The sequence below is a fragment of the Lissotriton helveticus genome, chromosome 3_2, assembly GCF_964261635.1.
Source record: "Lissotriton helveticus chromosome 3_2, aLisHel1.1, whole genome shotgun sequence".
Lineage (NCBI taxonomy): Eukaryota > Metazoa > Chordata > Amphibia > Caudata > Salamandridae > Lissotriton > Lissotriton helveticus.
The window spans coordinates 252,868,191-253,942,448 of record NC_136062.1 but is presented as its reverse complement, the minus strand read 5'-3'; the positions used below and the strand labels follow the sequence as shown (position 1 = coordinate 253,942,448).

Here is a 1,074,258-nt window from a genome sequence, read left to right as displayed (position 1 = left end):
TCTCTTTAGATAAGCCCGACTGCTTTGTGCCAAGCTTCCAGAGGGTGAGCACAGGTTATATTTTAGTGTGTATCTAGCTTACCCTGACTAGAATGGTGGTTCCTGCCTGTCCTGGGTGCATATCTCAGCCAACCAGGAATCCAATTTCTAACAATCATCATATGCACTAAGACTAAATGATGGCCATGACTGTTCACTCTATGGGCCTGATTACGACCACCCCCATTATGACTTGAGTGGTCAGTCTGCCATGGGACCGCTGACGCTGCCAGGGAACCGAATTCCCAGAAGAGGGCGCAGTGGTCCTGAGGCCGCAATATGTTTCGCTGGAACACCCTGGTCCCACCAAAGACATTATGAGTTTCTTCTCTGACACAGTTTTCAAGGCAGTTCCACCACCATGAAAAGCGTGATGGAAAGGAAACTGGTGCCTCACGTCATGTGGATGCACACAGAGGGGCACAAAATGTGCCCCCTGTGTGCATGTACACCAGTTCCTGCACAGCATGGACATTACAATCCGTGCCATGCAGGAATCTTGTGTGGCGTTCCCATTGCAGTGCCTTTTTCATTGGCACCACTGCCTTAGAAAGAGGCACCGCCGCGGGAACCGCCCCGGCACCCACCCACCAGACCACTTTAAAGTTGTAATCTGGCGGGCAGGCGGCAGCAACTCTTGGCAGTGCAGGGGCACGGCAGTGGTGTGCTGCCCGCCTCGCACCTCCAAAAAGTTGTAATAGGGCCCTAAGTGTCTATAAGAGTTGTACTTGCTGAACTGTTTGTTACAAGCTTGGAGGCCCAAGTGACTCTGAGGAACCTGAATTCCAAGATGGAAGAGATGCGCAATAAGGAAGTCAGATACGTGTCGCAACAAGAAAGTCAGATATGTGTTTAAAACCACAGACCTCAACTTACATCCTTTGAAGTCTTCTTCACACAAGTATCTTTACTGTTACCCCAGGAGTTTGAGGCAGCAGGAGACAGCATGTTGACAGTATGAAGAAACCCAAACATGGCTGCGGATTCTGCAAATTGTGTGGTATTTGCAGTGGACTCTGCCTGAGGACTGAGGTACACTTAATTTCTGGGGAGAGCTACACACCAGGGAGACACACACATTGCTAGCAGCGGGCCTGGCTCCCTAGGGAACAGAGCACTGGCCCCCCAGCAGACACAAATAACTGTAAAGATCAAAGACCATGAGGGTCACAGGTGCCATGACAGGGGCACTCGTGTGGTTGCAGGGACTGGGGCCCTGACAGGGTCTGCCATCCAAGGAGTCGTGGACAAGATCCAGCTTGTGGGTCCCGTGTTCAGATGATGTGTTCTGAGTTCTGACTGGTGGGTCTTAGCCTATATATGCTCAGTCCTGACCTCTGACTGATGGAATTTGAGCTCTAGCAGGTGTGCCTTGATTCCAATAGGTTCTAAGATCTGGCTCTTTCTGTTGTATTTTATGAGAAACAGAGGAACCCACACTCAAAATCTTTCACACCATTTTGATTCAGGATGAAAAAAATAAACAAAACTTAATATGTTTATCTCGGCAATTACTTGCGCCGTTTTATTCAAGAATTCTATCAGAAGTAAAAAGCAATTTATATCAAGAGAAGTATCAATGTCTTGAACTTACTGACCAAACACGTAAAACTATACAAAATCAAAAAATTACGTGAATGCACAAACATGTGGAGGGATACATATGAATTAAAGACTCAAATCAAAAGTGGCATAATTGCGCAAAAATTTGACAAAAACAAACATTTAAATTATGCAGAACATAAGACTAATATGCATTACAAAAATAAGTGCAAAGGGAATATTCATTACATCATCATACGGTATTCAAAAATATTTGACCAAAATGAAGCCTTTTGGTGTGCTTCCATATAACAAAACAACCTCTCGGTAGCAATGTTAACAGGCGTAATGTTCCTAACAGTCTTAACTATTTCTAAACTGGCTAGGATTTAATCCTGCACGCCTACGCGTTTCGAGTTTGGGAGGGGTCTTCTCAAACTCTCTTCAGGGCCAAATGTATTCCATTCCCCATTTGATGACCTATTGATAAAAACACAAAAATTGAAGGTACTTATTACTGAAAGCTCCCCTCAACCTGCTCAACCTTTCTCGTTTGTACAACAGTAAAATAGACGTACCTCTAGGGATTTGAGGTAATTCAAATCGTCCAGAAAAATCTTGAAATTCAATACGGTCTGTGCGGTACTCTAAAAAGATTTGCACAAAATTTTATGAAACTTGTGAAAATGTATATACATTTTAGTATTGAATTCAATGTGAAACCGGCGTATAATTCATACCTGCTTAACAGGTACAAGAGAAACCAAGTTCGGCTGTAGTTCTCATGAATGTAGATATCCGTTTTACGCCTGGCGCGCTGTGAACAAATTGGGCGCATTACTTATATTTTCAATGTGGTTCATAATTGAGCTGTCCAGAAAATTGTGCGTGTTAGGGTCATGACTTACTAGTAGCGCTCCCACTGTTTCAAAGTTCAAGGGTCTCTTGGTCCGCGGTGGAATCAGTTATTATTCTGGGTCCCTTCTTGGTAGTTTTCTCACTTCCGCGGTTCTGTTTAAACAAACGCGGGTAATTGTTTAGAGAGCACATTACGTGTTATACACGGTTGAACGCGTGCTGGCTATTTGCTAAAACAAAGCCGCGGTGAGGCTTAAGATAAATATAATCGGCTGACATTTCCGAAAATAACATGATTAAATAAGCAAAAACAAGGGGGCAAGCGCTGCAAGGAACAGCGTGGCTGCTGGCCCTGCTGTTTGCAGTTTGTCGTACCCGTCAGCGCCGCAACCAGCGTTACTACCGCATTCCATCACACAGTGGATGCACGTCGATTCTCTCAGGAGCATGAAGGGACCCACCTCTTCTGGCTAAGCCAATCAGAGAGGGATTGGTTTTGCGGTACCATAGTGGGGCATTATGGGACATGTAGTGAAACAAGCTAGGTGACCAATTCATGTCACCTGAAACTATCACAGCATTCCCGGGCTTGGAGTCAAATCCGCTGTGGTGCGGGGTTCAAAGCCTAGACAGCTCACTCATTGAATTGAGGCCGGTATTGATGGTATCAAACCGCATTATTAGATATGCCTCTTTGCGCAGCAAGGCTTGCTCTACGTTAGGCGATTTGTGCTGTGGATCCATTCCAGCCAGAACGGTCCATTTAAAATCAGTTTCTTTATGATTTGCGTTAGCAAAGTGCTCAACCATTGGTGCATTGTGAACTTTTTTCTTAAGCCGTGAGCGATGTTGGGTTATCCGGACATTCACCTGTTGGCATGTTTTGCCTATATACAGTTTATTGCAAGTGCACAGGATCCCGTAGATTACATTTTTACTCTTACAGTTTGTATGTAAACTGTGTCTCCATTTTGTGCCATTGTGGCAAAATTCATCTCCTTCTACAACACTGGCGCAGGCCACACAAGTCCCACATTTATGGTGGCCTGTAATGGGGTTGAGGTTCCATTTGGAAATTAGATCACTTTTAGGTTTCTGTATGAAACTGTCGGCTCTTATGATTTGTTGGCCAACGCTCAAATTTTTCTTCATGGCAAAAATCGGTTTTTGTAGAGGGAAACCCATTCCCTCCAACAAATGCCAATTGCGCAGAATAATCTGGCGAAACTTATTCGTGTGTATTCCATATGTGGTGACACATACGAGTTTGTCCAATTCTTTTTTGGTTTTTGTTTTGAGAAGTTCCTCTCTCGGGGTGAAGCGTGCTCGTTTTTTAGAGTGTTTCAAAAGTTTTTTGGGGTAACCTCTTTTGCTTAGTTCATCACAAAAGATGTCAGCATGTGTGTTGAATCCATCAAGGTCAGAGCAATTGCGCCTGATCCTGAGTAGCTGCCCATACGGGAGGTTATCCTTCAAACATTGGGGATGGGCACTCTTATAGTGTAGAATAGTGTTTTTATCCGTGGCCTTCTTAAACAAAGTGGTGGTAAACTTACCCCCTGCTGTACCGACAGCAACATCAAGGAATGTCATTCTTTGATTACTACTATCAATAGAGAATTTGATGTCAGGGTGTCTCAAATTTAGCCATTCATAAAAAGCCATTAGTTCGGTCTGGCTCCCCTGCCACAGGAGCCAGACATCATCAATGTAACGCAGCCATTGCTTGATGTTTGCACCATAGGGATTATCATTATGAATGAATTTCTCCTCGTACTGTGACATGTACAGCACCGCCATCTCTGGAGCATAGGGACAACCCATGGCTGTCCCCTTGATTTGGACAAAATACTCATTTTCAAATTTGAAATAATTGTTTTTGAGTGTGATTTGAGCCAAGGCCATAATGAAGGCAGTTGGAACTCTGTGTGGCCTTTCACGTTGTTCAAGATAAATTTCCATAACCTCAAGAGCCTCATCTTGGGGAATTTGAGTGTACAGTGAGGTAACGTCTAGCGTTACCATCAGCTGCGTCTCAGAGTCAAACGTCATTTCTTGGAGTTTGTTAATGAAGTCAATGGTATCCCGTAGGTACGATTTGACCCCCTCCAAGAGCGGTTTCAAGAAAAAATCAATGTATTTTGAAGCCGGCTCTAATGCTGAATCACAGCCAGAGACGATAGGCCTCCCAGGGGGTGTTGTGCTATTTTTGTGTATCTTCGGTAGGAAGTAGAGAACAGGTGTTCTCGGTGATTTTTTATTTGGAAATTCATATTCTTTAGGACCCAAAAAGCCATTCTCCAATGCCTCTTTGGTGATACAGGAAATTTTATTTTGAATTTCTCTCACAGGGTCATCTTTTACCGCTCGGTACCATTCCGGATTGTCCACATGTGTCCTACCTTCCGAAAGATACATTGTGCGTGGCCATACCACCACTGCACCACCCTTATCGGCCTGCTTAATAATGATGGAAGGGTCTGATTTCAGATCTTTTATAGCTTTGAGCTGACCCTTGCTGATATTGTGGCTGATGAATGATTTTTCTTTTTCAAACGCGTACACTTGTTTGGGAATATTCCCAAACAAGTGTACGCGTTTGAGCAAGCAGTCTTGTCAGCACTTACAAAATTAGAAAAAGAAAAATCATTCATCAGCCACAATATCAGCAAGGGTCAGCTCAAAGCTAGAGAAATTCAAAATAAAATTTCCTGTATCACCAAAGAGGCATTGGAGAATGGCTTTTTGGGTCCTAAAGAATATCAATTTCTAAATAAAAAATCACCGAGAACACCTGTTCTCTACTTCCTACCGAAGATACACAAAAATAGCACAACACCCCCTGGGAGGCCTATCGTCTCTGGCTGTGATTCAGCATTAGAGCCGGCTTCAAAATACATCGATTTTTTCTTGAAACCGCTCTTGGAGGGGGTCAAATCGTACCTAAGGGATACTATTGACTTCATTAACAAACTCCAAGAAATGACGTTTGACTCTGAGACGCAGCTGATGGTAACGCTAGACGTTACCTCACTGTACACTCAAATTCCCCAAGATGAGGCTCTTGAGGTTATGGAAATTTATCTTGAACAACGTGAAAGGCCACACAGAGTTCCAACTGCCTTCATTCTGGCCTTGGCTCAAATCACACTCAAAAACAATTATTTCAAATTTGAAAACGAGTATTTTGTCCAAATCAAGGGGACAGCCATGGGTTGTCCCTATGCTCCAGAGATGGCGGTGCTGTACATGTCACAGTACGAGGAGAAATTCATTCATAATGATAATCCCTATGGTGCAAACATCAAGCAATGGCTGCGTTACATTTTTTTTTTTTTTTTTTTTAAAAACCTTTATTGAAAGACACGTAGAAGTACAAGCGCTGGCCTACAACCACAGGGGCCGGCCGCAAAGTCAGGAGAATCAAAATAACAAAACAATGTATACGATAGGTTAAATACAGGATGGATGCAAATAAAGTCGTTACATCGCCAGCGCCAGGATAAAGAGGTTTCATTTTACATTATATAAAGGAGGCAGCGACCATATCTACCCGCGCGTCATGCAACATATACAGAAAAGAAGGGGGGGGCGGGAGGGAAATAGCCCCCCACGCAAGCAGACGACCACAGTAGGGCAAAGCCCAAAGACCTCACACGCCCATACCAGGTGCAGAATAGAGGAAGAATACCAGCAAACAAATAAAGTGGACGCCACACGTACAGCCCACCCGCCCCGAAAAGGAGAAAGTGCAGACGCTAGCGAAACAGAGGAGTAAACACCAAGGGACATTGCCCAACCCCTGGAAAAGGCAAAAAAGGGACCATAGAATAAAACAAACTAAAATAACAAACACCCCCCCCACCCTACATCACTGTAATGGCTACGGCCTACCCCACTAAACAGCGTGCCGGTCGCCCAGAGTCACCCGAAATATAGAAAAAGAGAAAGGGAATTATAACAAAGAAAGAGAGGGGAATAAGAAAAAGAAGGAGAGGAAAAGGGAAGAAAGAGAGAGGAGAGGAGCCAGCGATCGAGACATAAAACACCACCCCCCCGCGACAATAATTCACTAAACGAGGTCGAAAAGGAGAGTCAAGAAAAGCCTACACCAGGATGTAAACAGGAACCATCCAGAATAACGAGGCCCGGAGATGCCATGTAAAAAGGGTCCCCCAATCATCCGGGCACGATCACCCCTGTCCACTTTTATGAAGAGTCGAGCTTCCCAACCCCGCCACAGCCAAAAAACAACAGAACACAGTGGGTCCATACCAGTCAGGAAAAGCCGGTGGGATCTCTGCAAAACAACGTCCCGGCAAACTAGAAGCAACCAGGAGAACTCGGCAACAGTCAGAATGCAAAAGTTCCTCAAAGATCCACGTGGTCAAGCACAGTATCTGGGCCATCCAGCACGAAGCAAAGAAAACAGGACGTAGAAAGCACTGCAGCATCGGCACCGGGTCCGCTAGATCCCATAGAATCGAGCACCCAGCCGGAGATCCCAGCACAGCCGCCGGCGAAGTTTCAGGCAGTACAATTCGGGGAGACGACACTTCGTCACAAAATGGCGGAGCCACCATGGCAGCTATCCGCAACTCCAAGGCTCGACATTTCAAGGACAGGTCGATCCGCAGAGCAGACAGGGCAAACCAGATAGCACTCCGAGTAGGGGCCGCCCAAACCAAACGAGGGCTGGAGAAAGCAAATGCGGCAACCTCCCTGTCTCCAGGAGAAAGACACCCCGAGGGGCCATCCGCCATCTTAAGTACAGCACCCTCCGCCATCGCCGCAGGTTCTTCCAAGTCCATCAGGAGCACCGGCGGCCCCAGGGCTCACCGCCAAACCGCGGCGGATGGCGCTCGGCGGAGAAAGGAGAGTCACCAGAAGAACGGGCGTGCTCCCCACAGCACTCGGGGGGAGCCCAGCACCGGATCCCGGGCGGGACTAACAACAGGAGTGGGTCTCTCACTCGAGGGGTGCCGGACAGCGCGGCTTCTCTTCTTCGGGCCGGTAGGCGAACGGACATGCGGGGTGGCCCACCAGCGGGGGCGGGTCTGCCCCGGGAGTCCCGGCCCGCGGCTCTCAGGCTCCCACCATCGGGTCTCTCCACCGGTTCCGGACCGCCGGCACTCCGATCATCTCCGGGCAGGCACAGCACTCGAGGCCCCGGCGTCAGGGCCGGGAAGGCCAACAATGCGACCAGGGCAGAACGCCGGAATCACTGCACGCCAGAGCCCCGGAAAAGAATGGTAAGTGACGGCTCTTCCTCAGTGACCAAGTTCGGAACACCCCGAGCAGGATAAAATACAGGATAGGTGGCGGGGAGGAAGAGATCACGGAGCGAGGCGGTTATGCGACCGTTCCGATCGCCATCTTGGCTCCTCCCCCATGGCTGCGTTACATTGATGATGTCTGGCTCCTGTGGCAGGGGAGCCAGACCGAACTAATGGCTTTTTATGAATGGCTAAATTTGAGACACCCTGACATCAAATTCTCTATTGATAGTAGTAATCAAAGAATGACATTCCTTGATGTTGCTGTCGGTACAGCAGGGGGTAAGTTTACCACCACTTTGTTTAAGAAGGCCACGGATAAAAACACTATTCTACACTATAAGAGTGCCCATCCCCAATGTTTGAAGGATAACCTCCCGTATGGGCAGCTACTCAGGATCAGGCGCAATTGCTCTGACCTTGATGGATTCAACACACATGCTGACATCTTTTGTGATGAACTAAGCAAAAGAGGTTACCCCAAAAAACTTTTGAAACACTCTAAAAAACGAGCACGCTTCACCCCGAGAGAGGAACTTCTCAAAACAAAAACCAAAAAAGAATTGGACAAACTCGTATGTGTCACCACATATGGAATACACACGAATAAGTTTCGCCAGATTATTCTGCGCAATTGGCATTTGTTGGAGGGAATGGGTTTCCCTCTACAAAAAACGATTTTTGCCATGAAGAAAAATTTGAGCGTTGGCCAACAAATCATAAGAGCCGACAGTTTCATACAGAAACCTAAAAGTGATCTAATTTCCAAATGGAACCTCAAACCCATTACAGGCCACCATAAATGTGGGACTTGTGTGGCCTGCGCCAGTGTTGTAGAAGGAGATGAATTTTGCCACAATGGCACAAAATGGAGACACAGTTTACATACAAACTGTAAGAGTAAAAATGTAATCTACGGGATCCTGTGCACTTGCAATAAACTGTATATAGGCAAAACATGCCAACAGGTGAATGTCCGGATAACCCAACATCGCTCACGGCTTAAGAAAAAAGTTCAAAATGCACCAATGGTTGAGCACTTTGCTAACGCAAATCATAAAGAAACTGATTTTAAATGGACCGTTCTGGCTGGAATGGATCCACAGCACAAATCGCCTAACGTAGAGCAAGCCTTGCTGCGCAAAGAGGCATATCTAATAATGCGGTTTGATACCATCAATACCGGCCTCAATTCAATGAGTGAGCTGTCTAGGCTTTGAACCCCGCACCACAGCGGATTTGACTCCAAGCCCGGGAATGCTGTGATAGTTTCAGGTGACATGAATTGGTCACCTAGCTTGTTTCACTACATGTCCCATAATGCCCCACTATGGTACCGCAAAACCAATCCCTCTCTGATTGGCTTAGCCAGAAGAGGTGGGTCCCTTCATGCTCCTGAGAGAATCGACGTGCATCCACTGTGTGATGGAATGCGGTAGTAACGCTGGTTGCGGCGCTGACAGGTACGACAAACTGCAAACAGCAGGGCCAGCAGCCACGCTGTTCCTTGCAGCGCTTGCCCCCTTGTTTTTGCTTATTTAATCATGTTATTTTCGGAAATGTCAGCCGATTATATTTATCTTAAGCCTCACCGCAGCTTTGTTTTAGCAAATAGCCAGCACGCGTTCAACCGTGTATAACACGTAATGTGCTCTCTAAACAATTACCCGCGTTTGTTTAAACAGAACCGCGGAAGTGAGAAAACTACCAAGAAGGGACCCAGAATAATAACTGATTCCACCGCGGACCAAGAGACCCTTGAACTTTGAAACAGTGGGAGCGCTACTAGTAAGTCATGACCCTAACACGCACAATTTTCTGGACAGCTCAATTATGAACCACATTGAAAATATAAGTAATGCGCCCAATTTGTTCACAGCGCGCCAGGCGTAAAACGGATATCTACATTCATGAGAACTACAGCCGAACTTGGTTTCTCTTGTACCTGTTAAGCAGGTATGAATTATACGCCGGTTTCACATTGAATTCAATACTAAAATGTATATACATTTTCACAAGTTTCATAAAATTTTGTGCAAATCTTTTTAGAGTACCGCACAGACCGTATTGAATTTCAAGATTTTTCTGGACGATTTGAATTACCTCAAATCCCTAGAGGTACGTCTATTTTACTGTTGTACAAACGAGAAAGGTTGAGCAGGTTGAGGGGAGCTTTCAGTAATAAGTACCTTCAATTTTTGTGTTTTTATCAATAGGTCATCAAATGGGGAATGGAATACATTTGGCCCTGAAGAGAGTTTGAGAAGACCCCTCCCAAACTCGAAACGCGTAGGCGTGCAGGATTAAATCCTAGCCAGTTTAGAAATAGTTAAGACTGTTAGGAACATTACGCCTGTTAACATTGCTACCGAGAGGTTGTTTTGTTATATGGAAGCACACCAAAAGGCTTCATTTTGGTCAAATATTTTTGAATACCGTATGATGATGTAATGAATATTCCCTTTGCACTTATTTTTGTAATGCATATTAGTCTTATGTTCTGCATAATTTAAATGTTTGTTTTTGTCAAATTTTTGCGCAATTATGCCACTTTTGATTTGAGTCTTTAATTCATATGTATCCCTCCACATGTTTGTGCATTCACGTAATTTTTTGATTTTGTATAGTTTTACGTGTTTGGTCAGTAAGTTCAAGACATTGATACTTCTCTTGATATAAATTGCTTTTTACTTCTGATAGAATTCTTGAATAAAACGGCGCAAGTAATTGCCGAGATAAACATATTAAGTTTTGTTTATCTTTTTCATCCTGAATCAAAATGGTGTGAAAGATTTTGAGTGTGGGTTCCTCTGTTTCTCATAAAGTCTATGGGCCCGTACCCCACTTATGTCCGAATGGGCCACACTCCCCCCTTTTTTATAAAAATCTTTCTGTTGTATAGCATTATATATTTAGGTTCTAAATATATCTTCTATGAATAGTCTACTGATGCCATCCGAATCCACTTTGCAATAAACTCCTAAATAAATGTCAGACGGGTTGGAGGGGCAGTTAAGAATCTGTTTTAATACGTTGGTGTTTCATTTACACGACAACATGAAATAGGCTGCTACGGTTGATTTTGTTGGGCTGTTTTCTGCCTCACTGCTTTGTGCAGAGGGAACCTGTAAGGGAATAGAGAAGTTGGTGTGACAGAGGAAAGACTGTAATGCCCTGTGCATGTAGCAGCTGTTAACATCCATGAACCAATCAGCCTACCTCTGCAATTTTTCATTGGTCAACTGGCTTTTATGGTTATTCATAAGAACAGGCAAGCATTGATGTACAGTGCCTGCAACCTTGGGGTCGAGAGGGTCGGATACATCTTGTATGACATCCCACCAGTGCTTAATTTGTGCCGGTGCTTTCCGGTGCTTAGCACCGGCACCTAATTATCAGGGCCGGGTCTACACGCGCTAGTGCACTGCACGTAATTAATTTAAGAATACTCGTAATTTACTTGCTTGCAGTGACTCCGGAGACACTGTCTGCAGTATTGTCACTCTCACTTCACTAACTTCTTTCAGCTCTCTGATCAGATTTTTTATGCCGGGCCCCGGGGGAAGCACAGTCGCAGACTAGTCTTCCCCCGGGGTCTTTCGCGCAGGATAGGACAGGCAGGGGAAGGGGAGGAGTTAAGGGGTGGGTATATAGGCGCAGGGGAGGAAGGGAACTTCCTCTTCCTGCGCCTGGCACCATCGGGAGGGTAGAAAGAAAGGGAGTTTTAGTTTAGGGCCTGTGTTTCACAGTTTTGCGAGTTAGTGTACTTTCTGGGTTAGTGTCTCTTCGTCAGGGGCTGTTTACACGGCAGCCGTTTTTTCGTTGCACGCCGGAAGCGTGAGTTGTGTCACGATGTCGGAGGTGACGTCCGAGGAGGTCCGGGTAGCCTTGCTGCTGCTGGCGCGGGCCGGTAGCGAGGATCTGCTTCAGCCAGGTGTGTTGTGCCAAGCATGGGTGGGGGCCACTAGGGGCACGCGCGCGGCCTCGGCCGGGGTCAAAGCCGCGGTTGTGGCTAGTCTGGAGGACGAACCTGACACACACGGCCAGGCGGGCGAGCGGAGGGGGGGCGGAGCGCCCAGGGACCCGGCGAGGGACGGGAAACGTAAGAGCCTGCCCCCGCGTGCCTACCCTCCTCTCGAGTTCTTCCCTGGGGCCTCCGGGGCTGCTGTGGGGGGCGCGGCCCCCCCGCCCCAGCTGCTGGGGCCTGTCCACGCGCCGGCCGGTGCGGGGGAGGGAGTGGGGCAGGGGGACAGCCTTCGCCGGCCCCCTTTGCCGGCTGTGGGTCCTGTGGGGGAGTCCAATGCCACGGATGTAGAGGGGCAGGCCGATGCCCACGCCATGGGGGAGGGTCTGTCTGGGGAGACTGTGCCTGTGGATGAGCTCCAGGGCAGGATTTTGCAGATCGGGTGGGGTCGGCTGTCCTGGTTCCCATGGGTGGGGTGCACGGGTGGCCCCCCGGGTTTGGTCATGGTGGTTTCTTCCCCCCGGGGACTGAGTTTATGGGTTACTGCCCGCCCCCACAGGTCTGGGGCGCATTATCCTGGGAGGACAGGGCCAGGGAGGAGAGGATACTCTAACAGATCCGGGAGGCAAGGTGGGCAGAACAGACCAGGGCCAGAGTAGGTGCTGTGTGGGGTCATGAGGTCGATGGCCCCCCACCCCGACCTCTGAGGAGGAACGGGAGGCGGAACGGGAGGAAGAGCTGAGGAGAGTCAGGGCCAGAAAGACTGTGGAGGACCCCCCCCAGAGAGTTATGGCGGGAGTAGGGACAGCCAAGACGGCTCTGAGACCCGGTGGTGCTGGGGCCCGCTCAGGTTGGAGCGACCTGAGGGGCGGGAGGGGATCCAAGCCGGCGGCTGTCGGCAGAGCCCGGGGGTGCCTGGCGGGGCGCAAGACGGCTCCAAAACGCAGGACAGAAGCAACAGGGCAGTCTGCGGCGGCTGTCCCTCCACCGAGGGCTCGGGCTCCTGCGGCGCGTGTGGAGACTGGAATGCGTGGCCATGGGGGTTTGCAGAAAGGTGTGAAGAGAGCGGTGAAAGAGGTGGAGAGTGCGCGTCTGGATCCGGAACCGGTGCTTGAGTTGGATTATGGTGATGAGAGTGATGAGCTGGAAGAAGGGGAGGTGCGGGATGACGCAGAAGGCTTTGGGGGCGCTGCGGACAACGGCGACATTTGTGTTTTGCAGGCCCCGGCGGTGACAAAGACCAAGGCTGGGACGGCGGCGGTCCAAGTGGCGGCGCCCAGAGGACGGCCCAGGGAACGGACCTCGGCACTCACAGGTGAGGGTTCCTGGTGGGCAGCCTGGGAGGACGGTCCCCGGGGGGGGGAGGGGCGTAAGAGGACTTGCAGGTCGGTAGGAGTGGGGGACGAGTCAGTCCGGGAGCCGGAGAAGCCATCGGGCAGTCTACTTGAGGATGGTGAGAAGGTGGACGGTAAGTCGGTGACTACGGGGGTGCAGACGGACAAAGGGGATGGTAAAGAGGAGAAAGGGGTGAAGATCCCGAAGAAACTGCCGTATATGGGTTTGGCAATGCCGTTGGGCTCGCATCTCTCTGAGAAAGTCAGGGCTCGGATTTGGAGGCACGAATTCGTGGATGTGTTTAAGTTGCTGCATAGAGAGGTGCAGGCTAAGGAGGGTTCGAAGGAGGAAGAGTGGGAGCTGACGAGGCGCCCCAGGGTGCCAAAGACAATGGAGAACTGGACATCAGCGTTCTTGATTTATGCCAGTATCTACTGTGAGAAGTATTTGGACAGGGCGATTGCGCTGTTCAAGTACATGGACATCATTCGCAAGGCTCAGATGCAGTTTGGGGGATTTGCCTGGCTGAGTTATGACAAGGAGTTTAGGGCCAGGGTCAGTGTGAATCCGGAGAAGAGCTGGGGGGAGGTGGATCAGGAACTCTGGGTGCAGTGGATGGCGTCCACGCACTCCACCGCATCCACACACACAGCTAGCGGCTTGCCGGTAGTGTATCAGTCCTTTCCGCCGCGTCCCGCCCAAAGCGGGGCGGGAGGAGGTGCAGTGCCCAACACCATCATATCGGGTCAACAGATTAAGCCAGGGGGATATTCCACAGGGGCCTGTTGGAGCTACAATAGGGGGTACTGTTCCTGGTACCCCTGTAAGTTCCAACATGAGTGCTCGAAATGCGGAGGGAAACATGCACTCACTCAGTGCCTCACACTTGCCAGGCCATCTGAACAGTGGAGGAACGCCCGAGGGCGGGGCCACCCTGGACAGAAGGGCGCCTACACCGGTTAGGGTAGAGGCGATGGCCCCGTGGCTCTCGTGCTACCCGGATCAGGAGGCGGCGGCGCGGCTTTTCTGGGGTTTCACAGAGGGTTTTAGAGTGGGCTATCAGGGCCCCAGGGAGCGCCGATGGGCCGACAACTTGCGATCTGCTAAGGAATTGCCTAGTGTGGTGGCCGCTAAGTTGAGGAAGGAGGTTGAGGAAGGAAGGGTGGCTGGCCCGTTTACTGACGGGCCTTTGGACGATCTGATCATCTCTCCATTGGGGGTGGTGCCGAAGAAGGAGGAAGGGGAGTTTAGGATGATACACCATCTATTGTGGCCGGAGGGCCAGTCAGTGAACGATTTTATTGCAGAGGAAGATTCTAGGGTGCTCTATGCGATCCGTCTGGTGAGGGTGTGTGGGGCGGGGGCTGAATTGGCGAAATGTGACATCAAGTCAGCTTTCCGATTACTGCCCATTCATCCGGCAGATTTCTCGCTCTTGGGAATGCAGTTTGGGGGGGCCATCTACGTGGACAAGGTTTTGCCCATGGGGTGCGCCATCTCCTGTGCTCTGTTTGAGCTATTTAGCACCTTCCTGCAGTGGGTCATGGTGCGAGTCAGTGGGTGCCGTGAGGTCACCCACTACTTGGATGATTTCCTCTTCCTGGGGAGGGCGGATTCCGGGGATTGCGGCAGGGCCCTGTCGCGATTCCAAGGGTTGGCCTTTCAGTTTGGTGTGCCTCTGGCGCCGGAGAATACGGCTGGTCCCAGCTGTTGCCGGACGTTCCTGGGGATCGAGCTGGACTCGGTGCAGTGGCTGGGGCGCCTCCCTGCGGCCAAAGTGGCGAAGATACTGGCATGTTTGGAATGGGCGGTGGAAGAGAAGCGGATTCCTTTGCGAGCGGTTCAGAAACTCCTGGGATTCCTGAACTTTGCGTGTAGGGTAGTGCGTGCAGGGCGGACGTTCTGTAGGCGGCTCGGCATGGCCATGTCGGGGGGCAGTGCTTCCACATCACAGAGTCAGGATTTCCATGGGGGTGAGGGCAGACTTGAGGACCTGGATTGCCTTCCTGACAGACTTTAACGGTGTGTCCCTGGAGTTTGATGAGGAGAGGGCGGTCTGGCAATGCCAAATTTACTCTGATGCAGCAGGGTCAGCGGGGTTTGGTGTTTTCTGGGACGGAAGGTGGTGTGCTGAGAGCTGGCCGGCTCAATGGCTCAAACAGGGGAGGAGCATTGCTTTTTTGGAATTTTTCCCTCTACTGGTGGCACTGGAGGTGTGGGAGGAGGAATTTTGTAACAGGTCAGTGCTTTTCCATGTGGACAACATGACGGTGGTGGAGCTGGTGAATCATCAGGGGGCAAGGGACCTGAGAGTGCTGCGGCTGTTGCGGAGGTTCATGTTGGCTTGTCTGCGGCTGAATGTGGTGTTTCGGGCAAAGCATGTCCCTGGGTCGAATAATGACATTGCGGATGCTTTGTCTCGTTCGCAGTGGCAGCGGTTCCGGCACCTGGCACCGGGAGCAGATACATGCAAGACCGAGCTGCCGGCCGGCATCTGGGCCTTGGGGGAGTGAGGATGATTGGCCTGGTGGAAGGTTCTGTTGCAGAGACCACGAGGAGGACGTATCGTTTGGCATGGTCTGAATTTAGTGGTTTCATGGGTTGGAATCTGGATTGTGTCGTGGGTGTTGAGTCTGTGGTGGAACAGGGGCTGAGACATTTTGTGCTGGATTGTATTGACAGGGGTTTGACTGCGGCTACGATTTCTGGTAAATTGGCAGGGATATCCTTTTACTGTGCTTTGTTTCTGGGTTTTGATCCAACTAAAGATGGGATCGTGAGCAGGATGTTGCGGGGTTGGGGCAGGGAATGCAGGAATGGGGGGGTAGGCTGCGGGAAGCGGTTACTTTTAAGTTATTGGTCCGGCTGGTTGAGGTGTTGCCGGAATGTTGCTACGACCTTGTTGAGGTTGGCCTTTTCCGTTTGTGTATGGTGTGGAGTTTTTCGGGGCGTTCAGGGTGTCTGAGTTGCTGGGTACTAGGAGAATGGCTGGCAGGTTGTTTGAGGAGATTCGGGAAGATGGAGGTCGCCTGGGTATTTGGTTGCGGTGCTCGAAGACTGATTAGTTGGGCAGGGGTAAGTGGGTGTGGCTGAATGAGACGGAGGGCGGGCCGGTGTGCCCTGTGGTTGAATGGCGGACTTTCCTGGGGACGGCGAGTGTGGAGCGTGGGGAAATTTTTTGTCACGCTTCAGGTGCGAGAATGACGGCGGGCCAATTATTGGCGGTGTTGCGCAAGGCTTTGCAACGATTGGGTCTGGTTTGGGGTCTCACTCCTTCAGAATTGGGGCTGCGACAGCTGCGGCCAGGTTGGGGTGGTCCTGGGACAGGATTAGGCGGATTGGGCGGGGGAAGTCCCGTTGTTGTGAGAGGTATGTGAGGAAATTAGATGGTCCCAGGTAGGCTGTTGGTTGATTCATGGTTTTGCTGTTTCTGGTTCTAACATCTTTTTCTTCGTAGGTTGCGTGGGTGGACCGGGAAATAAGACGATGACATGGATTGTTGGGCACTCCTTCGTGCATTGGGCGACCAAATATGCGGAGCAACAGGTTTACGCCCGTAAACTTGGGACTGAAAGGACACTTGCACGAGGTACAATGGTGGGGCAAAGGTGGCATGCGATGGGGGGCACTACTGCCATGGATGCCCTGATTTGTTAATAATACATCTGGGAGAAAATGACTTGGTGCAGCTGTCAGGTTTGGCGCTTTTACAGCTCATGCAGAGGGACGTGGAGGTGCTGAAATCTAGGCTTGCAGGGACCTGCATTGCCTGGACAGAGTTGGTCCCCGGGAAAGTGTGGAGAGGGGCAATGAAGCATGGGGCGATAGAAAAGGCACGAAGGAAGCTCAATAGGGCAATGAGACTATACTGTGGTGACAAGGACATCAAAGTGATTGCACACGGAGGGATTCGACTGGAGGAACCTTTAGTTTTTAGGGACGACGGAGTACACTTGTCGCAGCTGGGCAATGCTTATTACATGATGGAGATGAGAGATGTTGTGAGCAAGTTATGGAATGAGGCTATATGGTGTTGCAGGGAGTGATTGCGGGTGTGCTTGGTGCGGACGGACGGACCTGGGTAGGAGGGGTGGGGCAGGGAACCGCCCTACAGGGGGTTCCCTGGTTGGCGGTACTTTGAAGGGACAGGGGGGTCAAGAGCGGGCACACCCATCCCTTGGGGGGGGAGTTCGAATGGCGGATAGAGGCATGACTGGAAGGACGCAAGGAGCGGGCTGGATGACAAGTGATTGATGGGCAGGAATAAGGTATGGGATGGAGCTTGTAGGGGTTTGTGATGAGGTGGAACGGGTGAAACGAATGAGAGGGGAGTGTGAGTGGGGGTTTGATGTTATTTACCTGTTGATGTTTATTGTTATGTATAGATTACGCAGCCTGGTCTAATAAAATGGCCTTTTACGCTGACACACTGCGTGGTCTGTTTATTGTGCGATTTCTGATCTTGCTCGGCTGAGTCAGCTCGTGGCTCAAATGTTGATGCAACTGGTGTCGCCGCCGGCCCAGTGGGCGGGACACTGTAGGGCAGGGCTGGATTTTGATTCTCGGCGCTGGGGCTGTGCACGGCAGCGTGCACCCCGCGCACGCATTTTCCTAGTCCACGCCACACCTTAGCATCCCCACGCCATGTTCTCCATCGTGCAGGTTCTTTTAACGGCCGTTGACTGCACTCACTACTACTGAGTGAGTGACCCGGCCGGACGACGTTGGATGGGAGACTTCAGCCTTGAGTTAGCCTGCTGCACCAGGTGAGACAGGGCCTCCTTACAGGCCTAAGTAAACACTAATCAATGAAAAAGTTAATAAAGCTGCACCGCAGCCGGCAGTGCACAGAGTCCCAGTCCCGCTCCCACGGCCTGGCCACCCACGTCCGGTCCCACTGAACCGGTCTCCAATGAGTGCATCTAGGAAAGAGGGGCCGCGAGCGCATTGTGTTTTGGTGTACTGATTGATTGATTGTCTACAGCTCTTCCCACCCCGATGCACTTGCTCGTGTTGGCCTTTCGCTGCCCTTATGCTGTGCTTCTCACGCCTTTTCACGTGATGCCCTGCTTGTGTGCTTATACCACTGAGTTGTTGTGAACCTGTGCGCTTCTGCACCCCAGCTCCACCCTGCGCTCTCTTGCCTGTTGCTGCCCCCATGTAACCACGTTCCTCTCTCCCAAGTTCACTACCTCCACCTTCGCCCCGCGTGTTTCTTCCCAATCTTCTGTGCTGCTTCCCTGCTCACCCGTATTGCTTTCCCCAGCCCTCCGTGATTCCGCTTCCCATCCCTCTCGCCTTTCTTCCCCTTACCCATGCTATTTTTTATTATTCATTTTTGTTTACCAATCCAACTAGGATCGGAAAACAAAGCGTCTTTTTAAGCCATGCTGTAAAGGCTAGAGCAGAGCATCGGGAGTGCTTTACAGCACGGCTAGAACAATTGGCACCATCTAGATTTCCATTCTTAGTGGAGAAACTTTGAAGACACGGTGGGGTAGGGACCTCGCTCACTCTATTTATTGCTTAGTAAGTGCTGGGCACCGGCAGAACCCAGCCCACTTAAAGCGCTCATGCACCTTTCCAAGGGCGACATGACAAACATGCGCTGTAGATGGCTCGCCTTCTCTGACATCACATGAGATCTATTGTGTACGGTACGCCACAGTCGCAATCACTACACACAATCTCATCTTTCTGTCGCTCCCTGTCTTTCTCTGCCTCTCTTCTTGTCTTTGGCTGCCTTTGCCATCGCTCCTTATCTCTCGCTCTCTCTGTCCCCCAGATTCTGTCTCCCTTCCTTCCTGTCTCTCTCCCACCTCAGTCTTTTTGTAAATGCGTGTCTTCCCCTTGCTGCGTGCACACCAATCAGGCACTGAAAGCGCTACAAAGTCCATACAAATAATAGAAGTGCACCACGCAAAAGTTGGTAACCTATGTAACATTTTCCAATAAAAGCTGTCCCTCTTTTTATTAATTCCGCCTAGTTTCCAACCTTCCCGGGTTTCCACTGATATTCCGCTTTAAATCTGCAGGGATTTGGGCTAGTCTCTAGTTCAAGATGACCCCTTATTACAACAAGTTAAACGCATCACTTTGGTCACTGTTAAGAAGGCACAACAGTCACTCACTTACAACACCAAAACACTTCCCGCAGAGCCACACTACAACTTGACACTCTCCCAACCAAGCACTCCCCAAAAATGACATTGGCACATCATCAGAGGAATGAAATGCTGTATAATTCAGCTTTAACATTCATCATTCTTTATACAGCTCCCAGCCTGCCCTGCACCAGAACCACGCCCACTTCCGGCGGAGCGCGCCCGGAGGCGCTGAAAAGCAGAGAGCTTCCTCCGCGTCGCGGACGCGCGCGGGCGTCGCCGGGCTGAGCCCGGGCAGAGGGCGGGCCGTCTGTGGCCGTCAGGGGCAGACAGAGGCTGGGCTGGGCCACGTCTCTTACATCCAGCTCCGGGCACCGGTGGGTCGCGCTACATCGTCCAAGGTCCAAAGGCACTCCTTCTATCATGTCAACCCGTTCTGGCAAATTACTTAGGTCTGAGGGCGAAAGGGGTGGTGCTGTTGGGAGCCCAGTGATTGGATCTATGGACCGCTTTATTACGAGAGTGGCGGCGGTCATTGAAAATGAGATCGCCATTTCCGAACGGCGACTCTCTGAGATTTATCTCCCTGCCAGACGTTCCTCTCTGGGGGCTGTTGCCCAGGTCTTATCACCTGCTGGCGAGAACACTCATTCTGTTCCCCCTGATGTCCCGGATGCTTCTGTAGATCTTCCCCAAATGGTAGAAACTGGGAGCATTATAGATAGGCCGGAACACCCATCTGGGCTTCTATCTAGTGGTGTTATGGAAGTCTGTGGCGCAGATACAGCACCTCCACCTGTTCCCCTAATCACAAGCTCTACTCAAATAATATTGCCAACCTCACCTGTTCATAACATAGTAAACTTAGTGGGGGCGCAATCTGTGCCTGACCCGAGTGGGCAAAATAAAAGGGCCAAAATTAAAAGGGCAGTATGCTCTAGTAAGGGTAGGCCGGTGAAACAGGCCGCGCTATATAAGCAACCGAGAAAAACTCTTGAGCAGGGTGTGAGGGACGTAAGGGGGTTGGTCCCAGCAGATAAGGTGGTAGCGGTGGAGGGGGGCTCTGTGGACGCACCCACGGGTAGAGATTACTGTTCACCCTCTACTAGTAGTGCTGCTAATGTTTCTTCAGTTTTTGAACAAAACATGATTGATAGGATTATGGAGAGGGTAAACACTCTCTTTGTGCCGTTGCTGACCCAGGTTAAGGGTTTGGGGACTAGAATAGACAAATTAGAGCAATCAACCCTTGACGGCTTCTTCTCACTTAAATCTATATTTAAACAGCATAAAAGAGTGAGTGAGAACCAGGCCATGGATCTAAACGAGAGTGCGCTCTCAGTAGTCCCCGCGCAAACTCAGGCGGATCCTAATCAGCCAACTAGGGCAAAGAAGATAAACACTGGCAACATACAAGCACCTGTACCTGTAGTTCCTCCCCCAACAAAAGTAGGGCTCCAACACAAGGGAATGGAAACATCTTCTGAGGTCGCCAAAAGTACACCTAAATTAACATCCCATCCGCAGCCCTTGGTAAGCAGAGGGATGGTAAAGGTTAGCCAAGCCTCTGGCTCACAAGACAAAGGCAAGGGAGTAGCGACAGAGAAGGTCACTAAAACTGCCCCTCATCCTGTAGCCCTGGTTACAACTACAACGGTCCCCCGTAAATTTCCACGGCGGACTCCCCCAATAAATTTACCACCAGATTGTCACCCCTTTGTTGGTGTCCTAGTAAACGTTCCCCCACTGAAGGAAGATCAAGTGGAGAATCACCAGTCCCTCAAGAATAAGTGTATTCATTGGCTAAAATTAAATAAGCCAATCCCGAATGGTCTAGATGGGCTAATTTTAAGTGTCCGCAGAGTAGGGTGGATAGGCCAAGGAAAAAAAATACAGGAGGGGGATTGTGTAATTATAAACTTTCAAGATCCCAGAGTGGTGAGTTCCATCTGTGGCCCTATAAAAAATATGGATGTGGTAGGGGTTAAACTAGTGGACCTAACCTTTTTTTATCCAAGGACAATTGTAATGCCATTCCGGGTGGGCCCTAGCACAATCGAATCCGGCCAAAACTGGGACCCATGTGTGGTAGGGGGTCTGGGATACAACGGGTCGAATCCTCTGTGGGGGCCAAGGAGGAGTTGTTGACTGAAGGAGGATGACATGAGGGTGGTTGTAGTGCCTGACCCCAGTATGGTAACTGCCATTAGAATGGGCTCAACGACAGTACTATCACTTCGAATATCCTCTCCTATAAGTACAGGCGACAGTGGATTGCTAGACTCTCTCTCCATTCCCGTGGATAGTAGTTTGCCTGTTCCCCGTGCGAGGCCTATGGACAGGAGTGTTCTCGCGGTCTGCGATGCACCAGCTGTGACGGACCGTAATTGTAAGGTTCTCAGTTGGAATGTCGCAGGGATCGCAAGAAAACTGGCCCTTCCAGACTGGAATGCTTTGGTTGATGACCACGCCATATGCATCTTCCAGGAGACCTGGAGTTTGGTCCCATTACACAGGGTGGGATTTTCCTCCTATTATGTGCCCGCTCAAATTTCAGAATCGGGGAGAGGACGCCCCTCAGGAGGCTTGCTTATATGGGTGGCAGCTTCCCTAGACTGTAGAATCGAGGACCTTCAGACAGGATGTCCAGATATCCAAAATATTATTTTAAGAGACTCTAGGGGTCGCATAATATTGAATATCTATAACGTATATGCTAGAGGGACTAAGGGTGGGAGGAAGTCGACTGTATTATCTCTCCTGGAAAGCTACCTTAGTACATCTTCACACAAGTCGTGTACCCTGGTAGCGGGTGACATGAACTGTACGTTCGAGCCCTTGGGCTCGGATGTTGCCTTAGAGCAAGATGAGGAGAATGCGAAGATAGGGATCCCAATCTTGGAGATTCCTCCCATTAGGAAATGGTCACAGGTGGCGCTTCAGTTATACACCTTGAGCACTGAATTTAATCTAAGGGCAGTGAATGGGAGGACGACTTCAGATAGGGGGGGGGGGCACATACTTATAACAGACCAGGACATACTTCTAGAATTGATTACATTCTATTAGATATATGTCTGTGGAGCCAGGTGAGGGATATGGTTGTGGTACCGACGATCGAAAGCGATCACAACCCGCTTTCCTTGACCATGGTTCAGTGGTGGTGTCATTCCATGAAGGGGTATAATATCCCCATACCAACTCCCCCAGATGAGTCCGTAGTCTCATTATGTGGAAGGCGCCTAAAATGGGCCAAATTGGTCATGTCGGAGGAAAAAGTTCGAGAAATATCAACCCTTTTAAATCATGCACAGACAAATTTGGGGACCATCCCGGAAGGGGTGGGCAGGGCTTGCGAGGTCTTTGCCTCACTAACAGAGGCGCTGACTAATGTGTTTTCTATCCCCCCGAGTAAGCTAGGGAGGAAAGGAGGTGTAAAGAAAGCTAGCGGGTGGTACACACAACTGTGCAGGCTAAACAAATCAAGACTTGTTGAGGCAGTGAAATCCAAATCCCACCCTGACATATTGGAAGCAAGGAAGGCATATAATAGATCCCTTAAATTTGCTAAAAAGGAGTGGGAAGAGAATTTTTGGGAGGACCTACTTGTCGCGAGTAAAAGCAAAGACCCTAGGAGTTTTTGGAACCTTGTAGGCTCCCGGAATAGGCCGGATGAAGCCATGAGACCCTGTAATATCCCCCCACAAAGCTGGGTCAAACACTTTGGGGCCCTATACCTTCCGGTGGATGGGGCACTAAATGTTAGGATGCTTCCCCTACTAGTATCTGAACCCCATGGCTACAATCTCTTTTCAGCTCTAGAGATTGAATGGGTGATTGGGTGTGTAGCCCCCCGAAAGGCAGCAGGCCCAGATGGCTTACCGGGGGATCTCATGCGGGCATATCCAGCGGCCTGGGGAGGGGTTATAGCGGCACTCCTTAATGATATTATGAAGGGGGGGCCAGTGCCCGATTCCTGGAAAGGGGCGGTGGTGGTCCCAATCTATAAAAAAGATTCCAGAGAAATCCCAGGGAACTACCGCCCCATAAGCCTCATTGACTCCACCCAAAAGATAGCAGGTAAAGCTATCCTGGGTAGGATTCTTCATTGGGTGGAGGAAAACAAAATACTAACAGACTTCCAGGCCGGGTTTCGGGCAGGTACAGGGACGATTGAGCAGGTGTTTAGGTTGGCACTCCTTGGATGGAAGGTGGTGGAACTAGGCAAGGGCAGTCTATATTTGGCATTTATAGATCTAAGGACTGCTTTTGACCTAGTTCCCCGGGAGGAGTTATGGAGGGTGCTCCATGGGTTGGGGTTACCTCCCTACATTTTGTCCCTCCTTATTAGCCTACACGAACATACCTTCGCTCAGGTTCGTTGGGGGAGAAATGGAGAGATAACTGAGAAGATCCCAGTGTCTCGGGGTGTGAGACAGGGATGCGTCCTAGCGCCCACCCTCTTTTCATTATATGTCAATGGGGTGGTGGACTATCTCCAGCAAGAACCAGCCGATGCTCCTTGTCTAGGGGGAGTGCGGATCCCAACTTTACTTTTTGCGGACGATACGCTTTTGATTTCTAAGACTCCGCAAGGCCTCCAGAAGTTGCTCGACCGCTTCCAGAACTTTTGTGCTTTAAGGGGCTTGGTAATCAACATAGATAAAACCAAGTCCCTTATTCTAAACCCTCCAAGGAAACTGGGCCGCCCACCCACTCTTAACTCTGTTCCTTTAGAAAAAGTATCCAAATTCGACTATCTCGGAATACGGATTACGGATACCATGAATTGGTCACCCCATATTGCTAAGATGGTCTTGAATCACAAAAGAGTAGGAGGGGCCCTCCTGAGGGAATTTCGGGCTTCACCAAGGAGGTCGCTTGCCCCAGCAATTGACATCTACAAGGCCAAGGGAGTAACATCAGCCCTATATGGAGCAGAACTGTGGGGGCATTGCTGCCTGGATTCCCTGGTAACATCAGAGAGCAAGCTCCTGAAATCTCTAATCGCCCTGCCTCCAAGCACCCCTACAGTGCCTGTGCTGTTGGACACTGGGTGTAAGAATATCAAAGATCAAGCCCGGCTTCGCCCACTCCTTCTATGGGCACGTATTTGGAGGGGTGAAGAGTTAAAATCATATGCTGAAGGGCTGGCAGAGATAATGAGCTTGGGCGGTTGGACAAAGATCAAGTGGTTGAGAGACACGAAAAAACTTTTGGAGGTTATTGGGCTTGGGGACTGCTGGTTATCAAGAACGGCTCCACCTAAAGATGTTTTGAAAAGGCTTTACTGGAAATGGGTTGCGGAACAGCTAGTGATAAATTCTAGACACTGTAAATCTACAGCTGCCTTTTTAATAATTAAAGATGTTGTAGTCTACGAACCTTATCTAGACTTAATTACCCTGGCAACTGACCGAGCACTTTATTTTAAATTTAGAGTGGGCTCCCTTCCAGTTGGTGCCCTGGTGTCTAAGTGGAAATCGGGAGTCCACAAGTCCCACTTTTGCGCCCGTTGCACCACGAGGATAGAGTCTATACCGCACATATTGTTTGAATGCCCGGACTATGCTAAACCCAGGGGCTTTTGGCTCAAACCCCTGTGTCGCAATATGGGCACGCGTAGTCATCTGGTAGCTCTTCGCATCCTTATGACGGACACTTCCACTCCTATTGTTTGTGGTGTAGCCAAATTTTTAAAACATTTTTGGTTGATTCGCTGCAAGAGATTGTCATTAGCGGTTTAATTGGTTTTTTAGTTAATTTATTTCGACATCACATGTCTTTTTATCCTTTTTAACTGTACATTTAATACTGCTTTTAAAATGTCTTTTTCTAGTTTTCTTAAAAATGCTGTATTTGTGTACGCTTTCAAGATATCTTGCATATCGAATAAAAGCTTCAACCAAAAAAAAACCATTCTTTATAATGTAGTTTTTGTATTGGTGTTTTCTATTTTGGGGCAAATGTTGATGCAAAAATAGCCTGGCACCTGCGCAAATTAGGTAACCTGGCTCATTGTGTATTTTCGTACTTCACAGAATGTCTTGGACGGCACATTTTTCCTGCTAGCCTCTCGAGAGCTGTTAGGACAGTTCAGATGAGTAGAATCATGCTTGTTCTTTTCCTTTTTACTGTATGCCTGGTCGGGCACATTTAATCGTTAATAAAAGCTTTAACAAACAAGAAAAACACACGAGGCATGCCTTTGTTCTGGGGGTTGAGAGTGGCCTCGTGGATCAGAGAATGTCATCTGTTTATAATTCAAAAGTGGTTTAATTGACAGACCCCCACAAGTGACTACAGTGAGCGCTACATCAAATATGTGCCTACTCAGACTTTTTTTTTAATGAAACAACGTGGTTGATTATCAGGTGGGCTGGCCTGCAAGCAAAGCATAGATAAAAAAATAAAAAAGGCTTTCGTTGCTTCAAAACCAAAAGGCAATCATGTGAGGCCTTCGAGCTTATCATTAGAGGCCGGGGGTGTGGTCTCTGACAAAGATTTGAGCACCTGCACTTCAAATTTTACAAATTTGGTTTGGACATGTGTGCTATCGATTCCATTGCAGCTGGTGTTGACAGCCACTAATTATTATTGGTTGGAAATATAAAGCCGATGGTCTCTTCTTATTGTACAACTGATACATATGTTTCCTAGTGCTGCATGGCGTTCTTGTGTTGCATTAGTGGCTCTGCATTTTCTGAGGCTAGATAGCCACCAAACCCATCCCTATTCTATGCGAGACCTCTGGGTCTAGCATGGGGATCTTCCCAGTGCAGCAAGTTCACTGCTTTGGAAGTCAAGGCACTGCCTCTTCAGTTATCCTTCCATTGTGCCCAAGCCCTCAGGGGGGTTTCAGGTGTGGATCGGCATGCAGAAAGGATGAGCAGGACCAATTGTGACCTCGTATAGGTGACTTTGTATCTTTTGTTTGATCTGTTTATTCGCTTTTTTAAAGCATAACCTTCGTATTACAAGCTTACATATTTCTTACAAAAGCATACATTGCATGTAAGAGGAAAACATTAATTAAGGTGGTACACGTGACTGCTTAACGGACAGTAAAATTGAAAATCTCATGTACATACAGCATTAGATCTAAAAACCAATGGAGCCCACGCATAAAATATAATCTGTACTGATAGCACACCTGTTCACATACATGCATGAGCTGCCCGACTGTATGTGTATGTACATGAAGCAAACTATACTATTACCTCCTTACAGCTGTGGTATATTGTCATGGTGAGTGATCAAAAGCCAATTATTCCAATCCTAAATTTGTAACAACAACCTGTGAGGGAGAAGGGGGAGGGAGAGGTGGGAATGGGGTGGGCTAAAGTAAAGAGGGGAGACACACATGTCCATAATTACCATCGCATTGCAATAGATTAAATCTGTAAATTTAATAACATGGTCCTGAAGTGGAATCAAGGGCACATAATATGCATTAAACACTCCATCCCTCGCTATATGCTGGTTATAATGTAGGCCTGCAAGTGGGCTCAGATCAATCAACATTAGAGTTATCGGTAGGGTCCTCCGTTGTCATCTCCAGTTGGAGTGTCGTTAGAATTGCATTCCAAGCAGTAGCAAGAAGGCATTTGCGCAATCCTAAAGTATCTTCCCTCTGCAGGGAAGCACCCTCAGCTTTAGCCCAGTTTAGCATGGATTGGGACCAGGCTTTCAGTGTCGGTGGGTCATCCAATTTCCAGCGGCGTGTGATGAGGCTCTTTGCCACCGCCAGCTCCAAGTCTAAAAATCTGGAGTTGACTCTATACTTCCTGCCCCTGACAAATATCCCTGTGATACATGCCTTCCACATATTTGGGAACATCCTGGAAGTGCTTGTATCACCCTACCCAGGAGGAGCTGTATCACTCTACCCAGAAACTGTGTAGATTGGGGCAAGACCATAAAATATGTTAAAGTCCGGGATCTAACAGTTTACAACATGGGCAACAAGCATCTGTTCTATTAAATTACCTATTGATTTTATCTGGTGACAGATATGCCCAATGGACTATGTAAAACTGAATCAAGTGAAACCGAACATTCCTAGGGACCCGTTTGAGGCTTTCCAGTATCATGGACTACTCTTTTAGGTGTGCATTGACGGGTCAAGTCCTCTTCCTATCGATTCCGAAGAGGCCCCAGATCCATCATGGTGTGTTCACGAATCGAGCCCACAAACCATTTTTATAAGGTGCTGCTCCGTGCACATTACATGTATACATTGCATCAGTATGTGCGTCTGCGGTTCCTGTGAGATGTTACCCCAGTGATGCCCCAATGTGGTTGTCCAAGAAGCATGATTTAAAAAAAGTCCAGGAGGGACCCCTCTTCGTCTGCCAGATCCACAAATGCCCATAGAATGCGGTCTGCATACAGGTCCCCCAGTGTGTAGGTCCCTGCCTCATGCCAAGGCGCAAGCTCCAACAACCCTGCCTTGCTCCCACCTCTTGGTATGCCCAGCAGTGGTATGGGCAGTGCATAAGGAATGATGTGTCTAGTGAGGTAAAGCGCCCGACGGAAACACCTCTAAGTCACCTGTACCAATAAGGGGAGCAATCTGTGCTGGCCAGAGCACAGGTGAAAAGTATATAAAAGTCTATCCACCGTGTATGGATCCCGCGGTGTCAGTCAGATGTAATTCCCCCACCCATCCAGCCACCCACATGTGAGGCTAGATAGTAATGTTCCAGGTTCGGTAGGGCAAGACCCCAGCGCCTGAGGCAGATATAACTTTGCGAGCGCCACCCTGCATCGTGCATTACACCATATAAGGTCTCTGAGTATACCTTCCAAAGATCAAAAGAAGAGCGGGAGGTTGGCAAAATAATACAACAGGCGAGGGAGCATCACCATCCTTACAAGCGCTATTCTGCCTGCGACTGATAGATTGAGAGTTTTCCGGAACTCTATTTGGGACCTCAGAGCTGTCACTGCTCTGGTTAAATTACCATCCAGAATTTCCCAATCTGCACAATATATTCTTATGCCTAGATAGCGAAACATTAGTGGTTGCCAAGTCACAGGTACACCAGCAATAGCCAGATGGGGAACTGCTGCATCTGGGGCAAAGGAAAACCGACAAGATTTCCCCCAGTTGACTCCAAATCCTGACAGTTTTGCAAATAATTGTAGCGTGTCTGGTATGATCTGCGGTATTGCCAGCAGATTTCTAATATATAACAACATTTTGTCTGCATATAGTGAATTAGAATGTCTTTCCTTACCTAGTTGAATACCCCAGGTTTCTGCCGAATAGCACATAGCTACCGCCTGAGGCTAACTAGGGAAAAGATTAGCAGTGATATGGGGCATCCCTGCCTAGTACCTCCTCCAATCTTTATGGGTCCTGAAAATAGAGTTCCTAAGCGGACCTGTATTGTAGGGGCCCCATATAACAGTTTGATCACACCAAAAAAGTAGGGTCCAAAACCAAATTTCTGCAACACTGTGAACATATAGGGCCATTCAACAATATTGAAGGCTTTTTCTAAGTCCAATACTAAACAGCCCGCTGCTGGCCAGCTCTCTGCGGCAGTACGCATGACCCTAAAGAGCCTGCGAATAATTAAGGGAGGTGATTCGAACAGGGACAAAGCCGTTTTGGTCCGCATGGACAAGGCGTGGGATGATAATTGCCAAGCGCCCTGCCAGAATACCAGCTAGTATTTTATAATCCCCATTCAGCAATGCCAGGGGTCGATAAGCCCCTGTTTGCGTAGGATCTCTGTCTGGCTTTGAAAGTGTAAACAGTGTGGCATCCATCAGGGAAGCTGAAAGACATGTACTTTCCAAAGCTTCAGTATACACCTTAAGTAACTGTGGCCCCAGGAGATCGGCATAGGTTTTATAGCATCTGGACCTGGTACTTTGCCAGACGGCAAGGCTCTCATTGTGCCCCTCTAGTGTAAGCAGAGCATCAAGTTCCCTGCGTTGTTCGGGCATGAGAATAGGCACAGTGAGCCCATCAAGGAAGGTATGTATGCCTGCTTCAGTTGCATTCAGTGCCGATCGGTATAATTGTGTGAAATGCGTGTTTGATTGGCTATGGATTTCGTGTTGTGTGTATTTGAGCCTGCCATCGCAAGCTCTAAGGGCCGTGATGGATCCTGACATCTGACCCTCCTTGATCAACCAGGCCAATAGGGGCCTGGATCGATCCGCCATGGCATGGCTTCTTGCCGAGAGCGCCGCAAAGTTCAAGCAACATAGGCACTCTAGGAGGGGAAACGACCTAAACAACGCTGTCAAAACATCGCAGTACATTTAGATCGCTGCTTTTACAACGCAAGTCGTTACCACGACTTGCATTGGAGGGCACTCTAGACTAAGGAATAGTGTAATTTACTATTCCAACACTTTCCCTACTGTACGTAGGCTGGAGTTGTAATAGTAAATCATACTATTCCTAAATCCAGCACAAGTCGTTGTAACAACTTGCGTTGTGAAAACAGCGATGTAATGTACCGCAATCTTGTTACATCATACCTCCCTCTAGGAGTGCTGCGTGATTAGTGCGTGCTTCCCACAGCGGGGTGGAGTCAGATTCTCCCGTTGCCACTTGCGATTCCAGGCCAATAGTTCTTTTTCCACCTAACTCAAGTCCAATTCTATTTGTTTCCTCATACCACAGCCCAACCCCAGGCACGTACCTCGAATCGTGACTTTCAGGGCTTCCCATTCCATCATGATGGATGAGGCAGTGCCTGCATTATGTGTGGAGTATTCCCTAATTGCCTCCCCCAACGAATAACGGAAGGCCAATCCTCCTCATTGCCGGTTGCAGCCTCCATGTAGCAACACTGGGGGTTCCCTGCTCCCAAGCAAATGTGACATAGTGTGGGTTATGATCGGAATGTGTACGTCCATGATAATCTGAGTCTGTCACATAGGGGATTAGGGTGGGCGAGCTCAAGAATCTGTCCAGTCGAACATGCAGGTCGTGGGGTGTGGAATAAAATGATTATACCCTCTCTAGGGGATTACGATGCCTCCAGACATCAACCAGGTCACAGCCACCTACCCACTCGCTCAATACTGTTGCATTGGTTGAGGCAGTAGTACCTCACAAAGCGGGGAAAGATCTGTCAAGCCCGTGTCCATGACACTGTTAAAGTCTCCTCCTATCAACCACGATATGTCACACCATTTCGTCAATATTTGCGACAGTGATCTCAGGAATTGTCCCTGTTCCCTGTCCCTGAATCACCTCCCTTTCTGTATTTGGTGCATATACAGTCCCCGGCAAAATATACCACTCATCCAGCCTTCCCTTTAGGAACACATATCTGCCTTCCCTGTCTGTGAGGGCCTCTTCCATCAGGAAAGGTGTGCCTGGGGGCGTACCCAGATAACAGCCCCTCGAGCATACAAGGAAAAATCAGTAGCAAAGATCCTACCTCTCCATTTTCTCTGCAGCCTAACAGCCTCAGTCTGAGTCAAATATGTCTCTTGTAGATGGGCGATACGGACATTGTGCCTCTTAAGATACGAGTACACCGCATCTGTACGAGAAGGTGAGCGGCCTTGCACATTCCAAGTGAGGATGTTGTGATCTGTCATGGCACCTCTATTGGGAAGTGACTAAGCCCAACCAGAACCATGTTTGCAGCTACGTGTGTAGGACAGCTATCTTTAGTGCCATCTCCCATACCTCCCATAAAAGCCCAGTGAACAGGGATTAAAACAAAACAGCCAACATGGCAACATATGAATACGTACTGAGCGGCTACCATTAACCAAAGGTACTGCCCACACTTTAGCGGGAAAAGAACTACCCAGTTACCACCTAATTCCCTATATTAGGGAGAAGTAATAAGGGGATGTTGGGCTTTAGGGGTCAAGCCACGATAAAATACCCCCTGTTTATACAGTGTTGTGCATAGTAAGAATAACATCACAGGTATCCTGCTTAGTCCTCATAATATTAGCAGCTAAATAACACCCCTATGCAAATAAGCAATAGGTAAAGAATACAATACCGACTAATGCCAGAGTGTAGTCCAATACAAGAATTAAAGCGCTTAACTGGCGTTTTCACATCATATAATGCCGTCAGCAGTCTGTGGCATTATGTCTGGCAACCACAGTGATGCAGTGTCTGACGGGCCAGCCAGTGATGAGCCTCCGTCTTCCAAAGTGTGATTTGGTGCCCCTTCTTTACTGATTGTCTCTAAAGCCACCGCTATGTATTCTGCCACTCGGACTGCCACTTGTCTTTCCTTTCTGATCTGGTGCAGCCGAGAGATTAGGAGATCGTCTCCGTACTCGTCAACCGTGGTTCTTAGGCCCTGTTGCCTTACCATTCCTGCCACCTGGCATGCTTGATGGATGAGGACCCGAGAACAGGCCCATGGTTTCCAGCCAGTCCCATGTGTCTTGCGGAGTGTCAAAGAATCTCGCTTGACCGTCGGACATTACACGGAGCCACGCTGGGTACATCAATGAGTAAGAAATATCCAACTGACGGATCTTCTGTTTAAGTGGAAGGAAGGATCCCTGCTGTCGCTGCACTCTTATGGTATAGTCCGGCTTGGCAGTTCAGGGTGGACTGTTCCCATGAGGCACAGGGTCAGACTGATTTGCATATGGCCATGTCTGAACTGGGGTGGTGGAGTGAGCTAAAGAATGATGATGGATTAAACCAAAATCAGTTGACTGGGGAGACTGCTTGCAATGTTCAACACTCAGTCCATCATCCCCTTTGGTTTTGCTTTGTTCGCCCTAAGTTAGCAGGGTATGCCCAGATGTGGGTCCCTTGCTCACTTTGCCACTGGATTCAAGCTAGCCTGGCTGATGACGGCTGATTAACCAGAAACCAGTCCCAGGATGCTTGCTTCCTGGCTTGGCAGTTCGGGCTGGACTGTTCTCATGAGGCACAGGGTCAGACTGATTTGCATATGGCCATGTCTGAACTGGGGAGGTGGAGTGAGTTAAAGAATGATTATGGATTAAACCCAGATCATTTGACTGGGGGTGAGTGCTTGCAGTGTTCAACACTCCGTCCATAATCCCGTTTGGTTTTGCATTTTGGCGTGGGTTTTCTAGCAGGGATGCAGTGTGCCCGCTCTATGGTAAGGAATGAAGACAGTGAGGAGACAGGCGGAATATCTTTAAAAATCCACGAGGGAACCCAATTTGATTCCACCAGGCTGCACAGCCACAACTGTAGTTTCCATCCAATGAATCAATTTCATATGCTTTACTCTCATTTTTTCATTATTCAACCATTCATTGTTTTCCATTACTCTTGAATTGTATTCAATTCATTTTACTCAATCTTAATCTAGACATTGCTATTTCACAAAAGCTCAGGAGTTTAAGGTGGGTTCCACATGCCATGACTTTTATTGCGCCAACCCAATGCATTTCGGGAAGTGAATTTCCTTCTTCAGGGGCATCATGACCTGCTAATCGCCCCGATCTTTTAAAACAAACCATTCCATCTTTCTATTTTCCTAGCGTGCAAAGACACTTGTAATGTGAGCTGACTCTTTAAGCCATTGTTCCATAAAAGCAACTGCATCTTAGGCCTCAGCTCCTTCCGGCAAGCCAATCAGGCGGACATTGTTCCTTCTAGAGTGGCCCTCCGCATCCTCCACTCGATCCTCACGGTAACGTATCCTAGCCTCATGTGAATTTTGTTGTTTCTCTATGAAGTCTGTGGCCGGCTTGAGATCAGTAATGTCCTGTTCCACAGTTGCGACTCGGTCCTTCAACTTCCGATGATCCACATACAATAACGTTAGAACCACTGCCACTTTATCAATTTTGGATTTTACCGATTCTTTAGACCTCTCTGTGGCATTCAGAATGGCATCCAATCTCTCTTCAGGTTGGTCCCGCTGTGTCACAGAATGCGCGCTAGCCGCATCCACTCGACCCCCAACCTGGAAAGAGGTCTGAAAGCCGGTGCCCTCAGTGAGTCCTATCCCTGCAGATAAGTGTTCCCACTTCTTCACAACTGCTGCTCTGCACGTGACTGGGCCAGATACTATGGCTGAAGGCATCTGTATTAGTCAATACGGTTACTTCCATCTCCCCAAAGTCAAATTTGTATCTGCACCAGCAATAGTTCAAAAAACCCATTCTTTACTTCCGAGTCCCTACAGGCCCTTAACTCGCCTCTGCTACTCGGGGGAGATCTCAACTTAGTGATGGACTCACACATAGATAGATCTGGCCACCGATATGGGGTTACAGGCGCTATCTCGGCTGCGGGCAAGAACTGGCTACAGGAAGAGGGCTTGGTAGATCTGTGGAGGTCTCGTCACCCCACCACATCTCAATACACGTTTTACTCCCACGTTCACCACACATACGCCAGATTAGATCACTTTTTGGGCTCCTCGGAACTGCTCCCTACTCTTCAAGATATCACTATCACGCCAGCGGCACTCTCTGACCACGATGCGGTGGAACTCACCCTAAGGGTCCCTAGGTCCACCCACCCACCTGGCTCTTGGCGGCTCCGCGAGACCATGCTACACCGCCCAGAGGTCACCGCTCAATTGCACGCACGCCTTACCGACTATGTAGCCACTAACGACATTCCGGGGACACGTGTCACTGCCTTATGGGGAGCCTAGAAAGCGGCGGCCAGAGGAGAACTCATAGCTATCGCGGCAGCTGAGGCCAAGGACCGCAAAGAGAAAAGACATGACCTCACGGCTCGAGTCTCTGAACTCGAGAGGGCTCATAGCCGAACTGGCGCCCCGAGGATCTGGAAACAACTGAAATCCGCCAGGGCCCAACTGGCCAGCCTAGATACTGACCGGGCGGAATTTGCCGCCCTGCGCCTCCGTCATTCTTACTATGTAGGGGGAAATAAAACAGGCCGCTTGCTCGCCAACGCCCTGAGGGCGAAAACCCAACGATCCAAGATCTCTAGCTTGACAGATGACTCCGGCCAGGAAATCACTGGCGAGCCCCAAATAGCGGAGGCATTCAGAACATTCTATGCCACCCTGTACAGCGCGGACTCTGTCTCGTCGATCAGGGTTAGGGAATATCTCGAGACCGCGAACATTACGGAACTGTCGCAAACCAATGCAGACTCTTTGGATGCCCCCATCCGCCTAGATGAAGTTCTAGCCTCTATCTCTCGCCTCCGTCCTCTTAAATCCCCGGGACCGGATGGGTTCTCTTCCGGGTTTTACAAAACCTTCAGACAATTGCTGGCCCCGATTCTCACCCGGCTCTTCAATTCTTTCGAAGGACCGAGCTCTATTCCCCCAGACATGCTAGCGGCCGAAATCGTGGTGTTGCCCAAGCCAGGCAAAAAGCCTACGAGCTGCTCCGCGTTTCGCCCCATATCTCTACTTAACCTAGACCTGAAGATTTTTACAGGGTTCCTAGCCGCGCGCCTAGGCCCGTGCCTGCCGGGCATTCTGGAGCCAGACCAGTCAGGCTTTGTCCCCAATCGCCAATGCAGCGATAACACTAAACGCATTCTACACCTAATAAAAGCCCACTATCAGCAATCGGACTCTGTGTTACTGGCTATCGACGCGGAGAAAGCATTTGATCGTGTAGACTGGTCCTACCTACAACAAGTCTTGCGTCGCTATCGGATGGGGGACCGCTTTCAGGCATGGATCGCGAGTTGTTATCACCACCCGCAGGCCCGTGTCCGCATTGGTGGCCTACGATCTGACCCCTTTGAAATTCAACGGGGCATGAGGCAGGGGTGCCGACTTTCACCCCTCCTATTTGCCCTTTATGTAGAACCCCTGGCGCAAAAAGTCCGTGATAACCCCGACATACTCGGAATGACCTTCGGGCGGGAACCCTACACTATAGGGTTATACGCAGATGACATCATCGCAGCCCTGGACAACCCGGCCCGCTCCGTCCCGGCCTTCTTGGGCGAACTGGAGACCTTCGGAGCCAACTCTGGCCAAAATCAATAGAGGGAAATCCCTTATCTTGCCTCTCGGCGTGAACGCTCGGGGGCATGATAACCCGCCCACATACAGTGGCGGACTTCAATCAACGGCACAGCTTCCATCACCCTTACGGCTTCCACGGCCTCAACGCTGACCCTCAATTACATGACTTTGTCCTCCCGGATTCGCTCCGAACTCGCACGTTGGACTAAACAACCCCTTCCCTTATTGGGCCGCGTTGCGGCTATTAAGATGACGACCCTACCTAAAATCCTATTCCTTTTTCAGACACTCCCGGTATCCCCCCCGGCAGGCACCATTCAGACTCTACAATCTGATATCCAACATTTCATATGGGGCGGCAAACAAGCGCGTATACACAAACAACTAGCATATAGGAACCCGGACGAGGGAGGGCTGGGCAATCTTATGCAACATTTCCAGGCAGCGCAACTCCACTATCTGGTGGAGTGGTTCAGGCCAGAATCTGAAAAACGCTGGCTATTCCAAGACAGAGCCATGGCGGGTACCTCCCTTTGGAAAATCCTGTTCCTCCTTCGACAACACTGGCCACGTTATCTCTTGAGGTCTCCCATTACCCGTACTGCCCTGCAGGTTTGGAACAAGGTAGCGACCGAGAGAGGACTCACCACCTTCCCATCCCCTCTGACACCCGTTCTGGACAACCCGGAATTCCCGCCGGGTAATGCTCCCGGGGCCTTCCCGCAGTGGCGCACCATCAGTAACTTTACAGCAGGTCATCTCTTCGACCTAAAAGGCTTCCTCACCCTTGCAGACATTACCCAGGGCTATGATGTCGTCTCCCCGCACCTATTTCAATACTTCCAGCTTCGACACTGGCTCACCCACACAGACATCGTGTCTCTGGTTGGCAGACCCATGACTGCCTTTGAGAAATGGCTGGTGACGAAAGACTCTGACAAACACCTCATCACTGACCTCTACAAAATGCTCACTCCACTTTCTCTCCAGGGTAAATCAGCGGGCCAGAGGAGATGGGAGGCAGAACTGGGAAGGGCCCTCTCGCCACAGGAATGGAAATCAATATACTATAGGGCGGCCCATACCACACGCAACACGGCCTCTAGAGAAGCAGCAACAAAAATTGCTATATATTGGCATCTCACACCAGTCCGGCTCCACAGGGGTAATCCCGCGCGAAGCGCGCTGTGCTGGAGAGGGTGTGGAGAACAGGGTACCCTGGCACACCTCCTCTGGGAGTGCCGCGAGGTCCAGGACTACTGGCAGTCCGTTTTGGACGAGATCGACTCCACATTCGATACAGAAATCCCCAGGTTCCCTGCATACGCACTTTTAGGCCTACCCAACGCACTCACCTTTCCCCTAAAATCCCAGAGAGGTCGCCAGATGGGGATCGCCATGCAAGCCGCTACACAACACATCCTGTCCCTGTGGGGCTCCACCACCAAACCCTCACACACAGGTTGGCTACACAAAATCTGGTTTGTCCTCGGCATGGAGCGCATCCATGCCACGCTCACACACTCCACTGCTGCTTTTCAGAAACTGTGGCTTCCATTGCTCTCCCTTCTTTCCAAAGAATTTAATGAGATCACGTGCCCCAAATACCTGCGCATTCTCCGCCTCACTGAGCCCGCGAAGGATCCTGCAACTTCACCTGGCTAACGATACCGACCAACGCACACTTATGACTATATATGTCCCTTTTGTTCGGCACACTGGGTGGGGTGGGGGAGGGAACGGGAGTTGGGGGGTGGGATCGGGGCTTACATTGGGAGTTTTTCTAACAATGATTTCCTCCTTACGCCTTTTGGAGTGCTTCAACTCCCTGCTCTGCACTATGAACTCATTATCTGCAGACACTCGTGCACAACATAACTGTACATCGCAGAACTTCTCGCCAGATGGATGTTTTTTCCTGACATGTACTCCATGCAATGTTGTATATCTTACTGCTATTGAAATCAATAAAACAAATTTAAAATTAAAAAACCCATTCTTCCACCCACAGGTTCAGTACAGGTGGCCATCCGTGTCTTTTAGCGCGCTGGGCGGTCAATGGAGGGTCCGCACAGAGGCTCCGCTTGGCAGTTGCCCCCTGTAATCCCATAATGCAGCCTGTTTTATCTATGGTGCCACACCCATCTGGGAGCAACGCTCGCAGCAGGTCTCACCACCACTTCACGTCCCCCACTCTTCAGCGATCTTGTCTCTTCATCACCCCGGGACGCCTATACTGCTGCTCCCTCCGGCTCACCTCCACAGCGGCGGCCGCCCTCTATATGTAGCTCTGCCCGCATCCCCTCGCTTACGTTCTGGGCTCCAATCCACTCAGGTCCTCACAGGCACTGACCCACACACGGCGGCTGTTAGAAAGGCGAACCCGGGGGAGGCAGAAGGTGTCTGACTGACCACCCCTAGGTCTACCCCTCCTTCAGAGAAGGGACCGAGCGATGTCGAGAGGCCTCCGACGGGAGGACCCTCTCCTAGAATCGTACAGCAGAGTAACCACACCACTACAAATATACACCACACGTAGATAGAGTTTTCAATCTTTATCGGGCAATAAGTATCGTTTCAATATATACAGCAGATCCAGAGATCTGGAAAGTCACGTGGCAAGGGGCAAGGTAGCGGGACAGTCTTATAGATGGTCGGTTGCAATGGGACCCTACGCACAGCTCTCACTCCTCGAGCTGGGGAGTTCCAGAAGGTTGGGCCGTGGCAGCGCCAGCAGGCTCCAGGATGATTCAGCGAGTGTGGACCGCGGCAGCGCCAGCAGGCTCCAAGATGATTCAGCGAGTGTGGACCGCGGCAGCGCCAGCAGGTTCCCAGATGGTTCAGCGAGTGTGGACCGCGGCAGCGCCAGCAGGTTCCGAGATGGTTCAGCGAGTGTGGACCGCGGCAGCGCCAGCAGGTTCCGAGAATGGTTCAGCGAGTGTGGACCGCGGCAGCGCCAGCAGGTTCCAAGAGGGTCACAGCAAAGATGGACCGCGGCAGCGCCAGCAGGCTCCAAGGTGGTTACAGCGAAGATGGACAGCGGCAGCGCCAGCAGGTTCCAGGTAGAACAGCAAGGGGAGTTCGTCTCAGGGTCAGCCGCGACAGCGTCAGCAGGGCTTCTCGACTCCGGGATACAACTGCCGTCCTACTCCGGGGCTGGCCCAGATATAGGTCTGGAGTCCTTTGATGTCCGGACCCTCTCGCCTGGGGGTCAGAGGGGCCGGGATGATGGTGTCCAGACACCCAGCAGGGGGGTGGAGCCGGAGCCCAGGGAGGCCGGAGGGTGATCGAAACCAGGCATCCGGGGATGGTTGGAGAGCCATCGAAACTCCCCACTCCTTGTCTCTGGTGGAGTGGCCACTCTACCACCCGGAGGGTTCTTGGTGCCTCGATGGCGGGCTCGCTGGGGTCATGGCAGCGGCTGGTCCGGGACCACGTGTCTGTGACGTGATGGGCCCAAGATGGCGTCGGGCCTGGAATGAGGGTCCGGGGTGGGCACCGGACCGGTAATGCTGGGGCGGCCCGAGGGTGCCGTGTCAGTGGTTGTGGGCCGCCGGGTGGCGGATCTGGTGGTTTGGAGGGCGTGCAGAGGTGTGCCCGAGGCCGACCCGGGCTGGATGGAGGGCCGATGTCGTCCGGGGCCCGCCATGCGGGAGGGGTAGGACCACGCCACGAGGCCGGGTCCAACACGCGTCCCCCCCAGCTGAAGGCAGGGGAGAGTCACCCATCTTCTTGGGGATTCTCCTCGCCAAGGCGGAAGAATCTGGAGAGGCCGTCAGCGTTGTCGTTGCCAGGGCAATGTTCCACGGTGAAGTTCATCCCTTGGAGGGAGATGGACCAACGTAGCAACTTCGAGTTCTCGCCCCGCATCTGCATCAACCACCGCAGGGGCCGGTGGTCGGTCTGTACTCGGAAGTGGGTGCCGAAGAGGTAGGGCCGGAGCTTCTTTAGGGCCCATACGACGGCGAATGCTTCCCTCTCGATGGTGCTCCATCGTTGTTCTCGGGCCAGCAGGCGCCGGCTGATGAAGGCCACAGGAAGGTCAACTCCGTCAGAGTACATTTGGGACAGTACGGCCCCAATGCCGTGTTCCAAGGCGTCAGTTTGGACGATGAACTCTCGGCTGTAGTCGGGGGCCTGGAGCACCGGGGCGGAGCACATGGCAGTCTTTAGTGTCTCAAAGGCTACTTGGCACTCGGGGGTAGTCTCTTGGAGGTTAGTTCTGTGAGGGGCCCCACAATGCTCCCATAGTCCTTTATGAACCGTCGATGGTATCCAGTGAGCCCCAGGAAGGCTCGGACGGCGGTCTGGGTCAGGGGGGGCTCCCAGGCCTGGATGGCGTCGATCTTGGGTTGAAGGGGAGCCACTTGGCCGCTCCCCACTTGGTGTTCCAGATAGGTCACGGACCCTTGACCGATCTGGCACTTGCTGGCTTTTATTGTTAGCCCGGCCCGTTGGAGGGCCGTCAGGACCTTCCAGAGGTGGGTCAGGTGCTCGTCCCAACAGAGGCTGTACACCGCAATATCGTCCATATAGGCGGCACTGAACTCTTCCAGCCCTGCCAGCACCCGATTCACTAGTCTCTGGAAGGTGGCCGGAGCATTCTTCATGCCGAAGGGCATCACGTTGAAGTGGAAGTGGCCATCGGGGGTCGAGAAAGCGGATCGTTCTTGTGCCCCTGGCGTGAGGCCGATTTGCCAGTATCCGGCCGTGAGGTCGAAGGTGCTGAGGTACCTGGCGGCTCCCAGGCGATCGATCAGTTCATCCGCTCGGGGAATGGGATGGGCGTCGGTCCTGGTGACGGCATTCAGTCCCCGGTAGTCGACACAGAACCGCAGCTCCGGGGGCACCCCGGGGGCGGCGGCCTTAGGGACCAGGACGACGGGACTGGCCCATGGACTGTCTGAAGGTTCGACTACCCTTAGGGCTAGCATCTTGGAAACTTCGGCTTGGATGCAGGCCCGGACTCGGTCGGGAACTCGGTAGGCTCGGTGCCGCACGGGCGGACTGTCCCCGTTGTCGACGTCGTGAACACACCACTGGGTGACTCCGGGGGTGAGGGAAAATAAGTTTGCAAATTGACCCAGCAGTTCCTGGCAGTCCTGGCGCTGTTTGGGTGTCAGCGCGGGAGAGAGGGAGACTCCCTCGACGGAGCCATCTTTCTCGGAGGTGCTCAGGAGGTCTGGTAGAGGCTCGGAGTCGTCCTCTGCTCCGTCATCGGTAGCCAACAACAGGCTCAGTTCGGTGCGGACAAAGTGGGGCTTGAGCCGGTTGGCGTGTAGGACCCGGAGGGGGTTCCGGGGGGACTCCATGTCCACTAGGTAGGTGACGGGGCTCTTGCGCTTCACCACTTTGAAGGGCCCCGTCCATCTGTCCTGGAGGGCGCCGGGGTCGACCGGGGACATGACCCAGACCTGCTGGCCCGGCTCGAATTCAATGGACGAGGCATTTTCATCGTACCAGCGCTTCATCTCCTCTTGACTGGCCTTCAGGTTGGTTTCGGCCAGTTCCCGGAACTTCCGAGTCTGGTTGCGGAGAGTCAAGAGGTATCGGAAAACATCGGGCGAAGTATCGGAGGCGGCCAGCTCCCAGCCTTCCTTGACCAGGCTGAGGGGGCCTCGCACCGGGTGTCCATATAATAGTTCAAAGGGGCTGAACCCCAGGGACTTCTGGGGTACCTCCCGGTAGGCGAACAGGAGGCATGGCAGCAGAACGTCCCATTTGCGCCGGAGGGGCTCTTCTAGGCCCTTGATCATTCCTTTCAGGGTCCTATTAAATCGCTCCACTAGTCCATTCCCTTGAGGATGATACGGGGTGGTGAACTTATACGCGACCCCGCACTGTTGCCACAGGGACCGCATATATTTCGATATAAAGTTTGTGCCCCGATCACTGACGACCTCTCGGGGGAAGCCGACTCGGGAGAAGATCCCCATTAGCGCCCGACCCACTACGGGGGCTGTGATAGTCCGGAGGGGGATAGCTTCTGGGTAGCGGGTGGCATGGTCCACCAGGACGAGGATGAAGCGGTGCCTCTGGGAGGTTGGAGGATCCAGGGGCCCCACGATGTCAATCCCTACTCGCTCGAAGGGAGTGGTCACCACGGGAAACGGTTGGAGTGGGGCCTTGATTTTCCCCCCACTCTTTCCGCTGGCTTGGCAGGTCGGACAGGTTCGGCAGTGGTTGTACACATCGCGGCGCATCTTCGGCCAATAAAAGTGGGTCACCAGGCGGCTGTAGGTTTTGTCCTGCCCCAGGTGTCCGGCGAGGGGCACATCATGTGCCAGGTTTAAGAGAAAGTCTCTGAAGTGGAGGGGGACGACTAGCACTCGGCCGGCCCCCAGCTCGGCGATCTTTTGTTCACTGTACAGGAGGTCCTGGTCCCAATAGACACAGTGGGACCCCGAGGAGTCTCCTGTGGCTTGCGTGGCGGCTTGTTGTCGGAGTCCCTCAAGGGAAGGACATGTCTTTTGTTCCCGACGGAACTGCTCGCGGGTGGGGCCCCCTTCTTGGCGCCACGGGGCTAGTTCGGGAAGGGGCCCGAGCTCGGGAAGTTCTTCATGGCTGGGGCCCTGCGGCCCCAGTTCGGGTTCGGCCGTGGCAGTGGCGGGTGGCGGAGGTGCCGGCCATTCAGGTTCTTCGGGCAGATTGGCTTCGGTTGGGACGGCGTCCCGGGTGGACATGGATCGGGTCGTTACGCAAACCCATTCAGGAAGGCCTAGCATCCCCAGATGCTCTCTTCGCTCGATCTGTGCCCAGGGGGAACTTTCCAGGTCATTCCCTAGGAGGCAGTCCACCGGGGCATCGTCTCGGACGGTGACTTTCAGCAGGCCGGACACTCCTCCCCACTCAAAGGGGATGCAGGCCATCTGGAACAGGCTCTCGGAATTGTCCGCTGACCGGACAGGGCACAGAACGTGGGGCAAGATTTGTTCTGGGGTCACCAGATGGCAGCGGACGGCGGTTATGCTGGCCCCCGTGTCACGGAGAGCCTCGGCCCGGCGTCCGTTGATGGTGACCCACTGGCGGTACTTCTGGGTGTTGACCGGGATCTGGTCTCGAGGGATCATGTCTTTGTCGCCCAGGGAGGCGAGGCACATGGCCGCGGACTCCCATTCTTCTGGTTCTTCATCCTTTTCTGCGCTCAGGGCAGCTGCAGTGATTTGTCGACCGGGGGGCCCGGTGGTGCCGGGTCGCTGGTTCATGGGGCAGAGAGGATCATTGGCATAGTGACCCAGCCGTTGGCATCTGTGGCACGTAACGTTGGGGCGTGGCCCCGGTCGGGCTGGATGGGCCCCCCTCGGGCTGGCGGCTGGTGTAGAGGAGGCGGGTGAAGACCCCGGCGGAAGGTCTCGACCTCGGCTGATGCCAGACCCGCCCCCTCGCGGCCGGTGGTTCCCCGGGGACCCTCGTCTGTATTCTCCAGTGGTGTTTCGGTGGACGCGGTTGCTCGCCCACCGATCTGCTTCGACCGCTAGCTTCCGCGGCTCGGTCAACTTGCTGTCGAGGAGGTGCTGTCGTAGTTCAATGAAGCAGTTGTTGGAGAGGTGCTCCCATAACATCAGGTCGACCAACTGCTGGTCCGTAGCGCGTGAGTAGGGCTGTTTTCATGTGTTCATAGGAGGTCATTTCGGTGTCAGGGAGTTCCAGCAGGGCGTCTCTCCCTTCGTTGACGAACTTTCCCCACAGGCCGGCGCCCCAATCCTTCAGGGGCACCCGATGGGCGGTCATGGCCACCTCGTAGGCAACCATTGTTGGATATCATCGTTCTTGTAGTATTCTTTGACTACATCTTTCGGTAGGTGAACCTTGGTGTCCACGGGAGGGGCCGCGGTCTTGGCCCCGGCCGCGCTATCTTCGTTGATCTTGGCTTTGATTTCTAGTTCTCTCAGGCCTCGTTCGTGTTCATAGGCTAGTCGTTTTTCTTCGAGGTCACGTTGTCTCCGTTTCTCTTCTAGATCCCCCTCCAGCCGTAGTTGCTCGAGGGCTATCTTTTTCTCCGCTAGCTGGAGTTCTCCGTCTAGCCGGAGTCGTGCAAGTTCCACTTCGTGTAGCCGGTTGCGCTCTCGTTCTCGAGCGTCTTCATAGATGAGGTCCGCGTTTAGTGTTGCGGTTCTTTCCCCCGTCGGGGGTGCGCTGGTTTCCTGTTGCCTGTTCGGGCCATTCTCCTCTTGGGGTGGTCTGTCTCGGTTTTCCACCCAGGCTTGTAGGGCCGATTTGAAGTCCTCTTTTGTGCTCAGGCCAGTGGTGGCGATACCCATGTCTTTACAGAATTGTTTTAGTTCTTTGTGGCTGTATTCTTCTATCTTCTCTTTCTGGAATTCGGCAGGTAGGTTGGTTCCTTGGGTCGTCATGGTCTCTGTGTGTTTTTCCGTCGTAGCGGGTCGATCACTCTCTGTACGATTTTGCGTTGGCTCGGATCGCAGCGCCTGCCACCAATGTTAGAAAGGCGAACCCGGGGGAGGCAGAAGGTGTCTGACTGACCACCCCTAGGTCTACCCCTCCTTCAGAGAAGGGACCGAGCGATGTCGAGAGGCCTCCGACGGGAGGGCCCTCTCCTAGAATCGTACAGCAGAGTAACCACACCACTACAAATATACACCACACGTAGATAGAGTTTTTAATCTTTATCAGGCAATAAGTATCATTTAAATATATACAGCAGATCCAGAGATCTGGAAAGTCTTGTGGCAAGGGGCAAGGTAGCGGGACAGTCTTATAGATGGTCGGTTGCAATGGGACCCTACGCACAGCTCTCAATCCTCGAGCTGGGGGGTTCCGGAAGGTTGGGCCGCGGCAGCGCCAGCAGGCTCCAGGATGATTCAGCGAGTGTGGACCGCGGCAGCAGGCTCCAAGATGATTCAGCGAGTGTGGACCGCGGCAGCGCCAGCAGGTTCCCAGATGGTTCAGCGAGTGTGGACCGCGGCAGCGCCAGCAGGTTCCGAGATGGTTCAGCGAGTGTGGACCGCGGCAGCGCCAGCAGGTTCCAAGAGGGTCACAGCAAAGATGGACCGCGGCAGCGCCAGCAGGCTCCAAGGTGGTTACAGCGAAGATGGACTGCGGCAGCGCCAGCAGGTTCCAGGTAGAACAGCAAGGGGAGTTCGTCTCAGGGTCAGCCGCGACAGCATCAGCAGGGCTTCTCGACTCCGGGATACAACTGCCGTCCTACTCCGGGGCTGGCCCAGATATAGGTCTGGAGTCCTTTGATGTCCGGACCCTCTCGCCTGGGGGTCAGAGGGGCCGGGATGATGGTGTCCAGACACCCAGCAGGGAGGTGGAGCCGGAGCCCAGGGAGGCCAGAGGGTGATCGAAACCAGGCATCCGTGGATGGTTGGATAGCCATCGAAACTCCCCTCTCCTTGTCTCTGGTGGAGTGGCCACTCTACCACCCGGAGGGTTCTTGGTGCCTCGATGGCGGGCTCGCTGGGGTCGTGGCCGCGGCTGGTCCGGGACCACGTGTCTGACGTGATGGGCCCAAGATGGCGTCGGGCCTGGAATGAGGGTCCGGGGTGGGCACCGGACCGGTAATGCTGGGGCGGCCCAAAGAGTGCCGTGTCAGTGGTTGTGGGCCGCCGGGTGGCGGATCTGGTGGTTTGGAGGGCGTGCAGAGGTGTGCCCGAGGCCGACCCGGGCTGGATGGAGGGCTGATGTCGTCCGGGGCCCGCCATGCGGGAGGGGTAGGACCACGCCACGAGGCCGGGTCCAACAGCGGCTGCTGTGCATCCCTCCGCAGGAGTTTGAGTCCCCAGAGGCAGGGAGGACTCTTCTCCGCCATTCGCTGACTGCCAGAAACCCCTCACCTATTCCTACATGGTGGGAATCACGATCCCCTTCTGGCTCAGGCCTGAGCTTCGCCCTCCGCCTGCCGTGCGCAGCGTCATTCTTCACACCTCTTGACTAGGGTGACCAACTGGCATTGGTGCAAATTCAGGACGGTGAGTGTAAAAATTCAGGACAAAGGGTCAAAATTCAGGACACAAATTCAGGACAGGAGGTCAAAATTCAGGACAAAACTTCAGGACAATAGGTAAGTTTTACAGACACATCAGAGGTTGCGCAATAGTATATAATTAAGCCCAGCCATTTCCAAACATATTCAACCATTTGCAAACCTATCCATCATGTATCCTTCCATCTATCATTTCACTCATCCATCCCTTCATCCATCCCTTCATCCATCCTTTCACTCATCCATCCATTATCCATCCATCCACCCTTTCACCCTATCCATCTGTACACTTATCCATCCACTCTTCATCCCATCCATCCATTCACTCATCCATCCAGCCATTTACCCTTTCACCAATCCAGCCATCCTTTCACTTACTAATCCTTCCACCCATCCACTCTTTTAGTCATCCATCCTCCCTTTCTCTCTCCATCGACCCTTTCTCTTAGCCATCCTTCCTTCCATCCATCCATCCATCCACCCACCCACCCATCTACTCATCCACTCATGAATCCATCCATTGACCCTATCACTCATCCATCTATCATTTCACTCCTTCACACATCTATTCATCCTTTTGTCCATCTACCCTCCCTTTCACTCACTCATCCATCCTTACATCCACCCTTTCACTCATACGTACATTCATTCACCCTTGCACTTATCAATCCATCAATCCATCCATCATTTCACTTATCCACCCACCCATCATCCACCCAACCATCCACCCACCCACTCATCCATCCTTTCACCCACCCACCATCCACCCACCCACTCATCCATCCTTTCACCCACCCACTCATCATCCATCCATCCATCCTTTCACCCACTCTCCATCCATCCACCCTTTCACCCACCCACTCATCATCCATCCATCCTTCCCCTCATCATCCATCCATCCTTCCCCTCATCATCCTTCCAAACATCCTTTCACCCACCCCCTCATCATCCATCCATCCCCTCATCATTCATCCATCCTTCCCCTCATCATCCATCATTTCACCCACCCCCTCATCATCCATCCATCCACCCTTCTCCTCATCATCCATCCTTTCACCCACCCCCTCATCATCCATCCATCCATCCTTCCCCCTCATCGTCCATCCATCCTCCCCCCTCATCATCCAACCATCTATCCTTTCACCCACCCCCTCATCATCCATCCTTCCCCTCATCATCCATCCATCCTCCCCCTCATCATCCATCCATCCATCCTTTCACCCACCCCCTCATCATCCATCCATCCATCTTTCCCCTCATCATCCATCCTTTCACCCACCCCCTCATCATCCATCCATCCATCCTTTCACCCACCCCCTCATCATCCATCCATCCCCTCATCATCCATCCATCCTTCCCCTTATCATCCATCCTTTCACCCACTCTCCATTCTTTCACCCACCCACTCATCATCCATCCATCCATCCATCCTTCCCCTCATCATCCATCCATCCTTTCCCTCATCATCCATCCATCCATCCATCCTTTCACCCACCCCCTCATCATCCATCCATCCTTCCCCTCATCATCCATCCTTTCACCCACCCCCTCATCATCCATCCATCCATCCTTCCCCTCATCATCCATCCATCCTTTCACCCACCCACCCATCCATCCTTCCCATCCATCCTTCCCCTCATCCATCCATCTTTCCTTCCACTCATCCATCCATCCTTCCCCTCACCCATCCATCCTTCCCCTTATCCATCCTTCCTTTCATCCATCATTCATCCTTCCCCTCACCCATCTATCCATCCATCCTTCCCCTCCATCTATCCTTCCCCTCCATCCATCCCCTCATCCATCCATCCATCATTCCCCACATCCATCCTTCCCCTCATCCATCCATCCTTCCTTCCCCTCATCCATCCATCCATCCTTCCCCTCCATCCATCCATCCCCTCATCCATCCATCCCCTCATCATCCATCCTTCCACTCATCCATCCTTCCCCTAATCCTTCCTTTCATCCATCATTCATCCTTCCCCTCACCCATCTATCCATCCATCCTTCCCCTCCATCTATCCTTCCCCTCCATCCATCCCCTCATCCATCCATCATTCCCCACATCCATCCTTCCCCTCATCCATCCATCCTTCCTTCCCCTCATCCATCCATCCTTCCCCTCCATCCATCCTTCCCCTCCATCCATCCATCCCCTCATCCATCCATCCATCCCCTCATCATCCATCCTTCCACTCATCCATCCTTCCCCTAATCCATCGTTCTCCTCATCCATCATCCAGCTACCCTTCCACCCATACATCCAGCTATTTACATTTTCTCTCATCCATCCTTCCCCTCACTCATCAATCCTCTCATTATCCATTTATTCAATCTTTCATTCATCCATTCACCCTTTCACTAATTCATCCAGCCATCCACCCATCCCTTCACTTACTTACTCGCCCACCTTTCCATATTAATTTGAGCTGAGCCCTTTTGAGAAGAGGCCCATCAGGAACTTCACCCTCGCTGCAGGGGCTGTTCCAGGACTGGGACAGAAGCCACCCAGGGCAGAGACAGGATCCACCACAGGGGGGGGACAGGAGCCATTACAGGCAGGGGCGGGGGAGGGGGACAGGATCCACCACAGTGGGGGGTCAGAAGCATTCACAGGGGGGGGGGACAGGAGCCATCACAGGCGGCGGGGAGGGGGAACAGGATCCACCAGGGTGGACACAGGGGTGGGCATGCAGTATTCTAGTATCATCTTGGGCTCCTCGTCCCCTCCTGCACAAGACAACGAGATGACAGGCTCTCTGTCCAAAATGCCATCCCCCACTTTGATGTACAGTACTTACAGGAGATACTCTAAGAGAACTGGTTTAACTGATTGTCCTTTGTTAATCAGTGTGGGTGCGATTGTGCCATTTCTTAATTTTATTGCATTATAGACTGCATGTTTGAAGAACCGAGATTCGCTTACAATTTAGTGACAGTAATTAAGCCTTGTGACGAGAGAGAACCACGTGCTGCCGCTGTGTAATCTGGCTAGGATGTTTGGGGCCCTGGGTAGAAATGGAATGTGTGAGCCCCCCTCTAAATAACAGAGACAGGACGCATTCAGGGCTGTTTGCATCTGAATAGATGCCCCTACTCCTGAAGCTGCAGCCCCTCCTCAGTCACCTTCAAGCACCTCTTAACAGCTCATCAAGGGCTGAAGTCAAGGGCTGAATGTGTGATGGTTGCCATCCCGCTGTGCCTCTCCAATGCTGCGGGGTATCTGAGCTTTGGAACAGCATCGGTGTCAAGAAGGGAGGTGGGTGGAAGCTGTGCCTGGTTAAAATTACGGACAAATGGCGTCCGTTAAAGAATCCTTCACGGACAACGGACAGACGGCCAAAATGACCTACTGTCCGTGAAATTTTAGGACGGTTGGTCACCCTACTCTTGACCCCGTGACCAGCAGGACCGTACACTGGCCTCCCAGCTCCAGTCACATCAGTCGTTGCACTGATGTTCCAGGACTCCAGCCTCCTGACTCCTGCCAGTGATTCCACGAGCACCAATCTTCTCCTTCTGTTCATTGCACTCATGGGACATCGTCCAGCCTGGAGCAGAGAACTCATAGGCTCACACTTGCAGACAGCCAGGCTCGGGGCCACGCCGGTGAACAAAGTCCTCTGCAGCAGGGTCCCACATCGAGACACACCAGTAAGCCTATAAATGTAGCGGATTATGGGGATATGGTGTTGGAGCGAGCCTAACACGTGTCTCCATGTTGCCCCTGCTAACTACACCTCCCGTGTAGGTGACTTTGTATAGATGTACTCCCGCACCGTTGTTCCCTGTGTGCCTCTCACAGATTCATGGTGCCTCATTCTCTCAGTGGGAAAGTCATGGTTGGTTAGATTGTCCATTGCACTTCTTATGGGGTTCAGCAATCACAGAGGGCTTCAATCAATCAGGATCTGTAAGAAGCTGCTAATCTCCCGGTATCCAGGCACTCGCAGGCCACGTAGGCTTATTCAAACAGCCAGGTCTTACGGGCCATTCGGAATTCTGGAAGTGAGGTGATGGTCCGGAGGTGCGTGGGGAGGCTGACCCAAGTCTTTGCTGCGATGCGGGAGAAGGAGCACCCTTCACTTCTTCTGTAGATGCGGGGAGTATGGGCAAGTGAAAGGGAGGTGGAGAACAGTCTTCTTGATGGTTGGTGGAAGTTCAGGCGGTGGTTAATGTAGGCAGGTCTTGGTTGTGTGGCGCCTTGTATGCCTGGGCCAGCAGCTTGAATTGGCATCTCTTCTGTAAGAGGAGCCAGTGAAGTTTCCTGAGGTGGGGTGTGATGTGGGTTCGTTGAGGAAGGCAGAGGAGGAGTGTGGATGTGGCCTTCTATGTGTTCTGAAGTCTATGTAGAAGGTGTGCGCCAATTCCTACGTAGAGGGCATTGCCGTAGTCCAGTCGGCTGGTGATGAGGGCTTGTGTCACGGTACATCTTTTATGTAGGGGTAGCCACTTGAAGATCTTATGTAGCATGCGCAGAGTGAGGAAGCAGGCAGAGGAGGAGATGGAGTTGATCTGTGTTTTCATGGTGAGCGTGTTGTAAATGATGCTTCTGAGGATTCTGGCGTGGTCGGAGGGACTGGGTGCGGGTCCTAAATCTGATGGCCACCAGGAGTCATTCCATGTGTTGTTGCGGATGCCAAAGATCAGAACTTCCATCTTGTCTGTGTTCAGCTGCAGGCAGTTGTTCTACGTTTGTCATGCATCTGTGGAAGTTGGTTCTGGTGGTTGTGGGGGTTGTCTGTGAGTGAGAGGATGAGTTGGGTGGTGTCTGTGTAGAAAATTATGTTGAGAACGTGGGATCTTACAATGTTGGCCACCGGGGTCATATATGCGTTGAAAGCATGAGGCTGAGGGATGAGCCCTAGGGACACTGCAGGTGACTTCCTTGGGTTCAGAGGTGCAATGTGAGAGGTGGCCTCTGGGTTGCCGATGAGGTGGAATCTTTCGATCAGTGTGTTGTGGGATACAGTGTTGAAGGCTGCTGAGAGATTGAGAGGATTAAAACAGATGTTTCTCCTTGGTCGAGGAGGGTTCGATTGTCATTGCTGTCTGCGTTCAGGGCAGTTTCCATGCTGTGATTGCTGCAGAATCCAGATTGGGAGGCGTGGAGTAGCTGGTTCTGCTCCAAGTGAGTCATGAGCAGATTGTTGTTGATCTTCGTTGGAGAGGATGTAGCCTTAAGGCTAGAGCGGTCGACCTCGAAGCTGGGGTACCAGGTTCAAATCTCAGCAACGATACTCAACTTCTTGTGATTCTGGGCAAATCCCTTAATCTCCCCGTGCCTAACAAAAATGAACGTGTCCTTCTGTAACGAAACTGGTGCTCATGTAAAGAGCTCTAATACCCGATGTCTCGGGTCTAGGTTGTGAGATATATAAAAACTTAAAAAAAAATATTAATCTTTTCCAGTTCCGTCGCTGGAAATAGGAGCTGGGAGATTGGCCGGTAGTTTATGAGTTTGCTGGAGTCAGCTGAGGTTTTTTGAGTAGTGTTCTAACTTCAGTGTGTTTCAAGGCATCGGAAAACTTTGCAGTGGTGATGAGTAGGGTGGTGAGTTTGTTGTCGATCTTTTGGTTTACGAGCTTGAAGATGTGGTGAGAGCATGGGTCTGTGGGAGCTCCTGAGTGGATTGATTTCATGGTGTAGGTGGTGTGCTGGGTGGAGAGGATGATCTGCAGTTGGCAGGAAGAGAGCACTATGTGCTTTTAAAATACCCCTCACACACTATGAATGCCATAGTGTCATGCTTCATCATAGGGGTCTTCCCGTCCCTCTACGGGGCGGGGCGTGCTACGAACTACGCGTGAGCACTTTAGATTAATGACGATAGGCTATGTGTAGTGTAATGACAGTGATAAGTGATAGGGGTGTAGGGACCTATGTACGTGAATGTTGTGAAGAAAAGTAAAAATTAAAAATTTCCTGGCTAGTTGAAAAAATTAATTTTAATGGTTTCGCTGGCTGGAAAAATTAAAAAGGGGTAGATAAGCAGAACAAAACGTATTGTCTACTTGGTCGACATGACATGTTTTGTAGGCAGACCCCTCCTGCCTACCCCTCAGGACCTCTGTTAGTCCCTACTAAAAATACTCAATTCTTGAATATATGTTGTATGCCTGTAGTCCTAAAACCTGGTAGCAAAAATCCGCTGCCTGGTTTATTCCTCGGGGCTTGAGTGGGCCCAAATGAGGTATGAAAAAGCAACAATATGACCTTTTGTGGTCCACTTTATTAATAGTTGCGTGCCCCATGAGCTTGCGTCTTAGGGTTTTGGTCTGCGGGGAGCGTGTTTTGAGAAGGGCGCATGTGAGTTGGTGTTTTTATTCAGGTGGTGTCTGTGGTGTGTTTGGGGTGGGGCTAGTCAGGATTTGGGATGGTGTTTGTGCAGTTGATGGTGAAGTGGCAGTGGGTGCAGGTGAAAGGTCCTACTGTGGTGCTTTGGTTGGCGCTGTGGCAGTGTTCGTTGTAGTGTCCGGGGTAGAGGGTGTAGAGTTTAGCGATGGTGTATCTTCAGGGGTGAGAGGGCCAGGGGTTGTGTCGCTGAGTGCGGTTCAGGTGCGACATCTCAGCACGAGGCGGGCGGTGGCATTCTGGACCATCTGTAGTCTATGCAGAACTGCTTTACTGGAGCCTGCATATAGACTATTACAGTAGTCCAGACGTGATGTAATAAGAGCCACCGCCACCGTCTTTCTGGCTGTCAACGGGAGAAGGTCGAAGAATCTTCTGAGGCCTTTGATTAAGCTAAAGCAGGACCCTGCCACAGCACCTGCTTGTTGCCTAAACGACAGGGCTTCGTCAAACCTAATCCCGAGGTTGCGGGCCGTAGTGATGGTGTTTGGAGGGACTTCTGCATCCTGTGGCCACCATACTTTGGGGGGAAAAAGGTTTTGTTGTCCGAAAGGTAAAATCTCGGTCTTGCCCGAGTTACATTTAAGATGGTGATTTCTCATCCAGTCGAATGTGGCGGTAAGACAATCTCTCAGATTTTCCTCTGCCTTTGTTGTGTTGCTGTCTAGCACGAGGATAAGCTGAGTATCATCAGCATAAGATATAGTGCTGATGTGGAAGGATGTAATAAGCTCTATCAGGGGGGTCATGTACAGATTAAATGGTACTGGGCTCACACTAGAGCCCTGTGGTACCCCTGCTTTTATTGCTTTCTCCTCTGAGCGTTAATTCCCTAGCACCATGACTTGCTTCCTATGGCTGAGAAAGTTTTCCAGCCATTCAAGGGCAATTCCTGCTATTCCTGATTCTGCTAGGCAGCCAATTAATACGGGGTGTGAGACCATATCAAAGGCCGCCGATAAATCTAGCAGCACCAGAACAGCCTTTTTTCCTTGGTCCATGGCAGTCTTCAGGGTCTCCACAGTGTACAGTAGTGCTGACTCCGTGGAGTGTTTAGCCCTGAACCCCGCCTGGTTGGGATGCAGGATGTCATTTTCCTCTAGATACTTAGTCAGTTGCTTATTCACTGCTGCTTCCGTAAGTTTAAGGAGAATTGGGAGCAGCGATATGGGACGGAGGTTTGAAAGCATGGTGGGATCTGCTAGGGGTTTCTTTTGCAGAGGTTTGACCGCAGCTAATTTCCAGTCAGGTAGAATGACGGCAGTGGCCAAGGATGAATTTATGATGGCATTTATGCTCGGGTTTACTGTGTCCACTAAAGCATGTAGCAGCAAGGGAGGGCAGGGATCAAATGGGGAATCGGATTTGCTGGATAGAATGGCCTGGCGGGTTTCTTCCAGACTAACCTGAGTGAATTTGGTAAACTGGGTTTTCTTAATGTCAAATCTTATGGACTCTACAAGGGGGAGAACTGGTGGATCTGGGAAGTCTTTAGTGAGGTCAGATATTTTCTGTTCAAGTAGTTAGCAATTGAATTACATAATGGAAGCGAAGGGGGGATCTCTTGTCTAAGGATCTTAGGATTCATGAAGTCGTTAACGATTTTAAAGATTTCTTTTTGTTTGTTATCGGAAGAGTTAATGGCTTCTAAAAAGTAGTTTTTTTTTGGCACTTTTAATCATTGCATGGTACTGTCTTCTAGAAGTTTTATAGATGATGAGTTCTTTGTTTCCGTATTCACGACGCCATTTCCTTTCCATGAGTCTAACCTCCTTTTGTTTTCCTTTTAGGGGGAGGGAAAACCAGGGAGCGGACCTTTTATTCTGCTTTTTGCTCACTTTGTTAGAAACCTCTGGCCCCCAGAATCTTGTGACCCATTTACAGAAGCTGTTATAATCGGTCTCCGTGTTTCCAGTCAGAAGAGGTTTACTATCCTCGGCGAGTTGGGAGTATCCCTAATCTTTTTCCAGTCTTTCTTTGTGTAGACTTCAGGTTTCATATGGTCCGTTTTAACCCCTTTCTTTTCTACAATCAGTTTAAAGGGGACCAGCGAATGGTCAGTCCAGGTCTGGATGCGGGGGGAATCACTATCATAGATTTAGTATTGGTACAGATACAGTCTAAGATATGGCCCGCTTTATGGGTGGGTTCTTCAGTCAGTATTGTGAGTCCCAAGACACTAGTTAGATCCCTCAGCCATACTGTGTTAGGGTCTTCTGCCTCATCAAGGTGGAGATTTAGGTCGCCTAATAAAGTAAAATTAGCAAATTTGAGAGTGAGGTTGCTGAGTGCATCCCCAAGACTTTCCAGGAAGTCGTTCTGCGATCCTGGTGGGCGATAAAGTAAAGCTCCTGAAAAGGTAGTCTCCTCATTTATCTGGATGCAGAAGCCCATGCTTTCTGCCCCCTTAATGTCCGAGAGTTCAAACATGGTGCATTTAATAGAATCTCGGTAAATGATGGCGAGACCACCCCCTCTCTGTTCCTGTCTATCCACCCTCTGAATAAGATAGCCTTGAAGAACTGTTAGGGTGATTACCGGGTTACACCAGGCTTTAAGCCATGTTTCTGTCACGAAAAGCATATCAAGGTGGGTCTCCGTGATTAAGTCGTGAATATGCGCCCCATTCTTGCACACAGATCTGGCATTGATCAGTCCTCCCTGAAGAAGGATGTGTTTTCCCGTGTTAGGTGGCCACGGCTCTGGGGTGAGATAAGTTCTACATTTGCAACAGCAGATTGGTCCTAGCCAGTTATCAACATTTATAAATTTGTGACAGTGTTTAGTCTGGTAATTTAGGGAGAGAATCTCTTCCCTGGTAAGAGTCAATATTAGATTATCGCATGGCGGTGGGCGTGTCCTAAAAAAGGGGCGTGGCCGTGGTTCGCGCCGGTAATGGCGGAAATGAGTTTTGTTATTTGCGTTCCCGCGGCAGCGCTAATATCCGCTGCGCGGGTGATGAGAGGAGCGTGAGTGTGGGTAAGGAAGTCTCAGCTTTTAAAATTACACACAAGTAAAGTGACACTCAAATATTAAAAATGCGGCAAACAAGCTCCCGGCTTCCGCCTCAGGAGACACAAAGATCCTAAGTGTCGCTCGTATTCAGCGTCACTTAAGTAGAGAAGTGGCGGTGGGCGTGTCCTAAAAAAGGGGCGTGGCCGTGGTTCGCGCCGGTAATGGCGGAAATGAGTTTTGTTATATGCGTTCCCGCGGCAGCGCTAATATCCACTGCGCGGGTGATGAGAGGAGCGTGAGTGTGGGTAAGGAAGTCTCAGCTTTTAAAATTACACACAAGTAAAGTGACACTCAAATATTAAAAATGCGGCAAACAAGCTCCCGGCTTCCGCCTCTGGAGACACAAAGATCCTAAGTGTCTAGGGCTTCCCACATGTCATTCTTGGCGTTGTGTTCCTTTGAGAATTTGCCGGTGATGTTGTCTGCGCCTCTAAGGAAGGTGACCCAGTTCATCCAATTTTTGAATGTTGCCTTGGCCGTATTTTTCCAGTTTGTTAGTATGATTTTCACTGCCGCTGTTAATAGGATGTCCACTAGGTCTCTTTCCTCCTTATTCTCTAGACAGTCTGACATGAAACCTGTGGCGAGACTAACGAAGCTTATTGGTATGTTTTTCCCCATGATATCGTTGATGAAGTTGTTCACTTTCTTCCAGAAGTTTTTAACCTTGTGGCACTCGAAAATGAGGTGTTCTAGGCTGCCGTTCTCTTTATCGCAGTTCCAGCATGTTCCTGTGTCTCTTATACCTGCTTTGTGGAGACTTACCGGGGTCCAGTAGGCTCTGTGAAGGAGCCAAAATTTCGTTTGCGCCAATTGTGGCGTGACTTTATTGGTTGTGGCTGATTTCCACAGTTTGCTTTTTTCTTCCTCACTAAGTTGTCTTGATGTCGGTGCTTCCCATGCGCTTATCACTTTCTTGTTCAGTGTTGATGTGTTTGGGCTCAGTAATCTGTAGATTTGTGCTGTTTGGTGGCCTATGGCGTTAAGGTTGTTGGTGGTGTTTTGCTTAGATTTGCCTTTGTAGTGGCCGTTTTGATTTTCAGGAATGTGTATAGTTCTATGTCAGGGAGGCTGTATACCTGTTTCAGATTCTGGAAGGTGATCGGGGAGTTTTTTGTTTCCAGCTGGGTTGGCGTGGTGATCCCTCTCTCCATCCATGTTCCGTTGTGACGCCCTAATGAAAGTAGACAAACTTATGGGACAGAGGATCAAGGGGACAAACTGGGAATCGATCTGGCTCAACACAAAAATAGGGCACCTTTAAAAACCCTTGAACACATCTCTGCATAAAAGAACTTGGCACCGGGTCACTGAATTTAAGTTTAATCAGGCGTTGGTTAAATCTCAGCCCTTATTATCGGGAAACATTGATGAGAACATTATCTTCTATCAGAGCTGGACAGCATCAGCTTTGAAGGATATTGCTCTATTTAAAAAGGTCAAATGGCCCCATTGTGGCATTTCGGCCCCCTGGTTCATTGACAAGTTAATAACAAGCATTTAAAATGAAATAGGTCTCGCAACTGCAAGTTTTGGAGCTATTGGCATTAAAGCGCTTTACATGAGCACCAGTTACATTACACAAGGACACATTGATTTTTGTAAGCACAGGGAAATTGAGTGCTTTGCCCAGATTCACACAGGATGTTGAGCCAACGCCAAGACTCAAGCAAGGTTCCCCAGTTCTAAGTCAGCCATTACGCCACACCCTTTGGCTTCATAAGTGTTTGGGGAAATTACAAAAAAGTAGAAGTAATATACAGCTCTCGCTCGGATGGTTGGGGAAAGGTGCCTATGTGGCTGTGCTGCTGCCTTCCAGGCCCAGCGGTCATGATTTATTTATCTCATCCTAGGGCATGAGGTCTCTGGCACTGCAGTAATAAAGCAAACAACATGATGTTTTTTCACTGCAGATTAGTTCAAATAACGCGGGCATTGGTTAAATTACACGGGAATGTTGTAATTCGCAAAATGGAGAAAAGGTGGTGGTTTCTGGTTATTGCGGACTCCTTCAGGAACTGCAGAACCCGCGGGGTTGCACTTCCAGGGACTGTCTACCATTTGCAGTTCCCTGCTGTTAACACCCCCCTCCTCCGGCGATTTATCCTGCTGAATGAATCCATTGGCGAGACAAGATGAAATCTGTTAGCTTTCTTCCGGTTGTATGCTAGTCACATACACTGCCAGGGACGGAATCTCCTTTAAATATGTTATAACTTAATAAAGAACTTCCTTTCTTGACTTTATGTGAAGGACTAAAACTAATGCCCACGAGGAATTAACTGGCAAGCGGGTGATGGCGGCGCGGGGGGACAGCTTTCTCTCCTTGTGAGAGATAAAGGGGGTTGTTAATTGCCGGATGATAAGCTGGATCACGTACTAGCGGCTTGAAGTCAAATCAAAGTCAGAAGATTGAAAGAGCGCCTCTGCTGTTGTTGTTTCCTCTCTCTCCACATGTGAGCGCTGCTCTGCTGCCTGTGGATGCACAGAAGCGAAGGCTGCACCTGCTGTTGGGGTGCTGCGGGGGTGCAGTGAGGCGATAGGGGGGAACAGAGGTTGGGGGGAGTGTGGCAGAGGGAACGTCGGTGAGGGAAGGGGGCAGGCAGATTACTAGCGGAAAGGGGCAGTGTTACTGTTACCAAGGAGAGTGTGACAGGGGCCAGCGTGGAAAGGGGTGACAGGTGGAAAGGAAAGTGTGACAAGACTTTTGGACAAGGAGCGCCGTAGCGGAGAAGAAAAAGAGTGATGGAGAAAGATAAGAAACTGAGAAAGAAAAGGAGAGAGAGAGATAAAGAGGGGAGAGCAGAAGGTAGTGGGAGTGTGACAAAGGCGAGAGAGAGAGAAAGTAAGAGAGAGAGCCCGTGGCAGAGGAGAAGGAGACAGAGGGTATCGGAAACAAATGAGGATGCATGAGACAGGTGGGGAGGAGAGAGTGTGAGCATCATTGAAACGAATGGTAATGACAGCTTTAGGTGCCGATTAGAATGTCTAGACCTGGAAATCTGAAATCAAAAAGATACTCCCCAGTGCAAGCTGAACATGAGTTGACCGCAAAAGTGAAAGCGGCCCGTGTGCAAATCGTTCGGCTAATTAATTAAATAAATAAACAGGCCGAGACAGGAGGGCACACGCACGGCCCCGTGTTGCCCCCTGGAGACCCCCTCGCATGGCGCTGCCTCACTGCTGCTGCAGCAGGGAGGAGGAACAGGCTTTTGGACAGAGAGCGCCTTAGTGGAGAAGAAAAAGAGTGATGGAGAAAGATAAGAAACTGAGAAGGAAAAGGAGAGAGAGAGATTAAGAGGGGAGGGCAGAAGGTAGTGGGAGTGTGACAAAGGCGGGAGAGTGAGAAAGTAAGAGAGAGAGCCCGTGACAGAGGAGAAGGAGACAGAGGGTATCGGAAACAAATGAGGATGCATGAGACAGGTGGGGAGGAGAGAGTGTGACCATCATTGAAACAAATGGTAATGACAGCTTTAGATGCCGATTAGAATGTCTAGACCAGGAAATCTGAAATCAAAAAGATACTCCCCAGTGCAAGCTGAACATGAGATGACCGCAAAAGTGAAAGCGGCCCGTGTGCAAATCGTTCGGCAAATTAATTAAATAAATAAACAGGCCGAGACAGGAGGGCACACGCACGGTCCCGTGTCCCCCGGGAGTCCCCCTCGCATGGCGCTGCCTCACTGCTGCTGCAGCAGGGAGGAGGAACAGTAACGTCAGCGTAAAGGCAGCGTGATTGTAATAGATGCCCAATCAGAGAGCCGGACTGGCGCGTGCAAGGCAGCGTGACAAAACTTCTGATAAGAAACTTCGTCACAACAGCCGTAATGCAGACGAGCCAGTCTGAGTGGGCTGGCTAAAAAAGCAAAAAGGAGGCACCCTGAAAACCTTATTTTCCAATGACTGCCCATCTTTTAACATAAACGGTTACGCAAGCCAATGGGAATAGAGGCCGGGGCTTCAAGCCCTTTCAGAAAGTACTCATATTCAACAAATCTCACTGAGCGAGCTGCGCATGTGCGCAACAACACTAGGCGAGACCTAAAAAAGAAACGACTCTGTCGTCAACTTGAAAGGAAATAGAAATTCTTGTAGAGTTTGGTCGATCAAAGTACTCTACCACGAAGATCTATATTAAAAAGATAAAACAGGCCAAAATAAATTTTTACAGATTTAAGATTGAATTTGCAAAAAAATCAAAATACAAAGCTGCCACTAATCAGAGTTGAGACCACTCTCACAATCTGGCCACCTTTTTTCCTTTTGTTTAACTGTGATATTTATAAGACTTTAATTTCACCCATTGTTAATTGCCAACCCAAGTCTTCTTACAATGGCCAATCTGAGCTACTGTCCTCTAATTTATCTCAACAGACTCCTTCTAGCTTGAATACGCTGCTACAGGATACGTCTGAGCTTATCATTACTGCCAAATCAGGAACCCCTCTAGACCCTTGTCCTCCAGCTATTCTGGTTGTGTGGATTTTAAACAATATTCTTAACACCTCTATTTCCAACGTGACTATTTCTGCTGATTGGAAGCAAACTCAGGTTATTCCACTCTTAAAAAGCCTGATTCAGACCCTTCAATCTTTGATAATTACTGTCCTACTTCAATGCTTCCAGCCTCAGTTAAGATGCTAGAAAGACAGATCAACCAGAAATTGTGTCAGTACTTAAGGTGCAGTAACATCATTCATCCTTCTCTATTCCGTGCAGGTCACAGCCCCGAATCCACCCTTCTTACGGTATCTAATCATGTAAAATCGATTTTGGATGATGGTGGAACTGTTGCCCTTATTTTTCTTGATCTGTCGGCAGTATTCAACACCATTGCCCATTTGACTTTGATTCACAGATTCCAGGAGATTGGGGTCCAGGGACTACTGCTGGAATGCCAACGTCCTTGCTAACAGGACCCACACTATTTGGCGTTCTTCCTTCTCCTCCGAACCCATGACTCTGGCCATGGAGTACCACAGGGGTCTGCTTTGAGCCCAACACTAATATTTATATAATCCTTCTGGCAGTCCTGATCAAAAGCGTTGTCTCTAGCGTATTTTCCTGTGCCAATTATACACAGATCATCCTAATACTTGCAAACAATATTCACACAGATTTAGAAGCTCCTGGTGTCAGTTTCCAGGCTGGATGAACGAGAACGGCTGGAAGCTGAACTCAAAACAACAACCGAGATGCCAATACTGATGAACAATTTAAATCACCTTGATTAACCATTGCTTTGTTGAGAGAGGGAGGATTGGCCTCCCTGATTTATTCCTCTACTTTCAGGCAGCCCAACTGCGCCTTCTTGTGGAGCGGAGCAGATGGGAGTCCGAAAAGCATTGGCTTTTTCAAGATCAGGCGGTGGCGGACCGTCTGCTTCAGGAGATTCCCTTCCTTCGCAGGCAGCACAGACCCCCCCCCCAATTTATATGCCTCGCATATCACCAGGGTTCCCATGGAAGTCTGGGACCGCATCAATGCCAAACATGAGCTTACCACCTTCCTGTCCCCACTCACACCCTTAATGGATAACCCTAACTTCACCCCGGGAATGGATTCAGTGGCCTACGCGAGATGGAGGCCAGCTGGGTGTTGGTTCCTCTTCCACTTGTATGCTGAGGAGGATGTCATATCCTTTCCTCTTTTCTGACAGGAGTATGGACTGCCGGAATCGGAGAGACTTCGATACCTACAGGTGTGTCCGTTCTACGGCTGATAGGCGGATGCTACCATACGAGCACTGGTTGATCACATGCACATCGGACAAAAAACTCATCTCAGACTTATACAAGATGTTACAAACTAAGTACACTCATGTTTATAGCGCAGGGAAGCCGCGCTGGGAGAGAAAACTGGGGAGGGTGCTCAGCCATAAGGAATGGGAGGGCGTGTTTCATAGAGCACGACACTCTGCGTATCACATGGGCCTTACAGACACATTCACTAAGGTTGCAACCTACTGGTACTACACTCCTGAGTGGCTGCATGCGATGGATCATTCTAGAGAGGCGATGTGCTGGCGAGGTTGTGGCCAGATAGGCACACTGGTACACTTGCTTTGGGATTGCGTCCATTTTCAAGGGTACTGGAAACAAATTCTGGACAAGGTCGATGCACACTTTGATACAGAGATCCTGCGCTTTCCCTCATACGTACTGTTAGGATTGCCAAACCCAGTCACTTATCCACTTATTCTACCTGTTATGGTCAATTTGTTCGAATTTAAAGTTCTGGCGTTCGGCCATTAAGAACTTGGCGGAACGTTTTGGCCTACTTTCAGGGTATAAACTTAGGCCTAGATGTATCAAGCCTTTTGCGATTCGTTAAGGCCGAAATTCGCAGAATTTCGGCCTTAATGAATCGCAAACGGACATTTTGCATCTTTTGAGATGTATGAGAAATTAGCAAAATAAGGAATCGCAAAACAATTGCGATTCCTTATTTTGCTTAAGCATTTAAGGAATCGCAATTTTGCGATTCCTTAAATGCCATGTATGAAGCTTTTTCAAATTGCGAATTCTGGTTAAGAAATCGCAAATTAACACGAACTTGAGGTTGGTGTTAATTTGCAAATACCTTTCAAAATTCACAATTTAGCAATTTTGAAGGTGGCATGTGACACACATACATGCCCATAGGGCATGTATGTGCGCCATATGCACACACATGTAAGTTTCAGGGGTGCAGCAGGGTGTCCATGAGACACCCCTGCACCCTTGAAATAATTCTCAAATTGTGATTAGCAAATTGCGAATTCGCAATTTGAGAATTATTTCGCAATCATTCCTATGGGCCTCCTGGCCCATAGGAATGAATGGGAAATTATTCCTTATTTGCGAATTCGCAACTTGCGAATTCGCAAATAAAGAATAATAAGGAATCGCAAAAAAATAGCGATTTTAAACATACATCTCATTTTGCGATTTCTAAATAGCGATTCGGTAAAAATCGCTATTAAGAAATCGCAAATAGGAACGATGATACATCTAGGCCTTAATGTTCAGAAAACTCAGGTTATCCAATCGTCTACTATGGGTCCTTCGGATGCACCAGTTGTCCAAAGCACAACTTATTTGGGGGTCAAAATTACGGCTGCGGTAGAGCACCTACCTGAAATGAACATTCTACCTATTATAGATACAGTTAATTCCACTCTGCGTAGGTTGGATACCTTACATCTGTCTTTATTTGGTAGGAGGAATGTATTAAAAATGTTGATTTTGCTAACATTTTTGTATATTTTTAGGACCATCCCTTTGGAATTTGCTCAGTCTAGTCTTAGTAGAGCAGAAAGATGTTGTAACAGGTTTTTGTGGAGTTACCGCCTTCCACGCAGGGCTGCTAAATGGATGCACTTGCCATTGGGCAGGGGCGGGCGGGCGGTCAGTCCCTAATTTGCTGTTGTATAATTGGGCTGCTCTACTTCAACATCTAGCTCAGCCACTCTTTGATCTGAGAGCCTCACTCCCACCATCATGTAGTCCTATTTTTGAGATTGGCTTAGGGGAGGAGGCTAAGGGGATTCTTTTGTCGGATTTAGAACCCAGTTATTACAAAAAAAAACTAAGTTTAAGGTTATTTTAGCAATACATTCAGTCTGGAGGAAGGTGCGTTGGAAATGGCTAATTCCCAATATTAACTTTTACACACCTTTGGCTGCTGCTAAGCTACTACCCTCTATTTTCCAAGATTTGGTTACAATCAGGTGGAAATCCCATGGTATTTTTACTTTGGGGGACCTAGTTTATGAGGGCAATATAGCTTCTTTTTTATTTCTAAAAGATACGTTTGGTTTGGACACAAATTAATTCTTTAAATACCTACAGATACGCAGCTATATAGACAAACTTCTTCACAATTCCCCTACCGCGCTTGTTAAAAACACACTCATGGATTTGATCCTGAGGAAGGCTCGAATCGGGGCCCTTTATCAAAACCTATTATCGAGCCTTTCCGATGATCTTTCCTCTCAGAATATAAAATTAGACGTTAAATTCAGCAAGGTCGGTATAGATATTACCTTGGCACTGGACCTTTCTAACTCGGTTTTAATCTCTGGGAGCTTACACTCCCAAAGCTATATGGCCCTGTTTGATCTGTACTATACTCCCGCCAAAATATCTAAATGGGGAGGTAGTGGGGTTCAGGGCTGTCCAAGATGTGGCCTACCGGCAGCCAATGATGTACACATGTTCTTTTCTTGTGTCAAATTAGACGTATTCCTTCAAGATGTCCAAGCATTTATTAACAGTTCTCTAAAGATCCCGGTGGTACTCTCCTCCGAGTTAGTAATAACGGGCTCCGAAATTGAAATTGATAGATCATCCCACAAATCCGCCATTCTGTGCATTGCAATGTCGTTAATCCGATTGTGCATAACTTCTGAATGAATTAATCCGGTTCCCCCTACCTTTGTGAATTGGAGAGCAAGGATTCTAGCTCTCCATAATTTGGAATCCGCTGTGTTTTTAAGAGGCGGTAGGAGGAGGCGTGAGAGGGGCTTGAAAATATGGGCGCCATTTAGGAATTGGCTGAGCAATTAAATCTATGTGTGCCTGACCTACAGTTTTCTTTTTCAAACTACAGGACACATTATTTTCCGTTATGTATAATTTACCTGACCTATGCCTCTGTCTTTCTTTTCATACTTTCTATTGTAAATGGATTATGTATTCTCTTTTCAGTTTTATTTCCACTCATGATTTCCACTGTTTAATGATACTTAGCCTTTTGCATTTCACTTTTTATATTTTTTCTAAGTTTAATATTTTTAAATGTTTACTCTGCAATAAGTTTGTTCGATGAGTGGTTTGCGCATTATTTCTTGGAATGTTAAGGGGATTCGTAACCCAATTAAAAGCAACGTATTTTATCCCACCTTGCCAAATTGAAATGCCAGGTAGCGTTATTGCAAGAAACGCATCTCAAAGAACAGGATTTGTCTTCTTTAAGTAAACTATGGGTTGGAGATGTTTCCTTTTCCCCAGCAGTCATTAACAAAAATGGTGTTGTAATATTATTTCATAAATAATTAACAGTTTGAGCAAAACGAGGTCAAAGATATCAATGGTAGATGGCTTTTACCAAATATTAAAGTTAATGATACTCCATTCTTTATTACGTATATGGTCCCAATGGTATTGATTTAGTATTTTGGAATTACTTTTCTGCTCTTTCTTCTCATGCCTCTGAAACCCTGATTTTGGGTGGTGATTGCAATCAACTTATGGACCCTTTTTTAGATTGTAAATCCCTAAAAAAATATATCCCTAATACTATGCAGAAGATTTTTCACAAAATGGTCACAGCTAGAGGGTTGGTGGATGTGTGAAGAATGTCCCATCCTGATGTCCTGGAATTTTCCTTTTTTTCTCCAGTTCATAGATCCCAATCCCGAATTGACTACAATTTTCTCACCCAATCATCTCTTCAATTTATGACGAATGCTGAGATTGGCTCTATTCTCATCTCTGATCACGCCCCTATCATATTAGATATGGAGTATCCCTCACATCCACCTACCTCACGCAGAGGGCATTTTAATAATGCCCTTTTGTTGGACACTCAATTTGTTGAACAATTCACACAGTTTATGCAGGAGTTTTTTAATAATAATCTTTCCTCTGTCTCACAATTCCACCTTATCTGGGATGCTTTTAAACCTACGGCTAGAGGATTTATAATAGACTTTGTCTCCCGGAAAAAAAAGAAGTCACTTACAGCGGCTACACTAATTTTAAAACAAATTAAAGCCCTAGAGCATGCTTACTTTACCACGAACTGTCTGAATATTTTATCTAATCTCTTAAGGCTAAAATGCAATATAACAAACAATCCTGGGATAATGCCTGCAACAATCTTCTTAAATTCAATGCAAAAATGTACGGTGGCCGGAACAAAGCTGGCAAATCCCTGGCCAATTACCTCAAAATTAAAAAACAAAAATCCAAGATCGTTGCCATTACAGATAGCAAAGGAGTTCAACATATTACAGATACTAAAATCCTCAAATGTTTTACCGAATACTATACCTCTCTCTACACTCCGGAATTAATTCCTACTACTGATCAAATTGATTCTTTCTTTCAAACCATTCCTAAATCCTCTGATAATCACGTGAACCTCACATCTCTTGATAGTCCTACATTAGAACACGAATCATGAATTCTATTATTCAGCTCCCCAAGGACAAAACACCCGGTCCAGATGGTTTTACTGTACATTTTTATCTTTATTTCAAACAATTCTTAGTTCCTCAGTTGTTAACCCTCATAAATCATTTCTTAGCCTCCGGTGCTTCTCAGGGTTCCTTTACTCAAGGGATGCTGTGTCCGATTCCTGAAAAAGATCCCTCTTTGTGCAAAAACTACAGACCCATTTCCTTAATTAATACGGACTGTAAGATTTTTGCCAAACTATTAGCCCTTTGTATTAATTTTATAATCCCGGGCCTAACTAATATATATCAATCAGGGTTTGTTAAAGGACGGTCCATTACAGATGATTCTCGGACTCTTCTCAATATCATTCATTTAGCCTCCAAGATGAACTCACCGATTGCTACAATTGCATTGGATGCTGAAAAAGCATTCCACAGGGTAAATTGTGATTAAATCTTTGGAGCTTTGAAATGGCACGGCTTCAGACGTCCCATTCTCAGACACATCCAGCTCCTATAGTCCGCACCCTCTACTTCCATTTGGGTTAACGGTTGTCAATCCAAATACTTTCACTTCACAGAGGAACCAGACAAGGATGCCCCTTATCCCCTCCTTTATTTATTCTCACCCTAGAACCTTTTTTTGAAAAAATTCATAGCTCCCCACACTACACAGGTTTTCAATTTAAACACACAGATATTAACCTTACTGCTTATGCGGATGACGTTTTATTGTACCTCTCTAACCCCAATGCCTCTTTGCCTACATGTTTCTCCTTGCTAAAGGAATATTCTCTAGTCTCTGGTTATAAACTTAATCTTGACAAATCTGAGGTGATGCCACTGAACAAACATTGCTTATCTCATGTTTTTCAAGATACAGGGTTTAAGTGGAACCCCAAGAGCATTAAATGCTTAGGCATAGTGGCCCGTGTCTTCAACTTCCGAGACCGAGATGTCATCCTCCAAACAGCGCGTGCGGGACCACCTTTGCGAATAGACTATGCACACATCATGATCTTTCCAGATTTCACCGTGAAGGTGCAGGCCCGACGACGCAGCTTCCTTGAAGTGAAGAAGGCACTCCGGGCACAATCCATCAAGTACGCTATGTTATTCCCCGCAAAACTCCGCGTTGCGGCGGAGGGTAAGACCTGGTTTTTCGAATCTCCTGCTGATGTCTGGGACTGGCTCGAGGGATGGAGACAATCGAACTCCGCTCATCACCAGCACAGGGGGTCCTCTGATGGCTCCAACGAAGAGGCGCCACCGGAAAGTCAAGACCTGTTCGCGGACAATGTGCAGGAAGAGTAACGCCGAACAACTCAAATTGGATTGAACAGTGCAGCCGCTCCTCTACGCGCTGCTATGCTCTCCACTTTGGCGGTCTGACTCCGCTATCAGACAGACGGTATGAATCAGACCATCTTCCTCAGAATCTCACTGGCCTGAAGAACAATCCACTTCCTACCTCATCCACGTTCTGACTTCTATGTATCCTTTATGGTTTTTCCTCCACTGGGTCCCCATACCCGTTGTTGTTGCTTGACCTAGTCATATCGCTGTTGAACTCCTCCTGCTTGTGAGGGGGTCACCCTCTCGGAGCCCACAATGAGGGAGGGCGCTTGGCCCTGGGGGTCGTTCCGCAGGTGCTGTGGAGTACTGGTCGGTGAGCCTGCAGTCTTCGGAACTGGTTCTATATATATTGCTTCCCCCTATCAAGTGGTTTGCTGAATGCTCAATGATAGACTGAGCGGCGCTCTCTGGTGTGGTACCTCCGCTCACACTAGTCACCATGAGACCCCGGGCACAGGCCAGCTCCCGTCTAAATCTTATCAATGACTTCTACCATGTGAATGCTTTTGTTTATGGTAGTTGTTTACTTGCACTAGATAACTTCATCCTACTATTGGCCGATGAGGGCACCCTTGGCTCTCCACACTCCTCTCTAATGTTCGGGGGGGCGACAGGCACTCTGCCTAGTTCGGGAGTGGATAGTTCTAAGTCCGCGGGCAGGGACGCAGGGTGGGGGGTTGTTGGGGGGTAACAGCAGGGGGGAGGGACTGGGAGGGATGGGAAATGTTGCGAAGTTGAAGTCGAGACTCCTATGGTCTCTGTTCTTGTTCTTGCTTATTCATTGCAGAGGATTCTGGATCGTAGAGCGCGACGCGCCGCGACCCCACATGCTACTACCGGCGAGTTTTCGCAGTTGGACTCGCTTCTATGCTACCTTACACCATCACGGTCTACCTATTACTCACACTTCGGCCCTGCTGGGCCCCTAACAGACTCTAGGGTGACCCACTCCCCTGGAACTCCTGTCTCTGGTCGATATCCTATCCACCACACACTGTTCATCCGTGCACATTCTCACTTGTTTAGACCGCCATGATGCCCTCATCTATAACGTCCCTGACCATTATGACGTGGAACGTTAATGGTCTTGGCAATAAGATAAAAAGGGGGGTGGTAATGCAATATCTTAAACGCTGCTCTCCAGACCTGGTCCACCTTCAGAAGACGCATCTCATGGGTAATGCATGCCATGCGCTGAACCGAGGCGGCTATAAATTGCTTGTGCATGCCGGTTTCACCTCCGGATCTAGGGGCACCGGTATTCTGGTGCGTAAGAGTGTGGCGCTGACATGCACAAAAACGCGGGCTGATCCCCTCGGTCGGTATGCAGCGATAGAGGCCACCTGGGAAGGCAAACCACTGAATATTGTTTCAGTCTACATCCCTTCAGCTCTAGGTATGGCTGCACTCCAGGCCGTACAACACCTAATGCTCGATCTTCCACAGGGACCCCTGCTCATTGGGGGGGATTTCAATATGACAATGAACGATGCCGTAGACAGACACCCCCACCGTCCCTCACACAAGTCCTGTTCAGACCTATCTAACTTTGCACACTTGATGGGGCTCGAGGACCTTTGGCGCCGCTCTCACCCTCACACGTCCTACTATACGCACTACTCCAACAATCACAATAGCAGCTCTCGTATAGACTATTTATTCTCACCCACTACTGATTTACAATTCTTCCGCCATCCGGAGGGGCTCCCCAGAGGGATCTCCGACCACTCCCCCCTCACGATACAATTAACACATCACCGTCCGAGGGTGCGCGGTCCCATTATAATCGCGCCCTGGCTCTTAAAAATCCCTGACATACACGATAGCCTGCTTGCACACACCGAGTACTACTTCGCCGAAAATGTGGGGTCTGTACCTTCGGCCACAACAATATGGCAGGCATACAAAGCAGTAATCAAAGGTTCAGCGCTAGCCCTTAAGAACGGTTACCTCCGTAAACAAAATGAACAATTGTTACATATAGAAGCAGACTTGCTTAACCTGGAATCCCTCCACAACGCGCACCCCACAGACGAGATATCGGCCCACCTGCAAGCGAAACAAATAGAGTATAGGGCACTGGCCCTTGAAAAAGCGCAAGCCAAACTCCTCAAAACCCGCCAACGGGTGTATGAGCTGGGGGACAGAGCGGGTTAGATGATTGCCTGGCTTGAGAAACGAGAGCAAGGCTCCCGTTGGATCCCGGAATTAACCCTTCCAGACCGCTCTATTGTCACAGACCCGAGCGATATAGCAGAGGCTTTGCCACCCACTTGGAGGGGATCTATACCGCCAGAGCCCACTATGGTGAGGAGGAATCCAAATTACTCTTAGCCGAAATGAGTCTCCCCACTCTCTCTGAGTCCGAGATGCAGGAGCTCGCGGGTGACCTCACAACGGAGGAAGTTCGAAGTGCCTTATTCTCTGTTAACTCCGGCAAGGCAATGGGCCCCAATGGCGTCCCTATTGAGTTCCTGAAGGGCATGGCGAGCGAGATCCTTCCGCATCTCAAAGCGATGTTCGAGGACAGCTGCGACGTAGGCTGTTTGCCGCAAGACCAGCGATTGGCCTCGATCGTGGTTATCCGTAAGCCTAATAAGCCAGCTGCTGACTGCAGCTCTCACCGACCTATCTCTCTCATTAACGCTGAAGTAAAGGTCCTTGCCACGCTCCTAGCCACTAGACTCATGACCGTTCTCCCCGCCCTGATACACGAAGATCAGTCGGGCTTCCTCCCAGGTCGCAACACTGCGCTCAATCTCCACCGTGTCCATAATGTCATGAGTAGGATACCACACCTCCGGGAAGATGCAGTTATCCTTTCCCTAGACGCTACACTTGCCTTCGATTCTATCGAATGGTCCTACCTCTTTGAAGTACTCCCTCGTTTTGGTTTTGGCCCTAAATTTATACGGTGGGTTCGGCTACTCTACACCGATCTCTGGGGGCAGGTCTATGTAAACGGTCATACATCCAGGCGCTTTCCCCTTCACAGAGGTACAAGGCAGGGGTGCCCGCTGTCCCCTTTGTTGTTCACCCTCACTCTGGAACTCCTAGCTCATTGGATTAGAACCAATAATTCTATCCGAGGCCTCCGATGGAGTGCTGACATAGTCGATAAGATTTCGCTATACGCAGACTACATCCTAGTATACCTCTCCTCCCACAGGTCCTCCCTTAACAGTCTGCTGCACGTGATTACTAACTTTGGCAAATACTCGGGCTTCTCCATTAACTGGTTGAAATCAGTACTATATGTTCTTCATGGTCCCCCCCCTCTCCCGAGAGGCTACTCAGTCGAAATTGCCCAAGATGGTTTTAAATATTTGGGGATTTTTGTCACCCCGGACCCCCACCTGTTCCATGACCGCAACCTTAAAGGCCCACTCCAGAAACTCCATACAGACGTCTCATATTGGAGGTCGCTTCCTCTTTCTCTCCTCGGCAGAGCCGCCCTATTTAAAATGCTTGCGCTCCCTCGGTTCCTCTATGCTCTACAAAACTGTCCGTTTCCGATACCAGACTCCTACTTTAATTTGATCGAAGGCGACCTTCGCCTCCTTCTGTGGGATGGTGGCTCCCCCCGCATTGCCCTCATCTCTCTTACGCAAGGATGGTATGACGGGGGTATCGCCCTCCCTAACATCCGTCTCTACTATTGGGCAACCCAATTGGTCGCCACCAATTCATGGATCTACAGCACACCTACAAACCCTGCCTTCCACCTGGAGAAATACCAGACAAGCTGTGGCGGTTACCTCGAAGCTCTATACGGCAAACACTCCCGTACTCGTTATATAGGCCCAATGTCCCACACGCTATCCATATGGCACCGCGCAAACAAGCGGCTCGGGTGGGCTAACACCTTCACGCTATCCACCCCACTCTGGATCTCGTACAGACTAGGCACCCTTTGTCATTATAGTGGCTTTGATAAATGGGACACAATAGGCATATCCACTATTGGCGACTTACTCCACAAGGGCACACTACTGACATTCAAAGACCTCCAAAACACATACAACCTGGCGACTTCTGAGACCTTCCGCTACCTCCAAATTAAACACGCCATACTCACCAACATCCCAGACCTCGCCTCCCTTCCACAGTCCTCACCCCTCGAGGATAGACTCTGGTCCGAACCCCTTCAAGCTAAGGCGATTTCTTGCACATACCGTAAATTGTGCAACAACATGCCAAATTCTTTTCACCTCCTCCGGGCCAAGTGGCAGACTGACATTGGCAATATGGAGGATGCGGAATGGCAGTCAGCATTAATGTCCCCGCGAGAGTCAGCCATTAATCATAGATTTCGCTTGATACAATTGAAAATACTACACAGGACTTACATGTCGGGTCCCCTCTTAGCCAAAATAGGCCGACGTCCATCTGACCTTTGCCTCCGTCAATGTGGCTCTACGGGCACTTTCTATCATATCCTGTGGGAATGCCCGGCAATCCAAGACCTTTGGAACCGCGCTGCCCTGAAAATGACTGATGCCCTCGGGAAACCGGTCCCTCTGTCTCCCAAATGCGCGCTTCTTACTATATGGTACCCCACAGACCTAACAGCGATAGAACAGCGCTGGGTGAACCTCAGCTTCCTTCTCATAAAGCGTGAGATAGCCATGAAGTGGGGTTCACCACGCAAGCCACTCCTGATTCGGTGGGTGGCTGCAATGGATGTGTGCATGTTGTCAGAAAAATCAGTTTACAAAACTAGGGGTTGTCCCGGAGTCTGGGATAAGAAGTGGGGGCGATGGAATACCTATAGGGGCGACTTATGTACCTCCCCGACGACAGATATGGCTATGACCAGGCAGGTCATCCCTCGGTGAGTGTGGAAATGGTTGCTACCGTGCCGTGCGTGCTCTGTGGCGATGAATGCTGACTGCAATATACATGTTTCCTCTGTTTTGATTTGTTATGTGTGTTTACAATGAAAATACCATAGACCTCTGGACTATCCTATACACGGTTTTGACTATTCTGTGCACACCTAGCTACCACGCCGTCGAACCTCCGGGTTGTCGGCTGAATGGCTGTGTTGCTCAGGGAATCTTACTAAGTGCCTGTATGTACCGCAGCCGGCCCTCGGGGTTGTAGGCTCTATGCTGTGTCACTTTGAACTGTGCAATAAAGGTCTTGGGAAAAAAGAAAAAAAAATGCTTAGGCATCCTTTACACCAATAGTATAAAAGAAACTATTAAAATTAATCTTACTGACATACTGAAAAAACTATCTGCTCTCCTAGATAGTTGGTCTCCACTATTCTTGTCCTGGTAGGGTAGACTTGCTACAATTAAAATGATGCTACTCCCGATCATCAATTTTTCTCTTTCTATGCTTCCCCATCACTTTCCCACTCTCCTTTTTTAATACCATCAATCGCTCCCACACTGATTTTTATGGAATAACTGTAAAACTAGGATCTCACTCACTCGACTTCAGCAACCCAAGGAACTCAGAGGGATTAATTTTCCTTACATTAGGCGCTATCATTTTGCATTTACCCTGAAACAAGTTTGGACTTTATCTGACTCCTCACATACACCTTTAACGGCCTGGAGTTCTTTGGAACAATCCAAATACGCACCATTCTCCCTTGCTGTGGCCACCCGACTATCCCAGCCCCCTAGACGTTTCTCATCGCCCACACTCAGCAGCAGTTGCTACCTCTTTGTTTAAAGCTCACTCCTCTCATTCCAATAACTTTATGCTTACCCCTGTCTGGTATAACAAACACTTAAAGGGTTGGAAAGAATGGACTGATAAAGGCATTATCGTATTGGATCACTTGATGATCAATGGGTCTCTTATGGATTTTACGGTGATCCAAGATAAATATGATATATCTCCTTTACATGCTCTCCAGTATCCTCACCTTAGATCATCTATCATTCACTTCCAATACCAAAACTCTTCATTAGCTTCTTACAATCAGACATCCACCCTCTCACTAGATTTTTCAACTCTGCTCAAAGCCTCTCATATATATAAGATATTATCTCATCCCTCTGTTCCTAGAGCCAAATCCAGTATTGAACTCCTTTGGGAACAAGATCTGGCACATGAATTCTCACTTCAAACCTGAGGCTCCATTTGGACAAAAATTCATACCTCTTCACGATCTGCGAGCACTACGCAGACTCTTTACTATTTTTATAATAGGCTCTTCCTTACCCCCACAGACCTCCAAAAGTTCAGATTAATGGATGATTCGCAATGCTGGTCTTGTTCCCATGGTAATAGTGACTTAACGCCATATGTTTTTTTCTGCCCTTTGGTCAAGAATTTTTGGTTACTTATTTGGAAGAAGTTGAATGACATTTTATCTACTAGTGTTCCCTTTGATATTGTACACGTTTTTCTGGGCAGTTCCTCTTCCACATGGAGTGCCCAAGGAAGTGTGGGTAAATTTATCGATTTGTTTATAGCTATTACTTTTCAGATTATCACCTCCAATTGGAAGGATACTACCAAAATCTCGTATCAAGCTTGGTGGAACCTGTTGTCATCATCACAGACTAGATCATGCATATGCCACCTCCACATGCCTACTGATCAAAAAGGACTTGCTTTGGTTACCACTTACCACATTTCTTTCCAGGTTACGAGTGTGATTAATCTTGTATGTATTTTGCCATGACCCTTTTTGACAACTTTTTTTTCTCTTTTGCTAATACTTTCTTTTTCTTTCTTATCGTTATCTCTACATTTTTATCTTGCTCCCACTTATTCCCATTATCTCTCCTTTCTCCCCCTGCTTTCTTTATTCCTTCTTTCTTTCCCTCTCCCCTCCTTCTCAAATACTAAATCACACATGTCTAAGTATAGGTTCAGAAGGTTCAAATTAGTTTTAAATGCATATTTTCTATTATAGTCCCAATTTGTTATTCCTTTTTCTAGTAATGTTACTTTTTGACCTCTGCTTGTACAATGTATACTGATGTTCTACTTAGTATTTCATCTCAATAAAGCATTCTAAACTTTAAAAAAAGAACAGATACACAAGCAATACCTCTCCAAAGGATGGGCTGCGAAATTATTTCACACTAGAAAGTCCTGCAGGACCGAGCAGGCAAAGTGCCCGTCCCTACGGACCTGACTGTCCAGGCAGTAATGCTTGGAAAACATGTGCAGAGATGCTCACTTCTGCCTGGCATATATCTACGACCTGAACTGTGTGTGCTAACACAGAGGTTGCAGCCTTGGCTCTAATGGAATGAGCACATTGGCTATTGCATAGCACATTTTGATATAGAGCATGATTTGAGAGATGCTCCATTTCTGCACTGCCTTCCCTTCCCTTTCCAGGCTCCAACATATCCCATAAAGAGATGTACGTCCTTCTGGAACTCTTTTTTGCAGTCAATGTGAAACAACAACGTTCTTTTTGGGTACATCCAGTGGAGTAATTTATTTTCCTTTGAGGGAAGAGGCAGAGCGTAAAAGGTAGGCAGAGTGATGGACTGGTCTACATGAAAGAGAGTGATCAATTTCGGAAGGAAGGCAGCAAAGCACCAGCTTGTCGGGAATGATGTTGAGGTACAAAGGCTTCGATAATAAAGCCTAGAGCTCACTACCCTGCGGGCAGGTGCTTATGCAATTAGAAAGGCTATCTTGATAGAAAGGAGCCTGATGGGACAGTTGTCAAGTGGTTTAAAAGGAGTGCACATCAGAAATGTCAAAACTAAATTCAGGTCTCACTGAAACGTTACGCAGAGTGAAGGAGGGAACATGTGTTGGAGACCTTTCCGAAACCTATTTACAATAGGGAACTTGAAAAGCTTTGCTTGATCTGGCAGCCGCAGAAATGCTGAAATGGCAGAATGATAGACTTTAAATATATATATATATATATATCTTTATTGATCTACTTGTAAGCAGCACAATAGAGGTCACCCCAACACGAGGTGTAGTATTTCGGTATCATTTCACCCAACAAAGGATATCAATACAAGGCGTTTTCCTGTTATAAAACACAATCCAACATAGACAAACCCTCCTCCCATCACCCTCCTCCCCTCCACGGCACTTCACATAGCATAAGTTCTGAATAGCCTTTCAAAATGACATGCGCCATAAGTTTTAACAGTCTCTTCGCCCTCCACATACAACCTAGCATTGTGTACAGTAACTTAACATAGGGCTGGCCTGCTTAGTAAATACCCTGTAAGGGGAGCCCAGAAATCCTTGGGGTGAGATGCCTCCGGCAGTTCCTCCGCATAGGTGCCCAACTGGTCTCTACAGTACAACAAGTCACGGATCCACTGTTTCACTGTGGGAACAGCTTTAGCCCCCCATCTCTGCGCAACCGCTCGTTTAGCAAACAATGTGGAGATGGCAACCAATCTCCTGTTACAAGGTTTAAGCTTATGAACCCACCCCAACAGACACACAACAGGTTCCATTACAACTGCCGTAAGCACTTGCGGTACCCTCGTCCAAAATTCAGTGATTCCTGCGCAGTGCCGGGCTTGGTGTAGGAAATCTGCATCATCAGGTCCACAACGCACACAGTGCGCACTTTCTCTAAGCCCAAAACGTCGTAGCTGAAGAGGGGTATAATAGAGTTAGTGCAAATATTTGAAATGGATGATTCGGAGATTACCATTCGCCTTTAGCCATCCTGTCAATTCACAACAGAATTTCCATTCAACCAGTGCCATAGAGGTACCCACTACCGCCGCCCATCTGATATACGATGGGGACTCCGCTAGCTCAGTCTTCCTAAGACAGGCGGTGTATAACTTCGTGATCAGGCCCCCTCGTTCCTCCCCCGCCAGCACCGCCTGCAGTGCTCGGTAAAACGGGAATTCTGGGTAAATATCACGGATTGCTTGTCGCACCCGTACATAGGGAAATCCCAGCATTAGGCCTGCACCATGACGGCTCTACAAAATCAAAAGTGCCCGAAACTGGCATTGTACATATCTCCTAGACATTTGATCCCTACCTTACCCAGCGCTTGCAAGGCAGTTTGTTCTCGTGTAGCCAATATAGCCAGATGTGCCGCAATTTTCAGTTTGGGGGCATATAGATAGTCCACCCCCGCTCTTTTAGCTAGTGCATGCCACTCCCATGCTGTACAATGGACCGGGCTAATTTCACCCCATGGTCCACCCCCTACCTCCCCCACCAATCAGGGTAGCTGCAGCCAGGGGTACAGGAAGGATCAAGTCTGCCTCGATTGTCGTGTGTGGCTGAAACCTCTGTGGAAAGTAGCAGAAGTGCGCCTGTTGCGCCTGAGCACATAAATAATGTAAACGGAAATCGGGGGCCTCAAAGCCACCAAACTCAAATAGCAGTGTCATGACCTTCCAGCTGCGCCGGGGTTTTCCACCCCCTCAAGTGGACGCGAGCAGGATCGACTGCAACGTACAAAAGAGCGTAACAATCAATCAGATAGGGATGTTTATAAACAAGTATAACAGCTTGGGCAGAAATGTCATTTTGATTATCTCAATGCGATCCGCAAGTGAGAGAGGTAGCTTAGCCCATTGTGTAGCTTAGTCCATGATCTTATCAATGGCACAACCGTAATTAGCGGAGATGACCACTGCAGGGTCTCTATGTAGCCATATGCCCAAATATTTCACTGGGTCATTTGACTATTGCAAGGGAAAGTCCATCTTGATCTTCTGAGTGCCGGCCATCGGAGGGAACACAGTGGATTTAGCCCCGGTTAATGGCCAGCCCCGAAAAGAGCTCAAACTGGACATATTCTCTCAATAGTTCCGGCAAATATGTGGCATGCTTGCGCACATATATCATATCGTCAGCATATAAGGACACCATTACGGGTCGCTGACGGAACCGCAGCGCCGCTGTGGCGTGACACTGCCGCAACTTACAGGCCAACGGCTCCAATGCCAACGCAAAAAGCATTGGCAACAGCAGGCATCCCAGTCGAGTGCCGCGTCTGATGGGAAATGCTTCAGAGACCCAGCCATTGACCTGGACTCGCGCCACCGGTGCATCATATAGGAGGTGTACCCATTTTAGGAAGAACAGAGGTATGCCCATGCACAGCAAGATGGTAAATATGTACTCCCATTGGAGGGAGTCAAATGCCTTCGCTGCATCAAGCAGCACAGCCACCACCTGAAAATCCCGGTCGAAATAGTGCAAAGAAGAACAAATAGTGCGGAGGTTGTGTGTCATGGATCTAGAAGGTACAAAGCCTGACTGGTCCGGAAGGACCAATTTGGGGACCAGGGGCTGGAGCCTAGTGGCGATCATTTTTGACAAAATGTTGGCATCTATAATAATAATAATTGTGAGAGGGGTTGATAGGAATTACAGGCATTCACCACTTTATCGTTCTTCAAGAGCATTACAATTAAGGCTTCCGTAGGGGATGGAGGCAGCTTGCCAGAATCATACGTCTCCGCAAAGACCTCCAACAGCTGCGGTGCCAGATCATCGGCACAAGCCTTATTGAACTCACCAGGAAGGCCCGAATAGTCACCTGCAAAGTTGGAAGGGACACAATTGCCTGTTTGACGTCTTCCACGTCAAATCGCAATGTGAGATACTCCAGTTGATTGAGGGATAGCCAGCCCAATGCGACATCATCAAGTTAACCATTTATCTCAGAAGGAGATGGCTGAACACGTTCCCCATATAAATGAGTAGAAATCTAAGACCACCCCACTGATATCAGAGTTACCGAAGTGCGCCTCACCTGCCTCGTCCACTAACTTGGTAATGTAAGCCTGACTGCGAGGCGCTGCCAATTTCTGCGCTAGTGAATTAACCTCCCTGTATGCAAATAAAAGGCAGGGTAGCAGGATATCCCATCTCCGCCTGAGCTTTTCTGGGAGACCCTTGATCATACCCTTTAAGGTCTTGTTGAACCTTTCAACTAGACCATTGCATTGTGGGTGAGAGGGTGTGGTGAATTTGTAGTTCACTCCACACTCCTTCCACATTGCAATCAAGTAACTAGACATAAAGTTTGCACCTCTGTCTGATACAACCTACTTAGGGAAACCCACTCTTGAGAAAACTCCCAAGAGGTCTCTGGCCACAACAGGTTCTGTACTGGTCCTAAGTGGTATAGCTTCTGGGTATCTGGTGGCATGATCCACTACCACCAGAATAAACATGTGCCCAGAGGCTGTTTGGGGATTCATGTCTATCCCAACTTTTTCAAAGGGAACCCCCACCACAGGTAGTGGTATAAGGGGGGCCTTTGTAGTGGCACCTGCTTTGCCACTGGCTTGGCAGGTTACACAGGAGTGACAAAACTCCTTTGTGTCTTCTGACACGTGGGGCCAGTGAAAGTGAGGGACAAGCCTGTCCCAAGTCTTGTTCTGGCCAAGATGTCCTGCTAAGGGAATATCATGGGCTAGTGTCAAAAGGAAGCCCCTGAATGCCAAAGGTGTGACCAACCTCCTGGAAGCACCAGGCTTGGGGTCTCTAGCCTCTGAATACAAGAGCCCTTCATCCCAATATACTTTATGGGTTGCACTAGCATTCCTTGCAGCCTCAGCAGTAGCTTGCTGTCTGTGGAGTTCAAGAGAAGGGCAGTCCAACTGCGCCTGCCTCAGATCTGCCCTGGAAGGTCCCCCTGTCCCAAGAAACTCAACCTGATCAGGTTCAAGCTCTTCTAGGACAGTTCCTTCTTCAGACTCACAATCAGCTTCCTCAGAAGGCTGATACCCATCCTGTGGCAGGGGGGAAGGCACAGCCTTAACCCTATTGCTCCTTTTCCTGGTAGGCAACAGGTCCATTATTCCAGAATCCAGTGCCTGTTCAGTGTTGCAATTTTTGACCTGTGACCTAGTCACTGCAAGAACATGTGCTGAGATACCTAACATTTCTGCATGTGTCCTAAACTCCACTTCAGACCAGGCTGAAGTCTCTAGGTCATTGCCAAGCAAACATTCCTCAGGGAGGTCTGAACTAACAACAACCTTCTTAAGGCCAGTTACCCCTCCCCAGGAGAGATTAACAACTGCCATACTATGTGGGGTAGTGACATTGCTAGCATTGGTCACTAGGTAGGTTTCACCTAGTATGATCTGTCCAGGGTTCACAAAGTCAGGTATCACTATTGTGACACTAGCCCCTGTAGGCCTGAGCCTCTTTCTCATTGACTAAAGGAGTTTGTCTGTACTTGCCCAAGTTATTCGGACTCAATGGGAAGGACATATCCATGCCTCCATCACAGATCAAAACAATTTGAGTTGGTACTCTGACTAGGCCAGAATCCATCTCAGTTCCCTGGGTTAACCCTACTACACCCTTCGGTTGAGAACCACCACTTGGAGCTGAACTAGGGGGAACAGTTGCCTTAGGCGCAATGGAGGCTGGAGCTGTCTCCTTTTTGGTGCAATCACTGGTCCAGTGAGAATTAACTTTACAAATCTTGCACCAGGGTTTCTTTGGACCTTCTTTCTTTTTGGATTGTTGGGGACCCCATCATTAGAAGCTTTTTGGGGACCTTGAGAAGACTTCTGGTCTTTTGCTTTCTCCCCACCCTTTTGGTCTTGCTTCTTCTGCTCACCACCTTGGTTCTGTCCCTTCTGCTTCACCCTGGTTCTGACCCATTTGTCGGCCCTCTTACCCAATTCTTGTGGAGAGGTCAAATCAGAGTCAACCAGGTGCTGATGCAATAACTGGTTCTGACAATTATTAAGAATCTGTTCTCTCATTATAAGGTTATACAATCCTGTATAGTCACTTATTTTACTGCCCAGTAACCAGCCTCCCAGAGCCTTAGTAGCACAATCTTCAAAGTCTGTCCAATCCTGAGTCTGTCTCTTCTGGGTGTCTCTGAACAGCAACCTATACTGCTCAGTGGTTAGGCGAAACCCATCTATTAGATCACTCTTCAGGACATTGTAATTGTCAGCACCCTCTTCTCTGACAGTGAGGAGCTTGTCTCTACCTTCGTCTGCAAAGGAGAGCCACAAGATCGCTGCACACTGACTCTAGGATACCTGCTGTACTTTGCAGGCCCTCTCCAAAGAAGTTATCCATTTGTGGATGTCATCCCCACTCTGGTAGGGAAGGACAATCTTGCTTAGGTTTCTATGATCATACGACCTATCCCTACCACTAGGGATTCTGCTGCCGCCAGAGGGCCCTAGCCCTGCTAATTTTCTCCCTCAAGAGCTAGGGTCTCTTTTTCAAGGGCAACTTCTTGCCTCTTGATCATAAGCTTGACTTCTCTCATTCTAGCTTCATGCTCTCTTCTCTCAGGGGATGTTCTCCTCCTGTGAGATGAGGCAGAGGACCCTATTGATGTAACAGAATGGTAAGATTCTCCTGAGAGAGATCTGTCTTCTAGGTACACCAGTAGGCCTACTTGGGGGGATAAAGGAAGGCCCACTGTGGCCATCTCCAGGTAGCCCTGTGTCTTCCAGATTGGGTTCAGAAACCACATTCTCGTCTTTATCATCATCATCTTCAGAGTCCTGGTGGGGAGCCCCACTAGGATCCTCTTCTGATGATGGACAGCCCCATCCCTATTACTCTGAGTATCTGGATCTGATGCTTTTGCTAAGTCATCTGCCACTAAGATATCTATCAGGCATTGGGTGGTGGGACTCTGTCCTTGCTTTAATTTTCTTATAGCACACAATCTTCTCAATTCTTGGAAAGTGAATGTGTCATATTTAGATGTCTGCTCTTTGCTGACATCTGGCAGAGAGGCACTAGCTCCTGCCCTTAAAGCCATGACTAGTGAGGTGTGGTGTGTGCACCTACCTACACTACTTGTTACCTACTAGAACCTCTCTAGAAGTTGTAGTCAGGGTGTGCTAAGCCCTTACCACCTACACCTGCTAAGTTCAGTAGAACGTATGTATTAAAAGTCTTGATTTATATGTACCTACAGGTACCTTAATGTGATTTTTCAAATGATATTCTCAAGATTATTTGGTAAAACAAGTGCAAGCTCTTTTCCCATCTGCTGCACACCAATGTGAGAAGTTGGCCTGCTATATGATGTCCACTATTCTAGTGGCCACCTTGCACCAGTCCAATCGACCCTTATTGATGGTAGGTTATAAAGTCAACCTTATAGAAAGATAACCTAGTGGTAGCTGTGGAGAGCAGCCTACAGGCTAAGACTTGGAGATGAGTTAAGCAAGTTGTTTTACCATTTATTATCTCTTGAGTACCAAATGAAAGCACACCACACAAGGTATATATCAAATATATATTCTAAACACAACCCCTCTGCACTCTTTATGAGGTCAGAGGTAAAAGTACAATACAAGGAACTTAATTAGCATACGATAAGTTGCACAGTATACGTTTTGCCCTAGGGGTCTCACAAACGATATACTAAAATAGTGGTATAAGAATCACGTGAGGAATAGAAAGCAGGCCTAGGGCCTGGGGAATCGCTGGGGCTTCTAGGACCAACCAAGGGTTGGGATGCAGGAGGCCCAAGGGAGACGCGTGCAGTCTAAACACAGCCACGGGTTACCATTGACTTTGTATGGGAAACGAACAAGCTACAATTTTAAAGATAAAGGGTACAAGGAGGTGAACTGCGCTGGAAACCTTTTAGACTAGGGCACTTGGAGAGTCAATACCCATGGGAGCACCGGAGTACTCGTGTTACCTCACCCAGGGAAGCCGGGTGCATAGGTGTGTTTTCGTCTCAGGTTTCGTCGTCGATTCCAATGGAGAGCTGCGAAGAAGTGCTGCAGGCGACCAAAGGAAAAGTGTCTGGGTGGATCCAAGGGTGGATCGGTGATGTGAAGAACCTGAAAGCAGAGGAGACAGAGTCTGGGCCACTAGCCAGTGACCAGGGCAGCGATAGGAAGATGCCACCAGATGTTGGGTGATTTTAGGTGAAAAGGTGAAGTTTGTCTCTTCAGCTAGGAGGACTAGGAGGCGATGACGACGAACAGGAGCTGGATTCGAGCTGTCCGACAAAGGATCTAGTTGACTGCGGTGTCGGTATCCGGATTGGACCCAACAAGCCTTGACAAACGCAATCCACGCAAGATGTCGAGATTGGCTTTGGTGCAGACCAGCAAGGTCTGAGGAACTTCTCTTTTGGGGAGAAGTTGGAGCAAGCCGGGAGCAACCAGGAAAGCAAAGTAATTCAAGGATTGGTCTTCTTGGGGGCTCCCTAGCCAATGGACTAGGAACCGCGTAGACGCATCGAGCTGAAATGCACAAAGCGGGCCCACGGGGCACTCGTGGAGTGTGGGCCTCTGAGCTTCGGTGCAAAAGGTGCTCTGGGCTGGGGATTCAAGCACCCCAATGCACAACTTTGGGATATCTCGGGAAGTCGATGCAGGTAGCAAAATGCAGGATGTCCAGGAGTTCCGGTCTCACGTCTCTCATGTCTGCCAAGGGTCTCAGCTTTGCTGGGAGCGAAGGTCGGGTCAGAGATGTCTGGAAGTCCATGTCCTGTGTCGCAGATTCTTCAGGGTCCGGCGGGAGATTTGAAAATGCAGACTGGCAAAGATGCTGTTGGTGCCTGTTTGAACAGGGTGGTCACTCTTTGACCACAAGGGAGATTTCTTCCTTCTTCCAGTCGAAATGGAATGTCGAAGGTCCAGGACATATATTGCAGAGTTTTGTCCAGGGTAATCTAAAGTCCTAGGGACTGGGGTTCTATACTTATAGCAAGTTTAGGGGTTGGACTAACTCTAAGGTCCCTCCTATGGGTGGAACTGGGGAGGGGGTGGTTACACCCCTTTCCCTTTGTCCAGTTTCGCGCCAGAGCTGGGGCTGAGTGCCCCAGCAACCGGTTTGAACTGGGAAATGCATGGAGCACCTTGTGTGTCTGGAAAGCATTCACTTAATGCAGCCCTCCCTGCCCCAATATAATATATTGGGGCAGCCTCTAGACGCCCTATAAGTCTTACGGCTGATATCCTAGAGTCCCATTGCCTTGAGATGACTCATTCTTTTCATATACTTTTCTGTCTGGCTATATCTATGTAGGTACTGCTGGTTATCAGGAGATATTGATTTTCTTGGACTTCGAATTAAGGAAGAGCTTTGTCGCCCCAGACCCCGAAGGTGTGCATTGCATGATATTGGTGTCGGATAACACACCTCTTTCTGATTCTGAGACAGCGATTTGGGGTATATGGTATGGTTGTTTGATGAATGAGTTGTTTATATGATATCTTTTTTGACACTATGTTTTTCTTTATTGTTCCTCACTTTGTATGTATGTATAAATGTTTTTTGCGTCGGTCTTGCTCAATGGTTGACCGCAATTTATGCTGTTTTTAACACGTTTATATCTTCTTAGATATTCTTCCCCCACAGACAGTCTCTCCAGCTTTGCTGTTCACACTTTTCTTACATTTCAATTCTATGATGACCAATCCTGGGTCACAAATCATTTTCGAAGCATAACATATGCGCCATGATGAAGGAATTTTTATGACGTCCTTGGTACTTTCCGAAACGTGCGTCGGCGCTTTTTCCGTCTTAATTCACTGCTCGAGCGTCACACCAACAGCAGTCCGGCAACGGGGAAGTTATCGGACTGCTGTTGGTGTGACGCTTGAGCCGTGAATTAAGACGGACGACCTTACCCTACAAGAATCACTCTCTATTGTAGCTGAATTGACGGCCTGAATTAATTAACATTGCCGCCTTGAAACTTGCAGATTTGCTCAGCCATGTTTCATCACCAATAAGTACCTGAATCGAATAAATTTGCCTTCCATCGCCATTTATCTAAGGGGCTTCCTCTGCATTATTTATCTGGCCTGATGATGGTCTTATAGACATCTGCAACAAAGACCGAAACGTCGACCTTTTCATCATCTCCCAAAGACATTTATGTTCTCAAGAGCTCCTTTCTAACATTTATTGGTTTGAGTTGCCCTTGTATTATTTAAAGGAGTTGATGTTTGTGATGAACTGCTTTGCTCCATACATCTGTTCATAACATTTTTGTTTGTGATCAAATCATTTGTTTCTTTCCCCTTGAATTGATTTCTGAAATATAAAATACTATATATTTTTATATAACTAGGATTTTCCGTGTGTTCTTTTACTTTCCCTCGATTGATGTCGATGTATTGTAGTTGTCCTGTGGACACGCTTGAGTTAGACTGGTGACAACATACTCAATAACTTATGCCAAAAAATAAGTTGAATCATTGGATAAACGAAATCCCTTGTAGACACCTTTTACCTTTTACTGTTACTGCCCAAGCCTACAAGGGTATATTGGGTCACCCGTACTTTCTCATGTCTTCCTTACAAGAGTCATCACCCCCGGGGAATAGGGTGAGTTTGAAGATGTCATTCTAACTTCTGCCCATCGGGTACCTACATTTTTCTCAGTTAGCGAAGTAAGGTGCATCTCCTGTAGTAAGGCCACTTGAACATTCCACCTATCCAGAGGCGCTAACACAGTACGTTTTTTCTTTGGACTGATGAGGCAGCGTACATTACACCCATGTTGCATGCGGACCAGCCAATCAACAGCAAGGTGAGATCCAACCCCTAAAATATGTCTTCCAGGCTTACATAGAATATATTGCACAAGTGCACCACCCCCCACCTTGAGCCCCCCACCCACTTCGGAACCCCCAACTTTCCAAAGCCATCCCTGTCGAAACTAATCAAACCCCAGAAAACACAACTAACAAATAGCAATGTGTGGGGAACTCCCATACTGAGGGCGTCAGAATGCTACTGTCCTCCCACTTCGTAGGTGGCTGATCAGGTCTATTACCTGTGTTACGATCCAAAAGCAAATACTGAGCTTAAGGCATCCAATCTATTATGCACATAACATAGAAACATTCGTCCTGAGCATATAAGTAGAAGCAGGGAACAGAGAGTCTTGTCGCAGACCATGAAGCCCATCAACATTAGGGCTCACTTAGCAAACCCAAACCCAACACTTCCTTAACATCATCAGTCCTCCTCTCCATGTTCAGTTTCGGTCTCACGCCGGTGTCTCTTCAATTTCTTCGCATTCTCCATCGCCTTAGGGGTCGAGAAGATTTTGAAATTCTCCTCCGCTCCCACACGGAGGCACGTGGGATACAACATGGCGTAGGGTATGTTTTCAGATTGAAAGAATTTTTTGACTGCCCCAAACTCGCCGCAAAAACAACAGTTGATGGAAAGAATGCAAAACAATGTCATACATTCACCCCAGTACAGAGATCTGGGCCTAAATCCATCGTTTTTTTGCTTACCATGCCGTTCCAGTTTGAACCCGGCCATATGCAAATCAGTCCCTGTGCCTCATGGGTACAGTCCAGCCCAAACTGCCAAGCCTGGTCCTCCCTGGACTGGAAACAAGCATCCTAGGACCGGTTTTGGGGTTTCACCCCTCTTCAGCCAGGATAGCTTGATTCCAGTGGCATGGAGAGCACGGGACCCACGTCTGGGCATTGCGTTCCCACTCGGGTGACAAATGCAAAAACAACAGTTGATGGACAGAAGGCAGAACAATGTCATACATTCACCCCAGTACAGAGATCTGGGCCTAAATCCATAGTTTTTTTGCTCACCATGATGTTCCAGTTTGAACCCGGCCATATGCAAATCAGTCTTGACCCTGTGCCTCATGGGTACAGTCCAGCCCGAACTGCCAAGCCAGGTCCTCCCTGGACTGGAAACAAGCATCATAGGACCAGTTTCGGGGTTTCACCCCTCTTCAGCCAGGATAGCTTGATTCCAGTGGCATGGAGAGCACGGGACCCACGTCTGGGCATTGCGTTCCCACTCGGGTGACAAATGCAAAAACAACAGTTGATTGGCAGAAGGCAGAACAATGTCATACATTCACCCCAGTACAGAGATCTGGACCTAAATCCTTCGTTTTTTGGCTCACCATGCCGTTCCAGTTTGAACCCGGCCATATGCAAATCAGTCCCTGTGCCTCATGGGTACAGTCCAGCCCAAACTACCAAGCCTGGTCCTCCCTGGACTGGAAACAAGCATCCTAGGACCTGTTTTGGGGTTTCACCCCTCTTCAGCGAGGATAGCTTGATTACAGTGGCATGGAGAGCACGGGACCCACGTCTGGGCATTGCGTTCCCACTCGGGTGACAAATGCAAAAACAACAGTTGATGGACAGAAGGCAGAACAATGTCATACATTCACCCCAGTACAGAGATCTGGACCTAAATCCATCGTTTTTTGGCTCACCATGCCGTTCCAGTTTGAACCCAGCCATATGCAAATCAGTCTTGACCCGGTACATTCCAGCCCGAACTGCCAAGCCAGGTTCTCCCTGCACTGGAAACAAGCATCCTAGGACCGGATAAACTGCGACATTAAAGTCAGGGAAGAAGAACAATGTGTTGCCCTGATGACTTATGTTGCCCTTCTCCCTGACCAGCCGCAAGATGACATCACGGTCCCGGTAGTTCAGTAGCAGAGCAATGATTGGACGAGGCAGAGCACCAAGGACCAGTCGCGCTGCTAAACAGCGATTGGCCCGCTCCACTGCGAATATAGAGGACAATTGCTTGGGGTCAAATATTTCCTTAATGAGAGACTCAATGAAGTGCTCCATTTTGCCAGTATTTGTTGATTCGGAAAGGCCCATAATTTGGATGTTATTCTTTCTAGACCTGGCCTCCAAGTCTTCTTTCTTGCCCTGTATGAGGGCGAAGACCTTTTCCATATTGAGGGTCTTGCTAGTAACGTTGTTGAGTCCATATTCCGTTGTTGGAGACCCTCTGTTCTACTTCCCCCATTTCCGCATTCTGCTTTTCTAATTGCAAAGACATATGGTCCAGCCTATGATTTATAGTAGACATACTACCCTCAATAGCCTGGAGACTCTTTTGCATTGCCATCAGCGTAGACTCCAGATTAGGCGGGCCCTCTCCCTGTCCATCAGCCTCAAAATCAGAAGCCGCTTTTTGGTGAACTCTGCCTGATTTTCGCGCCTTAAATGTGAGGTCGGGCTGTGACTTGTACGTCTTAACCCATGGGTAGTGACGGAGATTGCAGGTACTGAACAACCACCCCAGCAGTATAGCAGCTTCCTCCAGACACAATACCCAGCAATAGGCGTGATGTAAAGTTCAAACAGTACAGCAGGCATTCCTTACAATACGGGGAACATATGCCTTCCCAGACACGCCGTCAATCAGGACCAAGCCAGTGCTGAAAATCGTGAAAAATGTGACTCCCAGCAAACACTAGTACTCGTGTAATGGACACCCCCCTCCCCACTGTCCAGAGGCTCAAAAATGACTGCTAAACGGTAACTGTTCCGGTGGTGCTCCTGCCAGAAATCAACTTCTCCCTGGAGCCTCTGATTGCCAAAAAATGAGCATGGGGTAAATAGCAAGGTATGAACAAAGTGAGCTCCCCTGGCACTCTCAAACAGTGTTCAGCCCATGTGTTCCCTCAGACAAAGCCAGGCCAGGTCCAATCATGTAGGTTGAGGGAGCGGGGGCATGCAAGGGGGTAGCGTAGCCACAGAGCTAGGTCCCAACTACAGGCCGCTAATTGTCACCACAGGGCCTACCCTCCTTCCCACAGCGGCACCAAGGGGTGGTAGGGCCTCCGCAGCTCTAGGTACTCCACTCCTGGGGCAAAATGTGATCAAGTAGTCAGTCCCTCCCCACAGGCCATACAGGTGCACTCAGCGCAGAAGGAGGTTGTAGCCAGGACCCATGAAGAAAAGCGCCGGATCCGGTATCTCCCGCTTACCCCAGCGAGGAGAGGGAGCGCGCACCCACCAGCCGCTCAATAACGAGCTTCACGCGGCTCCGTCGCGATGTCGCAGGCCAGGGGAGCATCTCGAGAAGCGGAGTGGCCAATCCACAAAGCCAAGGACCCCCAGGATATAATGGCATATGGGAGTTACCGAGCAGGAGGTCTCTCTCCACCACTTGACCAGTGCCAGCAGAGAGCCCGAGGCGGCCAAGTCTGTGCGTGCCACAAACGCACACCGGCAGGCTGCCGCCCACAGCTCAGGCCCAGTGCTACCTCCCTGGTCACAGGCCAAGGACTGGACCGCCCTCCACCTACCACAACCTGCGACAGGTGTTGATGATGCACCACAGCCGCAGACAAGAACCGCAGGTGGGCTCCGCAGGATCCTCCCGATTCCTCGCCGGGTATAGATACACCACTGCCAATCCGCAGGCAGCCGGCAACAGGAGCGAGTCGCAGGGTCGTTCAGGAGCAATAGGCCAGGTCGGACCACCGCAGGCAGCTCACAGGAGAAGTAGGTACCAGCAGCTGCCGGAGGCACAGTATCAGGGGGTAGAGGCTGCTGCACTGTGTACTCTTGTCACCACAGATCCCCGGCCGGAACTCAGCCCCCACTCGCCGCCTCATCGACCGCCATCTTGGCCTCAAGGTGATCGGAACAGCTTCCGCCAAAATATCCCAATACAGAGCTCTCCGGCCGCTCCAATGGCCCGTAAGTACAGCAGGGGTGTCTTGCCATGCAGGAGGGCAGTGCAGGAACTTGGATGCCCGATATGCAGCTGATTTTGGGCGGATGGGAGATCAGCCGGGCGGAGCTGCACTAGAGTGCGGCCATCTTGCCTGGCGCCCTCTAGCACCCCCATGATAGACTTTTTAAGGTGCCCAAAAAAATCCTCGGTGCCCAGTTGGGCAGAGAAAGGATAAATAGAAAGACCTGGGAAAAGGGAGCAGAAAGGGGGTCGACCTGTTTCTCTGCATACCATGCTACAAACTGGCCCCAATGACAGGCTTGTACCTTCTTGTTGAAGGGATACCTGGCTGTCAAGATGACATTACAGACTTTGGGTGGAAGGTCAAAAGCTGTCAACTGTTGCCGCTCAATCTTCATGCATGAAGGTGGAGCATTGACTGGTTCAGGAGAAGACCCTCCCCTGCTGTTGCGAAAGAAGATCCTCCCAAAGAGGCCACCTGATTAAGGACTGATGGCCATGCTCAACAGCTCGGGATACCAGACTCTCCGAGCCCAGTCCGGAATCACAAGGATGACTTAGGCCCTGTCATTCCCGATCTTCGTGAGAAATTCAGGCAGATGTATATGGGCAGAATAGTGTACAGTGGGCCGGAGCTCCACTTCAGACATAAAGCGTCTCAGAGCGAGGGTCGCCTTGGACTGCTGACACTGCACGTTCTCAGTGGTGGCGAATAGATCGAACCAAGGTTCGCTATTCGTGATCTGATAGGCATTTTCGTCTGAGTGTATCTGCTGTAGCATTCAGAAATCGCGCCAGGTGTTGAAGCACCAGGGAAATGCGCGGACATTACAGCCATATGCAGAGTTGCAGGGCCTCTGAACAGAGGGTCCATGACCCCACCTTGCCCTGTTTGTCGCAGTGATTCATGGCTGCAGGTGGTGTTGTCCATGAACACCTGCACTAGCCTTCCCTTGATAGACAGTAGAAAGGCGTTCAATGCCAGTCGAATAGCTCAGTGCTCCAACAGGTTGATGTGGAATCCGGATTATTCCGGAAATCAGTGGCCTCTGATCTCCACCTCTCCCTAATGGCCAGCCCAGGATTGACGCATCGGTCACTACTGCCAGATCTGGTAGGAGAAGGGAGAGGGATCTGCCGCTGACCCAATCACATTTTTTTAACCACCACTGCAGATCTTTTACAGTGCCGTCAGAGATCTGGACTATGTCGGCAAGACTACCCTGATGCTGCGCCCACTGAAACTTCAGGTACCACTGCATATGCCAGCGGGCAAATGTCACAAGCAAGATGCCATGCGGCCCAGCAGCCTCAGAGTGAGTCTCACCAAAATACAGGATAGAGGCTGAAACATCAGTTTCATAGCCTGAATATCCGGGACTCGCCGTTCGAGATGATAACCCAGAAACTGCATGGTGTCCAGAACAGATCCGTCAAAAGGGAGCATCTGAGAAGGGGTCAGGTGTGACTTCGGCACATTGATAGTGAACCCCAGTGAGTGCAGGAGGTCCACCGTAGTCTGGAGGTGGGAGACGACTGCCTGTGATGTACCCGCCTTCAACAGTCAGTCGTCGAGATAGGGGATGACTGCCACCCATGATCTCCACAAATGAGCTGCAACCACTGCCATTACCAAGGGGCACTAGTAAAACCAAGGGGGAGCACGGTGAACCTGAAAGTGCTTGTGACCTATTGTGAACCGCAGGAAACTTTTGTGGGCAGGCAGGACAGGGATGTGGTAGTCCTGCAAGTTCAACACTACCATCCAGTCTCCTGGGTCCAGGGAAGACAGGATTGAGCGAGTGTGAGCATTTTGAAATTCTCTTTTTTCAGAAAGAAATTGAGAAGAAAAGGTGAAGGCCTCCATCCTTCTTGGGCACTAGAAGGTATACAATCTACTTCTGATGCCGGCACCCTCTCCATGGCTCCCTTGGCCAAGAGAGCTGCCACTTCCTGGTTGACTAAAGCGATATGGTCCTCTGTCAGCTTGGCTCAAGTGCATGGGTGGAGGGGTAGTCATGAAGGGGAGGGGGTAGTCACAAAGGTGAGGGTGTACCCCCTTCATATAATCTGGAGAACCTAGCAGTCGGATGTTATCGACCTCAGTGGTGCAGGTGATTGCGCATCCTGCCTCCCACTGAGTGTCCATGTTGGTTGGAGGGCAAACTAAAGAGGCTTGGAGGGTGCGACTGCCGGGGAGTGGTGGACTGGCCCAACCTCTAGCTACTTGAACCACAGGGTCTGTGGATACTGCGTCCTCAGACCCTTGAGGGCAAGGAAGCTTGTGTGCTGTGGTGACTGGGTGGGTGGAGATGAGGTTTGAAGCCCCTTCTGTGGCTACAAAAGGTGAAATGAGGTTGGCGAGGGGCAATGGCAAGGCCCAAGGGCCTGGCCATAGCTCTGCTGTACTTGAAGTGCTCTGGCGCTAAGTCAGCCTTGTCTCAGAAAAGATGGGAGTCATCAAAGGGCATGTTCATGAGCAAGGCCTGGACTGCCCCTGAAAAGCCAGTGGATCTCAAGCTGGCTGGGCGCCAACGGGCACCGATGAGGAGTCGACCATATCCAGCCAACAGTCTATGGCGAACGTAGCTGTGTCCTTCCCATCAGCAATAGCTTAGGAGAGTATGGTCAGACCTCCTCCGAGACAGTAGGCAGCACATGCGCAACAGAGTCCTAGAACCAGTGACAGTATCGACCCAAAAGGCACTGTCCGTGGAGTGGTAGGGAATGCAACAGGATTTAGTTTGGAAGTGGAGGCTTGACCACCGAGCTCTCCAAGGTGGGTGTTGCTTGAGGAAGTTAGAGACATCTAGGGTGGAGCAGGGAGATGGCTGCGGGCACTGTCCTATTCACAAGAGCCCCTTTGTGGGCTTAGCTAAGCCCTAAGTAGAATGTTTGTGGGGGCTTCCTTGAAAGGGAGAAGTGGTTTGGAAGGGATGACTCCCAGTTGAAGCTCCTCAGTCAAGACATTCCTCTTGACAGCCATGGAGCCACAGGTGGAAGCTGAAGGTCCAGGACCTCAGCCGCCCTCATGACCACCACTGTAAATAAGTCTCCCTCCTCCATAGCTACAATACAGGCCAGGCCAGTATCTGGGGAGGTGTCCAGTCCACTGGTGTCTGCCAAATCCTCACACCTGTTGTCCTCATTGGGGTCTAGGGACTGGTATTTATAATGGTCCAGTGGCTCCAACCAAGTAGGAGTAGGGCTCAGGCCTTGATGGAATGCCTCCAGTCAGCATCAGACGATGCTCATCCAGCTCCGTTTCGGAGGATGGTGGTGGGCACCGGGGACATCGGCAGTGAGACTGGTGCTGGGAAAGTTGGAGATAGCTCGACCATCATCAGTCTGGATCTGCTCATGGATCCAAGGGGACTGACTGTTGCCGGGGGCGAACCCGCAGGTAGAAACCCAGTTGGTACCCCTCCCAACTCTGCGGGTCTCATAAAAATGTATGGAGTAGTGTAGAAGATGCTCCAGGTACCGGAAACTCTGGGAGGCATGGAGATGGCCCAGGCGCATGCTCAACGGCAGAGCCAGGCCTAGAATGCAAATGATCCCTTGTCTCTTCAGATGACTTTGAAAGACGGGAGCGTAGTCAAAGTCCTCGACGTCTTTTAGTTTTTCTTCTTTTTATTGTTCTCACCCGAATATCCAGATGACTTCGACGAAGATCGATGTTTCCGTGACCAATCTCGGGACCTTCCTCTCGACAAGGATTGAGACATTTGCAGCATCGAGCGGCAAGGAGATTGAGGGAGCACTCTCTCAAGGCCTTGGTGTTCATGGCAACGACAATCGACGAAGGTCTTGGTGTCATAGTCGCGCTCGAGACACCAAAGGCAGACGAGGTGCAAGTCCGTCACTGACATCTGCTGGTGACAGGTGCCACAGGGCTTAACACCAGTTTTCCTCATAGACATCACTGCCATACTAGAAGACAATGTCTCAAAAAATCTTCAACAAAAGGCCAGTCAAAAAGTGACTCGGGTTAGCTCTTCTCTGGACCTCTGCTGAAAGAAGAGAACTGACGTCAGTGCACTGGGGTGGAGCCTATATATGCACCATGTATGACACTTTTGGTTCAGATGCCGCCCCCATGCCACACACAGCTGAATGACGCCACCTACCAGTGTGCAGGTGTACTGCTCACTAATACATTTCCACATCCAGTCTGACGCCTGGGGACAATTCTAAGGTAAGGAATCTGGGGCTAGAAGTCTCTACCAGATTGTGCAGTCACTTTGGTGGGAAAGGGAAGCAAACAGAATGTCTGAGTGATGCATTAACCCATATGAAAACAAGGTAACAGTTTGGCAGAAAATAAGCCTTAATTTGGAGGGCCAGTTTGTTTGGGGAACAAATGATGAAACAAGGGTTATCAGGCAGAGCCTGCAACCTGAGAATACGCTGAGCTAGGTTACTGGAAAAAGGAAAGTGCATCATACAACAAATCAGGTATGTGTGCCTCGAGGAGGAGCAAATTTCTTCTTGGCGCACCAAAAAACAAAATGGGAGCAATGTCTACAATAAACAGATTTGATAGAGGGGCAACAGGCTAACAAAACCACATCCATCACCTCAACTAGCAGTTCAAAGTAACATCGTTTTACACACAGAATCTCTAGGTATGAATGTGGAAGATCTATAGCCGAGGTCTCTAACAATTTCTTTAGTGAGAGCTACTTCTGATAGGTGAAAATCATGAGCTTCCGAAGGCCAAACAACTCACGCATTGTTAACAGACTGCCCCCCACACCCAGTTCATTGAATTTAAGCCTAATGTCCATAGAGTCAGATACTGTGGTTTGTAGAACATACAGTGGCAGGGCTGCCATGTGTCAGTAAGAGCGTGGTCTGCAGGGCTGTATGGACATGTGTGCGTATGAATGTGATATATGTGTATGGGTGACAGAGCTTGTGTTGTATGTACTTCTAGCACCGGACATGCCTTTTGCTTTATGTGGCACTGTTACATGTATAACACAAACAGAACATTTAAAAAAAATGGGGTACAGTTGCAGAAAAATGTTAATGTTTCAAACTTTTCTGCACTTAAAATGTACCCCATTTTTAAAAAAAATGGCTGTATTTTTCACTTACTAGTATGACACTGTGCTCTACCAGTCCCTGGGAGCAAGATACCTGCTGTGTGTAGATGCAACACTTTGAAGTGAAAGAAAATTAAACTGAAGTTAACTTTATTTATACGGATTCCAAAAAAACAAATCATTTACATTTTCTCCCATTTCACAGTGTCACATTTACAAACAGCAGGCATCCTGCTTCCAGTGGCTTATAGACATGGTGCTATATATATATATTGTTCATAATTCTTTTTATTGAAAACAGGTAAGACAATTTACAAGAATATTCAAAACCACGTAAATTAACAGTGATATTAGTGTTACATTCAGAGAGGGTACAGTATAGGAGAAAAAACACAGTAATACGATTCTCCCAGTTCTGGCGTGTTCAAACATTAGGTAACAGTTTCGTCCCTTGTCAACGGGGGTTCACATATCGCTCCTCTGTCGGTGTTCCATACTCCCCAGACATGTGACCTTTTTTTAGGGCAACCCCTAGCTTCATATATGTTTTTTTCTGTGACCATGCAAGAGTCCATATCCTTGCTCCATTCTCTAGCGTTTGGCGGCGCTTGGTCCTTCCACGATCTCACAATATTTCGCTTCGCTATCATCAGCCCTAAGGTTACCCACAAGCGCTCTTTAGCAGTTAGGTCAATCGGCCCCCAGACATTTAGTATGGGCAGTTTTATGTTACCATCTATCCGTTGCCCCAGAACCTCCTCCATAAGTCTGATGACCCACGCTAAATATCCCTGGATAACCATGCACTCCTAGAGTGTATGAATGAAGGTGCCCTCTTGCCCACATTGCCTAGAGCAACCCCCATCGGAGCTATTACCCATTCGGACCAACACTGAGCCTGACGGGTAGGACCTGTGTAGGAGTTTGAGCTGCACGAAGCGCAGCCTAGAGGAGATGGCCACCTCACGAGGAGAAGCCACTACCGCCAACCATTTGTCGTCGCCAAGACCGGCTACGTCATGGTCCCATCTTGCACGCAGCTGGACCAAGGGATTCGGCAAGTTATTGATCAGTTTTCTATAAATGAGCGATAGGGCCTTCTCCAGGAGGTCCCCATCTAGGACTCGGTCCTCAATCGGAGACGACTCAGGGAGTGGTTGTCCTTTAGGGAGTACCGCAAGCATGGCTTGCCGTATTTGGAGGTATCTAAAATGTTCGGTCTGCGCCATTCCATACTCCTGTTGCAGCTGCGCAAACGGGACTACATCCCCTGACTTCCACAAATCGCCCACTCTGGAAATGCCAATCTCCCTGCTCCCCTTTTCAGCCAAAGTCATCGAGAAAGCCATCAACATCACTAGACCTCTTGAGAACCACAACCTTCTTGACCCCTCGCAATCCGGCTTCAGAGCAAATCACAGTACAGAGATAGCTCTAGTCGCAGCCACGGATGACATCCGAATGCTGCTAAACAACAGAGCAACAGCAGCCCTCATCCTCCTTGACATCTCAGCCACTTTAGACACCGTATCAACAAACTTCACTAGATAGGAATCCAAGGAGCAGCCCTCAAATGGATGTCATCCTACCTCACCTTAGGTATGCAAAAGATCATCCTCCCACTCTACTCCTCGCTTCCTAAGAACATCACTTGCGGTATACCTCAAGACTCATCCCTCAGTCCAACACTCTTCAACATATGCATGACACCCCTTGCCAAATTCGTCAAGAGCCATGGACTTAACATCATCTGGTACGCCGACAACACCCAACTCATCCTCTCTGACAAATGACCCAACGACCATCAAGGGCAAGTTCCAAAGTTGCATGAAAGACATGGCTGTCTGGATGAACAACAACTCTCAACACAACAGAAGTACTCTTCTTCAGGTAAGGTAAAGACACCCTCTGGAATAAACAACAGTGCCCCCCTGAACTGGGCCAAACCCCCACACCCACAAAACACACCCGCAACCTCGACATCATCCGCAACAGCCAGCTATCAGTGAAGAAGCAGGTCAGCACTGTCTCCTCCGCCTACTTCCTCACCTTCCAAATGCTCAGGAAGGTCTTCAGATGACTCCCAACCAACACCAGGCAAATACTTGCGCAAGCGTTTGTCAAAAGCAGATTCTATTACGGAAACTCCCTTTAAGTAGGAATCACTGTCCAACTCATGAGGAAACTCCAGACTATCTGGAACACAGTAACCAGATTCATCCTCGAACACCCCAGACAGACACATATCACCCCTCACCTCAGGAAACTCCACGGACTACCATTTGTGAAGAGATGCCAGTTCAATCTGCTCACCCACGCCTACAAGGCACTACACAACGAAGGACCGGCGCACCTCAACAAACAACTGAATTTCCACCAACCTCTGTGGTCGATTAGGATGGCGGACGGACTTGCGTCCGTCCGCCACCCCAGAGGTGAAGGGACTGTCCGCAAGGGCAGCAGCGTTCCCTCCATGCCAATTAGGATGTGACCGCCATCCTGGCGGTCACATCCTGCATCTTTAACATTGTGGTGGGTGCTGCTCCAGGCAGCACCCGCCGCAAGGTTAAAAATGCATGCATTGCATTTGCATGCACCAAGCGGCAGGCACCGCGCGGTGCCTGCCGCTTCGTGCATGCAAATGCAGGGGGGTACCATAGGTACCCCCCATGTGCAACCCCACCCTCCCTTCACCCTGGGGGCCCGCAAGGGCCCCCCAGAAGCAAAGGTCCACATGCTTTTCCACAGCGGAAAAAACCGCAGCGGAAAAGCATGTTTCCACACGCTTCCTAATTTGGCTGGCGGTGTCTTGCAGACACCGCCTCCAAATAGCGGTCTACACCCCGCGGATCAGCAGCGGACGGACTTGCCATCCGCCGCTGATCACACCGCCATCCTAATCTGGCGGGTGGTGTTGTCAGGGACCGCCGCGGTGAATCCGCATCCTCCGGGCTGGCGGTGGCGGATGTGAAAAGGCATAAGCAAATTTGCCTAACCAGTTTGACAAGGCATTCCCTCTGATCAGTGGTGTGGAAGACTGGTAGCGAAGTGTTGGCATGTTGCGTTCTTTGCTGTTGCGAACAGGTTTATTTCTGGTCTCCTCAGGTTCTGAAGATTGTTTCCTGTGTCTGTTGTTTTTGTTCCCATATGTGGGAGCTGCTTTCTTTTCGGCTTAGTCTGTCTGCTTCTGTGTTTTCTTTTCCTGGTAGGTGGACTGTTTGAAGTGTGATCTCCCTTGGTATTGCCCATTGCCATATCTCCTTGGCTAGTTTGCTCAGGGTAATTGATTTCAATCCTCCCTATTTGTTGAGATAAAACACCATTGTTATGTTGTCTGTATCAGTACAGTGTGACCTGTGATGTGTGTTTGGAATATCTTTAGGGTTAGGAAAACTATTTTCATCCCCAACTAGTTATTGTGCTTTAATGCCTATCTATTGTTTCATTGTCCGCGAACCTTCAGGTTGCCTGTGTGAGCTCCCCAACCGAAGCATCCATTTAGATTGTCACCTTTGGAATTGGTGTCTTGAATGGACTGTTACGGTCATGTCCTTGGATTTCCACCATTGTGCTTTCTCCTGTACTCTTGGTGTGACACTCACTAGATCCTCCCAACTCCCGTTCGCTTGTGACCATTTGCTGCAGCTCCATTCTTGGAACAGTCGCATGTGCAGTCTTGCATGTATGCATGATGCCATTAGGCCCATTAGTTTCGTGACTGACCTCACTGTCCCTTCTGGTATAGGTGAACTTGCTCTGTGATTGCCTTTGCCTTTTTTGAGACCAGGAAGCCCGGGCTGTCCATGAATTTAGGGTCTCTACAGGAACACTTTTTCCCGTTCCAGATGAGGTGGTGACTTTTTGTGGTTTAATGAGAAACCCAGACGTTCTAATGTGTTTACAGTTTGAATGCCTTTTTTGGCATTTTGGTCTTGATTTTGCCTCTGCTAGCCAGTTGTATATGTATGGGTATACATTCTTAGGTGTGCCTCAACTGCTGCAAAGCACTTTGTGATGACCCTTTGTCCTGATTTTATCCCACATGGTAGCAGTGTAAACTGGTATTCACCTTGTCTAATATAAATATGAAATAATTTTTATTGCCTTCATTCACTGTGATGTGTTCAGATAGGCGTCTTTTAGGTCTACGGTTGCCATATGGTTTCCTTTGTTTAGGAGTAGTGTAACTCCTTAAGAGTGCTGTAATTTCGAAGTGTTGAGAATAAATTAATTGGTTTAAGAATCTGAGGGCTAGGATTATTCTTCGAGTTAGATATTGCTTTGTGACCGGGAAATACGGTGAATAGTTTCCATTATTGGTACCCTGGCGATGGCATTCTTTTGTAAGAGTTCTTTCACCTCTTTTCTTAGTTCTAGGATCTATTCCCCATGAAATCTTATTTGGTTAGGAGGGAATTTGAGGTGGTTCTTTGATTAGTTCTATGCAGCACCCTTGATGTATCACGTTCAAAATCCATTTGTCTAAGGTGATTTTTTCCCCACTCCTGTGGGAAATTTCTTATTCTGCCCACCACCGGTGATAGGTGGGGGCAGGCATTATTGGGCAAGTCACTTGCCTGTTGGTCATCCTCCTTATGGGTGTTTGCCCACTAGCACAAAAGAGCTACCTAGCGACGTGTTGCCACTGTTGGTAAGTGGTCTGCTGTGTAAAATGGTGTGAGCTGCCGTGTGGTAGCTGCTCCGATGTGAAAGGGGTTGCATTTCCTCCCCTTCTAAATGAGCCTCAATATTGTAGAGCCCCCATTGCTTTGGCTGTTACGTTGTACTTTAGCGGTTATAAAGACTTATTGACCGCTTGACGGAACAGGGTGTCTTCTGTGAAGGGCATATTGATTATAGAGGGTTGTAACTCTGGCTTGAATCCGAACACTCTGAGCCAAGCATGTCTTCCTTAGTATTGTGCCTGCTGGCAGTGTCTGCAGGATCCAAGGCTGATTTTAGGTATGTGTTACTTAGGTTTTGCCTTGAAGATATGGGGTGCGATGATTAATAGACCAAATCAGACAAAAGATACGTGTCAATACTGTGAATAAAACAAAGAGTTCCGCCATCTTGTTGGGACACGTTATATACACATACATATAAAAGATTATAACAATCGAGCGTACCCCTCCGATGCTAACCCTAACACACGTGTCTAGGGTGTGATTGTATGCTCTGCCAAGAAACCCCCCGTCTGGATGATCTAACCCGATTACTCGGTGGGTAAGAGTGTATGACCCTGTCTTGGTCATGAACCGGACACCCCTCACGGAGATGTCAGTCAGCTGCTAGGCGAAAGCTTCAGCATGCAGGGACTCCTCAAAGTCAGCCAAAGTGTCCCCTCTGATTATGATAGAAAACAAAAGGCTATATATAGCAAAGGGCATCCTTGCCTCGGGTCGAGATTGTGATCAGGAAACCATTTTTTGTGTTCTACAGATAGCTGTATCACCATATGGATGCAATAGTAAACACATTTGCATTACGCATGCAAGAGGCCTTGCACCGAATGCTAAGGCAATGTAATAGTCTTCTCACAAAGTGTTCTGTAGGTCAGTGTTTCTATGGAACTAGTCCGGCCGTCACAAATGCAAATGTGAATCAAACATCAATGTGGCAAAGAGAAGGCAATTTTAGTAAAAAGATTGTGTATATTTAAGAATGGCACTAATGTTTACCGGGCCTTACTTGTGTACATGACATCCGCTACTCATACATATGTCAGTGTGAGAAGCTATCAAAAGCAAACTAATAATATATTAGCATATATAAAGGAAAATGCAAAAATTGTATATAGTAAAATCACTTTAAAATAATACACTCATGCTATTTGGAGCCCCAAAGCATAAAGAAACCTAAACATATAAAAATATAAAAGCACTTAAAATGAAGGCAATTTTGAAACAAATTTGGAAGCAAAAACAGGCCGGATAAAAAGTTTCCACCACACGGAAAGCCGGATGTTTACGTGTTCAGAGTGGCAGATGAAAATGCTGTTCCCAGCTATGAAGACCTCGGAGCAAGTAGAAAGAGCAGGTATGCTCCCATCCAGTTCCCACAGCAGCCGCTGAGGGGAAAAAACACAACCACCTGATGTTACTTTGACACAGAGCTTAGATTCAAGCCACTAGGTGCGGCGGCAACCTAGGGGAGCTCATGGAACACAGTCAGGAGCAGCGGCATATGTACCAATGGGACTTTAAGCGGGTTCACCAGCACCTATATATATATTCCAAGGTTCACCCAACTGCGATCCCAAGCACTGGTCCAGGGCACACTCTTAAGTGCACCAGAGACAACGGAAAACAGGCTGTACGCAATGAAGCCATACAGGTTGGAAAGACAGAAAACAATGCTCATCCTGTTCTTGAAGCAAAAGCATGCCAAAGAAATCACCATATGTTCACAGCACAAGAGGATGTGAGGCAGTGCCAACTCCATTTGATCTTGAAGTGGGACATCCACTGCGGAGCAAAGATTATAAAATCAGTATACCTGCAACTAGATTCAGGACTAGCGGAAGTCTCCCAAAGATACTTAAAAAGGACGGAGTGGATGAAGGATGGAATTACTCCAAACGCCATCTGGAATGTACTGACCAACCCAGAGCCTATGTGCTTGAAAAACCCCAAATTCGTCATATAAGACATATTAAAAAAGCAATGGAGCAGCTCCCCAAAATATCGTGGTAAGTTCGTGCAGAGAAGCGCCTGTATCTCCGAAGAGGAACGTGCCACCTGGAGATCAAGCTTCTCCTTAGCCAAAATTAAGGCCACATCTTTCTGAAACAATAGTCTTTCAGTTTGCTCAGGGCATCAAAGCACAGGTTGGTAAGATTAATCGAAGGCCACAGTGTATCCTCCCTAAGTACATGGGCAGGCAGAAACAGGACTTGTGTGTAACATGTTACAATGGAAGATATGGTCACCAGATAGGCAACACTGGCTTCATTCCACAGCAACACTGATCGTTCAACATTAGGTAACTCCCACTCTAGAGCAATATGAAAGTCTTTCGTACCATGGAAGCCGGAGGCCCTTCTAAGAAGCAAGAAAGATTTGCCCCGGATGCTTTGCATGCCCCGTGCAACCAAATGTCCTTCTCACAGTCCAAACTGCAGAGAAAAACTTCAGTGTCCTGATTCCTACAACGGAACGTGAAAGGAAGTTCCCATTGCTCACGTATAAACCCTTCACCCAACGCTTCATACCTGCCCACTTTAAGGTGTTGTAGACAGTACAGAAAATAAAAAGTGGAGATTGGCGTAATGTACCTATGGATTATCCAATCCGAGGATGCTATTTTTGCAACGGTAAAAGGCAATCTCTCTAGTTTCCCAATGCGTAACACTGTGTATTTAGCATCTTTCAGTGCCATAGCTATCTGTTGTCCTGAAAGATGGCATGGTGAAAACAGATCTGTTATAATAATATATCGCCATGGCGTGTGGCCAGAATGCACTGCTTGTAGTGTCCAGCTCAACAACAGAATAGACCTAAGCTGGGACTGCCCATGTTGTAATGGAGAAGCCTTGCTGAAGCATGTCTAATGGAGATGAGACAATGTTACCCATGGAATATATTCTAGATGATTAATTATTCATACCGTTGTCTACTACTGCCAGCGCTTGTTGTAAGTTGGCCCTCTCAATCTCACGTAACCTTCCAGCAACTTCTTGTGGAGATATTTTCCCTATCTAGTTATAGACAGCGTATAGGAAGAGTTTTTGACGTGGTTTCCAAGGACCTAATAGAAAGTCTTGTACTTCCAGGTCATCAGATAAAAGGGACAAATACTGTTTTACCTGGGACAGTATTGATGTTTTTAGCAAATCAAGGCACAACTTCCCTACACTGTAAGTTGTTACCATCCCTGAATGTTCACTTTGCACATAACGCATGTCAGGCCTATTGGCAGTAAATCCCCCAATGTTACCTAGGACTCTGTCTAGACATTTGTTAGTGTCTAGTGGCCATACTAACCATCCCCTCCAATTGGGATCTGATGAGTTATGTCTACTCTTGAGCAGCATAGTATCAATAGTGTATTCATCATATGGTGTAATTTGCTGCCAGTTGTCAAATCGTGTAAGTGTGGGAACCTTTGGTGTGTTCAAGTCTTATCTTGGCAAGCCCAGGACACGTAGACTGTTGGACCATTTTGTTCATGAAAATCATCTGCTGTGGTATTAAGCAGGCCCTAAATAAATCCTCAATTCCATGAATCCGCCAATCCGTAGTCCCCCAGATAGATTTAACATCTTCCATATCCCTCCAATAATCAAACACAAGTACAGAGAGCTGGGAATGAAAGAAAACTGAATATCAGTTTACTGTCAGTTACATTTTTCTTTGCAGGTGGTGGAGCAAGCCAATGATAAAATGAGGCTGGGTCAAATGTGTCAAAACCAGAAAAGGTTGTGTAAACTCTTTCGAACTACCATTCCTTGCTGTAAGGCAATGATCTCATTGAGTAAAGTTAAAGTCATCACAAGGTGTACAAGCTGTGTGTAGGAAAGGATGACTGTAATGTTGATAACATCCTTACAAATTTAGTTGTACCATCATATTATTCATGAGAAGAAAACACAGTAGAATGTTCTAGATCTTCTAACATTTCATATTCAGTATTAACGTCGCAATTGTCAGAAATGGGGTTAGGGGTGATCATTTCATTTAAGGAATGTTAGAAATGAGGGTCTCTAGTGGCACTGGTTTGCACGTTAGTCCAAGTACGGACCCTTGCTTCTAGATAGGGTAAGGGAGTTACGCCCTTAGACAACCCCTGATCACCCCCTTGGTAGCTTGGCCCGAGCAGACAGGCTTTTCTCAGAGGCAGAGTGTAAAGCATTTGTGCACACATATGGTAACAGTGAAAACACTACAAATAGGCACCACACCAGTTTAGAAAAATAGGAAATCTTTATCTAAACAAAACAAGACTAAAACAACGAAAATCCATCATACATATATCAAAATACCATCAAAAATAAGTTACTTATAAAAATAAAGCTTGAAGCAAAAAATAGCTGCACTTGTGTCTTTTGCGACGACGTGATAGCTGAAAATCCCAAAGTACGGCACCGACTGTGAGGTGCATGGCGTCTCACTCGGAGTCACATGGACCCCAAAGAACAGTATCTTGGTAAAAGATAAAAACAAAGAGTGCACAGCATCGGGGAGGTGATGCTTAGTTGGCGCTGGTTCCTTACAACAACGGGGGAAGTGATGCATAGGAGGTGAGGTGTTGGTTCCTTACTGCTGCTGGGGAGGTGACGTCGCTGTAGCGTTGAGGCGTCTGTTCCTTACGATGATGCAGGGTCGATGGAGTCGGGAGGTCACCCACGTAGAGTATCGACTCCGTGATGATGAAGCACCGGCTTTGGTGAGGTCGGGCTTCGGTGCGAGTAGGAGCAGTGCATTGTGAGCAGCATGAGCGATGCCTTCGGCTCCGGTGCCGGCAGCGACCTCAGTGATGGCGTCAAAGTTAGTACAGAGCAGCGTTGGGACTGTGGTGTAAGTCGGGGGGTGTCATGCACTTCATGTTTTGTTGCAGGTCGCAGCGTCGCTCATCAGTGTTGGTGTTGCTATTTCCCTCTGTGGCAGCTGAAACAGCAGTTCCAGGTGCAGGAGGACAGAGGAAATGAAGTCTGTGTTCCTGAGACTTTAAAACAGGAGGTACGCTCTACATCAAGCCCTTGGAGATCTTCTTCAAGCAGGATACACAGCACACAGCAACGTCTTGGTCCTCTCCTTGGCAGAAACCACCACTGCAGGCAAACCCCACACAGCACAGGGCAGTATTTCTCCTTCAGCTTTTCAAGCTCTTCTCCTTGGCAGAGTCCAAACCAGTTCTGTCCTTTCGAGCTCAGTTTCCTGGCAGAAGGTGGAGACAGCATTGTCTAATGCAGCCAGGTCTATTCAGCCCAGCCCTGACTCATCCAGGAAAGGCAGGACACACCTCAACCCTACCAGGGGTGGTCTGAAGAGAATGCAAATAGCCAGCCCCGGTCACTCCAAAGCTAAACATTCAATCCATAAACCAGCTGAGGCACATAGTCTGGCTAAGCAAGAAAATACCCACTTTCTAAAAGTGGTATTTTCAAACACCAAATATAAAAATTAACTTTACGAAAAGATGCATTTTATATTCGGAGTTCAGGCATACTAAACCCTATTCTATCCTATTGGACAGATAGCCTTTCCATAGTGAACAAGCATTTACAATACAATAGGTCTCGCTTTTACGCAAGTTTAAGCTATTGGCATTGTAAATGACAATGCCTTTTATTTATGTTTTAGAAAGCAAAACATAAATAAAATTGCCATTTACAATGCAAATAGCTTAATCTCGTGTACATGCAAGACCTATTGCATTGCAAATGCTTGTTACAAGTGGTTAGGTTTTCCTGGCTGATGACAGAGCTGTGCTAAAGTAGTAACGCATGACATCGGTTAGTACTTATTCTCTTTTCCTGGTAACTATAAAATGTAGCAAGTACACTGCTGGTTGCCTTAACAGCCTATTATTGCATTTTCAAGCTAGGTGGGTTTGCGTTTCGATTTCGGTCTCAATGTGTACTGTTGTAATGCAAGGTACTTTAGCAAAAAAACTAAATAATTATACCGCCGTCTTTCAATAACTTTAGATTCTCTTAGTATTTCTCTGGGCAAGATGGGCGCCGGGTAGGAGCTCCCCGGCTTTGGAATTCCTTTGGACCTAATTACGGGGAGTTTGCCCATCTTTTGAGAGGGCGAGCTGGGAGGCAGGTTGGCGGCAGGTGAAGCAGGACCGCCGTATCTCAGAATGACCGGACCCTGCTCAGAGGGATCGGCAGGAGAGAAGGACCTGGGTCCGACCAACACCTGGAATAAGACCGGCGGTGCTGAGGAACTCCGTGACCGCAGGTGGAGAGAAGGGGAGCGGACGGACAAGCCATCGAGAACGCCTGAAGGAGATAAGAAAGACTCGGCTGCCTCGAGCGGTGTGTCTGTATTGTGAGGTCACAGATGAGTTGAGCGGAGCTAGGGGGGAGTGAGTGGATCACCGCTCCTGTATGTGCCCCAAGTTGATGCATGCAGGCGCAGCGGACTGGTGAGCGGTGCCTGCGGTGAAGGCGACCTACAATACCGAGGTGCGAAATGGGTGAAGGCGTGGCTGCCATTTCCCCTTGATGCCGCACAGGGATCACTGACAGACTATCGAGGAGCAAAGTATCAACCTGCCAAAATATCGATGAAAAAATATAGAATGACAGAATATCGACTGCCGATCTACAAAGAGGTAAGTACAAAAATATCGAATCCAAAATATTGTTGTAAATAATAGTTTGTTAAAATATCGAATTTTTAAAATGTCTTTAAAGTAATGTTAAATAATGAATATAATTACGTAAAACATACTTAACCTTGAAAATAATAAATAATTAATGTAAATAAAAAAACATGCATTTTTAATTTTTAATATTATGACTGTCGATATTACTAACTTCTAGATGATAAAAATCGATATTTCTTATCGGAATTTCGATATGCTGCACCACTATATTTTTGTAACTCGATATTATGTCCATTCGATATTTAAAACTCAATATTTTGGCATTTCGATATTAAAAATTAGATATTGTGACTGTTCACCGCCGCACAGCATGGGGAGAAGAGCAAACCGCACAGAAAGGCATTGAAACAGCTATCTGGGGGCGGCGGCAGGCAAAAAAACTGGAGACATGCAGGGCAATGTTTATATACCAACTCCCCCAAACTCGGAGTCAAACTGGAATCGGCGCTGCCAGACTTCCAAATGGCGCCTGCCGAGGACATAATGCCTTGTGATAACTCTGGGCCATCTCAACAGCCAGTCCCTACTCAATGGAATCCTGCTCTCTGTGTTCTTCTGGATTCTTGACTTTGGTGACTTTTGTGCATCCCGACATTTTTTTGAAGATGGTCCACTCCCCATCTATACCAGGACCCGCCATTTTGTCAGAACTTTGTTCCGTTCCTTCTTCCCTCGCGACGACTCCTGATGACCCTTTACCGTTTTTTCTCTTTTTGCTGGACTGCTATATATATAGATTTTGAACTTACCGGACGCTGCTGTGTGCCCGTCACTGCCACACATGCTCCCGCCGTGAGGGAAACGGCTGTGGGGGTTGTAAGAGCAGCCATTCCATTGCCGCGAGGGAAACGGCGGAAAACTCCAACTCCCAGGTGCCCCAGCTCTCACAGGCGCACCCGTGACGACAAAGCCTGCGCCCGACGGCGCTACAGCGTTGTGGAGCGCCGAAAGCTCTGGGGGGCATTTGAACTTACCGGACGCTGCTGTGTGCCAGTCACTGCCGCACACGCTCCCGCCGTGAGGGAAACGGCTGTGGGGGTTGTAAGAGCAGCCATTCCATAGCGGTGAGGGAAACGGTGGAAAACTCCAACTCCCAGGTGCCCCAGCACTCACAGGTGCAACTGTAACGACGAAGCCTGCGCCCGACGGCGCTACAAAGTTGTGGAATACCTCCCGCCCCGCGGGACGCGCGTGGGCTAAGCCCGGGCAAAGGGCGGGCCGTCTGTGGTAGTCAGGGGCAGGAGGAAGCAGGGCTGGGCCACCCCCCTTTACATTACCATCGGAGGGTATTTTGTGTTCAACTGCACCCACGTTTCGTTCTTGTAGCTGCTTCCTTCGGAATAATGGGGAAAAGGAAAACAACTGAGGATGCTAGCGATGCCCCGGGTGTGGAGCTTAAGGGTGGAAAAAAAGCTAAGCAGCCAAAAGTCAAGCCCCCCAAGAAACGTTTGTCCCATGCGGCCGGAAACTGTGTCATGGACTGCATTGATGGGTTGATCCAGGACTGTGAAGACTTACTTACTATCTCTCCTAAAGCAATAGAGAGGGTCCAAGCGGGTGCGAGTTCCATGCACGGTAAAGAAGGGAAGGGACAAAACCAGAGTAGAGCTGTTATTCCGGAAATGTTTATGAGTAAAACTAAAACAGAGGGTGGGGAAAAATCTGTGGTTCTTGTGAGGGGGGAATCCCACTTAGAACAAGCTCAACCCCCTCCTTCTCCCGCACACTGCCCTATTGTCTGTTGCCTTGCCCTGTAGCAATAGGTTTGCCGTTTTGGCTCAAATAGAAGGCAGTCACCCCAAAAATGGCCCCGAAGTACCCATGTTAGATGCACTTCGCAGTGAAGGCGCACTTCACGTGCCTGGAATTCATGAGAACGCTTTGCCAACTTTGCCAACAGAATCAAATGGCAACCCAATTTTTGAAGTAGTCAAGCATCTGTGCAATTTGGTAGAAGGTATGCAAGCCAAAATTGACCAGCTTACTGCTGTCGTGAATAGCATTAGGAGGGATCCAGGCTATTGTATAACTGGCCCTGTATCACTGAAACCTATTGATACAAGTAAAACCCAGGTGGTGAAGCCAACTAAGCCCGCCAATAACACCCACACCACGCTAGGACCTTCGTTATCTATAGGTCCTTTTAGTGAGTTGGTTAGGACAGGGAGGGGAGTATCACATATCACATGCTAAACCTGACCGACCTGCCTGTGGCAAAGCGACCTCAAACACAGCATTAAACCATGCAGAGAATGTGGGTGGCGATTTTACAGTTAGAGTTAGATCACATGGCCAGAAAATTGTAAGTAGTAACCAACAAATAAGAACAACTACTCTGAGCAGGAACCCCCCTCATACCAATCCCTACCGAAGTAAACCAACAAAGGTATACATGGTTAACACTCCTAAGTTGTGTCCTGGCAGAGATCACAAATCCATTGAATCCCTAACTAATAAAGCAACCCACTGGATTAGGCACGTCAGGGGCTGCAGGTCTGTTATCAGAGATGATATCCTCAGAGCTGAGAGGCTCACTTTTCAAGGGGATATATCTGACTGCATTGAATTGACCTTTCAAAGCTCCAAGATGGTGGAAGAGCTAATAAATTTAGAATATAGAACTTGTTCTCAGGACCATTCCAGGATCCAAATGAGACCCCACCCTCCCCCAGAACTGGCTAGCTAAAAATGGAACAGGTTTTAGGGACAGCATAAAGGCAAGCTCAGGGCTAGATTCTAATTATTGACCACTAAGTGAGAAAGCCCATACAGTATGTAGTGAACCAAGCATTGGTGTAAATCCAGTGCATGGTCCAACCTCTATGCAGGAAAATATTGTTTTTGCAACACCACTGATGCCCCCAATGGCTCCCTTAATTGTTTGCCAGCTGGCATCCTTGACATATTTTTTTTTTTGTAAAAACAATTTTTATTGGCAAGTAAATGCAAAAAGCAGAATATAATTGGAAATAGCATAGCTCAGTCATCACTATTCCAGAATGAAATTACATCTTGCTTTTGTGCCTTTTATAGAACAAACCCCCGAAGGACCCACCCTCCACCCCTCCCTCCCCTGTCAGTGCGCCCTAGACCACTTTGACATATACATAACATTAATACTAACTCTTCTTCCCTTGTTGCTTGGAAACACAGTTAGTCCTAATGGGCCTACCATCATTTCACATTCCACGCTGTGGAGGCGCCTGCTACGTGTCCCTTGGAAACGGGTCACCCTCCCGCTCGCCAGCCCTACACTGCGTCCCCCTCGTTTGAATTGTCCTCCGAGCGCTGAAGCGCCACTACTAAGGCCTCCCATGCTCTGGCTACATCGAACGCCCTGTCATTGTCTAGTCGCCTAGCCTGCTGCATTCTAAGCATGGATTCAGCCCTCGCCCAGCGCTGGAGAGTTGCCTTCCAACGGAAGTAGCTGGGGCTCTGGCTGGATTTCCAGTGCATGGTGATCTCCCGTTTAGCCAAAATCAATCCCAAATCATAGAATTTGCTAGTGACCTTTGTTCGGGGACTGTGAGGGAACCATAATAACAAGCAAGTACCAATATCTAACGCTATCTGCCGGTCTGTGACAGCATTCAGGCAAGTCAGCACCGCTCCCCAGTATCCAGTTAACCCAGCACAAGACCAGAACATATGGGCGAAGTCAGCCTCGGCCGTTCCGCAACGCGGACACAGCGACAATGCATCCGCAAAGTATTGTGAAATCTTGACGGGCGTCAAGTACGCGCGGTGGAGTGTAAAGAACTGGACCATCTGGAACCTGGCATTTCTAGTGCCCGTCCAGGCGCGGTGGACCAACTGTGGCCAGGTCACCTCAGGTATCGGTCGCCCAATGTCGTGTTCCCATTTGGTTCGTAATCCATCCATGGGCCGCAGAGTGGCGGTCGACAGCCTCCGATAGAGGCAAGTGCCGGCCTTGAACGTACCAGCCGCCATGACCACATATTGGCATCCCGCAGACGTCGGAGGCTCAGTGAGCCCTTCCCTCCAGTGTTTCTAAATACTGGCCACCAGAGCGGCATGCAGCAAATAATATCCCCTCGGGAGATCATAAGTGTCTTGCAACTCTTGGAACGTAAGTAGCGCACCGTCATTGTAAAGGTCTCCGATAACGTGCAGTCCCAGTTCCACCCAGGTTGCCAGCGCCGACCAATCACCCCAATGTGGGAGGGCCGTTCACATCCCCAGTGGAATTTCAGGGGCATACGGGCGAGTGGCACCCGAGCGTCTGTGGCAACGAAGCCAACAACTACGAAATGTCCGCTCCTCAAGTGTGAGCTGAGTGAGATCCAACTTCTGGCCCAAGATTATAAAAGAGATAATATGCCTGGGAACCAGCCGGCCCTGTGGCCCCTCCGGTCCCCGGAATTCCCGAGCCGCCACTGCAACTGTGCCGCAAGGTAATACCATTCGAAATCCGGGGCCGCAAGCCCCCCATCCCCTCTAGGGCGCATCAAAGTAGTCAGAGCAACGCGACGCCTGCCCGACCCCCAGATAAACCCCGACATGAGAGATCGGAGTCTGCGAAAAACCACCGCTGGAACCCAGATTGGCAGGGTGCGGAACAAATACAATAAACGGGGGAGCGTCACCATCTTCAGCAGTGCCACCCGGCCCGCGACCGACAGGGGCAACGTACGCCAGAATCCCATGGATCCCTGCAAGGCTCTGATCGCCCTATTGATGTTGCCCTCTAAGAGACCCATTGAGGAATGATAGATATACGTGCCCAAGTAGGGGAGGCAACGGCACTCCCATCGCATAATGATGACACTGTATCTAATCTCGGTAAACCCAGGTCAATCTTATCATGGAATATAGCTGGGCTGAAATCAAAAATAGAATCCCCGGATTGGGCAGCATTTATTAGCCAGCACGAAATATGTTTATTCCAGGAAACGTGGTTGTTGGAATCATTGCATTTTCCTGGGTATCTAAATTATAGTATTCCAGCTGAAAAGGGAGGGAGAGGTCGTCCATCTGGAGGCCTATCGATATGGGTTAGACAGGATCTTGATGTTACAATTAAGTCCATAACCACTAACCATAGGGATTTACAGATTTTGACGTTAAAATTCACAGATGAAGAGCCCATTCACATTTACAATTTATATGCCCGAAGTACTGGGGGTAAGAGATCTGAAGTCTTAGTCCTCTTGGAGGATTTGATAGAATGTCACTCCCAGCATTCTCATGTAATTTTAGGGGGAGATTTTAATGTAACTTTTGAACCCCTGCAATGTGGCGAGTGGAACATAGCGGATGAGGAAGATAAGGAATGGGGCATACCCAAACTTGAACTTGAGCCTGTTAATAGGTGGACAGAAATAGTGATCCAACTTAATTCAATCTGTCTCAATAAAGGCTTGAGACCGACAAACGGCCGGACGGCTGGTGATAAGACAGGGGCCACCACGTTTAGGAGTGTGCCCCGTGAGAGTAGAATAGACTACATCTTGATTAGTTTGGGGCTATGGAAACACCTTAATGATATCACTATTGTTGACAGGCTAGAGAGTGACCTCAATCCCCTGTCTATGTTACTTACTTACTGGAACGAATCTGTGGCTGAAGGGGGGTTGGCTATTAACTCTACCCCTGACATCGCCATCTCAAATGACATGCGCCATGTTCGTTGGGCTAAAGTTTCGAACATCCAAGAGAATGTCGATTTTATATCAAGCAAGCTAGTACAAGCAACATGTGAACTCCAAGAACTAGTCAGTGTAAGAACATCGGCCCAGACATTAGAAAAGGGAACAAGGATTCACGAAGCATTTTTTGGTGACTTAAGAAGCTTATTTGTCAGGCCATGTAACCCAAATAGATCCAGCACCTACCAACCTCCGCGTTGGTTCAAGGGGGAAAGTAGACAAGCCCGATCTGGGCAGAGCTATTAAAGGCGGCGTAGGCGGGAATATCCGACTCGCTAGGGCTGCGTACAAGAGTGCTGTCTCTAGATCCAAGTGAGCATGGAATGAGCAGAGGTGGCAGGAATTAAAAGAGGCAGGATCTCAAAAAGACTCGAGAAGGTTCTGGAATGTTTTTAAATGGGGTAGTCAGGGTAACCCAGATAAACCTCAGAACTGGGTCCCAGAGGATGAATGGGTAGCCTATTTCAAACCACAATATGCCAGGCGCGAGGATATAGAATCAACTACGGAGGTACCTAATGTACCTTTTTTGGATGATCCATTTACCTTAGGCGATGTGCATTGCGCCCTAGAGGTCCCCGGAAGAGCACCTGGCATAGATGGTGTACCCGCGGACCTATTCTTGCAGGACAAAAATTCTTGGGCCAGCTATATACTCCTTTTGGCAAACGCGGTTGCAAAGGGAGCTCCCATACCCCAATCCTGGATTGGGGCCGAAATCATTCCTGTATTTAAGAAAGGGGACAAATCACTACCGGGTAATTATCGCCCAATCAGCCTGATCGATACTACCCAAAACAATTTTGGCAGGCTGGTTCTCAATAAGGTATTGGTGTGGGAACAGGACCAGAATATTCTATCCCATCTGCAGGCTGGTTTTAGAACCTCAATTAGCACAGTCGACCAGGTGTTGCATTTTGCTATGCTGTACTGGAAGACAGTGGTAATTGGTCGCGGTAGCCTATATGCAGCCTTTATCGATCTTAGGGCTGCATTTGACCTGGTCCCCCGCCCTACCTTGTGGAGTGTGCTTAACGATATGGGCATGCCCAGGTCCCTTCTTTCACTAATCAAAAAACTTCACGAGCAGAATTTTGCCCAAATTAGATGGGGTCGTCCTGGTAATGTCACTACCCAGTTCCCAGTAGAAACAGGGGTGCGCCAAGGCTGCGTCTTGGCGCCAACTTTGTTTTCAATGTACATCAATGACATGGCCAAAATGTTGATTGATTCTAATGTTGACGCCCCAATTCTTGCAGGAGCCAAAGTCCCTATTTTAATGTTTGCCGACGACTGTCTGATAATAGCTAAAACCCCGAGCGGGTTACAGAAGGCTTTGATGATTTTTGAAGACTTTTGTGCCGCTCGGGGTTTGGAAGTGAACGTTTTAAAATCAAAGTTTATGAGTTTTAATGAACCTAAATCTTATAAGGGTACTGTATGCATGCTTGTCAGTGAGTGGCAGCCAGCCTACCGGTCAGCGGCCAATGCCAGTAGAAGAGCCAAGCCGGCCCCGCCCTGGTGCTCCCCCGGACCGCGACCGTCCTGGGTGGTGTGACTGTCCTGAGCACGCCGGGAGTGTTTTTGTGGGGGACCACCACGGACTGGTGCCTTGACCGATCCCTCCCATTTGCTGTCCCCAGTGTTGGGACACTCATTTCCTGATGGCATCTGTTCACATTAATTAATTACCATCTGCTTAAAACCCTTTAGATTACTGCCCCAACTGCACAGACCCCACGGGAGCAGCTTTGGGGCCTTTACGACCACCATTGAGGGTAAGTCCCTCGATTTTCCGTTGATTCTAATAGTCTTGTCCTAATGTACCCTGAGGCACTGCCATCTCAACGTGCAGGGGCACGCCGGCTGGCGTGATATCCTGTCACTTTTGTATTTTGTACTTTGTATTCTTTATTAATGTTTTAACGTCATGTGTACCCCTATACCTTTTAACACCTACTTGGCTTGTGGATACACTTTATGTTTGCTGGAAACCTTTACCCAGCAACGTTGTTTAGTGAGACCCACTATCCCCCCGATGCGTAGTGTCCTGACCCTGTCTTCCGCACCCCATCATGCATTACTTCACGGTAGGGAAGTAATATACACCCCCCTGATATTTCTACTGGGGGGCTTGATCCACGAGCTGAAGTCTACTTCTCTTCCTACAGGGTATCCCGTTGACACAGGAACCCCTCTCCGGCTGGATTCAACAACCCAACAGGTTGTATACTACTGATGCCTCAGCCTTATGCGGGGCTCCAAGTTAAATCACTAAGTTTATGAGCACCTTCTGTTTGGTCCTGAAGAATTGCCAACAAAGGCATGAAACATGTTGACCGCTTCACTGTTGAGGGTTGTACGGGACTGACTCCTCGTAGCTTCTGCAGTTCCACTGCCCCTCACACGTTTTTACTTCAGGTGGTGTACTACATGAATAAACCACAGCCGTAGATCATACCAACCTGTTTTAATTCACCTCACTCACGCTCACTACTTCACCTACTAGGGCCCTCACACCCTTACACCTATCGGCACAGGAACAAAAGAACTCCACAAGAGTGTAGCACCCAGTGCTACCCGTCAGGCATTGCAGCGCCGGCTTGACGCTGGAGCAGGGAGCCGATGATGTTACGATACGACTAACTGGTGACATGACAACAGCCGTAAAACCAGTCTGTTGTGTGAGGCATCCCTAGTTCCGACAAGGGATACCCTTCCCTGCTGAATGTAGGCACGTTAACATCTTATACATGAGGTAGAGAGGAAGACAGCTCACCGCACTACGCCATCACCCATCCTCAGGGGAACCGTGTGCAATCTTTTGTTGCTCTACTGTATGCATGAACAAGCTACCTCTTGAGAAGGTTCAAGCTTTTAATTATCTAGGAGTTTGTATCCAACATGATTTGTCATGGAATAAGCAGGTCGAACTGGCCACTCTCAAACATCGCCAGCTCGCAGGAGCACTGAGCCTAGAACACTCAAGGTCCCTTACTAAGCCAATAGCCCCGGTATTAGCAGTATATAATGGTAAGGTGGTTAGTTCCTCCTTATATGGAGTAGAAATTTGGGGGTTCAAGAACCTAAAGGGAATGTCAGTTTCAGAAAATGGTTTCCTTAGGAACCTAACAAAACTACCCCAGAGCACCCCCATGAGTCCTCTATTCCTTGACTTGGGATTGTGCCCAATAGCACTCATTGCATCCTTGCGTCCAGTTTTATACTGGAGGAGGATATGGACCTCACTTGAATTGGAATATACACCAGGGGGTTGCTGGATGTAATCAGGTGTGACACTTCCCATAAGATCAAGTGGCTAGCTAATATTCGGGGACTATTAAGGGATCTAGGCCTTGGGGAATTGTGGGAAAATCCTGTGAATGCTACATTTCCCCCCAAGAAGGTCCTAAAAGATCTGTACTGGAAGTCTATGGCCTCTAAAACTTCTAGGAACATTGCTCCCTTGTCCTTGACTGGCAGGTTTCTGGACTTTAAAGATGTGACCGGCTTTGAAGCATTTTGGGATGACATTACCAAACCCCTAGATCGCAAGCTCTACTTCCAAATGAGAATTGGGAGCTTGCCAGTAAGAGCATTTACCAAAAGATGGTCCAGTGGGGAGAAGGTCAGCTGTCCGGCCAGCCCAGCCCCCATTGAAACCATTAATCATCTACTCTTTGAATGTCCTGTGTATGCAGCTCCACGCCGGATCTGGTTACGCCCTATGTGGAGATTGCTGGGTACTAGGAGTGGGCGGGTGGCTGTCAGAATAATTTGTACTTGTACCAACCCGCCTGTGTTCATTGCCGTAGCCAAATTTTTAGGTTGGGCCTGGACAATTAGAAATAGACTGATGGTAGCATAACCTCCTCATTCGGGTGTTAAAGCTTTTGGTTATGTAACATGTGTACTAAGTCCCTTCTATGGTTGTATAATTAATGAATTTTAAGAAATTTGTATTTTAATAATATTTATTACCTTTTCACTGATGTATTTTTAACTTGCATTATATGCTTTTATGACAATCGTCGAATAAAGCTTGTTTGACTTTATATATATATCTATATATATATATATATATATATATATATATATATATATATATATGCATTATATAACTGGCCAAGCCTAATTGCTGTTAAAATGTAATCCTATGTGAAAATCCTGTATTTGTATATATAGAACTCTAACCACTAGTATATATAGACCTTTGTACTTGCTACCATTCCTATGTGATTTTAGAGTTTATCTGTTTGTATCTCGTCCTTCAGTGACTTTACAACTTGTACATGTTCAATTTTTTCCTGTTTTTATCTCTTCCTTGAGTGACTTTACACCTTGTTCATTTGCAATTTTTTTTTCTGTTTGTATCCCTTATGTAACTCATGTTATCCAAAGTCCTTATGTAACACAACAGGTTCTTTTGTAAAGCGCTCCGACACTTTCGGGTAATGTTTGCGCTATATAAAATCGCATTAAATAAATAAAAAATTAAAAATTAATAAGTATAATTTAAATTACTGAATGTTTGCCATCTCAGGTCACGAGAATAAAATGGACACACTTTTTTAAGAAGGTACACTTTCAAGCTACACTCGTCAAACATGGTAGCAAAGGTTTACTGTTGTGGAAAGTAGAAAATAAAGCTGTGAATCACTCCTCATCAACATCACACAAGCTGAGTGGCACAGTATATTAATACCGATGTAGCCAAAAAAGTAAGTATTTCCTTTTCGCAGCATGGGAGCTATCGGCAACACTGTCTTGAAAACTCTTCTACAGACCTGGTTGGTGCCCAGCAGACATTCCCGCTTGAACATGCACGAGATGGGGGGAGGAGGTAGGACAATCCCTTCCTTAAACATACCTACTCCTCCCCCTCTTCAAAGGTGCCAATGCCGACAAAGAACACAATTCCCTGAACACAGCAGTGAATTCGGATTTTATTTATTTATGAGTTTTTATATAGCGTGGACTTTACCCGAAGGTGTCAGAGCGCTTCACAATAGGAACGTTAAGGATACATGAGGAGAAAATTACAAGTGAACAAATTACAAAAGCAAACTTTAAGTTACATGAGGTAAAAGTGACAATTGTGACCAAACAAAATACAAGAGGTCGCAAACGGTACATTAACACGTTTCACAGACACGACAGACCCTGGCTCCAAAGGACAGCCGTTTGTTCAATGAAACTCTGTGCACACCTTCCCACCCCCAACGGCCCTCCGGTGGGATCCATCTTGGCAAAAAGGATGTGGTGTTTGCGAAAACATCCAGAGCACAGGGAAGTGCAGCAGCACTCAGATGTTTCCAGGGAGCAAATGTACTCTGGACATGGCACGCCACTCTGGCTTTCTACAGCTCGTTGGAGTAGAAAAGAGTAAACTCTTCCTCATTTCGTCATGGCTGGTATTTTGTAGAGGATGAAATAAAATCACCCATAGGCGCATAGTCGCTCTTTAAGATAGCCCAAACAATTTTTTAGTTCACAATCTTTACCCTGACCAGATCCCCGATCTTTGGGATCCAGCATATGCAGTTGGCACATTACATTTCGACTAGGGTCCAGCATTTAGCTCCCTGGTTACAAAGAGGCCATGGAAAGTTTGGGTGTGACCCTGCGTTTCTTATCTCGATACCATCCAGAAGGAAACACTGTTGTGAAAGACTGCTTTAAGTCCTAGTTTTTCCTCTCTACGACCAAGGTGTTAGACTCGGATAGCAGCTGGGTCCAACACCTATATCAAAGGTCTTCAAACTTTAGGATGCCGAGCCTCCCCCCCCCCCCCTCCCCATCCCCCCATTCAACATTTTCAAGCATAAGTACCCCCTCCTGACAAAAATGTTTAAACCTGTAGGCAGGGCTACTGGAATTATGAGGCAGGTGAGGACCAAATTACACAACAGGCTTGACCAAATTGTGTGGGAAGAAAATGTAAGGAATATGCTACTTACCAGTATGCATCTGTTCTTGGCATAGAGGGCTGCAGAGTGGTACATTTATGAATAGATCGCCATCTGGTGTTGGGCTCGGATGATTGCACTTTGTTTTTCTTCTGGAGAAGTCTTTGTCGTCATAGGTGACTCCTCCTCTCGGTGTTAGTGCGCATGGGCATCGGCTCCATCCTTAGATTGTTTTGCCATAGTAGGGTTAGATGGAGTAGTGTAGTGTAGTACATAAAGATATGCCCATGTAAATGTATCTAAATAGGATAATGTTGGGACAGACACAGGTTTCCGGGGAGGCAGGGAGGGCATGTACCACTCTGCAGCCCTCTATGCCAAGAACAGATGCATACTGGTAAGTAGCATATTCCGTTCGAGGCATATGGGCTGCAGATGGTACATTTATGAATAGATTGTACAGCAGTTACCTCCCTAGCGGTGGTCACCAGTGTCTGTCGCAACTGTCTGAAATAGAGTTTTTAATACAGCTTGGCCCACTCTGGCTTGTTGTGCAGCCTGTACATCAACACAGTAGTGCTTTGTGAATGTATGTGGTGTAGACCAAGTTGCTGCTCTACATATGTCATCTAGGGGAATGTTCCCTAAGAATGCCATAGATGCTCCTAGTTTTCTTGTGGAATGAGCTCTAGGAGGAACAGTTAATGTTCTCTTTGCTTTAATGTAACATATTTGTATGCATCTTACAATCCATCTTGCGATGCCTGCTTTAGAGATAGGATTGCCCTTATGTGTTGGGGAAAATGCTACAAATAGTTGTTTAGTTTTCCTGAAACCTTGTGTTCTTTCTATGTAGTATGAAATGGCTCTTTTAACATCTAGTGTATGTAGAGCCCTTTCTGCCACCGTCTGTGGCTTTGGAAAGAAGACTGGTAATTCCACTGGCTGATTGATGTGGAATGCTGAAATTACTTTAGGCAAGAACTTTGGGTTTGTTCTAAGAACCACTTTATTCTGGTGTATCTGTAGGAATGGTTCTTGTATTGTTAATGCCTGTAACTCGCTTACTCTTCTGAGTGAGGTAATGGCTATAAGGAATGCCACCTTCCATGTAAGGAATTGTATTTCGCACCTATGCATAGGTTCGAAGGGTGGCCCCATTAGTCTGGTGAGTACTACGTTGAGGTTCCAGACTGGGGTAGGTGGTAATCTTGGTGGAATGACTCTTTTAAGACCTTCCATGAATGCTTTTATCGCTGGTACTCTGAACAGTGATATGCGCTGCCTGTTTTGTAGGTATGCTGCTATAGCTGCTAGATGTACTCTGATAGATGTGTACGCTAGCTTACATTGCTGTAAGTGTAACAAGTAGCAAATAATCTCCCTTGTTGATACGTCTAGAGGGTTGATATTGTTATTAGTGCAGTGTATAGCAAACCTCTTCCACTTAGCTGCATAGCATGCTCTGGTGGTTGGACGTCTCTCTTGTTTAATTATTTCCATGCAATTTGGGGGGAGATCTAAGTACCCAAATTCTAGGATTTCAGGAGCCAGATCGCTAAGTTCAATTGAGTTGGATCTGGGTGCATTATCTCTCCATGGTTCTGTGTAAGGTGCATGGGTAGAATTCGTAGCTTTTGATGTGGCACTTGTGAGAGTTGCAGGAGCGTGGTGAACCACGGCTGTCTTGCCCACGTGGGTGCTACTAGTATCATGGTCATTGAATGTTGTTGCAGTTTCCTGACCACTAATGGGATTAGTGGGAGAGGGAGAAAAGCGTATGCAAATTTGTTGGACCAATTTATCCATAACGCATTGCCCTGCGACAGGTGATGTGGGTACCTGGACGCGAAGCTTTGGCATTTTGCGTTCTGATGAGTGGCAAATAGGTCTATCTCTGGTTGTCCCCATCTTTGGAAGAATGGCTGCAGTATTTGTTGGTGCAGTTCCCATTCGTGTATTTGTTCCGACTGTCTGCTTAAGATGTCTGCTATCTGGTTTTGAACTCCTGGTAGGTGTTCGGCTAACAGATAGATGTTTTGAGGAATGGCCCATCTCCAAATCTCCTGTGCCAGTCTGGATAATTGGAGAGAGTGCGTCCCCCCCTGTTTTTGAATATAATACATTGCTGTCATGTTGTCTGTTCTGATCAGGACTGCTTTGTGGATAACATGTATCTGAAAGGCTTTCAATGCTAGAAACACTGCCAGTAGTTCTAGATAGTTGATGTGCAGTGTTTTTTCCTGCACACTCCACCTTCCTTGTACTGTGTATTTGTCCATATGTGCTCCCCATCCGGTGAGCGATGCGTCTGCTGTTATTGTCACCTGTGGAATTGGCTCTAGGAACGACCGCCCCTTGGTAATGTTTGTTCTGTTCCACCACTTCAGAGAGCGGTGTGTGCGGTCGTCTACCAACACCAGATCCGTAATCTGTCCTTGAGCCTGATTCCACTGTGTCGCTAAGCATTCTTGTAGCGGACGCATTTGTAGTTTTGCATATGGTATTAGCAGTATGCAGGATGACATCATGCCTAGTAGCTGCATGAACACTCTTGCTGTTAGTGAGTGTTGTGGCTGAAATCTCTGAATGATTGTAAGCATTGCTTGGACTCTTATTGCGTTGGGGTACACTTTGGCTTTTTCTGTGTCTATGGTAGCCCCCAGATATTGTTGAACTTTGTTTGGTTGTAGGTGTGACTTTGTGTAGTTCACCGTGAACCCTAGCTGGTGTAGTAGCTGAATTGTCTTTTGTGTGTGTTGCAGACACTCCTCTTGCGACCTGGCTTTTATTAGCCAGTCGTCCAAGTATGGGAAGACATGAATTTGTTGTCTTCTTAGGTGAGCTGCTACCACTGCCAGGCATTTTGTGAACACTCTTGGTGCCGTCGTGACACCAAATGGGAGGACTTTGAACTGATAATGTTGTCCTTCTACCACAAACCTGAGGTATTTCCTGTGGGCTTTGTGAATAGGGATATGAAAGTAAGCGTCTTTTAGATCCAGTGTAGAAAGAAAGTCCCCTTTCTTCAGTAAAGGAAGTACTTGTTGGAGCGTGACCATGTGGAAATGTTCCGAATTTATGTATGCGTTGAGAGGTCTTAGGTCCAGTATTGGCCTTAGAGACCCATCCTTTTTGGGGATTAGGAAGTATAGTGAGTATACTCCTGTTCCCTGTTGGTGCTGTGGAACCTTCTCTATGGCATGCTTTTCTAGCAGTGATATTACTTCCTGTTTTAACAGTGTCAGGTGATCTTGTTTCATTGGACGCTGTTTGGGGGGGATGTTTGGTGGGGTAGCTGTGAGTTCTAGGCAATAACCATGTTGGATAATTTGTCTTACCCACTTGTCTGATGTGATGTTTTCCCAGACAGGTAGGAACTGTGATAGGCGTCCCCCTACCGGTGTTATATGGTCTGGGGGAAGCTCTATGAAGTCACTGTTTTGGGGTTGGAGAGTTGCGGTTGTTATTGTTTCCGCGACCTCTACCCTTGTTGTTGTTACCCCTGTATCCACCTCTAGAATTACCTCTGGGTGATGTAGGTGTAAAAGAGGTTTGCTGTTGGTTTGTACCTGTACTTTTGGATCCTCCTCTATAGGTGGATCTACGAAAGGAACCTCTTTGTGTCGGCTGCTGCAATGCTCCCATTGATTTAGCCGTTTCTTTATCTTTTTTCATTTTTTCTAGGGCCTCATCTGTCCCTGTGCCAAAAAGTGTTTTCCCATCAAAAGGTTGATGAAGTAACGAGGTTTGTACCTCTTGTTTGAATCCTGACACTCTGAGCCATGCATGTCTCCTTAGCATGATGCTTGTATTTGTCGACCTTGCCGCAGTTTCTGCCGCGTCTAGGGCGCACTTTATTGAAGTGTTAGTAATTAACTTCCCTTCTTGTATAAGTTGATCAGCTCTCTTTTGATGTTCTTTAGGGAGATGTTTGATGAGTGTTTCTAACTCATCATAATGCGCTCTGTCATACCTTGCAAGTAGTGCTTGCGTATTAGCTATGCGCCAACTGTTTGCCGCTTGAGATGCTACTCTCTTGCCAGAGGCATCTATTAGTTTAGACTCCTTATCAGGAGGTGGCGCTTCTCCCGTAGATAAAGAGTTTGCTCTCTTGCGAGCGTTTGTGACCACTAGTGAGTCTAGAGGAATTTGTCCCTTAATGTATATTGGGTCTTTTGGAGCTGCCCTATATTTTTTATCAATTCTTGGGTTCAATACCCTAGCCCTCACTGGGTCTTTGAATATCTCTGATGTATGACTGAGAAGGCCTTTTAGCATTGGTAGTGTTCCTGATGTTCTTTGTGCAGTAGGTAGTGTCTCTAATAAGAAGTCTTGTACTAGAGGTTCTGTATGTAGGTCTACCTTATGAAATGTTGCTGCTCTAGTAATGAGTTGTGCAAACCCAGTATTGTCATCAGGAGGTGAAGGTTTTGAGGGATATGACTCAAGGTCGGTATCATTACCTGATCCCACATTATACTCCTCCCATGGGTCTGCCTCCTCTGGGATTGTGTCCTCATCATCCCCAGGGTGTCCCCCCTCCCCTGTGTCACTTTCTCCATCTGTTGTAGGTGTAGATGGACGTGTGGGAGGAATATCTGGCCTATTGTGAGGAATAGGCGGAGATGGTGTGTGAGGTTTGGGAGAAGGGGGAGGAGTTGTATTCGTCCCCATTGTTCTCTTCTTTGGATGAGCCTTGTCGTCCAAATGTTCATGTTTCCTCTTTTTAGGTAGCTCTGTGACTACCTTGCCAGTCTTTGGGTCAATAAACAAAGTCTTTTGTTTAGGATCCGTTCCGTGTTCCTGTGTCGGTACCGCAGTTTTCGGTTCCGAAAGGTGTCTTTTCTTTGAAATGTCCATTTGTATTTTCGGTGCCGAAGTTTTGTTCGGATCCGACTTCTTCGGTATCGAAGATGTCCCCGGTGTCGAGGGTGTTTTCGGCGCCGAAGCGTGCTTCGGTGTCGACATGGACTGCTTCGAGTTCGAGCTTTCCTTTACTTGGTGCTTCGGTGTCGATGTGGTTGGTTTATCGGAACCGGAACCACTATGATGGGGGACCGAGTGTTTCGGTTTCTGTTTCGTTGCCGGGCTCGAAGGCGGGGCGCTGGAAACTTTTTTCGGTTGTCTGACCGGGCTCGAGGGCGGGGTCGACACCGTGCGGGGTCTGTTTTTCGGTAAAGGGACGTCGTCACTCACGGTTTGTTGGACGTCGAATTCCTCGACGTCGGACTCGTCCGCTTCTGACCCCGCCTCGTCGGCCTCTTCTTCCTCCTCTTCTGGTTGCTGGTCCTCGAACAGCTCCGGGATTGCTTGTGACTGCATTCTCGATACCTCGTGTCTTCGGGCTCGACGGTTTCTAATCGTCGACTTTGACGAGAACGCTGCACAGGCCTCACAGTCCCTGGATTCGTGTTCAGGGGACAAGCAGAGGTTGCACACTTCGTGTAGGTCCTTGTGTGGGAACTTAGCACCACACGTTGGACATTTTTTGAATGGAGTCCTTTCCATGGACCCCGGGCTGGACTACGTCGAGTTTCTCGTAGTCGTCGTCCTTCGAATCGCGTCGGTATGGGGTGCAGTCGCGTTCGATAACGATACCGTCGATTTGGAAAGGAATACGCGCCGGTTATAACCTTCTTTGTTGAAGTCGGTCCGGAGCGCTTCGATCCTCATCCGAACCCGATGGCGGAAAAAAACAATCTAAGGATGGAGCCGATGCCCATGCGCACTAACACCGAGAGGAGGAGTCACCTATGACGACAAAGACTTCTCCAGAAGAAAAACAAAGTGCAATCATCCGAGCCCAACACCAGATGGCGATCTATTCATAAATGTACCATCTGCAGCCCATATGCCTCGAACATAACGTTATGTGATGCCGCCTATTTTGGGTTAGCATTGCTTCATTATTTTTACACACAGTAACACTGAAAAACGATTTCACCCTATCAGGACCAGTTTATAACCAAAATACAGCAATTAACACCAGAAAGATGTCTATTTAACCTTTGTGATGGGCCTTCCACTCCACAGGAATACATGCTGCCACATTAGAAGCTCACCTGGCCCTGGCCAGGACTGCAGGGGTCTCTTAAAACCCTGGCGGTCTTGTGCAGTTAAGCAGTTTACCTATACCGCTTTCCTCTCACCCCTCTCCTCTCCTAATCCAGGATCCCTCTCTCAATTTGCAGTCTACTTCTATCACCCCTTTTTACAATTTTTAACTCTCCCCATTCAACCTCTCACTTCACCTTTAACCACCTTCTGCCATTCTGTCTTTTCACTGCCCTCATCTCTAACAGTCTCTCGCATTTATCTCATGGCCTCTCTGGCCCCATCACCTCCTGTGCCCCTCAGTCTATTTGTATCTTACACCTGTTTTGTCCCCCCATTCATCTTTCACACCTTTGTTCTTCCACACTTTCTTGAACCAACGTCCCTCTCCCCTGTTACCTCCGCACCAATGCCTAATTTGAGCAGATGTTTTCCGGTGCTTGGCACTGGCACTTAATTGGGCACACTGGCACTATGAGAGTCTACCACATGGTGGCTCTGTCTAATCTGTGTAATTTAGAGATGAGCAGAACAGCTGTTTATTAATTCAATATATATTAAAAATGATAAACTCCTGACACCCATGCCATTCTTATAGCTTTGGAGGCTTGACATAGTCTGAATAGTCACACTTGTACAAGTGTTATGGTTCGTAGTTGCATAGGTATGGTCTCTGGCCAGGCAAGCAAGGCAATTGGTGGGTGATTAAAGTTGCAGTGGCCTACTGGTGAGGGCCCTGACATGTTTTATTACAAATTAATGACTGCTCACCACCCACCCCAGAACTCCCTCTATTCCCCTATCACTGCTATCCCGCACCCAGTCCTATGATTAGGGTTGTCAGCTCATTATTTTGATGTCCCAGATGGTACAAAAATAAGCAGTCACCTAAAGCTGTATGTTTCAGCACTTATCTGTGCATACTTAGAAAAGCAAATATAAATAGAAAGCACTTTTAATTGTGTTCTAGGGATGCCTCAATGACTGATAATTATAATTAAAGGGAACAAAGACAGAAAAGTCACATAATACTACATGCACCCCTCTCCCAGACTCCTCTCCTCTGAAGGACAGGTTATTGCTGGACCCAATGTACTGCAGGGCCATCTCCCTAACGTACAAGAAATTGGTCAATAACCGGGCTGACCCAATGCAGAAGCTGCAAGTTTGTTGGGAGGTGCATCTGGGGGCAATGACTGACGAGGACTGGAAAGAAGCGCTGGCTTCCCCCCCCCGAGAGGTAGCAGTCCCGATGTGACTCCAGCTTGTCCAGCTTAAGATTCTCCATTGTGTGTACTTTAATGCTAAACTGTTATTTAAACTAGGTAGGAGACCAGATACACTCCGTCTTCGACACTGCAATCAAATAGGTACATTCATACACATCCTATGGGAATGCCCCCACATACAACAATACTGGACAGACCTCACCCGCCAAATGGCGAGGACTTGTGATATACCCATACATCCATCTCCCCAACTATGCCTCCTTAATATCTGGGAAGCAACAGACCTCACCCAAGCCGAACAATCGTGGGCCACCATGGGGTGGAGCATAGTGAAAAGAAACATTGCCCAGAAGTGGGGGTTGGACCCTATACCACATTTTCGAGATTGGGCTAAGGACATGGACCACGCTATGGTAGTGGGGAAAACTGTATATAAAGGTAGAGGTTGGCCAGGAAAATGGGATCAAAAGTGGGGATGCTGGAATAAATACAGGGGGCACATTTGTATTTCTCACAGGGTGGAACTTAGACGGGATAGACATGCAATATTGGAGGACGCAAGTGCAGACAGGACGATATTAACCTCCGGGCCAACAAGAATTGTGTGTACAAGTGGTGATCCCAGACCTGGAGACGCAATTGTAACCCTCATTATACTGACAGCCTTTCGCTCTGTTATTTCTGGTGCTCCCGATGGATTGTAGGTTATATTGTAATACTAAAATGCTTGTATCTCCAGCTAAGATGTCTATGTAATGTCATTACCGCTGCTGTTCTGTTTCTAATAAAAATTGTTAGAAAAAAAAAAAAGAAGTCACAACAAATGAATACATATTTTCTTATTTATAACTATATTTAGTGTCAAGAGGACGTCTTTGCAGGCTCTTTAAACAACACAGGGCTGGCATTTTCTTTTGGCAACCATACTTTATATTCTTTTTCATGAAATGCATTCTCACCCTACCCCAGTAAATGTAAAATGCAAATGTATGGAATAGGCAGAGTGGGGGCCCAGGGGGTACTGGAACTAGAAAAAAACTGAAGCCTCTGTACCCAGTTTACAAAAGGTATGTAAATATGCTAATGGTCTTTAATGACCTTTGAAAAACTCTGGGCTGTGCCGGACATATGAGTCCAGACACTGCCCTGCCGAGCCCCCAGCAGCTTCAGCTGCACTGCCGCAGCCCAGGCTGAGACACACGACAGGGGAGGAGGGGGGCTGAAGCTATGGGCAGAAGTGTGAAGGGAATGCGCAACCCCCTTTCTATCACTCCATGGCCCCCCAGGGGGTCGTGCCCCACAGTTTGAATACCCCTGATCTTTATGTATATGTATAAATAAGGTAGAGAGCTAAACGCCGGACCCTAGTCAGAATGTAAAGTGTCAACTGCGTATGTCCCAATAAAGACTTGCAGATCCTTTATTACAATTCGGGCATCAGCTGATTACTCAGGTCATACCCACAGGAATACAGAGCAGTAATCCACTGCCACCAAGATGTATTTGTAAGTCCCATCCGATGATAGGGGGCTGCAATGGGCCAAATATGCGCAATCCAGAGGCTTGCTTGAAATCAAAAGAGGTGTCTGGGGTGGGTGTGCTGCTGTGGAACCTTTAATCTGTTGACAGATGTCACATCTCAGGACAAAGTCCTTGTCTGTTTGTAAAGACCCGCCTACCAATAGAATTGTTGCAATAGAGAAATTATAGCAGCCACTGCCACATGTGCCAGACCCTCATGTGCAATCAGTATTAGCCCTAGTCTGCGATCACTGTTTAGTATTAACACTATCCCCCCACTCCTGGAATCTGATCATGTGGTATGTTTTGTGCATCTAATTTTTAGGAGTACTTGAGTGGAAAACCTTTCAAATAAGTGTGTGTCTTGGCGCACAGCATTGACGGCCATCATGATGTCTCATATGACCTTCTACGACTGCGCGTGCGGCTGAATAATGCGGGTTTGTCCCTACGGCAGGTTGTGCAGAACCATCCATGTATATGATGTAGTCATAGCGATCTAGAGGAATTATTTCATTAGGTAGAGGATCAGCTCATGCTGGAGAAATGCTTGTGTTTGTAATGTAGAGTCAAATCTGTAATTCATGTCTGTTGCAGTGAGGGAGTTTCCCCATTGTATCCATATTGGATGTAGAGTTTTTGCGTTTGAAACACTAGCTCTGGTAACCACCTCTAAGGTCGGTTGTGGGGTCACGACAATAGTTTTCCTTGAGCCAGGGTACGCTCTCTCACTGCAGCAGTCTGAACCACTGTCAGAATCTTTTCAGTCGGTGAAAAACTCATTTCAGCATTTGTATAGTGATGCAATTTATATGCAATTGGTCCTGTGTCGCCTTCATTCAACGTGATATATGTGTAACCCGATGTACCCGCGGATCACCAGGTTTTTAGTATTTACACATGTCTGTAAGTGTTTGGAAGCTATCATGTAAGCTTGTACGGAACATAGAATTTCAGTATGTTCTTGTGTCCAATGTGTACCTGAAAAGTCTGCAAGTATAAGGCCATAGAATGATTTTACCCATTCTGCGTTATCAGGAATGTATGTTCTGCCAAAATGTAGAAATACTAATATGGATTGTAATCTTTTCTGAGTCGTTGGAGGTTGGAGAAACACACATTTATCCCCCAAAAAATATGCATTGCCAAGCTCTTACCCTCACTTGACCGCTGGTGTCCCAGTAACAGGACACCGAGGTGGACAATTTTTGATTTTTTTAATTGAATCTGTAGCCCATGTGAGCGAACCCCAAGATTACACTGTCCAGTCTGATCAAGTGCTAAATCAGGTCATCATCTGTAAGTATCTATCATAACATAGGACAAGGTCTGATCATCAAAATTCCATAGTCATGGCTTCCTAGTGCTATATTTTGGCAGAAGAATCCATTTGAGATATCAAGTGTTTTGAATTTTTTCTGCACAATTTTATTCATTAGTGCAGCACTGTGTGCCTTTTGTACTGCGAATGTGCGAGTAGCTGTGTTCAAATGTCTGTAATCTAATAGTACGATACACTTGATCTGGTTTTATTACCGGTAACATAGGATTATTCATTGGAGAGGTGCAGCTTTCAATTCCACCTTGATATTCAAGTTGTCTTAGGATTTCCCCAACTTGTTGTTTTGCTTTATTTTTTATAGGGTATTGTCTTTGAGGTTGTGAGGTTGCCCTCAAGGGTATGTCATGATAAGGTGAGCCATCGTACCACCCTACATGGTTATGCTATAGTGCAGGAGCTAGCGCTGAAGCACACGTCCTGGCGTATGAATGTTTAATTGATTCTGTGATGAGGTCAGAGAAAGCCGCAAAATTACTGTTTCTCACTATGGTCAATCCATTATGAAGTCCGGTGGCCAATTTTATTTCGGCCAGCAAAATGTCATAACCCCGAGTGAGTTCTTCTCAAAAGAGGACATTATTAAACCTGGGTACGTCCCCTTCCAACTGTAGCTGTACTTCGTAAAACCAATGCGGGCGCTTACCCTGCTATCCGGTGTTTCCACCATGATATACTCACTCAGCGCTACTCCCACCAGACAGTCCATTAGGTGCTGGTAAACTATTGTGACTTCTGCCGCACTGTTCAGCATTGTCAATGTCCACTTAGCATTCAGAAGCAGAGTTCTCAAAATCGGGGGCATGCTTGACTTAGTCCAGCTACCTCCGTTTTGAATTGAGGTTTTTATATTTTAGGCTCATCTTCCTGTTTATGTATTCAGATGATTGAGTCTTTCTTTGTTACACGTGCTCTTCTGACCTCCGTTCTGACTGTCCTCCTCGCATCTGCATCTGTCAGATGTGTTCTGAAAAGGAACGAGTAGAACGTGTATCCGGATACCTGTCAGGTGACTTAACTTTATCATGGTTATGTAAGTAGTAATGTTTTTCAGTTGATTCCGGCATAGGAGACCCACCCCATGATTGAGCTTTTTCTGTATTTTACTTGTCCCACTTGTTCTTTGTGGGTGCTTGCTTAGAGTTATCCTTTTCAGAAGTACTCCTTGCGCAGCATAGCACAGGTTTCTTCGATAGTTTTAGGCAATTTGCTCTCCTGTTGTGTATGCGGGAGGCAAATCCCTCAGCCGTCGGCATATAGCTTTTATGTCATTCAACATTGTGTCGAATACTGTGGCAAAATTGTCCATCAGTTTCAACCCCAAGTCCAGGACCGGTGCTGCTCCTTGCACATCCTGTACCAGTTTTAAGACTTCTGGTAAAACCGCCAGAGAAGGGGTACCATGTGTTAGGTATATACTGCAGCAAAGTGGCATAATCTTCTACCGGGGGAGTCATCCCTATTGGCAAGCAAACTGTTAATATCCTATGCTTTTCCCGCACACCCGTATGGGGAAATACTGCTTCTAGCTGGATTGTTTTTTGTGCAATCCAAAATCGAATTTCTTCCTTTTTGGTGGGTATGTTTCCCATCACTGTATTCAATGTTTGAGGCCTAATACTAGTCCCTGCAGCAGCAAGTTCTAATGTTTACATTACAAATTGTGTAAGACTTCTGAACATTGTTACTAATTAATATATAATCCCTGTATCTGGCCTGCAGTCAGACGATCAGCATTGGTATGTGGTGTATATCCTGCTTGGACTGGCCATGTCGCCCCCCCTCATTGCTGAGTGGGCCCAGTCTCGCGTTGTATATACTATGCGGAAGAGCGCCTTTAAACCAATTGGTAAGTTCTTGGTAAGTTAGAGGAATTTCTAACTCCTTGTAAGGAGTGTATTTGTCCGGTATTTCACCTACATCATATTCGTGAAATAACCGTGTAGCATCATCTACAATGGGGAATTTAACCGACAAGTAAAATACCTCCATCCTAAATGATTTGTGTGCCTCTATCACAAAGTTACATTACTGAGAACAAAGGTCCTTAGCACTTTGAAAGGATCACGCAAAAAATACAATATAGGCCATAATAGGTAGCTATAATCCTCCTGTGTCCAGCCGGACATGGGTTTTATTTTGTAGTAAATCACAAAAATGGGAAAAGGAGTAACAGTAGGGCACAGTCCTGTACCGTACTTAGGAGGGGAGTGTTTGGAAAGAAACATATACAACGTGCAAAGGGTTACAGGCAAAGACTGAGCAAAATTGGCCACTTTTAAATCAGTGTATCAAATAGAAGTATTGCCAACGTGTTGAACACAACAAAATTATACACAATGGTAAGTTGTGACAACACTAAAAGAAGTCGACGGACGTTTCGATCACTTACTCTCAATAATTGGGGATCATCATCAGGACTGACAATATACACATTTGCCTGGCATATGAAAATTAGAACCGCCTGTTGGGGGGGGGGGGGGGGGGGGTAAGGGAAGGAACAGACAAACAATGGTTGTAATGAAAACACTAACTGACAATAATGCGCAAGTTTTAGGCAACCATTCGGAACCGGCATACCGTGCTGTACATTCAGTGGTTTCAGACATCCTGAACGTGAGGGGTCAACCAGCTTGTGCCGTTGTGGAGTGCTAACCTGAGACATGTGGTACGATGGCAGTAGACTCATACAGACTGCTTTTTGGAGCATGCGTGCAAAGTGCAGAGATCTGGGCAGCATGCTCGCGTTTGATTTTTATAAAAGTCACTTCGGCAGGTGTCAGGTGACGGCAATATTTATACTGGTGATTTGGTGGCGTACATGCACTCAGCCGATATAGTCTAATGAAAACCGGGGTGCTCAAGTGACCATCGGGTTTAGAGTATAAGGGCTTACCCATGGTGGTTGTGTTCCGGCTAGGGCAGAGATTGTTAGGAGCCGGGCATCTTCTGTGGGCAAAAGAGGCTTAATGAGGGACAGTTTTAAAGGCTAGCCATGCTTTCAGGGTGGTACTGGGTGCTTCGTGTTGTACCTGTATAGCCAAGAATGGTCTTGGATGTGTAAATGCCTCGGTACTTCTAGGCGGCCTGGGCGGATCCGGGGCAACCGGAGGGTTTCCGATCGAGGTGCTCTGGGTATAAGAGTCACTGTTGGGAGAAGTGATAGTTTAGGAGAGATTCCCATGGTGCTATTACGCTAGGGGTTAGCATGGGCTCGGGCGAGTCTTACCTGGCTCCGAAGTAGGCGATAAGCAACGATCTGCTTCGTTCTCTGTTGGGCCAAGGGTCCCACGTGTGCTCTGCAGGATCGCAGTCACAAGGAGCACTGTTGGGTAGTTGCTTATATCTCCCAAGTGATTGCCGGCTAATCACATGGTGATAGCCGAGGAGTGGAGTGGCCGCCATCTTGGAGTGGTGAGAGTGGCTACCTAGTCCATATCCACTGGGCTACCTAGTCCATACCCTTGTGGAAATAGACAAGGGGTGAGCTAAGGGCTCAGTTTGGGCGCCATCTTGGGGTGGTGATAGATGACGCTATACAATCTCACACTTGGCGCCAATGTGCGCAGGTATAGGAACTTCTGGTTCCAGTTTATTTCCAGGTTCAAACATGTGAGGCATGTCCATTGAATTCTGGAAGGGTGAATTTAATCGCGCTGTGGTTACGTCGGTATTTGTGCATCCAGTGAATTGTGAAATTATAATTCTTGGCTATACAGGTACAACACGAACCACCCAGTACCACCCTGAAAGCATGGTTAGCCTTTAAAACTGTCCCTCATTAAGCCTCTTTTGCCCACAGCAGATGCCCGGCTCCTAACAATCTCTGCCCTAGCCGGAACACAACCACCATGGGTAAGCCCTTATACTCTAAACCCGATGGTTACTTGAACACCCCGGTTTGCGTTCGACGATATCAGCTGAGTGCATGTACGCCACCAAATCACCAGTACAAATATTGCCGTCACCTGACACCTGCCGAAGTAACTTTTATAAATATCAAACGCGAGCATACTGCCCAGATCTCTGCACTTTGCACGCATGCTCCAAAAAGCAGTCTGTATGAGTCTACTGCCATCGTACCACATGTCTCAGGTTAGCACTCCACAACGGCACAAGCTGGTTGACCCCTCACGTTCAGGCTGTCTGAAACCACTGAATGTACAGCACGGTATGCCGGTTCCGAATTAAACTGGTTGCCTAAAACTTGCGCATTATTGTCAGTTAGTGTTTTCATTACAACCATTGTTTGTCTGTTCCTTCCCCCCCCCCCCCCCCCCAAACAGGCGGTTCTAATTTTCATATGCCAGGCAAATGTGTATATTGTCAGTCCTGATGATGATCCCCAATTATTGAGAGCAAGTGATCGAAACGTCCGCCGACTTCTTTTAGTGTTGTCACAACTAACCATTGTGTATAATTTTGTTGTGTTCAACACGTTGGCAATACTTCTATTTGATACACGTTGTATATGTTTCTTTCCAAACACTCCCCTCCTAAGTACGGTACAGGACTGTGCCCTACTGTTACTCCTTTTCCCATTTTTGTGATTTACTACAAAATAAAACCCATGTCCGGTTGGGCACAGGAGGAATATAGCTACCTATTATGGCCTATATTGTATTTTTTGCATGATCCTTTCAAAGTGCTAAGGACATTTGTTCTCAGTAATATATAATTGATACCCACGGTCCTAAGCAAACTGTTCGGGTTCCCTTGTTGTATTTAAAAGTCTATCACAAAGTTAACATCTCCACAGCCTAGTGTGAGGCAATACTGAAGTACTTTTTGAGTGACTGCATGTCTGCAGTTCTCGAAAATATTATGTGCCATGTTTTATAAGAAATGTATTACAGAGTTTGCTAACACAGTGGGAGCAATGTCCTTTCAAACTAGAATTTACCAACGGCCAATACCTAGGAGAGACCTACTCAGCTGAGGACTATGTTCTCTACCACCACGGTTTTAAAAGGTCTATAGGGATCTCAGAGGAAGCACAACTGAACTACTCAGTTGATCCATACACAATAAGACACCAACCAATGTTGGTGGCGCAATGTTGTGTAGTTTCCACTAATCAGTAGGAATTGTCTGTGGACAACAAACTTAGGACGGTGTCAGACTGATTCTATGCACTCGCGTTGGATATATTGTCCCTTGGACCAGCTAGTTTGCAGCGCTAACATTAGCCTCCCCCCCCCAAACCTGAACAGTAAGTGAAAAATTCTGGCAATCACTATACATGGCAAATCTGGTTCCAAAGGAACCATGGTGACAGACTTCAAACTTTCGCTCAGTCACTCGTGCTTTCTTCTGCTCAGAGAAATATACAACAAATACACAAAGGGGAGTTTTCAATGTTTACTGAACCGTAGTGATTCTTGTGTAGAAGATATGGGCTGCAATGATTAATAGACAGAAGCATACAAAAGATAACATATGTTTAAAAAAAGTGAATAAAACAAAGAGTTCCCCCCATCTTGTTGAGACAGATTATAAATAACAATCGAGCATAGCAATACAATGCTAAACCTAACCTATGTGTCTATGGTGGGAATGTATGATCTGCCAAGAAAACCCCATCTGGATGATATAACCCCTTTACCTGGTGAGTAAGACTGGTCTTGGTCACAAACTGGACACCCCAGAAGGAGATGTCAGTCAGCTGCTAGGTGAAAGCTTCAGCATGCAGGGACCACTCGTAGTCAGCAGAAGTGTCTCATTCGATTGTATTTGGAAACAAAAGGATAAATATAGAAAATGGCATTCTTGCCTCGGGCCGAGATTGTGATCAGGCAACCATTGCTGGTGTTCTAGATAGCTGTTTAATAATAAACACATTTGTGAGAGGGCTTGCACCTAATGCCAAGGCAGTGTGATAATATTCAGTGTTCTGTGTCAGCAAGGTCAGTGTTTCTAGGAAACTTGTCCAAGCTTCAAATGGGTGTCAAACGAAGTGGCAAAGAGAGGGCAACTTTAGGAAAAGGGTCATGTACATGTAAGAATGGTTGTAATTTTTACTGGGCCTAACTCGGTCACACAACAGTATCTGTTCACCACTGTGTCTAAGTTGGCAGTACGCTACTATGTTGCGGCTTCTCTCTCCATCTACCTTCCCCACCATGTCAATCGTCTTGCTCTCCTTTTCTGGAGGTGCGCCTGTAGTGGAGTGGGCGTTCCGCTTTAGTGCCATTGTGAGAATGATGGAATCAGCCGGAGCATTTCCTTGTATGTATTTTGGATCTTAAGTCGGTGGTTTGCACTTCTTTTCGACTCTGGGGGTCACTGCCTTTGCAGTGGCAGGTTCCCTAAATGCCTCTTTTCACGGATCCATTATAGTCTGTAATATGGAGCAGTAGACATTTCCCTTGTTGGCTGATATTAGGGTCGCAAGGAGAAAACAAGAGTCTCCCTTTACTTCTTCCAGTTAGACTTCATTTGTTTCAGCCGCCCTTTGATGAGGTCATTATACATGGAGAGGTCGTCTGGTGGTGATGGCCTCAAAGGGTAGTTGTCCAATTTTTTGGGGGATTTGGCGCCGAGATATTGCCAAAACTCTTCATTGCACCCTGTTGCCTTTTCAGTGTCCTTGAGTTCATAGAACTCTTCTTCCTCATCTTGGGGCTCTGGTGTTGTAGGAGCCTCTAAGATAGACTGATCGTCAATGTTCTTGGGGGATGTTGAAGGCTTGGGTGGGACCTGAAATTTCTTTAAGGGGTCGTTGAACTCCTTTCTTTGCAAGAGTGCTTCCATTACTGCCTCAAGCCTTCATTTCTTTTGTTCTACTCTGAGCGCCTTTTCTTTTGCTTTGTGCATCCGCTAAGGTCTTTTGTTTGGCGTGGATATTTCAATAATCTCCAAAAGATTGGTTTTCTCTCGCACTCCCTCTCTCGCAGACTGAATCGAAGGTTTTGAAGGAGGCTTGCTGACTCAGTATCCCTCACTCGGGATCCGTGCGGGTCCTTTGTCCTTGTCTGACCTTTGGTCCACAATTGTTTTGGCGCGGAGGACACCTTGTAGGGCTAATTATCTGAATGTTTAGGTTCAGGGCCTTTTGGCGTCTTGATTACCTTATATTGTTTCTTCTTGGAGTCCTTCACCAGTTTCTTCGATGCCTATTTCCTTTTGGCATCGGTCGCATATGTTTTGGAGTCAGACCCTTCGCCATGAGCCGTTTCGGCATTCTTGACATTCAAAAGGGGGATATCCTTTGTTGGAATCTGCGTTCTCTCCATGGTGCTGTAGTGTTCCAGCCTCTGTCTTCGGTGTGCCCTAAGTGTCTTTGGTACGAAAGCTGCACAGGCCTCGTGTCGGTGGTCTTTCAGGAGGCAGATGTTACAGACCTCGTGGGGGTCTAGTGCAGATTTGTGGTGGCAGCTGGGGCAACATTTAAAGGGTATTTTCCAAGTCCCCTACCTGCCCTCAATCTCTGACCACATCGGAAGGTTGAGAGAAGGGCCCCCATCTCTCCCGTTGTCGTGGTCTCTTTTGTGGTCTTTGGCAAAAGGTTTGGATTTCTTCCAAAAACTCGATTAAAAAACAATCAATCCACTTTTAGAGCTCCTCCATTGCTTCCAGATGCAATGTTGGAAAAAAGGATCTGAAAACGGGGACTACGCATAGGAACATTCGGGGCACTGTCGGGCATTGCACAGGTGACGGGCATACCACCATATGGTTGTTGATGCCCTTAATTCTTTTTTTTTTTTTTTTTTACAAAAGGCAAGTCCAGATCCATCCACTAGATGAGGGAATAATGCACAGCATGTGAATCCAGAAAAGGATCCATGCTGCACAAGAACATTAAGGTTGCGGTCAGGGATCGAGTGATGTCAAGAAGTCGATAAATCTCTCCTGGGTGGATTCTTCGACATGGTCCTTGAAAGCAGTTCTCTGCAAAGACTCGCTGATCAAAGGCACTGTTAGGCCTTGGTCTGGACAGTTAAGGACTCCAACGTTCACCTTCAGTCTGAACTATGAAGAATTTATCTGGTATTCCCCTCCTCGACGGTCTTGGCATGCACTAGGCTGCACACTGTAAATTGTATTTATATAGCCCCACCACCCCATATGAGGTGGGGAAGCCCTTTGCGGCAAGTAGCATGCTACTCTAGAACCCAAGATTAGAGATTAATAGTTAATAGATTAGTAATTAATGTTTTTTTTTGCCTTTGCACATTAGATGTGTTTGATCGGTGCTCTTGATTTCTTGTGTGTTTAGTAGAGTTTAGAGTAGGGATAGAATGATGAGACTGGATTTGAAAGGGGAAGTAGTAAGCTGGTTTTGTAAATAGTAGGCGTGTGTGCCAATTAGTAGGGTGACTTGGCTAAAAAAGGAGAGCACAGTTTGAGAAGGATGTTTGGGAGTTGATAGAAATGTTTAGGATGTCAGAGAGGAAAATGGGACAAAGGTTGAAGGTTTTTATTTCTAAAAACTGAAATTAACATTATACACAATACTGGCAAATGTTTTACTGGCTGGAGTAAAGCTCTCTATATAAATACCACTATGTACAACGAAGCAGCAATATTTACATGGTCTGATGTACACATTTATCTTGTGGTGAAGTATACCATTGTTTGTTTCAAATAACTAATTAACTTATAATACATATTTACACAATACTTCTAAAATGTTTAGTAAGCAGCATAAACGCCTCTTTATATTTACTTTTATGTACTAGAATCAGTTTTCAACTTTTGAAATGGTCTGATATATACATATATTGTGTGATTTAATATACTTTTTCCCTTATATAAATATATCTGCTTATGAAAGAAAGCATAGTGCAATGTACAGCAATGCTTGTATAACAACACTCATCTCCATCTTGTGAGAAGCAGTTTGTCATGTTGGAGTATACTGTTGTGAGTGCAGTTGAGCGTAGGTGCCCTTGCTGTATTTGTTGATGTAGAGTGGTCTTTTGCCATGTATTAATTTGTGTGCGATACAAAAGTTTGAAGGTCGATCTTCTGGTAACCAGTTTACAGCCCTCAGGGGAGATGGGTGATAGTTGCTTTATGTTGGAAAATGAGGCAGTATCTGTGAGGCCTGCACAAATAACATGACAACATTTGTCCTTCACTGGGAACCAAACACCCAATTGTAGCGCCTGACTCTCAGAGGGTAGCATTGCAGAGCAGTCTGAGGCTTACTCAAGGGAGGTGGTGTGGGCTAGTAATCACCATTACAGGTGCGCAGCAATAACACTCAATAATTGATTGTCTGTACTTTGCTTTATAAAAGTAAGAGTACATTTATTAAACACACACACTACTCAATACTATGCACCAATTTACAAATATACATAAGCTGTTGGAATTACTTTGTGACATTGCATAACATCTACACCCCTCCCATGGGGACGGGCGGGGTCCAGTACCACCACTACCATGTATGCATATCATCTTGCCTCCAAATGCAGTTAGCTGAACATAACCTGGAGCGAGGGCCCTACGCACTGGCATCATCCCAGTAGCGACCCACCCCATTACCTCAACAAGCATTTAAAATAGGCACACCTGACCTGGTGACACACATCCTGACCGAGCATTTCCTACTGACCATGAAGTATACACCTCTACGTCTTAAGGGCTAACAGTCTGGGTTCTTCACCTAAGCACAGCAGCAAGAACACATGTTTAAGCATCACTTTAGAAAGACAGTACTCCGCACCTTTGTGGGTCATTAGAATGCATTGCAATTACATCCCCTAAAGGCATCACAGATGAAATCACAGGATAAGCATATACAGCCAGACATCCTTGCAGGAATGTCTAGCAACCTAACCCACTTTGCTTATGACATCTCCTTACACCGGTACTTCACATTACACATGTGACCTTCAGTCCCTCTAAAAGAAATTACCTTAATAAATGCAGTTCTGGTGCAAGTACACCTCTTCACCTCCAGGGGATGCCCTTCTCCAGACATTCCCCACTCAGCCCTTCACTTCTGTGGTGCACTTCTCCATTCACCCCCAGCTGTAGAACAAAAGTTCCAGCCCAGGAGATGTTAAATGCTGGCTGAGCCCTTGAGGGGTTATAAGTCCTCATGAGACTTAGGGAGGGACTTCCATTTTTTGGCTAAGGGAGACTGTGCTTCTCCAGCAGCTCCTCCTGCATCTTGGCACACACCTCGTGGTGACCCCGTCCTCCTGGGGCCACCACACGCAGAAACAAGCATTTGCAATGCAATAGGTCTCGCATTAGGAAAGTTTGAGCTATTGGTATTGTAAATGACACATTTTTTATTTATGTGTTGGTTTTGAAAATAGCGAAATTAATAGCTTTGTCATTTACAATGCCAATAGTTTTAACTTTCGCAAATGTGACACCTATAGCATTTGTAATGAAATGTGTTGTATTTACGTGACTTAGATGTATTGATATTACAAATAACAATGGCTTTTAATTTTTTTAATAATTAATACTTAAATAAAAATTATTGTAATTTATAATGGCAATAGCTGAAAGTTTTATAAATAACTTTTGTGAAGATTATGTTCAGTGTATTTTATTGCGACAAAAATCCAAGAACAGAAGTGAAATATTAACATCTTTTTGTGACATTTGAAATAAAGCTTGAAACATTGAGAGAACATATTTGAACCAGTTGTCCTCGAATGGTGGCGACGAGTGATGTTGTGGTGGCGACGAGTGATGCTGTAGCGTTCAGTGATGCTGTGGTAGCGCATAGTGATGTTGTGGTGCCCCTGAGTGATGCTGTGGTGGTGCTGAGTGATGCTGTGGTGATGCGAAAGATAGATAGAGTGAGTGCGATAGATAGAGGGAGGGCGATAGATAGAGGGAGGGAGGGCGATAGATAAAGTGAGGGCGATAGATAGATAGAAGGTGGGCGATAGATAAATAGAGGGAGGGCGATAGATAGAGTGAATGAGGGCGATAGATGGAGTGAGGGCGATAGATAGATAGATGGATAGATAGAGTGAGGGCGATAGACAGATAGAGTGAGGGCAATAGATTGAGGGCGATAGAGTGAGGGAGATAGATAGCTAGATAGATACATAGATAGAGGGCAAGCTCAGAATTATGTATGTAGAAATTAGGAAAAATGACAGTGTAGGCTGTGAGAGAAGATAAAAACATTAGCTAAGTAAAAGAAGAAGGCTAGATAACCACTAAAGTACAAGGCAGATGAAAATTCTCTGTTTAGAGAAGGCAGCAACTAAACACACGGTGATAGATTTGTTTCCTAATTCAGGAGTATTTCCAAGCATTTCAAACTCTTACAGGACAAGCAAGAAGAACAGAAGGCGAGAAGGAGTATTTAAGTAAGCAAAACAAGTTCAACTGAGAAAAAAACTCCATAAACGCATGTGTTGTCATTGCTTGCACGAAGTTGAGAGCATGAGTCACTAAGACAACATTAAAATGTTCTGCCTTTCCCAAGATACAACAGAAGTTTCTTTCCCAAGGTCTGTAGTTGGCACAGCAAAGTAATTTGTGCTGTAGCACTGATTAACAACTCGCCTTTACAACGCAAAGCAGGAAGGAAGAACAATCTAGAGGTAAAATGCAGAGCATACCACCACTCCTGTTGAGCCAGTGACGTTTTCATGCACTCCCAAGCCACGCGCTATGTTTTGTTGTAAGCTGCAGGCGGGTGTGACTCTGTACTGCAGTGAACATAATATCAGTTTGCTGCGCAGAGCGCTACTTCACCCATTGAGGAGCTGGCTCCATGCTTAATTAACCACTTCAGCGCTAATGACAAGGGTAACTCGTCATGGACTTTCCATTGATTTCAATGGAAAGTCAATGGAAGATCATCAGGTGCCTTAGCAGCCAAGTGGTTAATATTAATAATGGCAGGAATGGTCTGTGCGCCTCAGTGCACACAGCAGCAAGCGCTATGACATCCGTCTGCAAAGGACAGCTGCGCTCCACCTCTGCAGTAAAGTTTCTCCTTTTAAAATGGTAGGCGAGGAATAATTGGTTAAGTGAGGTTAGGGGAATTTGTGCCATGCACTCTCCCGTGCCTAAAAATGAATCCGCAGTCTGTACTGCAACCAGTGCTCACGGAACGCTAGGCAAATTGCTCACTCTCCCCGTGTCTAAAAATGATTGCGTCCTTCTGTAATACCACTAGTGCTCCCAAAAAGCTAGGCAAATCGCTCACTCACCCTGTGCCTAAAAATGAATGCACACGTCTGTACTGCAACCAGTGCTCAATGGAAAGCTAAGCAAATTGCTCACTCTCCTCGAGCCTATAAATTAATGCGTCTGTCTGAAATGCACCGCTTATGTAAAGCGGTCCGATAACTTTGTGCTATATACAACAGCAAAAAAAAAAACAAGCATGAAGGGCACCTACTATCCTCAGGTGGCTCTCTTTGTCCACCATGCTACAGAGTGGTGTGGACGACAGTGGATCAGCTGCTGAAGGGGAGGTGGGCAGGTCTGAGGCCGGCAGCGGCTGTAGAAGTGATCCCGGGAGAGGCTCAGACCAGCAGATTACAGAAGGCGTAGTCTCCTTAAACCGGCAGCTTGGGTGGGAGGAGCTGCAATAGGCAGACTGATTTGGTCACGGGGAAAAGAGAAAGCATGGCTCTTGTGAAATGAGCTGCGTGCTGAGAAGTGTTATTTAAACGAGCCGACTGAAAAGTAAACCTGGGCAGATGTAAACCGAGGGAGGCCAGAGAACACACGAGTATTACCCTTGTTCCACTTGCGCCACTACACATCTAACTCCATAAATGTAAATAAAACTAGGGAGGCGGGTGAGCGCGGAGCGGATCCCTTTGAAGCACGGCCTCGCGGCCGTGAAAGTGAGTGAAACAGCAGGGATGTAATTAGGGGGGAGGAGAAGTGAGGTCGAGCGCGCGCTGGGTTGAATGCCTGAGGCCGCTGAGGAATCTTCAGATGCCTGTGGGAGGGAGGCTGATGGGTTTGATGTGGACGCGCATTCCGCACGAGTGCACCACACGAACTGTCCGAAATCCGCGATGGTTTCAGACCTTGGTTTGGCCTCTATACTCTCGCCTATAATCCCTTGCGGGATTAATAGGCGAGACCTAAAAACAGCGGTTCTCCCTTGCAGGCCAATCCGGACCTGCAAGGCATTATGGGACGAGGCTCTCCTGCCTTGTGACTATTATAACAGCGGCTCTCCCGCTGCGTTCGGGGAGAGCCGTGATGTTGGCCTCCGACTGCTGCTCCTCTTGTTGGAGGGTCCGGTCCCACCCGGACCCCCAGGTGAGCGCTGCAGCTCAGGGAGCCAGCCCCGACTCCTTATGCCAATTTTCAGGAGCCCGGTCCCACCCAGGCCCCTGTTTGCATGCTCGGTGGAGAGCCACCTGGGGGGCCCACCCCCGGTGGCTCCTTGCCCGGTCAGCACCCTTGGAGCGGCACTCGTCTTCTGGTCTGCCCACTCCTGCGGGCAGACAGGGAGATTCACGCCGGTCCAGGCGGACTGCTGGGGCGTGCCATGGCACGCCCAGCCTCCCTCCAGCAGAAGGGCCCGGAGATGGGGTACCCGGCCCCTCCTCTTCGCGGGGAGCGCAACAGCGCTCCCCGTCTTGCTCTTCTTCGGGGCCCGGAGATGGGGTCCTCTTCCTCCTTCATGGGGAGCGCGCTGGTGCTCCCAGTCTTGTCACTCTTTGCCGTGGGCCAGGGTGGGTTCCTGGCACCCTGTGGGGGGAAATCTTCACAGCTTTACTTTGGCCGCAAGTGGGGACCCGCTACCCACCCTCCTCTGATTCTCCAGCACCATTGGCCCGGAGTTGGAATCCTGGGCCCCTCCGCTCTCTTCAAGGGTGGCGCGATTGGGCTCCCCCTCCACCGATGTCTTTGGGGGGCCAGGGTGGGCTCCTGGCACCTTTCATGGGCCAGTTCACAGGGAGCGTAATGGCGTTCCCCGACTTTACTTCTTTCTGGGGCAGCCCCGGGACCTGACCCACCCCGAGAGCATATCCAAGACCGGCGGTGGAGCCTCACGTGCATCGTCGTCGGTCTGTCAGAGGTCAAAGGTCGCCTACCTTCTAAGGGGCATTTCTCAGCCCCCTGGGGACCGATCTTCGCGATTCTGGCCTCTTCTCGCTCCTGGTGGCGCACCCCAGCCACTGGGAGCACTCCTCTGCGCTCCTGGTCACCTGGAGGGTGAATTCAGCAGGGAGCGGTCTTCACTGGCTCCCTGTACCAGCCTTTCGCCTGGCTCTCCTCCTGGGCCTCTCTTCTCCCTGCACAGAGGCCCCTGCTTCTGCGCACTAGTCCTGGACTCTTCTCCTGGCACTGTTCAGGATCCTGGGACAGTCAGGGGATTCCTCCTTCCAACTGCCCATTGCGCCAGGCTCCAGCACCCTCTGCCTCAGCAGACCACACCCCAGAGAGAGCTCCTCTTCCTGTGCAAGTTCTTTTTTAAAGATTTGGGGAGGGGGCTGGCAGGAAGTCTGTCTGCCCGATCACACAGCAACACATCACTTCACTGCTTCTGCTCCCTCCTTCCTGCCCAAACCTCTGGGTTGGTTTAAGATGGCATCGTCCAGGGTCTCCTGCCACATGGTCTCGGAGAGCCCCTTCCCTGCTCGCTGCCTTCCCTCCAGAGGGGCCTGGTACCAGGTGTCAGCGACTGATGGATGAACCTGTAGCTCCACCCATCTTCTCCTCTTGGAGTGGAGGCCCTCGCCCTTGGAATGCTTGTTGTGCTGGGCTGGGGCTCTGAGGCCACGGCTTGGAGAGGAAGGACATTAAATTAGCCTGGCAGAGTTAGCCCCCAGCCAGGCCCTGGTTATGAGCTGACTCAGAGAAATATAACATTTCTGGATGACCCAAAAGCAGTACAAATATGACTTTGGACTCTGCAGAATACTTCTTCTCAAACAAGTGGACTTTAGTGCTTGTCTGGAATTTGTAGTCCTTAAGTGTCACTAGCCCATGGGCTCCACATCCCCACAGGAGAATAATGAAGTGAAAACAGTAAAACACACCGACTTTCCCTGGCATGTTTCTTCCCAGTGTTTAAAACCTATACCATGTCACCACCCAATTCTGCATGAGTCCTGCCACACCATTCACTTTGTAGCTGCTCCTGGGCTGCGCACGCCAGGAATCTCCCCTGCGCCCCTTTACTCCAGCTGCTGCGCAGCGGCCTAGTCAAGCTAGGGGGACACCAGTAAATTCCACATGCAGTCTCTTTCATCATGAGTTCACTGTGGGTGAGTCCCAACTTATGAGGCTCTCCCACAGTAAAAGCTCAACAAATAGGTGCTCAAAAAGTCAAAAATCCGGGCGACCCAGAGTGTCAGAACCACCTTCTAACATTTTACAAATAGGAGGAGTCTTGCAGCAGCGTTCTGAATTATCTGGGATCTACTCCTAGTTAACAAAGGTGAGCCATGATACAGACCATTAGTGTTGTCCAATTTGGACAAGGGAGATGTTAGCTTGAACCTTGTGGGTGAATCCTAGCTACAGTTAGATATGTTCTAGTATTTTCATTGTGAGAAAGCTTGATTTGGCTACTTTATGTACTTGTGAATTCAGTGACAACTTGATATGCATGACAATTCCAAGGTTTCTTACCATCTTAGATATTTTAGTGGTGCTCATAGATAGTCAGGCCAGGCACAGAATGTGTTTTAGAGTTTCCAATCACCACAGATTGGAGATTTTGGAGGCATTCGATTTGAGGGGGCTCCATGTCCAACAGCCCAGAGGCAACTGAAGATTTTTGATGTTCCAATGTCCTTTGGGATTTCTAATTTCAGAAAATGATTGAGTCACATGTAAAGTTATAGCAGGTGAAGACAAAACCATTAATCAGATCTTGTAATGCTTTCATGTAGATGTTGAAAAACAGGGGTGAGATGATTGAGCCTTGAGGGACTCCTGCTTTAAAGTTATATGGTATAAAAAAAAATGGAGGAGTATGGATATTTTTATTAATGTGCAAGAGTGATGTGATAAAAGTGAGAGGCATGCCTTCTAGTCTGCCTTCCTCAAGACTTAGTATTAGTATGCCATGTTCCGCTGGGCAAGGGGGCCGCTAAGACGTTCATGAAAAGAAGGGCAGCAACCTCTTTTCGGTCTACTCTGTTTTTAAGGTGATCCCGAATAGAGACGAGGGCCGATTTAGAGCCTCTTCATTGACGGAATCCAGTTTGGAAGTTAGAAAGTATGGAATAGCGCACAATGAGTTGTGACATCTGAGAGAAAGCTGCTTGTCTGACTACGAGCTATCTTTGGCCCCAGGCAACAAATTAGAGACTAGCACTATGGGGGTCCAAGAGCAAAATCTTGTTCCAACAGGAACAAAAAGACTATAGGCCAGATGTACGACTGGAGCATTTAGCGACTCAAAAATTGCTCTCAGTCGCGAGTCGCAATTAGCAAGTCACTAAATGCCATGTACAAAAGTGCAAAAGAAACAATTAATGGACGGAATGCTGGATAAAGCAAATATTCACCCCCAGTCACAAGGATCTGGGTTAAATACATCATTCTTTTTCTCACTACACCACCCCAGTTGGACCTAGCCATATGCAAATCAGTCTTGACCCTGTTCCTTGTGGAAACAAGCATCCTGGGACCGGTTTCAGGGTATAATCCTTCATCAGCCAGGCTACATTTAATCCAGTGGTGTTGTGAGCACGGGACCCACGTCTGGGCATACCCTTCCCACATAGGGTGACATAAGCGAAAGAAACAATTGATGGACGGAATGCTGGACAATGCAAACATTCACCCCCAGTCACAAGGATGTGGGTTAAATTTATCATTCTTTTGATCACTACACCACCCCAGTTTAGACCCAGCCATATGCAAATCAGTCTTGACCCTGTTCCTTGTGGGAACAGTCCAGCCCGAACTGCCAAGCCAGATCCTCCCTGTACTGGAAACAAGCATCCTGGTACCGGTTTCTGGCTAATCAGCCGTCATCAGCCAGGCTAGCTTGAATCCAGTGGTGTTGGCATGGTGAGCAAATGAATGATGGATTTAACCCAGATCTCTTGACTGGGGATGAATGTTTTGATTTGCTCTGCATTCTGTCTATCAATTGTGTGTCTTTTGCTTTCTCGCTCCAAGTGCACCAGGTATGCCCAGACGCGGGTCCCGGGCTCACTGTGCCACTGGAATCAAGCTATCCTGGCTGATGAGGGGTGAAACCCCGAAACCGGTCCAGGTATACGGGTGTGACAGCTACCAGATACCAAGGGAATGAAAGCACGCACACACCCAAAACACCATGTACACACATGCTCATTTCATTCACTACACCCCCTACCCCCCACCAGCAATCCTTGCTCACAAAGGAAGTTACTGGCTTGGTCACATGGTCAGGCCGCCAGAGTTGCCTTCTCTTCCCCCTATACCTTAGATACCACAAGACCTTGAGGGTCTGAGTCACGTTATTTTCCAGAAGCAGCTGCATCTATCTTCCCCTGTGTACACAAAAGGCTGCTAGAGGAGGAAATGCTGAGCACTTACAAGGGTGGTATAGGTAGATATCAGTTCGAGCAGGAAAACAAGCCCAATCACTTTAAAAATAAACTATCTCATGTGCCTTTCTTACCCTCACAGAGAGATGAGATGGTCAGCAGGGAAGTCAGGCCATTGTGATGCACTTCCAACCCTTAGGGGGAAGCCCGGCTTGAGGAACGGACTGGCCCCACATTTCATACATTTTTAATGAAAAAATCCTTTTTGACGCTCCTATCCCTGGTGTGTGTATGGTGGTGGTGGCGGAGTGGACGTGATGGGGGAGAGGGAGGGTGGTGTACAGAAAACTCAAGCACAAGTGTGGAAGAGGTAGCCCCGATGTTAGGATAGCCCATCCACCAGGCCATTCTTTTTGGCTGAAATTAAGTCTAATAGAGATTCCAATACTCTCCCCGTCACCGAGGTGGCAGATTAGCGTAATTGACTTTTTACCCCACTCAGTTGGGTGAACTTGGAGACTCTGACAATCTGCCCAATCCTAAGAGTCAGAAGTGCTGTACCATCAATTTATTTGATTACAAAACTCTAGTCTGGGGGTGAGAATGAGGGGGGAAGGGGAGTATTTCTTTTGGGGCTAGGCGACTCCCCCTCCCAAAAGGGATATGGAAAATAAACCGAGGAGAGTTATTGCTGGAAAGCAGAGACTCTCCCCTTTCTAATAGTACCTCTTAAGTCACAATCGGTGCTCTGGGGTGAAGAAGACTGGGCTTTACCCCCAAGCACTATCACACAAATGCATTTGCAAAAACAAAAATAAAAAAATGTAATATATAGATCTATCTATCTTGTCTAGGGTAAGCTCTTTCCCAGCAACCAGGGGCATGTGCCTGAAAAAGGAGGACACTGGTAGGTGCACCAGTAATTTTCCCCATTGTTGATGCATGGACGTAATGCACTAGCACCTTACAAGTAGTGCAGAAGTTTCACTTCTACAGCAGGTTAAAGGAATAATAGCATAAACATAAACAAACAAGTTACTTACCTTTATTAATGCATAATCTGGTAGAGACAATATCAAGCTGCAGATTCATTACCTTTAAATTTCCCAGATATCAGACTGGATCCAGAAACTTTTGCGTGAGCAATACCCATGAGCGCCGTCGGGTGGCTCCGTGTGGCGTCGTCTGCACCGGATGTGCCATCGCGGTCACCTGTACAGAAGTCACACAGGCACGTGGATGTCAGTTACTTTTCATGTTTTTCATGCCGAAAGAGCGGTGCCATGAAGTGAACCAACTAGTGTGCATCAAAACTAGGGCCTCTGAAAATGGAGAAACCCTAACCCTACAAATGAGTCAGCAGAACGGAGAGGCACGGGTGGGTCTGTAAGGAATCTGCAGTTAGTATTCTCTATCAAATGAATAGATTACTTACCTTCGTAATGCATTATCTGGTAGAGAATACTAACAACAGATTCCTTACCTCTGAATAGATACCCAAGACATACCATCTGACGTGGACTGCGGGCAAATTACTTGACTAGAAAGTCTTGCAGGACCGAGCGGCAGAAATGCCCATCCCTATGGACCAGGCAGTAGTATTTAGAAGTGAGGCCTACATTGCAGCCTGCCAGACTGCACTCCACAAGCAAACGCTGTGGTCGCAGCCTCCCACCTGGTGGAATGGGCTAGTAAGTCTTGAGGAAGCAGATTCTTTACCAGGGTGTGGCAAATATTAAAACAGATCAGGTCCTCGCGCAAAATGGTTAGTTTCTGCACTGCCCGACCTTTTTTAGCTCCCACATAACCCATGAAGCGTTGGTCGTCCACCCAGAATGACAATGCTCTTGTTGAGTCTAGACGTTTAAGATGCTCCTCTTCGTTTGAAGGATGCGGAAATAAAAGGTGGGCAGTGTGACTGACTGACCCAGAAGGAATGGGTAAATGCAAAAACAGTTGATGGACAGAATGCAGAACAATGTCATACATTCACCCCAGTACAGAGATCTGGGCCTAAATCCATTGTTTTTTTGCTCACCATGCCATTCCAGTTTGAACCCAGCCATATGCAAATCAGTCTTGACTCTGTGCCCAATGGGGACACAGTCCAGCCCGAACTGCCAAGCCAGGTCCTCCCTGGACCTGAAACAAGCATCCAAGGACTGAGGTCACCACCATAGGCAGGAAAGAGACTCAGGTGCGAAGCACAACCTTTTCCAGAAATATTTTGAGATAGGGAGGCTTGGATGATCAAGCTTTCAGCTCACTCGCCCTCAGGGCAGATGAAACTGCCACTAGAAATGCTGTTTTGATGGTGAGTACCCTGAGGGGGCAATTATGTAGCAGCTCAAAGGTAGCCACAATAGGTAAGTGAGAATTAGCTTCAGAACCCACGGAGGCATAATTAAGGGCATAGGAGGAAACATATGCACAAGCCTTTTCAGGGACCTATTTACGATAGGGGACTTTAATAAAGCGGGTCTGTCAGGTAGCCGCAGGAAAGCGGACAGGACAGAAAGATAACCCTTGAGAGTGCCCAGAGCAGAGTCCTAATGGGCAAGAGTAAGACTAAAGAGAATAATATCATTAAGAGGGTAAATGGACTTTTTTGTACAATAATTTACAACTTTTTGCTAACAGCAGGTGTATACGGTCTTTGTGAAGGGCTGCTAAGATAACCTTAAATACTTCGGGAGGAAGGTCAAAAGCAACTGTCACCGCTTAATCTCCACGCAGAGTTGACAGGTTTGGGTGGAGGACCTTCCCTGCTGCTGTTGGATGATTGACACTCATTCGAAGAAGCTCGGTTACCCAGACTTTCAGTGCAGAGTCCAGAGCCCCAAGAATAACTTGGGCCCGGTCTTTCTTGTGAACTCTGGGCAGAAGTAGTATGAGCGGAAAAGTGTACAGGAGGCCTGAGCTCCACTCGCGACGAGAAGAGTCGCTGAGCCATAGCTGCCTTGGATACTCCAACGTGCAAAACTGACGACAATGCACATTCTCTTTGGAGGTGAACAGATCTAACCAAGTATCTCCCACCTGTTAAAAGAAATCATGGCCACCTCTGGCTGGAGATGCCATTCGAGATCTGCTAGGCATTGACGGCTGAGTTAGTCTGCCCTGGAGTTCAGAGAGCCTGCCAGGTACTCAACCACCAGGAACAAGTCCTGCTGTTCCAGTCATGTCCAGAGGAAGGGCCTTTTGACAAAGTCCATGACCCCACACCACCCTGCTTGTTGCAGTACCACATAGTGGTCATGTTGTCTGTGAATACTTGCACCAATCTCCACTTGACAGAGAGAATAAATACTTTCAAAGCCAATTTGATTGCCCAGAGCTCCAACAAGTTGATGTGGAGCCCCAACTCGGCCGGAGAACTAAGTCTCCTGATCTCCACCTCTTCCAGATGACCGGCCCATCCCAGGAGTGATGCATCTGTCACTACTGTGAGATGTGGTCTGAGGAGGGAGAGGGGTCTGCCTCGGACCCAATCGTGGTTCGTTAGCCACCACTGCCGGTCCTTTGATGTTCACTCAGATTTGGACCATGTCGGAGAGATTCTCCTGATGCTGCGTCCACTAGAAGTGTAGGACCCACTGCAGAGCCCGCATACACCATCTGGCACGATTTACCAACAGGATGCATGAGGCTATAAGTCCCAGCACCCTCGGAGTCATTCCCAACAAAATCCAGGATGGAGGTTGAAACATCGGTTATAAGAACCTGTATATTCTGGACTCACTACATGGGAGGATAAGCTCGAAACTGCACTGTGTCCGGAACAGCTCCTATGAAACGGATCGTCTGCGAACGAGTCAGGTGTGACTTCGGCACGTTGATAGTTAACCCTACTCCAAAGGCAAGAGGTTCTCCGTAGTCTGGAGGTGGGAAAACAACAGCCTGGGACAAGGACACCTTTAATAGCCAGTCATCGAGGTAGGGGCAGACTGGACCCTCTAGCCTGCGCAGATGAGCTGCAACCACCATCATCACCTTGGTGAACACCTATGGGACGCTGGTAAGGCCAAAGTGTAGCACAATGAACTGAAAGTGTTCGTGCCCTACCTTAAACCGCAGATAACGCCTGTGGGATGGCAGGATGAGGATGTGATATGTAATAATACGCATACTGCAAGCCCAACGCTATCCAGCCAATCTCCTTGGTTTAGGGCAGACAAGACCCGAGCCAACGTGAGCATCTTGAATTTCTCCTCTTAGAGGAAGAGATTGACGGTCCGAAGGTCTAGAATAGGACGAAGACATTTGTTGTTTTTGGGTATCAGAAAGTAGCAGGAATAACAACCACTGCCTACTTCTGAAATTGAAACACTCTTAGCCAGGAGAGCTGTAACTTTCTCTCTGAGCAAAACAAGATGACCCTCTGCCCGCCATTCTTGAGATGGCAGTAAAGGTGGAGGAAAAGTAAAAAAAGAGAGGGAGTAACCATCCTGAATGATCTGCAAAACCCATTTGTCCGATGTTATGGACTGCCAGTGGAGGAGATGATGTTAGATACTCCCACCAACTGTAGGTCTAGCATAACTAAATTAGGAAGGCTTAGAGCCTGCAGCTGACGTGGGTGGGTGGCGGATTACTTCTGGCTACCATTCCCACGAGGTGGGAATGCACTGCGTCCACACCCTCGCACAACTTGGGAAGTCTGCGTAATGCAGTGGCTGGGGTATGGCTGATACATTTTAGACCCCTTCCATAGCCACAAAAGGGGCGAAAGACAGACTGGGGACGAGGTTTTTCTGGGAGCCCCAAAAACCTGGCCGTAGCCCACAGATTCTTTAAGCGCTCCAGCAGCTAGCCTGCCTTCTTTCCGAAGAGACCAGTTCCATCGCAGGACATGTCCATAAGGTTGGCCTGGACATCCCCCGAGCAGCCAGAAGTTCTTAGCCACGCCAGGCATGGTGCCGCAAGACCACCGTCGACAAAATTGCTCTACCCAGCGAGTCATTCATAGCCAAACCACATCTAATATGAACTTTGCTGCATATCTCCCTTCTATCACTGGCAAAGCAGGGCCCGACCGAGCCTCCTCTGGAACCTGTGGCAGCACTTGAGCATCAGTTTCTAAATGGGTGAGCGAGAAACAGCCATAAGGCATGTCAGGCTGGTGGAAGAAAACATCTTCCCAAGTACATCCAGCCCTCATTGAGGCTCGGACCACCAAGGTCTCAGAGGTAGAATTTTGGCTGAAGACACTTGGATCGCCTCGGGCAGGGCGATGGCAGTGTGCTATAGTCCCGTTCACAGGAGCCCCTGTGCTAGGCTTGGACTACCAACCTGTAAGGACATCCGTTAGTGCCTCAATAAAGGGCAAAAGGGGTTCAAAAGAGGAAGCCCCAGGCTGAACCACTGCAGGCAGGAGATTAGACCGGACTTGCACCCAAGGCGGTTCCAGGCCAAGGACCACTGCTGCCCTCCTGACCACCATATCACAAGAAGCTCCCTCCTCTGTACCCATAGTAAGGGGGGAGCATACCAGCATCTGGAGAGGTGTCCAGACCACTGGCCTCTGCACACTCCTTAGAACAGTCCAAATCCTCACAAGGAGTGTCTGTTTTAAGGGGTCCAGAAACCATTCCCATTCCTCTCTCATGCCGGAAACCTCTTGAAAATGTACATGCACCGGCCTAGAGCCTCTGGGCTCTGACGGCGCCGGAATCATTGTCAACCAACGTTGTCGGGAATTAGAATGGGGCTGGTGCCAGGTGCAGACTCTGGGGCCAGGGAATGTCACATTGGCACGATCCGGGCCGATCCGCAATCAAATCCATGAGACCCCACCGGAGCCAAGGCCTGAGCTATTGGCGCGGAACCTGATGGGGCCTTCTCCAAACCCACGGGCCTGAATGTGCACCAGACTGGTCGACCCGCTCAAATACTCAGCGCAAGGCCTCGTAAAACTATTTGAGCAGGGGTCGCTTCAGCTCCTGGAAACGGAAGGAGGTGCGGAGTTAAACCAGGCTCTGTAGAACTGTGCCTAGAATGTCAATGTTCCTCAATCGTCTCGTCAAATGTCAACGGACGAAGTGAAGTCAAAGTCCACTTAGACTACTTCTGCTTGTGCCTCTTCCCTGAGTTTCCAGAGGACCTCAAGTGCGATGAAGAGGCCTTGACCTTCTCTTCCTCAAATCGGGACCTCCGAAGAGTCACAGTCTTTGGCGTCGACTGCTGGGATGCAAGCAGCTTTAGTGATCGAGCCTTCGAAGCCATGGTCCGGTAGTCCGAGCATGACCGAGTCGTGGTTGGACTCTAGACAACATAAGCACACAAGGTGTGGGTAGGTAACGGACAGGCGCCACATGGTTTAAACCCTACCTTCCTAAATGTCATTTATTGACACACAATAAAAAAATCATCAACAAAATATTTTAAAAAAGTATGTCTGAAGGAGACAGAGGGGTAGCTCTTCTCCAGCTCAGCGCAAACTGGGCAGCAAAGAAAAGAACTGATGTCATATGCTTGGGTGCCACTTATATAGGTGAACGAGAAGTCACATCCGGTGACAAAGACGCCATGCGAAGCCGAACGGAGCCACCCGTCAGTGCGAAGGAGTACTGCTCATGCAAATGTTTCCAGATCCAATTGGATGCCTAGAAAACACAAAGGTAAGTAATCTGCAGCTAGAATCTATCAGATAAACATTGTTTGTAGCTCTTGGGGATTGCAGGGACACTTGATGAGGTGGTTAAGTTTGTTGCCTGGGAATATCTAGTCAATGAAATAGTGACTGACGAAGTAATTGACAAGGGAAAGCAAATGTTCCACACCAGAGATGCGGGCGAAAGCAGGGACTTCTTCCTTTCACCCACTTTTATAATCTATCTACAGCTGTTTCAGCGAATAAGTGAAGGAACACTTCTCACCAACTCGTCTCCAGGAGAGAGATCCTTTGAGGGCAAATACACATCTCCTTTCACTCTTTTTTTTGGTGGAAAACGTTTTACAAATAAGCCACACTGATTTAGATGCAAACAATTAATACATGCCACATGAGGGCCACCTCCAAATATATTTTTTTTACTTCATATGTTTGGCATGACTTGAACAGAGATTTAATCTTATTACGAGTTTCAGCCACTGTGAAAAAACGAAATCAGAAAATCCAGAAACAAGTGTTTATAAGCAGCTTTCTTTGGGAATTACTGTTTAGACCTTGCAGACTGCTTTTTTTTGCAGCTTGATGTCACCTGCTTCCCTATACGGGCAATTGAAATAAAAAATTAAATGAGTAATGCTTGAAATTGCACCGGGTATCTGGGTACCCGCCCCTACCTCTAGATACAATTTAAAAACTAAATAGATGTATGGGGTATCCCTTGCTCAGCATTAGACAGCTCTTTGCAGATCTTATTTAGAGTGTTTCAGAGAGTGTAGGCATGCGCCAGACTGTTGTACCTGATGCAGGAGACTGCTTTAATATTGACCGTTTCAACAGTCTACCAAAGTCGAACAAAGAAATAAGCAACAAAAAGGAACACGTTATTAATCCTTTGGTGCAGAATAAAAGTGTGAAAAAATTGGTAACTGGCAAAAGGATAAAGAGTGTGTGTATATATATATATATATATATATATATATGTATATATGTATATATATATGTATATATATATATATATATATATATATATATATATATATATATATATTTACACACACACACACACACACACACATATACACATATACATGCAAGCACACTCCATTCAGGCCCTACCACTTAACGCATTACTGTGTCAGACGATAGGAGTGCACAAAAGGGAAAAGTAGTCAGTAAAACATAAATAGCTTATTGTACTTTTGTACAGTCACTTTGTGCTCCGTTAAGCTTCAGAGGGAATTTGGTGGCTAATGCATGCAAAAGGGGAATATGTTTGTCTCCTAATACATATTTTTCTTGTGTATGAACCCGGGTAGAGCCGTGTCAAATTAGGCGTCAGTTCCAAATTAGAAATTCCTCTAAAAATGTACTGTACACAAGTCAATTGTAACACAAGGTTATTCTTAAAATGCTTCTTTATTCATAAACTTGATGCAAGTTTACAAATTACTGTACATTGCTAAATATTTTGCAATGAAAAATGAAATCCAAAACAAAGCATGCCAAATGTGCATTGGTCAGACTGGTAATCCATCAGAATATTAAAGAATTCAAGAATGTATTCAAGATTTTAGCCTTATGTTTTAAGGAACTTTAATACGCAAAAGGGCCCTTGCCTTTCTGTTAAGGCCGCTATCCCATCAATTGGCTAACAGGAATTTATACAAATATATGTACAACCCACCCCCACCCCCTTAAGAGCAGAAAAGTTGGGGAATGATCATTCGCCAAGCTCCCTAAAAAAAGACCGATTTTGAAACAATACAAATAAGGAGTAGTGCCAGGTCGCACCCATTCCATTTTCCACACTGCAGCTACAAAAATGTATTACAGCCCTCGACTGGTAGGCAAAAGGAGCACAGTTTTATAGATTATATTGAATAGACATGCTTCCGGGATCTGAACAAAGTGCTTAATCCATTGTGCACATCTTAATACCCAGACCTTGGGCATAAAAATCTGTTCTCACTAACAAACTAAACAACAAATTTAGGTAAGGCAATAAAGTAAAGCAATTACACAGATTTGCATTCATTTTAGAAGACCGAGGGGAGAGGAAACATTACCAACAGTTTGTTAGGATTCATATCTTGCAAAGATCGTGGCTATAGTGCCACAATTTTGATTTTACGAAGATCCAGATGACATGCCCTCTTCTTCTCTTGATTTCCTTAATCTTTTTTACGTTTAAATATAATTAAGGATTTATTCTTGATTTTTTGCCAATTTCTTTATAAGTTTACTAGTTTACAAATGATTGCAACAACCCGTTAATAAAATGGAACACCTAAAAAGGTTTAGTATTTTAAATAACTTCAAGCTTTATACCGTGGCTCCATTTGTAGGTACACTGAGCCAAGCCCAGGAAGTACTGCTGCCCCAGTCGAAATTACTAGCTACACAATTTAACTGGAACAGCCCCACTCACTCTCCGTAGAAATATATGTATTATCCAACGCAAGGACCTTCCCAAAAACAGCTCACCTTTACAGTCATAAACACAAAAATATTTTATAACTTAGCTAGCACATGTGGTGTTCACCACATTGTTAATTTGGCAATACTACAGTTTAATTTCTCTTAGTCCTGATAACTACCGTGATCTAATGGCATTGAAATATCTTGAACAGTAAACAATATTTTTTTATTTTAGATTTAGACCTGAAACCTTGTTGGCTTTTAAGGAACCTAAAATGCAACACACAGCAGTTGAGATCCTACAAAGAAGGCCAGCCACAAAAAGTAGTCTATGACACCATCAAACCCTCTGATTATACTGATTCTAAACTGCTTCTTTTAAAGACTTTGTAAATACAGGGATCAATGGCCAACACTGCACAAGGCCCAGATCTGCTTTGAGACACCTTGTTAAGATCATCATTTTAGAAAGCTGACATACTGCCATTCAGTAAACGGATTATCCACTAAATTAATTAGTAGCTAGGTATGCAGTGCAGCTGTTATGGGGAGCTCATATCTTGTGACTGTGTTGGAAATATATACACATATGTATTTATATTTATATCCACATTGGTCCGTATTCAAGAAGGTTCCAATTAACCATCTTCTTTTGGAGGAGTGTACCAGCCTAAAAAGAGAAAAATATAATTTAGCATCTAATATCTGCTACGAACATAGAGTAAAAGACTTACTAACAATCATAAGGAAAACAATATACAAGACAAACAAGCTTTATTCGACGATTGTCATAAAAGCATACAGTACATATAAATGTATATATAAAATGAATAAATACAATATACATCAGTCAAAGTGAGTGCTCACATCAGTTCTCGCTTGAGAACTGAACTCCGCAAGCATTAATAGAACTGCTGTGCACTGATCTCATTACACTATAGTCAAGACCCTTCCCGTTTTTCCTACCAGAGCACACTGTTCATGTTCGCTAAACTGCATCGCTTACCATACTCCCTTGGTTAAAGTATTCGTTTTTCTTTTTCCCCTCACTCTGCATTCGCTCGAATCAATGATGGAAATGATTACTTACCTCTGACTAATTTCCAGTCACCAGGCTAGGAAAACCAGTAACATGTAACTCACAGCCGTTATAAAACAGATTTAAAACAAATGTGGTTGTAGCTTAGTCACCTTATAGTTCGGGTGTGCCACGGAATCAAAGGTGTGGAGACGCTTAGAACAGCTATCATTTCACTCTGATTTTTGAAAACCCATCGCCGGGGAAGTGCTGCTGCATGTGACAACTGTTCTATATTCATATGTTCAGGGCAGCTACTCCGCTATGGCAGAGGAGTGAAGCCCCACTGCTTTTCGCAGTGGAAAAAAGGAAAACTAAAATAATACCAACTATACGTTATTATCATTTTATTTTGCCTGCTGCGGCGTCTCGGGGGTGGGGCAGATCTGCTCTGCTCTCAGTGTACGGGGACAAGTGGTTGGCACTATGTAAGTGCGCATGAATGTTTGACCGGCCCTCTGGGGCTAGCCAAACATTCATGTGCACTTTGCAAGTTCTCCATGCAGGTTTCATTACAGCCTGCATGGGGAGCATGCCCAGCCCCTTATTCTCTGGCTGAGCTCAATCACAATGCTTCATTGTAGCGTTGTGATTGGCTATCGGGAGGCTGGGAGCCGGGTGCTTCCTGCGTCCTTTGCTGAGAAGCCAGGAATAGGACGCGGGAGAGGTGGTTGCCAACCAGCAGGCTGGCCGTCAGATAAATGTTTTTTTTTTTTTTAAACCTCTCATCCCCCGCTCCTCCCCTCCCCACTGCTGCTTACCGGGAGCAATCACTACTAAATATGCTTCAATCTTCAGCCGCCCTGCAACTCTGCTGAAGAACAATTTTCTTGTCTCATTTGTTGCAAATCGCATGGCAGTCCCACACATTGACTTTGAATACAACTCCGCTAAATGCGGCCTGTCTGGAATTTTTATTTTCACAATAATGTAACTGAAGATCATTACACGAACATCTTGTAAGCGTCAATACAATTCATAAAAACCACAATCAGAAACTTTTTTTAGTCTTTCTTCTTTAACCTCTTCAGTTCATTTAAGAACGAAGTGGACTGAGAAGCATGCAGCCTAAAACCATGCATAGATCCTACACATAGAAGACAACATGAAACAGTAGTCTCTTCCTGATTCAGATGAAGTGGGGGTGTATAGGCATGTCCTTGTTTGTATTACTTACGAGGAGAGTTGGCAGCAGTTACATGAGTTTTAAAAGGGTGCAAGAGAAAAAAAACAACCACTGGCAAGGCCAATAACACCTACGAGAGCTACTGGCTTGGCCAATGATTTGTAGCCAGGTTTTTCAGTAATTATACCCCATCATGGATGGCCGCCTTTTTCTTTTAAACATAATTTATTGATTTTGTTGATATAAACAATCCAAACGGTAATGACAAAGTTTTACATTTCAGAAGTCATTGCACATTATACAGTGTACTGTGTGAATATATTCATTAACATACTAATCCTTCCATTATATTTATCACATGCATAAATATTTTTATTCTCAGATGTTGTGCGCCTTTACGCATTTTTATGACTCTGTAATCGAGCCTACCGACCTAGAACATAACCTTCCCAACTCCACATGATCCCACCACCCCTCACTCCCTATCTGGCTCACTGCCTTGCTCGTCGTCGTATAGTGCAATTGTACAGTTATTCTTTGGGTGTCTAGTCATACATAATCTCATTTTAGAGTGTGTTATATAGGGGGGACTGTGTTACATAGGTTTAGCAACTTGTGGACAAGGGGGCGAATCTTGCTAAGACCCAGTGGATTCCGCCAGGTCCTTAGCCTTTAATGCCTCCAACATCTGGTCCCACTCCATGGATATGGGAATTTGGTGTATCCTGCGTAATTCCTCTCTTCCGACGATGGCACTTTCCGCCCCACCCCATCGGACCATCTGTGTGTGCCAGGTGTGTGTTGAGGGGGAAGAAGCTGATTTCCACCTCATTGTGATGGCTCATTTCGCTATGAGGATCGCCATATCTGCAATTGTGTGCTGCATTCTCCGATTTTTCAGGCGGGGGGTGTAGCCCCAATAGGAAGCTATCTGCTGTATCCCAGACGGAAGTATCTGTCTTGTCTTGAATTACGCCTCCTATTCTTGACCACAAACCCCACAAACGTGGACATTCTCATAACATATGGAGTATATCAGCATCCATCGTCTTACATCTAGGGCAGCAGATTTGTGCATCTGGATATATACAGTTGAGGCGATGTGGGGTAAGGTATGCCCTATGTAAGGTCATATATTGAATATACTTGAATTTAGCATTGTGGGACACGTTTCTGGGGAATTCTAGAGCATACTCCCGTAAATTCTCTACCAAGATCCCCGACCCATTTTTCCCGTAAGTGCATCAGAGATGTCGCAACGTGTGTTCTAAAGTCCCTGTACAACCAGCGGATTAGGTGACGCCCCTCCCCCATCAGATATATTGCATGCACCAGTCTGTGTGTGGGGGGTTCATCCCGTTCGGGGACCAGTGTTTCTTTGAATAATAAACTATAGTAGCGTGCATCATAAATAGTGTGTGGGGAACTCCCTGGTTGCGGATGAAATGGTTATGGTCCGCCAATGTGCCATCTATAAATAAGGTTCCTACTGTTGTCACTCCCTCATGTGCCCATTGGGAAATCCTTTGTCTTGTAATTAATCCTGTTGCAGTAGGTATTCCAAATACTGGAACATTAGGCGAGTATGGGCCAGTTCGTTTGGTATATTGCAATGACAGCCTCCAGTATAGGAGGGCTGTCTTGAGCAAAGAGGGAGTCTCTGGTGGTATTTTGGAGTCCAGCAATAGTAGTGTGTGTAATGTACCTCGCTCTAATTTTTGCGTTGTGTACCCAATTTTATTTAGATTGCGTCCTCCAGCCAATACGACAGCCATTGCAATACGCTCGGAAGACAGGAGCCCCCAGTCCTCCCTCATCCGGTTTCAGTTGTAGTTTTGCCAGGCTCACCCTCCTTCGGCCCTTACCCCATATCAATTCCATGAGAAGGGTATCCAGTGTGCGAAAAATCCTAGCCGGGATCGAAATCGGTATATTAGTAAAGTAATATAATAATCTGGGGAGTAACATCATCTTGGAGATGGCTATTCTACCCATAACCAAGAACGGTCCAGATGTCTAGGAGACCAGGGCGCGTTGTAATTTAAGTGTTTTCAGTAGGTTCCCTACTAGTGTAGTGTAGTTCCTATATTCCCAATAGGCTCTGCGCATTGGAATAATATAAACAGCAGTGTAGACATAGGACTGAGGTCATTTAGGTCTCTACTGACTATATTAGACTTAATTAGTGTTGCCAGCTAGCTCAGAGGTCACTAGAAACTTTCTTGAATGTTCAGGAAAGAGTTAACTCTCCTGATTTAGACAAGAAGGGATTCGCTTCCGACAACCACATAAACATGACAACTTTGCTCCCTCAGACTCAGAATAAAGAGTGTATCTCTAGAGTCGTGTGAAAACAATAGACAACTATTTCACTCAGTCAATGGTGCATGCTTAATTTCACCAGAGTGCAGAGAAATCGAGAGACGGGCGTTTTCAATAAAAGGTGTTATTTATTGAGCAGTCTTCTTTCTCATGCAAGAGAAATAAATTGCCACAATTGCAATACTTAACATGAAGTGCGTACAGTAAAAGGAGTATTATGAAATAATACTGTAAAAGCATTGATATGGTTTCTTAGCCATATGATACTTTAAAACGGATAAAATACATACATACATATAAACATTGACTAACGTACTCAACTGGTGCTTCTAATCTACGCCTACCCCGGTGTACCTGACCTAAGCCTAATACGTGGGAAGGAGTAAGTAAGTTGCAGTTTAAGTTAAGTTGGTTTTTTGCCAAGAATCTTAATCAAGAAATCTCTTAAGGGTTTAGTCAGCTCCGTACCTTGGTTCTAGAATGAAGGAGGTCTATTATCTCGTGTCTCAGGACTCGATCTCCAAGCAAGCCGCAAGGGTGACTGGAAACACAGGCGCTGGATTTCTCGGCAAGAGAAAAGACAGCGTCTCAGTGCGTCAATGGGAGGGTCGGCTTCCTTCGGCTCTCGCATCAGCTGGGCGTCGGGCAAGTAGATAGCCGCTCTGCTCCAAACCACCGTGTGCTTGCTTAAGGCAACGTTGGTATATTTATACCTGAAAGGTGCCGTGTTTGACGTAAGGTTGGACAAAAGACGTCACTAAGAACTAACAGTTCTTTCTGGACTCCAGGAGTTCTTTTGCAAATCAAAACAAAAGCAGGGCGAATTCCCGGGCTCCTGGAGGCTTGGTTTGTTTAAAGAACGTGTTGTACTTTCTATGAGTATATGGGAGCAGCCTTGCCGTATTTGGACTGCATGGGCTATGACTAGATATGGACATGATTCCAATGCCTTTATAAGGATATGCTTTGTTATAACCACATAAGGGCATGAATCGGGGATATCTAATTAGTGTCCTAGATAGATTCACAACACCCACTCCACGTATTAATGTCCATCATTACTAATTACTAAGCAATATTAAACATAACGATGCATGTGTTTTCCAACCCACCCCAAAATACATAAATTGCATTTGAAATGTTGTATGGTATATACACGAAAAATGAGTATTGGTACTGTACGTTTTTTATGCAGTGGTATCATTCAGTTAAATGCATATATAAATGGCTGAATGATTTGGGAAAATTACACATGAAATGGCTCTAAATACAGAAAAGAAGGTCGAGACCATTTCATCACATATTTATACAATAGGTGCTAGAGGCTGAGGTAAAATATTGTCTCTAGTATCTCTAAAAATAGAAGCTCTGTTCTCTAAGAATAGTTCTACTTTAAGCAGAGTACCATGTGCCAAAAAAAAGGTAAATATTTTGAAAATGGAAAAATAATAATTTCGCTTTCAGGGGAAAAAATAGTTCCAATTGTTTTCAGTAGTTTTGTTTATCAAAATTGAAGGCCGAATTCAGAGTTCAGGGAACCCTGTGTGCTCGTTATTATAAAAGTTATTCTTTTTGTTCAGGGGAGAACATCATATCAGACAGGCTTGCGAAAAATTGGTCTACAACATCAGGTGAAAGTTCGACCAAGTTCGAAAATGCTGAAATTGTGCATATGTGAGAATGATTGCTATCATCGATGTCGGGATCAGCAATGCTCACAGAAGGTTGTACCTGTTTGGTGCTGCTTTCCTCTCTTACTTTACCCCCACCTACTCGTAGTGGTGAAGTCTCAACGAATGCCGTCATCAGAATAGGTAGCCGCTGGGGACAACACGTTGCATGAGTCGTTACTGGACCTAGCAAAGTATCGATATCCATTGGTACTGCTGATGGTAGTGTCAGACAGACGTCTAACACACATTCTTTTCCGCATAGCAGACATCGAAGCATAGATAAGATGCAATCTTGCCAGATTGGTCTGAAAGAAAGATACCATGTTGCACTCAGATCTCTTAGGGCTAATCCGAGGACTCTAGTGATTTGGTCTCGGTAGCGTATTGCTGAGATCGTCTCTTCCATTGTAGCTGGAGTTCTGTCTGGTGCTTGGCTTGCCATATCGGAGCAGAAGGATCAAAAATAAAATTCCTGCTACAAGTCCCAAAAGAAGAGGCAGGCCGCCGAAAAAGGAATGGACAAAATTCGGGAAAATTTCCCAGAACTGTATCAAAGGGTGCTAACAGTCCCGAAAAAATGGTCTTCAATACATGTGCGATGCCACTGGTATCTGACATGTTTAAGATTTGACCTAACATTTCTACGAAATGTACGGGGCAATTTGTTAATAATAGGGTATGTATCTCTGCCGCTGTCCTTGCAACTTGCAGATCATACGTCTGTTTGGACGAGGTTAAAGGCACAGTTGTCTGTAAAAGAATGGACTTCATTCTGCTTAAAGTATCAATTCGAATAAAAGATATATTCAAAGAAGGCCATATTGCCGCCTCCATGTCTGGATTGCTATTTGGATACAATACTTGCATACAGCAAGTGACCATGGAACGAACGCTCACGAGATAGGCTTTTCCTGGCACCATGCCACAACAGCTGTGGTCACTTATTAGAACATAACTGCCGTTGGAAAGTTGTCTGAAAAATGGCTCTATCTGTGTTGCAGGAGTGCCGTGCAGGTGACATGAAAGGTTATTTGATGAACCTTCGCAGGCTCCATGCAAATTAATACCCTGGCACAGGAGTGTACTACTTAGTGATTTTTTACAATTGTTACCACTAAGAAATACCTCTTTTTTCCCTTCACTATAACATTTGTGTGTATAAGGTAAATTCCATGTTGACTTGATGTATCCCTTACCCAACCTTTCATACAGGCCTGCTGGTATATATTTTTGGCAATACTTAAACTGGAAAGCTGTTATTGGGGGTTGTAATCGTTCCATGTATTATCCATTCAATGACATCTCTCTGACATTGTCAATGGTAATCTCTCAAGTTTTCAATGCTTAGAATCGTATAGTCTTCTCCTTTTTGTGCCAAACTGATTTGTTTATCAGTAAGGTTAAAGATAGAAAATAATGACGTTATGTTGATTAGACGCCATGGCACGTAGCCTGAACGCAGGTTTTGCAACGTCCAGCCTAGCTGTACAATAGAACGTAATTGGGACTGACCATGTTGTAACATTAGCAAGTCCTGCTCTATTATATCAATAGCAGATGATACAATGCTGTCCAGTGAATATATTCTGGAGGACAGAGTCGTTAACCCATTGTCCACTACAGAAAGGGATTTTTCCAAATTTATACGATCAATTTCTCGTATTTTTTCTGCTGTTTCAATTTGTGTTACTTTCCAAGCTTCGTTGGAAGCAGCGTATATACCAGCGTATATGAAACGTTTGACGCTGTTTGCGTGGTCCCAGTATGAAATCACGCAAGTCAGCACCGTCTTTAAGTAAAGTCAAGTGTTGCTTAATTTCAGCCAGTGTGGATTTCTGTAGCCATTCAAGGCAGAGTTTCCCTACACTGTATGTTGTAACTATCCCTGGATGTTGTCTCTGGGAATATCTTGGGTCTGGCCTGTTCTGTTTTAACCCCTGTGTTTTGTTCAGGAATCTATCTTGACAGTTATTTGTGTCTGTGGGCCAGATCAACCATTTTCTCCAATCAGGATTTGTTCTGTTTTGGTGTAAAACATGGGATACGTCTATTTCCACCTCTGTAGTGCTATTACTATCAGGTATGGGCTTTGGAATAGACGGTTTGTTTATGTCTTTTATCTTGGCTAAACCAAGACAGGTTGTTTGTAGAATGGTGCCATTCAAGAATATTATTTGTTCTGGGATCATGCAGGCTCTAAATAATGCTTCTAGACCTTGTACCTGCCAGTCTTTTGAACCCCCAGATGATTTTTGTTTCAATGTTGTTTTTCCAAAATTCAAAACCAAATGTAGACATTTTGTCATAAAATTTTTCCGAATAAATCAATTTAGTATTTGTCAACATTGTTTTCATTCCGGTCTTATTAAACATTCTAAAATAAAACATTTCTGCATCACTTGTGTTAAACCCTGAGAAGTATGTGAATTTCTCATAAAATGTTTTCGAACTGCCTTTTGGCGGTGTAGGACAATGTTCCCATTGATTATAATTTAAAACATTTCTAGGTTGAGCAGATGTATGCAAATAGTGATGACCATAATGATTATAACAGTACATTTCTTCATAGTTTGATGAACCCTGCAAATAATCATGTTCTGTGAATTTGGCTGACATTACTAAATCTGACATCATATTATTAATATTTTCTAAGTCCCAATCATCAGAGAAACTACTTGGTGTCACAAAGTCACTTAAGGAAACCTTAAATTGGTGTGGATATTTCAAGAGCTCAAATCGGGCCATAGATTTCATAATCCGTTTTGTCCCATGCTACCCCACTGGGTATTGGATTGGCTGTTATGTTCACTGATGACAGTTCTCGTTTCTCGATGTGAGAGGATCTGTGAGGCTTTAGGACCAAGTTGATGTTCTGACTTGCTGTGTCCATTGTACTATATTTTCCATCAATGAATCTACCTAAACATAAAACCATGATGAGCCAAAGCAGGAGGAAAAGTACACCTTTTCACGTTGATGACTCAGTGTATGTATCACATGAGTCTTTTGTAGTTCTTTCTGTAAAAGAACTACTTGTTCCCAAAGCTTTTTATGCTTTATTGTGGCACTTGTGTCATCTTTGTAACCGTTTTTGATCCATGTCTGCATGTCATTATTGTAAGACTTGACGCAGTAATGCGAATCGCACACTATTAGTGTGGGGAATTCGCGATCTGCATTTTCAAGCGACATCTTTAAAGATCTTATTTCAGCTCGCTGAGCTGTACAGTTTGAGTGATTCAGTTTTTGTAATTGTCGGTCTGAATTTACCTAAGTGCCAGCGACCTTTAACAATCGCGCACACAGCATTGTAAAGTGGTTTACCCACAACGTAGTGTTGTGCAAATCTGTCTGTGTAAATCACACAGGTGTATTGTTCGAGAGGCAGAATTTCGATTGACAGAGGATATTCATTTTCGTATTCTAGATCTTCTAGTGTTTTCATTTTTGGATCAAACGCGTGTTTCACGTCTTCTGCAGCAAGAGAATTTTCCCATTGTATCCATTTTGGATCTAATACCACTGCATTTGGAATGCGTTGTCTTGTCACTGCCTCAAGGGATGATTCTGCTGTCAAAACAGATATGTTTCTCCCTTGGATTACGGCTCTTTCTTTTGCTACAGCAGTTTGAACCGCAGTTAGAATTTTTTCAGTAGAACTGAATTTCATTTCAGCTTGTGTGTACAAGTGTGATTTATAAGCTATTGGTACCGTTTCTCCCTCATTAGAGGTCAGGTACGTGAATCCGCATCTTCCTGGGATGACTCGGATTGCAAGGTTGCGTTCATTTGCGCGTGTTTGTAGTTTGTTTTAGCTAACATGTCTGTTTGTAATGATCTTAAAATTTCTGTGCGTTTCTGAGTCCAATTAATTGGTTTGAAATCAGGTTTTATTAATTCATAGAGAGGTTTAACCCTCTCTGCATAATTTACAATGTATGTTCTTCCGAAATTCAGGAAACCTAGTATTGATTGTAAGTTCTTCAGCGTTTTTGGTGCTTGGAGTACAGCACATTTCTCTAAGAAGTTGTCTGCTAGGCTTTTGCCTTTACTTGATAATTCATATCCTAAAAACAGGACAGTTAGATGGGCAATTCGTGACTTTTTAAAGTTAAATTTGTACCCTTCGTCTACGAACCCAAGTATTATGGTGTTCACTCTTTTCAAGTGTGTCTCCAGGTCGTCGTCTGTAAGATAGATGTCATAGACATATGATAATGCCTCATCATCATACATTTGTAGTAACTCTTACCCTTGCTGAGAATAATCCTGGGCTATTCTTGAATCCCTGTGGGAGTCGACAGAATTGTTTTTGCGACCCCATTGTTGAGAAAGCGGTCAAATATCTGCTTTCAGGTGCAATGTTTTGACAAAAGAAACCATTTGAGATATCTAATGTTGTTTTATATTTTTTGCGCACGATGTTATTCATTAGTGCTGCACTGTGTCAGTTTTGTACTGCAAATGTTTTGCAGCAGGAGTTTAGGTGTCTGTAGTCCAAAACTAGACGATATGAATCGTCTGGCTTGGAGACAGGAAACAAAGGATTGTTCAATTGTGAGGTGCATGTTTCAATCACCCCCTGGTATTCAAGTTGATCTAAGATCTCCCCGACTTGCTTTTTAGCTTCTTGCTTAACTGGGTACTGCCTTTGTGCAGTTGGTTGATTTTTAAACTGAATTTTATGGTGAGGAGAATCCTCATCTCATTCTACATGATTTTTATATAATGCAGGAGCTTGGGCCACTGCCCATTTTCTTGTAAATGTGTATTTTTTATGAATTGGAATTTGATTTGAGAAGGCAGGCATAATCCTTTCTTCACCCTGAGGGCACTCCCTGACAAACTCTGGTGGCCAGTCTTTCTCAGCTAACAGGATTAGAAAGGTTATTCCAAAAGAGACCCTTCATTTTCCTAGTTTTGTCCCCCTCTATACGCAATGTAATTTCGTATAATTTATGGGGTTTGCTAACTCTGGTGTCTGCAGTTTCTACTTGAATGTATTCATTCGTGTCCACTGTCTCCAGAAGATTCACCAGGCTCTTGCGAGCTATGGTGACTTCTGCTGAGCTGTCTAGCACTGTCTGGGCCCACTCTCCGTTTTTCAGTTGTGTCCTCAGAATCCTCGGCATGTGTTATTTTAATACTAGCTACCTTCTTTGGAAATTGTAATTTTTTACTTTGATGAGCAGGTTCCTTGTCTTTGGACTTGACGTGCTCTTCCTTGTGTTCTGACCGTCCTCTTCTTTCCGATTTCTGTGAGGAAGTCTGAAAAGATCGAGAGGGACGTGTATCAATATCTTGATATCTGTCAGGTTTTCTCAATTTATCCCTATCTCTAAGGTTGTATCTTTTCTCAGAGGGCTCCCTCTGGGGAGACTTGCCACCTCGTTCTGGAGATCTATCTCTCCGTTGAGGAGACCTTCCTCTGGACTGGAATCGTTTTTTCTCTGGGAGTGGATTGTTTATTACCCTCCTATCTCTTTTTTGGAGTGTTGAGATTATTTTTAATAAAGGTTTTTTCAGGATTTTCAATTAGTTGAGGTTTTATTGGTTTCCCACCCAAACTATCTCTACCTAGTTCTTCATAGGATTTGTCTATGATTCTGGCAAGTTCAAAAGGTTGTTCTGCTATATCTGTTTCTTTCAATTTCTGGCGGATCGCCACAGATGCTGCTTCTCCTTCTATGTTGGCTAGTAGTATAGCCGAGACTTGCTTAAAATCTGTCAGTAATTTCATACCTAGAGTTAAAGCAGGTTCTGGACCATATTCATTTTGAATCTGTCTTAGTACGTCTGATATAACCGCCATAGATGGAACACCATGTGTTTTTGTGTATATCGAAGCAAAGACTGTGCCCCAAGTGTCACAGTCCTCCACATGCGGTGTGATCCGCATTGGAAGACAGATAGTCAGAATTCTGTGTTTCTCATGAGGTGTAGTATCAGGAAATACCGCCTCTATTTGAGTGATTTTCTGGGTTAACCAGAATGGAATTTGTTCCCGTTTTGCGGGTATTTTGCCAATGGCTGATTATATATTCTGTGGTGTGATTTTATTTGTGTTCCCCTGGTGAGGAGTGGTCTGTGGAATTATTATTGCTGGTTGGACTGTTGAAGTCCGCATGACATATTGGACCAATTGTCTATGTATTTTAATTAGTAGTTTTAGCTGAGCTAATAGTTCTCGGTCTGACATTTTTTCAATGTCGGGATGTGGTGTGTAGCTGGCTAGAACCGGCCACGTGGCTCCTGGTCTACCTAGTGAACCGAGCCTGGTGATGTGATTTTGTTGTTTTAGGGCGCCTTTAAACCAGAGCAGGTGCTCTTGGTAAGTTAGTGGGATTTCAACATCCTCGAAAGGAGCGTATTCATCCGGAGGTTCCTCTATTTTGTAATAGTGGAATTTGTGTGTTACAGCGTGTGCTGCTGGAAAATGTATCCATGAGTAGAATACGTCTGTCTGCCGAGATTCATGGGCCTCTACCACGAATATTACTGTACCACCTCGTGATGATACTCCCTTTTCTATAAGTTTTTAGTTATAGTTTTTTTTACATTTACCGGAATGAATATAGCATTCGGGTCATTTTCTTGGAGACTTGTGTCATCCGCTAGGAGTTGAGCTGCTAATCTAGCTTCCTCCCTTTCGTCTTCACTTTCCGTCATTTTTACTAACAGAAAGTTTTTGTTGCAGATAAAGTTTCAAGGGAAACAAAGATTAGGTGCACAATATTTTGGAACACTGTATCCTTCAACGTTGACTAAACCAAAAACTAATGCATAGGAATCTCTTCCTACTAAGTTCCGGCGGATATTAACCATTTACCCACTCCAGACGTCTTTTGGAGTATTTACGGGGAAAAAGGGGTCTGTGTGAAAGGCACGACTGAGTTACTCTAATGTTTTGCGTTAGATTATCGCCTTAACAAACGTTGGACGCCATGTAGTGTAGTTCCTATATTCCAGATAGGCTCTGCGCATTAGAATAATATAAACAGCAGTGTAGACGTAGGACTGAGGTCATCTAGGTCTCTACTGACTATATTAGACTTAATTAGTTTTGCCAGCTAGCTCAGAGGTCACTAGAAACTTTCTCGAATGTTCAGGAAAGAGTTAACTCTCCTGATTTAGACAAGAAGGGATTATCTTCTGACAACCGCAGAAACATGACAACTTTGCTCCCTCAGAATAAAGAGTGTATCTCTAGAGTCGTGTGAAAACAATAGACAACTATTTCACTCAGTCAATGGTGCATGCTTAATTTCACCAGAGTGCAGAGAAATCGAGAGACGGGCGTTTTCAATAAAAGGTGTTATTTATTGAGCAGTCTTCTTTCTCATGCAAGAGAAATGAATTGCCACAACTGCAATACTTAACATGAAGTGCGTACAGTAAAAGGAGTATTATGAAATAATACTGTAAAAGCATTGATATGGTTTCTTAGCCATATGATACTTTAAAACGGATAAAATACATACATACATATAAACATTGACTAACGTCCTCAACTGGTGCTTCTAATCTACGCCTACCCCGGTGTACCTGACCTAAGCCTAATACGTGGGAAGGAGTAAGTAAGTTGCAGTTTAAGTTAAGTTGGTTTTTGGCCAAGAATCTGAATCAAGAAATCTCTTAAGGGTTTAGTCAGCTCCGTACCTTGGTTCTAGAATGAAGGAGGTCTATTATCTCGTGTCTCAGGACTCGATCTCCAAGCAAGCCGCAAGGGTGACTGGAAACACCGGAGCTGGATTTCTCGGCAAGAGAAAAGACAGCGTCTCAGTGCGTCAATGGGAGGGTCGGCTTCCTTCGGCTCTCGCATCAGCTGGGCGTCGGGCAAGTAGATAGCCGCTCTGCTCCAAACCACCGTGTGCTTGCTTAAGGCAACGTTGGTATATTTATACCTGAAAGGTGCCGTGTTTGACGTAAGGTTGGACAAAAGACGTCACTAAGAACTAACAGTTCTTTCTGGACTCCAGGAGTTCTTTTGCAAATCAAAACAAAAGCAGGGCGAATTCCCGGGCTCCTGGAGGCTTGGTTTGTTTAAAGAACGTGTTGTACTTTCTAGGAGTATATGGGAGTAGCCTTGCCGTATTTGGACTGCATGGGCTATGACTAGATATGGACATGATTCCTATGCCTTTATAAGGATATGCTTTGTTATAACCACATAAGGGCATGAATCGGGGATATCTAATTAGGGTCCTAGATAGATTCACAACACTAGAACGTCTTGGGATGTCCTATAGATTTGTATACCTAAATATTTGAAGGTTTGTGGTGCAACCATCAGGTCAACTGGACCAAAATGGACGGGTTCTGGATCTTCCCTATATTGCATATAGAAGGCTTGTGATTTTGTAGCATTAATTGCTAACCTTGAGACAGCTTCAAATTGCTGGAATATAGTAGGGATGGGCTCCAGATCTGCAGTTAGATCTTTGATATATAGTGTAAGGTAACCAGCATATGCTGACACTATATGTGTTGTCTCACCTAGTGGGATCCCTTTAGTCATCACATCCCTTTGAAGTTTAATGAGCAGAGGTTCTAAAGCCAGTACAAATAAATATTGGTGACAGGGGACAGCCTTGTCTTGTTCGTCTTGCCACCGAGTAAGAGCGAGATATGTGGGATCTAACCCGGGCAGTAGGTGCCGGGTATAGGTGTTTAACCCACTTCATGTATCCAGGAGTTATCCCGAATTTTCCCATAATTGAAAACATATAGTCCCAGTGTAGTGTATCAAACGCCTGCTGGAGGTTAAGAGAGATACAGCCAGTCTTACAAGGAAATCTTGACTGAGGATTCCACGACATAGTGCAGACGTCTTATGTTCAGGGACGTATTACGACCCGGAACAAATCCACACTGATCTGTGTGTATAAGTTTGGGAAGACAGGGGAGAAGCCGTTGGGCCAGTATTTTGCGGAGTATCTTATATTCGGTAGATAGGGAAAGAGGGCGATATCCTAACACGTCACGCGGGTCTCTGTTTGGCTTGGGAAGGGATATGACTAGTGCCTGCATGGTAGTTCGTGGGAAGATGCGGGTCTCCTGCGCCAAATTATATAAGCATGCAAGTTGCGGAGTTAAAGTATCTGCAAAGGTGGAGTAAAATTCCACTGGCAGGCCGTCTAGGCCTGGGGCCTTATTATGCGGTAGTTCCTTAATGGCCTCCTTCATTTCAGCCCTTGTGATTGGGTCATCTAACTCTTCCTGTGCATTTTCTGACAGTGTAGGGTAAGTCAGGCCGTCTAGAAGGTCTTCTATATGGTCCGGCAGTGTATTATTTGGGGAACTGTACAGTAGAAATGCGTTACTTACCTGTAACAGCAGTTATCCAGTATTGGTATCTTTCATAGATTCACATGCCTGAATCATTCCCCGTCGTCGGGGTGGGAGTCCCCGGTAAATAATTATAGTAATGTCACATGGACATATACTTAGTACTAGGCCAGAGGCCTCACATTAGTAGCCTATCTAGGTCCTTATGTAAAAAGGACCAAACTTTGGCCAGTAGCCAATCAGCCCTTATCACCCTCCTGACCTTCCTGAAAGGAGCCCTTGTCCCTCAGATTTTCGTAAGCACCGTGCCAAGTAGTACCTACTGAGAAGACTTAGGTGAGCCCTTCCAGGGGAGGCGGGTGGGTTGCATGTGAATCTATGAAAGATACCAATACTGGATAACTGCTGTTACAGGTAAGTAACGCATTTCTTATCCAGTATTATGGGTATCTTTCATAGATTCACATGCCTGAATCAGAATAGCAAGCAATAATGAGCACATTTCTCACATACATCTTGAAAGACATAATAAACTTATCATAAGTTGTTACACAGTTTACATGATACTCACAACCTGATAAGAAATGTGCGGTAAATTACCTGGAAGGTGGGATGATAGGAAGAAGGCTCACCTCTAATGAAATAGATGACGTAGGACAGCCTGTCCTACTGCTGCATCCTTCATAAGTTCAGAATCCAAGCAGTAGTGCTTGGTGAACGTATACGGCGTCTTCCATGTCGCCGCTCTGCAGATGTCGACAATGGGTACCCCAGCAAAGAGCGCCATGGAGGTGGCTACCGCTCTAGTGGAGTGTGCTCGAACCTTTGAAGGCAGAGGATGGCCCGCCTGTTGGTGACAGAATGCGATGGCCGCTGAAATCCATCTGGAAATGCTCTGTTTTGTCAATGCTAGGCCTTTCCTGGGCCTGCTAAATGCAACAAACAATTGGTTAGACTTCCGAAATTGCTCAGTCCTGTGTATGTAGAATTTGAGACATCGCTTGAGGTCCAATGAGTGCAGAGATCTTTCAGCCGCAGATGATGGATTTGGGAAGAACGATCTCAGGACAATAGGTTCATTGTGATGGAAAGAGGACGGAACCTTTGGTATAAATTTTGGATTAGTCCTTAAAATGACCCTGTCATTCTTAAACTGGATAAAAGGGTCTTGCACAGAAAAAGCCTGCAGTTCACTCACTCTCCTTGCTGACGTGAGCGCCAGTAGTAGAGCCGTTTTCCATGACAAATATTTAAGATCTGTTTTGTGAATTGGCTCGAACGGGTGTTTCATTAGTTGAGCTAGTACCACGTTTAGTTGCCATGTAGGTGGTGACGCTCGTACTGGAGGGAAAGTTCTGAATAATCCCTTCAGAAACTGCTTGACCAGTCTGTTGGTCCATAGTGAAGCGCCACACGAAGAACGTCTAAACCTGGAGATGGCCGCCAGATGGACTTTTATTGAAGCGTGTGCCAGCCCTGAATTGGCTAGGTGGAGCAAATAGGGCAGAATTTGTGCTGGAGTAGAAGTGAACGGATGCAATTTCTGAGCCCTACACCACAAACAGAACCTTTTCCACTTAAGGGAATATGTCTTATTAGTACTTTCAGCCTGGGCCCGGGCTAGAACGACTCTGCATTCCTGTGGAAGATCTGGATTCTGGAACTCTCTGAACTCAGGAGCCAAGCCGATAATTTGAGAGATGTTGGATCCGGATGTTGGACTTGTCCCTGGTTCATTGTAAGGAGATGTGGGCATGTCCTGAATAGAATTGGAGGTTCCAGCGATAGAAGGTGTAGTTCTGTATACCAGTGCTGGCGCGGCCACGCTGGGGCTATCAGGATCATGGTACAACTCTCTGCTTTCAATTTCCGGAGAACCCTTGGGATTAGGGGAAACGGTGGAAAGGCGTAAGCAAAGGTCTTGCACCATGTCATCGAAAAAGCATTCCCTAGGGATCTTTTCTGGGGAAGCCAGCTTGCGTAACGTTGGCATTTCGCATTCATTTCCGTCGCAAAGAGATCCAGGTGAGGCTTGCCCCAATGGGAGAACACTGAGTCGAGCGTCTTCTGGTCGAGCTCCCACTCGTGGCAAATTGAGCGCTGTCTGCTTAGCGAGTCTGCCAGGATGTTGTCTACTCCTGGGACATACTCTGCCCGCAGAGAAATGTTGTGCTGGAGTAGCCACCTCCAAATTTGCTGAGATTCGCGAGACAACGTCTTGGATCGAGTACCTCCCTGTTTGTTTAGGTAGTGCATTGTGGTGGTGTTGTCCGTCCTCACAAGCACTGGGAAGCTCCTGATTCGGGGTAGAAATGCCCGAAGAGCTAAGCGTACTGCTCGTAACTCTAGCAAATTGATGTGGAGTCGTTTTTCTGCCACTGACCACTGACCTTGTACTTGCAATTCCTGAAGGAACGCTCCCTATCCTTCCAGTGATGCGTCCGTGGTTATGACATAAGGGGAGACTGGGAGTAAAAAAGGAAGGCCTTTGTTCAAGTTGTCGCCCAGAAGCCACCATCTCAGAGCCTTTTTCATGACCTGAGTGATCTTGACCCAGAAGTCGAAAGATCCTGTACTTTGGATCCACTGATTTGTTAAAGCTTCCTGTAGAGGTCGCATGTGGAGACGACAATGCGGAATGAGAAATATGTTGGAAGACATCATTCCTAGCAACGACTTGAATAGTCGAACCCTGACTCTCTTTTTGGTCTGAATTTGGACGGCCAGGTTTCTCAGCTTGACCTGACGTTCCCTGGAAGGGAAGGCTTTCTCCTGTTGTGTATCCAATGTCGCTCCTAGGAAATTGAGACGTTGTGATGGACGTAGATTTGACTTTTCCTGGTTGAGCGTTAGGCCTAAGTTCTCGAAGAGACGAAGGCAGGCGGTAGAGGACTTGGCCACGCCTGTTCGAGTAGGAGCCTTGACAAGCCAGTCGTCCAGGTAGGGAAAGACTTGATGATGATGCTGGCGAAGGTATGCTGCTACCGGAGACAGACACTTTGTAAAGATGCGCGGAGCTGACTTCAGGCCGAATGGTAAGACTCTGAACTGGTAGTGCCTGCCTGCCACTGTAAACCTCAGGAATTGTCGATGACTCTTGTGAATGAGGATATGAAAATAGGCATCCTGGAGGTCCAAGGATACCATATAGTCTTTTGAATTGAGCAGGTGTAATACCTCCTGAAGGGTAACCATACGAAAAGACTGCTTCTTGAGGTATTTGTTTAGGTTTCTCAAATCCAGTATCGGTCTCCACTGCTTCTTCTCCTTTTTTCTGATCAGGAAGAATCGGGAGTAGAATCCTCTCCCCTTTTGTTCTCGAGGAACTCTTTCCACTGCTTTTTTCTGAAGCATTAGCAAGAGTTCCTGTTGAAGTATGTTTAGATTTTTGTGTTGCGCCGGACATGGTGGATTTGGAGGAGGATGCTCGAGAAACTCCAGAGTGTGTCCGAAGCGGACTAACTGCAACACCCAACGATCTGTAGTAATTTTCTTCCAATTGTGAAGGAAGTTGGTAATTTTTCCTCCAACTACGAACTGTGGAGAAGAGGTGGAGGCCAGCTGGAGAAAGCAGTCATTGACGTCTGTTATTGTCTTTCTTTCCTCCTCTTCCTCGAAAGGACGACTTGTTATATGAGGATTGTCCTTGTTGTTGTTGCCTCTGCTGATATTGAGGTTTGTACTGCTGGGAAGAATTATAAGAGGACTTGTAACCTTGATAGTTGCCACGAGACTGTTGTCCTCGACCTCTGGAGCCTCGAAAGGAATTCTGCTTGAATTGTAGAGTGCCTAGGGCTTTCGCCGTTTCGGTATCCTTCTTAATGCCTTGCAGCATGTCATCAATATGTTCACCGAAAAGGCGCTCCCCATCAAAAGGCATGTCGAGGACTTTGGCTTGCACTTCAGGCCGGAATGCTGTGGCTTTAAGCCAGCCCTGGCGCCTTAAAACTGCTGCTCCCGCCAATTGACGGAACTCTGTGGAAGCAATATCCAGGGCCACCTCTATCATCTCTGAAGCAGAGCGTTCACCCTCCAGCAAAATCTTTTTAACCTCGTCTTTCTGGTCTTCTGGAATCGCCCCCAGATATGGGGCTATATCTGCCCATATCTGTCGATTATAGCGACCTAGTAAAGCCAGAGAATTTGCAGCCCTGATTGATAGGGCGGACATGGAGGAAAATCTCTTGCCAATGGCATCAAGCTTTCTTCCTTCTTTATCAGGAGGAGCGGTCATGGTCGCTGACGGATTGCTGGACTTCCGCTGAGCGGCCTGAGATATAACTGAATCAGGTTTAGTTTGACCAGTCAAACATGCGGGTGCAGTGTCTGGGGCTTTGTATTTCTTTTCAAGTCTAGCCGGCACTGGAATGAGAGAGAGAGAGGAGTTTTCATTATTTTTTGTCCTTGCTCCCATATATAATCGATTACTGGAATGGCGCGAGCTGATCTCTTGAAGGGTTCTTTGAAATCATGAAGAAAACAGTCCTTCGTTTCCGATGCTATTTGGATGTTGAATCTTGCAGCCGCTCTTCCTACGATATTATGGAATCCCCCTAAGTCCTCAGGGGTTGAATCGTCCTGTACTTGGTCTGGGGATATTGGATCTGGGTTAGCATTATAATCAGAATCCATATCATCGTCATCATGTATTTCGCCTTCTTCATCCTGGGCCTCATCAATTCCCACTTCTTCCTCATATTCTTCCTCATCCGTAGAATTTTGAGGAGGAAATGTCTCTTGTTCCTGATGCACATCCCTCGGGAGAGGCCGCTGTCGATGTTTAGGAGTTGGTGTTTCCTGTGGTACCTGTACTCCAGAGGCAGGAGCAGATGATGGAAATCTTTGTTTATAATCTGAAATTAGAAATTGTAGGTCAGAAACAATTGAAGCTGGAAGGCACACCATAGGCTGAACAGTGGTATGCTCTTGAACGGATTCTTGAATTGTAATTTCCTCAAAATCTTCACAGTCCGAACTCTCATGAATTTTGATGTTGAGATGAGAGGGACTGGATGCTATGGGAAACATGGACTGATCTTCTGGATCTTCCGTGTCTAAAAACTGCGTTGGCAACAACTGTTGGACCTTGCTGGGTGAGGTCATCTCTGGTGTGACCAAACATGACGACATTTTAAAGTGTGTATATGTATACTTCAATGAGGGAGAGCCCTTGGAGTGTAAATCCTTTGACGCGGTGTCTGTTGATGGTGTAGCGTCTACTATTTTTGATGTTTCAGGTGTTTTCATTGTCATTGATGTTTTCGTCGACGACGACGACGTCCTCGTCGACGGCGGCGTCGACACTGTAGCATTCGACGACGACGATGCCACCGTCGATGGCGACGTCGACGGTCTCGTCGTCCACAGTCTCGTCGTCGACAGTCTTGTCGTCGACAGGCCCGTCGACGGTGGCGTCGACGACCTCGTCGACGACGGTGTCCTCGCCGACGAGGAACTCGTCGACGGCTGTATCTTCGTCGACGGTTGTGTCTTCGTCGACGATGGGATCTTCGTCGACGATGGGATCTTCGTCGACGAGGAAGTCCTCGTCGACGATGGGATTTTCCTCGACGCTGGAAGCTTTGCCTTCGTCGATGATGAAGCAGACGTCGACGGGAGCGCTGTCAAAGGCGACGACGACGATTTTGTGACAGGAATGACAGAAGATATTGACCTACCCATCGTAGACGACGTGGTAGAAGTCGATGCCATGGAGAAAGTAGACGCCGTGGATGTCGAAATGGAGACTGTCGACAACGTCACAGGCAGGCTAGACGACATTATAGCAGGCTTTTTTAATTCTGTCATCTGAAGAGAAGGCTTGACCTTAGGATGACTCTCAAAAGACTTTGGCTTCTTGTGAGGAGGCGCCACAGACTGATCTGGAGATGACTGCCCAGGCCTTTTTGAAGCGGAGTGGAAGCTCCTGAAGGAACACTCGCTCTCACCTGAGGAGACTACCTGCTCTTTGTTCTTTAGTCTCTGGAGCCACAGAAGCAGTCGCCCTTCCCTGTCCTTCAACGTCTTGACCGGGAGAGTGCGACAAATCAATACATTCCTTGGCAGAATGCGGAGGATAGAGGCAATACAGGCAATCTTCATGTTTGTCCTCTATATGTAACCTCATTTTACTACAAGAGGCACAGGGTCTAAAAAGCCCTTTTTTAGGAGTAGTAGCCATATTTACTACCAAAACTTGAAGAATAAAAGGATAAAATCCAAAGATATAGGAAAAAACCTGAGCAGAGCTCAGTGGAGACTCCCTTCAGCACGACGTGCGGTAGAAAATCTGAGGGACAAGGGCTCCTTCCAGGAAGGTCAGGAGGGTGATAAGGGCTGATTGGCTACTGGCCAAAGTTTGGTCCTTTTTACATAAGGACCTAGATAGGCTACTAATGTGAGGCCTCTGGCCTAGTACTAAGTATATGTCCATGTGACATTACTATAATTATTTACCGGGGACTCCCACCCCGACGACGGGGAATGATTCAGGCATGTGAATCTATGAAAGATACCCATAATACTGGATAAGTTCATAATTACTGAACGCGGTAATGATATCTGCCTGAGTATGTAATAAAGTGCCATCTTGTAATGCCACTTGTGGTATTGATATAGGGTGAGTCGGGGTGCATCTCGTCAAAGACGGGCCAGTAGTGTACCCGACTTGTCTGCTTCAGCATGTGCATGTTGTGTGAGTGCTCGGTAATCGACAAGGCGTAAATCCTCAAGGAGTTCGGCATGCCTAATCCTTCCCTCTTGTAATTGTTTTTGATTGGAGGTATCAGTATTCGCTTTCCTCTCCAATTTATGTAGGGAGTCTTCGAGTGCCGTGCGGGTCTTATTGATTTCCTGATGGGCCCTCACTGTAGCTCCTATGGATGCGCACCTTATCACTGAATTAAAGGCATCCCATTCTATTAGGTGAGAAGAGGCTGAGTTCGTATTTTCATTTAAATATGTGGTAATAGTCGCGTCTAATTTATCACTGCAGACAGCATCTTCCAGCATCTGTGGCCATGACCTCCAAGTCGGAACCGGGGTGGGTACTTTTCCCCAATCTTGAAGAAGTTCAAGTGGATCAGAAAGTTTTGCATAGGTATGTACCCTGGGAAATTTGAGGTGTGATGGATGAAGAACAGAATATTCTGTCCAGTCTAGTGTGTAGCTATTGTGTTGTAGAATGGAAAGAGTATTCACGATTTGTAGGATTTCAGAGACGCCATACTTCTTTATGTGCCCAACCTTCCGCCCAGGGCCTCAGGAATTCTGCGTGATTAGTGGAGGCAGTTCACGAATCGGAGGGTGGGAGCGGTCAAGGTGTATATCAAGGGTAGAATTATAGTCCCCGTCCAGTGCCCTTGGGATATCAGCCCAGTCCGCTAACACTGTGTTCAGGTTGGTGAGGAATTTATACTGTTCATAATTTGGAGCATATACGCTACCTATAACTATGCGTATACCGTCAAGGGTCCCACGCACCACCGTGTATCTTCCCTGTACGTCTATTCGCTGTTCTATATTCACGAACGGTACCCCGTGTCTGACCCATATGAGTGATCCTCTTGCAAATGCAGAATATGACATATTGTATATTTGGCGCCTCCATTTCTTACGCAATTTTATTACCTCAGTCAGTAAGATGGGTTTCTTGGAGGCAGGCTATCGGTATTTACCATCTGTTTAACTGGGCATGGATCCGATGACGTTTGTGTACTGAACCTATCCCTCTAACATTCCATGGTAACATTTTATAATTGCCCAACACAGCCATACATTTGTCTGTCCAGTAATCTTGTAACTGCCCCGGTATGGACAACGTACATTGTGTCTTACACAACTTTGAGTGAGCCAACAATTTATTAAACAATCCCAATACTAGGACCAGCACTAAAACTACGCTGGTCCAATCAATAAGCAAAACAGTTGGAAGGTCCAATCGGCTAAGATATTGAGTATCTGGGAGGCGCGATATCTACACGGAACATAGTACCTTCGGTCAGGATGGAGCTGCTCACGTCAGGACACTTGTTACATGTAATAGAGAAATAAGACAACTGAGTGAAAAAGAACAACACAGGGTACATTGACGAAACCTTACTTCCCTCCATCGTGGATTCTCGTTAAATTGAGCTAGTTATCGCCTACTGGTTCTGTATAGCACCAGCCAAACAATGTCTGCACAATTTGTGGTGTGATTGATGGGAACAGCTCGCCATTGCTGTCAGAGTGCACCATATCATCTGAATGTTCTGAAGAAGATGGCGGGTTAGTATCTTGCGTGGCGGCAGCAGCAGCCAAGGCCTACTCCTGACCCAGCAGGGCCTGTTCTGGGGACGGGTTCTTCGCTGCAGTTCTGCAGGATGTTCTAGTCCGTCATGGTCTCTGCCCGGATGGTCGTTGTTGTGCTTGTTGTGTCGTCAGGTCTAGATTGGCAGGCGCTTGGGTAGAAAGGGTGATTTCCAGCCAGTCGTTTGCATGCTGCCGCCATGCAAGATACTAACCCGCTCCCGGGCTTTAAAAAAAAGTGAGACTTTTGTTCATGAAGAATTTTCAAAATGGGAGGAAACAATAGTGCGTACTTTAGGTTTAATGTTTGGAGCTTCTTTTTCAGAGTCAGAGGTAAATAGGAAGCACGTTGCCGTTGAACTGAAACTTTATAATCAGGGTACAGGGAAATTCAATAGTTTTCTAATTGGATGGGCACCTTCTCCCTAGCCCGCCGGAGGAGATTGCAGTCCTTATAGTTTAGAATGCAGGAAATCATCGTTCTTGGTTGTGCTCAAGCTATTGGTCACCCCAATAGTATCCGATGGGCCCTCTCCACACAGAAGAGGAGCAACAACCCTTCCAGGGCCATCTGGTCTCCTACCCACTGCCCCATGAATTGCATTGCATTCGGGCCCTCCGATCAGTCTGGCCAACCCAGCACACAAATAATATTGCATCGAGCCCTACCTTCAGCGTCCTCTGCCCTTTCCTGTAATCCAATCAGCTGTTTTTGTATTTGGATTATGTGCTTAGAATGTTCCTTGTGCTATGTCAGCAGTTTCGTCAAATTTTGTTTATTGTTTTTGACTATATCGGCTAGTTTCTCATGATCTGCCTTCAGAAGGGTAAAACCAGTTAACAGCGAGCCAATTTGTTGTTCAACAGGTTTACGGGTGTCACAATAGGTGTATAGTGTGTTTTATGCTGTCAGGTTACTTGGAGGGAGTGAACAATAATTCAGAATGGGGCCTGTCGTTCAGCAACGGTATCGGGGTAGTAGTTCTGTTAAATCCTCTATTTTCTTTTCCATAAACATTTTTATTTGGATTTCAATCTTAGATACGTCATAAATTAGTCAGACCATATGCGACTGTTACAACATTACAATCAGTGTTATCAGTGTCACAATAAATAGTAGCATGGGAATCCCCCAAGTAGGTATGGATATACTCTATCATTGGATTGCAATCTCCCACCCTTTCCATGGAGGATGCTGAGAGTTACCGAGGGGGTGGTTGTTGGCTTAGTTGCCGGTGTTTCCCACCTGTATGACAGTCTCTAGTTCATAGTCCCCTGTAAAGGGTGTCTGTAAGTGGAAATCCATAACCATAACTGAACATAGGGATTTGGAACCAAGGTAATAACGGGATCAAGGGGGGGGCGCATACGGTGGGGGGCAATGTAGTGTAGCTCCGTAGCTTGCCACCAGTGTATGCAGACTGTGCTACCCTGATCATTGGTGCATGGTCCAGGATAGTGGGGCCGGGGTGCGCTGGTGGAGTCGGGGAGGGGAGACTGCACAGGCGGTTCAGTGTGCGCCTGGACCGGGCATCACTTGTGTGTCCAGCTGGGGTTCCGCGCCATCTGAGTGTGGTTGCTTAAATACGTGTAGGATCATCGCCCATTCTAATAAGATAGGTCGCTTGCGTGTGCCTCGAGCTTTGACCAGTAATGGGTGAGTCGGATTGGGAGTGGGAGTGGTTGTGGTGCCCGGAAGCAGCATTCGCATTAGCTCCGGGACTGTTACCTGTCCATCAGGGGTCTCTGTTTCCCTGAGGTTCCGATGCGCCGTCCAGCATGACATCCACTGCAGCTGCGCCGCTAAGAAATAGGCCTCAAAGGATGGGGCACCCATTCCTCCTTTATCACGAGGCAGCTGTAAGGTCGATAGGGCTGTCCTGCAACGGCCCTTACCCCAGATCAGGGAGATTAGTAATGAATCCAACTCTTGGAAGAAGGACCGCGGCGGTTTAACCGGAATATTAGCAAAGTAATAAAGCAGTCGGGGCACCATTATCATTTTTGATAATGCTACCCTCCCGATGTGGGCTAAAGGTAGGGTCCACCAAAAGCTTGCTGGACTTTTAAGCCCACGGAGGGCTCTGTAGTGATGGCCTTCCAGGAGGTCCCGGGAGTCATGGTAGAGTAATACCCCGGTAACGCGGGCGTCACCCGTCCATGCCAGTGAGGACTACCCTATTCGAATTTCAAGTTGTGAGGTATTCGGGTGCAGGGGAAAGATAAGAGGATTTCTCCCAATTTACACGTAACCCTACAGCCCTCTCGAAATCTGTGAGCATGGACCAGAGGGAGGAGAGGTCTGCCGTGATGTCCTTAACGTAGATAAGGAGATCATCTGCATAAAGGGAGACGCAATGGGTGCGACCTCCCAGCGGGATGCCCCAATGTGTGGCCACTTCCCGTAGCCTCACCGCCAGCGGTTACATGGCGATGGCAAAGATAACTGGGACAGGGGGCATCCCTGGCGCGTGCCGCGCATGATCTGGATTGGGGAGGACATATAGCGGCCTATTCTAACCCTTGTGGTTACGTTGGTGTATAATAGCCGCGTATATGTTATAAATCGGGGTCCAATGCCCACCCGTTGCAGCGTCTCAAAGAGGTACTGCCACGCCAGGGTGTCGAATGTCTTCTCCAGATCCATAACGAGGCACGCCGTGTGGAAGAATCTGTCCCGGACCCCGTCCTGGACCTGAAACAGGCGACATATTTTGGGAGGTGTTTCTCCCGGGTACAAACCCGCTCTGGTCTATGTGTACTAGTCTAGGGAGCATCTCCGTGAGTCTATCTGCCAGAACCCTTCCCAGAATTTTGCAATCCGACATCAGGAGGGTAATAGGGCGGTAAGAGGATCGGAGTAGAGGATCCCGATCGGGCTTTTCTATTAAATCCTCTATTTGCACCGCAGAGGATCCTCAAACAGACTTGTAGTGGAGTTGGACTTGGGGAGTCTCGATCAGTGCTTATAATTCAAGGCTCAGTTTCTCTGGTGGCCAGCGCTATAGTATTGTTACAGGCAGGGTGTTTGTGACTGTGCAAAAAGGTATTTGGGGCCAACAAGTAGAAGGCGCTTTCCAATATCTAGGCATCCATGTTTCTCGAGGTCAGAAGACAGCTTGACAGCTCTAAACATTACTTCTACTTACAGACCAAGTTTCACTACCCCTTAAAATGATGGGATGAGGTGGTCTTTATAAAGTGGTGGTACGCCCTCGCTTTCCTTGTGAGCGTCAGTACTACCCAGTACTCATTTCACTCACGTTCTTTTTGGAGTTGCGGGCACTGGTTTCTCGATTTGTTTGGGCTGATAAAATCCAGAGAATGTTCTATCTAAATCCATGGTGCTTGTGCATATGGGTGGCTTTGGATCTCCCACTCAACAGTTGTAATACTGAGTGGCACAGGTTGTTCCGATAGGAGGCGGACTGTGGAGGGGACTGGCATGATTCCTCTTGGAGAGGTCACTTTAGAGAAATTAGGGACTCTAGGTCTTCTCTAATGGGACACCCCCGGATGCTCACTACAGCAGGTCACTAGACTCCTCCTGCTCTGCTGGCTTAGGGCCCTCACCCACATTATATGACCAGGGAAGCTCAAGACCAAGACACCTTAGGGGTAGGGACCTGCCTCAAACAGGTATCACGATTGCAGGGCTTTTGTAAATGGGACTCCATTGGTACTTCTTGACTGGGAAGTACATGCTACCAGGACCATCTCCTTTCATTCAAACAATTAGGAGAAGAGTTTGAATTGAGTAAGTCACAGGTTTCGTTTGGTATGTTTTAATATTTGCAATACTAACCTGCCTTTAAACCCTGCCTGAATACAACCGGTCAGAAATAAAAGTACTATGGCTCCCTCTTGTTGAATGTGCCTGACCGCCTAAAAGGTGTTCGAGAGGCAGGGGAGCGAGATAGATGATTATGATGAGTGGTAGGAGGCCACTATGGAAGACAGTATTGGCCATAACTTCGAAGTTACGTTTGGCAAAATGTCACTTTTTTTTTTTAAATCGGATTTACTGCAGCCCCAGTACACTTTGAAAAAGAGTAGGATTCGTACTAAGTTTGTGGGGCCATGGGCATGTACTTTCATCGCATGGTTTGGGGTTGTCCTCATGTAATGCCAGGAAATCCATCACACCTCAGCGTACATTTCAAACACTCCTACAGTTCAGGATCCTAAAGTAGTTTAGTTGAGAAAAATGAAGGGGTGGAGGAATTCCTGGGCGCAGAGAACCTTGGCAGGAATTGGCCTCAACTGGCTTCATTGTGGCAAAGAAAGAAATTGCTAAGCACTGCTAGTATACTCGCCCTCACGCCCAATGAGAGTGGTCCAGGGGGATGGCTATTGTGCCAGGGCAGAGAAGAGGATTTATAAATGGAGGGGTTGAGAAAGAAAGCACAAAAAGGTGTGGGGTCCTTGAGCCTCCAGACATTTGAGCAACCAAATTACTGCTTTATCACCGGTATTTCTTCTATTCTTGTTCTGTGTATTTCGGGCATGGGATGCTGTTTATACATAACTCTAGTTGTGTTTGGTGCCACAGATACGATGTACAGTTAGTTTTTGTTATGAACACAAATAGATGGATACAAAATTGGAGCCTCTGCAAAGGAGTAAGGTGTGAAATAGGCACATTGAACATGAAGGAGTAGTTTCTTACCGGTAACTCCAGTTCTGTAGTAGGAGATTTCTGTGTATAGTCCTAATCTGTGAATATTCCCGCCCAAGTGCGGGAACCCCGGAGCAATCAAAATAGTCTCCTAAGTTGTCTTCTTCTGCAGTCCTGCATAGACACTTAAGAGAAAATGGAAGACAAATAATGCAGCCTGACATTAACAAGGCTACACTGGCCAGCACTTTATCCTGAAGTGAAAAAAGGATAGCCAAATAATATATAAATTTACACATTTTACAGAGTTTCACACAGAGAAACTCCCCTTCACAAAAATCCTTTGTCATCATAGAGAGGAAAGATTGGACAGACAAGCCCCATAGGCTGCCATTATGTATCTGGAAAAGGGATACCGTGCCTTTAAGGAACCCTCCAGAGACCCTCGGTATCCCTTGATGCACAGCCAAAGGCAAGTTAGTTTCAATTCTTTTTTAAGGTTTCTTAAAGCCGAGCCTGTAGCATCCAGGAAAAAAAAACGTTTCTTCCACCGGGGAGGAGGGTGGGTCTCTTATGACTATCACAGAGATACCCCTACTACAGAACTGGAGTTACAGGTAAGAAACTACTTCTTCTGTAGTAGGGGATCTCTGTGTATAGTCATAATCTTTGAACAGAATGACAAGCCCATCCCTAACAACAAAACCGAGCGGTGGAAGAAACCTATAGGAAAAATCCTTACTGAGCAAATAAATTCCTCAGCGAAGCCTACCCAACTTGCGCATCTGTCTTGGCATCAGAATCCAGGCAGTAATGTATAGCAAAGGTGTGGACATATTTCCACGTAGCTGCCCTACAGCTGTCAGCAATGGGAATGTTACATAACAAAGCAGCTGTTGCCGCTTTGCCATTAGTCGAATGTGCCCTAGTTTACACCCTAGAGTCGTGTTAGCCTTCTGGTAACATAGCTGTAATACAGGACACAATCCATCTAGATATGGACTGTTTGGAGGTGGCAAGACCAGTCCTGACTGGACTGTAATTAACAAACAACTGATCTGACCTATGAATGTCTTTGGTCTTATCCAAGTAGAATTTCAACACTCGTCTCACATCAAGTGAATGAAGGGAATTCTCCGCCGGAGAGGAAGGATGTTGAAAAAACGTAGGTAAAGTGATTGTCTGATTGACATGGAAATCGAATATCACTTTAGGGAGATACTTAGAGCGAGTCCTCATGACAACCTTGAAAGCATGAAATACAGTATAGGGCTCCTGACAACACAGAGAATGAATCTCACTCACCCTGCGAGCCGATGTTATAGCCACAAGGAAAGCCGCCTTCCAGGACAAATGCTGTAAAGCAGCCTTATGAATAGGCTCAAAAGGCTCCTTCATCAACCTTGACAGCACCACATTCAGCTCCCACAAAGGTGAAGGACGCCTAACAGGGGGAAATACCTTCTTCAAACCCTCCAAAAAATCTTTAATTATAGGTATCTTGAAAAAGGATGTTAGTGAAAAGGCATTTTCCATACGCAGTTAAAGCTGCGATGTGAACCTTAATAGAATAGAAGTTAAGGCCAGATTTAGCTAAATGCAGCAGGTATGGAAGGGTGACCTCTTCCTTGCAGGAGGTAGGGTCAGCATTCTTGGACGTGCACCAAATGCAAAACCTCTACCACTTGTAGGCGTAGGAGGTCCTGGTGGACGGTCTCTTAGCCTCCTTGAGTATTTCCATGCAGTTGTCAGGCAGGTTTAAGTATCCATTTCAAAAAGGGGGTGGTGATGGACAGAGTATCTGAGTTAATCAGAACACTCCTACCCAGTCAACAGATCAGCGCTTGATCATCACCGTTTTTTAGCTCACTGCACCATCCCAGTTCAGAACCTGGCTATATGCAAATTAGTCTGTCCCTGGCCCAGTGCATCATGGGAACAGGGCAGACCAAACTACCAAGCCAATTCTTCACTGGAAAGGAAACAAGCTTCCGGGGACCGGTTTCTGGCATTACAGCCGTCTTCGGCCCGGCTTGCTTGAATCCTGATGGTGCAGTGAGCAAGGGACTCATGTCTGAGCATACCCTTCCACACTCATGGTGGCCAAAATAATTTCAAAAAGGGGGTGGTGATGGACAGAGTATCTGAGTTAATCAGAACACTCCTACCCAGTCAACAGACCAGGGCTTGATCCATCACCGTTTTTTAGCTCACTGCACCATCCCAGTTCAGAACCTGGCTACATGCAAATTAGTCTGACCCTGGCTCAATGCATCATGGGAACAGGGCAGACCAAACTACCAAGCCAATTCTTTACTGGAAAGGAAACAAGCTTCCGGGGACCGGTTTCTGGCATTACAGCCGTCTTCGGCCCGGCTTGCTTGAATCCTGATGGTGCAGTGAGCAAGGGACTCATGTCTGAGCATACCCTTCCACACTCATGGTGGCCAAAATAATTTCAACAAGGGGGTGGTGATGGACAGAGTATCTGAGTTAATCAGAACACTCCTACCCAGTCAACAGATCAGGGCCGAAGACGGCTGTAATGCCAGAAACCGGTCCCCGGAAGCTTGTTTCCTTTCCAGTAAAGAATTGGCTTGGTAGTTTGGTCCGCCCTGTTCCCATGATGCATTGGGCCAGGGTCAGACTAATTTGCATGTAGCCAGGTTCTGAGCTGGGATGGTGCAGTGAGCTAAAAAACAGTGATGGATCAAGCCCTGATCTTTTGACTGGGTGGGAGTGTTCTGCTTAATTCAGATACTCTGTCCATCACCACCCCCTTTATGAATCGTTTTGGCCACCACAAGTGTGGAAGGGTATGCTCAGATGTGAGTCCCTTGCTCACTGCACCATCAGGATTCAAGCAAGCCGGGCCGAAGACGGCTGTAATGCCAGAAACCGGTCCCCGGAAGCTTGTTTCCTTTCCAGTAAAGAATTGGCTTGGTAGTTTGGTCTGCCCTGTTCCCATGATGCATTGGGCCAGGGTCAGACTAATTTGCATGTAGCCAGGTTCTGAGCTGGGATGGTGCAGTGAGCTAAAAAATGGTGATGGATCAAGCCCTGATCTTTTGACTGGGTGGGAGTGTTCTGCTAAATTCAGATACTCTGTCCATCACCACCCCCTTTATGAATCGTTTTGGCCACCACAAGTGTGGAAGGGTATGCTCAGATGTGAGTCCCTTGCTCACTGCACCATCAGGATTCAAGCAAGCCGGGCCGAAGACGGCTGTAATGCCAGAAACCGGTCCCCGGAAGCTTGTTTCCTTTCCAGTAAAGAATTGGCTTGGTAGTTTGGTCTGCCCTGTTCCCATGATGCATTGGGCCAGGGTCAGACTAATTTGCATGTAGCCAGGTTCTGAGCTGGGATGGTGCAGTGAGCTAAAAAACGGTGATGGATCAAGCCCTGATCTTTTGACTGGGTGGGAGTGTTCTGCTTAATTCAGATACTCTGTCCATCACCACCCCCTTTATGAATCGTTTTGGCCACCACAAGTGTGGAAGGGTATGCTCAGATGTGAGTCCCTTGCTCACTGCACCATCAGGATTCAAGCAAGCCGGGCCGAAGACGGCTGTAATGCCAGAAACCGGTCCCCGGAAGCTTGTTTCCTTTCCAGTAAAGAATTGGCTTGGTAGTTTGGTCTGCCCTGTTCCCATGATGCATTGGGCCAGGGTCAGACTAATTTGCATGTAGCCAGGTTCTGAGCTGGGATGGTGCAGTGAGCTAAAAAACGGTGATGGATCAAGCCCTGATCTTTTGACTGGGTGGGAGTGTTCTGCTTAATTCAGATACTCTGTCGATGAGAGGTTGGTGTGCAACATCTGCCCCCCGAACTTCGTGAGAAGGTCCGGCCGACATGGAAGCCGCAGATGGGGATGGAGAGACCGGTGTAGCAGGTCGGTGAACCACTGTCGAGGCCACTCCGGGGCAATGAGGATCACCCGAGCCCTGGATTGGGACAGCTTGATCAGCACTGCTGGAATCAGGGGAATGGGCGGAAAAGCGTACAGAAAGCTGTTCGACCAGCTGATCCACAGTGCATTCACCAGAGTCCCCGGTTGGTAAAACCTAGAGGCAAAGTCTCGGCATTTGCGGTTGTCGGCGGTGGCGAACAGATCTATGTCTGGAGTGCCCCATCTAACACCTCGTCGTTTAAGACCAACTTGTGGTTTTCCTGAACGAGCCTGCTGAGTGCGTCTGCCGGAGCATTCTGCACAACTGGTAGATGGGTAGCCGTTATAGTCAGTCCCCTGGCTAGCAGCCAGTGCCAGATCGCTTGCGCTTCCTGAGACAGTGTGCGCAATCTCGATCCCCCCTTCTTGTTGAGGTAATACATTGTGGTCGTGTTGTTCGTCTGTACAAGCAGGGAGCTGGTCCGGAAGGACGGATGAAAGGCTTTCAGCGCCAAATGAACAGCTCTGAGTTCCAGAAAATTGATGTGATACGTGGCCTCCGCCTGGGACCACGTTCCTTGGATCTATAAATGGTCGGAATGCGCTCCCCAGCCCTGGAGAGAAGCATCCGTCACAATGGTCTGTATGGGAATGTCCTTGTGGAATGGAACCCCCTTGAGGAGATTCTCTGCTGAACACCACCACTTCAGGGACTGCTGAGCATGTTGAGACAGTCAGATCCTGTCCTCCCAGCTCCCTCGTTTCAGGTCCCATTGATCCTCCAGACATTCCTGCAGCGGTCTCATGTGGAGGCGTGCATGTGGTGTGAGAAAGATGCAAGAAGCCATCGACCCCAGGAGAGAAGACACCGTTGATGGTATGGAGTCTGAGCCTTCTGAAGGATCGATTAGAATCGCTCATCCGATGGACACACGCTTGCTCTGAGAGTATCCATGGAGGCTCCCAAGTACTGCAGACACTGAACAGGAGTCGGGACAGACTTGGACATGTTGATGTGCAGACCCAGTTGGTTCAACAGAACAGCCGTCCTGTTGAAATGCAATTGCGCTTCCTGGAAGGTGGATGCTTTAATCAACCAGTCGTCCAGGTACGGGTAGACAAACACCTTGTTCTTCCTCCGGTGCGCTGTCACCACTGCCATGCATTTCGAAAACGTCCTAGGTGCAGACTTCAGACAAAACGGATGTACGGTGTACTGATCGTGATTTGTGCTGACTAGGAAGCGCAGGAACTTCCGATGCTTCTGTGCAATGGGCACGTGGAAGTACGCATCCTGCAGTTCTATTGCGCATAGCCAGTCTCCTCGATGCAGCGGAGGATAAATCTGGTGCTAGGACAGCATGCAAAATTTTTCTCTGCGACTCCGTTTGTTTGCTTGTCGCAAATCCAGAATGGGCCTGAACTCGTTTTTGTCCTTTTTGCGCACAACAAAGAACCTTGAGTATAGACCCTTTCCCCTTTGAAACGGAGGGACGTCTTCTATCACCCTTTTTCTTAACAGGGTATCGGCCTCCGCCTGGAGTTCACGCAGCAGGTATTGTGAGCGAACCGGTGAAATAGCTGGAGGGATCAGAAAACGTAGACTGTATCCATTGCAAACAATATTAAGCACCCACTTGTCCTGAGTAATTTATCTCCACTCTGCCAGGTAATTCTGAATGCTTCCCCCCACCGGAGTGGGTAACAGAAGAGGGGGAAGTAATCCCTCAGGGCTTAGACCCAGCCGGGCCCTTATTCCCCGATGTGGACTGCTGGTTACCTCTGCCGCTTCTGGAAGGGCTGCATCTGATATTGCTAGTGCCCAGCTTGGCGACCCTGCCCGCGCTGGAACCGCTGGGAGGAGTAGGGACGGACCGCTGTTCCTTTGGCTTCTCCAAGCCCACAGCCTTGAGTGTCTCAACTTCTGCCTTCATGCGGGCTATTTCCTCGTCCGCATGGGTCCCGAAGAGCATGGAACCCGAAAAGGGCAGGTTGGCAATCCGCTTGTGTACCTCCGGCTTCAGGGAGGTAAGTCGCAAGCAGGAATGGCGTCTCAAATTCACCCCGTGACAGTACCCATGAGCCGCCAGGAGAGAGGTGTCTGCAGCCGCACTGATTATTTGATTGGAAACCATCCTGCCTTCATTTAAGATCTCTTGTAAATCTTCCCGTCTGTCCCTTGGGAGGAGTTCAATGAAATGCTGGAGAGACTCCCATAACGAACGGTCATATCAGCCCAGCAGCGCAGTTGAACTTGCTGCTTTAATGGAAGTGGCTGCTGTACTGCAGACCTTCCTTCCCGCCGAGTCCATCTTGTGGCTCTCCTTGTCCGGAGGAACCGTGGATGACGGGGCCATAGAATGTTGTTTCTTGGCCGCTACCACAATGACCGAATCAGGGGTAGGATCCGTTCTCAGGAATGCAGGATCTGAATCTGGGGGCCTGTACTTCTTCTGAAGCCTGGATGGAGCAGACTTCACTGAGGCAGGCGTTAGTTCCATGGCCGGTTCCTCCAAACCTGGCTCCAAAGGCAGCAACAGGCGAGAGGTGCTTCCATTGCAGTGTTTAAAAAATGACAGAGGTGGACGGGGTAGGCACAGTCAGTGCGATCCCCAGTTTCGCTGCCCCCTACAACAGCACGTCCTGAAACTTAGCTATGTCATCACCTGGCGAAACCCTCATAGGCGGAGAGTCCGACAATGTAGGTGAGTACCTCCTGCCACTAGAAGAGACCGTGTCCCTTGTGTACCTGGACCACGACCTCTCTCTGCGGCAACGATGTCGTGATCTAGTAGAAGTTCTGCGCCCACTGCGAGAGCGGTGTCTCGCCCAGGATCGGGACCATGGTCTTCTGGGCCCTGCCGGGACCACCGGCACAGGCGGAAGAGGCGGCAGCTGAGCCGGAATCAGAGGCCTTGGCGGAGGAGGAGGTGGCGGAGGAGGATGCGGTGGAGGAGGAGGGGGATAAGGAGGAGGTGGGAGGAGGCGGCGTAGGTGTTCTAGGCCGTGAGGGTGAGTAGGTCCTGGAGTATTCCGAATCTGGAGACAGGCCTCGAGGAGGGTGCTCTGGAAGTCTAATCCCTCGAAGAGTGCCGGCGCCGCAGCAACCGGGGACTCTCCGATGTGGAAACGCTAATCACAGAGGACGAACATCCACTTGACGCTGTCCTGGACGTCGACTTTCACCTCAACGTCGACTTTCGCCTCGACGTCTACCTTCGCCTCGACGTTGATCATGTCGAACTTCTCTTAGACGCCGACCTCCATGTCGACGCTGACGGCGAACGGCGGTGTCGCCTCGTCGGCGAGCACCGATGTCTTCGGGACTCAGCTCGACGACGATGGTGTGTCAATGTCGTCTATGAAGTCCTCGATGTCGACTTCGTCCGAGGTCTCTATGTCCTTCCCCTCGACGCCGAACGTCGCGTCGCTTCGACCCAGAGCCCTGGGACGACGGGGAGCATATCGTCGTCATACCTCTAGACGCCGTAGCCATCGACCAGTACCGGTGCTGTTTCTGGGCCTTCTCTTGACTGGGGAGCCCCCCAGAGGCCGATGCATGGGCAGAGGACGAAGAAAGAGTCCCTCCATGCCCAGAGGTCCCACCTGCATCCTGATGTCTTCCCTGCTCCAGGCCTTGAAGACGGATCTTCTCCCTGTCACACAGGGTCCTCCTGGAGAAAGAATGGCAAATATCACAGGAGTCCGGCACATGTGTTGATGGAAGACAGAGTATTCATACTCTGTGATGGTCTGACTTGGCCTTCTTCCTACCACACTCAGCGCACTTGTCGAATAAAGCTGGCATTTCGACAAGAAAGAGGTGGTTTGGCTGCCCAAAAAAGACATCAAATGGGAGAGAAAGGCCCCAGAAGTCGAGTGAAACACTAAATATCACAAAAAAGCAAAAAAAATTGAAGTTATACCAATAAGGGTAGAGCTCAATGCTCCAGGGTCCTGCTAGCAGGAGCCGGAAAAAAGAACTGAAAGTAACTTGCCTTTGGCTGTGCATCATGGGATACCGAGGGTCTCTGGAGGGTTCCTTAAAGGCACGGTATCCCTTTTCCAGACACATATTGGCAGCCTATGGGGCTTGTCTGTCCAACCCTTCCTCTCTATCATGACAAAGGATTTTTGTGAAGGGGAGTTTCTCTATGTGTGAAACTCTGTAAAATGTGTAAATGTATATATTTATGGCCAATGTATCCTTGTTAATGTTAGGCTGCATTATTTGTCTTTCATTTTCTCTTAAGTGTCTATGCAGGACTGCAGAAGAAGACAACTTAAGAGACTATTTTGATTGCTACGGGGTCCCCGCACATGGGAGGGACTATTCACAAATTAGGACTATACACAGAGATCCCCTACTACAGAAACTCAATGATAACATGAGGCATACCATAGTCGGAAGGTGGTCTACCACTGCCTCGATGAGCTCACCTTCAAAAGCCAGTCTAGGTAAAGGGAAAACTGGAATCCTCAACCTCTGAGAGTGTGCTGCAATCATGGCCATCACCTATTTGAACACCTAAATGTGCTGTGGCCCAGTTTCCTTTCAAGCATTCTAACACTGAATCAGCCTTTTTGCCAAACATGTGAGATCCACCAAATGGCATGCTTATCAGAGAGGGTAGCATGTCCTCAGAGAAGCCAGAGGATGTCATCCAAACATGCTGCCGAAAAACCATGCAAGTGCCAACTGTCCTATCCAAGCAGTCAGTAGTGTCTAGTCCAGAACAGGTGTCTAGTCCAGAACAGGTAATGTATTGTGCGGCATCTTGGACAGTGTGAACCAGAAATGCCTCCGAGACTGCCCGTAAGAACTTGCCAACCATGTCCTATAAAGCATGGGTTTATCTTCTCAGGAAACAGCTTGCACTGATTGACTCGAGCTCTAGTCCGGTGAGGAAAACATCTGCTTCCTAAGTGTTTTAATTTGTTTGAATTGCCTCCCTGGGGGAATATTAAGGAAAGAACGGAGGTTCACCCTACTGGTGAAAGCATGAGCCATCAAACTTTCTGGCATAGAGTGTTACGTCAAGAAGTTAGGAATGACTGGCACCAGCCTGTGGTCTCTTGCTACCTGCAAGTTCACTGATGGCCCTAACGAGGCTTAGACCAGGTGTCCATGAAGGTGTCGCAGTCAGGGCTTCGTTAAATGGAAGTAAGGGTTCAGATGAAGTTTGTAAAGGTTGAAAAACTTACTATGCTGGATTTATCTACACAGCTGGAATTTGGAACTTGCAAATCAAGTACCTCCACTGCTCATCGTATTAGCACAGCAAATAAGGTACTCTCTTCCGGTGATGACACAGGGAGAGAACCTAATCCAGTATCCAAGGAAGTGTCCACCCTACTGGCCTCCTGCAAGTCCATGTATAAATAATCCTCATAGTTCTGGAGAAAATAAACCTCTCCCCCCCCCTCCCCCCCCCCCCCCCCCACAGTCTAAACCGAAAAGTTGCTGGAGCACTGGTGTAAGGCTAAGAGACACAGGCATGTTTCTAAGTCTAATGCATCGGGTGTGGCGTCTGGACTCAACCTTGGTCGGGCCCAAGATGATTTAGCTTGGAGATGGATAGGACTATATAAACAGGGTCTTCTTCTAGGGGCGTTGGGCCCAGATTGAATAGCGAAGAAGCAAGCATGGATATCAAAGGGACTGGTATGTATTTTGGTGCCAGAGTGATTGTCTGCTTCAGAGTGAGTGGGACCTAAAGCAGGTTCAGGTGGCACAGACTGCGCAGAGGAAGGATTCACCAGAGGTAGTTTGATTGGAGGTCTCCGTGGATCCTTGGGGTCCAAAGGCAGGCCAGAGTGATCTGGAAGAGTGCCAAAAATGTCCAATATGAACTCTCTAAAGCCCGCAATCTGCTGTGGTGTTGCTGATAGACCTGGAAACTTGGGGTGCTTTGGGATCAGTTGTGGAATCAACTAACTGAAACGGACTGGGAGTGAGGCCAAGTTGCACCCTGACATCCTCAAGACTTCTCAGGCTAAAAGTAGCGTGTCTGGGACAAACTGTGCTTGCCCTTCTTGTGCTCAGCTTCAACTTATCAGAAGACTGGGGCAGCAACAAGGATCTGTTGCAGCCTCAAGATTTGGAACAGGTCCATGCATTTAACTTTGAGTGAGAGCAGAACTGCTGAGACTTCTTTAGGTGTCCGGTAACATACAACTTGGCATTCGCACAAGAACTGAGGGAAAGGATGCAACTTGCAGTGGAGGAGGTCCTGAAAGAAACACCATCTCCATCTCTGGCGAGATATCCAGGCCACTGGCTGAAGCCAGACCACAATTGGATCAATGGGACCATCGTCCAGCCCCTCTCGAGGCTCATAAGGGTCCACACGCGATAATAAAAAACAAGGCCATAAGAGACGCTTGTAGATCTGTGCTCTCTACAGGATGCCCTGACTCCAATTATGTAGGTATGTATCAAAGAGAACAATGATAGGCAGTAGTAATATTAGCAATACAAAGAACCAAACTGCAGTTTTTAATGAGTCAAAAACGCATAGCGGCGCAGTGAGTATAGTGCTGTCTTTCAAGGTGATACACAAGTGATTAAAAGTGATTGTCACGTGTATTAGCAAATGAATAACAGTATAAGCTGTCAAGAAAATCATATATAAAATAAACTAGGGTCCTTTTGTTTGTTTTTTGTGGTTTACGACATTTGAATCCCATTGTGAATGGTGGGATCATCATCAGGACTCAATGCAATTTAGTGAGCTCGAAACAGAGCTTGAGACAATAATGGAATAATAATGTCATAAGAGAGGCAATAAAAAAAGGCGTTGGTAGGGAAGGATAAATTGTATCTTGTCACAGAATCTGAATTAAATGATGATAGATGCACTGGTAGGAAGGAGAATAAGGGGAGAGGGGTTGGCCTAACGGCTAAGGCGCTCGACCTCGGACCTGGGGATCTGGGTTTGAGTCTCGGTAACGACGCCCAAAAACCCCTGTGATTATGGGCAAATCACTTAATCTCCCCGTGCCTAAAAAATGAAAGTGTGTCCTCATGTAACGTAACTGGTGCTATGTAAAGCGCTCTGATAACTGATTCGGTTCGGTTCTAGTTCGCGCTATATAGAACTCCGAAAAAATAAATAAATAAATAAATAGTGTGTGATTATTATTGCTATGACCGAGAAGCGATGGTCACAAAATATAGGAGAGCGCCCACCTCGTGGAGATGTCAAATACCCTGAGAGGTACACTGCATCCTATAAGGGATGGACTAAGTATAATAAAAACTGCAGTTGAGTGATGCACTCTAACAAGAAGTGCAGAAAAAATGCAGAGAAAAAAACCCAGTGAGGTAAGAATTAAATAGGTCAAACTAACCTGGGGGAGAAAGTGTCACCATGGTGGAAAGCACGCCATATTGCAGGTGACGCACGGAAGGCAGATACAACAGGGGAAGCCTTCGATCAGCCTGTCACAGTCCGTTTCAGTTAGAGTGGTGGGCAGAAATTACAGAGGACCACAATTGGTTCTAGCAATAAAGTTTTGAGACACCCAGCAAATAGCTCAACGATCAGTGATACGGTTAATGGTTGCTGTAGGAACACAACCAGTTCTGGCAATAGAGTGCAGAAACACCCAGAGAGTTGCTCTGTATGGGCACACCGGCCTATAAAAACAGAGCCAGGACTAAGGCTTCCATGAGGAGTCTCAAAATAGAGGAAGGACGACGTCTACATAAAAGATGGGCTGCTGCCTCCAAGGAGAAAACTATGAATAAATAAAAGACTCCACTATAGTAAACTAAGGGGCCATATTGGAAAGGAATAAAAACATGGATATGCCATATAAGGGCTATTAGAAAAATAAGTCTGAAAGAACAGAAATGAAAATTAGAATACAAGTGTGAAAGAGGAATAAGAAAAGAATAATGCATCATCGGGAGTATGTGCTACACAATGGAATGGAATGGAATAGAAAGGTACTTGTAAAGCGCATGGCTACCACTAGGACTCCCAGCGCTGAGAGTCTGAACTGTGCGTACATACTTTAGCTGGATGGGAATAACAATGTTTTCAGCAGTTTACAAAAGACCAGATGGTCATCTTCCAGACGGATCTGATCCGGAAGAGTGTTCCATCTTCTGGAGGCAACATAGGAGAATCGCTGTCCTCCGCTTCTGGTTTTGCGAATTCTCGGAATGGTCGCCAGGCGTTTGTTTCCAGAGCGAAGAGCTCTATTCAGATAATAGGGGACAATGATTGACTGAAGTATTGGCGGAGTGTCACAGAGGGCTTTGAACAGAATACTCTCTGCGACGGGAAGCCAGTGAAGTGAGGCTATGGCTCCTCGAGCTGATTCTCGGCGAGGGATGCTTAGGACCAGTCTAGCTGCACAATTCTGAACTGCCTGAAGTCTCATTATTGTGGATCGTGGTGATCCGGCATAAAGAGCATTGCCATAGTCCAAGCGAGAGAGAATTGGCGCTTGGACCACTAGTTTTTTAGTCCCTCCCCCCGGATAAAATTGGGAAGACTTTCCTCATCATCTTTAGTAATCCAAAGCAGCATCCTGCCACTTTCTGTGCTTGGACTTTCATATTTAGTTTGTTGTCCAGCCAGACTACCAGGCTTTTTATTTGATCTTTGGTGGGGGGAGGAGCATTTCCTAAACAGTTTCGCCACCAGGGGATAGCCCCCTCTGGATGCGGTTTACCCAGAAGCATCAGTTCAGTTTTTGCTCCATTAATTTGGAGGAAGGAGCCTTCCATCCTCCAGGCTGAATTGTTTTAAGACAATTGGCTAGATTTTCGGAGCTATGTCCTGGTTGGGTGCGGGATACTATTAGTTGGGTATCGTCAGCATAGGTAACAATTCGGATTCCAAAGGGTTCAACTATTTTGGCCAAGGGGCTCATAAAAATGTTAAAAAGGGTGGGGCTCAGGGATGAGCCCTGTGGCACCCCAAATTTCAAAGGCATGCTCCTGGAGGTGCAGTTTTCCTCGAATACTTGGAATGACCGGCCCTCAAGGAAGGACTTCAGCCATCTCAGTGCAACCCCTGCCTCTCTAATCCTGGAGATAAGCAGATGATGGTTAACGGTATCGAAGGCTGCACTCAGGTCCAGGAGGAGAATGGCCACGATCTTAGTTTAGTAGTATTTAGCTTGGGTTTTGCAAACTTCCAATTTGTATATTTTTACAGCTTCTCTGTAGATTTGCTTTTTTTCTTTTGAAAAATCTTTCCTCCAATATCTCTGTTTGTTTACACTTAAGTTTAAGTTCTCGAAGACCTGGGGTATACCATGCTATTTTTTTCAAGCCTTTATCTTTCCTAAGTTTCTTAGGGGCCACCAAATCTAGGGAGGCTTCAAGCCAGCCATTAAATTCCAGATTGGCTGATTCTGGATCCCCTTTTAACAATGGTCGAGTGTTATTCAGGATTTCTGCCCAGGGCTCCACAGGAATCCTAGCCCAATTCCGACCAAGTTTTTTTTACGGATGGTTCAGATTGCTTCTTAGTCGGTGTTGACCAAGTAAAGGATATTAGATAGTGGTCACTCCAAGGTAAAGGAATTGGGCTGTCAGCTATTAGGTTAGTACAAGTAAAAATGGGGTCTAGTAAGTGCCCTTTAAGATGGGTAGGGCCATTCACTATTAGGTCAAGGGCTAAGGCCCCTAGATTATCCACCAAATCCTTAGTGCTGGATGAGGAGGCGTCATCAAAATGAATATTTGTGATGGTCATGTTCCAATCATTTTTGGGTTAGAATCTCTACCTCAGTGAAAAAATCATTCTTGTATTTACGGTTGAGTCGGAGTGTAACAAATTGGCTTTATGGAAGTGAGTGCCTCAGTTAGAGGGGATGAGAGCTATTGTAAGCAAAAAGATTATTTCTCTCCTTGGGTTTCTTGGGCAGAGTGGTATACAAATGTTAATTCCCATTACGGATAGTAAGTTCCAGAAAGGATATTTCAGACAAATGACTGAAGAGTAAATTTAAGCTCATTATAATGTTGGTTAAGTCAATCTTGAAAAAGTACAAGTGTAGGAAAAGTCAGCATTCTAAATCTCGAACATATCATTGATGTATTGCTTCTAGAGAACAATCTGTGATCTGAAGAGGTTTGTGGTTGTAAAGATTATTTTCGTTTGAAGATCGTCCATGTACAGTTTGGCAACATTGAAGACAATAACTGCCCTCATTGAAGTCCCCTTAACCTGAAGATAAAAGTCATTGTCGAATTTAAAGAAATTAGACCTGAGGGCCAACTCTAGAAGGGACACAAACCTGATCTGGGCTAGGTCTGGAACTGAGAGTATTGTGTATGACACTCAAACCAGTCATTTGTATTACATTAGTGTAGAGGGATTCTATGTCAAAGTTGACCAATATGAACCCAGGAATAGGTAAGTGAAAATCTTTTATGAGAGTGACAAAGTCAGTGCTGTTTGGTGTATAGCATTCAGTAAGTGGTGCAAAGGATTTAATGAAAACGTCTATGTATTGACCAAAAAAGAGCCACAGCCCAAGACAATTAGTCTGGCTAGTGGGCTTTTCAAATTTGTATGAACCTTAGGAAGAGTATAAACCATTGGAGTGTGTTGGTTTTTCACAATGAAGTATGAAAATGTATTGCTGCTTAAGAAACCCAATTTTTTGGCTTCACCGGTAAGACTTAATATGTCATTTTGTATCTCCACTGTGGGGTACTTAGTAAGTTGTTTTTTAGTGATCAGTATTATCACATTGCCAGAGGATCTGCAATGTATACATATCAATGTCGTGGAGGATAATTTTGCCACCTTTCCAGCTGGTTTTACAATGATAGGACCGTCCTTATTTAGGGCATCGAGGGCCTCTCGTATTGTCATGAAATATTTTATTGAGTGAAAGTTTTTGGTGTTTTAAGGTCATTAAGATCCTTGAATACAAGTTTTTCAAAAGTGAGAATCTCAACTGGTAGGCAGGATAGTTGTGGTGAAAAAATACAGGGAGGACGTAAGCCAGGCAAATCAGAACTAGGATAAGAGCATTCACAAACAAGTCCTTTAAGCACATTTCCCTAAAAAACCTCTGAAGCACAGTAAAAAGTTAGTTCTCTCCACCGGGGCAAAGATAAGTCTTTATTTCATAGGGTATGTTCTGTCCTCATGAGGGAAGGTGATGATAAATTAAATACAGGAATAGGTTTCATATTTACTATTCTCTATTTTTCGCCTATAACCTCTCAGTCATAGCTATAATAATCACACGCTATTCCTTCTCCTTTCTTCTAGTACCTCTATGATCATTTAAATCTGATTCTGTGAGTACGTGACAATTTATCCTTCAATACCCATGTCTTGTATTTCCTTTCTTGTGACATTATTTCAGCTGTGTCGGGCTCGCTAAATTGCTTTGATTCCGGATGATGATCCCACCATTCACAATGGCATTTACACACCGTCAATTATAAAAAAACAGACACAGCCTAGTTGATTGTACATATGATTTTCTTGACGGGCCGTGCTATTTTTGATTTACTTATACACATGTTGCTCACCTGTGTGCAGCCCTTTGAAAGAGAGCACACAGTACGCTTGTTTGCACCCATACTCACTGTGCTGCTATGTGTCTTTAAATTGGTTGTTCTTTTTTGGACTCATTAAAAACTGCATTTGGTTCTCTGTATTGCTAATATTACTACTATGGATAATTGTTCTCTTTGATACAGTAATTACCTCTGGTCCTCAGTAATCCTTCAGTCTACCTTGTTTAAACACTAACTCCAATTTTGTAGGAGCAGTAGGCGCCGGCGAGTCTAAGAAGGTGTGAGAGGTGGCATAGGTAGCCTCGTAGATGAATCTATTTGAGGTGGGGTGGTGACACGTATCACTGGACCAGAGTAAAGAGGTGATTTAGGGTGGTACTGGAGGTTGACGGGTCGGCACTAAAAAATACCTGCACCGAGACGAATGGCATAAACATGGGCATAGCAAAACTGACAACCTTCAAGTCGTTTCAATGCTTGTAAAGATTAGTTAAACATGTTGGCTGTTAACAAAATCCACACAATATTTACCATATGTAACACGATTCTTTTATCTGTACATTTTAAATGAAAAGAATTCAAAAAGTTCAGTGCATGTGAATTACATGCTATAATCACAATAATGCAGTGACATATCAACGAGATATTAACTACAATACTTGTTTAGAAAACGCAATTCAGTGAATATCTGCAAAAAAACGTGGAAACAAACGAGAATAAAGGAAAATCCCAATGCATTTCGGGTTCTAACATATGAACCCTTCTTCAGGGGAAACAAGTATAGTTCAGAATCCAGCAGTGTGTTAACGGTTTGTTCCACAGGAAAAACTTACAACACAAAAATCAATGTCTATCACCTCAGCTAAGCTGAGATATGAGCATTGAACATTCAACTTTTCTACTTCCAACTGGCAAGAACATACAGTAGCATTTTTCAGATACATAGGTGACATCCTAGTCATCTGGAAAGGCACACAATTGCAATTGGAAGAGTGCATCTCAATTTTGAATACCCAAAATCCAAGAATACAATTTACGTTTGACATACAAAGACAATGTATCCATTTTCTGGACATAGAAATCACAAAAATGGATGCAGGATTGGTGACTTCTGTTTACCGAAAACCCACGGATGTCAACAATGCCCTACATTTTACGAGTGCACATCCTATGACACTAAAACAACATCTTCCCTTATCCCAATTCATGAGGATTAAGAGAATAACATCTGATAACAAGTATGACAAAGAAATACAAGCTCAATGCCTTCGATTCAAGGAAAGAGGGTATCCTTCATCTATTTTGGAAGAAGCGGTCACAAATATAGCAGCTAAACCACGGAATGAACTACTAAAGCCTCAGTCAAGAGTGACTCAGAAACGTGAAGTGTTTGTACTAAAGTACTCAACTGAAGCTTGCAAAATTAAGAACATTATAAGAAACAGATGGGACATCATTGACCAGGAACCTGACTTGAAAGATATATTTCAAGGTCCTCCTCTGTTTGCTCACACAAGACCCAGAAATCTAAGGGAACTACTCAAGCCAAAGACAAACCCAACAGTCAAACATTTGGGGATGAGGAAATGCTACAATTGTGCACAATGTGGCAATGTGATATTGGGAGATACGTTCACACATCCACAAACGGGTAAACTGTTAAAATTGCACCACACATCAGACTGCAATACGGATCAAGTGATATACGCCATTAAATGCCCTTGTGGTTTAGCATACGTTGGTAGAACCAGCCGGAAGATTAAGACCAGTATAGTAGAGCACAAAAGCCGCATCCGAAATCACAACACAACCTCACCACTAGCAGTCCATTGGTCACAAGCATCTCATTCTATACCACAACTTCGCTTCACAGTACTAGAACGCATTTTTCCACAGTCAGGAATAGACATCCACAGTACCCTAGCACGCAGAGAAACACCCTGGATCAAATTATTGGGCACAATAGCACCAGCAGGTTTGAATGACCATTATGAGATGTCATGTTTTTTGTGAGGCGAATATATTGATCTGCTTTTAAACAAGTATCTTTGTACAGACTTTGCACTCGCACAGTTTCATTCACTTTATCCATTCACAACTTTCACCGGTCTATTTTCCTGCTCACATTTAATTTCATTGACTTTCATGAATCAGTTGCACATACATTAGCACCCTGTTATTCAATTCTTCTTTTTCCAAATTCATTCATTCATCTTTATTTTCTCTTAATCACGTAGAATACTGTTATTTGCATATGCATTTATAGCAGACCATTCACATTCGCACTGGTTGATCCTCGTGCGCCCATTTTGACTAATAAAGTTTTCGTTTGAAGGTTGAGGTCTTCACAATTAGACATCCTCATTACATTTCCGTGTCACTTTTACACGGTCGGTAAATAGCTTATTTTATTGCACTAGTGTGACGATGACAAGTCCATGGTGTGTCCTTTAGTATTTTTTCTCTATTACATAGTATAACATTTTCTAGCATAGGGTCTCGAACCCTTTCATTTGTGGAGTAATAGCTGTCATGCGCCTTTAAGTACGCAGTGCATGCTGGGATAGCTTGTGAGTGAACGCGGCGGAGAAGTTTACACGGAATGGAGGGTACTTTGCTGAAAGACATACAGTAAACTTAATTCATCGGAATCACACTTAGCAACTCGCATGCCAGTTATTTTTTCCTTCTACTTAGTTTCTCAAACGCGACCTTTTACTTTGACTTTTATCTCGAGTTAGGACGGTGATTCATCTTCATCTCTAGCGTTTCACTCAAGATTACCAAACACGAGCGGTTGATTCAGACCCATTTAAGACATCTAGCGCAAGCCTCATATGGTTCATAAGCGGTAAGCGTTCTGTATCACTTTTCTAGAATTTCAGTCATGGCTAAAATTTATAGGTTTTGAGTGTGCATCTCATTTCGGAATTACACAACACAAACTGTTTTCAGCCCTTTGAACATTATCCATTCGGGACGTTTTTATAGTGTCTTAACTGCACTACAGAGGTTTCATTTAGACATCGGTCTACCAATCGTCAAGATTGGTAAGCACGTTTTTCATCTAATGGTTTTCCAGGGGACCATCTTGGTGGCGAGTACTTGGGTCACAGTTTATCTGGAATAGATCACCATTAAACAGCATGCTTTCTGTAGATGCTAGTCACGAACATACTCACACTGTTTTGGCTTTTCCCTAAAATCTTTGACTCTTTTTCTGTTTCTCTTCTCTTCAGTTTTTCATTAGTTCTTTTGTCGCGAGTGCAAATTCTATCTCTAAATGGTGTAAATAGCAATTGTTTCAGTTAATTGTATGTTTGTAGTACTTAAAGTTATGAGGTGATAGACATTGATTTTTGTGTTGTAGGTTTTTCCTGTGGAACAAACAGTTAACACACTGCTGGATTCTGAACTATACTGGTTTCCCCTGAAGAAGGGTTCATATGTTAGAACTCGAAATGCATTGGGATTTTCCTTTATTCTCGTTTGTTTCCACGTTTTTTTGCAGATATTCACTGAATTGCGTTTTCTAAACAAGTACTGTAGTTAATATCTCGTTGATATGTCACTGCATTATTGTGATTATAGCATGTAATTCACATGCACTGAACTTTTTGAATTCTTTTCATTTAAAATGTACATATAAAAGAATCGGTTTACATATGGTAAATATTGTGTGGATTTTGTTAACAGCTAACATGTTTAACTAATCTTTACAAGCACTGAAACGACTTGAAGGTCGTCAGTTTTGCTGTGCACCGTTTTTAGGCTGTGGTCACCCAGAGCCTTCTTTATGTTTTATATGCTTGAGTGACAGGGGTCTAATCACTCATTAGAGTGGTAGCAGGCACACACATCCAAACTTAAGTTTATTGAAATACAATAGGGTTTACATTGAAAAACATAGGTGTGCAGTTTTACTTACTCTTTAATGCATAAACATGGGCCTGCCATGAGGCCCCATGAAGGACTTAGGTGCACCGGAGATGGGGGCCATTCTGGAAAAGATGCAAACATGGAGTTATTGAACTCCACCGGGTCAGAGTTGGAAGTCAGGACACAGCGGTATGGCTGCTTGAGGCTGCTCTGCAGACCAGTTCGGCCACAGGCTCATTGGGCGACAATAGGGAAGAATATGCTGGCAGGACCAGCTCAGATGGTTTCAGAGGCACCAAATCCAGCTCAGAGGTGGAAGATCTTAAGGGAGTCGGGGACTCCAGGGTGACCTACCTCTTGAGGAATGCTACTTCTGATTACTTTGCCTGAGCCACAAGTACAAAGTCTGATCAGATTGGGCATGGTAAGGGCACCAGCCTAGATCATCGCTATGATCCCATGCCCTAAAACGTTTTGTTTCTATGTCCTTAATTGCCTTGGGGTGCATACTGAGGCAGGCATCGCATGACTTGGAGTCATGGTACAACCCAGGCACCACACTAAGTGTCAGGGATGGATATCTGTCCTTTGCAGTCCCTACCGAGCTTAAAGCCTGAATTATTCAGGTGAGACATTCTAGCACTGCACTTAGAAAAGAATTTGTAAAAAAAATGTTAAGCATCAAGCTCCGTATCCATCCCTGTCCAAGGCACATAATAACAGACGTAGTGGTGCTAGATAGCTTTGGTGACGTCCCAAGACGTCTCTTCCAGCACCAAGCCAGCTCCCCTTACAAACCTCAAAGAGCTTTGACGTTTCTGGAACCAGTCTGATGCCCAGGATTATCCAACGGGTGAGGAACCTGCAGTTAAATAAGAAACACAGTTCCAAAGGCAAAGCAGGGGACCAATTTGGCAGCTAGTACCTTATAAAGATTTTGTTTGATTTTAAGAGAAAAGATGTATAGTGATATAGTTGTTATTTACTTATGCATTATGCTTGTATCTGAGCCAAGGGCTGGATTTCTGACACAAGCTATTTGCCATTAAGCTTACTAGTTTCAATTTGTGAACATAGTTAACCGCAGGTACAGTGGGCTCAAATTCCTGTTGGATCTGCACTACAGCCATGGAATCCAATATAAAAATAAGGCTATTCTTCACCTGCAGACTTTAAGCACCTCTCAGGGAAATACTTACAGATTCTCTACTCATTTATGTATTTCAGTCTCTAATAATGACATTGAGCAACTTCTGTGGCATAAGGTTGCCATTACTATGCATCAAATGGTTCCAGATGGACCTCCTGCCAAATGTAGCACAAACAGCACATGCAACCTAAAAAGACAAATCTGAGGCAATAATGGTCAGCTGATGCAACCTGCTGGTGAACGCTCATATTTTAAAACCAAACCACTGTGGTATAAGCAATTTGGGGTGAAGAAAGAGGAGCATAAAGATTGAAAAGTGGTCTTTGATTAAAAAAATAAAATAATGCAGATCAAAATTAACAGTCAAGATTTGCTCCCGATTGTGACTCACGCAGAGTAAAACATGAACGAACTATATTGAAACCAATATATTAAAATATGTAATAAAAAAAACATGGTACACAGCCCATCGGTAAGGCATAAAACAATTTATTAACATACCGTTTTTCTCATGTATCTGTACTAGAGATTTGTATGATTGTTGTGCTCGTGTTAGATTATACTGGTTCTGTAAAAATAGAGAAAGATTAACAATTACAAATCAATGTAGCAACTATAGCCTTTAATCGTGCAGTAAAGATGCATTTGCCAGTAGAATTAAAAACAGTTATGGGTTATATAAACCCTCACATGCACATAAAAAGGCAAGAAGCTTTTTGCCCATGCCAACCCCCCCCAAAAAGAAGACATTTATGAGTCACCACTCACAAGCGTGTGCGCGGAATGGCGGAATTTTTTAATTTACTGATTAAAGATAACAGGAGCATTTTTGATTGGTAAATAAAAAGAGAAATAAAGAAAACTTAGTGCAACAGTGTTTTTGGCAATGTGGAGTGTTCTGGTAGCAAATGGCAGCTAATAGGCCCTCCAAAAAATAATATATATATATATTTTTTTAGAGGACTGCAAGGGAGAAGCAGGTTGGATGAAGAGCAAAGGAGGCGAGCAAAAGCACTTTTGCCCTACAGAGTGGCTTAATAGCGAATACCAGCTGCCGGGTCCACCAAAAGCGTTTAATTGAGGACTACGAGGTGTAGGGAAGCGATGGAGGAGAGGATGGAGAGCAGGTGAATGGTAAGCAACGGGGGTGCAGGGCATTTGCGCAGAGGGGATGCAGCACAAGGGAGAAAATGCACACTCATTGAGTGGTTAATGAAAGGAAAAAAGTTGTACCATAAACAAGAGCAGTGGAAGGATACAAGCCAGCCAATCAAACGAATGGTAAGGGGCAGGACAAACACAAGGAGTGTAAGGCAAGTGACCGAATAAGACGCAAGCAAATGAGAGTGATAATAAAGTCAATGTTAAACAATGTGCATCCGATGAGTCCATTAAGTTTTTATTATTGTCTAAGAGGCCTTCATCTATTGACAGCTAAAAGCTGTCTGGTAGGCGAGACCTAATAATGCACTGCATAATTAGTGAAATGTACAAATTACTTCCCTTCGGCAACAGTGTTTCTAGCAGATGCTTTATTTAAACTGCAGATTATCCCCTGCCGTCAGACTGGATGTGTAAGATTTTTCTGCGCCTGCTTGCCGAAAGGTAGCATTGTGCAGCTCTGCGTCAACTTATGTACCACCTAGGACGTGATGGTTGGAGCTGCATATAACCGCCACCCAAGCATGCTGTCAGTTTCTTTTTGACACAGTCTGCACCAAATCAATTACTCTGCCAGTGTGCAGATCTCTAATTTTGAAACTGTTTAGATGGAAAAGAAGCCATTACAGAGAACAAGGAGGAGGAAGTACAGTACCCAACACCGGACAACATGACTGCCCTCAAGCTCGCCACCCGAAAACACCACCAGCTGATCCGCGCCACCAAGAAAACCGCATTCAAGGAACGACTGGACAACAACGCACACAACTGCAAGGAACTCTTCAACATCGTGAAAGAGCTCTCCAACCCCAACGCCGGAAACAACGACATCACCCCTTCGCAAGACCTCTGCAACTCCCTCGCCTCCTACTTCCACAACAAGATCGCGGACATACACAACAGCTTCAGCACTCAACCAACGCACGCCACGACCGAACCACCGCCCCCCACCACCACCCTCTGCGCCTGGACCCCGATCAGCACCGATGACACCATCCGCACGATGAACTCCATCCACTCCGGATCTCCAACAGACCCCTGCCCTCACCACGTCTTCAACAAGGCCGACGCTGTCATCGCACCCCACCTGCGGGACATCATCAACACCTCCTTCGACAGCGCCACCTTCCCGGAGAGCTGGAAGCACGCCGAACTCAGCGCTCTACTCAAGAAACCATCAGCAGACCCTACCGACCTCAAGAACTACCGCCCCATCTTGCTGCTCCCGTTTCCAGCCAAAGTCATCGAGAAGACCGTCAACAAGCAACTGGCCGCCTTCCTCGAGACGAACGGCTCCCTCGACCTCTCGCAGTCTGGCTTCCGGGCCAACCACAGCACCGAGACCGCCCTGATCGCAGCTACAGATGACATCCGAGCCCTGCTCGACAACGGAGAAACAGCGGCCCTCATCCTCCTGGACCTCTCCGCGGCCTTCGACACTGTCTGCCACCGCACCCTAGTACAGCGCCTCAGCAACGTCGGAATCCAGGAGAAGGCACTGGAGTGGATCACCTCCTTCCTCGCCGGAAGGACACAGAGTCCGCCTCCCCCCGTTCAGATCGGAAGCCACCGAAGTCATCTGCGGCGTCCCTCAAGGCTCCTCGCTCAGCCCAACCCTCTTCAACGTCTACATGAGCCCCCTCGCAGCCATCGCACGCCAGCACAACCTGAACATCATCTCCTACGCAGACGACACCCAGCTGATCCTCTCCCTCACCAACGACCCCGCCACCGCCAGAGCCAACCTGCACGAAGGGATGACAGACGTAGCCAAATGGATGTTGAACAGCCGCCTGAAACTGAACTCGGACAAGACGGAAGTCCTCATCCTGGGATCCTCACCCTCCGCCTGGGACGACTCCTGGTGGCCCCCCGCCCTGGGCAGCGCACCCAAACCAACTGACCACGCACGCAACCTGGGCTTCATCCTGGACTCCTCCCTATCCATGACCAGACAAGTCAACGCCGTCTCCTCGTCGTGCTTCAACATCCTGCGAATGCTACGCAAGATCTTCCGATGGATCCCTACCGAAACCAGGAAGACGGTCACCCAGGCCCTCGTCACCAGCCGGCTGGACTACGGCAACTCCCTCTACGCCGGCACCACCGCCAAACTCCAGAAGAGACTCCAGCGGATCCAGAACACCTCAGCACGACTCATCCTGGACATCCCCCGCCGCAGCCACATCTCCGGACACCTGAGAGACCTGCACTGGCTCCCGGTCAACAAGAGAATCACCTTCCGGCTCCTCACCCACGCACACAAAGCCCTACACAACCAAGGACCAGGATACCTCAACAGCCGCCTCAACTTCTACGCTCCCACGCGCCAGCTTCGATCGACCAGCCACGCCCTCGCCGCCGTCCCCCGCATCCGAAGAGCCACCACAGGAGGAAGGGCCTTCTCCTACCTGGCCGCCAAGACTTGGAACTCCCTCCCGACCCACCTCCGCCTGACCCAGGACCACCTCGCCTTCAGGAAGCAGCTCAAGACCTGGCTGTTCGAGCAGTAGCGGACCCCCCCCACCCCCCTGAGACCCTCCGGGTGAGTAGTGCGCTATACAAATGTTCTGATTGATTGATTGAATATGCCACCAGAAAGAGCATGGCCGAAGGTAAGTAACTCGCGGTTCAGACAGATACTTCTAACCAGAGACTCCTCACCTTTTGAATAGATACCAAAGCAGTCCCACCCACTGTGGTGATCTGTGGAATGCCTAAAAAAAAGCCCTGGTGGTCCAAACTGTCAAAATGGCCTTACTGTCAGACGAGGTTAAGGCAGTAAAGCTTAATGAAAGGGTGCACTAATACCCACAATGTAGTCCGACTCCCCGTTCCAGCGTTCTGGTGGAATGGGACCTCAACCTTTCTGGAGTCTGCTCCTTAGCCAATGCGCAGCAGAACTTAAGTCAGAGGACTATCCACCGTGACCAAGTTCTTTTCTGCACTACTTTGTCTTTCCTCGCCCCAGAGAACACCACAAAGAGCTGTTAGTCTACCCAATGGCCTTTAGTGCAATCTAGATAAAATCTCAGCACCCTTTAGTGCATCAAACAATAAAGCCTCTCCTTCTCCTTTGACAGGTGTTGCAAAGAACATCAGGGAGTTACAACGTTCAGTGCAAAGGTCCATTTAGACATTAGCATCTGTGTCATGAAAGTTGGTGGTGTAGGTCGGCTGGACTGAAGAGCCTAATGCTCACTCACGCAACAAGTTGAAGTTATCATGATGAGAAAGACGGTCTTCAGATTTAGGAGGGGTAGAGGGCAGCTGTGCGTCGCCTCAAAAGGGATACACATAAGAAAAGGCCAAATTAAGATCCCACAATGGCATCATGAAGGGTTTAGGAGAAAATATATGAAAAAGGACTTTAGGAAATTGCTTCACAAAAGGTGACTTCATCCACGACGTCTGGTCCAGTAAAAGCAAAAAGGCTTCGGAAGGGCGACTGAATACAGTCAACTGCTGCAGCTCAATCTAAGCATGGAGGTGTAGATTGCCCAACTCTGGGTACAAGATTCTGCCTGCTGCGATAGAAGATGCTTTCGAAGTCGCAGCCGGATAGGACAGATGCTAATACCCAGATATTCCAGGTAGGAAACTCTCCTGCCCTATCTAGAGCCACAAGGATGACTTGGGTCCAGTTCTTCAGATCAGAACTCTGAACTGGAGAGGTAGTGGTGTCCCATGCTCCACTCTAGGTAGAATGAGTTTCAGACAGAGCTGTCTGGGGAACTCCTGTACACAAAAAAGAGCAGACATTGCGTGTTCTCTGCAGTGGCAAAGGGATCAAGTCAATGTTATACGCACTGTTGGAAGATGCCCTCCCTCACCTCCAGGTGTAACTGTCATTCATGTACCACTAGGTGTCCCCAGTTGAGTTAGTCTGCACTGGTGTTTAAAGGTCCTGCCAGGTGGTGAACCATCCGGGAAATACCCGGACGATCAATCCAGCTACAGAGGTGCATGGCCTCCAGACAGGCACAGGGCCCATAACCCACCTCACCCTCTTTGGTGGAATACCACATGGAGGTGGGGTTGTCCGTGAGGACCTGAACCAGCTTCCCCTTGATGGATTGTAAGAAGGCTTTAAACAGCAAGCGAATGACCCCAAACTCCAATAGGGTGATGTTCATGAGCTCCCCACCCAGCAGTGATGAGTCCATCACCACTGCCAGCTATGGAACTTGACAGAGCCCTTGGTGCTGGACCCACTGAGACTTCAGATCCCACCGCAGAGCCTAAAATGCAATCTGGCATGGACATCAAGCAGGATGCAGAAGGCCAATAAGCCATGATGACCCCCCAGGTCCCCAGAACCACCCCAGGCTTAGGCAGAAACATCAGGATCATATCCAAAGTGTCGCTGCTCCGGAGGGAATGCCAAATAACATCATATCTAGGTTAACTCAGATAAAAAGGAGCTTCTGCAAAGGAGTCAAATGGCAGGCGGTTCGTCGTCAGCTGGAGGTGGGTCATGAGTGTGGGAGCCCACTTTCAACTGCTAGTCATCTAGGGTAAGAGAAGAATGGTTTACTGAACCTCTGAAGGTGTGCTGTGATCCCTACTATTGCATTTGTCAACACCCGAGGAGCACTGGTGAGGCCAAAGAGAAACAGCATACTGAGGAAGCTCCTGGCCTACCTTGAACTTAAAGAAGCGCCAGTGGGCCAAGTAGGACGGGAACATGGAAATAGGTGTCCTGTAGGTACAATGTTACCATCCAATGTCTTGGATCCAGGGCAGAAAGAACCTGGACGAACAAAAGCATTTTGAATGTGTCCTCCCGTAGTAATAAACTGAGAGGCCAGAGATCTTAATTAGGAAGAAGATCCCAGCTTTTTTGGCACTAGGCAATAGCCAGAGTAACAAACATCTAGTAACATTTTTTGATCACCAGAATTCCCTCTCTCTATTGTTCCTTTTGCTAAAAAGTCTGAGGAGGCTGCTGATGGAGGGGCAAGACACTAAGAGGTTTGCTATTCCTGTGAGTCTGGAAGTCGTCTGTTGGATCTCTGATCCCGAAAGGAATGGAGTGGCTGTGGCGATGTGTTGGGGTGCTGCCTTTAAGCAAATCCCTTGGTGATGCAATTAAAGGGTTGAAACTGATGAGGATAAGGCTTGGTGGGTGTGAAGAGAGAGGAAGCACACTGTGGCATAGCTTTTTTTAAGGGCTCCAGTGCGCAATTAGCCTTCTCGCCAAATAGGCGAGGGCCATCAAAAGAAACATCCATGAGTGACACCTGAATGCAATTCTAGGAGCCCGTGGATCTTATGCACCATGCTAGACCCAACTGCTCTGCCTAAGCAGTCAGTTATGTCCAATCCTGATTGGATAACGTATTTGACTGCCTAGGCCATCCTGAATAGTGTTTGCCAGGCTGATAAGGAATTCCTATGGGACTGCTGGCAAGATCTCTGCGATCAAGTTACATAATGCGTGGGATTACCCAACGCTGGCATTGACTGATTGAAGGGCAGGGTTAGCTGATGAGAACATTTGTTTCCCAAATGCCTCTATTGTAATAGGAAGAAGAATTGGAATTGATCCTCTAGTAGATTCCAGGGCTACCAGGCTCCAGGGAGTAGAGTGCTGCAACAGAACACAGATTCACACTGAGCAGGTCTGTGGCGTAGTGCTACCAATCGGTTCACAGGTGGGCAGGAAAAAGGTTTAGCCCAATAACCCATGACCATGTTAGTCAGGGATTTGCTGAATGATAGCAATTGCTCTGATACGCTCTGCTCAGGCTGTAAGACTTCAAAAAGGACGTTAATTTTCACTTTAACAGAATGTAAATGTAAGTTCAGCTACTTGTCCGACGACTACGCCGTGCCAGGGGAAGTGTCTAGTCCATTGGCTTCTTGTAGATCAAAATAAAGTTATCACCATATTGTGGGACGAATTCTTACCCATCACCAAAAGCTTGTTGAATTTGTTCACAGTCCGATCTGAAAAGTTGTTGCAGTACTTGAGGGCGGATCCTAGATAAAGGTGCTGTTTTGTCAGAGTTACAATAAACCCGGGCAGGGTGCATCAGAACTGTTCCGGGCGTGACCTCAGTCAAGGTCAAAACTAATTCTTTTTAGAGTCAGACAGTGATATAGGATGACCATCCTCCTTTGACATCAGCGGCTTCAACATGGTAGGAAGAAAAACGGATTATGGTGCAAGACGTGGAGTCGGCTCCAGAGTGGGAGTAAAGGTGATAAGTCCCTGATGGGTTAACTGCATTCATGGTAAGACTTGACTCTCTTCGACTTAACAGTGGGCGGCTACTTTAAAGTAAAAATGGGACCTGGCGCAGGAACCGCACCGAGACTTGGAGCTAAAGTGGGTCTGATGCCTGGAATGGGATCTGTCCAGTTTCTTATGCTTGATATTGGACAACTTCGCCTCTCGCACCATGAGGGTCTTATGAGTGAATCAGGGAGCATTTCTTGAAAGATGGAGTTGTGCCTAGACCCCACAGGTAGACATTCGGTGAATTTGTTTGTGACATCAGCTTCATGCAGTCAAGGCTCAATTTGAAGCCTGTAGTCTTCAGGTGGGGGTGGCGGTGAAGGGGGGAATATTTGTTAGTACACTATCAAACACTCAAGTAAAGAAGCTTTTTGAATCAGTAAACACCAAAGAAAAGCTGGGAGCAGAGCTCCAGAACTGTGTCAAAAGACAAAGAAAACTGATGTCAGTATGCAGGGATGTTGCCCTTCTACAGCTCCATGTCATCACTTCCTGGGATGGCACCAAGTCATTAAAGAACCACTAGCGCTTGGCAGCAGTTGCTTTGCAGAGTTCAGGATCCAGTCTGGCACTTAAAGGAAGTTCAAAAGGTCAGGAATGTGCTGTTGCAAGTATCCATCATAATGAATGTTATTTGGTCTACTCTATAGGCTTAAGACAAATATGCTGTGAAGCATTTGGAGACGAATCGGTGCACTATTCAATATAAAACATGGTTGACAGGTGCTAATTAAACCACAAACTATAAGGTCGGCAGGTAGGAGCATCCTGGACTATAGTGTAGTTGTACACTGCACGGTTACTTGTCACTAGAAATGATTCAATAAAAACTGTGTGTAAGCTGTTCCTTTCTCTTGGTGCCTTCTATATCTATTTCCTGATTTTCTGTCACCCAGATTGCAATCCTGCTATGTCATATGCTAAACTTACTACAGAGTTTCGTTCAGACTTGCAAGTTTTGAGAATAAAAATTAGGGCGAAGACATAGAAGGCAGAGACGGGGAGAGATGTAGGGAGCCCATTTGTGCACACCTGTGGATGCATGTGTACAACATTTACGTCAGACTCAACCGCTTAGCCAGTTCCTTTTACACATCCTTGCTGTCACAACATCACATTTGACATATCAGAGGGACAGCCTTTGTTTTTCTTAGTGTTAAGAAGAGGAGTCTGAAAGGCGAGTGAAGCAAGGAGCTGGATTTAAAACCGAGCTGGAATTATGCTGGAAGCTGTTTTGCAATAAGCCATGTTCACATGAATATTAAGGGGATCGAGTGTTTGGGTAGTATTAAACTTGTTTAAATCATAGTGTGTAAAGTCATAAAGTATGTGTTTTTGCAATAGTATATATATATATATATATATATATATATATATATATATATATATATATATATATATATATATATATATATATATATATAAATAAAAAGAAAAGTTGAAGATGATATCAATACTTATGTGGATAAGGAGATTGCCAAACATTTCTTGCAGAAACAAACCGAATATTAAAAAAGTAAAAGGATGAAATTAAACAGAACAACCAATGTTTGTGAGGTACAAATGGGACTATGGGACTATGCTGAGGGACGGATTCTAACTTTTGCAAGTTCCCAGATAACAAAAAAGAGAGTCGACCAAAAGGAAAAGACGGAAACCAAGAAAATGCACAATAAGAAGAGGATGGAGAGGATGCTAAATATGCCCAGTGGGAGGAATCGGGGGCCGAATTCCTTTATAATGCTTTGGAGCTGTCCGGCGCTGGGATACTTTTCGGGGGCAGTGACGGATCTCTTGGCTGAAGTGATCGAGAGGGAGGTTCACTGTACACTGGGGCATTGTTTGCTAAACTGGTTCCCACACACCACTAAGAATAAAGTGACCAGCAGATTCCAGGACCTGCTGCGCCTCCTGGCCAAGAGGGAGATTACCAGACACTGGAAGTCCCCGAGGGGACCCACCGTGGAGGGATGAAAAAGGGAGGTCAAACGCTGGATGGACAATGAGGGGGCTATACGCCGGAGAGAGGCCGGACGAGGATCCTTGGAGGTCACCAGGACCTGGGAGGCATTAGTAGAAGAGCCAACACACCCAGATTCCTCCTGCCTTCGAGAAGGCACTAGATACCTCCTGATTATATAGGTATCACGCTCAAACACCACGTGGAAATACCATTCTGAGGGCATGTAGTCTTTCTTAGTATGAGGAACTGGATGGGGAACACAAGGACTAGAAGGCACATAACGACATGGGATGCTATCCTACACCCTCTTATCACTGTACCCGCAACAATAATAGATTCCTTCATAGTTGGTCACTGACCGAGCCATGGCACAACGCGGGGGGGAGGGGACCTGGGAAGAGGGGGAGGAGGTAGGTGGGTTTAAACTGTTTAATATAGTTAGATTTGCAGTATAAAACCCAGGCAACCTTTGCTTCGATATTGCTGGAGTATACTCAGGATAACAAATGCTTCCAACCATGTACTTTAAATACAGATTGCTGGGCTAGTATTATCCTGTACCGGGCCTAACCAGGGGGGAGATTGTCTTGGCACTCAACTCGACTGGATTGATAAATATGTAATAGTCTATTTGCTTCCTATTTTGCTAAAGACCTGGTTCTCGTTTGGAAAACAATGAAATTTGTTTAGAAGAAAAAAAAAAAGGAGGGAGGAAATATAAAGACACGAAAAGCTGGGCGCTAGGTGGCGCAACTGCGGAACGGCCGACGCTTAGCGAGGCTCCAGGGGTCCGGTAGATTATAATTCATTTATCCTGTCAGTATGGCACTGAAATATACCAGAATTGGTGGGAGAAACTGGCGGAACTGCAGTGGTTGTGACTGCCGAGGTCTTGAAGTGAGGTGACCGCGATTGCAGCCTCGTTCTGTGGCTGGGACTGCAGCCGCGGTGATCACCTGCAGACAACCTGGAACCCGGCACGGGAGGAGGCGGCTACGAGAGAACCGGGGAGACCACGCGGTGTGCAGGCCGCGAAAAGTCCGGCGGAGCCTGCAAAGTGATCAAGACCGTGTATGGTGGCGGAGCTGCACGGGTCTAGAAACAGAAGACTGCCTTGGCCTGTCAGATGCCTGGTGCCTAAAGTATGAGGTGAGGCGAACGGACATTGCTACATCGGCGGGAGACAAGGCGCGTCAACTGCGGCCATACTGTCACCGTGATTGTGGAGCTTCACAAGTGGGACATTATCAATGTGGGCTCTGAATTTGAATGCCATCGCAGCGCATTCACCAGGATATGTTGATACCGGAGTGTGCTGGTCTGAGTGCGGACCCTGAATTAAGAGCTTACCGCTAGACAGTTCCCTATATTACAAGAGTGCACTTCAGGGCGGCCATTTTGCAGGAGCAGAGAGGCTCGGTTGGGCGGTGGACGGAATTGTTCCCTGCGCTAGGAGAGACTGGCGGTTTTAGAAGAAGCTGCAGGTGCTCAGGGATTTACTGGAGCGATCTCAGGAACGCTTCTCCCTGCGGCAGGTAGAGCTGTGCATTAGGCTTTGGACGCCTGCGGCGACAGGAGGCCTGCACACCCGAAATTGTTTATTTAAAGCTGGTAGATATACTGGCCGCCATTTCAGATCACTCACACGGACCCAACAGGAACCGCACGCAATTGTACTTCCCCGCCCAGACGGAGTCCCAGCCCCAGAGGCCGGTGGCTAGGCGTGGCAGATACTATATCCTTTTGTGACCCCTCGCTTGGCGGGGCTGGATGAGATGTAGGAAAGGAGATGCGCTACCGGCAGTAACAAATCCCCCGATCTTGGGCTGCGGCGATTGCACACATTTCTGCGCCGGAGTGCGGTCCATACCCCAGCATTTGCTGTGCGTCCCACGGTTTGTATAAGTGGCTGACTGCTGCGGATCTTTGGCCGTGCTGTTGGTGCCCCATTTCAGGATTGTCACTCAATCTCTACCCGTTACAGGGGGGCTACTAAAAGTTCTCGAATTGGACATACAAAGCGAGGTTACGAGGCTTCTTCTAGCGCGATTTTGCTCCAACATACAGATACTCAGCTGCGACCAGTGCGCCTGAAGACATAATGGGCCACCCCGATTCCCGCCAATCACGCTTTACGTTTGAGACCAAGTGGACTCTCCCCAAAAAAACACCGGCAGAAGAGGGACCTGCTGAAGAAGAAACTCTGCCACAGAAAAGTACTGGTACTGCCTGTACTATGGCCCCCGCCGAGCATTTAGTGGTGCGCTCATCTACCTTCTCACCCCCGCTTACTTGCTTGTTAATGTATCGCCCGCCCCAGTATACTCCATTGTTTTACCAGCCTTTCAGGACATATTGGCCACGCTAGCGGTCAACCATGCCTTAGTCTTAGTCTTAGGCGATTTTAACTATTGGCCCACTGATCCCCATGAATGCACATCCTCCAAGCAGTTCACAGAGTCACTTCAATCCTTGAACTTTATCCCCCACATTCAAGTCCCAACACACAGACACGGACATGTGTTAGACCAAATTTGGTCTCTTAATTATTCCATTTCATCCATATCTGTGTCTCCATGCCCATGGTCTGACCATGCTCTTATCTCTTTTTGTCTTCACCTTAACCCTGTCACTAAGGTTCCGCTTGCAAAAAACATCTGGGCACGGAACTGGTGTTGACCTCCCCTCATTATCTTCTTCTCTCCTGAATTCTTCACCTAACCTGGGGGGCTTATCTTCTTCACTGCAAGCCACTGCCATTGATACCTGGCTCGATACAGAAAAGGGGGTGGTGATGAACAGAGTGTCTGAATTAAGCAGACCACTCTTACCCAGTCCAAAGATCAGGGTTTGATCCATCACCGTTATTTATCTCACTGCCCCATCCCAGCTCAGAACCTGGCTATATGCAAATTAGTCTGTCCCTGGCCCAGTGCATCATGGGAACAGGGCAGACCAAACTACCAAGCCAATTCTTCACCAGAAAGGAGACAAGCTAGATGTGAGTCCCTTGCTCATTGCACCATCAGGATTCAAGCAAGCCGGGCCGAAGACGCCTGAAATGGCAGAAACCGGTCCCCGGAAGCTTGTTTCCTTCCCAGTGTAAGAATTGGCTTTTGTAGTCTGGTCTGCCCTGTTCCCATGATGCACTGGGCCAGGGACAGACTAATTTGCATACAGCCAGGTTCTGAAACTGGGATGGTGCAATGAGCTAAAAAACGGTGTTGGATCTAGCCCTGATCTCTTGACTGGGTGAGAGTACTCTGCTTAATTCAGAGACTCTGTCCATCACCACCCTTTGTTGTAAATTATTTTGTCCACCCTAAGCGTGGAAGGGTATACTCAGATGTGAGTCCCTTGCTCATTGCACCATCAGGATTCAAGCAAGCCGGGCCGAAGACGCCTGAAATGGCAGAAACCGGTCCCCGGAAGCTTGTTTCCTTCCCAGTGTAAGAATTGGCTTTTGTAGTCTGGTCTGCCCTGTTCCCATGATGCACTGGGCCAGGGACAGACTAATTTGCATACAGCCAGGTTCTGAAACTGGGATGGTGCAATGAGCTAAAAAACGGTGTTGGATCTAGCCCTGATCTCTTGACTGGGTGAGAGTACTCTGCTTAATTCAGAGACTCTGTCCATCACCACCCCTTGTTGTAAATTATTTTGTCCACCCTAAGCGTGGAAGGGTATACTCAGATGTGAGTCCCTTGCTCATTGCACCATCAGGATTCAAGCAAGCCGGGCCGAAGACGCCTGAAATGGCAGAAACCGGTCCCCGGAAGCTTGTTTCCTTCCCAGTGTAAGAATTGGCTTTTGTAGTCTGGTCTGCCCTGTTCCCATGATGCACTGGGCCAGGGACAGACTAATTTGCATACAGCCAGGTTCTGAAACTGGGATGGTGCAATGAGCTAAAAAACGGTGTTGGATCTAGCCCTGATCTCTTGACTGGGTGAGAGTACTCTGCTTAATTCAGAGACTCTGTCCATCACCACCCCTTGTTGTAAATTATTTTGTCCACCCTAAGCGTGGAAGGGTATACTCAGATGTGAGTCCCTTGCTCATTGCACCATCAGGATTCAAGCAAGCCGGGCCGAAGACGCCTGAAATGGCAGAAACCGGTCCCCGGAAGCTTGTTTCCTTCCCAGTGTAAGAATTGGCTTTTGTAGTCTGGTCTGCCCTGTTCCCATGATGCACTGGGCCAGGGACAGACTAATTTGCATACAGCCAGGTTCTGAAACTGGGATGGTGCAATGAGCTAAAAAACGGTGTTGGATCTAGCCCTGATCTCTTGACTGGGTGAGAGTACTCTGCTTAATTCAGAGACTCTGTCCATCACCACCCCTTGTTGTAAATTATTTTGTCCACCCTAAGCGTGGAAGGGTATACTCAGATGTGAGTCCCTTGCTCATTGCACCATCAGGATTCAAGCAAGCCGGGCCGAAGACGCCTGAAATGGCAGAAACCGGTCCCCGGAAGCTTGTTTCCTTCCCAGTGTAAGAATTGGCTTTTGTAGTCTGGTCTGCCCTGTTCCCATGATGCACTGGGCCAGGGACAGACTAATTTGCATACAGCCAGGTTCTTAAACTGGGATGGTGCAATGAGCTAAAAAACGGTGTTGGATCTAGCCCTGATCTCTTGACTGGGTGAGAGTACTCTGCTTAATTCAGAGACTCTGTCCATCACCACCCCTTGTTGTAAATTATTGATACCTGGCTCGCCGGAGGTTGCGATTTAGTAGCTCCTTTACGTCGGATCTCAACCAAAAGACCTAAGGAGTCTAATCGGTGGTTCAGCGAAGACTTAAAGGATAAAAAGCTGATCCTCCGGCGAGCCGAGAGGCAATGGAGAAGGGACTATTGTCCCCTATTGAAAACCCAGTACCTTTCACTATTACAGGACTATAAACAAGCTATTCTAGGAGCCAAAACGGCCTATTTTTCATTAAAAATCCTGGCGGCAGAGACTAAATCTAGGGAGATTTTTACCATCGTCCATGATTTAGCCTTCTCCCCAAACTCCCTCCTACCCAGCCCTTATGCGACTTACTGAAATATTATTTTCTGGACAAAATCACCAATATTAAGACTAATATCCCTCCCCCTTCTTCTACTTTTATCGATCCCTCTCCTCCCATAGTCCAGAGTCACCTGTCCTCAATCCCCCCCCTCACTGAAGAAGCATTCTTGGAAATTCTGCCTAAAGTAAAGTCAGGCTCCCCGGCTGATATCTGCCCAGCCCGCATTCTTCAACAGATTTATTCTGTTTGCACTCAGCCCCCGATTACTTTTCTTAATAGCTCCCTTGCGCAAGGGGTTGTGATTCCAGTTTTTAAAGCGGCTACAATAGTGCCTATCCTGAAGAAGCCAGGCGCAGATCCATCCGCCCCAGTCAATTATCGCCCCATCTCTCTGTTGCCCTACTTGGGTAAAGTGCTCGAGCGCCATGTTGCTTCGATACTCAGTGCCCACGTGGAAGCAGCGGGGGGCCTGGCGTCCTGTCAAGCGGGCTTCCGGCCTAGGCACTCTACTGAGTCCGTAGTGGTGTCGGTCCTGGACAACCTCAGGGAGGGCATGGACCAAAACAAACACCAGGCCCTGGTGCTCCTTGATCTCTCCGCCGCTTTTGATACAGTGGACCACTCCATCCTCCTCTCACGTATCAGAGCGGCGGGAATCGGAGGCACAGCCCTGGTTTGGCTATCGTCCTTCCTGAGGGATCGCACCCAGGCTGTCAGGTTGGGGGATTTCACGGCAACTCCACTTAAGATTACTTGCGGTGTTCCCCAGGATTCCTCTCTTTTGTTCAATCTTTATATCTATCCTCTGATTTTCGCACTCCAGCAGCTGGAGGTCACCGTATACAATTACGCGGATGACCTCCAGCTTGTCTTTAACCTTTCTTCTTCTCCCCATTCTATTTCCAACTTTCAGACTATTATGATTTTCATCAGCGACTGGATGAGCCACAACCATATGAAGTTGAACCCGGATAAAACCGAGTTGGTTCTCACTGGTGGCTCTTCCAGTCCCTGGAACTCTTCATTTTGGCCTTTTTCTTTGGGTTCCCCTCCCACCCCCTCCCTTACAGTTAAGACTTTAGGCATCAAAATGAATAATCACCTCACCCTTCACTCACAAATTAGTTCTGTTGTTTCTTCTTGCTTCTTTTCTCTTCGTACTATTCGCACAGTCTCCCGCTTTTTTCCCCCCCTGGCACTTAAGTTGATTATGTCTGCCTTAGTGATCTCCCGGCTGGATTATGCCAATGCCCTATACAACGGCATTCCAGCCTACAGCTTACGTAAGCTCCAGCTGGTGCAAAACCAGGCAGCCCGGCTAGTGTACGGCCTCCCCCGATCCCACCACTCAACTCCGCTATTGAAGGCGCTCCACTGGTTGCCTGTCAGGGAACGTTCCCTTTTTAAAACTGGCTGCATGGCGTTTCAGGCACGCCAGGGAAAGCCCCTGCCTTTATCATCTCTTTGATAAAGGAATATGTTCCTGCTAGAGAGCTTCGCTCTTCCTCTCAATCCCTGTTACAGGGTCCACGCTATAAGCGGAAAAAGTGGGGAGGGACCAATTTTTCTTTTTTGGCACCCACCTTCTGGAATTCCCTCCCCGACCACCTGCGGTCGACCGAACACTACTCCCTCTTCCGTAAAGGCTTGAAAACTTTCTTGTTCAATCAGACCTTCCCGCACTAACCCACTCTATGCTTCGCTCCTGCCTACTCGCTCCTGTTTACTGTGCCTCTAAAGCGCCAAGAAACCGTCTGGTGAACGTTGCCCTCTACAAATATTTTAAATTCAAATTCAAATTCATACTGCTGGGGATTTGCAGACCATACTCACAGAAATGAGGCAAGGGTTCGCAACAATCGCCTCTAAGGTCGATACGCTGACGACCCGCATTGATGGCATCTCCCATAAGCTGGCCGGTCATGAAGCCAGGCTTAAAGAAGCGGAGCAGCGGATATCCGACTCCGAGGATGTTGCAGAACAACTGAAAACAGCCATGACCCAAATGGACAAGCTCCTGCAAATAATTGACACCAAGAATGAGGATATTGAAGCCAGGAGTCGCCGCAATAGTGTGCACATTTTGGAATACCAAAAAGTACCAGCACGGGGCGCCTTGAACAGTATGTGGAAAAGCTACTTATGGCCGTCACGGAAGAAGGAGCCTTGTCCGCACAATTCATAGTGGAGAGGGCGCACAGATCGCTGGGACCCTGAACGCCTCCTGGAGTTTCTCCTCGCCCTATAATAGCTTGCCTACTCAACTATCGGGACCGCAATGTGGTCTTGAAGGTGGCAAGAGACCGAAAACAGCGGACCTACTCCGGGATTCAGTTCACCATCTTCCCGGACTTTACAGCCTGGGTACAAGAGGAACGCAGAAATTCAACGGCGTGAAACAAAAGCTTCGCCAGGAACAGGTAGATTAAGCTCTTTTGTATCCAGCGCGGCTCCGGATTACTCACCAGGGTAAGCAGAGCATCCCCATGACACCACAATCGGCAGAGAAATTCCTGAAAGAGTTGAAAAGACGGAAGGCCGCCTCTGCGGAGGACGATGACCCCACGCAACGACCACTATCGGATGTGGAATGACTTATTGATACTTTACAGATTTTCCCGTGCTGAGAAGACGGTGGTGAGGCGAACAGATATCATGGACTTGAATTAAATTGGCCTACGGAAACTGTAATGTATATTCTTGGTGGTTAAATGGTTTATTTCTTTCAGGTATATAACTATGGGCTCCAGGCTCCTATATGGCAATATGGGGCTGTACGAGGTCTGATCTTTCACCAGACACCCTTGCTGGCATGGGGGGCTGCTAGATATAGTCGACCCCCTTGGTTAATAGCAGGTTTCACGTGCGCCACCTGGAGTGCGATCCCCATGGGTATGCCCCTACTACTTTGTGACTTGGTTCTGGTGAGGGGTGGGTGGAGGGAGGGATGGACAATGTCTGGCATGTTTGGGATGCTTCAGTGGGAGGGGGGGGGATTGGCTGATGATGGTTTCTATCGGTTAACTACATTGTTAGGGGGCAATAGGCAGGGGAGGGAACTGTTGGCATGTTGGGGGAGCCTCAGAGCGAGAGGGGGACGGAGGCAAATGTTTCAAGCTGACGTGAAGTTTTTGGATGCACGAGGAGGAATATTGGGTAGTAGTGAATTATGGAGGATGGTGGTACCAGTACGGACATTGTGGTTATATGTCGTATATCTCATGCCTAATCCTGATGGGTAAACCACCTACAAGCACTTATACGGTCCTATCCTGGAATATAAGAGGACTTAAGGATGCTCGAAAGTGTAGACAGGTATTAGCCTACTTAGATAGACAAAGTAAACATGGTGTTACAGGAGACGCATATGCCCCCTCAAACTAATCCCTCTTTTGCTGGCAAGTGGGCGGGTATCAGTTTTTTCTAATTATTCGTCTTATGCTAGAGGCACTGCCATATTGATACAACGGACGGTTCCCTTCACACTTCTGGGGCAATTAGTGGATAAGGCTGGACGCTAGGTGATGTTGTGGGGGAGATTGGGAGGTGATATGGTTACCATTGTTAACTGTTATGCTCCAAATACAGACACTCCAGAGTTTTTCACACTACTATGGGGAAAGGTATTAGATATCGGCTCTAGATACATTATTTGGGGGGGGCGACTTCAATGTGGCAGTGACACCCGCTTTAGATAGAGCGGATGGCCAGGCACAATATCATCCCACGATGAGAGAGACACTACAGGGCATTGTGGAGGAGGGCAGCCTGGTGGACAGTTGGAGATACTTGTACCCCACGCGTCAGGAGGGTACACACTTCACCTCTTACACAGGCACATGGGCACGGCTTGATTACTGCTTTTTATCCAGAGACCTGGCTCTTGGCGTCACAGCTGCCAGACATTTGGCTAGGACCCAGTCTGATCATTGTCCTGTGTTGGTTACCATGGCTATACCCGGATATGACCGTCCTAGGCGCACTTGGCGACTCCAACCAACTACCCTCCTAGATGCTGTCTTTCGCGAGGAACTAGGAGAAGACATAAAGGACTTTTCCCCTCGTAATAAAGACACGGTAGACAGCGTTGAGACGGTGTGGGAGGCCTTCAAGGTCACAGTTCAGGGGTGGTGTATTGCCAAAAGCTTTGGGGTACTACGTGATATTAAACGTGCACTGCATAAATTAGAAGGAGAACTGAAGGGATTGGAGAGACAGATGCTGGGAGGGGATGGAGGGATTGCACACCAACAGTTTAGAACTAAATTGTCAGAACATGAGGAGGAGGTGATGCGTGAAAAGAAATTTAGGAGCAAGTATTGGGTTGCCCGCAAATATAGTGAGGGAGAAAGGCCTGGGAGAGCATTGTCTGAAATAGTACGGACTATCAGGGGCACTAACACCATCTTAGAACTTACTGATGGGAGAGGAGAGGAGAGGCCTGTAGGGACAACGACCGAATTCTGACTGCCCTTCAAACACATTATGCGCACTTATATACTACACAATCCACGGGGGAGATACATCTAGACGGATTCTTAGGGGAGGTAGCATTGTGTTGGCTGAGTGACGTGCACAGAACATTTTTAAGTGCCCCATTAGCACTGGATGAAATTAAGGAGGCCATAATGTCTCTGGGCAACGGTAAGGCACCAGGATTAGACGGGATTCATGCTGAATTCTATAAATGTTACATAGACATTATGGCGCCAGTTTTAAGTGTATGAGGACTCCCTTGAAGTGGGGATACTGCCCCAGTCTATGCGCGAAGGGGTGATAACATCCCTCCTGAAGCCAGGCAAAGATCCTACGCAATGTGACTCCTACCGGCCATTAACATTGATAAATTGTGATGCAAAAATTCTGGCCAAAGTATTGGCCACCCGGTTGTCTGGTTTTCCCTCCTTATGACCAGAATAATACTCCCAGATCAATCGGGTTTTGTTCCGACAAGAGCTACTTCTCATAACCTGCGTACTCTTTTCACTCATACAAACAGTGGGCCCAGAGTTTCCGCTTTCTGCGGTGTTTTTAGATGCCTCTAAGGCGTTTGATTGCGTGGAGTGGCGATCTCTTTTTACTGTCTTACGGAAAATGGGTTTCCCCTGTGTCTCTCTGGCATGGGTGCAGTTACTGTACACCGAGCCCACGGCGTAAGTACTTGCAAACGGCCACCTATCGGCGCCACTGATGATAACTATGTTTTGTTATATATTGTCTTGTATAGCGCACGGCTACTCAAACAGAGTGTCCCGGCGCGTTTATTGAGAACCTGTAGCAGAGTAACACAACACAGTGATAAAAAAACAAATAAGAAACAGATAAACAGGGAAAATAGCCTAAAGGGCAAACAGCCAGGTTTTAAGGCCCTTTCTAAAAGTCAGCAAATTAGTGGCCCCACGCAGCGCCAACGGCAGAGTGTTCCACAACTGTGGCGCCAACAACCCAAAGGAGCGGCCTCCAATGCCGGCCCTTTTCACTCGCGGGACCACCGCAAGAAACAAAGATTCAGATCTTAAAGATCGAGCCGGGTGGTAGAAAGCAAGTCTCCTTTGGAGATACTGTGCTCCCACAGCATGAAAAGCTTTGTAGGCCAAAGTCAAGGCCTTGAAGGCAATCCGCTTCCGGATAGGCAGCCAGTGGAGCGACTGCAAGAGGCCAGCGGCACTGGCTCGCCTATTTAGGCCATAAATGGCCCTCGCGGCCGCGTTCTGGACCACCTGCAGCCGCTGCAATAGATATTCCGGCAGGCCCAGAGAGAGGACGTTGGAGTAATCCAATCTCGAGCCAATCAAGGCCTGCACTGTCATCTTCCTATGCTCCTCCGAGAGTAGAGGCAGAAACTTCCGGAGCATCTTAAGACCAAAACATGTTCCCGTTAAACCCAGGATCTGAGATCTCAACGTCAGACCCTTGTCCATCTTGACTCCCAGGTTCTTAGCCAGCTGGGACGAACAGGACGGAGAGAACATATTAACAGGCCACCATGCCTGCCAATCCGGATCCGATGGACAGCACCAGTCAGGGATGCCCACTATCCCCCCTTTTATTCGCTATCGCGATAGAACTGTTGGCGTGTCGTGTACGACAGCTGCACCAGGACAGCGCTTTCCGCTGCTTTCAACGTCAGTTATCCATATCATTGTACGCTGATGATGTCACACTCTATATCAAGGACCCTCAAAATAAATTGAATGCCCTGTTACGTGAATTTGTTGTATTTGGACGATTATCCGGAGTTGCCATAAACTGGGGAAAGTCTCAGTTCTTCCCGTTAACTCCCGCAGTGACGGAATTTCCATTGGATTTCCGCCTGGAGTGGTGCCACACTGACTTGCGTTATTTAGGAATTCAGATTTCCAAAGACAGGGAAGAGACATTACGACTAAATTATGGAACGGCCATTACGAAATTGATTGACAATCACACAATGGATTGGTCTTCCTTTATCGCTGGCTCGCAGAGTTTCACTTATTAAAATGGTCATATTACCCCGCTTCTTATATTATTTTCTTAACATCCCTTACTACCCAGGAACTTTTTTTTAAGACGTTGAAATCTGAATTGATTCGGCTAGTATGGGGGGGGGGGGGCGACAACCGAGGCTCAAATGGGCTGTTATGGCGCAACCATATAACAAGGGGGGCTTTGATATACCAGATTTTGAGGCGTACTACATTAGCGCGCAAGCCCACTATTTGTATCACTGGGTCAAACCCGCTCGGTATATGCCCCAGATTGCTGTTGAGGACTGGATTGCTCATCCCATGCCTCTAAATGGCATTGTCTACGGGCCTATCAGTGCACTGGACACTCCACTGACCACGGTCTCATGCACGATTGATGCCTGGCAGAGAATACTGCGTAGGTTACAGGCGCCCATGCTATATGCGCCACAATTGCCCCTTACATATCATCCCCGGGTAGAATTGCTACAAGAAGTGGTGTTTCAGAAAATGTGCCAAACACTTAACATAGTTACATGGGGAGACTTGTTTATTGGAGGTGAAATCCGCTCTTGAGACGGTTTCTTTGGCGACTACGCCCCTAACCCGCCGGAGGTTTTTTACTATGTACGACTGAGAGAAAGTATGATGGCCCTCCTCCCAGAGTACCCGAAGGAGCCGATCAGCGTTGCACCCTTAAATGCTGTTTTAAGTAATGGTGATGGCGCACACCTGGTCTCACACATTTATGGTAGTCTTCGCACCCACACCCAGGCAGTGACAGGCACGGCTAGGAGGCCCTGGGATGAAGATCTTGATAGGGAAGTGACTGATGAGCAATGGGAATATTGCTGTGGAGTTACGGGGAACATAACATCCAGCTGTCGATTCAAAATCATTCACTATAAGTTTCTGCATAGAATATATTACACCCCTGCGCGTAAATACAGGTTTCACCTAGCTGACTCGGACTGTTGTGAACGTTGTAGGCAACCCGGGGCTGGCTTCTTGCACATGGCGTGGGAATGCCTTTAAGTGTGGCGGTACTGGTAACAGGTGCACCACGCCCTAGAACCAATGCTTGATACTAGTACTGCCAAAGACCCCTTGATATTGTTATTAGGCTACACGGCACAGATGCCGAAAAGCAGTTGGAAATTCTTGGATGTGTCGTTACTGTTGGCCAAACGACGTCTCGCCTGTAGATGGGGGAGAGGAAGTGCCCCTAAATTCAAGGAATGGGTTCAGGATATGGTATACTGCCAAGAACAAAATAGGATATATGAAGAGACTCAACCCATGACCTCTAGGCCGGAAGATATCTGGGGCCCATTACAAACCTACATGCTACAACAGGGGACAACACCAGTAGAAGTACACACCCCTGACACGAGAGGGCAAGAGGAGGCTACTGAGAGCAACATAACCTGTTAAGGATACCATGGGTAGACATCACTGTACTAATAAGAGGCTACGGACATACATCGGAAAAGGGGTAACATCCACACATTCTGCTATGCCACAAATTATGTTGGTTATGGTATTGTTGAGAGAGGGTGTTTCTTCTGTCTACACCGCCCCGAAAACTGTGTTTCTAACTATATATGTGTTTGTAGGCATCATCTCTGTATTATTCGTAACATACTGGTTCCTGCTTCATTTGATGTAATTCAACCTCGTGCTGGACGACTTGTCAGAATGTATGTTATTCTGAAATTTCCAAAAATAAAGTTTAAAAAAAAAAAAGACACGAAAAGCTGCATTGGCGGAAAATGAGGCAAGTGAACAAGAAATAAGAATAGGTGAGAAAAATGTTATACTTGTGAACTTATAAACCACGTTTTGAACGAGGCAGTAATCTTTATTAGGGTCTTTTTCTGACGTATTTAAGACTTTGGCTACAGCACTACAAGTGTTGACTGGTTACTGTATGATGAGAAACTGAAAATGTTAAAATATGTTGACCTTTCATCCATAAATGCAATTGAGGCAGAACCATAAGTAGAAGACACTGTACGTAGATTGTGTGTATGACATTTTGATACCCTGATTAAAATGGGTCTACCGGAAAGTGAAGATTTTCTTGCCTCAAGCAAGAGGCATTGGTAGAATTACACATTTAAACACTGACAAACCGAGTAAGAGCCGTTTCAAAGCTAAATCAACCTACACTCTCACATTACCTTATGACAATACTGACTCCTATTGTGATGTGGAGGTGAGAGATTTGGTTAAACTATGGTCTATTAAAAGTGAAAACAGATTTACAAATATGATCACAGATTAGAGGGAAGCTAAACAGGCCTGAAGAAATGACCGAGGCATTGCCTTTAAACTCGGATAAGGGTGGCAGTGTAATACTGCATGTTTTAAAAATACCATAAGGAAGCAAAGAGACAGTTGAAAAACCCAGTCTGCTATGCACCCGTCTCTGCCAGTGTTTACAGAACAGTAGTCAATACTTGATATCATATGCTGTGGAACTGAGAAGAAAAGGGTTTGAATAGTCATGATGAATTTTGGTTTTTGAGAAAAGAGAAGCATACAGCCTTGTTTCTACTTACCTCCTAAGATGCAAAAGGACTCCAGGAATCTACCAAGTAGACCTATAGTACCTTCCAAAACGGCTTATTGGAAAATAACAGCCATTTATGTAGAGCGCTTCTTTTTGCCCTTTGTATTACGTTTACCGTCCCTACTGCAGAGACAGCACAGACAGACGACAAACATTATTTAAAAAATCAATGATATACACCGAAAACCCTCATTTTTCATGATCACAATTTATATAACATCTTTGTACACCTGCATACAACAAGAACAACGTATTCAGACCTGCTAAGCTTTAACTGCTTTTAGCTGCTAAGTAGAACTGAGTCACAAGAAAACAAAAAAAAATACAAAGGTGAAAAAAAAAGAAAAGGGGGCAGGGCAGAAAAACCCATACCCCCATAGGCCTGCTCAGGGGGTCCCTCAAAGAACCCCAGGGCCAAAAAAAGCATTTTTTTAATAAAAAAAAATATAAATCAGCAAAATTTGTGCTGGAGTTACGAATCCGGACGAAATAATTTTTTTTAAAAAAAAGCACGGTCTCCCGTGCTTCATTTAATTGAGGCGCCTGGGTGGGCCAGGTCCCGGGGTTCGCTTAATATGTGCAGGAGGGCGTTCGGCCCTCCCGCAGCCCCAGGGACCGCTTCCTTTTTAATGTGTGAGGGGGCCGTCAAGGACCCCCAAGCCTCGGGGATTTTCAAATAAATAAAATGAACCTGTGTGGGGGATGAGGGGGGCTCAAGCCACCTCCCCTCCATAAAAAAAATGTGGACATTGCCACAGGAGGGGGGCCTATGCGGCCCCCTTCCTGATCAGATTTTTTTGTTTTTTTTAAAAAAGGGGTCATGCCCTGGGGGATGGGGTCCCCAAGGGCCAAAAATGCAAAAAGAAGGGGGCATTGTGCCGGAGGCCCCTCCCAGCAACACTCAGCAAACGCGCCCTGTGGTGCATTTTAAGTTGGGGAATTAATTCCCCGTAAATACTGGGGGTCCCTGGGGGTCAACTAGCCCACCAGGTACCTCCAGTATGCGCCGCAAGGCTGCCTTGGAGAGAAGTGGTCCAAGGCCACGCCCCTTTTTACACCTCTCTGCAACGCAGCTCAATGGCGCTTACTGGAGGTACATGGTGGGCTATTTGGACCCCCGGGACCCTCAAGACTGAAGGGGATTCAATCCCTTAATTTACAATGCACCAGGGGGCGAGTTTGCACAGTGGTGCTGGGAGGGGGTGTGGCCTGATTTGACAAGTGTGCAAACGTGCCCTGTGGCCCTTTTTAAGTTGGAGGATTAAGTCCCCTTGGATCCTAAGGGTCCTTGGGGGCCAACTAGTTCACCAGGCACCTCAAGTAAGTGCCTGGGAGCTGCGTTGCATAGTGGTGGTTGAAGGCCACGGCCCCTTTTAAACCACTCTGCAACACAGCTCTGTGGCGCTTACTGGAGGTAGCTTGTGGGTAGTTGGCCCTCAGGGACCCTCAGGATTCAAGGAGGCTTAATCACCCAACTTAAAACGTGCCACAGTACGTGTTTGCACACTTGTCACATTAGGCCCGCCCCCCTCCCTGCACCACAGTGCAAACACGCCCTGTGACACATTTTAAGTTGGGGGACTAATTCCCCTTTGTTGAAAGTTAGGCTGAAACCGTCAACATTATCGGCGCCCTCTTGCTCTCCTTAACCTTTTTGTGCGCGTAAAACAGCCGCCATTTTTGAACACCATGGCTTCCCTGCTCCCGCCGAGAGCCAGCGCGCCTCTCTCCCATTCCTAACTTCGCCGGCATCCCCCGCATACTGACAACCCCCCTGCCTGCACCTGCCGCGAATCATAAAACCCCTCTTCAGCGCTGCTCTGCCCCAGACCCTCGTCCTGTTCCCAGCGCGACACCTCCCTTCTTCCCATTTATGATCCCCGGCCCTTTGATGCAAACCCCATTTCCCCGTGTGCCCGTTTGTCTTCCCCGTTCCCAGGCCGACACCCAGCTCTGCCGATACCAATCCCTTGCCCCTCCCCGTACAATAGAAAGCTTTCCTCCTCTAAGGACCCCCGAGATGATCAAAGCCCCCCCCATCCCACGAGATCCGATCGAAACCCACACACACTGTGGATCGGCGGAATACCCAGCTGCGCGATGATCATCACCTGTTGTGAACGGGGCGGGGACTTCCACTGTAACCTTGCGTGGGAACGGGCTGGGAAAGGGGGGATTCTGAGGATGTCTTTCCGTACTTCAAAGTATCAACGAGAATGTGTTACATGCAATAAACAGATAAACGTGTGTATAAGAGGCCAGGCCTCAGGGATGCAGTTAGAGCACCTCAGAACGATACCTTCTGTCCGTTTCGTTGTGTTCTCCTCCGGAGAGAATAAAAACCTTGTTTCCTGCCTTCCAGTCTCCAGCGCCTGCCTCTTCAATAGTTTAACTTCTTTGTGGGTTCAAGAGGCGACACCGCCGGGCAATAATTAAGGATCTTATATTCTGGTTGGTAGTGCCCCCCAGTTAGTTTCCACAATTGGCGTCCCAAGCGTGGGGCCCATCAGCGACCCATGGATCCAGTGGGAGAGGTCCTGACGACAAAGTGAACGACTGCAACGATCGGGAACGCGTCTGTCCGATAGACCCTCGTCTGACAGCCGATCATCCGAACTTCACTGGGTCCGAACAGACCTCTCTCGAGTGATCTACGGTCCTGACTGGGAACCATCAGGAGTGCCGCGAGGATAACGGAGAAGAGAGGACGATCGGGCGCTGGATTCGGAAGACAGGAAACTGTCCATGCGGTCCGGGTAAGGTCGTGTAACCACGACAAGTCGCGAAATTTGTTTGATTGCCTGTTTGTTAAAAAATACTAGTATTGCTCTTTTTTGTTTATTTGGAGATTCACTGTCTGCAAACGGAGAAGCAACGGTCTCTCTCTTTGCAAGCAGTGGAGGATAGGTAGGCCAGCAGCCGTGCTTATTTTCTCCCCCACTCAATAATCACCTGAAACTGAACTGTTGTTCACAAACTATTGTTTCCTGGAGATTCCCTGTCTGCAAACAGGGAAGAGACCACCCTTTTTGCAGATAGTGAAAAAGGTAGGTAACGCAAATCTTTGCGGACCTACTCATTCTCCCCATTGTTATTTATCGGTCTTTTGTTATCTTGATCTATGAGGGATTCACTGTCTGCAAACGGAGAAACAACGGGCTCTCTCTTTGCAAACAGTGGAGGATAGGTAGGGCAGCAGCCGTGCTTATTTTTTCCCTCCCACTCAATAATCTCTTGAAATTGAACTGTTGTTCGCAAACTATTGTTTCCTGGAGATTCCCTGTCTGCAAACAGGGAAGAGACCACCCTTTTTGCAGATAGTGAAAAGGGTAGGTAACGCAAATCTTTGCGGACCTGCTCATTCTCCCCATTGTTATTTATTGGTCTTTGGTTTTTTGATCCATGAGGTATTCACTGCCTGCAAACAACGTAGAATAGAAATATTCTGTCCAGTCTTTGCACCTAGTGATAAGATAGGCAGTGCTGACTTTTTAGTCCCTCGTTACGAGCCGTCATGTCTGTCTTCTCCCCACTGATTAGTAGCCTGTTTAGCCCGGACCGCTTATTAGAGATGGACCATCCAGCCCCACTGGAAGGCACCCCTAATAAGGACATGTTCATGAAGCATGGATTGACCGCTATTGCCTATAGTAAACTATGGCATAAATATACAAAACAGGGTCAAGAAAGTCAATGGCCCCTGATAGGATCCTTCGATGATGATAAAATAAAAACGCTAGAAACTGCCCTGGGTAAAAACAAGACAACACCTACTATGCTTGATAGCTTCGGCATGTGGCGAAAAGAAACTGAACAGCGTAAAAAGAAAACTGAGAGTAGGTTGGAAAAAGAGCTGCAAAAAGCAGCCCACCTAGCTGCTCAGAAACTAAAAAAGGAGATAGAGGAAAGAGAGAAAGCTAAACAGAAACTAGAAAGGGAAACGCCAAGCCAGTGTCCGGTTAGAACCCCCTCCATGCTCTACCCTGATTTACCCTCGAAACGACAAGCCAATGAGGACCTGCTGTTAGGTCCTCCTATCATCTACATGCCCCCTCCATATGCCCCTTCTCAACCCTTGGCGCAGCACGCGCCACCCCCAGGTACAAACAAAGGTACCGCCACAGCGTCGGCCCCAATGGCCTCTGTGCCGGCCGAACCCCTTGTATTAAAACCCGCATCAACAACGACGTTAGACGACCATGAGACTCGAGGGGCTGGCCCTGCAAGAACAAACAGGCTAGACAAAGATGAGCGAGCGGGGATCGACAAAATAGCAAGGACACTGGTAGAAAGGAAGGATGATGAAGAGTACATCACAGATATGTTCAGCTCGTATACAGGGAGTCACAGACGACATTTTACCGTACGACTGTGTTATCATGTCTTGAATGCATACGAGGACCGATATCGAGAAAAAGGTCCCGAGAGCCTAAGGACTCTGTACCGGAAGGTCGATATCGGGGATGAGGGCGAGTGTGATGTGTCGGACCTCCTTACGCGTACGCTTGAGGTTTTCCGCCACCTCACTGAACGAAAGCCGGGAGCTAAATCCGCAGCCCCCGTAGTGACCGAACCACCAACCGAGCAATCTAACACCATGATGCCGATACGTGAGGCTGCCCCTTACTGGGTTCCTCCTCGGGGTACAGGGACTCACGATGATGCAAACAACCAAGATGCGAAGGGAAGGGTAGTATACAACTGGGTCTACCAGCCATGGGACCGGCAAGAGATACTGACATTCCGGAAATCTCTACCCGACCTACGTAAAAACCCCACTGCCTTCTATACTGAATTGGGTACAGCCCTGGGTTCAACTATCATGACCCTGGCTGACATCGACTTGTTCTTCGGGTTATGTCTACCAGCTGATGTGTGGAAGCAAATCCGGAAAGTCGACCACCTTGAGCTGTTCGGACATACCTGGTCACAACTCGATGAACTGGACAAACAACGGGGACCAGGACAAAAGCCGTTGAAATCCATTCTAGACCTCCCAGATAAAATCGTAGAGAAATTAAAAACCCAAATCCCAGAAAAGAAAGTGGACTGGTCGATAGTAACAGCCTGTCGCCAAAAACCCCAGGAGGACGTATCGGAGTACTTCTCCCGGTTTGAAACGGTGTTCTCCGATTACAGCGGCCAGGACATGACCACTGCAACCGGACACCATCTGTTTGTCCAGAATTATGTTAAGGGCCTATCATTGGAAATCTCCCAGAAACTACAGGCCAGCGAGAGTAGTTGGGCAGCCTCCAAACCTACAGCGATTCTCCAAATGGCCCAATATTATGAGCATCAGAAAAATGAAAACGATAGGGCGACAGAGAGAAAGAAGAAAGACTTAAAAGAGAGGGTGATGATTGCCAAACTGCAAGGGGTGACTATAGGACGAGACCAATACCGGGGAAACTACCAGACAAACGTCCCTAAGACTACATTTCCCCAGGACCGCACTCTGACTCCCTACAGTGGACGCACAGACCTTAGAGAAGACCAGTGCGCTTTCTGCAAAGGGACTGGCCATTGGAAATCCCAGTGCCCAGTTCTTCTGGAAATGATCAGAAACAGAGACCCCCGGGATGTAGCAAACGGACCGAGACCTAAGGGACCACCACGAGGGCCCCCAAATGACGCAACGAACGACAGATCAAGCAGACCAAATACGTTCGATCGACCCAGACAGAACCAATATCAACAATCTGACTATGACGACACTCACACCTTTGCATAGGACAGCCAAGGGCGAGGGAGGGATCCAGTCGAGCTCTATGTTGACCAGCAGGGCCCTTATGTCACTGCTAAGGTCCTGGGTACCAAGTCTCCATTTCTGGTAGACACTGGCGCAACACGTAGTGCGTTATCTAAACGACTGATTCCAAGGGCACCCTTGTCTGGCTCACTCATAACATCGACAGGTTTCGATGGAACGCCCTCCACCAACCCTTTGTCTGCCCCGATTCTCTTTGACGTAGAAAACACCACCGACACCACGTTCTTGCTTTCCTCCAATAGCCCTGACGCCATTATGGGACTTGACTTACTGAAACACTTCCGAGCGACGATTAGGTGTTCTCAAGATGGAGTTCGAGTGTTTCTTTACGACAACCCCGTTCTGCTTAGACATTGTTCCCCCCGGCACATGTTTTCCATCACCGACGTTGACGCGTCCCTGCTTGACACTCTACCTCCGTATCTGTGGGCCAAAGCGGATTCGGACGTAGGGCGTATGTTAATTGACCCAGTGCACATTACTGTCCGACCAGACGCAACACTCCCAAAACTCCCACAATATCGGATATCGCCAGAGGGCGAGAAGGCATTGGTAATGATTATCCAGTCACTGATAGACGCAGGAGTGGTAGAGGAAGTGGTTAGCAACGTTTGCAACAGCCCTATCTTGCCCATTATCAAGAAGCAGGGAGAGGGAGATGAGAAAGCATACCGTTTCATCATCGACCTCCGAGAGATCAACAAAGTGGTGGTACCCCAGTACCCTGTGGTCTCAGACATCACCACCATCCTGACCTTGATTCCATCCACTGCCACCACCTTTTCCGTCATCGACCTCAAGAACGCATTCTTCTCCATCCCCATCCACCCAGACAGCCGATATCTCTTCGGCTTTACCCTAAAATCCCGCTCATATAGGTTTTGCCGAGCTCCTCAAGGCTACACGGAGAGCCCTAGCATCTACAGCCAGGCCCTCAAAAGACAACTAGACCAAGTCCGGTTACCCGACGGGGTGGTGTTGGTACAATATGTCGATGACATCCTTTTGGCAGCCGACACCACCCCTCTAGCGGTTACCGCCACCATTCAACTCTTGCACTTCCTGGCGGAAAATGGCCACAAGGTCTCCAAGAAGAAGTTGCAATTCTGCCTACCCCAGGTCACTTACCTGGGCCACCTTCTGTCCAAAGATGGAAGGAAACTCACCCCTGATCGAATCCAAACCATTCTAGATACCCCTGTCCCTAAAACCCAGAAGCAGGTTCGCTCCCTATTAGGCCTCACCTCCTTCTGCCGACAATGGTTACCAAACTTCAGTCTCGTTGTAAAACCACTGCTCTCTCTGCTAAACAAAGACGTCCCTTTCCCACTCCCTTGGACTCCTGAGTGTCAAACTTCCTTCACAGAACTACGAGATGCCCTTTGCTCAGCCCCTGTCCTGGGTACCCCTGATTACAAAAAGCCCTTCTCCCTTTACACTCACGAAAGGGAGGGGTGCGCTTTATCTGTCCTGACCCAGGCCATCGGCCCTAAGCAACGACCGTGCGCTTACTTCTCTGCCACTCTTGACCCTGTCGCCAGAGCCTTGCCTGCCTGCCTTCGAGCTGTAGCTGCTGCTGCAGTCTCTATCCGACAGAGTGAGGGGATTGTACTCTCGAATTCCCTCACGGTACTGGTACCCCATGCAGTCGACACCCTCCTGAACCAAACCAAGACGCAACATCTGACGAGTGCACGACTGACTGGATACGAACTAACCTTGCTTGCCCCCCATATCACCCTGAAAAGATGCACCACACTGAACCCAGCAACTCTGTTACCCTTGCCAGAGAACGATCCCACTGTGCACCCCGTACATGACTGCGTGACTCTTACGGACGAACAGACCAGGAGTAGGGTCGATCTCAGAGACACAGCTTTCCCTGACCCCGACGGGGAGTTGTGGGTGGACGGTTCTTGCATCAAACTCTCCGATGGTACCACTTCCGCTGCCTATGCAGTCACCACGGCTCGAACTGTAGTAGAAACAGCCCGCATCACCCAGCGATCTGCCCAGGCAGCGGAACTGATTGCTTTGACGCGAGCCTGCATCCTGGCAACAGGAACCACAGCGAACATTTACACCGACAGCCAGTATGCCTTCGGGGTGGTTCACCATTTTGGGCTCCTCTGGAGGGAGAGAGGATACTTGACCTCACATGGCACACCCATTTTGCACGGAGATTTAGTCTCCGCCTTAATCGAAGCTGTCCTCCTCCCCAACAGACTTGCCGTTATCAAATGCCAGGCACACAAGAAAGTGACAGACATTATTGGACAGGGAAATGCACTAGCTGACATCACCGCCCGAACGACAGCTGAAAATAGAACAACAACACATATGTACGTGACCAGGTCACAAGCAGAAAACTGGACTGACGCCAAGGACACAATTAGAGACATACAAACGACTAGCACACAACACGAATTGACTGAATGGACACGGGTAGGATTGAAAGACGATGAAGGCTGCTGGCGGACAAAAGACACGAACAGATGGTTGCTACCTGATTCGTACTTGATTCCCATATTAACCATGGCACACTCCCCTGCCCACATAGGATCAGCCCCCATGATTGAACTTGTCTCCAGGGTTTGGCACAATGACAAGATCCCAGATTCCGCCAAACGCCTGGTCCAACAATGCTTAATATGCCTGCAACACAACCCCGGGAAAGGAACTGTAGTACCCCGGGGGGGATTTGGGGTCCCAAACCACCCATTTGAAGTCCTGCAGATGGACTACATCCAGCTAGACAGATGCCAAGGCCTGAAATATGTACTTGTCGTGGTGTGCGCATTTAGCAAATGGGTGGAAGCATATCCAACCCGTGACAACACCGCTATGGCCACTGCAAAGGTCCTGTTAAAGGAGTTTTTCCCCCGTTATGGCCTCTGTCGTGTTTTATGGAGTGATAATGGCCCCCACTTTGTAGCCAACGTTATCCAGCTCATCCTAAATGGGCTGGGTATTAAACAGAAATTCCACGCAGTCTTCCACCCTCAATTTGCTGGGCTTGTCGAACGACACAATGCCACACTCAAGCTTAAACTGGCCAAAATAGTGGCTACGACGGGCCTGAAATGGCCAGACGCCCTCCCACTGGCATTGCTATCGATGCGCTCCACCCCCACCCGACATCACTTAACCCCTTATGAAGTTGTCTTCGGTCGACCCATGAGCGTCTGGTCTGCCCCGAAACCAACTTCCATTCATGACGTTCCGGATGTCCTAATGTCTGATTATCTGTACAAATTGACTGAAACTTTGTCTGTCCTTCATCAGCAGGTGCAGCAGGCCATCCCCGATGCTTCCAGGGGTCCGGGTCACGCCATCCAGCCGGGGGACTTCGTGCTGATCCGAAATTTTCAGCGATCAAAGAGTTTGGAACCCCGGTGGACGGGCCCCTGGCAAGTGCTGATCACCACTCGGACCGCACTTCGAGTGGAGGGGAAGAAACATTGGCTGCACGCCCATCACTGCAAAAAGGTCTCCCCAGCCCTGGCCACGACAGACACCGTCAACACCCAAGAAGAGCTCCTGAACCAGGACCGACCATCGTTGAACTGCTATCCTGACATAGAGACACTTGAACTTTCAAAACATCCTGACCCCACTGTGCCATCTCGAGAAGGGTATTTCCTGCGGCGAAAGGAGGGAGCTTCGGCTAAGTAGGCCACGGACTAGGTTAAAGAATCTCAGAACGGTGACCCGAACTACCAAGGGTTACCTGGAGAGAAGCTAAAACTAAGTCTGTGGTCCTGCCCACTACCGAGCACCTTGAAGACGAAGATGATGGAAGCGCCAGATAAGAAGATGATGGAAGCGCCAAACAAGAAGCCGACTGAGACAACAGGAAATACCCACTACAGAAATCCGAGAACAGACAGACTTCATAGCTCAAAGACAATTGCACTCTTCATCGTAATCCTCCTCTGTTTTCTCCTCATGACTACGCTCTGGATTATGGAAGAACACGCACCTGCTCACGAAACATTCCTAACCACTGCTCAGCCTACCACCATGAAGGAACATTATCTAATTTCGCTCTCTCCCCAACTAAGAGAGAGGCGAAAGGAGTTTTGGAACAACTCCTTCGTGCAGCTACTTCACCAGCACAATCTTGCCACCAACGCCACCAACTGCTGGATCTGTGGGTTGCTACCCCATGCCACTGGACATTCAATACCATTCATCCCTTCACCCTTCTCCGTCCACGGCTCCTGCCTTGCCTGGCTGATCCTCCTGCAAGAGAGCTATACGGGAAATGCCACCTCCAGCAGAACTGCAGCACATTCTTCTCATGGGGCCGGGCGAAACAAGACAAAGACACACTTCTGCCCGCTGACCCCCAGCGACTCGATCCAAATGGACATCCCGGCCAAAGAACGAATCGAAATGCAGGTGTTCAACAATCCGACCAGACCCACCTTCTCCTATCTGCGGAAACGAACGGCTGCCACTCTGACTGTGGCCCTGACGGTCATCAACGTCACAGGCCACATGTGTGTAGAAGGACTTGGGACACAGCTGGTGGGTCGCAGCGCTTGCCGCTTTACCAGCACTCTGGATTCCACGGATCCGCCTTCCTTTGTGTCATCTCCAAACATGTATTTCATCTGCGGCACGAAGGCCTACACCTGGCTCCCCAAAGGCTGGGGGGGCACTTGCTACATCTCCTTCGTCCTTCCTCCAACTTATGTGGCTCCAGCGAATCACCACAGGCAAAAACGAGCCAAAGACGTTGAGCAAGCCGACTCAACAGGGGCACAGTTCCTCGATGCTATGAAAGGACTCGTCCCCCTCTGGGGCCCGATGGCAAACAGCCGTGCCATCCGACATTTGACTCAGGCAGTCGAGACAACCATGAACATCACAGCGGGCATCTTTGCCAACAACACTGCCGAGCTCCAAGCGGTCCGTTTGGTGGCTCTGCAGAACCGCCTCGTTCTAGATGTGGTTCTGGCGGACCGTGGAGGAGCATGCCGCATTATTGGGGCCAGCTGTTGTACATACATACCGGACAACTCACCCTCAGTGTACAAAGCCATCGAACATCTTCACAGACTCTCATCGGAAGTTCACCAAGAGCAAGAAGAATGGTCGCTTGGTGGTTGGTTCTGGGACACCGTCAAAAGCTGGGGCTGGAGACTGCTCACCATTATCCTGATTCCCGTAGTTGTAATATGTGGCCTATGCTTAGGAATTCAATGTTTGCCACCTATGTGTTCTTTATGTGCGAGTTGCATTTTTCCCAAAACTGTGGACATTGGAAGCGAACATATGAGAGCATTGTATGATACCGAAGTTAGGAATTTGATGAAAATTGACATTGAGTAAGCAAGTTGGCTAGATATGTTGAAAAGGGAGGACTGTTGAAAGTTAGGCTGAAACCGTCAACATTATCGGCGCCCTCTTGCTCTCCTTAACCTTTTTGTGCGCGTAAAACAGCCGCCATTTTTGAACACCATGGCTTCCCTGCTCCCGCCGAGAGCCAGCGCGCCTCTCTCCCATTCCTAACTTCGCCGGCATCCCCCGCATACTGACAACCCCCCTGCCTGCACCTGCCGCGAATCATAAAACCCCTCTTCAGCGCTGCTCTGCCCCAGACCCTCGTCCTGTTCCCAGCGCGACACCTCCCTTCTTCCCATTTATGATCCCCGGCCCTTTGATGCAAACCCCATTTCCCCGTGTGCCCGTTTGTCTTCCCCGTTCCCAGGCCGACACCCAGCTCTGCCGATACCAATCCCTTGCCCCTCCCCGTACAATAGAAAGCTTTCCTCCTCTAAGGACCCCCGAGATGATCAAAGCCCCCCCCATCCCACGAGATCCGATCGAAACCCACACACACTGTGGATCGGCGGAATACCCAGCTGCGCGATGATCATCACCTGTTGTGAACGGGGCGGGGACTTCCACTGTAACCTTGCGTGGGAACGGGCTGGGAAAGGGGGGATTCTGAGGATGTCTTTCCGTACTTCAAAGTATCAACGAGAATGTGTTACATGCAATAAACAGATAAACGTGTGTATAAGAGGCCAGGCCTCAGGGATGCAGTTAGAGCACCTCAGAACGATACCTTCTGTCCGTTTCGTTGTGTTCTCCTCCGGAGAGAATAAAAACCTTGTTTCCTGCCTTCCAGTCTCCAGCGCCTGCCTCTTCAATAGTTTAACTTCTTTGTGGGTTCAAGAGGCGACACCGCCGGGCAATAATTAAGGATCTTATATTCTGGTTGGTAGTGCCCCCCAGTTAGTTTCCACACCTTCAATCCTGAGGGTCCCTGGGGGGCCAACTAGTCCACCAGGTTCCTCTTGTAAACGCCACAGGGGTGCGTTGCCAAGAGATGCCCAGAGGCCACGCCCCTTTTTACACCACTCCGCAAACGCGGCTTTTGGTGTGCAGTTGGTGGTGCGATGAGGTCCTCTTGTGTACTGAGGACCTTAAGACACAAGTGGACTTCATCCTCGGAGCAGCAGTGTGCCAGAAGCCGCGTTTGCAGCGTGGTGTAAAAAAGGGCGTGGCTTCAGAACACCTCTCTGAAACGCAGGTCTGTGGCACTTACTGAATGTACCTGGTAGGCTACTTGGCCACCAGGAGCCTTCAGGATTCAAGGGGACTAAATAGGGATGTTCTAGTTACAAATTAGCATTTAAAAAACCATTGAAATTCACAGAAAAAACCATAGGTATCAGGTACTTTATAGTTAGAAATTAGCATTTAAAAAACCATTGAAATTCACTGAAAAAACAAAAGGTTTCAGGGACGTTCTACTTAGTTGGACATTTTACTCATACAAAACCATAGAAATTTCACCGTTCTAGTTAGTTCAGCTAACTATAACTCGCGCCTCCGCAATGCACTACTGATGACGTCACATATAACCTTATTCATGACATGTCAGTGACATCAATGATGACATCTCAAATGACATCACTGATGACATCACTGATTACATCATCCACGTGATAATCTGATGCACCTCCTCATTCCCTAATATAACCTTTCATACACCTACTCTAAAGTACGAGTTACTTACCTGCGGAAACAATGTATCTGGTAGAGACGTTGTCAAGCCGCAGATTCCTTAACTTAGAATATCCACAGGCATCAGACTGGATCTGGCAATTTTTTGCAGCAGCACCTCTGCGTGCCGGAGGACTGCACCACACGACGACGCCCTGACGTCGTCCATGTACGCTACGTCAGCGGGGTCATATAAGTACCTCCCGGCGTGCTGACATCAGTTTTCTTCGGAGAAACTTTTCCGCGGCACAACGCGTAGCCACCAACAAAAAACGGAAAGTATGAGAGCAGTGTGCGAGGATTAAAAAAAAATTGTGAACACAAAGGAGCATTGTGGAGACACCATCATAAAAGACGGATTAGACACTGCCTACATATAAGTGAAAAGCTGTGAGAAAAAGCCCGCAAGCTAAGCGAAGTCCCTTCCCTGAGTGCAACAAGGGAAGAACATCTCTACAGACCAAAAGAGACCGATATTGCCATGTAGAACTGTGTCGTTTATTAAGAACGGAGCACAGAAGAACAACATTGCACCGTAGGAAGGATGAAAAGACTGGCCCATTCCCTATAATAATGGAGGTTGAAACAGAGCACAACCGACCCCAAAAGAGGATGACCAAGAGGAGACCAGAGCCCAGAGTCAATAGAGAAGACGGAAGGAAGGGAAGGTAACTGGAGAGGAAAACAAATCTCCTCGTGCCACATTACTGGAAAGAAGCCCCTGAGCAGAGGTTAACTGTATATGCAAACACTCAGAGGGGAGTCACAAACTGAACTCCTGTGAGTGCTAACCCAATGGCAACTGAAGAGGCCAGTGGAGAACACCACTCGGCAATGTTCTCGCAGAACGGGGAGGCTGGGTGGGCGTTAAGGAATCTGCGGCTAGACGTCTCTACCAGATACATCGTTACTGAAGGTAAGTAACTCGTACATCTGATAGAGACATCTAGCCACAGATTCATTACCTTAGAATAGATACCACAGCCATACCCCAAATGGTAGGTGGGTCTGCGACAGAACAGAAAGCGCGAAGTATCCGATACGGCAACAGAGTGACAGATAAAGGGGGAAAGCTGTAGCGGAACAGCCAGACATCAATTCAAGCAGCTCGAAAGACCAGAAATAACGGGATAGTAGATATCCTAAAAACACCAGAATGGCGCTACGCCATACCCGTATAAAAATGACAGCTAGAACAGCATGAGCCCTATAAAGGAACTTGAAGAGATGCAACCAGAGCCTAACAGACTAGCCTATAGAAGGAAGCCGTAGGAGCCGGTGTCAAGAGCCCAAAGGCAAGAGCTAGAACCTGAGCAATGCGTTGGGAATAGCCGGCGGGACAAGAAACACGGCAAGTGCACACTCAATCCCAAAAAGGGTAATTAGGGGCAATTACCATCAATGCTAAACCCGCTGAAGCAGGTTGAAATATGCAGCAGGTAAACGGCCATAGAGACCTTAAAGTGGCTTACACAAGAGTGCCCGGCCGGGCAGTATGAAGCCAAAGTGAGAAACAACCACAATATAGACTTGCAGGCAGTAGTCAAGGACCACTGCCATCAGAAGAGCTGTCCCGCAGGTGTAGCTTTAACAATAGTATGTGATCATTTGGAAAAAAGACATATCCGAAGGAAGTGGCCAAAAACACCAAGTTAACGAATGGTGGGAAGAGTTTCAGAATCCGAGACCAACCCTCCAGAGAAGAAACGTACAGCGTTGAAGACCAAAAAGGGAGCATATGTCAAATTGGGAAATCACCCCAGTAAGCGGAACCAAAGAGGAACCTATGGGCTACTTGCAACAACTCAGAAAAGCTCCCCCACACATGGAGATATTGGTCCAGACCTCGCAGGCTCGAAAAGAAGAGGCAACGTAGGAAGAGGACTACCAAGGCAACCGGCATGTATAAATAAATGTATAAAAGGAAAATGCTACTTACCAGTATGCATCTGTTTTTGGCATGTAGAGCTGCAGAGTTGTACACTTTGCATAGATCGTCATCTGGTGTTGGGCTCGGATGATTGCATGTTGGTTTTGTCTTCGAAGAAGTGTTGTAGTCATGAGACCGGTGACTCCTCCTTCGGTGCAGAGTGCGCATGGGCTTCGGCTCCATCGTTAGATTGTTTTGCCAGTAGGGTTAGATGGAGTAGTAAGCAATAGAGAAGTGCCCATGCCTGATGTATCTAATTAAGATAATACTGGATCAGATAGAGGTATCTGGGGAGGAGGGTGGGCGTGTACAACTCTGCAGCTCTACATGCCAAGAACAGATGCATACTGGTAAGTAGCATTTTCCGTTCGAGGCATATGAGCTGCAGATTGTACACTTTGCATAGACTATATAGTAGTATCCTCCTTAGCGGTGGCTACCTCTATCTGTTGCAGTAGCTTGAAAAAGTGTTTTTAATACAGCCTGGCCCACACTAGCTTGTTGTTTTGCTTGCACATCTACACAATAGTGTTTTGTGAAGGTGTGTGCCGTGGCCCAAGTTGCTGCTTTGCATATGTCATCTAGAGGAATATTTCCTAAGAATGCCATAGATGCCCCTAGCTTGCGTGTGGAATGAGCTCTAGGGAGAATTGTTAATGTGCGTTTAGCTTTAAGGTAGCATATTCGTATACATTTTACAATCCATCTTGCAATTCCTGTTTTAGTTATAGGATTGCCTTTATGCGGTGGGGAGAAAGCTACGAAAAGTTGTTTGGTTTTCCTAAATGGTTTCCTTCTTTCCATGTAATAGAGCAATGCTCTTTTGACATCAAGAGTATGTAGCGCTCTTTCTGCTACTGAGTCTGGTTGAGGAAAGAATACTGGTAGTTCAACTGACTGGTTTAGATGGAAGGCAGAGACTGGGTAGAAAAATAGGATTTGTTCTAAGAACCACTTTGTTGTGATGAATTTGCAAGAATGGTTCTTGTATGGTTAATGCCTGGAGTTCGCTCACTCTTCTCAGAGATATGATAGTGACTAAAAATGTTATTTTCCAAGTAAGGTATTTTAATTTACACGTGTGTCAAGGTTCAAATGGAGGGCCCATTAGTCTGGTAAGGACTATATTGAGATTCCACACTGGGGAGGGTGGAGCTCTTGGTAGAATTATTCTTTTAAGCCCTTTCATAAAAGCTTTTATTGGTTGAACTTTAAAAAGCGACAGATGTCTGTTTTTCAGGTAAGCTGCTATGGCAGCTAGATGTAATTTTATGGATGTATACGCTAGATTATAACGTTGCAGATGCAAAAGGTAACAAATTATGTTTTGAATAGAAGCATCTAGTGGGTCAATTGTATTGTTAGAACAATAAATGACAAATCTTTTCCACTTAGCAGCATAGCACGCTCTTGTTGTAGGGCGTCTAGCTTCTTTTATAGCGTTCATACATTCCTGTGGAAGGTTGAGATATCCAAACTCTAGGACTTCAGGTGCCAGATTGCTAGATTGAGCTGGCTGGGATCATGTGCCTTATCTCTCCATTGTTCTGAGTGAGAAACTTGGGAGAGAGGTGCAGCTTTTGATGTGGCATTACTGATAGCTGCAGCAGGGTTGTGAACCATGGTTGTCTTGCCCATGTTGAAGCAACTAGGATCATTGTAAGGGAATGCTGTTGAAGTTTCCTCACCACTGATGGAATGAGTGGGAGAGGCGGAAAAGCGTAAGCAAATTTTCATCCATAGCGCATTGCCTTTGGACAATGGGTGTGGATACCTGAATGCAAAGTTTTGGCATTTTGTGTTTTTGTGTGTGGCGAACAGATCTATGTCTGTTGTTCCCACATATGAAAGAATGGAAGAAGAACTTGAGGAATGAAGTTCCCATTCGTGGATCTGTTGTGTTTGACGACTGAGCAGATCCGCTATCTGATTGTGTACTCCTGGTAGATGTTCTGCTAGGAGGTATATGTTTCGCGGAATGGCCCACCTCCAGATGCTCTGTGCTAGACAGGTTAACTGGTTAGACAGGTTAACTGGAGAGTGTGTCCCCCCCCCTGTTTTTGTATGTAATACATTGCCGTCATGTTGTCTGTACGGATTAAGACAACTTTGTTGAGGAGCTGTGGTTGAAATGATTCCAGCACTAGAGAGATCGCTAACAATTCCAGATAGTTGATGTGGAACTGTTTTTGTTGAGAGGTCCATAACCCTTGAGTGGTATGGTCTTTGAGATGTGCTTCCCATCCGATGAGCGACGCATCTGTTAGCACTATTTGTGGAAGTGGCTCGAGGAACGACCGTCCTTTGGCAAGGTTTTTTGTGCTCCACCACTGCAGAGAGCGATGGGTGCGGTCGTCTACCAACACCAGATCTGTTAGTTGACCTTGAGCTTGGTTCCACTGTTGTGCTAGACATTACTGTAATGGACGCATTTGTAGTTTCGCATGAGGGACGAGAAAAATGCATTATGCCATCATTCCTATTAGTTGTATGAACACTCTTGCTGGTAGAGTGCGCTGTGGTTGAAATTTTTGAACTAGTGTTCGTATAGCGTTTATCCTGATGGGATTGGGATAAGCTTTGGCTTACTGTTGCCCTCAGATATTGCTGCATTGTAGACGGTTGGAGGTGGGATTTGGTTAGAGTTACTGTGAATCCTAGTTCGTGAAGCAACTGTATTGTGCGAAGCGTGTGTTGCACACAGCTGTTTTGGGAGTTTGCTTTTATAAGCCAATCGTCTAGGTTGGGGAAGACATGAATTTGTTGTCTTCTGAGATGAGCTGCAACTACTGCGAGGCATTTTGTAAAGACTCTGGGTGCTGTGGTGACTCAGAATGGAAGCACCTTGAACTGGTAATGTTGGCCATCTACCACGAATCTGAGATATTTCTTGTGAGAGGGATGCATTGGAATTTGGAAGTAGGCGTCTTTTAGATCTATAGTGGAGAGAAAGTCGCCTTGCTGAAGTAATGGAAGCACTTGTTGTAAAGGGACTATGTGGAAGTGGTCTGAAAGAATGTACCAGTTTAACAGTCTGAGATCCAATATTGGTCTTAGAGAGCCGTCCTTTTTTGGGATCAGGAAGTAAAGGGAGTAAACTCCTGTCCCTTGATGGATTAGAGGAACTGGCTCTATTGCATCCTTTTGTAACATTTCCAAGACTTCTTGTTTGAGGAGCACTAATGTCTAATGACATTGGGCGCTGTCTTGGAGGAATGTTGGGAGGTGTAGAAGTGAGTTCCAGGCAATAACCATACTGGATCATTTGTCTTACCCACTTGTCTGTTGTGATGGAATTCCAGACAGGTAGGAACTGTAAGATGCGTCCTCCGACAGGAGTGGGATGATCCGGGGGAAGCGTAGGGAAGTCACTGTTTGTTGTTAGGGGAGTTGCGGGTGTTGTTACCTCTGCCTCTACCCTTGTTAACTTTGTAACCTCCTTTATTGTATCCCCTAGAACAGTAGCCTTGGTTTGGACTTTTATAGGAGGATGTAGGGTGTTCTGATGTGGTAGTTTTGGACCCTGCTATGTAAAAGCAGCACCAAAAGTTACCTCTGGCAGATGGTGACTGCAGGGCCCCCAAAGATTTAGCTGTTTCTGTATCTTTTTACATTTTTTCTAAAGATGCATCAACTGCAGTTCCAAAAAGGTGCTGTTGATCACATGGTTGATTTAGAATTGTATTTTGCACCTCTTGTTTAAAACCAGACACTCTAAGCCATGCGTGTCTACATAGTAGCACACTAGTGTTTATGGCACGTGTCGCGGTGTCTGCTGCATCTAGTGCACATTTTATTGAAGTATTGGTAATTAGTTTGCCTTCTTGTACAAGCTCATTAGCTTTGTGTCTTTGTACTCTGGTGGAAGGTGTTGAATGAGTTTTTCTAGCTCATCATAGTGAGCCCTGTCATATCTTGCTAGCAGGGCTTGTGTGTTTGCAATTTTCCATGAATTAGCCGCCTGAGACGCCATACGTTTTCCTGATGCGTCTAATAGCTTAGATTCTTTGTCAGGAGGTGGTGCATCACCTGATGCCTGGAAGTTTGCCGTTTTACGTGCATTGGCTACCACTAAAGAATCTAAGGGAAGTTGGCCCTTAATATAGATAGGGTCACTAGGGGCTGCTTTATATTTTTGATCAATTCTGGGGTTAAGAACCCTAGCTCCGACTGGGTCTTAAAAAACCTCAGGAGCATGTCTAATAAGGCCTTGTAGCATAGGCAATACATGTGTAGATTTTTGTGGTTGCGCGAAAGTTTCTAGCAAAAAGTCCTCTTGCACAGGGTCTGAATGGAGTTTGACTTTGTGGTATGTAGCTGCCCCATTAATTAGTTGTGCAAACCCCACATTATCATCTGGTGGGGATGGCTTTATGGCGTAGAAATCTGGATCATTAGTTATATCAGGATCCGTGTTATAATTATGCCATGGGTCTAACTCCTGTGGTGAATTGACAGGACCTAATGGCATTACATCATCATCTACATCTCCATGCCCTTGTGAATCATCACTATGCTCTAAATGTGGAGAGTGTGGTGGTGAAATTATTAAGTTAGGGTTATCAGGTGGTGGGGGTGAAGGAGAAGTGTTAGTAGACATGTGAATCTTTTTTGGAGGAACTGGAACTTGTTGTAAATGTTCTGGTTTCCTCTTTGCAGGCAGCTTGGTGACTATAGTACCAGTCTTTGGGTGGATAAATATATAGTTTGCTTTGGATCTGGGAAGAAAAGGTCTTCAGACTCCGCAGACTTGCTTGGCGTCGAAGAATTGTCCTTAGAACTTGATTTTGGGTGTTTTGGGACATTGTCCGGTACCACAGCCTTAGTCGGTTCTGAAGTTTTCGGTGCCTTGTATTTTGATGGCACGAAGGTTTTTTCTATATGCTTCGGAGCCGAAGGTTTTTCAGTTTGTTTCGGACCCGAAACTTTATCTGTTTTTTCCCGGTTCCGGGGGTTTATCCGGCTTTTTCGGTGTCTATGCTTTATCGATTTGCTTTGGCGCCGACTTTTTATTGGAGTCTTTTGGAGCAGAGGGGTCTTATGTTGGTTTCGGCAACAAGTGTTTTGTCGGTGTGGACATAAGAGGGCATGGCAACTCTAATGGTTGCGCCTTTAGGGCCGAGGGTGGTTTTTCAGCGCCGAGTGGTTGGCTCGAGCTGGATGGCTTTTATCTGACCTTCGGTGCCGAGCCCGAGGGCGGGGCGTTCGAAGTCTTGGTACGGTGTAAACCTTAGCCTGAAGGCGAAGGTGTTACCGGTGCAATTGTCTTGGGCTGGGTCGGGGTTTCAGTACATCCCTTTTGCCCGGAGTGATGTCATCATCGACCTCGGCGTTGTCTACTTCGGAGTCCATGATCTCTTTTGGCACTGGAAGGTCGGGACCTGGATTGAAGATGTCCGGAATGGAGCCTGTGCCTTGCTGCATGTCTCGGCGTCTAGCTAGACGATCCCGGACATTCTTTTTCGATTTGAATGAAAGGCAGGCTTCACAGTTGTCCTCTCGATGTTCTGGGGAGAGGCACAAATTGCAGCCAGGCACTGTGGACATTTTTTAAATGGAGTCCGTTCCATCAACGTCCGTCTAGATCGGCGCGGGCAGGCCCAACAGCCCGCGTCGACGTTTGCAGGCGTCGAAGAGTGATGGAAGCTTTCAAGGTGCGCGTCGAAGGCAAGCGATCAAAACAATACCGTCGGTAAATGTAATTGCGCGTCGAAGAGGTCTGGAAAAGGTGCCAAACCGGAGCGCAGCAAGTTTCATCCGAACCCGATGGCGGAAAAAAACAATCTAACGATGGAGCTGAAGCCCACGCGCACTCTGCACCGAAGGAGGAGTCACCGGTCTCGTGACTACAACACTTCTTCGAAGACAAAAACAACATGCAATCATCCGAGCCCAACACCAGATGGCGTTCTATGCAAAGTGTACAATCTGCAGCTCATATGCCTCGAACATATAATTATGTAGAGACAGAACTAGCCAGGATCTTGAACATGTCCGTACCGGATCATACCTAGTACAGTAAGGGCAGGTAGGATTGGTTTTTGAAGAGGAGACCATGAAACCTCCCAAGGAGGTGGATGACCAAGGCACCAGGGAAAAACATAGAACACCGTACGACGGACCACCAAGCGACGCATGAAGCCCACAGGATCTCCAGGCCCAGGTGAGATAAGCAAAGCTATATAATAGCATACAAGTATCCCACATGGTGTATGCATACCCCAAACAACGGGGAACATCTCTCAGGGAAATAAGCCAAGCCAAAAGAGCGCAGTAACAAACCGAACCCGTGAACATGAGTTCTGAGCCGTATGACATTACCGAGCGGAGCCACCGGCTCAATACCACAGTCAGAAGACACAGCAACCTGTGGAACACGGCCACAGCAGTAGAACAGGCAGATCAAAGCAGAACACATTCAAGGGATGCCAATAAAAGGGTAATCACCCTTGACCACAGAGAGCATCGAAAAGGTGCGAAATGAAAGAGTAAAACCACGGAAGACAGGCCTAAGAAGACCGAAGTGGGAGGGCAAAAGCCTGCAAGGCCGGTGAACCGCCAATTCGGCGTGAGCATTAAACAGAAACACCCCATCAAAGGGTAAGTCAACCAGTCACTCCTGGATATTTTCAGGGAAGACGCTTTCTCGCAACCAAGGGTGATGCCTTAAGGCAACAGAACCCGCCATAGCTCAACCCAAAGAATCCACAGTATCTAAGGCTAACCGGATTGTAAATTCGGCCAGGTCGCGGCCATCCCGGAGGATGTGAAGGAGATTAACGCGAGCACCTTCAGAGGTGGCAGAAAGCAAAGACTCTGCAGAGTGCCACAGGGCAGAGGTAGCCCGAGCCAAAACACACACTGTATTTAAGGACCGTAGGGCTGCACTAGTGGATGCAAAGATGTTCCTATCCCATGACTCAAGGAATCTGGACTCCCGAGAGGGAGGAAGAGTTAGAGGGGCAGGGAAGGAAAGGGAGTCTGCAACACAAACCCCTGCGCATCAGGGTGCACAAAAAGACAAACAGGATCATGTGGAGATGGACAGTGGCGGTGCAAAACTGAACGAGCCACCGGGTCACCTGAAGCAGGCCGGACCCAGGTACCCAAGAGGTCATCATAAAGAGAAGCCTCAAAGGGCAGAAGCGGCTCCACATTCGGGGACCCACGAGGAAGGACCTCAAGCAAGGGGTCCATAGACAAGGGGGCATAAGGGGGTTGCATGTTTAAAATGCGAGTAGCCAATGAGACCACTCTGAAAAAAGCAGCACCAGCCTCGGTAGCCCTCCGCGGAGTGGACAACAGCTCATCAGCGGGGAGGGGTGTAAGCTGACCCTCCCAAGACACTGAGGGTGCGACCAATGCCCCACAGAAGGAAGCCCCATTGAAGAATGAGGATCCTGATGGGGCTCCTGGGGAGATGAAGAGCCTGCCGGATCTGGGAGCTCCTGAGGAGGCTCCACAAATTCCAAGGGGGGCACTGGCAACAATACCTCCGGCGATGTCGGGCGTCAGGGTGGCGCCAAACTCTCTCCAGAGGCCTCTAGAGAAGAGTCCTCAACCCACGTTTAATTACTCACTTATACAGTCAGTCACGCACCTACTAAATCCTCCATCGAGACACTTATACACCCGCTCATTCTTCAATACAATTTGGCATAGATATATAAAACATATTTAAACTTTATAGAAACACACAGTCACTGGATGTTATCATCAGTGATGTCACGGACCATGTCATGAATGATGTAATATGTGACATCATCAGCAGTGCATTGCAGGAGCGTGAGTTCTAGTTAGCTGAACTAACTAGAACGGTGGAATTTCTATGGTTTTGTACGAGTGAAATGTCCAACTAAGTATAACGTCCCTGAAACCTATGTTTTTTTCAGGAATATATATATATATATATATATATATATATATATATATATATATATATATATATTCACTGAAAAAACCATAGGTTTCAGGAGTTATATAGTTAGGAATTAGTTTTTAAAAAACCTTTGAAATTCACTCAAAAAATTATAAGTTTTAGTGGTGTTATAGTTAGCTGCAACAAGGGGTGGTGATGGACAGAGTCTCTGAATTAAGCAGAGTACTCTCACCCAGTCAAGAGATCAGGGCTAGATCCAACACCGTTTTTTAGCTCATTGCACCATCCCAGTTTCAGAACCTGGCTGTATGCAAATTAGTCTGTCCCTGGCCCAGTGCATCATGGGAACAGGGCAGACCAGACTACAAAAGCCAATTCTTACACTGGGAAGGAAACAAGCTTCCGGGGACCGGTTTCTGGCATTACAGCCGTCTTCGGCCCGGCTTGCTTGAATCCTGATGGTGCAATGAGCAAGGGACTCACATCTGAGTATACCCTTCCACGCTTAGGGTGGACAAAATTAATTACAACAAGGGGTGGTGATGGACAGAGTCTCTGAATTAAGCAGAGTACTCTCACCCAGTCAAGAGATCAGGGCTAGATCCAACACCGTTTTTTAGCTCATTGCACCATCCCAGTTTCAGAACCTGGCTGTATGCAAATTAGTCTGTCCCTGGCCCAGTGCATCATGGGAACAGGGCAGACCAGACTACAAAAGCCAATTCTTACACTGGGAAGGAAACAAGCTTCCGGGTACCGGTTTCTGGCATCGTTTTTGGCCACTTAGGTGTGGCAGGGTATACTCAGACATGAGTCCCTTGCTCACTGCTCCATTAGGATTCAAGCAAGCCGGGCCGACGAGGCTGAAATGCCAGAAACCGGTCCCCGGTAGCTTGTATCCTTTCTGGTGAAGAATTGGCTTGGTAGTTTGGTCTGCCCTGTTCCCATGATGCACTGGGCCAGGGACAGACTAATTTGCATATAGCCAGGTTCTGAGCTGGGATGGGGCAGTGAGCTAAATAACGGTGATGGATCAAGCCCTGATCTTTGGACTGGGTAAAAGTGGTCTGCTTAATTCAGACACTCTGGTCATCACCACCCCCTTTTCTGAATCGTTTTTGGCCACTTAGGTGTGGCAGGGTATACTCAGACATGAGTCCCTTGCTCACTGCTCCATCAGGATTCAAGCAAGCCGGGCCGACGAGGCTGAAATGCCAGAAACCGGTCCCCGGTAGCTTGTATCCTTTCTGGTGAAGAATTGGCTTGGTAGTTTGGTCTGCCCTGTTCCCATGATGCACTGGGCCAGGGACAGACTAATTTGCATATAGCCAGGTTCTGAGCTGGGATGGGGCAGTGAGCTAAATAACGGTGATGGATCAAGCCCTGATCTTTGGACTGGGTAAAAGTGGTCTGCTTAATTCCGGCACTCTGGTCATCACCACCCCCTTTTCTGAATCGTTATAGTTAGCTGGACATTTTACTCATACAAAACCAATGAAATTGCTCCTATATAGTTAGTTGTACTAACTATATTTCGCGCACCCGCAATCCACTGCTGATGATGTCACATATTAGATCATTCATGACATGGTCAGTGACATCACTGATGACATCACTGATGACATCACTGATGACATCATCCAGTGAATGTGGTTTGCTTCATTATTTAAATATGCATTATATATATATAGCAATTTACATTGAAGAATGAGTGGATATATATAAATAAATATTTGGATGGAGAATTTAGTAGCAGTGTAATTGATTGTTTACTTGACCAATTTATAATGTCTCACTAAATATAGTGGATAGTGACTAAACTGTGTGAATATCTGTATCACTTTGTCAGTTGTTGTGTAAACTGATTCTACAGTTGGTTACTAGCTATGTGAAAGTCTATATTAGTTATTGATTAGTTAACTGAGTATTTGTATGGGAGTGTAAAAGTGTGTGTGGTTCGGTGGGGGGTGTGTGACTGTCCAAAGATGTGTGAATAGTTGATTCAGTAGATACATGAAGTTAAAACTACATGTTCTAACAGTTTGGGTGAGGGAATCTCTTCATGGGTGTGGTGATGAGCAAATTTATTTCTCAAAGGTACAGGTCCAACAAACTAGAAAAATAAAAGGCAGTGTATGTGTCAGTTGTTGTATGTAAATAAGTATACATAAGACACAATGATTGTGTGAGTGACTGTATGGATAACTGTATACTTGTAATAATGATTTTATAATTCACTAAGTATGACTTACTATCTAAATGAATAGAAGAAGTGGTGTTTGTATAAGTGTTTTGCTAAGTAAATATGTAAGTATGATCCATTGTTTGCATACGTGAGTAGGATGACTTCATATGTGAATAGGATGCGTGCTGTTGTTTAATGTCGATATAGATGTATAAGTATTTTTGATAGTGTTCTATTGTTCATTGACAGCATGTATGAGTGAATCCATAGGTAAGTGATTAGATGTGTGTATACATCTATGAATCACTGAGTGGATTTTTAGATACTTGTATTGCTGTGACAATGGATTTAAATATGATACTCTGTATTTTACAAACAGTGATGAAAAATTGTAATAGTGTATGAAAAGGTGTATGTGATTGTCACGTGGATGATGTCATCAGTGATGTCATCAGTGATGTCATTTGAGATGTCATCAGTGATGTCACTGACCATGTCATGAATGATCTAATATGTGACATCATCAGCAGTGGATTGCGGGTGCGCGAAATATAGTTAGTACAACTAACTATATAGGAGCAATTTCATTGGTTTTGTATGAGTAAAATGTCCAGCTAACTATAGCACCACTAAAACTTATAATTTTTTGAGTGAATTTCAAAGGTTTTTTAAAAACTAATTCCTAACTATATAACTCCTGAAACCTATGTTTTTTTCAGTGAATTTCAAAGGTTTTTTAAAAACTAATTCCTAACTATATAACTCCTGAAACCTATGTTTTTTTCAGTGAATTTCAAAGGTTTTTTAAATGCTGATTCCTAACTATATAAGGCCTGAAACCTATGTTTTTTTCAGTGAATTTCAAAGGTTTTTTAAATGCTAATTCTTAACTTTATAAGGCCTGAAACCTATGGTTTTTTCAGGGTTTTTAAAAAAAAAAAGTGATTGGTTAACTGGCTTATTAAGTGTATCTTAGTGAATACATATATTAGCGAGTAATGTTTAAATATTTAAATATATGCATGAGTGATGTAATATGTGACGTCATCAGCAGTGCATTGCAGACGTGCAAGTTATAGTGAGTCCAACTAACTATAACGTGGGAATTTCAATGGTTTTATGCGAGTACAATTTCTAGCTAACTATAACTGGTGTGAAACCTATGGTTTTTTCAGTGAATTTCAAAGTTTTTTTTAAATGCTAATACCTAACTATAACTGGTGTGTAACCTATGATTTTTTCAGTGAATATATATATATATATAAAATTTCTATGGCAAAATGAAAGCCCTCATTTTGTTCCTTTTCAAATTAAATGTATTAAGTGTTACCACTTTATTCCAATTAAGATGACTTCAGGTGTGCCATACTTTTGTCATAAGTAAGACTGTTAGCGTTCTAGTTGTTCTTTAGAACACTCTGGGACATTCTGTCATTGGGCTATAGTTGGGCTACATCTGGCTGATATTTGGGCTACATGTGGGCTCTTTTGTCTCTGGTGGCCATCTTGGGAGACGGCATATCAGAATTTTTTTAATGAAATATAAGAGGATTTGAGAAGTCACTCAAAATGTGCCCTAATTTTTCTTTCTTCAGCACTAATCATAATTTCTATGGCAAAATGAACCCCCTCATTTTGTTCCTTTGCAAATTAAATGTTTTAAATGTTAACACTTTATTCCAATCAAGATGACTTCAGGTGTGCCATACTTTTGTCATAAGTAAGACTGTTAGCGCTCTATTTGTTCTTTAGAACACTCTGGGACATTCTGTCATTGGGCTATAGTTGGGCTACATCTGGCTGATATTTGGGCTACATTTGGTTTTTCTTGTCTCTGGTGGCCATCTTTGGGCTACATTGGGCTACATTTGGCCTCTAACATATATATAGCCCAATGTAGCCCAATATATATTTTTTCAAAGTTAATTTTTGTAAAAACCACTGGAGCACATATCTTGAGAAATAGCAAAGGCACATCGGGCTACCAGTCCCTACAATTTTGCCAAGTTTGGTGGAAAACCATTCAGGAAGATTCCTCAACCGGCGCCAAAGTTATTCCCAATAGAATGTTCGATTTCCCTATGGAAAACAATCCTAACTATATATACCTACTGGCTATCGCCAGTAGGTAATATATCTCTCTCTCTCTCTCTCTCTCTATCTATCTATATACATAGATATATATACACACACACACACACACACACACACACACAGCAAACTAGCCTTGGCACTGAACTGTCACTGTGCACATACATATGAATGCCATCACTCACAGTGAAACACAGCTAATGGTTAAAGCTGGCTAACCTGCTGCCCCAATCTGTACGATGGAAGCAAAATGTGTTGAACACTGGAACATGCCAAGTCCGTCGGTAGGACTACATATGTGTATTTTGATTGATGTTTGAGAAAAAAAATTAAGTAGAAGACATTCTCAAAATACGATTATATATGGAGACTTGTAGAGTTACCGGCTAAAAATAATTCAGTAAAGACAATTGGAAGCTACAAATCAAAAAACAGCATTGCAAAAGAGCAAACTGCTTAAATATACTTAATATTTGTTGCTACTTGACACTGCTGCATTGGTTCACAATACATTTTAAAACGTCCCGTCCAAAAATAAGAGTCAATGTTAGCGCATTTTAAGTATCTAGTTAGCTGCCACATACATTAAAAAACAGAATGTGCTATACATCCTTACCACATTTTACACCTGGGAACATTGTAACAGATTATAGAATAGAGGGAAAAGAACAAAGCCACAGGAGCAGGAACAAACTGCAGGAGTGAGGAGAGTTTCACAAACGACTGCATTTATTTCTTGCATCCTTACAAAGTTCTAGGGCTCCCTGTGAGTTGGGTTAATACTGCTATATGGGGTTCTTGATACATGGGAAGGAAGTTCAATATCTAAGGTTATGTTTGTTAATACACACACACACACACCCCATCACAGCAAATCTCAAACCAAAATATTTAAAAATAGTTTTACCTTATTGGCTCCAAACTGTACTCTGGCTTTTCCTTTAACTAAAGTGGCATTGATTTGCATGATCACTGATTCGATTGAATAGGCACTACTCCAGCCCTAAAATTAAAATGAACGATTACACAAGAGACATTAATATTCAAAATATGTGGTTACATTATATGTGTACTTGGTATATCGCATTTCACAGAGCTAACACTCGAACAAGTATATATATATATAGTGATTGTAGTTACGGTGCAGATGTACTTTTCATTGAAAATGCATTTTTTGATGTGCCTATATCTTTTTGGATTCTCATAAAATTTGGCAGTTTACTAGATAATCAGCTACACTTCTGCATGCAAAGGTTTGTGATGTTTCGTCCAAAGTGGGGGTGGGGGGGGGGGGGGGGGTGCGCGGGTGAGAAAGAGTTAAGGAATTATGGGTTGAGAAGCGGTTTCCCATTATTTTGCTCACACCTACAGTCCAAACTGCTGAATGGATTTACACCAAGCTTGGCATTAAAGTATAACTTTACTTGAACTGTGCTTTTGTCGTTTTAGTGTAAATCAGTTCATTTGTTTTTGAGATATTAATGTTTAAAGCAGAGCAGGGTTTAAAGAGCTAACACTTTAATAAGTCTTCACTGTTTAGGACTCACAAATAATTTGCACATGTGAGCATTTAAGAAAAAATGCAATTCTGATTAGACAAATTAATTAACTATTGTTGCTACTTCCGGTTTGGACGGCAGTCCAGAAAGGGTGCTGCTGCACATCGGTATCATGTACAGCCGTAGATCACATGCTTTGCATAGACTGTAAAGCAGTGAGCGGATGTGCAAAACAAGGTTCTAAGGACTGTTTGGCTAACTTGTAATACTTGATGGGCTTGAATATCCATGCTCTAGTGTTTAGCAAAGGTGTGAGCATTCATGAAGTAGCTGCTTTGCGTATGCATGCTAATGGCATTTTACCCAAGAAAGCCAATGCAGCCCCTCTCTTTCTCGTGGTGCGTACCCTCGAGGCATTTGCATAAGGCCAGGTCTAAACTGGGGTGGCATGGTGAGCAAAAGAATGATGGATTTAACCCAGATCTCTTGGCTGGGGGTTAATGTTTTGATTTGTTCTGCATTCCATCCATCAATTGTGTGTCTTTTGCTTTCTCGCACTAAGGGCGCCAGGTATGCCCAAGCGTGGGTCCTGGGCTCAATGTGCCACTGGAATCAAGCTATCCTGGCTGAAGGGAGGTGAAACCCTGAAACCGGTCCTAGGATGCTTGTTTCCGGTCCAGGGAGGACCTGGCTTGGCAGTTCGGGCTGGACTATTCCCATGAGGCACAGGGTCAAGACTGATTTGCATATGGCTGGGTCTAAACTGGGGTGGCATGGTGAGCAAAAGAACAATGGATTTAACCCAGATCTCTTGACTGGGGGTAAGGAATATGCTACTTACAAGTATGCATCTGTTCTTGGCATGTAGGGCTGCTGACAATCATATCTGTGCATAGATCGCCGCCTAGTGTTGGGTCCGGATGATTGCACATTGCTGTCCTGGAAGAGTCTTCGAAGTATCACGAGATAGGTGGCTCCTCCCTTGGACTACATTGCGCATGGGCATCCTCTCCATCCTCAGATTGTTTTTCGCCATTGTGGCAGAGATGGAGTATAGTACAGTAAGAGATGTCCATGCAAAGAGTGAATGCTGCAGCTACGACAGGCACCGGGGAGGTGGGTGGGCGATATGAATGTCAGCAGCCCTACATGCCAAGAACAGATGCATACTGGTAAGAAGCATATTCCGTTCGAGGCATGTGGGCTGCTGAATTCATATCTGTGCATAAAATGTATAGCAGTATCTCCCTTAGCGGTGGCTACCTGTGTCAGCTGCAGCAGTCTGGAAAAGAGTTTTGAGAACAGCCTGTCCTACAGCAGCTTGCTGTTTTGAATGTACATCTACACAATAGTGTTTTGTAAATGTATGTGTGGTTGACCATGTGGCTGCTCTACAAATTTCGTGTAAAGGAATATTTCCCAGGAAAGCCATGGATGCCCCTAGCTTACGTGTGGAATGCGCTCTAGGGGGGACTGTTAAGGTGCGTTTTGCCTTCAAACAACATATTTGGATGCACTTAACTATCCATCTGGCTATACCTGATTTTGAAATAGGATTACCCTTGTGTTGTGGGGAGAAGGCAACAAACAATTGTTTTGTTTTCCGAAATGTTATGTAATATAGCAGAGCTCTTTTGACATCAAGGGTATGCAAGGCCCTTTCAGCTACTGTTTGTGGGTTCTGAAAGAACACTGGCAGTTCTATAGTTTGATTTATATGGAAATGGGATACCACCTTTGGCATGAATTTAGGGTTTGTTCTAAGAACTACTCTATTTGCATGTACTTGAATGAATGGCTCTTGAATAGTTAGGGCTTGCAGCTCACTAACTCTTCGAAGCGAAGTAATGGCAATAAGGAAAGCCACTTTCCAAGTAAGAAATTGTAGTTCGCATGAGTGCAGTGGTTCAAAGAGTGGTGCCATTAGTCTGGTGAACACAACGTTTAGATTCCAGACTTGTGAAGGTGGGTGTCTTGGAGGGATTATGCGTTTAAGTCCTTCCATAAACGCTTTGATTGCTGGCACCCTAAATAGTGAAAGGTGTTGCCTGTTTTGCAGATATGCTGCTAACGCAGCTAGGTGTATTCTGATGGAAGAAAATGCTAAATTGCACAGTTGGAGGTGCAATAGGTAGCAAATGATGTTTTGAGTGGAAGCATCAAGTGGGTTAATGTTATTGTTATTACAGTAAATGACTAAACGTTTCCACTTTGCTGCATAGCATGCTCTGGTAGTGGGTTTCCTTGCCTCTTTGATAATATTCATGCAGTCTGGAGGCAAGTTGAGGTATCCAAATTCTAGGATTTAAGGAGCCAGATCGCTAGGTTCAGCTGTTGGGGATCTGGGTGTTGGATTTCGCCATGGTTCTGCGTTAGAAGACTGGGTGTTAGTCGCAGTCTTTGATGAGGCACTACTGACAGTTCTAGGAACGTTGTGTACCATGGTTGCCTCGCCCACGTGGGAGCAACTAGAATTAGCGTCAGAGAATGTTGGCGCATTTTGCGTGCCAGCAGCGGTATTAATGGAGCTGGGGGAAAAGCGTACGCAAATTTGCCTGACCAGTTCATCCATATCGCATTGCCCTGCGACTGCGGATGTGGGAACCTGGCGGCAAAGTACTGGCATTTTGCGTTTTCGCTTGTGGCAAACAGATCTATTTCCGGGTGTCCCCATTTCCGGAAGAATGGTTGGAGCACTTTGGGGTGAATTTCCCATTCGTGCATCTGTTGGCTGTGCCTGCTTAACAGGTCGGCAAACTGGTTGTCCTTGCCTGGGAGGTGTTCTGCCATGAGAAAAATGTTCCTCTGAATGGCCCATTTCCACATTGCTTGAGCTAGGTGCAACAGCTGTGGCGAGTGTGTTCCTTCTTGTTTTTGAATGTAATACATAGCTGTCATGTTGTCCGACCAGATCAACACAGCTTTGTTGCGTAAGTGTGTCGCGAAAGCTTTTAGGGCTAGAAAGATGGCCATCAACTCCAGAAGGTTGATATGCATTTTCTTTTGCTGTACAGTCCAGAGTCCCTGTACTGTATAGTGTAGGACATGGGCTCCCCATCCTAGTAGGGATGCGTCCACTGTTAGAACTATTTGTGGGACAGGCTCTTGGAACAGTCGTCCCTTGCAAAGATTTTGTGGATTCCACCAATGCAGAGAGTTGTATGCCCGACTGGTCACCAACACTAGGTCTTTTAATTGCTCGTGAGCCTGGTTCCACTGCCTTGCAAGGCATTCTTGTAGCGGATGCATATGAAGTCTGGCGTGAGGGACTATGAAGATGCACGAGGCCATCATGCCTATTAGCTGCATAAACACTCAAGCTGGTAGTGAGTCTGAACTTTTGTATTATCGTTTGCATTCCCTGGACACGTGCTGTGTTGGGATATGCTTTTGCTGCCAGTGTATCTATTGTGGCTCCCAGGTACTGTTGGACGTGGGAGGGTTGTAGATGTGACTTTGGGTAGTTTAGTGAGAATCCTAAACTGTGCAGTAGGTGTATGGTCTTTGACATGTGGTAGGCACATTGCTGGGCTGTTGGCGCGTGTATTAGCCAGTCGTCCAGATAAGGGTACACATGGATGTGTTGCCTTCTGAGATGTGCTGCCACTGTGGCTAGACATTTGGTGACCACTCTTGGAGCTGTTGTCACCCCAAATGGTAGGACCTTGAACTGGTAGTGTTGTCCTTGGATGGTGAACCTCAAATACTTTCTGTGAGCAGGGTGTATTGGTATATGAAAGTATGCATCTTTGAGGTCTAAGGTTGCTAGGAAGTCTCCCTGGCGAAGCAATGGTAAGACTTGCTGGAGAGTGAGCATGTGAAAATGTTCTGACAAAATGTACAGGTTGAGGGGCCTGAGGTCCAATATTGGTCTGAGAGACCCGTCTTTCTTTGGAATAAGGAAGTATAGGGAGTATACTCCTGTTCCCTGCTGTTGCAGTGGGACTGGTTCTATGGCCCCCTTTTGCAGCATACTGATGACCTCTTGCTGAAGGAGCGTTATATGCTCCTGTGACATGGGACGGTGCACGGGTGGGATGTTGGGTGGTGTTGAGGTGAGTTCTAGGCAATAGCCATGTTGGATAATTTGCCTGACCCACTTGTATGTGGCGATATTTAACCAGACATGCAGACATTGTTGTATTCTTCCCTCGACTGGTGTTATGTGGTCTGGGGGTAGTGTGAAGAAGTCACTGCTTTGTGTTAGTGGAGGATCTATTGGCATTGCCTCCACGATCTCTTCCTTTGGTATTGTTTCGTCTATAAACACCCCTATTGGTGTTTTTGTTATATGTGGATTGTGTATTAGTCTTGTAGTTGGAGGACTGCTGTGATGTTCCTCGTGCTCCTCCTCTATAATTGGAGCGACGAAAGGAGCCCCGGTGTTGTTGGGACTGAAGAGCTCCCATAGACTTTGCAGTGTCCGCATCCTTTTTCATTTTGTCCAGGATAGAATCAACCGCTGGACCAAATAAAAAGTCTGGGTTAATTGGCTGATTAAGAATTGTAGATTGTACTTCATTCTTAAAGCCCGATATACGAAGCGCCTTAGTAGTACGCTTGTATTGATGGACCTGGCAGCTGTGTCTGCCGCGTCCAGGGCACATTTAATGGATGCATTGCTGATGAGCTTTCCCTCCTGTATGAGTTCATCTGCCTGCTGTTTGTATGGATCAGGTAAGTGTTGGAGAATTTCTTCCAACCCGTCGTAGTGCGCCCTATGATATCTGGCTAGCAAGGCCTGTGTATTGGCTATCCTCCAGGAGTTTGCTGCCTGAGCTCTACCCTTTTGCCTGATGCTTCAAATATTTTAGACTTCTTGTCTGGTGGTGCAGCCTCACCAGTAGTCTGAGTTTGCACGCTTACGTGCGTTGGATACAACCAAGGAATCTAGGGGTAGCTGCCCTTTGATGTATGTGGGATCTGTAGGTGCAGCCCTGTTTTTCTCAATTCTTGGGTTTATGACCCGTGCCCTAGCCGTGTCTTTAAAAATGTCACTTGCATGTTTCAATACCCCTTTTAACATTGGGAGTGTTTTAACGTGTCTCTCAGATGTTGTTAGTGTATCAAAGAGGAAGTCTTCCTCAACAGCATCAGAGTGCATCTCTACTTTGTGGTAGGTTGCTGCTCTATCCAGTAGTGAATTGAACGCTACTGAATCCTCTGTGGGTGATGGCTTAGTAGGGTATACTGTAGGGTCTGTAATGGGTAGAGTCCCTTCAGTGTCTGGTTCCCCTCCTCCACCTGTGTGTTTGGCTCCTGCAGAGGGTTTTGTGGATAGCCAAACCCTACATCCGCGTCCTGATCTTCATCAGGGATGTAGTCAGAGCGTGCTGGTGATGTTGGGGTATAAGGAGTAGTAGGCATAGCAGGAGTGATAGGTTCAAAGAAAATGGGAGAGGTAGCACAGTCCCTTTTTTTCTTTAGGGGGATCCTCGAAAGATCTTCAGTTGGTAGAGGTCTTTTCTTTTTGGTGTAGACAGACACCTTTCCAGTTTGTGGGTCAATGTATAGTTTGGACTGCTCTTCTGTGGAGGGATCTGGGAGAAGAAGTTCCTCTTCCACAGTCTTTGGTTTTTGCGTTGTGACCTTTGGTCTTTGTGGTTTTGGGTCGAGGCTTTTTGTGCTATCGACTGGTTTCGGTGGTTGGATTGCTTTTGGGCGTTTTTCAACAGGTTTTGTTGGTTGAACGTCCTTGACTGGCTTCACAACCTGTTTCGGACCGAGCGGTTTTGTCGGTTCGACAGTGTCTTTATGTTGTTTTGGAGCCTGCTGTTTCGGCTCGATGCCCTTTTACGGTTCGATGGGTTTCGGCTCGACCGTTTGTCGTCCACCTTCGGTTTCGTTTTTGGGTCGACGGTAGATTTGGGCGTAGGCCTTGACCTGTCGTCGACCAGTTTCTTCCCCTTGTCGATACCTGAGGATGTTCTGCTCCAATCGACGTGCTTTTTGGGGGTCGACTCGATGTGCTTTTGTTTTTGTGTCGGATCGACGTGTTTCGGCTTCGAGGTTGACTCGACGGCCTTTGACTTTGAGCTCGACTCGACTGCTTTGCTCTTCGATGTCGACTCGACGGTCTTTGTTTTCGAAGGTTGTAGTGGTATTATGGCCTTCGGTTCGACGCCCTTTGGTGTCGACACTTTCGGTTCGACGTAATTTGGTCCGAAAACGGTATTGTCGACCGGTTTCGATGGAACCGATGTTTTGTGATGTGTCTGAGGTCTCTTTTGAAATGTTCTTAGCCGGGCCGTATAGCGGGACTGTAGAACGAGGCGGTTGATCTCGGCTAAGGCCTGCTGGCGATGCCTTGACCTGAGTCTCTGATAGAGGTGTAGTGTCTATATGGGGCGGTGTACTCACGGTTCGCCCAATGTCGTCATCGGAGTCGTCTTCAACTGCTACGATGTCCTGATCATAGGCCTCGAGATCGACGATCAGTTCTCCCTCCTCGGGGTAATAATCGGAGTCGGGCTCCGAGTATTGTCTGTCGCCTTGATCCGAGTCCTCGGCGCTTGCTAGATCTTCGTCATCAAAGATGTTATCGGGTTCTGGCGCCGACCGTTGCATTTCTTGCCTCGACGCCTGTCGATTCCGAATAGTCTTTTTCGATCTGAACTGGGCGCAGGCTAGGCAACTATCTTCATTGTGATCTGGAGATAGGCATTTGTTGCACACTGGATGTTTGTCTGTGTGCGGGAACTTCGAGTTGCACTGAGGGCAGTACTTGAATGGACTTCGTTCCATCGACGGTCGGTCCACGTGGCGTCGAGAAGGCCTCACGGCCCGATTCGACGACCGGAGTGCAACAAAGTTTGAAGAGTGTATCGGCACCGAGCGCTGAACAATATCGACGGATCCAAAGGCCTTTTGGCCCTTAGAAAAGTTTTTCTTGATTCCGAACTTGGAAAGTAGGAAAATACATCCGAACCCAATGGCGGAGAAAAACAATCTGAGGATGGAGAGGATGCCCATGTGCACTGTAGTCTAAGGGAGGAGCCACCTATCTCGTGATACTTCGAAGACTCTTCCAGGACAACAATGTGCAATCATCCGGACCCAACACTAGGCGGCAATCTATGCACAGATATGAATTCAGTAGCCCACATGCCTCGAACAGTATTACGTTAGAATATCCCCAGGCATCAGACTGGATCCGGAAACTTTTGCGTAGCAGTACCCTTGCGCGTCGGTAGGCGTCGGCGGCGGCTCCGCGTCAGTCGTCGGAATGACGTCGCCGGAGTACTTGGACGCCGCCTTCGCGCGCTGACGTCCGTTCTTATACACAGCTTTTCCGTGCCTGAAACGCAGAGCCTTGATAAAAACCAAACACTGGTGCCATGAAAACTAGGGCCCTGAGAGGGGATGACCTTAAAACTAGATATCGCTTCGCAGAACGTGGAGGATGGGTGGGGCGGTAAGGAATCTAATACTAACTACTGTTTCTTACAGATACATCGTTACCTAAGGTAAGTAACTTGTGCATCTGAAATAAATAGGTTAGTATTAGATTCCTTACCTTAGAATAGATACCCCAGCAATACCAACCTCGGTGGTGGGTCTGCGAACCAATGATCACACCCGAAAGTCCTGGAGAACAGAACGGCCGAAGAAGCCATCTCTCCGGACTTGGCTGTCCAGGCAGTAATGTCTTGCGAACGTGTGCAGCGAGGCCCACGTAGATGCCTGACAGATGTCCTTCAAGAGGACTCCCCGGCCCAGGGCAGTAGCAGCCGCCGTGGCCTGTGTGGAATGGGCACCAAGCCCCACAGGAGGCTCCTTTCGAGCCAGAGAGTAACAAGCCTTGCTGCACAAGACGACCCATCGGGAAATGGTTCGTTTGTGCACCGCCCATCCCTTCTTAGCGCCCACGTAGCCAACAAAGAGCTGGTCATCCACCCGGAACTGGCATGTGCGATCCAGATAATATGAGTGCACGTTATAGGTCCAGACGGTGGAGCGCCTCTTCCTATTTCGAGGGAGGCGGAAAGAAGGTGGGCAAGGTGATGGACTGCCCGATGTGGAAGGCTGTGACTACCTTGGGCAGGAAAGAGGGTCGCGTCCGCAACACAACTTTGTCCAGATGGACAGAAAGAAAAGGAGGTTTAGAAGAAAGGGCCTGGAGCTCACTCACTCTCCTGGCAGAGTTGATGGCAACCAGGAATGCAGTCTTAAGGAGGCGAAGAGGACAGTTATGAAGTGGCTAGAAGGGAGCGTACATCAGATAGGTCAGAACAAGGTTCAAGTCCCACTGAGGCATCACGAAAGGAACAGGAGGGAACATATGAGTGATGCCCTTCAAAAACCTATTTACAACAACCTATTTACAACTGGGGACTTGAACAAAGTGGGCTGATCAGGGAGCCTTAAGAAGGCGGAAATGGCAGAGAGGTAGCCCTTTAGAGTGCCCAGAGCAAGAAGGAAGAGGAGAACCTCTGAAAGGGGGGCAGAAAGTGGATCCACAGACTTTGCTGTGCACCATGCCACAAACTTGTTCCACCTGCAGGCATATACCGATTTTGTGGAGGGACGCCTGGCTGCCAGAATCACATTACAGACTTCAGGAGGCAAGTCAAATGGCCTCAACTGCCGCCTCTCAATCTCCACGCATGTAAGTGGAGACTTGACAGGTTCCGGTGGAGGACCGTCCCCTGCTGCTGCAACAGAAGGTCCTCCTGAAGGGGCAGACGAATCGGGGGGTTGGACAGACATGCTGAGTAGTTCGGGATACCAGAATCTTCGTACCCAGTCCGGAGCCACAAGGATGACTTGGGCTCGGTCGCGCCTGATCTTCAGCACTCTGGGCAGAAGTGGTAGAGGCGGAAAGGCGTACAACAGACCACAACTCCACTCGCGACGAAAAGCGTCTCCGAGCGAGTGCCGCCTAGGAAATTCCAACGCGCAGAACTGATGACATTGCGCGTTCTCTTCTGTGGCGAATAGATCTAACCAAGGCTCTCTCCACTGCTGAAAGAGGCCTTGCGCCACGTCCAAGTTCAGACGCCATTTGTGATCCATCATGCACCGACAGCTGAGTTTGTCCGCCGTGGCGTTCAGGGAACCTGCCAGGTGTTGAACCACCAGGGTCACGCCCTGATGTTTCAGCCACTGCCAGAGGCGCAGAGGCGCAGAGCCTCCTGGCATAGGGTCCACGACCCCACCCCGCCCTGTTTGTTGCAGTACCACATGGCGGTGGGGTTATCCGTGAACACCTGCACTACACTCCCCCGGACAGAGGGGAGGAATGCCTTCAGTGCAAGCCTGATCGCCCGCAGCTCCAGAAGGTTGATGTGGAGCCGGGACTCCGCCGGAGACCAGAGGCCTCTGTTCTCCGCCTCTCCCATGTGGCCCCCCCAGCCCTGGAGGGACGCGTCAGTCACAACCACGTGCTCCGGTTGGGAGAGGGATCTGCCGCTGACCCAATCGCGGTCCGTGAGCCACCACTGCAACTGTCTTGCAGTGCCCTCCAAGATCAAGACATGGTCAGACATGTTGCCCTGATGCTGGGCCCACTGAAACTTCAGGTCCCACTGCAGAGCCCGCATCCGCCACCTGGCGTAATGCACCAGAAGGATGCAGGAGGCCATCAGCCCCAGAAGCTGCAGCGTCAACCTTACCGAGACTCGGGATAACGGCTGAAAGATCAGAATCAGAGCTTGAATATCCTGAACCCGCTGTTCGGGAGGATAAACCCGAAACTGCGCTGAGTCTAGAACCGCTCCGATGAAGAGGAGCTCCTGAGAGGGACACAGGTGGGACTTCGGCACATTGATGGAGAACCCCAGCAGGTGCAGGAGGTCGGCCGTAGTCTGGAGGTGGCTGACGACTGTCTGGGGCGAGCCCGCCTTCAACAACCAGTCGTCGAGGTAGGGGAAGACTGAAACCCCTAACCTGCGCAGATGAGCTGCGACCACCGCCATCACTTTCGTGAACACCCGTGGGGCGCTGGTAAGGACGAAGGGGAGCACGGTAAACTGAAAGTGCTCGTGGCCTACCGTGAACCGCAGGTAGCACTGGTGGGCCGGCAGGACGGGGATGTGGAAATAAGCTTCCTGCAAGTCCAACGCTTCCATCCAGTCTCCCGGGTCCAAGACCTGAGCCAGTGTCAGCATCTTGAACCTCTCCTTCCGGAGGAAGCCGTTGACGTTCTGCAGGTCCAAGATAGGGCGTAGGCCCCCTTTGCCCTTCTTGGGAACCAGAAAGTAGTGGTAGTAACAACCACACCCTACTTCTGGCCCAGGTACGCGCTCGATGGCCCCCTTGGCCAAGAGGGCCGTAACTTCCTCTCGCAGAAGATTCAAGTGATCGCCGACACGTGGTGGTACTGCGGTGGCATGGCTGGAGGGGTCGCCTCGAAGGGGAGGGAGTAGCCCCTTCGGACGATTTGCAGCACTTACCTGTCCGATGTGATGTCGCGCCAGTGGAGGAGGTGATGGCGAACCCTGCCCGCCACTGGCGTCACGTGGGCCTGAAAGCTCGGACTAGGAGGGCTTCGATGCAGATGCTACGGGGGAGGATGTGGACTGGCCTTGCCGTTGTCCCCGGGCACCGCCACGGCGGTTACCACGTCCGCCACCGTGCTGGATGTTAGTCTGCGGCCCGTGGCTGGCAGGACGTGTAGGGGCGCCCCTTCCTTGGCCACGAAAGGAGCGAAAGGCAGCAGTCTGCTGGCACGGGGCCGACTGGCCCAAGGACTTGGCCTTAGCCCTGGAGTCCTTAAAGCGTTCAAGCGCACTGTCTGCCTTGTCGCCAAAAAGGCGACAGCCATCAAACGGGTGTTTTGGACATCAGCCGAAAAGTTGGCGGACCTCAGCCAGGCGTGGCGACGCGTCGCCACCGTCGTTGTCATCCCACTGCCCAGCAAGTCCGTTCTATCCAGCCCACATCGGATGGAATACCGTGCCGCATCTCGACGCTCCGCAAGGGCTTGGGCGAGTTTAGTCCGGGCCTCCTGCAGACATTGTGGCAGCACGTCCGCGACCGTGTCCCACAGAGAGTGGCTATAACTGCCCAAGAGGCACGCGGTTTTAACTGACCGCAACCCCAAAATCAGTGAGAACATCTTCTTAACATACTGTTCGTACCTCTTGGATTCCCGATCGGGGGGGGAGCCGTCGGGAATGCGGATTGGGAGTTAGAGGCCTGTATGACCAGGCTCTCGGGAGTGGGGTGGGTGGACAGGAAGCAAGGGTCGCCCGGAGCCGGGCGGTGGCGTCTGGCCACGTTCCTATCTACAGGGCGACATGTAGCGGGCCTGGAACAGGTGCCCAGAAGAATGTCAGACAAAGCCTCATTAAACGGCAAAAGAGGCTCCGAAGAGCTTGCTTGCGGTTTAAGTACCTCAGTGAGGAGGTTAGTCCTCACGGCCGTGACGAGGAGATCACGGGATAAGGCCTTGGCCGCCCACGTCAATACCACACTATAGGCAGCCCCCTCCTCCGAAGCCACGGTAGGAGGGGAGACAAAACCAGTGTCTGGTGAAGTGTCCAAACCACTGGCATCCCCTAGCTCACCTGCCCAGTCCTCAAAAGACTGGCACTCACGTGCCAGAGGTTCCTTAGACCCTTCCCAATCCGCCTCGCCACCAGTCTCCTGGTACTCAGGGTCAAATGATGGGGCCGGATCATAGAAGAAAAAATCTCCCATCGGCGTCGAAAGAGCTCCGGCGTCGGAACCGGGTCGAGTGGGGGACCGGGACGACGTCATCCGTGGACAGCGCCGGAGGCGACACCCTAGCGGCTGGCGAGGTCGTAAGGTCGACCGGCGACGACCCGGAACCGGATCAACGTGGGGCCCTGCTGCGCTGGGACCAAAGTCGCTGACGGCGCCGGGGCCGAAGCACCCGGCCCGCTTGGGCTCCCAGTCGGGGCCGCTTGGCCCGAAGGCGCCGCGGAACCCGACGGAGGAGTGAGCGACCTCATGGGCGTGAGGAAGGTGCCGATCTCCTCCGGTGTCGCGTTCTGCCCAGGGACCGGCAGGTATGGAGCAGGCCGCAATGCCAGTGGCTCCGATGTAGCCGCGTGGGCGGTGTCACACGAACCCCCGGCCGCGTTGCGCGAGCGTCTGGGGAGTCGGAAGAGCGATGTCACTTCTTCGACTTCTTTTGCCTCATACCTGAGGACTTGGAGCTCGAGGAGTGGTGACGATCCTCCGAGCCGTGATGACTCCAGCCCCGCGACTGGTCCCTCGACCTCCTTCCGGACCGGGACCTCGAACGGCGCGGGCCGACTGCCGGAGCTCGAGGCGCTTGCGGGACCGCTCCCACCTAGCCTTCGACGTCAAGGTCCGGCAGTCGGGGCACGACTTGTCATCGTGGTCGGGCCCCAGGCAATGAAGACACCGGCGATGGGGGTCGGTAACCGACAGTCGTTTGCAGTCGACGCAGGGCTTGAACCCGGGCATCCCTACCGGCACCGTCGGAGTCGTTCGACTTCGAAGAAAGATCAAAAATGATCGGAAAAGTTTAATCAAAAATTGACTAAGGATACCACTTTTTCCGGATCGGCGCTTGCTGGCGCGGAAAAAATAGGAACTGACCTCAGCGCGCGAGGGCGGCGTCTAAGTACTCCGGGGACGTCATTCCGGCGCCAACGACGCCGATGATGGACGCGGAGCCGCAGACGACGCCTACCGACACACAAGGGTACTGCTACGCAAAAGTTTCCGGATCCAGACTGACGCCTGGGGATATTCTAAGGTAAGGAATCTAATACTAACCTGTTTCTTTCAGATATTACTTTTCAGGGTCAGCACTGGGCTAAAAGATGCAGTACTGAGGTCTCTCCTGAAATCAGGTGAGTACATCAGAATTCGTTGTTCGGCTGATTTTAAATGAATATTTTAAAGTCCAAAACTCCACACTTAGAAGAATTTCCAAGTGAAACCAGTCAATGTTACCCTATGGAAGAAAAGTGAGTTATCTGCTTTTAGGCAAGTACTCGACTAGCAGAGTTAAGGTTCTGGGCATAGACTCAGGGGTCTCCCAGGGTCAGGTAAGTACAGTTAGTACACCCTCAGCGGCACAGGGCAGCCGGGTGCAGAGGTGGTTAGGCCCAATGTTATCCAATGAGAGGCAGGGGGCCTTCGGTTGGTGGCTGCTGGCTAGCAGGCCACGTGGCTGTGGGAGCTGGGCTCCCGGTTACTTGCTCAGGGCAAATGGAGAAGTAAGAAAGGACAAAGGTTGCACTGCCAGGGGTACTTGGGCGGCGGGGTGCAGGATACTTTTGAGCCGTTGGGCGCTCAATGTTATTCAATGGAGATCTTGAAAAGGAACAAAGGCTGCAGGCTCGGGTTACGGAGATTCTTCCGGAGCGACTAACACTTCGAGAGATAAGTTGGGATCTTGGAGGATAGGTAGGCACCCCGGAGTTGGGCGCAGAGTGCAGGGGTGTCTTTGGACGTCAGGAAATCTTACCCTCTGCTGGTCGCGGTTGGAGGGGTCCCTGGTTCTGAGGCTGCAGGCGTCGTCTGGGTCGCTCAGGAGGGTCCTTGGGCACTGGATTCCAGGTCATAAATGCCAGGGGGACGTCCTCAGGGTCTTTGTCCACTCAGGCACAGGTCGGGCTCGGCGGGTGCAGTGTGCGCTGGATTCGCGGTTCCTGGCTGGCACCAGGGGTACTGCTGTTTGAGCAGAACCACTGCTCATGGGAGTCCCAGTCTCTAAGAGGGTCAAGGCAGGCAAGTCCCCGGGGTTCACGAGGTAGCTGTCCGCAGGTCACGCCGGGATTTAGCAGGAGCAGGTTCAAGGATCAACAGGCCAGTAGGGCTGGGGCCAAGTCAGTTGGTGTCGTCCTCTTGTTAGCAGCTGCACGGCAGGTCTTCTTTCTTGTTTCGAAATCAGGATCTGAGGAAGGAAGGTTCAGGGTGCCCCATAATACTAAATTTAGGGGTGTTACAGGTAGGGGAAGGGCAGGGACCAATAGGTCACTGTCCTGGGGTGAGTACACCCCCTATCCTGCTCCTCTCCTGTGGAAGGGGTGCAGGAGCCTATCTCTGGTTGGGCAGGGCACCCCATCCTCAAGATTGCTGGAGCCCGGAGTTGTGCTTCACCTCGCCTCTCCCACCTGAGGGGTGGAGTTGGCACAGGCTGGCACACCCCATTCCCTCACCTAGGGTTTCCCGCCAGTCTTTCCGTCAGAGTGGGGGTCAGAACCGGTGGGGGCCAGTTGCTGAGTACAGCAAGTGGTCTGGAGAAGCTCACAAAGGCGGTATGCCTTTGAAGCTTCCCCCCCCCCTGCCCATCCTGGGATAGGAGGCCTAGCACCTCACCCAGGATGTGCATTGCTGCAGGCACAGGAGAACGGAGGCTCTCCACCCATGGGTCCAGCAACATGTCTGCTGTGTGGCAGCCTAGGCAGTCTCTCAGACAAGACGTGGATTGTAGGTTAGGTTTCAGGGGACATCTCTAAGATGCCCCTCTGTAGTGCATTTTACATTAAATCCCACACTGGCATCAGTGTGGGTTTAATGTGCTGAGAAGTTTGATATCAAACTTGTCAGTCTTCAGTGTAGCCATTATGGTGCTGTGGAGTTTGTAATGACAACCTCCCAGCACCATATACTCTTAATGGCATCACTGCACTTACAGTTCCCAGGAATGGCCCTGGGTACTGTAGGGCCACAGGATTCATGCACCTGTGCCCACACCACTGGCATAGGGAACCCAGCTGGAGGGGTGACTGATGCATGCCAGGGCAGTGAGCTTGTGGGCATGGCACACAGGGATGTGTGCCATGTCGACTGTTTAGTTCTGCACCAGGACACTCAGCCTGCAAAGGCAGTGTGTGTCAGGGTGCAGGGCCCCTAAGGGTGGCACAATAAGTGCTGCAGCCCTTAGGGGTCTTCTCTGGTCACAATGCCCTAGGTACCTAGGGTACCATTTACCAGGGGCTGACATGTGGCCTGAGATGCCAATTGGGTTTTATCTTCAACACAGTTTTAGGGAAGTAACACAGGCCCTGGGCACCTGATTGGCAGGAGCCCAGGGCACACTTAGTCAAGGTACATCAGCACTTCAGCAAAAAGTGGGGGCATACCATGCAAGAAAGATGGCACTTTCTCACAGTGGGGGAGATGGTGGCAGCTGAGAGTCGCTGGTGCGGCGCAGCAATTTGGGAGTAGGGACTCCCGGGAGGGCAGTGGGGCCCTGCAGGTCGGCGAAGAGGAGGCCTATCTCAGTTGAATAATCACAGGCTGGACAGCGAGGCCTCCAGTGCACTCTGGGGTTGGCCGGGCGGTGAAGCGCTGCATGCAGGCACCCCCAAGGAAGCAGGGCCGCCGGCAGGGAGGAGAGAGGAGCAGTCCCCAATGTCAACAGGGTGGAGCGCCACAGGGGATAAGCACGCAGGGCAGCAGAACCGGAGGAGTGGGCTGATGCGGTGTTATAGATGAACTCAGCAGAACCGAATGGGGCCGTGAACGAGGTGGCCCCACAGCAGTGAGCGATACAGCCAAGGCACGCTGGAGCGCTGAAGAGACAGGAGGCAGTCAGCGGCCGGGAGCAGTTAGCGACTGGAGGCAGCTAGCAGCGGGGAGGTGCGGAGGCTTACCGCCCACGTCGCGGGGTCCGGGGCCTGTCGATGAGGTCTGCAAAACAAATGGAGCGCAAGGGGGTGCTTACCATCAAAGCATGCAGCCCGGGCCAGCCGCAAACCGCCTCACACACAGCGCTCTCTCACCGGGGTCATAGGTGGCAGCAGGGCCGATAAGGATCCATCGCCGACTACTTCAGGCTCCGTCGCGGCTCAGCAGGAGGCGATTGTGCTCCACAGCGGCCCGGTGCCACCCACGACAGCGCGCCGCCGATTAGGCCAGGCGTCATGCATAGGGTCAGGACACACCAGGCAGTTTCTTGACGCCGCCGTGAGGGAGAGCGCCCACAGGGGGATCAACCTATGCCCCGCAGTGCAGGGAGCCAGGATCGCTGTGCGTGGAGGGTCGAATCCATGCAGGTCCGCAGGATATTGGCCGATAAAAGGCTTGGCCGGCAGACCCCACTTAGGGTGCGGCCATCTTGCAGCCGGATAAGCCACGCCCCCCCGTATCATAAGGTTCAGATCTTGAGTTCATGGGGTACTATGGCTATACACAATGCAATCAACCCTGATAGTTTCATTATTGTTCTAGTTAGTGGTCGCACTGCCTGAAAAAAAGTTAGAATCTTTTTCAATGCCATCATCCTCTCTCGGTTTGGGTAGGCTTTCCCTTTGATTGAATTTTTAACCACTCAAGTAAATGGTTGAACTTGTTTTTTCCTCAGCATGGAGTCAACCTGAGGGCTGGATATATGTTCCCAACCAAAGGAGAAATTTATAAGATGCTCTTGCACTTCAGGGCAGATACCAGATGCCATGCATGCCTGCGCAGGATCATGCTTGTATTGACTTAGTTGGAGGCAGAATCTGCTACAACTAGGGGACACATGATGCAGGCATTGAAGATGGTCTTGCTGTCTGCACAAACTCCCTACGATCCTCCCTGTAGGTTTCTAGGAGTTAAGTCAGTTGTTTCATCTCCTCCCAATGGCATCTATTTTATCTTTACAGAAGACTCATTGAGTTTGCTATGTACAATAGTATTGCAGCCCCAACTGCCACTAGTTTCCCGGCAGTGTCACTATTCTGGCTCTGTTTGTTCAGCGGCAGAGTCTCACCTTTGCCCTGCGCAAAAGCTCTCTTCTGAGACATATACATTGCCACTGAATCAGAAGGCACATGACCACTGTTGTATATGTGGGCCCTGGATTTTTTTTCTATACTAAGAAAGACAACCCTGAACTTCACTGGTTTCTTGAAATTCTCAGCAGTACACAGGTATGTATGCTCTGAATCATGAACAAGAACTGGACTTAAAGTTCTCGAAGATCAAGTCCTTTTCTTCTTCTACCACGGGGAGCTTGACTTGATGGTGTGCAGCTGCCGGTTGAATGTCGACAATATTTTAAAGAGTCAGGCTCTAAGCCAGCATCGTCCTTGGGGTCAGCAGTGTGGTCCTCCCTCAGGTCATCCCCGTCAAGTGGTTGCAGTGGCTGTTCAAAGGGGTTCTGAATGTCATACGCAAGATCAAAGTCAAAGAATGTGGGGGGATCCCTGTGGGGAAGGAGAGCTATGTTGTGACTGTGGCAGCTGAGACCCTGGTATATGCTCCGATTGTTAGGGCTTCTTTGGTATTGGGAATCTTTCATGGTCCTCGGAAATTGCCTCCTCTTCTTCAAGGGAGTGGAGGCTAGCTCCTGAGGTGCAGGAGGTCGGCCCAGAAATTGTTTGAAGGTGGAGTGGATGTAGCACCTCCTTTATTTCACATCTGGTATATTTGGCAGCTCTATGGGCACAAATGATTTATGCCGCACAGAGCCTAAGTTTGTTTTTGGAACCAACTTTGGTGCCCCAAAGCTTGGTGGGTGTTTTTTTTCAGTCTAAGGCCTTTTCGGCGCGGAGGATGGCTCGCAGCGCCAAGGCATCTCCGGCTGGGTGGCAGAGCCTTTTGGCAAGGTTTCGGGGCTTGATGCGCTACTACCTCAGGCATTATATGTTTGAGGCTGAACACTACATGGTCAGTCCTTTGATGTAAAAGGTGGTTTGGGATTGTCACGCTGGCTGCCCTTGAGTGTTCTTCCCTGGCCAAGTTCCAGTCATGAAGGCCTTTCCCCTTTTGAGTCTTGTTCCCATTGACCCACTGAGTCAGAAATTAGGCTCCGTTCCTGTCGCTGCACCTTGTAGAGCGCTCAGCAATGTTCTCTTGCGTACCGAATTATCTTTTTGTTCTTTAACACCTTGCACACAAAAAAAGGATTTTTCTCGTGGTATCGAGGAAGACAATGGCAGTCTGACCAGAGGAATTTTGAATTATGTCTTGGACAGAATTAGCAGGGTGTGTTCTTCATTCCTCACCCTTTATACAGTCATTCACATATGACTTGAAGAGCTATGGATCCTTGAGATCCTGATGGGATCCAAAGAACGGACAGTGACTAGGAGTTCTTCAATGCCCTTCCCCAGAGATTCTGATAACTGGTGTTGAACTTTGTCCAGTTGTTATTCGGCGATCCCAGAGCTTGTGAAGAAACATGAGGATTCCTCAATTAGCGATCGGAAGCAAGATTGACTGCCAACCTTATGCCCTTGCGAGTTCTGTTTTGATGGACAGTGGCCGGAAGGGGCCATGTCCTGCTTTGTTTTCTTATGCTTCCACTGGGACCTTGACTTACTGGAGAACTTTGATTGCAAAGACTACTACTCACAAGAGCGGTCTCGGAGCAGGTATGAGCCCTTGACTTGGAGTAAGACTTATGTGAGGCCTGGGATTTTTTCCTGTGTTGGCTACATACAACTTTGCAGTTCTAGATCACCTCCGGGGTGCTTAAGGACGGGCTTATTGTATGACTTGAAGTCATGACCCGAACCCAAGCGCTGGGGCTATGACTCAAGAGAGGCAAAGCCTCCAGTAAGTTAGAACAGCCCCCTGCCCCCAAGCACCTTGAATGGCTAATTGAGATCATCAGAACAGGTAGGATTCAATGAATAAGATACATGCTTGTGGACTAGGTGTTAAAGAGGTGCCTTAACCAACCAGTTGATAGTTTGTTAAATGTATATTCCTAAAAATCTTTGGTTATACTTTAAGGCTGCAAGTGATGGTTTTGTACAGGAACTAGTAAGATCAAATGCCAACTCCTAGATACCGACAGGGGTTATGGAAGGGGAGAATACAGCAGAATGCACTCAAAGATCCCAAAATCCTGCTGCAAGGCCACAACAACTTTAAAAAGCGTCATGTGCTTTTTGTCCAAATTCATCATTATTTTATGCTCTCTTTTTTATGAACACTTCTAGGCACTGGAATGTTAGAGCAGTAAAACATGTACGGTCTGTAGCTACCCCCAGATGAAGAGCAATCCATCTACAAGCAGCTGGAGCCTATATCAGCCAACTAAGTTTAATCTTTTTGATAAACTTTTAGAGTAAGATCTGCGTAGATCTTGTTTCACAATTCAAGAACATGTTTCATCACTTGAGACTTTCAAGAATGTCGGCTTGGAGCGAACGGCTGATAATTCCACAAGGGCAAAATTACCTTAACTGAACCAAAAGAATCGATCAAGTTCAGATTTGTAAACTGTCCCCAGGAAACAATTCCAGGTGAGGACTTGGGAACTCAGCAAGACGAGGAATTAACTGTCATTAGACTTATTGAAACAAAATCCAGATGATCTTTGAGGTAGGAATGAACAAAGGAGATTTGGCTGTTGAAGTCCATCATTGAAGAAAGTGCACATAATGCTATTAATCAGAATTACAACTCTGAATGAGTGCGCTTGTTTTAGTCCACACTACGACCACGTTAAGAGGTATCAGCATTGGTATGCTGATGAGAGGAAATATAAGGATTTAATTTAATTAACTATCATCATAGGAAGTTGATGGAAGGAGGTTTATGGCTTTTAGACTTGGTGATTACAATTCGAAGGACCTGGTCCCCTCCTAGAAAAATAAACAGCAAACAAAGGCATGTTGTTTATGCGGGTACCACACAGAGTCCTTAAGCCAGCTATTGTGCGTTTGTACATCAGTAAACGCTGAAAGAAGGACCTTGTTGAAATCTGTCTTTATTGGCTTAAACATTCGTACCTGTAGACACGCGGTAACAAGTTGGATGGGCGCTTCATCGAACATTTTAACATGTCGAGGGGTAAAATTCATGACATTAGTAGAAAATGTGCTCATGAAAGCTGGGAAAGATTAAAGGCTAGGAAAAGAAAATACCCCTTTTTACAGAAAGTGTAAATATTTTAACGGACTTGAAAAACGCTTCGCTTTTAATTTTTATAATAAATAATGGGTGATGTATATGCTTTATGGTTATGATAAACCAAATAAAGTTATTTTTTGACTGACTGACTGACTGACATCATAGGAATAGTAGAAGAGATGCCTAAACGGCTAAAGGTGCTTGATAACTTTACAAAGGGATTACACCAATGACCTTGATCCTAGGGATTTGTGGGAGCACAGTTCAAACTTAGAGGCATGGAATGAAGGGGGAACCTACTGTAGTGTTTGATGGGCTAAATGGCAAACCAACCAGCACAGGGTGATGGATGGGAGAGTAGGGAAAAAGGGGGCAATGTTAGAAGTGGTGGTGCAATAATGCCAAATTAAGGGCGCCATATATGTGTCCAGTGCAAGACTAAAGTTAGATGCCAAGGTACAATTATTTATAGGTTTTATATAGCGCTAGTTAGACTCATGGGTATCAGAGCGCTTTACATACACGAAAGAAATAGCATGGAGTAACATGGAATAAGGATGCATAAAGGAATAGACATAACATTAAGACAGAATACATTAAAGAGGTGAGTGATAGCTTAGGTAGATGAAATAACATGACCACTAATCCTTGATGGTGTAGATTGTGAGTTGAGTCAGCAAAGCTATTGGAGCCTGGATCGGTTGGCTTTGTTGAGGAGATGGAGTCTCAAGTTCCTTTTGAAGCAGGAGAAGGAGGGGTTGCATCTGAGATCTATCGGTTTTCATTTTCAATTTCAGAGGGATGATAAGAAGTGAGTTAGAGCTTCTCAGAGTTCTGGATCTTCCTGCTTTCACAAGTTTGCTGTTTAGGTAGTTGTGGGAATGTGAGTGAAGGGTTTTGCGTGTGATCATGCAGACTTGTAAATACATCAACCTTCATTTGGAAGCCAGTTGAGGGATTTGAGGGTTGATGTTATATGTTCAAACAATGGATTCTCCCACAACGGACTGTTTTCCCAGATGGGCCCTCAGGTCACGCCGGTTTTTAAATACCATCTCTGTAGCATGAGAGTATTCAGAAATGTGGCAGCAAGAATCTGGAACATGGGGCATATTGCCTACTGTCTAGACCAGGGGTACTCAAAGTACGGCCCGCGGGCCAGTAGCGGCCCGTCAAGCCTTCAGTGGCGGCCCGCGGAGCTTTAGACATCGCACCTGTGTGTGGTTTTTTTTTATCTTCAGCAAACACCTCGGGGAGCAGCAGTGCGAGTCAGAGACACTGCTCTGTGGGGGCCCGGGCGATTCCAGCCACAGTCAAGAGTGGAGTTGCAGGGGCGCTAAGAGGTGAACAAAGCCTCATTAACAAACAAATGGTCGTTTAAAGACCTGTTAAGTACTGGGGTGCCCGGGAGGCTGTGTCAGCCAGGCTGACTAACAGGGGAGAGGGGGTGGGAGGGGGGGAGGACAGCAGGAACTGAGAGCGTGGTGAGGTGCGGGGACAGAGCAGGGAATGAGAGCCAGGTTAGGGAGGTGGAGGGCAGAGCAGGGAGTGAGAGCTGGGTGAGGGATGTGGAGGGCAGAGCAGGGAGTGAGAGCCGGGTGAGGGAGGTGGAGGGCAGCAGGAACTGAGAGCCCGGGTGAGGTGGGAGGGCAGAGCAGGGAGTGAGAGCCGGGTTAGGTGGGAGGGCAGAGCAGGGAGTGAGAGCCAGGTGAGGGAGGTGGAGGGCAGCAGGGAGTGAGAGCCCGGGTGAGGGAGGTGGAGGGCAGAGCAGGGCGTGAGAGCCCGGGTGAGGAAGGTGGAGGACAGAGCAGGGAGTGAGAGCCGGGTGAGGGAGGTGGAGGGCAGAGCACGGAGTGAGAGCCCGGGTGAGGGAGGTGGAGGGCAGAGCAGGGAGTGAGAGCCCGGGTGAGGGAGGTGGGGGGCAGCAGGGAGTGAGAGCCTGGGGGAGGGAGGTGGAGGGCAGAGCAGGAATTGAGAGCCGGGTTAGGTGGGAGGGCAGAGCAGGGAGTGAGAGCCGGGTGAGGGAGGTGGAGGGCAGCAGGGAGTGAGAGCCTGGGTGAGGGAGGTGGAGGGCAGAGCAGGGCGTGAGAGCCCGGGTGAGGGAGGTGGAGGGCAGAGCAGGGAGTGAGAGCCCAGGTGAGGGAGGTGGAGGGCAGAGCACAGAGTGAGAGCCCGGGTGAGGGAGGTGGAGGGCAGAGCATGGAGTGAGAGCCCGGGTGAGGGAGGTGGAGGGCAGAGCAGGGAGTGAGAGCCCGGGTGAAGGAGGTGGAGGGCAGCAGGGAGTGAGAGCCTGGGTGAGGGAGGTGGAGGGCAGCAGGGAGTGAGAGCCTGGGTGTGGGAGGGCAGCAGGGAGTGAGAGCTGGGTGAGGGAGGTGGAGGGCAGAGCAGGGAGTGAGAGCCCGGGTGAAGGAGGTGGAGGGCAGAGCAGGGAGTGAGAGCCCGGGTGAGGGAGGTGGAGGGCAGAGCAGGGAGTGAGAGCCCGGGTGAGTGAGGTGGAGGGCAGCAGGGAGTGAGAGCCTGGGTGAGGGAGGTGGGAGGGCAGCAGGGAGTGAGAGCCAGGTGAGGTGGGAGGGCAGAGCAGGGAGTGAGAGCCCTGTGAGGTGGGAGGGCAGAGCAGGGAGTGAGAGCCGGGTGAGGGAGGTGGAGGGCAGAGCAGGGAGTGAGCCGGGTGTGAGAGGTTGGAGGGCAGAGCAGGGAGTGAGAGCCCGGGTGAGGGAGGTGGAGGGCAGAGGAGGGAGGTGGAGGGCAGAGCAGGGAGTGAGAGCCCGGGTGAGGGAGGTGGGGGCAGCAGGGAGTGAGAGCCTGGGTGAGGGAGGTGGAGGGCAGAGCAGGAACTGAGAGCCGGGTGAGGGAGGTGGAGGGCAGAGCAGGGAGTGAGAGCCGGGTGAGGGAGGTGGAGGGCAGAGCAGGGAGTGAGAGCCCGGGTGAGGGAGGTGGAGGGCAGCAGGCAGTGAGAGCCTGGGTGAGGGAGGTGGGAGGGCAGCAGGGAGTGAGAGCCAGGTGAGGTGGGAGGGTAGAGCAGGGAGTGAGAGCCCTGTGAGGTGGGAGGGCAGAGCAGGGAGTGAGAGCCGGGTGAGGGAGGTGGAGGGCAAAGCAGGGAGTGAGAGCCGGGTGAGGGAGGTGGAGGGCAGAGCAGGGAGTGAGAGGCGGGTGAGGGAGGTGGAGGGCAGAGCAGGGAGTGAGAGCCTGGGTGAGGGAGGTGGAGGGCAGAGCAGGGAGTGAGAGCCAGGTGAGGTGGGAGGGCAGAGCAGGAAATGAGAGCCCGGGTGAGGGAGGTGGGAGGGCAGAGCAGGGAGTGAGAGCCCGGGTGAGGTGGGAGGGCAGCAGAGAATGAGAGCTGGATGAGGTGAGACAGATAGAGATAGAGACAGATAAAGACATATAGAGACAGATAGAGGCAGAGACAGATAGAGACAGGGACAGGCGGAGACAGGGACAGGCGGAGACAGGGACAGCCAGAGACAGGGACAGCCAGAGACAGGGACAGCCAGAGACAGGGACAGCCAGAGACAGGGACAGCCAGAGACAGGGACAGCCAGAGACAGGGACAGCCAGAGACAGGGACAGCCAGAGACAGGGACAGCCAGAGACAGGGACAGCCAGAGACAGGGACAGCCAGAGACAGGGACAGCCAGAGACAGGGACAGCCAGAGACAGGGACAGCCAGAGACAGGGACAGCCAGAGACAGGGACAGCCAGAGACAGGGACAGCCAGAGACAGGGACAGCCAGGGACAGGGACAGCCAGAGACAGGGACAGCCAGAGACAGGGACAGCCAGAGACAGGGACAGCCAGAGACAGGGACAGCCAGAGACAGGGACAGCCAGAGACAGGGACAGCCAGAGACAGGGACAGCCAGAGACAGGGACAGCCAGAGACAGGGACAGCCAGAGACAGGGACAGCCAGAGACAGGGACAGCCAGAGACAGGGACAGCCAGAGACAGGGACAGCCAGAGACAGGGACAGCCAGAGACAGAAAGAGGCAGAGACAGACAGCGATAGAGACAGACAGCGATAGAGACAGACAGCGATAGAGACAGACAGCGATAGAGACAGACAGCGATAGAGACAGACAGCGATAGAGACAGACAGCGATAGAGACAGACAGCGATAGAGACAGACAGCGATAGAGACAGACAGCGATAGAGACAGACAGAGAGAGACAGAGGGAGAGAGGGAGATAGACATAGGAAGGGATGGAGACAGACAGAGAGACTGACAGAGGGAGACAGACAGAGGGAGAGAGGAAGACGGACAGAGGGAGACAGACAGACAGAGAGGGAGACAGACAAAGGGAGGGAGACAGACAGAGGGAGGGAGACAGACAGAGGGAGGGAGACAGACAGAGGGAGGGAGACAGACAGAGGGAGGGAGACAGACAGAGGGAGGGAGACAGACAGAGGGAGGGAGACAGACAGAGGGAGGGAGACAGACAGAGGGAGGGAGACAGACAGAGGGAGGGAGACAGACAGAGGGAGGGAGGGAGGGAGACAGACAGAGGGAGGGAGACAGACAGAGGGAGGGAGACAGACAGAGGGAGGGAGACAGACAGAGGGAGGGAGACAGACAGAGGGAGGGAGACAGACAGAGGGAGGGAGACAGACAGAGGGAGACAGAGGGAGGGAGACAGACAGAGGGAGGGAGACAGACAGTGGGAGGGAGACAGACAGTGGGAGGGAGACAGACAGTGGGAGGGAGACAGACGGAGGGAGGGAGACAGACAGAGGGAGGGAGACAGACAGAGGGAGGGAGACAGACAGACAGAGGGAGGGTGGGAGACAGAAAGACAGAGGGAGACGGAGGGAGGGAGACAGAGGGAAGGAGGGAGGGAGACAGACAGAGGGAAGGAGGGAGGGAGACAGAGGGAGGGAGGGAGACAGAGAGAGGAAGACGGAGGGAGGGAGACAAGGAGGCAGAGGGATAGAGGGAGACAGACAGAGGGAGATAGACAGACAGAGGGAGATAGACAGACAGAGGGAGATAGACAGAGGGAGGGAGATAGACAGAGGGAGGGAGAGAGACAGAAAGACAGAGGGAGACAGACAGAGGGAGGGAGACAGAGAGGGAGGGAGGGAGACAGAGGGAGGGAGGGAGACAGAAAGACAGAGTGAGACAGAGGAAGGGAGACAGAGGGAGGGAGGAAGGGAGACAGAGGGAGGGAGGGAGCGAAACGGAGGGAGGGAGGGAGACAGAGGGAGGGAGGGAGGGAGGGAGACAAACAGAGGGAGGGAGACAGACAGAGGGAGACTGAGACAGACAGACAGACAGAGACAGACAGACAGAGGGAGGGAGGGAGACAGAGGGAGGGAGACAGAGGGAGGGAGACAGACAGAGGGAGACGGACAGACAGAGGGAGACCGACAGAGGGAGGGAGGGAGACAGACAGAGGGAGGTAGACAGAAAGACAGAGTGAGACAGACAGAGGGAGGGAGACAGACAGAGGGAGGGAGGGAGACAGACAGAGGGAGGAAGGGAGATGGAGGGAGGGAGACAGAGGGAGGGATGGAGACAAACAGAGGGAGGGAGACAGACAGAGGGCAGACGGAGGGAGGGAGACAGAGGGAGATGGACAGTGGGACACAGATAGAGGGAGACAGATGGAGGGAGACGGAGAGAGGGAAGGAAAGAGAGGGAGGGAGACAGAGAGAGAAAGAGGTAAGACAGAGAGACAGAGGCAGAGAGACAGAGGGAAACAGAGAGAGAAAGGGAAGGAGGGAGAGAGAAAGAGAGATGTGTGTGTATGCTGGTCTGTTGGCTCAGTGAATGAATGCGTCAGCTTCAGGGGCCTGTGTTCAACTTCATGGTCACAGTTTTTTTCTTTCTAGCCCCTTCCCCCTCCCCCACTGACCCCGCCTCCACCGGTGCGGCCCTCGGCCCAAACCACACTGTAAATTTGGCCCCCGAGAGAAAGTTTGTGAGTACCCATGGTCTAGACCAACTATGTGGATCTGGCTGAACAAATCAAACTACTCCTAGTGAAGATGGTTACATGCCACTTTCTTTCAAATTCCGACATGCACTGGTATCAAGATTCAGGTAGATAACACTGGGAGGGAGGAGGGTCCTGGAGTTGGGTGGAAACTTTTCTGAAATCTGCTGATGGGCTTTGAGTATTCCTGGTCACGTAATTAAGGGGGTCTAATACTTCAGAATTCTTCCAAAGAAAAATAAAGTAGCTTGTTTTCAAATGGAAGCAAATCTAGGGTTTAAGTTCCAAAGAAAGTGAGAAAAGGTTTAGTGAGTAAAGAAACATGCAAAAAGCGAAAACAAGAAGTGAGAAAAACAACATTGCTTTACCCTAGTTCTAAAGGCAACCACTAGTGAGCACCCCTACTCCTACCAATTATATGTTAATCTACGATTAGTGAAGGGGATTTTATCTTTACTAATACTGAAACTATATGAAGCCATTACTTCTGACCTCACTTGTTTACTTCAACTAATCCTTTGCCTAACCTTAAACATAATTGTAATCTGTGTTCTGTACCTTACCATTCCCTCTAGCTTAAGGATTTTCCCTTAGAGTATACCTAACCAGTTCCCAGCTCTTATCCTACTCCTTCCTCTTTTTTCGAACTTTTTTCGAACTACTTTATTTATCGCAATAAAAATTCCTACTTTTTCACACTTTTTTATTTTCTCAATTAATTCTTTATAACTTTCAACCTAAAACCCAAAGCCACATCTGAAGTAGCCTGTCGGTGAATGTCCTCAAATATTGATTCAGGATGTTTGTTTTCCAAACAGGATAGACAGTCAGCTGTGAAAAACTGCCAGTGGTACAAAAAACATAATTTAATATTACACATGTATGCCTTCTGTTATCTGAGGCAGAAAACAAATCAATAAGGTGTGTGGAAACTAAAAGGAGAAAAACATCTCGCAAAATATAGCACTAACAAGCATTTGCAATGCACTAGGTCTCACGTTTTTTAGAGTTAGAGCTATTGGCATTGTAAATGACAATGTTTTTTACCTATGTGTTTTGGTTTGAAGTGGAGTGCATGTATGGGGTTTGGAGTTGAATTATGTGGGTTGAATAAAACTTGTCAGTTGTGGAATTATGTGGTGTGTAGTGTATTTGTATACTAGAATTATGTGACATGGTGAATAGATAGGGGTGCGAGCTGCACAGAATAGATAAAAAGGAAGATAGAGAGGGATAGGTAGTTTGCGCAGGAAGTGATGAATGAACTCTAGATCGAGGTGGTGCTCAGGTGGTGCTGAGTAATCCTGAGGTGGTTCTGAGTGATGCTTTGGTGCTGGAAGGAGAAGGCGAGTTGTGAGCATGTCCTCCTGCTTTCGCCAGGAGAGCTGCCAGATGTCCATGAGCTTTGCTGCTTTTGTCTTCGGTTATTAAGAAGAAAATGAAAACAAGTTACTTACCTGTAACTTTAGTTCTCGAGTATTAGAAACTTTCATAGATTCCCATGCTTGTATCATTCCCCGTCGTCGGAATGGGAGTCCGCGGTATACATAAAAAAGCAATAGAAACCATCAATAAAACAGAACCCAAGGCTAGGGCCATTCCTGTGTTGCATAAAAGAGACCCAAAAAAATGAACAGCCAATTAGCTTGGCCTCACCCCATGGAACCCTCCTGAGAGAAGCTCAGAACCTCAGATTGTTCGTAGCCGTTGTGTAACCAAACCACTGAGAATGGAGAGGCTGAGCTTTCACAGGGGTGGTGGGTGGCTACGCAAGCGAATGTATGAAAGTTTCCAATACTGGAGAACCAAAGTTACAGGTAAGTAACTTGTTTTCTTACTCTAGTTTTGGAACTTTCATAGATTCCCATGCTTGCATCAGAGTAGCTAGCAGTTATCAGCACATTTTTGGAACCATGACCATTATAAAATGAAGAACAAATCAATAGCATCATCACCATAAACACATTATTAATAGTTAACATACTTAGAAAACTTAAGAAAACACAACATATGAGGTTCAAAAATGTGCAAAAGCTGGTAAAACAGTAACATGGAAGGAGGGATGAAAGGGAAAGCTCACCACTACTGAAAGTGGTTCCTCAGGACTGCTTGGCCGACTGCTGTGTGACTCTGCGTCGCCGCATCCAGGCAGTAATGTCTTGTAAACGTATGTGCACTGCTCCAGGTCGCTGCATGGCAGATCTCTTGGAGAGGAACACCCGCAAAGAGGGCTGTAGAAGAGGAAATCGCCCTTGTGGAATGAGCACAGACTCGACCTTGCAGGGGTTTGCCCGCTGCCTTGTGACAATATTGGATAGCATTAGTAATCCCATGTGCGATCCCCTGTTTGGATAGGGGAAAACCCTTACGAGGGTCGCTTAAAGATACAAATAGTTGAGAAGACTTTCTGTAGTCTTTAGTTCTTTGGAGATAGAATTTTAAGCACCTTTGTACATCCAGAGAGTGAAGTGCTTTCTCTGCAGGATGAGCCGGTTGAGGGGAAAAAAGTCTTGAGAATTAACGGCTCATTCAAATGAAAGTCCAAAGGAACTTTAGGTATGAATTTTGGGTTCGTTTGTAAAATTACTGTACCTTTTTTGAACTGGAGAAAAGATTCTTGGATGGTGAGAGCCTGCAATTCACCCACACGCCTCGCATAAGTCAAGGCCAAAAGAAGCGCTACCTTCCAGGAGAGAAATTTCAGCTCTGCCTTGTGAATAGGTTCAAAATGAGGCTTCATAAGCTGGGCCAGAACCAAGTACAGATGCTACAGGAGAGGAGGAGGCATGACCGGATGGAAGACTCTGAAAAGTCCCTTGAGAAATTGTTGAACAATTCTTGCGGACCAGAGTGAGGGGCCTGAAGACGTGCGTCAGAGACGAGAAATAGTCACCAGGTGAACCTTGATAGAAGAATAGTGAGCCAGACCCGCTTTTGCTAATGACAGAATGTACAGAAGAACTTCATGTGGCTCCGAATCAAAAGGATGGAGTCCATTGCGCTGGCACCAAACGCAGAAACGCTTCCATTTTAATTTGTAAGTCTTGTTTGTACTTGAGGCTCTTGCTTGAGAGAGAACTTCCCTGCATTCCGCAGAGAGATTCAGCCCATGAAATTCTTGCTGCTCAGGAGCCATGCTGAGAGCTGAAGAGACTGAGGATCCGGATGCAAGACCTAGCCCTGGGACATCGTCAGCAGCGAAGGAATCGGCTGCAAATGAAGCGGAAGGTCCAGGAAGAGAAGGTGAAGTTCTGTGAACCAAAACTGTCCTGCCCACGCTGGAGCTATCAGAATCATCTTGCACGGTTCTGCTTTGAGCTTTCTGAGAATCAGAGGAATAGGGGGAAAAGCATAAACAAATGCGCCTGACCAGGCCATCGAAAGCGCATTCCCCAACGATCCCGGATGGTGAACCCTGCTTGCATAGAACCAGCATTTCTTGTTCTGTGGAGTGGCAAAGAGATCTATTGCCGGTGTGCCCACCTGCGAAACACTTCCTGTAGAGTAAAGTTGTCCAGTTCCTACTCGTGGCTGACAGACTTCAGTCTGCCTAGCTTGTCCGCTGCATTGTTGAGGACACCTGGAAGATGATCCACTCAGAGTGAAACCTCTTGCTGAATTGCCCATTCCCAGATTGTTTGGGCTTCTTGTGACAACAGACGAGATCTGGTACCTCCTTCATGGTTTATATAATGCATGGCCGTCGTGTTGTCCGTACGTATAAGGACTGAAGAACGTCGTATTCTTGGAAGAAAAGCTTGTAACGCTAGGCGAATCGCCCTGAGTTCTAGCAGATTGATATGCAATATCTGATGCTGAGGTCTCCATCGGCCGCTTACGTGAAGGTCCTGTAACACTGCTCCGCAGCCTTCGAGAGAGGCATCTGTAGTTATAATGTGCAGAGCCGGGGATAGTCTGAAAGACAGCCCTTTAGAAATGTTTTCCTTGGTCATCCACCAAGATGCAGCGTCTCGCATAGTCTTGTTAACTCAGATCTGTTGTTGAAAGATCCGTCAACTTGGCGCCACTGCAAATCCAACTCCTCCTGAAGAGGACGCATTCTTAGCCTGCAATGCGGATTCAGGGGTATGCATGAAGAGATGGAACCCTGCAGGGACTTGTAGAGGCGAACTGAAAAGTGACTTTCTTTTTAACAATGGGGAAGGCATTGACATTAGTTTCTCTGGTCTCTCTAAGGACGTAAAAGCCTTGTTTATTGAAGTGTCCAGAATGGCCCCTAGGAACCTGGCTGTCCTTGACGGAAGAAGAGAAGACTTCTGTTCGCTGAGCGTCAGGCCGAGACTGGAAAACGGACGTGTACACCTTATGACTGATTCTTGGAGATGCACCTGTGTGCCTGTGAGTGGTACTGTGACCTGAGAGAAACTTGGCAGCATTTCCAGCAACCCCAGATGATTTTTCTTTGCTCTCTAATACTGCTGCTCTCTAATGAAGACGGGGTAAACCCAGAAACACGTGTCTAGAGATCTACAGCAATGTCTGCACTAACTTTGGTGAAAAACTCCAGCTAACTTTGAAGTAAGTTTGAACTGTGTACTGCATTTACCAGGATGCAAAGGGGCGAACTGTGCTGGGACTGTGAGGCAGTGTGCTCCCAACCCCTATTCTACCTTATGACTGATTCTTTTGCTGCCTGCTTGGTAGGAGCTTTTATCAACTAGTCATCCAGATAAGGGAAGACCTGGAGTTTCTGTCTTAGAAGAAAGGCTGCTACCGGAGCCAACACCTTCGTGAAGATCCGTGGAGATGAGCACAGACCAAAAGTAAGAACCTTGAATTGAAAATGGCTCTTGGCTACTGTAAAGCGAAGATACTTCCTGTGAGCTGGATGGATGGGTATGAGGAAATAAGCATCCTCTAAATCCACAGTGGCGATGAAATCCCCTGAGTTGAGAAGACGAAGGATGTCTTGTAGAGAAACCATCCAAAAAGATTATTTGATGAGATAGGTGTTGAGCTCCCTCAGATCTAGTATAGAGCACCACTTTTCTAACGTCTTCCGAATTAGGAAGAACCGGGAGTAAAATCCCTTTACCCTTTGAGAGATAGGGACGGGTTCTATAGCTCCCTTGACGAGCATTTGATGGACCTCTAATCGTAGCAGACTGAGATGTTTCGATACCAGGGCGTGAGGGGGCTTGTATGGTGGTGGTTGTACAAACTCCAGGGTATGGCCATAAAGAATGATGTTCTATACCCACCAATCCGATGTTATTTGTTGCCAATTCTGGAGGAAATGAGAAACTCTGCCTCCCACTGATGATACAGGAGGAGAAGGGGCAGTAGTCAGAGCCAGCAAGCCGCTATTGGAGCTTAGAGTTTTCTCTGCCCTGGCGACCTTGTCTTCCTTTGTTGTTCGACTGAGAGAAAGACGACAAAGATTGGTTTTGCCGTTGAATGTAGTTAGGGCTGTATTATTGCGTTTTGGAACCATATGAGGAGTAACGTTGTTGTTGATAACTTCCTCTCTATATCGAGTTACCTCTTCCTCTCGCTCCTTGGAATGGGAACTTGCAGTATTGCAAATTCCCGAAGGATTTTGCGGTTTCCGTATCCTTTTTGATATCTCGAAGCGCAACGTCAATATGTTTGCCAAATAGCGCTTCCCAATCAAAAGCCATATCCAAGATTTTGTTTTGGACTTCTGGGCGGAACCACGTGGCCCGTAACCAGCCCAGTCGCCGCAGAACTGCGGCTCCAGCTAAGGATCGAAAAGCCGTTGTTGCAATATCCATTGCACAATCTATGATTTCCGCTGATGTAATCTTTCCTTCCTGAAGAATCCGCTTAGCCTCTTTCTTCTCTTCCTCTGGCAGCTGATCTAGATAAGGGAAAAGTCGCGCCACATCTGGCGATTATATCATTTAAGAATAGCCAGGAGGAACAGAGCTGGATTTCCTCTCAAGCCTTACTTCCTTTGAAAGTCCTTCCCTCTCCTTTACACCTCGGTGAGGAGATTCGACAGGACTAGGCCCTTCAGACCTATCAGAGGTATTTTTCAAGGCCTTACCAGGGCATTTCTCAGAAGGTGAAGGAGAAGCTCTACCCCTTTTTACAGACCTTCTGGAAGAGGACGCAGAAGATGAGTCATCACTGTCACTAGACACTGATTGAGATTCTGGAGCCAGGTCAAAAAACGCCTTTCTCGATCCCGTCAAGTCTTTGTTGAAAAATTGCGGCAAATCTTAGTCTGCAGCCTTGTGATCTGGGTACAGACAGTAAATGCAGTCCTTATGCTTATCCTCAATATACGCCTTTTTAGAACAGGTAGCACAAGCCTTAAAAAGGGCCTTCTTCTCCTTATCTGACATCCTGAAGGAATTGAAGCAAAAGCTGTAGAACTAGGTTCTAGAACAAAACTGAGCAGAGCACAGTGGAGACTCCCTAGCACAACGTGCGGTAGAAAAATCTGAGGTTCTGAGCTTCTCTCAGGAGGGTTCCAAGGGGTGAGTCCAAGCTGATTGGCTGTTCTTTTCGTAAAAGAGTAAAAAAAATGAGGTAGATAGGATGCAAAACAGGAATAGGCCTAGGCCTGGGTTCTGTTTTAGTGATGGTTTCTATTGCTTTTTTATTTATGCCAGGGACTCCCATTCCGACGACGGGAATGATACAAGCATGGGAATCTATGAAAGTTCCAATACTGGAGTAACCTTATTGCTCATGGCCATAGCAATTCTGAGTGTGGATGAGCTTCTCAATACCTTAAAATAACCAACACGTGCCCCAAACTGAATGAGAGCCCACTTAATCAAAGAGGAAAAGGCTTAGCACAATAATATAAACAAGCAGTCAGTCATTAGTGAATATGTTTTAGGAGTAAAGATCCGTATACTACAGCTGATAATAAGTTGCACTCTGGTGAACTCTGTTAGAATGCGCTTAAAAAAAGAAATAAAAAGATCATGCAACCAACTGCAAGGACTGGCTGAAGGTGTCACACGTGCATTGCTGGTGTGCTTTAACAAGTTCCCAACTTATTACATTGAACATTCGTAAACATTGAGATTTTACATAGCAAGGTTAAAGCGAAACTATAAGTCCCAGGGTGCAACTGGTTGTTGGTTAAAAAGCTAGCATTAGTTGAAGTTGTCAACAATATGGGGCATTTGCTATCTATATCTATTTCGACACATTAACAACACATCCACTTTCAAACCCAGTTGGTGTCAGTGCTCGTTTACTTAGATGATATTTCAGACTGGGTTTCGTAATCTTTAAAGAATTTTATGATTGTTTAACAGGTATATGTATTTAAGCATTTTCTGTCTAGTATAGAGAAGAAAGATCTGAGGTTTAATCCCAGCATCACTAGTTGATCCTGGGTGAAGCGCACTTTTTCTATGCCACAACAGTTATCTAGAAATGTGGGCTTCACCTGTACCCTAGGTGAGCGCTGATTTTAAGTGTTATCTAAAACACACAGCAGTAAAAATTCAAGACCACATTAATACAAAATACATTTTATCTGTGAGAGCCAGGAGAAAAGCAGGTACCAATAGTATGCTAAGCTAGTTCCAGTGAGCTTTGGAAGCCATAGAGACCAGGAGGATGAAAGGAGGAGTGGATTTTAGCAGAGCGGGAGCAGTGATGCTCCTGTGCCTGGGCAGCACGTGCGCTCACTGCCTGTATTATCCTGGGCTCCCACGGCTGTGCATGTTGCTGCAGCAGCAGGAGATGTCGAGGGAACTGCAGCCAGGCAGAGGCTTCCCCTCTCTCCCCGTCACCATTCCTGTGAGATGCAGCGGACCGGTTAACCGCTGGAGTGCTAGTCCTGTGCCTAGCGCCCTGCAACCATGCTGTGTCGTAACACGAACAATCATTTGCAATGTAATAGAAAGAATGTACAGCAAATATACACTGTACACAAGTGAGTGTAAATCAGTGTATTGTGATTACCAGGAAGTAATCTAAGCATTACATCCTTTTCACTTCTTCCTCCTAGTCTTTATCCCATGGTGTAAGACTGGGAAGAGGGAGTAGAATTCGAGTCTTGGTTTTACCAGTAAGTAATTGAAGCATTCCAGACCATTGCTGTGAATTTTAAATACACTGACATACAGAGTCCACGCACGGGCCTTCTATGGTGGGATTGGTGCACAGGGATGATCTGTTCTGCTGGCTCCTGACACTTTGTCAAGCGTCATCACTTCACGTGGAGGGGCAGCTGCTACCAAGCGGATGGGGGACCCAAAGCAGGCAATGAAAATGCCCACCCAGGACGACCAGTTGAGTATTACAAGACAACCCTAACCGAGGTGCAATACGATCTCCTCCATGCCCACGCCTGGTGCCACTGCACCAGCTGCACAAATGATTAGTAGTAACCTTCAGAAGGCAGAGATTACATTTCTCTCAGCCTAGGTGCGACCCTTTGTAAGTCACGTGCCTTAGACAAGGCTCGTGATGTGCTCAAAGTGCCTCCTGCCAGTAATCTATTTGCACAGAATCTCCTGACTGAACGGAACACAATGTGACAGCGTCAGCATGTCATGAGTCACGACAGCCTTTGACACGTGCCCACATACATAGCCTTTTAACAAGTCATTGTTTTGGATGATTAACAAAAAAAAACGCCATCAATGTCAGGCTAACAACCAAAGAGCCAAGCCTGATTTGCAATCACAAACTTGTACCTTAGAGTGTGGGCAGTTCGTCTTCTGAGGACATGACGTCTCCAGTGATAAGGTGATGGGGCTGTTGTTTTTTAATATTAAAACCATGTACACATTAACACGGCACGCTTGGGAAAAAAACAATGCCTGTACTGCACACCTTCAACTATTGTGCACTTTAAAAACACTGGCAAAATGCACAGCTAACACATTCAAACACGATGTGTGCATGTGTTCATGAAATACACTGGTATTATGCACAGCAAACACATGGAAATAAAACACAATAAATACACTGGGTAGGAGTACAATGGTGTAAATTTGGCACATAAAACAGAGCTCTGCTGCTGGGCAACACGCGTGCAAAGCTGGTGTTTACACCACATACAGGCTCTGCTGGGAGACCAAGCCACGGCACAGGGGATGCGACTATTAACCCATTGAACTTGCCAGTCCTCGGACAAGGCACACATCGGATCTTTTCCTGTTGTTCCCAAGGTGGGGCGCCCTTAGCACACGATTTCACCAACAAGTTTGGGTTGTGATAGGTTCCCCAAAATTAAAATGGCCCCCCTCAATTCCAGAGAATATTTGATATTACTTACGAACATCCATGAAAACAATGTACTGGATATGCAAAAAAAAACCTTTGCCGAGAGCATTGTGTGGCTCCACCGCAACACCGCTGTTCTCTCGGGAGAGGGGGCGGAATTACACTCAGACACTGGGCTCAAGCAGAACACCTCGGGCTAGCACTCACACCAGGCTCCAGCACAACAACTCAGAGCTGCACTCAGACGCCCCCTCCAGCACACCCCCTCCAATAGGACACCTCGCAGCTGCACTCGGACTCCCTGACTGGAGCAGAACACCTTTACCGCCTCAAGAGCACAGCGCAGAGAGAGTCCTCAGAAAGCCCAAGTGATCTCATAACCCGAACAGAAGAATCTGCCGGTCAGTCCCCTGCCGGGTAAAAAGAGCATCTACAGCCAGCAGTGACTGCAGCTGTGGTAAAGACCCAAGGAACCACTCTGAGGGACCACAGGCTGAAGAACAACCCTGCTGGAAGGACTGTGCCTGCTACGACCAGTGCCAGAGGCAACTGGCCAGTCGAAAGGGGTTACTTACCGGAGGACTGTGCCCACAGTAAGGGATGTTGTAAACTGGGATTTGAACCCACAGTAAGCTGAGACCTAAACGGGAAACTGAGCCCGCTGACTGCAAGGGCAGCTCTAAAGGGGAGAATGTGCCCACTTGTAACTGCAGCTCGAACTGGGAGTCTGGTGTCAACAGAAAGTGCAGCCCTACATACGAGTCTGTGCCTGCTCTAAACAAGCACGCACACCTTTTATTAAGCCTGCAGTGCTAAGATACGAACAGAGGCAGCAGGGAAACTAAAACTAGACGGGAAGATGGGCCGTCGCACGCCCTTTCTTGAAGAGGCAGAAAACTGGCACGCTTAGAGAGTTATTGAAATTTGGCAGCTCCTCCTCACGGCTGTGTTAACCTCCGAATCGGGAAAGCTCCTAATCGGCCTTGCGGGGACAGGCATGACAATTAAGCTTATTTAAATTGAGGGGGTAGTCCTATTAGCAGTGCCAACACGTCAGGAAGTATCTCCAAATAGGTAAACAAAAAGTAATGTCCAACAGCTAGCGCGTTTTTTTGCCAGTGACAGTGAAGTCTCTATGGAGAGAAGGCGGCGTGAAGGCAGCGTGATTTGAAATACATGCCCTATCACAGAGCCGGACTAGCGCGTGCAGGCAGCATGATGGAGCCGTCGTGAAGACTTTACTTATCTGCTTGATAAATAAACAAGCAGATAAGAAAAGTCTTCACAACAGCCGTGAATCAAGCGAGCCAGTCCGGCAAAAAGCCAAAGGGAGGCAACGAAAATCCCTCCTTTCCAATGGGAAGCCAGCGTTTACCATAAAAGCTGATGCTACCCAAATGAGGGGCGGGGCTCAAGTTCCCTTCTCGCAACTGACTTGTTTACTATAGCTCTCCCAGGCGAGGAGCGCATGCTCGCTCATATGCCAGGCGACACCTAAAAAGGTTTGCAGCATGCCCAAGGGGCAAGATATGCCCACATGCCTGACAAATGCGCAGAGCTGCAAGCCTTTCGTTGGATGTCAAGAAGAACACCAAGAAACACATTTTGAACAAAAGGGTATGCCCCCAAAAAGATTAGCAAGAAATCAGTTTTACAAAAAACGGAAGAAATAAAAAATGACCAGTTAAAAATGTTAACCTTTTTACTTACTTCTATTTCCATTCAAACAGAGACCACCACTCATAGGTTCACATCATTTGAGCCTGTCAGTTGTACCCAGTCAGTATCTACATAAGCCAAGTGCTTTTTTTTTTTTAACGCATAGTGAAAGTTGTTGCTTCCTCTGTTCTAACATCTCACTGTTTATGTGAAAGAGGCTATATAAACCTGACGGGGAGCAAGTCAGCTTCCCATTTCTTTGGCAAGAATGCAGTGCCACTTAGGGAAACCAATGTGCTAATAACAGTTACTCTAAAAAGCCCACAGTAAGATGTCTCTTCTAAGTCACTACCTAGGGCAAGTTTAAGTGCCAGCATACAGGTTTCCCTAGCTTTCCTCAAAACTAAATGAACAAGTAACTTGCCTTCAGTAACGCTCTCCGAGGTTACTCTAACTGCAGATTCCTCACCTTGTGAATATTCCCGGAGGTGCCAGACTAGATCCGGAAAGCTCGAAAGCATTGTTCCTGTGCACTGGTAGATGGCACAGTGTAACTACATTAATTCTATTTTGCTGAGGAGATCATGATGGAGCTGCACATAAGCACCACTCATGAGCACGGACATCCATTTCTTAAATGATCCGCTTCCTCAGACACGGAGCCCACCAGCAAAGACAAGAAACCAGTGTGCAGATTCCTCAATAGGGGTCATTTAAAAAAATATATTATAGACCATACCACAGAATGGAGAGGTAGGAGCGTGGTGATGATTCTGCGATTGGATTGTGTTACCAAAATTAAATAACGTGTTCTTTTGATGAATGCTGCTAACTGAAGATTCCTTACCTTGTGAACAGATACCAAAGCAGTACCTGCCAAGGTGGTGGGTTTGTGGAATGACTCAAATTAATACGTCTTGAAGGACAGTGAGGGCAAAATGCCCATCTCGACAAACCTGACCGTTGAGGCAATAGCATTTTGTCAACGTGTGCCCTAGTTGCCATTAATCTGCCTGGCAAATATCCACTGCAGGTACTCCACATGCCAATGCAGCAGTAGCAGATTTAGTCCTAGTGCAGTTGGCCGTTAGGCCTTATCTTGTGGAGGCTGCTTCTTAGCCACTGCGCAACAGATCTTAATGGAGCAGACTATCCATCGGGAGGTGGCCTTTTTCTGCACTGCCTCGCCTTTCTTTGCCCCAGGCAACCCTACAAAGTGATGTTTTCAAAAAAGGCAAAGGGCAGCAGGGTATTCAGCAACTGCACTACCTAGGCTAGTCACTAAAGGTACTCTCAAATTGTATTGCTCACCTCAAATGGCCAGCTGCCACATGAACATAAATAATTTCAAGAGAAAGGCTGATGAGAGGCAATACACAAAATCATCAAAATACAGTAAACATAAAGCAAAGTTAATTCTGCAGGTGTAGTTCGTTTAGCAGCTAATCTTTATTTTTCCAAAAGGTCTTTTGTATACATGTAAAAAACAGCCAAAGCATTTCACCCTTCACATGGTCTCCAAACAAGAGACCTAATGCCAATAGTGAGTATTCAAATGTCATCAATCCAATGCAGTGTCCGGCAGCAGCAGCAATATGTATTGCTTCTGCTGCCGGACACGGAATCTTCAACACACACATGCAGACTGAATAAAGCACTCTACCTGATTGCACTGGAGGCTTAAGAATGCCATAAGACATATTTCTCCGCTATCTGAGACAACTTACAGTCTTTTTGGATTGATGACATTAGAATACTCACTATTGGCATTAGGCTTCTTGTTTGGAGACGACATCCATATAACAGGGACGGTCCGCAATAACATTACTGGACTATATAAATGGATACGCAAGTCTGGTCATCTTACCAATGCCCTGAAGAAGCCCTTGTCAAGGGTGAAACGCGCTCGCTGTTTTCTACATGTATGCAAAGGACCTTTTGGAAAAATAAAGATTTGCTGAAAAACGAACTACACCTGCTGAATGAACTTTGCTTTATGTGTATGGTATTTTGTGTATTGCCTCATCAGCATTTCTCTTGAAAGTGCTGATGTTCACTGGTACGAGCAATGTAAAAACGGAGTTCCCTCATGGGGTGCAAATAATGGAGTCTATTCCTCTTTCAAGGGATGAAGTAGAGCAAGGAAGGTAAGGAGTGTGATGGCTTGCCCAATATGAAACTGTGTCACACTATCTTTGGTAGGTAAGCTGCTTGAGTTCTTAACATCAGTTTGTTTGAAAAACAAAATGGTACAGGGATGCTGGACCGAAAGGGCCTCCCGCAACCATCATGCAGATGTTACTGCAACCAGGAAAACTGTTTTAAGGTAAGTAGGTGCAATGGACAACTGTGTATTGGTTCAAATGGGGTGAACATTAAAAACATGATAACCAGATTTAAATCATACTGTGGGATCAAAAAGGACTTAGATGGAAACATGTTGTAAACCTTTTAGGAAAGGCACCACAATCAGTGATTTGAATAAGTAAGTTTGGTCCGGCAAAAGTAAAACGGCAGTCAGGTAACACCTAAATGCGTCCAGAGAAAGTCCTTGTCAGGCTAAAAACAAAGCAAACAATAACGTATCCAACAGTTTTGTCTGCAACAGGTCCACCAGACTCGCACTGCACCAAGCCACAAATATGTCCCAGTGTTCACCATACACCGATTTTGCAGAAGGAAACCTTGCTGTCAAAATCACTACAACTACCTCCGGAGGAGGATCAAATCAACATGCATGGAGGTGCAAGCTGCTTTGGTTCCAGCCCTACTTATTAGACAGATCAAAACTAATACACAAATGCAGAACAAATCAAATATTCACCTCCAGTCACAGATCTGTGTTAAATCTATTGGTTTGCTCACCATGCCACTCCCGTTTGGACCCAGCCATATGCAAATCAGACCTAACCCTGCTCCCCATGGGAACAGTCCAGACAAAACTACCAGGCCAGGTTCTCCCTGTACCGGAAAACAACCATCCTTGGACCGATTTCGGAGTATCAGCCCTCATCAGCCAGGCTAGCTCGAATCCAGTGGTATAGCGAGCACAGGACCGACGTCTGGGCGGGGTTGGGGGAACTATAATTAGCTAGCTTCTAATCATGTTGTGGCACAGTCTACAGTCTGACATCAGAGAAAAATCCATGTTCTCAAATGAAAGTAAGCCAATACTTTATCAAAAAACAGTGCACTTATATGAACGTTGATGAAAGCAGATTAGCTATAAAAATAGCTATGCATCACACACAAAATATTTTATTTGTTTACCATTTCACATAGTCTAGTACCTGTTTTGTAAGAAGTTCCATGCACAGAGCACCTCCTCCCAGGACATAACTAGAAGAAACGGAGAGTGTAAATCAATATTTGTTTTCTAAATTCACTGAAGTAAACCATGTGTTATTACATATACATGAAATTATAGATAATATTCTGGATGTCCACATTGAAACAGGAATTCCTCCAGATGTAGCCTTTTCACATAGGTATCAAAATTAACACAAGAGGAGAAAAGAAGTTTATTGGCTTCTATGTTTACCCTTTGTCTAATCGTTGAATGTAAAAGGTACGCTGCAGACCTCAAAGGTAGCTGTAAAAACATAGTACTTTAGGTGTTAGATTATAATGATTTTGAGAAATTATTTTAATTAGGTGACTAAAGAAATAGTTTTTAGAAGCTGCTGTGTTTTAAAGTTTGTACTATCTGAGGCAATGTTTATGTAATGTATCTGCAATTTCTAACATGGCTGGTGTAATTGAAAAATAAGATTAGTTATACAATCAAGACTTCTGAACACAGAACTACTCAGTAGGATAACAAGTCAGTTTTGTCCTCTGCAAGATCCTAACACATACACTAACTTGATCACTATCAAGAAACCAAAGCTAGGGGGGCGTGGCTAGCAGCCGACTGGAATGGCTGCCTAGCAGAGGAGCTCCGTGGTAAAACGAGACCCCATCTCTGAATCCGCTCATTGATCCGTGATCTCTGCTGTTCTGGCGATCGATTCCACGAGATGACTCCAAGCGGCGTCCCCTGCCGAAACCCCGGTGTTCCTCCGACACCGGCATCAGCCCGTGCTGGAGTGCCTGCCTGCGGCCTGTTACCATCGTGGCTGCACCGGCCTGGCCTGGAGCACTATCCGGCCGGAAGTGGAAGACTGCCGGGAGACCAGACCGGAAGTCCCGCGCTGATACTCTGACCGTCGCCCGGAGGAAACTTCCAGCATCAAACGACGGACGAAAACACCGGTGACGGTGCGCTCCTGAGGTGGGTCGGCGACCCCCCACACCCCCCCCTCCCTTGGTTTGGTTGGGAACGAGGGGGCCGGCGGAGAACTCCCAGAGACCGGGGAACCGAAGACGTCATTGGCAGCGGGTGAGACCGCCGCTGTGGCTTCAGGCCAGCATACGACCCACCCCTCACCACTCCTGCCATCGCCTGTGCTACCGGAGGGAGGGGAGAGCCCCATTGCCACGGAGTCAGGGCGGCCCTGACCATTTGCTGCCAGGCGTGTCATCCATCCTGCGGCTCAGACCCCGCCTGCATAGCGGCTGCTCACGGGACCGCACCGGTGAGGTGACGACTTCCTGGGCCTCCACCTGGGATCGAGCAGGTACCGTTCCGCCCCGGACGGGGGCCGCCGACGTATAGGCTCTGTGGCGCAGTCGCCTACCTATACTGCGGACTTGTTGCAGCTTGGAGGGGGTGCATTGGACCAGCGAGAATTTCACGCAACGTGGGTAGCGAGTACTCACCACTGTGTGCACCCTCATCCCCCCAGGACTTGGATCGCCCAAGGTAACAGTGGGGCCACTGTGGCATAAAGGCCTGAACACCGCCAGACGCTCTGCATTGGGGTTCCCGTCTGCCAGAGCCTCATCTCGCCCCGGTCTGGCTCTACTCACTGCATTGGACAGCCTCGGATTTGGGGATCCCACCCACTGAGCCATTCTCGGAGCCTACCCCAGACGCCTGATCGGAACGGCCTCCTCGACGGCCCGTCCTACTTGTGCGGCCGAACCCTAGGGGATCAAGACGCATTGGGACTCTGGCCGGAGCTGACGCATCTGACGGCCCACGAGGGGACGGCGGAATGGCGGGAAAAGGAACGTGACACAACGCTGCTCAGTCGCGACTTGAAAAATTCGCGTTCGAGAAGAACCCCTCGCAACACCCTGAAGGCCGCGCGTCCGTAGGCAAAAGCCCCGAAGGTGACGGAGGAAAAAAGGTGACACTCGAGGATTTAATGAGGACGCTCACTAATGTCCAAACTACAGTGGGGGCCATCTCCTCGGATGTCGGCTTACTGAGGGCGGACCTTCACAAAATGACCGAGAGGGTGGCGCAGGTTGAAGTGGTCACGAAGTCCCTGGTTGAGGACACCTCCGAACTGCAGCTGGCCATGGAACGGATGGAAGCGGTCACTAAGAAATTGCAGGACAAGCTGGACGATCAGGAGGGGCGGGCTAGGCGTAACAATGTCCGAATCCTAGGAATTCCAGAATCGGAGGGCAAACGGGCGATGGACCTTTACGTAGAAGACCTTATCAAGACCGAACTGAGAGCAAAAGGTCTATCAAACTTCTTCTCAGTGGAGAGAGCGCACAGGGTCCCAGGTGGAACACCGAAACCTGGAGCAGCACCAAGACCTGTATTGGCCAGGCTGTTTAACTTCCGTGACAGGGATGTCATACTCCAAGCGGCCCGAAATGCCCCGCCCATCAAAATACAAAACTCTACGTTGGCCTTCTTTCCTGACTATACGGCCGAGGTGGCCCGGCGCCGCAAAACCTTCATTGAGGTCAAAAAGGCCTTACGAGCAAAGGAATTGCCCTACTCGATGCTGTTCCCGGCGAAACTTAGGGTCGTGGATAATCATAAAGCTTGGTTTTTTGATACCCCGGAGGCGGCGTGGGACTGGCTGGACGGTTGGCGTCGGGTGGAGGGGTCTGGACGCACGGGCAAAGGCCAACGAAACCGACGGTTCGAGAGTACAGAAACTTCACCAGCGGCGGCCGGAGAAAATCATGACAAGGAGCTGGAGGAGGGACCGGAAGCCGACGAACGATGTCCTGAAATATGAGTTCCTTATTGGCACAGTCTTATCCACAGGTGACCACGAGAGGTGAAAGGGCTGCCGTTGAACTATGAACAGGAAGAGCAGACTGTGACTGATGGGGTCACTAGTACCACGGAACACTTACCCCGCAAGCAAGTACATTGGGGGGGAATGGGAGCAGGCACTCTGCTAAGTTGGGGGAGCGGGCGGTTCTATGTCCGTATAGCAGGGAGGGGGGGATGGACGGGGGGGGGGGTTGTTTGCCAAGTTATATTGTTCTCTCTTAAGTCTCATGTTTTTCCTAGGGTTATATGTACACACGACCACAGGACACTTACTCTGGAACCAGTGCACGCTGCTGGGTCTTCCACGCCAGCGCGGGCGGGGCTACCTGGTACGCCTGGTATTCTCTATAGGCCACCTAGCTCGACAGGGGGAGGGTTTTGTATCCGCTCTGAGCACTACTCGGTACGATAGTTGGTATTGGACCCCTGACCGAGTTTCATATTCAGGGACACTACCGCCCCTGCACTTAGTGAACGGTGTTTATTCGTTAGTCAGGTCCCGAAGTTCCAATAGTCACAGGTTCCTGTATAGGCTGACTCTGCACACTGGCGCGGGACACTCTCAGTATTGCCTCTGCACAGGGCCAGGCACTCATCACCACAGTCAAGGCTTCCCATACTTAATGTTGCTGGACCCCGGTCCGAATGCTATATCCAAAGTTCCTGACACACAAGAGCACCTACAATCATGGCTGACCAAGACCTTTTAACGCCTCGCCCACACTCACCCCCGCTGGTAACTGCCCCGCTTACTATCATCTCCTGGAATGTCAATGGGCTGGGCCACAAAATTAAACGGGGTTTGGTCCTACAATTCCTTAAGAGAAAGGCCCCGACAATAGTATTGCTCCAGGAGACACATCTGGTGGGAACAACCTGTCAGGCCCTTAACCGCTGGGGGTTTAAAATGGTCACACACGCAGAATTCTCCTCGGGTTCACGTGGAGTTGGTATCCTGGTTTCCAAAAATGCACCCCTACTTATCAAACACACATGGGCTGACGACCAGGGACGCTTTGCAGCGATCAGTTGCCAATGGGAGGGACGGCCATATAATATACTAACAGTATACATCCCCCCTGCGTTACATCAAGGAGCCTTCCAAGACCTGGGTAACTTACTGCTTGGACTCCCAGAGGGGGAACTAATTATTGGTGGCGACTTCAATGCGGTGCCAGATGATGCTGCTCCCCGAGAGGCTACCAGAGCAGACCACCTGGTCCGAGAATTCTTAGATGCGTTGGGACTGTTAGATGTATGGAGACTCAAGCATCCCCGGGATCGACATTACACATTTATCTCGGGAGTCCATGGTAGTCTTTCCCGGCTGGACTACTTACTGACACTAGCCGTTCCCCCAGAAAAGATTGCGTCCATAGAACATCTACCGCGAGGGATCTCTGACCATTCCCCAGTGCTACTCACCTACACAATGCACCCCACCAGACGACAGCGAATTTATCCAATCTATCCTGGGTATCTTAAAAATCGTACCATTGCTAAAGCGCTCAAAACAGCTACCACGAATTACTTCGAAGATAATGTGGGCTCGGTCGAATCACCGTCGATACTATGGGAGGCGTACAAAACGGTGGTCAGGGGGCACGCCATCTCCACTATCACCAGGCATAAAAGGGCACAGAGGGCAACCATAGATTCGCTCGAAACAGCGGTCCAGACCGCGGAGTTAGCACACGCCTCTGACCCCACAGAGGACACAGCACACACGCTGACATTGGCCTCCCAGGAATTCAGATTGTACGCAGAGGACATGACAAAGACAAGGTTAGCTGACACGCTACACAGGGTCTATGAATTAGGAGATAAGACTGGGAGAATGCTTGCATGGATTGAAAGGAAGGAAAGGGCGAGTAGGTAGATAGCCGCATTGACACTCTCAGACGGTACTTGCACAACCTCTCCCCCTGACATAGTGGAGGAACTGGCTTCCTACTATGAATCAGTGTATACAGCACGTGCGGAAGTGTCAGAAGACGACTGCACACAATTCCTACATGACATTCCTCTCTCCACACTCTCGCAGGACGAGGCGCAATCCCTAGAGGCTGACCTGACGGGGGAAGAGTTGGGGGTGGCCCTGGCAGCCCTAAACACTGGAAAGGCGATGGGACCCAACGGTTTACCGATCGAACTGTATAAGACAATGTCATCGACCCTTTGCCACCATATGCTTCCCATGTACGCTGACTGCTTGGACCGGGGCTCCCTCTCGCCGGATCAGAGGTTGGCCACTATTGTCACTATACACAAGCCTGGTAAGCCACCTGACCTGACATCCTCATACCGGCCGATCTCACTAATGAACGCAGATGCTAAGGTGCTAGCGAAACTCCTGGCTCTGCGTCTACAACCTCACCTCACAACTCTGGTACACCCAGACCAATCAGGCTTTATGCCTGGGCGTAATACCTCCCTTAATTTGCGGAGACTAAACGGAATACTACATCGCATTCCCTCACTACGGGAAGATGCCGCAATTCTCTCATTAGACGCTACCATGGCGTTCGATCTTGTGGAGTGGCCGTTCCTTTTTGCGGTGCTCAAGAGGATGGGCTTTGGCCCTAACTTCTGTGGCTGGGTTAGGCTCCTCTATACCGCACCCTTGGCACAGGTCATTGCGAATGGGCACACGTCACGCGTGATTACATTGGGTCGCGGCACCCGCCAGGGCTGCCCCCTGTCCCCACTATTATTCGCCCTCATACTTGAGCCACTAGCGGTGAAAATCTGTATGGATCCACAGATACGAGGCATCTCGTGGGGAGAGGGCTGGGAAGACCGCATCTCCCTCTATGCTGATGACGTACTGCTATATTTGACGTCTCCGACCCCGTCCCTAGCGACGCTAATGGCCATACTTAAGGCCTATGGTGACGTCTCGGGATATACCATTAACTGGGCCAAGTCGCTCTTGTATGTATTGCGCGGTTCGGCGCCCATGCTACTCCATGACTGCACCTTGCAAACGGTAGCCAGAGGGTTTAAATATCTCGGGATATACGTCACCCCACAGGCGACAGTTTTTATGGAAGAAAACCTACTGAAACCTCTACAGAGGCTAAGGTCGGATGTGAAGCACTGGCGTTCCCTTCCTTTGACTTTACTGGGCAGGGCGGCCCTCTTTAAAATGCTCTCACTCCCAAGACTCCTTTATGCATTACAAAACACCCCATTTCCGGTCCCTCTCCCATATCTGAAGTCGATCGATGCTGAGATCACCGCGCTCTTATGGGACGGTAAACCGGCCCGTATAGCACAGGCTAAATTGTCACGTAGTTTGTATGACGGGGGCATTGCCTTGCCGAACGTCAAGCTATACTACTGGGCAGCTCAACTAATGGTGGTGAACCAATGGCTGCATGCCCCGCAACAGGATCCGGCCTACGCTCTTGACAGGACCGTTCTCCCCCCAGACAAACTTATGAAAGCACTATACTCAGACAAACGCCGGCACACACTCACGGGCCCTACGGCCCACACAATCAAGATCTGGCACACTGCACAGAGAGCGCTAGGATGGGAGGGAGTCCTTACGCTAGCCACACCACTCTGGGATACCCCCAAACTTGGCACGCTGTCGAATTCGAAAGGTTTCAGGCAATGGGATTTAATTGGCATCTCGACAATCGGAGACCTATGGATAAGGGGGGAGGTTATTTCATTCCCAGCCCTACGAGAGAAGTATGGAATGGGGGAAAATGAACACTATAGATATGCACAAATCAAACATGCCTTGCAGGGAGCCATCCCATCTGACTCAATCCTTGCCGCATCCTCCCCCCTGGAGGATAGACTCCTCACTGACCACTTAGATAAGAAGGCGATCTCCCTCACATATCGGAAGCTCGTCAATAATCTCCCTGACCCCACGGTAGTCCTCCGCAGTAGATGGGAGGTAGATCTGGGAGACATAGCTGATGAGGACTGGTTACATGCACTGGCCTCGCCCAGAGAGACCACCATACCTTCACGACTGAAACTGGTACAATTAAAAATACTACATAGAGTATACTACTCACGTACTCTACTGCACAAACTGGGGCGCACCCCGGAACCTACCTGCCTCAGAGGTTGTGGATCCCCTGGGACTTTTTATCATATATTATGGGATTGCCCTAAAATACAATCATATTGGGAGGAGGTGTTGTTTGAGATATCGGAGGCGACGGGGGTTGTGCTGCAGAATGAACCCAAGTGTTGTATACTGAACATTTGGTCACCTACTGATATGAACAAGGGATTGCAACTCTGGGCGACACTGGGTATGGCCATTGCAAAGCGTAACATTGCTAGGAGATGGGGATCTGGTGTGAAACCCTCATGCACTTGGTGGTGTAATGATATGGACTCAGCAATGGTGGCAGAAAGGGCAGTATATGTGCATAGGGGGTGCCCTAAGAAATGGTCGAGAATATGGAATAATTGGAACGAGTATCGAGGGAACCTATGTGAGCCCCCGGAGGAACTGCTGGAACCTGATGATGACCCGTAGAGGGTGTGATACAGTGTCTTTGCTCTATGATAGCCTTCTGTGTGTGTTTGGGGCACGGAGGAGATGTCTTTCGAATAGGTGTGCTGCGTGGTGGTCTAAGCCGCTGCGATATAGACTGTGTGACTTGAAATACATCTAGGGGGGGGTCGTAGTCACAATTACGAGATGCGCCGTGCTAGACGGGGGGGGGCGCAGAGAGTGCCAGGCAAGACTAGGGATATGGCTTGTGAAGGGGGCTGTCTCCATAATGTGATGATGTACTTAGGACCCGATTGAAAATGCTTGTATTATGTAACCCTGTAGGATGCTGATAATGACTGATTTAATCCTGTTTTTCGTAGAGACAAGTTATGGTTGTTTATTATAAAATGAGACGGAATAGATCTGTGAACACTACTATCCGAAGGTATTCAGATGTTATTTACACGAATTACAACTTGGCGAGGATGGCCGTTACCATTGCATTGATGTTGCGATACTTTACACATGATAAATAGCGGCCAGCCTCCGGGTTGTGTGCAAGACGCTGTGTATAACTGAAACTTTAATAAACGTCTTTAAAAAAAAAAAAAAAAAAAAAGAAACCAAAGCTATGAGAGGTAGAGGCTGCTTGTTCTACAAAAAATTACTTGTAGGCACTTACTGCACCTATGTTGGTTCTTCCCCCCCTAAAGAACAAGTGACTTACCTTCAGTAACTACAGTAACTATCTTCTTGGTGAACACCCTATCTAACCGCAAACTCATCACTTTGTGAATACTACATTCATGTGCCAGACTGGATACAGAAGCCTTTTAGCAGTATCTCATCAGACAATTAGGTGATTTAGTGCAGCTCCTCACCAAAGTACTTCCGATATGGAAGGGACGAGCGGTGCTTCATACAAACACCACTCGTGCGCACAGACATCAGTTGCTTTCTAGGCTGTCTGAACCCTCAGATGCAGAGTCCATCCGCAAAATGGTATACCAGTGTGCGGATCTCTAGATTAGGACCTTTGTAAGTGAGAGCCCAACTCCCAGAAATAAGAGGTGGGAAATGGAGTTACGGTTAGATAGAATATCCACCAGAAATATCACTCTAGAAAGTACGCAACTTGTGCTTCTGATGGATACTTTAAACCACAGATTCCTCCCCTTCTGAATAGCTACCGTAGTGGTAACTAACCAGACGGTGGCTCTATGAACAGGTTCCGACCAAAAAGTCCAGCAGGATCGAGCTGGCCCCTCTCGAAGGAAACAGTGCTTTGTGAACGTGTGTTTCCAAAGACCACGTGGCTGTCTGTCTTTTTTTCTGTTTCATTTGTAGAGCGCATAGATACCCATGGGCATCTCAGCGCAGTAGAAAAGTGGCGGCGCACCAGCAAGGAAATAAAGGACTGCACAATTTCAAAACAGTACCACCACCTCCTTTCAGAAACAAAAAAGAAGGTCCTAGAAGATCGCATTAGGGCCAAGCAAGAACTCTTCACCATTGTGAGTGAGTTTTCCAACCCCATAGCAGCGTTAACAACATCCCACCCTCTCAGGAACTATGAGACTCCCTGAGGGACTTCTTCCACAAGAAGATAGACATCTATGAAAATGTCATAATCCCAATTCCACGCCATTGACATCAGAATACTTACACCCACGTACATAAACCGGAGCACCTGCCCAGTTAGTGGCCCCCCTCACAACTCAAATGACCATCACCATTATGAACTTAATACACTCAGGGGGCACCCACCAATCCCTGCCCGCCTCGTGTCTTCAAGCTAGGGTGCAAGTAAATCGCTGCAAACTCAAGAAAGTCCTGAACACCTTCATCGCCATGGCCTCCTTCCCAGGAATCTGGTGTTGTATAAGTTGAAGTTATACATGAGATGTTTGAAATCCTTTGTGTGCCACACAAGCAATTGGAAAAGATTGCTGGATTACCTCTTAGTCAATGTTTCATTTAGCAGTAAACACCTCCTTTCACTAAAGCAAAAAGCCTCCTTTCTCTTTGGTTAGAGTATTGCTGTCCACTAGGAGAGTGTTCGAACACCCCAATGTAGTTTCCATGGGATCGTTTTTGCAGTGCTCCTTATTTCTGTTCTTTGGAAAGGACCCCACGATGTTCATAATGGATTTTCTTTTCTTTTCCAAGATTCACTGGATATTACTTGGAGATTGAGATAGTAATATGCTGTCTATTGTTTTTCTTTGATCCACAGTGTTGCAAAGGAGAACTTGAAATTAATTTGAAAAAGTTCTTTCTAGGCCCAGTCGACCAAGTTATTATGAGATACCTTTAGTCTTTTTATCCTGTACTATTTAGGGACCATCTGACAGCAGTCTTCTACAGAGGTGTAGCCCACATCAGATTCCAAGACAGCTGTAAAAAAACATGATGGCAGATTGAGGACTGCTTTCCGAAATTTCCTCTTAAAATGCCCAATACAGCATTTAGTCTTATCCAGGCCAGATAGTTCTGCACCATGAAAGATTTAGCTTCTTTCCTTTGCTTGAAAAACGTTGGCAATGTAATTGGAAAATTGATGTCAATGTTTTCTAACCATCCTAGCGATGGAGTTTGCTAGTGCCTCCCCTTTTTCAAGAGTTCTGGATCGGAGTAGATCAATGGAGGTTTCTGTTGACTATCCCCCCCTCCAACCCAAGTATTTGAATAATTCCTCTTCTTCCACTTTGGTACCATGTATGCAGAGGATGGATTTGTTCTTTAGGTTTGTCTTAAAAGTCATGATTTTGGTTTTGCTTTTATAAATTGTTAGTTGATTTACTTAATATTTTTGGTGCCTGACATTTGAGCCTGAAGGCCCTTAGCGGTCTTGGACATCAAGAATAAAATGTTGGCACATAAAAGAGCAGGTATTTTAAAGTAATTTATTACAAGATGTCATATGTGGCCATTTTTACCTTCCCGTATAGGTTGTTTATAAATGGGGAAAACAAAAGGGAAGCCAGTAAGTACCCTTGCCCTACCCCATTTCTGATATATTTATATATTTTTTTTAATAAACTGAATAGCCATTTCTGGTTTAGTCTAACTTGGGAAGTAGTGTTAGAATACAATAGTTGTATTAGGGACTAGAGGGCTGTGCCCATGCCCATAGTGCTTAGCTTTTCCAAAAAGGTGATGTCTTGAAACCAGGTCGAAAGCCAAAGTGAGGTTTAAGAATGCTACAAAAAGGCATTGTTTGGACTGTGATGAATCTTTGTAGGAATGTGAATATCTTTTCAGTAGTTAAGGGTCCTTCCCTGAACCTACCTCGAATGGGTGAAAGGATGTTTTCTTTGGTGACCGGCTGTCCAGTGCCCAGACAGTCAATCTTGAGATTTTTAGAATTGATGTTTATTTGGGTAATTGGTTTATAGGTCTTCGGGACATTTCTCAGGCTTTTTTGTAGATTAGGATTATTATACTATTTCGCCAAGAAGATGGACGCTGGATCTGCCAAGATCAATGAAGATTTTTGTCAAATTGTCTGCCCACTAGTCCGGGTCTTCTGAGCGGAACGCCTCGGTGGTATTCTGTTGGGGTCAGTGTGCTTTCACCTTTTTCAGATCCACTATTGCTTCTCTCACTTTTCTTTAATAATGAATTTGGACACCAGGATCTTATTCTGAGGGTCAATCCGTCCATGTTTTCCATCATGAAGGTAATTATGGACAGCATGGTGTAGGGTTAAAGATTGAGGAGAAATGAGTTAACCAAGCTTGTTTACTAATCTAAGATTTCAGATACTTTTTTCTGGCTCCTAGGCCTTCTCCTAAGTGTACCTAGAAGGCCCTTGAGTCTTTTTTCATGGCAGCCTTTTCGATTTCTAGCTACTTCATGTTAATGGAATCAGACCGTTTCTGTTTACTTATATAGCCTTATAGCTGGATCTTGCCTCCCTAATTTTGTCTCTTACTGAGTTGCTGCACACAAGTGACTGAAGCTCAGTTTTTTCAAGTTTTCAAAACTATGCCAGTCTGTTGCCTTCAGGAAATAGTCAATGAAAGATTTGGCCGTTCAGGCATTGTATGTCACAACAGTCTGGATGTCATTTTAAGCATTTCGACCTCTAAGAAGCAGCTCATACGAACAGAGTTGAGCCAGGCACTTTCCTCTTGCAACAGTTTTTGGGAAGGTATGGGGTGTAGTCAGGATCCCATGTGCTCATTCGAGTTCAATTATTAATATGTCTTGGGCTCCTCATTTGCCCACTTTGCAGTTGAAGTTACCACATACAAGAATATGTACATCGGGCTAGTTTTCTTTTGACACCACTTCCTTAAAAGAGGCTAAGAGTTTTTGGAATCCCTCCATTTTATTCTGCAGTACATACAGATTTGTTATCCATTTGTGGAATTATCTAACAGTTTAATGTCACATATTTGCCGCTTTTAATGGAATATGTTCCATTCTTTGGTTGCAAAGCATATGTTGATCCTGCATGATATCTTTAGGCTGACACTATTCCTTGTTTTAGCCAATTCCAACGCGTATTTTGAATGATTGATGAACTCAGGTAGTATCCACGGTGTTGACATCCATGCTTCTTGCAAAATTATAATATTGTCAGAAGTCAATAAGTTAAAAAAGTAGGGGTCGCCAGCTTTTTGGAGGCTACCAGACATTCCAAGAAATGACAGAGGTATTTATTTTCCACCAGGTGGGTTGATTTGCCTATCTTCTTAGATTTGTTTTACTAGTCAATCAGTTTATCTCTTGTTGCATTCATATAGGTATTTCTTCTTCCGCACCAATACAGATAACATCTAGCGCAGGCCTATTAAACCTTTTCCGCTGATAACATGCTGTAAATGCATTTACTTTCTTTTGCTTGAGTCACTTTTGGGTCCATCTGTCAGTCTGTCGCACAGATTGTTGATCTGTGTTTTCCGTTCACTGCACTTATTAAAGGGCTTTTCCAGTGTTTGGATTGAATGGGTAAGATTACTTCATTCTGTAAAACACTTCTCTCCAGTAGGTTTTGTTTGTTAAACTTTTTAGCTCAACCCTGGGTAGCTGTGGCTCTGAGCAGCAAGGCATACACAAAGGAACAAGTATAAAACATTAAAACAGTGCCAAAACAATTGAAAAAATACACATGACACTCAAGAAATATGACATCAAGTTATAAAAAGAGACTATTTTTATGTATGTTTAGACACCATAACGAAAAAGATCCACCGGAGGGTTTCGGAGATATAGATTTTAAAAGCTACAGGAAATATGCCCTTTTTACTCCACTGTGAACAAGCACTGGCAAATTCAACAAATATGCCCATTGGCTGTTGGCTAGTTTTAATGCGGTCAGTCAGGGGGACCAGTTAGGCCCTTGTAACAGTTACCTGAGCAGGTGAAGCAATCTTCAGTAAGTTCCAGGCACTTTTATTGTTTGCTGTAGGTTCCTATGGAAGTGGTTACAGGATGCTGAATATGCTCACGCATGTTGTAAATGCTATCGATGGGGGTCTTTCTGCCGCTACTCCTCGGTCCATAGAGGGGGTGAGGTGGTCCTACCCATGAGGTTGACGTCCCTCGAGGTCCTGACAGAGGTCCAGTAGCCACTGGACTGCTGGTCACCCAGTATTGCAGTCAAATTGTCTGTGTGTGATAACTTGCCTTGTGGGCGAACTTCTGGGCATCCAAGCTGCACTCCCATGACTCTCCTGGGTCCAGCAGACCCAGGAGTCTGCTGGACTCAGCAGGCAAGGTTCTGGTCTCTGGTGCTGCTAGGTGGCGGGTGGAGGTGGGCTGAAGATTCTGGGCTACAAACTTGCCCCAACAGGCATCTTCAGACTTTGTGGCCCTGGGCGGCCAACAGGAGGTCAGCCAACTGACCCTTGGTGTCTATTGCTTTGGCTGGGCTCTGGAAGCTTCTCCATGAGCAGGACTTGGCAGGCAGTGTCTCTTCTCCAGGTTCAGCAGGTGTAGTCCACGCTGGGGCAGCCTTTCTTTGCTGTTTCCACGGCGCAGCAAGGCAGTTGGGTTTTCTTTCAGTCCAGTTGAGCTATAAGTTCTAGGTGCCAGGGGTGCCTTATTTATGCTCAGGAAATGTCCTTAGGGTAGGATGTAGTTGGTAGCCAAGGAGTTACTAGGTTCCCTCCCTCCAAATCACCATTTCCTGTCAAGTGCGGCCTCTGGCAATCCCAAGATTGAACACTCTGCCCATTTCCAACATGGCAGAACCCCACTTTCTGCATCCAGAGCTCCCTAGCCCAATCCAGAGGTGTGGCTATCAAGGGGGCTACCCGCCCATGAAACAACAGTTTAGCATCTGGTTCCCCTTTCCCTGTCCCTAGTGCCAGTCTGCCTACCTAGACAATCGAGCAGCTCATCTCTCACACGTTACCAATTTGCCTTTCAAAAGCAGCTTCTCTTTTGAAGATCGTCTTTTGGGCCAACACTCATGTTGCTTCCTGCAAGAGGGAGGAAACACCAATCTCCAGTGCAGGTTTCTATTGTCTTCCTTCCTGGGAGTCGTCAGCATATCTCCCCAGGGGGGCAGAAAGCAGTCTCAGGGATAGGCTCCTTGTGCCACTGTCAAGGGCACAGGAGATTTAAAGGCAACATAGTGGCAACTTGAAAAGTTGCACACTGCCACATATTATGGTGGACTGGGAGGCTCGTTTTACTTGTGTCACAACCAGGGTGGCACACACAGTGCTGCAATTCCTAGGGTGACCTAACTTGCATGCCCTGGGTACCATATAATAGGGACTGATAAGTTAGTAAGCATATGCAAATTGGTTATAGCCAAATTAACATACAAGGTTTGGGGTCAGGGCAGTGAGGCCCGATTAGCAGGTCTCAGGGCACACTCACAAGCTGAAAAACCAGCAGCATCAGTCCCAAAACGTAGGGGTGACCATACTAAAAGAAGCATTTCCTTACACATACATTCTACTAGGTTTTAGGATCTAGTACCAACCAAGATACAACAGCTCTGGTCTGGCATTCTGTTGGTCATCAGTGTTATGATCTGGAGATCCTCTATATTTACAGTAGAAACCCTAAGTTTGTCATTTAGCAATCTATATACTTTGTTTCTCAGAGAGGTACTTCCCTCCTTTTTTGTGGTTGGTGGCAGAATACAGAAAGCAAAGTTTCTATTATCTTTGACCTACTTCATGATTTCAGGCTCTAGGACTATGTTGCTTACGCTTGTAATAACATGATTCTCTCTGGGTGATGTCCATTATCGACATCAGGTCAATCTGTGTGACCACGTTCGTCCTTCATTAAGTATGGTGCTGATTCTGACAAATCAATAGGATCTCTTGGTAGTGGCCTTCATTTGCCTTTGGATACATTTGGACTACTGATTCCCTTTTGTTGGATTAGGCCGGTGTGATTTTCTTCCTGCCTTTTATGTATAATGAAAAATTACTATCAGCTGTAATATCAGACCAGTCAGCCTGAATTGAGCCCCCTCTAGATCTGTGCGATAGTTTTGGCAGATGGATTTATTTCCAAATATGCGACACTTCACTACGCAATTCATGCAATTATGTGTTTAGCATGGTTATCAGAGGTATTGTTCCTGCACATTTGCAATCCTGCATGACATTGCTAGTAACCTGGTTGGAACCAACCTTGCTGCGTTCACAGGCTTGGCTGAGTGCAGGCCCCAAACGTGCCATTTTCTGCAGACAGTTTAGCCTGGTGCAACCTCAAAATGACTATTAGTTGTAATCTTTGATTAACCTGATTTGCCTCTATAGGGCTCAAATAAGGATCCTCTTGCAGGTCCTAGCACTCTCGAGTTTTCTGCCATCGTAGGAACCTTGAGGTCTCCTGGCCGATACTTAGACCTGAATGTGGCAGTGGGTTTGTGTCATTTTCCTTGACCACTTACTTGGTCTTTCAAAGTATTACATGGTGGATTATTATTGCCTCTGTGGGGTATCTTTAGAGCCTTCTAGCAATGGGCCACATCCATATATTTCCAGGGGTGGAACATTGCCTCTTGATCAAAGCAGGGTACCTATGGTGGGTATTGACAGGATATGACAAGATTTTGGAGGTTGTCTTTATTGCTTTTATTTTTCCTACTGTTTACTTTTTTTTTTCTTTTAATGCTGAAGGCCATCACTATTCAGCGCATTGGTCCGGTTTGTCAGTGTTTCCTGCACAACAGTTACTGTAAACAGTGGGGCCTCACTGTCACTGGAAATGAAATGAAAAATTACACTTGTATAGCGCGTAACTACCCGGAGGCCTCGCAGCGCTTTAGACTGATTACTGTGGCGGGGTACCGGGTACGTCAACACGCTTTTGCAAACAAGTGAGTTTTTAGAGCTTTCCTGAATAACATTCGGTTGTTGTTCTCTCTCAAGGCTAGGGGTTGAGAGTTCCAGAGCCTCGCAGCCGTGTGGGCAAAGGAGCGGCCGCCCCATCGGGCTTTGTTGATTTTGATTGTGGTTGCCAAATGCAGTGTACCAGAGCGAAGAGCTCTAGATGGTGCATAAGGCACCACTAGAGGAAACAGAACGGCAGGGCCAGTTCGGTGGAAAGATTTGTGTAGAATGCACATGGCCTTAAACTGCGCTCTGGCAACCACTGGGAGCCAGTGGAGTTCTTTTAAAGCATTCCTCGCTGACTGCCAGCGAGGAATGTTGAACAGTAGTTGGGCAGCGCAATTCTGCGTGACTTGGAGCCTATTAGTCACTGCCGCCGGGGCTCCTAAGTATAGGGCATTTCCATAGTCCAGGCGGGAGAGTATCAGGGCCTGCACCATGACCCTTCTCGCCTGGAATGGAAGCAGAGGGAGCACTTTGCGGAGCATTTTCATTAGCCCAACACATATGGAGGCGGTTTTAGTGGCATTGGACCGAGAAGTCCAGCGCTTTATCAAGCCAAATTCCCAGGCTCTTTATCTGAGGTTTGGGGGAGGGGGAGAGCCGAGACAAGTGGGCCAGATGGAAGCCAGGGTGGTCAAGGAGGGGTTGCCCAATAACAATCTCGGTTTTCTCCCCATTGAGTTTAAGGTGGGAGAATTGCATCCACTCAGCAACCGCCTCTAGACAGGGGCCCAGGGTGTTCGACGACCCCTCATTGTGGTCCAAAGAGACCACCAATTGGGTGTCGTCGGCGTAGGTGACAATACGCACACCAAAAGGGTGGACTATCTCCTCTAGAGGTTGCATATAAACATTAAAACGGGTGGGGCTCAGGGAGGAGCCCTGAGGAACCCCACAGCTAAGTGGATGCCTGGAAGATACCACCTCGCCCTCAAACACCTGGAAGAATCGCTCGTCCAGGAAGGAGGTCAGCCATGCCAGGGCCGCGCCCGACACACCCATGCCCTTCAAACGATGTAATAATGTGGCATGGTTAACAGTGTCGAACGCGGCACTGTGGGCATCTTCTTTTTTCTTAAATGTGGTTCACTTCGTGCCATAGCCGAGCGGAAAGGCCCTAGAGAGGATTCAATCTGGAGGCTTCAATGCTAATGGTGGAATGGAAGAGTAAGCAGAATTAATGGCCAACAGAATACTGCTTGGATGTTAAACTCCAGAGGCTGTTTCTGATACTAGTGAAGTTTGGTTTTGTTGCTGCCTCTGAACCATCCATTACTGTGTCTTTTATCCTGCATAGTAGCAGTAGAAACGCGTCTGTTGGGGATCTGCTCAGATGTTCTACATCGTACACAGTTAAAAGATTCACTAAAGACCTCTTGAGGGGCCTGATCGACAGGGAATCTCTTGGTTTTAGCGCCCGGATTGTCTATCATAGGTTTCTACCAGACGATTCTCATGTCTTCATTCAAATTCTTTAGATTCATTAGGTTTGCTAACTTCAATTTGCAATACTGCAGCTGGGTCATTTAAATTAGAAAAAAGGGGCGGGCTTAATGAAACTGGAGCACACCATAATGACAACAGTTGATAACATGGCTTGCATGGTCGGCTTTTGAGGGGCTTCCTTGCAGACTCCTTGGCTAGCAACCAAAATACATGACTCTGAACAATCTCCACCCCACATCCAGCTGTTTCACTTTTCTATGTGCATTTCTTTCATCCAAGTCCCCCACCATGGATGACAACACCCAAAGTTTTGCTTAGTTCGATGAATTTCGGCATGGGTGATAATTTGTATGTGACTCGGTTCTTGAGCAGGGTGGGTACCCCACCTCCTCGGTTTGTACACAACTTGCGGGACTACTGCTTTATTTGGCATCTTTTTCCAGTCAACTGTCGACATATCTGGCATCACTGGTGTCTCATTTCCGGACCAAAGCTGTGCAAACCTCAGTCTGATGCTTGCACTGTTGAGAGCATATGCTATTTTGGGGATATTACTCTCTACCAATCGTGCTAGGGCGGATGATACACAAATTGTTGATTCAATCTCCAATCAGGATACAAAATACTAACAACCACTTCAATGACTGCATGCTTGCGATCAGTGCCTGGATGGGTTAGAGCGGTTTACAATGACATTCCCCAGATTCAAAAAAGCTAACTGGGGAGGCCGAAGTTTCATCCTGGGCACTGTCGAGACCTGGAATGATATACCTTTTTCCATTTGTTCCTCCTCTAGTCTCCTGGCTTTCACGAAGGGCTTGAAGACTTTTTTCCCCATTTGGCTGACCATGCTCTGGTACTAGGAGTTTGCGCCGGGATGCCTTTGCGTAGCTATGCGCGCTATAAAAACCCAGTAGTGTGTGTGTTGTAGTCTGCGTGTATGGCGTGTTCTCCGTATCTCCCTTTTACATCATCTCCACCTGCTTGCCTCGCGCTCTTCACTGCTTCAGCCCAGTGTTATTCCTCTGGATTTAGCACCTACATCTCCTGCAACAGGTCCCTTGCAGAAATCTTCCTTGTCCTTTTTTGCCCCCTCTCTCTGTCGACCTTGGACCAACAAAGCTTTCATCTCCCAGCTTTTTCCACTACTCAAGATGCTGGTGGTGCTGAGATTCCTGGGGAAAAGTGTATTAAGAGAGACAGATGTAGGAGTACCAGATGACATGTATAAAATTAGGAAAAGGGTGAGCCCCCCTACAAGCCCAATGTCAACTAGGCTGAAAAATAAGCACGCTTAAGGGGTGTATAGTGTAGGAAATTCAACATAGGCATTGCAATGCAGGCAGTACGAGCAGTATGACCTGCAGGTGCAACAGAAGCCTAAGACTCACTAATTGCTGAATATAACTGACTGCAACTACAACCACATGACTTTGGCACAGAGGACTGCCCCCTAGCATCCAGCTACAACGCAGGACTGGTCGCACTACTTGTGGTAGGGCTAGCGGTTGTACTAACTATCATCTGTGGATTATGAGCACTATCTGTGATCAATTAAAGTAGTGCCAAAGAGCGCTGGCGATGAGGCTATGCCAGAACACTCTAAACACACATAGCAACAAGCATTAAAGAGGACCATGCAGCCTCATTTGACCCCTTTTACATGACACCTCCATACCATACGAGGCATACAGGATATGTAGAAAGCAGGAAGGCCTTCCCCTTTTCTGCTGACCGATCTGTCTTCCGGCAGGCCAGACCAGCAACCCCTGCAAACTCTACGTGCTGAGGGCAGAAGTCAATTTGCAGAGGTGAGTACAAAAAGGTCCAATTTGCCTAGTATGGTGTAGGGGGGGAGGGGGTGGGGGAGGGTTGGAGGAAGAGGAGAACATGCCTTACTGCCTCTTTGATCCAGAAGAGGTCCAGGCAAATGGATGATTTGGGCGGTGCCTCGCCATGCCTTGGAAGATGATGGCCAGCTGCCCGCCAAGGCAAAGCAGAGCTTGGACTATTGCCACAGAGGAAGCACAAGACCAAACGTCGGCTGCTGTGCCGACTACTTCCACATCAGACTGGTGTCGCCCTGTCACATCAGATGACTCATGCACTGAAGCCCCTTGCAACAGGAAGAGACCCAAGGTGGAATGAGTCCGCTTTTTGCCAGAACAGATCTTTATGTAGCGAACAATCCATCAGGAGATTGTCTGTTTTTCCCCCCACTTATTTACCATTTTTTGCTTCGAAAACCCTTTCAAAGAGCTTATCATCCACTTGGTATCCCTAGATACGATTGACAGAGACTCAATGCTTTCTATCGATCCAAACAATGGAGTCTCTATTCCTCCTAAGAAGGATGAGATGGAGAAAAGAATGCAGGAAAGAGGATGATATGAAATGGAGTAACAACTTTTGGTAGAAAGGAATCTTGGGTCCTCAGAACCAACTTATCAGGAAAAAGGTAGTGCAATGTGGATTTACACAAAGTCTGAGGTTCGCTAACATGTATGAGCCAATGTTGCGATGGTGGGAAAGACTGTCTTTAAGGTCAGAAATTTCAATGGACAGCTGTGCAATTGCTCAAAAGGTGTGCACAGAAAGAGTGTGAGGACTAAGCTCAAGTCCATCTGGGGGATTACAAAGGGCTTTCAGCGGGAACAAATATTACAGAAAAAACCTCATGATAACTCGTGAATTAAATAAGGAAGGCTGTAATGGCAACTAAACTGAAAGAGCCGATAAGCAGCCCTTAACAAGGCAAGTCTTTACCGGACTAGGGAGTTCAGTCACCTTTGCCTGTAAAGAGTCGATTTTTCAGGATGCTGTACCAATCCACAAATTATACATACACTTATTTAATAGGGGGACACCTTGCCACCAAGTTGACATCAATGACCTCTAGGTGCAGGCCAAAATAGTACAACTGTTAATTCTCAATCTCCAATAATGGAAATGCAAAGTGTGCAGGCCCGGCTGAAATACCCTGCCCTGCTGTTGTGACCAAAGATGCTCCCAAAGAGGCAGCTTGACTGGAGGTAAGATGCTCATGCCCAGGAGGTCCTGATAACCAATTTTTACCTTGACACAAGCTCCATAACAAATAGAACTATTAACCTCCATTTGATATGTACACTGAACACCTGTACAGCCAATATCCAGGTATTCCTAGTGACAAGACCTTCAGATGAGTCTGTCCACATGAACTCAGTCCACAATAAATAACAAATGTTACTTATACATTGCTTCAGTGTCCCGCTAGTAGTGCGGCACAAGATTGTACTCCTGGCAAGCAATCCACTTTAATTAATTAGGAGCAAATATTACTTCAATACTCCAAACCTTCAACTGCCTCTCCATCATTCCCCAAACCACACAGTCTAGAGAGAAAGAGAGACCCATCACACTTGACCAGGTCTCTAAGAAAACTGGACAATTCATGTGATCTCCAAGTACCCATACATTACAGAGGAGCACACAGACTTGTGAAGGATCAGAATGACTAGAAAAGTTGTAATTCGCCATCAATATAATTCATATTAGAACATCATTGTCTAATAACTCTTGCAACTTTACTTTCATATTAAACTTACATTGTGATTTCAAGCCACATCCCAATAAAAATTCACGTCATTGCATATTTTTATATATTTTTGGGCGAATGAAAGCAGCTGCGTTCCCTTCAAAACTACCAAGGGAAGTTTACGTGTTCATCTGAACACACTTAATATACCAAAACCTCGGTGCTACAAGCCAACTACTACTCCCAGTGGCAACAACCTGGATATCTGAGAACCATCTCACAAAATGGTAGGGAAAGCATGCATCTTCCATGAACTCACAGACAACGCCTTATCTAGTAGAGACTTTATCTAGCCACAGGTTCCTTACATCCGAATTATCCTCAGGCGTCAGACTGGATCTGCAAAACCTTTGTGAGCAGTACCCTTGCATGCGGGTAGGTGGCACTGATCGGCTTCACGTGGTGGGGGTGCCGCCGAATGAGACGCGTGCATTGCCCATATAGACGCCACCCCAGGCTGTGGCCGTCAGTTACTTTTTGAGACTTTCCACGCCAGGAGGGAGGAACCACGAAGAACCGGGAAACTAGGGCCTTAAAAGGGAAAAGTCATATGCCTAGAAACCTGTTCACAGAGCTCGGAGTACTGGTGGGTTATTAAGGAATCTGCTTCTAGATAAAGCCTCTTTCAGATAAGGTATTACCAAAGGTAAGTAACTTGTCCATCTGACAGATAGCCACCGATTCCTTACCTTAGAATAGATACCCAAGCAATACCTCCCGGTAGTGGGGCTGCAAAACAATTTCCTACCACAAAGTCCTGTAGGACTGAGTGGGCAAAATGCGCATCCCGATGGGCCAGACTGTCCAGCCACTAATGTTTTGTGAACTTGTGCAAGGAAGCCCACGTAGCAGCCTGGCAGATGCCAGAACTGGGACTCAGAGTGCCAACGCAGTGGTCGCAGCCATGGCCCTGGTGGAATGAGCATGCAAACCCTCAGGGAGATGCTTCTTGGCCAATGCGTAGCAGATTTTATTGCGGAGCACTATCTATTGAGATGGTTGGTTTCTGCACAGCTTTACCCTTCTTTGCTCTGAAACACCACACAAAGAATTGGTCTTTCACCAGGAACTTTTTGTGCGGTCAAGTTAGAACAACAATGCTCATTTTGGGTCTAGAAGGTGGAGTTGCTACTCTTCGTTAGAGGGATGCGGCGGAGCCTAAAAAGTAGGCACCATGATGGATTGGCCTACATGAAAGGGAGTGATGACGTGTCAGAAAGGAACCGCTAGTTCGTAGGACCAGCTTGTCTGGGTAGATGTTCAGATATGAGAGCTTGGATGACAAGGCCTGAAGTTCACTAATCCTCCGGACAGATATTTTTGCCATCAGGAAAGGCGTTTTGATGGGAAGGAGCCTGTGAGGAGAGTTGATGGAAGGGCTTACAGGGAGCGCACATCAAAAATGTCAGGACAAGATTAAGGTCCCACTGAGGCATGAAAAAGGAGGAAACATATGCTGCAAACCTTTCAAGAATCTATGTACAATAGGGGGATTTTGAAGAGGGACAGCTTGTCAGGCAACTGCATAAAGGCTGAAAAAGCATAAAGATTATGGTGTCCACAGCAGAGCCCTGCTGGGCAACGGAAGGAATAAAGAGAAGAACCTGATAAAAGGGAGCAGAAAGGGAGTCAACCTGCTTTTTTGCACACAAAGCCAAAAACTTGCACCAACAGCAGGTGTACACCGTTTTGACAGAGGGGTGCCTGGCTGCCACAACATCGCAGGCTTCGGGCGGAATGTCAAAGGCTGTAAACTATTGCCGTTCAATCTCAACCCCAGAATGCGGTGCGTTGACAGGATCGGATTGAGAACCTTCCCCTGCTGTTGCCACAAAATATCCTCCCTAAGGGGCAGCCTGATCGGAAGACCAATGGCCATGTTCAACAGCTCAGGATACCAAAGTCTCCGAGCCCAGTACGGAGCCATAATTATAACTTGGGGGCCCAGTTGTTTCTGATCTTCTTAAGAATCCTGGGCAGGAGTGGTATGGGCAAAAAGGAATACAGGAGGTCGGAGCTCCACTCGAGACGAAAAGCATCTCAGAGCGAGAGCCGCATTGGAAACTCCAGAGTGCTGAAAGTGCTTGTGGCCCGCTGTGAACCACAAGTAACGCCTGTGGGCAAGCAGAACAGGAATGTAGAAACATGTGTCCTGCAAGTCCAATGCTATCATTCAATCTCTCGGGTCAGGTTTAGATAAATCTTGAGCGAGTATGAGCATATTGAACTTCTCCTGCATGAGGAAGAAATTGAGAGGTAGCAGATCTAGGATAGGAAAAAGGCCTCCGCCCTTCTTGGGCACCTGAAAGTAGCAGGCGTAGCAACCACGACCTGCTTGTAGCACCTGCACCCATTCTATGGTTCTCTTGGCCAAGAGCCGCCACAGCTTGGTGAAGCAAAGAAAGATGGTCCTCCGTCAAACTGTCGCAAGCAGGTGGCATAGGTTGTGGGGAAATCTTGAAGGGGAGGTAGTAGCCCCTCCAGACAATCTGCAGAACCCATTGGTCCAATGTAATAGACCACAAGTGGTGCAGGTGATAGTGGGTGCAGGATCCACTGAGTGCCCATGATAAGGGGGCAGACTAGAAGGCTGTGGAGGCTGCAGCAGTCGGAGGGGTGGTGTTCGGCCCGCCTGCTGGCGGTCCGACCCAAAAGGTCTGTGGGTACAGAGTACTCGACTTCGCAAAGATTGTGAAGCTTGCGAGTCCCGGTGGTTGGGCGGGTACAGATGCGGCTGGAATATAATTCCGTGGCCACGAAAGGAGTGAGAGGCAGATTGGGGGAGGCGAGGGTGCATGGAAAGGCCCAAGGATCAAGCCATAGCCCTGCTGACCCTAAAGCACTCCAGCGCTGAATCCACCTGGTCTCCAAAGAGTTGGAAGTCAGCAGAGGGCATGTCTAAGTGACACTTGGACATCACCAAAAAGCCAGTCATCCTCAAAAAGGCGTAGCTCCATAAGGTCACAGTTGATGAAACAGTTCTGCCCAGCGAGTCAGTGGTGACCAGTCCATATCGGATTGTGAACTTAGCTGTGCCTCTACCGTTGGCAACTGCCTGGAAGAGAACAGCAAGGGCCTCCTCCACAACAGTTGTCAGCACCTGCGCAACCGTATCACACAGATGGGAACAGCGGCCTAAAAGGCAAGCAGTGTTTACGGACTGCAGTGCCAGGATGGTAGAACAAAAACATCTTGCTTAAGTTGTGCAGCCTCTTGGACTACTGATCCATTATTGCGGTTGGAAATGAGCCAAGAAACACGTGGGAAGTGGAGGCTTGGACCGCCAAGCTCTCTGAGGTAGGTTGTTGCATGAGGAAGTTCGGGTCCCCTGGGGTGGGACGGTGGCTGCGGGCAATAGTCCTGTTCACAGGAACCCCTGTGTTGGACTTGCACCAGGTTCCAAGAAGGATATCAGTAAGAGCCTCATTAAATGGGATAAGCGGTTCAGAAGGGGACACTCGTGATTGAAGCACTTCGGTCAAGACGTTTTTCTTGACTACCATAGAGGGCAAGCTAAGGTCCAAGACCTCTGCTGCCCTCCTCACCACCGTTGGAAATGATGCAAATGACACTCCCTCCTCTGTAGCCAAAGTAGGGTAGGAAAGCATGCCAGTTTCTGAAGAAGTACCCAAACGGCTGGCATCCACTAAAACCTAACACCAGTCCATATTAGGGGTCGTAATGCTGGTATTTTTTCAGGATCCAGCGACCTCGCTACTCTTCTAATTAGAATAGGGCTCATGCTCTGGCCTGGAAGGCATGACTCCAGTCTGCGTCAGGCGAAGGTCATCCAGTTCAGTGTCAGAGTCTGGATTAGAATGGGGACAGTGCCACGCGTGGCATTGGAGAAGGTCGAGGTGGTATGACCAGCGCAGATCAGGATTTATCTGTGGATCCGAACCACTCGACTGGCAGCAGAGCCGCTGGTATGGATCAAATAGGGCCCCACCCGAATCTGCAGAGCCCGTAGGTACACCAGAGGGATTAAGCCACCCAAATAGGAGGTGCACAGCTTCATAAACTTCTCTTCATTGGGCCAGAATTGCTCAGGGAGGCGTGGACACGGCCCAGAAGCTGGCTCAACCACGGAGCCGGCTCAACCACAAATTTATTATTTATTTTATTTATTTAAGAAGCTTATAAAGCGCGCAGCTACCCCCGGAGGGGGTGTCCCGGCGCTACAGAATACATGCCAGCAGAGAAGGAGAAAACAGGAAAATTGCTTTAAGAGGTGGTGAACATCCAAGTCTTAAGTTTGCGACGGAACACTAGCTCCGACTCAGCAAACCTGAGATCCAGTGGGAGGCCGTTCCACAGTTTGGCAGCCGCCACACCAATCGTTCTGCCTCCGCTCCGGACTAGGCGAAATCTAGGTACCACCAAGAGACGTAGGCTGTTTGATCTCAACGCTCACAGATACGGATAATTTGAGTCTTTTGCTCAGATAGACCGGGCCTGATCCGTTAAGAGCACGAAAGGCAAGGATCAAAACTTTAAACTGGATGCGGCGGGAGATGGGAAGCCAATGCAGTTCTTTCCGATAAGCTGCAGCCGAGTGGCGGAAAGGGATATTTCCAATTAGTCTTGCGGCAGCATTTTGTACAACTTGTAGCCTTTCAATGAGGTAGAGAGGGGCACCGGCATAAAGACTGTTGGCATAATCTAGATGCGACGTGATCAGGGCATGGACAATAGTCTTACGGGAGTCCAAAGGGAGGTAAGGAAAAATCTTCCTGCTCATACGTAGTTTGCCAAAGCAGGCAGATGTAACCTTGTTGATCTGGGCCTTGCAAGACATGGTATTATCAAATTGGAAGCCCAGGTTACGAGCTGATTGAACTGGGGTCGGGGGGGGATTCAGAACAGTAGGCCACCACAGAGTAGCAGATGGAACGATTTTTTGATTAAAAAATAGAACCTCAGTTTTGTCAGTGTTCAGGACCAGATGGTTAGCGGCCATCCAAGAGCAGATGTTGGCAAGGCAGTTGCGAAAGTTGGAAAAATGGGTGTCAGAGTGATCACTAAAAGAAAACACAAGCTGTGTATCATCAGCATAAGAGATCACCCTGACACCCCACGACTCAACCACCCTAGCCAGCGGTCCTAGATAGATATTGAACAGAAGAGGGCTCAAGGCCGAGCCCTGCGGCACTCCACACAGGAGAGGTTTAGCCTCTGATTCAAAGGGCCGAAGAAATACCCTCTGTGTCCGCCCTGTAAGAAATGATCTGATCCAGGTCAGCACAGTGCCTCCAATTCCCAACTGCTGCAACCGGTCCAGTAGGATATCGTGGGACATTGTTTAAGGTGCCTCATCTTGCCGGCCAGCAGACTAGAAGTCGATGACCTCTTTGACGACTACTACTTGTGGGACTTACCCAAATAACCAGACAACTTTGAGTGCTACGAGGATCTAAAACTCTGCGACCACTCCCGGGACCTTCCTCTCCACTGGGACATAGATTGTCGTGGCGTCGCACGTCGAGCTGCCATCAGCTTGTGGGATAACTCCCACAAGGCTTTGGGGTCCCTAGCACGACAATCATAGCAGGCCTTCTGATTGTGGTGGCGCTCGAGACACCAAAGACATACAAAGTGTGGGTCTGTCACACACATCAAGCGGTGACAGGCGCTGTAGGGCTTGAAGTCAGACTTCTGAGAGAACATCCCTGCCACACCAGGAGTAAAAGCTCAAAAAGACTCAGCAAAAAATTTAAAACCGTTTGTTAAAAATTCCCTAAGGGGTCCCTCTCCCTGGATCTATGCTCACTGGCATGGAAAGAAAATAATAGACGTCCGCGTGCTAGGGTGGCACCTATAGAGGCACCACACGTCCCATTTGGTGCCGGATGACGCCATGCTGAGCTGCTCGAGGTCACCTACCCGCACGTAGGGGTACTGCTCACTAAATCTTTTTACAAATCTAGTTGGACACCTGGGAATAATTCTAAGCTAAGGAATCTGCGGCTAGAAGTCTATATCAGAAGATAACAATTTCAGCCTTTCCTTGTTATTTAGACTACAATATGCTTTACTCTAGGACTTCTAGGTCAGATTTTAAAAATGTGGGTTAAAACTCCCAGTAAAGTGCTTTTGGCATAGAAGCAGCTGAAGTAACAAATATGACACAGGGCGACATGTCAGCAGTAGCTGGAGTTGAAAATAAACATCTATATATTAAAATGAAGACACACAACATATATCATAAGCTACAGCAATTTCAGCTGGATCCCGGAGGGTCTGTTCCATGCCAGATTTTTAATACAAAAACAACAGTTGATGGACAGAATGCAGAACAATGTCATACATTCACCCCAGTACAGAGATCTGGGCCTAAATCCATCGTTTTGTCACCCCGAGTGGGATGGGTATGCTCAGACGTGAGTCCCATGCTCTCCACACCACTGGAGTCAAGCTATCCTGGCAGAAGACGGATGATAGCCAGAAACCGGTCCTAGGATGCTTGATTCCGGTCCAGGAAAGACATGGCTTGGCAGTTTGGGCTGGACTGTTCCCATGAGGCACAGGGTCAAGGCTAATTTGCATATGGCCATGTCTGAACTGGGGTGGTGTGGAGTGCAAAAAAACGATGGATTTAGGCCCAGATCTCTGTACTGGGGTGAATGTATGACATTGTTCTGCATTCTGTCCATCAACTGTTGTTTTTGCAGATTTTTAATACACGCATATAAGCTACAAGGACACAAAATGAATATAAATAGAATAATTTGCATAATTTGTGGCTATTATGAAAGCCTAGCATGGAATCGACCGTCATGTAGTTAGGCTCAACACACGTCATAAGGATCACTCAAAGCAAGGTACTTTGAAGTTACCTCGGAGATCTGCAGTCTAAAAATACTGTCTGGCTTCTGGTGTCTCTAAGCAGCAACAAAAATTATTAGCGACTAGCAATAATCCAGGCCCCTATGATTGTAGGTACTTTATCACACATACAGCCGCACTCGTCTGGTTATAATTGCTCCCTTCTTTTTTTAAATGGCGATAATAAACCCAAGTCTTTTTGGGCGGTTTGGACGAAAGTGTACATTAGGCAATACTTAGCCTGGGGTCACATATATCCTAACCTTTCTTCATAGCTGTTTATTCATGCTCCACCCTGTGGCTATTCCCTTTACCAGTGGGGCTAATTTCCATCTATTATCTCTTTACAGAGCAAATAAAACTACAAATATCACATCCTAAAGCTATCCTCTCCAACTCTTTTGCTGCATATTTCAGGACGCCTACTCCCCAGAGTCATTATCCTTCAAGAGGACGACTGGGAGAGCTCCTACTAACCGCTGCATTTAGTATTGAATAAACGCTTGCTGGCTCAAGTAAACCCCGAGCCTGATTATCACTCCTCCTGTGTTATGTATTTAATAAAATGTGACAGTTTTTAAACATGATTTGAGAAACATTCCTGCCCCCGTCTCAGTGAATTAAAATACCTGTCCACCATCACAATTTTAAACCAGTTTAGGGGTCAAGAGCATTATAATTAGGTCGAGTGGATTATTTAAGTCACTAGACCTGCAGGTCTAGTAACATTTGTAGGATTTTTCAAGGACTGGAGGGTTTGTTAAAACCTCTACCTCTAAGATACTTTCTTCTATAGGATACCCTATAGTATCCTCTAAGAGTGGATGCCTGATTCTGTGTTTTATTACAAGAGGTGGATGTCCCAGTGGAGGTTGTTTTCGATCTTTCACAATATGTGGAGCCTCAAAGGAGCCATGTTGTGATTATGTTTGGAGTGCTTCCATTGCTTTTACGGTTATGTTAACTTTAAAAAAAAAAAAAAAGCTTTTCTAGGAGAGTATCCACCTGTGGCTCAAAAAGATGTCCTCCTTCGAAGGGAAGTGCTAATAAAGCTCTGCTGAATTCTTGCTTGAAGCTAAATACCCGTAGCCAGGCATGTCGTCTTAATAGAAGGCTGGAATTGATACCCCGCGCATTTGTGTCATCTGCATTTAGGCTACTTCTAATATTTGTATTAGAGACAAGTTCCCCTCAAATGCAAATACGTTTTTTTAAAAATGTTTTTTGGGGAGGTGCTGTATAATCTCCTACATTTCGTCCCAGTGTGCCCAGTCATAGCGTGAAAAGAGACCAATGGTTTGGCAATTCTCCAATAGTTGGCAGATTGAGCCGTCACTTCTTTACCAGCAGCACCTTTACGCTTACGCTCTTTTTCTGGTGGGGGAGCTTCACCACTTATTTGAAAGTTTGCCTGCTTAAAAGCAGTGGCCACCACTGGAGAAACTGGCATGAGCTGACTTTTAATCTATGTAGAGTCTGCTGGAGAGGGTTTACATTTCTTATCAAACCTGGGAATAATTCTAGATCTAACAGGGTCGTTAAAAAGGTCTGCGGTGTGTGAGCATGTGAAGATATTACGTGGAACACAGAGTAGAAGAGAGTTTTGAAAAGAAAGGCAGTCTCTATTGTCAGTGTGTAGTGGCACTTTATGAAAATTAGCCTCCCTATTTATGAGTGGAGGTAGGGGTTTTGATGGATACAGATCGGGATCAGGATTAAATGGTGGCTTTGTGTCATATGCCCCGTCCTTTTGTGGTGGTAACGAGTGCTGGCCACCGCCCCCCACCACCACCACCGCAGGGATTTGAGGAGGGCTAATGCGAAATGGGCTATTAGCCTTGTCCCCATTCCTCTTTTTTTTTTGTAACAATAGGTAGATTTATTGCCTCTTCAAAGGAAAGCTGTCTTTTTTCTGACTGTACATGTTCATGAGAGGGTCCAGTGTGGATTCTTCCTGTGTTAGAGAGAATTAGTAAATGTTTTGTTGAGAATCCAGCTGCTGATGTAATTTCTCAATTACTGGTTGTACAGTCCCTGGAGAATTTGGCACAACTGTTAGTTTTGTTCGGCTCCAACCCGGTTCTATCCCCATTTAATTTCAGTGGCGAGAGTTTTGATTCTGTGGCCGCCCTTTTCGGTGCCTAATCTAAAGGGTGTCTGTTTCATCACCACTTGGCCAATTTTCTGAAGAAACATCGAAGCAAATTTCCACCCGGGAGGGCAAAAGCCCCAAAGGGTGTAATTGAATCGAGTCCCCAGGATGAATTTGGTGTTAATAGAATAATTTTGAAATATAATGATCGAGTCGTGATATAAACAATACCAGCAGTACTAGAAAATGCCCTAATGACGCTGTCAAACCAGAGGAGAGAAGCACACAACCAAACCAGACAGCGGGAAAAAACACAATGAAGTCCAGGACCATGCCCATTCCAAGCAAGTGGAGGACTCACTGCACCTTGTGACTCGAAAGACTTCTTTGAAGAAAAACAACTTGCACACTTCCGAGCCCAACACTACATGGCGGACTTATGCAAAGCATGTGTATCTACAACTACACGTGCTAGACAGAGGGTAGCTTCCCATGCCCAAATCGCCTTAGGGTGCATGAAAGAACACTTGCCTAATACTTTAGAGTTGTGGACTGGCCTGTGCATTATAGGCAACCCTTGTGCAGGTCTGTAACAGACACCTGCTTTCTGCAGTAACTGTTGGATAATCATGTTATTTACAGTGGGGACATCTTACCCTAGCCCACTGAAAAGGTTTTGGGAAACTGAAAGCAGAGCTACGGATCCATGACTAGGGGTGTGGAAATAAAGAATTGATGTCAGCATTCAGGCTTGGCACTTATACTTGGCTCTACTCTGTCATTTTCACCTGCAGTAAGGAGTCATCATCGAAACATAGGGTGCTACCTACTGGCACACTGGATCATTGCTGGAGGAATTCTCCAGACCTACCCTGGGGATGTTCGAAAGGTGTGGAATTTGCTGTTGAAGTATACATCAGGACAAGGTGCATGCATAAATACCAGGCTATTGTTATCTAAAGTGCTGAGTGATGATTGAATATGTTGCTGAATTCTGGTTCAGTTTGTAAAAGTTTCCAACATTTTAAAATTGCCTAGTTACTGCAATCAAGCCATAAAACAGTTCGATCAAATTGGGAGAGCATGAGCAAATGCCATAACTGCATATTGAAGTTTAAGCATGATTTGGAGAATCATTTTGTTTACTTTTCTTTTTTCTTTAACATAGTGGCCCCTGAGGAAGGGATAGTGAGTCCCGAAATGCATAGGGCAACGGCAAATCGCAATGGGGAATTCACAGATGAAGCAATGTGCATTTATCATCATTAACAGAATGTTGTCACAACTGTAAAATTAACGTTTGAAAGATTGTTTGATGTTATCCGAAAAAATATACACACATGAACAATTCAAGAAATAGTGACGGATCATTATTTTTTTGTAACACTTGTGGTAAAGTGTTGAATAATTGGTAAACGCAGTTTTATGTTCTTTTATACACAAGTCGCAGAGCACACAGGTTTTTAGGCAAACTTTGACCTGAAAAATCTTCAACATTCTCATTATATCAAACCTCTGATAATAGCCTCTTTGATTATGTTAGGGCTTGTATTATATTAGGGTTTTGCATTCTGGCAAGACTCTTTGCCACTTTTCAGTCAATCTACATACAGGGGTTGGAAATGGGCAGCTCAACAATAGGAATTCTCTAACCCCTGGATGAGGGAAGAAGAAATAATGGAGTATCGGACACTGTGAGGATGCTCGTTGCTTGCTTGTTGACCAGGTGTAAGTCTGACCCTAGGATTGCTCTAACCGTTTTGAATGTTAGTTACAGGCGTTCTGATAAGGACATTCCCCTTAACATAATGATTATGATTTTGCTCTGACACCGTAACAGCATAGAGTATGAAAGGTTGCAAGAAACCATTCAGCTTTGATGGCATACAGGTCATCATCCATATGTTTTCAAAGGGAACCTCCCTGTCAAATGACAGATAAGTGATCTTTGATTACACTTCTCATTGTAAATTATATTCCACAGAAAGCTGTGTTACTTCACAATAATTAGATTGGCCAATTGTCAAAACTAAAGGCAGATTTCTACTGCTATTTCAACATGTGCTGTTGAAGCCATCTGTTTTATATAAAGAACACCTTCAGGATTTTGCTTCCCACCTCCAAGGAACTGTCTGGAGGAAGGGGGAGCTATTGTGCCACACCAGTCGACCAAAAAGGTCTAATATAGTCAGGCAGTTACAGGCTACAACTGATGTGAATTTCTTGCAAGTTAGCATCGAGTAGTAGTCCCTCATTTCATGTGTTTTCCACAAGATGATGAAGAGTTATTTGAATGGCTCTGCACTGCAGAAGCATTGCCAAGTAACACAGTCTAGTAGTAGATACCCCTTCTCTTTCTGGCTAACACATCATACCAGTCTTTATCAGCGGAAGACGGTCAGCCCACAAGTGATCCAGCATCACTATCACCTCAACTGATCTCTCAAGGTGCTGCCTATAATCATAAAATAAAAAATGTTCCTCTTGTAAACTGCATACATTTTCACATCGGGTGGGGGGTCTACTATTTGGGAATGAACCTACGATGCCTCACTAATTGCAGGCCTGCATGCTAAGTCTTCTTCAGGAACAATGTAATCTTCCCAATTCTCACCAAACAAGCGTTTGGCCTTCCAGTTATCCCTTTTCCGCCCATCCTACCATTTCAGCCATAGTCTTCGTCCCTAGTAATGCCTTTCAAGGGCATGGCGGCTAGAGAAAATATGAAAGATTGTCCTCGCTGCGACTGTGCCTCAAAACGCTTGTGGGATACTGAAGAGTTGGTGCGAGCTGAACAATATTTGGACGAATCGATCTTTTACAGATGTCAACCCTTATTTGTAGAAAATAAAACTGGTCCACTAGGACCTGTGCCATAGGATGGTGATGGAACATTTTTGGTACAGTGGGTCATGAAACGCAAGTTGGGGGAAAGGATCCACCTTTTCTAAGCACTTTTCACCTCCTTCCTCATCAAATACGAAATCTCTTCAGATACATCTACCTTGTTTCTTGCAAGGTTTCTATGTTACTAAGGTTCTATGTTGCTTAAATATTTATAACGCTCTTCACTACCATTGTGGCTAGGGCCATCCTATTGAAATACTTTATATAATCTTGCAGGATAGCCTAGGGCTCTTCTAAAACAATTGTTCATGGTCTCTGAGTAGTTCCCCTACTTCCAAGCATTTCTTCTAAGTTAAGCAGCCCCGTTTTTATGGGTGTAATTCACTTTCAATCCCAAGTTCTTTGAAAGTTCATTCTTTAGTTCAATTTGAGGTTGAAAAATGGGAAATCTTGACTAATTAGAGGAGCCAAAATACAATTAGCTTTACTCACAGTAGGATCACGTGGTACAGCCAGATTGCACTCAGGTTGGAAAAAATGTGACCACATCACACTTACATTGACCTCATTTAAGTGGCTTATTTTAGAGACAGTCTGTGAAGAAGTAGTTTGTTTAGTTCCCATATGGACCTGGCACCTGGATGGTTCGAGCACCTTTCATACACCTTAACATTCAGATGTAAGTGCACATGTTATTCGATAACAGCCAAACATGGTTCTTCAACAAGGTAATTTTCATCATCCCAGGTGGTACTCTAGCCACATAGCACAAGTGACAGTGACCTACATATGTGACAGAGAAGAGCCTCTAGATGGGCTGCCTCACATACATACTATTTGAAAGGGTGCATGGTAATTTACCCAGTGACAAAGCCTCCATTGTCACCACTAGACTCTCTTTCCCAATCACTTGCAGGCTATGGTTGACGTTATTCTGCAAGCATAGCCGATAGATTTGGAGATACAAGAACACAGGTACGCCGCACAGGCTGAATGTAGTGTATCATAGAGATGTCTAGGCTAGTGCTAGATGCTCATTACTCAACGCCAATTTTGATCACATGGTACTGTCATGTCCTGGGGTTCAGGTTTCCTCGACCAGGATGGTAGATACCCTCAACAGAGTTTTGGAGCGCAACTTGGTACGCTCACCAGAGGTATGCCTTCTGGGCTTATGCCCGAGACCCAAACCCAAAAAAATGGGGCATAGGCTTATAGATCTGGCTTTCCTCTTGGCTGAGAGAAGAATAGCACTTAAGTGGGAGACAAAACAGAGATCCTCTGTAGTAGATTGGGAAAATTATGTTTCGTGTTGGGCCAGAGGAGAAAGCCTTGCTCAGGGAGGACAAGATTACAAAGAGGCGCAAACCTTTGGCAGAGCCATGGGTGGACATACTGAGAGCATGGGACACACGTAATACGCCCGACTCAGAATCACGAAGCAGCACGTCTGACTCTGAGGTACCAAACCTCTGATTGATAGATTATTGTAGTTTTGATGTGTGATCGGGAGCCCTGGGGAACTGGGTGGATTAACCCCCCTATATTAGGCCAATATTTGGATATCTCACTGGAGGTGTTCATTGCTGGTCACTGCCTCGGTTTGTTTGGGGCTCTCTGCGTGCTCCCACTTCATCCCCCCCTCCCTCTGGGGGCCGGTACTCACATAATAGCGCCAATTATATTGTCTTGGATACTGGTATTGACTCTGGACCTCTGGTAGTTTTGCAGTTATCTGTGCACTAAGTTTAAGGATGCACTGAGTTGCTTGTTTTTCTTTGTCCCTTGTGTTCCCTTATTCCTATTCATTTCTTCTTTATTCTGAATTGGGGTACGGCAATCATGTATGCATTCTAAATACATGTAGCTCCGTGAAAGAAAGTGTTACTAACAGATCCAGCCACTTCCCCCCACGCACTTTACCATGGCGATAATGTAATGTCTCCCGAACATAGCATAGAGACAATGTACATATTGGGCAAATAATTGTAGTCTCAATGACAGATGAACGATATATTGATGCAGCTATATGTAAAGGATGAGTAACTTACCTTCGGTAATGATGTATCAAGGGAGGAGGTGTGGCGCCGCGGCCAGGGCGACTGACGCTGGAATCTGGGGACCACGGTTTGATCCCCGGCTCCGGCGGAAGGTTAGCCCAGCACCATGTGACTCTGGGCAATAGCTCGCTTAATCTTCCCGACGGCCCCCAGCGCCTAGAGACCCTTACGGGTGATTGTGCGCTTTACAAATGTGGACTTTACTTTATCTGGTAGAGACATAGTTTATCCGCAGATTCCTTAACTTAGAATATCCCCAGACGTCAGACTGGATTCGGAAAACTTTCCGCAGCAGCACCTCTGCGCGCCAGGAGGCAGCGGGGCCCGGACTTCGTCCACGGATATGACGTCAGCTGAGCCATATATGCCCCTCTTGGCGCGCTGACGTCAATTTTCGTCGGAGAAACTTTTCCGCGTTAGAAGGCGGAGCCACCACCAAAAAACTGTGAGAATATGGTAACTGTGTGCAAAAATGATTAAAAATTAGAAAGAAAATGACAGGTGAGACAGAGCAGCACTCTGAAAAACAACCCTGCAAGAGCGAAGGCTAAGTCAACGTTAAGGGAGACAAGGATGTGGAAAAACAACCTGGCAGAGGACAGAAAGTCTGCATCCAGAAAGTAAAACCGTGAAGGAAAATAAGCCTGGAACACAAGATTTAAGGATAGCTCACCACAAGACGTCACCAGAAAGGGATGTCGCAACCCCAATAAAAGACCCATAAATGTACCGAGTCAATAGATCTGAAGCAAAAGGCTAAAAGGCTGCAGGGGTGGCAAAAAACACAAGGCAATGGGGAGGGAGGGGGGTGGGGGGAGTTCGAAAGGGGGGGGGGGGAGCAGGACGGTGGAAAAAAACGTGAATTGATGTCACAGCGTACAATCTAGGCCGAGGACGGGAAAGAACACATGATCTATTAACATATCGCCTAATCTTGAGAATAGGTGAAATGGAACAGAGAAACAGAACAAAGCAGTCTGTGTTGGAGAGAAGAGAGAATGTCACCCCGAAAAAGGGCAAGCCACCCTGAGGGAGGTGAGTATAGAAAGCTCCAACCTGAAAAGGTCCTCGCAGAACGGGGAGGACGGGCGGCCGTTAAGCAATCTGCGGCTAGACTATGTCTCTACCAGATACATCGTTACCGAAGGTAAGTAACTCGTCCATCTGGTAGAGAAGTCTAGCCGCAGATTCCTAAACTTAGAATAGATACCAAAGCCATACCCATGGTTTAGGCGGGTCTGCGATGGAACCCCACAAGTTCCCAAGAGAACTTAGTCGTCCAGAAGGTGAGTAAAACAGCACTGTCAAACAGGGGACGAACCATAGTGAGGACGGTAATGTTAGCGTAGTTAACCATCAGACCATGAAGCTCTAAAGAGAGCGGAAAACAATGGGACCAGCAAAGGCACCAGAAGCTGTCAAGAACAGCGCAAAAAAAAAAACTTTGTGTGTATATGGCATTTGTAAAAGGAAAACACAGAGCCAGAATGCCTGTGGCGAAGTGAGAGTCCATAACTTTGGAAAAAAGAAGATGAACCATGGAAAAAGCACTTTGGCGCCTGCAAGGCAGGTGGAGCAGCAGAGGCAAGAGGCTGACCCTCACCCAGGAAACGTCAGCATGTAGATGAATCCATACACTATATATGCTGGAGTAAAAAGGGAGGATAGGAGTTCGCAAGTAGAGGAGCTGAACCGAAGGTTTGATAGATCCGCCGAATGCAGCGTGCCGACTGCAGCAAAGCCTCGAGAGACGGCAACTGGTATGACAGAGACATCACACATCGGCCCAATATGTACAACAGCGAAAAGGAACCCTGTTGAAACATTTACCAGCAAGACCCAAGAGAAGGTATTAGCAGGATGCCAATCTTCGGCCAGAAGGCGTTAGTAGTACAAAAGCACAAGAACACACCAGGACTTAAACGGTCTGTCACAACATGTGTAAGATCCGATGACCAGTAGTCAAGCACCAAAAACAACCACAAGAGCGAAGACCGGAATGCCCTCAAGCATACCGGAAGGTACCTATGCACACCGTGTGGACACTGGAAGCACACGAAATAAGCACATACCTCATATAGACCAGTATAAACAGTTCAGGTGTGCACAACAGCAAGAAGGCTACAGCCCAAAAAGGGCACCAATAAAGTCAGGCACCAAATAAGAGCCGGTGGCACAAGCAGACCGGGCCACAGACCATGAACACCGCATTAAGGAACAGCCTGCACGGATCCGCTGGGCAAGAACCCAGGACAGACACCGAGCAGGAAGAAAAAAGCTGAAATAGGAAGCGGAACACAAGAGTCTAGGGTACGCTAAAATTACCTGCAGACACTTAGAAACTGGATAGGACAACACCTAGGGCAGTAAGTAACAATTGCCCCTTGCCTGGGAGGAACGATGACCCCCTGCAAGCTAGAAGAACTAGAAACAATAGTGGAAATAGTAAGGACAAATGGAAATGTCCCGGACCCCAAGAAGCAAGTATTGTAAAGAAAACACACCCCTTGAGAGTGCACCATGTGAATGTAAGGCAAGGCACGTAAACACCCGTACGGAAACAGCTGGGAATATAGAAATTGTGGTAGGATAACCGGCCAGAAAGTGGCTACAACCACACACAGCAGAGAACACCTGCTAGACCACTGCCTTGGAGGATAAACCCAGAAAGGGCAGCACGTGCAAATCTGTATCAATAAAAAAACAATAATAAGCAAGCCGCACAGCGGCAAATATGGTGTCAGTTGTGAAGCAACTTGCGACAAGGTGTTTTGCCAGACCTGCTGGATAGACATGGCACGGAACCCATGCTAGACTCCGATGCAGTGCAGATAGACCAACCCAAACAGGCAATAGAGCAACGATAGCAACGCCACACAAGGAGCATTGTAGAATCAGACAAGTAGGTACCAGCAGGATGTCCGCAGAAAAAAACTCCATAGGAGCATACCAAGGCAAAGTCAGAATCCAATGCCAGCAAATACCCCACATAGGGTAAGGCCAATCCCCTTGTAGGGGTGTCCTCTTGGGCTAAGCACACAGTCAGAGGACTGAAAAACAAGAGAATCAGCCAAACGGCAGTACTGAACGAACATAGAGATGGCTAACCAGCCATGAACACTAACCAGGCACTATAAGCAAACTGTGTAGAGGTTGGCGCCATAAAATAAGGCACCAAAATTCACTGCAGCCCGGACAATGGACGGGAGACCGCCGAATCCGCGTGGTGGTCAAAAAGATCCACCCCATTGAACGACAGATCTCTGAGGGCATCCTGAATATGATCTGGGAAGCGACTGTCACGCCCAAGCATGGCGGCGTAAAGCCAGAGTGCGAGCAAGAACCCGTCCGATAGAGTCAGTTGCATCAAGGGAAGACCTAAGGGAGAATTGTGCCATTCCCCTGCCATGCAGCAGAAGACCAAGCAATTCTGCCAGAGGTCATTCTGGAACATAAGGGAGAAGGTTCTTAAATGAGTCCCAAAGAGCTGAGGCTGCACGTACAAAAACACAGGCCGTATTTAATGCCCGGATGCCTGCGCTGGCAGAGGCGAAAAGCCGGCAACCACAATCGTCCAGCCACCTAGACTCCCTGGTGGGAGGTAACAACGGCAATGTGGGTGAAGACTGTAAATTAAAAGCCACCTGAACAACTAGGCCCTGAGCTGTTGGGTAAAGAGACAGGCAAAGAGGATCAACTGGAGCAGGGCGGTGCCTACAAGCAATAGCCTGATCAACAGGCTCACCAGAAGAGTGTCTTGACCAAGTGCCACGCAGGATATCAAATAAAAAGCGCCCAAAGGGCAACAAAGTCTCTACCTCGATAGGCTCCAAGTGGAGCAGATCCATTAATGGATCGGAAAGTAGAGGCATTACAGGAGGCTGAACGGCGAGTACAGCAGCCGCCCCATGTAAAGCACGCCCGAAGGCAGCACTATATTCAGTCGCCATCCGTGTAAGAGATAACAAGCGTCAGTAGGAGACGGTTGAATACTAATACGCCCACTAGACATTAGGAGTGGAGGAGCCAGAGACTGACCAGAAGGCCAGGCATCACTGGGTACTTGGACCATGGGCCCTTGATCTGGGGAGTCCAGGGAAGCATCATGTTGTAAAGGAGGAGGTGTAATCGCTAGTACCGGTGTTGACTGATGCCGCGTAGGAGACCTATAGCCGCCGAGGAGTCGGAGGAGCAACAACCTCAACCAAGGGAAGAGGAATCAACGTTGGTACCGGCGTCGATCGACACCGCGTCGGAGTCGCCTGGACATTGATGACCTCCACAGGGGACTTGACCGGGACGCTTACCTACGTTGATCCCACTGTAAACTGCCTGGAGGAAAGCATGAGGTGCCGGGCTGGCGTCAGGCCTGGGGCAGTACCGGGCGTCGCCTCCGACGTCGGCGCAGGAAGCCGCTCAAGGCTATGCGGAGAATGACTGGGTGGGCTGTGCTCTGGGCCCTGGCTCGTTGGCATCACGATTGCTCCGGAATCGGAGTCGACACACACACAGCCGGTGCCGGGGAAACGTCTGCAGACGAGGACCCGGCATGAGTGCCTGCTACCTCTGTGGGACACGAAGGCGCACCAGGAGAGGGGGCGACTTAAAGCAAGCCTGGAGTGCCTTAGAATAAGCCTCCATTTGGGCACGTGTTGCTCCAACTCCCGGTAAGGGAGGGTACAGAGGATGGGGCTGCCGTGCGCCCTTACCTGGCACAGCGCAAGAGGAATGGGCGGCACGGACATCGGAGGAAGACCTCCGCAGGCGACGCTTACCTGTTTTCGCATGGTGGTCGCTGGAGTGACCGCTGGAACGAGCCTGATTCCGAGAGGAAGAGCGGTGACGGGAGGGAGCTTGGCCGGACATCCGTGCGGCCAGCAGTTTCATCAGCGCTCTCTCAGGGCCTTGAGCTTCATCCGCTGACTGGCGTCGCACTCTGTGGAGTCGTGGTGCACACTGAGGCGCCACACACAGATGAGGTGACGCGCACAGCGTTCACAAGATTTAAAGCCGGAAGGCATTACACATTGTTCCCACGACACCGAGGGTGTCGAGAAGGCCCAAAAACTAGGCCAAGGAACTGCTGGTGTTTCCAGGAAGCGCGCTCGGACGCGGAAGAAGAAGAAAACTGACGTCAGCATGCCGGAAGGGGTATATATGGCTCTGCTGACGTCGTATCCATGGACGACGTCAGGGCAGAGCCGCCTCCCGGCGTGCAGAGGTGCTGTTGCAGAAAGTTTTCCGGGTCCAGTCTGATGCCTGGGGATATTCTAATTCAATGAATCTGCGGCTAGACGTCTCTATCAGATTATTGTATCAGTGAGGGAATTGTTAAGAAATGATTTAACTATGATGTTCTTGCTGTGGACATGGAACTGTATTGCACATGCTAATGCTATATTTTACAAATGCCAATAAAAAAGATATTTAAAAAAAACAATACACAAGAAAACAGTCAAGCAACTGTGAAATATTCTGCAAATAGGCGAAGCTGTTAGGCTGAAAAGTGCTATTAACAAGCAGTCATGTCAAGTACGTATTCAAACTGGAGCATACTGCATTCAGGCTGGAGAAGAATAGAGAGCAAAATGAAAAACAAATGAATGAAGCATGATTCTCAGACTCAGTGGAAGAGAAGCAGGGTACAATCCACACTAACTGGTAGAAAAAAAAGAACTAAGTGTCCACTAAAGCAGAAGAAACAAGCAAGACAACACACGATGTAAGCCAACAAATGGTCCAGGTGAACAAAGTGCTTAACAGCCAAACAGACATAGAAGTACTAACACTATATCCCACCACACAGGCAGAGAATGAGTGTCCGTGTGTTTGAGTTTTCATTTCCTTTTAGTTTTAAACTAAAATAGCATTTTACAGTAAAATGAAAGAAGTAGAGAAACATACCCCCCTGATAGGACAGGAGACACCACTCTCACAAAAGGTGGATCAAATGGAAAATTGTCCTGAAAAACAAATAACAGAATGCACCATTACAATATAAAGTCAATCTACATCCATGAAGGAACTGAAAAGTAGAACTTACTTACCTATAACATTACTTGTGTGACCGCAAAGCAGAGTTTACCATCAAATCAGCCCCTTGGACTTTAATGGCTTTATCATTGAGACCACTGTATTATCAACCCTCCTAACAACTAACTATGGGAATACACCCAGTAAAAATCAGTATAACTATCTGTAAAAAAAACATGTCCGCACTAAATTACAGAAGAAATGGGTATTATTTATTTTGGTTTAGAACATAATTAAGTCACATCAAAGCAGGACTGCCATTAGGCATGACATTATTTAAACCAATCCTCTAGAACACTCTGCCAAACTGGATATCTGCTTTGTTGTCGGAATCCATACACTTAATAGCCTTGAATTTGCATGTTCAACTTGTAAATACAATGAAAGCTTTGTGGGATTTCTTTAAAAGTAAAGGATCCTTGCTTCGATTACAAAATGAAATGCACTTAACTAGAAATATTTAAAGGGACGCCTTAACAAGAGAGTTCAGCCAATAACACTGATCACATGCCACAAGAAGTACTGTTTTTTAAATTTGGCCATGTTGAGGCAACCATTTTGTCCTGCCTGTATCTGGACGCTTTGTGCAGGTTTAAGTGACCAACTGCAGAAGGCATTAATTCTCATCAGTTTTTCATCAATATCCCATGAAACAAGATTTTAACTTGGTGACAAACTATGCTCATACATGACAAAAGGATGGTCAAACAGAAATAGGCACGGTTAAACTTGCCACTCGGTAGGACTTCATCCAAATATATATTTTTTTGTACCTTTAGTGAACAAAAACTAATCTAAATGGCACAACTTTCCACTGTATATAACCTAAGAAAGCAGGCCCACAATTTGAAAGGTGAGGGCTGTCCCCTCAAAAACACACATTACGGGCTCTTGTGAAACAGTTAAAGTTATAAATACAGGGGAGAAGGATATGTCAAGGTTGGGGAAGGTCATAACAAGGCAGACATAAGCCACTATGAACATTGGGGTAGGAGAGATAGCATACAGGAAAACATGTCTGTCCTCACTGGAGGATGACCTCTCAAAAGGCCTGGTCCTAGTAGTATCGTAGTATGCGAGGGAAAACATGAATGGCTTAACTTTACAGCTGCTCTTCCTCTGAAGACTGTTACTTAAAGTTTGTGCACAAATTATTCTAAATGCTAATCATGTTCAGTTAATTGAATAATTTTATTTAATTTAATAATAAAATATGGTACAAACAATCAAATGGAGTGTAATTGAGCATCAGAGTACATTTACTGAGGACAGGCCTTTAGGAGTAAGTGAATCGGGAGGACGTGAATTCAAGTTTTGTAGTCAAAAAGAGAATGATCAAGAGCAATGCAAGGCACAATGAGGTTGAAGAGAAACAACACGAAAATGAAAGGCAGAACGATCAGAGGAAGAAAAAAAATAGAAGAAACAGCAGGGCATGAATATTTTAAAACGAAAACCTCACGAACGTACGGTGTCATCTGTGCTTTTGGATTTGAAAGCATGCATCCTTCAGACGAATACGTTACTTGCCTGTAAAAGTGGGTCACCAGCACTGGTATCTTTAACCGATGCACGTGATTTAAACATGTAAATACTCCCTTAGGCAAGCTGGGAATCATCCCAAAGAGGTTGTTTTCTACAGCCAACTAATTTTACATATATACCTTCCTGCTCTGCGTGTGATCCCAGTCTCTAGTACCCCATTGCTTTTGGAAATCAGATTGAGTAGTTTAATATCTCCCAAGGTTGCACTGCTTCCTAGAGACAAGAGGACTCTGAATCGGCTACTCTTTCCCCCACATACCTCTTTCTTTAAAGCAGATGTGTGAGGAATTAGCTTTGCTGTATTATAGGTGTATAAGGAGATGGCACTGGTGATAACGAATCTTAAACAGCTACTGACACGAAGAACACACCTCTGCGACTACAGCAGAAGTGGTTGGATAAATAGCAAATTTCAGCCACAAGGACCTGATGGAATTGTTAAGGAGGAAATATAATGGTAGGGAGCAAGAAGGAGACATTGTTAATCTTGCATCCAGCTAAATAATGTATAACTTGATAAATGAGAAAAAGACTAGGACACACAAATGTGGTACAGTTCTATATCAGCTGCTCAGTAAATGATGCACATACCGTCTAGCATTTAGTGAATGGAGGATTAATGCACAAGATGCCACTCCATTTGGTAGGTGCAATAGCAGTTCGGGCTGAACATTTTTCATTATTACAGGAGGATATCAGTTTCAGCATATGGGATTGGCAATGGAAACGTTGGTGTGAGACCTATCACATTTCTCATGAGACTCATTTTTCATGACCTGGTTGTTCAATTATCTATTACAGTGGAAGAGTTTGACCTAATAATATTAAAAACACATGAAGGAAATAAAGCTCAGAGCCCCATGATGCAATAAATGTATGTTGAATACATATATATGTCAGGCTTTTTTGGCACAATGTTTCCGTGCACTGAAAGATTGTAACAATCACAGATAGCTGGAGCATTGCTATACTTTTTCCAAATTCACAAAAAGGGCCCTTTTACATTTCAACAATCTGTCACCTGATAGCATCGATAGGTATTATCGGCAAAAATTTGTCTATTTGTTAATTAATAGAACACTTCCCTCCAAGTTCGGCTTAAAATTCCTTTTATAATTAATTATATGGTTCAGAGCAATCGCATATTGTTTATTTTGCAAAGGCAACATTTAATTAGATGTCTCACCATAATTTATTGGCACTTTACGTGAAACAGGCATGGATCTCATGAAAGTACAGTTTCATCTAAAAAATATAGCTTAGCACTATGATATGGCAGAGAACTGAATGAGCCATTCCCCATTACTAAGAGACTGATGAAAGGAGTTTTCTTGCCCTGACATGCTTTCTTCTAAGCAATAATTTTGAATCTAAAAGCACTAATTCATAAAAATTATGTGCCCACTCTTAGTGGGCAGCAAATCACAGTGCTGCGATTCATGGATGATGCAGTACTGCTGGCATGTACAGAACAACATTCTAAGAATGCGAAGGCAGTTTTCGAATTAGAAAAAGCTGGTGATTAATGCATCAAAAACTGAAGTGATGATGGTCACGAGCATAGCACGTTCTTTAGTAGCCCACCCCCAGGCGATGCCCTTTCTTAAGATGGAGTTAAACATTTTGAGTTTTTGAGTTTAAGGATTGCTGATAGCATAAGAATGACAGTACACAATGAAAACGCCAGGAATTAATCATTCATCGAAAGCTATTCACTGATTTAATAAGAAGTTGGTTAAGGCCTTAAATGCTCATACTGCCTCTGTTTGGAAAAGAAACATACGATTTTGCTTCTAGCATTGGATCTAGAAGAATTGGAATAACTGAAAACCCTAGTTGCCATTTTCATAGATATGTCAATTGTATTGCATAAGATTGGAAAAATTGGAAACATATGGAAAGATTATTTGACTTAAATGTGCATTAGGGATTCCTTACCTAAAATATGCGAAAGTGATTCTGCATTAAATAAATATTTCTCTCCTTGCTGTCTCCCCCGCCTTCCGGTGCCATGGTTTCCTGGGAGGTGCCTCTCCGTGAGTGGTGGGGGGTGCTGGCCCTCTTGCCTCCTCGGCCTCGGCAACCTCCGTCCTGGGTCAGAGTCCAGCCTGCCTGTTGGTGTCTAGCCGTCCTCTCGACAGTCCTGGGCTGCGGCCCTGGGTGAAGGGTCAGTTCGGGCCTTAACAAAGGGCGCCCGGACCCGAGTGACGACGGTCTGGGTGCCGGTCTCCTCCTGCAGCTGGATCCCCGGCCGTACCTCATCCCCTGGCCTGCACCGATGACTTTCCCCACTAGTGAGGATGGGTAGAGTCTGTAACAGCAGACGCCGCCCCGCCAACCCAAACCCCGATGGACTGTTATACTACTAGCGACCGGGACTCCGGCTTCCCCGACTCCCGCTGGGGGTGACCTGGACACCATTCTGCAGGCCATTGGAGCCTCCCAGGCCTCAGTCGAAAGCAAGATTGGTGAGGAGAGGGTTGACGTGGCCCTCATTCGTCAAGCTCTCCGCAATGCCACGGCCCGGATTACAGAAGCTGAATCGCGTATTTCCACAGCGGAGGACGACAAAACCTAGCTCAAGACCCAGGTGGCTCAGCTTCAGAATCGGACTTCCCAACTCCATCGCCGGGCTGAGGATGCCGAAAATAGATCACGGAGGAACAACTTGCGCCTGGTCAGATTTCCGGAAGGGGCCGAACAGATACATTCATGGAGACCTGGGTGCGATCCTGGATGCCCAAGGAACTTCTCTCCCCTTGGTTTGCGGTTGAACGCGCCCACCGCTCCCTGGCTCCTCGTCCCCCTCCTGGGGCCCCGCCGCAGTTCACCATGAGGATCTTCAATTTTCGAGATCGAGACGCTATCATTAAGGCGGCGAGGTTGCAGGGGCACTGATCTTCCAAAGTAACAAAATTATGGTGTTCCCTGCCTATACCAGGGAGGTGCAGGCCCAAAGGCGCACCTATGACTATGTTAAACAGAAACTTCGTGGCCTGGTCTCCGGTATGGTCTCCTCTTCCCGGTCCGCCTCCGGGTCGTCTTTCCAGGACAAGACCTTCTTCGATACCCCCCTGGAGGCCTGGACCTGGCTCACGGAAGAGCGCCCTCTTCATGCACGTCCGGCCTCCCCTCCCGGCCGCGGTGGCCCAATGCACTCCCAGCCAACCCTTCCTAAACCTCAGAAACGCCGCAATCGCTCCCGCAGGAAGAATGGCGAGCGAGGAGGGGCCTCGCTATCCCCGGTGGCGAGGTCTCAGATGCCCCCTCCTTCTACTCCTCCTCGGAGCCTGAACCCTCTTAGCCTATCTGGTTCGTTGGGGTCCTGGGTCCAATTCCGATCCCATCTGCAACGCTGCGGCCCTCCCTGTCTGACTCACACCTATCCCGGAGCCCCGTGCTTCACAGATCTGCTAAAGATGATGCTGACTGACTCCTGCGGCCTAACTGAGTGGGGCTTCTGTTTGTTACCTACTGTTTCCCTTGATGTATCCGTATGTATGGAGAGGTCCACCTTCGCCAAGATTCTGCTTGACTTGCTGGGTACCATGAGTAACTTCTGTTAGCTTCTCGGGCCCTCAATGATATGCTCACGTCCTGCTAAGAGTTTTAGCTTAATATCTTGAGTTTTGTATTGTTGATTTAGGTGCTTGTTTCAGGGCGACAGAGGCTTCATGTTTGGAAGTGTAGGGTGGGGGAGTTGGTGGGCGAGGGAAGGTGGGGAGACAGTTGTCTCCCGTTGGTTTATTATTTTTGGCTGCTCATGAGCCGCTGTTGTTTTCCTTGGTAGCTTATTATGCACACACGCCACCGACACTTGACAAGCTTTGGTAGGCCATGCGGCCCTCACTCTCAGACCCTGCCTACAGAGGGTGGTGGGAGAGTTTGTGGGTGGAAGGACACCATTTTGTTTTTTGCATGTTTATTGTTTTCGGCCGCCTACGGGCCGCCATCACTTGTTCTTCTTGGCGCCTTCCAGAGTACCCGGGAGTCCGGTGGGAGCATGGGCCTTGCCCGTCCGGGTGGTTCTCCTCCCCCTGCGCTTCAACCTGGGATTGCTCACTCAGCGTCCTGGAACGTCAATGGCCTCTTAGACCGCATAAAGCGCACTGCTGTTTTCCGTAGCGCCCACCGTCAAGCCCCTGATATCCTCTTCCTGCAAGAGACGCACCTGCTGGGTACCCACTGTAACTTCCTCGCCCGCTATGGGTTCGACAGGGTCTGGCACTCAGGTTTCTCGCAGGGCTCCAAGGGGGTGGCCATACTGATCCGTAAAGGCCTTCCCTTTTCTTTGACACGGGCCAAGACGGACATGCAAGGCCGCTACGTGGCCCTGTCCGGCAAGATCGAGGGGCACCTTATTAATCTACTGAGTGTATATGTTCCTCCCACCACGTTGCCATCCACCCTCTGACACCTCACAAGCGTATTTTCCTCCTTCCCACCTGGATTGGTAGTTGTCGGGGGCAATTTAAACACTGTCATGCATCCACCGCGTGACGCATCCGGTGTTCCCTCTGCGTACCGTCTATCCTCTGCTAAGCGACTATCTGATTGGTCCTGGGTCTCAGACGCTTGGAGGATGTGGAATCCGCTTCGGGTCCAATATACCCACACCGTGGCAGCTCATCGCCCCCCACTCCCGTATTGATCTGTTCTTGGTGCCGGCCACTCCACGGGGCATCTCTGATCATTCCCCGTTCTCCCTTAGACTCGGGATTCAACCTGGGGGTGTCCGTACGACCTGGCGTATGAACGCTTGGTTCTTGCAGGAAGAGGACTTTGTTGAATCCCTCGAGCAGGAGCTGCGACAATACTTCCCGATTAACATGGGATCGGTCGCCTCACCGGCCACGTTGTGGGAGGCAGGCAAGGCAACGATGCGGGAGTGGCTAGAGGCTTGGTTCATGCACAACGCGCGGATCAGGCCGCCCGCCTTTTAACAACTGGAGGCCCGGGTTGCACTGATGGAGGTGGCCCAGGCCACTGCCGCTACTCCGGACTCTTCCCGGCAACTTGCTTTATTACGCGAGGAAATTGGTCCTGTTTCCTTGGACCAAAATGATTTGGCGCTCCTCGGTTGCGCGCGTGTACGGCTGGGGTGATAAAAACGGCAAATTGCTACATAACTTAATCTCGTACCCCAGGGCGGACAGCGTCATTCTGGAGGTCTGCGATGCAGCCGGCCGTCACCATTCCACCTCGAGGGCCATTGCTCAGGCCTTTGTAGGGTACTATGCCAAGCTGTATGTTGCAGGGCCTCCCACGGACTCCCTGGCTGCAGTGCTGTCGGAGACCAGCACCCAGCTGCCCCGCCTCCCCCAGAACATCTACGAGACCCTAGATCTTCCACTTTCCCCAGAGGAAATCCAAGGGGCCATCTCACTCCTATACTCTGGCAGGACACCTCGGCCGTATGGATACCCGCTGGAATACTACGCAAACTATCGAGACCCACTGATCCCACACCTGATAGTGCAGTTACAGCACATGGTGGACACGGGGTCCTTTCCCCCCGAAACGGATGTGGCCACCATAGTGGTTGTCACGAAGGCACAGCCGTCCTCCCTTGCCTGTGCGGACTACCGCCTCATTTCCCTCATCAATACCGAGGTGAAACTCTTTGCTACTGTTCTGGCCCAGCGGATCCGCCCCCACTTACACCTACTGGTCCACCCAGATCAGAGTGGTTTTATGCCCGCCCGAGGCACTCGGCACTGCATACGTCGCCTCCATCTCGCCCTTGCGCACCACCACCTCCTCCCCCCATACCTGGCCTTGCTTCTCACCGATTTTGAGAAAACGTTTGGCTTGGGGATATTTGGAGGACGTGCTGGAATTGATGGGGCTCGGCCTTCCGTTCCGGCGCCTCATCTGCGTCCTTTATTCTAGTTGCTCGGCGAGGGTCCTAATCAACTGGGTGCTCTCGGAGAATTTCCCATCCAGAGGGACACTCCCCAGGGATGCCCACTCTCACAGCTCTTGTTCGCGCTGGCGATGGAGCCCATGGCATCTCTTGTACGCCATGACTCAGGCATCCGTGGGTGGGAATGGGACCCGGGTCGACAAGATCGCTCTCTACACCGACGACGTTCTCCTTTTTCTGGCAGAGCCAGAGATCTCTGGCCCGCATTGTCTGGCGGTCCTCTCCGCATTTGAGCGGGTCTCGGGCCTGCGGCATAATCCGGCGAAGTCCACCCAGGTGCCTCTCCACCCATCGCGGTACTGCTTTGATTGGCAGTCTAACATTCGTCTGCGAAAAGCAGTCCTTCAAATATTTGGGTGTGTGGATCGCCCTACTCCTGGAACTCGAATGCGTCTTGAACATTACGACCCTGGTCAACAAGACAAAAGCAGACCTTCAGAAGTGGCAGTCCCTCCCGCTCAACCCCATGGGCAGGAGTGCCCTCTTCAAAATGATGGTACTCCCCCGGTTCTTGTATATTTTACAAAATGTCTCCCTACATCTTCCGGGGAGCTGGTTACGTGAAATTGTCAGCATCCTCACCCGGTTTCTCTGGGGGGGGTGGGAGACCGCGAATGTCCCTGGTGCATTGCCGTTTACCTCCCTATGATGGGGGCATGGAAGTAACCAATCTCCGCTTATACTATCTGGCCACAAGACTCATCATGATCCAGGATTGGTTCGCGGGCCGCTGGTCCGACCCGGCATACCAGGTGGAACTTCACTCAATGTAGTTCCCTCAACTCCAGGCTTACTTATATGGAGCCCCCATAACCCAAGACCACCCCCCAGTCACCAGAACTGTTTTCTTGGCTTGGCGCACGGCGTTGCGCCACACGAAATGGGACCGTAAAATCACTAAGCAGACACCGTTGTGGTGTGGTACGTGGCTGAGGGAGGCCTCATCTCTTTCAGACTTTAACTGATGGGACAGCATCGGGATCTCGCTTCTAGGAGATCTCTGGGTGGGGGACCACATCAGATCCTTTGCTGACTTGCAGCAGTGCTTCTCCCTCCGCCCCTCTCAATTCTACAAATACTTGCAACTCAGACATACGCTCAGCGTACACCTTCCATCTCCCACCTCCCGCCCAGGATTCAGTCCTCTAGAAGCCCAGGTGATGATGGGGAATTTGGGTAGAGGAGGGGTGTCTCGGATCTACCGCACCCTGGTGAACCAATGGTCCCGCATCTTTAGACTCGCTGCGTGCTCGCTGGGAGGGGTGGCTGGGCCCATTGGAGGACACGGACAGGAGGGACGCCCTCCTCATGTATAAATGAAAAATAATTGTCTTCTTACAAATGTGAATAATCTTTAATTCCAGATTTTTATTGTGTTTTATTTAAGAGTTTATAAATGGCTTAGAGAATTTCAAATCACCTAATTTGATTGACACTAGCATCCTGGTGAGAGTGTATGTAATGCTCTTTGCGCTGTATAATGTGGCAACTTAAAGAATACCAACAAGGACAATGCTTGATTGAGATGAAATTCTGAATACTGAAGCCAAACTATTGGAGTGGTGCACCACTCGATATTGGGACGAATAGTAGTCAATTAATCAATTGGTCATATGGTATTAAGGTCTTGAATAATCCTTTATCATCACAAAATTGCCACCCAACGCGTTTCGTTCATTAGGATGAACTTCTTCAGGGCATGTATCCACGTACCCAGGTGGGGAAATGGAGGTAGAAGTAGTAACTGCGGGCTGCATGGGCCACCTTGGTAAGAGTCGGTGTGCGCTGAATCTGAGAGCAATGTGTAGAGATGAGCCTTCCGCTTCTATGATAAGAGTGGTCTGGCAATTTTGTGAAAATAAAGGATTATTCAAGACATTAATACCATATGACCAATTTATTCATTGTCTACTATTCGTCCCAATATCGAGTGGTGCACCACTCCAATAGTTTGGCTTCTTCATTTGTCTGCGCAGCAGTTGGACCCTACGACGGCAAGTGCTGGAGTAGCTTGTGCACACTCAACCAGATTGACTATAGCAATACACAACCAGGGAACTGCACAGGGTAGTGCGGTCACCGTGTCCGCCGTTGTTTGGAACTGTATCTCAAATTCTGAATTCTGCTTCAGCTTACATACAGATGTCTGCATTGTAACTTTTTCAGCGCGAAACGTGATTGTGGTTTGTCAGGGAGCCCCTGAGTTTATCCTACCCTTGTTGCCAAGGTGAGACCCTCTAGGAAGGATGTCTTCCCTGTGAACTGGAGGAACTCCAGTTGAACTAGAAATCAACTTCCTGCACTGGTTTTGAATTGACAAATTTCACAATGAAGCATGCCCACACCATTTTATTTCTTATAAATTTTTTTTATTTGCATTTTTATCATAAAACAACCAAAATGAAATAACAGACATTGCAGTGCTATGTTATAATGATTAAGCTGACATGGCTAGTGTGAGAAGTTGGCCTGATGTGCAGTGCTCACTATTCTAGTGATCACTATATATCAGTCCAAACAACCCTTATTGATGATTGGTTGTAAGTCAACCTTATAGACCAGCTATCCTAGTAGCATGGATACGAGCAGTCTAAGGCTAAGACTCTAGAGGGCGTGTTAAGCCAGCTGTTTTACCATCACATTACCCCTTGAACACCCAGTGAAAGGACACCACACAAGTGTTATGAAAATAAACAGTGTATTTATTAGAATCACAACAACCCTGTACTCTTTATGAGGACAGGGTGCTAGGCACACAACAAAACTCTTACGAAAATACTTAAGTTAGCACGTTATACACAAATGCCCGAGGGGCACGAAAAACCATATATTCTAAAAGTGGAATGCGAAATTACTAGCAGGTAAGTACAGTACTAATAGGCTTTGGAATCGCTAGGACTTGACTATAGAATCGTTAGATTACTTCTAGGAGACCTAGGGGACTCGGGTGCAGAGTGTGCACTCTCACGCGGGATGCGGGACAAAGTCTATGGAAGCTAGTAAAGGCAAAGTTAGTGTTCACGGGCGAACCCGACCTGGTAGGAAGAAAACGACAGTGGATCCTGACCCTAGGATAGTGAGGCTATGCTGGGACACCGAAGTGCCGAAGTTACCTAGCCCAGGGGCTGCAGCTGCATAGGTCTGAAAAGACGTCGGGGATCTCGTTGCCGGACCAGGAGCCTGGAAGAAGGAAGTTGCTGGCAGGCGACCAGTGAAGGAAAGTTCGTGGATCCAAGCCGGGATCGAGGAAGAAGAAACCTGAAAGCAGAGGGGACCAAGTTCTTGAATCACTAGCCAGTGATTAAGTGGGCACCAGGATGGCACCGGGCGAAGTCACCTCGACTAGGTGAGTGGGCGACGCTGGCTCTGCAGATCTCACGGACCAGGAGGCGTTGTCGGCGACCAGGATGGAGAGGCGAGCTGTCCCACGATGGATGAAGCTGTCGGCGTCGAAGTTACCCAGGATTGGGCAACAAGCCTTGGCTAATTCAAGCCCACGCGGTGGACTCAAAATGGCGTCTTGAGTGGACCAGGAGGGTCCGGGGTGCTCCTCTTTTGGAAGGGAGCAAGGGCCAGCCTGGAGCAACCAGACCAGCAGCAGAAATGTCGTCGGGCGTCGTTCAGGAGGCCACAAGCCAGCGGGCTAGTGGCCAAACAACGCGGTGAGCAGCAAAAAGCAGAAGGGCCCCACGCAGATCGTGGAGATGCTGGGAGGCTGCACTTCGGTGCTGGAGCTGCTCAGGGTCGGGGCTTCTCGGACCCCAAAGCACTCACCAGGAAATTACTCGGCGGGCTTGCTGGAAAGAAGTCGTGCAGTCTTGAAGATGGCCGGTCCCTCGAGGTCTCGTCACACCCACGAATCTCAGCGTGACTGATGATGCAGGTAGAGGTCAGAGGTGCCAGGGAAGCCGGTTCTCGTCGAGCTGGGCAGTCTTGATCCGGAGGACAGACTTGCAGCAGACCGCAGTGTTCTTAAGATGGTGCCTGCGGATGCAGGGTGACTACTCCTTAGTCACAAGGGAGAAATCTTAGGAAGAAGTCTTGAGTTCCTTTCGTGGAAAGTAGTTTCAGGATTCAAAGATGATCTGATCTGGAAGGGGGCCAGTTCCTACCTTTATCCTGTAAAAGGGGGCTGGCACGCGACTAAGTCCTGCCCTAGGGGTGGGACTAGGAGGGGGGTGGTTACACCCACTTCCTTGGCGGGCTTTTCCCCAGCACAGGGTCTGGAGTGACCCTGGAACTGGTTCCAGCCAGCCTATGCACAGTGAGCACTGGGGTGCCACGTGCAGTCACCTTCCTCTAAAGCCCTGCCTACCTACAATACACAAAACCCTGTCTGGGACGGTGCTGGCACCGCCCCTGGCAGGAAACCCTTTGTCCTTATCTCCTGCTCTGGGAGGACTCCCAGCAGCAGGAGGGCAGACTTGTGTCTCGGTGGCAGCATCCATTTTGTGGAGCTGAGGCTCTGTTTGACTTTAACCAGGGTTAGGGGTTACATACATGTCGTGTCCCTCTAGAAGGGTGGAATGCTAACCCCGTCGCCAGAATTGGCGAGGGGTTAGTATTCCAATTCGTATGACACCTTACTCGACATGTTTTGATAAAGCGATACCAGAGTTGGCATATAATCGCGAGGATTATAATGCACTTAAGAGTATATGGTATGCGATATCATGGAAACGGCTAAGGGATGGATCCCGAAAGCCGCAGACAGGCTCAGCTCATGCCAGAGCACCATCTCACACGATTCCAAGCACTCTGCCTTCAGGATTGTTAAGGCCTGCCATAGGAGTGACTGATAGGAGATCTGTGTGTCCATTTTAGGGTTAGATATAGGTATACTATATCTAAAGCAAAGGGTGAGTACACCACCTTGCCCCAGCTGTCGTGCAGCCAGTTGTGTCAGATTTGGATGGCCAGCCAGGGGTGGCATAATACATGCTGCAGCCCCTGGTAGGCCCTGGGTACACCTATGCCCTGGGTACCTAAGGTACACTGTACAGGGACTGATAAGGTGACTCAGTATCCAATTAGATATGTACCTATGGTACATGGAATCCATTTTACAGAGAGAGCAGTAGGCCTGGGGTCCTGAATAGCAGGGCCCCAGGTCAACTAAGTCAGAAAACCAGCAAAACACCAGGCAAAAAGTTGGGGGCAACCATAGTCAGGGATCTACCTTCCTACAGCTAGGTTTCGCTTACATCCAGGGGTCCCGGGGTCCCTACAGTTCCATCTGTAATATTATATAACAGTAGATACAAAGAAATTAGAAAACATTTCAGCACCTCTACTCCACATCCACACATCACAATACCATTCCGTAGTGTTGTCAGTGGACACATCGTGCATGCAATTGATACATTAAACCTCTGCGTTTCTAGCGTTCAGCCAAGTTAAGTATGGTTCCCATATATCTTTGGGTCGGGATCTGAGTGGCTGAAGTTCCCAGTATGTGGAGAGTTGTGTGCTGCAGTAAGCGACTTGTGCAATCCAGTCTTTGGCTAGCGGGGCGCGCGTTGCGCCCCAATTAAGAGCAACCTATCTTTTTGCCATCAGTAGGAGCAGGGAGGGCAACTTACGCAATTTAGGAGGCACAGTCTCCAACACTCCGAGCAGGAACGCGAGTGGCGTGAGGGGGAGGTCCTGGCCGGTTATGGCTTCAATATGCTCATACACCTCCAACCAGAATTGTGCAATAGGCCTGCAGCTACAGGCTAGGTGTGAAAAGTTAGCACAGGGAGATCTGTATCTCCAACAACAATCATCCTCTCGCAATCCCAGTTTATGCAAGTGTATGGGAGTGCGGTCAAAACGATGTAAGAATTTGAAGTATATAAGCTGGAGGCGATAATTTGGTGACAAGCGCTCTAGCTGTTGGCAACTCAGCTTCTATTGTGTGTCTGTGAGGGGGATCTACAGTTCCATATCCCAAGCAGCACGGGAGGGAGGCACTATTAGTGGGGAAGCGCTTTTTGCTTGTTTTTATAGATTCTTGATATGAGTTTCTGTCCTGATGTTACCATCAATACGTTTTCTAGCGACGGCAGGGGGGGGGGGGGGGGGGGGGGTGGAAGCTCTGGAAACCTGGGGAATTTGCTTCTGCAGGACGCATGGAGCTGGTAATAAGGCAACGTGTCTAGTGCTGTCGGCTCCGCTGGGGAGCACATTTGTTAAAGTGTTAAGAATGTGTTCTTAGGGTAAAGGTCACCACCCGTTGCTAGGTTGTGTGTTCTTGTGCCTTCTTGAGCTTTCCGCTCCTGTAGTGGAGGAAAAATGGGATTGTTGAAAAGTGGTACAGATGGTGCCTATAATATCTCCAAGTGAGCTCTTTTGCAGATTCCGTCCCATGCCCATCGCATAACTTGTATAGTATATATTTCTCCCCGTGGGAGCTTGTATGGTTGATAAAGCGCTGTAGATATTGGTAGGGGAGCTGCTTGATCGATTTCTATAGCTACGTGTGGCTGGTAGGGTGTGGGATGTGCCCAGAAGTGCAGGAAGTGTGCCTGCGTGCTGAAAGCGCATAACGCGAAATCCGGAGCTGCGATCCCACTTTGGTTCTGCGGTAGTGTCAAAATTTCCCATGCGATACATGGTTGACCCCCAGCCCAAACCAGTTCAATCATGAATGAGCGTAATCTTCCAAAGAAATGCAGTGGGAGCGGCAGATTCACAAAAAGATATAACAATTTAGGCAATACGATCATTTTTGCTATCGCTATTCGGCACGCCAGTGAGAGTAGGAGCGTCTTCCACCTCTTGATTCTATCTTCAATCCATGCAACCACCTTCCCGTAATTAGCAATCCAAAGGTCCTGGAGGTCCGTGGTTAGCCATACTCCCAAATAACGGACTGGTTCTGAAGCCCACGTCACCGAATATTCAGTATCGAATTTCTGTGTGCCAGATGTGAGCAGGAGTATCACAGATTTATTCCAATTAATGTGTACTCCTGATAGCACACCAAAAAGTATCACCTCCCTCATCATGGGGGCTAGGTTATCTTCGGGGCGTACCATGAACAGCGTGATGTCATCCGCGTACATGGACACGGTAAGAGCTCTAGTAGAGAAGCCTATTCCCCTGTTGGCATGGTGTTGTCGTAGATGCGCAGCCAGGGGTTCAGTCGCAATCGCGAATAGTAGGGGCGACAAAGGGCACCCCTGCCTGGTGCCAAGGGTTATGGAGATTGGTTCCGAAATTAACCAGTTTACCCTTAATCGCGCTGTGGGCTGTGTGTAAAGGAGCTGAATCTGTTTTATAAAGGTCGGGCTGAGTCCTACTCTGCGAAGCTGGGGAAAAAGGAACCCCCATTCCAAACAATCAATTGCCTTTGAGGCATCTAGTAGCGCAGCGGCAGTGGGTAGGCTTGGCGGTAAATAGTGAAACAACCCAAATAAGATTCTTATGTTATGTGAAGTGGCTCTTCCCAGCACAAAACTGGATAGGTCCGACAAGACTATTGTTGGAAGCAGTGGTCCGAGTCTAGTAGCCAAGAGTTTCGCAAAGAACTTGGCGTGCAGATTGATCAACGAAAGGGGACAGTAAGATTCACAACTCTCGGGGTCCTTGTCGGGTTTGAGGAGGGCGATGATGATCGCCTCCCTCATCAATGCTTCCTGGTGCACCTCCAAAAGGCGGGAGGCTAGGTCTTCAGCATATTCTTTGCGCAGTGAGACCGTCTATCCCTGGCGCCTTGTCCGCTCTCATTTCGCCAATTGATCGCCGCACATCTTCCACAGTGAATGGTATATCAAGGTACTCTCGGTAGGTATTGTTGAACCATACCAGCCCTATTGAATTAAAGTATTCTTCTAAGTCCCGGGTGTTGCTTGTGAACTGTAAAGTTGGGAATAAAAGTCACGTATAGTATTTAAAATGTCAGGGGTCGGGGGGGCGGTACTATTTTGTTTGTTGTAGTAGTAAGTGCAGAAATAAAAGTGCCCCCCCCCCCGTGGTGGTGTCAACAGATTCGCTAGCGTTTTTCCCGGCCTGTCACCTTCACCATATTTCCTCGCAATCTTGTGTAAAAACTTCACTTTCCTATCTGCCTCCTACTGATAAGCTGTCAATTTCCCGCGGATCTGACCCAATAGGCCCGCCGATGGTGTTGTGCAATATTGTTTTTCAAGCGTGTGCAGTTCCGATTCTAGGCGTTGAAGGCTTACTCTAATGTCTCCGAGTACTCTATGCTGCCCCGCTATGCAATACCCACGTATAACCACTTTAAAGGCCTCCCACAATGTGCCTACTAAATCTACGGATCCAGAATGCTGCATCGAGTAACGCATTAGGGGGCAAGCACCAGAAAAATGGCTGTCTATATGGCTGGGGTACTTGTAGGGTCAGGGTAACTGGAAATTGGTCAGACAGCATACAAGCGTGATGGGAGGCATCTAATACCCAGGAGTTTAAGTCAGGGGAAGTAAGCCAAAAATCCAGCCTCGACAAGGCATGATGGTACGTGATACAGGTACCCTCCCGGACCTGTGGGTGGAGGCTCTGCCAGGTGTCCACTAGGCTCTAGGCCTCCACTAGTTGATGTAGAACCGCTGCTGCTTGCGGGTGATGCGTGCGTGAGGGTCCCACCCTGTCACACTTGATGGACATTACTGTGTTAAAGTCCCCCCTCCCTCCCCCAGAGCAGTGCTGCGTCTCCCATGGACTGTATGGCATGCCACACCTTCTGAGAGAAGGAGGGATCGTCCACGTTTGGCTCATATACATATGCAATTATAACCTGCTTATGAAACAGCGTCCCCAACGCCAGCACATATCTCCCTTCAGTGTCACTTACTACTTTCGGGGTTTGCCATGGGGTGCCCCTTTTAATTAACGTCGTCACTCCGCGGGAGTAGCTAGAGTAGCGTGAGGTAAACACCTCACTCCATCTATTAGATCGCAGCCTGTCACTAATGGTGGATGTAAGGTGTGTCTCTTGGAGAAGGCATATCGCAGCCGAATGTCTCAACAGATGGGACTGTTTTAGACGTGCCATCCTATGGTCATTTAGACTGCGCACGTTCCATGTTAGACATGTTACTTTAGACATAAGGATATTTAAGAGTGATTATCCCTGGTCATAGTCTGTATCTCCACATATCGTAGTGGTCTACAGTATGGTTAAAGGCCTCTAGCGGGATGTGTGCCATGTCCAGTCAGAATTTGTACAGTACTAAAAGCTAGAGCACAATGCAATGAACAACAAACTATCCCCCCCCCCGCCCACTCCAAACCCTAAATCAGGTTGAGTCTCAAAGTTGCCAGCCCCCCAAATTAGAACATCTTCAGAATTAGTCAAATAGGGGAATCATCCCAGAGGGGCGTGAGGTTGCCGCCATACTACCCCGTCACAACGTAACAGGGTGGCAGAGCATCATGAACTACTATCAAAATTAGTTTCCCACTCATATTCAATTTAACTAGTTAAACATGTTAGATGTGCCCATCACACAAACAAATGTCAAGTCTCCTCCGCATATGGAGCTATGTTGTGATAAAGACATTAGTCATTGTCACTTAGCTGGCTCTGTGCCTGAGGGTCCAAGTCCCGCTGCTGGTCTCGTTTCTGTCTTGATTGTGGGGGGATCTCCACTTGCATCAAGGATTGATTTCTAATTATTCAACATATTTGTTCATATAGGAGTCTCAATTACAATAGACATGTACGTTTTGACATTCGGCCCTTTGTGACGAAAGAACTTTGATACCACAACATACTAGTAGAGAAAGGGTCTGAGGGTATTTAAAGACCTGGCCTAGGTTTACACCCCCTAAACAATATGTAAAAACACCGAAAACCTAGGGGTCTAGGTGAGGCACTATCTCAGTCTGTCATAGTCGTCCAAACTATACCTGAATGACTACAAATTAATTTAAAAAAAGTGGGACAAAAAAGCAAATAAAGTGTCTGTAGTGATTAATGAGAAGAACCCAAAAGGTATTCAGAGGATTCCCATCAACAAATTGCGATGATCAATATTATCATTTGGTCATCCTTCATAGGCAAAGAGGTCTCTTGATCATTGAGAACTATGTTCTTACCTAGTACCATGGCTGGGTACTTCCCATAAACACGTTTTGAGCCAAATAGTATCAAAATGATGGGTTATAGTGCAGTGCAAAAAATTAAAGGTGGTGAATGATAAAAGAGGATAGAAGACAGGAGAGAAAACTTTAATGAGAATCAGCCATCTTCCTGATTAAAAACAAGAACAGTGCAAGATAGCAGTGTTAAACAAATAACTGCATAAAAGCCAACATGTTTCAGCCTCAATGGGGAAGACCCAAGGCTTTCTTCAGGGCTTCTGTTTACAACGTTGCTACTGCAAAGTGAAAATGTCAAAGGAGAGAAATCAGTTGACCAAAGGAATAATAAAGTGCTTCCGTATCCCAGACGTCATTGGCGGGTAGTGAACTGTACTAACGATAAGATTGAACAACCCCTGTTTGCTTTCAAGCGTTCTAAGAATCTTCGTGACTGCTTGGTACATACCCGCCCAAAAGAAATATCGACGGAGACAAGTGGCACCCACTGGGATCTTCCAGCGATACAAGGACACCATCCTTGTGGTGGGTGTTCTGTTTGTGCCCAGACCTGTAGAACTACCAACTGGACATAGGAACCAATCGCCCTTGGCTACTAAAACGGTTTTCTAATTGCAACAGCTCACATGTCATCTACCAGTTGGTCTGTCCCTGCAATGAGAGATATATAGGGATGACTACACGCAAGGGGCGTACACGTATGCTGGAACATAAGAGCGCCTTTAGGTGCAAGAAGAGCGTATCTAAACTCACTAAACACTTCTTGGAACATGGTCATAAGGAAACTGATTTGAGATGGACGGTTTTGGAAAAACCTTTCATTCCCTCGCATATTTCGGATGTTTCGAAATTTTTGCTGATGAAAGAACAGAGGGGGATATATAAGTTGCGTTCTGATTGCCAGGGTCTAAATGATGAAATCCCCTGGACAACACTCTGATATGGCAACCTCTGTACTCTATGAATGAATACTGTGTTAGATGCCAATCCTAGATTTTTTTGATACACACTGACTGAGCTGGTACATACATTTACAATTGGCCTGAGGCTCTTTTTTTCACAGTGGTCACATATATTGGTTTTATTGTTAATGCGACTGAAGGGAGTGTATTAGAGATCTAGTCGTTAAATGACCATGTTTATACTGGTGCACGCGTCCTTTTTCACTTAAAAGACGGCACAGAAATACTATTACATCTTAACCAGACAGCATTACAGCCACTGCAGGGCTAGTTGACCGAATATGACACCATGCCGAGGAGGGTATCGCTAAGGCACATCTTGAAATACCCGTTTGGAATAAGTGACATTGAGCATGCCTGTTACTTTCTATACAAGCGCAGTTGACTAGTCTGAGCATGCGCATAGCTAAAGAACTACACGAGTCAATCGAAAGACATCACTTTGTGGTCCTGCGGGTCTCGCGGTACTACGCGCCTTACACGACCTTCCGTCTCAGCACTAACAGAGACGCTTTTTGGAACAGGGGGAGTTTTTGAAAAACGTGCCGTTTTTCCCTGCTGCAATTACTACATCTTGCTAAATTAAGGTCGAGACAATAATGAGAACGTTCTAATATTAAGAGGAGGCGAAGCGTTCTGTTTTTTTCTCGGTTGTGAATAGCGCGATGCTCATTGGCCACGGCGCTACGTGTGCACTCTATTTGACATCACGTACCTGTCCGGTTCGTTGCCTCCCCCTGAACTCGGGCCCTGCCAGAGGCAACGACGGACAGGTACGTTTTAGTGCTACTCTGACGATTTTGTAGTTGTTGAACAGCCTTGGGAGGCACTTAATCGAGTGGTTTTTCTTGGTGGACACTTCACTTTCATATACAACAGATTGTGTAGTTTACAAATCTTTGTGGATTGCAAGGCTTGCATAGTCATGAAGTGTAATATGGGAGACCACAAGAGGTTTGAGCCCTTAGATGCTGAGATTTATTGATTTGGTATTTTTTTAACATTAAGCTGAGGATAATGCTAGGAATGCTCATACTGATGCAGATTAGAGTGTAACTAAGTCATTTCACCTACCTGCACTATGCACCCGTATCCTTACTTTTTCTAGAGAGTATGTGTCCAGACGAGGTGAGGCTAAATCCCCGGTCATGCTGGGTGAGTGTTATATTCAATTTTCATTTTTTCTCACTTGAGTTCTAAAAGTGGTACATTGCAAATATTTTGTTTGTTTTGTGTTTTGTGAGTATAGATGCATTAAATCATCCACAGACACGGAGGACATGCTACTGATTTAGGTATCCTTTTGATTTTTCACTTTATTATTCCTTTGGTCAACTGAGTTCTCTCCTTTGACATTTTCACTTTGCAGTAGCAACGTTGTGAACAGAAGCCCTGAAGAAAGCCTTGGGTCTTCCCCATTGAGGCTGAAATGCATGGTAAACGGGCTGCATTTTTTTAAACTGCTTTATTTAAAAGCAGTCCGAGACATGGTGGCCTGCAGAGCCAAGCAGGCCACCATCCCTGGGAGGGCTGGCATTCCCAATGGGCTCGCAAATTGCGAGAGGCTCATTAATATTAATGAACCTCGCAATTTGCGACCCCATTGGGAATCCCAAACAGTGTTAAACACACTGTTGTACATTTCATTTTATTTAGCGACTCGCAATTTGCCACTCGCAATGTGTCGCCAATTGCGATGCGCTAAATGAAATGGTCATACATCTGGCCCCAAAATCCTTAGTACTTTGAGTATTTGTTTTGTGTGCACACGTGTGTATTTTTTTCAAATTAAGATTTTAATTTTGAAATTTAACTCATGCAAATTGCTTGGGGGTCCACTTCTAGTGGTGACTCAATGGGGGTCCTCAAGAGTCAAAAGTTTGGGAATCTCTGCACTACAGCATCAATGGCGGGCTGCCTCGCAGGCAAATGAAGACGACCCGCCCATCTCCCTTTAATATATTAACACCCAGGCGCGTTGCGTCCATTGGGGCATAGGGGCGTAGCCCCACTAAGCCTGGGACGCACAGTCGTCAAGCACTGCAGTGCACACTAAGAAATGGCGCAGCAGCGCTACTGTATCTCCGGGAATCGGGACACACCTGGAGCATTCAGGAGTGATCAGGGGGTGAGGCTGGGCTGCTGCAGCTTGAGTGACAGTCCAGTCCACACTCAGCTGCAGCAGTCTGCGCAGGTGAACATTTGGGCTTTGACTAGCCCAAGCATGCGCGGTTCAGCCTCCCCCTTTAGAGTTGCCCCAAGGGGGGTGCCGTTTCTTACAGCAGCCGTGCCGCTGCCTGCCGCAGCCCCCGGGGTCTCAAAGGGCGAGTAGTGACTGTGCCCCCCTAGCCAATCCTGGCGCTGCATGCAGCGCCAGGATTGGCTGTTCCACCGCGCAGAAGTGCAGGCAACCCATCATTGGATGCCGCGCGTGGGTGGTAGCACACACTGCCTCAGCCGCACTTAATGGCCAATCACTGTGTGACTTCATGGGAAGCCATGCAGTGATTGGCCATTTGGGGATGCGCGCGCTGCCAGCTGGCTGCTGAGTGTGTGTAGCCAGTGTTGTGTCGTCGTTACTAGGGCTCGAGTCGTGTCGTGTGCTGTGCAGTCCGACTGTCCGACTCACCACGTGGCTGCAGACATAACTGTCTGTCTCTCCGTTCGTTCCCTGGCAGAATTGGTCGGACACCGTTTTTTGGAAGTACTGTAGTGTACAGTACACAGCAGCTAGAAGTTCAAGTGAACAGGTGTCTGACTCAACTCTGTGGCACTGGTAGGCAGCATAGGTAGGTAGCCTTCTTATCTTTTCAATTTGGGCGGGGGCGGGCATGAATCGATTGGAGGCAGACTCCGAGGCTTTAGTTTACCAATGTTTGTTACCATGATGGCTAAGGGACAGGAGGATCCCGAAGAGGGGCCGGGGGCTGGATGGGAAGGCAGCTGGGGGGGAATAGACACCACCAGGCAGAAGCTGATTGTGCGCGGTCAGGGGGTGTCCCGGCCTGGCTGAAAAAGGCGAGTGTTTGTTTGTACCATGTCAATGCCCCCTGCTGCTGGCTGGGGCAGGCCCAGTGTTGTGGTGTCGTTAGGGCTCATGTGCTGCGCAGTTCGACTCACCACGTGGCTGCCTGCAGACAGACACTAACTCTCCGTCTCCGTTTATTCCCTGCCTGGCAGAACTCGACACATGCCTATCATTTTTTAGAAGTACTACTGTACTATAGTGTGAAGTTCAAGTACTTTGTATTATACCTTTGTAACAAACCTGCACAGATGTCACTTTTTTCCTCCTATAATTGCACCGTTTGCTACCTCTTGTATTTTGTTTGCTCACATTTATCACTTTTCGCCTCATGTAACTTAACGTTTGCTGTTGTACGTTGTTTGTTCACTTGTAATTTTCTCCTCATGTGTAGTATCATTACTGTTCCTATTGTTGTGAAGCACTCTGACAACATCGGGTAAAGTCCGCGCAGCGCGCTATGTAAAAATGCATAAGTGAACAGCAAGGTGTCTGACTCGACTGTAGGCTGCATAGGTAGCTTTCTTTTCAATTTGACCTAACATGATTTTGGTTCAGATTGGCAATACAATGCGTCAAAGCGCTGAGTGTCCCCAGCCCAGGCTGCTTATGTACTGGAGCCAAGGGGGGGAATTGTTGACTTGGAATGAGGACGTGTAGCGCCTTGAATCCTAGTTTGAGGGGCACAGTGGTGGGATTCGAGATCCCCGGGGCCAGTTGTTGAGTGCATTCAGCTTGGGCCTTGGTTGCTCTGTCAGCCTCCTGTGTATTTCAGCTCACTGTGAGACTGAGACATCCTGGTCTCCGAGTCATTCTGTTCAAACTATGATAAATACATTCACTTCACTCACTGTGCTGCCGAAGCTGAACGATGTTTTTCAGCCTTAAAGCGCATTAAGACATTCAGGAACACCATGCTAGAGGAAAGACTCAAAGGTTGGCAATGCTCTCTGTAGAGAGCAAGCTAGTCCAAAAAATACCGGACTTCAAAAAAAAGTTAGACACGTTTGCTACAATGAAACGAGAGACGTGCTGATTTACTTTACAATAAGTGATTGCTGCTACTGGTTTGTTAAATAAAAAAAATACTGTGAGTGAGGTACTGAGAAATGCATGGTTATGTCTGTTATTAAAAGTTTTCTAGTGTTTGTTCTACTTGGGGACAAAACAGATTTTACTGATCAAATGGCATATTATTAAGTACATTCTGTAGCACCTAAACACTATAAACTGTGTGGAAAGACTAGCATGATAAAGTCACATGCTGGTTGTAATGGAACCGTGGTAAAGGTAATGCGTGGTTCCCAATGCTTTGTAAAGGCTGTTTCCCAACTGCTGTGCAACTTCTGCTACTCTTAGAGCTGAGATTTTCATGAAAGTCTTATAGTCTGAATTCAGCAGCGTAATAGGACGGAATGTATGAAGCTCTGTGGTTATACTGAATAAGCAGCTACCTATGTTATAACATCTATTAATGTAATAACTGCACTTTCACAATTGCTTTATTAACCTTCCGGCTTTCTCAAATTTGCTTGAAAATGCACCATTTGTCCATGCTTTTTTAAAAATTTTCTCGGGGGGGAAATCCCCCCCAAACCCTCCTTAGGGGGTTCGGGCTGGCAAGCTGCGCGCGCTCGCTACGGTGCAGTATGATTATCATTTTACGCCCCACCACTTTCAAATGTCACCAGCCGCCCCTGTTAACACCCAGGGCGAGATGATATGACCGGCAGCCATGGGGGGCGTAAGAACAATAGTTACTTACCTGTAATCTGTGGTTCTCCAGTATTGGTGTCTTTCATAGATTCACATGCCTGAATCATTCCCCGTCGTCGGAGTGGGAGTCCCACGGTACATAAAAAAGCAATAATATGCAATACATATGTAGTAAATACCAATAAAAACAAACCAGGAAGTAAAGTAGCCCAGCTACAGTAAGAAAAACTTCCACATCTATGACAATCCTAGTCATTTTGTATAGTCCAAACTACAGCCAATCAGGCGCCAGCACCCACCAGAATGTTCTCCCCAGAGGCTCAGGCTCTCAGATTTTCTCGCAAGGAGTGTAGGTAAACCCAAAAAAGCCTAAAAGCCTCTGAGGGGAGGTGGGCGGGTTGCCTGTGAATCTATGAAAGACACCAATACTGGAGAACCACAGATTACAGGAAAGTAACTATTGTTCTTCTCCAGTATTAGGGGTGTCTTTCATAGATTCACATGCCTGAATCAGAGTAGCTAGCAGTACAAATCCGTGCTAGGCAGACGCCAATGGCTGTAAAGCTTGTCAGCATAAGTCATAAAGCAGTGTAAACTGAAAATACACATTTCAGTAAAGCACAGGATAATGCAATCATGTAAACATGTGTAAAAAATAGATATAAACCGTCTGACAGCAGTAATGGAGGTGGGAAACAGAGGCTCACCTTATTTGAAAAGATTTCGTAGAACTGCACGACCCACAGAAGTATCAGCTGGTTGCGTCCAGACAGTAATGCTTGGTAAATGTATGGCGACTGGCCCAAGTAGCCGCTCTGCAGATCTGCTGAATAGGAACTCCAGCAAATAAAGCCGTAGACGATGACATTGCTCTTGTGGAATGAGCTCTAGGAGCTGCTTGCAACGGTTGTCCTGCTTGCATATGGCAAAAGGCAATGGCAGAAGATATCCATCTTGCAATAGTCTGTTTTGAAACTGCCTGCCCCTTATGAATAGCACCGTAGGTGATAAACAATTGGTCAGAAGAGCGTAAGGCGGATGTCCTCTGCAGATAGAATTTAAGACATCTCTTAACATCCAGCGTATGCAATGCCCTTTCCGCCGGTGATTGCGGGTTAGGAAAAAATGACTTCAGAATTATAGGTTCGTTAAGGTGAAAATCCAAAGGTACTTTGGGAATGTACTTCGGATTAGTGCGGAGTATTACGGAGTCACTTGTAAACTGCAGGAAAGGATGATGAACTGTAAAAGCCTGAAGATCACTGACTCTTCTGGAGGATGTTAAAGCCAGCAACAGTGCTACCTTCCACGAGAGATATTTGAGATCGGCCTTGTGGATGGGTTCGAAAGGATGACGCATGAGTTGTGCCAGGACAACGTTAAGATGCCACATCGGAGGTGGTCGTCGTACTGGAGGGAACATCCTAAAGAGTCCTTTAAAGAATTGCTGTATAATCCTCGCAGAGTATAAGGAATTAGTACCATCCTGCCGATATCTCGAGATCGCCGCCAGGAAAACTTTCAGGGTTGCGTGAGACAGGCCTGATTTTGCTAAATGTAGGAAGAAAGGTAGAATCTCTTCCGGCGTTGCTGAAAAAGGATGAACACCGTGTGCGTGACACCAGATGCAGAAACGCTTCCACTTCAGACTGTATGTCTTTATGGTAGCAGGTGCCCTTACCCTGGCCAGAACCTCCTTGCATTCCTCTGGGATGTTTAGGTGGGCGAACTCACGGTACTCAGGCGCCAAGCCGCTAATCTCAGTGATGTTGGATCTGGATGATAGACCTGACCGTTCTGCATGCTGAGCAAGTACGGGATTGGATTCAACTGAATTGGTTCGCACTCTGACAGAAGAAGAAGTTCTGTAAACCAATACTGGCGCGGCCATCTGGGGGCAATCAGGATCAATCTACACGGTTCCTTTTTCATTTTCCGCAGAACCCTGGGGACTAGTGGAATCGGCGGAAAAGCGTACGCATATGTCCGAGACCAATCTATCGAAAACGCATTCCCCTGAGAGTCCTTGTGGGGATGCCAGCTTGCAAAGAATTGGCATTTGATGTTGGTCTTTGTGGCAAATAGATCTAGGTCTGGACGACCCCACAGGCAAAAGATGCGTTCCACTGTCTGCTGATGTAACTCCCACTCGTGAGTGGAGACTGTCGTCCTGGTGAGTGTGTCTGCCAAGACATTCTCTATTCCTGGAACATGCACTGCTTGAAGTTTTACATTGTGCTGTAAGGCCCATGCCCATAATTCTTGGGCTTCCTGGGAGAGGAGAAGAGATCGAGTTCCTCCCTGCTTCTTGACGTAATGCATGCTTGTTGTGTTGTCTGTTCTTATCAACACATTGGAATCCTGAATGATTGCATGAAACGCCTTGAGTGCTAGAAATATGGCTCTGAGCTCCAGACGGTTGATGCGCCATCGCTTTTGTGGAGCAGTCCACCTGCCGCTGATTGTGAGACCTTGAAGATGCGCTCCCCAGCCCTCGAGAGACGCATCCGTCGTGATGGTGAGGCTTGGTGACTCGAAGAAATGCCCACCCCTGCTGGAGATGTCGTTTTTGTGTCCACCAGCGTAGAGAGTTTTGCATTAGCGGTGTGATCTTGATAAGATCTTCGAACGTCCCGGAGACTTGTAACAACTGCAGGGTTAGCTTTTTCTGGAGAGGTCTCATTCTGAGACGACAGTTTGGCAGTAATGGGATGCAAGAAGATACCATCCCCAGAAAGGACTTGTATAGCCGAACAGAAACTGACTTCTTTGATAACAGATTCTGCGCCATGTTTTTTTATCTTCATTTGTCTCTCCTCCGAGACAAAGGCTTGCAGATTCTGAGTGTCCAATGTGGCTCCCAAGAAAGCTTGTCTTTGAGAAGGTCTCAATTGGGATTTTTCGAGATTGATGGACAGGCCCAGAGATTGGAACAGGTGTAGACACTGTTGTAGATGAGATTGCACGACTGCTCGAGAATTGGCCTTTATAAGGCAGTCGTCTAAGTATGGGAAAATTTGGATTCCCTCCAGCCGGAGGTGCGCCGCTACCGGAGCTAGAACCTTGGTAAAAACTCTTGGCGCTGACCGTAGTCCAAAAGGAAGAACTTTGAATTGGTAATCCCTGCCAGCCACCCTGAAGCGCAGGAATTTCCTGTGGCGAGGTAGAATGGGAATATGGAAATATGCATCTTGGAGATCTAAGATGGCCATGTAATCTCCCGCTGCCAAAAGATGCAATATTTCCTGGAGCGATAACATCCTGAAAGTTAATTTTCTTAAGTACTTGTTTAGAGCGCGAAGATCTAGAATCGGGCGCCACTCCCCGTTTTTCTTCCTTATTAGAAAAAATCTGGAGTAAAACCCCATTCCCCTCATCTTCTGAGGTACGCTCTCGATCGCTCCTTTTTACATCATCAATTTGATTTGGGCAAATAGCTCCTTCAGGTGAGCTGGGGTGGTCCTTTAGGGGAAACATTTGGAGGAAATTTCTCGAATTCTAGGGCATGACCCCTGGCCACAATATCCAGGACCCATTTGTCTGATGTCATTGACTGCCAACTTGAGTAAAATTTGGATATTCGTCCTCCAATTCGTTCTTGAGAGCAGGGCAGTGGTGGTGGCAGGTGAAAAGTCTCATTGGCGCTTATCTTTTCCACGATAATTCGCCTTTCCCCTGTTCTGGGCATAAGTGGGCTTTCTCTGGCCGTAAGATTGATATCGTTGAGTATGGTATCGTTGATTGTTTTGTCTGTAAGAGGATTGTTGGTTATATCCACCTCTGGTAGAGGACGATCCTCGTCCTCTCGCTCCTCGAAAGGGCGGCTTGTGGAATTGGAGGGTACCTAAGGATTTTGCTGTTCAGTATCCTTCTTTATTGTCTGTAAGGCATCCTCCACCTGAGGGCCAAACAGATATTCGCCATCATATGGCAAGTCCAGCACCTTATTTTGTACTTCTTGTCTAAAGGAAGTAGACCGTAGCCAACCCTGTCTGCGAAGAACCGCAGCTCCCGCTATCTGCCGAAAGCCCGTTGAGGCTACATCCACTGCTGAATCAATAATCTCTTCTGAGCTTCTTTGGCCTTCCTGTAGTATCTTGAGCGCTTCAGCCTTAGAAGGTTCAGGTAGGAGATCAATAAATGGTGCAATGTCCGACCACATCTGTCGGTCATACCTTCCTAAGATGGCCCATGAATTTGCCGCTCGAACTGTCGTAGCCGCCATAGTGGAAACACGTTTCCCTATTGAATCTAGGCGTTTGCCATCTCTGTCTGGCGGGACTGTAAGTGGAAAAGAAGGGTTCCGAGCCCTCTTTTGAGCTGCCTGGACAATCACAGAGTCAAGTTTCGGCTGTCCGATAAGGCACGCCGGAGATTTGTCCGGTGCTCTGTATTTCTTTTCCAAACGTGGCAGGACTGGAGGAATGGATGCCGGGGTTGCCATGACTTTTATACCCTCCTGCCAAATGAAGTCAATGATGGGTATAGACTTAATCTGTTTCCTGGGCTGATCTTTAAAATCATATAGGAAACAGTTCCTTATGCTCCATATTGATATGAAAACGTCTAGTTGCACGTTCCATTAAAAGGTGGAAGCTAACCACGTCCACTGGTGGTGAAATTGAGACTGCTTGATGCGAAGGGGAAGGTGTTTTAACCTGGCATTCATCCCACTCAGACTCATCCTGTACTTCTCCTTCTCTTTGCTCCTCCTCATCCGAAGACTGAGGATCTAATTCCTCCACCTGAGGCTGCGAAGTAGGTGAAACAAGAGTTGTTGGTTGTAAAACTGGCACCGGTACTTCAGTGGCCGGAGAAGCAGGCACTGAGCCCGTAGTTTCAGAAGGTGGAAACCTTCTATAATAATCGTCCAACATGTATTGAAGGTTGGTCAGTAAGGCAACTGGTACCTGCGCGACATGTAAACTGTCCATCTGAGGCTCCATCTGTACAGGTGGTTGTTCATCCTCAAGTTCGTCTTCTTGCAACTTAATATTCAACTCAGAAGGACTAGTGGCCGCTCCGAAAGTATGAACCACATCATCCTCACTGTCTGAGTCTAAAAGTCGGTCAGGCACCTGCGATGATGGCTTTGGAGTAAAGAACACCGTCGACGGTGACCATACCTGTAGCGCAGTGCAAGATGACAATTGCGGCGTGGACGGTGCGTTTTTCGCTGCTTCAGTAGCAGATATCAAAGGCTCCGTCGACGGTGTCGTCGCTGGGATGGATTTCGTCAACGGTGCCGTCGACGGGACGGACTTCGTCGACGGGACGGACTTCGTCGACGGGACGGACTTCGTCGACGGATCGGACTTCGTCGACGGATCGGGCTTCGTCGACGGATCGGGCTTCGTCGACGGATCGGGCTTCGTCGACGGATCGGGCTTCGTCGACGGATCGGGCTTCGTCGACGGATCGGGCTTCGTCGACGGATCGGGCTTCGTCGACGGATCGGGCTTCGTCGACGGGATGTTAGTCGTCGACGGTGCAACCTTCGTTGACGACTTCGTCGACGGTGGCAACTTCGTCGGCGGAATGGAGCTCGCCGGCGAAGCCGTCGATGGCATCTTCTTAGTCGACGGTAGAGCCTTCAGAGGAGCAGACGACGAGGAGTCGACAATGGCCGTCGTCGACGACATTGGTATTACCGTAACATAGACCATGGTAGGGGAAGAAGCTGTCGTAGTCATAATCATCGATGGTTTAGGAGATGAGAAGGTTATCGTCGACGTGGATGATGATTCGACGGAGGTCTTCGTCGACGAGAGAACAGAAGAAGGCGTCGTCGACGAGAAAGAAGTGTCCTGGGTGAAATTTTGTCAGATGTCTGAGGCAAGCTCTTGGTGGACCGTTTGTAAGGTATCGAAGGAACCTCCAAACCCTTGCCTGAGGGGGCAGCCTTAGAAGTAGAAGGCCTGTCAGAACCTTTAGATGGTTGATGCTTCTTAACAACCTTAGCCCCAGGGGATGGCAATACCTCAGACGCAGGCCTCTTCTTAGACGCTGAAGTGGTACCAGAGGCAATACTGTCAACCTCAGAAACAGGATTATCAGAATCCTTAAGCCTTTGTAGCCACAAAAGCAACCGGCCCTCTCTGTCTCTGAGAGTCTTTTGAGGAAAGGTTCTGCAGATCTTACAGTCCTTGACCTGATGATCAGTAAATACATTTCTTGTGGGGGTCCTCTTTAAAAAGCCGGAGCTTACCACAAGAGTCACAGGCTCTAAACAGAGACTTCTTTGAAGACATTCTAGAAGAAATGATCCAAAAGGAAGATAAGTTGAAAGAACTGAGAAGAGCTCAGGGAGACTCCCTTCACACGACGTGCGGTAGAAAATCTGAGAGCCTGAGCCTCTGGAGAGAACATTCTGGTGGGTGTTGGCGCCTGATTGGCTGTAGTTTGGACTATACAAAATGACTAGGATTGTCATAGATGTGGAAGTTTTTCTTACTGTAGCTGGGCTACTTTACTTCCTGGTTTGTTTTTATTGGTATTTACTACATATGTATTGCATATTATTGCTTTTTTATGTACCGTGGGACTCCCACTCCGACGACGGGGAATGATTCAGGAATGTGAATCTATGAAAGACACCCCTAATACTGGAGAATATCAGTGCTACGTGCGCGGCAATAAACGGCAAGTTTCCCAGCAAGTCCTTGATCTTCGCCTCGCGAGCTTAGTGCTCGGGCCTTTACTATGTTCCTCCCTCTGCAGGCCTTTACTTCAACGTGGGTGCCACAGAAGCAACAGAGCCAGCCGTGTACCCTCTCACCGTGATTTCTTCAGCGCCGCCGCCATGCTAGCTTTACTGTCACTGCGGGCCCGCGGCCCGGCCGTAGGCGTATTCCCACAGCCGCCGATCACACTCCGGTCCGGCCTTTAAACTGTGCTCAATCCAGCCGCTTTCCACCCTCGTCCTGGCCGTCAGCGTCAGCAATGATTTCCACATCAGGAAATAGGTATTAGTGTGCCGCTTGGTGTGTAGGGCACGTTTTCAGCACAGCATTCTCAGGATATGTGGGTGTAAGCAGGATAAATGCCGGATTTTGTGCTCGGCCGGCAGAGCCTCTTATCTAAGCGGCCATTGTGCAGCTCGACTTGGCCATGCCGCCCTGCCCGAAACCCCTGTCGAAACCGCAGAAAACAGCTTTTAAATGCACCATGTCCTTGATGCTGCAGTTAGGATTAGGCAGATCGTACAGGGGCCAGATATTTCAAACTGGCGCTGACCAGAAGTCAAAGGCCAGAACTCTATACTCACTAGGTCTATGGTGCTCTCAAGAAGCCTCCAATACTTTCTGAGGATGTAAATGTAAAGTAGAGATCCTCAAGAAATATTAGGACATTCAATCACAATATTACCAATAGGGGACCACCTCTGCTAGCGTTACTGTCTGGAAACACTGCTCTGGAATGAACTTGCTTCAAACCTTCAAGTGTGTGATTTTATTTGTTTGCCAGCATAATTGGTGCATAAATCTCCCCCTTCGGTCCTTGAAAGGGAGACGGGTGCCTTATTAACAGTGATCCCAATGCTTTCACAACGTTGATGTTGGCTTGGATGCATTGGAGGGTCCTGACGACCCCCTTACTGAACAATTGTTTCGTTTGAAAGAACCCTCACAGATCTGAGCCTGCACCTAACAAACTGGTCACTTCAGCCAAACCTGGTACTAGGCAATTTGCAAATAGCATCAACAAGTAAGCTATTTACCTTCAATAAGTAACCTGTTAGTACTTTTGGTGGCACCAGACAGGATCAGAGAATTTTTCTGCAATGCTTCTGCAGTGGTAGGTGGTGTCGTGGGGCTCCACACTGACTCCATCCTGTCTCAGAAGTGACAAAGCTGGGATGCATGTAGGCACCAGCTCTGTACGCTGTCAATTTAATTTTTGCTCCCTTAAATTCAAAGTGCAAAACAAATGCCGGTGAAAGTGTGCTGATCTAACTTGGGATCTTGTTAGATGCCACAAAGAGGCCATTCCACAGAATGGGGACATGGGCTCTGGGAGGGCTCTGTGGAATCTGTGATGAAAGAGAACATCCACCAGATAGTGGTACGGATGGAGTAGGTTTGCAGCTTTAAGAATTTTCTGGATTCACATGCTGAGCATTATACCGGAACACATATTAGCCTCTTGTTTTTGGAGCGTGGGCGTCCTCTGGTACCATTTGGTGCCATGTCCCTTCCCCTTGTAAAATCAGACGTGCGACCCAGAAGCCGCTGTGCTGAAAAACACTAGAGAAATAGCCAAAAATAACCAGCAAAGTGAGTGGACTGTTTAAGTCGATTGGTCACACTGTTAAGACAATACACAGAAGGGGAGAGAGACCACTTGTCGGAAATGAAAAATACTCCCTTTGGATTCTGTCCTGGGAGCCAGGGAAAGTTTGCCCAGAAGGACAACCACAAAGTCTGCAACCTCTGCTTGCCAAGAGACCATGGCACAACCCATTTTCAGCTGCCAGTCGTCTTACAGGAATACTGGAACTCCTGAACACTGAAGATAGGCAGTGCCCACTGCTACTATTTTAGTGAACACCTGAGGACTGGAGGGGAGGCCAAAGCAGAGGATGGAAAATATGAACTGCTGTTACCATCCTATCGGACTGCAGGACAGCTATATAAAACTAGGAATCGTGCAAGCCCAATAACATCATCCAGTTTACTAGGTTCTAAGCCAACATAAGCATTATAAATGCGTCCTTCTGTAGGAAGACATTTAGGGGTTGATGGTCCAGGAGAGACGGAGGACCCCAACATTTTTCTAGAGGAAGCAGTACGTGAATAACAACCCTCTCCTTTCTCGGAATTCATACCCATTTAGAGGCAGCCTTGAAGAGTGAGTGATGGACCTCTTGCAGCTCCTCTGAAATTTGTATGATGCTGAAATACTGAATGCTGTTTACCAACAGTGGCTGTGGATAAATTAAGGTGACTTGGTGAAATTCTAGCATCGGAGGAGTAGTTAGACAATGGTGCCCATCTGGGGTGAGTAGAGCCAGCTGGTGCAGAGTCTGTGGCCTGAGAAGCACTATGTAGTACGCTGCATCAATGGCTGGAAAGGCTGCTGTTGTCTATGGGCTAACTGCCTAGAGTAGCCCTAAAGTTGCGTAACTGATGGGGGAATTGTTCTGCAGGAGTCAAAAGCCAAAAGTAACATGCTGTGGTCCGATCATCTTTAAACCATTTAAGCGTGGAGTCAGGCTTCTCTTAATGAAATGTGACAACCCATCACAGCACATGTCTATCAGCACAGTCTGCATATCCCCAGAAAGTTAATCGGCCTCATCTAGGTTTGTTTGCAGAGCATAGCACTGGTATCAACTACTCTGCTAAAGCAGTCTGATATCTAAGCTTGTGAGGATGACTTATTTCACTGCATCCTGCCCATCGTGGCTCGTCTGAGCCATGGAGGGCCTGATCGTCAAGGACTGCCAGCAAGATCTCACAGGCCACTGGTCAAGGTCCATAAAAGATATGCATAACAACCTAATATACAGGCAGCATTTATGGACAGCAGTGCTAAACTAGCGGACTTGCTTGCCAAAAGCATAAATATATTTGGAATCTCTATCCAGTGGATAGTTAGGAATTCAGTTATCCTACTTGCTGAAGCCTGCTCAATGATATTTCTGAAGTAGACTACTTGGTGAATAATTCTGGATTACCGGCCACAAACATGTGTCATTGGACATGAACAGGCAGGAACAAGATTTCGCGCACGCAGCCATCAAGGCATCAGCTAGGAAGTCACTGAATGGGAGCTGTGGCTCCAATGTCACCGGTACAGGTTGGAGGATACAGAATATTTGTCTTAGTACGAATGGAGAGCAGCAGGAAATGCAGTATCTCAGCAAGCCTCCAAACCGCCACTGTGAATGAGTCACTTTCCTCCGTTGGTGGCCCATGTGGCATCAGTACAATGAATGGGAAAGCAAGCCGCCCCCCTGACCATCCAGTGGTGCTCCATGTTCTGGCACAGAATCAGAGCCAAAAAGACAGTGGAGCCTCTGCTGTTATTAAATCATGGCTTACAATCAGGATGTAGAATAACTGGTTGCACCTTTGGCATCTCATTGCAAGTGATTGGTCCAGCTTTGGCAGGTGTCAGTTCGGGGTTCAGCATGTAGGTTGGCACAGTATTGGCATCAGGGTGACAGGAACTAGCGTGAAAGTCTGTTCCCGGAGTCAGTTCAGTCTTGGTAACTAGTCCAGCAGGGACAGAATGCATCAGCAGAGTCCTGCCAGAGCTAATCCAATCGAAGGTCCCTGGGGTTCCACAGGGCACGAAGGCGCGTAAAAGGATGCCAGAAACAGGCCAAAGATTTGCAGCGTGCCCTCCTTGAAGGCCTCATATTTACTGCATGGTCAACAATGGCCACAGAATTCGGGGCATGTAGGGACCAGAGGGATATTGGTTTTGTGTCCAGTGACCTCGAAGAGCGTGCTTTGAATGTTGACACCCTCGCACATTCTCTATGGAACCAGTGTGGAGGGATGGGGTTGAGTCCTGCTTTGTGTTTGCTCTTTGATTACCCAAAGATTTACAGCGAGAAGGGGAGAAGTTGCTGGAATGGCCAGTAAAGACCGCTACTACTACCTATGCTCTGTGAAGTACAGCTTCGCCTCCCAGTCTCAAATCGCCTTGGAGTTGATTAGAGCCTATTGCTTACATGACCTCAGAGGCTAGGCACACCTAATGCAGGTTTGTGACTGGCATCTGCTTCTCATACTCTCGGCATAGCTTCATAGTTTTGATGCTTTTAATGGTAATAAATCTGACAGACTGTCATGCAGACAGACCTGTTCTGTATATATCCACAATTACAAGCCGTGTAGTGGAGATGAAAAGTGGAATTGGCAGTCAGCCACTGTGCTAAAAGGACATTGCTCCATCGGTTTTCAAACAGCTCCAGAAAAGATCAAGGCAATTAAAGGAGTCCTAAACGCATTCCCAGTTAGTTACTTCAAGTGTAAAACAAAAATTCCAATCTCACTTATTGCAACAACGTAGAGGGGATACATCGGTAGATGTAAAATGTGATCCAAAAATAAGCCATCAATAAGTTTCAGATGGTTTTATACAACTGCCATGATGTCTGAACTTATGACTGATACGTAGACTATGTGGACCATAAGTGGACTCTGGCAGCCACCTTGGGTGTTCCACACGCATTCAACCACATGCTATCACTTGATCAGCATAGCCCTCCTTTCAGTACAGTGGCTGCTTTTTGTGTGTCTGTACCCAGATTCCTGCAGGAATACTGAGTTGCTCTTTCATATTTGTTATATTAGAGCATGCTGGCACTGAGGCTGTATTTGTGAAGAGTTTCCCCAAGCAAGGTTGAACAGAGGTTGAGTCAATGATGTGTTTTCCAGCTTCTACTCTAGAATTAGGAGGAAGGCTGGAACATTTGCCTCAGATTGCATAGTTAGGTTAAACTCAGATGACACTTTGCCCATTAGTGATATATAAGAGATTGTTCCTCAGATGGGGGACCATGCCTGAGGGAAAAGATAGGCATGTTTTAAGCACCCCTCACCTGCATCCTAATGCAGTCAGGCAGTGTACTACCGTTCATACTCATGCCCCTCGTAGCTTTCTTGTAACGGGCTGAAGGACTGAAACTAACAGCAGGTTGGCTCAGCCCTTGCCCAATCTCCAGAGCACCTGGAGCGTTCTTCACACACTTTGAAGATCTTTAATAACCTGAAATAACCCTCTACCACGGCGGGTTCCTCTGGAAGTGTATGCTCTCTTCCTCAGAGGAACATCTCTCCAAGGAGCTCTCTACATCCTTGAGTCTTGCCCTTTATTTTTTCTCTTTTCATCATTCCTTTTCTATGGTCTTCATGTATTTTCTGTGTCTTTCACCCTCTTCCCCTTTTCTTGGCTGGAATTATCAGAATTCCTCTCTTTGGATCTTGGGATCTGAATTTTTTGAAGAGAGAAAAGTTTTTTAGTTTTACACAGGGCCTTTTCCTCAATTTTTTCAGACTCCTGTTCAGATTCATAATAAACTACCCTTGTAGCCTTTTCATTCCTTGTCCGAGGAAACTCAAGTAAATCTTTTTTTACTGTGACATCAAACAAACACATTCGAGGTATGGGTCATCTTCAGAGATGTTTCTCTAACTGTAGTGCCCTTGTGCTTTAACAATGCATCTTTCTTCTTTTTAGGTTCCATGTAGAAAGCTTTATGAAATGGACCGTTGTTAACACTACTTCTAGTGGATTAATATTCTTCCTACAGAGTTCTAATTTTTTTAATCCTTTTGCCAAGTTTAAGATGTGTCTGGAAAACATTCTCCAGCACTGCCAGATGTTGCCAAATGGCTCCTGCTGTTATAAAAGACAAGGGAAAACCCAAAAGGAATTACACTAGGGTCCTTGGGCAGTAGTATATTTCACAGAACAGGGGACCCTAGTTATTTAGGATCATGCAAATGATACATACACTAAATAGTACGTATTGACAGGGATTTATTAGTTTCAGTGCTTTGTACTAGTTCATGTTGTAAACATTTATACACAAGTGGGCACAACCCGTGACCCACAGAAAACAAGACAAAACAGGTGGAAACATGTTATGTAAGAGCGCACAAGGCGGTCTGTACTAGTATTCAGTTTTACAGACTTGGATTCGTTTTAACACACCATTGTAAGTGACGTTTTGTGACTTTATAGAAAACATATGGTGCTCTTTGGTCGACGTTTCGATGCCTTTAGAAAATGTAAGCATCATCATCAGGACAGAAATAACATGTTTGTCTTGAGAAAATTTTTAAAGGAAATCAGCCTATATGACATTTTACCTAACATAAGAGGGAGTGATAGGAAGGAAAATGGGGAGAAAAAAACAAGCAAAATTTGCGTTAAAATTGCTAGGCATGAATTGAGTGCATGTTGTAATTGCCGCGAGAAACTAACACTGTGTAGCACTACTGCGGAAGGAAAAAGTTGGGGTGACTCAACTATAACTGGTGTGAATAATAGTAGGTAGGTGGACCTGGTTTCGTTTAGCATTTGTAATTCGGAAGGCATGCTTATCAAAACGAGAGACAAATTCTATTAAAAGATATTCCAGTGATAAAAATCGTGACTATATTCATTCATGAGGATACTTAAAAACTTTTCAGCGCAGTGAATCAAGTGCAGTGCCATTTGAAAAGAAGATTAAGGATCAGAGGTATACCTGCGTGGGAACCGCGCGTATTTCCAGAATGGGCTGAAGTGTAATGGTCATTATTCGTTGTACACTGAAGCAGTTCTGTTTATGGTGGGTGAGAGAAGGAAGAGTTATGGATGTTCTAGTTGGGAGCTATGCTGTGTACAGCTATAAATTAACGCGGATACTCACTTAGCCGGCCATTCCGAGCGATGGGCGGCACGGCGGGTTAGTAATGTAGATGGCTGTGGGGGAAGAGATGGGGATAATCAGTTGGATGCAAAGTACGGGCAACTACATAAGTAACGGGGAAGCCTGGCAGTACTTACTTCATAATGCGATTTTCAGGGTCGCTAGCACGGCAGCACGTTGCTCTGGCGTAAGGGTTTCTGAGGAATAAAGAACGGGATCATGAGCACGGGGGGGGTCTAATGGCGACAATGGATTGCACGGGGTTAGGGAGATGCAGCATGCAGGTACTTACTCAATGTGGTCTTGCTCGATAGCAGGACGGATGAGGTACTGGCGGTGATCGCTGTTTGTGTGTAGTCGGGGCAGTGTTTTAGGAAGAACCATGGGAATGGAAGAAGGACTTGGATGGATGAAGGGAGTCCTGAAGGGGAGGGAAGAGGGGCGGCCATCTTGGAGTGGGGCTAAGGAGCCCAAGAGTAAAAGAATAGTGACAAGTGAAAAAAGCTTGGAGTGACTTGTATATGCATATATAACAAAAATAGTTAACCAATAGTTAAAATATAATCTAAAGCTTTTGGAGCAAATGTCTTTTTCTGGGGAGGTTCTTTAGTAAAGTCACATTACAACAATGATGTCCAGTCCTCAACCCGGTTAAGGCCTTTTCGTATGCTGTCCGTTCTCAGGATCCAGTGTAGCTCCTCTTTGTTCAGAAGTTGGGAAATGTCTGCTCCCCGAGGCGGGGCTTTTATCTGTGTAATCACAGTCCATGTGAAATCATTCTCTGTGTGACCTTTTTCCATGAAATGTTCAACAAGGGGCGCATTAGCTGTTTGACAACGGATCCTACTTCGGTGTTGTCCCAGCCGGAGTTTAATCTTCTGGCTTGTTTGTCCTACATATATCAACATGCATGGACAAAAAATTGCATAAACTACATTTGAGGAATTGCAATTGGTGAAGAAGTGTCTTTCATATTTAATTGTGCCGAAAGAGAAAGTCTTGCCTTCAATAGTTGAATCACAAGAGACACACTGGCCACATTTAGCATGGCCCATGAGGGCTGGTAAGTTGCACACATCATTGAGAGTAGTTCTGACAATTGATTGTGGTAGTGAAGCACATACTAAGTGATCTTTTATATTCTTTGCTCTTTTGAAGGCAAACAATGGTCGTTCCAAGTTAAGAACACCGGCATTCAGTACTGGCCAGTGCTTTAAAACACTTTTCTTTATGGCATTAGATGCAGGGGAAAATGTGGTCACACAGGTGATTCTGTCATGATTTTTCTTGATTTTTGGTTCTAGTAACGTCTCTCTAGGACAGTACCATGCCCTCTTTAACGAGCGGGGTACCAATTTACGTGGGTAACCCCTTTGTCTGAGTTTGGCACTGAGCGTTTTTGCCTCTGTGAAGTAATCTTGTTTGAAGTAACAGTTTCTACGGATACGTAGAAACTGTGAATAGGGCAAAGAGTCTCTAAGGGCACGGGGGTGGTGGCTCCTGTAGTTAAATAGGGTGCTTCGCTCTGTGGGCTTGCGATGAAGACTTGTCGTTAGTCGACCTTAAATATGCTTTATTTCTATGTCAAGGAAAGGTATAGAGTCCTTGCTGGTGGCCAAAGTGTACTTTAGTCCTCCACTGTTGTTATTCAACCAGTGTAGGAATTGGTTGAGTGAAGCCTCTGAATCAGTCCATAACATAAAAATGTCGTCAATATACCTTTTCCACAGGGCAATGCCACTGTGGAAAGAGTTTGATACATCTAGAATATTTGAGTTTTCCAGGTGATCCATATACAGAATAGCTAGGTTGGGGGGAAAAATAGCCCCCATCGAAGTACCACGGACTTGGCCGTAAAGTTGTCCCTCAAAAAGAAAGACATTTTTGGTCAGGCATATTTTGAGCAGTTGGAGGATGAAGTTGGATGGGACGTTGTGAGGGCGAGGACGTGTGTCAAGGATCTTCTCAATCACACGTAGAGACTCAAATTGGGGTATGTTAGTATAAAGTGATTCCGCATCCAGAGTGCACATGGTGCTGGATGTGGGATCAAAAGGGTGTTCTTCAATGAGATTAGCGGTACAAAAGGGGGTGGTAATGGACGGAGCATCTGAATCAATCAAACACTCAAACCCAGTCAAAAGATCTGGGTTTAATACATCACCGTTCTTTAGCCCAATCTGCCACCCCAGTTCAGACATGGCTATATGCAAATCAGTCTGACCCTGTGCCTCATGGGAACAGTCCAGCCCGAAATGCCAAGCCATTTCTTCCCTGGACCGGAAACAAGCTTCCGAGGACCGGTTTCTGGCATTCCAGCCTTCTTCAGCCCGGCTTGCTTGAATCCAGTGGCAAAGTGAGCAAGTGAGATTAATCATTGCCATCGTATCCTTGATATAGCATGTGGTGGCAGGGACAAATGGCTTGATGAAATGATCGATGTAAAGTCCCAGAGGCTCCAGAATGGAACCACACCCTGAGACTATTGGACGCCCTGGGGGGTGTTCTGAGTTTTTGTGGACCTTGTGTAGGCAATATATGACCGGGGTTCTGGGAGCCTTAGTGTTAAGAAACTCAAATTCCTTATTAGAAATGAACCCTGAATCTAAACCGTCATTGGTGACTTCCAATATTAGTTTTTGTATTTCAGCAGTGGGGTTGCGCGGCAATTTGCAATAATGCTCATGATTGCAGAGTTGTCATAAGATTTCATTCTTATATTGGTCGATTTCTTGAATTACAATCCTCCCGCCTTTGTCAGCCGGTTTGATGACTAATGTCTGGTTGTTCTTTAGAGTGGACAGGGCATTTTTCTCCTGGATGGTAATATTGTACGGGATAAAGGATTTTTTGTTCTCTAAGGGCCCGATGTAGGTAATTCTTATTTACCACTTTTTAAATACCGAATTTTACCGATTCGGTATTTAAGAAGTGGTAAATATGAAGGGGGGAGATGTAGGTATTTCCAGATGTGTAAATACCGAATCTTTAAGATTCGGTATTTACCGAATCTGGAAATACCGAATCGGTATTTCCTATTGATTCCTATGGGCTGTGAAGCCCATAGGAATCAATGGGCAATACCGATTCTGTAATTACAGAATCGGTAAATACCGATTTGCACAAGGGTGCAGGGGGTGTCACTTTGACACCCTCTGGCACCCCCAAAACAGGCTTGGGTGCCATGTGGCAGGCATACATGCCCTAAGGGCAGGTCTGCCTGTCACATGGCATAGGTGTGCATGCACACATGTGCATGCACACCGGAATCGGTATTTTACCATCAAATTGGATTTGATGGTAAAATACCGATTCTGTAAGGCCTCTGGGACTCTGAAGAGTCCCACCTACATCTCGGTGCCTCAGAATCGGTAAATTTACCGAATTTTTATTTTACCGAATCGGTAAAATTACCGAATCGGTAATTTTACCGATTCGTTAAAAAAAATGCCCCCTACATACCTGTCACCCATATACCGGTCGGTAACGGCCGAAAATACCGATTTTCGGCCGTTACCGACCGACCTACATCTGGCCCTAAGATGGCTAAGTCATTGAGAACTAATTTCTCGAAAGTTAGAATTTCTGGGGGGACCATGCCACCCGTGGGTGAGAATTTTGACGGAGGTTTAAAAGGTGTATTAGCATGTTTCTCTGGACAGTGATTCAAAATGAAGTAACCATGCAACCTTACCTTCCCGAAAAACCTTAAAGGTTCAGTCTGGGCGTCAAAATAGTTGGGGCGTACAGTAGGAACAAATGAAAGTCCCTTGCTTAGCAACAACATTTCACTGCTGGATAGTGTGTGTTTAGTCAGATTGAAAATGGGGAGGAGGGTGTTATTTTCCTCCACGTTTAGGGCATTGTTGGACAGGGTATCAGTGTCACTCACCAACGGTAATGTTGGTGACGGGTGAACCGTTCGCCCGGGGGGTTGGGTGGATTCGGCCATCTCTGCGCTTGTTTCACCTCTGCCTACCCCAGGGGGTTCTGTTTGTCCTCGGCCCCTTGATAAAAAATTCCTATTAGAAGGACCTGGGCTCTCACTTTGGTCAGAGCTTCCTGAAGATTCGGCCGAGCTGTCTGAGAATCCTACAAAGTTTTGTCGTCTAGTAAACCTTCCCCAGGGTCTCTGGTTTTGGGGACCGCTATAAGAGCGAAGACAAACATGTTATTTCTGTCCTGATGATGATGCTTGCATTTTCTAAAGGCATCGAAACGTCGTTGACCAAAGAGCACCATATGTTTTCTATAAAGTCACAAAACGTCACTTACAATGGTGTGTTAAAACGAATCCAAGTTTGTAAAACTGAATACTAGTACAGACCGCCTTGTGCGCTCTTACATAACTTGTTTCCACCTGTTTTGTCTTGTTTTCTGTGGGTCACGGGTTGTGCCCACTTGTGTATAAATGTTTACAATATGAACCAGTACAAAACACTGAAACTAATAAATCCCTGTCCGACTGGACAAAGGACATACGTACTATTTAGTGTATGTCTATCATTTGCATGATCCTAAATAACTAGGGTCCCCTGTTCTGTGAAATATAAATGGCTCCTGCAGCCACTCCACATATGGATATATCACCAGCGCATATTGGGTGTGGAGACCAGACATGGTCCTGGGAATGGACTGCTTCCGGAAGAAGTCTTCTCCTTCCAATGGGGACTTTCCTGTTTCTGTGGGAATATCTCTTAAGATATTGATTCTTGCAAACTACTTACTTTCCTCAGAGAGAGTTCGCTTGGGAGGCTCCCAGCAGCCTTGTACCAGATAACAGTCTCTTGCTCCCTAGTGACCTTCGGACGAAAATAGGTAGTGCAAGAGTCATAGAGGCTCATTAACAAAAATACAATTACATGTGCATATCTGCTCATGTGCAAACCTACTCTTGCAACCAAATGTTTACATTTACATTTTTTCACCATTCATTACAGAAGAGTATAAATTTGCACCCACAAGTATAAATTTGCACCCAAGTCTCCATCGCCTCAGTTCAGGAGATGGAGATAACCAAGATTGAATATACTGGTGTGAAGTTACCCATAGTAACTTTTCATGCACAGGTGGAGATTTCAGGCGGACCTCTGCCTATGGTGAAGAATTGGGATAGTAATTAATGTTATACATTTTCTAAAAAAATATAGAAAATAGTTTCATGTACAATCAAAAAGCAAAATACATTATAATATTTACTCTAGAACTAATAAAATAAAATGTTAAGATCACAAGCACTTCAAATTAAATCTTTATTAAATAATTAGAAAATTAATATCTAGCAATTCATAATTTTTTTTTTAAATAAACCTCAAAACATTATAATTTTCAATGTTTAGTAAATTTAATAAACATTGATGTGCGAATTAATTATAATTTCTGCACTTTTGTATTATAAGTTGTGCTGTCTTGTTTGTATGAATTGCAAGGTGAAAAGATTGTGAATAATAAGTATTTTGAATAATGACGTGATTTGGTTGCAATGCTAATGTGAGTAATTACATTAGGTAAAAAATACATCCCAGCTTTTGCCGCGCGCCTTTTTGCCTACACTATTCTCCCTGTGTCTGGACGTATAAACAGTTTCTTCTATTATTGATCAAGAACATTGGCCAGTCTAATATTGAGCCATCTGAATTCTGCAATTTTGGTGGTGACAGAGGCTTTGATTTTGGTTTCGCAGTGTTCTTTTGCTACTCTTCTTTGCTGTTTGAGCATGATGAGGGTCCAATGCCTTTATTTTGCTTGACGTTACACCCATTTCGGAGTGAGCATGCATCAAGGTTTTGGCTCTGGGCCCAACACACCAATCCCTCAGGAGCAGAGCAATGCCTGAGCAGGCGATCTTTTCAGGGGTCAACATTGACCTGATTGTTACGTCAAAGGGCAAGGCGTTCTCTTGGTTTTTGGTGCACGCTGCTGCTGTTCGGTTTTGACATTTTCTACCTTTGCTTCGGCATCTGAGGCGAGAATGAAATAATTCCCTGGCTGACTGTCCAGACTCCTCCTGCACCTCGATGTACCCGTGGGCTTCCAATGTCATTAATGTCCTCGACACTGAAGATGTCAGGTGTCGACAAGAGACGCTCCTGTTGCATTTTGTAATGAGTCCATCGTCCATCTCCTCAATGTTTTAGTGTCTTTTTAAAGTGAAATTGGAGTCATGCCTCATAATTAGAGTCCTAGTACTCAGGGAAAAAGTACAAGTAACATACACTGTGCTGGTCGGCTCACACATATTTTGTACTAGACGGAGGACAGAAGTTAAAAGGGCGCTTTTCCATACTTGAGTCCCTGTAGCATTCAGCGTTGGTTGCAAGATCTTGGACAACATTTTAAAGGCAAGGACGACCCTGTCAAGTGGCCTAGACTGTTTGTTGCAAGTGCTCTTAGCTCTTGTACTGAGCGGCCTAACTCGAAAAAAACATTAAGGAATATCAGATTCTCTTCTTCAATGCTTTGACTTCGGAGCACCTTCTGAGCCTTGTGGCAGAAGAAAATCTAAGGTGGAGTCATTGTGCTGATCCATTCTGAGATACGGGAGGAGTCTCAGCAGCTCTTGTTCTAAAGACAAACTATGTGCAAACATCTGAGCCAACACTAGATGGAAAGAGTATGCAGGTCATGTTTATCTATTAATGTGTATGTGTGTGTGTATATATATATATATATATATATATATATATATATATATATATATATATATATATATATATATATATATATATATATATATATATATATATATATATATATATATATATATATATATATATATATATATATATATATATATTCACGCTCCAAGGTTGTCCACAAGCGGATCCCCGTCCTCACCTACACATAAATAAAGCTGCTGCTCGCGTGCTACTCACATGGTGGACAACCTTGGAGCGTGAATATATATATATATATATATATATATATATATATATATATATATATATATATATATATATATATATATATATATATATATATATAACACCAGTCCCGGTCACTTTCGAGGATGTCTCATGGACGGTCAGAGTTTGGGCTACCGGGTAACCCTCAAAATCAATCAGTCTTCTCCACTGTTAGCAGAAAAATCCTCAGATTTTTCTAACAGTGGAGGAGAAGGCTTGATTATATATATATATCCAAATTTGCCGCTTTGAAATGCCTTTTGGTAGGCAAAAAGATGAGAAGTGGACCCAGAAGTCTGTGCCAATCAGAATTTCTTTATTTAATCGACCAGCCCGCCATGACGCGTTTCGACCCTCAATCGGGTATTGATCACATGACGCATTGTCATAGAAGGGGAGGCTACTTAAAGTGCATACACAGGAAATGACACCTTGCCCAATCCATCAGAAACAGTAAAAAAGTTACTATATACAGCGTAATGCAATGGAAATGTGCAAAATAAGCTCGAATCAGTGCAGAATTTGTTAAACAATAATAACAATTTTCTTTCTAGCAGCAAACATTTATAGCAGCATAATATATACTGAATGTGCAAAATATGGCCAATATGATGTAAAAATAATATGCATATAGTCACCCATTTAAAATGACGATAAAAACACAAGATTTACAATTAAATATATAAATACATATATAAATATTACAAGCTTTATAATTTTTAACCAAACTTGTTGTGCAAAAAATTCCTCCTTTTGTTATGATGAATTGCGGGATACTATAATATATACATATATATATATATCGGCTTAATTTCTAATAATCATACTGACTGCAATATGGCTGCTATCAAAGTTATTCTGTGAGTCAAATACAGCCCCAGTGGGCATTCATAACTCGTATACAGATCCAGGTCTATTCTGCTGTCAATTTCCAATGTGTAAAAGCACATGTGCAATATACTCTACTATAACTAAGATTATGTAATGGCCCAACATAATTATTCCTATTACCATGATGTTTTAATGCATCAACTAAAACTATAGCCAAAGCTATTTTTTATTTTTTTATTGCGATTTTATATAGTGCGAACATTACCCGAAGGTGTCAGAGCGCTTTACATAAGAACCAGTTGCGATACATAAGGATTTAAGATTACATGAGTTACATAAAAGATACAAACAGAAAAAATTGCAAATGTACAAGTTGTAAAGTCACACAAGGAAGAGATACAAACAGAAAAATTGCAAGTTGTAAAGTCACTCAAGGAAGAGATACAAATGGATAAACTCTAAGAATCACATAGGAATGGTAGTGAGTACACGGGTCTACTACATATACTAGTGGTTAGAGTTATCTCTATATACATATATATACAAATAGATTTGCTCAGGATTACATTTTACCAGCGATTAGGCTTGGACAAATATATATCACATATTTACAGAGTGAAGAGAGAAATAAAAAGAAAAAGGGGTAGAGAGCAGTAGGTGGGGGAGAAGAGTCGGAGGCTGAGATTGGTGAGAGGAGGGAGGAGGACCTGAGGGGGAGAAAGAGAGAAGGCAGTCCAGCAAAAGAGAAATGACTGAAGGTCAGCAGGATGGAATCCAATGGACCAAATTAAAGCAGAAGAATCAACAAGATGGCGGACCCTCTGGCTCCGAATCAAATCCTGCTAATATCCTGTTCCTCCTTGCTTCTTCATAACAGTGCCGATGATCGGAAGGCGTGAGTAAGCTATGGTGTGCCTGGTGGGGAGTCCAGAGGTGTTTTTCCGGCCGAGACTGAGACTTTTCCGGTGCAGCGGTAGGCGAGCGGTCTCCCAAGATGGCGGCCGGGGCGGACTGATCAAAGCTGAGGGCCGGTGCTGCGGGACCTTTGTCTGGCGTGCCGGTGGTGGGTCCGGGTAGGTGCCCATTGCAGTGAGGAGGAGCAGTGCCGGGATCCGACTGGGCCCTCCCCTGTGCTGGTGTAATCGGAGGTTTGTGGCTGCCCTGAGAGATCTGGTGGCTGACACAGCGGCGGCGGGACACTGAAAGAGTGGGAGGCTCGCCTCATTGAAAAGCGATGGAGGATTGAGCCGGGGCACCAGATATTGAGATCTGCGGGTGAAGATAGTGGAGAAGAGGGAGCCATGTGGAGCTTTTATTCGGCGAGTCCGTGGGGGGGTCTGAGCAAGTGTCGGTTGCGGTGAGAGCGATCCAATCGGGCCCTCTGCTGTGATGGTGTACCGTAGATTTGTTCCAGTTCTAGGCCCTGCCCTCGCCGGCTTCAGTCCCACATTGACTTTTGTATATAAAATTCCTATTCATATTCGGTCAGTTAATGGATTCCTACTCAATATGAGCCCATATTGATAAAGAGAACTTCAGTAAATCAGTCAAAAAACAACACAATGATCGTGCTAAGCAGACAGAACCCAAAAAATTCAGAAAGTTTCTTATTCAAAGGTTGCTTAGTTAAAGACAGGTGTAAAAATCTTCGCTAGAATGGAGCCCTACTGGATGTTTGGTATCGAGTTTGATTATATATCGCGTCTCAAGGAGACGGAGCTTAGCTTTCCGATTGCCACCCCGTTTCATAGGACAAACAGTATCAATTACATAATATTGTAACAAGTTGGGATTACTATTATGTGACTGTTCAAAATGCCTAGCCACGGGATAGGTTTGATCCTTTCCAGTAATTGCTCTGATGTGCTGGGGTATCCGTTAGTGGGCTGGCAGTTTTGTACTGCCGATGTACCTGAGCCCACATGGACACTCCAGCACATAAATGGCAAAGTCTGTCCTACAAGTCAATCTTTTATTAATTGCAATAGGTTCTGCATGAAAAGGACTGGTGTATTGGGTTCTATTACTACCAAATTGGCAAGCCTTGCAACTAGGACATTTTCTAAAACCCTTAATCTGTGACATCCATGTTCCTTGAGTAACTACTTCAGGATTGATCTTGACCAAACTATTGCCCATTGATTGAGATTTTCTGAAAGTAAGAGCAGGTTTATTTGATACCAACCCCCAAAACACGGAGCCCCTTGTACCAAATTCCAATTACGAGTAAAGATCCTCCGCAATTCCTGATGTTTTCTATTAAAGGTGAGGATTATTCTAGTTTGGACATTAGATGTATTCGTAACTAGATTCTTACTCTGTGATTTAGGTAACAGTGCCTCGCTCCTGGTTAAGCGTTTGGGCTTATCTATTGCTTCTTCTAGAACACCAAGGGCATAGCCTCTTGCCAAGAAGCGTCTCTTACTGGCCTGTTGGGCAATCTGGCACTCCACGTCCGAGCTGTAAATGCATCTGATACGCAGCATCTTCCCAAACGGGATGCTGCGGATGGTGACTCGACGCGTGTAGTACCATGTTGCCCCCTGTGGACTTTCTGGACAATCGGGTTGCCAAAGTGTTACTCTCCACGTACACCTCTACATCCAGAAAGCAAACTGTCTGTGTACTAACTGTAGATGTAAAATTCAAATTTAGACAGAGTTTTACTTTTCGACAAATTGCCTGGCACTTATCTCTGATCCTCTCCAAATAAAGAATAGATCATCAATGTATCTTGAATAGATCACAACGTGATCCTCCATCATTTTCCTGTGCTCTCCCCTAAGGACCTGCTCCTCCCACAGTCCCGTGTGAAGACAAGAGTAACTGGGGGAGAAGCAGGCCCCCATTGCCACACCTCTCACCTGATGATAAATCTGATTATTGAACAGAAAATAATTCTGTTCAAGGCATTCTTTTAACATGGCCAATAGCATTTTGTTGTGGGGCGCACAATTCATGGGTCTCAGGTTAAGAAAATGCTCTACTGCTCTTGTGCCATCATTGTGTCTTATCAAGGTGTACAGTGACGTCACATCCAATGTCATTAATAACATGTCTGATCACCAATCTATTTCTTCAATTTTTCTAAAAAAATCGGAGGTATCTTAGACAAAAGAATTTAAGCCTTGAACCCATTCCTGCAAGAAATAATCAATATATTTTGCAGTGTTCTCCATGATGCTATTGATGGCTGATATTATCGGTCTGCCCGGTGGATTGGCAGTGCATTTATGAACTTTTGGAATCAAATAGAAGGTGGGGGAACACTGGATTTTCTTTTTTCAAGAATCGATACTCCGCATCACTCAATAATCCTCCACTCTTCCAAGCCAGGAGTTTTGAATAGTGTTCATTCCATGCTGTTTTAACTACATGTATGTTACTTTTCCTGTAACAAGCTTGATCCGATAATTGAATTTCTGCCTCTGACATGTAAAGCTGCCGTGGCCATAGGACCACGTTGCCCCCTCACCACAATGTTAGCATCCGCTCCCAATCTCTTCATCAAATTCTTGTAGCATACGTTGAGTTTACTCGTCACAAAGTGCGATAACGTTTTTTCAAATCTTGTGTCACCAGTTCATGATACACATCTAAATTATCATGCAGCATAATAGGGTTAAAAACCGATTTAGGTTTGAATGTTGTTTGCCAAGCTTTTCCATCTTCAATTTGCATCATACTGTCACAGTAGCTACACAGTCATCTTGTTCAATGCGTAATGCCCATGCATCCTCAAACAAATCGAAATCACCTGCATTGAGGAGAGGAGGACTGTTCATATGTGCCATATTGGAGGCAATCATTTTCTTTTTCTCCTTCGGTTGCATTTGATGAAATTTCGGGAGTTTGAATTTTCTGACAAAGCGGTAAGTTTCTAATGTGACATCTGCATAATTGAAGTTACGTGGAGGACAGTATGAGAATCCCAGTTCTAAAACCTTTATTTCAGCTGCTGTTAACTTCTTGTCTGTTAAGTTAATCACTGAACTGGAGACTACGGTTGTGCCCGATTCCTGTTCTGCAATCGATTCAAACGACCTCAGCCCGCCTTTTTGCCCGTGCTTCTGCTTTCTTTTGCGGCATTTTCTGCTTTGTTGTCACTTAAAATTGAGCCTTTGGTTTTGGCTCCACGGGGTACTCGCGGTCTCAGTGTTTCCCGCCTGTCTCTGCAAAGGCAGTCTACTTCCTCGGCCAAAGAGAGTTTGGTAAACCCCAATTGCTGAGCTCTGGGTCACTTTCAGCAGCTGAGCTTAATTCTGAAGCAGAGGTTGATGCAACCGTTACTTCACTTTGTCTGCGTTGTACTTGATTATTTGTTTGTGTTTTCACTGTATCATAACGTTTGGCATATGTGAATACCTGGCCATTTAAATAATCAATTCGATCTCTTTCAAACTTGAAGGCTTTTCTACGTTTAATCACCTCCTCATCTTTACAGAGACGAATCTGCATGTCACCTCTGATTTTATTCGTGCTTTCGGTCTCCTCCAATTTATCTATTTCCGATTCTAATTCCTCAATTTGGGTCTGTAGCTTGCCCGATCCCTCTCTGCGTATTTAATGAGGATCTTCAAAAGTTTACTTGAAGATTCCAGATTTGACTCCGCCCATTCTAATAGCATGGCCGGGTCTGGATTCTTGTAGCTAGGTGCAAGTGTTATCCTCAATCCTCTAGGCACCCTTCCTACTTCCAAATAGCGGGATAGAGATTTATGTTCCCACCATTTTGATTGTTCAGAACGTTTATACTTTTCCAGTTTTTTTAAAAAGTTCTCTGGTATTCAGACTTCCTGTGTTACTGGGATTATTGACAGCCGTGGACCCCCCCAGCCGGGGAATCGAAGAACATAGAATTGGCTGCTTTCTCTCTGCTACGCAATAAATTGGCAGACATCTAGGGTTATGTTGTGGTCGTTACTTTTACTTGTATTAATTCCGATAAGGACGGTCGTTGGGCAAACGAAAACAATGTCCCGCCCTGACGCCGCGGACACTCCCCACTAGGAATTCTGCCGTATCCTACCTCTGCAGAGTACCCGGCGTTCTCCTCCGGTCAGCCGACACGGGGTCCACCAGTTTCCACAATCCGGGCAGGTGAATGTGCAGCTCCTAAGGGCTTCCGCAGCTTCCTCCCTTCTGGGGTAACCAAATAACAGTTCCGGGTCACCGGAACCAATGACTTCCTGCTGCTGTGCCTAAAGGAGCGGAGGAATTCCACTTTTACCGCTGAAGTCGCTCAGTAAGTTAAACATTTCCAAATTCGCCGCTTTGAAATGCCGTTTGGTAGGCACAAAGACGAGAAGTGGACCCAGAAGTCTGTGCCAATCCGAATTTCTTTATTTAATCGACCAGCCTGTCCGCCATGATGCGTTTCAACCCTCAATCGGGTCTTGATAACATGACGCATTGTCATAGAAGGGGAGGCTACTTAAAGTGCATACACAGGAAATGACGCCTTGCTATATACTATATACAGCGTAGTGCAATGGAAATGTGCAAAATCAGCTCAAATCAGTGCAGAATTTGTTAAACAATAATAACAATTATCTTTCTAGCAGCAAATATTTATAGCAGTATAATATATACCTAATGTGCAAAATATGGCCAATATGATGTAAACATAATATGCATATAGCCACCCATTTAAAATGATGATAAAAACACAAGATTTACAATTAAATTTATAAACAAATATTACAAGCTTTATAATTCTTAACCAAACTTGTTGTGCAATAAATTCCTCCTTCTGTTATGATGAATTGCGGGATAATATAATATATCCGCTTAATTTCTAATAATCATACAGACTACAATATTGCTGCTATCAAAGTTATTCAGTGTGTGTATATGTATATATATATATATATATATATATATATATATATATATATATATATATATATATATATATATATATATATATATATATATATATATATATATATATATATATATATCCCAACAAACAACCTCCTTCCAGGGCACATTACGAGTCTCACACTGGTGGTTACTTACAAATCTCTTTATTTTCCATTCGACAACAAAACTGACAGATGCGTTTTGGCTACACCCCTTTGTCAATGTACATTTAAAAAAAAAATATATATAGAGAGTAATCAAAGCGGCATAAATCAAGATGTGAGACAACTTTTAAAATCGCTAAAAAAAGAAAACGAAGAGTGAAAGCACGAAATGGCAGGAGCACAAGTCCCTTACAAAATATGAGGAAGTCGGACGGACGGTCTAAGGATTCTGCTGGCGGCAAGCTTTGAGGAACCAAACCCTGCCATGTTAAGAGAGTGGGGGAAAGCAACCTGTTGGCCTCTATGAATTTAGTCAGAATTTTGATTAAATATGTATTAATAGATCGCCAAACCCTGCTGGAAGAAATTGGTAAAATCAATGAAGAATTGGATAAAGTGGTCCAAAGTGAGCAAAAAGATTTAATAATCAAAACGCGCAAAGAAATAAGTGAAAGACTGAGTAAACAGGAGGAAAGGATCAAAATCCGTAAAGCTCATAAGTGTGCCCGGGATTAAATGGATTATGAACAAGGGCAAATATATACTTTCTCACGCAAATTCGAACATGCAAAAAAGCACAAATTAAATGGCAGAAACATCGCCAACAAACCATCACAACAGCAAGGCCACAATGAAGTTACATCAGAGACTGAGGGAGATGCAATATGGCTATCAAGCGCGTCAGGCTCTGAATTCAGTAGCAATGAGGGGCTGAATTCCAAATTAGTGCTGGATGTGGTGGAAGAAATAGATTTTTTAGTAGAGAATCGGAGACAAACGCTCCGCCCCAGAACCCGGAACAACACAACAGAAAAAGAAGGAATGCGAGGAGAAGAGCAAGGAGAAAAAAAGCACAAACAGCAAACCGCAGCATAAGAAAAAACAATGGTACAGGAAGAAGCGGTAGAAGACTTAACTATCACAAATCTGTCAGACATTACTCTAACGGCAGCAGAAAAACAGCTACTCTCTTTGTGCCTCAATTTTTGCCCCAAAAGCACATTTAATTATGCCAGCACAAGGGTAGACATTTTTTGCTTCATTGGAAAGCTAAAATTAAAGAAATGTTTCACAATCAAAGCAGGCAGCACTAATTCTAATGAATCCACGGAACATTGCAGAGATGAGAGTATAATTCCAGCAGTTTCAGCTTCGGATGCTAAAATGCTTTTAACTCTTCACGATTTAGGGACAATATCTAGCAGTGCACCACAAACAGATGATGCAAATGAGACAAGTACACAAAACTGCCTACAGAGAATAAACATATCCCAAAAGGGAGCAGGAGAGAATCCTTTTAGACCAAAAAGTACTTTTATTCCTATGATGCCAAAGGACGCCATAGACAGACGAAATTAAATCGGAAAGTAAAAAAGAAACAACATCAGCAAAGGTCTTACAATGAACTACAATATATGAACTTGATGATGAAGCTCAGTGAAATTCAAGAAGTAATAATCAATAAATCCGATAAGGGAGGGAACATTGTTCTGTGGCCGAAAAAAGAATACATCAAGGAAGCTATGAAACAACTCACTAATGATGTATGCTACAAAAGATCCAATGGGACTGAATACAAAAAAGCCAAGAAAGAGTTGAAAAAACTACTGTTCAAGTGTAAGAGAGAAGGTTCCTCTACAGAATTTAACTTCCTACACACAGAGAATCCAGTAATTCCAATTTTGTATTTAATTTCGAAAGTGCATAAGATGATCTCTCCAACACCTGGTAGACCAATCATTTCGGCAATCAACAGTGTGAGTAAACATATCTCCCAATATATAGATTTTTACTTGCAAGATTTTGTAAAGAATCTTTCCAGCTATGTAAAAGATACTAGGTACCTTTTGTATAAGTTGAATGCCGTGAATTGGCAGGATGGCTGGTGTCTCATAACATTAGACATTGAGTCATTATACACCAGCATAAGTCACGAAACAGATCTCAAAGCAATCCAGTATTTTTTTTAGACAAAAGATCATGTCAATACTATGGCCATAACAAAGTGTTATGTGAACTGATTAGTTGGTGTCTGAATAACAACTTTATGTTTGGAAAAGAAATTTGGAGACAAATGAGGGGTGTAGCTATGCGATCCTGTTTCTCCCCCAGCTATGCATGCTTGCATGTTGGCCTGTGGCAGGAACAGGTCCTGAAAACTACTCCAAATATAAATCTTGTACGTCATTGGTCAAGATTTATTGATGATGTTTTTTGTGCGTGGGATGGGGATGAAGACAGTGCACAGGAATTTGTAAGGTCATTAAATAACACATGTAACCTCGTCTTTACATCCAATATAAGTAGAGTGAAAATAGATTTTTGGGATGTACAAGTGTCAGTGACAAACCACACATTAGAAACAACTTTATTCAGGAAAGCCACTGCTAGCAATACTATTTTACATGCAAGCAGTAGCCATCCAAGACACCTCATTGAGAGCATTCCATATGGCGAGTTTTTGAGATTAAAACAGATATGTAGCTCACCAAAAGAATTTGAAAAATGTTCCAAAGAGAAGGTAGTGAGACTTAAAGAATGAGGATACAGCAAAATAGTTCTTTCTAAGGCACTCAACAGAGCACACGAAAGGTCTAGAGAGTCTCTATTATTACCCAGAAACCACACTGAGACAGGTGAGGAGGGCACTCCCCGTCTCATCACGACGTTCAGTAAACAGGAGAGAAAGATCAAATAAATCATCAGGAATAACTGGCCTATTGTTCTCACTGATGGTGTACTGGGAAGTAGACTGCATTAAATATGCCTACCATCACATACAGGAAGGCCAGATCCAATGCGAAGTAAAATGGTGGAAATGAGCTCAGAATTGGGCATAGGCAGCACATGGCTTAAATCAAAAGATGTTTTTTTCAAATGCTCATCTTGCAGAGCGTGCAAGTTTGGCATTAATACAACCCATTACAGCACTCCATTTTCAGACAATAGTGTAGCAATTAAGGGAAACTATTGCTGTAGGACTGAGTATGCTGTGTATGTTCGGGCGTGCACCTGTGGCTTGCGTTGTGGGTAGCACGTCAGAATTTTGCAGCATCTCAGGGTCATCGTGAATAATGATAATGTGTATCCGGTCGCGAGTCATTTCAGAACTGTACATGGTAACGAACTGAGATGCCTCTTTTACTTTGTGATTGATGCTGTGGCCCCCTTCAGAAGGGGTGGAAATCAAGAAAAAGTTTTAAGAAAATTGGAGACACGCTTTATTTTAGAACTTGACAGCAAGAGTCCCAATGGGTTGAACACGACTGAAGACTTGCATAATTTCCTATGAATAGCAGCCATTAGTGCGGTCCACCATGTATGACAGTTCAATCACAACACAATACAGAATCTAGTTGACATATAGTGGATGCAGAGTACTTGCCCCTTTTTAGGAATGTGTACTGGGAGTATATTTAATTAGGTGATTTCATTAAAATTTACTGAGGCTGCTTTTGTATGAGCGGTTTTTCGCTTTTAATACTATTTTACAGTTTGGGGTTTTATAGAAGTATAGGCTTATGGGATTTTATATTTTGTACATATTTAAGAACACAGTTTGTTATAAATGTCGTACTGTAAAGCACTTTCAGCACTTTTATATTAACCGCTTTTTTGCACCTAGAGTCTTCCTGTGAACAGTCTGAAGTAGGAGCATATGCTCGTGAACTAGGGTTGGAGATCAAGGCAAATGGAGAGGAGGAGAAAGAAAAATATTTTTTCCTGTTATGCATTTATGCAGCTTAAAAACTATTCAGATATTACATATTTGATGGAACATAGACAGATTCTTAGGTGGATTCATGAAATACATCCATGACCCTTTTTGCAGAAATTTGCACAGATAGCTAAATATTTGCACAAATGGCTTTATTTATGCACAACTGTTTACATATTTATTGAAAATGTACATATTTATGTATTAGGGTCTTAACATTTTATCCATTAATAAGTTGGGAACTTGAGTCACGACATGTTTTAATATTTGTGAAACATGCAAAAATTATATATTTTTAAGATTATATATATTTATATTTTTATAAATTATTGCATTTGCCACTTTCCAACTTAAAGCATTTACACTGTTTGAAAATATAAAAGTTTACAATCTTTGTAAAATGTTGTGAAAAAAGAGACTATGCATTTCACAAATGAAGTATTTCCTCTATGTCAACTAAGGTGATCATGTGACCCACAGGGGGGTTGGACACCAAGCAATTTAAAAATAATGGCAGACGTTGCATTCTCTGTGTGAGCAAGGGCACTGGGTGCTCCAAACGCGTAACAGAGGAAAAGGTTAAAGAAATAAACATCTACCTGCCTGAGCCGTTGGGTCCGTTTTCTCTCATTTTGCCTGTGTGGAAGTGGTGAGGGTTTGCTTTTCTGAGATATATATATATATATATATATATGTGTATATATATATGATCAAGGATGCTGCCCTGCAGCCGAAATGCGTCATGCTGGCTAAATTGCAAATAAAGATTATGCACTAAAAAACTTCATTGTCTGGAGCACGCTGTTCGAAGGTCTGTACCTGATTTTGGACACGGAGTTCCGAGGTTTCCGGACTGTTGATATATATATATATATATATATATATATATACACATACACATATACACATACACATATACACATACATAATATATAATACTTACCACCTTGCCTGCAGGTAAAGCACCCCCACGTAACACACCGTGACGCAACGGTACTCCCTATATAACTATTCCTGATGTAAACATAAGTGAAGTAACAACTGACATTCATCACAGGAAATCTAGTTTAAGATGAGATTTTTCATGAGAGGACCAACAATAATCAAAACACATTCCGTGCTTTTAAATATACTTTAATGTGCTTTTAGATTCCTCCATTAACCTCGATAATCCAAGTTCAGACAAGAGAACTCAATTCATATTTTACGAATGAGCCATTAGCACCTGCAAAGTCCCTTACCTTAAAAGAGAAGTTTAATAAAATACACTCCACACCTTCTTTTTCTTTTAAAACCAGGAGGTCACTATGCAAAGGGCTGTCAGGATCAACCCTAATGGGGAGAACGTTCAAGAAATTAAAGATGGCCTTTGCACTCACATTATAAGTAGACTTGCCAAAAAAGTTTCTACACCAGACACAAAAACAGTGCCTAGTCAATGACAATTTGAATTGTTGGTTAAAACATTATACATACATATAAACCTACACATATAATAAATTGCATGGTTGCCAAAACAATCTAGATTAAGCTCCTTTCCAATAACAAACTTTAAAATCAAAAACGAAAAATTCAATGATAAATAAAATCATATGTATAGAGTATTGCTTGTGTGTAACATTTGTTGTTAAAAATTTGAACCCCTAAACTTCATCTTTCAATGCCCACTTGAACTTTCAAATCCTTCACCCCGAGGTTTGGCCTCGTCCGTCTACTACAGATAATCAACTCACTTTGCTACCCTACTTCAAACTGAACCTGTCTTAATCGGTGCAGTTCGGAATGGTGAATGCGGACACAGACCCTTATTTTCATGTTCCTTTAGCATTTTCGTTATGATACCAATAAATCTGAATATTGTTCCACAGACATGACTATGTGCTCATGCTCCTGAGGCACAATGTTGCTTGTTCAGCCCTCACTGCGCTTCACATTGAGTTAAAAAAAAATCCTCCAGGTATTTTCTTGTTCTCATTTAATAACAGGACATAACAGTAAAATACTGTAGGGGATTCAACTACATACATAAAAACAAACTGCTCTAGCGCCAGACAAATAGTTAAATATTCAAGCGAGTCCTTTTATAATCTACATCATGGATGTGTCATAACATTTTGAAAGTTATAACATTTCATTTCTGTGAACTTTCCACAGACACTGGAGGGCGTTTTGTTTTGTTAACTGTGCGTTCATGCCCCTTTAAACTGTTTCGAGAAAAAAAAGATTTGCAACATCCACCTAGGTTCAAAGTTTTGAGGATAGCGGATTTAAAGTCAGTTACTGAGAAAATGGCACATCCAATGTAAGTGCCAACTGGAATGCGCATGCCAATATTGTCAGTTTTAAGTGAAAAAAGTATGCTAGAAGTAGGAAAATATTACCAGGAGCTACGCAAAACTCTGCTTGAATAAAAAACACAAGTTACTTACCTGTACACATTAGGGTTCTCCAGTTTAGAAGTATTTCACAGATTCACATGTTTGAATCTTCCTTGGGGTTGGAGGCCCATGGTAATAATAATGAGCAGTAAAGCATGGTCTGCAAAGCTTAAACAAGTAGCACTTCTACCAATTCTTATCATTTCTTAAAGAACCAATGCTTAACCAATCAGAAAAACAGTTCCTGAAGCACTCTTTCCTGTCTAGGGCCACCTCACCTGATTTTTAAGCGCGAGTGTGCAGGCATTATAATAGAGGTATTTAATGAGGTGAGGACTAATCAGAGAGGAGGAAGTGTTGCATGTGAATCTATAACATGTGTCAATACTGGAGAGTTGCAAATCATTAGTAATAAGCACAGATATTACTGTAATTATCAGATGAAAAGCCTCACCTCACTGAATGAGATGGTAAAGGATTTCTTTACCACAGCTGCGTCCTCATTTGATGTTGTTTCCAGACAGTAATATCTGGTAAAAGTGCCTATGTTGGTCCTTATAGTGGCCCTGCATATGTCTGATAAGGTTCGCCATAAGTGTGGCAGGGTATGCTCAGACGTGAGTCCCTTGCTCACTTTGCCACTGGATTCAAGCAAGCCGGGCTGAAGACGGCTGTAATGCCAGAAACCGGTCCTCGGAAGCTTGTTTCCGGTCCAGGGAAGGCATGGCTTGGCAGTTCGGGCTGGACTGTTCCCATGAGGCACAGGGTCAGACTGATTTGCATATGGCCATGTCTGAACTGGGGTGGCAGAGTGGGCTAAAGAACGGTGATGGATCAAACCCAGATCAGTTGACTGGGGGTGAGTGCTTGTATCGTCAACGCTCTGTCCATCACCACCTTTGATAAGGATATGCCAGGATACGTCAGCAAACCGGGCAGTAGATGTAACGCCTCTTGTAGAGTGTGCTCTGACTATTTGTGAGTAAGTGCCATCATTCTTGAATGGTATGCCCCCAGTTCTTGCTGAATTGCTGATATACTTTGACTGAGTCTGCCCTGGGCTCCTGCCAATCAGGTGCCCAAGGCCTGTGTTCCTTCCCTAAAACTGTGTTTTGGCATCTCTGGCCACATGTCAGCCCCTGGTAAGTGGTACAATAGGTACCCAGGGCATTGTGACCAGAGAAGACCCCTAAGGGCTGCAGCCCTTATTGTGCCACCCTTAGGGGCCCTGCACCCTGACACACACACACTACCTTTGCAGGCTGAGTGTCCTGGTGCAGAACTAAACTAAGAGTTGATATGGCACCCATCCCTGTGTGCCATGCCCACAAACCCACTGCCCTGGTATACAGTCACCCCTCTAGCTGGGTGCCCTATGCCAGTGGTGTGGGCACAGGTGAATGAGCCCTGTGCCCCTACAGTACCCAGAGCCATTCCTCTGCACTGTAAGTGCAGTGATGCCATGAAGAGTATATAGTGCTAGGAGGTTATCATTACGAACTCCACAGCACAATAATGACTACACTGAAGACTGACAAGTTTGATATCAAAGTTCTCAGCACATTAAACCCACACTGATGCCAGTGTGGGACTTAATGTAAAATGCACTAGAGGGCATCTTAGAGATGCCCCCTGAAACCTAACCTACAATCCAAGTCTTATCTTTTGTCCCCCTCAGCGAACTTTGATAAGTTCGAGTTTACCAAGGACCTTCATCTGTTCTTTAGAAAAATCTGGGCGAAAAAATATTTCTTTGACCGTCCTCCAGTCCAAGATCTAGACAATAAATCCGGTCTGAGACCCCCATCCTCCTTCACGCCCTTGCTTGAAATGGTTGGCCCAGAGGTCGACATGTTTGAAAAGGTGGTGACTGGAAAAGTTGAAAAGATGATCAAATATGTACCCGTCCCCGACCCCAATCTGTCCAAACATGAAGACATTGCCCTCAGGGAACTGAAGGACGATAAAAATATCACTATTAAACCTTGTGATAAGGGGGGAGGGATTGTCATCTTTGACACCTCTGATTACATCGACAAAATGAATGATCTTCTCTCCTCCTCGGGCCATTACCAGAAAATCACCCATAATCCCGAAAACTCACTTAAACAACAGATTTTAGCCCAAGTAAAAAGAGCAGTTGAAATGGATTTAATTTGTGAACAAGAAGCGGAATTCCTGACCCCCAGTAACACTAGAATACCCATCATATATGGGGTTCCCAAAACGCACAAAAACTGCGTAGATCCTCCGCTCCGACCCATAGTTTCGACTATAGGGTCGGCGACTGAACCACTGTCCAAGTACATAGACAGATTCCTTCAACTGCTCGTAGTCGAACTGGAATCCTATGTCAAGGACACAGGACATTTTATTAGTAAGGTAGGAGGCACCCCTTACTTCGAAAATCGCGAGTTGTTAGTTACCTTAGACGTCGAATCTCTTTACTCTAACATCCCCCAGAGGGGTGCTTATACCACCATTGAGAAAATATTGTCCAGCAGAACCGACGCCACCAACTCCGAATTTATTTTGCAGTGCCTGGAAATGGTACTGTATGAAAACTACTTCGAGTTCCATAACTCCATATACAGACAGACGAAAGGTGTCAGCATGGGGGCCAGCTGTGCCCCCAGCATGGCTTGTCTGTATATGGGCGAATTTGAAAGAATTAACGTCTTTAATGAAATGGCCCCCTTCCATGAAAATGTAAAGGGATGGTGCCGTTTTATCGACGACATCTTTTTCATTTGGAAGGGGGACCAGTTTTCCCTAGACGAATTTATAGCCTGGCTGAATGCGGCTGACCCAAATTTACATTTTACGTGCCACTCCAGCAATACCAGAATTGAATTACTGGATATTTGGGTGGAGCATTTTGAACATGCCTTAAGGGTTTCTATATACACTAAACCCACCGCCAGGAATACCCTGCTCCAATACGCCAGTTTCCATCCGAGGAGCCAAAAGGATAGTATCCCTTACAGCCAATTCCTCCGAATTCAAAGGAATTGTACTGATATCCGGGATTTTCGGACTCAATCTGATATCCTTAAAGAGAAACTACTACATCGAGGCTACCCTCGGAAATTGGTCAAAGACTCGTTCAAACGAGCTAGGTACTCGAATCGGGACCTTATGTTTCAACCTAAACAAACAGACCCTTCTGACCAACTGGTGTGTATAACCTGCCATTCCATTCTGAACCATAAGATACGCCAGATAATTAACTCTAGTTGGCATCTCTTGAATTTGGAAAGACAAAAAACCCCCTATCGCAGACCCATATTCGCCTTTAAAAGGAACAAAAACCTAAAGAACCACCTGGTAAGAGGTAAGATGCCTGAGACTCCCCCCCAGTGTCCAAACTGCAGTCACCAGCTTAAGCCCTATCTTTGGTAACCATCGGTGTGGCACCTGCCATGCATGTCCTCATGCTATGATTGGTGACTCTGAGTACCACTGAGCGCACTATATCAATGGCACGCAACAAGAAAATGAACAATTGCCGCACCGCCAATATTATCTATGTACTCCTATGCCCATGTAATTTACCCTATGTAGGGGAAACTGGACGGGAATGTCGCACAAGGAAGGTGAGCACAAGTCCAACATTAGGACCAAAAAAGTCTCTGCCCCCATTGTTTCTCACTGGATGGAGAAGTCACATACAGAGAGAGATCTCCGGTGGTTTATTCTGGAGAAAATATCGGCCAAACCTTGAGTGGACCCCACCGGCTTGCGTAAGAGAGAGGTCTTCTGGATTTTCATGTTCAATTCGGTCAAAAATGGCCTCAATGAAGAATGCCCTTGGCCTAATGCGCTTTTATAATGGGATATCTGGATAATATCTGAAATGGATCCTCCTCCCCTCCCCTAATGATTCTCTGTTCTCATATAGCCATTATATAATTATTGGGCACCATTAGTGTCATCCGGCATTCATGGCCACTTGTTCGGGTCCCCGCTGCACTTAATACTTGAGAATGCAATATCTGACCTTGTGTTTTCATAACACATATATATATATATATATATATATATATACACATATATATATAAAAAAAACACCTTTGTAGTCAGAAAATGTGCGTTTATCTACAGTGCGTATCCACATAACTAAAAGGACAGTTATCTTTACATATTGGCTCCCCTTATCAACATCAAATCTCAAGATTGCTCAGTAATTTATTCAAGCCCCCCCGCAGGTGCCCCAACAACAACATTGGCAGCTAGATAAACTGTGTTTATTTATTGCATGCATTCATATAATCAAAGTACAATTATGCCTTTAAATCCGTGCCCCCCCCAATGCCATATTTTAAGATCACTCACAGTTTACTTTAATCAGCAGTTATGAGGCGTAATACACGCTGGGAGGTGCGCTAATATGAAAGACCAGCTCTCTGAATGCATTGCATTGAATATATACTTTTTATCGCCTACTCTGCTAAAATTAACATCTTCCAAGATGGCGGCCGATACGGATTCGTATCGGAATCAGTCCGCTTTCCACCTTTATTGTTGAAAGTATCTGACACACCTGAGCTGATTTACCCGCGGGGACTCGGAGCCTTTAATATCTGTGCTGACCATGTGAGTTTTGCCAGTACTACCTGAGAACCGTTTTGCCGCCCCGCGGTCCGTTTGGAGCTCGCCTCTCTATCGGTAAGCTAGCCTTTACACGGATATCTTTATGACCATCTTTGCTCACTCGAGACATTGCATTCTAGATGCCGTACGTTCCTTGTGAAGTACGGTGCAACAAACGGGGGTTTTTATATTTATGTTTATTTTCATTTTTATTTTTCTATTCTTGTCCCAGGGGACCTGCCTTTTACCCAAGATAGATGCCCTATGCTGGATTCCGTATGCTGTTTACTTGATCTTATCTTCTACTAGAGACGGAACCCGCTATTTGCGGTGAGCTGCCTTTTGTTGATCAGTAAAGAAAAGTTTTTGATTGAGATAACTGCATATGTGTATGCCTGTTTTCCCCTTTTTTTATATCCTCGAGAGAAACCGATATCTCACGGTTGACTTAGTGCACCTATCTGTCTTTCAGGAAACCACGCCATTCTTTACTGTTATCAACGATAATCTATCCGACTTTTGAGAAACCTTCTTCGCCGTTTCTTCAAATTTAGCTAAAGGTAAATGTGAACCAATAATAACATTTGAACAGCCCTCTATGTTGTTAGTTTGGGAGGGCCTTTATTTGGAACTACTATGAGAACTATCCTGATCCATATATGTATCCTTTTCTCTTCATCTGCAGGCCCCCACTGAGTGAATATATTTTGCCCGGACCCTACAGGACCTCCGACTGGAGTTTTCTGAATCTTTATGAATGCATATTGAGTTTAGCACATACAAGATCGCGATATATTAAGGTACTTATATATCGTTTCTATTCCTTTAGACCCTACTATAAAATGCCCTAAGAGACTCACCGGTCAGGAAAAGCAATTATGTATATGCAACGGTTGACGCGGCTATTTGTCAGTGGGTATCCACCTGAAGCCCTGAACAGAATATCCCTGACTGGTCTAAATATTCCCGCATTTGTCCAACAGGCATCCTTCGTGCTATTCTATCTTTGACCTGACGAATCGGAGCTCCGGCTGGAGCTACCCTATATCTGACGCATCATTATTGAACGTGCTCCTTGGTACATGGAAGAGTACCATAATTACAGGTACAGACTATTTTATACATCCATATGACAAAATGCCTCCAAAGCTCTTGCCCTAGAACATGCATCATATAGGAATTAAATGCATCGATTTTCTCCCTAGAAAAGAAACCCCTGAATTAAGTTATATGAGCGGCCCCCCTGTCATCGCTATACTCCCTTCGTTAATGTATTCTTGGTGAGTAATACTCCCCTGACCCTGCGTAGTATATACCTCTGACGTGCTATGAATAAGAGTTGCCCATAGATAAGTTTCCCGCTTAAAACTCGTTGTCGCCATTTTGATTGAATGTATGAATGTGCTATGATGGATGGATCTTAAATGAAATGTTTAAACACTGAGTTGTTAACCCTCGCTGTTTGGTCTATCATAATTGGCCGCCGGTGCTATCCCATTGAGGATAGACCTCTATCATTTCGAGTGACTCCTTAATATCAGAGCCTTGACACATAAATTAAGTAAATGTGATAGATATGATAAGATCAAATGTATGCCTTTCTGTATTTTGCATATTTTAATGTCCATAAAAAATATCTTTATTTGCAGTTTGTGAGTCCCTAACCCCATGGTACATCTTCGCCCTGAAGAAGGTGTGGCCTGAATAGGCCTTACACCGAAACGCGCGTTGGCGTGGTGGCTGTGGATGGCAGAAGCTTAGCCTTTGTTAACCATCTTCTCCAACGATTCTTGCCTCCACAGTCTCATTTGTGCTCATGCAGTAAATTTTCATCTTCACTGCAGGCCTGGCTGTACCAGTATGAGTGTAATATATAAATGCTTATGGATGTGATTGGTTTTATCAGTGTGAAAGTGAGTGTGACTCTAGTATGGTTGCCTGGGAGTGTATGGGACATGTGTATATAGATTGTAAATTTATCTTATGAGAGGTTGCTTTTTCCTCTTTTTGTTTAATATAGCATAGGGATCAGATCGTGACCCATGCTACTTGAAAATATTTAAACAGATCAATAAATAAACAAGAAATAACAAAATGAAAATTGTGTGGTGTGTACTTGGCTCTGATGTTTATTTTTGTCACTTTTATTTAAAACAAAGGATCCCTTGTGGGGCTGCAATATACATTCTGGCAGGGTTGTTGTTTATTCTATTTTGCTACAATCCAAGTCTTGTCTGAGAGGCTGCCTAGGCTGCCACAGAGCAGACATGTTGCTGGACCCCTGGGTGGAGAGCCCCCGCTCTCCTGGGCCTGCAACAATGCACATCCTGGGCGAGGTGCTAGGTCTCCTCCCCCAGGATGGGCAGGGGGAAGCTTCAAAGGCATACCGCCTTTGTGAGCTTCTCCAGGCCACTTGCTGTACTCAGCAACTGGCCCCCAACGGTAATGATCTGCACTCTGGCATGAAGACTAACTGGAAACCCTACGTGAGGAAAGGGGGTGTGCCAGCCTGTGCCAACTTCACCCCTCTGGTGTGAGAGGCGGGGTGAAGCGCAACTCCAGGCTTCGGCCATCTCTGGGAGCCCTGCCCAATCAGAGATAGGCTCCTGCCCCCCTCCCACCCACAGGAGAGGAGCAGGATAGGGGGTGTACTCACCCCAGGACAGGGACCTATTGGTCCCTGCCCTTCCCCTACCTATAATGCCCCTAAATTTAGTATTTAGGGGCACCCTGAAACTTCCTTCCTCAGATCCCGATTTCAAAACAAAACCAAGAAGAAGACCTGCCGTGCAGCTGCTAACAAGAGGACAACACCAACTGACTTGGCCCCAGCCCTACCGGCCTGTTGAACCTTGAACCTGCTCCTGTTAAATCCCGGCTTCTCCTGCGGACAGCAACCTCGAGAACCCCAGAGGACCTGCCTGCCTTGACCCTCTTAGAGACTGGGACTCCCATGAGCAGTGGTTCCGCTCAAACAGCAATACCGCTGGTGCCACCCAGGAACCGCGAATCCAGCACACTCTGCACACGCTGAGCCCTGCCTCTGCCTGAGTGGACAAAGACCCTGAGGTCGTTCCTCCGGCGATTCTGACCTAGAATCCAGTGCCCAAGGACCCTCCTCGACGACCCAGACGACGCCTGCAGCCTCAGAACCAGGGATCCCGCCAACCGCGACCAGCAGAGGGTAAGATTTCCTGTCGTCAAAAGACACCCCTGCACCCGGCGGCCCCGGCCTCCTGTGCACAACTCTGGGGTGCCTACCTATCCTCCAAGATCCAAACTTACCCCTCGAAGTGTTGGTCGCGCCTGAAGAATCTCCGTCTCCGAGCCTGCAGCCTTTGTTCCCTTTTAAAGATCTCCATTGAATAACATTGAGCGCCCGACGGCTCAAAAGTACCCTGCACCCAGCCACCTGAGTGCCCCTGGCAGTGCAACCTTTGTCCTATCCTACTTCCCCATTTGCCCTGAACAAGTAACCACGAGCCCAGCTCCCACAGCCGCGTGGCCTTAGTCAGCAGCCCCCTTCCTCTCAGGGGATAACATTGGGCCTAGCTACCTCTGCACCCGGCTACCCCTGTGCTGCTGAGCGTGTACAAACTGTACCTACCTGACCCTGGGAGACCCCCCCCCCCCCGAGTCTATGCTCAGAACCTTAACTCTGCCAGTCGAGTACTTACCTAAAAGCCGATAATTCACTTTTCTTCCATAGGCTAACCTTGACGGGTTTCACTTGGAAATTCTTTTAAGTGTGGAGTTTTGGAACTTTAAAATATTCATCTAAAATCAGCCTAACAACGAATTCCGATTTACTCACCTGTTATCAGGCGAGACCTCAGTGCCGAATCTTTTAGCCCAGTGCTGACACTGAAAAGTAATTTTAACCGTACTTACCAGTAACTTGAATTTCTTTCCATAGGATATCATTGCCTGCTTTTTGCTGAAAGAGTTTCGAAGTGTGGATTTTTGAAACTTACAAATATTCTTTAAAAATCATGCCAACGATAAAAACGCAATTACTTGCCTGTTTTAGATAGATGTCCCAGTGCTGAACCTAGGAGCCCAGCACTGGATTACAAAAGGAACCTGAATATACTTTACCTGCAAATTGAATTTCCTTCCATACGATAACATTGGTAATTTCACCTGGAAAAGTTTCTAAGTGTCAACTTTTAAAATAGAATAATATTCCTTAAAAATCACTACTGTAACCAAAACGCTTTTACTCCCTGGTTTACAGGAAATATCCCGGGACTGAATCCAGGATCCAGTCCTGTGGTTAGCAAAGTAATCTAAAAAGTAATCAATTGCATTTAACTAGAAATTCCCATTGAGCTCAATGCTATATTGTGTTTGAAATTGTGCTGCCCATTGCAACAATTATCTATTGCATTCAAAAGTCTATTGCCTATTTGAAAAGTATTTAACTAAAGTATCTCAGAAAAGAAAGTATATTTTGATACCTTGTTAGTTCTAAAATAAAACTATATCTTTTGATACAAAACAATTGGCCTAGAGTTCAGTTCTTGAGTGTGTGAGACCATTTGCTGACTGAGTGTGCACAACAAATGCTATACATTGTCCTCTGATACTGCCTTACTGCTCGACCAAGCTACCACTTTAGAGAGTAAGGTTATATCTAACTTTAGCCTCTGCCAAACCACTGTGGACTCTGTGCACACTGTACCTTACTTTGGTCCAGTATATAAAGAGCCACTTTCCTACGCTATTCCAGTCAATTGACGTTCCGCTTTTTCATGACAGAAAACAGTAGCCACAGAGACCCAACGGTCTACACTGCTGATTGATAAAGCAAACCCTTTCCTCAGAGGTGTGATTGCTATAAGAAGCTGGTCTTATTTTGCAAACATTGTAAATCTTTCTATTTAGAACGTCAGATATTTCTTGATATCCAAATTATGATGTGCTCTTTCAGCTGAATTTTAGAATTTAAAAAAAGCCTTTAAGATTATAAGCTCATTGAGATGAAAGCTAGATGGGACTTTAAGGGACAAAGCGAGGTTTGGTTCTCAAAATAACCATCATACTTTAATTGCATGTAGTGCTAATTAACTATAGAAGCCTGGATTTCACTGATCCTCCTGGCAGAAGGGAGGGTTAGTAATAAAGCTATTTTCTAAGTTACATCTTTCAATTCTATGTCAGGAGCGGAGGCTTCTGATTAGGCTGTCACTTTCTCCGTTTATTGTACTCCAGCAGCCCTTAAAACATTAACATATATCACCAAACTACATTTCCCATGAACACCAGGGAAATGGAAACAAAAAATGTCCCATCAGCGACTGTCCAATCCCAGGTCAGGGCTCCTGTTATCCTCCTCTGTTGGCACTCTATCCTCCTCTTTCTTCGCTGCTCCAGCAGCATTCAGATGAGTGTTTTTCCTTTCTTACTTTGACTGACTTTTTGTGGTGTATGAACTGTATTGTTTTCTAATCAGTGCGGGGTCGCGCAGGTTAGCGCGTGTGCTTGTCCCCTTGTGGGGTATTGCTGATCTGTGCGTTGTTGCCGCGGGAGCGCTTTCCGACCCTTCGCGGTTCTCGTTCTGTGAGGCTCTGTGCGTGGGCGGCCTCCCGCCGCTAGGGGACCGCGCGCCCTTTCGCTGCTTCTCCTAGGAGCCTTCACCCCCCCGGTGGGCGCGAATCGTTGAGTTTCGCTTGGTCTGTCGGGAGAAGCGGCTCAATTTGACTCGCGCGCCACGGGGGAAGATTTACGGTGCATATTTCGATGTCTGGGCAGCGTTAAGGTTATTTTTTTGACAGAGCCCCTGCCTGGAGCATAAACACCCGCGCGGCGGGTAAGACTGTTTAGTGTGACTTCAGGGACCGCCCCAGGCAGGTTTGTCTTCACGGTGCCTCATAAGTGGGAGGCTGTCTGGTCCCAATATAGCTATTGAACCACGCTGTGTGGGCTGAGTTTATAAGGGTTCTGCCCTTCCAAAACCCCTACTTGTGTTAGCTGGCTGCTATTCCAGTGCTTATGGAATAGGACGAATATTACCAGGAAGAGGAGGAGGAGCAGGTCATGTACCTGCCGGTTGATGACCAGTTTTGCCAAGTTATGGACTCTTCCATTGTGAAGGCCGTGACGCGGGTGGTTGCGCCACTGGAGAAGAAGATAGACCAACTTCAGGCTCAATGCCAACCCCTCGGGCAGAGGGAAGACCTTTTGAGGCAGACACCCCCCCTACCTCCAAGCCAACCATCCACGAGCAGTGTAGATCCCAAGAGGAAGCGTTCGGCTGATGCGGGAATGGACTCGGACGCGTTTTCGCATTTAAAAAAGGCGTTCTTAGATGCTAAGACCTCGGAGTCTCATTCAGACCCAAAGGAGGCGCCGTCTGGAGTCGTGGGGGGTCCGGATGATGCCACCTCGGTCGATCCGGATGAGTCCCCCCCAAACCTCGGATGGGGACAGGGAACCAGAGCGCTCGTGGCTTCCCTCTCATTCTGATCAGACGCCCTCAGAGCCCAGTACTGACATGCTTAATCCGGACGAGTTGCTTCACCTGCGCTCGTCGCTATGGGTTCCCCCTCCCAAGGTGGCGGCCTACATGGCGGCCAGGCTTCGTAAGCCTTTAGACCAGGAGGTTCGGAGCTGCCTACGGGCAGAGTGCCCGCGCCCCACATTGGAGGGCAAGGTCACGGCTACTCCAGAAATTGACCCCAAAATGTCTACCTTTCTAACCAAGTTCGTGAAGGACCCCAAGAAGGGCATAGATAGATCTTGGAGGGCGTGCCAAGATAAACTCTTGGACGTGGCGGGGCCTTTGGCTAAGATTTTAGACATGGCCGAGGATGCCAAGGCCTCGGGCTCTCTAATTTCCCCTGAGACGCTTTCAGGTTGGGCGCAAAGGGCAATTATTTTCCTGGGGAATGCTAATGTGGCGATTTCCACCGAGCGCAGGAGGTCCATTCTAATTAAAATCGACCCGAAGTTAGGGGAGCTGGCCACATCCGAAGCAGGCATGATGGCAGAAGGTAACCTCTTCGGGGACCCGTTCGTTAAAGAACTGGGTAAATTTGTGAATACATTCAATTCCCTTGATAAGGCCCAGACGTCTGTAAAGCGTATTTTTACCCCCCGTGTTTTGGCGCAGCCGGTCGTGGAAGGGGGCGCTCGACCGGCAGACCCTATAACAGAGGCTCCTATAAGCAGGGTGACTCCCACAGGGGTCAGTACCAAGATCCCGACAAGTTCGGCAACTTTTACCAGACCAGAGGTTACCCCCGCCGTCGTGGTTTAAGAGGTAGAGGACACGGCGGCTACAATAATCAAAGAGGTGAGGATTCAGAATGCGAGTGGTTTGCGAGTGGGGGGCAGGCTTCGGTGTTTTCTTCCAGCCTGGTCTTTGCTTACCTCCGATGCCTGGGTCTTGCAGACAGTCGGAGGGCTCCGCATAGAGTATTCGGGTCTTCTCAGGCAACCTGTTCCCCCCGACCTATAACCTTCACGCCGGCCCAATGTTCTCTGATAGACAAAGAGGTCAAGGACCTTCTCCAGAAAGGGGCCATTGTGCGGTCGGAGCTACACCCGCGGGGTTTCGTCAGCAATATCTTTTTCGTGGAAAAACAGGACGAAGGCTATCGCCCTGTGATAAACCTCAGAGTTAAACGGTTGGCTTATATACCGCCATTTCAAGATGGAGGGTATTCACCTCCTACGGGACCTACTTCAGGAAGGGGATTGGATGGTCCGGTTGGACCTGAAAGATGCTTATCTCACGATCCCCATTTTCTCCCCACACAGGCGTTTTCTTCAGTTCCAGTGGGGCCGGCAGGTTTACGAGTTTGTCTCCTTGCCTTTCGGCCTGTCTTCCGCTCCGTGGTGTTTTACCAAGGTGCTGAAACCAGTGGTGGAGCCCCTCCGTTCGGAGGGCATCCGCTTAATAATTTATCTGGACGACATGCTCCTCTTAGATCAGTGTCCTCAGAGGTTGCTGGTCCATCTTCAGAGGGCTGGGTGCCTTCTAGAGTCCTTGGGGTTCATCATCAACGAGGACAAGTCGGAACTTCTCCTATCACGGAAGATGCAGTTCTTAGGGTTCCTCATAGACTCGGTGGAGGCCACCTTGTCCCTACCTTCTCGGAAGCTCTCCAAGATCCGGCACGAGTTGAGGCGCACTCTGGCACGTCCTACGATCTTGTTACGGCATCTGGCCAGGGTTGTAGGTCTCTTGTCAGCCTCCATTCAGGCGATATTCCCAGGCCCCTTGCACTACCGGGCCCTTCAACGCCTCAATGCTTATCACCTGCGCAAGGGTCTCACCTACTCCCAGGTCGTTCCCCTCACGGAGGAGGTGAGGACGGAGTTACGGTGGTGGATCGAGCATATGGATGCTTGGAATGGTCGGGCGATCTTCGGATTCAAGCCGGACTTGGTAATAGAATCAGACGCCAGTAGCGTGGGCTGGGGAGCGCGTTGCGGCGCAGCCGGAGTATGGTCATCTGCAGAAAAGTCCCTGTACATCACCTGTTTGGAGTTGATGGCGGGCTCGTTCGCGGTGAAGTGCTGGATGAAGGACAGGATCCAATGCTGTGTCCTGCTGAAGATGGACAATGTGGCAGCGGTGCGCTACATCAACCATCTTGGGGGAACCCGGTCCAGAGCATTATCGGACCTAGCCCGCAGTTTGTGGAAGTATTGCCTGTCCAACGGGATATCCCTGTCGGCGGAGCACCTTCCCGGGTCCTCCAACCAAGTGGCGGACTGGTGGTCCCGGCACTGGAAGGACACCAGCCTATGGCAGCTTCGTCCCGATGTGTTCGAGGCGATCAGGGCCAGATGGGGTCCGTTCTCAGTGGACCTTTTTGCATCTCGTCTGGATGCCCAGCTGGAACGCTATTTCAGTTGGCGCCCAGACCCGAAGGCAGCGGCAGTAGATGCTTTCCTGCAGGATTGGAGCAAGGAGGAGGTTATGCGTTTCCCCCTTTGCGATGATTATGAGAGTGTCGACCCAGGTAAGGAGGCAGCAGGCGGATCTGGTGGTGGTCACTGTGAGAAGTTGGCCTGATGTGCAGTGTTCACTATTCTAGTGATCACTATATATCAGTCCAAACAACCCTTATTGATGATTGGTTGTAAGTCAACCTTATAGACCAGCTATCCTAGTAGCATGGATACGAGCAGTCTAAGGCTAAGACTCTAGAGGGCGTGTTAAGCCAGCTGTTTTACCATCACATTACCCCTTGAACACCCAGTGAAAGGACACCACACAAGTGTTATGAAAATAACCAGTGTATTTATTAGAATCACAACAACCCTGTACTCTTTATGAGGACAGGGTGCTAGGCACACAACAAAACTCTTATGAAAATACTTAAGTTCGCACAATATATACAAATGCCCGAGGGGCACGAAAAACCATATACTCTAAAAGTGGAATGCGAAATTACTAGCAGGTAAGTACAGTACTAATAGGCTTTGGACTCGCTAGGACTTGACTATAGAATCGTTAGATTACTTCTAGGAGACCTAGGGGACTCGGGTGCAGAGTGTGCACTCTCACGCGGGATGCGGGACAAAGTCTATGGAAGCTAGTAAAGGTAAAGTTAGTGTTCACAGGCGAACCCGACCTGGTAGGGAGAAAACGACAGTGGATCCTGACCCTTGGATAGTGAGGCTATGCTGGGACACCGAAGTGCCGAAGTTACCTAGCCCAGGGGCTGCAGCTGCATAGGTCCCAAAAGACGTCGGGAATCCTCGTTGCCGGACCAGGAGCCTGGAAGAAAGATGCTGGCAGGCGACCAGTGAAGATTGTTCGAGTTGATCCAAGCCTGGATCTGGAAGAAGGATGACACCTGAAAGCAGAGGGGACCAAGTTCGTGACTACTAGCCAGTAGTCAGGGGGCACCAGGAGGGCACCGGATGGTAGTCACCTCGACTAGGTGAGTGGGCGACGCTGGCTCTGCAGATCTCACGGACCAGGAGGCGTTGTCGGCGACCAGGATGGAGAGGCGAGCTGTCCCACGATGGATGAAGCTGTCGGCGTCGAAGTTACCCAGGATTGGGCAACAAGCCTTGGCTAATTCAAGCCCACGCGGTGGACTCAAAATGGCGTCTTGAGTGGACCAGGAGGGTCCTGGGTGCTCCTCTTCTGGAAGGGAGCAAGGGCCAGTCTGGAGCAACCAGACCAGCAGCAGTGATGTCGTCGGGCGTCGTTCAGAAGGCCACAAGCCAGCGGGCTAGTAGCCAAACAACGCGGTGAGCAGCAAAAAGCAGAAGGGCCCCACGCCGATCGTGGAGATGCTGGGGGGCTTCTCTTCGGTGCTGGAGCTGCTCAGGGTCGGGGCTTCTCTTACCCCAAAGCACTCAGTCGAGGGTCACTCGGGAGTCGTGCTGGGCAAGCGTCGTGCAGTCTTGAAGATGGCCGGTCCCTCGAGGTCTCGTCACACCCACGAATCTCAGCGTGACTGATGATGTAGGTAGAGGTGAGAGGTGCCAGGGAAGCCGGTTCTCGTCGAGCTGGGCAGTCTTGATCCGGAGGAGAGACTTGCAGCAGACCGCAGTGTTCTTAAGATGGTGCCTGCGGATGCAGGGTGACTACTCCTTAGTCACAAGGGAGAAATCTTAGGAAGAAGTCTTGAGTTCATTTCGTGGAAAGTAGTTTCAGGATTCAAAGATGATCTGATTTGGAAGGGGGCCAGTCCCTACCTTTATCTGGGAAAAGGGGGCTGGCACGCGACTAAGTCCTGCCCTAGGGGTGGGACCAGGAGGGGGGTGGTTACACCCACTTCCTTGGCGGGCTTTTCCCCAGCACAGGGTCTGGAGTGTCCCTGGAACTGGTTCAAGCCAGCCTATGCACAGTGAGCACCGGGGTGCCACGTGCAGTCACCTTCCTCTGAAGCCCTGCCTACCTACAATACACAAAATCCTGTCTGGTACGGTGCTGGCACCGCCCCTGGCAGGAAACCCTTTGTCCTTATCTCCTGCTCTGGGAGGACTCCCAGCAGCAGGAGGGCAGACTTGTGTCTCGGTGGCAGCATCCATTTTGTGGATGCTAAGGCTCTGTCTGACTTTAACCGGGGTTAGGGGTTACATACATGTCGTGTCCCTCTAGAAGGGTGGAATGCTAACCCCGTCGCCAGAATTGGCGAGGGGTTAGTATTCCAATTCGTATGACACCTTACTCGACATGTTTTGATAAAGCGATACCAGAGTTGGCATATAACCGCGAGGATTATAATGCACTTAAGAGTATATGGTATGCGATATCATGGAAACGGCTAAGGGATAGATCCCGAAAGCCGCAGACAGGCTCAGCTCATGCCAGAGCACCATCTCACACGATTCCAAGCACTCTGCCTTCAGGATTGTTAAGGCCTGCCATAGGAGTGACTGATAGGAGATCTGTGTGTCCATTTTAGGGTTAGATATAGGTATACTATATCTAAAGCAAAGGGTGAGTACACCACCTTGCCCCAGCTGTCGTGCAGCCAGTTGTGTCAGTTTAGTTAGTCAGCCCAGGGGTGGCATAATACATGCTTCAGCCCCTGGGAGACTTCTGGGTACACCTCAGCCCTGGGTACAGGGACTTGGAGAGGGCCCAGTGCCAATTCAGTACCTGAGTGCAATTTGGATAGAGAGAACAGCTAGGCTGTGGGTCTGATTAGCAGGCCCACAGCCAGGGAAAGTCGTAAACCAGTGCAGCAAAAAGCAAAAATCTGGGTGATCATAGGATTGCAGACCCTACTCTCCTACAGTCACCCAGACGTGGAGATCGCAAGCCTGGTTTCCAGTTCTGATGGAACTTTCCTGGGATTTTCCAATCCCTCTACCCCCCGTTCCCAATCTCCTCAGGGATCTTCAGGGGGAGCCTCACCACCTTCTGGCCACGGGCACTCTGAGTCTGATGGCCTGGCGGGTTACAGGCAACGCTGGCAGGTTCCGGGACTTTCGGAGGACGCTGCCAGGCTGCTGGCCAAATCCTGGGCGGACAGTACCAACAAGAGGTACCGATCAGCCTGGTCTCGATGGAGTAGTTGGTGTCTGTGACAACAGATTGATCCTATGGGGGCAGACGTTGTCCATGTCCTAAACTTCTTAGCCTCGCTGGCAAAAGAAGGTTTGCCGTACAGGTCAATAAATACCTTTAGGTCGGCGATCTCGGTGGGCCATGCCCCTCTGGATAATCATCCGGTAGGGGAACATCCTCTGGTTTGCAAATTGTTGCGGGGAATTAGGTTATCAGTCCCTCCGGAGCCCCGCTATACAGTATTGTGGGATGTGCACAAAGTCCTTAACTTGTTCCGAGAGTGGCCCTCTAATAAATACTTATCGAGGAAACAGATCTCGGCTAAGCTGGCGATGTTGCTCTGTTTAATTTCTTGTCGCAGGGTCTCGGATGTGAGGGCTTTAGACCTTACAGGTCGCGTCTTTACTCCAGACGGGGTTACCTTCCACATATCTAGGCGTACCAAGGGTGATTCACGTTCTATTTCATATCCTCCATTTCCGGATGTTCCGAAGCTATGTGTGGTTAGAGCGCTTAAGGCCTATAAAGTGGCGACAATCGATATACGCCCACAGGGTGTCAAGCAGTTGTTCATTGCTCTTACAAAACCACACGGGGCGGTTTCATCCCCCACTATAGCGAGACGGGTACGCTGGGTCATGCAGGAAGCTGGCATTGATATCTCCCGTTTCGGGGCGCATTCTGTGAGGGGTGCGATGGCGTCTAAGGCTTTTGCTCTGGGGGCGCGTCTGGAGGACATTCTGAAAGCCGCAGACTGGTCCTCAGACTCCACCTTTAAAAGATTTTACTTCAAGCCAGTGGTGTCGCTGGCTTCCTTTGTGGTGGATAAGCTTTAAACTAGCCTAATCAGAAGCCTCCGCTCCCGACAATGAATATAAAATTTCCTAGCTAACGTGCAGGAAAGTTTCAATTCTATTAAAGAGGCGGAGGCGAGGATTAGCCCACCCGATCTTCTTCGAACCCTCCCAGAATCTCTGCGTTGTGGCGGTAAGTAAAATGTTTATGATGAAGTGTTCATATGTATTCTGTGGCAGGCTATGTTGCTTCTTATGTCAGTTGCTTTACCCAGTGTTGCTACTTGACCAGAAGTTATTTTCCGTGTGGCTCACCTAGTTTACTTGTACCGTAGGTTCTGATGCTGGCAAGCAAGAATAACGGACCAGGGACTATGGAGGTGTCGCAGGAAGAAAGAGGAGGATAGAGTGCCAACAGAGGAGGATAAGAGGAGCCCTGACCTGGGATTGGCAGTCGCTGATGGGACTTTTTTGTTTCCATTTCCCTGGTGTTCATGGGAAATGTAGTTTGGTGATATATGTTAATGTTTTAAGGGCTGCTGGAGTACAATAAACAGAGAAAGTGACAGCCTAATCCTCGCCTCCTTAATAGAATTGAAACTTTCTTACATGTTAGCTAGGAAATTTTATATTCTGCCTTGCGAACGAGTTCAAACGCACTTAATTGTGACAGTACTGTGTTCAACTGCCAAGTGATAGGGTTTTTTTTAATTGGTGGAAAAGCCCTTTAGAGTCCTCTTAAAAATTCTTTGATTAATCTGTTCGGCCACAGAGATGCTGACCTACAGAATCCGGAGATTGCTGCAAGATGGACCATCACTGAAATATGTGAAAGACCTGAACGTGCCAGATGTAGTAAGTAAGGTTGAATTTATTCTGGAACAGATAAGAAGGTATGAGTATTCTTATTAAAGCACTGCTGGACTTGGCCCTTTTTGCAGGGTCATCCCTAAACTGTTTGCCTTTCTCCTAGCCTTTTTTCTGACATGGTGTTGGTGGTTCTAGGACTCTGGGCACTTTAGCACTGCTGTTCAGTGTAATGTGTGTGTGCTCTCTGTGTTGAATATGTAAGATTGGTGTACAACTGTTTGACGTATTTAATTTACCGGTCAGTCCCTTTTAAAGTGGTATCTCATATACTATGGGCTGGTAAATTAAATGCTACTGGTGGGCTTGCAGTGCTGATTGCGCCACCCACCAAAGTAGCCTTTCAAAACTATCTCACGCTTCTGACATTGCAGGGCCTGTACGCGCAGTGTTACTGCCGCGCTGTGACGTAGCACCTAAAGTGTGTGCCATGTCTGAGACCCCCCTTTTACTACCTGTCAGTCAACCCTAAGGTAGGCCCTAGCTAGCCCAATGGGCAGGGTGTGCTGTAGGTAAAAGGTAGGACATGTACCTTAAGTGTGTGACATGTCCTGGTAGTGACAAACAGCCATTTTGGTTTCCCACTACTGTGAGGCTGTGAGGATTCCCTGATAAGTGCTTCAGTGGTAATTCCTGATATGAGAGGAGCAGCGTGGTCAAGTTTGGCATGTTTGGAATAGTAATAATAAATGCTATGCAATGGTGTGCGCAGATTTATTATAACTATTTTAGTAATGCCACTTTTAGAAGTTGGCATTTCTGTGTGCTATGTGTCTGCCAGCCTGATGTGAATTGCATGTCTGGCTTTTGAGTGACAGGGGCTGGTGAGGTGTGTGTGGCTCCAGGAGGGGCAGGGTTTGTCAGCACTAGGCTAAATGGGACATCTGCATTTGGAGTAGTGGGAGGAGAAGTCCCTGGTCCCTGAATAGGTCTGTGCCTAGCTTGTACAATGCTGGCTCCGCCCCCCTGTCTGATGACGAGACCCCACCTAACAATGGAGAAGAGGAACCTTGTAAACAAAGTGCTCCAATTCCCCGCTGAACCAGTTTTGGCTGGTTCCCCCAAGCCCTGTGCCAGGGTAGACAAAGCCAAGATGTAATATACATGTAGGGGCTGTGTCCCCATGAAATGTTGTGCTTTTCCTGTGCTTAGGAGGGACCTGCTGCTGCTGGGCTCCAGGAGGTACCGCCACGAGGGACTGCCTCCCTGCTGGAGGGCCCTGTGTGCTGGCCTACCTGGGCCCAGCTTTGTCCCTGGAACTCTGGAGCCCTAACACCTCGTGAGCGCTATATTTTAATAGTGCCAGGTGAAGGAAGAAGCTGGCGGCTACAGCGCGAGGCTGTGAGGGAACCCCGGCATGTGGGATTCCCCCAACGTGGTTTGTTGGTGCGGGAGCCCACCCAGTGTTTTGCTTCAGTGCCGCGGGTGCCCACCCCGCATTGTGTGCTCGAGTGGGAGCCCACCACGATTTATGCATATTTTGAAAGGCGGGTGTCCACCCCACCCTTGAACCTTATTTTAAAGTGGGTGCCCACCCCGCATTGCACCACCGAGTGAAGTTGCTGCCGGGCTGCTGCCAGCGCAACCTGGAGGCCAAGAGGCCTTGCCTAGTTGTGGGCGGGGCCAAGGAGCTCCAACGCACCCAACCGCGGCACGGAAGAGACAGAGCCTCGTGATGGCTCTTCCTGCCGTAGGACGGTGTGCTGGCCTTGCCGAGGGAACAGTAGCAGTCTGTGAGGAGACGCCCCAGAGTCCCCCAGAGAGCCCGGTGAATTGGGCCTAGTTGCCTGGTGGGGGAGGTGTGTCGAGGCACATTGTCGGTGCTTGAGCGGTCCCACGGGAGAGCGGGCCGCTCCAACGTGGGGCATGTTGTTTTCAGGGCCCCAGTGGGGGTGCAGAGGGCACAGAAGTGCCAGGCCTCTGTTTTTCCTCACAGCTGTACCGCCGTAGCAGCAGCTGCAATGTTGGGCTCAGTTCTACAGAGTCCCAGTGGGAGACTCGGGGAACAGAAGCGCCAGTGCCTGTTTTGTTTTACAGCTGCGCCTCTGTAGCAGGCAACGTGGGTGCCATTTGCTTGAAAAATCCCAGGGGGGACCCAGGAGGCACAGTAGTGCCAGCGCCATTCCTTTCTCGGGGGGGCATTTCGGTTTATTGTGATGAGAAAGGAGATACACTCCTGCCTTGCCCCAAATGCAGATATGGTCTTATTTAAAACCACTGTTATAAAAAAGTGTAACTTGCAATCCTCAACATTCCACTTGTTTGGTCTGACCTCTCCACAATAAAGTGGTCACATACCAATTCTCATAACTCCAAGCCACACATGATTATTAGTAACAGAACTGACCCACTCGGATTAGCTCTTACACAACACATTTCAAAGTTTATAAGACACCATAGACCTCTTACTTGGCACAGTCATAATGTTCATCTTTTTCAACTACTTCGGAGATTTTAACAACTGCTAGCACATCAACTAAGAAATGCGTTACTTACCTGTAACTACAGTTATCCAGTATTGGTGTCTTTCATAGATTCACATGCCTGAATCATTCCCCTTCGTCGAGACGGGAGTCTCCGGTACATAGAAAAGCAATGTCCTATAGACATATATAGAGAAAAATAGGCCTATGGGCCTCACCTTAGTAGCCTATCTATGTCCTTTTGTAAAAAGGACCAAACTCCAGAAGGTAGCCAATCAGCTATCACCTCCCTCTAGAACCTTCCTGTCAGGAACCTCTGTCTCTCAGATTTTCGTACGCACCAAGCTAGGTAGGCGTAATACTGTTAGAGAAATAAGTGAGTCCTTCCAGGGGAGGCGGGAGGGTTGCATGTGAATCTATGAAAGACACCAATACTGGATAACTGCAGTTACAGGTAAGTAACGCATTTCTTATCCAGTATTATGGGTGTCTTTCATAGATTCACATGCCTGAATCAGAGTAGCAAGCAATACATTATGCACATTTCTGATGGAACAGCATATACCAGTCTGTAGATAATACATATCATGCGACTATGAGCCATCAATAAATAACAAGAAATAAGTAAATAAATGTGCATACCAGTGAAGGATGGCGGGAAGGAGGAAGGCTCACATCATTGGAATAGATGGCGAAGCACAGCCTGGCCCACTGCTGCATCCTGCATCAGTTCCGTATCCAGGCAGTAGTGCCTGGTGAAGGTATGCGGCGACTTCCATGTCGCTGCTCTGCAAATGTCCAGTATTGGCACCCCAGCGAACAGTGCAGCCGATGTGGACATAGCTCTTGTAGAATGAGCTCTTACTTTGGAGTGCAATGGCCGTCCGGCTCTGTCGTGGCAAAAGGCAATTGCAGAAGATATCCATCTTGAAATACTTTGGAAAGCGGAATGCCTTTCCTTGGTCTACTAAAAGCGATGAATAGCTAATTTGTTTTCCTGAACTGTTTTGTCTTGTCCAGGTAAAATTTAAGACACCTCTTCAGGTCCAAAGAGTGCAGGGTTCTTTCAGCTGCAGTTCTGGGATTTGGGAAGAATGATCGGAGGACTATAGGCTCATTTAAATGGAAGTCCGATGGGACCTTAGGAATAAACCGAGGATTAGTTCTTAAAACCACTCTGTCTTCCTTAAACTGCATGAAGGGATTTTGCATGGAAAAATCCTGTAGTTCACTGACCCTTCTTGCTGAGGTCAGTGCCAGTAGGAGGGCTGTTTTCCAGGAGATGTATTTGACGTTTGCCCTGTGAATGGGTTCGAAAGGGTGTTTCATCAATGGGTTGAGGACCACATTGAGATGCCATGTTGGTGGAACCCTCCGTGGCCGTGAAAGGATCTGTAGAGTCCTTTAAGGAACTGTTTTATTAACCTGTGTGACCAGAGGGAGGGTCCTTTTGAAGTTCTTGTATACCGTGAAATCGCCACCAAATGAACTCTGATGGAGGCGTGCGCAAGGCCCGACTGTGCCAGGTGTAGCAGGTATGGTAGTAGCTGCTCCGGAGTAGCCTGAAAGGGATGTAGACCTTTGTCCTTACTCTAGATGCAAAAGCGTTTCCACTTTAAGGAATAGGTTTTGTTTGTGCTCTCCGCTCTTGCCTTCGTGAGGACATCTTTGCACTCCTGCGGGATGTCTAGCTGGCAGACCTCTCGGTACTCAGGAGCCAAGCCGATAATCTGAGTGATTTCAGATTCGGGTGCTGTACTTGGCCGTTGAACATCGTGAGCAGGGATGGATGTTGACACAGACGGATTGGCGGGTGAACTGATAGGCGATGGAGGTCCGTGAACCAATGTTGCCTCGGCCAGAACGGGGCAATCAGAATCAGAGTGCAGTGCTCTGTCTTCATCTTTCTGAGGACTCTTGGTATCAGAGGGAACGGTGGAAAGGCGTAAGCAAATACGTTGCGCCAGGCGATGGAAAATGCATTTCCGAGGGACCTTAACTGGGGATGCCAACTTGCGAAGTTGCGGCATTTGGCGTTCTCCCTGGTGGCAAAAAGGTCGATCTGCGGTATCCCCCATTCCGAGAAGATGTGATCTAGCACCTCTTGGTCGAGCTCCCATTCGTGGGACATAGATCTCTGTCTGCTTAGAGCATCTGCTATGACGTTGTCCTTGCCTGGGACATACTCCGCTTTTAACGTGATACTGTGGAGCACAAGCCAGTTCCAGATTTTCTGCGATTCTGGAGATAGTGTGAGCGAACGCGTTCCTCCCTGCTTGTTCAAGTAGTGCATCGTCGTAGGGTTGTCGGTCCTGACGAGCACTGGGGAGTTCTTGATGCGCGGTAGGAAAGCCTGCAGAGCTAGAAAAACTGCCCTCAGCTCTAGGAGATTGATATGGAGCTGCTTCTCCTGGTCCGTCCACTTTCCGCTGATCTGCAATTCCAGGAGGACAGCTCCCCATCCCTCTAGAGAGGCGTCCGTTGTTACCACATGTGGGGCTGCAGGAAGCAAGAATGGCAGCCCTTGTGAGAGGTTCTTGAGCGACCTCCACCAGAGTAAGGCCTTGGTCATTTGTTGAGTTATCACAATGCGATCCTCGAAAGAACCTGTGCTTTGAGTCCGTTGTCTGGTCAAGGCCTCCTGCAATGGGCGCATTCTGAGCCGACAGAGGGGAATAAGTAGGATACACGAGGACATCATCCCCAAGAGGGACTTGAAAGTACGGACCAGTAAATTTTTCTTCGAGGCTACTGCGGTGGCCAGAGTGATAAGCTTGTGCTTTCTCTCCCGAGATGGGAATGCTTTTGAACATTCCGTATCCAATGTCGCCCCGAGAAAGGTAATAACTCGGGAGGGCTGTAGAGTAGACTTCTCGTGATTGAGCGTCAGGCCCAGGTGCTGGAAAAGATTGAGACAGGCGCTGGAGGACTTGGCTGCGCCTTTCATAGATGGAGCTTTCACCAGCCAGTCGTCCAGATATGGGAAGACCTGGTGTCCATGCTGTCGTAGGAAAGCCGCCACTGGAGAGAGACACTTGTTGAATATCCGAGGTGCCGACTTGAGGCCAAATGGGAGGACACAGAATCAATAGTTTTGACCCGCCACTGCGAATCTGAGGAATTTCCTGTGGCCTTTGTGAATAGGGATGTGGTAATATGCGTCTTGCAGATCTAAAGACGTCATAAAGTCCCCTTCCTCTAGTAACCCCAAAATCTCCTGGATCGTAACTATGCGGAACGATTTACTCTTCAAGAATGCGTTGAGTGCCCTGAGATCTAAGATGGGCCTCCATTTCTTCCCTTTCTTTTGTATCAGAAAGAAGCGGGAATAAAATCCCTTTCCTCTGTGAGCTGATGGTACTCGCTCTATTGCTCCTTTCTTCAGCATAGAAGAGACCTCGTGAAGGAGTAATCGTAAATTCCTGTGTTGCATTTTGCGAGGAGGAGTTGTCGGGGGGAATTGATTTGAATTCCAACGAATGTCCAAATTGGATCAATTGGAGCACCCACCGATCTGTTGTAATTGATCTCCAATTGGCGAGGAAGTGTGTCAGTTTTCCTCCAACTTTGAAAAAATGAGATTGCGGACGGACTGGCTGCTGGAAAAGGTCATTGGCGTCCGCAAGTGGGTTTCCTTTGGTTTTTGCCCCTGTAGTTGGAAGACTTTCCATACGAGGTCTGGCGACCTTGTTGCTGCTATCGCTGTTGGTATTGCGATCGGCCTTGATTATAGGAGTATGTGGATTTGTTTTGGTAAGATCCTCTGTAAGAGGATTGACCTCTACCCCTGCTCCCTCGAAAGGACTGGCACCTAAACTGTAGTGTGCCAAGCGCCCTTGCCGTGTCCGTATCTTTCTTGATCGTTTGTAAGGCCTCGTCGATTTTCTCCCCAAAGAGGTGTTGGCCATCGTAAGGCATGTCCAGTACCTTAGTTTGGACCTCCTGGCGAAAAGATGTAGCCTTAAGCCACCCCTGCCTTCGCAAGACCACAGCCCCTGCCAGCTGTCTGAAGCCGGTCATTGCAACATCCATCGCACAATCAATAAGTTCCGATGCTGATGTTTGGCCCTCTCTAAGGAGTGATTGAACCTCCTCTTTCACGTGTCTGGTAGCTCTGCCAGATAAGGAGCAATATCCTCCCACAATTGCCTGTTGTAGCGGCCCAGTAGCGCAATGGAATTAGCTACTTTAACAGTCATGGCCGACGTGGTGGAAAAGCGTTTGCCAATACTGTCTAGTTTTCTGCCCTCCTTGTCCGGTGAGCCGACAATGGAGATGACTGATTCCTAGAATTTTTCTGTGCCGCCTGGGTAACCACATAATCTGGCTTGGGATGACCAGTAAGGCAGGCTGGCGCTGTAGTTGGTGCCTTATACTTTTTGTCCAGCCGTGGTACCACTGCTGAGACTGAGGCTGGTGTCTGCATCAGCTGTTTTCCCTGCTCCCATATGTGGTCAATGATAGGAATTGATCTGGTTGTTCTCTTAACCGGGTCTTTAAAATCATACAGGAAACAGTCTGTTTCATGAGATTCCATCGTCATATGTAATCTTTTGGCCGCTCTCTCCACTAAGTTGTGAAATCCGCCTATGTCCACTGGCGGTGAGTCTGAGGTAGTGGGCTCGGTGTGGCAGGAGAAGGAGCGATATAGTCCTCATCATCTCCATGGTCAGACTGGTTATCTTCGACCTTTCCATCCTCCGGTTCTTCAACTTCCTCGTCAGAAGACGGGACATCCTGCACTGGCTCTCTTTCCTGACGGATCACTAATGGTGACGGCCTAGGCCGTGAAGATGGTGTCGGTCCAGATGTAGCTGGATTTGTCCCCGTTGTTGGAGCAGAGGACGATTCAGGAAATCGCTGCTTGTAGTCTTGAATCAAGAACTGCAAGTCTGAAACTATAGACACTGGAAGGCATACCATTGGCGTGACTTGCGTCTGGACTTGTGAATGCTCAGTCTCTTCTGTAAATTCCACTTCATCCCCCACATCATCAGTGCTTTGGCACTTCACTATTAGGTCTGAAGGACTGGTGGCCTGTCCGTACGGATCCACGCCTGAGTCCTCGTCTTGCAGTAGGCAAGTTGGGGGCAACCTTTGCACCCTACTGGGAGACGTTAAGTCTGGTGTTATTGACTTTTTTGTGCCCTTTTTTCCTAGAGGGGTTTGATGCAAACCGTCTGCTGGTGTTAAAGGCCCAGTCGTCGATGGTGGGACCGTAGACGGCGGAATGGCAGTTGACGACGGAGAAATCAGCCCCGATTGCTTCCATAGTGTCGACTATGGCGTCGTCGACGGTGTCGTCGTCGACTGAATATCAATCGTCGTCGACAGAACCTTCGTCGACGGTGCACTCGTCGACTGTGTCCTCATCGTCTTCGGCGACGGCACGCTCGTCGATGGGAGTGTCTTTGTCGACGGCGTAGGCGACGACGGTTTTGGCTTCGTCGTCGACACGGATGTCGTCGTTGACGTCGTCGACGAAATCTTTATCGTCGTCGATGGCTTTTTAATGAGGATAATCGACGACACAGGCTTACCCGCCGTCGACGATGGAGTAGTCGTCGAAGAGAAGGCTGACGACGCCGTCGTCGTCGAAACAGACTGGAGACACAGTCTTCTTCTGCGCTGAGGAAAGCGTCGACGAAGTCGTCGACGACGACTGCGCAGGCTTCCTGAAGGCAGGAACCTCCTTGTCAGACGTTGTGGATTTGCCTCTGAAGACTTTTTGACAGTATTTTTAGGAGGAACGTCTGTAGGGCTAGGGGAAGCAACCCTTGGCCTCTTCAAGGATAATTTAGAGGAAACAGAAGCTATCTCACCGTCCTCTGAAGACTCCAGGTTATCTCTGGTGTTCAGCCTGTTCAACCAGAGTAATAGTCGTCCTTCTCTGTCTTTTAGAGTTTTTGTAGAGAATGTTCTACAAATTCTACATTCTTTTGGAGTATGGTCCGGATAAAGACAGTATAAGCAGGTTTCATGCTTATCATCGACATGGAGCCTCTTCTTACCACAAGAAGAGCAAGCTCTGAAGAGACCCTTCTTCTGTTGATCAGCCATGGTATAACTATGAAGAAAATATCCAATTTCTGTGAAGAAAAGAGTTTAAACAAGGAAAACCTGAGGAGAACTCAGTTGGAGACTCCCTAGCACAACGTGCGGTAGAAAATCTGAGAGACTGAGGCTCCTGACAGGAAGGTTCTAGAGGGAGGTGATAGCTGATTGGCTACCTTCTGGAGTTTGGTCCTTTTTACAAAAGGACATAGATAGGCTACTAAGGCGAGGCCCTTAGGCCTATTTTTCTCTATATATGTCTATAGGATATTGCTTTTCTATGTACCGGAGACTCCCGTCTCGACGACGGGGAATGATTCAGGCATGTGAATCTATGAAAGACACCCATAATACTGGATAAATTCAGAATACAATCTCATCAGGTCCCATGGTTACTTTATATTTTAAACACATGAAGCAAGTTAACCGTAGAGTCTAAGTGGGAGGAATGGCAATTTCACACTGAATAAAAACGGTTTGCACAAAACTTGAGAGAATTCAAATAACGATTAAGGAATCTAAAAAAAAAAAGGTTCTGGGCTGAACGTATTACCAAAGCCAACAATAAATCTGAAGTGCTCTCTGAATTGAGACATACAAAACATTCATGTAGCTTCTCAAATCTGAGCACTGAGGTCACCTGTGTTGTAAAGTAACTGCTTAAGAAACAGCTGTAATTAATACGCTGGTGATTAAGCAAATGCCGTAGAACTGTCACCTGCTGAGTGCATGCAACAAGATCAGTTCAGGAGGCAGTCGCTTTAATGTCTTTTGGAGTGATATGAATAGGTCAAATGCATGTCGCAGTCGTTCTGCTAAAGAATGACCGCTGAGAAGTGTCCATGGTGGACACTATGCTGATGTGGGGCAGCGATGAGATAGGGCCACCTAGGCATGAGATTGACAGGCACTTTGTCCTTCTGCCCCACTTTGTTTTTTTTACACTACTGTAAACAGACTAGATGCAATCAAGGGATCATTGATACCTACCCTGCTCTCTATTTTCTCATAAAAGCAAAAATATTGGTCATTATCTGACCCAGAGCATTATTCACTCAGAATTTCAGTAACCGAATAAAGCCCTATCTAGCTAGATCTAAGGTAACGCTTTTAGGTGATTTTAATTTCGACTTGAAGAAAACATTGTGCCCTGAAACCCAGGTCGTCTTGGAAGTTGTGAACTCCTGTGGTTTCCCTCAGATAGTGAGGAGCCCTACGCATACAGCAGGACACATTTTGGATGGGATCTTCTCTAATGATCCTAGGATAGAGGTGAACGATCCCATTCCAATCTCCTGGTCTGATCATTTTGACCTCCCATTCATCTTGGAAATGCCAGTCTCCCACCTTGACCCTAATTTTAAGAACAGGGTGGAGTTGAAGAGAAACCTCAGACGGGTCAGTAAGGACGATCTTCTTAATAAATTCAGCAACTGTTGCTGCCTCCCTCATGCAGATGTCAATTCCATCTATGACGATTTCTCGTTGGCGGCAGCCTTGGACTCTCTTGCCTCTCTCAAGAAGCACTACGTTGCCAGAAAGCGCCCCATGGTTCTCTGAGAGGCTGAGAAAGCTCAGACAGGTCTGCCGACATCAGGAAAGAAAGTGGCGCAGTGATCCTACCAACGTCGAAAGGGATCTGCATAAACTTAGGTTAAGGGAATATAAGCAGGCTATTAATGATGAAAAGGTCACTTATTATTGCAAGATGACGGCAGCTATTAGATCCCCCTACTTTTTACTCCCTTTTAGCTCCCACGGATAATGTTCACACCGAGGTTTCTCAGGGCCTCTGTGATAAAATGGCAGGTTTTTTCTATGCCAAAATCAAGGACATATACTACTCTCTGGAGAAGTCCAATTCTGCAGGAGCAAAATTAGATCCCCTATTGGATCCTCTGGTAGTACCTCTGAAGGATTGCCGCCTGTGCTCCTTTCCTCATACTGCAAGAGGATACGGAGTTGATATCAGGGGGAATTAGATCTGGCTCTCCCCTCGAACCTTGTCCCCTTAAGATCTTGAAAGTGGGACAAGAGGCCATTGTTCCACCTCTGACCGCCATCCTTAATACCGTCATCTCCTCTGGCCAATTCCCCACCGCATGGAAAAAGGCAGTGGTTAAACCTCTTTTAAAGAAGGCTGCTCTGGACCCGACAGAATTAAAAAAACTATTGGCCTATCTCCCGGTTATCCGTCCCAGCTAGAATCCTGGAAAAACATTTTAACCGTCACCTCAGTACCTACCTGGAGGAATACCAACTGCTCGATGGCTCGCAGCATGGGTTCAGAAGTAAACAGTACGGAGACGGCGTTAACCATTGTTTTTGACAATATTCGACAACAGGTTGATGCTGGTCATACCACCCTACTGATCCTTCTGGACCAGACGGCAGCTTTCAATACGATTTCTCCTCTTAGATTGGTTGGGAGGCTCCAGGAAATAGGGATAGAGAGTTCTGCACTCAATCGGCTTTTGTCTTTCCTCTTGAATCGTTCACAAAGAGTCAAGATGGGCCAATTTCTTTCTGCCCCATATAAATTGTTTTGTGGAGTTCCCCAGGGATCCTCATTGAGTCCTACTCTTTTTAATATTGATGCAGCCCCGCTTGCCAGCGTGGTAAGGTCCTTTGGCCTAGAAGTGTTATCTTTCGGTGATGAAACTCAGATCATGATCTCCGTCACTGAGAGTGTCACAGCCTCAGCAGTAAATTTTAAAAACTGCATGCGCGCGGTGGCTTCATGGATGGTCGAGGACTACCTAAGACTCAATGGGGATAAAACGGAGGTCTTAATTTAGGGAGACAAGAAGGACATCTGGTCGGAGGCTTGGTGGCCTGACACGCTTGGATCCTGCCCTTGCGCCAAAAATCTAGGCATCATCGTTTACTCTTCCCTTTCCTTGGGCCCGCAAAAAATTAGAACGGTCTACCTGTTTTGGGATTATACGAATTCTCAGGTAGATCTTCCGCCTCTCCCTACCCTCACGGAAGAAGGCAGTGGTGGCCCTTGTGGTGTCTAGATTAGACTACCTGTAATACAAGGGGCTCCTACACCGACTTCCAACATGTGCAGAATGCCGCTGGTGATGGGCCTCCCTAAATTCCACTCTGTCTCAGCCACCATCAGAAGTCTGCACTGGTTCCCTTTGGGCAGGAGAATTGTTTTTAAAGCATTATGCCTGGTTCACAAAGCCGTCCACAATATGGGGTCAGAAGGCATCAATAAAATGTTTTGAAGATATCTCCCCAGCAAGGAGTGGAGATCTGCAAGCAAGATCCGGTGACAGTTCCCAGGATTAGGAAAGCTACGTGGTGGTGGTGGGGCGGTGGGGTTTAGGAAGGGGGGGGTTGGGAGGGGTAGGGTAGAGAGCCTTTTCGCTGACCGGAGCTAATTTGTGGAACTCCCTTCCGTCCCCAATTTCCACCTTGGAAATTCACTCCTCATTCTTAAAGACCTGGATTTTCACCTGTCCTAACCTGTAAGCCCTGGTAACTATTTACTTCTCTGACTCTGATCTATCTCCGCAGCGCCTTGATGCCCCTGGGCTAAGTTTGCGCTTTACAAAATTTATATTCATTCATTCATCCGTGACACTCCTCGTACCCTACCAAAAACAAACAAGTGAAAACTTCTACCTACACTACCTCATCTTAGAGATGTGCGTGGTACAATCAAGATATAAACTGTTGTATGCTGCTTCTTGGGTACAGGTTTGCGCTAATTATATCCCTAATATCGGCTGCGGAAATCCGTGTTCCCATCCTCCCACAGCAGAAGCAGAGCCAATGTCAAACTATAGTTGCTGGAACTGACAAACCAAAACAGGACACGTAATTTCACTGAAGGCAAGTTTCTAAATTCTGAAAGCAATGAACATTGATAAATACTATCCACCGAATTCAAATAAACGGAAATAGAGCAGTGTCCTGGATTGTGGTGCTAAATATCAAGTGTGTGTGTCCGCTAGTGAACACAGAGGCTCGCACCGCCAATGCTGTCTGTTCAGCATGCAGATGTGTCAACCCAGGAAATCAATGCTGCAAAACGATGGTAAGCCCTAACAACTAAAATGTGCTTCGCTTGTGAAGTTTGTGAGAACCAGATAAAAGATTCCACTGGAGATATTCACATACAAGAGTCACTCAAAAATATGCAAAAAGTTTTAATGCAAAATATTGCTATCAGCGTGAAAATTTTCTGATTTTCATTGATGAAGGCGTAAAGATTTCTGGCACAGTGAAGGAAACTAGAAATGTACAGAAATCAAGGAAGTTTCTGTGCTGATCACATTTTAGGATACAGGAAACAAGGGGTACTATCATGGCTGATCGGGAAGTGGTAGAAACTTATAACTCAATGTCCACTGCAGATTGTCCTAGAGGATTGCTGTTGGTTTCACATGAAACAGAGCATTGTAAACATTTGCTGTATTTATGCTAGTCACATAAAAAAATTGGCCTGGCTCAAAGGTTTCTCAGAGACCCCTACCACCTATTAGACAGTATTAAAAGCAACACCAGTTAAAAAGTCTTTGCTGTACATTGTGACAAACAATTTACACACATATCCCACGTATGCTGAAAACTTCCAATTTTTAATTTTTTAAGGCATGAGGGAGAATATACAATCTCAATGCAGCAGCTAGTGGTTTTCGGTGATGAAGGCAGCAAATACAGTAATCCATGAAATCCAAAGTCAGTTAAGTGCGGACGCCATGGGCAACAAATGAAAATGTTACTTACCCTGTAAGCATCTGTTCGTGGCATGTAGTGCGGTAGATTCACATGACGTGTATACTTGCACCATCTAGTGTTGGGCTTGGACGTGTACAACTTGTTTTTCTTCTAAGGAAGTCTTTGAGTCATGAGACCCAGTGACTCCACCTATTAGTTGTATTGGGCATGAGCATCGGCTCCATTGTTAAGAATGTTTTTTCCCCACACATACAGCAAGATTGGAAATGGAGCACACAAAATACAGAAAATATATGACTGTGCAAAGCAGAGAAATAAAGTTAACAAAAGAAAGGAGATATCTGCCACAACCTTAGGTAACCGGGGAGGTTGGTGAGTGCATGTGAATCTACAGCGCTACATGCCACAGATAGATGCTTTCAGGGTAAGCAACATTTTCCATTCATGGCATGTGTAGCTGTAAGTACACATCCTCTGCATAGACTGTAAAGCAGTCCTTCCAAAAGCAGTGGCTTAGCCTGAGGACGCTGTAGAAGTCTGAAAGAATGTGGGTAAGACTGTACGGTCAAATCTAGCTTGTTGTCTGGCCAGGACATCCACGCAGAAGTGCTTGGTAAAAGTATGAAGGGTAGACCATGCAGTCGCTTTACAGAGGTCAGCTAATGGTATATTACCTAAGAAAATCTTAGAAGCTCCTTTCTTACACATGGAATGAGGTCTGGGAGGGACAGGTAGAGTTCTTTTTGCTTTGGCATAAAAAGTCTACATAAACTTGAACCACCATCATGCAACACCTGCATTAGAAAGAGCATTCTTTTTGGGGCGTGCAGTAATAAATAGCTGTCAATATAGCGCTCTTGACGTGTGCAGAGTGCATTGTACTACAGTCTCTGGGTGTGGAAAGAAGAGCTTGGACAGCTCATTTGGTTAAGGTGGAAACTGGAGACCACGTTAGGCAGAAATTTTGAATTCGTTTTGGGAGCTACTCTATCTTGATGTACTGAGAAATACAGCTCTTTTAAGGTAAGAGTGTGCATTTCCCTGAATCTTCTGAGAGAGGGGATGGCTACAAGGAACACCACCTTCCAGGACAAGAATTGAAGTGGACAAGAATGACTTGGATCAAAAGGGGGCCCCCTCAGTCTTGTGAGGATGATGTTAAGGTTCCAAAAGGGGGCATGGGCCATCCATGGTGAAATAACCCTTTTGAGGCCTTCTATGAACGCCCTAATGACTGCAATCCTGAATAGTGAAATATGTTGCCTATTCTGCAAATAGGCAGTTACAGCAACCAGATAAAAAGATGTACAGGCAAGTGCTGACTTCTGCAGCTGAAAGAGGGAGGATGCAATATGTTGCACAGACGCGCTGAGTGGGTTGATGTGTTAGCTAAGACAGTAGTGGACGAAGTGTTTCCATTTGGCTTCGTAACAGGCCCTGGTAGTAGGTCGTCGTGCCTCTTTAAAAATGAACACACCATTTTCTTGTAGATTAAGATAACCACAGTCTAAGACCTCAGGAGCTAGATTGCAGGGTTGAGCTGCTGAGAGATGAGGTGTCAGAGTGTTGTTGCTTTGTGTGAGAGGGTCTGGCCTGTTTGGCAGTTTCTCTTGTGAGACTAAAGAGTTCTAGTAGCGTGGAGTACCATGGTTGATGTGCCCAGATCGGAGCAACCAAGATGAGTGGGAGAAATGTCTCTCTCAGCCTCCTGACCACAAACAGTAGATGAGGAGAGGCGGAAAAGTATATGCAAATATGCTGGTCCAATTTATACATAGTTGATTGCCCAGGGACTGTAGGTGTGGTCGTCTGGAGCTCAAGTTAAGGCATTTAACATTTTCAGCTGTGGCAAACAGATCTATATGTGGAAAACCCCAACAGTGAAAGTACATGTATAGGACCTGGGGCTGTAGTTCCCATTTGTGGATTTGTTGATGCATTGTTCGGAGCAGCTCTGCTACATCGTTGTCAATCCCGGGAATGTGCTCGATGAATAGATGAACTTTGTGATAGATTGCCCAACTCCAGATGTTTTGGCCAACACTAGACAGCTGCCCTGAATGCGTGCCCCCTTGTTTCTTCAAGTAATACTTAGCAGTCGTGTTGTCTGTGCATGTTAGGAAGGTCTTATGCTGAGTGGATGGGTATTTGGAAGTAGGCGTCTTTCAGATCCAGGATAGTCAGGAAGTCACATTTCTGCAAGAGTCGTATGAAGTCCTGAAGAGTCACCATGTGGAAGTGCTCCAACAGAACATATTTTTTGAGCAGCCTGAGATCAAGGATGGGCTCTTACGGAGCGATCTTTCTTTGGGATAAGAAAGAAAAGCGAGTAAACACCCTTTCCCGTGGTGTTGAAGCGAAATGGGCTCTATGGCCCCCTTGTCCAGGAGTGCCTTTAACTCCTCGTGAAGAAGGTGCAGATGTTCTGCCGACAATCTGTGATGGTGGAGGGTGAGGGAGGGGGTTGTTTTGTGCTGTTTTTGTCAGTTCTGTATGATATCTAGAACCCAACTGTCTGAGGAGAGTTCTGACTAGTAGGGCAGAAATCCCTGCAATCACCCTCCGACAGGTGTTTTGTGATTTGGGTGGGGTGGGGCTGGAATGGTGAGTTAGTTAAAGTGGAAGAGAGTAGTGGCAAGGGTGTCCTAGTTGTGCTATGAAACTCTGTATCAAAAGGAACATTGAGTGGGCAGAGTTTGAAGGGCCCCTATAGCTTTTGCTGTATCTGTCTTTCTTTATTTTTTAAAGCATCTCACCAATCTGAGGGCCAAAGAGATGCTGACCATCGAAAAGCACATTTAGTAGATATTGCTGTACCCCCCCGGTTTAAAACCAGAAATCCTGAGCCAGGATTGGCACCGCAAGAGATTTCTGGAATTAACGGTGCAAGTGACTGTATCCGCCACATCCAGAGCACAGCAAATGGATGCTTTGGAGATAATTTTCCCCGTTGCCACAAACTGCTGCCCTTTCTCGACGTATTGTTCTGGGAGATTTTTCATCACACCCACCATTTGATCCCAGTGCCTGCAGTCGTTTAGGGAGAGCAAGCGGATGGAATTGGAATTTGCCAATGAGTAGCAGACTGTGATGCCAACCTCTTGCCTCCCCAGTGTCTATCTTCTTGCTCTTCTAATCAGGAGGGGGTGCATCAACGGTGCTCTGGGACTTTGCGCACTTTCGGGCGGTTTTACCACCAGGGAGTCAAGGAGTAACTGGTTATGAATGTATAGATGGATATAGATAGATTGAGGACCTCTTTTAGCATCGGCAAGTATTGTAAGGAGTGCTGGGTGGAGGAGAGGGTTTCCACAAGAAACTCATTCTCTTCTGGCTGCACATGAAGTTTGACATTGTGGAAAGTGGCAACCCTGTGTAGAACTTTATGATATGCAGTGAATTAATCTGGAGGGGAATGCTTAGCAAGGTACAAGTCTGGGTCTGTGTCTGCCAAGGGTTCAATAACCTAATCGTTCCAAGGGTAAGGCCCTGTGGGTCATGAATGGGGCTGTAAGAGTCTCTAGGAATGTCCCTGCCCCCAGAGTGTTAGAAACCCGAAGGTGAGAGCTGTGGAGACTCTATAGGCAACACAGGAGGTGAATAGGAGGAGGAGTAGGGCGAAGGAGGGTTGATGGTCTTCTCAAAAGTAAACTTCCTTTTAGGAGGAACAGAATCCTTCTGCATCTGTTGAGGCTTCGTTAGGATCCGACCAGTGTCTGGCTCAATATGGATCCGCTGTTGACGAGCATCCAGATGTTCAAGTAGTGTATTCCGCCTCTCGTCTATGTGTCTATGTGTCATGGTGGCAGACGCAAGACAATGCGCATGCCATAGTTTTTTGTTATGAAATGCAAAACAGGAGTCCTCTGGCAGTTGGGAGAGAAACAGAGATTGCAGACTTCTTGGAGGTTGGACCTTGGGTACTTGGCGTGACAAGTAGCACAGAATGGAAATGGAGTCCATTTCCATCACAGGGACATTCTCAAACTTGACAGTGGGATTCATGAGGTATATAACATACACAGAGTCAAATGGTTTGCAACGAGGGGACGGATTCGAGGGTCCAGCAAGAACACTACTGGTGTCGAAACAGGGCTCACAAAAATGGCAGAGAAAAAACTATTTAACAATGGAGCCCTTGCGCAATATTACAAATAGGTAGAGTCACTTGGTCCCGTAACCTGAAAAAACACGTTGTATATGTCCGAACCCAATACTCAATGGCAGATGTGTGCACAGCATGTGTATCTATAGCTACACATGCCACTGACATACAGCATCCTTCCCACACAGATTTCTGCAGGAGAAATGACTGCTTTAGTTACCACAGTTGGAAACATTTATCAAGGCAAATATGACCGCCAAAAATTGAGGGCCAAGGCTGCATAATGCTTTTTGCTGATGAATGTTATAAATAATTAACAAACAATCAGTATAAACATATCTAACGGAAAATAGGATACCAAGGTGCTAAAATCCATTATAATAATATTAGTTGTGGTAACAGATGCTAAAGTTAAACTAATAATTCATGAGCTTTTCTTTAAACATAATTCACAAAAATATTTTGGGGGAAAAAAAAAACAGCCATGAAATTGAAAAAATACTTACTTGACAAGTCTTACGTGCCATTCATACAGACTGTCATTTACAAGTTCCACTGAATAAATACCTGTAAAGTAAACAAACAATGTGTTCAAATGCTAATTATCAAGACTCATGGCAAAGACAGAGTAGTACGTAACAAGCATTCCTATAATGACTCCCTAAGGAAGAGTTATTTGTTTATAATCCTAGTTCTGCATTGTAGGAATCATCATTGAGGTCTTAAGAAGTAGAACATTCTAGTGCAAGATCCTGAAACACTTTTGTCCATCTAGAAATCAATTTCTATAGCTGCTTTGATGCGGCGCACATTTTCCCGTTGTGCGGGCGAATTCCACACATGCACACATCGGACGTCTCCCAGCCGCCCGTCGCACACGCCCACCGTGACGCCAGACAGCCGGGGGGGCATCTGACGCATGGAAGAGGTTATAAGGAATTCTGGCACTTTTCAAATATATACATTAAATAAATTATCTGCTGTCAAATTCTCAAATAAACAGTAATAAATTACATAAACACTGCAGCAGAACCCCTAACCTCGCTGCATAAGGAAACTGAATAAATAATGCAGGATTGAAGTAAAATGCAGCCATACTAGCAGCATCCATAAAGAAGTGAAAAACAGACCCAACTCTTAAAAAGACGTCTCCATCCCAGACTGCCTCCTAAGTAAAAAGTTAGGACCATGCTGAAAATCCAGATTATGAAGAGCTATCTATGCTGGTGCCGTTGGATTACAAGCATCAGCGAAAACAGATGGTCCCACACTGTTGGGTGATGATGTAAAGGGTTAATCTGGCACTCACTAATTCCAGGTTTGAGTATAACTCTGTCTACTTAAATGGTAGTGCTCCCAAGGAAAAGGGGAATCACACTACCCCCCTGATTGAGACCACAAATGACCTCTCTGTATCAACAACACACAGCCCATGCACATACTCAAATCCGTTAAACAAATCAAACTGACACGTTTCGTGTATTTCTCCTGATCTTTACTTTTTCTTTTTTTTGCCCAGCCAGCCAACACGTCTTTCATCGTCTAGGGTGTTCCCAAAGACTTCCTATGAGCTGGAAGAGAACATAAGTAAAATTGTAGTGTAATGAGCACCACACATCTATTACATGTGTTTCTCTTTGTCGAAACCCAAACTTTCCTTGGCGACAGTGTAATGTGAAAAATCACTATTTGACATCATTCATAGATATGAAGAACAAAAGTTACTTACCTTTATTCTGTGGTTCCCCAGTATTGGTATCTTTCCTAGATTCACATGACTGAATCATTCCCCGTCGTCGGAGTGGGAGTCCCACGGTACATAAAAACAGCAATAATTATGCATAACGTAGGTACATCATAGTTAGATAGAACCAGGAAGTGAAAAAGCTAGAAATCAATAGGAAAAAATTCCCACTAGCAGGACTCGTCCAAGTCATTATATATAGTCCAAACTACAGCAAATCAGGCGACAGCACCCTCCAGAATGTTCTCCTCAGAGGCTCAGTCGCTCAGATTTTCTAGCACAAGTGTGATCTAGAGTGACAATAAAAAAGCATAAAAGAGCCTCTGAGGGGAGGAGGGTGGGTTGCATGTGAACCTATAAAAGATACCAATACTGGAGAACCACAGATTACAGGTTAGTAACTTTTGTTCTTCTCCAGTATTGGGGTATCTTTCATAGATTCACATGCCTGAATCAGAGCATAGAGCAGTAAATCCATAATGATATTTGTAATATTCTGAACATGACAAACACATGTATATTAGAGGCAATATGTAATCACAGATATAGATCTCTATTATATATACATATATAAAAAATATATATATAAATATATTTAGATATATTTATCCATAAACCATCATATAAGATATGTATGTAAGAAAGTATCAGAAAAGGAGGAGGGAAGAAACAGAGGCTCACCTTTATTTAAAAAGATTACGGAGAACTGCCTGTCCCACAGATGTGTCTGCATTACTGGCAGCCTCCAGACAGTAGTGCTTAGTAATGGTGTGCCTACTGAACCACGTAGCAGCTCTGCCGATTTGATGAAGTGGCACACCAGCAAAGAGAGCAGTAGAGTAGAGTGCGCTCTCGGAGTTGCTTGTAGTGGTCTGCTTGCATGCTGATGGCAGAAATAAATTGCAGCAGAAATCCAACGAGCAATGGATTGTTTGGATATTGGATGTCCTGTACACATCCTTCCATAAGCTATAAATAGCTGATCAGATTAACAAATTGAGGCTGTCCTCTGTAAATAAAATTTGAGACACCTCTTAACATCAAGAGTATGCAAAGTCTTTTCTGCAGGGGATTGAGGATTAGGAAAGAAAGTCTTTAAAATGACCGGTTCGTTGAGATGGAAGTCCGAAAGTACTTTAGGCATAAAAGTGGGGTTTGTGCGAAGCACTACAGAATCACTGGTGAATTGGAGGTAAGGCGGTTGTATAGTGAAGGCTTGAATGTCACTGACCCGCCTAGCAGTAGAGCTACCTTCCATGAAAGAAACTTCAAATCTGTCTTATGAATAGGTTGAAAGGATGGCGCATGAGTTGTGAAAGCACTACGTTCAGATGCCAGGATGGAGGTGGACGGTGGATGGGAGGAAACATGTGAAACAATGCCTTGAAGAACTGCTGAATGATCCTGGAAGAGTAAAGACAATTAGAACCATCCTGTCGGAATCTGGAGACAGCCGCTTTTAAGAATACTTAAAGGGTAGAATGTGAAAGGCCTGATCTTGCCAGATGCAAAAAGAAAGGCAAAGTTTGTTCCGGTTTTGCCTGAATTGGATGGATGTTAGCGGCTTGGCACCAAGGGCAAAATCCTTTCCATTTGAGCCCGTGTGTCTTTATTGTGGAAGGTGCCCTAGCATTGGCTACGACTTCCCTGCAGTCAGAGGGAATGTCTAAGTGAGCAAATTCAAAGTGCTCAGGCGCCAGGCCGCTAAGTGCAGGGATGCAGGATCCGGGTGGCAGATCAGTCAGTTCTGAATGGATAGAAGGTTCGGTATTGGTCGCAACCGAATGGGATCGCATTCGGAGAGGAGGAGGAGTTTGGTGAACCAGAACTGGCGAGGCCACCTGGGAGCTATGAGTATCAGACGACAAGGCTCCTTCATTTCCCGGAGAACCCTGGGAACCAACGGTATCGGTGGAAAAGCGTAGGCATAGATCCTCGACCAGTTCATCGAAAACTCATTCCTGCGCGATCCCTTGTGTGGAAGCCAACTTGCCAAGAATGGGCATTTGCGGTTCAGACTGGTTGCGAACAGGTCCAGATCGTGCCGACCCCACTCCTGGAAGATATGAACCAAAATTGGTTGATGGAGCTCCCTTTCGTGATTGGATATTGTCGATCTGCTGAGGGAATCAGCGAGAACGTTGTTAACTCCCGGGACATATATTGTTGTCATTCTTATGCGATGTTTGATCACCCAATCCCACATTTCCTAGGCTAGTTGAGACAATAGAGCAGATCTTGTCCCTCCCGGTTTGTTCAAGTAGTGCATACTTGTTGTGTTGTCCGTCCAGATCAGCAATGATGCCCCAAGAATGATCGCCGGCAATTCCATGTGGTTGATATGCCAAGTTCATTGTTGAGCATCCCATCTCCCGCAGACTGTTAGTCCTTGTAGGTGAGCTAACCCATCCTTCGAGGGAGGTGTCTGTGGTGACAACGAAGCTTGGGGCTTCTATTAGGAATGAGCTGCCTGCTGTTACATTTCTCTTGCAAGTCCACCATCGTAGAGCATCCTTTATCCGAGGAGTGATGTGGATGAGATCGCCGAAGGATCCAAAGACTTGTAGCCACTGTCTGTGGAGGTCCTCTGGCAGAGGTCTTATCCTGAGACAGCAGTTTGGGATCAGGGGAATGCCAGATGACAGCATCTCTAGAAGCGACTTGAAAAGCCCGACTGAAAAGCACCATCTTGATCGCAGCAGCTGGGCGAGTCTGCAAAGTTTCAGTTGCCTTTCGTTTGAATACAAACATGCACTGGATCCTGAGCTAAAAAGAGTTCAAGTAAGTTCGAAGTATCAAGTCCCAATATTTTAGGTGCTCTTCATTTTATTCTTCATAAAAAATTTCTTTCTTTTATTCAAATGATAGGCTCCAATCTTCATACATTAGGAAGAAAAACAACCGCTGCCAACACGTGTTTCGTCTAGGTCGTTAAGACCACTAGACTTCATCAGGGCTGTAAATACAATATTACAATAAACATAATCACAATCACATTCCACTAGACAGACACTGTTATAAGAAAAGGAAAACTTATCCTATTTACAGTTATATATATCAAAGTGGCAAACGTACAAAGACATCGGTGACCGATTTGTTATAACATTAGCACACACAGTTGTAATTAGTTTACACTAAAATGTCATCCACAATGAAAAGGATATATTGTGATATACGCACAATAAAGTAATAAAACCACCAAGACACCAGTGAGTGATAATTCAATTACTGCACATTGAGGATAACAACCAAAATGTGAAGGGAAAGAACAGTCGAAGAAAATGGTAACCACCAAAAAGGAACCCAAATCAGGATAGTAACTAAAAGAATAGACCCAAATTGCACCCGAAGTCAATGAAAAACCTATCTATAAACCAATAAGTGCCTGCCAACCAACATGCGATAAGAAAGGTCAAATGTATGCTCACCAAATATTATCTAAAAACTGTAGTTCGTCATCAAAGTTCAAACCCCGCTCCACTGCATGGACCCGCATTATCCAACGCGCTTCCTGCTGTCGTAACCTGAGTTCGCGATTCCCACCCCTAATATCAGTGGGCATCGTCTCTATGCCATGGAAGGACATAGTCAGGTGTTCAGTTTGGGCTGAGCATTCCATGGCATGTGCAGCTATCGGAACTCTGTTGTCCCTATTCTTAAGACCCCTGAAATGTTCACTAACACGGTCTTTAAGTTTCCTAATGGTACTCCCAATATAGACTTTACCACATTTACAGAGAATAGCATATATAACATATGTGGTTGTGCAGTCAATGTGGGTTTTGATGTGGTAAGTATCCGAGTCGTTATAATTAAAATATTTAATCCCATGTAGTGACATTCTGCACATACTACAGTTCCCACACCTATAAGAGCCCTTATTGTGAGAGTGTAGCCAAGATATTTTACGAGCAATCCTGGGATAGCTGGGACTAATCATATTTCCAATCGTCACCCCTCTCCGAAAGGTCATAGATGGGTGTGGCAACATATGATCTTTTAAGACGGGATCTGCAGTGAGCATAAACCAGTATTTCCTTAGGATACCATAGATGTTAGTCGACCATAAGTTATAGCTGGTCACAAATCTCACCAGTTTCTTTGTCACAGTATTTTTAGGTCTAGTTTGCAATGTTACGTTAAAGTTTAAACGCCCTGTTTTTAGCTCTACTAATAACATCCTTGTTGTAACCCCTGGATAGAAATCTGTTCTCTATATCATTGGCACATGTAGTAAAATCAGTCTCTTCACTACAATTCCGGCGAGCTCTGTAGAACTCGCCAAAAGGAATTGAGTTAACCTGCGATTTAGGATGTGCACTACTTCCGTGTAACACAGCGTTACACGAGGTCTCTTTTCTGAAAAGTGTGCTGCATAGTTTCCCATTTTGTACATAAAATTTCAGATCCAGAAAAGTTATTTCCGTACAACTGTAATTCATAGTAAAGGTCATGTTGTATACATTGTTGTTCATGTACTTAAAGAAGTTCAAGAGTTGAGTCTCGGTACCCATCCAGATAAACAACAGGTCATCAATATACCTGCCATAGTAATTGATGCAATCGTGCCATTCTGTACCACCAGGGCCCCAGATGTGCTTCGTCTCCATCCACCCCATGTAGAGGCAGGCAAAGGACGGCGCAAATCTGGAACCCATGGCTACTCCGCATTTCTGGCGGTACCAAGTGTCCTTAAAAAGGAAAACGTTATTTTCCAAAATGATTTTAGACATAGCTAGAAGCATATTGGTGTGGTCCAATAATTCTATTGGTCTCTTGAATAAAAAGTATTCCAAACCCAAAATACCCTTGTCATGTGTGATGTTAGTGTATAATTGGGAAACATCCATAGTAACCATTATCATTTCAGACTCCCAGTTAAAGTCATTAAAGACGTTAAGTACGTCCTTGGTATCTCTAATATACGAGGCAAGGCTGGTAACATAGGGTCGTAAGAAAACGTCTACAAATTCCGACAGTTTCTCGGTAGGCCCCCCAATGCCAGACACTATTGGCCTACCAGGTGGACAAGTAATGTCCTTATGAACCTTTGGCAAGGTATATAGGCATGGGAAGCGAGGACGGTCTACTAGTAAGTATTTATACTCTTTGTCTGATAGAATTGTTTCCTGATGACAAGATTTCAAAAACTCATTAATTTTGGCCACTATTCCAAAAATAGGGTTAGAGGGAGATATTACGCGCACTTTATGGACAGGGTGCATATTCACTAACGACTGCAAGGACTGGATGTCCTTCCTCCTTGATAATGATTTGGAGCAAGACGCTTTCTTTTGGAAATTGAGTGAGTGTACATAATGTCACTGATTTGGATTGTCTTTAATGAAACTGTTATTAGGAGATATAGGCAGGCTGGCTAATTGAGCATGTGTGTGCTCACGTTGTTCTATGTTTGTTATAGATCTATAGTTTGAACAATACGCCAATGCTTACTTATTGGAACTTTGCAGTAGATAATATTTGGTGAGCATACATTTGACCTTTCTTATCGCATGTTGGTTGGCAGGCACTTATTGGTTTATAGATAGGTTTTTCATTGACTTCGGGTGCAATTTGGGTCTATTCTTTTAGTTACTATCCTGATTTGGGTTCCTTTTTGGTGGTTACCATTTTCTTCGACTGTTCTTTCCCTTCACATTTTGGTTGTTATCCTCAATGTGCAGTAATTGAATTATCACTCACTGGTGTCTTGGTGGTTTTATTACTTTATTGTGCGTATATCACAATATATCCTTTTCATTGTGGATGACATTTTAGTGTAAACTAATTACAACTGTGTGTGCTAATGTTATAACAAATCGGTCACCGATGTCTTTGTACGTTTGCCACTTTGATATATATATAACTGTAAATAGGATAAGTTTTCCTTTTCTTATAACAGTGTCTGTCTAGTGGAATGTGATTGTGATTATGTTTATTGTAATATTGTATTTACAGCCCTGATGAAGTCTAGTGGTCTTAACGACCTAGACGAAACACGTGTTGGCAGCGGTTGTTTTTCTTCCTAATGTATGAAGATTGGAGCCTATCATTTGAATAAAAGAAAGAAATTTTTTATGAAGAATAAAATGAAGAGCACCTAAAATATTGGGACTTGATACTTCGAACTTACTTGAACTCTTTTTAGCTCAGGATCCAGTGCATGTTTGTATTGACTAACTGTGCCCCCTCGGTGTCGCAGGCTTTGACTCTGGTGGGGTGACCAGAATCTGATCCTTGGAGCTTACAAAATATTGTATCTGTACTTACTTTCTCTCTTCCCAACGCAAATCATCCTCTCTCACCTCTTTCTGTTGTTGTTGCCTTTCGTTTGAAACAAAGGCTTGTGTTCGCAAAGTGTCTATGGTGGCTCCCAAGAACGTTCTTTTTTGCGATGGGACAAGGTGTAATTTGTCGAAATTGATGGAGAGACCCAGAGATTGGAGAAGGGACAAACATCTGAGTGTGGATATTTGCGATTTTGAAAGAATTCGCCTTGATAAGGTAGTCGTCTAGATAAGGAAAAATCTGAATTCCTTCCAGCCAAAGGTGTGCAGCCACCGGTGCTAAGACCTTGGTAAAGACCCGTGGTGGGGACCGTAGTCCGCAAGGCAGGAGCCTGAACTGAAAATCCCGACCAGCCACTCTGAACCTAAAGAACTTTCTGTGTCTGGGTAAAATTGGTATATGAAAATAAGCGTCTTGGAGGTCGAGGATGATCATATGATCCCCGGCGTGAGGAGTTGAAGGATCTCTTGAACAGTTAACATCCGAAAGGACAATTCTTTGAGATATTTGTTGAGGGAGCAAAGATCTAGAATGGGATGCCATTCTCCTGATTTCTTTTTTATCAGAAAGAATCTGGAATAAAAAACGGTTCCTGTTTGCAATCGGGGAGGTACTTCGATCGCTCCTTTTCGCAACATCAAATTTATTTGGGGAAAAAAAGCTCCGAGAGGTGAGCTGGAAGTGGTCCTTTGGGAGGAGAATTCGGAGTGAATTTTACGAACTCTAAAGCATGGCCTCTGGCTACAATTTCCAAGACCCATTTGTCTGTTATGTGTGACCAATTTGAGTAGAAACGGGAGATTCTTCCTCCAACTTTTAAAGGGGTAAGCGGTAGAGCAGGTGGCAGGTATCACTGCTTCTTGGGCGTATCACGCCCGCGGTAAGTCGACTTTCTTCTTTTTTGTGAGTAGGAGGTAGATGGTTGCTGTCTGAAAGATTGTTGGCATTGGGAAGAGTAACGGTTACTCTGATAAGACAGGTATTGTCTTTGCTGGTTATAGCCTCCTCGATTAGGGAAGGATCCGCGGCCTCTGGCCCCACGAAAGGGCGGCTTACGAAACTGAAGCGTTGCGAGAGATCTTGCTGTTTCGGTATCCTTTTTAATAGCCTGTAGGGCCTCGTCGAACATTCTGACCAAAAAGAGATTCGCCATCAAACGACATATCGAATATTTTAGCTTGAACCTCTTGGCGAAACTATGTTTATTTCAACCAACCCTGCCTCCGCCGGACCGCGAAACCTGCCAGTTGTCGAAAACCTGTAGATGCAAAATTCCACTGATGAATCAATAATCTCAGCCGAGATTCGTGCCCCTTCCTGAAGGATCTTAAGTACCTCCGACTTAGCAGGCTCAGGCAACATGTTGATGTAGGGAGAAATGTCCGACCACATCTGTCTATCATATCGTCCTATGATAGCCAGTGAGTTAGCTGCACGGACGGTCGTTGCTGCCATTGACGACACCTTCTTCCCAATAGCGTCCAAACGTCTCCCATCCCAATCAGGAGGAGCTGACAGCGCAGAGGAGGGATTCCACGCTAGTCGTTGAGCTGCTTGAGTGATAACAGAGTCTGCCTTTGGTTGACCAACGAGACATGCAGACGGATTGTCCGGTGCCTTATATTTTTTATCAAGACGGGGCAGGACCGCATGAACAGAAGCAGGAGCTTTTATGACTTTTAGTCCTTCCTGCCAAATGAAATCAATAATCGGAATAGACCGTATTTGTTTTCGCGGTTGATCCTTAAAATCGTAAAGGAAACAATCATCCTTCTTTGTTTCCATAGGAAGAAGAAAATGTGTAGCTCTCTCCATAAGAATGTGAAAACCTCCAATGTCAATAGGAGGAGAGTCGGCAGATGCAGAAATTGAATGAGACGGAGTTTGTATTTGGTGATCATCCCATCCCGTAAGGAGTGATCTGTCGTCCAATTCTCCTTCCTCCCTATAGTCAGAGGTGTGAACGTCCTGCGAGCGGTGCAAAGGAACTGGAGAATGTGGCCTAGGTGACCTCACGGCTGATGAGGATTGAGGAACAGGTGTGGGCGGTAAAGAAGCAGCCGATTCAGATGGGGGAAACGGCGATAATAATCGTCCAACATATACTGCAGATTATTTAGAAGGTCCAAAGGCATTTGGGCCGTAGGGATTGGATCCTTGTATTTGTATTTTTGTATATGTATTTGTATGTTGGATTCATATCACGCCAATCACCTACAGGTCTCTAGGCGCGCGGAAATCGATGGAATTTATAGCATAACCACATCCTGAGCTGGAGTAACCGTTTCCGGGTAAAAGTCATCCTCTTGATCCACATCCTGATATTTAATGAAAAGTTCTGAAGGGCTTCTGGCAGTAGGAAATCTATCCCCTTCATCTGATTCATCTTCATCCTCTCCAGAGTCTAGCAATTGTTTGGTAATCTGAGAGAAACTTTAGCTGGAGAAATGGTAATTGGAGAAAGGACCTCCAACGAAGAACCACGTCTATGTAGCAGAGAAGAAGTCGCAATCGAGGGAGGTAACTGCATAGACGGTGTCGTAGATTGCGTAGAGGTCGCTGCCGGCGTAGATGAAGACCAAACTTGAAGAGCTGTACATGAAGACAATAGTAGCGTCGACTATGCGGGCGTCGACGGAATCATCGTCGACGGGGCGACCTTCGTCAACGAGACATTAGGCGACTTAGCAGTCGTCGACGACACTCTTTTGCTCTTCGTCGAAGAAACGTCAACGGTAGATTTGACCTCCTTAGTCGACAGAACTGGTCTTATGGAGACAGACACCAGCGTCGACGGCAAGCCTGCTAACGACATTATCATCTGTGGCTTTGGCGACGAGAAAGTAGTAGTCGACGTTGTCACCGCGGCGACGAAATACTTAGTCGAAGCAGTTGTCCTTGTCAAGCTCATCAACGAGGGACCCAGTTTCAGAGGTAAATCCTTGTCAGAAACTTGTTTGGAAGCTTGAAATTTCGTACTTTTTCTCGGGGTCTCATAGTCTTACTCTTAGAAGGCGGCACAACCTTTTTTGAAGTAGAAGGCATCTCAGCACTCTTGGAGGAGTGTTGTTTCTTAGCCACCTTAGCCCCAGGAGAAGAAACTTCCACATCAGCAGTCCTCTTCCTAGAGGTAGTCTGAAGAGAGGCAATACTCCCAACCTCAGATAAGGGATTGTCCTGGTCTTTAATCTTCTGTAGCCGCAGAAGCAGACGTCCCTCTCTGTCCCTCCGAGACTTTTGAGTGAAGGTTCTACAGATCTTGCAGTCTCTCACCTGATGGTCAGGATATAAGCAGTAAATGCACTTCTTGTGAGGATCTTCTGAAAACAGCCGGCGCTTGCCACAAGATTCACAAGGTTGGAAGAGAGATTTCTTAGAAGAAGACATCATAGATGAAGAAATTCCAAGGAAGAACTGAGAAAAACTGAGCAGCGCTCAGGGAAACTCACTTCACACGACATGCGGTAGAAAATCTGAGAGCCTGAGCCTCCGGGGAGAACATTCTGGAGGGTGCTGTTGCCTGTTTGACTGTAGTTTGGACTATATATAATGACTTGGACAAGTCATCCTAGTGGGAATTTTTTCCTATTTATTTCTAGCTTTTTCACTTCCTGGTTCTATCTAACTATGATGTACCTACGTTATGCATAATTATTGCTGTTTTTATGTACCGTTGGACTCCCACTCCGACGACGGGGAATGATTCAGTCATGTGAATCTAGGAAAGATACCAATACTGGGGAACCACAGAATAAAGGTAAGTAACTTTTGTTCTTCATATCTATGAATGATGTCAAATAGTGAATTTTTCACATTACACTGTCGCCAAGGAAGGTTTGGGTTTCGACAAAGAGAAACATGATGTACCGATGTTAAGCATAATTATTGCTATTTATATGTACCGTGGGACTCACTCTCCGACGATGGGGAATGATTCAGGCATGTGAATCTATGAAAGATACCCCAATACTGGAGAATAGAAATTCTGCAAGGCTGACAGGACTCAATGGCGCTCTGGATCCGCATCCGAAGGGACGAGGGGATATAAAAAGGAACGGACATCAGTGCACCAAGGTGTCACAGATATAGTAAGCCCCAACGTCAAAACACGAACAGATCTTATGCAGAGGCACAGAACACCAGCTGCCAGAGTGCAAAGGAATTGCTACTGAAAATTCTCTGGATCTAGTCTGGCATCTGGGGGTATTCACAAAGTTAGGAATCTGTGATAAATACAAAGATGAGCGAACAGGTTGTCTTACCGGTTTTAAAACTCTGTGATCTGTATATATCCCTGAGTTCTTTCATGAGACGATCAGAGGCCTGCACGGATCCAGAAACTGCACCCTGAAAAGAAACATTAATTTGTTTGTTATTGGTTCATATTCATAACTAGGTGGATCAACAATTTTTTTATTTAAACGTAGGGAAAGAAAACTGACATATTAAATGCTAGAGATTTATTTTTAGTGAAACCTACTATATATCACATTTCTACCTGGACACGAAGCAAACCTAAGGAGATGAGAAGTCCCCAATTAGATTCCAAATCCAAGTAACTATGGCGGCATTGTAAGTTGTGGATACATGCCACCAATCTCAAGAATGGACCTACTCAAGATATTAATTTGCAGAACATTTCTAAAAACAGTCAAATGTCCACCCCAACGAAAACTGCACATCAACATCCTGTAACTGCAGGCCATTTAAATGACTATAAAATGTTTCCCACCCATGTGACAGGTAGATTTGTAAGGACAAACCATGACCTTTATAATTTCAGAACGTAGGGCTTTGGATTTTCAATATTAGCAGGGTCCCAGCTGCTTTTGCCTTAAGTAATCACAAATTACACTGATCACTTTAACATTCCTATTCCTACACCACAGGTTGAAGCAGATCTAGAAAGTGCTAACTAGACAACGTGTACACCTCTACAACCACATTACTCCAACTCTCCAAGATTTCAGTGGCTGCCATTCATGGTGCTCTCTATTACCAACAGGGCCATGAACAGTAGTATAAAGATAATCGGACACCTTGTTAACTTGGCAACTAGTGCCATGTAGGAAACCCATATGCAGACTGGCCATGCTTCTTATCCCTATGTTGCAAAAAACTCACTTTGGTTGTCATCTACTTTCAAACTCTAGAACTCTCTCACAGCAAAAATAAGGAACAGTATTTTAAAATGAGTTAAGGCCAGGCTGTTCCCAAATATACAACCCATTAACCAAGCGCCTCCATAAGGTGAAACAAATCACCCATCCAGAGGACAGTTAGAAGAATTGGAGTATCTACAAGTGCAGCCAAAGTTTCCTCAAACCCTTCTGCTTAATCACATGGCTGCTAAACGTATTTAGCAACATGCTGCACTTCTGGCCTCAAATATCACCTAGTGCTTCCAACGTACCCCAGAATACAACACACCACAAAAATATAAAACCTACTAGGTAGCTCCATATTTGACCATCCAGGAGAAAATGTCAGGGTTAATATAGTGATGTCCAACATTACAAATACAACAATACATTATTAGTTATACTGAAGAATAATTTTCACAACAAGAATGCTAAAAATCATAGTATGTACAAGTATGAACAGCTTTAATAAAAATATGGTTTGAACAGATTGTAGTGTCATAAGGCACTATCCTGACTTGGCAATTGCTTCCCTCTTGTTCTCAATGACTGAGAAACTGTAATATCTCTGCTGCACACTCACCACTAGGTGAGAAACAATGTTGCCTGTGCTTTTTATTGACCAGATACTAAAGGAAATATATTGATAAACCCAATAAACTGTCCCATATAAGGCTGGTACACCTAGACATGGAAAACTGTAAGAAAACAGATACCAGTCAGAGCCATACTCCGTTCATTTACTTCTTTCACATCCGGGGTGAATCAGTGACTTATTTCTTTTTTCTCCAAGCGCATCAGTTAATTCAAGCAAATGTACCGCTTTGTTTTCTTGTTTTGTTAACACCAATACAAGCTATAGATTTTTTTTCCTTCAACTGTTTGGTAGTAGGTCTTCCCCTAGAAACACCCAACATAAGTGCTGGTGGCCCCTATGTGTGATGGCATTTCCAGATTTTGTTATGGCAACTTCTTCCTTTGCCTGCCTACTGTTTAAGTCCCTCCTATCTGTAATCCTAAGAACAACTAATTTCTAAGAATGTAGGAAGGATGCATGTGAATACTAAAAATTCCTCGAGTTCAAAGACTAATCCTACAAGCTAGTAACCACCTTGTTTTGCAGCATGAATTTGTTCTGGATTCACAGGCTGTGCACTGGTTTGGTAGCAGTATCCTTCTCTATTCTCTCTGGTTGGAGAACAGATGCTCATGCTTAGGAGTTCAGTATATCAGAACCTCCTTGCCCAGTCCAGAGCCACATGGATGACTTGGGCACAGTCCATACTGATCTTATTCAGAACTCAAGGCAGAAGTGGTATCGGCAGAAAGGCATTCAGGAGTCCCAGGTTGGAGTCTAAACGGAACGAGTCTCCGAGTGTAAGTCGTTGGAAACCTCAACATGCAGAAGCACTGTCATTGCACATTCTCATCAATAGCAAATAAATCGAACCAAGGTTCTCCCCATTCTCAGAAGAGACTTTGTGCCACCTCCGGGTGGCAACCATTCGTGATCCACAAGGCATCGGTTTGTCTGCTCTGATGTTTAAAGATCCTGCCAAGTGATACATGACTAGGAAAATGTCGCTCCAGCCAGGTTCAGAGGCACAGGATCTCCTGCCACAGACACCAAGACCCCATTCCACCCTGTTTGTTTGAATACAGCATGTCGGTAGTACTATCCGTGAACACCTGAACCAGGAAGGAAGTCTGGCTTACAATGACCAGCAAATTGCTTTCTGCTCCAGAAGAATGATGTGGAGCTGGAAAAATGCCCAAGACCAGAGTTCTCTTATCGCCAACTCTCCCAGGTGGCCACCCCAACCCAGAAGCAATTAGTTGGTCACCATCGGCTGGTAAGGGTGGAGGGCTCTGCCGCTGGTCCAGTCATTGTTTGTTATCCATCACTGCATACCTTTTGTAGTCTTCTTTGAAATCTCGACCGGGTCGGAGAGATTCAATTGATGCTGCGCCCATTGGGACTTCCAGTCCCACGGCAGAGCTGCTTGTGCCATCAGGCATGCCTCATCAGCAGGATGCTGGAGGCCCTCAGACCCAGCAGCCTCAAAGTCGGGCTTACTGAAACGACAGGTTGAAAAACGGGGATCATGTTGCCCCGATTGCCCTGGACTATCTGCTCTGGAGGGTGGGCGCAGAACTGCACGGTGTCCAGAATAGATCAAATGAAAGGAAGAGCCAGAGAAGGAGTCAGGTGTAACATTAACATGTTGATAGTGAACCCCAGTGAATTCAGGAGATTTGCTGTAGTTTAGAGTTGAGTGACGACTGCTTGGAATGAGCCTGCCTTCAGCCCCTGAACTCTGAAGGTAAGCTGCAACCACCGCCATCACTTTCATGAACTGGTGAGGTCGTAGGGGAGCATAGGAACTGGAAATGCTTGCGGCCTACTATGAACCACAGGTAACACGTGGGCTTGCAGGACGGGGATGAAAATAAGCGTCCTGCAATCTCAGTGAAATTAAGTGTCCACTAAGTTCAAGGTTTTCATCCAGTCTACAGGGTCCAGGGCAGACAGGACTTGAGCCAACTTGAGCATTCTGAATTTCTCCTTTTTCAGGAATTAGTTAAAGGGGTACAGATCTAGTATAGGATGGAGGCCTCCGTCTTCCTTTGGGACCAGGAAGTAGAGGGACTAGCAACCACGTCCTACTTCTAGCACTGGCCCACTCTCTCGATGGCTCCTTTGGCCAAAAAAGCCTGCCCTTTCAGAGGAAGCATGAAGAGATGGTCCTCAGTCAGTCTTTCTGGGGATGGTGGCAAAGATGGATAGGTTTCCACGAAGAAAGAGTGTAACCCTTCTGGATCTTTTGATGCATCCACTGGTCTGATGTTATTGACTGCTATTGGGGCAGATGGTTCTTGATTCTGTCACCAGCATGGCTGCGATGTGTGGAGGGCATACTAAAGGAGGATTTGACAGCACGCTGGCTTTGTTTCCCAGATCCTTTGTGGCCAAGGAAGGGGAGAAAGGAGGAGTGAGGCTGGCTCAACACCAGTGAAGAATCCAAAGACATGGCAGTAGCCCAGCTCACCTTAAAATGTTCAAGCGCTGAATTAGCCTCATCACTCAACAGGCGAGAGCCATTGAAGGGCATATCCATCGAAGCCAACTGGCCATCCCTCGAGAGCAGACTGGCCATCCCTCAAGAAGCCAGTTGTTTAGAGCCAGGTGTGGTGGAGTAGTGCCACTGTGGGAGGGACAGCTCTACTGTACAGTAAGGGAAAATTCCCTCATGGCCTAAATACTTTGCATCTTTTCACATAGTTCACATATTTTCCAAAGAGTCCTTCAAAACATGGCAATAACACTTTCTTTATTTGTATTTAAACTGATTTATTAGTTTTTTTCATTTAGATCAAAAATTTCTTTTATACTTTTTTTGAGTTCATTGTATTCTTTTCCAGTCAATAAATAGTAAAATTTAGATCATCATGTATATACTTTTCAAATTACATATACAAGTTCAAAAACAAAGGACACCCTACAGAGCACACACCTAAACATACTCACACACTAATCATACGTACACTAACACACACATCACTTCCTATGCAGTACATTTTCTTTCTTCTGTGGCTAAGGTATCACAGATTGTTATGTGAACTAACACGCCAGGTCGACGCACGTTTCGGTGGATTTGTACCACCTTCCTCAGGACCTCAACAGAGAAAAGCTTGCTTCCTTATTGTGTGGACACAGGGTATCCTTTTGAAACTGCAGAGGAGTGTTTTAGTAAGGGCTGAGGGATCGCTTGAATTGATGATCAGTCCTATTAAAAGCCTGAGTTTTATGGCTGATATTTTTATATGTGGTTCCTATTTTCTTATTTCAAACATTTCCGGACACAATTCCCAACGAAGATATCTTATTTTCATGAAGAGGCTCGGTTTTATACTTGGTACTTTGTAATCCAGCAATTTATTTTCTTTAATTCGATTTGAAAATGATTTTCACAAAGCCGAGTCATACGTGCCGTATCTCCCGATCCGATCCATATCCAAAAGTCCCATGGGACAGCTCTACTGAGCAGATCAGTAGTGACCAACCCACACCAGATGGAGAACTTTTCCTTGCCATTAATAATGGCCTGGTTCAGAATTGCTCGAACCTCTTACGAGACCATGGGCAGAACAAGGAGTGAGAATATCAGCATTGCCCTGCTGCTCGTGCCAGTTGTCGTCTTGAAAGAGATCAGAGAGGTCAAAGAACTGGAAGGTTTTGTCATCGCCTCCCTAAAGTCCAAGTGTACTCTTGGCCTGTCTAGGGCAGCGTATCTGAGCCAGACGGGCAATATGTTTCAGGCGGCGCTGGGGTCGACATCGAGCGACGCCATCTCTGAGGCAGACAGGACAATGGGGTCTGCATCATCGGGTGGCGCCAGTGACATCAGGTGTAGTGGGAGCAGGCTCACCAACGGTATCCTGATTGAGGCACTTTATTGCTCCATGGGGTCCACAAACGTGCCATAGGGAGCCGGTACCAGAAAATGGAGCACATAGCCATATAGAACTTCTTAAAGTGGGCAGGGGTCACTCTGGCTACAGAAAGTCGGGGAGGTGCAGAGTGGACCTGGCAGGAGCAGGGCCTAGAAACATGAGATTAAGGGGGAGACGAAGTGCCCTTGGACTACTACTTCTTGTGCTTCTTTGACTTATCAGACTTCAATGACCACATCTTGGTTTACAAAGACGACCGATGGCAAGGCAGACTTCGCGACCAGGCCATCTAGCAATTCTCGTCATAGGGACAGTGCCTTCTCTTGCCGCAACACAAGGAGCTCATGGCTTGGTTCTAATCACCTTCGGGTGCATCCACAGACAGTCAGCACAGGCCCGGTCGTTGTGATCTGACCCAAATATCATTGACAAACCAAGTGAGGGGAATCAGAAACACTATTCGAACTAACAAAAGCTTCAGTGTACCCGTACATTGGCACGAAGCAAGACACACCATTTCTCAAATACGAGGCCAGATAGTTGAGGTGGTTAAAAACCTAGAAGGGTTAGATATTCGCAAACGATTATTACAGAGAGAGATCCATTGGATAGAGGCCTTGGGGACAATCACCCCAAAAGGGTTGAATGACCGAATAGATTACAGTTGTTATCTATGACACACAGGGCTTATTTTCATTTTTTATAATAATTTACTATGCACTAGAATAATTCATATTGTGGTGCCTTAAATATGCACACGGTGCATAAATGATGTAATGACATGTATTTACATATGAGAATTATGATTTACAACACAGTACTGTTGGTTTCAATTGCATATGTGTTACAGGATCAGCTGCAGCATTATTCATGATACACATACACACTTATCCTCAACAAGTTGGGTCGTTTTTTCTTTTATACATTACTCTTATAATTTAAAACGCCAACATGCCACTCCTTGCAGGAAGGTTTTCATTTGCACAAATTGTTTCTTTCATGACGATCTACCCTTTTCGATTCAGTATTTACTACGAGTCCTCTTTCTATTTCTATTTACTCACGCGGCCTATTTCTAGGTCTACTGTTACCAATCACAGTGACTCACTTTTCAAACCAGTCGAGTATCCAACAAGCCGAGCATCAACTCCAAGTTAGGCGTTTCCACACATACAACCGGTAAGCCAGAGCGTAACTACAAACAGGATAAGGAACTCCACGGGGTTCTTTAGAACGATTATGGCTCACACACTTATCATTGTTACAGAGCTTACGCGGGACCACCAGCTCGGACCACTGAACGCGACCATATACGTTTTGGTAAGTGACGGTTCGTCACGGCAACTCACTCTCTCTTGTCATTCCGCGCATATTATAATAAAACTATTATCTCTACAGGAAATAGCCACCTGTATTTTCGAATAACATCACATTGGGTAAGATTTATTACTTTGGGCACACAAGACTCATGTTGAACAAACCTCATCATTTTTCGGCATCCTATATCACTTGTTTCTAATCACAGGTTTCGTATCACGCTGACCTTACTATGAAGGGAACTTGCGTTATATATCGCAGCTCAACAGGTGAGCTTTTTGACCACAACTTCACGAGAAGCACAGCATTCGTAACTCTTTTTTATATTGTTCACCTGGTTAACATTAAGGGCACCCCATCACCCTTTAAATCACCCGCTCAATATGTAATTGATACATTTGCACAAACATAATTCACATTCTGACAGTATCTGCTGTTGAATTAGGTTCCTCCAAATGCATACAAATAACAAATGCTTTATTTATCTGTTTGTTTCAGATTTTCCCCTGATGAAGGGACAGTTTGGTCCCGAAATGCATTGGGCTAACTTACAATTTGTTTGTTGAGCTTACAAAAACGTTTTCACCTGCTTGTAATTAATGAGGGTTGTTTATTGTTGAAAGCACAACTGTGAAGCATGATCTATTGAAATTATCCTGTTCCATTTTCAGTTGTTTAAAGCCTGAACGGTCATGGCAGACAGTGGGCCGGCACCCCTGTAGAAGCACGATTAAAAATAAAATACCTAGATAAGATAGAACACAACCCAGTTCATCTCCTACCTCCAAAAAGTATGGGAATCAAAAACGCACATCTGTCTGAGACATTCCCCACAAGGCTTAAACCCTGTTAGTTTGTTAGGGGATCCTGTCCCTAGCACACTGGAGGTAATTTGCTCAAAGAGAATCAACACAAAGTAGGAAAAACAATTGGTCGAATATTGAGCAACAAGGCTCTCAGAATGTGCGCTGTTGGTGCAGAAGGAAAGGAACTAAGATCTGCATGCTGGAGAGGCAGCACGCACATAACTTCCGAGGGTGAGCCCATCAACACCACATACTGGTGCGTTGAGGTACAGTTCAAGATTTTTCAGATCCAGTCTGACGTCTAGGGAGTATTCCTAGGCGAGAAATCTGAAGTTAGAAGTCTCTATCAGAATGTACAGACTAAAGTGAAGTGTGCAATGGCAAGGAACTGTGCATTTGGACACAAACACCTTGTCCTTGTGTATATTTAAGTAGAGTTCCTGTGTGTTGGTAGTGGTTGCAGTTTGCTGATCCTGCCTAGCAATGGGATGGGTATTACAAGGGCTGTCTTTAGCAGTATTTCAGTTTTGCATTATGGATTGGCTCAAACTGTCCCTTCCTTAGTTGTGTGAAGCACCCTGTTTAGATTCCACATGGGTGTGGGTATGACCCTACAGGAATGACCCTTCAGGATGCTATCCTTTTTGCTTCCTCTAGGAATCTCTTTATGACAGGTCTAATGAAGAAACTGCTCCCCATATACTGTGTGGACCTTTCATGTACTCTTTCTACTGGCTTCCCTTGGGATCTCTGTGCTTCCACGTGTGAGGGTCAGGTATCCCAATTTAAAGTACACAGGTGCCAAGCCTCTAGGTTCAGCCCAGGGCCGGCGCTACGCATGGGCAGCTGCCCAGGGCCTCGCACTCAGCCCACCAGCATGGAGCCACGCACTGGTGATGTGTCCTGTTGGTTCCCTGGCGATCCATTTCAAAGGGAGGGGCCCCACTCACCGAGCCTCTCAGGGATGGTATCTTGATACATAAGGGAGGGAGACGCTCCCTTCAATTGCAAGGAGACACATTCACAGACACTGTGGTAGGCCCATTGTCCATCATTTTGGCGGCCCCATTGTTTTAACTTTGAGCCCACAAGCAATTCTCACACCTATCGGACTGAAGGTGTGGGAAATGCTTGTGGGCTCAAAGTTAAAAATGTGGGGGGGCGACAAAATGCTGGACAATAGGCCTCCCACAGTGTCTGTGAATGGTTTCCTTGCAAGGGGCCACTTATCTACATTAGAGGGGCCTCGCACATTCCCTTTTAGCCCAGGGCCTCGGAAATCCTAGAACCGGCCTTGGTTCAATCAGGCAGGCTGGCTGCGGGTGGCAGACTTGTTTCTCCTGCATTGTCAGGAGGTCTTGCGACGGTTGCAGTTTTGAATTTATCAATGGTATTAAACATATTGGGGAAAAGTGTATGCAAGTGTTCCTTACCAGTCTATTGATGAGGCATTCCCCATGACAGGCAGTGTGGAAAGCTGGACACAAGGTTTTGCCATTTAACGTTTTCTGTCTGTTCCCTATTTTCAAAACACCTCTTTTAGTACTTCTGTTCAAGGTTGGATTAATGTGAGGCACTTTTTTGCCTGCTCAGTCCGTCTGTCTGCAACTGCGTTTTGTAATCATGGCAGATGCACTGTCACTAGGATTACGTGCCTCTCTATGGGCAATCTCCAGATGTCCTGGGCCAGTTTGGACAGCACATGATTTTGTCCCTCTCTGAGATAGAGCATGACAGTTGTGTTGTCTGTCTGCATCTGAAATATTTTCCCCTTTACCTGGCGTTAAAGACCTTTTGTGCGATGAAGGGAGACTTGAATTCCAACACATTTATGTGCTTAACCACTTGTCAGTCTCCATATCCCCCTGATGGTCAGGATTTCCCTGTGCGATCCCCATCCTGTGTGAGAAGCATCCGTAATGGTTATTGAGGGAGCTGCAAATTTGAATGGTCTACCTATAGTGAGGTTTTACATGTTTTCAGTCCCATATCGGAATGGGGCACATGTGGAAAGAGTGGTATGTACAGGGCACCATCATGCCCCTCAATTTCTTTACACTTCTCACTGTCAAAGACCATCACTTCTGGTAGAGGAGAGTTTACTCTCTCAATGCCATGGTCCTCCTGTGCACTGGGAATGTGTTCACCTCTTTCAAGCTCAGCCTGCATCCAGATACCTTTCCATGCTCACATTCCAGGAAGACCTTTTCATGTTCAGAGACTGGGAAGGATTTTTTCACATTTATGATGAACCTCAATCTGTGAAGTGGTAGCTTCATAGCCTGAATGCTGTTTTCTCTTTTACCACAAGTTGTCCAGGTAGGGGTATATATGTAGTTCATTCTCCTTTAGAGGGTGGCCAATACAGCTAGAAATGTTGTGAAGACCCTAGGTGCAGGCTTATCCCAAAAGGTAATAATTTGAACTTATAAAGTACCTTGTCCACAACGAAGCTGTTGAATCTGAAAAACTCATTCTGCCTGCTAAGGACCGATCTGATTGTCATACTAGCAAGTACCTTTAGAATACCCTTGGTTGATCCCCTTTTTGGGATTTTATATCTTTTGCTTTAACAGGAGTTCTTGTACTCCTTGCTGAAAGTGAGATAATCCCTCCATACTGCGATTCTTTGCTCTTAGTGGCACTGTTAGTGGATTTTGTGTAACTCGATGCAATATCCGTTTTGTATAATGCTCAGTGTCAACGTGGAAAAGATGGCCTCCCATTCACTGAGGAATACTTCGCAATTCAGCCCCCAACCTCCGGTAATGTGTTTTGGGGGTGGAAGTTGAGTGAGTCACTTTACTCCGAACCCCTTGACCTTCAAGGTCTGTCCTCTGCCACTAAAAGGGAGTTGCAGGAGATGGGGTCATCAGGACTTTGAGTCCGGTGTTTGCTTGGCCACAGTGCATGCATGAGCTTTTATTTGCTTTTCTTAGGGTCTGAATCTATCAACACCTTCCTTGCCATTTCCAATAGATGGATGTGGATGATCCTATCTTCGGCATCAGAACATCGCTAAAGAGGCCGACGTCTTTGACTGAAGTCTGATTCTACAGCATCATTGCATAGTGTACCCACCTTTGTTTTTCCCTGCCATTCAAAATGTTTGTCTGGACCTTGGTACAGGCTTCACAACCCTTGGTGCTGTGGTCTTTTGTTAGGCATGTTGCAGATTTTGTGGGAATCCGTTTGTTCAAACTTGAGATGTCATCTTGGACAAAACCTAAAGGGAATGTTCTCCATTTCCCCAATGCTCCTGATTCCCTGGCTGCACATTCCTCCTAACGTGTGGTTACGTTTCTGGTCGTGTTTTCTCGAACGAACAGTCACGTTTGTATTTTTCCTTGATTCTTCCGTAACCTTCTGGGTTCCAATAGTTTCTTTGCCCCCTCAAGCTTTTCCCTCTGAGATCTGATTATTCAACTCTTTGGTTCTCCTACTAGACTGAGCCATACGAGAGGGGCTGCTTTTTGTAAGAAGTATGGGAACACCAGTTATTTGGAATTTTGGACTCCCATGGATGTCTAGTATTAAAAAATGTCTGGGTTTGGTAGGGTTCCCTGAATGACGGCCGAGCCCTGGTCCAAATACCGTAGCCACTTCCTTCACCAAAACAGGTAATCTTTTTACTGCAAATGCAGATTTCTCTAGGTTATGTTTTTGCGCCTTCTGTGTTGGGGCACAAGTCCTAGCCACATAAATGGCATAGCATTTTTATTGGAAGAAGTGTGGTAATACATACTAGTATAATATTTGCTAATATGAATTGCATTTCGCTCTATTATTGCCTTCCACATGTAAGTCAGTGTGTAAGAAAGATAAAATGTTTGTACACTGACCTTTAATTCATATTTTCTGAATCCCCAAACTTAGAAGTGTACGAATACCCACTATTCATAAACTCAGTACATTGTGCACATTAAAAAAAATACATAGGTTTCCTTCATACACATTTTTGGACAAGCAATAAACACTATATATCCCTGTGACCAGACGGGTTTCATGAACATCCCGCTATGATATTTTTGGTAAGTTAGTCAACGGGGCAAAATATAACAGATGAAAATATTGCTAACAATTGCTTTTTATTTCCTATTTATTTTCATTAGGTTTTGATTTCAACAATTAGTTTCTTTTGGAAAACAATGAGCAACCTACACAAATGACCCTTTGGTAAATTCGAAATTCACACCAATTTTCATCACAAACTTAAAATAGGCTGACTTTGCACATAAATAGGAAAAATGGAGTGCCACTTAAAAAATTGAACTTTCATATTTTTTCTTCTACAACTGCGCTTGTTCCTGAAAATTGGGTAGATGATCTTAGCGTATCAAAACTTTTCTTGATGCCATTTTTATGGGGGGGAAAATGCTTTCTTCCAAAGCATTTTTTTTCAATAAAAAAAACTAAATTTCTATGTTTTGGCAATTTCCGTGTTCCCTCCAGGGAGTCTACAAACGTTGGGTGCCTTTTGGCACCCTAAGCTATGGAAAAAAAGGACACACAGATTTCCTGGACACTTTTTGTACACAACATGTTATGAAGGTGTAGACGATAGTTGCCAAAAACATTTTTTAAAAACCAAGCATTTGCAATGCAATAGGTCTCCCATTTGCGAGAGTTTGAGCTATTGGCATTGTAAATGACAATGCCTTTTATTTAGGTTTTGGAAACCTGCAAGCAGTACGTGAACACGCACTTTGTACTTATAGTCATTGCTTATGAGAAGAAAGGCTGGCAGTAAAAGGGGTGCAGTTACTGACAACCTTGCTTCTCATAAGCAACAACTATATATCAGTGTATTGAGTTACCTCAAAGGTAGCAAAATATCCTCTAGCCCAAGTAGAGAGTTATTCGCCGAACAACTAAAGTAAAACATATACTATGATTATTTCTTTCTGGCAGCAGTACAGAATGCAGCCTGGCCAGGGTTCACATACATGCCAAATTTCCACACTACATACTTTGCACAGATTTAAGTTTTTTTTTTTTTACTGTGTATGGCAGAGTTCCCCTGTGCAACTAGTCTCTGATGTCAGCACCTTGAAAAAGTGACAGATTTTCCCACATGACTAGTGTTGTAGCCAAAATATATATCTCGTATAACATACACACTCCAGAAACTATAGAACTGTCCAGACACCTACTGTATATTGGTTATTATGGCACTACACTGCCCCAGCATATGTACCCCAGGCGTGTTGCACTATTTTAAGGCAGTTTTATACTATTAACACTGCAGTAATTAATATGTGAAATACGGGTGTCCTCTTTTGAAAGAAATCGACACACAAGGCATTTGGAATGTTACATATAAGCACACTGTACCCACGGAAATGCAGACATAAGTAATCTCAAAACTTTGTAACTATGCCTTCACAGGCATAAAGGTTAGATTTATGCCTGTTGTCGAGTCATACATGTATGCTATCCCTTCATTTGTCACACATTGTCACTGTTTGGTGAAAGGGATTGGACTTGAAATGAGAGGGGACAGAGGTAAGCATTGTAGAAATAATGCTAGACATCGGTAAAAAAATGTCTGCAAAGTAATTGATTTCAATTGTAACACAGAACAGCTGCATACAGTGTAAGAAAGTGGCTCTGTATATACTGCACCAAAGTAAGGTACAGTGTGCACAGAGTCCATTGTCCCCCCAGAGGTTAAAGTTAGATATAACCTTACTCTCTAAAGTGGTAGCTTGGTCGAGCAGTAAGGCAGTATCTGAGGACAGATGTTAAGCATTTGTTTTACACACTCAGTCAGCAAATGGTCTCACACACTCAAGAAATGAACTCTAGGCCAATTGTTTTGTATATAAAAATATATTGTTGTTTTATTTTAGAACCACAAGTAGGTATAAAAATACTTTCTCAGAATGAGGTTGAATACTTTCAAATAGTGATAGACTTTTCAATGCAATAGATACAGTTGTTGCAATATGCAACACAATCCGAACACAATAATAACATTGAGCTCAATGGGAATTTTAAGTAAATGCAATATCAATTACTTTGCATAGGTTTTTCTTACTCGGGCTGGATCCTGGATTCAGCCTTGGTGCATCTCCTGTAAACAGTTGAAAGAAATCGTTTTTGTTACACAGGTGATTTTTAAGGAATATTTGTATGTTTCAAAAATCGACACTTAGAAGAATTTCTGGTAAAAACCAGGCAATGTTATCCTAAGGAGGAAAATCAGGTTATCGGAAAATCACAGTTCTAATAACTTCTTAGGGTCAGTGCTGGGCACAAAGATCCAGCACTGGGATCTCTCCTGGGAACAGGTGAGTAGTTTCGTTTATCGGATGATTTTTTTGTGAATATTTTAAAGTTTCAAAACTCGACACTTAGAAGAATTTCCAAGTGAAAACCAGCCAGTGTTACCCTATGGAGAAAATGCAAGTTATCGGTTTTCAGGTAAGTACTCGACTGGCAGAGTTGAGGGTTCTGGGTTAAGACTCGGGGGTCTCCCAGGGTCAGGTAAGTACAGTAGTTACACCCTCAGCAGCACAGAGGCAGCCGGGTGCAGAGAGAGTAGGCCCAATGTTAGCCTACGGCGGGTAGGGGGCCTTTGGTTGGTGGCTGCAAGCAGGCAGGCCACGCGGCTGTGGGAGCTGAGCTCCTAGTCACGTACACAGGGCAAGTGGGGAAGTAGAATAGAACAGATGCTGCACTTCCAGTGGCACTCGGGCAGCTGGTTGCAGGGTGCTTTTGGGCCGGCGGGCGCCCAATGTATTTCAATGGGAAAGCTGCAAGATGAATAAAGGCTGCAAGTTCAGGGACGGAGATTCTTCAGGTCTGACCACCGCAACGAGAGGTAAGTTGGGAAGCTGTAGGTTAAGTAGACACCCTGGAGTTGGGCATAGGAGGCCGTGGGGCACTGGGTGCAGGGGTGTCTTTTGGTGTCGGGAAATCTCACCCTCAGCTGGTCGCGGTTGGAGGGGTCCATGGTTGTGAGGCGGCAGGCGTCGTCAGGAGAGTCGAGGAGGGTCCTTAGGTGCTGGGTTCTTGGTCACAGTCGCCGGGGGGATGTCCTCATGGTCTTTGTTCGCCCAGGCCGGGCTCGGCGGGTGCAGAGTGTGCTGGTGTTTGCGGTTCCTAGCTGGCACCAGGGGTTGTAGATCTTTGAGCAGAACCCACTGCTCGTGGGAGTTCCAGTCTTTGGATATGCAAGGCAGTCAGGTACTCCGGGGTTTTCGAGGTTGCTGACCACAGGAGTCGCCGGGATTTAGCGGGAGCGGATTTGAGGATCGACAGGCCGGTAGGGCTGGGGCCAAGTCAGTTGGTGTTGTCCTCTTGTTAGCAGCTGCACGGCAGGTCTTCTTTCTTCTTGTTCTTCTGGTAGTATCGGAGGTCTGAGGAAGGAAGGTTCAGGGTGTATCTAAACACTAAATGTAGGGGCGTTACAGGTAGGGGAAGGTCAGGGACCAATAAGTCCCTTCCCTGGGGTGAGTACACCCCCTATCCTGCCACTCTCCAATGGGAGGGGGCAGGAGCCGATCTCCGATTGGGCAGGGCTCTCCATCCTCAAGATGGCGAGAGCCTGGAGTTGTGCTTCACCTCGCCTCCCCCACATGAGGGTTGAGGTTGCCAGAGGCTGGCACCACTCCCTTTCCTCACTTAGGTTTTCCCGCCTGACTGCCAGCCAGAGTGGGGGTCAGAACCGGTGGGGACCAGTTGCTGAGTAAAGCAAGTGGCCTGGAGAAGCTCATAAAGGCGGCATGCCTTTGAAGCTCCCCCAGCCCATCTTGGGGGCGGGGCCTAGCACCTCGCCCCAGGTTTTGCATTGTTGCAGGCCCACGAGAGCGGATGGCTCTCTACCCAGGGGTCCAGCAACATGTCTGCTGGGTGGCAGGCTCTCCGTCGGGACACGGGTTGTGGGTTAGTTTCAGGGGCTGGGAGCGGTCTGCCAGCTCCCAGCCTCTGGATCTCCCAGCGAGGGAAAGTGAAAGCGTGCCATGCGCACGCTGTGCTGAAAAGCCAGGAGCACTACGCGTGCACATCGCCTGGATCTCACTTACCCGCCTGAGAGAGGTAATTGCAACAAGGAAAGCTACTTTCCACGTGAGGAACTGCAGTTCACATTTGTGTAGAGGTTCAAATGGGGGACCCATGAGCCAGGTTAGGACAATGTTTATATTCCACACAGGTGAGGGTGGCAGTCTGGGAGGAATTATCCTTTGAAAGCCCTCCATAAAGGCTTTAATTGCAGGTACTCTTAATAGTGACAAGTGTTGTCTGTTTTGTAAATAAGCAGCAAGTGCAGCTAGATGTAATCTTATGGATAAATATGCTAGATTACACCTTTTTAAGTGTAACAAATAGCCAATGATGTCCTGGATTGAAGCATCCAGTGGATCGATTTTATTGTTATTGCAGTAGATGACAAATGTTTTCCATTTTACTGCATAGCAAACTCTGCTAGCAGGGCATCTGGCTTCTTTAATGATGTTCATACAGTCCAGTGGAAGGTTAAGGTAACCTAACTCTAGGACTTCAGGAGCCAGATTTCTAGATTCAGTTGCCTTGGATTGGGGTGCTTTATTTCTCCATGTTTCTGTGTTAGCAAAGTTGGAGAGAGACATAGTTTTTGGTGTGGAACTTCTGAGAGTTCCAGGAGTGATGTGAACCATGGTTGCCGTGCCCATTAGGGAGCCACCAGGATAATTTTGAGAGACTGTTGTCTGAGCTTGCGTACCACTAGGGGAATTAGTGGGTGTGGCGGAAAAGCATACACAAATCTGCCTGACCAGTTCATCCATATCGCATTGCCTTTGGACAACGGGTGTGGGACCTGGCGGTGTAGGTTGGGCATTTTATGTTTGCGTGTGTGGCGAACAGATCCATGTCAGGGTGACCCCACATTAGGAAAAATGGTTGAAGAACTTGAGGATGTAGTTCCCATTTGTGTATCTGCTGTGTCTGTTGACTTAAAAGATCCACAATCTGATTGTGAACTCCTGGAAGGTGTTCTGCCAGAAGGTATATGTTTAGTGGAATGGCCCATCTCCATATGCTTTGCACCAGCTGAGACAGCTGTAAAGAATGTGTGCCTCCTTGTTTTTGTATGTAATACATGGCTCTCATATTGTCCGTCCGAACTAGGACACTTTTATGGTGTAGATGTGCTTGGAATGATTTTAGTGCTAGAACTATTGCTGGTAATTCTAGGTGATTTATGTGGAGCACTGTTTGTTGAGTGGTCCACTTGCCTTGAATTGTGTGGTTTAGGAGATGGGCTCCCCATCCGGTGAGTGATGAGTCTGCTGTTAGCACTATCTGTGGAACCGGCTCTAGGCAAAGCCTCCCTCTGGAAAGGTTTTGTGTGTTCCACCACTGCAGCGAGCGATGTGTGCGGCTGTCAACCAACACCAGATCAGTAAGTTGTCCCTGAGCCTGGTTCCACTAACGTGCTAGACATTCTTGTAAGGGGCGCATATGGAGTCTTTCGTGAGGTATGATGAAAATGCAAGAGTCCATCATTCTTATGAGCTGCATGAACACCGGCGCTGGTAGGGAATGCTGTGGCTGAAATTTAGTGATTAGGGTTTGTATACTGGCTATCCTGGCTGGATTTGGATATTCCAGAGCTTTGGAGATATCTAATGTGGCCCGTGGGAGGGCTGAAGATGTGACTTGATGTAGTTTACTGTGAATCTCAAGTTGTGTAGTTGCTGGATGGTTTGATAAATGTGATGAACACACTGGTTGTGTGAGTTGGCTTTTATCATCCAGTCGTCGAGGTATGGAAAGACATGGATTTGTGGTCTTCTCAAGTGTGCAGCTACTACCACAAGGCACTTTGTGAACACCCTGGGAGCGGTGGTCACCCCGAATGGAAGGACTTTGAACGGATAGTCTTGTCCGTCGAACATGAATCTTAGGCATTTCCTGTGAGCTGAGTGTATGGGGATGTGGAAGTAGGCGTCCTTGAGATCTAGTGAGGCAAGGAAGTTGTTTTGTTGAAGTAGTGGGAGGACCTGTTGAAGAGTGATCATGTGAAAACGATCTGACTGTATGTAGAAATTGCGAGGTCTGAGGTAGAGTATTGGCCTTAGGGTGCCGTCCTCTTTGGGGATTAGGAAATACAGCGAGTAAATCCCTGTTCCTTGATGCTGTAAGGGAACTAGTTCTATTGCATGCTTTTGAAGCAGTGAGAGAATTTCCTGTTTTAAGAGCGTGAGATGTTCTGCGGACATTGGAAGCGGTTTGGGTGGTATGGTGGGTGGGGTTGCTGTAAGTTCCAGGCAGTAACCATACTGGATAATTTGTCTTATCCACTTGTCTGTAGTGATGGAATTCCAGACAGGTAGGAACTGTGATAGTCTCCCTCCGACCGGAGTGGAATGGTCTGGAGGGAAGTCACTGCTTATTAGCGAGGGAAGTGCGAGTGTTGTTATCTCGGCCTCTCCCTTTGTTGTTATTTCCCCGATAGCCTCCTCTAAAATATCCTCTTTAGGGGGATGTTTGTGTGGTGTTTTTATAGGAAGAGGAAGAAGTATCTGCTCCAATATTTTTGTATGCTCCTCTATAGAAGGAGCGTCGAAAGGAACCACGCATGGATGGAGACTATAATGCCCCCATGGATTTAGCGGTCACTGTGTCTTTTTTCATCTTTGCTAGAGTGGTGTCTACAGCCGGTCCAAAACGTTGTTCTTGGTTGAATGGCTGATTGAGGATAGTTGTTTGTACCGCCTGTTTGAAGCCAAAGATGCGTAATCAGGCATGTCGTCTGAGTAACGACCTAGAGGCGGTGTCTGCTGCATCAATTGCACACTTGATTGATGCATTAGTTATTAATTTACCCTCTTGAATCAAATCACCGGCCATGGTCTTATATTGATCAGTAAGTGTTGCAATAGGGTTTCCAGATGGTCAAAGTGAGCCCTATCATACCTAGTAAGTAATGCCTGTGTGTTGGCTATTCACCAGTAATTAGCTGCTTGGGCAGCAACTCGCTTGCCAGAAGCATCTAACAATTTAGACTCTTTGTCTGGAGATGGCGCATTACTGAAGGTCTCAGAGAAGGCATGTTTTCTAGCGTTAGTTATCAATAGGGAATCTATGGGTAGTTGCTCTTTAATGTAGGTGAGATCATTGGATGCGGGTTTATATTTTTTGTCCATTCTTGGATAGGGAATCCTAGTCCTAACATGGTCCTTGTCGGGGGCATGTCTAAGGACTACTTTTAACATTGGTAGGGTTTGTACAGTTTTTAGTGACTGTTCAAAGGTGTCCACGAGAAAATCCTCCTCTGTGGGGAGCGGAATGCATCTGAACACCATGGTACAGAACAGCCCTATTTACAAGTTGACTAAAACCAATATCGTCATCTGGGGGAGATAGCTTTGTTGGGTATGCATGGAGATCAGGGAGGTCTGGAGGACCTACTGGGTCATCATAATAGTCCCAAACGTCCTGTGGTACGTCTGTCGTTATCAAGATCATTGTTCCCTCCCCTGTCCCCTAAATCATCCTCAACCTGTGGTAGTGGTGAGTTTGGTGGAAGTATAGGAGGAACAGGAGAAGAGGGTCATATGGGTGAAGTAGCACATTCTTTTCTCTTTACAGGCACTGCAGGAAAGCCTGGGGTGTCAAATTTCCTCTTCTTTAGAACAGTAGCCACATGTCCTGTTTTGGGGTCTATGTGGAGAGTTTTTTGCTTGGGATCGATAGCATCTGGTAAAAAAAGTTCTTCCTCTTCGGTAAACGCTTTCGGCACCGATTTCTTCGGGTCCGAACAAGGTTTGGATTTCTGTTCCAGAGCCCTGGAAGGTGGTTTTCGGTCTATCGGCTTCGGTGTGGTCGCAGGAATCTTTTTCGATTCCGAATGTTTTGGATCCGAGGCATTTTGTTTTGGCGCCGAGTTGTTCGGTGCAGACGTCTTTTTGGGAGTAGGCTGCGCGCAAGTCTTCGGTGCCGATGGTGCCTGTGGAACACTGACATGCGGCTTGCTTGGTCCCGAGCCGCCGGAAGGCTTGTCCTTGATCTTCAGAGACGGGCCCGGGGGTGAGGCTTTAGAAGCTTGATTTTGGCTGCGACTTGGGCCAGCAGGCGAAGTCTTGACCAGGGCATTCTTTCTTGGATGTGGGGTTGGGGAAATTGTACTCACTCGTTGACCTGGAGTTATGTGGTGGTCTGAGTCGTCTGCTTTGGACACGATTTCCAGATCTTCAGAATCCTTCTCCGGGACACCGGGGCCTTCATTTAAGATGTCCAACGGTACCAGAGCTGTGCCATGATGTGTCGTCGGTCCCGGCGTTCACAGATGGTCTTTTTGGATCGAAAAGAGGCGCAGGCATGGCAATTATTCTCGTCGTGCTCAGGCGAGAGACACAGGTTACAGACCTTGTGGTGATTACTGTGTGGGAATTTAGCTCCACACTGGGGGCATTTTTTAAATGGAGTCATTTCCATGAGCCGTAGGCTCAAAAAGCATCGATAGGCCCAGCCGCCTGCGTCGACGACCGGAATAGAGTATTTGAGGAGCGAGTCGAAGATCACGCGATCAAAAACAATACAGTCAAGTTTAAGATAGTTTGCTCGTCGAAAAGGTTTGGAGAATATGGTGCCAAACCAGAGCGCAGAAGTTACATCCGAACCAGATTGCGGAAAAAAACAACCTAAGGATGGAGTTGATGCCCCTGCGCACTATCGTCAAAGGGAGGAGTCACCTATCTCGTGACTACAAAAGACTCTTCCAACACAACAACAAGGTGCAAGCATCCAAGCTCAACACCAGATGGCGATCTATTCGCACAGTGTACCATCTGCAGCTCATATGCCTCGAACGCATCTTTATTCAGAAAGCTTCTAATTTTATTTAATCTTTTTTTAGATACCGTGAAAGCGGGGTAGACCGGAATGCCATTTGCGAAAGCTTTGAAGGGCACGTAGCTTGAACTATCAAGCTCTGCCGATAAGTGCCTGCAAAATGGATCAATAGCCAGGAGCATGCCTATAATACCTCGCTACAAGTCTACCAACTGCCACAAGTAGTTTCTTGGGCAATACTAGGACTAGAAACACCATTTTAAAAAGTAGAAGGCTCTCTGAAGTCACAGGTTGAAGGACTTCTGTCAAGATATTAGCCTTGACTTCAGCTGAGAGTAGAGGAAGTTCTAAAACCTGTGCAGGTTTTTGCAAAACCAAGTGATAAGATATGACTTCTGGTGGAGCATCCTTCAGGGCTTTAAAATTAGGATCAGGTTTAATGAATTGCACATCACCACCTCCACAGTGTCTTGTATAACGTCCTCAAAGGAATTTGAGTCATTACCGCTATCTATTGTGGAGCCTTTACTGCTGTTCCTCTATCACCCCCACCTAGCTACAGTGTGGATCCAACTGTGCCACAGGTGTCCCAAACATCTGTCGGTAAAATCGCCAACTCTGGATCTGGGAACAATCCTGTTGTAGGGGGCTGATCCAGTCCAGATAACCAACAGCCACAATCACACTATCGCCTTATATATCAATTCTGCATTTTCTAGCTCCTAGTTATTAATAGGTAAGTAATCCTGAATATATTGTTATGCAACAGCTATGCATGACTTGCAGTTCTCAGTGCAATTTTACTCCTTCAAGATTTGCAATGCCTAACAAGAAGGCATTCAATCATTTCTGAAAGTCTATCTTTCTCTATACATTGACTTGAAATAATCTCTGCCAGTCTCCACTCCTTAATTTGCAACCCCTGCACCCTTTTCGCCTCCAACAAACAAGTTTTAATTGCTTTCGGTAACGCTCTTTCTGGTGGATATTCCATCTCACCGCAGATTTCTCTCCTTATGAACATGCCCCAGGTGTCAAACTGGACCCAGAAAATTCAATAGCAGTACTCCTGGAAACCGGAAGGTCACATCGTGCATCTCCATGTGGGTGACGTTCCACTCTGGAACGGACATACAGAGCCACATATATGCACCACAATGTGCTTTGACATCAGTTTCTTACACAGGCTTGACTGTGCCCTTAGATGCACAGCCCACCAGTGAATTGGAACGCCCAGATGTAGCTCGTTTATCCACTGAATCTGGTTGAGGAAAGACTACAGGTAACTCAACTGATTGATTGATGTGAAATGCAGAAACTACCTCCGGTAGAAACTTGGGGTTGGCACGAAGAACCACGGTCTCTGAAGTTGGAAAAAAGGTTCTTCTATGGTTAGCGCCTGTAGTTCACCCCCCTGTCCTCAGTGAAGTAATTGCAATGAAGAAAGCGATTTTCCAGGAGAGAAATTGCAGTTCACATTTATGCATGGGTTCAAAAGGTGGGTCCATTAATCGTGTGAGGACTATGTTAAATTTCCACACTGGGGCAGGTGGAAGTCCTGGTGGGATAACTCAAGTCCTTTCAGAAAAGCTTTGCTTACTGGCACTCTAAAGAGAGATAAGTGCAGCGAGATGTAGGCAGATAGAAGTGTAAGCTAACTCGAACCGCTGGAAGTGTAACAGATAACACATGATATTTTGTATTGAAGCATCAAGAAGATTGATATTATTGCAATAGATAACAAAACATTTCCATTTAGCTGCATAGCAGGCTGTTGTTGTAGGCCTTCGGGCCGCTCTGATGATGTTCATACCGTCTGGTTGGAGATTTAGATAACCAAACTCTATGACTTCAGGAGCCTGATCGAGAGGTTGAGTTGATTGGGATCGGAGTGTCTGATTTCTTCATGGTTCTGTGTGAGGAGACTGGCTGTGAGGTGCAGCTTTTGATGTGGAACTAGTGACAGCTCCAACAGGGTTGTGAACTAAGGTTGACAGGTCCATGTGGGAGCTACTAGGATCAGGGTGAGGGATGTTTACCCGAATTTCCGAACCACTAATGGAATGAGTGGGAGAGGCAGAAAAGCGTAGGCAAATATCCCTGACCAGTTCATCCATAGTGCATTGCCTTTGGAGAGAGGGTGTGGATCCTGGAGGTGACGTTTAGGCATTTTGGTGTGTGGCAGAAAGATCTATTTTAGGGAAACCCCAACTTTGAAACCATGGGAGGAGAACTTGAGGATGAAGTATCCATTTGTGGATTTGCCATCTGTCTGGTGAGAAGATCGGCAATCTGATTGTTTACTCCTGAGAGGTGTTCTGCTAGGAGATAGATTTTGTGGTGCATGGCCCACTTCCAAATGTCTTGAGCCAGGAATGACAGTTGGAGAGTGTGTGTGCCCCCCCCGTTTTTGTATATATTACCTAGCTGTCATGTTGTCGGTAAGAACTAGGACAGCTTTACCGACCAGGTGAGTCTGAAATGCTTTGAGTGCTAGAAACACTGCTAGCAGCTCTAGATGATTCATGTGGAGAGTTTTTGTGCAGTTGACTCCATAGGCCTTGCACTGTGTGATCTTGGAGATGACCTCCCCAACCAGTGAGGGACGCGTTCGCTATTAGCATGGTCTGTGGAACTGGGTCTATGAAGGGCCGTCCTTTTGATAAATTTTGTGAGTTCCACCACTGCAGAGACTGAGGAGTATGGCAGTTTACCAACACTAGATCAGTTTAAAGTCCCATTGATTGGTTCCACTGACTTGCCAAGCATTCCTGAAGGGGACGCATGTGAAGCCTGGCATGGGGAACAATCATGATACAAAAGGCCATCATTCCCAGCAGTTGCACATACACTCGAGCTGGTAGTGAGTGAGTGGGCTGAAACTGAAGAACTAGAGCCTGAATACTGCAAATTAAGGATGCATTGGGGAAGGCTAGAGCTCTGAGTATCTAAAGTGGCTCCTAGATGGTTTTGAGTGTTGGAAGGTTGAAGAAGCGATTTCAACACATTGACTGTGAAGCCCAGTTTGTGCAGTAACTGCAGTGTTTTGTGAGTGTGTTGGAGGCACTTTGGATACGAAATGGCTTTGATGAGCCAGTCGTCCAAGTAAGGGAAGACATGAATGTGCCGTCTCCTCAGGTGAGCAGACACTTTGTAAAGACTCTGGGAGAAGTGGCGACTCCAAATGGGAGTACTCTGAACTAGTAATGATGCCCCGCTACTACAAATCTGAGAAATTTGCAACAAGCAGGATGTATTGGAATGTGGAAGTACGCGTCCTTTCACTCTAGAGTAGACAGAACATTTCCCTGTTGTAGGAGTGGGAGCACTTGCTGAAGCGTTACCATGTGAAAATGGTCTAATTGTATGTAAAGATTCAATTCTCTGAGGTCCAAGGTCGGTCTGAGAGAACCGTCCTTTTTGGGTTCGAGTAAGTATTCTGAGTATACAACCGAACCATGGTATTGTAGTGGTACAGGCTCTATAACTCATTTTAAAAGGAGAGACTGAACCTCTTGGTTGAGGAGGTGTAAGTGGTCTGGTGACAGTTTATGTGAACGTGGAGTAATGTTTGGACTCCAGGCAATAACCAGAACAGAACATTTCCAATACCCATTGTTTAGTATTGGAGGGGGAGGCACATGTGTTGGAACCTCTACCTCTGCCATTGTTGCCTCTGTAACCCCCTCTGAAGAAACCCTTGGAAGCAGAGGGCTGATTGCTGCCTTTGTAGGTTGTAGAAGCAGTGTCTGCAGAGGTATTCTTGGTTGGTCCCTCCAGGATAGAAGGAGAGCCGTAAGGAACCACAGCCGGAAGGTGACTGAAGGGCTCCCATAGATTATGCCACCGCTGTGTCCTTTTTAATCTTTTCCAAGGAAGAGTGTACTAAAGGGCCAAAGAGATGTTGCTTGTCAAATGGCGTATTCCCCGCACTTGGCCTTGAGCTTTGGACTTGTGCTCATGAGGCAGAAATTGGAGCAATTGCTCCATTTCATCTCAATAAGCCCTATCGTACCTGGCTAAAAGTGCTTGGGTATTGGAAATGCACCAACATTTTTCAGCTTAGGAGGGTACTCTTTTCCCAGAGGCGTCTATCAACTTAGACTGTCTGGTGGTGAAGCATCTCTTGACGTTTGGGAATTTTCTCTTTTACATGCATTAGAAACTACCAAATAATCTATGGGTTACTGTTCCCTGATGTAAGCTGAATCTGATGGTGCAGATTTATATTTTTGTCTACCCGTGAGGTGTGGATACGTACCCTAACAGGATCATTAAAAATGTCATCCACATGTCTTAGCATACCCTTAAGCATAGGGAGTGTGTGAGCGGATCTTTGGGAACTACTAAGTGTTTCGAAAAGGAAATGGTCTTCTAGGCATGCCTTTTGTAATTCCACCCCATGGTAATTAGCAGCTCTGCTTAATAAGTCTATGCAGCCTACATAGCTTAGTAGGGTAAAGATCAGGATTGTTACCTGTGGGAGAGTTAGTGTTGTAATCTCTCCAGGGGTCTGTAGGTGTTGGATCATTGTCCCAAGCCCCATCCCCATCATCCTGATCATCAAGTGTATATGGTGGTAGTGAGTCAGAAGGAGAAATTAGCAATGGTTGTGACTCAGGGGAAGGAGGTGATGGTGGAGGAGGAGGAGGAGAATGGTTAGTACCCACATTCTTCCTCCTTAAAGGAATGTGGTAAGCCTCTTCAAGTTCGCGTCTGAGTGGCAATTTGGTCGCAATATGTCCAGTTTTTGGATGAATGTAGAGTTTCTTCTGTTTCGGGTCCGGTTTTGATGGCGGCTCTTCGAAACGATACTCTTTTGATGGAATAGGCACATCTGTTTGTTTCGGCGCTAAGGTTTTGTTGCCAGTGTTTTGGATGGCGAGAATATCGGATCCGAAGAAGTTTTCGGCGTGTAAGCTGGGGTTGAGTCTGATTTGGAATTTAACCCTAAGGTTTTGGCTCAGTGTCTGAATGTGGACAACTCAATTCAGAGCCGGAAGGGTTTGGGGTGGGTGTCAGTGCAGAGCCAGAAGGCGGGGCGTCGGAAACATGTTCTCGGGTTGACTGTGGCCCGAAAGCAGGGCTGGGACCGATGCCTTTTCTTGGGCTGAGTTGTACTATGAGGCAAGGGAGGATCGGTACTCACGATGAGCTACCCTTGCAGGATGTCTTCGTCCACATCGGAGCCTGATCCAGAGACGAAGATAGGCTCCTGTTCTTCCTCGGCTCCTATGGCATCGCCGGTCTCTTGTTCGGAATCTTCTCCAAAAAGGTCCGGAATGGAACCGGTGCACAAGTTACTACTTGTGTAACGATATATCTGTAAGAGACATTAGTTAGTGACAGATTCCCTACCTTAGAATATCCCCAGGCGTCAGATTGGATCCGGAAAATTTTGCGTAGCAATACCCCTGCGCGCCGGCAGGCGTCGTCCGCGGCTCCGCGTCCGCCATCGGCGTTGTTAGCGCCGGTATGACGTCGGAGGACTTAAACGCCACCCTCGCGCGCTGACGTCAGTTCTGATACACAGCTTTTCTGCGCCAGATATTCTAAGGTAGGGAATCTATAACTAACGTGTCTCTTTCAGATGTGTTTGCTCTACATGTCCAACGTCGAGTCTGGCGGTCACAAAGTGTCTTGTTAGATCAGAAATACTTACATGCGTCGCAGTCCTGGTCGTTGTACTCCGGAGATAAGCACAAGTTGCACACCTCGTGTGAGTCGGTGCGCGGGATCTTCAAGTGGCACCGAGGACAGAATTTGAATGGAGTCCGTTCCAACGACTGCGAGGAGAACCAACACCGGTAGGCCCAACGGCCTTCCACGAGCTACCCGATCAAAAGAGGGATTTTGTAGTAAATACGATATGAGGAGAATGGAAATACCCAATTGAAAACAATACAGTTGAGGGTAAGTGGATTGAGCACCGAGGGGAACCAGAGAAATGATGTCGAACTGGAGCGCAGCAATTCACATCTGCACCAGATGGCAGAAAACAATCTGACAATGGAGTCGATGCCCATGCGCACTATCACCGAAAGGAGGGACCCAACACTAGATCGCAGGATTAGGCTGATCCAGCAACCACAAATAAAAAAATGCTGACAAATAGCATTTAACAATGACCAGTGCAAATACTTGCTAGGCCAAAGATAAAACAAAGAAAGCATCTGACAGTTTGGCCTGTAATGGCTATTTGGCTGTTGCCACATGAAGCCACAAACTTGTCCCAGTGCCCGGAGTACACTAACTTAATGGAATGGCAACTAGCTGCCAGGATAACGTTAACTTCAGGCGGGAGATCAAATGGAATCAACTGCCACTGTTCAATCTCCACAATGGAGGTGCAGGTTACTCAGACCGAGGGGAAAGACCCTGCCCTGCTGCTGTGAGAGACGATTCTCCCAAAGCAGCAGCTTGATTTGAAGACTTCTGCTCATACACCGGAGTTCCTAGCCCAATCCAGAGCCACTAAAATGACTTGAACCCAGTAGGTCCTGACCATTTTCATAACTTGAACCAGAAGAGGCTGGAGCATAGAAGAGTTCTGAGCTACAGCCTAGATGGACTGTGTTTCTGAGAGTAAGCCTTCTTAGGAACTCCAGCATGCCAAAGTATTGACACTGTGGCGAACAGATTGAGTCAGGAATTTCCCCATTACTGAAAGACTCCCTGCACCTCCTCAGGGGTAACTGTCATTCACGATCCACTAAGCACCAGTGACCAAGTTTATCCTCCCTGGCATTTATACATCCCAACAGGTAGATCACAAACAGAGAAATGATCTTGTGATCCAGCCACTTCCAGTTGATAGTGAAACCTAACGATGTTAGAAGGTTCGCCGTTTTCTAGAGTTGGTCTACAATTGTCTGGGGTGAGCCCATCTTCAACAGCTAGTTGTCATAGTAGGGAAAGACAGGAACACCCGACAACCAAAGCAGAGTTGCGAACACAGTCATCAGTTTCGTGAAACCAGAAGGGCACTGGTGAGGTTAAAACAGAGCACTGCAATCTGAAAATGCTACTGGCCCACTGTGAACCTTAGATCAAGCTTGTGGGCTTAATATGGAAATGCGAGTCCTGGCAGTTTCATTCAGTCTCCAGTAACTAGGTCAAACAGAACCGTGGCTAGTTTGAGCATCTTGAAGGTGTCCTTTAGCGGGTAAGCATTGAGAGGGCAAAGATCTAAACTAGGACAGAGAAAGGACAGAGATCTCAATCCTTCTTGGGCACACAGAAGTAGCAGGATAACACCTTCTGAGGCCGGACCCTATGGCTCCTTTACTGCTGCAAACAGGCATGCAGTCCTCCATCAGCAGTCCTGATGGGGGTGGAATGTGCGGTGGGGTGGAAAGAAATTGGAGAGCATAAAGACTTGCCACCCGCAGGAGGAAATGACAGATCCTGCCTCCTACAGGGAGGATGTGTGCCGGAAAGGACACACTAAAGCAGTTTTGGGGTTGTGGTTGCCAGAGGGGTGGGGACCGAGCTGTGTGTTGTCCTTGATGTACTGTAGTGTTGTATCTGGGAGATGCAGCCTCGACCTCAAAAGGCCTGGGACGTTTGCTGTGCCAGCAACAGGATCTGGTGTAACACCGAAATATGTGAAATTGTTGAGGAAACAGTCTAGCAGTTGTGAATCAACTGGGAACTAGCTCTGACATGACGCCAAGTACTGGAACGTAGGAGTGCTGCTTTTGAGTCTTCTGAATCCAGCCTGATGCCTGGGGAATATTCACAAGGCAAAGAAATCTGTGGTTAGAAGTATACATCAGAAACACATGCACTGTAAAATCATGAGTTAAGCTCAAATAAGTCTTGGACTTTTAAATGAAGTTTCTGACAGCTGTCCTTCTAAGGACCATATACAGTTTCTTTTTAACACTATCACACACGTTGCCAGCATGATCAGGGGCATGAAATGGTTTGTCAATTTGGGAATTATATTTTGTAGTGCAAAACGAAAACATTCAGGTCTATTCCAAAACATTCTCTATGTCCATAAAACAAAAGTACATTTTGTTTAAATAAAAGGTAAATTTTCTATTGTAAACCTGCCTAACTACTCAGCATTCAGTCATTTTTTCTCAATTTTCTTAGACACACAAACAACCCTGAATTTGGCTATGCCATGTATCAATATTGCTGCATATTTTCACAAACTAGAAACAACTAATCAATGCATCCTGAATAGATTCCTCTTTTACAAGGAAAGTCTATTTTAGCAGGTCAACTGAGAATGTTCTCATGTCAGGAAGTTACGCTATATTTACTGCTGTACAGCAGACAATTTGCATACCACCTCAAATGTTTAGCGTGTTAATGATCGAAAAGTTTTTTTTTAATAAACTACAATCACCTGAAAAGAGCAAATATCATGAAAGCAATATCCTTAGTGCACACCAGTATAAGGATTATGTTATTTAGCCTGTAAGCAACTGTTTGTAGCATGAAGTGCTGTAGATTCCTGCCATCTAGAGTAGTTTCCAGTCATGAGGTCTCATGGACTCTTCCTCTGGTCGTCAACATGTATGGTCGCCAACTCCATTGTTAGATTATTTATCTCCGCCATCGAGTTTGGCTGGATATCGACAATGCTCCCAGTATCCTAGTGTTTGCCGTGGACTACAGTTGCCTTGGAGCTCAATCCCATCCCAGCGAAGATTTTTCGATCCATCCATCGTTTCTTTGACCCCTTGACTCGAACTGCACTGGACATTGTCAAATAATTGGGCCTTCCGGCTCTAAGAGCACCCCGTCATTCGGGGTCATGCATCCTTCTTACCGACTCCAGAGAATGAGGACACATTGAGGTAAAGGAATGGATGCCTTTCAAGAAATGCCCTCATTACCACTCAAAGTACCCTGGTCCACCTTCACGCCGTCTCTAATCTGTGTCTCTCTCAGGAGCACAAGACCCACTGTGACTCTTGCTCGCCTTCAGGAGCAAAAGAAAAACCTTCCACAGCGGAGAGACAGGCAGTGGGCACACAACAAAATGTACCAGTCATCCTTGGAGGGGCCAGGCACACCCCATTCGTCACAGAAGAGGAATTTATGAATCATCCAACATTCTGGCTCATCAACCCAGCCCTGACTAATCGGATCAGACTCCTTGGAGCCTGAGTAAGAGGACGTTCAAGGGAAGGAAGAGGCACCCGAGGAATTCCCTTCTACCTCCATCTGAACACATAGGAAGACCATACCAAGACAGACAAGTACGGTTGACAGCCAAATCTCTTCCAAGACCTATGCAGCTGCACGTCGAAGCCAAGCACCGCCCCCTGGGTATCAGGGGTCAAGTCCCATGCTTAAGCCACCGACACTCTCAAATGAGCCACCACCCTCGAGTTCTGGTTGGCACTGAAGCAGGGTGTCAGAGCTGAAATGGGATCCAGGCAGAAGCCTCGATCTCTCGTGGCCATGAGTCCAAGACCACGTGTTGACGCTTAAGACTCTAAGCAGGTGCCTCCATTGAAGCCGAACACACGGTCAGCTACTAAGCCATAGACAGCCAACTCTGATAAGAGGCCTATGTCTGATATGTTACAACAGGAGCTGGATCAAAGGCAGCAGCGCATTACCATCCACCCACACACACGCAATATCTCTGCTTCAGAAAATACTTTGCCTAAAAAGTGCAGACTTCAATGACACTCCAGCTCCGGACATTCCTAAACAATCGCTGTTCCCCAAAAGGCCCACGGATAAAGCTGTTGGCCTTGCTCCTACACCTCTTACTCCTCCTCCACCAATATCTCCCTCACTCCCTCAGTTCCTGAATCCTGAAAGAAGACGACTGACAGAGGACAAGCGGACTCTGTTCCGGTCACGTGAGACGAGACGCGAGCAGGCAGAGCGAGGAGTAAGCAGAGCCACGGAGCGAGCCGCGAGTCGTGAACCGAGCTGCCCCCCCTCACCCCTAAGGTACCGAACACCGGGCAGATCACCGGGCGGCATCCAGCGAGTACCAGCACCGTTCTCTGTGCGGACTCTGGTGGCGGCGCGGGGTTGCTCACGGGCACTGCTCTGCGTGCTCTGTGTGAGGAGGAGCAACACGCCGGGGCCAGTTGGGAAGTGAGGAGAGAGGGACGAGAGAGGAGCGAGGTGCCAGCAGGAGGGGCGGCTGTGCCCGGGAAATCGGGAATCTGTGGCAGCAGCACAAGAGCAGAGGTACTGGAGTGGGGGCACTGCCGGTGCCCGGATTTGGAGCCAAGGTGGAGCCGAGTCTCTGCAAGCCCGGTAAGCCCGCTCCCACCTGCCCACTCCGTTAAAACCAAGCTAAGTCAAGCTCGTGTGGCTTACCCGAGCACCGAAGTAGTACCGAGGCAACCAACGCAGAGTGCCTCTTGACCCGGGGGACCCCCCACGGGCCCCGTTGAGCTCATACGCTGTGGCGAGGGATGTGAGCAGCTCCCTAACGGATCAGAGCACCCTACAGCGCGGCAGGACCCGTGAACTGCGGTGCGGCGCAGCGCTGCAGTGTCGACAGCGGTGCTGACAGTTGGAGCTGTTGAAAGGTTGGAAAGAGCCTGGAAAGCCCGTAGGCGGTGAATTCGCCTTTCCCTTGAGCATTCGGGGTGCTTGGGTTGCCTGGTGCTAAGGAATTTCCAGGAGATTTTCCAGGTGGCTCTTCCACCTCAGCCAGCTTACCTGCCCTATCCTGCTCCCGCCTCTGATAGTGTCGCCAGACGGGGGTCGGCGTACGGTTGCTGAACCGCCCAGGCGTCCAGGCGGGGGTGAGGCAGTGAGGAGAGAGCAAAGCGGCAGGCCAGCAAGATCAGAGAAGGCCTGGGTTGGGAAGGACCAGGCAGTGCCCAGAAAAAACGTCCGGGACCTAAGCACAGAGAGCAGCGAGTTAGGGAGCAAGGGAGCAAGAGGGGGATGCTGCAAGTATTGGTCGGCTCTTACTACCCCCGAAAATCAGGCCCAGGACGAATTACAAAGATGAGACAAGAAACTCAAACCTTCTACAGCGGCAAGAGAATCCTCGGCCCCATAAGTCAGCAAGACGTCAAAAGGAAAAAATGCTCTACCCTCCTGGTAGAGGGGCCTCAAACATCGGGGCATGCCATAAGGACGGACCCGTGGAGGTGGAGGCAGAGGTGGAAGTGGCCCAAACAGGAGACTTGCCCTCAATCCCGATTCGGGCGCCCAACCTCCAACAAGGACAGGATGTTTTTTTCACATGTGTCAACGCTTAACAAGTGCTCAATTTCCAGTAGTAACAGGAGAACATCAACAAACATTGCCAGCAACAGAGACATTAGAGACTTCTTGCTCAACACAACGCCGAATTCCGCGTGCCATGGCACAGGTCAAGCGACCGGTATAACTAGCCCGATCACAGTTGTCTCGACTACACCATCAGGAAATAACTCCCCTAGGAGTCCGGCTATTCCACTTCCGCCAAAAATAATTAAGGTGCCGGGTGGCTCATTAGTTCAAGCAACAACTGCACCAAATTTGCAGATCTACAACACCTGTAAAAAAACAGCCCTTTAGAATTAGCTACCCAAAAACCACATGATGAAGCTTAAATGGGCGCTCAGACCGACGGAGAGAATGAAGACCCTTGGGTTACGGTGCAGATCAATACTAGGGGGGCCAGCGCAATCAGTGCCCCAGCACTTAGTGCACATACAGATCCTTTTGTAGCAACACCAACTGCCTCTCCAAACCTAGGCAGCCCCGCACCTGACAACACAAGTGCAAAACTTAGCCTACAAGGACAGGGGGTGGAAAATGCAACGAAACAGCAGCCGGCCATATTGAATCATCATCTAGTGCTAATTAATGACGTCCTGTCATCAATGGTAAACGCTGCAATAATGCACACCGACAAATTGGGCGTTCAGATAAGCCTTCTTCATACAGTTGCTGGACTGATCTCAGGCATAGACTCCAAATTAGAAGTCTAGAACTCGTTGATCCTACGAGCTCAGGAAAATACAAAAGTCACGCTCAAGCCGCAGGATTGCGGATGCAGCCCTGTGTTGCGCAACTTGGAAAAGCTCCCAGGGATAATGAGCACACTAATTGAAGACCTAAAGATAGAAACCAGCAGGCACCGGAACACTGCACCTCCTCAACTGAACATCAAAGACCCCATTTTGCTTGGAACCCCGCAGTTCCCCCAATCAAACAGCAAAGAACTCCAGCAATACACCACAAGGACGGCGGAAATGCACCCACCCAGGGTGTCGGAAACAACAACAGATGCGTGCAGCCCTATAGTTAAAGAACAAGAAATTCAAAACACTCCGCCCGTGACATCCCTAGACAACGGCTATCTCTCCCGGAAAAATAAGAAAAAACTAAAGAAGCTGAATAAACAAAGGAAAAACAACTCCAACCAAAATGGCTCAATTAGGCAGTGGTTATTGCCGGAAACCAAAGAGCTTGTGACCCACAGCAACAACGATTCCGAGGCCAACATCCCTCTAAAACCGCATGCCTCAGATGAAAAAGCCACCAGGTCAGCCAACTCAGGTAAAACTAACCTTGAATTAACCCTCGGAACAACATGGATGCGTGCACAAGCCAATGGCCCAAACCTGTGGGCACAAGCAAGGTAAAAGCCGGCGGATGCTCGAACCACCAACACGAACAAATACCCTGCGACGGCGGGCACGTCTCGCTAGGATCCCAGGCACCCTACTTAGGGCGCCTCACGCGGACGCAAGCGGTGAACGAAGTCTCTTGCAGAACGAGGAATACACTGCCCCCGCCAGTAAAACCGGACAAGATAGATCAGCAGACGCTAGCCATCATAAACCATGCAAAGAGCAACGCCGAAGCCTTGACACAGAAATTTTCAAACGATTCAACTTGCCAAGACTCGCATGGAGCCACAACACATGAGAATTTGAACCACCTCACACAGGACGACCTGAAACTATGTCTTCAACCGGAATATGTCTCTGAGGGCAAGTGGGACATTCTCAATCGTGGCAATATATTAAAACTCTGCGCCAATATCCCAGGTCTGGAAACCATAAAATCAGCAGACATTGAAAGAGTTTCGTTTCTTACCCAAGGACCAGGCGACAGCAATGAAATTACAGAATTGCTTTTCTCTAATCCAGATATGGCTTGTGCATTAAAAAGAAATGGGAAACAACTGGAAGATTGGGGCATAAAAATCACGAGCTGTCCGGCAGTAAAATACCCTATGCCCCTGAAACATTGCCATTTGAACCAACTAAATCCCTCTCGGACCCCGGCCACACAAAAGATTACCTCATCGTTGGAACTACCTCAGCCACTTCCAAAAACTCTGTCCATTCTTCACAGGAGTAACAGCGGCACAAACACGAAATTAACAAGTGATGGTTTAATTAAAGTCACCACAAACCCGGGCAAAGGCACCCGGTGCTGCTCAATACATAACACTTCCAGCGAAGACTGGTCTTGGGTGCAGAGGGCCTTAAACCACAACTCCTAACTCCAGCTCTTTTGTAACTAAGAATCGCTTACCGTATTGGGAAGTGGAGCCATCAGCCAGAAACAAAATCGAGAAAATCGGTAGCCACAGCACGATTATTTTGTCCTGGAACATGGCTGGGATCGCGAAGTTACTAAAACATCCGGCCATACCCCCGTTTCTTGAAGGGGTGGACGTAATTTGCATCCAAGAAACGTGGGCTATTAAATCAGTTCCAATAAGGGGATTCGCGGGCTACCATAATCCAGCCGTTAAGGAAAACATGTTCGGCAGACCTTCAGGAGGCATCTCAATATACATCAGGCTTTCTCGCAAAATACAATTTAGTGAAATAAAAACATCATCAAATATGTACATGGCAGGCATACTGAAAGGCTTCGCAACAAGCAAGGGCCAACTTACAATACTATTAATTAACATTTACTATAATCCGCATGGTTTGGGAGAAAAGGACAAACTCTCCCAGCTAATAGGCCACATAGAAAATCTTCTCCTAGAGTTCGCTCACATGGAATCAATAATCCTTGGGGACTTCAATACTCACAACATTGGGGTTAGGTCACCCGAATGTAACAACTCTTTAGCCACAGAGGCCTTCAATTCCCTTATGCTCTCTTATCAGCGGACATCAGCCCACTCCCTATTCTTAAGGGACAACTCAGGTAGCCCATGCCCGCCCACATATAACAATCATACCACTATTGATTATATCCTAGTAAGCAGTCATCTACAGAAGCTAATGATAGGCTACAAAGTTGAACAACGCAAGGAAAGTGACCATGCTGCATTATCAATTTAAACTCTACAGCAGATAATCACTACACGTTAAAACACGTAGGGTCACCAAACGGTGCTGAACTGTTTACGCTGGTGAGGAGGATTAAATGGGGCACAGTGCCTGTCAACAAGTTGGAGGAATGGAAAAATGAATGGGCTGATGAGCCATTATATGAAACAAAAAGGGGCACAATAGAAGAATGGGATCAGTTGGCCCACAACCTAGTACTACATCTACAAGGAGAAATAACACTCAAAACTTATGCAAATCCCAGGCACAACTTCGGCCACATCCCTGCAATTAAAGAAAGTGCGAGACAAGTAAGAACTAAACCAAGGGCCTATCTGAAAACTGGCTCATCTTATGATAAAAGTCAACTCCATGAAACCCCAAAATCACACTCGAAGAAAGTTTGGGCCACATAACGGGGCTACATTGAGGAGAAATGGCTAAAGATCTTTGGTCTATTGAGTCCCAGCAAATCGCAAGAGTTCTGGCAATACCTTAATACCTTAAATCAAGATGGCATCCAGAGGGAGAACACAATTGACTCCGATACCTGGGCAGCTCACGTGAAAACCTTGTATAAAGAGGAAGACAGCTCATCTCCACTAAATATAGACCTGGACAATGCTACTCCACTAACCAATTTTATTAATCGAACAAAAACTGTGAATCATCTGAACCTCCAGGAAAAAAAGACAGTTAACACAATCTTAAAAAAAATCAGACCAAATGGAGCGCCTGGACTTAATGGTCTGCCAGGTTCTCTCTTCCGGCAAGATATAGACTTCTGGACTGATAATCTGGTCTTGCTATATGCGATTGTTGGGGGAACGTTCCTGACTCTTGGAGAGGGTCGCTACTTCATCCGATTTATAAGAAATGTCCAAAATCTAATCCTCAAAATTATCGCATGATCGCCCTGCTCGATATCGAGGGTAAGGTCTATGCGAGCACTCTACTAATGGAACTCACAAAGTGGGTTAGCGAGGAGGACCTGCTGCCCTTTTACCAAACAGGGTTCAGACCAGGAGCCTCAACAGTGGACAATATTATAGTTCTCTCATATCTATCGCAGAAGGCCGTAGCGCGAAAAACCCTCCCGATTTTTGCCTGCTTCATTGACAACACGGCGGCCTTCGATGGCGTCGACCGCTCCATCCTTTGGCAGAAATTGGAAAGCTGGAATATTGACTCCCCTTCACTAAAAGCCATTCAATCGTTATACACAAGAACCTGGGTTAGAATCAAACTTTCAAACACGGCAGCCTTGGAGAAAATAGACACCAACCGCGGACTGAAGCAAGGTTGCGTCTTGGCGCCGATGCTGTTTAATCTATACACAGCAGACCTGGCAAAAGCCCTGTCTGGAGCATCATTAGCCACACCTTGGCTCGGGCATACCAAGATCCAACTATTGCAATATGCCGACGACCTGGTGCTTTTAGACCATACTAAAATCGGCCTCCAAAAAGCACTAACGTCCCTGGGTAATTACAACGCCAAGAACAAACTGATCGTAAATCCATCCAAATCAAAAATAATTTTTGGGCCTTACCCGAAAAAAAAAACTGACAAAATGGAGGATTGGAAAGCTGTCCTTGGACTGCACACAATTTTATAACTATCTGGGAGTCTGGCTTAGCGAGACAGGGCGCCCAGGAGTACACCTTGACAAAATACAGGCAAAAGGGAAAAGCATTACATATGCCCTCTGCAAGTTGCATGCTACCCTACACAGCCCTACAACAACAGCAATTCAAAGAGCGCTAAGGGCGAAGCTAATACCATCTTTGAACTACGCACAGCAGGCCCTCCCTGGCAAATTACCCAGTGTGCTAGAAAAAATCCACTGCTCGGCATATAAAAAGTTGTTCCACCTACCCGCTTGCACCAGAAACACCTTAGTGCGTCTTGAATTCAACTTGACCCAACAAAAATATGAAGAGCTGGCCTCAATGAGCAAATACTTTTTCCTTGCCACTGTGGCACTAGAAAACACCCTGAAATCTGCCATAAAAAGTATCTTTCTGGAACCAGACAACCTGTGGTCAAACAGCCTCTCTGCTGCCAAAGAAACCCTTAAGCTCGCCGTGGAAAACTGGGACCATGAGTCGATAAAGTACGGCGCCATTAAAAGCGCGATAGTTCGCCTTTGCTCGCGCATCTCGGATCTGGAATCATTGGAAACAAGAGGCTTCCATAAGTCTTTAAAACTCCCACATACTGTACAGAATCCCAAACTCCACCTTACTCAGGCGGTGGGGAAACAAGCGTTAAATAGGATCTTAGAGCTCAGACTACATCCTCTTCCCCTTAAAGAACTTTACCCCTCGAGGTCATCCTGGACAAGGCACTCGGAGTGTCAGCTATGTAAATACAAACATGAGAGCTTTGCACACATATTATTTTGCTGTCCGGCGCTGTCCTCTGAGCGTAACCTCTACCTAAAGCCAAACTTACTCACATGCGGGATTAGATCAATAAAGGAGGCCGTCCATTACCTATTCACAATGGAAACAGTGAAAGATATGGCAATGTTCAGCAAATTCATCCAACAGTCTCGGTGGAAATTGATGGCCACCTACAGCTAGGCCATCGACTCGCATACCATCAAACCTCACCAGCCCTTCTGAGTGTGACCAGGCAAGACTGACGGACAAGCATAAATGGTCCAATGAACTCCAGATTTTAAATAAGTCTACGTCTTACCCATTTTAACCCTCCTTTTATTTTATAATACTGCACTTTTGTAGTTTGTTGTTTTATTTTAATGGTTTTGAGTAACCACAAATAAAATTGTATTCATTCCTGAATCTTCCAGACTGAAGTCAAAGGATTTATACTCTGGATCCATCAGAAGTGCCCCAGTCTACCCGCACCCCCGATGATCCTTGGGGGGAGTATAAGGTGGATCCTCAAGGGGATCCTGACCTTGATCATATCCCTGTTAGGGCATTCCCTTCAGACGACACCACTGCACTCCATGGCATCATCCAATGTGCTGCCTCCTACCACAGGGTAGATATGTAAATCACCACGGAGGATGATGACTTTCTGGTGGAGATGCTCTACAGAATAGAGCGCTCACTTTGAGCCAATGGAAAAGGGAATAGTAAAATCTGCTCCAAAGGTCTTTAAGAAGTCTGAAATCCCAGGTAGTAACAACCTGGATTGAAAAGGAGTTCAAGCAAACACCCTCAGATCGACTCTAAATCAGTGTTAATACCCTACCAAAAGACTTCCTTGCTGTTCCACCACCCAGGAAAGGGTGCCAACCCAGGCCACAGGTGATGCGTCCTCTCCGGACAAGGAGAGTAAGCAAATTGACACAGCTGGTGAGATGGTCGCAGTTGGTACTACCATGCACAGGCACACCACCCATTTATTAGGCCTCCTGTCTCGTTACCACAAGGGCACAGTGGAAAAAGAGGGATGCCTTATTCCAACATTTTCCTGACCAATAACGCAAAAGGGGGTAGGAAATCATAGCAGAATGGAAAGTCATATTCCAATGCTACCATTAGGTGTGCCTTGTATTCAGATTAAAGCTGCCAGCGGATTTAATGCCTCTGTCATCGTCCACCATCACTCTCTGATGTATGGTTTCAAGCCGGAGGTCCAACATCTTATTAATCTGCTCTTCGTCAGTAAACACCTGTTCGGCCCGCAGGTTGCTGAGATGCTGAAAAAATAAAGGACCCCACTATGCTCACAAGTGACCTTCAAGCCCCTTTTGCTAGAGGCAACAAATGACAGGTGGGTCCAAGGCCACTTCCCTAGAACCAAACCAGTTCTATCAACACAACAGCAACGGGGGTATTACCAACAGGGAGGTAGAGATTACACACGGGGCACTTTCAGAGGTAACAGTTACAAGGGTAAGGGCAGAGCCTCTACCTCCAAAAACTGACTTGCCCGACAACCACCCAGCTTACTCTACACCTGTTGGATGGAGACTGCCGGGATTTCATCCCAGCTGGAAGGAGATCATCACAGAGCGGTCTGTTCTATCCATCATCGAGCACAGCTAGTGCCTCATTTAAACCTCAAACATTTCACCTTGCGCACACACACACATACCCTCAGCTCAGAACACCTTGTGCTACTGCAAGAGGAGGTTCAGGTGCACCTTCTCAAAGGGGTAATGGAGCCACTACCAACCTCAACACTGGGCAAAAGCATCTACTCTCTGTACTTGCTCATCCCCAAAAAAGGACCACTCCCCCAAGGCCAATCCTTGATCTCAGACCTCTCAACAACAGAGTATATGGTTACCCCTTTGCCTTTTTTTTTATAGCTCCAAACAGGTTACCAGAGAAGAGATAATCATCAACTCTGTACTGAAGCATGCAGGCAATGACAGTCTACATAGCCTGTACAGGCATTCCTCGTCCTTGGGTGGATGCAGAGGATGGGCAAAAAAAGGAGAGTGAGAGGGGGCTGTGAGGAAGAAGGGCAGATAAGACTGTGTTAGGATGGAAAGGTATGAAGGACCAACTTATCCAGCGAGAAAACGGACGAGTGTGGGAAATGAGAGGGCCTTAAGTTCCCCAATCCTAGGAGTAGGAGTTCTCATAAGGGAGGCAAAACGGGATACTGCACAACATTCATACGTACAGCCACAGCATCTGGGGAGTGGTGACGAGGCCCAACCAGCCAGCTGTGGGAGCAGTTTCACTCTGTACACAAGCAGATGAAGTAGCCAAGTGATGAGCAACCGCAGATTGGCATACCAGCTCCTCCTCACGCTGTCTATCAGAATCAATTTCACCTGATCCTCCCTCACTTTCTGCAATATTTTTGACATAAGTGGAATCAGCAGTAATATGGAAACAAAGCCCTATACGACCAGCTGAACCTGATGGTATCCCCAAGGGAACCATCTGACGTGAACATTACACAAAACCAAGGACACTGTGTTTAGTGCTGTGGCCCAATCTGGAAAATCTCACCTCTACCCATTTGGGGTGAACCTCTCATTCGTGGTATTTCAGGTACAGGCTCACATTAAGATATCCATTTAGGTGCAGCACTACCAGAAGATTTCTTATAACTGTGCTAATTTCACAGGAGTATTGCTTCCCAACCAAAGGTCTGTGACCCCACACTGCTGTTTGTTGATCTAGAGGATGGGGGCGGCATCTGACGTGCCTACCTGCTGAGTTAAGGCCCCACCAAGTCCTACTGCTCAGAGGAGTACCTCAGCACACCAATGGGGCAACTGTGACCGTGGAAGGTTCAGCATACAAGGAAAACCACTCAGAAGGTTGAAAGGGTCCATCCACTAGTGCAGATTCTGATAGTCCGAATGGAAAATCTGCAATTGAACTGAGACTGTTGGTTGTTGCAGCGAAAGCATCCTGAACTTATCCTAACAAATTAACAGGTTCAGAAGGTGGTGATCCAAGATCTGACTGAGGCCTCTGTCCCTACTGGGAAACAAGCCAGTAAAGGAAATAACCCACAATTCCCTCTCTTACGGAGACATCACTTCTATACAAAGCAAGGATCTCTACCTAAAAAGACAGAGGCATGAGCTGGAGTGTATCCTCTGACTCAAATGGTATGAAGGCCATGTGTTAAGAACAGATAGGGAAAGGGGAAACCCCAGCTCATCAGTGGAATCACCAAACAGTGAACAATGATCACTGTCAGGCAACGTGGTTCTTAACACCCAGCATCCAATTTTCTTTTGTAGCCCGTGGACAACTGAGACAGCATACCACTTTTTGCATTATACTAGCTGTAATTAAGATTTGACCTTTTTGTTTGATCCTTTTGAAGCCAAATACACAGCACACGAACTTGTGAATATAGTCTGTACATATATCTTTCGTGGACTGAAGCGACTCCAATAGTTTCTTTGAAAAATGATTTGATCTACTTATTACTTTCTTTTTTGATGTGTCCTTTGATGTTTCTTTGTTTCAAGTTCTCTGAACTAGCTTTTGCACGGCCACAAAGCAATTTCATACATATAGTAACCTGCAGGTAGTAACTTGTGTTCTTATCTTCCTGTGTCTGTTTTCTTTTCTCTTTGGAAAAGGCTGGTTCCAGGTGCAGAAGTGGGAAATTCTGAATAGTGAACTCACACTAGGCACAACAGCAACAGGTGGGTTCTCATCCCAGGGATCAAGGAAGTCAAGTAACAAGGCAGTTCTTTTACACGTTTCAAATAGGACCACTGCCAAGTTGGCTGTCAAACGTAGGGAGATTTAACTCTACACACTTCCATGGAGTTTGCCAGAAGCTGAAAGCTCACACTGGACCCAGTTTACAGCCAGGACGACAGAAGGGGGTTGACAGCATTTACAGGAGAGAAGGTAAACCACAGGACAATGTAGCAGTGGGCCTACCTTATACAAGAGACCAGGGCTGGGCTTGTAATGATTGCATGTGAGCATGCTTCCCGCTGCTTGCCACAGTATTGGGGCAGCTGCTCATAACAATCACCACCCACTGACTGGTAAAATAAGAGGCCAACACCCTCCCTTCTACCAACACCAGACAATGATGTGCTAAGTTGAAGGGCGATTCAGAGGGCTTTGCAGACGGGAAAGCCCACAGAAGAAGGGAAGGTCTGAATCTCTCGATGCTGGTGACTTCTCGCAAATCCACAACTTGCTCTAAAGTATCTGCACATTTACCTGCCACCTGGATGGACTGAGACAGGTATCGCTGCCAGAATTACCAGCCCTGGATTAACCCTGGAATTCCCAGCACTATTACTGGAGCAGTCATGGAAGGGGGATCAGGCCGAAGGCATGAGTCATAGACTTGCTGTACTTGAAATATCCGAATGTGAGCAGCTGCTTATGTGAAAGAGCATGTCCATGAGCGTACCCTTGACATCTTGAATCATGTTGATGTACTGAGTCAAACCTACACTTTAGTCTCTGTTGATGCATCTAGGCCATTACTCACTAGGTCAAAATATGACCTTTTCTTATTTTTCTGGCAGGCCGACAATCGTAGGTTTTGGCTGTTCCCATAAGACATGGACTTATTGGCCAAAAAGGCAGGTGATATTAGCAGTGAGGAGCTGCAATCGGCTGGAGGAGAAAGAGTGTGACCCATTGTAAGCTTTTTGGGGTTCCTATCCGAAGGAGGCCAGGGAAAACATTAGGTTTCTGCCTACAGGAAGATGCCTGAACAATCAGTCTCTCCTTAACTGGGAGAGACTAAAACTGGAAGTCACCAAGAGCAGGGTATAGAGCCTGTGTAATGCTGGGCATGGAAAGTGTTTCTCCCATCCAGTCACTTTAGAATCTAGAGGTCCTCATTTAACTTAAGCAAGGGCTCAACAGAACCTGTGGATGATTGAAGGATTTTAATCAGAATATTAGACTTCTCTTCCGCAGACATCAGTTTCAAGTACTCCATCATCCTTCCGAACAAGTGTAAGTAAAGAATGAAAACTCCTCCAAAGCAGGACCAGAGGGTTTAGGAAACATCCTCTTCTGGTGACATATCAAGGTTGCTGGCATTTTGTGAATCTGGCATCAGTATTGTAAGGTAGTAGAAAATGATTAGCCTATGGTTCACCCCTTGGGCGGGTATAATCTTTATCATCCATAGCTATGGCATCTCAATCAGATTTGAAAATCTTCTCCAAGCGGGCAGCCCTTTGATCCCGGGTGGGTGGTCACATAATGGTTGTTAAAGAGCTTTAAAATTTACCCTGACGCTTTCCTTTGTCGCACAAATGACTAATTCTTGGCCAATACCGGAATTCGCTCCATGGGTGGATCGGTCACAGGAGAGGGTGTGAACAAAATGTGCCCTAATAGTTTTGGACTCTGCCTTTAGTGCCCGGCCAGAACTCATGGAGGCAAGGCATTTGGATGAGTCTGTAGTGGAGGAGACACAAGGTATTCCCCATGTAAAGAAAAAGGCAGGCATCAAAGAACAGTACAGAGCGAAGGACCGTTTCATCAAAGAAGAGGACGTTTTCTGGATCTTTGTGTTTTTTGTTGAAACATCATCCTCGAAAGTGACTTACCTTTAGGCAAGTGAGTCCAACTGGCAGTCTCCTTGCAGACCTTACTAAAAACGACTTGGCCTCATACCTCACAATGGCCTTAGGTCAAATGAAGCCCCAAGAGTCGCAGCCCAAGGGTTCATGTATTGGCCTAAGACATCACCTTTCTTGAAGCACTGTTAGCAAGTTATAAAGACCGAGCTTCTTGGAGGAGACATTTAAACTAGTCCATGTCAAAAGTTAAGAAACTTGTCAGTAAGACACCAACCAGACGTTAAATTTACTACGATGAAAACATGTACGGAGGTGAAGCCGCAGCTAATCTCGAATAATGCCACCAAGCGGCGCTCGGGAGTGACTGCTGGGAAAAAATGTTCCATTACAGTCAGATGCCTAGAAGGAGTATTCATAAGATGATGAATCTGCGAGAAGATGTATTCATCAGAAACCACCTCTATTGCATTAGGATGGGCACATGTATATTCTTAATCAGAAGAAAAGAAGAATGAGAATTTAAATAAAACGTGAAGTAATATGAAGAAAGTGATGTCAATCAATTTTATAACTACTTTGTTGCATAGTATTTGTTGTTATGCTCAAATTAAATTAACTGAATTAATAATGATGTTAACTACCTGAGGACAGGGATGTTTAGGGCTGTTTAAAACAGCACAGATATAAATCAGACTGGCCACTTGTCATGCTGTAATAGATTTCGTGTTCAGCTCATACTTTCAATTTGCTAGCTCCTCCCTATACACAATTTACACTAAATCCTAGAACTCCATCAAATATTATTTTTTCAAATTTACATTGTTTACCAAAAGGTTCTATATTGTGAAATCTTATACACAGGTATCTTAAAAAAGAAGGAATAGTTTCTTACCTGTAACTCCAGTTCTCTCGTAGGTGAATTTCCATAATAGTCATGAGCACTTAATAGTCCCGCCAACGTGCGGGGACACCAGAGCACTTTTTCACAATATATCTTCTCAAGTGTAGATGTTCGCCTTTCTTCAGGAAGGCCTGAAGAGTCACTTAAGAAACAAAATATTATACAGCCTATAGGACAAGGCTACAATGGCCCAAATCTTCATCTTGTACTTAAAAAGGGCCAGGAGAATTATCTATCTGTATAATTTCATGATGCTTCAGTACAACAGCATAAATATCTTTCACAACCCCTTTTTTGTTAGAGCATAGAGAAGGACAGCAGAACAGTGTATCCCCATAGGCTGTCATTATATGGGTAAAAATTAGACTGTGCCTTTAAGAAACCAGGGACCACCAGTATCCCATCATGCTGAGCAGGTGGCAGTTGCCTCTGTTCCTTTTTTTCTGGCACTTGCTCACAGGACCCTGGAGCATTGAGCTCAGCAAAAGTTTGGCTTTTTTCCTCAAAATTCTCAAATGAATTTTGGTGACAACCATTTCATTTGACATCTTTGGTCTCTCACTGGCCTTTTCTGTTCTCTCCTGACAGAGGTTTTTATGAAAGAAAAATGGCATCTCTTTTTGACAAATGCCCAGCCTGTCGGAGAAAGAAGTCCAAGACAGACCCTCATGAGGTGTGTATACTCTCCCTCCCAGAAAATCATATTCACACAAAACGGCGTAGGGTTTGATGAGAACACTCACACCAAAAAATCCTATGGAAGAAAGAGCAAAATGGTCATTTGTGAGGACATGATGGGCAGGAGTGGTTGTTGAATGTAGGCAGGATAACCATGGCAAAACCGAGCAGATGTCTAGGTCAAGAACTTCCCCTGCCAAAGTCAGAGGTGGCTGAGGTAGAAATTAGCCTGTAGGTCTCGTGGTTCCTTCTTAGTCAGGGCATAGCATGGCTTTATGCACAAGATGAACCACCAGGACCGGGCCAGTTTCTGAACAGCCTCCCTTTCTTGACACTGACGAAGCCAACAAAGAATTAGTCCTCTAAATTGGTATTCTTTGCTGTGCACGATATATCAGAGCTTCCCCTAGGTTAAAGCCGCTGGAGACCTCTACTCCACTTCCCTGTGGAACAACACCTGGTGGCCTGCCCAACTCCAACAGACCACGTGCACAACCGTGGCATCATCCTGGACAGCAAGTACACCATGAAACGGAAGATCAACGCAGTCATCTCTGCTTGCTTCCACACTAAAGTATGCTTCGGAGAATCTTCAAATGGCTCCTCATCAGCACAAGGAAAACCGTCACTCAACCTCTAGTCTCCAGTCGGCCGGACTACAGCAATGCACTGACCGCAGGCACCACCACTGACCTCATGAAGAGACTAAAGACAATACAGAACTCAAATACATGACTCATCCTGGACCTGCCAAAATAGACCCACATCTCCACACACCTCAGAAACCTCCATTGGCTCCCACTCCAGAGAGATTTAGACACATGCTTTCAAAGCCCTCCGCAACCTAAGATCAGCATACATCAACCATTGTTAAAACTTCATACAACAAATATATAGCACAAAGAAGCTTATACAGCAGATTACATTTCTGTCCAATTGTTTTGGTCGTTATCACAGACCTGAGCGCAAACAGAATCTGTGATTTGAAATACAATATATTCAATAGGGTGATCTGTGTTACCATCTGCTAACATGTAGGTTACATTTTGTACTCAAAATACATGGGGGGGGGGGGGGGGGGGCGTGGCCTTGAGGGCGAAGATGGTGGACGCGGCTCTTTAGAGCTCCCGCCAGCCCGTACCTGATCCGTCGCATTATCCTTGCCCCCGAGTCCGACTCCCGACCCAAACTTGCAGCGGAGGTGGAGTCCAGCGAGGGGTGCCCTCCGGTGCAAGAACCGGAGCACTGGCTACATCGGTGGCGGAGTTCGTGGTGGCGACGACCTGGGGCCTACACTAGCCGAGTGACGCCGGGGCCTCAATTTTGGTGATCCCCGGCCGGGGGCTCCGGGCTCGGCGGGCGGGGCCGGCGGTGCAGCCCGCGACCAGAGGCTTGATCCTGCAAGAGGAGCGGAGGTGCCAGAGGCTGCCATATCCTGCATCTGGGGGGTGAGTGCAGCCCCCCAGACCCTGAGGGCGGACAGTACCTGCTGCGGGGCCCCGAGACCGGGGCCTCGATTTTGGTGCCTTGCGCATTGCGGCGCAGGGGCGGCTGGTGCTGCGGCCCCCCGGAGTGCGATCCTGCCTGCTCCTTGGCCTGAAGCCTTGGCGATTGTCTGCCTTCTGGTTGGCTGGGGGCCCCCCCTCTGTCCCAGACTTCTCTGGAGGTGGTGCCCGGCCTTGGAGTTGCTGGAGGGCCCTGGTTGCGTCGACGAGGTGCGCTGTTGGCCCGCTGCCGGGGGCTTGGACCTGCCTCGGGGCGAAGGTACCGGGGGTGGCCTTATCCTGCGACTGGGGGTGAGTGTGGCCTCCCGGACCCCTGGGGTGCCCCGGATTTGCCTGGAGGTGGTGCCTGACTTCGGGGTGGCTGGCGATCCCTCGGCTGAGACGACGGGGTGTACAGTCGGCCCGCTGGACGGTGGCCTAGCCCTGGGAGCTTTGCGTGTGCCCCCCCCCCCCCCCCCCGCGGACGGTCTGTGGCGGTCTGCTGGCCTGAGATTGGGTGCCACACTTGGTGGCGAATTGCGGCGCGGACGGCCCGGCTGTGAGGACAGGTGCCTGCCCTGGGGCTCCGGTCACCTGAGGAGAGTTTCACCATGACCCGAGGGGGGGGAGGGCCCGCCAAACAGGGCCCAATTGACAAATTTACTGGCCCGAGTGGGAGTCAGGGGGCGTCCGGTGGCCAGGGTTCGGGCCCCGACAACGCGGCGCTCATGGCGGCGATCACCCAGTCCAGGGACATGCTCGATGCCAAGATTGGGGCTGTTGGAGCGGACGTCACCCTGCTGCGCCAAGATCTGCGCAACGCCGTGGCTAGAATTACTGAGACCGAATCGAGGATCTCTGTCGTGGAGGACGATGTTGGGACCCTGAAGCGGAAAGTGGCGGCGATGGAAAACATTCAACGTGGTCTGGCGCTTAGGGTCGAGGATGCCGAAGGGCGGGCGCGCAGAAACAACCTACGCTTCGTGGGTTTTCCGGAGGGGTGCGAGAAGGGCAATATGGAACGGTTCCTGACTCAGTGGCTGGAGAGTTGGCTCCCCCCGGAGGCCCTGTCCCGCTGTTTCGTGATCGAACGCGCCCACAGGGCTCTGACGCAGAAGCCGCCGGAGGGTGAGAGGCCCAGACCTGTGATCGCCAAACTCTTGAACTTTCATGACAAGGACACCATTCTGCGGGAAGCGAGGGCCAAAGACTCTCTTCTGTTTGAAAATCAAAAAATTATGATCTTCCCGGACTATACTAGGCTCGTGCAACAACAGCGGCACTCCTTTCTAGCCGCTAAGGCGAAACTCCGGGGCCTAAAGATCCAGTACTCCTTACTCTATCCGGCTCGCCTACGGGTGATCTTTCAATCTCGTACTCATTTCTTCGACACCCCGGAGGCCGTGTTCAAATGGACGGATGAGACGGTGAGAATCAGACCGCACGATCAGCCTGGATTGAACCCGGGACGTTCACGGGAGCCGTCGCAAGATCGGGGGGACCAGGCTGCCAGGCCCCGAAGGGATAGGAAGTCACGATCGCGGAAACGGACCGCTTCCCGAGGTGGATCTCCTTCTGCTGCGCCTACTGACTCTGATCACTCTGGAAGAGGCCGCTGACAGCCAGTGGGGACATAGGCCCGTATTGGTCTACCATGATTCCCGGCTGAGTGGACATGCTCCGCAGGGTCCCATTTTACCGCCTGGCTTTGCAACTGTTCGTTGATCATGAGGGGGTACTGGGAGTGGGGGCTCGGGGGTTGCATGTTAGGGGCTGTTGTTCTCCTACGACTGTAGGAGGTTTGGGGGGGGAGGGGTGTGATTACTGTTCTGGGGGAGTTGGGATCCATTGGTATGGATGGCTCGGGGCTCTCTGTTCTGGACCCTGGGTCACCCATGCCGCGACAGGTACTTCATGGTTCCTTGAGGTATAGGGTGGGGGGCGGTGGGGTGTGGGTGGCTGGAGACAAGGCCACTAAGTTGGGACTGTACTTTGATCTGGACTATGCTGACGTTCTATTGTTGGTTGGCCCTGAGGTTTGGGGTGAGACGAGGGTTGCTCGTTGGGTTTTGTTGGGGTTCTGGGACGGGAGGGTGGGACTGCACGTGTGTTTTGCTGTATTGTTCTTTGCTGTGTGTGATGGGTGGCAATGGCGAGGACGCCCTGTTGATCTAGTCCCGCTGGATTATGGCTGATGGGACTCATAGACTCCCCGGGGAGTCATTGCGGGTGGTCACGTGGAATGTCAGGGGGTTGCTTGACAAGATCAAGCGTGGTGCTGTGTTGCGTTGGGGGAAGCGTGAGAGTGCTGACATATTATTGCTCCAGGAAACGCACATGATGGGCTCGAAAGTGTTGGGCCTGCAGAGGTTTGGCTACCACCAGGTGTTCCATGCTGGTTTTTCCCGGGGATCTAGGGGTGTGGCTATTTTGATTCATCGCAGGGTGGCATACGTCCATGAGGAACAGTGGGTTGACCCGCAGGGTCGGTTTATCTTTGTCAAGGGCATGGTGGGTGCTGAAACTGTGGTCTTTGGGAGTGTCTATGCCCCCCCCCCCTGCAGTGGGCCCTGGCTGAGCGACTCTTCACTGTGTGGGAGGACATCCCTGATTCCTTGGCGATGGTTGGTGGTGATTGGAACGATGTGATGGATGCGAGTGTGGACCGCTGGCGGCGCCGGGATGTGCTGGACGTTGCCCCTCCCTCTGCTCGCACTAGATTGCATGCTATGGCTGAGGGACTGGGTTGGTCGGATACCTGGAGGCATATGCATCCTGCAGCTCGTGAATATACCTATGTCTCTGCTGTACATGGCTCCTACTCGAGGTTGGACTGTGTGTTTGTGCCCAGGGGCTGCTTGTGTAGAGTGAAAAGTGCTGATATTCTGCCTAGGGGTCTGTCCGATCACTCCCCGGTCTCGGTTAGGGTGGAACTCTGCCGAACGCGCCAACCGTTTCGATGGCGGATGTCCTCATGGCATCTGCAGCAGCCGGCCTACGTGACGCACTTACGGGAGGCGCTGGACTTCTACTGGCGGGAGAACCTTGTGGGGGACGTGGATGCTGGGGTGGTGTGGGAGGCCATGAAGCCCACTATCCGTGGAGTGGACATTGCGTGGTGCGCCGCGGCGCGTCGGAAACGGCGGGAACTGATCATAGACGCGGCTACAAGGGTGGAAACGTTGGCAGGGCAGAACCGCGCGGGGGGAGACGACGCCGGGTTGCGATTGCTTCTCCAGGCTCAACAGTCCTATGCGTCTGTCCTGCTTGATGAGGCTAGACAGGCGTGGCTGGCCACACGTAGTAGAATATACCAGTGGGGGGACAAGTCGTGCACGATGCTTCATAGACTCTGCCAACGCCATCTTCAGCCGCTTGTGCTGCCGGGGCTCACGTCTGCCGACGGTGAGGTCATTACCGATCCAATTGAACTGGCGGCGAGTTTTGCCGCTTACTATGCTGCCCAATACGCCCCATGCGACCGCCTGTCCGCTGATGAGGTGGTTAAATTTATTGAGGACCTGCCCCCCAAGGCAGTGTCTGACGAAACCAGGACAGCCCTGGATGTGCCCCTTTCAGCTGAGGAACTGGGCGATGCCCTGGGACAGCTTAATACTGGGAAAGCCCCTGGCCCAAGTGGTTACCCGAGTGAGTTCTTCAAAAAGTTTCATGTACAGCTGGGGCCCCATTATCACCGTGCGCTTGAGACTGCACGTGAGCAGGGCACTCTGCCCCGGGACTGGAGGCACGCCGAAATAGTGGTCTTTCAGAAGACGGGTAGACCCCCGGAGAGACACGACTCCTACCGCCCCATTTCGTTGCTCAATATTGAGGCTAAAGTGCTGGCTAAGGCTCTAGCGAATCGCTTGTCCCCACATATAACAAATCTTGTGCATCCGGATCAGGCCGGGTTCATGCCTCATAGGGCGACGCGGCACAACATCAGACGCGCGCAGGCGGCGATTGACGCAATGGGAGCCACAGGGGAGCAGGCGGCCTTATTGCTGGCTGACAATAATAGGGCCTTTGACTCTGTCAGCTGGATGTACCTGTTTGCACTCTTGCCCCGGCTCAATCTCGGCCCGGTCTTCCTGTCCTATATTAAACTATTGTACACCGACAATACGGCCTCGGTGCGGGTTGCAGGGGCGGTATCGGAGACGTTTCCAATTGGTCGAGGGACCAGGCAGGGATGCCCACTCTCCCCCTATTTGTTTGCTCTCCTTATGGAGCCGCTGGCTGCCTGGGTCCGTATAGATGCGCAAATGCGGGGGTTTGTGTGGAGCGACAGTTTAACTGATAGAATTGCGCTTTACGCGGACGATGTCCTTTTCTTTCTTACCGACCTGCGGCGATCGGGACCGCGCGTCCTGGAAATCATGCAAGTCTTTGGAGAGGTCTCCGGTCTCTATTTGAATCTGCGTAAATCCACCCTTTGGGTGCTGGATGGCGGTGATGTGACAGATCCCTGGACGCTGGGGCTTCAGGTGGCTACCCGTGGCCTGAAATACTTGGGAGTGTTCCTGTCGAGCTCGGCGGACGTTGCGTGGGAGCGCAATGTAGTGCCGGTTTGGGATCGGGTGCAGTCGGATGTCAAGACTTGGTCTCGAATGCCGCTCTCTATATTTGGCAGGTCCGCTATTTTTAAGATGGTGGCCCTCCCGCGTCTCCTCTACCAGTTGCAGAATCATCCCTATCCAATTGCACCCCGGTGGTTCCGACGAGTCAACTCGGTTTTAGGCCGTTTTCTATGGGCGGGGGGGACGGCCAGAGTGGCTCTCCGTACATGCTTCTTGTCCACCTATTGCGGGGGCCTAGCCACCTCGGATCTCTTATCCTATTACCAAGCCGCTCATCTGCTTATCCTGAACGACTGGTGGTATGGTGACAGAGCGGATCCGGCCTATGCCCTGGAGCGCTCCTTGATGGGTGACAACACGCTCCACGCGGTTCTCTACTCGGCCCGCGTGCGGCGGGATCTGCAGAGGGTGACGTGCCTTGTTTTTGCGGTGTGGAGGCAGGCCTTGCGCCGCATGGGCTGGTGGGGTCGCCTGACCGCTGAGACGCCGCTTTGGCATAATGGCCTCTTGCCCGAGCTTTCGGCCCTGACAGGATTCGACGGATGGGATGCGATCGGGATTTCGCGACTGGGTAATGTGATGTCCGGTACGACTCTCAAGTCCTTTCAGGCACTTAGCGCTGAGTTTGATATGCCCCAGTCCCAATTTTTCCGATATTTGCAACTTCGCCATGCGCTGATGCCCAGCATTGTCACCTTAGCTTCCCTTCCAGAGTTTAGTCCCATTGAGGCAAAGGTCTTTATGGGTGATTTGGGTGATAAGAAAGTCTCTCGCATCTATCAGACTTTGGTCACTCATTGCTCCTCCACCCTTCTTTCGTTGAAGACGGCTTGGGAAGCTGACGTTGGCCCCCTTGACGAGGATGACTGGAGGGAGGCTCTGGAGTCCCCTAGAGGTGCGGCCATTGCCATGCGGCTTAGGCTAATCCAGTTCAAGATTCTCCATAGGGCCTACTTCACCCGTGAACGACTGTGGAAGGCTGGCTTGATTGAGTCCCCTGAATGTTTGCGCTGCGGGAATGCAGTGGGCGATTTGCTTCATACGATGTGGTCGTGCCCGAGGCTGGTGGGGTTCTGGAGGGGTGTGTGGGGCTGTTTGTCGGAAGTTTTGTGTTGGACTCTTCCTCGTACCCATCGCCTAGGCCTCCTACACGTCTTGGAGGGGGTTGGTGGAAACGTATACAAACGGCATCTCCTGCTCCTGGGTCTAGTGGTGGCCAAGAGGGACCTGGCCCGAGCGTGGAAGGATGTGAGGGCTCCCCCCCTGTGTGCGTGGAGGGCCGGATTGGACTTTTGCATGGGCCTGGAACGGCCGGTATTTGAGGCGCGCGGTTGCCCCCGCAAACATTTCAAGATCTGGAAGAGGTGGGCTGAGTATAGGGGGCTGACGCTTGACCCTCCAGAGGAACTGGAGGAAGATCCCTAGACGTCTGTTATTGGCGAGTCCTTGCATTTTGCCACGAATCCTATCTCATGTTGAAACGTGCAGCAGTTGTTACACGCGTGCGAGGGGTGGGGTGGGGTGGGACACAGGGGTGGGGTTGGGAGGAGTGGGTAGTTGGGGTTTTTGAGGATGGGGGAAGGCATCGTGCTGTTAATGTTTATCTATCTTTCATGACTGACTGGTTGGTCACTTGGTCCTGTGCTGTCATGCTATCATGATGTTTGGTGGTGTTCTCCTAACTGTGGGGAGCCACGCATTTTACTTGCCCGATCCTGTCAATAAATAAAATAAAATTTGTTGTGAAAAAAAAAAAATATACAAGGGGGGACACAGAAAGGAAGTAGCTAACACTTTAAATTACAGAGAGTCCTATAAAAGCAACAGCCGTGGTTTTCCTAAAAAAACTACAGTCGAAATTGTGATATTGGCAAGATCTCAAACAAGTCTAGAGCAAAAAGGCAACGGCAAAGTTTTAAGCAGGTGTAACGCCGAGTACAAACCAGCCATATCATTCTGTGACGATCTTGTACGAACCATACACAGGATAACTGGAATTTAGAGGTCAGTACTGGGTCATCCAGGATTGCAACTAAACACACAAAAGGGTGCATGGTATAAGAGTGGGCGCCACTTTAGTTTGCCCTTCTATATTTAGCCCAGTCATATCAACATTAAGGTACCAACAAATGAGTACTTTTCTCCCTAACCATTAAATTCGATTGATAGGGCTCCAGAAATTGCCAGTAGACTTGCATCTTAAATCCCAGATGATTATTGTGAAAACAGCAAGGACGTCTAAGACATGATTATTCCCAGCCAGCAAACAATCCGCGATCCGAAACATTTGGGTGGTTTTCTACACCAAATTAAATGAACTGGCATAAAAAGGCATCCCACGGCACCCAACCAATGGCTGGCACATACATATGCAATGAGGCGCTAATGGTCAAGTGCCTGGGAGACACAACAGGTACTTATTGCCTGAGAAACTATCCCCAAGCTAAGATACAGGGGAAGGAAGATCGAAATATGTTCACAGCCGGGACAAGATCTTTGATGAAGTACGTGAGGCGCCAGTGGAGACTTTGATAGGTACTCTAATTGGGAGAATTTGTACTTTGGCATTCTCATGGGTGATTTTTTAACTCTAGGTTAACAGAGTTTGACTACAACGTCCGCCTGCCTGTTTACCACCAAGGTGCTATAAATAGATACCACTGAGAAAGGAGAATCAGTAAATCACAATATATGTAGGTTGAGTGAAGTACACATGGCATCTTAGTTAATTTTTAGGATAATATTCACATACACATTCATATCTATGTAGTGTTTGTAGAAGTATATACATATACTTCAGAATGGTTTGGATGGAGACTGACACTTTGAATTGCTTACACAAGGGTCCTACTTGATAGTCAATGATCAAACTGATTGCATGAAGACATGTATAAGGATGCACATAGATATGCAATGGTGCTGTTCTTGAATGATTATCTGTCTCTCTGATAACAGAGAAATTAAAAAAACCAAAGGGGTGTAAGGTATGTTTATGGAGACAGAGTTTTACAATCAAATACACACAAATAAAATTCAACACACTCACAGGATACTTGGGAGGTCTGAAAGAAAGCAAATTACCCCAATGAGGGAATGGTGTCATGGCCATGTAGAACCAAGAATATAGAGGAGACTAATTTCCCCTCGGGGTGTCCCCATCTGTTTGCAACCTTGTTAGGGTGTTCTGAACCCTCCGCAAACCCTAGACAACTAAATTTAGGATCCCACTCTCCCTAATCAAAGAGCTCCCTTGGTTACCAAGGTTCAGCCCATCCACACACACACACACACACACACTAGGGATCTATGTGAGGACTCTGATGAAGAATGCCACTGGGAATCCCAGTGGATTAGAGCACTTTTATCATAAGGTGATCCCCTTGGTTTATTAGATAACTTAAATCTATAGTTAAAGCCCCTAGTGGGGGTAGTCGTAGTCTTCCAGAAGACTAGTCTATATCAAGCTATTGCTCAGGAAAGATAACCCCACACAGCATGGCATTTATTAAATGCAATGTTTTCCACAAATGATAGTGTAAATAATGAGGATCCGATACTTAATATCTCGTCATATCATTCATTAATCGGTGGTTTGCCTCACTCTTTCCAGAGAGAAGAGGTGAGTGGCAAGAAGAAACCAAGTGATTTGGCACGAATAATTCTTGATGTAACCCATCACAGACAGAAAATCTTTGAATAGTGACTTTCTGAGCTATTCTAGATGGTTTACTACTGATCAAACAACTCTATGTCAGAGGCTATAAATGGAGAGATCATGGAGGGAGATTATTCCTCCCCAAAAGACCTATAACGATCAAATTAAGAAGCATACCATAGGTTTTATGAGGCAAAAACAAGATAATTTAGAGATTATTCCTCCCCAAAAGACCTATAACGATCAAATTAAGAAGCATACCATAGGTTTTATGAGGCAAAAACAAGATAATTTAGTGTGATTGGACTATCAAGGCAGAAATTTATACTCATTCCATTAATGGCTGGGGAGGACCGTAATAACTTTACTGCATCCCAATCTCTTCTCTTCATAGGTGCCATGTAATGATCTATATATTTTGGCGGAAGAGGAAGAGAATGACTGTTCACTTCAGCAGGAATTCGAGGCTTTAACCAACGTCCTTGCTTAATTCCTTCTCTCATTTTCTAAGGCGGTCTAAAAGGTTGACAAGCATAAGGCTTTGGGCCTAATGAACCATGTCCAGTACACTTCCTGAAACAGGTTGCATCTGATTGGGTAGGATGCATAACTGTTCTATAAAATATAGGGCAGTGCAAACAGTGTGGAAAGCAGTGCATGTGCTCAAGAAGCCAACCTTAGAATTAAAAGGTCTAAACAATTTTTGTTCCATTTTACAGCCAAGTCACTAACAAAATATGCAGTTTTACAGCTGTATGTGAAGGGGAAAAACATACTGAACAACCTACATGCCAGGTTCAGACTAGGCAGTAGTACTGAGCTGATGGTAATGTTGACTCTGGATGACAGTCATTGGGAGATAGATATCAGTGGTGTTGGAACTCATAATTTATTAGAACCATCTGCTACCTTACATATCAACCACCACTCATGAATATCGTATCAGGCCAGGTGGTAGATTATCTTAAAAAGTGGAAGTGAAATTTCCCCCTTCATCCCTCTTGATCTTAATTGCAGTGTTTTGCAAGGCACTGTAGTGCCCTTCCATGCTTTGAGATCCTCCTTTGTATATGTACATGGATGTTGATGACATAGAACTGATGTTTGTTCTATTTATAGAAGGGGAGACTGCCTTATGAAACCTGACAATCTTCCCATTTGAAGCATATTTGGCACTGTGTAGAATGTCATCCATTTTTATAAAACATAATCCTTCCGAGATGAGGTGCTCTGGAAAATGTTGCCTTTTTATCAGCCTTTCCAGCTCCATATTAACAAAACATAGCCCATGCCATAGGCTAGGTTTAGCTCTGGAAACAGCGTCTACTAAGGAACATAATTTAAAAAGAAAAACCATAAGGAAATCTATTCCGAATACTACCACATGATTGCTTGCTAGGATATACACATTTAAAATGGTCTGAATTTCCTCAAATCAAAACTGGCAATCGGTCCCCCAGCTATGGTGGAGATCCCGAGGGGGGATGACATTTAAGTTTCCCCTTCCCTGAGGTGGCTGAGGGGCACACGGTGCAAATGGCTAACTTCATTATGATACAAAAGGGGATGATGGACGGAGCGTTTGAACAAATCAAACACTCACCCCCAGTCAACTGATCTGGGTTTAATCCATCACCATTCTTTAGTTCACTCAGCCACCCCAGTTCAGACATGGCTATATGCAAATCAGTCTGACCCTGTGCCTTGTGGGAACAGTCCAGCCCGAACTGCCAAGCCATGTCTTCCCTGGACCGGAAACAAGCATCCTCAGACTGATTTGCACATAGCCATGTCTGAACTGGGGTGGCAGAGTGGGCTAAAGAACGGTGATGGATTATACCCAGATCTTTTGACTGGGTGTGAGTGTTTGATTGGTTCAGATGCTCCGTCCATCACCACCCCCTTTTGTACCGCTAACTTCATTATGAGTCACCCACATTTGGCTCTTTTACAAGGAGCACATCTTTCTCCAGACATCGGAGATAAATGTAGCATAATTTGCTTTTGTCTTATTGTGTGTGCTGCAACATGAACTATTTTTTTTGTATCTTTCTTTTAGCTTCGTTGGAGAAGATTTTGGCAGCATTGGATCTTTGGAGAAGTTCTTTGTGTCAGATAATTGAGAGTTTGAGACTGTTGCTGTGATCACAGTTTATTACGCCCTCACAGCATAACATTCTTTCACTTCATGACATACTCTTTCTCCCCCCACCGCCCCACACTGCAATAATGTCTACAACTATCTCTGCATTCAACCTAGGCCTGAAAGTTTCAGTTTGAAAATAGAGGACATCTCGTTGCCTCCAAGGCTCTTACTTGTATAATGGATAAGAGCATTTGAGGCAGAGTCTGATACGGCGACAGAAGCAGAGTGAGAGGGTCAAGGAGCAGGATATGGAGGTCGAATTTTCAGTCAGCCCAACCCTCTTCAACGTCTACATGAGCCCCCTCGCAGCCATCGCACGCCAACACAACCTCAACATCATCTCCTACGCCGACGACACAAAGCTGATCCTCTCCCTCACCAACGACCCCGCCACCGCCAGAGCCAACCTACACGAAGGGATGACAGACGTAGCCAAGTGGATGATAAGCAGCCGCCTGAAACTGAACTCGGACAAGACGGAAGTCCTCATCCTGGGATCCTCACCCTCCACCTGGGACGACTCCTGGTGGCCCCCCGCCCTGGGCAGTGCACCCAAACCAACAGACCACGCACGCAACCTGGGCTTCATCCTGGACTCCTCCCTCTCCATGACCAGACAAGTCAACGCCGTCTCCTCGTCATGCTTCAACATCCTGCGCATGCTACGTAAGATCTTCCGGTGGATCCCCACCGAGACCAAGAAGACGGTCACCCAGGCCCTCGTCACCAGCCGCCTGGACTACGGCAACTCCCTCTACGCCGGAACCACCGCCAAACTCCAGAAGAGACTCCAGCGGATCCAGAACGCATCAGCACGACTCAAACTGGACATCCCCCGTCGCAGCCACATCTCCGGACACCTGAGAGATCTGCACTGGCTACCGGTCAACAAGAGAATCACCTTCCGTCTCCTCACCCACGCACACAAGGCCCTACACAACCAAGGCCCAGGATACCTCAACAGCCGCCTCAACTTCTACGCTCCCACACGCCAACTTCGATCGACCGGCCACGCCCTCGCCGCCGTCCCCCGCATCCGAAGAGCCACCACAGGAGGAAGGTCCTTCTCCTACCTGGCCGCCAAGACTTGGAACTCTCTCCCGAACCACCTCCGCCGGACCCAGGACCACCTCGCCTTCAGGAAACAGCTCAAGACCTGGCTGTTCGAGCAGTAGCGGACCCCCCCTCCCCTAGCGCCTTGAGACCCTCCGGGTGAGTAGTGCGCTATATAAATGCTGTGATTGATTGATTGATTGAGTCATAATTCCTCACAATGACAACTCACCTTCCAGGGATTCAGAGGAACATGGCCCTGGTAGTCATGATGTCCCTTTACAAGCAATAACTGTGCAGCGAAGAGCTTGTGATGGTATAGACCAGTGTAGAATGCAGGCAGATACGGCGCCAAGCAGAGTACTCACTTGGCAGACTAATTTAGTCCTGCCAGTAATTCCCCCATTCACGGCAAATGCTGGACGTAAGATTAATACAGCAAACGTTTTGCCTATCTACTACTTCCATCTTTTTTGGATGAAGACTTCCTTAAGAAAATAGCGCAGCTAACAACTTTGTAAGCTGAACGGTTTCTGAGGGAGCATGGAGGCACTCTGGCGCTTCACTCAAGGGCACGGCTATGAACTCCCACTTCACTAGGGAGCCTTAAAAAATGATTGGCATAACACTAAAGATAGAAAAAGTCCACAATACAACCACACAGTCCATGACAGGTTATTCAAAATTCAGCAGTCAAATCTTTTTTTGCCAAGTTTCCAAAGATTTATGCTCCTGGAAAGAATGTAGCAATTGAGGAGTCCTTGATATTGTAACAAGCATTGGCATAACCAATAGGTCTCGCCTTTGGGACCTTACAAGTGTTTAGCTATGCAACAGTTGATGTTGTTGCACCAAGGATATTGTGCTGCATAACTAAATGCTTAAAAGGTCCCAAAGGCGAGACCTATTGGCTATGCCAATGCTTGTTTAATTTAAGCCTATCAGGCTGCATTTTACCTTCATGCACATAGTGTTGGAAGACATTTTACATGCCAGGTGATGAAACTGTTAAAAGTTAACCATCCCATTAACACATTTCTCCCATTCAGGACGAAATTACATTTCTGACAGACTAACATTGGACTATTTTCACGGCATTAACATAGCCCAGGAAGAAGATTGTTAAAAGGGTGTTTGAGGATCCACTCAGACTGGGGAATTATTCAGCGTTTTTGACTTCCATGAAGATTCTTATGATGCATGACTAGGACAATAGGTCTGTAACCTTTCCTTCTTTAATCTCATTGGTAGAGAACACATCCTCGAGCATATTTAATCCTATTGCTGTTCATTCTCTTTGAAGATTTCTCATCCTGAGAATCTTTCTTACTACCTTTATTTCAGCATCTTCACCCATAAATAAAAACTCGGGAGATTTTTCTCTACTTTTCCTTTGTGTTTTGTAGGCATGAATACGTTTTCAGAGGTAGCTATCTTATTAGACATACAAATAAATATTCTTTCTGAACCTCTTCTCTAGAATTCTGTCACTGAAAGGAAAACTTTGAACAGCAGTCTGATGTATGAAAATCACTCTCCATTCAGGGCCTTCTACCTTCGAGCACATTAGACTGGTACTACAGTATTAAAAGAAATAAAATATTAAGACATGTCGAAGGAGTCGTAATTGGTAGACCATTGTATACCTATAACAACTTTTTGCATAGCTCTGCACTTCTCAACAAAAAATCTTTTATAGTCACATACAGGTTGGATGTCTTCGCAGAGAAATCTACAACAAGAGGCCACTAGTATAAGTTATCGGGTGCTATGGAAAAGTTGAGAGGAAACTATGAAGAAAAGGACCCGTTCTACCTGTGAAGTCCTCTTTAGTTATTTTTAAGCAAGGAAGTTTTATTTTGCCAACAAGCTGAGTAATTGAAAGAAAAAAATAATAGGGTTCATAGAGATGTTAATAGACAACATATAATTGAGACTTGTGCAGTTTTTCTTTTAGATCAGTGGGTTTTAAAGAAGCCCCCTCTTATTAATTAGAAAAGCACACTTTCGTAAAATCGAGTAAGACAGTGATTTGTTAATCCAATTAAGATTTACTTATTTACTTTAGTAGTTTTTGAAGTACAACAACCCTCGTGCATAATCCCAAATTAACCTTTTTGTCCTGTTAAATTGGCCCTTTTTATTTGCTGGCAATACAAAACGTGAGGTCAAAATCACTCAAGGGGATATGGCAGATTTCATGGGAAATCATATCAACGTGCCAAATATGGTTCGTAGAGAAGTGTTCCTCATTTTGTTTAATTTTCAATAAACCCACAATTAAATAAAGACTTGTGGATGGCAGTGAATCACAAGAATTGCCTATCGATCTTCACAGCATTAGTCTCTTCACCCATCTCCCTCAGTGGACGTTTCAGTAGCAAAAAGCAGCTCTTTGCACCCTCTGCGAATCACTTTAAAGTGCCAGGCAATGCCCGAGGATGGAATTGAAAGCAAAAGTTTGAAAACCGAAAGCATATATAGACTTTAAAATTGCACAGGGAATCTCATGCTGGTTCCCTTTTCATGCACATATTAAAGGCTAGAGAGGTCCTTTTCTTACTGGCGTAAAAGGGTGAAAGATTTGGTTTATCCAGTGGTTTGGCAGGCGGGGTTTACTGCATTTAAACAGTTCCCCACATGGGGAAGTCCGCGGCCCTTGATTTCTCACTTACCGCGGCCACTAGAACTGATCTCCAGAGGCTCTTCCCCCATGCACTGGTCTTCAGCTGTGGTGCCCTACCTAGGCATTCTTTTGGCGCCCACCCTGCCTGCCATGGTTACTGCTAACTACGCGACATTGGGTAAGAAAATTAAGGAAGAACTGCGCCGCTGGGACAAAGGCACCCTGTCCTGGCTGGGCAGAGTAGCGGCTGTTAAAATGACAATCTTACCACAAGTCCTGTATCTATTCCGAGCCCTACCGCTCCACCCTCCTAAAGGGTGGCTTCACCAGACGCAAGCTGACCTTGCTCGATTCATCTGGCAGGGGCGCAAACCCCGGATAAAGAGAGCACTCAATACACTGGCCCCAGAAGCGGGAGGTCTAGGTATGCCGGACTTACGCAAGTATTTCGAAGCGGCGCAATTGCGCTATCTAGTTGAATAGAGCAGACGGGAGTCAGATAAACACTGGCTTTTTCAGGACCAGGCAGTAGCGGGCAGGCCATTACAGGAGATACCCTTCTTGCGCAGACCTCACCGCCCACCCAACTTGTACGCGTCTTTTATCACGGGACTCCCGCTGCAAACATGGGACGCCACTAGCGTTGCTCATGGTCTCACCTCGTTCCCCTCCCCGTTTACGCCACTGGTTTGGAACCCGGATTTCACCCCCGGGATGGACCTTGGTGCCTTTCGGCGTTGGCGAGAGGAGAGGTGTACAGCACTGTACCACATGTATACTCCAGAGGGCATTATCCCGTTTGAGGATTTTAAGCGCGAACACCATATGCCTGAATCGGAGAGGTTGCGATATTTGCAGGTGCGACACTGGGCGCTGCAACCACAGGTGCGTGACTCGGCAGATAGGCAGCTTACATCCTACGAGAAATGGCTAGTGACACGTACCTCGGACACTAAGCTAATCTCGGATCTTTACCGATTACTGCAACCTCCCTCCTATCATATTCATAACACGGGTAGGGAACGGTGGGAACGGGAAATGGGGAGGACACTGGATCATAAAGAGTGGGACCAGATCTCATACCGGGCACGACACTCTGCATACCACACAGGCCTTACAGAAACATTCACTAAGGTGACAACTTAAAGGTACTACACTCCGGAAAGGTTGCACGAAATGAATCGCAATATTGAGAACACGTGTTGAGGGCTTGTAGGCAGGTGGGTACACTTACACATGTGTTATGGGATTGCCCTTTGGTGCGCTCCTACTGGACGGAGGTATTAGATGAAATAGACGCACACTTTGACATTGAACTCCCACGCTTCCCTGCCTATGTGCTGCTGGGCTTGCCCAACCGATTAATGTACCCGCTGAAGTCCAGAAGAGGCCGGCAAATTGCGATTGCACTGGGCTCAGCTGTGCAAAACATTCTCATACACTGGCGCACCACTACACTCCCCTCGCTCACAAGTTGGCTACATAGATTATGGCATGTCTTGGGCATGGGGAAGTTGTCGCTCGCAGTAGCGGGTGACGTGGACCAATTTGATGACTTATGGCAACCGTTCCACTCGCTGTTGGTTAAGGAATTCAGAGAACTTACGTGCCCAAGGTATCTTAGACTCTTGAGACTGTCATCACCTACGGGCTCATCTACTTGAAGGATTCGGGGTGGGGGTGCCGGGGAGTGGGGCAGGAGTTGAGGAGTAGCAAGTGACTTAAATCAGGCACTGGACGAGGGAGGGGGGAGGGATGGGGAAGGTGGGAGGGTTCGGGGAGTTGGTGTGGGATTGTTCATTAGTGTGTTCAGGTCGCGGTATGCGCACCGACACCAATGCTGACTAATCGCTTTCTTTGCAAAGATTTTCCATGCCACGCTCCCTGGGGTGGCGATATTATGTCTTGACTTTGATGCGACCATTGTAATTTTTGTTTTGTCAGTGGATAAATCAATAAAATGCTTTAAACCTAAACAGTTCCCCAAGCATTATGAATAACTTTCTTATTTAGTTGTCCCGAGCCAAGGCATCTCTTACCTTTTCCTGTTTGAAAATGCATCGATATGTATTTGAGTAAAAAAGGTTTACAGTACATGAATATAGTCTGTTTATAGCTGGCCAAGACAAGTTTTTTTTTATCAAATGAAGGCGAAATTGATGTAACTGATAATATGAACATATGTATATTTCTCCCAAGGGACTCGGTGGACCTGGAAAATGCACAAGAAAGTATTAAAGTCACGCAGCTACTGGAAGGCTTAATACAGGTGCTACAGAAACAGGGGTGGGAGGAGGATTGGTGGAAAGGACGGAGGAGGGGGGGGGAGGAGGGGTGAGGGGGAATGGGGGGGGGAGGAGGACGGGGGAGGGAGGGAGGTGGAAGGGGGGAGCCTGCACGATTCCCTTGCGGGAACGTGCAGCAAGGCGCAATGATTGCGACCATAGGACGCCGTGCGCTCCTGCAAGAGAATAGCCTGACGTGTAGGCGTTGCCCCCAAAGCTGTGTCAATGGCTAGAGGTCTCTCTCCTATGCAGCACATGTGCGCTGCGTAGGCGAGACCTAAAAAGGGCAACAGCTGTTCAGACGATAAATACGTAGTCACAGAACTCGTTATGGCATCAAGAAGTACATGTTGTGTGAGTGTTTTACTGGTTATGTGTACAGCCTGAGAGTATACACATGGAAGGCTCAGCAATAAATCTTGCAGGTTGTTCCTCCCCGTTAGAAGTTAGTGAAAAGATCATATTAGAGCTTGCTCAACCTCTCCTTCATAAAGGTCATAGCCTTTATGTAAATAACGGCAATACAGTAGTCCAGCTATTTAGTGAACTATGCTAGGCTGGCAGTATGACGTGCAGTACCATTAGAAAGCATCTCAAAAGATTCCCTCATGAGCTTATTTGCAAGAAGCTCCATAAAGGTCCAAGCATTGTGTTCCATTTCAAGGAACTGCTCGCTGTCAAATACACAGACAAATGGGAAGTATATGTGCTCAATACACTTAACTTTGAGAACGTCTCACATCACAGTTTGGGTACAGTTGGCAGAAGTCCACAAGCCTGCCTGTATACATGAAGTATAGGGGTGGAGAGGATAAAAATTACCAAGTTCTGCAACCATATAATTCGAGTCGTAAAACTTGCACATTGTATAAGAAGTTGGCTACTCGACTGATCCAGTTGGAAACATACGTAATGACATTGGACACTGTTTGGGTTGTATGTTTGGGGGGTAGATGTTAGTTCGAGTCAGTAATCTGCTTAAATTATTTGTCACACCCACCTGTCTCATGTGATGTTGGTCCAGACAGGAAGGAATTGTTGCAGTCTTCCCCCAACTGGAGCGGAATGGTGTAGGGGGAAGTGGAGGGAAGTCATTGGGTAGGGGTGGAGGCAGATCGGGAGTTGTTAGTTTTAACTCTGCCTTTGGTATTGTTACCCCTGTAACCACCTCTTTGATAGCCCCTAGTGAAGATGGATTGGCTAGGGGTTTTGTAAGAAGTGGAGGGGCTATCTGAGGAGTAGCCTTTGGTGGTGCCTCTGTAGGATGAGAAACGAAAGGAGCTTTTTCATTTTCTCAAGGGATATGTCAATATTAGGGCCAAATAGGTGTTGCTCATCAATGGTTGATTGAGGATTGAACTCTGAACTTCAGGTTTGAAACCTGAAATACGTAGCCAGGCATGCCTATGCAAAAGGACACTGGTGTTAATTGTCCTTGAAGCAGTATCTGCCACATCTAGGGCACAAAGGATGGTGATATTGGTGATAGTTTTACCTTCCTGTATGAGTTAATTGCCCCTATTTTTATATTTGTCTGGGAGATGCTGCATTCTGGATTCCAGCTCATCATAATATGCCCTGTCATACCTTGCTAACAGCGTTTGAGTATGGGCGATGCGCCATATATTTGCTGCCTGTGACGCCGTTCGTTTGCCTGAGGCGTCAATGAGTTTAGACTCCTAAGCTGGTGTGGGGGCCTCACCTGATGTTTGGGAATTGGCCCTTTTTCGCGCATTGGAGACTGCAAGGGAGTCTAGTGGTGCAGGGCCTCTAATGTAGACTGGATCTGTAGGGGCAGCCGTATACTATTGTTCTATCTGGAGGTTGAGTACTCGAGCCCTGACTGGATCGTTAAATACTTCTAGTGCATGCTTAATGACCCCCTTAAGCATGGGTAGAATTGAAGTGGACCTTTGTGTGGTGTCAAAAGTGTCCATGAGAAAATCTTCCTCCACTGGGTCTGTGTGTAGGTCAACCCCATGGTATTGGTCAGCCCTATGGACAAGTTGGTTAAAGCCCATAGTGTCCTCAGGGGTGAAGGCCTGGAGGGGTATATATCATCCTGAGCCACATTAGGGACATCTGGGGTGCTATAATCCTCCAGGGTTTAGGGGAGTCAGGAGGACTAGGGTTCCCTAGTGGTTCATCAGCACCTCCCATTTTAACATCAGAGGTGTTATCCACATCATCATCATCATCTTCTACTGGAGTAGGGGATGGTGTAGGTGAGTGATGTGGTGGGGAGGAGGAGGAGGTGGTGGGGGTGGGGGAGGTGGCGGGAGGAGGAGGTGGTGTGGGAAGAGGAGGAGGTGGTGTGGGAAGAGGAGGAGGTGGTGTGGGAGTAGGAGGAGGAGGTTGCAATGTCTCTTTTTAGGATGAGGAGCCGGTGCAGGCGCATCTAGTGGTCGCTTTTTGGAGCGAAGAGCCAATTGACCAGTTGAAGGATCTTTCACACGAGTCTTTTGGGTAGGATCTGGCCGAAATAGTTCTTCTGTATAAGGCAGATCCTTTGGTGTCGAGGTCTTTGGCTCTGGAGTTTTTTTCGGCACTGACTCGGTAGCTGTTTTAGGTTCTTTTGGCTTCGAATCATGACCTTTTGCAGTGTCTTTGGCTGGTGGAACGTGTTTTTTCGGTTCGGAGGCTTTTTTCGGCTCCGAGGCATGGGAGTTAGGGCCCTTTGGTGGCAGTTTTTTGCTAGTCTCAGAGTGTGTCTTCGGTGTCGAGGAGCCGGTGCAAGTCTTCGGCGCTGAGTGCTTGGATGTTGAAGCAGCGGTCGGCGTGGATGAGGTAGAGGACGGCTTCTTTTTCGGTGCCGGTAGGTGTGTGTCGGCACTGGGGGTAGGCTGATTCGAGCCTGAGTCGCCTGAAGGCTTAGTAGGCTTCTTTACCGAGCTAGAAGGCGGGCCATAAGAAGCAGTCTCTCGGTGTGCACCCGGGCCCGAAGGCGAAGGTGTGACTGAAGCCTTTTTAGAGGGTGTTGACGTGTGTACTCGTCTGAGTCGCTGACGCCTTCTTTGGTCCGCTCCTGTTCTTGGACGTCGACGCCCTCTTGAAAGATGTCATCTGGGATCGAAGATGACGAGCGAGCCATGGTTCGTCGAGCTCGTCGGTCCCAAATTGTCTTTTTGGAGCGGAAGGAGACACAAGCTGAACAGTCCCTGGTCTTGTGCTCCGGTGAGAGGCAAAGGTTGCACACCTCATGGAAATCGGTGTGGGGAAACTTCGACCCACATTGAGGAAACTTCTTAATTGGCATCCTTTTCATGAGCTAGAAGATAAGGCCTAGGTAGGCCCGAAGGCATTGGTCGACGCCCGGAATCGAAGACGGTGAAGTTGTTGACTTGCGTCGATAGGGGAACGCGTTCGAGACAATACCGTTGAAACGGGTGAAGGATTGCACGCCGAAAGTATAATCGGTTCCACAGAGCGCAGGAAACACATCCAAGCCAGATGGCGGAAAAAACTATCTGAGGATGGAGTCGATGCCCTTGCGCAATGTGATCCAAAGGAGGAGTCACTTATCTCGTGACTTCCAAAGAACTTTTCAGGACAAAAACAAGTGCAAACATTCGGGCCCAACACTCTATAGCTGTCTATGCAACAGTGTGTAATCTGCAGCTAATATGCCTCGAACATAATTTTTTCCGATTCTCCTTTGCACGTTCATGGAAGTTGGGAAGATGGTGACTTTAGCACAGCAAACGTCTAAATGATTCCATTTTAATGAAGAAAAAATAAAATTTCCTACTTTTACTTCAAAAACTCAAAATGTAATCCCCATGTTGGGGAAAAAAAAGAGCTTACATTTGGCGTGGATGCTTTATGTGGAAAAAAGTTAGGGAGACCTGAGCCCAAACGACCCCTAAAAGGTTCAGTACTGGGGGTGGAAAAGCCTCAGTGGCCAAGGAGACTGATTGGCTTTATGCATCATAATCAGCAGGATTGTAGAGTTTTGTTGGGTAGTTAGTATTTAACACCACATACAGTTTACAAATGATCACAACATCTGTCTGTACTGGACACAGTAATGTAAATGCTAAATCCAACTTGTTGGTTATGCCAAATCCATATCAATGGTGTACATGTCATTATACATAAAACTCAAAACTAGAAATATAACATTGAAGATTTATTTGATCCCAATGGAGTGGGTTGTTTGTGCAAGTTAAGCCAGGTTCAAGTTACCAATTATTAACTCGGAACATTGCTAAACTGATATTGAAGTCTTATGTTTCAATTACTTTAAATAACTTCCATTGGGTTGATTACAAAACTTACATTTAGGTGGTCTTGCCTTTGATTTTTTCTTATTTTTTCTAATATTGCAAGATTTTCCTTCTCAATGCCTTCATCTTCAGACTTTTTGCCATCCACGGGTTCTTCTTCCTTCATGTCATAATGATCCAAGTCTTCAATGTCCTGAGAGAGAAAGCAGCAGTTGAAACAGCTTAAAATAACTTCTTCACCTACACCTATGTAGACCCGGTTTTAATCACCAAAACAGGCCTTTACATCTTCATCACTTTTTCTCTCTCAGAGGGTTAAAGGAACATCACTGTTCAATGTAGGGCCTAGTGAAATGTAAACTATCTTGCCTGGAGATGCTGTGATGTGTAGCTGCGTTATTTTTTTTGATTTGGTATACAGTTACTTAACACTGCTAGGCCATCCATTATAGCTTTTCTGTTTTCCCTCATTTGTACAATTTCTATTCTATGCCCATTTTCAGACTCCACATCTTTCATAGAAAGTGTCAAGTGTCTTAGACAGGCATTAGGTGTACCTACTGTCCAAGATTATGTTTTTTTATTTACAACGCTAGTTAACTGTAATCAATAAGATATTGAAGAGGACACATTTGTTTCCATGAGGGTTTAGTGTTGCTGATGCTTTAATGTCTGCAACGTGCAACAATTGTTTTCATAATACTCAATACAATCAGCAATCAAATAGTAGAAAAACCTCAGCTATCGAATCTTGATCAGAGAAGGAGCTATGACTGTCACGTGGTTTTTCCCACTTCCTTTGGGCCACTATACGGCGGCCATTTTAGAGGTGAGACTCTCTAGTCTTCCTCCGACTACCATTAGGGATTCCGGGTATAAACTCATCCTGGCGCTGACGCGCTCAGAATAAGCTCAGAGAAGGTAGTGCACACAGTGCTGCTGGTGTCATTCGCTCCGATTTTTAACGCGCTCAAAACTTGTTTTTACCCTCCTTTTTTTAAAAACAATTACTGTGAGTAACTTTTAGATTTGTTTAAATTGTATCTGTTTTTTCCCTGCCACATGCACTTTAACCTGTTCACCTCTCTCATCGGTCCCCTGCGGCTCCGCTCCTCGGTGCAACGCAGCAGCTAGGCTGCGGTCTGAGTGGAGGGAGTTCTTTCTTTCCTTCCAGGAAGTGGGGTTTTCCCTCTTATTTTGGTGCACTATACGGCGGCCATTTTAGAGGTGAGATGCTCTAGTCTTCCTCCTACTCCCATTAGGGATTCCGGGAATAAACTTAACCGATGGCGCTGTCGCACAGCGGCCACGCCAAAGGCAAGCCCGTCTGCATCCGGCCGGGGCCAGGGGGCACCTCCCCTGCCGGTTTCAGTCCTTACCGCCACATATACTCCCCAGAGTTACTCATGAGATTGAGGACATCTCCCAGTAAGAATTGCCTTCACTCCATTTGTCCACTCATGGACATTTTGACTTGTCCTCAATGTTCTTACACTTTACCTCCTCCACCTAAACCCCGCCGGGTCCCTGCCTCCTCCTCAGTCCACAAAATGATGTCTATTAACTGCAGATCCTTATCCAAGCACGCCATACAAATTTCTAACTTGCTCCAAGAGGAATGCCCTGACGTGCTATTTCTCACAGAAACCTGGCTCAATGCTGAGTCAGAAACTGACCTAGTCCAATGTCTACTACCGGGTTACTATATCTAGAGGAAAGATCGGGAACAGGGGAGGAGGCATTGCCATTATTCTAAAAGAAGGTTTTAAATGCTGCATTATCCTTCCCGACTGTGAGAACTTCTTCTCAATCTTACTTTCTTCAACATATACCTGCTCAGGCAACCTTATATACAGCCCCCTGATCCCCATGGACAACGTTTTAAAATTCTGCCAGAAGCTGTGGCTAACTTGGCAAGCTCCCCTTCTAACTTTACTATGCTAGGGGATCTAAATTTGAATTTCGATGACCCCTCAGACCCAGCAGCGCCAGAGCAGACCCAAAATCTTTTGGCTCTTTGGATAAAGCAAAATATTACAAGCCCCACTTACGAAAAAGGACATCTTCTAGATCCAATTTTCTCCAACTGCAATGAACTTTCAGTCGGAGACCCAGTCCCAGTACCATGGTCTGACCACTTCCTGGTCCCCTTCTCTTGTGATCTACCAAACCCCCCTTAATACTGGCACGACCAGTAGCTGGAAACGCTCCTGGTCCAACCTTCAGTTGTACTCCAGGAATGCAGCTCTGATAAATTACACACCTACCCTAGATCCCTGCCCCACGATCACGAAAGACCAATTTTACCAATGGATCAACTCTTACTTTGACCTTGTTATACCTAAGAAACTAATCCATTAAAAAACCAGGAACAACCCCTCTCCATGGTACTCCTCTACAATGCATGAGTATAGACAAATCTGTAAAAGACTTGAGAGGAAATGGAGAAGAAATTACGATACAACAGGCAAACAGATCTACAGGGACTCTATTAAAATGTACCAATCCAAAGTGAAGGAGGCACAATAACTATACTATGAGAAAAGAATCAACTCCGCCTCACACGCCCCTCGTGGAATTTTTAAGATCGCCAAGCACCTCCTAAAATTAACAGTCAGGGATGTTCCACTGGACTGCTCAAACGCACGCTGTGACGAACTTGCAGAGTTCTTCTCCAATAAGATCAAGGATACCTACAACTCCTTTCCCCTGCCCCCAGCCCATCCATCAATCAGCGGCTTACGGAGCACTCCATGTCCGGTGAACACTTTCTCAGGGGAATTCCCTTGATAGACATGGAAACCCTAGTGAATATATGTTCCTCAGTAAAATCTGCCTCTCCCAATGACCCAGCACCGTGCCAATTTTTTAGTAAGGCCGGGGATACATCTTCCCAGTGCTGCTGAAGCTGAGAAACACCTCCATTTCAACTAGACTAGTACCCCCACCCTGGAAACATGCCATGGTGAGGGCATTATTGAAGAAACCCAGTCTTGACCCTGATACACTTGGGAATTATCGCCCTATTTCCCTACTCCCCGGGATCAGCAAAATGCTAGAAAAGTACGTTAACTCCGTTATCTCTGCTTCTCTTGAATCCAATAATATACTCCACCCGTCTCAAACTGGATTTCGCCCCAACACGGGACTGAAACTGTATTACTCGCAGTGGTTGAAAAGGCCAAAATGATCCTAGACAAAGAAGGATCGACTGCCATCATCCTGTTGGATATCAGTGCCGCCTTCGACACTTGACTACGACTTCCTGATCCACAGATTGAGGAATGTTGGTCTATCAGGTAGTGTCATCACCTGGCTACTGTCCTTCCTCAAGGACAGAAGCTTTCAAGTATTTGAAAGGGATAATTTATAAGATCAAATCCCCTTTGACTGCGGCGTCCCTCAGGGCTCATACCTGAGCTCGACGTTGTTCAATGTCTACATGAGCCCACTGGCACAGATTGTCCTCCCCTTCGGGATAGACAATGTTATGCACGCTGAGGACACCGAGTTAGTAGTGGCCCTAAATCACCCAGGATCCACGTCGTCCAGTCTAGGCCCCTGCCTGGAGAGAGTCACCAAATGGATGGAACTCTCCTTCCTCAAACCAAACGGAGATAAAACAGAGCTCATGATGTTAGCCAATTCACCCATTTCTGGCATTGGCCTAGCTTGGCCAAGCTCTCTCGGCTTCCCACCCACACCAAAATATCGGATCAAAAGTCTAGGTTTGTGGCTAGATCAGTCCCTCACTTTTTATCATCAGGTAACTATACTGGCAGCATCCTGCTATGACATCCTTCGGATGCTCTGTAAAGTTCTTCTGTTACTCCCTTTTTCAGCAAGAAGACTCATGGTCCAGGCTTCAATCCTCTCTAGTCACAACTATGGAAATGTTATGTATTTAGGAGCTCCTAGGGCTACCACAAATAAACTGCAAGTCCTCCAGAACTGTGCAGCAAGGATGCTTTCTATGATTCCTAACAGGCACTCTGCAAAGCCTGCTCTGAAAACCCTGCACTGGCTCCTGGTTGCGGACAGAATACAATGCAAGTCTCTATGTATTGCCCTCAAATCTTCTGGAAGAATGGCCCCCCATTCTCCAAGCCATCATCTTCTCTTACCATCCTAATAGACTCCTTTGTTCATCCAGTATCTACCTTTCTGCGGTCCCTAAAATAAACAAGATGAGAAGAGGTGGTCATTCCTTCAGCTTTACTTCTGCCAAGCTTTGGGACACACTTCCCCTCCACCTATGATCGGAACCAATTCTCCTTCCCTTCCACAAACTTCTGAAAAACTGTTTTTTTCAAAACCCCTCCTACTAAGCTGTTGTGACCTGCCTCTCTTTCAACTAGCGCTGGGACGCCTTCGGGTAGCCATGCGCTCTAAAAATATCCATAACATAACGTTGGAGGTCACTCCGATTTGAGGCTCATTTAAGAATTCACCAAACCCCCCTAGCGAGGCCAGATACATCACCTCCTCCCAGGACCTCTGCAACAAGCTCAGCTCCTACTTTCATCGGAAAATTAAGTCCCTCTATGACGGCTTCAACGAACGCACACCAGACTCCGAAACCACTCCATCCTTCAACAACGACAGCCAAATCACCATTTCTACCCGGACCCTAGCCACCACTGAAGACACTGAATCAACCATGAAAGGCATCCACTCAGGACACCCACAGACCCCTGCCCTCCACACATCTTCCACATAGCCGCCGCCATCGCACCGGAACTATGATGCACCATCAACACCACCTTCAAAACTGGCATTTTTGCCCCGAAAACTGGAAGCGTGCAGAAGTCAAGACGCTGCTTAAGAAGCCAACGGCAGATCCTTCGGACCTCAAAAACTACCGACCCATCTCCCTCCTCCCCTTCGTGGCAAACATCACCGAGAAGACTGTGAACGCCCAACTAACAAAATTCATTGAAGAGAACTCCATCCGAATTCCGCAGCAACCACAGCACCGAGACCACTCTACTCACCGACAAAGACGACATCCGCACCCTCCTTGACCAAGGCCACACCATGGCCCTGATTCTACCCGACCTCTCCACAGCCTTCAACACCGCACACTTACCGCCAGCCTCCACGACCCAGCAGACATGGACCCACCTTCAAATGGCTCCGCTCCTTCCTCACCGGCAGAACCTAAAGATTCAGATTGCCACCATTCTTCTCCGAACCCACAGAGATGAACCGCAGAGTACCACTAGGATCGTCACTCAGCCCTACGCTCATCAACATCTACATGGCCCTCTCGCCATCATCGTCAGACAGAACAGACTCAACATAGTCTCCTACGCTGACTGCACCAAGCTCATCCTCTCCCTCACCAAGGGTCCCGTCACCACCAGACTCTGCTTCCATGAAGGAAGTTGCATCCTGGATGAGCAGCAGCTGCCTGAAGCTCAACTCAGAGAAGACAGAGGTCCTCGTCCTCGGACGCCCCACCTCCCCCACCGCATGAGACAACACCTGGTGTCCAACCGCCCTCTGCAGCCCGCTAACCCCCACGGACTGTGCCCAGAACCTGTGCATCGTTCTAGACTCCTCCCTCTCCATGACCTGACAGGTTAAAGCTGTCGCCTTCACCTGCTTCAAAACCCTCTGCATCCTTTGCAAGACCTTCAAATGGATCCCCCCGAATCTAGAAAGACCGGCACCAACGCACCCAACCAGCAGACTGGACTATGGAAACCTCCTCTACGCCGGAATCAACTAGTCTCTGCTCTGCAAACTCCAGAACATACAGAACACCGCCAGCCAGACTCGTCCTCGGCATCACTCAACAAGAACAAATCACCCAAACACTTGCAAGACCTCCACTGGCTCCCCGTCGAGTAGAGTGTAAACTTCAAGACACTCACCCATGCCTACAAATGCCTCCAGGACACTGGACCCCAATACCTCAACGAGAGAGTCTCCTTTCACATACCCAAGAGAAACCTCAGATCCCCCGACCTCACCAAAACGTCACGCACTTGTAGGGCCAGAACAGGTGGATGGGCCTCCTCCTACATCGCGGCCCAGGCCTGGATGCACCCCCTCTCTGCACATCTTCACCTGACCTGGCTGTTCGACTGAGCTGAGCTGCTCCCCCCCCCCCGCGCCTTGAGACCCTCATGCGAGAGTAGCGTGCTTGACAATTCCTTCCTTGATTGATTGATTGAGACAACGTTCGGCTGCTGGATACAACGCATTAGGTTCTGTATTGAATGGCTATCCCTAAATATTGTACTTCTTGATTTAATATTTGATAAAATTGCCATCAATGTCCTCTAAAAGTACGTACTACTAAGTACTGTCATAGATTCAGTTTCAGAGTACTGATGTGAGATAAACGATTGCCTTTGTAATTTATTTGCAACTGATCTTTGGCTCATGTAGCCAGCTTCATATTTAGGTATTGCTTTCATCTTTAATAATCTGTTTGAGAGATCTCCCTGGGTTCTGGTTTGGGTACCAGGAAAGTGTTATATGTGGCTTCTTCTGACGAAGGCACTTCCGTGCCAAAACGCACGTAGAGAAAGACTGATATTTGACTGTACCATATTTCATGGGGATAAATCAGTTTTCTGGATGAAATATGTATTATATATGAAAATATACGCGACATTATCAGTTGATGAGTACTAATCTGTTCATGTAATTTGATGTCCATGTATTTTTGTCTCCATCGTATAGTTTGATTTCAGAGTGACTGTATTTATGACTGAAGTAGGATTGTGATTTTTTTCTTATTGTCAATATTTATTATATCTTCTTAATAAATTAACATTTGTATTTGTTTATAATATGGTGTTTCTGTCCCTATATGTCTAGTTATGTTACTTGTCTTAGAATATATTTGAGTTGCCCTTGGTGTCTGCACTCCTAGTTAACCCTGCCTAGAGGAACTCGCACCAATTAGCAGGGGGCCATTGTTATTTACGTTACATCACGTTGGAGATCACACCAATTTGAAGCACCAAACAGCTTCAGCAAGAGAATACATCGCAGAAGGTGAGTATTAGTATTTGAGGGTTTGAGATGAGAGGTATCAGGACTGCAAGAACCCTAGAATCTTTTGCGATGTCTATAACGCACCTTTACCAGTGGAGAACCTTATCAGCAGATCATTATGGCAGGTAAAATACATGCACGTTTATTTGTAGACTTGAAAGAAAAAAGAAACCCATTTGAAGAGAAAGCATATTATGCCGCTTGGATTCAGAATGGAGGGAGATGTGCTACAGCTGATCTATATTGTGTGTAGCAACACAGAAATTAGAAGACTTCGAGCAAAAATATAGTTGTTACAAAAACAACCAATATGATGTTGAAAATTAATCATGAAGCAGTATAGTGTTAATCTCTGCGGAAAATTGATTAAGGTTTGTATATAGTTAGCCATAGATGACTCGCACAGTTTCCTTAGTTTTTACTAACAAATGTATGGAAGCAAATGTAGTGATGAGGGGAGTACAGCTATGAAAACGTATATTGCAGAGGCAGGATTCCCATCCACTAGTCAAGAGGATCTCTTGAAGAATTAACCTTCCTGAAAATAAATCTGTAATCTCCTATAAATGAGCCACTCAGTAGGGGTGCCTTTCGTGTATTAGTCCAAGTTTGCTTAAGGAGTAATGACATTATCGGTAGTATTTGTAGAACAAAAAATACAACATTGTCAGAGAAAGAGAGAAGATCCAAAAGGAAGTAGCAAGTTTGGAGTGGCGTCAGAATATAAGGAAGAGTTAAACAGTCCAAGTGGGCAGAATCAGAGTTGGCAGGATATCCAAGAGGCTGACTAAAATTAGGTATTCAGAAATAACGAAAACAAATAGGTAAAATTGGTACAAGCAGTTTAATTGATTTACAGTATCCAATCAGAGGGAAACGGACTTCCACATGGCTGTAAAATTCCACGATTGAAATCGTAAATTTTGGCTCGAAATATTAACAAGCATTGGCATAGCCAATAGGTCTCGCTTTTGGGGTATTTAGTTATGCAGCACAATATCCTTGGTGCAACAACATTAACGGTTGCAAGGTTAAACAGTTATAAGGTCCCAAAGGCGAGACCTATTGGCTATGCCAATGCTGGTCTTCTTAGCTCTGGGGACAAGTATTTTCTTCTTTAATTTCAGCTCCTGATGGATTTTCTTCACTCCTGCAGGGTATTTTCTTTTTATAAATTTAAGCTCCCATTAACTTTTTAACGCGGTTACTGATGCCCGTTTCCAACTTTTTTTTTATTGCCACTGTTTATTTTAAAGATTACGGGGGTCAGAAGTTTAGGCGGTTAATCATCTTGCCATACTGCTCATCAACATAACTGCAGGAGGCATACAGAGGGCATATCAGGGGTTGACACTTTCCCAGATAACAAACCCAAAGCTTATCGAGGACCAGAGCTAGGAGGGTTCTAGTGTAAAAGCTGAATTGAAGAAGTCTCCAAAGAATGGAGGAGTCAGTCATGGGGAATCTCCAGTATCATTTATTGGACATCCAGCAGTGGGGTCTCAGAGCATTCGTAATGTAGCTGGTGCTCCTAGGCATATCACACTAAATTAAAATTTATTAAATTATTGTGAACTTGGGTAATGTAACTGATGCTGATTGGGATCAAGGGGGCGAGCGAGTGAAAAGCAGCCAGCAGAGCCGTCCTCGCCTATTGCATTAGGTGCGGAAGCGTCAGAAAGCAGCCAGGAAGCCAAGTGGAAAAGGAGTAGGTGAGAGGGGTAAGCAGGATGTGGCACTATGGCCAGAGCTGCCCACTTCAGAACTGGAGAACCAAATTTGACTCTGGTCATCGGATCAACGTCTGTGATCATGGGGAAATCACTTAAAATGAAAATAAATGAACATTAACTTGTGTAATGTATTCAGTTGCGCCTCCCCGTTGGGAAGTGTCCCTCTGAGTGCACTGCCTGATACCAATTCAGACGAATTTAATCCATGAAATCCAAATTTCAAATACAGGTGTTCAAGCACATCGTTTATTGTAAACGGTATGGATGTAATCTCATTGAATTCAGGAGTTCTTCAACTGCTTTGTTAAAGGATAAATCCATAATCAATTAAACAAGTGTGTATAGGCCCCAATGCATTTCGGGCAAATAACCGCCCTTTGTCAGGGGGGTTTCCTAAAACAAAACCAAGGTTGGGCGAGGGAGACAACAAAATTCAAAAAAGGGGAATATTGTTCCCATAATATATCATGCGTTACATGCAAGGTGGAATAGTCTCCCTCTGTCTTTAAATGTCCATATGGTGACATGCTGATAGGAAACTATGGACTGTTCAAAAGAATACGACGCCACCTCCGTGAGAATGTGCAGTGATTAATCAAGGTAAAAAAAGTTGTGCACAGAACGAACACATGGATATACCGAGTGTTAATATAACGTGTGCCACACGTTGAATTAGCAGGATGACTGTTAACATTCATGCGTTATATGTGAATAAATCAATGTCCATACCTAGCTACAACAATGTAAATGTTGCACATTCATACAAGGCTGTGATGATATCTGTGTTCATGCCATGCTCGAGGTCTGCTTTAAAATTGTGAAGCCTTCATTGGCGCTGTCAGCGTTTGATCAGGCAAAGTTCCGGATTTCATGCATACTCTCACACGTTTATGAAAACAGCGTGTTTGCAAGACAAAGGCTAGGTATAAGTGGCTTTACCTCATGGCGCTCGAATGCATGGCATTCCGCAGTTATAAAATCAACCTGTTGTGCTTCCAACGCAGTTTAGGCTAGTGAAACGAAGACACCCGAAGCTACCGCCATATTAATGAAAGTGTAGGGTGAAAAAAGGCGCTGCCTTCATTATCCCGAGAGACAAATAGTGGCCATCTTAAAGTGGTGTTAATGCGTGCAGATGGAGAAATAACATGACTGAAAGCCTATAGCATGGTATACTAATTTCACTGGTATGTTAAAGTGATAGAAATTGAGGGATTAATGAGACTGAAAGGTAAAAAAAAAAAAACAAGCATTGGCCGCGCAGCAGTAATAGTAACGCCGCGCGGCCGTGAAAGAGAAAGTCATCGCGATCACGATCGCTGTGAAAGCGAATGACGCAGTAAAGCATGCAAGGGGTGCGTGCGCAGCAGAGTGTGTGCTTGTGCGCATGAGCGCAAGCTGGTGGCCGCTTTGGGAGCAGTTCCAAAAACTGCTACTAAATGTCTCTCCGAGCATCGCATGCGCGCTGACTCAGCGAGACCTAACAAAAAGAGGAGGGGATGGGGAACAAAGGCCGTCCAATAAAATTATTTCTACAACGATTGATCAAGATACTGTAATTAATGCTTCATTTATTGTAACCCGATCACTTTCCAGACGAATGGACTCAAATTGTACAAAGAGGATTGACTTACAGACACCCCTCTGGGCTACCTGCACAGATTGTGATTGAGCATTTTAAAAAGGGAATTGAATGTTGGTTTAGAATCCGTATATTATATTATATCCTTGGATATTGTAAATGATCCTTTATTGTGAGAAATAGCCAATGGCTAAACCAATACATACACCTGCTATTCTGTTGGGAGGCTTTCTTTAAATATTATAAAAGATTTATAAACTTGACCCTGGTTACGTCCACAAGCAGTTTCACAATCTTTTACATTCTCAAAACTTAGTTCGTTGACCACAGAGATGCGTAGGCTGCATGTTAGACCTGACACCTTTTGGCGTGATTCTTCCCCCATATTTTGCCTCTGACTCATGTGTTTTGATGCTGTGCTGGATTTCGTTTTTGCTGATTTAGATGCTTTGGACACTCTGCCACTGCTGATCAGTGTCAGAGTGTAAGGGCTCCTTCTGTAAATTGTGATATTGATTGAGTATACCTAATTGGCATATTTGTATCACCACGAAGTCCCTAGTAGAGGGCACTGTGTGTGCCAGGGCTGGTGATGACAAATGCTACTAGTGGGCCTGCAGCGCAGATTGCGCCACCCACATGGGTAGCTTTAAAAGGGCGACTCAGGCCTGCCAGCGCAGGGCCTGTGTGCAGTCAGTGACTGCCATGTCAGCCTGGCCAGTGTCCCCACTGGCTAGGCCTAACCCTTCCCTGTCTGTGCACATCAGTCACCCCTATGGAAGGCTCAAGGTACCCCCCCTGGGCAGGGTGCAGTGTATGGATAAGGTAGAGCATGTGCTAGTGCAGGTAATATGCTCTGGTAGTGGGCTGCAGCCATTTTGTGTGCTCACTGCTGTAAGGCTATCTTGCTCCATAGAGTAACATGGAGGGGGCTGGGCCCATGTGATACCAGCCTATCTTCCCCTAGGAACAAGATGGGACATAAGTGAAAGATATCCCTGGACTCAGAATTTAATGACACATCTTTTAGTGAAGGGTGTTTTTAAATCCTGTGTTGGAGAATAGCACTTTTAGAAAGTGGCTGTTCTCTTGTCTAAACCTTTATGTGTGCCTGGGTTTGTGGAATGCCTGCCTGGTCTGGATGTGACAGGGAGGGGCTGCAGAGCCCCAGAGGAGAGGGTCGGAGCCATCCCGGGGATGAAAGGGCACATCTGCCTGCCTGGGAGGAGGGAGGAAGGAATGCCTGATAAGTGCTGAGCTGCGCCTGCCTACCTCCCCCACGTTAGCTCTCTCCTGGTGGTCAACTGACCCCCCTGGCCCTGAAGCTGACAGGAAGAAGAAAACCAGAGACAAGTCAGTGCTCCGCAACCCCCAGAACTGGTTTAGACTGGACCCAGGGCCTCCATGCACAAAGACTTCAAAGACATTGAGGGGTATAAGGAAGGGACCCCTGACTACAGAAGTCAGATTCTGAAATTCTGCAAGCAAGAAGGAACCTTCGCTGGAAGGAGGACAGCTAGAGAACTGAAGGAAGACTGCCTTGCTGTGTGCTCTAAGGGCTGACTTGTTCTACTGTCCAACGGGAAGCTAAGGAGAAGAAAGGGACTTTGCTGTGTGCTGTGACCCTGCCTACTTGAAACTGCCAAGACTCTGCTGTGTGCTGTGTCTACAACTGAATCTCCAAGGGCCTGAGAAGAGCTGGCCTCCTGTTGGGAACCCAGGACTAAAGGTTCCTAAAGCTATCCCAGAAAACGGCTGAAAAATCGTGCTGTTGGGACCCGAGACGCGTGGTGCTGGACTGCGGAGCCTGAGGACGGGATCGGTGTGCTCATCGGCACATTAATCGTGAGGGTCGGAGGCTTGTGGAGCCTCCCCTCGTGAAATCTGCTCCCAGGTGGTGGCAAGGTCGAGAGGGGGGTCTAGTCGAGACCAGCGCCCTTGAAAACCCTTTGCCGCCAAATCACCACCGCGGCCCGGGGCCAGGAAACCCCCCCGCAATCTGCTCCGAGGTCCAGGAGCTGCCGCGGCGAAGAACGAAGCCGCCGTGACCCCATTGGCTGAGGGAGCCGAGCCCCCTCACTAACGCCGCGACGGGATTGGCCCGCGCAGCGTCATCAGCTGTGGTGTGCCGTGATTGGCTGAGCCTGCGGAGCGTCATCGGCGAGGCCGCGCTGCCATTGGTTGGCGGCCTCGCGCTCAGAGGGGCTCGACTAGAGGGCCGCGACAGGATAGGCTGCCTCCGCTGAAGCTGCGGGAGGTGCCGAAGAATTGCCGTAATCACCGCCGGGACCGGGGAAGAGCTCTGACCCCGCCGAGGGACCTGGAAGCGTCCCGCACCCCTGGCCAGCCGCCCCCCATCAGGTGAGCCTCACCGCCTCCCCCGCCGCTCGTTGGATTGTCGAGAGCGGGCGGGAGAGGAAAGGGGACCGGCCGGGGCGGGGACGCGTGCAATCTGCACGGCTGGTGCTCCTTGGTGCGCCTGAGTCCCAGGAAGACGCGAGGCTGCCCCGGGGACGAGAAAGAGTCCCTGGGCCTCGCGAGGGAGTGGAATCAGCGCCTGAAGCCCATAGTTATAAGTACACGTGGGCCTTGTGGTTACTGCTCGTCTTGAGAGCGGTGGGAATAGAAATCAGGGGCATATTTTTAGGCCTGATTTAAGAGACTAGAGACTATTTTTGGTTTGGAACCTGAGACTATTGTTTTGAATGACCAGAACTGCCTATTTACAAGTACCATCCTAGAAATTAAGTGCAACCTTTAAGCTAAAATGCTATGTGTTCTAAAGAAGTGATTATCATTCAACTGCTTCATTTACCTGCTGAAACTAGATAAAGTTATATTTTATATATACTTACCTGTGTGGTCTCAGTTTGTGGTGGATTGGGGATTGTTGCTGTGTTAAGTGCAAATGTTATCCACATTGCCTCCGAGTTTAGCCTAGACTGCTCGCGCCATGCTACCTAGAGGGTGAGCAGGGGTTATCTCAGAGGGTTATTCCGTCGCCCTGACCGGAACTAGGGGTCCCTACTTGGGCCAAGGTACTTACCTTTGCCAACCAGAGACTCCCGGTTCTAACACTGGGGGATTTAATTAGGTTGATGTGCATAGTTTTAAGAATCCATTGTTATATTGCATAGTTCCCCCATTTTTCCGAAATTCCTGGGATTCTAGGACTCTAAAAACTTAACTTGAAGTGCATGCACTCTTAGCCCCTTGATCATAGCAACAATGATTAATTTGATTAGCCTACCTGACCCTTTAAGGGCACAGTCATATGGTACAGAAAATGGACTTGTCAGAGGCCAAATGTCACATGTAGGCTGCATTATACATTTACACCACCCAGAGGAATGACTTTAAAAGCACGGTCTGCCACTGAAGCCTAGAATGGTAGAAGTCACAAACTGAAGCCAGCATATGTCCAACATGCAAACTTCTTTAGGTATCGTCTCGGAAGGCACGGTAGCCTTCAACGTACACTCTAGCATTTAAAGCTTGTTATGAAACCATAGGTCCTTTATTATCTTCTTGATCCTCCAGTTGGGAATTTTTGTTCTATTTATGATACACCTGTGATTTCAGGGGAGGACACGTATTTATAGGTTAATAATTGTGCCCCAATAGACTGAACCTTGCCGTATTAAGAATGTTTTTCTCTGTGTAGTGATTTAACGGGGTGGCAATCCTCAATTTGGCCATTAAATACGACAATCTATCAATTCTAGAATGTTGATTAACATAGCACATTCCAGAGTGTGAGGACATGCACACATACAGTTCAAATCATATTCTAATGTATATAATTTAAGCTGGTTGGATTGAACACTAACTTGGCCTTACATTAGAAAGTATTTCCTTTATTTCTCCATTTGTGTAGTCAATAGCCACCAAGAATGAGAACCTATTGAGGTGGGGCCTTTAAAGACAGGTTTTTGTGTGGAGAAATGTATAAAATCCATTCCAGAATCGTAAAACATTTCGCCGCGAAGTAAAGCGTGGGGCCAGGAATTAGCTATACCTGTCTAAATTTAAAGGTGAGCATATATTCCCTTTTATTTTTGAGAGAGTTAGACCGAATACTTAAATAGTTCCAAACAGGAAAAAGTCATTTCTGTTTTTGTCTCCTCTTATGTCCTTAATAGCCACCTAGATTGGGGACCTTTAAAGGAGGTGGACACTCATGATAGGTGAGGGTGTGGAGAAATTGACGAATCTCATCCCTGAACCACAAATCCCTAAGAAGAGTATATTTCTAAGACATGTTGTGTGACACAGGAATTATTACGTTGCTTCCTAAACATAGGGTGAGCATACATAGTGGCCAGATATTTCCTGGGATAATATGTTTTTCCTTCTAGTCTGTTAATCAATAACATAATATTTCAGATAATCGGAGGCACAGGAAGCAATAACCTCGAGCGATTAATTTAATTGTGGCGATAAGATCCATGTGAGACAAACATAATTGATTATACCTGAATAACATTTTCTTTCAAAGTAACTGTCCAGTACGATAGTTGGTGTGTGAAAGAATGACTATGAGTATGTGTAATGGCTCCAAGAAAGTCTTTGCTTTATATATATATATATATATATATATATATATATATATATATATATATATATATATATATATATATATATATATATATATATATATATATATATATAGATATATAGGATAGGGTCTACCAGCGCTGGGATACCTCTTGGTGACTACGCGCTTTACAAAAATAAATAATAATAATTATTATTATTAGCATTAGGGTATGTTGGCCCTTTCTTTTTCCTTCTCCCACTTTTACACCTGTGATCTCTCTTCATATGAAAGAGACGTGCAGTAATAACTCTAGAGTCTAGTTTTTAAGAAGGTAGAATACCTCCTTCATTGAATATTTATACATGCATTGTTTCTATTTGTGTTTATAGATTCAACAATACTGTTTTTAAACTCATGAGTTTGTCCTGAAGATGATCGTGGCAACCAATCCTATTCCAACGAAACGTCGCGTCGACAACGGTTTTCTCTTAGAGTATTGTTTTTTATTATATTGTGTAATTTGGTGATATCTATAATCACATACTTTATCTATATATGATCATCAACTGTGTTGAAGCAATAGTAACTATTTGTGTGACTTTGATCATAAGGAAATGTGCTTCTCTCTAAATTGTTAGACAGACAGATATAGCTAGATAATCCCCAAGTGCTGTCAAAATGCAGATAGCCTGCCCGTAAAGTGTTGGTGCCTGCCTAGGTTGACAGCACCCCCGAGAATATGCAAAGATCCATTCCGGCAGGAAGGATACACCAATTCAGTGTCAATAATTTTATTCCAAGTGAATAAAAGAAACCGAACTACACGTTTCAGCCAAAACGGCCTTTGTCAAGTTCCTTGACAAAGGCCGTTTCGGCTGAAACGCGGTGTTCGGTTTTGTTTTGTTAACTTGGCATGGCGTTTGGCGGGTGTGGCGTGTGTGCGGGTGTGGCGTGTGTGTGTGTGTGGCGTGTGTGGCGTGTGTGGTGTGTGTGTGTGTGTGTGTGGCGGGTGTGTGTGTGTGTGTGTGTGTGAGAGGTGTGTGTGCGTGTGTGTGTGTGTGTGTGTGCGTGTGAGAGGTGTGTGCGTGAGAGGTGTGTGCGTGAGAGGTGTGTGCGTGAGAGGTGTGTGTGTGCTTGAGAGGTGTGTGTGTGCGTGAGAGGTGTGTGTGTGTGTGCGTGAGAGGTGTGTGTGTGTGCGTGAGAGGTGTGTGTGTGTGTGCGTGAGAGGTGTGTGTGTGCGTGCGTGAGAGGTGTGTGTGTGTGCGTGAGAGGTGTGTGTGCGCGTGAGAGGTGTGTGTGTGTGCGTGAGAGGTGTGTGTGTGTGCGTGAGAGGTGTGTGCGTGAGAGGTGTGTGGGTGCGTGAGAGGTGTGTGGGTGCGTGAGAGGTGTGTGGGTGCGTGAGAGGTGTGTGGGTGCGTGAGAGGTGTGTGGGTGCGTGAGAGGTGTGTGGGTGCGTGAGAGGTGTGTGGGTGCGTGAGAGGTGTGTGGGTGCGTGAGAGGTGTGTGGGTGCGTGAGAGGTGTGTGGGTGCGTGAGAGGTGTGTGGGTGCGTGAGAGGTGTGTGGGTGCGTGAGAGGTGTGTGGGTGCGTGAGAGGTGTGTGGGTGCGTGAGAGGTGTGAAGGTGTGGTAGGTGTGTGTGAGGTGTGTGTGTGTGTGTGAGGTGTGTGTGTGTGAGGTGTGTGTGTGTGAGGTGTGTGTGCGTGAGGTGTGTGTGCGTGAGGTGTGTGTGCGTGAGGTGTGTGTGCGTGAGGTGTGTGTGCGTGAGGTGTGTGTGCGTGAGGTGTGTGTGCGCGTGAGGTGTGTGCGCGTGAGGTGTGTGCGCGTGAGGTGTGCGCGTGAGGTGTGCGCGTGAGGTGTGCGCGTGAGGTGTGCGCGTGAGGTGTGCGCGTGAGGTGTGCGCGTGAGGTGTGCGCGTGAGGTGTGCGCGTGAGGTGTGCGCGTGAGGTGTGCGCGTGAGGTGTGCGCGTGAGGTGTGCGCGTGAGGTGTGCGCGTGAGGTGTGCGCGTGAGGTGTGCGCGTGAGGTGTGCGCGTGAGGTGTGCGCGTGAGGTGTGCGCGTGAGGTGTGCGCGCGTGAGGTGAGTGTGCGTGAGGTGAGTGTGCGTGAGGTGAGTGTGCGTGAGGTGAGTGTGCGTGAGGTGAGTGTGCGTGAGGTGAGTGTGCGTGAGGTGAGTGTGCGTGAGGTGAGTGTGCGTGAGGTGAGTGTGCGTGAGGTGAGTGTGTGAGGTGAGTGTGTGTGAGGTGAGTGTGTGTGAGGTGAGTGTGTGAGGTGAGTGTGTGAGGTGAGTGTGTGAGGTGAGTGTGTGTGAGGTGAGTGTGTGTGAGGTGAGTGTGTGTGAGGTGAGTGTGTGTGAGGTGAGTGTGTGTGAGGTGAGTGTGTGTGAGGTGAGTGTGTGTGAGGTGAGTGTGTGTGAGGTGAGTGTGTGTGAGGTGAGTGTGTGTGAGGTGAGTGTGTGTGAGGTGAGTGTGTGTGAGGTGAGGTGAGTGTGTGTGAGGTGAGTGTGTGTGAGGTGAGTGTGTGTGAGGTGAGTGTGTGTGAGGTGTGGTCTGTCTGTCTGTCCTATATGTGAATGAGACACTGGAACCGAATTTTGTTCTTTTATTAAACTATATGTATTTTTAATGAAATTGAAACTATGCATTGATCTTGGGTTTTATGGTGTACAAGAAAACAATTTCAATAAAGGAGGAGATACTTTTTACTAAAACAAGGCATTTAGTTTGTATGTTGCGATATGTATGACTGGGCATGTATGCAGAAGACCGTATAACTAGATAGACCGTATAACTAGATAGAACGTCACAGGGAACATTTTATGGTTTTACTTGTTTAACCCCAGTTCCCTTTGTGCGAGAAGGGTCATTCTCTCTTGTTTTTAGACATGCACTGTTGCTCGCAATACATTTTTTTAACTTTAACTTAAAGGGGGCTTGGAACACACCTGCTAAGGAATTTGAAGCCCCTCCAACTACTTCAAGGGAAGATAGAAACCTAGTAGCAACCAGGATTCAGACCTAGCCTAGATACTCCATGTAAATAACAGAAAGAGTGCCTCCTACACAATGAAAACACAATGTTTTATCTTCCCATACTTTGCATGCGAGCATAAACAGCAAGCCATCCTCACACCTGTACACTCCAAACTGTAGTATACCAACAGTCAATATGCAAAACACAACACATTCAAGGTTTTGCTGGAAGGCTTCTTTTCTGTCTTAACCCAAGATAACGCAGGATTCCAGTCCATAAATCGTGTCACTGGCTACCTAGATTTCGAAGACAATGTTCATGCCACTCTTCATTGTCCATAGAGCCTCCCAAGAACAAGCACTGGCATAGCCAATAGGTCTCGTCTGTGGGACCTTATAAGTGATTAGCCATGCAACAGTTGTTGTTGCACCAAGGATATTGTGCTGCAGAACTAAATACTTATAAGGTCCCAAAAGCTAGACCGATTGGCTATGCCAATGCTTGCTTGTTCTGGGCTTCATTGGAAATACTTTTGTCTGCTAGCTCCGGCGAAGCCATATATTTCAAAATAAAAAAATAGCTTCCTTTAAACAAAAGAGAATAGCATAGATACCTTTTAAGTCATTTAATTTCCTAGATTGGCTGGTATGATACAAATATTCAATGTCTTTAATGCTTTACTCTTTTTACATGAAACCGTACTTTTCCTAGCAGAATTTTCTGCACAGTGTCACATTCATTTAACATAGTGTACTTATTTAGAAAACATTGTGCATTAGTGTTAAACTGACGGGAAAAGGTCCTACGTCCAATAATTGAATTTCAGACTGTGTGTCATGGGAAAAATTGGCTCAAATCATGGCTTCTCCACTTCACCAAATGGTGTGATCCGAGGAAAATCACTTCATATCTTTGTACCTCATTTTCATTGGCTGACAAATCTGGAAGCATCTTTAAGTAATTAAGTTGAAAATCTGAGCATTGCAAAAACATGACTTCCATATTTATTATCAAACATGGTTGCTTCATTAACAATATTGGCTTCCAATACAATGTGCGCTTCAAAATGAATTGTGTTACTGTTCGTCTACAACACTTGTACATCGCAATTTCGCCAGGGCATGGGTAAGGGTTATTAAAACTTAAGTTCATGTTTATAAAGTGGGTATTTTATCAAATATCACTGAATGCAAAAATATATTAAAATATATTTTAAAGAGCCTTCTCTCATGTGTACATTACATTTGTAGAACAAATATTTTGATGGATCGACTTCTTTTTTGGCTCTAAGGAGCCAGCCAGACCACAGACTAGGCTGTGGATCAACTCATCTTATGAATAGAATGTCTTGCCCACCTCTCGACATTAAGGTTCAGTGCCGACAGTGCGAGAGGTCAGTGAGTCCAGCCCTCACCACCTTGCTCATCCATAGTGGCATTGCCGCCATTTGAAATGGGAACTTTTGCCGTATAATATTACCTTAGTTTTTGAGGAGGGGTTTACATAGTGCGAACTCGACCTTAAGTTATCAGAGCGCTTTACATGAGCAACAGTTGAGTTACAGATTGACATTACTTTGTCTTGTTAGACACAGTAAGATTCAGTGATTTGCCCAAAATCACATGATGTTGAGCATCCCCTGCCGGGGATAAGAGCTTTATAAATAATGCCATCTAGCCACCCAGAAAGTGCTTTGGCTTGACGAGGGTTATGGCAAGAGCTATATAAATACAATGGCAATACTATGCATAGCATAAATAGGTGTGTATACATAAATAGGTGTGTATACATGTATTAACATATGTTTACATATATTTATATGTTTACATGTATCTATACCTGTAAAAACGAATATATTGATTACAAATACATATTTTTATTTATTTTAAGTATTCCACCTCTACCTTTCCCTCCCCTCTTGAATCATCTCAAACCTTTTGGACTACAGTGAACTTCCAAATCTTCTTTCACAACTTTTCTCTATGCCTATCCAATTCATCCAACTAACAGGTGCACAAGTGTGTGTGCAGTGTCTAGCTGCTTGGATACAAAGGTCTGTGTGTGGGAAAGCTGGGAGGCGTATGACAACTACTCAGACTTTACCTGATGCCTACTGTGGGAAAGTAGAGAGGTGTGAAAGCACGGATTGAAGGGAGAGTTTGGGGAAGGGAGAGGGTCTGGTCCGGAAAGCAAGTGCTCTGCAGGTGAGAGTGAGCTGCTGAGTGTAGGTGAGTGGTGTGACAGAACAGGTTGGGGAGTTTAAGGCAAAGAGGAGGGTCTGATCAGCAAAGTCTGTGCCCTGCAGCCGAGAAGGTGTTTGTTGCGGGGTTGTGTAGGGGTGGGAGAGCACAGTTTTGAAGAGTGAGGGGCCTGGAGGAAAAGGGGGGGGGGGAAGGTGCTCAGGAAAGCCAGTGTCCTGCAGGTGAGAACGGGCTAGCTAGCACACACTGCAGGATGTTTGCTGTGGGGGTGAGGAGAGGTGGGAGTGCACAGGCTTGGAGGGAAGGGGGAGGGCCTGCTCTGGAAAGCAGTGCTCTAGGCGCAAGAGTGGACCGGTGCCCACTGCAGGCCCAGGTGTTTGCCGAGGGAATGAGCTGGTCAGGCTTGGAGGGAGGTTCGGCGCTCTGACAGCCGGGCTCAGGAAAGCCAGTGTTCTGCAGGTGAAAACTGGCTGGCACACCCTGCAGGCCCTGGGTGTTTGCTGTGGGGATGTGGAGAGGTGGGATTGCACAGGCTTGGAGGAAAGATGAGGGACTGCTCTGGAAAGCAGTGCTGTGAAGGTGAGAGTGGGCCGGCGCCCCCTGCAGGCTTGAGTGTTTGTGCTGTGGGGATGTGGAGAGGAGGGAAAGCACAGATTTGAAGTGGGAGGGGCCTGGAGGAAAGAGGGTGGGGGGCAGCTCAGGAAAACCCTTGCCCTGCAGATGAGAACGGTCAGGCACAGCCTGCTTGCCCGGGTGTTTGCTGTGGGGATGTGGTGATACAGTGCAGTACATACATTTTAACTACAATGCCTCCGCTGGCATCTGAGGCCTGCTTGGCAATTGTAGTTTTAATCTCAAGGCCTCCTGTGAAGAGCCATGGTGTCCTGTGCGCAGGAGATATACACTGCTGCGCTTTATGTTCCTGCCAAACTGGAAATAATAATTTTAAAAGCGGGCTTCCGAGATGCATATACCTCAACAGTAAACAAAAAAACTTGATGAAAAGCAGATCTGGTAAAGAAAAATCCGGCAGAAGGAGTGCAGAAATGGCTGTCAGCACCTACAGGGCTGGCCCTCCTCCCAGAGGAAACTGCGCTCCCAGGCTGCCCCCTCTTTCCCGTCATTTCTCCGCGGAAGCGGAGGTTTACCTCACCATTACCAAAGACGCAATAATAAGAAGCAGACAGTTTACAGGAAAGCATAGGCCATGACGACAAGGAATCCAACATCAAAACTCACTGCTCCCATTTGCTCTGTTTGTATGTACTGTCCATGATGCTCGTCTATGGTCATATTAATACCAAATAAACAGATTTTGACAAAAAAACTCACTGCTCCATTCAACGACTATAAATTGGGAATCTTGAGTCGTATTTTAAACGCATTTTTTTTTACACTCACACAGCTTTTAAATGGAACCCCCTTTTTGGTCTTTTCATTAGAGTAGTATCCAACTACTTATACAAAAGAGACGATTTTTGTATTTAAGGCCACACCCGTGCATCAGTGAATGAACCTGCGCGGTGGCGTTAGTTGTAGCAAGGCACCAAAAGTGTTTTCAAGGCAGCCGACAATCTATTTATGCTTTTTCACCGCAGGTCTCTCAGACCATAAACCAAAGCACTACTCCACAAGGCACTATTTCAAAGAAGGAGACACCCCACGACCCACAATGAGATGCAGTAAAATCGCCATACACCACAAACTGGCCTTTAGCTGGTAAATTATTCCTTTGCTTGATTTTGGAAAGTAACAGCAAGTGATTTACAAAAGCAATATTGTTCATCTCTGTAAACTCAAAGCCAATATTTGCTTATATTGGGTCTAAAATTAGGAGCAAGTAATAACAGTTGAAACAGGCAGCAGTTATAAAGATAGGTATATGGGTGGCAATATACAACAAGCATTGGCAGTGCGGCCGTAAAAGTAACACGGCCGCGAAAATACTGGCTCACTGCAAAGCGGGCAAGAAACTTCAAGTGATCGCGATCAAGCGCGGCGAGCGATGCACTTAATGATCATGACGTGGGAAGCCATATGGCCCCTCTGCTTGTAAGCGCGCGCCCGTGTACATGCACGCAAGCTGTAGGCCATCCATGGTAGCATTTTTTTAAGCCCTTACGAAAAGTCTTGCCAGACTAGCGCATGAGCTGGGTCAGGCGAGACCTAAAAAGGACCACAAGTTAAATTAAAACAATACAAACCAGGCCTGCAACACTTATCATCTGACCTTACTCTAAGAATACCATAGGAGGCATTGCTTTCTCAGTACAAGTCACAATGTTCTGGAACTCACTACCAGCCAGCATCAGAGGCACCTAGGACCATACACACTTCAGAAGACAGTTGAACACATGGCTATTTCCTATATAAAAGCTCCACTCCATATCCCAGCAACAGAGCCCAGAAAATAGTCGCACTTTAAAGTGCAATCCTCAGCTTACAACCCACAGATTGCTAACAACCTAACCAACATACTGCTTTCAATATGCAGGTAAGTTAAGAAGTGTTGACCTATGGTTCATCATTACATTATATAGTTATGTACTTGCACATATAACAGTTATGGCTCACAATAATACTACACAATGGTTAGCAGCAGACTATAAATTATACCTCTTACATTCAGATAAGACAAATCTGCTATTGGGATTGTCCATCTCCTGCACTGTACAGCAAAAAAACAGAAAACAAAATGAACAAGCACGGAAAAAATTAAAAGATCTGTCAGACAGAGTTGAACAATTTGGAGAGCTTTAATATAGCCCACCACTTCAGGATCATATATCTATACACGGACTGCTTCCTTACATCTAACAAAGACATTCCGATATGGGATGATAACAATACCAGCCCAACAGATCTCTCCAATTCTCTCTTTCTCCAACCATGCCAGCTCCGGACCTCTATTAAACACAAAACCTTATTTGGACAACCCTGTGCATTAACCAGCTAAGCAGACTATAATGATAACAAATATTATAAACTGACCTGCAGAGCTGTTTAAAGCTACCAGCATACTGAAAACCATAAAACTGTGCACCTGCCCCTCTCACTTCATAACCCACCACACTGCTACGCTTTGCAGCCCTTAACACAATAACCACACCTCAGTAGTTATCAATCACAACATAGAGACTTTTTCCTCACGGGATCAAAACAAAGACAACATCCTTTAACCACACATCCTTCACAGAATAACGTGCTAACTATGTATGTAAGCGCTTCAGACCCTCACAATATGATAGTAAGCATTATATAAATGCTGCAATACAATACAATCTATTGTCATGGTTGAAAGATTGCCTTTCATGAATCATGGCCCCACTATCAACTATAGTAATAAACAGCATATTGCGCTCTGAGCAACTGCGCACACACACATATATATATACACACTGACGAAGGCTCACGCCGAAACGCGTCTGTGCTTTTTTGTTCCCTCTAATTAAACTCTGGTTTACTCTTGGTCCGCGAGTGCTGCCTCTTTCCTAAAGGATCTTAAGGAGAGTTCGAGCGACAATATATATATATATATATATATATATATATATATTCATTTTTGTTAGGCACAAGGAGATTAAGTGATTTGCCCTGAATCACAGGATGTTCAGCGTCATTACCGAGACTCGAACCCAGGTCCCCAGATTCGAGGTCGACCGTCCTAGCCGTTCGTTAGGCCAACTCCTCTCCCCAATATATTCATGCCATTTAAGTACTAGTAAATGTGACTGTTGAAAGAGGGTTCTTTCGATGAAATGATGGTTCTTCAGCAGGATTAGGTTTAAACACCTTTATTAGCTACATGCGTGATGTATAGCACAACACAACCCACAACCGCTCATCCTGGTATCCCCGCAGTAACTGCCACTTACAGAGCAGCAGAGTTCGAACGAGAACTCCAGGATAAGTGACGTGTCACATGTCACATAATAGCGCATGAGGACAAGCGTGAAGGCACGCTCAACTCCAACAGTGACCCAAGTTATTTGTAACAAGTGCACCAATTGATACAGACATTTATTACTACAATGCAGCAGATATATTCGCAATACAGCATACCCGACTTAACAAAACCGCTAAACTCTTCACAGATTACATTCTGAAGGAACTTTATAAAAGAAAACAATTTCAGCTATGCTCACAAGACCTAGTTATTGTGTTTTTGTCTCAATGTATGGATTTATGGACTGAACCTTTTGAGTTAGGTTTAAATTTAATTGCCTCTAGAAAATGCGCATTATAACAACAGCTAAGCCTTAGCCACACACTCACATCAGCTGAATGTAATATGCTATTTATTATTATCGGTAAATCGTATAATGACCTACAGTAGGGTCTGCATCTTGTGGATCATGCCCACTACCTTATTTTTCAATGGTAATAAATACATGAAAACTCTGCACATCTGCCTTTCTACTATTTATGACATATGCGTGAATTTGTATGTTATTTGGAGCAAGTGTAGTAAAAAACACATTCGGCCATTTATTATTATAGTGCAAAGGATAAATGTAATGTTTGTGCAATAGTTGAGCTGCTTCTCGACCAGAACTTCAACGTGCGCCGCACTGTGGGCCAAAGCAATGGGACTGTAAACCAAGTCTGTTTAAATAACTATGCTTCTACCTAATGCAAATGAAAGAACAGCTTGGCATTAACCATACGGGCGGCTGCGCAGATGTAATAGGATATTCCTGACTATAGCTAAATGTAGTGAGTAGCAGCATGACACACGCGAGGCTTCACCTTTACCTACAATCAACAGTAATAACAGCCATATTACTCTCAAAACAGTTTTAATGGTACTAGTGTAATAAATACATTTATATACATATATATCCATTCAATAAAAACTTTATGTAGATGCTGAAAAATACTCAAAGTACAATACAACAATTAAAACCGTAACTCACAGGTCCACAGTAGAATATAAATGTAGTAAACCGACGATAAAACTGCTAAATTCATTAAATCTAAAACTTGATATTAAAAGCTGTTCAGCCTAAAAAGAAAAGTTTGCTCCTGTATCTTACAGGGTATCAATCAAAAGACACGCTACTTCTTGAACAAACAGCTAACTTCAACAAGCACTGGCAAAGCCAATAGGTCTCGTCTATGCAAGAGTTCTTGGCTTTCCGAATAGGTTTTACCCATGTGCAAACCAAAGTGGCATGAAGTGGAGTGTCGTAAAGTGAAGAAGAGTGGAGTAAAGAGTTGTAAAGTAGAGGAGTTTTGTGAAGTGGCGTAGAGTTGAGTGGCGCGAAGTGAAGGTAAGGGACGCAGAGTGGCACGGCACAAAGAAGCAGGGTGAAGTGGCGCAGCGAGCTGCAGAGGAGAGTGGAGTAGCCATGTGTAAACCAGCGTGGCATGAAGTGGAGTGCCGTAAAGTGAAGTAGAGTGGAGTAAAGAGTTATAAAGTAGAAGAGTGTTGTGAAGTGGCGTGCAGTGGCATGGGGTGGCGTAGAGTTGAGTGGCGCGAAGAGAAGTGAAGGTAAGGGCCGCAGAGTGGCACAGCACCAAGACGCAGGGTGGAGTGGCGCACCGCGTGCAGCGAGCCGCAGAGGAGAGTGGAGTGACTTAGAAGAGTGTAGTGGTGTAGAGTAGAGCAAAGCCGAGTGGCATAGGGCAGAGCCGAGTGTTGTAGAGTGGAGTGGCACAGAATGAAGTAGTGTCAGAGTGGAGTGTCGTAGGGTGGAGTGTCGTAGAGTGGAGTAAAGTGGAGTAAAGTGGCCTGGAGCAGTGTAGAGGGAGTTGCATAGACTCACTTTGTGGCACAGAGTGGAGTACAGTGTCAGAGTGGTGTAGAGTTGACTGGAGAGTCGTAGAGTAGAGTGTCGCAGAGTGGGGTTTCTTAGAGTGGAGCCTAGAGATTAGAGGCCTAGAGCCTAGCATGAAGTGGCATTAAGTACAGAGTACATTGGGGTACAGTGCAGTGGCATACAGTGCACTGGTTTTGAGTAAAGTGGTGTAGAGTGCAGAGGCGTAGAGCAGAGTAGTACAGATTGCAGTGGTGTAGAGCAGAAGGGCATAGAGTGCAGAGGTCTAGTGCAGGGGGTAGAGCAGAGTGGTACAGAGTGCAGTGTCATAGAGCAGACTTCTACAGAGTGCAGTGGGCATTGAGCAGACTTCTACAGAGTGCAGTGGCATAGAACAGAGTGCAATGGCGTAGAGAAGAGTGGCAAGGAGTACAGTGGCAGAGTGGTGTAGAGTGGCGCAGAGTAGATTGCTTCAGAGTAGAGTGTAGTGGGGCAAGATGCGCAGAGTAGCAATGGGGTGCAGTTGTGCAGAGTAGATTAGAGTGATGCAGAGCAAAGTGTTGCAAAGTGCACTGACAGATTGAAGTCATGCAGAGAAAAGTGGCACAGAATGCATCGACAGTGCAATGGTGTAGAGTGTCGAGGAGTAGTAGCGTAGAGTAGTGGTGCAGAGTAGTTGGCACAAAGTGCAGGTGCGTAGAGTGTTGGTTTTGAATAAGGGGTGAAGAGTGAAGGGGCAAAGAGAGAGGAGGGGCAAAGAGAGTGAAGGGGCAAAGAGAGAGGAGGGGCAAAGAGAGAGGAGGGGCAAAGAGAGAGGAGGGGCAAAGAGAGAGGAGGGGCAAAGAGAGAGGAGGGGCAAAGAGAGAGGAGGGGCAAAGAGAGAGGAGGGGCAAAGAGAGAGGAGGGGCAAAGAGAGAGGAGGGGCAAAGAGAGAGGAGGGGCAAAGAGAGAGGAGGGGCAAAGAGAGAGGAGGGGCAAAGAGAGAGGAGGGGCAAAGAGAGAGGAGGGGCAAAGAGAGAGGAGGGGCAAAGAGAGAGGAGGGGCAAAGAGAGAGGAGGGGGCAAAGAGAGAGGAGGGGGCAAAGAGAGAGGAGGGGGCAAAGAGAGAGGAGGGGGCAAAGAGAGGAGGGGGCAAAGAGAGAGGAGGGGGCAAAGAGAGAGGAGGGGGCAAAGAGAGAGGAGGGGGCAAAGAGAGAGGAGGGGGCAAAGAGAGAGGAGGGGGCAAAGAGAGAGGAGGGGGCAAAGAGAGAGGAGGGGGCAAAGAGAGGAGGGGCAAAGAGAGAGGAGGGGGCAAAGAGAGAGGAGGGGGCAAAGAGAGAGGAGGGGGCAAAGAGAGAGGAGGGGGCAAAGAGAGAGGAGGGGCCAAAGAAAGAGGAGGGGCCAAGAAAGAGGAGGGGCCAAGAAAGAGGAGGGGCAAAGAAAGAGGAGGGGCAAAGAAAGAGGAGGGGCAAAGAAAGAGGCGGGGCAAAGAAAGAGGAGGGGCAAAGAAAGAGGCGGGGCAAAGAAAGAGGAGGGGCAAAGAAAGAGGAGGGGCAAAGAAAGAGGAGGGGCAAAGAAAGAGGAGGGGGCAAAGAAAGAGGAGGGGGCAAAGAAAGAGGAGGGGGCAAAGAAAGAGGAGGGGCAAAGAAAGAGGAGGGGGCAAAGAAAGAGGAGGGGGCAAAGAAAGAGGAGGGGGGTGAAGAGTCAAAGGAGAGCATTAAACAGAGGGTGGAATGCATTTCCAGGGAAGTTTTTCCAATTTCCCCAGATATCGTTCACAAACCAGACAGCTGCGCTGTCTGGTATGCTTCGACCTAAAAAGAACCCCACATGCTAACAGCAATTGGCATCTGGCGACTGTTGAAAATATTTCAAAGCTACTCTGCACTCCCGATTGTTAAATTTCCTTATCAACGGAATAAAAATGTGTTTGGTATAAGGCATGTTAAATTTACAAAATAGAAAAAAGTGCTGCAAGGACGGAGGGGAAATGTCACACGAGTAGAGATGTGCTAAAGCTTCTTTGGAATATTCAAGTGGGGAAAAAAGTAAATAAATGACTGTTCCTGCCCTAAGTAAGTAAGTAAATTAAATATCGCTCTGGTACGCATCAACACTTCAGATACAAATAAGCCAGGATGAATGATTTCTCTCGTTCCTCAACAATCCATTCCGAGGGTACTCGTTTTAAAAATCTCTCTTTAAATAACTTTTTATCAGTCCTTTGGCTGGTCATCTAAGAGTGGTAACAATCCTAGCTCGTTAGAGGTTTTTCTGAGAATATGCGAGCCAGGGGATGCAGAGACCCTTATTGCATGTTAGACAGTCTTTAATGATAAGCTGGCTTAAACTCGCTTCCTGATTCTGCCATATAGAAATTGCTAAACATATGTGGCTTATTTAATGCGGTTCTCAATATAACCAAGTCCTACTTCTTCATGGCAGATATAATATGGAGTTGTCAAAGGGGTGGACCGCAGTCTTCTGCAAAAACGAAATGTTTCCACCTGGATAGATGCACTGCTTGTCAAGCTCCAAATCCCAGTTCCATAGGTTGAAACGGGTACACACTGTTTAATAAATTTGTTTAAACAGTGTTAAAAAGCCACCCTCACTGAGGTAGGGTATATTGAAAAGGACCCCCACCGTTCCAGAGCGCTTTATATGGCGATGCAAAAGGTTAGGCACCTATGAGCAAGAGTAAGAAAAGATGTTGGTCCTTTCCAAGCCTTTGTTATCCACTACAAGAGTGGGAACAATCAGATGTTTGCGGTCAGAGGCCACAATAAATGATTCAGAAAAGTTAGTAAGTAAATCTAGATTGGCCATTAAGTCCACATCATTAGCATGGAACAAAGTTGGAACAGGGGCTACTCCAATACTAGGGACATCTGAACAAACACTACAAAGAAATCGGCATAACTTATTGATGTGAAGTATGAATAAAAGCAGACCAAGATACAACCCAGCCTGACACCACAGAATATTGCAATTAGTAATGTCTTCATTGATTCCAAATCTAATTCCTGCGCTCATATTTGAGAAAGACTGGTCGGAGGTGCACGAGAGCTTTGACCGCCTATGCTCAAAAGGATCATCCAGACCATGGATCGGTGACCACAGTCAAAAGCTGTGGACAGATCTATGCATGCAGGATACAGTGGGCATTGCTTTACGATGGTATACCTGCCTATTATTAGGGTCACATTCAGACATTGTTTTGCCGTCCCCACACGTTACCTTAAGCCACACGGACAGCTGCTTATGACAGTTTTTAGAAGCCCAATCACAGATCCTAATATAAATGACCCTACCAAGAATTTTGACAGAGGTTTCAAATCGATAAGAGGGTTTGGGCAATAACAGCTGGGGTCTGAACGGCCACCTTTTTTGAACATAGGAATAATCACCAATGAGGACCAAGATTTAGGCAGATGAAGTTAAGTTAAGTTTTTAAGATCATTTGTCAACAGCACCCACAGATCAGAATTACATTTAACTAAATCTTTTGAGACTCTGTGTGGCCCAGGTGCTTTCGTATTTGAGCTCTGCTGAATGGCCTCAATTACCTCACTTAGGGAGAGGGATAAACGCAACAGTTGTTTACACAGTGTTTACACAGTAGCAGACGCTCTTGAATAAGTATACCAAAGATTTCAGATAAATAAATTAGCCACCCATGCTACACTAGAAACATGATAGCTATCTGGAATAACAGAACTTCTTAGGATCCTGATGGAAGTCACAGTAGTCTAAAAGGTCTTGGTTTCTTTTGTGGACGGTGCAACGACCAAATTATCCTAGTTAGTCACATTAATCTCTATGCACCTACTTTACACAGCCTACGAGATCCTGCTGCTACTTTGGAGTCTCTTGGTTTTACTCTGAGAGCTTTTCATAGCTGCCTATTTGCTGTGTAGCAAGCTTTAGTAAACCACCCGAGTCGGACAGATTGATTCCGGACAGGTTTAAGAGGGTGTGTTTCGTGTCAATACACAAATCTTCAAAATCAAAATAATAAACAACTAAATCTCACTCCCTCATACTCTTAAAAAGATCTCCCTGTTCTCCTCATTAGAAGGTCTAAAAGTGGGAAGGATTTTGTGTCTCTAAATGAGCCTAAGTCCAATAGGGAAGGGTTGGGAACATGGAACTGCACACACAGGACTTTGTACCATAGTAATCGGGAGAGTCAAGGTTGACACAAGAGGGTTGTGATTACTGTACTTCGATTCAAAAGTTGTACCTTGTTCTAGGTAGTTAGTTAATCAGGCCTCTGGATATAAAAATTTAGAAAATTACAGAGGCTGAGCCTCTTCCTAGAAATACTGGTGTGAGATTAACACTACTTCCCATATAGTGCAGTATGTTACACAAGTCATGAGCTGCTATGTAACCCCAAAATTCAATTAATCTCGGGTCAGTATTAGCCGACAGGGGTTGCAAAACCTATGCTAGACTCCACCATTACACCATTTACCAATCTAACATTAAAGTCACCTGGGATCAAATGGGGGTTGTATCCCAGAGTGCTGTACATGTCCTTTATAGTTTGAGTAAATACAATTTGGGACCTTAATATTCGGCGGGTTCACAAAATCATTGTTATAAAAATAAATCAAGTGCACACAGTGCTAAAATTCCCCTTAACAGCCACTGCTTGAAAGTCACCACTGTCCGCTTCAATTACCTGTGTACTGATTTTTAGAAACATAATAATCTATATTGACAAATCCAGGAAGCAATTTTGTGCTTGGATGGTGTTGCTGGGATAGTAAAACATTCGCGGTCATTCTAATCCATCAATTGAGAGGCTCAGGTGCCTTGGAAAAGTAGGTTAAAAACCCCTAACAAAGAGCTAACATAGCTGGCTCAGTCTAGAGCGCATACCGGCCATGTTCCAAATAAGGATTCTAAGTCTGGGTGGTGAAGTAATTGGCTTAGTTACAGATTCCATGTATGGAACAGAAGGGACGGATTGCCTCAGGCACCATAGAAAACAACCAGTGAGTGGTGAATTCAGTCATTCAACACAAAGTGAGATAGGAATTCAAAACTGTTCTTAAGGGCCAAACACGGGTGCCACCCCAGCGTTGTGTGTGTCATAGATTGCTTATAAAAGAACCCAACGGGCACTGTGACAACCTTGCTGCATTGAGACTCAGGGCTTCCCTGGTATGACAACACGTTTCTTGCTTAAACCAAGTTCTTCAAGTTTAGCACGAACATGAAGCTCTTTTTTGTGCTTGGATAACAGTGTGCAGCGAAACAAAGGTTTTGGTGTATTTGATAGGACAATGGAGCTGCACACGTCACCAGTTAATCCATCACAGTAAATCGCCAACAGGCCGTTCTCCGCAAACCCCTTTAACTGCTCGGGCATTGTTACATAAAGCGCTAGAAGGTGCAGGCCTCGGCTCGATCGAGTCTATGCTCAATTAGATCGATTTCATTTGATATGAACTCAAACTCTTTCCAACATGCTGTCAATCGACTATAATGTGCCTGTAACCTTTGGTTTTTCAGTGATTTTGTAAGATTTTTAAAATGCTAATTCCAAACTAGATCGTCCCTGTAACCTTTGTTTTTTTACTGAATATAAGTTTGCTTTCAATTACCCTATATGTTTCTTCTTGCACTGTGAACTCGAACTCTAGGGTGAAGAGGAAGTGATACTTTGAACTTCTTGATAAAGTCTAACCATAAACTTCAGAACATTCAATGTTTAGAGGAGGTCAATCATAAGCAATAAATTGAACCTATTTTGACTCAAAGTCATATTTTACTTTGTACGTATTCACTGTTTTGCAGACCGGAGGTAAAATAATTGAATTCCTCCACAAAAACCGTTGCACTTCTTGTACTACAAAAGAAGGCACAAAATGACACTCGCCTAAAACATTCCCCACCCCTCACTTCCACTTCGCAGCTCCTGTTGATGTAATTTTTGGTGCACAGAAATGTGTGTGGGGGGGAAGCATGGTGATACATAAATGAGATACTAACGCCAATTAAAATAAGTTGGGAGATTCCACCATAGGGTCATTTTCTATTTTTCCCAGCAGACATAACGTTCTGTTAATGTGAACTCCAATTGGCTGAAACCATAATAAATCTTGCAACATGTGTCAATTTTCATAGGCATAATGCTGCAACTACTTGAATTCTCGGTTGCATAGATTACCACCTGTACAGCGTACCAAGCACTGTAATTAATGTCAAACAGTAAGCCAAAATGTGTGTTATTGCATCTCCAAGGCCTAGTCCTCCTCACGGATAGAGATATTTTGTTAAAATTTAAAATCGGATTCTTTCGTTTGTTGATTAAGCTATGCCTCATCCATTTTTCACCCCTGCCCTACTCCAATCCTGGCTCTATCATTGACACCGCATCTTTATAAACAGGAGTAAATAATCTAGATTGGGGCATTGTAGGCTGTGTATACATGCAGAGTCAGCGCAAAAGAACAGCTGGCGTCTGCTCGGGGTTTCTCAGACAATGGTAAGGCCTAAAGTAAGGTTTACTCAGATAGCATATCTTGTAGTGCAGTCTTAGGACGCGACAATTGCACAAGACACCAAGGATGTCAATTCTTGCCGTTACCTCTTTTGTGTGTTCTTCCAAAAGCTCTATTTACCTCTGGGCAACCCTTGTTTGTGATCTTTTGCTATAAAAACCCATGTAATCATCGTTCGGTGTGCTTCCTCCTAGAGTATCTCTATGGAGCTTGTCGGATGAGCCCCCATTCATTAATGCTAATAAATGACCCTTGGTTTGTACTACACTCCAGTGTCGAATCCTCCTTACTTGTTAAGAACACATGGACGGAGGGTGACCCCTGCACCAGTGGGTTTTAAATAATCTGCTTCCACAAACTGGCGCCCAAATGTGGGGCCTCATCAAAGGCTTGCAGTCGGACCGGGGAAGGAGATCGTGCCGGTAAGACTAACTTCACTGAGGAGCGCACCACCTGAAGAGACTAGTTCTCTTGTCCAAGGTGATTTTTCAGCTCTCCGACTCTGATCTTCCTGTGGCTGCTCAGGGAGGATCGACAGGTGGGAGTTGAAGACTACGAATAAGGTAGATTTGTATTGAAACAGTTCTTTTGCTTATTTGGAATTTGTTTGGAACTTGTTTTGAATTTTGTTTGGAATCTGTTTGAATCTTCTTTGGAACTTGTTATTCGATATTGATTAACATTTTTTCTTACACGTAATGTGAGAATATTTTTTTCATTTCTCTCTGTTTATAAGTTTTTTATATCTCGTATAACATGCCTGTATTTAGCACACTTTGGAAGTTTTGTTGTTTCTGCTGCGATAAGCAGAGCATTTTGGAAGCAAGTCAGCGGACGCCACCAGAAGGTATGCCGAATTTTGAGACTGACATTAAATATGGTATTTGTCCCATCATGTATAATGCATTGTGGAACAAATATACAAAAGGGGATATCTAGTTGCAATGGCCATTAGAGGGGACAATGGACTCTTACAAACTAGAGTATTTAGAGAAACTATTGTTTTTAAAGAAAGCTAGGCCAGCTATGTTTGACAGCTTGCGCATGTGGAGGAAAGAAGTAAAGGAGCGGCAGCTCAAGGCGGAGAAAGTACAAAGGAAACAAGAAAGGAAGACAGTATCAGGAGTATAAGGAATTGAAGGATAAGGTAGTTCAGGAGAAGAAGGAATGTTTAGATCGAGAGCATAGATTGCTAATATCTAAAGAATATATAGTCAGACCGACAGCAACAGCACTAATCCACCAAGAAGATGTGGATTCAGATATTGCTGGATTATTGATTGAACAACTCCTACCCCCATATGTACCTTTAACACCTCGTCCCCCTGGACCACCAAATTTTGTTCCCCCTGTACCTCTGGTTCCACCTCTTTTGCCCGCGGTTGTCCAGCTCCCTATTTTCAACCCAGTACCAGTACATCCCTTTCCCCATCCAACCTAGGCAACTGCGCCTCCATCCCAGGCCACTGCACCTGAAATGACCTATGATCCTGTACTTTATGTATCTGTCTCGACCCCTCGAATTCTTCGTTCTACTGTACCTCAGTTGCGTCAGGACGCAATAAGGTTGATAGTATTAAAATGGTTTAATGATTTAGAAATGGAGGTAGGAGAAATGATAGAACAGATACAGGATTTTTCAGAGGGCGCGCATCTTTGTCTGTAAATAAGCTTTCTCATCAACTTATAGTTCAATTCGAGAGGACTACAGGACAGAATGGTTCCGATGAAGTTAGAGCTATTAATCGACAGTGTCAGATAAGAGCCTTTCCTGCGAGTAGAGTTAACACTGCCATAGCAACAATAATTGGATATCGTAATAAACTTTCTTCCTCTCCTTGAATAAGACGCATGAGGGAAGCCGCGCCACAGTTCATTCCTGGAAGAGGGAATGCAGATAATGATGACCCTAATAGTCCCAACACTACAGCCCATTTTTTGTACAATTGGATATATACGCCCTGGGAAAGGACGGATGTACTCACTTTAAAAGCCTCCTTACCAGACATACGGAAAAACCCTAGAGGATTTTATGATGATGTACAGGCAGCCATTGATTCCTGTGTCATGACCTTAGCTGATATTGATATGTTTTTTTTTGGTATGATCCTGCCACCGGATATGTGGCGACTTACTCGGAAACACGATCATGCGGCTGATTTAGGAGGAGATTGGACTGCCATCATAGCAGCCTACAGGGATAGGAAACCTGGTCAGAAACCTAGTCAGCTCATACTGGATCTTCCTGGTAACATACTTACTTATATAAAAAGGATGGTTCCGGCAAAGAAATTAGATTGGGTGCTTCTCACTGCTTGTAAACAAAAACAGAGAGGCCGTCTCTGATTATTACTCGCTAAGTGTTCCACGATTTTAGTGGGCAAGATACTTCTACACCTACGGGTGTACATTTATTTGTGGGAAACTTACTTCCCAAGGTATCAGTTTGCTTAAAAAATTCTGAGAGTACCTGGGCTTCGGTAACTCCGAAAGCTATATTAGATATGGCTCAGTATTATCAGGTGACCACTGAGCAAGAACGGAAAGAAGTACAACTAAAAGAATTGAAAACTAAGGTAATGATGGTCCAAACCTATGGACCCCGAGGTCGTGGTCAAACCTATGGTCAGAATTTCAGACAAACACCTCCAGTAGGGCCACCGCGTAGACAAACTCCACTAGGGCCGGATCAATGTGCTCATTGTGAGGAGAAAGGACATTGGCGTTCCGAATGTCCTGTTTTAGCTGCAGGTGGGAGGAGAAGAAGGGGATAAGTGTATGGTAGCCGGGGGACACCAGTTCCCCGGCAGCAGCTACAACAAGCTCAAGCTCTAGAGAAAAATAGGTGAGAAAATTATTTTGATCAATGAAATAATCAATATTCCATGGAGGATTGGGATTCAGAGGAAACTGTGGAAACACACTTTGCCTAGGACAGCGTAGGACAAGGAGGACTAGCTGAGATCCCTGTAGAACAGTCAGGACCCTATATAACAGCCACCATACTTGGGCAGGATCAGAAACTTTTTGTGGCTACAGGGGCGACATGCAGCGAAACTGGTCCCTGGGACACACTGCCTGGCCAAGCAATTACATTGATACGGTTTGATGGAACACCAACTCCTAGCCCTGTGTCCCAAAAACTGCCTCTGCAGGTTGAGCATTTTATTGCTTCAGCCCCCTTTTTACTTCCCCCATACGCTCCTGATAATTTGATGGGACTTGATCTTTTGAAATATTTCCATGCTACTATACATTGTTCCCCGTCTCGAGTACGTGTCATTTTTGGGGAAAAGACATTGCAAAAACAATATAATTTCTCTTTATGTTTGGATCTTGATTCTGTTCTTCCATGTGCTTGGGCTACTGCTGACAGATGTGGGAAGAATGGACATTTTCCCAGTACACATACAGGTTCGGGAGGGTGCTTCCTTACCAAGGGTCCCGCATTATAACATATTGAAAGAAGGTGAGGATGCGCTAGTATCTATCATTGATGACATGATGCATACGAGTTGTTGAGGAAGTTTCCTCTAATGTATGCAATAGCCCTATTGCCCCCATCCTAAAACGGGGCGATGGAACAGGGGACAAGATTTACTGATTCGTGATTGATTTAAGAGAAGTAAACAAAATAGTGATTCCTAAGTATCCTGTTTCAGATATTACGACCTTGTTGACATTAATCCCATCTACAGCCACTGTTTTTTCGGTTATAGACCTAAAGAAGGCTTTTTAGGTCACGCTGAGCCAGCGCATGCGCTGTTCTGCGAGACATTTAGTGTGTGCCTCCAGAAAACGCTACCACACACTTGCTTGTGGCGGCTTGGAGCTTGCGGTTACATGCTTGTTTCTGCTTACATTTCACATGCTTTACTTAATATTGCACTCCCTATGAGTGTTTGCTTTTACTTTTTGCTTTTCAGGCAGCATATTAATCTTATCAAATGCATCATTTGAATTAAGTTGCATCCTGGTGTTTATAGCGGGGCACAATTGGGTTGTAGCTGAAGGCAGTGTGAGTTTTTCTCAGTGGGGCAGTATGGTGTTCATTGGGGGAGAGGATGTGGCACTATGGCCAGAGCTGTCGAATTTGGAACCGGGGAGCCGGGTTCAGCCTTCATGACTAGTCCTCCAGTCCACTCTCCTGAGGGAGCACATTCCCATGCTAGACCTTAGAAATCCCCACTAAACCTTAGAAGCCCAGGTGTCTTAGCACCAGCAGGTGGACCTTTGCAGTGGCAAGTATGGGTTAACATTGAAGGCCTGTCCACCACAATCCATACTGAAGTTCACCTCCAGCCTTGCGGGCAGGCCTACGAAGTAGCACACCCTAGAACAAGAGCGATCCAGTCACTGTGACTCTGTCACTGAGGTCACATGAACCTTGAGCAGGTTAGGGCGGTGCGAACAGTGTGACCGCACTGGGTACCTATTTCGAGAGGGTGCCTAGTGTTTGCAAGTATATTATGGTTTTTAAAAAACTTGCTGCCTCCTTTCTGGCCACCAGCTACTTTCAGCAACAATAAAAATGTCATGATAACTTCGGTGATTAATGTTCTTCCTAGAGAGAGATCGGAGTTCTATCTAGTGGAAGGGTTGACTCCTGGAAAGGTGGCACAGAGGATTAATGTGCCTGCTGCAAAGATAATGTACCATGCAGGTAACAAAGTGCACATAATGTTAACTAGGTTAGTAGGTTACTGCTTGTGTCAAAAAGATCCTTTTTGCAACTTGCATTTTATAAGTTAAAATCTTAACATAAAACAGTGAGCTATTAATCTATACTGCCTACTAGTATGGTTGTCATGTGGCATCTACACCTTGTAGTCCTTTGTCTTATGTAACATTTCTTATACAATGATTTACACACGTATAAATGATTGTCTCTATGTAGTGTCCGAGGCATAGGTGATCTTTAGGAGCACCAACAAACATGATTGCACACAGCGCCACCAGCAATAAAGCCGACCCTGCTATCGAGGTCAGTCTGCCTCACCCATTGGTACCTCCATTGGCTTTGTTTCAGCAATAGTAGCTGCATCTCACCGAGGATCGGCAATGCAGGATTTGCACACACACCAAACTAAGTTTGCAAACTTCACACTCTCTGCTTCATGCACAAGCACTTTTAAAATGTTCTACCTGCTCTGGAGCCACTGGAATTATGCAGCAGTGGGGGATAACATGATGCTGCAGTGTTGACTAAATTATGCAACAAAAAAAAGGCTGCAGCGTAATGCAATATATTTTCTTATACTTTATCACTTTGGTATTTTTATATAGCCAATAGGTCTCGCCTTTGGGCCCTTTTAAGTGTTTAGCCATGCAACCGTTGTTGTTGCACCAAGAATATTGTGCTGCATAACTAAATACTTAGAAGGTCCCAAAAGCGAGACCTATTGGCTATGCCAATGCTTGTTTCTCTATTCCTATACCTAAGGATAGTAGATATTTGTTCGGATTCTCATTAAGGGGCCGTTCATTTAGATTTTGTAGAGCACCACAAGGTTATACAGAAAGTCTTAGCATTTACAGTCAGGCACTTAAACAGCAGTTGGATGAACTTTTTCCACAAGGAGTTACACTTGTGCAATATGTCGATGACATTTTGCTGGCAGCAGACACAGTTGAGCATTGTAAAGAGGCCACTCTTTCCCTAGTGCATCATCTTGCTGTTGAGGGGCTGTACTGCATTTGAGATTTTACACGTGCTAAATCACATGTTGACCTCGATTCCATACAATGCTCTGATCTTCCATTTTGTTGCATCACACTTCCATTTTGTGCTGCCGTGACCTGGAGTTACATTTCAGCAGGAACATAAACATGTTTTTCAGGTAAACCAGTACAAGCAGGTGCGAGGCATCTCGTGAGGATGCCTTGTGAGGTTATGTCGTACCTTCAGAGTGTTTTTATGCATTCCATACTTATCTCTAGGACAGAGGGAGGATGGCCGTGCCAGTCTCCAAGGCCGGAGAGTGGGAAAGGAATGTCTTTTGCCTCGGCACCGCCCAAACAGAATCTGGCCAGGTCTGTCTGGGTGGGTCTGATGCAGAGATGGGGCCAGCACCTTCAAATCGATGGGCGAGAGCGCCTGCTAGAGGCTTCTCAAACATATTGATTTAAACTATAAAAAGCGGTGTCTGTGGGGTGGAGCTCAGGAACTCAGTCTTGGAGTGGACGCACTCGCGGGACAACTTTGGTGCCCGAAGAGATTACTCCCTGAGCTGCCGGTCTACGGGGTTCCCGACTTGGTGTTCAGTGCTTGGCCAGGGATGTTGAAGTCTCCGGTGCTGCAAATGAATCTGGTGAGGTGCTTTGTACATTAACTGTTTATATACCTGTATTCACAGTTTCATATTTATGTATATAGTGTGGTGTATTCATTGTCTATTGCCTTTCACTCGGTGCTTAAGAATTCATTGGCTTCAGTGATTTATTGCCTTTGCCTACAATATTAATAAAAGCTAATTTTTACCTCCAGTGGAGTGTTGGAGTTTCTATGTGAGTAAGTGGTGTGCGTAAGTTCAGATTACGCAAGTGGGCAAAGCAATACAGGGGCATAAAGTCTCTAAGAATAAGTTGCAATATTGTCAGTCTGAGGTCACTTATTTGGGTCACCTCTTGTATAAGGAAGGCCACACTCTGACTAAAGACAGGATTCAAACCATCTAAAAATTCCCATTCCAAGTACTCAAAAAGAAGTCAGGACACTTATTGGTATTACTTCCTATTGCAGACAGTGGATCCCCAACTTTTCCCTTATCAAATCTTTTTTGTCCCTGGTTACTAAAGGCACTCCCTTTACTCTACCATGGACATCTGAATGTCAACAAGCATATCAGCAGCTTTGTGCATCCCTTTGTTCTGCTCCAATGTTAGGCACTCCAGACTATGCTCATATTATATATACATGAGAGAGAAGAATGTTCATTGTCCATTTTGACACAACCGTATGGTAGTAAACATCGTCCATGTGCTTATTTTTAGGCGGTTTTAAACCCAGTGGCCAGAGGACTTCCAAGCTGTCTTAGAGCAGTTGTTGTCACAGCCATCTCTATACGACAATCTGAGGGAATAGTGTTGAGTAACAAGCTTATGGTACCACATTCTGTAGATGCACTCCTTAATCAGACCAAGACACAAACCTGACTAGCGCTAGACTCACAGGATACGAACGTACGCTCTTGGCACCTCATATCACACTCAAGAGATGTTTGACATTAAACCCAGCTACATGGTTACCTCTGCCAGCTGAACAAACTCATGATTTGCACAACTGTATTTTTCTGACAGAAGAACAAACTAAGAGAAGAATATATCTTAACCCCTTCAGTGCTAATGACAAGGGTAACTCGTCATGGAGTTTCCATTGATTTCAATGGAAATTGCATGCGGAGCCATAAAACACCTTAGCATCCAAGTGGTTAAAGATACACCTTTGTTAGATCCTGAAGGGGAATGATGGGTGGGTGGCTCCTGCTTGAAATTACCCGACGGCACCACTGCTGCATCCTATGCCATAATCACATTACAAACCGTGGTAGAAAAAGCCCGTATTCCACAAAAATCTGCCCAAGCAGCTGAACTCATTGCGCTTTTATGGGTATGTGAACTTAGTGAAGGATTATTAGTGAACATTTACACAGATAGTCAGTATGCATTTGGTGTGGCACACGATTTTGGCAAGCCTTGGAAGGAAGGAGGATTCCTAACCTCCCATGGTTAAAAAATACAGCACTGTAAATTTGTAAACAGTCTGACTGTCTTGACATTGCCAAAGAGCGTAGCCGTTATCAAATGTTGTGCCCACAAGAAAATTGCAGACAAAGTTGGACAAGGAAATTCCTTCACAGACAAAGTAGCAAGAAATACTCACGAGTAGGATGTATGTGATACGATCCCAAGCTGAAAGATGGGAAAAAATGTATACAGGGGAACAAAGAAATACAGCAGTTAGCTACGGAACAAGAAAAGGCAGAACGGAAAAAGGAAGGAAAACTGGATGATGAGGGATATTGGAGGTCCAAAGATATGCTGAAATGGAAGTTGCCTTATGCTTATTTACTGCCCTTTGTAACCATGGCTCATGGGCCTGCTCACGTTAGTGCCAAAAACTCTATCACCCAACTAGAACAAGTTTGGGTTATCAGCACATTCAGAAAACAGCTGAGCATTTAGTTAAACATTGCATGATATGTCTACAGCACAATCCCGGGAAGGGGGTATCAACCCCTACCAGTGGATTTTCTCCACCCCAGGCTCCCTTCGAAGAACTTCAAATGTATTATATTCAGTTAGAGCGCTGTAATAATTTGAAGTATGTATTAGTAGTGGTTTGTTCCTTTACTAAGTGGGTTGAAGCTTATCCAACTAAGGACAACACAGCCTTGACAACAGCTAAAATTCTGTTAAAGGAGTTCTCCCACCGTTTTGGGGTTTGCAGAGTCCTGTGGAGTGACAATGGCACCACTTTACAGGCCAGATAATAGAGTACTTAATAAAGGGTTTAGGGGTAAAACACAAGTTTCATGCTGCTAATTACCCCCAGGCAGCCGGTCCTGTAGAGAGGTACAATGCCACATTGAAGTTGAAACTAGCGAAGATACAGGCAACAACGGGCCTTAATTGAGCCAGAAGCTTTGCCCCTAGCGTTGTTTTATGTTTGTTCCATCCCACATAGTAAGTTTGGACTTTCTCCCTACGAAATAGTTTTTGGCATGCCTATGAATGTATGGGGACCCCCCAAGGCCAAATGTGATAAAGGAAATACAGTACCCTATTTTGAGTGATTACCTGAAAAATGTGACTGAAAAGTTGTCTCTGATTTACCAGCAGGTGCATGAAGCTATACCAGAAATCAGAGGGTCTGGCTAATGGGCTCCAACCTGGTGATTTCGTCTTAATAAAGAACTTTCAACGGTCTAAGAATCTGGAACCTCGTTGGAAGAACGCAGAGCAAGTTGTTTGGCAACCCGAACTGCTGTCCGTGTCACCAATGTGATACGTGTTCAGTGGTGCCTGGGTCTCTCTCCGACCTGTGGTTGTATCGATACCAAGAAGGAGAAATGCAGAAATTGGGATCTAAGTTGCAAAGCAATGACAAGACTGTGTATGGTGACTCTGATCATATTATTGATAATATTGGCAGCAGTTTTTTGGACAATGGAGAAAATGATTCCGGCTCGAAACATATTGCCCGCTACTACCCCTGTCCCCGCGGAACATTATTACTTCACCCTTCCCTACCATGAGAAAAAACACAGAATGTCATAATTCAATAACACTTTCATACAAATGTTACATCATACTCATAATGCTACGAATACTACCAACTGCTGGGTATGTGGAATGTTGCCAGCCCATCAGAAGAAGGAAGGTACGCCTCTAATTCCCCTGCCATTTTCACATATTGGCTCTTATGGAGCCTGGTTCGCACTTTTGTGGGCCTCTGAAATTAGTAATATTACTCTAGCTGATGTAAGGTTTGTTACCCCGATGATGAAGGTCTCCCGCAGGCCACAGGAACTGTATGGGAAATGGAGGAGTATCGCAGAGGAAATTCCTCCACAAGATATGTTTTTCCTAACACTGGAACAGCGAGTAACCAGAGCCCAAGCAGATCTTTGTGTGAGCAGTATGGTAGTATTCCTGTGGGGAAAAGTGACTGTACTACAGTATTGAATATCACTGGAACGAACAATAGTAGTTTTCTATCTTCACATAGCACTTAATTCATTTGTTGAAACAAGGGTTATTATCATCTACCAGTCAGATGGTCTGGAATAGGTTATGTGTCCTTTTTGCTTCCTCCCGTGTTCTTAGCACCTGCATCTTATAACAAAGACCAAAAATTGTTTAATGAAGTTCCCTTGAATCGATGCAGAAGAACTATAACTAATGATGAAGTAGATCAAACTGATACTGCATTACAGAAATATGTTGACTTTAACTTGGGATTCTTTTTCTTTGTGTGTGCAGCACTAAATAGTAGAACGATTAAGACGCTTGACCCGAGTGGTAGCAAGGTTTCACAGAATGTAAGTAAGAGAAAGGGTGCCGGGCTCTTTCTGCTAATTGTTTATTCTAAAAAGCTTCAGCAATGATCCAATAGAATATGTAAATTAAGAACAGAGGGTAATAAGTGGAACTTAGTACCAGATACTGAACACGTGAGTCAAAGCCCACGGAGAACCGTAAGCACTTTTCTGTCTTGAAGGCTACTGGGTGCTCATCTAGTCTTCGTTCAGTGGGCCTTTCTGCACGGCTGCCAAAGCAGACAAGAATGGCAGACACTGGTACTTTGCTAAACATTGGTTTGCTTGTTCAGAAGAGGTATGTCTGTGTGAACAATCTTTGAAACTTGAAATAGGGCTCTTTTTTTTGTGCCAAAGATTAGATTAGTTAGCCAATTGAAATGCAGGTGTAATGTAAAGAATGCTTTATGATATCACTGCAATATTACAGAATTTTGTTTTTATTTCTCCCCTTAAGAATCGTTAGTCACTATTTTGTTGATTTTCATAAGTTATGATCCATAGTGTATGCACTAGGGTAGAATTTTGATTTTACAATCAATCTTTAAAGTGTATTCCTGGTTTCCAAGTGTTCGCGAGTGTACCTTTCTATAATTTAAAATGTAAAGCCTTGGGTTCCACGAACTATCCCTACGATATCTCACATTGTAACTTAAAGTGAACCTCCCTCAAGTAAGGCTTAGTGGGTAGTGGGGTGGTTGTGGTACTTCTGGTTTTCAGTATTGGGTTGGTACACTGACCAGGGGGCCTAGAAAGCCTTGTTTTTCATGTTCATAATGCACATATTTGTATAACTATATGCTATTAATAGAGTACCTTCATGGATAATAGCGGTCTAATCCTTGCGCGTTAACTCCTTACAACTTCATATCTACCCCTGTGACTGCTTCACATCTGTATTACTCGGTATTATTTTGTACTATTATGTATTATTTGCTATTATTCTGTATTTTGCATTTTATAATTAGTTTTTTGAATTTTATATTCTTTGTATTAATTTGTATTATTTGCTACTGAAACTACCAATAAAATTCTTTTGAAATAAAAAAAAAAAAAAATAGAGTGGTTTCTATATGGAACTGTCCTGCAAACTTCATGCTGCTACAGTCTGGGTCACATCCTTTTGGTGTCACACGATAACGGTTTTTCTTTACACGATAACACCAAAACATTATAATCAATGAGGATGTGGCCTGACGGCTAGATCGGTCGACCTCAAAGATGAGGAACCAGGCTGGAGTCTCGGCAGGGACGCCACCATCCTGTGATTTGGGCAAATCACTTAATTTCCCAGTGCCTAAAAAAATTAATGTGTCCATCTGTAACATAACTGGTGCCCGAGTTCGCAACATTAAAAAAAAAAAAAAGGCAAATCTTCCAACCATATATGACAAATATAGAACCCGTTTATTCTAACATCCAGAGAGTGCTCTGGGGCATCATCAATGTCTACTAATGTGCTTCAAAACTGTAACATTACAACTCAATAGTTAGACTTTGAGGCTCAAGGAGATTAACTGACTTGTCCAGAGTAATCAAGTGAGCTTTGATGACGTCTGTGGAATCAGAGAAGATCTCTGGGATGGCTGCAGTGCTGTTTAGACCTGGGTTATTTGCTTCAAGATCTCAGGGACTCTGGTGGCGGGCAATGTTGGATCTGTTGGGACAAGTGAAGAGTCGCTCTGACTGTATGTTGAGAATTTGTGAGGGAATGGAAGAGACATGTTAGGACTACCCTGGTTATGGAAGAAACGGTCCTATAGATTTATTGATGTACAGTTCAACATCATGCAGCAAAACTGAGTTGTATCAGTAGGCTTTATACATAAAGAACAATTTGAGAACGTCTTTTACAATAATATAAATTGCGATTCTCCTATTACCATGACCAGAGAATCTTGATTTCATTAAAGATACGGAGGCTAACATTATGCGTGTTAGTTTGCGCCTTATCTAATGCAGTGAATGTTGCCACGTATTTGCCTAGTCCCTTGATCATCTCCTCCTGAAAAAAGTTCTTTTGGGTTGACAGAGGGTTCCTTTTCGGCCCTGTCACAGAGTTTAGGGTCAATTTTTGATAGAAACAACTTTCATTCTTTCGCTGTTAATTTCTTGCGTTAGTTCAGGTTTGGAGTGAAACAAATTTTATCTTGGACCATAGGTCTTGGGCATTCGGCTTTGAGGATATTCCTTGTGTCTCTTTCAAGGGGGTTTCTTATCCACCTCTTAATAAACTTGCCACGTGGTTTTTAGGCCACCATTCAGAACTCCTAGGGTGTTGAATGTTATAAGGGGAGAAAATTTCCTCACCCAAGGGATCAATGACTATTTCCTTAGAGGAAGAGGGCAGTTCGTCCTCAGAGCACAAAATTGGTTTCATTATCATCCTGGTCCAGGTCAAGGATGTATTCGTCCAGGGATTCTGTTGTTCCTTGATCATCGTCAATTAAGTGGGGGTCAGACAGAGCACTAGGATAAAGTGAGCTGCTTAGGGCGTCCAGATAGGTTGTGCCGCTATGGACACCATGATATTTTTGAGGCTCGTTGGTCTACCTTAGTATTTGAGGAGCTTAGTCCTCCTTTAGGGAATGAGGTGCATAAGCCTCCCAATAAGTTTGAGGTGCTTGGACCTCCCAGTGTGCTCAATGTGCTCTCCCTATCTAAATGGTTGCTTTTCCTTGATCTTTTACTCCCACATTTAGTTAAATCGTCAATGTGAACGCCATGGGGTGCAGTGGGGTTGGTAGATTGAGGTAGGTATTTTTCCCAACAAAAATTTGAATTATAGTCTCCCTCTTGCATGAGCGCATTTCTTTTTGTTTAATTTTTTACTAACTTCCTTATTAGAGTTGGGAGAAGGGGCCTGGGCTTGTGAATAGTCTGATTTAACTTCAGACAGTAAAAAATTGATTCACAGGGGGTTTAGTCCTTGAAAAGGGTGTTAACACCGATTATCATCATTATAGGTATTGGGAAAATAGTAGAATAAAATGTATGCCTCAAGCGTTTAGTCGCTTGATTAGATAATATAGACTGCTTAATAAAGGTTAATAGGTAATTCTATTAAAGCAGTCTTCAAAATAGAAGTCCTCAAAATAGTATTAACCCCTTGGGCGCGGCCGCGATTCTGCACCTGTGCGGCCGTTTTTAAGAGTGGCAGGGATCATGACGGCCCCCAGCCGTCATCAGCACACGCCCACCGTGATGCATGACGGACGGGGGCCATCATCAGCATAGAAGGGGTTAAAGAAATTCTATTAAAAGAATAGTATTAAATCTATTAATGCAGTAGAATTCATTGTTTTATGCCTAATCTCTTTCCAAACGATGAAAATCTGACTTAGCTGATCGCTAGCGTCTCAACCATCAAGAGACCGCGCAAGCGATCAGCTGTATGCAATAGGCATATCCATTGGTAGGCAACGCGGTATAAATATTGAAGCAGGATGACTTCAGGGCATATCCCCTACGCGCGAAGAATCCCAAAAAAAAAAAAAAGGATGATTGAGTATAAACTCAAATTTATACAAAATTCCATTATTACACAAACAAAATAGTAGAAGCCTGTCGGACCCAGACAGAGTCACGGAGAATGTGGTCACCTCTCAAAAATAATGCGACAAACACAAAACAAATTAAACACAGCATCCCTCCCAATGAAGACCGTAAATTACCCTATTAGATAGGAATGTTTTTATTCTATATTCCTTCCCTTCAATTAATGAAAAAAGCTCCATATCCTGATGTTTAAAGTAAAATCTAGATCTTCACTTGACCATTGTCTCCCACATATTTTGAAATTAATGATTTCTAAAATTAAGAAAACAATGCTTACACTACTGAATAAATCCCTCCTGCAAGAGATAGTGTGAAATCCTTTAAAGATGCAGTTGTAATCCCTCTTCCAAAAAAAAGAAAGGGTGGGGGAGGGGGAGATGTGACAGTTTTGAAGAGTTATCAACCAATATATCTTTTACCATTCCTATCTAAAATCTAAGCCCATGTGACCAGTCATCATCTACAGGAGACTAACTACCTTGTACACCTCCAAGCAGGATTTTGGCCAGCGCTTAGTACTGAATCTGTCATACTAATAGGACTAGATGATATGCACTAGGATGGAGACAGGACAGACATCAGCACTGGTCCTATTTGATCTGTCAGCAGCCTACCATGCAGTTGATTACAAAATTCTAATCAACAGCGTGGAGGACACTGGCCTGCTGGGATCTGCCCTTAGTTGGATTAAGTAATTCCTTGGAAACCGCACTGAGGCAGTCCATCTCGCTCCCTATAAAACTACAGCATTTCAAGTGAATTGTGGGATTCCCCAAAGATCATCATAATCACCTCACCCGGTTAACGCATACATCGAGTTGGAAAACCAAGAACTGAAGATTTTATAAAAGCACAGGTGGTTCCCAACTCCTTCTTCGATAAGAAAGAACCACCACCTCGCCAACCAAATCTTGTAGACACCATGCAATATAACTGGGAGTAGATGGGCAATAACTTAAAACTAAAGTCAGATAAAACAGAAATAGTGATATTGAACAATTAAGAAAACCTATGGAATTAGTTATACTGACCTACTGAGATGAGCCCTGCCCATTTCCAAGACACAAGGCAAATGTTTAGGGGGTACCAATAGATGGAGCTAACATTAAAACCCCAAATTGGAGCAAACACCTTAAAAACAGTAATAATAGCATTAGTCTCATCAAGATTGGCTTATGGGAATTCAATCTACATTGGCTTGCTTAACGCGCTTACAAAGCCTTCAGGTTATTCAAAATCCAGCAGCACTTTAAATATATAACTTTCCACAGGGCTCACATGCAAGTCTAGTCCTGAAAGCCCTACACTGACTCCCCACACAGTGCAATTCAAAGTCTGCTTTCTTACTTACAAGGCTATTAAGCACAATGGCCCCAAATTTATAGACAAACGTTTAAGAATACACCCCTGTTCGGGAGCTCTGCTTTTCACCATCTAATCTCCTGAGTGCACCAAGATTTAGAGGGGAAAAAACTAATGGAAGGATGCAGTATCTTAGTTCCAGCACTTGCCTTCTGCAATTCCTTGCCTTTACACAAAAGCATATCACAACATTCAGGAGAAATGTTAAATATAGCATTTCAAAAAAGCCAATTATTGATCTTGCTTCTTTGTCTGGTTTTGCTCGAGCTCAAAGAAACAAAAGTTGAAGGTGCGCTAAACAAAACTGATTAAAATAGCAAATGCAAAGCTAAATGCATATAGATACAGTAGCCCACGTAAGAAATATCTACATAGTGGATATATCATAATAAATAAACTGATCACTACTTGATGAGTCAAGGAGCAATGAGAATAGAGTATAAAGTGTACTTTTCCCAACAACTTCTTCACATCTATTGCACTTCATTTGAATGTCACATGACATTCCATTTCGCTCCAAATCTGATGGAATTTACAGTCACAAATGTTTTGAGGGAAAAAAAGAAAATGTCTATGTAAAACTGACGGATTTCTAACTTCACAGAGATAATGATTGTAAACTTTTGCCTTACAGTTGCTTGTGAATATGCAAAATAATCTGAACTTATTAATTATGTTGCCTACATTCACAAAGATCATTACATTGACATTCACGGAGATTCACACACAGGTGTAGGAGGATGTATCTGCAATACCTCATCCAAAATGACATCTGCTCCTTTTATGGGAACACGTTGCTTCTTTCTATTGATACGGAAATGCATCTCGCTCTATTGCAAGCACTAAATGAACTGATGGTCTGTAGCCTTCTTGATTAAAGAAAGCTTCTGTGCTTAATGTGTTTTTCCATTTCCCTTTACAAAATTTACAAAGACTGGATTGCACAATTTAGTATTTCTACCTTCGATTCTTTTCTCAGTATAGATAACTGATTAATGTTTATTCTGTTTACAATCAGAATGCATCGCTTTCTATCAAGACAAAGTATGGTCCACCAGACTTCCAAGAAACTGTAAATCTAGCTACTACCGTCATAATTGGTTTAATAGATTATCAGATTTGTAATTATTTGAAGTATGAAGAACAAAACTCCTGGTGAGGTTCTGCCATCTTTTGTTGCCCTCCCGCTACCTTATTCTTTTGAAGTAGTTCATGCTTTTCTGCTGCTGTTTTTCTGTTCTTTAAAAGAGAATTTATCTGGTTTTCTTGTATTAATTTACTTTTTTTCGATGCAAAATGTGATTTGAAGTAATTGGCAGTTGAGCATCTGATGTCAGCAATTGTTTCATTTTCCTTTGAAATCTCACCTTTCTTTTCATGTTGTTCTTGAAGAGGTTTTTCTTTGTTATTCGTTTTAAAGACATTCTTCATTAAAAACAAGTTGTCACTCCAATATTAAAAGAAAGGATTGATTGATTTATTGTTAACCGTTCGATTATTTAAAATCATTACAGTAAAAATCTAAAATTAATGCCCACCCACCCATGCCGCCCCCGTCACCCGCCGTCCCTTCAGCTTTAAAACCCTGTTTCCGATCTTGTGTTGCAAAGTCCATTTTGCCTTTGATCGGAGATTAAATTCATGTTGCGACAATGTTCAAATCAAAACACATGGAGTGACGGGCTGACTCTTCTTTGTCCATGGATGTTATGCCAGCCCCTTATTGGCCCATTAATCAGTCTCTGAAATTCAAGAGCTTGTGGAAAGTAATTTATACACTTGCGTCTTTTGCCTGTCTGATCTGGTGAATAAATGTTGCCGCTCTTGCGAGGTAGTGGACTTTTGTTTCTGAAAGGCACCAATCTGATACCCCCTTGCACCTTCTGATGGGGAGGTCTCTTAAAATGGGGTGGAGCAGCCTTTGTCATTCGCTGGTCAATTTGGGGCAGCAACATAATAGGTGGAGCCAGGATTCCCTTTGGTAGTTGCATAGACAACAAGAAACGGCTCCGTTTGCTCGCGCCCTTGCAGGATTAAAGTCTGCAGTTCTAACGGCTGTTAGCCTCATAAAGAGGCTTTTCCTGCGAGCCTGGGCCCCTAGTGCTTCCTGTAGGTATTTTTGAGCTTTCCCCATGGTGTAAGATTCGTCCAATGCCATTGTGAGGGTGTTTTGGCGCAGTGCGGTTAGATCCTTTTAATGCGAAACAGAGCAGACTTGCCGCTTGATGATATTTGACCACGCCTTATACGGGTTGTCTGGTAGAGACAGACTGTTGAATTCGATGTTTAGGGTCCCGATTGCTTTGTCCAGCTTGATATGCCAGGGGGAGTCCTCTTCTCTGAATATTGTTACCAAATGAAGTTTGAGAGAGTTATACAGGGCTTTAAGGACTCTGATATAATACTTAATTAGGTCCCCCTGGAGGGCCAGTTCAGGTCTACAGAGCCAGAGTTCCAAACGTAACCTGCCTGGTGCTCCTTACGTGCCTGGGTACATGCAGCACAAACTTGTGGGCTTTGACCTGAGCTGCTGCTGTAAGTTTGTCTAAGGTTCCCGGAAATGCCAAATGGCTGGGATTAATTTTGCCTTAAGGACCCTCCACATGGGGTCTGCTGATGGTTTTGGCAATGAAGTGTTTTATATGAGTTGCCGGTGTTGCCCTCTCTTGTAGCCAAACCCCAAGATAATTATAGGCTGTGGTGGTTTTTTGGGGGATATGTGCCAAATATCATTGTTTTACCCTGGCTGACTGTCAAGTGATTTTATGGCAGAACACGGGAGACCACATTATGCAAATCTCCTTTATTGCCACAGCTCAGCAGCAACAATTGAAGAACATAGAACTTCAATGAACATTCTAAAGAAGTATAAAGTCCTTTCGTAACCAGCTATCTTTCTTCTTTGTTGCTCCTGCTCAGAAAGATAAGTACTACTCTCCAGCTTATCGCTTCATAACCTTTATACTTGTATATAATTGTTTGTACTCGCTATTTTTTAGTATACTGAGTTTTATGTTCACCTATTTAGCAGGATTATTTATTGTTCCTGCCAGTTTCAGGGCTTATATTTATCAGCACTTTTCATGTGTATCAATATCGTGATTCCCTCGCTTTCTTTCCTCTAATCCTTTTTAAGGCTCCCCCTTCACAGCCTTCAGACCTTAGTTCGCACCCTCCCCCCCCTCCCTCCAGTTTTACGTTGAACCGGATTAGGTCTTTTCTTTGCTTGTATACGCTTAAATTCAACTCATGACGCGTGCAAATACCGTTGTGTTTTTTTTCCCCGGCTATGCGCCTACTTCTTTGCAGGCACGCATATCTGGGCTCTTCCACCATGGGAACCCTTCCTTACAACAGAGCAACCCGCGTTACCAACTCCGTTCTCCGTCTGCACGTCCCTCGTGACCAAGGGGGGCCGGATTAGGTATTTGAGGAAAATACCTTAGCTGGCAACCAGGCATGCTACTACGTGTATGGCGGCCATTTTAGCAAGTTGGGCATTACTTATTGCATTTAATGCGGCCACCATTTTACCCAATCAGGACCAAACAGCTGTCCTGTGTTTGATTTTTGGACAGTTTGAATCAACTGTCTGCTTCGGTCAGCTGTTTAGACGCTTCTCTCCCCGGTATTGTGCATTTCTTTTCAAACGATTCTTCTTTTCAATTACATTGCCTATTTAGAGATTAATTTTTCAACAATTACTGCCAATTAGCACTAATTAGAACAATTTCAAGTGAACTATTATTGCTAATTAGTACGGATTATTATCTCTTACTCATAATTGATAAACTAATTAAAACTAATTAAAATGTCGGCACCTCAAATTAATATTGAAGACAAACTGGAGGAGCTAGCAAACAAGGCTCTGGAAAAAGTACTTTGGTTAATTGACAATACAATAAATAAGAAATACGAATCCTTCTCTCAGACATCCCCACGCCCTAAAAGGCAGGAGCAGTTAAGACTCCAAAGAACAGGGCCCTTGGAGGCAAAGAGCGAAAGGACTCAAAAAAAGCTAAAACCTCCGCCCCTCTTACACGCTCTCAAGGCAGTGACATAAATGGTGCCTCGGGCACCCCATATGGGCAGGAACAAGGCCCTGAGCTCCCTATTGATACTATTAGCTAAAACAGTTTTGACCCAGAAATAGATCTGTCGTGCTCTTCCGGCTTTAATCAAGATGTGGACGAGGCACAACCTAGGGGAACGGGAGGCTCTGAACCTAACATTCGGAGATGTGATGTTTAACCCATTACTGATAAAACATCCCTTATACCCAGAATGGACCCTTCCCAGCACGTAGCGGACTACCTCTGCTTCCTGTGGTTAGATCCAGATTCCGTTCTGAATGGCCGCAACCCTCCTTCACCTACAAAAGTATCTGCAACACCAGAATTGGATTCCAAAGTGGTAGCTTTCATAGCTAAAACCTCCAGGGATCCCAGGAAAGGCAAGGATAAAGGATTAAAACCCTGTCAGGACCGCCTTCTTCACACCATAGGCCCCCTTACTAAAAAAATTTAAATGGCTGAATCAGCCTATCTGGGGGACTCCCCGATTGACCCTAACGAACTCAGGGAGTGGGTCCAGAGGGCTATATGCCTTACCGGAAATGCCAACACTGCTATCTCTATGAGAGAAGAAAAGGGGTGTTAATAAAGATTGACCCCAAGCTATTCGATCTAGCCAAGAATGATGGAGGCCCTAATTCTCAGTGTTTCCTCTTTGGCGAGGATTTTATTAAAGACATGGCTAAGTACGTCGGTGCTTTTAGTTCAATACAAAAGTCCCAAAAGGAGATCAAGAAAGTATTTCAAGATCGGGTTTTTACCCGGGCCGGGAGAATACAGGGTCGTTTCCCAGGGCCAAGGAAACTCCACTTCAAGACCCTTCATGGCCCGTGGTGGCAGATTTAATAACATCATCGGCTCTCAACAATTCTACCCACAGAGGCAGAGGAATCGCGGACATCCCTTCGGAGACAATGTTCCATTTGCAATGTTTCCTCGCCTGTTCCTTCATGCTTGACGTTACCAACAGAGCATGGTCGTAATAACCCCTCTTTGGAGATCTCAGGCCTGGTTCCCTATCATTCTAGAAATGGAGCATAGACTTCCCTATTCTGATTTCTTCATTCAAGGAAATACTCCTAGGTCCAGAGGGAGACATCATCTTATAGAGCAGGGTCTTCTGGTACTGACGACATGGAAGATTTCAGGAGACAATGGCGAATCCCTGGGCTTTCGTCAAATGCTTTCAGACACATTTCTGAGTCATGGGCCTTTGGTACAAGAAAGGCTTATTGACTGACATGGAACAAATGGGTTCGCTGGTGCCTTCACCGACGTTATGATCCCATTTCAACTGATCTAGTCCACGTTGTTAACCATCTTTCAGAATTTGTTTACATCAGGTTTATCTTATAGAACAGTTCATGTTTATAGATCCGCTATTTCCTTAATTAACGGAGTCTCCATTGGTCAGACTCTATTAACTAAAAAGATAATGAGAAGCATGAGAGTTCTGAACCCTCCTTCTGCTAAATATACCGCCCTCTGGGATGTTACCCTCGTTCATCGAACTCTATCTTCTTGGGGAGAAAATGCTTCTCTTTCTCTTAAACGCATCTCATATAAACTTACCGTTTTATTAGGGCTAGTATCTTTTAGAAGAACTTCAGATGTCAAGGTATTAGATATCTCTAGCAGAGCCTTCCAACCCGAAGGGGTTTGCTTTTACCTCAAGAAAAGAACCAAGACGATATCTTCCTCTATCTTTTACCCCTTTTTTCCTCAGAATGAAAGACTTTGTGTGGTTAAATATTTGAAAGAGTACGAGAAAAGAACTAACAATTTCAGAATGAATGAATGTCAATTATTAATTTCCTATAGATCTCCTCATAAAGGAGTCTCTTCTCCAACCTTAGCAAGATGGGTGAAAGAGGTCATGCATGAAAGCGGTGTAGATAGATCTATTTTTGGTGCTCACTCCCTCAGAGGTGCCTCTGCCTCAAAGGCCTTTTTTCTGGGAAGTGGACTGCAAGATATCCTCAGGGCAAGCAGATTGGTCGCATGATAGTATGTTTAAGGATTGTTATTTCAGACCAATCTCTAATGTGATTGATAATGTTCTTAATGCACTTTAAATTTGCATAATATAGCCTCCATGTCGTACCATAAAATTTAGATTTTTCACAGACTGCAGGGCAGAAAATCTGAATTTTCCTTATTATACTTCCCCCGCTCTTTTAATGCTCTTTGGAGGCCTACCCTTGTGTGATCCATCATTACAGTATCATCTGCGTACTGTGGAACTAGACTTGCCTCTTTCAGAGCTCCCCCCCCCCCCCGAAGTCTGCTGTACAGAGGTTAAATAATAGGGGAGCCAAGACACGGCCCTGCTTCAGGCCGTTGTTAGTTTAAACTCTTTCTAATAACGCTGTAGGGCTTATCTTGACTTATACCCAGGTCCCCTCATGAAGGGATATGATGGCTTTCAGGAGCTTTGATAGAATCCTCCAGGCTGACAGTTTCCCCCTGAGTTTACCCCCATAAACTATCAAAAGCTGTGCTCTGATCTATAAAACAGCGGCAAGTGCCTGTCTTTCACAGCTCGTTTTGAGAGGTAGGCCAGGGCCCTGATGTTATCCGTTGTTGAGCTATTTGCCCTGTAGCCGGTCTGGTAGAATGGAAGCATATTGTCGTTATTAGCCCAAACCTCCAGTTCTCTCAATAATAGTTTAGCATAGGCTTTGGCTTCTACATCGAGCAGGGCCACAAGCCTATAGTTCGCGAGGTTGGAGTGATAGCCTTTCTTATGAATGGGAAAAAGGACTGATCCTTTCCATGATTGGGATATTATTGCCGTTGTGTAAGCAAAATTGAATAAAGGGGTGAGGATTGAGGCAGAGAAGGGTTGGACGGATTTAAATGCCATGCCGTTAGGACCTGGCACCCTATCATTCCTCATTTTCCTGATCTCCCTTGGTATTGCTGCTTCTGTGAAGCCATTACCCTCAATCGTCATTGGTCCTGCTTCATATATTTGCTTGGGGAGAATGTCTGTATGAGTGCCTATTTCCGAGGTGTCCTTAGGAAGGGCATACTCTGCAGCTGGTATTCCTCTGGTGTATAAGCCCCTTAAGTACACTTCCCACTCATTACTTGCAATGTTATTTTCCTTGCTCCTAGACTGGAAGCTCAGGCTTTTGGTATACCCCCATAATTCGGCATTCTTTTCCTTTAACAAGGCGGCGAATACTGTGAGCCATTTTTGTTCCATTTCTTTCATCTTGTACTCTCCGACTTTACTCCTATAGGCGGATCTCAACTCCGCTATGGAGGCCCCCTCTGCCGATGATCCTCTTTTCTTCCTTCCTTTGAGTGCCTTCAAAGGAGCACCTTTGCATTGACTCAGGCTCTTCGGTGTCTTTAGCTTCTTTGAGGAGGGGTCCTTGTGGGAAAGCAATTTTTTACAATGATTTTTGCCCAGCTTCCGCCAAAGGTAATCTGTCTGAGCTTCCCAGAGACCTATAGCCTCTGAATGGATCTCCAGCAGTCCACAAGCTTGCCACATTAGTCCCCACTCCAGGATTTTTCCTTCGAGTTCGGTTGTCTATTTTATTCTTTTAAGGGCTCTAAAACGTTCATCCCCGGTGGATTCTCCCATCACTTTCTGGAGGTCTGCTGATTCCATTCCTAGGTTAAATGTTGCGCATAGAGGCCTATGATCGCTTTCCCCTCTATCGTCGACCGCAAAGTCTCAGATTATCGACCAATTTCTCGTTGATTAAAATATAGTCAATAGTGGATATATTCCTTAATGATGGGTTGGGGTACCACGAGGGTGATCATAGTTTCTTCATGAAGTGAGTTGAGCAAAGTTTAACATTTATAAAAAAAGAGCAATGTGCCCTTTGTTTTGCTTGACAGGAGCCCTTTCTAAACCTCTCAAATTAAAAAAATCAGCTGCAATTATTACATTATAATGCTCGTGTTTAATTAATATTTCCTCCAATGTGGTGGTGAGTAATTCTATACTGGCTACAGTCAGCGCCGGATTGATATAGCAATTTAAACGGCTGGCGGCCCTCCCTTAACCCAGCAATTATCATTACTTGCAGGTCTGAAGAGTTTACTCTCATTTTTCTCCCTGGGTCTGTAACTGTTCAGCATTGCCGGCAGGATTGATCTTTTCATTTTTTATCTCTTCAGCTGTTTCTTCAGCTTTCTCTTCGCCCTCCTTGTTGGGAATCTACTGAGCGGACTCCTACTTCCCTCTCCACTGTCACTTTCTGCTCTTCGGCTTCCTTTGCGTCTGGGCTTCCCGGAGTGTCCTTGGTGTCGCTCTTTGTCGGGTGTGCCAGGGTCTCTAGGCCATTGGGCTCATTTTCTCTGGCTTTTGATTCCGAATTACTCGCTCGGCTGGGTTCTTCATTGGTCACCACTGTGTGATTTCCTTTGCCAGCGGCTCAATGGTTTCAGATGTCTTTGATGAGTCGCTTCTACTTTTAGTTAGTGCTACTATGTCCCCTAGTATTTCCGGCATCTCAGCCCACTTATCTACTATATCGGCACATGAGCTTGTCAGAGTTATCATTGCTTGATTGTAGTTGATTGTTGCCTCCAATTCTTCCAGCTTGTGGGCCTGGTTCACTAGGCTTTGGGCTATTGATTGAAGGTCAACTTGGACCTCCATTTTGGTTGATTGCCATATCAGAGCCTTGGCTATTGACTTTTGTGCTTCTCTGATGGTTGTCAAATGGGGGGTATCTTCTTGCTCATCTTGATCTTTCTAGCCTGTTGCTGCGGACAACCCTGCTCGATCTTTTGCCTGGTTTTTTACCACGTCCCCTCTGCCAATGAGATTGGGGGTGAGGTCCAAAGTCCTTTCTATTGTTTGTTCTAGTTTTTGTAGAAAGGAAATCGGGGAGATCTCCTATCTCTAGCGAATAGGGTTGTCGGCATCCTATTGGTGAGGCCTTTATAATTTAATGTGAGATAGCTCGTGGGCTGGTACGCCCCAGATCTATGCCCTCAATAACCTCGGGCACGTCCTCCTCCGGATGCCAATAAATCAAGGCTTTGATTGGTAAGAGGTTGTCTATCACGTCGGGAGGCTTTCTAATGGTACCTACGACTGTTATGTGGCTCCCGAGGTCAGTATCACTGATCCTTTCATTATGTAGTTTACTGTTCTCCCCTACAACCCCCACTTTACACCCGCTAGAAAGGGGCAGATTTGGTCCTTCCTGTACCCATGCTTCCTGCGCCCGGTCCTGGCTCCCTTCCTTGGGCAGCAGGCGGCTCCCTCCCCCAAGAGGGGAATTTTCGCTGTGGGGTAGCTCAATGTGTGCCTGGCCAGGCCCCATTGTTTGGGCACTGCTCACTGTGGTCTCATCAGCCCTTTCGAGGGACATACCCGGGGGTGGCGGGCTGCCCGGTGCATGAAAATAATGAGTAATAAGCCCTTGTTGGGGGGGGCTCGCTGGGTTTGACTCCTGTCTTAAGTTCTGAGCCGTAATTCTTGTGACCCTTGTTGTATGATATTTGTGGGCGTTTGTCAGGATCCATCCTCTTTAGATTAGTCGGGTTTTCCTTGAGCATTTTCCTTTCGCACCAAGGAGAGGGTGTTTGGAAATTAACAAATTGGGGAATTGACTCCCTTTGCTTTTTAGTCTGTCCGTGTGCACTCTCGTCTGTGTGTGTGCCTTGGGCCATGCTTCTCGCCGCACAGTGCTATGCCAAATAGCAATGCGCCTCAAATTGCCCCCCTGCAGCCGCCCTCCGTTATCTCACTGTATTCACGCTGAAATCACCCAGGGAAGCCAGATGTCCTATAGCAGCCTTTTTGTGGTGCCACCTGCTGGGTCGGGCTGCTGCCGGAACGGACTCTCCTTCTGCCACAGACTACTTGAAATACCAATCACAATAGTAGCGGCCTCCTTGTGCTCCTTGTAGGTCTTGTGGGTCTTTGGGAGTCTTTAAGTCAAGTCAAATGATCATTATTCGGACATATAAAACATCCATAAAAGTACAGGGTAACACACAATCCAATAATAAATGATTAAAAACAGTATAGAATAATTAAAATACAATTGATTGTGAAAGTGCAAAGTGCAAAAAGAGTTAAAATACATGTGTGAGCCACTGACAAATCATCACAGGGAAAGAAAGAATCAAATTTCAAGGCATGTTCATAGTTGTGCGGGAACGAGTAGCTGATAACAGGAAGCAACTTACTCTAAAAAAAATTTCATCACAATTTAAAAGTAATATTTCTTTAAATGCTAGATTGAAGTCCGTTATAGCATGTTTTTTAAAATAAGGGATTAAGTAGAATTTTGAATATCTAGCATAGAAACCGCAGAAGAACAAGAAATGCAACAAGATTTGCTTACTACCATGGCTACAGGGGCATTGCATAGACTCGATTTTTATTAAAGCCCAGTGGAAAAGATAAGAAAAATCTGATGCTACCATCCCTAAGACGGAAGAGCAAACGTCTGTTCCATCTCCCCAAGTTCTTTGTCAGGTATCTCTGCTGCAAGTTGTTAGGCCTGCTATCCTGGACCAAAAGAGGAATGTATCTTATGATGGTAGATTTGTTTAACTCAGATAATTCTCGCTCTTTTTGGTATAGATTAAACAGCGCCCCTCTTACCATTTTATGTTGCATTTTTTCAGTGGCCTGACAGGAAATGAATAGGTGCCCCATACCCACACTTAATAAACAGTTTTTTACCGCCCTGAGCCAGGGTATGTCATGTGCCCTGTCGCACTGTAGGCAATCTAGGATTATTTCTTGGGTCAAGGAGGCGGCCTGGTTCCGCCATATTTTTAGCCAGAATAATGCTGGTCTCGACCTGATGAAATCCTCCACATAAAAAAGGTTCATCTCCCTATGACATATATAAGTTGGAGCTGAGATTGAAGCCCCCAAGATCTTCCGGCAAAATCTATTTTATTCAGTCTGAATATTGGCGCTATTAGAGTATCCCCATACCTCTGCGCCATAAGTAGCCGTTGGGAGGCATTGGGTTCTATAGATTTGCAGTCTTTAAATGTAGATGAGCAAGCGGGCCGCTGGCTGCACTAGGGCTAACCAGGCCACCTCTACGTCTCTCTGGGTGCTCTCTTAGCAGCTGCCGTATGACGGCAGCTGCGCTCGCGCTTGGATGCGCACAAACTCGCGCTTGGATGCGCACAAACTCTTTGCCTCGCTTTTTTGCCCTCCCCTGCCGGCGTCCTAAAAGTGGCTAGTGGGTTCTGCTGCCGCTGCGTCTCTGCCAAGGCTGTCGTACAACGGTACAACAGTACAGCTCGGTACAGTGCGGAGCTCCAGCTCTAATTACGCCCCGTCCTCTGCTCTCAGCGAGCTCAGCGTTACGGAAGTCAGTCTCACTTCCCTTTTGTTCCATTTCTTTCCTCTTGTACTCGCCTCATTTCCTCCTGGAGGCGGATCTCAACCCCGCTATGGAGGCCCTCTCTGCTGATGTTCCTCTTTTCTTCCTTCCTGGGAGTGCCTTCATAAGAGCACCTTTGCATTGACTCAGACTCTTCGGTTTCTTTAGCTTCTTTGAGGAGGGGTTCTTTGAGTATTTTTTTACAATGATTGTTGCCCAGTTTCCGCCAAAGGTCATCTGTCAGAGCTTCCCAGATACCTATAGCCTCTGAATGATCTCCTGCAGTCCACAAGCTTGCCACATGAGTGCCCACTAAAAAGAAAGTATTTGATAGTTTGAGGACAAGCAGAGGGTAACATATTGTGAGCAGAAGACAAGTTGAAAATATCTACAGAAAGGCAAGACAGATTGACAGACTTCAGTTGAGTGGATCTAACCATTGATTGAGTGGTGGAGGCTTACCCCATCTAACATTTACATATACTGAAAACTTCTGCCTTGAGAACCCCTAGGCAAAATATGTGCTGGCTTTATTGCTACATTAAACAACGATGAGATGAAATGTCACTATGCCTAAAAAGTAAAAGAACAACATTGATGCTTCTGAAGACATTTTTACATAGTGATTTTTTAGGGATTGTTTGGTATGGCCCCTAAGGAGGATCCTGAAGTTCCAGAATTGTCAGAAACCATCATATTGTCTTGGCTTACAAATTAACTCACAGCTCTCTTTAGAAGAGGTAGTGCCAAATAGGAATTATTATTATTATTTGAAAGGCTGGAGTCAAGAAGTCCCTCTAAGAGCTTAACCATTTTGGTGGGGGCCATGAGTGAGGAAATTGACATGAAAAAGCTATTTCATGTACTGCTTATGTGGCTTTCCTGAGTGACAAAGAGGTTCTTCCTGAGTTCCTTCAGGACGGGTCCATGATGGCCAGAAGAGGTTGGGAAAGCTGGCTGATGTAATGCCCTCAATAGCTGGATGAGGGGCTGCCAGTGGGTAGTCACAAACTATAAGGGCTGGATATTCCACAGAAGGGCTCTCAACATGACAAGTGTCCTGCAGGATGACAAAATAGATATTGCTAATGAGAGGTCAGTAAGTCGCTGTTCCTCACTAAAGCGTAGTCAGAACTGCATTAATACTGGGTTCTAGGGGAGGATGTCTTGGCACCTGCAGAAAGTTCCAAATAGAACTTGATTTTGAAAGGTCAGTTCCTTAGGAACCAAGCACTCAAGCTGAGCAATAGTAGGGAAGGTTGTAACTCTCCTTCACTCAACGGTCAGATCTCTCCTCTGGGAGAGAATCAATTGTGGCTTATCTGCATAAGGTGGAACAGATCAGAGTACCAAACCTGGTGAGGCCAGGCCAGAAACGCTTGGGCCGTCCCGATTTTCCAGAAATATCCGAGTCTGAAGTTCAAGCCAAAGGTGTGCAGAAAGGATCCTGATGCCAGCTTAGGATGTTCACTTTATTAAGTTGATGTAAGAGACCAGCCTCCTTACAGAGCCATATACCAAAGAACTACACCCAAATGGCCAGATTGCAGGGAACTTGTGACTGGTGCCTATTGCTTACTGATGTAAAAGAGGGCAGTGGTGATGTTTGTGCGGACAATCGCTAACCTGGGTATTAGCACCAAGAGGAATCCTTTAATATCAATAGGAATGCATTCAGCCCCTAACATTGGGTGCAGGGGAATTTATTACTAGGACAAAAAGGGCCTGTTGTAGTTTTCCTCAAGGTGCCCAATGTGGAAAATGAGGAAAACATTTTCTACAAGCTATGGATCAGCCAAGTGAAGGACAACCACTGACAGTTAGGGAGCATAACTCCACTCATCAAAGGTTGTAACCAAGCATGTGTGTAACTGGGATGAGCTCCAACTGAGATTTTTGCAGCTGCTCGCTGTGATCTGCCAGGAGTCGTGAGGACCTTAGCCAAAGAGCCACACCTGTGCAGGACACTGGAGTCCCAGAATTGCCAGATACCACCATATTGTCTTGACTTACAAATTAACACACAGTTCTCCTCTTTAGAAGAGGGAGAGCTTTTGATAGGCTGAGAAAAGTGCCTCTATGAGCTTTTTGGGGGACTGGGTGCACACATTGAGACCGAAAAGCTTTTTCCTGTACTGCTAATGTGCATTTCCTGAGTGACCGCTCCTTCAGGTCAGGCACATGAAGTAGGTGCCCTGAAGGGAAAGGGAGGACGCCCAGTTTGTAAATGTCATGACCTGAGAAGTGCCACCCCCATTCTACTTTGCAAGGAGCTAGTGGGTGCTGTACATCCTGTCATTTTCTGGTGAAAAAAACAACAAATGCTCCAAGGAGACTAATCTTTTCGAACTCCTGCAGAGCTTCTTTGAAATCTAGCTGGTGCAGAGAAAGTCTGGATGTGGAGAAATTACTGTAGAGCACATTAATTCTTTACCACTTGAAGGCCCCTTAAGTCCTTCGCTATCTGGGTTCGATGAAGGTACTATTATAGAAAAAACCTTCTGATTGATGTTGAGGGGTTCACACCAATGATGAGGCAGAGGTGGGTGGCTAATCAAAGGAGAAGCCAATGGGACTGAATGGCCTACTATGAGGCCAGAAAGTTGGTTTGTTATTCCAGCATGAATTGTTCCTTTTCACCTGCCAGCTCCTCCAGTAAGTGAACCAGCAGATAATGGAGTTAGGTACAAAGGGACAAGCATGGAAGCTTGCAAAATCGCACAGCCACCAAAGCTGTGTACACCAACTACTAAGATCGAAGATGAAAAATGTCATCAAAAATAGATCCTACCTGTTGCTGTCACCCCGTCTTGACTAATAGCCAGCTTAATTGTGTACAAGCCCTTATCCTAGAGCCTGGTGGAACCAACAAGTGACCACAACAACTTTTCTAAAAACTATTTCAGGTTTCAATTTGACTGGCTGTGTATGAAGGAGGATCAGGGTTCCAATGGAAACCCTCTCACATAAGTCACTCAAGACTCCTCCTTTTGCAATCCTCCCACATAAAAATCCTCATACTGGAGTCCCCGACTCTGTGTTGACGGCACACAGCCCACCTCACCCCTTTTAAAGTCCAGAGCAAAGAGCAACTAACAGTGCTGTGACACACAGGCCCCTCCCACTGGAGAGATGGAGCCTACTCCGATACAGTATGGTGCCACCACGGCAGATCCGCCCACAATAGGGAAAATATGAAAACTCTTTATCTAGACTTTGTTGAATTTACTTTAGAAAACTATTTTGGTCCTCTATGCACCTCCAAGACAACCCTCCAAGTCCATTCCATAGAAATCACACTTAACAGATGGATGCAGAAACTTGATCTCACTTTAAGCCACTAATCCAGATGCATATTGTACAAAAATTAGAAATACAGAACAAAATAGGAGATGAGAAAAGAAGTGGGATTGCCATATCCTGAATACCAAAAATTGTTGTTTACTGCTATTTTTGAAAGATTGCTTTTATAACCCACTCCTGCCACGTTCACTCTTTTCTACAACACATACACACCCTTAGCATATCTATGAAATTCCTCCTTCTATGAAAATGTCATATTTCATTAAGGTTTTCCTTATTGCAAATTAAAATGTAATATGAGTTGGTGTTTATGCAAACAAAACCATGTTAGTGGTCATGCCATCAAATTTCGCTTCCCTTACACATGTAGCACAAATTTACTTCATATGCATTTAACAATGGATTCTGAGTGAGCTCCAAATTGAGCAAGCTCAACTTAAATGCTATATCCAATCAATTTGGTGGGGTTCAATAAATGTAATATAGGATAGCCTACATGTGTTACCTCTCCCATATCTTCCTCCTCTTCCTCTTCTGATGTCACCTCTTCCGTCGTTCCATTCTAAAATAAAAACAAAATTCCAAATTCACATTTGGCAAAGTAAAGCCTGAACATGAGAAGCTGTCACAAACACTAAATAAAAAATGATGGCCCAACTTCTTAACAGATTTTTTAATGTTTGTGAATCCTGGAAGGTTAAGCAGTACAATTTTGTGATTCCACATCAGTCAATGGATTGGTCATATTTCATCATAATGCCATGAAAACTGACACAAAATGTCCCCGCCCAAAATTATAAAAATCATCAAAAGTTGTACCAGTGCCACAGTATTCACTGTTACAATCATTGTTTTTTTTTTTTTTTTAAAGTCCTACTGTAAAACAAACCGAGGTAGGCAGCATTTGTAGATATAAAAACGTGAGTTTAGAATTGCTTGAGTTTTTAAACATTTCCAAAAAACAACAAGCATTGACTAAGTCAATAGGTCTCGCCTATGCAAGAGCTATTAACTTTGGCAAGGTCTTTAACCCCTTCCACGCTCATGACGAGCTGGGCTCGTCATGGTGTAGCCTCCTCGCACGCTCATGACGAGCCCAGCTCGTCATGAATAATGGAAAATGGGCGATCCCAGCACCGGGGGGGAAAACGCATAGCAGCCAAGTGGTTAAGTCATGTTGTACACCAGTGTAGCTTTGGTTTAACATGGCTAAATGTTAGTGACGTGGAGTAGATTGGAGTAGAGTGGAATGGGGTAGGCTGGCTTAGAGTAGTGTGTTCATTTGGGTTACAGTAGAGTGGGGTAGATTGGGGCAACGTGGAGTGGGGCGAATTGGTTTACAGCGGAGTGGGTTATGTTATAGCAGGGTATGTTGGGGTAGAGAAGTAGAATAGAGTGGGGTAGATTGTAGTGGTATGCAGGGAGCAGATGGGAGTGGAGAAGAATGGGGTGGAGTGGGGTAGACTAGAGTGGGATGGGGCAGGTAGATTGGAGTCGAGTGGGGCGATTTAGGTGGCTAGGCAAAGGTTTGGGTGGATTGCAGTAGATAGGAGTAGAGTGGAGTGAGGTATATTGGGGTAGATTGGAATGGGCTACACTGGGGAAGAAGGAAGTGGGGAGGATTGGGTTAGACTAGCAGAGTGGAGTGGGGTATATTGGGTGAATTAAAATAGGGTTAATTGGAATGGAGTGGGGAAGAGTGGAATCGGGTAGACTAGAGTGGGTTAGTTTGAAGTGAAGGAGCCTAGGTTGGAGGGGAGCATATTGAAGTGTGTAGATTGTAGTGTATTAGATTGTGTTAGACTGTAGTGGTGTAGAACTGGGGTGGAATGGGTTAGAGTGGAATGTTGTGGAGTGGGACAAATTGGAGTGAAGTGGGGTAGAGTGGTGAAAGGTAGAGGGGATATGGGTAGATAGTAGTAAACCAGGTCAATTAGAGTAAGGTAGAGTACGTTCATTGGGGTAGAGTGGAGCAGGGTAGATTGGGCTGGAGTAGAGTTGGGTATATTGGAGAAAACTCGGAAACTACAGACTTCCATGACCGCTTTAGGCCTGGTACAATTAGTGGAAGCCCCAACTCACATAAAGGGCCACATTCTCGACCTCATCTGGTCTTCTATGCCAAAAGTGGCTCTTACAAATATCACACCATGTATATGGTCGGACCATCACCTAATCATGTGTGATATACCGCAAAACAACCCTCAGGTAAAACTTCCGTTAAAAACCAAAAAAGTGCGCCAATGGAAAAAAGTTGACCCAGGAACTCTAACCGATGCCCTGTCCAAACGTATACTGAAACCTATGGTTCTATCAGACGGCATGGACCTAGATTTAAAATATGATACTATAGTAACCACCCTTAGGCAATCAATTGATGAAATAGCCCCAGAAAAGACACAAAAAGTAAAGGGTGTGGAAAAAGGAGCCCCCTGGTTTACTCAAAACCTGAGAGATCAAAAAAGAAAGCTCCGTCATCTTGAAAGATGCTGGAGGAAATCTAAAAAGGATATTGACCGAGAACTATATAGAACGTCCTTTCAACTATATAAAAAGCTTATTGTATCAACCAAAAAGGACTATTATGAAACCCGCATGAACAACGCCATAAATGTCCAGAAAGAAACCTTCCAAATTCTGAAAGAACTAAGCAAAAATGAAGGAAAGGCAGATACATTGATTGACTGCAACATCTTCCAAGGATACTTTCTTGAAAAAGTAGCGACTATCCTGTCAGACATCAAGAAAGACAGCTCAACTATACATACCACGTCATTGCCCCTTCATAACCCTTCGACCCCTATTATTACTAGATTTCCTAATATTGACTCCACTACCCTCAGACAATTAGCAGCATCAACCAAGTCAGGCTCTCCCGCTGACCCCTGCCCTCCCGAAACCTTTCGGCTAGCAATTCCTATTCTGGAGGACCAGATCCTAGACCTCCTAAACAATTCACTAGCCACTGGATCATTACCAACTACCTTTAAAGAAGCACGCGTCAGACCCCTGATAAAAAAACCTGGGGCGGATCGAACTAGCCTGAAGAACTACAGGCCAATCTCCCAGCTGCCGTTTTTGTCAAAAAGTTTAAAACAGCATGTGTTAAAATCATTGTCACCCCTCCTGGACTCACACCATCTACTCCAGGAGCGGAAAGCTGGTTTTCGTGCCCACCATAGCACGGAACTAGTAATGCTGTCGGTATTGGATGAGCTCAGATGCATGGCTGACAGTAAAAAGCCTAGCGCCCTGATATTATTAGATCTCTCAGCGGCGTTTGATACTGTCAGCCATGCACTGCTCCTGGACAGACTAGCCATGTCCGGGATAAAAGACCAAGCTCTCCAATGGCTAACGGCCTTTCTGCTGGGGAGGACGCAAAGAATCCAGTTAGCAGACCAGGTTTCCGACGTGGGCACCTTGGTATGTGGGGTCCCACAAGGGTCCGCACTTTCACCACTTTTATTTAATTTATATTTGCAGCCACTAATAGACTCTTTGGCAAACATGGGCTGTAAAGTCTTTAATTACGCCGATGATACTCAGCTACTGCTGAGTATCGATAACACAACATCGGCTCAGTCCATGGCCCAAAAGATACTACGGTTCACAGTAAATTGGATGACGTCCAACCTATTAAAAATGAATCCAGACAAAACGGAGGTCCTTGTAGTTTCAACCTCTGCTTCCCCCTGGAACGATCTGTTCTGGCCCCAAGAACTTGGACCTACCCCAAAGCCATGTCCTAGTGTAAAGAGTCTTGGTATGAAAATCGATCAGGAACTCTCGATGACCAACCAAGTATCCGCTGTGGTTGGTTCATGTACCAACCTGATCAGGCAATTACGAAAGCTTGTCCCTTTACTATCAACGAATATGCTTCGAACCATCGTTTCAGCCACAATAGTTTCCAGAATTGACTACGGGAACGCACTATACCTAGGTCTCCCAAAAAATTCTATTAATCGTCTACAAGTCATCTTGAATGACGCAGCACGGCTAATTTTTGGACTCCCCAGGCGGACCCATGCTTCCCCTCTGCTTTATAGGTTACACTGGCTCCCTATAAAGCAAAGGGTTGAATTTAAGAGCCTGTGCATCTGCCATAAAGCAATTTACGGACAGGCACCAGCCTATATAAAAGACAGGCTTGAAGTGTATGAACCCAAGCGCGCTCTGCGTTCCTCCGATTCCTTTCTACTATCCTGCCCACGTTTTAAAATGGCAACGAAAGGTGGTAGATCTTTTTCAGTCCAAGCCCCCATCATTTGGAACAAGCTACCGGAGGTGCTTCGTAGAGAATCTAATCTCCTCTGTTTTACGAAATCCCTGAAGACTTTACTCTTCAGGGACGCGTTTACACTCCCGTAAGACAGGCCGAGTTTTCTGCATTTCTTCTACCTTTTTCCTGTTGTTGTACTTGGTCAGAAGCGCTTTGAGACCTGTCGGTGAGTTGGCGCGATATAAAACCCAGATACAATACAATACAATACAAAAGGGGTTGGCGTGGAGTAGAGTGGGGGTAGAGTTAGGGGAGAACACTGGAATGCAATATATTGGAATGGTAGATTGTAGTGGAGTATAGTATTTTGGATTGGGGTAGAGTGGCGTGGCGTGGGTTAGAATGCAGGGCTTAGAGAGGAGGGGAGTGGAGAGCCATGTCAAGAGTGTCTTACAGGGGATTGCCGTAGAGTGGCATGGCACAGAGTGGAGCAGAGTGGTGTAGAGTGAAGCGGTGTGGTGTTGTACAGAGGAGTAGTATAAAATGGAGTGGTGTAGCGTGGACTATGCATGGCGTGATAGTGCATTGCTATTACAGACAACATATTTCTCATTAAAAATGGCCATTACATTTTGATCAAATTGAAAGGATGATGTTACTTACACAGTAAGCATCTGTTCTTGGCATGTAGAGCTGTAGATTCACATGCGTTGCATACTTCTGCCATCTAGTGTTGGGACCGGATGTTTGCAAGTTGTTTTCTTCAAAGAAGTCTTTTCAGTCACGAGGTAAGGGGATTCCTCCTTTTGGCGAGACTGCGCATGGGCATCGACTCCACTGTTAAGATAGTTTTCCCGCAAGAGGGTGAGAATAGAGTAATGGAGTGTATAATATAGATGTCCATGCCTATGAATGTGAATAGTAAGAACTGCAACAACTATAGGTGTCCGGGGAGGCGGGTGGGACCATATGAATCTAAAGCTCTACATGCAAAGAACAGATGCTTACTGGGTAAGTAACAATCCATTCGAGGTATGTGGGCTGTAGATACACATGCTTTGGACAGACAATAAAGACGTATGCTCCCCAAGCGGTGGCTAACCTGTAGGTGCAAAAAGAACATTTGATGGACAGAATGCAGAACAATGTCATACATTCACCCCAGTACAGAGATCTGGCCCAAATCCATCATTTTCTTGCTCACCATGCCATTCCAGTTTGGACCCAGCCAGTCTTGACCCTGCGCCCAATGGGGACACAGTCCAGCCCAAACTGTCAGGCCAGGTCCTTCCTGGACTGGAAACAAGCAAATTAGGACCGGTTTCCGGCTTTCAGCCAGAATAGCTTGACTCCAGTGACATGGAGAGCACGGAACCCACGTCTGGGCATACAATTCCCACTCGGGGTGACAAATGCAAAAGAAACAATTGATGGACAGAATGCAGAATAATGTCATACATTCACCCCAGTACAGAGATCTGGGCCTAAATCCATCGTTTTTTTGCTCGCCATTCTAGTCCAAACTGGGGTGGCGTAGAGGGCAACATAACAATGGATTTAACCCAGATCTTTTGACTGGGGGAGAATGTTTGCATTGTCAGCATTCCGTCCATCAATTGTTTGCTGTAACACTTTTCGCCCTAAGTGCGAAAAAGTCCAGACGTGGGTCCCTTGCTCACTGTGCCACTGGACTCAAGCTAGCCTGGCTGAAGGGTGACGTACCCTGAAACCGGTCCCAGAATGCTTGTTTCCGGTCCAGGGAGGACCTGGCCTGGCAGTTCAGTCTGGACTGTTCCCATGAGGCACAGGGTCAGGACTGATTTGCATATGGCTGGGTCCAAACTGGGGTGGCGTAGTGGACAAAATAACGATGGATTTAACCCAGATCTTTTGACTGGGGGAGAATGTTTGCATTATCAGCATTCTGTTCATCATTTGTTTGCTGTAACCTGTAGATGTTGCAGTTGTCTGAAAAAGTGTCTTAAGCACTGCTTGGCCTACATTAGCTTGTTGGCGTGCTAACACATCTACACAATAGTGTTTGGTAAATGTGTGTAATGTAGACCATGTTGCGACCTTACATATGTCAGCTCGAGGGATGTTACCTAAAAAAGCCATAGTAGCCCCTATTTTGCGAATTAATAGGGGGTATAGATAAAGTTCTTTTAGCTTTCACATAGCATGTTTGAATGCACTTAACAATCAATATTGAAAGGCCAGATTTAGAGATGGATTGCCTCTGTGAGGTGGAGCAAATGCAACAAAAGGTTTTGTTTTGCGAAAATCTTTGGTCCTTTCTATGTAGTACAATAAGGCTTGAATACGGTTGAGGGAAAAAAACTGGTAACTCAACTGATTGGTTAATATGAAAAGCAGAAACTACTTTGGGAAGGAGCTGAAAGAAGGGTTCTTCTAAGGGTAATGCCTGATCGCAATGAGGAAAGCAATTTTCCATGAAAGAAACTGTAAAGGACAATTATGCAAGGGTTCAAAAGGTGGACCCATAAGCCTTATAAGGACAATGTTAAGATTCAACACTGGTGCAGGGTGAATCCTTGGTGATTTTGATCTGAAAACCCTGTCAAATGTCGAACTAAGATCCATGAAAAACAGATGTAAAGATCCTTGCTCCACATATGCATATTTGCTAATTATCAAATGTAAATTAAAACACTATCCAGCCCGCCTCTAAAAAATATTGATAATCTGACACAATCTCATTTAGCTGGGCCCAGGTCTGGATTCTGGTCAACAATACACTACCAACCACTTTCACTATGAAATCTTTTAGGGATAATAAGTTAGATTCCCTTTTGCACCCTTTTTAAAAACAGCAATTATGATGGAACATGATAACGAGGCTGATAAACTGAATCCTCCGCAGGTGACATTAAGTGCATTAGTTAATATTATTAGGAGAACAAAAAGATCTATATTGTGCTCATATACGACTATGGGAATCCTATCCAGTCTTTGAGCCTTCTCTACAGGACTACCCCTAATTGCAGATGTTACTGCCTCTAAACCATAATACAAACCCTGATTAGTAACAGACTACTATGAGTCCATCACTTACACATTTTGCGTGCCATCAAGAAGGGTAAAATGCTTGATCTACGCATCTTCAGTTTGGTCTTTCTAGTCTTAATTAACTTAAAGGTGCATCAGCTGTAGTGCAATTCACAACTTTCCAAAACTTGGATCTATCTTTATACCTGCGTGCAGATGTTAAATCATTCAAATCCTCATTTCTGAAGGTTGACTTCCGCTTAAAGATGACCATTTTAAAGGCAGCTCTACGCTACATAACATCCCCAAAGTAACATGATTACTCCTTTCGGCTCTGTAGATTGCTCCAGGCCACACTACAATGTCTTTTAAACCACTTATCTACTCCTATAGTTGGTTTATTAGCAAGAGCCGCAAACAATGTTGGGAATCTTCTCTACAGTTAGGTTGTCAGTAACTAACATCTTGAGGCTGTGTCGTAACCAACAAATGAGAACAGTTAAAAAAGCATAAAGGATCCATTGAGACATGATCTCATGATCTAACATCCAACATATGCTAATCCCGCTTTCTTTTACAGTCTTTTCCAGAGAGATTGCAACCAAGGAAGTTTTAATAGAACTCTGAATGGTAACAAAATGCCGGAGATCGTTAAGAGCATCAGAACACTGTCTAGCACGATATAATCTACTAACAGACCCTACATATGTCTAGAGACCAGAAATCATCAATAGTACCTGAACAGCCATTGTTGAAAATAGTTGGTACATGGCGAAGGGTAGTCAAAAATTTTTTAATTTGCATTACACACGTTCTATTTATATAACAACTTGTCAAGAAAAAAACAGTTGATTACAATAGGAGGAGCTGGATTGATGGTCCTTTCCTAGGTCTGATAAGATTAGGTTCATGGAATGTCAGGCAATTATATCTTTAAATTGAAATCACCTACGAACAGGACTGTTTTTTAAGAATCAAAAAGGCTTTATTAAAACTAGAAACTAAGTAATTGTTATCAGAACAGTAGAAAATATATGACAATACAAAAAACAATACACTGCAAATCAAGCTATACAATAATAAAGAGATACTACTAACTGATATTAAATAAATATATAAAAAGCCAATTTTTTAAAAACATTTTAAATTATTAAATATGGAAAAGGAAACGAGGAGGAGAGTGAGCGGGAAAAAAGGAGGGGTGATGGGCTCAAGGATTCAGTTCCATAGATCCATATAAATAGATAATAAACTGCAAAACTATACTAGTAATTGATCATCCCAGATAGAGTATCCCACTAGGAGGAGCATTACCAAAGGTAAGGAATATGCTACTTACCAGTATGCATCTGTTCTTGGCATGTAGGGCTGCTGACATTCATATCTGTGCATAGATCTCCGCCTAGTGTTGGGTCCGGATGATTGCACTTTGTTGTCCTGGAAGAGTCTTCTAAGTATCACGAGGTAGGTGACTCCGCCCCTGGACTACAGTGCGCATGGGCATCCTTTCCATGCTCAGATTGTTTTTCGCGTTGTGGCAGAGGTAGAGATAGGAAAGTAAGAGATGTCCATGCTAGAGATAATGCTGCAGCTGCGACAGGCGCCGGGGAGGAGGGCGGGCGATATGAATGTCAGCAGCCCTACATGCCAAGAACAGATGCATACTGGTAAGTAGCATATTCCGTTCGAGGCATGTGGGCTGCTGAATTCATATCTGTGCATAGACTGAATAGCAGTATCTCCTCTAGCGGTGGCCACCTGTGCCAGCTGCAGCGGTTTGGAAAAGAGTTTTGAGGACAGCCTGGCCTACAGCAGCTTGCTGTTTTGCTTGCACGTCTACACAGTAGTGTTTAGCGGAAGTGTGTATGGTGGACCATGTGGCTGCCTTACAGATGTCTTCGAGGGGAATATTTCCTAGGAAAGCCATGGATGCCCCCATTTTCCGTGTAGAGTGTGCTGTAGGGGGGACTGTTAAAGTGCGTTTAGCTTTTAGATAACATATTTGAATGCACTTAACTATCCATCTGGCTATTCCTGACTTTGAAATAGGATTTCCCTTGTGTTGTGGGGCAAAAGCAACAAACAGTTGTTTTGTCTTCTTAAATGATTTAGTTCTGTCCACATAGTATAGTAGAGCTCTCCGGACGTCTAGCGTGTGCAGGGCTCTTTCAGCTACTGATTGTGGATTCTGAAAGAATACTGGCAGTTCAATTGCTTGCTTAATATGGAAGTTGGATACGATTTTAGGCATGAATTTAGGGTTTGTTCGAAGAACTACCCTGTTAGCATGTACCTGCATGAATGGCTCATCGATTGTCAGTGCTTGCAATTCGCTCACTCTTCTGAGTGAGGTGATGGCAACTAAGAATGCGACTTTCCACGTTAGGAATTGCAATTCGCATGAGTGTAGAGGTTCGAAAGGGGGTCCCATGAGTCTGGTAAGCACTATATTTAGATTCCAGACTGGGGAGGGACCACTCTTTTCAAGCCCTCCATAAATGCTTTAATAGCTGGTACCCTGAGGAGTGAAATTTGTTGCCTGTTCTGAAGGTACGCTGCAATAGCAGCGAGGTGTAGTCGTATGGAAGAGTATGCCAAGTTACATCTTTGTAAATGCAACAGGTAGCATATAATGTTTTGTATGGAAGCGTCTTAATGGGTTGATTTGGTTATTTTTGCATTAAATAACAAATATTTTCCATTTGGATGCATAGCACGCGCGCGTGGTAGGTTTCCTTGCCTCCCGAATGATGTGCATGCAGTCTGGGGGCAAGTTAAGGTATCGAACTCTAGGACCTCAGGAGCCAGATCGCTAGGTTCATCTGATTAGAATCTGGGTGTCTTATTTCTCCATGGTTCGGAGTCAGAAGATGGGGTGCTAGGCACAGTCTTTGATGAGGAACTACAGAAAGTTCTAGGAACGTTGTGTACCATGGTTGTCTCGCCCATGTGGGAGCAACTAGGATTAGGGTGAGCGAGTTTCCGTGCCACCAGCGGAATCAGCGGTGCTGGGGGAAAAGCGTACGCAAATCTGCCTGACCAGTTCATCCATATCGCATTGCCCAGTGACTGCGGATGTGGGAACCTGGTGGCAAAGTACTGGCATTTGGAGTTTTCTTTTGTGGCAAACAGGTCTACCTCTGGGTGACCCCATTCCTCGAAGAATGGCTGGAGAACCTGGGGGTGAATCTCCCATTCGTGTATTTGTTGGCTGTGCCTGCTGAGCAGGTTGGCAATCTGATTGTCCTTCCCTGGAAGGTGTTCTGCTAGGAGAAATATGTTCTTTGGGATCCCCCACTTCCATATGCTCTGCGCCAGCTGGGACAGCTGTGGAGAGTGCGCCCCCCCTGTTTTTGGATATAGTACATTGTGGTCATGTTGTCCGTCCGGATCAACACCGTCTTGTTGTACACGTATTTTTGAAAGGCTTTTAGGGCTAGGAATATCGCTAGCAACTCTAGTTGGTTGATATGCCATTTTTTCTGTTTGGTTGTCCAGAGCCCTTGTACTGTGTATTGGAGGAGATGGGCTCCCCAGCCCGTCAGTGATGCGTCCGCTGTTAGTACTAGTTGTGGAACAGGCTCTTGGAACAGTCGCCCTTTGGAAAGATTTTGTGGGTTCCACCACTGCGGAGAGTTGTGAGCGCGACTGTCCACCAACACTAGGTCTTTTAGTTGTCCACAAGCCTGGTTCCATTGCCTTGCTAGGCATTCCTGTAGTGGGCGCATCTGAAGTCTGGCATGGGGGACAATGAATATGCAGGAGGCCATCATGCCTAAGAGCTGCATGAAGACTTGGGCTGGCAGGGAGTGTTCTGGCTGGAATTTGCGAATGAGTGTCTGCATGCTGGCTATCCTTGCTGTGTTTGGATATGCCTTTGCCACTGAGGTATTTATAGTGGCTCCCAGGTATTGATGTACGTGGGAAGGTTGCAGATGCAATTTTGTGTAGTTGACTGAAAAGCCTAGGCTGTGCAGCAACTGGATAGTTTGGGACGTGTGTGTTGCACACTCTTGGTACGACTTTGCTTGTATTAACCAATCGTCCAGATAAGGGTACGCATGGACGTTTTGCCTTCTGAGATGCGCTGCTACTGTGGCTAAGCATTTCGTAAAAGACTCTTGGAGCCGTGGTAACCCCGAAGGGCAAAACCTTGAATTGGTAGTGTTGCCCTTCTCTTGTGAACCTGAGGTATTTTCTGTGGGCTGGATGGATGAGTATGTGGAAGTACGCATCCTTGAGGTCCAGTGTTGCTAGGAAGTCTCCTTGTTGTAGCAACGGGAGCACTTGTTGTAGTGTGATCATATGGAAGTGCTCCGACAGTATGTATTAATTTAGGGGGTCTGAGGTCCAGTATTGGTCTGAGGGAACCGTCCTTCTTGGGAATAAGGAAGTATAGGGAGTATACTCCTGTCCCTTGTTGGTGGAAAGGGACTGGCTCTATGGCCCCCTTCTCCAGCATGCTTTTGATCTCCTGTTGAAGTAGGGCGATGTGTTCTATGGACATAGGACGATGTCTGGGTGGTATGTTTGGTGGCGTAGAAGTCAGTTCTAGGCAATAACCAGACTGGATAATTTCTCTCACCCACCTGTCTGTGGTGATAGTGTGCCAGACAGGTAGGAACTGTTCTAGTCTGCCTCCGACTGGTGTTAAGTGTTCCGGAGGCAGCGTAATGAAGTCACTGTTTTGTGGAGGCGGAGGCTCTGGTGTTATTGCCTCCCCGCCCCCTTCCCTTAGGATTGTTACCTCTGTAACCACCCCTGTTAGTGTTCTTTGTGAAGGAACCTTGTGTGTTATTCTTGTAGGAGGTAGATATTTGTGAGGCATTTCCTCGTGTATTTGCTCTGTATGAGGAGCGCCGAAAGGAGCCCCTATGTTGCAGAAATTACAGTGCACCCATGGATTTTGCCGTTTGTGTCCTTTTTCATTTTGTCCAAGATGGTGTCTACCGCAGGACCAAATAAAAAGTCTGGGTTAACTGGTTGGTTTAGAATGGTGGACTGGACTTCATTTTTTAAGCCGCAAACCCTCAGCCATGCATGTCTGCGGAGGAGGACACTAGTATTAATGGACCTAGCTGCGGTGTCTGCAGCGTCCAGTGCACATTTAATGGAGGCGTTGGAGATGAACTTTCCCTCCTGGATGAGATCATTTGCTTGTGCTTTAAACGGCTCGGGCAAATGTTGCATAAGGCTTTCGAGCTGATCGTAATGTGCCCTATCGTAACGAGCCAGTAGTGCCTCTGTGTTAGCGATTCTCCAAGAATTGGATGACTGTGCTGCTACCCTTTTGCCCGAAGCCTCTAGGATTTTGGACTCCTTATCAGGGGGAGGTGCTTCCCCTGTAGTCTGGGAGTTGGCTCTCTGTCGTGCGTTGGCAACAACTAGGGAGTCTAGTGGCAGCTGACCCTTGATATAGGTGGGGTCTGTAGGAGCCGGTCTATACTTTTTTCCTATTCTGGGATTGATTACCCGTGCCCTGGCTGTGTCCTTGAATATGTCAGGTGCATGTTTGAGAACACCCTCGAGCATTGGAAGTGTTTTGACACTCTTCTCTGCCGTAGTGAAAGTGTCAAAGAGGAAGTCCTCTTCTACAGGGTCACTGTGCATGTCCACGTTGTGGAACTGTGCTGCCCTGTCTATGTGTTGGTTAAATACTACTGTGTCATCAGTGGGGGATGGTTTCGTAGGGTAAGTGGGCACATCAGGGATAGGCTGTCTATCATAAGGGTCTGTTGGCTCCTCCCAGGGTTCCTCTTGATCTGGATTTTGAGGAAAGTCATATAAGGGCTGTGGTTCATACCCTGTGTCCCCCTCATCGTCATCGTGGTTAGAAGGTGAGGTAGGTGCAAGTGGTGTGGAGGGCATGATAGGCTGAAAGGGAGTGAGGGCCTAGTGGGGGGGAAGTGCCAAAGTCCTTTTTCTTGAGTAGGATAGGTGATTCAAGTGCAAAGTCCAAAGGTCTCTTTTTCCTATGCAGGATGGTAACTTTACCAGTGTCTGGGTTAATGTAAATCTTTGCTTGGTCCTTGCATGGATCTGGGTGGAATAGTTCTCCCTCTACCTGGGCTTAGGCTTGGGTCTTTTCGGGTCGACAAGAGGCAGGTTTGTCGACGACATTTGGTGTTTTGCTCGATTTTTTCGTCTCAGGCCCTGATTTGGGCTCAACTTGTTGTTTCGGGTCGACGGGAACGTTCGGGTCAACACGTTGTTTGTGCTCCGTAGGCTTTTTTGGGTGCGAGTCTTTCACCGGATCGACTGTGTTTTTCGGATCGACCGGTGTCTTTGGAGCTGTTACTTTTGGGTCGACAGGTTTGTCCGACTCGGATGGCTTCGGTACGGCACCGGATGCCGGGTCGACGGTTTTTGGAACCGCAGGCTTGGTCAGGTCGGCGACCTTCCTCGGTTCGACGCCCTTTGGTTGCGTGCCCTTGTTCGGGTCGACGGCTTTTGGCTGAGCGGCCTTTGCGGGGTCGACGGTCTTTTTTGGCTCGACAGTCTTTACCTGTGCGGCCTTTTTTGGATCGACGCCCTTTGGGTCGGTAACCTTCTTTGGCTCTGGAACTTTCTTCGGGGCGATGGTACTGGGCCCTGGGGTTTCTGAAGGTTTTGGTTTTGTTTTTGGAGCCGAGCCGGAAGGCGGGGCTGTCTAAAGTCTTTTTTGCTCTTGGCTAAGGCCTGTTGGCGATGCCTCGACCGGAGCCTGTGGCGAGGGGTCAATTGGTGTCAGGGGCAGTGTACTCACGATTTGGCCCGACGGTAGTTCGTCGTCGGAGTCGGAGTAGACCTTGACTGTGATGATCTCTAGGTCCGAGTCTTGAGCGTCCGGTAGATCCTGGTCATCATCGAAGATGTTGTCGGGTTCCGGTGCCTGTCGCTGCATTTCTTGCCTAGCGGCCCTTCGGATCGTATAGTTTTTTTCGATCGGAACTGGGCGCAGGCCGTGCAGGTTTCTTCCCAATGGTCTGGGGAAAGGCACTTGTTGCATACTGAGTGTCTGTCAGTATGGGGGAACTTTGAGTTGCATTGTGGGCACCTTTTGAAGGGGCTTCTTTCCATCGACGGTCGGCTCACGTGGCGTCGAAAAGGCCCAACGGCCCGCGTCGACGACCGATTCGAGATGGAAGGTTGTATAGAGTAGAGAGGTTCCGAACGAAATACCGACGAAGTCGAAGGCCTTTTGGCCTTTAGAAAAGTTTTGTTTCGATTCAGAGTTGGAGTATAGGAGTTTGCATCCGAACCCAATGGCCGAAAAAAACAATCTGAGCATGGAAAGGATGCCCATGCTCACTGTAGTCCAGGGGAGGGAGTCACCTACCTTGTGATACTTCGTAGACTCTTTTAAGACAACAAAGTGCAATCATCCGGACCCAACACTAGGCGGCGATCTATGCACAGATATGAATTCAGCAGCCCACATGCCTCGAACGTAACATTTTTTCCAATGGATATTTCGAACCACAGTTTCATCACCTTCTGAAAAGAGACCAAAGCAGTACCTCCCCAGTTGGTAGGTCTATGGAATGGCTCAGACCAGGAAATACTACAGGACAGACTGGCAAACTTCCCCTCCTGCCGAACTTGGCTACCCAGGCAAAAGAGTTTTGTGAAAGTGTGAACAAACACCAATGTAGGTATCTGGAAAATGTCCAAGACCGGCACACTGTGTGCCAGTGCAGTGGTAGCAGCCTTTGCTCTGCAGACGCTGTTTCTTCGCCAGCCTGTAACAGATCTTAATCCATAAGACAATCCATCTGGATACAGTTCTTTTGCACAGCTTTACCCTTTGTTGCCCCAAAGAGAATCCTACAAAGAGATGATTGTCCACCCGATGCTCATTTCGTAATCGATGTAGCAGCTAAGGGCTCTCTTGGGCTCAAAGAGTCTTCCTCTTTAGATGGATAAGATGTGGAATACAAAGTTGGCAGGGTCACAAACTGCTCTATGCGGAAGAATGTGACAGTCTATGGAAAGAATGCTGCTTTGGTCCAGAGTACCAGCTTTTCTGAGAAGGTGGTATACGACAGCTGGATAGAAAGCACCTGCAGCTCACTCATGCAACAAGTTGACATGAGTGCTATGAGGAATGTCTCCTGGCACAGAACCCATGACTCAACTCAGTCTTGTTGCTTTAAGTACCACACTGTGGTAGTGTTGTCTGAAAGGATTTGTACCTGTTGCCCCATGACGGTCAGCAGGAATGCTTTCATTGCCGAGTGAATCACCCGCAACTCGAGTAAGTAGATGTGGCAGCGAGCTGCCGTCGGAGAACAGAGTCCATCATGACCATTAGCTCTGGGTGGGGCAGGGAGAGGGGTCTGCCACCAGTCTCGCTGCAGTCTAGCAGCCACCACTAAAGGTCTTTCGAGGTTTACTCCAAAACCTGAATGGAATCCAAAAGGTTACTTTGGCACTGAACCCACTGAAACTTCAGATCCCACTGCAGAGCCATGTGCCACCCGGCATGGTCCACCAGCAGGATGCCAAGACGCCAAATAGCAGTAGAACCACGATGAGACCCCGGTCAAAGTTAAAACGTATGAAATGATAATAGCCCGAATGTCCTAGACTCGTTGAGGTGGAGCATAGGCTTGAAAGAGCACTATGTCCCGATGTCCAATGAAGGGAAGCCATTGTGAAGGAGTCGGGTGTGAATTTGGAACATTGATGAAAAGATCCAATGGTGTCTACAGGTTGGTTGTTGTCTGGAGGTGGTATCTACCTGTATGAGGTGATCCCGCCTTCAGCAGCCAGTCACTGAGGTATGGGAAGTGTGGCATTTACAACCTCCACTGTTGGGGGCAGTGACCACCACCAACACCTTTGTGGACAACCGAGAGGAGTATTTGCTCTGTATGATTTGGAGTACCCACTGATTGGATGTGATGCTCTTCCCCCTGTGGAGGTAAAAAGTGATGCAGCCTCCCACTGGACAACTGCACACTGCAGATGGTGCCTTAAATCTGTTTTGCAACAGGAGTGAAGTGCGGTTGGAGGTTGAACAGGATTGGGTAGATAGTTTCCCCTTGAGGTCAGAACCCTGGCGACAGGACCCACTGCCTTGAAAGGCTTGGGAGGCCTGTTGCTGTAAAGACCTGGTTTGAAGTTGCCTATGCTGATACCCCCTTTCAAAGCCTTGAAAGGGGCGTGACTGCTAGGGAAACTGAAACAAAGGCTGTGCCAGCCCAAGAGAGCACACCGTTTCAGTTTCTTTGCGGTCTTCATAATGCTGTAGGGCTGAGTCAGCTTTATCTCCAAATAAGAGTGCCATCAAATTGCATGCTTTTGAGTGACATTATTTGAAAATCCAGTGGAGCGGATTCAAGCTTCCGAAGCACCAAACTGGTTCCGACTGCTCTAGCCAGGCAGATGGTAGTGACTAGGCCTGATCTTATGGAGTACTTCGCAATGTCTTGGCCATCGTGTATAAAGCACTGAAGATTTGGTCGATCATCATCAGGGTCAGCAGGTATGATGACTGCTACCATGTCCCAAAATACATACAAGCATCTCCCCAGGAGACAGCTAGTATTAAATGATCTAAGAGCAGACAGGAAAAACATTCTCTTTGAGAAAGTCTCCATGCTTTTCAACTCTCAATATGGGGGTGTAGTCTGGAACATAGAGTTCAGTCAGCTGGAAGAGGCCTATACCACCCTGTGCTGCCTTGCCAAGCCAATAATTTGAGAGATGCTGGATCCGGATGTTGGACTTGTTCCTGGTCCATTGTGAGGAGAGAGGGAAACGGCTTCAAAGGAATCGGCGGTTCCAGAGAGAGAAGATGGAGCTCTGTGAACCAATGCTGGCGAGGCCACGCTGGAGCTATCAGCTTGCAGGGTTCTGCCTTCAACTTCCTGAAAACACTGGGAATCAGGGGAAATCGGTGGAAAAGCGTGAGCAAAGACGTTGAAGCATGCTATCGAAAATGCATTCCCTAGAGTTCCCCGTTGAGGATGGCAGCTTGCGAAATTTTGGCATTTGGCGCGGTGCTGGGTGGCAAATAGATCCAAGAGAGGGGCGCCCCATTGAGAGAATAGGCTGTTGAGAGTCCACTGGTTCAACTTCCATTTGTGACATGTTTGTTGCCTGCTTAGCGAATTGGCCAGCACATTGTCTGTTCCTGGAACATATTCCGCTCGTAGGGAAATGTTGTGACAAACTAATCAGTTCCACATCTTTTGAGATTCGTGAGAGTGTGGCAGTGAACAAGTACCCCCCCTGCTTGTTCAGGTAGTGCATTGTTATAGTATTGTCCGTCCGGACAAGCACTAGAGAACCTTTGATGCTGGGAAAGAACGCCAGGAGGGCTAGATAAACAGCTCATAACTTGAGGAGGTTTATGTGAAGCTTCCGTTCAGAAGGAGACCGCTTTCTGCTGATCCGGAGTTCTTGGTTGAAAGCTCCCCAACCCTCCAGGGACGCATCCGTTGTGATTATTTGTGGAGCGGCTTGGAGTAAGAAGGGCAGGCCTTCAGAAAGATTCTGTGGCGAGCCCACCACTGTAGAGCAGTGACCATCTGACGGGTCACTTGAACGACATCAAAGGATCCTTCGGCTTGAATCCACTGAGTGGAGAGTGATTCCCGGAGAGGACGCATGTGGAGGCGACAGTAGGGAAACAACAGAATACCGGATGACATCATCCAGAGAAGGGATTTGAACAGGCAGACGGAGAGGCCCTTCCTGGATCGTTTGCAGTTCGCCAAGTGAAGAAGTTTGCATTGTCACTCTTGTGATGGGAAAGCCTTCTTCTGGTGTGTATCAATCAATCAATCAATCAATCAATCAAAGCATTTCTATAGCGCGCTACTCACCCGGAGGGTCTCAAGGCGCTTGGGGAGGGGGGGGTCCGCTACTGCTCGAACAGCCAGGTCTTGAGCTGTTTCCTGAAGGCGAGGTGGTCCTGGGTCAGGCGGAGGTGGGTCGGGAGGGAGTTCCAGGTCTTGGCGGCGAGGTAGGAGAAGGACCTTCCCCCTGTGGTAGCTCTTCGGATGCGGGGGACGGCGGCGAGGGCGTGGCCGGTCGATCGAAGCTGGCGTTTGGGAGCGTAGAAATTGAGGCGGCTGTTGAGGTATCCTGGTCCTTGGTTGTGCAGGGCTTTGTGTGCGTGGGTGAGGAGACTGAAGGTGATTCTCTTATTGACCGGGAGCCAGTGCAGGTCCCGCAGGTGTCCGGAGATGTGGTTGCGACGGGGGATGTCCAGGATGAGTCTTGCTGAGGCGTTCTGGATCCGCTGGAGTCTCTTCTTGAGTTTGGCGGTGATTCCGGCGTAGAGAGAGTTGCCGTAGTCCAGTTGGCTGGTGACGAGGGCCTGGGTGACCATCTTCCTGGTCTCGGTGGGGATCCACCGGAAGATCTTGCGTAGCATGCGTAGGATGTTGAAGCACGACGAGGAGACGGCGTTGACTTGACTGGTCATGGAGAGGGATGAGTCCAGGATGAAGCCCAGGTTGCGTGCGTGGTCTGTTGGTTTGGGTGCGCTGCCGAGGGCGGGAGGCCACCAGGAGTCGTCCCAGGCGGAGGGTGAGGATCCCAGGATGAGGACTTCCGTCTTGTCTGAGTTCAGTTGCAGGCGGCTGTTCTTCATCCAATCGGCTACCTCCTTCATCCCTTCGTGTAGGTTGGCTCTGGCGGTGGCGGGGTCGTTAGTGAGGGAGAGGATCAGCTGGGTGTCGTCGGAGTAGGAGATGATGTTGAGGTTGTGCTGTCGTGCGATGGCTGCGAGGGGACTCATGTAGACGTTGAAGAGGGTTGGGCTGAGCGAGGAGCCTTGAGGAACGCCGCAGATGACTTCGGTGGCTTCTGATCTGAACGGTGGGAGGCGGACTCTCTGTGTCCTTCCGGCAAGGAAGGAGATGGTCCACTGCAGCGCCTTCTCCCGGATTCCGACGTTGCTGAGGCGCTGTACTAGGGTACGGTGGCAGACGGTGTCGAAGGCCGCGGAGAGGTCTAGGAGGATGAGGGCCGCTGTTTCTCCGTTGTCGAGCAGAGCTCGGATGTCATCGGTGGCTGCGATCAGGGCGGTCTCGGTGCTGTGGTTGGCTCGGAAACCGGACTGCGAGTGGTCGAGGGATCCGTTCGTCTCGAGGAAGGCGGCCAGCTGCTTGTTGACGGTCTTCTCGATGACTTTAGCGGGGAACGGGAGCAGCGAGATGGGTCGGTAGTTCTTGAGGTCGGAGGGGTCGGCTGATGGCTTCTTTAGTAGGGCGCGGAGTTCGGCGTGCTTCCAGTTCTCCGGGAAGGTGGCGGTGTCGAAGGAGGAGTTGATGATGTCCCGGAGGTGGGGTGCGATGACAGCGTCGGCCTTGTTGAAGACGTGGTGAGGGCAAGGGTCGGTCGGAGATCCGGAGTGGATGGTGTTCATCGTGCGGATGGTGTCTTCGGTGCTGATCGGGGTCCAGGCGCGGAGGGTGGTGGTGGGGGGCGGTGGTTCGGTCGTGGCGTGCGTCGGTTGAGTGCTGAAGCTGTTGTGTATGTCCGCGATCTTGTTGTGGAAGTAGGAGGCGAGGGAGTTGCAGAGGTCTTGCGAAGGGGTGATGTCGTTGTTTCCGGCGTTGGGGTTGGAGAGCTCTTTAACGATATTGAAGAGTTCCTTGCTGTTGTGTGCGTTGTTGTCCAGTCGCTCCTTGAAAGCAGTTTTCTTAGTGGCGTGGATCAGTTGGTGGTGTTTTCGGGTGGCGAGCTTGAGGGCAGTCATGCTGTCCGGTGTTGGGTCTCTGCGCCAGGCTCTCTCGAGGGCTCTGCAGTTCTTCTTCGAGTTCTTGAGTTCGTCTGTGAACCATGGGGCTTTCTTGCTGCCGGGTCTGCTAGGCGGGGTCCTCAGAGGGGTGAGGTCGTCTGCGCAGTCGCTGATGCACTTCGTGAGGTTGGTGGCCGCTTGGCTGGGGTTCGATGCGCTGGTGGGTGGGTTCTTGTTCAGGGAAGTTGCGAGCTGGTCGGCTGTGATCTTGTTCCAGCTTCTGCATGCAACCTGTTGCTGGTGGTGGTGGATCGTGGTCCTTTTGAAGCTGAAGTGGACGCAGCTGTGGTCCGTCCAGTGGAGTCCGGTGGCGTGGCTGAAGGCGATGTCCTTGCTGGAGGAGAAGACGGGGTCGAGAGTGTGTCCGGCGTAGTGGGTGGGGCTGGTCACCAGTTGCTTGAGTCCGAGGTTGGCGAGGTTGTCCAGCAGGGTGGTGGTGTTGCGGTCGTTGTTGTTCTCCAGGTGGAAGTTGAGGTCCCCGAGGAGGATGTAGTCAGCGGAGGGGAGGGCATGCGAGCTGACGAAGTCTGCGATGTCCTCGCTGAATTGTGTGCGTGGTCCCGGGGGTCTGTAGACGAGGGTGCCTCTGAGGGTGGTCCTGGGGTTGATGTGGATCTGGAAGTGCAGGTGCTCGGCGGGTGCGAGGGTGTCGTCGGTGTTGGTCGTGATGCGGATGGTGTTCCTGTGGATGATGGCAATGCCTCCCCCTGTCTGGTTGATGCGGTCCTTCCCGATGATCTTGTAGCCGTCCGGGATGGCGATGGCGATGTCGGGCACTGAGGAGGCGTTCATCCAGGTTTCCGTGAGGAAGGCGACGTCTGGGGCTGTGGTGTCGAGCAGGTTCCAGAGCTCGACGGCGTGTCTGTGGACCGAGCGGGTGTTGAGCAGGATGCAATTCAGGTGGCTGTTGCTGATGCTCGTCGAGGTCTTGGGCACTGCTGGAGTGGTGCAGGTCCGGATGCAGGTGAACTTGCAGGCGTTGCAGCAGAAGGGTCCGTGGGTGCATCTCGGGGTGGCTCGGTAGCAGCCCGGGGGTCTGCCGGTGTTGAGTGCATAGAGATCGGTGGCGGCGTAGGTCCGGCGGGAGGGCTGGTGACTGCGGGAGCCAGGGGTCCTGGTGCTGGGCGCGGTCCAGGCGCGGACGGGCACACAGACGGGCTTACCTTTGGCGCACCTTCGGCGCTCAATCGGTGCTCCCGCTGCGCGTGGTCGCTCTGGGGGCGTCATAAGAAGGGAGCCGGTAGGGAGGGTCTGCGGGGAGGCGGGAGCGGGTTAGCCAATCGGCTGGCGGGGGGGCGGGGCCGCGGGCTGGCAGCGGCGGGAAAATTGAGTGAGGGCTTGGTGGGCGGCCCTGCGGCGGCTGGGGCGCTGGCGGAGAGAGGAGGGAGCAGGCGGCGTCGGCGGCAGGCAGGCACAGGAGCAGGTAGGCACAGGAGCGGGAACAGGCGGAGCGTGGGGGCGACCAGGCCGGTAGAGGCGCAGTGGTCGCTCCCTAGTTGGGGTCTGGGTCCCCTTAAGAAGGGAGCCGGTAGGGAGGGTCTGCGGGGAGGCGGGAGCGGGTTAGCCAATCGGCTGGCGGGGGGGGCGGGGCCGCGGGCTGGCAGCGGCGGGAAAATGGAGTGAGGGCTTGGTGGGCGGCCCTGCGGCGGCTGGGGCGCTGGCGGAGGGAGGAGGGAGCAGGCGGCGTCGGCGGCTGCGGCGGCAGGCAGGCTCAGGTAGGCACAGGAGCGGGAACAGGCGGAGCGTGGGGGCGACCAGGCTGGTAGAGGCGCAGTGGTCGAGAATAGCCCTCAGAAAAGTTATTCTTTGAGATGGTTGGAGAATGGACTTGTCCTGATTGAGAGTAAGCCCTAGGCGACTGAAGAGCTGTAGACAAGCGTTGGAAGATCTGTTCGCGCCGTCTAGAGAAGGTGCCTTGAATAGCCAGTCTTCGGGATAGGGATAACATGATGATGATGTTGCCTGAGGTATGGAGCCACTGAAGAAAGGCATTTTGTGAAAATGCGAGGGGCTGACTTGAGTCCGAAAGGAAGGACTCTGAATTGGTAATGTCTGCCTGCCACGGCGAACCTCAAACTTTCTGTGATTCCTGTGGATCGGGATATAAAATTAGGCATCTTGAAGATCCAAAGACACCATGTAGTCGTTTGGATTGAGAAGTTTTAGCACTTCTTGAATGGTGACCATGCGAAACGATTGTTTCTTTAAAAACTTGTTAAGACTTCTCAAATCTAGGATTGGTCTCCATTTCTTCTCCTTTTTGCGCACCAGGAAAATACTGGAGTAAAAAGTCTTCCCCCGCTGACAAAGAAGAACCCTCTCTATAGCTCCTTTCTGGATCATTATTGAGATTTTCAGCAGTAAAAGGCGCAGATTTTTGTGAAGCATAAGCCGAGGCGGGGTCTGCGGAGGAGTCTGAACGAACTCCAGTGAGTGTCCAAATTGCACCAGTTGAAGGACCCAACGGTCTGCTGTTATCGGTTTCCAATTGTGCAGAAAATGGGAAATTCTTCCTCCTACTTTGGAGTGTGGAGAGGAAATGGAGACCGGCGGTAGAGAAAAGTCATTGACGCAGGGTGGAATCCTTCTGTTGTCCACCCTTTCCGTGAAAGGAGGTCTTATTGAATGAAGATAGCTGCTGTTGGAATTGTGGCTGATATTGCTGGTTGGAGGAAGAGTATGAAGACTGATATTGTTGGTAGTCCACTCTAGTGGAAGATTAACCTCTACCCCTGGAGCCTCGAACAGGGGGGGGGGTTTAAATTGAAGGGTACCCAAAGCCCTGGCCGTGTCCGTATCCTTTTTTTATGCCTTGAAGAGCTTCGTCAATAGGAGTGCCAAAAAGACGCTGGCCATCATAAGGCATGTCCAGAATTTTCGTCTGGATTTCCGGTCGGAAAGTAGTCGCCTTAAGCCAACCTTGGCGTCGGAGGACAGCAGGGCCAGCCAGTTGGCGGAAACCAGTAGAAGCGATGTCCATCGCACAATCGATGATTCCGGAAGCCGAACGTTCGCCCTCTAATAAGATCTTCTTTGCTTCCTCTTTCGAATCGTCTGGCAAGGCCCCCAAGTAAGGTGCAATGTCCGCCCATATTTGCCTGTTGTAGCGGCCCAGTAACGCTAAAGAATTCGACGCGCGTACAGTCAGTTCAGACATTGAAGAAAAGCGCTTTCCTATATTGTCTAGGCGTCTGTCTCCCTTATCCGGAGGGGCAGAAAGCGGAGAAGGTTTTTTAGACCTCTGCTGAGCTGCCTGAGTGATGACGGAATCAGGCTCAGGATGTCCGGTCAGTCAGCTGGAGCGGTGTCTGGCGCTCTGTACCTTTTGTCCCGACGAGGCAACACTGGGGGAACCGAAGATGGATTGTGCATGATTTTAACGCCTTGATCTCAGATGTAGTCTATAATAGGCACAGATCTCACTGATTTCTTAAAAGTTCCTTAAAGTCGTAAAGGAAACAGTCCTGCTGGTGAGAAGGCATAGGAATCTGGAAACGCTGTGCAGCCCTTTCCAAGACATTATGAAAAACCCCAATATCCTCAGGAGGTGAATCTGCTTCAGGAGGCACTGGAGACGCTGGCTAAAGGGTAACAATCATCCCACTCATCATGGGTTGATTGGGAATCATGGAGCTTTCCCTCCTCCTGTTGATCAGCCTCATCATCATCCGTGGAAGGTTGAGGTGGTATTGTGACAGGCACCGCCTGTGGAGGTGGAAGTGGAACCTGTAGCCTTGGCGGTGGAGAGACAACTGGGAAATCAAAAATTGGAGATCAGAAACCAAGACGCTGGCAGACAAACCATGGGTGGTTGGCTAGGCTGGCTGTCGTCTGGATAATATGCCTGGTCTTCAGCGTCTTGTTCGTCATAGTCCGAACTCTCCTGGTACTTGACATGAAGTTCAGAAGGACTTTTTACAGCCCAGAACATACTGTCGTCGTCTGAATCCTCCTCCTCATCCAAAATGTGAGACGGAGGTAATTGCTGGATCCTGCTAGGTGAAGTAAGAGAAGGTGTCAGTGTGCGTTTCGTGATTTTGAGGTGAACATACGCACTTTCCACTTTTGACTGTGGTGTCGTCGACGAGCCCATCGTCTGTGTAGTTGTTGTCGACGGTGAAACACTGGACACATATGAAGGCAACGTCGACGAAGCTCCTCTTTACCATGCAGTCGACGACAAAGTAGTCATCGTCGAACCCTCTTCGTCGACGTACTTGTCGTCATCAACGAGGTTGGCGCCGATGGGAAAGATGTCGATCGCTGGCTTGGACGTTGACGACGATTTCTTAATCTTGATTGTCGACGACAATGGTAGAACAGCCGCTGACGATGACGTCGTCGATGTGGACGATGCGGAGGACACCAAGGATGTGGACGATGCGGAGGACACCAAGGATGTAGAGACTGTCGTCGTCGACTAGGTTACTCCCACAGCTACAGAAGGAGATTTAGTCGTCGAGGCCACAGTCGACGAGGTGGTCGTTGACGAGGCTGAAGTAGGCTTTTTAAAGGTGTGTAAAATCCTCGGTGGCGAAACCTTGGGTGGTAAAGTCTTGAATTTTGCCTCTGAAGACTTTTTCTGCGTCTTCTTTTGAGGGGGCTGCGACAAAGGACCTGGAGAAGCATCTATTGGCCTTTTCTGAGAGCTTTTTGAAGACATTGTAGAGCCCTCCTCAGAGGACAAGGCATGGTCTTTGTCTTTAAGCCTCTGCAGCCAAATTAAAAGACGTCCCTCCCGGTCTTTTAGAGTTCTTGATGAAAAGGTATGACATACCTTACAGTCCTTTGATGAATAATCCGGATAAAGACAGTATAGGCAGTCTTTATGTTGGTTATCAACATGAAGCCTCTTCTTGTTGCAAGAAGCACAGGCCCTAAAAAGGCCTTTTTAGGAGTATCTGACATGAAGATAGAGATAACTTCACTCAGAAGACGAAATTCTGAAGAAAAAAAACACTAGAATTCCAGAAAGAAGGAAAAACTGAGCAGAGCTCAGTGGAGACTCCCTAAGCACGACATGTGGTAGAAAATCTGAGGGACAAGAGCTCCTTCCAGGAAGGTCCCAGAGGGTGGTGATAGCTGATTGGGTTGTTCTCTAGAGTTTGGTCCTCATAACAAAAGGACCTGGATATGTTACTAATGTGAGGCCTTTCTTTATATGTAAACCGAGTACTTAAATAGCGCACAAAATCACCCCCAAAGTGGTATCTCGGCGCTGGGGGCCGTTGGGAAGATTAAGCGAGCTATTGCCCAGAGTCGCATGGTGCTGGGCAGACCCCTGCCGCCAGAGCTGGGGATCGAACCGTGATCCCCAGCGTCCAGTGTCAGTCGCCCTGGCCGCGGCGCCACACCTCTCCCCAGTGAGACATTGATTTTCTTATATACCGGGGACTCCCATCCCGACGACAGGGAATGATTCAGGCATGTGAATCTATGAAAGATACCCTAATACTGGATAGTTGATAGGTATTTCTAAAGTTGGGGACATGTGGGCGAGAGGCAGGGAGATTCCCTTTATTGACCTACAAAGTGACTATCAATTGCATGATCGAGAAACATTCCGTTACCTGCAGGCCAGAAACGCGTTGTATAAAACCATTCCTAAAGATTCGGAGGTGCCGGTTTCCTCGCGTCTGGAGGATAGATGTTGGATTATCTCCCAGGGAAAACAATCTCCCTGATTTACTGCAAACTCCTCAATCATACTCCAGACGCCCAGGAAAAACTGCGGGCTAGGAGGGCTGACGAGGTTGGAGATCTGGACGATGGCTATTGGAGGGGGGCGCTGGCCTCCCCTCACGAGGTAGGGATACGATCACGATTCAAACCTAAATTCTTACATTAGACGTACTATACCAGCACTTTACTGGGCAAGATGGGTGTGTTGAGTTCCCCTGCCTGCCCTCGTGGATGTGGCTTGGATGGTACTTACATACACCAATGGTGGTACTGCCCTGTCATTCGAGAGTATTGGAGAAAAATTATTGCCAGCATGACTCATGTTTGTAATTCCAAAATTGCCGACTCTTCCCCCCTATAGGATTTGGGTTACTCTGGGATGTATGGTGGTAAAGCGTAACATCGCTAAAACTTGGAGGGGTGGAGTTCAGCTCTGTGTTATAAGGACAGGGAGTCAGACATGGATTGGTGCATTCAGGCGGAGAGGGTGGTTTATGAAGGTAGAAGTTGCCCACAAAAGTGGACCAAAATATGGGGCCCATGGAACTAAAGTAGGGGTCTACATTCACTCCCTCCCTCCCTAGTGGTAGAGGAGGAGGATATTTAATTGCTTTAAATGTGGAAAGATAATTGATTTTTTCTTTTGTATTCTACCTGAACGCCTAATTTTATATTTCCATATTGTATCGAGCATCTTGAATCATTGATTATTGTCCTATACTGCCTTTTTGTTTGATTGCATTTTTTTTATGTTTAGTTTTGAATAAAAAGATTTTTCAAACAAAATAATTATCTAAGTGCAGAAATTGAACAAATGATCTTTAAGGGAAGAGGTGTGGCGCCGCGGCCAGGGCGACTGACGCTGGAATCTGGGGACCACGGTTCGATCCCCGGCTCCGGCGGCAGGTTAGCCCAGCACCATGTGACTCTGGGCAATAGCTCGCTTAATCTTCCCGACGGCCCCCAGCGCCTAGAGACCCTTACGGGTGATTGTGCGCTTTACAAAATGTGGACTTTAACCTACATCCAAAACCAATGATCCGAGTAGGTGGAGTACATAGCTTTCAATAAGATACATTTACATACGCACAGGGTACAAGAAAGGAATGCCCCCCTCTCACTGCTCCTGTTTCAAAGGAATCAAACCACTTCAAGCAGCAATACATTCAAACTCTAATATGAAAGGAATACTATTTGCCTCTTGGACTCCAAAGGTAGCGGCTTACGCAGACAAAGTCATAATATTATGGCACATGCAGGGATGGCAATCCCTGAAATTCTTACTACAAATAGGTCTAGGCATAAATTCGGGGATACTAAACTGATCAAACCTAAGTATTTCTCCAAATGATTTATTCATCAAGCAAATAATCGGACAATCAGGCTTAAAACAGCAAACTAAGCACTTCAAATACCTAGGAATTTGGTGCTGCAGCAAACAGAAAGAATTGCGAAATGTTACGCAAAAAAGTCTTATTAAAACAAGATGTAAGAAACGTAACTCAGAGAGGCAGAATTGTATGCATCAATATGAGGGGTCATCAACATGTGAATTTACCAAAGGGATGGTCTCCCAAAATATTTTGAACATCTTATTTAAAACACTAGACAAACTCACCAATTGAAAACAGCTAGGATCCCATTGCCAAAACTTAGGCTCAATAAGATTCTTGGGGGCATCAACCTACCAGACTTCCACACATATCAATTAGCTTCTCTGGTAAGACAATAAACACGTTAATCTGGGCTAAAAGCAACTCAACACCACTATAGCTACAAACAGAAAAAGAGATTATAGCCACTAATGCTAATGTTCATTTTACTCTTCAAAATTATAAACGTCTTTCAATACAAGAAACGTAGTTAGGGGCTGAAAACTTATTTTTAAATAAAGGTTAATGCAAATTTGTGAATTACGCCCTTGGGCTTGCTTTCCCTGGGGCCAAACCCTGTTTTTTTTTGTTTTTTTAACTGTGGTAGGGGTGTGCGCCCACCCAACTCAAATTACAAGCCCAGAGACCCAAACCCCCAGAGCTAGAGTTTGGTTCTCACATGGAGAAAGTAAGCATTTACTTTTTTCCCTGCCTGGAAGTGCAGAAAGGGAAATTGTTTGCACTCACGGCAAGCAGAGACGAAATCTGCTCCCACAGGGTGGGAACATACCGGTTGCCATCTACTGCTGCAACCCAGGATGGGTGCTGGCCAGGAAGCCAGGGGGTCCCCCGGGGCACCCACAACAACAATAAGTGGCAAGCTACCATCAGGGGAACACCCAGGGGCCGCTGGGACACTGGGCTCCATTTCGCAGTCCCCCCACCCCCAAAATATTGCAAAAATGTGGGTACTCCGGGTGGGCACCGTGGCACTTACAAGGGGAGTCAGATGGGGATGCGGTAACCAGGGGCTCCCTCCACAGGACCCAATGTATTCCTAAGAAGTAGGTGCCTCATGAGGCACCAGGGAACTCACTGAACAGAAAATAATAGCGAGAAAGAGCTGCCTGGGCCTAAAAGCTTCCCCTGCAGCTTCCTATGTTTGGCATACTGTGGGTGGCCTGTATGGGCACACATAAAAATAATAAATGAGCCGCTTCTTTATTATTCGCTGCTCTGTGCAAGGCTAGGGTTTTTATTTTTATATTTTTCTTCTTTTCTATCACTTATTTTTTTTTATGCTGCTGTCAATGTCTGTGGTATTTATGCCCATTCTACGCTCTCACAGATGAAGTGTCAATATTATGTGGAAAAACAAACTGCAGGGGGGGGGCGTAAGTGGTGGAGATGCTGGATAAAGGATGGACATACCATGTATATTGAGCATGCTCCACTATAAGATGGCTAACGCCATTAATTGGACGTTCAACTGATTACGAGGTGACAGACACAGCTTGCTGGTACAGAAAAGTTGGAGGTACGCGGGCGAGCACCTACTATTCAGACCATTTCCATGTGTCAGTGTTCTAGAATCCTTGTTAAGTGTTCGCGTTGCGGATTGGGGCTGCAATATCATCATTTTACTTAAACGTCTGTGGAGGAGTTAGAGTTTGGAGCTTATTGCGACTCGGGGGCTTATTGCTTTTTCGTGGACTGCTGGCTAGCAGTATTTTAGCACGTTGCGCGTGGAGACTAACGTATATTTCTCGTGTTAGACCTGCACTAGCAGCAGACTGTGTCTCTGGGTGCAGGCTACACTTAAACAGAGTTTAATTTCCAGCATGGACAATTTCTTGGATGTTCATTATTGGGGTCATTTGTTTGTGGCACAAAAGCGCAGGCTGAAATTCAAGTCCGATGAAAATTGCACATATGGGCTGGGTTCTAAGTTAGTTCAGCGCTCAGTGCATCATCTCACTGTGTTTGCTATGCTCGCCCTAAGTTGGCACGATACGCCCAAATATGGGTACCTTGCTCACTTTGCCACTGGATTCAAGCAAGCCTGGCTGATGAGGGATGTTACCCTGAAACCTGTCTGAGGATACTAGTTTCCGGTTCAGGGAAGAATTGGCTTGGCAGTTAGGGGTTGGACTGTTCCCATGAGGAACACTGTCAAGACAGATTTGCATATGGCTGGTTCTGAACTGGGGTGGTGAAGTGAACTAAAGAACGATGATGGAATCAATGCAGATCTGTGACTGAAAAGTTTCAGTGCTCAGTCCATTATCTCGTTGTATTTAGCCATTTTAAGTTCACATAAAGTTTGGACCTGTGCCGACCAAGTGTGTAGAAGTGAGTGCTAGCAGTCAAAATCGAATTCAGTGTCTAATCACCCAGGAGCTGTGACATCTTTATATTATGTTGTGTTTATACTGCTATTCTAGGATAATAAAATAATGTATTGTATCAAATTTGATCGAAAATCACTAAGGTTGTGGCTTTATAATTGCAGAATATAGCTTACATTGATCTTACATAAGAACGAGCTGTGGTTGGCTGCTTTTTGTTTTGCAGAAGTCATTCCCTGGCATACCTTCCCCAAATCCCAGTCTAGCCACTCTGACCCTCTGTTACTGTTTTATAATAATAATAATAATAAAGAGTTTTATAGAGCGCGAACAGTTGCCTCACAAGGAGGTATCCCGGCGCTATAAGAACAGAACGGCCGTAGAAGTCATGTGGCATACTTAACGTTGTGGAGTGAAAAGCCAGGTTTTCAGCAGTCGTTTAAAACAGGCTTCTGAGGGGGCCTGTTGGAGAGCGGAAGGAAGAGAGTTCCATAGCCCCGCCACATTGGCCGAGAACGTTCTTCCGCCCAGCCGTGCCCTTCGCACTCGTGGGATCACAATCTTCACCTGCCCGTTGGAGCGGAGGGACCGAGACTGGTGATACCTGGGGAGTCTAACTTTCAGGTAGTTAGGGCAAGTGCCAAACAGGGACCTAAAGGCCAGCGTCAGGGTTTTGAACTTGACCCGGCTGGCCACTGGGAGCCAGTGCATTGCCCGTAGATGCGGAGAGACAGAGTGTTTGAAAGGAATGCACCTCAGCAGTCTCGCAGCCGCATTCTGTACCGTCTGAAGGCGCTGGATTAGATACCGTGGGAGGCCGAGATAGAGTCCGTTTGCGTAGTCCAGCCTCGATGTTATTGTAGCATGGACCACCATTTTACGGCACTCTACTGGTAGTAGTCTCAAGATCTTGCGTAGATTTCTCAACTTGGTGAGACAGCAACCAGCAACCTGCTGAATATGGGAAGCGAAGGAGAGGTTGCTATCCCATCGGACTCCCAAATTTTTCGCGCTCTGGCTCGGTGACGGAGGTGTTCCCATTTCCACCGGCCACCAAAGTTCTGCAGGGGGGGGCAACCCCTTGCCAAAGAAGATAACCTCGGTCTTCTCAGTATTCAATTTAAGTTTATTGGCGTTCATCCATCTGGCCACATCTCGGAGGCATCCCTTAAAAGTCGCAAAGGCCTCTTCCGACACCTCCGAGTATGGAAACACCAGCTGGGTGTCATCAGCATATGAGATTGCTTTGACCCCCCAGTTTGAAATAAGTGTGAACAGAGGAGCCAAATAAACATTAAATAGTAGCGGGCTTAGTGCCGACCCCTGGGGAACACCACATTTCAACTTGGAGGGTTTTGAGACAATCTGATCTAATGCCACCTTCTGTGTTCTTAGTGATAGGTACGACTGAATCCAGCTCAATGCTTGATCTTTTATCCCTATCTCAGCCAGCCGCTGGATGAGCCTAACATGATCTACCGAATCAAAGGCGGCCGATAGATCCAGGAGAACCAGCATAGCTGATTCCCCGGCATCCATTGACCACCTCACTGATTCCGCTACTTCAATCAGAGCCGTCTCCGTGCTAAAGCCCGGTCTAAAGCCCGATTGCGTCTCATGTAGGACAGCATTTTCTTCTATGAACGTATTCAACTGACGCTGTATTAACTTCTCCAGCATTTTCCCGGGGGCTGCTAGGAGAGAGATTGGCCGTAGGTTGCTCAAATCCAGCGGGTCTCCATTTGCTTTTTTTTTCAGTGGAAGGAGAGTGGCATGCTTCCAGGCGTCCGGGAATGATCCCGAGGTGATGGATCCATTCCAAATAGACTGCAGAGTGGGGGCCACGAAATCAGTGATAGATTTCCAGAGTTTTGGCGGGCAGGGGTCATCAGGAGCCCCCGATTTACATTTTTGGAGCTCCTTAATGACTGCGTCAAGGTCAATCAGATGGAACTGCTCAAACACTACTACTGGCCCAGTTTTTACTACAGTGTCCGATCTCTCCGTCCTGACCTCCGGGCCAAAGGAGTCGTACACTTTTTGTATCTTGCACTCAAAGAACTCCGAAATGCTGGTACACAGTGCCAAGGATGGGGAAACCTCTCTTTCTATACAAGTGGGTTTAAAAAAAGATTGCACCACTTTAAAAACTTCCTTGCTTGAGTGCTCTGCTTCTCGGATACTGGTAGCGAAGTAGGCTTTCTTAGCCTTTCTCACTGCCTTTTGTAGATTTTTTAGTGCAGCTTTATACAGGTCCCTTTCTGCGTCTTCATATCTTACTCTCCATAACCTCTCTAGTTTTTTGCATGCCTTCTTTTCAGCTCTGAGATCACCCGAGAACCAAGGGGCCGATGGAGACTCCCTATGTGAAATTACGCGTTTAGCGGGGGCTACTGAGTCCATCATGTTCTTAATCCAGTTGTTAAATATTAGCACGTTAGTATTGCTATCCGTAGTTAACACAGGTTTATTCAGGTCCAGAACCGGGCCCATGGCTGAAGGGGTTAGCTTACTCCAATGCCTTTTAATATAAGTGCATTTGGACCTAGCTGGCCTGGGCGTATCTATTTCCACCGAGAAAGGCACAAGAAAATGATCTGACCAAGTCAGTGGAATAGCCGGTTTTGCTTTTACAGTGTTCCCATTGCTGAAGATTAGATCTAGCGTATGGCCTGCTCTATGAGTAGGACCCTCATTACACAACGTCAGACTAGCAGTCAACAGTGTGGACCGTAATGTTTCCGCTAGAGAGCATTTATCCTTATCCACGTGAACATTAAAGTCCCCTAGTAGGAGGAAGTGAGGGTGTAAGAGTGAACTCTGCACAACCGTGTCCAGTAAAGATTCCAAGCTGGCAGTGGAGCCACCCGGGGGACGATAAACTAGTAACCCAGCCAGTGTGACCTGAGGACCTAGCTGGATACCAAAATGTATTCCTTCCGCTCCTGCTATCTGGAAAGGGGTTGATGAGGTAAGCGTGAAAGCTGCCTTAACTATCACCGCTACACCTCCCCCTGTCTTGCCCTCACCTCGATTAGCAAAACACATTTTGTACCCCTTAGGGACGGCTAATGCAATAGCCGTCAAGTTATCCTCCCGAAGCCAGGTCTCTGTTAGGAACAGAGCGTCCCACTCGTGATCCTCTAGGAGCGACCAGATGTCATCCGCGTGCTTAGGCAATGATCTGCAGTTTAAAAGGGCTGCTTTAAAACACACTGTCCTAAGCACTGCTGTTTTTCCAGGTAACACATCGCCATAGGCCCCTAATGAAAACCCGCAGCGCTCACAAGTCTTCGGTGAAGACCTAGACCCCAGCATCATCATGTGATCCTTGCAGCTTACATCCGTATTAAGCGCCCACAGTTCTGAGGGTGACCAAGTAATCCGGCCCATCTTCCTAACCTCCCGGGCAGCATGGCCGGCCGCGGTCGCAGTCTGGTCGCAGACGGGCGCAGACGGGCTTGCCTTAGGCGCGCCTTCGGCGCGCAAACGGCGCGCCCGCTGCGCCCGTCCGCTGCGCCTCCGGGGTACGCACATGTTTATATTGTGAGAGATGGGGGGTGTGGCCTAAGGGTGGTGGGCGTGGCCGCAATCAACCCCTCGCAGTGGCAGCAAGTGAAGATAGATTGCTCGTGAGCGCTTAAATCCGCTTCACGAAGAGAGCAGCACGTGAGAATGGCAGGTAATAGTTAAAAACACAGTATTACACCACACGTTTAAAAAGAAATATCACAATGACTTCTCCCGGCTATTTTGCCTCAGGAGCCTTCTGAACTCTGCTCGCGCTCGCGTTTCAGCGCGTTTAAGAGTCAGTGTTGGGGGCGTGGCCTAAGGGTGGTGGGCGTGGCCGCAATCAACCCCTCGCAGTGGCAGCAAGTGAAGATAGATTGCTCGTGAGCGCTTAAATCCGCTTCACGAAGAGAGCAGCACGTGAGAATGGCAGGTAATAGTTAAAAACACAGTATTACACCACACGTTTAAAAAGAAATATCACAATGACTTCTCCCGGCTATTTTGCCTCAGGAGCCTTCTGAACTCTGCTCGCGCTCGCGTTTCAGCGCGTTTAAGAGTCAGTGTTGGGGGCGTGGCCTAAGGGTGGTGGGCGTGGCCGCAATCAACCCCTCGCAGTTGCAGCAAGTGAAGATAGATTGCTCGTGAGCGCTTAAATCCGCTTCACGAAGAGAGCAGCACGTGAGAATGGCAGGTAATAGTTAAAAACACAGTATTACACCACACGTTTAAAAAGAAATATCACAATGACTTCTCCCGGCTATTTTGCCTCAGGAGCCTTCTGAACTCTGCTCGCGCTCCCGTTTCAGCGCGTTTAAGAGTCAGTGTTGGGGGCGTGGCCTAAGGGTGGTGGGCGTGGCCGCAATCAACCCCTCGCAGTGGCAGCAAGTGAAGATAGATTGCTCGTGAGCGCTTAAATCCGCTTCACGAAGAGAGCAGCACGTGAGAATGGCAGGTAATAGTTAAAAACACAGTATTACACCACACGTTTAAAAAGAAATATCACAATGACTTCTCCCGGCTATTTTGCCTCAGGAGCCTTCTGAACTCTGCTCGCGCTCGCGTTTCAGCGCGTTTAAGAGTCAGTGTTGGGGGCGTGGCCTAAGGGTGGTGGGCGTGGCCGCAATCAACCCCTCGCAGTGGCAGCAAGTGAAGATAGATTGCTCGTGAGCGCTTAAATCCGCTTCACGAAGAGAGCAGCACGTGAGAATGGCAGGTAATAGTTAAAAACACAGTATTACACCACACGTTTAAAAAGAAATATCACAATGACTTCTCCCGGCTATTTTGCCTCAGGAGCCTTCTGAACTCCAGAGCCGGAGCTGCTGCAAGGTAGGCCGCCTGGGGGTACTGTATACCAGAGTATCTCCAGGTGTGACAGATGTAGGGTGCTGCACCAGGGCTGCAACCCCCACAGAGTAAGACCCCTTGGTCATTAAAACCATGACGCACAGGAGAGCTTACCATATTTAAGGCACTACTCGCTGGAGCTGCATGTTCTTTAGCTGTTTTGCAGGGACCCCTTGTGGTGGGTTCAACGGCTCCACTTTGAGCCTTTCTTATAACATTTTTCAGGCCACAGACAAGTAAATGTTTTTTAATGAAGATTTATTTAAAAAATGTATAACAATCACTTTTATTATACATTGCTATGTGAATTATAAAATGTGCATTTGATTATAATTAGTGACTTTTCACATAAACAATAGAGTGCTTTATATAAGTTGATGTGCTTACCCCTTCATAACAGTTATAGGTCCACTTTTTATATTTTGGTGGTCTCACCCTTTGTCAAAGTCAGCAAGTCTGCCTTACTTAAAATGACACCCTTTATATTGTGACATCACATAGTAAGCTGTTTACGCCTGGAGTGGTTTGGGCTCAAGGACTAGCCGCAGGACAGGCACTGCGCCCAACCCCAGGGCGCACACCGACAAAGGCTGTGTACACCGGGAGATTGGGCACCAGCAGAGGGTTGTTTGCAGGGCCTGGCCACATGATAGACTGGCAAGGAGGGAGGTCAAAAGAAGAAAAGAGAAGACCTGGTTACAATTCATTTTACAGGTACACAAACAACCTACAACACCTTAGAACAATAAGAAATAATGTCTCTTGTTGCTCAGTGGCCAGACACTTTCCAAAATATCACAATGGATATGAGAAATTATTAAATATAGTGCGAGTGATAATTTGGCTAGATTGGCCAAAGGAAGGGATAGGGAAAGAGCTGTGAAGACTAGAGTCCAGCTATATTTCAGAAATAGATTCAAAGGAACGTCAGGGACTCAATATAGATAAGGAAATACAAGTTCAGCTACTACTCTTCTAATCCATTTAAAATGCTGGAGTAGGGTTTATGTTTTTCAAAATGATGTTCTAAGAGGTGCATATTTTGGACGCAAGAATAAGAATATGTGAGATTTTGGATTCTTAAACTGAATATGATCATACCATGGACGATATGGATTTGTGCCCACTGGTTGGGATTTTGAATATATAAGTGTATACATTTACAGAGATTAATACATCTTTTTGGCGTTTTGATTTACAATGAGGAACCCACTAGGGTAGAATAAATTGTTCACTAACAAGGCGCCATTGTAATTCAGAGTATTGAACTGGATTTTGCAACATATTGGTATGTCAGTGGCAGGAGTGCTAAATTGATTGGGAGCAGCTGTTATGTGCTTACAAGCTTATGACTAATGTCTACCTGTACAGTCTAAGATGGCACCCATTTCGTAACAAGAAGAAGTGTGTGGTTATTGTTTCTATGTCCATTTCAAGAGCTGTATATGAAGGGTAAACAATATGGCGGTCGGCGTTTTGATCAAGGCTAGTTTAGCCTAAATGTGTTGACACTATAATTCTCAGCACTGCACAATTAAAAACTGTATTTGCAATCATCGGAGTACCATTCCCTTTTCTTCAAAATACAAGTGGGACAGATTGGCAGGAGGCGGTCACATCTCCCAGAGAGGTACCGATCACATCCAAACTGCGTTTAATACAACTTAAAATTCTTCATAGAATTTACTACACTATAACTACCCTCTGCAAAATTGGTAAAATCGACAACCCGCTATGTTTGAGATACTGTGGGGAGGTCGGCACATTCTTCCATACTATCTGGGTGTGTCCGGTGGTGGTAGTGTACTGGGAGTCAGTCATGTCCCTGATCACTAGAGTGAGGGAAAACTTAGTTCCCAGGGAGCCCAAATGCGGTCTACTTAATATTTGGGACGCAACAGAATTAAATTTAATACTACAGACCTGGGCCGCTTTGGATATCATGATTGCTAAGAGAAACATCTGCAGCCACTGGGGTGGAACAGCCACCCATACCCTAGCAGGATGGTGTAAAGATATGGATACAGTTATGGTGGCGGAGAAGATGGTATATGTGCATAGGGGATGCCCCAAAAAGTGGATAAAAAAATTGGGAAAATTGAATACCTATAGGGGAGATATTTGCGAACTGCCATCAATACCTCGAGAATGTGAATCATTAGAGGGGGATCAATATGGCTGAAGGTAATGCTGTATAAATCAAAACTCGAGCGGAATGTTTTTTTGTGCTGTGTATGTAAGATTGCCAACAGTGTATAAGTATAAATGGAACAGATCATTCATCTGTAATGTGTATTGAGATAAATTGATTGTGCCTTTATTTTTCTAAACAAAAATAATTTTAAAAAATACAAAGGGGAGGAGTGAAGATTGAGGCGTTGTGGCGGCAGCACTACTTTACGTGCACCACTGGCGATCAGGTGCCCAATGGCAGCAGCTGGCTGTTTTGGATATGACATATTTAATGATTATTTTAATAAAAGTATAAACAGAATTCTGTGATGATGGGGCCTCCAAAGGACTTAGAGTTAAAGAAGATATGGGCACTCAGAAGAGCCTTTTGCCTCTAGAAGAGTTACAAAAAAAATAAAAACTGTCCAATCTAGACATCTACACTTTGATTACCTTTCAAGTTGCACTAAATACATTCTCACACTTCTGGTATTTTTTTACTAATTCATGAAGCTTATAAAACTACAAGGCCATCTCACACTGCGAAATTGCGAGGGAAAAAAATTAGATCTACCAACAAAAAAAACCCACCTTATACTACAAAACAAATTGAACAAACCATGATCTATGCTTAATAACTGTCAAGGGACTATTTCCATAACCATTCAAGCCACTTCATCGTGTAACTGCAATACAAATAACTTATGACACATGCAGACAGGCCCAAGTGCCCTCCTCCTTTCTCTTTGTTTTAAAACCCTTAATTTTGTGCTTTCCTACGACTATGCCTCAGCATAATACACATTATATCAACTATGAAGCGTCGCATTTCAACTGGTCATTGTGTTCTCTCCAATCCACAAAGTATAGTTAACCTGATGCGTGCGGGCGGAATTCCGCCCGTACGCTGGGAATCTGTAAAGTGCATGTTACATGACGAGCTGGGCTCGTCATGAGCGTGCGAGGAGGCTACCTCATGACGAGCCCAGCTCGTCATGAGCGTCGAAGGGGTTAACTAGCAAAAATAGGGTCTTATGTCAAATTATTGGCTCACATAGCCAATCCTCCCATCTAAGACCTACTAAATGGTTCAATTGTGCTCATACCAATACATGAAACTGCCTTTTATGTCAGCAATGTATGGAATATGTTTATGATGCTTTCTTTTCTGTACTCATCTTGGAGAAAAACATCTAGGATACAAAAACGTTATCTAATAACTAGGAGCACTGTTCCCAAATCCTAGCTCCGGCAGCTGAATATTTGTGTAGAAAGGCTACAGCATTTGGACGATTCAGTTTGCAGTTACAGAAATTCAGATTAACATACCATCCTTAGCCTGCCATGGAGAAAGGCAGGCACAGAAAAGACATATGAAACAAAACCCTCTTAAAAAAACAACCAAAAAAAATAAGCACGTCACCTACGTCTCCAGTAAAATAATGATATAGTGATAGGATAGTGAAGAGGGAGCCAGCTCTTAAGTGGATCACCTCTTTCTTGAAGGCCCGCTCTCAGTCGGTCCGCCTAACTCAGTTTACTTCTTCCCATCTATATTTAGACAGTGGAGCCTGCAACGGATCTTCCCTATTACCCCCGCCCCCACCACCCCCATTTTATCAACATCTCCCTTCGCCCACTGATCCATAACAAGCATTTACAAAGCAACAGTCTAGCCTTTGCAAAAGTTAGAGCTATTGGCATTGTAAATGACAATTTTTTTATTTATGTGTTGGTTTTGAACACAGATAAATAAATGGCATTGTCATTTACAATGCCAATAGCTTAATCTCTCGCAAATGCAAGACCTATTGCATTTGCACCTACACACAGAGCCACGCACACACACAAACACAGAGACACACACAGAGCCACACACACACACACACACACACAGAGCCACACACACACACACAGAGCCACACACACACACGCAGAGCCACACACACACACACACAGAGCCACACACACACACACACAGAGCCACACACAGAGCCACACACACACAGAGCCACACACACACACACAGAGCCACACACACACACACACAGAGCCACACACACAGAGCCACACACACACAGAGCCACACACACACAGAGCCACACACACACAGAGCCACACACACAAAGAGCCACACACACACAGAGCCACACACACACAGAGCCACACACACACAGAGCCACACACACACACAGAGCCACACACACACACAGAGCCACACACACACAGAGCCACACACACACAGAGCCACACACACACAGAGCCACACACACACAGAGCCACACACACACAGAGCCACACACACACAGAGCCACACACACACAGAGCCACACACACACAGAGCCACACACACACAGAGCCACACACACACAGAGCCACACACACACACACACACACACACAGATTGGGAGAATTAGGCATGGCATTATTGTGTTATAGAAAGCAGAAACAAATTAGGGTCAACATTTTTAGAAAACCTGTAAAAATAATTGCAAAAGTTAGAGCTATTGGCATTGTAAATGACAATTTTTTTATTTATGTGTTGGTTTTGAACACAGATAAATAAATGGCATTGTCAATTACAATGCCAATAGCTTAATCTCTCGCAAATGCAAGACCTATTGCATTTGCACCCACACACACACACACACACACACACAGAGAGCCACACACACACACACACACACACACACACACACACACAGAGCCACACACACACACACACACAGAGCCACACACACACACACACACACACACACACACACACACACAGATTGGGAGAATTAGGCATGGCATTATTGTGTTATAGAAAGCAGAAACAAATTAGGGTCAACATTTTTAGAAAACCTGTAAAAATAATTGCAAAAGTTAGAGCTATTGGCATTGTAAATGACAATTTTTTTATTTATGTGTTGGTTTTGAACACAGATAAATAAATGGCATTGTCATTTACAATGCCAATACCTTAATCTCTCGCAAATGCAAGACCTATTGCATTTGCACCCACACACACACACACACACACAGAGCCACACACACACACACAGAGCCACACACACAAACACAGAGCCACACACACACACAAACACAGAGCCACACACACACACAAACACAGAGCCACACACACACACAAACACAGAGCCACACACACACACAAACACAGAGCCACACACACACAAACACAGAGCCACACACACACAAACACAGAGCCACACACACAAACACAGAGCCACACACACAAACACAGAGCCACACACACAAACACAGAGCCACACACACAAACACAGAGCCACACACAAACACAGAGCCACACACAAACACAGAGCCACACACACAGAGCCACACACAAACACAGAGCCACACACACAGAGCCACACACACAGAGCCACACACACAGAGCCACACACACAGAGCCACACACACAGAGCCACACACACAGAGCCACACACACAGAGCCACACACACAGAGCCACACACACAGAGCCACACACACAGAGCCACACACACAGAGCCACACACACAGAGCCACACACACAGAGCCACACACACAGAGCCACACACACAGAGCCACACACACAGAGCCACACACACAGAAATTGGGAGAATTAGGCATGGCATTATTGTGTTATAGAAAGCAGAAACAAATTAGGGTCAACATTTTTAGAAAACCTGTAAAAATATCCTAACAGTACTGCTCTAACGCCTGTAGAGGAATGAACTCCAAAAGAGATGGCTGAGCAAGCCAACCACCAAACTAGGTCTCTTAAAACAGAACACCACAATAAGGGGCTGAGGTTTATGCTGAAGGTCCTACCCATTTAAGCATATTGAGATCATTAAAACCTATGTATTTTATGTTAATTATGAATTTACCAAATGTACAGTCTTCTATTACTCATAATCTTTACATTACTGGGCCATTGGGGGTAGGAACATGTGTTAGTCATACCATATGGTGGGGTGTAAAGAGGCAAATGTGGAACATATGTAGAATCAATCGTGGGTAAACTAAACAAGCAGTGGGACTAATGTCTCACCAGCCGAAATTAGTCGTATTGCAGGCCACCTTAAAATGTGAAGTAGTTTATAGTCTGCCACAGGGAAGAGTAAATACTTGGGGACCAGATAGGTGCAGCAGTATTGTATTTGCATTTATTTAGCGCTTACTACCCCTGATGAGGTATCAAAAAGCTTTTTCGACCATAGAGGATAATGGTTGAATTAGTACAGTGAAATATTAAAGTAATTTTAAGTGGTGGATAGATTAGTAAGTTATTTGGATTCGGAAGGATAGCAGAAGGATAGAAGAGTAAAAAAAGGTTTGTATTTATTTAGCACTTGTTAACCATGATGGGGTGTTTAAAGCGCTTTTTTTTTGCCATTAGCACGCTACTCCGAAAACCCATACAGGATTAGTAGTGAATTAGTATGGTGAAATATGAAAGTAATTTGAGTGGGGGATTTTAGTCAGTTATTTGGAGTGAGAAGGTTATCGGAGGGATATAAGGGGAAGAAAGGTTTGCATTCATATAGCACCGGTTACTCCTGACGGGTGTTGAAGCGTTTTCTGGCGAGTAGCACGCTACTCCGGAACCCATAAAGCACAGCTTTCCAAACTGTGTGGCGCGACACGTTACTGTCGCGCCCCATGCGTAGGTGTGTCGCGCGATCAGCATGCTGTTTATATCACCCCGTGGCCTTCCAGCAACAGGCAGAGTGGCGCTGCAGGGGCTCTAATATGAACAACAACAAAGCCTTATTGGTGGCCACGGCGGCGATCGTAATGGCCGCCTCTCCGTGAAGCTCCTCCATGCGGGCTCCTGACGGCGGCGACTGTGATGTGAACCGCCGCTCCTGCCTGCCACGTCCTTGCGGATCCGAAAGCTGATGTTGCCCCGATCATCTGGGTGACTTGGGAGACCGCGGGGGCGGCCTACGGAGAGCGTACGGCGTGAGAGAAGCATGGCCCTCGGACCTCGCCGCCATCTTCTCACTCCACGCCGGATCGCGGGTGAGTGCCGCGCGGAGCCTGGTAGCCGGGCCCTTGCCCCCCTGGCGTCTCTTGCGGGGTTAACTGCGCGCTGCCCGTCCGCTTCGGGCTCCCGGGTGGGGGCTGTCGGATCCCGGTACAATCCCGGCCCTCGGGCCTGAGAAGTGCCGGGACCGGGGCCTCGATTTGCGGGCCCGGGCTGGTTACTGGGCGGCGGGCGGGGACTCTTGCGGGGGGTTGTCGGGGGTGTTCGAGCTCGGCGGCTGGGCGGCCGGGGGGCGCCACTTCGCGATTCTTGGCAGCCCCGCCTCTGAAACACTCGTGGGGCTCTCCAACTCCTCCATTCCTCCTGCTTTAAGCGACGGGAGAGGGCCGCCCCCTACCCCACTACATACTTAAGGTGCATACTGCGCATTGAACCAGCACTTGGACTCAAGAGTCCTACTGACGCTAGCCTGAACATCATCCACCTGCGCAATTTGGTCGCTGACTTCCTACTTGTGGTGGAACTTTCTGGAGCCTGGTGTCACGCTTTCTCCAATTGCCGAGCTATCCACGCTGCCTCTCCTGACCTACTTTCGCCCTCTGGGCTACCGCGGAAATGGGGAAGAGAGACCCCAATCAGAGGAAGCTTAGCTTCGACAAGACTCCCCTGCTTGCTACAGACCCCCCACCTGGTTCGGCTGCCGGGACCTCCACCTCCACGGAAATGGGCGACGCAGCGGCTATGGTCGCCACCATGATGGGGGAAATGCGCGCAGCCTTCAAAGCGCTAGACACCAGCTTCGACAATCTGGAGCAGAAACTGGCGGACATGGGCTCCAAGGTGCAGGCCCATGACAGACGGCTCGATGTGGCTGAATCGCGCATATCTGACATAGAAGATGGCGCTTCGAAATCACTTAAGAGACTGGAGCGGGTTGAGAAGATACTTAAAGATGTAGCCATTAAAAACGAGGATTTGGAAGCGCGCAGCAGGCGCAACAACATTCGTATCCTTGGCGTGGCGGAAACAACGGCCACGGGTCGCTTTGACACTTTTGTCGAAGCTCTTCTGATCGAACTCTTTGGCAGAGACACCTTCACTGTGGGCTTCGTGGTTGAGCATGCACATAGGTCTCTAGGGCCTAGACCTCGCTCTGGCCAACTCCCAAGCCCCATCATCGCTAGGATCATGAACTTCCGAGACCGCGACGCTGTGCTGCGTGCGGCACGCGAAGCTGGTGAAATACAGTGGGAGGGCAACAAGCTGTCCTTCTTCCCTGATTTTACATTGATGGTCCAGGAGGCACGTCGCAAATATACCGGAGTCAAATCCACCCTCCGCAACTTAGGCCTGAAATATAGTATGCTGTACCCAGCCAGGTTGAGGGTGGATGTGAATGGCCGATTCCGCATCTTTGACCCGCCCGCGGAAGTGCAAGATTTCTGCTATGACTACAAGAAACGGGGCTCTTCGGCTGCTGCCGGTTCACCACAGAACTCTCCACCTCGTAACGACACCCAATCCAGCGCTGACCTCTTTGCTGAAACAGGCCTGGGCTGACACCTCAGCACTGATCGCAGCTGCACCCTTCTCATAACACTTATCTGGACGTGGATAATTCAAAGTTTATTAACTGGTTTCCGGGTCGGAGACCGCTTGTTGGGATGCCCGCCTGGAGTGGCGTTGCTACCCCTGATGGCACGGGCCGAACTGTTTCTGGGGTTTTATTCAATTTTTCCTTGCTGTACTATTATTTCTCTGATTGGTTATTGTCTTTGGTAATTTGCACTATTGTTCAGCAATGGTCCGGGGATTGCCTCTCTTGGGAACCTGGGAGGCTGGGTGGTGGGTGGGGGGTGGGGGCTGGGGAATGTTTTGTTTATGTGGTCAGGTATGTTAGAACTTAGCTGCGAGTATCGTTGGAACAGACTGTCGTATGCACACTTGTTACTGATTATTTTGATGACGTTGACATGGCCAGGTTAGGCCTACAGGCTGGTCCTTCCAGACTGACTTTGATGTCTTGGAACGTGCGAGGCTTGAACACCACTAAGAAGTGCAAACAGGTGCTGGCGTACGCGGCGCGACATGGGGTAGAAGTCCTCTTTCTACAAGAAACTCACTTGGTGCAGTCGGATGTTGCCTCGATAGCCAAAGGGTGGGGATCACACAAAGTGTTCTCCTGCTATAGTAGATATGCTAGAGGTGCAGCGATTCTGGTGCACAAGCGTGTCCCGCTTGTGATGACCGGCAGTAGGACTGATGGGGAGGGCAGATATGTGCTTATAATGGGGGTGCTGTTTGGATTCAAGATCGCACTGGTGGGAATCTACGGCCCCAATGTGGACTCCCCTGCTTTCTTCCAGGACCTACAACTGACGCTGCTTCACTCCGACATTGATTTGTTGATATTGGGGGGTGACTTTAACATATTGATGAATCCTGACAGAGACAGCACTTCTCCCTCTCCTGATTGCAAACCGAATTCCCGCGCCATACTGGCAGAAATTTGCTCCCACTTTTCCCTAGTAGACAGAGGCTAGACAGCACCACCACACACCTGCCTACACGCATCATTCGGGCTTCCACAACACTAGCACTAGAATTGATTATTGGCTCCTCTCCCCGGGCGTTGCGGGTTGGGTGGAAGGCCTTTCCACGTTACCTCGCACCTTGTCAGACCACTCTCCTGTTTTGACTCTAGCAGTCCCCAGGTTAGGGGGGTACGAAAGGCAGTGGAGATTTCCTAGTAGGGCTCTGCTAGATCCGACTTTTAAGGAGGAATTACGCACCGCCATTGACGACTACTTCGACACCAACACAGGTTCTGTTAACTCCTGGTCCACGCTATTGGAGGGCTTCAAAGCCACATTACGCGGGGTTTGCATCACCAAGAGGGTGGGGACACTGCGCGAGATTCGCTCCACCTTGACCCGCATTGAAACTGATATAGCTACGATGGAACAGGAGATCCTAATGGATCCGTCAGCAATTTCGGGACGCAGCGGATAGAGAAGTGAAGTTCATGGGTAAACACTACACCGCGCGGCAATACGGCGAGGGCGACAGGCCAGGCAAACTAATAGCGCAAATGCTCCGACCGCCACACCAAGCTGCTTACATTACTGAGGTGATTGACGCCCAGGGCACACGACACCATTCCACTCCCGACATCTCCAACACCTTTCTAACGTATTACAAGACCCTTTACACTTCCACACTCACGGGGACTCACCGCCACCCTGGACCGAATTTGAATGAAATAGCCATGGTGTACCTAGAGAAAAACATGCAGGAGTTTTTGGCCATACCCATCACACCGGATTTTATAATTGAGGCTATTGACTCCTTGTGGAGCTCTTCTGCTCCCAGCCTTGACGGCTACACAGCCGACTTTTGCAAGGAGTACAAGGAGGAACTAGTCCCTAAACTTGTCGAGGTATACGCGGAGGCACTAGAGACGGGCATTCTTCCGCCTACGCTCCGGGAAGCGGTTATTGTTTTGCTGCCCAAGCCGGGCCGTGACCCCGCGATGTGCAGTTCCTACAGACCCCTATCACTCTTAAACTTAGACTATAAAATTCTGGCCAAAGTCCTGGCAATTCGTTTAGCGCTTCTTGTGGAAACTATAATCTCTCCGGCTCAGTCCGGGTTTGTCCCGCATCGATCCACTTCTCTAAACCTCCGGACACGGTTTTCAGTTTTACACAGAGTGGAGCCCTCCACTCCGGCTGCAGCGGTGTTCCTGGACGTGAAGAAGGCGTTCGACACCCTGGAGTGGCCCTTTTTTTTTGTCAACAATGAGGAGAATGGGGATGCCTGCTATGTTTATGGCTACGGTGGAGTTGCTATACTCGGCTCCCACCGCTCGGATACGACTAAACGGCACTATTACTGACAGCTTCACACTTTCACGCGGCACCCGCCAGGGATGTCCGCTATCCCCGCTCCTATTCATAATAGCGATGGACCCCCTGGTGCGACACTTTCAAGAGAGGCATCTCCGCCGTGGGCTCCAGTTCCGCACTGGGCCACTGCTGATCTCTCTATACGCCGATGACACGGTTTTATATGTCCGCACTCCCCAGACCCACCTAGAACCTCTATTGACTGAGATTTCCCATTTTGGAGACTACTCAGGCCTTAAAATAAATTGGCATAAATCAGTGATTTTCCCGCTCACCCCTTCCACCGTGCAGTGGACCTGCTCGTTCCCTCTGGAATGGAGCACTGACTCGGTGAAATATATGGGAGTGCACATTCACCTTGACACGGTGTCCATTGTCCGCTTGAATTACGGGCGCGCCCTTGATTTTTTGGAAGACAATACGGAGCGTTGGATACGCCTTCCGCTATCTATGGCTGGCCGGATTGCCATCATAAAAATGATTGTACTCCCCCGGTTCGTATATTTAACAATATTCCGATCCCCCTCACCAAGATTTTTTTTTCCCAACTCCGCTCCTCCCTTCTGTGACTGCTATGGGGAGGCAAAAACCCACGTGTGTCCTGGCGGACTTTAACTCTTCCTTACGAGCGGGGCGGCTTCGGAGTGCCGGACTTTTTTCTGTATTACTTGGTCGCGCAGAGCTCGTACGCATACCCTTGGTTTCACCCGGATGCCAGAATTCCCCATTTGAAACCAGAGGCTGACATGGCGCTCCCCGTGGCCCTCTTCAGTCCTTCCTAGGGGTCTGCCCCGCGACCCACAAGACATTCAGCCACTGTCTACTACCTGTTGGGCCTGGGACAAGCTTCGGCGCCTCTTACTCCTCGAGAAGTTATACTCGCCTGCACTGCCGTTACCGAACCCCCACTGGCTCCCCATTACAGGCGAATCGGTGGTCAGCGCACACTATCCGAATATCAAATACACACTGTCGGAGACCTTTTCCCGGACGGCCATGTTTTTTCCCTCACAGAAGATTGCCGTTTCACGGACAGGTCTTTCATGGACTCATTCACGCTGACCAGCCTTCGCGCAATGCTCAGGGCTGAACTCCCCACATTCCCACTCCCCCCTGATGACACCCCCGCACTCTCATTCATAATTCAGAACCAAACAGGGGCGCATGTCGTATCTAAGCTGTATAAGCTGTGTCTGGACTCAGGCCCCGCACTCGACACTAAGGTGCGCGCTGATTGGGAGAACGACCTGGGTACACAAATCACTGACGACCAATGGGCTGCATGCTGTGCCACTACGCGAGATGTTTCCATTAACTCCAGACATAAACGTATACATTTTAAGTTCCTGAGGAGGGCATACCACACTCCCGCACTTGCCCATAGGATTGACCCCAACAGACCTCACACTTGCCCCAAATGCAAAGGCCCGCAGGCTGATTTTGCCATCTTTCCTGGACTTGTCCCAAATTACACGCCTACTGGCTGCAAGTGCATCAAGTTTTGGGGGAAATACTTGGCATAGTCCTGCAACCCACCCCTGAAATCGCGTTGCTTGGTTATGTAGTCAACTTCCCGCGTCCCCTCCGTAAACTGGCGTCCATTGGCCTCCTTTTAGCCAAACGAGAAGTGGCGCTGCTCTGGTGCGCTGGGAGGGCTCCAACAGCTCGCGCCTGGCTGCGTAGTATGGCCTACTGTAATATGAATAGCGCTGAATATTCCGAGATGGTTCCTACCTCCTCCAGACCGCTGGATATCTGGGGGCCATACCGGACATATATTGTGAAAATAGCTCAGGAGACACAATCCCAATCGATTACCTCCTTTGTTCTTACGGGGGTGGGATAGGATGAACCGTGCTTGGTTATGTAGTCAACTTCCCGCGTCCCCTCCGTAAACTGGCGTCCATTGGCCTCCTTTTAGCCAAACGAGAAGTGGCGCTGCTCTGGTGCGCTGGGAGGGCTCCAACAGCTCGCGCCTGGCTGCGTAGTATGGCCTACTGTAATATGAATAGCGCTGAATATTCCGAGATGGTTCCTACCTCCTCCAGACCGCTGGATATCTGGGGGCCATACCGGACATATATTGCGAAAATAGCTCAGGAGACACAATCCCAATCGATTACCTCCTTCGTCCCTACGGGGGTGGGATAGGATGAACCGTGCTGCCGCTGGGGAGCTACCTCTGGTGCTGTTAGTTACTCTTTCACTTGGTGCATGCTTGGCCGCCGTTACTAGATCACGAAATTGGTTGCCCTAGCGAATTGCTGTGGCTCTGTGTGGCCGCTTGGAGTGCTACCTTCTCCCCGTGGGGTTCCGAGTTCACCTTTGTGTAGCTCGGCGTATTCCTGGTCTGTGCCTGCAAGTCTTAATGTTCCTTTCTCAATGTGCTCAGCTGTGGATAGAACGGACATTGTGCTGACTAGCCTGTTCGCATGTGCTCGCCACACTATTGTTTTGTATCGCTCTCTGTACGTAGGTAACCACTTTTTCTTCAGTTGCATTATGATTTCCCTCTTTCTTTCTAGTTTTGAAAAAAAGGACAAAAATGTACCATCGTAATAAGCCATGCAGGTTGTTTGCAGTCCCACTGTGATATTCTCGTATATCGTTTGTTTAACTGATCAATGCTTCTCCGTGCTCACAATGTCATATTTGTATGTTCTAATTGGATTGCTTTCCTTCGCAATAAACAGATAAAAAAAAACAAAGCCTTATTAGCACGTTAAATGGTCTTTTAAAGACCTGTGAAGTGCTCGGGTGCGGCTGTGTGTGTGCCCGGGAGCCGTCTGAGCCGGGGCTAACAGACACACACAACGGAGGGGGGCTGGGGGGGGGGGGGGGGGGAGGAAGGGATTCATTTGTGGATAGTCCATTTGGCAAAGGGCCCTTCAATGGGTGAATACGGTGAGTTATTGGGTCCAGGCGGTTGGCCTCGGGTTTGGGGCAGCCCGGGGATCGCGGTGCATTGGAAAGAAAAGCTGCCAAGAAGCCCTATAGTAGCATTCACATTTACATCATTCTGCATGCTGCGGCTTGTAACCTACCGAAAGCAAAAAAACAATTCAGTTCAATGGAGAATGCCATTATGAACCATGGGCATGGAGGAGTGCGGGGAGGGATTGGGGAGGGGCGCTGCGCACCTGCGCACCACCATTACAGGAAAATATTAAAACGATTGAAGAATGAAAGCAACATTTTTTCCTCTTTGTCACAGACCCTTATGGAACCCACAGAATATGTTGGTCAGGGGGAGAGGGAGGGAGTGAGACAGAGAGGGAGGAAGACAGAGAGAGAGAGAGAGGGAGACAGACAGGGAGGGAGACAGAGAGAATGAGACAGTAAGACAGAGAGGGAATGAGACAGAGAGGGAATGAGACAGAGAGGGAATGAGAGAGAGAGAGAGAGAGTGAGAGAGAGAGAGAGAGAGAGACGGACAGAGTGAGAGAGAGAGAGCGAGACGGACAGAGCGAGACGGACAGAGCGAGACGGACAGAGCGAGACGGACAGAGCGAGACGGACAGAGCGAGACGGACAGAGCGAGACGGACAGAGCGAGACGGACAGAGCGAGACGGACAGAGCGAGACGGACAGAGCGAGACGGACAGAGCGAGACGGACAGAGCGAGACGGACAGAGCGAGACGGACAGAGCGAGACGGACAGAGGGAGACGGACAGAGGGAGACGGAGGGAGACAGAGAGGGAGGGAGGGAGACAGAGAAGGAGGAAGACAGTGAGTGAGACAGAGAGAGTGAGACAGACAGACAGGGAGACGGAGGGAGACAGTCAGAGGGAGAGGGAGTGAGACTGAGAGGGAGGGAGGGAGACAGCCGGGAGACAGATGGAGGGAAAGGCCACCTCCGCCACTGATTCCCTCACTAGTACCCTTTAACAGTGCCCCTCAAGTCTCTATAACCACTGTCTCTCAGATTTCTATGTCTGACAGCTGTCGAATAGTCCTACTTTTATGTCGATGGTTAGTGCAAACCGTAGTCCTACTTCAAATGTGGCAAGAATTGGCTTGAGTGTTGTGTGGAAAAGCGAACCCAGCTGAAGCCAGGATACTAGATCAAAAGTGTGGCCATAAAGAGCAGAGTTTTACGAGACCGAATTCCTCCAAGAGCATGCATCATTTTGGGATTCTAGACCAAGGAGATTTAGTCTTGTGCCGAAACTGGTGACCTAGTGATCTGGAACTTTTGGTGTTAATTCCAGCTCTGGCACTTAACTTTAAAATGTGTGATTATTGGCAAATTAGTTGACCTCTCTGTGCATAAAATTGTAAATATGTGTGGAATGTAACGTAATTGTAAATATATAAAATGTAATATCACAAATGTGCAAATCTCCTGTTCATGCTCTGTTACCAACCATGTGGGTTTTCTTCAGATCCATACAAACATACGTACATTATCTGGAGGTGGATTTGTGTGGGGGTGGGGGTGTGTGGGGGCTGGGGGTGTGTGGGGGCTGGGGGTGTGTGGGGGCTGGGGGTGTGTGGGCGCTGGGGGTGTGTGGGCGCTGGGGGTGTGTGGGGGCTGGGGGTGTGTGGGGGCTGGGGGTGTGTGGGGGCTGGGGGTGTGTGGGGGCTGGGGGTGTGTGTGTGTGGGGTTGTGTGTGTGTGGGTTGTGTGTGTGTAGGTTGTGTGTGGGGTTGTGGGTGGTTCGGGCTAGCTCGCTGAGCTTGCTCACGTTACCGTGTCCCTGAAAACAATTTCACAAAGATGTGCGTCACCAACGTGAATGGTTTGGAAAGCTGTGCCCTAAAGGTTTAGTGTTGAAAATTAGTATAGCAAAATATGAAGTAATTGGAGTGGTGGATATGTTATTCAGTTATTTGGATAGAGAAGGGCAGGCGGCGGGAAGGAAGAGACAAAGAGGTTTGTATTTATATAGCTCTTGCTACCCCTGATGGGGTTTCTGCAGCGCTTTTTTGGCAAGTAGCATGCTACTCTGGAACCTATAAGGATTACTGTTGAATTAGTATGTTGAAACATGAAAGTAATTTGAGTAGTGGATATGTTAGTCAATTATTTGGATTGAGAAGGGGTAGAAAAGGGAAAAAGGTTTGCATTTATATAGCGCTTGTAACCCTGAGCAGGCGTTGAAAACGATTTATTGGCGAGTAGCATGCTACTCTGGAAGCCATAAAGGATTAGTGGTGAATTAGTATAGTGGGATATGGAATTTGAAAAGTGAACATGTTAGTCTGTTATTTTGATTGAAAGGGATAGTAGAAGTAAACTGAAACACTGAAGAGGGTTGAGGGCAGAAAAAGCCCATTCAATCAAAATAGAACTTCGTCTCAAAGTAAGTTAATGTAGGTAAAAAGATTTATTTAGTTGGTCTAAAAAGATAAGTCTAAGAGATGTATTATAGCCACAGTTACATTTTGGATTACATAGAGTAGGCCCTGAAGAGAGGCTATTGCTGTAATTTACTGGTACTGACTGTGAAAAAGATAGTGGAATGTTCTTCATTTGATGACCCTCAGAGCAATGTGCTTCAGTTCTGACTAGCAATATTATTTTGACTGACAACAGGGATGGTTAATTGCACTGTATCAGCTGAAATTGTATTACTTACAATGTCAGAAGTAGTAGCCGAAGTGATGCGGGACTCCGTTAACAATCTCTTTGTGAAAGGAACCCACCACCCTTGCTAGAAATCTCTCAATAATAAGCATGGATGGTCTGTTCCTATCTAGAGCACCCTAAAGATGGACCCAAAAATATACAATATGTGATTGCAAAGAAAGGGCCCAGCCTCTGCCGAGCCCCGGATGGGCCTGTCCCTTGCCATGGGTGTATCTCGAGCTGCATGATTAAGAGCTGAAATATATGGGCCCATGTAGAGTAGTACGTAGATCGAGTCAGTAGCAGAGGAGACTTAAGTTTTGTGATCCCCAAAGGGTACCCTCTCACTGACAGCTGAAGACCCTCCAGCAACACCCTGGAAAGAGTAAATCACATATAGATCAACATTAAAAGCCTCTGTTATACCCTTCAATGTTTAGCACAGATTCAATGAGAGGGAAGGTGGGAGGGAAAGGGCAATACTGACAACGAGAGGGAGGGTGGGAGGGAAAGGGCAACACTGACAACGAGAGGGAGGGTGGGAGGGAAAGGGCAACACTGACAACGAGAGGGAGGGTGGGAGGGAAAGGGCAACACTGACAAGAGGGAGGTTCACAGGGAAAAGGGCAACACTGGCAACAAGAGGGAGAGTCACAGGGAAAGGGTAACACTGACAACAAGAGGAAGAGTACCAGTAAAACATTGACGAGGAAGGGTAGGAGGGAAATGGCAATGGGACAAAAAAAAAAAACATTGCCCGCGTCATAGAGTTTTGTTTTCTAATGGGGGTGGATAACCCGAGAGGATGGGGGGTAGGAGGAGAAAGAGCAACATAGGTAAGCGGTAGTTGGTAAGAGTTAGTAGCAACAGTAGGATTGGGAGGGGAAAAAAACTGGACAACAGGGAGAAAAATAAAAAATAAAAATGGTACCACAATCACAGCGTTATTAGCTGAAGGATCGCAATCAAGATGAAGCGATCAGTACTTGGTCAGTGCTACAGCCTAACGAAAAGGGAAGACGGCACATTTAGAAGGACGCAAATAGAGTGGCAATGAAGCCAACAAATGGTGGGCAATGGGCGGGCTGCAAGTCCCTTGTTGTATACAATATCTCGCAAGTGAACGTGCATGCAGTGCAGGCGTGGTCATAGTCAAGACCTAAAAAAATAAGCATTGGCAGAGCCAATAGGTCTCGCTTTTGGGACCTTACAAGTATTTAGCCATGCAACACTTGATGTTGTTGCACCAAGGATATTGTGCTGGATAACTAAACACTTATAAGGTCCCAATGGCGAGACCTATTGGCTAGGCCAATGCTTGTTTACATTTCTTCTGGCAACCTTGCCTGATTCACTGTGGTGTCTGCTGCTTGTATTCTAGCCTAGAAAGGTAAAAATCAGTTTGATATAATTAAGATGTAAATAGGAGGGCTGCATCCTATCTCCATAAACCAGCAAATCGCTGCTTCGCGTGTCAGCTAAGCATTTTATCTGGTAGAGCTTCATATGTTCAGTACCATGAAGATGGGTAATATATTTGTCAAGTGTCTCATTAAAACATTGGATGTCCCAGTAAGGCACCTGCATCAACGAGTTTTGTTCCAGCTAGGGAATGCATAATTGAATAAATAAATAAACTATCCCATCTATGGCTGGGCGTTTACAAAGTAAGAAGGATGGTTATTTATTTGGCCTGCCCTAAATGGTTGGACTGAAAGCTGTGGAACCGTGAGACCTGATTTCTGCCCCTGCGTCCTCTCTCGAACCGGCACCACACATGGCAAAATTGGAAGCACATATTCTCAAAACGAGAATATAGCGCTATACAGGGCACTCTGCTCCTGTTTTACAATAGTTAAGCACTGCATGCTATGGGAAATATCCCTCTTCTCCGGTGATGCCATGTGATTTGAGGGACGGAGTTGTGGGGGCAGGTTGAAGTTAGGGAGAAGAGGTTGCAGGGAAATGAGATGTAACGAAGAGACAGAATGTGAACAATGCATAGACAATGGAAGGATGGAGGGAAAAAGATGCCAGATGAGAGTGTCAGATAGATATGGGAGAAGTGATGGAAACAGGGGAGGAGCGGCCAATGCACAGGAGACAGAAGATGGACAAGAGGAACCTGGTCAGAGTGGAAGAAATAAAGAAAACAATACAGAGGGTGCAGGAGAGAGAGCGGAAGGAGAAGTAACAAGTGGGATATACAGAGAGAGGTGGCAATGCGGAGTGATGGGGAGAAGAGGCCGACAGAGTAGAATCGAAAGAGAAAGGGATAGAGAAGGTGCGAAGACACTGCGGAGAGCGTGGACATGGTGAGAGAGGGGCAAAATGAAAAGGGGAGGGCAAAGCCACGAAGATATCAAGGCAGAGCATGATATGGGGAGAGTGCGAAGACATTGACAGAGAATAAGGCAGAAGAAAGAGGGAGCAACGCAGGTGTAATATGCGAGACACACGGATGAGAAGCACAGGAGCAGGCAAAATAAAAGGTAGGAAGAGACAAAGACGGCGAGTGATGAGTGGACATCCGTACGAGAAAAGAATATGCAGAACTAGCAGGAAGGACAGGCAGAAAAGAGGACGCGGAGAAGGGAAATAAAGATAGAGAGAGCACGGACACTATGGCCGTAGCAAAACTGTAATGCATGTTAGGGGTGGAAGGCTGGAAGCAAACCTAGAGTTATAGATCTGTCTTATCAATCACATTTATAGGGGCAATGATCATCAGCCGTTTTGCTTACCTCCTTCAGAACGTGATGCCAATGCACTTTGCCGATGCTTTTATATTTTTTTTTAAGGGGCAATGACGCGGCAGTGCTATATCGTAGGCATGTGCATGTGAAATAACCTATGAGCACACATGCATCACCATGCATGCGCACAACACTATAATGATGTGGGCGGCAGCCTTTTTTAAGGTACCGAATATCCCAGATGGTGGAGGCCACCTGGATTGGTAAAGAAAAAAATCTGAATTTGACTTGTGTGAAAGTGCTTTTTCGTTAGGTAGGAGAGCCAGGCAGCAAATGGCTCCTCCCCAAAAAAACAAAAAAAAACTATAGAAGCAAAGGGGCCACGGAGATGTGGGTGGAGGATGAGGCATCAACGAGGAGAGGGTGAGGAAGCAAATGGGGGCAACGAAGTACGGAAGGAGCTTGAGCTGAGCTCTGGAGGAGAAATAAAAAGTATTAAATAGAAGGCCAGGGAAGGGGTAGAAAAAACAATGACAAGCTTGGAGAGGGTGCAAGATCGAACGCATGTGGGGCCAGGTATTTGGAGAGGAAGATGCAGCACACATGAGGGCGCGAGCTAGGAAACACAATCACTCAGACAGAGTGGTGCGCGGCCGTGAAAGTGACACGGCCGCCCGTGAAATTGAAACTGATCGTGATCAAGTGAACATGAACAAGGGGGGTGGGAAGAAGGGGAACACGAACAGGAAAGATCAAAGAGCAAGGGTGTGTAGGAGAATGAAAAGGAAAATTAAGCTGACGAGGAGGGAGTGGGAGAAGGGAGGGTTTAGGGGAGGGAATTCATGCGCTGTAAGGCTTAATGAGCCATTACAGAAAGTCTGCTGGCAGCTGCACGCGTAACAGCACGCTGGTGGCCAGCAAAAGCCTTTGGCAGCACTTTGAAAACCCAGTTACTAAATGTCTCGCCAGGGCAACGCAAGCGCTGGCTCAGGCGAGACCTAAAGACCAGTGTACTTTTAGAGCTCCCCACAGCTTTCAATACAATCTCACATTCTGTGCTTCATTCAAGGCTAGTTGGAATTGGTATCTGCAACCAGGCTCTTGGCTGTCTCCGCTCTCTAGGCTATCTCTGCTCCTTCCTCTCCCATATGTCTCAGGCACCTTTCACTCTTTTCAGGCATCTATATTTACTCTTCCTTATAGAGTACCTCAAGGCGTGTACCGCAGTGCAACCTTTTTAAAAAATATATATTTATGCATCACCACTATCTGTAAATGATACTATTGGGAATGATACATTGACCATCGAATACATCTTGTGTAACTGGTTCCATTTTCTGTGTGCCCAAGCAGTTGCAGGGTGGGATGGGGAGGGAATGTTTTCGCTCTTCACTTGTTTTCTCTCCTCATCATGCAGAGTAAGCTGGAACATGTTGTGTGGGATGCGTGCTTGGTACCTTTCACAGGGCAGAGATTTTTGTTGCCAAAGAAATGTGTACAGCTCTGTCGCAGAGTCAAATTACAGGGGCCTGGCCAGCTACTGTCTTGACCCAGATACAGACCAGTACGGTCAGCTTGGTTTTCCTAACAGAAGAAAGGGGGCGAGGTTTCTGGGAACTTCTCCTTAGGTTGAGTAAAAGTTATTAAAGGCGGAAAATCTTAGTGCTGAATCAGTAGCTCGCCCATTATGGTGAACCCACCATCACGGAGAAACTCTTCAGCAGTTCCCGATCGAGGACTTCTGCCGTCAAGGGCTTTCCAGCTGAACTGGTCAGAATGATGAATGAATATCGCTCAGTGAGGTGTTCTCTTATTATACTTACTGAGTTTCTGTGCTCTATGTACATATTTTATGTTTCCTTGTTTTATGTACATGTTATTTGCATTTGACTCCTTTTGGCGGATATTTGTGGATCTGCATTAACCAATATTTTACCTTCCTCTTAAAAGTGTTAGAGGTCCTTTTGTACGTGTGTCATTTAAAGGTGCAGCATTACATTGGCCTCATCTTGAAAGTGCTGAGTATAATTGTGTCCTATTGTTTCAAATCGGAAGCAATATACAGCACTATTTAGATCTTTCACTTTCAACACTGTCTCCTATGCTGATGACTAAATCGATTATCATGTTAGTCTTTGCGAATTACGATCCCACCTACTTAATTTTCAATAGTGCATTGTCCACCATGGCCAACTGAATGAGTCCAAATTACTTAAAACTCAAAGACAAAACAGATTCTTAACTTTTGAAAACCATTCCAGGTCTTGACACCCCAAAGGTGAGATGAAGAACTGGCATCTCCTCCTGAAATGGTTAGTGCTGTAAAAATCTTAGCATTACTTGTGATAATCAACTACTTTTCCACTAAATTAATCATGCAACAACTATTTTTCATACACTATGGATGTTGTACAACCAATTTCACAAACTGTGCAAAAATATCCTCTCAACAAGACTATGAGAACTAACTTTAACCCCCATTTGTGCATGCGCCAGCCAATAGCTAACAAGCGCACTACCACCCTGGTTCAGGGAAGGTCCATTGGCCGACACCAGTGAGGGCCGCCTAAAATCCCTTTGCACCAGAGGATTTTTTGTGTGGTTTTATTTTAATCCCTGTGGGAAACGCAGAATTGGTATCGATTCTTTCACCGCCCCCTATCACCCATCTGTGACATCGGCGCGCTGTGAGGTGCGATGACATCACAGTATTTCCTGCACCGGAGCCGATTAAGCAGCAGGTAAGGACACGCTCTACTCCGATGGAGAAAAAATAAAAAGGTTGAAAAAGGCCTCCCCCAGCTTTCAGGGAGACCTCGTTTGAAAGGGGAGAGTCACCCCTTTCAAACAAGGCCTTTCTGAAAGGGCTTTTCTGGCGATTGATTGTGGCCGTGCTGTGATCCACCGGCAGGACACCCCACTAGACATCAGGGAAGGCTTCTTGGGGGGGAAGTGAGGTGGCGTCAGGTCTCACGGAAATTACCTCCCACCCTCCATCGTTGGGAGATCCATGCAAGCAATACCTCTCTGGACTGCCCTGGATGTCTACTTTTCAGAATGGGCTGGTTTAGTAGGTTTCCATAGAAGAGTTGAGTCTGGGACAAAAAACATTGTGGTGACTCCCTCACAAAACCAGGTCTCTTTGTGATCAATAATATTTAAGTCTCCACAATAGGTTTTGCCCTGTTTCCTGTCGTGGGCACTAGGCCTACACACACAAGGTACCATTTTTATCGGGAGACTTAGGGGATTACAGAATAGTACAACAAGTATTATTAAAAATTGACTTTCTATGTGTTTCTACCTTCCAAATGTAAGACAGCGTGTAAAGAAAAGTAATTTAGAAAAATGGCCTCTAATTCACATGCTAGTGTGGGTACCCACAAATTGGGACAAGTGCAAATAACCACTGTTTCTAAACTACATATGTTGCTCCCATTTTGGAAATATATAGGTTTCTTTTACACCTATTTTTCACTCTATATTTTACCAAATGAATTGATGTATATCCGCAACACAATGAAAAAACATTGCAAGGCACAGATCAGTCTACCACGAGTTCTTGGTGAACCTACAAGTCCTATATATCCCCACAACCAGAAGGGTACAGAGGACGTAATAGTTTATTGTTTTCAGAAATCTGCCATACTTAGAAGTTACAGGTGAAAACATAGGCATAAATAGCTATTTTTCAACTCAATTTCAGTTTGTTTTTTATATTTCAACTGTTACTTTCTATAGGAAAACCTTGAAAGATCTACATAAATGACCTTTTGCTGAATTGAGAATTATTTCTTCTTTCCAGGATCCATTATTAGTTTCTCACCCATTTCTTCGACTACCTGAACAAGGAACATGTTGACCTCTAAACTCTAGACGATACTGAACATAACATCAGTAGAGTGCCACTATTATCGTTTTTAACTGAGATTAGTGGACTAAATTTAGCTGTATTTTGGAAAATGTCTTGGTCCCCTCCAGGGGAATCCACAAACCCTGGGTACCTTTAGAATCCAGAGGATTTTGGGGAAAAAGGACACAAATATGGCATGGATACCTTATGAAAAAAAAAAGTTGTCCCCAATATCTTATTCAGCACTTGCAGCTAGCTCAAAATGCCACAGGCTTGCTCATTCTCAAAATTCCTGAGCTCTTCCACCAAAAGCCCATCTGGGTGCGCTACAAAGGCTTCCAGTCCTAAGCTCAAAGCGATCGGAGTTACTCTTCGAAGCTCAACATAACATGGGTCCACTTTCATATCAGAAAGAAATGTATACTGGACTTGCCTACCCACGCCCTCTGCTCTAGTTCACTTTGCCCTTAATATCAAACTATATAAACATGGAGACAATTTTTTTTTTTTTGTCAGCCACACTTTGGAATTCTCTTTCATTATATATTTGAAACACTTCACTCTACAGTCATTTAGGAAAAAACTTTCAAATGTCAACTACCTTAAAGTATCTTCTGCCCTAACTCTCCAGATTTGACTTAAGTCTGGCGGAACCAATATGTCATTTTGGTATCAGGTGTCCTACATAAATATCAAGTCATTCGCTCATTCATTGTGTTGAGAAATGAACCATATGGATATTGGAGGTGCTAACTAAAAAGAAGACGTGGTGAAAATATGACAAAAGGAAGAAATATGTGCACAAAAACAAGAGGTTGCCCAGGAGGATGCAGTTAACAAATAAATGTGGAAATGGCAACTGGCAACAAAACTTCCTTTAGAGCAGCTTCTCCCACACAAATAAGGATGTAATAAGGTCGAGAAAGGAAACTAGAACTGGCACAACCAATAGGTTTCGTCTAAGTTAGATCTATTGTCTTTGCCGATTAGTGCGGTCTTAGGCTCAAACACCAATGAAAAATAGAGGACCGGCCACTGGAAGTGTTAACAAGCATTTGCAATGCAATAGGTCTCGCATTTTAGAAAATTGGACCTATTGGTATTGTAAATGACAATGCCTTCTATTATTGTAGGCTGTTTAAACCTAGAAATAAAAGGCATTGTCATTTACAATGTCAATAGCTAAAAATCTCGCAATTGCGAGACCTATTGCATTGCAAATGCTTGTTTAACATCAGATAGCCTTTAAATAAAATCTTGTTTATAAATTTAACATCTTTTTAACGTTTAGTGCCAAGTCGAATAAATAGCAGTCTAGTGCTGCTGTTGACCCGGGGGCTGCATGTAAAGATCAAGAGGGCTGTATTTTGAGTATCAATGCTTTATACCTTTACTCCAAGTTAAGCCTAACTGCTTTTTGAGCGAAGCTATTGGACGGTTAAACTCAAGTTAATCTAGTGACTTTTTGTGGTTCACCCGGACTAGTATTTTGGCTGTTGCTAGAGTAGGGTTTCACCCACCCCTCAACCAACAACCCAATTTCACTCATTGTTTGTCCCTCCCCTAGTGCATGGACTAAGTACTGCTTCCTTGCCCAGTGTGTCCTTCCCCTTCTTGTGCTTTCTGCGGTACTCTTTTCTTTTACTTGCACCCTACATGCCCACTTCTGCGTTGTTGATTTGCCATGTACGGCGTTGTTGCTTTGCTCCGTTCCTCCTGCCAGAAAAAAAAGCTCTGACGCAGCCAGAGTCATAGAATTTTTTTCCTAACTGAATAGAGCCTATTTCAAAGCCATTAGTCCTAATCCCATACCTAAGGTACAGTGTGGTAAACATAGATGGCTGACGGTGATGAGGAGCGGGATTGCTGTCAACCGTCTTCACACGAGTCACTTTTGTCTACTCCTCAATGATACCCCAAGTGCACTATGAATTCTGGGCTTGCTGTCCCTTGTGGTTAAGGATTGAAACACTCTGTGACATCGACATTTAGTATCTCTTATCAGTTAACCATGTCCCCTCCAATCCTCATGTTCTGCAGTGTGGGTGAAGTGAATACAGCAGCTGGCGCCGATTCTGTTTCAGATGCGTCTGGTGCCATTGCTTGATCAAGGTACCATGTGACATCCTAGTTCAGGGGTCTCCGTCCAGCATGCTCTGCTGCATGTTGTTGATCTGTGGAAAGTATTTGTTGATAAATACTGCTTTCGGAGAGCCCTTCCACATGTCTACTAGTGACTTCACATAACTGCTTCTCTCCGCGGATTAACAAAGATGCCACGGGCCTACATGCAGGTGATGAAGGTTCCCCTTCCCCATCCTCAATGAGCAATAAAAAGCACTCCTTGTTTACTTGTAGTAGCCGCATAACACCCATGGGCCCTGGTGCTACTGCTTTTTATGCACTACTGATAGCATTGCTATGTTCTGGCATCTCCATAGCTCCCATGGTGAGAGTCCAATAATATAAAGGTGCTCCTGTGAGAATGAATGGGTGGTTACCGAAGGTGGCTAAATGCGGTGTTCAAGGCTGTCACAAGAGCATCCACTACTTGAACATCTCTTAACTATAATTATACCTGCGCCACGCATACCTTGCAACTGTTTGGAAACGGGACTCCATGTTGTTGCGAAACCGGAAGAGCCACACATTTGTGTCTGCTTATGGACATGTGAAAAGGGCCAGAACACGGTCTCTGTGCCCAGTAAAAGATATCTTCACCTTAAAAATACCACATATGGTCCTGTGCCCAGGCTTCCAGATCATGTAAACCTTCGGAGCATTAGGGTCCCATTGCACAAGCAGTCTAAAAAGCATTTGTTTTAAAGCACAAAATTAAGTTCTGTTTGAATTGTTAGTGTTTTATCGGTCTTAACCAAATACATAACAAGAGTCTTGATCTTTCTCAACTGTGCACTTTTAACTGTACTCTGCCCTGTCTTCAACCAGCAGTGAGAAAAAAAAAATCGGTCCCATTGTCTGCCTGTGTGTATGCTTCTCTGTCCTATTCTATGTCGATTGGGTGGAACAGATTGGATGGAATAACAAGCGTTGACCTAGGAAACGCCATAAAGAAATTGAAAGCGCCGTGCCCACACAGCAAACGCGTGCACATCTCTTGTCCGGGCGCGTGAAGGCATGGCAGAGAGGAAATGCCAGAGAGGAGACGCCATGCGCGTGCACATCGCCTGTCCGTGCGCGCACGTTTTGTCCCCTTTGTGCACCAAACCGACAACAATAGTCTCGCCAAGGCGAAGCAGGCGAGATCTAAACAAGCACTGCCGTTGCCAATAGGTTTCGCATTTGGAAAGTTGGAGCTATTGGTTTTGTAAATTACATTTTATATTTATAGATTGTTATTGACAATGCCAATAACGATATATAAATATAAAATGTCATTTACAAAACCAATAGCTCCAACTTTCCTACTGCGAGACCTATTGGCAACGCCAGTGCTTGTTTTCTTGCCTGCTATCCTTACAGATCTTTCGCTTATTTATCACTTTTGATGTACCACCTTAAACCGCAGATGTCTAGTTTCTTTTCACTGTACACTTTTGGTGCTGTTAAGCAACGCCTCAGTGAATGCTATTTCTAGACGTCCAAAGAATGAATGGCTACGCGACTGGGTCATTTTTGCCAGCAATCACTCATTTGCCTCACAGGGGACTCGGTTTTCAGTGGTGTGTGCTTCCTCCTGTCTTTCTTGTGCACTTTGTTTTTCCACTCTGCGTCGTTCTTTTACCAGTCACTTTGTCACAACAATTCTTCAATTTAAGAACCGTTTTAATGCCGCACATCGAAGTAGAGCCTGTATGGTCAGTTAATAACCAAACCACATTAGCATTTGAGCAAGTTTAAAATCGCCGCAGGCTTTTTGTTTGCCCCACTTCACTCCCGTCATGACGCCTGTTTTATCTCTCTTTAGCGCTGCTTAAGTGCCTCCGCTGTTGCACGTATCAGAGCTTAACCCGGCACTCACAGTTCACTCCTCAAACAGTAACATTAAACTCGATTCAAATATTACTCACAGCTCGACTGGAAGAAAAATGCTGCAGTTTATTTTAATCAAACTTTACCGGCACGCAGGCGGTCACAAACAAAGGCACATTGCTAAGCCATTCAACGCCTAGCGTGCTAATCGCCCCAAACAACGTTACATTTATTTATTTATACACACACTTATAAATAGCGCAGCAACCCAACAGGGTTTCCTGGCGCTTAACATGTGGAGGCAGAAACAACTTAGAAGACGAAAGAAAGCAAATGTTGTGATGTACACAATAATAAACTGTAGGAAACTGAAATGAATGACAAGTTGTGAATGAAAGAAGGGCCAGAGAGAAGGAAAGGTGGGAGGGAACACGGCCTGGGGGAAGCTGGCTGGGGAGGGGGAGGAGAAATCCAAGTAAGGCTGTGTGCGGGGAGAGAGAGGGGAGGTGCTGGAGCTGGGGAACAGATGGCCGTGAAAGTTTATGGCCCAAAAGCGCGTGCCTGTGGCCATTGTATTGTATATTTTTAAAGAAAAAATTACCAAAACGATGTGCTTGTAATTGTCATACGCCTGTTGTGTTGTTAGTGCTTACAGTTACGTAGTCAGGAGTTTAAGCAGTGCAATGCTAATTAGTTTACTTCTCTGTCTAGTTCCGTGGGAGACTTGACTCCATAGCTTATCTTGAAACCGATACCAGTGTTGTGCTGCAGGCAGTGTCTTTTATTATCTGTGCACCCTCTAGCGCCCACCTTCTAAAAAATGCATCGCAGAATCGATGAAAGTGAAGTACAAAATGAGTATCAGCAGCAGACCGGGAGGTTATCGGCGCTTGGTTCGGTCTCTCTCGCTGACAGCACAGACATTGTGACCTTAAGTGCCCGGTGAAAATCCTGATTTGGTTTACCGAAAGCGGAAGCAAAAACACGGGTGTTTCTAGATACACAACAGATCAGTGACTCAGGGGCAGGAAGTCACCTCGAAACCAACGCCGAAACAAAACCGAGTGCACGCGGTCGGCTTCTGCGTACTCATGCAGACCTCTCGCACCGGCCTGCCTGAGTCATCAATTATTCAGTGCCCTCAGATCCGAAGACATTCAACCCGAGTGCCGCCGCCGTGGCCGACAGAATGAGAAGTGGCGTGACTGAGCGCGGAGAGACGACTGACTCATTTGATGTTTACCTTTAAAAAGCCAAAACGAAAATTGCTTCCATAATGTAATTCCTGCGTTTGATCCATTCCCTTCAGCAACTCCTGTTTTTTTCTTGCCTGCTATCCTTACAGATCTTTCGCTTATTTATCACTTTTGATGTACCACCTTAAACCGCAGATGTCTAGTTTCTTTTCACTGTACACTTTTGGTGCTGTTAAGCAACACCTCAGTGAATGCTATTTCTAGACGTCCAAAGAATGAATGGCTACGCGACTGGGTCATTTTTGCCAGCAATCACTCATTTGCCTCCCAGGGGACTCGGTTTTCAGTGGTGTGTGCTTCCTCCTGTCTTTCTTGTGCACTTTGTTTTTCCACTCTGCGTCGTTCTTTTACCAGTCACTTTGTCACAACAATTCTTAAATTTAAGAATCGTTTTAATGCCGCACATCGAAGTAGAGCCTGGGTGGTCAGTTAATAACCAAACCACATTAGCATTTGAGCAAGTTTAAAATCGCCGCAGGTTTTTTGTTTGCCCCACTTCACTCCTGTCATGACGCCTGTTTTATCTCTCTTTAGCGCTGCTTAAGTGCCTCCGCTGTTGCACGTATCAGAGCTTAACCCGGCACTCACAGTTCACTCCTCAAACAGTAACATTAAACTCGATTCAAATATTACTCGCAGCTCGACTGGAAGAAACATGCTGCAGTTTATTTTAATCAAACTTTACCGGCACGCAGGCTGTCACAAACCTCACATCACGTACTGTAGTGTTTGTAAGAGTGTTGATATGCTGGCAAATGGCCGGAGGGAAGCCGGATGGGGGCGGGAGAGCCTGGTGGGGGGGGGGGGGGGGCGGGAATGCCAGCGAGGGGAGGAGAAGTGTGGCAGGCGGATTAGGGAGATGCGCGTGCTTGTGTGGTCACGTGACCCGCTTTTGTGGTCACGTGACTCACATGCACTGTGAAAAAAACGCAGTGGTTTGACGAGTCGAATGGAGCACTTGAATTTTCGCCTATTATATTCGCAAGCGAATGATAATAGGCGAAACATAAAAAGCAGCCCTTTGGCATCAGCAGTCTAGCAGAACGGCACAGAGGAAACTGAACGCTGTAACAGTTTTCTTTAAACTTTATCAATTATGATTTTGGGGTAAATGACGGGTGGGGCACGGCATCCCGTTTGTATTTGGAAATGTAGACACTTGCCTTTCAAACCCGGAATTATTTGTTTACGTGATCTTAATACAAGGTCTTTAGAGTTCTGCAGCTGCTCCCACAGTATTCATTTTTCAGGTAAGAAAAGGCCGCCACTTATTGACTGGTTCCATTTAATGCCTTTTCTGTCTTGTTCAGCAATAAACGTTGGTGTGCCTGCGCACACAGTGCTTGGCATTATTATGCAAGTATTTGATTTAGCACCGCTTCTAAAGTATTTTTTTATTTTTAAATAAATGTCTAATTAGGCATTTTCCTCCTTCAAAACTAAGCACTGATTTTAGGGAACTGTTAGCCAGGGTGAAAATGGCTGTCAAAAGCTCATTGCGGTCACAAAAGGACCACAACTCGTTTGGCAGAGGAGACAACCTTCAGTAATTCAGTTCCACTACGTTCAAGACTGGCCAAATTAGTTGCAGCAGTAAAGGGGTTGGGGTTTAGGCCTTATTTACTTAGGCCTTACGTTACATTTCCATGTAACGTTTGGTGTTAGCCTCTGTTTGCTACTGCTAGTTGCAGGGATCCCTCCTGCATCAAATATAGCTATAAATCAGCTCCGCTAGCATACACTGTTCTCTGGACATACAAAATAATAAAACAAGTCAGAACTTCAGGACATGTAAATGTGACAGCTAACATTGCATCAACAAGCATTTGTAATGCAATAGGTCTTGCATTTGCAAGAGTTAGAGTTATTGGCATTGTAAATTACAATGTCTTATCTATGTGTTTTGGTTTGTAGAGGATGTATGCGTTTGGAGTGGAATTGTGGGTTGAATTGGAATTGTTCGTTGTGGAATTGTGTGGGGTGGGATTGTGTGGTGAGCAGGGTATTTGCATAGTGAAACTAAGTGACATGGTGAGTAGATTGGGGTGAGAGCTGCACAGAATAGACATAAAGGAAGATAGAGAGGTATAGGTAGTTCATGCAGAAAGTGGTGTATTAACTCCAGATAGAGGTGGTGCTCAGGTGGTGTGAGTGATACTGAGGTGGTGCGGAGTCTTTCTTTGGTGGTGCTGTGCAGGTGGCGAGTGATGCTGAGGTGATGCTGTGCTGATGCGCAAGATGGCTTATAGGTCATGGGCAGCAGTCAAGGAGGAGATGTTGTCCAGCTGGAGGGCATTGGATAACATCTACCAAGCTCTCAGACGTTTTGCTCTGTTACTGAGGGTTTAGGCAGTGGTGCATAAAGGCAACTTGGTGGAAAAATCAAGCGTCAATTTGTCGCTTATGCCTTTAGCAATGTATTTCATTAAGACCACCCAAGCTATATGGACTTCTACCATATACATTCCTAGTGACATTGTATACCAACATTGGTCTCCCTCGACTCGCCCAACAATCGATAAAAGACAAACTATTGTATCTTACTGCCCTACTGGTTTATACGAATGCCATGAGTCAAAGATTATCCTTCAGAAAGTAAATCTATTTTAATAAATCTAAACGTGGCTAACATTAAATATGCTGTAAACATATAGCTAGTATTAAAATACTTAATTGCAAATAAAACCAGACTGTTTTTCCAGATCACTATAATGCTTTCATTACATTTATTTGATGCCAATACATTTTTTTGAAGCCCACATTATGGTGGTGAATGAGGATTTTGTATAATGGTGATGAAGAGGCACTGCTTATAGGTTATTACTGGGGTAGCAGACCTGTGATCCTGTGTGAGACTACCTATTCACTTATTTTGTACCTTCACATTCTGGCATTTCTACTGCATAGGATCTGTCCACTGATACTTCTACTATCAAGCACTTGGGAAATCTCACCTCCAAGAGGAAATCTATGGGAACTTGGGGGATGTAAGAGAGCACTATCCTACTCATCACTTTCAAGCAAATTAGTACGCTGATGTAAATATGTATACATCATATCTGCATGCTCAGGTAACTGTGAAACCATATATATTATAGACCTGCGTACGTCTTCGACAGGGTTATTCTTACTACTGGCTCAATTAATCCAAATCTTTTTCTTTTTAGACTTAATGCTAACTACTGCTTCTATGCACTGAGAGTGCTACTAATGTATAATCCTTTTGATCGAACTGATGCTTTTGCCAAAATATGATAAAAAATAAAATGAGTGCACTGGGATATTGGCACTGGTTGAACTGTGGGTGCTGGTTTTGCTGAGGAAAAGGGGCACAACACTTTCAGCGTGTGGTGGCTATGACACTGGCAGTGACTAAGATGGTACTGTGATTGCATCTCCTGACATGGTTAGTGATTCTGAGAACTAATTTGAATGCTGCTGTGGCACTGGGGATACTGGCACTGCTAGGTAATAAGCATTTGCAATGCAATAGGTCTCGCATTAGGAAAGTTGGAGCTATTGGTATTGTAAATGACATTTTTTTTATTTATGGGTTGGTTTTGAAAATCGCGAAATTAATAGCTTTGTCATTTACAATGCCAATAGTTATAACTTTTGCAAATGTGACACCTATAGCATTTGTAATGCAATATGTGTTGCATTTTACGTGACTTAGATGTATTGATATTACAAATAACAATTGCTTTTAATTTTTTTAAATAATTAATACTTAAATAAAAGTTATTGTAATTTATAATGGCAATAGCTTAAACTTTTGTAAATAACTTTTGTGAAGATTATGTTCAGTGTATTTTATTGTGACGAAAATCCTAGAACAGAAGTGAAATATTAACATCTTTTTGTGACATTTGTAATAAAGCTTGAAACATTGAGAGAACATATTTGAACCAGTTCTTGAATGGTTGCACAGATTGATGCTGTGGTGGCGCTGAGTTATTTGGGGTTGCGACGAGTGATGCTGTGGCGTTCAGTGATGCTGTGGTAGCGCATAGTGATGTTGTGGTGCCCCTGAGTGATGCTGTGGTGATGTGATAGATAGTGTAATTATGTGTCGTGTAACTATGTGGCACTGAGTGGTATTGTTTGTAGTGTATGTTGCATTGAGTGCATTGTAATTATGTAGTATATAATTATGTGGCACTGAGTGAGATTGTGTGGAGTGTGTGTTGCATTTAGTACAGTGTAATTAAGTGGTGTGTAATTATGTGGCACTGAGTGGTATTTGGAGTGTATGTTGCGTTGAGAGCAGTGTAATTATGTGGCGTGTAATTATGTGGTACTGAGTGGTATTTGGAGTGTATGTTGCGTTGAGTGAAGTGTAAATATGTAGCATATAATTAAGTGGCACTGAGTGGTATTTGGAGTGTATGTTGCATTGAGTGCAGTGTAATTATGTGGCACTGAGTGGTATTTGGAGTGTATGTTGCATTGAGGGCAGTGTAATTATGTGGCATGTAATTATGTGGCACTGAGTGGTATTTGGAGTGTATGTTGCATTGAGTGCAGTGTTATTATGTGGCGTGTAACTATGTGGCACTGAGTGGTATTTGGAGTGAATGTTGTATGGAGTGCAGTGTAATTAGGTGACATGTAATTATGTGGCACTGAATGGTATTTGGAGTGTAAGTTGCATTGAGTGCAGTGTAATTATGTGGCTTATAATTATGTGGCACTGAGTGGTATTTGGAGTGTATGTTGCGTTGAGTGAAGTGTAAATATGTAGCATATAATTAAGTGGCACTGAGTGGTATTTGGAGTGTATGTTGCGTTGAGCGCAGTGTAATTTTGCAGCATATAATTGTGTGGCACTGAGTGGTATGAGGAGTGTATGTTGAATTCAGTAGAGTGTAATTGTGTGGCGTGTAATTATGTGGCACTGAGTGGTATTTGGAGTGTATGTTTCATTGAGTGCAGTGTAATTATGTGGCATGTAATTATGTGGCACTGAGTGGTATTTCTAGTGTATGTTGCGTTAATCGCAGTGTAATTTTTTAGCATATAATTATGTGGCACTGAGTGGTATTATGAAGAGTGTTTGTTGTATTCAGTAGAGTGTAATTGTGTGATGTGTAATTATGTGGCACTGAGTGGTATTTGGAGTGTATTTTGCATTGATTGCAGTGTAATTATGTGGTGTGTAATTATGTGGCACGGAGTGGTATTTGGAGTGTATGTCGCATTGAGTGCAGTGTAATTATGTGGCACTGAGTGGTATTTGGAGTGTATGTTGCGTTGAGTGCAGTGTAATTATGTTGCGTGTAATTATGTGGCACTGAGTGGTATTTGGAGTGTATGTTGCATTGAGTGCAGTGTAAATATGTAGCATATAATTATGTGGAACTGAGTGGTATTGTCTGGAGTGTATGTTGTATTCAGTAGAGTGTAATTATGTGGCGTGTAATTATGTGGCACTGATTTGTATTTGGAGTGTATGTTGCATTGAGTGCAGTGTAATTATGTGGTGTGTAACTATGTGGCACTGAGTGGTATTTGGAGTGTATGTTGCATGGAGTGCAGTGTAATTATGGGGACTGGGTGGTATTGAGAGTGCTAAGGAAGTGCAAGACTTTCGTGCCGGTAAACTGAGGAGAGCGTGACTGGGGACTGCGCGTATATGGGGCATGGGGATGAAAGGAGGAAATCCCATGGGTACTGTCTGTGTGCGTGGAAAGGACAAGGGTCTCATACCAGGGTGGGAGAGGACACACAGTGCAAGAGACAAACATGTTTGCACACCTAGTCAGGAATAAGTGAGGGTGGGACACAGGGAATAGTCCCAGACTCGAGATAATGACAAGCGAATAATGGTCTGAAGTTCTGCCAGCTCTCCCCCTACCCTGCCACGCTCAGCACACAGGCCCCCCCCCCATTTTGCATATCCTTTTTTTGCATAACATTTTGTGATCCAGCCCTTGAGGCTTTGCATTTCACGTTATGTGCGCACAGGCCCGCTGTTCTCTCACCCAGTCTCGCTCGACGCACAGGCCCTTTCAAGGAGCAGAATTTCATGTTTGGATGTCTTCTGCAATTGTTTGAGTGAACAGGTAAGGTTGATTTCTGTGACTGCACCACACTATACAAGTACAGTGTTTTTACCTCTGGAAAAAAAAACGCCTAAAAGACTCGATTCTACAAACAGTTAATGAATTGACGAGTCTCACTAGGAAATCACTTCCAACGCTGCTCTTATGCTCCAGAGCCTTGAATCCTTAAGTGTACAAATCCAATCGTTTGGTATTTCATAAACAAGGAAAAATGACCAGAATGTTTCAGCTTCGAGTATAATTAACTCTGATCCTGTGCGTTGAATAAACAGTCTTGGCAATTGTGCGTGAACTTAATGTTACCTTACTCCAGATATTCTGTGCGCATATTCATTGTCTTTTGCCTCAAACGCGCTTCGTATTTCTAATAGAACTCGTTATTCATCACTTGTTTCTGCTAATATGCGCTGTTCGTACTGTAATTAAATTAAACTAGTTGCGAGTCTGCAATATTGTAGAAAGCTGTTCTCCTACCTGGAAAGAGGCTTCCGACACCCAAAATAAATGCTCCGATCTCTGACTATTATTGTGGAGCCACCAGGGACATGGACCTCTCCCGATCGCTGCCAGGAACATGGACCACTCCCGATCGCTGCCAGGAGTAATCTGCCGTGAAAGCATGGGTGCTGTTGCTTTTATTTGCGGCCTCACATAGTATGGCAGCCACAGGTTGACAAAAAAAGTCAATCAAAGAGTACGATGGGCTGAAAAGAAAAATAAAGTAAAAGACAAAACAAAACAAGCTCCTGCTGATGAAACCAACCTGCGTCAGTTGTTCATTTCTCGGGAGGAGGCTGAGCGCGTGCCAGATGAGTCCTCGGGTGGTCCCATGCTGGGCAGAGAACGGACACGGGGAGGCCTTAGGAGGCAGCGCTCGCGCTTGGTCAGTCAAACCCCAGAAAGCGCTGCTGTGAGCCACGCGCCAGTAATGAAGCACTAATTATGGTTCCGGTTTTAGACTCGTGCCAGGGTCGGCTGCCTTCAAAAGCACTGTGTGACTCAAACCGCAAGTTAAGGGAAAGTATTTCAGAAGCAAAAAAGTACTAAAAACAAGTGACGTCAGGCGGGCGCACGCACTTCTGCGCAGGCGCAGAGTGTTCTTGGCCGCGTCTCCGGCTCCGACAAGTGACGTCAGGCGGGCGCACGCACTTCTGCGCAGGCGCAGAGTGTTCTTGGCCGCGTCTCTGGCTCCAACAAGTGACGTCAGGCGGGCGCACGCACTTCTGCGCAGGCGCACAGTGTTCTTGGCCGCGTCTCCGGCTCCGCCTGCTAATGGCGTACAAGAGGTGATGGACGGCACTGGAGTCCCTGGCCGTTCCTTGCCGCGTCGCCCCAACCCGGCGTAGCAGCACTGGAGCCCCTGGCCGCATCGCACCCGCCCATCCACTGGGAGCCAGGCAGAAGGAGCCCGCAAGAAAAGAGCCTGGTGAGGTAAGGGGGGGGGCGTGTGTGTATGCAGTGTGTGTGCGCGTGGGTCTGCGTGTGTGTATGCAGTGTGTGTGTGTGTGCGCGCGTGGGTCTGCGTGTGTGTATGCAGTGTGTGTGTGCCTGTGTATGCCTGTGTATGTGCGCATGCGTGAGTGTGGAGTGTGTTTGCACAAGGGAATGTGGACACAAGAGGGGCACGGCGCCGTGCGCGCTCACGAGGTCAAATCTGAGCAAATCTGCGCTCGTGCACCCTCTTGTGTCCACATTCCCAGAAACGGGTAGCAATAGATGTCTTCGCTGACGTCAGCAATGCTTCGCATTGCTTACGTCTAGCTCGACCTAAAAAACCCTCTTTGTTATGTTGAAATAGGGCCCTATTAGTGGAACTGAACGTCTGTAAGTGACACCGTCAGTAGTGATGATGTCATAGGTGGGGGAATATGTGGCTTGAAGGAAAGACCTACTGGAATGCACACTTGGTAAAACCACAGGTATGATGTGCTGCAATAACAGCTGATAACTGGATGTCCATTTTTGATACAGCACAGACCTGGCTTCAAGGAAGACCGGAGCGTTGTACAGACAACAGTTTATTGTAGCAGGATCGTCACACTATGTTCAATTTAAATATAAGAGTAGAGAGCGAGTGGAATGGTTGAGGTGTGAATATGGTTGCAATGTGGACATGGGTGGGAGCATTTAAAGGATCCCGCGAGAGATAAACATGCACTTTACTTTACATGGTTTTTACTTAATTACATCATACCATTACACATACCCACAAGTACAGAGATGAAGCTATTATTAGGGTCCAATACATACAAGATTTAAATTTAGCAACTAAAGCACTTTTTATAGTGGTGTTCACTAGAAATTTATTTATTTTCAGAATATTTTGATGACAGAAGCAAAATCCAATACCTGTACACCTGTGACATTTTAAAGGTTACCATTTATTAAACATTGTGCGGTATTCTAAGGGAATTTCTGCTTCGTGAGGATACTCCCCTTTATAATAGCAGATATGCCACCAATCCCAGTGAAGAGACGCAACTCCCTTGTGAACTGGATTTTCCTAATAGACTACCTTTCAGAAGAGTGGTACATGAAATAGCTTAAGAAGAGTGGTACATGAAATAGAATAATAATCACTTGTTTTAGATAGCGCTGCATACTGCACTTGCAAAATTACTAAGCATTCTGAATAACAGGTGTTACCGTTATCCAATGTATTAGTCCTTCATTTCCTATCCACAGAACAATGGTAGGCTGAGTTAGCCTTTCAGGAAATTGAACTGGTGACCTTCAGATCACCCCATATGTTGACCTGAAGTGGCAAGTGCTGAATTTAATAGGCCATCCTGTGAATGAAACCTCATCATTCCCTATCCTGTAAGAAAAGTGTCAAATGCTTGTAATGCTGCAAGGGGGACCGAGGAGGGGTCAAGACCATGCACCGATCTCACCAATAAACTAGAGCTACGCTGCCACGAAGCAAAACGAGCAGTGTTGTGAGGGTGCAATACCACCGGCTGTCACTAGATGTCCCTTGGGACCTCTTTTGGCCACATATGGTACTGCACCTTGCAACATGGCTATGGAAAGAATATGGCGCAGCTGTGAGCTGCCGACTGGTGAGCTGGGGATCAGTTTACAAGTCTGGTGTTGGATCAACATGCTGTTATAATGATAGTTTAATTTCCCTAACTAAAAACGATTAATGCAAAATAACATAAGAATGTGTGCTGTATAAATAAAAGTACTAATGAAACATAACATAGGAATTTAATGTAGCGATCTCGGGTGCGGGCAAGAAGCGTCATGCGGGGGTGTCACGGGTGGAAGACAAGCTAGGGAAATTAAACGAGGGCATTGCACTGCAAATTATGTGTAAAGTAACACAACATAAAAATGTGCAAATCGGCAGTGGCCTCGGAGGGGTGGTGGGGGCAAGGCAGGGGAGATATAGGGACATAAAGCAACTGAAGCAGTGTTGTGGGAGGGATGAGGGTAAGGCAGGGGAGATAAATGGACAGTAAGCAAATGAAGCGACCACAGTTTCATTGCACAAGTAAACAGAACATTTAACGAGCAGTGAGGCAGAACAACAAAAAAAGTTCTTGCTAAGTATAAACAACCCAAATAGTAAGACCACATGTAAGAGGGGCAGCCCTCATGGGAGAATAAAACATTCCAAAAGGGACTACTAAGTGTATTCACCAATGAAAAGCCAGCCTTTCTAAAGGACAGCAAAAGGAACCATTAAAAAGGATGGTCATTTTTTTCAAGCCCTTATCCTAGTTACTTGCCTTCGGTAACGTGCTATCTAGTAGAGACGCAGTCTAGCCGCAGATACATTAACTTTTGAATTCTCCTCAGGCGCCAGTCTGAATCCTGAAAGTTTTCAGCGGTCCCTCTGCGCGCCAGAGGACAGTGTTGTACGGCTTTGCGGTGACGTCATCTCCGGCTACAACGTCAGTGGAGCCATATACACCCCCTCCGGCGCACAGACGTCAGTTTCTTCTGTGAAACCTTCCACGCCAGAACGTGGAGCCACTACAGAAACAGGATGTGGAAACAGTGTGCCAAAAAAGATACAAATCTTTTACACATTAATAACGAAGGAAGATCAAATGGTATCTTAATACCAGACATGGATTTTAAAGAAACCCCAACAAAAGCAACAAAACACAGGGTACATGACATGGATTTTAAAGAAACCCCAACAAAAGCAACAAAACACAGGCTACATGAAACCCTGTGCCCTGATGAATAACCCCTATGTAAGTGAAAAAAACCACACTTTATAGACCATTCATTAATAGTATATAATGGCATGGCAATATTAAAGTCTATAGACCATTCATCAATAGAAATGAATGGCAAGACAATAACAAAACAAAACCTACAAAAACCCCACCAAACTGTTCGTTGAAACACACCACTATGTGACATATTGATAGTGCCAATCCAAGGTATAATGATACCAAAGAAAGACTTTCAACAAAAAGAACAAATCAATCAATACTGCCCACTGGGGCCTAATTCAGTGTGATAGTGAAAACACAGACACAACCATCGACAAGTAACTTTTACATCTGATAGAGATAATCTAGCCACAGATTCCTTAACTTTTGAATTAAATACCATAGGTATACCCCACTGGAGGAGGGTCTGCAAACTAATTTTACAAACTTACTCGAAGAGAACCAGCCGGTCATAGGTCATAATCAACAATGGACCGAATGTACGTAGGAATAGCAGAACAAGAGCTTGACTTTTAAAAAAATTTGTGACCACTGTCGCAGAACATATAAATAAAAAACAACCTTATAGGTCCGAGAGAATCGACCCTTGAGAGAAAAGGGGGAAAACCCCCTAAAGAACCATCTTTCAGAAAACAGATCTCTTCCATCCCACAAAGGAGAAAAATAAAACTCGATGATCAAAAAGGGCCCAACACATGACAAAAGCCATGTAATCTAAATTTGCTCACAACAAAGGAAAGATACACAACACCTCCTTGGTATAAATAGTTTAGTTTGGACAAAATAAACATTCACATTCATCAAATGCACCAATTGTATAACATTTTGCCACAAAGCTTTATATATGGGCATAAATATATATACAAACAAATGTGTCAACTAACGCTAGACCACAAGGATATCTAAAACTTGCCCTCGTACGGCCTTCAGTGCCATAGTCTGAAAGACTGAACGCTACCTCGAGCTGCAGTAAGCTCGAAACACCAAGGCAAGCGAGAAAAAAAGAATCACAACATCTTTGATTGAAACTCCTTTCTTTTCCCTTTTTTTAAATTTTTGGGGGAACAAACAAGTATAACACTCTGTATACCTAATAACTAACTAGAACCGAGAGACAGTTCCAGAAAGTGTTTTACAATAATTTACAAAGTGGTAACAAACCTATTAGTGCACTTCTCAACAACAAGCACATATGTCTGTGATACCAGACAAAGACCACCGTGAGACAACTATTTTAAAACACAACAGCACATTATATCATTTTTACACCATATACTAAAAGCCACCGTGAAAGAGAGTTTTGGCAAAAATACACAACCCAGTGAAAAAAAAGGGGGTAGTACGCCACCACACCTTAGATGACTGGTCTTAAGAAGAAGCTGCCTGTCAAATGGTATCACAAGAAACAACAATCATGATTCCTCACAAACTAAAGAATACAGAAAACAGGCATTACCTGTCTTTGGGAGAGATCGTATTTCTTATCAGACAGAACCACATATATCAAGAATATCATAGGAGGAAGAAAAGTTTACTATAGAGTGTTTCCCAAGACTTTTCCAGTCGATTGGCGGCCTTGTTGGCGACCAAAAAGGCCCAACCCCTAAGAATATATTGTATGATGTCAAGGACAACAAGCCATCCAGATTGCATTGGTCTTGGGACAAATTGGCCCAAACCAAGCATCAAACATTAGGCTGCCAATTTACAGCATCACAATATGGAGCAGGGATAGGAATTGCCTGCAGTTGGTTATATTTATGCCTTTACTAGACTCTGTTCCTTTAACCTAAAGGAAGAACTTGCAAGCAAAGTAGCATTCAAACCATGCACACCTATACTCTGAGTCAGAGCAACGCTTCAACTCTCCCACCCGTCTTGCAGAAATTTACCAGATCGCTACTCCACTAATAAGTGACATGGGGAGCTCTACCTCTCATGGGCAGATTATAGAGATCCACAGAAAGTTAGTTGTGAGTCTAGGGGATGTATTCTATCCAGTTAGTGGGACTAAGTTGCGTAGGACTGAAACACACCCCTGGCATGACCACGCCTGTAAAAAAATCAAAGAAAGATCTTCTTACAGCAATTAAATCTAAGGACACCCTAAAAATTCGAGCATCAAGACTGATGTACAAGAAGGAACTCATCAGGAGTTAGAGTGAGTGGGAGGAATCCAGATGGGATGAGCTGAGACAGGCACTCCTCTTAAAAGATTTTAAGACCTTCTGGGCCATTGCTACCTCCTCGGCGGGAGGTGAGAGACGTGTTGGGGTCTCGAATATCGCTCCCATAGTGTGGGAGGCGCATTTTAAGTCACTTTATACAAGTCCTGAGTTGGAGGCACCTGTGTGCCAAGGTCGGGACAAGTTGTCCAAGGTGGCTTTGGTCCCTTGGACCTGTATGGCCCAGGACCTCCCACACGAGCATCGACTGCCGGGGGTCCTGGGGCCCGGGGTTTTGGTCCCCGGGACCTGTATGGCCCAGGACCTCCCACACGAGCATCGACTGCCGGGGTTCCCGGGGCCAGGGGCTTCCTCCTGTCAAAATCAGGACACCATGTCAGTTCCCGGGATTTCCACGGCCCCAGACCCCCCGCACGAGTATAGACTGCCGGAGGCCTTGGGCCCTGGATACCAGTTAGAGCAACTGGATGCCTAAGAGACCATCGCAACTAATAATCTGGACTCCGTCTCCCTCAAGGAAGTTGAATCGGCAATTGAGAGACTGCTTCCGAATAAAGCCCCCGGCCTTGACAAGCTCCCGGGAGACCTTTTTCGTTCCCAACCAAAAATCTGGGCTCCATACCTGGTGGTCTTGTTTAATGCGGTCTTTCAGGGTTCCGTATTACCGGAGACCTGGCTGGGAGCCGAGATTGTTCCGATTTTTAAAAAGGGCTGCCCGCTTGTCCCATCCAACTACAGACCAATCAGCTTACGTGACACCACCCAGAAGCTGATGGGCCGAATCCTACTCGATAGATTATTGGGCTGGATGGAGGAGAATAAAACTTTGACCACCCTCCAAGCCGGATTTAGATCAGGGGTCTCGCCCATGGACCAGATCTTCCGGCTCCAGGTCCTATACTGGAAAACTGCAAGAGTAGAGGGTGGCAGCCTCTACCTTGTCTTTGTGGACCTGCGGGCCGCATTCAATCTGGTTCCCAGGAAGAGGCTCTGGACGGTGTTGGAGGAACTTGGTATCCCTCCCTACTTATTAGATGCCCTAATCAGACTTCACACTGGGAATTATGCACAGGTGAGGTGTGGGAGGAACGGGGAATTATCTGCTCGCTTCCCTGTTACCCGGGGCGTTCGCCAGGGCTGCGTACTGGCCCCCACTCTTTTCAGCCTGTATGTCAATGGTCTGATAGATGAACTTAATGGCGTTAGGGATAACGATGCTCCACGCCTGGCCACTGGTAGGGTGCCCGCTCTGATGTTCGCGGACGACACTTTGTTGTTGTCGCGGACATCGGGCATCCAGCGGGTCCTGGACGGGTTTGTGTCCTTTTGTGCCTCGCGGGGATTGGAGGTCAACTTGGAGAAAAACAAGTTTATGATTTTAAATCCCCCGAGGCACACCCGCCCAAATCCCGCACTGAATGGAACTCCCCTAGAGCGAGTTAAGACTTTTATATACCTGGGGGTCACGTTGACTGAGCACTTTGGATGGGACCACCAAGTTTCTAAATCTTCCCTGAGACTGGCGCAGATTATGGGAGGCATAGGCAGATTTCACAGAGCCTTAACTTTTAAACCAGTTACCCCTGTCCTTGAGATATATAAAACACAGGTCAGGTCTGCAGCTTTGTACGCTGCAGAACTTTGGGGACACACGAACATATACAACTTATTGAAGGTTGAACAGGCCTTCATGCGACACCTGGTTGTCCTTCTCCAAAGCATGCCTCTCATACCACTACGCTTGGATCTGGGCTTGGAACCCATTAACGAATTGGCAGCTGCACGACCTCTACTCTACTGGAGAAGGCTCTGGTCTGTGCCGGAGCTTGTATCCTTTAGAGCAGAGTTCATTGCAATTTGGGGGCAGCTAAAGAATAAGAGCGTACCCTGGTTGGTTTATGTAAAGGCTCTCCTCTACCAAATTGGTCTGCCCCAACTATGGGACACACCAGAGGACAGCTGCGCGAGGACGCAAAGGTCTGTATTAGTGGCGGCTGTAAGGTCATATAAAACCTCAAAATACTATATTGCTCGACTTCCCTGGGTAGGCTGTCTACTGAGTTCCTACTGATGAAAGTTGAATCCAGGACGGAGGTGTTCTTGGACTTAGTGCAGCCTCCACTTGCAAGAAAATTATACATCCAACTGAGGCATGGCTCTATACCGATTGGGGCATTGACATCCAGATGGGCAAAATCGATGGAGGCCAACTGCCCTGCTTGTAACTACTGCAGGGAAGACATTGTACATATCTTCTTTTTCTGCCCGGCATATAGTGAAATTCGGAAATGCTGGATTATTCCATTGTGTAAAAACCTGGGTTTCAGACAATGTGCACAAGCTTGCAGAGTTTTAAACTACGATACCGCCCCTCCCATTGTTTTTGCCGTCTCCCGATTTTTACACGGCATGTGGCGGAGAAGAACTGTTTTTATTAACAATAAATAACGGCCCACTGCTTTTCATTTTATCTCATCTTTGATAACTTAACATTTAATAACTTTTTTAATTGTTTGTACTTATGGTTTTATTTCTGTGCCTGTACATATTTTATTGCACTTTTATGGTCATTGACCGAAATAAAGTTATCAAATGAATGAACTTGCTGAAGCACCCAACAACTCCAAAAATAAATCAAAGAGTCAATATACACCAGTCAACAACTGACATAACCATATGCTTCTAAAGAAGCATTGAAAAAGAAAGCCATACAACTTGCATACTGAACTGCTTCGAAGAAGCATATAACAGATACACTGCCATACAGGAAGTCAAGTCAAGTCATAACATTTATATAGCGCACTACATACCCAGAGGGTTTCAAGGCGCTTAGGAAGGGGAGTAGGATTATTTGTCAAATATCCACGTTTTAAGCTGCTTTCTGAACGCTAGGTGATTCTGGGTGAGGCGAAGGTAAGCGGGGAGTGAGTTCCATGTTTTGGCAGCCAGGTAAGAGAAGGATCTGCCTCCCATGGTGGTCTTGTTGATGCGAGGTACAGTGGCCAAGGCTTGGCTGGAAGAGCGAAGTTGGCGGGAGGGGGTGTAAAAGGACAGTCGAGAGTTGAGGCACTCTGGTCCGATGTTGTAGAGTGATTTGTGTGCGTGGGTAAGCAGTCGGAAAGTAATCCTCTTATTGACGGGTAGCCAATGGAGGTCTTTAAGGTGACCAGAGATGTGTTCGTTGCGTGGGATGTCTAATATGAGCCTGGCTGAGGCGTTTTGGATTCGTTGTAGTTTCTTCTGGAGTTTTGCGGTAGTACCTGCGTAGAGGGTGTTTCCGTAGTCCAGTCGGCTCGTGACCAGAGCGTGGGTGACTGTTTTCCTTGTTTCGGAGGGGATCCAGCGAAATGTTTTTCTGAGCATGCGAAGAATGTTAAAGCAGGAAGAGGATACGGCGCTGACTTGTCTGTTCATTGAGAGTGAAGAATCCAGGATGACGCCTAGGTTCCGTGCGTGGTCTGTCGGGATGGGTGCTTTCCCGAGGGCTTCCGGCCACCAAGAGTCGTCCCATGCAGAGGGGGATTTACCTAGGATGAGGACTTCTGTTTTGTCTGAGTTCAGTTTCAGACGGCTTTGTTTCATCCATTCGGCGACTTCTTTCATTCCCTCGTGTAGGTTAGTTTTGGCGGTGCTGGGGTCCTTGGTGAGAGATAGGATCAGTTGAGTGTCATCCGCGTAAGAGATGATGTTGAGGTTGTGTTGGCGGGCGATGGCCGCGAGGGGGCTCATGTATACGTTGAAGAGGGTGGGACTGAGTGAGGATCCTTGTGGTACGCCGCAGATGATTTCTGAGGCCTCGGACTTGAATGGTGGGAGGCGGACTCTCTGGGTTCTTCCGGTGAGGAACGAGGTGATCCATTCCAGTGCCTTTCCTTGGATTCCGATGTTTCTGAGGCGTTGTAAAAGGGTGCTGTGGCAGACTGTGTCGAAGGCTGCAGAGAGGTCGAGGAGGATGAGGGCGACTGTGTCTCCATTGTCCAGTAGAGTTCGAATGTCGTCTGTTGCTGCGATGAGGGCGGTCTCAGTGCTGTGTTTGGCTCGGAAGCCAGATTGTGAGGGGTCGAGTGATTTGTTGGCTTCGAGGAAGGCGGCGAGCTGGTTGTTGACAGCTTTCTCGATGACTTTGGCCGGGAATGGAAGAAGCGAGATGGGGCGGTAGTTTTTGAGTTCGGTGGGGTCTGCTGTTGGTTTTTTCAGAAGGGCGGTGAGTTCAGCGTGTTTCCAGTCTTCTGGGAAGGTAGCGGAGTTGAGGGAGCAGTTGATGACGTCTCGGAGGTGCGGAGCTATGACGGAGTCTGCTTTGTTGAAGATGTGGTGAGGGCATGGGTCAGTGGGGGATCCAGAGTGGATAGAATTCATCAGGCGGATGGTGTCCTCAGTGGAGATTGGGTTCCAGGCGTTAAGGGTGTTAACGGGGGGAAGAAGGTCAGCTGATGGTGGGGTGGGTTGGCTTCCGGGTTGGTTGTCAAAGCTGTTGTGGATGTCAGCAATCTTGTTGTGGAAAAAAGAGGCTAGGGAATCGCAGAGGGTTTGAGAGGGGGTGATGTCGTTGGAGTTGGCCGAGGGGTTGGAGAATTCCTTGACGATGTTGAAAAGTTCCTTGCTGTTGTGGGCGTTGTTGTCAAGTCGATCTTTGAATGCTGTTTTCTTGGCTTTTCGGATCAGTTGGTGGTGAGTACGGATGGCGCTTTTGAAGGCGTCCTTGTTGCTGGTGGATGGGTCTTTTTTCCAGGCCTTTTCAAGGGAGCGGCACAGTTTCTTGGACTTCTTGAGGTCGTCGTTGAACCATGAGGCCTTCTTGATGCCAAGTTTGTGTTGACGTTTTTTCAGTGGTGCTAAGTTGTCGGCGGTGTTGGATAACCAAAGGGTGAGGTTGGAGGCGGCTTCGTTGGCGTTAGAAGAGAGGGCTGGGGAGGTTTGAAGGAGCGATGTGGAGATCTGTTCTGTGGTGATTTTGTTCCAGTTTCTTTGTAGAGTTGGTTGGAGGAGGATGGTGGGTTTCGGCTTGTTGTAGGTGAAGTGAACGCAGCTGTGGTCAGTCCAGAGGAGATCCGTAGTGTGGCTGAAGGAGACATGGTTGCTGGAGGTGAAGATGGGGTCGAGAGTGTGACCTGCGATGTGGGTGGGGGAAGTGACCAGTTGTTTAAGTCCGAGGTTGGCGAGGTTGTCCAAAAGGGTGGCGGTGTTGCGGTTGTTGATCTTTTCAAGGTGGAAGTTGAGGTCTCCCAGAAGGATGTAGTCTTTGGAGGGGAGTGCGTGTGGGGTGATGAAGTCCGTGATGTCTTCACTGAATTTTGCGCGGGGTCCTGGTGGTCTGTAGAGGAGAGTGCCTCGGAGTGTGGATTTGGGGTCGATGTGGATCTGGAAGTGAAGGTGTTCGGAGTTAGCGAGGTTGGCGTCAGAGCTGGTTGAGATGCGGATTGATTTCTTATGGACGATAGCGATTCCTCCTCCTGTATGGTCGGTGCGGTCCTTGCGTGTGATCTTATAGTCATCAGGGATAGCGATGGCGATGTCAGGGGCGGAGGAAGCGTTCATCCATGTTTCCGTTAGGAAGGCGACGTCCGGAGAGATGGTGTCTAGTAGGTTCCAAAGGTCAATGGCGTGCCTGTGGACCGAGCGGGTGTTGAGAAGGATGCATTCTAGGTGGTTGGGGTCGGGAATCTGTGGTGTGGTCGTAGCGGAGATGTTGTCGGTGCCGCTAAATTTGCAGGAGAGGCAGGAGAACGGTCCATGGGTGCGTCCAGGAGCGGCTTGGACGCAGTTGGGGGCGCGACCGGGGTTAAGGGCTAGGAGGGTGGCGGCATCGTAGGTAATGCGGGGGGGCTGGGAGGGACGGGGGCCAGGGGGTATGGCGCTGGGCGCGATCCAGGCGCGGACGGGCGTAGACGGGCTTACCTTTGGCGCACCTTCGGCCCGGGTTGGGCGCGGTCGCTGCGCGTGGACGCTGCGCGCGGGAACTACTGACATATATGGATGGTGGGGGGGAGGGGCGAGGGAGGGGCAGCGGGAGGCGGGTGCGTGCTGGGGAGCCTCGCTACGAGGCACAACAAACAAAATGGCCGGAAAAAGTAAACAAAGTCGGCAAATGCGAGCGCACTATGTAACTGCTAAGCGCTATGATTATTTAGCAGATGCGAGCGTTTTGGAAGCTGAAAATCAATTAATTAGTCACAGGTGAGGCAGTTGCGGGGAAATACCAGATATCCAGGCGGAGATCGGTCAGGGAGCGACCACTGGTCACGAGGATCAGGAGGTCACAGAGCAGTGGGCAGCGAAGCAGCCTGAAGGCAGTCCGTGGGAGGGAGGGGCAGCGGGAGGCGGGTGCGTGCTGGGGAGCCTCGCTACGAGGCACAACAAACAAAATGGCCGGAAAAAGTAAACAAAGTCGGCAAATGCGAGCGCACTATGTAACTGCTAAGCGCTATGATTATTTAGCAGATGCGAGCGTTTTGGAAGCTGAAAATCAATTAATTAGTCACAGGTGAGGCAGTTGCGGGGAAATACCAGATATCCAGGCGGAGATCGGTCAGGGAGCGACCACTGGTCACGAGGATCAGGAGGTCAGGAAGACCCTCTTAATAATAACCTCTTGAAAATAAAGTCCGTCCTCAGAGGCCAGGCAACAAAGGGAAACTCCCTTAGGATTTTAAATCATAACACAAAATAAAAAAAGAATGGTACGGAGGTTATAACCCCTACTCCTCACCAGAGTGCACGTGGTAGTACTGGAACTGAATTGGACATATCCCACGTCCTTATAAGGCTATTATTTGATCAACAAAAACATACCCAGCCTAACTATAAGCTAAGCACACAGACAGAAAATGTAGGACGAAGACTCTGTAGTTCTCCATCTTTCATGCAAACGTCTTAACGGCGCATCTGTCTGATCGCCAAAGACAAGCGCCATCAAATGGTATTTCGGCCAAAGCCGACTGGACAGCCTCTGAGAATCCAGAAGAGGCCAACCAAGCCCAACGCCTTAGCGCCACAGCAGATGCCATGGCCCGACTCACAGAATTAGTCGCGTCCATGCCACACCTTATGGTAAGCCTAGCAGCCTGCTGGCCATCTTTAATCAAGATGCCACCTCAGCATGGAGGTTATCCGAAAGAGATGGGAGCATGTTCTGTAAAGAATCTCATAAGGCATAGGAAAAGCGCCCCAGCACACAAGACGTGTTGGTGGCTCTCAACGCTGAGCTGGATGAAGCAAATATATACTTACCACAAGCATCACGACCCCTAGCATCCTTAGCCACAGGAGTCTTAGGAATAGAATCTACATCCTTTGAAGACGTTGCAGTCTGAGTCACCAAGCCACTAGTGGAAGGATGTCTGTGCAAACAAACTGGGTCCCCAGGTGCAGGCAAATGCCTACATGCAACGTAACGGTCCACTGAGACTCCTGACTCGGGCATGGCCCATGCAACTAACAAAACATCAAATAGGGCCTCACCATACGGAAGAACAGGCTCTTCTCCAGTCTGACCCTGGCAAAATGTTTCAAACAATGGGTCTGTAAACCTCTGCACAGTGGGGAGTGACAAAGTCTAAAACTGCTGCCACTTTCCTCAGCATGTCTGCAAATGAGGAACTTGCCTCCGTGGCAAGACTAGGGGAGAGAGCAACCCCGAGGCTGGTGAAGAATCCAGCACACAAGCATCACCTAGAGCTGTAAGCCAACTCTCCTCCACCTGAAACACATTGTCATCAGAAATGGGCTGAAGTCAAGTACAAGTCAATACAGGTTGATCTCCAAATGCCTCTTCCTGCAAAGGGGCCGAAAAATGAACAATTCTCTCAGTTTGCAAAGCAAAATCCGCATCAGATGCTGTATGATGACAAAGCGGCGCCATCACAACGTCAAATAGGGGTGAAAAGGCTACTTCCACTAGCACCGCCGACTACAATGTCGGAGTCAGTTGATCAAAGACCGGCGTCGTAGGCAAAGATACCGAAGGACTGTGAGCCTGCGCAAAGCGATGGCCCAACCGTCACCGAGGACAAATCCTCTGATGTTGCCCCACTCACCTCCTTTGGGCTAGAGGCACTCCAGAGGGAGATGGGGTTCCAAAGAGGAGGTGTAAAGAATCATAATATTCCCTCATCTGACCCATCGACGCACCAGAGCAGAACAAAACAGACGCATCATACGGATTTCTCAGCCGACGAGCAGGAGGAGCCTAGGGAGATGTAGTCTCCACGCAGTGAAGTACGAAAATGCTGCGGCTTCCACCGCCCCTTACCTTTGGACTTCCCTGGAGAATGACGTCCCCCTAGACCTGCTTCGGTTCCTAGATTGACCCCGCAACTGTTCTTCTCAGGACGACGAAGACCAAGGCTGGAAGCCTCCAAAGATCGCTATGCACGCGCTGCTGTCAATTTCAAACGCCGCTTCTTCAGCGACATCGGTTTTAGCTTCTGGCAGGAACCACAGTCCTAACCGTTGTGGTGCTCACCTAAGCACCACATACAAATTTTAAGTGGGTCTGTCACCAACATATGTCTGCTACAAGATCCACAAGGTTTGAAACCGGTCAACATTTGACAAAGGCACACTGTTCCACCAACACCAGGTGTCGAAGTAGGTTTAGAGAAACCAACCTAAGGAACCGCTTCTCCGGATCCACGTTACAGCCCGGAAACAAAGAAACTGATGTCCGAACGCTAGATGTGACTTGTATGGCTCCACTGACGTCATATCCGGAGACTGCATTACCGCAGAGCCGTACAACACTGTCCCCCGGCATGCAGAGGTAGTGCTGAAAAATTTCCCGAACCAGACTGGCACCTAGGGAGAATTCAAAAGTTAAGGAATCTGTGGCTAGATGTCTATCAGATACAGCATGTCTCGAAAAGACAGCACAAGCTCTGCCAAGGCAAGACCTAAAAATGTAAATGATAGGTGTGCGGTTACATTGATTTTTACATGAAAACCCTATTAACATTAAACAAACTCGCATTTAAGTTTCACATATTTAGAACAATTCTCAAAAGTATGTATTTGGAAACATTGATTTGCCTGTTGTGTGAGTATTCGGAGTTTTCTGTGTGAAGCAAAAGCCATTTGTTCTGCTCCGGCCAGAGCTTTAAGAGGGATGTCAATGAGAGAACAAGCTGGGGGTGTGGATGTTGGCAGTTAAAGGGACAGCAGCTTTGTCGGATGGGCCTTCAGTAAAAGATCTGAGCATTCTTTATTCGCGGCATATGCTCAATAAAACAGATTTACAGTGCCCACCTGCCTCCCTACACTCCCACATGACAGCCTTACACCCTTTCAGGAATTGCTTATGATGATTTTTCATGCCATAAGTAACCTGTATCATGAGACCACTCCAATTTACTGGCTCCCAAAAAGCTTTATTTTACCACGGGCCGCGGGGGCAGTTGCTCCTTGTGCTCCCCAGTCTTATTATTAGAACCCAGTGCGTGTTGTGCTGCTGAAAGCACGTCTTCATGCCCACCAAAAACAGAAAAATTGTATGAACCAGATTTGTATTTCAGCAATAATTCACTCAGCGGGAACGAGCACTTCATCACGCACTGAAAGTGGAAGCAATACAAGCACTTCCAGCCACAGTTTAAAAGACCGAAAAAGCATCAAGTTTAAAGGAACAACGATTCGGGAGAACAGTGGGGTGCAAATTGAAATGACAGGTAAGGGAGGCAAGTGGGCAGGTGCAAGAACGGCAGGGGTGGAGGATGGCAGGTGCAAGCAATGACCGGACTGGGGGCCGATGCAAGTAACGTTGGGGATGTGGGGAGAAGGTCTGCAAAAACATGCACTGTTATTGACTGCTACAGCACATGATAAAAAGTACCTTCACAGAAGCAACAACTAGTGGAAGGACATTGGCCAGTACAGAACTCTGTCCTGGGTCCATGCGTCACACACAGACTAACGCAGGAAGATAACTGAAACCGGAACACACCAATAAGGAAATGAGTGACTTCGAAGTCAAACAATGGTAAGTATTGGGCGGGCTCTAAGCAATTTTTTACGTTTTGTTTTATTCACAAGATATTTCATAAGCACAGGGCAAGCAAAACCTAAATTAAAAAAAAAATTGTCTGGCATACAAAATGAAAACTAGCAATGGCAAAGCAAATAACTCTGGGTTTAATGTGCTAGCACGATGTCTGCATACTGAGGCCAGACAAATTGAAGTAACTAATTACATAATATATTAATAGCTCCTTTGTTTTTATTCCAGTCCTTTTTTTTGTTTCTATGTGAAATTGAGGCAAATGACAAGAAAGCCTTCAATATAGTCCTTGTGCTTCAATGACATAGAATTAAATGATAGGCTATAGTGAAAGGTTGTCGTGTATTTCTATAGGTTCTGAATCGATCCCCCTATTCCTGACCCTATTCTGGTTAAACTACCTAGCTAGTTAACTAACAGTCAGCCCATGAGGCAAGAAATCCCCCATGATGCAGATACCGTTATCTGACGCAGTCACACTACGGCACAGGAACGTGTTATCTGATTAGGTCATAACGCTTGAGATCTAATTAGACAAGCGACATTCCTCCAGCCCCTGATAAGGCATACGACGTTCTCATAACAAATCAAACCTATGACAACCTGGATAATCCGTGCGGCCATTGTTTTGATTTCACAGAGAACTTTAGTAAAGAATGTGCTAACGAGCAAGTCGTATGACATCTTTATTGACGTACCTATGTCCATCCTTACGTCAATCCCGGCACCTTTAAGGTATAAATATTGCCGACCTTGCCCTATGCAAAACACACGCGTGGTGACAAGACGGAGCAGCCATACTTGCCGAAGCCGAGAGCAGAAGCAGACCCCGCAGGCAGCAGCCCCGCCTTCCTGACGCGCTGAGAGACGCGCTGCTATCTCAAACCGAGAGACCCAGCACCGGCGCTTCCGGGTAGCCCTCGCAGGCAGCCTGGAATATCGAGAGCAGAGAAAGAGATACCATTCCTCATTCATCCTAAATTCCAGGTACAGAACTGAATAACCCCTCCTAGAGAATTCTTTAGTTATTCACTTGGCAAAAACAAACTTAACTTAAACTGTAACTTTCTATTCCCGCCCACGCATTAGACTTAGGTCAGGTACACGGGGTAGGCGTATTTAGAAACACCAGTTGAGTACGTTTAGTCAAATGTATATGTGTATGTAAATATATTTTAATCATTTTAAACATCATATGGCTCAGAAACCATATCAATGTTTTTACAGTATTATTTTATACTATTGCTTCTAATGTATGCACTTTACTTAACTATAAGTATTGCAATAATATCGATCCATTTCTCTTGTACGAGAAAAGAGACTGATCAATAAATAACATCTTTTATTGAACACGCCCGTCTCTTCCTTTTCTCTACATTCTGATGAGACTAAGAATGCACGTACTGACTGAGTAAAATAATTGCCTTGTGCTCACACGACTCTCGAGATTGACTCTTGATTAGGGGAGAGCAAAGTTGTCATGTTCTATGGTTGTCAGAAACTAAATCCCTTCTTGTCTAATCAGGGGAGTTAATTCCTTCCTTGAACATTCGAGAAAGTTTCTAGCGAACTCTGAGCTTAGCTGGCAAACCCAAAAATTAAGTTTAGTATCGACAGTAGTAGACCTAGTTAACGTCTGGCCTAGGCCTTTACTGCTGTAGGTACTATTCCAATGCGCAGAGCCTATTGGGAAAATAGGAGCTACACTACAAGGTCGCTTGTCAACTGCCCTTTCTTTCCCATAGAAACGAAATCAGTACTGCAATAATGTGAAGGGGATCTTCAATATAGATCAGTTTTCATTTCTAAGAAAAACTAATACGGGATAGTTAGGGAGCAATCAGTATATTCTGGTGTTTCTTTCTAGGGCACAGAAATAAAACACAGAACATTACAATGGCTCCTTTGCCTTTTAATTGAAATAAAGTAAAAAATCTGGCATTGATAAAAAGGAGCCAACTAGAGCTTCTATAAATAGATAAATCGAAGAGGGAGGGACAGGAGGTAACAATGAGAGATGGGTGGCGAGGAGAAGTGAGCAGCAGACATACAGAGGAAAGTGAACGAAATGAGGGAGTAAGGAGAGAGTGGCCAGTTAGGCAGAACAAGGAGATAAGATGCATAGAAGTACAGACAAGAGCACTGGACCACCATCGAGGTGGCACGGAAAAAACAAACTTATACTGGTGCACCAGTCAGCACCTTAAATGCTCGGATTTTGTCACATCCTCAGGAAGAGGGGTTACGCATGAGGCTGCATGGCAATACCAAGTGACGCTATAGAGCTATTCCTGGAACTTTCAGGAACAGTGTGGCGCCTAGAGGCCATTCACAATGTGAGAAATCTGCGAGAAGACGTATCGATGAGAAACATGTTTAGCTCCTCCTGAATTAGCTTAATTTGAAGCCTGAAATGAACGATCAACTAGATTCAGGAAGAAATGTAAGGTAGTACACTGAACTTTTTGATTGTCGTCATATCGTTGGACTTACGCAAGTCAGGCTAAGGCCACGAGGTTTAAAGCTTTCTCTATATGGGTAGGCATTCCATCTGCTTGTGAAAATTCAGGCTCCTCGGAAGACTATGTTCGTAACAGATGAAATAAAAGAATACCTTCTGTCCATAGCCAGCTCAAGTACTATGAGAAACCGTTTCTGAACTGTTCATTAAAAATTGGAAGAATAGCATGCCTTGATTTCCCTATTGCCTAGTATGACATACTGTAAAACCCTGCTTAATAACAGAGTAACTTTCACTAGCGAGGTTAAGCCCCGCCCCTCTTTTCCACTGGCTGGCGTCATCGTTCATGCTAAAACGGTGGCCAGCCATTGGAGAAGAGGTCCTAGTGACGTTCTTCTTTCTATTTTAGCCCCGTCCCTTTCAGACTGGGTTACTTGACTTCCTGCTGGCATAAAAGCTTTCTTTTCTTTATGGGTCCAGATGGCCCCATATAGAAGATAAGGAACCTTTTACTCAGCAGGAAGTCCAGCCGAGTCACGGACTACAAAGAGAAAAGTCTGTCATGGCCAGCGCTTGCAGTCGTCAGGACAAACCATTGGCAGCAAGTCGCAGGGAAACACATGACATCCCCCTCCCTAGAGCATCCCACATGGTGTTGGTTGCACTCTGGCGCAACACTACATTCCTACTTCACCACAGAATTGAACAAGCATTAAGGGGCCGGCAGACCGAGCAGAAGCGAACATGCTTTGCTGACCGATGTCAGACAGGTAACAAGCTTCTGGAGGTGGCAGATGTCAGAGAAGAAAGGGATCGCGTTCCGTCGGCCTCTCACTCACTGTAGCCGGTTGAACAGTGGCAGTCATCTGATATGTTTGCACATTACTCAAACCCCTCTAGACCCTTCGAGAATTCCTCCAGCCCCCAACTCTTTCCACCCTGCAGAGTGTAAGCCCTGTCGTGCCACCTCCATTCTCCTCCGTTGTACCCGGCCCCGTCCAGGGAATGCGCCCTTCCTTTAGGAACCGGTTTCTCTGCGGTGCAGGCTCCTTCCGTGTGGAGACTGTGGTGTGACGTGCAGTGCAATGTTTAATCTCCGGTAGATCACCAGTTAAGCTGATGTTTACTTATAACAGTGTCTTGTAAATGCAGTGATGGATACCTGTCCATTTGTTGCAAACTGCATACATTTTCCTTGAGAGCTTCGATTGTTTTCAGGATATCATCAGCCCACATGGAACACTCTCTGAAGTTATACGAGGCCTAGATTACAGGAACATGACTGTTTTAAGGAGGCCAGGGGATGGCTGTCCACGAAGCACCAAGTTCTGCTGAAAAGTAGAAATCTGACACAAGGCCAGCAGAAAGAAATACCCATCGGACGTGCTAACCCAGGGTTTGCTTTTATAGGCACAAGCTCTTGGCGCGCTCTTATTCTAGAGCGCGCACTTGCAGGATTAAACTTGAAACTGCAAGTCCCACAATGCAACGGGCTGGTGGCATACAGGCGAAAGGCAATGCTCAACACTTAAGCGGCTGTGCTGTCTCAATATCTAAAAAGAGTCACGGCTAACTTTTTTCAGCATCACCCTTTAGAGCACACATTGAGGGGCAGTGAATAGTCCCTCAGCGCAATTTCATATTTAAAATTGGAACAGGGTGTTCGCCTTTCGTGGTTGTGTTTTTCTTTCTTTTTGTGGACACGGACCAGCTTCCTTGTGTGCAGCAGGCAGGGACTGATTGCACAGAAGTGACAGAAGAGATATTACCAAATCTGCTCTGTGTGCTGCCCGAAAATAATACAGCGCAGTGTCACTGCACCTGCTACACCATCAATATATACGCCTATATCTATTCAGCCCCTGGGGCGGGCGGTCCGGGGCGTCACTGTAGGGGCGCGCTGCTGTCATTAGGGTGTCCACCACACTCCATGTCCTGGTGATCACTGTTAACTTTCCTTTGCTTTCAAGACACCGTGATACATTCTGGTGTACGCCATGGTGTTGGTTGCACTCTGGCACAACACTACATTCCTCAGATTACCGGAACATAACTGTATTAACAAGGCCAGAGGATGGCTGTCCAGGAAGCACCGAGTTCTGCTGAAAAACAGAAATCTGAAACAAGGCCAGAAGAAAGAAATACCCTTCACACCCCAGGGCTGTCAATGTCAGCCTCTACTGTCTCCTCACACTCGGGTTGCCAGTGTTGTTCGTTCACATCCAAAGCGGATTGTGATTTCCGCTGACAGTCACTGTTCAGTTCAGTCACTGCATCCTGCTCACTGTGGGGTTTTACAACACAATGGTTCAGCACTCTCCACAAAAAACAATAATAAACAAATGAAGTTTTTTTTGAATCCGTTCAGTAGGGCTTTAAAAGTTCTTTATTCTTTTTCTTCATACAAAACGTAGCCAACGCGTTTCGTCCAAAAGGGCTTCTTCTAGGCAAGAAGTGGTGAATCTGACTATGATGATTATTCTTTCAATCTCCACTTCCAACAATAAGACGTTCATTGATGGCAGCACCTTTAAGTTTGCATATGGATTTTCTCCTATGTTGATAATTAATTTATACAAGATGATAATTTTATTCTTGGAATATGTTATCCAATGATCCAGTAGATACCCGGAGATGGCCACCTTACTATTTATTGAATATCCTCCATATATTTGCTTCTGTATTGATAAGGAAAAAAGTTTTCACAGTGAGGTCGAATTTCACGTCTAGTCTCTGTGGCATATACGATCCCCTTCGATATTGAGCCGTCACGTCACACCGCGTCGCCGTTTTTGAAAGGAGTGGAAGTTCTGTCTACTATATATATATATGCTTTCTTAATTTGGAGTTGCCACTACTGTCAGTTCACACGTGGGCAGTGGCTGCTGTGTTTCACATGTAGGTGGTTGAATCGTGTTGTATTGCAGCATTTATATAGCGCTTACTACCCTTACATGGGACACTAAAATACTTCCCTACATGGGTAGCATGCTACACAGTGCAGGTTGTGTGGTTGGAAGTATAAAATTGGAATTTTTTCTGATGTTATTGTATTTTATTTACGACTGTATAACACCATAGACTGTGCAGGTTGATGGAGGAGTTGCTCTCATATAAACAGTGTAACAGGAAATAGCTTTGCATCAAAGAATACTTGTTTTTCTTTCTTTTATTTTTACTTTAATAGCACGGCCCTGTCTTCACGGACACCGCGCTATACAAAGCAATGGTGTTGCTTTTGGTATTGTAAATAACAATGGCAAAATGCATTGCCATTTACAATACCAATAACTTAAAAAACTAGCAGTTGTGAGACCTATTGCATTGCACTCTACTACTCACTACTACCCACTACTATACTCACTACTACTCACCTCACCACTACTCTATACTACCCACTACTCTATACTACTCACTCTATACTACTCTATACTACTCACTCTATACTACTCTATACTACTCACTCTATACTACTCTATACTACTCACTCTATACTACTCTATACTACTCACTCTATACTACTCACTCTATACTACTCTATACTACTCACTCTATACTACTCACTCTATACTACTCACTCTATACTACTCTATACTACTCTATACTACTCACTCTATACTACTCACTCTATACTACTCACTCTATACTACTCACTCTATACTACTCACTCTATACTACTCACTCTATACTACTCACTCTATACTACTCACTCTATACTACTCACTCTATACTACTCACTCTATACTATTCACTCTATACTACTCACTCTATACTACTCACTCACTACTACTCTCTAGTACACTGAACTAACTTTACTACTCACTCTCTGCTACTCACTCTAATACTCACTTGCGAGAGATTAAGCTATTGGCATCGTAAATGACAATGCCATTTATCTATTTTCAAAACCAACACAAATAAAAATGTTGTAATTTACAATGCCTATTGCTCTAACTTTTGCAAAGGCAAGACCTTTGCATTGTAAATGCTTGTTTTCACAACGCTCTCAGCGCTGTGAGGTCATCCGGCCGCTGGGGGCGGGGGGGTGTCTGCGCAAGTTTCACTTACGTGCTCAAAGTGTTCCACCGCTCCCCTTTTTCCCCCATGAATGGCCGGTACATCCGGTGAAGCATGCTACTCGCCCGCCATCTCTATCGCATTGAGTGTATATAATTAGCGTGTATCAGTGCACTCAAAAGAGCCACTGCCTGTAGCTGAACACCCGTTCGACAGTTAAGAGTGGTTTTGTGCTTATAAGTGGGATTGCATGGGCAGTTAGCCAGTTCCCTGCATATATACAAAGGGAATACAAGGCCTGTGTGGCCCTCCGAGTTAACCCTGGCTGGGATTATATATACATGGAGGACTGCCTCAATCCAGGTATTCCCCACATCAAGCCTGCAAGTGGGCATCCTGCCTGTTACTAATATGGAAGAGTTTGAGGATTACTTTGAGGAGGAGGATATTATTTACCGCCCGATAGATGACCATTTTTTTCAAGTTATAAAGCTGTGCCAAATGGTGGCACCCTTGGAAAAGATGATCCAGCAACTTCAGGCTCAGTGCCAGAGCCCTCACAGCGTGGGAAGATACTACTGGGTCCCAGGCCCCTATACCTGTAGGGCAGCCTTCCACGTCTGTCCAAGATAAAAAGCAAAACGTGCAGATGAGAAAGGGGTTGATGTAAAAGCTTTCATGCGCCTGAAAAGGGCGTTCATGGATTCCGACCCCCTTCCTCAGGGTTCCAAGACCCAGGTACACCAGGAAGGCCCTCCTTTGCCCCGGACTCTGAGCCCTGGGGATCTAGATGACTCGCCCCAGACTTCGGACAGTGATGGGAATTCCAGCAGACCTTGGCGTCCATCTGGTGAGCCCTTACCCACAGGGAATGATAGCAAAGAGACCGAACCCCAAGTTTCAAGTTCAGACATGCTAAACCCAAACGAGCTTTTACATCCACGTTCAGCGGAATAGGTTCTAAAGTGACATCTAATATTGCTGGCCATCTGCCAAGAAAATCAGAAGTTGCCTTAGGGCAGAAAGTCCCAGACCTGCTTTAGAAGGGAAAGTGACATTACCCCTGAGGTGGATGCCATACATTCTTAGTGAAGTTTGTTAGAGATCCGCAAAAAAAACTGATCGCTCTTGGCGATCATGCCAAGATAAACTATTAGATGTGAGGGGAGCCCCTAGCCAAAATCCTTGATATGGCTAAAGACATCAAAGCTTTTGTCTACTTGGTCTATCCTAATGCTCTTTTTTTTTGGACACAAAGGCCCATCACATTTTTTAGGGATTCCGAACTGCACAATATCCACTGAAAGTTTTAGGTCCCTCTTTAAAAAGTAAAAAATAAATATATCGACCCTCAGTAAGGGGACCCCTCTACTTCTTAGGCAGGGACTATAGCAGAAGGCAGTATATTTAATGACCCATTCGTAAGAAGTAGGAACGTTTGTGAACAAATTAACTCTTGATAAAGCACAATTGTCTATTAAGCTCTCTTCAGGCCCGTGTTTTTGCCAGAACTGGTTGTGGCAAGGGACACTTATCATGCCTCCTACAAAGGTGCAGAAATCTGCAGATGATAGTGGAAAGACCCAGCCAAATTCAGAACTTTTTACCCAGCAAGAACCTATCGCTGTCACTAGGTAGGAAGAGGAAGAGGCAACGATTCCTAAAATACCCCACAAGGTGATTGTACATAGCTCAGACGGGATCAAACTTGGGGGAGGCTGGGGATTTTCTACCACAACTGGGTGACTCAGACCATAGACGTGTGGGCTCTTCAAACCATCAGATGTTTTCAAATAGAGCTCTACGACCCGCCATACCAACCATCCCAGACCCTTGGTTTTCCCTCCCGACTAGTTGGCATTAATGGATGGTGAGATCATCCAGCTTTTGAAGAAAGGGGCGAATGTGCTAACAACCCTACATCCCAATGGATTCCTCAGCATTTTTTTTCTGGAAAAAAGGGATGAGGCAATCGACCCATCATCAATTTGAGAAAATTCAACTAGTGTCTGTTATATCAACACTAAGACAGAAGATTTCCCATCTTCGCAGGGACTTGCTACAAGCTCAGAATTGGATGGTCCGACTGGACCTCAAAGATGCCTACCTTATGGGCCCCACTTTCCCTCCTCACAGGCGATTCCTGCAGTTCCAGTGGAGGTCTCAGATATATGCATTTACCTCCCTCCCTTTCGACTCAGACTTCCGCTTCATATGGGCGACCTGGACGACATTCTAAATATGAATCTATGTCCAAGGCGTCTGTCTTCTCATCTACAGATGACGATCGACTTGCTGGAATCTATTGGCTTCTTGATCAAAGAGAAGAAACCAGTCCTTACACCTATAGAGTACACAGTTCATGAGATTTGTAGTGGATTGACAAAAACTACCCTAAACCTTCCATCTCGCAAGCTTTCAAATCTAAAGCACAAACTCAGACCAGACCAATGATTTGCTTACATCACTTAGCCCAGGTAGTGGGCCTCCTGTCATTGTCAATACAGGCCATTTTTCCAGGACCCTTGCACTACCATGCACTGCAGTGCCTCAAGATCTTTTATATGTGACAGGGTCTCACATATTTCCCAGTCTATTTCCCATTCGGAGGGAGCAAAAATGGAACTTCAATGGGGAATCTTCCATACGGAGACATGGAAAGGTTAAGCAATCTTTGACTGCCAACCTGATCTGGTGATGGAATCAGATGCGCCAGCAACTCGGTTGAAAAGTATGCTACAGGGAATTCTCTACAGGAGGAAAATGATAATCCGCAGAGCAGGCTCTTCATATAAAGTGCTTGGAACTGATGGCAGGGTCTTTTATGGTGAGATGCCGGACCAAAGACAAAGCCCAATGTTGTGTGCTTCTCAAGATGGACAATGTCGCGGCAGTCCGCTACATCAACCATATCTTGGCCACGCTTTTTGGGACTGACCACTCTGGTTCAGCAACAGAGTAATTACCCTGATTTGGAGATCTCAAGTATGCTTTCTAGTTCTGATGAACTTTCATGGGATTTTACAATTCCTCTATCCCCGTTTCAGGATATCCTTTGGAATCTCCAAGGGAATCCACATCACCTGGTACCTACAGGTTCACTTAGGAGAAGTGTGGCTCACTGGTTAGAGGAGGCAGACCCTGAAGCAGAGGTCAGACCCGGGACCAGGGTTCAATTCCCGACGCGGCAGGGTCTTGAGCCCAAATATCCACGGACTCGATAATTCTCGTTTCGGTGCCTACTCGAATCACGGGTTCACACTCTGCAGCTCTGGGCATTAGCCTGCTTAATCTCCACTACAGCCCCCCCGCGGCGGGATGCCTGGCTTTCACCTTGGGGAAGCCAGGACGGGTTCCCAAGGCAAGCGCCGAGATGCCTACGGGTAATCGAGCGCTATATAAGAACGCATAATAATAATAATAATAATAATAATAACTTCGTCTTATGGCAGCTTACAGGGAACGCTGAAAAGTCGCTAGAATTTCTGCAGAAGCTGCTATGTTACTTGCGAGAGCCTGGGCAGATAGCACAAATAAGAGATACTGCTCTGCTAGGTCACGATGGTGAGACAGATGTCATCAATGGCAAATGGATCTACATCTTGAATTTCTTGGCTGTCTTGGCTTTGAAAGGCTTAGCTTATAGGTTAATACCTTTAGATCAGCCATTTCGGCCAGACATATTACAATTGATGGACATCCGGTTGGGGAACATCCTCTTGTGTATAAACTCCTCAGGGGCATCCATTTGTCTATTCACGCAGAATCCCAATATTCTACCCTATGGGATGAATACAAGGTTTAAACCTATTTAAATCGTGGCCATCACCAAATAACTATCTAGGAAACAAATGTCAGCAAAATTGGCCACTCTGTTAAGCTTGATTACCTGTCGCAGAGTATCAGATGTGCCAGCCCTGTATTTGACAGGTAGAGTATTTACTCCAGATGGAGTGATTTAATATTTCCACACGAACTAAATATAATTTGAAAACTGTGCCATGCCTATCTTTCCCTGCTGTTCCAAAACTATGTGTTGTTAGAGCATTGAAGACTTATGAATCTATGACCAATTATATATGTCCTCACAGCGAACAACAATTAAGTGCTCTCACTATAAACTGCACAAAGCGGTATCTTCCCCTACCATTGCAAGGTGGGTCTGATGGGCCATGCAAGAGGCGGGAATTGATATTTGCCATTTTGTAGCTCATTCAGTAAGAGGGGATTTGGAATCTAAAGCCTTTTCACTAGGAGCTCACTTAGAGGAGATACTAAAAGCTGCGGCCTGGTTATCAGATTCTACCTTCAAAAGGTTTTATTTAAAACCAGTTACGAATCTGGCATCTCTGGTGGTGGAGAAGCCTCAAACTAGCCTAATCCTTGCATCTGGTGCCCATATAGAATACAAAATTTCCAAGCTATCAAAAGTTTCAATTCAATTAAGGACTTTGAGGCGAGGATTAGCCCACCACCCTCTTCTAGAATATTTGATTCTCCCTCCCAATAGAAATTGCTGTTGAAGGATTATAATGTTAATAAAGATGTATATTTGTCATGTCGATGATTTGAATACGATATCTTGTTTGGTATATTGGCATAATATTTTATCAACTGTGTTCTCATATGAGTGTATGGAGTATTGAGATCATATAGATCCTTAAATCACATTTGTTTTCATAGGAACGGATTTGAATAAATAGGACTGATACTGGAAGTGATCAGTTGTGTTGGCAGGAAGAAAGGAGGCAGATATAGCGTCCCTGAAGTATGTTGAGATGACGGGCTCTGCACTGATTGGTTGAACTGTTGTGACTTTGCTTTATTTCACAAGGAATCATGGGAAATGTAGTTTTAATGCTATAGCAAGCTTTTAATGGCTGCTGGTTAATAAAGTGAAGGAAGTTATTAAAGCCTAATCCTCACCTCCAAGTCCTTAATAGAACTTAAACGTTCCATAAGCACAGCTAGGAAAGTTTTCATTACAAACAGTAGGGCCTTCTATTGATAGTGTTGGCCGCTCACCAGGTTGCATTAAGGCCCTTTGATTGAAATAATGTATCTTAATGTATCTTCTAGGCCAGTAGATGGCAGGAATTGTATGACTGGCATAATTACCTGGAGAGTAACCATTCCGACCCTATTTATCAGGCATTTGTTGCGGTTGCAAAGATAGAGGGTGTGTCGCCAACCCTTTTCAATACAGGAAAGAACCTGAAGTAGAACCCTTGGTTTCTTAATAAATTAAAATTTCCTTGGCATGCATTCTTTAGTAGCTTTACAATCTTGTTCTAGAAGATGTTTGTGAACTTCTTTTCTTTCTGGATTTTGGGGGAGGTTTGTTCATAAACTCTAAAGTACGAGGGCAGAGGGCAATTTCTAGAACCCTGCTGTCCAATGTTAACTTTAGCTATTTGTGGTTATAAAAGAAGAAAAAAAACAACAGTGGCAGGAATATGCAGGAAAGGTAGTCAAGCATGATCATTTTAATGCAGTGTGAAGGTTAATTTGTTATCTCTCTCTCTTTGTCCAGATCTTCACTGGCACCACTGTTGCCTCCCTGGCTGCTAATAGGCCCCATATCTGTAAACAAGCTCTTTGAGGAATTCCATTTTGTCCCTTGATAGCCATATTCCTTGAATAGAACTGCCTATACTTGGAATCAGGGTCTGTTTGGGTCCGTTTTATTCACTTGCTTGCCAACACTCTAGAGCAGAGCCAGCTTTTTATCCAAAAGGTCTGGAACCATCAAAAGACATGACCAAAAGGGATACAAGTACGTCGCTGGAAAACCTGTGGCAGACATCCTAAAAAGACAGGAACAATGATTTGTGTTCCTGCTGGACTCTGATTTTAACAAGAAACATTGGGCACTGTATTAGCAGCCTTCAAGACCTGTGTCGGTTTGTAAACTAGGAGATGCAGCAAACTGTCAGAACCACGCCGAACAGACAGGTTATTAAAATTGTCACTTTCAGGAGCAATTTATGGACTGGTGAGATCTGCACTATCATAGTGGCAGTCTTGTTCAGGGCAGGAAAGGAACATTAGACATGCCATTGTTGGTGTGCCCTTGTGAAATTTGAGCAGTAGGCTTTCAAATAAAGTCTCAAATATTAGTTTTTTTTATCTCACTGGGAAAGAAACAGACTGTTTGTAGTATTATGGGTGAAGGACAATAAAAGCAAGGCACCTTCCATACACTGGTTTTAATTCAGTTATTTGTCCTGAAGAAGGTGAGAAAGGTCAAGTAGCCACCAAACACTGCATCAACACAATAACCTTTTTAGTACTTTGATTGTATACAGTAGTTATCTATGTTATTTTTTGACCAAAAGTTTAAGATGATGTATCTGGTCCAATGAATGATGAACTATATTAACAAATGCCACAAGTATTTTATGTGTCATTTATTAAACATTAATGAGATTCTAAATATTGTGGTTGGAACATAATTGGTTATTTATTTTTTTTACATCAAAATTATATCGGCTGTTCTCAGGTCGATAATTAAGCATCAACATAACAAAAGATTGGATTTTAACAACAAATCTAGGGGAAAAACATTTTGTGTGGACTTTTATAAAAGGGGTTACTATATAAATTGTTTAAGACATCCCGGTCGACACGGTTGACCATGGCACGGTCCACACAGTTAGTTGTGTCAAGGTCAGTCCTCAAGACCTATTTTGCAAAGTCTTTTTGACCAAGGGTGTTTATGAATTCATCAGACGACCAGCAAGAGATCACTGCCCATATCGCTATGGGGGTGTGTGCCCAGAAGACAGACAATGTTCAGGTGACCTAAAGAGCAAATATACTTTGATTGCTTATTTTGCGGCAAGGAAGGAAACAAATTAATGTTAATCGTAGTTGTAAAAGAAAGGAAACTAAGCTCTCAGGAGTTGAGAACTGGGTTAAAAAAGCCAGGTTGTCCAGGGGCTGGCCTATGTCCCCTAGCAAATGGGCAGCTAACTAGCAGAGCAGAACTCTTCTTTCTCCACGATACTATCAGGATGCCTCAGTAAATGGTAAAAAGGCACTGGAAGTAGCATGGCTTTAAGATATTCATCAATAGGTTGTTTTTTTTGTTTGAAGAGGAATGGAAAAGATCTTGTATTAAAACACCAAAGAGGCACTCCTCTATGGGGGGGATCAAACCCAAGCTAAACTGGGCCTCTCACTGTAATGTAGCAGAGGACGAGGCTGGCAAACATCTAAGGATGGATGTTGGGACCCATTGTGGCCTCTCGGGCAGAAGTGAAAGCATAGAGTCAGGATGAGGCCCAATGTGTTTGTCAGGGCCATGAAGTGGAACCAGGGGGCCCAGAGGCATCATGGGGGCCAAAGGCATTCGACAGCAGGCGAGCCTTACTCCAAAAATTTACAGCAGGTCCTCTTTAAAGTCTTCCATCTGCTTTGGAGGTCGCAGACAGCCCAGGACTCAGAAGGCATCTGCAGAGTCAAATGTTTGGAGTGCCCACTGCGTGACATCTTTCCAGTGCGGGAGTGGAGAGTCCCAGATGAGACCTGCTTGGCCTTGGACTTACCTGAAGACTTAACACTGGAGCAGCACCATGACCTTGAGCAGGACCATTGTTTTGAGTGCGATATGCCCCGCTTTTTATGTTCTGCAACAGAGTTTTGCTTCCGGCTCTGATAAGCATCAGGAAGCATTTCCTGTAAGATTTTTTTTAAAAACTTTATTAAACAGTTGTTTCAGACACTGTTCAGTACAATACATAGATAGGATGAAACATGGCAAGCAGTGGTTCGAAGTGCTCAGTTTCTCCGCTTACAATGCAACATGCAGCCATTGCGTAAGGCTATCCGATTCTACCCTCTACATCTCAGCACTATAACCTCCCTCTCATCCCCTCCCAATTTGTCCGTCCCAGAATTAATTCCTATCCAGGTGTCCCAGATCCTTTCCCACTTGTAATGGCAGCCCCTACTCTGATAGATGGTTTTTGTCTTCCTGTTGGCACCAGTCTCCAATCTTTGGAGCCCCAACAACTCCCCATGCTCATGCAATATTACTCTTTGCCACTCCATCTGCCAGCCTGAGCAATATTTCCGCGTATTTCGGCAAGACTATTTTTCCCGTCACTCTTAGTATGTGCCATTGTGCGTCAACAGGGACCTGTGGGTCCACTACTGTTGTCATTACTCGGGCAACACCTCTTCAATACTGTTGAATTTTGGAGCAGGACAATAAAATGTGAAATGAAAGGAGGTGCCCGTCTCCCCACACCCTCTAACATACTTGTCTGAGTTGCAACGACACATGCGATGTTGCAATGTCCTAGGGGCATATGATCTATGCAGGTTCCGATGTTGAATCAGTCTGAACGGCGCCCGTATGACAATTTCCCTGGGGTTCTGTATGGCTTTCGCCCAATAATCGCCCTCTAGAAGCCCTACATAGGATTCCCATATAGTCTGGGAGTTATTAATGATTTGGTTGCAACCTAGACACCACAGGCAAACTTTGGCGGGTCCATGACAGACATCTGCTTTCTGTAGTCGTGACCATAGAAAAATGTAGAGGGCAGGACTCAATTTATGCCACTGACTTGCATGTGTAAAACAAAGCGCATTTGTTTGCAACTCACCAAAATTATTTGTGTGAGACTAAGTATATGACTGTGTAAGGAAACCAGCTTTTGTGGATGCCACCCCCGCCATCATCCACCACCAACACATACACACGTTTTGTCCCATGTGGGCAATTAGCTGCTGGTTTATTGACTTTGAAAGTGCACTGAGGCTTACTGTCCATACCTCAGTGCCAGTGTTCTGACCTATTGCAAATGAATTGGTTTCTCGAATTTGGCAAGTACTGAATTACTTATACGTCCCAAGTATATTGTACTTAGAGTGTCCACCCAGGGTTGCAGCACTGTTTTTACAACCCTGCATGTGACATCAATCAATCAATCAATCAATCAATCAATCAAACAATCAATGCATTTGTATAGCGCGCTACTCACCCGGAAGGGTCTCAAGGCACTGGGGGAGAGGGGTACGTCACTGCTCGAACAGCCAGGTCTTGAGCTGCTTCCTGAAGGAGAGATGGTCTTGGGTCAGTCGAAGGTGGATGGGGAGGGAGTTCCAAGTCTTGGCTGCCAGGTAGGAGAAGGATCTTCCTCCGGCGGTGGCTCTGCGGATGCGTGGTACGGGGGCGAGGGCGTGGCTGGTCGATCGTAGCTGGCGGGTGGGCGTGTATAAGGTCAGGCGGTCGTTGCGGTACTTGGGGCCCAGGTCGTGGAAAGCCTTGTGTGCGTGGGGGAGGAGCCTGAACGTGATTCTCTTGCGGACGGGGAGCCAGTGCAGGTCTCTCAGGTGGCCGGAGATGTGGCTGTGTCGGGGGATGTCCAGGATGAGTCGTGCAGAGGCGTTCTGGATGCGTTGGAGTGTTTTTGAAAGTTTGGCTGTGATTCCGGCGTAGAGGGTGTTCCCGTAGTCTAGTCGGCTGGTGACGAGTGCCTGGGCGACGGTCTTCCTGGTGTCGGTGGGGATCCATCGGAAGATCTTGCGGAGCATGCGCAGGGTGTTGAAGCACGATGAGGAGACGGCGTTGACTTGTCTGGTCATCGAGAGGGAGGAGTCCAGGATGAAGCCCAGGTTGCGTGCGTGGTCCGTTGGCTTGGGAGTGGTGCCCAGGGCAGGGGGCCACCAGGAGTCGTCCCAGGCGGAGGGCGATGATCCCAGGATGAGGACTTCCGTCTTGTCCGAGTTCAGTTTCAGGCGGCTGTTCATCCACTCGGCGACGTCTTTCATCCCTTCGCGTAGGCTGGCTCTGGCGGGGTCGTTGGTGAGGGAGAGAATCAGCTGGGTATCGTCGGCGTAGGAGATTATGTTGAGGTTATGCTGGCGTGCGATGGCTGCGAGGGGGCTCATGTAGACGTTGAAGAGGGTTGGGCTGAGTGATGATCCTTGTGGTACGCCACAGATGACTTCGGTGGCCTCGGATCTGAACGGGGGGAGGCGGACTCTCTGGGTTCTTCCGGCGAGGAACGAGATGATCCACTACAGTGCCTTCTCTTGGATTCCGATGTTGCTGAGGCGCTGCACTAGGGTGCGGTGACAGACAGTGTCGAACGCTGCAGAGAGGTCCAGGAGGATGAGGGCCGCTGTTTCCCCGTTGACGAGCAGGGATCTGATGTCATCGGTGGCTGCGATCAGGGCGGTCTCGGTGCTGTGGTTGGCTCGAAAACCGGACTGCGAGGGGTCGAGGGATCCGTTCGTCTCGAGGAAGGCGGCGAGCTGTCTGTTGACTGTCTTCTCGATGACTTTGGCAGGAAAAGGGAGGAGCGAGATGGGGTGGAAGTACTTGAGGTCGGTGGGGTCCGCTGTTGGTTTTTTCAGGAGGGTGCTGAGCTCGGCGTGCTTCCAGCTCTCCAGGAAGGTGGCGGTGTGGAAGGAGGTGTTGATGATGTCCCGGAGATGGGGTGCGATGATTGAGTCGGCCTTGTTGAAGATGTGGTGGGGGCAGGGGTCGGTTGGGGATCCGGAGTGGATGGTGTTCATCGTGCGGGTGGTGTCTTCGGTGCTGACCGGAGTCCAGTTGCAGAGGGTGGTGGTGGCGGGCGTTGGTTCGGTGGTTGGGTGCGTGGTCTGTGCCCGAAGCTGTTGTGTATGTCGGCGATCTTGCGGTGGAAGAACGAGGCGAGTGAGTCGCAGAGGTCTTGCGAGGGAGTGATGTCGTTGTTTCCGGCGCTGGGGTTGGAGAACTCTTTGACGATGCTGAAGTCCTTGCTGTCGTGGGCGTTGTTGTCCAGTCGTTCTGTGAGTGCTGTCTTCTTGGTGGCGCGGATCAGCTGGTGGTGCTTGCGGGTGGCGTGCTTGAGGGCGGTCCTGTTGTCTGTGGTCTGGTCGTGGCGCCAGGCTTTCTCAAGGGTGCGGCAGTTCTTCTTGGAGTCCTTGAGTTCGTCGGTGAACCAGGGGGTTTTCTTGCTGCCGGGTCTGCTGGGAGGGTTCTTTAGTGGTGCGAGGTCATCGGCGCAGGCGGTCAGCCACTGTGTGCGGTTGCTGGCAGCTTCGTTGGGGTCCGTTGTGCTGGCTGAGGGAGGCGGTGATCTTGCTCGGCGGTGATCTTGCTCCAGCACCGGCGAGGAACCTGTTGCGGGTGGTGGTGGGTCGTGGTTCTTCTGAAGCTGAAGTGGACGCAGCTGTGGTCAGTCCAATGAAGTCCGGTGGAGTGGCTGAATGAGATGTGCTTGCTGGATGAGAAGACTGGGTCAAGCGTGTGGCCGGCGTAGTGGGTGGGGGTGTTCACCAGTTGCTTGAGTCTGAGGTTGTCCAGCAGGGTGGTGGTGTTGCTGTCATTGTTCTTCTCCAGGTGGAAGTTGAGGTCTCCTAGGAGGATGTAGTCAGCGGAGGGGAGGGCGTGCGGGCTGATTAAGTCTGCGATGTCTTCGCTGAATTGTGTGCGTGGTCCCGGGGGTCTGTAGATGAGGGTGCCTCTGAGGCAAAATAAACCACAGCCAACAATCGCAGACTAATAGATTAGTGGTTTACCATGCTAGTTCGACTTTGGCATTATACAGAATGGCAAACCCACCAATTCCCCTAGGGATATATGCAAGTCTCCCTAAGGAAGACCTATGGCAACGATAGGGATAGATATAGGGATATATATATATAGATATCTCTATCTATATATCTATCTATCTCTATATATATATATAGATATATATCTATATATAGATATATATCTATATATAGATATCTATAGATATATATCTATATATATATCTCAAAATCCTTTAGCAAACCACACTCGTACGCTCTCAGGAAAGGAGTCCAATGACACAAATGCTGGAACAGGTTTATTCCAATATATATATATCTATATATATATTATGGCAGGGAGCTATTTAGTAGGAAAAATTTTTTAATAGGTCTTAGAAGCAACCCTTGCAGTGGAAAGATTAGGAGCTCCACAGCTCCACTGGCTAACACAGGGTTACCGGCTGGCACCTCAGTCCGGCTAACCTCTGAATGGGACTGCCTAACTGGGTCATGCAAGGTATCGAGGCCCATGCCAGATTTGAGGTCATTGTTAAAGTTAATCAACTTTTAGAAAATTACCACACTGCACTCCAGCTTGTTAAGTGGCCTCACAAAGGCACTGACACTTCAGAGGTCTGACCACCTGGGGAGACGAGACGTGTGAAGGACCCCCAGGCTCAGGAAGAAAGGCAGCTGCCGGAGCGCGAGGTATTCACCTCCTCCCCCAGGATGGCCACTCAGGGTGTTAGCCAAAAGGAAGGCTTCAAACGTGAAGCCACCTTTGAAGGGCAGCCTGTGACACTATCCTAGCAGGATGCCATTTTGTTTTTTCAGACAATTAGGAGGTAGAACCAATGAAGGGAAACCTGTGTCCAAAGCAGTTTTGCGGACTGTTGCCCACTGGTAACCATGCCTCTGGTGTGTGCTACCCTGGCCTTGGCAACCAAGGAAGGGTTGTGCCATTTTGGGAGGCGCTAGAATAGGATATTTTGGGATAGCCAGATGCCACACATCATAGGAACATCATCACAAGAATACAGGACCCAGTAGCCGTTGGATAGTGACTGGGCAGTTTCTTCTGGCCACGTTCCTGGGATAAGTAGAGCACCCTGCCCCTGAGTTTACTTTGGAGAAGAAGAAAGGACTGAAGGAGGACTGCACTGCTGCCTTTAGTTCACACAAAGAGAGGTTGCACCGTCGAGAAGACCGCACCTTGCCTTTTGGGCTAGTGAGATTGGGAGTGTGACTGCGGCTTCTGACCAGGGGAAAACTTTTTTTTTTGCATTCCCCAACTATAGTGAGTCCGAGGAACAGTCTGTTGATCTCCTAGAACCAGCTCCAGGAACACAACAGCGGAAGGTGCCAAGTCAACAAAGTGGTAGCCACCGCCATTGCCGTGCCGCTGCAGTCGCCAGAAACACCAAGGTACAAATCCGAGATAGCCACAAGTTGCACCAGTGTCTACTGGACTCAGGAGTGCTATTGGTGACCAGATTCATTGCACCTAAGGGACACAAGCTCATCAAGGATAGTCGTGTTGCAAGACCAAGTGCCTAGCCGCAGCTGGCATTCTACGGTCACAAAGAGGACACCATGGAACCCTAAGTGCCGTGGTCAAAGTCACCTCAACCCACCTGTGAACCGAGGCATCAACCGCACTTCACCCATCGTTGACCGTACAGCATCAAGAGCATCCTGCCTGCGTCTCTCAGCATCAGGACCACTCCATTTAGGTCTATGGCAGTCAACCTGTAAAGTTGGGAACTTGCTTCAAAAATGCTCTGGTGGCCTGGTAAATGACCAACGTATTCATACTAGACGCCTAGAACTATGCTTTGTTGGAATTGGTCGTCCAACCCAGGTCAGAGTCAATTCAACTTATCAAAAGTTTGCAACGTTTTTGTTGGCCACTGCTTGTTTGTGGTTGCATTTACAAGTATTTATTTCTTCTAAAATCTGTATCTAAGGAACCCTCCGGTCAATTCGGAGGATCAAGGAATATACTTTAATCCAATATAATTTGTATAAACCGTTGTGTCTATTTCTTGTTGGTTGAGTTTCTTATTCTGTGGTTTGGTGCTGTTGAATGCTTTATATCAAGCCGTACTGCTGGCAGCCACAGCTACCTAGTGTTGAGTTAAGGGTAAGTAAACGATACTGACTTGACTCAGGAAGGCACCCGAGAGTGTACTTTATAAGTCCCCCACACCCATATTATATAGTACACCCAGATACTCACACAATGTCACAGCAAACTGCTATATATATATATATATATATTACCTACTGGCGATAGCCAGTAGGTATACATAGTTAGGATTTTTTTCCTATGGGATTTTTGAAAATTCTAATGTCGAATAACTTTGGCGTTTGAGGACAGAATTGGCTGAAATTTTCAGGAAAATGTAACATTTTGTTTCTGAGCAGCCCCTGAAAATTTGGGGGGGGGGTTCGTCAAGGGGGGGCCGAGAAAAAAGGGGGGTCCCAAAACGTGTTTTTCCCATGCAATTTTCCATAGGGCGGTTGGCCTCACTTTTAGCCTGAACGGCTGAATGGATTTACACCAAACTTGGCAAAATTGTAGGGACTGGTAGCCCGATGTGCCTTTGCTATGTCTCAAGATATAGGCTCCAGTGGTTTTTACGAAAATTAACTTTGAAAAATATATATTGGGCTACATTGGGCTATATATATGTTGGAGCCCAAATGTAGCCCAATGTAGCCCAAAGATGGCCACCAGAGACAAAAAAAACAAATGTAGCCCAAATATCAGCCAGATGTAGCCCAACTATAGCCCAATGACAGAATGTCCCAGAGTGTTCTAAAGAACAACTAGAGTGCTAACAGTCCTACTTATTACAAAGGTATGGCACACCTGAAGCCATCTTGATTGGAATAAAGTGGTAACTCTTAAAACATTTAATTTAAAAAGGAACAAAATGAGGGGGTTCATTTTGCCATAGAAAGTATGATTAGCGAATATATGACGAAATCCCGCATGTACTATTAGGCCGCAAATTAAAATAACGAAAACTTTTAGAACGAATATGCCTTTAGCATACACTAAACAACTAAACTACCCTAAACCCTAAAACACTACACCCCAGCATGACCCTACACTACAACACTACCCTAAACCCTAAAACACTACCCCCAGCATGACCCTACACTACGCAAACACTACAACACTACCCTAAACCCTAAAACACTACCCCCAGCATGACCCTACACTACGCAAACACTACAACACTACCCTAAACCCTAAAACACTACCCCCAGCATGACCCTACACTACGCAAACACTACAACACTACCCTAAACCCTAAAACACTACCCCCAGCATGACCCTACACTACGCAAACACTACAACACTACCCAAAACCCTAAAACACTACCCCCAGCATGACCCTACACTACGCAAACACTACAACACTACCCAAAACCCTAAAACACTACCCCCCAGCATGACCCTACACTACGCAAACACTACAACACTACCCAAAACCCTAAAACACTACCCCCAGCATGACCCTACACTACGCAAACACTACAACACTACCCAACAACACTACCCAAAACCCTAAAACACTACCCCCAGCATGACCCTACACTACGCAAACACTACAACACTACCCAAAACCCTAAAACACTACCCCCAGCATGACCCTACACTACGCAAACACTACAACACTACCCAAAACCCTAAAATACTACACCCCAGCATGACCCTACACTACGCAAACACTACAACACTACCCAAAACCCTAAAACACTACCCCCAGCATGACCCTACACTACACAAACACTACAACACTATCCTAAACCCTAAAACACTACGCCCAGCATGACCCTACACTACGCAAACACTACAACACTACCCTAAACCCTAAAACACTAGCCCCAGCATGACCCTACACTACGCAAACACTACAACACAACCCTAAACCCTAAAACACTACCCCCAGCATGACCCTACACTACGCAAACACTACAACACTACCCTAAACCCTAAAACACTACCCCCAGCATGACCCTACACTACGCAAACACTACAACACAACCCTAAACCCTAAAACACTACCCCCAGCATGACCCTACACTAAACAACCACCACAACTCTACACTACACTAACACAACACTACACTACACAACACTACACTACACTACACAATCACTAACCCACGAAAAAATTAACACAAACCCACTTACCTCTCTCGTCATCGTGGTTTTCACAACGCAAATGCATTTACCATACATGCCTTTAAAACGTAATTCTTTGTAAAGGCATGCGCGATAAATGCACATGCGTTTTGAAACAATGCGGGATAATGGTATGCGAGGTCAATGACCTTGCGGGATAATGGTATGCGGACTGAAAGTCTGCGGGATAAAAAATGCGGGAAAATGGCTGCAAACCATGATTAGCAGCAGACTTCCCTGGTGAGCACTAGCTTTACTACAGTGATCTAATGAGCAACTAGAGTGCTAACATTCAGAATTTATGGCAAATGTGTGACACATCTGAATGCCTTCTTGGTAGAACCAAAGTAAACAAGCATTGAAAATGCAATAGATCTCGCCCTCGTTTAAGTTAAAGCCATTCTGTTTGTAATGAGGTGGCTTTTTAGCTTTGCTTTTATTAGTGTTTTTAAAACTTTCATGTAAATAACATGCATATGTATGCATATATGTATGCATGCATTTATATTTATATAGATATGCAGATTATATATGTTTATATATGTATATTACCTACTGGCGATAGCCAGTGGGTATATATAGTTAGGATTTTTTCTCTATGGGATTTCTGAAAATTCTATGTCTAATAACTTTGGAGTTTGTGGACGGAATTGGCTGAACTTTTCAGGAAAATGGCACATTTTGTTTCTGAGCAGCCCCTGGAATTTGGGGGGGGTTTCGTCAAGGGGGGCCGAGAAAAAAGGGGGGTTCCAAAACGCGTTTTTCCCATTCATTTTTCCATAGGGCGGTTGGACTCACTTTTAGCTCGAACGGCTGAATAGATTTACATGAAACTTGGCAAAATTGTAGATATGGTTTGCCCGACGTGCCTTTGCTATGTCTCAATATATGTGCTCCAGTGGATTTTGAGAAATTAACGTTTAAAAAAATATATATATCTATGACAGCGCTCCGGTTAGCACCCCGGTTCGCGTACCCGACGCGTAACGGAACTTCGCGAAACGAAGCTGATTGGTTCTCCGGTGTCTGTCAACATTCTAAACAGTCCGGAGCGGCCGCCATCTTGTCTCTCGGTACGATCGAGAGACAAGATGTGGTGAAAAACGAAGGGGGAAATGAAGGAAAGGGGGCAAGGTAGACCACTCCTGACCCCCTAGGATTGATGAGGGGGATATTAAAGTGCCCCGCGGGGCAAAAAATAAAAAGAATTTTTTTTTGCGATTTTACGCCGTAGAGGCGCGTCCCGGTACGCGAACTGGGCAGCTCACCGGGCAGCTCACCGGGCAGCTCACCGGGCAGCTCACCGGGCAGCTCACCGGGCAGCGTAGCTGTCAACATTGTAAACAGTCCGGAGCGGCCGCCATCTTGTCTCTCGGTAGGTTCGAGAGACAAGATGTGGTGAAAAAAGAAGGGGAAAATGAAGGAAAGGGGGCAAGGTAAACCCCTCCTGACCCCCTAGGATTGATGAGGGGGATATTAAAGTCCCCCGCGATTTTTCGCGGTAGAGGCGCTTCCCGGTACGCGAACCGGGCAGCTAACCGGCAGCGTAACGGGAGTCCGCCATCTTGTGTTTTTGGAGCGTCCGGTTCGCGTACCGGGTAGCGTCCCGGTAAGCGTAACAAGGGGAAAACCAAGAGAAACAGTAAAAAAAATAATTAAGGGAATAGATTTCCAGCAAACTTGGCAAAATTGTAGGGACTGTTTGTTTGATGTGCCTTTGCAAGGCCTCAAGATATGTGCACGTGTGGATTTTGTCTAATTAAGGTTAAAAAATATATATATATCTGTAAGCGTGCTCCGGCACGCTTACGTTACGGGTTTTGTTTGCGCTGCAGAGCCGATACATCACGGTTATGCGACGCGCCATGAGGCGTCTCACGTGGCTACGTGATACGTCACGTAATAAAGAATATATTTTACAGCTATAGATATTAGCTTTTAAAAAACCAATGAAATTCACTGAAAAAACCATAGGTTATAGACCATATATAGTTAGGAATTTGCATTTACAAAACCTTGAAAATTCACTGAAAAAACCATAGGTTAGAGACCATATATAGTTAGCTGGACATTTTATTGACATAAAACCAATGAAATTCCATATATAGTTAGTTGCACTAACTATATATCGCGCACCCGCAATCCACTGCTGATGATGTCACATATTACATCATTCATGACATGGTCAGTGACATCACTGATGACATCACTGATGACATCTCAAATGACATCACTGATGACATCTCAAATGACATCACTGATGACATCATGACACACCAATACCAGTTACTACATACGCACTCACTGATTCCTAAGTCTACACACACATTCACTCATTCACCCATACAATCACTCATACATACAGTCACTCATTATTACAACACTTCATATGCACTCATACACCTAGTCAGTCCTGTGAAGAATCAATCACACTTCGATTTCCTCATCTATACAGTTAAACACAGAACACCATACTTTTCACACATATACTAACACATACTTACTCTTATACAATCACTGATACAAGTACACATTGATATGCACAGAGTCACACACCTGCCAGCCAGCCACACACACACTCAGTCTTCCATACATCCACTCATTCTTCAATATGTAAAACATATTTAAACTTTACAAAAACACACAGACACTAGATGATGTCATCAGTGATGTCATTTGAGATGTCATCAGTGATGTCATCAGTGATGTCATTTGAGATGTCATCAGTGATGTCATCAGTGATGTCACTGACCATGTCATGAATGATGTAATATGTGACATCATCAGCAGTGGATTGCGGGTGCGCGATATATAGTTAGTGCAACTAACTATATATGGAATTTCATTGGTTTTATGTCAATAAAATGTCCAGCTAACTATATATGGTCTCTAACCTATGGTTTTTTCAGTGAATTTTCAAGGTTTTGTAAATGCAAACTCCTAACTATATATGGTCTATAACCTATGGTTTTTTCAGTGAATATATATATATATATATATATATATATATATATATATATATATATATATATATATATATATATATATATATATATATATATATATATATATATATATAACCTTGTGAGCGTTTATTTTTTGGCATAATGCATTCTGGGGTGTATAGTAGTACAAATTATAACAAGCATTTGCAATGCAATAGGTCTCGCATTATCAAAGTTTGATCTATTGGTGTTGCATTATTTAGCAATGCTAATAGCTCAAACTTTAATAATGCGAGACCTATTGCATTGCAAATGCTTGTTTTTTTTGCCTTGGTGGTGTTGCTCTATCAGACTGTTTGCAAGACATGCACATTTGGCTAGCCATTTTCTGGGATAGATCTCCTGAAACAATTAATGAGCATTATTTTATCCAGTGACCAGGTATTCTTATGCTTGAATGTGAAATATTTTCTCTGTATGAGTAGGTAATGAGGGTTATTGTTTCACACGTTCTGTCTGGTGTTATCCTGACTTCTCTCCTAAGTTTCTTTCCTTGACCAGATCTTCTAGCAATAATGGCTAGATTGTCTTGCATTCATCCATTGATCCCCCTGCAGAGGTATGGTTTGTTCTTCCGGGTGTATGGTTTTGCTTTTGCATTTCTATCTGGCTTCTTTTTCTTCTTGAGAAGGAGGGTGAGAAGCAGACATCAAGGGAGAAAAGAGTAAAAAACATTTCATGCTCAAATAAACTGATGAGTGCAGACGTCAGACTCCCAAATCGTTCAGTAGAGCAGATTTACGAGCCTTTAAATGTCTGCACATTTACATGATTAGAATTCTTTCACGTCTTGTGTTATAAAGTGGTAACTTTTGCGGAGATAATTGAATAATTTTTACAAATGCTATTATATATGTGTCACCGCTGTGCGTAGTCTGTCGGCGGAGTATGATGCGCAACACCATTAAGGTTTTGGAGTCATTGTGCCCTGAAGATATATTTTATTTTACTGCATTTGCTCACTTAATTCCATGCTCAATATATTGCTCTCTGAAATGTAATTGGTTGCTAAAAAGAAAAAAATGATTACCCTTCTTAAATCATCATAATACTGATATTTCTTAGAGTGGTATTTTTTGACTTACAATTAAAAAAATGCGGACAGTTGGAAGATTGGTGGAATAGGTTAGGGTACTTAATTCAAATTTGAGGTTTTTTAGGAGGGCAATAAATGCTATTAACAAGCATCGCGGCACCAACGCTTTACTTTTAATGTGAAAAGTAAAGCGCGGGTGCCGCGATTATAGCAAAAGTAAAGAAATAGAAAAAAACATCCATTTCTTTACTTTTGCTATAATCGCGGCACCTGCGCTTTACTTTTAATGTTAAAAGTAAAGCGCGGGTGCCTCAATTTATAGCAAAAGTAAAGAAATAGATGTTTTTTTCTTTGGGAGAGAATTCCCTCGCGGGTGCTGCTGAAGATAGCTGAGACGCCGGCTGTGCTCCTGGATGTAGCAAGGCCCGGCAAGAAGGCTGCATTATAACTTGCACCCAGACTGCAGCCACAGAGCGGCATTAATACATTTGTGGCCTAGGTAGGAGGTGTCGACCAGTCCAGAAACTTGCATGCAATGTATTTGGTGTTACACACTTTGCCATCCCGGAGATGAAGCGCAACGCGGGCTGACTACCGGCTCCACGAGCCCAGTAAGAAACGTGATGTGAACTACCTGGCAGACTTTCACAAACTGGGCCTGGCAGTCGCAGTGGGCGGCATCTGGATCGGCTTTAGGGGCATCGTCTCAGTAGCATCGTGAATATAGCACCTCATTGATTCACACTGGGACTACGGCCCCCCTCAGGGAACACAGCAGAGCTGGGGCTCATTTAGGCGAGTCACGGAGCGACTCTTGGCCTGCGAGATCAAGTCAGAGCCGGGCGAGGCCGCTACTAACACTACCTGCCACCCCCGTATCCCAGTCGTACCGCAGGGATACCCGGAACTGCTCACATGGTCTGTACAAGCGAATGATTTACTGGCACCTCGCAGCAGGGAATTGTGTCACCCCACAAAATACTGTCTATGCTGGACAATGAGACGGACCTACCATGCGAACGCTGATACTGCAGTGTGTTTGAGGTTGCTCTAGAATTGTACCCTTTGCAATTGGTACGGAGCACGTCGAAGTAAGCATCTGGACTGTTACCTGTTGTGCAACTTTTTCCTGACTCTCAGTAACTTACAGCGGACAGGCTTGAAGATGGGAAAATCGGAGCAGAATCAGCCCTGCTTGACATTCGAGCCATGCAAATCTAGCAAATCACCACAACAAGCTACTTCGGATTCAGAAGTTGATGCTCCTTCAGACACCCTAGCTGCAATCGAAAAGACACTTCTCAGCGTACAGAACTGTCTGCACTCTATCGATGGCAAAATAGAAAATCTGAACCTAAGAATGGATCACAGGTCCACAAAATTAGACAAGCGCGTGGTGCGCTTGGGAGAAGCGGAAACCCACATATCTGATGCAGAGGATAGACTACAACAAACAGTAAAAAAAAAAAAAAAAACGCCATGGAGAAGGCGCTGGCTGTGATACAGGCCAAGAACGAGGATTTGAAAGCTAGTTCCAGGCGTAACATCTGCATCGCTGAATTGCCGGAAACCACCAACACTGGCCGTCTCGAAGCATACGTGGAGTCTTTGCTGCAGATGATCTTTGGAGCGGAGAATTTATCACGTGCCCCTTCATTGCGCGGCTGCTGAATTACAGAGATCGGGATACCATCTTACGCTTGGCTAGGGAGAAAGGTAGCATAACTCACAAAGGAAACTCTCTGGCTTCTACCCGGATTTTACAGCGACAGTGCAGGCAGCAAGGAAGGAATATCAACCGGCCAAAAAACTTCTTATTGCCGAAAACATCCCATATGCAATGCTTTATTCTGCGTGACTTCGCATAGACATTGATGGCAAATCAAAGATTTTCACCACCCCAAATTTGTCGCTGGACTACGCGAAGACCCTCAAGCGGAAAAATCGTGAGGCCTCTAGCCCATCAAATGACAAGGATGGGTACTCGCAGCAAGGCCTGGAATGACAACCGGATCAAATCTGATTGGGACGTGGCATCTGGTGCTGAGGCTTGGGTATTCTTTATTCCCGAACTGAGCACTGGTGATACAGACTTCACTACAATTGCAGCGGCCCTCTGATCTGCTGACCTGGACTCTGACTATGCAGATAAGATTTGATATTATTCTTGAGAATGCCCCGACATGCCTGTTGATTATTGTTACGATTGATTGGGCGGGAACAAGGTCTTTTAATGCTCTCCGTCCACCTTCTGTTCAATCTGGGAGGGTACTGGTGCCTCAGCGTTGCTCGATGGGTGTTCCCCACAACTGTTTCCCAGATACATTGTACCTTTGGGTGTTGTTTTGGGGGTTCGGGATGGCTTTACCAGTTTGGGGTTGCTGAAGTGGGTGGGGTGTGTGGGGAAGGGGGGTTTTAAGGGTTGTTTCCTGTGGCTAAAATGTAATCAGACTTGCTATTACAAGATGGGCAAGAGTGCACAAATAAAGCCACTATAGATGCCTTAAGTATGTCATGCGTAGAAGTGAAAAAGTTTCATGTTTGACCTGGAATGTGTGGGGGCATAATTCGCCCAAAAAAATACGTCAAGTGATGGCATATTTGGACCGTCATGAGATAAAAATCGCCTTTATACAAGAAATGCACCAAACACATTCTAATGAAGGGAGCATAGCATCACACTGGGCCAATTATAGACTGGCCTCTTCATATTCATCTTATGCCAGGGGTGTACTCACACTTGTTAAACTATTTCTTTCACCATGACCAAGAGCTGCATAGATGCTGTAGGTCGATATGCCATAACTCATGGCAAATTAGCGGGGAAACTAGTCACCCTGGTGAATGTTAATGGCCCCAACTCGGAAGATCCCGAATTCTATGAAGAGATATTAGCCATATTGCACACCTGGCCAGATGTGACGATAATATTGGGGGGTGAGGGGGGTTGGTGGGGTGACTTTAATACACACCTGGACCCCAGCAAGGACAAGTCAAGTGGGAAGGGGGGACAATCGCCGAAAGCGGCCAAAGTCATCAATAGTGGGATGTCAGAGTTAGGTCTAACAGATATCTGGCGTCTCCACAATTCAGACAAACTAGAGGGTACACACATCCCCACCGCACATGGTAGTTGGTCACGCCTAGACTACTGTTTAATGAGTGACTATGCAACGACCTGGGTGTCGGAGGATGCATGCTTACCCAGAACGCTCTCTGACCACAATCCAGTCAAACTTACACTGCTAACCCCACAGTCTGAGAGTCTGCAATTCACCTGGCGCTTCCATTCTGAGGCATTACTAGACCTATTATACACGTACACCATCCATCAGGCCATCCTCCAGTATTTCGCCCATAACAAGGGTTAGGTAGACAGCTCTCCAACTCTTTGGGAGGCGTTCAAAGTCACGATTCGGGGTCAATGCATTCACACGACAGCAGGGATACTGAAGGACATTAGAGGTCAATTATCTAAGGTTGAGAACACCCTCTCTAATCTTGAAAGGCAATACGAGACATTACCCAGCATGTCTCTTCTTACGCAAATTAAGGAGTCAATATTAGAATATTTCGTACTGGCAGAAAAAGAGATTCAATACCGCTCACAGAGACATGTTGTGCGAGTATGCGGGGATGGAGGACACCCGGGCCACACCTTAGCTATGAAAATAAAGACAAGGGAAGATAGACACACCATCACAAAAATAACGGACGCTTCGGGCGTGGACTATTACACCACACGTGACTTAGTCTCACAGTTTAGAACAACCTATGCAACCATGTACACGTGTACATGTCGGACGTTGCCCTGGCGTGGTTATCGGAGGGACAGAGACTATTTAAGCAAACCTATATCCGTGGAAGACATTCGACATGCTATAAAAACTCTTCCCAATAAAAAAGACTCGGGCCCCGGTGGCCTCACTGGCGAGCTTTACCAAGAATACTCAGAAGAATTGTCACCTTATTCACTTGAGGTCTATGCCGAGGCTTATGAGGTGCGAAAACAACAGTTGAAGGACAGAATGCAAAACAATGTCATACATTCACCCCAGTACAGAGATCTGGGCCTAAATACATACTTTTTTTGCTCACCATGCCATTCCAGTTTGAACCCAGCCATATGCAAATCAGTCTTGACCCTGTGCCCCATGGGAACAGTCCAGCCGGAACTGCCAAGCCAGGTCTTCCCTGGACTGGAAACAAGCATCCTAGGACCGGTTTCGAGCTTATGAGGTGGGCACCTTACCAGCAACTCTAAGGGAGGCTCTGATAATCACATTGCTCAAAAAAGATAAACAATCTACTTGCTGCGACTCATATCGCCCACTTTCGCTAATAAAAATTGACGCGAAAAATACTCGCTAAAATATTAGCGACTAGACTACAGCCATTAATGCCTACGCTGGTCTTGCTGGATCAATCTGGATTTATTCCCGAACGATCTACCTCACATAATTTAGGCACCCTTTCTGCCATGTATCATATTCTTGACCCGAAGTTAAAGGCAGCAAGCGTGATGCTTGACGCGGCTAAAGCCTTCGACTCCATAGAATGGGGCCATCTTTTTTACATACTCTGCCGTATGGGATTCCCTCATTTTTTATTAACTGGATACAATTACTGTACACCGACCCCGTCGCAAGGATACGGGTGGAAGGCATCACCTCAGACCCTATACAGATCGGTAGGTCAACTAGATAGGGATGTCCCCTATCACCACCATTATTTGCGAACAGGGCTGGAATCACTTGCCTGTATTATCAGACAACGACCGAGAGGCAGCGCTGCGCTTTGCTCACCGTCCAGTGAGCATATCACTTTACGAAGATGACATGGTGCTGTTTATAAGAGAACCGCATGTCTTCATGGACCCAATATTAAGGTAATATATACGATTTGGGAGGTTTTCAGGTCTTACCACCAATTGGTCCAAATCAGTGGTGGTGCCGCTCACTGAAGTCCCTTCTCCATACGAGCTTGAATTCCCTCTGGTGTGGTCGGTGGAGCCAGTTAAATACCTTGGGGTGTGGGTTCATCGCGACCCTGAGATAGTTACTTGTGAGAATTATGGAACAGCCTGCGTCCTTGTAGAACAGCAAGTGGAACAATGGACACAGGTACCACTGTCCTTGGCCGACCGCATAGCACTAATAAAAATGGTAGTACTACCAAAGTTCCTTCATCTCTTCATCATTATTCCAATACAGTTGTCCACTACCTTTTTTTAAAACGGTCCACTGTTATTAGTCAGGCTGATCTGGGGAGGCAAACGGGCCCGAGTGAGCTTGACAATGTTCATGTTGGATTATAAAGACTGAGGGTTCAATGTACCGGACCTATACTCATACTATCTATGCGCTCAAGCTCAATATGTGTACTATTGGTATAATACACACAACTTTATCTTGCATGTGGCCGTAGAAGACGGAGATGTGCATCATATCCCTCTACGTTCCATATTGACTCACACACAGAGGTACGCCCAGGATAGAAATTAATTAAATGTATTCCACGATTGAGTCTTGGCAAGCACTGGGCCAAAGAGTGACGAAGCTGCCCCTATACTCCCCACTTTTACCCCTGTCGCATCACGCAGCTGCCTCGGTCACACATGAACTTGGTGCTCTGAGCTTAATGGCGCTAGCAGGGATTGAAAAAAATGCAGGACGTCTTCCCTAACGGAACCTTTATATGGACAGAAGATCTTACTTTTGTGCAAAATCAAACACCACTATTCATCTTTGCTATCCACAGGCTGAAAAAAGCTTTGCAAACACATTATCCCACATTCCCATCTGAACCCCCCACATTAAGCTCCTTGCGTGCCTTACTCATTAGCCCCACGATACACTAAATGATAACTAAGGTTGCGAAAGACGAAACACCGTTACCACACAATAGAGCCATGGAAGAATGGAACTTGAAACTAGATCCGCAGCTAGCGCAACAAGACTGGGAATATTGCGGCCAAATAAATTCACTCACACCCAACGGAAACCTACGCATCATACATTTCAAGTATCTACATCAAATGTATCACACACCACATAGGTTACTTAAATATGGCTTAAGAGAACATGAAAATTGTAAACTATGTGGACGCGTAGGTGCGGACTTTTGCCACTTGACGTGGGAATGTGGAAAGGTGAGGGCATACCGGGAAGGGATCATCAACACTTTGCAAAAAAGGACCACTTTACAGCTCCATTGCACTCCTCAAGTATGCCTGTTACGCCTGGTGCCATTTCTGAAGGGCAATCTGGGTAGACTTGTGAAAATTGCATTACTTCTAGCCATAAGGAGGGGGCCATGGTATGGGACAGCAAACTTAGCCCTACTTCCGAGCTATGGTTAAAAGACATGGTATATTGTCATGACACCAACGCTGTATTCTGGGGAGCTCCCTGCTACCTCCAGGCTCAAAGACATTTGGGAAGCCCTGCTGCAACATCTACGTACGAAAGAGCACAACACGCTGGCTGACTGACTCTGCTTCATCAGACTGACACACTACACCTGCCCAATATATGAACATGTATCGCACTCTCAATCCGAGCTAGTCGGAAATGTAAGCACCACTGTACAAAATGGCCACGGGTTGTATGTATGTTTTATATGCAAGTTGACATTCGATTGTGTCTATGCTATTTGATACTATGTATGTAATCGGTATAATCAACAATAAAAATTTGTAAAAAAAAAGTCCAACAACCGCAACCTCGAGATTTGAAACAAACACCGGGCTAAAGCAAGGCTGTGTCCTAGCGCCACTATTATTCAACCTGTTATTCAACCTGTGTACTGTAGACGTGGAGCAAGCTCTGAAAGACGCCAGTCTAGTACCTCTAAGATTAGGCAAGATGACCCCCGCAACCCTTCAGTATGCAGACGATACAGCGGTCATGGATCACACCAGGGTGGGGCTCCAAAGAGCTCTAAAGAGGCTAGCAGCGTATAACAAGGAAAACAGCCTGCAAATTAATGAGAACAAGACAAGATAATAATCTTTGGCAAATATCCTCACATAAAAGCAAGCATTCTGGTCTCTGGCGACCACCGAATTAGAACAGCTACATCCTATAATTACTTGGAGGTATGGTTAATAGAGAGGGCAACAGCAGCTAAACATATAAAGGAGTTAATTCCGAAAATCAACAGAATCATTCTCTCACCTAGATGTTTAAGTCATCGCCTAGCAAGTCCATCCGCAGAGCCCATGTTGACAGTACTCAGGGCAAAATTAATTCCAGCAATTAATTATGGCCACCTAGCCTTCCCAGACGTATTAGAGAAATCCATCACCACAGCCCAGATAGAACCTTAGAAGACCGTAAGATTGTGCTGCAGGCACCCAGCAGGCAAGGAACACCAGGCTAAGGCTGGAAATAGGACTAAACAGATCGGATTTGGCACCAAAGGAGGACCTAATAAAATATTATATTGCGGTGGCTTTGATGAGTGGGCAGGGTCGCGTCAGCCAACGGACGTGCGCAGCACTATGGAGGTAATGCGCGCGACGACTGTTGGCCGACAGAAGCACACAACGGGTTAAAGCCCCCAAAACTACCATCAAACATTTTCTGAAACCATTTTTAGGGCAGCGGGATCCCGATGGCAATCGAAGCTGGATCAAGCAATAGAATCACTGAAAATAGAGGCAGAGAGCATGCCCCTACATGAAATACCACATACTGCCTGAGCTAACGCTGTGATGCGCCAGGTCCAGGCCATCTCGTTCGAACTGGAATGCTCCTCACTCCGGTACCACTCCCTCACACTGGCACTTGACCCTTTGTACATCCCTGGGAAAGCTCAACCTTACATGCGAGATCCACTCAGCCCAAGCTGGAAGGAAAATCCTGTTTCTGCGTCTCATTGCCCTTAAGATCCTGGATTTCAACCCAACATGGGCTTAAAAAAAAAAAAAAAAAGACACCGTCTCCAGCCGCCTATGCAACTACCATAGAGAATCCTGGTTACATCTTTCATGCTGCTGCCCTATTGAGGCCAGTGATCGCCATCGTTTGCTACGCCCTGTTTTAAGAGACAAGGGCTTTAGAACCTGCAGGGACGCTTTGGATTGGTGCTTTTCAGAAACTACCTGCTTACTTGCCAGAGCAGGCAAGTTTATTCATCAAATTAGAATCACACCTGACTTCTAGCAGCAAGTAGCAGAATCTAGGGTCGCAATTATTCAGTAACTAAACCAGTCAGGGCCCTAGCTCTGACAGACGTCATTCAATCCAGGGGCTTTCTCACAAGTACAATCGGATTACAAAGAGACGTGGGGCCCAGTAGGAAGCACACCAAGAACTTTCATTAAAGACAACCTATACAGCTTAGGCAACAACCCTGACGGATCCTATAAAACTACTGAACTTTAACAGGACTAAGCAAAAATTGCAGTGAACTGCCATTATGAAGGAGTTGATATCACTTTTCAATACATTTTTAATTTGCAGTCTTAGAAGGACACAAAGTAGTAAACAGGGCACATGCACGCATGGTGCATTTTACTTTGAGTGCTGGGAATCTCTATGGGGAAGGGCAGATGGGAGGAGAAATGTTGCTTACGTGTTTTATACTGTAAAGATGTTAAGTAATCGTACGGTTAATACATTTACTTACTTGTTGAATAACCCTATTAATATATAGAAAATATAAAACTGCTCATATAAACAGTATTAATTATCAAATGTATACCTTTTAAAAAAGTAAAACTTTTACCTAATCTCCAATTTACATAATCTCCAATGTAATTAACTATTGATTTTTTTTAAATGTTGCTACTTAATTCATTGTTCACCCTATACCCCTACAAACCTGGCAGCCTACACCTAAAACATAGCTAAAATAAGTATTAAACAATTTACATAATTATTAATCAATTAAATATTGATGCAAAATTAGTAACTAGTAATTACTTAACTTCCCACCCTATACCCCTAACGCGCACTTAAAATAGATCAGTATTACATATCAATCACATACTTAAAAATGATTAATAATTATCTAACTTTCCACACTACCCTCCTATAAAGACATCAATCCACTCAAACACTATAAATTATTATTAGCAATTAAATTGAAAGATCACTTATAATTACAAACTATATTTTACAAAATTACAATTATACATAGAATAACAAAATTACTGTATAAACTACACACATTAAAATATTTTAAAACAATATATTTTACAACTATATTATTGAAAACAATATTGACTACAATATTCTTAATAGTAAGACCTAAAAAAACAACATTGACAACAATATTTCTGCATCACGGTATTTTTACCCCGATATTTCGGTCTCCCGAAACAGAAAATTCTATAATTTGTTCAAACACTGAAAAACTTTTCAAAAGAGTACCTACTGCCAAACCTGCCAATGATGAGTGACAGGACACCAAAGGGAGGGACCTACAAATCTGCATAAACAAAACTAAGAAAAGTCTGTCCCTCTAAGTTTTAGGACTAGTCCATGGTACAACTAGAAGTAATTTACCTACAGTAAGGAAAATGCTACTTACCAGTATGCATCTGTTCTTGGCATGTAGAGCTGCAGAGTTGTACACTTAGCATTAGATCGCCACCTGGTGTTGGGCTCGGATGATTGTAGGTTGTTGTTGTCTTGGAAGAAGTCTTTGTAGTCACGAGATAGGTGACTCCTCCCTTGGAAAATACTGCACATGAGCATCGGCTCCATCCTTAGATTGTTTTTCGCCATGATGGGAAATAATGGAGTTAGTATAAGTAAAGAAAAAAGGATGTCCATGCGTGTGCATCTAAGTAAGATGAAAACTGGAACGGATACAAGTCCCGGAGAGGCGGGAGGGTGTGTACAACTCTGCAGCTCTACATGCCAAGAACAGATGCATACTGGTAAGTAGCATTTTCTGTTCGAGGCATATGAGTTGCAGATTGTACACTTAGCATTGATTGTACAGCTGAGTCTCCCCTAGCGGTGGTCGCTTGTATCCGTTGCAGTGGTTTGAAAGAGAGTTTTAAGGACAGCCTGGCCTACTGCAGCTTGCTGCTTGGCTTGCACATCAACACAATAGTGTTTAGTGAAGGTGTGTGGTGTAGACCATGTTGCTGCCTTGCATATGTCCTCTAGGGTTATGTTTCCTAAGAAAGCCATAGAGGCTCCTAGCTTGCGAGTGGAGTGTGATCTTGGAGGAACTGTTAATGTACATTTAGCCTTTAGATAGCATATTTGTACACACTTTACAATCCACCTTGCGACCCCACCTTTAGAGATGGGGTTGCCTTTGTGTGGGGGGACAGAAAGATACAAACAGTTGTTTTGTTTTCCTAAAATATTTAGTTCTATCTATATAGTATAGAAGAGCTCTTTTAACATCTAGAGTGTGTAAAGCCCTTTCCTGCTACAGAGTCTGGGTTTTGGAAAAAAACACAGGTAACTCTACGGATTGATTGAAGTGTAAAGGAGTGATGACCTTTGGAAGAAATTTTGGATTAGATCTAAGAACCACTTTGTTAGGATGTATTTGAAAAAAATGGTTCTTGTATAGTTAAAGCTTGTATCTCACTTACTCTTCTAAGAGAGGTAATGGCAACAAGGAAAGGGGGTCCCATGAGTCTTGTAAGGACAATGTTAAGGTTCCACACAGGAGAAGGTGGCAACCTGGGTGGGATTACTCTTTTTAATCCTTCCATGAATGCTTTGATTGCAGGCACTCTGAAGAGAGACAGATGTTGTCTGTTTTGTAAATACGCTGCAATTGCTGCAAGGTGCAGGCGTATGGAAGAATATGCTAAATTAGACCTTTGTAGATGTAAAAGGTAACAAATGATATCCTGGATGGAAGCATTCAGGGGATCAATTTGATTATTTCTGCAATATATTACGAATCTTTTCCATTTAGCGGCATAACACGCTCTGGTAGTGGGTTTCCTAGCCTTTTTAATGATGTTCATACAGTCTGGTGGTAGGTTTAGATAACCACACTCTAAGACTTCAGGAGCCTGATCGCTAAATTCATTTGTTTTGGGCCTGGGTGTCTGATTTCTCCATGGTTCTGTGTTAACAGGGAGGGTGTGAGCTGTAACTTTTGATGTGGAACCAGAGAGAGATCCAGCAGTGGGGTGAACCACGGTTGGCGTGCCCATGTGGGAGCTACCAGGCTCAGTTTGAGAGACTGTTGTCTGAGCTTGCGCACTACTAATGGAATCAGTGGGAGAGGCGGAAAAGCGTATGCAAATCTGCCTGACCAGTTCATCCAGATCGCATTGCCCTTGGACAATGGGTGGGGAAACCTGGCGGCGAAGGTTGGGCATTTTTGCATTTTCGTGGATGGCAAACAGATCTATGTGTGGATGACCCCACCTCTGGAAGAATGGCTGAAGAACTTGTGGATGTAGTTCCCAGTCGTGAATCTGTTGTGACTGCCAACTTAACAGATCTGCTATCTGATTGTGAACTCCTGGAAGATGTTCTGCCAACAGATGTATATTTTGAGGAATGGCCCATCTCCAAATGTTCTGTGCAAGCTGGAACAGTTGCAGAGTGTGTGTCCCCCCCTGGTTTTTGTATATAGTACATGGCTGTCATATTGTCCGTCCGGATTAAGACAGCTTTGTTTTGTACTTGTAGTTGAAAAGTCTTGAGTGCTAAGAATATGGCTAGCAGCTCTAGATGGTTGATATGGAACAGTTTTTGTTGATTGTTCCATTGACCTCGAGTTGTATGATGTAAGAGATGGGCTTCCCATCCTGTGAGATGCGTCTGTTGTGAGCACTAACGGTGGAACAGGTTCGAGGAACGGCCGCCCCTTTGTCAAGTTTTTGGTGTTCCACCATTACAGAGAGTGATGCGTGTGGCTGTCCACCAACACCAGGTCTGTTAGTTGACCTTGAGTCTGATTCCATTGTTGTGCTAGGCACTCTTGTAACGGGCGCATTTGCAATCTTTCGTATGGTACTATGAAGATGCAAGATGCCATCATGCCTATTAGTCTCATGAACACTCTGGCTTGCAGAGATTGTTGTTGTTGGAAGACTGTGACTAAGGCTTGAATGCTCTGTATCCTTGCTGGACTGAGATACGCTAGAGCTGTAGATGTGTCTATTGTAGCCCGTAGATACTGGTGTACATGAGAAGGCTGCAGGTGCGACTTGGTGTTGTTGATCGTGAAACCCAAGTTGTGCAACATTTGAATTGTTTGATGTGTGTGTTGGACACATTGATTAAATGACTTGGCTTTTATGAGCCAATCGTCTAGATAAGGGAAGACATGTATCTGCTGCCTACTGAGATGTGCTGCTACTACTCCTAAGCTCTTTGTGAACACGGGTGGTGCGGTTGTTACCCCAAATGGAAGGACTTTGAACGGATAGTGCTGTCCTTGTATTACAAACCTTAGGTACTTCCTGTGAGCAGGGTGCATAGGAATATGAAAGTAGGCGTCCTTTAGGTCTAGTGTTGAAAGGAAATCGCCTTGTTGCAGTAGTGGGAGCACTTGTTGCAGAGTGATCATATGAAAATGATCTGATTGTATGTACTGACTGAGGGGCCTGAGGTTGAGAATTGGTCTTTGTTGGACCCGGCCTCGTGGCGTGGTTCACCTCTGTCCCTCCAAACCCTGTGAGCGTAAGCCTGCACCCCGAGCCTGGTCGTCCCCCTCCAAGTAAACCTAGATCCCCCGAGAACCTCGACCAGGCCTGCCTTTTCCGCTCCACGCCCGGCTCCGAGCGCCTAACCTTGCATGCCCCACAAGGCCCGGACGCCATCTTCCCTTCCCGACATCCCTGTCTCCCTGGGCCTAGCGTGACCCCGGCGCCAGCAAACCCCAGACTCCAAAGGCGCGCCAGTCCCGGCTGGGGGGTAAAGGGCTCCCCGAGTGAGATAAGCCAGGGAGTTTCGATGGCACCTTCGGCCTTCCCTGAGGGGCTGGTTTCTGTCACACCTTTGGCCCTCCCCTGTGAGCCAGTTTCAATCGCACCTCTGGCCTCCCCGAGTGCTAGCTCCAGACCCGCTGGGCGTCTGGGAATTCCCGGACCCATCTTTCAAAGGGATCAAAGACCAACCGCCGGACCTCGCCAACGACCAGCCCCCCGGGCAGGAGACCTCTGCCTGCGAGGGTCCGGAGATCAAAGAGCAAAAGGACTATAACTGGGACGGCCCGACAACTAGCGGGCAGTTGTATCTTGGACCTGAAGCCTGCTGATCTGATCGCGGCTGACCCTAAGAAGACTCATCCTGAACCTCTGAGCCCTGCTGACGCTGTCGCGGCTCCTTCTCCGCCTTAAGGAACGGAACCACCTGAGCCCTGCTGACGCTGTCGCGGCTCAAGCTGAACTTGTAACCATCGGAGCCCTGCTGACGCTGTCGCGGCTCGTCCTCTCTAAGACCTCGGAGCCCTGCTGACGCTGTCGCGGCTCGATCTCTCAGACCACCGGAGCCCTGCTGACGCTGTCGCGGCTCAAGCTGAACTTGTAACCATCGGAGCCCTGCTGACGCTGTCGCGGCTCCTCACGAACTTCTCCAGATCAAGCCCTGCTGACCTCGTCGCGGCTCGAGGAGTACTCTGGTCCGGCTGGACCATCGAGACCACCATCACGACCGAGTCAACTCGACGGAGGTGAGGCAGCCAGTACGACCATCATCCCGTATCCCCCGGCTCGAGGATTGAGAGCTGTGCGTAGGGTACGCCTCATACTGACCCAGAGACTAAAAAAACTGTCCCGCTTCCCCCTTCCTGAACCCTCCAAGACTTTGTGGTCCCTCGACCACTGTGTATATAAGAGTGCTTCCTTCGTTTATTGCTTATATAAAGAACTTGTTACTAGAATCCAACGGTGTGGTGTCTGTTCATAGTGTGGTGTGAGCCCGTGTGTACGATCCTGGACTCGAAGTCCTCCCCGGTGGGGACCTCACAACCAAGACTCGGCAAGTTCTGTGGAAGAGGTGGGTCTTGGGGTGTCCGGGGGAGCACAACCTGGCCCTCTGAGATCGCCCCTTCTAACATTGGTGGCAGCGTCGCGATAAGAACCTACGTCTAGGGATCGTACAGCACTGACACACTACCCGAACGAAGAGCAACCATGAGCATCACCAACGACGAAACCACCTTCCAGATGGAACTTCTGGGAGATTATACACACCGGCAGCTGAAGCAGTTTTGCATAAATCGCCAAATCCCGACAACGGGACTAAACCCCAAAGAGGACTTTCAACAAGCTCTAACAGCCTGGATGGAGACCGGAGCCCCACCTCCAGCACCGACAGAAGCCGATGGAGGGGGAGCCCCTCGGATCTAAACCCACGCCCCAGAGCAAGAAAGAGCAGAGTCCCCGACGCGGACTCACAGCACCGAGAGAGGTCTATCTCGAGAAGAGATGACCGACCGAGAACGCAACCGAAGCCACGAGCTAGAACCAGCCCATTTGAAGATGGAGGTAGAACTCAAGCTGGCCGAGAAAAAGCTAGCCATCGAGCAGCTGCGGCTGCAAGGAGAACTGGAGGAGAAGAAACTCCAGCGAGAACATGACGGAAAGAAGCTCCAGCTGGAGCACGAGCGCAGCATATTGGAAATAGAACTAAAGGCCCGGAACGAAGACAACCGAACAGCAGCGACCCAAGAGTCCGTTCACCCGGTAGAACCCAAGGTCCACATCCTTGGTGGTCAAAGAATATTACAAAAACGATGACATCCAGCAATGGTTCAAGGCCTACGAGGTCGCCATGACCTCCCACAGAGTTTCGCAGAAAGATTGGGGAGCAGGGCTGTGGGGTCGATTCCTGAGTGAGGGGAGAGACACCCTACTCGACCTACCGTCTGCCGAACAGACCTCCTACAGCCACATGAAAGAGGCCCTCCTCACAAGGTACGGGCTCACCCCAGAAATGTACCGCCAACGCTTCCGAGAATGCAAGAAGATATCCGGCACCACATGGGTAGAATATGTCAATTTCTACAGCCGGGCCCTGGAAGGGTGGATCAAGGGCAGCAAAGTATCCACCTTCGAGGGACTCATCGACCTCATTGCGTATGAACATTTGTCCCTGAATTGCTTTGTGGAACTCCGACAGCACCTCCTGGACAGCAAGTTGGCTGACCCCCGGAAGCTGGCCGTCGAGGCCGATCGCTGGGTGAGCACCAGAGTACCCCGGGTGCCCGGGGGAGACTCTGGCCGAAACGAACAAGGACCATCCCGCCCGAGGGGAGGAGGGGGTCAGAATAGACAGAGGGGATTCCAGGTAGGGTCCCCGCGCAGTCCCCCCAGAAACCAGCCCAGCACTTCGCCTCCCACAGCGCGCGCAGGGTTCCCCCCAGCTAAGCCAGGGCCCCGAGTCAGCCAAGCCTGCTTCCATTGCCAGCAACCAGGGCACTATGCCAATGACCCCCGCTGCCCTTTGTTCAAGAAGCCTGCCGCTGCAGGGCCCCCAGTGCGCCACATCACCTCAGTAGCCCTAGAAGAGGAGGGGGAGGAAGAGTTCGAGGGAGCGGACCCCGCAGCGATGATGTTAGTCTCCCTGGGTGATAGGGAGATGGTCCCAGGAGCCCCCCTACCCGACAACACAGAGAAATACCGACAGCAGGTGACTGTCAATGGCCATCACATAGAGGCGCTCCGAGACACGGGGGCCAGTATCACCGCCGTCAAACGGCACCTCGTCACCGAAGCCCAGATTGTTCCCCACATCTCCTGCAGGATGATCGCAGCCGATAACTCCGTCCGCACCTGCCGGATAGCTCAAGTCCAGTTTGAATGGGGGGGTGTCTCAGGAGAGTTACGAGTGGCGGTTCGCTCAGACATGCCCGTGGACTGCCTGCTCGGCAACGATCTAGAGAGCTCCCCATGGCAGCGGGTTGAGAAAAGGACCCACTTGGAGATGGTGGGCCTGCCCGAGTGGGCCTGTGTGAGTACCCGGTCGATGACCGCCCGAAGGACCACCCCCGAAGGGGCGACCGTAGGGGCGGCACAGGCGACCCCCGAGGACCCCGAGGTCCCTGAACTCTGAGACCCCTGAGCTGTTCCCCGGAGGGAGCTTCCCCCCCGACGCAGGTCCCCTCGGCCCTGGCGTCGAACCGACCCCGAGCCTGGACGACCTTCCTGAGCTGGCCCAGTGGCGCCAGGAAGGAGGACCGTCCCGAGAAGAATTCTGCCTAGAACAGACCTCCTGTCCATCCTTGGTTGGGCCACGGCAGCAGGCCTCCGCCCAGGCCGCCGGTGACCAGTCCGGCTCCCACTTTGTCTATTGGGAAAACGGCCTCTTGTATAGCGAACAAAAGTCCGCTGAGCTAGGGTCAGGCCGAGTGCTGGTGGTACCCCTACGCTTCCGCGGCTTTCTCCTGAACCTGGCCCACGATGTGCCCCTGGCGGGACACTTGGGTCAAGACAAAACATATCACCGCCTAGTCACCCACTTTTACTGGCCGGGCATGCGCTCCGATGTGGAGGCCCACTGTAAGTCCTGCCCCACGTGTCAGTCCAGCGGAAAGAGCGGGGGGAAGCGCAAGGCTCCCCTCCAACCCTTCCCCGTGGTCAGTACCCCCTTTGAAAGGGTGGGAATCGACATCGTGGGCCCCCTCGACCCCCGGACCTCCTTGGGGCACCGCTTTATCCTTGTCTTGGTTCACCATGCCACCCGATACCCCGAAGCCATTCCCCTCCGAACGGTGACCGCCCCCGTAGTGGGGCGGGCCCTCATGGCCATCTTCTCCCGGGTGGGATTCCCCCGAGAGGTCGTCAGCGACCGAGGGACCAACTTCATCTCGAAATACATGAAGTCCCTGTGGCAACAATGTGGGGTGACGTACAAATTTACCACCCCATATCACCCCCAGGGTAACGGTCTGGTGGAGCGATTCAACCGGACCCTCAAGGGAATGATCATGGTCTCGAAGAGCCCCTGAGGCGTAAGTGGGACGTCCTCCTACCCTGTCTCCTCTTCGCATACCGCGAAGTCCCCCAGAAGTCCCTGGGGTTCAGCCCCTTCGAGCTCCTCTACGGGCACCCCGTCAGGGGACCTCTCACCCTGGTCAAGGAAGGGTGGGAGACGGCGGCCCCAGAGCCCCCTCCCGATGTGTTTCGATACATTCTGGCCCTCCGGAACCAGACGAGGAAGTTCAGAGACCTGGCCGAGGCAAACCTCGAGGCCAGTCAAGAAGAAATGAAACGGTGGTATGACCAGAATGCCACTCTGGTCGAGTTTCAGCCCGGACAACAGGTCTGGGTGATGGCCCCCGTGGAGCCCTGTGCCCTGCAAGACAAGTGGACAGGGCCCTTCAAGGTGGTGGAACGTAAGAGCCAGGTGACCTACCTCATTGACGTAGAGTCCCCCAGGAACCCCTTGAGGGTCCTCCACGTGAACCGCCTCAAGCCCCACTTCGCCCGGTCCGAGTTGAGCTTGCTCCTCGCCACGGACGATGGAGAAGAAGAAGAAACGGAGCCTCTCCCCGATCTCCTGTGCGTGAAAGAAAAAGATGGCTCCGTAGAGGGGGTGAGTCTCTCCTCCTCCCTCTCTCCCGAGCAGCGCGAGGACTGTCGCCAGTTGTTGGGACAGTTCTCGGACCTCTTCTCCCTCACCCCCGGCATCACCAACTGGTGCGTCCACGACGTGGACACGGGGGACAGCCCCCCGGTACGGCACAGAGCCTACCGCGTCCCTGACAGAGTCCGGGCCTGCATCAAGGCCGAGGTATCAAAGATGTTAGCTCTCGGGGTGGTCGAAGCCTCTGACAGCCCATGGGCTAGCCCTGTGGTCCTGGTTCCGAAGGCAGCCGCCCCCGGTGCTGTTCCCGAGCTAAGGTTCTGCGTTGACTACCGCGGGCTCAACGCAGTCACCAGAACTGATGCGCATCCCATCCCCCGAGCCGACGAGCTTATCGATCGCCTCGGGGCTGCTCGCTTCCTTAGCACGTTCGACCTGACCAGTGGATACTGGCAGATCGCCCTCACCGAGGGAGCTAAGGAAAGATCCGCTTTTTCCACCCCGGATGGTCACTACCATTTCCGGGTGATGCCCTTCGGGATGAAGAACGCCCCCGCCACCTTCCAGAGGCTGGTGAACCAGGTACTGGCGGGGTTGGAGGAGTTCACGCTGCGTATCTGGACGATATCGCAGTGTACAGTTCCCACTGGCCCGAGCACCTCCAGCACCTCCGGGCAGTGCTGACGGCCCTGAGGAGGGCCGGCCTCACCATTAAAGCGAGCAAGTGCCAGATCGGACAAGGGTCCGTAGTCTACCTCGGGCACCAGGTCGGAAGCGGCCTCGTAGCCCCCCTCCAGCCCAAGATCGATGTAATTGTGGCCTGGGAGGCCCCCGTGACCCAGACGGAAGTGCGGGCATTCCTAGGGCTCACGGGGTACTACCGACGGTTCATCAAGGGGTACGGCAGCATCGTAGCCCCCCTCACGGAGTTAAACTCCAAAAACCAGCCGAAGAAAGTCAGCTGGACCTCCGCCTGCCAAGAGGCGTTCGAAACTTTAAAAAGACGCCATGTGCACTGCCCCCCTCCTACAGGCCCCCGACTACTCACGAGAGTTTGTAGTCCAGACGGATGCATCCGAGCATGGCATCGGAGCAGTCCTGTCCCAGGTGAACGAGAGCGGCCTAGACCAACCAGTGGCATTCATTAGCCGGAGGCTACTCCCTCGAGAACGAAGGTGGAGCACCATCGAGCGGGAGGCCTTCGCGGTGGTTTGGGCCCTGAAGAAGCTGAGGCCCTACCTGTTCGGTACTCACTTCCGGGTCCAGACCGACCACCGACCTCTCCGGTGGCTAATGCAAATGAGAGGGGAAAATCCCAAATTGCTGCGCTGGTCCATCTCCCTCCAGGGGATGGACTTCACTGTGGAGCACCGGCCTGGTTCAGACCACGCCAACGCAGACGGCCTGTCCCGATTCTTCCGCCTCAGCGAAGAGAACCCCCAAGAGGATGGGTAGTTCTTCCCGCCTTCAGCTGTGTTGGACCCGGCCTCGTGGCGTGGTTCACCTCTGTCCCTCCAAACCCTGTGAGCGTAAGCCTGCACCCCGAGCCTGGTCGTCCCCCTCCAAGTAAACCTAGATCCCCCGAGAACCTCGACCAGGCCTGCCTTTTCCGCTCCACGCCCGGCTCCGAGCGCCTAACCTTGCATGCCCCACAAGGCCCGGACGCCATCTTCCCTTCCCGACATCCCTGTCTCCGAGGGCCTAGCGTGACCCCGGCCCAAGCAAACCCTAGACTCCAAAGGCGCGCCAGTCCCGGCTGGGGGGTAAAGGGCTCCCCGAGTGAGATAAGCCAGGGAGTTTCGATGGCACCTCCGGCCTCCCCTGAGGGGCTGGTTTCTGTCACACCTTTGGCCCTCCCCTGTGAGCCAGTTTCGATCGCACCTCTGGCCTCCCAGAGTGCTAGCTCCAGACCCGCTGGGCGTCTGGGAATTCCCGGACCCATCTTTCAAAGGGATCAAAGAGCCAACCGCCGGACCTCGCCAACGACCAGCCCCCCGGGCAGGAGACCTCTGCCTGCGAGGGTCCGGAGATCAAAGAACAAAAGGACTATAACTGGGACGGCCCGACAACTAGCGGGCAGTTGTATCTTGGACCTGAAGCCTGCTGATCTGATCGCGGCTGACCCTAAGAAGACTCATCCTGAACCTCTGAGCCCTGCTGACGCTGTCGCGGCTCCTTCTCCGCCTTAAGGAACTGAACCACCTGAGCCCTGCTGACGCTGTCGCGGCTCAAGCTGAACTTGTAACCATCGGAGCACTGCTGACGCTGTCGCGGCTCCTCACGAACTTTTACAGATCGAGCCCTGCTGACCTCGTCGCGGCTCGAGGAGTACTCTGGTCCGGCTGGACCATCGAGACCACCATCACGACCGAGCCAACTCGACGGAGGTGAGGCAGCCAGTACGACCATCATCCCGTATCCCCCGGCTCGAGGATTGAGAGCTGTGCGTAGGGTACGCCTCATACTGACCCAGAGACTAAAAAAACTGTCCTGCTTCCCCCTTCCTGAACCCTCCAAGACTTTGTGGTCCCTCGACCACTGTGTATATAAGAGTGCTTCCTTCGTTTATTGCTTATATAAAGAACTTGTTACTAGAATCCAACGGTGTGGTGTCTGTTCATAGTGTGGTGTGAGCCCGTGTGTACGATCCTGGACTCGAAGTCCTCGCCCGGTGGGGACCTCACAACCAAGACTCGGCAAGTTCTGTGGAAGAGGTGGGTCTTGGGGTGTCCGGGGGAGCACAACCTGGCCCTCTGAGATCGCCCCTTCTAACAGTCTTAGGGTCCTGTCCTTTTTGGGAATTAGAAAATACAGAGAGTAAACCCCTGTTCCCTGTTCTTCTAAAGGAACTAATTGAATGGCATCCTTTTGTAAAAGTGACATAACTTCTTGTTGGAGCAGAGTCAGAGGGTCTGTAGACATTGGACGCTGCCTGCGAGGTATGTGTGGAGGGGTTGCTGTAAGTTCTAGGCAGTAGCCATGTTGGATGTCTGTTGTAATGGAGTTCCAGACAGGCTCCATGTCCGTATCTTTTTTCATCGTTTCTAGTGCAGTGTCCACTTCTGGGCCAAATAATTGGTTCTGATTAAATGGTTGGTTTAAAATGGTAGTTTGCACTTCCTGTTTAAACCCGGAAATGCGTAGCCACGTATGTCTCCCTAGTATGACACTGGTATTCACAGCTCTAGATGCGGTGTCTGCCGCATCTAGTGCACATTTTATTGAGGCATTTGAAATTAACTTGCCTTCCGGTATGAGGTCAGTTACCTGAGCTTTATATTGATCTGGTAGGTGCTCAAGTAGTTTTTCTAATTGATCATAATGAGCCCTATCGTAACGAGAGAGGAGGGCTTGTGTATTAGCTATACGCCATATGTTAATGGCTTGTGCAGCTATTCTTTTACCTGACGCATCAATTACTTTGGATTATTTGTCCGGTGGGGGTGCATCGCCAGAAGTTTGAGAATTTGCCCTTTTCCTACAATTGGACACAACTAAAGTATCTAATGGCAGGTGTCCTTTAATGTGGACTGGGTCCGAGTGCAGGCCTATATTTTTTCTCAATTCTGGGGTTCAAAATTCTAGTGCGTGCAGGGTCTTTAAATACCTCTGGAGCATGTTTGGTGACCCCTTTAATCATGGGAAGAATGTGAACAGACCGTTGAGACTGTTCAAAGGTATCTAAGAGAAAATCCTCCTCGGCCTCATCAGAATGCATAGTGACTTTATGGTAAGCAGCAGCTCTGTTTAACAAATGACCAAAACCAATGTTATCTTCTGGAGGGGAAGGTTTTGAAGGGTATAACTGCGGGTCAGGAATATCAGGCGCATTTTGTGGATTTGGCAAGTCCCATATAACGTCATCCACGGGGTATGGGACAGGCTCATCTATATCATCCCCTCCACCCAGACTATATTCATCAGCATCATGTTGAGGTGAATGTGATGATAAAAGTGGAAAATGTGCAGGAGAGATTTGAGGTGATATGTGAAGAGGAAGAGGAGAAGGAGGAAGAGGTATAGGAAAGGAAAAGTGCATAGGGAATGTTGCATAGTCCTTTTTTGGGGGCAGGAACCACAGGTGTGGGCGGTGCATCTGCTGGTCTCTTTTTGTGAGGTGTAGCTTCTACATGACCTGTTCTTGGGTCGATGTAGATCATATTTTGTCAAGGATTAAGCAAGAAAAGTTCCTCCTCATGTACAACCTTCTTGGGCGTCGATTTTTTCGGTTCCAGCTGAGGTTGTTTGGTGTGTTTAGCCTTGGGAGGTGCTAGAACGTCCTTTGGCGTAGTTTTCAGGTGCCGAAGGTGTTGTTTTTGGCTTGGTAGGCAGTTTTGAGGGCTCGGGCACATCGGAATCAGGCCATGTGGTCTTCGGCACTGAAGAAGGTGTTTTCGGTGTGGGAGCTGGTGTCGTCGGCTTCGAGGCGTCGGACGATGGCTTCACACTTTTATGTTTAGAAGTGGTAACGGCTTCGGAGCCGGTACTTCTTACGGTTTCGGTGCCGATACTTCTTTAGGCTTCTGTGCCGAGAGGTCTTTCTGTTTCGGTGCCGAGCCATCCTTTGGTTTCGGTGCCGAGCTAGCTTTGGGTTTTGGTGCCGATGGAAGAGGTGGAATTGGCACGTGCGGCTTGCTCGGTGCCGAGGAACTAGAAGGCTTAGTTGTTTTCTTCGGAGCCATCTGAGTCGTCTGCCTCTGATACGATCTAGAGATCAGGTGAGTCTTCTTCGGGAACGAGCGGAACCTCTTCATCGAAGATATCTTCCGGTTCCGGAGCGGATCTCCTCATTTCGTGTCTGTTCTGGTGATAGACAGAGGTTGCAGACCTCGTGGTGATCGCTATCTGGAAACTTTGCTCGACATACCGGGCATCTTTTGAACAGAGTACTGTCCATGAGGTGTAGGCCGCACAGCGTCGATAGGCCCAACGGCCCGCATCGATGACCGGAATGGAACTGATGGCGTCGAAACTATTGTAGTCTATGTCGAAGGTAGTTTTTAGAAGTTTGAGGACATTTTGCACTTCGAGGTGCTTGAAAAGTGTTTTTCTAGCCGGAGACTTAAAAACTTTCATCCAAACCCAGTGGCGGAAAAAAAACAATCTAAGGATAGAGCTGATGCCCATGCGCAGTATTGTCCAAGGGAGGAGTCATTTATCTTGTGACTACAAAGACTTCTTCCAAGACAACAACAACCTGCAATCATCCGAGCCCAACACCAGGTGGCGATCTAATGCTAAGAGTACAATCTGCAGCTCATATGCCTCGAACCGCTTTTTTTAGTGGATACAGTATCTGCCTGTGGATTCCTCACCTTATGAATATCCCCTGTGCCAGCATTCCGTGGAATTTTTTCCCTAGATCTCCACGCCGACGAGGACTTCACAATGCCACGGCTAAGCTCGCGACTCCGCATGACGTCACCGGAGCCATAAGAGAGCCTAGTCAGCGTGATGACATCCGTTCCACTCATTTTTTTCCGTGCCACTTAGGCGAACAGGTGGACAGACAACAGATTCAAACAATACACAGTACACAATATTCAAACAAATGCACAGTGTGAAATCAAAAGGAAAGCCACAATATATAAGCATTGCCCATAAACATACAAGACAGATAAAAGAGACAAGGCAAAACAACATGTCAAACAAGGTCACCTTTAAGGTATACAAGGGTAGACATCGGGGAGGAGGGTGAGTCAGTGAGGAATCCAAAGGCAGATACTGTAGCCACCAGAAAAAAAGCGTTACCGAAGGTAAGTAACTTGTTCTTCTGATGGATACATCTGCCTGTGGATTCCTACCCTTATGAATAGATTTCCACAGCAGTTCCACTCCTGGAGGAGGGTGTCCACCCTTCTATACCAAAAAGTCCTTGACGCAAAGTGGCCCTCCCTCCTCATTTCGTAGTCCAAACAATAATGCTTTGCGAAAGTGTGGAGGGAGGCCCAAGTCGCTGCCCTACAAATGTCCACTACAGGTACACCTCTGGCCAAAGCAGAAGTTAACAACTTGGCTCTGGTAGAATGAGCTCTAATACCTTCAGTAGGCTCCTTACCAGCCAGGGTCTAGCAGATCTTGATGCACAAGATGAGCCATCTGGATAGAGTGCGCTTGTGCACAGCCTTGCCCTTCATGCGTCCAACGTAGCCCACAAAGAGCTGATCATCCAATTGAAAGTCCTTAGTCCTGTCCAAATAAAAGCTCACCCCTCTTTTAGGATCCAGGCAGTGAAACCTCTCCTCCTCCTTGGAAGGTGAGGGGGAGGGTAGAAAACAGGGTGAGTAATGGATTGCCCTAGATGGAAGGGAGTAACAACCTTATGCAGAAAAGCAGACCTGGTCCGGAGGACCATCCTTTCAGCACGTATGGTCAAAAATGGAGGTTTTGAACTAAGAGCCTGAAGCTCGCTCACCCTCCTTGCAGAGGTCATAGCCACAAGAAAGACCGTTTTAAAAGACAGGAGTCTCAAAGGAAAACTATGTAAGGGTTCAAACGGGGAACCCATCAAGAAAGTCAAAATAAGATTTAAATACCATTGGGGCATAAAAAATGGAGTAAGTGGAAACATATTGATAAGGCCCTTAATAAATCTCAAAACAATGGGAGATTTAAATAAAGACAGCTGATCCGGCAAACACAGAAACGCCGACAAAGCCAACAAATAGCCCTTAACAGTGGCCAAAGATCAACCCTGCTGAGCGAAGAAAAGTGAAAACTGAAGAACATCTGACAAGTGGGCCTTTAAAGGATCAATGGATCTCTCTCCACACTAACAAATCTAGACCACCTTAAGGAGTAAATAGACTTAGTGGAGTGTCGCCTGGATGATAAAATAACATCCACCACATCTGGTGGGAGAGAGAAGGAACTCAGGTTGCCCCGCTCAATCTCCAGGGATAAAGGTGCAGGCTCTGGAGGTGGCGGTGTAGAACCTGCCCCTGCGACTGCGAGAGGAGGTCGGCCCTGAGAGGCAGACAGAGCGGAGGGTGCGAAGAGAGGTGAAGTAGATCTGTGTACCACGCCCTTCTTGGCCATTCCGGGGTGATCAATATGACTTGGGTCCGGTCTTGGCGAATCTTCCTTAGAACCAGAGGAATCAAGGGTATGGAAGGAAACGCGTAAAGGAGCCGAGAGCTCCAATCCAATTGAAATGAGTTCCCCAGCGCTCCCTGCATCGGATACTGGAGACTGCAGAACAACAGACAGTGCGCGTTCTAATGAGTGGCAAACAGGTCCAACCAAGGAGACCCTAACATCTGGAAGATGTGATGGACACACTCCGGATGAAGCCGCCACTCGTGATCGGCCAAGTAATGCCGACTGACACTGTCCGCACGAACATTCAGCGCAACGGCTAGATGACTTGCAAACACACAAATCTGATAGTCCTAAGCCCAGGACCAGAGCCGCAGAGCCTCTCGACAGACAATACGTCCCTACAACTCCATGTTTGTTGACACCACATCGACGTAGCGTGAACCGACTGACAGCGAAGGGAAGGAAGGAAAGCCGTTAGTGCCAAACGTATCGCCTGCAATTCCAGAAGGTTGATGTGAAGCAACCTTTCCTCTGGCGACCAAAGACTTTTGACCTCCAGAAACCCCTCAGATGAGCAACCCACGCTACAGTGGAGGCATCCGTGCTCACTGTGGCCACCGGTGGAGGAATTTGAAAGGGCTTGCCTTGAGACAGGATGCCCTGCACACTCCACCCAAGTCAGTGCAGAGTTTCTGGAGATTCTGACTGACTCTGAGATCTCCGTTGTGTTGAAACCAATGCCTGCGGAGGCACCACTGGAGTGCCCTCATGTGCCAGCGTGCATGACCGGCCAACAGTATGCAGGAAGCGAACAGACCGAGCAGGCGAAGGACCTTCTGGACCGGATAAACCACTCCATTGTGAAACAAAGGAATCATCTCCTGAATGTCGAGAATTCTTCGTGGAGTTGGGAAAGTTCGACCCACAGTAATATCCAGTAGCACCACTATGAACAGATAGCGCTGTGAGGGCACCAGGTTAGATTTGGGCACATTTATTGAAAAGCCCAAGGTAAACAACAGCTGAGTTGTTACTCGCAGATGATGAAGCACCATCTCCGGCAACCCCGCTTTGAGCAGCCAGTCGTCCATATAAGGGAAAACTGCAATCCCCGACCTTCTGAGATGAGCCGCCATCACTGCCATCACCTTTGTGAAGACTCGAGGTGCAGTTGTAAGACCAAACGCAAGGACCGCAAACTGGTAGTGCTGCGACCCTACCGTAAAACAGAGATACTTCCTGTGCGACTTTAGGATGGGGATGTGAAAATACACATCCTGCAAATCGATCGACCCCATCCAGTCCTCTTGCTGCAGCGCCAAAAGAACCCGAGCAAGGATTGGCATCTTAAATTTCTCCTGCTTCAGGTAAAAATTCAAGACCCTGAGGTCCACAATCGGACGCAACCAGCCATCCTTCTTGGGAATCAGAAATACCGGGAGTAGCAGCCCTGACCCCTTTCCTGCTCTGGAACCACCTCTATCGCACCTTTTTGTAATAAAGCAATAACCTACTTCTGCAGAAGAAGTAAATGGTCCTCCGAACAAAAACCTTGGCAAGGAGGGTAAGGAGGAGGGAATTCCCGAAAGGAAAGGGTGTACCTATTCTCTACAAGGTTTAAAACCCAAAGGTCTGACGTGACCGACTTCTAACCCTGTAGAAAGTGGGACATCCGACCCCCTACAAGAACCACATAATCCAGGGTAGGGGACCTAGGGCTGCTTTCATGCGTTACCAGGGGAGCAGGGGAGACAGAAGAGGAGGAGGAGAGATTGCAGGCAGACCCACACTGGTGACCTCTGGTTCTCCCTCTATAGGACTTATAGAGTGGATTTTGCTGCTGCTGCTCGGGTTGCCGTAAGCTGAGAAAGGAAGGCCTTCTAAAACCACAACACTTCCTATAACCAAACCCCCTTGACTGGGTTTGCAATCCTAATGATTTTGTTGTGGCTTTGCTATCCTTAAACCTTTGAAGTACAGAATCCGCCTTCTCACCAAAAAGTTTTCAACCATCTGTTTTGAATGTGGCTTCTCACCAATAAGCCACACCCAATCCCTGCACTCCCACCTGGGAGACAAATATACCACTGCACCTTTGAATAATAGACACTTTTAAGCAGGTCTTACCACCCCTGGCACAGCACGACTTCAATACAAAACAAACAGCACCTTTTGAAAAGGAGTTTTATTTAACAAAATGCAAAGACTATCACTTTTAGAATAAGGCTTGGGGTTTATTACATAATACACTCTAAACAAAGGCTGTCTCAGATACCAAATGCATAAGATTAGCATACTTCTAATCTAAAGGCATGAATCAATAACTGAGCAAACTATAATACGGATTGATAAACAAGCAATAACTGATATAAAATACACTGAACGTCCTGCAAGAGATCAGAAAGATATATACACACACACACACACACACACACGTATACATACATATATATATATATATATATATATATATATACACACACATATATATACATACATACATGTATATACCCATATATATATACACACATATATACATATACACAAACACACACACACACACACACACACACACACACACACACACACACACACAGTAGAGGATCACTATGGATGTGCACCTCCCACACCACAAAGAAAACACCTCAAATGATCACAACCACTGGCTCACATCACAATGGCAACCACAAAACTCAATACGTCACCTGATGCATACACTGCCCACTTCTGGCCGGGGGAAGTCTTCACACAGCCGGGGATCAGAGTTCAGAAATCATGGTTCAATCCGAGATAGTTACGTCTGCCCTCGGTCGGAATCCAAACTCCCACCAGACCAGTGGAGGCTCCCCTTCTTAATACAAATCCGAACATAACTAAGCTTCTAGCAAGCCTCGGCTCCTCGTCCTCATGATAGCCCGTACCAGTCTCCAAGGCCACGGCATCAGTTGATCAGGCCTTTGCTATGGCTTCGCGACGGACCATGTATATTCCTCCGATAAGAACCGTTTTTCTCTAGTCAGTAAAGTGTGAAAAACAGGAGGAAGAGCAAAACATGCCCTCCCCACTTTGCAGCTACGTGCAAGCACAGAAAATAGCTTCAGTCATGAAAATAGAGTTAGTTGGGCCATGCACACAGAAAGCGCAAAGCAAGATGGAAATGAAAAGTAAGATGACATAAAAGCATGTCAAGCACTGCCATTAAGCAAGGTAAAGTCAGAAAACAGAATGACATTAAACCATGTCAAAGCCAATAGTAAGAACTCAATTCTCACCAATGCACAATACAATACACATTCCTGCACAACTGCACACCTTCAAATGCACATACCACGCGCTCTGCTCTTGGCAAGACTGTTCCACTCCGTAACAGCTCCCATTGAAAGACAGAAATATTACAGGACAGAAGAGAAGCAGCCATATGCAAGGTCATCCTACATTAAGGCTTGGGTAAAATAACACACTAAAGTCAGTTAAAATGGTGGTGGTTGAGGGTCATCATAGGGTGCCAAAAGTACAAGAGTGGCTCTTTTATTACACCATCAAAGGGCAAATCAAGAAGGGTAGCCTGAACATCCGGGGAAAATCCAGAGGATCTAAACCAAGCCTGTCTCCTGGTGACAATGGAGGTACTCATAACTTTGGCCACTGAATCTGCAGTATCCAAGCCAGATTGAATAACCTGCAGCCTGAGAATCCAACAGAACCTCCATAAAATGTTCCCGCTCTTCATCAGGCAACATGGGCATCAATTACTTCGCCGAATCCATCAAAGCATGTATATAACGGCCAACAAACAGGTAGCATTGGTTGATTTTCGTGCCATGCTAAATGATGAAAAGACCTTTTTAGCCGACTGCTCCAACTTCTTAAGAGTCCCTGTCGGCAGGAGCCTGAGGAAATGTGCATGAAGATTGTTTAGACAAAAGACACACAATTGATGGACGGAATGCAGAACAAATCAAAACATTTACCCCCAGTCAAGAGATCTGGGTTAAATCCATCATTCTTTTGCTCACCATGCCACCCCAGTTTAGACCTGGCCATATGCAAATCAGTCTTGACCCTGTGCCTCATGGGAACAGTTCAGCCCGAAATGCCAAACCAGGTCCCCCCCTGGACCGGAAACAAGCATCCTAGGACTGGTTTCGGGGTTTCACCCCTCTTCAGCCAGGATAGCTTGATTCCAGTGGCACAGTGAGCCCAGCACTCACGTCGGGGCATACCTGGCGCACTGAGGGCGAGAACACAAAAGACACAATTGATGGACGAAATGCAGAACAAATCAAAATATTCACCCCCAGTCAAGAGATCTGGGTTAAATCCATCATTCTTTTGCGGAACAGCCGGATCCACTGGCGCAGCCACAGGTTCAATCTTGTGTGCAGGAGAAAGAACATCCTGTACAGATAAGCCCTCCGAATCCGGTGTACCCATTGGCGCCGGAGACTGCGCCAGAGTGCCCTTTGGAGAAGGAGATATCTTCGGAGTCACCCGAGGAGATGGCGAAGGCAAAGGAGACACCAAGTCTTTCTGACTACGTCTAGGAGCCGGCGAAGGTGATCTCGAAGCCTTACCCTTCGATGAACGGCCCAGAGAACCAGGTCTCCTCTTCTTCTTGTGTTTCCTCGACTTCGACGAACGCAAAGTCGATGACTAAGACTATGATCTTTTACGTCCTCTTCTTTCCTTGCCTTTGCCATAAAAAGCTTGGCCACCCGTTCCTTTAGAGCCTTTGGGTTCATCTTTTGACAACTGAAACAGTCTTCCACGTCGTGATCAGACGAAAAACACCATAAACAAACTTGATGGGGGCCAGTAATAGACATGTGACCCCCACACTCCTTCGAAGACGCCATCTCAACAGCAACAGTTAAAGATGAAGGAACAAACAAGCATTTGCAATGCAATAGGTCTCGCATTTACGCAAGTTTAAACTATTGGCATTGTAAATGACAATGCCTTTTATTTATGTTTTGGTATGTACAACATAAATTAAAGGCATTGTCATTTACAATACCATTTACAATACCAATAGCTCCAAAACTCGCAGTTGCAAGACATATTGCATTGCAAATGCTTGTGCATTGAGCAATGGCCAGGCATACCGCGGCCTGCAGTCCTGCTGCACGACCACCAATGCGCCCCTGCTCGGGTCGCTGCTTGCCGTCCTGCTGCTTTGCTTCTGAACGCAGGTACTGCTGGTAGGTTAAATCATATCCCCTTCTCTGGAGCGCTTGTTGAACTGGCTTGGCAGACGCCACTAGCATCGGTGACCGCTGCTCCTGGGCCTCCAACGTTTGCTTAAGCTACACTGCGCACGTCTGGATTTCAGCCCCAGTGTTGCCAATTAGTACAAGGTAGTACTCCTGACAAGCGCGCGGAACAGCTGTTATTTAATTGGGGTCACGAGATGCTCTGATCTGTGCGAGGAGGAGGCGCCCTCCCTGCCTGCCAGCGGCTGCGAGTAATGCCTCGAGTCACTGATTATGCAAGCAGCATTTGTTTATTTAATTTAACAGAAACCACATGATTGCACATGGAGATGCGAGGAAGGGGTGTTGGAGATACATTTAAATACGAAGAGCAGCTGTGAAGTATAAGAACCGTGTGCCAGTTTAAACAAGGAAGAGGGAAAGAAAGGATGGAGGCTGACGGGCCAAAAGAAGGAAAGGAAAGAACGAAGGAAAAAAGGGAGCAGGGTGAACAACAGAAGGAAGAGAAACGTAGCCGCAGACTCTTTGGACATTAGGAAAAGGCACGCTGAAGGACGAGGGAGGCGAGGGAGGGAGGAGAAATGCGAGAAACGTGTGAAGCAGGGGGCGGGGGTAGAGGATACCTTTGAAGTGAAGCTAAGCATCACTTCAAAGGCTTGTTGGCACAGCGCACGCTGGGGAATGCCTGTGGGAGGGAGGCTGGTGTCTGTGCACGCGCTTCTTATGGCAATGCACATGCGCATTGAGCGAGCTTTTCACGGGCACTGCATGGAATCGCCCGATCTCGGTAAGCTGTTTAATTTAAGCCCCTTTATATCTAGCTCCGCTCAATGCGCATGCGCATTGATAGGTCACGAGACCTAAAAAGTAACTCAACACAATATGGAGTCCAAGAAAACTTGCGCGTCGACGGCGGAAAAAAGGCAACTGACGTCATCATACCTACAAGGCTCTCGTGTGACTCCGGTGACGTCATTCGGAGTCGCAAGCGGAGCCGTGGCATTGTGACGTCCTCGTAGGCGTGGAGAGCTAGAGAAAACATTCTGCGGAATGCTGGCACAGGGAATATTCATGAGGTGAGTAATTCACAGGAAGATGTATCCATCAGAATGTTCACTATTTTTATGCCAGATGCAGACGACTGAGGGTTGAAATTGTTATGGGGGCTATTCTGCACCAGCATTTGTAGGCCAGACAAGCTATTTTAAACCACACCAGTTCCTTGGCAGAGACAGTCCTGTATATGGCATGCTGAGGAGACCTGGTCATGTTTACAAAGGGCTACAGACAGTTGGACAGGGTTATCTGGCAAATTGAAGTTTGCTAACATTTAGGTTTGGAGGGCTCGCATTCAGTGCATACCAGTAGTTGCAGGTAGATGTGCTGATGAGGGATAATCACTCAAGTAAAGTCGAATGTCTACTTTAACAAAAAAGGTATTGATACCTAGCATTAAAAGTAGTGGCAATTACCTCTGTGATGGCATGAAAGTTTAATAACCTACATGGTATGGATCCAGTCTGTTCGATTAAAGCAGCACCACTGTCTAGTCAAGTTGGAAACTATGCCTCCAATGAGTACAGAAAAGTTAAAGAGCAGCATGGGTTCTAAGCATCCAGGTAGTTTGAGCATAGTGGGTCAGCCATACATTTAGTGGGTTTAAGTCACTAAACACAGGAAGAGAGTGCAACAAGTGAGCTTATAACTGAAAGAGAACACCAACATGTGAACTGATCAAAGGGCAGCAGGAGGAGGGGTGTATAAGGATGATCTCTTGGATGTCAAAGGTGCTACTCGTTAGATATTCGAAATGGTATTGTAGAAAAAGTCTTAATAAAGTTACAGTAGGCTTGAGACTCCAATATTGCTGGCAAACTAGCCAAAGTGTGAGTGGCATTAGTTCAGACTAATTTAAACAGCCCATTCGGCAATTGATTCTGACCAGTAGAATTTTTTTCAGCGAAGAGAACAGCTCTCTCGCAACTCCGTAGATGGATGTTTTAAACTACTTTATCAAGAAGACACTGGAGAGCTCTCTATTTTTGTTCAACCCAGCTATCTTGTTTTTTAGTGATTTTTAAAGAGTAAAGTAGAAAACTGAATGTTTGACTCATTTTATGGTTTATGAACACAGCATTTACAGGGATCTAGATGATGCAGTGTGATGTTAGGCATGCTCCAGATGTAAAGGACATTTGACCTTCAATAATGACAAAGGTCTCAAAGTCATAGCATTCTATGATCAAAACCTTCCTGAATGTCAAAATGGGGATCAATACTCAAGACTTGGAGGGCTCTTCGACATCCACGTTATGAACGTTAAGCAATAATGGTGATATTGCCAAACTGTGACGGACCATTGGCGACAGCAGTAAGGGTGCCAGTGAGTTTCAAGGTAATGGCACGACCACACTTGGACCACTTGCTATGTTAGTATTTTAAGTCGGAAAAAAGAGTGCTTTTTCCTTTCAAGCAAGCCCAGTTTATCCTATGAGCTGAACAAACGTGTATCCTGGCAGATGTCATACTCCAACACCTACACTATACGGACAGGAAACAATGCAAACCATTCCCCAACTAAAGGAAAGGAGCAAACCATGCATGCATCATGTGTGAAATAACTCACTGACATTTTTCTGGCAAAAAACTAAGATGGCAAAATATACAACATCATCTTCACAAAAACATGTGGGTAGTGGAAGATGTACAAAAACATCAAAGGAGGCAAGAAACGGATTTAATGAGAGATATTTAGAAACACAAGATGCTAAAAGGCTCAAATGTGTTTTGAGTGTGCTTTTTGCAAAACACAAACTGACACTCCGCTTGAGTGCACACTGGGCCAGTAGTTGGACATACACTGGCAGCGTGACTTTTCTCTATAGGGAGCAAGCTACCTATGTTACCCAATTTGAATTTTTCCCCTAAAAGGAAAATATTTTTTTAAATCAAGCATTAGCAAAGCAAATATGCCTCGCCTCTGTACATATTGGCTTTGCCAATGGTTTTTAGCCATGTTGCATGGTATGCCTGGGTGGCAGCAACTACATTGTGAGCACAGGTGAGCGAGGTGGAAGGCGGATCCTGACAGAGCCAATTGCAACACTAGCAAGAGAGGGCAAACAGGCAATGTGGAGCTGGCAAGGAAAAAGCACTGCAGGACGGTTGGGGAGAGATGCACATGGGCGACAGAAAGGAACGCTGACGCACAGGGGAAGAGAAGTATATGAGAGAGATAACTGGAAAACACATTCACTCTTGTAGAGTGCTTAAACAAAAGAAATAAACAGCACCTGAAGCCTGAGCAATTAAAGGTCACACGTAGTGTCTATGCTCGAGAGTAGATGATGGAAAGTCTACACTCGGGTGCTAGAATGTGATACCTAAAAACAAGCTTGCTAGCCCTGCTATTGTATTAAACTAAATTATTATAACTGGATTTATTTCAAAAGCTCATAGAAATGGATTATGGGCAGGCATGGGGTGTAAAAACATTTTCAGTGACAAATTTAGCAAAAAAACATTTAAAATAACTCAATGACTCCATATGTGGCTGGAAATACTCCAAGTTTATGAAAATTAAAGAATACTCATTGTTTGATTTCAAGATGGATAATACTATCCATGTGCTCATGCAAGCTATAAACCTTATTAGGACAGTGTTAATAACAAACCAACCTGGCCAGTTGGTAGGGGCTGATCTAGCATCTCAACATCTGGGTGCTGCGGAAGATTGTATAACCTGCACAGGTCACATATCAATCGCTTCAGTTGCTGCAGAAGCTGTCAAAACAAAAGTATTGCTTTACATTGAATTTGAAACAGCTGTGTATCTTTAACTCTCATATAGCAAGTACCTCAATTACAATGGCCTTAAGTTATCAACTACTATATATGCAGTTTTAAAGGAAACATCAACTTCAAGCAAAAGCAAACGAAACCATTTAGATGCCCTAAATGAAAACGCAAAAAAATACTTCCCTGTAAGCATGGCTCTCCATTATGAGCATTGTAAAAAAAAACGTATAAGCTATTGTCTTTCAGAAACATTTATGTCAAAGAGAAATCTTTTTAAAAATCAAAGACGAAGTTTATATTTGTGAAGACATTTCCAATCCTTTCTGTAACAAGAGTTAAACTACGACCTCTTTAAAAAAAAAACTTCAAGTTCTATCCTAAAATGAAAAACAATTCAGAAAAAAAGTAAGTCAGGGCAGAAGCCTCTTAAAGGAGATTTAATTTGACAATGTAAAGAATTTTAAGGCAGCATGCTACAACAGCGCCATCACATATTGACGCACGGCAAAATCAAAAATTAGTTCACCGGGACAGAATGAAATCAATCACTATTTCATATGTAGTACATGATTTGCAAATGACTAGGCCCAAACTTAGGTGGCATGTGTGCAAATAACGATGGACTGGGATGCTGCCCAGTGTGATTACTACCAGCTCAGATTAATTCAAGCATTCCACCCATCACTCATAATGCTGCCGGACACAGACGGCTCAGTCTACCCATACGGATCACACATGTACCATTCCTGACCACACTGGAGGCTGAATTTGCATTAAGACTCGGTTCTTCACCATTAGATATTGAGTAGGACCATATTGGATCTTGGAAATCAGGATATCCTTTACTGGCATTTGGCCACGTGCATGAAGACTACATCCATTACCGAGGACGTGTTGTTATCCAACTAACTGCTGGACCTTACAAACTGGTGTATTTTTCTGGTCATCTTACCGTTGCCCTGAAGAAGTCCTTGTGAAGGGTGAAACGCATTGGCTGTTCTCTTCATATGTACAAAGGACATTTGGAGAATAAAAGATTTGCAATAAAACTAACTAAATCTATGGAATGAACTTTGCTTTTTGTGCACTACTGTCTTGTTGATCTCATGTATTGCCTTTCATTAGCTGTCCTGTTTTGGAAACACTGGTGCAACTACATTCCTAGCAGATATATATATATATATACACTTTTTTTTTAAGTACTGTTGACATTTGCACTTCACTCATGCCATGTGATCTGGCACTGCCTAAAACACAAGAAAACATTGCGAACCGATCTGTTGCTTTTGTCGGAATACACTGGTAATCCTTCATTTGTGACACCTTGCTGCCCAGATTCAGTTGTTCTGATTGCTACCCAGAGATGTTACCATCACAGACACAGCTCTTTAATTGTTAAGAATCTGGTGTCATCTGTAGGTCCACCATCAACTTGGAATAATCATAAAACATTGTTGCATGCAAATTAATAGTCCATACGAAATATGCAATCGACTTTTACGGCTGATATTAGCTGTAGAATACTTTCCACCTTCTTATTATGGAGATCTGCAGTTTGTCATGGTGCCCAGAGTAGATTTCTAATGATCAAAACAGGGAACCCAGACCACCCCACGTCGTGTGCCCTCCCATGCGTGAGAGATCTACCTGAATGTCTGCTGTGTGGAAGGATGGACTGTGAGACTATCTCCTACTATGTCCTACCCTTGGATGACTGCACTGGAGATCCATGGAGGAATTGCTATCCAGCATTAACGACTCCTGCTGAGGGGTTGCGATACAGCCAGCTTACGGAATATTGTTAGACACCTAACTGGTGATGACCCTACCAAGTGCTGATTCCTACCTCCTGTTCCACACAGCACATGAAGAGAAGAGGAGAGATGGGAGGGGCAGTGCTTACATTTTGACCTGACTGGGTTTCACTTTCACCATCCGCCCCAGGTCTTCTTTAAAACCTCAGAGATATCTACTCTTCTCAGAGATGCTTGCTGTAAATTGGCATTCACCTCCGAGCATTCCACGTGAAGCTGCCGGAGGTCACTTTTGTAATTATGCTCGTTACATTACATTAACAGGCATTGGCATAGCAGATAGGTCTCGCCTTTGGGAACTTATAAGTGTTTAGTTATCCAGCACAATATCCTTGTTGCAACAACATCAAGTGTTGCATGGATAAACACCTATAAGGTCCCAAAGGCGAGACCTATTGGCTATGCCAATGCTTATTTTGCGTGAGTGGCCCGAGCAGGTATGTGAGGTAGAGATGCTGCGAGTGCTTTTACAGGAGCACCTGTGGCATTGCGCATCTTCAAAATGTATCTTGGGTCAGGTGTAATACTTCTAGCCCCTATATAGGAATGACACTCCTACTACCCCTGCCCTCCAGTGACACTTTACCAGTCACGGGTGGTGGTGGTGGACTAGGTGGTGGACTAGGTGGTGGAAGACGTGGTGGTGGTGGAAGACGTGGTGGTGGTGGAAGACATGGTGGTGGTGGAAGACATGATGGTGGTGGTGGAAGACGTGATGGTGGTGGTGGAAGACGTGATGGTGGTGGTGGTGGACGTGGTGGTGGTGGTGGTGGACGTAGTGGTGGTGGTGGAAGACGTGGTGGTGGTGGTGGTGGACGTGGTGGTGGTGGTGGTGGACGTGGTGGTGGTGGTGGTGGACGTGGTGGTGGTGGACGTGGTGGTGGTGGTGGTGGACGTGGTGGTGGTGGACGTGGTGGACGTGGACGTGGTGGACGTGGTGGAAGTCGACGTGGTGGACGTGGACGTGGACGTGGTGGACGTGGACGTGGTGGACGTGGACGTGGTGGTGGTGGACGTGGTGGTGGTGGACGTGGTGGTGGTGGACGTGGTGGTGGTGGACGTGGTGAGGGTGGACGTGGTGAGGGTGGACGTGGTGGTGGTGGACGTGGTGAGGGTGGACGTGGTGGTGGTGGTGGACGTGGTGGTGGTGGTGGACGTGGTGGTGGTGGTGGACGTGGTGGTGGTGGTGGACGTGGTGGTGGTGGTGGACGTGGTGGTGGTGGTGGACGTGGTGGTGGTGGTGGACGTGGTGGTGGTGGTGGACGTGGTGGTGGTGGTGGACGTGGTGGACGTGGTGGTGGTGGACGTGGTGGTGGTGGACGTGGTGGTGGTGGACGTGGTGGTGGTGGTGGACGTGGTGGTGGTGGACGTGGTGGTGGTGGACGTGGTGGTGGTGGACGTGGTGGTGGTGGTGGTGGATGTGGTGGTGGTGGTGGATGTGGTGGTGGTGGTGGATGTGGTGGTGGATGTGGTGGTGGATGTGGTGGTGGACGTGGTGGTGGTGGACGTGGTGGTGGTGGTGGTGGTGGACGTGGTGGTGGACGTGGTGGTGGACGTGGTGGTGGACGTGGTGGTGGTAGACGTGGTGGTGGTGGTAAACGTGGTGGTGGTGGTGGTAAACGTGGTGGTGGTGGAGTAAACGTGGTGGTGGTGGAGTAAACGTGGTGGTGGTAAACGTGGTGGTGGTGGTGGTGGTGGTGGGAAACGTGGTGGTGGTGGACGACTATTGGGTAGGAGGGTGCTGGCAGAATGAGGAAGGAGAGGAGGATCTCGAAGGGGGCACATGGACGATCAGAAAGAGGCCGAATATTAGAAACAAAAAACGGCGAGTAGATAGAACATGAAACAGATTTAACGGGGTGGTCCATTCTTATAGCACATGCGAGTGTTCCTTAGCACCCCGTTTTTAGTAAACAGGGGGGACCATGTGGCGATTAATTGATTAATCACGCATGATGATCGCGTGCGGAACCTGGTGTTACAACATTTAGTAATCTAAATGTCAACAAATTAGGTACAAGGCAACATCTTACGGGAGGGGAGGGAAGACCACTGCTCGTGCTTGTTGCGGTATCCGCCTTGCAGGAGCGAGTAGCGGCGCGGCCACGTTAATTACAAACAGCGCGCCACTGCTCGCTCCTTCAAGGTGGATACCCCCACAAGCACGAGTGCTTCAAAAGAGAAGACCGATTGCTAAAGGCCCTCCCCTAGAGCATCGCAAGCACGCTGCCTAGGCGAGACCTAAAAAGGAAGAAGATTTTGTACAATCTTAAACATTCAAAAATTTTAATAATGCGCTCATAAAACAAATACATTTGTCAGAATCGAAGCTCAAAAGTCACTTAGTGCGATGGGTAATCAGCAGTAGACAAACGCACATACTAAACTACAAGGAATACAGGCAAGCAGCTCTAAAAGATGCGGAGTCACAATCTTAATTAGGAAATCTCTGCTACACAAAGTCCTTAAGATGTGGTAAGAGGCAGAAGGTAGATCAGTATTTGAAAAGCGAAATACTGCTGATCTGATGAGGACCGTTGGGTAGATCCAAGCCCAGAACTCTTGTAAAGACATCTTTCTTTGACAACTACCTAGACCAATATTGAAATTATCACAGACCGCACAGTAACAGGAGAAGACTGAAATCTTTTGCTAGATCCATTTTAGACCAGGCAGAGACTCCTGACAAATGTAATAACGGGGAGATAGTCATGCTCCAGGATATTATAGGAATCATGGTCTTGTAGACATTTGGTAGCTTACTCATCCGGGGCATAGATCACCTGCGACTTTGTAGTGCATTCTTTGCTGTAACTTATTATTGTAGATGGCATTACATTATCTCCTCTCCTTTAGTCTATCCTTTTTTCATTCCTCCCCTTAATCCTGTGTTGATGGTACGTTCCATCTTTGAAGGCTGTTTAGAATGTTGACGTTTTTACTTCAGATTACCTTATGAGAGCTTGGCAACACGAAAGAATAAATGTTTTGTCACGTTATCTTTTGCGCATGAATTATTTTAGCACTGGCTACAAGATTACCTGAGGTATGCAGTGGGCAACCTACGATTTACCATCCCCTTCAGAAGCTGTACAAACCTGTACCATTTCAAGTTCGCTGTCCACCTAATGTTGTACACTTCCACCTCGGCATCTGAGAATCTTCTAACAATTATGAGTGTACACTGGTACTTATCACTGGGGGTCCGTGAAACTTCTAGGTGAATTCTGTTGTGGAATAGTGGAGAAGCAGGAGCCTTTTAAAGCGAGTTTCTGCCCAGTGCCACGGAGTGTCGGGCAAGATTTGAGGGCTCTAGAGCGTACATGAGCCACAGTGCTATTCTGGCAGGAGTTCTTGCTTTGCTCTGCCTGTTACAGCACCATGCTAAAATCAGATCGCAGCGGGGTGGTCCTCCCTTACAACTTGTGGGTTGGATTTATTTCGTGGGAGCCTCCCAGGTCTCCTACTCACACATGCCTTCTCATGGCCAACTGCTTGCCACTTATGAAATTTGGGGTCAGGTTTGGTCAGCAGGCTACTCCCAGTGTCTTTAGACAGACACTCCAGAGGGCCAGTACTGAATGTTACCTAAGTGAGGTCTTCATCTTTATATGTGGTATGTGTGGCGGCACTCACACCATATCCTGTTAGTGTGGCACTTATAATTCAGTGAGTCTTACCACTGATACTCACACATTCTCTGGTTCATGTATATTTTTTAAGACATCTAGATTACAGTTCTTAATGGAGATATCACCACTTTCCCGGTAGTGTGTAGTTCTTTAATTATAATTTGCACACCATTCGTCCATGAGCTGTGCAGTTATTCCCTAGTACAAACAAAGTTCATAAGTCCGTCTTCAGTCTCTAACCAGGTCCCAATATAGCTGACTGTTGTTGTTCCTTTCCTTTTTTTTGCTGATCAGCTGCCAGTAAAATAGTCCTTTGGATTTCCATCGATTTCACCGTGACATTGTTTGGGATACTCTGTCCCACTTGTTATTAACGATCTGCAGTGCTTCCATGCTCACAGTTAATGCCGCCAGTAGCAGTTGGCTTTGTTGTACCGCGGCACCACTATTGCGCATTTTCTTTCAGATTCCCCATTCGCTGAACACTTCAGTACTCCTTACGCGACCTAAGCCCTGCTTGTATGCGAACCGCGGTGGGGTCCTAAGGCCCCTAGAGGGAACTTTGTTTACAGGCAACACCCTGGTTCAGAGTACTGCGTGTCTCCCGGATCTCGGGAGTGCAGTGCGCAAAGGTGACGCCTCGAGATCATCAGGGTCTGTAATATTCCCACAATATTAATTTGGAAGCCCCGTTTGGGGTCTCTGTTCAGAGGCTATAAAATCTGATGCACTTTTAAGTGAGGCCTATCAGAGACCACTGTGGGGACACAGTCCAGAACAGCCTTTTACCAAATCACATATAAGGGTGTTGATGTCCCCCTAATTGTGTGCCTTCGGCAACCCACATAGCCTGGGTGCACTCCCAGCAGAAATTGCATACACACCTGAGTGTGTTCGTTCAGGGCTGACCCATCCGCAGTCATTAAGGCCTCAGGCCCTATCTGTCACCATGCAATCACCTCAAGCCACGTATGAGCAGGAGGAATCTCTCCTTCCTACAGTGGGAGGTGGACTTCTTTGAAGCCATAGATTCCTCCATTTACAGGGTGGTTAGCAACCTTATGAGCCCTATAGAACAGTGCCTCTCTGAGCAGACAGCGAGAGAATGAGCAATGATTGTCTAGGGTCAGGCATTGTCCCCAGTTAAGTCCCCGCAAGAAGCCCAACATGGAAGGTCCCCTCCACCTTAGAAGCATGAGGAGGAGGTGGACAAGGATGCTGTTGAAAGCCTAAAGCATGCAGTCTTATCCCACACCTCTCTACAGGATGACCCATCAGGGTCAGTGGACCCCTGCCCAGATCCTCCCCGCCTGGGTACTCCTGACCTGGTGACACTCGTGATAAAGATGATGAAGCCGACCCATCTAGGCCCCGATGCCCAGCTTCGGGTCCTTTCATTATGTCCCAGGGGGGGCTACGGACATGCTGGATCCTAATGAGATTATTCACCCTAGGTCCGCTGAATGGGTACCGGTCGACAAGGTTGCCAACTGTGTAGCCCAGTGGGTCGGTTAGCCTTTGGAAGAAGAGGGCCGCAATCGCCTTAGGGCAGAGTGCCCTCGCCCCCTCCCCTTCCAGTGAAAGGTCACCCTTAACACGGACATTGACCCAAAAATGCCAACATTACTTGCAAAATTAATCAAGGACCCTAAAGAAGGGGATTGATCGGTCCTGCGTTCGTGCCAGGACAAGTTGCTAGATGTGGCTGGCCTTATCACTGAGATTTTGGATATAGCCTAAGAGGCCAAGGCCTCTAGTTCCCCGATCGCCCCAAATGTTCTTTTTAAGTAGGCCCAGTGAGCAATCATGTTCATTCATAGGGAATGCGAGTTGTGCGCTGTTCACTGAGCAGCGCCGCTCCCTTTTAATTAAGATGCACCCCAAGTTGGGGGACCTGGCTTCCTCGGAGGCAGTAACTGTCACCCAAGGGTGCTTATTTGGGGACCCTTTCTTTAAATAATTGGGTACATTTGTTGAGACATTCACATCACTTGACAAAGATTAGTCCAACAACAAAAGAGTATTTGCTCCTTGTGTTTTTTCTGGGCCCATCCTCCACCACCTAAAGGGCAAGGCTCCGGGCTCAGCCAGTATCACACCAACCCACACTACTCCTACACTATCAGAGGACAGTGATTCTGCGGACGCTGAGGATTCTAAAGAGAAAATGCCAATGCCGGAATGGGTACGTGTTTTTTTTTTTTTTACATCTAATCTTACAAAGGTAGGAGGGCTTTTGCCACTTTTCCTTCCAGCATGGGCTGCCATTGCTTTAGGCGTTTTGGTATTGCAAACAGTGCAGGGATTCCATATAGAGTTTTACGGTCTCCACCCTCCCCTCTCACCCCCCCATCAACAAATAACGGGTCAGCTGACCTAGCTACTATTGATCATGGAACGTATGGAGACCTTAGTGATCCGGGATACGCCATGGACTGATGGCTCCACCCGGGGGAGGGGGAGGCAAGGGGGAGGGCGCTATACTCCAAACCTGGTAAATACCATTTGACTGGTCCAACCTCTCACTCAATCCATATTTGGCACACAGCGCATAAGTATTTGGGGTGGAACGGTAGACTTAAGTTAACAACCCCCTTGTGGAATTCCCAAAAACTCTAGATCCCATATATCAAATCCTTTAGTTTGCCACAAGTTCCAATCAGCATCTCCCAAATCAAAGACTTGTGGGACAGGGGTGGAGTAATTCCCTTTGCCTCTCTTCAGAAACAGTATAGTCTTGCGGACTCTGAATACTTTAGATACCTCCAGGTAGGGCACGCTCTTCGGACCCCCCTTCCCTCGGGCTCTACCCCGCCTTCCTCTCCGCTATAAGATGGAATTCTTGACGGTCACTTGCCCGAAAAAGCTATTTCCCTGATATGTAAAAAGTTAATCAACAACATGGAAGACCCACTCCAAGCTCTTAAAAACAAATGAGGGATGGCCTCGAATTGGATGAAGAGGACTGGCAAGAGGCGGTTTCCTCTCGGAGGGTGGTGGCGATCCAGGCGCGGCTGCGATTGGTGCAACTTTAAATTATACATAGGACTTACGTAACACGTCCCAGATTGGTACAGATGGGTAAAGCCGTAAACTGAGACTGTAGACGTCAGTGCGGGGGGTGGGAGGGTACCTTCATCCACAATCTGTGGGAATGCAACCTCATACAGGTCTACTGGACCGCCATACATAGTGAGATGAGTGAGGTCCTTGCGATTGAATTGCGGCCTGAGGCACGGAGATGTTTATTAAATAAATGGGAACCGTCAGACCTCACCTCATACACCAAGCAGTGGGCTACATTAGCAGTCATGATCGCTAAAAGAAACATCGCACAGAACTGGAGTGCACAACAGCCGCCTCGGATTGGGAAATGTTGGGAAGATCTCGATTAGTGCATGTTCAGTGAAAAGTCGATTTAAGTTGCCAAAGGGTGTCCGGGAAAGTGGAATAAGGTCTGGGGTCCTTGGAACACACATAGGGGAGACATTTGCGCCCTGCCGGCACCATTACACGAGGACAACCAACTCACGCCCCCTTAAAATACCTTACGTTTGTCACTGTGTATTTGACCTTTGAAATTATGTACAACTCTTTGCTTTGTAAATTGGCTCCCAATTATGATGTGGAATTGTGAAGATGTTTGATAATAAAAAAGATTTATAAAAAAAAAGAAAAAGATTGTTCAACTTCTTTAATACACCTTTAGAAACATCCAGATTCGATAGGATGCCATTTGGTTGGAAATCTGCAGCATTTAAGAGAAATGAGTATTTACTACATTGTTATGGGGAAACAGTGAGTAAACATGAGTTAGCATTAAGAAAAGTAAAGTGTAAATTTAATGAGTCAGGGTTAACAAAGAAGGGAAAGTTTGAAACTGGACTTGGTCCAATCGATGATCTAGGGAATACCATTTCTAAAGATGAAAAGATTGGTCTGTAAGCCAGTCAGGGATGCCCAGTGTCTTGCTAACAAAAATTAACTGAAATCATTCCTTTTTTTTTATTTGAATAGATGTAAAAAATATACGTTAAAAATTGCTAATGTAAATGACACCTGAAGGTCATGGTTTATAAAGGGTGCTCCATTGACTTGGGATTCCAAATGTCAAGGAACATCTGATCAAATGAATAGTGCGCATAATTAGAGCAACTTCATTAAGAATTGTTGATGTCAAGTGTTAAACCATTTAACAACAGATGCTAGCACAAAAGGAATAGGAGCTAGTTTGTTGCAAATGGCACATAGAAAAGAGAAAAAAAATGTCTATTGCCTCTCGTTCTGTGAAAAATTCAGAAAATAATTATTCTACTATATAGGTAAAAGCCCTGGCTTGTTTTTGGGACATTGGACGCTTTTTCCTTCAGAGACTACATTTCATTCCTGGGACTGACAAGAAGCCCTTTACATTTGTTCATACCTCCAAAAGGTGCATAATACACCACCTTACGGATTGTCAGGTAGGACCCAGAATTAGAGGGGTACAATTTTAATTTGGGATTTGTTTCTTGGGTGCGCTACCTGTCAGCTGAGTTCCTTTCTCAAATACCTTAAAAAAAATTGTATGATGAAGAACAAAAAGATGTGTATACTACTGTCCTGTACTAATTGTGTTTCCGGCCGTTGTGAAGGATGAGTGGGATGATTCAAGGAAGGAAGACAATCTTTAGCAATGGTCAAGGAAATGAAAATAAAGCATGCATGGTCTCCCAAATGTGGAATTTGTAGAATTATCTCAAATGTTTTTGAGAAGTGAAAAAAGGAGTTGAGTATTTCCCACATTGAAGTCTTCTGTGGTGATATACTGGTCCCACCAAAGGAACTGTGGAAAAGAATTCCAGAATTGGCCCAGGAAAGTCATTTAGGCAGACATCCCCTCCAAAACCGAAAGCCAGATCAGATTATTGGCATCCAGGTATGGACAGAATAATTGAAGACATAGTGAGGGATTGCAGCAGATATTCACATAGTGATAAGCCGACGATTACCCAGAGAACACCACTTTCTCCTGTAGAAGGTCCCAAAAGACCATGGGGAAAAATAGGCTTTGGATATCATTGGACTATCAGTCACAAAAGTATGAATAAAGTTTACATGCCGGTTCTAGTATATTACCATTCCCAATGGATTGGGACTCATTTGATGCATAACCTCAAGACCGCTATGGTGATAACATTTTTACATGATGAACTCTTTGCAGAAAATATACCTAAGGTTTTCACAGCGGAAAATGGAGTACAATTTACCTCTGATGAAATGAGGAAACAAATTTATCAATTTGTCATAGGACAACCACTTTTCCTGCCCTACAAAAAGATAAAAGAATGCATCCAAACGTTTACTACTGGTAAAGAGGTTAGAGAAGAACAAGTTACTTACCTTCGGTAACGATATATCTGTAAGAGACATAGATTAGTTATAAACTCCTTACCTTAGAATTACCCCAGGCGTAAGGCTTGATCTGTAGAATTTTTTCCATAGCAGTACCCCTGCGCGTCGGTAGGCGGCGTCGGTCGACTCCACGTTCATCTTTGGCATCGTGCTCGCCGAGATAACCTTGCGGTAAATACTTAGCTGCCGCCCTCGCACGCGGATGTCAGTTCTTTACACAACATTCCATGCTAGAAGCGCAGAGCCATGCAAGACACTGACCACTGGTGCACAGAACTAGGGCCCTGAAAGGAGTCCCTTACACTATAACTAATATACGTCTCTTACAGATATATTATTACCGAAGGTAAGTAACTTGTTCATCTGAGAGACTATTAGTTATAGATTACTTACCTTAGAATAGATACCCCAGCAATACTAACCCCGGAGGTGGGTTTGTGAACCAAGTTCACACCAGACCGTCCCGGAGAACTGAACGGCCGAAGAAGCAGCCCCTCCAGACTTGGCTGGCCAGTCAGTAGTGTATTGTGAACGTGTGCAGGGATGCCCAAGTGGCTGCCTGACAGATTTCACCATGGGGGACTCCACTTCCAAAGCAGCAGTGGTTGCCACTGCCCCAGCAGAATAGGCGCATAGTCCTGCTGGAGGGTCCTTCTTTACCAAGGAATAACACATTTTTATGCAAAGAACGACCCATCGAGAGATGGTCCATTTTTTGTACGGCCCCGCCTTTTTTGGCGCCCACATAGCCAACAAAGAGCTGGTCATCCACCCGGAATTGTTTTGTGCGATCCAGATAGAAAGATAGCACACATTTTGGATCCTGATGGCGGAGTCATGCTTCCTCCTTTGAAGGATGCGGGGGCGGGAAGAAGGTGGGCAAAGTGATGGTCTGTCCAATGTGGAAAGAGGTAACCACTTTGGGGAGAAAATAAGGTAGAGTGCGAAGGACAACCTTGTCCGGACGAACAGCAAGGACAGGAGGCTTAGAAGACAGAGCCTGAAGCTCACTCACCCTGCGAGCAGATCTGCTGGTAACCAGAAAAGCAGTTTTCAAGTCAAGAGTCTTCGAGAACAATTATGTAGTGGCTCGAAAGTAGCGCACATAAGTTAAATCAAGACCAGAGTCAAGTCCCACAGTGGCATTATGAAAGTATGAAAGGAATAGGAGGAAAGAGGGGAGTAATGACATTAAGAAATATATTTACAATAGGGAATTCGAAAACAGAAGGCTGATCAGGAAGGTGAAGAAAGGCTGAAATGGCTGATAGATAGCTCTTAAGGGTGTCCATAGAAGAATTCTGCTGGGCCAAGAAAGGAGGAACATAAGAATGTCAGAAAGAAGAGCAGAAAGGGGATCCAAAGCCTTTGCTGTGCACCATGCCACAAATTTGTTCCATTTACAGGCGAATACCGTTTTGGTGGAGGGATGCCTGGCTGCCAAGATAACATGACAGCTTTAGACCCTCCTTCCAAAGTCTGTAAACTGTTGCCGCTCAATCTCGACTCAAGGAAGTGGAGGCTGGACAGGTTTGGGTGGAGGACCGTCCCCTGTTGCTGCGACAGAAGATCCTCCAGAAGAGGTAGTCTAATCGGAGGATCGATGGCCATGTGCAAGAGGTCAGGCTATCAGACTCTTCGTGCCCAATCCGAAGCCACAAGAATGACTTGGGCCCGGTCACGCTTGATCTTCTCACTCCTTCCCTTCCAAGCGGGAAGGATCGTGGTCCAAGCTCTTATTCTTTCTCGCCAGGACTATGGAAACGCCCTCTGCTAGGGAGCTCCACAATTCATAAACTCCAGACGATCCAGAATTGTGCTGCCCGCCTGCTTCTCCAGATTCCTCGTAGGCAATCTGCGAAACCAGCACTAAGGAGCCTTCACTGGCTCCCTATCACGGCCAGGATACAGAGCCTTCTGGAAGAACGGCCCGGTCATTACCCACTCCATCACCCCCTACCATCCTCCCACAGTCCTTCGCTCCAGTGTTTCCTATCTTACTACCCCAAAGAAAACACAAAGAAATAGATGGGGCAAGCGCATTTTTTATTTCTAGAACACCCTTCCTCTCAATCTGCGGAAGGAGTCTAATCTGTTGGTGTTTCGAAAACTCCTGAAAACCTGTCTCTTCAAGGATTTGCTTTTACTCTCTATCTGCGTCTGTCCTCAAGCGCTGGGAGGCCTCAGGGTAACCATGAGCTATATAAATATTTTTTTTTAAATTGACAGAAATGGTATAGGTCGGAAAGGCGCATAGAAGACAGCAACTCCACTCGCAACGAAAAGCGTCACTGAGCGAGTGCTGCCTTGGAAATTCCAGTGCGCAGAACTGCTGACATTGCACATTCACTTCAGTGGCAAATAGATCTAACGAAGGCTCTTCCCACTGCTGAAAGATCTTGCACCACCTTCGATTGAAGACGCCATACGTGATCCATCATGAACCTGCGGTTAAGTTCGTCCGCCCTCGCATTCAGTGAACCTGCCAGGTATTGAACCATCAGAGATATGCCCTGATGTTCCAGCCATGTCCAAATGGCGGAGAGCCTCTTGACATAGGGTCCACGACTCAACGCCGCCCTGTTTGTTGCAGTACCACATGGCAGTGGTGTTGTCCGTGAACACCTGCACTACTCTTCCGCGGACAGAGGGAAGGAATGCCTTCAGTGCAAGGCAAATCGCCAGAAGCACCAGAAGTGTAGTGTAGTTCCTATATTCCCAATATGCTCTGCGCATTGGAATAATATATCCTACAGATTTGACGTAGGACGTATGTCGACTAGGTCTCTATCGAATATATTAAACTTAATTGTGAGAACCAGCTAGCTCAGAGGCCACTAGAAACTTTCTCGAATACACAAGAAGCGATTAGTTTCTGACAACCTCATAAACATGACAACTTTGTTTCCCCAAGAATAAAGTTATCTTCAGAGTCGTGGAAACAATAGATAGATATTTCACTCAGTCAATCGTGCATGCTTCGTTTCATCAGAGATGCAGAGAAATAGAGAGGCGGGCGTTTTCAATAAAAGGATTTATTTAACAGTCTTTCTCATGCAAAAGAAATGAACTGCTACAATCGTAATACTGGCTGTAAAGTATAATGCATACAGCAAGAAGAGTATTATAAAATACGCCTACTCCAATGTACCTAACCTAAGTCTAGTACGAGGGAAGAAATAAGTGTGGTGTAGCATACATTTTGTTTCTTTGCCAAGAATCTACCCAGGATTTCTCTTAGGGTCTAATCAGCTCCATTCCCTGGTTTTAGAATGAAGGAGGTCTGGTATCTGTCTCAAACTCGATTATCCAACTCCCCGCGAGGAGAGCTTGGAAACACTGGAGCTGGATTCTCAGTGAGAGAAAGGCAGACTCTCGATCAGTGCGTCAACTGGAGGGTCGGCTTCATTCGGCACTTGCTGTAGCGAGCTGCGTCGGGCAAGTAGATAGTCGAGCTGCTCCAAACCACCGTGTGTTTACTAGGGCAAGTGTAGGCATATTTATACCTTGAAGGTGCCTAGTTTGACATAAAATCGGACATAATAACGTCATCAAAGAACCCCAAGGGAATGGTAGTTCCTTGAATAACTTCAGGATTTCTAGGACAAATAAATATTCAAGCAAGGGGATGTCTCTGACAGCTGAAGCTGAGTTTTTCAAGAAATCGTTGTGGCTTTTTGGAGCAAGTGGAAGTAGCCATGCCTGTATTTGGACTGCATGGGCTATGTCTAAATATGGGTATGGTTTCTATGCCTATATAAGGGCAATGTGAATTGTACCTATATAAGGGCATGAATCTGTAAATTTCACTTGTATCCGAAAACGCTATACAACACCCACTCCACTTTATTATGTTCGATATTACTAAGTCCTAAGTATTTTAAACATATCTAAAGCATGATGTGTAAAAATCCCTCCCAAAATACATAAAATGCATTCAAAATGGTTGTATCGAAGAAGAGCACTTGTGCTGTACGTATTTTAAAAGCAATATTTTCATTCAAAGCATTAGTATGACATTGGAAATGCTATCCGAATGAATCATGAAAGTACATTTATGAAATGGCTCTTAAGTACAGAAGAAAAAAAGGTCGAGACCATTCCATGACAGAATATATAAATTGTTTTGTTTGTGAACAAGGTCAAATATTGTCTCTTAGAAGTGTTCAAAGAATTCTTGTTCTATAAGAATGGTTCTACTTTAAGCAGATTACTTTGTGCCCAAAAAAAATGTAATTTGGAAAGAGTCAAATCGAAGAAAATAGAGTTCTAAAGTTGTACGTTTTTGTTTTGAAAAGTGAAGGTCGAATACAGAGTCCCATAGAACGCTGTGTGCTAACTTCAAACATCAGTCTCATTGTTGGAGAAAACATCTTCTAAGCTGGTAAAGAATTAGTCTACCACAGTAGGTGAAAGTTGGACCACTTCGTTAAGTAGACCGATTGCACAAAAATGTGAAGCTTCGCCGTCAGTGTTAGCCGCATTAGCAATGTTCGAAGGAGATGGAGATGGTACCTGTGTGCCCGTCGAACCACGTATCTCACCGTCAGCAGAATGCGTCTGTGAGACCTCAATGAATGCAGCAATCAGGATTGGTAGCCCCTGGGGACAACACAATGCATGAGCCGTTACCGAACCAAGCAAAGTATCAACATCCTATGGCAGTGCTGATGGAAGTGTTAGACAGATGTCCAACACGCATTCTTCTCCACATAGCAGGCATCGTAGAACAGGTAAGATGCAATCTTGCCAGATTGGTCGGAATGATAGAAACCACGTGGTATTTAGATCTCTCAAACGAGCCAGGCCCAAAATCTGTATCATGCGCTCACGACACTTCATTGCCAGGAGAGTGCTCTCTATGGTAATCTGGGTGTTGCTGGTGATCGGACTTGCTATATCGGAGCAGAAGGAACAAGAATAGTATTCCTGCTACGAGACCCAAAATGAGAGGCAGGCCGAACACAGCGTGCACGAAGGTTAGAAAAATGCCTAGGACTGCTTCAAAGGGTGCTAACAGTCCCAAAAAAACTGTCTTAAATACATGCACAATACCACTGGTATCAGACATGTTCAAGATACAACCTAACATTTCTACGAAATGTACAGGGCAGTTTGCGGATAAAAGGGCGTGTATCTCTGCAGAGGACCTTGCAACTTGTAGTTCATATGTCTCTTTGGACAAGGTCAGTTGCACAATTTTTTGTAAAAGAATAGCTTTCATTCTGCTTAAAGTATCAATTCGAATAGAAGAGATGTTCAGTGAAGGTCATAACGGCGACTACCCGTCTGTCTTAGTTTCAGGAAACAATACTTGCATACAACAAGTGACCCTGGCGGACACAGTTACGAGATAAGCTATTCCTGGTAACATGCCACAGGAGCTGTGATCATTCAACATAATATAGCTTCCGTTAGAAAGCTGCCTAAAAATTTTATCTATCACTGCAGCTGGAGAACCTTGCAGGTGACAGGATAAGTTGGTCGAAGAACTGTCACACGCTCCATGTAAATTAATACCCTGACATAAAAGTGTACCGCTTAGTGTGCTTTTGCAGTTTGTACCGCTAAGAAATACTTATTTCCCCCCACTCCAACATCTGTGTGTGTATGGTAATTCCCAGGTTGACTTGATGTATTCATTACCCAACCATTCATACACGCCAGCTGGTACATGTTTCAAACTATATTGAAAGTGGAAAATTGTGACAGGCAAAGTGATTGTCCCATGTATTAGCCATTCTGTTGCCGGTTTTTCTGAAACAGTTAATGGTAATCTTTCCAATTTTTCAATGCTCAGCACCGTTTAGTCTGCTCCTCTTTGCGCCAGAGTAATTTGTTTATCTTTAAGGTTAAATACAGAAAACAATGATGTGGTGTTGATTAGACGCCGTGGCACGTATCTAGAACGAAAATTTTGTATGTCCAGCCTAAAAGCATTATAGAACGCAATTGTGACTGTCAATGCTGTAGCAGGAGTAGGTCCTGTTCCATTATGTCTATGGCAGAGGATACTATGCTGTCCAAAGAATAAATTCTGGATGACAGAGTCGTTAACCCATTGTCAACTACAGAGAGAGCTTTCTCTAAATTAATACGATCAATTTCTCGTATTCGTTATGCAGTCTGTGTCACTTTCCAAGCTTCAGTATAAATGGCGTATATACCTGCGTATATGAAACGTTTATGACGCTGTTTCGCAGGACCTTGTAAGAAGTACCTTAAATCAACGCCATCTTTAAGTAAAGATAGGTGTTGTTTAACCTCTGCAAGTGTAGATTTTTGTAGCCACTCAAGGCACAGTTTTCAACACTGTATGTTGTTACTATCCCTGGATGTTGTCTCTAACCATATCTTGGATCTGGCCTATTACTGTAAACCCCTGTGTCTTGTTCAGGAATCTATTTTGACAGTTGTTTCCGTCTGTGGGCCAGATTAACCATTTTTTCCAATCAGGATCAATTCTGTTTTTAAGTAAAATTGTTTTTACAGCGACCCCTCCCTCTGTAGTGTTCTTACTATCAGGTGTAGGTGTAGGTATGGACTGTTTGTTTAAATCTTTTATCTGGGCCAGGCCAAGGCAGGATGTCTGCTGAACAGTGTTATTTAAAGATATTATAGGTTTAGGAATAATGCAGGCTCGAAATAAAGCTTCTTTTCCCTTCACTTGCCAGTCTTTTGAGCCCCAGACAGTTTTCGTTTCTATGTTGTCACTCCAAAAGTCGAAAACTAATGAGGACAGCTGGGCATAAAAGGCTGCTGAATAAATTTGCTTTGTATTTGTTAACATACTTTTCATTCCTGTCTTATTAAATTTTTTAAAGAAAAACGTTTCTGGATTTGAGACATTAAAACCTGAGAAGTATGGATATTTTTCATAGAATGTCTTTGAGCTACCCTTCGATGGCGTTGGACAATGTTCCCATTGATAATAAGTATAAACATTTCTAGGCCTTGCAGATTTGTGACGACACCCAATTGGTCCTCGCCGTCAAAAATGATGGGCTTCAGAAAGCGAACATATTTAATCAAGGCATGTCGGCTATCGGTGATTGGATGTCTCATAATTGTCTGAAGCTGAACTCCGACAAATCGGAGGTCGTAATTTTTGGCAACCTTTCTCCGGAGTGGTCCCCCCTCTGGTGGCCGTCATCCATGGGCCAACTCCCAGTCCCGGTTGACAAAGTGAGGAACCTGGGAGTCATGTTCGACAATCGTCTGAACTTCCTTCCACACGCCAACCAGATATCCTCTTCAGCCTTTTATAAACTCAGGCTCATCAAAAAAATTCTGCCCTTCTTACCTGAAAACATGGCAAAAACGCTGGTAAGCTCCCTGGTGCTTTCCACCCTAGACTATTGCAATGCGCTGTTTCTAGGGGCCCAGGAGAGAGTGCTAACAAAAATGCAGTCCATTCAGAACGCGGCCGCCAGGCTCCTTGGGCGAATCCCCAAATTCCACCCGGTCTCACCCACCATGAAACAACTCCACTGGTTACCGGTGAGGAAGAGGATTGAGTTCAAGACCTTGTGCCTGGTTTATAAGGCCTTGCATAACACTGCCCCAGCTTTCTTTACTCAGAACCTTACTCCTTACTGTCCATCTAGAGCATTGCGCTCCTCCAGCTCTCTGGATCTGGTGCTCCCCCGAACCAAATCTGTCAACTGGGGTGACAGAAGATTTCTTGTGGCTGCTCCAAAACTTTGGAACTTACTGCCTCACTCGATCAAGACCAGCACGTCTCTCTGGTCTTTCCGAAAAAGCCTCAAGACTTGGCTTTTTAATCAATGATCTCCCGGTCCCCTTGTTGGTTAAAACATTGCAGTTACTCAGCGCAGAGATGCCCACGGGCCTTCGTTTCGCGCTTTACAAATGCTTAAATAAATAAATAAATAAATAAATAAATAATGATGACCATAGTAATTATAACAGTACATTTGTTCATAATCTGATGAACCTTCTAAGTATTCATGTTTTGTAAATTTTGCAGACATCTCTAAATCAGACACCATATTGTTAACAGTCTCAAAGTCCCAATCATCAGAAAATGTGCTGGGTGAAACAAAGTCACTCAAGGAAACCTTGAATTGATGTAGAATCTTCAACAGCTCTGCAGGGCCAAAGATGTCATAATCAGTTCTGTCCCATGCTATACCACCAGATATAGGAACGGCTGTGATGTTCACTGATGTCAAGTCTCTTAGTTCACGATGAGATGATGTGTGGCTTGAGGAGTAAGTTGATGCTCTTACGTGCTGTGTCCATTTTACAATATCTCCATTTATCAGCATTCCCAAAGTTAATACAAGAATTATCCAAAGTAGGAGAAAACATACGCCTAGCACAATCCAAAGTTCAACCCATGATGAAACCAGACACGTTTTTTTCAATTTGCTGAAAAATTTCTGTTACTTGTTCTTTAAAGGTTTATTTGCTGGCGTTGTTTCGGGCTCACTGGGATCCTCGGAAAATGTATCAAAGTTGATGAAATAGCCAGAAGCAGTTCTGTCAATTGTAGGTATTGCATCAGGATTACTTGAAATCGCTTGAGCAACTTGATCCCTTTTCACATTAGTATAGTCAGATGATATTTTATTGTAGACAAGAGTTTCTTGACTAACTGTTATTTGGTTTTCAAGAGGTACAAGTTCAATGGCTATGTTGATCTAATCCATCTTTTCGCACTGCAGATTATTCAAAGGTCTTGAGTCCTTCAGTTTGAACCTCTTGGATAGTAGCAAGATTTGGTCTTCTGCTACATCTTTGGAGTCCACTGGGCCTACTATTTATGATTGGCCACATTATGTGGTTTTACCAGGTCGATGGACACGAACAGGTTCTCCTTTCTTCCAGCAAAGGGCGGCAGTAACACGGTTTTTGATCCGTGGATTGCTAGCACAGATACTGGTTTTCTATAAGAAGGCCCAAATTCCTTCTTATCCGTGATCTTTTCTCTGACTAGATCCCCAATCTTAGGAATCCAGACAGGCCTTGCTGGGACGGGTGGTTTCTCTTCAGTGGTCGTTGGCTTCTGCAAGGTGTTGCTTAGACTTCTCCTTTTTTCATTTAAGTCCTGCAAAACAGCCAAACGGTCTTTGATATTAAAGGGTTTTTGTTCTACCACTGAAGTGTGACGATCAAGGTCCTGGACAAGCATTCTAGTACCAAAAAGGATTTCATATGGAGTGATTCCACCCAGAGAATTTTTGGGCAGATTATTTAAACTACGTTGGACACTTAGCAGATGTTTTACCCACCCTTCACCCGAGCCTAATACCCTAGCTGTTATAGATTGCTTAATGTCCCGGTTTTTTCTTTCCACTACAGAATTTCCCTCAGGATGGAATGGACTCTAATACCGCAATGCAACGCCCAGATTGGCCTTGGCATCTTTGTAAGCCAGAGCGCTAAATGCAGGACCCTGGTCAGAATGTAGCGTGCCGACTGTGGATGTGCCGATAAAGAATAGCAAATCTTTTATAACAGTTCGGGCGTCAGCCGAGCGCTGAGGCCACATCCAAATGAAATGCGTTACTTACCTGTAACAGCAGTTATCCAGTATTGGTGTCTTTCATAGATTCACATGCCTGAATCATTCCCCGTCGTCGAGACGGGAGCCTCCGGTATATATAAAAGTAATGTCCTATAGACATACATAGAGAAAAAATAGGCCTAAGGGCCTCACCTTAGTAGCCTATCCTTGTCCTTATGCAAAAAGGACCAAACTCTTAGAGCCAGCCAATCAGCTAGCACCTCCCTCTAGAACCTTCCCTGCTGGAGCCTCAGTCTCTCAGATTTTCGTACGCACCAAGCTAGGTAGGCGTAAAGCAGGGAGAGAGAACGTGAGTCCTTCCAGGGGAGGCGGGAGGGTTGCATGTGAATCTATGAAAGACACCAATACTGGATAACTGCTGTTACAGGTAAGTAACGCATTTCTTATCCAGTATTAGGGGTGTCTTTCATAGATTCACATGCCTGAATCAGAGTAGTTAGCAATACATTATGCACATGTCCGATGTAATGATGCTATATAATCAGTTAGGCAAAACAGTTAGAATCATGTGACTGTAGCATCAGCAGACATCAACATAACCAAATAGAAGAGATGTGCATACCAGGATGGCGGGATGAAGGAAGGCTCACCTCACTGGAATAGATGTCGAAGCACCGCCTGACCCACTGCTGCGTCCTGCAGAAGTTCAACATCCAGGCAATAGTGTCTGGCGAACGTATGCGGTGACTTCCACGTCGCTGCTCTGCATATGTCCAGAATCGGCACTCCAGCGAACAGCGCTGCTGATGTGGACATTGCTCTTGTGGAGTGTGCATGCACCGTGGCATTCAACGGCCGGCCGGCCTTTTCATGGCAGAATGCTATTGCCGAAGAGATCCACCTTGAGATACTCTGTTTCGTGAGAGGAAGGCCAAACCTTGGTCTACTGTAGGCCACAAAAAGTTGTGACGACTTTCTGAAGTCTTTTGTCTTGTCCAAGTAAAACTTTATACACCTTTTGAGGTCTAAGGAGTGTAACGTCCTCTCTGCTGCAGTGGTAGGGTTTGCAAAGAAGGAACGTAGAACCACCGGTTCATTAAGGTGAAAGTCTGAAGGCACTTTTGGTATGAATTTGGGATTCATCCTCAGCACCACTCTGTCCTGTTTAAATTGCATAAATGGTTCCTGAATGGACAGGGCTTGTAACTCGTTGACTCTCCTGGCAGATGTTAGAGCGAGCAGAAGAGCTACCTTCCATGAGATGTATTTGATGGGTGCTCGATGAATGGGCTCAAAAGGATGGCGCATAAGTTGGGTGAGTACCAAGTTTAAATGCCAAGTGGGCGGAATCCTTCGAGGTCTTGGATACGATCTATACAAGCCTTTGAGGAACTGTTTAATTAGCCTGCTGGACCAAAGCGAAGGGGCCTTCGAGGATCTGCTGTAGCGTGAAATCGAAGCCAAATGAACCTTTATAGATGCATGTGCCAACCCTGACTCTGCCAAATGTAGAAGGTATGGCAACATCTGCACAGGGGTAATCTGGAGAGGTGACAACTGGTGTTCCACGCACCATAAGCAAAACCGTTTCCACTTGAGGGAGTACGTTCTGTTGGTACTGTCCGCTCGCGCTTTCGCTAGGACCTCCCTGCAATCTTGTGGGATGTCTAGATGACAGAATTCTCTGTGCTCAGGAGCCAGGCTGATAATCTGAGCGATGGTAGGTTCGGGTGTTGGATCTGTCCGTTGGACATAGTCAGCAGGTTCGGGTGCTGTTGCAGGCGAATCGGAGTTCTGATGGAGAGGCGATGAAGGTCCGAGAACCAGTGCTGCCTCGGCCAGAACGGGGCAATTAGGATCAGGGTACAAGGCTCGGCTTTCATCTTCCTGAGGACTCTGGGAATCATCGGGAAGGGGGGAAAAGCGTACGCAAAGACGCTGAACCAACTGATGGAAAGGGCATTTCCGAGTGACCTTGGCTGGGGACGCCAACTTGCGTAGTGTGGGCATTTGGTGTTCTCCCTGGTGGCAAAGAGGTCGATCCGTGGGATTCCCCATTCTGAGAATACTTGATCCAGTGTACCTTGGTTGAGTTCCCATTCGTGAGTGAGAGACGTCCGTCTGCTGAGGGCGTCTGCGATGGTATTGTCCTTGCCCGGGATATATTCCGCTTTGAGCGTGATCCCTTGGAGCACTAGCCAGTTCCAGATTTCTTGCGATTCGTGTGATAGAGTGAGCGAACGCGTCCCTCCCTGCTTGTTCAGGTAGTGCATCGTCGTGGTGTTGTCCGTCCTGACGAGCACCTGGGATTTCTGGATACGTGGTAAAAAGGCCTTCAGTGCCAGGAAGACCGCTCGCAGTTCCAGAAGGTTTATGTGGAATTTCTTCTCCTGCTCCGTCCATTTGCCGCTGACCTGGAGGTCCTGGAGGACCGCTCCCCAACCTTCCAGGGAGGCATCCGTGGTGATCACCAAAGGCACCGCTGGAAGGAGGAAGGGTAGGCCTGTCGACAGATTCCTGTGGTTCATCCACCAGTGCAGGGTCTTGGAAATTTGTGGTGTGATTCTCACTGTGTCGTCGAAAGAGCCTGTACTTTGAGTCCATTGGTATGCTAAGGCTTCTTGCAATGGGCGCATCCTGAGGCGGCAGTGCGGGATGAGGAGGATACAGGACGACATCATGCCCAGTAGTGATTTGAAAGTCCGAACTCTTATGGTCTTTCTCGAAGCCACAGCCGTGGCCAGAGATACGATCTTGTGTTTCCTTTCCTTTGAAGGAAATGCCTTTACGCATTCCGTGTTCAAGGTTGCCCCCAGGAAGGAGATGCTTCTGGTTGGGGTTATGCAGGATTTGTCGAGATTGAGAGTTAGTCCCAGGTGCAGAAAGAGATTGGTGCAGGCGTTCACCAGCCAGTCGTCGAGATAAGGGAAGACCTGGTGACCCATTTGATGTAGGAAGGCTGCCACAGGGAAAAGGCACTTCGTGAAAATCCGCGGCGCGGATTTGAGGCCGAACGGCAGCACTTTGAATTGGTAGTGGCGTCCTGCCACCTCGAATCTTAGGAATTTTCTGTGCCCCTTGAGTATTGGGATGTGGTAGTAGGCGTCCTGGAGATCTAGGGAGGTCATGAAATCTCCTCTTTCTAGGATGCCTAGTATTTCTTGGATCGTCACCATCCTGAACGACTGATTCTTCAGGAAAGAGTTGAGGGCTCTGAGATCCAATATGGGCCTCCACTTTTTCCCCTTCTTGCGGATGAGAAAGAAGCGGGAATAGAATCCCTGTCCTGTTTGAGACGATGGGACCATCTCGATCGCTCCCTTGTGTAACATCGCAGATATTTCCAGGAGCAAAGGCCGCAGATGTTTGTGTGGCCGTAGGCGTGGCGGCGTTGGAGGTGGGATGGTGATGAATTCCAGGGAATGGCCGAATCTTATTAGTTGTAGCACCCACCGGTCTGTGGTTATGAGATGCCAATTGTGTAGGAAATGGGTCAACTTTCCTCCAATTTTGAATGAGGTAGATTGTGGCGGGACTGGCTGGAGTAATCGGTCACTGGCGTCTGCCAGTGCCCCTCCTCTGGTTCCTTCCACGGAAGTTCGATCTTCCGTACGAAGTTTGGCGACTCTGCTGTTGTTTTTGCGGATACTGCGATTTATTTTGGTAGGAATAGGAGGATCTATTCTGGAAGGACCCCCTGTAGGAGGGTTGACCTCTGGACCTGTTGCCTCGAAAGGACTGGTTTCTCGCCTGCAGCGTACCCAGTGCTCTAGCCGTATCGGTGTCTTTTTTGATGTTCTGGAGCGCGTCATCAATTGTGGCTCCAAAAAGATGTTGGCCGTCGAAGGGCATGTCTAGCACTTTTGTTTGAAGTTCTTGTCTAAATGAAGTAGCCTTAAGCCAGCCCTGGCGCCGCAGGACTGCCGCCCCGGCTAATTGGCGGAAGCCAGTCATGGCTCCATCAATGGCACAGTCAATGATTTCCGCTGCCGAGGCTTGTCCTTCTGAGAGCAGTGCCTTGACCTCTTCCTGCATCGTATCTGGCAGCTCCGCTAGATAAGGGACTATGTCCTCCCACAGTTGGCGATTATAACGTCCCAACAGTGCTATTGAGTTGGCGACTTTGATAGTCATGGCTGACGTGGTGGTGAATCGTTTCCCGATGGTATCCAACTTTCTTCCCTCTTTGTCCGGTGGTGCTGACAAGGGAGCGGAAGGGTTGCGGGAATTCTTCTGAGCTGCCTGGGTCACTACTGAGTCAGGTTTTGGGTGCCCATTGAAACAAACTGCCGCCTTGGTGGGTGCTTTGTATTTTTTGTCCAGGTGTGGGATCACCGCCGGTATGGAGGCCGGCGTAGCCATCAGTTTCTTTCCCTGTTCCCAGAGAAATTCTATAATCGGGATTGATTTGGTGGTCTTCTTCGTTTGTTCTTTAAAATCATATAAGAAACATTCTGTTTCCGTTGTTTCCATTTCCATGTGGAAACGCTTTGCTGCCCGTTCCACTAACTTATGGAACCCGCCAATGTCCACTGGCGGAGAATCCGACTGGCGTGGTTGGGGTGAAGCTGGGGAGGGCGCGACATACTCGTCGTCTTCGTCCTGATCCGTGCGATCCTCAGGGACTTCGCCTTCTTCCATCTCCTCAGCTTCCTCATCTGAGGACTCCACTACTTGCGGCGAGACTGCCTCATGGGAGGCCTGCGGAGGTGGTCGCGTTGGCCGTGGGGCTGCCGGTGGAGCAGACGCAGTCGGCGTTGGGCCCCTATCCTCAGGAGCCTGTGCCTCCGGGAAACGCTGCTTATAGTCCTGGATGAGATGTTTAAAGGTCATCCACGATGGACGCAGGAAGGCAGGAAGGCACACCATTGGGGTCACTTCCGTCCGTACCTCCGCCTGGAAAGAGTGTTCCTGGTAGGTAAATTCCTCCTGTTCCTCGTCAGTGCTTTGGCATTTGACGTGGAGGTCCGAGATGGACATAGCCGGAGTTGTCACTTCCTCTTCCGATTCTTCACTCTGGAGAAAGTCAGAAGGTAAGTTGCTTTGAACTTTGCTCGGGGATGTAGTTTCAGGCGTGATCAACTTCTTTGGCAATTTGCGCGGTGGCGTCGGCGGTGGCAGCGTCCATGACGACGTTTCCACTAGCTTGGACTTTTTCCATGGTTCCTCTGTGTCCCTGGTCGTAGACGACCCTCCCGTCGACGGCATGTCCTCCGTCGTCGGTGGTTGAAGCGACGAGATTTTAGTCGTCGTCGATGATTTCGTCGACGATGCGTTTCTCGTCGACGATTCATTCCTCGTCGACGTCTTCTTCGTCGACGGTCTCGGCGACGAGTCTTCCGTCACCGGCGGGCTTCTCGTCGTCGACGTCCCTGGCCTCGTCGACGATGGGGTCCTCGTCGACGGTGTCGTCGTCGTCGACGATGGGTTCCTCGTCGACGGTGGCATTGTCGACGGCCCCGATTTTGTCGATGAGCTCTTCGTCGACGGGGTCGTCGTCGACGGCCCCAATTTCGTCGTCGGTGTGGTTTTAGTCGACGACGGTTTCGGCAGTATAACAGATGGGATGGGCCTACCTGCCGATGACGATGATGGAGTGGTCGTCGTCGATGCGAGGACTGACGACGCCGTCGTCGTCGACACCGTCGTCGTTGTTGTGGAGACGGCGAGTGGCGTCACAGCTCTTTTTTGCGTTGAAGATGGCGTAGGCTTGGTGGATGAGTGCGCAGGCTTCTTAAAGGCGTGAGAGCCTGTGTCAGACACCGAGGAAGTTGTAGATTTTGCCTCTGAAGATTTCTTTTGTATCTTCATAGGAGGAGTGACTGAGGGGCCAGGGGGGTCCCCCCTTGGCCTCTTGAGGGAGACGTCCGAAGCCATGGAGAAGCTGCCCTCTGAGGACTCCATATTATCCCTCTGTTTAAGCCTGTCCAGCCAAATGAGAAGTCGACCCTCTCTATCCCTCAAGGTCTTATTAGGGAAAGAGCGACAGATTTTACAGTCCTTGGGGACGTGGTCCGGATAAAGGCAGTATAAGCACAGGTCGTGCTTGTCCTCCACATGGAGCCTTTTCTTCCCACATGAAGAGCAGGCCCTGAAAAGGGCTTTCTTCTGGGATCCAGACATTCCTTAAGAATGGTAAGGAAAGACAGCACTTACTGCAGAGAAGAGTCTGAAGTATCCCTGATGAAGAATCTGAGAAGATAATCCTTTTCCAAAGTGAAAAAAGTAGTTTTAGAAGATATCCTGAGGAGAGCTCAGGCTGGAGACTCCCTAGCACAACGTGCGGTAGAAAATCTGAGAGACTGAGGCTCCAGCAGGGAAGGTTCTAGAGGGAGGTGCTAGCTGATTGGCTGGCTCTAAGAGTTTGGTCCTTTTTGCATAAGGACAAGGATAGGCTACTAAGGTGAGGCCCTTAGGCCTATTTTTTCTCTATGTATGTCTATAGGACATTACTTTTATATATACCGGAGGCTCCCGTCTCGACGACGGGGAATGATTCAGGCATGTGAATCTATGAAAGACACCCCTAATACTGGATAAGAATCTTGAGCATGAATCCACTGCGACCATGATATATTTATAGTTACCATCCCTCTGTAAGGGACCACAGTGGCCCAGGTAAACACATGCTAATGGTTTATCTGAAATTAGAAGGGGCATCTGTGCCGGGCGTTTCACTGTTGAAACCTTCATTTTTTGGCAGATTTCACATTCCAAAACATAATTTCTGATTTGTTTCCCCATGCGTGGCCACCAGTATCTTTGTTTTAATAACGACACTGTGGCGGAAACACCTGCGTGTGCAGAGGCGAGCCCTTCATGTGCTGCTAAGGTTAGTCCTAATCTGTGTTCCAGGTCTGGAATTACTCTATCCCCTACTCTGGGGATTCGAGCAAAAGGAACATTATTTGCATCAGCTATATAGGAGTACTTGAGTGGAAAGCCTTTTGGTAATGTTTTACCGCTGTCTTTATTGGAAGCGGCGACAGCCTGCATTATTTCGCTGTCTATTTTTGTTTTTGAACGAGTGATTGCTGCTAGGGAAGCCATTTGCACAGCTGCTTTCGTAGTTTCATCAGCCAATGAATTCCCTGCAAAGTGAACGCCATCACGCTGATGGCTCAGTGTATGGATCACGTGAGTCTTTTGTAGTGCTTTCTGTAATTGAACTACTTTGTCCCAAAGCAACTTATGCTTGATTGTGCCACCTTTTGCATCTTTGAAACCGTTTTGAATCCAGTTCTGCAAGTATTCATTGTAGGATTTAACGCAGTAATAAGAATCGCACACTATGAGTGTGGGGAATTCACGATCGGTATTTTCAAGCGCCATCTTGAATGCCTGTAGTTCAGTTCGCTGAGCTGTACAGTCTGAGAGATTATGTTTTTGTGACCATAGGTCAGAATTTACCATCGCGCCAGCGACCTTTAACAATTGCGCACGCAGCACTATAGGCTTGTTTACCCCCAATTGCGGGCTGTGCTGATCAGTCTGTATAAATTATACATTTGTATTGTTCTGGAGGCAGAATCTCAGTGGGCAGAGGACATTCTTGTTCGTATTGTAGAATTTCTTGAGTTTTCAAGTAGGGGTCAAAAACGTATTCAACGTCTGTTGCAACAAGAGAGTTAACCCATTGTATCCATCTTGGATGTAATGCCTTTGCATTCGGAATGCTTGCTTTTGTCACTGCTTCTAGAGCAGGTACAGGAGTAATGGCCATTATGCGTTTACCCTGTGGGAGAGTAATCTCTTTTGCTACTGCAGTTCGATCAGATGTAAGAATTTTTTCTGTTGAAGTGAATTTCATTTCCGCTTGTGTGTACAAGTGTGATTTATAACCAATTGGTACTTTTTCTCCCTCATTAAAGGTTAAGCACGTAAATCCGCATCTTCCTGGGATGATTCGGATTACAAGGTTGCGTACGTTTACGTGTGTCTATAAATGGGTTGTTGCTAACATGTCTGTTTGCACTGAACGCAAACTTTCTGTGTGTTTTTGAGTCCAATTAGTTGTTTTGAAATCAGGTTTGATTAATTCATAGAGAGGTTTAACCCTTTATGCGTAATTTAGAATATATGTTCGTCCGAAATTCAGGAAACCTAGAATGGACTACGTTTTTCAGCATTTTTGGAAGTTGGAGCAGCGCACACTTTTCTAAAAAGTTGGCTGCCACACTTTTGCCTTCACTTGATAACTCGTATCTGAGAAAAAGCACGTTGAGGTGGGCAATTCTCGATTTCTTAAAATTTAATTTGTACCCTCTAGAGACGAAGCCAAGTATTATGGTGTTCACCCTGTTCAAGTGCCTGTCCAAGTTATCGTCTTTTAGATAGATGTCATCGACATAAGATAATGCCTCCTCATCATACGTTTGTAGTAACTCTGTTACTCTAGCTGAAAATAACCCCGGACTATTCTTGAATCCCTGGGGGAGACGACAGAAGTGACACTGTATCCCCATAATTGAGGAAGTGGTCAAGTACCTGCTTTCAGGTGCAATATTTTGACAGAAGAAACCGTTAGAAATATCGAATGTGGTTTTATATTTTTTACAACAATGTTTTTCATTAGTGTGCACTGTGTGCATTTTGTATTTCAAAGGTTTTGCAACAAGAGTTTAAATGTCTGTAGTCCAAAACTAGACGATTTGTATTGTCTGGTTTGGAGACAGGAAACAAAGGATTGTTCATTGACGAGGAGCATGTTTTAATCACCCTTTGGTATTCAAATTGATCTCATATCTCCCTCACCTATTTTTTAGCTTCTTGCTTAACTGGGTACTGTCTTTGTGCAATTGGTTGAGTTTTCAATAGGATTTTATGGTGAGGAGAATCCTCATCCCAACCTACATGATTTTTATATAATGCTGGAGCCTGGGCTAAAGCCCATTTTCAGGCATAGGTGTATTTTAAGTGAATTGGAATATGATTGGAGAAGGCTGGCATAATGATGTCTTTGCCATGTGGGCACTCCCCGACACATTTTGGTGGCCAGACTTTTTCAGCTAGAAGAATGTCATACCCCTTAGAGAGCTTTTCCCAAAAGAGTGCTCTCATTTTCCTAGTTATGACCCCTCCATCCGGAGAGTTACTTCATATAACTTATGGGGTACACTAACCCTGGTATCAGCTGTTTCAACTTGAATGTACTCATTCAAGTCCACTGTCTCCAGATGATCCTTCAAGATCTTGCGAGCTATGGTGACTTCTGCTGCGCTGTCCAGCATTGTCTGGGCCCACTCCCTGTTCTTGAGTGGTGTCCTCAAGATCCTCGGCATGTCTGATTTTTAGACCGGCTACTAAAATTTGGTGAATTGGGTTTTCTTATTTTTTGGAACGTGATGATCGTCTTTGGACTTCACGCGTTCTTTCTTGTGTTCTGATCGTCCTCTTCTTTCCAATTTCTGTGAGGAAGTCTGAAAGGTACGAGAGGAACCTGCATCAGTATCTTGATATCTATCAGGTTTTCTCAAATTATCCCTGTTCCTGGGGTTATACCTCTTTCTAGAGGGCTCCTTTTGAGGAGACCTACCTTGGTACTGAGAACACTTCTCTTTAGAAGTTTGTTTAGTATTCTCCCACTTCTTTTTAGGAGTAGTGAGAGTGTTTTTAATAAAAACCTTTTCAGGATTTTCTGTTAGTTGGGATTTTACTGGTTTCTCACCCAAACTATCTCTACCTAGTTCTTCATAGGATTTTTCTATTATTCTGGCCAGTTCATATGGTTGCTCAGTTACATCAATTTCTCTTATTTTTTGGCGGATCGCCACGGATGCTGCTTCACCTTTAATATTAGCTAATATTATAGCTGAGACCTGTTTGAAATCTTTCAGTAATTTCATACCCAGATTCAAAGCAGGCTCTGCTCCGTATTCATTTAGAATCTGTTTCAGGACGTCTGGTATCACCGCCATAGACGGAACACCATGTGTTTTTGTGTAGATTGCAGCAAAAACTGTACCCCAAGCGTCGCAGTCCTCCAGGTGTGGTGCGATCCCCATTGGTAAACAGATTGTTAGAATTCTGTGTTTCTCATGAGGGGTAGTATCGGGAAATACTGCCTCAATTGGAGTAATTTTTTAGCTATCCAGAATGGAATTTGTTCTTTTTGCGGGCAATTTACCAATGACTGATTGTATAGTCTGTGGTGTGATTTTATTTGTGTTCCCCTGGTTAGGTGTTTGCTGTGGAATCCTTATAGGAGGTTGGACTGTTAGAGTCCGCATGACATATTGAACCAATTGTCTATGGATTTTGATTAGTTGTTTTAGTTGAACTAATAATTCCTCACCTGACATTTCTTCAATTGCAGGATGTGGTGTATATAGCTGGCTAGTACCGGCCATGTTGCTCCTGGTCTACCTAGTGGACCGAGCCAGGTAATGTGATTTTGATGTTGTAGGGCACCTTTAAACCAGAGCTGGTGCTCTTAGTAAGGTAGTGGAATTTCAATGTCTTCGAAAGATAAGTATTCCATTGGATGATCCTCCACTTTGTAGAAGTGGAACACATGTGTTACTGGATTTGCGTCAAGGAAAACAATCCATGAATAGAATACCTCTGTCTGCCGATATTCGTGTGCCTCTATGACAAAAATTACCCTACCACCTCTTGATGATAGGCCATTTGTTATAAGCTTTATAGTGATGGTTTTCCTTAAGTTTTCCGGGATGATTATAGCATCCGGGTCGTCTTGTTGGAAATCTGTAACGTTAAGACCTGGAAGGGCATTATTGCCTCCGGGTCTACCGTTCTCTTCGTCACTCATTTTGTTGACTGAAAGTGTGCAGAGCAGGTTTCAAGGAAACAAAGATAAGGTGCACAATATTTTAGAACACTGTATCCTTCAACGTTGAACAAACCAAAAACTAATACATAGGATTTTCGTCCTACTCAGTTATGGCGGATATTTTATCCTTTTACCCACTCCAGACGTCTATTGGAGTATTTTACGGGAAAAAGGGGTCAAAGTGAAAAGCACGACTGAGATAGGGAAGTGATACCACTTCCCCTGGGATCACAGCTTACTGGACTTTGGACGTTGCTTGGACTAGTCTACCGGTTTGTGTCCTCGTCGCCCTTCCCCTCCTCTTTCCATGCGGTGTCCTTCATCCTCCTCTCCTCTTTCCCGCCTTCATTACCTGTCTACTTCCCCAGCTCCTTCCCCCTACCCTGAATCTTTCCCCATGCCTTCTTTTCCCCTTACGTATTTGTTCTTATTGTTTATCTTGACCTTACAAGTAACTATGTTGCCATGCTCTAATAACTGTGTAACCTTTGTAACGATGTAACCTGTAACTATAATCTGATGCTCATGTAAAGCGCTCTGATACCTCCAGGTCTAGCCGGCGCTATATCAAACCTTTAAAATATAAAAAATATAAAATATCTAGCGTTAAATTAGTGCCTTACCAAACGTTGGGCGCCATGTAGCGTAGTTCCTATATTCCCAATAAGCTCGCGCATTGGAATAATATATCCTATAAATTTGACATAGGACGTATGTCGACTAGGTCTCTATTGAATATATTAAACTTCATTGTGAGTGCCAGCTAGCTCAGAGGTCATTATAAACTTTCTCGAATACACAAGGAGGGATTAGTTTCTGACAACCGCATAAACATGACAACTTTATTTCCCCAAGAATAAACGTAACTTCTGAGTCGTGGAAACTATAGATAGATATTTCACTCAGTCAATCGTGCATGCTTCGTTTCATCATTGGTGCAGAGAAATAGAGAGACGGGCGTTTTCAATAAAAGGATTTATTGAACAGTCTTCTTTCTCATGCAAAAGAAATGAACTGCTACAATCGTAATACTGGCTGTAAAGTATAATGCATACAGCAAGAAGAGTATTATAAAATAATACTGTGAAAGCATGGTATGGTTACTAAGTCATAAAATGCGTACATAAATAACAAAGGCTAAAATTACTCAACTGGTGCTTCGAAAATACGCCTACCCCAATGTACCTAACCTAAGTATAGTACGAGGGAAGAAGTAAGTGTGGTGTAGCATACGTTTGTTTCTTTGCCAAGAATCAATTCAAGATTTCTCTTAGGGTCTAATCTGCTCCGTACCTTGGTTTTAGAATGAAGGAGGTCTGGTATCTCTATCTCGGACTCTATTTCCCAACACCCTTCGAGGGGAGCTGGGAAACACTGGAGCTGGGTTCTAAGCGAGAGAAGGGCAGCATCGATCAGTGCGTCAGCTGGAGGGTCAGCTCCCTTCGACACTTGCTGTAGCGAGCTGCGTGTGTTTGCTAGGGCAAGTGTAGGCATATTTATACCTTGAAGGTGCCTAGTTTGACATAAAATCGGACATAATAACGTCATCAAAGAACCCCAAGGGAATGGTAGTTCTTTGAAAACTTAATGATTTTTAGGACAAATCAATATTCAAGCAAGGGGATGTCCCTGATGGCTGAAGCCGAGTTTTCCAAGAAATCTTGGTGGCTTTTTGGAACAAGTGGAAGTAGCCATGCCTGTATTTGGACTGCATGGGCTATGTCTAAATATGGGTATGATTTCCATGCCTATATAAGGCCAATGTGAATTGTACCTATATAAGGGCATGAATCTGTAAATTTCGCTTGGATCCTAAAACGCTATACAGCAGAAGGTTAATGTGGAGCTCGGACTCCACCGGAGACCAGAGGCCTCTGATCTCCGCCTCTCCCATGTGGCCGCCGCATCCCAGAAGTGATGCATCCGTTACCACTGTGAACTCTGGTTGGGGAAGGTAGATGGATCTGCCGGTGACCCAATCCTGGTTCGTTAGCCACCACTGCAATTGGTGTGCAGTGTCCTCCGAGATCAGGACTTAATCTGAAAGATTCCCCTGATGCTATGACCACTGGAACTTCAGGTCCCACTGCGGAGCCTGCATATGCCACCTGGCATGATCCACCAGCAGGATGCAGAAGGCCATGAGGCCCAGCAGCCTCAGGGTCATTCTGACCGAGACCCAGGATAGAGGCTAAAAGATCGGAATCAAAGCCTGAATATCAAAGACAAGTTGTATGGGAGGATAAGCCCAAAACTGTGTTTCCAGAACCGCTCCAATGAAAAGGAGCTTCTGAGAGGGAATCAGGTGTGACTTCGGCACGTTGATAGTGAACCCCAGTGAACATAGGAGGTCCGCCGTAGTCTGGAGGTGGGAGACGACAGCCTGGGGCCAGATAGGGGAAGACTGGAACCCCTGATCTGCACAGATGAGCTGCAACCACTGCCATCACTTACGTGAACACCCAAAGGGCACTGGTAAGGCTAAAGGGGAGCACGGTAAACTGAAAGTGCTTGTGACCTACCATGAACCATAGGTAGCAACTGTGGGCCGGCAGGACAGGGATGTGGAAGTAGGCGTCCTGCAAGTCCACCGCTACAATCCAGTCTCCAGGGTCGAGAGCAGACAGAACCGGACCCAAGGTCAACATCTTGAACTTCTCCTTCCGGAAGCGACTGACATCCTGGGGATCTAATATAGGACATAAGCCTTTGTCCTTCTTGGGTGCCAGAAAGTAGTGGGAGTAGCGAACAACAAATTACTTCTGGCACAGGAACGCGCTCGATGGCTCCCTTGGCCAAGAGAACGGTAACTTCCTGGCAGTGAAGGGCCAAGTGACCCTCCGACATGCGATGGAATGTAGGTGGCAAGGATGGAGGGGTAGTCTCGATAGGGAGGGAGTAGCCCTTTCAGACTACCTGCAAAACCCACCTGTCCAACATGATGTTCTGCTAGTGAGGGAGGTGATGGTGGATGCAGCCGCCCACTGGCAACTGGTGGCCTTGGAGGGTCGGACTAGGAAGGTTTGGGGACTGCTGCAGAGCAGTTGCTGGTGGACTGGCCAGCCCGCTGGCCCCCAGAACCAAGATGCTGGGTCCCACGTCCACAGCCGTGCATAGGCTGGGAAGGCTGCGCAGGCCTGTGGCTCTGGGCAGAACGTGGTGGGGCACCCCTTCTGTAGCCACGAAAGCGGTGTTGTATAACATTTTAGGACTATTGTAATTCTCCAGATTCATGCCCTTATATAGGTATAAATAACCATATTCTTTTATAGGCATAGAAATCATAACCATATTTAGACATAGCTCATGCAGTCCAAATACGGCAGGGTTACTTCCACTAGTTCCGTATATCCACAACGATTTCTTGGAAAACTCTGCTTCAGCAGCTAGGGACTTCCCCTTGCTCGAATACGGACTTGTCCAAGAACTCATGGAGTTTTTAAAGAACTGAGACTTTGATGACGTTATTATGTCCACCTTTACGTCAATCTCGGCACCTTCAAGGTATAAATATGCCCACACTTGCCATAGCAAACACACGGTGGTTTGGAGCAGTTCGACTATCTACTTGCCCGACGCATCCTGCTACAGCAAGTGCCGAAGGAAGCAGACCCTCCAGCAGACGCACTGAGAGAGACGCTGTCTTTTCTCTTGCCGGGAAATCCAGCTCCAGTGTTTCCAACTTACCCTTGCGGGTTCTTGGGAAATAGAGTCCCGAGCCTGACCTCCTTCATTCTAAACAAGGTATAGAGCAGATTAGACTCTTAGAGAAATCTTGGATAGATTTTTGGCAAAAAAGACTACATGTATGCTACACCTCACTTACTCCTTCCCTCGTACTAAGCTTAGGTACGGTACATCGGGGTAGGCGTATTTTAGACGCACCAGTCGAGTATTTTTTTAGCCTCTGTTATTTATGTATATATTTATCTATGGTCTAAGAACCATACAATGCTCTTACAGTATTATTTTATTCTACTCTTTTTACTGTATGCATTATATTTTGCAACCAGTATTACGATTGTAGCAGTTCACTTCTTATGCTTGAGAAAGAAGACTGTTCAATAAATACCTTTTATTGAAAACGCCCGTCTCTCTACTTCTCTGCAACTCTGTTGAAACAAAGCATGCACGAATGACTGAGTAAAATATCTATCTATTGTTTCCATGACTCTGAAAATCAGTTTTATCTTGGGGAAACAAAGTTGTCATGTTTATGCGGTTGTCAGAAACTAAACCACTTCTTGTGAACTCGAGAAAGTTTCTAGTGACCTCTGAGCTAGCTGGCACTCACAAAAAAGTCTAATATATTCGATAGAGACCTAGTAGACATAAGTCCTATGTCACATCTATAGGATATATTATTCCAATGTGTAGAGCCTATTGGGAATATAGGATCTACACTACAGCGGTGAAAAGTAGAGCGCGGGACGAATGGTGGAAGCGAGGCCCAAGGATCTGGCCGTAGCCCCAGAATCCTAAAGCGCTCAAGCGTGTTGTCCGCTTTGTCGCTAAACAAATCGACAGCCATCAAAGGGCAAGTCCAAAAGAGTCGATTGGACATCGCCCAAAAAGCCAGTGGACCTCAGCCAGGAGTAGCCTCTCAGGGCTACCAACGTTGAAACTGTTCTACCGAGCGAGTCGGCGGTGTCCAGCCCACACCTTATGGAGAACTTTGCTGCATCTCTGCCTTCAGCACCTGCACGGGAGAGAGTGGCCCAGGCCTCCTCCGGACACTTTGGCAGCACTTACGCAACCATGTCCCACACAGAGTGGGTGTAACAGCCCAAGAGACATGCAGTGTTCACCGACCGCAGTCCTAAGCTGGCGGAAGAAAACATCTTCCCAAAATAATCCAGCTTCTTGGATTCCCTATTCGGGGGAGCAGTAGGGAATGCACCCTTAGAAGTAAAGGCTTGCACCACCAAGCTCTCCAGGGTAGGGTGTTGGGAAAGGAAAATTGGGTCGCCCGGGGTAGGACGGTGGCGTCGGGCATTCATCCTATCCACAGGAGCCCCTGTGCTGGGCTTGGACCAGGTGCCCAGAAGGATGTCAGTGAGGGCCTCACTGAACTGCAGCAGAGGCTCCGAAGCGGCCGCTGCCGGTTCTAACAACTCAGTCAGGAGGTTCGTCCTGAAAGCCACCATAGGAAGATCGAGACCCAAGGCCTCTGCCACTCTAAGCAACACCACTGCGTATGAGGCTCCCTCCTCCATAGCCACGGTAGGGGGAGAAAGTATACCAAGGTCTGGTGAGGTGTCCAGACCACTGGCATCACCCAACTCCTCTCTTTCCAGTACGGTTTACTCAACTGGTCTGCTAGAGGGTCAACAGATCTCTCCCAATCTTCCTCACCCTCTCCTGGCTGCCATTCAGATCGATAGGGAACTCCAGGATAGAACAAGGTTACAAAAGTACCGGCTGGCGTTGGATCCAACGTCAGTCTAGCTCCGTGTCCAGGTCAGGGTGGAGGCTTGTGTTGACGCAGCATAGGAAGAGGCAGAGGTGTCATCAGTTGATTAGACGTCAGAGGAGTAATCGTAAGGTCTACCGGCGCTGACCCGGATCTAGGCCTGGATCTCTGGGGGCCCTGCAGCGCCAGGGCTGAAGCCGCCGGCCCCGAAGGTCTAGAACTCTCTGCCGAGTCCACAAGGCCCGAAGATGCGCCGGCAGAGTCGGGCAGCCCAAAGATGGAGTGGAGGGCTTTGTAAAAACTACGAAGTTTGGCAGGTGTTGCTCCGGTTCCAAGAAAGCGAGGGAGGCTCGGAGCCGACCCAGCAGGCTCCGTGGACAGAGCCGTATCCAGCGTCACGTCAGCCGAACGGACGGGAAGAACTCGAAGAGCGATGGTGCCTTCGAAGAATAATGGTGGTGATGGCTTTGCGACCAGTCCCACGACCTTCTCGACTGGGACCTCGATCAGCGCGGAGCAGACTGTCGGGCCTCCAGAAACTTTCAGGACTGCAGCCTGCCAGATTTTGGGTTCATGGCCCAACAGTCTGAGCACGACTTCAGGTCGCGGTCCAGACACCAGAGGCACACGAAGTGAGGTTCCGTTACCGACATTAGTTTGTCACAAACCTTGAAGCCGGTCCGACATGACAGCTCTACGAGCACCAGGAGTCAACACGACCCGAAAAGAGGTCGACAAATGTAAAAAAATAGCTGTAAAAAAGTGACTAAGGGTACCGCTGGCGCAGAAAAAGAACTGATGTCAACTCGCGAGGACAGCGTCTAAGTAAATACTGCTACGAAAAAAATTCTCCGGCTCCAGTCGGACGCCTGGGGGTAATTCTAAGACAAGGAATATATAACTAATAGTCTCTTTCAGATAAGGCATTCAAGATATGTTATAGTCTTATCATTTCACATTCATTCACAGGTGTGGCTCCATTTATTTCCTTGAAAGTGAGTCAAGCAGGTTCAAAATTGTCCAATGGATATTTGAATGTTAGTGAGCAAGTTTGGATCAACAGTAATTTCATGAAGGAAAATGTGATCTGCCATCAGAGACAATAGAAAACAAGACTATGTGAAATGCTGTCAGGAATCAAAATTGGAGAGCTGGTGAGCAGATGTAAGCGAAAAGTCCACATAAGGCAAGGCAAGGCAAGTAGATTTTCTAAACCAATCCAAGTCTCTTTGGTAAGACAGAATATGGCAATGTTGGGCAATGGGAAAATATGGAGCTTAGACAAAGAAGCTAAATGTCCTCAATTATCCGTCAACAGCCATCCTTCAACTTTAGGACAATTGGATGGCCAGGAATATAGGACAAAGGAAACCTTAGGAACCACCACTCACCAAGGCAGCACAAAGTATTCATTTTCGACTAATTCTATGTCATGACTGGAGAAGAGGATTATGCCTTCTTTCTTCACTTTATTGGCATATAGCAGCATCAAGAAATAAGAAAAGACTACATTTCCAATGAACCACAGGGAAAGAGTAGTCTAATCAAAACACATCTATCAACCAGGAAACTGTGTCCAATCAGGGCAGTCGAATAACCATACAGTCCATTGTTAGTGTCCACTCCTCCTCTTTCTTTGCTGCTACGCAGCCAGATAAGTGCTCTTCAGTTTTCCTTAACTGCTTTGTGCTTTGTCTGGTTTCAGTTGGCTTATTGTACTGTTTATATTGCTAGCGCGAGAGCGCTACACGTTATGTTTGCTGCTGCATTGTTATGCTGACAGGACGGTTTGTTTTTCCTGCGCGAGCGCACTGCTAGTCAGTTTCTTAGCGAGTCGCTTCAGGATTTAGTAAAGGGTTTTCGCGCTTCCCTGTGCTTGGTAATTGTACTGCTTCACGCCGCGGGAACGGGTTTCCGTTCCTACGCGGCACACTGCTGGATGTGCCCTGAGGTCTTCCCGCCGCAAGGAGTCGCAGGAGGCTACTAAGGTCGCGTGGCGCCGCCGGAATCTCTACGGCAGATCGAGCGGCGCACGTGCTTCAGTCAGGAGCCCTGGTCTGAGGAGAACGTGGGTCACGGTCTGTAGACAGCAGCGATTCAGTGTTTAGGCGCGATGTCAGTTTATGCTTTAAAGCTTACGCTTGGTTCCCTTACAGGTAGTTTGCATTGGGAAACCGAGTCGGTATTAGAGTTGCGTGACGCCTCATTGAGGTCCATTATCAGCCATTAGGCCTAGCAGGGGACACATCCCAGACCAGCTTTGTTACCCGGCTGGGGAGTTATTGTTCTTCTCATTTTTTCTCACCAGCAGTTTGTCCCCTGGGGCTAGAGCCCCGTGAAATTGTGGTTTTTCTGCAGCCACCACTCTTTTACCTGACATCCAGCGCTGTTTAAAGTCTTTATCCAAGGCCTGAGGTGTTACCTTTGGTGTTGATTGTACTAGTACTCTCGTATATCTTTCCTCTCCTGCGCAATGGAATATTATGATGAATACCAGGAGGAGGAAGACCCTTTGGCGGACATGCCTTGGGGGGAGGGGGGGGGACGCCTTTTATGAGGCGGTTGACACATCTATTTAGAAGGCGGTGGATCAAGCCATATCTCCTTTAGATGACAGGCTCTCCCCGCCAGATAGAACATGCGTTCGAGCGTCTGGAACGCAGAGTTGCTGCCCCCTCACAAGCTCCATCCACATCGGCTCAGGACAGCCTTGGGTCCCCAACCAGCTAAGTACCCTCGTGAACCTGGGGTGGACGTGAATGCTTTTGAGCGTCTGAAGAAGGCTTTACTTGACAGTCAACCGGCGGTGCCTTAAAGGACCCCCACCCCCACCCCTGGCCTGCAACTCCTTCCCTCTCACCCGCTCTACCGGGCCCCTCCAGAGACCCAGACTCTGCGCCCAGCCCCTCTAGACCCTGGCTCCCATCCCGCCCTCCCCAGGACCCACAGGCCACTCCTCCGGTGTCGGACATGCTCGACCCTAATGATATTGTGCACCCACACTCGGACTGGACCCCGGCTGAGAAGGTTGCCACGTACGTCGCGGAACACATCCGCCGCCCCCGGGAGAAAGATCCTGCAACTGCCTTCGGGCAGAGTGTCCCTGCCCCTCCATTGAGGGGAAAGTTGTCCTTACCCCGGAAATTGACCCTAGGATGTCTACATTCCTTCAAAAGTTTATAGAGACCCCAAGAAGGGCATTGATAGATCTTGGAGGGCGTGCCAGGTTAAGCTCCTGGACGCCCTCGGCCCTATCACTAAGATACTGGACATGGCAGAGGAGGCCAAGGCATGGGGTTCCATCATTTCCCCAGAAACCTTGTCTGGCGGGGCACAGGGGGTGGTGATTTGTTTGGGAAATGCTAATTGTGCCCTATTCACCGAGCGCCGCCGGTCCCTCCTGATTAAGATCGATCCAAAACTAGGTGACTTAGTGGATTCGGAGGCTGGCGCTCTAGGTGGTTTGTTCGGGGAACCTTTTATAAAGGAACTTGGCAAATTCGTAAATACGTTTATGTCATTGGACAGGGCCCAGTCTACAACTAAAAAAGTTTTTGCCCGTGTTTGTCGAGGGGGGCGGTCGAGGCAGGGACCGGTCACCAAAACCATCAGGCCTGGCTGGCCATTACACAGGATGCTTGGGTGCTTCAAACGGTGAGGGGTTTTCACATGGAGTTCACGGGGTTTCCGGTTCAAAAAGTCGCACTACGACCCATTCAATTTTTGGCCCAAGATGCAGCCCTAGTGGACGAGGAGGTGATATCGCTCCTCCACAAGGGAGCCATCTCCCTCACACCACCTCACCCCAAGGGGTTTCTGAGCAACATCTTTTTGGTCGACAAGACCGACGGCGGCAAGAGGTCGGTGATAAATTTGAGCGAATTCAACGAATGGCTGGTGTACCGCCATTTCAAAATGGAGGGGATCCACCTCCTGCGAGACCTTCTCTGTCCTCCCGATTGGATAGTCCGCTTGGACCTCAAGGATGCCTACATGGTGATCCCGATTTTTTCGCCTCACCGCCGTTTCCTCCAGTTTGTTTGCCGTTGTCAGGTTTACGAGTTGACAGCCCTTTCTTTCGAGCTCTCTTCAGCACCCTGGTGCTTCACCAAGGTACTCCAGCCGGTAGTGGAATTCCTGAGAGCTCGGGGAGTCAGAATGATCGTGTATCTCGACAACCTCCTCCTGATGGCCCTCTGTACCCGTCAACTGACGGAACATCTTCGGATGGCAGTGACTCTGCTCCAGGACCTCGGATTTGTGATCAACGAGAAAAAATAAAATTAAAATAAATAAAATTTAAAAAAACAAATAAATAAAATAAAAAATCGCTGTTACTTCCAGCCCAGTCACTTACCTTCTTGGGGTTCGTCATCGACTACACATCCTCCACACTCAGTCTACCGGCCAGAAAGGTGGCAAAAATTTGCCACGAGTTACAGCGGGTCCTGGTCAAACAACTGGTGTTCCTGTTGCATAGCAACTTGGTCAGTTACAAGAGTTTGCTAGATTTTAACTTTGGGCTCTTAACGCTTCTGAAGCCAGTGCTGGTGACTCTTGGGAGCTTTGTAGGTGAGGCAGTTACAGACATTTCAGATCATGGAAGCAGAATCTCAAATCAACTGTAAACCTCATGCAATTACTTGGTTTTGCGATCCACTGTAGAACCGATTTTTGTGGATTTCATGGTCAACAAACACAAGAACTGAAACGTCTAGCCACTTGGGGGAAAGGTCCAGAGAGAGATTTACCAGGTGCTCCATAGAGAGAAAGTGTCACTCGGTGATGACCTGTATTGCGGGACTCCCAGTTTTTGCTATCCAATTGACATTTACACAAGGACTAAGGAAGTTTCCAGAAATGGGGGATACCCTAGCCCATCCCTAAATGATCCTTTTTAATTTATTAGGTGTCAATACCAATGGATGCCATTAACAAAATAGAATACCAGCTTGAACAAATGGACACCTGGAATCAATCAGTTGATTGTTATAGAGCAGCTAATCATCCGAGAAGGTATCCAGGTGCTTGTAGGACCCGAAGGATTGATTCAAATAGGGCTTCTCATAATCAGGTAGAGAAAGGGAGTTATTTTGTTGATACAGCGAGTGTGGGCGAGCGAGAGGTAGGAGGAGTGTATTTGTCTGGCTGGTTGGTGGAATTTCAGGTAGTGGTTGATGTAGACCGGTCCTAGGTTGTGTAGGGCTTTATATGTGGAGGTCAGCAGCTTGAACTGGCATCTCTTCTGTACTTACAGCCAGTGGAGTTCCTGGAGGTGAGGGGTAATGAGAGTCCGTCGGGGAGGTGGAAGACAAGACTGCCTGCAGTGTTCTGAATGGTCTCCTGAGGAGGTGTGCAGCAATCCCAGAGTAAAGAGCATTGCTGTAGTCAAGTCTCCTACTGTTGAGGGCTTGGGTGACTGTGCCTGGTGTTCAGGGGGAGCTACTTGAAGATCTTTCATAGCATACGCAGAGTGAAGAAGGTGAAAAAGCAGGCAGAGGAGACTGCATCGATCTGGGACTTCATGGTAAGCTTGTGGTCAAGACATAGGTATGAACATTTTCCAACCAATTCTGTTATGAAATGAGTGCTCTTTTTTTCATTTTTAGTCCTAAAATAAATGCTCTACTTAGCAAAATAATATCCCAGAGTCTCTTCAGGAAATCTTGTACATTGGGAAGCCAATAAGAATTATCAGATTTAAATTCTGCTTTGCACAGAGAGGAAGGTCAAGAGAAGTGAACCAAATGCAAGCACGTACGACATCAGAAAACTGATTCACAGGATTGTTAGAGGAACAATAGTGTTGTAAAAAGATCCCAGTAGCCAACCTCCACTCCAACTGGGTCATTCCGAATTCGCAATCCGGATCAGACAATGAGAGAGGATAAGGTGATTTTTGTTTTGTCTCTCTGCAGCAGACTGTGCAGCTGCTGGATTCTCTCCAATCCTAGCTGATTCGGACACCGCAAAAGCACAATATAGTATGAGCTTACCATATAGACATCCAAATGTAGGGTCTAAGAGGGTTCTTAAATCTACACAAAGATTTTGCAGGTAGCCAACACTATGATATAGGGCTCAGACGGCATGGGATCTTCATTAAATAGGGCACTGCAAACGCCCACTACAGTACTACGCACCCATAGCGAGCTGGCCTGCCTGCTGAGATTAAGCAGTAGGCTCTCAAACCTTGTCAGTGAGGAAAAGGAGATACTGCGAATGATCTTGGTCTGACAAACTCCTGTAGCAGTACTGGATTAGACAGACATCAGATTTCAAGAAGCAGATCAGGGTCCCTCCTCCTACCATAAGGAATGAGTTACTTATCTGTAACTGCAGTTATCCAGTATTGGTGTCTTTCATAGATTCACATGCCTGAATCATTCCCCGTCGTCAGGATGGGAGTCCCCGGTATATAAATAAAGTAATGTCTCATTAAACATATAGAGTAACAGGCCAAGGGTCTCACATTAGTAACATATCCATGTCCTTTTGTAAAAAGGACCAAACTTCAGAGAAGAGCCAATCAGCTATCACCACCCTCTGGAACCTTCCTGGAAGGAGCTCTAGTCCCTCAGATTTTCGTAAGCACAGTGCTAAGTAATTGCATTACTGAGCGGACTAGGAGAGCCTTTCCAGGGGAGGTGGGTGGGTTGCATGTGAATCTTTGAAAGATACCAATACTGGATAACTGCAGTTACAGGTAAGTAACGCATTCCTTATCCAATATTTAGGGTATCTTTCATAGATTCACATGCCTGAATCAGAGTAGTAAGCAATGATAAGCACATTTCTGATGGTACAGTAGCACAAATTCACCAGACAATAATATATCGATGTGAAACATAGAAAGTACCAAAATGCAATGAAAGAATAGTAAGGAACACAATAGAGAAATGTCTGCGCCCGTCCGCGACCGGACACGGCCCAGGGCCACTACCCCTGGCCTTTTATTGTGCTACTCCCCCCAGCAATTAAGACAGCTTAACCCTGGGTGTTCTCGCCAACATTGTATCATCCTGCCTCTTGCTACTGCAGTGGGCGCTACCCCTCCCCCTTGCCCTGGGTGCCAAAATCAACTTCCGCAACCTTGTTTGCCAGGCTTCTTAGCCTCAGATGCCCCCAGTAATACTGGTTCTTATGTCTCGGATATCTCTCCTTTTCAAGGCTGTCGAGCAGCGCTCATTAACACGCGCTCCCTTCCATGCCACAGTTTACAGATCAGTGAGTTTATTATCGCTCATGACCTTGATTTCCTTTTTGCCACTGAAACCTGGGGAGATGCTGGTTCAGGACCGGACTTCTGTCAGGCAACCCCTGAGGGCTACAGTGTTGCTAGGCATGATAGACATATAGGAAGAGGTGGAGGACTTGCCATTATTTATAAGAATCAGTATCGCACCACTCTTGATCCCATACAATCCACTAATTGTGAAGCAGCCACTTTTGCTATTAATATTAATTGCAAACAAGCCCTTAAAGGAATTCTGCTATATCGACCTCCTGGGCTTCGATACTCCTTTCTTGCTACTCTCTCTGATTTTAATCACCACATCATAAGCTCTACGGAATATAGGATACTGGGAGATTTTAATTTCCCTTTGGAAGAACAGGGTAACCACGACACCATTCAACTTACTGCTGATCTCCTAACCTTAGGACTTCAACAACTGGTAAAGGGAACCACTCACCAGGCGGGACACACATTAGATGGTTTGTTCACCAACAATCCATATATCTCTCTATTAGATATTCTTCCTCTCACGTGGTCAGATCACAGAGCCATTATCTTTGGTATACATACTCGGCCTATTAACCCTCTTCCCTCTAGGTTACGAACTAGGATAGGGACCCGTGCCTGGAAGAATGCAGATATCCCTCAGATGGTGGACATCCTAACACTATCCTCCCCCACTGGAGGAGCCAGCCCTGCTCTCTCAGCCTCCGATTTCCAAGACTGGATTCGGAACGCTGCTGATCAGGTGGCTCCTGAGAAGTTTATCCGACCTAACAGAATATCTCCGTCGGCGGTTTGGTACACTGAAGAGCTTAGGCTCCACCGAAAACACTGTAGGAACTTAGAAAGGCGTTGGAGAAAATCCTACTGCCCTATAGCTAAGCAATCCTACAAAGATGCCCTGACAATATATAAAAAGGCTATTATTGCCCAAAAAACCATCTTTTTCTCGGCTCAAATAGAAAATGCCAGGAATTCTGCCAGAGAACTGTTCAGTGGTCACCACTCTGTCCACTCCTTCTTCGGATCCCGGGGCTGAACCTTCTCAGTCTCTTTGCAACGCCCTGTCCAGTTTTTTTACTACTAAGGTGGCAGATATTTACTTATCTTTTGCAGGGGATGTTGGGACAAAAGCCAGAGTTTGCAGTGGGGAAGAACTAGTCATTGATCACGACCCCCTCTCCTTTTTTGTCCCCATAACGCAAGATCAAATTAGCAGACTTATCTCTACTATCAAGTCTGGCTCCCCTTTGGACCCCTGTCCCCCTTCAGTGATGGCCAACTTAAGTGAGGTGATCTCCCGCCCACTTATGGAGATTTGCAATACTGCATTTCAAACTGGTCACTATCCAGTCCCGTGGAAGAAAGCAGTGATTAAACCTCTTCTGAAAAAATCCTCCCTGGATCCTACACTTCTGGCCAGCTATAGACCTATTGCGTGTCTCCCCTTTCCCGCCAAAATTTGCTCACCAACTTCTCGACGAAACGCAGTTTGGCTTTAGGAAAGGGTATGGAACAGAGACCGCTTTAATAAAGGCCTCAGATGAGATCAGAGCCATTATGGACCAGGGAGGTGTGGCCGTCCTGATCCTTCTGGACCTGTCCGCAGCCTTTGACACGGTCGACCATGCTATTTTGGTCGACCGTGTCACAGCCCTGGGGATAAACGGTATGGCTAGAGATCTTATTTCATCTTTTCTGACCAACCGTACCCAGACAGTGAAGTTGGGAAATTTCTACTCCCCTGTCTCTGCACTCCCCTGTGGAGTCCCACAAGGTTCCTCGCTAAGTCCCACGCTATTTAATATCTATGTAGCGGACTTGGCGAGGGTAATAAAGGCCCATGGGGTGAGACTAACATCTTACGCAGACGACACCCAACTGGTTCTGGCGATCCATAAGGACGGTCCAGTGGTGGCAGCTAATTTCCAAAGGACCATGCTCGCTGTCAGTACCTGGATGTCCTCCAATTGTCTGAGGCTTAACTCAGACAAAACCGAGGTCATGACTTTTGGTAAACTCTCCCCGGAATGGTCCTCCATCTGGTGGCCCAATCAGCTGGGCTCTCCACCTGTCCCAGTTGAAAGGGCTAGAAACCTGGGAGTTATTTTTGACAGCAAGTTGTCATTTAACCTTCACGTCAACAAGGTTGTGTCACCTGCGTTTTTTATTTTAAAAATAATCAGGAAACTGCTGCCTTACCTCCCTACCTCAGCCGGGAAGACCTTGGTCTCTACCTTAGTGTTTTCCAAAATTGATTATGGCAATGCCCTTTTTCTCAACTCACAGAAACTTGTTTTATCTAAGCTGCAGTCCATACAGAACGCGGCTGCTAGAATTCTTCTTGACATCCCCCGCCGCCAGCCTACTACTCCTGCCATTCGTCATCTACATTGGCTAAGAGTAGAGGGCCGCATTAAATTCAAGGCCCTCTGCATTGCCTACAAGGCAGTGCATGGCGTTGGACCCAAGTTTCTGATTGAAGCATTTCAGCTGTACACCCCTAAAAGGCAGCTGAGATCTGCCAACACCTGCCTCTTGCCGGTCCCTTGCACGAGAACAGCAACCTGGGGAGACAGACGTTTCCTGGTTGCTGCGCCCAAGCTTTGGAACCTTTTGCCACTCACGATTAAAACTGCCCCCAATTTGATGAGCTTTCGTAGGCTCCTAAAGACATGGCTGTTTAACCAGTAAGCTTGTTGTTTGGTCTTTCTGGCCTCCACATGCGCCGAGACACCTTCGGGTATTTGTTTGCGCAATAAAAATATTGAAAATAAATAAAAAATAAATAATAAATAGAAGAAAGGATGGTGGGATGAAGAGAAAAGGCTCACCTCTAATGAAATAGATGACGGAGCACAGCCTGTCCCACTGCATCATCCTTCATGAGTTCTGTATCCAAGCAGTAATGCTTGGTAAATGTATGCGGTGTCTTCCATGTTGCCGCTCTGCAGATGTCTGTAATGGGCACTCCAGCACAGAATGCCATGGAGGTCGAAATCGCCCTAGTGGAATGGGCTCGAACCTTGGAACGCAGGGGTTGCCCCGCTTGTTGGTAACAAAACATAATCGCTGCAGAGATCCATCGAGAGATACTTTGCTTAATAAGCGGAAGACCTTTCCTAGGTCGACTGAAAGCCACAAAGAGTTGGTTGGATTTAAGAAATGTCTGTCTTGTCAATTTAAAATTTAAGGCAGCATTTAAGATCTAGAGAATGTAGAGTTTTTTCTGCCGCCGTTTGGGGGTTTGGAAAAAAGGATAGCAATACTATAGGCTCGTTGAGATGAAAGTCTGACGGGACCTTAGTCACAAATTTAGGATTTGGACATAGTATGACCCAGTTGTGTTTGAATTGAAGGAAATGGTCTTTAATTGAAAATGCATGAAGTTCACTTACTCGCCTTGCCGAGGTAAGGGCTAGAAGGAGCGCCGTTTTGCAGGAGAGATACTTAAGATCAGCTCTGTGTATCGGCTCAAAAGGGTGTTTCATAAGCTGAGCAAGAACTGTGTTAATTTGCCAAGTGGGAGGTAATGCCGTCACCGGAGGGAATGTCCTGAATAGACCTTTGAGAAACTGTTTAATCAACCTGTTAGACCAAAGAGAAGGACCTGCAGAGGATCTTCTGAAATGGGATATTGCTGCCAGGTGAACCTTAATGGAAGCGTGTGCAAGACCTGAATTTGCCAGATGGAGAAGGTAAGGCAATATTTGTTCTGGAGAAGATGAGAGGGTGTATCTTCTTCGATTTGCACCAGATGCAGAACCTTTTCCATTTTAAGGAATATGTTTTGTTGATACTGTCGGCTCAAGCCAGAACTGCCCTGCAGTCCGGAGGAATGTCTAGGCCATGAAATTCTCTGAACTCAGGAGCCAAGCCGATAAATTGAGTGATGCTGGATCCGGATGTTGGACTTGTTGCTGGTTCATTGTGAGAAGAGAGGGAAACTGTTTCAACAGGTTCGGCGGTTCCAGGGAGAGAAGATGAAGGTCCGTGAACTAGTGTTGGCGCGGCCATGCTGGAGCTATCAAGATGAGAGTGCAAGGTTCCGCTTTCAACTTCCTGAGGACCCTGGCAATCAGGGGCAATGGAGGAAAAGCGTACACAAAGATGTTGAACCATGCGATCGAAAAGGCATTCCCTAGAGATCCCTTTTGGGGACGCCAGCTTACGACCTGTTGGCATTTGGCGTTCTACTTGATAGCGAATAGGTCCAGGTGAGGGGTGCCCCATTGAGAGAAAATGCGGTTGAGAGTCCGTTGATTCAACTCCCATTCGTGGCGAGAGCATTGTCTGTTGCTGGGACATACTCTGCCCGAAAGGAAATGTGATCAAGCAACCAGTTCCAGATTTTTTGACTCGTGTAGGTGTGTCACCGAACGAGTCCCTCCCGGTTTGTTTAGATAGTGCATTTTCGTGGTATTGTCGGTCCGCACAAGCACTAGCACTAGAGGGAGCTTCCGTTCGTAAAGGGAACACTTTCCGCTGATCTGGAGTTCTTGGAGGAAAGCTCCCCAACCTTCTAGGGACGCATCTGTTGTGATGGTATGTGGAGAAGCTGGAAGGAAGAAAGGCAAGCCTTGAGAAAGGTTCTGAGGGCGAGTCCACCACCGTAGAGCCTTGACCATCTAAAGGGTCACCCGGATGACATCGTCGAATGACCCTGTACATTGAACCCATTGAGCAGATAGCGCCTCTTAAAGAGGGCGCATGTGGAGGCGACTGTGCAGAACCAGTAGAATGCAGGAAGACATCATCCCGAGAAGGGATTTGAAAAGGCGTACTGTGAGACTTTTTTGGATCTTATGCGATTTGCCAAGGAAAGAAGTCTGTCTTGTCGCTCTTGCGACGGAAAAGCTTTCTTCTGGGTCGTGTTATACGCTGGGAAGGCTGGAGGACGGACTTGTCCTGATTGAGAGTGAGTCCCAAGTGATCGAAAAGCTGTAAACAGGCGTCGGAAGACCTGGTAGCGCCTTCTAGAGAGGGTGCATTGACGAGCCAGACGTCCAGATATGGAAAGACTTGATGGTGTTGTTGTCGGAGATATGCGGCCACCGGAGAAAGGCACTTCGTAAAAATGCGTGGTGCTGATTTGAGCCCGAAGGGCAGGACCCAAAATTGGTAATGCCTGCCCACCACTGCGAACCTCAAACTTTTTGCGATTCCGGTGGATAGGGATATGAAAATAGGCGTCTTGAAGATCTAAGGACACCATGCAATCGTTTGCGTTGAGAAGTTGCAGCACCTCTTGAATGGTGACCATGCGAAACGAATGCTTCTTTAAAAAACTTTTGAGACTTCTCAAGTCTAGGATTGGCCTCCATTTCTTCTCTTTTTTCCGCACCAGGAAAAAACAGGAGTAAAACCCCCTTCCCCCGTTGGCGAGGAGGAACTCTTTCTATATCTCCCTTCCGGAGCATAAGTGCAAGCTCTAGGAGTAGAAGACGTAGGTTTTTGTGAAGCATAGGTCGAGAAGGGGTTTGAAGAGGAATTTGAATGAACTGCAGCGAGTGTCCAAATTGAACCAGCGGTCTGTTCTTTTTCCAATTGTGTAGGAAATGAGAAATTCTTCCTCCAACCCTGGAGGGTGGAAAGGAAGCGGAGCGGAGACCAGTGGCAGTGAAGTCATTGTCGCCGAGCAGCGTCTTTGTCGACCACCTTTTCCTCGAAAGGAGGACTTGGTGTAAGACGACTGTTGTGGTTGTTGACGCTGCTGGTACGTAGGCTGATATTGCGGATTGGAAGATCGGTAGTTCTGGTAGTCTCCTCTCGTAGAAGACGGTCCCTGTCCTCTAGAGCCACGAAAAGGAGGGTTCTTGAATTTAAGGGTACCCAAAGCCCTAACTGTATCGGTATCTTTTTTTATGCCCTGAAGAGCTTCATCGATATGTCCGAAAAGAAGCTGACCGTCGTAGGGCATGTCAAGAATTTTACTTTGTACTTTCGGTCGTAATGACGTTGCCTTTAGCCAACCTTGGGCGTCGTAGTACCGCAGCACCAGCCAGTTGGCGAAAACCAGTAGTGGCTATATCCATCGCACAATCTATGATTTTGGATGCCGAACGTTCGCCCTCCAGCAAGATCTTTGCCTCTTCCTTCGAATCGTCCGGCAAGGCCCCCAAGATATGGAGCAATGTCTGCCCACATCGGTCTGTCATATCGTCCTAACAGTGCCAAGACCGTGGTCTTGGTGGCAGAGAGGCTACTGGAGGAGGAGGAGACGTAGCCGAAGTTGGAAACCTCTCCTTTTAATCAGTAATTAGAAATTGGAGGTCGGAAACCAGGGACGCAGAGGTGGCTGGCACTCTTCAGGGTAGTCCACCAGGTCTTCCTGCTCTTGGTCATCATAGTCCGAGCTGTCGTGATACTTGACGTGAAGTTCAGATGGCCTTGTTGCAGTTCTGAACATACTGCCATCGTCAGAATATTCCTCCTCCAAGAGGTGAGTAGGTGGCAAAGGTTGGACCCTACTCTGGGAAGTCGAGGCTGGTGTCAGCGTGCGTTTTGTAATCTTGAGGTGGACATACGCACTGTGTAGCTTGGGTTCTGTTGTTGTCGACGAGTCCGTCGACAGAGTAGCTGTCGACGGCAGAGCGTCAACGGGCATCATCGTTGGTAACAGCGACGGAGCAGTCGTCGGAGCGGTCGTCGACGGTATGGTCGTCGATGGGGTCCTCGACGACGACAGTGTAGAAGTCGACGGAACAGTCTTCGTCGACGTAGGCGTTGATATGCTCGTCGGCGATCGAAGTGTCGATGCTGGTTTTGACGTCGACGATGATTTCTTTATTTTAATCGTCGGTGAGACAGACTTACCAGCTGTCGAAGATGAAGTGGTCGTCGTTGACGTGGACAAAGTTGAAGACGCAGATGTAGACGGAGATTTCCTCGTCGTTGAAGCCACCGTTGACGAGGCAGTCGTCGATGAGGTGGAAACAAGCTTCTTAAAGGTGTGAAGAACCTCCTGAGGAGAAACCTTTGTCGGAAGAGCCTTTGGATGTACCTCTGAAGAATTTGTGTGCGTCTTCTTTTGAGGTGGCTGCGATGAAGGTCCTGGAGAGGCCACTCTGGGTCTTTTCTGAGAGCAATGTGAAGACTTAGAGGAACATTCACTCTCCTCAGAAGATACGGCTTGGTCTTTATCTTTAAGCCTCTGCAGCCAAATTAAGAGGCGTCCCTCCCTGTCTTTGAGGGTTTTTGAAGAAAAGGTACGACATACCATACAGTCCATTGAAGAGTGATCTGGGTAAAGGCAGTAGAGACAAGTCCTTGTGTTGGTCATCAACATGAAGTCTCTTTTTACCACAGGAAGTACAGGACCTAAAAAGGCCCTTTTTAGGAGTATGTGCCATGAAGAACTTGAGAACTCCACACAGAAAAAGGAAAAATAAATAAATAAATACGTCACTGGAAATCCAGAAAACAAGGATAGCTGAGCAGAGCTCAGTGGAGACTCTTAGTACGACGTGCGGTAGAAAATCTGAGGGACTAGAGCTCCTTCCAGGAAGGGTCCAGAGGGTGGTGATCAATGTTCCCTCTAATTTGTTCCTCTGTGCGCGGCAGTAGAGGGTCTCTGTGCGCTGAATCCGTGGCTATGTGTGCCAGGAACCAAACCGCACGTGTCTGCGGCGCCAAATGGCACTCAAAACATTTACTTCAAAAAGTGAAAAGATGGTCCATTTTCACACATACCGAGCCACAATAAGGGTCTTAAGGGCAGTTTGTATTGCCTGTATTTTCATTGTTGTGTCTCTGACTGCTGCTGTCTGTCTTCCCCGCTGCCTGTACGTGGTCCGTGCCCCTTTTTCTTCCCTCGGTTGCCCTCGCTGTCCCCGTGCTCTCTCTGTCCGGTCTTTCCTTCTGTACCCCTCGCAGCAAGTGTCTCTGCCCAGTTATCCCTCCTGTTCCCCTCGCTGCCCCCATGCCTCTCTGCCCGTTTTGCCTTCTGTTCTTAGCTGCCCCTATATTGCTGTAGTCTGTATTTTGCCTCTGTGCCATTTGTTTTTTTGCGCCCGTCTGCCCTCTGTGCCACTCATTTTTGTGCCCCTTTTGCCTTCTGTTCCAGTCGTATTTCCCTCGTTTTTTGTGCCTTTCTGCCTCTGTTCCACTCGTTTTTTGTGCCTTTCTGCCCTCTGTGCCACTCGTTTTTCCCCTCATTTTTTGTGCCCTTCTGCCCTCTGTGCCACTCGTTTTTCCCCTCATTTTTTGTGCCCTTTTGCCCTCTGTGCCACTCGTTTTTCCCCTCATTTTTTGTGCCCTTCTGCCCTCTGTTCCACTTCGTTTTCCCCTAGTTTTTTGTGCCTTTCTGCCTCTGTTCCACTCGTTTTTTGTGCCTTTCTGCCCTCTGTTCCACTCGTTTTTTTGTGCCTTTCTGCCCTCTGTGCCACGTTTTTCCCCTCATTTTTTGTGCCTTTCTGCCTCTGTTCCACTCGTTTTTTTGTGCCTTTCTGCCCTCTGTCCCACTCGTTTTTTGTGCCTTTCTGCCCTCTGTCCCACTCATTTTTCCCTAGATTTTGTGCCATTCTGCCTCTGTCCAACTCGTTTTTTGTGCCTTTCTGCCCTCTGTCCCACTCGTTTTTGGTGCCTTTCTGCCCTCTGGGCCACTCGTTTTTTTCCTTGTTTTTGTGCCCCTTTTGCCTTCGGTTCCGCTTGTTTCCACAGCCGCTGTGGCCTTTTGTTTAAGTATTGCTGTTAATCAGAGCCCCTTCACGTGTTCCGATTAACAGCAATACTTAAACAAAAGGCCACAGTCTGCCCCGCGCTTTAATAACAAAAGCCATGCCTCGCGCTCCCACATAGCCCAAGCGCCGCAAGCGCCACAAGTCCCCCCGCCTCCTTACCTGCACTCAACACGCCCGCTCCGCCACCAGCACCACGAAAAGTGCCTCATGTTCGCACCGCTCGCCTCTTTAAAGCGGCCGGCGGCGCGACTCTCTAGCGACGTCCTGTGTGCGCGCTCCACGTGAGGTGGTGCGCGCTGACGTCAGGGGAGGTGCGAGCGCCCTAGAGGGAACAGTGGTGGTGATAGCTGATTGGCTCTTCTCCGAAGTTTGGTCCTTTTTAAAAAAGGACATGGATATGTTCCTACTATGAGGCCCTTGGCCTATTACTCTATATATCTAATGAGACATTACTTTATTTATGTAGCGGGAACTCCCATCCAGATGACGGGGAATGATTCAGGCATGTGAATCTATGAAAGATACCCTAAATACTGCATAACCCAGTGTGCCTCCCACAAGGGGACAGCACTCCAAGTTTCCCCCAGTCTGTTGTTGTGTAACAACACTCAGAATGCCAGTCCATACAGAATTTTCAAGCTTACCAAGTGCAAGAGGAAATCGCTCCTTCAGACCTGGGTTTTATTTTGCCGTATTGTAGTTTTAATCATGAATGTATAGTTACATAAATGGGACTACAAGCATCAAAAAGCAACAGCTACTTGGAAAGGTTAGAGCTCTGCCTCTACCCGGCACCATGGCTTTTTCCAAAGCTCCAATAATAATGCTTGCGTGGCATTTGGATTCATGCCAGACTTTCAGAATAACCACTCAGCAAATACATTAAATTTAGATTGATTCTATGCATATTTATTGTATGTGGATATCCCAAAATCTAATTGGATGCAGCCCACCTACTTGCCTTACCCCAACCATAATAAAGAGCTCTGGATAGCATTCCAACCAATTGTGTTTTGCCCACTGTGCCACTCTATGCAAATTTCCACTAGAAAGGCAGAAATAGTTTTGAACCCATGAGGAGAAAGGTCAGTACAGATTTGACTAAGACTGGCCTCTGTATAGAGTGGCACTGTGGGCGAAACACAATGAGATGTAGTGCACCCAAAGTGACTGGCAATGGATTAGATTATCTGTAGCATTTCGCCTATCACCTTGTGTGATTGGCTTACTGCCCTGGGTGACCAAGGGTAATGCCCAGACATGGGTCCTTTGCTTGCTGTGCCATAGGATCTGAGCTATGCCTCACTGACCAGGACTAACAAGAACTATACTGGCCTGGGGTTGCTTGCGTTCCCTTCTGGAGTGGGCAATGCTTGGCAGTTCAGGAAGAACCATTACCATAAGGAGGGTGTCAGTAATGATTTGCATAAGGCAGGTCTCAGACATTGGGTGAAAACCAAGAGATTGGAATGCTACCCAGAATGATTTCCAAAGATGTACACTATTTGCATCACCTTTTATGTGCTTGATGTCCAATCATCTGCCCAAGATTGAAACTCATTCCCCTATTCTGGGTAGTATGTGCCTGCCATGTGGGGATGCCCATCCTACCAAGATACGCTGCCAAGTCATCCCAAAAATCAGATCAGAAGGCGGCCAATGGGAGGGCTTTCAGGACCACACCCACCAGAGGACATTTAACACCCACTGCCAGCTTCAACTATACAGAGGTTGCAGTATGAAGCAGACTAGTTGTTTACCACAAATGTGGAAGGACACCATTATACTGTGCTGGCATTCATGGTGCTAAAGGTTACCTCTCTGGTCAGCAATTCAAGTGTTGTATGAATTCAATGGCCAACAAAGACTGTCCTTTATCAGGACTTGTGAGACTATGTCTAAAAGCCACTCGAAAAGGACAATGGTTCCGGTAAAAATGACAGAGGATAAGAAAGGAAATTAACTTGAAATCTAGATCTTGGGTGGTTTCTGGTTTATAACAATTCAATGCTGGGGATGCCAATTCCTTCTTAAAACCCATTAGTTTCGAAGTGCACAAACCAGTTTCACCTCCATGCAACTTTCATGGTGTTCTTGGACTACAGGGCATCTACACACATCTCCCAAAACTAGATCTACACTTACCTTCCAGGGGCATCACTTCTATTTTTTAAACACATTTTTATTAGAGGGTTATGCCAAGAGTGGAGAAGTGTGGCTCAATGGTTAGAGCGGCAGACCCTGATGCAGAGGTCTGGCCCGGGACCAGGGTTCAATTCCTGCCTTGGCTGGTCTCGGCGGATCTTGGGCTCATAATTCCTCGGACCTGATTTCTCGCCTCGGTGCCTACTCTAAGCATGGGTCCCACACTGCAACTCTGGGCAATAGCTTGCTTAGTCTCCACAACGGCCCCCTACAGCGCTAGGGATGCCTGGTTGCACCCTGGGGATGCCCAGGAGTGGACATTTCACGGGGAAAAACCAGGAAGGGTTCCCTAGCGGTATGAGTACAGTGCCAGGACACCCAGGAGTATCAGTGCGCTTTACAAGTACGGCTACATTTACATTTACATTACACATCGTTGGGTGGAACAAATCACATTGTCTTTTCACATTGGAGCAAGAGTCAACATGGCAATCCTAATTCACACAATACTAATCCCAATGTAGGAGTTGTTTTACAGGAGCACACCCTATATTGCTATTACACATTTTGGTTATATTACAAGAGGAACCATATCTCCCCAACCATATCAGAGTACATGCAGTTCTAGTATTACCCATCCTGAGGTCTTTTGTCATATGCAGCATCCAGGGGCATCACTTCTAGAAAAAAGTAACTTTTTTCCAGTAGTCAGCACAATTACGTCTTCACGAAATTCACAGCTCCCTGTTGAATATTGTCACTGATAAGGAAATTACACATTTCAAACCAAACCCTTCAGATCACTAGTCCTCATCCAGGGAAATGATGGCAGATACATTAAGGGCCAATCTTTCAGATCACACCTTCAAACATCACAATATCTCAATTTCATAGAAAGTTACATTCTAATAGAATATTGACTTGTGTTTGTCCCAGAAGAAAAAGCTATCAAAATTGTAGATTTTCCTAAACAGTCATCTTAGCCAATTTGGAAACATCAGGAGACCAGTGGAGTTATGAGAGTCAGTTAAGGGGCCATGGGATTGCTATTTATGGTTCTCTTTCCTTTTCTCTTTTCTTCCTGGAACACACGGATTTCCACAATAAGCGGCAGTAAACTTCAACTGAGAATTCTGTCTCTTGGGATCCTATGCTTCGTGTAGCCGGTACTGCAGTGCTGGATTTTATGATGACACAGTGAATAGCAACTGCTCCAAGCATGTATTGCTTAGGTAGAAAGGAGAGTGAGGTCCTGCCTCAGTCCACACCTCCTCCAATGCCCTTAGAATAGGCACTGCTAAGATTACGGAGGATGTCGAGCATAACCGCGGAGTGCCCCAGTATATAGTTGCCATCTTCAAAGTTTTTTCTTTTTTTGGAAGGTGGGGGGGAATGATTAATGTACTATTGTTATAGTGAGAATTAGATCTACTGAGTGCCTGGCTTGTGCCCACCGCTTTGGCTACTTTTGCCTGAATAACTTATCTTTCCCACGCCTCTGTTCAGAGTAACCCATTATTTCAAGGAACACCAGTCGAGTCAAGGGAAAGCAAGATGATATCACACCTAGCAATATTATAACTTTTTAATGTAAAGAGACTTGCAACAAGGGTAGGAACCATAGGTGGACAATATTTAACGGGGTCCAGTGTACATGTCCGAACGACTAATAACACAAGATGGGTACAAAGTTCCCCGAGAGGGCTATGGAGGAGTGTGTGTTTTGGCGTAGAGGGTGGAGTAAAGGGAGGGGGGGGATTCCCTTTTTGAAACTAAAACCCTCACACACCCAGCAAGCTAGGTGTCATGCTTCATCATATGGGTTCTGCTCCTCGTCAGACTGGCGCTGCAATGTCTGACGGGCACCCGCGAAGGGGCTCTTTATTGGAGATCTTTTGTTCCAGCCATATGGTGCACGCGTGTAAGAGGGCAGTGAAAGTGTAGTCGTGAAGTGGTGGTGAATTAAAAAAGGTGGGACAATCCACAATGACCTTTATTAACGTGGCTGTCTCCCTTGGATAAAAGGGTGGGAGGGAAGATACGTGCTGGGAGATTTCCAGCAAAGTACCTACAACCCTCTGATCAGGTCGACATGTTTCAGGTCCCGACGGTTTACCGCGTGGGGGTAGGTTGCAGGCATTGACCGCACACCACAATGAGTGGGTTCCTCACTCATTGGTGCAGGTCCCACAGGAGCAGACTGCGGGGCACCTTAGTGAAATCGTTAGGGTTACATCACTAGTAGCAGGACCAGACGGCCTGCTTATCTACGGACCCCAAAAAGACAAAAGGTTGTATTTTACCATTCACAGTGTAGTGCTGAGCACTTAGGTCCTGAAGAATTGCTATGATTGCAATTAACAGGTCGACCTGATCAGAGGGTTGTAGGTACTTTGCTGGAAATCTCCCAGCACGTATCTCCCCTCCCACCCTTTTAACCAAGGGAGACAGCCACGTTAATAAAGGTCCTTGTGGATTGTCCCACCTTTTTTAATTCACCACCACGACTACACTTTCCCTGCCCTCTCATACACATGCACCATATGGCTGGAACAAAAGATCTCCGATAAAGAGCCCCTTAGCGGGTGCCCGTCAGACATTGCAGCGCCAGTCTGACGAGGAGCAGAACCCATATGATGAAGCATGACACCTAGCTTGCTGGGTGTGTGAGGGTTTTAGTTCCAAAAAGGGAATCCCCCCTCCCTTTACTCCACCCTCTACGCCAAAACACACACTCCTCCATAGCCCTATCGGGGAACTTTGTACCCATCTTGTGTTAAATGTAAAGAGACTGTCTTGGGATCAAGGCAAACTTGCTCCTGTGATGCAGAACCCTTGTAAGGGAATTGGCATCACTCAAAGGGTGCGTCCAGCTCCGCATCTAGGAATATCTTCTTTTCTTAAAGGGAAGGCAAGGTGATTTGCAAATGTTGCTTGTGAATTCCACTGCGTACAAGGTGTGCTGTACTTTGTTTATGGTGTTCTGAAAATGGTGAAACAAATCCCACATTAATCAACCATTCACCCAGGTACAGGAACACATGAATTTTGTGATGCCTTAGATGCTCCAAGACAACTGCCAACCATTCTTTGAACCCCCCTTGGTGCTGATTATATCCCAAAGGGCAAGAATGCGATTTGATGATGTTCAAGGTGCATGACAAACCCAAGATATTTGCAACATTCCGTGATCATCTGGAAGTGAAAAAAACATGTCAGAGATCTATTGTGCTAGATATTCTCCTTACTCCGGCATAGAGATTACTTCCTATAGAGTTATCCTGAATCTTATTGTGTTGACATATCAATTTACAGCCCTTGGATCTACTAGGGGTCTTAGTGTTAAGTCTTGCTTTGAGATCAGAAAGTAAATTGGAGTAAGCCCTCGTGCTCTATTCGTTTGAGGACTTTTTTGACAACAGTTCCTGTATCTCCAGTAGGCTACCATCCTTTTGGGGTTTTTGTATGACACAAAAAAAAAAAACATACGGGGGTGGGGAAACAAAGGAAAACCAGGTCCAATACCCATGCTCCCAAAGCTAAAATGATGATCACTCAAGGGTGACTGTTCCTAAAGAAAAGAGGAACTGGCCAAATCGGTCGCTAAGAGAAATAGTGAGTGAAACTAACTCACAGAATAGGTTGGAAGCGAAACACTGTGGAGGTGGGCGAATTCCTCCTTTTTCAAAAAAGTGCCCTCACACACCCATGTGGGCATCTTTCTTCTTATCGGGCATTGCTCCTCATGAGGGTGGCGCTGCAGTCCCCCACGGGCCCCGTGAGAGGGCACTTTGTCAGAGTTCTTTGTGAGTAACGCCGCAGTTGTGAGTGCGGGTGTGTGGTGATGGGAGAAAATGTGAGTGAATTAAAATTACCACACCGGTAGGTTAAAACAGATGACAAGGAAGGTCTCTAGAAAAATTGTATCTGAGGAGTATTTTCCTTCTGTTCTCTTGTAGGTGTGTTACGTGCCTTACTTGGGGTCTCGTGGTGTTTCATCAGGACTGTGGTTAAAGTGAAAAAAGGTTAAAAATAAGAATCGGAGACGGCGACACTTAGTATTCCTACAATACCTGTATTCAGGTTTTTTGGCGTCAGAGCGCCCAAAGGACGTCCACTAGACGTTCCTAGATCCAACCCCAACAGTAGTAAGGACTGTCCTCATCGGCGTGGTAGCGCAGAGTAGAGAGGACTACGTAGCCTCTCCCGGAGTGATGCCTATTACCTGCCCTACCGCTGCTCGAATGCCAGTGGCGACTACCTCCTTGGTGGCATATTTTGAAGTATCCCTTCCAATTCTATGCCACAGCCCTGTCTGATTCGGTGTAGTACAACCACATGCCTGATGCAAGTTTCATCCTCAGACTGCAGTGGTGGGATTGGGGGTAGCCTAGACAATCATTGATTGTCTTGGCCCGTACCTCTAAGGGCTGTACTTCTACTTGTACCACAAAAAGTTTTTCGTTTAGCTCGCTTGTTGCATCTGAGAGATAAGCTGATGGCATCCTCAAGACTGAATCTTTTGAAATGCTGTTGCTAAAAAGAGATCAAACCTGATCTCTTATTTCAGGTTACTGCTCTTCTAAAGGGAGCTTTCGTTTGCATGGCTCCCCCACTTTATCAATCAAGACAATCCACACACCAGAGAGGATTCTTAGAAGAGTATCCTTCACCAATATATCTTCTTGTTTGCACACAATTTATTTATTTATTTTAAAAGTTTTATATAGCGCTGGCTAGACCCGGAGGTATCAGAGCGCTTTACAGGAGCATGGGATCATAGTTACAGGTTACATCGTTACAAAGGTTACACAGTTCTTAGAGCATGGCAACATAGTTACTTGTAAAGTCGAGATAAACAATAAGCACAAATACGTAACGGGAAAAGAAGGCAAGGTGAGAGATTAAGGGGAGTGGGGTTGGAGTAGGGGAAGTAGACAGATAATGAAGGCGGGAAAGAGGAGGGGAGGGTGAGAGACACAGCATAGGGAGAGGAGGGGAAGGGTGACGGGGACACAAACCAGTAGACGAGTCAAGGCAACGTCCAAAGTCCAGTAAGCTGTGATCCCAGGGGAAGTGGTATCCCTTCCCTATCTCTATTGCGAGAGGCACCCTTTACGCAGTGGACTCTCTCAGAGGGGTCTCTAAGACTCCAAGGCCTACATTTATTTATTATTTATTTATTTGAAGAGTTTTATATAGCGCTGCCTAGACCCGGAGGTATCAGAGCGCTTTACATGAGGATCATTAAGTTACAAATTACATCAATTACAAGAGCATAGAAAAACAAAGGGAAAAAACCAATGTTACAGCATTTCTTCGAAGGGAGGGGGAGTAAGGAGACACAGCGGGGAGCCTGGAAGAACTGTGTCCAATGTCCGACTGGGTAGGTCACGGCCGAGGGGTGAACCAGGGACTTATCTCCTCTATAGCTGTCTAGCAGCTCCACCGGGCATCAGCCACGTTGCTCAGGACTCCGCGGTCAGGAACAACAAGAATAATAGTTTTGCATAGGTACATTAGTTACAGTTGCATAGTCAAAAATAGAAGAAGAAGACCCCAATAGAGGATAGAGGGAAAGGGGGAGGGGAGTAGCAACAGGGGGCTGGGAAACAGATCAGTTCTGAAAGATCGGGAGTGGAAGAAAAATACCTCAAGGGGGCCCAAAAAGTTAGAGTAAGCGGGACCATCCCCCAGGTAGGAGTCACATAGTTCCTAAGTCCAGTGCAAATTAAATCACCGCGTTGGGTCATCTCAGGTGGTGAAATAAGGGCGCCTCTTGGTGGACATTCATGTATGGGGAGAGAGCGTCCCAGAGAGGGCCATCACGGTGCCCTCTCTCTTGTGGATGGTGTTTCAGTCAATTCTAAGGCATGTAATCACTTAGGTGTTTGGGATCACCAGCGCATGGGGCCTCTGTTCAATTCCACCCTGTTACCTTGGCCCGATCGCCGCATCTTTATTTGTATTTTTATTTATTTTAATTTCTTGTATCGCGCTGGAATCAATCCCATAAGGGTATCTCCGCGCTTTGCCAGCCAAAAGGTTATCGTAGTCTATAAAGTGCATTTAAAGGGGCTGAAATGCCTCCTGGAAAAGGAATGTTTTCAGGGCCTTTCTAAAGGATAGGTGGTTGGTGTTCATCCTCATTTCTATGGGAAGTTTATTCCATAGAGCAGGACCAACCGATGAAAATGCTCGGTCTCCCTGCCTAGCTCTTTTTGTTGTAGGGGGTTTCAAGAGTGCTTGATTACTTGAACGAAGTGACCGGCTGGGTTGGTACAGTTCAAGAGATTGAGAGAGATATTTAGGACTGTCCCCATATAAGCATTTGTGGACCGTGCAGCATATTTTGAAACTAATGCGCTGCCGTATAGGGAGCCAATGTAGCTCTACCAACAAAGGCTTAGAGGGAGTCCTGGCCGGCGCACCCATGACCAACCTAGCCGCCGTATTCTGGACTATCTGCAAACGACCTACCGCATCAGCATTTGCTAGCGTCAGCAGGCCGTTGCAGTAGTCCAGGCGGCTAGTAACCAGGGCCTGCACGAGTGTCTTCCTGTAAGTATCAGGAAGATATGGAAATACTCGTCTTAGGAGGCCAATGGTATAGAAGCATAATCCAGCAATGTGATTGGTATGCTCCTTAAGGGTCAATTTTTGGTCAATCTTAACCCCTAGATTTTTAACATGAGGCTTAGATGTGGGAACAGGGCCTAAGTCCAGTGGCCACCATTCAGGAGACCAGAGGAGGCTCGCCTTGCCGAAGAGCATAACCTCTGTTTTTGCAACGTTGCATTGGAGGCAATTTGCGGCCATCCAATGTGACACTGCCCTCATACCCCCAGCGAAATTTTCCTTGACTGTAGGGCCAAGGGAGCTGAAAGGGTAGAGGAGCTGGGTGTCGTCAGCGTAGGAAACCGGTATGAACCCATACTTCCGCACAATCTCAGCAAGGGGGGCCACATATACATTAAACAATGTAGGGCTGAGACATGAGCCTTGTGGCACCCCCTTTGTGAGCGCCTTCGAGGTGGAACGATAGGGGCCCAAGCTGACAGATTGCGATCTCCCGGAAAGGAAACTCTCCAGCCAAGATAGTGCTAAGCCTCCAATCCCTACTCCCTGCAAGCGGCTGAGAAGGATGTTGTGGGACACGGTATCAAAGGCCGCAGACAGGTCCAACAACACTAATATCATGGAGCCTCCTCTATCCTGTGACATTTTGATCTTATCAGTCACAGAGAGGAGGGCCGATTCAGTGCTGTGGCTGGGCCTGAACCCAGATTGTGATTGGTCCAGGCCCCCTGTCGCCTCGATAAATTTGGAAAGGATGGTATTAACGTGTTTCTCAGCCAGTTTGCTAATGAAAGGGAGAAGGGAGATAGGGCGGAGGTTGGAGAGTTCTGACCAGGGAAGGGTGGTGTTTTTCCGTATGGGGTTCACTACCGCTTCTTTCCAGGGTTGTGGAAGTTGTCCCTCGGCAAAGGAAAGATTTATAAGCTTCTGAATGGTGGGGCCTAATGATTCCACTAAAGGGGAAATCATTTTTACAGGGATCAAATCAGTAGGGGAACCAGTCTTCATATTACCAATAAGAGTGGTCAGGTCTTTTAAGGTAACTTCTGAGATTGCATGGAGCATTTTATCAGGGGTCTTAGTGGGAAGTGTCTCAGGGGCCATAATCTCGAAAGGACCTGTGACTTTCGTAATTTTCCTATATATCCCCTCAATTTTTTCTTCGAAGAACTGGGAGATGTTTTTACAGAGGTCTTGAGTAAAAACATCCGGGCTCTCACATATTACAGGGTTGGTAAAAGTCTGTATGATTTTAAATAGCTCACGGGTGGAATTACCTGCCTCTGTTATTTGGGAGGAAAGACTGACTTTCCTTGCTCTTTTGATATTTTTATAGTAGGTGGTCATAGCTGTTAAAGAACGATCTTTGTCTTCCTCCTTATGTGATCGTCTCCATAGTTTCTCCAATTTCCTGCACCCTTGTTTTTCTATTTTGAGGGCCTCAGTATACCATGCTTCCCTTTTGGCTATGGTAGGTTGCTTGACTACTTTCTGAGGAGCCAGAGTGTTAATGGCTTCCATCAGTGAGAAGTCAAATTTTAAGAGAGCTTTCTCAATGTCATCCGAGCTTGTAAGGACTGGCTGTTTCCAGACTTGAGTGAACCTATCAGGAGTAACTTTGTGCCATGGTCTGCGTTTAATGGCCTGCATGATAAGGTGAATGGTAGATTCGGGTAAATGAAGGAAAGAAAATTCTAACATTTTGTGGTCTGACCAGTAGATGTATTTAGGGGGATGACAGTAAACATTGAGAAGGGTGGTAAAAATTAAATCCAGAGTATGGCCACCAGTATGAGTGGGGCCGTTATTACGAAGATGAAGGCCCAGCAGGGCAAGATCTGTTAAAAGTGCAATAGTATCAGGGTGATCAGCAACATCAGTATGAAAGTTAAAATCTCCAAGTAGGATAAAATTTTCATTCGTTTTCATGTGGGGAGCTAGAAGTTCAGTCAAAGCTAGGGAAAACCCAGCATTCGGTCCTGGCGGTCGATACACTAGTGCTCCTTTCCAGTGTACCTTAGGGCTAACTTTTAGATGAAAAATAATGATTTCCATAGTGGGTAACATTACCTGTTCTAAAACCCTAATATTCAGGCTATCTTTATAAACAATGGCGATCCCGCCTCCTATTTTCTCCAGTCGATCTTGGCGGAGAATTTTATACCCCATAGGTATTCCCAAGGTGATAGTTGGAATAGTGTGGGGTTTGAGCCATGTTTCAGTTATGAAACAGATTTCAGGCATTATACTATGTATAGAGTCCCAAAGTTGCATATGATGCTTTGGGAGGGACCTTACATTAAGTAAAAAGCTTTTCCAGCCTTTTGGAGTGTCTTTATCATTGTTAGGGCTCCCGACTATAATGTTACAGTGAGTAGCTTGAAAACCACATTTTAAGCATGAAAAAGGCCCTTCAGGGCAGACTGACAGTCTGTTAGTACATCTGTGTGTGTCCTGGGGTTGTAAAGCAGAGAGGGCATGCGCTGAATACCTTATATTGGGGGCAGTCGTAGACCTGTCCATGATGTAGGGGGCAGAGTGGAATGCCCCTGGCCCCGTCCAGTCGCAGACGGGCGCAGACGGGCGCAGACGGGCAGCTCTTTGGCGGGTCTTAGGCGGGGCTGCGCGCGATCGCTGCGCGCTCAGAGAGGCGCAAGGGCTATATAGCCCTGTGTGGAACCACTAGAGCGCTAACCGCTCCTAGTGGGACCGGAAGTGAGTCTAATGCCTACCACCCCCTTTCTACCATGGGAGGTGGGAGGCGGCAACCAGCGCTATGAACAACTGTGGGGCACACGAGCGTGGCTGGAGACAGGTGTTGCTGCAAAGTGAGTGCGGGGAATGCGGTTCAATTTAAAAAAATTATACACAGTTTAAAAGTTGCAATACAATTTCCTTATAAAAGTACCATCAGTCTCACGATCGGTTTTTTAAATCTTGAGAAGCGAGGCAAACCGGCAAGCGGGTTGGAGACACTGCCACAGTCTCCTTCTCTTGACCTCCGGAGGGGCCCGCACACTGCTCGGATGGGTTAGATAGAAGGGAACTGTGGTGCCCATTTGTTCGCTATTCCAAACGCCGCGGAGCTTGTTGCCTAAGGCGTTATCCGCTGTTGCAGAGCTCCCTTGCTGGCCTTACCAGTCCGACCCTCTCTGCTCAAGTCATTGATCCTTCGAGCTGCTATGCTCTGAGCAGAATCGCCCATCCGTCATCTTGAAGACAGGCAGTTTCAGATGCTCTCCGAGATTGCCAGCGTCCCGTGCCCTTAGTCCGCTTGCAGCCTTGATATTGATAGACTTGGTGGCCTGACTTGGAGCATCAAAATGGGCCCAGGAGGCCCCACAGTCAGCTACTTCTCGGGTAAGGGGGTGGGGGCAGGGAGGAGGCAGCGGTAGGCAGATGGTCGCTCTCCCACTGGGCCGATTCACTCGCCCGCACCCTCACTGCAGCTCGAGGACTCACCGGTTCAGCTGGGCGTGCACCCGCTCCCCAGCAGGACGGCTGATCCTCACCACCTCTCGCTGTACTTTAGAGGCACCCAGCCGCCATCTTCACCTACATACTGGATCCTTCCCCAAAAAGGGGATAGGGAGTGCTTTGGCAAGGGGTGCCATACCATACCTCAAGTGTGAGTGGCTCCCTTGGCACAGTGGGCTCACTCAGCGGGTTCGCTGAGACTCCAGAGTATAAATATTGGATCTTTCCCCAACAAGGGGAGAAGGAGTGCTTAGTCAAAGGGCACGAAGGACAGGGGGGTAGGCAGAGTAGCAGGCAAGGGGAGAGATTCAGGGGAGAGAGGATAGGAGCTATGGAAGAGACAATAACGAGAGACGAAAATAAGTCTGCCTAAAGACCGACTGGGTAGATGACGACCAAGGAGGGAATCCACGTCCCATCTCCCCTATAGCTAAACCAAGTAGCTCCATCGGGCATCAGACAAAATAGTTTGGTCTCAATAAATTGAGAGAGGAGGGAAGGAGAGACATAAATAGAGGGAGGGTGCGGGAGGAGACGACAGGAGAGACAAAAGGAAGTGCAACAATGTGGTTCAACAATATACCAGAAGAAGAACAACAAGTAAACATATCAAACCATCAGCAATACAATTAGGGTAGGAGAGAAAGGAGAGAGAAAGTAGTGGGGCGAGGAGGGAAATTGAGGATAAGGGAAGAGACAACCTTAGAGACGAAAGGAAGTCTGTCTAAAGACAGACTGGGTAGGTGAAGACCAAGGAGGGAATCCATGGCCCATCTCCCCTATAGCTAAACCAGGTAGCTCCATCGGGCACCAGACAAAATAGTTTGGTCTCAATACATTGAGAGAGGAGGGAAGGAGAGATATAAATAGAGGGAGGATGTGGGAGGAGACGCCAGGAGAGACGCAAGGAAGTGCAACAATGTGGTTCAACAGTATACCAGAAAAAGAACAACAAGTAAACATTAAATCAAACAATCAGCAATACATTAGGGGAGGAGAGAAAAGAGAGATAAAGTAGTGGGGGGTAGGGGAGGAGAGAGAGTGAGGATAAGGGAGGAGACAACCGTAGAGACGGAAGGAAGTCTGCCTAAAGACAGACTGGGTAGGTGATGACCAAGGAGGGAATCCACGGCCCATCTCCCCTATAGCTAAACCAGGTAGCTCCATCGGGCATTAGACAAAATAGATCAGTCTCAAGTGGCGAGGGAAGAGGTTCACAAAAAAACAGGGTGGGGACAAAGGGCAAGGGCATTTAAGGGTAGAGGTCAGAAGCTGGAAAGAGTAGGAGCGGAGAGGGGGGGAGGGTTGGGGGAATGGGGAGGGGAAAGGTAAGGTCAGGAGAGACGCGGGCGCGTTAGCCCGAAGTCTGGCTGGGTAGGTGAAAGTCAAAGGAGGGAGCCCAAAGTCAATCTCCCCCATATCTCAGCAAGTCAGCAGGCCCTGGTTCTTTCTTGCTCTTCTTTAGTTGGGTCTGCATTTCCCTTTCAGCCATTTTGGTGTCTTGTGTGTGACTGAGGGTAGGGTACCTGGATTACTTTCCCCCAGAGTGATTACGAGTGTGGATGTGCTCTATTGTCTTTGTTGACTAGCGTGGGGGTTGGCCCTGCACCTCTCCGGCGGTCTCGGTGGGCTTCTCCTACGGCTTTTTGGCAGCTTTGTGGTTTTCCATGGTGTTATGGTGGTGTTGTGTCACTGCGTCACTGTGTCGGCGTGCAGGGTATCCTGGTCGATAGGCTTAAGTTATAAAACGGGGTGGGTCAGTTAGCTTCTCCTTTCCCCTTTATTGTTGTTCAGGTCATCTCTAGGTGCACCCCTTTGCTCAGTAAGGGGGACCGAGATCGTTCTTGTGCGGGAGGATACGGTGGTTCCCCTTGGAGGTCCCCTGCTTGCACACCCGATTATCCCTCTCTCACTGACCAGTTTAGCAGCGGAGGTGTGCGGGCACTTTAAGTCCTTGTGTTTTCCGTCCCATGATGGCTCCCGAGGTAGGACCCCCCTCCACTCCGTTTCTCTCCCCCGGAGCTCACAGCACGTGCAGGTGCGCTTGTTAACTCGCACTGTGTGACGGCGATGAAGCGGTGTGGAGTTGCGAGTTGGGTGTCGTCCCCTTGTGCGGATTCTTGCCCTTGTGCTGTGATACAGGGGTGGGGTGGGGGGGGGGAGGGCTCTCCCTCTCCCACTTTCGTTAACTTTGACTCTTGACGTGGCCCCTCTCTCACCTCGCTCAAACTGTCGTTCGCGGTAAACCGTTTATCCTTTTAAGGACATTCACAGGGCTTACCGGTTCGCCGTTCACAAGGCTCCATATCGCACCTCTGCTGTTTCTTAAGTGCTGTAAATAAAAGATGTTACTATTACATTTATGGTGCACATATAAACAACGTCAGAAGGATGGGAGCTGGAGTAGGACTTGCCTCGAGCTGCTAACCTTCAGGACACTAAATTTGTCTGCAGTGAGTATTAACTCAGCAGGGGTAGAAACCCAGGGGTGAATAGCTAAAGAAGACAACTCCAATTGTACCTGAAGTGTTGTCTGTTATCACAATTATTGTAAAGTTGTACAGACAGTTAGGGAGACTCATTCTGCAAGAAATAGTGCTGGGTGACTAAACACAATATCTACTATGTCCCTTCCTTCAGTGTTCTCTGATTACGACAGGCATAGAGATCTTTTTCCAGTCAAAGAAGTCAAGAACTCTGCAGAGTCTCATCCACCTTAAACTGCAAACATTCCATCTAGTTCCCTGTCCACCAGCCTGGACTACCTAAAGAAAGAAGTAGTCTCCAGAGTGAAGAAAAAAAATCTTCTGTAGAGACATTGCTAGGCTACCCTGGCTAATTTCGTATTGCCGTCCAGCAGGAGAAATAAAGCATTCTGGACTAATCGCAGAATCTAAATTGTCAGCCTATTGAGAACGTATTGTGGTTTGTTAGGGGAGCCATCTTGAGGCCATTGCTACAGTGGATCATGAGTCTGAACTGCAAACACTGTTACGAACCTCTAGCAAGAGGACAAGAAAAAGCATCCAGTCCTTCCTTTAGACTCATTTGTTTTACGGAGGCCTCTTCTGAAGAACTACAAGATACTCCCATTAGGGACTCTCCCATTGAAGTGTTCTTCCTGGAGGTACTCACATTGGTCCACAGGTTGGGGAGGTGGACAGATGGAGTCTGACTACCTTGCTACTTCTCCTCCCTGCTTCAAAACCTTCCACAACGGCATGGTGATGGGACAGGAGTGGAGTGTGTTCCAAAGTAGGACACAGGAATATGCATATTGGTGTTCTTTTTTGTGACTCTAATCCGGTTAGAAGAAAATGTAATGGCAACATCTTCCTCCACCGGCAGATAGAAGCAGATTGGTATTGTCTAAATGAATCAGTCACAGTAGGTGCAAAAACATGGTATAAAGTCACAAGTACAAACAACATTTTTGCCAGGTGTTTTGAAGGTTTTGCAGCCGATGCAAACACCTGAACAAACCGGGGAGGACACCTCAAAACACATTGTTTACCTATTTTGTATAACTTATCAACACATTTTTCCATAGCTAAGTTTGCAGTTAAAACAAGATAATAGCTGCTAGGAGCAAGTGCCAACAAAAAACAAGCGCAATTTGCACTCATCTCAAAATCGCATTATCACTAAAACAGGCACACACACAAGTTTGATCACTATCCCGAAGTACTAGCAAATGTTAAGAACTGGCAGATTTAAAGAGCTGTAGTGAAGTAGAAGGGTGAGCAGAAGCAAGAGCTCGCTCTGCACCATGGTGATAGATTTGCCTAGTGGTTTTCATGGACATCCCATCCACATTAATTACTCATTACAGGTTGAAAGCATACAAGAAATGTCTTTAGATGCTTACTCGTATGAGGTTGCTGCTGCAAAGGTGCTAAGCCTATGGTTTGGTAAATCATACCAAAGTAATGAGCAAGGAAGGTGATGGGGAAGTAATGCTTAGCTTATTTTACCAAAAAAGGTTATTACTCTTATTTAGCCTTACTTGTCCAAGTCTTTGCGACACACCCAAATCACCAGTGACTGGCTTATGGCTACAGTTTATAGTGCTTGGATCAAAACTACAAATTTACATTTACACACGTCTGAAAATGAAGGCTGGAACAAGCAAGCCTTTAGGCTACAAAGTAGTGAGACAACTTCTAAGTCACTAATACACAGCTAATGGCTATATTTCTTTGTAGCATATATATTCACATGATCAATATGACCTTGGCTCAACAGATGCCTGCATCACTCACCAATCATTTGGTAAAGCCATATTGCTCAGATTTTCAGCCTCTGTGCAGAGCAGTCGGTATCAATATCCCTGCGTTAAAGCATCTTTTCAGTCCATCATCTGACCCAGAGCTTCAAACCACTAAAGACACCAGCTTCCTTCTGCAACCTGAGGTTAATTAAGATTGAGCCAAGCAAAGCACTGATAATATTCCATTATAAGAAAAACACAGAGCCTCAACCAAGGGTGCATTTAAAAAGTATAACGGACATTTGCTAAAAATTAAAACTAAGTTAGAAGATATTTAACATTTCTTAAGCTATATTACCTGATGCGAACGTCCACATCATAGTCCACTCCAATGTTCTGCTCTTTAGAAAAGTTATCAAGTCACATTATTCACTCTGTGACTTATTTTTCAAAACCGAGACTTAAGACGTTGCAAGGGACATTACAATAGTATACAAGGTATAAAATTCTGCCTGCCCTAGTACCCCAAACATACAAGAAATGAACTCTAGGTAGCACGACATGTTTATAAGTTTACTGCCTGCATTTCCCAAGCCACCAGGGGCTCTGCGCCAGGTATAGAAAAAGACAGATAGAAGAAAGTGTGCTTGAGAGGTATCTAGGGACACCCAGAACAGCAACAGGTTTCAAGGAGGTCCTCAATGAAAGCCACTGTGGCCAAGACTCGTAAATCACTAGTGTGATTCTACATTTTTCCACCTGCCTCCATTATACTTTAATGCAAAGTTCCTTTCAACACCAGTGAAACAGGGTGCAGCTAGCCGAACTACAGCTTGCCTCCATGCAAATGCAACCTGGGTCCCTGGAGCAGAGAAATAAGCACCATCAGCAATTCATATCTACTAGAACACATTGCAGAGTAGTACCTGCTCTTTCTTAACAGGTAGAATGACACCGCCCACCATATTGAAGACGACAGCAATCCTTCATACAGAGGTAGCAAACTGTGACCTATTTCATTATCAACAGCTCTGAACTGTTAAACATGGCATCATGATACATTGTTTTTAACAGAAAATTGGTTAAGCGAGGCTTCTACACCAGATGTTTTAGCTGCCCTCCCAGGGAAGATTTACATCTTGAATAGAAATAGACCTCACGGGAATAAAAGGAGGGGGGACTGCAGCAATCATTAAACATTCGCTAAGCTCACCGCTCTACCCATGTCACTACCAGAAAATATGGGCATCAAAACAGATTCCCCACTTCTTCCTATAGAGTCCTACAGGTTACATGCCACAGTTTCCCTTTGGAGTTAGGTCTCCCTTCCACACCTATAAAGGCAGTCAAGAGCCTTGGTATACTAATTGACTCAGACCTTTCAATGAAACCCCAAACTGCAGCAGTGACCTCTTCCAACTTCTTTCATACGTAAAATAAAAACATTAAAAAAAATAAAAATCAGAAAATTCTTTTGGACTGAAGCAATCATCCAGATTGTACTCGCACTTGGGATATCCTGCATGGACTACGCGAACGCTCTTTATCTGGGGCTTCCGAATGGTTCAAGCCAAAGACTGCATCTTGTCCAGAACCAGGCAGCTAGATTGATCTACCAACAGACAAGTTACTGCCATACTACATCCCTGTTTGGAAGCCTATGCATTTTTCCTATCACGCAAAGAATTTGGTTTAAAACAGGTTGGACAATCTTTCAAATCCCTTTTTTGTTACTTCCAGAATAAGGAACTATACTCCCAGGTGCACCCTCAGATCTGCACATCCTAATCTCCTAGAGGTCCCTAAATTCCAGAGGAAGAGGCTGGGGGGGGGGGGGGAGCGAACCAGGTTTGCTGTGTTAGCTCCTGGTACCTGAAATTCTCTTCCAGATAACATAAGAGCACCAACCTTCATTTCAGAAATCAGCAAAAAACTTGGCTTTTCAGAGAAGCGTATGACTGCCATGATGCTCGTGCTCCAGGCACCATTAAACCTTTTGGTGTGTGTGCGCTTTAGAAGTCCTTTATAACATATACTGCTCACATGAGAACAAGCAAACAGACTTCTTTTTCAACTTATTGAATGGTGCCATCACACATGGGTGTTATAAAAAACAAAACAAGCTCAAAATCAGGGTTTGGTTTTTAAAATGGAAGAAAATTAGCAAAGACAATTCCAATATTCAAAACCACAAACTTTTAAGAACAGCAAGGTCCAGCTTGACACGACTATAACCCTCTCAGACACTCAAGAAAATAGGAGTAATTGTTTGGGTAAAAAACCTCAAATAAACCAACTACTAGAATTTAACATTTTTTTTTTCTCCAACTAACCAGTGAGTTTCCCGTTCGCCTTTTTTTTTGCAGATGTAAAATTACATCAAAATTAATTGGGAAACATCAGTCGCGACACATTAGAAATCATCTAAATGAAATTACGCCTCTTGTAAACTATTCTGAATCCTACTTCAAGGAACCACTCAGATGCAGTTCCCCATTTCTCTCCAGCTAGTTCTCGCCTACACAGATACCAATACATGCATACAAGAACTATTGCAGAGAAGGTGTAGCCAACCTAGTTTGCTGCTGCACAAAAGTGGTCTTACAGCAGACTCCTCCTAATTGCAACATTCGAGGAAATAGGACTGCAAACCAGCAACACAGCAGTTTTAAACCGCTAATACCACAGGAGGATTTTTTATTAGCAAATTTGTTGAACTGGACAACCTGTTAGATGTGTCTATTGAATGTGTGTAACATTTTTCATAATTATCTCTGCATTGTAATCCAAGGTTTTTTTTAATCCTTTTTATTCATTGTATGAAAATTTGCTTTGTGATAGTTTTTATTACTTACACAATACATTTTCGCTAAGGATTGCACATGCAAGAATGATACTTTATATGAATTTAGCATATTAAAGCACTGTTTAAGGCTTACCTTACCAGAATGCAACACAATTCGAAAGCAAATCATCTATTTTAGTAAAGGTAGAACATTAAGATTTGTGTCTCACTCCTCTCAAACTCTTCATGAAAAAAACTCCGACTTTAAATGCATTACTTAATAAAAAATGGTTTAATTTTGTACGGTTTAAGGGTATGAGGCAAACATATCCAAAAATTCAACGTACCGAAACTAAATCACATGAATAAAATGTACAACTGGTTTATTACATGTATTTTTAGGGCTAGACAAGAACCACCTTTACATGAGTACAGACGCATGGTCGTTATAAATTAACTGAAGTAGGCTATTATTTAAGCGCAGTAATTATAAATAGCTATTTCTTACCAGAGTATTGCTCTTTTTAATGTCTTCTAAACGTTCTAGCACCGTAGTAAGATTGGGGTCATCTGACTCCACAAACCATATTGGTGCTGAAGAGGGATACGATTCCTGTAACAAAAAAGGCTTACAATGAAACTCATCACATGAATGGGAATTGTAATATATATATATATATATATTTATTTTCTTTAAATGCTGTATAAAGGTTTGTCAGACAAAGGCACATGTAAACTAGTGTCACACGCGGCAAGCACACACAAGGGGTTAAGGAAGTGAATGCTGTCAGCAATAATAAAACGAGACCCAATATCACCAGTACACAGGAGAGTGAACTTACAAGGTATGCCCGTTTGCTGGAGTGGTTAGGGGCATGGTGGAGATGAAGGGGTTATTAGCTATATAACGCAAAGTACGTGGGGTAGCCCGAAAAAACATTCATCATCGTAGGAGGGCAATGCGCTAGTTGCCAAATGACTAAAACTCCCATAAGACAGAGTGTGTGTGTGTCTGCTCGCACACAGCAATTCCGTCTGCGAGGTGACGGCAGGGGGGCGGGCCTTTAAGGTCTCCTATGTATGCATCACAGTGCTGATTATTCACATATATTCTGCATTCTGCATTCTGGATAAGTTTTCTAAACGGCCCGGCAGGAACAGTACGGGGGCACCAGATCACTCCCTCGTACTACTCGCCGATTCCTCATTTGTTTGTGGGGATATCGGTGTGCCCTAAGAGTATCTGAGCTGCTGCTTCTATTTTGTGACACTCAACGGGTGCACCTCCTCCCCTCTGCGCCGCGGACGTCCTGCAAACTAACACTGGCTCTGGCGCTCTAAAAGAGTTATCACACAGCCTCTAGTCTAGACACTACGCAGTGGCCCTTGTAAATCGGTCTTCGTTTGTCTTTGGTAAACCTGGACGGTACATTCCGTTCCGCTCGCGGAATTTGGGTAATTTCGCCTTCCGCGGAGAACGCAAAATTGCCCAAAATGTTGCTTTCCGCGGCTTCACGACATTTTTTGCTTGTTCGCGTTCTCAAAATGCGTTTTCGCAAGATATTTCCCCCCGAGCACGCAAACAGCAATTACGAACAGGAAAAAAGCATTACGAACAAGCAATTCCGCGTGTTCGCGGAATTTCTGCGTGTTGGGAGATTTTTTACCATTTCGCGGAGATTTGCGTAACGCGATTACGCAAATTCCGCTCACCCCTAGTCGTTGGATCAAGGGCCTGTGAAACAACTGAGTGTCCGTGACTACTTAATAACTGATCTATTTGGGACTCCTGTCTAATGCTTTGATTTGCGCTCTATGGGTGTGAAGTAAGCGATGTGGCGAAGCGGATTTTGTGAAAATAACCGCACTATGAATTTGCCATTTTAACAGGGGGTTTCAAAAGTTCACGAGTTTGCTCATCTCTTGTGATGCAAGGCTTAATGACTTCTCTGGTGGTTATTGAGTAAACCCTTATACAGTTGACCATTTTAGAGTGGCTACTTCACGGATAAGGAAATAATAGGTCACTAATGAACTCTACACTTGTGAAATTGCAGAGAATCAACAGAAGAAGTTCTTGGGCCAGGAATATCGTGTATCCCCTTTCACATAGAAACAAAGGCTTTTTTTGTTTCACATGTAATTAAGGGCAGCCTAAGATATATTTTTATACATGGTTTGAAGGTCATGACCAAAGTGAACCTATTGAAAGTAATTATAAGAACCGTGACATTTATGCCTAAAGCTGTATTCCAGTCGAATTAATATTTACAGACACATGATTTTTGATTTCTTATTTAGACCATAATGCATCATTTGCAACTCAGATTGGCTCACGTATCCAAAGTGTCGAATAAAGGACAGCAGTCACATGACAAGTTTATTTGCCTGCTACCCCCATGAGTAAGGTCAGGAGACAAAGACACGTCGGGTAGCCACTCTGTTATGTTATGGCCAAAATAAAATATACTGGATGCTTGCAGTCTAGTGCTTCCCTCTTTCGCTAAGAAGGGTATCACAGAACTGTTCTTTCTGTATCATTCCCAAACAACGTGCCTCCTGTTCCAATTGTGTCTCCTAGTTGCGTAGAATGTTGTGGTTCCTGAGGGTCTCTAGTTAGTATGATGTCTGTGGTGGTAGTGTTGTAGGTTACTAGAGTGTCTTCTTGTGGGGTCAGGTGTTGTTGAGATCTTGAGTTCTCTAAACATTCTTTTAAGGTTGAGAACATGTCGAATTTTTCTAATTCGTTGTTAGCTGCTTGTAGAAGCACTATTCAGCTCTGCATCCTGGTGAAGTTATGAACATAAGTTTTGTGCCACGTGGGATATTGTTTATAGTTTTTATGTTGAGCATTTTTGTAATGGCATTGCGCCATTTAGCCGTTTTTCTGGTGAAGAATATCATGTCATTCACAATAAAACCTCTATCTGTGCTAAAGGAGGGGTCAGAGATCAGCGTGTCCGGGTTTTTCCTCATTAGGTTGTGCTTGAATTTTTTGGCTGCATTCTTGGATAATTTTGTTGGATATTTTTTGACAGGAGCGTTGATACCTACTGGCTCTAAGTAGTTGTCGGCCATATTTGCTGATTGGCGTAGAGTAATATTTGATGCGCCCTCTCTTATATGTCACTACCTGTCGCCGGTTGCTAACCGGTCTAATGTTATTCTTGTGGTGTCTCTTATATAGTTACCAATTGTTACTTAGTCTTCTTTACATAGTTGACAAATTGTCCAGCTTGCCGTTTGGTGTGCTCCCTTGCTCTCCTATCTGCCTGTGGTTTCTGCTGTTGGTTTTGTTCCCCTCTTGTACCTAATGTGATGAATGTTTATGTACTCTCCCTGTCTTGAATAGATTTGTTTAATTTTTGTAAAAATTGGGCTTAAGAAGTATTGCCAGCTTAATGTTCAGAGTTCTTTCCCATATTTTTTTTGATTAAAAGTTATTTCAAGATGGCCGCCTTCGTAGGTGCCAGGCTCATCTGAGAGCTGGATGCTTTTATCTCTTTCTATAGATTGATTGTCCTCTTTCACTTGCCCTTTCTTGTTACTGCCATTTCGGAGATGATGCCTTAATAAGGAGCCATCCTCCACTCAAGATGGCCAAGGCCCAAGGTAGAAGTGTTCCTTCGACAGTGTGTGCAGATAGACCTTGCATTGAAAGTTAGGAGGGGACTGAATGTATCTACTCACTGATCTAGAAGTCAGCGGCGGCCGCCATCTAAAGGTCAGGCCAGGCCCTGACTTCCCAGTTTTCTTCTTTGCCCGGACCTATTGTGCTTCAACCCTACCCTTAGAGTTCCTAGCGGCCTGGAGAAATCCCTCCTAGTAGCAGGGGACCGTGGTGGCCCGCACGGGGATGTCGCGTATGCCACCGGTCTGATTCTTGGGAAATAAGTCCCAGGGTGCTCTGTGCCGCGGTCCGGCAGCGCAACAGTGCATTGCAGTCCTGTGAACCTAGGGAACTCATGCAGCACTTTTCTCCCCCCCCCGCCTCACCCGATGCTCCTGGAAATACCTCAGTCCATGGGGGCAATAAAGCAAGACTAGCGCAGACCATTGGGGGCACAGATAGCCTGTAGGCGACGTGGACAGAGGATCTGGAGCCTCACCTCTGCCCAGTGTCCTCTGGTGAGCTCCGAAGCGAAGATATAAACGATCCAGACGATGCGGTCAGAGAATCCCGTAGGGGGTCATGGCAGCACCCTCCAGGGAAGCACCCAGCAGCCTTCACCTGATGCTCCTGGAAATACCTAAGTCCATGGGGGCAAGACAGCAAGAAGAGCGCAGACCATTGGGGGCACCGATAGCCTGGGGCAACGCGGGCAGAGGATCCGGAACCTCACCTCTGCCCAGTGTCCTCTGGTGAGCTCCAATGCGAAGATTCAAAACGATCCAGACGTCAGAGCATCCCGTAGGGGGTCATAGCAGCGCCGTCCAGGGGATCACCGAGCAGCCTTCGGGGAGCTTCCATGCAGCTTTTGGGAAGAGATCTCTGGTCCGTGTCCCCAGATGTCCGCGTAGGTCCTGTGCTGGCGAGGAGAGTCGTGCTGGTCTGGTGCTGGCGAGGATAAGTTGTGCTGGCGGTGAGAAGTTGTGCTGGTCGGGTGCCAATACTCCCTGGGTAAGTTCACTCTCCACTTCTATTTGTTACCAGCCGTTCCGGTAGTCGGTGATCCGTGGGTAGCTCAGGGAAACCTCTGGAATGCCTACTGCTCAACTGTCAGTCCGCAGCAAAACATGCATCAGACATAGCTGACCTCATCATTAGCCAGGAAATTGACATGACAATCTTTACAGAAACATGGCTATCGCAATCCTCGTCTCCATTCATGGATCTCCTAGTGCCCCCTCAGTATAACATTGTGAGACTTGATAGACTAAAAAAGACAGGGCGTGGTATAGCCTGCATTCACCGATCGGATATAGAGGTCAGCCAAATACAATCCGACCCACTAGAATCATGTAAATACCTAAGTCTCGATACAAGATCGGCAGAAAATCAAAGGTGCAATCTGCATGCGCTTTACCACCCACCAGGAAATAATGTGACTTTCATAGACCAGTTAATGGAGATCATCAAGGCTAACTAACACTGACGCTAATAACATATTCCTAGGGGATTTTAATCTACACTGGGATGACAGCAATGAAACAGGTCAACACCCTCAAAGACTTTTTAGCGGAACTAATCACCACCCAAGTATGTACACAGCCAACACACTGGAAAGGAGCAACATTAGACTGGATAATATCGAGAAACAATAATACTTCATTCCTCTCAATTGTTCTGTGCGACTGGTCAGATCACCATGCCATAACCTTCCTGATACCCACTTTGAAAAAGAACAAGACCACGCAACCTATAAAACTCAAAAAGTGGATGCGGGACACTAAAGACTCGAATATTGAACTACTAGTAGAAAGCTGTGAGAAGGACCTAAATCCACCTAACAACTTGCAGAATGTGAATGATCTAACGGATCACTACACTACATCAGTAACGAATATAGTCAACGCCACCATGCCACTAAAACTGAAAAAAAGTCACAGAGAAGGTTAAAAATCCATGGTTCAATGGGACACTGAACGAAGACAGGCGGAAACAGACTCGCTGAAATAAAATGGAGACAACACCCATCATCCCCGGAACTGAAATCCCTCAGAAAAATCAGAAACAAATACAACAAAAAGATACCCAATTCCAAAAAGGAATTTATTAGATCAGAACTGGAGAACGCCAAAAACAGACCACGGAAACTATTCGAGATCTTAAAGCAACAATCCAATAAGTTGGCCAAATCTGCCCAAGAAACTACAAAAACACAAATAAGTTGTGAAGAATTCTCAACATTCTTCACCGACAAGGCCAACACGCTTGAAAGAGAGCTCTGGAGAGCAGCAGACAACCTTGCCAACCAAACACCCGCAACGATCAATACCACCTCGAAAATAGTCTATAATAGGGCAAAAAACAAGGCACAGTGGGATACCTTCAAACTATTTGACCAGAACACCATCGCCAAAACGTTATTAGATATCAAACCTAATATCCACTATAATGACCCACTCCCCATAAAATGCCTTAAAGAAATCAGCCATATTGTGATTCCAATATGGACGAAAATAATAAATGTCTCTCTATCCCAAGAGATCCTTCCAGAATGCCCAAAAACAGTTCAAGTCGTCCCCATCATCAAAAAACCTACAGCGGACACAGCAGATCCTAATAACTTTCGCCCAGTGACCAATATTCCTTTACTTGCCAAACTAATAGAGAAATGTGTACAAAATCAACTGAGCCAACAGATCGCTAATTTCTCATTACTGGACGACTGCCAGTCGGGATTCAGAACAGGACACAGCAAGGAAACAGCGATCCTACATATTGTCGATGATGCACTTCAGGCCCTAGACCACAATCGAAGAGGTCTACTTATCCTCCTTGACTTGTCGCCTGCAGTTGACACGGTAAATCATGAAAAGTTACTGACCAGGCTCCATGACAGGATGGGAATGTCTGGAAATGTGCTGAAATGGTTTGAATCATTCCTTCAGAATAGAACGCAAAGATTGCTGGTCAATCGATCACTTTCACCTTCATGCCCTAACTCAATTGGAGTCCCTCAAGGATCTACATTATCTCCATCACTGTTTAACCTGAATGTCGAACCTCTTACAGAAATTCTACGAAACTCAAAGATATCCTATCACATGTATGCGGACGACACGCAGATATACATCAAGATCACGTCTCTGGAAGACATCAAGTTAATGAATGAGGCCTTACAAATGTCATTACAATGGTTAATTAACAATCATCTGAAGCTGAATGCACAAAAAACAGAATTCCTACTAATTTCACCATCAAAGAACCACACAGAAGTGAAGGAATGGTCCAAAATGATCACAGCATTAAATTGCACTCCTACCCTAGTTGACTCAGCAAAATCACTAGGAATCACGCTGGATGAGAACCTAGACATGAAAGCCCATATCAAATCAATGGCAAAAAGTGCCCGTTTTCACTAGTTATCTCGAGGATTGAATATGGATGTACAACTTTAGCAGGTTTACCAAAAATATCCACAGCGCCACTAAAAGCATGCCTCAATGCAGCAGCAAAACTCATCACCGGATCGAGGAAATTCGACCATATCTCTCCACACCTGAAAGAATTAAACTGGCTACGTTACGAAGCCAGATTTCAGCTAAAAATGGCATGTATTACCCACAAAGCGCTCCACTACAATACACCAAGATACCTTGCCCAGAAAATTGAATTATCTGGAGGAAGCAGACCAGCCAAGAGTGCCAAGGAGCTGTTGCTGAGACCACCCATCTTCCGGAAGAAGAAAACATAAAAGATAGAGCTTTCTCGGGAGCAGCCCCCAGAATCTGGAACTCACTTCCGCCAAACATTAGGAAAATTCCAAACACAGCAACATTTAAGAGGGAAACGAAGATCTTCCTAATGAACTGTATTTCCTATGGAAGGAACTTACTCATCACTTGCACCGTGACATAGATGTTACCAAAACAGAACAATAATGTAAGTAAAGAGAAAGGCATCAGCTTTACTGGGGATAACCTCTGTCAGTACTTTACTATTCCTGACCCAGGAATGAAGAATGCACAGGAAAAAGACATTTAAGAACTATTGCATAATGGAAGTCCCAGTACACCTTATATCTAGTTGTATCCTAAATCTACCTCATGTCACTGTATATATTTTTGTTAACCCTTTATGGCTGTATACTTACCTACGTCATATTATTGTAAATCGTTATACCATACAAAACTTATCTCTAACCTACGTCATGTAATATGAAGCGCTCCGATACCCAAGGGTCATGTTCGTGCTATATAAAACTTTAAAATAAATAAATAAATATTTCAGAAATCCCTTGTGAAACAAGGACGACGACGCAGTGTCTCCTGTGAAAATCACTCTAGTTGCTGGTTAGTGCTAACGGTTAGGAGCAGCGGCAGGCAATACCAGAGTGTTGGAAGAGATATATTCACAGAAAAAACCATAGGTTTCACACCAGTTATAGTTAGGAATTAGCATTTAAAAAACCTATTAAATTCACTGAAAAAAACATAGGTTTCACACCAGTTATAGTTAGCTGGAAATTTTACTGGCATAAAACCAATGAAATTCCCACGTTATAGTTAGTTGGACTCACTATAACTTGCACGTGCAATGCACTGCTGATGACGTCACATATTACATCACTCATGACATGGTCAGTGACATCACTCATGACATCACTGATGACACCATCCAGTGAATGTGTGTCTTTCTGAAAAATAAATATGTGTTATATATGTATATGTAAAAGTTGATGGAAGAATACATGTTTAAATAAGTGTTTATATGGATGTTTTTTTTTTTTTTTATTGATTGGTTAACTGGTTTATTAAGTGTATCTTAGTGAATACATATATTAGAGAGTAATGTTTAAATATTTAAATATATGTATTAGTGTTTCACTTTGTGTGTAAGTGGCTGCGTGGGTTGGTGAGTAGGTACATATGTATGTATATAGGTTATTAGATGTTTTCTTAGTATCAGTATGAGTGTTTGTATGGTTTGGTGGGGGTATTACTTAGCACATCGATGCATGAATGACTGACTCTCTCTTTGTATGTGTTTTGAAGACAGCATATGTGCAGGACTGTATGGGTGGATGAGTGTGTATGTGTATGTTAGTGAGTGAATGACTATCTCACTAGTGCCTTTATCAGTAACTACATATGTTTTAATCTAGTATATGTGAATATTGATGTATATAAGTGAGTATATGTGAGAGTGAGGGATTGTAAGAGTTCCTGTTTAAATTAGTATGTGTTTCTATAAGTGATTGTTTATAAGAGTAAGTATGTGTAAGTTTCCTTAGAAGTAAAGTGGTAGTGTGTGTATAGCTGTATATGCAAATAAATGGATGTTCAATAGTTTATTTGCATGTGTGAGTAACTTTTGGATGACTGTCGGTGTGTATCAGGATGTATAGGTGTATCACTACATATGATGAGTGAGTATATGTATGAGTGACTATATAGAACTGTTGATGAATGAGTGGATGTGTATATAGATGGTGGAATTATTGAATTGGTTGTTGTAATTGGTATGGGTATCTCCATTTTTTTGAAAATTTTAGTTTCTATTTTTGAATATGTGTTTCAAGGGTTACATTACAGTGAAAGGAGGTCTGTCACTCTGTCACAAGGATGGTGTCATCAGTGATGTCACTGACCATGTCATGAGTGATGTAATATGTGACATCATCAGCAGTGCATTGCACGCGCAAGTTATAGTGAGTCCAACTAACTAACGTGGGAATTTCATTGGTTTTATGCCAGTAAAATTTCCAGCTAACTATAACTGGTGTAAAACCTATGTTTTTTTCAGTGAATTTAATAGGTTTTTTTAAATGCTAATTCCTAACTATAACTGGTGTGAAACCTATGGTTTTTTCAGTGAATTTCAATGTTTTTTTAATAGCAAATCTCTATAGGTATGAAAAGTAATATTTTTTATAACGAATTTTATATTGTATAATTATGTAATTTTTAAAAAAAAAATTTCCCTGGGGCGCTCCCGGGGCGCGTACCGGTGAACGCACAGGTAAGCGCAATATTACAGCGCGCCCCGGGGCGCGTACCGGGGAGCGTCCCGTTAGAGCTATTTCCGCGAACGAAAACAACATCGTGACATTTCGCTTAGCCGCGTGATGCGTCATATGACGCACTGCGTAAGCGCACCCGGAAGCACGCGAGCGCATACGATCGCGCGACGTCCTGACGCGCTTACGCTGCGCGCCCCGGGGTGCGTAGCGTAAGCGCGTCGGGTCATGTGATCTGAAAATAACACTTTTTATTGGTGCAGATCAGTTTTGGTTTCCAAATGAAGAAAGCCCGGATCATGTGACTTGAAAATACCACTTTTCATTGGTTCCTAACTTTTTTTTTTACAAAGAGTGAAATCCCCACCCATTTCCTTCACTTCTTGTTTCACTTTTGTGAGTGCAAGACCTGTTTTTGGCACCTGTGTCATATTTACTTCTATTATCATGGCTGCAAGAGCATCCAGCAGCAGTGATGAGACTGAGGATTTCATTAATGAGGAGGTTCCTGAACGAACTGTGAAGGAACATTTCATTTGGAAATTTTTCAAAATTCCAGAGGGGGAGAAAAAGGTAAATGCTCCAAAGGTGGAGTGTAAAATATGCCACACCATTTTATCGAGAGGAAATCCCAGAAAAAAATACAGCTTCGGGAACTGGACGATGATACGCCACGTGTCAAGGAAACATCCCCAGAACTATGCACGGGAGAGTGTCAGGGCTCTGGCACGAGAGGCTCCCAGGGATGGTGCCTCTACTTCTACCGGTGGAGCAAAACCTTCTGTGCGTCGGCGTGAGCAGGAGATGATACCAAATATTCAGCCTGCTTTTAATCAGGCTATATTAAAATGCCGAAAATGTGACCATCTTCTTTGCTATGGGGAGCAAAGTGTCACACTCATGGTTCGAGCTCTCGAGAACCAACGCTGCCATCCCCAGGCCTCATTTTAAATTTTTTTTGGGCTCCTGTTGAGCTGTTTCCAGTTCCCTGTTTTTGTTTTTGTTAAAAAAAAGAAGAAAAACAAAAGTTTTTTTCAGAGCTACCTCCAATTCTCATCAAAGAGCGGTGTTCTTAAAAAAATGAAAAAGAACTACCTCCAATGTATTAAAAAATGCTACATTTGTAAAGAAGTCTGTCATTGTTTTTTCTCCAGGGTACGCTCCCCGGTACGCGCACCGGGGCGCGTACCGGGCGTTCCCCTCGTGAAAATCGATTTAAAAAAATTTAAAAAAATGTATGCGGCGGGGCCCTTTTATGACCCCCACATCAAACCTCAGGGGTCAGGGGGGGGGGTCTACCCTGCCCCCTTTTGGTTATTTCCCCCTTTGTTTTTACCACCTCTTGTGTCTCGATCCTACTGAGACACAAGATGGCGGCCGCTCCGGACTGTTTCGATTGTTTACAGACACCCGAGAGCCAATCAGCTTACCGTGCGCAAGTCGCGCGGCGCGCCCGGAGAGCTCCCCGGTGCGCGTACCGGGGCGCGGCTATAGATATATAAATTTTTTTGAACCTAAATTACTCAAAATCCTCTGGAGCACATATCTTGAGACATAGCAAAGGCACATCGGGCTACCAGTCCCTACAATTTTGGTGAAAATCCATTCAGCCGTTCGAGCTAAAAGTGCGACCGACCGCCCTATGCAAATTAACATGGGGAAAACACGTTTTGGGACCCCCCCTTTTATCTCGGCCCCCGCTTGACGAATCCCCCCCAAACTTTCAGGGAAGGACCGGAGCGCCGCGAGGCAAAGTTGCTGAAAATTTCAGGCAGATTCCTCCACCGGCGCCAAAGTTATACCAAATAGAATGTTGCGATTTCCCTATGGAAATCAATCCTAACTATAACTACCTACTGGCGACCGCCAGTAGATAATATATATATATCTATATCTATATCTATATCTATCTATATATAGATATAGATATAGATATATAGATCAAGATATCAATCTATTGATACATCCATCTATATATTTGTTCATAGATATATCTAACAGTAGATATAAACACATCAGTAACACAGAAGGAAGACGCCTCATGACATCTTGCTATTTATTCTACAGGTCTCCCTCCCAGCTCTTCCCTGCCCACTTCCTTCCCTCACTTGATCAATCTTCTGAGCTATTACAGCATTACAGAATACAGGCTATCGGGAGGTTGACATGGAGCCTCAAACCATTCCTGAGGATATGTCATGCTAACAACTAGAAAGAAAATAAGTATTGATACAGCCAACTGCAATGGGTGAGAGGATAACACTCCTGTTAGGCATAGCCAAAGCCTACTCTATGAATAGGTTAAATAGTTGGTAAAAAAAATAAGTTGGCTCAGTTTTGCATTTTGTTCTAAGCTCCTTTTACCCAACTGAACTTACATCATAAATTAAACAGCTGTTTCACCCTCTCCGTTTAATAAACTCTAATTCCTTTTGGTAGACTAGAGTTTACCCGTGTAATATTCAGCGAATAACCATAGTTTTTGCAAAAGCATGCTTTTTAAAGTTTTCACAAAGACAGGAAGAAAACGTTGACAGCTATTCTTTAGGTGGCTGTTCCCACATAGTCACCTGCAATTGTGTCATGGACTCTCAACACAAATTAAAACAAAACTGAAGCAATGCAAGAGAAATAGCAAACCATAATCAAGAACACTGGCTTCTTGTGGCAATTCTTTCAGAAGACGATCGCCAATTTTCCTTTGAAAAATTCTCCTAATCCAAATTGCAGATCAAGCGGTCGTCGACAGCCACCTAAAGGACTAGTGACGGCTACGTCTGTCTCACTGAACTGCAAACAAAACGCCTGTCTGGAGAACCCCTTAAAAAGGAGCCCTACTATCAACCCACTGAAATGGCAGTGAGCACAACTTAGGAACTGGCTACTGAACAAAAAGTATAAAAGTGTGTGTGACCCAAGGAATTCTCTCTGCCTGAATCCATGACAGTGGCCACAGTAAAAACAAGCATTTACAATGCAACGGTTTCGCCTTTGTAAAAGTTAGAGCTATTGGCATTGTAAATGACAAATTTTGTATTTATGTGTTGGTTTTGAAAACAGATAAATAAATGGCATTGTCATTTACAATGCCAATAGCTTAATCTCTCACAAATGCGAGACCTATTGCATTTGCACACACACACAGAGCACAAACACACACACAGAAATGGGGGGACGACGAGCAAAACCAAGGCCCAAGTGATTTGTTCTTTCTGAAATGATAGTGATGAGATAAAACGATAGCATGGAATGCACTGCTAGTGATTTAGAGTAATTCAAGCATTTCCACGTGTCACTTTTATTCTCTCCCAGGAATGTACTGTGGTAAAAAAAAAACGAATGTGACCTTTTCACTGTAACAACAAATGTGTAAATACATATTTATTAATAAGGTTAATTGGATGCGGGCTGCGTTTAACACTTTGGATGTGTGCCGCGTTTAACACATTGGATGTGTGCCGCGTTTAACACATTGGATGTGTGCTGCATTTAACACTCATCCAAAGTGTGCAATGCTAAAAGGTTTATCTGAGCCCAGTCATTTATGCTGGAAGGAAACTCTTCCAGCACAGAGCCTATGCTGGCCACCTTCACAACACGGCACACAGGTGAGGCGTCTGCCTGTACTAGGCACCAGTTTGTCCTCCGGGGCTGCGGAAGAGAGCATCACTGTCTTATATTCATAGATTGGTGTTGCCGTCTCCCCCAGCTCACCGCAGCATAGCTCCTTTGGGGGTTGCCTTCTTGATTGATTTTTTTACAAATCTGCACGAATGACACGATTTAGAAGTCTATTTTCAGGCGCTAAGAGGCTGGGACCATCCCTTTTAAAGTATGCATGAGCTAAGATTCTGTGGTGGTGAGCTCATGTGTCCATACTAAAGTCTATATCAGTAGTATTTCAATATGTTAAAGGCCCCATAGAGCAGCCCACGCGCTACTTCCAAAGCCAGCGGCGTCCAGCCCTTGGTTGGACACAACTCAGTGCCAAATTTGTGCCAGTATTTTCTGGTGCTTTATTCTTAACACCGGCCTGTATGTATAACAGCTGGCCACATGGGGGCACTGTCTGCCCATTTCTGAGCATGAAAAGATTTGTTTAGAAATGGCACCATACCTTTAAATAAATAAGCATTAGGAATGCATTAGGGCTCGGGTTTGTTTTAAGTTAGAGATAATGGCATTGTAAATGGCAATGTGTTGCACAACCACTCTGCACTCTGCACTCCCACTCTGCACTACCACTCGGCAGTCGGCACTCGGCAGTCGGCAGTCGGCAGTCGGCAGTCGGCACTCGGCAGTCGGCAGTCGGCACTCGGCACTCGGCAGTCGGCACTCGGCACTGGCAGTCGGCACTCGGCACTACCACTCGGCATTACTACTCGGCACTCTGCACTACCACTCGGCACTACCACTCGGCACTCTGCACTACCACTCGGCACTACCACTCGGCACTACCACTCGGCACTCTGCACTACCACTCGGCACTCTGCACTACCACTCGGCACTCTGCATTACCACTCGGCACTCTGCACTACCACTCGGCACTCTGCACTACCACTCGGCACTCTGCACTACCACTCGGCACTCTGCACTACCACTCGGCACTCTGCACTACCACTCGGCACTCTGCACTACCACTCGGCACTCTGCACTACCACTCGGCACTCTGCACTACCACTCGGCACTCTGCACTACCACTCGGCACTCTGCACTACCACTCGGCACTCTGCACTACCACTCGGCAGTCGGCAGTCGGCAGTCGGCACTCGGCAGTCGGCAGTCGGCAGTCGGCAGTCGGCAGTCGGCAGTCGGCAGTCGGCAGTCGGCACTACCACTCGGCACTCGGCAGTCGGCACTCGGCACTACCACTCGGCACTACCACTCGGCATTACTACTCGGCACTCTGCACTACCACTCGGCACTACCACTCGGCACTCTGCACTACCACTCGGCACTACCACTCGGCACTCGGCACTACCACTCGGCACTCTGCACTACCACTCGGCACTCTGCACTACCACTCGGCACTACCACTCGGCACTCTGCACTACCACTCGGCACTCTGCACTACCACTCGGCACTACCACTCGGCACTCTGCACTACCACTCGGCACTCTGCACTACCACTCGGCACTACCACTCGGCACTCTGCACTACCACTCGGCACTACCACTCGGCACTCTGCACTACCACTCGGCACTCTGCACTACCACTCGGCACTCTGCACTACCACTCGGCACTCTGCACTACCACTCGGCACTCTGCACTACCACTCGGCACTCTGCACTACCACTCGGCACTCTGCACTACCACTCGGCACTCTGCACTACCACTCGGCACTCTGCACTACCACTCGGCACTACCACTCGGCACTCTGCACTACCACTCGGCACTACCACTCGGCACTCTGCACTACCACTCGGCACTCGGCACTCGGCACTCGGCACTCGGCACTACCACTCGGCACTACCACTCGGCACTACCACTCGGCACTCTGCACTACCACTCGGCACTACCACTCGGCACTCTGCACTACCACTCGGCACTACCACTCGGCACTCTGCACTACCACTCGGCACTACCACTCGGCACTCTGCACTACCACTCGGCACTACCACTCGGCACTCTGCACTACCACTCGGCACTACCACTCGGCACTCGGCACTACCACTCGGCACTCGGCACTACCACTCGGCACTACCACTCGGCACTCGGCACTACCACTCGGCACTCTGCACTACCACTCGGCACTCTGCACTACCACTCGGCACTACCACTCGGCACTCTGCACTACCACTCGGCACTCTGCACTACCACTCGGCACTACCACTCGGCACTCTGCACTACCACTCGGCACTCTGCACTACCACTCGGCACTACCACTCGGCACTCTGCACTACCACTCGGCACTCTGCACTACCACTCGGCACTCTGCACTACCACTCGGCACTCTGCACTACCACTCGGCACTCTGCACTACCACTCGGCACTCTGCACTACCACTCGGCACTCTGCACTACCACTCGGCACTCTGCACTACCACTCGGCACTCTGCACTACCACTCGGCACTCTGCACTACCACTCGGCACTACCACTCGGCACTCTGCACTACCACTCGGCACTACCACTCGGCACTCTGCACTACCACTCGGCACTCGGCACTCGGCACTCGGCACTCGGCACTACCACTCGGCACTACCACTCGGCACTACCACTCGGCACTCTGCACTACCACTCGGCACTACCACTCGGCACTCTGCACTACCACTCGGCACTACCACTCGGCACTCTGCACTACCACTCGGCACTACCACTCGGCACTCTGCACTACCACTCGGCACTACCACTCGGCACTCTGCACTACCACTCGGCACTACCACTCGGCACTCGGCACTACCACTCGGCACTCGGCACTACCACTCGGCACTACCACTCGGCACTCTGCACTACCACTCTGCACTACCACTCGGCACTCTGCACTACCACTCGGCACTCTGCACTACCACTCTGCACTACCACTCGGCACTACCACTCGGCACTCTGCACTACCACTCGGCACTACCACTCGGCACTACCACTCGGCACTCTGCACTACCACTCGGCACTACCACTCGGCACTACCACTCGGCACTACCACTCGGCACTACCACTCGGCACTACCACTCGGCACTCGGCACTACCACTCGGCACTCGGCACTACCACTCGGCACTACCACTCGGCACTCTGCACTACCACTCGGCACTCTGCACTACCACTCTGCACTACCACTCGGCACTCTGCACTACCACTCGGCACTCTGCACTACCACTCGGCACTCTGCACTACCACTCGGCACTACCACTCGGCACTCTGCACTACCACTCGGCACTCTGCACTACCACTCGGCACTACCACTCGGCACTCTGCACTACCACTCGGCACTACCACTCGGCACTACCACTCGGCACTCGGCACTACCACTCGGCACTCTGCACTACCACTCGGCACTCTGCACTACCACTCGGCACTACCACTCGGCACTCTGCACTACCACTCGGCACTCTGCACTACCACTCGGCACTACCACTCGGCACTCTGCACTACCACTCGGCACTCTGCACTACCACTCGGCACTCTGCACTACCACTCGGCACTACCACTCGGCACTCTGCACTACCACTCGGCACTCTGCACTACCACTCGGCACTACCACTCGGCACTCTGCACTACCACTCGGCACTACCACTCGGCACTCTGCACTACCACTCGGCACTCTGCACTACCACTCGGCACTCTGCACTACCACTCGGCACTACCACTCGGCACTCTGCACTACCACTCGGCACTACCACTCGGCACTCGGCACTACCACTCGGCACTCTGCACTACCACTCGGCACTCTGCACTACCACTCGGCACTCTGCACTACCACTCGGCACTCTGCACTACCACTCGGCACTCTGCACTACCACTCGGCACTCTGCACTACCACTCGGCACTCTGCACTACCACTCGGCACTACCACTCGGCACTCTGCACTACCACTCGGCACTACCACTCGGCACTCTGCACTACCACTCGGCACTCTGCACTACCACTCGGCACTCTGCACTACCACTCGGCACTCTGCACTACCACTCGGCACTCTGCACTACCACTCGGCACTACCACTCGGCACTACCACTCGGCACTACCACTCGGCACTACCACTCGGCACTACCACTCGGCACTACCACTCGGCACTCGGCACTCTGCACTACCACTCGGCACTACCACTCGGCACTCTGCACTACCACTCGGCACTCTGCACTACCACTCGGCACTACCACTCGGCACTCTGCACTACCACTCGGCACTACCACTCGGCACTCGGCACTACCACTCGGCACTCGGCACTACCACTCGGCACTACCACTCGGCACTACCACTCGGCACTACCACTCGGCACTACCACTCGGCACTACCACTCGGCACTACCACTCGGCACTACCACTCGGCACTAGGCACTCGGCACTACCAATCGGCAGTCGGCAGTCGGCACTCTGCACTACCAATCGGCAGTCGGCAGTCGGCACTCGGCACTACCACTCGGCACTACCACTCGGCACTCGGCACTACCACTCGGCACTACCACTCGGCACTACCACTCGGCACTACCACTCGGCACTACCACTCGGCACTACCACTCGGCACTACCACTCGGCACTACCACTCGGCACTCGGCACTCGGCACTACCACTCGGCACTCGGCACTACCAGTCGGCAGTCGGCACTCGGCACTACCACTCGGCACTACCACTCGGCACTACCACTCGGCACTACCACTCGGCACTACCACTCGGCACTCGGCACTACCACTCGGCACTCTGCACTACCACTCGGCACTCTGCACTACCACTCGGCACTACCACTCGGCACTACCACTCGGCACTACCACTCGGCACTACCACTCGGCACTACCACTCGGCACTACCACTCGGCACTACCACTCGGCACTACCACTCGGCACTACCACTCGGCACTACCACTCGGCACTACCACTCGGCACTCGGCACTCGGCACTCTGCACTACCACTCGGCACTCTGCACTACCACTCGGCACTCTGCACTACCACTCGGCACTACCACTCGGCACTCGGCACTACCACTCGGCACTCGGCACTACCACTCGGCACTACCACTCGGCACTACCACTCGGCACTACCACTCGGCACTACCACTCGGCACTCGGCACTCGGCACTCGGCACTACCACTCGGCACTACCAATCGGCAGTCGGCACTCGGCACTACCAATCGGCAGTCGGCAGTCGGCACTCGGCACTACCACTCGGCACTACCACTCGGCACTCGGCACTACCACTCGGCACTACCACTCGGCACTACCACTCGGCACTACCACTCGGCACTACCACTCGGCACTACCACTCGGCACTACCACTCGGCACTCGGCACTCGGCACTACCACTCGGCACTCGGCACTCGGCACTACCACTCGGCACTCGGCACTACCAGTCGGCAGTCGGCACTCGGCACTACCACTCGGCACTACCACTCGGCACTCGGCACTACCACTCGGCACTCGGCACTACCACTCGGCACTCTGCACTACCACTCTGCACTACCACTCGGCACTCTGCACTACCACTCTGCACTACCACTCGGCACTCTGCACTACCACTCTGCACTACCACTCGGCACTACCACTCGGCACTACCACTCGGCACTACCACTCTGCACTACCACTCTGCACTACCACTCTGCACTACCACTCGGCACTCTGCACTACCACTCTGCACTACCACTCGGCACTCTGCACTACCACTCGGCACTACCACTCGGCACTCTGCACTACCACTCGGCACTACCACTCGGCACTCTGCACTACCACTCGGCACTACCACTCGGCACTCTGCACTACCACTCGGCACTACCACTCGGCACTACCACTCGGCACTACCACTCGGCACTACCACTCGGCACTACCACTCGGCACTACCACTCGGCACTCTGCACTACCACTCGGCACTACCACTCGGCACTCTGCACTACCACTCGGCACTACCACTCGGCACTCTGCACTACCACTCGGCACTACCACTCGGCACTACCACTCTGCACTACCACTCTGCACTACCACTCGGCACTCTGCACTACCACTCTGCACTACCACTCGGCACTCTGCACTACCACTCTGCACTACCACTCGGCACTACCACTCGGCACTCTGCACTACCACTCTGCACTACCACTCTGCACTACCACTCGGCACTCTGCACTACCACTCTGCACTACCACTCGGCACTACCACTCTGCACTACCACTCTGCACTACCACTCGGCACTCTGCACTACCACTCGGCACTCTGCACTACCACTCGGCACTCTGCACTACCACTCGGCACTCTGCACTACCACTCGGCACTCTGCACTACCACTCGGCACTCTGCACTACCACTCTGCACTACCACTCTGCACTACCACTCGGCACTCTGCACTACCACTCGGCACTACCACTCGGCACTCTGCACTACCACTCGGCACTCTGCACTACCACTCGGCACTCTGCACTACCACTCGGCACTCTGCACTACCACTCGGCACTCTGCACTACCACTCGGCACTCTGCACTACCACTCGGCACTACCACTCGGCACTCTGCACTACCACTCGGCACTCTGCACTACCACTCGGCACTACCACTCGGCACTCTGCACTACCACTCGGCACTCTGCACTACCACTCGGCACTACCACTCGGCACTCTGCACTACCACTCGGCACTCTGCACTACCACTCGGCACTACCACTCGGCACTCGGCACTACCACTCGGCACTCGGCACTACCACTCGGCACTCGGCACTACCACTCGGCAGTCGGCAGTCGGCAGTCGGCACTCGGCAGTCGGCAGTCGGCACTCGGCACTCGGCAGTCGGCAGTCGGCAGTCGGCAGTCGGCAGTCGGCAGTCGGCAGTCGGCAGTCGGCAGTCGGCACTACCACTCGGCATTACTACTCGGCACTCGGCACTACCACTCGGCACTACCACTCGGCACTCTGCACTACCACTCGGCACTACCACTCGGCACTCTGCACTACCACTCGGCACTCTGCACTACCACTCGGCACTCTGCACTACCACTCGGCACTCTGCACTACCACTCGGCACTCTGCACTACCACTCGGCACTCTGCACTACCACTCGGCACTCTGCACTACCACTCGGCACTCTGCACTACCACTCGGCACTCTGCACTACCACTCGGCACTCTGCACTACCACTCGGCACTCTGCACTACCACTCGGCACTCTGCACTACCACTCGGCACTCTGCACTACCACTCGGCACTCTGCACTACCACTCGGCACTCTGCACTACCACTCGGCACTCTGCACTACCACTCGGCACTCTGCACTACCACTCGGCACTCTGCACTACCACTCGGCACTCTGCACTACCACTCGGCACTCTGCACTACCACTCGGCACTCTGCACTACCACTCGGCACTCTGCACTACCACTCGGCACTCTGCACTACCACTCGGCACTCTGCACTACCACTCGGCACTCGGCACTACCACTCGGCACTCGGCACTACCACTCGGCACTACCACTCGGCACTCTGCACTACCACTCGGCACTCTGCACTACCACTCGGCACTCTGCACTACCACTCGGCACTCTGCACTACCACTCTGCACTCTGCACTACCACTCTGCACTACCACTCGGCACTACCACTCGGCACTACCACTCGGCAGTCGGCAGTCGGCAGTCGGCAGTCGGCAGTCGGCAGTCGGCACTCTGCACTACCACTCGGCACTACCACTCGGCACTACCACTCGGCACTACCACTCGGCACTCGGCAGTCGGCAGTCGGCACTCTGCACTACCACTCGGCACTCTGCACTACCACTCGGCACTACCACTCGGCACTCTGCACTACCACTCGGCACTCTGCACTACCACTCGGCACTCTGCACTACCACTCGGCACTCTGCACTACCACTCGGCACTCTGCACTACCACTCGGCACTCTGCACTACCACTCGGCACTCTGCACTACCACTCGGCACTCTGCACTACCACTCGGCACTCTGCACTACCACTCGGCACTCTGCACTACCACTCGGCACTCTGCACTACCACTCTGCACTACCACTCGGCACTCTGCACTACCACTCTGCACTACCACTCTGCACTACCACTCGGCACTCTGCACTACCACTCTGCACTACCACTCTGCACTACCACTCGGCACTCTGCACTACCACTCGGCACTCTGCACTACCACTCGGCACTCTGCACTACCACTCGGCACTCTGCACTACCACTCGGCACTCTGCACTACCACTCGGCACTCTGCACTACCACTCTGCACTACCACTCGGCACTCTGCACTACCACTCTGCACTACCACTCTGCACTACCACTCTGCACTACCACTCTGCACTACCACTCTGCACTACCACTCGGCACTCTGCACTACCACTCGGCACTCTGCACTACCACTCGGCACTCTGCACTACCACTCGGCACTCTGCACTACCACTCGGCACTCTGCACTACCACTCGGCACTCTGCACTACCACTCGGCACTCTGCACTACCACTCGGCACTCTGCACTACCACTCGGCACTCTGCACTACCACTCGGCACTCTGCACTACCACTCGGCACTCTGCACTACCACTCGGCACTCGGCACTACCACTCGGCACTACCACTCTGCACTACCACTCGGCACTCTGCACTACCACTCGGCACTCTGCACTACCACTCGGCACTCTGCACTACCACTCGGCACTCTGCACTACCACTCGGCACTCTGCACTACCACTCGGCACTCTGCACTACCACTCGGCACTCTGCACTACCACTCGGCACTCTGCACTACCACTCGGCACTCTGCACTACCACTCGGCACTCTGCACTACCACTCGGCACTCTGCACTACCACTCGGCACTCTGCACTACCACTCGGCACTCTGCACTACCACTCGGCACTCTGCACTACCACTCGGCACTCGGCACTACCACTCGGCACTCGGCACTACCACTCGGCACTCGGCACTACCACTCGGCAGTCGGCAGTCGGCAGTCGGCAGTCGGCAGTCGGCAGTCGGCAGTCGGCAGTCGGCACTCGGCACTCGGCACTCGGCACTACCACTCTGCACTACCACTCGGCACTCGGCACTCTGCACTACCACTCGGCACTCTGCACTACCACTCGGCACTCTGCACTACCACTCGGCACTCTGCACTACCACTCGGCACTCTGCACTACCACTCGGCACTCTGCACTACCACTCGGCACTCGGCACTACCACTCGGCACTCGGCACTACCACTCGGCACTCTGCACTACCACTCGGCACTCGGCACTACCACTCGGCACTCGGCACTACCACTCGGCACTCGGCACTACCACTCGGCACTCGGCACTACCACTCGGCAGTCGGCAGTCGGCAGTCGGCAGTCGGCACTCGGCACTCGGCAGTCGGCAGTCGGCACTCGGCACTCGGCACTCGGCACTCGGCACTCGGCAGTCGGCACTCGGCACTCGGCAGTCGGCAGTCGGCACTCGGCAGTCGGCACTACCACTCTGCACTACCACTCGGCACTCTGCACTACCACTCGGCACTCTGCACTACCACTCGGCACTCTGCACTACCACTCGGCACTACCACTCGGCACTCTGCACTACCACTCGGCACTCTGCACTACCACTCGGCACTCTGCACTACCACTCGGCACTCTGCACTACCACTCGGCACTCTGCACTACCACTCGGCACTCTGCACTACCACTCGGCACTACCACTCGGCACTCGGCACTACCACTCGGCACTACCACTCGGCACTCGGCAGTCGGCACTCGGCACTCGGCAGTCGGCAGTCGGCAGTCGGCAGTCGGCAGTCGGCACTCGGCACTCGGCAGTCGGCACTCGGCACTACCACTCGGCACTCGGCACTACCACTCTGCACTACCACTCGGCACTCGGCACTACCACTCTGCACTACCACTCGGCACTCTGCACTACCACTCGGCACTCTGCACTACCACTCGGCACTCTGCACTACCACTCGGCACTCTGCACTACCACTCGGCACTCTGCACTACCACTCGGCACTCTGCACTACCACTCGGCACTCTGCACTACCACTCGGCACTCTGCACTACCACTCGGCACTCTGCACTACCACTCGGCACTACCACTCGGCACTACCACTCGGCAGTCGGCACTCGGCAGTCGGCACTCGGCAGTCGGCAGTCGGCACTCGGCAGTCGGCACTCGGCACTCGGCACTCGGCAGTCGGCACTCGGCACTCGGCACTCGGCACTCGGCAGTCGGCACTACCACTCGGCACTACCACTCGGCACTCTGCACTACCACTCGGCACTCTGCACTACCACTCGGCACTCTGCACTACCACTCGGCACTACCACTCGGCACTCGGCACTACCACTCGGCACTACCACTCGGCACTCGGCACTACCACTCGGCACTCTGCACTACCACTCTGCACTACCACTCTGCACTACCACTCGGCACTCTGCACTACCACTCGGCACTCTGCACTACCACTCGGCACTCGGCACTACCACTCGGCACTCGGCACTACCACTCGGCACTCGGCACTACCACTCGGCACTCGGCACTACCACTCGGCACTCGGCACTACCACTCGGCACTCGGCACTACCACTCGGCACTCTGCACTACCACTCGGCACTCTGCACTACCACTCGGCACTCTGCACTACCACTCGGCACTCTGCACTACCACTCGGCACTCTGCACTACCACTCGGCACTCTGCACTACCACTCGGCACTCTGCACTACCACTCGGCACTCTGCACTACCACTCGGCACTCTGCACTACCACTCGGCACTCTGCACTACCACTCGGCACTCTGCACTACCACTCGGCACTCTGCACTACCACTCGGCACTCTGCACTACCACTCGGCACTCTGCACTACCACTCGGCACTCGGCACTACCACTCGGCACTACCACTCGGCACTCGGCAGTCGGCACTCGGCAGTCGGCAGTCGGCACTCGGCACTCGGCACTCGGCACTCGGCACTACCACTCGGCACTACCACTCGGCACTCGGCACTACCACTCGGCACTACCACTCGGCACTCGGCAGTCGGCAGTCGGCAGTCGGCAGTCGGCAGTCGGCAGTCGGCAGTCGGCACTCGGCACTCGGCACTCGGCACTACCACTCGGCACTACCACTCGGCACTCGGCACTACCACTCTGCACTACCACTCGGCACTCTGCACTACCACTCGGCACTCTGCACTACCACTCGGCACTCTGCACTACCACTCGGCACTCTGCACTACCACTCGGCACTCTGCACTACCACTCGGCACTCTGCACTACCACTCGGCACTCTGCACTACCACTCGGCACTACCACTCGGCACTCGGCACTACCACTCGGCAGTCGGCACTACCACTCGGCAGTCGGCACTCGGCAGTCGGCAGTCGGCAGTCGGCAGTCGGCAGTCGGCACTCGGCACTCGGCAGTCGGCACTCGGCACTCGGCAGTCGGCACTCGGCACTCGGCACTCGGCACTCGGCACTCGGCAGTCGGCACTCGGCAGTCGGCACTCGGCACTCGGCAGTCGGCAGTCGGCACTCGGCAGTCGGCACTCGGCAGTCGGCACTCGGCAGTCGGCACTCGGCAGTCGGCACTACCACTCTGCACTACCACTCGGCACTCTGCACTACCACTCGGCACTCTGCACTACCACTCGGCACTCTGCACTACCACTCGGCACTACCACTCGGCACTCGGCACTACCACTCGGCAGTCGGCAGTCGGCAGTCGGCAGTCGGCAGTCGGCAGTCGGCAGTCGGCAGTCGGCAGTCGGCACTCGGCAGTCGGCACTCGGCACTCGGCAGTCGGCACTCGGCAGTCGGCAGTCGGCAGTCGGCACTCGGCACTCGGCAGTCGGCACTACCACTCTGCACTACCACTCGGCACTCTGCACTACCACTCGGCACTCTGCACTACCACTCGGCACTACCACTCGGCACTCGGCACTCTGCACTACCACTCGGCACTCTGCACTACCACTCGGCACTCTGCACTACCACTCGGCACTACCACTCGGCACTCGGCACTCGGCACTCGGCACTCGGCACTCGGCACTCGGCACTCGGCACTCGGCACTCGGCACTCGGCACTCGGCACTCTGCACTACCACTCGGCACTACCACTCGGCACTCTGCACTACCACTCGGCACTCTGCACTACCACTCGGCACTACCACTCGGCACTCTGCACTACCACTCGGCACTCTGCACTACCACTCGGCACTACCACTCGGCACTCTGCACTACCACTCGGCACTCTGCACTACCACTCGGCACTCTGCACTACCACTCTGCACTACCACTACCACTCGGCACTCTGCACTACCACTACCACTCGGCACTCGGCACTACCACTCGGCACTCTGCACTACCACTCGGCACTCTGCACTACCACTCGGCACTCTGCACTACCACTCGGCACTCTGCACTACCACTCGGCACTCTGCACTACCACTCGGCACTACCACTCGGCACTCTGCACTACCACTCGGCACTACCACTCGGCACTCTGCACTACCACTCGGCACTCTGCACTACCACTCGGCACTCTGCACTACCACTCGGCACTCTGCACTACCACTCGGCACTACCACTCGGCACTCGGCACTACCACTCGGCACTCGGCACTCGGCACTCGGCAGTCGGCACTCGGCACTCGGCACTCGGCACTACCACTCGGCACTCTGCACTACCACTCGGCACTCTGCACTACCACTCGGCACTCTGCACTACCACTCGGCACTCTGCACTACCACTCGGCACTCTGCACTACCACTCGGCACTCTGCACTACCACTCGGCACTCTGCACTACCACTCGGCACTCTGCACTACCACTCGGCACTCGGCACTCGGCACTCGGCACTCGGCACTACCACTCGGCACTCTGCACTACCACTCGGCACTCTGCACTACCACTCGGCACTCTGCACTACCACTCGGCACTCTGCACTACCACTCGGCACTCTGCACTACCACTCGGCACTCTGCACTACCACTCGGCACTCTGCACTACCACTCGGCACTCTGCACTACCACTCGGCACTCTGCACTACCACTCGGCACTCTGCACTACCACTCGGCACTCTGCACTACCACTCGGCACTCTGCACTACCACTCGGCACTCTGCACTACCACTCGGCACTCTGCACTACCACTCGGCACTCTGCACTACCACTCGGCACTCTGCACTACCACTCGGCACTCTGCACTACCACTCGGCACTCTGCACTACCACTCGGCACTCTGCACTACCACTCTGCACTACCACTCGGCACTCTGCACTACCACTCGGCACTCTGCACTACCACTCGGCACTCTGCACTACCACTCGGCACTCTGCACTACCACTCGGCACTCTGCACTACCACTCTGCACTACCACTCGGCACTCTGCACTACCACTCGGCACTCTGCACTACCACTCGGCACTCTGCACTACCACTCGGCACTCTGCACTACCACTCGGCACTCTGCACTACCACTCTGCACTACCACTCTGCACTACCACTCGGCACTCTGCACTACCACTCGGCACTCTGCACTGGCAGTCGGCACTCGGCACTCGGCACTCGGCACTCGGCACTCGGCACTCGGCACTCGGCACTCGGCACTCGGCACTCGGCACTCGGCACTCGGCACTCGGCACTCGGCACTCTGCACTACCACTCGGCACTCTGCACTACCACTCGGCACTCTGCACTACCACTCGGCACTACCACTCGGCACTACCACTCTGCACTACCACTCGGCACTCTGCACTACCAGTCGGCAGTCGGCAGTCGGCAGTCGGCAGTCGGCAGTCGGCAGTCGGCAGTCGGCACTCGGCAGTCGGCAGTCGGCAGTCGGCACTCGGCAGTCGGCACTCGGCAGTCGGCACTCGGCACTCGGCACTCGGCACTCGGCACTCGGCACTCGGCACTCGGCACTCGGCACTCGGCACTCGGCACTACCACTCGGCACTACCACTCGGCACTCTGCACTACCACTCGGCACTCTGCACTACCACTCGGCACTCTGCACTACCACTCGGCACTCTGCACTACCACTCGGCACTCTGCACTACCACTCGGCACTCTGCACTACCACTCGGCACTCTGCACTACCACTCGGCACTCTGCACTACCACTCGGCACTCTGCACTACCACTCGGCACTCTGCACTACCACTCTGCACTACCACTCGGCACTCTGCACTACCACTCGGCACTCTGCACTACCACTCTGCACTACCACTCGGCACTCTGCACTACCACTCGGCACTACCACTCGGCACTCTGCACTACCACTCGGCACTACCACTCGGCACTCTGCACTACCACTCGGCACTCTGCACTACCACTCGGCACTCTGCACTACCACTCGGCACTCGGCACTACCACTCGGCACTCGGCACTACCACTCGGCACTCGGCACTACCACTCGGCACTCGGCACTACCACTCGGCACTCGGCACTACCACTCGGCACTCGGCACTACCACTCGGCACTCTGCACTACCACTCGGCACTCTGCACTACCACTCGGCACTCTGCACTACCACTCGGCACTCTGCACTACCACTCGGCACTCTGCACTACCACTCGGCACTCTGCACTACCACTCGGCACTCTGCACTACCACTCGGCACTCTGCACTACCACTCGGCACTCTGCACTACCACTCGGCACTCTGCACTACCACTCGGCACTCTGCACTACCACTCGGCACTCTGCACTACCACTCGGCACTCGGCACTACCACTCGGCACTCGGCACTACCACTCGGCACTCGGCACTACCACTCGGCACTCTGCACTACCACTCGGCACTCTGCACTACCACTCGGCACTCTGCACTACCACTCGGCACTCTGCACTACCACTCGGCACTCTGCACTACCACTCGGCACTACCACTCGGCACTCTGCACTACCACTCGGCACTCGGCACTCGGCACTACCACTCGGCACTCGGCACTCGGCACTACCACTCGGCACTCTGCACTACCACTCGGCACTCGGCACTACCACTCGGCACTCTGCACTACCACTCGGCACTCTGCACTACCACTCTGCACTACCACTCGGCACTCTGCACTACCACTCGGCACTCGGCACTCTGCACTACCACTCTGCACTACCACTCGGCACTCTGCACTACCACTCGGCACTCGGCACTCGGCACTACCACTCGGCACTCGGCACTACCACTCGGCAGTCGGCACTCGGCACTACCACTTGGCACTACCACTCGGCACTACCACTCGGCACTACCACTCGGCACTACCACTCGGCACTCTGCACTACCACTCGGCACTCTGCACTACCACTCTGCACTACCACTCTGCACTACCACTCGGCACTCTGCACTACCACTCGGCACTCTGCACTACCACTCGGCACTCTGCACTACCACTCGGCACTCTGCACTACCACTCGGCACTCTGCACTACCACTCGGCACTCTGCACTACCACTCGGCACTCTGCACTACCACTCGGCACTCTGCACTACCACTCGGCACTCTGCACTACCACTCGGCACTCTGCACTACCACTCGGCACTCTGCACTACCACTCGGCACTCTGCACTACCACTCGGCACTCTGCACTACCACTCGGCACTCTGCACTACCACTCGGCACTCTGCACTACCACTCGGCACTCTGCACTACCACTCGGCACTCTGCACTACCACTCGGCACTCTGCACTACCACTCGGCACTCTGCACTACCACTCGGCACTACCACTCGGCACTCTGCACTACCACTCGGCACTACCACTCGGCACTCGGCACTACCACTCGGCACTCGGCACTACCACTCGGCACTCGGCACTACCACTCGGCACTCGGCACTACCACTCGGCACTACCACTCGGCACTCTGCACTACCACTCGGCACTACCACTCGGCACTCGGCACTACCACTCGGCACTACCACTCGGCACTCGGCACTACCACTCGGCACTCTGCACTACCACTCGGCACTCTGCACTACCACTCGGCACTCTGCACTACCACTCGGCACTCTGCACTACCACTCGGCACTCTGCACTACCACTCGGCACTCTGCACTACCACTCGGCACTCTGCACTACCACTCGGCACTCTGCACTACCACTCGGCACTCTGCACTACCACTCGGCACTCTGCACTACCACTCGGCACTCTGCACTACCACTCGGCACTCTGCACTACCACTCGGCACTCTGCACTACCACTCGGCACTCTGCACTACCACTCGGCACTCTGCACTACCACTCGGCACTCTGCACTACCACTCGGCACTACCACTCGGCACTCTGCACTACCACTCGGCACTACCACTCGGCACTCTGCACTACCACTCGGCACTCTGCACTACCACTCGGCACTACCACTCGGCACTCTGCACTACCACTCGGCACTACCACTCGGCACTCTGCACTACCACTCGGCACTACCACTCGGCACTCTGCACTACCACTCTGCACTACCACTCGGCACTCTGCACTACCACTCTGCACTACCACTCTGCACTACCACTCTGCACTACCACTCGGCACTCTGCACTACCACTCGGCACTCTGCACTACCACTCGGCACTCTGCACTACCACTCTGCACTACCACTCGGCACTCTGCACTACCACTCTGCACTACCACTCGGCACTCTGCACTACCACTCTGCACTACCACTCGGCACTCTGCACTACCACTCTGCACTACCACTCGGCACTCTGCACTACCACTCTGCACTACCACTCGGCACTCTGCACTACCACTCTGCACTACCACTCGGCACTCTGCACTACCACTCTGCACTACCACTCGGCACTCTGCACTACCACTCTGCACTACCACTCGGCACTCTGCACTACCACTCGGCACTACCACTCGGCACTCGGCACTACCACTCGGCAGTCGGCACTTGGCACTACCACTCGGCACTACCACTCGGCACTCGGCACTACCACTCGGCACTCGGCACTACCACTCGGCACTCGGCACTACCACTCGGCACTCGGCACTACCACTCGGCACTCGGCACTACCACTCGGCACTCGGCACTACCACTCGGCACTCTGCACTACCACTCGGCACTCGGCACTCGGCACTCGGCACTCGGCACTCGGCACTCGGCACTCGGCACTCGGCACTCGGCACTCGGCACTCGGCACTCTGCACTACCACTCGGCACTCTGCACTACCACTCGGCACTCTGCACTACCACTCTGCACTACCACTCTGCACTACCACTCTGCACTACCACTCTGCACTACCACTCTGCACTACCACTCTGCACTACCACTCTGCACTACCACTCTGCACTACCACTCTGCACTACCACTCGGCACTCTGCACTACCACTCGGCACTCTGCACTACCACTCGGCACTCTGCACTACCACTCGGCACTCTGCACTACCACTCGGCACTCTGCACTACCACTCGGCACTCTGCACTACCACTCTGCACTACCACTCTGCACTACCACTCTGCACTACCACTCTGCACTACCACTCTGCACTACCACTCTGCACTACCACTCGGCACTCGGCACTACCACTCGGCACTACCACTCGGCACTACCACTCGGCACTACCACTCGGCACTACCACTCGGCACTACCACTCGGCACTCTGCACTACCACTCGGCACTCTGCACTACCACTCGGCACTCTGCACTACCACTCGGCACTCTGCACTACCACTCGGCACTCTGCACTACCACTCGGCACTCTGCACTACCACTCGGCACTCGGCACTACCCCTCGGCACTCGGCACTACCCCTCGGCACTACCCCTCGGCACTACCCCTCGGCACTACCCCTCGGCACTACCCCTCGGCACTACCCCTCGGCACTACCCCTCGGCACTACCACTCGGCACTACCCCTCGGCACTACCCCTCGGCACTACCACTCGGCACTACCACTCGGCACTACCACTCGGCACTACCACTCGGCACTACCACTCGGCACTACCACTCGGCACTACCACTCGGCACTACCACTCGGCACTACCACTCGGCACTACCACTCGGCACTACCACTCGGCACTACCACTCGGCACTGGCACTCGGCACTGGCACTCGGCACTGGCACTCGGCACTACCACTCGGCACTACCACTCGGCACTCGGCACTACCACTCGGCACTACCACTCGGCACTCTGCACTACCACTCGGCACTACCACTCGGCACTCTGCACTACCACTCGGCACTACCACTCGGCACTCTGCACTACCACTCGGCACTACCACTCGGCACTCGGCACTACCACTCGGCACTACCACTCGGCACTACCACTCGGCACTCGGCACTACCACTCGGCACTACCACTCGGCACTCGGCACTACCACTCGGCACTCGGCACTACCACTCGGCACTCGGCACTACCACTCGGCACTACCACTCGGCACTCGGCACTACCACTCGGCACTACCACTCGGCACTACCACTCGGCACTACCACTCGGCACTACCACTCTGCACTACCACTCGGCACTCTGCACTACCACTCGGCACTCTGCACTACCACTCGGCACTCTGCACTACCACTCGGCACTCTGCACTACCACTCGGCACTCTGCACTACCACTCGGCACTCTGCACTACCACTCGGCACTCTGCACTACCACTCGGCACTCTGCACTACCACTCGGCACTCTGCACTACCACTCGGCACTCTGCACTACCACTCGGCACTCGGCACTACCACTCGGCACTCGGCACTACCACTCGGCACTACCCCTCGGCACTACCCCTCGGCACTACCCCTCGGCACTACCCCTCGGCACTACCCCTCGGCACTACCACTCGGCACTACCACTCGGCACTACCACTCGGCACTACCACTCGGCACTACCACTCGGCACTGGCACTCGGCACTGGCACTCGGCACTGGCACTCGGCACTGGCACTCGGCACTGGCACTCGGCACTGGCACTCGGCACTACCACTCGGCACTGGCACTCGGCACTACCACTCGGCACTCTGCACTACCACTAGGCACTACCACTCGGCACTACCACTCGGCACTCTGCACTACCACTCGGCACTACCACTCTGCACTACCACTCGGCACTCTGCACTACCACTCGGCACTCTGCACTACCACTCGGCACTCTGCACTACCACTCGGCACTCTGCACTACCACTCGGCACTCTGCACTACCACTCGGCACTCTGCACTACCACTCGGCACTCTGCACTACCACTCGGCACTCTGCACTACCACTCGGCACTCTGCACTACCACTCGGCACTCGGCACTACCACTCGGCACTCGGCACTACCACTCGGCACTACCCCTCGGCACTACCCCTCGGCACTACCCCTCGGCACTACCCCTCGGCACTACCCCTCGGCACTACCACTCGGCACTACCACTCGGCACTACCACTCGGCACTACCACTCGGCACTACCACTCGGCACTACCACTCGGCACTGGCACTCGGCACTGGCACTCGGCACTGGCACTCGGCACTGGCACTCGGCACTGGCACTCGGCACTGGCACTCGGCACTGGCACTCGGCACTGGCACTCGGCACTGGCACTCGGCACTGGCACTCGGCACTACCACTCGGCACTACCACTCGGCACTCTGCACTACCACTAGGCACTACCACTCGGCACTCTGCACTACCACTCGGCACTACCACTCGGCACTACCACTCGGCACTACCACTCGGCACTACCACTCGGCACTACCACTCGGCACTCGGCACTACCACTCGGCACTACCACTCGGCACTCTGCACTACCACTCGGCACTACCACTCGGCACTCGGCACTACCACTCGGCACTCGGCACTACCACTCGGCACTACCACTCGGCACTCGGCACTACCACTCGGCACTACCACTCGGCACTCGGCACTACCACTCGGCACTCGGCACTACCACTCGGCACTACCACTCGGCACTCGGCACTACCACTCGGCACTCGGCACTACCACTCGGCACTCGGCACTACCACTCGGCACTCGGCACTACCACTCGGCACTACCACTCGGCACTCGGCACTACCACTCGGCACTCGGCACTACCACTCGGCACTCGGCACTACCACTCGGCACTACCCCTCGGCACTACCCCTCGGCACTACCCCTCGGCACTACCCCTCGGCACTACCCCTCGGCACTACCCCTCGGCACTACCACTCGGCACTCGGCACTACCACTCGGCACTACCACTCGGCACTACCACTCGGCACTACCACTCGGCACTACCACTCGGCACTACCACTCGGCACTACCACTCGGCACTACCACTCGGCACTCGGCACTACCACTCGGCACTACCACTCGGCACTACCACTCGGCACTACCACTCGGCACTACCACTCGGCACTACCACTCGGCACTACCACTCGGCACTACCACTCGGCACTACCACTCGGCACTACCACTCGGCACTGGCACTCGGCACTGGCACTCTGCACTGGCACTCTGCACTGGCACTCTGCACTGGCACTCTGCACTGGCACTCGGCACTACCACTCGGCACTACCACTCGGCACTCTGCACTACCACTCGGCACTCTGCACTACCACTCGGCACTCTGCACTACCACTCGGCACTCTGCACTACCACTCGGCACTCTGCACTACCACTCGGCACTCTGCACTACCACTCGGCACTCTGCACTACCACTCGGCACTCTGCACTACCACTCGGCACTCTGCACTACCACTCGGCACTCGGCACTACCACTCGGCACTACCACTCGGCACTACCACTCGGCACTACCACTCGGCACTACCACTCGGCACTACCACTCGGCACTACCACTCGGCACTACCACTCGGCACTACCACTCGGCACTACCACTCTGCACTGGCACTCTGCACTGGCACTCTGCACTGGCACTCTGCACTGGCACTCGGCACTACCACTCGGCACTACCACTCGGCACTCTGCACTACCACTCGGCACTCTGCACTACCACTCGGCACTCTGCACTACCACTCGGCACTCTGCACTACCACTCGGCACTCTGCACTACCACTCGGCACTCTGCACTACCACTCGGCACTCTGCACTACCACTCGGCACTCTGCACTACCACTCGGCACTCTGCACTACCACTCGGCACTCTGCACTACCACTCGGCACTCTGCACTACCACTCGGCACTCTGCACTACCACTCGGCACTCTGCACTACCACTCGGCACTCTGCACTACCACTCGGCACTACCACTCGGCACTACCACTCGGCACTACCACTCTGCACTACCACTCTGCACTACCACTCTGCACTACCACTCTGCACTACCACTCTGCACTACCACTCTGCACTACCACTCTGCACTACCACTCTGCACTACCACTCTGCACTACCACTCTGCACTACCACTCTGCACTACCACTCTGCACTACCACTACCACTCTGCACTACCACTACCACTCTGCACTACCACTACCACTCTGCACTACCACTACCACTCTGCACTACCACTACCACTCTGCACTACCACTACCACTCTGCACTACCACTACCACTCTGCACTACCACTACCACTCTGCACTACCACTCTGCACTCTGCACTACCACTCAATAATACACGGCGTCTCATGCCATTTTTACATCTTCGGGTGCTCTGGAAATGCCCAGATTGACACAATAATAGGAGTGTGGTGCTGTATAGATGACGTTTGCATTAGCTCTGCGCAGCAGGGCAGTGGGTGGTGCATTCTGTGTAATACTTGGGCCCTGGCACCTATTTTAAGCGTGGACACAGTTATCTTGGAAAGAAGAAATCCCAGGTCCCTTCGATCACCCTCAGCTGCCCCAGTTGTGCATTATTTGCAATAAACGAGGGTTCACACGTCACTCACAGAACCCTTGTCCACGCACGGGGGTGGGGACATACAGGGCTTGACCTTTGGAGGCACAAACTGATCCACCCCTCGACATTCTGTGACAAACTAGAAAGCGTTCTTGCTGGAAGCGACATTTCTGCATTTAAATCATCGCATCTGCTTCCCGTGCAGGAATCGCTGAGAGAGTCACATACCCACCGCTGGGATATAAAGTATACAGAGAGTAAATGGTACTCACGCTCCGGTGGGGTGGTCTGTGCTTGTCTGCCTCGGATCCTGTCTCAGAAGGCTTTGGCTTCACTGGTGCGAGTTTGACTCACAAGCAGCACCTTCAGGAGCCGCGCCCAAGGGATGGAAACTGAAAGCACCGCTCCCTCAAGGAATCTGCCCCTGCCTGAACCAGCCCCCGTGGAGGAACGGAAAGGAGCGGCTCTAAAGGGAAACCTTTCACCCACACGCAGGGACGATTACTAAGTTAGGGGTTTCTATGTTAGTTCCGTCCATGCCCTCCTCGCTGCTTTATTTGCATTAATCTCCAGGTATTTATGAATGCACGTGTGTGAAATGTGCATCTGTGAATGACCCTTCTGTCTTGCAGTACACAACGTGTGAGTAAAAGCAGCATTATACTTGTGAGGCTGAGACCCAATATTGAAATCTATGGGCCTCGTTTGCTACACTTTGACGCACAGCACCGTAGCAAGCCTTCCTGCTGCACTGCTGTGCATTAAATATAAAAAACAAGCACTCACCTGGGCTTCCTCCTGCGGCCGTGGTCGGCAGGCATGGAATGACCAAAACAAACACAGAACAAAAAAAAACGAAACTTCGCCCACCGCCGCGATGACGACATCGCAGAGGCGGAGAGGGAAAAAATCGCGGGAACGCCCCCGAATCTGGTCCGGCCTTTGACGGACAGATCCGGCTCCCAATGGCTAGCCTCCATTTATGGAGCTAGCCAATGGGAGGAGGGCGCGAGGAGGGGGCGGATACCCCACTCTACAGAGGAAAACATTAGATTTTGCTGGCGCATGCGTACTTCGTACGCATTGCCGAGGCAAAACCTAAAAAGGGAGGATAAAATTCAGCCAGACCACTAAACTGAAGGGATGCAGGAAGACAATAGGACAGAGTTGACATGTCCCAAGAAAGCGGTAAGGTATCTTTGAACCAACCTTCTCAGCCTGGTTGCTCACTTGGCACCTGGTAGGTTCTCTTGTTTAGGAGATATACATCATGTTTAATCGAGCCCTGTGGCTACATCCAAAGTAGTCCTCACTTTATCATGAGTGGCGATACTCACTACAAAACTACTAAAAATGGTGCACCTGATTAGTAGTTTTAGGGTGCACACTGTAGCATATTTAGGTTATGCGCACTAGGACCCTTGTGGTTCTGGGGCAGACTATGAACAGGAACTATGTCACATGCAGGAAGGTATGTGTGTGTGGTTAAAATGGAGTATGACAGTGCACAATGTGGAACTGTATGCTGAGGAAGGATAAGTTAATTACCTGTAATCCTAGTTCTCTTCCAGGGGTATCCTCAAAGTCCTAAGCACTGCATATTCCCGCCCACGTACGGGAACCCCGGAAATAATAAAAAAAATATATGAAAAACATATATATACATATATATATAAGAAAGAAGTGACTCAAACAGATAGATTCACCAAAGAACAAAAATATATTTCCACTACAACGTTTCAGCTTCCGCCTTCCTCAGGTAGTTTCAAGATGGTAAGCTCAGTGGCTGCACAGATGACACAGCTGAATTTTCAAAAAGCATCATGAGTGAAGATTCCATTTGGAATGTGGAAATTTCCAAATGGATAGATATATATATATATATATATATATATATTTATTCACTTCCTCCGTTTCACCGGGACCTGCAACTGCGGTGCATCCCAGGGATAGAGGTCGCCCTGGAAACTTATAATTTCTCACACCGCACAGCGGCCGCTGTGCGAATGCACTCTCAATCCCGCCTCTCACAGAATTCAACGAAGACAGGCGCGTTTGCTCAGATTTGAATTATTTATTCATTTTCGGTTCCAGCATGTAACGAAAATCATGGACCAACAACCCAACGCGTTTCAGCGACACCAACTCGCCTTGCTCACGGGTAAACCATGTTTGTAAATGGAATGTTTAAATAAAGTTCTATCCCTTGACAAAGTACACACGTGACTTTCAAAACAAAAACAAAATGCAAACATAAACAAAGGACACGGAACCCATAACGTTGGCAGCCATCTTGTAACAATGTTGTTCCCAGGTTCATTATTTGTCTATTTTCTACAGCTCGTCCTACATTTTATAAATTGTAATGTGATCTTTCATTCCAAGTGGAAAAAGCACCCTGCATTAACTTATTTACAGTTAGGACTGATTATAACTAAATAAGTTTGTATGAACTTCAATTAACCATGTCGGTCCCCTTCCTTAACGGCTTTATGTATGTATTTATCCTATTACATTACATTAGTTCATGATTTTCTTCTCAGAAAATACATTACATCCTGAATTCTCAATACCTGTCCTTTTACACGTGATTCAATTAATCCTATGATGGACAGTCTATACACCAATAGTTTCATCATACAGTTTATGTTCTCATGTCCATCAGATTTGTTTAGGTTCATCATCTCTTCCCCAGTGGGATTAAAGCCAGTCTCAAAATAGGAGAATTCATATCAATACTAATCTTCTCATCATACACTTATGTTCATCGGATTTATTAGAATTCATCATCTCTTCCCCAGTGGGATTAAAGCCAGTCTCCAAATAGGAGAATTCACGTTGTTAAGGAGGAGAGGTAATCTTCCAATAGTATTCCATCGTAGTCCTGTGCACCAGCAAGGGAAACAAGAAGAGGCGCAAACCTGTCAGACCATAGGCTTTCATAACATATACTCAAATACGTCATTGTACGTTCCGTGTAAAACGAACAACATTTACTTCGAGATGCTTAAGAATTGGAAAGATCAAGGGTTAATTGAGTGGAATGAATATTCATTCCTTCTCAATCGTAACCCAAAGGTGGCAGTACTATATCTTCTACCAAAACTGCACAAAAACGCAAAGAGTCCCCCTGGAAGACCGATTGTATCTTCGATTGGCTCTTTACTGGAGAGCACATCGAGATACAACGATTATGTTTTGCGTCCTTTTGTTGAGGAAGTCCCTTCTTACTTGAAGGATAGTAGGGACTTCATCAACAAACTCAAGAACTTCATCTGGCAGAAAGACTATCTATTTATCACACTTGACGTGTGCAGTCTATATACGTCAATTAGACATAGCAATGGAATTGAGGCTTGTCGTATGTTCCTTAAGAGGAGATCTATCTCCTATTATGTGCATACGGAAATGATTATTCAAATGATGGAATTTTGTCTTAAACACAATTATTTCATCTTTAACGAGACATACTATCGGCAGCGACAAGGGACAGCAATGGGAACTTGTTTTGCTCCCAGCTTTGCCAATTTGTTTATGGCGGGCTGGGAGCAACAAGTAGCCAGGACCAACACCCTGTACCGCGACCATGTGAGAGTATGGTTGCGGTACATAGACGACCTGTTTATCATTTGGGAGGGTCCTGACGACCTTGCTGAACGATTCATTCAAGACCTGAATAGGAATGACCTCAACCTGACCCTAGAGGGTAACATCAGCAAATCCAAAGCAGTTTTCCTTGATTTAAGTGTAGAAATCTCTGAAGGTAAACTGATGATGAAACTATTCCGAAAGGAAACTGCCGGAAATACTTCTTCATGCCGAGAGTAATCATCCCAGGGCATTGATCCAGAGTATTCCATTTGGCGAATTCCTCCGGGCCAGGAGGAATTGCAGCCGGGATCAAGATTTTGTCTAGGAAGGTGAACGCATGAAAGAACGTTTTAGAGAAAGAGGTTATAACCAAACCACTGTAGAGCAAGCATTTCAGAAAGCCAGCAAGATCAGTCATTTATCTTTACTGACCCCAAAACAGGAGGTCAGTAGTGAAGATAATGAAACTATTAGATTCATCTCCACTTTCCACTCGAAATCATGGAAAGTCCAAAAGAGCCTAAACAAGCATTGGAAGGTCCTCAGGACAGAACCAATTCTAAAGGAAGTCTTGAAAGACAGGCCAAGCATAACTTATCGAAGAGCTGACACACTCAGAAACAAGGTTAGCCAAAATGAGGTCAGTACTATTAGATCAAGTACTACTGACATCCAAGGTTTTTTCACATGTATGAAATGTAAGGCCTGCAGGTACAGTACAAATATAAAAAAAGTATATCCGATAGAGGACAAAGAGAAAAATATTGAGAAACATCTAACCTGCCTATCCGAATACTGTGTGTATGTACTGATGTGTCCCTGTTCGAAAAAGTATGTGGGAAGTACAATGTTTCCTGCAAAGACCCGGATTTTACAACATATGAGGGCTATTCAAAATAAAGACCAAAATTCACCTGTGGCCCGACATTTCGAGGAATTCCATGGCAGCAATCGTAATCTCCTAAAAAAATTTGTAATTGATAAATTACCTGTTATGAAAAGAGGAGGTGATAAGATTCGAAAATTGCGACAGCTTGAGAATAGGTACATTATGAACCTAGATACTCTGATCCCGGGGGGCCTTAATTCGGAGGAAGAAATGATATGGCATTTGGGAGAATGAATAGTTTCATGACATTTTCAATTTTCTATTGTTGATATGTAGATAGCTGGAAATAATGTTTTAACACTCTAAGTTTTTAACATTTTCTGTAATATTGCTCTAGTGTATGAAATTCTGCCAATATGATATTCATGTACAAGATATGTTGCTGAGCCCCTGCAAGACAACGTACAAGTTTTTAGAATTAGTTTAACACACATGATTTATGGTGAGCACTTTACACGGAACGTACAATGACATATTTGAGTATATGTTATGAAAGCCTATGGTCTGACAGGGTTGCGCCTCTTGTTTCCCTTGCTGGTGCACAGGACTACGATGGAATACTATTGGAAGATTACCTCGCCTCCTTAACAACGTGAATTCTCCTATTTGGAGACTGGCTTTAATCCCACTGGGGAAGAGATGATGAATTCTAATAAATCCGATGAACATAAGTGTATGATGAGAAGATTAGTATTGATATGAATTCTCCTATTTTGAGACTGGCTTTAATCCCACTGGGGAAGAGATGATGAACCTAAACAAATCTGATGGACATGAGAACATAAACTGTATGATGAAACTATTGGTGTATAGACTGTCCATCATAGGATTAATTGAATCACGTGTAAAAGGACAGGTATTGAGAATTCAGGATGTAATGTATTTTCTGAGAAGAAAATCATGAACTAATGTAATGTAATAGGATAAATACATACATAAAGCCGTTAAGGAAGGGGACCGACATGGTTAATTAAAGTTCATACAAACTTATTTAGTTATAATCAGTCCTAAATGTAAATAAGTTAATGCAGGGTGCTTTTTCCACTTGGAATGAAAGATCACATTACAATTTATAAAATATAGGACGAGCTGTAGAAAATAGACAAATAATGAACCTGGGAACAACATTGTTACAAGATGGCTGCCAACGTTATGGGTTCCGTGTCCTTTGTTTATGTTTGCATTTTGGTTTTGTTTTGAAAGTCACGTGTGTACTTTTTCAAGGGATAGAACTTTATTTAAACATTCCATTTACAAACATGGTTTACCCGTGAGCAAGGCGAGTTGGTGTCGCTGAAACGCGTTGGGTTGTTGGTCCATGATTTTCGTTACATGCTGGAACCGAAAATGAATAAATAATTCAAATCTGAGCAAACGCGCCTGTCTTCGTTGAATTCTGTGAGAGGCGGGATTGAGAGTGCATTCGCACAGCGGCCGCTGTGCGGTGTGAGAAAATATATATATATATATTTTTTCCCTCACCAAGATTATCCCGGTACAGAGGGCGCACTTCACACAGCCGGTGCGAGTTGCAGGGACGGGCTTTCCCTGATATTTAATTTTCCACCAAGAAATTAAACTCGCACTCATCCAGGGTCAAGTTTTAGCAGGTTTTAATTAAATGCCAGTACAGCACACAGCACTCTGCTCCACCAGAGTGCTGTGATGGCATTTAATTAAAACCTGCTAAAACTTGACCCTGGATGAGTGAGAGTTTAATCTCTTGGTGAAAAAATAAATATATATATATATATATATATATATATATATATATATATATATACATACACACACACACACACACACACATACACATACACATACACATACATACATACATACACACACACACAGCTCTATATGCCAATGCAGCCCCGAAATAGTAGGCTAATCAATGCAATAATAAATAACTGCTTTTATAAACACACAATGAATGTATAAACCACAGGAGGGCAAGTACCACTTGAACTCTTTTTAATGAGTATAACTCATGAAAACTACAAAAAAGCAGGCATTGTTAGCCTACAATCTGCACTGTAAACCAATAGCATAGATAATGAAAGCAATTGCACAAACAATTGGCACCATGCCTTTAAGGCAGTCATGACCCTTAGCTTCCCATCATGCCTCATGGGTGACAGGTCAGTTATTTGCGGAGACCCGTAGGTCAGGGCACAAAGATATAGTTCAACAATACAACAGTCTCATTTGCCTGGGGGTTGGGTGGGTTGCTTCTGACTTTGATGAGGATACCCCTGGAAGAGAACAAGGATTACAGGTAAGTAGCTCATCCTTCTCTTTCAGGGGATCCTCATCAATAGTCATGAGCACTGAATAGACTAGCAAGCCCATCCTCTGCCTGTGAGCATATGACCCAACAAAAAAACACCATTCGTTAAGTGCTGAAACAGCTTACTAAAGGAGGCCTGGCCTACTTGGTTTTCTGCTTTGGTATCTGAATCAAGGCAATAATGCCTTGTAAATGTATAGCTCTCCATTTAGTTGCTTTGCAGATCTCGGAAATTGGTACATTATGAAGGAAAGCAGTTGTAGCCACTTTACCTCTCGTGGAATGAGCCTTGGGTGTAGACCAGAGTGGCTTTTGTGCTGCTAACTGATAAGCCAATTTGATATATGAAACTATCCACCTTGAGATGGACCGCTTGGAGGCTGCATACTCTGTTCTGATTGAGCCATAATTAATGAATAGTCGATCAGCTTTTCTAATTGATTTAGACCTGTCCAAGTAGAATTTCAAATCCCTTTTTAGGTCTAATGAGTACAAAGACCTCTCAGCCGGGGGTAGAGGGGTTAGGAAAAAAGGTCGGTAGTGAAATAGCTCGGTTGACATGGAAATCTGACACCACCACCGGAATGAAGGCGGTATGGGGTCTTCATATAACTCTGAAGATGAAAAACTGTGCAAGGTTCTTTTGAGCAGAGGTCCTGAATCTCGCTCACTCTGCGGGCTGAGGTAATCTCCACTAAGAAAGCTACCTTCCACGTAAGGTGTTGTAAGGTTGCTTTGTGGATAGGCTCAAATGGGGGACCCATCAGTTTAGCAAGTGAACCAAATTGAGCTCCCAAGGAGGTGAAGGAGTCCGAACAGGAGGGTAGACCTTGTAAGAAGTCCTTTACATTTAGTTGAAAAAAAGAACGGCTGAGAAGGGGAGCGTCTGTATGCTGTAATGATAACAAGGTGTACCTTAAAGGAGGAGAATGTTAGTCCTGCCTTAGCTAGGTAGAGCAGGTATGGTAAAATCACTTCCTCCTGACCTTTGGTAGAATTACAATTATTGTGCACACACCATAAATAAAAACGCTTCCATTTACAAACAAAGGAGTGTGTTGTGGAGGATCTTCAAGCTTCTTTCAAGATGGTCATGCAGTCTTGAGGAAGTCCTAAATGACCATACTGGAGGACCTCAGGAGCCATGCTGCCAAGCTCAGCGATAGAAGGCTGGGGTGATGAATGCTCCCGTTCATCTTGGACAGCAGGTCCGGTCTGCACGTCAGTCTCCTGTGTGGGCATTCTGACAGGTGCAGAAGGTCCGGGTACCACGATTGTCTGGGCCAGTCTGGAGCAATCAGGATCATCCTAGTGTCTGAGTGTGCGAGCTTGGTCACCACCTTCGGGATGAGTGAAAGGTGATAATGCGTACACAAATGCCCCATACCAGCTGATCAAAAGGGCATTCCCTTTCGACCCTTGAGGGAAAGTCTCAGCATTTTTTGTTTGTGTCGTCTGCAAACAGTTTGATGCTTGGACGACCCCATTCTTGGAAAACTTAGACGACTTCGGCATTTAGAACCAAGTCCTGCTGGTTCTCGAAGTGCCGACTGAGAGCATCTGCCTGTGAATTCTGCTCTCCTGGTAGGTGAATTGCTGTTATCGTTAGATTCCTTGCCAGGTGCCAATGCCAGAGGGCCTGAGCTTCCAGCGATAGAGTCCTCGACCGAGTCCCTCCCTGTTTGTTCAGGTAGTTCATGGTGGTCGTATGGTCCATTTGTACTTTAATGGAATTGGACTGAATCAAAGGAAGAAAAGCTTCGAGAGCTAAATGAACAGCCCTCAACTCCAGAATATTGATGTGGTACTTGTCTTTTGTTGACCATCGACTCGGAGTCTAAAGTGACCCCATTTGAGCTCCCCAACCTTGAAGGGAGGCATCCGTGATCAATGATTGGGAGGGAGGAGCCTGATCTCCTGCTGGATCCACCATGGGATTGATGCCCTGCCTGCTTCTGACAGTTGTATCCTGTCGTCCCATCGAGCCGTTCTGTGATCCCATTTGTCTTCCAGTCCCAGCTAAGGCGGACGCATTCTCAGCCTGGCATTGGAGACGAGAAATTTGCAGGATGCCATCAATCCGAGAAGCGATGCAATCTGACGACAAGTTGGTACTTAAAATCTGTTTGCCTTTCAGTGCGATAGATAACAGTCTCTCCTCCGAAGAAAACACTTTTCCTATTGCGGAGTCTACTGTGGCACCCAGATAATAAATTCTTTGAGTAGGATGCAGAGTCTACTTTTCGAAGTTGACATGTAGACCCAGTTGCCGACAAAGGTCTAGACACTGCTGGAAAGGACTTCAAGCTCTTGAGGGGGGTTGGAGGCAGGACCTTTTAGTGGCCAGTCGTCCAGATAGGGGTACGCAAATATGCCCTTGCATCGTAGAGCGGCTGCCACTACTGCCATGCACTTTGTGAACACTCGGGGAGCTGACTTCAACCTGAAGGGCAGCACTTTGACACGCTGTGGCTTCTACGTTGAACTGATAATGGGACGATCCTACCAGTAAAACGTAAGAACTCTGATAAGGACTGATCGGGACATGAAAATATGCATCTTGCAGATCCAGCGAACACATCCAATCTCCCTGTTATAGATGTGAATATATTTGATTGAGACACCAACATGGAAAACTTTTTTTTTTATGTACTTGAGTGTCCAAAGGTCTAGAATTGGTCTGTATTCCGATTTCTGACCTTTCTTTTTGTTGTAATGCATTCCCATCCACTATTTTCCCCTTTTCCTACCTGTGGGCACCCGTACCCCAGCGTGTGCCACTTTTGTTATGACGCATCAGCTGGCGTTCTCGAACGCCAGCTGATGATCTTGACAGTTGAGGCGTTGACACGCTGTGGCTTCTACGCTGCCCACCTACTACATGATGTGCTGTTTATATTTGAAGAATAAAGAATAATCTTACTTGAAACCTCTCCGCACATTATTGATCTTCATAATAATGGCGACTAGGATGGGATACCGCCTTTCGTTGCCCAAGAGGAGAGAGTTGTTAACAAGGTAACAGATGTGAGGGAAGTTCAGAGTCAGGCCACAGCGAGTCAGGACAAGGCCTGTGACGCCTCTGGGGTAAGTAAGGCAGACAGAGAACCTGGCAGGACTAGGACTGGACGTGCAATAGCCAAACCGTGTTTTTTAAAGGATTTTGAGTGTTATTAACAATATCCTGATTTGGTTCACCATTCTCACAGTGTCATTGGGTTACATAGAAAATGTTTATTTGCATTGTATCAAACAGTTTTGCATGTATGTTGGATTTTCTATCCTTCTTCGCTCTGAGGAAGGAGATGTGTTGTAATGCATTCCCATCCACCATTTTCCCCCTTTTCCTACCTGTGGGCCCCCGCGCGTGCCACTTTTGTTATGACGCATCAGCTGATGATCTTGACAGTTGAGTTGGGGCATTGACACGCTGTGGCTTCTACGTTGCCGGCCTTCTACATGATGTGCTGTTTATATTTGAAGAATAAAGAGTAATCTTACTTGAAAGCTCCCAGCACATTGATGATCTTCATAATATTTTTTCACCAGAAAATATCTTGAATATACTCCTTGACCCCGTTGTGTTATTGGGACCTTCTCGATGGGTGACTTGCGCAGAAGGACAGATACTCCCTCTGCAGTATTTTCATCTGGTGGCATGCTGTTTTCACTGGCGGGATCGATGGAGGTCGATGTCGGAAACATAGAGAGCACCCATTCTGCAGCATAGTTAACACCCATTGGTCTTTTGTGATACCACTCTTCTAGATGATTGCAATACTTTCCCTTCCCCCCCCCACTGGAGTCGGAAAAGGCGATGGGGGAAGCGAACACATTGTTTTGCTGGTGTTTTAGTCAAGGTAGTGGACTGACTAGGAGTTTCTCTTCCTCTGGGAGTACGACGGCCCTGGTTTTGAGATTTCGACTGACCCTGCTGCTGTTGTTGTTGTTGTTGTTGTTGCCTCTGCCAGGTAGGGGGGTTTGAACGCTCTGATGGAAGGGCTGCCGATCATAGGGCCTTTACGGCGTCAGAACACTTTCTTTTTTTCAAGCCCCACAGTCTTCAGAGTGTCAAGTTCTGACTTCATTCTTACCATCTCCTCATCAGTATGAGTGCCAAACAAAATTGTGCCTGAAAAAGAAGATTGAGGATTCGTGATATCGCTTCCGGTTTCAGGGCTGTGAGGCGGAGTCAGGATGGTCTTCTAGCGCGGATTCCATGCGCATATAAGTGTGCAGAAAACGTAGCTTCATCAGCTGCGGCCCTGATCACTTGATTCGCTACCAAACTGCCTTCTTGCTAGATTTCCTCGAAATCTCTGCAGTCTTCCCTTGGCAGTTTTTCTGTGAACGTTTGGAGACAGTCCCACAAAGATCTGTCCTAGCTCCCCAAAGGAGCCGAAGTGCAGGAAACCTTCATGGAAGCTGACGTGCCACAGACCTTTCTCCCTCATGCATCTTGTGCTTTATTCTCCTTATCCGGTGGAACAGTAGATGAGGAGGCTACAGCATGCGTCTTCTTTACCGCTGTGATGATAAAGGAATCTGGTGGAGGGTCGGCTCCGAGAAACAAAGGGTCCTCTTCAGGAGGCCTGTATTTCTTTAGGATTCTCGGTGGGGCGGACTTTATAGTCGCCGGTGTAAGAAATGTCCTAAGGTTGGAGTAGACCCGGAACTAAAGGTAACAATGGTTTGACTGCCGATCTCTGATGCAGAGTTTCGAAGATGACCAATGATGAACTCTGCTGAGTGGGCATAGCGATGTTTAGTTTGCTTGCCCCTCTGGATAAACCATCCAGAAAAGTGACGTCATCCACCGGAGAGACCCTCGACAATGGGCTGTCAGTCAGAGTCAGGGAGTAGTCCCTCCGAGGAGTGGGTGGAAGATGGTGAATGTGTTGGAGACCTGGGTCTTCTCCTTTTTCCGCGAGATCTGGCCCTCCTTCGTGAAGAGTGAGCAGGAGCATGCGTGCGATCTCTACTCCTCGATGTAGTAGTTAGTGGAGATCTGTGCAGAGAGCTGGATTGGTCTTGAACGCCTCGACTGTGCAGCGTCAGCTTTTTGCCAGTGATGCAGGGGCAACAGCCATCTTAGAAAGGTGTACAGATGGAAATCTTCAACCCTTTTCCGGCACAGCAGCCTCAGGAGAACGTGGGCAATGTGCAGATGGAGATCTTGGTTTCTCTGTTCCTGCAGGATCTTCAGTGGGACTGGGTCGTACAGGTGATGACGTCTGGCTATTGGACGTCGAAATGACTACCGGTGACCTTGAGGAAGAAACAGAAGAACGTCCTGATAGCGTGTGGTGAGATTCTGGCCTAGACGTCGGTGAAAACCTCATGGAACATGAGCCTGTTCAATTCCGATGACTCGACTTAATCTCTCTCTCTGGGTTCCGATTTGTGTCTCGACATCGAAAGTCTGGGTTGTGACGCCGACTGAGTCCCTTGTCTCGACGTCGAACATCGTTGCCTCGACAGAGACCTCTGCCTCGACGGAGACTGTCTTTGTTATGCTGTCGACGGCGACCTTCTCTGCGCTGACATCGACGTTGAACGCCTCTGCGCCACAGTCTGGTGTGTCGACGTTGACCTTCTCAGAGAGGAAGCCGACAGAGTCCTCTGCTTCGACGTCGGCATCTTATGCCTCGACGTCTATGATCTCTGCAAAGATTTTGACGGAGACTTGTGCCTCAACGTTGACCGCTAAAGGATGTGCGGAGACTGAGTGTGCTGTCTCGACATCAAGCGTTTAAGCCAACGCTAAGGGAGACCTGTCTATCGCCTGGTTAACGTCAATGAAGGAACTTTTGCCTGACTCGACATTAAAGCTGCCGTCTTCGGTCTTGGAGTTGAATGATGCTTGTGCACTGCCGAAGACTTCTGCTTCTTCGCCGCTGGTAAATTCGATCCCGACGCTGAACAGATCGTTATTCTACATCTCAATGTCGATCTAGTTCTTCTTTTCTTCGGTCTCACAGGAGACCTACCTCTTTCAGAGAGACCATATACACGAATTCTCTCTCTGTCCGAGAGTTCTCCTGGACGGCTGCTTACAATATGAACAGTTCTCTGGAAAGTGAGAGTCAGGGAGGCATAGTATGCACACAGAATGGGTCTCTGACCTGGCCTTTTTGCCACAGGAAGGGCAATGATCAACAAATTAAGGCATTCCGACAGAAAATAAATCACTTTCTGCCAAAAAACAGATTACACCTTACTCTAAAGTCAAAAAGACGTCAAGTGAAGGGTAGAAAACCAAAAGAATTTTAGATTAATTTGACAAAAAAAGAAAGAGCTGAGATTCCAGGGTCCTGACTGAAGGAGCTGGAAAGAACAACCGACCTAACTGTCGCCCCTGATTGGAAGCTAGGAGTCATGGCTGCCATAAAGGCACTGTGCCAGTTTTTTGTGCAATTGCTTTTATTTTCTATACTATTGCTTTACAATACAGCCTGTAGGCTAACAAGGCCTGCTCTTTTGTAGTTTTCATGAGTTATACTCATTAAAAAGAGTTCAAGTGGTACTTGCCCTCCTGTGGTTTATACATTAATTATGTGTTTGCAATAGCAGTTGTTTATTATTGCTTTGTTTAGCCTTCTATATGAGGGCGCCACTGGTATGAAAATATATGTTTTTCATATATATTTCTTATTATTTCCGGGGTCCCCGCACGTAGGCGGGAATATTCAGTGCTTATGACTATTGATGAGGATCCACTTGAACAGGAAAAAAAGTATTTGACTGCATCTCCCATGTGGCGTATTAAATTTGCATGCTCCAGGGATGAGTAAGACGCAACGTCTGGCGACGAGTAGGGGACACATGCCCCAAGAAAACAAGGCTGCTCTCTGAGAATTTGTGCACTGTACAGCAACCTGCTCGTGTGCCATGCCTGTCTCAAAGTGATGCATAGCAGTCTGCAACTGATACATGTGAAGTCAAAGCCCTGTTCCACCCCATGAACAGCCAAAGATGAAGGTGAAGGCCTTATAGAGGAGCATATTCAAAATGCCTGCTAAAACCACTGGTGGAGTGGTAGATAGAAACACTGCGCCGAATATAGAGCAATTACTCAAACAAAGCAGAAAGATAACTGCAGTGATAACCCAGTATGAGAAACAGAGAATTTACTCACCGTAAAAGACAAGTAAAGCATGCTAGAACTTTAGATCGAGCATGGGGACCCAAGGTCAATCACAAGTGTTGTGCTTGCGGAAGTCGCAGAGGTCGCCTGGTACATCGAAAGCGGTCTGAACAGCACATGCTCTCAATGGCAGAGAGAGAGCGAGAAATACAATGCAGCCGCATTCCTGAAGCCTCCCCTGCACTTCGACAATTCTAAGAAGCAGAACATTGGTGCCAGGTGGGCTGTGTGGATCAAACCATTCAATGGCTTCATAAAGGCACTAGAAAAAGATAAATAAAGAACCTTGCAGGTGATGGAGTGAACAAGTGCTAAAGAAAGTTTCACAGACCGATGCAAAATCATACCAGAAGGTAAAAGAAACGGAGAACAATTTCAACCCAATGCCGAATGTTGAACATGAAAGGTAAATCTTCAATCAAGCACGACAACCGCTTCGTGAAACAATGGGAACATTTGTTGAAATTCTTGATACACTTAAACATTGCAAATTCTGTGATTTTACTGACGAAGAAGCCATGAGAACATGCAGGGGACTGCGAGAGCAGAAGAACGAACAGGCCAACAAACTGCTGACATGGAAGTAGGTACAGCCCACTATGAATTGGCCTTGGTTGTGGAAAGCAAGCCAAGGCAAGATGCACATAAAGTCGATGTCACAAAAGAAATCATGGCTATGCTTCCGATGTGGATTTTCATTTCCCCATGAAGGCAAATCTGCAAAGGTGTTTGGAAAGAAAACCATTTCTTAAGAGCGTGCCAAGCTAAGAAAAAACCAAGTGCATCACAACAGCAAGAAAAGATGGACACAAGAACGTTCCATAAGCGTTCGGCATGCCCCTAATACAAAAAAAGCGACGTCCGCTACGACAAATGGAAACCAGGCAAATTCAATCGTCGTCAAGCTCATCATACAAAAAGGCTCTTCAATGTCACTATTCAGCACCAGTAAAGATGGGTGTGCGCTGATTATGTTTACCAAAAACCTGTCAAGACTCGAAAAGTCATACAACTTTTACTAGAGCTGTGGGTCTAGTTACTTAAATCTACTCAACCTATTTGCAATGCTCTTGACCCATAAACTGGTTTCAAGGGAAGTAATCCTGGGCAAATAGTTTAATTCATTGAGACGCCATTTTCTACATTATCACATATGAGAACACCTTCAAACGTGCAAGGTTAGCCTATCTGCTGTACAAAAAAACTATTGTTTTATTCAATAGATCAAACACTTTTTCCATATAGAACACATTTCTAGCCACATATAGGATACACATGACCCATCACATGCCTCTTAGTTCATTAACAGCATTTTCAACAGGGCGGGGGTAGGAATGTTTCTCAAATCATATTTAAAAACTCACTTTTAATAAATACAAAACTAAAACATGAAGTGCTAGTACACTGTCATTTTGTAATCAGCAGATTTTACATTGAAATGGCCACACACTACCCATAAACATGCAGCTTTACAGATAAAATTATTAAGTGTACAAACAATCTTTCGAAATCGAGTTTCTGCAAATAGGTGTCATTTGCACATCACCAAATAAAGTGTTCTGGGTTTTTTGCTCCTATTTAACTCTGTTTGCATCACACTTCTTGGTTACAATATTTTTTTCTTTTTTAATTCCCGATATATTTTGGAATATTTGTAATAATTCACAGACAATTTATTTAAATGTGCTATAGAAAAATAACTTCCATCTTCAGACAGCTCACTTGACAATCACCTTTAACTCTAGTAAGAGAGAAAAATAAACCTCATTTTCTAAGCAGCAATTAGTTAAAAGACAAACTGACATTTGACCTCTTTCCTTGAACAGACTGAAAATGTGTCAATGTAAAAAAAAGATTTAATGGTATCTTTATTGCTCATTCACTTTCTGAATCAACAGAGCACCTGTCTAGCCAAAGTTTACTCACCAAATGGAACTAGTAGATGCTAAAAATAGCTCGACCTGAACTTTTTTTATTGGCAACTGAGAGTGGTAAAGTAGGCTTTTCAACAGGCCTTGCCGGTAAATTTCGTTCATCTCGTGGAATTTCGGTAATTTCGCGTTCCGGGGAGAACACGGTATTGCAATAAATTCCGCGATCCGCTAAATTTTTTGCTTGTTCACGCTTTCAAAATGTGTGTTAGCGAGATATTTCCTCCCCCCCTGAGCACGCAAACACCATTCATGAACAGGAAAAAAGCATCGCGAACGGGAGGAACAAGCAATTCCGCGCGTTCGCTGAACTCTGTGTGCTCGTGGAGATTTTTTACTGTTTCGCGGAGTTTTGCGTAGCATGTTCCGCCCACCCCTACTTTTCAAGGCCTGTGTGTGCACATGTGGGGTTGGCTGGCTGTAAAGCAGATCACAATTCAAAGAAAACATACAAAACAGAGTGACAATCTGCATTAGACATGGTCACAAAATCACGTTGAACGTGCACAATCACCAAAGAACTTATATCAGACAGTGGTGCATCGATTAATATCATGTCCGTGGAAAAGTGTAACAGCTTATCCCCTTTGCCTCACCTCAGCCCATCAGGCACGAAAGTACACACTTGGGCAGCTTCCGAGCCATTGCAAAGCCGAGGGTCGTGCACAGTGACAATGCAACACAAAAAGACATTTGTGCAAGACACCATTCATGTTCTACAAGAGACTTCGTAGAGTGCCGGTTTGCTCAGTTTTCCCACCGCTGCTGACCTGGGGTTTATATGGCTCAGCTACAACCTCTGTGCTCAGCCTGAGATCATAAGCAGCTTCATTTCATCGTTGTTTTATGGCCTGCGAAAACTCTAGAAAATTAAAGTATAGCTTCACATCCTGTAGACATTCGCCATGCGGCTCAGCGACAAGGTAGAGTAGCTTTACATTTACAAGAAAATGTAGAGAAATATGAAGCAGCTCTGCCAGCAGGTCCAGCTTTAGCACCTGAACCTATGCCACCGCTGTCCGATCAGGGTTTACCGCGGTCATCTCAGATCACCCAGTCAAGAGCTGACAAGTGAGAACACCTTGCCGACTGATTGAAGAAATGTGGTTTCCTAAGGTTCACCACTTTTTATTTAACAAAAGGGAGAGATGCAGCATTTTGGGGTTATGCACACTAGGACCCTTGTGTTCTGGGGTGTGGTTAATATTGAGTAGGAGATAATGCGCAATGTGTGTGTATGCTGAGGAACAAAGAAGTATTTGACTGCAGCGCTCGTGGGGTGTAATTCATTTGCATGCTCCAGGACTGGGGAAGACACTACACATTTGTGGCTTATTACAACGTCGGTCGGAGTTGCCTCCAACCAACACAGTCTCGGACTCAGGACAGACCGACACGAGGACGGCGTTTACGACCTGATTACAATGAGACTTAACACTGTTCAGTCAGATTCCCACTGTTCTCTATGGGAGCTTGTGTTACGGCTGCAAATCAGTTGTAATACAGGCTTCTTTAAAGAAATGGTGAAGGGGCTGCAAAACCCTGCACCTTGTGGTAGGCACCTGATGGTGCCTGACAAACAGTGCAGGGTTTTCCAGGAGGGTACCATAGGTACCCCCTCGACCACAGACCGTAGACGTGCTAGGGGCCCCCAAAGTCGCTTTCCAATAACCTTTCCATGTCGGAAAGGCCAGGGTGGAAAGGCTGTGAAAGAGACATCATAACCCAGACGATGGAAAGGCGGTCCATAGGGGATGATGGTGCAGTTCTGAACCGAGTTGGGCTGTCCGGCCAGTTTACGTTCTGACCACCCACATCGTATTCGATCAGTCTGACCGCAAACCGACCGAGTCGGTAGGAAAGCTTTCGACCATGGTCGGAAAGCCTCAGACTAGCGGTCGGAGGCTTTCCGATGGACATCCTAATCAGCTCCTTTATGTTCACATTTACTACACAAATACATTTCTAGCAGGTCATCCAGTAAACGGAGAAGTGAAACACCTCAACAAAGATCAGGAATTGCACCTGGGTAAGGGCAAAGTGCACAAGTAATGGGATGGTTGCCCATTCCCCGAATCCAGTATCCCAAACTGTTGTAGTGGAGTCTAAAAATAACCCAATTTGGACCAGACAACCATCTGTTTATTTAGTGATGGCTGCATATTCCCAAAGAAACCAGAGCAACAATGCAGATTTGGTAGCTCGTTTCACTGGAACTGAAAAGCACTTAAAGTAAGAAGTATTTTGAAATAATTGGTTCCATTGAAAACGTTTGTATGGCTTAACAGTAAGATGAGCTGGGGCCAACTGCCACGGCTTCTGAATATAAGCAGACCCCTTTTCAGAGTTCTTAACTTGGAAGAGTGCAGACAGGCCAAAGGGAGTATGACACTGCAGTCTCACCAGAGTACAAAATCTTCTCCACGAATGAGAGGGGAAAAAATGAAGACAGCTTGACGGGTAGACAATCTCCCAGTGACCAAGCAGCAAGACCTCTCATCTCCAACCGAAAGACAACTGCATATGTTTGCCCCTCCATTGAGGCCATTAGGACAAATCTGCAAACCGGATATTCCTTCAGACCAACAGCTAAAAAACTTCAAGACAATCGCTATTTGCATAGACACAGCTATCTAGACTAAGGCGAATACGTAGAATATCCTCCGACCTCACATATTAGCTGAATACAAGGGAAGTCTGTACTATACAATCTAAATTAATGATAATTTCGTATCTCTTTCTACAAATATATAACTCCATAGCCAATATATTTATTATGTGTGTATTCTATATAAAATGGACTTCTGTCTAAAGGGAGACTATCTCACAACAGAAAAAGATGTGTCTACTAGAAGATGCGACGGTGCAACTCGTCTTTCCCAGCTTCTCCAGGAAGGCCCAGCTTTCAAAGGCACCAGAAATATTTATTTCAAAAAGAAAGAAAACACAAACAAATGCTTTTTCTGCCTACCAGGCAACAATTGTAGATTGAGTGGTCCATTTAGAAGCAGTGATGTGGAATCCGCAGCCTCCAAAACCACCAAATAACTGAGTAGAATCTTCCTTTAACAATTGGCGAGAGGTGCAACACATCTGAAGAGGAAGCCTCCAGAAACCTACCAGGAAACATAATTACTTGGCAGATGCAAAGACTAAAGAGTTCATGTGGTCGACCTAAACTAACAGCGCAACCCCAGGGGAGATGTCACTTCTCAATTAGGAAACTATTGGGTCACATTCTTTAAACATGGGGTTAGAAGATTAGATTTGTCAGGGTCCACCAGATGAGAAAGTATTTCACTAGGGTGGACTAAGACATGGATTTTCTGGAACTGAGAGGCGGCTAGCCTTGTGTATGAAGAATTGGTAATTGCTAGAAAGGGAGTGAGAGGCAAAAGACACTAGGTTGTTCGAGACCCTAACAGGAGAGGTGAGGTATCTCAGGATGACTGCCTTGAACCTCTGGCCTTCAGCTAGACTTCCAGGCTGCCCTTAGCTTAATTCTGGCTGATGCAGCTTTGGGGGAACAAAGGGCAACTGAAAAGAGCAATTTCCAGTGGCGAGACACTCTGTAAGCATACCTCCCATCACTTTTTGTATGTTTGACGTACTGCCTAAGTGGCAAGAGTATTCCCAGAAGTGGGTCCTTTGCTCACTATGCAACAGGAATCAAGCTACACCGACCGATCAGCCAAAATCATGGCGAAACCGGTCTTCGGTTACGTGTTTTCCGGTTCTTAAAGGACTTGGCCTGACAGTTTAGGCTGGACTCTTCCTATTGGAGCAGGGTCAAGACTGATTAGCATATGGTTCGGTCCAATCTGAAGTGGTATTGTGAGCAAAAGAATGATGGATTGAGATGCTACCTGTGAGCAATGGCCGGGGGTTAGACTTGTTGAAAGCACTTCTCCCATCATGTTTGTATGTCTAATGTAATCCACAAATAAAATTCATCCGCAACTTCTTCCAGGGTGACTTTGGGAGTACTACCGGCCTCAGCGGGTTATTATAAGTGCAAAGAGATTCATCACGCTCTCTGCATCCAGCACAACCAGCGAAAAACACCACAGCTTCCGTGTCCATTTCCAGTCACCAATAAAACATGCAAAGACAACAATCCTCATTTAAAGTTTCTAACAGGCATCTTGTTAAGAAATTAGCTATTAAGTTTTTCCTGCAAGGAAAAGGTTTTACTCGGAATTTGAACTCATACATTCTGGACAACAATCTAACCAGTCTAGGACTTGCTTGGTTAAAGCTCCTGTCATTCAACAAACAGACCAGAGGTTGGTGGCCTGTAACTAAACAACAACAACAACAACAACAAAAAAAACAACAAAAAAAAACTCTTCACCAAGTGGTATGTGAATAAATGTTTGGCTGCCCAACACCCAAGGTAGCGCCTCCTTCTCTACTGTACTATAATCATGCTCGGGTGTAGTAGGGCACCTGGAAGCAAAAACTATGGTGTTCTATTATTCATCAACAGTTCGTTTAGGTGAGAGGTACTGGCTTTGCCAGGATGGTTTCTCTACTTCTCTGTGCCTACATGAAAGGAGCGCAGGGGTCAAGGATACCCACAATCTTCACGTGTTTGTTCCTACCTGGTCTGTGTTCTAATGTGCATGTGATTGTATGTGAGCATATACAAGGCGTAAAAGGTAATGAAGCTTGTTTCAACATTTTTGTTTGGTTTGTACAGCATGATAGAAAATCATATGACAAGATATTAGTCCGCAACACTGCTGTTTAAAATGCAATTCCAAGAAGCAAATAATGCTAAAAATCGGACACAGAGGGGTAGAATATGGAAAAATTAAAAGATTACTTACTCATAAAAACAGTCTTGAAATGTGTGGCTATTCCTCACTCACATTCTATCCATCACTCCACCATCTAGCGATTGGGTTTAGCAAAAACATCTCATTTTCAAGTTTAAATGTTTGGGGCTTCAACTTGTATGACTCATGACAACTGACCCCGAAGCACACAATGCCTCACATTGTAGAACCAATCTTCTGATTATATTTGATTTTAATCACAACATAATATTTGTAACAGTCATGCATATGCATGTTAAAGGTATGCTAGACCAGGGAGATGGCAGGATTTAGTGTAACTATAGAATAACTTCAAATTATAAAACTAATATTACAAGCAAATAGATTTCTCCTTTTGCATCATGGAGTGTACATATTAACGTTTGGCACTGGTGGTTGGTTGCCTCAGTGGGAAAATGAGTTGCCTTCCATCAAAGGATACTCCGTATAGGAGGTACTGCGCAACACTTGTGAACTGTTTCTAGTGATCCTCACTACGGCTTTGGGAACGAGCTTCAAATGTCCAAATTCAACGCTCGAGTTATATTGTCAAGTTGAGATCAGTTCTAATCGCCTGACTTGGCACCATTAATAACGCTGTAGCTGTGAGAACGGGCCTCAACAACTTATGAGAAGGGAAAAGTGTATACAAACTTCCTGCAACATGTAATTCAAAAAACATTGCAACCAATTCTATTTGTAACTAGGGGCATAATCTCAGAATTTTTCAGTTTGTGTTAAACAAGTCCATCTGCGGAAGACCTCACACTGCAAATTTTTATCATATTACTGCTTGCAAACGCTCAGATTTGTCACCGTCACTAGAGTCTTCTCCACTGAGTGCATTTGCTATTAGTCATTTAGATACAGGGTATAATTAGTAATCAAACATGTTCTGGAAGCTCAGAATAGCAAACAGTCTGTGCCACTCTAGAGAGCAGTAGGGACTTCATCCTCGTGGTTAGCGGAGCTAAAAAATTGCCATACTGTTATTTGTTAATATGTACCATTATAACGTTCAAAGCAGGGGTTTGATCCAACTTGAGGAGACATGTGTATGGTCTCAAGTTGGAGTAGCTTGCTGCTACCTGGTAAACTCTATGTGTATTTCCCACCACGGATATGAATCGCTAGCTATTTGTTGGAAATTACCAGCCTAACTTCAGCCTGTATTAAATGTTATAGTATCATTCTCAGAAATACCATCTGTGATGCAAACACTAGACACTCTCCAATTCTGTGTTGTTTAGTGTATTGCAAGTCCTTGAAGGAGTGAAGGCTAAGCAACCATGTAATAAACAAGAAAACTGTGGGGAGATGACGTGAGTACCCCTCTATCTGTAATATAGGGACCCCCCTCTAAACAACGTGTTAAAGATGGATTAGTTACTTACCTGTAATCCTAGTTCTCTTCCAGGGGTATCCTCATCAAAGTCATAAGCATTAGAATATTCCCGCCCATGCGCGGGACCCCGGAAACACTATATTATATGTGCCCCACATATATATACTCATATATATATATATATATATATATATATATATATATAAAAACATGCAATAGCAGCCAAATCACATCAGAGCTGGAATATGCTGTGAAGAATTTCCACCATACATGAATAATATGCATTAGAAACATGAGAAACAACACAAAAGATTGTTTTAGAACTGTTTTAATGCTTAGGCAGCAGTAGAAATTCTTATAACACCCTGAAAGCATAGAAAGCTCACAGGCTGCTTTGCAAACACACAGTCTAAAAAGACTGAAAAGCTAACCTGTAGCTGAATACCAAAAAAAACTGACACCGTGCCTTTAAGGTACCCATGACCCCCGGTATCCCATCATGCCTCAGGGGTGACAATTAGGTCAGTTGTTCTTTTTGGAGACTGAAACAAACCCAGTAACCAAATAGGTTAACAATATCTCCTTATTAAAGAATATCCTTTGCCCGGGGAGGCGGGAGGGTTGCTTATGACTTTGATGAGGATACCCCTGGAAGAGAACTAGGATTACAGGCAAGTAACTAATCCTTCTCTTCCAGGGGATCCTCATCAATAGTCATAAGCATTAGAATAGAATAGCGAGCCTCTCCTCATCCCTGCGGGCAAAGGAATGACAAGACAGTAATCTCATCAACAAGCCTGAGCAGCCTATAGGCTACCCAAACAGATTTCTCAAGGAGGCTTGCCCTACTTGAGTATCAGCCCTGGAATCAGATTCGAGACAGTAATGTCTCGTAAACATATGAACTGATTTCCAGGTTGCAGCTTTGCATTATTCTGACATTGGAATGTCATGTAAGAAAGCTACTGTAGCGGCTTTCCCTCTAGTGGAATGCGCTTTGGGTGACACCAATAAAGGCTTGCCTGCAAGCTGATAGGCCAATGTAATGCAAGAGACAATCCATCTGGAGATGGACCTCTTGGCCGCTGGAAAACCCGTCCTCATTGAACCATAGTTCACAAACAGTTGATCCGTTTTCCTGATCCCTTTAGTCTTTTCCAAATAGAACTTGAGCACTCTTAAGATCCAAGGAGTGCAGTGACCGCTCGGCTGGGGTCGTAGGATTTGGAAGAAACGAAGGGAGGGAAATGGACAGATTTATGTGAAAATCGAAACCACTTTAGGCAAAAAAGATGGATGAGCCCTCAGGATTACTCTATTGTGGTGGAAAACAGTATATGGTTCCTTCGCACAGAGCGCTTGTATTTCGCTAGCTCCGCGCGCTGAGGTAATCACCACCAAAAAAGCCGCCTTCCAAGAGAGATGTTGCAAGGAGGCCTTGTGGATGGGCTCGAAAGGAGGTGACATTAACCTGGATAGAACCAGGTTCAATTCCCAAGGAGGAGAAGGATTTCGCACAGGGGGATACACTTTTTTCAACCCCTGGAGGAAGTCCTTAACCTCCAGAACCTGAAAGAAAGAAATCTGATAGTGATTTCCTGTAAGCTACTATGGCTGACAAATGCACTCTAATGGAAGCATATTTCAAACCAGAAGTTGCCAAGGAAAGGAGGTATGGCAGGATTACCTCCTGCCCTTTAGTCGGATCTAAGTGATGATCCCTACACCAAATGAAGAATCTTTTCCACTTGAACGCATAAGACGCTCTCGTGGAAGGTCTCTTAGCCTCCTTTAAAATGTGCATACATTCGGGAGGCAGATTCAAATGCCCATATTGCAGGACCTCAGGTGCCATGCTGTCAGGTTCAGTGATGGGAGGTTGAGATGCAGTATCCTCCCGTTCATCTTGCTCAACAGGTCCGGCCTGCAAGGAAGCAGTCTGTGTGGACACATAGACAGATGCAGAAGGTCCGGGTACCACCACTGCCGTGGTCAATCCGGAGCTATCAAGATCATCTCCATGTCCGACCTGAGGAGCTTGGAAACCACCTTCGGAATCAGAGGCAGGGGAGGAAACGCGTAGGCAAAAGTTCCCGACCAATCCATCAGGAGAGCGATCCCCTGCATCCCTGGCCGGTGGAATCTGGACGCGAAGGCGTGGCATTTTGCATTTTCTTCGTCCGCAAACAAGTTTATGGCTGGATGCCCCCAACAACGAAAAAGCTCTTCTACCACTTCGTCGTTTAGCACCCAGTCTGGCTGATCTTCGAAGTGCCTGCTGAGTGCGTCTGCTTTGATGTTTAATTCGCCTGGAAGGTGCACCGCCACCACTGACAGGTTTCGAGAGAGAAGCCAGTGCCAGATGGTTTGAGCCTCCCGGGAGAGAGGGTGAGATCGTGTGCCTCCTTGTTTGTTCAGATAGAACATGGTGGTTGTATTGTCTGTCTGAACTAAGACTGCATTGGACTCGATCACTGGAAGAAAAGCTTTGAGAGCTAGAAACACCGCTCTGAGCTCCAGCATGTTTATGTGGTACGTCTGCTCCTGTGCAGACCACTGACCCTGAATCTGAAGGGGACCCATGTGCGCTCCCCAGCCTTGTAGAGAGGCATCTGTTACTATAGACTGGGTGGGCAGTGGCTGATGAAAAGGTACTCCCACCCGCACATTCCTCGTCCGAGTCCACCATTTGATGGCATCCTTCGCTGTTTAGGAAAGAGTGATACGATCTTCCCAATGCCCTGTCGCCTGGTCCCACTGGTCTTCGAGAGCCTGTTGCAGAGGGCGCATTCTCAGCCTGGCGTTCGGGATGAGAAAAATGCAGGACGCCATGGAACCCAGCAGGGAGGCTACCTGTCGGACTGTTGGAAGCCGAGACTCCAATAGAATCCCGCACTTCTGCTTCATAGAAAAAAGCCTCTCCTCCGAAGGAAACGCTTTTCCCAATTTTGTGTCCAGAACGGAGCCCAAGTAGTGGATGGACTGTGTCGGCCGCTGGACTGACTTCTCCAGGTTCACATGGAGACCGAGCCTGTGCAACTGGTGCAGGCAAAGTTGCAGATCGTGCGTCACCTGAACCGGAGACGGGCCCTTTAGGAGCCAGTCGTCCAGGTATGGGTAAATGAAGAGTCCCTTTTTGTGAAGAAAATCCACCACCACTGCTGTGCATTTGGTGAAGACTCGTGGTGCGGACTCGAGTCCGAAGGGTAGCACCTTGTACTGGTAGTGTTTGCTTCCTACGACAAACCTCAAGTACTTGCGATGCTGTAGAGAAATCGGAATGTGAAAGTATGCATCTTGCAGATCCACCGAACACATCCAATCTCCGGCTTGAAGATGTGGGCATATTTGGTGAAGAGCCAACATGCGGAACTTTTCTTTGACGATGACTTTGTTTAGGAGACGCAGATCTAGTATAGGCCTGAACTTGTCGTCCTGATCTTTTTTGGGGACAAGAAAGTATCTGGAGTAGACTCCCTTTCCTCTTTGAGAGGGAGGAACTTCCTCTATAGCTCTTTTTTGTAGTAGGACTGACACTTCTCTCCGGAATAAGCTCGGCTGGTGAGGGCAAGAGGTCTTTGGAGGAATGCTTTTCGGGGGCGCACGGAAACTTAGCCTGTATCCATTGCGCAGTATATTCAGCACCCACTGATCTTTTGTGATGCTGACCCACTCTGCCAGTTGTTGTGAAGCACTTCCTCCCACTGGAGTGGGCAACGGCGCCAGAGGAAGCCAATGATCAAGCCTTTCCTCCTCTCGTAGTGGTAGAGGACTGCTGGTGACCTCTACCTCTGTTGGATTTGCCTCGGAACTGGGATTTTCCTTGGTTCTTATTCTGGGACCACTGAGGGGTTTGAACCCTCTGTTGAGCCCCTCTCCCCCTGTTGGTCTTAAAGCGGCGTTTGAATTCTTTTTTCTTCTCCAAACCCACCGCTTTTACCGTATTAAGCTCAGTCTTCATACGGGTCATCTCTTCGTTTGCATGTTCCCCGAAGAGAGAGGAACCCGAAAAAGGAAGATGAAGGATGCGATGCTGAGCATCCGGCTTCAGCCCTGTGAGGCGCAACCAAGCCGACCTCCTGGCACAAACCCCATGTAAGTAGGAATGCGCCGCAAGCACTGCACCGTCTGCTGCTGTGCTGATCAACTGGTTCGCCATCAGACATCCTTCTGTCATAGTTTCTTCAAAGACCTTCTGGTCTTCCTTTGGCAGTTTGGACTTGAACCTCTCCATGGAGTCCCATAAGGCTCTGTCTTATCTACCCAGCAGTGCGGCCGCACTGGAGACCTTCAGCGTGGACGCAGCTGAATTGCAAACTTTGCAACCCCACGAATCCTGAGATTTGCTGTCCTTATCTGGTGGGACTGAAGAGGAAGCAGCAACTGCATGCGTCTTCCTCGCCGCTGCCACTATCACAGAGTCTGCTGGAGGGTCAGATTTTACAAAAACTGGGTCAGAAGAAGCCGGCTTGTATTTCTTTTGTATGCGGGCTGGCACCGCTCTGATGGCTGCTGGGGTTAGGAAAACGTCCTTGACCGGATCCATAATCCCCGGGACTAAAGGCAGCAATGGACGAGAGATCGATTTCTTGTGCAAAGTCTCAAAAATCACTGTCGTAGTAACCTGGGGGACAGACATTTCAATGCTCAGCTTCTGAGCTCCTCTCTGCAGGACATCCAGATAAGTGCTGACGTCATCCACTGGAGAGGATCTGGAAGTAGAACTACCCGTCTACGTGGGAGAGTAATCCCTCTTGGAAGACCGGGTCGAAGAGGTGGAGGAAGTAGACGGAGTTCTTCGATGTCTACGATGAGCACCGTGCATCCTCTCACGTGATCTTCTTGGATGCTCTTCCTTTCTAGGAGAGCGAGATCCGACCGGATCCTGTCTTCTTGGTGAACGAGATCTGACAGGATCTTCTCTGGGAGATCGGGATCTCACCGGATGTTCCCTTCTGGGAGAGTGGGATCTGGTTGGTCTTCTCACAGGTGATTTGTCTGTTTGGCGCCTGGGAGGACTACGCCTGTCCACTTCATCTACCAGTCTCTGGAGAGGAGATCTGTGCTGCGGACTGACGTATTCTTGCATCAGTTTGGTAGCCCCTGACTCTCGCCAATGGTCCAATGATTTGTACCATCTGGGTGATAGTCTGACCTCCGCAGCCGAAGGATCTGGCTGACGCACAGGAGATCTGGGGACGGGACTTCTGGACCTTGAAGATGTTGTTGAGGAGCCAGAAGACTGCGAAGTAGAATGACGAGAAGCTGACTGTTACCATGACCACAGAGTTTCTTGACAATGATCGAGCCCTTTCTGAAGGTCTCGACGTCGAGCGTTCCGGCGTCATATGTTTTTCTCTCGACGTCGTACGCCTCTGGGGAGTCGGCGGGTCCAACAATCTCGACTTCGAATGCCTAGACGGCGATCGATGCGAGGATCTATGGTCTCTCGACGTCGAACAGTGATGACTAGCCGTCGACGGAGCCTTCTCTCTCGACGTCAAACGGCGATGACCAGCCGTCGGCGGAGCCTTCTCTTGCGACGTCGAACGGTGTTGACCAACCGTCGACGGAGCCCTCGGTCTCGACGTCGAATGTCTGTGCGATGACGGCGGAGGGGTATTGGTCACCCTCGACGCCGAGCGTCGACTAAACGCCAACTGAGACTGCGCCCTCGACGCCGACCGATGTTTCGACGGCGGAGGGGTCTTGGTCCTCGACGCCGAACGTCGTTTCTTAGACGACGGTGGAGGGGTCACACTTCTCGGCGCCGGTCGTCGCCTGGATGACGACGGCGGAGGGGTGACCTCCCTCGACGCCGATCGTCGCCAGGTTGACGACGGCGGAGGGGCTTTGGATCTCGACGCCGACCGTCGCCCGGTTGACGGCGGCGGAGTTACCTTCCTCAACGCCGATCGTCGCCCGGTTGACGGCGGTGGAGGGGATTTAGACGACGGAGCTGGATCCTTCGACATCGTTGACGTACCTGGTCTTCTTTTCGACGGCGGGCGCGCCGTCGACGATACTTTTGAAGACAAACGATCCACCGGTGGTTCTTTCCTCAGCGCCAAGCCTGACGCTGAAGCTGAAGGGTGGGAAGACTTCTCTTTTGAAGATGTTCTAGCCTTCTTGGAACCCTTCTTCACCGGAGACCTTCCTCTGGATGACCTATGAGCCAGGCCATAGATGCGAATTCTCTCCCTGTCTTTGAGAGTTCTTCCTGACAGGTGCTCGCAGTGAGGACAGGTGCCGGGATCATGTTCTTCAGGCAGTCACAGGATACAAACGTCGTGGTTGTCTGATTTTGCCTTCTTGTTACCACAAGAAGGACATTTGTCAAAAAGTGAAGGCATTCTCAGCTGAAATGCTCACTAAACTGACTTAAAAAGACAGTTTCTTACTTGACTAGATGTAAAATGTCAAAGTAAGCAGTGTGCCTCCAAAAAGAAGTAATTTTCTGTCAGAAAACAGAAAATTTGTGGAGCTGTGTAACCAGGATCCTTCCTGAAGGAGCCGGAAAGAACAACTGACCTAACTGTCACCCCTGAGGCATGATGGGATACCAGGGGTCATGGGTGCCTTAAAGTCACGGTGTCAGTTTTTTTTGGTATTCAGCTACAGGTTAGCTTTTCAGTCTTTTTAGGTCTCGCGACCTATCGATGCGCGCATGCGCATCGAGCGGAGCGAGAATTCAAGTGGCGAAAACATCATGAAACCACCAGCTTTTTGCTGGCGTTTTCATGCAGTTCATGTGAACCACGTGAGCAAACATGCACGCGCATTCACGGCCAGGGCTTCTCCTCCCCTAATTAGTACTTTCACTTTCCCGCTTCTCCTCCACTAATCATTCATTCCCGGCCGCTCACAGCACATCAAAGGGCTTCGCCCAGCGTGCGCTCTGCATTCTCTCCCCAGCCAGCTTCCCCCATCCCTCGCACCCCCTCCTCCTTCAGGCCCCCACCATTTGCTTCCATAGCTTGCAAAGACCTCACAGAGAGCCTTTGACGGTATTGTCCTTGCTGTTTGCAAACATCGCATGTCTGTTTTCTGCCTCAGCAGTCGGTAAGCCAGCTGGCGCTTCATGCTTTTACTGTAATTTGCTACATTAGTATTTTTTCCCCGTGAGTCATTCTCAGCACTCCAATGGAGATCATAGTTTGCTTTCAATTCTCCATCTCTGGTCTGTACTTCGAATGTATGTTTGTGGTCCTTCACTAGCTCCGCTACCTAGTTTCTCTCGTAACCCTCCCACACTAAAATCTGCTGCAGCTCAGTGTCACGTCTGCTTCAGCTCACCCAGTTTTCTCTTTCTTCACCATCACTCTCCCACCACCTTTGCCTCAGCCAAAGTTGATTCTTTTTAAATTGCGCTAGTACAGCACATGAAAAACAATTTTTTTTAATCTATAAAATTGCGCTCGTACTTGCAAAGCCATCAATAGCCGAAACCAGTCGTGCTTTTAATTGCTTTCAAATTACCCACAATACGGAGTCATGCAAGGTGCAGACTCCTTGAAAGATCAGAACTAAAACTTAAAAATGCCTGTCGCCGATACAGGCTTTGCAAATGCGGACAACAATAAAAGCTACTGCCATCCGAAAAGCATTAGCAAAGCAAGAGCAGATTTTGCCAATGCTGGTTCGCTCCCTGTGCCACTACAAAAACTAGCCACCTGCAAATCCGTTTTGGCCCCGCCCCTTAACTGCCAGTCTGCCTCCCCTCTGTAAGAGAACAAGCAACCCCAAAAGCGTGGACCATGTGGGGCTTCACCATTTAGGTGCAGCTCGAGTCCTACGGCACAGCGAGCTACGGTAGCCCTCTTCTTGCGGCACTTAAAGCTGCAACTGTGGCCAATTCACAGCTTCTTTTCAACAGGTAAAAAAAGTGGGAAGAGAAACCTTTTAGGAAATTCACTGCAGCTATAGAAGCTGCATGGCACGGGAACCTCCATTTGAAAATGGTCAATGCTTGAATAACTGCATCAGCGTCAACACCGTCGTGAAGCAGTCTCTTAATTGTAGCATCTTAATTCCCAATCACGCTGCGAGCTGGCAGGCAAATAGCTCACCAGATTGAAGTGAACATTAATTACATTTCATCATGACGCAGAGTTCTTCGGTGCCATGCGGGTGGGGGATGCTTAAATAAATAAGTCTTCACCACGGTCGAAATGCCTCTTACATTAGTTAAAACTTGTAGAGTTTGCAACAATGGTGATAAGAAACCTGGAAAATTGATTCATCTAGATACGTTACACTGCAGAGGTTACTTTAACTACACGTGGTAGGCGAGCATTAATTAACGCTAAATAGATTAAAAGCACAAGTCTCAAGTAATACATACCAAAATACATTTTCAAAAACAAAGTAAAAAGAAGCATACAATCAAACATCTTGCGAAAATGAAAAATACAAGTGGAAGGTCCGATTCTTAAATCATTACGGACTGTACACACTGCAATTACAAACCACCTGCTTTCAATAGGGAACAATGTAGCAACAAGCATTGGCATTGCCAATAGGTCTCGCTTGTGGGACCTTATAAGTATTTAGTTTTGCAGCACAATATCCTTGTTGCATAATCGGATATTGTGCTGCAAAACTAAATACTTATAAGGTCCCACAAGCGAGACCTATTGGCAATGCCAATGCTTGTTAGACTCTGTGTTTGCAATGCAGCCTGGGAGCTTTCTATGCTTTCAGGGTGTTATAAGAATTTCTACTGCTGTCTAAGCATTAAAACAGTTCTAAAACAATCTTTTGTGTTGTTTCTCATGTTTCTAATGCATATTATTCATGTATGGTGGAAATTCTTCACAGCATATTACAGCTCTGATGTGATTTGGCTGCTATTGCGTGTGTGTGTATATATATATATATATATATATATATATATATATATATATATATATATATATATATATATATATATATATATATATATATATATATATATATATATATATATCACACTGTATGGCTCGTTTTTTTCCCGAAAGGCGCTGCAATTTGTGGCCGCGGTATTCCTGCGGATGAGCCCGCCCGCTCAAATATTCAAAAACAAGGATTCCTCCGTCAGAGGATATCGTGGAGTCGCGGGAAAATCCAATTGAAATCCACCAGGTTTACTACAAGTTTGTTTTATTTATAATCCATTGTGTCAAAAAAACAAGGCAAAAACCAACGCGTTTCGACAGCCTCCGCTGTCTTGGTCACGGTTAAACTGAGGAATCCTTGTTTTTGAAAATATATATATATATATATATATATATATATATATATATATATATATATATATATATATATATATATATATATATATATATATATATATATATATATTGATTTTGTTCCCAGATATTTCAACCAAAACGTTCTAGTTCTACGACTGATTTCTTCCAAATTACGAAAATATCATCAATATATCGTTTATAATATATGATGCCATCTTTCCAGGTGCAGTCTTCAAGAATGTAATCGAGTTCAAACTTAGCCATGAATATGTTAGCGTAAATGCATGCCCCGGGAAAACCCATGGCTGTGCCACTCAACTGAGTGTAGTATTCTTCTTTACATGGCAAGAAGAATGATATTTTCGTAATTTGGAAGAAATCAGTCGTAGAACTAGAAAGAAACATCAGAAGTTTGAATCTTGTAGATCCCAGGATACAGTTCACAAGTCAGATGAGTTCAACATCACTACCTTCTTAGACGTTTTGGTTGAAATATCTGGGAACAAAATCCAAACTAGATTGTACAAAAAACCCACGGACAAAAACACGGCCCTAATCTATGGAAGTTTTCATCCAACGAATTTGATTAATAACCTTCCAATTTCTCAATTCATGAGAATTAAGAGGATATCATCCGATGAATCGCAATGCAAAGAAACCCTTGAATTTCAAAAGCAACGGTATCTGGATAGAGGCTACCCTAGAAAACTATTGGAGGCACAAATAGACAAGGTTAAGGCAATACCCAGAAGTGAACTACTGGAGAAAAAAGACAAAACGGTGAACAAAAGGATGGTCTTCCTATCAAAGTACTCGACAGCGTCAAGAGACATAAAAAGAATAATACAAAAGCGATGGGAGATCATACAAGCTGAAAAAGACTTTGGAATGTTGTTTACCCATAAGCCACTATTCGCATACAAGAGGGCACGTAATCTTAAAGAACTCCTCAGTAAACCTACTGAAAGTGATGAAACAGATTCGCATACAACAATTCACAAAGGGACCACGAGATGCCATAACTGTAAAAACTGTAATAATGTTATAACAGGAGAGGTATTGCTTCACCCACGAACAGGAGAAAAGATACTTCTTAGGCATTCAGCTAATTGCAACGCTGAACACGTCGTGTATTCAATCAAATATCCATGCGGACTATTGTATATTGGCAAAACAGATCGCAAACTGAAAACACGGCTTTCTGAACATAAGAGTCGTATACGAAATCAGAACCTCACGTCCCCGTTGGCTAAGCATTGGATTGAGAAAGGCCACACAATAGCTCAACTTCGATTTCAGATAGTTGAACAGGTGCCTCAACGATTGGGTTTGAATAATGCTAAAATTCTCCTCCAAAGAGAAACCTTTTGAATACGGAAATTACAGACACTGGCTCCTAATGGACTTAATGACAAAATTGAAATGATCTGTTATCTTTGAGAACACACAAAAGTAGTTAAGGCTATCTGACCACTAAGGACTTCTATTACACAGCGACACCCATATATGTCAATGCACACGCACACATTCAGCATCACTCTAGCGGATCAATTTATTGTAATTTAGTATGTAAATAGGCAGGTTATGTATGTGTTTTATCATTTGCATTGATTGTTTACCGTATATATGATGCATCATTTTTGAGTTGAACAATGTAATGTGTGGCAACGATGATTCACAAACAAGTCAATTTTTCTGTTTTATAGTTTATGTTTTGGACTCACCGACATTTCAAAGATTGTGGCGATTTTTACTTAATATGTTTTGTCTTATTTCAAGACCACTAGTGGTTAACTAGGGAATCTTTGAATTACTTATCCGACTATTGGTACCATAAATCCAATAACTTTATGCTTAAATAAGGTAGTACTGAATATGAGCCAAGAAAACATGCGCTTTAATAATGGCGGCCGTTTACTACACATCTAATCGTTCTTCTTCTACTTTGACACCTTTCATTCACATGCGAGAAAAGGCACTACGATAATAACGTTAGAGTTCAGTATCGTAAACTAGGCTGGAACAACGTACACGGCTCGAGCATTTTTTCAACCGGTAAGAGCACACATGAAATCTTTGTTTTTACATTCGGAAGATATAAAACACCCGAGTGTGAACCGCATACTAAAACGCGGTTTCCCCGTTTATTATTATTTTTTCAGCTACCGTGACGGAGCTTTCTTAAGCGAGACCGTTGGTAACAGGGACAAGGCTCGCAGGTAATGATTGCATTATTTTTAGAACCTAGGTCCGTTACGTTAGCAATTCGTTCACTTTCGAAGCAGTAAAAATTGTGTATGTTTTCCCCTTTTTTTAGATTCACAATCATATTGGCAGCAAATAAAGACCCGTTGGTGAGCATTAAGTACTCGTTAAGGTGCCCATATACAATCTTTTCGTTGTTTATATCACGCTAAGACGTGATGTATGTAATACTTATATGTGCATATTTTTTGTAGATTTCCTGCATTCACGATACAGGTAAAACACTTTAATACTAGAGGTTATATAACTCGGGTTTAAATGAAATGAACCTAAGAAAATTCTACCATTACTGATTTTTTAGATTGACCAGAAAATAAAGGAATACTCAGCAAATTCTCTCAAACGACCCTTAGATCATGGTAAGATTCTTTAATTTTCACTACTAACAGCCCTTTGACCCCCACGGCATCCCTAGTTACTAAGTTTCCTTTTTCTTCTTCTTTTTAGGTCGAGGGACCGTTAAGCTGCGAAGCAGCTTCCGGTCCAGAGAATTAATGTCCTCTAGTGGGGTTTCAGAACCCGCCTCCCTGCTCTGTCTCTCCACCATTGGCTGGCTTCCTAAAAGGAGGCCAGCCATTGGAGGAGAGAGCCGTCCCTCCAAGGAAGCTCCGTCTTTTTCGGATTCGGGGGCGTGATTTTTTGCATGCTTTAGCCCTGTGACGTCGTCTGTCACTCAGGGCGCAAAAAACACAACCCCGAATCTGAAAATGGCGGCACTTTTCTTTAGGCCATTTCACAACAACAACAGCCCCAAGAAGTCGCAGCCTCCTCCACCTAGCAGTCTCTGTGTGCGAAGATAGCACCCAGAGTCGTGGATGCGCCAACAATAACAGTAAAACATATTCATCAAAACCCACTATGCTGTAAACATTGGGTAAAACGTCATTTCAGATTCAAAATGATTGCATTCTCGAGACCTCACAGAGGTAGGTTATGTACTGTTTGCAGCATGCAACTTCAGTTGACTCAACTGTTACTGCGGATTTTGTCAATGCTTATTTTATTCCGTAGTTTCTTGCTTCATAACTATGCTCGTGCGTAGCCCTAGCAATACATAAAACAACAAGGAGTGACTTGTAACTATTTAGAGCGCACGCAAGTCTCCCTTATCACTGCTGCCAGCCAAGGAAACTGCTACTTGACAATCGTAGACCCTTGCTTTCACGGCAGAGCTCTCACCTTCTGAAGCGCCAGGGTATGGCCGGCTGGAGAGCCGGGCCTGGCGGAGAATGAGCGCTCGCTGCCGATTCTGTTCTATTTTCGCACGTAACGCGGCCGGCAGCGGTGCGGCTTCTTGTTCCTGCTGCTCCATGTTAGCATCCAGACTCCCGGCTGTTTCTAACCGAACCTCCATGTTTACGGAAATTAGATTTGATGGTACGCTATCGCTATTTTGTTTTCTTTTGCAGCTTTGTACAGCGCGAACTCGATTCGATTACGTAGCTGCTAACTTTTCACATTACTTACGTGTGACATTTTGTTTGTTTTCAGTTAAATCATTAGTGACATTCTATTGCTAAATGCGTGACACTTCGATTGCCACTTTGTGTGCGCCCGGCCCCTTTTATTAGGTCTCAGTAATTGCAGCGCAGTGGAAATGTTATACAAATAAGTCTTTATTAATGCCACAAAAAGTACTTTAATTATATTTACGAAGATCAGAAAACGGGGTCACCTGAACTTTTCTTGAGATTCACAGCCGTGGGTCTGTTTCCATAAACTGGTTGCAGTTATGTCCAGGATGTTACTGTTTATGTGCCCGGCGTTATTTTTCCACGCGCTTAAAGGGATGTATATTTAGGGAGGGATGGAGGGCGCATGAGTATACGCTTGATTATTAGGTTGCATTTTTGTTCATCCGTGTTGTTTATCTTCCTATTGTTGTGGGGCAGTTTCTAACGTGCCATTATTTTCGCAAAAATGGATTTCCCCAGTGTTAAGTTCTCGGAACTCCGCCACTGAATTAGCCGTGCAGGCGGGAACTTTACTATAGCGTTATAAAATTGAATTTGTTATACGGCTGGTGTTTGTGTACGTCTCCATCTCAGAGGGTGTTTTTTCTTGACCCTATCCGTGGCTTTATTGAAAATGGGGAGGGAGGGAGGGGGGAATGGACGCCGACATCATTTAGAGGGTTTTGAACGGCATCCAGTAAGTTCTTGCACCGATTCCGCGAAGATTATGTGGTACTTAACTCCTGTTTCTTGTGTGTATGAGCAAGCACTTTCAGACTTATTTACCATGTTTCACCCCGTGGAGTCATGTATCTTTGCCTATTGAACGAGGAAACTCCATTTCCCAGGTGTCTGTGCAAAGAGCTGCCGACCTCCCGTCTTGGGCTGTGAAATACCTGTCCCGTGGGGTGCCTTGATCGTCCTACCAACGCCAGAGGAGGCTGCCATGGCCTCGGCACCCCACGTGGGGGGCGGCCACGTCGCTTCTTGGCAGAGTGTGAGTGCAGAGTGTGAGTGCAGAGTGTGAGTGCAGAGTGTGAGTGCAGAGTGTGAGTGCAGAGTGTGAGTGCAGAGTAGTGAGTGCAGTGCAGAGTAGTGAGTGCAGTGCAGAGTAGTGAGTGCAGTGCAGAGTAGTGAGTGCAGTGCAGAGTAGTGAGTGCAGTGCAGAGTAGTGAGTGCAGTGCAGAGTAGTGAGTGCAGTGCAGAGTAGTGAGTGCAGTGCAGAGTAGTGAGTGCAGTGCAGAGTAGTGAGTGCAGTGCAGAGTAGTGAGTGCAGTGCAGAGTAGTGAGTGCAGTGCAGAGTAGTGAGTGCAGTGCAGAGTAGTGAGTGCAGTGCAGAGTAGTGAGTGCAGTGGTGAGTGGTGAGTGCAGAGTAGTGAGTGCAATGCAGTGAGTGCAATGCAGTGAGTGCAGAGCAGTGAGTGCAGAGCAGTGAGTGCAGAGCAGTGAGTGCAGAGCAGTGAGTGCAGTGTGCAGAGTAGTGAGTGCAGTGTGCAGAGTAGTGAGTGCAGTGTGCATAGTAGTGAGTGCAGTGTGCAGAGTAGTGAGTGCAGTGTGCAGAGCAGTGAGTGCAGTGTGCAGTGCAGTGAGTGCAGTGTGCAGAGCAGTGAGTGCAGTGTGCAGAGCAGTGAGTGCAGTGTGCAGAGCAGTGAGTGCAGTGTGCAGAGCAGTGAGTGCAGTGTGCAGAGCAGTGAGTGCAGTGTGCAGAGCAGTGAGTGCAGTGTGCAGAGTAGTGAGTGCAGAGTAGTGAGTGCAGAGTAGTGAGTGCAGAGTAGTGAGTGCAGAGTAGTGAGTGCAGAGTAGTGAGTGCAGAGTAGTGAGTGCAGAGTAGTGAGTGCAGTGCAGAGTAGTGAGTGCAGTGCAGAGTAGTGAGTGCAGTGCAGAGTAGTGAGTGCAGTGCAGAGTAGTGAGTGCAGTGCAGAGTAGTGAGTGCAGTGCAGAGTAGTGAGTGCAGTGCAGAGTAGTGAGTGCAGTGCAGAGTAGTGAGTGCAGTGCAGAGTAGTGAGTGCAGTGCAGAGTAGTGAGTGCAGTGCAGAGTAGTGAGTGCAGTGCAGAGTAGTGAGTGCAGTGCAGAGTAGTGAGTGCAGTGCAGAGTAGTGAGTGCAGTGCAGAGTAGTGAGTGCAGTGCAGTGAGTGCAGTGCAGTGAGTGCAGTGCAGTGAGTGCAGTGCAGTGAGTGCAGTGCAGTGAGTGCAGAGTAGTGAGTGCAGTGCAGAGTAGTGAGTGCAGTGCAGTGAGTGCAGTGCAGTGAGTGCAGTGCAGTGAGTGCAGTGCAGTGAGTGCAGAGCAGTGAGTGCAGAGTGCAGAGCAGTGAGTGCAGTGTGCAGAGCAGTGAGTGCAGAGTGCAGAGCAGTGAGTGCAGTGTGCAGAGTAGTGAGTGCAGTGTGCAGAGTAGTGAGTGCAGAGTAGTGAGTGCAGAGTAGTGAGTGCAGAGTAGTGAGTGCAGAGTAGTGAGTGCAGAGTGTGAGTGCAGAGTGCGAGTGCAGAGTGCGAGTGCAGAGTGCGAGTGCAGAGTAGTGAGTGCAGTGCAGAGTAGTGAGTGCAGTGCAGAGTAGTGAGTGCAGTGCAGAGTAGTGAGTGCAGTGCAGAGTAGTGAGTGCAGTGCAGAGTAGTGAGTGCAGTGCAGAGTAGTGAGTGCAGTGCAGTGAGTGCAGTGCAGTGAGTGCAGTGCAGTGAGTGCAGTGCAGTGAGTGCAGTGCAGTGAGTGCAGTGCAGTGAGTGCAGTGCAGTGAGTGCAGTGCAGTGAGTGCAGTGCAGTGAGTGCAGTGCAGTGAGTGCAGTGCAGTGAGTGCAGTGCAGTGAGTGCAGTGAGTGCAGAGCAGTGAGTGCAGAGCAGTGAGTGCAGAGCAGTGAGTGCAGAGTGCAGAGCAGTGAGTGCAGAGTGCAGAGCAGTGAGTGCAGTGTGCAGAGCAGTGAGTGCAGTGTGCAGAGTAGTGAGTGCAGAGTAGTGAGTGCAGAGTAGTGAGTGCAGAGTGCAGAGTGTGAGTGCAGAGTGTGAGTGCAGAGTGCAGAGTGTGAGTGCAGAGTAGTGAGTGCAGTGCAGAGTAGTGAGTGCAGTGCAGAGTAGTGAGTGCAGTGCAGAGTAGTGAGTGCAGTGCAGAGTAGTGAGTGCAGTGCAGAGTAGTGAGTGCAGTGCAGAGTAGTGAGTGCAGTGCAGAGTAGTGAGTGCAGTGCAGAGTAGTGAGTGCAGTGCAGAGTAGTGAGTGCAGTGCAGAGTAGTGAGTGCAGTGCAGAGTAGTGAGTGCAGTGCAGAGTAGTCAGTGCAGTGAGTGCAGAGCAGTGAGTACAGAGTGCAGAGCAGTGAGTGCAGAGTGCAGAGCAGTGAGTGCAGAGTGCAGAGCAGTGAGTGCAGAGTGCAGAGCAGTGAGTGCAGAGTGCAGAGCGGTGAGTGCAGAGTGGTGAGTGCAGAGTGGTGAGTGCAGAGTGGTGAGTGCAGAGTGGTGAGTGCAGAGTGGTGAGTGCAGAGTGGTGAGTGCAGAGTGGTGAGTGCAGAGTAGTGAGTGCAGAGTAGTGAGTGCAGTGCAGAGTAGTGAGTGCAGTGCAGAGTAGTGAGTGCAGTGCAGAGTAGTGAGTGCAGTGCAGAGTAGTGAGTGCAGTGCAGAGTAGTGAGTGCAGTGCAGAGTAGTGAGTGCAGTGCAGAGTAGTGAGTGCAGTGCAGAGTAGTGAGTGCAGTGCAGAGTAGTGAGTGCAGTGCAGAGTAGTGAGTGCAGTGCAGAGTAGTGAGTGCAGTGCAGAGTAGTGAGTGCAGTGCAGAGTAGTGAGTGCAGTGCAGAGTAGTGAGTGCAGTGCAGAGTAGTGAGTGCAGTGCAGAGTAGTGAGTGCAGTGCAGAGTAGTGAGTGCAGTGCAGAGTAGTGAGTGCAGTGCAGAGTAGTGAGTGCAGTGCAGAGTAGTGAGTGCAGTGCAGAGTAGTGAGTGCAGTGCAGAGTAGTGAGTGCAGTGCAGAGTAGTGAGTGCAGTGCAGAGTAGTGAGTGCAGTGCAGAGTAGTGAGTGCAGTGTGCAGAGTAGTGAGTGCAGTGTGCAGAGTAGGGAGTGCAGTGTGCAGAGTAGGGAGTGCAGTGTGCAGAGTAGGGAGTGCAGTGTGCAGAGTAGGGAGTGCAGTGTGCAGAGTAGGGAGTGCAGTGTGCAGAGGAGTGAGGGCAGAGGAGTGAGGGCAGAGGAGTGAGGGCAGAGGAGTGAGGGCAGAGGAGTGAGGGCAGAGGAGTGAGGGCAGAGGAGTGAGGGCAGAGGAGTGAGGGCAGAGGAGTGAGGGCAGAGGAGTGAGGGCAGAGGAGTGAGGGCAGAGGAGTGAGGGCAGAGGAGTGAGGGCAGAGGAGTGAGGGCAGAGGAGTGAGGGCAGAGGAGTGAGGGCAGAGGAGTGAGGGCAGAGGAGTGAGGGCAGAGGAGTGAGGGCAGAGGAGTGAGGGCAGAGGAGTGAGGGCAGAGGAGTGAGGGCAGAGGAGTGAGGGCAGAGGAGTGAGGGCAGAGGAGTGAGGGCAGAGGAGTGAGGGCAGAGGAGTGAGGGCAGAGGAGTGAGGGCAGAGGAGTGAGGGCAGAGGAGTGAGGGCAGAGGAGTGAGGGCAGAGGAGTGAGGGCAGAGGAGTGTGTGCAGAGGAGTGTGTGCAGAGTAGTGAGTGCAGTGTGCAGAGTAGTGAGTGCAGTGTGCAGAGTAGTGAGTGCGCAGAGTAGTGAGTGCAGTGTGCAGAGTAGTGAGTGCAGTGTGCAGAGTAGTGAGTGCAGTGTGCAGAGTAGTGAGTGCAGTGTGCAGAGTAGTGAGTGCAGTGTGCAGAGTAGTGAGTGCAGTGTGCAGAGTAGTGAGTGCAGTGTGCAGAGTAGTGAGTGCAGTGTGCAGAGTAGTGAGTGCAGAGTGCAGAGTAGTGAGTGCAGAGTGCAGAGTAGTGAGTGCAGAGTGCAGAGTAGTGAGTGCAGAGTGCAGAGTAGTGAGTGCAGAGTGCAGAGTAGTGAGTGCAGAGTGCAGAGTAGTGAGTGCAGAGTGCAGAGTAGTGAGTGCAGAGTGCAGAGTAGTGAGTGCAGAGTGCAGAGTAGTGAGGGCAGAGTGCAGAGTAGTGAGGGCAGAGTGCAGAGTAGTGAGGGCAGAGTAGTGAGTGCAGAGGAGTGCAGTGTGCAGAGTAGTGAGTGCAGTGTGCAGAGTAGTGAGTGCAGTGTGCAGAGTAGTGAGTGCAGTGTGCAGAGTAGTGAGTGCAGTGTGCAGAGTAGTGAGTGCAGTGTGCAGAGTAGTGAGTGCAGTGTGCAGAGTAGTGAGTGCAGTGTGCAGAGTAGTGAGTGCAGTGTAGTGAGTGCAGTGTGCAGAGTAGTGAGTGCAGAGTGCAGAGTAGTGAGTGCAGAGTGCAGAGTAGTGAGTGCAGAGTGCAGAGTAGTGAGTGCAGAGTGCAGAGTAGTGAGTGCAGGTGCAGAGTGCTGTGTATTGGCAATGTAAATGACAATGGCATGAGCAATGCCAATAGCTCTACCTTTAATGATGCCGAGACCATTGCATTGTAAATGCTTGTTTATTACAGCAAACCCCTGACGAAGGGGCTTGGACCCCGAAATGCATTGGTTTTTTCTAAGAATTTACTGTATTATGAAGCATATGTACATGACATGATATAATGTTTCGTTTAATTTAAATGATCGTATAAAAAGCATATGTAATGCAATGAATAATTCGTTGACATATCATTGATAAACGTGATTTTGAAAAAAGTTTGACTGGAAAACTTCTTTACTGTAGTGCACGCTGGAGTCCTGGATATCTAGCGATACCAGGCCTTATACATATTGATTACAAAAAGGGGGTGGTGATGGACAGAGTATCTGAGTTAATCAGAACACTCCTACCCAGTCAATACAATACATATTGATACACAGTTCTGCAGGCACTGATCTAGCGTAGCACACCTATCGCACAAACGATTAAACGTATACTTAAAAATAGAGTGCAATACCTACATTTATTCATAACTGTATATAATGAAACAATTTAAAAAAAATCTTTATCTTTAACTCCATGCACTACAGGTACATAGCAACTAACACCCATCAATCTACTCATGTTGTACCATTGTTAATAAAAACACAGCTCTCCACTTGCCCACTCCCCTAAACAGTAATTTATAGATCAGGGAAGAGAAGATCTAATCACTTGTTGGCCTTGCCCACACCCTTCATCCAACTTTGCGGATGCCATTAAGTGAAAGGTTTGGGATCTTAACCAGTAGGCAGTCGTTGCTCCTACCTTTGGGCTCCCTAACTTCATCTTACTTGAGGTTTGCGAGTCGTGGGTTCACTTCTAGAGTGAAGGCCACTGACCCCATTGCTTTGGTTTTTTCTGTGCTCTTTTTGATTGTCTGAGTGTGTACTTCTGATCCAATGCAATGATAGAAATTTCTTTTCATCTGGCTGAAACCTAAAAGGTTCAAGCTGTAGTGCAGCTCTCTAGTAGCCTTGTCAGCTGCATCCAGGGAGGGCTTGCAGCAAGCGTTAGCTTTTAGCTTCAACTGTAGAATCCGTCTTTTTGAGCTACTTCATGCACTCCAGAGAATATATGGCTGCTTTTCCCATACCGTTTTACCCATGGCATTTTTTTAAATAAACTTTCCATTGGGGGAGGGGGGTTATTAATGATTCCAGCACCTTGAGACCCTCACGGATGAGTAGTCGCACTTAACAAATAAGGATTGATTGATCCTGGAGTAGCGAGGCTCTTTTTTGCAGTAGCCATAATCCGACAGTCTTGTGCTGACATATACATCAAATACGTTAGATCATGTGGGGCAGGGAGAAATATCTGTTCAGCCAAAAGGTCCATCATTTGGTGGTGGGGGACTGAAGTTTACATATCATTAGTGGAAATAACAAACAATTGAGACTCTGTTCGTGGAGCATTCATGGTTTTGCATCGAGGTTGGCTAACTCAGATACACTTTCTCTTCTACAAGCTTTTGAAATTTAGAGATTTTTCAGGAAACCTAGAGAGAACATGATACTCCACTAGTCGGTTATTAATCGATGTAATTGATACTCCACTAGTCGGTTATTAATCGATGTAATCATCCAGCTATGCGCTCAACATACCAAGGATGCACAAAGGGTGGTCTTTCATTTCATACTGCAACAGCGTGTCAAGATAGAGGTCATTGATTTGCCGCTGGCATGGACTCAAGGTGTTGTTCTACAGTTTGATTTCCACCAGATGAGAATATTAATGTCTATTTAAGTAAGAGGAAAAGTAATAAAATGACTTAGTTGTTCACCCAATGGGACATTGCATAATCCATAGCAGTTCCATACCTAATGGCCGGTTTATTAATAGCCACTGACTTTAAGATACACTTGGTTGGACTAAAGTCTTAAGACTGGTCAAGCAAGGGCCCGAAAAGCCGTTTCATGACAATCTGCAGCAGCTCGGCCTAATTATGCTCAATGAATCATCTTCATGTAAATTAAGGGAAATTCCAACTTTTGAAAAGTCAAAATATGGATCAATTACAGATTACAGTTTTAAATCATAGGTTGGGCCCAGAAATCCTTGATTACCAGGGGATTCCAAGCGTCGAAAGTGAACAGTACCAAGAGGTGCTATGGCAGAGGTTACTAAATGCTATTGAGTCCAATAATGCCAAAGTATTCTTGGGGAGGGTCATTAACCCTTTCCGTGTTCCCGTCGGCCAACGACCGTTGGCCGTCGCAGCCCCACCCACCCTTTAGAACGCCCGCACCGCGGCGCTTAAGGCATTAATAAATTGGAAAAAGGAGGTAGCAGGGTCTCTAATGTCAAAATTATGGAGGCTGCATGGGTGAAGTTCATTGCTAACCTCTATGGCCCTAGTGTTGCCAACATAATTAGTCCAGACATGAGCAATCTTTTGTACCGGATTAATTCGAAAGGGCTCCCCGGTCCTAATGGGCTACCTAAGGGCCAACACCGATATGTGGGCCGAGGTCCTAAACTCTTTGTACAGTGAGGTGTTAACAATGAACACTGTTCCAGAGTCCTGGCAAGGAAGTATTGTAGAGCCAATTTATAAAAGCAACCCAGCAGATAGTCCTTCAAATTATCGGTTAATCGCTTTAACTGATGTTAAAGCAAAGGTCTTTGACTCTCGATTATTGATCGATTTGGAAGAATGGGCAACATCACAGCAAATAATCCCAACCTACAACTGCCAATTTATTGACCCTCACCGTATTGGCAGAGCATACGGTTTCAAAAAAAAAAAAAAAAAAGTGTTTTATAGACTTAAAAAGCTGCATTCAATTCGGACCCACGATATATATATTATGGCAAAAACTCACTGAATGGGTAAATCCCCGAAAAGCTCCTTGATGCTATTATACTATTGTACACAAATACTTGGATTCAGGTGAAGTTAGGTGATGGTACTAGTCTGTCTCAGAGAATTAAAACTTGTAATGGTCTTAAACAAGGCCGTTTATTGCCCTGCCTTTTTAACCTTTTTATGTCTGACCTGTTTTAGCACATTGAAACGGTTAATGCCCACCCTCCTAAACTTGCTAATGGTCATCTTACATGTCTTCAGTATGCTGATGGCACTATTCTGTCGAGTCAAACTCTTCTAGTATTACAACAACTAACCACTGCATTTGATGAATACATTAGCTAACTGTTTGGAGATAAATGCCTGCCAGACGCTGAAACTATCATTGTGGGGCTGACCTTCAGGACTCGCTGCTCCCTCGCCCGCGGCCGGGCTTGGCTCCGCCCCTTCGTTCCTGCTGTTTGTTTCCATCACCGACCGGCCGGGCTTGGCTCCGCCGGTCTGCTTGCTGGCCGCCTACAAGCCCCAGGATCCTTAGGGGCAGGACGCCGAATCACCACGCGCCAGGAGGCGCATAAAGACGCACTTGGGGCTGAGTCCCCCGGTGCCTGCCAGACGCTGAAACTATCATTGTGGGGCTGACCTTCAGGACTCGATACTCCCTCTCCCGCGGCCGGGCTTGGCTCCGCCCCTTCGTTCCTGTTTGTTTCCATCACCGACCGGCCGGGCTTGGCTCCGCCGGTCTGCTTGCTGGCCGCCTATAAGCCCCAGGATCCTTAGGGGCAGGACGCCGAATCTCCACGCGCCAGGAGGCGCATAAAGACACACTTGGTCCTTCGTCCCGCGAGGACACGCGCGGGACGAGCCGGGAGAAGCCCGGGACAAGGGCGGGACCGTCTGTGGCCGTAGGAGGCCGGGCTGGGCCACCCCCCTAAGATCCTGACCTTTATAGTTGTGACTGGATTCATAGGCGTATAAGACGTTTCCGGATCCCTATGGTTTGAGCACACATATGTTAAGAGTAATTGTCACTTGATACATCACAATTAAGTGCTGTCGCACATACCATGCCACCTCAAGCAGACAAAGGGGGAAATCTGTTTTGTAAACATACAGGTGGGAGCCTTATGGGGACTTTAGATAACTATTTCACCCAGGCAGCAGCCGCATTAGACCGGGAGATAGTAGATGCGGAAAAACGTCTCATCAGAAACATTCGAAATATTCTTAAAACTATCCTCTTTGGGTCCTATAAGGAGCTGTATAACCCCTGAGAACCGTTTAAACCAACGCCTTAGTGACTTGGGTTTGCCGGACTTAAGTATAGGGTCGGACACACAAAGTGATATTGTTGGACCCGGCCTCATGGCGTGGTCCTACCCCTCCCGCATGGCGGGCCCAGGACGACATCGGCCCTCCACCCAGCCCGACACTGCACGCCCCAACATTGCTGGTCCAGCCACCATCCCGGACCCCCACTACCGACCTGGCTCCAGCGTGGACCCCTCACGACCTAAGCACGAGGCCGCGCCCGACTCCATCTTGGGACCACCACGTCACAACCACGTGGCCTCGGCCCCGGCCCAGGCCCCAGCGCAGCCCAGACATCGAGGCACCAAGATCCACCCAGGTGGTCGAGTGGCCACTCGACAGATCCCGGAGAAAAGGGGGTTTCGATGGCCCTCCAGCCGTCCCCGGACGCGTGGTTTTGATCGCCCTCCAGCCTCCCTGGGCGCTGGCTCCACCCCCCTGCTGGGTGTCTGGACACCATCATCCCGGCCCCTCTGACCCCCAGGTGCGAGGGTCCGGACATCAAAGGACTCCAGTCCTATATCTGGGCCAGCCCTGGATTAGAACGTCAGTTGTATCCTGGACTGGAGAGCCCTGCTGACGCTGTCACGGCCGATCCCAGAAGAACTCATTTCCTGTAACCTGAAGAGAACCTGAGAGCCTGCTGGCGCGGCCCACCTTTGCCGAACCATCTTGAGAGCCTGCTGGCGCTGCCGCGGCCCACCTTGGCCGAACCATCGTGAGAGCCTGCTGGCGCTGCCGCGGCCCACCCTTGCCGAACCATCTTGAGAGCCTGCTGGCGCTGCCGCGGCCCACCTTTGCCGAACCATCGGGAGAACCTGCAGGCGCTGCCGCGGCCCACCCTTGCCGAACCATCTTGAGAGCCTGCTGGCGCTGCCGCGGCTCAACCTCTCGGAACCCCCGGCTCGAGGATTGAGAGCTGTGCGCAAGGTATCCCTGCCTACACCCCAACCGAGACTGTCCCGCTACCCTGATCCCCTCTTGCGAGACTTTACAGACCCCTCGGTCTGCTTGTACATATCACTGAGAACCAGCAACCTTTATTTCCTGATAAAGCTTACGAACTCGACCTCTGGTGTGGTGTCCATTTGTAGTGTGTGGTTACTCTGCTGTGCGATCCTAGGAGAGGGCCCTCACCCAGGAGGCCTTTCAGTAACACTCGGCTACTTCTTGACGGAGAGGTGGACCTAGGGGTGGTCAGTCAGACATCTTCTGCCTCACGCGGGGTCGCCTTTCTAACAGATATCAGCTTGGGGAATAGTATACAGGACACACAGTATGGTAACATCAATGAGGAAAATGTGCCTTGTAAGACACCCCCAACAATGACACCGGTATGCCCTAGTTCCCAAACGCTTTCCACAAAAAATGGGAAACGTAAGCGGGGTGGGGGAGTACAAAAAGGCAAACGGGCAAAGGTCTCCAAACTGACAACTAAGACTGGTAAATGGGTAGGCATAAATAAACAGAAAGAGGTGGTATTTTCCGCTGAAAATAGGAGTGCACCTCCTCTCCAGAAAAATGGCCAACCGCAACGAACGAAACATTTACCACCGACGGAACAGGGAGAGGAAGGGCCGATTGGACGGATGGAACAACTTGTAAAGTCCCTAATGTTACCTCTCATTGAGAGACTGAAATTAATCAGCACAAGTATTGACAAACTGCAACAGGACACAGCTGCGAACACTCAACTACTACACTATTTAGTGGATAACAACAAGGCGGGAGGACATGCTACACACCCAGGTAACCGGTCTAATTTCAAACTAACCCCCGCACCTACCCCACTAAATCTGCATCACCATTAGAAAAAAGAATTTCCATTAATAATGATAATAGTTCAACTATCATAAAGGACAGTTGTCAGAACATGGAGGGTAGCTGCAGCATTGTGAGGATTCCCCAAACACACCGGGATGAGGGCGAACATCTAGCCACAATGAACAGACAGACACTGACTAAAATACCAGAGCAGGGGGTGCACGTTTCTAGATCTTCCCCCCCCAAAGCACTCCCTTAGTGAACGTTCTAGGAAATGTTCCCCCTTTCCGTCAAGGAGAAAGAGAGGACTTCTCCCAGATTAAAAACAAGGTCACACACTGGCTCTCTCGAAACACTGCAGGAGGCAATACGGCAGCACATAACATAATTATGGCTCGTCGAGTAGCTTGGGTGGGTCACTCCAGGAAAACTAGAAAAGGAGACTGCATCGTAGTAAATTTTAATAGCCCAATCGCAGTTGAGATGATACTCAGGGAGGCAAAGGGTGGTCCCCTGCAGGGAGGGCAAGGAATAGAAATATTGCCCCTTGGATTTTTTTTACAGACCAGGGCAGCAGGGTGCCCCCAGCCACAATACCAACAGAAATAGGATGCCTGTTAACAATTGGGTATATCCCAGAAAGACAGAAGGGTGGGAAACAATTCCCTCGAGATTCAATGCAACTCAGACAAGGGGGGACTAGGTTATCTATCGGATATAGAGGTCACAAACAGATTCAATGCCCTATCGGGTCTTAATGACTGCGACTGACTGGGGGGAAACTCTTCTAGCTACCCCCGTTATGATGGTTCTTATATCTCCCCTGTATACACTTTAGTACCGGTCATTCTAGAGAGTGTGTCTAATAATTGTAACCCCGACATCCCCTCCAGTTTCCCACCACAAGTTCTCTCATACCTTCCGTATACACCCCCCAACACCGGATAGTCCAGAGAGCAATCTTAATAACCTTACCTCTGGCATCCCTACTGATACCACATCGTCAGCAGTTAAAGGACCTTGTGGGGTAACCCACCATAGACCAATCCAACTTGATCTATCTAGACAGTCTGTTAGGGTGACTGGAGAGGCTAACCAAGAATTTAACATTCTTTCCTGGAATATTGCCGGGTTGATAGGAAAAGTTCAAGACCCCGTTTGGGTGCAGTTTGTAAGCACATACTCTATTATCTGTCTTCAAGAGACATGGATCACCTGCAGTAACCAGTCACTGGTGGGTTACAAATCATTCTCTGTGTTAGAAAGGCGAACCCGGGGGAGGCAGAAGGTGTCTGACTGACCACCCCTAGGTCTACCCCTCCTTCAGAGAAGGGACCGAGCGATGTCGAGAGGCCTCCGACGGGAGAGCCCTCTCCTAGAATCGTACAGCAGAGTAACCACACCACTACAAATATACACCACACGTAGATAGAGTTTTCAATCTTTATCGGGCAATAAGTATTGTTTCAATATATACAGCAGATCCAGAGATCTGGAAAGTCTCGTGGCAAGGGGCAAGGTAGCGGGACAGTCTTATAGATGGTCGGTTGCAATGGGACCCTACGCACAGCTCTCAATCCTCGAGCTGGGGGGTTCCGGAAGGTTGGGCAGCGCCAGCAGGCTCCAGGATGGTTCAGCGAGCGTGGACCGCGGCAGCGCCAGCAGGCTACAAGATGATTCAGCGAGTGTGGACCGCGGCAGCGCCAGCAGGTTCCGAGATGGTTCAGCGAGTGTGGACCGCGGCAGCGCCAGCAGGTTCCAAGATGGTTCAGCGAGTGTGGACCGCGGCAGCGCCAGCAGGTTCCAAGATGGTTCAGCGAGTGTGGACCGCGGCAGCGCCAGCAGGTTCCGAGATGGTTCAGCGAGTGTGGACCGCGGCAGCGCCAGCAGGTTCCAAGATGGTTCAGCGAGTGTGGACCGCGGCAGCGCCAGCAGGTTCCAAGATGGTTACAGCAAAGATGGACCGCGGCAGCGCCAGCAGGCTCCAAGGTGGTCACAGCAAAGATGGACCGCGGCAGCGCCAGCAGGCTCCAGGTAGAACAGCAAGGTGAGTTCGTCTCAGGGTCAGCCGCGACAGCGTCAGCAGGGCTTCTCGACTCCGGGATACAACTGCCGTCCTACTCAGGGGCTGTCCCAGATATAGGTCTGGAGTCCTTTGATGTCCAGACCCTCTCGCCTGGGGGTCAGAGGGGCCGGGATGATGGTGTCCAGACACCCAGCAGGGGGTGGAGCCGGAGCCCAGGGAGGCCGGAGGGTGATCGAACCCAGGCATCCGGGGATGGTTGGAGAGCCATCGAAACTCCCCTCTCCTTGTCTCTGGTGGAGTGGCCACTCTACCACCCGGAGGGTTCTTGGTGCCTCGATGGCGGGCTCGCTGGGGCCGTGGCCGCGGCTGGTCCGGGACCACGTGTCTGTGACGTGATGGGCCCAAGATGGCGTCGGGCCTGGAATGAGGGTCCAGGATGGGCACCGGACCGGTAATGCTGTGGCGGCCCGAGGGTGGTGTGTCAGTGGTTGTGGGCCGCCGGGTGGCGGATCTGGTGGTTTGGAGGGCGTGCAGAGGTGTGCCCGAGGCCGACCCGGGCTGGATGGAGGGCCGATGTCGTCCGGGGCCCGCCATGCGGGAGGGGTAGGACCACGCCACGAGGCCGGGTCCAACACTCTGTTCCTGCGAAAAGCTCAAATAGTGGCCGTGCGTCGGGAGGATTAGTTATCTTCACCTTCCTGGCACTAAGTTGTAGTATTAGGGCTTTTTTTCAGGCAATGGAAACATCCAGGCCATTATCCTGGGGAAAAAAGAAAGCAGCCTGTGCGTGATAAATTTCTATAACGCAACTAATCAGGGCGAGGGCTGTAGGATTACAGAACTACATAACTTTATCACACATTGACGTCACCTGCTATTAGCAGGTGACGTCAATGTACACCCCTGCGGCGACCCACTGCTAAACACCTTAGCGACTATGGGTTGCCAGTAGTCAACGGGGCTACATTTTGAACATACAAAACAGGGAAACGAGTTGAACCATATCTTAGACGAGCAAGATCTCCTGTTCACCATGAGCATCGCACCACCTTTATCAATACAAAAGGATCCCACGTTCAAGGGTAGAAGCTCAGGGAGTTGCATAGATTTTATCCTAGTTTCTAAAGCTATTATGAGCCTCCTTCTGGCCTTCAGTATAACACCGAGCGCACATAGTGATCACAAAACCCAGTCTGCATCCTACTAGGGGGAAATCTTATGAAGAAAAGGGAAAAAATTGTGGGAAATAACACGCTGCAACCCGTAAATGGAGGACAACGTATTAAGTGGAACCAGGTCACTCCGCCCGATTTCCTTGAGAGCCTTAAAAAAGCCTGTGCCACTGAATTGTCAATCTGTATCAGCACAGAACCACTGGGCGAAGGAGTCCTTAAAGCTTTTGACAGCATAGCCAAACATGTAGGAAAGATGCTACAGGCCCCTAGAGGGAAACCCGCATCTGGAGACCCCAAATGGTTCTGTCATAATTGCTCCAAGGCATCCAAAGAACTAAAAAAGGCCCTTAAAATAAATCCCCGGGACAGATGTAGGATCCGCACACTTTGTTTTACCTATAAAAGTGTACTGGCCAACAGGAAAAAGGAATAGAAAAACGATCTCTGGAAGGAACTTCTGGATCCTGCCACCCTGGGTAGTTCCTCTTGATTCTGGTCCACAATTAATCGCTCACCCTTATTAATGACAGGGACGAATGAGGTGGGATCAAATATCACAGAGGATGAGTGGGTGTCCCATTTTCCTACAATCTCCAAAGACACTGTGCTATGCCCTGCTCTACCAACAGTGGAGATGGTAGTGGCCTCTACGACATTCTCAGTTGCGGAAATGATAGAGGGAATCAATAATCTCTCGAACAAGAAGGCCCCAGGCCCAGATGGTATCCCCCTGATCTTTTTAAATTTAGTCCCCCATTCTGGGCCCCAATCTCGACAGCAGTGGGAAACGCCGCAGCGGAAAATGGTTGCCCACCCTCATGGGGGCTATCAACAATCGTACCAGTGTTAAAGAAGGGATATCGAAACAGCACCCTAAATTATAGGCCCATCCCCCTGATTGACTATTGTAAAAGTCCTAGGGGGTGTTATACTTAAGAGGCTGACCTCGTGGGCAGAGGAGAAGCAGATAATTTCAGATGCCCAGTACGGGTTCCGGACTGGGCATTCGACCGTGGCACAATGCCTAAATCTTTATTTGATATTGGGTAAATACACTCTTGCACGTTCAGGGACTATCTACATGGCCTTCATGGACCTTTCCTCTGCTTTTGACTGTGTCAACCTGGGAAAGTTGTGGCAGTCCATGGAGGCCATGGGGGTAGAGCAAAAACTGGTGGACTTTTTAAAAGATCTTCATAGAGACACAAGGGCCAACGTAAGATATACAATGGACCTCAAGGTAACAAGGAATTTTAGAACTAGTCGGGGTGTCAGGCAGGGGTGCATCCTGGCACCCTTTCTTTTTAACCTATATATAAACGACCTTGAAGAGACATTGGTGGACACAGGGGCGGATTACCCTTACGTGGGCCGTCGGGGACTGCCCGTCTTGCTTTATGCTGACGACGCCGTCCTTTTAGCCCGTACCCCGGAAGGGTTACAAACTTTACTTGACACGTTCCACGGGTTTATGGCCAGCCGCGACCTATCCATAAACAACACAAAATCTTACGTGATGCAGATGGCGAAACTAGCGGAAAAAAAGCACCATTTTAAAGTTAATGGCACCACGGTGCCTATGTGTAATACTTTCTCCTATCTCGGTGTCTTTTTTGATCACCAGCTGAATTGGGCCCTACTTCTGAACAAAAAGAGGGGAGAAGTTATAAGGGCTAACGCTGCACTATTTGACTTTGCTGCGAGAATGGGCAATAGACCAGTGGGAGCCATGCTGAAGGTTTACAATGCAAAAAGCATTGCGATAGCTTCCTACGGAAGCGGGTTATGGGGTTATTGTAACCTTGAGGGACTACAGGTGGTCGAAAATAATTTTTTTAAAACAGTTCCTGTGTGTCCCACAGGGGACATCGAACAGGTCTGTGCACAAAGAGACTGGTCAGCCTTTTATCAGCAACACCCTGTCCTTGCGACCTCTTATATTCTGGCTAAAATGCTGGCTCAACAAGCAGCTTGGTCTAACGCACAGTCTTCTGAAAGAGACAATGAGCCTAGACTGTATGACCAAGATTCCCTGGCTGAAGTATCTTAAAAACAGATTTGGGAATGAGGGGCGTCTGGATTTGTTTTTAAACCCGGAAGGTATTACCACAAATGACGTAGTATACATCAAAAAGTCCTTCTCCACACGAAAAGTAATGGAAAGGCAGGAAAAGGACATGATGAAGCAAAATGCACGTCTACACATGATGCTTAAAACCTTGCCTGGAGAGGAACCTTACCTTCTATTGCCATTAACAGCGTATGAGCGCTTCTTATTAACCAGGTTTAGGTTTAATTTGTTTCACATTTTAATAGCAGTGCCAAGGGGATGTCACAGAGGAACAGTGCTAGAACCCTGCGGCAGCTTGTCTCCGCAGGATTTGCTGCATTTTATTTTTTTTGTAAATATTATGAATTCCCCAGAGCTTTTTACCTTAAACCTATTTTAAAAAGAACGCTCTATGTACAAGCACGCCCTGCACTCCTTTACTTACAACTGTTAAAATTAAATTGTGTACCCTATGTGATTGGCTTCTTAAAAAGTGTAATGAACTACAGAAAATGTCTGGATGTATAGAACTGAATGATGCTTTTTATAACGTGGAATAGATGGACTTTCCTTTTAACGTCAGGGTATACCTGTTTTAACCAATATAGATCTTAACTTGTTGTTTTTTTTTTAACAAACCTGAAACATATAATGTATTGTGAACTTTTATGGTTTTATGAAAGAAAAAAAAACGAATAAAGTACTTTTGATTTGATTTGAATGTCAAGAAAAATAAGATTATGGGAATTGGTCCAGTGAAGCATAAGTCTATCTCGGATAGCGAGAGGTGGGCCAACTGAGGTTGTGAAGACGTAGAAGTATTTGGGCATTTTATTTGAGAATATAGTCTCCTTTAAATGCCATTTCAATGTTTTGAGGGCAACAACATAATATTTAATATAAGCTTTTAAGTTACTATGCAATTCATTGAGATGCCAATCGTGCGAACACCTACTTAAAGTTTTAGGAGTCAAGTTCCTACCAACAATTGCACATGGCTCACCTAACACCAGGGGAAAAGATGCTAAATTATTGGATCTATGATTAATTAAGGCTTGTAAGTCCGTCTTTGGAATTCTTAAGTCAATTGGCCAAGCTGAAATCCTCTTGGAGTTTGGTTTGCAAGGTGGTGGTGCAAGGGTCATATCTGAAAAGCATGCATTCCCTTTATTCATCTGATCTTGGCTACTTAACCAATAATTACTGGTACCAAATATATCACTCTGTATATGCTGGTGTTTGGTTATCTTATTCTTAACAGTTTTACAGTTTTGACATTAAGTCAAGGTTTCCTGAAATAAATAAGCTTAGTTTTATACTTTTTTTTATAAAATAAAAAGGATAGAAAGTAACTCCTTTATTGCAGATAAGGAGGCCTTAGGGGCAATTAAGCACGCCTAAACAGTGATGAATTCTCATCAGAATCAGCTAATTCAATATATTTTCCGTCACACATGAGGGATACATTTTTAGGTCTCGCGACCTATCGATGCGCGCATGCGCATCGAGCGGAGCGAGAATTTAAGCGGCGAAAACATCATGAAACCACCAGCTTTTTGCTGGCGTTTTCATGGCGTTTTCATGCAGTTCATGTGAACCACGTGAGCAACATGCACGCGCATTCACGGCCAGGGCTTCTCCTCCCCTAATTATTCTACTTTCAGTTTCCCGCTTCTCCTCCCCTAATCATTCATTCCCGGCCGCTCACAGCACATCAAAGGGCTTCGCCCAGCGTGCGCTCTGCATTCTCTCCCCAGCCAGCTTCCCCCAGGCCGTGTTCCCTCATCCCTCGCACCCCCTCCTCCTTCAGGCCCCCACCATTTGCTTCCATTTGTTTTTAAATGTCTTCCGTCCCCTTTCTTGCCTTCCTTCCTATTCCAAACATTATTCCCTCGGTCCCCGCGTTTTTTCTTTCTTCCGTCGTCCCCTCCCATCCATCTGTACTCCCTAGCTTGCTTGCTCTCAGCCTTACTTCCCCGACTCCCTCCTATCATCCCTCCCGCTTTTATATCGTCTGGTGATTTCGTTTTGCGTATCCAGTGTTAACTTCAATATGTTTTGTTAATAACATAGCATAGTAAATCCGACGCTCAATTCGGTGAATACTGGTGGTGTGTTGGGGGGGTCGTCACAATAACTTTCATTACATCGTCGCCTTTCGAAATGAAGACTACAGTACCGGAGTGCAAGAAAGCAGGGAAACGAACTAGTCATATTTGCCGTCGGACACCGCCCGACTAATATTCCATATTACAGACTCCCTTGCTTCTTACGCCACAGAGCCACGCCGCGCGCCGCTGGTGCGCCATGTCCAAGCCAGAGTTGTAAGACTAGCCAAAGACGCACAACTCCAGCATTTCTTCCTTCACTGCGTGCCTGGCTGTGCACGCCAGGGGCGCGCGCATGCTGCAAGACGGCTACACGAACATGTCCAGTCATAGCAGACGCAAGTGACGGTCTTTTTGGTGTATTCTGGGACTTGTTGTTTTGCCGTTCACGATAGTTGATCAAACGCACGAAGCAGACGGTGGGCTGCTCATACGAAATCCATACTCCAGACCAAAGGAAAGTATAATTGCCACTGGCTCCAGAGCCGGCCCTTGCTCCAACAGCGCCATCGCCACTGCTAGTTAATGAAGCGAGGCAGCAGCCCGTTCTCACTGGCTGGCTAGCTATATTAAAGCAGCGGCAAGCCTCGAATATACATCTCCAAGGTAGAAGGAAACTGGTTTGCAGTAAGTTTTTATCGTCTAGCCCGCCCATGCGAGATACCGCACGGCCCGGCTGCCTCACACAGCCAATTAAAACGGAGGACATTCTTCCAAGTCAGATTGTGCTTCTCGTATTAAAAAGAATAAAAAACAAGCATTGGCATAGCCAATAGGTATCGCTTGTGGGACCTTATAAGTATTTAGTTACAAGGATATTGTGCTGCCAAACAAAATACTTATAAGGTCCCACAAGCGAGACCTATTGGCTATGCCAATGCTTGTTTTAAATTAGGACTTTGCAAGTATCCCACTATGGATGGCACACCAAAATGGATCAAACACTGGTCAACTAGTGAATGTAGACAGTGTGGGCTGTCACAAGAAACTTTATTGCATATCGTGTGTGTCTGCTGAAACCTGCTCAATGTAGGTCGCATATTTTTAAAGCCCTCATTTCTCACCGCAAAGGTGAGATCTGCTCGTCAAGCCCATATTTCATGTTCATCTGATGTCCCACTTCCACTAACCGGTCCGGTAGTAACGTTTTAACAACTGCCGAAAAAATGATTTTATATGTAGTTTAACCTCTGTCTTTTTTTTTTAGTTCATTTAGAGCAATTGCTACATTTCTATTACATACGTTAGTGACACTGCTTATCCCCTTTTTATGTTCTGAAAAATGTTATTTAGAGGGGTTTTACTGGATCAAACAAGAAATTGGTTATTTGTTGATAAGCACTTGGCACCTTGAAGTCCAGTACAGTCTTTTTGCTGGTAGCTCTAATTTCAATGTCACAGAATATTTTTTATATAAAGATTTTAGCTTAATATTTGTATGTTCTTGTAATAAGTATTGGAACTTGTATAGCATCTTTATGGTTCTTTGAGTTAGGTTATACAAATTTATATGTCTAACTTTTGGATATTTTTATGTACATGTGTATTTAATATGTCCTCGTGTGTACTGTAAAATGTAATATTTTGGTGATTATTATGATAATAAATTTACTCACACAGCCACAGTGTTCAAACCTATCTGTGGCCTTAAATAAGTCAGAGCCCTGCTGATGTACAAATAACAGCATATGTAGAAAGTGTTTCCCCGCATTGAAGACCAAAATGAGTGATTCAACAACAAAACAGGTACTATTATCTGAGGGCACCCCAGCAATGTTTACAACTCTGTTTAACATAGCACAGTATAAGTCCACTTTATGCAGCAGGATATGGTGTAATGGATAGTTCTCCATTCTTCGATGGAAAGTCCTGAAAGTCCTTCTAAATGCCTTCTACTCACTCCCTTGATCATAATGGGTGGGTCGAAGCTAAAGACCCCATTTTGGTGGCAGCCTAAAAATGCATGAACAAGGTGTGGTCACTTTATTTGTTTGGCTTTGATTGGCTCGATTCAGTAACACAATTCCTTCAGAGCCATAGCAGTCAATCTGACGTATGCCTCAACACAGATTGCACAGATATTTTTGTACTGTACTTTTTACACACACTGTTTTCTAGCTAGACCATTAGGCTATTTGAGACAGTCATTTGACAAAGTCTGCATTATTCTTTCTGAACTGCAAAGTGTTTGTGTGCCAACACAATAAGACTGTATACATAACTGTTGGATAATGACAAAGGAAAAAAAAACTTCTGATGAATGAGACAATGGTGCGTAATAGTGAATGGATTTGGTGAAGATCTAAGCAATATACTGACCAATCTCTATACCACTCATTCATCTCACTTTACACAATACTCTGTTGTAGGAAAGCATCCTTTTCTGCATGGCCATCCTTTTTTATTATTGCCTTTTGCTGAACACTATATTTTGAGTGGCTTTATGTTCTATCCTGCTCTTGTAAATGCAATGCTATTTTACCACAAGTAGAGTGTTGCTGTGAGGATGCTGTTCAGAATGTTGGTAATCTGTCAGATAAGTCACAGTTGAGTCGGCTGAGCAGCATGCTGGCTGCTCCTGGTGGGGTATGTACTACTCATATTCATATCCTGTAACTTTCCTGAATAAACCCTCTTGAATCTTATCACGTCTACCTGGAGTAAATCACTACACTTTAGAACTCCGTGCACCCTATTAACGAGAGGTTAACTACCTGTGCTCCCCCTTCAAATATGGTCGAATTGACATACTTCAAATTGGTATATGCTTTAAAGCTTAATGCCACAGGTGGACTGCAACCACTACTGTGCCATCCACTATAATGGCACCACAAACATGGCTTGAGGCCTACCATTCTACAATGATTGTAGCATGCACTAAGACCTTTTGACATGTAAAACAACCCCTCCTTCCTTTTAACAAGTCACCCCATGTATGTCTTGTAGCCCAGAATGTAGGGTTCAAAGTATGTGAAAGTAGGATGTGTAGACTTTTTTTTGATAAACAAATTTTTTTTGTTTTCACACACAATTTCAGCCACATATTGCAATGCATAAAAAGCATAGATATATACAAATGGTAAGACTTTCCGGATGTACGAATCTGGCAGGTAACAAAACAGTATAAGTGGACATTTCCTATAAATCTAAACCAGTCGACCCAAACACTTCCCCCACACCCTATGATATTTCTTGGGACAACCACATGCCTGATGTAGTGTTTTCTCCTGCGCGGCGCACCAGTCAACCCCCGCTCCACCAGCGTCCAACGCTCAGGGGATCCGGACATATCCAGGAGGCGGTGAAGTCCCATTTAGCCACAGTCATTGCAGTAGTGACAAACTGTTTTTCATTCCTGGACCCGTCCAGCCCATCCGTAATCCCCAGAAGTGCGTGTCGAGGATCGTGGAGGACCTTCCAACCCAGCACCTCCGTAAGTTCTTCTTCAATGTCACCCCAGAACTGCGTCAACTTGGGACAAGCCCATACCATGTGGAAGAAGTCAGCGGGTTCATGTGCGCACCTGGTGCATGCAGGGGATGGGCGAAGACCAGCCCGATGAAGGCATGCTGGGGTCAGGTAGGCTGCGTGCAAGTAGTATAGTTGGACCAAGCGAAGTCTGGCGGAAGCAGTGATAGTCCTGGGGGCCATAAGGGCATCACGCCAATCCACCTCGTCCAGAGTTCCCACCCATTGATCCCATTGATGTCGGAGTAGGTCTAGCGCGGTCGGGGTATTATCGATTAGTGTGCAGTAGATGCGGGAGACTTAGCCCCCTAATCCCCCTTCCCCAGGTCCCCAAGCATGATCTGTGCCTCAGGCGGGTTGTGCTCAGGGATCCGCATGCCCTCAGGTGTACATGGAGGGCGTGGCGCAGCTGCAAATATTTGTAGAATTGGGGCTGGTGATGGGAATACCAGGTCCGCAAAGGAGCACATATGGTCACTCGCCCACACATCGCCCAACTGAGAGATGCCTATAAGATCCCAGGAGCGAAAGCACTGTAGGCCACTCACCTCCTTAAACCAGGTGTCGTGCCAGAGGGGGGTGCACCGGGTCAACTTGTGTGTCCACTGAGTGTGCCGCAGCGCCGCCCGCCAGGCAAAGAGCGTGGAGCAAGTCACGTCCGGTAGTTGGGATGGAAGGGGGTCCCCATAGAGCATGGATTGGATGTCAGTCAGCGTCAGCGTGTGCAGCTCAAGCCTGTAGGCCGGGTCAGACCACCCCCGTTAAACCAATCATGTATGGAGAGTACGTGCGTGGCCAGGTAATAACGATATAAGTGAGTCATCCCCAGACCCCCGTCAAATGATGGTATCCTGGAGGTGTTTAGGACCAGGCGAGCCCTTCCCTTCCCCCATAGGACTTTAGAGACCATACGGTCTAGCTTCCGGAACCAGGTCCTTGGGAAGCAGAGGGGGGTATTTTGAAGGACATAGAGGAACCTGGGAAGAATCATCATTTTAAACAGGGCGACTCTCCCCATGGGGTTCAGAGGTAGCATCTGCCATTTCTGAAGGTCCGATTTGGCTTTCTTAACCAAAAGAATAACGCTAAGGGCCCAGCCCAGGTCGGGGAGCAGGGTCACCCATATCCCTAGGTATTTAAACAGATGGCGCCAGATTGGTATGTTGGACTGCCAGTCCTAATCTCTGGATAGGTGGAGAGGTACCAGGACTGACTTGTCGGAGTTCAGCCGGAGGTCGGATGGCCGTTCAAAGGACTAGAGAATCCAGAGGCAGGGAGGCCAGGACCGGGCCAGCTCCGTCGAATAGATAAGAACATCGTCTGCGTAGAGGGCGATCTTGTCGGCCTCTGCATTGGGCCAGTCCCAACCCTGCACACCCCTCTTGGACCTTATCAAAGCTGCTAAGGGCTCCATCACTAGGGCGAAGAGTAATGGAGAGAGAGGGCACCCCCGTCGCGTTCCTCAGCAGACAGAAAGGGCTCCGACAGGACCCCGATGACTAAAACAGGAGCTCTTGGGTGAGCGTAAAGGACACGGACCAGGCTCCAGAAAAGTGGACCGAAGCCCATCGTGGGGAGAACGGCGTCCAGAAACACCCAATCTACCGAGTCGAAGGCTTTCTCGAAATCCACCAGGAGGACTGCCAAATATTGGGTGAGCAAGTGACGGTGGGCCAGGGCCAAGTGCAGTCATCGGAGACAATGCTGGGTGCCACAGGAGGGCATAAACCTGCACTGGTGCGGGTGAACCAAGATGGACAGGTGTGGCTGGAGCCGCTAAGCCAGGATTGTGGCAAAAAGTTTTAGATCCGTATCAATAAGGGAGATAGGGTGGTAGTCCGCACATCTTGGAGGGGGTAGCTGGGATTTATGAATAACCACAATGGTGGTCAGGTCTGTCTCAGGCGGGAAGGAACCTTTGTCAACCGCCTCCTCAAACAATCCAGCAAGGTACGGAATGAGGGTCTCGCGAAATAGAGCATAGAATTCTTGTGGGAGGCCATCTGGACCCAGCGTTTTGCCGGAGGCGGTAAGGGTTATTGCCTCGCCGATCTCCTCACGAGTGATAGGACAGTCGAGATCCGCCTGGACCGTGGGGTCTAATAGCGGAAGGCGAGCGCCTCCGGTTTCTAGCAAGCCGTGAGTTTTGGGGATTTTTTCCGTGTATAGTTGGCGGTAGTAGGAGGTGAAGGCGCAGGCAATCTCCAAAGGGGAGCGTTGCACCGAGCCATACGGATCAACTATTTCAGGAATAATGGGATAGGTTTAAAATACTTCTATCCCCCAAGTTCACCCTCTCAGGGGTTCTTATTTACCGTCCTCCCGGCCCTGCTAACCCGTGGGCATCAATTCTTTCAGAGTACTTAGCCCCGTTATTATTGAATGCAACTAATTTTTTAATTGTTGGAGACCTGAACGTCCATTTTAATGATACTACCTGCTCCATCAGCACTAACCTGATATCTGATTTAGCGGCGATGAACATTACTTTGCACAATTCAGGCCCCACCCACAAGGCGGGCAATCTGCTTGACCCAGTTTTTTCCAACCTAACTACTGTCACATGTAAGCCTGCCCTACACGTCCCTTGGTCGGACCATTTTATTGTTGAATTCTCGTTAACAATAAACCAATCCAATGCCCTTGGAGATATCCCTAAACACAGACTGACCCGCAATTGGAGGAACCTGGACTCCAACAAAATGAACTCTGTTCTGTCATGCTCTTTGCCGTTTACGGATGTTAACAACCTTGAGCAATCGGACGCTGTTCATAACTGGCTTATGTCTGAGACTAATGCTTGTTTACCACTCCGCAAGCAGAAGTTCAATGTACACCACCCTCCCGCACCATGGTTTAATGACCTATTGAAAAAAGAAAAGACCTATTGTAAACACCTTGAGCGGAAGTGGCGCTCCAACGATGATCCTCATTCTAAACTGCAATATAAAGCTGCTTTAACGAAATATCATTCTCTCTGCAAAATAGCCAGAACAGAATATGTTAATTCCTCTATTCTTAATGCCCAAACCCGTCCCAAAGCTCTGTTTAAGGCTGTTAAAGAACTGTCAGGTGCCTGTCAACCCAAGCCCCTTGTCTTGATGTAGCACAATGTGATGCTTTAGCAGACTTTTTTATCTCTAAGATTGAGAATATATATGTTGACTTTGGTCCTCCCGACTCCCCGATTCCTTCCCTTGAGCCTGTCGTCTCTACCATTCCGGGCGATCTTCAGCCAACCGAAACAGGTATTAGCGCATGGGACCCCCTTACCTTATCCATTCTATACGACATCATCAGAAGTATTAAATCGGGTTCCCCCCTTGACCCCATCCCTCCCCAATTTCTGTTAACCCTTAACCCCCCCTCTCAAAATCATCCTGGAGCTACTAAATATGTCACTCAGGGAGGCAAAGGTTCCCAGTGATTGGAAGCACGCAATGATTGTACCTCTGTTAAAAAAGGCCAATGCTGACCCTAATGACCCCTCCAATTTTCGTCCAATTTCCCTTCTCCCAGTATTTTCCAAAATATTGGAAAAACATGTCCTTAAACAACTCACCAGTTTTATCGAATCTAACAACATTTTGCATCATTCTCAGTCTGGCTTTCGTTCCGGTTTTTCTACTGAAACCACTCTTTTGGGAGTCTCTGAAACCGTTCGTCATCTGGTTGACAGAGGGGAGACCGTGGCACTTATTCTACTCGATTTAAGTGCCGCGTCCCATCCCATTCTGGTCAGCACTCTCAAAACCATAGGCATTTCTCATTCTGCCCTCAATTGGCTTACCAGTTTTCTGTATGACCGGACGTTCCAAGTTTTTTCGGCCACATCTATGTCAAAAATTCACAAATCAATACACGGAGTTCCTCAGGGTTCCATTCTTAGCCCCCTTCTCTTCAATTTGTATGTCAGACCCTTGGCGACCATTGCGGAGCAAGCGGGGCTCTCCATATTTTCATATGCAGATGACACTCAGATCATCTTCTCACTTTCCACCAGTCATCATGTCACTACATCTGCCCTTTGTTCTGGACTTAGCAACATCGCCTCCTGGATGCACAACAACAAGCTAAAATTAAACGGAGGAAAAACAGAACTTCTTCTGTTTGGCAATAACACCGCCTTATGGGGCCTTCCCATTGGCCTGTCCAAATGGGTACCCCTCCCAATCCCTCCAAAACAGCACGCAATTTGGGCATCATTTTTGATAACCCATTGTCCATGAGGCAACATGCTGTTAAAGTCTCTTCCACCTGCACAGTCATCCTTAAATGGCTGAGGAAAATTGCCTGGATGCTCCCCCTAGACACCCAGAAAACCATAGTCCAGGCGCTTATTACTTCTCGCCTGGACTATGGTAATATCCTTCTTCTGGGGGCTAGCAAAGAGGTAATTAGTAAATTACAGACTGTCCAGAACATGGCAGCGCGTCTTATGTAATTTACCCTTTCAATCCTCCACCTCCCCCTCTTTGCGTAGCCTTCATTGGCTCCGCATTGAGAGTCGCTCTAAATTTAAGGCGCTCTGTATTCACACATAGAATCATCTGGGGTAAGGCACCTCAATATCTAACATCCTTGATTCATCTGTACGTCCCCTCGCGCTCTCTGCGGTCTTCCAACCAACACAAACTCCAGATTCCCAGAATTAGGAGAGCCAGAATGGGCGGTCGTTCATTTGCCTTCTTAGCCCCGTCCCTGTGGAACTCTCTTCCTCTTCGAACGGAATCTAACCATCTTACGTTCCGCAGGGATCTTAAAACCTGGCTTTTCAATAAATAAACGAGTCTGCTAGCACACTCCCTTTGCCTTTGGTTTAGCGCCGGGAAACCTTCGGGTAGCTGCGCGCTTTATAAGATTAAATATAAATAAAAATAAATAAAATAGGTGGTCAACCTGTGAAGAAGGTAGCCATTCTTGTCACCCCATCCATATACCCTGGCAACCGACGAACTCCAGAGAAGTTTAGCTGCATCCATGGAACGGTGCCTAATCTCAGCGCAGAGTGAGCAAGAAGTCTCTCCCCGGGCGCATCCGCAGCTACGGACAAGTTTTGTTCCTTCCGCAGCGCATGCGCCTCGCGGGAGGAAATCTGTTGCAGTTGCTCCTGCCGCTGACGCTTAAGCGGGTCCTTAGCGACACCATGGATTGTGGCCTTGCTCGCCTCCCACAGGGTACCCGGAGAGGACACAGTCCCGTCATTGGACAAAAAGTACTGCTTGAGTTCTTGCCCCACTACCTTCTGGAATTCAATACATACATCTTGAACCATGGCACAATCTGTTGAGGGGACAAAGATTGCATCGATGCGCACGTGCGTGTGATGGGCTGCCGAGGTGTGGGTGTTGCAAAGCCCCAGCGACTCGGATCAATTCAGTGATTGTTTCGCTTGCGCGGTTCTACTGTTGGGGCGCAGGCGTGTCCAGATCCAGGGAGGAAACCGCATTAAAGTCCCCTCCGATGAAAGTGGGGCCCGAGGGCAGTGAGGACACGAGGTTGATTGAGTTGGGCAAGGTTGCTGAATGCAATGAAGGGGGTGAGTATATGGATACTAAGTTCAGGGGGTTACCGTTCAAAGAGCCGCAAAGGTCCACTGACGTGCCTTGCGGATCGTGAATGACTTTTGAAGTCACGAAGGGGAGGGAACACTTTAACAGGACTGCAACCCCATGGGAACCCCTAGCAAAACCAGAGTGCCAAACCCGATCAAATCCGTAACGTGCCAGAAAGGGACAATGATTCCCCAGCAAGTGCCTTTCCTGAAATAGGAGAACCTCTACCCTGAGGTGTTGTGCATACCGCAATACAGCCATACGTTTGAAGCGGGCCAGAAGGCCATTGACATTCCAGGACAGTAGGTGAAGGGAGGCTCATGGTACCGGTTTATCGGTCATGGTGGTAGGTGGTCGTAATGATGGAAGGAAGCCTTACCAAGTGTCGAGGGAGGGGTCGCTAGCATGTCAAACCAGGTGTCAGGATGAGACTTTAAGCAACCTACAGGGAATTGTGGCAGGGTGGTGTGTGAGTGCGGGTGTGACAAGTATGTTTAGAAATTGAATGTTAACATGTCCTTACAGTGATTAGAATCCAAAAGTTATTTTCACAGCGACAGGCCTGCCACAGAGAGAATAGCTTTAGCTAGCTTGTGCTAGAAAACCAGAGTATAGATTAAGACACTAATACCAGATCCTAGGTAAGAGACCAGCTAGAAACATTTTTTAAAGATATTCAAATTCCAATTTAGTTATCAATTTGTGTTTTTAATAACTATTAAGGAAAGTAACCTTCAGAAAGTTACCTTTTCCCTGCTTGAATTTTCTAAAGGCTAAATGTAAATGTAAATTGATACTTGTATAGCGCACTACTCACCCGCAAGGGTCTCAAAGCGCTTGTACGAATACCGCTGTGGAACCCATCCTGGCTTTCCCTGTGAGGTGTCCACTCCTGGGCACCCCCAAGGTGGAGGCCAGGCATCCTTAGTGTTGTGGGGGCCATTGTGGAGATTAAGCAAGCTATTGCCCAGAGTTGCAGAGTGGGACTCCATGATTGGAATAGGCGCCGAGGCGAGAATTATCAGGTCTGTGGAATTTTGAGCCCAAGACCCGCCGAGGCAGCGAATTGAACCCTGGTCTCGGGCTAGACCTCTGCATCAGGGTCTGCCGCTCTAACCATTGAGCCAAACTTCTCCAAAGGCTAATCTGTATTGTGTCTCCAACTCCTCACATCCAGTGATTAGCTTGGAATGTGTGTAGAAAAGATGCAAAATGCCTCCCAGGAGCAAATAATAGGCCGACCTATATGGACAGAAATAACTACTCTAAACTCCAAAGAATACGCAGGGTGCCAAATCCTGCTGAACAGATCTGCTGGCTTCATATAGAACACTTGGCCGCATTTGATTGAGAGAACACAGGATACCAAGACAATGTTGGTATATCAGCTGTCTGGTCACTGACAGACCCTGCTTTTTTCCTACTAGACTTCCGTCTCTGGGTTTACATATAACACTTGGGGTGCACACGAAAGAAAGCGAATAGGATGCCAAGTCAATTCTTGAGTATCCACTGTACAACTGTTGGAACATCCTACTTTCGTCCAATCAGATTTTTGTCTCTGGGTTTACTGTTGGGAAAGGAGCTGGTGCAAACTGGATTTTAATGTTAGATGTGGGAGAATACTAGGATTCCCATAGTACACTCCACACACATCCTCGGCCCCCAGACCCCAAGTTTAGTGTGGCAGAAGCCTTTGGACACCTTGGAAATGTCCTGACATTACATTTTCGGCCAGTTTGCATTCAGACGAACAGGAACTACTAAACAAGTAGGTAAGGTTGGCCTTGGGAACTTTTTCCCCTTTCATTAGGAAGAGGGCAGGAGTTACCCCTCCCACTAGCTTGTGACAAACCAATGTAGTATTTCCAGGAACCCGCTTCTAATAATTTCCAGGACCTACAAAAGAGGACTGGACTTGCTGTATGTGACCAGAGAGGAGCACTAAACAACTAGGCTTGTTTCCTCTTGCACCCAGGACAAAGAGGTGGACTTCAGGGGACAGTCAGTTGTCCTCTCTGTGAAAGCTTCAAGGCTATAGCAAGCTGCAGGAGGCCTTTTCCTATAAGTACTCAGCTGACAAGTGCAAATGTATCTGAATTGGACCCTGCTGTTGGCCTCTGCCTGGCACAGTGCAAGTCTCCAAGTGCTTACCCCGAAGTCCTGTGGTAGATTGGGACAAAAGACCAAGTCAAAGGGTAAATCTTTCAGCAGGAAAAATCTGGTTGGTGTAACTGACCCATCCTCCATCGTAGTCCGCATCAAATTGCATGAGTCCCAGTCTATCGCAACCATAGACTTTCATTGCCGCTTTGTGCTTTTAGGTACCATTCACCCGTAAACCTTTAAAAACGAATTTCTAGTTCCCTTTATTGAAATGTTGTCATTTTAACTTTTACTCTCTTTTTCTAATTCGGTTTGGTAATTTTATTGTTTTACATTTTTACTTTATAACTGTTTTAGTGCTGCGTAAATACACATAGCCCTAACGTAAGCCTGTCTGATCTGTGTCATAGTTACCAGGTGTTGAGCTTAAGTTTGTGACTTTTAGAGTTCATCCTGATATGGGTTGTCAATATTCCAAGAGGTGGATGGTCACCCACTCCAAATAATACAATATCTTACATCTGTGACAATGTCAGCCAAGTACTGATAATGAAACTACGTTAAAATGTTTCAATATATTAACTTTTTGAATCCCAGATGACCATCAGTTAAAATTAGGAACACAAAACTTGGAGGGGTTAAGTCCACTGTTTTTTCTAAACTACTTACTGAACAAACGTAAGCTATAACAAGCATTTGCCATACAATAGGTCTCACATTTGCTTGAGCTATTGGCATGGTAAATGACAATGCCTTTTATTTATATGTGTTTAATAGATATAAATAAAAGGCAGTCAGTTACAATGCCAATAGCTTAAACTCACGCAAATGCCAGACCTATTGCATTGCAAATGCGTTCATGCAATAATAATTAAACAAGCATAGGCATAGCCAGGTCTCGCCTTTGGGAACTTATAAGTGTTTAGCCAGAGATATTGACTTTACCCATGTCTTTAAGCTGTGCCGTACAGCAGTATGGATCCTTACAGACTATAATCCCAAGTCTGCTACATCATATACCGCAGGGTTCCAACTTGAGAATTTCTGTCAAAGTATAAGTGGTTAGGGGTCTTATCTCTACGCTAACGCCAGCACAGTGTCTAGTGCCAACAGGCTTGCCATTGGTGTGTCGGCATTGTGACCATCCTCTCATGTTGGAGAAATATGGACGCCTGAAACACTAGAGCACTGCCGTCCAAGATTGCGCCTCTGTGTTCAGTGCCACGCTCCCCGATCGACCTCACCGCGCTGCAGAACGAATGTTTCGGTGCAAGACCAGCATGCAGGTAAAATTGTAAGAGCACTTTGTGATAACTAGAAAGTTCAGACAGTGAATTTATAAATAAAAGCATACAAGTAATGTAAAAACTAATTTCATCATTTTTTACATGAGTTCCAATTTTAAAACACTTTTTGGGGGTCAAGACTTCACTCCTACTTCATTCATGTTCTCTTATTCCATGTTCTAAAATATAAACAATATACAGAAGGCAAATGTGCCGGTTTCATTTTCACCAAGGTAAGGTGCACCCAGGAGGAAATGTAAACAGCAGTACAAGACAATTTAAAGTATTTATTAGCTACTAATATATTAAATGTTGCCTCATTGAGGGAAACGCTACACTTTATAATGGTTTACACATAGAAGGCCCAAAGATTTTGATCATCAACCGGAAGTGGTGCCACCTACCTTCACAGAGTGGGAGGTGTTTACAGAAGCGGTAAAAAGATTTGAAAATAATTTGAAGATGACCTAAGCATAATTATTGAGAAACCTAGATTCTTCACTCGCAAACAATTGGAGCACAAATCTATTGATAGCTTCAATTTAAACTGAAAATCAACGTGCAAGTTTGATGGCCCATTGGATAAATACTTAAGCGATCACCTTGACGATAGAACACAGGAATGAATACCCTGTTGTAAGAACCCATCAGGAAGAAACACTTGAGATGGCTAGAGGTCTAGAAAGATCTGCCCTGGCAACTAAGGTGCTAGGAAAATTCAACCAGGCTACTTCCATTTTATAAGATCAAGGAGCTTAGAAGGGTGGCTGATATGGAGTGGGTAACTTATTAGTTTCCCACAAACCAGGAGAACAAGGCAAGTTAAGAAGGCTAACCAAGGTCATGTAAGGTCAACAGCAACAATGAAAGTGTTACTGCCCTAATAATGGTGGGCTAGAATGGACTCGGATGTATTGGTGAGTAGATGTTCCCAGTGCATACAGGCAAATAAGTCAATACGCACACAATGTACCAATGAGTCCAGGGGTGGTTTTGAATTACCCCTGGGATAAGTTAGGTATGTTTCCTCTGAAGGAGCACATGACATTTGCTTTGGTGGTGGTGGACTATTACTCACATGGGCATCATAAAGGTTTATGAGATTCAAACACCCATAATGTAATAGCGTTCTTGAGGAATCGATTAATCATAACGGTGTACCAATGTTATTAGTTACTGATAACTGCTACAATTTAAGCCTCACCAGATGAACTCCTTTTTAAAAGAATTTGTGGACAAGCACTTGACCATAGGATTGCATTATCCACACGACAACTGCATGATGGAAAAGGTGAACCGTACACTTAAAGAGTTCACACTGCTAGCTCTTTCTTCTGGTTTGAATGAGCAGGAAGTCATTGCCGATCGAATGTGGAGCTACCATAATACACCTCACTCGACCTGAGGGGTGGCGCCTTTTGGTTTGTTACGTGGTAGAGGCTTCTCTGCCGAGTACTGCAGCAGTCCAACCACACACCCCTGCTTTTTAAATATCCACATGGGGCAATTAGGCAGAGTGCTAACATAAAATGGCATCACTTTTCTACAAGACCAGGCACACTCTAATATATGTATCTTGACATAATATAGCAATCTCAGTTTATAAAGAGGACCACAAAACCACTTTTTGCAAGACCTTGAGTAATTCGTACCCACCACTAGTACCTGGTCTCCATGAACCAATATTACAAAGAAGTAACCATTTCCCACCAAGCCCATAAATTAAGTTACATCACATGAATAGGCTTGTTCATAGCTGTACTATGCCATACTGTAAAGTACTATGCCACACTGTGCCCAGAGTCTTCAATTGCTTTCTCGAGAACAAAAATAAATAAACAAAAATCTTTATAGGTACCACCAGCTGAGAGACTGCAGTGTCATAAAGAGACTAGAGCCTTTCAATCATTCCTTAATTCCAGCTCAAAATGAAAGGAGGGCATTACTGCTGAGCTGGAGCATTCCAAAAGTTAGGTGTTGCGTCAGAGTAGGCACTGGGGCCATTATGTACGCTTAGTCATCTTCAATAAAGGTCTTCAACCTATAAAGTGAAGCACTGTCAACAATATGTTGAAGACAAGTTATCCGTCAAACTTACAGGCTCAGCACAGTGAGGCTAGAGAGAACCACCCATTAGTCATAGGACAGGAATACCTAGAGGGATCCCCAGAGAGTTAAAATCCTACATGACCACCTTAAACAAAACAAGAACGGTAACCATCATTTACTGATCGTAATGTCAGCCCAGACAGCGCAGACTCAACGAGATTTTGCGTTAAAAATAAAAAAACATGAAAAATGAAATTGAGACTTTTGTCATGGTTTTCACACAAAAAAATATATATTTGTAGAAAACTTTATTAAACCCTGCGCTTGGTCAGTAAAATGGGGGCCTGTGATGAAGTGAGTGTTTGCTCTTTATCGACAGCGGATTTAAGGTAGGACAAGACTCTTTACGCAAACAAAACTATGATTGCTTAAATCTGTCCTTCTAATATTGCAGAGTTTGACTATAAGCCATCGCCCCCTACTAGGACCAATGTCGTGAAATCATTATTGTTGTAAAGTAAGATTCTGGTTTCTCCATGTTTTAAGTCTGCCTTTCTGTGAGGGGGTATTATGAGCTTTACGCCTGCCCCCGCCATGTTTAAGTCTTATTCACTTTTAAATCAATTTTTTCCACTAAATGTACCAGAAAGCTCCTGAATCGGGATGTAGTGTAATGCATGGCTTTTGGTATCAAATGGATGATATTAAAGAACTGCCTGGCAATTTCATGGGTTCTTTGGCAAGTGCATTAAAGTAAGTCCTAATTTACTCACCTACACAAATAAGTGCTACAGTCATTTAGTGAATATGAAGCGCTATAATTGTCTAGCAATGAATCGCTGACTACACTATGATGAGCACTTAATAGTGGCATGAGTTTTATCACCAATTACCACCTTAACACGAATTCAAGCACCCAAGTGGCTATGGGCCATGGGATAAGTTGACTTGTGTTGTCTTTTTTATGTCTTTTCAGATTCATATGTCCTTCAAAAATTCTGAAGTTTCATTCAAAACCGTAAGTCAAATCGGTACTGCACACACCACAGGTTAGGGTGTGCTTTAGCGTGCGCATACCACAGTGGTGTCCTGCTCTTGACTAATGCATCGCCACCAGGAAAAGGAGGCAGAAACATGTTGACCATATACCCTTTTTTTTTTTATATACTAGGATGTCTCTGGTCAATTTAACCAGTCTGTAAAAGTCCATCACACCCGTTTTTATCTATGCCTGGTTTTCCACCAATTAAAATATTTTTGGATAAAACCCAGGCATTTTTACAGTCACTTGTTCACACACTCACTCCAAACACAAAAAAAACCTGCTCAGCAGTAAACAGGCATTGTAGCACACCAGAGAGGCACTCTGCCTCTCTGGTGGGAACCCAGGGATGAAGCATGTCACAAACTAGGTTGGTGAGTCAGGGTTCTTTTTAGCAGAGTGATTTCTCTTGCTGGCTCGTCTTTTATTTGGCAGTACTCTTTTGTTGTTTAGCGGTCTGTGATGTGCCCAGAGTGGTGGGGGAGGGTCTGATAGGTCTGATGGTGGGACTACATTCATAGCTCACTTTAATTTCTACAGCATCATAGTTTCGAGTAGCCTGGTGATCGGCCCCCATTGACTTACTGAGCCACCATGTAAACAATCTGTGCACATCATTCTGCCCTGTGACGCTGGCATGAGGCCTCCCAATGCAGGCAACTTTTTTATGGCTTTGTGTCACTCGTGTTTGAACACATATGTAATCTACACAGCCACTCTAGTGTACTACGTGCACCCTGTGTTACCTGCAGCTACCAAAGGTTTTCTCCTGTTGGTATGTGAGTTGAAGCTCATGCTGCTAACTCAAGAACATTAACATGTCAAAGTTGGCACAGGAGCGGGCACACAAAATCTTTGGGGGAATCCTTCATGACTGACCTGTGCGCGGACTTTTATTCTTGTGGAGCTGCGGATTTATTTTATAGGGGATTCTTAGGCCTCTAATCTTATTATGGATAGGATTCATCATTCAACTATTCAACACGGCGGTGGGTTTGCAACCACTGATGACTATCTAAAGAATTTCTGTGATTGGATTACTATGATATATTTTTTTTTAAGGTTAAAGGCTCACTTGTTTTACCCAACTTGGTATATCATTTAGGAAACATGGAAAGTTGTACAATGTGAGCAGTAAAGCAGTGACAAGATTTTTAGGCAGAAGACATGCCACCGACAGAATGGATAAAAAATGTCGAAAATTATCTAGAAGCTTTGGATGAGCTCAGCACTAAATAGCACTGTTGGTTAACTCTGTGAAAAAAGGTCTGCCCCTCCTGGCCGCAGCAGTGGACAACCAAGTGAGGAAGCAATTCCAAATGCATATTTTGAGATTAATATGAAACTCCCATGTTACCATGGAAATCTATGAATATATTACCACAACCGCAAACATTCAACACTCAGCCACGCAAAGAAACAATGGATCAGGTAGCTGACATGGTAAAAGAACAGTCTCTGAAGTTATATATTGTGAACATGACTTATCATTTGATTAGCGTTGAGATGACAGTGCAGTAAGAAGATGCAAGAAAGTCTGTGGAAAGCCAAAAATCGAACATTCCAGGAAACTGTCAAACTTTTTAACAGTCTGACAAATGTATTATTAAGATAACTGTCAAACTTCCATAGTACGGAAGCTTTTTGTATAACTAAAATTGTTCAAGAGTCCAACTGAGAGGGATGAAAAAATTAGTCTCCAAACATCAAAGTGAGGCTAATTTGTGGAGAGAAATGGTGGCTACAACAAAATAAAACACATTCGGGATAAAGAGTAGAGGTTATTGTGCAACCAAGGTAGAAGTCGTTTTCAAGGATGGTATAGGTATGGAAACTCTTGTCGGTGACGGTCGCTCCACCCGCCACGCAGCTCTACTCGAGTGTGCCCGGTGTCCCTGCCTGCCGTTTCTGCCCGCAGCTCTCCTTGAGTGTGCCCGGTGTCCCTGCCCGCTTCCAGTGCTTGTTGCTTTCTCTTTTCTTGTTCCTGGTTTTCACCGTCTTCTCGCCCTCCCCGCTCCCTGCCGCTGCTCCCCTGCAGCCCCGCCCCCCTTTTGCCTTCTCTACCTGTTCCCCTCCCCGCGCCACCCCGCTCCCGCCTCCCAGCTGCTCCTCCCTCCCACTCCGCCCCTCCCACTCCGCCATTTATGGCGGAGTCCACGCGTACGCGCAGCGGGCGTGCCCTCTGCGCGCCGAAGGCGCGCCAAAGGCAAGCCCGTCTGCGCCTGGACCGCGCCCAACGCCAAAACCCCTGGCCCCCGCAGATGCCAGCCCACCCGCCACACCTACGACGCGGCCACACTCAACGCACTCACCACCGGCCGGATCCCCGGTTGCTACCGAGCCACCCCAAGACGCACCCACGGACCCTTCACCTGCCAATCCTGCAAATTCTCCTGCATCCGGACCTGTACCGCACCCGCCAAGCCGAGCACCAGCAGCAACCACCTTAAGTGCATCCTGCTCAACGCACGATCCGTCCACAGACACGCCGTAGAACTCTAGAACCTGCTCGACACCCCATCTCCAGACGTCGCCTTCATCACGGAAACATGGATGAACGCCTCCTCAGCGCCCGACATCGCCATCGTCATCCCGGACGGATACAAGATCACCCGGAGGGACCGCGTCAACCAGCCAGGAGGAGGCATCGCCATCGTCCACAAGAACACCATCCGCATCACACTAACTCCGACGACACCCTCCCAGCCGCCGAACATCTTCACTTTCAGATACACACCGACCCAAAGACCACACTCAGAGGCACCCTCATCTACAGACCCCCAGGACCTCGCACACGATTCAGCGAAGACATCGCCGACTTCATCAGCCCGCACGCCCTCGCCTCCCCCGACTACATCCTCCTAGGGGACCTCAACTTCCACCTGGAGAACAACGACAACACCACCACCACCCTGCTGGACAACCTCTCCAACCTCGGGCTCAAGCAACTGGTGAACACCCCCACCCACTACGCAGGACACACGCTGGACCGTACCTTCTCCTCCAGCAAGTACATCTCCTTCAGCCACTCCACCGGACTCCACCGGACAGACCACAGCTGCGTCCACTCCAGCTTCAGAAGAACCACGACTCACCACCACCCGCAACAGGTTCCCCGCAGAACTGGAACAAGATCACCGCCGACCAGCTCACCACATCTCAGAACCAGAACCCCTCCCGCCAGCTCAACGGACCCCAACCAAGCAGCCAACAACCTCGCACAGTGGATCACCAACTGCGCCGACGACCTCGCACCCCTGAAAAACAACCCCAGCAGACCCGGCAGCATGAAAGCCTCCTGGTTCAACGACGACCTCAAGAAATCCAAGAAGAACTGCCGCACCCTCGAGAAAGCCTGGCGCAAAGACCCGACCACAGACAACAGGATCGCCCTCAAGCACGCCTCCCGCATACACCACCAGCTGATTCACACCACCAAGAAGACAGCATTCAGGGAATGATTAGACCGCAACGCACACAACAGCAAGGAACTCTTCAGCATCGTCAAAGAGCTCTCCAACCTCAGCACAGGAAACAACGACATCACTCCCTCACAAGACTTCTGCGACTCTCTCGCCTCATTCTTCCACAGCAAGATCGCAGACATACACAACAGCTTCGGAGCACAGACCACGCACCCAACCACCGAACCGACGCCCCCCTCCGCCACCCTCCGCACCTGGACCCCAGTCAGCACCAAAGACACCATCCACACGATGAACACCATTCACTCCAGATCACCAACCGACCCATGCGCCCACCACATCTTCAACAAGCCCGACTCCGCCATCACACCACAGCTCCGGGACATCATCAACTGCTACTTCGACACCGCCACCTTCCCGGAGAGCTGGAAGCATGCCGAACTCAGCGCCCTCCTGAAGAAACCATCAGCAGACCCCTCCGACCTCAAGAACTACCGCCCCATCTCGCTCCTCCCTTTTCCTGCCAAAGTCATCGAGAAGACCGTCAACAGACAGCTTGCCGCCTTCCTCGAGACGAAAGGATCCCTCGACCACTCGCAGTCCGGCTTCCGAGCCAACCACGGCTCGGAGACCGCCCTCATCGCAGCCACTGACGACATCAGGTCCCTGCTCGACAACGGGGAAACAGCGGCCCTCATCCTCCTGGACCTCTCCGCAGCGTTCGACACCGTCTGCCACTGCACCCTAGTACAGCGCCTCAGCAACACCGGAATCCAAGATAAGGCACTACAGTGGATCATCTCGTACCTCGCCGGTAGAACCCAGAGAATCCACCTCCCCCCGTTCAGATCCGAGACCACCGAAGTCATCTGCGGAGTACCTCAAGGATCATCACTCAGCCCCACCCTCTTCAACGTCTACATGCGCCCCCTCGCAGCCATCGCACGCCAGCACAACCTCAACATCATCTCCTACGCCGATGACACCCAGCTGATCCTCTCCCTCACCAACGACCCAGCCACCGCCAGAACCAACCTACACGAAGGGATAAAAGACGTAGCCGAGTGGATGATGAACAGCTGCCTGAAAATGAACTCAGACAAGACGGAAGTCCTCATCCTCGGATCATCACCCTCTGCCTGGGACGACTCCTGGTGGCCCCCCGCCCTGGGCAGCGCACCCAAACCAACGGACCACGCACGAAACTTGGGCTTCATCCTGGACTTCTCCCTCTCGATGACCAGACAAGTCAACGCAGTATCATCTTCATGTTTCAACATCCTACGCATGCTCTGTAAGATCTTCCGTTGGATCCCCACCGACACCAGGAAGACGGTGACCCAGGCACTCGTCACCAGCCGACTGGACTACGGAAACACCCTCTACACCGGAACCACAGCCAAACTACAGAAAAGACTCCAACGCATCCAAAATGCCTCCGCACGACTCATCTTGGACATCCCCCGACACAGCCACATCTCCGGACACCTGAGAGACCTACATTAGCTCCCCGTCAGCAAGAGAATCACGTTCCGACTTCTCACCCACGCACACAAGGCCCTCCACGACCAGGGCCCCAAGTACCTCAACAACCGCCTGACCTTCTACACTCCCACCCGCCAGCTATGATCAACCAGCCACTCCCTCGCCACCGTCCCACGCATCCGAAGAACCACCATGGGAGGAAGATCCTTCTCCTACCTGGCAGCTAAGACGTGGAACACCCTCCCCATCCACCTCCGCCTGACCCAAGATCACCTCTCCTTCAGGGAGCAACTCAAGACCTGGCTGTTCGAGCAGTAGCAGACCCCCCTCCCCAAGCGCCTCGAGCCTCTGAGTAGCGCGCTATATAAATGCCGTGATTGATTGATTGATTGTTCTGAAATAAACACTGGTTTAGTTGTAGAAAGGATCACTTGACTAGAGTGAACTGCAGGAGTGTGGAATTGCCATTGCCCGACACCCAGGAGCTTATAGCTTGAGGTCAAGGACAACACGTCTAAATGTGTATTTAGTACACAGGATAAAGAGGCTCAAAATACTGCAGAAGAAACTATTTAGTTGAAGTAAAAGAGGTTGCGGAAGCAGTTTATGCATCTATATTTAAGATGGTCGAAATGGTGTACAGGGTTAGTTAACACAAAGCCTTTACTGTTGGGGTGGGGTAAGCATTCCAAGAATTGCAGTGAGTTGTAACTTCAGCTTACATAAATGACAGTGGTTCCAAAATAAAAATGTGTACCCGTTTGCAAAGTGTACCAATTTGAGCATATTTATAAGGCTCCCAGAATTATCTTTTATTATGTGCAAATGTGCGCACAAGGAACACTTGTGATTTTATTTTGCAAGTAACAAATGTACGTAAAAAATATTAGCAAATGGAAGAAGATGTGATGAAACTTGGAGAGTTTTGTTAAACTATTGTGCAATTTGTTTGCTTATGAAATAAAATGCACCCAAACAAATATTTATAGCATGAAAAATGAATCATAAGTTTCAGTAAAATATAGTGCATTCATAAGGCAACTTTAAATGCAATTTCTCTACAGCATCCTTTATTTAAACAAATAAGATGCATGTCAATATATAAATAAGCATTAGCAAATCCACTATTGCCTGGTGTTGGCTGCCAGACGGTTGGTTTTGTAAAAACAATGTTTTGACTCTCATTAAAAAAAAAAAAAATAATTAAAAACACACAAACACATTGCTGTACTAGTAACTGGCACTTAAGTAAACTACTTTAGGTGTGTGTGGACGCATGCCTCGTGATGTTAACCAACGGCTCAAATGGGATGTCGCACTACCCCACTGTATAATGTAGTGGGAGCAGGAAAAATGTGAAAGACAGAATTACAGACCCATACATGCAGAGGGCTAGCTGAAAGCTGGTGTATGTATATTATACATATCATTTTAGGAAAATGCAAAAGATATAGCCTAATGCCTGATCAAAATATATATATTTTCTCTCTCTCTTGGATAATCAGTGCAAATCCAATACGGGCAGTGTAAAACAAATAAGAGCTCCAGTTTTAAAGTCATGATAGTATACCTCCGGGTCTGGGAAGCTGGCATTGGGGCCGTTTTAGGATCTCCACAATACTAGAATTTATTAAAGTAGGACTTAAAACCTGCAAGAACTACAGGATTCCTGACAAAACTTTGTGAATTCTATTTTCACGAGTAGGTAAGCCTGTACATATTTGACCATGCACAAATGCAAGCAGTAACTGCAAATTCACTTGTAAAAACGTATTTACTCAAGGGGGAAAATATCGCTCTCCTATCTCCCATGAGAAGCTCACTTCCCATAATGGAAAGGTTTTTCTTTTGCCCAGGTTAGGAGTAAGTTTCCTACCTTTACCATGGAAAGGGGCGGGCACAAGTTAGTGAATACCGGAACCATATAGGTTTGTAGATGTGCTCAAATACAGAGGAACTTCCAACCCTGAACAGCCACATCCCATATATCAGCCCTCCGTGAATTTGCTTACATGAAAATCTTCATGCAAGTGAATCCTTCTATAAATCAAAAATCGTTTTTCGTATTCATGTCAAACCTACATAAATAAATAGAAACACAAATTTTTATGTGTTTGCAGAGTTTTTCTAGTTGTGGTTTAGTGAATGAAATGTCACTTAGTATCAGGGATGGGGATTTCCTATAGCCCGACACCCAGAACATATTGTTTGGGGTCAAGGGCAACAAGTTTTCATGTGTATTTTGTCCTTGGGACAAGTATGCCCAACCCCCTGCAGCACAACCCCTTTGGCTGCCAGTTTGCAGTACCACATTATGGATCAGGAAGGGTACGGTCTGCAGTTAAGGTAATATTTTTGTACATATGTTAATGCTGTTCAAACTTATACTTATGGTTTATCAATTGAAAGCCTTTATTATTAGGGTGAACGCTCTAAGTAAATGTTGTAAGCTCTGACTGCACTACCGACAGTGGATCTAGTCTTAAAATGTGTACACGTTTTCAAAGTTTAGCAATATGAGGCTATATATAATCACACCAGAATGCTCCGATTTCATTCAAATATTTGCAGAAGCTTGAAAACAAGAGTAATGACTCTTTGCTTTCAAAATAAAATGTTCATAAAAAAATTAAAGCAGGGAAAAAACACATTTCCCTAAACTACTGTAAAATTTCAGGTACCATTTCTTTGCAGCATCATTTAGTAACGTGTTGATGCATGCTAGTATTTCCCAAAAATATTCATAATGGATCATTGTAACCAGTTTCAATAAGATTATGGGGGAAAAAATAAACAAGCATTGGCAAAGCCGGTATGACTGAAATTGGTGGTCAGCTTTTTAGTTTTGTCAATGTATGAATTGTTTTGGCATGGTTTTTGTAAAACCTTATTGGTGTGGGAGCTGCCGGGATCTCACCATTATAACAAACACTGGCATAAGCAAAAATAGTTTTTTGTCTCAAAAAGCACACACTGCCACAGTAGTTTCTGGCACTGAACAAAACTACTTTGTGTGCTAAAATGCTTCTTGTGTAAGAGGAGAATGCGGTCACTCACAGTGAAGCCAGCTGATACAGAGAGAGAGACAGAATTTTAATAAATGCAGAAGGTCATGGTCAATGCCAGACCAAATTTGGGGCCCAATTATTAAAGAAAGTCTTAAAAGTGAACCCATGGTAAATGTCCTTGCATTAAGTGCAGCTATACGGCTTTCATGAACTCCAACGGATTTACAGAAGTAGGCCAAGAAATACTGCTCCTAGAAAATATTTGTGAACTGCATGTTCGCATCAGCAAGTGTGCAAGTGTAGATTTTCTCATGCGCAAATCTGAGTATTTGCAAGTTCACTTTCACTCCTACCACTTTTTTCGCTAATTCTTGAAGAAGGTTTAAGTCTGCCATTGTCAGGAGTAAATTTCCAACATTTCTCAGTATGGGAAAAGATTAGAAAAGAGTTGTTGAAAGCCCATAAAAACATTAAGTCAGTAGGTTTGTAAAGACTCAAAAGGGCATTCTAACCCTGGAACTATTGCTCACCACTACCTTCAGCCCGAGTATGTAGATATGTGGAAACGTGGCAACATAATGGGATTGCAAGTATTTAAACACTACTATGGTATGAGCCCTGGCATAATCAGAGAGGCTATATCAAAGCTCTTATATAATGAGATTGCTGCCATAATCTGTCGCCGCACTGGATAGCACCGATGGGGACAAGTTGATTTTGTTACAGGACAAGTAGATTTATGAAGCATACTGCTCAATGAACAAGTAGATATTTTATTAAAATCCACACCCGTTAGTATGTGCTCACATTTATGACAAACTAAAACTGTGGAACAACGAGACGAAGTAATCTGACCAATAATTACAAAGAGTGGCCAAGTGGAGGAAATGAAAGTCAGTGCGATCTACTCAATCCTCCAAGGGTAAAGACAGCACTGGTTTATTCATAGAAACGTTCATGAAATCATGTGGATGGTTATAAGAAACTCTACGAGAGCAGTTACCTCAAAAACCAAAGTAGAAAAGAGAAAGAGGATTTACACTGAACGAACTCCAGCATTAGAAACAAGCATTTGCAATGCAATAGGTCTCGCATTAGGAAAGTTTGAGCTATTGGTCTTGTAAATGACAATTTTTTTATTTATGTGTTGGTTTTGAAAATAGCTAAATTAATAGCTTTGTCATTTACAATGCCAATCGTTATAACTTTTGCAAATGTGACACCTATAGCATTTGTAATGCAACATGTTTTGTATTTACGTGACTTAGATGTATTGATATTACAAATACCATTGGCTTTTAATTTTTTTACATAATTAATACTTAAATAAAAGTGATTGTAATTTATAATGGCAATAGCTCAAACTTTTGTAAATAACTTGTGTGAAGATTATGTTCAGTGTATTTTATTGTGACGAAAATCCAAGAACAGAAGTGAAATATTAACATCTTTTTGTGACATTTGTAATAAAGCTTGAAACATTCAGAGAACATATTAGAACCAGTTGTTGTTGAATGGTTGCACAGAGTGATGCTGTGGTGGCGCATAATGATGCTGGGGTGGCGCGGAGTGATGCTGGGGTGGCGCGATGCTGGGGTTGCCCCGGAGTGATGCTGGGGTTGCCCCGGAGTGATGCTGGGGTTGCCCCGGAGTGATGCTGGGGTTGCCCCGGAGTGATGCTGGGGTTGCCCCGGAGTGATGCTGGGGTTGCCCCGGAGTGATGCTGGGGTTGCCCCGGAGTGATGCTGGGGTTGCCCCGGAGTGATGCTGAGGTTGCCCCGGAGTGATGCTGAGGTTGCCCCGGAGTGATGCTGAGGTTGCCCCGGAGTGATGCTGAGGTTGCCCCGGAGTGATGCTGAGGTGGCGCGGAGTGATGCTGGGGTGGCGCGGAGTGATGCTGGGGTGGCGCGGAGTGATGCTGGGGTGGTGCTGTGGTGATGCTGTGGTAGTGGTGCTGGGGTGGTGCTGAGTGATAATGTGGTGGTGCTGAGTGGTGCTGTGGTGGTGCTGAGTGATGCTGTGGTGGTGCTGAGTGATGCTGTGGTGGTGCTGAGTGATGCTGTGGTGGTGCTGAGTGATGCTGTGGTGGTGCTGTGTGATGCTGTGGTAGTGGTGCTGGGGTGGTGCCGAGTGATAATGTGGCGGCGCCGAGTGATGCTGTGGCGGCGCCGAGTGATGCTGTGGCGGCGCCGAGTGATGCTGTGGCGGCGCCGAGTGATGCTGTGGCGGCGCCGAGTGATGCTGTGGCGGCGCCGAGTGATGCTGTGGCGGTGCCGAGTGATGCTGTGGCGGTGCCGAGTGATGCTGTGGCGGTGCCGAGTGATGCTGTGGCGGTGATGAGTGATGCTGTGGCGTTGCTGAGTGGCGCTGCTGAGTGGTGCTGTGGTGGTGCTGAGCGATGCTGTGGCGGTGCTGAGCGATGCTGTGGCGGCGCTGAGTGGTGCTGGGGTGGCGCTGAGTGGTGCTGGGGTGGCGCTGAGTGGTGCTGGGGTGGCGCTGAGTGATGCTGGGGTGGCGCTGAGTGATGCTGTGGTGGTGCTGAGTGATGCTAGGGTGGTGCTGAGGTGGTGCTGAGTGGCGCTGAGTGATTCTGTGGTGGTGCTGAGTGGTGGTGTGGCGGTGCTGAGTGGTGCTGAGTGGTGCTGTGGTGGTGCTGTGGTGGTGCTGTGGTGGTGCTGTGGTGGTGCTGTGGTGGTGCTGTGGTGGTGCTGTGGTGGTGCTGTGGTGGTGCTGTGGTGGTGCTGTGGTGGTGCTGTGGCGGTGCTGAGTGATGCTGTGGCGGTGCTGAGTGATGCTGTGGCGGTGCTGAGTGATGCTGTGGCGGTGCTGAGTGATGCTGTGGCGGTGCTGAGTGATGCTGTGGCGGTGCTGAGTGATGCTGTGGCGGTGCTGAGTGATGCTGTGGCGGTGCTGAGTGATGCTGTGGCGGTGCTGAGTGATGCTGTGGCGGTGCTGAGTGATGCTGTGGCGGTGCTGAGTGATGCTGTGGCGGTGCTGAGTGATGCTGTGGCGTTGCTGAGTGGCGCTGCTGAGTGGTGCTGTGGTGGTGCTGAGCGATGCTGTGGTGGTGCTGAGTGATGCTGTGGTGGTGCTGAGTGATGCTGTGGCGGTGCTGAGTGATGCTGTGGCGGTGCTGAGTGATGCTGTGGTGGTGCTGTGGTGGTGCTGAGTGATGCTGAGTGGTGCTGTGGTGGTGCTGAGTGATGCTAGGGTGGCGCTGAGTGGTGGTGCTGGGTGGTGCCGAGTGATGCTGTGGCGGTGCTGAGTGATGCTGTGGCGGTGCTGAGTGATGCTGTGGCGGTGCTGAGTGATGCTGTGGCGGTGCTGAGTGATGCTGTGGCGGTGCTGAGTGGCGCTGCTGAGTGGTGCTGGGTGGTGCCGAGTGATGCTGTGGCGGTGCTGAGTGATGCTGTGGCGGTGCTGAGTGATGCTGTGGCGGTGCTGAGTGATGCTGTGGCGGTGCTGAGTGATGCTGTGGCGGTGCTGAGTGATGCTGTGGCGGTGCTGAGTGGTGCTGTGGTGGTGCTGAGTGATGCTGTGGTGGTGCTGAGTTGGAATTGGAATTGGAAGGTTCTTATATAGCGCATGGCTACTCGGAAGCATCCCAGCACTTAAGTGATGCTGTGGTGGTGCTGAGTGATGCTGTGGCGGTGCTGAGTGATGCTGTGGCGGTGCTGAGTGATGCTGTGGCGGTGCTGAGTGATGCTGTGGCGGTGCTGAGTGATGCTGTGGCGGCGCTGAGTGGTGCTGGGGCGGCGCTGAGTGGTGCTGGGGCGGCGCTGAGTGGTGCTGGGGTGGCGCTGAGTGGTGCTGGGGTGGCGCTGAGTGGTGCTGGGGTGGCGCTGAGTGATGCTGTGGTGGTGCTGAGGTGGTGCTGAGTGGCGCTGAGTGATTCTGTGGTGGTGCTGAGTGGTGGTGTGGCGGTGCTGAGTGGTGCTGTGGTGGTGCTGTGGTGGTGCTGCTGTGGTGGTGTGGTGGTGCTGTGGTGGTGCTAGGGTGGCGCTGAGTGATGCTAGGGTGGTGCTGAGTGATGCTAGGGTGGTGCTGAGTGGTGGTGCTGGGTGATGCTGAGTGATGCTGTGGTGGTGCTGAGTGATGCTGTGGTGGTGCTGAGTGATGCTGTGGCGGTGCTGAGTGATGCTGTGGTGGTGCTGTGGTGGTGCTGAGTGATGCTGAGTGGTGCTGTGGTGGTGCTGAGTGATGCTAGGGTGGCGCTGAGTGATGTTAGGGTGGTGCTGAGTGATGCTGTGGTAGTGCTGAGTGATGCTGTGGCGGTGCCGAGTGATACTGTGGCGGTGCCGAGTGATACTGTGGCGGTGCCGAGTGATACTGTGGCGGTGCCGAGTGATACTGTGGCGGTGCCGAGTGATAATGTGGCGGTGCCGAGTGATAATGTGGTGGTGCTGAGTGATGCTGTGGTGGTGCCGAGTGGTGTTGTGGTGGTGCCGAGTGGTGTTGTGGTGGTGCCGAGTGGTGTTGTGGTGGTGCCGAGTGGTGCTGGGGTGGCGCTGAGTGATGCTGTGGTAGTGCTGAGTGATGCTGTGGTAGTGCTAAGTGATGCTAGGGTGGTGCTGAATGGTGCTGTGGTGGTGCTGAGTGGTCCTGTGGTGGTGCTGAGTGTTGCTGTGGTGGTGCTGAGTGATAATGTAGAAGAAATAAACAGCATGCGACCTGATGCAAAATAGCAAGGTCTGAGTGGCGTATCAACACAAAAGGAAAGATATAGAAATACATATTTTGAGGGTCCGCTTCGTTAGAGATAACCGCTTTGATTGAGTACTTTCCTTCTGAGTTCCGTACAATGTGCATTGCATGTGATTTTTCACAATCAAAAGTGCATATTAAAGGTAAATGCAAACAGAGCAATGGCTAAAAGTTAAACTCCCGCTGCTGCCATCAGAGCCTAACCTTTTTGACATCGAAACTGGGCCAACTCAGCCGTTCGTCCTTCCGAGGTCAATTAACTGACCAACATCCTCTTTTACAGCTCACGCAAAAACGGCAGAATCAGGCTTCATAGAAAAAAAAGGTTATTCATTTTCGAAAGCGTGGCCAATCAGTAACGAAATAAGTTTTGCAATAGGGACATCTTTACATAAAGCATCTATATTACACACAATCGATGCCTCTTTAGTATTGGATAATACACAGACGCTGATTTCGCCAGTTGCAGTATGGATTTTTCCATGAATTATTTTTTTCTTCTCATGTTTTTTACAAATTACTACATCCGATCACAAGCGCGTAATTATGAACGCTGCACTTTCTAGACAGTTTCTTGCGGATATTTAGTGCTGCGTCGTGAAGCACACGGCTGCCGCACTGGTGAATTGTAGTGATTTACGCTGGGACCTGGAAATGAAATCACCTTCCTCCACGTGAAAAAAGCCGACGTTCCGATTCCGGCCTTAAATATGAAACGGATGAAAATAACTTCGGAGGCTCAAGTTTTGAATCTGTGTATTGTGAGGGCGCGTACATTTTAAGTGTGACGTGCCTGGTCCTTTTTCAACGTACAGAGGGATTTAATCTCCCCATGCCTGAATGTGTAATGTAAATAATACGGTGCTCACGTAAAGGTAAAGCGCTCCAATACCTTCGGGTCGAGTTCACGCTATATAAAATATGCAACAAAAAAGAAAGGTGAGGCGGGGCACCTGATGTACGAGGAGGGCGTGAATCGAGCTTTAATGGCACTTTGAGAAGGTGGGGAGACAATGAAGCCACGCACAGTGGTCGTGTCGAAAAGTTTGGGAGGCGCAGCTTAAAGAAAAGGAGGTGTGCCCGAAAGTTGGGGGCGTGTCGGACAGCGGAGAAGCAGGAGTAGTTTGGAAGTGTTGCATGCAGACCGCGCGCATGCGCCGGAGGTGCTCAGATCGCAGCGGTTGCTGAAAGGCTGCGCACCATGGCACCTTTGCTGAAGCTTGGCACCCTGGTCCTCCTCGGTTTATGGTGTTTGCGCAGCAGGGTGTCCCAGGCGGCGGCTGCGAGCCCCCGCAAGGGCGCAGCGGAGCAGCGCGGGCCGAAGGTAAGCCGGGCGCGCTGGCACATGATGGCATGTCTGTCCTGCACCAGCTGGGGAAGTCCGCTGGCCCGGGCATGCCTTCCTTGGATCACCTGGGGAAGTCCACAGGTCGCGGCTGTGCATAGTGCTTTGTTAGAAGGGGGTTTTGGGAGCTCTGTACCCCGGCTGTGCAGAGAACACCCGGACTGTGGGACACGCAGAAAGAGCCCGGTAAGTGGAAGGGGGGAGGGGTGTACGTGCTTGTGTCTGTGTGTGTTCGAGTGTGTCTGTGCGTGTGTCTGTCCGTGTGCGCGTGCGTCTGTTTAAGGGGGGGTGCGTGTGTGTATGCAGTGTGTGTGTGCCTGTGTATGCGTGTGGCTGTGTATGTGCGCATGCGTGTGTGTGGCTGTGTGAGTGTGTTTGCGCATGGGAATGAGGCACGAGAGGGGCACGGCGCCGTGCGCGCCCACAAGGTGAAATCTGCACTCGTGCCCCTCTCGTGTCTACATTCCCAAATACGGCTGACAATAGGTCTTTCGCTGACGCTCGACCTAAAAAGGCTTTGCCTATGTAGACTCTGCAAATATTCAAAGATGTGTCAGAGATCTGGAATATTTAGAGTCCAATACAAATCATAACCTTGATAGAAGCAACCATGACTTAACAGGACCCCAGACAAACAGAATAGCTATTTTAGCTCGGACATAAAAGTGCTGAATTATTTTTGTCTTCATTACAAGGCAGCGAATGGGACAAGTGATCGGTTTAGCATTTGTTAAAGGTGTTATCAGTAGGAGCTTCAAAAAGATTTGTGGGGAGGAACGAGGACATGGGTCAAAATGTAGTGCTGATGACGGACCAAAGTGATATGTACACTATAATTCAACGCATATGTTCAAAGAAAGAAGGTCAAAGTATTGCTGTAACTGATGGACACATACCCAAAGGAAGATAAAGACGTGAAACAATATCACAGGTTATATGTGGTCAGAGATCAAGGAGTGGAAAGCACAGAAGAAGGTCTAGCTGAAAACAGTCCACCTATATTAGCATGCGTACGGAAACATACCTGACCTCTGTTTGCCAGAACAAATTAAGTGAAAATGTTGAATTAATGTAAGGTGGTGTTTAACAGCAAAGTCTGGACGATCAAATAATATATTCACAAAACTGTGATTAAGAACGGGACAATCTCAGTCTAGCGTAATTTAAGAAGGTGGAGATGAAGAGGCGGCAAGGTTGAAGGAGATGGTGAAGAATGGCATAATTGAAGCCTCAGAGTGACTTTCACCAACAATAAGCACAAAGAAGGTGCATAAATGATTACGTTTCTTCATGGATATGAGCAGTCTCAAGCAAAACAGACATGGGTTGCTTTTCTCTCCAAAAAATAAGACTATCATTTTATTAGTAAATGGAACAAAGTGTTTTCCATGAGCTTATCTCCAGTTTGTGTTTCACAAGATTTTTTTACAGCAGTCTCGCAAAGCATATACCTCTTGTCATCATAGATGGTGCTTTCTAGTTTGCGGTCTGGTCTAGTGGTAACTACTGGCATTTTCCAGAGAATGATGGATAATATGTTCAGGCATTAAACTAACAAGCTCTACATGATGATATATTGGTAAAAGGAAGAAGAGCACAATAAGGTCTCAATTAAGTTTTACTGAGGGAGGAAAAATGTAAAGTCACCATGACAGCCAGTGAGTATTTAGGACATTCCGGGTTTTTTTTTTTTAAAGAGCAGGACCTAAACAAGATTTTGCACGAACTAGGCCCAAGATACTAAAGTTCAATTAACACTGTTAATGGACCCAATTAAATATTATGCAAAATTTATGAAAACTTTGCGGAGAAAAAAATTGAAATCTTTAATGCAGGTGTTGCGAAAGATCTTCAAGTCAAGATAGTGACAAGCAGAAGATTTTATGACAGTCAACGCGGCTCTTAAGTCTGAAGATTGTGAGCCCATTTGATGATAAACAAAACAGCATATTTACTTTCAAAACCAATGATCAGGAATTGGGTGTAGTATTGTCAAAGGTTAACAGTGGTCAGGAAAAAAAAGTAACATTTGATTCCTGGTCATTAAATCAAAGTTATCGGGAATGGAGGGTGGGGTGGGGGGGGGAATAGGGAGTTGTCGCTGTGACTTGAAGTGCAAAACATTTCCACACTTAATTGTGGGGGGGAATACAATTTAAGTTGAGGATGGATCATAAACCTCTTCTTGTGGTTTTGCAACCAGAAAGAATTGTTAAAAGGTCCTGGGTTGCAAGAGTACATAAAAATGGTAAAGCATGTGCCTGATTGATACATATAAACAGACTGTAATGAATTGATACTTGTGGGGGGGGGGTTATATAACCACGTTTCTGTGGTTTTAATTGATATTTTTCATAAGTTTAATGTGGTTTAAATCATGTACATGGTTTATGTATGTAGAAGAATTGTTGTCTAGTAGAAGCTGCAGTCTGTGCCCAACATGTCTTTTGTGGTTGGGGTTATCCGCTTATTAAGAAAGCAATTAATTTGTGAACTAGTTAGCTTCTTAACTTAAGATATATTGAGCACTAAGTTTCCCTATTAACCTACTTTATATTCACTATAAATGTTTTATCGTTGTGGACGACAGGTTTTAAAATGGCAGATGAACATATAGTACAAATTTGAGGATTTCCATGGTCCTGCATGCAGGAGGAAGTGCTGGATTTTTTTCAGGTGCATATGTTTCACTAGACCCATGGAAACAAGGTTATTATGGCATGAATGATATTTAATTTGGTAGAAATTCACGCTCGTTCAAAGTTGTCTTAATTAGCTTTTACACTTGCAATTATTAACGCTAACAATCCTGTTTAATTCTTAAATGGGGTGGGATCCAGCATTTTGAGTGATAGATGGTTTTAATGGATGACGTTGGTTTATGCAATTGGAAACTGCTTAATGCGATACATTCCGACGACTGAATGCAGGTAAAGTGGGGGTATTGAATTGCATGCGACTTTTGATCGAGAAAAACTACTTGACGCAAGTTTTTAATTTTGGGGGTGGCAATATGTCGGTATATGACTGGCTCACATCGGGGTGGTATGGGAGTAGTTCAATGGCAAAATATTGTAGATGTGTTGGGCCTATGAACATTCGCTAGATGTGTGGATATTGGAATCTGCGTCTTATTGGAATTGGGTTTAAGATATTTATTTTTTGTATGTTAATAGAAAGCAGCATAACTGGTGGACTCAATGGAATTCATTGCACCATTTCCAAAGAGGGACATCCTACTGGAGAGGCTTTTGTTGAGTTCGAGACGGCAGAAGACTTGAAAAAAGCACTGACAAACACCGTAAATACATGGAAAATAGAAATGTATGAGGTGGTTCTTTTTTCAGTTTATTGAAGTTTGGCCTCTTTACTAAACGTAATCAGCATAATGTTTTTTTCAATGTTTCCAGGCCCTGCGGATGGACCCTAGTTTTTTTTAGCAATGATTTTCTTCTGATTATTTTGTCATCCTAGCAGCATATTTGGTATTACTTTTTAGATTTTCACGATCTATACATTTTTTGTATTGCTTTATTGATGGTACGTTGAGATGCAATGAGTGTTGACTCTATTTAGGTCTTTCCCAGATGTCTAATTGCGATAGACCTCTCAAGTACTTTGTAGAGGGTCCCCTGCTGCTTACAATTTGGTGACTTGTTTGCTTGCTTATTTGACCCCTCCCCCCACACATCCTCTTGTCCTTTTTATTGGGTGACTTGTGTTTTTCTTGTTTGTTTTTTTTGCACAGCTTTTTAGGTCGAGCCTCTTCTTCCGCATCCCCCCCCCAAAATCAACCCCAGCCAGATTGTCTCACAGCCAAACATGCTTTATTTAATCACTCTACAGAGTGCATCTTTTCGCTCCCCCACCAGCAAGCACTTTTCATTATTTTTTATTTTTTGCATTTTTATATAGCGCAACTCGAGGTATCAAAGCGCTTTACATAAGCACTAGTTCCATAACAGCAATTTGCCTAGTGGGGGATAATGTGCTGCATGGCTCAACACTTATACGGTCCCAAAGGTAAGACCTTTTGGCTATGCCAATGCTTGTTTTCTTTAGTCTCTTAAATGTATTTAAAATTTGGTGGTTTTAACTTGCAAATAGACCTAGTCAATCTGAATCTGTAGCTCTCAGATATGAAGACCTCAAACAAGGGGTGAACAAAATGATAATCCCCGAAGTAATAATTTCACAATAGCTGGATGTCAAGATTAAGACCTAATCAGCTGTAATGTTTGTGTTTTTTCTACTGCAGATACTTATTGAAGAAAATGTTAATGAATCCAGATTAGCCATCTCTTTTCAGTTAAGAGCTCTGGAGTACGGTGATGTCCTGCGTAACGATCACCTCTCCTTTCAGACTAATCAATAGTGGTAGGGCTTGCTCACCGATATGGAGGTTCAATTGTGGTTTAAATGGTTTGATAAGAATGATGTTTAACTACCGGAGTGTGACATTATCTAAGCATGACGAAAATAGTTTTAACTTTGGACGAACCTCGATATAATGGGGACATGTGGCAATCTTCACAAGGTATTTACTATACCGTGAGAATAGGGTACTATACCTAGATTGTACAATTGAATAGCTACAAACTGAAGAACAAAATACTAACATAGATTACAATGTATTAACAGAAACCCAGGTTTCCGAATTGAAATAATGAAATGGTATAATAATTTCACTGAGTTGTTTTCCATATCTGAGATCTGTCTTCATTGATTTCATTGTTACAAAATCTATGATTATTTAACAATGTAATGAACTGTGGAATGTTAAGTTTATAATAACTTTTTCTATGTCTTGCACTCTCACGTCCTGTGGGACTGGCTTTAAAAGACTCATGAAACAAACCATGGTCATGTGACCAAGACTCCATGTGATGTCGAAACCGGTCTTCTGTGTGACAAATAAACACTTTCCTTTATTTCGAACCGGAGTGGCTCTCTATCCTACCTGAAGTGCTTCAATTTCTCATTTACACACATATATACACACACACACACATTGTTAAGTTATTTACAATATATGCTGCTGGAATAGGCCTTTCCCCAGAGGGTGGATATCCATGGTTACAAGTCACCTACAGAAGCCCTTCTGCATATGAACTCCAGGATCCTCCTTTTGCCCAACATATGCACGCCTAACACGTTCTTTCGATCCCTTCCTGCTGAGAGGCACTTTTCAAAAATTCGGTGACTTCTCTACTTGCAGAGCAACGTCTCTTTGATCAAGCCAATATCTTTAACAATCCTTCTCTTTGCGCATAGTTTTATTCATTAGAATTCTCAGACTCTTTTCATCACAGCATCTGTTTAATGCACACTTTCTCAATTTGTGAAGCAAGATTTGATATCATTTTCCGACTACTCTTGACAAGCGCCAGGATACCCGTAGGGTGGCAGTTCGCGCTATATAAGAACCCAATACAATATATATATATATATATATATATATATATATATATATATATATACACACATACTTTATGTCACTGCATACTTTTCATACAAGTTATTTAATTGGATGCTTATCTGTTTATTTTATCAATCACAATATGTAAATATGATGATAATTGTATCTATAAGTCAGTCACTCACAATTAAAACATGGAGGATAACAAAAATAAAATATTAAAAATTAAAATAACTTAATAATAAAATAACTCTGTATTTGGAAAGCGCAAACTAATCACCCATAAGGGTCTCAAGGCGCTGGAGGCAGTCGGGGATATTAAGCAAGCTATTGCCCAGAGTATCATGGTGCTGGGCTGAGCTGAGCTGCCACTGGTGCCGGGGATCGAACTGTGAGCCCCGTGCTCTGGTGTTAGTCGCCCTGGCCGCAGCGCCACACCTCTCACCTTATAAAAATACACAAATAAATAAATAAACTTTTACGTACAGCAACATCTCAAAGATTAAACTACCTATCCATACTTGCACATATGGCACTTTAAGCAATACTAATGTAAATGTCTTTATTATTTTCCTTATACAGGTATAACCTTTGCGGAATAAATGCCTTCAACTCTATGTCTCATCCTATACCTCTCTCAATATCCTCTACCTCCACTCTGACTCGCCCCAAACCTCAGTCTACTACTATGATCTCCCATATCACCCTTTCTAGACTCTTCTTTCCTTGGCTCACCCCAAACCTCATTTTACTATGATCTCCCAAATAACACCTCCTAGACTCTTCCCGTCTATTTCCCTCCACGGACTCATCCCAAACCTCATTTTACTACCGACGTCCCTAATAACGCTTTATAGACTCTTCGTCCCTTATCTCTCATTTGACTCTTCCCAAACTTTATTTGACTAATATGAACTACCAAATAATGCTATCTATATGCTTCCCTCCCCGTCGACGTAATTTTGTCAAGGCATGAAATTATTTTCGTAAACAGCCATGGCTCCTGTCAGATTAACTGAGTTTTCAAAAAAATGCAGATCGCTTTTTCGAAAATATACATTGAAACAAAGGGAATATGACAATTTGTACTACACCAACTTTATGGACCAAAATGTACTCCTGAAACTAATTTGAAGATGAAGAGATATTTTATTTAGGTTAATCACGGAGATGAACTTTAGAATTCTGTGCAAAACTCTAGAGCCCCAACACAAGGTGCGATTCATTCTAAATAATACTTTCAACACAACTAAATAGGACAATGACAATACAACGGCTTATCTTCGGACACGAAGGATGGAGAGCCAGATAGAAATTAATTGCAGACACAAAAGGGCCCAGGCCAAACCAACCTATCTCACTGACTAATGTTTCTTAATGGAACTCAACTCACACAAGGAAGGGCGTGGGAGAGAAAGAGTGAATAACTTAAATGTTATTATCTTGATGATCATTATAACTTAGCTGAGAACTGAGAGCCCACTAGGGGCCACTGGTGGAGGTGTCATACAAGATCTGGAATAACAAAGTTTGTTAAAAAATCAAAATCTGTTATTTTTGTCTTAGCCACTCATGCTGGAAGTTCACGCTTAACAATAAGTATTCAGAACAATTGATGTGCTAAAACAGATATCCTCCCCTAGCACTATAAAACTATCACTATGGGCCCACTCTAGAAATAAAAGACGAGGCCTTGCACCAAAGTCTTGTAGCTCAAATCCCATTCTGCCCTCACCCAGGCTCGATTACCTTGAAATGGGCACAAGTGTGATCATTCAAATCTATAGAACAAATCTATGTACAGAGGGTGTCCAATACTTGCACTGTCTTCCAGTGTGTCAGTCAGAGTTTCAGAGTCCTGCCTTATGACCAACCAGCTACTGTCGGGAGGGTTCTGTAAGCTTATTAACACAACATCGTACGATAGCTCCCAAGTGCATCACACTTATATAATAAGCCTGGGCAGCATTTCACTCTTGCCTTAGTTGCAATTAGCATGTCATGCAGAGGCCTTTATTCTACCAAAGCGTTGCTTTAATCAAAAGCAGGCCAATTTTAAACTTCTTCGTCAAGTTCAACCAAAGCTTCAACGCCACTGGACTCTGGTCAACACACCTTCAAAAAATGGTCGTGAGCTACAATTTCCGATGCATGAAAACTGTGGCCACTCACACTACTACTATGCTGGCAGTACGCTTCTGTCCGTTCCCACAGCCCTGTTTTTATCCCCATCCTCTACTGTCGGGAGGGTTCTGTAAGCTTATTAACACAACATCGTACGATAGCTCCCAAGTGCATCACACTTATATAATAAGCCTGGGCAGCATTTCACTCTTGCCTTAGTTGCAATTAGCATGTCATGCAGAGGCCTTTATTCTACCAAAGCGTTGCTTTAATCAAAAGCAGGCCAATTTTAAACTTCTTCGTCAAGTTCAACCAAAGCTTCAACGCCACTGGACTCTGGTCAACACACCTTCAAAAAATGGTCGTGAGCTACAATTTCCGATGCATGAAAACTGTGGCCACTCACACTACTACTATGCTGGCAGTACGCTTCTGTCCGTTCCCACAGCCCTGTTTTTATCCCCATCCTCTTGCCACGAAACGGCCAATGCCACCTTCTCAAAATGTGGCCTGTGTATGTGGTACCTAGAGAGCAGCTACCCCCCCCCCTCCCCCCCTCCCTCCCTTCCAGGTCCTAAGTACTGATGGAGGAAGTGTGGGGCGCTCTGGTCCTTCGTAAACCGTTTTGTGAGCGTCCCCCAGAGGCATTGTTTACATTCGGTCGGGCCTGGCATAGGCTGTGAAGGCGGCTACGCACTTACATTACATAGAGACACGGAAGCCCCTTCTCTATCCTCCTAACTGGGACCCCCGGCGAGACACTAACCTGCCCGGCCTTAAGCCCCCGGACCTAGTCAAGGCAGTGACCGGTTGTTGTTGACTCTACTCCCTTTCATCAGTCGTCTGCCAGTACCCTTACCTCGAGGGTGCATCACACTGTAGGACACCCAGGGGGGGCACCTCCCAAGTCTCCCCACCCCCACAATCTCTGGTGTTATGATGAATATTGACCGGACTGTTCCCCCCCCCCTTGGCACACACTCACTTGCTTACAGTCCCCCAACCCTTGTGCCCTCGGGTCCACACAATATTGCAATGCACGGCCAGCTGGCGGCTGTCCCATGTCCCCGCACCCCCGGTTCCCCATCCCTCACCGTGATGTTACAGTGGATGGTCAGCGGGCTGTTGCCCAGGATGAACTGGCAGTGCAACTCGTCCAGTTTCCAGTTCACAATCCGGAACCGCTCGTGGTTTTTGTCAAAAATGGACTCGAGAAACTTCAGCTCTGCCTTGAGCCCCGACACGGACATCTTAACATCATTTCCGAGAGGGGAGGCGCTGACAGACCCGACACCCCCCCGCTCCGCACCGGAAGATGGCGGGCGGCAGCTGCGGGTCTTTGTAGCCCAGCTCGGGACCGGCGACGGAGAAGAGGAGCCCAGCGTCAAGCGGCGCGAGCCGGGCGGAAACGTGTCACCGCCGCCCTGTGACACCGCCAGGGCTGCCTCGGCTTTGTACGGGGGCCTAGAAGTGCGCGGACACAGCTCTGGTAGGGCGCAGGCTAACACAACACACGGGGGCCTCGGCTGCGTACACAGAGCCCGCCCCGTGACACCGAGGGCTGGCTGAGCACAGGGCCTGAGCGCAAAGCCGCCGAGATGCGCAGCACACAAAGGTCTGAGGGCACCGACACGGGACCAACAACACCCGGGCCTGTGCAGCGCTGCACGCAGAGCCCGCCCCGTCACACGGGGCCTGCCAGGGGGTGGGGGCACGGAGGGGCGGCTGTGGACGGGGGCGTGAGAACACAGGCACAGAACTAGCGCAACACACGGGGACCTGGCTCGCACAGGCTAGGGCTAGCACGTACATGCCTGTCCTGCTTTAAGAGGGTGGTTCAAATTATTGCTGATATAATTCCACTTTTCCTTTACTTTCTCTCTGAGGTCAAGTAAATAAAAAAAACACATTCTCACTCTTAATTTAAATAAATACATTCTCACTATTTCTGTCTTTAACCCTCATGCATCAGGAGCTACTTCTAGAAGTTGAGTGTAACCTAATTCCACGTAGAACAGGCCTGCGTTTAATACACAAAACAAAACCGAGCTTACCCAATGACGAGGTGCTGCCTATGTACATAAGGGAAGACTATTTCTAGCCCTCAAGCACTCCATCACCATAGGATATTCAGTATATGGGATGTGTAGATAATCAGTTGTTATGTCCATACTTGCCCTTTCTCTCGCGCGTCTTGTACATTCACGCGCCTTTGTATTTTCTTTCAAATATATGGTCTCATGCCACGGCACGATCTACCATAAGTTAAGAGTAAAGATGTTTCTGTTAGTAAAGAAATTGTCTCAAAAATTAATTCGAAATCTGACAAAAAGAGTAAGGAATTTCAGCCAAAAAACAGGTCTTTAACTCAAAAGGTAATTCTGAAGAACGTAATTTGAAGTGTTACAGATGTAATAGCAAATCACATTTAGCGAACAACAAAAGTTGTCCTGGCTTAAAACAAAAATGTTCCAATTGTGGTCTGATAGGACATTTTACCTCTGCATGCAAGAGGAGTAAAATCAACCAAAAAGTTAAACGCATTGAGCAAAGTGATAACAGTGAGGTTTGATGCTTTCTCTAATGATTCAAATAATTGTTCATTTGTTTTGAATGTTAAAGAATCTAATACAGCAGTATTGAATATTGACAGCACCATGATTAAGAAGAAGCCACTATGTGATATGGTTATTGGAGGTGTCAAAATTAACATGTATGCTGATTCTGGTTCACCATATTCTATTGTATGTGAATCCGTATGGAAAAAGTTGTTTGTGAATAGATTAGGTAGTCATTTAGAGAAGAGTGATATTAGCCCTGAAGGATACTCAGGAGGGAGAATAGATATTTTAGGATTTAGGACACTTGTTTTCAGGTTCAAAAATAGAAAATGCATTGCAAAGCTTTATATCTCAAAGAAAGGTCCTTCAGTTCTTAGCTGGTTTGATCAGGGAAAACTTGATATCATTCTGAATCCTAATAGCCCTAATCCTGTAATGTTAATAGATGAACAGAATGGTATTTCTTCTATGATGTTAGACAAATTTCCAAATGTTTTCCAAAAGAACATTGGGAAGCTAACTAGTTTTAAACATGAAATTCGTTTGAAAGAAAATGCGTGCCCTAAAGTACATAAAGCACGTAATATTCCTTTTGCTGTTCGAGAAGAAGTGAAAAATGAGTTGGATGCATTAGTCAAAGAGGGAATAATAGAAAGAATTGAGTCATCAGAATGGGTTTCTCCCATTGTAGTTGCCAGACGGGCCAATGGCAAGGTCAGGCTCTGCATTGATCTTCGTCACCTTAACAACAATATTGTTGTGGATCAATTTCCTCTTCCTCGCATTTCTGAATTGTTATCATCTGTTGGTGGGTCTAAGTTTTTCTCAACCATAGATTTGTGAGCTGCCTACCACCAGATAGAACTTGATGAAAAAACTAAAGATCTCACGGCATTTATCACCCCATTTGGATGCTTTAGATTTAACAGGATGCCTTTTGGGTTGGCGTCAGCAGCTGCCATTTTTCAGAGAGTGATGCAAGACATTTTAAAAGATTGCAAAGATGCGGTCTGTTTTCAAGATGACATTTTAGTGTTCAGTGACAGTAAAGAAAAACATGTTTCTGCTTTGGAGAACGTTTTGAATGCACTTAATCTTCATGGTCTCACCATAAAACATGAAAAATGTAAGTTTGGTGTTCATTCAGTAAATTATTTAGGCCATGAGTTGTGTGAGGAGGGAATCAAACCCAAATCTGATCTTTTGGAAGCCATTAAATCTGCACCACATCCCCAGTCTAAAGATGATGTAAGGTCATTGTTAGGGTTAGTAGAGTTCTATGCTAAATATGTACCTAACTTTTCTTGTAGAACATTTAACATCAGACAGCTGATCAAGAACAGAATTACTTTTGTGTGGTCAGAAGAGTGTGAGAAAGAATTTAGTGATGTAAAGGATGCTATATGTTCTGCCTCTGCACTTTCTTGTTTTGATCCTTCTTTACAAAATATTATCACTACTGATGCTAGCTCAAAGGGACTAGGTGCTGTCTTTACACAAAGAACAAAGGATGGTAAGGAAGTCATTATTGCACATGCTTCCAGGGCCCTCACTCCTTCTGAAGAGAAGTATTCCACGATTGAGAGAGAAACTTTAGCATGCGTTTGGGCATTGGAGCACTTCAGGGTGTTTGTCTGGGGTAAGGAGTGTATATTGAGGAGTGATCATAAACCTTTGGTACGTTTACTTACTACTGAAGGCATGTTGAGGGCTTCTGCTCGCATTGCACGGATGTCTATGCGGTTGCAGGATTTTGTTTATGATATACAATATGTACCAGGGAAGGACAATGTCTCTGCTGATTTTTTATCTAGGATGCCTTTGCCCATTCAGGAGGATCTGCATAATGAGTGGGATGATTTTCATATTGCCATGGTTCATGATGAAGGTCCTATTTCTATTGATCAAACTCTATGGCGAAAGAAATTTGAGGAGGATGAGATTTTGAAATGTGTTGCAGATTGCATTACTGGTGTTTGGCCTGATAGGAAGTTTATCAGTTCAGAACTTAAGAGTTTCTGGGAAGTGAGATCTGAACTTTCGTATGATAACAATATCATTAGGAGAGGTGAACGCATTGTCCCACCAAATGGTGTGAGGAAGACCATAGTTTTACAAGGTCATGAGGGTCATAGTGGTATTGTCAGGACTAAACAGCAAGTTAAGAATTTGTTTTGGTGGCCAGGCATGGACTTATTTATTGAACGCTTGGTCAGAAATTGTGTTACTTGTGCTAATTCTGACAAGTCTTTGACTACGCTCAAACCCAATATGGGTGAACACGTTATTCCTGACAACCCGTTAGAAACTATTGCTATGGACATTATGGGTCCCATTGGCTGTGACTCAAAGTATATCATTGCAGCTATTGATGTTTTTTCGAAATGGCCTGTCATCAAGATTGTTGAGAGAATAGATACTGAATCTGTTTTGTGCTTTTTGGATAGAGTTTTCACAGAAGAAGGTTTGCCTGTTACGCTTATAACAGACAATGGAGTCCAATTCAATTCCAACCAAGCTAAAGATTACTTTACTAGACTGGGAATAATGCATTCCACTACTTCTCTTTATAATCCCAGTGGAAATGGAGTTATAGAGAGATTCAATAGAGTTCTCAAGAGTGCAATACAATCTGTTGGAAATGAAGGCAAGAAATGGGAATTAGAAGTTTTTAAGAAAGTATGGATGTATAGGACCACAGTGAATTCCATGACTGGATATTCTCCATTTGAAATCATGAGGGGAAGACTTCCTAGGACTAAAGTGAATCCGTCATGGCTAATTAAATCCACTTCTTCAAGTGTAGACTTTGGGAAAGTTAAGGAAAATCTTGCGCATACTCATAATGTTAATAAGAAATACTTTGATGGGAAATTTGGTTCTAAAGTTGATCCTAAAGTGGAAGTTGGTATGATGGTAAAAGTTAAAAAACCATGGAAAGTCAAAAAAGGGGAGAGTTTGTTTATGGGTCCTTTTGAGGTCATTGAACTTTTGAAAAATTCAGTAAGGTTATCAGATACCAAAGTATGGAATCTCAGCAGATTGCTATTCTTAAAGCTGATAAAGCAATTTACTACAAGACTTGTAATTCAAGTCATTCAAATTATTCTTATTTAGATGATGATTTAAATGGAAATACAATTTGTCATGATAATGGAGCTACAACCAGTAGTTCCAATGTAGAAGATGGATTTTGTCAAAATGTTAATATTCAACCTGATGATAACAATGATGAAAATTTTCAGCCTATTAATCACAATGATTTTGAATTGCAGAAAAGAACGACAAGAATACCCAAATGGATGTCTGATTTTATTGTATTTGTCAAAGGAAAATTTGAAACTTAATATGAAATTGTAATTGAAGTTTTTTTAATTATTTGTTTCTTTTATTTGTTTTGTTCTGTAAAGGAGGAAGGTGTGTTATGTCCATACTTGCCCTTTCTCTCGCGCGTCTTGTACATTCACGCGCCTTTGTATTTTCTTTCAAATATATGGTCTCATGCCACGGCACGATCTACCATCGTGCCGTTCTATTGTTGTGGTACAGTTGAGTCAGTTACTGAGCGCTGACCGGAGCCACAGGATGTGTCTCTGAGGGGTGCCTTCTTATTTACGAATAAACTCAACTTCAACACCAATTACGCGTGATTCATACATTACATCAGTTTGAAGGCATTGGTTTAACAAACGTGTATACAACCTCATATACGTTATGCAGATGCTTGAGGTAAAGAGATGTGGAGGTAAGTCTTTATGATACCTTTTCATGAAATATTTGTGATTGATCTTTAATCGACGTGTTGTTTAGGTAACAATATGTAAGATGCCTATGTAAGTGAAAAGTTTCCATTGACTCATTTTTTGACGACTTAGAATGACGTTCGTATAAACTTTATTCGACAGTTAAGTCATAAAAGCATTCCATAAAACATCCAACAATTGCAAAATAACATAACAAAATAAATGTATATAAATATTTAAAATGTAATTAAACTCCATATAGTTACCATCGAATATACTAGTTATATAAAAAATACTATCTAAAATAGTTTAAAAGGATTCAAATTTACAATTTATACAATCAGACGATCACTACTTTACATTCAAAAAGGACATTATGAAGATGTTTTTACTTTAGTTTTACTAAACTGGCAAGGTCAAGATAGGGCATCTATCTTTTTGCTATAGAAGCTGCTTTGATCTGATAACCCAAGCCCATTTTAAAAACTTTGCTACGGGTATGGCAATGGGGGACTAGAATCTGTACATAGAATTCTTAGTGCCTCTACGTATCTGCGGGCACCAATTAATTGAATATCGAAATAAGTTCATTACATTTTCGGATACTTCATCCTCAGGGGAAGATAGTGATACTAATAACAGCAGACAAAATAAAAACCGAAAATGGAACCAGATGCAACAGCCTCAAGGTCAATCTTCAAATTCTTTTTTAGGAAGAGGTCAAACGAGCTCCAGGGGAAGACAACGATACAACCAACCATGGGAAATGACCACCCGCCGCCAGCATTACAAAAACTAGCGGTATCCCCCATTTTCAATCTTTCTAAAAGAATATTAACACCGGCTGAGGAAAGTATTTTGTCCAAAGGACTATCATTTGTACCATCTAAAAGAACAGACTTTGTGAAGATGAAGACCGAATTCATAGAGTTTTGCCGTAAATTACGTCTCACGATGTTCTTCTCGGAAAATCTGATTGCAATATCATCTGAAGTTACAGGACTTCGCAAAAGATCAACTTTCTGCCCTCCAGGCAATAAAGTACCAAAGGAAATCGCTACCTTCGAAAGAACAGTCCTTTCCGCCATTTCCGAAATGGAAAAACAAAAAAAGTTCGTGAAATTCAATACCTCCAAAGATGAATCCAAAGCCCTAACAACTCTAAGAAATGACAACACGGTAACAATTAAACAAGCCGACAAAGGCGGCTCAATCGTGATTTGGGATACCAATGATTACACGGTCGAAGTTATGAAGCAATTAAATGACCAGACTTGTTATCGAAAAATTGACAAGGACCCTACATTAGAATTCCAAAACCTACTTTTTCCCATTTTAAAAGAAGGCTTTGAGGCAGGATTTTTAGGCCCTAAAGAACTGGAATATTTACAAAATAGACATCCTAAAACACCCATGTTTTATGTTCTACCTAAGGTCCATAAACATCTGACCAAGCCACCAGGAAGACCCATCGTGGCAGGGTGCGATTCCTTATTGGAGCCATTACCCAAATACGTTGACTGTTTCCTAAAACAATTCATGGACTTCGTCGTGTCATATTTAAAGGATACGACCGACTTCATTAATAAGTTGGAAGGCGTGGAATTCAAGAGAGACAATGACTTGCTAGTCACTTTGGACGTAACACAACTTTACACACAAATACCACAGGACGAAGCTGTGGCAGTGCTTGAGCATTTTTTAGATCTACGACCTAGACCAGTCCAGGTGCCCACTAAATTTTTAGTGGATCTAGCCACGTTTGCCCTAAAAAAGAATTATTTCATCTTTGGTACCGAATTCTTCCTCCAAATAAAAGGAGTCGCCATGGGGTGCCCTTTTGCCCCTGAGTTGGCAGTATTGTTTATGTCACTCTACGAAGATACGTACATCTATAACAACAATCCCTTTAAGGAATATATTGCCACATGGTGGCGTTTCATAGATGACATCTTCATGATTTGGACTGGTGGTGAAGAACAGTTAACATCTTTCTACAACTGGCTGAACATGAGAACACCAGATATACAATTCAGCATATCACACTCAGCAAACAAGATCTCCTTTCTGGACGTAGAAGTCTTTCCATTGAATGGTAAATTAGCAACATCTCTATTTACGAAGCCAACTGATAGCAACAAGGCATTACTTTTCTCCAGCAACCACCCGCGGAGCCTTAAAGAAAATTTGCCTTTTAGCCAATTTTTACGTATCCGTAGAAACTGCTCTTCCAATGAGGACTATAAATTTCATGCAGAAAATCTCGTATCCAAACTATGTGATCGCGGGTACCCTAAAAACTGGTCCGAAATTCAATGAAAAGGGTGAGATGGATACCGCGAGAGAGTCTTCTTGAACAAAAAACTAAACCTAAGCTCAAACGACAGGTTTGTGTAACTACCTATTGTCCCAATGCCAATCAACTTAAAAAAATCATAGGTCAGAACTGGCACTTGATTAAGAACTTGGATGAAAGTTTACACGCCCCCCCCACTTTTTGCCTTTAAAAAGGAGAACAGTGTGGCTAATCACATAATAAGAGCTGGAATGAAGAGAGAAGAACAACCATCCCTGAGACGCATGATGGGTTTAGCCCCTGTCGTTGGCCACCATAAATGTGGCACGTGTTTATGTTGCGGACTCACAATGGAAGGATCACTTTTCCAACATCGTGGTATCTCCTGGAAACATGAAAGCTTCAGCAACTGCAAATCGAAGTTCGTAGTTTACTTTAATCGTCTGTCCTTGTGGACTCCTATACATAGGAAAGACAAACCAAGAAGTACGAAATAGAATTTCCCAACACAAATCCAGGATAAAAAATGGAGTAGAAACTGCACCCCTAGTCAATCATTGGAGACGCTGCAAACACCTCTTAAGTGACATTAAATGGACTGTGATTTCCCGCGTTGAAAAAGATCTGCGCGGTGGAGACTGGGATCAAAAACTGTCGAAGAGGGAAGCCTATCTAATTGTAAAGTTTGATACAGCTGTGAGTGGATTGAACGAACTATCTGAGATATATAAACTTTAAGGGACTCTACCTCTGTCTGACTTGCATATGTACATGTCCGCTATCTAATGCGTACATGACAGTTCCCCTTTTATGCACCTTCTGTACTTACAGGTAATGCAATTTTAAGCATATGATATTTTCCTCCATTTTAACAGTTTGGGTGGTGTACATCCACAGCATTTACAGGTTTTTCAAGCACTAGATATTTTTCAACAATTCCACATTTTCGAGTTTGGCAACTCCTCGGGAAACCAGTGTCACTATGTGGGAGTCGTGCGCATACGCATTAATTGAGCATTTCAATGGGGAGGGAGCCACCCCCTTTTTTCTCTAGATGAAGCCTTGTGGGCATGTGCGAAAGATCAGTGAAATTGCTGGTGCAAAGAATTATGCTAGACGGGGGATCAGTGGTACACTATAGGAACCACACGCATGCGCGTTAAGACAGTATTTTAATAAAATGGGAATCTCCACTCCCCCTGACACTCTCTACGCATGCGCGAGAGATCAGCAAGACCTTAGACGCCGAGAAACCCTGCAAAACGCGACCATTCTTCCAGCCGGTAAGCAAATTAAGGTCCCGCTCGTTCACCTTTAGTAATAATGCCATCGTGCCTTTACGCTGTTTTTAAACGGTCTTTCTTTTCCCCAAGAGGCCGGACAAATTCGTTTCTCCCGACTGCATAAGCCAGTGAACCAAGTGCCTGGACACGGCTGCTAAAAGACTCACGGGTAAGACCTACGCTTCAGTCTCCCCTCGCGTAAGTCCTCCTTTTTTCACAATCGCATCTCCCTGACACTAAATAGTATGTATTCCCCACAGACCGCTCCGTTCTTCGACTTGACCAAGACTCCCTTGGACACACTACCTTCTTGATTAAGGTAATCTTCGTCAATTTTTCCATCATGCAGGTGTGATCTAAGACTATAGTGCAGACACATACCCATTCCTCCTTTGTTCTTTCTGTTGTTGATCACAGGTGACATCTAGACCTGGTCCTAGGATACATTCCTGATTGGTAAGCAGTTGCGACCCTGGGTGGTGTTAGCACTCGTTAGATTCTTTTTGTCCTTTGTTTGAGAAAGAAATAGATACAAAGTCTTTTTTTTCTTTTGCAGAAGCTACTTGGCCCTGATGAGAATCCCCCCCAACTCCTAGGGATTCGAAACGCGTAGGCCCTGTTGTGCCTAGTGTCTGCCCCTTGTTGTTTTCCCTTAGTGTCAATACACTGTTACACTATTGGTTTTGACATTGTGTACTCATTTTTCTTAAAAAACCTGTGTTATTTGATTAGTATGATTTATTGGATTGATTTCCAAAAATATTAGTTTACCTTAGAATTTCATGTATATAATTGTATAGCACGGAGCAGACGCAATACTCAGCCCATTGGTTTATTCATATTCAATAGGGTTGAGTATTTCTGTGATGAATGCATGATTGAGTGTGGAATGATTGTGACATGATTGAGTTTAGAATGTATGTTAGATTTTAATATTTCCTTGTTTGTGTCCGTTTTCTATGTAACATGGTTCGGTTTCTACTTTTGTGAACAGTATATGACTAAGATGTACTTTATAAATGATTTTTGTCAAAATAAAAAAGCTATTGATTAGCATGACCCAGCTTTGATAAGGATGTCTTTGCTTTGGGAATAACAAGTTAAACAGATTATCAGTATTGGCATCTCTCTTTTGGTATTTAGTGATTACGGCTCAGCCTTACTGATTAGAGCCAACCCCAGTTGTTTTCAGTCTACGTGTCTGCGGGCACCAATTAATTGACAAATTGGTTTCACCCACTTCTGCTGAGGTGCTGTGTATAAGGGAGAAAAAAACAAGATATGGCTTTCAGATTCTTGTTGTTCCCTACACTTAGGGCATTTATCATCAGTTGTACCCATCCATTTTGCTGTAAATAGCCTTGTCGGAAAGGTACCTACCCTAAATTGAAAATAACATTTGCGGTCAAATGGTTTCTCTATAACGTCCCAATATTTTTCCAGCACTGGACGAGTCTTGAATTCCAAAAAACGACCTATAAGGTGAGAAGAGAGGCCTTTTGTACATGTTGCTAGATAGATCATCTCCCAGTATCTCGCCTTCAGGTTTTTTTTTAGGGTAATACTGCATTTGAGGGATCATCCCACAATTCTCTCATTCCCAAGTTCACTAACAGGGATCTAACTTCCTTCAACCAACTTATTTTATGGAAGGAATCCTTTTCCATAATATCCTTTAGTCCCCGAGCATAGTGCAGGAGTTCCTCAGTGGTCCACAGTCTACGCCAGTACAATAATGGACGTAGGGTCGCCACATTTTTAACAGAATTCCTACCATAGTCCCACAACAGTGGTGTTAGTGGAGTACTTTGTGGGACGCAGGTAACTTTCCGCAAAAATTCATTTTCTACTAATGTCAAAGACTTAAGATTTTCGAACCCCAATAATTCCGATCCATAGAGGGCAGAACTTAGTACCTTCATTCCGTAGATCTCTAAAAGTGGGCTAATCGGTTTAGTTGTAGAACTTTTAAACTTTTTCAAGAGTAGTCCTGACTGCTGCTGATGCTTTAGTGCAGCCAGTCCAAGTTGGCTGTTCCAACGCATATCCCTCTGCAGGGTAACCCCCAGATAAGAGAAGGCGTCAAACTGTTCTAGTGGGCAGTTATTCATATAGATATTTCTTCTAAAGGGCTTAGAAAACTTGGAAGTCTTATGTTCGTTTAGAGTCAATAACTTTGTTTTGGCAGTATTTATTTCTAGCCCACGCAGCAGGCAAAAGTCTTCGAACCGCCGGAGGGCCCGCTGAAGACCACTCAGTGTGTGAGAGATTATCAAGGTATCGTCCGCAAACATGAGGATTGGGACTCGGCTACCTGCCATCACAGGGACATCGGTTGGGACCAGGGAGAGGTAGTCTGCCACTCCGTTCACGAAGAGCGAGAACAGGCTAGGCGCCATAACGCAACCCTGACGCACTCCCCGCTCAACGGAGAAGGCTTCCGTGACCTCCCCCTGTTGCCCCCACCGAACCCGAGCAAAATTATCCTCATGTAAGCGCACAACCAAGGTCAACAGCTCTGGTGCCATCCCTAGCTCCTCCAGGACTCGCCATAATTTGCAGTGCGGCACTAAATCAAATGCTGCCCTCAAATCGACGAGCACAGCATATAATACCCCTTTCCCCAGAACAACCGTACGCCAATAGAGAATAATGAACCGAAAGACTTGGTTAATCGTGCTTGTCTTTTGGCGAAAGCCTGCCTGGTATGGGCTCAAGATATTCATGTCATCCATCCAAGTCTGTATTTTTCCCAAGACTATTCGACCCATTATTTTCTGAATGGAGTCGATTAGGCTGATAGGCCTATAATTGCCTGCAAGAGACTTATCCCCTTTTTACAATACGGGCACGATTTCGGCTCCCTTCCAGGAGGAAGGAACAGCCTTCCCTTGAGCTATGGCATTTGCTAAACAAACGATATATAATCGCCAACTTTGTTTATCATTCAGAAACAAGTCAGCAGGGACGCAGCCATTGCCCGGGGCTCGTCCCTCTGTTACTAACTCTAGTGCCCAATCGACCTCCCCTAAACTAAAAGCGGCGTCTTGATAAAATGTAAAGAACGGATCGCCATCATCTCTATAAGAAACGTCTCCGTTGTAAGCATATTGTGGCTTGAAATAATCGATCCATGCACTTTGGGCAACATTATTCTGTGGGCAATCCGAACACCCACCCCTGTCCCATTTAAATATGTCCCAGAATGATTTTGAGTTTTTGGCCACACAAGCCTCTTTCAATTCCTGCCATGTACTCTCCTCCCACACCTTTTTTGCACCAATCTGCGATTTCCCTTAGCTAACTCGTGCAACCGTCACTTTGGTGGGATCCCTAGTTTTTAGTGCTAGACCCAACTCAGCCCGTGCTTTCTTACAGGCATCGCTATACCAGCTCTCGGGTTTTCTCCTTGCTTTTTTTTTATCCGAGCTTGGTTTACAGAAATATGTTTTTAATTTGGCGAAAAGATTGGTGTGGGCTTCCATGATGGAAGAGTTTGTTGCCCCATTGCTTGCACCTGCCTCCATGATTTCCAGTACTTTATTTACATGGGTCTTGATAGCGGTCAAGGATTCTGGGTACTCAGCAACTTTACACCATTTAAGATGACGCTCATCGTTTGCTAAAGTAATTTCTGGGCCAGACGCTCCCTGGACCGGTACATCCACACCATCAAGTCCAATGAGGTCAGGGGGTTATGATCGCTCTCAATACGGGTCTTGACCTCCATATCCACCAAGGAATGCCACATTTTTAGGTGGACCAACAAATAATCTATACGGCTGGGCCTGATGCCGTTGTCATATGTTTTGTTACCCATCCTATCTGATGGTGTTCGTCCATTTGCAGCCCTTAGCTGGTTCCCCATGCAATACCCCTTTAATTGCGTTGCGGCCTCTGTCCATCTATTTATGGGTTTCAGCTCAAGTTGAGGGACCCCCCATCGTGAGTCTTCCTCCTCTGTTAGGCTCAATTCATCAGCCCCTAGAGGCTCAAAGGTCGTATTAAAATCTCCCCCAATCAAGGGCAATACATTATGTGGCAAATTCTCTATTAAGACTTCTAAGGCAGTTATTACTTTAGACTTTTTCCCTCCTGGTAAACCCCTAGCATAAACATTGAAAATATCTATATCTAGGCTTGAGGGAAAATAAGGCGCACTGATAAAATATCACAGCTTGGGACAGGAAGGAACCGAATGTTACAGTTTAGGTTCTGCCAGACCCAAATCACCAGGCCTCCTACGGGACGACCCTTTTGCTTTTTCACAGCTGGAACATGAAAATTTAGATAGCCCAATCTAAATACCGGATCCACTGCCCAAGTCTCTTGAAAGAGACAGATGTCATATTTATCAATAAAATCTGCCCAGTCTAGCGAAGTTATTTTAGGCCCCAAAACCCCCAGATTCCATGATAATAATGATGTCAGACAGCATGTGTCAGGAGATCTACCAGCCTTCCCCCCCTATATACAGTTCAGAGGATAGTGAAGGAATGTTGCTTCTTTGTACACAGAAGGGCAGTACCTCACTACCCCTCTGTGTAATACCTGCACTCTCTTCATTTGGCTTATTTAGATTCGCAGCTACATTGTCCCCAGAGAGCGGTACTCCAGTAACCCCCAGACAGCTTTCAAATGTTGGCTGTCAGTCGCAGTCTTCTAGCCCAGATAGGGCATCAAACCTATTGTGTAGCCTTATACTACCTGGGAAGCCCCTAACCGACGTCCCCCCAATAGGAAATGGTACCCTTTGAGAAAAATGTACTGCTGCATAGAAGTAAAACAGTGGAAGAGATTGAATTTGGGACGAAGAGTCTTTTTGGGGCCAATTGCAAATGTATTCAACTGCCCTCCTGTCCCTAAAATGTATCATTATGCAATACCCCACAACAGACTTTGGCCCCTTACCCACCCAGTCCACTCTTCTAGCAAATAGAAATTCTGCACATACATGGTTTGGCAGTGGTCGATTAGCATTGAGCCAAAAGATACACTTGTTCTTAAGCTCCATGTACATTTCTCTTATACCCTGGTTCAGTGGAGGAACCCCTGCCAAGACCACCACATAAGGCACTGATTCCGGATTTAGAATGACATGATCTGCGTTTGTGTGAAGGATTTTAGCAATGACACAGTGGAGTAGTATGAGTTCTCAGTTCATTCGTTTTGAAACGGGAGCATTGCAAATAGACGGTGAAGGTTGGTAGCAGGGGAGGCGTGGATTGTGTGGGTGCGCTGTACCCCTAAATCTTACTCCTCAAAGCACGTCCACTAGTTGAGTAGATCGCAGACGGTGTTAACATCAATTTCATGAGGCAATATATTCCAGAGACAAACCAACATATCGAAAATACAGCTAATTAAGAAAAAACTGACCTAGAGCAGAATTGAGAGAGATCATAAAGGTTTATTACAAACAATCAAAATATACTACACAGAATAATTTAATCTAAAAACTGCTGACTTACTTCAAAATCAATTGCCATAAAGGCCATCAGTTCAGAGTTATACAGAGAGGTGACAACATCAGAGAAATGTAAGTCTTAAATGTGCTGAAAAACCAGTAAGAACTCGTACAACATTATTAGCAGAACCCAAAAGATTCTGGCTAACACCCAAATTCGAGGGTTTATATAGGAAATTTCTCCTTAGAAGAGTATGAAAACGACAGCATTATTGTGGTGTGAGCAAAGAAATACAATTTCAACAAATCAAAATAAAGATTTTAAAAGTGTCCGACAGCCCTAGCACTAACGCACTAACCCACTACATGAAAATTGATTCAGCTCTTCTGACCTAACGCCATCGGAGGTTTAAAAACAAACTGGTTATATATACAACAGTGAACTATTGTGAATGAATGTAATACTATGTGCAAGCAGAAGATCCTTGGAAAAAACCTTCAATGGTTAGCCTGTGCTAGAAAGACTTCTTTGAAAACAATGTAATTTAGAAATAAACTAAACATGTCTTGCTTGATTGCGTTCAGCAGATTAATAAACAAAGCACAAATATGATGAGACATCTGTTTTGAACAAAATAGCATTGAGGCTTAATTGAGGCCTGGTTATCCTAAGCCAAAGTTTTCCCGACATTAACAGGTCATAGCGAAATGATTTTAATGGCACTAGTGTCATACTAACATATGTGTGAAATCAAGTAAAAATGAATATTCTGCACCTTGTTAATAATGCACTTTCTTGATTAAGGCACAAAAGATCAAATTTATGTCCCCCATTTGATGGTTCTATCATTACTAAAACCCTCAAACTGTTTACAATACAGTGTGCATTACTTTCGGTCTCTTGCATCTCCATGCTTCCAATATCTTGAGTTGATTATATACTCAGTTTCTGGCATCTTCCATCTCGCATTAGTTTCTTTTGGACAATATCGTTTTATCCATACACCCACATATTGAAAATATATGTGCATAAAATGTGAACAGGAGAAATACAACAATTGCGCAAATTAACACAATCATTACAGGTATTAGTATAGCCCTTATCATGCCCCACCCAAGCTATCAAACCACTGACAAACCTTACTAAACCATTTCCAGTCCCACCAACTCAGACACCTACTGATTCCCATAAGCCATAGTCTTCAAACGCTTTGATTTGACTTCAAAAGAAATATTAGTGATGTTATTCACATAGGCCTCAAAAAGCATACTGTTATCTGGTAATGAAGGTAGAGCACCCTTTCAGCTTCAAAACCTTGCAAACTCCACCTTGCTTTGTAAGAAGGATATCTAGCACTAGGCGGTTTTGCATAATGGATTTCAAATGGCTCCCAAAGGGCGCCAGGAAAACCATCAAGTATGGCTTGGGCACAGGCAAGCTGGACTTCAGGAGGACTATCTATGTCGAGATCAACAAAAAACACATCACCAGCTGGGCCCACTGATGCGATTACAGAGTGATGTCCGCCATTGGCGAACGCTGCCTGTGTCACTGCTAGGTCGAGCTGTACTATTTAAAATTATGGCTCTGCTGCGGCTTCTGTATGCGTTGCAAAATACTCCATATACCGTTCCCGAGAGCTATTTTAAATCAATTGAAGGGGAGGTCAGGAATTTAATTTGGGACGGGAAGCCACAGCATATCGAGGGACCTAAATTAGTCTGTGGATGGTACGATGGGGGAATTGTCCTGCCAGATATACGCTGCTACTATTGGGCTGCCCACCATTCGATTATTATTAAATGGGTGTACGGAGATCAGCAGGACCCGGCTTGTCAGATGGACAGATGGTCGATGGGTCGAGGTGGGTACAGAGAGGCACTGTACACAAAACCGCATAGACAGCAACTCACTGGGTCCACAGCTCTCACGGTTGCCATATGGCACGCTTCCACCACGAAACTTGGCTGGGGTAATAAATTGCCATAAATTACTCCCCTTTGGCATGCAGCAGTACTGGGCAATCTGGGTAATTATAGCGGATTCGACAAATGGGACATCATTGGTATATCACAAGTTGGGGATTTGGTCAAAAAGGGTAAAATAGTGGGACCTAAAAAAAGGACCTAAAAAAAGAATATAAACTGTCCGTAGGGGAAACAATCCTAGAATTGCAAATAGGACATACCTACTAGAGGCAACCAGAGAGTTGGTTGGGATTCCGGAGGCCACCCCACTTGAGGACAGACTGCTAGTAGATCCTATGGAATGTAAAGCTATTTCACTCACTTACCGAAAAATAATTTACTATTTGCTAGACCCGTCACAACACCTATATACGCGCTGGCAGAATGATGTGGGGGACTTGGATGAGGAAGATTGGTTTGACGCACTGTCCTCTCCGAGGGAGGTGGCCATATCAGCACGACTGCGGCTGGTCCAATTGAACATTTTGCATCACCCAGAGATCCCATGCACTACACTGGTTAAGATGGGCAGAAGTAGCTCCGCAGACTGTAGATGGGGATGCGGGGTTACAGGCACGTTCTATCATATACTCTCGGAATGCCCCGTGATCTAGTCATTCTGGCGGGCGATGAACAGGATGGTCTGAGCGGTCTGTGGAATAGCCCTAGAACTATCCCCCAAGATATGTTTGCTCAATACGTGGGACGCTACAGACTTTAATCAAATGGACCAAATGTGGGCAGCCACTGGCTTCATGTTAGCGAAGCGTAATATCGCCCGTAGAAGGGGGGTCCCCTAGTCACTACCTATAGTTGAACGGGAATGGGATGTCGATTGGTGCATGCTGGCTGAACGTGCAGTCTACACAAATGGAGGATGCCCTAAGAACTGGGACAAGGTGTGGGGGAAATGGAATGTGTACCGGGGCAATATTTGCACGTTCCCATCGATACTAGCATAGGGGCAGATAAGGATGACCCAAAATATAAATCCGGAGTGAGGGAGGGTGCTCTTGGAGATATCTTGTGCTAAACTGTACCAACTGTTTAATATCTGTTGTGACGCATTAAATGTAATGTAATAGGTCTTCTAATTAAATGCCAATAAAAGTTTATAAAAAAAACTCATCAGAAGGCTGTAGACCGTTCAGAGCCCGGCAACCAGGATAACCTTCAACCTCTCACGCTGCACTCACATCACACCATAACAGAAGGAGCTCCACTGACTCCCCATTCACAAACGAGCACAATTCAAATTCCTCATCCACACTTTCAAAGCACTATATAACACTGGCCCAGCAAACCTCAAAAATCGCATCTGCTTTCACAAACCTTCCAGACACCTCCGCTCGTCCAGACTCCAACTTGCACACATCCCATGCATGCAAAAATCCAGATCTGGGGTAAAGTCTTCTACATCACTCCTAAAGAGTGGAACGACCTTGTGCTACATATAAGAGCCTCCTACTCAGTTTTTGAATTCCAAAAGAAGTTGAAGGCCTGGCTTATTCTAGTAGTCCCACTAGGCCCTAGGTGTGACTAGACTCACACCTGCTCAGCACCAGGATACCCTCATTGGTGATAGTGAGCTCTACACATCTGCAGATCTGCGTTACAGAACATAACAACATATTCATCACACTCATAGCAATTATTTAATTATTTATCTGAGTTAATACACCAGCAGTTTTTATAATCAAGCATAGATAATCTTATCATTTTCACATTCACAGCCACTCTAAAAGATGGAATTATAGCTCCTAATACATCTAGAACAATTTGCCTAAAACCTCGTTTCACTCATTTCAAACTAACATCACACCACATTAGCCAGATCTTTCCAGTAATCTAATATAATATCATTATTGATACAAGTATTGCTGAAGGAACATATAGAACTCTCATAGCTATGCCCGTCAAAACGTAATGTGGCGAGAAACCAGTCTTTTTCAGGCAGTTTCTAATACTTATGAGAACAAGAGGAAGCATGTCAGTCCATTTAAATGTGTGGAGACACACACCTTGGCCAGCTTACTTTTGATAGTGCCATTCATCTTTTCAAACTCTTCTGATGATTGCGTACTATAACTATAGTAGCACTTCTGTTCAATTCAAAGTGCAATACATAATAATTATAGGATCTCATATTTTACATGAGTTGCACAATCTGTCTCAATAGAAGTTGGCAAGGCTAACCATGGTATTAACTCTCTGAATAAGAGTTTGGCCACAGTCATGCTGTCACTTCTTGTCGTTGGATAGGCTTCGACCTATTTAGAAAACAAGCAGACAATCACAAGAACATATTTAAGCTCATTACAAACAGGCATTTCAATGAAGTCTGGTAAACTGGCCTTCTGATTTTCTTATGGTACTTATCACCAAAGGTATATGATTACTCAGATTATTTATTTGACATGTAATGCATCTTTGATATGTCCTCTGCCATGCTTCTGAACTTTTTATTGTACTAGTACTTCTTAAAAATGCTAGTCATTGCATCCCTCCCTTCGTGTGTGACCATGTAGATAAAGTGCCATGGAATGTAACATGGAGTCTGGGAGCACATACTGATGATATGGAGTAACCCACAAACAATTTACATTTCTCTTACAAACAGTCAATACCCATTTATTTTTCTCATCTTCTGATAAATCCACCTGGAAGTCTCTCAATTGACTTAATGTGGTCTGTATTGGATTCAACAAAAACAATTGCCATTATTTACATTCTCAGCTATTCTCACATTGGTTTCACATTGTTCTGATTCTTGCACTGGTATTTCCTCATTTAATCCCACAATTATATTTTCAAGGGCACAGTATTTAGCCACTTGATCAGCATAATTATTACCCATCATTAGTATGTTATTTGACCACTGCTTTTTCTCGAGGTTGTTTTACCTCCAAAAGATCAATAATGTGGTAACCGCTCCCAATGGGACTACCAAAGAATATTATACAGCCCCTTTGTGACCATAGCTACCCAAAAACATGTACCACTCTAAATCCGTACTGGCTGTTTTTATACATTGTCGTACTTAATTAATCTGCTAGACAACAAGCTCTTGTCAGAGCAATGAACTCTGCCACTTGTTCTGAAGTAATGTCATATAAGTATGATGCTTTATTGATTTAAAAAATGGAACAGACTCCATAAGCAGCTCTTAGTGCGCCTCAAAGATCTCTCAGATGAAAATCAGGTCAGCCATTTCAAGAGAAACAAGTTTGATATCTGGTCTTGGCTCGGTACCTAATTCTGTCACATTAACACAATTACGGTTAGGGTCATTGTCTGGAATAAGCAGCAGTGTTGCCTCTTGATTGAAATATTTTCATCCACCAATATTGTCTGCTCATATCTTGTGAAACAGCTGTTCTTCAAATGCTGAGTTCAGACATGAGTCAACAAAATTTCAACTGAATGAGGGACAAACACTATGAGCGTATGACCGATAACAATCCCTACACTCAGTACTACAGCAAGTCAAACATCTGAAACTGCTTCCAGACACCCAGGAATAACCACAGCTGCTGGATTTAGTGTAGCAGAAAAGTAAGCAAAAGTTTGCATTATTAGTCTGTGTTTCTGAGTCATTGGAAGCGTACACCCGTTCTTTTCATGACAACAGGGATGAAATACTTTCTCATGATCAGGCATTCCAAGGGCGGGTGCACTACAAAGATTTTCTCTTATTTCTCAGTGGGCCTTCCTGCATTTGTCATCAAATAGTACCTGATCCTTGATATCACTGCGAGTAAGCCTATTTAAAGGCTTCACAGTCAGCGAAAAATGTGGAATCCTCAACTGTAACACCCTATTCCAAGAAACATCCTAACTCCCCTTTTGGTAGTTGGAGGATTTAGCTTCACGAATGCTGAAACGTGTTCCTTTGAGACTTTGCTTGCTCCTTTTTCCATGTGATGAACAAGATAAATCACTTTTTTTTACAGCATTTCATCTTTGTGTGTGAGACCTTGTAACCATTATCAGCAAGACGATTCAGGAGTGCAATTGTATCTAGTTTGCAGTCTTCTTTTGTCTTCAATGCTACTGATAGATCACCAATGTACTGCATTAGCTCTGAGTTAGAAGGTAGCTGCAAACTTTCTAAATCTTTCAGTAGAATCTGACAAAAAATTGAGGGTTTTCTGTATGCCCTTGTGAAAACCAACACTAAACGAAAACTTTATTTTGAGCCAAAATGCAAAAAGATACTGACGATCCTCATGCAAAGCAAAATAAAAGAACGCATGGCATAAGTAAACGACTGTATAAAATTCTGCATCCACAGGAATCTGAAACAATATTGCAGATGGATTTGGTACCACGAGATAACATGGGACTACAATTTGGTTAACCGTTCTTAAATCTTGGACTGTCTTCTGCGTACCGCTCGTTTTGTATTACACATCACATGAGAATTGCAAGGACTACAAAACATATCCTGTATAATGCCTTGTTCTATCATTTGTCCATGACAGGCTTCATTCCTTTTTCTGCTTCTCATGAAAGTTTGTATTGCCGAATTCTGGGCTTAATGGTATTTGGTTTGACATATCCTAAGTGGTCCTGCACTTTTAATTTAACCCATTTCTTTTCCTGTAAATATACCTCTTCTTTGACAACATGTCTTAAATCAAGAGGCAGGTATTCTTTTGTAGGAACTGGAAACAGCTGAATTCTCAATTCTTGTGATTTTATTTTAAAAACTGAATTGCCATCTTGTGTTTAAATTGCAACACCATCCAATAAATCACACAATTCATTTTGCAAAGTAAGTCTCTGCCAAGTAAATTAACAGAACTGGAGTCACACAATATAAACTGATGACTATTTGCCATTGATCCTATTTTCACTGGTACATCTGTTGTAACCTGATTAATAATCTGTTTGTTGCTAATCCCTAAAACGATGACCTCTTTTCCCAAGTGGGGTAGATATGCAAACTCCACAGAATGTACTATAGAGCGCATTGCACCAGTATTGATCAGAAATAATACAGGGTGGCCATCCGGTCTACCTTCAGCACTGTACCAAGTATAAAATCTTCCTCAATGCCTCAGGCACAGTCATTATGAGTTTGTCTATGGTGAAAACTGAGGAAAATCATTGCTCAGAATCAATGGATTCTGATGCAGCCCTGAATTATATAGTACATTGTTTCTTATTTTTTGCAGGTACACTGGTTCTGTAAGCATACTTGTGTGGAACTGCCACTGATTGTGCACATTCTGATTCACGGTCTGTTAGGCTGTGGCACAGTTTACTGCCTGCATTTGATTTGTATTTCACTGCATCTGGGAAACAAAATAATTATAGATTCGTTCTGCATTCTGTCTATACTTGTGCTTCCAATGTCAAGTTTTACTGCAGCTGAGACGAGCAGTGCTCTTCTTAAAAAAATTTATATTAACATTCACTCCAGAATTACTTACATTCTCTCTGCCTCAACCGTGTCTCTACCATTTCTTTTCTCATTCCCACTCCCTGCATCCCCTGTTTTCCATTAATTCCAGAATTTTCTGACAGAACAAAATCTGAATTGGAATCCATCATCTAAGTTCTGTTGTTTTTCTTAATTTGCTTTGTTCTGTGCAATATCAACTTCTTTTGAGCTTTTCCTGCTTTGCATCAAAACATTTACTACAGTATTTGGTATACTTCAGAATATTTTTGATACTTTTAGTCTGCAACATATCACACCCTACTGAATATGAGAGCTAAGTATCAAATGTAAACTCAAAACAAAAGTCTATACGAATCCACTAACCCTTCACTTTTGTGCTCTTCCATTCTGTTAATAAGTACAATAAATCCTGCATAAGCCTTTCGTAATAAGCATGCACTGTTCTTTCCGCTCTTGTTCAGTTCTCATTATTTTTGCCCAATACAGTTCTTTTTCTGGACCTTTCTTTTTCCAGTTTTCTATCACTGCTATATACTTTTCTATGACCACTTCAGCTGTAGCATTGTTAGGTGAAACTCCAGTTGGTTTTTTAGTTAACCAAGCAACAGCAGCCTTGCACTCTGCCCATACATCACTATTATCAATAACTTAAAATAATATATCCAAATTAAACTAAAGCACCTTAGAAATTATCACCAACCTACGGACCTCCTTATACAACTGGCCAACGTTATCTTTCACTTTTAACAAAACATGTCGCAAAGGCGCAGAGATCACCCCCGTTCCACGGCACCTGCATATAATTCCTTCCATGTACTTCCCTTAAATGAAATCTGTAACTGCTTCTGGTTTTGCTTTCTTCCCTGTATCAGCAAAAATACAATCCTACACTTTACGAGTGCTCACCAAAGAGGTCTTAAGAGAACCTTCCATATGGCCAACTACTAAGAATCCAAAGAAACTGTACAGAGAAGAGAGGTTTTGAGAAACATGCAGCCTCCTTCTGTAAAGAAATGTTGAAAAGAGGGTACCCCAAAAAATTACTTAAGAATTCAAAGAAAAGGGCATGATTCACACCACGTGATAATCTTTTAGAGGTGAAAGCAAAAAAAGAACTAGAAAAACTAGTATGCGTTACAACATTTGGTCCTGATACCAACAAATTTAGACAAATCATACTCAAAAATTGGCATCTCCTTGAGAAACTGGAATGTCCTTTTCCTAGACCTATATTTGCAATGAAAAAAAAATCAAAGTATAGGTCAACAGATAATAAGAGCGGATAGTTCTTTGCTCAAACCAAAGAGCGATTTACTCTCAAAATGGAATTTAAAACCTATCCAGGGACACCACAGATGTGTTGAATTGCATGGCTTGCAATAGCACTATAGAAGGAACAGAATTTAATCATGACGGTGTGAAGTGGCTACATACTGACTTCACAAACTGCAAGACTAAAAAGGTAGTTTATGCGGTCCTATGCCCATGTAAAAAGGTTTACATTGGGAAGACAAACCAGCAGGTGAACACTAGAATCACCCAACATAGGTCTAGGATTAAGAAGAAAGTCCATACTGCTCCTATGGTAGAGCATTTTCTTCAAAAAGAACATGGGCCAAATGATTTTAAATGGACAGTTTTGTCAACAGTGAACACGACAAATAGGCTGACTGATGTAGATAGTGCTTTATTGCGTAAAGAAGCGTATCTCATAATGAAATTTAACAGTATCATGGCAGGACTGAACAACATGAGTGAAATAAGACATGACATTATAAAAAACAAATACCTATGTTCAAGTGAGATATGTATGAAAACCAACAGAAGCTATATTGCTGGTAAATGAATACATGAGCATATCTGTTTACAATTGAGATGTGCATGTTAACGCGTGTAAAACAATTGTGGCATGCTTTTGACAATGATTTCGATTCAAATCAATTGATTGCACTTTTTAGTACAAAATGCATAAGTACATCTAAACATGTTGTGACAAATTGATGATTATGAAAGATTTTTGAATTATACGTTTGTCAATAATGTTGGCAGAGCCGCTTGGCGCGACTTTAACAACAAATATAGCACTGCCGCACTTCTGGCGATTGTTTTTTGTAAAATGTGCCGAGTACAAAGCATAATATACCTGAGAGGCAATACAGACGAGATGCATCGGTCTAGATGTACTGTCTAGAAGTTAAAACAAACATTAGTGATACGTCGCCTAGTGAAATAAAGGACTCGCTCAGAGTTTCGACTAGATAAACCACAATGCACTAGTATTAGTCATTGGAACATACCCGCTCACGATTAGTCCACACAATAGCAGAGGTTCTTTCCTCTGACACCGCTTAAATTCCAACATGGCCACCGCCGAAAATCACGCAAGCTGGCTTTGGTCTAAACTGGGTTACAAATCGTGGGACCCACCCGTGTGAGTAGATAACCCTTTGTTGGTGCACAATATGGCGGTCGTCTCCTTTGCAGCACGAATGGGCTCCGTCTCTGTCCCTGACGGTGTCGCCCTCCATGGCTTTAAGCGGCGGTCGGACTGCTTTGCTGAACTCTGCACTACCGAATTTCTAGATCGGCCGCCTGGCATTACCCATGCCTCCATCCTCACAGCGCTAGCCGATTTAGGGGCAGACTGGCATGATTGCTACTGTGCGCTCGGCGCGAAGTTGGAAGCAGCCGTTCTGGGGCTGGAGAGTGCCTCGCCAGCTGTCCCCCCTTGTGGTATCATCCGAGTCTCTCCTGGAATCGATGTGGGGACATTGTTGCTGCGTGACTATCAATTGGGGCAACAGTCTGAGACTGGATTCTTTGCAGGACTGCCGCCAGCCCATATCGTGGACGCTACATTGTTTCCTATCCTGCCTCAGCTTTCACTGTCGACCGATGAACCCCTATCCTCGTTTGTGGCTCAGCTGGGGATGCAACTAGGTTTCTACGCTGCTCAGGCTGGCGATGCTGTGGATTTCCGTCACTGTGTTATGCCGCATTGGATGGACTTAGGTGCGACACTATTCTGGATCAATGCCGTGGTTGTTGCCTGGGTGTGTACTATTTGTGCGGGGGGACCTTCTCCTTGTAGAGGGCGGCCATCTTACCCCTTTGTTCTATCTGGGGCGGTGTGTTATCCGGGTTCATATTCGGGTAGACGCTTGAAATCTGGCCAGGGTTAGGAGTGATCTTCTTCGTGTTAACTGTGCTGAGGGACGGGTGGGGGCCCGGGACGGGACGCTTCCTCGACGCGTGCTGAAACGATTTCTGATGTCTCTCCCTGCCTTCTTTACGTTTTGATGCTTTGATTTTGTTGTCGTGGGTAGCGGAGAGTTTTAATGGCCGGGGAGTTCGGGTGATTTAGGATTTAGACTTTGGCCCTCCTCCAGTATTAGGGAATTCTTTTTCTATTTCTCTCTTTCTTTTCTCTATATTTCGGGTTCTTTAGTGGGCGACAGACACGCTGGCGGGGGGGGGTAGGCCGTAGCCTCCGCATTGTTGTAGGGTGGGGGGTGGGGGTTTAATTTCATACAGTTCATTTCTATGGGCCTTTTCTATTTTCTGCGCTTTTCTTTACCTATTTCTGTCCTGGGTCCGAGGGACGGGTTAGTGGGAGTGGGTGGCGCTGTGCATGGCGTGTACTTTTCAATTTACGCTCTTGCTGTTTTGCCTTGATCCGCCATGTTGTCTTGGATGCCAGCTTATACGGTTGATTCCATACTATGCTGTTACCTGCTCCTGATGTGAAGTAATGATACGGACTCAGTACTCCTTGATCTCTATTCTTCACTGTTTATGTTTTACACTTTAAAATTTTAAAACTAACCTTCACTGCTCCTGTTTTCCTGGTGGCACGTAATCGTTTTCGGAGTTATTCCATCATTATTGCTATTTATCCTGGTGCCGCTGGGAATCTGTATTGTTCGCTTTTGTGCTAAAAGTATTGTGGCCGGCCTGACGGTTGTGGGCCCGTATTTGTTACTGTTTTGCACAATAAAGGTTTAAAAAAAAAAATAAATAAATAAATAAATAAACTGGGTTACAAAAAGCACGAGGTAAGGATTTAACTTGAAACAAAATATGGGCGGACTGTTTTTGAAAAAACAAAGAAAGATTTCATTTGTGCATTCTTATTTTTAGATTAAATCGAACCAGAGAACCGCAAGCTCACTAAATGAAGGCTCCGCGCGTTTAGCAAGCACGGAGGTATGTTTAAGTGCAACAATGTTATAATGAAGTCGTTACAAATGTTGCAAGTATCGTAGCTAATAGCTCATAATCTCTTCACCCACAGCCTGGGAGATTCGAGAAGCATACTTAATATTCAAAGAATAAGGCTGGCGGTCACTCACTCATAAACAGGTACCCTTTCATGAAATTGAAAAAAAGAAAATAGGCACTGCTGTATCGAATAACATCTTTGAACAGCTTTATAAAAAATAATAAATATATATGCATTCTCTTAGGAACACCATTCCTTGTGAGAAGAGTGTTAAATATCAACCACAAAGAGCTCTAAGGTAGGAGAACAATCCATCGATATAGCATAAAGACAAACTTTATTGAAAATGTCTGCAGACACTAAAAACTAACTATCATTGCCTGCAGCCTTTCGAAAAGCTACAAGATTTGAAAACGAAAATTACGTACATTGTACTGCTAGCTGTGGCCTGGGTCAATCTATCAGCACTCAGGTATGATGACTAATTCAATAAACGTATATAGAAAAGAGAGTGTTAGAGCAATAGAATGAAATTTAAAGAAACACAAAACATTTCTTGACATCACATATAAGTCTTTTTCAGATACAAATTAAAAAGCCCTGATGAGAGTTCAGTGAAAGAAATATCTGAACTCGAAACGTGTTGGCACATTTTTAGGAAACGCCAAGGATTTGTGGTTAAAATCCACTACTAAAAGTAAGGGATATTTGTAGAAATTGAAAGTTTTATGTTGATGACTGATGTTCATTTATCACTTCGAGGACACGTTTCGGCGTGCTGCCTTCTTCTGCTCGCTTTTAATTAAACAGTAAACAGCATATGCATGCTTGTGCTTTTAAACTGGTAGATGTATTCCCATTGGACACAGCAGGTAAAAGGAGTGAAGGGATAGGTCTAATCTGTACCAATCACATTCCCCCTCCGATGTCATTGCAGGTAAACTTTTGTGAAGCGCTCTGGGAGTTGGAGTGTCAAAATCCAATAGTCTAGATGACCAGTGCTGCCATTCCAGACTGCACCACGGCATGGGCACTCCCAAAGCAAATGGGAATCTATCTACCAGTTTAAAAGCACAAGCATGCATATGCTTTTTGCTGTTTGATTAAAAGCGAGCAGAAGAAGGCAGAACTCCGAAACGCGTCCTCGCTGATTAACGAGTGGAACTTACCCCATGAGTGCAGCGTTTTCTTATGAAGACAGGAGCTTTAATATATATATATAGATGTGAGCAAGGTTACAGAGATAACCAAAACGCGTCATAGCTGCTGGAATAAAACAAGACCTGATTTTCCACAAAATAATTGGCGTCTGTATCGTGTTTTCCTTTCGCGGCTGGTAGCGTAGAGGAGCGGAATTGTTTATATATATATATATATATATATATGAAACTCCGACTTGCCGCAATTGTGCTTCTCCGCACCAGCAGGTACTCAGACTACAAAAATAAGCCAAAGTCAGTCTTCCGTTGTAGTTTTAAATATTTATTTCGGTGCAAGCCATCAGACGCGTTTCGGACTTCACGTCCTTGCTCACTGATGGGGAGTGTTGAAAGTAACCACCATTTAACCGGAGACCACATACAAATTGCGCGCCCATTCTGTGAAAGATGAACATAAACAGAGGACTACATTTACTTCTATGGTCCCTGTTAGAACATTTCTATGGGCGCCATTTTAGCACAGTGTTGTTGTTGTTGTAAATTACGCGTATAGGTTCATTATCACATTGTACATAAGCAATAATTATAACCTGGTCATGTAATACATTAATTGAGTTCATTTCTTTAGACATGACTAATTTACCGCGTAAAATATAATGTATCGTAGTCACGTGATATACCTTCATATTACAAAATCCAATTACTGTATAATACATGTTACTCGTAAGAGTCTTAGTCTGTACAAATACTCAATGGATCATTTGCCTAATATATCAACAGGTTATATATGTGACTGATCTGTGCATCTGGGTCTAAGTGCGTTTATGACTCCTTTGTGGTACTCTAACGAGAGTGTGTATGGCTAAAACAGGTATACACTGTAAAAATAATAAGTGGACCTGAGATTAAGTGCTGATTCTATGTGAAACATAGATGTGAATTGTGTATAAAAATAATATAGTAACAATATCTTATTCCTCAATCTGTTATACAGTAAATACTGCGTCGAAAAGGTCAAACAAATAAACAAATATAATAGTACCAATACTTTAGTACAAATTGTGAATATCTATGCACATCTTGATAAAGAGACAGAACTCCCACCTAATCGAAATTACTTTTGTGGCACAAAAAGAGGTCTGAAACAGAGGCAGAGCATACGTTCCCACATATTACTGATACTGTGTGTTCTATCGTTGCAATCTTTATAAAAAATTAAGGAGATCCTCCCCCATATTCAAGCCTCCCGGGCTTTTACTGTTAAGAAGCACGATATATTTTGATTCTAGCTGTCTAAGGCGTTTCTCATTGTCGCCCCCCCTTTTGTTAAGAATGACAGCATCAATGACAAAGTATCTGATGTGGTTGGGGTTTTGATTGTGGACACTCTTAAAATGCCGAGCTACGGGGTAACTGAGATTGGCATTTACAATAGCTCTCAGATGTATATATATATATATCCTTCTGCAATCCTGACTGTTACTTTTCCACGATATGCACCACACACGCTGTAAAATTTTCAACAATACACCCATTGTTACACTGGTGGTGACCACAATGTTTCTCCAACTTGCTGAGTCAGCGAAAGCTCTCTTAACCTGTAAAACAAGTCTTGCCGGGAGTGCCTCAGCAGTCGGTCACTGCTCCACACCATTAGCCTGATGGTAACAAGCAGAAAAAGGTATGCAAACCACGCCAAAATCAGTGCACACCACTAGTATTACCAATGCACGTAAGTTTCTTTGACACATGCTCTGTCACTACTTGGAGGCTGTGCTTACAACTTTCTAATTAGAACTTCAGTATTTACATAACATTCAAAGAGAAGCCTCCCTTTTTAGGTCGAGCCTAGGTTGCGCGCATGCGCTGTCTACAAGTCCTGCTGTAGTGAAAAAACAACTTTGGTCCCACCTGCTGCTTGCCATACATTCACGCCAGTGTCAATCTTTTTTACTGCCTCCTAACTCGTTCGGCAGCCCATACGTAACTTCCATATGATGAGAAAGGTCACCGGACAAGTACGGTTTCATTACGCTTTCATTCTTGAATAGTCAGTTGGCAGAACTCTATTTTTAAATTGTTGGTCCCTCACTTCTTGTTATTTGTTGCGTTCCAACCATCTGGTGGTTACTGAATCTTCCGTTCATATATTGAGCTGAAAATGCTTTCACTTGTTCTCACTGTTTTGTTTCATTAGCATTTAAGGTTTTCCAGTTGCAGCATTTTCTTTTAATTTTTAACACGGCTCCCGCTACATGATTGCTACGTTTCAAGCTCTTCAGGGCTATTCTTTCCTGAAGTGAAGTCCTTAGCAGAAAAGAGCCATATATATATTAGGAAGGTTTTTAAACCAATGCTAACCATTCCACAGTGCTCTCATACTTCCAAAAACAGGCCTCTATCTAAGGATAATGCTGATTTTTTTTCCTTTGTCTGGTCACTATTGCTACTGAGCAAGTGGAGGGAGAGAAAATAAAGACTCCGGCAAACAAAACTTTCTTCCAACTTCCTTAATCTCTAGACTTCGCACTCCATGACGCAGTAAATCAAAAATAAAGTGGCCAGGCTGCTAATAATAATAGGAGGGAGCATGTTTAGTGTTTTTAACACAAATACCCAGAGTTGGCGGCATGCATGCACTGCGCTTACTGTTTTGATTGCCGCAGCAAATGATGCACGGCTGGGCAGCACAGCAGGTGAGAGCACAAGTGATAAGGAGCTACCCAGAGCAAGAAGCCACCACAGTGCACCGCAGTTCACTGCCTGGCCAGCAGAAATCACCCGATGCCCTCTAGCAACAGACGCAGCCTGAGGAGTGAGTAGAGTCCTACCCTCGCTCACCCAAACCACGTTCTGTAGTGGCAGATATCTTCCTTGTGAAGTTACTAAAGCTTCTCTAGTGAAACCCACCTGTTAAATTTGTGAGCGTCTGCTCGTCTCTTAAGCCGAGATGTTCGAGAGATTTGGCTTAGTGGTTAGATGCTGTTCATCTTGGAAAAGGTGCAAATATCGGGCAGGCCAACATTCTGTGATTTTGCACAAATCATGTAATCTTCCTGTGCCAAAAAACAACACAATAAATGTGTAACATAGTCTGCTTCTAGCGTAATGTGCGGTTAAAAAAATACAATAAGGAGCACTCCTAGTTTCAAGGCAGAGATATGCGGCAGCTGTTTCCTTGCCAAATTGTATGCTGCAACTTCTCTTGCTGAGAGGGTTCATGGTTGATTTAATTTACTATGTGGCTCTCCACTTATACCCCACATTCTGGATTACAATTAGGGCTCCCGATTTTATGGTATTTATTTTTTTAATATTTCCGGCTGTATTTATCCATATTTCTTTTTTGGCCATCTTATTAGTATTTATCATATTTATTTTGTGTTTTGAAGATAAATGGAGATGTAAAATGGTGTGTTTCCACATTTATTTAACTCTTGAATGTGCACTCATACGTGGATACCTCGCACGATTTACCAAATTAAGCAGCCACGTATAACAAAATACCACACTCACAGGTACGTATTAGCATTATAGTACAAATATATGTTAACATATGATTGTATTTAAGGAAATCGCATCCCGTTATTTAACTTTCCATGGCATAGAGAGTCTCTCACAAGCACCCTTTTCAGTATATTTCCACTTTTAAAATAAATACAGACAGGAAACACATTGTTTTCTGTCTGTATTTATCTGTAAAAGTCACGGTTTGTCTTTATTGGGAGGAGTTCAACATCTGCTAGGTAGCAATGAGTATCTCAACCAGGCCACATATATTCTCAGCATTCTTGAATATGTAGTCGTTATCTTAATAAAGGGATAAACGGGGCTACAAATTTCATAATATAAAGAAAACAAGCATTTGCAATGCAATAGGTCTCACATTTGCGAGAGTTTGAGCCATTGGCAGTGTAAATGACAATGCCTTTTATTAATATGTTTAAAAACCCTACAATCGGTGCGTAAATACGCACTTTGTACTCCTAGTCGTTGCTTACAAGAATCAACACTGGCAGTAAAAGGGGCGCAGTTACCGACAGCCTTGCTTCTCTTAAGCCACGCCTGTAAGTACAAAGTGCTTGTTTATGTTATGTTATGCAAATTTCTATAGCGCACAGCGGCCCCAGCAAAGGGGCATCCCGGCGCTCCCTAAAAAAAGCACAAGAAACAACTGACATCCGGCACTGCAGAGTTAACAACATGGTCTGCGCTTACTGGGGGAAAAGGTGAGTTTTGATGGCTTTCCTAAAGGTGAGCAGGTCGTTTAGGCCGCGTATCCAAGTTGGCAGCGAGTTCCACAGTTTAGCGGCCATGAAGCGAAAGGAGCGTCCACCCGCCCTTGCACGCTTCACACGAGGCACGGATACAAGATTCTGGCCTTCCGATCGCAGAGTTCGAGGGGGCACATAGGGGGGTAAGTAGTGCACAAATAGCGGGTGGGGAATCTAATTTAATGATTTTAAATGATAGGCAAAGAGCCTTGAAATTGATCCGCTTGGCCACTGGAAGCCAATGAAGGTTTTTCAGGGTACTTGCTACCGAAAGGAAGCGAGGTAGGACTACTATGCTTCTTGCAGCAGCGTTTTGAACCCGCTGCAATCTATTAATCTCTGCCTGGTTAGCTCCTAACAGCAAGGAGCTGGCATAGTCAAGACGGGAGAGGATGGTAGATTGGACTATGAGCTGGCGAGTGTGAGGGTTGAAGAATTTAAAAATGGGTCTAAGGTTGCGTAGAATCCCAAAACACGTAGCTGCTGTTATGCACCCCTTGCAGGTTTTTAAAACACATAAATAAAAGGCATAGTCATTTACAAAGCCAGTAGCTCATACTCTTGCAAATGCGAGATCTATTGCATTGCAAATGCTTGTTTTTAGAGTAGGGTCTCCTGGTTCCAGAGGTCCAAGCCTCGATTCTGTGCTGAAAAAGAAGAGCACAAACTTACTTGGGCAGGTGACGTGCTTCCCTAAATACACTATAACACTACATTTCCCTTGAAGCAGTGGTCAGTTGAAGCAGTGTTTAATGCTGAACTTCAAAACCCACGTCCAACAAGGAAGCTCCATTCATGCATATCACTCACTGGAACCCACAACCTCTTCGTTTGACATTTTAGGTAAGTAGTCGAACACGTATTGTCCCTCCAGGCCTAACCAATGTAAGATTAGAGAGATTTTCTTCTCAGCACTTAGGTTTGTGCCATTAACTCTTGCATACTTTGAAAAATGTTTTTCCATTTCTTTCAGTTTAACAGAGGATGGGGCTTAACTGCTAGAGCGGCCAACCTCTAGGCTGGGGTACTGGTTCGAGTTTTGCCAGAGACGCCCACCATCCTATGATTCTGGGCAAATCACGTAATCTTCCCGTGCCTAACAAAATGCGTGTGTCCTTGTGTAATGTAACTGGCACTCATGTAAAGCGATCTGATACTTTCCGGTGGAGTTCGCCGATATGAAACAAAGAAAAATTAAAAAGATGCGAAGAAGAAAGGAGGACAAAATATCCACTTTGCTGGCACATCTGTAACAGAGAACTTTTTTTAAATGCTTTGCCAACTCGAGTACAGCACTTTGGTGGTTCAGTCGTGTTAGACCTTGCATCTTTGGTGTTGTTTCCCCCTGTCTTTTTGCCTCTGCCTCCTGTATTTTTGACGCTGTGCTGGATTTCGTTTTGCTGGCTTAGATGCTTTGGGCACTTTGCCACTGCTGATCAGTGTCAAAGTGCAAGTGCTCCCTGTGTAAATTGTTATTGTAATTGGTTATCCATGATTGGCATATTTGTATCACCTAGAAGTCCCTAGTAAAGTGCACTGAGTGTGCCAGGGCTGGTGATACAAATGCTACTAGTGGGCCAGCAGCACTGATTGTGCCACCCACATGAGTAGCCCTAAAATGGTGTCTCAGGCCTGCCACCGCAGTGCCTGTGTGCAGTCTGTGAACTGCCATGCCCTCCTGGTCAGTGTCCCCAATGACCAGGCCTAACCCTTCCCTTTCTGTGCACATTGGTCACCCCTATGGAAGGCCCAAGGTACCCCCTTGGGCAGGGTGCAGTGTGAAAGGTAGAGCATGTACTAGTGCAGGTGACATGCTCTGATAGTGAATGACAGCCATTTTCGTTTTTTTACTATTGTAAGGCTACCTTGCCCATAGGCTATCATGGGGAATGCTGGCTACAGTGGCTACCAGCATACCTTCCCATAGGAGCAATGTAGGACATAAAAGTCTGGTATCCCTGAACTCAGAATTTAATAACACATCTTTTAGGAAAGGTGTTTTTTAACTCCTGTGTTTGAAAACAGCACTTTTAGAAAGTTGCTGTTCTCTTGTCTGACATTTTTGTGTGCCTTGGCCTGTTTGTGAATTGACTGTCTGGTTAGTGAGTGACAGAGGCTGGGTGGCTCCTAGAGGCTGAGTGGGCCATCCCTGGGCTGAATAGCTCCATCTGCATCTAGAGTGGTGGGAGGGGTAGCACCTGGGCCTGATTAGGGCTGTGCCTGCCTTCCACAATGCTGGCTCCACCTCCTGCTGGGCGGCTGACGACCCTGCCCCTCTCTCTGAAAGGAAAGGAGAGGCCAGGAAAATAAAGTGCTCAAGGAACCCCAGAACTGGTTCAGACCGGGCTCAGAGCACAAAGGGAACAAAGACTTTTAGGGGTATACGTATAGGACCCCAGACTACAGAAAATTAGATCATCCTGGAATCAAGAAGGAACCACTGCCAAGGAGAAAGCTTAAACTGAAGAAGGAAGACTGTCCTGCTGTTGCTCTGTTGGACTGACCTGCTGTTGCTTTGCTGCCAAGGAGAGGGGAAGTACTTTACTTTGTGCTGTGTCTCCTTGCTTGAAGGAATCTCCAAGGGCCTGAGAAGAGCTGGCTCCCTGTTAAGAAGTCCCAGGAACAAAAGGACTTCAACCCCAGCTTCCCTGAACTCTGCTGAGAGAGTTCTGTCCTTCCTGGAGTGCTCGGCCCATGTGTGGTGCCCCTGGAAGTTGTACCTGTGTAGTGAAGCTGGAAACCAAGATTTAAGGAACTTTCTGCAAAGTTTATCGCATCGCTCGCTTGCGGAGCGCATCCCCGTCAGTGCGAGGAAATTCCCGCCGCTACGAAGGCCGAGATCGTCGCAGCATCTGTTGCCGCTGCCAGAGCCGTTGCATCCTTCGTTTGCGGGATGCACCAGACCGGTGCCGGAAGATATCATCGCTGCGAGTATCGTCGCAGAGCCTGTCGTCACTGGGTGAGAACTTCGCACCGCTTGCTTGTGGACCGCATCACGTTGCTGTGAGAGTCGTCGCAGAGCCATCGCATCGAGGGGCCAGGAGAGGAGAAGATCGCCGCTGAGCCGCGCATTGTCGTTTCACCGGAGATCGTCCCGCCCCGGAGATCGTCGCATTGTACCTTTTGCAAGCCGCTTCCACGAAACCTGTGCACCGGAATCCACGCAAGGTATCGCATCCCTCCCCGTACAGACCGGAGTCACCGCAACACGCCCGCTGCTTCCAGCGGGGTTGTCGCATCGCCTCCCCAGGGTCTCAGGAGTGACGCATCGCTTGCTTTTCAGCGCTACAGCTTTTCACTTGGAACTTTGTCGCATTTAAAGGTACTGTTGGCTAAAACGTGACGCAACTGTGGATTATTTTAACGCAACCTTAAGACCTCTTTTGAAACCATATTCTTGAACTGTGTATGATTTTTGTCGTTTTGGTCTTGTGTAGTTTAGATTAAAATACCTTTATTTTTCTAAACTGTTGTGGAGTCAGTTTGTGGTGTTTTCACTGTGTTACTGTGAGTGTTAGTACAAATACTTTACACATTGCCTTCGATAAGCCTTGACCGCTCGTGCCAAGCTACCCAGAGGATGAGCAGAGGTTATCTAAGAGTGTTTCCCCCTTACCCTGACTAGAAGCAAGGGTCCCTATTTGGACAGTGGTACCTACCTCTGCCAACTAGAGACCCCCAGTTCTAACAAGTCCCATCATCAACAAACATTTAATTGACTTGCAGGCATTTATAAATATTAGAACAATGGAATGTTGAGAGCTCTACTGAAGATAATAGAGTGCTTCCGTGGTTATAATGGCTGTTGTAAGCCCAGAGCTCCAACATTCCAATGTTTGTTTTGGGTGGAATGTTCTAATAGGCTTATAGCTCTTCTGCCTCAGGCTAGACTGCTTGTTAAGGGCCTTAAAGCACCAGTACAGCCCTTGGCAGCGGGTGGGCTATAAGGCTGCATTATAAGTTGGGTCCGAGGGAATGCTGAAACGGTGCAAGATATTCAACAGTCCTTAAACATTACCTGATGATAACATCTTTGAACCTTTGTAAGTGTGTTGTTTCTGGACCAGGCCAGTTAGGCTTCACTGCTGGTGTCTGTTTAGTAAAATCCTCTCAGGTGCCAAGGCACCCTTTCCTTTGGCCCTATTAATGCTCCCCACTAGGGAAATGAAGTATCATTCACAGTAGCTAACTGTGCACTCTCTGTGTGTATAATTATTCCGCTACGTAAATTCTACATTCTAACTTACATCAACTAAAACTAGAATGAATTACAAAGTCACACATTCCCCACAGGCTAGAGTGTTACCAATGTGCTAAAGATCTTCAGCACCTCATCAGAGATATAAAGTGCTGCATAAATGCAATTATAATACAAAATTATAAAACAAACTGTAACCTAAGCACACAGAACGTTGTGAGACATGTCCTGTCCACACAATAACACAAGCACAGGATCCACCTTGTGATACAAAGCAGCTTTTGTACAATATTTGATTCCACATGTACTGATATTACACACTGAAAGAGAGTGGAGCTGGGATCTCTCCCTGTCACTTCCAGAGAATTTGTACGTTTCTCGAATTTTAAATAAGATCTTGTGTAAGCGCACAAAATGATGTTCACTTTGTGGACTAAACTCATGCTCGTGTTTGCGTCTTTGCAGGTGGATCAGTCATCACAACAATTTCTTCATTCCAAGCACAGTGATTGATACTGGTGTGAAAAGATCTCTCCTGATGTTCAAATTATTCAGAAATCTCCTCATCACAAGTGATTACGCATATAATTTATGATACAGCAGTGTCAGAGATTGAACTACATTTTCTTTTTATAAACAAATTTTATTGTGTCAAAGGTCAAGCACAATGCAGTGCTCCTTAACACAGGAAACATCTGCCATATTATACATTGCAGAGCATTGTCATTGACATTTAGTTTATACATTATCATAATTATAGTTCTGTAAAACAAGACAACATGTATGGAATGAACACCCCCCATTGCACTATTCCACTACAGTGTCTTGTTTGCCACCACATTGCCCACCCCAACAAATGAATTCCATCACTATGTTGTTGGTCCCTCACCCAATAAACCCGCATGGCAATACGGATAGGGATGCATCCGCTGGGGGCACTGGGTCCAGGTATAGTCCCCGGTAGTCTGCCCATCTTTTCCAGATCTTGGGATGCTTTTGCGGGTAACCCCCTGGCCTTAAATATTGATATCTCCAATCCTATACAAAAGTCAAGTCCATTCTTTCATGCCGAAAGAGAAGGTGGGGCAGATGCCTTCCACAACCTTGCAATATCCCTTGTAGCCAATTGCAGCTCCAACAGTAACAGGTGTCTTTTATACATAGTACCCCAATACCCTCCATGATGTGTAGGATTACTAATGTTGGTGAGGAGGGGAGGTCCCACCCCAACATCTCTGCAAGACAAGCCAGAATCCCTTGGCAGAATCTCGTGAGTGCTGTGCAATGCCAAATTGTATGTATGAGGGATCCCTCCTCCCGACCACACCGTAGGCATATCAGGGATGACACTAGACCCGCCCTCCACAACCTTAGGCTGGTATAGTAAACCCGGTGTAGATATTTAAATTGGAAAAGACGCAGCCGCTTTGCTATCGCTGCCTCCTGAGGGGAGATAAATGCATCCATCCAATCATCTCCATCTATTTGGCCAGGATCACCCACCCATGCTTCTCTAAGTTTGTCTATTGTAGTAGTGCTATTTGTCACCAGGGACTGATACATTTTTCAGATGTTATGGTCCTGCAGATCCCCAATAAACACCTTGGCTTCAATAGGACTAAATTCGGGGAGAGCCTCTATCCCTGAAATGCTAGGATAAATGGGGTGCCGAAATTGGAGGTATTTATAAAATTGAGTTTTTGGCATCTGATACTCTTGTTGGAGGACTTGGAAGTATTTCAGGGCAGAGCTTAGCATCACATCCCCTAATGTAGGGATTCCTACGTTGTCCTACCCGCGAAATCCGGGTAGAGCAGCCAGCTGTGGCAGTCGACCATTATGCCACAGTGGGGTTTCCCCAGTCAGCTTGTCCCACCACCCCATCTTACAGAGGGATTGTTTCCACACCCTGAATACTACCCTTGTGGCCTCGGTAAAGAGTTGCGCAGTGGCGCTGAGTACAATATATTATGAAATTGAAGTGCATTTTAACCAGCAGATAAGCCCATTTTAAGTGGTTCATGCTCCATCAACAGTAAAAAGGGGCAACAGTGTATCATTTCTGCACCTGCCTGGGAGGTCTCATGATGACCTGACCGGCCCAGACCATGACCGAAACAGATAGGTGAAGTCACAAATAATTTAAGACCTTAAATCCTCTGTGCTTAGCTGGCCCATTCTGTGTGAACCCCAAATGAGCTTCAAGGTTTATTTGACTCTGACAATGTCACATGAGCTGTGGACCACTTTTGCCCCTAAAAGCAAATCTATGCTCAAGAACATGGCAATCCAGGAATAACATAAGGAAACCCACTTGCACAGATGGAGTACATTAACGAGGCCATTCACCAAAGGTCATTCAGCAATGCTGAACAGTGATGTAAGCAGTCCATCATATCCAGAATTCTATGTGGATAATGCAAGAATTAAGCACACATAAATGATGAGTGCATAGCATGCCAAATGTTAAGCTGTGCCTCAGCTCACATATTCACCATAAAGCCCAGAGGTGACCTACAGCAGTACATAAAGTTCGATATAGAGAACAACGAACAATTAAAATGACAATCCTTTTCATCACCTGATGACAGTAAAGAAGGTAAAGACGTATTCTTGATTTCATTCAGACCACAATCCAAAACAAAGAGTTTTCATCCAAAATGCAAAATTATGATAGAGGATAATTGTACTTGTCTTCATGACAAAGGGTCATCAGAGCCTCTCCATATCTTGATGCACCCCCACCTCTCCACGTCTCTGAGCATCATTCTAATCTGAATCTCCTGAGATCTTCCTTCCTGTCTCCTGAGGGACAGTTGCTGAAATCTGAGCTTGTATCTTTGTACAAAGAGTAATGCGACCTGCTGTGGGTGTCTTTCAGTAGTGGAATTAGAGGACCCTTAATAAAGGCCAATAAAGAGTAAGGTGGGGGAGGTGGAGTATCAAAGTGGCAGAGGAGGACTATATGAAAAAGTCAGAGGATGGGTTCACTTTGAAACTTTGATTAGTCCTAGGGCTACGGAAGGTGCGATTCCTTAGCTGCAGTGTTTTCTGCATACAAATTGAGTTTCTTTGAATTGAAATGGCTTTGTAATTCCCTAAAAGATAGAGGGGATTGTGGAGGTCATAGATCCTTCAAGAAGTGAATGCCCCTAGAGGCCCATTGAGGCCAGCAGACTAGCGAGCCTTGGATTTTAATTTTAGGATTGTTCACTAGGGAAGCCATATTCGAGTTGGAGATCAGTAGTTTCCAGAGTTTTGTCAGTTTTTAGGAGTGCCCTTTTGGTATTGTTGAAGATGTATTTACCAGAGGATGGTGGTGTTGGAGTGCTAGTTAAGAGAGACATCAGGTGGATATCACCTAGAAGTACCCTCTCGATTGAAAGCCAAGTGGGAGTATAGTCTGTATATTGAGTGAACCAGAGGGAGACCTTTCTGACAAGGAAGGCGGTTTGATAGTTTTTAAAGTCTGCCAGATTAACGCCTCCATGCTGAACCGGAAGACGTAGTTTTTTCTAGAAATTCTAGGCCGTTTATTTTGCCAAATGAATGTATTTATTAGCCAATCGGTCTTTTGATGGAATTCATCTGATAAGGATAGAGGCAACATGTTTGCGAGATTGTTGATTGTGGGTGTGATAATAATTTTGATGGTCTCAATACAGCCCCACCATGTGAGGAATTTAGGATTCCAGCTCTCTAGCAGAGCTTCTACCTTCTTCAGCGTCTGGGCCTCATTATAGTATAGAGATTCCAAGATATCTGAGTAGAACTCTAGTCCCAAATATTTAACATACTTTGGTTGCCAGAATAGACCTGTGGAGGCGAAGAGGACGCTGGAGCAGAGTTTATTCAGAGAAAGGATTTCAGATTTGTCTTTGTTAAGTTTATAGTTTGAAACTTGGGCATTATCTTCTATGGTCTGGAGCAAAGCAGGAATAGATTGGGTAGCATTTTCGCATGCAATAAAGATATCGTCAGTATAAGACGTGTCTTTCACTTGACTCCCGTCTTGCTGAGAATATACATCCCGAAACACATCTTCACCTAAGTACCCAACAGCCTCTTGAGTCTACACCTATTAGCCCTTCTTTTTTCTTTGTTCTATCCCCATTAATTCACTTTTTCTCTGAGCCTGTTATTCAAATCATTTCATACACATATCATATGTAATTCTGCTCTAATGGGTTACGTGCTCCTGGGCCCTCTTTACGTATTAGACCATCGGGCCCTAACTATCCATCCAGAACTTTACATATCAGACCAGAGCTCCTCTAAATGTAACCCATGTATTATACCACTGTTTCTTTTTCCCTGTTTGTTGTTTGTTTTTTGAAAAATGAATCATAAAATATTTCTAAATTAAAAGAAAATTGAGCTCATGCATTATTTGCAGATTTACATGAACAATGTTTGTGTTGTTAGCTCAAGTGAATAAAAAGTTACTAAAAGAAACATGACACGTGGTGCAATGCAGTGCCAGACACTATGCAAAGGCTGACTGCCCACTTTTCAGTTGGTGATTGCTGTATTGGTGTGTAAAACAGGTGTTAATGAGGTGAGACTTGTTCCCAGAGTTTATTATTATCTTCAAATGATGGACTGTCAAGGGTTATTGTCTGCTGCATAAAAATGTTTAAATGCCATTTATGAAGAATGTAAATAAGAATCTTTCTTAGTGATGACAATGTGTTGCTTGATTATTTGTGCAAATTCATATTACACCAGAGACAGACACTGTGTGCAAAGTAGTAGATATTTCAAGAGTGCACTGAATGTACAGAAAAATCCCATACATTTCACTTGAATCGTACAATGCATGAAAACAGCAAAATGGCTCACAGGGCAATACATAATGATATAGAATGTACATTTGTACCATTAAACTATAATAAATGAATTCATCATAAAAATATTTTTGTACAAAGAAATATTGTATTTATTTAATAAAATTAGGTAGATCCTACTCTTCAAATCTTTACCATAAATTATTCAAACTAGACAGACAATAAGTACCTCATTACTTTCAACGCAAGAACAAGGGGATTGAATATCAGGGGTATAAAGTCTATTTCCTCAGAGTCCATCAAAGGGGACGAACGCACAGAAAGAAATTCACAGAGAAAATCACTTTCTTTTCAGTGAAAATGAATCGACATGTCGTTCCCTTCCACACACTCTGTGGAACCATCCTTGAGACCGAGTGAGGGACAATATTTGTTCTAAAAGGCAATTGCTGTAAAAAAAACAAGAAGTATTTTTATCAAACTAATTATGGCTGTCTCAAATAAGTCAAGTTTGTGTTCCTCCTCATCAACAACAAAGGTGGCACCCAAACAATGTGTAGCATAAAGAGTTTACATTTGTCAGAGAATATGTCCCTACCAACTGCTTCCCCACAGTGGCATTTCTAGTTGGGAGGAGGGGGCAGATGGGACCTGTGCCCTAACACCGAAGCTGGTGGCTGTAAAAAAGAAAAATTGGACACTGCACCTTGCCATACACATTATTGTACCCAACCCCCTTTTACTATTAAGAAGCATTTATTTGGATAAATACAAGTCTACATGTTTTCCTAAAATTTTGGAAATATGACTTTCTATATGTATATTTATCTATATCTACATACATATACACATAAATACATGCAAACATTGTAAGCAAATGTGTATATATATATATATATATATATATATATGTTTCAGGTGTCTGCCAGAACACCGTACACATGCCTATATGTGTCGGTTCCAGCTGTGGTGGCAGGAAGCCACAGAAATCCAAATAATCCAAACCAAAGGAATGAAGTGGCACACCAATTCCATTACAAGTGATTTAATCGTGAAAACAGCGCGTTTCAGCCGAGGCGGCCTTTGTCAAGTTACCCAAGCGGCTCTAGGCAAATCATCAAGTGCATGTGATGTCTCTCTTGTGGGACAGCAAACCTCGGTTCGCCCTAGCTAAACTCACCCACAACTGGTATGATGGTGGCATCAGTCTCCCGGACATCAGGAAATATTATTGGGCGGCCCATCTGACCGCGATAAATCAGGAGATGTATGGTCGTCCAGATGATCCAGACTACGCCATGGATAGATGGCTCCTCCCAGGGGGGACTATCTTAGAGCAATCTATTCTAAACCTCGTAAAAAACCCTCACAGGTCCGACTGCGCACTCAGTCCATGTATGGCATGAGGTTAACAAGCACCTGGGATGGGAACGTGGGCTCACGTCGGTAACTCCCCTATGGAACTGTGAACGGCTGGTGAGCCTTTGGCAAACTAAAGGGTTTGACAAATGGGATCTAATTGGTATTTCACAGGTCAAGGACCTCTGGGTCAAGGGCGAGGTCCTTTCCTTTGCTTCCCTTCAACGGCGATATAGCCTGGCGGGCACCGAGTATTATAGGTATCTACAGGTCCGGTACGCACTTCATACCCACATAACTAGTGAATCCTCCCTTCCTGACGCATCCCCCCTCGAAGATAGAATACTTGATGCTCACCTTCCCGAGAAAGCTATCTCTCTAATTTACAAAAAATTAATAAACAACATGGCTGACCCACTCCAGACCCTTAAGGACAAATGGGGTAATGACGGCCTAGAACTGAATGAAGAAGACTGGCGAGTAGCAGTCTCCTCCCATAGGGAAGTAGCGATCCAAGCAAGGTTGCGTTTACTGCAACTAAAAATTCTATATAGAATTTATATTACCGGGCCGGGCTTGGTCCGTAGGGACAGAACAGATTGTGGAGAGTGTAGACGTGGTTGTGGGGAGATGGGTACATTTATTCATATTATATGGGAATGTGAACACATACAGACATACTGGTGTGCTTTGCATCCCACCCTCCGGGAATTACTTACAGTCGATCTACAGCCTGAAGCACATAGGTGCCTTCTAAACATTTGGAGCTTACAAACCTTACCTCTTACGAAACAATGGGCAACTCTGGCTGTTATTGTGGCTAAAAGGAACATAGCACAGACTTGGTGGTGGTGGTGGTGGTGGTGTAGCAACGATCTTTAAAAATCATCTCATGGTAACAAAAATCCTATCTGAGACCATAAACGCCGCGGACCTGCTAGGGATAAAAATCACCATGAATAATTCCTGTCTCATCATCTTAACAATATACTGCCCACCCCAAAGCACACTAACGTTCAACGATTTCTTTTTCCCTATAATATCGGACCTATGTACACGTTACAAAAACATCTTGGTGACTGGTGACTTTAATGTTCACTGGGACAAAAGGGACAAAGATTTACTAGCCTTGAAACTGCAGACTTCTATGACCGCTCTCGGATTGACACAACTTGTGGAATCTCCAACCCACAAAAAAGGCCACATTCTCGATCTTATCTGGTCCTCCGTGCCAGAAGCGGTCATTACAAACATTACACCCTGCATTTGGTCAGACCACCACTTAATCTTATATAACATACCGCCTTATAATTTCCAGACTAAACTTCCACTAAAAACCAAAAAAGTCCGTCAGTGGAAAAAAGTCAACTCTGATATCTTGACCAAAGTTCTGTCTAAACATAAACAGAGATCCATAATTGCATCAGATGGTAATGACTTAGACTTAAACTATGACAGAATAATAACCACCCTTAGTCAATCTATTGATGAGATAGCACCTGAAAAAACACACATAGTAAAAGGCGCAGAAAAAGGAGCCCCTTGGTTCACCCAAAGTCTACGGGACCAAAAAAGAAAGCTCCGTTACCTCGAAAGATGCTGGAGGAAATCTAAAAATGACACCGATAGGGAAATATACAGAACATCGTTTCAATTGTATAAAAAGCTCATTATTTCAGCTAAGAAAGACTACTATGAAATACGCATGAACAACGCCACAAATATTCAGAAGGAGACCTTTCAAATACTGAAAGAGCTAAGTAAGAAGGAGGAAAAGACTGACATATCAATCAACTGTGACACCTTTCAGGGATATTTCCTTGAAAAAATAGACATCATACTGTCAGATATCAAGAAGGACAACCCGGCTATATACACCCTGCCACTGCCCCCTTTATACTCCTCAACCCCTATCGTCACTAGATTTCCTGAAATGGACGCTACCTCCCTTAGACATCTAGTACCATCTACCAAGTCGGGTTCCCCCGCCGACCCATGCCCGCCCGATATCTTTCGACTGGCAATCCCGATCCTAGAGGACCAGATTTTAGACCTCTTAAACACCTCATTAGCTACTGGATCACTACCAACTACCTTTAAAGAGGCACGCGTCAGACCGTTGATAAAAAAGCCTGGGGCAGATCCAACTAGCCTGAAGAACTACAGGCCAATCTCCCAGCTGCCATTTTTATCAAAAGTACTAGAACAACACGTACTAAAATCCCTGGCACCCCTCCTGGAATCCCACCATCTTCTCCAGGAGCGGCAAGCGGGCTTTCGTGCTCACCATAGCACGGAACTAGTAATGCTATCGGTATTGGATGAGCTCAGATGCATGGCTGACAGTAAAAAGCCAAGCGCCCTGATATTATTAGATCTGTCAGCGGCGTTTGACACTGTCAGCCATGCACTGCTCCTGGACAGACTAGCCAGGTCCGGGATAAGAGGACAAGCTCTCCAATGGCTGACAGCCTTTCTATCAGGGAGAACGCAAAGGATCCAGTTGGCAGATCAGGTCTCCAAAGAGGGTGCCTTAGTTTGTGGAGTCCCGCAAGGGTCCGCGCTCTCCCCACTTCTATTCAATTTATACTTACAACCATTGATAGAATCCCTGGCAAACATGGGCTGTAAAGTTTTTAACTATGCCGATGATACTCAGCTATTGCTGAGTATCGACAACACAACATCGGCTCAGTCCATGGCCCAAGACACACTACGGTTCACTGTAAACTGGATGTCGCTCAACCTATTGAAAATCAATCCAGATAAAACGGAGATTCTTGTGGTCTCAACCGCTACTTCCCCTTGGAATGACTTATTCTGGCCACAAGAACTTGGACCTACCCCAAAACCATGCCCTAGTGTAAAGAGCCTTGGAATGAAAATTGATCAGGAATTATCAATGACCAACCAAGTATCTGCTGTGGTCGGCTCATGCACTAACCTGATTAGGCAACTACGCAAGCTCGCCCCCTTACTCTCAAGGAATATGCTTCGAACCATTGTTTCAGCCACGATTGTGTCCAGAATTGATTATGGCAATGCATTATACCTAGGCCTCCCAAAAAATTCCCTCAACCGTCTGCAGGTCACCTTGAATGACGCAGCTCGCTTGATATTTGGTGTACCTAGGCGGACCCACGCATCTCCCCTGCTTTATAGACTGCACTGGCTCCCTATGAAACAAAGAGTCGAATTCAAGAGCATGTGCATCTGCCATAAAGCAATTCATGGTCAGGCGCCAGCCTATATAAAAGATAGGCTCAAAATTTATGAACCCAAGCGCGCTCTGAGATCCTCCGATTCCCTCTTGTTATCTTGCCCACGTTTCAAACTGGCAACAAAAGGAGGCAGAGCTTTCTCAGTCCAAGCCCCTACTATTTGGAACAAGCTACCGGAGGTGCTTCGCAGAGAATCCAATCTTCTCCGTTTTAGGAAAACCTTGAAAACTTTACTTTTCAAGGACGCGTTCACACTCCCGTAATCTAAGCTAACATCCTTCACTTTCACCTTGTTGCTGTACTTTGTCAGAAGCGCTTTGAGACCTGTCAGTGAGTTGGCGCGATACAAAACCCAGTTACAAATTACAAATTACAAATTACTTGGGGGGGCTCAAAACCCCCCGGAGCTTGGGAAATGGAAGGAGGATTTGGATTGGTGCATGTTCTGGGAAAAATCTGTTTATGTTGCCAGGGGGTGTCCCAGGAAATGGAACAAAGTATGGGGACCTTGTAACACCTGTATAGGAAATATTTGTACCCCACCAGTTTCCCTAAATTGATGATGAGACTCTCGTAACCCCCTAATGATCATCTATTGCTTAATGTGATTTGCTCTTCTGTAACCCAGGTCGGAAATTTAAAAGATGTATGGTCTCCTGCTCATGTTGAAAAGTGATCTGTAATGTCGATTTGTTTAACAATAGAAAGATATACAAAAAAAGTACATATGATGTCACAATAGACATAAAAGAGTTACTACAGCATTAAATTGTAGTTAATTGAGGTTAGGGTCCTACAAATATACATGGATTATTACATAACAATTGCCATACCATAAAGCAGATCTTTCTCCCACCTCGCTGCAAAGACCTGGAACACCCTTCCCACCAACCTACGGCATACCCAAGACCTACTGGCCTTCAGAAGACTCCTCAAGACCTGGCTCTTCGATTATAGATATAGATTTTTTTAACCTTCATTTCTCGAAAACGACTGAACCGATTTACACCATATCATAAAAAGCATGCTTTCGGGATCAAGATCTATATTTCTTCTACATTTGGTGTGATTCTGTTCAGCCTCGTGGGCTGTAGTGCTGTTCGAAAATCCCTTTGGAAGTTGAATGGGAAAATTGTGTTTTGGGATCCTCCTTTTGTCTGGGCCCCTGCTTGGTGGAACACTCTGAAACTTTCAAGGAAGAAGATCAAGTAGATGACCTTTTTTGGGAATGTTTTGTGAAGATTCGTCAAACGGTGCCAAAGTTATTAGCTAATCAAAACCCACTCTTCTTGTGGTTACTAGGTCCCAACTATAACTACGCAGTGGCAATCACCACTGTGTAATGAATATATATATATATAAATATATATATATATATATATATATATATATATATATATATATATAATATGTATATACAATGTACAACAGTCCTTCTGCCCCCTTTGAAAAACAATACTGGATAAGATCCAGAAAATGCATGTTCTTGCATTCAAGACTACACAGGCCACCATTGAGGACTAGGTTGTCTTCATTTCAATCAGTCACATGAAAACACAATGCCTGTTGCTCTTAGTCAAGAACTTGAAAATGCAGGGCTTCAAACTTAATTCTAATTTTTCTGGCAGTAATATTATAAACTCTGGAAATCCCAGTTTTTTCTTCTCCAGACAGCTGACCATCTTATTCCCGAAATAAACATTCTCATTATGGTACCGGCTATGGCTGTGTCATTATAGATTCAATCTTCAGGGGTCGTTGCTGGCTGTTCTTGACAGTTAATGTTACTTGTTCATGCACATCGTCCTGAGATGCCGCTGACTTCTACCAAAAGTCATAATACTAACATTTGTTTAAGGCCTGTTTGATTTTCGAGGAATTATCTTGCCCTGGAGCTTGCATAACCTTTAGAGTAAGAGAATTAAGATGATAGAACCTTTCAAACATTTGAAAATGTGTGTGCTAAGGTGGAGGACGTGAATAGGCGAACTGGGAAATATGTGAGCACAGACCAACACATGAGTGTTTAGATGGTCCTGGCATGGATGGGAATGCCAGGCAATGGTTGGAAAAGAATGGTTCAAGTGTGTCTCTCCCATGCTTGCCTCCCAGTAAATAGTATAGCACATTTAAATAAAGCAGAGAAACTGTATCACTACTGTACCCTCAATACTATTGTCATGGTAAAGTTAGTTGTGGGCATGAGTTTAGCAAGAGGCAAGGTTGTGCTGTGTTAAACTGTACGGCTACAGTAATGCCAGGTATGGCCATTTTACCAGAAAAGCACAGCTTCCCTGTATTCATTGCTACATGTATGGGTCTGATGGGAATAGCCATTTCCCCATGCATTTAGGGTCACCCAAAGATCATGGGGGGAGGTTGTCATCATGGAGAGATGAAGTCTAGGTATGTTGCCTGGAAGGGAAAGTTTTCTTGAGCTTATTGCAGAGATAAATGTATCACTAGTAAAAAGGGAAAGATGCCCCTGGGAATCTGAGAACCGGCTCACCTTGTGGGGCTTCTGCTTGCAAGGTGGGTGGGTGGCTTGGCATTGGGAGTGCAGCAATATCCCTGCCACATGCTGGCTACTGCGCATTGAACTGCGTTGTTCTCAGCTGGGCTGCTCGTTGCATTGTGGACACTGGTCTGCTCATAGCCCATGGCAAAAATGGATATGCAGAACAGATGCGACAAATAACAGTATTTTTCATTAGCTGAGTAGGGTGGTGGGATACATTGTTGGACCATTGCTTAACTGTGGGATATTTTTAGGTGGCAAGCGAGGACAGATATTGCTTGTCTTGTTATCTCCCTTTCTGTCTTTCTCTAACTCTTAGTGGTAGTAGATGTAATAGTGACCTAAAATAGTCTCTGGCCAAGGGACTTTTATCAAGGCTTGATGATGGGAACATGGTCAGAGGTTGGCTCAACTGCAGTATGATATTTTAAGCGAGAGTGGCACGGCATGTATCTAGAATTATGGTAATTATAGTGATACTTGTGGATTTTGTTTTCAACGGAGCTGGCTTGTTTTCTGCTTGTGTTCTTTATTGTAACTGCCTCTATATAGCGCTTACTACATCTGACGAGGCGTCAAAGTGTTTTTTTGGCAAGTAGCATGCTACTCCGGACCCCAAAAAAGATTAGTGGTGAATTAATATAGGGAGGTATGAAATTGATTTGAGCGGTGGGTATGTGAGTTTGTTATTTGGATTGAAAAAGGATAGTGGAGGGATAGAAGAGGGAAGCATTTACATTTACATAGTGCTTGCTACTCCTGATGAGGTGTTGAAGCGCATTTCAGTGCATAGCACGCTACTCTGGAACCCAAACAGGATTAGTTGGGAATTAGTATAGGGAAATATGAAATGTATTTGAGCTGTGGATATGTTAGTCTGTTAGTTGGAATGAAAAGGATAGTAGAGGGATAGAAGAGGGAAGGATAGTAGAGGGATAGAAGAGGGAAGGAGTTCATAGCAGTACGAGGAACAATCAGAGGGAAGGATTTAGAAAGGCTTGTTTGGGAGATCTGAATAGTAAAAGAGATATGAGTTGATGCAGGGAGGGGGAGAGGAGGCAAGAGTCTAGGAAGGGTTATTTTGGGGAACACATTAATCAAATGGGGTGTGGGATTAATCAGAGTGGAGGCAGAGGATAGATTGAAAGAGATATAGGGTGAGAAATAGGGTTGTGCATTGGAGAGAGTAGTAAAATGAGGTTTGAGATGAGTCAGAGAGTGTAAGTAGAGGATATATTGAGAGAGGTATAGGGTGAGATATAGGGTAGTGCATTTGAGATGCTGACTTAGAAGTAAAGTAATAAATATAAAGATTAATAAGTACATGGGAGGTATATATGTATAAGGAAGGTAATTTATGTAGATTTAAGTTGTATTCAATAAACTCAGACTTTTAAGTGTTGATGTGCTTTAATTTAATGTATTATTATTATTTATTATATTGTTGGTATTCAATAGTAAAGCAATTGTAGATAAATAGTTATGCTAAAAATGTACTTATTTATGCAGTGACCTATATACATGTTAAACGTAGAATACTACAACCATAAGTAATATGTACATTTGTTAAGCAGAACTAATGAATATTTATATAATGGTAAATACAAATGTTATACACATGTATACAAAGCAATACACATATGTACATTCACATCTATGTCCAAATAAATGCTTATATACAGAGGGATAGGTTTCCTATAAATGTTTGAGTATGATGGTTATGTGAGGAAGAGCGAACCTTTGAGTAGTCCTCTGAAGAAAAGGTCGTTGTCTGTGGATCTTATGTTTGTGGGTAAAGATTTCCATAGTTTTGGTGCTTAAACAGAGAAGGATGTGCCAATTATGGGGTTTTTCTTGTATGGTGGGATTTTGAGGCAAGGTGCCAATCTAGATCGGCGCTTCATTTGTTGAATGTATTTGGTGATTTTATTCCTGATGGATAGTGGTCCTGTTCCATGTATCACTTTGATATGTGTTTTGATATGTGATACAGAGCAGCTTGAATGTGGATCTTCTGGCAGCTGGTAACTAATGTAGGGCCTTCAAGGCAAGGGTGATATGGGCGTGTGTCTTTAAATGTAAGAGTAGTCAGTCAACATAGTACTGAATCAGTTGTAGTTTTTCCATTGTTGTTAAAGATGACATGTGGTAGAGGCTATTGGCGTAATCGAATTTAGACAGAACAAGAGAGATAATAGCCTTTACCTTGTGAGGGAAGATGTGTTGCAGAGTTTTTATTGTAACGAAGCTTGATCTTGCTAGTTTGTCTACTTGGGCATTCATTGATAGCTTGGAGTTCATGGTAATTCGGAGGTTTCTTACTTCCTTTGATATTTTAGGCGGTGTTCCCAGATCGTCAGGTGGCGAGTGATCTCCTTTCAGTGTCTAATCCATTTAACTAAGGCAGCAGGTCTCATTATAAACCTTCGCTCTATATCAGGTTTCTGAAATGAGTAGGTTGTGAGCTACCGCTAGCTGTCCATCTACCTGTGAGTGGCTCTTCTGTGTGGAGCCCAGTGAATGCAATTAGAAGCGTTTACTTGGTTGGGGAGACACAAATGTGTTTAGTTTCAGAACTCACAAGTTGAAGTTTGCGAAAAATGGTTCCCTTTCTAACATATATCTTAAACTGATATTTGAGTGATAAAAATCAAATGGTGTTGGTGAGGCTTATTACTGATATTTTTAACTTGGTGCTAGGGACATTGAAATTATGTGTTACCCATGTATAGGTATTCTACAATGACAAAGCATTTTTTACATTACTGCAGGCACCCATGCCTAGTGCATTGGGGGGATCATTACTGCTAATCTTGCATATAGTGGCCACTTATGTAGTCTTGTCTGATAAGGTTCACTATTGTATTTCTAATATTGTTAGTAGCTCGAGTAAATTGTTATTGAACATAATTAGCTCTTAGTACAGAAAAGACTAGAGGCCCTTGCTTTATATGACCTCATATAGTTCTCTACAGATCGCTGTTGCCCCCTCCCTGGAGGGAGATAACATATACAAATCCTCTACTAAAGAAACCTAATCTTGACCCTTCTCTTTTGACAAATTTTAGACCAATTTCACTTCTTCTATTCATTGATAATATTTTGGCTAAAGAAATGGCAGCCTAGCTTCAGAATTTTGTAAAGGCAGACAATTTCCTGGACCTTGATAATGCAGCTATCTGTCCAGACAGAAATATGGAGCTAATGGTGTGGTTGGTTTTGGATAATGTACGACGGTTGATGGTGGCGGTGTCAGCTCTCTGATTTTACTTGATATATAAGCGGCTTTTGCACCATCACCTCCTTATCCTAAGACTGCATAGAACTGGTTGTCATGACAAACATCTAGATTGGCTAAATTTATTTTTGATGAATTGATCTTAAATTGTTTAGTTACCCCCTTTCACTTCCTCATCACTTGTACTTTACTAAGATGTGCCTGAGTGGGCAATTTTGTCACTCCTACTTTTTAATATTCTTATGCAAAATTTGGCATATCTGCATCGTACATAGGCAACACACTGCTGTTTGGCCCAGCAGAACTGTCATAAACAGTTGCAGGCTAAATCTTCTCATCTGGCTTCTTGGTTGGCTGCCATCCGCTAGTGGAAGTTTGTAAATCTCTTGAAGGTAAATCCTTCAGACGCACAAGTTCTTTTAACAAAATGTTCTTCCTGTGTTTAGAACTCAGTTGAGTGTTAATGGGTGTTCGCCCATCCTCTGACAAGTCTGAACGTTGTTCAGGCATACTGCTCGTTGAGACACTTACAATAGAGCCACAAGCTCTAGCCATGGTCAATACTTGTTTTTACCATCTAAAAATTCTACACCACATCCTTACCTTCCTGGAGGAGCAACATCATGTTCTTACTGTTAGTGCCATAGATCAGTCCATGATCCACAATGAAAATAGTGTATTGTAATTATATTTATATAGCGCTTACTACCCCTAATGAGGCATCAAAGCACTTTACCCTGGGCAACACGCTGCTCCTGAACCCAAGGTTAATGGTTAGTTCTGTCATGTTCTGAGGTGCAGGACGATGTTCCGAGGCGCAGAACGATACCAGCCCGCCACAAACTACACTTCCCGGCATGCAGTGCGTACGCCACGCATGAACGTGAGCGGCGCGCGCATACCGGGAAATAAAGGGCAGAGTCGGACGGCGGTTAGACGCCGATAATTCCGTCTATGCGGTGGCGTTTTCCTGGATTCCGAGGCTGAGCGGTATGAGCGGCTGTGGTTCCCTAGAGCAACAGAACCGTGAGTAATCAGGTGCTGTGCGGTGTGGGGCGTTGGTAGTCTCGATCCCAACGACACACCCACAGCCTGTTTAGTTCCTGGAGTTTCACTCGGAGGAGTGACACTCGGAAGTCCAAGGACTTCAAAGACATTGTTTTCGTCTAGGGGATTGATGTGTGGTCGTTTTGGAAATAAGGCCATCAGCTTGTTTGAGCCATACTGAGACCCCCTAATAACTTTGTACATATATTGTAAATACGTGCCTTCCGGCACAGTAACGATAGGACTCACCGGAACTCTATTGAGCCTCGTTATTGTGAGTCCTCACATGGCACTATCACTTCTACATGTGGGGAGCGCTAACTAAAGAAGAGAGAGTTACAGAGTGAGTTAACTCTGTGAAGCAGCTGCAAAGATTGTCCTGTTATTGGGCAGTGTTCATACTTGTTTTCTTTATCCCGTTCTAAACAGGAGGCAGGAGGGGTAGTGAACGCCAAAGAGGGGAACTGTGATAACACCCATGTAATGACTTACAAGCATTGTTCAGGGTAGGTGTGTAACCACTATAGAGCACAACGCAAGTTTGTTCATACACTCTGAACCGGAGAGAATTGAATCTTGTTTATATTTGTTTTCACAGTTGGGCACAGTTCTGCACACCCTACCCTACCCCTGTCTCCATTGGATTAAGGCATTGTGTATTTTCCTTTACAGGTAAAGAGTGGGGGAGAGCAGTAGAAGGGTTGTGGGTTGAGAAAAGTAGGACACTGTTGTAGGTCAGGGAGGTAGGGTGTTCTAATAGCGTGTTCTTTGTCGTTACAGATCTCCCTCCCTGCTGTTCCCTTCCTTTCCCGCGCCCCGCTGTATCACCTTAGTTGTTCGTGTTTTATCTCGGAGCGCCGGGGTTGTTCAGTGGGGCCGGGAATAGGACTCTCATCACAGCCCCGAGGAAGAGAAGAGCCGAGCTTGATAAGTTCAGTGTTATTGGGTACTGTTTGTTAAAGAGATTAGTTTTGTGCGCTCAAAAAAACTATTCCATGCAGTCATTTCAGGTTTTTGTGGTGGACTAAAGTAATAGTGGTTTGTTGTAATCATTATTAGGGGGTGAGCTCAAGCACACGGCCGGTGGGATTAATATAAGAGGTAAAGGTGATTAGGTATTGTTAGGTTGCCTAGGTAAGATTTTCAGCAGAAGGAGGAGAGTAAATGAGTTGAGGGAAATTTGCTGAAATAGAGAATAGTCAAACGTGCAAATGTCAAGCGTTGTTTGTGCTCAGCCAGGAATGCATGCAGAGGATGGAAAGGAAGGAGGGAGACATTTGAAACAAGCATTTACAATGCAATTGTTTTGCCTTTGTTAAAGTTATAGCTATTGGCATTGCTCTTGACATTATTTTTATTTATGTTTTTTTTAACATAAATAAATGGCATTGTCATTTACAATGCCACTAGCTTTATCTCTCGCAAATGACACACACAAACACCCAGAGAGAACCCCCCAAACACACACAGAGCCCCCCCACACACACACCCACACAGAGCTCCCCACACACACAGCCACACAAAGCCCCCCACACACACAGCCACACAAAGCCCCCCACACACACCCACACACACCCACACAGAGCCCCCCCCACACACCTTCTGGCCCATTATCATTTCTCCTCATCAAAATAACTGCCACGCCCCTTTCTTTGTTCTGAAAATGGTAGGTAGCAAGCCATTTCAAATCTGGGGGCTGTGGCCTAAAGAGAACTTTCTGAGGGCATGGACAGAACAGCAGCCTCCTTTTTCATGGATGAGCATCCCCTAGCTCGGTTCTTATGCTCCACCTGTCTTTCTTTGATACTTCCTCCATTCTTTCCATAGTGTCAACAGTGGGTCAATATGCTTTGTCCTTTCTTTCCATAGCATCATGGCCGCTGTTGGATTCGATACCAAGTACAATGCAACGGTTTTGCCTTTGACAAAGTTAGAGCTATTGGCACTTTAAATGACAAATTGTTTATTTATGTGTTAGTTTTGAAAACAGATAAATAAATGGCATGGTCATTTGCAATGTCAATTGCTTAATCTTTTGCAAATGCGAGACCTATTGCATTTGCACCCACACACACACACACACACAGCCACACGCACACAGAGCCACACACAGAGCCCACCCCCACACACACACAGCCCTACACACACACACACAGCCACACACACAGCATCACACACACACACACACAATCACACACACACACAGCATCACACACACACACAGCATCACACACACACACAGCATCACACACACACACAGCATCACACACACACACAGCATCACACACACACACAGCATCACACACAGCATCACACACACACACAGCATCACAGGGGAGCAAAGAATTATGTGACAGTGGAGCAACGAATTATGTGACAGGGGATCACATACAACAACGTGAACCAGGTTAAGGAAGATGTCAGGAGCTAAGGCACATAACCCCAACTAGCCCTTTGGCTCTCAAAAACAGTATTCAGAGGCTCGGCACCTCTTCTCACAGAGTAAACACTATCTGCACTCACTGTATCAGCTTCCTGGGTTTAGGGCATGACTCAAAGGCAACGGTGAGTTGTCAAACTCATGAAGGAGAGTCACAGGGGACAAATTCTGTAAGAGGGACAGATAAAAACAAACATGTGCCTCGAATCAGAACCGCACATTCGTCAAAGCCAGGATGGCAAACCCAGGTTCCCTAAAGGGGTAATCATTATTTCATTTTCCCCGGGTATCCCTCAAGTCCTGAGCGCTACTTACCAAACAGTTCACCCAAACTCGCTGGTAATAGCTGGTTTCACCGTTCCACAATCACTAGTTATCAACTGGGAACTCCCAGAACTCAGCCCGCTGAGATCCGTGTACTTGTGTCGCAATCAGGAATCAAAATCTAAAACAACAAGCTTCAACAAATACAGAGACAGACTCGCATGCATACCACAGTCCACAACAGAGTCAGTTACACTCAGACAGAAAGACAACCTCACAAACACCTGGAAGCATGGTTTGTGCACACACCATAAGGAACAATGCAGCCCAACATGCTCGCAAGAATATATGAAGAAATTAAATGACACATGTAGCCAGACAAGAAGCGACAAACCGACAAACAAGATCAGTAGACCCGAGTACACCACAACTCGTTCACACGATAGACACAAAATTGCCGCACACAATATATACATAAATTCTTGCGCACATTATAAGATAGGCAAAATAAGTATCCTGGTAAACGGACAACAGGCCCACCCGCACATCGCCAAGCACAACCTTGGGCTCAGGGAAATACTTCATGTCAGGTACCGACAGAAAACGGCACAGAGACACGCAATCGGACAGGCACACAAAAACACGAAGAGGCAGACACACACTGGGAAAGGCACAAAGTCAAGCAAAGACAGGCACAGAGAAACGCCAACAAACGGACACAGAAATATAAAATCAAGCAGGCACAATCCACAAACCGGCACATAGAGACACATTCCGACAGTGTGGAAAGGACGAGGTCCCTACCTTAGCGGGGAAGCCCCCTCGCGCGGGGGCTGACATGTCTAACCAGGAATGTATCTTGTTCCCTTTCCCCAGGAGATCTTCTCTTTCTCTTCCCCTACAGGGACGCCAAACCCCGAACACGGAATACGGGATACCGGAAGCAGTTCTCCGTGACCCCGGAAGCCCCTCCCCCTGCTCCGACCCAGAAGGTAGAAAAGCCGACGATCCACAAGGAAGGGGGTTCCAACCGTCGGACTCGTGGCAGGAGGCAGTAAGGAAGGAACCGGAGCTGAGAGTGAGAGAAGGAGAGTCGGAGAGTCGAGTCGAAGCAGGAGAGGAGGACGCCGACGGCGACGTGTGGTCTGAGGACTGGTGGAGTCCTCAGGAGGTGGCTGGAGAGCGGCCGCAACTCACCAGGGAGTTGCGGCGGGCCAAGTGAGTAACCCTTATCCATCTCCGTGGGTCTCTTGTACAGCTAGATGTAAATATTGTAAAAAGCCGCACAAACCTGAGCACTGTATCACTATAAATATATACATAGGTCCCTTCCAACCCCTTGAGCACACTGTTCACCTCTTCCCCCCCCCTTTTGTGTTGTCGGTCTCTTCCACCTTCCCCGTACATCCCTCCCTCACCTCGCCTTTTCCCTGAACCCCCACACTCCGGTGTCGGTGTTTGTTACGTCGTGGCAGGAGAGCAGAAGACTAACGGCTCTGTATTTTCCTCTCGTCCCAACCCTCCGAGGCCCACCGGTGTGTTCTACAGGACCGGACGACCCCGCCGTGAGTGAGAGATACCATCGCCCAGACGACGTCAGGAAAAGCCCCGCGTCCAGACGACCTCAGCCCCGCAGCGGGAAGACACCCACGAGACGTCTCGCCTTTCCTCCGGATAACATACAAAAGACTGTCTCTCCCCTTCTAAGCCTTGACTCTAATAAAACCAGCTAACTATAGCGCATTACATCCGGCCTCCCCGCTTGTTATTCCGGCCCGCCGAAGCCCACTCACCACAGGTGGTGTCAGAAGTGGGATTGCCCGGAGGCATGGAGGCCGCGGTCAGGAAGCTGGCGGAAAGCCAAGAACAACTCGGACAGCTGATGGAGAAGTTCATGAAAACCGCAGAGGATGACCGCGGACAACTGCACGATGTCCTGAAAGGGCAAGGCACGGGGCAAGACCAGGCGCTGGGGAAGCTCACGGAGGTCATGGGACAGCAGAGACCCGTGGCTCCCCTACCTTCCGTGGTCCTCCAGAAATATGTATCGGGAGAAGACCCCGACTTCTTTTTCACAAACTTTGAACGACTGGCACAGGCAGCGAATTGGCCGAACGATCGTTGGGGGCATTATTTGGGACCCTTGTTGACCGGTGAACTACAGTCAGCCTACCAACAGGCTAACCTGCAAGGCCAGACACCGTACGTTGACATCAAGGCTTGTATCCTAGAGCGCTTAGGGATAGACGAGGACTCCTATCGGATGCGCCTGAGACAGGTCCGAGAGGGGCCCCAAGAAACCCCGCGAACCCTGTCCTATCGTATCCAGGACTTAACAACCCGGTGGTTGAAACCGGACACGTCCACCAAAGAAGAAATAGTGGCCAAGATCAATCTCGAACAATTCCTTACTTCCCTTCATCCAGGCACCCACAAGTGGGTAAGGCAGCATGATCACTTGACTCTGGCTAGGGCGGTCGAGATAGCTAGCGCTTACAGTAAGGCCCAAGAAGTACAGAAAACCAAGGAAGAACATCTCTCGCGGGGGCCCCACAGCAGCCACCTTGGCTCTCAGCGGCCCCCCCTTCCAAAGAGGCCGGACCCAGCTCCTTTCGTACCCTATCCGATGATGCCTAGACCACACCTCCCGCCTCCCGGACCTCAATGCTATCACTGCGGGGGTTTTGGTCATATCGCCCGTCATTGCCCTCAGAAGGAAGAACCCATGGAAGTGGGTGTTGCCCGGAACTATGTATGCTTCACATCAGGAACAGCACCCCCACCGTTTAGATGCCCGGTACAGATCAACAACCATCCCTTGATGGCGCTAGCAGACAGCGGATGCAGACATAGCGTTCTGCGTCCTCAGGATATCCCGAATCCCGTTGGCCCAATCACTGGGTCTGTCGCCATCAAATGTGTACATGGAGACACCAAAAACTACCCCACTGCACGAGTGACAGTACACAATAAGGACGACCGTGGTAGCACACTGAATGTGGGACTGATTCCGGACTTACCGGAACCAGCCATACTGGGAAGTGATTACAGCGGACTACCCCTTCTTCTACGGGACACCACATGTTCCCTTGAAAAATGGTGGAAGGAGGCCCCGTTTGCTCAAAACCAAACCCCGAGTCATTCCTCGCTGAAGCAGTGGAAAACCAAAAATCAAAAGAAAAAGGAAAGGAGGAGGTACGTGGGAGCATATCCAGTACAAGAAGCAATGCATCCCTGGGAGACAGACCGCGAATTCCGAGCAGCTCAGCAGGAAGATCCGGTATTGCAGGGAGCCTGGGGTCAGGCCAAAGACAACGAGGATCCACAACATGTCGGTCCCTACTTTTTCCGTTCTAGGGGATTGTTATACCGGAAGGACGGAACACAACAAAAACCCCAACTGGTCATCCCAGGTGCATTTCGAGATAAGGTGTTATTCTTGGCCCACAGCCATCTCTTGGGAGGCCACTTCGGCGAGGAAAAGACAGGACAGGCCATACTGGAGAAGTTTTAGTGGCCCGGGGTATATAGTCAAGTGAAACGATACTGCAAGGAATGCTCAATCTGCCAAAAGAACAGCCGATACCGGCCCCCTAAGGCACCCCTCCGTCCTCTCCCCCTCATAGATATCCCCTTCAGTAGGGTAGGGATGGACCTTATAGGTCCGATGTTGCCTTCCAGGAGCGGCTGTAGATACGCTCTGGTGTTGGTGGACTATGCTACGCGCTTCCCGGAGGCTGTCGCCCTGAAACAACCCACCACCCAAAACATCGCGAAGGCGCTGGTATCTATTTTTGCTCGGGTTGGCTTCCCCCGGGAGGTCTTAACAGACCAGGGGACTCCTTTCGTGTCCACCCTCATGCGCCAGGTGTGCTCCCAGTTGGGCATTAAGCAATTAAGAACCTCAGCATACCACCCACAAACAGACGGGTTAGTGGAACGCTACAACACCACCCTGAAAGCCACACTAAAGAAATTGTTATGTTTGGAAAGCAAAAGGTGGGAGGAGATGCTGCCTCTGGCACTCTTCGCCATCCGGTGTAAAACCCAAAGCAGCACCGGCTACTCGCCCTACGAACTCTTGTATGGGAGACCTCCCCGGACCTTGCTGGATATGGCTCGCGAAGCCTGGGAAGCAGAACCCGACCGTACCCGACCCCTGCCCGAGTATGTCGACAATTTGAAAACCCCCCTAACCCAAATCAGAGACATAGTGCGACAGAACCTGGAAAACGCACAAACGACGCAAAAGCAACAGTACGACAAGGGAGCAAAGACACGATCCTTTGCTATCGGTGATCTGGTGTTATTGCTCCTACCCTCCTCAGATCACAAACTCTTAGGACAGTGGCAGGGTCCGTTTACAGTCATTAGACAGGTGACCCCTGTTACTTACGAGATAGAGACTGAACCAGCACGAGGGGTCAGACAAATATACCACATCAATCTCCTAAAAAAATGGGAGGGCCCCCGTCCCGTCCTATCCTGTGACCGAGTGAGCGTCACTCTACCCTTTGAGGCTTCCCTAGACCCGGACCTGCCCCTCATGATGAAACAGGATCTGAGACGCGTATTGTCCCCAGTACAGAACGTCTTTTCTTCCCTCCCCGGACACACGACAATAGTAGAACATGCCATTAAGACTGATCCTGGGGTTACTGTAAGACAACGACCCTATCGTGTCCCGGAGGCCCGCCGAAAAACAATACAACAAGAGACAGAGCAAATGCTACAAATGGGTATTATCGAGCCATCAGTCAGTAGTTGGAACTCGCCGATAGTCTTGGTCCCCAAGCCCGACGGCTCGGTGCGGTTCTGTATCGACTTTCGCGAAGTGAACAAGGTCTCTAGTTTCGATTCCTATCCCCTCCCGCGGGTTGATGAGATGGTGGAACGGATAGGCGCAGCAAAATACATAAGCACGCTCGACTTATGCAAGGGATACTGGCAGATCCCCCTTAAAGAAGACGACAAAAGAAAAACTGCTTTTTCTACCCCTGATGGTCTGTATCAATTTCGGGTGATGCCTTTCGGGCTCCACGGAGCCCCTGCGACATTCCAGAGGGCCATGAATCAAGTCCTACAGCCCCACTCCCAATATGCGGGGGCATATCTGGACGACATAGTAATACATAGCGAATCCTGGGAGCAACACATGAAACATCTCCGGGCGGTTGTGTCCTCTCTGGGTAACAGCGGCTTCACCATAAATCCTGCCAAGACTACATTAGCCGCTCAAAGCGTTAAGTATCTAGGCTATCTATTGGGCGAAGGCCTGATCCGTCCACAAGACAACAAAATAGAGGCCATACAATCCATACCGTTCCCGAAGACCAAGAAAGAACTCCGGGCCTTCCTGGGGCTTCTGGGTTACTACCGCCGATTTATACCTAACTTCTCACAAACAGCAGTCCCCCTAACCGATTTGTTGAAAAAAAGCACTAAAACAGAAGAGGTACTACGCCATCCCACTGTTCCTTTACTACGGGCTTTTGAACATCTAAAGCAGGCCCTGGTTACAAGACCCGTCCTTGTCAGCCCGGACTATAGACTGCCATTCCTTTTACAAACTGATGCATCCGATCAAGGGTTGGGGGCCGTCTTGTCCCAGAGAGACCCACAAGGGAAGGAAAGACCCATATTGTATCTAAGCAGGAAACTCTACCCCAGGGAAATGAACTACGCCTGTGTGGAGAAAGAGGCACTGGCAATAAAGTGGGCAGTGGACAGTCTCCGCTATTACCTGGAGGGACGAGAATTCGTCTTATACACGGACCATGCCCCCCTGGAATGGATGGCCCGGAATCGCGGCCACAATGATCGCGTCCTTAGGTGGTTCCTTTCCCTTCAACCGTATCGATTCAAAACTGAACATAGGAAGGGAATGGAACAAGGAAATGCTGATTACCTCTCCCGACACCCTTGTTCTACCATCCCTACAAGAAAGACAGCTAGGGAAGGGGGATGTGGAAAGGACGAGGTCCCTACCTTAGCGGGGAAGCCCCCTCGCGCGGGGGCTGACATGTCTAACCAGGAATGTATCTTGTTCCCTTTCCCCAGGAGATCTTCTCTTTCTCTTCCCCAACAGGGACGCCAAACCCCGAACACGGAATACGGGATACCGGAAGCAGTTCTCCGTGACCCCGGAAGCCCCTCCCCCTGCTCCGACCCGGAAGGTAGAAAAGCCGACGATCCACAAGGAAGGGGGTTCCAACCGTCGGACTCGTGGCAGGAGGCAGTAAGGAAGGAACCGGAGCTGAGAGTGAGAGAAGGAGAGTCGGAGAGTCGAGTCGAAGCAGGAGAGGAGGACGCCGACGGCGACGTGTGGTCTGAGGACTGGTGGAGTCCTCAGGAGGTGGCTGGAGAGCGGCCGCAACTCACCAGGGAGTTGCGGCGGGCCAAGTGAGTAACCCTTATCCATCTCCGTGGGTCTCTTGTACAGCTAGATGTAAATATTGTAAAAAGCCGCACAAACCTGAGCACTGTATCACTATAAATATAAAAAACACAATTGTAGGGAGGGTCAAGGGGAATATTTAAAGACCTGTCTACTCGCTCCCCTGGTAAACTATGAAACAACAAAAGAGTAGACCAGGTCTAAGGGTAGTGTATCACTATACCAAAGACTCTGAAACGATGGGATGTATAGGTGTATCAATGCTGTTAGAAGTTATTAGACACACAAGGCTAAAACAAAGTCCCATCAGACCACCCTGCTGGTGGAATTTACGTCATATGGGACTTGCTGATCAAACCTTACCACACCTAGCCTTACAGTGCTATAGTGGAAGGGAATGTCAGCGATCCAGCCAAGATGTTTGTCATGAAGTGGACTGAATAAAGTGCAGTGCTCAAAAGGAAATGTGATAAATTAAAATTTGCTACACTGGCCCAGAGAGAATGTACATACTGGAGTCAGTGTGTCAATGGTTAAAAACACACCTGGTAGGAAAAATGAGCTACCCTATGGCGTTGTGAAAATTGGTCGACATGTTTCAGCCTAAGGGGAAATTCCCTAGCAAATATATAATCGCTACTGTCACTTTAACCACAAGTGAAGACTTTAAACTAAAAATTTGAATAAGTTTACTAATAGACAAGACAGATACATATCTACCAGGAACTAGAACGCTTAGACGTCCACTGGCGGGAGAGGAGCATATCTTCTTCCTATCAACAGAAAAAAAAAATTTGGTTGCACAACAACATTAAATAACAGAAACACAGCCGCCTGTCTACAGAGTAATCGCATAGAAAAACACTTGCATGAATTAATTTACATTCTGCATATATATGTTCAAGCATACTAGCTTTATCACACAGAGGCATTTCCTCACGGTGATACTCACCCAGCCTTGTGTGGGTGAAGACCTCACCTCACCCGGCAACCGCTCGGGAGTATGAGGCCCCGCTCTATAATGTAGAAAAAGGACAAAGTAAGTACAAAACTCTACGATGTCCAAGCCAATTGCTCTACACAAATAACCCAACGACCGTGTGATAGGTACCCAACTGCCAGTCACAAGCCCACACACATCCACCCCAATGACACCTTATACATCGCACATGCTGCGAGTTACGTCATGTCACATAACCCAATGTAAACACATAAGAGTGTCCCACAGCGTTTTGGTGAAGGTTTATGAATTCCTCAATAGAAAAGGCTTTTTTTGTGCTTGTTTAAAACCTCTCTTGTAAACTTAACGTGAGGGGCTAATGGTAGCCCTAAGGGTACCAGCTAGGCTGCCCAAATGTAAGGGCTCCTATGTTGACAAAAGTTAGAGTCCTCTCTTACTGTACATTGGTACCAAAAACTCATTATAGACCGTCTATGCTAGGGGATCTTATTTATTTTGAAGGAGGTAGCTAAAAATACGGATGGTCCGGAAGGACACTCACCTGTCCGTCGGTACCCCTGTAGTTGCACCAAGCGGAAGTGGAGGTGCTGATAGATCCGCATTGCACCCTTAAATAACCACCAACGGGTGGTAATCAACCCGGAAGCAACTATCAGGGCAAGCGCGAAGAGAGACGCTATCCCATTGCGCATGCGCGGTCAATACCCGAACTGCCGGTAATGGTTTATAAAATAAAACATATTCCTCTATCAGATGTGATGTAAACATGTGGGTATATAGGATCGCTAATTCGTCCGAAGCCTCACCAGGTAATGCGCTAAGTCTGATGTCTGCCCCCAAGCTACCGCGCATAACCACACGGGGGAACACTAGTCCCATTGTCATGCGCCCAACATCAAGCTGCAAGATGGACTTATAATTAATAAAAAAAGAAGTAAATGGACGTCTCTGGCATGTGTCCCCAAGTAAGAGACACATCCGTGTACTACGAGTCGAATAGTCAGAGTAGTATAAACAGAGCGGGGAGGAGCCGAGCCAGCGACCAAGATGGTCGTGTAACACCTCGGCTCGGAAGACCTCAGCTCCTCGCAATAATATCCTGTCGACTTTCCTGATTAATGACAACGCCCCCGGACCTGTGAAGATAAGCGGCGCCCTTACCTGCTCCTCCGGTTCGTTTCCGTGCACCCGAAGGAAAGTTATGCCAGCTGGAAATCTGTCCTTTGCAACAGATTTACCACAAACCAATTGCATTACAGTTTTATTGTTCATTTATAGTGACCCCCGACGAAGGGCGTTCACAGCCCGAAATGCATTGGTTTTTTTTCACTGAATAAACGCTGCTTCAAAATGAACCACGCACTACTCGTGTTCTCTCAAGAGGTCCGGATGGACACAGGTTGAACATAAGAAATTTGAAAATTGGCATTCCATATCCTACGTGTGGACTTTATATAATGTTGAAAAGGAAAAAAGAGAAAGTTAAAAATGACAGACTAAAGGAGTACTGCCAAAAAAGTGGTATATACCCCGCCACCCTGGGGCCACTACCCATAAGCCCAGAAGAAGGGAGAGTCTCGGGGACCCTTGCCCTGCCCCACAATCGGCCCCTTGGGAGCACATACCTCAGTTGGAGCAAGCTGGAGTCCTGGGAACTCCGAAGACGACACCATTGAACACACTGCAAAAACGGATGACATCATCATGACTACTCCTCATTAATCTCTCAAGGTACTGTTCCTGCTCCTTTTTTCTCTCTCTATTTTTGTATTTTTTATTTCTTTTGCCCATTCAACCGGAAAACAATGGCCCAAAATGGCCGGGGCCATAAAATACAGCCATAAACTGCCTTCATCTTCTACCAGGCACACACAAGCCTGAATAACAATCCTACTGACTATAGCTACATCAAAATAGAAAGAGGACTTGTACTCCCCACTCAGTCACTCAGAAAGCTAGAAACTGGACTATCCTAACCGGCCCAGGATCAGGAAACAAACAGAGGACTACCTCATTCTTCTCCCCTACTATCTACAATCATAGAAACAAACAGAGGACTATCTGAGATGCCTTTGTTTTTATTCAAGAATCACCGTTGTTTATTCCCCATCACCTTAATTATTTTATTTTATCTATGACCTCCACTATCACTCTTACTCCGCTTTACATCTTATTACTCCCTGTCACTCTTTTCTATCTCAATTCTCTCCTATCTATATTCTTCACACTCAGTGAACTAACTTCTATTTTTATCCTATTTATTAATCATTTCTACCTATCATATATCTATCGCATTTTATCTATATTGTCTTATACCTATGTTGCTCTCATTTTGTTATCTTGTTAGATTTGCTATTGTACTGTGACGCCTCCTAATTCTTTTCATTGCTATTAGGAATGTTCATTGTGTTATTTATTATTATTTTTTACGTCATTGTGTATAACTTCTATTTTTATCCGATTTATTAATCTACTCTACCTATCATATTCTATCACATCTATATTGTTTTATACTTATCTTGCACTCATTTTGATATCATGCCAGATATGCTATTTTATTGTGACGCTGAGTTTAAAAATTGTCATTTTCTCTGTGCTTGATTTTAAAAAGCATTGAACATATCAGCACTGAATCGCTGACTCTCACGCGCTAAAGCAGCAAAGTGATTTTGAAAACTGTCATTTCTTCTTTTTTTCTCTCTGTGTTTGATCTAAAAAGCTTTGATTATACCTGCACTGAAGCGCTGACTCTCACGCGCTAAAGCAGCAAATTGATTTTAAAAAAACTGCCATCTTCTCTGTGTTTGACCTAAAAGCATTGAGTATACCTGCACTGAAGCGCTGACTTCTCACGCGCTAAAGCAGCAGATTGATTTTAAAAACCGTCCTTTTCTCTGTGTTGATCAAAAAAGCATTGAGCTTACCTACACTGAAGCGCCGACTTGTACGCGCTAAAGCGACCCCCCAGCGACACAGCGACTTCCAGCGCTGACACAGGGAAAACGCCCACACCGCCAACGCGGGCCCAAGACGGAACCACACCCACTGCGAGGCCACGCCCATAACACTCACTACAAATGTGCCGGCCATACCAGCGCAGCGGACGAGCGCAGCGGGAGTGCCGGTTGCGCGCCGAAGGCGCGCCTAAGGCAAGCCCGTCTGCGCCCGTCTGCGCACGACCGGGCCTAGGGCCAGAACCCCTGTCGGATAAAAATGCCCCTAAGATAACCTACTCACGTCGCGACCTCCTAAGTCTCAGACCCACCATCGCCTCCTCTTGTGAGTTTGTTCACGATCTAGAGGGACCATTTATCAGCTGCACTTACTGCCACCCAGTCCTACTCAAACTCCCTATCCAACCCTACAAACCCTCAGCCCTCAAACTTGCATCTCTGAACTGTCGTTCTCTCCCTAAACATGCGACGCTTATTAACCATCTTATAGAAGACCATGAGATCGACGTTCTATTTCTGACGGAAACGTGGCTTTCCCCACACTCGGCATCAGACATGGTTCTAGCTACCCCTCCGGGCTTCCTCATTCAGTCCCTACCTCGCCCTTTAGGCAGAGGTGGTGGGGTCGCCATTATTCACCGGGACTATCTCCCCTGCAAATACAACGACGCGCAGGTTCCCGACTCTGAAAGCCTACAGTTCACAATTAATTTAGACCCGACTAACTCTCTCACAGGCATCCTACTGTACCGCGCCCCCCGGTCACCCTGGTTCTTTTTCTAGCGCCCTCCTGGACACGGTAGCAACACAAGCCCACTCCATCACCAACTTCATGATACTAGGAGACCTGAACATTCATTTCGATGACCCTTTAGATACTGGGGCAGCCGACTTGATCACAGATCTAGCGGCTCTCGACCTCCACCTCCTAAACTCCGGAGCTACACACAACAAAGGTCACTTGCTGGACCCGGTGTTTACAAGCACCCCCACCATGCAATTCAACGAGTCCCTCCCCCTCCCCTGGACGGACCACTTTTTAGTCTCTTTCCAACTATTAGGACCTTTCAGGAAATCTCAAAAACCTCCCACTTACACCAGGGACAGGGCCTGGTCCAAGCTCCCCACCGAAGACTGGGCCAGGACCCTAGAGTCAACTACCCCTGCCCATGCAGAAGACCCGGCTATCGCCGATAGTAAATTCAGAGAATGGATTACTACCTCCCTGGATTCAGTACTCCCATTTAGAACCCGGGAGGACAAAAACGGGAAACCAGGTTCCGCCCCGTGGTATACCCCGGAACTCCGATTACTACGTAAAAAATGCAAGAAAGCCGAACGGCTATGGAGGAAAGACTGGCAGCACGCCAGCAAGGAAGCCTACCAGAACTCAGTTAGATTTTACAAAGCCTCCATTAAGCTCTCTAAAGCCTCCCACTGCGACACTCGGATAAGAGAATCTACCAACTTAGCTAGGGAATCCTTCCTAATCGTAAAAGAGCTACTGAAAGTACCAACCACTCCTTCCTCCAACTCCCCCCCTGTTGACCGAAGCAACGAATTAGCCACCTATTTTAATGACAAAATTGCCCGAATCTTAACATCCCTCCCCCCCCCCTGTCCCTCTAGTCACACGGACAATGAATCACCCTCCAGCCAAGCAGGAAGCAGCATGCACCCCCAACTAGCCACATTTAGGGCAGTAACCTGCAACGAGGTAGATGCAACCTTGGCCAAAATGAAAAGCGGATCACCTCTGGATTCAGCACCAATTAGATTCCTCAAAACCGTAGCCCCTGTCATAGTTCCCACGATCACAGAGCTTATTAACAGCTCGCTTGCACAAGGATCTGTCCCAGATAAGTGGAAGAGCGCAGTCGTGAAAGCACTCCTTAAAAAACCCCAGCTAGACCCAGCAGACATGGCAAACTACCGGCCAATCTCACTCCTCCCTGGCATCAGCAAGGTAGCCGAGAAATTGGTCAACGGACAATTGTCTCAGTATCTCGAGGCAAATAACATCTTACGGCAATCCCAAACTGGGTTTCGCCCGGGTCATGGCACTGATACCGCCCTTCTGGCCGTTATCGAGGAGGCAAGGCGCATTTTGGATTCAGGAGGGTCAGTGGCAGTGATCCTCCTGGATCTTAGTGCAGCCTTCGACACAGTCAACCATCGTGTCCTCCTCCAACGGCTGGCGGCAGCAGGGCTCACCGGGATAGCGCTCAGGTGGATAGAGTCCTTCCTTGCCGGGCGCACGTTCCAGGTATGGGACAGCAATCACCACTCGTCCATCCTCCCCCTCACGAGCGGGGTCCCCCAGGGATCATCTCTAAGCCCTACGCTTTTTAATGCTTATATGGCCCCCCTTGAAGACGTGGTGACACCCTTCGGCATCAAAATTGTGAGTTACGCGGATGACACACAGCTGGTCGTCTCCCTATCCCAACTAGACGACCACCCAGACAATTTGGCAAATTGCCTTACGAAAACCTATGGCTGGATGTGTGAATCTTCACTCAAATTAAACGGGTCGAAGACCGAAGTGATGATCATGGGAAAGCAATGGGTGACCATCCCCCCATCAGCCTGGCCAGACGTGTTCGGGGAAATTCCCACCCCGAAAAAAGAAATCAAGACCCTAGGAGTCTGGCTAGAACCCGAGCTATCAATGAAAACACAAGCGGCCAAAACTGCAGGAACCTGTTTTGGGCTTATGCGCACCACCCGCAAGATTCTTCCCCTACTCCCGCCCACCTCCAGAAAACTCCTAGTCCAAGGACTAATACTGTCACGGCTGGACTACAGTAACATGGTTTACCTGGGTGCCCCTGAGGCCACCTTGGCTAAAATACAACGAACACAGAACGCTGCAGCCCGACTACTCATGAACCTTCCCTCCAGAGTGTCAGCTAAACCCGCCATCAAAGCCCTGCACTGGCTCCCGGTGCGTCGAAGGGTGGAATTCAAAGCCATGTGCACGGCCTACAAACTGATTAATGGAGCTGGCCCTCCGATTCTCAGCGACCTGGTAACTCCTTATATAGCTCCCAGATCCCTGCGGTCCGAGAATGATCATCTAGCCAACATCCCCAAATTCAAAAAGACACGCACTGGAGGCCGACGCTTCTCTGTGAAAGCTTCCACCGGATGGAACTCACTCCCCCGTACCCTCAGACTGGAACCCAGCTATCTTATTTTTAGAAAAAAATTGAAAACACTTCTATTTCCGAAATAACGTCCCCCCTTTCTCTTCTTTTCTTCTTTTTTCTCCTTCATCTCATCTGGATATCAAAATCATTACAGCGCGGGGATGCCTTCGGGTCACCAGGCGCTCTACAAGTCGTTAAAATAAATAAATAAATATATTACATCAAATGTGGTTTCAGGTTCGTCATGGAACTGAGCACACTAGGTTAGATGAATGGTTCTTGAATGCTGTGCTCTAATTATGATGTACAATGGGCATCCTACCCAAAATATCACCGCATCCGAATGCTCATAGGGAAAGAGCCCTAAATATGTCAGCGGCACAATTCTAAGAATCAAGACCATTAAATCTGAAGAGAAATGAGATGATCAAGAGTCACTCAGTAATGAAGAATGACTACTTACCACGGCCACATCCTCCCTGTAATGACACCTGATTTGTACAATCCTAATCTTTATAGTATGCGATAAAACCATATGACAACATGGTAAGTAGTCATTCTTCATTACTGAGTGACTCTTGATCATCTCATTTCTCTTCAGATTTAATGGTCTTGATTCTTAGAATTGTGCCGCTGACATATTTAGGGCTCTTTCCCTATGAGCATTCGGATGCGGTGATATTTTGGGTAGGATGCCCATTGTACATCATAATTAGAGCACAGCATTCAAGAACCATTCATCTAACCTAGTGTGCTCAGTTCCATGACGAACCTGAAACCACATTTGATGTAATATACTACTCTGACTATTCGACTCGTAGTACACGGATGTGTCTCTTACTTGGGGACACATGCCAGAGACGTCCATTTACTTCTTTTTTTTATTAATTATAAGTCCATCTTGCAGCTTGATGTTGGGCGCATGACAATGGGACTAGTGTTCCCCCGTGTGGTTATGCGCGGTAGCTTGGGGGCAGACATCAGACTTAGCGCATTACCTGGTGAGGCTTCGGACGAATTAGCGATCCTATATACCCACATGTTTACATCACATCTGATAGAGGAATATGTTTTATTTTATAAACCATTACCGGTAGTTCGGGTATTGACCGCGCATGCGCAATGGGATAGCGTCTCTCTTCGCGCTTGCCCTGATAGTTGCTTCCGGGTTGATTACCACCCGTTGGTGGTTATTTAAGGGTGCAATGCGGATCTATCAGCACCTCCACTTCCGCTTGGTGCAACTACAGGGGTACCGACGGACAGGTGAGTGTCCTTCCGGACCATCCGTATTTTTAGCTACCTCCTTCAAAATAAATAAGATCCCCTAGCATAGACGGTTTATAATGAGTTTTTGGTACCAATGTACAGTAAGAGAGGACTCTAACTGTTGTCAACATAGGAGCCCTTACATTTGGGCAGCCTAGCTGGTACCCTTAGGGCTACCATTAGCCCCTCACGTTAAGTTTACAAGAGAGGTTTTAAACAAGCACAAAAAAAGCCTTTTCTATTGAGGAATTCATAAACTTTCACCAAAACGCTGTGGGACACTCTTATGTGTTTACATTGGGTTATGTGATATGACGTAACTCGCAGCATGTGCGATGTATAAGGTGTCATTGGGGTGGATGTGTGTGGGCTTGTGACTGGCAGTTGGGTACCTATCACACGTTCGTTGGGTTATTTGTGTAGAGCAATTGGCTTGGACATCGTAGAGTTTTGTACTTACTTTGTCCTTTTTCTACACTATAGAGCGGGGCCTCATACTCCCGAGCGGTTGCCGGGTGAGGTGAGGTCTTCACCCACACAAGGCTGGGTGAGTATCACCGTGAGGAAATGCCTCTGTGTGATAAAGCTAGTATGCTTGAACATATATATGCAGAATGTAAATTAATTCATGCAAGTGTTTTTCTATGCGATTACTCTGTAGACAGGCGGCTGTGTTTCTGTTATTTAATGTTGTTGTGCAACCAAATTTTTTTTTTCTGTTGATAGGAAGAAGATATGCTCCTCTCCCGCCAGTGGACGTCTAAGCGTTCTAGTTCCTGGTAGATATGTATCTGTCTTGTCTATTAGTAAACTTATTCAAATTTTTAGTTTAAAGTCTTCGCTTGTGGTTAAAGTGACAGTAGCGATTATATATTTGAGGTCCTGAAGAAAGCTGGGGAATTTCCCCTTAGGCTGAAACATGTCGACCAATTTTCACAACGCCATAGGGTAGCTCAATTTTCCTACCAGGTGTGTTTTTAACCATTGACACACTGACTCCAGTATGTACATTCTCTCTGGGCCAGTGTAGCCAATTTTAATTTATCACATTTCCTTTTGAGCACTGCACTTTATTCAGTCCACTTCATGACAAACATCTTGGCTGGATCGCTGACATTCCCTTCCACTATAGCACTGTAAGGCTAGGTGTGGTAAGGTTTGATCAGCAAGTCCCAGATGACGTAAATTCCACCAGCAGGGTGGTCTGATGGGACTTTGTTTTAGCCTTGTGTGTCTAATAACTTCTAACAGCATTGATACACCTATACATCCCATCGTTTCAGAGTCTTTGGTATAGTGATACACTACCCTTAGACCTGGTCTACTCTTTTGTTGTTTCATAGTTTACCAGGGGAGCAAGTAGACAGGTCTTTAAATATTCCCCTTGACCCTCCCTACAATTGTGTTTTTTAGTATTTAGAGCAACTTTTCAGTTGCGGGTCTATTAACTGAATGCAATCACTGTTTGTTTGCATTGTCCTTAGCTCACCCAACCTAATTGTATGTGTTGCTTTTCTGTCTCACTGGCCACGGCCACATCCTCCCTGTAATGACACCTGATTTGTACAATCTTAATCTTTATAGTATGCGATAAAACCATATGACAACATGGTAAGTAGTCGGGGCGTGGCTTACGCGCCGGCGAGTGATGGCGCTGCCTGTGTGAGCTCCGTGTCAACGCGGGACTCCCGGCTCTTTTTCTGGCATTATCCCCGCATACGGAGACCGGCAAAAGGCATCCCTGCACGGCGGAACATGGTCCCCGTGTGCTGCGAGATGCGGCGGCTTCTATAATTGCCGTTTTCATTTCTTTTTTCAGCTGCATCATCTCTACCTATTGCGGGACGCGAGCGGCCGCCATTTTGTGCCGCCGCGATCGCGTCCCGTTTTCCTGGCATTTTTACCGCCTCACCAGCCCGTTCATCCTCCGGCTGCAACAAATGCTCATATTTCCACAAGGTATGTGCTAAGGGATGCGCATCTTGCTTCTACTATGTTTCAATGACTTTTGGCGCCAAAAGCTCTCTTCATAACCCCTACTTATTCTTCTACCACATAGAGGCGCCCATTTTGTGGTGCTCCCTACGCAATGCCTATTACCTTCCTTTCCTCTGCTGACAATCCTCCGTGGACCACCAACTGACCCCTGTGGGTCCCATATATTATAGACGCTTTGCTGTTTCTCTCATACTATATTCCTGGATGGTTTTTTTCACTGTGTATTGAACTGCTTTTTGTCACATTTCGACGCATCTCATGTGGATTTGAGGTATTGCTTCTCCACTTCTCCGTATTACCTCTTCTGTGCCCTATTCCTTCCAGTACCTCCTATATCTCTATATATAGGGTCTCAACATTTTAACTATTGCGGTGTGACCTCCATTCTTGCGATTCTCCTAGTTTGCCCCTCTGTTGGCATCATGTCTCAGAACGCAGGCCATGCGAGATCGTCTGTCACCGGTACCACGCCGAAACGCCTAAAGAATGACACTCCATCTCCAATTCGCTCTTCCCAGAACCCTGTGCTGGATTCCATTTTGGAAGAGGTTCGTGGCCTACAACCTTTCATGGTGGCAACTAATGAGAAGCTCAAGCAGATAGAAGACAGATGGGTCGTCATGGAAAATAAAGTCCTGCAACTAGAACAACGCATCAGTGACGTCCAGGATGTCTCTACAAAAATTCCTATTCTTGAAAAGGAGATACAGCAGTTGAAACTTCACACAGAGGACCTTGAAAATCGCAACAGACGGAATAACCTCCGTATTTATGGTGTTCCGGAGTCCCTTGGGGATGGCGATATGGTGTCCTTCATCCGTAAATTCCTCTACGAACTTTTGGAACTCCAACCGGAATCTACCCCTCTAAATATACAGCGTGCTCATCGTTTGGGACGTCCAACGGCTAACCCGGCCAAACCTAGAGGTATTATCCTACTTTTTCTGGAATTCACTGAATTAATGACTGTGCTTAGAGCTGCAAGAGCAAAACGACGCCTCATTTGGTCGGGCCATAACATCTTCATAGCCCAGGATTTATCGAATGCTACGAATGCACGTCGCAGGACTTCCTCAGTCTGCGTCCACGTATGAGGGAATTAAGCATTCAATATGGAATCCTACATCCTTGTCTCTGCAAAATAACCCACAATGGTCGTTCTCGTACCTTTGATGATCCACAGAAGCTTCGAGAGTATCTACTAACTGTCTCCACTTCCACGATGGACACCAATGACTGAAGATAGCTCTTTTCTATTTTCTGCATTCACTTTTCTTCTGTCTTGACGACTGTTGTGGCCTTGTCCCGGTCTCTCTCTTGTCAATATTTGCTTTTTCTCTTCTTCTTGTTGATTATATCCTATCTATATTCCCGCGTTTTCCTCGCTCTGCAGGGTAGGCGCCCGCGTTGGCGTCTCCATGCTCCTACTATCTTGGTATTCTCTTTTTTCTCAGATCTGGCCTCTGTGCATTGATCTGTTTCTCATCTATTTCCTTCTTTGTCTTTCCTTTTTTTTCCTCTTTTTTTCACAGGCCATTCATGTGTATCTCTTGCTCATTTATGTTCCGTTCTCTTCTTTGTGTCACTTATTTCCCCTCTTCTTGCTAACTCCAATACTCCTCATTGTTCCTCCTCGCTTTCTCTAATGACTGTGATGTATCCTCGTCTATTGTTTCTTTATTTTTACCCGATTTTTATTGCCTTTGTTTATATTTCATATTTGACTCTCATTTCTAACTTGTTTGTCTCCATTGTATCTCCCTGTAGTTCCTTACCTGCAGTGTATTGGACCCAATTGTTATCCTCCTCCCTTGCCTTCCATCATGTGTAACTTTGTAACGTGGAATGTTCGTGGTCTCGGCAACCCTGTTAAACGTCAAAAGGTATTGTCCCATTTATCCAAGTTAAATGCTCAGATTGCTTTTCTCCAAGAAACTCACTGTACAGATGTTGAATCGTTGAAACTTAAGAGGGCTTGGGTGGGTCAGATTGTATTTTCTCCTGCTGTTGATAAAAAAGGTGGTGTTGCTATATTGTTTCGGAAAGGTTTGGATGTTCAAATTCTATCTTCTCAATCGGATGATGAAGGTCGTTGGGTTATGTCAAAAAAGTGACTATACAAAATAAAACTATGGTGCTCCTTAATATTTATGGCCCTGTCCGGCCAGACCCTAAATTTTGGACTGACGTCAAAATCCTCATCTCCTCCATTGACTGCCCTAACATTATCATAGCTGGTGACCTTAATCAATGGCTAGATCCCTTTTCAGATAGACTATCTTCCTCCAAATTCCAGCCTGATAAGACACATAAATCCTTCCAATCAGCCATTGCTTCTCGTCCCCTTTTTGATGTGTGGAAAACTTGTAATCCAAATTCACTCGAATATACATTCTACTCTAATGTTCACCACACCAGATCCAGAATTGATTATATCCTAGTCAGTAAATCCCTTCTCCCTGCGATTCAGAAATCTGAAATTGGTTCTATTTTTCTTTCGGATCATGCACCTGTTTATGCCACTCTTGACATGGCCCAAACCTCCTCCTCTTTCAATCGTTGGAAATTTAACACTTTCCTTCTCTCCGACTCTGTATTTATGTCAAAAGTTAAGGATTTTATTTCTGAATACTTCGCACTCAATTTACCCCAAGACACGTCAGTCTCAAATAATTGGGACGCTTTTAAAGCTGCTTTACGAGGTTTCACAATTTCTTATGTTTCTCGGAAAAAGAAACTCAATCGTGATAAATACACCACCCAACTTTCCAACATTAAGACCCTTGAACACTCTTACTTCTCGTCCAAGAATCCTGACGCTCTCCGCCAACTTATTAAAGCCAAATCTGAACTCAATCAAATTGCCACAGTTGAAGCTTGTAACACCCTCTTGAAGATTAAATCTAAATTTCATGGGGGCCAGAATAAAGCGGGGAAACTGTTAGCAAATTATCTCAAAATTAAATCTGAGCGTAAATCCATTGGCTCTATTCTCAATGAGGCAACCAATACGAAGGTTTCCTCTGATGAGGATATTGCACAAGTTTTTCATAACTATTACAAACTCCTGTATACTGATGATACGCTCCCTGATGATGATAATCTCTCTCGTTTCTTCAAAGACCTTCCTCCTCCCCCATCTCTCCCTAATGAATTCCATCAATTAGAGTCAGAAATTACCCCTCAGGAAATCCTCAAGGCAATTACCTCCCTCAAGAAAGCGAAAGCCCCTGGTCCAGATGGTCTCCCAATTGAATTTTACGCCAACATGCACTCTATTTTTGTCCCCCATCTTTTACAACTTTTTAACTCCTTTATTGCAAATGCTAAAGCTTCTGGTTCATTTTTGGACGCCCTAATTATCATAATCCCCAAACCTGACAAAGATCATTCCCTGTGTAAAAACTATCGTCCCATCTCCCTTATTAATTACGATTGTAAAATTTTTGCCAAAATTTTAGCGGCCCGCCTCGAATCCCTTATTCCTCTATTAATTACAACCGATCAAGTTGGCTTTGTAAAAGGCAGACTTGCGGCTGATAATGCTCGTGTTTTTGCCAATATTATCTCCCGCAGTAAACACTTCAAAGCCCCCCTAGCTGCTCTATCCCTAGACGCTGAGAAAGCGTTTGATCGCATTAATTGGAAATTCATGTTTAAAGCATTACAATGGTTTGGGTTTGGTCCCCACTTCATTTCCTTAGTTAAATTACTTTATTCTGCTCCCCGTGCTAGTGTTTTTGTTAATAACCAATTCTCAAAATTTTTTCCCTTATCCAGAGGAACAAGACAAGGCTGTCCTCTTTCCCCTTTACTTTTTATTCTTTGTCTTGAGCCCTTCCTCATCAAAATCCGTTCTAACCCCCTAATTCAGGGGTTCAAACAGTCATCGATTGAGACAAAATTTCAGCATATGCCGATGATGTCCTGGTCTACATGGCTAACCCTGTCTCCTCCCTTCCTCCTTTTTTAGAAGAAGTCCGCTTATACTCCTCTGTTTCTGGTTATAAACTTAATCTCTCTAAAACGGAGGTCCTACCCCTTAACTCATCTTGTTACCAATATATGTTTGCATCAACTGATTTTGCATGGTGTCCCTCCAAGATCAAATACTTGGGTATCTGGTTTTCCTCTACCCTATGTGACACACTCAGACTGACCTTTACCTCCCTTACTCAAAAGATTCAATCACTCCTACAATTATGGTCTCCCCTTTTCCTTTCATGGTGGGGTCGTTTAGACACCATCAAAATGATGATTTCTCCACATATTTTATACACTGTTTCCATGCTACCTGTGAAAATCCCTAAATTATTTTTCAATCGGCTGAATTCCATTTGCTCCAAGTTTCTGTGGAATAATAAAAGACCTCGTATTGCCTTACATAAACTTATACGCCCAAAATCTGAAGGTGGGGTCCGCTTTCCTGATTTTCAATCGTACCATTCTGCCTTTTTAATAAAACAAGCCTTCTCATTGGCGTTTGATTTCAATGATACCCCTTTAACCAGATGGATTGCTATTGAGAGGTCCTTGTTAAAGGATTTTTCTTTCCAGCAAACCCTTTTTATGTCCAATTCTTCCTTCTTGACTACACACCCTGTACTGAAATACTCACATACTCTGTTGCATAATTATTCTCGAAAGACTCGTCCCCACTACAAACTTTTCTTTCCTCTAGCGTATGGTATAACAAATATCTTAAGTACAAGGGTAAATCTTTCTATTTCAAGTATTGGAAAGAAAAGGATATTATGTTTGTGTACCAATTTTTTTCTGATTCATCCATTATTTCATTTGATGTAATGCAAACTATGTTTGATTTACCTGTACATTTTCGCAAAGAATTTGACATTATTACTTCTGCCATTCTATCTCACCTATCTACCCTTCCTACTTTTGATCTCCTTCCTTCCCTTACTCCTTCCACTCCATTATATACTATCTTTACTCAACAAATACCCAAAGCAGCTCTAATTTATAAATTGTTATTAGACAATGTTGGCCTTAGGCCTAAAACTGTTACTGAAACTGTTTGGGAAACTGATTTATCTTTCTCGTTATCTGTTGATGTTTGGGATCACTTATGGGCTAAACTGTTTAAGACTTCGCTTTCAGCCCGTATTACTCAGTCACTTTTTTTTCTTTACCATAGAGCTCTAATTACCCCAGTAAGCATAACAAAATTCTCCCCTTCCTCCTCACCCCTTTGTTGGTCCTGTTCATCTCTCCCTGGCACACTCACTCACCTCTTATTTGAATGCCCATCAGTTTTCACTTTTTGGAACGCAGTTTGGAAATATTGCATGCGTATTTTTCATTTATCTGAACCTTTTTCATCGTTGCATATTTTTTTAGGTTCCCTATCTGAAGTTTTGGACTTACATTCGTATAACGCTAAATTGTTTGATCTTCTCATTGCAACTGCTTTCAAAGTAATTTTGTCTTGCTGGAAGGATAACTCTAAATTGTCTGTGCATACCTGGTGGAATTTTGTATGCGATGAGCACAGAATTGCAATTGCTTCTTCTACTTCTGTCACCTTAAAAATCAAATCTGATCTTACCTGGCTACCTTTCTCTACCTTCTTATCCTCTTCTCCCCCTCCCTAACCTTTCCCCCTTTTCTTTCTCTCTTCTTCTTTTTCTCTTTTCTTTTCTTCTCTTTCTTTCTCTCTACTATTGTCTTCCATTTCATATTTTATCTGAACCTTTTTTTTTTCTTTTTTTTCATCTCCACTTATCTTTCATGATTGTCTCATATTGGTTCTGATCTATGTCATGCTGTTATATTCTGTTGTATTATTTTATTTATTTTTTTACGCAAAATAAAAACGTATTAAACTGAAACATGGTAAGTAGTCATTCTTCATTACTGAGTGACTCTTGATCATCTCATTTCTCTTCAGATTTAATGGTCTTGATTCTTAGAATTGTGCCGCTGACATATTTAGGGCTCTTTCCCTATGAGCATTCGGATGCGGTGATATTTTGGGTAGGATGCCCATTGTACATCATAATTAGAGCACAGCATTCAAGAACCATTCATCTAACCTAGTGTGCTCAGTTCCATGACGAACCTGAAACCACATTTGATGTAATATACTACTCTGACTATTCGACTCGTAGTACACGGATGTGTCTCTTACTTGGGGACACATGCCAGAGACGTCCATTTACTTTTTTTTTATTAATTATAAGTCCATCTTGCAGCTTGATGTTGGGCGCATGACAATGGGACTAGTGTTCCCCCGTGTGGTTATGCGCGGTAGCTTGGGGGCAGACATCAGACTTAGCGCATTACCTGGTGAGGCTTCGGACGAATTAGCGATCCTATATACCCACATGTTTACATCACATCTGATAGAGGAATATGTTTTATTTTATAAACCATTACCGGCAGTTCGGGTATTGACCGCGCATGCGCAATGGGATAGCGTCTCTCTTCGCGCTTGCCCTGATAGTTGCTTCCGGGTTGATTACCACCCGTTGGTGGTTATTTAAGGGTGCAATGCGGATCTATCAGCACCTCCACTTCCGCTTGGTGCAACTACAGGGGTACCGACGGACAGGTGAGTGTCCTTCCGGACCATCCATATTTTTAGCTACCTCCTTCAAAATAAATAAGATCCCCTAGCATAGACGGTCTATAATGAGTTTTTGGTACCAATGTACAGTAAGAGAGGACTCTAACTTTTGTCAACATAGGAGCCCTTACATTTGGGCAGCCTAGCTGGTACCCTTAGGGCTACCATTAGCCCCTCACGTTAAGTTTACAAGAGAGGTTTTAAACAAGCACAAAAAAAGCCTTTTCTATTGAGGAATTCATAAACCTTCACCAAAACGCTGTGGGACACTCTTATGTGTTTACATTGGGTTATGTGACATGACGTAACTCGCAGCATGTGCGATGTATAAGGTGTCATTGGGGTGGATGTGTGTGGGCTTGTGACTGGCAGTTGGGTACCTATCACACGTTCGTTGGGTTATTTGTGTAGAGCAATTGGCTTGGACATCGTAGAGTTTTGTACTTACTTTGTCCTTTTTCTACACTATAGAGCGGGGCCTCATACTCCCGAGCGGTTGCCGGGTGAGGTGAGGTCTTCACCCACACAAGGCTGGGTGAGTATCACCGTGAGGAAATGCCTCTGTGTGATAAAGCTAGTATGCTTGAACATATATATGCAGAATGTAAATTAATTCATGCAAGTGTTTTTCTATGCGATTACTCTGTAGACAGGCGGCTGTGTTTCTGTTATTTAATGTTGTTGTGCAACCAAATTTTTTTTTTCTGTTGATAGGAAGAAGATATGGTCCTCTCCCGCCAGTGGACGTCTAAGCGTTCTAGTTCCTGGTAGATATGTATCTGTCTTGTCTATTAGTAAACTTATTCAAATTTTTAGTTTAAAGTCTTCACTTGTGGTTAAAGTGACAGTAGCGATTATATATTTGAGGTCCTGAAGAAAGCTGGGGAATTTCCCCTTAGGCTGAAACATGTCGACCAATTTTCACAACGCCATAGGGTAGCTCAATTTTCCTACCAGGTGTGTTTTTAACCATTGACACACTGACTCCAGTATGTACATTCTCTCTGGGCCAGTGTAGCCAATTTTAATTTATCACATTTCCTTTTGAGCACTCCACTTTATTCAGTCCACTTCATGACAAACATCTTGGCTGGATCGCTGACATTCCCTTCCACTATAGCACTGTAAGGCTAGGTGTGGTAAGGTTTGATCAGCAAGTCCCATATGACGTAAATTCCACCAGCAGGGTGGTCTGATGGGACTTTGTTTTAGCCTTGTGTGTCTAATAACTTCTAACAGCATTGATACACCTATACATCCCATCGTTTCAGAGTCTTTGGTATAGTGATACACTACCCTTAGACCTGGTCTACTCTTTTGTTGTTTCACTATAAATATATACATAGGTCCCTTCCAACCCCTTGAGCACACTGTTCACCTCTCCCCCCCCCCCCTTTTGTGTTGTCGGTCTCTTCCACCTTCCCCGTACATCCCTCCCTCACCTCGCCTTTTCCGTGAACCCCCACACCCCGGTGTCGGTGTTTGTTACGTCGTGGCAGGAGAGCAGAAGACTAACGGCTCTGTATTTTCCTCTCGTCCCAACCCTCCGAGGCCCACCGGTGTGTTCTACAGGACCGGACGACCCCGCCGTGAGTGAGAGATACCATCGCCCAGACGACGTCAGGAAAAGCCCCGCGTCCAGACGACCTCAGCCCCGCAGCGGGAAGACACCCACGAGACGTCTCGCCTTTCCTCCGGATAACATACAAAAGACTGTCTCTCCCCTTCTAAGCCTTGACTCTAATAAAACCAGCTAACTATAGCGCATTACATCCGGCCTCCCCGCTTGTTATTCCGGCCCGCCGAAGCCCACTCACCACAGACAGTCATACAAATAAAAGGACAGGCACATAGAGACACTGCAACAGAATACACATACAGCAGCAAATACACAAAGATGGACAAAGACTTGAGCACAGCGGCAAGAACACATTCGGGCCATTGAAAGTCCCAGTGCAGAAACTCAAATGGATATCCCTGGTGAAAAGAAAATAAACACATTTATGCAAGCACACATAACGTTACAAGCCTACGAATGCACACAACAAACGCATACAGAAAGGTGAGCCCCGCCAGGAAAACTATACATGCTGAGACAAGTACTGAGTTATTTTACGCTAGTTGACTCCATGGGGGTGGTGATACGTGGTCAGACGTGGAGTGTCAAGCACAACAGCCACGCTGCACAAATGTGGGGGGTCTGTGGTGCGTACTACTGCAGACTGAAGCCTGCACCAGAATGAGCTCTCTGCAGCCGGTGCTGGGTGCGGCTGGTCGATGTGAGCCCACACTGCAGCAGCAGCACACAGGCCAGCTGCCACCGAGCCCAAGCTGCGTGCCGTGGAGCAGGCTGTGCCCGCACCGCAGCAGGACAGGCCATCTGCCAGCATGCCGCTGCTAGTACCTGCTGCGTGTGGTGGAGCTCAGCCCATACTGCAGCAGCGTGGGGCAAGCTGCCGTCATTCGCTCGCTGCTCAGTGCCACTGGTCACATTCGGCTCGCTCTAGCTTCTGCAGAGCCCGTTGGATTGGAAGCTAAAACGAGCACGGGGAGGTTTTAAAGGGAGCGACTGAAAGCCAGGGTTCACGATTACCCTAGCCAACAAGGCACGGACAGCGAGAGGAGGGGCCGGCGGGAACGGGGGAGGGGGGCGGGTTAACAGAAACACGAACAAAGTTAACAAGGCACGGACAGCGAGAGGGGGGGCCGGCGGGAACGGCGGAGGGGGGCGGGTTAACGGAAACACGAACAAAGTTAAAAACAAATTAGACAGCGGGAGGGGGGGCGGGAACGGGTACACACTTACCTGCTCGGCAACATAAATCGCGCAGCCCACTCCTGCAAAAGGCAGGACGAGAGTAAACAAAACACGGCTTGAGAAAAAAAAAAATAAACCCCGCCCACCGAAGGCGGGTGGCGGCTCAATGCCGGACCAGATTCGGGGGCGTTCCCGAGGGCTTTTGGCTGACGTAGCGTGACGTCGCCAAAAGCGAAAAATTCTCGGGAACGCCCCCGAATCTGGTCCGGGATTGACGGACAGAGCCGTCTCCCAATGGCTAGCCTCCATTTATGGAGCTAGCCAATGGGAGCAGGGGGCGAGTCCCTGTTCCCCACTGTAAGACATAAGGTTTTTCTAGCGCATGCGCACTTCGTGCGCATTTGCTAGGCAAAACCTAATAAAAGAAAAAGGAGAGGCGACAAACAGAGGTTTTAATTAAAGGACAGTTTTTTAATGCCGGATTTAAAGAATGAAGTGAATATTTTTGGGACCGCATGCCATTTGAGGAATCATGAATGTAGAAAGATATACAATTATTTACATGTGAAGATTGTGCTATATTGGAAATTGTTAATGGGCACTAGAATCAGGTAAATCATCTCTGTTGCTAGATTACTGCTAGACCAACGATCCAGCCAGGTCGTTTGATCAGCTCAAGGATTGAAAGTGATATATAATTGCTGTGTTGCAAATGAGGCTATGAAACGCTCGCTGCTCCAGGTGGACTACCATCAGATCCAGTACATTGTTGTGCAGGTATTGTTGGTGTAGCTGTGTTGATGGTCACTTGAGCTGGTGGTCAAGAAACGACATGCCTAGTAAGAACTTCTTGTTGGTCCACCAATGTAGCTTGTACTAACACTGTGCTCCACCAATGCCCACTGCCCAATCACTTGTAACCATTGATCCACAAGGCACTCCTGCAAGGTGCAAATGTACAATCAGCCATTCAGGGTGCGTGTAATGCTGATGCCATCATTAACACAAGTTACATTATCATGCTTAATAGTCTTCTCATGCCTTTCTTGATTTTAATTCAACACAGAATTAACTGGTGGCTTAAGAACAAGGTACTTGTCTTTGGTAGTGCTCTTTTTGGTGGATACTTTATCAACCTACAGATTCCTCCCCTTTTAAATAACCCTAGGCATGAAACTGAATCTGGATTTTTAACAGCAACTGGTCCCGCACACCAGTAGGTTGCGCAGTCAGTATCGACGACATTCCCCGCACCCGCTCCCCACAAGCTATGGTGTAGAGCCACATATATCTGCCACCCCAATGAGTTTATTAAGCATGACAGACTGGATGTGACAGTGTGCCGAATCAACTTGGGACCTTTTCAGCAGTCACCGGAGTTCACAGAGTAGAACAGGGAGGAAGAACTGTGAAGAATCTGCCGTTGGATTGTGCATCATAAAAAGTGTCATTGAAGGCAAGTAACATGTTCTTCTGATCAACACTTCTACCTGTAGATTTCCAACCTCTTGAATACATACCAAAGCAGGCCGTTCCAAAAGGTGGACAATCTGAGGAGTGGACTCACCAAGAAATGCTGCAGAACAGCACAGCAATAATAGCCTTGAAAGACTTCGCTGTCAGGACGGTAGTGCTTAGTAAATGTATGTACTTGTGACGGTGTTGCTACTTTGGAGATGTGTAGAACATTAACTCCTCTCCTGACAATGCAGTGGAAGCAACTTTGAATCTGGAAGAATGATCTCCTTGGCATTCAGGTGAAGGTAGCTCCTTATTCGACAGGCATTGAAGATCTTTACGCAGAGGATGCTCTAACTGGAATTGTACATTTCTGTTCCACCTTATCCCTTTTTAGAATCAGCACACTTCACAAAAAGCTAGCCATCAACTCAGTACTGTCTATGTAGAAGATGGGAGCTCTCTTTGCATCTAACCGTGCATTCCTCTTTAGAGAAACGTAGTGCAAAGACAAAAAGGCAGGTAGAGCGATGGCTTGACCCACTGTAATGGAGAAACAGCCGTCTGCAGAAAGGAGCCTTGGTCCTCAACACCAATAGATTTAGTGCTTGGAGCTCACTGACGCTCAAAGCAGAGAAACCTGCAGAAATAAAAACTATCTACAAGGAGAGCAGCTGTAGTAAACAGCTGTGCGTGGGTTTGATCATCTGGAACAAAATGTCCATGTTAATGTCCTACTGAAGCATTATGAAAGGAGTCCGTAGAAACTTGCATCAGTCCTTTTGGTAACTCATCACGGGTGATTTGAACAAATATGGTTGGTTGGGTAACCATAAGAAGTCTGAGAAAGCCAACATATAACCTGTAACTGTGCCTATCGTAAAGCTATTCTGGGCTGAAAATAAAACAAACAACAAAATATCAGGAGCTCGCCTGTAGGGAATCAAACTACCAGTCTTCACACCAGCCAATTTTTTTAACCAATAACCCAGATAAACAGATGCAGTCATTGTACATCCAGCTGTCAAAAATCACATCCACTATGTCCTCCGGTACGCCAAAATTGCTCAGATGTTACCGCACAAGCTGCACTTATAGATTCAGAGTCCTGTCACGCTGCTGAGACTGGAGGTCCTTCCTTGAAAGATCAGGGGGTAAACGCTCAAGCGCAACTGATCAGGACACCATACTCTCCTGGGTCTATCTTGAGCAATTGATAAGACTTGAGTGCAATCTTTCTTGATCTTCCTCAGAACTCGAAGCAGGGATGGAAAGACTTACAGGGTCCCTGCTACCCACTGCAAAAAATGCAGCCTCTAGATATCCTCTTAGCAAGAACTCCAGTTCGCAGTACTTGTGAAACTGCATGACAAGAAAAGCTGACAAGAAAAGATCGAGCCAGGATACATCCCACTCGTCAAAGACACTATGAGCAACACCAACATAAGAGCACCATTTGTGGTCTGCCAGTTAACATGTGCTGAGCTCGTCCACCCAGGCACTGAGCAACCCCTCTAAATGACCGGCGATAAGGTAGATTCTTCTGACAGTCTAGTCATATCCAAAAAGGGCATTGCCTCCTGACTGCATCTGGGAAGTGCAGAGCCATTTTTTGATCTCTTAGAAATGATTTAATATATGGCAGTCAGAGAGCCTCGAGGTTTGAACAATGGGGTCATATATCTCCCACTTGGCACACACTATATTGGTGAGCAGGAGAGTGGTCTTTAACTACCATCCGTAAGGTAGAGTATTTCACCTCTCCATCTTTCCTGGCACCAAAATGTTGTTCCTTAAGATATTATACCCTTTCTTTATTCCACAACAAGCAAGAACCGTTTAGGCCTTTGCTGTTGCAGTTATCAGAACTCCGTACCAGTTTATCTTCACGCACAATTCTTGCAGTACATTTTCAGAAAAGTAAAAAACGTGGCTTTACTTTTTGTAGCTTTGATATACTTCTATTGTTATAATGCATTAAAGCTCAATAGCACCATGAAGCTTAAGGCGTTAGTGCAATCTACAAATGTGCTATAACATCTTGGACCCACACCTGGGAACAAATGTGGCCAGTCAGCTTTCAAACTTGAACACATGTTTCTTCAAGGAAACACATGCACATAATGAATGCAACTTCAGGAAGCTACAGCCCCACTAAAAAAGTACAGCAGAGCATAGAACTTAGACTTGTGCAAGACCTGTCATAGATTGAGCTTTTTCAGTGAGTAAGTACTCCAATCCAAATGTAGGGTATAATCACAATCAGGGGTTTGATCCAACTACAGCCATATTGACACCACTTGTCTCATTTATTGTCTCGCTCTTGGAGTGGTCAGATCATCTTATCTGTTTTCAAGGCGTAGGGCTATAAAATAAGCAGACTTTGAAGCATTCTCCACCTGTTCACTGCCTGGGAGATTGAGAAAATTTGATGCAGACGCAGGTATGCCAATCTTACTCTTTTCAGCTTGTCTGCCATATGGACAATGCCCTTGACCCTTTCTATCAGCTGGATGATAAAATGCACACTTAGTTGAGCAATACACTCCCATTTCCGGGCACCCCTTTACTCTCAACTATGCCAACACTTGGTTTACCCCCAAGTTAAGGAAGGTACACCTGGTGTCTAGACAGGTTGGAAGGAAGTGCAAAAGGGTCTATTCAAAGGAAGCTCGCTCCCTTTTCCAAAACCTATTTCAGTATTATAAAACCGCAAGCATGTTGCTATGAGGGACCTTTAGCTATACATAACACTCAAAAGAGTAGACCAGGTCTGCGAGGTGGTGTGTGTCTAAACAGATGACTGCGAAACAATTGGATGTAAGTGTAGGCGTAAAGGACTGCTGAGTCGCAGAGGTTTGTGTAAATCCCATCAGACCACCCAATTGGTGGATTTTCATCATATGGGAGTTGGTGAATACTCAAAACCTCTCCTGACCAAGTAGTGCCAGGATAACATCACAACTCTATGTGTGTTGTTCCTCAGCAAAATAATGTGAATAAAGTGCAGTGCTCAAATAATCGTGGTAAATAAAATTGACTACTAAGACTTAGAAAGTTTTTTCAAGTAGAAATCTAAGTGTCATGAGTTTAAAAACACGCCAGGTAGTTGATATTGGATACTACCATATGGCGCTAAGCAAGTTGGTCGACATGTTTCAGCCGTCTGGGGAACTACCCCGGCTTTCTTCAGGACCTTTTGTGTGGAATTGCTACTGCAACTGAGAGTGATTGTGATGCGAGGAACAGAAAAATCACTTAACTTGAAAGACATCACATATCTACCAGGAACTTTGCGCTCCAATGTCCACTGGTGGAAGAGAGACAAGGCTTCTTCCTATCAGGAGATAAAAGATAACACAACAAAACAGGACTAAGTCACCTGCATACATCTGCATGAATGCACATACACCGCTCAGAAGGAACACACACATGCGTGAACAGTTTTTATTCCGCATTACTGAAAAAAAGCATAATAGCTGCATCACACAGAGGCATTTCCTCATAGTGATACTCACCCAGCTTTGTGTGGGTGACGACCTCACCTCACCCGGCAACCGCTCGGGAGAATGAGGCCCCGCTCTACAGTGTAGAAAAAGGACACAGTAAGTGCACAACATCTTCTATGCCCAGCCAAATTGCTCTACACATAACCCAGCAAACGTGTGATGGAAACCCAAGAATCAGACCACACAGTTATCTACACAGGGGTAGGAAAAATTCAGAGGTGTTCAAAAACCGCCATAGAGGCCTTACTGAATGCCTCTAAATTGCCACCTATCAGACATGATAGAAGTACTCACTACAAGAACCAAGATTTAGGTTGTAGATGTGATCCTGACAAAAGACCAAAAGTCTATAAGCACATCATAAACGATATTGATAAAGAATTCGGTTGTGAATATGATCTTAATCTAAGATATACAGTCTTTAAATAAATCATAAAAACTATTGATAAAAAACCTTACTTAACTAGATCAGCCCTCCATTCAAAGGGACTTATAGAAATACCCCTCGTTTAGGAAGCACGTTCACCAGAGTGCAAGGACAGCTTCTGTGAATAGCAGACATACCAACAGGTCTATGCAGCAAAGGCATCTCGCTTCTTACCTATCCGTCGGTACCCCTCATGTTGACCGAGCGGAAGTGAAGGTGGTTTGCATACCGCCCGCCCTCTCTTTATAGAAGGGCACTGATTGGTTGATTGGTCACATAGGACCACTTTAACGTTTGAACTTCACAATGGCAAGTTGTAAAAATATACATAAGAATATATATAGGGCGTTTCCCAATAAGAAGACATATCTTGAGAAGAGATATGAACAAAAAGCGCCACTGCGCTGAGTTAGGAGATCGATATCCGGGTACTGGCGTGTGTTGCTACGCACGCCTCCAGCGGTAGCCGCTGTTCCCTAGCGCGTGCGCATTGGCAGTGGGGCCGCAAAAACATCAACACTTGGATTACTTACAAAGCCCCTTAATTGAAGCATCGCGCTGTGTTGGAGGTAGTAAAACACGAGCGCCACTAAGAGGGAGAAAGCGGGACAAAGTAGATGCATGCATATCAAGTGGGCCATGGTTTCTGCTCTTGATAACATTAACGCTGTGCATGCATGCCTAGGTCATGAACGTTGTTCACTGGATGTCTAAATACTGACAGGTAATTATGATACCCATTGGGAAACACTAGTGTATTGACAATGATAATAAACTCCGGAGCGAGTGCTAAAGACTGCAGAAACCGAAAACATTGTGTATTGAAACATTAAGTGGGTCTAATGTTTATTGCACTTGTCAATCTATAATTAATGTATGTAGTTGACAATGACTGTAAAGATTGTTAGTCAGTCATGTGGTTGATGTAATGTAGTTGTCAGCACTAATCTACAAGCCAGAGAAGATAAGGCTAGGTCTGTACAGGGTTCCATCACAATTAAGTTGGGTGAGCTACACATGTATACAAGGTGCGTATACATAAAAGGATGACCCGCAACATGAAGCTGCTCTAAATACAAAAAACAAAAGGTGTGGAGGGTCGAGGGGAACGTTTAACGACCTGTCTACTCACTCCCCATACTAATAATACATAACACTCAAAAGAGTAGACCAGGTCTGGGAGGTGGTGTGTGTCTAAACAGATGACTGCGAAACAATTGGATGTAAGTGTAGGCGTAAAGGACTGCTGAGTCGCAGAGGTTTGTGTCTCTTAGAAATGATTTAATATATGGCAGTAAGAGAGCCTCGAGGTTTGAACAATGGGGTCATATATCTCCCACTTGGCACACACTATATTGGTGAGCAGGAGAGTGGTCTTTAACTACCATCCGTAAGGTAGAGTATTTCACCTCTCCATCTTTCCTGGCACCAAAATGTTGTTCCTTAAGATATTATACCCTTTCTTTATTCCACAACAAGCAAGAACCGTTCAGGCCTTTGCTGTTGCAGTTATCAGAACTCCGTACCAGTTTATCTTCACGCACAATTCTTGCAGTACATTTTCAGAAAAGTAAAAAACGTGGCTTTACTTTTTGTAGCTTTGATATACTTCTATTGTTATAATGCATTAAAGCTCAATAGCACCATGAAGCTTAAGGCGTTAGTGCAATCTACAAATGTGCTATAACATCTTGGACCCACACCTGGGAACAAATGTGGCCAGTCAGCTTTCAAACTTGAACACATGTTTCTTCAAGGAAACACATGCACATAATGAATGCAACTTCAGGAAGCTACAGCCCCACTAAAAAAGTACAGCAGAGCATAGAACTTAGACTTGTGCAAGACCTGTCATAGATTGAGCTTTTTCAGTGAGTAAGTACTCCAATCCAAATGTAGGGTATAATCACAATCAGGGTTTTGATCCAACTACAGCCATATTGACACCTCTTGTCTCATTTATTGTCTCGCTCTTGGAGTGGTCAGATCATCTTATCTGTTTTCAAGGCGTAGGGCTATAAAATAAGCAGACTTTGAAGCATTCTCCACCTGTTCACTGCCTGGGAGATTGAGAAAATTTGATGCAGACGCAGGTATGCCAATCTTACTCTTTTCAGCTTGTCTGCCATATGGACAATGCCCTTGACCCTTTCTATCAGCTGGATGATAAAATGCACACTTAGTTGAGCAATACACTCCCATTTCCGGGCACCCCTTTACTCTCAACTATGCCAACACTTGGTTTACCCCCAAGTTAAGGAAGGTACACCTGGTGTCTAGACAGGTTGGAAGGAAGTGCAAAAGGGTCTATTCAAAGGAAGCTCGCTCCCTTTTCCAAAACCTATTTCAGTATTATAAAACCGCAAGCATGTTGCTATGAGGGACCTTTAGCTATACCTGCCCCTCAAAATCTAGCGTTCTATTTTGTGAATTATTCACAATTGCATGCATTTTCTTTTCCCTGACTGTTGTGCATCTGCCATTACACCAATACAATGGCTCTCCAATAATATAGCCTCATTCTTTTTCAAATATGATCACAGGTATCTACAAGTAAATTACAATATCCCGACCAGCTGAACAAAAAATACCCTCTTCCTGGTATGTTATTTCGGATGTAAAGGTCAATGAGCTTCCTCTATTGTTTTGTGAGCAAGGTAGGTGTGCCCTGTTTAGACTTAAGTCATATCTCCTTCAATGATCCATGTCTAATAGCAACACTACAGTCCTTGGTATTGGCCCTTATGCAGTGTGACTCCATTAAAGCCTCACAAGGTTTGAGATGGTTTCTGGATTAATGCAAGAAAGGTGTCACCACTTCCCTTCTGAAGAAGCTGATCGCCCTGTTGTGAGCCTTTGTTGGGCTCATGGAGCAGCACCTGGCCAAGTGATTCTCTTGCACACGTAAGGCTTTAGGGGAGCTTGTCTGGATAGAGGCCGACTTTTGAGCAGGACACAACAGAAGGAGACTTGGTCATCCCCTGGCTGGATGAGATAAGAAACACAAGATATGTCAACTTTCCACCAGCTTGCCTATTGCTGCTAGATTTGGCACCAGCATTTAGTACTTGGGAAGTGGCACTACCTCCCTTTTGCTCTGAGGAGATGTTTGTGCACTGTGTGGGTACCCCGTGGTTTCGCATTTTCTCCCATCTTGTTCAACATCTATGTTCAACCACTAGTAAAAAATAAGTAGGAATTTCAGGCTATGCCTTATGCAGATGACTGACCGCTCCATCTGCGGTTTTACTATCTGGTCTCAGATCCAATCATGCCCCATATTACAGGGTGACTAAAATCTTTAAGAAACAAAAAAGACACAATTCTCCTCTTGGCAATGCAAAGGCATCTCTTTACTGTTGTAACAGTGAGAGATACCCTCCTCACACACCGGCAGGTAGCCAGTCTCTATTTGACACATCACAAACAGCTTCTTTATAACAAAATCGAACAACAAGGTTTACAAAAGTTCAGTAGTGGATCATTACATCAGTTGCAAATTAATACATGCCGATCGTAAGAATCATGAAGTTACCTGTGACCCTTGACTTTAGCCTAATTTAATAGATATCCTTTTTTAACACCATTTTTATTGATTTTGTGGTATAAAACAGCGTATACATATTTCAGTTGTACCAGCCTGTGGTCCCAATACAGGATGCTACACTTTCACATCAGGTGATATATATACCCATCCCCACATCAAATTGCATGTAAATGTGCAGCAGCCAATGACAACAAGCATTAGAAATGCAATCGGGCTCGGATTTATTTGAGTTTGAGCTAATGGCATTGTAAATGCCAATGTATTGTTGCTATGTGTTATGGAGTGTGTTCATGTGGTGTGTACTGCCAGTGATCTCCTTGTGAGTGTGAGAATATTGCACCGTTACTGCCTGTGTTGTCCTTCTTGTGAGTGTGAGAAGCTTGCACCTCTGCTGCCTGTGGTCTCCTTGTGAGTGTAAGAAGCTTGCACCTCTGCTGCCTGTGGTCTCCTTGTGAGTGTAAGAAGCTTGCACCTCAGCTGCCTGTGATGTCCTTCTTGTGAGTGTAAGAGGCTTGCACTGCTGCTGCCTGTGATGTCGTTCTTGTGAGTGGGAGAAGCTTGCACCTCAGCTGCCTGTGAGTATGAGAAGATTGCATTGTGCATCTCTGTGCTGTGCCTGTTCTTTATAAGGGACTCTTGCTCTGTTGCTGCTGCTGCCTTGGCACAGTAACTGCTGTGAGTGTGTGAGGGAAGCTTGCACCGCTGCTGCTTGTGATGTCCTTCTTGTGAGTGGGAGAAGCTTGCACCTCAGCTGCCTGTGGTCTCCTTGTGAGTGTAAGAAGCTTGCACTGCTGCTGCCTGTGATGTCGTTCTTGTGAGTGTGAGAAGCTTGCACCGCTGCTGCTTGTGATGTCCTTCTTGTGAGTGGGAGAAGCTTGCACCTCAGCTGCCTGTGGTCTCCTTGTGAGTGTGAGAAGCTTGCACAGCTGCTGCCTGTGATGTCCTTCGTGTGAGTGTGAGAAGCTTGCACCGCTGCTGCCTGTGAGTATGAGAAGATTGCATTGTGCATCTCTGTGCTGTGCCTGTTCTTTGTAAGGGACTCTTGCTCTGTTGCTGCTGCTGCCTTGGCACAGTACCTGCTGTGAGTGTGTAAGGGAAGCTTGCACCACTGCTGCTTGTGATGTCGTTCTTGCGAGTGTGAGAAGCTTGCACCTCTGCTGCCTGTCGTCTCCTTGTGAGTGTAAGTAGCTTGCACTGCTGCTGCCTGTGATGTCGTTCTTGTGAGTGTGAGAAGCTTGCACCGCTGCTGCTTGTGATGTCCTTCTTGTGAGTGGGAGAAGCTTGCACCTCAGCTGCCTGTGGTCTCCTTGTGAGTGTGAGAAGCTTGCACCGCTGCTGTTTGTGATGTCCTTCTTGTGAGTGTGAGAAGCTTGTACCGCTGCTGTTTGTGATGTCCTTCTTGTGAGTGGGAGAAGCTTGCAACTCAGTTGCCTGTGGTCTCCTTGTGAGTGTAAGAAGCTTGCACAGCTGCTGCCTGTGATGTCCTACTCACTACTCTACTCTACTCACTACTCACTACTCTGCACTCACTACTCACTACTCTACTCACTACTCACTACTCTACTCACTACTCTACTCACTACTCTGCACTCACTACTCACTACTCTGCTCACTACTCACTACTCTACTCACTACTCTCCACTCACTACTCTGCACTCACTACTCACTACTCTACTCACTACTCACTTCTCTACTCACTACTCTGCACTCACTACTTTACTCTCTACTCACTACTCACTACTCTACTCACTACTCACTACTCTACTCACTAGTCACTACTCTACTCACTACTCACTACTCTACTCACTACTCACTTCTCTACTCACTACTCTGCACTCACTACTCTACTCACCTCACTACTCTACTCACTACTCTACTCACTACTGACTACTATACTCACTACTCTGCACTCACTACTCACCTCACTACTCTACTCACTACTCACTACTCTACTCACTACTCACTTCTCTACTCACTACTCACTTCTCTGCACTCACTACTTTACTCACTACTCTACTCTACTCACCTCACTACTCTACTCACTACTCTACTCCCTACTCTACTCACTACTCTGCACTCACTACTCACTACTCTACTCACTACTCTACTCACTACTCACTACTTTGCACTCACTACTCTACTCACTACTCTACTCACTACTCTACTCACTACTCTACTCACTACTTTCTACTCACTACTCTACTCACTACTCACTACTCTGCACTCACTACTCACTACTCTGCTCACTACTCTACTCACTACTCTACTCACTACTCTACTCACTACTCTACTCACTACTCTACTCACTACTCTACGCACTACTCTACTCACTACTCACTACTCTGCACTCACTACTCACTACTCTACTCACTACTCTACTCACTACTCTACTCACTACTCACTACTCTGCACTCACTACTCTACTCACTACTCTACTCACTACTCTACTCACTACTCTACCCACTACTCTACCCACTACTCTACCCACTACTCACTACTCTACTCACTACTCTACTCACTACACTACTCACTACACTACTCACTACTCTACTCACTACTCACTACTCTGCACTCACTACTCTGCACTCACTACTCACTACTCTACTCACTACTCTACTCACTACTCACTACTCTGCACTCACTACTCTACTCACTACTCTACTCACTACTCTACCCACTACTCTACCCACTACTCTACCCACTACTCTACTCACTACTCACTACTCTACTCACTACTCTACTCACTACTTTCTACTCACTACTCTACTCACTACTCACTACTCTGCACTCACTACTCACTACTCTGCTCACTACTCACTACTCTACTCACTACTCACCTCACTACTCTACTCACTACTCTACTCACTACTCTACTCACTACTGACTACTATACTCACTACTCTGCACTCACTACTCACCTCACTACTCTACTCACTACTCACTACTCTACTCACTACTCACTTCTCTACTCACTACTCACTTCTCTGCACTCACTACTTTACTCACTACTCTACTCTACTCACCTCACTACTCTACTCACTACTCTACTCCCTACTCTACTCACTACTCTGCACTCACTACTCACTACTCTACTCACTACTCTACTCACTACTCACTACTTTGCACTCACTACTCTACTCACTACTCTACTCACTACTCTACTCACTACTCTACTCACTACTTTCTACTCACTACTCTACTCACTACTCACTACTCTGCACTCACTACTCACTACTCTGCTCACTACTCTACTCACTACTCTACTCACTACTCTACTCACTACTCTACTCACTACTCTACGCACTACTCTACTCACTACTCACTACTCTGCACTCACTACTCACTACTCTACTCACTACTCTACTCACTACTCTACTCACTACTCTACTCACTACTCACTACTCTGCACTCACTACTCTACTCACTACTCTACTCACTACTCTACCCACTACTCTACCCACTACTCTACCCACTACTCTACCCACTACTCTACCCACTACTCACTACTCTACTCACTACACTACACTACTCACTACTCTACTCACTACTCACTACTCACTACTCTGCACTCACTACTCTGCACTCACTACTCACTACTCTACTCACTACTCTACTCACTACTCACTACTCTGCACTCACTACTCTACTCACTACTCTACTCACTACTCTACCCACTACTCTACCCACTACTCTACCCACTACTCTACCCACTACTCTACCCACTACTCTACTCACTACTCACTACTCTACTCACTACTCTACTCACTACTTTCTACTCACTACTCTACTCACTACTCACTACTCTGCACTCACTACTCACTACTCTGCTCACTACTCACTACTCTACTCACTACTCTACTCACTACTCTACTCACTACACTACTCACTACTCTACTCACTACTCTACTCACTACTCTACTCACTACTCTACTCACTACTCTACTCACTACTCTACTCACTACTCTACTCACTACTCACTACTCTGCACTCACTACTCTGCACTCACTACTCACTACTCTGCTCACTACTCACTACTCTGCTCACTACTCACTACTCTGCTCACTACTCACTACTCTCCACTCACTACTCTACTCACTACTCACTACTCTACTCACTACTTTCTACTCACTACTCTACTCACTACTCACTACTCACTACTCTACTCACTACTCACTACTCTACTCACTACTCTACTCACTTCTCTACTCACTACTCTGCACTCACTACTCTACTCACTACTCACTACTCTGCACTCACTACTCACTACTCTGCACACTACTCTACTCACTACTCTACTCACTACTCTACTCACTATACTCACTACTCACTACTCTACTCACTACTCTACTCACTATACTCACTACTCACTACTCACTACTCACTACTCACTACTCTACTCACTACTCACTACTCTACTCACTACTCTGCACTCACAACTCACTACTCTACTCACTACTCTGCACTCACTACTCTACTCACTACTCTACTCACTATTCTACTCACTACTCTGCACTCACTACTCTGCACTCACTACTCTGCACTCACTACTCACTACTCTACTCACTACTCTGCACTCACTACTCACTACTCTACTCACTACTCTACTCACTACTCTACTCACTACTCTGCACTCACTACTCACTACTCTGCACTCACTACTCTACTCACTACTCTACTCACTACTCACTACTCTATTCACTGCTCACTACTCTGCACTCACTGCTCACTACTCTCTACTCACTACTCTACTCACTACTCTACTCACTACTCTACTCACTACTCTACTCACTACTCTACTCACTACTCACTACTCTGCACTCACTACTCACTACTCTGCACTCACTACTCACTACTCTGCACACTACTCTGCACACTACTCTACTCACTACTCTACTCACTACTCTACTCACTACTCTACTCACTACTCTGCACTCACTACTCACTACTCTACTCACTACTCACTACTCTGCACTCACTACTCACTACTCTACACACTACTCTACTCACTACTCTACTCACTACTCTACTCACTACTCTACTCTACTCACTACTCTACTCACTACTCTGCGCTCACTACTCACTACTCTACTCACTACTCTACTCACTACTCTACTCACTACTCTACTCACTACTCTACTCACTACTCTACTCACTACTCACTACTCACCTCACTACTCTACTCACTACTCTACTCACTACTCTACTCACTACTCTGCACTCACTACTCTGCACTCACTACTCTACTCACTACTCTACTCACTACTCTACTCACTACTCTACTCACTACTCTACTCACTACTCTACTCACTACTCTACTCACTACTCTACTCACTACTCACTACTCACCTCACTACTCTACTCACTACTCTACTCTACTCACTACTCACCTCACTACTCTACTCACTACTCTACTCACTACTCTGCACTCACTACTCTACTCACTACTCTACTCACTACTCTACTCACTACTCTACTCACTACTCACCTCACTACTCACTACTCTACTCTACTCACTACTCTACTCACTACTCTACTCACTACTCACCTCACTACTCACTACTCTACTCTACTCACTACTCTACTCACTACTCTACTCACTACTCTACTCACTACTCTGCACTCACTACTCACTACTCTACTCACTACTCACTACTCTGCACTCACTACTCACTACTCTACTCACTACTCTACTCACTACTCTACTCACTACTCACTACTCTACTCACTACTCACTACTCTACTCACTACTCTGCACTCACTACTCTACTCACTACTCTGCACTCACTACTCTGCACTCACTACTCACTACTCTACTCACTACTCACTACTCTACTCACTACTCTACTCACTACTCTACTCACTACTCTACTCACTACTCTACTCACTACTCTGCACTCACTACTCACTACTCTGCACTCACTACTCTACTCACTACTCTACTCTACTCACTACTCTGCACTCACTACTCACTACTCTGCACTCACTACTCACTACTCTACTCACTACACTACTCACTACTCTACTCACTACTCTGCACTCACTACTCACTACTCTACTCACTGCTCTACTCACTACTCACTGCTCTACTCACTATTCTGCACTCACTACTCACTACTCTGCACTCACTACTCACTACTCTGCACTCTACTCTACTCACTACTCACTACTCTACTCACTACTCACTACTATGCACTCACTACTCACTACTCTACTCACTACTCTACTCACTACTCTACTCACTACTCACTACTCACTACTCTACTCACTACTCTACTCACTACTCTACTCACTACTCAACTCACTACGCACTACTCTACTCACTACTCAACTCACTACGCACTACTCTACTCACTACTCACTACTCACTACTCTACTCACTACTCTACTCACTACTCACTACTCACTACTCTACTCACTACTCTACTCACTACTCTACTCACTACTCTACTCACTACTCACTACTCTACTCACTACTCACTACTCTACTCACTACTCACTTCTCCTCTCCCTACTCTGCACTCCCTACTCTGCCCTCCCTACTCTGCCCTCCCTACTCTGCCCTCCCTACTCTGCCCTCCCTACTCTGCCCTCCCTACTCGGCCCTCCCTACTCGGCCCTCACTACTCTGCCCTCACTACTCTGCCCTCACTACTCTGCCCTCACTACTCTGCCCTCACTAGTCTGCCCTCTGCCCTCACTACTCTGCCCTCTGCCCTCCCTACTCTGCCCTCACTACTCTGCCCTCCCTACTCTGCACTCCCTACTCTGCACTCCCTACTCTGCACTCCCTACTCTGCACTCACTACTCTGCCCTCACTACTCTGCCCTCACTACTCTGCACTCTGCCCTCCCTACTCTGCACTCTGCCCTCACTACTCTGCACTCACTACTCTGCCCTCACTACTCTGCACTCTGCTCACTACTCACTACTCTCCACTCACTACTCTACTCACTACTCACTACTCTCCACTCACTACTCTACTCACTACTCACTACTCTACTCACTACTTTCTACTCACTACTCACTACTCTACTCACTACTCACTACTCTACTCACTACTCACTACTCTACTCACTACTCACTACTCTACTCACTACTCACTTCTCTACTCACTACTCTGCACTCACTACTTTACTCACTACTCTACTCACCTCACTACTCTACTCACTACTCTACTCACTAATGACTACTCTACTCACTACTCTGCACTCACTACTCACTACTCACCTCACTACTCTACTCACTACTTCTCTCACTACTCTACTCACTACTCTGCACTCACTACTCACTACTCTGCACTCACTACTCACTACTCTGCACTCACTACTCTACTCACTACTCACTACTCTGCACTCACTACTCACTACTCTGCACACTACTCTACTCACTACTCTACTCACTACTCAACTCACTATACTCACTACTCACTACTCTACTCACTACTCTACTCACTATACTCACTACTCACTACTCTACTCACTACTCACTACTCTACTCACTACTCACTACTCTACTCACTACTCTGCACTCACAACTCACTACTCTACTCACTACTCTGCACTCACTACTCTACTCACTACTCTACTCACTATTCTACTCACTACTCTGCACTCACTACTCTGCACTCACTACTCACTACTCTACTCACTACTCTGCACTCACTACTCACTACTCTACTCACTACTCTACTCACTACTCTACTCACTACTCTGCACTCACTACTCACTACTCTGCACTCACTACTCTACTCACTACTCTACTCACTACTCTACTCACTACTCTACTCACTACTCTACTCACTGCTCACTACTCTGCACTCACTGCTCACTACTCTGCACTCTCTACTCACTACTCTACTCACTACTCTACTCACTACTCTACTCACTACTCACTACTCTGCACTCACTACTCACTACTCTGCACTCACTACTCACTACTCTGCACACTACTCTGCACACTACTCTACTCACTACTCTACTCACTACTCTACTCACTACTCTACTCACTACTCTGCACTCACTACTCACTACTCTACTCACTACTCACTACTCTGCACTCACTACTCACTACTCTACACACTACTCTACTCACTACTCTACTCACTACTCTACTCACTACTCTACTCTACTCACTACTCTACTCACTACTCTGCACTCACTACTCACTACTCTACACACTACTCTACTCACTACTCTACACACTACTCTACTCACTACTCTACTCACTACTCACTACTCACCTCACTACTCTACTCACTACTCTACTCACTACTCACCTCACTACTCTACTCACTACTCTACTCACTACTCTACTCACTACTCTACTCACTACTCACCTCACTACTCACTACTCTACTCTACTCACTACTCTACTCACTACTCTACTCACTACTCTACTCACTACTCTACTCACTACTCACTACTCTGCACTCACTACTCACTACTCTACTCACTACTCTACTCACTACTCTGCACTCACTACTCACTACTCTACTCACTACTCTACTCACTACTCTACTCACTACTCACTACTCTACTCACTACTCACTACTCTACTCACTACTCTGCACTCACTACTCTACTCACTACTCTACTCACTACTCTGCACTCACTACTCTGCACTCACTACTCACTACTCTACTCACTACTCACTACTCTACTCACTACTCTACTCACTACTCTACTCACTACTCTGCACTCACTACTCACTACTCTGCACTCACTACTCACTACTCTACTCACTACTCTACTCACTACTCACTACTCTGCACTCACTACTCACTACTCTGCACTCACTACTCACTACTCTACTCACTACTCTACTCACTACTCTACTCACTACTCTGCACTCACTACTCACTACTCTACTCACTGCTCTACTCACTACTCACTGCTCTACTCACTATTCTGCACTCACTACTCACTACTCTGCACTCACTACTCACTACTCTGCACTCTACTCTACTCACTACTCACTACTCTACTCACTACTCACTACTATGCACTCACTACTCACTACTCTACTCACTACTCTACTCACTACTCTACTCACTACTCTACTCACTACTCACTACTCACTACTCTACTCTCTACTCTACTCACTACTCTACTCACTACTCACTACTCTACTCACTACTCAACTCACTACGCACTACTCTACTCACTACTCACTACTCTACTCACTACTCTACTCACTACTCTACTCACTACTCACTACTCACTACTCTACTCACTACTCTACTCACTACTCTACTCACTACTCACTACTCTACTCACTACTCACTACTCTACTCACTACTCACTTCTCCTCTCCCTACTCTGCACTCCCTACTCTGCACTCCCTACTCTGCCCTCCCTACTCTGCCCTCCCTACTCTGCCCTCCCTACTCTGCCCTCCCTACTCTGCCCTCCCTACTCTGCCCTCCCTACTCTGCCCTCCCTACTCGGCCCTCCCTACTCGGCCCTCCCTACTCTGCCCTCACTACTCTGCCCTCACTACTCTGCCCTCACTACTTTGCCCTCACTAGTCTGCCCTCACTACTCTGCCCTCTGCCCTCACTACTCTGCCCTCACTACTCTGCCCTCACTACTCTGCACTCCCTACTCTGCACTCCCTACTCTGCACTCCCTACTCTGCACTCCCTACTCTGCACTCCCTACTCTGCACTCACTACTCTGCCCTCACTACTCTGCCCTCACTACTCTGCCCTCACTACTCTGCCCTCACTACTCTGCACTCTGCCCTCCCTACTCTGCACTCTGCCCTCACTACTCTGCACTCACTACTCTGCCCTCACTACTCTGCACTCTGCACTCCCTACTCTGCACTCCCTACTCTGCACTCCCTACTCTGCACTCCCTACTCTGCACTCCCTACTCTGCCCTCACTACTCTGCCCTCCCTACTCTGCCCTCACTACTCTGCCCTCACTACTCTGCCCTCACTACTCTGCCCTCACTACTCTGCCCTCACTACTCTGCCCTCACTACTCTGCACTCTGCCCTCACTACTCTGCCCTCACTACTCTGCCCTCACTACTCTGCCCTCACTACTCTGCCCTCACTACTCTGCCCTCACTACTCTGCCCTCTGCCCTCACTACTCTGCACTCACTACTCTGCGGGTGTGTGGTGGTGGTGTGCGTGGGGTTGTGTGCGTGGGCATGCGGTTGTGTGTGCGGTTGTGTGTGTGCGTGCGTGTGTGCGGTTGTGTGTGTGCAGTTGTGTGTGTGTGCGGTTGTGTGTGTGTGCGGTTGTGTGTGTGTGTGTGCGGTTGTGTGGGTGTGTGTGCGGTTGTGTGCGGTTGTGTGCGGTTGTGTGCGGGTGTGTGGGTGTGTGCGGTTGGGTGTGTATGGTTGGGTGTGTATGGTTGGGTGTGTACAAGCCACATCGTTCACACTGAGCTCTGTATATAAAGGTCATGCAATTTGTACATGCGATTTTGAAAGTAATGTATTTCTGAGAGCAGCACCCATTTTTTTTAGATACCTGCTTACAAGATAAACCATATCTTCTTTACAAAGTAAAGGAGGCCTTCCCTTTGTAGGGAAAAACAATATAATTCTGTTAAATGAGTGAACGAAATGCATTGGGGCAGAAAAATAAAAGGGAAATGAAGCAGGAGTGAAGTGTGCGTGAAAAGGAGAAGGCTGTTAGTGCAAGAAATCAGTGGCTAGGCTTGTATGAGAAGCAGGAGGTGTGGGAAAAGGTGTGAGGGGGAAGTGAATGCGTGGGATCTGCGAAGGCTTTGTGTGAAAGGGAACTGTTGACATTGGTCACAGGAGGATGTACCAGTGTCTGCTTAGGCAGTGAGTGAGTGATCTGGGAATGAGTTTGAAAAACTGGTATGAACATTAGGGTGAAGCAAGTCTCTAATGATAGGACACTGAATGATAGTACAATGAGTGATCTGGTACAACGGCAGTAGGAATCTGGTAACCGGACTGTGAGAGTAAATGTGAGGCTCCCAGTGAGAGGAAAGCGAGGTGGAGTGTTTTTTTTATGAAAGGGTGGAGAGAGTGAGTCATGGTGACGAGACAGGGAGCGAGTGAGGAATCTGGCAATAGCTGGGAAGATGCAAGGGATCTGGTAAGAGGACAACGAGAGCTACTGCAAGGGGTCTGTTATGAGGGCAGTAAATTAAAGTGATCTTCTATTTTGACATTAAAAGTTTGAGTTCGGGTGAGTGGGCACGAGTGCTTATCAAAGCACTTTGTTTGTTTTTTTACTTTCAGCTGTGCTGCATAGCAGCCAGGGTGCTGTACAACATGGCTAAACATATCCCTGACAAAACCAACAGATTTTGTATAGGAGAGTCCTATTTGCTTTGCCAATGCTTGTTTAGCCTACCTCAGTCAAAGAGCAGGCGCGGGTTTGCCGGCGCGCACACAGAGCTCAAGGGAAAAAAACACATCAGTGCACACGCTCCCAGCACCATCTGCCTTCAATTACCGGCACCTCGGACAGCTGGTAATTGAGGATTTCTGTATTCTTCTGCGCGTGTCCGAACACTTTATGCAGGAAGTGGACATTGAAAAAATTCCAAAGCCCTATGGCGTGCTGCCTTACTTAAACACAGCCTTGCCTGGACCAATTACCATTCACATGGCAGAATACCACACGCAAAAAACCGCGCGCTTTCTGGAATGCGGCAGCCCACAGCCCTTTCTGAACTTTTTTTTTTATAACATTAGAGCTCGGAAGCCCCGCCCCACTTCGTGTGACGTAGGCCCGAGCCCTAAAAATGTGTGATGCTCGTAGTGCCATACATGACATGGTTTATCAGGGCGCATCGGTTTACTCGCATATCTATCTAACATTGCAATAAAGGTCTGAGCAAAATACTGTGTTCATCGAAAAACAGGAGAAACAATAACTAATCCAACTTCCCTATAACCCCATCCCAACCCTCTCCTAGACTCTGATATTCAATTGTGTATCCATGTTGGTCATCAGTCTTGTAATTGTGCGTTAGCAGCAAGACACAGCATCAGTAGATAGTTCCTTCAAGCAGTTCGTATGGTATCACATCCCACCCACTTCAACACTCCTAGATATCTATGTCAGCAGTTATAACACGTTATACATTGTACAAATTTAGACCTCTGTCGCAATGAATTCTTTTAGCATCACATTCCATTCCATTGATATGGGCTTTTTCCTTAGTCCTCTACTCTCCTCCCTTTCCGCGTTACCCCACTTCACCACCTCATTGTACCAATCTGGCACTCCAGGGGCTTGTGTATTCATCCACCTCATGGTGAGTGTGCGCTTAGTCAGTATAAGCAATAGATTTGCAAATCGTGCTATGGGGCTGCCTTTCTTATTCTGTATGTGAAGTCCCAGCATGCAGTATTCCAGTGGTTCCCCTCGTTTCCTGGTGCCACTGTTTAACGTCGTCTGCACTGTCGCTCAGTATTTCGCTAGCCGCGGCCAGTTCCACAGCATGTGCAGTAAATCCGCATTAGCAGCATGACATCTAGGGGATGTATCAGACGTGCCCGGGAACATCCTATGTAGCCTACGGGGGTTAGGAATTCGATAGATATCCTTTGTCTGCAGTGTCTAACAATGCTTAACAAACGTTGTCATTCTTGTACGTGAATGCATGCGTAATTGTGGTAAATACAGCTTATTGAAGTGTGTGCCTATATCATTGAACACCATTGTGCTCTAAGCTAATTGAATGTAATGCACTGATTGTCTAATTGTGTTACAATCTATTTGAAAACACGAAGTGCGTGCCAGTGAACCTGTGTGTTAAAACTATGAATATTTTCAAGCTTGCTAAACAAGTGTTGGCCTTTAACCACAATCCTTTCAAGTTACCTATTCCATTGTGTCATCAAGTAAACTCTTAACTTTTCGCTTGTCAGCACAAGATTTGGGCCTATACTGGTTTTTAACTACGTACAGCTGTGTGCTTTCTGCTCATGGTTGTTGTGCGCTCTGTTTTTGTGTTTTACATTTTTTCTAATGTGTGTTTTTATTTTACATTTCCCATAATCTTCATCCCTTTAGTTGATATTATAACTACTTGATCTAAACATTGGTCTACACTTGGCACTAAGTGATATAAGGTGCCCTAGGAATACACTACGTTTGCTGGTGTCCTAGCTGGAAACATACCTTCTGCTTTTGAACTGCACCCATTTTTCTACAACATGCTAAGATCAACTGTATAATAGAATATATTAATAGTAAGACCACAATAGTCGACAACAATGCTCCTAACAGTCCTGACATACAGTATGGCAGTAATGATAATCAAAAGAGTGGTAGGTGGTGCACAGCTATGGTTGAATAAATTCAAAGTTCAGTTAAACGATGTGGTGGGTGCACTGGTGGGTGGTGTCTCCGACTGAAACACTACAGAAAATGACGAAGTTGTGTATGCATAAGGATATGCAGGTACATCCCCACTATGGCACACCAGTTGGACAAAAGATGCCTTTCAATGGTTGATCATTCAAAATGTGGAAATTTATTGAAACAACTTATTTTTTCATCAGAAGGTCGATATTTCATTCATATCAATCCAATGTTATTGGGTATTTCCAGAATGAGGAACATTCAAGGTGCATAACTCCGATGCATTTCGGGCGGTGCCCTTTCTCAAGGAGTACTAGGAAGAAGACAAAGATGTGTAAGGATTGGAGGGTGAGGGGCGCAGTGATGAACTAAATAATTTAAGGTGTCTATCAATGAGTGGGGACATTTTGGCTTTGTACAAAAACGGGGGGGCGAGTGAAAGGTGGTGCCAGCTATTGACTAAAACGGAGTGTGAATTTAGCGATATCAGGACGTGAATGACGGGCATTAAAACGTGACGGACTATGAAACGGCAAATGACTTACTTGAGATTCGATGTAACGCTGGAGCGTTACTGACAGGTTCTAAAAAGGGTGAAAACGCTGGACGCGAGTGATCCGGATGTGGGAAAATTAACCTGAAGACGTGAAATAGAAAAAGGACTAGAAGACGGACTAAGATGGATAGAGGTTGTGGCGCCATCTTAGAGTGGGGAGGATGTAAAGGGGACGAGTGAGGAAAATAGGATCTGGTTGAGGATGTGGGATTTAAGTGAAACATAAACAATGAAGAAGTTTGTGGGGGTTTAGGGGGGGGATAAGCGAAGTACGCTGAAACCGATAGGCAGAGTTAGGGTGTTTATTAACTGCGGATGTTCAAAAACAACGAGGTCAACAATAAGAGTCTATGAAGGTCCCCCAGGTCAGGTCCGGGCGTGTGCTCCTTATTCCGGCTTCAGGGCGTCCTCGGGTCACGTCTAGTGGTTCACAGCTTCAGGCTCAAAGAAAGAAAAGAAACAGCCGTGTTAGGGCTGGGACCGAGATACTCAAAGGGGAGGTGGGTAGGGGAGTGAGGGAACACCGGGATAGCAGCCCCACCTAACCAGCGGTCGATGTGAAGGGAGCGGAACACAGTGACCACCCTCGAACTACTCCGTCCCACCCTGTGCTTTAAATAACCCCTGGAATCGGCCCCGTACCTTGCGGAGCCACACTTCTCCCCTGGAAGCGTGGCAGGGCGGCTCGTGGTACCGGTGGCCTCCTGGCTTGTCGGGTCTCAGCTCCAGTGCGTCGAGCAGCGGTTCTTCGGCGTTTTCTCCTTCTTCTCCGTCCGTGGCGTTCTCCTCGTGGACCGGCTGGCTTCCTCGGGATTCCGCGCTGGTGAACGGGGACGCTGCTTCCTTAAACGCCCCCTGCACTTCTGATTGGGCGGATGCGGCTGACGTCCGCTCAGCCGATTGGCCCGCAGTAGAGTCTGCCGTGGAACACACCCCCACCGTCACGGGAGGCAGGCAGAATGGTGGAGTCAGTGAAGGCAAGGCCGGCGAACCCCATGAAACGTCCAAGGGAGCCTGCGGACGGGGTGAGAATGGAGAAACGTTAGCTGAAACACCCCGTCCGGTGCAGTCAGGAAGCACCTCCGAGGTAGGCAAGTCGTCCTCGTGACAAAGTTAAATAAAACATGGGCAATAAAGAGACAATGTAAAGCAATTTGACACATTACAGGTAACAACTATATTCAAAACGGTCATTAAGGCCAAAAGGCTTCTGGGTCTGTAGGCGGAACATCCATTCGAGTTCTCTTTTTAGTAGGAGTTTGTTGTTGTCAGTTCCTTCTTTTTTGTTGACAATTTCGAGGATGATGAATTGCAATTGGGCAATGGTGTGACGGGCTTCCAGAAAATGTATGGCTATGTTGGATTTTACATTTTTAAGTCGAATGTTTGATTTGTGTTCATTCAAGCGTGTCTTGATTTTTCTTTCTGTTTTACCAACATATAATTTGCCGCACGGACATTTCAGGGCATATATTAGATTACAAGAGTCACATGTCCCATTGACTTGTAGTTTGATGGCATTACCTTTCATAGGGTGACGGATGATATTGCCTTTAATGACACAGTTACAATGGCTGCAGTTGAGGCAAGGCTGAGTACTTTTGTAGTTTTGAGCTATGCAGGTTGGTTTAGATAATATTTCTTTGATGTTTTTACTTCTTGTGTGTGCAAACAAAGGTAAAGGTTTAAACATGTCACCAAAGTCTGGTTCAACTTGAAGGATGGGCCAGTGTTTAAGAATGATTCTTTTGTAGGTGTTACTGGCTGTTGAATACTTTGATACCAAAACCATTCGTTGTTGTTCCTTGATGGGTTGTTTAGTGAGAGCCTCTTGTCGTGATATTTGTGCCACACGAGTTTGTGCCACAGATAGAACTTGTGTAGGGTATCCTCTGTCCAAGAATCGGTTATGCATTTCTTGCATGCGTATTTTCATGGTGTCTTCATCGGACACTATACGTTTGACACGTAATAATTGAGAGAAAGGCAAGTGCTTTTTCAGGGACTCTTGATGGTAGCTGTGATAATGCAATGTGTTGTTCCGATCGGTATTTTTTCTGTGAAGGTCCGTGGTAATGCCAGTTGAGGAGATTTTAATATTGACATCCAAGAATGTTATTTCAGAATTGCTGATCTGCCAGGTTAGCTTGATGCGTTCATCCTTTGAATTGAGGTGATGGAGAGATTGTTCAAGAGATTCTTTGGAGTCCGTCCAGACGAAAAATAAATCGTCGATGTATCTGACATAAAGTTTAGTTTTTTCTTGAAAGTTGATGTCACCATAGATGTGTGTTTTCTCAAAGTTTTCCATATATATATTGGCATATGTGGGGGCAGCACAATTTCCAGTCATACTGGACACTTCTCTATACACACAACGACTTCAAGAACACATACAAGATACTTCTCTTTACATGCGACTTGAAAACAATCCCACCAGAGAGTTCCAGAACACTCTCAAAGACATCGTCATGCGAGCTTTTCAAAATGACATTATCCAAGAGCGCACTAAGAACTTTTTGTTGGTTGAACATCCGAGGAGCCCTACTATACACATGAGCCCTAAAATACATAGGATCTTAAAAATCCCCCATTTCGGCCGATAGTATCCACTAAGGGTTCGATCCACGAGTCACCTGGTAAATTTATAGATCGCTATTTGCAACCAATTGTTACGAAGGCTACCAGCTACATTAAGGACACAACTGATTTCTTACTTAAATTGGCTAACATTCAAATTGAGGACAACAATCAATATATACTGTGTACAGCTGACGTCAGCTCTCTATATACATCTATCCCGCATGAGGGCGGCATCGAAGCTATTGAGCAAGCTTTACTACACAGCAACATTGAGAATTCCATGCAATCTTTTCTGATGGAATTAATGGTATACACGTTGTATCACAGCTATTTTCAAGTCAATAACGAATGGTTTCTACAGCTATCTGGAATGGCGATGGGAAATTGTGCTGCCCCCACATATGCCGATATATATATGGAAAACTTTGAGAAAACACACATCTATGGTGACATCAACTTTCAAGAAAAAACTAAACTTTATGTCAGATACATCGACGATTTATTTTTCGTCTGGACGGACTCCAAAGAATCTCTTGAACAATCTCTCCATCACCTCAATTCAAAGGATGAACGCATCAAGCTAACCTGGCAGATCAGCAATTCTGAAATAACATTCTTGGATGTCAATATTAAAATCTCCTCAACTGGCATTACCACGGACCTTCACAGAAAAAATACCGATCGGAACAACACATTGCATTATCACAGCTACCATCAAGAGTCCCTGAAAAAGCACTTGCCTTTCTCTCAATTATTACGTGTCAAACGTATAGTGTCCGATGAAGACACCATGAAAATACGCATGCAAGAAATGCATAACCGATTCTTGGACAGAGGATACCCTACACAAGTTCTATCTGTGGCACAAACTCGTGTGGCACAAATATCACGACAAGAGGCTCTCACTGAACAACCCATCAAGGAACAACAACGAATGGTTTTGGTATCAAAGTATTCAACAGCCAGTAACACCTACAAAAGAATCATTCTTAAACACTGGCCCATCCTTCAAGTTGAACCAGACTTTGGTGACATGTTTAAACCTTTACCTTTGTTTGCACACACAAGAAGTAAAAACATCAAAGAAATATTATCTAAACCAACCTGCATAGCTCAAAACTACAAAGGTACTCAGCCTTGCCTCAACTGCAGCCATTGTAACTGTGTCATTAAAGGCAATATCATCCGTCACCCTATGAAAGGTAATGCCATCAAACTACAAGTCAATGGGACATGTGACTCTTGTAATCTAATATATGCCCTGAAATGTCCGTGCGGCAAATTATATGTTGGTAAAACAGAAAGAAAAATCAAGACACGCTTGAATGAACACAAATCAAACATTCGACTTAAAAATGTAAAATCCAACATAGCCATACATTTTCTGGAAGCCTGTCACACCATTGCCCAATTGCAATTCATCATCCTCGAAATTGTCAACAAAAAAGAAGGAACTGACAACAGCAAACTCCTACTAAAAAGAGAACTCGAATGGATGTTCCGCCTACAGACCCAGAAGCCTTTTGGCCTTAATGACCGTTTTGAATATAGTTGTTACCTGTAATGTGTCAAATTGCTTTACATTGTCTCTTTATTGCCCATGTTTTATTTAACTTCTTCATTGTTTATGTTTCACTTAAATCCCACATCCTCAACCAGATCCTATTTTCCTCACTCGTCCCCTTTACATCCTCCCCACTCTAAGATGGTGCCACGACCTCTATCCATCTTAGTCCGTCTTCTAGTCCTTTTTAGGTCTCGCCTGTCGATGCGCATGCGCATCGAGCTTGCGAGCCTATTGCGGCTTAAACAAGCTTTAACTAAGAAGCAAGGAATCGTGGCGATTCCTTGCAGTGCCCGTGACTTTTAAGCTCAATGCGCATGTGCATTGAGCTTAAAAGCGCGTGCACATGCCCCCAGCCGCCTGGATGTCTTTTCCCTCAGCCGCACTCCTCCCACACCCCCGCTCCGCCCCCTCCCCTGTCTGCCGTGTCGCATTTCTTCAGGGCACTTTCTCCACGGCCGCCAGGCCACATCAAAGGCTTCCCCAGCACTGCCCCACCCATCAATCACCATCCCACTGCCACCCCCCTCCCTCTCCATATGGTGCGCTCTGCCTCAGGCCTCTCTAACTCGGCCCCCTCCTCTGCCCGTCGTGTCGCATTTCTCCTCCCCCCTCCCCTTCTCTTCCTTACCTCCGTCTTGTTTATTTTAAACATTTGCACGACTTCAGTGTTTGCCTTCCTCTCTTCTTGCTGCCCCCTCCCCACTCTCTCCCAGCACACCCCCCTCAAGCCCCCTCCCCTGCCCGCCGTGTCGCATTTCTTTTCTCCTCTTTGCCGCTCTCCCTGCTCCGCCCCCTGTACCCGCCCCCTCCCCACTCTCTCTCCCAGCACACCTCCCCCTCCAGCCCCCTCCCCTGCCCGCCGTGTCGCATTTCTTTTCTCCTCTCCTCATGTTAGACCATTTGCTGACCAGTATGAACAAAAGCAGCCTTGGAAAGATGGCAATACCCACTGGACAGAACATCTCACCCACACCAATACGGCACAGACGTGCCACGCATTCAAGAGATGCATCGATATCAACAGAACTAATACAGCCATGCTACGAACAAATTGGACATTTCCAGTACCGATCGGACATGCCACACTCCAAGCAAGGGCTAACCGCTGGGAAACTGGCCTTTGTCGACCTAAGACATATAGGTCAGCACTCTGCCTACACCACTCCCAAGCTACAACCCAAAACCCACGACTCCATCATTAAGGTTCTACCACCCTGCTTCAACCTGTACACCAGACACTGGACATAGCCGTCTTAGGGATGACTCACAATACAGTGCCGGAAACGACTCATATTGAAAGAGCCACGCAAGAGCACACATCCCCAATAGCCCACACAGAACTCCAGGCCACCCAGCAGGAGGCCATACTGCACTCTACCAATGTTGATAAAATTACTCTAAAATAAGCAAATTTCAGTGACCAAGAGTTAATGTAACAAACTTTGAGGCCGATGTACGTATTGTCTCAAAATTAAATTCTGTTTTAAGCAAATACAATCTGCAGCCTGAATATTTTACAAAAATATCCCTGTGGTCGACTTTACTATTGGACGTAGAAGGGTAGTACTCTCCATATGGTGCGCTCTGCCTCAGGCCTCTCTAACTCGGCCCCCTCCTCTGCCCGTCGTGTCGCATTTCTCCTCCCCCCTCCCCTTCTCTTCCTTACCTCCGTCTTGTTTATTTTAAACATTTGCACGACTTCAGTGTTTGCCTTCCTCTCTTCTTGCTGCCCCCTCCCCACTCTCTCTCCCAGCACCCCCCCCCCCCCTCAAGCCCCCTCCCCTGCCCGCCGTGTCGCATTTCTTTTCTCCTCTTTGCCGCTCTCCCTGCTCCGCCCCCTGTACCCGCCCCCTCCCCACTCTCTCTCCCAGCACACCTCCCCCTCCAGCCCCCTCCCCTGCCCGCCGTGTCGCATTTCTTTTCTCCTCTCCTCATGTTTACAACATGGTATGTTTCCCCTATCAGTGCTGGGGGGGCTAGGGTGGCACCCCTGTGTCCCAAGTGTTCTCTGTCGGGAGCCTGCATGTTTCTCCCCACTCGGTGGCATGCACGGACTGCACGGATGCACCCAGCTCGCCTGCCTGCAGTGTGAGTGGAGGCCATTAATAATCCCGGGGCGTGCACCCATTGCACTCAGCGATGACTTCATTCCCAGGGCCACCCGGTCGATGGCAGATGCACGCACTGCATTTCAATGCGCACCACTGGAAGGCAGCCCTCGAGCATGAGCACACCCCGACCTGACCGCATGCAGACGCCAAACCCAACTACCCCCAAAGCAGAGAATGCACTCCCAATATCCACCGGCCACTTTTCCTTCTTACGTTATTATGCATACAACGGCGCATGTTCTGAATGTAGGTTTGCAGGATTGTTTCTGAGGCATGGTTAGCAGTGCATTATTTGTTGGAAATGTTGTGGCGGTTTCTGTCTGGTAACTTTGCATCCAACAACTTACTAATGCAATAGGTCTTGCAATTGCGAGAGTTAAACCTATTGGTATTGTAATTGACAATGCCTTTTATTTACGTTTTAAAAACCAACACAAATAAAAGGCAGTGCCATTTACAATGCCAATGGCTCGAACTCTAACAACTGCGAGACCTATTGGCTATGCCAATGCTTGTTCTATTTCACGTCTTCAGGTTAATTTTCCCACATCCGGATCACTCGCGTCCAGCGTTTTCACCCTTTTTAGAACCTGTCAGTAACGCTCCAGCGTTACATCGAATCTCAAGTAAGTAATTTGCCGTTTCATAGTCCGTCACGTTTTAATGCCCGTCATTCACGTCCTGATATCGCTAAATTCACACTCCGTTTTAGTCAATAGCTGGCACCACCTTTCACTCGCCCCCCCGTTTTTGTACAAAGCCAAAATGTCCCCACTCATTGATAGACACCTTAAATTATTTAGTTCATCACTGCGCCCCTCACCCTCCAATCCTTACACATCTTTGTCTTCTTCCTAGTACTCCTTGAGAAAGGGCACCGCCCGAAATGCATCGGAGTTATGCACCTTGAATGTTCCTCATTCTGGAAATACCCAATAACATTGGATTGATATGAATGAAATATCGACCTTCTGATGAAAAAATAAGTTGTTTCAATAAATTTCCACATTTTGAATGATCAACCATTGAAAGGCATCTTTTGTCCAACTGGTGTGCCATAGTGGGGAAGTAATGATAATCACCCACATAACCAAATATCTGGGGCACCTCCTTCATCTACCATTTTCTTTTGTGCTTATGCAGTGTCTATATGACCTCTGATATGGTTCTATTATCCGTATTGTTCGTTTGGATGAAAGTAGAACACACAGTGCCAATTTTCTTGCATGGCCGTCATACGGTCAAGTACATAGCGGTGCTCCATTACCATCATTCTTATAACATGCAACCCTTCTTTTATGGCATTAAATCCATCGTTCGTAGTGTTGCTAGAACTTCTTATTGAGTAATTTGAAGCCATCAAGCTGTTGCTTTAGCCTGAACTAATGGCAGCATGCTCCCAAAGAACAGTTGTGCATCATTAAACATGCGGTACTCTAGGGGAACAACATTCCAAGTACTTGCACCATAGTACTCTGCAGTTCTCTTCCTTTGACTATGATGTAGCAAGGTCGTTGGACGGCTCATGGTGTGTTTATGCAAAGCTGACAAATTGATTCCAGGAATTACCAAAACCAGAGCGTGCATGATCACAATGGAGCAGACTTCACCCTTTTGGTAGTAACTGGGAATACAGTAGTTAACCACACTGCCAGAAATAGTCCATGAGGCAGGAAGAGGCCCCCTTATGTTAGGGTCATCTATTGCGGTCTAACAACCAATATTTCGACCTACATTGACAGTGCCCCTTCCCCTGAAACATAAGGAAACAGAAGTTAGTCTCATGAGAGTCTGAGGACTTATTGAGCTATCTAACCAAGTATAACATACAATGTTCACGTCCCCAAAATGTGTGCACTTCTTTGTTGCATCCAGATTAACATCAGTGCCATTCCATAAAGATTTAAACCTACAGGAAAATTCTAACTTGGGATGCCATTGACCATGGGCAAAGACTGACTCCGTGACTCTAAATCCTGACCTATGAACACAACCTGGGGGTAAAGGACTTACTACACAGCTGTTACGTTCGGTGGCCGGGAGTATTACTCCTAAAAATCCTAATTCTAAGACCATCTTCATATGTAATATCTCATCCCTATTGTCCTGTCGATCAGTGAGAATGTAAAACACTTCTGCTACCATAACATTTGATAATTGCATTTGGGCCTTAATCCTACACAAGTAGAGATATAACAAGCATAGAGCTATATTTGATGGTACTTCTTTGGTTGAATGTAACCTTTCTGATGCGGTGGCTTGAGGAATTAAGGAGCACACAAAACAGGAGTCATCAGTATTTCTTGTAATCTATTTCTGACGTGTTTATATTACATATTATCTGATAACCAAGTGTGAGCATTACGGGTCACAGTATTATTCATACAGAGTTCTCTTTGTACATGTAAAGTTTTAGAGCTAAAGGGTTCGTAGCTCTAGAAGAGCAGAAAGATTAGTGCCAAGAGAGAAAAGAAACATAAAAATAATACATATCTTTTGTGCTGTTTTTTTTTTTTTTTAAAGAGTCCAAAAGTAGACTTGAAGGGGGGTATTTTTACAATGACAATCTCCCACCCCCTGTGTTCCATTTACATAGTGCATGATGTTTGGCAGGATGCCGGGCTTAGATGAACATGGGTGTGGAGAAACCAGGGCTTCTGCCATCCACCTTGAAGGCAGTTGGGGGGTCACTGTATATGGGCCTCAGTATCATCTTTCCTGCCATTTTCGCACAAAGTTCTTTACAAACACTTGGTCTCCTACATGTACAACTGGGAGGTTGACCTCAGCGATGGTGTGCTTCTCCTTAGTTACCTGTTTAGAGATTAATCTTGCACATTTCATTAGTTCACAAATGTACATATACAACTCATCATTTAGGATCGCAAAGCTTTCTCCCTGTACATTACTTCTAGTGGCCGGGACTTGAGTATTCATGGATCTCCCAGTCACTATTTGATGTGGTGTCAAGTGATGGTCAGAAGTAGGTGTATTCCTAAGGGAAAAGAGTGTTATTGGTAGACAATACAACAATTTATTGTGCAATGTAGCACATAGCTTACTAATTTTACTCTTCAAGAGGCCATTCAGGCACTGTCCAAGACCTTTATTTTAATGATGGTACACAGAAGATAATTCATGTTTTTCTCCTAACTGTGTCGTGATATGTATAAATATTGTGTTGACAAAATACAAAATGAGTGCCATTGTTGGATCTGATCCCTTCTGGAATTCACCATAGTGGAATTTACTTCACGTATTAGAAATGTAGCTGCTAATTTAGCATCACAATGAACGTAAGGCCCTGCTTTAATCCATTGAGAAAAAGGGCAGACCACAATTAGGAGATACCTGTAGTTACTGCACTTATCAATCATATCCACAAAGTCCATATGAAGCGCTTTAAAGGGACCTTGTAGTCGTGGAATGGTAGTATTTATCACTTTTAGTGTGTGATTAGGGGAAAATTGCTGACAGACAATACAGTTATGAAGAAGTAAGTATGTTGTGTATATTGGGAGGAAAAACGGTCTTGTGTTTGCATAACTTATACCAAAGGTAGGCACCGTTCCTAAGGAAAGAGAGAAAAAGAAGGGAAGTAAGAGGTACTCTCGTCGTGTGCTACTCTAATTGTGGGGGTCAATGTGTCCTCATCTTGATGCCCTCACACACCCCGAAGGATGTCATGCTTCATCATTGGCCTTTTGCTCCTCGGCCGGCTGGCGCTGCAGTGCCCTACGGGTCCCCCGAATGGTCTCTTTTACGGAGATCTTTTGATGAAGCTGTATTGGTGCATGGGTGTAAGTGGCAGTGAAGTCCTAGAACGTGTATTAAAAAATAACAGGAGGGAGAGTGATTCATTTCTATGAAGGTGATCCCTCTGTCATTATTTAAACAAAGTGTATGGTGCTGCTTAATAATAATAATAATACAGAGTTTTATAGAGCGCGTACAGTTACCTCGGCGGAGGTGTCCCGGCGCTACGTGTGCAGGGCAGGCAGACGCCTAATGCGGAGGAGGAAAGAGTGCTCATTACTCAAAAAGCCACGTTTTCAGTAGTTTCCTAAAGATGGCTTCAGATGGTGCCAGCTGAATAGCCGACGGTAAAGTGTTCCATAGCCGCGTCACACTGGCAGAAAAGCTCCTGCCCCCTATCCGAGCCCGCCTGACTCGAGGGACACAGAGTTGGAGCAAGGAGTTAGAGCGGAGATGTCTTGACTGAGCATATCTGGGAAGACGGGCCTTGAGGTAGTGGGGGCATGATCCACGTAAGGCTCTAAATGCCAGGGTTAGGGCCTTGAATTTAATTCTGCTAGCTACCGGAAGCCAGTGTAATCTAAGCAAATGCGGAGAGACGTGTTGCTTAAATGGAATATGCGTTACCAGTCTCGCAGCCACATTTTGGACGGTTTGTAGCCGTTGAATCAAGTATTTCGGGAGGCCCAGGTATAAACCATTGGCATAATCCAGCGTTGAGGTGACCATAGCATGGATTACCGTTTTACGGCATCCCTCCGGCAGAAGCCGGATAAATTTCCGTAAATTTCTCAATTTACTTAAACAACCTCCGACCACCTGTTGAATGTGGGGCAGAAAAGATAGGTTATCATCCCACTGTACTCCCAGGTTTTTTGCCTTAATACTGGGGGTAGGGGGCGTGCCCATATCTGTTGGCCACCAGAGCTCCGCGGAAGGGTGAGGGCCTTTCCCAAAACAAGCATTGGAAATGCAATAGGTCTCGCATTAGAAAAGTTGGAGCTATTGGTCTTGTAAATGTCAAATATTTTATTTATGTGTTGGTTTTTAAAACAGCTAAATTGATAGCTTTGTCATTTACAATGCCAATAGGTATAACTTTGGCGAATGTGACACCTATAGCATTTGTAATGCAACATGTTTTGTATTTACGTGACTTAGATGGCAGCTCTGGTCGTTAGGCCACATCTCTAGAGAGATGTACGAAGTACTGAGGAAGACAAGATAAACGGCACTTCAATAATGATGTCGAAATTAAGTTAGTACCTCTTTGATCGTTTTACTGCAAAATTGTGAAAATTATGAGACTCTAGTTCAGAACAGTTTGAATTTAGCTGTAGGACAAGGCAACCCACGAAGTGCCAGTTATTGTGGTGGCGAGTGATGCTGTGGCGTTCAGTGATGCTGTGGTAGCGCATAGTGATGTTGTTGGCGGGTGTGTGTGGTGGTATGGGGGTGGTGGGTGTGGGTGTGTGGGGTGTGTGGGGTGTGTGTGGGGTGTGTGTGTGTGGGGGTGGGGTGTGTGTGGGGGTGGGATGGGTATGTGGGGGGTGAGTGGGGTTGGGATGGGTATGTGAGGGTTGAGTGGGGTTGTGTATGTGGGGGGTTGTGTGTGTGTGGGGTTGTGTGTGTGTGAGTTTGTGTGTGTGGATAACTCCCACATCAATGAAGGGTCACACACCATAATGAACCCACAACACCCAGAAGGAGCTTCTTCTACAAGAACACAGACTCTAAGAACAGAACCATGGACTGAGCGACTAGGGCAGTAAAGAATTATTAATGGCCGGAAATATGGGGCTCGGCTATTTATAGTGATCACTGACAAGTACAGTAAGAAAAAAAAAACAGGACCCCAAACTCCTCACCAACAGACAATACATGAGGGAGGAGGCAGATAACCACAGTGAATGCTGACAGGCACATTAATGAAGGAGGCAGCTCCTCACAGTGACTGCTAACAGGCACCTAAAGGAAGGATCCAGATCCCTGCAGTGCCTGCTGACAGACATTTTGGAAGGAGGCACCTCCTCACTGTGACTGCTGACAAGCACATTAAGGAAGGAGGCAGCTCCTCGCTGTGATCACTGACAGACATTTAGGATGGAGGCACAAAAGCTGCGCACTAAATGGGCAAGGAGACATTTAGTCTTGGGTGGAGGCTTTACCGTCAAACTCCTAAAGCAGAAATAAGGTTACACAATATATAATTACCAAAGGAAAAAAAACATATCACAGGTACGAGGTAGCAGAATACAACGTAATAGACGAATACAGGCTAGCAGTATTTCTACAGTCGACAGCCCAAATACATACCAAGTTAGCACTATAGATAGGTAATATTTCTATAAAATAACACTGTTAACTACACCGAACATGGACTTTGTTTAGTTACTGCATAAAGGACCATATGTGTGTACCAAGATGACAACTTATTTACAAATCCTCTGGAACCACCTAATTTAAAGGAGGGAAGGGGGCAAACCATCCATTAGGTTAAGTCATACTGTACCCAGTGAGGGTGCAGAAAATACAAGCTCAGGACCCAAACATGCTTAAGGGGGTGACAATTTACTGCAAGCTCTTAAAAATCACTCCTACCAATATGGCTTCATTGACAGAAGCTGGAAGGCCAGCAATGAAAGAATCTCATGAGCACCTGCGGCTTCTAAAGTACTTCAGCAGCAAGCGGAGCTCCCTGTAGCTTCTAAAATGATGCAGCAACAAGCAGAGCGCACTGAATCTTCAAAAATGCTGCTGCAACAAGCGAAATGCCTAGCAGCTTCTAAAACACTGCAGCAACAAGCGTACGGCCCTGCTGCTACTAAAATGCTGCAGCAAACAGTGAAGTGCTCTGTGGCTTCTAAAGTGCTGCAGTTACAAGAGGAGCACTGTGAGGCTTCGTGTTGCAGCAATAAGAGGAGCACCCTGCTCCTCCTTCCTCATGAAAGAAGCACAGCGCTCCGATGCCTCTCACTTAGTTTTACGCCGTATAAGTATTAAAAGATGCAACGCACACCAGACCAGCTCAGATCACTCTGTGCGGGAATATGGGAGATGAGGAGGATAGTTCTTGGGGTTAGGCCCCATCGGCTGTTCGGATCTGTGTGCAACTTACAAGCTGCGGCTCTGCATTCTTATGAGGTGAAAGTTTGTCATCTTCTGAAATGGGTAGAATGACCGCTAATGATATTGCGTTAATAATAGCATCTGCATTCACATCGCTTTGAATCTGCAAGGCTTTGGCACTAGGCGCTATATAAAGTGATGCACGAGGGCCGGTGAGATGTAGTCAGGGCCCGCGCATGCCAGCGCGTGCCAGAGCTATCTCTGGCATTCCCGGGCCTCTCACGTTCACTGCCACCTTCACGCGCCTGAATAAACTCTTTGCTACCCTCAGAGCCTGACACTAGGAGGAGCCAGCGGGTCACCTCAGGCGGCAGCGGCGTGGCTACAATTGGTGCAGAATGTGCAATGGCACCGGGGCACTGGGTGTGAGGGGCCCACTGATCTCCAATTCGAACTGTCTTTAACTACCTAACCAGAGACACGGGCGCTGCGGGTCGGGGAGACATTTTCCTTCCTTAAATTAGGGCTCACGGCTCTGGGAAAGCTGGAAAGCTGCATATAAAGATAATTGGGAATTGAAAACCTGTCCGCTGGAGCGTATAGAATACAGCGCTTCATTTAAGTCAAACATGCGCCAATTTACACTGCGTTAAAATCCGCAAGGGACGTCCTATGCAGAGCCACCGAGGTGCCTAGAAGCGGATCAAGGAGCAGACGGAGGATGAAAGACTGGAAGGAAAGATGCCTGATTAGCCCGGCATTCCTGGATCGCTCAATGATGCTCTGTGTACTGTGCACTTGGGCACATCTGTGTAGTAGTTAAACAAGATATACATTTAAATGCCTGATTTGTTTCTCATTAGGGCACAAGTATAAACAAGCAATTGAAGTGCTCTGACGGGGCAGCGGGAGAGTGGAAGCAGCCTCGACGTGGGATTGGTGTGGGAGGCAGGAGCAAGTCAGGAGAGGGAGGAGGGGGAACTGCTTGCGAGATGAAATTAAAAGCGGCCGGCCGGGAAATGCTCTCGGTAGCATTCCTTTGAAGTGTGAAGCAGGGGGCGGGAGCAGCCTTTGATGTGCGGATAATTAGGGGAGGAATAGCGGGGGCATCATATCTCGTGTCCATTTAAGGTCCAAATTATACTCTTCACGCAAATCTGTACCTTTTGGAGAGCCCATATCAACGTTGACAGTGCAGCGCTTTCCTTCAAAGCTGAGTGAAGGCGCTGGCTGTGTGCTCGTCCTGGGAGCACTGATGTATGTGTGTCCGTGAGGCAAGGGACAGCAACAGACAAGTGCGAGAACTCTTTTGACCTACCCCCTCGAGGGCAGTTCAGGGACTCCTGCTGCTGTGTGTGTAATGTAAGAGGCACTCAGGCAGACTTACGCAGCGAAGCGTAAGGCTGGCAGCGCCCGGCGACAGCTGACGCTGAGTGAGTAATGTCATGAATGACACCGGGTGGGCCGTGCAGTGCGATGGGCTTACGATGCCGAAGCTCTTCTTACAATGATTGGAGGTTAGGAGGCAGCGTTGGTACTTCGTACATGCTTTTCACTTTCTTCAAAGGTTGTCCGTGCATCAAGGGTAGTTGACTGAACTTTAAGTAAAATAATTGTACGTACTCTTCGGTGGCATTGAGCTCACACCCTCGAATGGTCTTCGGTAGTATTGTTTCCTGTAGAATTCTATTTCCTGCTTATAAAGCGCATGTCTCGGTCAGTATCAGCAAAGTGGTATGTGCATGTGAAAGTCGGAGAGTTGGAGGCGGTTAAGGAAATGCAGAACATTCTGCAAAAGTAATGGGAAACCATTTTTATCTTGAAACTGTTTTTAACCGACAGTCTTTTATTCCTAATCATAGATGAGTGGGAGTAATACAGGGACTGGAGCAGCAGCGCCTCAGTTTGGATTGGTGTGGCAGGCAGGAGAAAGTCAGGAGAGGGAGGAGGGGGAACTGCTTGCGAAATGAAATTAAAAGCGGCCGGCCGGGAAATGCTCTCGGTAGCATTCGTTTGAAGTGTGAAGCAGGGGGCGGGAGCAGCCTTTGATGTGCGGATAATTAGGGGAGGAGCAGCCAGGAGATCCAAGCTGGGGAACAGATGGCTGGCGATTTGATTTGATGCTGTGCACGCACATTTTAGGTCAATGCGCTTGCGCATTGACCTAAAAGCGCACGGGCACACCACCAAATCGCCACAGTTAGTTAAACTTTGTTTAAAGCCCTATAGTCTCGCTTCTCTCAATGCGCATGCGCATTGATAGGTCACGAGACCTAAAAAAGCACCTCGGTTTTTCCGGCATTTAGCCTCAACTTATTAGTGTTCATCCAGCAGGCCACGTCGCGAAGACAACTCTTAAAGTTAACAAACGCTTCCTCTGATGCCTCTGAATAGGGGAAAACTAACTGGGTGTCATCGGCATATGAAATTGCCGTGACACCCCAGTTGGAAATTAAAGTAAAAAGTGGAGCTAAGTAAATGTTAAAAAGCAGCGGGCTGAGTTCCGAGCCCTGTGGTACACCACAATCTAGGCGCCTAGCTTTGGACACAAAGGTCCCTAGTGCTACCTTCTGGGATCTATTAGACAGATAGGAGTGAAGCCAGCCAAGCGCCTGGTCTTCCAGTCCAACCTCCGCCAATCGATGCAGCAGCCTTCCATGGTCAACCGTGTCAAAGGCGGCCGATAGATCCAGGAGCACCAGCATCGCAGATGCCCCTGAATCCAACGACCACCTGACTGACTCGGCCACCTCGATCAGGGCGGTCTCAGTGCTGAAACCTGCCCTGAAGCCTGATTGGGTTTCATGCAGAATGTTGCTTTCCTCCACAAACCTATTTAATTGTCGTTGGACCAGTTTCTACAACATTTTGCCTGGAGCGGCCAGTTGTGAAATTGGTCGCAAATTGCTAAGATCCTCTGGATCTCCGGTTTTAAGGGGTATTATGTCCCTTGGTAGCTGGGTAACTATATGTCCCTAGTAGGCATATGTTCTGGTCAACATGTTTCGCTCTTTAATGGTCTCAGGGGGAGATACAGGGCGCTTCGTCAGGACCGAGTGAGAAAGTTGTATCTACAGTGGCCTGAAAATGTAGGTGCCCCCAATAAATGAAGGGAGTAGCACTTCTGAAATGACAAGTCAAGAAAGATACAGTTTACCATTAGGGTATCTGTACCAATGGAAGTTTTGCTAAGGTCTGGGTTCTCCATTGGAGGGCCAGGTGCTTGTAGTTTGTAGTGTGATCATTACTGCTAACGGTCGCGTTATATATACGTGAGCTCAAGGTGCTGTGGTCATTCTAGAAATTATTAAAAGGGAAGTTATAGCTAAGATACATAAGATTAAAGATTAGTGCTGAGAGAATGGTGTCAGGGTTATTCTCTGTATCAGTATTTTTATTTGTAAACATGCCCTGGTTTTATTAAGTCGACGAGAATCTTATAAATAAAATCAAAATTCAAAAGTGAAACGATTCTATTATCCAGTAGGCTTGTGAATCTTTTAAATCTAGGTTATTAATACCGTCGGGCCTCACCATTGATGGCAAACCTTGTGACGCTGTGTTTATATGCACAAATACATAGATAATGTATCTCATCCCTTAGTAGGTAGGTATGATGAGGGGGCTCTCTCCTCAGCAGCCGGAAGCTTGGAAGGACCAGGACTTGCAACCACCTCCCGGAGAAGACGAAAAAGGGCACTGTTTCTTTAGTTGGGGTGATCTCTCGCTAAGCCCCGCCCCCAATGATGACGCAGAGTAGGTTTGGCCTTCAAATTCAGGAAGTGGATGGACACCGGTGTGTTCAAACACCGGAGGAGCTGAAGAGTTCGTGAGACCGGAGAGCCCTGCTGAGACGAGGAAAATCAGAGGAGAGATGACAGGAGACTTGATACGGAGACCCGAGGAGCCAGGAGGCCACCGTTCCCATGTATCGCCCAGCCACGCTTCAGGAGAAGCGTGGCTTGCACAGGTACGCTCCCGCATCATGGGCTGGGTGGGCAAGAAGGGATGTCAAAAGTCATAACTGACCTAAAACCGGAGTTCCCGATTCCCTGCCCTGAGCACCACCAACACCTAGTTTAGAGAAGTGTGCACCGTGTGTCTCCTCACTACCCTTCCTATCACATAAATACTATTGAGCACCCGACTAAAACCAGCTTCCTTATTTTCTTTTACGCTGGGGCCATCACTGATCCCCCCACGGACGGCGTCATACTGGAGTGGAGAAGACGGGGGAAGACTTCACCAAAAGCTCATGCCTCACCTGAGAAGGAGCCAGACCCGCCCCAACCATATTAAAGACTAGTAAACCGAAAGAAAAATGTACTAAGGCTAATAAAGTTCAGCTTTATGCCATTAAATCTCCCTGCTTATTCCTCTACCCCGCAACAAGGGGTGGAGAATGTGGGCAGTAGTTTGATAGCCATCTGTACACCTAATATGGAGGCCTTAATACAACACCTGGTGAAGGGCCAGGAGCAGCTCGGATGGGCAGTAGAACAGCAACTGACCTCAACCCAGGCCGACAGAGACACCTTCAAAAACACCATCTCAGCACAGAAAGAGGGGTTACACAAGATGATGGCGGACCAGCCTTCCCCCACGCAACGTGAACAAAGGAACCCTAGCCCTGGGCCCTCTGGGATCTCCCTGAAAAAATACATGTCAGGGGAGGACCCAGATGTCTTTTTACTCAATTTCGAACGAGCCGCCCTAGCCTGCGGGTGGCCTGTAGAGAAATGGCTGTTTTTCTAGCCCCCCTTTTAACCGGAGAGGCTCAAGCCACCTATCAGGTGGCCAACGCTACAGGGAACACCCCCTATGCCAATATAAAGACCGTAATGTTGGACCATCTCGAGCTTGACACAGAGGCATACCGGGTATGGTTTAGGAAAGAGAGGGGCCTGTCTGGGGAGAACCCGAAGACCTTGTTCTTCCGTTTGAAAATGGCAGCAGACAAGTGGCTCGGCCCGGCCACCAGTTCCAAAGAAGAGATAATGGATAAAATGTATCTCGAACAGTACTTAGAGGCACTACATTTTAATACGCAACAATGGTTATGCCAACATTCGCATCTGACAACAACGCAAGCAATGGATATGGCTTCCACATTCTCCCGGGCCCAACCTCGGCACTATGGGTGGGAAATTGAGAATCCAACCCGGCCACTGGCAGTAAAAAATGAGAAAAAACCTCGCCTGAGCATTGAAACGACCAAACCACGGCTCAACAAACCAGAGATATCCAGCTTTAAAGGACCCCAATGCTTTGAATGCGGGGCCTGGGGACACATTGCCAGGGTGTGTCCCCAAAGAAAATCTGCCGAGGAACCTACGGAGTTGGGATACATCCCCAAGTCCATTCTTTACTCCGCTGAAATGGGAAGCGCGTTTCACGTGAGTGTACGGGTGAATGAGTAGTAGGTCAAAGCCCTCCTTGACTCAGGTTGCAGGCAGTCCGTTATACAGGGGAGGTTCATAAAGCCCTTTCAGGTGGTCCCCGACACCATGGTCTACATTGTGTTCATGGGGATGTCAGACCGTATCCACTAGCCACCATACCCCTAGACCTATCCCAGGGCGGTACTAATGTCATACGGGTGGGAGTGATGGATACTTTCCCGGAAGAATTGATTATAGGGACAGATAACTCCAAGTTCCTAGATCTCTTTGTACATACCTTATAGGACCAAACTTCCAAAGAACCCCTAGAACAGAGAGGAAACACCCCAGCCCCCGCTCTCATAACTCCGGAGCCTTGGACCTCTGATAAAAGCTTTAAGTTCGCCCAAGCTAATGACGCCACATTAAATAATGCTTGGGAACAGGCGCATAGCACCCAGGATAGTCCTAACCCAGTGTTCCCAGCTTTATTATCAAAGAGGGCTTACTATATCGTAAGGGGGATAAGAGAGCCCACTTCAACTACTAGTACCCATCACTTTTAGGGAGCAAATCATGTTTTTTTCTCATTCTCACCTATTAGTGGGTCATATCGGAAGTGAAAAGACCACTCAGAATGTACTAAGGCATTTTTCTTTGGCCAGGGATCTATAAGGACATTAAAAACCACTGTCAATCTTGCGACATTTGTCAAAAGAAAAACACCCACTGTCCCCCAGCAGTGCCCTTACAACCCCTTCCGATTATAGGGACGCCCTTCGAAAGAGTAGGGATGGATCTGATAGGACCCCTAACCAAAACAAGACGAGGAAACCTGAATGCTCTCGTAATAGTGGACTATGCCACAAGATTTCCCAAAGCTTTTCCCCTGAAAGACCCTACCGCGCGTATGATCTGAGAGGTTTATTGAGCTGTTCTCCCGAGTAGGGTTCACAAAGGAGATCCTGACGGATCAGGGCACCCCTTTTGTATCAAGACTGATGAAGGAAGTATGTGGGCTATTGGACCTTAGGCAAATTAGAACTTCCGTATACCATCCGCAAACAGACGGTCTCGTCAAGCGCTACAACGGGACCCTCAAATTAACCCTAAAGAAGATGCTTGCGGTAAATGGTAGGGAGTGGGATCAGATGTTAACTCTGGCCTTATACGTCATAAGGGGACAGATTCAGAGCAGCCTCGGCTGCTCATCCTTTGAGATGCTATACGGACGCCGACCCAGAACTCTCTTAGAGATGACCAAAGAAGCCTGGGAGAAAGAAGAGGCGGAGGAAGAACGCGGCATGTTAGAGTACACCCAGGCCCTAAAAACAAAATTAGGAAAAGTGAAGGAGTTAGCATATTTTAACTTGGAGAAGAGCCAAGAAAAACAGAAAGTCAGCTATGACAAAGTCTTGAAGCCAATGACTGGGTACTGGTGTTACTACCATCATCGACCAAGAAGTTCCAGGCAGAATGGATGGGTCCCTATAAGGACGTCGGGACCATATGAAAGACCACTTACAAGATCCAGATAACCCCCGAAGAACCCAAATCTACCACATAAACATGTTGAAAAAGTGGACTGGACCGCCCCCGAAAAATGCACATCTCATCTTACCAACACATTCCCCTTCTTCCTCTACCATGGAACAATTGGTGATAAACGAGGAACTAAGAGACCAGGAGAAAGAGAGCCTACAGAAAACCCTGGCACTCTTCTCATCCCTTTTTTCTGACAAACTTGGAAAAACAACCTTAATTGAACATAGAATTGAGACACGACCTGGGGCTATCGTCAAACAACGACCCTATAGGATACCCACGGCAAAGAGGATGGCGGTCCAAAAAGAAGTCCAGGAAATATTACAACTTGGTGTAATCAGGCCATCAAGGAGTTATTGGTCTTCACCTATAGTGATGGTACCAAAACCCAATGGAAGCACAAGATTCTGTATGGACTTTGGCGCTCTAAACGACATCTCCTCTTTCGACACTGTGAGGGGGCAGGGTCAGGGGGCACAGGGGATGGCGAGTCAGAAACAAGGGGAACAGTATCTAATGAGACAGAGTCAGGAAATAGCGCTCTAAGTGAAGGTTTTATTTTAAGATAGGCTTTTCTTCTTTTGGTAGTCACTCTCAGTCTTGCAAATTCAGAGGGTTCCGTCCTGACTCCTCTTGTGAATCCTGAGCTAGCCAGAATGAAGCAGGGCCGTAGACCAGTATTCGCTCTCTCCGGCCGTGAGGTAAGGGGATGGTGGTCTGCCGAAGCACTGGCTCGTGACTCCGTCCGGAGGATTCCCGGAAAGGAAAGGAAAGAAAAGACACAGTCACTGGGGCGTCCGTGCTGGACTTGCAAGGGCCCGGGGTGTGAGGGAAACCAAGTGCACAATTATATACAGCCGTCCGTGGTGCTCGTGAGGGGAAGGGTACTCTACTATACAATATTTACACAGGGTCTCGGGGTTTCGACGGGTCGCTCCGTCCCACCCAGCCCGCAACTTTGCCCCGTACCTTGTCCAGCCACGCTCCTCCCGTGGGACCGTGGCAGGGCGAAGCGCCGAACCGGTGGCCTCCTGGCTTGACGAACTCAGCTGGGCTCTCTTCGTACTCTTCTCCTCCGACACACGACCTCTCCGCTCTCCGTCTCCACTCCAATACACCTTCCGCCTCCAGGGAAACGCCGTCCGTCCTCTCTATCGCTCTTCCGGCTTTTGACTCTCCCTCGCTCTCAGGGGGCGGGGCCTCGTCGAACTGTAGTCCTGGGTTAAAGGGGCAGTGCTCTTTTTCCGGAGGGTAATTCCACACACTGTTGACCTCCGTCGCACACCAGTCCCCTAGTCCTGTGGCATCAGTCTGTGCAGGGATGACAGAAAGGGGGGTCAGCGGCACAGCGGACCACCAATCCGCGGACACATCAGCATCGACATCCCCATAGTCCGCCTCCCCGTCACACACACCTATCCCATCCCACGGGCTGACGAACTCATAGAGAAACTAGGAGAAGCGAAATACATTACCACCTTGGACTTGACCAAAGGATATTGGCAAGTACATTTACGCGAGGAAGACCGCAAGAAGACCGCGTTCCCCACTCCAGATAGTTTGTTCGAGTTTAACGTCCTCCCCTTTGGCCTACATGGAGCCCCCGCAACTTTCCAGCGCCTCATGAATGATGTACTTAGGGAGTACCAAACTTTCACGTCGGCTTACTTGGATGATATACTATTCAGCCCCAGCTGGGTAAGTCACCTCAGGCATTTGCAGATCATACTAGCGGCACTAAAAGAAGCAGGCCTACATGTGAACTCAAAAAAAAATCCCGGATGGGTTATCAAAAAGAAAAAATACCTAGGGTATGTGCTGGGACATGGAGTAATCGTACCCCAAATCGAAAAGATCAGAGCAATAGCAGAGACCCCTTTTCCTAGCAGTAAAAGAGAAATGAGAGCGTTCCTAGTGCTTATAGGACTCTATCGCCGGTTTATTCCCCAATTTTTTGAGGTAGTAACCCCCCTGATGGACACTCTCAAACAAGAGTCAAAACCTCAGATCTTCCTCCATCCCACCCCCTCCATGTGGAAAGCCTTTAACTCTTTAAAAAGGGTAATAACCACCAGTCCTGTATTATCTTCACCTGATTTTTCCCGGCCTTTTATTCTCCACACTGATGCTTCGGATTATGGGGTGGGGACGGTTTTATCCCAGCTATCCCCTGAAGGTATAGAACATCCCATCCTCTATATTAGTAGGAAGCTTTTTCCCCGAGAATTAAAATACCCCACAATCGAGAAAGAGTGCCTTGCAATAAAGTGGGCTGTGGATAAACTAGGATACTATCTCGAGGGCCACTCATTCACCCTATACACGAACCACGCACCCCTTCAGTGGATGAGTTGAACCGGAACATCGCTCATGATCCCAGGGTCCTTCGGTGGTTTCTATCCCTCCAACCTTTTTCCTTTACGATGAGGCATCGAAAAGGCACCGAGAATAGCAGTGCGGACTATCTATCCAGATTCCCTCTCCCCAATCGGGAGAATCCAGGGGGGGGGGGGCTCGGATCAAAGATAGGGCAGACTCACCTGATGATTGGAATTGTGTGAACGACTCCCTCTCCCCTCTCTTTCCTCAGCAGACGGAAGCTTGGAAGGACCCGGACTTGCAACCACCTCCGGGAGAAGACGAAAAAGGGCACTGTTTCTTTCATTGGGGTGAACTTTCGCTAAGCTCCGCCCCCAATGATGACGCAGAGGAGGTTTGGCCTTCAAATCCAAGAAGTGGATAGATACCGGTGTGTTCAAGCACCGGAGGAGCTGAAGAGTTCGTGAGACCGGAGAGCCCTGCTGAGACGAGGAAAATCGGAGGAGAGACGACAGGAGAGTTGACACGGAGACCCGAGGAGCCAGGAGGCCAACGTTCCCATGTATCGCCCAGCCACGCTTCGGGAGAAGAGTGGCTTGCACAGGTACGCTCCCGTATCACGGGCTGGGGGGGCAAGAAGGGAAGTCAAAAGTCATAACTGACCTAAAACCGGAGTTCCAGATTCCCTGCCCTGAGCACCACCGACACCTAGTTTAGAGAAGTGTGCACCGTGTGTCTCCTCACTACTCTCCCCTATCACATAAATACTATTGAGCACCCGACTAAAACCAGCGTCCTTATTTTCTTTTCGCTGGGGCCATCGCTGATCTCCACACGGACGGCGTCACGGGGGAAGACCACCAAAAGCTCGTGTCTCGTCCGAGCAGGAGCCAGACCCGCCCCAACCATATTACAGACTAGTAAACCGAAAGAAACGTGTACTAAGGCCAATAAAGTCCAGCTTTACGCCATTAAGTCTCCCTGTTTATTCCTCTACCCCGCAACATTAGGGTAAGATACCATGAGATCAGTGACAGTCACTTGAGAGCTGTAATGAAAAAGGAAACAGAAAACCATATGTGACATTTTGGAGGGCTTCCTAAGGCTCTAAGGTATAACCCACAGCTGGTTTTTCAAATGAAGGGAGGGGATGCACCCATGTGCAGGATCTGTCCTGGACCGATCTTACATCTTAGTTACTCACGGTTCTCTCGGTGCATCTGGGCTGTGTCACCTGTGTGCCCTCTTTCTGACAGTACTGGATTTTCTCTCTCTCCACTTTGTATCGTCTCTGGGCAAGAGTTTACTAGAAGGGATATAGTGTCTTTTCTGCACTGCTGCTCAGTAGGACTACAAATCAATATGTCATCAAAGTAGTGCAACAATGTTCTGCCACACTGGAAATTTGACAGGTCATTCTTTAGCATTCTGTTAAAATTCCTAGGGGACTTTCAATACCCTTTGGGTAAACAAAAGCACAAATACTGAGTCCTGAGATAGGAGAACACTGTAAGATTATGGCTGTCTGGATGGAGAGGGATGCTAAAGAAGGCGTTCTTCAAATCAATAACAGAAAAATACCTTTCATCCTGTGGAAAATCTGTCAAAATGATGGAGGGGTCAGGAACAATTGGAAATTCTGGTACCACTACATTGTTCAAGGGGCGCTGGTCTCGACCCATACTGCAAATATTGCTCTTAGATTTCTTGCCCGGGCAATTCGGGGTGTTACAAAGACACCATATAGGGTAGATTACTCCTTGCTCTTGCAATGCGTGTATAGTAGGAGCGATGTCCTCATTGGCTTCTCTAAACAAGAATATTGTCTCACTATCGGTAAGAGAGCACCTTCCTTTAATGTAATACGGAATGATGTGGCAATACGAATAAGGCCAATATCATGTGGACCGTTAGTCCACAAGGTCTGGAACTTGGAACAGATTTGTTTCTTTAACAGAATCAAAAGCTCTATCCGGTGTGGGCGTCCTTACTTCCAACCAGAGTTTGTGAGTAGCGCGTGGGGGGCTGTACCCTTACACTGTTGTTGGGAATTGTTTTCTAATTGCGCATTTGCACAGAAACGATAGCTTTTAACATTTTAAACCTGTACTCCTTCGCCTGTATTTTAATAGCGCATTTGCACAGAAACGATAGCATTTTTATATTCTAAACCTTGTACTCCTTCGCCGGTCGCCGCCCGCTCCACCCCGGTCCACCGCAGCTGAGGCTGTTTGTTGTGGAGGGCGGACCGGGCAGAGAGAGACACCCCCCCGCTGACGTGGCCTCAGCAACAGTAGATAAGGCCATTAGCCTGCTCGCGCGTCCAGAGTTTGTGAGTAGCGCGTGGGGGGCTGTACCCCAACACTGTTGTTGGGAATTGTTTTCTAATTGCACATTTGCACAGAAACGATAGCTTTTAACATTTTAAACCTGTACTCCTTCGCCTGTATTTTAATAGCGCATTTGCACAGAAACGATAGCATTTTTATATTCTAAACCTTGTACTCCTTCGCCGGTCGCCGCCCGGTCCGCCCTCCACAACAAACAGCCTCAGCTGCGGTGGACCGGGGTGGACCGGGCGGCGACCGGCGAAGGAGTACAAGGTTTAGAATATAAAAATGCTATCGGCAGAGAGAGACACACCCCCGCTGACGTGGCCTCTGGGTATAAATGAAGACATCTCCCCGACCGCGCAGCTGGCGCGCCCAGCGGGCCCGCCAAAGGCAAGCCCGTCTGCGCCCGTCCGCGCTGGGACCGGGCTTAGGGCTAAAAACTCTGCTCAAAATGCCCCTGATGTAAGAGATCTAAATTACTCCAGCGAGGAATTATTAGCATTAAGACCCAGCCCTTGTTGCCAGCCTCACTCGCCACTAGCAGAAACTGAGTGCTGTCTGAACTGTGGGCTTACATTTGCCTACTCTCAAAGCAGTACTGTAACTGCAAACACACGGTTACAGAAAACATCACACAAATCTTTTAGGGCGGCCCTTTTGAACGCGCGTTCCTTAGTTAAACACAACACCGAAATGGCAGAACTTATAGACTCACAGAAATTGGATTTAATTTTAATCACGGAAACCTGGGCAGATGAAGCCTCAGATACTGATCTATTATTAGCAATTCCAGAGGGATATGGAATCACCAGAGCAGACAGGAAAAAAAAAAGGGGGGGTTAGCTATTATCATCAGGAACGAACTAAAGGTGAAGGGATGTAGTCTAGGTAGCACCCTTGATTGTGAAACCTTATCATTTAACATTAAGCTAACCGACAACTACACCTTCAATGGGCTCCTGTTATACAGGCCACCAAAAGCAAAAACCCTGCTGAAGTTGTCACTTGATCCCTTCCTAGAGGCCAGTGTGAAACATCCGGATTTTACCATTCTGGGTGATTTCAATGTCCACTTGGAGAAAAGAGATAGGGCAGATGCGGCAGCATTGATAGATACCTTTATGAATCTATCCATGGAACAGATTGTGCTTACAGACACCCATAAAGCAGGGCACACACTAGACGGCATTTTTACGCCAACAAACACATTGAAATATTGGATTGCCTTCCTGTTACCTGGTCAGAACATAAGGCCGTAATCTTTTCAATTACATCAGAAAATGTTGAAGGGACAACATCTTCTCATACTGTGGACACCTCTATGTCCTTTGTTGATTGGTCTAGATTAGACCCAGAAAAATTAAAAAATCATTTAGCATTGACGATACCTAGGTTAGTGCTGGACAGTATTACGGCTACCGACCAAATCTGCAATTGGATAACAGGGGCTATAAGAACTATTGCACCACTGAGGAAAAGATCCAATCTCAGAAAAAAACAGGCATCACATCCTTGGTTCTCCGAGTCTCTTAGGGAGGCAAAGAGAATCTGTAGGAAGTTTGAGAGACTGTGGAGGATCAGCTATGACCTTGACAGTAAAAAGGAATACAAAAAAGCCCTAAACTCCTATAAAAAATTAATTTTTGCGGCTAAGAGCCAATTCTTTATCGAAAGGACAGAGGAGTCAAAAAATTGTAGTAGAGAGCTCTTCTTGACAGTAAAAAAGTTATCCAAGATAACTACAAACAATATACCCAGTAGTACGGATTTCTGTAATTCCCTTGGTCAATTCTTTACCGACAAAGTGACATCTGTATATGAATCGTTCACGTCAAACACTTCCTAATTTATGACTTCAGAGAATATTCCTACTAGGAACACATTTCCTGCTAATGAATCACTGAAATTAGGGTTTAATTTCCACCCCCCAGGACTAGAACAGGTCTATCAGGCAGTTCTGTCTACAAAATCCGGGGCCCTTGGGGATCCCTGTCCACCGAAAATCCTGCATCTTTTTCCTGAGCTGCTCAGTGAGCAGTTGACTAAACTCACAGAGCATATAATTACCTCTGGAGTCTACCCAACCCCATGGAAATCTACTTCGGTTCTTCCACTATTAAAAAAAAACAATTTAGATCCACTAGATCCAGGAAGCTATATACCTATAGCCAGGATCCCCTTTGGCGCAAAGGTTCTTGAAAAACTGCTGAATAAACAACTGTCGCACTTTGTTAAGGAGGCAGACATCCTGGACCCATCTCAGTACGGGTTCCGAGAGGGACATGGTACCGAGACCGCATTGCTGATGGCGGTGGAAGAACTTAGGAGTGTGCTGGATGCCGGGGGGAAGGCCGCCTTGATCCTGTTGGATCTTTCGGCGGCCTTCGACACGGTAAACCATGACACACTCCTAGACCGGTTGACAGCAGTGGGGGTCCATAAAGAGGCAAGAACTTTGTTGGCGTCATTTCTTAGAGACCGGTCCTTAACGGTGGAGACGGGGAACGCCAAATCTAAATCTTTTAATTCCCCGTGTGGGTACATTATTTAACCTATATGTCTCACCATTAGCTGAAGTCATTAGGGAATGTGGTTTCCTCCCAATATCATACGCTGATGACACGCAAATCGTGGTCACGATTTCAAAAGACACTTTAGGCACGGCTGATAGGTTCAGAAACTGTATGAAGCAGGTTAGCCTCTGGATGGAAAGAAACTGTCTAAAACTTAACGGAGACAAAAGTGAAGTCATGATACTAGGGAGTAACACTGAAATTTGGTCTCCGAATTGGTGGCCCTCCAACCTTAGTAACTGCCCCGCGCAGGTCGAGAAAGTAAAAAATCTGGGGATGTTGATAGACAATAAACTGACTTTCGAAGCCCAAGCCAATAAATTGTCAGCAACGCTGTGGTATACACTGAAAATGATTAGGAAACTAATACCCTATATCCCATTGGATTCTAGGAAAACAGTGGTTACCACATTAGCCTTATCGAGACTTGATTATGGGAATGCCTTGTTTGCCGGTATGCAGACCCAGCATTTGGCAAAACTGCAACGCCTGCAAAATTCAGCAGCTAGGCTGCTATTAAACATCCCCAGATCTGAACGCATGTCCCATCATCTGAAATCTTTACATTGGCTTCCCATAGCGAAAAGGGTCAAATTTAAATCATTGTGCCTAACATATAAGGCGCTACAAGGCTCTGGATCTCTCTTTCTCAGAACACACCTGAAACCGTATATTCCAATAAGAGAATTGCGGTCATCCCAAGCCAAGCTAATTCAGGTCCCCCGCTTCAAACAAGTGAGATGGGGTGGCAGAAGCTTCTTACTGCATGCTGCCAAGAATTGGAATCAACTCCCCCAGACGATTAATAGCTGTAACTCCTTGCTGTCTTTCAGAAAATTGACAAAAACCTGGCTTTTTAATCTATAATAATTCCTGCTCTATCAGCACTGCTCACGTGTCCTCTGATTAGCGCTAAGACGCCCATGGGCATATGTGCGCTTTATAAAACTACAAATCAAATAAAAAAACAAATCAAACCATGTCCTCAATGGTATGTCATCTTGAAAAATTGCAACCTTTTTCTTGGGATCATCATCAAACAGTTGGCCATCCAATTTCTCCTCAACAATCTTCCCTGGCTCAATGAAGATGACAAATGCCCATAAAATATTATTTTTACTGGCTATCAGAGCACCATAGGTTGGTGTTACTTAAAACGCCTCTATTTGCAATATTAATTCAGCATCAGACATCCAAGAGTCTTGCCCTTGCCCTAAAAAAGGAAGTTTGTAGGTAATTGAACCTCCCTTCCCAGTACCTTTGGTGTCTCTGCTATAATTGTATACACCGTTGTAATGAATGCTTCCATATCAGCAGATTATGCTGTAATCTGATCTTTTGCAGAGGAATCTACTGTTAATGCCATGATCCTAGAAGGTGAAACTCCAGGGGTGGAACAAATCATGGTACCATCAGACTCAAAATTAATAGTCATATTTAAACTGGTTATCAGATCATTTCCTAAAAGATTAGCTGGGGCTGCTAGAGATACAAGAAAAGGCCATAAATGTGCCTTATCCCGTCTCCACTGATTTAGTAAAAGGAACCCTTGTTGCTTCCCCAGAGAATCCTTGTGTGTCCATTGATCTGTTAGAAATCGTAAAGTCTCCCTCTTTAATACAGGATCTAGTTTCTCCTGTATCTATGAGGAATGCATACCTTTTGTCATTGATAGCAACCGTCACAGTGGGTTTCTTATCTCGCCTGTGTGTCACTGACAATACTGGACTCATAGAAATACTCTTCGGGCACCTTCATTGTACATATCCTCCCACAGAATTAATCTGGAAAGGATTTCCTCCTTTCACAACTACACCCAATTGCCCACTTTGAAGTGGAGTCACCATTGGGGGTGTTTGGTAGATTGCGGAGTTGTCACCTGTAGTTCTTGAGGCATTTCTGGTGACTGCGCATTTTGGGATGGTGTCTGGCACATATATGATTTGAGGATTTAGTTGTGGCTGTACTTCTGTGTATCTATCGCTGAATATTAATTCCTACTCTTCCAGTTTTCTCCTCTCATCTTTAGTTTTGTAGTCTGTAATAAAATGCCCAAATCTCTGACAAAAATGACATACCAAATCCAAACTCACCCAACCTCTTACTATACCTCCTCGTCCTCCTATACTACTTCCCTGTATCCTTACATTTATCCTGTAGGTACTGTTATTGAGTGGTCCCTAGGACCGATCTCACAGACATTTCAGTCATTGGGTGGCAGCTGTCAGTACAGTTACTTTTACTGCTCCTTTCTTTGCCAGTTTCTGCTGCTCTAACTTAGCTGCTGCTTTCTACATCACCTCCTGTTTGTTCCCTTCTTTTTCTTGCAAAAATGGTTTGTGCGCACTTGTATTTATGTCCAGGGTTTGGCTTCTAGTGTCTCATAATGTTATCTAGGCTGTCCTGCACGTCAGAGGGCAGCCCTTTTTTAACTACATAATAAAATAATGCAGCATCGCCTCCTGTTACTTCCCAACTCTGACCTACTTCCAGGGTCCATTTTTTTCCCAACTGTTAAGGAACTGAGCGGGATCCTCATTTGGTTGCATTTACTGAGCCATGAGAGATCCAATGTCTGGTCTATCATGATAGATTTTACCAAACTACTGTTCTAACCAAATTAAATGGAGACCAATCACATCTAGTCTCAGTGAGGGTAAAAAGTTCTCACCGAAGCCTTTTGAAATACAGTGTTTCATCTCCTATAGGAGAACTAAGTAGACTATTTATGTTGCCTACTGCTAAGGTGATACCTGCAGTTTGTTTTTCAAAAGCTCTAATCCAGTTCCCTGCTCACTTTATAAGCAGTGGTAAAACATTTCTAAGATTTTTCTTGTCCATCTGTGGCAAGGAACATAATGAGGTGCTGCAGGTCCAATGTGTATCAGGGGCATTTGATTGCCCCTGGGAGTGGTTAGTTGAAGGCTGAACATTGTGCTGTCTTGCATATTTCTGCCATACGCGCAAACATTTCCGTATGTAGGGGTAATCCCAGTCTGGGTTTCCCTCACCTTAAAGAAGCCAATCTTCACCATTCGCCATATTGCAAGGATCAAAGGACCCTGCTTGTGGCCATGGACTTGTTTGTGAAGCTAACCTCTCAGTCCAATCTACTAAATTATCTATAAATGACCCTCAATGTACCAGCTATTTTCTTCTTCAGCGACTATCTCACCAGGAGTGAGATCTGCACAAAATTGATTGAACTCTTATTTTCTGCACGGATCATGTGTCACTCCTCTCATAGCCTCACAGGATCCGATCCTGGGGTCTGGCTGGCCACGTGTTCCCTGAAACCACAATCGCTCAAGCTCTGTCCCTCGAGTTTTCCTACCTCTAGAAAGCATATCCCGCTATCCTTCTCTAATATCAACACGACTAGGCAATCCCCTTACACTTTTTGTATGATCTAAATCGATAACGGGTCTTTCCTGGATATCAACCTCATAGATGGGGTGCCTTGCTTTTGGGGGGTTGTAGCATTTCATCTATACTATCCACACGCTTATGTATCGACTATATCCTATTTGTTTTTCTCCCAAACCCCTCTGGCATTGGTCCTGAAAAATCATTGTGATATCCCTCTCTCCTCACTTCACTTGCATCTCTCCTACTCTCATTCCCGTGATATTCATTCTTGAACACTTTTTGGTGACACTATTACACACCCCTTCTCCTTCTGCCAAGGTGGTAAACTGTCTTCAGTCCTTCTATAATCCTCTTCTCTCCCTTGAGATACTGGCCATCATGCCATACCAACAGCTCATTCTGCATAGCCACTCCATCTTGCATCATCTGCATCTCTTTGCTGTGGTGTAGACACCTGCTCTCTAGCTACCCTTCTTGTGGTGTCCCTTCACTGCAACAAACGCAGTGTTGCTGATGATACATGTGGCTGGTCATCACTATCTACTTGACTTTGCTCTTCTCTTTTACCCTTCTGGGGAGATGTTGGATTTAGATGCACTACAAACTGTTCTTCTAGTTGATAATTGGGAGTCACCTACCCTTGTTTGCTGCCTAGGTGTACTCACTTTTTTTCGCTTTGGAGTTTCTGGGGTGACACGTGGGGTAGCTTTTGGAGATTGTGGTGGGGTCTCAATTTCAAGGTTCTCAAATCTCACTTCAGCTTCTTGTAGCTGTACCAGTGGATAGATACTAAGTACCTTGGGGAAGGTGCTCCTAGGATCATATGGGGTGGGAGAACAAACAGGGTACTAAGGGTATATCATCTTTTGAGGAGTCCTCACAAAAAAATCACCATGAAGCTAAAGTAGCTTTTTAGGTCTCGCCTAGACGAAAGCAAAGCGAAGCTTTGCTGTCTAGGGCGAGACGACTTATGTTGTTACTTCTGGGGGAATGAGGACAGCAATCTTCCACGCGCTTTTCCTTCGAGATTGTACCTCGTGAGCGCGCACGTCGTCACTCACGCATGCGCACAAAGAAAGCCATACACACACTGCATATACACACACGCACCCCCCCTTAATCAGACACACGCGCACACAGACAGACACAAACACACTCAAACAGACACACACACACGCGTACACCCCACCCCCACTCACCCCTCCTCTCACTCAACACACTCACCTGTTCTGGCGGTGCTCGGCGGCGGATCTGCATCTCGGGCGGCGGTAGCGCTTTGCGGGGCTCTCTCACCACATGAGAGCCCCGCCTTCCCCATGCGCCCGCCCGCTCTTCACCCGGTCCTCCATCTCGGGACCGGGACTCAATGCGGAGCCTTCGTGGCTCCTCGGGCAGCTCTCTCTCCCTCTCGCCGCGATGGAGCGGGACTTCCGGTTGGGGCCGCGCTGTGATTGGCCGGCTTCCCAACCGCTTCCGGGTCGTCGCAGGCAGCGCGGCGTCCCGGCGGGTATTTGTTTTATCTGCCTCCTGCTTTTTTTGTATATAGTTACGGTTAGACCATATAGCAATCTGCCATCAGTATAGCACGGCAGCGCATGTAAACAAGGGTGCAACTTTTCAAATGTGCACTCATTCCCCAAAAAAGGCATCACCAGCTGCTCTCTGGGGCCGGATTGGCACGTCACAAAATAAATACCCACAGGGAAATACACGTCCTAAAAAACTATACATTTGACTCGCATCACTTTCATTGCTCAATCCTTAAAAAACAAGCATTGAAAATGCAATAGGTCTCGCCTTTTATTTAGTTAAAGCCATTTGCTTTGCTAATGGTATTGTATAGCAAAGCAAATGGCTTTAACTTAATTAAGGGCGAGACCTATTGCATTTTCTCTTCTGTAATTTGGCTCCTGCAGATTTACTTCTGAGATATGTAATACCATGTTCAATTATTTTATCATTGAATGTTCCATCTTTTGGTCAGGGATACATATGCATTTGGGTGGCTTTAAACCACTGTATGTCAGGGACTGTCCGGGATTATGTGGGGAACACAGTCAGGGACATGGACAAGGACTGGGAACTGGGTAGAAGACGTACACAGAAAGGAGGAGTACAGTGCTGCCCAGGATCATACAGGGAGTCAGAGGAGAAAAAGGGATCCAAAGGGGAAGCCTGTACAAGTGAACAAGATGGGTAAGAAAACGACTTTCATTCGATATTCATTGTGGTTCGTTATTTATTTCGTGATTAAGTTCATTGTTTTAAAGAATAAGTTCAGATTTCTTCAAAATCATTTTCAACAGTATAAATCAAGCACTGTCTTTTAAACGTGTCCAATGCATTTCGGGCATTAGCGATATGCCCTTCATCAGGGAATTGACACTAAAAACAATAATATAAGCGTACATTAGTATGAGTGTTAAATATATACATAAACATGACATGATATACAATTGTAAGGCGTAATGATCATATCGCAATTGTAACTCAAACTGGGTGAATGAAAAGGAAACAAACATTCAACACTGTGTTTGATAGGGATCGTTCCGAGTGTTTGCATGCAAAGGGGAAGGTGAAGGGTCGGCGTGTCACTTACATGCCTGTTGACAAAGGTTGTTGTGAAATCTAAAAAAAGGAAGGAGGGTAAAAATATTGTTAACGGCTGTTGGCTAGAGAGCTCCGTAGGGCTCCGTAGCGTGCTAGGGGTTTGCTGGCGGGATGGAAACTAACCTGTGGGTGATCGGCCGTATGCGTGGGTCCGGTACTTGTCTCCGTGGAACGCCGGCAAAAATGTTTGTTTGCCGCGTTTAGTAAGTTCAAAAGAGGAGTGTCATGTGATTGGTCACGTGTGTGAGAACGTAGTAAAAAGACTGTGGATTTTACTACGTTCTCACACACGTGACCAATCACATGACACTCCTCTTTTGAACTTACTAAACTAAACGCGGCAAACAAACATTTTTGCCGGCGTTCCACGGAGACAAGTACCGGACCCACGCATACTGCCGATCACCCACAGGTTAGTTTCCATCCCGCCAGCAAACCCCTAGCACGCTACGGAGCCCTACGGAGCTCTCTAGCCAACAGCCGTTAACAATATTTTTACCCTCCTTCCTTTTTTTAGATTTCACAACAACCTTTGTCAACAGGCATGTAAGTGACACGCCGACCCTTCACCTTCCCCTTTGCATGCAAACACTCGGAACGATCCCTATCAAACACAGTGTTGAATGTTTGTTTCCTTTTCATTCACCCAGTTTGAGTTACAATTGCGATATGATCATTACGCCTTACAATTGTATATCATGTCATGTTTATGTATATATTTAACACTCATACTAATGTACGCTTATATTATTGTTTTTAGTGTCAATTCCCTGATGAAGGGCATATCGCTAATGCCCGAAATGCATTGGACACGTTTAAAAGACAGTGCTTGATTTATACTGTTGAAAATGATTTTGAAGAAATCTGAACTTATTCTTTAAAACAATGAACTTAATCACGAAATAAATAACGAACCACAATGAATATCGAATGAAAGTCGTTTTCTTGACCCAAGGAATGACAACCAGGTGTGTGCCAGTGAAGGGATGAGACTAGAGATCCTCTAGCCTCACGTTCTCAAGCATTTTGTCTGACGTCGTTGGGCCCTCGACGCCTCCTTGCTGAGCACCACAAAACAATCATAAAATACCTTCCAAACCAAGTCTAATCCTGACCAAAAACATTGCTGTGCATCCATCCTCCAACAGTTTCAAGATGGGTAAGACCCAGAAAGGAAGGGCACTCACAAGGCAATTTAGCATTCAGACTAACTACACCCAGGAAGGACGTGCAAGACATATATATATAATACAACATTAACAATAAAAGGGGGTGTGGGGTAAAGCACTCAGGAGCTCCACATGGTAAGACTGAAGCTCAGTAAGTTTCTTACTCGTAATTGCTGTTACAGATACTGACTGCAAATACCCACATGTAGGATATGCATGCAAAGGCAGGGTCTGTGGAGCTTATACCTATAGTGATGTTATAAATGTAACTAAAAGACAAAACTCACAGTAAGCAAGAAACACCACCTAGGTAGTCAGCTGAGCCCACGGATCCTGGCGATCAAACAGGAACGCGTAAGGCAGTAACAGCAAAGGGGTAGAACTAAACACAAGCACAATAGACAAGGAGCTAGCAAGGAGGAGTGCTTAACAGGAAAGGATGGAAATGACAGGGCACACTTGGCAGAAAGCAGGTAACGAACATACAAGATAACAGAAGTAAGACTGCAGAATAGAAAGGCAGCAAACTAGACCTGGAACCAAGGAAATGGGAAGCAAGGCAGGGACTGGAAACGGATATACAGAAGGGGAGGCTACAAGGTTATACTTAAATAGTGCAGGTTAAGGGATCAAGAAAACAAAGTAGCATAGATGGCAGTGCTGGGGCAGGAACAAGAAGTGAGCTAATGCTCAGGAGTCAAGGCAGCACTGCAGACAGTGCTGGTTCAGGAACAGGGAACTACCAAAGCTTCAGGAGTCAAGGTAGCACTGCAGGCAGTGTTAGCTCAGGAACAGGGAAATTACTAGAGCTCAGGAGTCAAGGTAGCACTGCAGGCCATACTGGTTCAAGGAAACAGGACATCGCTACAGCTCAGGAAACAAGGAGTCAAGAGAGCACTGCAAGCAGTGCAAATCAGGAACAAGAAATAGTTACGCCCAGGAACAAAGAATAACTATAGCTCAGGAACTCAGGAAACAAGGTAGCACTGCAGGCAGTGCTAATTCAGGTACAGGGAATAGCTATAGCTCAGGAACTCAGGAAACAAGGTAGCACTGCAAGCAGTGCTAATTCAGGAGAAGGGAAACTGCTGCAGTTCAGGAACAAGGACTACTAAGGCTATGGAGTCAGGGTAGCACTGCAGGCAGTGCTAATTCAGGAACAGGGAAAACAGCAGCAGGTCAGGAACAAGGCATAATTAAAGCTCAGGAAACACTGGAAACAAGAATAGCAAAAGCTCAGGGAACTCTGGAAACAAGGATTGGTCTCACCAGTAAACAGCTACAATGACCAACCTTTGCCTGAATGGAGCTGGGGCTTAAAAGAGCTCACAGTAATCACATGCAGCTGGTGTGAGCAGGCTAGCAGCAGCCAGCCACAGCTGAGCTGAATTCCTCCACCCATCCTTGGCCTGCAGGGGTGGAGACAAATCAGTGAGCAGGGAATTCTGGGTAATAGAGTTTCAGGCATGAGTAGGCTGGCGTTAAGTCTAAGCAGGCTGGCTTTCACAAAACCCGGCATGGATTGGGAATGGATGTCAATTCCCAAAAAGTGTCCAAATGGCTGGAAGTCCAGATATTGATGCAGGGGAGTGTCAGGAAGCATATTAGAACACTGGAGAGTCCCGCAGTTCAGCCCCCTGGTGGTGGACACGAGAACACAGGGAGCGAATCGTGACACTGTATGCTATATCTTTGTAATTTTTTTCTGTGTTAAGGGGGTCTCCATCGTTCGTCGTATTTTCAGTACTTTCTACAATTTAACCTTTTTATCTGTCTGATCAAATATCACTTTTAGAAAACTTGCAAGAATCTTAAACAGGAAAACTCATCAACCTTTTGTCTTACCACTTATGCAAAGCACAATAAAATAAAAGTTTCCGCATAATACAACATTACACAACATCATACTGTGGCTACATTTCATTCAAACACGTACTTACCATCAGCATATAAAAATATGAACACTTCTACTTCTCCTCAACATTAATCAACATTTCCTATTCTACTCAGTAAATACAAAATCGGTAACCCCTGGTCACTTTTCTCCGCGCTTAAGAGGATTTCTTTTTCTCAAACTATGTGTCTTTGAGACCATAGAGTGACTACCGGACATTATGTCCTGGACGGTAATTTGAGTGTTCATATCGTACATGGAGGTAAAGGTTAGCAATACCAGCTTTTCATCTGTACCTCTGTGTCAAGCACTGGAGCACATATTAGTACCTTCCAATGTCAAATTACCCAAATTTACCACTTCCAACGGTATATTGGGAATATCTAGTTAACCAATTATGTAGGTCCTAAATAATTTTCTATTCTACTCGATAAATACAACTGGCAACCCCAGGTCACTTCCTTCCGTATCTAGAGGGAATTTCTTTTTATCAAACCATGAATCCTCAAGACCATGGAGCGACTGCCACACATTAGGTCTAAGACAGTAATATGAACATATTGGCACCTTCAAATTTTTAAAATTACCCACTCTGACCACTTCCAAATTTATAGTGGGAATATTAAGTTAACCAATTATGTAGCGCCTTAATCAAAATTTTCTATTGAACTCGATAATTACAACTGTCTGTAAATACAACTGGCAATCCCATGTCACTTCCTTCTGCGATTAAAAGGGATTTCTTTTTCCCAAAGCATGCATCCTCGAGATCATGGAGTGACTGCCAGACGATAGGTCCAGACAGTAATTTTAACATATTGCCACCTTCCAATTTTTTTAATTACCCACTCTGACCACTTCCAAATTTATATTGGTACTATCAAGTTTAACTAGTCATGTAGCGCCTTAATTATTGTGCAACATATGTACACAATACACAGTTTTGTCTGATGTACCCTTATGTCTCTTACAACCTTATATCTATTATATTTTCATTATTATTCAATACTAGAACATAGAACGTGGTCCGCATTGTTCTCACCTTAAAAAGACATCAGTCTCAAAATCCTCCCGAAGCAGCATGCACAGGCAGAATTTCAGTGAACATGGTATCTGCTTACCTCTACAAAATAGGTGCACAATTGTCCATGCAGTGGGGGGTAGGCAGTCTTCCGGTATCATCAATCAGGTGGGGGCAAAAAGGAATCTCCTGGCTGGCTTGCCAACTGTTGCAGGGTTACTAAAACCTTTAAGAAATGAAAAAGACACAGACTCCTCTTGCAATGCAAAGACAGTTCTTTACTGTTGTGACAGGGAGACAGATCCTACTCGCAGAGAGGCAGGTAGTCGTACTCAATTTGACACATCACAAACAATTTCTTTTATACAAAAGCGAACAATAAAAGTTCAGTGGTGGATCATTACATCAGTTACAGATTAATACATGCCAATTGTAAGAATCATGAAGTCACCTGGGACTCTTGACTTTATCCTAATTCAATACATATCCTTTATTGCAGTTTGCTTACCAAACTTTGCCATTCTTGTTCGCGAGTGCATGCGGCATCTTGGTAAATACAACTTAGTGAAGTGTGTTCTTTCATCATTGTGCACCTATGACCTCTGTGTGTTTTAAGCTAGTTGAATTTCCTGCACCCATTGTCTAAATAAATATTTTCAAGTTTCCTAAACACGAGTTGGCCTTTAATTGCAATCCTTTTAAGTTACCTACTCCATTGTGTCATCAAGTGGGCTCTTAACCTTCCTCTCGTCAGCACAAGATTTGGGCCAATGCTGGTTTTTAACCAGTAAAGCTGTGTGCTTACTGCTTGTGTTTGTTGTTGGCCTATGTTTTCGTGTTTTACATTTTCTACTGTGTTCATATCTCCCTTAACATCCATGTGATAATTCAGGAGTGGATGTCTTCTAATTTCCTGATCTGAAAGGTAATAAGACAAAGATCCTGATAATAGACAAGTGTCAGATCCGGATATTGTGGCCAACATGCCTTATGCATCTTCACACCCTCAAAAAGATGCATCGTTTTCTTTCCTATGAATAGGACACCTCCGTTGTTGGATCTGTGATCATCGTCTACCTGTTGAAATATGGTAAGCTATTACACTTCAGACTTGTAGATACACAGATCAGGAAATTCCTGAGATTCAAAAACATGATACATTGACACTATGAGTTTCATCCTGGCTCAGCAGCAAGAGGATTGGTCCACTGGATTCTTTTTAAATACTAGACACAATTCACAATTTAAAGAACCGTGCCTGGTGCAGCAAGCCTACCACTGCAGGGGCCCAAAGTTTCTGTCCAAACTTCTTCAGCATGACATTCCCATAATAACTCTTAGATCAGACTCTCTTTTCCAGTTGAAGTCTGACAGGAGACTATTAGGGGATTGGACCGAAGTTGTGGATGTCCTCCGGGTACACCGTTGTCAGATCTCCAATTCCACAGAAAAAAAGCTAAAAACACACCTGTCTGTTAACTTTAGTTTTTTGGTTAGGCTACAATAGTTACCAGAGGTTTAAGCACTCACTTGGATCTGCTGAGCTCATTCACTGATAACATACCAGCTGCTCAGTACAACTGCACATATAGATGGCAGCATGAGCTACTTTTTCCTCTGTGGTACCTCTATTTCCATTCCTGGAGAGTAGGTAGAGAGAACTCTCACTTCAGGCTCCTGTTCATATCCCCCACACCTGAAACCTTCAATTCACATGTGCATGCACATACGCTGTAGATCAATTTTACAGGTTGCTTATGTAGTTGGCCTGTTATGTTTTGTAATGTACCCCGATATAGGCCCGGTTAGTCGCCTAACCTTTCACCTAACTTTCCCTGCCATTGTACTACATAACTGTTTAGGTCTCGCCTGTCGATGCGCATGCGCATCGAGCTTGCGAGACTATTGGGGCTTAAACAGTCTTTAACCAACTTGCAAGGAATCGTGGCGATTCCTTGCAGTGCCCGTGAAATTGAAGCTTAATGCGCATGCGCTTAAAAGCGCGTGCACATGCCCCCAGCCGCCTGCCTGCCCCTGCTGCTTTCACACCCTCTCGCCGTCTGTTCCCCCTGCTGCGTCATCAAAGGCTTTCACGGCGGCCGGCCATGCTTTCAGTTTCACTGCCGGCCGGCCGTGTAAAGTGCACTTCAAAGGCCGCTCTCCCTGCTCCGCCCGCTGTAAGTGCTCTTGTTTTACTCGTTTACTTGTTTTTCGAACATTTCTCCCACCCGTCTTCCTTCTCTGTAATCCATCCCGCCCCCTCCAGCTACACGTTCTTTGTTTCCCAGCCTCTTGTTTAACTTATCCCATCCCCTTACTGTTTCTTCTACCCTGTCCCTGTTTTTTCTGCCACCTCCTATACGTGCCCCATCCCCCTTCCCCACTACAGAGCGCCCAAAGCAAAGAACCATTTGCCACCCCCTCCCTGCTGCTGCTCTTCCCAGCGCGTGCGCTACACCCCCTTCTCCCAACGCTCTCAGCTCCTTGGCGCAGGTCACGGCTGAGCACACAAGCAACAGACCCTCTGTATTGTCCGTTTGATGCTGGCCTCTGGCTTTCCTTCTCACTTGTTATGTTTCATTGCCTGCTTACTCCTGTTTATTTAATCTTTTAAACTATCTACACTTCTAAACTCCTGCTACATTAACGTTTTAAATTACAAATTAAAGCTTCCACGTGCGTTTTAACCTCTATAGAATCAGAAAGATTTGCCTGCCTGTTTCTTTTATGTTTTCACCTACCTCTCTGTTTATTAAATATCCTCCTTCCCCACATGGTTTCGCAGGTTTGCTGTTAATATAGTTTTACATCATAAATATTTGCTTTCCCGTCCTGGTTCATTTGTGTCCTCCGGCATAAAACCTTTGTCTGCATGTTTCTCTTTAATTTCCACTGCAGCCAGGTAATTTCTCATGTTTCCTGTTGATTTAAACTTTTACATTATAAACATTGTATTTCCGGTTACATGTCCTCCTCCTCACAATACCAAAGCAGTGCCTGCATCTTTTCTTAACTTTGAAGCCTTTGCTGCATCTTTTGTTATTGTTTTTACTACTCTCTGGGCTCTTCAACCACCAATCTGCGCCTCTTCTGTTTATCACGTCATTTGTGCCCTACATATTCATTAAAGATGGACATACCTGCTATGTCGTACGCCCGTTTACTCCTAAACATAACACATTATAAATCACAGCCCTTGCCGCCCGGTTTCCACTCCATCCATCCCTCCCCCCACTCCATCATCCCCCCCACTCCATCCATCCATCCCCCCACTCCATCCATCCCCCCACTCCATCCATCCCCCCACTCCATCCATCCATCCATCCATCCATCCCACTCCATCCCACTCCATCCATCCATCCATCCATCCATCCATCCCACTCCATCCATCAATCCCCCACTCCATCCATCCCCCACTCCATCCATACATCCCCCCACTCCATCCATTCCCCACTCCATCCATCCATCCATCCCACTTCATCCATCCATCCATCCCACTCCATCCATCCATCCATCGCACTCCATCCATCCATCCATCCATCCATCCATCCATCCCACTCCATCCATCCATCCCCCACTCCATCCATCCATCCCCCACTCCATCCATCCATCCATCCATCCATCCATCCATCCCCCACTCCATCCATCCATCCCCCACTCCATCCATCCATCCCCCCACTCCATCCATCCATCCCCCACTCCATCCATCCATCCATCCCCCCACACAACACCACTCACACACGCAACACCACTCACACACACAACGCCACTCACACACGCAACGCCACTCACACACGCAACGCCACTCACACACGCAACGCCACTCACACACGCATCCACGCAACCCCACGCATCCACGCAACCCCACTCATCCACGCAACGCCACTCATCCACGCAACGCCACTCATCCACGCAACGCCACTCATCCACGCAACGCCACTCATCCACGCAACGCCACTCATCCACGCAACGCCACTCATCCATTTGCAAAACGAAAAACGTCAAACTCTTCTATTGCGAGACCTATTGCATTTTCAATGCTTGTTTTGGTATTGACCTTTTACCTAGTTATGATGCTGCATAAATGTAGTGTGGTTTTCCCAGAAAACTAGCCTAATTTATTATGCATGAGGATACTCAGAATTACAGCAGGATTACCATCTTCTGCATAATAACTATGTATATGTCAGGAATCGCAGGCACCGCGCCTGTCTGGCCTACAACCCCCAGAAGGCAACCACAAAAGGGGCGGAGTCGTGTCCTTAAAAGAACGCGACGTGCACAAGAAATCGTGCGTAATTCCTGGAAGCGAGTCCGTCATTCTCTTCCTGTTTCCCGTTGGATAAGTCGCCTGTTTTTTCCAGTGTTTCTCGTAGAAATTAGACGATTCCAGACCCTGCGGTTCCTTCCGCAAGAACCATTCATTACCTTCCCTGCACCGAAGGCACTGCCGGGGCCTGCTCCCTGCCACGTTCGGAAGAAGCTAGATAAGTATTCACGCTCCAAGGCGGGAAAGGTGATTCGCGTTGGTGTCTCTAAGAGGCTAATGTTTGATTAAGAGCTCCGGGATCGGAGCAGTGATATGCGTGGGCACTTTCCTGACAATTCTTTATTTAGACACGCAAAGAGCTCTGAAGCAGGAGCGGTGAGCAGCGCTGGCGCTTGCGTGACATTTCAGTTGGTTATTACATGCTCGAGTTTCAGTAATTGGTATACACATTACTTACTTCCTTCAGCTCCGAAGCAGGAGCCATTCATCACCAAGAACCTTTTTTGTTTCGAATTTTCAAGTCCTTTTTATTTTGTTGGGAACAGCAAAAACTTTAGTGAATGAACCTTAAAGACACAGTCTCCAGCATACAGTACAGTGTCTTCACCTTCTCTCGCTCTTTATGATGGGTGTCTTTTCCAGAGAGGTCTGAGGTTCCTCTAGGCCATGGGTACTCACAAACTTTCTCTCAGGGGCCAAATTTACAGTGTGGTTTGTGGCCGAGGGCCGCACCTGTGGAGGCGGGGTCAGTGGGGGAGGGGGAAGGGGCTAGAAAGAAAAAAACGGTGACCATGAAGTTGAACACAGGCCCCTGCAACTGACGCGTTCATCCACTGAGCCAACAGACCAGCATACACACACATCTCTCTCCATCCCTCTCTCTGTCTCCCTCCTTCTATCTCTCTCTCTCGCTCCCTCCTTCCCTCTCTCTCTGTCTCCCTCTGTCTCTCTCCCTCTGTCTCTCTCTGTCTTACCTCTCTTTCTCTCTGTCTCCCTCCCTCTCTTTCCTTCCCTCTCTCTGTCTCCCTCCGTCTGTTTCCCTCTATCTGTGTCCCACTTTCCATCTCCCTCAATCTACCTCCCTCCGTCTGCCCTCTGTCTGTCTCCCTCCCTCCCTCTGTCTGTCTCCCTCCCTCTGTCTATCTCCCTCTGTCTGTCTCCCTCCCTCTGTCTGTCTCCCTCCCTCTATCTGTCACCCTCCGTCTGTCTGTCTGTCTCCCTCCCTTTGTCTGTCTCCCTCTGTCTGTCTCCCTCTCTCCCTCTGTCTGTCTCCCTCTGTCTGTCTGTCTCTCTCTCTCTCTCTCTCTCTCTGTCTCTCTCTCTCTCTGTCTCTATCGCTGTATGTCTCTACCTCTATCTGTCTCTGCCTCTATCTGTCTCTGTCTGTCCCTGTCTTTGACCCTATCTAGCTCCGTCTGTCCCTGTCTCTAGCTGTCTCTGCCTCTATCTGTCTCTATATGTCTTTATCTGTCTCTATCTCTATCTGTCTCACCTCACCCGGCTCTCACTCCCTGCGGCCCTCCCACCTCACCCAGCTCTCACTCCCTGCTGCCCTTGTCACCTCACCCGTCTCTCACTCCCTGCTGCCCTCAGTCACCTCACCCGGCTCTAACTCCCTGCTGCCCTCCGTCACCTCACCCGGCTCTCACTCACTGCGGCCCTCCCACCTCACCCGGGCTTTCACTCCCTGCTCTGCCCTCCCACCTCCCTCACCCGGGCTCTCACTCCATGCTCTGCCCTCCCACCTCCCTCACCCGGGCTCTCACTCCCTGCTCTGCCCTCCCACCTCACCCAGCTCTCACTCCCTGCTCTGCCCTCCCTCCTCCCTCACCCGGGCTCTCACTTCCTGCTCTGCCCTCCCACCTGAAAGAGAAATAACACCATAATGAAATACAACGGCATGCAACACTACTCTCATGAATTCTCGCTAGATGTGCCGCTACCTTATTCTTGCCACACTATACTTCAGGCTTCCTCGTCTCTTCTGTTAACAACGGTATTCCATCATACCAGAATGCCCTAAAAAAACACAACACAGACACTTAGGTACATCTATTTAGGGTTGCATTGTAGGAGTACACATTATTACTGTCATGTATTCATATACCTGCCTTCAATTTTGCCTATTGGTTATGTTATGTTATGTTAAGGATTGTCTTATAGAGCGCTCAGCTACTCGGGCAGAGTGTCCCGACGCTATAAGATCTTTAGGGCAAAAAACGGAAAACACAGGAGGCTATTGTCCAAACAACCATGTTTTGAGCTCTTTCCTAAAGGAGAGCAGGTTGTCTAGCTTCCTTAGAGACAGCGGCAGTTTGTTCCACAGTTGGGGTGCCAGAAGTCTGTATGAACGTTCCCCAATGCGAGCACGTTTAATTGTTGGGACAATAGCCAACGCTTGGGAAGCGGATCGTAAAGATCTCGAGGGATGATAGAATCGTACTCTGTTCCTTAGGTAAAAGGCGCCGGTGCCATGAAGGGATTTGTAGTAAGAGCCTTAAAAAAAATGCGTTTACGCACCGGCAACCAATGAAGCGAGTTTAGAAGAACAGAGGTATTGGATCTACGACTGAGGCCAAAAATTGCTCTTGCAGCCGAGTTTTGAACAGATTGAAGGCGAGTGAGGAGATACTTCGGGAGGCCCAGATAAAGTATGTTAGTGTAATCCAATCGTGATCCAATCAGGTCCTGTACCGTGATCCTCCTATGTTCATGTGACAAAAAAGGAAGAAATTTCCTAAGAATTTTTAAAAGGCCAAAGCACTGTACCACTACACCAAGAATCTGGGGTTTGAGAGTCAGTCCATTATCCACTTTCACACCCAGATTTTTCACCATGGGGGTAGCAGCTGATGGAGGAAACATATCAGCGGGCTACCAAGATTTCCAGTTGGCATCAGGGGGGCAGCCGAAAAAAAGAACCTCTGATTTATCAGAGTTGCACTTTAGTTGATTCAATTGGAACCACGCAAAAACAGCCTCGAGGCAGCTCAAGATGTTAAAGCCGTTGAAATCAGTATTCTTGTCACAGGTAAAAAGTAGCTGTGTATCGTCGGCGTAAGATACAATCTGGGCTCCATAAGATTCCACCAAGGCAGCCAAGGGGGACATATAAATATTTAAAAGAGTAGGACTCAAGACTGATCCCTGTGGGACTCCCACCTCCAAAGGTGGAACTGGGGCTGAGAATGGAGGGACCCAGATTGATTGTTGGTGGTTAGATAGAAAAGACCCAAACCAACTGAATACCGTCCCTCTCAAACCAATCTCCTGGAGTCTTAAAAGAAGACGGTTGTGGGGGACGGTATCAAAAGCCGCCGACAAATCTAGCAGAACCAGCATCGCCTTCCCTCCGTTGTCCAAGACCTCCTTGATAGATTCAGTAACCTCCAACAGTGCCGTTTCCGTGCTCAAATTTGAGCAAAAACCGGACTGAGTATGGTGGAGGATATCATGAGCCTCAAGGAAATTAGAGAGGGTGGAATGGAAATGTTTTTCAACCACTTTTGCGAAGGCAGGGAGTAATGAGATTGGTCTATAATTAGAATGAGCAAGGGGATCAAGATTGGGTTTCTTTAATAATGGGAGAATGAGAGCCTTTTTCCAAGTGCTAGGAACAATGCCGATATTGACAGAATGATTAAGAACCGGATTGATTATGGGATTGATGACATGCGCTATTTTGGCAAGAAACTTTGCAGAGCAAGGATCCGTCGGTGAACCAGGTTTTAGTTTGGGTAGAAGTTCCAATGATAATTGTGGGGAAAGGGGAGGAAAATTCGTGAGCAAATGGTGCTCAGAATTAGAGGGCGGGGCATATAGAATCGGGCCAGGATCACTAGGTGGGCATGTCAGCATAAATGAGGCCTGAATATTTTTAATTTTGTTAGAAAAAAAATTGGCCAATTGTTTGATCCAAAGTTCCGAAGGAGAGAATTTGGAGATTGAGGTTGAGGGGGAAATAAATTCCTTGACAATAGTAAAAATGTCCTTACTAGTATTAGCTGCTGCTTCTATTCTTTTGGCATAATAGGACTTTTTCTCAGAGATGATGTCTTTATGGTAAACTTTAATGCATTCCTTATATGCCTCCTTGAGTGGAACATCATAATTTTTACGCCAAGCTCTCTCAGCTTTCTTACAGAGCCTTCTGCTTTTGTGTAATGCCGGAGTAAACCAAGGAGCCGAGGCTCGAGAGTTATGTTTGTGGCCAGTGGAAAGAGGTGCCAGCTCGTCAAGATGTTGTGTGAGCCAGGTCTGAAAAAGATCTAAGTCATAATCCAGATCACCTGTGAGCTGGCAAGGGTGTAAGGCCAAAGACTGAGCTAGCATGTCAGGCGACACATGGTGGTAGGAACAGGTGGCAGTAGACTGTGGACTGGGGCTGCTGATGGTCGATTTGGACACACATACGATGTCAAATTTCACTAAATAGTGATCTGACCACACCAAAGGTAGAGGAGGGGAAGAAATGATTGGAATAGTGGAGAAAATTTGGTCCAAAGTGTGTCCTTTATTGTGAGTGGCTGTAGTGAGATAAGGGGTCAAGCCAAATGGATTTGTGACATCCAGGAGTTTAATAGTATCGACCGCATTTGCCACATCCATGTGAATGTTAAAATCCCCCAAGAGCAAGCAATGCTTAAACTTCATAATTATTGAGGAGATAGCAATGTGAAGTTCGTCATGAAAAGATCCAACATGACCAGGTGGCCTATACAACAGTAACCCGGAGCAAGAATGATGGGGCGAGAAAGACAGACAAAAGCCAATTGACTCCACCCCATTAATATCTTCCGTTGGAACAATTGAGCAAGTGTAGCGGCTATCCACCACAATAGCAACTCCCCGACCCTTACCCATCGCCCGATCCTTTCTCAGAATATAATAGTTTTGGGGAAGAGCATTAGATAGGGCAGGGCTAGAGGAATCTCCAAGCCAAGTCTCAGTCAAAAAAAGGCATGCGGGATTGGACTCAGATAGAAGATTGAAAAGGTCAAAAGCATGTTTGCCCAGAGACCGCATATTGAGTAACAAACATGGGTAATTCTTTTGAAGGTTTACCCCTGTCAGAACCGGGACAGCCGGATTGAAGGAGCACGGAAATTCCTTACTTGATGGATCGTTAAAAGGAGTCCATCCACAACTAGAACAGCGAAAGTCGCCCTTAAAGTTGTTGGGAAGCACAGAACAGCGGCAGCCAGTATTGTCCCTTAGAGTTTTTAGATAGCCTGACTCATACATAAGCATTTTACCGGAAGTGATGGCTAAAGATCCAACCGTCCGCCCGACACCCGACGCCTCCGGGCGCAGACGGGCTTACCTTTGGCGCACCTTCGGTGCGCCCGCTGCACTCGTCCGCTGCAAGTCCTCGGAGGCAGGGGTAAGATATAGGGAAGAGGAAGTGAGTCAGAGGACACTAAAGACTAGCGTACTGACCACAGTTCCACCCAAGATGGCGGCCGCGCTGTAAGCAGCGTTTTAGCCGGAGTATCAAATCAGGTAGGGCTAAGATATTACAAGAATCGCTTCAATCTCAGCGCAACAGAATGTTAGACAGTAGCTGCGAAATCACACTGTCAACAAAATTTTTTTTTTAAATAACATCAATGACACACTGTCACATAGTATTTAAAATACACACCTTCAATCGCAAATGTATCGACTAGCCTAGCGCGCGTGTTCCCGGCTGAGCCTCAGGAACAGATCATATTGGTGCTTATAATCATTTATATCTTTTTCTGTCTTATGGTTGTTTCAGCACACCTATTTTACACTAGAATGACGCTGGTTTGATAAATGTTTATTGAAAAACGTCCCCACAGTTTATTCTGTGTTTCTCTCTGAGGCAAAGTGAGCACGAGTGACTGAGTGAAAAGTACTGTATTCATGATCTCATGGACAGGATTGTCATGTTCAATAGTTGCCAAGAACTATTCTCTCCTTGGTAAGAGGTGTTTATAGTGGCACTGTGAGCTAGCGGGTATACAGGCGAACGTACCCGGTGGGTTCTCTGGAATCAGTCTGGACACCAATCTCACAGTCTATGTTGTTTAGACGCGCAGATCCTATACAGGTCTATAGGAACTACACGACAGGCCCAGGAAAACAAGCTCCATGTTTTGAGTCACAGGAACAAGTAGGATACTCAACTGATTCAAGCATTGCTAGGAGTTGAAGCTAGAACTGGGCCAATGGCACTTTCAGGGCTGGGCATTAGCAGCCCATCCAGCAGTTACCAAAGTCGCCTGGCTAACAACCCACAGGGAAGTGGCAAATTCTTGAGTCTGCTTCTGGCCACATGTCAAGGTGTATACAGTTCCAGCAGTTTGAAACTGCATTTCAGAACAGCAACTTCGATTATCTTTCCAGTGTCCTCTTGTGGAGATCTCAAGGGCTGATTGGAAGAAAATACAAGATCCCAAAATTGGGTCACTTTGGGCCAGACGTGATTTTTGCGAACCCGTTGGCACATGCAAAATCACTGTTGACCATGTACAATTCCTAAATAGCGAGTTGCAATTTATTTGAGACTCGCTGTTTAGGAATTGCGAGTCGCAATTAGGAAGGAGCGTTCCCTTCCTAATTGTGTCCACAATGCTATGTGTGAATGTTTTGTGACCGCAATTGCGGTTGCAAAACACTCACATATTGTACCCTCTTCAAGAGGGTGGTAATGCAGTCGCAATTTGGAAGGGGTCCCAGAAGGACCCCTTCCACTTTGTGACTGTCTCTAAAAAATATTTTTTAAGGGCAGGCAGTGATCCCAGGGACCACTGCCTGCCCTTAAAAAATGAAACGAAAACATTTCATTTTTCTTTTTTTAAATGCATCCTGTTTTCCTTTAAGGAAAACAGGCTGCATTAAAAAAAAAGATGCTTTATTAAAAAGCAGTCCCAGACATGGTGGTCTGCTGAGCCCAGCAGGCCACCATTCCTGGGAGGGTTAGCATTCCCTATGGGCTTGCAAATTGCGAGAGGTTCATTAATATTAATGAGCCTGCAACCCCTTTGGGAATCGCAAAACAGTGTAATAACACTGTTGTACATTTCATTTAGCGCCTCGCAATTTGCGATTAGCAATGAGGTGCAAATTGCGTGGCGCTAAATGAAAGGGTCGTACATCTGGCCCTTTGAGACCAATACCAGCACATGCAGGTATCCTGAATTTCTTTGAACTGTGAATGCTGCACCAGTGCCTGTCCAACATCTTAAATCCTTAGCCAAAAAAACTGGCCACAAGTTCACAACCAACACAACCAACAGTCACTGCTCATCTCACACCAATGCCTTTCACAATTACTGGTTTGCTCAGCACCTCCACTGTTAGCCATATTGCGCATACCCCTTATCCACAGAGCAATGTCCAGTCTGTATCCTGGAGCTCCTTGCCCTGGCCACTACCTGTGGTTTAGGGTAGAAAAATAAAGGATACAGGCCAATGGCAACTTAGCTAGTCACTCCTGACCAGCACCACTGCCTATCCCATGTCTCATGCCATTCGGCCCAACTCCTCTGACAAACCGCCTACACTGCCTGTCTACTATTCCTGCCGTAGCAATTTCCCCTAATTCTTCTTGTATTCGTTTAGGACAGCATTAAAGTCACGGTCACTGGGATTATGTGCAATACATTACCAAATTATTTGGTAATGGTGGTGGAAATATGTGATTGAAAATGTTTTTATGCAGCATATTACAAGCTAACATACTTTATTTTATTAGGATAACCAGTAGTCATACTAATACAGTTTACTGTATTGACAGTGTATGTTATGTGGTACTGTGACACAATTGTCGCTCACTTGGATACTCATTCTGAACAGATCTCAGCAAAGACAACTTCAGACATGCACTCTGATGATAATAATACACAAAATATTACTATCCAACACAAGAATACCATTTTATAGATATCATCTTCAGCAAATGTTCTCCCCCTCTCAAAGTATTTTTTCACTATATTTTTAAACCTACCTGTGAAGTTTACTGCTGGATGCAATGTGTGCACTGACTTAACCACTTCCTCCGGTCTTGATAAAAACATAGAAAGTTTGAACAAATGCGTTAGTTAAATAATTTATACATTTTACTAGTTGATATTTTCGGAATAATGAGAAAATAAGAATTCGCATCTTAAAAGAACAGATGGAAAATTGGCTTTGATGGCACTGTAATTTAACAAAAAATACCCTTCAATTGTAAAATACTAAAACTTTTAAAGCATCAAAAAAGTCTTTTTTTTTTTAAAAACAGAACTTTTCCAAAAGTCCAATATTATGTGTATTGACTTCGCAGTCAATATACGTATACACACTTTATTGTGTTTTCCTCACATCTTGTGAGCTCTAACCTCCAGGACCGAAAAAACTGATGTCTTGATTATGAATGCTAATCACATAAAGAGGGGCGTGGGAGAGGTTTAGAGAGCCCGTCCTCCCATGCTCAACAAACAATGCATTAAATTGGTCTGCCCTGGCCGAGGTGGAAATCCTAGCAATCCAATGAAAACGTCACTCTCAAGATGGCGCCTGGTTTTAGGAAGGAGTTAATACTCCAGTGACAGATAAAATTGCAGGATCTCTGCTAGGATTTCAATCAAGGGCAGCTCCTCCGTTTTGGTGGAGGAGCGTCACACCACTAACCAAAATGCCCCAAAAAAGCCCCAGAGATGAAAACTAAATTGGTAATTAAGTTAATGCATTACCATTTTATTTTTCATTCTACCAGTCCTGAAAAGAGTGTCAGGACGTAGCAAGGCTTGAAGGATGGTAGCAGCATGGAGGAGGGTGGGCTGCATGGGCAATTATCAAAGTGCGCATGTCCCTTTGGCCGGCCGTCTTTGAAAGATCTAACCCAGCTGTTTTAGGACATCTGGATCAGAGCAAGTGCAGGGCTCCAGTGTCCTTGTGAGCGGCAAGAGAGGCCACTCCCTCCAATCCTGGCATTGCACTCATGCAGCATGAGAGATGCTCTTATGCAGCATGAGAGCAGTGCCAGGATTGGTTAGGGGGGTTGTTGAGGGTCCTGTGCTGGATGAGAAGACGAAAACCGGACTGGAGCGCGGAGGACGTTTGTGCAGGTAAGTGAGTTTTTTTTCTTTATTTAATGTGTCCCCCACCCATTTGCCTGTCTCACCACTCTTTTTTGCTGCCAGCCGCGGCTGATTCCAAGAGACCCTCGTGCACTTTGTTTCAGGTGACATATGCCCATCTATTGGACACACACTCTCCTTCTGTTTGGAGAGATTAATAAACCTTTCCTCTCTCTGCATCATGTCACACTAAAACTGCTACAATCGTGCATGGGTGTGATTTTCCATTTTTTGTTCGCAGTCATGCATACACTACTTGTCCTCATCTTGCAGCTTCAGTGCTCTTGTAGGCTCGCACAGGGTTTGGCATCTTGTTGAGGCTAAACCTTTGGTGTGGTGTAAACACTTAACCTATATCGGTGAGGTTGTTGGGGGGGAAAGTAAAAGACACAAATTAAATAAACAATAAAATGCCAAAGGAAAGTATTAATACAACAAAGCAGGCCCCACTGATGTACCCATTACAAACCTATTCTCAAACACCAGATTATTGCTAACACCAGACTACTACAAAATAAACATAGATATTTCACTCTGGTGCTGTGAACAGTGGGTGATGGATCAACTCGCTCATGAAAATATTCTCAACGAATGCGATTCTTAATGCTAAGCAACTGCATACACCCTGCTGTAAAACTGGAGATTACAATCCTTCTGCCAAAATCTGGTTGCTGACTTAATGGGTGGGGTGAGGGTTGGAAGGGGATAGAACAACGTAATGGGCAATTACATGGAGGGGAAACAATAAATCCTCAATACGCTTACATAAGACCAACTCATACAAAATGTTCACACTGGTGAGGACGCTTTTCTGCAGAAGTGTGTATTAATAGTGTGCAGAATATTAAGCTACACTAAAATTCAGATGTATACACTGGCATGATGGTATTGCTTTTGAAACAATTTTGATATGACCTGTGCAAGGCCTCCATGCCATCTAGTTAAAGAATGGTTATCTCATCACGTTTGTGCTTTGTTTATTTTTGCTGCATACAATAAAGCAAGTCATGTTTGCTTATTGCCGACTTACATGATTCGTGAAGACTCCCTAGCATGAGCTCAGTATTGTAACATTTCTCCAAGATTCTTCCGCTTGCATGCAGTATTGCATTAATTCACAATGGTTCACTGGTTTAAATGCCTTTATTTGTTTTTTCCATACCCAGAAAACTCGATGAATAAAACATACTTTTATTGGTTCACTGTTGTTTATGTACCTAGTTTGTTCACACACCTCCAGGTGATATTAGGTCAAATGGGGCTGAATCAATATTTATGCAGTGAAATACTGCTTAAGTGGTAAAGCTGTACGATGATTCTAAAGTCGTATTTCTTATTTGAAGAAAATGTATTTCTTTAGTCACACCATGATTCTGCACTTTCCATGCTTTTTTAAGTGAATATAGTCTGTATAAATCAACAAATTTGGGGTGAGCCAGAGACATTTCCTATGCCACATGGGAAGCTGTCCAATTTCTCACTGACTTTTGACCCAGGGGAGTAGCCAGAAAAAACATTACACCCCACTTTGAACAACGTTTGCCATGACTTTGAGTGAGTGAAAATGAGAAATATGCAAGCCCAAATTTACCTAGGGAAGTTCGAGGTGGTGGATTTTGTACAGTATAATTATTGAACAATTTGGGGGGCGTGGCTTAGCCACCAACGGGAATGGACGCGTGAGCACGAAGCTCCGTGCCCACCTCCGAGTTATCCTGCTTAATTTTGCCCTGCTGTCCCTAGAAGGCTGGCCAGCGATAACTCTGGCTGCGTAGTCCCTGCGGAGCCGCCCGCTGTGACGAGTGTCGGACTACGGCGACGACGCAAGGATCTGACCGGGAGTCCCCCTGCCCGGCGCCGGCCATCTTGCTGAGGCCTGCGCCGCCGAGCTCATCCCCGGACTGGAGTGTGCGCTTGGCCGGACAGGGGTGCGACCGCGCCGGCCTACACGTGCGGCAACACCCGGTGCCCGGAAGTGGCGTCAGAGCATGGACGCGGCTGGTGCGGCAGACCTCGGATCACCCGGGGGTCCTGACGGTGAATAGCTGTGACCGCGGTGAGCGAAGATACCGCGGCGGTCCCGTGACGTTTGACCCATGAGGAGTGGCTGCGGGGCGGCCTGTTACGAGGAGCGGATCTCCCCGGCGACCGCCCGGCTTCTGTACCTGGAGTGAGTGACTTGGCGGTGGGAGCGTGGTGTGGCGCGGGGGGCCTCTGCTGCTGCATCTGCAGGTCAGTGCTGAGTGCCTCTGCGACCTGGGGGGTTTGCCTTAGACCCTAGCCGCGGTCGCTGGCGTTATTACCCACCTGTCCCGCCTGCTCATCCCCGTGGCTGTCCTGGAGGGCCGGCGGCCACCGGGCGCGGGGGCCATACGTGCCGCGCCGGACCATATGATCTTAGTTGGGGAGTGGAGCAGCCCGCTGAGGCCCCTCAACAGCCTGTGTTGACTGCGGGTGACCCGGAGGCGCTACCGGGGATTCGCCTCCTCTACTGGGACACAACTACTGGAGAGCGGCCTTTGGTTTTTCTTTGAGCGGTCTTGAGGCCTCACCCCCAAGCGGCCATTGCTGGTGTGGGTACTGGGCCCTGGCTGCCTGGCGCGGGCCCACCTACATAGCTAGAAGCGCGGCTCTACCTCGCAGCTCCCTTGGGCTTGCGGTGCCGCTGATGGATTGAGATTGCCACGGTTGCGGAGGCTTGGAGGGGGTCTAGTGTCTCCTTGAACCACTTGCCTGGCTGGGCCCGTTTTGGAGACCTGTGGATGGCTGAGTGCAGCCCGCCGTTGGGGGAAGCCTTATCGTCTTCGTGATCAGGGTTACGAACTGTTGCTGTGCAGGGGGTGCTCCTGACGGACCGGCCTTGGGAGGACGATCGCAGACGTGGAGCCGGGGACTTCATGAGCATCGGTGCGATGGGGAAGCTACGTACGAAGCCGGGCGTGATACACCCTGACCCTGTGGTGGACCCACCCGGGGATCGCGACCTGGGCCCATCTGGGGACCCCATGGTGGGGCTGCAGCAGAGCCAATTGGAACAGATACTGAAAGCCATTGCCGACACGAGGGAGGCCCTACATCACGACATCGCCCAGGGTTCACTGGACTGGGACTCCTGCGTGCAGACCACGGGAAGCTGGTGGACCGTGTCACGCAAGCCGAAGTCACGCTGGCTTCGCTGGAGCCGGCTCACAAAGCGGCGGACGCCGCCCTGGGAGACCTGCAGAGGAGAGTACAGCTACTGGAAAAGAGGGCCGAGGATGCAGAGGGCCGCAACAGACGTAATAATATACGCGTGGTGGGTCTGCCCGAAAAAACAGAGGGGTCTGATATGGTGAGCTACCTGGAAACATGGCTACACGAGGTGGTTGCTCCTGAGGGCCTAACTCAATTTTACACACTGGAGCTTGCTCACCGGGTTCCGGCCCGCCCACCGGCACCGGGGCGACCCCCTCGCCCTGTTGTGGCGCACCTTCTGCACTACAAGGACAGAGACACGATCCTGCAGAGAGCTCAAGCAATGGGACCCTACCAAGTGGACAATGCACGTGTCTCCATCTACCCCGCCTACTCTTTTGAGGTGCAGCGCCACCGCTCCTCGTTCCTCGCCGTGAAGAAGGCTCTTAGAGATGAAGGTATTCAATACTCACTCTTGTTTCCAGCCCGCCTACGGATAATGTTGGATGGCAAATCCTCCTTTTATAATACTCCTGAGGAAGTGTGGCACTGGTTGGAATCTTATAAAGCTGGGACGGATGCTCGCACGACGCCGGGGGAGCTACAGAACTTTGCACCCAAGCCTAGGCGGAACAGAGGGCGTATGGTGCGGATGCCCTCGGAGTCACAGACGGAACTGGAGCGCAAGGAGGCCCTCAAGGCGGTTTCCACCATTTCCAAGGCGATGTCCTCTACAGCTACAGTGGGTTCCGGTTTCCGAAGGGGATCGGCTGATGCAACTTCTGAGGGCTCGGGGGGCGGCGATCAACCACTGCCCCATGTCACGCCACGGACTGCGGATGGCCTTCTGGACGAGTGACCCAGGCGCCTCCTTCGGCATGGTATAGTACGAGACTGTGCTTCAGAACTTGAGGCGGAGGGTGAGGTTATTGGGGGTTGCGGGCCTGACGTGGTACTGGAGGCAGCCTTTGCTTCGGAGTCTTTATGATGGCTGCCTAAATCTGTGGGACATCAGGGGAGTTATAGGGGAAGTTGGGTGAGTAGATTACGAATACCTCGTTGTCCACGCTCCTGAGGTGCTGAGCCCCCCCTCGCTCTCCCACAGGTTGTGAGACTCTGGTGGCTACCAGAGACTTTCTTTAATTGGGGATTTTTGACTTTGGATGGGTGCCTGCGGTTTAGAGCCTGTTCTGGGGGTGGGTGGGAAGGGAGTTCAGTGGGTTGTGTTGGGGTACCTTGGGATTGTCAGTGCGCCCGGGGATTTGATGAACGGACGGTTTGCAGATATACTTTTGAATGGGGACCCTACCTGAACTGAAATGTATAACCTGGATTGTGAGGGGATTGAATTCCATGGTAAAGCGACACAAGGTACATGCCTATTTGGTGCGCAGAGGGGTCCAAGTAGCCTTTGTGCAGGAAAAGCATCTGGGTCAAGTTGAGGGGAGGGCCTTGCAGTGCAGGTGGAGGGGCCAATTGTTTTATACTACTTTTTCAGCGTATGCACGGGGAGTTCTGATATGGGTGAGACCAGGAGTGCCATTCCAACCCCTGACTACAGTGGTGGATCCCGAGGGGAGATTTGTGGCAGTGAAGGCCGACTGGATGGGAGGGACTTAACGCTCTGTAGTGTTTATGCCCGAATGTAGAGCTGGCGGCCTTTTTTGCACGATTATCGGGTAAACTGGCAACCGTCCTGGCGGGCACGATTTTACTTGGGGGGGATTTTAACTCTGTTGTTGATGTGGAGCTGGATAGGTCACACCCACCACTGGCCCAGTCCCCGGTGCATAAAGCGGCGAAGGGGAGGCGGGAATGGCAGGACACATGGGGTCTGGTTGACACTTGGCGGACGCACCACCCTACTGGGAGGGATTATTCATTTTATTCTGCACCTCATGCCCTACATGTCCGGTTAGACAGTGTTTTGTGCTCACCAGATATACAGGGGTTGGCTCGCCACAGTGAATACCTAGCGAGGACAATTTCTGACCATAATCCCTGTTTGGTGGCGGTCCAATGGACTAGGCAGCGGCAGGCGATTCCCACCTGGCGTTTGAATCCGCTGGCGTTGGAAGATTCGGTCTTTAAAGCAGGAGTGCAGGAAGGTGTAGAGCGTTACTTTGCTGAAAATGATGGGACGGCATCAAGTAGGGCCCTTGAATGGGATGCCTTTAAGGCGGTGATCCGGGGAGTTTGTATTTCATCCATGGCAGGGGCTCGCAAGACTCTGTTGCAGGATCTTGCGAAGTGTGAGGATCAACTACGCCTAGCTGAGCGCGCCCACCATGCGGCTTCGGGGTCTCACGCTGCGGTCTTGACTGCTCGTGAAGCGGTCGCGGTGCAAATGGAAAGACTCCGCTGTTTTGACCATAAGGAATACCTTGTTCGGGCTCACGCTGAGCGGGATAAGGTGGGCTCTCTGCTGGCATGGTTTGCTAATCCGGCCGCCCGCGGTACCCCGATTTTGTCCCTGTCCACTGTGGAAGGCCGTTTGGTATATTCCCAGAAAGAAATGAATGACCAATTCTTTATTTATTATGCACACCTCTATAGGAGTGCGATGCCTGACATATCTGGCGATCTTGATGGTTTCTTAGCTGGGGCCCAACTACCGCGTCTAGATCCGGAGCGGGCGGATAGCTTAGGGGGTGAGATAGCGGAGGGCGAGATTCGTACAGCGATCAAGCACATGGCTCGCCGTAAAATCCCCGGTGTGGACGGTTTACCAATTGAGTTCTACGCGGCTTACGCGGACCTCCTTGTTCCGCGACTGGAGGCTATTTACAAGGAAGCTTGGGACACCGGGGTGCTGCCTGCAACCACCCGGGAAGCGCTTATAATTCCGTTATTGAAACGCGGGGGGATGCCGGATCTCGCTCGGCTTATCGGCCGTTATCCATGCTTACAGTTGACTATAAAATCTTGAGTAAGATCCTCGCGACGCGACTCCTAACACACATGAGGGCCCTGATCCACCCGGATCAGGCCGGTTTTTTTCCTCAGCGCACCACGGCGACATGTATACGTCGGCTCATTCGGCTGATGGGGGAAGACTTCGGAGAGCTACCAGAAGCCGCTGTACTTTCCATCGATATAGAGAAGGCCTTCGACAGTGTTGAATGGCCTTATCTGTTCCGAGTGCTGAAGGCGTTTGGGCTGGGTGACCGGTTTGTGAAATGGACGACATTGCTTTATACGGCTGCTACGGCTAGAGTGAAAACGGGTGCCACGATATCAGCCGCGTATCCAGTGAATCGTGGGACGCGCCAAGGGTGTTCACTGTCCCCCCTCCTGTTCGCCCTAGCCATCGAGCCCTTGGCATCTCATGCTCGGATGGGACAAGCGTACGAAGGCTTGACTCTGAGGGGTGAGGCCCAATATATATCTCTTTATGCCGATGATCTGCTGATGTTTTTGGCGGATGTGGACGAGTCACTACTCGGGGCCAACCACCTGCCCCATACTTTTGGCCAACACTCGGGGCTGAAGGTCAATTGGGGAAAATCCTGCCTATTTCCAATATCCCCCAGAGAAGATGCACCCCAGATCACCGGGAACCTTAGGTGGGAGCATCAGTGTCTCCCGTATTTGGGCACCCATGTTTATCACTCTTAACTGGATCTGTTGGAAGGCAACGTGAAAAGGGCAATCCTGAACCTGAAGAGTTGCATGGGGTTTTGGCGCACCTTGCCTCTCTCGGTGGCGGGGAGGGTGGCTCTGCTGAAAATGGTGGCACTCCCTCGCCTATTGTATTTTTTCCGCATGTTGCCGATATGGATTCCAGCGTCAACTTTTCGGACGCTGCGCTCCTTGACCACTGGCTTCATCTGGGGATCGGGCAGGCGACGTATCGCCTTGACCACCCTGCTGCGTCCCAGGGTTGAGGGGGGGGCTAGCCGTTTCTGACTTTGAATGGTACTACCTGGCGGCGCAATTGCAATGGCTTACGTAGGCAGTTGCTCGGGAGTTTAGGGGGCCAGATGGTCCGCAGGGCAGGATAATCCCAAGGCATGTCCTTTCTTTCATAGTAATGCGTCAGAAAATAGACCTAGTCCAACTCACCCTTGAAGAACGTACCTTTCGGCTCTGCTGGAATCGGTGCCACAAACGATCGGGTGCCACCCATCCGTATGCCCCAGAGATTCCTTTGGGAATGTGTACCGCCCTCCCGCACGGTGGCAATTGGTCGGCGTTGGCTAACTGGGAAGATCTCGGCCTGCATATGGTTGGTGATTTATATAAAGATGGGATCCTACTGACCTACCAAGAGTTGCAGGACTCATACGGGCTCCCGAGGGGAGATTACCTACTTCATGCCGCGTTGATCACAGGCATTCAGAAACAATGGAGTACGGGGCTCTCCGAACCACCGACTTCTCTGGGCTGCCAATATGTGGTTATGGCGGCTGGTACTTTCAAAGCTGTGACATGCCTGTATAGGAGGTTATCAACCGAAACCTTATTACCCCTGGAGGGCTTACGTGGCAGGTGGGAGACAGACATTGGAAAACCCATTCCTGAGTCGACATGGCCCCAATTGGTTCGACGTGCCTGGAAGGGTACGAGAAATGCCAGATTTCAATTGGTTCAGTTTTTTACGTTACATCGAGCATACTTGACTCCGATTAAGATCTCACAATATTTTAGCGGCGCGTCCTCGCGCTGTCCGAGATGTGGAGCTGATGGTGCTGATTTCCCCCACATGTTTTGGTCATGTCCGGGCTTGACGAACTATTGGGCGGCAGTGGTGGATTGCTTGAATACTGTAACGGACCGACAGTTGCCGGAGGACATGAGCACTTGCTATTATTATGGTTCCCTCATACCTCCCCGAACGAAAGTCACTAGCAAATTTTATGACCTGGGTTTGATTCTGGCCAAGAGAGAACTCACCATGCATTGGAAATCGGCCATGGGCCCGAGTTTTTTGAGATGGAGAACGACTATGCTTCGCTGGGCACAAGCTGAGGGAGTGCTCCGATTGCAGCAAGCCCGGCGATTAGATAATGAGAGATCCCTAGAAACAGCTAGGGCTTGGGTGGCGTTGGCGACAACACTCCAAACCCCGGCAGAGGGTTCCAGTGAAGGTGAGGGGGACAGGGTTTGAGGACACACTGCCAATTGCACTTACACGTCGAAGGGAAGAGGTTACCGTGGGTGGTCTTGAGATGCTGCCCCCTTTGCATTCCCTACTAAAGAGGATTTGTGAGTTCGGGAGGGTACACCTGTAGGAAAGGTTTCTTAAATTGGATTTTGGGCGCACTGACAGAGGGTGGAATGTGGGGGAGGAGGGGGTTTACGTTTACCTTGGCGAGCTCCGGTGACAGTTACAGTTATACGATATATTGCTGTGCTATACTGCTACGATATTCTGCATGTTGCTTGCCATGCTTTTTCACATAACAATAAAAAATCTATTTACAAAAAAAAATAATTATTGAACAATTTAGCAAAAAGCTTCACTTATTCCAGACATTTTTTGAGGAGTATTCCAAAAAAATCAAGGTCTGTTCAATGATGCTGACCTTCCACAGAGTTTTTTTGTGGGTTCCTTCCAAGAACGTAGAGCTGCCTATAACTTTAAATCATTCTAATGGTGCATCTAATCAATTTACCCAGATCACACATTTAATCTGCTTTCTGCACTCGTGTTGGTATTTCAGTTTTTCAAAGTTAGAAATGCAGCAACCAGTGCACAAGGAACTATTATTTATTAAGATATCTCTAACAAAACACCCTGGGTAATACCAATCTTCAAAGACAAATATCTTGCATTTGTTTAGATCATTTAAGGCAGAAAGCTGTTGATGGGGTATTTGGTCACTCCTCACTCACAAAAGCAGAAGTAATGGATAAGGACCTTCGGTTTGTAGATTACAGCTTCTGTAAATCAGCCGTGTGCCAGTCACTGGGAGATGCGATCCTAACTGGGTTGTCTACCAATGATCCAATTGTTCAATTCTGCCTGTCACCATCTTTGATGGCTCAGTAGGAGCTCCCCAGTCCTCGCTCAAGCTGGTGGAACAGAGGGCCTCACAATGCCAATCTTCACCACAGTGGGCTACTGAGGTGTCCTTTGAGGTGCAAGATTTTTAAGGCACAGCATGCCCACACTGTTAATTCACATCAACCAAACTAGAGGCGATGTTGGGACTACCAATCAAAGTTGTAGGGTGTGTAACAATGAGCCACATGGGGTGGTAGTGCAGTCGCATCCAACGATATTGGAACTTTATACAGCACATCGGAGAAATTGTTTTGCTGGCTTCTTGATCATTTTGTTGGACTACTTCGGGGATGACTTTTTGTATCCACGTATGACTCCCCTTGGGAAATTAATCACACGATCTGGGCAGCGTGGCAAGAAGCTGCAGTTCTGGAAACCACTTTACCTCCCCACTGTTTGTGGTGGATCACACGATGGACCATTTTCACTATGGAAAAGTTGACAGCAATATTTCACAATAACCTCAACAAAACTTAGTATGGGCCCCATTTATTGCATATGTGAAGAATTAGCAAGTGTCTGAGGCAATAACCTTGTTGGTTTCTGAAGTGACAAGGCAGCTGAAACTGAAAGAGATGTTCCCCCACTTATGGCGATTGAGATTACTGAGTATAGTGCCATCTGCCCTCACACAGAAGAATTTCTGAAAATGCCACACAACGCCCTTCCCACCCCCAAAACGATGACTATGTTACAATAACTTACTCTTGCAGGAAACCTTGTGTATTCCCTTTAGACAGACACTGGAGACAAAGGGAAGCAGGAAGAACAAGTCCTTTATTTCCAGCCATCGCCTGTATTGCTGTCAGTGTATAGTACTAAAAGAGTTTCACAACCAGACGAGGGTGACATCAATAGCAGGTGCACTGAAAATTACAGCCTATCTTCCATACGTACACATTACAATGCCCACTAATATTATTGAAAAGAACATGGCATATTATATTTGTAAACATTCATGTAGAAATACACATGAACATGTTCTCATTTACCGCAGGTCATTAGAATAAATTTAGCATTGGAGTCTAGTAGACATCACTACCAGCTAAGGCCTGTGCAAAGTAGGCAATGGGGGCTGACCCCTTGAGATGACAGGTTGGGGAGCTCAATGGAGTGACCTCAGTTCTCCTCGCCCACTACCATCACAGGGAAGGACATGGGTGTGCTCGAGGAATACCAGATCTGCAACGTGAGAGCCCCTTTGATTGGATGCCCCAAATACTGTGACAAAAACAGAAAAGTACAAGAGAACCACGTACAAAAGAAACAAAAGAGGAGCAAGGAAAAGCAGCAATGATGGTTGAGAACTTACACTCTCAACTAAGGCCTGCCCTCATTGCAGACCATTTTACTACAACCACCTTCCCATATCAACTTTCCGATGGAGAAACCCACTCAATGCAAGATCAGCTGTTAACCATAGCATCAACATTCATCCTGAAATAAGGAAACATGGTGACTAATACCCAAAGCAAGGATGCAAACAACATAGCTCTTTGACCAAGGCTAACTGAAACTTAGACAGCAGCAGAGAATCGCACACTGGGACAGGAAGATGCTGCAGTAAAGCCAAATCAAAAACACAGACCAGACGCATTCAAGCGTCTACTGGGAAAAGGATATACAAAACATTTCAGCATGGAGAGATACTGACAAAGCAGGGATACTGACATGCAGTGGGGTGGGAAACAGACAGTGAAACCAACTGGGACAGACAGAATCTAGAGGAAGAGTCAATGACAAGTACACTGGGCCAGCGAGACAGCAGTATCGTAGCAAGAACACCCAGAGATGGCACAAACTTTGCAGATGCAGTAGGAGTCAATGGAAACAGACAAAAAACAATCACTGTGCCAAATCCTTAGGATTACTAGACCACGAACACAGGAACAAAGACATATAAGCATGGTCACTTGTAAGAGGAGACAGGACCTCAAAGTTCTCTGATGTGAAGCCTAATTGTACGATTCATTCCTTAGAAACTATGCTCTCAAACTTAGCAAGGAAGGAATCCAATAGTCTCCATCCATTTATCGAGAGATCTTTTCCCTGAGACAGGTAGATGTAGACTTTTTCAAGTATTTATGGAGTTGGTCCAAGATCCAGGCCTGCTGCTTTTCTTTGTGCTGCTCAACTGAGAATCACCCAAGCAAGCACATCATGGAACGTGCGCCTTCTTCTGTAAGATAAGTACATGTAAACACTTTCAAATTTTTTTTTAAGCAAATAAACATCTTCAACTGCAGCAGGAAAAGGAAATGGTTTAGCTAATACAGAACCAAACTCCATGTTTCCTTACAAGAATACACAGACTACTATCCCTGCATCCATCTTGAGTGCCACTAAAAGGATCCTCTTGCAAAAGTTGTAGACAGTATCGAATGCAGCACAGGTGGCCTATATCTAGATTGCCATGGAAACAGCAGAGCACAGACCTTCTTTACATGGAGATGACCCTTGCGTAAGTGGGTATTTGTCTCTATTGGAGGCAGTGGAGTGAATCACCAGAGACGATATGGAAGCGACTGGCTGGCCATCATAGAATTCATTGAAACGCTCAGACCTCACTTGAGGCCATGGGAACTCTGTTCTTCCCTATCAAGTATCTCCTCTGAGTGCCAGTTTCCTGAAGAATTGGTGACTCCAGCCAGGGATCAATCCAGAATTGCCAATGCATGGCCATCGTGTTGCTGGTGCTTGCAGCCATGTCTCAAGGGTCCTAGGGCATCCATTCCCCCACAGATTATTTACTTAGATGAAGTAGGAACATGCAGGCACCTACAATATATTCCAGAGTTAGGTTGTCCACTCTGTATATTTATATCAGAGGTAGGGCCAGTAGATGGCCACAAAGGCAGTCATCCTTTTAAGGAAGAGAACATCATACTGGTATGTTTTATTGCCAAACTTCTCACAGTTGGCCATCTTGCAAACACGGTAAGTAATCTATTTACCTATCAAGGAACTTTCCATCATCACCACAGACTGAACGGGGCGGAGTTCCTGGAGACACAGACTGTAGTACCTATACAG

The 1,074,258-nt window shown here is 46.7% G+C and overlaps 1 protein-coding gene across 2 annotated transcripts; it reads right to left on the bottom strand.

Annotated features, from left to right (window-relative positions):
* Nucleotides 1-150,743: 150,743 nt before the first annotated feature.
* UBE2Q2 (ubiquitin conjugating enzyme E2 Q2) lies at nt 150,744-908,786 on the bottom strand. 2 transcript variants are annotated; one of them, XM_078685153.1, is made up of 13 exons: nt 908,197-908,786; nt 781,972-782,076; nt 709,689-709,793; nt 565,514-565,570; nt 503,097-503,237; nt 436,962-437,046; nt 425,174-425,234; nt 388,011-388,101; nt 332,559-332,617; nt 292,176-292,224; nt 251,776-251,871; nt 201,086-201,152; nt 150,744-152,434 (listed from the first exon to the last, which is right to left on the bottom strand). In XM_078685153.1, exons 1-13 carry the CDS (start codon nt 908,350-908,352, stop codon nt 152,403-152,405), a joined length of 1,104 nt encoding a protein of 367 aa, XP_078541279.1. In that variant the 5' UTR covers nt 908,353-908,786; the 3' UTR covers nt 150,744-152,402. The 2 variants fall into 2 exon arrangements, with proteins under 2 accessions (XP_078541279.1, XP_078541278.1); XM_078685152.1 differs by having other exon boundaries at nt 565,505-565,570; nt 908,197-908,784.
* Nucleotides 908,787-1,074,258: the final 165,472 nt, after the last annotated feature.

Excerpts from the sequence above, each read along its gene's own strand:
- UBE2Q2 (XM_078685152.1), bottom strand. The coding sequence starts at position 908,352 with ATGTCCGTGTCGGGGCTCAAGGCAGAGCTGAAGTTTCTCGAGTCCATT. Across the intron at positions 709,794-781,971 it reads TTAAAAAGAGCAATACTCTG|CTTCTGCAGCAACTGAAGCG; the intron begins GTAAGAAATAGC and ends TTGTTTTGACAG. Across the intron at positions 292,225-332,558 it reads TCTCCTGTCCTATCAGGGGG|TTATGTCCTGGGAGGAGGTG; the intron begins GTATGTTTCTCT and ends CGTTTCTTCTAG.